General features: G+C 44.1%; 2 protein-coding genes across 7 annotated transcripts; both read left to right on the top strand.

Moving 5' to 3' along the window:
* The first annotated feature begins 23197 nt into the window (after window positions 1–23197).
* Window positions 23198–32505, top strand: LOC115648273 (glutathione-specific gamma-glutamylcyclotransferase 1-like). Its single transcript, XM_030555618.1, is given in 3 exon segments — window positions 23198–23218; window positions 31795–32254; window positions 32257–32505. Coding segments are annotated over 3 exon segments (534 nt in total). The 3' UTR covers window positions 32310–32505.
* Window positions 32506–488791: 456286 nt separating this feature from the next.
* Window positions 488792–1035120, top strand: TENM4 (teneurin transmembrane protein 4). Of its 6 annotated transcripts, none has more exons than XM_030558332.1 (31): window positions 488792–488870; window positions 559119–559407; window positions 570838–571107; window positions 769297–769549; window positions 777770–777868; window positions 779781–780016; window positions 811485–811655; window positions 817225–817442; window positions 818843–819053; window positions 840046–840147; window positions 846857–847051; window positions 854172–854372; window positions 882824–883009; window positions 889204–889230; window positions 895767–895913; window positions 910262–910478; window positions 937452–937571; window positions 946891–947152; window positions 951119–951386; window positions 954632–954775; window positions 956261–956510; window positions 959937–959957; window positions 970447–970679; window positions 978511–978665; window positions 988232–989109; window positions 1003121–1003293; window positions 1007630–1007865; window positions 1013199–1013495; window positions 1014990–1016604; window positions 1023174–1023316; window positions 1033691–1035120. In XM_030558332.1, the coding sequence occupies exons 2-31, from the start codon at window positions 559185–559187 to the stop codon at window positions 1034447–1034449; spliced, it is 8310 nt and encodes a 2769-aa protein (XP_030414192.1). In that variant the 5' UTR covers window positions 488792–488870; window positions 559119–559184; the 3' UTR covers window positions 1034450–1035120. The 6 variants fall into 6 exon arrangements, with proteins under 6 accessions (XP_030414192.1, XP_030414196.1, XP_030414188.1 ...); XM_030558336.1 differs by having other exon boundaries at window positions 488853–488882; window positions 817228–817442; XM_030558328.1 differs by having other exon boundaries at window positions 488853–488882.
* The last annotated feature ends 118313 nt before the right edge of the window (window positions 1035121–1153433 follow it).

Raw genomic sequence — 1153433 nt, 5'->3', positions numbered from 1 at the left:
CATTTACTTTGCAGTCTGTCTTTCTGTGCTTTCTTTTTTTAGTGTATCCCCCAGTAACACATTCCCAAGACCACAGCAGTTGTAATCATTTGAATCACCATTAATATTAAGGTTCAAAGTACAAACCAAGGGCTGCAAGCTCACTTCTTCTGTATGGTCTACCAGCATGTTTCCACTGGCTGCATAGTTTTTTTCCCCCAGTTCCCTGATGCTCAGCTATTAGTTAGAACCATTGTTGCCCATTGCCCTTTCCAGTGTAGACACCACTTGCTTTTCACTGCTGTGTGTAGCTACACATTCCCCTCACACTGCCAACTGTGGTGTGTTGTGTAGACACAGCCCAAGAGTGGTTAGCCAAGTATATCCACTATGGCAAAAAAAAAAAAAAAAGCCTATTAAACAATATAGTGAGAGTGTATGTGTACAAGAGGTAGGATGGGTTAGTGGTTAGGTTACTTGCTTAGGCTTTAAGAGACCCAAGTTCAATTCCCTAGTCTGTCCCAGACTACTTCTGTGACTTTGGGTAAGTCAGTAGGGACAGATTTTCAAAGGTGTGTGAGGATACAGAGACATGTCAAGAGGGATTTTTTTCAAAAGCATCTAAACAAGTTTAAAATCAATAGGAGTGAGGCAGCTAATCTGCTTACATGCTTTTTTAAATCCCAGAACACACCTATCTGTATCTTTAGGTACCTAAATGCCTTTTGAAAATCTCGCACTTAGCCTTTCTGTGCCACTGTTCCCCAGCTGTAAAATGGCCCTTAGCCTCTCTGTGACACCGTTCTCCAGCTGTAATATGGGGATAATTGTGCTGCCCTACCTCACAGGGGTGTGGTGGGGATAAGTACATTCAAGATTGTGAGGCCCTCAGACACTATGGCACAGGAGGCCATGTAAGTACCTAATACTGATGGATTGTATCTACCCTTTTCATAATTGCAAGAATAAATGTGTTGTTTTAAAAATATTTTGAGCTCCTTGGATGGAGTTTGCTAGAGATTATACATATTTATCACCCTGACTCCTGTATAGCTATAGGTGCCTCTGACCCTGTGTGGTCTAGGAAATGGTTCTGTTCTTTCAGCGGGGTGCAAGACTGCCTGAGCAATCACAATTGGAGGGAAAAGATGGCAGCTGTGGCTTATTAGGATGCTGCCTGATGGGCAGCACCCAGTGCTGGGGAATGGAGAACAAAGTTTAAAAGTGAGTTCCCTGTCGAAAGGAAAGGAGGCTGCTCAGTGGCTACTTCTCAGTTTGGATACCCTGGCTGGGGGAAGTTATTGACCGCTCTTGTCCTGGGGAGCACTATGCTGGTCTCCAGAGACTGGAAACATGGTATGGTCTGTTTTTATTTGTTTACTCTGACTGGATCTTTTGCCAAAGGAAGTTGCCCTGGTTTGGTTGGTGGATGCTTAAACTAGCAGAAGAAAACTGCCCTCTGGTGTGTTTTAGTTCTGTCCTGTGGCCAAATGAAGTCATCCCATGACTGTTTCATTTGTGCTTGGACTGAGATTAAATGGGAATGTAATACCAAGGGGGGTCATCTGGACTCATTGCAACTAGGAAAATACCATGCTATGGTTTTGGGTTTTTGTTTTGTTTTAATGTAGCCTTAGAATGCTTTGCCTAACAAGGTCTTTGCAAACAGTCTTTGTAAAATGGATTTAACAAGCTTGATAGAGGTCCCATCCCAATCAGCAGCTCCTTATGCAGGCCACTGGTCAGTGTGTAATGCCTCCCCAATCCAGTCCCTGACCAGGAGCTGAGAATCTGTAACAGCTCCTAGCTCTGAGAGGTAGCCCGCTAGTTTGATCTTTAGAGGTCTCTAGTGCAAGCTCTGCCCTGCACAGCTGCCAGTTACGTAGGCCACGTGCTCTCGTTCCGTGTTTTATTTACTATGCTGTCTCGCTTGTGACCCTGCTTCTTTCCAACCTCTGTTGCCACAAGCTTCCTCACAGGCTCTGGGGAAGTGCAAGGTACAGTTGTATTTCCAAAGTAATCCTGCCCAAATGCCCATGAAGCACTCATCTCTGGCTGTGATGTTAAAAGGAAGTTATTCCATCACAGACTTTTAGCTGTTACTTTTTATTAGCGAGTGACCCTTTTTTGTCCCAGTGCATAGTTCTGGGTTTTAAAACTTAGCTGAAGCAATATTTAAAAAGTCCTCATTTTGCTTTTTTTAATAACAACTAAAAGTTCAAAGTCAGCAGTGGGTGAGCGCTGTCTGAAAGCTGCAGCTGCCGCCGCAGACCTTAAGTTTCAGTTTTCACTGCCTTCAAGGCAGGACTGGAAATTAGCACTAACGTATATAAATGACTTTGTGATACAGGAAGATTATATACTTGCAGCCCTGGAGTGTATACTGTAGAGAACAATCCTGCACCAGCAAGGCGAGATGGTAGATAAATGAGCCAATAGGTGTCTCCCAGCTCAAGTTTCTATGACAGCTTTAAATCTATCTGTCTATATAGGCGTTTGTGATGTACCTATCACCTGCCCTGCAGGTGAATTCCATTAAATACAATTGATTTCCTGTACAAAAGAAACTCCATTCCTGCAAGAGACTAAATTTTTAGGCTCCAGTACATCACAAAAGGCAAAATTCTCCCTTGGGCAGATGGTCTGTGTACTGCTTAACTCTCACTTCAGGGTGAATTTCACCCAAAGAAACCCAAACTCTATATGTTAACCTGCTTTCCTAATGAAATAAGCCTCAGTGACTGTTTCCCAGGACATTTGTTGTTTTCTAGCTTCACTGCTAGGCAAGGGCTCTCTAAAAGTTCTTGTATCCTGGTCTGAAATTATCTAGCTTCAATTTCATCTGGATTTCTAGTGGAAGCAAGTTCTACAACCAAGGGCCGTCTGTTAAAAATGCTCTGTCCACAAAACAGACACAGGGGTCAGACACTCCGCTAGTGTAAATTAGCATGCCTACATTAAAGTTGATGGGCCCTTGTCAGTTCACACCAGCTGAGGAACTGGCTTGTGGTGACCAGAAGTCAGACAAAATGTTGCGGGCCAAATTCTGCACTGGGTGTCCACATCGGGTTTCAATGCCTTTGCCTGGGAGTCCCATCTCAGAATAAAACTTGGCTCTCTGTGTTTGTTGCTTGGACAGCCCCTAATTTTCTCAAAAAATGAAATTTGAGGTTGTTTTCTGAGAATTTGAAAGTCTGGACAAAAGCAAAATGACACCATTTCTGCCCAAATGGCTGGGGGGGGGTGGGAAGAGGAGGAAACACTTTCCACTTTGGACCCAACTAAGATTCTTCATACAAATGCACCAGGTAAAATGTGTTACGTCCACCAGTTATCCTACCATTTAAGAGCAGGTTAGACAAACCCCTGTCAAGGATGGTCTAGATAATACTTAGTCCTGCCACAGGTACAGGGGACTGGACTAGATAACCTCTCAAGGTCCCTTTCAGTCCTACGATAATATTAAAAATGTCTTTCCTTTCTGCAGGAAACAATGAAATAATTCAAAGTGAAACTGTAGGATGTTTTACTTTGCTCAAAATGAGCTTTGTTTCTTTTGTTTGCTCAAAAGAGGGTATTTTTTCTATACCCCCTAAATGCCTGTTCATATCATGGGAAACACTGTGGATTTGATCTTAACCATCCCTACAATGATTCCCAAGCTGTAAAAGGCACAACGGGTCTTTATCTACAAATTAGGGGCAGGGCTCAGTCCTGATCTGGAGCATGGGATGGGAAGTGTTCCCTTCTAGTGCTCTCAGCAGTGCTAACTGCTTGGAAAGCGCTGGGATAAAGGACAGTCATATGCTTGGCACTCCACCACATGGAGTCTATAGCTCGCAGGCATACTGGTGGGAGGGTGTACAAGGAACACCAGTTGAATCACAGTTCCCTATGAAGGACACTTTCCAAGTCAGAATTCCTCCAAGGGAATTCCTTCTGCATGTGCCATAGCCTCCTGATGTGCCATAGCTTAAAAGACACAATCTGGTCCTGTGTGACTGGAGTCTATATGTACAAAGAAAGATAATTTTTTTTAGTTAAGGAGCTAGACTGGCTCTGCTACAGACTTTTCTGTGTGACCGTAGGGCAAGTCACTTACTTTCTGGCTAAGGTTTTCAAAAATAGAAGCCTAAAATTTAACTTCTAAATCTATATTGATGCACCTAGGGTTGAATGGTTTGTTTGTTTGTTTGTTTGTTTGTTTGTTTGTTTGTTTGTTTGTTTGTTTGTTTGTTTGTTTGTTTCCTCACAAGTGCTGAGAACTCAACAGCTCCCATTAGCCTAATTTTCAAAAGTAACATGAAGGTTATTTGTTTAGATTATTAAATATGAATGTAGGAGTTTAACTTTAGCCTCCTCTTTTTGGAGCTCAGTTTCTTATTTTGGAAAATTGAAACAATAATTTTCCATGTCAGAAAGATATAGTGAGAATAAATTCATAATTGTTTGGGAAGTTCTGTTGCCAGAATAACAGAAGCATGTGAGCACCTAGGTACAGTAACTCCTCACTTAACATTGTAGTTATGTTCCTGAAAAATGCGACTTTAAGCGAAGTGATGTTAAGCAAATCCAATTTCCCCATAAGAATTGATATAAATAGGGGGGGTTAGGTTCCAGGGAAAATTTTTTTCCCCAGACAGTATATACACACAGTATAATTTTTAAACAGATAATTGAATACTGTACACAGCAATGACAATTGTGAAGCTTAGTTGAGGTGGTGAAGTCAGCGGGTGGAAGAAGGTGGGATATTTCCCAGGGAATGCCTTAGTGCTAAATGATGAACTAGCACTTGGCTGAGCACTCAAGGGTAACACATTGTTGTTAATGTAGCCTCACACTCTGCAAGGTAGCACAAATGGAGGGAGGGGAGACAGCATGGCTGACAGAAACAGAGACACACACCATGTGTGAGAGAGATGCACCTTGCCCCTTTAAGGAGGCTGAGCCCACTCTAAGTAATTGCCTTTTTAAGTAGATCAGCAAGTTGAGACCGCCCCTGCTGCCAACACACTCCTTCCGTCCTGAGCCCTGTCATGTGCGTATGTCCCCGTCCCCCACCCCGTGCTATAGAGATGGGGTAAGCTGGGGGCAGGAGTGGGGGGAGGGGGGCACAGAACAGGACTCTGTCCTTGGCTGCCCTCTCCCTCTACACTATAGCTGGGTGGTTAGTTTGGGGGTGTGTGTGAATATTTCATTCACTGAAGAATCCCTCAACTCTCTCCCTCTTCTCCATTGCATGAGCTACTTGTCTTCACTTGGCCCCTCAGGACTTATCTACAACCTGTCTATTATCTCTCATTCACTATTAAGATGTTGACACCTGCTTTTGATCAGCCAGTGACGCCAGCTTCTGTCACCCACTTGTTAAATTTACAAACAAATGCCTCTTTCATGCTGCCTCTCATGTATGCGAGGCTCTCACCATAAATATCAGCAAAGCTACCCCATTACCTCTTTCAAAACACTCCTTAAAACAAAAAAAAGGATTAAAAAAACCTGAAAGCATATCAATAAATCCAACAGTAATTTCATTTCGTGTCAACTCGAATGGATTTTTTTTCCAGATTTTTCTGTTTCGCTGCTGAACCAAAAAATTCATTCTTCATTTGGCTCTATTTGGCACTTTACATACTGGGCCTTGGTTAATTACTGCTGGGAAGCACAGTACTTGTAAGCAGAAGCTGTATGCTCCATAACCCAACTTGTGCTTATTACAATGCACTCGAAAGCCCTATTCTAAACTTTTGCAAGTGCATACATCTCTATCCTATGCAGCCTGAGGAATGCAGATTCTTCCATCCATTGGGGTCAAACGGCTCAAAGAATATAATTTATTTACTTTATGCATCACATTGGGTTCAGTTCAGGTGTTATTTATTTATGATCTAAAGGTGAAATCCCAGCCCATTTGATGTCTGTGGGAGCTTCACCACAGACGTCAATGAGGCTGGTTTTCACTCTCGATCCCTGAAAAGTCTGCGGTTCTGTTACTAGAGAAATCACTGCTCTGCATTCTATCACAATGGTCATGTTCTACTAGACATGGCTACCATAAGTTCTAACTTTACTGGACTGAACAGAGGATGTTCTTGGTGGAAGAACCTCCTCTCTGAATTAGCATTGTGGCAGGAGCTTAAAAGCTTCAGCTGCTACAGGGGTCTGTCACCATAACTCAGGGGAGCACTGCTTAAGTGAGGGCTTAATTTTAGCCCCATAGAACCACTCATATGCTTACAATTAAATTTCTGTGCTTAGCTGAATTTGGGCCCATGAGTCTGATCCTGTGGCACTGAAGTCAATGGGAGCTTTGCCATTGACTTAAATAGGTATAGGTTCAGGCCCTAAATGAGATGAAGATGCTCTTGTCCTCAGGGGAGTTGCTCTGCACCTTGACTAAACACAAGTTGTATCCTGGGATATTTAGAGCGTTCCCTCTTTGTAGGTATGTAGTTGTATTGGTATGAAGATTCATACACCAGTATAGTTTATTCCCATAAACTTTGGGAATAAAGCAGCATAATATTAGTATAACTGTGTCCTTGCTGGGTGCTGTTATGATATAACTATTTTTGGAGACAATTACAGTCCCTAACTGAAATAGTTACACACATTTTCTGTACCAGTATAGACTAGGATTTCTTAAATTTTGGGGCTCAGCTCAAGACCTTTCAGTCTGATTAACCAAACCAAAGTCTAACTCAAACAATTGATTAACTTTACAAATGAAACTGGGGCTTATTTGTTTCTTGTAACTTCGTAGGGGTTTAACTAATGTGAAGCTCCCCTGTGACAAGACAATGGGTTCTTGAATGAATTAAACACGCTTAGAAGATACTATTGGTACCAAACTGCCATGTGCTTCAGGAGGGATTTTAGGCCAAAGCGGTTATACTCCTTTGTGGGAACGGAATAACACCTGCTTTTCACATAGGAATAGAAAGGTGAATGTATATTTACAGTTTAAGGGCCAACATTCTTTTTTAGGTGGACTCTGGACATTCTCATTGAATGTGAATCCTGCATACATAGGTTAAGGCAGAATTTAGTCTAGAGTACTTGATTCACATTCCTTTCATTACTGAGTGAATAATCAACAGAGATGTTACACTTTTCTGCATTTTGGCACTTGTGAGTAGTAGAAATTTGAAATCTGAATTGACCTTGGTTCATTGGGTAGTAAAAGTTGCTTCCAGTCAAAGGAATAAGACACTCTTAATGTCTTCTATTTGATCATTGTACCCTATAGAAAATGATGCCCTGGTATGTAACAGTCATGTGCCACATCACAGTCACTGCAGAACAACTGAATTTAGGAAACTAAAAAGAAAACATAATGCAATGGGATTGTTCATGGTTACAGCCTCCAACTGTGCAGAGACTGATTTTGGAATTACTGATCATTTTGTGCCTGGCTGTTCCTTGCCCATGAGACGATTCTCAGTGGGGAACAGGACAGAATGAGCCCTTATCTTGTACTCTGTCTGTCAGGATGAGCGCACTTTGTGCTTCTATTCTGCAGGCTTTATCCGAAACCCTAGGGCATAACAGCATATTAGGTCTTGGGTCCTTATTGGAATTAGCCTCTCCAAAGGGGAGAAGGAAAAAAGTGAGGCCATGACCCAACTTTCATCACACAGACCAGCTCTAATGGCTGGATAGAGAAGACGGTAGAGATTGTTCACTCTTAAAGGGTCACACAATTTCCATGCTCTTCTTGCATGCACTGGAGCTCCAACAGACATTGTACCCAAAATAAGCCAGAGGCCTCCTGAATGGGGAATGCTGTACCTCCATGCCACCCAAACCGGAACTGTGGCTATGTAGGCAGCAGTCATGGCCACACAATTATTTACATGAGGACAAAGAAAACAGAGAATTACCATATTTGCAAATATAAAAAATATAGAGGGCAAAAAAAAATAGGAACAATGCAAATGAATTGAATTAAAAAATGAAGACATTAAATAGGGGTGGGCAGGTAAACAGCAAGTGCAGTTTAATGTAGTTTGCCCTTACTCCATGCCATGGACATTTCATGATATTGATGAGATCAAGGGAAAGATAAAGTTCTTGGTCAGGGAGGAGAAAACAAACTTGAAACTGAACTGTGATGAAATAGCATCTTCCATTTGACTGAAAGCCAGTTCATCCTTGAAAGCTAACCAGCGAGAGCCAGGTTCTGCAATCCTATCACGTGCTCATAGACTTTAAGGCCAGAAGGAACTATCAGGATAATTTAGTTTGACCTCCTGCACATTGCAAGCCACAGAACCTCACCCACCCACTCCTGTAATAGACGCCTAACCTTTGGCTGATTTACTGAAGTCCTCAAATCTTGATTTTAAGTCTTCAAGTTACAGAGAATCCACCATTTACTCTAGCAGTTCAAACCAGTAAGTGGCTTGTGCCCCTTCCTTCAAAGGAAGGTGAAAAAATCCCAGAGTCTTTTCTAATCTGAATTGGGGAGCTCCTTCCTGATCCCAGCTATGGTGATCAGTTAGATCATGAGCATGTGGGCAAAGCCCACCAGCCAAACACTGGGAAAGAATTCTCTATAGTAACTCAGACCCCTCCTGCTCTACTGTCCCATCTCCAGCCACTGGAGAGATTTGCTAATAGCAGTTGCAGATGGGCCATCTGCCATTGTAGGCAATCTCCTCATACCATACCATCCATAAACTTATCAAGCACTGTCTTAAAATAAGTTAGTTTTTTTGCCCTTCACTGTTCCCTCCAGAAGGCTGTTCTAGAACTTCAGTCCTTTGAGCAGTAGAAACCTTTTCTCCAATTTCAAGCCTAGACTTATTGATGGCCAGTTTATATACATTCTTGAGCTAACACTGGTCCTTAACTTAAATAATTCCTCTCCCTCCCTGGTGTTGCTCTCTGTCAATACATCAGAGAGAGAAATCGTATCTCCCCTGAGCCGTGTTTTGTTAGGCTAACCAAGCCAAACTCCTTAAGTCTCCATTCTTCTGCTTATCCTACTAGACCTTCTCAATTCCAGTTTGAATTGCCCTTTGTTAAACATGGGCGATCAGACTGGCAGACAGTATTCCAGATGAGGTCTCACAAGTGCCTTGTATAATAGAAATAACACTTTCCAGTCTCTCTACTGGAAGTACCTCACCTGATACATAGTAGGATCCCATTAGCCTTTTTCACAGTCGCATCAGGTTGGCAGCTGATAGTCATCCTCTGATCCACCAATACACCTAGGTCTTCCTCCTTCTCTGTTGCTTCCAAGTGACATGTTCCCAGTTTATAGTAACAATTCTTGTTGTTAGTTCTTTAGGTGCATGACTTTGCACTATAAATTTAATCGCATTTCTATTACTCCAGTTTTTGAAGTCATCCTTCTACTTCTGCAATCGCTTCTCATGCTGAGCATAATTAACTCATGCATAGTGAATGTGCAGACTACTCAAAACATGAATGAGTGGCATAATCTGACTCTGAGCTAATAAGAATTTTTCCATAGAAAGGTGACTCTGTGTCTTCAAGGCAATATGAACCTTGAGATAGAAGTCATTCTTTTTTTATTGTGTACTATCCTTAATATAACTTCCTGCTGATTAGAAATCTAGACTTAAAAAAAAGCTTTATTTATTCATTACAATACTTCTGCTCAATGCTGCCAAAAGGCAAAAGATGTAACTATGTATAAGGAATGGATGGAGAATAATATGGAAAATGTTATAATGCCATTGTATAAATGAATGGTACACTCGAACCTAGAGTATGGTCTCCCCATCTCAAAAAGCATGCTGCAGAATTAGAGGATCATAGATGAGCAATGAGAATGATCAGGGGCATGGAAAAACTCACGAAAGAAACTGGAAAAGAGTGGGATTTCTATACCTTAGCAAGAAGAATAAATGATAACAAGTGTATAAAATAATGAATGGCAGAGAAACTAGATCATCATTTTCTGTTCTTTGGGTCACAACATAAGAACAAGGAAATTTTCAATTAAACTGAAAGGTGGTGAATTCCAAATGGATAAAAAGATACTTTTTCAGTCAATGCATAATTAGACTGTGCATTCATAGGATGTCACTAAGGCTAAGAATTTTTAGGATTAACAAAGGAATAGGATATTTATATGAATAACAAGAATATCAGTTGCTATATCTAATGCAAACAAGGAATGGTGGAAAGGATTAAAAGCTCATGCTTCAGCTAATGGGGTGAGGAGCAAATAATCCGACATCTGTCTCCTGTGGTGGTCTTGCACATTCCTCTGAATCATTTTCTGCTGGCCACTGACCAAGAGGGAATACTAGGCAAGATGGACTGCAGGTCCAATCCAATATGGCAATTCTTATGTTTCTGCAATCCTCTGTGCCTATATGGAAGTTAGATAGTTCAGTGGGATTGTTCAGTAGACTTTTATCTCTGGAGATGTGGGTTGCAAAGCATGAGTCATATACAGAATTAATTAAAAAAAAAAACTACATATCCTTCCTGTGGGGAAATTCAGGCATTTTGGCATTTTGGTTTTCTCCCAGATGAGAATAAGTTTGATGGGAAAATGTTCTGTGGTTGATTTTTTTGTTTTGTTTTTTGACATTTTTGGTCAAAACATTTTGTTCTTGTTTGTTGAAAATCTGTTTTCGAAAGAATGTGGATGAAACTCCATTTTCCAATACAAAAATTTTAATTTAAAAAATTTGCACCATTCCTAATCCCAAATGAATTATTTTAATTTGGTGTCCTTCTCCCATCTGTTAGCAAACCATCATACAGTTTGGTTGAAGAGAGCCACTTGGATACCAAGTAGGAGTATTGCAAGCCTAAAGCGAAAGTCGATGAAATTTAGATGGGTTCACAAAACTAAAATGGAAAAGGCCTATTATGTGATCCAGTCCCTCTTCTTGACAGTACATTGCAGAATATTATGTGAACACTTGACTTCTCTCTCATGGGGGCAAAAACACTTCCTCTGCTAGTCACTTTCTTCCTACTGATTTATTCATGTATTTCTACAGACTTACATATGGTTTTCCAGCAGTAAAGCAAACCACGTATTTGAAGTGAACTCAAAAATTAGTTCAATGTCTTTGGTATGAATCATTTTTAATTCCATAAAAGCTAAAGTTCAATTTTATTTGTGGCTGTTTTTAATACACTCATGGGAGTAGAGTAAGTCAATGTACCAATCCATTGCTGAAAAAATGAATAAGAGAGATTTTTAAATGTGAAAATGGTCTTTGTGAGATGCATGCCCAATGGGAGCTTTAGAACTTAGAAACGGAGAGAAGTAGCTGAAGCTGTTTGAAGACAAGTTGTGAGAGAGAATCCTGAAAGAAAGAGGGGAGAAAATGGATTGTATAAAGTTAAATGCGAGGGCATGGGCAGCAATTTGAGCTGCTGTTCCATGTGAAATCTGTGGATAACTGTTATGTAGCTAATGACCTAATCAACAACCCTAAAGGAGGACTGCATAAGTGCTTGCATAAGATGAATACATTGAATATTTGGATATCGATAAATAAATGTAATTTAATCCCACTTAGCCTGAGAGGAGAGGTGACCCTTGACTTTATAATAAAATATTTCAGACTTCCATTAGGGCTGTCACTTACGGATAGGAATAAGTTGTGTATCATGATTCTATTACCGCATGGTTGCAACACTACCTGAGACCATTGAGTATGCATGTAGTCAGATGATGTGTTTTAAATGCAGAGTGGAACCCAAGAGCTGAACCCAGAGAACTAACACAAAATTAGAAATTCTGAACTAAACAGCTACTGATTTCTGTTTAATGGTCCAAACTGTAACCCCAGATTCAAACACCTCCAAATTTGGAGAGTTTTATCATAACTTCGGCATCACAGTTTAGACCCATATCAAAATTATATCATGTTCCAGTGAAATGTCATCTAGCAATTAGCTTTTGGTTTGGGTGGTTTTTTTTTTTTCCTTTTAACATACAATTCTCAATCAGGTTCACCAAGGCAAGAATCTCAAAGCATACAGGTCAGCTATTAGCTTTGTCTGTTTTCTCCTCAGAATGCCCAGATGAAATCTTCTTATGTTGTTGGAGAGCACAAGCTGGAGAAGTGTGTGTTCCTCTCTTTATTTTAATTGGGGAGTGTGTTCAGTTGTCCATACACCCTGACGTGTCTTTAATCCCGTCTTTTCATGTCCTACAGAGGAGTCTAGATCACTTCATAGTCATCTGAATTAGAAGCTGCTGAATAAATAGTAACAATCAGCATGGCAAATTGACCTTTGTCCATCTCCAGGATGAAATGATGAACCAAAAATGTGACACTGGTCTCCCTTTCATTCCCAGACAGATGGATAGGCTTGAAAGAAAGCAGTGAAATCCTTTTGGAGTACTCTGACTACAATGTTGTTGATAAACTCCCCTAGAAAGGGAACAATTTTGACTAAACACTTAGCTTCCACTTATTCTAGCTGACTTCTATTCTTATAGTGGGATTATAGAGAACCCAGTTCTCTCTGCTGACTCTTATCAGCAGTGATTGGCAATGGTCTGGCTTTCTCTTTCTGATGTTTATTTGATTATCACCAAATGGTCACCAAATCAATAAGAGCAGCAAAGAGTCCTGTGGCACCTTATAGACTAACAGACATATTGGAGCATAAGCTTTTGTGGATGAATACCCACTTCGTCGAATGCATGTATTGGGTCATCCTACTAGCCCTTCTCTGCACCTGTTCCAGTTTGAATTCATCTTTCTTAGACATTGGAAACCAGAATTGCACCCACTATCCGAAGTGGGTATTCACCCACGAAAGCTCATGCTCCAATACATCTGTTAGTCTACAAGGTGCCACAGGACTCTTGCGGCTTTTACAGATCCAGACTAACACGGCTATCCCTCTGATACTTGAAACCAATAAAAGGGGATGTCATTTTAGATTTAGTACTGGTAAGTCTGCAACTTTAACTTAAAGTATCTGAAGCCTGCATCCCAATCAAGGGGAAAAAATCTGTACGGAAGTGTTGCAGGCCAAACTGGATGAACAAGCATCTCAAACAAGTTATTAAGAAAAAACAGAAAGCTGACAGAGAATGGAAGATGGGAAGGATCAGCAGGGAAAATCACCTCTTGAAGGTGGGGAAGTGAGAACTGCCAAAAGCCAAGCAGAGTTGGACTCTGCAAAATAAATTAAAAGCACTAGTAATTTAAAAGTACTAGGCATATAAATAAAAAGAAAACTCTGAAAGAAGAAATGGGACCACTGAGGATGGGGTAGACATTAAAGATTATCTAGGCGTGGCCCAACACCAAAATGAATACTTTGCCTCAGTTTTTCATAAGGGTAATGAGGAGCTTTGGGGTAGTGGCAGGGTGGCTAAGGAAACTAGGATATGGAAGTAGAAATTACCAAACGCAAACAGCTTAATGGGACCAAATTGGAGGGCTGTATAATCTCCATCCAAGAATGTTAAAGGAACTGGCACATGAATTTGCAAGCTCAATAGAAATGAACCCATAAACTCAGGGGTTGTACCCTGTGATTAGGGAATTACTAATATAGCACTTATTTTTTAAGAGAGGAGAAAACAGTGATCCAGAAAACTACAAGCCTGTTAATTTGACCTCAGTTTTATGCAAGGTCTTGGAACAAATTTTGAAGAGAAAATAGTTAAGGTCATTGTGATAAACAGTCATTTGGATAAAATGCAACATAGTTTTATAAAAGGTAGATCATGCCAGACCAACCTGATCTTTCTTTTGAGAAAATAACCGGGTTGTTTGTTTGTTTGTTTTTTTTAGACAAAGGAAATGAAGTTGATCTAAGGTACCTGGATTTCAGTAAAGCATTTGATATAGTTCCACATGGGAAATTATTAGTTAAATTAGAGAAGATGAGGATTAATATGCCAGAGGATGTTGTGAAGGGTAAGACTATAACAGGGTGAAAAAAAACTAGATAAATTCACAGAGGATAGGTCTATCAGTGGCTATTAGCCAGGATAGGAAGGGATGGTGTCCCTAGCCTCTGTTTGCCAGAAGCTGGGAATAGGTGACAAAGGAGAGATCACATGATGATTACCTGTTCTGTTCATTCTCTCTGGGCACCTGGCATTGGCCACTGTTGGAAGACAAGATGCTGGGTTAGATGAACCTTTGGTCTGACCGAGTATGGCCATTCTTATGTTCTTAATTGAAAGGTAGATAAGGAACTGGTTAAAGGGCAGGCTACAACAGTTCCTACTGAGAGGTGAACTGTCAGACTGGAGGGAGATTACTAGTGGAGTGCCTCATCTGAAATACTGTGTGGAATTTTGGTTTCCAATGTCTAAGAGAGATGAATTCAAACTGGAACAGGTGCAGAGAAGAGCTAGTAGGATGACCCAAGGAATGGAAAACCTACCTTATGAGTGGAGACAGGAGGAGCTTTCCTAGTTTAGCCTAACCAAAAGAAGGCCAATGGTAGATATGATTGCCCTCTATAAATACATCAAAGAGATAAATACCAGGGAGAGAAAGGAGTTATTTAAGTTAAGCACCAATATTGACACAGGAACAAATGAATTTAAACTGGCTATTAACAACTTTAGGCTTGAAATTAGATGAAGGTTTCTATCAGAGGAGTGAAGTTCTGGAGCAGCTTTCCAAGTGGGGAGGGGAGGGGGAGATTCTACCTGGCTTCAAGACTGAGCTTGATAAGTTTATGGAGCGGATGGTATGATGAGACTGCCTACAATGGCGTGTGGCCCATCTGCAACTGCTAGTAGCAAAAATCCCTAATAGCCAAAGACAGGACACTAGACTGGGAGGGTTCTGAGTTGCTACAGAGAACTCTTTTCCAAGCATCTGGATAGTTGGTCTTGCAAGCATGATCAGGGTTTCACTGATGTCCATATCTGTGGTGTCAGGAAGGAATTTTTCCCCAGGTCAGATTGTCAGAGACCTTGCAGGGGGGAGGGAGGTTCCTTACTCTGCATTATGGGTCACAGGTAACTTGGTGTCTCAAACCAGAGTAAATGGTAGATTTTCTGTAACTTGAAGTCTTTAAATATGATTGAGGACTTCCATAACTCAGCCAGAGGTTATGGGTCTATTACGGGAGAGGGTGGATGAGGTTCTGTGGCCTGTGATGTGCTGGAGGTCAGATTAGAGTAGATAATCATGATGTCCCTTCTGGCTTTAAAGTCTATGAGAGACAGGATGGGTGAGGTAATCTCTTTTAGTGGACCTACTTCTGTGGTGAAAGAGAAGCTTCAAGAAGTTCTGTGTAGCTCAAAAACTTGTCTCTTTCACAAACAGATATTACCTCACTTTGACCCCTGTATCTCCTGTTCCTCAGTTTTGTAAGGTTGATATATTTTGTGCAAATTGTGCCTTGAAGTATCCTTTGAAAACTCATAATCTTCTGAATATTATCATCCTGTTGTCACAAGATGTCTCCATCACTGCCTCTCCAGTTCAGGTGGTTCCACAGTCATGAAGACACTCTAGGCTGTTTATTCTTCAGCAAGGTGTGTATTTATTTCCCTCTTATTTCGCAATAGCAGACAGAACAGGCTTATAGCAAGGACAGGATTCCCTGCAGCCCTCGCTCCCCAGCCTAGGCTCACCATCTGAGCTTCCTCCTGAACTATCTTTGCTTCCTGTTTCCTGTCCTTATATTCTCCCCCCAATTATCTTGTTAACCCAGTGATTGTCACCCAGGTGCTCACAAGCCCCCACTGAATGTGTGTAATTGCCCTCAGCTGGGCAGCCTTCTCCAGGCTGCAGCAATGTCAGTGATCAGGGTGTTACTGATAGCACCCCATCACGCTTGTTGAAATGTGTCACTTTGTATATTATTCATGGATGGCTGGGCATAGCATTCCTGTGTTCCACTGGAAGTAAATTTGCTTGCTGGTGGAGGGGCTGCTGTTCTTCAGCAAAGCAGGGGAGCTAATGGGACACAGAATTCCATCAGTTCAGATTGCACCCTGGGGAATGTCACTCTCACCCACCTTGTTTTTCTCATATCTCGGGACCAACACAACTACAACACTGCAAACAACAATATGGAAGAGGAGATCATTCTCTAAGAAGGTTGCATAGAAGTGCCTAGAATTTAATATTCTTTTATAAAAGCTCTATTGACATTATCCTTACTAAGTTCTCTAGGATTCTTCCATAGGGGAAAACCACAACTGCTGGACCATATCTTTTTCTGGTGTAAATTGATATCGCTCCTTTGGGGTCAATGGATTTGCACTACCACCCACCAGGAGAGAATGTGTTCCACAGACTCCTGCTCAGAGGGCAGTGAACATCCTAATAGTACTTCCCAGTCACTAATGGGCTCGGCTGGGTTTGAACCAACAAGAGCTATGTTGGTAATCCAATAACTATCATGCTGTGCCCTATTATCTCCCCAAACTTAGGATTTTCCAGCCAAATACTTTATCTTCAACGAGGTCAACAATACCATGGGAATTTCTGTCTTCTCTCCCTGCCAAAAATCAGGAAACACAGAGGCCGAAGACCACTAAATGTTTTTCAAAATGACTTACTGAATTTCTGGAACCTTAAAGGTTTGATTCCAATACAACTTTTGAAGAAAACATTAAGGCCATTTCTGTCCAGCTCTTCAGTGTACCTAAAACAGACCCAATCTTGTTAATCTTATATGGGTTTAGATGTAAAATTGTCTCTTAAAAAGAGTCCCCTCTGTGTGTAATATATCAGGAGGATATGTTTAAGGCAAACGGGAGGTCATGTCTTTAAGGGTATGAAAATCACTTGATGGAGAATAAGCATTCATATTTACTAAAAGAGGGAAGAGGAAAAACAAAGAAGCATCCTCTGCATGAAGTCATAAATATGTAAGGTGGTCACTGAGGAGTAAACATTAGGAATCTTGACATATATCTCGTATTTAATGGTAGATGGTTTTCTGGTCCATTACATGAGCTTTCCAGATAACTGTGGAAGATCAAGTCCCTCAATGTCTGTTCATTGGTGCTGTTAGTAAATGTGGCAAGAGAAATGAATTTCATTTATTTAGCTGAATATCATTATTAAGCAATCAGCTGCGTTGAGCTCAACTTCCTTGCTTTCATTAGGAGTGTTTCACGTCCAGATACAGATACACATCCAGACCATGAGACGGTCAAGTTCAGGATCCTGACACAAGGAAGAAAAGAGAGCAGCAGAATACGGACCCTGGACTTCAGAAAAGCAGACTTTGACTCCCTCAAGGAACTGATGGGCAGGATCCTCTGGGAGGCTAATATAAGGAGGAAAGGAGTCCAGGAGAGTGGGCTATATTTTAAAGAAGCCTTATTGAGGGTGCAGGAACAAACTGTCCCAATGTGCAGAAAGAATAGCAAATATGGCAGGCAACCAGCTTGGCTTAACAGAGAAATCTTTGGTGAGCTTAAACACACAAAGGAAGCTTACAAGAAGTAGAAACTTGGACAGATGACTAGGGAGGAGTATAAAAATATTACTCGAGCATGCAGGGGTGTAAGCAGGAAGGCGAAAGCACAACTGGAATTGCAGCTAGCAAGGGATGTGAAGGGTAACAAGAAGGGTTTCTTCAGGTATGTTTGCAACAAGAAGGTCAGGGAAAGTGTGGGCCCCTTACTGAATGGGGGAGACAGCCTAGTGATAGATGATGTGGAAAAAGCTGAAGTACTCAATGCTTTTTTTGCCTCTGCCTTCACAGACAAGGTCAGCTCCCAGACTTCTGCACTGGGCAGCACAGTACGGGGAGGAGGTGAGCAGCCCTTAGTGGGGATAGAACAGGTTAAGGACTATTTAGAAAAGCTGGTAATGCACGAGTCCATGGGGCCGGATCTAATGCATCTGAGGGTGCTGTGGGAGTTGGCTGATGTGATTGCAGAGCCATTGGCCATTATCTTTGAAAACATGGCAATCAGTGGAGGTCCTGGATGACTGGAAAAAAGCAAATATAGTGCCCATCTTTAAAAAAGGGAAGAAGGAGAATCTGGGGAACTACAGACTTACCTCAGTCCCTGGAAGAATCATGGAGCAGGTCCTCAAGGAATCCATTTTGGAGGAGAGGAAGGTGATCAGGGACAGTCAACATGGATTCACCAAGAGCAAGTCATGCCTGACCCACCTGACTGGCTCTGCGGATATCAGGAAAGCAGTGGATGTGATTATAACTCGACTTAAGCAACGCATTTCATATCATCTCCCACAGTATTCTTGCCAGCAAGTTAAAGTAGTATGGATTGGATGAATGGACTATAAGGGGGATAGAAAACTGGCTAGATCATCAGGCTCAACAGGTAGTGATCAACGGCTTGATGTCTAGCTGGCAGCTGGTATCAAGTGGAGTACCTGCGGGGTCAGTCCCGGGCTGGTTTTGTTCAACACTTCATTAATGATCTGGATGGTGGGATGGATTGCACCCTCAGCAAGTTCACGAATGACACTAACATGGGAGGAGAGGTAGATACACTGGAGGGCAGGGATAGAGTCGAGAGTGACCTGGCCAAAAGAAATCTGAGGTTCAACAAGGACAAGTGCAGAGTCCTTCACTTAGGACAGAAGAATCCCATGCACTGCTACAGGCTGGGGACCAACTGGCTAAACGGCAGTTCTGCAGAAAAGGACCTGGGGATTACAGTGGACAAGAAACTGGATAGGAGTCAACATTGTACCCTTCTTGCTAAAAGAAGGCTAATGGCATATTGGGCTGCATTAGTAGGAGCAGATTGAGGGAAGTGATTATAACCCTCTATTCAGCACTGTTTAGGATACATCTGGAGACTTATATTCAGTCAGGTCCCCCTCTGCCCCCGTTATAGAAAGGTTGTGGACAAATTTGAGAGAGTTCAGTGGAACACAACAAAAATTATTAGAGGGCTGGAGCACATGATTTATGAGTAGAGGCTTAGGGAACTGGGCTTATTTAATCTACAGAAGAGAAGAGTGAGGGGGGATTTGATAGCAGCCTTCAACTATTTGAATTGGGGTTCCAAAGAGGATGGAGCTAGGCTGTTCTCAGTGGTGGCAGATGACAGAACAAGAAGCAATAGTCTCAAGTTGCAGTGGGGGAGATCTAGGTTGGATATTAGGAAACACTATTTCACTAGGAGAGTGGTGAAGCACTGGATTGGGTTACCTAGGGAGGTAGTGGAATCTCCATCCTTAGAGGTTTTTAAGGCCCAGCTTGACAAAGCCCTGGCTGCCATGATTTAGTTGGAGTTGGTCCTGCTTTGAGCAGGGGCTTGGACTAGATGACCTCCTGAGATCTCTTCCAATCCTAAGCTTCTGTGATTCTATGATACTGTTAAGAATGCATTCTGACAAAGGTTGATGTCAGTGAAACACCACTATATATCCAGCACTAATAAATGTAGTCCATATTCAGACATCCCCTGCATCTATTCTGGGTGGATTTGAGGTAACTTATTACGTAACTGTAAACTCCTTACTAGTTACGTCTATCAATAATATGCCTTCTCTGCATTGGAAACTTTCTATCATTATTTACATCTTCACATGTTTAGTATTAGCATCATTATGAACACTTCCAGTTATCAGGGAGTTTATAAATAGTGGTGGGAGAACCTCAAAGTTTGGAGGCGAGGTTCACATTGGATGAACACCTTGACAGGTTGGGTGTCTTGTATCTAATCAGCAAAATGGGATTGGAAATCTCATTGTAACATGCTTTTTAATGCAGGTCTTCTGATGCTTCTCATTTCCAGTCTGGCTTGAAATAATGTTTGCCTAATAGTGGATTTTACATTATGTTTCACTTTGGAGGGAGAAGAGCTGCCCTTCAACAGAAGCCAAATGAGGAGACCTTGCTGATTCAACCTGGGTTCTTCTTGGGGTTTTGGGTAGTGCTGGTCAGGAATTGTTTGACAAAACAATATTTCATTGGAAAATATCTATTTGTTGAAACTGAAATTTTTCATCAGAACATACTAGTTTAGACCAAACTCTAACCAGGAATTTTTTTTCATGGTCTAGGATGGAATTTCTGGTCAAAATGTGAGCATAACAGACACCCCAGAGCAGCCTAGTGGTTGGGGCACTCATCTGGGATGTGGGAAACCCAAGTCTGCTATTCTCCCACATCTCAAATGAGTGCCATAACCCTCATGCTATTGATCAGACGAGACGACTTCTAGAGATGTATTATGACTGCATGGAATCATAGTCCTCCTTAAGAAGGAGGTCTTTATTAAATTAAAGAAAACCTCTTCAACAACAGACAGACAGTTTCCAGGCTTTGTTTCTTGTTTACCAGGGAATTGTGTGCCATACACAGACATCTCGTGGCTAAATAACTGCAAGTAAGCATTTTATGAGAGCGTAGCTCAGTCTTCATGGCCATTTATTCCTTGGCTGCTCCTGGGAGCTTATCCTCACAGCAGTGTTAAATCATGGTATAACCTGAGTGTTGCCCCTAACCTGACTCCTGTTCTCAAACACAGCTCTCTAGCTCATGTTAAATGGTGCTCTTTAACACTGAGCTAGCTCATCTGTCGGGGGCAGGGTTGACGTTTGAGTACTGCTGATGCTGATGTTAGTAATGCAGTGGGGACTCAGCTACTTAGTGCTGTTGATCCATCTTAGTCCCATAGCTAGGACATCAACACAGGGGGAGGGGCAGACTGACTGCAAGAGAAGAGGGGCAAATTTTCCAGCCTTCAGAAGCTCATGTTCTTAGTGAAACATACAGTCTCCTCCAGAAGCCTTTTTTGTTTACTTTTTATGAAATAAGATGTGATTGTTCAGTATAACAAATATTCAATCATTCAACAAATTCAAATTCAGAAACATAAAAGTATCGATCTTAACATGAAAGTGCAGTGTAACGTAAAGCCAATTCATGAAACTAGAGCTCAAGTCTTCTTGGATAATGACACCAGAATTTCTCCATAGAGATAGCCAGGTTCAGTTCTGAAGTCAAATCACTTTTATATAATGAGAAAATTAGGTTTCACTTTCTTTTATGGATCATGCTAATCCTCTGCTGTAATAATTATTTTCAAATAAGAAAAGAAATTCTCACAAGCTTCCATTGATGCTCCAAACAACAAGACCACTATAGGCATTTCAAAAATACATGGGAAAGCCTCCATTCATTCCTTGGCAGTACCTAGAACGTCTTCAAATTCTTTGCATTTCTCTTATCTATCAGTGGTTTAAATACAACCATTTCAGCTTTTATGATCTGAATATCTAAACCAAGCAAGTCAATCAAAGGTCACACTGATTCCAGTTTTAAGAAGTCTGGATTGCTGGTGGAATAAATTGCTGACAAGCTTTTATATAACTTGGAGTTCTCAGCAAATCTGCTTTGCAATTCACCACTGGTTTCATCAATCAATTCATGGTAAGTCTTGGACCACAGATGCTCACTTACACTTTGCAATCCTGGTAAGTGCTCAGTGACTATTGAATCTTGACATTTTGGGGGTAATACCTTGGCGCTTTTTGATGGCACATCTTAATGTTGATGCTTCATTGCGTGCATCTTTCAAAACAGGGTGCTTGGATGAAGCCTTTGCAAGAAAAAATCTTCAAACATCTTTCTTTGCTGAAGTTCTTCAGAGGCAGCAGTAATCAGTTCAACTCTTTTAGCAAGATGCATTAGTTCTGTTTGAAGGTAATTGTTCACAGGAGCAAAACCTTTCAAAGTCATTCTCATAACCTCAGCTAAGATGATTTTGGATGATCCTGTAACTTCCAACAACTCTTTCCTCAATTGATTGCCATATCCATTCACAGAGTTTGACAGAATACTCTGAATCTCTTCCAAATTGAGAATGATTACTCAGGTTTTCAGGTAACCAGTCCATCTTGTCACCTGCTGACTTTGCAGGTGCTGGCTTTTGTACAGCATGCTCACTTCATGTCTGCAAAAAAATTTGTATAGACTTACAATTTGAGAACATTACATTACAATCTGCTGCCACTGCTGAGTTCTTCTCACACACAAGTACCCACTAGATTTAACTGGTGATTCACATAGTGTGTGTGTGAGGCATTTGCTTGTTTAATTTCTGTTGTAAATGCATTTATACACCTTCTTTGCACCCTGACATAACTTTGGCAACATCGAAGCAAGAACATAAGGTATTCTGAAGGTCAAGACCCAGTTCGTGGAGGTCTTTCAAAATTTAAGTATCAGAGGGGTAGCTATGTTAGTCTGGATCTGTAAAAGCAGCAAAGAATCCTGTGGCACCTTATAGACTAACAGACGTTTTGGAGCATGAGCTTTCATGGGTGAATACCCTCTTTGTCAGATGCATGTAGTGGAAATTTCCAGGGCCAGGTATATATATGCAAGCAAGCTAGGGATAACAAGGTCTGTTCAATCAGGGAGGATGAGGCTCTCTTCTAGTAGTTGAGGTGTGAAAACCAAGGAAGGAGAAACTGGTTTTGTAGTTGGCAAGCCATTCACCGTCTTTGTTTAATCCTGAGCTGATGGTGTCAAATTTGCAGATGAACTGAAGCTCAACAGTTTCTCTTTGAAATCTGGTCCTGAAGTATTTTTGCTGCAGGATGGCCACCTTAAGATGTGCTATAGTGTGGCCAGGGAGGTTGAAGTGTTCTCCTACAGGTTTTTGTATATTGCCATTCCTAATATCTGATTTGTGTCCATTTATCCTTTTCTGTAGAGACTGTCCAGTTTGGCCGATGTACATAGCAGAGGGGCATTGCTGGCATATGGTGGCATATATTACGTTGGTGGACGTGCAGGTGAATGAACTGGTGATGGTGTGGCTGATCTGGTTAGGTCCTGTGATGGTGTCGCTAGTGTAGATATGTGGGCAGAGTTGGCATCGAGGTTTGTTGCATGGATTAGTTCCTGAGCTAGAGTTACTATGGTGTGGTATGCAGTTACTGGTGAGAATATGTTTCAGGTTGGCAGGTTGCTTGTGGGCGAGGACTGGCCTGCCACCCAAGGCCTGTGAAAGTGTGGGATCATTGTCCAGGATGGATTGTAGATCCCTGATGATGCATTGGAGGGGTTTTAGCTGGGGACTGTATGTGATGGCCAGTGGAGTCCTGTTGGTTTCTTTCTTGGGTTTGTCTTGCAGTAGGAGGCTCCTGGGTACACATCTGGCTCTGTTGATCTGTTTCCTTATTTCCTCGTGCAGGTATTGTAGTTTTGAGAATGCTTGGTGGAGATTTTGTAGGTGTTGGTCTCTGTCTGAGGGGTTAGAGCAGATGTGGTTGTACCTCAGTGCTTGGCTGTAGACAATGGATCGTGTGGTGTGCCCGGGATGGAAGCTGGAGGCATGAAGGTAAGCATAGTGGTCTGTAGGTTTTCGGTATAGGGTGGTGTTAATGTGACCATCACTTATTTGCACCGTGGTGTCTAGGAATTTCAAACTTTGTTGTGTAATATCTTCAGAAGTGAGGTCATTCAGTTGGGCTACACCACTAAGTCCCTCATTGGCTTTGCCATCAACAAAGTAGTGTAAAACAGTAGACAAACTTTGTACATTCATAGCATCCCTTGTCAAGTTTTTTTTTGCCTGAAATATGACATTACATCACCATTTTTCTGAGTATCTTCAATATCTTTCAAGCTCATCTTCATAATATCAATTTATTTATTCTGAATTTCAGCAGAAGTATACTTTGCATTTTTCAGAATGTCCTTGAATTTTGGATCTTGTTCTGCAGTAAACTTAAGTAAGTTGATGAAAATTCCTAATGGATTGTCCAGAGTGTGATCTATGTCCATGGAGATTATGATATCTTGATCTCTTCCTCTCAGAGTAAACTAGATAATTTTTGCCATGGTTTTTAAACAGTACCTTTTTCTTTCATTTGTGAGAGTGACACCAAAGCAGCAATTATGGCGCCTGAAAAATGAAGTTATGATAAAACATCATAATCAAATTCGTAATTCAGTAATGTTATTGAGCAAAGTAATAAAATTACAAATATTATTTCAGTTTTTTTCTACGCTGGATCTAACACATGACATTTTGGAGCTTTTTCTCACAAGGGATTCTTACAGGTGCTGAAGAGCCTGTTTTTAAAGGGTTTCTTTTTCTCTCTCTCTGTATTTTCTCTTGGCATGTTGACTTATAGTTATTCATGGTGGGGAAAATTCCTTCCTTTTTAGTTTTCCACAGCTACACTTTCTTTTCAGTTTCAAGTTCAGTGTTTTCCCCATTAATGTTAATGGTCTGCCATTGTCTTTTCCGGGTTGTACAGTGCTGAGTAACTGAAACTCGTCTCCTCTGGCTGGGGAAGTGGCCCCTCCCTGTGTGATTTTTCACCTCCCTGTAGTGAGGTGAAGTTGAATGTTGCAGCACAAATTATGAGCACAGTTTTATATACATAGATTCATAACCACGGTTTCTGTACACTTCCCATAATAGCCGTCGGGTTGAGAACATTACAAGCTTTCATAAGAGACCTTACTTGACATATATTTATACACAGTAATAGTGTACACAACCAGTTGATTCAATTGAATATTCTTTGGGATTCAGCCCCTGGGTCTCCCTTTAGGGTGTCTGGACCCTGATTGTCCCAGAAATTTAGAAAAAGCAAAATAAATTGCCCATAACTAATCTGTTCCTTGCTGCAGTCCAATCAGCCATTGCATTCAAGTAGACTAAGCAGTTTTCACATTTGATTAAACTTTTGGCTTGAGAGAGTACATTTTTCCAATTGCAGAATCCAGATTGGATAGAAACCATAGCAGCTCCCAATCTGCAGGGCGGCTTACAAAGTATATATCAAGGCTGAATCCCCATTCTGTCACTCCAAGTGCAGAAAGTAGGGGCCTGCACAGATTCTAAAAATTAGTACTTGCCACTCAAGACTTTCATTACACTCCCAAGGTTACAGCTTTTCTTTGATCTTGGTTTGGTAAATGCTGCCACCACCCAAATGCAAAAACAACAACAACACCTTTGAACACAGGAAGGAGCATTTGAAAATTCCTCCCTGTGGGGTACCCTCAAGCCCTACCCATCTCCCCCCCCCCCGGAAGAGCTGAGAAAGAAAACAAAGGATATTAGCTGTGGCTATCAACTAAACAAACAACACGCACACACCTCTTAGGACACCAAAAATCCAAACTTGTTAAAAAAGTTAAATTTTATTAAAAACAATAAGGAAAAAAATATATCTGGAACTTGAGCTTTTTGCTAGATCTTAAAAGAAACAATTACAAAAATTAAGCACCCAAAATAGCTTTTGGGGGGGGGGGTGTTTCAGCTTAAAGGTTACAAGCAAACAAAAGCATGACTAGAACTTGAATGCCCTTCTAGAACCCAGAAGCCTTAGATGGAATGACTAGGGGACTGTGACACTAATGCAGTGTCATGGGGAACTCCTCAACTGACCGACTGCTAACAGGGTTGTGAGTACCATTTCTGTTAAAGCTGATAAGGCCTTTTGTTTTCCTTGTCGGTTGTATGCACACCCTAGCAATGCTGCTTGGAATGTGATTCCTTCTGAGGACATGCTCAGTTGAGATGTAATATTGACTTGGTGTCCAACAGACTGTATTAAGAAGAACATGGAATGGATTTTATTAACACTATTGAGCTGCTTGTGAATGATTTTGTGACTCTACTTGCCTGTATATGTATGTGTATGTGTGTGTGTGCGTGTAATATATAAATTCTCTGGAAAATTTGTTTAGTGACATTTTTTTACTCCTTTAGAGTGCTTAAACAGCTACATCTCGCGACTTTCCAGGGTTTGTCTGGTGACTTCCTGCTATGTGAAGTTGGCAACACTGCTGCAGAGGCCCTCTGCAGATATTTTCTTACCAGGCTTACACAATTTTTATTATAACATCAACAAACATGCTTAGTTCAAAGACTGACATGAATACCCCCTTCTCTCCAGGCTACTGAATTGGGACTCCTACTCTGTGACCTTGGGACTACAAACGCTAACCTGAGGAAACTCCAACTAAAAAACTGGAACACACCCCATTTCTACAGAGGAGGCAAAAGAATTTCTGGTGGGGCAATGTCCCCTTATATCCTCCTCTCCCAGCTATGGGCTATCGCTCTGTGCTACTCAAGTGTTGTTCTGCATTATGACAGCCTTGCTCAAGTGAGAGTTAACTTGAACTAATAGTACAGTGAAGACCACTCCTGACTTTGACAGCAAAGAGGTAGTTATCCTGATGATGGGTGGGCAGTAGGTGTTTGTTCACTAGGAACTAGACAGAGGTCATCAACTCATCATCAAATGTCTCAGTGTGAGAGATATCATCAATCTGTGTGTAACAGTCACTGTAGAGGGTCTTTTGACAGCGGCTGATCTTACACCATGATTGTTGTAATGCCTAGAAACAATGGGTCTCTGCTGATGTAAAAAAGTGAAACTCCTTTGAACCCAAAGGGGCTACACCCATTTACACTAGCAGAAAATCTGACCACTTTGAGGAGTCAGTTAGGCCTGATTCTCCTGTCCCAGTATAACTCAGGAGTAATTTGAATAGATGAGACGAGAAGAAAATCAGGGCCAGATTTTCATCCTTGACTCTCATGCTACCTGCTTTTATTCTGACTCTGATGTGTTAGGATTGAATGTACCTCTTTTTCTTTTCCCCTTCTGTGTCTGATTTAATAACAAAATGGATAGAAGAAGTTAGGTGCGTAAGCAAGAAGGCACCGGAGAGCAATCTATATATATACACCTTGATTTGCCATGTAATTATTTCCACAGCCTTTCAGTTTCATTAGGGATTCTGGTGCGAGTCAGGATGTCACTTATTTTTATTTAAAGGTTACGGGAAGGAAAATGAGTACTGACGTCTTCTCCAAGCAGACCTGATTTATCAGCTATCTGCCGTAACTCCATCATTTTTCTCTTCTACACTAGCTTGACTTTCTATATATGAAAGGGATATTTTCAGCTTGTTATGGGACAATGGCCTCTCAGTTTGTATTGTTCAACTGTTGGGTTTTTATACTTTTTTTATTTTAACTGTAATTCTCTGATTAGCTGCCATGAGGATTTGTGACCAAGTAGTAGGTACTGAAGCTCTTCGTGGAAATGTTGACTTTCTCCAGCAGATACAGCTTGTTAACCCCATCCTAGCTATAAAGTAGCATGTTCCAGCAGGTAGCCTGCTGGTTTGGGAATCAGGACTCCTGGTTTCTTTTCTGGCTCTGCCACTGACCTACCTTAAGCAAGTCACATCCCAACTCTGTGCCCCAATTTCCCCGCCCACCCTTTGTCTTGTTTTTGTTTAGTCTGTCAGTTCTCTCAGGCAGGGACTTTCCTCAAACTATACATGTACAATACTTAATACAATGGGCCCCTGATCTTGGTTGAGGTCTCTAGGCAGCACCATAATACAAATAATAAGGTAGGTGTGAGTGGCTCTTAGCACAGGTAGAACTAGAATCTAGGGATGAAAGGCCCTGGAGGAAATTCCTAGGAATAGCACACCTCGGAGAAAACTTAAGCTAAGCTATATTTTGAATTGTTTCAACAGCCAATCTAAAAAACCACCCCAGGAAGAGGGGTGTGCTGTGTGGTCAGGATTTTGAGGACATCTGCAATAAATTATCTTGGGAAGAGACAAAGGAAAGTTGTGAGGGATAGAATGGGGACCACTCCAAACAATGGTGGCACACAGCTGGATGCACTTTTGATTCAGCAAACATTCATAGAGTTGCCTCGTATACTGGACTAACTCCAGGTAGGTCAAGTCCAGTTCCTAGTGGACCTAGTGATCACAAAACGACCACTGTAATTGGCACTTCGTTGGTAGTCTCAGGTGAAGACTATAGGAGGTAGGAGTTATCCTTCCCTCTGCTCCAGCACCTCAGGGTTGAGAAACAATCTTATGGCAGTGTCCATGCTGTGGATAGAGGACTTCAATCCAGGACCTTTCACAATCACTGAGAATTCACTACAAAAGAAATAATCTCCTATTTTCCTCCATATCAAGCTCCACAATTGTAATGGCTCTGATGCTTCTGCTATGGAAGACCATGACAAAACTCCCATTCACTTTTATAGGGTTGAGTCTTGCTCTCGCTAAAAGGAAGAAGCTGCTGCTAGGGTTTTCTCCCTGAAGGCACAATTTGCTTCTTTCCCTTGGTCTGAAATGCCTGGATTTCATTTGACCTTCAAGGCATACTGGAAATCCCCTCTTCTTTGCTGGGGTGCGGGGGGAAATGGGGGAAGTCTGTGATGTAGTATTTAGGGAAGGTGAGGTCGTTTTCCTTTTCTGGTTATTGCTGTAAATGGAAGGTTGCTGCTGATTTTGTCCTTGATGGGTTGTATCTTTACATACAGTAGAACCTCAGAGATATGAACTGACCACTCAACCACATGCCTTTGGAACTCGAAATACTCAGGCAACAGCAGAGACCACACACACACGCGCGCGCACACACACACAAAAAGCAAATACAGTATAGCTCCCATTCTTTAGGTGTTCCTATGTCTGAAGTTCTACTGTAACTATCAAGGATGCCTAGCACTTGAGGTCATAGCGTCTGTTTTACAAAAGTACCAACAGAGATTGAAAGCCTTTAGAGGTCAAGGGCAGTTGCTCTGTAGTGTGTGTGTGTGTGTGTGTGTGTGTAGCATGGTGTCGCTCTGATTCCCATTCAGGGCTTGTAGGTGCCACTCCAATACATTCAGTACTATATTTTCATGCATCTTCAGTTCCTGGTTCTGGCTGAGCCAAGAAAGGTGGAAGTAGTTTGGGAACAGAGCTATTTCTGGCTAAACTGAAAGTCAGGAGTGCTTCAAATCTTATAAAAGAACCTGATTTTTTTTTGATACATAACTCAGATTTGAAAATCCAAGTCAGTCTAAAGGCTCAGATAAATATTTCAGCTTTTTGATGCTTGCTTATCCAAATGCTTTGAAGTTTGTTGCCAAAATGCATGCACTTATGCAAGGTCTGTGAAGGACAAAAAGTAATGCATGCAACAGTAAACTATTTTGAATAGAGCCATTAGACCGACTAGAAAAGCGCAATCTAAAAAGACAGGCAACCCTCTAGCAACAGTGGAAACATTAACAGGAACACTTTATCCTAAATAAAAAACATTCAGGATGACATATCAAAGCACAATCGCCTCTAGTGTTCCATGCAATGTGTTACACGATTTTACAAGTCAGGTTAAAAACGAGTGGCATCTCACAATGTTCAGAGTGTGCGTGTGCTTAATTTTTAACCAAAAATTTTTTTTTCAAAATATATGAATCAGTCTTGTTAAATGCCTGGGTTTGTGGAAATTTGAAGGAAAACCGTTTAAATTAGATTCAGAAATATAGTATCTTCACTGCAATGGGAAAAAAAACCCTGCTGCATTAGAAGACATCGTTAGGAAAGCTAACCTGTTAACAGAAAAGTCACATACATCTGTGTCCTGCAATTTGCCTTCCGTGTACAAGGGAGAAGAGAGAAAAATCTTGCAGACACACTTGAATGCCTGTGTGAAGATATGCCGTGTGAAGATATGCCATGACTTAGTTCATTCTGCTATTCCACACCCCAGACAGGGGACTCCTTAGACTTTGTAGTTATTATTCTGAGTCCGGATGTTGAAGCTGTTTCACCTCATAACAAAGGTTGGGGATATTTAGATCTGGCATTTAAGTTTTAGTCCTACATATAGACCTTTTAGTTCCTAGTCTTACTAGGAAAATTTGGATCATGTCTGTTCAGATTTTAAACTACCCCCCTTTTCCCCCCTTCAAATGTGGAAGCATTCCAATCCTGGCTTTTGATTTAGGTTCTTTTTTCAGATTTCTGCTTCCTGTGACTAGTCTGCGAAAACCTTTAGCCTAATTGACCCCTGATGGCAATACCAATTACCTTAATGAATAGGTTAAATCTAATCTCTAGTATCCAGCTTTTCTTCATACTGCCCTATGGGCCCCATTCAGCAAGCGTGTGTCATTTGCCTATGGCTTACAATGCAGAGAAGGAAAATCCATCCCTTAGCTGGGAGTTGGCAAGCTATTTGGGAATTGGGACAATGAGGTGCTCAAATAGCATGGCAATGGGCATGTTGTAAGAAACCAATTAGAATAAAACTCTCTGAGCTCACTGCCTCCCATGCCCCACTGCTCCCAGTATTTTGCTCCCTCCTTTCTTCTGCTGCTGGGACTGGGCAATTCAAGGAACATGTGGCAGTCTTCAGGCTGCAGTAACTCCTATGCACTGTTCAGGCAAGAGGTGGAGGGTACATATTCCTATCTCCAACCATGGAACTAGGTCTGCCATTAGTGACAGTGTGCACTGTTGTTGTAGCCATATGAATCCCAGGATATTAGAAAGACGAGGTCAGTGAGGTAATACCTTTTGTAACCTTCTACTTTATCAGCGTAGCACTCTGTCCCCCTCTAGTGGTGGCCAAGGCTGTAGCAGGCTCATCATTCTGGAGCCACCACTAGAGGGGGACAGAGCATCACTTCAAACAAGCATTCAGGGAGTTACACTTTTATTGGACCAACTTCTGATGATGAGAGAGAGAGACGTTTTTGAGCTTACACAGTTCTTCTAAAGAAGAGCTCTGTGTGTCTTGAAAGCTTGTCTCTCTCACCACCAGAAGTTGGTCCAGTAACAGATATTACCTCACTCACCTTGTCTCTCCATTAGTGATGGTGCCATGCAGTCTCTTGAGGGTCAGGGCTGTTTATTTTGGCCATCTGCTTTCCCTAAGCATAATAGTGCTCATCACTAATTTGTGCCTGGAGGTAGAAAAAAATCTTAAACAGCTCTTAGGCTGAAGATTGTTCTATGGCCATTGAAAACAGATTGAAACTGGGATGTTCTTCAGCAAATAGATTGGGCTGTATCTGAGCAAGCGTCCTATGTCTTGTGAGATTACCAAGCTACATAACATGGCTAATTGTGCCAAGATTATTCTCTGGCTTTATCCTACTTCTACAGATACGTTATCTTTTTGTGGTGCATGTTTCTGATATCTTGTATCTCTGGTTGCACCCAATATATATTTTTACAGCCAATAATATACCTTTCACAATAAAAATCCAACTCACAAGAACAATTATGAGTAACTAGCAAACATTGGAGAATGATTTGTAAATTGTGATTAGCTACAATCAAAAAAGTTCCTTTCACAAAATTGCATTGTTATTCATGTCAGAGTATTTAAGGAGCTTTAAAATGTTGTTAAAGATCATAGAATATAAGGGTTGGAAGAGACCTCAGGAGGTCATCTCGTCCAACCCCCTGCTCAAAGCAGGACCAGTTCCCAACTAAATCATCCCAGGCAGAGCTTTGTCAAGCCTGATCTTAAAAACATCTAAGGAAGGAGAGTCCATGACCTCCCTAGGTAAGCCAGTCCAGTGCTTTGCCACCTTCCTACTGAAAGTTCTTTTTTCCTAATATCCAACCTAAATCTCCCCCACTGCAACTTGAGACCATTACTCCTTGTTCTGTCATTGGTACCACTGAGAACAGTCTATCTCCATCCTCTTTGGAACCCCCTTTCAGATAGTTGAAGGCTGCTATCAAACCCCCCCTCATTCTTCTCTTCTGTAGACTAAACAATCCCAGTTCCCTCAGCCTCTCCTCATAAATCATGTGCTCCAGCCCCCTAATCATTTTTGTTGCCCTCCACTGGACTCTTTCCAATTTTTCCACATCCTTCTTGTAGTGTGGGCCCAAAACTGGACACAGTACTCCAGATGAGGCCTCACCAATGTTGAATAGAAGGGAATGATCATGTCCCTCGATCTGCTGGCAATGCCTCTACTTATACAGCCCAAAATGCTGTTAGCCTCCTTGTCAACAAGGGCACACTGTTGACTCATATCCAGCTTCTCATCCACTGTAACCCCGAGGTCCTTTTCTGCAGAACTGCTGCCTAGCTATTTGGTCCCTAGTCTGTAGAAGGTGGGTTTCATCTGTGGCTACAGCCGCCGCTTCTGGCAGGGAGACACCTTCCACCGCAGCAACGAGAAGATGCCTGGCCGTGTGGTTACGCTCCAGGAGGATTATGATGCATGCACATGGGGTGTTGCCTATGAAGTTCATGGAGAGCAGATTGCTGCATCGCTCCAGTACTTGAACATGCAAGAAGCAGTCCTGGGGGGCTATGACACCAAACTAGTGAAGTTCCACCCCCAGGATAAAGAGGCTGATGAACCCATCCTGGCCCTAGTTTACATTGCTACACCCTAGAACCCTACCTACCTTGGCCCAGCATCTGAAGAGGACATTGCAGCTCAGATCATTGTCTCAAGTGGTCATTCTGGACACAACATAGAGTATCTGCTGCGACTGGCAGACTTCATGCGCTACTTTTGTCCCCAGGTGGAGGACGAACACTTGTTTTCCATTGAGGAGGCCCTTGCTCCATCCTGCCCTGTCTATGCCAGGCTGAGGAGCCTTTAGTGGAGGTGTGAATGAGACTCCTATCTCAGAGGGTTGAAAGGGGAGACGTCTTCATTTGAAAATATCAAAGACATGAGGGGGAAGGAAAGCAAGGAAAAAATACATTGGTCTGGGGGAGACATAAACATGACAGTGAGGAAGTAGTTAGGGGCGAGGAAACTGCTACAAGCATACTTGAGCTGCCACACTCACCACCTGTGGAAACCATGGTGGTCATTTCTGGTCTCCGAGCTGGATGTGAGGATCATGACTGATTGGTGAGTTTTCACTGTCAGGCTTGGTTCTGTGGCAGCCAAATGTGAACAGTATGATGTTCACTCCTCTTCTTTCAGAGAGAAAGAGGATACTGTCCTCTTCAGTGTACTTTTATTTTGGACACCAGTTGAGCTGGACTTGACTGCAGTGTTTCACAGTATAACGATCACTCTACCTCAGACTGGCAAAGCCACTTGTACAGTGGTGGGGACAAGAGCATGCCTGGTATCAAATGAGACCTCCTCTTTCTTCCCTCTCATCTCCAGTACAGTGACTGGACTTTAAAGTATAATGCTGGGGCTCCTGTGCAATATAAAATTAATTTGCCTCTATTGGTTCTTATGAGCTCTACCTCCTTATATATGTCTCAAAGGGACAGAACCAATGCACTTACTTTTGCAACTTGAAGATGTATTTACTGTAATGTGTAGTAATATATATTTCCTTAAGAGGGGGATTGTCTGTCTGCTGGTATAACAGCTCATGCCCTGTAGTGCAGGGTGTGGCACACAGGTGTGAGCCCCTTACCGGACCTTGAGTTTACACATGGAGAAAAAGCTGTCCTGACAGTGTTGAGTGGGGAGATGGAAGCTGATGAAGCTGTGAAGACTAAACTCATCAGCTTCACCCGGCAAGTTCCCTGCTGTTAAATAGTGTTTGTGACAGAGCTGCTGCTATTGCAAGGTAGGGTAGTAGAATCCTCCTCAACAGGCTCTGACAACATGGACTAGTCTAGTGCATGGGATTCTTCTGTCCTAAGTGCAGGACTCTGCACTTGTCCTTGTTAAACCTCATCCGATTTTCTTTTGGCCCACTCCTCTAATTTGTCTAGGTCCCTCTGTATCCTATCTCTACCCTCCAGCCTATCTACCACTCCTCCCAGTTTAGTGTCATCTGCAAACTTGCTGAGGGTGCAGTCCACGCCATCCTCCAGATCATTAATGAAGATATTGAACAAAACTGACCCTTGGGGCACTCGGCTTTATACCGGCTGCCAACTAGAGATGGAGCCGTTGATCACTACCCACTGAGCCCGATGATCTAGCCAGCTTTCTATCTACCTCATAGTCCATTCATCCAGCCCATACTTCTTTAACTTGTTGGCAAAAATACTGTGGGAGACGATATCAAAAGCTTTGCTAAAGTCAAGGAATAACACATTCACTGCTTTCCCCTCATCTACAGATCCAGTTATCTCCTCATAGAAGGCAATTAGGTTAGTCAGGCATGACTTGCCCTTGGTGAATCCATGCTGATTGTTCCTGATCCCTTTCCTCTCCTCTAAGTGCTTCAGAATTGATTCCTTGAGGACCTGCTCCATGATTTTTCCAGGGACTGAGGTGAGGCTGACTGGCCTGTAGTTCCCCGAATCCTCCTTCTTCCCTTTTTTAAAGATGGGCACTACATTAGCCTTTTTCCAAACATCTGGGACCTGCCCTGATTGCCATGAGTTTTCAGACATAATGACCAATGGCTTCGCCATCACATCCGCTGACTCCTTTCGCACGCTCGGATGCAGCGCATCCGGCCCCATGGACTTGTGCTTGGCCAGCTTTTCTAAATAGTTCTGAACCACTTCTTTCTCCACAGAGGGCTGGTCCCCTCCTTTCCATGCTGTGCTGCCCAGTGCAGTAGTCTGGGAGCTGACCTGGGGTCTAGCTAAATGTAACCAAAATTCACGTTTACATTTTACCTTTCATCACTTACATATTTGTTATGCTTTCTGCAGTTCACTTGGACAGTGAACCTAGACTTCTTGTTTCAAATCTGATATGCTTGGTGCCCAGTGGATTTGCGCTAAGGTTTTCCAGCACCGCTGCTGCTGTTTTCTAGTGTTTGTGGAGAGGAGGGGGCGGATGGAGGGACACTTCTGTTTTTGCAGGATTTCTTGTCTTTCTGAAGCTATTATTCAGTGTCCCTTTTAACTGTGCAGTTTTATGCTTTTTTTTTTAACTTTCTCAGTTCTGACTCCAGTGCAGTATAAAAATCAGAATCTCATTAATCATGCTGATTTGTGCCAATTATTTTCTGCAGTTATAAAGAGAGTAGAAAACAATAGCTGCTCAATTTTCCTTGTATATCCAATTTTTGGGTTTTCTTATGCCTTTAAAATATTTTAAATATGTAATTTTATACTAATATTGGAGTTGTGGCCCTTGTTCATAAATGCTGCATTGGGACATTATGAGTTGTGTTTTCTCTCTTTCTGTATAGGGCTCTTCTGGGTGACCGCATATGGAATCATTAGGAGTTAGTGGTCTGCAAATATTGAATGGAGAATGTACTCAGCAAACAACTGAACTGGTAAGCAGGTTGCTTTATTCTTTTTGTTTTTCGATTTTTAATCTTGATCTGTGTGAAGGGGTTTGCAGTCAGATTCTGGTCAATTAAATGTTTCTTAAAATCAAAGGCTATTCTGAATTTCTCGCATCCTCTGTTTGCCTGAAGAACTTTAATGTCAGCAAATTACATTTATTCCATCTCTTTAAAGATAATGTTTTCACTCTGCAAGTAAGCCATTTTATTTCACGGTGCATCATGGGGTTATATAGACAGTGTTTTATCTATAGTTAGTCACTTATTCAGAATCCATGGCATTGAGTTTCACATTATTTGTGCATAAGTAAGAAATCTTTGTTTTGTTTTGTGGAGTTTATCTTTTGCACTGAGTTTGTTGTAAGTATTATATTGGCTGTTAGTTGTTGATGCTAAGAAAGTTTCTAGGTCTATAAATGCCAATGCAGCTTTTATTTCTATCTGAGCAATGGTATTCAGAGATCTTCATGTATTTAAAGGGACACTGTCAAGAAGTATCGAAATCTAAAGGAACGGTTGGTTATAGGGTTACGGTCACTGGCTTACAATGTGTCCTTGAACAAGTCATGTTGCTTTTCTTCTTCAGTTTCTCCATCAGTGAAGTGAGGGGCAGGTTAGGGAAGGGAATTGTGTTTCTGCAAACTAATTCAACACATGTACAAACTGGGATCCTCCCCTTCCTTCACGTAACCAGAGAGCTCATCAGTCAGCTAATAAAAAGCTACTAAAAACTCATTAAATGTGCCAAGAAAGCACCTCTTCCAAGAAACCTACAGAAAGTGAAATAATTTGAAATGTAACAGTTCACTTGCTGAGTCACTGCCTAAGCTTGTGTCACCCTGCCATTCCTCTGCAATGCCCCCATTGTTTTGTGCACATGCTGTGTATAAAATCTAGATCACAAACTCCTCAAATCAGGGATTTTGCCTGTCTGACCCATGAGGCACAGAGCTGTGTATTGCAAATGAAAGGGGACTGTGATGGAGTGTCCATCCCACACAAGACCTGAGGGGGTTAAGGTGGCTAGGTAGGCCAATTAACTGCTCAGGCTGCACCAGGGAGCAGGGATTGATTAGAGATGTGACTCAGCTGGACAGGATCAGGAGTGGCCTGTATAAAGCCCAGAAGCTGAGAGCATCGAGGGGCTGCAGGGAAATAGTCTGCAGTCGCTCCCTGGGAGAAGGGAAGTGTGTGTCTGGTAAGCCCAGAGACCAGGGAGAGCCAGGAAGGTAGGAAAGGCTCAGTGGAGAAGCAGCAAGGCATAGGATAGTGCAGGCCTTGCCTGCCAGAGAAGCAGCTGTTCTGGAGCTGTGGTTTGGGTTAAACCTCATTGAAACTGGTGGGCATAATAGCCACCCTGGATTTGGGATAAATGTAAGAAGCAGCTAAGCTCCTTCATGGAACCAGAAGGGGGGAAGCAGCTTTCACTCAAAGCACAGGCACATGTGGGTGGAGATGTCTTGCTGGCTATTGTTTTGTATGTCTGTGCAAACGGACATAGAAAGGCAGAGAAGCCAAGAGAAAGAAGCACCAGATACAGGGTATGAAGCAAAAGACATTGCACTTCCCTGCTTTCCTGAGGGGCCTTGGGGCTGAGATCGAGGAGTTAGGTGCTTAAGAACCTAACCTAAGGTCACGACACTGCTGGCTAAAATATTCTTGCATACAACATTTTGATTCTTATAGAATTCTTTCAACTTCCAATCACAAAGATCACTCAGAAAGGCACCTCTGCAGATGAAAGTTTTCTTAAGCAAATGATGGAACTGTCAGATTTAATTATTATTATATTATGGTGTCTAGTGAGTAGGGCCCCCAGCTGAGATTACTGCCCCTTCTTGCTGTATGTATTCATAGTGATAGAGCCTGCCCAGGACAGCTTACAGCCTAAATAGACAAAGATAGAAGGTGGGAAGAAAAACAGCCATGGATGTGAAGTGACCTGCCCTAAGTGACACAGTGCTATCTCCAGCTCAGCCTACGACTTGCTAAAGTCTCCTGAGTCCCATGCCAGTGCTTGCCCTTTCAGTCATGGTTACAGTGAGGAGCAATCCAGCTTCCAGTTATTTGGATTCATTATCCCCTTCCCTACAGCAGAAAATAATGCTTGCCTACCTCACTAGTAGGGTATTTCTAATGATTAATATTTATGCTGTACTCTGCACATTTGAATTATTACTTATATAACAGCCCTTACTTGCACGACTAGTAAAACGTTGTCACACCTAGATTGATAATATATCGAAATTTTGAAACAAAACTTCTTGATAATGTCCCATTACCTCTGCTTTTCTGTGTAATCATTAGAAATGATCTTGGAATACTGTCCATACAGAATAGAATTGATAGTATTTACTAATGCAGTGGGACTGCTTTGTAATGCCATATGCAAGATGGGACTAAACATTTATAGTTTTGGTGTTTTGACTGATAACTGGAAATGTATGTTGGGGTGGTTGGTGGGGATGAGAATAAAAATGCAAACTTCCCTGCGCAAAACATTTTCTTAAGAGATACAAATTATTAGAGAGAGTGGAGTTAAAAGTACAGAGGGTCTCTGCAGAAGCCGTGGTGAGCTGCACCATATGGCCTTTCACGATTAAAACCATTGATCAAAGTACTTTGCACATTCCTGTTTTAATGCAGGTCAAACAATAATAAATGTTGGTCAAAGAAATTCAGACTGCATCTGGAGCATTTTAAATAAATAAGAGTTAAACACAAACTAGGGCAGAGGCTGAAGGCTCCTGCCAACTCTTGTTTGAGTACTACAAACTAGGTCCTATTTTGTAGAAGACCCCAGGTCAAAGGGAAAGTGATTAATCTTGATTTGCTGGAGAAAAAGACACAGTCCTCCGCCGCAAATGTTTAAAAATGCAGTTTTACTCCAGAAAAGATACATTTAATCATCATCCACTGTTTTTCTGAAATGGTTTTGTAGAACTGTGCTACCTGCTGATTAATGGTCTCCTTCAGTTGTTCAGAATCACCTGTGCAAATGCTGAGCTTGTACACCTGAATTGTTTGGAATTTTACTTTCCACAATTCCCTTGCATACAAGTGCATTTGGTTATATCAGGCTTAATAGTTCATGCTGACTTTGTCATTGTACATCCTTGAGATTGCTAACCAGTAGAGTGGTCTCCTCCTTCCCGTGGATTTACATTAAATGCCAGGTGATAAAGTGCTGTTTAGTTAGAGGGGGGATGGGGAGGAAGGAGGACTGTGTAGTGACAGCCACCAGTTAAAAGTGACAAGGAATGTGCCTGCTGAATCTTTCAGCATGACAGTGCGTCTGAATTGAGTAAGTGCCTGGCTTGAGGCAGATAAAGAGAGCAAGTGGTATTGCCACAAGATTCAGAACTGAGCAGTAACATGGATTTAGCCACTTTTTCAAGGGAATGTTTTCGAGGCTTCTGCCTCTACCGGTTTCACATTTAAAGAAATAAATCCCATCACATCAAAGAGCCTTAATGCAACAAGGAGAAAATTGAAATTTTGTCTATTTCAATCTAAAATCTGTGCAGCATGGCTAAATGTGTATTGGATTGCATTACACTTACAGAAATACTGTTCAGTCTGAAATTATGACTGAATGAATGGTCCATTGTCATCCTTTTCAAATATAAATGTGTATTCAGATCTACATTTTGGACCTTGTCACAGGATAATGGGACCTTGAAGGGGAGTAGGGCCTAGCCCCTGATCAGCTGAAGCTGTGAGTTCAAGGATCACATGACAGCTTGAAGATCACCTGGTCCTCATATTAGAGAAGCAAGTAGGTCAGTTGAGATGAAGAACCACAAGGAGTAGGAAGACTCCTTCAGGAGTCTACGGGCCAGGGAAAAGGATCCAATTTATGTGTGACTCTTAGGCAGAAGGCCTGCAGGGTGTAATCCTGTGAGTGCCAAGGCGAGCCTCTTTGCTCCTAGGTAGCTGGCCCGAGGAGTGTAATTCTGTAGGGTGTCAACTGGCTGCTGCAGAAGTCAAGGGAAAGGAAGTGTGATATATTGGACTGGCTCTGGAGAACTGAAACTGAAGCCCTGAAGAAAGTGGGGACTGGCATCTTGCTGCTGGAGAGTGTTCTTCAGTGCACAGCCTGGTGAGTTAGTCTACTGGCTTACGGACGCTAACATGAATTGCAAATGTCTATTTTTCAGATGCTAAAAGATTGTGTTACGCTAATCTGAGACAATCAATATCTGAATCAATAGCAACTGATTAATCCAAATGGTACTTTAAAAAAAATGTAGTATTGTGAACCTGTGGCATTAAATGAGGGACACTATTGCATTACCTAATAAACCCAATTTCATTTGATGCATTGTACCTGCAATGGCGCTTCAGAAATGTAAGGCTAAACCAAAGATCACGGGGCTGAAACCATGTGTTTTGCTGGCTTGCATATCCTATTAATCAAACAATAGGACACAAATTATTATGAATGGGATTGTTCTCTTTGTATCTCTTATTGCATCCAAGCTTGGTTGCAGAAGATATCTGTGCCACTTCACATGCATCTGTAAAAATTTCCATGAAAAAATGAGTATTGAAATTTAATGATATAATTCAATATCATCTATAGATATACAGGAATGGGAATGAAGTTGACACTGGTTCAGCCCCTTATCCAGTAAATGGGCATATCGCTCCTTTGTGCTCTAGCTCCCAACCCACATTCACTGTCAGCTCAAAGCCTTGTTCCTGGTCTTCCCATGGATGGATCCTTTAGGACCGTGATGTTCACAAAGCCCTGGATGAAGTACCGTATATATTCGATTATAAGCTGGATCGTTTATATGTCGACCTCCACAAGATGGATAAGTAAAAATGGAAAAAAAATTATGACCCATTCATAAGCCGACCCTATAATTCAGGGGTCGGCAAACTTTGGTTCCCAGGCCATCAGGATAAGCCACTGGCGGGCCGAGACGGTTTGTTTACCTCGAGCATCCGCAGGCACGGAAGTAAACCGAAGTAAACAAAGTGTCCCGGCGCGCCAGCTGCTTACCCTGATGGGCCAGGACAGTAACTGGTGGGGAGAAGCTGGGGGCAGGCCAGGGGAGGATGTCTCTGGCCTGGCCGGAGCTGGTCCAGCAGGCTGGGCGGTGTGGCCACAGTGTGCTCTGGTGGGCGGGGCCAGGTGGTGCAGCTGCAGCCTGCCAGCCCCAGAGCTGCAGCTGCTTCAGGGGCTGGGGGAGAGCAGTGTGGCCAGAAGTGGAGAGACTCTGGCCCCACCTTGTCCCTTCTGGCTCTGCTGGCTGTGCTGCCTCTCCTTGCTCCTCTGTTGGGGGGAGGGGCTGTGTCCTACCTCTCCCCTCTCTATAGCCATTCATAAGCTGACCCCCTTCTCTGGTGCTTCCTATTTTTCCTAAAAAAATTCGGCTTTTGAACGAGTATATACGGTATGTGAGAAGTGGAGATAATGTTCTTGGGCAAAGAGGTTCAGTTGTGGAACAAACTTCCAGAAGGGAATTGTATTTAAGTGTCCAGCCACTTTCAGTGTATGTTGCAAAAACTGCACCTTTGACCAAGCTTTCCCACTAGAACCAAAATCCAGCATGACCTCTTACAAGCAGATACTCTAACAAAGTGGGGAAGAAGAGCAGAAAATTTCATTCAGTCCACTAGACATAAATTATCTGGGAAATGTACATATCATTTAAATAGAGTGGTTCTGAAACAACCTGAAAGCAAAGAGTGTATGTGTGCTGAGGGTAGATAGGTGGGTTAGCAGTAGAGTGGCTTCATGGCTTATCACTTCAGAACTCTGAAGCTCTGAGCTTGGATCCTGAGTTAGTTTATAAATAAATATTGCTCCTCACTGGTCACTTGTTTCTCAATTTTAAAAGCCCCAAACTGCAAAATTCAGCAGCATTAGCAGTCTTTGTTTAATAGAGATCCATGATTCAAGCAGCTACAGGACTTAAAATTTACCAGGGATCATGAAGCAATCAATAATAGTTCAAAGTTTTATAGCACCTTTCATCCGAGGACCTTGCAGTGCTTTACAAACATTAATTAAGCCTCAAACCACCCAACACCCTCATAGAATAGAAAATTGCTACTTTTTCCCACATGGGGAAATTTGAGATGTATACAGGTTAAGTGACTTGTTGGCTGTCACATAACAAGTTTATGGTGGAGATGGCAATAAAACCCAAACCTCCTGACACCCAGGCCTATGAGCTAACCATTAGACAGTTGCCTTCCTCAATGTTAAACACAAGGTTTCTTTTCTCAGCTGTTCTGAAGCAAATAAGCATTTGATTGTAGAATTATAAAAAAGGACATTTTGATAGATCTTTATCCTTTCCAGGAGACACAAATGTATTTAAATATATTTTATTAGTTTAATCAATTCTCTTGGATCAAGTTAAGGCCTGCTTTCTGCTCTCTGGTGGGTGTACAGTTACTGTTGATTGCAGTGGGAGCTATGCATGGGTGTTACAGAATTTAGGTGCAGGCGTGATGAGTGTTTAGGGACTATTAATAAGAGCATTCAATTTTTGCACACCAGAAAGCCTCCGTTTGTACTAGAAAACACAAAGAATAACATTCATGGCATGCACACTAATGCAACTTCTCAATCTAGTTTAAGGCTGTTGTGGAGATACCATATTGGCAAATGATGGTTAGTTTCTATGCGTCACTGTTATGGGCCTGAATCAAAATGCCAAGGTGGAGCAACTTCAAGCTTTGGGAAAGTTTGGAACCACATCTGAACAGCTTGTCATTTGGTCCAAAGGGAGCTGAACCAAGTGACCTCAGAACTCTGAAGTTCAGAAAGGGTCTGATTCTACCCCATTGAAGTCCATGGCTCTTAGGCCGTTAATTATAATGGCCACAGGATTGGACTCCTTCAAACTTTGAGTGTTTAATCCTCCACTCTTCTTCAGAGCTGTTACACAGGCAGGTAACAGAAAAGAAGGGAGAGAGAATTCCACTGGTATCACATTTAAGAGTGGTCTGATTTGATGATTACTTACTCTATTTTTGCAGTTAAAGATCTTTTTGAAGAGAGAGGCTAATTCCAGTGACATATTTTGCCAGGGAAAAGAAGCTGGCTTGCCCCTCTTGTGGCATTGCCTGGGTGTGTAGAAGAGCCAAATTTCAAAGGGCCTTGGGTTTTTAATATTTCTAGAATTGGTGGTTATCATCTGGGAGGAGATAACTCACCACAGGCCTCACATGGAGAAAATAATCCTAGGCTAGGCAGCAGTTCTCCAGAAAAGGACCTAGCGATTACAGTGGATGAGAAGCTGGATATGAGTCAACAGTGTGCCCTTATTGACAAGAAGGCTAATGGCATTTTGGGCTGTATAAGTAGGGGCATTGCCAGCAGATCGAGAGACGTGATCATTCCCCTCTATTCGACATTGGTGAGGCCTCATCTGGAGTACTGTCCAGTTTTGGGCCCACACTACAAGAAGGATGTGGAAAAATTGGAAAGAGTCCAGTGGAGGGCAACAAAAATGATTAGGGGGCTGGAGCACATGATTTATGAGGAGAGGCTGAGGGAACTGGGATTGTTTAGTCTACAGAAGAGAAGAATGAGGGGGGATTTGATAGCTGCTTTCAACTACCTGAAAGGGGGTTCCAAAAAGGATGGATCTAGACTGTTCTCAGTGGTACCTGATGACAGAACAAGGAGTAATGGTCTCAAGTTGCAGTGGGGGAGGTTTAGGTTGGATATTAGGAAAAACTTTTTCACTCAGAGTGGTGAAACACTGGAATGGGTTACCTAGGGAGGTGGTGGAATCTCCTTCCTTAGAGGTTTTTAAGGTCAGGCTTGACAAAACCCTGTCTGGGACGATTTAGTTGGGAATTGGTCCTGCTTTGAGCAGGAGGTTGGACTAGATGACCTCCTGAGGTCCCTTCCAACCCTGATATTCTATGATACATAAGCTTACTTCATAAAATCTAGTAGGCTGAGGTGGAAGGTTAACCTATTGTTTAGAACAGGTATTTGGAAGCCAGAATTCAGTCTTTAGGGTCCTGTAAGTGACCCACAGCATGGCCTCAGACAAGTCACCATCTGTGCCTCGGTTTCTTCATCTGTAAAATGAGGATAATACAACATGCCTGTGAGTAGCTGTAAGGAAGGATTAAAACTAGTTTGCACAAGTGTAATCAGTACTAATTGGTGTGAATAGCTTGTAAACTATTAGTCCTCACTGTAACCCTGTGAAGTAGTTAAATTCAATTATACCCAGGTACCGCCCATTCTTCTCTAAGTCCAAACTGATCCAAACCAGCTGGTATGAAGTCTTGTTTTGTAGCCTGCTCACTCTGCCTCTGATGTGTCCACTCTGCAAAAGGAGAATGGTACTCTTTTACATCACCCATTCTGCACCTTCCAGCAACTTCCATATCTTCGATTTGTCACTGCACATCTCCTCGACAGGGTTGGTTCCCTGAAGAGGGAAGACTCCATTGTCCCCTACTCTGAACACTAAAGCTGGGTAAATACCTCCAAAACATTTCCTGCAAATACTGGCTTGAGGAAAGAGGATAGGAGGAATCAGATTTTTTTTTTGCTCATGCCAATTCTGTGTTTAACTTCCATGAATGCCCTAGTCACCGTGATTACTGGAAGGGATGTTTATGGAAATGATGGATTTAAAGCAAATATTGGAGAATATTTGTAGGAACTGAATTTTGAACCTAGAACACAAATATTTAGATAGGCAACCTGACTCTATGAATTAGAATCCTAGAATATCAGGGTTGGAAGGGACCTCAGGAGGTCATCCAATCATGGAATGACAATGATAGCATGTGGTCAATGTCCTGCCTAATTTTGATTTGACACACAGCTCTCATTTCAGACCCTGGCAATAATTTGATCACAAACAACTGAGACAGAGTTATTTGCCAAGCACTTTTGAGGAATAACTTTAAATAACAAATACAACTGAGATGATCATTGGCCTCTTTTTCTGTGGATGTATGGTCAGAAAGCAGCTTAATTGCTGAAATAAATTATTCACTATAAACAATTCACTTAGTTCTTCTGAATACAGAATTGGATTTTAAATTTTATATGGGCCCCTTGTTTTCCTGTGTCCTGGATGCCAAAAGGTGGCTCCAGTCTTTATAAATGGTTTTGCCTGATGATGTAGAAGGCCTACATTACAGCTGTCAATTATCAGAGTGCAGGGAAAAGGGGTTTATATATAACAGCTTGCTGAATAGCTCCTCCCACCTCATGATCCCTTAGTACAACGGTTTGCATTCTGGATGAGAGGACTGTGGCCGATCTCCTGACAGTCTCTCCCCACCTCGTGTGTTTCCTATTTTGCCCAGAAAGGGGCTTACCAAACTACTCTAGGAGCCCACTAGTGTGGAGTAATCTGAATTCATAAATCCAGGGAAATCTTCTTTAGGAGAAGTATTGCATGTGGGTTGTTTTGGGGGTACTGCTGTACCCACTCCAAATCAATCTTCCCCTTCCCTGTATATGCTTCCTCTATATTTCCGCTTGCAAATAAAGCATCCTTGATTATTGGTTCATCCATTACAAAGGTGTCAGAAGAGTGTAGGTACAAGGTATCAAGCTAGTCACAGGGAGAAATACCAGGTCATGATTAGTTGAAACCACATAGGGAGGTAAAGTAGGGTTGCTGACTACCTTGAACAGTTTTGTGGAGGCACAACCAGTGGTGAAAGCAGAGGGACGCAGGTGAGGGCTTCCTGTGGATAAGCTGCTCTTAGGGGTACGGTGACCCCAAAATCTCCTTACATAAATAAGAGCTGCCTAATTTACCATCTTTACATCATTCATTGTTTTCAATATCTCTATGTCCTCTCCTATTCATCTACTTTCCAAAGTTACGCAGGCCCAGTTGTTTTGGTGTCTCTTCCCATCTGATCTTTTTCATTGCTATTCTGTGAACCCCTTCTATTGGCGCTGCATTCTCATTGATACCAAAATTAAATGGAGTAGTCACCAGGTTAAAGTGTGCTGTACCATTCTACTATAATTTTGTTCAAAGACAGATTCTAAGCCGTGGATCTCTTTGTGAGCATGACATCAGAATTTAATGATGGCTAGGATACGGATGGAGTTTAAGGTGTCAAATTCTGATGATTTGGGACCTACCTGCTTGAGAGATGATTTCCCTACTTGTGAGATGCTGACACAACAGAGATAAGTGGAGGAACTCAAAATTGAGATTTAGGGCATGTCTACAGACAAAAGGTAGTCCGGAATCAAGTATACTGTGAATTTAAGCAGTTTAACTCTTCCTGATTAGTTTAATCCACTTTAGAAGTGGATTGATGGAAAGAAAGTCACACAGACACATCAACACAAATTAAAAACCAAGAGAGAAAACAAATCGATTATTTTTTCTCAGGGGTAACAACTACATACATTCTGGTAATGAGAGGTCTCTAAAGCAGAGAGATCTGCAACAGGATAATAAACTCTGCAAAGTATGACTGACATTTATCAAATTATCTTAATCATGCTTTTATTTCTGTTAAGAAAGCTTTACACATTCAGAACGTTTCAACTATACATTAATGCTCGGTGAGCTACTGCAGCATCAAAGGAATGTAGACACAGAGACACCGTGGTGGGCTTTAGTGGTCTACTAAGTTTAATCAACACCATCAAAAAAGGCTCGCTTTAGTGTCCTCTAATTTAAATTCCCAGACAAACCGCAAGTTAAAATGAAGATAAGGTTGAGCATCTATGGGTTAAAAAAACATCACATGGATGTTGTAATTATCCCCCTAACCAGTGTAACTAACCCTGAGAGTGTTGTAGTACGTCAGTCCCTAGAAGTTCTATATACTGCATGCTAGATGTAATACAAGTTTGGAGACAAATGTTCTAGGTGCTCTTAGGTTCTAGTCCTCAGTGGGTTCCCTATGACACTTGCACACTTCATGTAACAGAAGATTCCATTGCTAAGGTTGCTAGAAATACAAGGGACAGGCTCCCTAAGCAAAGCAAACCACTAGATCCCAAACCAATCTAGGAGTATCAAAGTAGCAGAGTTGTAATGTAAACCCAATTGTCTTTGTGCGCACAGTCTAGAGCATCATGGCTTTCTGCTGCAGCTACTAGTGGCTTTCTAACAGCAGCCTGGGATGTTTCCATCCAGCTCTCAGGACCTCCAGATTTATATCTCAGGCTGCCTATTATCCACCCTTCCCTCAACAGCCAGGTCCTAGGCTACAGCTGCTCCTGAGCACATGCAGCCTTTAGATCGGAGGTTCTCAAACTGGGGGTCGGGCCCCTCACGGGGTCGCAAGGTTACTACATGGAGGGTCGCAAGCTGTCAGCCTCCACCCCAAACCCTGCTTTGCCTCCAGCATTTATAACAGTGTTAAATATATAAAAATGATTTTTACTTTATAAGGGGGGTCGCACTCAGAGGCTTGCTATGTGAAAGGGGTCACCAGTAAAGTTTGAGAACCACGGCTCTTAATCCCTCCAGAGCCTGTCTCTCCCTCTCCCCTCCCTGACCTCAGCCTGGAGGAATTATGGAGCCCTCTAGTGGCTGGAAGTTGAACTCTGGGTTAACAGAACTCTTGTCAGCAGATTCATTACACAATTGTTATTAGCCCCTGAAATTCAGAGTTAAAGTTAAAATGAGAAGAAATCCAAATATACTCAGATATGGAAATGCACAGTAAAGGCACCCAAACAACTTTAATTCCACCCAGGAGTGAGGCCATGCAGTAATCACCCAATTATTATTAGCATATCAAAATTGTAGTCCCAGATTAGATTACATTGATTTTTAAAGATATTTTGCCCTCCTCATGGTTTAACTAGAGGACAGAGGTAAGGATGTTTGTGTATCCTTGACAGTGCAGAGCACCACCATCATCCCCAAATCCAACTTAGTTTGGCAGTGGGCATTATTACCATTATTATCTGTGGCCAAAGTCCTATTGACAACAAGAGGAGGTGGCAACCATTTTGAAAGGAAGGCAGTTCTCCACTGATTTCTCTTTAAATGAACATCATTTGTCAGTCTGTTCTGAAGGGTGTAGAATAATAGGGAAAAAAAGCCATTATTCCTAATACATTTTTTTTAAATGTAGCCACTGCACAAAAAAATGATTGTTTTAATGATACGAAGAGTTTGATTATAAAAATGGAATAATGATAGCTCTTCTTTAGGGATGACAGGAAAAAGTCTGACACAAGGTGCTAAATTTCTTAAGTCATTTTAAAATTATTTTTATCTCCTTTACTTGTAAATTTTCAGAAAATTCATTGTGTACTCAGAGAGTAAGCACAGTAATTTTGGGGAGATACACTGTTTTCTGTATACATAACAATGTGGTTAAATCAGCGGTAAGCGTAAAACTCAATTTAAATATATTTATGGAATTGTGACCAATTCTTCCAGCATAAGACTTCTCTAACAGCTGGCATTTATTATAAAAGATTTTGCAATTTTGGAAGAACAACTTCCTTAACATGCTCAGAAAGGCAGCAAAAAGTGAGTAACTGCTAACCTTTCAATGAAAAGGCTGGTCTTAATTTCTTCTAGGAAGAGCATGCATTTCCATTCTCACAAGGACTTTCCATTTCATGAAACAGTAACTGATTCCAGATTACCTTTTGTGTGTAGACAGGCCCTAAATCTCAAGTTTGAATTCCTTCACTTATCTCAGTTGTGACAGTGTCTCACAAGCAGGAAAATGATCTCTCAAGCAGGCAGGTCCCAAATCACCAGAATTTCACGCCTTAAACCCAGGGGCGGCTCCAGGCACCAGCACGCCAAGCACATGCTTGGGGCGGCAAGCCACGAGGGGCACTCTGCCGGTCGCCGCGAGGGCGGCAGGCAGGCTGCCTTCGGTGGCATGCCTGTGGAGGGTCCGCTGGTCCCGCGGCTTCGGCGGACTCCACCGAATCCGCGGGACCGGGGATCTCCTGCAGGCAAGCCGCCGAAGGCAGCCTGCCTGCCGTGCTTGGGGCGGCAAAATACCTAGAGCCGCCCCTGCTTAAACCACATCTATTACCCAGCCATCATCAGACTCTTCCATGGGTTGAGATGATTTTGTAGTCATAGGGAGCATATAAGAAAAAAAAAAAGCAGTGACTTTTGTGATGACAAAGTTTTATGATACATTATGAAACTTTCTACGGTAAACCATAGTACAAGATCAATACGCTGACAGATCACTACTCCTACTTCATGATGCCAGCACTGGCTCTAAAGGATATGCAGTTTGTGACAGTGATGACAATATCTTGGACAAACCTTATGGACTTAAGAGAAGCATTATTGAATTAAGTTCAATGCTTTTGTAGTCTGTAACATTAAAAATGCAGTTGTTTGTGTATTGTTGTGAGATTGTATGTAATTTTGGGATGCTCATGTAATTCCTTTGGTTATCCTTGGAGATGTTTGCATATACTAATCAAACTGAATTATCCAGGGACCAACAGACAAAGGTTTTCTGAAGAAATAGCCTGGTTCTAAACTGGCTCAGGACCTTTTTCCTGATCCAGCAAATGGACGGGGTCCACAGAGGCCCCTGATCCTTAAGGAAGGATTGGAGTGACTAGGCCTACTGAGATCCCATAAGACTATGTGCTTGTTTTGAGCTGAAGCTGTGATGAATTTGAAACCACAAGGAAACCTCTTCATTCAGGGTTTTGAAGAACTGCTCCTCCCAGAGCCCAAAGTAGTCTTGGGGTGATCTCTGGTAAGCTTATTAGCATGTGTGTCTTTTTTTTTATTGTTTTAGCATGTTTTCTCTGAAGTGTTTTTATCTTAAGAATAGCATAAGCTTGCATATGAAGAGCTATGTTGTACATTAAAACAGTGGACAATTTCTCTGTTATTAGGCTCTCTGAAGAGAAAGTAAGCAGGCCTGCTTGGGCAACATCTCTTGCTGACGTATCACAGTATAGTCAGGGACTGTGCAGCCTGGAAGTAACCCCATCAGAAGGGTGTGCAACACATGCCCCCACTCAAGAAAGATGACAGCCAGGTAGTGCCACAGCTTGCCAGGGCTAAGCCCCGGCACTTCTAGGCTTGGCAGTTCATAGCTCTGGGACTTCTGGGCTTGCTGTATCAGTTATGAATGTAAAGAAATTGCTTGAGCCCCGGCATCTCTTTCATTACTGCAGCCCCAGGAGCCTGGAGCTAGAGTCTGTGCCCTTGCTGGACCATAGAAGCAGAATACAGGTGCAGTTCCCCTGAACTGTGACAGTTCACTTTGGGTCACAATCTGATTTCCTTTCTAATGTTGCCTGGAACTTTACTTCACGAATAACCCCACAGAAAGCACTGATACCACTTTGGGAATGAAGAGCTACAAATTACAAGTAAGGGTGTCAGAATCTGTCCCTTCATCAGAGACTTCAGAAATGTTGAGAGTAGATGGCTTGTTCTTTCAAGTGGAGTCCTTGTATAGAAAGAGCATCTGGAAAGAGAGCAGAATCACATTGGTGTTCTATGATCTTATGTATTTCTGCTGAAGTTGCAGGCCTAATCTTAATGCTCATTAAGTCAATGGGAGTTCTGCCATCAACCTCAAGGCAGGCCCTGTATATTTACACCTGGAAATGAACATAAAATCCTCACTGATAAAGTTTGCAGATGACACAAAAACCGAAAGAGTGGCAAATAATGAAGAGGACAGAGCCATCTGGATCAATTAGTGAGATAGGCACAAGCAAACAATTTGCATTTTAACACGGTTAAATGTAAATATATATATCTAGGAACAAAGAATGTATCCATATTTACAGGATGGGGGACTCTGTCTTGAAGAGTAGTGAGTCTGAAAAAGAGATGGGGATCATGGAGGATAATCAGCTGAACATGAGCTCCCAATTTAATGCTATGGCCATAAGGGCTAATGCAATCCTGGGATGCATAAATGGAAAAATCTCGAGTTGAAGTAGAGAGGTTATTTTATTTTACATCTATTTTTGGCACGGGTGCAACTGCTGCTGGAATACTGAATCCACTTCTGGGATCCACAATTCAAGAAGGATGTTGATAAATTGGAGAGGATTCAGAGAAGAGCCAGGAGAATGATTTAAAGGATTAGAAAACTTGATATATAGTGAGAGACTCAAGGACATCAATCTATTTAGCTTTACAAAGAGAAGATTAAGGGGTAACATGATCACTGTCTGTAAGTGTCTATGTAGCCAACAGGTAGTTGATAATGGGCTCTTCAATCTAGCAGATGAAGGAATAACAAGATCTGAGGGCCAGAAGTTGAAGCTAGACAAATTCAGACTGGAAATAAGGTGAAAACTAACAATGAGGGTAATTAACCATTAAAACAGTGTTTAAATCTAGGGAGGGGTGGTTGTTGTTTTTTGTTTTTAAGATATGCTCTAGTTCAGAAGGAATAATTTTGGGGAAGTTCTCTGTCTTGTGGTACACAGGAGGTCACACTAGATGAACACAGTAATCCCTTCTGGCCTTGGAATCTATGAATCTTTAAATAAAATATATATAATGTGTGTGTGTGTGTATATATATATGTATATGTATGTGTATATATATATATGTATGTATATGTAATTCTTCTAAAGCAAGCAAAATTACCCGAGGGATTAAATTAACCCAGTGTTTGTACATCATTTTGAATGTGTACGGCACTGTATATGTGCTAAGTATTGTTACTACAACTAAAAATAATTGTTAGTACTCTTCATTTACAGATTGGGCTCACGTGGATATCACTCTGAGCTTAAATCAGGTGCCTGTGGAACATAGCTATACTTTCAGAGACAAAACACAGAATGGAGCTTAGAAACAGAAATGAGAGAACTGGATTATTTGGTCTGGGACGGTGTGGGTTCAATGTAACTTACGTCTGAAACATGGTGGGATGAAAAATCAAGGGAGTTGATGGAAAGAATAGGTTAGGTCATGGGAGAGAGAGTTGCACTATAATGTAAAGGAGACCACAGGTGTATTACAGAGTGAAGATGACTCCTTGCAGGGTGAAAATGATCATGGCATGAATTCAGCTTGGTTTCTTAAAGAATTGAATAACAGAGAATGCAACAGGCCCCCAAATCAGAATAAGATATGTCGTATGTTGAGAGATTGGATGTAAGATTGCATCTTTTCCTTACATGTCTGTGCAGAGCAGTAAAGAAGTAAATTATCTCTTACTTGACCCGTATGTGCTACCAACATGGCTGGTTTGAGCGAGATTGGGAGAGCAGGTTCTGCAAGATTACGACTATCTCCTGTGCAGGTTGATGGGAAGAATGGGTGGAGCCTGGATTCTGCCCACCCCAATGTACCAGCCAGTGTAACAGAACTGGGAAGAAAGAGGGGGAGCAATATGCTACTAGGGTGGGTCTGTGATCTCTTACCGGCATGCATTCATCTCTGTACTTCCCCTGGGACAAAGGAGGAACTTGGTTTGTTCCTGGGATGGCCACACAATCCCACTAATTGGGGCATCCTTTACTAAAGGGACATTTTAGTACCATCAATGACTACTTGTTGAAGTAGTTGGTTTTGGTCGCAATATGGAGGAGAAGGCGTTTGCTGTAAACATGTCGTTTATAATTTTCTTAGCAGCCACAGTGCATTTGAGCTGTACAAAGAATAAGGACCGAAGAGCTTAAATTTTGAATGGTTGAGATCTAGCAAACTACATTCTTGCGTAGAAATAACTAATGCTAGTAGAAAATGCTTGGAGTTCAGTCAATGGGGATTACTCCCATGTTTACGTGGTTTGTTGGATCACTGCCCCATCACAGGGAAATCCAAAAGTGGGGATAACTTGAGTGTTGATTGTTTTGTCAATTAACTTGCTTGTGGGCCTCATGGAAAGTGGGTTTGTGTCATAACTTTATTTGGCCTAATTGACACTTTTTGGCCTTAACAGTTAGACCAGCCTGCCTGATGCGCTCAAAGACCTTTTCCAGGTGTAGTAGGTGTTCGGGCCAGGAGTCTGAAAAAATGGCCACATCATCGAGGTAGGCAACTGCAAATTCTCCCAGTCCTGCTAGTAGACCATCTACCAGCCTCTGGAAGGTGGCAGGTGCATTTCGAAGGCCAAAAGGAAGGACATTGAATTCATACACTCCCGCATGGGTGACGAATGCTGACCTCTCCTTGGCAGGTTCATCTAGCGGTACTTGCCAGTACCCCTTGGTTAAATCTATTGTAGAGATGAACTGGGCACGTCCCAACTTCTCCAATAGCTCATCGGTGCGTGGCATTGGATAGTTGTCTGGACGAGTTACCGCATTTAGCTTACGGTAGTCCACGCAAAAGCGTATTTCCCCATCTGGTTTGGGTACCAGAACCACTGGAGATGCCCATGCACTGGTAGATGAGCGGATTATACCCATCTGTAGCATGTTCTGGATCTCCCGTTCTATAGCAGCTTGGGCATGAGGAGACACCCGGTAGGGTGGGGTTCTGATTGGGTGAGCATTACCTGTATCAATGGAGTGGTATGCCCTTTCAGTCCGTCCTGGGGTGGCTGAGAACAATGGGGTGAAGCTAGTGCACAGCTCCTTGATTTGTCGCCGCTGCAGACGTTCCAGGGTGGTTGAGAGGTTCACCTCTTCCACGCCACCGTCTTTTTTCCCGTCGTAGTAGACACCGTCAGGCCACTCAGCCTCATCTCCCTGGACTGTAAACTGACAAAACTGTAAGTCTCTGGAATAGAAAGGCTTGAGAGAATTAACATGGTACACTTTAGGCTTTAGTGAGGAATTGGGAAATGCTATGAGGTAGTTTACAGTTCCCAGGCGCTCTTGGACCGTGAATGGCCCTTTCCATGATGCTCCCATCTTATGGGCCTGTTGCGCCTTCAAGACCATAACCTGGTCTCCTACCTTGAAGGAACGTTCTCTGGCATGTCTGTCATACCAGGCCTTTTGCTCTTCTTGAGCATCCTTTAGGTTCTCTCTAGCAAGGGCTAAAGAGTGTTGGAGGGTGCTTTGTAGGTTGCTTACAAAGTCCAGAATGTTAGTTCCTGGAGAAGGCGTAAACCCCTCCCATTGCTGCTTCACCAACTGTAATGGTCCCTTAACCTCGTGACCATACACAAGTTCAAAAGGTGAAAACCCTAAACTGGGATGTGGTACAGCCCTGTAGGCAAACAGCAACTGCTGCAACACTAGGTCCCAATTATTGGAGAATTCGTTGATGAATTTTCGTATCATGGCCCCCAAAGTTTCATTGAACCTTTCCACCAGGCCATTGGTTTGATGGTGGTACGGGGTGGCAACCAAGTGATTCACCCCATGAGTTTCCCACAGTTTTTCCATGGTCCCTGCCAGGAAATTAGACCCTGAATCTGTAAGGATGTCGGAGGGCCAACCTACCCTGGCAAAGATGTCTGTTAGGGCCAGGCACACAGTGTTAGCCCTGGTGTTGCCTAGAGCTACTGCTTCCGGCCATCAGGTAGCAAAGTCCACTAAAGTCAGTACGTACTGCTTTCCTCTGGGTGTCTTTTTTGGGAAAGGACCCAGAATATCCACAGCTACTCGCTGAAATGGGACCTCAATTATGGGGAGTGGCTGGAGAGGGGCCTTGACCTGGTCTTGAGGCTTTCCCACTTTTTGGCATACCTCACAAGACCGGACATACTTGGCAACGTCCTTGCCCATCCCCTCCCAGTGGAAGGACTTCCCCAACCGGTCCTTGGTTCTGTTCACCCCAGCATGGCCACTGGGATGATCATGGGCTAAGCTTAAGAGCTTCCCCCGGTACTTAGTTGGAACCACCAACTGTTTTTGCGGCTGCCATTCTTCCCAGTGTCCACCAGAAAGAATTTCCTTGTATAAAAGTCCTTGGTCTATAACAAACCGGGATCGATTAGAAGAGCTGAGAGGCGGTGGGGTGCTCCGTGCCGCCGCCCAAGCTTTCTGAAGGCTGTCATCTGCTTCCTGCTCAGTCTGGAACTGTTCCCTTGAGGCTGGGGTCACTAGTTCTTCCTCAGACTGTGGACTTGGGCTTGGTCCCTCTGGAAGCGATGTAGGTGATGGGGTTGTTTCCGTTGCTGGTGAACCGCTCTCCGCTGGTGCACCTGAGGGTATTTCAGGCTCTGGCTGAGCCTTTTGGGTATGGCTGTCTGTTGTTTCTGCCAGTTCTGGCTCGCTGGCGCCCTCTGGCGTTGAGTTTGAAGATGGGGTTGCAATTGCTGGTGATGGTTGCTGTTCCAGTTCCGGGCCTGGGACTGGAGATGCTGTGGCTGTTTCAGTGGTAGGCATGGAATCCGGGTCCACTACCTCTGTCTGGGTCTCTGGTAACACAGACGGGGCCTCTGTGGACGGCTCAGGAACAGGAATAGGTCTGGAAGCTTGCCTGGTTTGGCTACGTGTAACCATTCCCACTCTCTTGGCCCGCCTCACCTGGTTGGCCAAGTCTTCCCCCAGTAGCATGGGGATAGGATAATTGTCATAGACTGCAAAAGTCCACATTCCTCACCAGCCTTTGTACTGGACAGGCAGTTGAGCTGTAGGCAAGTCTACAGCTTGTGACATGAAGGGGTAAATTGTAACTTTGGCCTTTGGGTTGATGAATTTGGGGTCAACGAAGGATTGGTGGATAGCTGACACTTGTGCCCCTGTGTCTCTCCACGCAGTAACCTTCTTTCCGCCCACTCTCAAATTTTCCCTTCGCTCCAAGGGTATTTGAGAGGCATCCGGGCCTGGGGATCTTTGGTGTGATGGTGGTGTAATGAATTGCACTTGCATGGTGTTCTTTGGACAGTTGGCCTTGATGTGTCCCAGTTCATTACACTTAAAGCATCTTCCATCTGATGGGTCACTGGGCCGAGGTGCGTTACTGGAGACTGGTGAGGTGGAAGAGTAGGGCATCTGTGGCTTTACTTGGGTTGTATGTGGGGTCTTTGGCTGTCCTCGGTTGTAGGGTTTATGGTCGGTGTGCCCCCTGGGGTATTCGTTCCCCTTGACAGTAGCTTTCTTGCTTTCTGTCACTTCCATCCATTTGGCTCCAATCTCCCCCGCCTCAGCGAGATCTTTGGGTTTTCCATCTTGTATGTACCGTGTGATGTCTTCAGGAACACCATCCAAGAACTGCTCCATTTGTATGAGGAGGTGCAGTTCTTCCAAGGTTTGAACGTTGTTTCCTGTTATCCAGGCCTCATAGTTTTTTGCAACGTAGTAGGCATGTTTGGGAAATGACACATCTGGTTTCCACTTTTGGGTTCTGAAGCGCCGACGGGCATGATCTGGGGTTATCCCCATTGTGTATCTGGCCTTGGTTTGAAAAAGTTTATAGTCATTAATTTGCTGCTTAGGCATTTCAGCTGCCACCTCTGCTAAAGGTCCTCTGAGCTGTGACCTGAATTCTACCATGTACTGGTCTTCGGGGATGCTGTACCCAAGACAGGCTCTTTCAAAATTTTCCAAGAAGGCCTCGGTGTCATCCCCTGCCTTGTAGGTGGGAAATTTCCTGTGCTGTGGAGCAATAATTGGCGCCGGGTTGTTAGGGTTGGCTGGCACATGCAGCCCAGCTTTTGCCAAGTCCAGTTCATGTTTTCTCTGTTTTTCCTTCTCTTCATTTTCTTTTTGTTGTTTTTCCATTTCTTTTTGTTGTTTTTCCATGTCTCGGCAGTGGGCCACCTCTTCTTCTTCTAGTTTTCTTTTGTGTGCTGCCTCTTTGGCTGCCTGTTCTCTTTGGTAGGCTGCCTCTCTGATCTGTTCTTCTCTTTCTTTCATCTCCATCTCTTTTTGTTTTATTTCCAGTTGTCGCCTGTGTTCAGCTTCTCTGACTTGTCCTTTGGCCTCAATTTTTGCCTTAGAAGTCATGGTTCCTGTTTTCTTGTGTTGGGGTGCCCTCCGGTGTTTCTCTTCTGAACTGCAGGCTCTGTTGCCTCCTGGAGTCTGCCTAGCAACAGAGCCTTTAGCTAATCTTCAATGTTAAGTAAACCTGAAAAACCACTTTATTTGCATGTATATAGTGCTGGTAATGACTCTCAATGGGAGTGCTATTGTGTGACAAAAGACTCTTAATAGCACCTTAATGGTTTCTTGCTTAAGATGCAAGCCACAAACTGCCAGAGAGAGCAGAAAAAAAAATTCTCTCTGGTTCCCTTTTAAAACCAAACTGTTTCTCTCTGCTAAAAAGCCCTTAGCAGAGAAAAGAAAAATATAATATTCCTACTGGCTTCTGGATTTTGTCTATCCCGTAACCGCTGCACACCATGTCATAACTTTAGTCCCAGATTTGGACCTTAGCGTCCAAAATATGGGGGTTAGCATGAAAACCTCCAAGCTTAGCTACCAGCTTGGACCTGGTACTTGCTGCCACCACCCAAAAAATTAGAGTGTTTTGGGGCACTCTGGTCCCCCTGAAAAACCTTCCCTGGGGACCCCAAGACCCAAATCCCTTGAGTCTCACAACAAAGGGAAATAATCCTTTTTCCCTTCCCCCCCTCCAGGTGCTCCTGGAGAGATACACAGACACAAGCTCTGTGAATCCAAACAGAGTGACTCCCCCTCTCCGTTTCCAGTCCTGGAAACAAAAGCACTTTCCTCTTCACCCAGAGGGAATGCAAAATCAGGCTAGCAAATCCAACACAGACAGATCTCCCCCTGATTTCTTCCTCCCACCAGTTCCCTGGTGAGTACAGACTCAATTTCCCTGAAGTAAAGAAAAACTCCAACAGGTCTTAAATAAAGCTTTATATAAAAAAGAAAGAAAAATACATACAAATGGTCTCTCTGTATTAAGGTGACAAAATACAGGGTCAATTGCTTAGAAGAAATATTGAATAAACAGCCTTATTCAAAAAGAATACAAATCAAAGCACTCCAGCACTTATATTCATGCAAATACCAAAGAAAAGAAACCATATAACTTACTATCTGATCTCTTTGTCCTTACACTTAGAAACAGAAGACTAGAAAGCAGAAACTACTTCTCCAAAGCTCAGAGAAAGCAGGCAGACAGACAAAAAATACCTCAGACACAAACTTCCCTCCACCCAGAGTTGAAAAAAATTCGGTTTCCTGATTGGTCCTCTGGTCAGGTGCTTCAGGTGAAAGAGACATTAACCCTTAGCTATCTGTTTATGACAGTTTGTGAAGCATTTTTTTAACGAAACAATACACAGAAGTTAATAGGTGAGTGTAAGAGCTCCATTGGCTAGGAACGATCCCTGATCAAATTTGATATAGTAGTACTGAAATCCCCTTGACAATAATTTTTAAAGGGCAGGCTTTTTAAAACTATGAAGAAAATGGTTAATGGCAGCCAGGAAGGGCAGAATAAAAACAAATAAAAACACGAAACCGGGCTGGAAGTGATTTAAGGAAATTGGGCCTGATTCTGATCTCATTTACCCCACTGGTGTTCAAATCAGGAGTCCTATTGTCTGCTGTTTGTAAAGCGGCATCACTACACTGAAATCAGGGGAGATCAGCCATTTTTTACCAGCGGAGAATTTGCTTCTGGGAATAACTCCCCTGAAGTCGGTGTTACATTGGTGAGAGATTGGAACATAAGAATGGCCATACTGGGTCAGACCAAAGGTCCATCCAGCCCAGTATCCTGTCTACTGACAATGACCAATGCCAGGTGCCCCAGAGGGAGTGAACCTAATAGATAATGATCAAGTGATCTCTCTCCTGCCATCCATCTCCACCCTCTGACAAAAAGATGGTTTGCCGTTTCTCCGAGGAAGAAAATAGAGACACGATACTCTGGCTGGCTAACTAGAAAAGAGCTTAGGTTTATAAGGGCTGAACAAGCTTGCTTTTAAAGAATTTGAAATCCTACCCAAATGCCATAAATATATTGGGATATAAACTACTTCAGCTAAGGTGCAAATTGGAAATAAAAAGGACAAGGCGATGATATGGGCCTAATTAAGAAGAGGATAGTGCAGTACTTTGAGAATAGGGTCAAATCATCTTGCAGTCTCTCGGGGAAAATTGTGCCTCTCTAACCTGTTAGAGTTCTTTGAGAAAGTTAATAATACAGTAGATAAAGGTGGCCCAGTGGACATAATTTACTTGGGTTTTTTAAATGCTTTTGATAGAGTCCCTCATAAAAGATTGTTAAGGAAAATAAATCTCCACAGGGTAAGGAGCAGACTCTTGCTGTGGATTTAAAAATTAAGCGAAATAAAGACTAGTGAATGACTTAGAGTGGAGAGAGACTAGTGCTGGGTCAGAGTAAAGGATCATAGCTATATTTATTGATGGTCAGAAGGATACAATGAACTGTGAATTGGCAATATTTGCAGATGGCACAGTCATCTTGATGCATAAAAACTGCAGAGGCTTATGAGATAATTCTGATAAATGTAAATGTATTTATCATTTATATTGTGGTAGCACCTACAGGCCTTAACCACAGTTACCCCATTGCGCTAGACACTGTACAATATACAGTAAATGGCAGTCCTATGCCAAAGGTTCTACAATCCAAAAGGGAATGGGCATCATAATGGCAGCTGAAACTCAGCTTGGTAGCCAACACAGTCTAAATTTCTCAGGGATGCTAGTGGGCTTTGAGCTTTTGGGGTCCTCTGAGGAAAAGATACACAGTGCTCCATTGCTTTGCACCTTGGGCAGTCACTTCCACTAATGCAAAGCGGGTTTCAAGTGCTGATTTATTCTGATTTCTCAGCATTTTACACCCATTTTGTATTGATGAAAATGTGCAAGGTACAGAGCAAAAATTACTGAACCATAAGCTTAATCAGCCAGCCCAGCAAAGTCATATTAAAAGTCATATTGAACAGATTGAAACCACAAGCAGAGAATATCATCACTGAAGAACAGGCTGGCTTTCGTGCTGGAAGAAGTACCACAGAACAGATTTTCAGCCTTCATGTTGTATGTGAGAAGTGCTTACAACACCAACAGGACATCTACCATGTCTTTGTTGACTTCAAGAAGGCGTTTGACAGAGTATGGCACAAAGCTCTCTGGGCAGCCATGAAGAAGTACAATGTTGGTCGTAAGCTTATTCTTACCATTAAACAACTGTATGCCAAGGCCAGCAGTGCAGTTCTCATCAATGGCACAATAGGAGAGTGGTTTTGCACCACTGTTGGTGCAAAAGAAGGCTGCCTTCTTTCGCCCACACTGTTCAATATCTACTTGGAGCACATAATGACTGTTGCCCTAGAAGATCACATATGCCCAGTCAACACTGAAGGGTGAACAATCTCAAATCTTCGTTTCGCTGATGACATTGACGGCCTGGCGGGCAGCAAAGATGAACTTGCCAACCTTGTGAAATGATTGGATGAAACCTCAGTAAAATACGGTATGGAAATCAATGCAGGGAAAACTAAGCTGATGACAAACAAACATGATGGGATCAGTGAAGCGGTTCAAGTATTTGGGGGCAATCATCACTGATGAAGGCTCAAAGGCAGAAATTCTGGCAGGAACTGCACAAACAACAGGAGCAGTGGCAAAGCTGAAGCCAATTTGAAGGAATAAGAACATCTCCCTGGAATCCAAACTGAAACTGCTGCATGCATTGGTCATCTCCATTTTTCTGTATGCGTGTGAGACATGGACCCTTACAGCGGAACTTGAATGGGAAATACAGGTAATTGAGATGAGATACTTCTGTAAAATCCTGGACATCTCCTACTTCAACCACCTCATTAATGAAGAGGTCTGAAACATCATCACCCAGTGTGATGGGTTATATGAAGACCTCCTGACAACCATGAAGAAGCGCACACTGAAGTGGTACGGCCATGTAACAAGATCATCTGGCCTATCCAAGATCATCTTCCAAGGGACAGTACAGGGGAAGAGAAGAAGAGGTAGACAGAAGAAATGGATTGACAACATAAAAGAGTGGACAGGAATGGACTTCTTGGAGACTGAAGCACTGATACACAATCATCAGGGTTGTAGACAACTGGTTGATTGCTCATCAGTGATGGTGCCCCAACGACCAGTGCAGTTATGGGAGTGATGATGATGATGACAAAGCAATGGAGAAGCAGATCCAGAGACTCAAGAGTTACCATGGATTGCTCAAAGATGTTGGCCCAGTGTGCTTCGGTGGTAGTTGAAAATGATTTTTCTGTGGTATAGGGACAAGTCCTGAGAATTACTGATCATCCTCAACTGTCTCTGTATCACAATGGGAGTTGAGAGTGTTCGACACCTATCAGATCTGGGCCTTGAGACTGTAAACTTTTGTTTGTTTTTCTTCTGCACCATGAATAGTTATAGGGTTCTATAAGTAAAAATATATATAGGAGCTGATCCAATGCCTTTTAAAATTGACAATGGAAGGCTTCTCATTGACTCTAATAGGAGCTGAATGAGGCCCATTATGCTAGAGAGAGAGAGAACATACCATGTGTTTGTGTGCTAGAAAGGTTTTATTAACATGAGTTTGGATTTGCCACATCATCCAAAGATTATGTATTATATTATTAATAATTACTTATATTACAGTTGCACCCCAAATGTGCTACATATGCTTAGGGTGATCATTCAAGCAAGTGCAACTGAAACTCTTATTTGGAGAACCCTATTTATGAAATTGTTAACAATAATGACTAGAGGAAGAAGGAAACTCAAAGATGTTTCCATTCAACAATCTTGCCATGATTATTTATCATCCAGGTAGAATTAAAAGGAAAACCCTGGGTCTCATCAGAGAGAGCTGTCAATTTAAGAAAAAAAAAAAAAAAGCCTGATTGGAGATAGTAGCTCTAGTTTAGAGGATGCACATTCATGCTATGGACAATGGCCACTGGGCAAGAAACAGGGCTGACAGCAGACTCAGAAGAAATGATACTCAACTATAATTTATGGGCTGTGGACTTGGGCTGACAAATATGTTGTCCATGAAATATGCTGTTAAATGCTCACATTCTTCAATCTAACTAGACTCAAACTGATGGAAAATTGCTGTCTGGGTCGCCAAGATAAATGGTACAGAAAAGTTTAACCTAAGATATCTAGGGAAATGGCAGGGCATAGAATTTGCTTTTTTAGATATTTTTATATATTTGCCATGTGTCTTAAGATTTAACAAATCGTATTGGATCAAGGACCAGGTACAATAAAATACTTGGAGGCTTTACAAATAGATCAGAAAAACATGCGATGAAGTAATAAGTGGTCTTTACTAGAGTGGGAAGGTGTTGCTAATAAAATTGACTTGTATATTGACATCTGCTGCCTCTGTCTCGTTTCACTTTTCACCCCTCATAGTCCTCATTCCTTCCCTGTTCTGCTTCCATAATTTGGGGCACTCTCTCACAAAGTTTTGAGCATTTTAGTGCTTCTGCAACAAAGCACTCAAGCACATGCTAAACTTTTAACTGTATGAGTTGTCTCATTGACTTATGCTGTAGTGCTTTGCTGGATCAAGACAAGGGTGCTGAGCAGCTTTGAAGATAGAGGCCATATTCCCTCTGATATTCTGCTTCATGCTCCTTGTTGCCCTAGCTACACAGCCTAACAATCATGCTTAAGCTCAGTTTGAACACATCTGTGGATGAACAGTAACATGGCTTATGGACCGGGCCAAATCATGTTAGAAGATCCACGTTCTAGCCCAGATCTCTCTCTGTGTGAGTACAGCTCCCAGCCAAGCTGTATTAGAACCAAATTCAGCTCCAGCTGAGTTGAAACCACCATGTTCCTGACTGACTGTTCATATGGATTGCAAGACTTGTGCTCCTCTATCCATGCCTCTCCTCTCTCTGCTCTCTTCTTCATGCTAAGGTTCATGGATCTGTTACAATGGGTACTTCAGCCCACTTACAGCTTGAGTTCAGAACCAGACGTATCAGTCACTGGCAGCAGGGGAATGCTTAAGATTTTTTCTGCTTCTGCAGGGGCTGGCTACTCAGTTACAACTCCCTGTTTCAGAGATTTTTCTGAAGGAAATCCAAAACTTTATTTCAAGTCTCTAACAATTTAGCTGAATGTGTCTGTCTAGTTCTCAGCTGTGTGCTGGCACTGCATTTGCCTTCTGGGGTGATTGTCCCATCAGCTACACTTCCCCTGGTGCACCTGCTGGCTTCAGAGAGGAAGCTAGGCCCAGAAAAAGCCCAAAGCAAAAGGAAAGGTCTGTACCTTCTGCTTTACCTTTTTATTGAGTGTCTCATCAGGGATCTCAGCCAGCAATGTGAGCAGAGCACAGAATGTATTCTACAGCCTAATGTAAACTCCGTAATTTAAGTAGCATCTTAAACAAGTGAAAAATAGTCTTGTATTTCTCCAAGAGGGATTGATTGTGTGCAGGGCCGTATTAACTCTCTTGGGGGCCTGGAACTATTAGATTTTGTGGGGCCCCTGTATACAAGACTTTTTCCTGTTTCAAAACAAAATTATCACAATTATGGCATCGAGGCTATTAACGTTTGCCTTTTCATTAACATAAATCTGTGCTGTGGTTACCTTTCAGTCTTAAAACATTTAGAATATAGTTAAGTTAATTCAAAATAGCCTACTTATCTTAGAACAGCTGTTATATTAGTTTCTTTCTGGGAGGTAGTTTAAGTGCAGGAGGGGGCTTCAGGCTGGGGCAGAATGTTGGGATGCAGGAGAGGGTGAGGGCTTATGTTCAGACCTGGGTCTGTGTTTGCAGCAGGCTAGCGTGTCTGGCTCAACAAGACAGGGTTCTGAAGTCCCAGGCTGGAAGGGAAAACAGACTCACAGGTAGTCTTAGCACATCAGGTGGCAGTCCCAAGGTGGTTTCTGTGAGCACACCTGTCACAGGTCTCATGCCAGAGAGTTTTCTCTAGTGGTACCCAAAGGGAAGTCCCCATCACATCTCACCTCCACATGCTCAGAAGGGTGAATATAAAGGGTGAAGCCACCCCATCCCTTCCTTCAGTTCCTTCTTGATGCCCATAATTGGAGGTCAGAGTGTTCTGTGATTCTTGTGAACAAACAGTTGCGACTTACCTGTATTGGCCTAGTGGTACTGTTTTCTGTTCATCCAGGAAGATTTTGGAGAGTGTTGGAGAAAGCTTCCTGATGCAAGTGCTGGAGGAACCAACAAGGAGCGGTGCTCCTCTTCACCTGCTTCTCACAAACAGGGAAGAATTGGTAGGGGAAGTAGAAGTGGGTGGCAACCCAGGCAGTAGAGGCCATGGTCAAGTTCAGGATCTTGACAAAAGGAAGAAGGGAGAGCAGCAGAATATGGAACCTGGACTTCAGGAAAGCAGACAACAGGCTGAAAATTTGACTCCCTTGGGGAACTGATAGGCAGGATCCCAAAGGAGGCTAATATGAGGGGGAAAGGAGTCCAGAGAGCTGGCTGTATTTTAAAGAAACCTTAATGAGGCAACAAATCACCCTAATGTGCAGAAAGAATAGCAAATATGGCAGATGACCAGCTTGGCTTAACAGAGAAATCTTCTGTGAGTTTAAACACAAAAAGGAAGCTTACAAGAAGTAGAAACTTGGACAGATGACTAGGGAGGAGTATAAAAATAGAATAAATTACTGAACCATAAACTTAATTAGCCAGATTGTCCTCACCTATCTGGGATAGGTGGGGACAGTGGATAGATGGGTATGCGATTGTGAAGGTAAGATAGACAGTAGTTATGAATTGGATGAGTGGAAATGGAAGCAGTGGAGTTACTGCATCCCTTGAAATTCATGTAGTAGAAATTCAGATAAAGAGGCAATTGCAACTGAAGTGTGGAATTAAGGTTTTGGCAGCAGCACAGCAAAGGCAAGCTTTGGCAATGTTTCAGGGATTGTGATACACAGAGAAACAAGTTCATTCACCTGCACATCCACCAATGTAATATACGCCATCATATGCCAGCAATGCCCCTCTGCTATGTACATCGGCCAAACTGGACAGTCTCTACGGAAAAGGATAAATGGACACAAATCAGACATTAGGAATGGCAATATACAAAAACCTGTAGGAGAGCACTTCAACCTCCCTGGCCACACTATAGCAGACCTTAAGGTGGCCATCCTGCAGCAAAAAAACTTCAGGACCAGACTTCAAAGAGAAACTGCTGAGCTTCAGTTCATCTGCAAATTTGACACCATCAGCTCAGGATTGAACAAAGACTGTGAATGGCTTGCCAACTACAGAACCAGTTTTTCCTCTCTTGGTTTTCACACCTCAACTGCTAGAACAGGGTCTCATCCTCCCTGATTGAACTGACCTCGTTATCTCTAGCTTGCTTGCTAGCATATATATACCCGCCCCTGGAAATTTCCTCTACATGCATCTGACGAAGTGGGTATTCACCCACGAAAGCTCATGCTCCAAAACGTCTGTTAGTCTATAAGGTGCCACAGGATTCTTTGCTGCTTTTAGAGAAACAAGAGGAGGAAATATGGTAGGGAAAATAGTAACCTCAGGGTCGAGAGCTATTCAGATTTCCAGCCTTGAGAGCAAAGCTAAGAATAACAGTTGCAGAGGTAGGGAGACTGGACAGGTATAACTCTCTACCCACACAGATGCCTTCAGTGGTACTAAGTTATGGTGTAGCCAGGAGCTGACAAAGCAGAGACAGTCAGATAAATGGGAGGTAGAGAGATGAGAGAGTGAATCAAGGAAGAAATAGAAATGGATGTCATCTGAGGAGAAGTGATGGCCAGAAGGCTAGAAGATACCCTTGTAAAATTTTCAGGATATATGATCAGGAGGCTTTTCAAAAGTTCACTCAGATACCAAACCTGGATCTTAGTATTTCACAGTTTTATGAAGGCTCGAATATAACAAAAGCCTCAAAATCATTATATGTAACCGTCAGCAGAATTTACAGCAGCACATATTTTACAGTCTATCAGAAAGATGACGTAGAGGCAAAGTTCTTTCTTAAAGTAACTCTACTGAAGTCCTTGGAGCTACAGGCGGGACAGAACTGGCCCTATGTGTCTAATGCAAGGCACTGCTACTTACAACAGAGCAGAACGATGATACTTAGCCCTTCCATGGGCTTTTCATCTTCAAAGCGCTTTATTGAAAGAAAATAATCCTAACAAAATCCCTGTCAGGGGGTTTGTCATGTTTGAAAAGATGGAGACTGAGGCAGAAGGTGACTGGGACTTGTCCAAGATCAGAGAAGGAATCTGTGTCTGAGCCAGGATTAGAACTCAGGAATTCCTGATGCCCTGCTCTCAGATCACCAGAACATGCCTTTCTTAAACATAATCCTCTGAAACGTGGTCTGAAAATCCTTATTGATAGTGGACTAGTTCTGTGTATCTCTGCAAAGAAGATGGGTTCCAGTCGACTTCTTGCCCCCCTGCATGAGGCCTAGTCATAATCAATATGAATTCCCAACTGTGGCTAACCTCACGTCTCTACCTCCTTTCTCTATACCGCCCTACCCACAGCAATAGCCTGAAGACCTGAACCAGCAGAGGAAGAGAGCCCATGCTGCCCCTTGTAATTTGCTATGTAGGGGATTGCTCTGGGCTATGCTTCCCTGCTCCTCTGAGGCACTGTGCACAATTCCTCTGGGAGCTGCCATCACACCATGTAATTCCATGCACACTTATTGTAGGGCTATGGCTTTAGAGCCTGTTAGACCCCCAAGTGGGGCCCCAGGGCCAGACAACGGGTGCTCCGGCCTCCATCCCCCAACGGATTTTTCCCCCAGCCCTCAGAACTGCCACTGGTCACGTAGCTGCTCAGAAAGCAGAACTTGCAACAGGAAAAGCAGCCTTGTGGTCGGCCAGCCTGGAGGGACAAAGTTCCCCTCGCGACGGTTGCTTCCTGGGTAGGGATGTTGAGGCCCGACTGCCTCCCTTGTATGGGCATTTGCCACTCGCGACCCCCCAATTGGCTTATCACAAACTGTGATGACAAATTCGCTATTTATTGCCGGTCCCCTCCCGGGGACGGGCGGAGAGACCCCGAATTCCTGTCGAAACCGTATCCAGGCCTGATCACCCTGAAGACTCTCTCGGCTCACGCGTTTCCTGAAGCCTAACCGCTTGCCGGCCGTAATGAAACTTTTGTGGTTTGTATGTGTAAGTATAATTAGCTGTTAAGTATTCTGTACTGGTAGATAAGAGGCAAAGACTGATTCCAGCCGCCCCAAGACTCCTGCTAGGGGAAACCCGTTGACCAGGAAATCTTGAAAGCAAGGGGGATCAGTTGAGCCTCACAATTTATTTAGGGAAATTAGTTGCTGCATTTATGATTACTAATAGCACCAATATCACTTCTACTAACCCCTGGAACGACCTAAATAACTATTGGGACTTGGAAAAATACCAGGGCCAGCTTTTATTTGTAATTGCAGTATTTGTATTATTTGCTTTGGTAGTGTATTGTAAGCCCCAGATGTAACTAATCGTGTTCTCCCCTATCCTTATCTGTGATTCATTTAATAAACCCTCATTCTCTTGAACACTAAGAGTGATTGCTTGCGTGCTCTCCGTCGCTACCCGTGGGCACTTGACACCCCCCCCCAGGGCATCCAGTGGTCGAACCTCCGCCCTACCCCAACGCTCATTACGCGGTAGATAACGGGCACCTGGTGGCCATATCGGTGGAGCAAGGGGCGAGAGTAATCTGTGATCAACAGAGCCAAGTTGTAGCCCAGTGTTTGTCTGGTCCTAATCACCAGTTTCAATTCAGGTCACACCCTGGCCCAGTCATTCATCTTGATTTTGCCTTCAAAAGCTTCTTCACCTCATCCCCACCCACATGGTGATGTCAGTGGAAAGTCTGAGTAGGCTGCCAAGCAGGATTTTCTGATCCTCCGAAGGCAAGGGGAGCATCCATATCTCTTTTTCTCTTGTTATGGTTTGCTGAACCTTATTTTCTTGCTGTTTAACAGGAATCATGTTCATAGCACCAGAGGATATTCGAAATAAATGTTTTTCGTGGTTATCAAGTGACTCTGCTTCACCTCATCACGTAATCACCCACAGGAGTCAATTATTGGCTTGTAAATTCCTCCACCATGAAAATTACCTCTTAAAAATAAGAGAAGCCCCACATGTAACTTCTTTTTTTAAAATGTTCCCTGGACCTGCGACAAGCTCCTTCATAGACTTTCTCTCACTTAGTTTTGCTGCTCTCTCTAGCTGGGGCCTTATCTTTGTCCCTTTGTCTTGTCCCCGTTGGTGGGAATGGCTAGATCTCTGGAGGTCTTGTCTCCTGAAGCAGCCTTTCTGTATTCCTGTGCCTCATATACTTGACATTTCACTTCAGATCCATTCTGAAAATGTAATTCCCCTCACACCCCTTAGGCCTCATTTTGGTGCTCTAATTATTATTTATGATTTAAGATGGTTTAAGGATGCAGTTGTATTATTTACCCTAACTGTGTAAGGTGCTTGAGGGAAATTCGGAAGAAAGAGCATCTGAAACAGATACGTGTGCTTTTAAGCACTTCTCTCAAATTCCGTGTGTGACATGGAAATGCGTATAAGTATGTAGTTCACCTCATTTTTCTTCTTCCAGGGTATGCCCACACCTTGAATATTGCGTGTCACATTGCCCCATATCAAAAAGAGATTATATTAGAAATAGAAAAGGTACAGAGAGAGGCAACAAAAATGATTAAGGGTTTGAAACAGCTTCCATATCAGGAGAGATTAAAAAGAGTGTGACTATTCAGCCTGGAAAATAGATGACTAAGGGGAAATATGATAAAGGTCTATAAAATCATGAATGGTGTAAAGAAAGTGAATAAGGAAGTGTTAGTTACCTCTTTGCATAACACAAGAACCAGGAGTCATCCCAATGAAATTAATAAGCAGCAGGTTTAAAACACGGAATGCATAGTCAGCCTGTGGAACTCATTTCCAGGGGATGTTGTGAAGGCCAAAACTATAACTGGATTCAAAAAGTATTAGAAGAGTTCATGGAGGATAGATTCATCAAGGAGTATTAACTGAGATGGTCAGGGATGCTACCCCAAGCTCTGGATGTCCCTAAGCAAGTCCCTAAGATGCTGGGACTGGACAACATGGAATGGATCACTTGATTCCCCTATTCATTCCCTCTGTGGCGTCTGGCATTGACCACTGTCAGAAGACAGGATACTGGCTAGATGGACCTTTGGTCTGACCGAGTAAGGCTGTTCTTATGTTCTTATGTTTAAGGCTAAGATTTTGTCAGTTATTTTTAGTAAAAGTCAGGGACATGTCACAGGCAGTAACCAAAAATTCATGGAAGCCAATGACCTGTCCCTGACTTTTACTAAAAATATCTATGACAAAATGGGAAGGGAGGAGGTATCAGCAACTTCCGCTGCTGGGGCTCCGGGGTCCCCCCTCACTCACTGTCTGCAACAGCTTGGAGCTATGGGGGAACCCCCTAGCTGCCTGCGGCAGCTCGGAGGTGGAGGGGAGCCCCCAGCCACCTGTGGCAGCTGAGAGCTGCTAGGCCCCTGCCAGCTGACACCTCCAGCTATGCTGTCCCGGGGCTGAAGTGGAAAATATCACAGAGGTCTCTGATAGTCACAGAATCCATAACCTCCATGACAAAATCTTAGCCTTACTTATGTTCCAATATCCTGGGAATCTGAAATAAAACAAGACGAGTGCTCTGAGCTCAGGACTGGAGGCCAAGAACCCCCACCCTCACATCAAGTTGTTGCCCTGGCTCCAGCACTGGTTAATCCTGCGGCACTGAGTCATTTAAACTCTCTGCCTCAGTTTCACCAGCTATCAAAAACTGATAATACTTCCCTCCCTCACAGGAACACTGTGGGTATTAATTAACTGGACTAGTAGCATTACCTGTTTGCTAAGGGGTGGGATTAGCAACAAAAACCATTCTAATAAAGTGAGATTTCTGCTAAAGGGAGCTACAGGGGGACCCATGATAACAGTATCAGTATTCCCAGCCCCAAGTGTTCCAAATTCATGAGTCCAACCCCCAAAATTATGAGACTGTCTTAAAAATCATGAGGTTTAAAAAAGTACCACATTTGTAAGGCTCTCAGAAAACTGTGGAGCATGATTTTGTTGTGGAAACTGCAACTTTCAGAACTCTCAACTTTTTACAGCTGCCGCAGACCTGAATGGTGTTGAACCCCATGCTCCAGGTCAATACCCCGCTCACTCGCAGGGTCGTAATGCCACTGAAATGTGACCTGGCCGCCCCTCAGTCATGACCCAGTGCGGACCGTGGCGGAGGTGGATGAAGAAGTGGATGGGCCCAGGGATGTGTGTGGGTTGGGTGCCAGGCTCCCATGGGGGCTTGCTCTACTTTCTGCAATATCTCCATACCACGCACTACCTGCACACAGTCCTGCTGGTGATGACCTCAAATATCTGCCAGGTGCAGTTCTGTCTCTACCAGGTGGTGCAGGCCCGACCTGCCAAGCAACAGCAGGTCCTGCACAACCTCAAGGACTTTAAGTTTCATGGCTACCCAACTACGCTGAGGATGGGCTGAGGGAGGCCCGGATGAATGGGGTCAGACACGCTGGGGCTTGTGTCTCCCACAGCATGGCTGGGACAGGAAAGCCACAGTGGTGCCAGCCCCCGAAAGGGCACCCAGGGGTCTCGAGCTGAAGCCAACTATTGGGTGCAGGGGCTCATGCTTACCTTAGTGTTTGGAGGAATGGGAGTGGGTATCCAGCCCCCACTGGAGGGTAAAGGACCCTGCTGTCAACTCGACAGCTAGTCAGTTACAAAACAAGAGTTTAGGGCCTGCATCTTCCATACCACTAGCCCTGTGGTGCCTCAACATCTCTGTCCTGAAGCTTCCTCCTACTGTGCATCCCCAACACACTTCTGCCTTGAGGGCATCACTCCACACAGTTGCACCTGCCTGTCCTGATGGAGGAAGGGGGCCAGGTTTTAATCTTTTTTTTTCTATTGTTTATGGTACTTGAACTGACTGTGACAAAACAACTTTAACAAATGGTGGACCCAACTTTTAAACCAAAAAAAAAATCATCACATTCTTACAGCCTTAAGGTTTTGTTTGCTTATTTGTAGCCTTTATAGTTTACATTTTCAAGCTCTTCTCTGCTACCTCAAGGTCTAGAAACTTTTTTTTTTAAATGAAAACTGAGATTCTTGCCTAATCACCTGACTCCAGGAGCTGGGGCTTTGAGAAAAAACATGAAATATGGTGTGACTCAAGATGTTAACACTGAATTGAAGCTCTTTAGACTTACGAGGGAGAATAGTATGTTAGTGTACCTAATGCAAAAATAGCAATGGGGAAGGATAAAGATTCCCCATTTGGGCTTAAAATAAAGCTTGGGTGACATTTTTAAAGGAACAGAATACCTGGAGTGAGCTATCCATTGGGAAACACTGGGGAACAGAACTTTTGCAGAGGAAGGAAATCAGAATAAACCTTCCCTTTAATAACTGGGAAAGGAAAAAACTTGGAATTCACAGTTAGTAGAGTGTGAGTGATGTTTACAAAACAGTGATTCTCTGTCTAAAGCCATAGAGCCAGAACTAAAGTCATAAAACTATAAGTCCTATTCTGCAAACAGGCTCTCTCTGGATAATATAGTCCAGTCAAATCTATGTCCATTTTAGATAGCCCATCATATCTATTATTATTCCATGGGTGAGAGAGAGACAGCGCAAGCTGTTTAAATTGTGACATTGGCTGAAGGGAAATACAAGGAGTGGGTGGCTGGAAATGTATCACTGAACACGTTAATGAGGCAGATATACTATCTCTTTATGCATATTATTTTGTTAATCTTGTGAGGTGACTCTCTGTAGAATGTCAGCACGTTGGAACAGGAGCACAGGAAGCAGAGACTTATTTTTAAGAATCCAATAGTCCTGGCAATGGTCTCCTCTTCCTTCCCACCCTGCTGTTGCTTATTGCAAATAATAATCCTCTTCACCTCCTCTCCTGCAAAACACAGCCAATGTGTTGCAGAAGAGAAGCAGAAAGACTTGCCAGACAATTTTTGTAGGTTTTTTTGTTGTTGTTGAAATGGTGAGCAGAATCTGATTCTGTTTTCCTAAAAGGTATCTGGAGTGACTGAGCCTTTACCACCATAAACATTAATTCTATTGCAAAATACCGACCATTTTGTTGTTATTCGCGGGCATAATGTTACTTTAGATTACTAGTGGGACCACATGATATGTACTGTTGCAATAACTATATATCATTTTCTAAATAAAGATTCTAATCCTAGAGCGAAGAGTAGCAGTTCCTTTATATTGGGGTGAATTTCAACAGAATAATATTCTATTCTTCCAAATACAGCAGCTTCTTATAAAGGAACCATGTCTCATGGAATTTGTTGGGCTCTAATACATGTGCCATCTTCACTAATTTTGAATAATTAAATCTTGTTTCCAATTTATTATGCTTGGTTTTACATTTGAAATCCAAATATTCAATATTTACTACTTAGTTATTAATGAAAATGTAATAATAATATTATGTAATAGTAATCCAGTCGTCATTGCAAACCTCATCTGTATTATGCCCAGGAAACATAATAAAGGGGTAATTTTTAATAAAAGGCCAAGATTTCCAACAGTGTCAAGTAATTTTTGGGTGCCTCCTGTTCTTGATACACAACTTCTTTAAAAGGGCCTGATTTTCAGAAAGCACTGAGCCCCCACCCTCTGAAAATCAAGCTGCATTAAGGTATCTCAAGTTGGGCAGCCCTATTCAATAGTCACTTTTGTAAATCTTGGCTATAGAATTTCTGCATAAAATTTGTGGATTTGGGGCAAACCTCCCTCCCCGCCCAAAATGATAAAATGTTATCTTAGGAATAAATCATTTAGGGCTGCTGGATGGTAACATGAGCTATATTTTATTGACAGTTGTGGAAAGATAATGTTATCTGCATCTAATGAAATATTGCATCAGTATTGTGCATGTTGCATACCCATGCAGTTTTACAGTAAAGGCTCTTTTCCAGTCATCTTTTGGGATCACACTTTATGCAAATCTTTGTTTCTGCTTCTGAAGTCATTGTCTATTATCACATGACCCTTGAAGGATCAAAAAATTTACTTTTTGGTAGAGGGAATGATAGTTCATTCATATTTTGATTGTTTTTCTCAGTCATAAGGAAAAACTGGTACTCAGCAGTGCTTTAAGTAAGTCTCTAACTTATAGATTCGCAAATAATTGTGTTTTTCCTCTATCATGATTTTCCTTGGATAAGTATATATTACGGCTGTCAAGCGATTAAAAAAATTAATCATGTTTAATTGCACTGTTAAACCAAAATAGAATACCATTTATTTTAAATAGTTTTGGATGTTTGCTACATTTTTAAATATATTAATTTCAGTTACAACACAGAATACAAAGTGTACAATGCTTGCTTTATATTTATTTTTGATTACAAATATTTATACTGTACAAAACAAAATTATTTTTCAATTCACCTCATACAAGTACTGTAGAGCAATCTCTATCATGAAAGTTGAACTTTGTGTTCCCTCTGTGTGCTGCCCCAGCTCTGCAGATAGCTGACAGAGCAGACCCAAAGAGAACCCCCAATGACCACAGGGTCTAGTAAGGTACGAAGGCACGTCGGCCAGGTTTATTGCTGTATTGAGCACAATAATAGTTCCCTGTAGATTTTTACTCTAGTTCAAGGAATACTACGAATATGTGCCCCCAGTCAATGGACTCAGCTCAGTCAGTGGCGGGACTTTCCACTGCCCCCTCGGCTGGACAAAGACACTGCCCCAGGGATGCATTCTTATACACAGGTACAAACAAGTTACACATCACTCCTGACATACGAGGTGCAACCCCTCCACGCAGCAAGGTACAACCCCTCTACGTAGTAAGGTGCCACCTCTCACCTTGTACATGTTAGTTCAAACAAAACAACTCTATCCATCATATTACCTTTTTGCCCCTGTCATTGGGATGGGTTAGTCTGTTCCTTGTTATCTGTGTGGAGTGTACAAGTATGCGAATGTTCTGATATCTGGTGTCCAGTACCTTTTAGCTATGTCTCTTTCTGCAGCATCAGCCCTTTCCTTGCCAGCTTGTGTGAGCAGGGCCTGCCTCTGGCTCACAGCTAAACTTTGCTTTATGTTAGCAAAGTCTTGACCATTACTTTAGTTTAGGCCTCAGGCCTCATACTAGGCCTCTGATACCAAGGTTTATATCTTAGGGCCTCCTCTTACTACATTCCCCCACTTTTTGTCTTTTTATGAGGAGGATGTTTACCCATCGTCCCGGAAAAGCATAATGTACGGACTAAACACTGTTATGTGGTTATCTTACTTTACCATCCATATACTCATGCCCCATCTGTCTTTTTAGTGTGCACATTCCTTCATACGACTGTTAGGCAGATTTTATTATCCAATTATTTTTTAGTCCCTTATGGTGGGCCTGGGAATGTTAAACCCGGGACCATGACTGAGGAATGTAATATTATGATTGAGCCTTAGAGGCACTCCCAAATAATTAATATATATGAATTATATGGACATGGCATATATATTTGTAGCGTGCATGGATAGTATGTATGTGTACGTATGACAACAACTTATATCCAAGCGTAACCATGTTTTTCCAGTCTGCTGGTGTACTCTGGCCCTTTTACTTTGGTGACACAGATAGAAACACGCTCTTATTAGGCAATTCCAATGACCACCTCTTTCATTGTTAGTAGTAGGCTGAGTGTTTTGAAATACTGGGATAGGGATTGTGACAGTATGTCCCACAGTGTATATGAGAAGTAAAACAGAAATTTGGAGTTGTGAAACTACCACTGAGTCCTTTATATATAAATATATTGTAATTAGTTACTACACAGTACTGTCCATTCATGTTATAGGTTACCCTTGCTGCTGGTTGTGACCCTTGGGTAAGCTTTACTGGGCAGGAAACAGAAGTGGGTAGCTTCTCTGTTCCATTGGTTGATGTACATTCAGTTGTTTTTTATGGATGCTGTCTTCCAGATAAATTGGATACTGTCCGTTCAGTAGGTTATCAAATATTGCTGTGTCCGGATTTAATATTGGTACCCAGACACTGAACAAGATTGTTTTAAATAACATGTGCCTCAGTTACAATGCAGTGTCACTGACCCAAATTATGACTGGTACTAAAAGGAAATTTGTTTACCCAATTTGTAGTTACTATGTAACTTAATTTCTTTACCAATTTGTTTTTCCTTGCCTTCATGGTGTTTGCTGCCATTCGTTTGTTGATTTTTACCTGTGTGTGGGTAAACAGTTTAGCAAGGTTATGCACATTGCACATGTTGTCACAGCAATAATGCAATACCGCAATAATACAGCAGTACAATGATAATACAGTAGTACAGCAATAATACAGTTGTTTTTACACAGTAACCAAGTTGAAATTAAATGACAGTTTTCCTGGTCCAGCTAGTGGTATTTAGCTGATTGTTAACTTAATTGTCCATATATGGTTGGTAGTGTTGTATTTGACCAGTCTCTTATTTATAAAGCACTTCATTTTTCTTTTCTTGATGCTTGGAGGTTTCTTCACTGTATACTGATATTATCTGGTGTCTTCAGGGTGTGATATTTTCTGGCATCTTTCATCTGTGGGATGCAACTTAAACAACTTTTGTTAGTTAACAGTAAAGTTTTTTTGTTTGTTGGTTGGTTTTCAGTAACCCAAACTTAATACACAGTTTTAACTTAGTTTGTTTACAATGTAATAAGAACGATGTAATAGGGACCAAGTCTTTTATAACACAACCTATACTTTTGCAATTGTTGCATAGACCTTCATTTTCATTCAGGGTGCATTACTAATATTTCATACTAAATGTAATGCTTAACAGCTAAAATAAATTCTCACAATCTTCCATGAGAAGGTGTATTGTTTTCCCTTGCTGAACACTTTGTTACAGCAAAAGAGTTAGTAACATAATTTTAACAAGCTTTTAGAGTTAATTTGCTTGTGATACCGATTTCACTTTTTGTTACCTGTTTAGAAGCACAAACCTTAACAATCTTTGCTTGCCATTAACATAACATAACAAAAGAAAAGCATATAAAAAGAAGCCAACTATAAAAATTAAACCAAAATAAATTTTAAATACAGATACATGCAAATACTTTGAGGGTATTTGAGGGTATACTTTCATGATACTTTGTTATGTTTGGGAGCCAAAGGTGGAAACCTGTTGAAAATGTGGAAACCTGTTGAAATTGTTTGGTTAGCTTTATGCATAAATTGTTATTTTAAAACATTTTGGTTATGACATTCTTATAACTATATTAAAAAGTACAAACAAGTTTATAAAAAGCCCAAACAAGAAATTGACATTTTGTTAATATTATTTTTACCTTAATGTTGAGGTTTCCCCTTACATTTTTTTTTGAATAACAAATTTAAAAAAAATATATAAAAAAACCCTGTGATTGATAAAAGAGAATTCTTTTTGTTTGCAATTGCATTATTTGTTGAGGCAGAAATACATGTACATATGTTTGTAACTGAAACCTTTTGAACTTTGCACAAAAAATTGGTGTTAATAATACTATGATTACACCCCAGCCATGATTTTAAAATAGTGTGGTACCACATTTATATATATATTTTTTAAAAGGGTATAAAATTGACTTGTGTTGCAACAAAATAAAAATAACTGAAAAAAATAGTCACATGACACACACAACATAGACACAAGACACACACGTGACATACAGGACAAACTTACAATTAAACAAATGGCACCAGAATTCTATTTGTAACTATACAAAATAACATAACCAAAAATAAAAAGTAAAAAGGAATAAACATTTGAATAAACAAATTATTACCTTATTTAAAACTTGTAGCATAAATTTGATAAAAAATATATTAATATTTGCCAAATGTATTGTATTCATTTGGTAACCAGGAATTTTGCATTACTTTATATTTAACATTATTTTAAAACTCTGCTACATGGAAATAAGAAAAGCTCATGTTTCAAGTATTAGTTAGTGGTTAAGATTAGAAGCAGAGAATGCATTTCTGTTGCTTGGCAACCATATATTCAAGAAAGTTAGGAATAATTCCAGCTGTTGCATTCCTGAAGGGTTAAAATAAGTAATTTACTGAATTTAAAGTTTTTACTTTGTTTTCTTTTTGTTTCTTGTTTTGTTCTGTTTTCAATTGCTTTATCTTTTGGAGGTTTCTATAAAAACTGTAACTTTTAACTTTTAAAACAAAGAGATAGCAGAAGTGAGGAGAGGTGGGGGAAAAGGGAGGGTGAAGAGCAACCTAGGAAGATAGCGAGACCTGAGCCAAGAGAGATTAACTCTATCAAGGTATTTGAAAGTACAGGCAGCAGCAGCAAGTTTAGCAAACTGAGAAAACATATAAAAGACAAATCTTAACCGATATGTAAAAATATTTGAGAAAGAAGGTTCTATTTTTAGATATGAGCACGGAGTGTGGTTCCGTGGGTTAAAGCAATTGGGAACCTGCACAGTTGGGAATTGCGCCCCTGGTTTTTATCCTGGCTCTGAGAGGAGAGTAGGGGTAGTTACTTGCTCTTGTAAAACCTGAATTTGTTCCCCCAGTGTCTGTTGCTTTTGTGTGCATGCCAAATGGATGGTGAGAGTGCCCTTTTTTGCCGCAGTTACCTGTTTTTGGGCAACTCCATGTGTTAATGCATCAATTGTAGGCGTTAACCCGCTTAATTTAAGTTTTTTACTTTGAAATTCTTTTTTACTCACTCCCATGCGATCGAATCGCAGCTCCTGTCTCCTAATGTGCTCTGTGAACTGTTTCATTTCTTCCTTCATTTGATTTACCAAGTCAATGAGAGTATTGTTTGCTACTCTTTCCTTCTGTGCACTTACTTGTCCTGTTCTGACAGGCATTAGTCTAGGTCACAGTTTAAGTTTAACTGGAACTTGGCTTTTATCATAAAATGATGTTGCAATGCAGTGGACCCTGTTTCATTTTTTAATTTTACTAGGGCCACCTTTTTCCACTTCTGTCCCCATTCTTCAGGCACAGCGTAGCTACCTGAAGCCTGCTGTTTACCACCAATATTTACAACAGGGGACGGCACATGTATTTTTTGTAGGTTCCTTACAGCTGTTTTCAGTGTTTTATTCTGTTCCTGTAGTGGTTGTCTCTGGGCTGCTCGCCACCCTGCAAGGGCGGTGGGAGCGTTCCAGGGCTGTGTAGCTTCTTTTGATTCTTTTAACTCTTTCTTTGTTACTGTTACTTGCCCTGCCAAATTTGTGGTGTGATGTTTCAACCATCTCACTGCTATAGACATTAGTTGCAGAATTCTTGCATTTTTACTTTTATTTTTTAGAGCCTTGGTTTCTGCCACCGCTCTACATATGCCAGTCCATGTTTCCCCATTCTTCAATTCATATGGACCCCCCTTACTGGCAATCCAGCAGGTCTATGAGTATCAAACTCCATGGGGATAAAAAGGGAGGGGATAAGGGGGTTCCCTAGCTCGACGTTTTCTGCCATGTTAGATTGCGATTCTTACAGCGAACAGCTTGCTTACTCACCGGATCAGTGGTCGGAGTCACCAGTGTTGTCAGATGCTACCGGTGTGGTGCTCTGCTCTGTTCAATGTTGATATCACTCGGCTGCGTGCGTGTGTTCCCTCTGTGTGCTGTCCCAGCTCTTTGAAGATAGCTGACATAGCAGACCCGAAGAGAACCCCAATGACCACAGAGTCTACTAAGGTACGAAGGCACGTCGGCCAGGTTTATTGCCGTATTGGGCACAATAATAGTTCCCTGTAGATTTTTACTCTAGTTCAGGGCATACTACGAATATGTGCCCCCGGTCAATGGACTCAGCTCAGTCAGTGGCAGGACTTTCCACTGCTCCTTCGGCTGGACAAAGACACCGCCCCAGGGATGCATTCTTATACACAAGTACAAACAAGTTACACATCACTCCTGACATATGAGGTGCAACCCCTCCATGCAGCAAGGTACAACCCCTCTACGTAGTAAGGTGCCGCCTCTCACCTTGTACATGTTGGTTCAAACAAAACAACTCTATCCATCATATTACCTTTTTTCCCCTGTCATTGGGATGGGTTGGTTTGTTCCTTGTTATCTGTGTGGAGTGTACAAGTATGCGAATGTTCTGATATCTGGTGTCCAGTACCTTTTAGCTATGTCTCTTTCTGCAGCATCAGCCCTTTCCTTGCCAGCTTGTGTGAGCAGGGCCTGCCTCTGGCTCACAGCTAAACTTTGCTTTATGTTAGCAAAGTCTTGACCATTACTTTAGTTTAGGCCTCAGGCCTCATACCAGCCTCTGATACCAAGGTTTATATCTCAGGGCCTCCTCTTACTACACATTCAAAAATAAAACAATGTAAAATTTTAGAGCCTACAAGTCCACTCAGTTCTACTTCTTGGTCAGCCAATCACTCAGACAAACAAAGTTGGTTACAATTTGCAAGAGATAATTCTGCCTGCTTCTTGTTTACAATGTCACCTGAAAGTGAGAACAGGCATTCACGTGGCACTGTTGTAGCTGGCATTGCAACATATTTATGTGCCAGATACGCTAAAAAGTCATATGTCCCTTCATGCTTGAACCGCCATTCCAGAGGACATGCATCCATGCTGATGATGGGTTCTGCTTAATAACGATCCAAAGCAGTGCAGACTGATGCATGTTTATTTTCATCATCTGAGTCCAATGCCACCAACAGAAGGTTCATTTTCTTTTTTGTTGGTTCGGGTTCTGTAGTTTCCGCATCAGAGTGTTGCTCTTTTATGACTTCTAAAAGCATGCTCTCGTGCCTCTCAGATTTTGGATGGCACTTCAGATTCTTAAACCTTGGGTCGAGTGCTGTAGCTATTTTTGAAATCTCATAAAATCTTCTTTGCGTTTTGTCAAATCTGCTGTGAAAGTGTTCTTAAAACGAATGTGCTGGGTCATCATCTGAGCCTGCTATAACATGAAATATATAGAGAATGTGGGTAAAACAGAGCAGGAAATATACAGTTCTCCCCCCAAGGAGTACAGTCACAAATTTAATTGATGCATTATTTGTTAAATGAGCATCATCAGTATAGAAGCATGTCCTCTGGAATGGTGCCTGAAGCATGGAAGGGGTGTACAAATGTTTAGCATATCTGGTGTGTAAACCTTGCATACCAGCTACAAAAGTGCCATGCGAACACCTGTTCTCACTTTCAGGTGACATTGTAATTAAGAAGCAGGCAGAAGTATCACCTGTAAATGTAAACACATTTGTTTTGTCTTAGTGACTGGCAGAATAAGATGTAGGACTGAGTGGACTTGTAGGCTCTAAAGTTTTACACTGTTTTATTTTTGAATGCAGTTATGTAACCAAAAAAAAAATCTGCATTTGTAAGTTACACTTTCATGGTAAAGAGAGTGCATTTCAGTACTTGTATGAGGTGAATTGAAAAATACTATTTCTTTTTACAGTGCATATATTTGTAATACAAAATAATAATATAAAGTGAGCACGTGCACTTTGTAGTCTGTGTTGCAATTGAAATCAATATTGAAAATGTAGAAAAACATCCAAAAATATTTAATACGTTTCAATTGGTATTCTGTTGTTATAAGTGTGATTAATCGCAATTAATTTCTGGAGTTAATCGCGTGAATTTACTATGATTAATTGACAGCCCTAGTATATATAATATAAATTCATTATCTGAGGAATAGGCTGTGATGGTTTTAATTCCTTAAGGACACATTATTTAAAGAAACTGTCTACAGCAGCTGGTGGGGGAGCCAAAGAAACTTTATAAAATATTCTTAGTACTTCATTGGTGCCCAAGTAGGCTCAGCGCTATGCAGGCACATAACAAAGCCCCAGCCACCTTACCTGAGGAGATTTGTAGGGCCAGGACTTTGGACAGTAGAGGATCTGCACAGACAGCCCCTTATGCCTACATGGAATCCTATTGACTTGAGTGGTTTGCCTGTGTAGATATTATTGCAGAAATGGGACCTACGATGTCAAGAAATAAGAATGGGTGATTAGGGTATAACATACGAGCACAGTTGTCCATAGATAAGGTTGCGTGTCTGTTGCGGAGGTCATGGTTTCCATGACTGTCCGTGACCTCCGTGACTTCTGCAGCAGCCATTGCTGGCTCAGGGGCTGCCCAAGCCCAGCAGCCCCTGGGCCAACAGCAGTGGTTTGGGTATGAAGGAGGGGGCTCAGGGCTAGGTGCCAGGGAGCGCTTACCTCAGGGTGGGGGGTTCCCTGGCTCCCACTGGCATAGATGGAGGAGGGACCAGGGGCTCAGCATGCTGCCCATGCCCACAGGCCTCGCCCCCACAGCTCCCATTGGCTGCAGTGCCCGGCCAATCGGAGCTGCACCTGCAGAGCCAGTGCTTGTAGCGGGAGCCCCCTTGGCTGGAGTTGTGGGGACACACGGAGCCCAGAAGGGAGCCTGTGATCCTCCCCAGTACCCCACCCAGCACCAGCAACGTGCCCTTGCCCCTCAGACCAGTGGGGGTCTAGGCTGCGTGCCGTGGTCCGGCCCCGACACCCTCTCAGAACCAGTGGGGGTCCAGGGCCACCCCCTCCCCAGCACTTGCAGCACCCCTGGACTGCCCCCCAGCACCCACGTTTCCTCCTCCCCAAGTTTTAGTTGGGGTATACAGTAAAAGTCATGGACAGGTTATGGGCTGTGAATTTTTGTTTACTGCCCGTAATCTGTCCATGACTAAAAATACCCATGACTAAAACGTATCCTTATCCATAGATGACTGTACCTTCTTAATATTACATAAATATACTTTATACTATAATTGTTACTTTTTCCAACTCCTCATTTATATCAATATATTATGCTTCTATAGCACATTTTTGCTGATGGGTTCAATGCTCCTTACAAACCTGAACTAATTAAGCTTCAAAACACCCATATCAAACAGGTTCTTATTATTAACGTCATTTTAGATGGGGAAACTCAGGTTCTAGGAGGTGAAGTTACTTGACCAAGGTCAAATAATGAGTTAGAGCTATAAGCCCTGCATCATCAAAGCACGTGCTTATATCCCATTGGTGGCAAGATACAAAACTTGTTGTAATCAAGAAGCAAAGTCCCCAGTGACTGGTGTGAGCCAGTGTTAAGCACGTGAAAGTGCTCTACTGAATGGAAATACATTTAAGTGTTTCTTTTAATTCTGTTTTGAACCTGTGCCATATTCAGGAATCAGTCCCCTACACCACCCACCAGACAATATCTCTTTCTTCTATACTAGCCCTCCATAGATCTTTCCGTATAGCAGGATCAAGATGAAATCATGCCATGCTTCAGTGCTGTTATTCTGCATAACCATATCAATAAAATAAACCCTGGCTGTGATAGAAATTCCGGTGGTGACTGACAAACAGAGCACATTAAAAAATTAGATCAAACGGCACTTCATCAAACATCGGGGGTTAGACTAGAGGAACCTTGCAGTCCCTACTAACCCTATAATTCTTTGATCAGCCTGCACCTCAAATGCTTCAGAAGATACGTAAATGGAAGACAAACTATAATCAGAGCCACTGAAAAATCACAAGTGCATGAAAGGGTTAGGTTGGTAATCTAGTCGTCATGCAGTGATTTTCTTACTTCTGCATTGCCTGTTATTAATTATAAATCTATCTAGTGTCATACTTGATAAAAACCAGAACTGAACTGATATTTTAAGAGGACAAGTCTCACTACACCTTGCAGTGAAAGAGCAGAGAACATAACTAGTCATGAGTGTTTCCAGGCTAGAGTGTATGCCTTTACTGAGCACCAGTGTTGTACCTTGAGAGGAAGGATGCCCATGTGTTTAACAGACACAAGTGAACCTAGGTTGAAATCATGGCTCTGCCACAGTTTTTCTGTGTTGTTTTTCTGGGGAGGGTTACCTCAGTGGTTTGACCATTGGCCTGCTAAACCCAGGGTTCTGAGTTAAATCCTTGAGGGGGCCATTTAGGGATTTGGGGATTTAGTTGGGGATTGGTCCTGCTTTGAGCTGGGGGTTGGATTAGATGACGACCTGAGGTCCCTTCCAACCCTGATATTCTATGATTCTATGAAGTCACTTAATCTCTCTGGGTGAACTCCTGGTCTCACTGAAGTCCTTGACAAAAGTCCCACTGAATTTGTTCTCTCTCACACACAAGACTTGACCATGGTTAGTCACATCGTTTAATGCTTTACTGGAACATGCTTAGATGCTATGGTGATGAGGTAGAATCATAGAATCGTATGACTGGAAGGGACCTTGAGAGGTCATCTGGTCCAGTCCCCTGCACTCATGGCAGGACTAAGTATTATCTAGACCATCGTTGACAGGTGCTTGTCTAACTTGATCTTAAAAATCTCCAATGAGGGAGATTCCACAACCTCCCTAAGCAATTTATTCCAGTGCTTGACCACCCGGTCAAGTTAAGAAGTTTTTCCTAATGACCAACCTAAACCAGCCCTGCAGCAATTTAAGCCCATTGCTTCTTGTCCTATCCTCAGAGAGTAAGGAGAATAATATTTCCTCTCTCCTTCTTGTAACAGCCTTTTATGTACTTGAAAACTGTTATCATGTCCCCTCTCAATCTTCTCTTCTCCAAACTAAACAGACCCTGTTTTTTTCAGTCTTCCCTCATAGGTCATGTTTTCTAGAGCTTTAATCATTTTTGTTGCTCTTCTCTGGACTTTCTCTAATTTGTCCACATCTTTCCTGAAATGTGGCATCAGGAACTGGACACAATTCTCCAGCTGAGGCCTAATCAGTGTGGAGTAGAGCAGAAGACTTACTTCTCGTGTCTTGCTAACAACCCTCCCAGAAAGATGTTTGCTTTTTTTGAAACAATATTACACTGTTGACTCATATTTAGCTTGTGATCCACTATGACCCCAAGATCCGTTTCCAGAGTCCTCCTTCCTATTTTGTATGTGTGCAACTGATCTTTTCTAAGTGGAGTACTTTGCATTTATCCTTATTGAATTTCATCCTATTTACTTCAGACCTTTTCTCCAGTTATCCAGATAATTTTGAATTTTAATCCTGTCCTCTCTATCATTTCATCATCACTTTCACCCAAGCTGCCTTCTACTTCAAATTCTTATGCAATCCCTCCCTGTTTCTCCAAATCAAATCTAAAACAGCCTCTCCCCTAGTAGCTTTCTCCACCTTTTCATGGGGGGAGGGAAAATTGTCTCCAATACATTCCATGAACTTGTTGGATAATTTGTACCCTGCTGTGTTATTTTCCCAGCAAATGTCTGTGTAGTTGAAGTCCCCCATCACCACCAAGTCCTGTACTTTGGATGATTTTGTTAGTTGTTTATAAAAAGCCACCTCCACCTCTTCTCCCTGGTTAGGTGGTCTATAGGCGACCTCTACCATGACATCACCCTTGTGGTTTTTTACCGCTTTTATCCTTACCCAGAGACTTTCAACAAGTCTGTCTCCTATTTCTATCTCAACCACAGTCCAAAGGTATACATTTTTTATATATAAGGCAACACCTCCTCCCTTTTTTGCCTTACCTGTCCTTCCTGAGCAAGCTGTACCTTTCTCTACCAATATTACATTAATGTATTATCCCACCAAGTCTCTGTGATGCCACCTATGTCATAGTTGTGTTTATTAACGAGCATTTCAAGTTCTTCCTACTTATTTCCCATACTTCTCACATTAGTATACAGACATCTAAGATACTGATTTGATTTCCCTCCTGTGTTCTCTCTTGTCTCTCCCTTATCCCTGCTGTAATAGCCCATGCTCCCCCCAGATTCCAATCCTTCTTCCAGGTCTCCATGTTTTTGATCTATCTTTGGGCTTTTGTTTCCTGCCCCCATATGACCCTATATACAATGGTGTTATGGTCACAGCCTAAAGAGAAAACATACAATATTCTTTTTGGAAGGTTGCAATGTACTATTACTTTATCTCTTAAAATTCAGAATCTTAATATGCAAGAACCAAAACATAGAGGTAAAGCAGCCTGCTCCACAAGGCAAAGAGACACAACTTGCCCTACCTTGCTCTCTGCTGGCTCTTTGAGACTGACTGACTGCTGACAGACCCTAATTGCAAGCTTCCCTACAGAGCCCCTTAGCTTGCAAGCAAGACCAGGAAGTCCCCTCAGAATTTAAAGTGACAGCCTACAGTCCCAACTCAGTTTTCAACCAAAACTAGAACTATGCAGCCAAGATGTCACACACAGTGTGTTGGTTCCCAATCTGAACCAACTAGCTAATATATCAATTTATTTTAAGAATAAACTGATTAGAAATCTGTGACATGGTCAGATAATATGGTCATGAGGCCACGTGAACACACAGATAGATTAACTCATCCAGAGTTCCACCACAGAAACTAGTGTTTTTTTACTCATGGGTGAATCTCCTATATATGGTATACAGCTCTTTAAAGTGCTTTAGGATTTCTGGAAGTGAAATTGCTATGAATCATCATTCTTATTATTCCTTATTAAAATTGTAATGTGCCTACATTCCAAGTCTGGAATAAGTGGAAACATTCACTCGTCCAGATTTGTGCAAGATCATTGGATAAATGGAGCGGATTCAGAGAAGAGTCACAAGAATTACTGAAGGATTAGAAAACCTGCCATATAGAGATTGAACTCAAGGAGCACAACATTATTTATCTTTAACAGAGAGAAAGCTAAGGGGTGACTTGATTACAGTCTATAAGTACCTGCATGGGGAACAAACATTTAATAATGGGCTCTTAGATCTAGCAGAGAAGGGTATTGTGACACTGCACTCCATATGATTTTATGAAAATATGCTAATGAATGTGAATATAATGTAGCTGGAATACGCTTCATGCAAAAGGTCTCTTGTAAGGTATCATTAAAAAGCTTATAATCTACTGACTGTGGTCATCCAATTTGTATAAATGTATCATTCTTGTATCTGAAACTAGAAATATGAAATATAACTCTGAGGGCCAATTGTAATTATGCAAAGTGTGGCCATTAATGATGGTTTGGAATCTTGATGGCTCCAATCAACTAGGAAGATTGGTTGTAAATGGCTCTGTTTACTTGCAAGACTTCCTGTAAGTCAGGCAGGGAAGAATGAAAGCTTGGGGTCTCTCAGGATATATGAGCATGTCACCTGGTATTGGAATCCATCTTAAACCTGGTGCTTTTCCATTTACAAGGAGGGGTGAGGACCCAGAAGACAAAAGATTCCTGCCTTTTGCCAAAGCTATATAAGGGGGTGGAACAGAAAGGATTGGGCCCAGACTAGGAAGGAGTCCAGTCTGTGAAAGGAGCTTATTGGAATATCTCTAAAGGTGATATTTACCTGTACACAGTTTAGTAATGTACTAGACTTAGACTTGTGTGTTTGTTTTATTTTTCTTAGTAACTTACTTTGTTCTTTCTGTTATTTCTTGGAACCACTAAAATTCTACTTTTTATACTTAATAAAATCACATTTGCTTATTAATTAACCCAGGGTAAGTAATTAACATCTGGGGGAGCAAACAGCTGTGCATATCTCTCTATCAGTGTTTTAGAGGGCGGACAATTTATGAGTTTACCCTATGTAAGCTTTATGCAGAGTAAAACAGATTCGTTTGGGGTTTGCATCCCATTGGGGTCTGGGGTGCTGGAGACAGGAGCACTTCTTAAGTTGTTTTCAGTTAAGTCTGCAGCTTTGGGGCATGTGATTCAGTCCTTGGGTCTGTGTTGGAGCAGACTGGCATGTCTGGCTTAACAAGGCAGGATTCTGGAGACCCAAACTGGCAGAGAAAACAGGCTCCGAGGTAGTCTCAGTACATCAGATGACAGCCCCAAGGAGGTTTCTGTGATCGAACCCGTCACAGGTCTGACACAATCCAGTAGCTGGAAGTTGAAGTTAGACAAATTCAGACTGAAAATAAGGTGTACATTTTTAACGGTGAGAGTAATTAACTGTTGGAACAATTGACCAAGGGTTATGGTGGATTCCTCTTTCCTGACAATTTTTAAATCAAGGTTGGATGTTTTTCTAAAAGATCTGCTATCGGAGTTATTTTGGGGAAGTTCTATGACCATGTTTTACAGGAGGTCACACTAGATGATCACAATGGTCCCATCTGACCTTGGAATTTATTAATTTCTTAGGGTTTTTTATTGGTGTCATTTCCACTGGCTTGTAGCTTGACAGTAGGGAAGAAGCAGCTACTTTGAAAAGGCAAATTAAATTAAACAAGTCCTTTTGTATTTTACATCCATCACCCCAGCATTGCTTGAGTGTCTTCAAATTCAGCAGACATCAGCTGCAGTAAATATCCTTTCAGGATGTGCACTGGGTTTCTATAGGTTCATGAAGAAAATGAGTCGAGCATATTCAAGGGGGACAGGAAATAGTGGCTCCAAGTAACTGGAAAGATTACTGCAGCAAGCGTACTGGTTATAGAATTCTACTAATTACATGTCTAATTACTGTCTGCAATAAAGTAATTTGTTTTATGGCTAACATTCAGGACAGGAAAATTTTGCTATATGCACTGTACTTCCTGAGCGCTCTGAGTGAACCTTATGTTAAAAAGAAGAAAGGAAATACCTTAAGAGCTCTATATAGATTACCCAGCATTAGTAAATTTGCATTGAAGGGGTTTATTGCCCTTGTCTTTGTTTTAGCAGGATAATCTAGGAAGGGCTTAAAGCCCTCACAGGTTGTTTTTTTGTGTGCTGTGATTGTCTTATTCTGTAGTTTTAAATACTTTTTTATTGACCGAGATGCATTGATTGGGTTTTGCTGATCTGCCGATATTATGAACAATATCCCTCAATTTCTGTATAATGCCATCACAATTTTGTGTGTGTGTGTGTGTGTGTGTGTGTGTGAGAGAGAGAGAGAGAGAGAGAGAGAGAGAGACGCCACTGAAATGACAGCTGCAGACTCATCCACACAAAACACCCCATCCTACGATGTCCTCCTGTTATTAACATCTCTGTGTGAAGAGTATGAGAGCATTGTTATCTTGTTTTATACTTAAACAACATGTTTCATTCCAGAATTTCATGGCACTTTACCCCCAGACATTAATTAAGCCCTACAACACCCAGGGAATATATGTAAGCATTGTCTTACCTATTGTAACATAAAGGATAAACAAAGGTTAAGGGACTTGCTCAGGATAACACAGTGAGTCGGTGGCAGAAGCTGGGACTAGAATATATGTATCTCCTGCCGTAGCCATGAACAGTATGGAATAAATTCTGTCCCCTTTTGAATTAGGGCAGGTACGTCTAAGACCCTTTATTTTCAGAGGTTGAAGTCAGTGGAGCTAGGTGGACAATGAAGTAGATGTAAAAATGACATACAAAGCATGCCGTCTTTTTGCAATGTTCTGTAATTGCGCATGATACAAGTTTACTTTAAAGCATGATTCAATACCCTTTAATGTCAAAGGTAGCCTTTTCATTAACTTCAGTGGGTGTGGGATCAGACCCTTGAATATCAAAAAAATCTGCAAGTAATGGCCACTTCACACATGAGTTTCCACAGCCTCAAACGTTCCCTCTCTTTGGAAGCCAGTTCTTGTATTCACTGCTGCTTTCAGTGTAGAACAGAAAAAATATGAATTCCTTTTGTTCTGAAGTTTTCTCCTTGAATCTCATAGGCTGTGCACACTGTTTGAAGGAAGGACAGCTGAAACCTCCTGAAAGAAACCAATCTACCTTGAATAAGCACAATCGGGGGTGCTGGAACAATTTTTATAGTGGGGGTGCTGAGAGCCATTGAACCTAACTGTAAACCGTGTATATGGTGGAAACCACATCAAGCCAGGGGATGCTACTGCACCCCCAACACCCCTCGTTCCTCCACCTACAAGTGCAATTCAAACTCATCAGGTCATCAGACTTTTTTTTGTCTATCTGATGAAGGAGAGAGCAGTTTTTGTTCATTTTCTCTAAGCAAATTTTCAGGAAATAGTCTTTGGTGCAGGTATCGAGAAAAACAATACTTTGTTTATACAGCACCTTTCATCTAGGAAATCATGTCCAAAATGTGACTTTTTCTATGGGCTTATCTTCACTAGCAAACTTAACAGCTGAGCAGGCTGATTGTGACTGACTGGAACAAGTTGTGTTCAGCATTGTCAGCTAGCCACTGGTGAGCCCTGATCTCTGTAAGGGTGACACAACACACAAAACTAGATGGCATGATGCCAAACATGGCTTGTCTTTGTCCCACTGGTCAATCAGCATCCTGCCAACCTGATGGTTAAAAATTGAGTATAAAGAAAAGTAAATTTCCTGATGAAGAGGAACGCATATTATCTCCCTAAAAATACAGTCTTACCAACTGTTTGAGAGTGAGTTGGGGGGAGGTGTAAAATTTGTGATCAGATTTTAATAGACTCAGATATGAATAGAAAAGAAGGATTCATGGCTATTTGTGCATGGCCAGAAAATGAACACTAGCAGAGTTTCTTCCAATCATAACTATTTGGACAGCAGCCTTACTCCAGAAGCTTCCTTTCCCTCTGGGTTAACCTGGACTTTCATCAGTGAATGAAGTACTGAATGGTTTTGTTCTTTTTATATGTAAATTTGTACTTGGAAAATCATTAGCTACTTTTAGTCTGTTTGGGTTTACATGGTCTGCTTGCCAAAAGTTATTTTTGCATACTAATTTGGCTTTTCTATGTCTACTGAAAAAATGATGCAAATATATCAACAGTCTGATAACTAGATGGGAGAATGCTGCTATGTCACAGAATTCACACGATGCAGTCTGAAATGGGGATTTCACTAACAGCTCTCTGATCTAATTACATCAGCATTAAAACACCTGGTTGTTTATATCTGGGCCTCACTTCAGGAAGACTCCTTAATGTCCATGTTGTCACCAGTCCCATTAAACTGGACTTCTTACTAAATATAGCCAACCCATACCTCAAAATGTGAAAATCCTGAGTACTGTCACTGGTAGAGATGGTTCTGGATCTAAATATACCTTCATAAACCCAACCCCTAAACACTGGAAAAGTTTGGGTCAACATTCAGACTTTGCAGCCAGCCTCTCTGTTTGTGCCAGCATAGGACAGACTGAAACTCCTTTAGTCCATCTGTAACATCTATGGAAAATCACTTCTTTTATCATTTATTTATCTGGAGATTTTCAAAAAGCACTTGAGGGATTTAGGGTCACAAGTTCCCATTAATTTTCAGTGGGATTTGAGGTCCTGAATTCTTTAGATGCCCTTGATGAAAATCTCCCTCTTAAATACTAACAGTATGTTTGGCATTGTACAATACACAAAACAAACCATCCTTGACCCAAAGCTCTAAGCAAGCACAGATACAGGAGAGTGTGACTAAGATATTTAATCATAATTACTGTTGATTTCTTTTTGTGTCACGGACATGAGCCTTTCTAAGCAATAGAGCAGACGGGTAGCAGGGCCAGTGCAAGGATATTTTGTGCCATAGGCGAAACCTCCACCTTGCGCCCCTCTCCCCTCCAAATAAATTACATACATTATACGTGTATACATTTAAATCAACCAGGGGCTCCCAGCTGCAGAGGTGGCTGGGAGCCCCCGGGGCTCACGGGCAAATTAAAGGACCTAGGACCGCGGCTGCCATGGAGCTCTGGGCCCTTTAAATCCCCATCGCAGCTCTAGCTGAGATTTAAAGGGCTCGGGGGCCGGGGCTGGGATTTAAAGGGCTCAGAGCTCCCTACCGCTGTGGGGAGCCCAGAGCTCTTTTAATCTCAGCTGCAGAAGCCGGTGCGGTCTGGCATGGCCTACTGGCTCTTGCCAGTATGCCATACCGGACCTTACCGCCTTACTTTCACCTCTGGTGGAGGCTGAACCGAAACCCTGCTGTCGTGCCCGTCACTGGGCTTGTGCCACGTGAGCACTAAGCAGAGCTCTGCCCAGTCGCTGGCACCCCCACCGGCAATGACAATAATTGCATGGAGTGGCTGCTGCACTGGGAGAGGGAGTCTGAGCAGCACGTGTCAGAGCGCCGCCAGCAGCCCAGCCCAAGAACGCTGTAAAAAAAAAAATTGGGGGCACCGCTTTTTGGTGCCCCCAAATCTTGGTGCCCTAGGCAACCGCCTAGTTTGCCTTCATGATAGCACTGGCCCTGACCGGTAGAGAAGGCAGGATTTACATAAATAGCAGCAACTAGGCCTTGTGAGAGAAATGGACAAACAGAATATTGGGGGGAAAGTTTGACCAGAGATGAGGTGTTGTATTGGATTTTTTATTTTGATTTGTTGCCTTTCTTTTGTTTTTAATCTCTAACTGTTGCTTACAATATTCTTGGGCAGAATATACATGAAACAGGATCTGTAGCAGAGCAAAATGTCCACAGTGCAACCTCAGACTGTGTGCAATTCTCCAAGTTTCATGTTTAATTAAAAACTGAAAATGTAGCTCAAGTTCATGAAAAAGTTCACTAAGGTTCACAAACCCTTTACATTTCATGGAAACATGGGCCAGTTTCGGAGCTAGCATCAAAATCCTGCTTCACTCACAGTTTTGCATGGGTTTGATACAAAGCCAGGTGAAATTCCGTGGTTTTGACAAGTTTTACTACGTTCCTTTTCAAAACTCAAAGCAGAACAGAGGGGAAGGGTGTGAACCCACATGGATCAAAACCAAAGAAAATGTTCACGCAAACCCTTGCAAAGTAAATATATAAATTTGACACAGTGTAAAAATAATGCCATAGATACTTTGAGATGAACCTCAGTAGAGTTCTTGCAACAAAACACTTAGATTCATCTGCCAGGGAAGTGGTGATGTTCATCACTGAAAAGATCAAGCTTCTCTACACTCCCATGCCAAAACCTTACCTTTATCATCTGTAAGATGAAAGCTAATTTCCTATCACCATAATATACTCATTTTGAGATCATATACTTATAGTCTGAGAAGCATAAATCTAGATACATTAAGCAAATCATTTAGTTTGTTTTAGCTCTGTTTTCAGTGTTTTAATCTTGTTTTAATTAAGATCACTCTTTTGTGGGTATCTTTGTACAGACTTCCCCAGAGAGAGAAGAACCTCATAACATCTAATGAAAGATGCTGAAAGATTAACTACTTCTGGAACCTGGGCCCCTCTCACAGATTAAGTCAAGGGAGATGGGCAAAAATGCTCTCTGCCAGTAAGTTGTGTTGCCACAAGGCTGCAACGATTGAAACCAGGGGGAGACACTGAAAGATAAAGTAGGAGACGAGGGATGGCAGAGGTATTGGTCACAAAGAGGAATTACTTAAAAAAAAAATGTAATTCTAAAATTTCAAAAGTGGCCTACATCTGAGATATTATGAGGACATGTGTAAGATTATCTGGGTTTAAACTTGTTTCCAGGACCCAAGAAACTGAGATTGTTTGTGCAAAATTAGAAAAAGGGAAGGTGTAACAATGTTTCCTCTGAAAATATTAGATATACGCTTTGGAAAAAATCTGTTGCCTCCTGACTTCATGTTCCAGATCTGAAGGGTAAAAACATTCACTCAAGTATAAAATATGGATTTTAGTCTTGGGCTACGTCTAACTATGGAGTCACTACCAAATCCTCCAGAATACTGTTTCTGCAAAATCAATCAAATATGCGCATACAGTTTCCACTGAAATCAATTTGAGTTGTGCACGAGTGTCTGAAGGTAGAATATGTTCCTGTAAAATTTCTCTTCACTGTATACACGTAGGTACTTTCCCAGAACAATAATTTTATTTATGTCTCTTGGATCCTAACATAGTCATATTTGATTCAATCTTTTTCCAGGATGCTGTTATATTGGAAACCTTTTCAGTAGCATCTGTGGGCTCAATAATATCTGCATCCTGTAAAGACCTTACCTTAAACTACAAGTGAAAATAATATATACTGTTGTCTTATATGAATATATTGCCTTTCATTCACAAGGTTCCAAAGGCACTTTTAAACTTAAACACATTCTACAAGAAGGATCACTTCATCCATCACTGAAACAGATTCTTCTGGGGTGGAATGCAGCAGCTTTTTAACAGCACACAGCAACGTTACAGACTAGTTTAGAGCAAGAAGTGAAGGAGAAGGAATCTAAGGAAGCAATTGGGGGGGAATAGCTCCGAGGTTTGAGCATTGGCCTGCTAAAACCAGTGTTCTGAGTTCAATCCTCAAGGGGGCCATTTGGGGCAAAAATCTGTCTGGGGATTAGTCCTGCTTTGAGCAGGGGATTGGGCTAGATGACCTCCTGAGGTTCCTTCCAACTCAGATATTCCATGATCCTATATTCAGAGGATACCAGTGCTTAACCCCCACAGAGAGAGCTCTGGAATTTTTAATTACCATAACTAATCAGAACTTTTGTTATAATTTTGCTCTGTAATACATCACTGTCCATGATATATAGCCCCAGAGCACCATGCTGGGACATTGGTTCAGGTCTGACTTTGAGGGAAGAATCCTGCTTGTTAAAGCAACATCATATTTGCAACATCTAAAGTGTTTACTTCTAAGTGTCCCCTATCACAGTACTGACTAATTCTGTCCCTTCTTAGCTGATGATTTATGATAGGGTCATAATTCAACATTATGGGTGCAGATACAGAAATAGAGGAACATAAAAATTGCCATATAGGGTGAGATTGTCAGTCAGATCATTAGTCTGCATATTCCAGGATCCCCTCTCTAACAATGGCCAGTTCCAGATGCTTCAGTCGCTAGTAATAGATGCAAAAATACAACACAAAAGCCAAAAAAATATGGAATAACCGGGCCATAGGGAAAATTTCTTCCTAACTCCCATCAGTTAGTGGTTGACTTATGCCCTACAGTACGTCGTTTAAATAATCATTGTAAATTCTCTCTTCTAATTTGAATTGCATTGTGCTCTTGGCCTCAGTGATACCTGGTGGCATTATGTTCCACTGTTCCACTGTACAGGCTAGCTATGTTGTACAAAACAAAAAAATCCTTTTACAGCTTTAAATTTTGCCTTTCAGTTGCATTGAGTATACCTTGTTCTTGAATTATGATATAAGGTGAATGAGCTCCTGATTTACCTTTTCAATACCATTTGTAATTTTTAAGTCCCGCTCTTACTTGTTTTCCCTCTAAACTAAAGATTCCCAATATGGATGAACACCATAATGAATGCACTGTAGGTAGTACATCTTATCAGTATCTGGGCTTATTCTCCTGCATTTTCATACAGGACCTCCAAATTTCTATGGCTAATAAGCATGTTCCCTAGCATTTTCTAATATTACTGGTGATTCTGGTGATATGTACATAATAGACTAATTTGTAGAAATGGTCACGTATTTTTTTTGCAGAAACATTTTTTTCTTTGAAAATGCTAGTTTATTGAAACGGAAACTTTTATTGGAAACAGTTTTGATAAAAATGCCTAGGGAGGCAGAGGGCAGGTGGGCAGAGGGGAGAGAGAGTCAACCACCCTAGAATGGATGATTGTCCAAATTGGGCAGAGTGTGGACTTCTGTGTATCCCACATCTCAGGAGAGAGTCCTAATTACTGGGCTATTTTTTGTTCTGGCGTAGTATGGTCTCTCTTGTTTGTGTTTTCTTTTTGTTTTTACAAAACAAATATTGAAAGGTCTCCATTTCATCTTGATGTAGGAGAGTCCTTGATAAAGCCTAAAACAGAACTTTGGCTGGTGTTTGGTTGAACGGCTGTGACTAAAAGTTCAAATGGAAATATGATTGGAAAAGTTTGACTGTACATTCAGTCATCAGTTATTGAAACCAGGTTTGCAGCACTGAGAGATGGAGTTAGTCTCACCCCACCTGTGGTGCGCTGGCAGGAAAGTGCATCTCTTCTATCCTAAAACTTCCAGTAATGGAATGCCTCCTCTGAATGGCCAGTTAAGGACAAACTTTCAAAGGTATGAAGCACACAGAATTATTTGGCTCTTACAGTGGATAAGAGTGGAAACTGGGGCATTAAATTGGGGTTGGAGGAGATTAATTGTGTAAATAGAATAAATGACAACTAAAGTGGGCGGGAAAAAGGGCCAAAATGATTGTCTACAAGAATTTAAAAGTGTAAACACTCAGGAGGGAGAGGAAGGATTTAGGGTCATCCATGGGGCTATAACAATAAGTAAAAGCTTAACAAAAGGAAAATAATAGTCTGAATCTATGGACACCCATGCTACAAGACAACTTCCTGAGGGATCTGTGGGAAGCCTAGTCATTTAAAATTGCACTGGACAATGGACTTGAGAATAATTTTTGTGTAAAGAAAGCACTTATGCACTTGCTTAAATGAGTAGTTCCATGGACTAGTCCACTTCAGCCAGCTATGTCTGCAGCCACCGTTCACTGCAATGAGACTAGCCACAGCTGCATATGTGTTCATGCTGGATCATGGTCTTCAGTCGATATGCCTTGGATCTTCCAGTCAGATAATTTTGACCTACCTGCCATAGTTATTTGTTAGTATTGCAGTAATGCCTAGAGGCACCAGCCCCATTAGGTTAGGTGTTGTACATTTGATGGCTGTCAGATTGCCCAGCACCCAGGATTGAACCAAGAGACCTCCAAAGCTAGACATATGAGTCTCTACTGCAGTGATTCTCAACCTATTGACCATTGACTATATATGCAGTTCCCTGTGTGTTATGTGGGCCGCATCCACACACTATATATACTAGCTGCATGGCCCTGAGGATGTCACATGGATGTCACATGGGCCACAACTGTGTGCTGATTGGGCCACAAGCAAGCTGCTGGAGAACCACCGCTCTGCAGCTTGAATTTAAGTGTTAGGTTCTGTAGTTGGAGGCGGTTCACACTCATATCCTCTATGGATTACACAGAGAGGGGATGCGTAACACACCCTCATTAAAGGAAACAGAGGGCCACTGCCCTCGTCTTTTCATGGAGAGGTGGTTTGCAAAGGCTGTATTCCCCAGCATATCAGGGTCCATTGGCCTTTGGCCACTCAGGCTGCACTTTGTCCATCCCTGTTCTAACCGATTTAGTTCAGCCATCGTAACCTGATGAAATTTGTGTTTCAGGCCCAGTGGAAAACTAAGCTCATTCAACCACCACATTTATCTTAGAAGTAAACTAACCATCCACCCTCTGTAAGAACTTGTGTGACAAAGAAGAAATAGTATCCATACCTGTAATATGTAGAAAATTCTCTATACTTCAGTCCTCTAGGCAGTAAATCAAACCCACAAGCCACTAGGAATCTGATGCATTTCCTAGCTCTGAAGCAGTAAGATAAGTTGAGGATTAATGCTTCCATATTATCCAAGGAGTGACTGCTTTCCTCGGACATTGCTGAAAAGGTTGCAAAAGTAGCAGGAAAACAGTAAGCTGCATTTCTCAATTTTGTTACATATAATCCTTCAAACATTCCTACTGGGACATTTTTCTCATCCACAACAAAAAAACTTCAAAAACAGACTCCAAAGAGAGACTGCTGAACTCAAATTAATATGCAACTGGGAATAGTTGGGTCATTACACTAATTGAATCAATTTTCCTATGTTAAGTTCTCCTCACACCTTCTATGAGTCATCTCAATTATCACTTCAAAATTTTTTTCTCTCCTGCTGATGATAGCTGATCTCAATTGATTAGACTCTGCCTGTTGGTATGCATACTTCCACCTTTTCATGTTCTCTGTATGTATAAATATCTCCTGTCTGTGTGTTCCATTCTATGCATCCGAAGAAGTGGGCTGTAGCTCATGAAAGCTCATGCTGAAATAAATTTGTTAGGGCTCGTCCAGACTAGGGGAGGAAAATCGATCTTAGATACGCAACTTCAGCTACGTGAATAACGTAGCTGAAGTCGAATATCTAAGATCGGATTACTCACCCATCCAGACGGTGCGGGATCGATGTCCGCGGCTCTCCGTGTCGATTCCGGAACTCCGTTGGGGTTGGAGTTCCGGAATCGATATAAGCGCGCTCGGGGTTCGATATATCGCGTCTAGATTAGACGCGATATATCGATCCCCGAGCAATCAATTTTAACCCGCCGATACGGCGGGGTAGTCTGGACGTGGGCTTAGTCTCTAAGGTGCCACAAGTACTCCTGTTCTTTCCACTGATTACTGTTCCCTCCCCAGATCACACATACCCCTAAAATGGGCTGATAAATGTTTTCAGAAATTAAAAAAAGAAAATAGATTTAGATCGCTGAAGCAATATTTATTCTGTTTAACCTGTAACCTTCCTCTGTTGGTTTCCTCCCCAGTCATATCTCTGCACTTTCTTATGTCTCAGCTTATGTCCTGCATAGTGTGGTTCTCAAGGTTTTAATTATAAGATTTTTTTTTTAACCTTAAAGTACATATTTTATTGGTCATAGAATCTGCCTGGAATTATAACAGTACAGAATTCAGTGTAACTGGCTTATATGCCTTCATCAGGGAAAGTTGTTCCAGAAGCTGCCTCCAGGTCCAGGGCTGCAACTTGCATTGCTGCAGTAAGTTAATGTTTCAATGATACTTCCTCCAACGATCATGCTTCAAGTGCTCATAGTTCCAAACGTAGCTGACAACAACATAAAGCACCTGATTATTTAGGGGTTTTATGTTCTGTAAAGTACTGAATACATTTATGGCAATGTGTATTTATTGTAAAACAGAGAGAAATAGTATTTATATATCTATATCTATATTGATATCAATATTGATATATAGATATGATTATAATCTACTCCACATGTCTCATAAACAGATAGTTAAGGGTTAATAGAACAGGAGTACTTCATGTCTCTTTTGACTGTAAAGGGTTAACAAGTTCAGTGAGCCTGGCTGTCACCTGACCAGAGGACCAGTCAGGGGACAGGATACTTTCAAATCATGAGGGAGGGAAGGTTTTGTGTGTGCTGTTAGTTTTTGGTTGTTGTTCACTCTGGGGGCTCAGAGGGACCAGATGTGCAACTAGGTTTCTCTCCAATCTCTCTGATACAGTCTCTTTTATGTCCAGAATAGTAAGTAGTGGGTAGATAAGGCGAGTTAGGCTTATGTTTGTTTTCTTTATTTGCAAATGTGTATTTGGCTGAAAGGATTTTAATTTGTACTTGTATACTTAGGCTGGGAGGATATTCCCAGTGTCTATAGCTGAAAGACATATTCCATCTTAAATTTACAAAGATAATTTTTACTGTTTTTTCTTTCTTTAATTAAAAGCTTTTCTTGTTTAAGAACCTGATTGTTTTTTTATTCTGGTGAGACCCCAGGGGACTGGGTCTGGATTAACCAGGGAATTGGTGGGGAGAAAGGAGGGAAGGGGGAGAGAACGGTTAATTTCTCTCTGTGTTAAGATTACTTTCTCTCTCAGGGAGAGTCTGGGATGGGGAGAGAGAAGGAGGGGGGAAGGTGAATTTTTCTCTCTGTTTTACGATTCAAGGAGTTTGAATCACAGTGATCTTCCAGGGTAACCCAGGGAGGGGAAGCCTGGGAGAGGCAATGGTGAGGGAAAGAGTTTACTTTCCTTGTGTTAAGATCCAGAGGGACTGGGTCTTGGGGGTCCCTGGGCAAGGTTTTGGGGGGACCAGAGTGTACCAGGCACTGGAATTCCTGGTTGGTGGCAGCACTACAGGTTCTAAGCTGGTAATTGAGCTTAGAGGAATTCATGCTGGTACCCCATCTTTTGGACGTTAAGGTTCAGAGTGGGGAATTATACCATGACAACATGTAACCATTTTGTGAAGCCAAACAACTCCATTTTGAGATTTTCTAAGAATTATGTTCCATTAATCCTTCTGAAAAAATCATACAGAATGTAATAGAGAATTATAACCTTTCTATAAAATATTAATCAGCCTTATAGAATTCAATTCTAAGGGATATAATTCTTTATTATATTCCTTGGTCTGATTTAAAATTTCCTATTAATTTCCACAAGTGTTTTTAGAGTAAGTTCTATGTACCCCTATCAAATGTTATGGGACTTTTTTTCATGAGGGAATGAACTCCATAGACAGCTGACTGTTTGTTGTGCAAATGTTCTTCTATTGAGCTGTTGCTCAGTAGGATACCACTTTCCAGATTCTATTTCTTTCTTTAATTTCACTATGTTCCCCAAACAGCCCCACATTAATAAGGTTCACCAAGCACTTTCCATTCCTCTCCTCTGTGCATGGCTGGTCACATCTGAAATTGCAACACTAGGGAGATACATTTCTCTTCCCTCACCCTACCCAGCAATATGGCAGAGAACAGTCAGATTAATGAATTCTTATTAACTCTCTCTTCATAACAGTTTTTGAAAGTTCTAGTACTGTACTGCAGCTGTTTTTGATTTCCACATATGGCTAGCTATAATTGGGCAAGTCTGAAAACCGGGGTTATATTATCTTTTGATAAACATTTGTAGATGATAACTTCTGAATGGGACATTGCAGATAGCAATAATTATACCCATTACCCTTTTGCAAAGACCACCTCCCCAAGTATAATAAAAGTGTACATTGCATGCTCCTAAATATTCAAGCCTCCTACACTTCTGGATTTTCTGATCACAAAAGCTGTAGGGTTAACCATTTTGGACTGCATTTGCTCTGTACTGGTTAGTCATTACTCCTCTCCAGCAAAGCACTACTTGAATCAACAGAAGTGGTTATCAAATAAACAGGCCATTTAGTACAAGGGGAGAGGGGAGAGACAGGGAGGAGAAAGGCTCAAAGAACAATCTAGCATAACAGATGGCTATTCCCTGGTTGAAACTGAAGATCTGTTGACACTCTACCTCTGAATTTAAACTAGACAATGCCTATAATTCAGTGAAGGTTTTAGCTGCCTCTGTAACTCTGAATCAAGTAGAGATTTGCTTTGAGTGCTTAGTAAATGAATGGTGCACCAATTGAATTAGGCTCCCTTAATGTTCATGCTGTATTTCTTATTTGTTTTCATGGTGATTTGTCATTTAGAAAGAGAGAAAGTTGGATATTGACAAATATAATCTTACTTTATATAGGGTCTTCTGCCCACAAAAAATGTGCATCTGTTCTGAAAAATGACTATATAAGTACCATTTTAGTGTTTCAGGGACATGCATATTAAATTAGCTTTGTGCTTGTCTCCATTAGAAAAGTTGAATTGGCTTAACTAAATCAATTGGAAATTGAGCTAGTTAAACCAGTTCTAACCCCTAATGTAGATGCACTTAAACCATCTTAACCCTTGCTTGAACTGGTTTGCCTTGAACTAAATAAAACTGATTAAAGGGGCTGCTAATCCAGTTCAAGTGCATCCAGTTCAACTAGATTGACTTTAAATTCATTTAGTTACACAATAAAAGAACAAAAAGAAAAAAAAAATGTGGATCTATGAAACACTGGCAAACCACCATTCTGTTCAGTCTGCTTGTATATTATATCCCTTCTTCCCACCATTTGCCTTGCTTGTTTAGATTGGGCCATCAATTGTATGCCCAGAAGGGAACATCAAATCATGTAGTCTGACCTCCTGCATAGAATCATGGAAATGCAGAGCTGGAAGGGACCTTGAGATAGGGTGACCAGACAACAAATGTGAAAAATCGGGACAGGAGGTGGGGGGTAATAGGAGCCTATATAAGAAAAAGACCCAAAAATCGGGACTGTCCCTATAAAATCAGAACATCTGGTCACCCTACTTGAGAAGTCATCAAGTTCAGCCCCCTGGGCTGAGGCAGGACCTAGTAAACTAGACGAGCCAGAGAATTTCAGCCAGTTACTCCTGTGTTGAGTCCATCGTATGCTCTTTAAGGCAGGGACCCATCTTTTACTCTGGACAATGCCTAGCTCAGAGCAGCCATGGTGCCTATAGGTGCTACTGCCCTACAAATAATTAATAGCAAAATAAACCAGTACAACTTTTTTAATGTAGACCAGACCTTGACCTACAAGTAAAAAGAAGTGTGTGTTGTCCAGCGGCCCACCCTATGAAGGGCAGCCAAAAGGCAAGATGGGTTATTTCTCTCTCTTACGACACCACCAGTAATGAAAATTGGGCTTCCCAGATTTTGCCACACATTGAACCATAATGGGCTTGCAGCAGAGGTATGTGACTGAGAGCATGATTTGAAAGCACTGAGGTTACACTTTTGTAGCTGAAAAGAGGTTTTGAGCAGCCAAGCTTTATTACAGGTGATACCCCAAAAAGGAAAGAACTATGAAGATCAAAAGATGTTAACTATTTTCCATGAAAACGAAGAAGACGAAGGGGCCAAAAAAACAATTTTACTAAAAAAAAAATCATACATTTCTGGGAAATATGAGGGGGGTAGAATTTGTCCTTCCTTTTAAAAAAAGAAAAAAATCTTTCACAGCAAATAATTTCCATTTTTCCCTAGTTCCCCCTTCCTCTTTTTTATTAAACACAGTTGTTAATTGTTTGAAAATACATTTTCATTTGAAAAAATCCACATACCACAGAAACTCCATTTGACAAGTTCTAAGGAAGAAACCCACAAGGCTCTCAGAGCCCAAGGTGAGTTTACAGGTCTGACAATCAGGGAAAAAAGCCTCCTTATATAGTAATTTGCTTAGTTTACATATTATTGATGATTATTATTGATCTTAGTGCACAGGCACCCCAGATATGGATCACTTCCAGTTGTGCTTGGCACTGAACAAACACAGTCAGAAGATGGTCCCTCCCGCAAAGAGCTTACAATCTATGCATAAGACCAGAGACTTCCTGTATGTCCATGAGACACAACAGACATGGGACCCCAGAGTGTCATTTCTCACAACAGAACTGCACTTTATACATAAAGCCTTGAGAAGAATGCTGCAGCTAGCCAGGAAGAGTCCATCCACCCGTTAAGATGATGGGCTACAATGACTCTTTCAGGAAAGCAGAATCGGGTGCGAGGCTGACTGATCATTGTTTTGTGTACACAGCTGCAAAGTGGGTGTAAAACACTGTCAAGGCAGACTCATTGCATTGACTCTCCCCTCCCTCCCCCCCCAGCAATGTCTAATTTTGTATTCAGCAAGAGATACTGGAAACTTCCCTCAGTAAAGCAACCAGCTTCAGTAACTACTGAGCACTAACAGCTGCCATGGCAATTTTTGGCTGGATTGGGTCCTTAAAGCACTGGCATGTTCTATAGAACTATAGTTCCCAGGGGATACATTTCTCAGGCACGTGAATATCTATCTCCCTGTTTATTCATGTCTGACTTTTGCAGGATCAACATGTTGGAATCTTTAGATATATCCCATCTTCTATCCTAAATTACAGGGAATCCTTATTTAGCAAGTTTAATATTTAATTAGGGGGAAATGCTTGCCTTACAAACGTTTCCCATTATTCAGCAACAATGGGCTTGTCAGAGGATCAAGGAGCACTACTCTGGGAAACAAAAGTTAACTGCACCTCTGCTTACCCTTCCCTCTGCACCAAAGTTCAGGGCAAGGGCTATAGATGTGGGTGTTGGCAAGGGAGAGAAGGGCTTTGAGAAGATAAGACCCCACACCTAGGAGCACAAAACTGAGTGGAAACTTACGCTAGGGAGCATTTCTGTTAAATTTCAGTTTACATTCACTTGATTTTCTCATTGGAAACATGGCCACTTAAGGGAAAGCCTTTGCTGACCGCAACTGCTTTCCCACCAAGTAATTTAGTATTAAAAAACATATTTTGAATATAGTCCGCATTTGATGGGGGAAAAAACAAAAATATTAAAGGGTCTAGATTCTGCAAATTCTTATTCATGCAAGCCATCCCACTGTCCTCTACACACTATGTGAATAAGGGTTTGCAAGACCAGACTTGATTCTAGCGGTAGCACAAAGCATTGTTGCTTAATGTACAAGTATAGGCATAGTATCAGTTTAAGATCTCAAAGCAAGGAAAATGCAACTTGAATGTATCACCTATATTTGCCTTTCAAATGTGCCAAGTGGTTTATCTGTACATTCAGCGGGAAGGGCAAGGAAATGATCTCTTCTAACTTGTGATTTTCAAATATTGCCACTTAAAATGTATTCAGGCGTCTTTTCAAATTCCAGGGAAGAATCCACCAGACATGGATAGAATGAATAAATCGCTACACTTTGGATTGCTTCGAGTTTTTCATGTCACAGCTGCTTCCAGTCCTCTGGTAGTGATTTCTAGATTGATTCAGAGAGGTCCATTTGTAATAAATTGTTTCATTCCTTATTCACTCCAGGGGGCCAGCTGCTACTGGTTTTCACAACACAAAGGGCACAACTGTGTATTTAGAATGTGATGGTGGCAGATGTGAGGTATCCAGGGGGTGGATGGGCGGGTTGGTTGGTTTAGTAGGGGAGGAGTTCCTTGAGATTTGCTGCCAATTTGAGTCTTTGCTTCTATTAAATCTATTTTTTCCTATATGTTCATCTTCTGAGTTTTGATTACGGAAGAGCCCCCCAACTGTATGGAGCAAACGGCTCTGAACTTTCTGCAAACTTGATCCAGTTATGGAGACCCTCTGAGTCTGCAGCATACTACGTCTGTGTTCCCCGCTGTCCTTTTAATTACTCTGCAGCTCAAAGCCTCTATTCCTCCATGACGGTAGTGGCAAGCTGTACAGGCAGCATGGAAGTGGGATTGAGAAGGGGTACTCTTAGAAATACTAACATAATAACATGGAATTTAGAGATGTGTCCAAGGCACAACATTTGGATCCAAGTTGCCCCAGTGTTCTTATGTGTTTGGATTTAGTGGAGGATGAAGGAGTTTGGCCCTGTAAGTTAACAGAATGACTCAGAAAAAGCTCAGCAAGGACTTTCCTTCAAATGTTAGTGTTTTTAATAAGAAAATCAAGTTAATGTAACTTGAAAGGGAACAGAGGAGCTCTATAATGGAAGGTTCCACCTAGTCCTGTGCTCAGTCTGATCTTCTCAAAGCCCTTCTCAGCTTCCATTTTTACAGCCCTTCCCCTGAATGTCAGTGCAGACAGAGGGATAAGCTGCGCTGAAATTAACTCTGGTTTCCCAAGGCTTTTTTTTTTTTTTTTTAAATCGAGATATACCTATCTCATAGAACTGGAAGGAACCTTGAAAGGTCATCGAGTCTAGCCCCCTGCCTTCAGTAGCAGGACCAAGTACCAATTTTGCACCAGATCCCTAAATGCCCCCTCAAGGATTGAGCTCACAATCCTGGGTTTAACAGGCCAATGCTCAAACCACTGAGCTATAGTGCCCCAAGACCTTCTGATAAACCCTCAGTGTAGCATTAGAGTAGGGTTCCAGATTTCCAAATTTGGGGATTGTTTAGATCCAGGGATTTGGTTGAGATGTCTTTGTGTAAATTAACAAAGTTAACAATGACCAGGGGCCGCTCCAGGCACCAGCGCAGCAAGCACACGCCTGTGGCAGCAATCCGCGAGAGGCAGCCTTTGGCAGCATGCCAGCAGGAGGTCCGCCGGTCCTGCAGCTTTGGCAGCAATTCAGCGTCGGGTACGCCGAAGGCGCGGGACCGTCAGATCACCCGCAGAAACGCCGCCAAATCCGCATGACCAGCGGACCACCTTCAGGCGTGCTTCCAAAGGCTGCCTAACTGCTGTGCTTGGGGCGGCAAAAAACATAGAGCCACCTCTGACAATGACCATCAGATCCCTGAAGTAGCAGAATGAAAACCTGAGGCCGCTTCAGCTGGCTCTCAGGATCAGGGAGAAGGTGGAAAAGCAGAAACCTGTTGTTCTCAAGTGGTGGCTGACTCTGCCTGAAGTCAATGAGGGGGAGACACATGAATAGCTGTGGTATTTCGTATAGCTTGTTACATACACACAGCTTCCTTTCCCAGCCCCTCCAGTGCCCTACAAGTAAAAACCCCAATTTTTAATTTATGAGCATTTGCAATATCACAGGGTGGATGTCATGCAGTCCTGTGCATTTCAGGGTGTGAAGAGGCCATTTCCAAAAGCAAAGTAAGCGTTAAAGTGTGGCCTTTGGAGCCACAGCTGAAGCAAAGAGATGCTGTGCTGGAGATCATGGGACTAGGGAGGGCAAGCATGGCTTCAGCAGCACTGAGGTTAGTCCTCTGAGCAGTGACGCAAACACCTTTTTTGGTGTGTCAGCACCTGTGCAGCAAGCGACCCTGGCTCCATGTATGCAGACATCACATCACGGTATCAGTGGGGATTGAAACTGAGACCTTCACCACCAAAGACACTAAGGTCAAGATTTCTACAGATATGTAGGCGTTGCTGCGCTCAGCATTGCAATGCCTAACTAAATTTAAGAGCCTAGATCTAATTTTCAAAAGGGATTTAGGCACATAGGAGCCTAAATCCCATTAGGTTTTGCAACACTGAGCACAGCAAAGCCTAAATACCAGTCTGCGGAATCTTGGACTCTCACATGGATCCTAGCCACCTTCGCAGATGCTGCAGGGGCCTGATCCTGCCACACAGTGTCTCCCACAAGGTGATTTTTAACTGGAGCAGAAACGAGACTGAGCCTTGCAGGGAGCCATCAGCAACTTTGCCAGAATCAGAGCCTGGATTCAGCCGTTGTCAACATCTTCATTAAACAGCTCTGTGGCCTACCTCGGTAAGGGAGCTATTAGATACAAAATCAGATGTATTTCAAAGCAGCAAATATATAAAAAAATTTCTAACCAAAATAAGACTTATTAAAAAAAACCCTTTGGTAAAGCTCTGAGCACGTAGTTGTACCTTGTGGTTCTGCCATATATTTAGCAATTTCTCTCTCCTACTAACCGAGGAACAAGCCTGTGCAAGTGTTGAGAGGAAAGAAGGATTTTCGTGTTCTTCATTACTCACTTGTAGCTTCCCCTCCTGTGAGTTATGACTCATTTTCTCACTCCTGGGACATCTCTCATATAAACCGATCATACAATAATTCACCAGAGGGGTGAAAAATTAACTTGTCTTCTTAATACAGAAGTTAGGAAAATAGGCTAATAATTCATTCACCTGGAAGAAACTGATATAATGGGGGCAGTCGGGTCACAGAATGGTGTGTAGCCCAAGCCAAAAAAATAAAAATAAAAAGTGCCTCACTAGACTAGGGAGTTGGAAATAGAAAGCCTGGCTTAACTTGATGGATTTGCATGCATTGCCTCAACACTTATTGTCTGTCTCTGGTTTTTCTGTCTTTTGTTTTAGAGTTTTTTGGGGTGGGGGAGTTGCTTTTGAACGGTGCTAGATTGACAACACTATAAAGGGAGTTCTCTTTCTATGCATAGAATGTGTATAACTTATTCGGCGGTATTGCAAAGTTCCCCACAAGAGGCACCATCTCTGCATTGGAGAGGGTCATTCTGTTTCCATCCTCTTTCCTTGGCCTTTCTGCTGGGACTGTCAAAAAGGGTGTGGTCTTCGCTACTAACATATCAGTATAACCACGTGACTCAGGAGTGTGGAAAATCCTTGGTATCCTAGAGGTGGAGTACATGCGCTGATAAGAGAAGCTCTCCTGTGGGAGTAAGTGCTCCTGTGTTGGAAGTGTAGACAAGCCTTTAGTACCACTCTCTTTGCAGTGTGGACATTTGCCTGCCAGGAGCTGCACTGATGTGACCAATTCATTTCATATCTGTCTCCAAAAAGTCATTGGAAGGTCATAAACAGAGAGGAAGAGACAGTCCCTGTGCAGAAGATCAAACATACAAACAATTCACAATTCAATTTATCATTCTGGGGCTTATCAAGTGGCTGTCAAGAAAACATAAGTGGTATAGATATATTTCTGAGGAGGAGCATAGCAGCTGTTTAAGAGTGCAAAGCAATACTGTACAGCAGTTTAGGACAGGAAATGAAGAAAAATATCATATCCAATTCAAACTGCAGGGAGAATTTAGGTCAGCAGAATATCATTACTCAAATTGGAATTTATCTAGGACACCAAGGCTAATAATGCTATTCTCGGGACAAGTGCTATGGAAACTTTAATGACCACCAGTCGTCATGACATTGCTTTTGCATCTGATCTGAAAGACTGAGCCACTTGTAACGCTTAAAGCCCCAATTTCAAGCTAGGCTGAACTGGCTGGTTCAGTTCTGTTTCTGAAAGGGGAGTGATAACTACTGAATCAGCAGTTCCAGTTTTCTGGGTGGGTTTTGCATAGCACCCCCTCCCTATCTCCAAATATTGTCAAGACCTGACCCTTCTTAGCTTGGGTTTTCTGACTGGACCACAGCCCCACTTGATATGACCTACATATTTTGCTTGTTCTTTAGCATTTAATTGCAAAAAGTAGAAATTAATTTTCTTTTGTGCTGAAAGAACGTGTTGGTTTCATTGTGAAGGAATGAGATTGCGTAAACATGCTATTGAAAGATATTTTCAGGTGTATGTAAGATCAAAGCTCTGATATATCTTGGTGCGGTAATTCATGTATCAATACTTAACAGCCAAAAAAAATCTCTTTTCTGTGTCTCCATTCGTGGCATTTTCATTATATTTAAAGCTGCATTTTTTGACATTTTTGTGCTATGTAGAGCTCTTTAATGCAGCACTTGCTGTTTTGAATTATGCCAATTTAAGTACAGAAATGTGCAGATTTAAAATAAAACAGGTTTTATTCAAGAGACAGGCAAACTTTAAGGTTTTCAGAGGCTGAGTTTGGATAAATCTTATCGAAACTCCATTGCTGTTGAAATTGGATAGGAGATCTTGCAAAAACAGACTTTCGCTTGCAACTGTTGATAGTGTCTGGTGTTCAGAATTCTTCACGAATGTTTTCCATGTACTAATTTGTTATGTCTATTTCCAATTCTCATTTAAAATCAATATAAATAAATGGGTCTAAGCTGCCAAGTTTGGATCTGGAGGTGGTTTGGATCCAGAATTTTGGCTCAGGCTGTTATTGACAGTATGTCTACATGGAGATGCAGGAGGTTAAGCTGAATTAATTGAAAGAGTGAACTTTGAAGCACATTAAACACCTATGTGGATGTTCAGTTGTTGTCAGTAACAGGGAACCGTCCTGGAATGATCAAGCAGACTTCACCTATTCTTAAGGATAAGTGTAAAGGTATTATCATATGCTTCTGTTTCCCATCAGGATTCCCACTTGTAATCTGAAACCAGTTGATGTTGCAAAATTCTACAGATCCAAAATCTGGATACAAACTACCTAAAGCTCTGGGAATTTTGGATAAGGGACTTTTGCCCTAGTCCATCTATATTAGTTGGTATCTGTATGACCAAGACTGCATGGTAAGAGATCAATAATACAGACTGTGTGACATTAACAATACTCAAATTGAACAGGAGTACTTGTGGCACCTTAGAGACTAAAAAATTTATTTGAGCATAAGCTTTCGTGGGCTACAGCCCACTTCATCGGATGCATGGAACATATAGTAAGAAGATATATATACATACAGAGAATATGAAAAGGTTTACACTAATTGAATCTATTTCCTCATGTTAAGTTCTCCTCACACCTTCTATGGGTCATCTCGATAATCACTTCAAAGGTTTTTTTTCTCCTGCTGATGATAGCTCATCTCAATTGATTGGACTCTTACAGTTGGTATGGCTACTTCCACCTTTTCATGTTCTCTGTATGTATAAATATCTTCTGTCTGTGTGTTCCACTCTATGCATCCGGAGAAGTGAGCTGTAGCCCACGAAAGCTTATGCTCAAATAAATTTGTTATTCTCTAAGGTGCCACAAGTACTCCTCTTCTTTTTGCGGATACAGACTAACATGGCTGCTACTCTGAAACCTGTCATTTAAGAATACTATTCTTCTTTACGTAAGTTGACTAATTCAGTGTATGAGGTCAGCAATTCTGCCATTTCCTGATGATTTTTAACAATTATCCTTACACTTTATCCACTTTGTAAATCATTTTCTTCCAAGAACGGAAATTAAGCAGTAATTAAAATTTCCGTTGCAGTTGTTTAGATGTTTGCTGGAGATTTTATTCCTACAAATGCACACAGCAATTGCTTAAAATCAGTTCCATTGCTTATTTCGTGTCTTGAGAAGTTTCACAGAAAACAAGGCATAAAATGCTAGGACAGGTCTTGTTCGTGTCAACGTCCATTTTAAGAATAACTTGATTTGCTATTTTAGCTTTCCTATTATGGACTAAGTGCCGCCCTTGGACGTATGTATGGCTCCCATTGATATCAATGAGAGCTGTATATGCATTCAAGGACAAAATTTACCCCTAAGCTTTTCCTCCTATCCCTCTTCCACAATCACCGAGTGTACTATTACAAAATCACTTCAATTACCATTTTGGCACAAACTTATTGTTAATTAGACAGATGCAAGAAATAACTCACTGAAGCAATTGTCAGTGTATAAAAATTGGAAATACCCTTAGCAGTCACACATCACGTCTGACCTCACAGTGCTTAACAAATAGTAGCATATTAATCCTCACAACACTCTTTTGAATTCATTTAGGTAGATGAATATTATTATCCCCATTTTATAGATATGATGACAGAGGCATCCACTGAAGACTGGCCCGTGGCTAGAGCCTCATAAGAAGTCTGAGAAATCTCCAAAATGGCAAAATATATATATTTACATTATCCACAACTTTTCCCTGATTGAATGAACCCCTCTGTCTCTTTTGCTCTCGCTCTGTTTTTACAGTTCTGTGCCTTTGTGCCCTGTTCTGACTTGGAGTCATTTACTTTCATAGACACTGCTTGCAATTAAGTACATAAGACCTGGCTGCTTTAACTGAGTTCAGTCCAATTTGTCACATCAGACTTTGAAAATTATATATAAGGAAAGATTTATATCCCTTTTCGATTCAGCTAAAGTTGACAGAGGAAAACTTTTGATCACTCAGCCATTAACCACATTTCAGAATGGTGCCAGGCTAATTGCTGTGGGTTTATTTTTATTTAACGCAATGGAACTAGTTAGTGTACAGTGTTGTTTAAGACAGTATGTTTTTGTGTTTCCGTAGAGTTTCTGAGCCCAATTCTGATCTCTCACACTGGTGTAAATCAGGAGTAACTATCTTGTCTTCAAGGATACATGCTGAGAATGTGTGAATCCCAAACAAGTTCATAGTTTAGGGAAACTCTCTGCCTTATTTGCTGATTATTTTCTGGTATTTGCTATACATGCTCAGAAACTGTCCCTAAATTGCTGATGACTGGATAGATGGCTTTATGGGGACTGGGTCAGCATTGATGCCCCCTGGTCTCTTAGAGGAATGCTGGCTTCTTTGGCCTAGCATTGCAGTAACTGCTGAATTGAACCAGCAGTGTTAAAGCTGAGTTATAGAAAAACTCATACAAAGGTAGGGTTGGGTTTCTACCTTTCATTCAGCCTTAAAATTAGAGCCGAGCCATGTGGGACTAGTGACCCCAAAGATTTATGTTGGGCTACAGAGCCTTTGCCTCTAAGTCACTCGTTCAAATCCATCCCTGATTAGTAGTGACTTCATGGTGTTGCCATCCAAAAGCTGTATATAGGGCAGTGTGAAACAAGCTGGTTTCATCCATGAAATTCCTAGTGGACAAGTGCCTGCAACATCAAAACCACCACCACCAAGGGCTCCCTGTTTTAGCTCTCTCAGCAGAGAGGCCAAGGATTGTATGAGCCTTGGAGACCGAACTGCTTCTCTGCTCGAGCTGGTCCCTGCAGGCTGAGCTTGAGACACAGTGGCAGGAGAACTTGAGGCTCCCTGATGTATCAGATAGACTTTGGGCTGGGGTTTCCAAAGGATTTGTAAAGAACAAATCATGTCAAACCAATCTGATAGCTTTCTTTGATAGGATAACGAGTCTTGTGGATAAGGGAGAAGCGGTGGATGTGGTATACCTAGACTTCAGTAAGGCATTTGATACGGTCTTGCATGATATTCTTATCAATAAATTAGGCAAATACAATTTAGATGGATAACCGTACTCAGAGAGTAGTTATTAATGGCTCCCAATCCTACTGGAAAGGTATAACGAGTGGGGTACCGCGGGGGTCTGTTTTTGGACCGGCTCTGTTCAATAACTTCGTCAATGACTTAGATATTGGCATAGAAAGTACGCTTATTAAGTTTGCAGATGATACCAAACCAGGAGAGATTGCAACTGCTTTGGAGGACAGGGTCATAATTTAAAATGATCTGGACAAATTGGAGAAATGGTCTGAGGTAAATAGGATGCAGTTTAATAACGACAAATACAAAGTGCTCCACTTAGGAAGGAACAATCAGTTTCACACATACAAAATGAGAAGAGACTGTCTAGGAAGGAGTACAGCAGAAAGGGATCTAGGGGTTATAGAGGACCACAAGCTAAATATGAGTCAACAGTGTGATGCTGTTGCAAAAAAAGCAAATGTGATTCTGGGATGCATTAACAGGTGTGTTGTGAGCAAGACAGGAGAAGTCATTCTTCCTCTCTACTCTGCGCTGGTTAGGTCTCAACTGGAGTACTGTGTCCAGTTCTGGGCACCGCATTTCAAGAAAGATGTGGAGAAATTGGAGAGGGTCCAGAGAAGAGCAACAAAATGATTAAAGGTCTTGAGAACATGACCTATGAAGGAAGGCTGAAAGAATTGGGTTTGTTTAGTTTGGAAAAGAGAAGACTGAGAGGGGACATGATAGCAGTCTTGAGGTATCTAAAAGGGTGTAATCAGGAGGAGGGAGAAAACTTGTTCACCTTAGCCTCTAATGATGAACAAGAAGCAATGGGCTTCAACTGCAGCAAGGGAGTTTTAGGTTGGACATTAGGAAAAACTTTCTAACTGTCAGAGTGGTTAAACATTAGAATAAACTGCCTAAGGAGGTTGTGGAATCTCCATCTCTGGAGATATTTCAGAGTAGGTTAGATAAATGTCTATCAGGGATGGTCTAGACAGTATTTGGTCCTGCCATGAGGGCAGGGGACTGGACTCAATGACCTCTCGAGGTCCCTTCCAGTCCTAGAATCTATGAATCTATGAAATAATGGAATTAAGCCCCCCACCCCCACTGAATTGCCTTTCAGTAATTCACTTGGGCTGTATAAAAATCCCTGTAGGCAGGACAGTAGCCTGGGACCTAGAAAGAACTGAAGGCAATTTTCTGTTCTGCTCCGGGACTTCCTGGGAGGCTTTGGGTAAATCACTTAGTCTCTCTTTTGCCTTAGTTCCCCATTGGTAAAATGGTGATAGGGCAGTGGTGTTATCTGTGAGGATAAACACACAACTAATGTGAGGGGCTCAGATTCAATGGCAGCCAGGTGAGTACTTAAGAAAGGACAGGTAATGTGGGAGCACCTTCCGCCTCCGATTCAATTCATATGCCAAACAGAAAAACAAATCAGCAGCTCAAATGAGAACTCAGTTTAAGATGTGGAGCTGCTGCTGCATCTGTAGACTGACCTACTATGCTGATAGTACGCAGTCCAGCAAAAGACATGCTGGTTTATTGGTAGCCTTCGTGCCACACTGTCCTTCAGTTGACATGGAAGGGCACTGATACAGGCTCCATGGACGTGAGATCTTTGGGATTCAGTCAGCTGCTGGTAGCCTCTATCTCTTCAGCTTGAGGAAATCATGTACAGGGAAGGGTGACTCTTGCTAATGAAGTTTCTATTTCTTCCCCCCCCCCCAAAAAAAAACGCAAGGCGTCAGAGAGAAGCTTCACAGGAATTTTAATTAGCCTCCCATTGGCATGAATATCATCTATAATATCACACACTGTTCAGAGACCACTGCAGGAGAATAAGCTAATGAAAGTGGCACAAAATGGATACCTTAACTCGGCATGCCCTACATTTTGTCAGGACTGTTCCATTAAGTAGGGCTCTTAGTTTCTGTTCACATGGGTTCTGTGCACGCACTTTCTTTAGTTTCAATTTTTGAGGGGCAGCTGTGCAAGAAGGACAACACCCGGCCTACTGTTTCAGGCTCAGACTTACGCTCTTTTCACATTAAAGGTTTCTTTACAACTATAAGGGCTATAAGTGTTTTTCAGTCAAAGCTTTGATTCTGAAGCACAACTGTGCATCAAATTCTTTGGGCACAAATCCATAGATTACACTTGGCCCTGTGTATACCGGTTAGAAGAAGTTAAGTTCCTAGTGTGAAACTATTGTACTGGAAATTGTAAAAGGAACAAAGTAGATTACAGTGCCTGAATCCACAAGCCAAAGGGATTGTTGACTTTTGGAGGTTGCCTTTCGAACCCAAGGAAGAATTGCAAAGTGCCCCCTAAGATCAGAACAAGTTTGAATTTTAATAAACCAAGCAAAAGTTTACAAGGCAAACGAGAAGTAAAACCAGAGCCTGGCTCCTGCCCAATCCAACACTCAGAACAAATAATTACAGATAAAATAAAAACACTCTGGTCTGGAAATTTCGTAAAAACAGCCTCTCGTTATTTCAACAAACATATCCCTGAATATTTTAGAATTCCCAGGATTCAGCCTGTATTTTCCTTTTTTTATTTGCATTCCTTTTCCCCCAGTTCAATCCCACTGCCGCATCCTTGATGATTTTCTCCATCCTGATTACCACACAGGCAGTCTACACTAGCATTGTTTTCCTTCAGTCTTCAGAGCAGGTCTAGATGATCCAGTGGCTAAACTGCTGATCTTGTCTCCATATCTCTCCCCACTGTTTTAACCACCAACAGAGCTACACCTATGAAGATAAGTGGGGAATTTGTAGGAAAATGCTGGTGTAGACAAGACATTCAGCATTGACCTATAAAGCTCTAAATGGGGTTGAGTACCTGATTACCTGCAACATCACTTCCCACTCCATGCTTCACTAGCACAGCTGAGCTCAGCTGAGGCATTTGAATTGGAGTAGCCTTGCTGTAAACAGGAGAGAGCTGCTGGTGGGACATGAGATGGACTCGATTTGTTAACTTTCCAGACCCTCTGCAAAGTGCATATTTTTCCTCTGCCTTTCTCCCCAGGAGGTATGGGGATTTGTATATGTATTGTATTTTATTTCCTGGTGGATATTTAGTTGTGTGATTAGGATGGGAGGAAAAGTCCTTTATATTATTCTTTTACATGTTCTTAATTTATGTAATGGGTATTCATAGCCAGATCCCTTTGCAAGCCCTGCTTGGTAGGGATAAAAAGTTGTCAGAAAAAGAAGGAAGGACAGGGAGAGCCAGCCATGATGTAAAAAAAGTGAGCTAATTCTTTACTGGAAGTTGAGGTTAGTATGTGTATGATAGGAAGATGGAGGCATTTGGCTAAGTACAAGGTACCCTAGAATATGGAATAATAGAATTAGACAGGGCTGAGTCCAGCCCCTTGTGCTGAGGCAGGACCAAGTAAACTTAGATCATCCCTGACAGGTGTTTGTCCAGACTGTTTTTAAAAACCTCCAGTGATGGAAATTCTACAACCTCCCTTGGAAGCCTGTTCCAGAATTTTAATACGCTTTATAAAGCTTTCTCACAATATCGTAAGTCTCCCTTGCTGCAGATTAAGCCCATTACTTCTGATCCTACCTTCAGTGAATACGGAGAATAATTGATCACTATCCCCTTTATAACAGCCATTAACATATTTGAAGACTTTTATCGTCCCCCTCCCCCTGCCCCCATCTTTTCTCAGGAAGAAACCTGCCCAGATTTTTTAACCTTTCCTCATAGGTCAGGTTTTCTAAACGTTTTAACATTTTTGTTGGTCTTTCTGAACTGTCTTCACTTTGTCCTCTTCTTTCCTAAAGCCCAAAATGAGACACGGTACTCCGGGGTCCTGGAACTATTTGTATAATAGGGCTGCTGACAGCCATTAAACCAAACTGTAAACCCTGTATATATATAACGGAAACCACTTCAAGCCAGTTCCAGAACTTATGCAGTACTCCAGCTGAGGCCTCACTAATGCTGAGCTGAGTGGGACTTGTATATGAGACTGCTGTTAATACACCCCAGAGTATTAATCTTTTTTACAGCTGCATCACATTGTTGACTTGTGTTCAATTTGTGATCCACTATAATCCCCAGATCCTATTTTACAGCTATGCATTTGATTTTTCCTTCCTAAGTGAAGTACTTTGCACTTGGCTTTATTGAATTTCATCTTGATGATTTCAGACCCATTCTCCAATTTCTCTAAATCTTCTTGAATTCTAATCTTGGCCTCCAAAGTACTTGCACCTCTCCCAGATTGGTGTCATCTACAAATTTTATATACATACTCTCTACTCCATTATCCAAGTAATTAATGAAAATATTGAAAAATAGTGGAAGTAGGACTGACCCTTGCAGGACCCCACTAGATATGCACCCAATTTCACAGCGAACCATTGATAACTACTTTTTGAGTATGGTCTTTCATCCACTTGTTCACCTACCTTACAGTAATTTCATAGACCACATTTCCCTAGTTTGCTTATGAGAATGTCATGTACGACTGTGTCAAAAGACATACTAAAATCAAGATATATTATGACTATTTCCTCCCACAATCTGCTAGGCCAGTAACCCTGTCATGGAAGGAAATTGGGTAGGTTTTGCATGATCTGTTCTTGACAAATACTTGTTGGCTATTCCTTATAAGCCCATTAACTTCTAAGTGCTTACAAACTGATTGCTTCATAATTTGTTCATAGTTTGTAATAGTATCTTTTCAGGTATTAAAGTTAACGCTTACTGGTCTATAATTCCCTGGCTCCTCTTTGTTCCCCCTCTTAAAGATAGGTACTATCTTTGCCATCCTCCAATCCTCTGGACTTCATCCGTCTTCCAAGAGTTCTTGAAGATAATTGCTAATGGTTCCCAGGTTGCTTCAGCTAGTTCTTTAAATACTCTAGGTCTTACCAACTTGAATACATCCAACTTATCTAAATATTCTTTAACCTATGTTTCCCTATTTTGGTTTGTGTTCCTTCCCCTTTGTTTTTAATATTAATTGTGTTGAGTATCTGGTCATCATTAACCATTTTAGTGATGACTCCAGCAAAACATGCATTACACACTTCAGCCTTCTTGATGTCACCAAGTATTAGCTCTTCTTCCCCACTAAGTAAAGGACCTACACTTTCCTTCATCTTTCTGTTGCTCCTAATGTATTTAAAGAACCTCATAGATTCATAGACTCTAGGACTGAAAGGGACCTCGGGAGGTCATTGAGTCCAGTCCCCTGCCCACATGGCAGGATCAAATACTGTCTAGACCATCCCTGATAGACATTTATCTAACCTACTCTTAAATATCTCCACATATGAAGATACCACAACCTCCCTAAGAAGTTTATTCCAGTGTTTAACCATCCTGAAAGTTAGGAAGTTTTTCCTAATGTCCAACCTAAACCTCCCTTGCTGCAGTTTAAGCCCATTGCTTCTTGTTCTATCCTTAGAGGCTAAGGTGAACAAGTTTTCTCCCTCCTCCTGATGACACCCTTTTAGATATCTCAAGACTGCTATCATGTCCCCTCTCAGTCTTCTCTTTTCCAAACTAAACAAACCCAATTCTTTCAGCCTTCCTTCATAGGTCATGTTCTCAAGACCTTTAATCATTCTTGTTGCTCTTCTCTGGACCCTCTCCAATTTCTCCACATCTTTCTTGAAATGCGGTGCCCAGAACTGGACACAATACTCCAGCTGAGACCTGACTAGCACAGAGCAGAGTGGAAGAATGACTTCTCATGTCGTGCTCACAACACACCTGTTAATGCACCCCAGAATCATGTTTGCTTTTTTTTGCAACAGCATCGCACTGTTGACTCATATTTAGCTTGTGGTCCTCTATAACCCCTAGATCCCTTTCTGCCGTACTCCTTCCTAGACAGTCTCCTTCTATTCTGTATGTGTGAAACTGATTGTTCCTTCCTAAGTGGAGCACTTAGCATTTGTCTTTGTTAAACTTCATCCTGTTTACCTCAGACCATTTCTCCAATTTGTCCAGATCATTTTGAATTATGACCCTATCCTCCAAAGCAGTTGCAATCCCTCCCAGTTTGGTATCATCTGCAAACTTAATACGCATACTTTCTATGCCAATATCTAATTCATTGATGAAGATATTGAACAAAGCCAGTCCCAAAACAGACCCCTGCGGAACCCCACTTATTATACCTTTCCAGCAGGATTGGGAACCATTAATAACTACTCTCTGAGTGTGGTTATCCAGCCAGTTATGCACCTACCTTATAGTAGCCCCATCTAAGTTATATTTGCCTAGTTTATCGATAACAATATCATGTGAGACCATATCAAATGCCTTACTAAAGTCTAGGTATACCACATCCACCGCTTCTCCCTTATCCACAAGACTCATTATCCTATCAAAGAAAGCTATCAGATTGGTTTGACATGATTTATTCTTTACAAATCCATTCTGGCTATTCCCTATCACTTTACCACCTTCCAAGTGTTTGCAGATGATTTCCTTAATTACCTGCTCCATTATCTTCACTGGAATGGAAGTTAAACTAACTGGTCTGTAGTTTCCTGGGTTGTTTTTATTTCACTTTTTGTAGATGGGCACTATGTTTGCCCTTTTCCAGTCTTCTGGAATCTCTCCCATCTCCCATGATTTTCCAAAGATAATAGCTAGAGGCTTAGATACCTCCTCTGTTAGCTCCTTGAGTATTCTAGGATGCATTTCATCAGGCCCTGGGGACATGCAGGCATCTAACTTTTCTAAGAGATTTTTAACTTGTTCTTTTTTTATTTTCTCTTCTAAACCTACCCCCTTCCCATTAGCATTCACTATGTTAGGCGTTCCTTCAGACTTCTCGGTGAAGACTGAAACAAAGAAGTCATTAAGCATCTCTGCCATTTCCAAGTTTCCTGTTACTGTTTCTCCCTCCTCACTGAGCAGTGGGCCTACCTTATCTTTGGTCTTCCTCTTGCTTCTAATATATTGATAAAAAGTCTTCTTGTTTCCCTTTATTCCCATAGCTAGTTTGAGCTCTTTTTGTGCCTTTGCCTTTCTAATCTTGCCCCTGCATTCCTGTGCTGTTTGCCTATATTCATCCTTTGTAATTTGTCCTAGTTTCCATTTTTATATGACTCTTTTTTATTTTTTAGATCATGCAAGAACTCATGGTTAAGCCAAGCTGGTCTTTTACCACATTTTCTTTCTTTCCTACCCATTGGAATAGCTTGCTTTTGGGCCCTTAATAGTGTCCCTTTGAAAAACTGCCAACTCTCCTCAGTTGTTTTTCCCCTCAGTCTTGATTCCCATGGGACCTTACCTATCAGCTCTCTGAGCTTACCAAAATGCGCCTTCCTGAAATCCATTGTCTCTATTTTGCTGTACTCCCTTCTACCCTTCCTTAGAATTGTGAACTCTATGATTTCATGATCACTTTCACCCAAGCTACCTTCCACTTTCAAATTCTCAATGAGTTCCTCCCTATTTGTTAAAATCAAATCTAGAACAACTTCCCCCTAGTAGCTTTTTCAACCTTCTGAAATAAAAAGTCTGCATTACAGTCCAAGAATTTATTGGATAGTTTGTGCCCCGCTGTATTATTTTCCCAACATATATCTGGATAGTTGAAGTCCCTCATCACCACCAGATATTGGGCTTTGGATGATTTTCTTAGCTGTTAAAAAAAGCCTCATCCACCTCTTCCACCTGGTTAAGTGGACTGTAGTAGACCCCTAACATGACATCACCCTTGTTTTTTACTCCTTTTAGCCTAACCCAGAGACTCTCAACGCTTCTGTCTCCTATGTACATCTCCACCTCAGTCCAAGTGTGTACATTTTTAATATACAAGGCAACACCTCCTCCCTTTTTCCCCTGTCTATCCTTCCTGAGCAAGCTGTACCCCTCCACACCAACATTCCAATCATGTGTATTATCCCACCAAGTTTCGGTGATGCCAACAATGTCATAGTTGTACTTATTTATTAGCACTTCCAGTTCTTCCTGCTTATTACCCATACTTCTCGCATTTGTATATAGGCATCTAAGATACTGACTTGATCTTGCCTCCCAGTTTTGCCCTGACCCTCCTTTCTCTCTGCAATTATAGCCCACGCTCCCTCCTATTTCCAACCCATCTCCCAGGACTCCATGTTCTCCACCTACCTGTGGGCTTTGCTCACCTGTCCCCATCAAACTAGTTTAAAGCCCTCTTCACTAGGTTAGCCAGTCTGTGTCTGAATAGGGTCTTTCCCCTCCTCGAAAGGTGAACGGCATCTCTGCCTAGCAGTCCTTCCTCTAATAGCATCCCATGGTTGAGGAAGCCAAAGCCCTCCTGGCGACACTATCTTCACAGCCAGGCATTCACCTCCATGGTGCACATTTCTCTGCCTGGGCCCCTACCATTAACAGTTCATACGTTGTTATAGTTCTTCTTTAATCTTTAAAAAAGAAATTTCAGTTCATTCTAGCCACTCTGCTGCCTATACTGGCTGCCTAAACAGCAATCAATGGATGTGATGACTTAATATTACCCATTTCTGAAAGTAGCTGCTAAAGAAGTGGAAACTTGTCTCCTTTCCAGAAATATTTGTTATGATTCTGTGACCATAGTGGTCACTGTAATTAAGGTAGCATGTTGTGGATGGACCATAGGGAATGAAGCCAGGCTTCACAGCACCATCCAGGATTCATAGATAGTGTGCAGTGAATGAGCAAGTGCCACTGTGAAGCCTGTGCTTCATCTAGGGCTCAGTCCTGCATCAGCTGAAGTCAGTGAGTGCATTCTTATTTACTATTGAGTGGAGGATCAGCCCCTCCTTACAGATCTTGTACAGTGAGAGTGAAAACTTCCTTCCTGCAGGCTTCATGCAGTGGGCTGGATAGGCTGTTATAGGGGTGTCATAGAGAACATAGAGGAACACATTTTCCATTGCCTTTTGCTAGTGAAAGACAACAAAACAACAGCCCTGGAGACTCAAGTCTGCTGTTTTTCCCAAGAAAAGGTAGAGTATGGGTGGTGGAAGTCCCAGATTACTGACATGGCTTCACTACTGTGACTAAATCCCTGATCTGGAGGGCCCACCTCAATGGGTGAGAGGGCAGTTCATTTTTCATAGCCCATGATCCCTTGACCTTTTTGCTATGAGCACCACTAAAATTACTAGTTAGTGCCAGCAGTGTTAATTTTTTTTCATATGGGCATTTGGAAATGAGCTACAAATGGTAAACTCATCTCATACTGGCTACTGAAAAGCCACTGTATGATAAAAGCTTTCGGTTATTGTCAACCTGACTCGAGTTTGGTCTGTTAATCTAGAGTTGAAAGTGTCTCTTGTCACTTAGGGCCCCCTCTCTGTCTGCTTTAGCATTTAAAAAAAGAAAAAGAAGTATTGTTAATGATAAATACCAGAGTGACACCTCTGCTACACTTCGTTCAGAGGGATTTTCCAGGGTGAAGGATCTGAATTGCAGCTCCTCAATATTGTTCGCAGTCAATGGCCAGTCAGGCATATAAAACAACTCTGGCTTTCATCCACATTCGGTGTCACTATTACTAATGCCTTCAACAGTTATGACATCCTCTGTAGTCCTTGACTACCAAGGGCAAGCCTGATAAAGTAGTACAGGGTATGGTAAGGAACCATATCTTAAGGTTTTCTGAAGTCCCATTCATTTGAAACACCACCATTTCTGTGGTGAGGTCAAAAGGAAACACTTGACTACTAAGCAGTGTCCTTGGGTCTCCTGTGTTTTGTGCTCAGAGTCCACCAGATTTATCTTAGCTATTTCTAAAACACCTATCACTGTGATATCTAATAGCAGACTAAGCCAGGTCAGGGCATAGCCAATATAAGATTATGATACTTCTCAATAGCGCAACAAATTGGACAGTTGAAACGATCAGTTCTAGCTCTCATCATCCAGGAGAGAGGTGTTACATTCAACGAAAAGACACATTTGCTTTTTTTCAGCTGTTCATTGTGTGGCAAGATGACTGTTATTTTATGAATCCCAAAAGCACTTGACTGAAGACATGATCTCTTGCCCCAAAGAGCTTACAGACTAAATTTTAGCCATTAATGGGTGAAGGTGATGAGCAGTATGAAGGGAATAAGTCTAGGAAGGTGAGGATTCAGTTATACAAGAGGTTCTCAAACTTTGGTCCATGGACCACCCGTGGTCCGTGAGCTCCATTCAGGTGGTTCGCGGATAGTTCCCTGTAAGGTGCGCACCTGAGCCACCACACATGAGAGCATGAAGGGCCACCCACCTAATGAGTGGAGCCTCACAGGTGGGGCTCCACTAATTAGGTGCCTGGATCCTGGAGAAGGAGCATCTATAAGGTGAGGTAGTGGCCTTGGGGGGAATAGGAGGTAGCTGGGAGGGGGCAGTGGGGTGAGAACAGGGGGTGGGGAGAAATTTGGGGCATGCAGGGCTGTGGTGGCCAGAGAAAGAGGAGACTTTCTCAGCTTGGGGGCTGCTGCAGTGGGGGAGGACCCCCCTCCTTCCGAGCCCCAGCTCAGGGGCTGCCATGATGGGGGAGAGAGGGCACATCCATTGCATTAGAAAGGTAAGATGATATTAAAATATGAGTTGTGTGCTTTTATCTGTAGAACAAAAAAACATATATTATTAAGGGTTTTTTTTTATATAGCCCTTTTGTCCAAAGGGCTTTACAATAGTTAGCTAATGGTACAAATAACATTTTGAAAAATCATTAAGTGGTCTGCCAAGATCCTCAGAAATGTTCAAGTGGTCTGGAAAAAAAAAGTTTGAGAACCACTAAGTTATATCATGACTACTCAGCCTGGGCACATTTTGATGGTTCTGTTAGTTACATACATATAAAAGGAAAATAAAGACATGAGAGTGGTCAGTACTGCCTTATTCTTCACAGACATGGCGGAAGAGACACTTCCAGGATGTTTTTAATGTTCAGTTGACAGTAACAGGAATATACAGGGCATTATCCAATGTGTGCCATTCCAGAGGTTCAATGTTACAGCCAAGCTGAAAATACAAGTATTCACCCATGCAGTGAATTCAAATATTAAGTTTTTCAAGAGCAGGAGCATCTGCAAACAGCCACATTTAGGTTTCAGCAGTTATTTTTTCTCATAGGCGGGGGATAGGTGGATGCACATGTTTGCTTCCCAAATTATTCATTCTTAGAGGAAGGGTATGGATAGTCTATGAGTATAATTTCAGTTGAGTAACTGGAGTGATGGATGCTATAAAGTACCTCCAAATGAATTAAACCTTTGAAAAAAAGAATAGAGACTTCATTAATTTCATAGATTTCTCCTGACATGTGACTATAGCAAAGGCAGTAGCATTGGTGAAAGCAAGAGGAGAAGATGTTACTGTGATACAGAGCTTCAGGATCATTGGCGGCGGGGGAGGGCACATTTCACAGAGCTTTTTGAAACAGAATTTGTCACTTTCATTCTTGTGATATAAAGATTGGAGCCCCATTTGTCTAGTTCTTGGGGTAATGACAGCAGTGACAAATAAACACGAGGAAGGGAAATGGAAGGTGAATGCAGGAAGACAAGAAAAAATGAAAGCTGGGGGAAGAGAAGAGAAGTACTATTTAAGGACTCTCATAGACATGCGGTGAAATCCTGGTCCCCCTGAAATCAATGGAAGCTTTGCCATTTACTTCAGTGGGGCCAGAATTTCACCAGTGGTCCCTATTGCAAAGAGCTGGAAATCTGAGGGCTAGATCACCAGTTTGGATGAGCTAATGAGGGAGATTGTGACTGCCTCCTGATCTCCCTGATGCTCTGGGGAGGGAGTAAATTGGGACAGGTCTATGCCTGATGCAGCCACACACTCCCCACTCCATAGTAGCTCTGCAGAGTCTGCTTCCCCTGCTTGCCACATGTTACACCAGTGAATAGGAGTCGAGGGGTGCCTTGTACCCATGCCATGATCTGGCCCTAGAAAGACAGGCAGAACTTTGCACAGAAAGTGGGAGGGAAAGGGATAACATCAAAATATATACAATTTTATGTAGATTTAATAATAAATCAGCTATAGCCAACTCGCTGTTTCCATTATGATGGATTCATTTAAACCTTATATTACGAGTACTTAAAACCTCACTGAAACTGATGAACATGAATGTACCCTTCATTTAGGAGCCAATTAAAGAGCCCTAGTTAAGCCAAGGCATGATGAAATCTGCCCAGAAATTAGCACCAGCATGGCTAGAAAACCACTGGGAATTGTTTGAGAAGGGACATGCATGAGCCAGAGAAAGAAACCAAGCACCATCCTAGAAGCCCACTGTGGACCTGGGAGAAGCCTAGAGAGAGCAGCTGGGTCTGGTGCTCACCAAAGAGGCTTGGGGCTGTATGCTAAGAAACTGCTCCTTTTGTTCTGGATTCCTCCTGTGCTTGGGGAAGCACAACTTAGGACATTCCTTGTAAATAAACAAAGTTGCATCAAAGAAAATACCAGACTCCATGTCCATTTTCACTGCCCACTGGAACATCTTTAGGGCCCTGAACTTCAACTAGCAGTTTGTGTCAAAAAGGGGTCACACTCTTAAGTGTAAAGTAAATTGTGTATTGTGATTTAATAAAGTACCAAATGAATGATATACAGGTCTTCTATTCCTCTAACTTTCAGGGAGCATGACAGTACCATATATTTCCTAATTTATTTGGCATGTTGGCTTCAGTCAATGCAAAGAAGTGATCAGGTGCCTTCAAACTCTTCTCTTCTCATAGTCATTTTCCTGGTCATCGCTAGTTTCCTCCCTCTCCTTCCTCCCTCTGTGTACTTGGTGTGATTTAAAGAGTACAATTCTGTTTCCTTGGCTCTGAGCTGTGGGGTTGCATTTTCCCAGCTGGAAGGTGCACAGTATGGGAGCGCACTCTGCTGATCTTTTCCTTTTGAATGGGTTTTGAAAGCTGAGTATGTGATATAACAGAGTTTTGCTTGAAGACCTTTTAAACACAGGCTTCCAACAAACTTTACATTTGGGTGGTTTGAAAACAAATACTGTTACCCAGGTGACATTATTCTAGAAAAATGTTGATTTAAGAAAAAAAAGTTAGTAATTATTTTTGTTTGCTTTCTCTCCTGTGGCTAATTCACCTAATTATGAGCTGGCTGTTTGCTTGGTTCAGGAAGTGAGACAGTGTGAGATTTTTCTCATGCACGAAGAGAAGAAAATGAATATACTTACAGTCTGATTTGCTCTTCACTCAGATTAAGGAAAACACGAGAGAGGATTATAGCCCCAGTCCTGCAGTTGGATCTGCATGGAGAGATCTCTGAAGGATCAGGATCAGAAAGACAGCCTCTACCTTCCAAATAATATATTTAGAGTGCACACTCTTCAGGGACCCTCTTTTTGTTCTGTGTTTTAAGTGACTAGCACAATAGGGTCCTGATCCGTGAGTAGGGTCCATTGGCACTACTGCACTACAAATAATAAATCAGGCTTGAATGTCTCCATGTGAGACAGAGCATGGTGATTCACTGAATAACATCCTGTATCGGAACATGAAGTGGCAGCTGTCTCTTTGGCAAGCGGGGAGATGCCTTTCCAGATAAAGCTAGACAGGAAATAGAATTATAATTACAGGTATCTTGTTTATGCTGTGTATGTCATAAGTGGAATTTGAGTTAAATATTGTGGGCTTTTCGTTGACCTTGGTATCAGTGTGAACCCGGACCTTGTCCTTGACGCTATGAGATTCACCCAAGGACAAATTCCACATGACGGAGGCACTGGCGGTTAGGAATACAATAGTGTTTCATAATTATTTGGCTTCATTTGAACCTAAAAACTCAAACCATAACTAACGAGTGCAAACCTATGTGAATGAAAACCCAAAGTAGGTTTGTCAAGACGCTGGTTCCTGGTGGACCCCTCTCATCAGGGGCTGACAGAAAGCTTAGTCTGTTTTCAAGTGGAGGATCGTGAAAGAAATCAGTAGTTACAGCCAACAGGGAGCTGGGAGGAGGGCAACAGTATGAGGGAAGAGGGTGTAGGACAGGGGCTCCCCTTGAGCACCCATCCCCCGTTCCCTCTGTCCTCCCTTGAAGCTCCTCTCATACCATGGGGACTTACAGGTTCCTCTCCAGCTTCAGTTTGTGTCAATCCTTCCACATCAGTATGAGCCATGCAAGTTCCTCCATCTCATTGAAACATGCCAAGGTGAAGGCGACTGTTATGGTATATACGTCACATTTTTAGTGTTTCATATATAGTTGATATCTATTAATTTGCCAGAAGCTGGGAATGGGTGACAGGGGATGGATCACTTAATAATTACCTGTTCTGTTCATTCCCTCTGAAGCACCTGGCATTGGCCACTGTTGGAAGACAGGATACTGGAGTAGATAGACCTTTGGTCTGACCCAGTATGGCCATTCTTATGGTCTTAGAATACCAATCTCAGGGCAGATTGTTAAGAAGAAGGGAACAAACCCCAAACTGAAACTGGAGAGGGACCTGTGAGTCCCCACTGTGTGACAGGGGTTTCAAGAGAGAACAGAGATAATGGGTGGATGGGTACTCAACTGGTGTTCAACCTGTTTCCCCAACCAAGTAACAATTGTAAACTCCTCAGGCACGATACAGCTTTAACATGGAGTCACAGACAGTCCCCTTGGGCATTCCAGTCTATCTTGCCACCCTGGCAGGCTTGACTCTGTGATAAATGGTCACTTTACACCAAAGATCACAAAATATTCAGGTTACTCCCAAACCCAAAGGACCTGTCACTTACCCTGAGTCAATTTGCACATCAGATTTCACACCAAAAAACAATACTTGTAGCCAACACTGTGGCTAGTGAATGTAAGTTCAAAAGATAATAGAAGCTTCTATAATAAGCAAACTTGTATGTCCTTGGGACTAACTCAAGCCAAGCAGCCTGGGAATCTCTTGTTTATGTTCACATAATCATAGAGGCATAGCACTGGAGGGGACTCAGTAGGTCACCTAGTCCAGTCTCCTGCACTCCAGACAGGACTAAGTAATAATTAGACTGTTCTTGATAGGTGTTTGTCCAACTTGCTCTTAAAACCTCTCATGATGGAAATTCCAAAACCTCGTAGGCCATTTGTTCCAGTGCTTAACTACCCTAACTGGAAGTTTTTCCTAATGTCCAATCTTAACTTCTCTTGCTGCAATTTAATCCTTTTGCGTCTTGTCCTGTCCTGAGAGGTTAACAAGAACAATTTTTCACACTCCTCCTTATAACAACCGTTTATGTACTTGAAAACTGTTGTCATGCCCAACCCATCAGTTTTCTGTTCTCCAGACTAAAGCAGCCCATTTTTTTCAATCTTTCCTCATAGGTCATGTTTTCTAGACCTTTAATCATTTTTGTTGCTCTTTTTCCTATTTGTCCACATATTTCCTGAAATGTGATGCCCGGGAATTTTGGCCCCTTCGAGTCCAAACACCATAAAAATACACATTTTTTTTCTGGTCAGGGATTTTTATTCCCAGCTCCCTGGAGTCCAAGATGATGGGATGAGTGTAATCTCCATGTAATCTCTTCATGGGTGGGTTGGGGGAATGTTCAACAAGGTCTTTGTTCCACAATGGCCCATTTGGATTCAGTAGTCCTTTCTGATGGGCAGGAGATAACACTTTCTGTGGGAACCCAGCATTTTGCATTAGGTGATTTTTTTTTTCCAGTTTGGTGATTAACAGGTTCAAAACAAACATTTTACAGTTATAGCACAAACACTGAAGTATTACCTTATAGCACACAGATATTATAAGTAGGATTAATACATAAAGCATCATACAAGTATTCCATAAAGTTTAATAACACTCTTATAACACTAATATCTGTTTTAACTATGCTAACTCACAGATAAGCCAGGCTGATTTCCAGCTATGGTATTGCTTAATGAGGCCCAGGGCCTTGGCAAATGCTGGCAACCGGTCTGCCAGTGTCTCAATTGTCTCTAGTGCCTGGAGGTGAGATCTGAACTTTTGATAATAGTGGACCATGATGTTAAGAAGGATCCTCAATGGCTGAAGAAAATATTGTTTCTAAGAGTCTAGGACTTCCACAGCTGAAAATCCCAGCTCCCAGTAGAGGACAAGGGGAGGTTCTTAGGAGAATGCATGAGTCAGGCTCACAGCTGGTAGGGAAGGAAGAGGGAACCATATCTTCTTGTCTCCAAGATGATGGTTGGGTAGTCTGAGCATCTAAATGTAGATATCTTGAAGATATCATTTAGATATGTGTATCCATCACATACAGCCTTAAGCATAGGCACTGACTCACGGAAAAAAATGTGTGGGTATTTAGCGCCCCCTAGCAGTCAGCTCCCCTCCCGCTGCACCTCCCATCTGCCGGTGGCCCTGCCAATCAACTCCTCTCCCTCCCTCCCAGCGCTTCCTGCCTGCTGTGATCAGCTGTTATACAGCATGCAAGAGGCTCTGAGCGAGAGGAGGAGGAACAGGGACAGGGCACATCGGGGGAAGGATGAAATGGGTGGGAAGACACAGGGTAGGGCAGAGCAGGGGCAGGAAGAGGCAGGGTGGGGTAGGGGCTTGGGGAAAGGGGTTGGATGGGGACAGTCTGGAGTGGAGCAGGGGGTTGAGTGCACATGTGACCTTAGGTATCAAGTAGCCATTAACTGGTTAAAAGGTACATTGAAACTACAATACCAAAGTAAACAATCGGAAGAGCCCTTAAGGCAGTTTGGTTGGGTCTGCCATTGTTTCACTAACACTGGTGAATGCCAGTGCCCTGTCTTTTTTTGGGCTCCTCTCATGACTACTGCTGGTGAAGGCGCTATTCAGACAACAGGAAACTTCCCTCTGAGACTAGTACCTGACCAACATTATACGACTTCACTTATAACTGATCCTTCTCAAGGTCTTTTAAATGTAAACAAGATGGATAAACATTTAATTTGACATTTATGACCTTTAAATATTCATAAGCTATTGAATACTAAGGAAACACCTACTGCAGTGTTCAAGCTTGAATAAACCCCTCAATATGTAACGTGTCTGTGAATTCCTTTCTGTGCTCTGTGGGGAGTATGGAGGTTCAAGTCTTGAGAATTACATTATTACTAAAATAACAAACTCCTTTAACTGAGTCCTTGGCGGACTAGGCAGCCTTACGAGTAGCGTGCCCAGTGCCACTTCCCAGTGGGAAGGTCTTTCAGTCCAGTCCCTGTTCTTACCAGAGAGGGAGTGAATTGGGTTTCAGGCTTATGTCTGCCCCATCCCCAACAGCGTGGGCAGTTTGTAGGAGAGGCTGGGCCCTCTCACTCCACCGGACTCCATCCCAGGCCCTATGAGGGTCAACAGTGTCTAGCACCCTAGCGTGCCCGCTGAGTGACCCTCAGTTTCTGCCATCAGCTTCTCTCCCCCAGCTCCAAGTCCAATATAAAGGGAAAAGATAATGAAGCTTTCAGCCCCAGCAGACACAGACACCGCTGAATTAATGTGCTTAGTGTGGCTGTGTGCACTCGACTTTATACAATCTGTTTCCAAATATCGGCTTCTGTAAAATTGGAATAATCCCGTAGTGTAGACATACCCCTCACTTCAGTCAGTCAATTATTATAGTGGCACTTATGGTCCCACTCCTGGCTCAATTGCACTAAGTGCTATAGAGACACAAAATACAAAAAAAAGTCTTTGCTGACTGGTAGTGGATTCCCCAAGCACTGGGGCATCTACAAGTTGCATAGAGGACCTGAGTCAAAGGAGAAATGTATGGAGCAACCCTAGGCCTTGACAATCCAACCCTGAGGTTGTTCTAATTTATGCTGGCAACTAAACCAATTCCTGGGCTGTAAAGGTAGCATAAATCCCGGTTTTCCTTTAACCCAGCCCCCACACAAGCAGTGCCAAATGCAGCTCAGAATCAGCCCAGGATTGGGGCCTATCTATTTAAAATAGCTGTCTGACTTTCATACATCACTTTGATAGCATTTCTGTACTGGCTTCTCTTGTTACATATCTGTCTTGTACTGCTCTCATGTTAGTTGTCCATTTAATAAAATGGTTCATCTTGTTCATAAAATCAATGTTTACAAGCCTAAGAGGTTTTTAACCAGAAAAACAAAAATAAACAGTAAATTGTTGGCTTTCTTGTGCCTTACATAATTGGAAACGTGAGAAGTAAGGTGAAATAAATGAAATTATCATTTTTTTTAGGTAGGAGAAAGGGTGGTCAACTGGTCAGGGTGCTAACTTGGAATCGTTTCTCTGCTCCGAAGAACAGCTTGAATCAGTACCAGCAAGTGTGAGATATAAGTTGAAAATTGCTAGCACACTGAAAATTAGCAAAAACCAAAATCATTTTACCTTTAGTGGCCACAATCAGAGTTCAGGATTCCATGTTTCTTCGATTTGGTGGGTGTTTGTAATCTTTGAAGCAGTGCAGGGAAACATTGCAAGAGAAGCATTATAGAATCCAATGAAGGAGGAATGGGTAGGCAACTATTTTGTTTTAACATGTAATTATATGTCATTTGTCAGTCTAAATATTCTTTTACTTCTTTGGGATCTTAGCATATTGTAGTTGTTTTGTCTTATTTAAAAAGCTTTTCCATTCACCTTTTAAATAAGCCAGAAAATGTTATGTCTGTTTCTCTTTTAAATGTATTTTTTTATGATGACTTGATTCCCAAGGTTTAAAACACCTCAAATTACAAATCATGTGCATGCTTCATAACACCCACGCCCACACACAGAGTATATCAGATGAAACTTCTGTAAAATAATCCTATAATTTTTCCTTGAGCAATGACAGATTTTTTTTTTAAAGCCTATTCCAGGGGGACATTTTGATAAGAGCTTTAAGTTGATTACTTTTTATATCCTGTGTGCTATTTGGCTGATAAGCTCCCAATCTCCATCACTTCACATTGTTTTTATCTTCTTGTGCTGAACCCATCTACTCAGTGTCATCTTTTCAGTTGTTGGTGTGAAGATGGCGATGGAAGTGAACAGAAAGAGGAGTGGCACAGCCCAGAGCCATGGTAGAGATTAAGGGTCAGCCTACCCAGACAAATAGCTATTCTACAGTGAGAAATTAAACGGATAATCTCTGGTTTGCTGTTCATCTTCCTTTAAACATGCAAGCTGGGACTGGGTCTCTGATCCAAATGTCGCAGCCAAAAACCTCTTGCTTCTTGTGGCTCGGATCTGTAAAATCTGAGGGTTTTCCTTCCTTTTAAACCTCTTTTGATCACTTGATGATTACCTGTTCTGTTCATTCCCTCTGGGGCATCTGCCACTGGCCACTGGCAGAAGACAGGATACTGAGCTACATGGTTCTTTGGTCTGACCTACTATGGGCGTCTTATGTTCTCATGTTTCTTACACTTCTTCTGAAAAGTTTACAGGGTAGAAGGAAGGTTTAGTTAAGGCACAGGATTGGGGATCAGGGCTCTATTTTTGAGCAATCTTGAGAAAGCTACTTAACCATTCCTTGCATCATTTTACTTATCAGCATAATGGTGGAGATGAATTAGCTAGTGTGTGTATGTGCACCAGTGTCCTCTACTGCAAGAAATCAGAACTGCTCAGTTTTGTACCGTAGGCTCTACACTATTTTTAGCTTTGGAGTTTGTCCTTCAGCTCAAATGGCTCTGCTCTTGGAGTAGGAGCATAGGAGTTCTGTCCCCCACTGAGGCCAAGTTCCCAGAGACCATAGTGTACACCACAGTGGTAAATGTAAAGTGTTCTATTTGGATAAAGATTTGTTACAATTCTTCAAAGTGACTATGCGACTTTAAGTCTTTAATGAGTTTAAAGGTTATTAAGATTTTTGGATGGAGGATGCTGTAGAAGCTTCTTAGTAGTAGTAGAATTTATTTTATTACTTCAGTCTAGTTTATGCTTTTTTCCTTTGTAATTAAAACAAGAAGCTGATACCTAGAGAGAAAATACAATATTTGGCCGATAAGGTTTTCCAGAACAGAACAGTAGTCTATCTGATCTGGTTTTCTGATTCTCTGGGCCAGTGTTAGGCTGCTTTAGTGGTCTGTCGTTCAGATGTGGACTATAAATCTCTATGAATTGTGAGTTCAGATCTCAGCACCATTGACTCAGCCTTTTGGCCATCTGAGAGCCTGTAATTTTCAGTGTGCTAAGGCCAATTTGGGCCAAGACCTGTCAGCACTACATGGTCATAAAAAAAAGGCAGATCCATATAAAGTGTAAATAAGGTTGGAGGAGGGCTGCCTCTCTCCAACACACACAAGATGGGCCAGCAGTTGGACAAAAGCTGAAGCCAATAGCTTTGAAAGTGGGGTCGGAGCAAGGAAAGACTCCTGTGATCTATGCCCATAAAGTGAAAGAGAGATGTAATGCCAGTACCTGATCTGGAGGATGGCGTGGACTGCACCCTCAGCAAGTTTTCAGATGACACTAAACTGGGAGGAGAGGTAGATATGCTGGAGGGTAGGGATAGGATACAGAGGGACCTAGACAAATTAGAGGATTGGGCCAAAAAATCTGATGAGGTTCAACAAGGACAAGTGCAGAGTCCTGCACTTAGGACGGAAGAATTCCATGCACTGTTACAGACTAGGGACCGAATGGCTAGGCAGCAGTTCTGCAGAAAAGGACAGAGGGGTTACAGTGGATGAGGGATAGCTCAGTGGTTTGAGCATTGGCCTGCTAAACCCAGGGTTGTGAATTCAGTTCTTAAGGGGGCCATTTAAGAAACTGAGGTAAAAATCTGTCTGGGGATTGGCCCTGCTTTGAGCAGGGGGGTGAGACTAGATGACCTCCTGAGGTCCCTTCCAGCCCTAATATTCTATGATTCTAAGATGGATATGAGTCAGCAGTGTGCCCTTGTTGCCAAGAAGGCTAATGGCATTTTGAACTGTATAAGTAGGGGCATTTCCAGCAGATCAAGGGAAGTGATCATTCACCTCTATTCAACATTGGTGAGGCCTCATCTCGAGTACTGTGTCCAGTTTTGGGCCCCACGCTACAAGAAGGATGTGGAAAAATTGAAAAGAGTCCAGCAGAGGGCAACAAAAATGATTAGGCGGCTGGAGCACATGACTTATGAGGAGAGGCTGAGGGAACTGGGATTGTTTAGTCTACAGAAGAGAAGAATGAGGGGGGATTTGATAGCTGCTTTCAACTACCTGAAAGGGGGCTCCAAAGAGGATGGATCTAGACTGTTCGTAGTGGTAGCAGATGACAGAACAAGGAATAATGGTCTCAAGTAGCAGTGGGAGAGGTTTAGGTTGGATATTAGGAAAAACTTTTTCACTAAGAGGGTGGTGAAGCACTGGAATGGGTTACCTAGGGAGGTGTTGGAATCTCCTTCCTTAGAGGTTTTTAAGGTCAGGCTTGACAAAGCCCTGTCTGGGATGATTTAGTTGGGGATTGGTCCTGCTTTGAGCAGGGGGTTGGACTAGATGACCTCTTGAGGTCCCTTCCAACCCTGATATTCTATGATTCAGAAAAACCTCTTCATCACCCCTTGCCAATTGTGTTTTGTGCTGAAGAAGGATTTGCTTCTGGATCCTGAGAATGGGGATCACCTCTAGATGTATGGAGAAACTGCCTCATCATGAGGACAGGAGATTTCCCCCTGCAGTGAAACACGAGTCAAACCCAAATCACATGACTCATAGTGCTTCACTTTAGCTATCTGCTGTGTCTTGTACTTTTTAAACAGCATAAATAATATGAAGGAACCACTTGGGCAGAGTGAGGTCCAAATAACCATTTTCCCTATTGATATACTACAGTGGGGACTGCGGGAAGCAGCGTGGGCCCAGGGATGTTTTGGCCATCACTTCCCACATCCCACATTGGCCTGGAACGGCAAACTGCAGCCAATGGGAGCTGCAATTGACTGAATCTACAGACACTGCAGGTAAACAAACCGGCCCGGCACATCAGCAGATTTCCCTGATGGTCCAGGTGCCAAAGGTTGCCAATCCCTGCGCTACACTATCTATGGTACATATATGGCCCCATTATCACACCGAGTTTATTCTCCACAACCCCCCTCTGTGAGCTGGGAGATTCATTCATCCTTATTTTACATATGGGTAACTGACAGATAGAGAATGTAAGTGATTTGCCCAAAGTCATACAGGAAGTCTGTGACAGAGCAAAGAATCTGTCCCCCAGATTCTAGGCTCGTGCCCTGACCAACGGCTCATCATTCCTCCAACCAGAACATGCCTCTCCCCTTAGTGATTTGTAGATCTGAGTGCTTATTCTACTAACAAAATAGAATGGTGATATTTTTGTTAATACACCATTTAACTAATTTGGGGACGATAATATAATTATCTGCAGTTTTTAATAACAATTTTCCTTTGACCACACACAATGGTCTAAATAAGGATTTATAAGCATGAGCTGTAGTTAGACCAGCAACCCATTACAAATATTGGGTTGGTTTCTCCTGATTTATAAAAAGACAGTGGATGTTCCTTTTTGTACCATAAATTAAGGCTCATTAATTGAGTATTAAAGGGGTGTAAAATGTATTTTGTTTATGCATTTCAATCCAGTGAAACCAAAGTCTAATTGAAGAGCAGATATAATAGGTTTTGCTGATACAAATGCAAAATATAGTGTCGTGGAAAATGACCACCACCGTGTTGAGTTGATCAGACAGCCTGAGGCTCCTTTATTGATTAATCAGAGAATACATGCATATGCACGGAGAGACGACAAGTCCCCTAGCAAGGGGTAAGTCGCTCTACCTTACAGCAGTGATACCTGTGCTTATATAGCCTAAAACCACAAATTATCATATGAGCTTACACATCTGTCATTACCTTATTTGGCTAATATATGACATCTTCTCAAAACAATTGCTATTAATTATTTTTATATATTGCAAAAAGAGCTAAAATTGCTAAGCTTGTCCTTTTCTACTTCCTCTTAGGAAGTTCTCGCAATTGCCAAGACCTTGACACTTCGGTTACCCTTTACTTGCGGTTGGGCAGCTGTTACTTACGCTTTATTTTGAGGAACTTGCATCCAAAAATACATATTGTTTGTTCTGTTAGCCAAGTGATTATGAGTTATATTTTATGCTTACATGAACTACTTAATAAACTATAATGATCTAACAGCTGTTAGTCTATTCTGGCAGTGATGGATTGGTTATTTTAAGGGATTTTATGTCAGTTTAACCCCTTATAGCAGCATTTTATTGTTTAGCAGCATTTGGTTCTTATTGTAGTGTTAGCGGCATTTAATAGTGTTATGATAGTGTATATTAAAATCAGAGAGTGAGCCTCAGGTGAGTTAGTAATGAATTATTTTCCTTACTTTTCTATATGTTAGTATGATTGAGGCCTATGGCCTTGATGTAATTATTAGCTTGATCAAGACCCGGCTTTTGGGCCTGGGGTTAGTTTTCTTTATCAATAGTCTTCTCCGAAGATGGTAAAAAGTCAGTAGTACTTTAGAACCACCAATGCACCTGGCAAATGTCAAAATGTCATATCTCATCAAAACATCATTTAGATGTTATGCTGTGTCCTTGTAGTTCACTGTAAAATGACAGAGGAGGGTGGAAAAAGTATGATCTAGTAGTTTGCGAGGGAGCCTGGGAGTTAGCATTCTCAGGTTCTGCTCCTGGCTATGCCCTTAATCTTATTGAGTGATTTGTGACCACCTCAGTAAACTTCTCCATCACACAGTTTTCCAGCTCTAAAATGTGAGGGATGTGTACAACCACAGCACACAACTATTGTGAAGACCGTGTTTGCTAAGTGCTTTGTTAAAGATGCATGAGAGTCAAATAAGCCTGGCAGAATGTTTTGTTTTGTTACAGTTTGCTTGGATATAAGAGAGAGAACAGGAGATGAAGAACAGAGGCGTTAAACATCCTGCTTGAGGGCTGCATCCAGTCTGCTTCATGTGTTTATGTGGCCCCTGTGGCATTTTCCGATTTGGCAGAATCTAAGCTGTTTTATTTTTAAAATATGTTGCCTAATTGTGAAGAAAAGCTTCCAAATGTAGCATGAGTGTAACTGCTGCAGTGTTGGGGGAAAGCCTGAAAGAATGCCTCTGGGATATGGGCATTCTCCTGCCCCATCCCATGCCTCATGAAATGGGGAGTGTTGACTCCAAAGGCCAATGACCCTCTTTTTCATGTGATCATTGACTATTTCTTTGCTGATCATTTTGTCAGATGAGATGAGCAACAGCGTGAAAGTACAAAGCCCACAGCAGGGAATTGGGAGGAGCTGGAGTGAAGGAAATGGAGAAGGGGGTGGAGGAAAGAAGGGAAAGAGAAGAGAAACAGAGAAAGGAGAACGAGAAAGGGAAAAAATAGATGGCTGTGAAGGTGAGAGTATTTTGTGATATTCTGCAACTTAACTAATAGTAACAGTTTAGATACTACACACAGCCCATGCTCCACCCTTCATCATCTCCCATTGACATTGGTAGGAGACTACCCCTCAATCCACAGTGTACTGAGTCCTAAATATATACCTCTGACCATTTTCATAATAATTCCCCTCTCTGTAAATCCATGGTGTTTCAAATGTATGAAATTCAGCCCGCTCCAAATACGAGTTTGGCATCCCTGATGAAGAATAATAAGTTCCAAGCACAGATTAAATTTACTCAACACCAGATGTGTTTTGATGTTTGAAGGATGGAGTCAAGCGTACATGATTAAAATAGTTTTTTAAATGTTGTGATGGTGGGGGGAATCTCCACTGTGAACATTTTGGAATGATGACACAGCCACCAACCCAGGTTTAGCTCAGAAGTATCCACACACCTTGGAAATGTGTTTGAATGTATTAACCTATTCCTTCTTTTTACAGAGCCTTGTTAATCTTTTCTTCATATTTACATATACAAGGAAAGGACAAAACCAAATCCATCATATTGGCTAGAATATGACATGTTTTATTATTGATTTTGTTAAAAACAAAACTTACTTTTTCCCCCTCAAGTGTTCCTAGTTTTCCCTGCTTCCTTCCTTTCTTCCTGTTCATAGATTCAAAGGCCAGCAGGGACCATTGTGATCATCTGGTCTGACCTCCTGCTTAGCACAGGCCATAGAATGTCTCCAAAATAATTCCAAGAGCAGATCTTCTAAAAAACCCACCCAATCTTGATTTGAAAATTCCAAGTGTTCGATAATCCTCCGCAACCCTTGGTAAATTGTTCCAGTGGTTAATTACTTTCACTGTTAAACATTTATGCCTTATTTCCAGTCTGAATTTGTTTAGCATCCCCTCCTTTGTTTGCTGCCTATGGATTCTGCACGGCAGCAAACACTTCATTAATGTCTGAAAGGGGGATATTCATGAGTTCCTGTGCAATCTGTTCAATTGTCTCCTGATCCACTGTTCCCTGGCCAAGATTACCTTCTTGGGGAGGGTTAGGGGAAGGGGTCGAAACATTGGCAGGAAAGTTAGCCCTAAAAGTGACACAGATATCGTCACTGACATTGGTGGGAGTGTAGTATGGTTCGGGTCTGACAGGGTTAATGGAGACTAACTGTGGTGGGGGATAGGAACGGGAAGTTGTACACGGGCAGGTGCAATGTGACCAGCAATTACAACAACACCAACAGCAGATGCATACAAAGGTAAATGTGCCAATGGCAAACAGAAGCCATACATACCAGGGGTGTGTTTGGGGTGACTGAAAACTTTTCGTGAATTGGCAGAGAATGTCACCTTTAACACAGAGGGTAGAAACCAGATGAACAGTTTGGAGGGCATTCAGAGCTTCCTGATAAACAGTTTCTAAATAGTGAATTTGAGTTTGTAAGTGTGAAATAGATTGTATGTCTGGTAGGAGAGAAGTTGTGCAGCGTGGTTGGCATAGGAATCAGCTCTGTTAATTTTATGACGACTGGGTCTCCGTCCCCTGTCTCCATGATGAGAGTTTTCACCCTGGCTGTTAAAGCTCCACTCAGATTATACAGAAGGTCCAGAACTCGAGGAGAGAATCTGGCCTTACATTGTTAATTAGCCCAGGATTAAAACATGTTGGCAGAGCTAGAACTCAGTGTTCAGTTTCCAGTGAGAGCTGGACCGACTCTAGGCACCAGCGCTCCAAGCACGTGCTTGGGGTGGCACTTTCCAAGGGGTGGCACTCCGGCTCCTTTTTTGCTTGGGGAGTTGGCCCTGAGTGGAGGTGAGCTGCAGCGGTGGGGGGCCACAGGAAGTAACCTGGGGGGGCAGAGGAACCGCTCCCCCCCAGCTCACCTCCGCCTCCTCCCCCAGTGCGCCACCGCTCCACTTCTCCCCCCTCCCTCCCAGACTTGCCTGGGAGGGAGGGGTAGGAGGAGAAATGTGGTGCGCTCAGGGGAGGAGGTGGGGCCAGGGATATGGGGAAGGGGTTGGAATGGGGCGGAGTTGGGGCAGGGCCGGGGGGGCAGGAAAATGTTTTTGCTTGAGACGGCAAAAAACTTGGAGCCGGCCCTGAATGAGAGGTTGTGGCAACTATGTTTGTTCTGAGCATATGGACGCAAGTGCTATGCATATTGGACCCTATGTTTTCAAAAGTGCCTAGTAATTTTGTGTGCCAACCCGAAACACTTTAAAGTAGTCCTGATTTTTCAGAGGATGGGTTGTGAAAATCTGTCCCTTTGATGATGGCTCAAGCTGCATTCCTGAAAACTGAGGTATCGAAAATCACTAGCCTGGTTTTGAAAATACAAGCCTAAAATAATATGGGATAATAGTTCTATATTATAAAACCAGTACCATACATGAAATTTCTCCTTTGAAAGAGATCTGAGGGGCACTGCAGACATTAATGGTGAGCTTGAGCCTTTTGGTACTCCTCAGATCATCATGGGATAGAATTAAATAAACTTTACCCGTTTGGAAGCACTGGAGTGCTGTGTTCACACAAACTTTGAAACACTTTGGGCCTGATTCTTCTCTCACGTGTAAATATGGAGTATCTCCACTAAAGTGAATAGAAATACACTGGAGTAAAGGTGACATAAGTTACTGGATAAGCAGACCTATACTGTTTTGCTCATAGTCTGCAACATCTGCTCTACTTTTCAACATACAGATGCTAAGTTATATAAATTTTAAACTGTCTTGTTTTCTAGATCGATAAAGCTGTTATCCCTAGTGTAAATACTTCATTGTGTGGTTTTAAAATTCATGTAATTTACTCAATAGATTGTGATAGCTCCTCATATTGTCATTGTAGTGTGTGTATATTAGAGTACATAGATACAGTACCGTAGTATGTGGGCTGAGACCTGATTTGACTTGCATGCCGTGCAGAGTTTTACGGGTATGTACAGTATGTCTCGTTGTAAAATGCTTATTATTTACTCCGGCACTCTTTTTCACAGTGTGAAATGTTTGACCCCTTTGGGTCTATCAAAGACCTTTCACGTGATATTTCAGAAGACATCGTATTCATCTTGGTGGCAAATCGCGAAAACTAGGTCCTGTACCAAGATTCTGTTATGTAGTCCAGTGGGTTTAGCATGGGCTGGGGAAACAAGAACTACTGGGCCATAATGCTGTCTGTGTCTGCATGAGGATTTATTTGCTGCTGTTTCCTAGTGGGGCCAAAAGCAGGAGCACTAGTGTAGAAAGGATGCCACATGGCTGCCATTGTTAAACACTGTTATGGACTAAGCCTCCTCACAGCAGTTTGCCTGACATGGTGGCCTCAGGAACTGCCTCTATAGCTATAGCAGCACTTTGGCTACCACCAATATAGTGATAGTGGCAAACTTTAGGAATGCTCCTTGGGGTAGCTAAGTCCTCGTTGTGGCCTAGAGGAAATTATTTAACCTCTCTGGAGGAAATGCTGGCCCTAGTGAAATCAGTAATAACTCTCCCATTGACTCCAGCAGGACCAGGATTTTACACTGTGTCTACTTTCCCATCTATCAATTGGTGGTGATATCAACACCAAGTCACAGAGCAATTGTAAGTATTAATTCATGTTTGTATAGTGCTCTGGAGATGCAATGGGCTGTCTAAGGGCCAAGTTGCAAAGTTGGGGCCTTAATCCATCTCCAAGCCTCAGGAAGGGCAGCCATTAACAGCCTTCTCTTGTCTGCAGACTCAGCACACTCCTCATCAGGTCACAAAGAGGATTTTAAAAGCACTTCCGTCCTGCCAAATGTATTCCCTTCTGGCAGCCCTTAATGAAAATCCCCCTGCCATCCCTGCTCCCCCACTCAATTTTTAATCTGTTTCATTTTTATATTGTGATGGTATGAGGAATGAGATTAAAGAAAAAATTACGTGGAAAAGTCCCATCATGTCAAAACCAGGCAAAAGTATGTTGTTATTAATAGTAAAACAACAAGAAATGTCCCCAGCTGAATTGCAACCTCGTATGTCAGGCTTCAGCATGAAGCAAACTTCTGAAGCCAGTTTCTTTTAAAATCCTAAAAAAAACCAAAAAAACAGCCACATGATGCAAATCTATGCTAAGCCCTTTAACTGGAGCAACACTAGTGGGAGCTGCTAGGTGTTTCCATGTCCTCTGGTGCCCGCATTTCTTTTGATGTAGAGTAGCATCTCGTAAGCTGCTCAGAGCCAGAGGGAATGGAAAGGGTATGACACAGTAATACTAAAAAGTGAGTCAAGCGCTGGGGAGAGTATAAATTTATTATAAAGCCCTGGAACGCTTAATAATTAATTTTCCAGCATGAAGCCTCTTTTTTCCTTATGGGAAGAACAAAAAAATGTTTTAGCAGCCCTTCCCCCCCGCTCTATCAGTTAGATAAAGCAGGAAGCAAATAGTTCGGTTTAACTCTTAGTGTTCCTGTCCGCATCCTATTATCTGGTGCGCTCTCTCTCTCTTTAAAAGCAGCAAAGAATCCTGTGGCACCTTATAGACTAACAGACGTTTTGGAGCATGAGCTTTCGTGGGTGAATACCCACTTCCTCAGATGCAGCGTCTGTTAGTCTATAAGGTGCCACAGGATTCTTTGCTGCTTTTACAGATCCAGACTAACACGGCTACCCTCTGATACTCTCTCTCTCTTTGTAATTATTTCAAACCCCTCACGTGCTGCCTGCTACCTTCTTGACCCCATGATGTGAGACCTATCCTCCTCCCAGCTTCTGGCTCTCCTCACTATATTCTAAGCAGGCTTTAATCATGGTGCCGACCACTGTTTTTTCCTTGGCTACTCTCATGGTAAAACTATGTTCAGCTGCATCCACTTGCAGCAGTGAATACATTTCATAGATCCATTGACTTGTAAGGCTAGAAGGGTCATTTAGTCTGACGTCCTGCATAACAAAGAGGATGGAATTTCGCCCACTAATACCCACATCATGCATTTCAGTGTGAAGAAAGCTGAACTGTCTAATTCTACCTTCTTATTTTGCGCATGGTCCTTTTAGTCTAGTTGAACTGTGTGGTGATTACATCTTGTGGTTCAGGTTCTTGTCATCCACAGCCAGTAATTCAGTGTAGTCATGGGGGTCTTGATCTACTGCCTCTTGAAGAAGTTTTTCCATTGACATCAGTGGGCTTTGGATCAGGCCCAGAATGATTTTCCCGAAGGGGAAAGAGTCCTAGAATTCTACCTGCCCATCAGGACGGGAGCATCTTTCTTGCACAGGAATTCATTCAACAAAGCAGGGAAACTTTCTCAAGATGTGAAATTTTAAAACTCCAGGACTGAAAGTGAGTCGAATGACTACCATACCCCTTCATAACATGCACTGTACAGGGTACAGCTTTTAGCGTGTATTCACCTCCCAGCCAGAAAATGGGGAAAAATGACTGATGGAGGAGGAAAGATTGCTAAAATTTAAAGCATGGGAGGCCTAAGTTAGGCATCTAAATCTATGTTTAGGCACAAAAATAAGTGGTAGATTTTCAAAGGTGCTGATCATATGTAGGTCCTCTTTGCAGTCTGTCTGAATGCTCAGCACTTTGGGAAATGAGAGCACTTAGTTTCATAACACCCCAATCCTGCAAGTCTGTGTTTGATTTTATGTGTGTGCTGTAGCTCCCTTGACTTAAAAAACATGAGGGTTTGGGTGGATAATCAGCTGAACATCAGCTCCCATTCTAATGCTGTGGCCAAAAGAGCTGATGTGATACCTGGATGTCTAAACAGGGAAATATCGAGTAGGAGTACGAGGTTATATTACCTCTGTATTTGGCACGGGTGTGACCACTGCTGAAACGCTGTGTCCAGTTCTGGGGTCCACAGTTCAAAAAGGATGTTGATAAATTGCAGAGGTTCAGAGATGAGCCACAGGTAGAGTGACCAGATGTCCCGATTTTATAGGGACAGTCCCAATTTTTGAGTATTTTGCTTATATAGTCTCCTATTACCCCCCACCCCCTGTCCCAATTTTTCGCATTTGCTGTCTGGTCATCCTAGCCACAGGAATGATTAAAGGATTGGAAAACATGTTTTATAGTGGTGGAGTCAAGGAGCTAAATCTAGTTAGCTTAACAAAAAGAAGGTTCTGAGGTGACTTGATCACAGTGTGTAAGTGCCTACATAGGGAAGAAAAATTTGACAATCGACTTTTCAATCTAGTAGATTTAGGTATTACAAGGTGTACCTTTCTGAAGCTACAAAAATGTGTACTGAAGTAAGGTGCAAATATTTAACAGTAAAGGTAATTAACAATCGAAACAATTTACCATGGGTTCTCATGGATTCTCCATCATTAACAATTTTTAAAACAAGATTGCATGTTTATTTTCCAAAATATATGCTCTAGTTTAAACTGGAATTAATTCAGGGAATTTTATGGCTTGTGTTATACAGGAAGTCAGTCAGCATTAGGGTGACTATACGTCTTGTTTTGGCTGGGACAGTCCTTTTTTGAAGCCCTGTCTCGGCTGTCCTGACTTTTTTTTTGCAAAAGTGAGCATTTGTCCCATTTGCTCTTGCCAACGTGATCAGTTGGTGAGCGGCTGTGGGTTCCCTGTTTTCCCTTTGGGAAATATGGTCACCCTAGTCAGAATAGATGAACACTGTGGGTCCCTTCTGGCTTTATAATCTGTAAAATGAGAATACTGACTTAGTTTTTACAGGATCAGGACCTAAATTTGAATTTAAGAGCCTAATTTAAGCACCAAATTTTGATAAAAATTTGGCCTAGTCTATGTAATCAGTTATTTTGTATCTGAGCAGGGTGTATTTCTTTAGATTGTGAACATTTTGAGTTAGGAATAATGGCCTTTTCACACTTGGGTTGTGATTGTCAATAAATAACAATAGGCAAGATTCTTATTAGAGAATGCACTGCAACAATAGCTGTTTTACCATAATTTACAAACAACTTGCAACTAAATAAATGAGGAATTACTTTGAGTTGTTTAGACACTTAAATGGCAATAACTTTCCATTCCAAAAATATCTCAAAATAATGGGGAAAATACAGAAGCAAGATTTAACCCTTTGGAAAATAGGGCAAGAAGGAAGGAACACCAGGGACAGTTGGAAAGCAGTGTCTTAATTAACGGAAGACTTGTTAGTTAGCACCTATAAGGCCTGGTCTACACTACGCGTTTATACCGAATTTAGCTGTGTTAAACCGAATTAACTCTGCACCCGTCCACACAACGAAGCCCTTTAATATAGATATCTGTATTCCTCCCTGACGAAGGGAGTAGCGCTCAAATTGCTATTGCCATTTCGAATTAGGGTTAGTGTGGCCACAATTCGATGGTATTGCCTCCGGGAGCTATCCCACAGTGCACCATTGTGACCGCTCTGGACAGCCATCTGAACTCGGATGCACTGACCAGGTAGACAGGAAAAGCCCCACGAACTTTTGAATTTCATTTCCTGTTTGCCTAGCATGGAGCGCTAATCAGCACGGGTGGCCATGCAGTCCCAAATCCAAAAAGAGCTCCAGCATGGACTGTATGAGAGATACTGGATCTGACTGCTGTATGGGGAGACAAATCTGTTCTATCAGAGCTCCATTCCAGAAGACGAAATGATAAAGCATTTGAAAAAACCTCCAGGCTATGATAGCCCGAGGCCACAGCAGGGACTCAACACAGTGCTGCGTGACAAGCGTAACGGAAAGCCAAAGAATCAAGTGGACGCTCATGGAGGGAGGGAGGGGGTACTGAGGACTCCAGCTATCCCATAGTTCTTGCAGTCTCCGAAAAGCATTTGAATTCTTGGCTGAGCTCCCAATGCCTGAAGGGTCAAAAACATTGTTGCCAGTGGTTCAGGATATATGTCATCAATTTACTCCCCTCCCCCACTCAAAAAAAAGGGAAAAAATCGTTTCTCACCTCTTTTCAATGTTACCATATGTCTACTAGATGCTTCTGGTAGACGGGGTGCTGCAGCGCTAAACAGCAACATCCCCTACCCTCCCCGGTGGCAGATGGTACAGTGCAATATGACTGATAGCCATCCTCATCATCATCCTGTGAGTGCTCCTGGCTGGCCTCGGTGAGGTTGCCCGGGGGCACCTGGGCAAAAATGGGAATCACTCCCGGTCATTCCTTTCTTTAAGCTTTGTCTCCTGGAGATTCAGTCCTGGCAGATGGTGCAATAGGGCTGGTAACCGTCGTCATCAAAGCAGCTGGAGGCTGAGCTCCTCTTCCCCCCCGCCACCTTGATGTCTAATGAAGATTCTGAACTATCATAGCAGTGGGAGGCTGTGCTCCTCTTCTCCTCTCCCCCCTCCCCCGCTTTAATGAGTAATGGAGATGTCCTGCCTGGAATATCATAGCAGCTGGAGGCTGCCTCCCCCTCATTTTATCTCACTAAAAAGTCAGTGTTTCTTATTCCTGCATTCTTTATTATTTCGTCACACAAATGGGGGGATAACTGCCACGGTAGCCCAGGAAGGGTGTGGGAGGAGGGAGCAACGGGTGGGGTTGTTGCAGCAGCAGCCCCTAGAATAGCATGTAGCTCATCATTTCTGCGGGATATCTGGGGCTCTAACCCGGAGCGGCTGTGCTCTCTGGTTCTCTAGTAGACTTGCCTCATATTCTAGGCAGGACTGACTCTATTTTTAGACAAAACATAAAGAAGGGAATGACCTGAGGAGTCATTCCCATTTTTGTCCATGCGCCCCAGGCCGACCTCAGTGTGGCCAGCCAGGACCACCCATGACAGCAGCAGATGGCACAATATGACTGGTAACTGTCATTGCCAATTTCCAAAGCAGCAGACAGTGCAATAGGGCTGGTAACTGTCTCTGCTACCTTGCAAAGGCAAATGAATGCTGCTGTGTAGCACTGCAGTACCGCGTCTGTCAGCAGCATCCAGTACACATATGGTGAAAAAAGGCTGAATGGACTCCATGGTTGCCATGCTATGGCATCTGCCAGGGCAATCGGGAAAAAGGGCACGAAATGATTGTCTGCCTTTGCTTTCACGGAGGAAGGATGAGTGACGACATTTACCCAGAATCACCTGTGATACTGTTTTTGCACCATCATGCATTGGGATCTCAACCCAGAATTCCAATGGGTGGGGGAGACTTTGGGAACTATGGAATAGCTATGGGATAGCTACCCACAGTGCAATGCTCCGGAAATCGACGCTAGCCTTGGTACATGGACGCACACCGCCAAATTAATGTGCTTAGTGTGGCCGCGTGCACTCGACTTTATACAATCTGTTTTTAAAAAACGGTTTCTGTAAAATCGGAATAATCCCGTAGTGTAGACATACCCTAAGTCAGTGCTTACCGCTTAGGGAAATAGAGGCTGGAAGCTTGGACTATGTTCTGTGCTATCATGATTTGTCTCTTATGGAGCTACAGGACAAAGGCCACTTCCTAAGAACTATTTGGGTGCCCCCTAGGTTTTCTCATACATAGTTTTCCAAGTAATATGTTGTGAGGGTAGCTTTAATAAATTAACAGAACTGTTGATGGTTAAAATAGAAGCACAGAAACTTAGCATTCTCTAGAGGAACTTTTCTTTGGAACTGAGTTTCTCTCAATTATATTTAAGCATTTTTATTATTTATTCGCATTACCATAGTGCCTAGAGATCCCCCTGTGTTAGGTGCTGTACAAGCATAGAGGATGGTTTCTGTTCTAAAAAGAGCTTTACAATCTGAATAGATAAGACAGACAATGTATTTTACCTTAAGGCCAGTCTATAGTAAAGACAATTTTCTTTCAATTAACAGTTAACACTGGGGTAGTTTAATCACTACATTAAGCGCTAGATCGTGAAACCAGAAGAGAAGAGAACCTAGTCATAGATAATTATATATTTATAGTGTTTACAATTACATATAATAATTGTGTGGCCAGTAATTATTTTTTTCTGAAAGCTGGTAATTCTGTCATAGTCGTTAAATTGGAGGGAATTCAGAGAATAAGAAATGATTGAGGCTGTAAAGATTGTCTTATGAGAGAATAATTGACAACTAAGTGTTTTATGTTAAAGTATTTTAAAGCACGCACGTGGATAACAAAATTGGTACCTTTGATTAAATAAATAAATTATTTGTTCAGCATTGAGAACATGGCCAGCTATGTACAAGGCATAAAAATAAAGACAATCTTTGCCCCCAGAGAGTTTACATTTTAAATGTATATTATTGCAACTAATGTTATAACTTGCACCTGGGTTCAATTAATTATTCAGATATGAGATAGAAGAGCAGGGAATTGTTACAAGCCAGAACCCGACTTGTGACAATACAATTCTTTTTATGGAAAGTAAACCCTTTGGAGGTTAGGGACTGTATTTATTATTGTGTCTTGCAGAGCTGAGTACACCTCAGAGCTGAACAAATCATACAACAGTAATGCTAAGTGTCCAAAACACACAGAAGGCGGTATACAGTGTAAAATCCAGAGAAAGGAGTATGTTGTTGTTGTTGTTGTTAAATCATAGTTGTTATAACCTTGTGTCTGTTAGGACCTTTTAGGTTTTTAATAATATGCAAGCTAAAGTGTTCGGTCTAGTCTGGGCCCTAGGGAGTAATTTCTCTAGACTACTATCTTCAGCTGAATGAATGTTTACCAGGAAATCAATAATTTGTGTCAAATTATTTTGAGACCTAATAAGAGAGAGAGAGAGAGAGAGAGAGCGCTGGCCAACATTCACAAGAGAGATTGCTAGTGAAGTGGAATGAGAAATGTAATGGAAAAAGAGAATGTTCTGTTCTGTTCAGGTTCTGATTCTGCCCTTATCACCGTCGTACCGCATTAAACAATGTGACTAACAGCTGTCCTGTATGGTCTGTTCTCTCTGTCAGTCTCTCTGCAGTGGAGTGGATTTTTTGGAAGGGTTTGGGGTTTTGCTTGTAATGTACGTGCTTCTCTGTGTTCGTGTCAGTGAAGGCAGGTCAAAGAAGTGTGGTTTGCACTTGAAGCAGAAGGTGGGGAGATTTGTGATGGTCCTTACTACCTGGAGGAGTTTGTTCTACAGTCTCCAATCAGCTCCTGAGAAAACTCTGTTGCCTGCAGTGATGGGGTGTCCACCCCCTACAGGGCTCAAAAGGGTTAAAGTGGCCAGATAGGCCTTTTAACGCTACAAGCTGCATCTGGAGAGAGAGCCAGGGAGCAGGGAATTGATTGAAAGCAGGTTCAGCTGTGCAGGAATCGGCAGGGCCTATAATTCCAGGAAGCTGGCAAAAGACAGGGGCTGCCAGTGGCACTGGAACATTTTGAATAGTAGGGGTGCTGAAAGCCACCCCCTTCACCCTTATCCATGCCACACACTCCCCAGTGCTGGGGCCGGGAACAGGGCTATATCTCTAAGACGGGGGGACCTGGACAGGGATAAGAAGGCCGAAGCTGGGGGCGGGCACAGGGCCGGTAACCAGGACCCTGGCCGTGGGGTTGGGAGACCTGGAAGCAGGACCAGCAGCCGGAACCCTGCATGTGGAGCCAGAAGAGAAACCCCAGGCGTAGGACCCTGCATGTGGGGCCAGGAGCGGAGCCTGCTTGTAGGGCCGTCAGATGGGATGCCACATGTGGGGCTGGGAGCGGAGTCCCATGTAAAACCTTGGGGTACTGCAGCACCCTCCACCCCCCTAGTTCCCGCACCTGTGGGGGTTGGTGCTGGGAAAGGGCAATCACTTCCTGGGAAGAGGGAGGAGGGTTTGGAGCTGGTACACAAGGAGAGAGCAGGGGAACCAGAGTGGTAGGAAGCAATCCAGGGAAGGAGCAGTGAGGGCTGGGAGAGGAAAGTCCAGAACTGCTGGATGTAGGGTCCCTAGACTGGATCCTGGAGTAGAGAGCGGGCTGGGATTCCCCTACTAGCCACCAAAGACGTAGCATAGACCAGTGGAGCAGTGAACGGGAAGACTGGGGTCACTCTGGGAGTGACGGAGAATTGAAGGACTATGAAAGGGGGAAACACTAAGTGACCTGGCCAGAGGGCTGAGTAATGAAGTGGACACTGCGGTTCCTGGGATGAGAGGAGCTGCAGACCTGAGAGAGAGATGGTGTGATGGTGTGCGAACACAAGGAGCGTTGAACTCAATCTCATGATTGTTTAAGCCAGTTTTATGATTTTTGGTGGGCCCTGGTTCATGATTTTTGAATGCTTGGGATTGGCCATGCTGTGGTTGTTAAGAGCGATAAAAGGGCATGTGACTAAGAATAATGGTATGAAATTAGTATATGGAAAATTCAGGCTGAATATCAGGTAAAGTTTCCTGAAGTGGAGATCTTAGGTCCCTGTTCCAGTGTTGCTAACTCTCACCATGTCAAGTTATGTGATTATGGCTCCTCCTGGAGCCCGTCTCTTCATAAGCTCAGAAACTCCAACCTAAGGTAATTTTGCAGCACTGCCCAGCAACTCTGATTGGCTGCCTTCTCCACTTCCCCGCCTCTTGGGGAAGAACAGCCAGTCAGAGCGGTGCCAGGAGTCAGCAGCGCTCTCCCCCTTTACTCACCTGTAGAACCAACAGAAGGGAGGGGATGGGAGGAATGGAGGGTCAGTAGCTGATACTCTTTTCACAGGAGTAGAGGAGGAAGCAGAAAAACTCCAGCAGCTCGGCATGGCTCTGCTCCCTCCTGTGAAAAATGGGTCTGCCCGTCATACCTCCTCTTGTCTAATTCTGCAACACCAGGCCTTGGAAGGAGGAGAAAGGAACCCCCACCAACTGCTTCCCCCAAGACTAGGAACGGAGGTCTCGAGTGCCTCTGAAGCTGCCCCCCAGGCTTTGAAGTGGGAGATGAAGAGCCTTTTACATCTGCAGGAGGAGCTGAGGTGGGGGTGGCAGGAAAGGGCCAGAGTTGATGTGGGACTTGGGATAAATGGAGGGCTAGGAACTCACAGTTAGTTGTGGGGATGAAGAAGGACTGAACTGAGGTAAGAATGGGGCGTATACGTACTTAATTGAGGTGTAGGTCGAGGGGAGTAAGGGGCACGGAATTATTTAGAATTGGAGTTTTGAGGTGTGGGGGAGAGCTGCCATATCAGACAGCATTTCATACAAACCTGGGTCATTTGATGTCTGCTGGATCTGCTATGAGAGTGCCTCAGCAGGGGGTGGGGAGGGGGAATTTGTGTGAACTAGTAACACAGGAATTGTCACATTCACTTGGGGATGGGCAGGAGTTTAAAAATCAAGATAGACCCCTCCCCTCCCCCCGCAACCCCACAATATAATCTTTTTATATAATTAAATCATGATTTGGGGGCCAATGTCATTATTTTTTCTGGGAGAGGTGACTCATGATTTTTGAACTTCGGGGGCTGGCAAAACAGCCATCTTCTAAAGACATAAGCGCATGCGCAATATCATGCAAAGTGAGTCGTTCCATGTATGTCGATGCCAATACTCTGTACATCAAGTTAGTGAAGCACCTGTGTACAGCTTAGCAGGAGCAAAACTGTCTTTGAAGGGAAGTGGTGAAAGCTCTTATCACACGGCTCATTTATCTTGCACTGGACAAAGCACTAGAAAATATATGGGAAGGAATGACCCTTCGTGACCTGGGCTTTAGACTAGGATATTTAACACTGTCGGTCTTTTCTCTCTCTCTGATTTCTATAATCTCTGCACCATCTCTGTCAATCTGCTAGGGATTCAGGTGAAGCATGCTGCAAGTAGCTTGAATAGGTCTTCTGCGTAGCCCCCACTTCAAAGGACAGGGGTTCTGGCATGGTGTTTTCAATGAGGGGACCTTGACCGTGCAATTTGTCTTCTCTTGCTTGGTCCCTAATTTGTTGACCTCCTAGGCTAACCTATTTTCTCAAGGGTTTGGTAGGGGTAAATGACTGGGAAAGAAGAGTCTTAGGGCCTAAGCCCTTCCTGTGAATTGCAGAGCATCTTCAAGAGCTTCAGTGAAAGCTGTGGGTTCTCAGCAGGTTTTTGGCACACCTCAACATTCGGCAGTTGTACTGGGCAAATTGTGGAGGGGAACTGTGGACTTGGATCCTGTTGTTCATTGTTTATATATTTTTAAGTGCACCTAGACTCATAGACACATTTAAAAATATATATATATATATATATATATATATATATATATATATATATATATATATATATATATATATATATATAGCCTTTGTTACCGAAAGAAAGGTAGAAGTAAAGTAGGTAATATGTGATGATATATAATTGGAATTACCTTTTAAGCACAATGGGATCTTTTAAATCTTCCTATTAGGAGCCAGTGGGTTTTTGCATAAGCATGATCTGTAGTTTAAGTGTTGTTTATTGAAACAAAAAATAAACTTAAATGAGCTTCACAATCTATGCACTGGACACATAGTTGTTAACACAACTGATAATACTCAATCATGTTTTAAATGAATTCATACTTGACTTATATTAACCATCTTATAAAGATCCCAGACAAATGCAAAAATTGAGTCTTTATAAGGACATTGTCAACATAATTAGGCCAAATATTTACCATACTATAGATCCCATTTTCCAGGTCCAACCTTTTGGACTTCCTAGCTTAGGTACCTACTTTTTTTTAACTGACCCTGGCATAAGAAAATTTAATCCAAAAAATTGGCTACCAGCTTCCTTTGGGTAACCTCTAAACCAAATGGTGCCCCTCTAATTTCCTTCCTCTTTAGCACCATTGCTAAAACCTTCTCTATGACATAATCTTCTCCCAGTCTGACTACTGTAACCTCTGCCTCTCTGAGTGCTCCACTCAAGTCTGTCCAACATGCTTCAGCTAAAATCATCTTCCTTGCTTGCCATTATGGTGTCCTTCCCTCTCACTCATGAATTTCTACACTGGCTTCCAGCCTCTTTGCATCAAATTCAAGTACTTTATTCTAACCTTCAGGGCTCTGCACAGCCCTCCCGCAGCCTGCATCTCATCTCTTGCCTCCTGTTACTTTGCAATGCGTTGGACCTAGATTCACTTGTGCTGTTCTTGTCTCGAGTAGCTCCATGCTAGGCAGCCTCAGTGTCTTTTCTTCAAATCCTTGCTGCTTGCTGCTTCTGGCAAGTGATCTCCCTCCCTCTTACCAGTCATCCTTCTGTCAATACTGCTGTCCTAATAATTTACTAAGTATAAAAGCCAAATCCTAAACACTAAAAGAAACTAAAATTGTGCACAATTAAAGCCAAACTCGTGACCTTTTCTTTTCCTCACTCTTGTCCCTCCCATCCCCTCTTCCATACATTTATTGCCCTTTTTGCTATTTTAACACTTCATCTCGTCTGCACACAGATCATTCAAGGGCTTTTATTCCCTCATGGAGATCCATTGCAGTCTGAGACTCTGTATGGGAGTGTGCGCAGGTGTCCACATGTGTGTCTGCTTGTAGCATAAGGACCTTAGGTTTCAGTCCTGCAACCTGCTCTGAGCGCTCCTGTGCAGCACCCCATCACCTTCACTGATGGCACAGGCAGGGATTAGCCTCCATGAAGCAATTTGCAGGATTGGGGCCTCAGCCTGTAAACTCTTTGAAGCAGGAACCTTTTGTTTTTAGAGGAGCAGGGGTGGGAGAGTTGAGCACCTCTCAATTGCCATGCACAACTGTGGTGCTGTAGAAATAAGAAATAATAATAATAGTAAGCACTTTGAATAGAAGAGGACACAAGTGCATTATGAATAAGAGCCAGTGAATATCCAGTTTGTTTGCTTTTTTGTTTAAACAGATAGACTGACAGAAAGCTGCATACCATGGTTTTGTTGAATTATTCCTGTTTAGCATGGGTTGGTTGCAAAACAACTCGGTCCCCGGTTGGGGAGTATAGGAGCTGAGACTTGCCAGATGGAACAGCTGTCAAGGTCAGACAGATTTTTGTGTGCACGTATGTGGCCAGAATAACCCTGATGGTGTCATTTTTGTTGAAACCGTTAAATTCTTTTGATATAGTCTATTGAAAATCTTGTAACTAAAAGAACCAAAATTTGTTCTATAAATACCAGCTTATTGGCATCTTTTAAACAAGTCATCATAGTTTATTTTCTGACAGTGAAAACCACATATAACATGGCAAATTATGTAAACTGGAATATCCATGTATGAGATTAAGAGAACAAGCTAATGGTGGAATTGTCAACAGAGCAGGCTAATAGAAAGGACCCCAATGTTCATTATTTACAATCCCATCAATCTCTGTCCACGGGCAATGACAGCTGTCCCAAGACAACAGCGAAAGCTACTCAGAAATGCTGAGATGTCAGCACTCTCTGAATGGCTAACCCACTCAGAGGACCTCTTCCTAATGACTTCTCTCTATCAGGACAATGCTTCCTTTATGTAACAGTGAAACTTCCCATTCGGATGTTCTGAGTCCTATTCCCTAGCCGAAGAGCAGTATGTAGATTTCAACTCAACTGTTAACCGCAATAACACAGTCTTGACATTAGTGTAAGTCCTCAAAGTTCTTTTGACATTGCAGTTTCCTTTCATGATTATCAATTATTGTAATACTTTAGATATTACTAAATGTGTATGTGTGTGCGCGTGTGGGTGTACACAACATTTACAAAGAGATATATTTTGTTATTAAAACAAATAAGTCGTTGGTATTTTTAAAAGGCAGAGGTAGAAAAACAGGACACTGATTACATTCAGAGACAACATTAAAAAAAAGTAAAACTCATTCAATTTGTATAATGAGCACAAAGCTATTGGATCATCATATTTTTGAAGTGCAGATGCAGGCAAAAGTTATGGAGATAAAGATTGCATAATCTTAATATCTGATACACAGTCCAGTTAAGGCTGACCTGGGATTCCCAGGCTGATATCTGTCCTCTGGAATGTCAACAGTCTGTTTTTTTTAAAGAATATGGCATTTTTAATGTGATGGTTTAGATATAGAACTAGAATTATTAAAAGGATTTGTGTTTCATTAAAGTTATCATAACTGATTCCATCTGAAGCCTGGTATAACAGCAATTATAGTCTCCATCCCCTTCTTTCATGGGCCATGGGAAGAACAGGATTGACTGCATTACCCTCAACATACATGTTTACTTGCAGTTCTCCATAAAGACAATGACTGTAATTAAATCTGATGCTTCAGGGCCTGAGCTGGCCCCCTGCAGAGGTCAGGAAGGAATTGTTTTCCCTGATACACAACTGCCCAGATGGATTCTGGGTTTTTTTAGCTTTCCTCTGAAGCGTCACATATTGGCCGGAGCTGAAGACAGGAGATGGGTTGAGTGGACCAGTTTTCTGAGGTGGTACAGAGAATCCTCTTAGATGCCTGGCTGATGGCCTGCTCTCATGCTCAAGATCCAACTCCTCACACGGTTTGGAGTTGAAAAGTAATTTTTCCCCAGTGACCAGAGCAGGGGCTGTTCCAGGCTAATGAGAACACCTGACTCCAATTAACCTGCTAAGAGTCAGGCGAGGCTGTTAAGCACCTGACTCTAATTAAGGGCCCTTTGATGCTATAAAAGGGCTCACTCCAGTCAGGCCAAAGGGAGCCAGAGGAGAGGAAGTGTGTGAGGAGTTGGGAGCAAGAGACACAAGAAGCTGAGAGTGAATAGGCATATTGCTGGAGGACTGAGAAGTACAAGCGTTATCAGACATCAGGACGACGGTCCGGTGGTGTGGACAAAGAAGGTGTTGGGAGGAGGAAGTAGCCGAGGGAGCTGTAGGTGTCATACACGTGTATCAAGAGGCACTCTAGGCAGCTGCAGTCTACAGGGCCCTGGGCTGGAACCTGGAGTGGAGGGCAGGCCCGGGTTCCCCCCAAACCTCCCAACTCCTGATCAAACACAGGAGGAATTGACCTGGACTGTGGCTTCTAACAGAGGGGAAGGTGTCTGGGCTGTTTCCTGACCCACCGGGTAAATTTGTGAGGTGAGCAAATCCGCCAGTAAGCGCAGGACCCACCAAGATAAAGGAGGAATTTTGCCACAGTATGTATTTAAAACATATTTCAAGACTGTGCCCCAGGCAGAGCAGCAAAAAGGTTTCTTCCAGACAGGAGATAAGATGTGTATCTCTGTCAGATGTAAATTAAGCATTGTAAGTCAATACAATGGGTACCTAATCTGCACATGGAACCAACAGGAGGATGTGAAACGAACAGGGAAGAGCACACTAGAGAACAAACAGGAGGGCATTTCAAAGGGTCACTGGACTATAACTAGGGGACAAGAAAGACATTTTGTCATGCATTCAAAGAGGGAACCCCTTTAAGGGCATGGAATGTTCATGAAAAATTGGATCCTGGTTTTGACTGAGAACCAGTGGTTCAGTCAAAGGCTGAGTCATTGGGAGAAAATCTCCTTTATTAAATATGAAAAATAACTATTGATAAGTGTAGACCTTGGATTTCATTGTTTGTTTGTTTTATATCCGTAACCATTTCAGTTTTCACTTATTATCCTTACTTCCTGTCTCTTAAAACTTGACCTTTGATGATAAGCTTATGACTGTTTTGCCAATCAGGCTGTTTGCACACTGTCTCTTTGGGGACAGCTTACTTGTTAATTTCCATGAGTTTCCAATGACAGGAGCTGGACACCACAAGGAACACTCAGAGGATTCAGGGGTTGCTGTGTGCCTATCACTAGAACGCACAGAGAGGCCAGGTCTGCGGAGACCCGGAAGTCAGTGCTTGTGTGGCCACAGGCTACTGCTTTCAGGGAGCAGAGCTACAGCAGGCACAGACAAGACTGTTACAGTCTAAGGGCAGGTGGTGGTGAAGTACCTCACAACCCTGGGTACCCTTAAGTAACATCACTCAAGGACTTGGCGTTTTGTTTTTTTTTCATCCTCTTCGGAATGGGGCATGATACACTCAGATGATCCTAGCAGGTGAATCTCCTTCCTTCCTAATCAGTGTCCTTCCTACAGCTAATCAATACTATTGTAGGAGCCTCAGGCATATGTGGCACCTCGGTCTCTCCTCTTCTCTGCCTGCTGCACATCACAGTTTAGTTTCCTGAGAACTGAAGTGCTTTGGACTAACTAGATCCATTGGGCTCAACATAGGGGTATCTGGGTGAAATTTATTGGCCTGTGACATACAGAGGCTCAAACTAGATGATTTAGTGGTGTCATCTGGCATGAAACTATGAATTGCAAACTACAAATATATATGTATTTATGAAGGAAACCCATATTATTAGTTCTGTATTTATATTAAAACTGGCCACTCTGTTTTATTCTAATTTTTATACCACACCAGTCATTATGGAATCTACAACTTTTAACAAAGCAAAACAATAAAACTCAAATTAAAAACTTTATTTGGATTTTATATAATGGGCATTCACCTATTTGCCTTTATCTGTCAAAAGGGCTCATACATGCATCTAGTCGCATAATAGACAACAACCACTCCCAGAGACTCAAACATAGATGTTTTCTGAAATATACTCAAAGCTACCAAATTTTATAGGGTTAGGCATCTGGGAGTTCTCCTCCGCCACATCAGAAAAGGCGGCCCACTTTGCTTAATGGTCAATAAATTTCACTTTCAGACAGTGGATGTATTTGTCCATTGTTATAAGGTCTTTATTATGAAAAAAAAAGTAAATTACAGAGTACAGACAAGTCTGCACACTTCCACTTTTTGACAAGAACCATTTCAGATGAGATAATTAGTCAAGAATGTTGATATTAATATATATTTCTCCATATATATGGATCTAGAGCTATCACTAGATCTGTGATTTAAAAACAAATTGTTGAACAGAGATCTAAAAAATTTGGTTGTGGGGACAAGACCAACTCTGATAATACCGAATGATCCATCCGAAAGATTCAGGTCCAGATGTAGTTTCAAAAGAGCTTTTCAGATATACCTAAATTCAGTGTTTCAGTGTCTCCACATCCTTGAGTAGCGCTGATGTATCTGTCTTTTTCCTAATTTTATCCCAGAGTCAACATTGAGAATGTGGTTTGACATGAACCTAGGAAAATGAGCTGTGGTTGGCCACTTTAGTTATTGTGTTAATTAAGATGTCTGTAAGCACCACTTAGCATCTAGTGTAGAAAAAGACAGTAGTGTTTAAAAATGTTAGCTTTCTATGGTTGACCAAGATATTAAATCCCATCTACACTAAATGGTATTTAAATTTTTTTTTATTCAACGTGTGTCACCTAACATTTTCTGAGCAAATCTCATTTTCCTATCCTACAGATAATCAGTCTGATTAAGTGTTTATCTACACTATGCTGTAGTGCAGGCTACAGGGGTGTGAATTGTACAGAGTGTACCAAAAAGTCTCACACTAATTCCTCCGTGTGGACATTGGTGGCGCAAATGAGATACCTTTTAGCTGGTGCTTGCAACATCCATGTGAAGGAGTTAGAGTGGGACTCTTTGGTGTGCTCTACGATTCACATCCCCATAGTGTGCAGCACTGCACAGTGCAGACATAGCAGCTGAGTCCCACAGAAAGGAAAGACTGTCATATTCAGAGATTATAAGGCCGTAAACAGCGGCAGCTCCAGGCACCAGCACTCCAAGCACGTGCCTGGGACGGCAAGCCGCGGGGGGCACCCTGCTGATCCCTGCGAAGGCGGCACTCAGGCAGCCTTTGGTGGCTTGCCTGCGGGAGGTCCGCCAGTCCCACGGATTTGGCAGCAATTCGACGGCAGGTACACCAAAGCCACAGGCCTGGCAGACCTCCCGCAGGCAAGCTGCTGAATCTGCGGGACCGGGGACCTCCCACAGGCACGCCGCTGAAGGCAGCCTGCCTGCCATGCTTGGGGCGGCAAAAAAGCTAGAGCTGCACCTGCCCATAAGGGCCCATTTTAATCATCTAGTCTGATCTCCTGCATAACGTGGGCTAAAGAAGCTCAACCAGTAATTTTCACCTCAAGCCTGTAACTTCTGTTTCACCCAGAGCATAATTTTTTTTAAAGATATCCAGTCTTGATTTAAAAACTTCCAGTGATGGAGAATCTACCACATCCCTTGGTAAAGTTGCTCCAATGGTTAACTACCCTCAGTGTTAAACATATGCATCTTATCTCTAGCCAGGATTTGTCTTGTTTCGCCTTCCAAACACTGAATCTTGTTATGCCTTTTTTCTGAGAGTAGACGACACTTTAATCTGACAGAAATCTTTTCTCCATGTAGGTACTTGTAGAGAGTGATCAAGTCACCTCTTAAACGTCTCTTGAAAAAATGAAATAGATTGACAGTTTGTAACCTCCTGCTATCAGGCATGTTTTTCAGACCTCAGATCATTCCTGTATTTTTCTGAACCCTTTCCAATTACTCAACAACCATTTTGATGTGTGGATGTTAGAACTGCACACAGTAATATCTCACTATATATCATATACAAAGGTAGTACCACCTCCTTACTCCTGCCTATACATCCAAGGATTGCCTTAGCCATCTTGGCTACAACATTGCATTGGGAGCTCATGGTCAGTTAGTTACCTGCCACAAACCCTAAGTCATTGTCAGTGTCATAATATTCCTGGACACTTATAAGTGTGGCCTACATTTTTTATATCTAGAAGTATGACCTTGCCTTTGGTGGTGTGAAAATGCTTGTACAAATGAGCCCACCTTATCAAAACAACAAGGAGTCTGGTAGCTCCTTAAAGACTAAGAGATTTATTTGGGCATAAGCTTTCGTGAGTAAAAAACCCACTTCTTCAGATGCAGGTTTTTTACCCACGGAAGCTTATGCCCAAATAAATCTTAGTCTTTAAGGTGCCACTGGACTCCTTGTTGTTTTTGTGGATACAGACTAACATAGCTACCCCATGATACTTGACACCTTATCAGGCGATCCAGGTTGATCTGTATAAAGAACCTATCCCCATCATTACTTACTACTCCACCAATTTTTTCATCTGCAAACTTGACCAGATCTGATTTTATATTTACTTCCAGATCATTGATAAAGATATTGAATAGGATCAGGAACAAATCCATGTAGAAACCCCCCCTAGAATCACCACCATTGGATAACTTGAAATTCAATGGAAGGTGACTTCTGTTTTGAGAAACCGTTTATGTTATTTTAACTGTGTTTAAAATCAGTGCCAAACTTCATTTCCTGTATTTCAAATCATGTAATCAGACTAATCAAAACCACGGCTTCTAGCTTTGATTGATAGTTCCTGATTATAGTTAATACGAATAGTTTCATATCATCCAGAGCCACAGCCAGTCTGCATGTTTCACGGCTGTGATGTCAGAAGAGTGACTGGACTGACCCTCTCACCCTCAGTTGAGTAAATAAAACAAAACACGAAGTTGTAGCTGCCGAAAGGTTTTAAACACATATGCCTCTGGCAATTTTCAAATTTTACTTTGGTTTTTTAGAAGCTTAAATGTGACCTATGGAAACTCCCTGTCAAGCTTATTTTAAAACATACTATTTTACTAGTTGGTTTTAAATTAAAAAAAATCAGCTAGAGTAGCTAGATTTTCCAAAGCATATTAAACTTTTTCAAATTAAGGCCACTTTAATTCTGAAAGAGGGTGTCTACACAGTGGTTTAATGCAATCTAACTAATCCACTTTATATTCACAGTGTTAGTCAATTTGGATTCATTTTCCAAAGTATCCCATATAGATTAGCTCAAATTTATAAAGTGATATTGTTAATGTGGATTTTACAATCTAAGGTCTCACCAAGGGACCTACCTTCCTCCCCTCCAACCCCAATTTTATTCTTTTCTCTTTGCTTGTTCAGCACACTTTAATTTGTTCTTTGTGATTCCTCTTCAATCCATTTCCTATGTTATTGGTGTTATGAGTGATTTCCCATTTCAGGTAGTATAAAGCTTGGCAGAGGCCATGTGTTCAGCACTTTCCTGCTCTGTAAGGTGATTGTCCACACTGGTGATTGAGACCAGTGGAATGTGTCAGGGCTTTTTTTTTTTTTAAATAAATCAGTGCATCTATTTTTGCTCAATTAGTGTTTTAAGGGTCCAGTCCCATTCCCCCACCCGACCCCTGCTCTCTCACAGATATAGTGGGACCTGACCACAGGTTTAGCTGTGGCACAATGGATGTTAATGCTGGGCCCCTGCTTAAAGGTTCTGCACTTCTCACGTAGCATGGAGCTGGGCTTCACGGGAACTCCCTGCACTCAGTTCAGCGCTGGCTGTTGAGAGAATGAGGATGGGACAAAGCAGAGAAGGCAAGTTGGAGGTATGGGGGAGTTTGAGTGTGTTGGACAACCAGACAGGGATTAGATTGGGCCAGGTGAAGGTCTGGGGTCAGGTTGGTGCATCCTTGACGTGAGTACATCAACCATTCTCTATAACATAGGATTGGAATGAAGTAGCCATGGGATCTACAGCGGTTCTGAGGATGCAGAACAGCTCTGCTCCCTGGAGGTGCAAGAGAAGATACTTCCCCATCTGGCTCCTGCAGTACTATCACATTACTCGGTCACTGAGCTGAGCTTAGGGTCTTGCTCCAGAAGGGACTGAATGGGCAGTTTTTAATATATTTGCATGGAGCAGAGAAGAGACTTGATTTGTTTCCCCAAAAGATATTAAATATGTCATTAAACAAGCCCACACCTTTCTGGTTTCCTTCCCTATTTGCATTTCTTTCCTTCTCTCTCTAACCCCCTTCTATCTATCTATCTATCTTTAACATGTAAAAAAAGCAGGAGTACTTGTGGCACTTAAAGACTAACAAATTTATTTGAGCATAAGCTTTTGTGGGCTACAGCCCACTTCATCGGATGCATGCAGTGGAAAATACAGTACATTGTTTCATGTTCTCTGTGTATATATATCTTCCTACTGTATTTTCCACTGCATACATCGGATGAAGTGGGCTGTAGCCCATGAAAGCTTATGCTCAAATAGATTTGTTAGTCTCTAAGGTGCCACAAGTACTCCTGTTCTTTTTGCGGATACAGATTAACATGGCTGCTACTCTGAAACCTGTCTTTAACATGTAACAATCTACTTGAATTCTTTGAAGGGGGTCAACAGTCCCGTGGACAATGAGGATCCAGTGGATATAGTGTACTTAGATTTTCAGAAAGCCTTTAACAAGGTCCCTCACCAAAAGCTCTTAAGCAACGTAAGCTGTCATGGGATAAAGGGGAAGGTCCTCTCATGGATTGGTAACTGGTTAAAAGATAGGAAGCAAAGGGTAGGAATCAATGGTCAGTTTTCAGAATGGAGAGAGGAAAATGGTGGTATCCCTCAGGGGTCTGTACTGGGACTAGTCCTATTCAACATATTCATAAATGATCTGTGAAAAGGGGTAAATGGTGAGGTGGCAAAATTTCCAGATGATACAAAACTACTGAAGATAGTTAAGTCCCGAGCAAACTGCAAAGAGCTACAGAAGGATCTCTCAGAACTGGGTGACTAGGCAATAAAATTTCAGATGAAATTCAGTGTTGCTAAATGCAAAGTAATGCACATTGGAAAACATAATCCCTACTATACATATATAATGATGGGGGCTAAATTAACTGTTACCACTCAAGATAGCGATGTTGGAGTCATTGTGGATGTGAAAACATCCACTCAATGTGCAGTGGCAGTCAAAAAAGCAAACAGAATGTTGTGAGTCATTAAGAAAGGGATTGATAAAAAGGCAGAAAATATCGTATTGCCGCTATATAAATCCATGGTACGCCCACATCTTGAATACTGTGTGCACATGTGTTCGCCCTATCTCAAAAAAAGATATATTGGAATTAGAAAAGGTTCACAAAAGGGCAACAGAAATGATTAGGGGTAGGGTAAAGCCTCCATATAAGGAGAGATTAATAAGATTGGGACTTTTTAGCTTGGAAAAGAGATGACTAAGGGAGGTATGATAGAGCTCTATAAAATCATGATGGGCGTGGAGAAAGTAAATAAGGAAGTGTTATTTACTCCTTCTTATAACACAAGAACTAGTGGTCACCAAATGAAATTAATAGGCAGGTTTAAAACAAACAAAATGAAAGTATTTCTTCACACAATGCACAGTCAACCTGTGGAACTCCTAGCCAGAAGATGTTGTGAAGGCCAAGACTATAACAGGGTTCAAAAAAGAACTAGATAAATTCATGGAGGATAGGTCTGCCAATGGCTATTAGCCAGGATGGGCAGGGATGGTGTCCCTAATCTCTGTTTGCCAGAAGCTGGGAATGGGTGACAGGGGATGGATCACTTTATGATTAACTGTTCTGTTCATTATCTCTGGCAGGACCACCCGGATGGGGGGGGCAAGTGGGGCAATTTGCCCCAGGCCCTGGGCCCTGCAGTGGTCCCCATGAGAGTTTTCGGCTGGTCTTTGGTGGCAAGTCCTTCAGTGCTGCTGAACACACCTGGATCGAGTGAAGGACCCGCTGTCGAAGACCTGGAGTGTCTTCTGCTCCGGGTCTTCGGTGGCAATTCAGCGGCAAGGGCTCCTTCCACTCCAGGTCTTCAGTGGCAATTTGGTGGCGGGAGCTCCTTCCACTCTGGGTCTTCGGTGGCAGTTCGGCAGCGGGTCCTTCACTCGCTCTGGGACCCACCACCAAAGTGCCCCGAAGACCTGGAGCAGAAGGACCCCCGCAGCCGAAGACCCCAGGCCCCCTGAATCCTCTGGGCAGCCCTGCTCTCTGGGGCACCTGGCACTAGCCACTTTCAGAAGACAGGATATTGGGCTATATGAACCTTTGGTCTGACCCAGTATGGCCGTTCTTATGTTCTTATATTCTAAATCATTAGCCAGCATCTTCGCAAAGAACAAAATGAAGGCCAAAAAGTAGGAAAGGGGGAACAGAAAGACCTCAGCAGTGTTGCCGGTTATTAAAGAATTCTTATACTCAGCCCTGAATTTCTGTGTCATTTGAAGGAGCTGCAGACTCAGAAGGAAACCTCAGACTTCTTGTTCATGGGCTACTAGGGAAAAGGCAGCTTCTCAAGGCCACAAGTGTCTTATCTCCTTCACCATGGTCACTTCTATGCACTCGGTATTTTTGAATTGTATAAATGGGGGGAATTCCTGCCAGGTGCAGAGCACCTTCAACATTCATTCACTTTGATGGAAGTTAAAGGCCCATAGTGCCTTGCATGACCTGGTTTGTTATCTAATCATTAAGCATATATGAATTGCACCCTTTATAGAGTTGTTTATTTTTCTTTCAGCACTCGTGTCCCCTCCCCCCCAAAAAGAGGAAAATTGGGATCATTAATCTCAATTAAGGGAAATATCAGACATTGATTTCCTTCCTGTGGCTCCTCATTATTCATACATACGTATTTTGGAGGGATATGCACAGTGGCATTGGAACAGTTTTTATAGTGGGGGTGCTGAAAGCCATTGAACAAAACTGTAAACTCTGTATATGGTGAAAACCACTTCAAGCTGGGGGTGCTGCTGCACCCCCAGAACCCCTAGTTCAGCACTCCCTGGGAGTGCATAAACAATCAGTAATGAGGCAGAGGATGAGATCCGGTATGATACTTTTTCACTGAGCAGGTCAAAAGTTCAAGTCCTATACATTGTTTTCCCCACAAATCTTTTTGTTGCTCATTGTTTTAGCAAACGCCAAATTCATCTTCCTACACTGAAAGCAGATTTTCCTATATTGTGCAATTAGCAACAGTCCTTCAACCCGATCCCCATGTGCGTGTGTATGCATGCCTCTTTACCTATTTATGGATTTTCTTGTTAATTAGTGGTTCCCCTTTTTTTTGCTGAATAGTGCACTGGCAGCTGTCCCTTTGAATAAAATATAGCTCCTTAGTTGCATGGTTTTGATGTGAAGCCAGATGAGATCATGCAGTTCAACTGTCAATATTTGCTCTGAGTTTTTGCTAGAGATGGACTTGACACACAGCATCTGAGTGTCAAAGACCTCCATGTTCAAGTGTGTTCACATCAGAGACTTTGATTTGGCCCATTGTAGAGGCTGCAATGTTTGAATCCAGATTTGCATTCCCATTTTGAGCTCCAAAAAGTTTCTGGGGATCTGCCAATCTCCCACTTTTAGGAAATGCAAATGTGTAAGATATGTGGTATTAGCCCCTCACAATATTTGCTGTAAGTGAGATTAGTTTAAAGATGTGCCATAGAATCATCCTAGAGCAGGGTTGTTCCATTCGGTGTATTCATGGTGATTTCTAAACCTTTTATAATTTTTGTTGCTGTCCTCTGGACTCTCTCCAGTTTATCCACATCTTTATTAAAGCGTGGCGCCCAGAACTGGACACAGTACTCCAGCTGAGGCCACACCAGTGCTGAGTAGAACATGATAATTAACTCAGGTGTCTGACATACAACGCTCCTTTAATACACTGTAACCGGGCGCAGACTCACCCGGTGGTGCCTCCTGCAAGTTGTCGCAGGGAATTAGCTCTTTTCCAGTCTCAGAGCACCCTCTGCAGGCCAGTGTCCTGCTGCCACTGGCCCCATGTCCCTCCCAGACACCGGTGCCCTTTTATCTGGGGTGCTGCCCCCAGAAATACTCTCACACTCTGCCTCTGGGTCTCTCCTCTCTGGGGTACCCCCAACCCTCTAATCCGCACCTTGCCTCAGTCTTGGCTACTGCCAGTCATCACCAAGCCCCCGCTCCCTGGGGCAGACTGCAGTGTAAAAAACATTCATCATAGGCAAGGGGGTTTGGACCTGCTGCCTTCCTCTTCCTCCCAGTAACTCTATGGGCCTTGGACCAGGCCCTGCAGCCTGGAGAGTTGCCAGCCTGGAGCTCCCCTGGCTCTCCCCAGCCCTTCTTCACTCCCAGCACCCTTTCTGCAGGCAGCCAGGCCCTGCTCTCTCCCAGCCTAGAGAGAGACTTCTCTTGGGCCTCTGGCTCACAGCCTTCTTATAAGGGCCAGCTGGCCCCTCATTAAGCCAGCCACAGCTGTGGCTGCTTTCCAATCAGCTCAGCCTTTCACCTGCCACAGCCCTCTCCCAAGGCTGTTTTAAGCCCTTCAGGGCAGGAGCAGGGTAACTACCCCTCTACATACACCTTGGGGGGAGGGATAGCTCAGTGGTTTGAGCATTCGCCTGTTAAACCCAGGGTTGTGAGTTGGCAGAGAACGGCATCCCCCTCACGTATCTGGCGGAGATGTGCGAGAGGGCCCGGACCTTCTACGCACACCTTTTCTCCCCGGAGCCAACTGATCCTGCAGCTCGCAGAGTGCTTTGGGACGGGCTCCCGACGCTCAGCGCAGGCGACCGGGACTGGCTAGAGCTGCCTCTCTCACTGGCCGAGTTCTCGGAAGCCCTCCGTCGCATGCCCACCAACAAGTCTCCGGGCATGGACGGGCTGACCGTGGAGTTTTACCGCGTGTTCTGGGACGTCCTCAGCCCGAACCTGGTCAGCGTCTGGGCCGAGTCCTTGCAGGGCGAGGTCCTCCCTCTCTCTTGTGCAGGCGAGCTGTGCTCGCCTTATTGCCGAAGAAAGGGGACCTCCGCGATTTATGGAATTGGCGTCCCGTCTCGCTCCTCAGCAGGGACTACAAAATCGTTGCCAAGGCCATCTCGCTGCGGCTGGGGGCCGTGCTGGAGGACGTAATCCACCCAGACCAGACCTACACTGTCCCGGGCCGTAGCATCTTTGATAACCTCTATCTGGTCTGGGATCTCTTGGAGCTTGAGTGCAGGGATGCTCTGTCGTTCACCCTCCTGTCCCTGGATCAGGAGAAGGCGTTTGACAGGGTGGACCACGGGTATCTCCTGGGCACTCTACGAGTGTTCGGCTTCGGACCCCTGTTTGTGGGTTTTCTCCAGGTGCTGTACGCTTCCGCAGAGTGTCCGGTCAGGCTCAACTGGAACCTGACCGAGCCGGTCAGCTTCGGGCGGGGAGTGCGGCAGGAGTACCCACTCTTGGGCTAGCTGTATGTGCTGGCAATCGAGCCCTTCCTCTGTCTCCTCCACAGGAGGTTGACGGGGTTGGTGCTTCGGGAGCCGGAGCTGCAGCTGGTCCTGTCGGCGTACGCCGACGATGTGCTCCTCGTGGTTCAGGACCCGGGCAACTTGGCGCAGGTGGAGGCCTTACCAGGCTGTGTACTCAGTGGCCTCCTCCGCCCGGGTCAACTGGGTCAAGAGCTCTGGCCTAGTGGTCGGGGACGGGTGGCAGGCGGGCTCCCTCCCCCCCACGCTTCAGGCCATCTGGTGGAGCACAGGTCCGCTGCTCTATCTCGGCGTTTACCTTTCCGCCACGCATCCGTCTCCGCCGGAGAACTGGCAAGGTTTGCAGGGCAGGGTGGCGGAGCGGCTCCGGAAGTGGACAGGACTCCTCCGGTGCCTTTCCCTTTGAGGGAGGGCACTGGTGCTCAATCAACTGGTCCTGTCCATGCTCTGGTACCGGCTCAGCACCCTGGTCCCGGCCCCAGGCTTCCTGGCCGACCTCCGGAAGGTGGTTCTGAAGTTCTTTTGGCCAGGACTGCACTGGGTCCCTGCAGGGGTACTCCACCTGCCCCTGAAGGAGGGAGGGCAGGGCCTGAAGTGCCTGCACACTCAGGTCCACATCTTCCACCTCCAGGCACTGCAGAGCCTTCTTTATGGTGCGGGTAGTCCAGTGTGGAGAGTCCTGGTGCACACCTTCCTACGCCGCTTCCGAGGGCTCCGATACGACCGGCAGCTCCTTTATCTCGATCCAAGGGGTCTTCCACAAGACCTCTCTGGGCTGCCAGTCTTCTACCAGGACCTCCTCCGGACCTGGAAGCTATTCTCTGCGACCAGGTCCGTGGCGGCCACTGAGGGGGCAGATCTCCTCGCGGAGCCTCTGCTACACAACCCCCAGCTCCGTGTGCAGGTGGCGGAGTTCCCCCCAGTGCACCAGAGGTTGGTCCTGGAGGAAGCTACCAGGGTCGGAGACCTCCTGGACCACGACCGGGGAGACTGACTGGATCCCCTGACGCTCACTCAACGCATGGGGCTCTCCAGACCTTGTACTCTCCGGCGCTTACTCCAGGAAGTGGAGGCCGCTTTGCCGCCCGCTGCTCGGGCCTACCTCGACCGGGTCCTGCGGGAGGGCACGCCCCACCCACCCCCCACCCCAAGCCCTCCGGACCTTTTCATCGGGCCTTGCCCCGTAGACCCAACCGGCCCCCCTTCCCCATCTCCGCAAGCCGGCTGCACGATCTGCAGCCGGTCCGTTTTCAAACCGCACCAAGGAAACAACTCCACATGCTCATGCTCCATACCCTCCACTTCCTCACCCTTGTGTCCCGCCCCTATACAAAGTGGCGGGATCTCCTCCCACCTCTGGAGGGTGAGCAGCCCCGGTGGGCCAGCCTATATTCTGCCCTGGTCCGGAGGCCTGCTGGGAATATCAGTTGGCGGCTCCTCCATGGCGCCGTGAGCACGGGCGTGTACTTGGTGCGGTTTACCCCTGTCCCAGACACCTGCCCCTCTGCGGCATGAGGGAGACCCTGGCGCACGTTTACTTAGAGTGCACCAGGTTGCAACCCCTATACCGGCTCCTCACCAATCTCCTGTTGCGTTTCTGACTGCACTTTTCCCCTCACCTCCTTCTCTACACACTCCCTGTCCGTGGCCCCACAACGTCGCGGGACCTCCTGGTCAACTTCCTCCTCGCCCTAGCTAAAATGGCTATCTACACGACCAGGGAGAGGAGGTTGGCTGATGGAGACTCCGGTGACTGTGGGGCTTGTTTCCGATCCATGGTCCATTCACATATCTGGGCGGAGTTCCTTTGGGCGGCGTCCACTGGCTCCCTTGACGCCTTTGAGGAGCAGTGGGCGCTGTCCGGGGTTCTCTGCTCGGTGTCCCCGTCAGGTTCCCTTCTTATGACCCTTTGACCAGACTCCTGTCCCTGTTCTTTTATTAGTTGTCCCCCGAAATCAGTGGTGTTCTAAGGTCGTGTGGGTTCTCCCCTTAGGCTGGGGGGGATCCTTTAGCAGTGGGCGGGCTTCCGCCCGCCCGCTTCCCAGAAACCCAATAGATACATACACCTTGGGGGGAGGGATAGCTCAGTGGTTTGAGCATTGTTCTGCCAAACCCAGGGTTGTGAGCTCAATCCTTGAGGGGGCCATTTAGGGATCTGGGACAAAAATCTGTCAGGGACAGTACTTGGTCCTGCTGTGAAGGCAGGTGACTGGACTTGATGACCTTTCAAGGTCCCATCCAGCTCTGTGAGATAGGTGTATCTCCATATACATACACCTTGGAATATTAGCTCTCCCCACCCCCACTACATCACATTGTGGACTCGTATTCAATTTATGATCCACTAAACCACCAAATCCTTTTCAGCAGGATTACCGCCTAACCAGTTATTCCCCATATCATGGATATTCAAATAAGTACTTAATAGATATTTTTTAAGGCCCAAAGGGATCACATTGTGATCACTAGTCTGATCTTCTACATAGCATAGCCCATAGAATTTCACCATGGGACTGGTTCTGGTTGAGTTAGAGCACATCTTGCAGAAAAATATTCTGTCTTTATTCAAAGACTCACAAGTGATAAACAAACTACCGCATCCCTAGATAAAGTGTTCCAGTGGTTAATTGCCTTTACTGTTTTTTTTGGTTTTGGTTTTGTTTTTTTAAAAGAACCTTATAGGTGGTCTGAATTTGTCTAGCTGCAACTCCCAGTCGTTAGGTCTTGTTACACCGTTGTCTGGTAGATTAATATCCAAAATCTTCCCCATATAGGCCCCTCTACTTGTGAAGAGGTACTCATGAGCAATCCATAGGCTTAAATGTGTTTATACAGAATGTTTGTGAAACAGTTTTAAAGGGAAAACAAATTGGATAAAACTTAATGGCAAACTGTTGATATATTTGTGGACAATTCACACCATCTTCTTTGCTCTCTTCCCCTCAGCCCCCCAAAAGAGGATCAAATGGTGATCAGCCCATATTTAATTTGGCTTTTCTGCTTTCCAGCTTTCAGCCTCCTGTTAAATAATTCCCTCCCCCCCCCCCGAGATGGAGTTTACATTGGATTATGATTTCCATGGTAAATCATGTTTTGTTATCGAATGAAAATGCAGAACAGAAGCAGAAATCAAATGATGTTTTTTGCTCACATAAACTAACAGCATCGACGAGGCAATACATTTCAATGAAACATAATTCATAAATACAGCCGGGGTCTGGTTTTCTGTCACTGGGGAGAGTAATTAAAATGGAGCTCTCATAGATATAAATTTGGAGTAGTCAAAAATTTCCTACTGTCACTGCATCTATCTTTTTGTTTTTATGGATGGTGCTAAAACAAAGGGGGCTTGTGTATTTAAACAAGTCTGCTTCTTGACTAAAGCATGCCACCCATGATAATAGTCTCCCTAACAAGCCCAAGTCACAGGAATATTACCATTTACCATGAAGTATATGACTGGGGCTATTTGTACCTATAGCTGCAGTAGTAAATGGTATGAACACATGCTTAACAGCAGATGTTTATAATTATCACTGGCCCCATATACATTGGCATCCTATTGGTTCAGGTAGGAGTCAATCTTGGTTCACCCCAAACTCAGTCCCTGATTCCTTTGCACAGACTGCTAAAGGGCATTTGATAGTTTGAAGAGCAACAAAAATGATCATGGTTCTGGGGGTCTGATCCAGCTTCAGGACTTCCGTTGGCTAGAAAGGGGAGTTGGATTGGGCTCTTATTTAGGAGGAAAGCTTTTTACAATCAAGATTTTGAAAAACCAGAGCAGAAACTTTGGCTCCGAAAAAAATGAGGAGTCCAGTGGCACCTTAAAGACTAACAGATTTATTTGGGCGTAAGCTTTCGTGGGTAAAAAACCCACTTTTTCAGATGCATGGAGTGAAAATTAAAGATACAGGCATAGATATAATGGCACATGAAGAGAAGAGAGTTACCTTACAAGTGTTAACAAGGCCAATTCAATCAGGGTGGATGTGGTCCACTCCCAATAATGGATGAGGAGGTGGCAATACCAAGAGAGGGAAAATTGCTTTTGTTGTGATCCAGCCACTCTCAGTCCCTATTCAAGCCCAAATTAATGGTGTTACATTTGCAAATGAAGTGCAGCTCTGCAGTTTCTCTTTGAAGTCTGTTCTTGAAATTTTTTCGTTGAAGGATGGCTACTTTTAAATCTGTTATTGAATGTCCAGGGTGATTGAAGTGTTGTCCTACTGGCTTTTGTTTGTTACCATTTCTGATGTCTGATTTGTGTCCATGTATCCTTTTACATAGAGACTGTCCAGTTTGGCCAATGTACATGTCAGAGGGGCATTGCTGGCACATGATGGCATATATCACATTGATAGATGTGCAGGTGAATGAGCCCCTGATTGTGTGGCTGATGTGGCTGGGTCCTCTGATGGTGTCGCTAGAGTAGATATGAGGACAAAGTAGCCAACGGGGTTTATTACAGGGATTGGTGCCTGGGTTAGTGTTTCTGTGGTGTGGTGTGTAGTTGCTGGTGAGTATTTGCTTCAGGTTGGTGACACTATATATATAAAATTACAGATACAGGCATATATATATATATGCCTGTATCTGTAATTTTCACTCTATGCATCTGAAGAAGTGTGTTTTTTACCCACGAAAGCTTATGCCCAAATAAATCTGTTAGTCTTTAAGGTGCCACCGGACTTGTCATTGTTTTTGTGGATACAGACTAACATGGCTACCCCTCTGATACTTGGGCTCCTAAGTCCATATTTAAGTTCTTAAATAAGTGGTCTGATTTTGAGAAATGCTAAGCACCAAACATCTGTCATTGTAAAATGGGACTTCAATATAGGTAAAGGTGGATTCCCTTCCCTGAAGAGTTTACAGTCTAAATAAGACAGGAACAGACAGGAGAAGACTAAAACACATGGAGGGGGTAAGTACAGGGATAAGAGAGAGGGCAATATGATTATGGGATTGCTTGGGAGGCTAGTGCATGTGTCTTGAAGGTGTCCCATTTCTCCACAATATCTTGGTGTTGTGATGCTGTCACGTGACCCCTGCTTTCTTCCCGTTTACCACCTTTCCCTAGACCATACACAGCAACATGCTGCAAACTCTATTTGAATGGGGAAAAGAATTTGGAATAAGGCTTTCAGGATTTGTGATGAACATTCTTAAAGGACAACATATTAAACCTTTGGATTATGAGCCTTTATTAACAGCTCACCTGTAAATCATGATGATTTTCTTTTGTATGGAATTCTGCTCACAGCTGGGCTGGCACCTCCTTCTGGTCACTCTGGGGATTAGCTCTCAAGGCCGATGCCCCCTTCCTCGGTTTGCACACTGCTGTTCTGACTCTCTCTCTCTCTTTCTGTCTTTCATCTGCATACCCTCTCTTGTGCAGGAAGTGCAGTGTCTTCTTCTTGATTTAGCTGTCTGGCTAGGTCACTCAGATGAGATACACTCATTCAAATTCCTTGTCGCTCTCACAGTGATTCGGGCAATCTTCCAATTCACTGCTCTGACAGTCTGTGTCATGCCTTCAGTGGCTAGTAGGGAAACCCAGGCCCATCCTCTACTCTGGATTCCAGTCGAGGGACCCTACACCCAGCAGTTCTGGGCGTTCCTTTCCCAGCCCTCACAGCTATTTTTCTGGTTCCCCCCTCTCTGGGTGTACCAGCTCCAAATCCTCCTCCCTGTTCCTAGGGCATGAGTGCCCTTTCCCAGCCACAGCCCTCATCTGTTGCCAAATTCATGGCTTTGTAGGTCCTGCCAGTTCCTGTACAGTTTAATCTGCTTTCAGTCAGCTCCCTGCTCCTTGGTTCATACTCCAAGCCTACCTGCCTGGCCATCTTAACACCCGCCACATCAGTCCTACATGGGGTGGACACTCCATCACAGATTCTTTTATAATATTTGCTCACTCTCACTATACATTTTATAAAAGTAGCTTATAACTGTGGCTAAAATTCTGCATTAAAGCAGTTAAACAGCCTCCTTATTAGCATTAGTGCTGTAGCCACAACACATTATATTTGGCCAATAAATTTATTTTTTTGTGTAATGAAATTGTCATCAAAGCGCAGTTAATCTGAACTGAATTAGATTATAATTGGAGCTCTTCTGCTTAAGGAATTAAAATTATTCTTCATTGTTGTAGACTGAGAATGCAACATTTGTTTATATATATTCTTCTAAGTGGCATCTGTGGCATTAGGGTGAGCTGATCAGCTTCATGTTTCTGAGCATCCTGCGGTGTCTTGTTACTATGTTTTGGAACATGGTGCTCAATAGTTCTGCTGATAATTCATCACATTTTCAGCTTTCATTAAGATGTGCAAATACTTGGGAAACAGTCTTGTACATGAGAGTACTCATTTTTTTCTGCATTGCTGGTCATGTGTGCTAGGGTGGGTGATCTCATCTTGGCCTCCTGGGATTGAGGGGAAAGCTTTGAAATCCTCTCTTGCAGTGTTGGAGGCTGAGAGGTAAACCAACAGCCCAGCACTCACCCAAAATCACCAGGCAAGAGGGAGAATCCTCTTTGGTTGCATCATTCAGGTAACTGAAATAACTCCCACAAGCCCTTATACATTCTGCGCATCCTCTCCACTGCGGTGTGAAGGACAAGGGGATGCACTCAGGAAATGATCCTCTGGTCTTTTCCCTCCCAGTGCCATCCTCTCATCTCCTGCATGCTTTTGTGCAAAGAGCTTATGCAGGTCCAGGCACTGCACAGGAAGTGCACCCCTATTACATATGTACCCCATGGGCTTACTGCTTTTGTGGTGACCTGCTGTGCGTGATCTTCTTGTATGACAGCATGAAGAAAGTATGGGGGGAGGGCAGTGCATGGGCAAGCTGGAGAGGGGTCATTGTCAAAGGATCCACTCCCTACACTGATCCTCCTGTCAGACTCACTTTGTTTGAGACAGGGAATCGGTGTGGGGCCCACGGGGGAGGCTACTTCAGCCATTTGGGTGAAGGCGCTTCTGTGATGTAACTCCTATGTGGAGGCAGTTATTTTCTCTGCATGCTTTAGCCCTTTGTGTTATCTGACGGCGTTTCAAGCACTATGTTGTGCAGAGCTAGTCTGAGCAGGGTCAGGAATACAGTACGTAGAACACTTGTGACTGCCGTGAGGCCTGTCTCCACTACTGCTCCCACCGTTGCTATCTCCGGTGCAGCAGACCTGGGGAATGCAATAGTGGGAAATGTGGGGCAAAAAGAGCCGATTGTTGAAGTCCCTGTCTACCCAGAGCATTTATACCATAGTCGTCATGATGGTATTTTGGCACATAGGGAACCCATGTTAGAACCCTGCACACACTATAACTGTGTGTAGACACTTGCACTGTTACTAACATAGCTCTGCTCCCAAGGTAGATGTAAGCCCCATATAGGAGTGAGGAGCCAAGAAGAAGATTCTTTTCTCCTCCATACTCTAAACCAAAACGTAAGTGCACAGCATGCTGTGTTAATGCTATTCCAATATCCATCAAATTAAAAAATGCCATGGAGAGAGAGAGAGTAGGGCAAATCCTCAGCTGGTTTATAATAGCATAGGGGTATTAAAACTGGAGGAACTACACCAATGTGCACCCATTAAAGACACAGACCACTATATCTTCTGTCCACATTTACTCTGATACTTCTGTGGCCTTATAATCCATGAGAATTTGCAGCGCAACAAGCCAATAAGGTGATTTCCCCTGAAGATGGTATACCAGGACAGGCCCAATCCTGCAGGAAGAGTTGAACACTCTTCATTCTTCTTGCCTTCAGAAGGAGCTGAGAGCATTTGGTGCCTCACAGGACCAGGCCCACTAGGAATTACCTAACCAGTTGAAATATATTACTTACAACGTAGGACCAGCTCCTATTTCTCTTCAGGTTCTTATCCAGCACTCATCATCATGGCATGTGGGCACCTTCTGGAAGAGCATTGAGCTGAGACTAACACTTGGCACATCTCTCTCTTCCTTTCCCCAGGGGTAAAACCCAGATGGGAACTTATTTTACCATGAAATATATGTAGTACATACAAAAAACTGTACTAAAAGAACGTTACTAAGGTTGCAAAGTCAAGCACTCAAAAGTTTGGAAATGCCAAAATTCAGCTTGCCCATGCAACCCTGGTGCCTATGCATTATGATACAGTCTTTAATCACTGATCACATACTATTTTTATTTCCACAGGACTCCTGGCTCATTCAGTGCACAGGATGGACCTGTATCCTTTAGGCAGCCTGTGCCATGCCCATTTAGTGCCTGGAAGATAAGGACCAAGACCTTGAATGTGACACAGTATTTTATCAGAAGCCAGTGTGGTGAGCAGAGGATAGTTGAACTGATGCTGAACACTTTCTGAGTGCCAGGCTCCGATGGGAGCTTTGCCATTGATTTGAATGGGTGCAGTATCAAGCCCTGAGTATTTTCAATTCCCACTGACATCCATGAGAACTGATCGTGCTCAGCATTTGTAGCAAGTGTCCAGCACTTCTCAGGATCTGGCCATAATGAGCCAGCCAGATAAAATTGTATGTCATTTTCTGGAAAATATTTTACAATATGATTAAGCACAGCTATTAAATTATTTTCTTCTAAAGAAAATAGTGCTCATTCAGGGGCAGGAGTGATTAATATACCAGGGTTTGTGGGTTTTTTAATAGCTCAGTCTATGGTGGAAAACACAAGGTGATGCGGGGGAGGAGGGGAAGAACCTACCAATATGAAGGCTCAATCCTTTTTGGACTGAAGCCAGTGGCAAATGTCCCATCGACTTCAGTAGGAGTAGGAGTGAGCCTTGAAAATATACTGCACAAATTCCTACCTACAACCTCACCATCTCCACAGGTTCCTGAGCTACCGTCTGCCCTGGACTGGAAAGCTCATGAAAATAAAATCCTTGCCTCCCACTCTCCACGGCTACCAGTTCTTCCCCATCTCTACCCCTTGCTATGGGACTGTGCTGTCCACAGCAGCAACTTCAGTGACTACAAAAATAGTTGCTTTGTATACAAAATATTTAACAAACTTTCTTTAAAACCTTTTGCAAAAACTCAGGCAAAAGCTAGAACAAGAGAGTCTCTAGCAAACCCCATGTGGCACGCTGTGCTAAAGAAAGTACGGGGGTAAGGAATAGGCAGAAATTGCACTAGATATCACATTGTTTCACACTGCTTGCAAGTCAACGTGGTCAACGTTTTGACTGTCCCTCTCTTCAGACCCAAATTTATCTTTGCCCAACTTTCTGCTCACCAAAAACACCGGGCCTCACATTGGAGAATTAGAAACTGCTACTGAAGGAAATTATTCCTGTGTTGTTTTCACTTCCTTCCTCCTCTGATTTTACAACCCCAATTTGTTCACATCACCTCCCTCAGATTTGGTTTGGACCTGGGAGGCAGTACTCTCTTTACGTTGTTCAGGGTAGGGAATCTCTCTCACCCACTGTGTGTTCATAAAGTGCCTAGCAAATTGGGGCCATGATCTCAGTTGGCAGCTCGAGGTGTAATATAAATCTATTTAAATACAGCCAAAGGCAAGGTCCTACAATGAGGAACAATGAATGCTAAAGGATGTGTGGGAATCAATTATTCTGAAAAGGGCCTAGGGGTCATGGAGAATGACATACTGAACAGGAGATCCCAGTGTCACTAAGAGGGCTCATGGGCTTAAATAAACAGAGAAATATTGAGTAGGAGGAAGAAGTTATTAACTCTTCATACAGTATTGGTGAGACCACTGCTGGAAAATTGTATTCCATTCTTGTGTCTCCCCTTTTGAAAGGTTGTGAAGTTGGAAAGTATTCAGGAAAGAGCTACAGGGATGATTCGAGGTCTGGAAAATCTGCCTTAAATGGAGAGAGAAAGAACCTCATTCAGTTAACTTATTGAGCAGATGGCTAAGAGGTGACTTTCTCTGTAAGAAGATTTCCAACAATGGAGGGCTCTTTAATCCAGTTGTAGAGATATAACAAGATCCAGGCTGGCTTTAGGCCGATTCCCCCGAATCCCTGTAATCGGGCCCCGCTCCTAAGAGGGCCCAGCGCCTTAGGCACCTTTTTCATTAAAAAAAAAAATTGACCTACCCGGAGGCAGTCCGGGTCTTCGGTGGCACTTCGGCAGCGGGTGGTCCTTCTCTCTCTCTGGGTCTTCGGTGGCAATTCAGCAGCAGGGGGTCCAGAGCAAGTGAAGGACCCCCTGCCACCGAAGTGCCACCAAAGATCTGGACCGCTGCCGGGTATTCAAATCGGGCTCTGCAGTTCCTAAAGCCAACCCCGACAAGATCCAGTGACAGAAAGCTGAATCTCGGGAGGGTCTGGAGATAAAGCAGAAATTTTAAGAGAGAGTGATGAACCCCTGAAACAATTTACCAAGGGTGTGGTAGATTCTCCATCCCTAAAGTCTCTAAATAAAGATCTGTCTTTCTAAAATATATGCCTTAGTTCAACCAGAAGTTATTGGGCGTGATACAGGAATTACCGGGTGTTATGCAGCAGGTCAGACTAGATGTTCATAAAGGTTCCTTCTGGTCTTAAAGTCTATTAACCTACGTAATAGCTTGATGCCATGTTACATTATGTTGCAGCATAACCACTTGCATACACTAAACATCTATTCCCAGTGTTGATGATGCTGACACACCTGAGTAAAGTGCTTTGACAGCTGGGTGAAAAGTTCTACATAAGAACTAAGGGTGGTTATTATTCTCATGTAATTAGGTAGGGAGATTTTCCCCCATTCTCCACTCCTAGCCTAAGCTTCAGTTACTGATCTTATTATTAACATGTGCTCCCCTAAAGAATTCTAGTTCAAAGACCAGCCCAGAGCCTGCCTCTCTTTGGCAACCCGTAGTACTCATGGAATTGCTTCAGTAGTAGGGCTGCTGTAATTCCCATGGACGGGACTATATATCCTTGGTGGAGTGAGTGAAGGCCCACAGTTCAGAGTATTGGAGTGAGTGGAGCACAGGGGGTGAGGAGCACACTTTAATTAACTCTTTTACTCTGTGCAGCTCAAGGAAAAAATAAATCACAGGAAGTTGTTCTAATTTGGTTAATGAGGATGAACCAGGAGGCTTCTGCAATAGTAAGACTTCTCCCTGCATATGGTGGCCTGCTGAAGAACCAATATCTGCAGCATACTTATGGTGCCCCGGTGATTATAGACAGATCCTAAATGACAATGGGAGACAGAGTAACACAGTGTTTGTTGGAATGTTCCAGTTCTCGGTGGCTGTTACTGAGCACATTGCTAAGCGCTAGAGCAGTCAGAGTCCCTTTGTCTGTCATAGGGTGGATTACACTTTGTTTTGCTAGGCATGTGCACCAGTCAGTCATCTCACCAGAGGTGTATGCAAGTCTGAGGAAACTATAGCCAGCCACAGAAAGAGAAGAGAGGTTTCAGGTGCTAGTAGACCTTAACATTCACTAGGGATTTTCTTAAAGGATAAATTTGAGGAAAATGGAACAAATATCTGCTGCCTGTGCTAACATAATGTTTTCAGAAATTATAGAAGTGGGTTTAGAAGCCACTTTATTCCAGTATTTAACAAATCCTGCATACTTACTCCGGCATTGCATGGTGCAGGTGGCATTTCTGTAGGAATAGCGATTATTTAGGGAGTACAAGCTAAAGTACCATAAATTGGGTTCATTGTAAAGTATAGACTGAATACTGGGAAAGGCTCCCTGATAACAAGATCAACTAAATCATGGTATAGTCTCCCAGAAAGTATAGTGGGAACTGCATTGCTTGTAACAGAGAAAGGAAGCTCTTGCAGTTAAGGTAATGGACTGGGGTCTAGAGTCCTGCATTCAATTCCTTTCTGCTGCAGACTTCCTATGGCATCTTGGGCAACTTATTTAAGCTGTCTATGCCTCATTTCCCTATCTGTAAAATGGGAATAACATTTCCTTTCTCCTACTCTGTGTCTAGTCTATAATAATAAATTATTATCACACCAGTAGAAAATATACTCTGGGAGATAGGCTTGCAGTGGCCAGGGGGATGGACTAGATAGTAAAAATAGCCCTTTAACATTTATCATCCATGGATCTCAAGGCACTATACAAAGGTGGTACGTATCATTATCTCCATTTTACAGGTGGGGAAACAAATGGCCTTGCCCAAGTCTACCTAATGACTCAGCAGCAGCTATGTGAATAGCATCCAGGATTCTCGATTCCTGGCCCTGTTGCTTGGACTACACTGCTTCTGAAAAAGGAGACCTGACCTAATTCCAGTGATAATGATAAACAGTCTCCTTTACAGTGGGCCTAAGCGAGCTGCATAAAATCAATGAATAAGCCTATTTTCCCTGATGCTCACCATTCCTGTGCAAGAATTGCTCTGTGCAGATATTTTTTTCTGAGCTTGATAAGTATTTTATTTACATAGAAACGTCTTGGCTAACGCCCACAGTAAACATGAGGTGGTAGTCAAAACGCTACCACATCTTTTATCAGAGGGAGTGGGCTGAGAAATTTCTGCTTCTGCTAGGAACAGACCTTATTTTATTGTCTTTGTCGTATACTCATCATTTGTATTTGGTGAGATGAATAATCCAGTTTGAGATGATGGTTACCATTAATTAAGGGTGCCCAAGTCCGAGGGCTTTGTATTTATTTTACTATGTATTTTAGTACATTTCATATATTTTAAAATTAAATTTACCTTTAAAAATGCTCATATCACAATTATTGCTAAGGAACGGTGTGTAGCCAGTAAATCCTGAGTCTGGGACAAAGCACAGCACAAGTTGTGTTGTGTGTTAGAGCTCTAACAAATAAATAGGAGTGTGGAAAGCAGCAGTGCTGTGACCTGGGGCTGCAGTGCCACTCAGGTTTGGCTCAGCCAGAAGTGGCTGGGTGGTGGCCTGTGTACGGGGAGACTTTGGCAAACCAGTAAATTGCCTGAAAACAGTATGACTTATTGTTAAAGACAGCCTAGTTAGCAAGCTGTTAAGAGCAAGTCTCAGCTTGACCAAGGCCCGAGGGGAGGGGGGTTTAGGATGTCACCGAAAGGGCAGCTTGACCCCACGTCCTTCCTATAAGAATTGTGCTGAAGTTACTGATACATGGGTTTTCAAAGAGTAGGATATGCCCCAGGAATGTCTATTGAGGTCTCAAGGCTGCAAGTTCGGAAAAACCCCACACTTGGTTAATCAATAATCTGACGGAACCTCTTGCTTGAAACTGCTTACTTAACAAGGTTTTTTTAAGGGACATGTCATTCTATTACTAATGTATAAATAAGGGGAAAAAGCTTGAGATAGGTGGGACTCGTTTGAGGGACTCTTCGGGACTGGCCTCTCCCTCTGGATGCATCGTGTGTTCCCCACCAGCAGACGGGCTGCCACTGTATCACTCGAAAACCACACTCAGCTTTCGTAATTATCAAGGGTTGGAGGTGTTTTACTAACTTGTTGCAGATGTGTGTAAGTGCTTGAGACTAGTAAAATTTAGCTTTAAGTGAAAGCACTCTTGTGTTGTCCTGTTTGTGCCAGCCATCTATCGGTCGGACGGCCGTGTTTCCCCTGATTTATTTCCTGACACCTCCTCGCACAGAGTAAAGTTACCAAGAGCTTTGGGTTGAAAGGCCCCTGGGTAACAGCCTGAATGGACCCCCCCCCCCCAGCTCTGTAACCTTTGGTGCTGTATGTCTATCACCAAGCAGTGCTATGGCAACAAGGCAGTCTAACAGAACTGTGGGCAAGGAGCCAAGAGTTCTAGTCCTGTTTCTGCCACCAGCTTGCTTTGAGACCTTAGTCCCAAAGGACTTGCATAAAGTTTCAAGTGACTTTATCTTTTGCGGGGCAGAGGGCTTCAGTTTGTGCATGTCTGACTTAAAATCCCTAGTATTTAAACAAAAAAGGTGAGTAATGATCCTTATCGTCATAGCTCCTCAAGCTGGGCACTCAGAAATTGAGGATCGTTAAGACTTTATCTCGGTGCCTCAGTTTCTCCGTGTTTAAAATGAGGAAAATCACACTATCCCCAGTTTTGTAGAATCCTGCGGCAGGAGGGGACTGGAGCCTACATTACAGTGCATTAGCTCTACCCCAGTAGTACTGCACAGGCAGCTTCGTATTACCAGTCTTCACGGTAGGGAGGGGGAGTTCAGTGTACTAGGAAGCACAGTGCAGGTGCATGGGCCAGTGGATGGTAATCACTGTTTTAAGCGATCTCCAAAGACTAATAGGAAATTTAAATTGAAACGTTTGAAAGCATAACCATTTCCTAAATTTGAGAACACCTGCAGGAGGAAGCAGGACTGCTTAGAAGGCTGCTGCCAAACTACCGCTTCATGATGTATGGAATGCACCAGAGAAGTGCTAAGTATTATTATCATTTATTATTACAGCTGCGCAATATCTCAGCCATTCTTTAGTTTACCAAGTCATCTTCTCTCCTCTCACTGCAGCTGTCACCAGGCTGCAGTTAATGTGCTGGGTGTTTGTTTTTTAGCAGTATAACACAAAGAAAAAACAATGGGAATCAATTATATTACATGTTACTGGCTGGGAAAGGGAGAATGTGCCAACAAACTGAAGTTCCTTAACATACAACCCAGTAAGATAATTGGTAAACAAAAGAGAACAAAAACCTATTCCAGAATAAAATAATGCAGGGTATATGTGGTAGGCAAGGGTTAAAAGTTGGTGTTCTAACGAGATATGGAAAAGATCCATACTAATGAGAAATGACCTTCATAACTCATTCCCAGATCCACTGAATTTCATTTGTGGAATTTATTTTTTCCTATCTCATACTGATCCATCTTGGTTATCACGGTTACAGAGTTATTAATACATCAGATAGTCTTGCTGCAATTTTTTTTAACTTCTTCAGAAAATTGCTTTCCTTACAAAAATCGGTGTTTAAAAATTGTCTCTATTTTTAATTTCCTAGTATTTTATTGCTATAATTATATCTTAATGCTGCTTTCCACCACTGCAGCACTTTGCTTGCTAGGATCTCAAAAGTGCCTTACAAGTTTGTGTACAGACTCACACCACCGCTGTGAAACTGAGAGGAGTGGTAATACTTAGCTCTTATAAAGTGCTTTTCATCCCATGGCTCTGAAAGCCCCTTTACAAAAGAGGCATCACTAGCCCAGGTTGGGAAACCAAGGCACAGAGAGAAGTGTCCTGCCCAACCTAGCTTAGTGAATTAGTGATAAAGATAACTGAAACCCAGATCTTCACTCCCAGTGCCCTGCGGTAGCCACCATACCAGTTAAGGTGAGGTACATCTCAATGTTTGGAGGTTTTATTCAGTTCAGGGTCCCTGAGGGCAATGTTTATGTAAAACACCCTGGATCTGAAAAACTGTGCAGGGAATCTTACTAGATTCCCACTGCATGCTGCTTTCAATTAAAAAACTCATATAATATGCAAACCATCTTTCTTCAGGAATTTTGGCAGTTCCCCTCCCACCCCTGGCTGGAATCCAGAAGAGCGGTGATGCACATAAGTGAAGAAAAAAAAGAAATAAAAATCCAAGAAAAGTTCATTTGATTTCATATAAAGAATTTGGTCAGTTCTCATCTGATCGCTTCCAATTTCCCCATCTTTCTCTATGGCAGGGGAAGAAGTATGGGTAGCTTCCACCCTGCACAGCAGGATGCCAGAATGAGCACAGAGCGCTCATGAGTGAGATATGAAGCAGGGGGCCATCTACTGTGCTGGCTCAGTGAATTATGATGACCCTAGCCTTCCGACCACATAGTACATGTGCAGGTGTCTGCAGCGTACACCAGCCAGGGGTGCACCCTGCTGCCTTTCAAGAGAGCCTTCCTGAGCCAGCCTGACCTGTGTCAGAATAGCAGAGCACTTCACAAACTGCATATGTGGCATCATTGGAATGTAGCCACTGCTGGTTCCCACTTCAGCCACAGCTCAAAGTGAACCTTTCTTCTGAACTTTAAGCTGAAGTTAACTTTCCCTCCCATTATGTATCTGTTTTTGCACCTCTCTTCGTTCCATGGTTTTGAGGCAGGGCTGTGAGAGGAAGGCTCAAAAGAATCTGTTCCCTATGCCATTTGCAATCCAGGTCTGACTGTGATCCACAACAGAACCATTCTCATGGAAATTTCCAGCCTCATTTTGCAGGCATGAGGCAACTAAGGTGTGATTCTGATCTCATTTGCACAAGAGTGCAAGTAGGCAGGAGTTACTCCCTAAAGGTATGTCTACACAGCCGACGTTAAAGTGCTGCCAACGTGGCTGCGTAGTTGTGGCTCCAGCTCTGGGAGAGAGCTCTCCCAGCTCTGTAATGAAACCACCTCCGCGAGGGGAGTAGCCCCCGGCACTGTAGCATTATCTACACTGCCACTTTGCACCACTGAAACTTGCATCACTTGCATCATTCTTCACACCCCTGAGTGAAGAAATTTTCAGCACTGTAAGTGGCAGTGTAGACAAGGCATAAGCTTCAATGGAGTTGCTCCTGGTTTAAGTTACTGTGAGAGAACTAGGCCCAGTGGTTTCAGTACTTGAGATAACATCTTTCATTTACAGTCCTCATCACTACTTTCTAGAAAGCTGCCCTTAGTATCAGGAATGGATGATCAACTTGTCCCTGGAAACTTTTGCACCTACATATATCCCATGTGTGTCCCTGGAAACTTTTGCCACCTACATATATCCCAGGTGTGTGAATCTGAGGTCCTATAAACATTATCAGGATTAGACTCTAACTTGACCACTCTTTGTTCAAACTCTTCTTTAATTCCTTCACTCATCTCTGTTCCCTCCTTTATGATTGCCATAAATCCTTGCTCTCCAAACTTCAGTATGCCTGAAAAGTAGCAGTTCGCGTCTCTTCACCTGTATCTAGGAACAGAGACCTATAGCTCACATCCTCTGACTGTAAACCCCCGGGGCAGGACCCTTCTCTTCCTATGTGCCTGTACAGTACCTGTCACACTGGAACCCTGCTCTAAGCTGGGGCTTCATGGCACTATTAGAATATAAATAATATCTTTAAGGCCTACATTTGCAACCCACTTGTGTCCACAGGATGCACCTCTTGTCACTGCCTGGAGCTTTTCAGGATAAGTGTCAGACATTCCTGCAGCTGCCCCAGGTTGTCAGCCTTCATGGCACACAGTAGGGATTTTGGCTGGTCTTTTTTTTTAATTTGGCTTTTTATTAATTTACTTAGGGCTTGGCTACACTTGCAGGTGTGCAGTGCTGGGAGTTACAGCTATCTTCGTACAGCTGTGTAGGGAAAGCACTGGAGTGTGGCCACACTGACAGCGACCAGCGCTGCAGTGTGGCCACATTTGCAGCATTTGCAGCGGTGTTGGGAGTGGTGCATTATGGGCAGCTATCCCACAGAGCACCTGGTCCCATTTTGGTGCTGTGAGTTGTGGGAAGGGGGCGGAGGGTGCGGGTCATTCTGCTTCCTGTCCCAATGCCCCGTGATGCATCGCTTCACATCCCAGCAATCCCTGTTTTTCCGTCCACGTTTGGTGCCATCTTGACTCTCTCAGCAGTTTCTGTGCAGCACGATTTCTATGGGAAATGGAGCCTGAACTGCTGAGGAGTATGCTGACGAGTCTCGCCAGCACATCACGTTTGGCAGTTGACCTGTTCCTTAAGATCCAAAGTGATGAGGAGTCCGACGATGATAGCGAGTCACCTGACGCGTACGACACGAAATTGCTTCTGGCATTCACGGAAATGCTCAGCACTGTGGAACGCTGCTTTTGGGCTCGGGAAACAAGCACTGAGTGATGGGATCACATCGTCATGGAAGTCTGGGATGACGAGCAGTGGCTGCAGAACTTTCGGATGAGAAAAGCCACTTTCATGGGACTGTGTGAGGAGCTCGCCCCCACCCTGCGGCGCAAGGACACGAGATTGAGAGCTGCCCTGCTGGTGGAGAAGCAGGTGGCTATTGCAGTCTGGAAGCTGGCAACTCCAGACAGCTACCAATCGGTCGGGAACCAGTTTGGAGTGGGGAAGTTGACCATTGGAATCGTTTTGATGCAAGTTTGCAGGGCCATTAATCGCATCCTGCTAAGAAGAATCGTGACTCTGGGGAAAGTGCAGAACATTGTGGATGGCTTTGCACAAATGGGTTCCCCTAACTGTGGAGGGGAACCCACCCCACCTAGCATCCGAGTTCGTTAATTGGAAGGGGTATTTCTCTATGGTTCTCCAGGCGCTTGTGGATCAACTTGGGCATTTCAATGACATTAACACAGGCTGGCCTGGAAAGGTGCATGATGCACGCATCTTTTGGAACAGTGGCCTATTCAGGAAGCTGCAGGCAGGGACTTTTTTCCCAGACCGGAAGATCACAGTAGGGGACGTTGAAATACCCGTTGTGATCCTTGGAGACCCCGCTTACCTGTTAATGCCTTGGCTCATGAAACCATATACAGGGAAGCTTGACAGGAGCAAGGACCGGTTCAACTACAGGCTGAGCCGGTGCCGAATGACTGTGAAGTGTGCTTTTGGCTGTTTAAAAGGGCGCTGGCAATCTCTGTATGGGAAGCTAGACTTGGGGGAAAGCAGCATCCCAGTGGTTATATCCACATGCTGTACCCTCCATAATATTTGTGAAGGGAAGGGTGAAAGATTCAGTCAGGCATGGACCTCTGAGGTTCAACGCCTGGAGGCTGAATTTGCACAGCCAGAGAGCAGGGCTACTAGAGAGGCCCAGCACAGGGCCTCAAGGATTAGGGATGCCTTGAGGGAGGTTTTGAGCCTGAAAACCAACAGTAATGTTTGGTGCCTTGCACGGGAGTGAAGTGCAGTGGTTACAATGTTAGTAGGAATCTGTTTTTCCTAAGCTGATTTGCAGTGCCTGTGTCTTTCCTGGGCTAAGGTATCTTTGACTTTCTGCAATAATAAAGACTGTTTTCAAAGCCAAGAATTCATAACTTTACTGACAGACACACAACATTTTGGGAACCTAAAAGGGCAGGGGGGTGGGGTGGGGAACTGTACAGTCACAGGTTTGAATATGTCCTGTCTGGAGTGCTGTGCAATGACTGCTGCACTTCTGCCTATACTGCATGGTGATGGGGGTTGAGTGCAGAGGGTAAGGGTCGTAGTTCTCAGGGCTGGTTGGTGAACGTACAGATGTTGGAGGCAGCTGGTAGTGGTAAGAACCTGGATGCTGGGGAAGGGGGTTTTGAGCTGACATTGAGGCACAAGGGAAAGAGCTTTGGGACGGGCGGGGCCGGCACGATAGTGCTCTGCCTGCATGGCTACAAGCACCTGGATAGAGTCCGCTTGGCGCGCCAGGATGCTTATCAGCTGCTTTGTGCTTTTCTTCCTGGCCGCTGCATTTCTCTGACGAATCCTGCTTTCCCTTTCCCTCCAGTCTTGCACTTTTTGATTCTCTCTGGCAGAGTGATCCATAACTGCTTGCTGCAGGTCGTCTTTGCTTTTTCACGGCTTCTTCTGGAGGTTTTGGAGTCTTTGAGCTGTTGATAACACGGGCAGCCAAGAACTCAAGGTTGCTTGTGGAAAGGCAAAAAAGGCAACACTTAACAGAGGCAGCATTGTTTACATCTGAGACAGTTATTCCCACACAGTGAAGGAGTTTACAGTCTTCACTTTAGCATAATTTTCCCATACCAAAGAGAGCGCACATAACCCACAGGAGCCCCAAAATGGTGAGTAAGGGGGACTGATTGCTTCAGGGCTGTAGTGGAGTTTCTAAACTCTGCCAACATTTCCACGGAAGTTGATCCTGGAAGATATCTCGCTGCTGTGGGTCACCTGGGAAGAGTGGGAGGGTCTTCTGCAGCAATGCAGATTCTGCCCTGGCCCCTATGCAGCTTGCCTGTGTGCAGCAATGGTCCCCCCACCCCTCGTGGCACAGAGGCACAGACGCTTTAGCCTGACTGGGACAAGGACCACAGTGGCTCTCCCTATAAACTTGCGCAAGCGCATTGCCCACGCTCTGGCTGAAACTTTTGAAGAGATTACCGAGGCTGATTACCGTAACGTGATAGACCACATCAATGGGCTATTCCACATTTAGGCATGCATGCATGCAGCCCTAACCCTCCCTCCACTCCCGAAACATTTCCATCCTGAAAATAAAAGCCGCTTACCGGGAACCTGCTCCTCTGCTTGTCCTTCACCAAGTACCGGCTGCTGTGACTGGCTACCTTCCTCCTGGATTGAGAAGAGCTCCTGGCTGCATGCCTCCTGGGACTCCGGGGTGTCTCCCCCCACCCCAGTACCCTCATTCTCGGTTTCCTCCTCCCCCCCGCTCTGCTTCTTCCTCCCCCCCAGCTCTGAAGTGTCCATCGTGGTCCTCGGATTGGCAGTGGGGTCACCCCGAAGTATCGCGTCCAACTCCTTGTTAAAACGGCAGGTCGTGGGGGCAGCGCCAGAGCGGCGGTTTCCCTCGCGGGCTTTGCAATAGACACTCCGCAGCTCCTTCACTTTAATCCTGCACTGCACCGCGTCCCGGTCATGTCCCCTTTCCAGCATGGCCCTTGATATCTACCCATAGGTATCGTAATTCCTATGGCTGGAGCACAGCTGGGACTGCACAGCTTCCTCCCCCCAAACACTGATGAGGTCCAGCAACTCGCCATTGCTTCATGCTGGGGCTCATTTGGCGCGTGGAGGCATGGTCACCTGGAAAGATTCACTGATTGCACTCCACACCTGGCTGAGCCAACAGGAAGGGGATTTTAAAAATTCCCGGGGCATTTAAAGGGTGGGTCACCTGAGGCCAGGGCAATAGAGTTCGAGCTGATGAGCAGAGTGGCTGAACAGGCATTCTGGGATACCTCCGAATACCTCTGGAGGCCAATAACAGCAGTTTTGGTGGCCACACTGGCGGAGCAGCGCTGCATCACCAGCGCTGCAGTCGTTATTCCCCAGGCAGAGGTGGAGTACATGCAGCACTGTCACTAGGGAGATACAGCACTGAATGTGCCTTGCAAGTGTGGACAGTGAGTAAGTTGCAGCGCTGTAAAGCCACCACCAGCGCTGCAATTCTCCAGTGTAGCCAAGCCCTTAGTAAAGTTCTATTTATGCTTTACAGATGCAGTATTGTGTGTCGGCACGATGGGTGCTTTAGAAATATCTAAACTGGATTAGATTTGATTGACAGACAGACATCTGGTTCAAAGTCAGTTATCCTGGTGAGATAAATCCTGTTTATTGTGGAGGGAAAGTACTTGCTCGTTAATTGAGAAAAGTAGTTAGGAGAAGGGAGATTATCACTTCTCATAAATGGCTTGAATCCTCAAGTGGCAAGATGGTCATCTGAAAATACATTTAAGTTTATTTTTAGTACCTTGTTACAGTGCTACAGTAATAAAATGCAAAGTACAGGAAGGCAGCAGTTTCAAATGGAGCTTTTAGAGAGAAGAGCTGAAGACTGCTCTTGCAATGTTTCCAAATTCTACCTGCCTGTCCAAACAATACTGGATTAATGTGGAAAACCAGCTTTTTGCTATGAAATATGACTGTTGTATCCAAAAAGCTTTTATCCTACACAAATGATTGTTTTAGTCAGCATGGTGAAAGGAGAGAGGCTTTGAAAGTTGATTACAAATCAATATGATTATTTACTTGTTTGTATTACGGTATCACCTAAAGACACCCATTGAGATCAGAACCACACTGTGGTAGGCAATGTACCTGCACTTAGTGAGAGACAGTGCTTGCCTCAAGGAGATTACAATCTGTATAGACATGACAGACAAACAGTGGGGGAAAGTAATTGCTGTGATCTCAGTTTTATAGGTGGGGAACTGACTTGGCCAAGGTCACCCAGGAAGTCTGCAGCAGAAATTGAACCTAGGGTTTCCTGGGTCCTAGATCTGTGCTTTAACCACAAGACCAGACCTTCTTCTCTGATTCATAGATGAAAAACAACAAGCTAGGACACAAAAGGGAAGGTGAAATAACGGAGTGTTTCAGGGATCACTTCTTTGGGGAAAACGCTGCTTCTCTTGTGCATTCTTGGTGGTGCCTACTGGTGGAATCTCTCAGGCAGCAGGTGGGAGAGCTACAGGAGGAGGTGGCTACGTTGAGGAGCATCCATATCCACGAGCAATTCCTGGACAGTGTCCATGTAGAGACAGCTGAGGTAGCTGTCCCAGTTCACAGGACTGCTGACACACCACTGGTGGAGGAGGAGATGGCTCAGGGTGGACACTGGCAGCTGGTTACTTCTGGCAGCAGGCAGTGCTCCACCACTGCTGCGAACCCTCCCGCCGTTGTAATAGGTAACCGTTATGCTCTTCTTGATACAGGAGAGAAGGAATCACCCCCTACAGTAAAGGAGGAGAAGCCTCGTACCCCTAAGGCTGGGAGGTCTGCTGCCACCACTGATAAGAAACATAGGGTAGTGGTGGTCGGAGACTCTTTGCTGAGGGGGACGGAGGCGCCCATCTGTCGCCCTGACATTTCATCTCGGGAGGTATGCTGTGCCGGGGGCCAGTATCCGAAATGTTACAGAGGCATTGTCAAGGATTATCCGGCCTTCTGACTACTACCCCATGCTACTCATCCATGTGCACACAAATGATACTGCGAGGTGTGACGCTGAGCGGATCAAGAGTGACTACAGGGCTCTGGGAGTACGGGTGAAGGAGTTTGGAGCGCAGGTGGTATTCTCTTCGATTCTTCCTGTCAAAGGGAGGGGCCCGGGCAGAGACAGATGCATCATGGAGGCGAATGCCTGGCTGCGAAGATGGTGTCACCAGGAGGGCTTTGGCTTCCTCAACCACAGGATGCTATTCGAGGAAGGACTGCTAGGCAGAGATGGCGTTCACCTTTTGAGGAGGGGAAAGACCCTATTTGCACATAGACTGGCTAACCTAGTGAGGAGGGCTTTAAACTAGGTTCGACGGGGACAGGTGAGCAAAACCCACAGGTAAGTGGGGAACATGAAGACCAGAGAGATGGGTCAGAAACAAGAGGGAGTATGGGCTATAATGGGAGAGAGAAAGGAGGGTGTGGGCAAAACTGGGAGGCAAGATCAAACCAGTATCTTAGATGCCTATATACAAATGTGAGAAGTATGGGTAATAAGCAGGAAGAACTGGAAGTACTAATAAATAAATACAACTATGACATTGCTGGCATCACTGAAACTTGGTGGGATAATACACATGATTGGAATGTTGGTGTGGATGGGTATAGTTTGCTCAGAAAGGATAGACAGGGGAAAAACGGAGGAGGTGTTGCCTTATATATTAAAAATGTACACACTTGGACTGAGGTGGAGATGGACATAGGAGATGGAAGTGTTGAAGGTCTCTGGGTTAGGATAAAAGGGGTAAAAAACAAGGATGATGTCATGCTAGGAATCTACTAAAGGCCACCTAACCAGGTGGATGAGGTGGATGAGGCTTTTTTTAAACAACTAACAAAATCATCCAAAGCCCAAGATTTGGTGGTGATGGGGACTTCAACTATCCAGATATATGTTGGGAAAATAACACCGCGGGGCACAGACTATCCAATAAGTTCCTGGACTGCATTGCAGACAACTTTTTATTTCAGAAGGTTGAAAAAGCTACTAGGGGGGAAGCTGTTCTAGACTTGATTTTAACAAATAGGGAGGAACTCGTTGAGAATTTGAAAACAGAAGGAAGCTTGGGTGAAAGTGATCATGAAATCATAGAGTTTGCAATTCTAAGGAAGGGTAGAAGGGAGTACAGCAAAATAGAGACAATGGATTTCAGGAAGGTGGATTTTGGTAAGCTCAGAGAGCTGTTAGGTAAGGTCACATGGGAATCAAGACTGAGGAGGGAAGAATGACTGAGGAGAGTTGGCAGTTTTTCAAAGGGACACTATTAAGGGCCCAAAAGCAAGCTATTCCAATGGGTAGGAAAGATAGAAAATGTGGCAAAAGACCAGCTTTGCTTAACCACGAGATCTTGCGTGAGCTACAAAATAAAAAGGAGTCATATAAAAAATGGAAACTAGGTCAGTTTACAAAGGATGAATATAGGCAAATAACACAGGAATGCAGGGGCAAGATTAGAAAGGCAAAGGCACAAAATGAGCTCAAACTAGCTATGGGAATAAAGGGAAACAAGAAGACTTTTTATCAATACATTAGAAGCAAGAGGAAGACCAAGGACAGAGTAGGCCCACTGCTCAGTGAGGAGGGAGAAATAGTAACAGGAAACTTGGAAATGGCAGAGATGCTTAATGACTTCTTTGTTTCGGTCTTCACTGAGAAGTCTAAAGGAATGTCTAACATAGTGAATGCTTACGGGAAGAGGGTAGGTTTAGAAGATAAAATAAAAAAAGAGCAAGTTAAAAATCACTTAGAAAAGTTAGATGCCTGCAAGTCACCAGGGCCTGATGAAATGCATCCTAGAATACTCAAGGAGTTAATAGAGGAGGTATCTGAGCCTCTAGCTATTATCTTTGGAAAGTCATGGGAGACGGGAGAGATTCCAGAAGACTGGAAAAGGGCAAATATAGTGCCCATCTATAAAAAGGGAAATAAAAACAACCCAGGAAACTACAGACCAGTTAGTTTAACTTCTGTGCCAGGGAAGATAATGGAGCAAGTAATTAAAGAAATCTTAAACACTTGGAAGGTGGTAAGGTGATAGGGAATAGCCAGCATGGATTTGTAAAGAACAAATCGTGTCAAACCAATCTGATAGCTTTCTTTGATAGGATAACAAGTCTTGTGGATAAGGGAGAAGCGGTGGATGTGGTATACCTAGACTTTAGTAAGGCATTTGATACGGTCTCGCATAATATCCTTATCAATAAACTAGGCAAATACAATTTAGATGGGGCTACTTTTAGATGGGTGCATAACTGGCTGGATAACCGTACTCAGAGAGTAGTTATTAATGGCTCCCAATCCTGCTGGAAAGGTATAACAAGTGGGGTTCTGCAGGGGTCTGTTTTGGGACTGGCTCTGTTCAATATCTTCATCAACGACTTAGATGTTGGCATAGAAAGTACGCTTATTAAGTTTGCAGATGATACCAAACTGGGAGGGATTGCAACTGCTTTGGAGGACAGAGTCAAAATTCAAAATGATCTGGACAAATTGGAGAAATGGTCTGAGGTAAACCGGATGAAGTTCAATAAAGACAAATGCAAAGTGCTCCACTTAGGAAGGAACAATCAGTTTCACACGTACAGAATGGGAAGAGACTGTCTAGGAAGGAGTATGGCAGAAAGAGATCTAGGGGTCATAGTGGACCACAAGCTAAATATGAGTCAACAGTGTGATACTGTTGCAAAAAAAGCAAACGTGATTCTGGGATGCATTAACAGGTGTTTTGTAAACAAGACACGAGAAGTCATTCTTCCGTTCTACTCTGCACTGGTTAGGCCTCAACTGGAGTATTGTGTCCAGTTCTGGGCACCGCATTTCAAGAAAGATGTGGAGAAATTGGAGAGGGTCCAGAGAAGAGCAACAAGAATGATTAAAGGTCTTGAGAACATGACCAATGAAGGAAGGCTGAAAGAATTGGGTTTATTTAGTTTGGAAAAGAGAAGACTGAGAGGGGACATGATAGCAGTTTTCAGGTATCTAAAAGGTTGTCATCAGGAGGAGGGAGAAAACTTGTTCACCTTAGCCTCTAATGATAGAGCAAGAAGCAATGGGCTTAAACTGCAGCAAGGGAGATTTAGGTTGGACATTAGGAAAAAGTTCCTAACTGTCAGGGTAGTTAAACACTGGAATAAATTGCCTAGGGAGGTTGTGGAATCTCCATCTCTGGAGATATTTAAGAGTAGGTTAGATAAATGTCTATAAGGGATGGTCTAGACAGTATTTAGTCCTGCCATGAGGGCAGGGGACTAGACTCGATGACCTCTCGATGTCCCTTCCAGTCCTAGAGTCTATGAGTCTATTCCTGTTGAAGTCAAAGGATATACAAATGCAGGATCAGACCCCTTGTTGCTTGGAGGAGTGTACAAAAGGCTATCTTTGCTATTGACATGATAATAGGGAATATTCAGCAACAACTCCATATGATTTAAATTTAATGAGGCTTGTGGGTATAGAAATGACTCATGCAGTGAAATGTAGCAAAGTGTAAGCTTTGTGATGTTAGAGACCAAACAATTGGTGGGGCAAATCATGAAAGCCTTACATGGTTTTTACTGAGCTCTATTCAGGCAAACTTCCAGTGACTTCAATGGGTGATTGCTTTTGTAAGAACAAAGTTAAAACTGAAGGAGATAACCCACAGATCTGTGCCAGTGAACCTCCCTTTACAAGGTGAGTAGAGGAGTTTGGGAATAAAACCAGATCAGAAGACAAATATATAATAGGAGACAGGATTTTATCCCAGTAAGTAATGGTAATGATAGCATTGTGAACATAGTATGCAACAGAGCTGGGGGGAAACAGAAGGGAGACAATTCAGCTTGTCAAGAAATGTAGTTATTTGCAGAGACAAGATGCACGTGCAATCGGAACAGGAGACGAGCAAAATATTTCCCTTATTGAATTCAATAGGAGTTTTGCCATTGATTCTCAATGGGCCCAGGATTCAAAACTGTTGAGTCTTATTCCCAGCTCTGTCACACTTTGTGTCCTTGGGATATTTTGAAATCCTTGGGTGAAGTGCACGTGCGTGTGAGACAGAGTTGTGGAGAAGGCATCGCTGAAAGGTTCTGAACTCCAGAGTAGCTGACACAGAGGGAGCTGCTTTGGCAAATCTAGTGCTTTAAGAAAGTCAGATGTGGCCAGGATTAGTGCAGAAGCAGCTGTTAACACCACAAGGAAAGAGGGAGAGAGAATAAATTTAAGTGACTGGCCTGTGATATGTTCTGATGATGGATCAGCAGTAGGATACAATACAGGCAGGAGGAGGAAAAGGGTTGCAAGATGGTGAAGAGAAATAGTCAAACTGAACTCAAGACAAATATTTTATCTGCAAATGGTATATGTTTAATCTCTCTGTATCCGTCTTCATCCATGGATTGCAATAGATTGGGCCTGATGTACCCAAGAAAAAGCTAACTGCTATGAGGACCAGGTCCTCAGCTGGGACTAAATGGGTGAAGTGACATTAAAATCACCGCAGTTGCACGCATTTACATCAGCTGAAGACTGGCCCATATAATTGTGCTACTAAATGTTTTTGGTTGAGTGAACCTGGATTTTTTGCATCAGAATCAATGGCAGTTCCTGGGAAACCTCCTCATTTGAAGCCAGTGAAAGGTTCATGTAACTACCCTGGAACCAACAGTTTCAGCAGCCTTAATGTCATGGCTTAAATCAGCAATTCTGGTGCAAGCCTTGAGTAGTCCAATTTTTCAGTTATTATCAGAACATCTGATTGCTATTTTGAATCGTTGGATTTGAGATAGTTTATAAAATCACACAGAAACATGAAACTCAATATCTTCTGGCACCCAAGATTTATTCCTGGAAACACTCATTAACCATTTAAACCTTGCAAAGCCATTATTGTAACATACATTAAACTTCATCTTCAGCCTGAGACAGATGCAGTAATATCTGCCATGTCCTTGGTACTGATGTGTAACAGAGTATTTTGAAACCATCTTGCAGAATAAATTTTAAAAGCACAATAGATGCTAGCAGGGCTGTCCCTTCCCATATGCAAAGTATGCAGCTGCGTAGGATACCAGGAAATTTGGGGTAGCAAATTTCCTGGTGCCTTGCGCAGCTGCGTACTGCTCCAGACCCTGCCCCGCCTCTTTCCCATGGCCCCCGCCCTTGCTCGGTCCCCGCCCCGCTCCCGTTCCACCCCTTCCCCAAAGCCTCCACCCCTGCCCCGCCTCTTCCCGCCCCTGCTCTGCTCAACCCTGCCTCCACTTTCCTGAGGACTAAAGCAGGGCTGGGCCTGCACTCACCAGCGGCAGGAAGTGCAGCATACCAGCCCCAGCTGCACTGCCGGTGAGTGCTGGGGGATGGTTACCCCATCCCCCAAGCCAGCCCCCCTGACGGAGGCCTGGGGCCCCAACCCAGCCCCATGCGGTGAGCTGCGTAGAGCCCCAGAATAGCTAGGGATGGCCCTGGATGCTAGCGTAGTTTTGAGGAGCGGTGCAAACATAGCTAGCCATGTGGTATAGAGTAACGCTACTGCTTTGACAAGGGACAATTTATTTTAGGCTGTCAGACATTGTGCGCTTTGCTGAGAATGTCACATAGTCAAGCAATGTTCAGGCTGCAAGAAGAGGTAATTGCCAACACCTCTGGAATGCTGGACCCCCTCTGCGTGCTGCCCAAAGGATCAGCACTGATATTGGCTTCAAACACATTAACCATTTGCAACAAAGGAGCTGAGAAGCAACCAGTCTGAAAGCAGATGGGCAAAAGAGAGAGACAATCCTTGAAAGTGGTGGAATAGGATGATTTAATTTTTTACATGCAAGTCATGGATAGTGTATGTTTTATTTCTGAGATCAGGATTGGGAGGTGTTTTTGTGTGTTTTTACTTAAACTTCTTATAATTCTTTTATTACAAGTGTTTATAGCGGGCTTATCACTGTGCTTTCTGAAATTCTTGGGCTGAAGCGCAGCTGGGACTGAATATCCCTGGGCTATTGGAAATTTGGGTTCTGGATCCAGCTTTCTGATCAAAGACTTGGGTTCAAACACCATCTGATCTTCAGAGAAGTCTGGATCTCAGCTACTTTCTTGGACTCATCTCTACTCTAAAACCTGCAGGCCAAGAATAAGGCTGATTGCTTTACACTGAAGTATGTCCCTGCGGAAATCAATATGAGAATGAGAGTAACACAGATGTGTTTCTCTTTCTGTCATGCCATCCTTGATGATGTGAGGGACTACTCCCCAAAAGATACTGTCCATACTCATTCCACCAATGACTGGAATTGCTACAGTGTGTAAAAGTTTTTCAGTGATATAGACCCACTCACTGCAACAGGAAGTGATCTTTGGCCAAGAAACATTTCAGTTATTGATTTTTTTTAATTTAAAAAAAAAACCTCTACAGCATACATGGACGGAAGGCTGTAGATACAAATCTATTTGCATTGTGAAACAACCCATGGAAAATTGTAGCCCTATAGATAGCTAAAACATGCTCGTTTCCTGGTCAACAAGGCTTCAGATCCATGATATTTTCATACAAAGAGGCCAAGTACTAGTAGCAAAGTGGAAGAGAAATGACAACTCCTTTGATTAAGAATGGGAAGAGGAATGGTTTCGTGTTGAAAGCTGGAGAGCAACAGTTAGAAGATTTTTGTTTCTCTGCTGCTGTGGGACATAGCCCTCCTTTGAAGGTCTGCGCAATCCCCAAGCCCTCTGGTGCAGTGGAAGTGAAGGGGGACTTCCACTCATCCTCTCTGGGAAGCTCCAGCCTTGGTCCCAAAACAGGAAGTTGTAGGGCCAAGTTTGTGTCCCATGTTTTCTGTGCTTCCTTTGTCCAAGGCCCTCTTCACACCAGGCTACATCTGGTTCCTCACCTCCCAAGCCCCTTCTGAGCCTTCTCCCTGGAATCCTTTCTAGGCTTTTTCCATCAGGGAGACTCATCACAGGTCTTGCCTCTCTCCCAGGAACTGGGCAAGCTTTAGACAGCTTCTCTTCCCAAGAGACCTTTCTGTTAGGCCTACAGTTCTTATGCACTGTGTGAACCACAACACCTAGGATGCCATTGATCTTGGAGAAAACCAGGTACAGGCACTTGTAGTCTACCTTTAAAGGGACAGCACACCCTGAGAGCGCTCTGCTCCCAGAAACCTGGCTGAGCCCAATTCTTGTAGTGCTAAGAGCAGGATGCATACATTTTCCATTCACCTCTGAAGCACAGACCCACTTAGAAAGCTGGCCTCTCATTTGGTGGCAAGATTCAACAGCGGCGCAAAGGAGAGAACTACCCTCTTATGTCTAGAAGGGGCTCCACATGAAACCAGGCTGAGTCACTTCTCTGGGGCAGTTCAGGGATGTTTGCACTGCCAGTATTTGTGCATCATTACTTCTGTGACCAGACGGTCTCCAGGGCTGTCAGTCTGGTATGTTTCATTACATTGATTCTCAAAATAAACAAGAAAAATGTATAAACCCACAACTGAAAAATAACGTAAGCAGCTAAGATGAAAAGTAAGGTACAGTAGGACATGGCTCGCTTGGGAATTTTTAGTGTTGTGTCAATATTGCTTAAATCTAAATCGCATTAAATTCCTGCTGCACAGATACATTCATTGCTTCTACAGTGTTTATGCTTTATTTGCTGTCAGTTTTCCCTTCCCCCTCCTTCTATAAAAGTGTTCCTTAGGTTCATGAGTCAGTGGAGTCATCAGAAGTCTCTAGATATGAATTTAAGCCAAACCCTAAGGGAGACGAGTGTGGCATTTGCACACCCTATTGACATTTAAAACAAAAGTCAAGCCCTGAAAACATCATGAAATTCTGGGTTAGATTCCCTTTTGGTGCCTGCATAAATTAGCAGTACTGTCATTCTTGTCATTTAATGCTACTCCTGTATCCATGTGGAAATTCATATGAACGGCACTGGCCCACCAATGTCACTTGCTGTCAGAGATGAGGAATAATTTCACATGGGCTGACGCTATGTAGTAGGAGCATCTTCAGGACTGAGCTTTAGGAGTGACTGTTGCAGATGACATTGCAGACTTTTAAAACAAAGGACAACAAACAATCTTGCCAATGTAAGTGTTTTATAGTGTAGGTGCCATTGGTTGGTTCATCTAACCTTTCCTGGTCACTTGTCAAAACTGATTCCAAAGCTCAAGAATCGGATCTATTATATACCTCATGTTAGACTTTGGGATCAATCCTGGACTTCAAGGGCAGCAGGGCAAGATCCTCAGTACAGGATGGATCCCCTAAACTTCCTTATGTTGAGTAGAACCTGACTTTGTGAGAAGCCCATTGAAATCGGTGCAGGTGGCTTGCACAGCACTATTCAGTGTCAGTATCAGAATCTGCTCCTATGTAAATAGCGATCAAAAAACCTGTTTGCGTTGACCTCTAGAGAGAGTGTGGAAACTGTTTACACATGGTTTACTTCAGGTTGACTGGAATGGGTACTGATATTAGTTTGGGGTTTTCTTTAATGTTGCAGGCTAGATAAGGACCTCAGGATTTTAAGGGAATGTTCTGTTTTGTTTTTTTAAAAATGGTTCTAAGACAGTTTGGCTCCATCTACGTTAGTTGGCCAACTCGCCCAGACAGCATTCTTCAGCCATAAATCTCACGGCAGTTTTGCAAAGCACCAGTCTCCCCGTTTTCCAGGTGAAGAAACTGTTGGCAGATCTACATTGGAAGCACTACAGTGGCCCAGCTGTGCCAATGCAGCTGCGCCACTGGGGTGTGTCTGGTGAAGACGCTCTATGCCAATGGGAGAGCACACTCCTGTTGGCATAATTACTCCACTTCCACGAGAGGTGAAAGCACATAGCACCAGTGTGGACAGCGCTTAGTCCGCAGAAACTTGCATCGCTTGGGGCATGTCTTTTTCACACCCATGAACGACGTAAGTTAGATCAACTTAAGTGGTAGTGTAGACCTGCCTGTGTCACAAAGAGGTTCAAGTGGCTTGACCACCAGCTTCTCAGTGGCAGAGCTATTAACAGGATGCAGGCCTCCAAACACTAGGCCTGGAGGGTTATCCACTGGACGGCAATACTCTGGCGCTGTTAGAAACTAGGTGATCTGAAACAGAGTTGAACAGAACTACCTGACTTGGCATGAGCCCCATTGTGGTTGGGTCCAAAGACGGAATATGACTTTGCACGCCTGGAGCAGAAGGTCAGAAAAGGCACCTTCTTAAAAGGTGACTGACATATGTTATATTCTTTCAATTCAATTCATTAACCTGTCCGAGGGTACGTCTTCACTACCGGTCGTATCGGTGGGTAGCAATCGATTTCTTGGGGATCGATATATCGTGTCTCATCTAGACGCGATATATTGATCCCCGAACGAGCACCTGTCGACTCCGGAACTCCACCAACGCGAATGGCCATAGCGGAGTCGACGGGGAGCTGCGGACGACAATCCTGCGGCGTGAGGACGGTAGGTAACTCGATCTAAGATACTTCGACTTCAGCTATGCTATTCACGTAGCTGAAGTTGCGTATCTTAGATAGATTTCCCCCCCTAGTGTAGACCAACCCTAAGTGAGGATACTAATAATTCCCACCTGATTCTGTCTCTGTATTGATTTCTTACAAACCATCACAAATGTGGTTACAGGACAGAGCACAAAGAAATACATCTGCAAGGGCCTGATCCTCAGAGGTGCTGCACTCTCAGGAATTGAGGGCACTCCGTGTCTTGCCAAATCAAGCCCAAGATTACAAGAGCTGTGAAAAAGCCTGTTTAGCTGGTAGAAATGTGCTGTGGTAACAGTATTGTACACTAATATATCTACTTCTCTGAGGTTATCAAAACACTTTGCAAAGCGGGAAAGAGGGGAAGAAGGGGTTATAATACTTATTCTCCTTTTACAGATGAGGGAAAAGGAGGCACAGGAGTTAAGTGACTTGGCCAAGGTCTTGCAGAGTCAGTTTGCTGTTCGCAGCTCTAGGCAATGCTGTGTCCCTGATCCTGGGGAGAGACAGGTCACACAGGTTACTGTAGAGCCCAGGCAGGATGTCTGCTGGGCCTTAATGGACATAAACAGAAATAGCACACGCTTGCTGCTAAGCTCGTGCCATATTATTTTGGGCTGTAATTCTATAAAGCATATCCAATTTTTTCAAATCAGCTTACAGAAGGAATAGCACCTCTGGAAACGAGATTAAGGTCACTGCTTCATCCCCAATCAACCTCAGTCTCCTTTATTCCTTGGAGGCATGAAGGACTCACGATAGTGCTGCCAAACCTGGCAGACCCCAGAAAGTTGCATGGTTGTTTCTCTCACTGTCTCTAGTGTCCCCTCCTAGGCAGGGCTGTCATTTCAGAAAAGTTCTTTTGGGGAAATGTTCTCTAAACATCCCCACTTCCATCTCCCTGCTGAGGCCGCCGCTGCTCATGGTGAGGCTAGGGGATGGGCCCCCTCTGAAGAGGATAGGGAGGTGGCAGGCCTATCCTATCCCAGGGAGTGGAGGGTGGTAGGCCAGTGTGTGTGGAGGGTGTCTGACCGATGGCTAGCCTGGGGCAGGGATCAGGGTTCAGCTCACTCTGTGCTCAGTGCAGGCTGCCACTGCTGCTTCCCATCCAGATGGTGGGGGTAAGAGGAACTGATAACATGGCAATTAGGAGCCCCAGCCTGGCCTGGGCTCCTTTCACCTACAGGGTATGTCTGCACAGCAGCTGGGAATGAACCTCCCAGCTCAGGTAGACTAGCTTGGCTCACACTAGTATGCTAAAAAAAACAGTGTGGATGTAGCGGCTTGGGCTAGACACCTGAGCATGGACTCAAGGGGGAGGGTGGGTCTGAAATTGAGTGGCTAGCTCAACCTGCTGACAGTGCCACACTGTGCACACTGCTAATTTTAGTGTGCTAGCTTGAGGCAAGCTAGCACAAGTCTGTCTACATGGGCCGGGAGGCACACTCCTAGCTTCAGTGTAGACGTGCCCACAGGCAACCCCTGCAGGCCCCAGGGAGACACCACAGTGACGGCTGGCAAGGAGCGATGCAAAGTCTTGGTGGAGGAGACCAAGGGCTGCGTGGACAACTGGTCCCCCACCCCATAACGTCCCTGGTCTCAGACCTCTGCTTATTGTAAACAATAAGGCGAGTTTCCCTAACACTGAAAACAAAGTGCTTTTCTTTGCATTCCCATCGGAAGGAAAATCAACATCCAATGTAGTTTGCCTTTGGATTTTACATACAGGTGCATGATCAGCGTGGTCCTGGTAAAGCAGGAGTGACAAACTCACTGGGACGCACAAAGGCAGCAGTTTTACAGGTCACATCTGCAGCATTACTGCCTGACGGCAGGGATGTGTAATCCTTATTGCCAGATAAATGAATTCAGTGGGAAATAATCAGGGGTTTCAGATGTATACCAAATGCCATTGCAAATAAAGCATCTGTCCTGTGGTCAGTTTGCTCTAAGTCCTCTGCTTGTTTTTCCTTGCTTGAACTTAAGGGAATTCTGGTTTTCAATCAGGCAGCAAGAGGAAAATCTGTTCTTTTCTGCTCCATCAGAGACCAGTGTACAAAGCTCTTTACAGCAAAAAGAGCACTGCCATTAGGAGCCATCATGGATTTTACACAATCCATGCTTACTTGGCAATTTTTCTATTACATTTCTCTATTTCTTCCATGCCGCTGACATACAAATTGTAATGGGCCAAATTCAGGCCCAGTGTAACACAACCGATTTCAGTAGGGTTATGCCAGGCTTGAATTTGGCCCATTATTGTCAAAAGATGACCCAGTGGGCCACACTTTTCTAAAGCATGGGCTTCTCTTTTGCTGATGCAATTTGTACCTATTGCTGAAATGCAAGTGCAAATCAGGTAGCTAAAAGTGGCAGTACCTGGATTTGCCAATGCAAGTAATTTTGCAGGTGCGAATTTAGTGAGTGCAAATTTTGCCGGCAGGAAGGAAGAAGAAATGTCAGAAAGAGGACAAGAAAATAGGTTAGATCTTTTTCTATTCCCTCCTTCACCCCTCCTTTTCATTATAACGCGTGTTTCACCAATGGTGGGTTTAAGATTAAAGCTTTCATGCTAAGGGTAGGCCAGGCCTTGTTCTGCAGTGATCTTTCTGGCTGGGTAAACGTGATATGGGAAACAACATGGAAATCTATTCTCTGGGCTACCATAGACATGTAGTAGAGACAACATAGTTCAGTCTTCAGCTGAGGATGGCACGAACAGTCATCCTGTTCAAAACCAGGTGGTTCTGGGGAACAAGGTGGCTATATAAGAACTGGGATTAGAACAATCTGTTTTTTGTCATCCAGTGACTAAAATCTTTGAAAACTCCACAGCTTTTCTCTTCTAGCTCTGCAGTGAACTAGAAAATTTGTCAGTGAACACTCTTCTGACTCCTGAGTATTTTTTATAAAGTCTAGTGTATTTGTGAGACAGCGGTATTAAGTGAGGGCCTGGGAGCCCTTCCTGCAGGAAAACTCATCAGAGATGGATTGTAACAGGGTTGCACTCACCTCTCATGAGCGCCCCCTGGCCGAGTGCATGTGCCTGCACTCACTCTCTCTGTGGTCTGTCTTGGGTGACTCATCCCTCTGGCCGAGTCATGCACAGTCTGTCTGTGTGAAAGAAAAGCAAAACCCTTTCCAGGGTACAAGTCCAACAGGGGTCTCTCTCAGTGCCCCCTGTAATGTCTCCCACAAGTTGTCCCTGCTCTGAGATAGAGCAATGCCCCAGGGCTCCCTCCCTGGTGACAAAGTCTTCGCTCATTAAGGGCCTTTCTGGCCACAACTCTCCAGCTGGGCCACTGCAGTTCATTTCCCCCCTCTGGGGGTGCCTGAATGTCCAGGCCACTTCCCCCAGTGGCTAATGGGGGTTGGGGTGGACTCAGGCCCACCCACTACTCCGTGTCCCAGCCCAGGGACTCTTGTAGATAACAGCCATCTGCTGTGTTCCTTTAACTACATCACACAGCTTCTCTAATTCCTTGGCCATTTCCCTGCACTGTCTTCACCCTTATCCTTATGGAGTCCCAGCAGTCAGCCCAGAGCATCATCCACTCTCCTCCAACTCTAGCAAGGAACTGCTCTCAGTCTGGCCCTCCAGGTCTTCTTATACTAGCCTGCTGGTCCCTGATTGGTTGCTTCCCACACAGCCATTCTAGGCAGCTTGGAGGACCTCTCAACTGCTATTTTCTGGGGCAGGGTGTGGCAGAGCTACAAGGTCTCCAGCAGGGGCCTCAGCAGGGGTGGCTCAAGGCACCAGCACAGCAAGCGCATGCCTAGGGTGGCAAGCCATGGGGGGGCGGCCTGCCAGTCGTTGTGAGGGTGGCCTGCAGGCAGATTTTGGCGGTGTGCCTGCAGGAGGTCTGCCTGTCCCATGGTTTGGCTGCAATTTTGAGGCAGGGACGCCGATGGCGTGGCACCAGCAGATCTCCCACAGGCATGCTACCAAATCCACGTGACCAGCGGACCTCCCACAGGTGTGCCACTGAAAGCCGCCTGACTGCCGTGCTTGGGGCGGCAAAATACATAGACCTGCCCCTGGGCCTTGGGGCCTAGTCCACCTCATCACACAGTTGAAGAAGAGGAAATTGTGAGGAGTCTTGGGGCAGGATTTGCTAGGGATCAGTGGGAGGCCTGGGTCAGTCACATGGAGGTGCTGTCTCCCTCTGCCAGCTCTGGGTTACCAGTGCTTCCCCACTTCCTGGCATCATAGGTCCAATGTAGCTGGACTGACTGGGCTTCTGGTGGCAGTCCATAGAACCTTTCTATATGTGGATATGAGTCACGGGAAAGCAGAACAGGCCCAGATTTCCTTCCTGAGCTCTGCAAGGTTGGTGGGTGGGTGGTGAGCATCTCCTCAGTACAACCACTCACTTCTCCCCTGGCCTGCCCCCTCTCTACTCTGCAGTCTCTGGAGCCTGCAGGGAATACTACCATGAAGGATGATGAGGTCCCTTTTCCTCAAAGGAGACAGAAAGCCTCATGTATGGAGATATACCTATCTCATGGAGCTGGAAGGGACCCTAAAAGCTCATCAAGTCCAGCCCCCTGCCTTCACTAACAGGACCAAGTACTGATATCTGCCCCAGATCCCTAAGTGGCCCTCTCAACGACTGAAATCACAACTCTGGGTTTAGTTGGCCAATGCTCAAACCACTGAGCTATCCGTCCCCCCTATGCAAAGGGTCCACCTTGGGCAGTGATCTTGTGCATCATTCGGCACTGAGTTTTTAAATATATTCATGACTAAGCAGCAACTCAGATTTCTTGTGGGGTGCTGCAACAGGATGGAGAGGAAGTATGGACCAGTGGTTAGGGGCTGTTGTGACTACAAATTTACCTGAATTGTGAGCTCAACTATGAAAAAGTATGTGAAAGTAAATAAACTGTCACAATAACCTATAAGTACAAATATTGATGGGAAAAGGTACGAGAGGCAGACAGAGAGATTAGATTACTTCAGATAAAAAGGCCACATTGATATAATTCAGGGACTATGTTGAGATCATGCTTAGAAAACAAGATGTGGAATCAGAAATTAATGAACCAAAACTGGTGTGTCAGATATTAGACCTAACTGGTGGACAAAATAATTAGAGCATGGCCTATTCCAGCTACCATTCCCTGGATGAGTCGTTAAAGAAAGGCATTGAGGGGCAAAAGTGAAAGTCCAGGTGGAGGCTACTGGAGAGAGCTTCACTATCATGGCTGCCACCCTCGCCACCTCCTGTGACCCCAGGACTTCAACCTAATTTTGAGATATCCTGACTAGACTGGACCAGTGAAAGGGATCCAGATGACATCACCACAGAGTCAAAAACCTGGGCTGAATTCCCAGCTCCGCCACCTTGGGCAAGTCTCTCTGTGCCTCAATTCCCCATCTATAAAATGGGAATAATAATAATCCTCCCAGGGGTGTTGTGAAGCTAAATACAACAAAAGATTGTGAGGTGCTCAGATGCTGTGGTAATAGAGTCCACATCAGTTCCTTAGATAGAAAATAATCAGTTTACATCTGGACTGTATCATTTTAGTATCTTTGGCTAGATGAGACAAATTAAATGAGGGATCAGGTGGAGAAAGAACGGCAGTGCCTCAAACCTTATGATAATCTAACTCTATATGTCAGTAATTCTATTGAATCACTGAATGATGGCTCTCTAATTCCACGTAGGATAATTGGTGGGGGAAGGAAAGAGTGCTTCAGAGCAGAGTCTTCTGCTCTCCGTTCCTTCCTTCTTTCCACCACTTAACCCATTGCCTTAGGCCTTGTCTCATCTTCCAAGCTATGGAGGGCTGAACCTGATCTGTTCACGATTGGTGGGTTTGTGAAAGACAAACCAAGATGCTGCAGAGAGTGTTAATGGTGATTTAACAAAGGACACGTCTGTGTCTGGATTGAGTTTATGGCACAGCATGGCATAGGGGGTACTTTGCTTCTGGAGCATGCACCCTTTGAGATGAGATGTAAAACTATGTTCATTAAAGATATCATTGCCCTTCTTGTAAATATTGCCAACCTGAGCCCTGGTGCTTCAATAAATTGGAACTTTTCCAGCCTAACTTCTCCATGCTATATCAGTTGGATACTGTATTCTTCCCCACTTTCCGCTGTATGTTATTTGCTTGTTCTTTCGGTGCACTATTAAACAGCTGCTGTGTTCTGCCCCTCTGGCCAGCTGCATTTCAGTGGGGAGGGGCCGATATTGGTATGTCTGATTTGTGGTTGAAGTTTTCTACATAAGTGCAAGATACTGTCATAACCCATGGCCATGTCACGGCCATGATTTTTGCTACATTGTACCGCATAGCTACTTGGGATTTCAGTCACAGCAGGGATAGAATCTCCTACCACTTGAACAAAAGGACAGCCTCCATTAACTAAAATAACGAGGGGTCTGCACTCACACACATTCAAACTTACAGATGTGCACCTCCCCAAAGACCTCCCTGTTATACGATGGTTGTCTTTCACACACACACCCTCCCTGCCAAAGCCAGTCAGTCTCTCTCTCGCATACATTTCTCTCTATCAGAAGATCTGTCTCTGTCCAACGTGTACCCACCCACCCAGAAGAAAAAAAGTGTGTCCATATCCTGTGTTCAGAGAATCCCCCGTTCATGTCAATGCTTTAACATTTTAAAGCGTATTTCACTTTCCCCTTAACTGCTGGCCCTCTGCCCACGGAAAGGCTGGAATTCCATTGGAGATTAACCTCTAGGGAAGATTATGTCCCTCTCTCATACTTCCTCAAGCTACCTTCCTACCTGTTTGCAAAACCACCAGATGACTATGTATCTCCCTCCCCCACCCTTACCCCTCACATCTGCCATCACAGGAAGGCAACTTTTTGCCTCAAGCTTCCAGTGTTTTGATTAATGGATTTTCGGATTTTCCACGTTGAGCTACAGTCTGTGGGTAACAAGAAGATCTTATTAAAATGAAATCAGGTAGCAAAAGGACTGTCAGATCAGTAAAACTAGAATCATATACAGTCCCTGTCCTTCTTTCCCAGCATTCCTTCTTGCCCTCTAAAAGAATGGAGAAAAAACAAAACAAGCAAACCAAAGATCAATACCAGCACTAGCAATGCAGAGTCTTTTATATATAGGAAATTAATCGTTACCACTAAAGACACAGTCTCTCTTTTAATGAACAGGCTGCTGCAATATCATTGCAACAACTAGCAACCCACATGTTCTATTACAACAGGTTGAGCCAATGTATGTTCCCCTGTGCCATAGTTAAAAAAAATAATAAATCAAATGCCTAAACCTGAGGCTCCTTCATTTCACATGCAGAGATCTACCTTAGCACAGGCTTTTTGCTTTAGCTTTCCTTGCAGAGGAGAGCTAGTGATGGCTTATTTACCTCCCTACCTGTCTTTGAACTATGTGGCTTTTATTTGAATAAATTAAATCAGCTGTTTCAAGTGATGCCTTTATCCTTGTGAGTCTGGATGTAATTCTCAAATTAATTTTTGCTTAAAACCCATATTTTAAGTTTTCAGCCAAATATCTACAGTCTGCAGGACGAATTTCTATTAAAGGACCTTGAAGAAAACAGAGCCTGTGGGTAAGCAGAAACATCATAGTGTCTGGATAGTGCTCCTATTTTGTAGCTTTTATAAGTTATCGGTAATAGAATGAGAAGAAAATGATAGGTTGCTTGAATAGAGAAATTTGGTTTGGTCTGTAAATATTGGGTCAGATCCTGCACTGTATTGGTGCAGCTCCATTGATATTAATTATGTTTATTTTTTTTGTCTCTCCTATGATGGCCTTAACATAGAAAATATTTATGTTGCTTTTCATAAACTTAAAGGGACAGATTCTGATTTCAGTGACACTGGCGTACGTTCCGGAGTGACTTTAGTGGAGCTATGCTGGATATACACCAGCACCACGGGTTTAAGAATTTGCCCTTCACACTTATTTCAAAAGAAATCTAGTAAGTGTCAGTCACAACTGGTTTGTTCAACAAACTACAGCAAAAACTAAAAATGTTTTTTGCACAAAAGTGGCTGAGTGCCTTCCAGGCAGGTGGTCAGCAGCAACAAAACTTCAGTCTTCAGCCAGTGTAAATTGGCCTACCTCTGTTGAGGTTGATGGTGCTATGCAAAATTTTATACCTGCTGAGAATTTGGCCCCTGGCATAGAAGTTACAGAGCAGATTTTTTTTATTGTATCCTTTTGGGAACAACACTGTCAGGAGATAAAAGAGAATGTTTTGCTTTTAAAAATTATGTGAAAAATCATTGCAGTTCCTAAGAATTTATCTGGGTTAATGTCTTTCTTTTCTTCTGTAAATTCTAGAAAACTTTAAAGAAGATCTCTGTACCAACCCTTTGGAACTTAACATGTTGTAAATGTGGCATACTTTTAGATCAAGCCTATGTGCTTCTATGTATCTTAGCTTTTTTCTGCACCACCCATTCCCATAGAATCCAAGCACATATTGTTTCAGAACCTTTGAACATTGAGAAATATAAGGAGTGCTGATTGTAAGAAACATGACCAGGGTCTAGGGTTGCCAGGTATCTGGTTTTCGACCGGAACGCCCAGTCATAAAGAGACCCTGGTGGCTCCAGTAAGCGATGCTGACTGGGCCATTAAAAGTCCGGTTGGCACAGGGCTGGCAGCCCACCTCATTTGCCACAGTTGTTATTTAATAATTGGCAGAAGTACTTACGTGTTTGAATCCCATCTGTGTGCTCAGCAGCGTTCAAGACACAGAAACAGACATGATCCCTGGCTGAGGAGCCATAAGGGCCCCATTCTGTAAATGCAGTGCAACATTTGCTATTGTCAGTAGCTAACTAGGTTCCTCATGGTGGCAAGTACTATGCTCCGTAGTGTTTGCAGAGCTGGGCCCAAAATTAAGATCCAAGTGCCTCTGTTATTCTGATGTAAATCTGAGATAACTGTTAAAGTCAAGGGACTTGCCCCAGATTTTTACCCATGTAAATGAGAACAGAATTTGGGCCTAAATAGGATGGATATTATTAATTATCATCATTTATTATTTATTTTATTAGTTATTATTATTTCTGTGTAAACAAAACAGCATAGACCATGACGAAACTGTCATTTATATCTCACTTTGTAATGCCTCAAATCCCATAATCTAATTGTTACACAGCCTTGCTCAGGAGAATGGCTCAAATATTAGCTTAAGGTTGTAATAACAATTAGCACTGCAGAAGCTTAAGCTATCTGGGTAAATCACAGGGTTTGCTTACCCAAAAGGGGCACCTTTTAATTTTATGTTGGAAAATTTTGAATTGTATTGATCTCCTCTACTGGAGATATATTTTGCATATTCATATATTGTGTGCTTTTATGCTTGATTTGTATTTTAAGATGTGGACAAGGATATGTTAAATATAACGCGAGTCCACTCTGCTCCAGAAAAATGATCATTGGGAATCAAGCATTTAGGGAGGTAGCAGGTAGTACCACATAAGACTGAGAAGTATTTGAGGAGCTGGACCTGGTGGACTGAGCATAAGGTTGAGCAAGGGACTAAGGATCTGAGTGTCCAATGCCTGCCAATTAATAGTTTACTCCTGTGCAAAGTGACCGTCAGATACTCCCATCATTGTAAGTGAATGGAGCATACTGATGTGGTACCATTTTACACGCATTTTGCACAGGTGTAAATTACTACACCAGGAGCGAGGCAACAGACAATCAGATACATGGTGTTCTAATCCTGACAGTGCCACAGATTTGCTGCGTGACCTTAGGAAAGTCATTTTGACTGAAATTTTCAAATGTAGCCACCCCGGTTAGGCACGTAGGACCTATTTCTCGTTTACACTAACACTGTCTTACACTGTAACGGGGCTTTAGAGTGCCCATAAGTATAATTTAAACCCACTTTAAGGCTCCTTTATGCTGCCAGGGTGAGGTAAAAAGTAAGTGAGACTCAGGCCTGTAAATTCATATTTTAGGCTCCCAGTTTTGAAGCTGTTGCTCATAATGGCTCTGTGCCTCAGTCTATGCAGCTGTAAAATGGGGATAACTGATACTTCTTTCCCTCATAGGGTGGTTAGCGAGATGAATTAAATAATGTTTGCACTGTGATCTGAAAATGTAAAATGGGTTATAACACCTAACTGTCTGGTAATGTGGGACTGATTCTGCTGCCCTTACTCACAATGCACAGCAGCTCACTCAGTGTGAGAAGAAAGGTGCTTCATTGTGCTCAGACACAACAGTGAGGAGATCAGCCTAAGCACCTGAACAGAATGGGACATGCGTGTGAGTGGCAGAGTTGGGCCCTGTATTAGTAGTAGTAATTTATAGGGCAGCGAGGGCCTTTTGGATCTGACACAATAGAATCAATTCTCTCTATATATACATATATTACAGAAGAGACCCTGATTCTGCAAATGATAGTGCTGGGACAGGCTTCTCTGCCCTCTTACAATTGCAGCATCAGGGCCTAACATGCAGCATGGGCCAGTTAGAGCTAGAGCCAAAAGGAAAAGAGACCAAACAGTATCAGCAATGGGTATGGACTTTTTGTGTTCTATAAAAGGCTCTTAAAAACCCGTCTAAATAGGACTAGTCCTAATATGAGAAGCCCCATGGACCTCAATGATACATCTACACTGCAAGTGAACGTGTGATTGTAGCATGGGTAAGTATATCTGTGCTAGCTTTAATCCAGCTAGCAAGGTTAGTGTGGCAGAACAGGCTAGCAGCCAGAGTATAAACCCACTTGGGCACCTGGGTATGTACTTTGGTTACTGGTCCATGGTACCATGACTACGCTACTATTCTTACCTGTGTGAGCTACATTAAAGCTTGCATGCATATGCCTACCCATGCTACAATTACACCTTCACTTACCCAGTAGGACTATTCACGTGATTGAGAGTCTGCAAGGTCAGCTGCTCATTTTGTTTGGCATCTTTCACACCAACCATTTTCTAAAAATCTGTCATTGATTTCAGTGTGGAGATTGGGCTACATAGTCTATTGCAGGATCAGGTCACTGAAATACAAGCATTTCTCCAGGTAGTTTTGCAATTACTCTGATTTCAGTGGGTGTGTAACCTTATAATAAGTAAGTAGCCAATGTCAGATAGTAAAGTCACATTTTAGTCTGCAATGAGAATTCACAGGTTGGCTGGTCCTTTAAAGAGAGTTGGGCTATGGCTAATAAACTGCCTCAGAGTTGATACTGTGAGGCCAGGGATCTGCTGATAGTTTGAGGATCACCTTTGTGCATAGGCCAGTGTGTTATTCCACTGGCTTACAGAGGATCTGGCTGATCTCATTTACACTGATTTGTATCAGGAGTAAAGTCAGTTGATGTGAGATCAGGCCCTATACATCACTAAAAAGAAAACTAACAAACCTCAGTCAACCTAAATTCCTGGTTTAATGGTTTGAAGAGCAATAGATGAAATAGTGAGTTTAAAATCCCATTTGATGTTCTGTTTACCTGTTCTCTTAATGCTTGTTTATGAATGTTGTCTGCAATGCTAGACTCAGCCTTAAAGGGAGAGAATAAAAGACTCCACAGTGTAATGTTGCTCATTGCATTTTGAAATAGATGGCATTGGTTGCATTATTATTTGGATTGGTAGGCTATATACAAACACCTATCCCATGCAATACATGCCTTTATAAAATAAGGAACACACCTTATATTATTCAGCACAGTACAAAAGATGCAGAGATGTTACATTCAGGATAACGTTCCCTCTATATTTCCCAGTAATCTGATGCTTCCTCAACATCCGGAGTACAGTAACCAGTGTTTTCTTCCTTCTCTTTAGATATCACCAATTGGCAATGTTGCTCTTGCAACGCAGAGGGTTCAGTCTTCCACCCCTATTGACATAAGTGTAGCCACTGACTTCTAAAGAGTACTCATGAATATAACAATTTGTATGATCAGATTCTTCTATTTCTGACTTTCAAGAGATTTCATGAAACTTACTTATGTGGGATAACATTCAAACTAACCTTATTTTACCTAAAAGTATATTAAGGTCCTTTCAAAACTCCACTGGGTTACAATTCTAGAGGAAGAATGTGTCTGCTCATGAAATCTCAGATATTAATGCACTTTAGATCTGATTGTGCAAATGCCTAGTTAGGTGACTAATTTCAATTAGATGTTCACATGTATATGGACAGATGTGAGTAAAGGTTGGCAGGATTGGACTCTGTTCTTTCTGTGATGATATCATAATGATAAAGGACCTTCTTCAATTTCAGGCAACCCTATTGACTTCCCTGTTGTCATGGTATTCTATCCCCAATCTGAACCTTAGAGTCCAAAAGTTGGGGTACTAGCATGAATTCCTCTAAGCTTAATTACCTGCTTAGATCTGATACGCTGCCACCAACCAGGAATTCCAGTGCCTGGTGCACTCTGGTCCCCCCCAAAACCTTCCCTGGGGACCCCAAGACCCAAATTCCTTGAGTCTTACAACAAAGGGGAATAAACCATTTCCTCTCCTTCTCCTTTCTTCCTCCCAGATCTTTCCCACCCTGGGTACACTAGGAGATCACCGTGATTCAAACTCCTTGAATCACAACACAGAGAAATCAGGTTTTTTCCCCCCCTTTCTCTCCCCCTCCCAAGCGTTCCCTCCCTGGGCTATCCTGGAGAGAGAGACAGATTCAAGCTTCGTGAATCTAAACAAAGGGATTCCCCCTTTCCCCCTCCCTTCTTTCTCCCTGTCTCTCACCACTTTCCCAGTAAGTACAGACTCAATTCCCTTGAGCCTCAACAAGGGGAAAAAATCAAACAGGTCTTAAAAAGCAAAACTTTTAATAAAAAGAAAGAAAAAAGTAAAAGTGGTCTCTGTAATTTAGATGGTAAAAGTTACAGGGTCTTTCAGCTTATAGACACTAGAGAGAAGCCTCTCCCCAGCAAAAATACACATTTGCAAATACAGAAAACAATCAAAAGACTGTAACCGCCTTTCCTACTTAATACTCACTATTCTGAATATATAAGAGATTGTAGCAGGGAGATTGGCAAGAAACCTGGTTGCACGTCTAGTCCCTTTCAGGACCCAGAGAGAACAAAGCAAAACCCAGAAAACACAAACAAAGGCTTCCCTCCACCAAGGTTTGAAAGTATCTTGTTTCCTGATTGGTCCTCTGGTCAGGTGTTTTTGGTTCCCTGTTTGTTAACCCTTTACAGGTAAAAGAGACATTAACCCTTAACTATCTGTTTATGACACCTGTTTGTTTCAAATTACAATGAGCAACCGTACACATTGGAAAATGTTATTCTTCCTCATTTAGACTGAGCTCACCAGCCCAGACAACGTGTATGCTGGTGTACAACTGGAATAAAACCACTGACTTTAGCAGACCTACTGCAGCATAACTGAGAGCTGAATTTAGTCTGTTATCTATACATTTCAGTGCATCATAAGTCAAGGAGGAGTATGTCTGCAAGCAGAGTTTTTAACTCCATAGGATGGTTTGAATTTCCTTCAGTACTGGTTTAAGGTTTATATACACAGGGATATGTATCTAATGTCCTTGAGTCTGTGTCAGGTCTTTTATAGCTATCTGTTTTAGGTTCTTATGGACCTTATTACTATAGCAGGCAGACCCCTCACAATCTTTTACACTAAGGAAGGACTACTATCCCTCTTGTACAGGTAGGGAAGTGAGGCACAGGGAGACTAAGTGGGTTGGCCAAGGTCACACAGGTAATTTGTGGCAGAGCTGAGAACAGAATCTGAATCTCCAGAGTCCTAGACTAGCACCCTAAAGACTGGACCATCCAGACTCGGACCAGTGTAGCTTAGGAGCAGAAGTTAGCCTGGTGTCTGTCTCCTGTGTAAAATGGAGATGATAATATCTACCTCAAATGGGGTTTTCCGCAGATACATTGGTTAATATTAATACTAAGTGCATTGGAAATGTCAAGCGTTATATAAATGCTACATTTTTATGGGTAGTAGTATTTATTAATGACACACGAGGTATATATTTCAGCTTATTCTTCCTTATCAGTATTGGATTTCTCAGGAAACTAAGATAATTTATCTGGAGAAAACACAGGAAACATACATCATAGAAATACAGAGCTGGAAGGGACCTGGAGAGGCCATCTAGTGCAGCCCCCTCGGCTGAAGCAGGACCAGTGCATATATTAGAACAGGGGTTCTCAACCTTTTTCTTTCTGAGCTCTACTCCCCCCCCCCCCCAACATGCTATAGAAACTCCACGACCCAGCTGTGCCACAACAACTGTTTTTCTGTATATAAAAGCCAGAGCAGGCGTTGGGGGTAACAAGCAGGGCAATTGCTTGGGGCCCTGTTCCACAGGGGGCATCGAGAAGCTAAGTTGCTCAGGCTTCGGCTTTAGCCCCAGGTGGTGGGGCTTCAGGCCCTGGGCTGCTGTCCTGCACAGCAGGGTTTTGGCTTTCTGCCCTGGGCCCTAGCAAATCTAACACCAGCCATGCTTCACGGACCCCCTGAAACCTGCTCGAGGCCCCCCAAGGGGGCCATGGACCCCTAGTTGAGAACCACTGTACTGTATTAAAAGATGCTATTTGATGGGAGGAATCAAGGCTCTGCCTATTACCTTCTCCCCGTGCAGGGTGGGGAGTAGCCACTCAGTGCCATGACTCTTCCTCCTTCCCCTGCAGGGACTGGTGATGTAGGTAGCCCTTGCAGCGGAAGTTCCTGATGCCCTTTACTCCCTTCAGTGGGCATTCAGCCAGGCTTAGGAACGAGCCCAGAGAGATTAGCAAGTGATGCAAGAAGAGTGTGTCAGTGTCAGTAATTGAATCCAGATCTTCTCAGGCCTATCTCAGTGCTTTAACCGCAAGCCCATCTTTCCTCTCTTCAGTCAGATAACAATGTGCTTGCTTTGTCACCTCAGAGGTCGTTAGTAAGTTCATGTTTGTTAAAGCACTGTGAGATGCTTGGCTGAAAGGTGTTTGTTATAGAAGTGCAAAGTATGATTCGTAATTTTCTCTCTCAGATGCTATCCTTTAAAGGAAGGAATGTCCCCAATTCAGATCCATTCTTCTGATAATACTGAGACTGTTCTGAGGAGAAATCGTTGTTTCCTTCCCATGGCATGTGAATTGAAGTAGTTTATACAATTTTAACTGAGCCAGATTCTGTTTTATGCAAGCATAATTCTGGAATAACTCATTTAAAATTAGCAGAGCTAGGCATCGTTATCTAAGAACTAGGTGATATTACACTAGTGTATAAGACGCCAGACTTTGTCCCAGTGAGCTAAAATCTCCTTTGCAATGAGGGCGTGCTCTAAATGGGAGGGGAAATTGGCCTTGCATTTTATTTGACTCCAAATATTGTCTATAGGCTACATATTCCATTATAATTTAACAGTGATACCAACTCTCATGGCTTTTCTAAATAGATTCTTATACTGCATCCATTAGCATGGTAGCCAAGCGCCTTTATTAAAAAGACTCTGTATCAAACTATCTTTATTCGTGATTCTGAGCCTGAAATCATTATTAAAAATAAAAACATGTTGATGATCTATTCCGTCCATTTTGTACAGTGAGGTGAGTAAAATCAATTGGATGTCATATATTGGTACAGTAAGAGTAATTATAGTTCGGGGACTGTTTCAATGTGCTTATGGCTAGTTACCCAGGGGAGATCCTCTAAATTAGATTTGTTCAAGGCTGTTCTGTCATATCCCATGGATTCTTTTAAAAAAAAAAAAGGTATTCTAAGTTTTCAAAGTGAAAAATACATAAGTAGAGAGGAGAAATTTGATCCTCTGGGCAATTTATACTCCTTTTGACATGATCCTCATCTCTCTTATGCAAATCTTTCTGCTCTTTGAGTAAGAAATGAGTAGGGTTTCTGGAGACAAAACACCCCTGGTTCCACGTAAATTAGAATCACTCTCTCATTTTAAGTTGGCCCCATATGGTCTGTGAAACATGTTTATACAATACCCAACCACTTTATTGGTAGAGTGAGCTCCTTTCATGCAAACTGCATTGCAAAATGCTTTCTGTAGTTTAAAACAATACATTTACAGAGTTAAATTATAAATAATTCAGAGGGAAAGAGAAAATAATAGGCCCAGGCGAGGGAGAATAGAGACCTATACACTTACAGGACCTGACATCTAATTGCCTATAAATAATTATCTTGTGCATATTACCAGTAAGAGTGCATGGTCCCTGACAGAATTATAGAACTGGGTATCAGCTGTAGGGCTCAGCTACTGTTTGTAAATGGTTTTAACCGTGCTCTTGATTTTACTGTGCTTACCGTATATAATTTTGTTTTATTGGCACTGTACTGTAAGCATATTCTGTGATACACGAATGAAAAGGTTTGCAAGCATGTGGGCCGAATTCTGTGACCCTTACCAAGGCAAAACTCCAGCTGACTTCGGTAGGAGCTTTGCCTAGGTAAGGATTAAGGGCCTGCTCCTATCTTCAGCTCCATCTCATGTGCATTGATTTCAGAGGCCATTGGATTTGGCTTTCTGGCATGACTGCAGAAATTGACGCTTTGTAATCCAGGAAAGAGAGGCATACGGCATGGTGTTGTAGCTGAAGCTGTTGTGACAGACCTGCTATTTTGGGGCCAAATGCTGATGTCCTTGGTTAGTCCTGTCTTCCCCATGTCTTGGATCCACTGGAGAACTGTGAATGTCAAGCCATGAGGGAAGTGCATCATTCCCCATCCTCTAGCATCTGGCAGGAAATCAGCTGATAAAATCCCAGAAATAACAACCCCTGCCCCCTTCCACTCAGTGGAACCCTCATCACAAAGCCATCAGTGGAGCAACACCTAGCAATTTGAGCAGAACTAGGGAGAGATGAGTTCAGCTAGGGAGAGATGCCAGGAGCCTTAGAATCAGGATGCAGGCACTAGAGCACAGAGCTGTTTGCTTCTTCACATAGCAGTGGGGAAATCCCACTTATCCTAATGGAAGGGTTTGAGGGAGCTCTCCCTATGATCCCCCTTTTGTGGGTTTTTGTTTAAAAACCCAATCTGGACAGGAGTCAAGAGTGCAGGATTTGGCCATAAAATATCACTGTGTTCTTCATCCTAATGTAACTGGTTCTATTTGTTGGGAGTCCTCCTTGCTGGAGGATTCTCTGCAGCGTGAGGTCTTCAAACCACAATTTGAGGACTTCAATAACTTAGACATAAGTTAGGGGTTTGTTATAGAAGTGGATGGGTGAGATTCTGTGGCCTGCATTGTGCAGGAGGTCAGACTACATGATTGTAATGGTCCCTTCTGACTTCAAAGGCTGTGAGTCAGACACTGACTGGGCTTTGAATCTTGATTACATCAGATCCAAAGACTTTGCTATCAGTTCAGGTCCTGATCTTCATTCACATAGATGGAGGGGGCTGCCCAGGCATGATGTGGGATTAGGATCTCCACCCTTCAAATACACATGCACATATTTAATGTTTTGCTGAGTGAATAGTCCCATAGGATCCTTGGAGCCTGATCCTATGTACCTTATTCATGTGGGTCACCCCATTAACTTTTAACAGGATGACTCACCCAAGTAGGAACTTCAGGATGAAACTTTTACTATCCAATCCTGCAAATCCTTATGTTGAATAGTCCAGTTGCCTTTAATTATTCACATAAGATTACTCTCATAAAACCAAGTGTTTGCAAAATCTGTTTAGTTAGGAACATTGTTTGCTCCTGTGGTGGAAAGGGAGAAGAATGGTGTATTTCTAAAGTTGGATTGCACAGATCGCACAAGCTTTAAGAACTGAAGGAGGGGACTGTATGAATAAAACAATTCAGAATATGAAGGATATAACTTCTTCTTTAAAAATATAAAGAAAAAATGGGGGCAATTTTAATATCAACAATGGGTATAGAATTTTTATGTTCTATAAAAGGTGAGGGTTTGGATAGTGTCTGTGTAGTGTTACTCTACCACTAATTTAAAATACATGCATTATGCCTTTTGATTACCCTCCTGCAAAATACATGCTTTAGCAATGGCTGTCAGCTGGTGTGGCACCTATTGGTAAGGGCATACTTAATCAGCTAAAGACACCTCTGCTGCTGAACTTCTCCAGCAAGACACCTTTGACCACAGCAGATGTTGCTATTTTTGCTTGATGAATGAGAACTTTATGATCTGTGTTTTCATTGTTTTCTGGGAGCAAATGTCAGCGTGGAAACACAACTTGACATCAGGACCATTAAGTAATAATCTGAACAGCAGCTCCAGGACTTGATCTCCTTGTCCTCTGGAGCAGAAGGTCTAATAGGCTAATGCATTAGTCTTTTTAATCACCTTCTTGTACCCCAGATGCAGCCTCTTTACAAATTCTGCAAAAAACTTGTTTCCATACCCTGCATCTTGCATAGAGCATTGCAGTGCTGCATGTTTACCACATTACAGAACATGTGCATGATATGACCGTCTGTGCTGGTGAACAGAGGCATTTTTAAATGAAGAGCCTCATAAAAACATTCTGGAAATCTGCATGCAGCACACTTCTTCAAACACAGTAATTTGTTCTGATTTGAAGCAGGGGATTTTCCTAAGCAAAGTAGATTTCCCATTAAATTTACTATTGTTCAATTTTCCAAAAGCATCATTGTCTAGTTCAGTTAACAAGGAAAGGCCAATCATGTAAAGAATGCTGATCTGTTAAATTTGAATTTATCAGCCAGAGTCTAAACACTAAATGCGCTATGGTGCACTCGGGTACACTAGTTTCTATTAATATATTTTTTAAATTTATTCAAAAATAAAATAGCTGCAGTAAACGTTTTGATGAAATGGAAGAACTTCAAAACTCTGGGAAAGTATTACAAACCAGTAAGAGCACTAAAAGAACAAGGAAAAGCAAAAGTTGTATGCAATTGCAGGTAGAGATGTTCCATTTCCTTTCTAAAATCAAATGCAAGCTACTCATGTGACTGATTTAGTATTGAACAAAAAGGGGGAAATTGCCTCTTGGCATTTAAATGGAAATGTTTCTTGTTCAGAAATTTTGGAAGCTTGCATACGGTACGATTTTTTGAAAGGTTTATACAATTACCATTGAATTTGGATGAGGCATATTCTGATAGATACGTACATTTTCCTATTAAAATTTACCCTTCTAAAGACCCAAATTACCTTTCCCTTACTCTGGGTTCCTGGTTTGCATGTATTCCAGAATCGATAACGTCAATGAAAATATAGTTCATTTTGAATACAGACAGTTTTAAAAAGCATTAATAACAGCAGCTCTTGTGCATAAAAGATCTTTGCTCCCTATAGCAGTGAGAGTCCTGCTGGTTTATGATGATACTGATTTGCGGTGTGTCCTTTTGCTTTGTTTTCTGGGTTTGGATTAACATACAGAACCGTTTTGCTCTTCCTGAAGACTGGAAATGTTAGGATGAGAACTGGATAGAAAGGAAAGCAGGATGCAGCAGTCTTGCCTCTACATAGTTTAAAGGTATCACGTGAAAAGCCAGTTTCAGTGTACACTGAATTGTTGCATTATGTATTGCAGTCTTAGTAATAGTCTTCGGTCAGTACAGTTTTAGGGCTTAATCCTGCAATCATTCTGCACGTGGGACTTCGATAGAATCTATCTGTTATTTTGCACCACATCTTTTATGCAAACAATATTGAGTACTCTAAATGAGTTCAGCATGATGTGAAGATACAGGAAGATGCAGTCCCTGCCCCGAGGATCTTCTATATAATATGGACACAGATGAAACATTTTAGACTTATGTAGCACAGTGCATGAGGCTTCCAGTCTGCGATGTTGCAGAAACCATTCACTGGTAATTTACTGAAAGGTTTTGAATTTTGAGGAGAGACTTGTCCTGGGAGAAGACAGTTGTTTCATGAATGAGAAAATGACAAGTCCAAGTGTAGGAGGCAACATAGAATGATGAAACTTTTGCAATTAAATTTCACAATTACATTTATATCCTCTTGTCGCATAGTAAACTATTATTAATATATATTAATTGTGTTAAAGTAGCATCTAGATACCCCAACCAAGATTGGAGCCCCATTGCATTGGATTCTAAATAGACAAAGGGTTGGGGGAAAGGAAGCAGTATTGTACCCACTTTACAAGCACTGATTCAAGGCTTAGAGCGATTATAAGTAAGGCCCTTCCAAGGCCATGAAAAACACCTCAAAGACTGTGAAATCTGGTCTTCCTCTGTGAAATCTGATCTCTTATGTGCTTTTACCCTATACTATGCAAATTTCATGGGGAGTCCAGCCTTTCTCAGATTGGGGGTCCTGACCTAAAAGGATGCAGCAATGCAGAAGTAAGCGTGGTAATACCATATTATGCCATCCTTACCTCTGTGCTGCTACAGGCAGAGGCTCTGCCTTCAGAGCTGGGAACCTGGCCAGCACCCGCCGCTCTCCAACTGCCCAGCTCTGAAGGCAGAGCCGCCACCAGCATCAGCACAGAGATAAGGGTACCAGTACTGCAACCTCTCCTCAATAACCTTGCGATCCCTCCTCCCCCCCCGCCAATTCTTTTTCAGGTCAAGATCTCTACAATTATAACACTGTGCAATTTCAGATTTAAATAGCTGAAATCATGACATTTATAATTTTTAAAATCCTATGATCATGACATTGACCAAAAATTTGGTAGAGCCCTAATTTTTTATTAGAACTATCCCAATCTCCTAGAACTGGAAGGGACCTTGAAAGGTCATTGAGTCCAGCCCCCTGCCTTCATTAGCAGGACCAAGTACTCATTTTTGCCCCAGATTCCTTAGTAGCCCCCTCAAGTATTGAGCTCACAACTATGGATTTAGCAGGTTAATGCTCAAACCACTAAGCTATCCCTCCCACCCCAAATAAGGGCTAGTCTGGGTTTTGAACCCAGGACCTTTCAAACCCAAACCAAGGATCATACCAACAAGCCAGCTAATTATAAGTAACTTTCCCAAGGTCACACAGGATGTCTGTGGCATGGCCGAAAATGAAACCCAGATCTGAGATCCCATCCAGTACCTTATTCACATAATGCTCCTTCCTCTCTTAATAGAATATTAAGTGGTAAAGTGTTCTCTTTGATTTTCTGTCGCTGATGTGAAGTTCTTTAAAAAAAATCCAGATTGAGGATGTTTTTAAAAAAATGCAACACCTGCTCGTGTTATTTTTTCTCATCCTTAAGAAATAATCTTTTTTGAGTTATGCAACCAAATGTTTGCAATCCACCCCTCCCCATCACATTTGTAAAAGAGAGAAAGCGCAATGTAATTATAGATGCCCGAATAAAAAAAAATTATCGCTTGACGGTGTTTCTATTTGTGATCTCTGAGCAAATAACACAAAAGGCGAGACATGAGACCAAGTAGCAGAAACTGGGAAGAAGGACTCATGGTGTTCGTTTGTTAATTACATTGCTGGACGCTGCAAGGAGACAACCCCCGAAATATTGCCAGGGAGGAATAAACCCCAAATCGGAGTGGAAACAGGGACGCTGTGGCGGTGCCACTCCGAGATGGCAATTGGAAGCATCACCTGAGCGGAGCCTGCCTCCCCCGCCTTTCTCGCCTGAGTGGTGCAGACCAGCTTTGAATGCATGTGTGCTTGTCATTCCCAGGCATTGTAGGATTGGTTCCTGCCTCCCATTCATGTAACCTGTGTGTGGCTCTCTTCCTCTGTGTGTGTGTGTGTGTGTAAGGGAGCGAGAGAGGCAGGGGGAGGGGGCGCTTTAAATAAAAGCCTTTGGATTGCAGCTGCTTATTTTGGGCAGTGCTCCCTACCAGGGGCACTCCTGCCTGGGCAGACGCTGGACCAGCCTGGGCGGCGGTGAGTGGTGGTGCGGAGCTGCCGGAGGATGAGCTCCGGTGCCTGTCTATAGTTGCCCCGTGTGGGATCGCGCGGAGGAGCCGTACCTAGAAGTGGCACCGCCGCCTGCAGAAATGGTAAGCTGGCGTGTTGCTGTGAAAAGTGCATGTGTCTCCCTTTTCCCTCCCCCCGCCCGCCACACACGTACTCGGGGTTTGGGGAACACCCAGAGCTCTCTGAATCTGTCGCGATCCCCCCCCCCCCCCGCCAAAGAAAACCCTTCTCGTGCAGCAAGACACTTTAAACACCCGCCTCTCCCCGCGGTCACTTTCCATGCATTGTGAAAAGAGCCCCTCCGGCTGGCTTCTCCCAGCCTGTGCATGGCTCGGTTTCTCTCTAGCCTTTCGCAGACACATCGAGCGGCTGCTCCAGCTCCCCGTTCCGCGTGCCCTGTTTGCAGCCCTAGTTCAGTCAGACAGAGCTCGTGGCTCAGCAGAGCCCAGCGTCGGAGGGAGATGCTGGGCTGGATCCCTGCTGTGTAGCCGGGACCCGGAGCCTGTAAGACTTAGCTTGGTTCTTGAGTGTGTTTGGGAGGGTTACCTCCTTCACTCCAACGCGTCTGGGTCGGGGAGGATGTCAGGTCCTCTCAGAAAGGCTGCCAGCGACTTGTCTAGGTTGCAAGATCTATTATTTATGTTGTTTGTTTATTTATTTAGTAATCAGTAATATCAGCAAAAAGAGGGTGCCATTATATATTGCCACAACCGCCCCCTTTTGTAACCCTCACACCCCTCTCCCCATCAGTGTGTGTGTGTGTGTTTACATTTGGATCTGTGTTAGAGTTGTGGTTGTGTTCCACATTTTCCAAAGGGTGGATTTCCCAGTGTTTGTTTTTTTTTAATCTGCCAGACTACAATTTGGGAGACAAATCCCTTTCTTGGCAATTTTATTTAAATCCCCACCCCCTTCTTCACTCTCATGCCCCTCCAACATCCCCACAAATAGCTTGGCATTTTTAAAGAGATTTGGAGTAGGAATCTGATTTTTTTTTTTTAAGATTTCTGTTTTAAATTCTAAACAACTTGGCTATCGAAAAAATGAAATGTGATTACATAACAGAACACACTGGTTCCTTAACCACATTTCTTAGTGCTATTTATGTATTTTGTTAAACATCTATTAATGGTATAAAATTGCTGCGATATTTAACTTTGAAAGTGGGAACTGTTAACATGTGCAGTGCTTCTAAAAGAAATGTCATAAAGGTTACATGCGAAACTATTTATTTACAGGATAATACTGGACCGTCTTGGGTTGAAAACCGTTAGGTGTCAATCACATAAGAAATGGTACATATTTTGAAAATAATTAAAAATATATATTTGTTTCTGGCTTTTCCAGTTTATTGGCTGGATTATGAGCACACTTTAAATTATTTTATTCATACGTTCAAAATAGATCTACCGAAATATTTGATGCCAAAACTTTCCAGTCTTTGGGTTGCAGACTCCTCAGCTCCTGTGCTTTCAGGAAAGTTTTATTCATTGTGGTTTAACACCTTCCTCACACCTGTCTCCCTGTCTTTCTCAAATGAGTTTTTAGCAGTCAGCCTTTAAAATATAGTTAAGGTTGTGACATAAAATGACAAAAGCGAAAGACAAGTTGAAGTTGGCTGTGTCCTTTACACACTTGTGCTGTGGTAGTGCAGCTCATCACATGTTATAGTGCTTTGAATCATGGGCTGAAGAAATTGTGGAGGACAAATTAACATGCTCCTGCTAACCCAAGTCTCATATTTTTCTGCGTATCTGGCCCCAATAAAATAGTTTGCTTTTGGAATAGCCCCTCCCCCCGGCATGGAAAGTGTTCCATTTCCAACATGTATACCATCTGTGCCTGCAGTACCCAGGATCTACCGTATACACCTGTAAAATACCAGTCACGTGTGTCAGCAGCACCCAGGCACCTTGTGCCCATGTTGGACCAAGGAACGAGAAGTTGAGGGCAGGATATGAGCCACAGTAAACACATATTCTTCTCTTTGGGTGGGAGTGGAGGGGAATTTGTGGGAGGATGGTTCTAAGTCAGTAGTTTGTATTGAATTTATTTCATTGGCCATTTCAGAGTCAGATGCCTCCCCCTTCGTGTCAGCCTGTAACACTTTATAGGCTCTGATGAAGAAACCAGAGTAGCATATATGTTTGTGTGTATGATAGAGGGGAAAAAATCCCTCTGACTCATACAGTTTTGTTTGTTCCCCACCCCCGAAAGCAAGGATTGAGAAGAGTGGGGCTGGGCTCACTATTGTGATGCTGCTTGTGATAAGGACTTCCTGGTGTTGGCTATTTTGTGTCAGTCGCAAGTCCCTCAGTTAGATTCTTCGATCTCAGCCTCTTATGTGCTGCTGGATAAATCCTCCTAGCTCAGGCTGTTCAGGGCCATTAGGATTTCCTGCTCCCATGATCCTTAACAATGTGATTGAGAAGCAAATGTATGTGCAAAGAAATGACTGGTGTTTGCTTCCAGCAGATTTGGGGTTTGAGTGGCTAGTGGAGAGGGCATGTGTGGAGGGGACATTTGCTGTAAGTGTTTTATCATTACCTATGTTTTTGCTCATCTCAGGGGTTGGGTCCACTGCTTTGCCGTGGATCTTCCTGGAAAAGAGGCAGGAGGTCTGTGTAGAGCTGAGGTAAGGGGTGTTTGCAAACAACCTGTTTCCTCTTTGCCCCTCAGCCTGATTCCCTCCAAAAGCCACTGCAATGGAGAGCTCCTACTACAGCACTAACATGTGCTCTGATCATGCAGGGGTTCCTGCTGAGATCTCTTTCTGTAGCTCACCCATACTTTCCGTATGTGTGTGTGCTGTTGCAATGAGATAATCTTATGGGGGGAGAGGGTGTTTCTCAGATACAGTTTTTGGAGGGCTAGCAGTGGGAGGGAAGAACTGTCTTTAATAATTCATGGCAGGAGAAAAGGGGGAAGTTGTCTTCATGGATTTCTTTTTAATTTAAAGGGGGCGAGAAGCTGAGAGAGGAGGAGAAATTATTTTTCACTAATTTTACAGGGTATAGCAGAAAGGAAGGCTACTGTGAAAAGAAAAGGGTGGATGAAAGGAAAATTGCTTGTCTGTTTTTGTTTTTGTTTTTGGAGGGTGTAGGGGAGAGTGGGAAGGGATGTGCCATTCTCTGACAATTTTACTAAGGTGATGGGAGAGGGCAAATGCCATCTCTCTTCTTGGTGGGTTGCAGGAGAAGGAAGCTTGGGAGAGACAAAGTTGCATTCTTTGTTTTCTGCAGTACCTCTAAATTATGGTAATTTACTAGAATAGTTAAAATGCAGTCACTTTTTATTTTTGTGTGCAGATAGCATGATGATAATTGAAATACTGATTCTCCTTGTGTTTAAGGGGTGTACTTGTGATGTGAGGTTCTTTCTTTTTTTTCTCCCTGGGGTGTGTTATAACTGAAATGTCATTTCTCTCCTTCTCCAGTGTATGCAGTGCTCCAATTAAAATAGTCTGCTCATATTTTTTTCAACCTGGCATTATACCATTTTTCTATCCAAGAAAACAAAACACTGACTGTGGTTCCACTTAAAAATAGCTGAGGTACTTAAACAAAACTATCCTCCTCCTTCCCAGGAAAGTCATTTCCAGTTTTGTTAGAATTTCTGCTTCAGTGGTTCATTTTCTGACAGAATCACATCCTTGCGAGGGAGCAGAACCCCACAATCTTATGTAACTTGATATTTCCAGATCAAAAGTTACAAATATTGCGGTAATAGAATGATGAGAGTGATTTGGCAAGATTAATGTTATGTGACATGAATGATTTCTTATTAGGATTTAAAATCAATGCTGTTTTTAACACTTACTGCAAAAATAATAGTTGAATAAACAACAAACCTGTTCCTTGTCTGTCTTTATTCTGACTACTTTGTCAGTTTATCTTTTGGGCCTGGATGCTTACACACAAATAGGGGTCTGTTTGAGTGTTTGTCTATGTGTTTTTAAATATATAATATATAAAACTGAAACAACAGAATTTGAAATTGCCTCTCCCTGGTTTGATTCAAAGAGATGAAACTCTGTAATTCAGTCAGTTAAGATTTAAAGACTGCTAGTTATCTGCTCTGTTACAAGTTCTATATGTCTAGCTTATTATAACTAAAAGCTAAAATATTCTATTTCTGCTTTGAACCGACAGATTGGCATTTCTGGGCGCTTTGACAGAATAACATGTGTCACTTGCCAGTGAATTGGGTATTCATGGATCCTTCTTGACCAATATATTTTCAGAGGAAAAGCTTCTAAAAATAGTTTTAAAAAAGATATTTCGACTTTGATATAGATTAAAAAAAAATCAGAGTGAAATTTTTTTCTTTACCTAATCTCCCTAGTTCAAAAGGAGTGGTGGTATTGGACACTGTTATGATGTAGTTCTGTACAAGCAAAAAAAGTTGGATCTGCATTTCTCTCTGCCATCCACTGTCACTATGCTGATAGTCAAATTATTTTCCTATAAATATTTTTCTTCTCCAGCTCTCTTGAATTGTTTCGAATAAAAAATTTTAAGCCAGCAGTATAGTTGAAATATGAATATTAGGGCAAGTTGCTTTGGCAGTACTGAGTGACAAATACTTCTTTCAGAAAGTTTACATTCCTTGAGAAGCTTGATCCTCATGCCCATAAAACCTTATGCCTAGCATGTAACCTTGCTGTGAATGAAGCTGCTTGTTCTGAAGGTGGATTCTTGCTTCGTCTCATACCATTAACTGAAAACTTTGGCAGAACTATTTTTTTATGATAAAATCATCTAAAAAAGAGTTCTGGTTATTGAAATGTTTGTTCCTGATGTGTGATTGCGGAGCTGAGTCGTAAGGTGGATGAATATATTGGCAATCAGCAGAAGGAAAAAAATGAATAAAGTTGACAGTTCAGATTTCTGATTCCAAGATAAGATTTGCTTTCTAGGTTTTGACACATCCTACTTTTAAATGAGATTAGAAAAAACAGCAGGAGAAGTTGCTGATGGCCTGTTTAGGTGGACAGGACTGCTGAGCCACAGTTACCAGTTCACATTTATCCATCTATTTAAATTGAGAGAATACAATTAGATTTCGTTATCACCTCAAGCTTTTGTACAGGGGTATTTTCTACAGTGTAGGAAAACTGTCATGGTTTAAGATTCTGCTTCGTTGCTACAATTAAGACTGGAGTATTGGCAGCATATGTACTGCTAGTACAGCAATATAAAACACGAACTTGGTGGCTGATTGACTGTCCATTGATTTTAGGGTTGGGTTTATTATTGAATACTACAATGTCTTTTTTTTTTTCCAGTGAGTCAATGCTAAACAAAACAATACATACAACTCGCTCTCTCAAAAAAAGCACAACTTGTGTTAAAAGGACATTATTGAACATGCAAAGACAAGCACTCACACAATGAGAAATGCCAGAATTAATGTTGCGTGTACACCCTTAATTTGGCTCCCTTGTGCATATGCGTTATGATAGTCTTTAATTACATAGTCACATATGTAACCTGGCTCTTCATCTGATCTGCCTCCCCTCCCGGTGCCATCATTCCCTACCACTGCCTCCTAGTCCCCTTGCTCAGCCAGTCCCAGTCTCCCTACCCCACCCAGCTCCGCATCTGATCCAAGTCTCGTGCTGTTTCCTTTCCCGTTCTTGCTCAGCCAGTCCTAGTTTCTGCTCTCTGGCACCCAGTCTCAGTTTCTCTCTTAACTCTCCCCAGCCTCAGCTCCCTGTCCCAATCTACTCCCCTTCCAGGTCTAGCTCTTCAACCCCCTGTTCCTGCATTTGACTCAGACAGCTTCCTCCAACAGAGGGGGGCATAGAGAGCACAGGCAAGAGGTCTCCCTGCACTCAGTTCCAGGACCTGGCACGAGCCTTGGCAGCCCAGAGCCACAACTGCAGGGACAATCATGCTCAGCTCTGTGCTGGAGCACACCCAACATGGAGGGGAGCTTTGAAGGTTTTAGCTGTTAAGCTCTATCTAAAGTCTCTAGTGAGCAATGTGTGAACTGTGATTTTTTTTCCCCCAAAGGCTTATAATGTAACCATATTTGTGTGGGTTTTTATGGGGATAGCAAAAAGCGTGCCCCTGACACAAAGGCCACTCCTATGGCAAATTTCAAGTTCCAACTCCAAAACTTCAGGTGCTAGAGCATTTCAAACAATGAGGCCACCAGAATATTTTAGCGTGGCCAACACAGTATAGTTTTTCCCCTAGCCTCCTTGTTGGAAACACCTGAACTGTTCTGATGGATGGTACAAACAAAAACAATTAGCCTCAGGCAGACACCCAGCATGGAAAGTTTCAGCCTGAACAGGTAGTTTGACCAAGTTATAAGCAACTGAAAATAGGGTTTTATAATGGGAAGTGTTGAGCAACCTTAATAGGCAACGTTACCAGGACCACCTATTAATAATATATATAAAATAAAATTTGATATTTTGTCATCTATCTATCGTGTGTGTGTGTGCGTATATATATATAGCGGGTAACAAAAACTCAAGCTTCCTGGTGAAGAAGGGAATACAATTAATGGGAATCAGACAAAGCTGCATCAAAGGGATCCAGCATTGCAGGATTTGTAGAATGGGATTAAAAGGAAAGAAATCCCAAGAGAAGCAGCATTGACAGAGCAATCACGCAAATTGCCAGGCCTCACACCTCTGTGTTCATATGCCTTCTGTCAGAAGAATCCTCATTCAGATGCCAGTGCCCTACTCTAACAATAACTTTGATGATTAGAAATCACAGACAAATGACAAAAATGTGTGCAAGTATATCATTAGTTTTTTTCTTTTAATCTTCAGCTTCCTGTTAAGGGTGGGTTACTAAATCTTGTGGTTGGGCTTGTAAATTCTCATGACAGTTTTGCAAGCCTGACTTAGATTAAGCCTGATTCTTATGTACATGGAAGTTCTCTTTGCATGGCTCTGGCGGTGTAAAGGTGCCTTAAAATGAGCCGCAGTTATGTTTACACTTACTTTAAGGCCCCTATATGCTGCCAGAGTGGCATAGTAGGACCTTAGGGTGACTTAGAAGCAAGGCCTCAGTGTCCTCTTTGTATCTTCCCACCCCATCCAAAAAGGTGGCTATCCTTGTGAAGTACTGAGGAAAACTTGCTAACATTTTCTTCTGTCTTATGCCATTCACGGTTGATGTCTTTTTGTCATTCCCATAATAGCCATCCATTGCTTCTCCTTAACTAGCCAGTCGGCTCACTGTGGATCACTCGTACTCAATAGGAGAATGGACTATCTTGACCGAGAGCTTGAACCTTGTGAGTAGAAGCTTGTGGAGAGGATTAGTTGGCGGGGCAATGAAAAAGCAGACTCAGTTAGGGTTTTATTCTTGCTTTTCTGCATGCTGTCTGAACAGAAACATTATCAACAAAGCAAAATTTGATGAAAGTGAAAAGAAAGTGCTCCCCTTCTCCCGCAGCCCGTGGTACAACTCAGCTTGTAACCACTGGATGAAGTGTTCTGCCATCTCAAAAGTTTTTTGTTTTTTTTCACCTTTCCTCTAATGAGTAGCTGGGTTTTTCCTTGGGCTTTTTGTTGCTATTGTTAAGAGTTTCCGGTATTCCCTCTGAGTGGTGCATTGTGGCTCCAGCCTTACCTCATTACTCGACCCTGAACACCTGTGTGAGACCTGAATGGGGAGATAAAGCAGGGGTCTCAAACACGTGGCCCGCAGGCTGCATTTGCTGCAGCCCACCAAGCTCCCCGCGGCCCCTCCCCCCCAGTTATTTCCTACGGCCGCCAAGCTACCCTCACCCACCAGCTGTTTGGCAGCGCTTAGCGCTTTCCAGGAGGGATGGGGGAAGAACAGGGAGCCGTGCACTCAGGGGAGGAGGCGGAGAAGAGGCGGGGAAGGGACAGAGATTTGGGGAAGGAGTTGGAATAGGGGGAGGGAGAGGCAGAGTTGGGGTGGGGACTTTGGGGAAGGGGTTGGAATGGGGGCGGGGAAGGGGTGGGAAGAGGCGGGGCCAGGGGCAGCAGGGGTGTTTGTCAGTGATGCGGCCCTTGGACCAACGTAGTAGCCCTCATGTGGCCATCGTGGTCGTTTTAGTTAGAGATCCCTGAGCTAAATCCAGTTCACCCCGTCACAATGACTATTTCCATCTCCATTTGCTATGATTCACTCCCTCTTGTCCCAGGATTTCTGTGTGCTGTTACAGCATTACTACTGTCAACTACCTCTTAAAGACGTTCAGATGGTGGGATTTTTCCAAGGCGTATGGTTCCTCCGCTGTGTATTGCATGCTGGGTACCAGAACAGGTGTGTGACGATCACAAACTGAAATACTGAGAGAATCTCTTCTCTAAAACCAGGGGTCACGTTTTAAACACACGTGGAAAATATGTGTAAACAGGTACAGAAAGGGAATTGCTAATGCATGGAACTGTGCCGAAACAACTGTTCCTTTGTAAACTCTGTTAATGTGATTCCACCATTCAAAGAATATTGTCATCAGTATTTATATGCTTAGAAAAACAAAGCTAAATATCATCTCTGGGTGACAAAGAAGAGGGAAGAGAGCCTTTGTATGAAGGCCTGGAAATGGGAATCGGGAGATCTGGCTTGTATCCACATCTCTGCAATACACTAGCTGCATGACCTTGGACAAGTCTCTTAGGCCTATGTCTCCAAAAAGGGCCCTGAATTTTGGAAACCTCTGTTTTTTACTGAAGTGTTTTACTGTGGGTGTTTGGCACCTGTAAAGCAATAGGTCCAATGCGTCTCATGCTGAGGACCCAAAATTACTGGCCACTTATGAAAAGCATTGGGACATAAAACCCTGGAATGCAGGAGGTTCAGCTGTAGATGGAGATTTGACTAAATTATTTAATGTAAAAGTGGTGCACATCTTTAAAAGCAGCTTACAGATTTGAGGTGCCCCCATTTTTGGGTCTACAAGTTGAGACACTCTATGTAGGTACCTAGCCTTGACAATTTTGGCTTGAAAATTTATAAGCAATGTGTTTTGACTGATTTTTAACATCCCCCCCACACCTTTTGAACATATCGACCCATTAAAATTAATTCTGCTAAACGTATTAATCTTGCTACTAGATTCAAGGTCAGCGGGGTTTGGAAGTTACTGATATTCTCCAAGATTTGTTTAGGATCTTATCCCCCAGTGAGTTCTGATCAGGCAGACGCTTGCCCTCACGTGGAACCGCAGTGCCCACATTGGAGCTGAATCTAGGGGGCAGGGGTCTGTCTCCATGGGGCTCGTTCATTGTAGGACAGGAGACTTAGTGGTTTACTGGTGGTGCTGGTGATAGTATCATTTGGGTGTGGAGAGAAGAAGAAGTGGCTCATCTAGGATTGGCCCCCATCTGCCTCTCTTCTCTAGTACATACCCCACATAAGCCTTTAAATGTCAGCTATTTGCACATGTCTGCACTAGAAGCTGCCGATCACAGGCTCCAGGGAATTGCGTTATTATGCACCTGCATCATTTGTTTTTGCATGATTTTATGTCTTCTGCATAATTAATGTTTTGTTGAAAAATTTTTGCTTTTTATGTCTTCTTCTGAGATAATCAGGCAGAAAGTGTCTAGCTGGAAGAAAGGAACAAAAAACAAATTAAGGGATATCAGAGGCTGACTTTGGGGGGAAAAGGGAGAAAGTAGCTTATCAACTTCTGTCAAGCTGGGATGCTAACTTCTATTGAGATTGCCTGGTTTTCCATTTCCCCCCAAGAACGTTGAGCTATAAAATAATGTAACATCTATGCTGTGCATGAAACAAAAAGGCCTGGATTAATTTTTTTTCCTGCATATTACTTACTTCCTCCCCCCAACTTCAGAAACGCATGCTGGGGATAAAAATGAATCTGCACCCTCTTCATTTAACTGATGCTCAGATTTGTTTCTCTGCCCCTCCCCTCTATGCAAACAAAAATACCTTGAGTAACCTTTGCAGAATTGGTACAGGTTACATGGTTGCTTACATCATATTCCTTGGAATATTTCACAAAGGCCCATCTTTCAGACTATATATGGGAGTGAACAGTGTGACACTGAGGATTTTTATTTATTTATTTATTTGTGGCGGGGGACAGGGGGGAGGCATGGGGCGTTGGTTGTAGTAATCCCATTACTCTGCAATGCAGATGGTGCAGCGGTTTGGTGTTAGGCACTTTGCCTAAATCAGGGCCAGATCAAAAGCCCATTTAATTCAAAGACTTCCATGGACTCTAATGGACTTTGAATCAGGCCCTTATCTTGTGAAAAGGAGCAGGGCTCTTTTCCTCAATTCAGCAACATCAAATCGTTAAGAAAATCTGAAGGCTGGTGTGGAAATAGATGGGATTGTGAATGCCTGATTAATGAGAGGTGCTAGAATGGACTAGTGGTAGAGTTAGGGTGACCAGATAGCAAGTGTGAAAAATCGGGATGTGGGTGGCGTGTAATAGGCGCCTACATAAGACAACACCACAAATATCAGGACTGTCCCTATAAAATTGGGATATCTAGTCACTCTAGGAAGCGTGGGGTTCTTACGTCTTCAAGTAAGCCAAAGTTCCTGTAATGAAAACATGTATAGCATGGTGTTTTGTAACTATTTTTATACCTACATCAGACTTGATGTTAGTGGCTTTGAATTATTTAACGTTTTTCTTCCTCAGCTGTCCTCTCTGGTGAGTTTCCACTGCAGGCGGCAGGAGTTTTTGTTGTGTAAGAAACAATGCAGTCAGACTGGTATTGTTTACAAGATTTTTTTTTGCTTTTGTTTTATTTCTTTAAAGCTATTTCATCTTTTTTGTTGCTGGTGAGGGGATTATGGCCCAAAGTATTAAATCACACTGACCGATGTCAGCTGCAAATGAAAAGTATGCCAGTTAAAGACACAAATGGGTATGTTCTGCTTAAACCACTGAACGTTCATGTCTGTCATAGGAGAAGCCAAGTATTTAGCATTCAGTCCATTCAAAAAACATTATTAGGTCCCAAAGGTAATTTAAAACCACATCTGTTAGAACCATATGTGGGGTAAGTACACTTCTTTTTTTTTTTTTTTTTTTAAGTTCCAAGGTATCCTCTTTACAGGGTTATCTTCACTGTGGGCCTCTTTTAAAGTTAAACTGACAGCCATGAAGTGCCTGGAACAAAATAACGAAATGAATTGAACTCTTATCTTTTCCCATTCGTAATTAATGTTATAGGCTTTTAATGGATATTTGGAGGTAGACATCCAGCTCTGACAGGGAGCCTTCTGTAAATCGGAATCATGCCTCGCGTCCTGTAGTCTATAACCTAGTATTTGTTTTTATTTCTGCTATATTGGAAATTTCACATTGTTCTTCTTGTCATTCTTTTGGTTTGTGTGAAATTTAAAATGGCTCTTTCAGCTGGTAAGAACTCCGTATTTTGACATCACATGGAATCACGGTTGGAGTATTCTGTGAAAGCTCTTATGCACAGCTCTTAAAACAAGCTGGGACATCTTTCTTTTAAAAGCACCCCATCATTATTACTTCACTAACATTAATGGCACAGTCTTGAGGGCCTTACTCAAGGCTCCATTGTGCTAATAGCACAAGGCCCATAGTCAAGGCCTAAGGGTCAAGAGTGTCTTCTGGAGCTCTGCATTTGCACTGGGGGAAAAATAGGTTGTGCCACTCCTTTATGGAATGCAAGATACTTTCCCCTGCTGCTTGGTGGGCCAGCTGTGCAAGCTGGTGTGCGAGGTGAGTGGAACTGTGTCTCCACATGTGATTACTGCCTTCTTTCTAGCAAATTGCTCCAAGGGGCAGTAACTTTCTAGTGACACCATGCTCACTGGAGCCCAAGAGCTGCAATTCTGGACCCATTATGCACCCTGCAGAAGGGAGAGAGAAGCTCCTTCTTTGCCCACATCTCCACCCTCTCCAACTGCACACCGATAGAAGGGGAGGCCACGGTTTTGTCTTTAGTTTCTGCTCAGTCCTTATTAAGTCGAATTCCCAAATTGTTGGCAAATGCTGACCTTGTCAGGGTGACTTCTGCACATCAGTTTTAGGGGAAGTTCTGCAATATATGGGCCTCATTCTCAAAAAATCCCCTCTTGGGCATTGATGTCAGTGGGAGTTGTGTTTGGGATATGACTGTCAAAATGCAGCATTGAACATTGGTGTTCTGGGTGGGAATCAACTGAATTCAACCTTTGTGCTTTGAAATTAATAGTATGACTGGTAGCTGATTAACTTGGCTAACACTTGAGCTAATCACAGTACCCTCACTGCATCACTAAAGTAACCACACTACCTTAGTTAAGGTACGCATGGTTAACTACCTTTTCCTGTGAACAGATCTGAATTGTGAACCCTTAGTCCTGGGTGGAGTCTTGTAGAAGTCTGGGAATCGCCTCCGACTAATGGAATGCCCCATAGACATGTGGAAATCTTATCTGCAGTTTTAGGCCTTTTACTATCACTCATATCTGTCTTCCATACCTACTTTATCTACATTGTTTTGAGGAGTATCTGAAAGCAAAATGATCTGAAGTAGATATAGGTGGAAGCAGGGGTGGCTTTAGACATTTCACCACCCCAAGCATGGCGTCATGTCGCGGGGCGTGCTCTGCTGGTCGCTGATCCCGCAGCTCCAGCGGACCTCCCGCAGGCGTGCCTGCGGAGGGTCCTCTGGTCCCGCAGCTTCGATGGAGCCGTGGGACCAGCAGAACCTCTGCAAGCAGGCTGCCGAAGGCAGCCTGCCTGCTGCCCTCCAGGCAACCGGCGGAGTGCCCCCCGCGGCATGCTGCCCCAAGCACGCACTTGGCATGCTGGGGCCTGGAGCTGCCTGTGTGTGGAAGAAGTTTCATTTGGGAAACCACCATCACAAGCTACTTTCCTTTTTCATTTGTACTGTACATTTTACCTCTCTCTCAAGCTCTAATATTTAGCAGTAACCTATAGCTTTCTTAACTAAACAAAATTTTGGTAGTGAGGGAATGGAGCACCTGGGAATCAGTGAGTGAAATACACATATGCAGTTATAAATAGAAGATCTCCTTCCATGGAACGTATTGAGTTATAATTGTAGCTCTAATTAAAGTTTGGTTGGTGAATATGTTGTGAGCTTGAAATATCTATCTTTGAGAAACATGTGTAAATCTCTGAAAATTAGCTTGATTTTTGTTATTTGAGTAGTTTGGTGTAACTGCCGTTGCGTATGCATTTTGAGTAGCAATATACTAACAATGGTTTTGCATGTCAATGGAGCAGCATTTTTTCAATCCATTTCTGGTTAAACAGTGTCCAAGTTTAATGTGAGTGCATTAATTTTTCTCAGTTTAAACAGAAACTTAATTAAATCCTGGGTGATGTTCCGAGTGTGATATTGGAATGGATTTATAAGGTTGATCGTTTCCAGACAAGGAGTAGAAAAGTACCTAAGATGGAGGAATCCTTTTGTTTGAATAGTATGTGTGGTCGGTGTTGGAGGGACGGGAGAAATCTTCAAGAGAAGCTGAACGCTTTTTGTGTTTTACTTTGTTCAAGAATACCGTTTAGAATGTAATTCTTAGAGTTCCGGCCTTGTGTGATCCTCTGACACATGATGGATGAATAAAATAATTGTTGATCATCTCATGAATCGCTGCCAGTAGCACTTACCAAATACAATTAACTCTCCAATTTTGAGTTTTTAAACATAAATTTCTCACCAGATATCATAGTCAGCCACTTTCCCATTCTAGTCAACTGGTAGTAGGAGGGGTATTTTGGGGTCCATTTTCTTCAGTCACTGAGTGGTGCATGTGGTATATGCATCCCCGTTTCTTGTAGCTCTGCTCACCTTTGAGGTTTTGCTGGAGTCTTTCTGGAACATCAGCAGATTCTTCACAAATGATGCACTGATTGTTAGATTTCAGAGCACGATGGAATTAGACTAGCTCCAGATAATTCTTGTCCCACAAAGTAACTTACCTGAAGGCTTCTGCAGCTGCAACAGTGAGTAAAGGACATTTAGTCTAGTTCATCTCCAATATCATTCTTATACCTCTGCAATTGAGTTCAGACTAATTTCTTAGAAGACTTCTAGAAAATTTGCTCTAAAGCAGATGAATCCCATATAGAGTTCTCATTGTTCTATTCATAATACATAGAGCAACATCTCTGACCCTAATCTGCTTTCGCATTGGTATAATCCCATTGAAAGTAAGAGCAGTATTTGGCTGTACATCTGTTTCCTATCATAAGCAAGAAGCTATCATTTTGATATGATGATACGGGCACCCTAACAGGGAGGGGCCCCCTCTAAACAAAGAAGACTGATGGATTGATACTGAAAAATATATCCTGATGAGCACAGATTCTGTCTTGTACATCCTAAACTGTAGGGATCCTATCAGTCTGGGCAGGATTCCACAGAGACACATAGTAAAACGCACTGTGCTCCCTATGTGGATATGAGTACATGCTCCATTAGCCTGCACTTCTTGTGCTAGACAGTTGGCGGGGGGTGGAAACCCCCAACCAGCACACAATCTCCCATTGAGGAATTTAACTGGCCTACTTTCTTAGCTCTCTTGAGTGTTATTGTGGAGAGATCTCTGCCCTTCTGCTTGTGTGTGAGGAACGGGCTCCCTACGTCCCTTTCCCCCTACTTCCTTATGTGCTAGCACTGTAGTTCTTGAACCACATATGCAGACCTGCTTCTGGCTGCTCTCTCTCAGCCCACCTCTAGTTTTAATTACACTAACAAGTCAATAGGGAGGCAGAATGACCTTAATTTGGACTAAAAGATTGGAAAGTCAGGATTTCTGTTTCCGGCTCTCAACTGGCCGTGTGATCTGTGGCAAGTCACTTCCTATGTCTCAATTTACTCCTTGGTACAGAGAATGTTAGAATTACTTTAAACAGCACAACTGCTGTTTTCCAAATCTTGTTGATATCCTGTCGTCTGTGTGTGTATCTTCGCCACCAGGTATTTATACCATTGCAATATCTGACTGCCACTCATTCTCAGATTAAATGTATTATAGAAATTCAGAACATCATTCTTTGTCTGAAATTATTGAAATAAGGAGTCATATTTGCATCTCTGATGATAAGTAAAAATCTAGTCACTTTGCCTTTAGGGGCATTTAATTTTATTATATTTCTACCTGTGATTGCATGGATCCCTTCCATGCTATTCTAGAAAAGGGTTCCAGGTCTGATTGTAAAATGTGAATTTCCTTTAAACACCAGCATGGAGTCATTTCTAAATTGTTCTTAGATTTAGTAAATTACAAACATATTGTTCTGCATTAGACAGAGTGTTACTTCCATTTTGGAAAGATTAGCTATGTAACTGTCATAGTGACCCTGAAGATCCTAGATTGTTAGTTCATATAATACACTGTGTTCAGGAGAGCTGTGTTCCCAAGTATGAATATTTTAGCAGCATTGTATGTCACTTTTAAAAATGAATTGAATTCTCTCTTTGATCTGCCAGAATAGTTGAATCTTGGACATTCCCACAGTTTATGCATTTGTATCCTTTCTTTGGACCAGGATTTTTCAGAGATTAATAGCGTGCATATGAATCCCTGCCCAGTATATTCTGGACAGGACATTTTTTATCTAGAGGTGATCCCTCCTCCCAGGAGGAAAGAGCAATGCAGGAATGGGTACAAAATCACCCTGGAGCTGAATATAGACCCTTTTCCTGCTTCTACCACCCCTTCCCACCTGACTACCATATGACCAGAAGTAATGGTTTGGAACACACCTCAGACACAGCAGAGACACTCAGCAACAGTAAGAGGAGTGGAGGGTATTTAACCATCACCATTCACCTGGCCATATTTTCTGTGTACCAGGGATACAGCCAGCCTTTACACTCAGCAGACCTCACTCAGATAACCTGCCCCCGGCTTCAACGGTAATTCCCTAGGACCTTCTGTACTAGAGCCTGGTGCCTGAGAAGCCTTCTCAGGGATCCTTTCATTCGCTAGAGACCTAATGGCTGAGAACGGCTGACTCCTTAGGATCTCAGCTCATGGATCAGAGCCCTTGTTCTGGAACCCCCACTATGGCCCTTAAATCAACAGACATTAAAATTGAGGGAGGTGCACAAGCAGCCAAACCAACATGGAGAACTCTGAGCCCAAAATGGGAACAGATTCATCCCCCAGGACATCCTTGGGTGGATCCTTATGCTCCAGAGCAGGTCATATCGCTCACATCCAGACTTTTGTATTTTCCTTTCTGAATCTGAGCCAGGACTGAGCTGGGAGAAATATGTCCAACATACTTGTGCCTCGTACCTCACCCAAAGGGGTGAAGAAAGAGCCCTATCCTTGTTGTCCTTATGAACCTTATATTCCTTGGACGAAGTGAGGTGGAAGGCCCACAGTAAGGCAAAAGCAGGAGGAGTCAAATTCACCCTTACAGGTAGAAGATCAGGTCTCTAGAACCTGAGTTACAAGATGAAAGGATCTCAAAATCGGCTGATAAAATTCCTTAATATTTTGAGTAGGGCTGCCGATTTAATTGCAGTTAACTCATGTGATTAACTGAAAAAAATTAATCATGATTAAAAAAATTAATCTCAATCACACTGTTAGACAATAGAATACCAATTGAAATTTATTAAATTTTTGGATTTTTTCTACATTTTCAAATATATCAATTCCCATTACAACACAGAATACAACATGTACAATATTCCCTTTATATTATTTTTATTACAAATATTTGCACTGTAAAAATGATAAAATAAATATTTTTCAATTCACCTCATACAAGTACTATAGTGTAATCTCTTTATCATGAGAGTGTAATTTACAGATGTAGTTTATTTTGTTACATAACTTCACTCAAAAACAAAACAATGTAAAACTTTAGAGCCTACAAGTCCACTCAGTCCTACTTCTTGTTTAGCCAGTCGCTAAGAGAAACAAGTTTATTTACATTTATGGGAGATAATCCCGCCCACAACTTAATTACAATGTCACCTGAAAGTGAGAGCAGGTGTTCTCATGGCACTGTTGTAGCTAACGTAGCAAGATAGAGGTGCTAAAGATTCATATGTCCCTTCATGTTTCGGCCATCATTCCAGACGACATGCTTCCATGATGATGACGCTCATTAAAAAAAAATGCGTTAATTAAATTTGTAACAGAACTCCTTGGGGGAGAATTGTATTTCTCCTGTTCTGTTTTACCTGCATTCTGCCATATATTTCACTTTATAGCAGTCTTGGATGATGACCCAGCACATGTTGTTCATTTTAAGAACACTTTCACTGCAAATTTGACAAAATGCAAAGATAATAATGTGAAATTTCTAAAGATAGCTACAGCACTCATCACAAGATTTAAGAATCTGAAGTGCCTTCCAAAATCTGAGAGGGACAAGGTGTGGAGCATGCTTTCAGAAGTCTTAAAAGAGCAACACTCTGATGAGGAAACTACAGAACCCAAACCACCAAAAAAGAAAATGAACCTTCTACTGGTCACATCTGACTCAGATGATGAAAATGAACATGTGTCGGTTTGCACTGCTTTGGATAGATATTGAGCAGAACCCGTCGTAAGTATGGATGCATGTCCTCTGGAATGGTGGTTGAAGGATCAAAGGACATATGAATCTTTAGTGCATCTGTCATGTAAATATCTTCTGACACCGGCTACAACAGTGCCATGCAAACACCTGTTCTCACTTTCAGGTGACATTGTAAACAAGAAGCAGGCAGCATTAGCTTCTGCAAATGTAAACAAAATTGTTTGTCTGAGCGATTGGCTGAACAAGAACTAGGGCTGATTGGACTTTTAGGTGCTCAAGTTTTACATTGTTTTGTTTTTGAATGCAGGGTTTTTTTTGTACATAATTCCACATTTGTAAGTTCAACTTTCATGATAAAGAGATTGCACTCCAGAACTTGTATTAGGTGAATTGAAAAATACTATTCCTTTTGTTTTTTACAGTGCAAATATTTGTATCAAAACTAAATAGAAAGTGAGCACTGTATACTTTGTATTCTGTGTTGTAATTGAAATCAGTATATTTGAAAATGTAGAAAACATCCAGAAATATTTAAATAAATGGTATTGTATTATTGTTTAACAGCACGATTAATCACAATTAATTTTTTTAATCGCTTTACAGCACTAATTTTGAGATCTTGCTCCGGAGGGTTATTGTGGGCTTAGGTCTCCCTTCTGATGAACCTCCCCAAAAGAAAAGAAGGAGAATAGGAACTCCTAAAAATATTTTCTGTGCAGGTCAAAATTAGACACCATGCATCCATCTCCTCACATGTACTGTACTGGGAGATCTTGTAAGGACTGAGACTGGGAAAAATCTGCATAGGCCAAGTCCTTAGGCAGACAAGTTCTGAAATTTTACAGAGTTCATCCAGGTAAAGCAGACTTCATGAGCCTATAGTACCGACTGAGGGGGGTTTCTTCACCACGGACACCACAGAGCTCACCAAGGACACCCTAGGAGAAATCTAGAAACAGCCTTTGCAGCCCTAAGGGCATCATCTCCCTTTTCCCCTTCCCTTGTCTTGTTAGGGTGATTGTCCCTGTCAGAATTCATCAATCTAAAAATCCTATAGGTTATGTTCATCTCTTCATGGGGGTTTTCTTGGAAGGGGTGTTTTCACTGGGTGCATCCCTAGGAATTCTAGCTAATAAATATTTACATATGAGGGAAAGTTCACGGTTCCTAGAAACCATACTAGTTAGGTTTTCTTCAGCAATTCAGATCAGTCTGTGTTCTTGATATCAATGTAGAGCAGGCAGCTGGGACTGTGGCCTTGGCTACACTGGCGCTTTACAGCGCTACAACTTTCTCGCTCAGGGGTGTGAAAAAAACACCCCCCCGAGCGCTGCAAGATACAGCGCTGTAAAGCGCCAGTGTAAACAGTGCTGCAGCGCTGGGAGCGCGGCTCCCATTGCTACAAGCTAATCCCCATGAGGAGGTGGAATACGTGCAGTACTGTGACCACACTCACCGCGGGAGCGCTTTGAAGTGTGAGTGTAGCCAAGCCCTGTATGATGTAGTTGTTTCTAATGTGTGGAATAAGCTGGATTCTTAGATTATGGGCAAACACCACATCAAATTATTGAAAAGAGGCATGGGGTCAAAATTGAAATAATGATAGTTACCTCTAACTTTCCCACATTGGCTTTGTATCTTGGTAACACGAATTAAAAACACTTTGACTAATAAGAAGACCGATAACTGGGTTGGATGATATCAGAACAATCCGTGCTTCCTTGGCATATATTCTTCACACCCCACTTAGTTTTGGAAAAAATGTGATGGGATCACTGATAACTACAAGGCATATTATTTTCCCCAGGTAAACAGTGACTCAAAGATGGGTGTAAAGACAGAGGTACTTCTGGATAATCATTCTGAAGAACTATTTAACGTATTTCAATTTTAACCCTCCCCCCCCAAAAAAAAACCCAGCACAGAATTTTATGATAATGAAAGTAAGTTCCAGAAGTTCTTGCAGTATCTAACATGCGCAACAACTTATGTTGACAGCATAATTGCTTTAGTAACCATACTGTAAGTAAGAAGAAAATTGGGAGGTTGAAGACATCTTTGTGAGAGGAGCAAGGGTATACTCGTTTTCAGTTTCCCTTGTCATATCTTTAGTCCTCTGCAGATGTCAATTGAATCCTAATAACCTCAGTGCATTAATTTGAAATGTATTTTCTTCTTTATAAAGGCTATAGGACGTAGTGGCATAAGTAGGTCAGAGTTAGATGTACTAATCCCCATACAAGGGGGGCACTTCTAAGGCAAGTGTTATTGCCTTAGATGGTTGTTTCCAGTGCAGTGTTTTAAATCTCGAACCCTTTTTTTTTAATTGCTGTGCACTGTCCCTTCTTAGATATCTATCTTTAACTTTTTCCAAGATTATGAGGGATCAGTTCTTGGCCCTGGGGCTATTTAACATTTTTTGTCAGTGACCTGCAAGGAAAATAAAATCATTATTGATAAAGTTTGCGGGTGAGATAAAGATTAGGGGAGTGGTAAATAGTGAAGAGGACAGGTCGCTGATACAGCAGTCTGGATCACTTGTTAAGCTGAACGCAAACAAACAAATAGTTTGTGTTTTTCAATACAGCCAAATGCCTGCTGTACTTACAGGGGAGTGGGGCTCTGTCCTGGAAAGCATTGGGGATTCATGATGTGGATAATAAGCTGAACATGGGCTCCTTGTGGCTAATGCAATCCATGGATGTGTAAATAGGAATACTGAGTAAGAACAAGGAGAGGCTATATCACCTCTGTATTTGGCACTAGTGTGACTACTATGGATAAGGCCCTGAGAAAACTGATTTCACAGACTGCACAGAAATTATGAAATTAACTCAACCCTGTGATTTCCTCCCCCCCCCCAAAGTGGGGAGGCAGAAGCGGGCATCTGCACAAGCCAACCTTGTGGTTGGTGTGGCTCACAGCAAGTGGCTGTGTGATGTCAAAGCAGCAATTCAGGGAGGATGCAATGGCTGGTGTTTTTATGCAAGGCACAATAGCCCAGCACCACTGCCACTTGGAACATGAGCAGCTGTGGCCTCAGCAGGGAGGTGGAAGTGGATTTTCATGCTTACAGGTCTTATCCAGCATGTGGCTTGTAGCACATGTTCCAAGTGACAGCAGCACTGCCTATGTTCTGTGCATGTTCTTTGACATTTGCTACTTTACCTGTGACACTACCATGAATTTTCTTTTTTTTAAAAAAAAAACAACAAAAAAAAATCCCCCCACGATTTTTTCAGGGCCCTAATTATGGAACACTGTGTCCAGTTCTAGTGTCCCCAATTCAAGAAGGATGTTGATAAATTGGAAAAGGTTCAGATAAGAGACATGAGAATGATTAAAGGGTTGGAAAACATGCTTTCTAATGATACACTCAAGGAGCTCAGTCTGTTTAGCTTAACAAAGAGAAGGTTAAGGGTGACTTGATCACAGTCTATAAGTACCTATGTGGGAAATGTAAACTTGATAAGAGAATGCTCTTCAATCTAGCATACAAAGGTATAACAAGATCCACTGGTTAGAAGTGGAGGCTAGACAAATTCAGATTAGAACTAAGGTGCAGTTTTTAACAGTGGAACTAATTAGCTATTGGGACAATTTATCAAGGATTATGGTGGATTCTCTTTTATTGGAGATTTTTGAACCATGATTGGATGTTTTTCTAAGAGAACAGCTCTAGTTCAAACAGGAATTAATTCAGGAAAGTCCTATGCCCTATGTTATACAGGAGATCAGATTAGATGATCATAATGGTCCCTTCTGGCTTTATAATCTTTGAATCTATGACTACATAATGTATGGGCTTTGCTGCTCAGAAGAATGCATGTTACTCCTTTATAACCTCTTGTGTGGTTAGCACTTAGGGTTTTTCCCCACCCTGTCAATATGATTCTGGATCAGTGATGAGTGATGTTTCAGAGCTTGGGTTTGATTTGCAAAACCATCCGGAAGATTGCATTCTTTTCAAGAGTAGATCTGAATTACCCACATCTCCTGTATCCGGGGGGTGGGGAAAAGGCTGAAAATGTCTTGTGTTGTCATTTACATCTGTGCAAACTGAATGTAAATCTCTTGTGATTTAATAACAACTTATACCCACTCTGCCTTCATTTTGCACAGGTGTGGATGGCAACACAGAGTAGGGCAACAGAATCAGTTCAGAAACTTCTGCCACTTCTGGCCGCAGATAGAATTTTAATGTGTAAATAGATGCAAAAAATGAAATTATTTCTGAACCTTGAAAAATGGTCAGTTTGGGTCTAAAAATGGGCAACATTTTATTAGGTTATTTTTGAAGGGGGGAGGGTTGTGGTTTTTATTTTATCGGTAATTGGTTTGTTTATCCCTAATCCAGACAAATCAAGGTAGTAACAGAGGTTGCTCATTATGGGCCCGTTTCTGTTCTCAAATGTGTGTCTGGGTCCCATGTTAATTTGCTGTCGTCTGGCCCAATGTGCAATGCTACCTTGACTATTTTAATACTGAGTTCTGCCTGGGTCCGAAACCTGAGTGGGCTGGTACTCTCATCTCTCTCTTTGCCAAGTAAAGAGAGAGAGTAGTCAGGAGAAAGGCTGTGTTCTTTCCTTTCCTTCCAATTCATTTTGTTGGAACAAAGACTGAGTAGCAGACTTCATGCCTCATGTAACTCAATTGTAACATCTCTGTAGCTCTTAGAACTTTTCTACAGTTGGAGTTGTTTCTGATGGTCTGTATGTGTAAACAAGTCCTTCGTGTTACTCTTGATAATGTCAATGGAGTTGAAACAAAGATCAGTCTGACTCAAGAGTCTTGTATCTCACATTGCCCATGAGTTGTGTGAGTCTGTCTTTGGAGCAACCTTGGAAAGAGGAAAACGTTTCTGATGATTGTGCTGTATTCAAATTCGATAAAGTCTGCAAAATTTCACGCACTGCTACATAACATGTGAAATAGAATTGAGTTGATATAGTAGAATTAATGATTGGGCATGATGACAATAGAGTGTCTAGGAGCTTTCTGTGTTACCCAGGAGTTCCTCAGGGGTGGAGTGGAAGTGTGGGCGTCATGGTATTGTCAACAGTAGACACAATGTGGACAAAAGAGGAATGGTTGAAGGTTTACTTATGAGTGTGAATGTAAGTTCTTTGAACACCTGTTTGGGCCCATGGCCTATCTACACACATATTTGCACAGGTTTAACAAGAGATGCAATTTTAAACCAGTTCAGTTAAATTGGTGTGCCCTTGTGTTTAAACTTGACTTATATTGATTTAGTTTGAACCCATAAACTACAGTGCAGGCTAAGGCCCAGTCTACACTAGGCAGTTAGGTGAGTATAACTGTCAGAGTTGAGCAGTGTTTTTACACTCCTTTGTACAATGGAGAATCAAGCTGTGTGTGTGTGTGTGTGTGTGTGTGTGTGTGTGTGTGTGTGTGTGTGTGTGTGTGTGTGTGTGTGTGTGTGTGTGTGTGGTTTAATGGTCTTATTCAGTGTATGACAAATGAGAGAACAGTATTTATCCCTGGTTCAACTGGATGACTGCAAGGGAATTGCCCATGTTTGAATTTGTCCCCCTGACTTTAATGCTTTAGGGTCAAACACAGGGAAGGACAGGCTTTTAATAGGCTGCAACACAAAGAACGAGGAGAAGAGAATTCAGCTTGGCTTTTATTTGTATCCCCATCTTAGTCCAACTCAGTCTTCCCAATTAGGATAGTGATTATCAAAGATTTGCCTTGTCCGAGGGTTAGAGACAGAAGAGCAGTGCCCCTGGATAGATGTGAACAACTTGGCTGCTTTTGGAACTGGAGAGGCAGAGGTGAAGTGGCTATTCAGTGCTATGGAACAACGGAACCACATTATTTCTCTTCAGGAAAACTTTCAGGCCTTGGGAGCCTTAGCGGATCTTTATTTCAAATAGTTACAGGCAATGGTGATTCATGAGTGCAAAGTTTATATGGGGTTTTGTTGTTGTTGTTTGTTCTCAAACTGTTTAGTTTGGCAAGCAGTAGTATTCATTGTAGGCCAAACCCCTGACAATCGAGTATTGAACCAATAATTGGCATTGTAAAATCCCTGCTCCTAGCACAAAAAGGTGGAAACGGGCAGCTTCTCACATCCCAGTCTAACCCACTTTGTTGATATCCACCAACTTTATGTACTTTGAACAAATTTTTTTGTTAATTTTTTTTCTTCTTTTTCTTCCTCTCTTAGATCACTCCCAAAACACTTAAGGAATTGAAAGGAAACTTTTCCCCCCTAGTTAATGAAGAGTAATACCTATGTTTTCTTCCTTTTCTAAGAGGTTTTATTACCAACTGTCACCCGAAATATCTAATGAGGTTATAATGCACAATTGTTTTAATGACTGAGGGCCATTAGCAATTTAAAAAGCGGATGACTCTTAATGAAACTGTGAAGTAATGATTGTTTGTCTTCTGTGCTACTCTTAACCAGCTTTGTCATTGGCTTTGGCTTTTTCCTCTTCCCCTTGTCTCAGGCCTCTCATCCCAAGGTAAAGGTTCCCATGCATAAAATAATGGTAAAGGCTTTTTATTACCCAACATATTCTACAGGGCTGAGCTAGTTATCCCATCTAGAGTCATAGAAGAGTAGGGTTGGAAGAGATCTCAGGAGCTCATCTAGTCCAATCCCCTGCTCAAAGCAGGACCAATTCCAACTAAATCATCTCAGCCAGGGCTTTGTCAAGCCAGGCCTTAAAAACCTATTTTATTTAATGTCTTATACATTTTAATCTTTTTTTAACCTATGGAATTATACTCAGTTGAGGTCTATGGGACTGTTAAATGGTGTAAGAGTGTGGAAAATCAGGCCCTATGTATCTGGGTACTTAATTTTGATGCATGCTAACATAGTGTGACTCTGTCCCCCTGTAATGGCTAAACTGTTTATGGCAGACCAAAAGTCTGTAACTGTCTCTGAGCTAATGGGCCTGATTCTTTTGTTCAAGATATATAGGCTCATGCTTCAGATCCACAGGACCCTTATTCAGTCCCCACAGATGATATGATGAGGCATTCATTACCTGTCTTGATGGAATTGCTTTGGGCTCTGTTAGCCTTCACTAGCTCTAGTCAGTCTTTGGGGGCAGTACTCAGTTTTTGCCAACCTCAAGAAATGAAAAATCATTAGTTTTACCTCAAAAAACCATGAGGTTGGCCCAAAATATCAGAAGATTTTTTTTTTAAAAAAGAAGAGTATATTGTGTTTCCTGGTCTGTCTCTTGATTTTTGAACTCTCCATCCCCAGGATGCGTGCGGGGGGTGTGTGTGTGTGAGAGAGAGAGAGAGATAGAGAGAGAGACCATTTGTGTTGCCAGTGTTCCCCAATGTACTGGGTAAGGTGATTTTTCGCCTGTGTTGTAGGAACTTGCACCCTAACGCCTGGCTGTTTTCTGCTCAGCAATTGGTGCTGTCCCACCCAGTTCAGCCCTCCTCAACCCCCCGCCCATCAGTTTACCCCCTCACCCCCCTCTTCCAGGCCTGGAAGACTGCAATCATAGACTAAGGTCAGAAGGGACCATTATGATCGTCTAGTCTGACCTCCTGCACAATGCAGGCCACAGAATCTCACCCACCCACTCCTGTATCAAGCCCCAAATCTATGTCTGAGCTATTGAAGTCCTCAGATCATGGTTTAAAGACTTCAAGGTGCAGAGAATCCTCCAGCAAGTGACCCGTGCCCCACGCTGCAGAGGAAGGTGAAAAAACTCCCAGGGCCTCTGCCAGTCTGCCCTGGAGGAAAATTCCTTCCCGACCCCAAATATGGCAATCCACTAAACCCTGAGCAAGTAGGCAGGACTCACCAGCCAGATACCCGGGAAAGAATTCTCTGTAGTAACTCATATCCCACCCCATCTAACATCCTGTCACAGGCCAGTGGGCATATTTACCACTAATAGTTAAAGATCAATTAATTGCCAAATTATATCCCATTATATCATCCCCTCCATAAACTTATCAGGTTTAGTCTTGAAGCCAGATATGTCTTTTCCCCCTATTGCTCCCCTTGGAAGGCTGTTGCAGAACTTCACCCCTCTAATGGTTAGAAACCTTCATCTAATTTCAAGTCTAAACTTCCTAGTGTCCAATTTATATCCATTTGTTCTTGTGTCCACGTTGGTACTGATCTTAAATAATTCCTCTCCCTCCCTGCTATTTATCCCTCTGATATTTTTATAGAGAGCAAACATATCTCCCCTCAGCCTTCTTATAGTTAGGCTAAACAAGCCACGCTCTTTGAGTCTCCTTTCATAAGAGAGGTTTTCCATTCCTCGGATCATCCTAGTAGCCCTTCTCTGAACCTGTTCCAGTTTGAATTCATCCTTCTTAAACATGGGAGACCAGAACTGCACACAGGATTCCAGATGAGGTCTCACCAGTGCCTTGTGTAATGATACTAACACCTCCTTATCTCTACTGGAAATACCTCTCCTGATGCATCCCAAAACTGCATTAGCTTTTTTCATGCCATATCACATTGGTGGCTCATAGTCATCCTGTGATCAACCAATACTCCGAGGTTCTTCTCCTCCTCTGTTACTTCCAACTGATGCATCCCCAGCTTATAACCAAAATTCTTGTTATTAATCCCTAAATGCATGTCCTTGCACTTTTCACTATTACATTTCATCCTATTACTGTTACTCCAGTTTACAAGGTCATCCAGATCTTCCTGTATGAAACCCTGGTCCTTCTCTGTATTGGCAATACCTCCCAGCTTTGTGCCATCCGCAAACTTTATTAGCACATTTCCACTTTTTGTGCCAAGGTCAGTAATAAAAAGATTGGTCCCAAAACCGATCCCTGAGGAGCTCCACTAGTAACCTCCCTCCAGCCTGACAGTTCACCTTTCAGTATGGCCCGTTGTAGTCTCCCGTTTAACCAGTTTCTTATCCGTCTTTCAATTTTCATATTGATCCCCATCATTTCCAATTTAGCTAATAATTCCCCATGTGGAACCGTATCAAATGCCTTACTGAAATCATGGTCAATTAGATCCACTGCGTTTCCTTTGTCTAAGAAATCTGTTACCTTCTCAAAGAAGGAGATCAGGTTGGTTTGGCACGATCTACCTTCTGTAAAACCAAGCAATGCGGTCCCCTTTCTACTTTCTCCTTTACAGGATGTGGGGAGCAGCTCCAGGGACTCTTTACTCTGCTCTGCCCCTTCCCAGGCTGGTTGCTTGGGGGGAGGGGAAGAGGGAGTGGAGGTGCCCCGAGCTGCTGGGATCTTTAGCTCTGTCCTCCCCTTTTGTGGAGGGGAGGAGGAGGAGGAGAGCTCTGCCTGCAGCAGGAGGCAGGCAAACAGAGCAGGCTGCCAGTCTGCCAGAAAATAATAAGGCTCAGACTTGCTAGAGGGCTGGAGCTTCTTGCATCATTGCGAGACTGGCTTCAGTCCCAACCAAAATCCCATCACCTGGAAAAAAAAATGTGCAAGAGCTGGCAACACTGATACTGAACTGTGCCAGGGTGACATCAGAGAAGAATTCTACCTCAGGTGGTGCCTCTGACTGGTGGGTGGTGGTGGAGATTGGCCTACCACCTGTTAGGGTGTTATATGCCTTAAGGGAGCACAGGGACTGCAATAACGAACAAGGTGGGGTGGGGTGGCTCCTTATGACGTCTACTTCCTGACCGCTTGTGAAGCACATGGGTGGTCACTGCAGCTCTGTACTTTCCTTTCTCCCTCGCAACCTGCCAAGCGTGGTCTGGCCACTAGAAGGGGACAGAGAGCACACTCTTAGCATGGTTTAAACATGCGTGTCTTGAAACTGAGCACCCAGTTATATAAGCCCTGGAGTTATCCTAGGGGGTGGGTTGGAGAGAGCTTTTAACTGGGATAGGTTAGAAGAAGAAGAAAGAAGAAGTGAGTCTGTGAGAGGAATGTGAATGAGGGACTGTTGACCACCTGGCATGTCAACGAGAGGCTGGGCACGTGTGTCCAAAAAGCCGCAAAGCAGCAATCATTACATCCGTGTACATTCTCTTACAAATCTCCAGTGCCTTCCATCTGGAAGGTGCTTTAGGCCTAGTTCAGCAAGTTGCTTAAGCACATGCTTACCCTGAACAAACTGAGAAATCCAAGGCCACGGCAACCCTAGAGAGCTTGAAGTGGTGTAGCTGCACCAGTGCTGTAAGTTCTCCAGTGTAGCAGCTCTGAGCCCACAGAAGAGAGCTCTCCTGTCGACTTAATCCACCCCCATCGAGCGGCAGTAGCTATGCTCCCACTGACATAGCATTGTCCACACTGGCACTTAGGTTGGTGTAACTCATGTCACTCAAGGGGTGGCTTATTCAAATGTTATACTGACATAAACGGTAGTGTAGAAATAGCCCTATTGACTTCAGCGGGTTTGGACGTCTATGACATAACCGTTTGCTGCAGGTGAGGTAGGAATGGGATGAATGCGTAGTTGGGGAGATCAGGATAGCACTGAGTGAGTCAGTTCTGCAGGGCGTTTGGGCTAATCAGGTGGAAGGCTTTCAAGCCGGGGCTGGATTCTCAGCTGATGTAAATCTGCGTCGCTCTATAGATTTCAAAGGAGCTATTCTGAGTTATGTCATCTGAGGATCTGGCCCAGGGATGGAAACATTGACCTAGACCTGAAAAGACGCTGTAGCAGAGACCTGTTCAGATTCTGGTAGTGTGACCCCAGTTGAGAAAGGCCCTAAAGAATGTGCTTAATTTCAAGCATGCAAATAATCCTATTTACTTCAATGGCACCACTCAAGTGCTGAGAGCTAAGTACCTGCTTTAGTACTGTGCCGAACTGAAGCCTTAGACAAGGTGATCTGAATTCTGCTCTGATGCCATTTTAATAATCAGAATAACTCCACTGCAGACAAAATGTTGCCCAATGTTTGTAGTGGCGTGAGAACAGAGTTTGGCCCAATACATATGGTACGGATAGATCACTTTACCCAGCTGCTGGAAACAACATGGAAGCAGAGGAGGGTCAAAATGGTTGGTATCCTCACTACAAGCCATTCCACATCGCCGTCCTGCAGGCAACAGTCATTGATCTGGCAGCTTGTGCATAAGTGTACATTTGTGTCCCATCAACAGTGGAAGGTCACTTTAATGTTTTCCCTGAAGAGCACCCTCTGAGCTGACACACAGAGATAAAGATACTGCTCATTACCACGATCGTGGTTTTTCAACCCAAATGAGTTGTCCGGGAGGGTGGGGTTGGATCAGACTTAGTACCAGGAGTGTAGTGCAGGCTATAAGCTGGCCCCCTTGGCTTGCTGCTCTTGCAAAGCAGCTCTCGTGTTCTCTCTCATTTCAGGTAAGAGTTGTAAATAATAATACAAAGAAATAAAAGTCTGATTATCTTACAAGACATTTTAAGTGCTGGATATCATCACTGCATTAAAACTTCAAACTGAATATCTAATTCCTTGGTTTTGAGGCATCCAGTGCTGGAAATGGATGGCTTGTTGGGAGGACTTGAGCGAGGAGGAATTTGTAAGTGGATTAAGGGTGTAACATACAAAGCAAGTAATTTTCAGGATGTCCCAAACTATGGTTTGTTTTTTTTGTTTTTTTGTTTTTTTTTTTAAATCAAGATTCCATGCTAGGGACTGAGACTCAGCTGGTGTACATCGGAACGGCTCCTTTGAAGCTGATGGAATTATGCATATTTGCACCAATTGTAGATCTGGCACTTGGTCTTCAAAGCACCCCTTGTGATTAGCCCAAACTACTTGAGCCATTGGCCTCCTTCCAAACTGTACTCTGGCCTCACCTGCATGCTTGGCAGCAAATGGTGACCTAATAGAATTCCAAACCCAGCGCCCCTCAGCAAAAGAAGAACCTCCAAAGAAGATGCTATGTTTTTTGGAAATGGAGTGGAAGTGCAGGGGAACAATAAGAGCGGTGCAACAGAAAAGGGTAGGGGTTGGGGCAGTACTCCAGGAAGGATGCATGTGAGAGACTTATGGCCAGAGGCGAAGAAGAGATATAGGAAATGGCTGAGATGAGAAGACTTAGTGGGGAAGGACTGGTGTTGCAAAGCATGCAGAGAGAGGAAGGAGAAAAGATTAGCTCCAGGAACTGGCAAGAGAAATATAAGTGCTCAGCATTCCACGATGGGACCATGAACACATATAAGAGAAGGGAATAGCCCCTTGGAAACCCAAGAGAATGACAGTAGTGAGTGGGAGCTAACGCTAGATAGAAGGGCAGCAGATTCTACCTGGCAAGGCTAAGTCAGCTAAAAGTTCCCATTCTTCACTGCATAAGCATTAGGACATGGCAGTGGTTTCTGGGCTGCTACTGAAAGCCTTATGTGGTGCCTAACATGACATGAGGACGGACAATTAAGGCCAAGTGACCGAACACTCAAAGTGCAATAATTGCATTGAAATAAGCTGCCCGGGGAATCCCATTGCCACTGTGGAATGGAATTCAGACACTTGGGAAAAAAACCCACAAAGAACTGTTAGATCCATAGATGTATGAGGCAGTGCTACTTAGGTGCATGATGATCTAGAAACTGTCCAGCAATCACTGAGACACAAGGCAGGCTCGGTGTTTCTTTTGTTTTTCTTGAACGAGGGGTGGCGGGGAGAGGGGAGGGTAACCAAGCTAGAGTATTCAGAGCTCTTCCTTCCTTAGCATGTTCCCTCAGCTGGTTTGGACAATCTTTCAGATGCTTTTGAATTCTTGAAACTTGGCAACTCCATTCTAATGGAGAATGGAGCAAGTTCTTGGGATAACTTGTGAAAACAGAAGGTCTTATACATTGTTTTCCCCCCACCGAGAAATTAAAGCTGAGATTTTTAAAGGGAATTGTGGGGTGTAACTGACATTGCTGCATTCAGGAGGTGACTGCAGAGTTTCGTTTTGGAAGGCGAGTCTCTGGAATGCGGGGAGCTGCAGGGTGCACTTGTATGTTAGATAAGTAGTGTTTAAATACATAATAATTTAAGTATTTAGCACCAGCTGTGCATGCATTAATGATATTAGGCCAGAAACTGGGCCTCCCAATCCCTTTGGCTGCTTTGAAATCTCTAGTGTTTTCTCTTGCTTCATTGACTGGAAAAGACTGTTTATTCCACTATACCTCATGCTACTTGAATCAAAGCAACTGAGACCCGTCTTAAAGGTTCATCATCATTTTTGTTGATCATGTCCGCACCTGCCCACAGTGCTGTCACAGAATGTACTGGGCTCATGTAAAATGCAGAATGGATAGGATGGAGGGTGGGCCTTCTGTAGTTTGTTCCAAAGTCCTCATCAGTTAATCTACTGGAGACCTTCTCAGCTCATTACATTCTGCTTTAAAGAGTTGTTGCCAATTTATTAAAAATGAAGGGAAAAAAATTTGTTTAGAGGCAATTAACCTTTACAGAAGCAGTGTAGTCTAATGGTTAGAGCACATGTGATTGATAGTCAGGTGTGTGGGTGCTTCTCCTTTGTCTGCCCTGGACTGGTGTATGATTTAATCCCAGGTCTTCAGTTTCATCTTCTGTAAAAAGCTTCTAACACCTGGCTCTTTCAAGTTAAATAAGTAGAAAGTATTATTTTTATCTCATTCTCTCTTTCCTTCCTCGTTGATCTTATCAAGGGAGATTTGAATTAGGATGGGTGAGTGGAAGGTAAATTCTGCTGCTATAAATTGGGAATACAGTGTATAAAATTGAGTGCAGTTATTTCAGATTAACAGCAGTGTCAGAGCAGCATTTAGCATAGCATCTTTTTTGCTTTGTGTGTCATCTTCTCTGTTGCTTTTTCCTCATTTACAGCAAAAATTTTAAAAAAGCCTCTGTGCATGCAAATAACAAACCGGAGGTATTTAATTTTCTGTTCTTCACATGCACAGTGGGTACAGATAGGGTTGTGCATGTACATTTTCTCATGGACACATGGGAAGGATTGTGTTTAATTCACACAAGGAAAAGCACTGAGAGAGAGGAAGGCCAAATAAAAGCATCTTCATGTTGGTTCTGTCGATGTAAGCTTGTGAATATCTTGGAGGAAAGATGCTTATCTGCAAGATAGGTCAGAGTATTTCTTAGCATGGAAAAAAGGTGACACCGAGTAAAACCATCTAATCCTTCGGTGATGTGTTGGTACATCTTATATTTTTCCTAGTTGGAGCAAATTTTTTTTTAATCCATCCTACAGAATAGCAGTCGAAAGGTGTTGTTTGGAGTTTTATAAAATTCTAATAGTAATGCCTCTCCACTGAATATAAAAAGACCAAGTTCAGCAAGTCTAAATAGGAGGGACAATACACTTTTTCAATGTGATTAGCGTCCTGCTGTTACTTACATGGGTCCATATTGCATGAATGGGCAAAGGTAGTCAACCTTGAAATCAGTATGCAAACTTAACCTTAATTAGAAGTTTCTAAAGTCCAGTTTACGACTCCAGACATTTTTTTTTCTGATTTTGAAAATTTAAACAAAGTCAGTGGGGAATACTACTAGTTATCATGTATTTGGATGCTTAGCGGTAGTATCCTATAAGAGCTATGTGATGTTGCAGCAGAAAACAAAAATGGGAACACAAAAGAAAAGATGGATTTATCAATTAGTTTATTCATTAACAGCTATAGTGTCTCACTTCTGTGGAACAAAGGAATTAGGATAATCCTTTTTGTGCATGTGGCCACAGAATGTTTGAAATCCCTGTTTTGTTCTTTATTAGCCCTTCTCATGGAATTCCCACGAGGAATAATGCTGAAATCCTAAAAGGTGGGGAAGAGAACTGAACAGAGAAGTGGCACTAGTGTAGTTGAAAAGAAAATATATCAGATGTTTATCCATTGTAAGGGATTTCACTGTGATTCTTGTATGTATATGTGTTTACCATAAATCCTATTGCTTTCATTTGGGGCTCACATTATGGTGCCAAAGGACTACTGTGCTTTATTTTAAATCCTTATATATTTTTATGGATATCACTATAGTTCTCCCTCTCTCTCTCACATGCCTACAAGGACCTTTCTCTCTGTCTCACAGAAAATCAGCAGGTACAGAATACTATTAACACATTCTCTGCTGCCTCTCTTTAAAAAGGGGAAAAAAAAAGTAACCCCTGACACCAAGACACAGCTCAAATCAAATCATATATTTTTGCGCTTATATTCATTTATATGTAAGTGTTCTGTCTAGTATCTTCTGATCTCTTATCTATATGAATAGGTGACACCAGCCTATAATACCTAGGAAACTTTAAAAACAATTTGTATGGTGGGGAAAAATAGTCCTGTGTTCTCTCAGTTCACTGGTATACCTTCCAGTCCATTTTTCTTCTGTGACTAATTAAATTAAAAAAAAAATCTATCCATTCAGTGGCCGGTGGTGGTTGTATAAGATTCTGTAGTTTTTAATGCTTTGTTTGTTTGTGTCACATGCACATGTGTCTTTGTGGAAAGTTACAATGGCCTATAACTGAGAAGGGACTGTTTAGTGATTTACATTGGAACCTCAGGGTCAGGTCCTTTGTGCCTCACTTAACCCATTTGTAAAATGGGGTTAATAATGCTTATCTTTAGGGTTGTCAACTTTCTAATTGCACAAAACTGAACACCCTTGCCCCGCCCCTGCCCCAAGGCCCTGCCCCCGCTCACTCCATCTCCCTTCCATTCATTGCTTGCTCTCTCCCACCTTCACTCACTTTCACCAGGGTGGGGCAGAGGGTTAAGGTGTGGGAGGGGGAGAGGGCTCTGTCTGGGGGTGAGGGCTCCCACGTCGGGCCAGAAATGAGGGGTTCAGGGTGTGGGAGGGGGCTCCAAGCTGTAGCTGAAGATGTAGTTGAAGATGCAGACTACTGTGGTTGTTTTGAGACTGATGAGTTATGTACTGTTGTAACAAGTGCTGTTTTTAAAAAGCTCTGTGTTTGCCATACATCTGCCCATGCTTAATGTAATGCCATTATAAAAGTTCCCAAGTATCTTTTATTTTTTTTTAAATAGTCACTGAAAACTTGGCTCTGGTATTTAATTTATTCCTAATCAAATGTACTTCAGGGAGAAGCTTGAGAGGGGACTGAAACATGATAGGAAAGGTGCCAATTTGATTATGGTGAGTAAGCTGCATGATGGTTTATGTGCATTTTTTGTATGTGATTCTTTCTGATCCCCTAGCCTTCCTTATCCCAGACTGGGTAGCTGGGTAAATTCCAGTTGTCCACTTCCGACTGTAGCGAGATTTTTCTTTCAGACTCTTCCAAAAGTTTGACCTCAGTTCTTTTCTGTCCTGCTGCAACTGTCTCCAGATTTAACAAAGGCCTAGATTTTTAGAATAGCTGGTGAGCAGTTGTGTACAGTCCTGCACACAGTTATAAAACCTGGGCCATGGAGCTTTCGGGTTTCCTTGCTGCAATTCAGATAGACCCTACATATCCCAGCATACAATGCTCCCTCTTCATGCATGAAGACAAGTTAAAGATGAAGGTGACTGTAAGGGCTGGTCCACACTAGGGAGGGGAAATCGATCTTAGATACGCAACTTCAGCTACATGAATAACGTAGCTGAAGTCGAATATCTAAGATCGGATTACTCACCTGTCCAGATGGCGCAGGATCGATGTTCGCGGCTCTCCGTGTCGATTTCGGAACTCCGTTGGGGTTGATGGAGTTCCGGAATCGATATAAGCGCGCTTGGGGATCGATATATCGCGTCTAGATTAGACGCGATATATCGATCCCTGAGCAATCGATTTTAACCCGCCGATACGGCGGGTAGTCTGGACGTGGCCTCAGATGGGTACTAATGTCTGTCAGCTCCATGGATCTGATCCTCATATTGAAGGGGAGGAACTGCTGTATCCTGCTCCATTTTATTTAAGTTAGGCGCTACCCTCATGCTTCTGGCAAATTGACAATGTGGCTTATCTTTGGGTGGATTTCGGTTGCCCCAGCATAACTAAAACACATAATTGGCTGTGGCAAAGAGCACACCTGGGCCAATCCTAACCAAAATGTTATGTCCTCCCTGTTTAAGCCCGTGTGTTCCCCCTTCCACTTGAAATCATATTGAAGTGTAGCTATTACTGGCAAAACTCAGTGTGTGGCTTGGCTCTCGCTGCTGCTGCAAATCTGCCACAGGTTTCTGTGAACATAACAGGACTAGTGGTACTGTAGAAAAGGCAGCAGATGTGTCCTCCAAATTCTACATGGTGCAGTGATCCTGAGGAGGAAAGACACTGTAAACATCTATACCCAGCTGTGGTGAACTCCACTGAAGCTCTCCCTTCCCAAATAGTAACACAACAACTACACTGCTAGCAGTGGGTGCTGCTGTCGCAGCTGCAGTCTCTGATCCTTCTGACTGGGGCAGAGTGGCATTAAAGAGCATTTGCTTTGGTTCTCATTGGCAGTAGTTCTCAGATTTGGATGGGGAGCATACCACTGAGATTGGTTGTTCCAGAACTCTGCCTCATCTTCTGACCTTGCCAGTTTTTCCTTTGTAGGATGCGTGCTGTGCACAAGTCTTTTGCAGGCAGTTATGCAGTGGGGGAAGACAGTCCAGCAGACCCGTCTGCATAAACATCGGGCAGCTGAACTTGTGGATGTTTACCCAGAGCAGCCAGTGGGGCTCCTGGAGCTTCATGCCCAGCAGTAAACACTCTTGCTAATTTATTCATTGCAGAAAATTGATGGGAAGTGAAAGATGGGCTGAGATAAAGCAGTCTGCACTGTGTGGTCTACATTATGGAGATGTGGGAACAAAGAGTGGGAAGTGTTGTCTTTTGCTCCTGATTGCGCATTTCAGCTGTAAAACAGAGTGAATAGTAGTGAAAGGCCTCACAAAACAGCCTTGTCACACAATTAAAACATGAGGCCTCTGCTTCTGCTCTTGAGCACTGGGACAGCAGCTCTGGAAGATTAGGCAGCCATGTGTGTACAAAAATCACTATTAAAAATCAGTGTGTTTTGTCAGCAGTTATTGCACAGTGGTATCTGCAACATATCATATTTCCTCCCTTTGTGCCAGAATCCGATGCTTTATACTGAGTGAGATCCTGGCCTCATTGGTAAATGGTAAAACTCTTCAATGGTAAAACTCTTCTTGATTTTAGTGGGGCCAGGATTTCACCCATTAAGAATCTCACTCCACAAGCAGCCCCACTGAAGTGAATGAGACTTCATGTGGAATAAAGTGCCAACATGGGTAAGGCGATCAGAACCTGCCCTAGATTTAAAATAGGCAACAGTTGTTGTCTATCTGCAGGCAAATGTTGACAGTTCAATGGCAACCACTCTAGCAATAGCAATGCGCTTTTAAGTGCTACATGAGGAGGAGGCTTTTGTCTTATGTCATATTAAATTGTAATTAACAGAATTTAATTTTAATTACAATTACAATTTAATATGCTTGCTCAGCTTGTGGCTTCTCTTGTTTCATATTTCTGTACAAGTGGCCTGTTAGCTATGATTACACAACATACCACTGATTACTATGCATCCTCTTGAATTTAAAAAGGCAAAAAAGTATTATGCAACATAAGGGTAATGCTGTGAAAATCAATCTGTACCAGAATGGATTGATTTAAATCAGCGTGATTTAAATCAGCGATTCAGATCATGATTTAAATGACCAAGTGAAAATCTTCAATTTAAATATTCAGTTTTAACCATCTGTTCCGTTTGTACTTCAGTCTAAAGAAAGGTGCATTCTTATTGGTAGATCTAACAATTAAAATGTGTTGCGTTATAACTAAACAGAGCCTTTACACTAAATTTGGTGCATCTTTTTGCTACCTAGGAGGGTACACTATAATTATATATATTTAAGCAATTATATAGCTTAATATTTTCAAATTCTAATTGTACATTTTAGTATGTTAGCAAATGGTGAATGACATATTGCTTACTTACTACATAATTAACTTTTTGCTCCTGGTTTGCATCAGGCTGTATTAGGATTGTAACTGGAATTTAAACAGACACAAAAAACAGCATATAAAATTTATTTTTATTAAACAAAACAACCTCAGATGTTTTGGTTACATCAAGGTCTCTCATAAAAACATGTTTCACATTTACAACTAAATACTTTGTTTAACAGAAACTGTATAAAGTGAAAGAAACTGGTTATTTCAGGTCAGCTTGAAAGTTTTTCAGATATACCTAAGTGAAAGTGACTGGAGTCTAAATTCCTACTTGTCTAAGTCTCCTGACAATAAGACTGTCTCCTAAGTTACTTAGGCTGACCTATTGTGTCATATTTATAAAGCTTGTTTTCAAAAGTTAGATGGTTTTCCCCCGGATTTATTCTTTGAGTTAAAGGCTGCTTTTCTATATAAAGTTTTTGATAGTGGCTCATGGGTTCAGCATTATTTTTATTTTTATTTAAATGTTTTAAGAGAATAAAGTTTAGGCCTTAACATATTTTTTATTAAATTCAGATTTAATTTGAACACGTTTACCTTTTAAAAGAAAAACTTATTATAATTTAAGTAACAAAATCAAAAATACGTTGTTGTTTTTTTTAAATCATTGATTTGTATCCACCCTTATCTATACCATATGCAACCTTTTCTAACCCCTGTATTGGCCTGTGATGATTTTTTGATGTGGGGAGAAGTGGATGGAGGAATGAGAAAGGGCTGTGGAGTGAATACTGAACATCTTGTTGCTGCTTGAGTGATCAAAGGTGGAGGGTGATGGTGGTGAAATGTAGGTATGAGATTGTTGGCTTTTCAGTTAATGATGATGTTATATTGAGTATTAAATCTGCCACCCATCCCATTTACAGCTTTCCTCCCCTTTGGTCTCCCTGCATCTCATGTCTCCTTTCATCACTCTATGGCTATGGCTACACTAGAGAGCTTACAGCAGCATAGCTGTACCAATGCAACACATCCTTTTGGGGCACTGCGTATGTTTGGAGATGCCTCCCACTTCCTGCTAAGCATCATCCTTCTGTGTTTTGTTTTTAAGGCTCCTTGAAAACTCACTTCTTTTCCACCGCCTTCCTAAATCAACCTTCATTGCTTAACCCAGAGGCAAGACTTCTGGGGCATTTAAACTCAAGCTGGGCCATTAGTTCTGTTGCTGAAAGGGAAAAGTGCATCCTATGAAGCCATCACCATTGCTTCCTCCAGAAACCACTCTCGCCCACTGTCGCTTCTTGGAATTTCCCCATTCAAATACTGACTCAGTCTTGTATTGTTTAGCTTGTGAGATAATGTAAAGTCTATGACTGTACACAGTTCAGGGATAGCTTCTGGTAGTAAATTGTGCCTATTCATAGGCGCTAACATACTGGATCAGACCAGTGGTCCATCTAGTTGATTAGTCTGCCTTTGACAGTGGCCATTACTAGCTGCATCAGTGGAAGGAACCCTACAGTAGGCAGTGATAGGATCACCGTCTTCCCATCTCCAGTAGTTCTAGGTTACTTGCTGGTAAGGTCTTGATCTCTCATGGCCAAGTGGAGAACACACGTTTGTTGAAGAAAACAAGAGGCTGTCCATATGAAAAGAGCTAGTCCCATTTTTCTACCAAGCAGAAGGTGCGGTGTTTATGGGTCTCTTGGGTCTCAACCTGACCTGGGGCTTTGAAGTCCTTTGATATCTCTTCCCCCCAAAGAACAGCAGAGGCATGCAGGAAAGTAATTAGGCCTAGCATGCTTTCATTATATTTTCCTTTTTTTAAAATTTTTCTGAACTTCAGGGGCTCTGGCATCCAGCGTAATAAAAACAGTATATTCTGAGATCTTATTTCAGAGCTTCCCACATGATACAGAGATGAGGAGATAGTCATATATGTAGTGGAGCAAGTCTCATTCATCTTTATACATTGCAAAATTAAATATATAATAATGCATTTGCTTAGTAAGTCTGGAAGATACTTGTGTTGTGCATATAAGCAGAGTGCATAATGATATGTATGTTCGGTTAAAGTGACTTGCACATACGGGTTTGGCTGGTAGAATCTTGTGCTCTGCGCGTTGTCTGGGCAGGGGAGAGAGCTGTGATTCTGCCCTGTCTTTCCAAGCGGTGCATTCAACCTTCAGAAGCAAAGTACAGCAAGTATCCAGTGAGAACTTCGTGTGCAGCAAGTTGGCAGATTCATTGTTAGTTATGGCTGAATTTTATTTTAATTTTTTTAAATGATCAACATGGTCTCTTATTGACTCCCCACAAGTGAGGTGAGATTGAAAACCCTTCCCACTGCTGTCTCCTGGCATTCCAGTAGATACTTTTACACTGGCTAGGGGTCAGCAACGTGTCCGTACACGGACAGAAGTGTATGTGGTAAAAATGTTCAGATCTGTGGTAATTTTTCAAGAACGGTTGAATGACATAACCCCCCAATGTCCGTCACTAAGTGCAGTAATTCTGTCAAGTGTCCGTCGCACAACATGGTGGTGCCAACCCCTGACACTGGTTCTTGCCTAGGCTGACAGGAATTCAGGGTGACTCCATTGTTATTATTTGTCTTCATCGAGTGGAGGATAGACTCTCGAGTTCTATTCTCATTCTTCCACTGTGACCCTGTGCAGCTTCGGCTTCCTCGCGTGTGAAATGGTGACAAGAGTGCTTGCCCAGCTATGCAAAGTCCTTTGAGATCTGCAAATAAAAACCAACAAAGTATTAAATAGTGGTTTGGTTTTTCTTACCTTAATTTGTTGAGAAGAGTGTGCCCTGGTTAGATAGGCAATACAGTTAAATGCATTTTGATCATGCCTGTTCTTTAAATGACTCCCAATCACTTGTAGTTAAAGCCTCTGCCATTTTGTTGCATCAGCTTAGCTGCCACCATTTTGGTTCACTGGAGCACTAATGTCAGGGGTGTGAAAGAGGACATTAAAGGAGAAGGTGGCCCAAGAAAACAAGGAGAGATTAAATGAGAGTTGAGCAGAAGTACCTGAATGTTTTTGTTTTCCTCCTCCTTCTCCATGATAGGACATTTGTTGAACTGCTGAAGCTGGCAGGGAGCAAGTTAAAAAGAATGCATCCCTTCTTCAGTATCCGTCCTCTTAGCATTCCACTTAAAGCTTGAGTGGCTGCTGTATTGAAGCACTCACCTCTGTACCTCTCCATTTCTTTGTACCCTATTTGTCAGTTGTCAGGGAAGGAGGAAAAAAAAAAGAATGAAAGGACTGAAAGCAAATGGTAATCTCGGTGAGATGAAGCTTTCCCTCCTGAACTTCTGAGAGCAGATATTATACATGCAGATTTCATTCTCCTCTTCACTTTGGAGTAACAACCTGCACACATCGAGATACATTCAGTTTCAGTGCCTATAAACCCTTCACTGAAGTTTTCAGCCTTTGCTAGCCTGCAGACTGTTTCTTGTCTTTGGCTCCCTTTGTTCTGATGCCTTTGGTTCTAGCAGCTGCACCTCCTGCCAACATGGTGGCATCTTGGTTTTCAAAAAAGATGCATGGTCCTACAGCATTTTATTTTGCCTTTTGGGAATTTGCTTGTTGTGCTGTTAAAAGAAGAGCAGGGAGGATGAGGGGGAGATGTGTGTGTTTTGTTTGTTTGTTTTGTTGGTTTGTTTTTAAAAAAAGCAAACCTGCCGAAGATGTGGGATGTGCATATGCTGGTAACTCAGGGATCCTCCTACCAAAGTTTGTTTTAAAAGCCTTGTAATGAACTTGGAGGCAATACATGCTTTGAGGCTTGACATGTTTGAGGTGAGGGGCCATGTGTCCCTTCCTTTCTTTCCAGGACTCCCCACACACATGCAGATGTCTCCCCGCTGCAGGAAGACAAGAGATGGCTGAATTTCCACTGTCTGAGCACTGCACTTGCCTTGTGCAGCTGCGTGTGGTAAGCTTTAGTTGCTTCACTCATATCCAGTTACAGAAAGTGACTCGATTATTGCTGCTGTTAATCCTGCTCAACAGAGGCTGGTAATTTGTGTAATCTAGAAATGCAGGACCCCTCCTCCAAAAAGACAGATAATAGCGGTCCAAATTATTGCCATTACCAGGCTTCAGGGAAGGATGTGAATTTTCATTGCCAGCAAACTGTGCACTTCGCTCTTGTTTTGTTTTTCTATCATCTCCCAAGCCTTTGGATCAAAAAGACTAGACAATAGCTTAGTTTTTTCCCCCCAGAATGTCTCAACAGGCTGTTGACACAAAGTAATAACGTGAGTGCATTGTTACTAAAAACCCCAATACACAAACCCAAAGAAAATGATGAACACGTAACTAATTACATCTCCTTTTGTTTGTTTGTTCCCCAATCTGTCATTGACCAAATGAAGGTAATTCCCATGTCGCGTCTCATCAATAAACAGATGACTTTTGGGGAGGGTGTGGCATGTACTATCTTAATCTCCAGCAGGGAGGAGAGAAGGTGTTGGAGGGTGCAGCTATCTCCTCTATAAGTTGAATACTTAGTCATGCCTCATGTGGGAAAAAATAGTCTAGCACCATACGGTGTAAATATCCTCCCTTTATCAGGCTCATGTTGGGATGCAGGTCCCGAGGCAGGGATGCTGTCTGCTGAAGGCCCCGACTATCTAATGACAGAGCTGTGGAAATATAGGGCCTGATTCTCCTCTTTGCATCGGTGGAGTTTCTTTGACTTTGGTTGAGCTACTCCGGATTTACACTCGTGTAACTGAGAGGAGAATGGGGTCCGTAATCTCTCACTAGATCATCTCCACAAGGCAGAAACTCAAATGACGTGTCTCAAATAGTAAAACTCAGCATATATAGAGGTACAGTGGGGTAGAGAATTATACGGTAATAAGCATAGTCTATATCTTTATCCCTGGTTTTCAGCTATTCAGTGTCTAATTCAATCTGTAAAATATGCAAAGAGCAACTTCTATCTGAGGCCAGTTTGGCTTAGTCAGAGTGCCTCTTGACTCCCCTGGTCGGTCCTCTTATTGCCCCAAAGCTCTTGGTTTGAGACTTGTCTGCGGTAATGTGTTTCCCCTATACATATGGGCCCCGGTCCAGCAGAGCATTTCAGCACATGTTTAACTGCACTTGAGTAGTCACACTGATGTTAATAGGATTATTCAGGTGCTTACATGCTGGATCCGGGACTTGGTAAATCCGGCCATCATATCAGGGGGAACTCTGTTAAAGCAGTCTTCAAAGAGTTGTGTGGGATTTTGTATAACTAATGTAGTGTGAGGATCTGAGAAATGAGAGGTTAGAGTCATCTCCACCATTTAGCAGACCTGCTGTGCCTCTTCTCACAGCGGTCTCCCCTTAATAGAGCTCCATTGACTTCAATGAAGTTAACTCTTGATTTACACCAGGTTGAATGAAAGCAGGATCAGTCTCATTGACTCTGGGCCCCATACATTTCCATAACCAAGTCTTGGACCAGGAACACATAGGTAGCAACCAGGAAATCAATGAGCAGTCTCCCAAAGGCTGAGTCAGCTGAGGAAGTAGGTTAATCTCATCCTAGCTGATAGTTGCACATGGCAGAGATAGTACTTGTTCTTTCATCCAAAGATAGCACAGCACTTTGCAAACATCACTCCAGGCTTAAAGCGTCTTTGTAACATTAGTATTATTTCCATTTGACAGATAGGTAAACTGAGGCATAAAATGAGTGATATTTTTTTCTGACAGTCAGGGCAGAGACAGGAAAAGAACCCAGGTGTTCTGCCTTGTAGTTCCTTGCTCTTACTACTAGGCTACATGTTGTTGTAGATAAACTAGTCTATATAAAATTAAAAGTCCTACAGTACTCTGCAGTTATGGTCCAAAATGCTACAGTAACTCTATTGTAGGGGTTGCTTGTTCAAAAAACTATCTACACCAACTCTAAATTTAAATATTCAAAACAAATCATAAGTTTCTTTCATATGGAAACAAAACTAATGATACAGTAAAAGACTACATTTCCATAACTTTGACTCTCATCTGCATGTTCAGTATTTGAAAGTCAATGGGAGCCGTGTAGCTAAGTGAAAATAGACAGCGTGCCTCCCCCTGGGCAGCCACAACACTATCCTGGAGCAGAGGAGTCACCTATGTGATTTGCATTTGATTTCCTCACTAACCAATAAGCAGCCTGAATCCAAACATAGGAGATGCATTAAAAAGAGCTGGATACTGTAACGATATAGAAACAAACAATATTCCCGACAAGTATGATGTGCACTATCCCACTGAAAACCACTGGCTCTGTAAGTTGGGAGGGAAAAGGATGGTCTTGTGGCTTAAACATATACCTGAGGGCTGAGATCGAGGTCTTATTGCTCACTCTGCCAATGAGTTCTTCTGGAACATTGGGCAAAGTTCTTAAAGGGACAATGTCAATGTAATTTATTTTAATTGACTCATTTAAAAAGTAAATCCATTTTCCGATGGCACACACTTTACATAGCATACTCTGATTCTTCAGTAGCTTTTGGAAAGCATTTGTAAAGGTTTCTCAGCTCCTTATGGTGGTTAGAAAGGTCTTTTCAGCAAGGGAGAAATAGCCTAAGGCCCTAATCCTGCAGCGAGATCAATGTGGAGTCCCGTTGCTATCCGGAGGGCTCCCTGTGGGTATGAGCTTTACTGCACAGGTCTTGTTGTTGGATTGGGGTCTAGCTGACTCTTCTGAGGAAAATAGCAAAATCACATATACCAAAAGATTTGTCAAATGCGTAAAAATATATTTTTCTGCTAACTTAAACCTCACTTGCAGTTGCCCCAATCCTGCCCTAAGATGTGCCCGGGTGTGGAGTTCCCCACATGTGAATCCTGCAGTGACGGGATTGAGGACATACCAGGTGCCACCTTTTTCAATGTGATAACAGTGGGCCAATTTTTTAATCTGTGAAATGCAAATGTTTATCTGCTTCACAAAGTGTTGAGTTGTGCTGCATTCATTTTTGTTTAAGTGCTTTGAGATCTCAGCAGCCATCCAAATACAAAGTCGTATCGTTATAATTTCATGTCCATGAGTTAGAAAACAATCCCTTCCTGTCTGCATCATTAAAGCTTTGAAATCGGATGCATTTACCTAAAAGACTGAATGATAATCCAAAATGTTCACTGTCAGGTCACCAGTTAGGAATTATTAGCAATGTGGATTGAGCCCAGTAAAGCTTTTTGTGGTGGTTTTTGTTTTTTTCCCCAAATGCTGCTGTTTAGGAAATTGAACCAATATAAACATATGGTATTAAGGGTCTATGTGATACACACCAAAACTAGGGAAATCCAGAATTAAGGCTGTAAATTTACACGGTGGCTTCATCTGTTACTCATTTTGTCAAGTCTAGTCATCTGAGTACTATAATACTGTGTATAGGACAAGGCCATCTTCGTAGACCCTCAAAACTCCCAACAGAGCTAAAAGAAAGTTGGGGAGGGGAACTTTACAGAATAAAACATACAGCTTCTAGTAGCTTGGACCATTACATAAGAATACACTGGTATGTATTTATTTTAAATAAAGGAGGCCAGCATAGTAGCCTAGATTTCCAACCTGGTATCTGTATTTCCTTGCTACTTTGAGCCCAAAGTATTATTATTTACTGTTTGTATTATCATAATGACTAGGAGGTCTAGCATCACTAAGTGGCTGGCCCCTTGAAGGGGAGCCTACCTGTGACAGGCTTCTTTAAGGAGAATGAACCCATCCTGGCCCACGTTTAAGTAATTAACTGCCTAGATGTCTGGTTGGTTGCTATTTGACTAACGAGGACGTGGACCTGAGAAATGGCTACCAGTGCTCATCTGAAGTGGGTACTCTTAGAGAGAGAAGGCTCCTAAGGAGAGGCACTTCCAAGGAGAGTGACTTAGGAAGGGAACTCAAGATAGTTGCAGAGGGACCAGACTGAGTAGCTGTGTACTGCTTGGGGAAGAGCTGCAGCCAGCAGGTAGGACCTGGCTCCAGGGAAGGAACGAAGGTTGAGAGCGCCTTCCGGGTAGAGGTCCTACACATGGGAATGATATACTCAGACAGAATCTGCCTTCCCTGCTGAGAAGCCTGGGTGAAGGTCCTTCTTGTGTTTGTGTTGCACTTTCCATTCATAAATCAGACCCTCAGAAGGGGACAATGTTGGATACCGAGAAGACTTGTTCACCTTATTGACGGCACAGTTGGAAACCATGACATACCTGCTGTGTCACACCTGGCCACAAGGGCAAGTGGGTGCGGGAACACACCTTTTACACGTAGTTCCTTGGTGCATTAGGGAGACAGAGCAAAAAGATGGCCCATGCTCCAAAGCATGTACCATCAAAGTCTAAAGGACTGTGATTGTTACTCCAGTATGCTACTCATGTATATTTGTGACTGATGAGAACTGTAGTTAATTCTTTCATATAGGATTTTCCCTGATGTGGAGGGCCTTCCACTGGAAGTCAGTGCCAGTCAGATCCCACACTGGGGCTGTAAGAGAGCTGCATTGGGGAAGAGGTGATCTGTGCATCTCCCTTCTAAGATGGAGGAGGAGTCTCCTTGCCAGTCCGACAGAGAATAGTGTTAATTGCTGCCAGGGGATCTGCTCCTATATTGATCCAGTGGCCTTCATAGCACGCATATGGGAGCTATAGTCTCTGTCAACCCACAGTCAGTCAGGAGTATTGTGTGTGGAGGTGCTGTCCTGCATCCTGATCCTGGAGTGGCGTGGTGGATTGCCTGGCCTCGGTGGAAAGGTCTGAGAGCCCTGGCTCTCTTGTATGCAGATCTCTTCATTGCTGGATATTGCCTCACTGTTCTTTTGTATGTTAGGAGTGAAATTTTGGTTTTTTTGCCTTGTGGCAATAAGGTCATTGTTAGGATCAGATCACTTTCCTTTTCAGTGCAAATCACTGTACCAGATAATGTGGTGGGAGGAAAGTGACAGATATGAGGGTAATTAGCGCTATATGTCTACCTCCTATGACTGTTACAAGTGGTGTTGGCACATTTCACCTTTCACTGAACCGGCAATGCAAAGGTGGGAAGAGGCAAATTGTGTAACCCACAGTATCTATTTTAAACTAACTTTATTGCTTAACAAAATAAAAATGTGAAGTTGAATTGAAACCTCAGACTTGAGAACAAAATAGTGATTTTTTGGAGAGCTACAGTAATGCCACAATAGCTCTGTCATCCTGCAGTCCTTATGTACATATGGCGTTCAATGAAAGGAAGGGACATTTGGTGCGTGGAAGAATTGCAAGGTTGGACCCAACGTTTGTCCAGCTGAGAGCCACATTTGTAATTTATCAGAAGCTCACGAATCACATGTGACTACTATGACATTACCCAGGTACAATCTGGACTACTGAACAGCTGTATCCCCTGAATTAACTAGCCTGGGGTGCCTTTTACACTGAGTTGCTGTCAAAATATCCACCCCTGGTCTGCTCAGTGCCTTCAGCATGCAAAGTCACTCCCTGCTGAATACATGAGCACTCTGACAGATCGCTCATGAATTACATACAGGGCAACACCTGCAAATTCCTAGTCTTAGCCTTGTCCCCCAGAAATGTGCATCTTGTACTGCTCAGTACCCCCCTGAGGGGGAGGGATAGCTCAGTGGTTTGAGCATTGGCCTGCTGAACCCAGAGTTGTGAGCTCAATCCTTGAGGGGGCCGTTTGGGGAACTGTGGTAAAAATCTGGGGCTTGGTCCTGCTTTGAGCAGGGGGTTGGACTAGATGACCTCCTGAGGTCCCTTCCAACCCTGATATTCTATGAATACAAGCTCATAGAAAGGAAAACAATAATGCACCAGCCTTGATATCCCAAATGGTGTTTCCCTCACACTTTAAGCCAAACACACTGGTTAAGATAAAACAATAAGATAAATGTAACAACTTTAGAAAGATAGATTGTAAGTGATTACAAGTGATGATACATAAGTCGGTTGGTTATTAAAAAACCTATTGGCTAACTTAACAAACTAATAGAATCCAAAGGGAAAGTTTTCCTCACCATATGCTGCAGTAAATTTCACAGGCTAGGTCCCCTTTGAGCCTGGGACCTCTCCTCCTTAATTCAGTGTCCATTAGGTATTCAATGAAGTCATGAGCAGAGAGGTGGGAGGAGAAAAAGTGAGTTGAAGGCCACTGTCTCTCATTCTTATACCCCTCTCCCTTCTTTGAGGATTACCCCCCAGCCAGGGATGCAGGTGACAAGCAGTCTTTTTTATGGACCTGAGGTTTGAACCATCCCTTTGATGAAATGGAAATATTTTGTTTACCTCTTCTCCCTGGATAGAAAATGGCTTCTTAAACAGCTGATAGCTCTTTAACACCTGGCTGGTGTGTCTATGTCTCTGAAAAACTCATTTTGTGTGTGTTACCCAGAATTACTACATGGTTCAGTGACATTCATGTAGTAGAATTTTATAATCTCACATGCAGTGTTGCTACACGTCTTTCAACAGGATAATGATATTCAGCAGATTATGGCTTTTTCAAATGATACCTCAGATGGTGTACTTTGTACAAAATTTATCATAGTCTTGTAAAAGTGGTTAACATAACAGTGTAAACTGTCACAACTACGCTACAGTGTAACACAGAGATGACACTTTCATATTTACTACAAAGGGACAACCTGTGGAGGAGACAGGTCCCAGCTATTAAAGTTCTGTATTAGAACAAGGTGTAAAAATGCATTCTGGGGCATTTAATTGAAGGCCTCCCCTGCATAGGAAAGACTAGATTGGACTGTAAGGCCCCAATTCACAAGAGCATGATACCTCATAATTAACTTTAAACATGTGCTTGAATCCCATAGAAGTACTTAAGGCCTTGATTAACACTAACTTTAAGTGCTATTTTTTTGAAATCAGTAGGACTACTCAAATGCAAAAATACCTCCCTGATTTGGGACCTAAGTGCTTTGCTGAATCTGAGCCTAAAATTCTAAGGTCAAGTTTGGCTATTGTTACTTAAATATTAAGTCTTTAAAAATATTTATTATCTGTCATATTTAAAGGAAAACATTTACTAAATGGACTAAATAAATATGAAATTTGTGGTAAATTGGTTCATGGATTTTTTTCCATGAATTGGTTCCTTCGTTCGCTCTTCAGTTTGTATCAGAATCGAGGCACACCTTAAAAAGTTCGTTGTAGGTTCACAACGGTATCAGAGCTCCCAAACATAGGCATTGTAATGATAATGACTCTTCTTTTTCTTGTATATATGTATAACACAAAGTGTTAGAAAACATAATTAACATTTGAATGTGGAAACCTTTCCATTCCATCTTTAATTCACTTAATGTATGGTGGTGATAGGGCTGATTTATTTAGATATTCAAGGAACAGAAAAGTCCTAACATATTCAGAATGCAGCATTCACCTGTAAATAAATGCCTTACGTGGGTCCATTAGTTTACAGCACATGAATGGAAGGGGACAGTATTCCACCAGATATTTTTCCCCACCCCAAGAAAGAGAGAAGCATTGATAAACCGTTCTTCCAGTTGCTTCAAGGACGCAGCCAATTAAATTATATATGTGCATGCTATAAACGGCTATTTCTTTGCCTCCTTTCTTTCCATTTTAAAAAAATGTAAGTGGTTATTAGTAATTCTAAAAAAAAATTCTAGTTGACTTGTCACTGTTTATGATCTTTAGTTATTTTTTGTTTCATTCAGCTTGGCCAATGAAAATCCATAAAAACATTTTCACTTCTGTTTATAGTCATTTTAAGTCTTCAGATTCTTAGTGCTGCAGAGTTTGGGACTATTTATTTAATAACAGTTTTGTTTTTTCCCAACAGTAACCTTTCTCTTGGTCTTAGATTTCATACCTTCTTTTTATGAAAAATAAATTTGGAGCCAGATTGGGTTCCAGTTTAGCAAAATACCTTAAGCACGTGCTTAAGAGCATTGTTGAATAGGGATGGACTTTACCTACATGCTCAAAATCGAACAATACATTAAGTGCTTTGCTGTATCAGGGACTTAGTATAATTAAAGGAACACTTTATTTATTTATACTGCAGTGGCTTCTAGATACCTCAGTCAGAATCAGTGTTCATTATACTGGCCACTAAAACACGCAGTAAGAGACAGTCCCTGCTGCTAGGGGCTTACAATCCAATATAACTTAAACTAGGATGTAGAAAAGAAACGACTATATAATAAAGATAACTTTATTATACAGATTTACTGTGTCACTGACTCCTCTCTGGTCTTATGCCTTTTCTCACACAGCAGACGATTGGAATGAAACTCTGTTATTTACAGACATTCTCCAATAGCAAATGTGTACATTAGGGGTCGGCAACCTTTCAGAAGTGGTGTGCCGAGTCTTCATTTATTCACTCTCATTTAAGGTTTCACGTGCCAGTAATACATTTTAACATGTTTAGAAGGTCTCTTTCTGGAAGTCTATAATATAACTAAACTTATTGTATGTAAAGTAAATAAGGTTTTAAAAATATTTAAGAAGCTTCATTTAAAATTAAATTAAAATGCAGAGCCCTCCCCTCCGGACTTGTGGCCAGGACCTGAGCAGTGTGATTGCCACTGAAAATCAGCTCGCATTCCGCCTTTGGCATGCGTGCCATAGGTTGCCTGCCTCTGGTGTACGTGATAGAGAAAGGATAATCGGGTAATGGGTCTATGCATAATCTTCAGAGGGGCTGGGGAAGAAAGGCAGAAAACTTCCTAGCTCCTCTGTGGTTGGGGGCTGGGGGAGGGAGAGGGAGCACCACTCAAAGTTAAAATTAAATTCATTTTTAATCTGTAAAGACATCCTGAACAGCATTGTAAAGTACAGACGAGAGCTACACTGGGCTCGTCTTCATAAAACTCCAGCATGAGTATAATTCCTTTGGAGGCATGGGAAACAAGGGAAAAGCCATTCAATAGCAGTGCCTGTAGTTTAAGGAGTTTTTTACAACCCTGGCTACTCTGACCTCTGCAGTTGTCTAGCTGTTACTCAGGATAGTACAGGTTTATTTTTTTCCTTTTGAACAGTTGTTCATGCAACATTCTCTCTTCCTTTATTCTGGAATTCCTTTATTCGTGTGCCCCACAGATGCCAAGGAGCTGTAAAAGAAAAAAAAAAGAACCTCACCAAAATTAGGGCTAGCCACTTTCTCAAGTATCTTGTGCATGCATGCTCGGATATATGCACAAACTCCTGCATGGGAGCGGAAGACTAAATGATTGTTGTTTATAATCGGTATTATGATGTTTCTGAGATGATTCAACCAAGATCAGGGCTGTATTGTATAGATACACATCAAAATACTGTCTCTTCCCCAAAGAGCTTATAGTTGAAGTCAGTCAAGATGAGTGGGAGAAGAAAGAAAGGCAGAGAGATCAGGTGACTGATCCAACATCACATAGCAGGTCAGTGGCAAAACCAGAATTAAAACTCAGGTCTCGGGTCCCAGTCCAGTGCCTTAGCTACTGGATTATACTCCCTCTTTGAGTGTGTCCAGACTACCCGCTGGATTGGTGGATAGTGATCGATCTATCGGGGATCGATATAGCGCGTCTCATCTAGATGCGATATATCGATCCCCCAACGCTCTCCCGTCGACTCCGGAACTCCACCAGGTTGAGAGGCGGAAGCAGAGTCGACGAGGGAGTCGCGGCAGTCGATCCCACACCATGAGGACGGTAGGTAAGTCGAAATAAGATACGTTAATTTCAGCTATGCTATTCTCGGAGCTGAAGTTGCGTATCTTACATTGACATCCCCCCACCCCCCTTAGTGTAGACCAGGCCTTTGTACTACAGGTACTATGGTACCACCGTGCAGGAGTGGCGGGAGTTCAGGTCATAGATTTCAAGGCCAGAAGAGACCACAGTGATCTTATCAGGCGACCTTTGTAGCACAGGCCAAAGAACTTCTCCAAAATAATTCCTAGAGCAGAGCTTTTAGAAAAGAATCCCCTATGACCCTTGGTAAATTGTTCCAATGGTTAATTACCTCTCTTGAAAGCAGTGTGGGATGGACCTGGCCCCTTACTGCTTCAAACCCTGTCCCTGGCCTAAATCCTCACCTGCCTTTCAAGATATTAGATTACAAGATCTTTGTAGCAGGGAAGTTGTTTTTTGGCTTGTACTGTGAAGTGCCTTGCATATTTTTGGGCACTGTGGCTGAAATTTTGAAAGATGCCTAAAGGCAGTTAGGCATTGTTTTTCAGTGAGATCCGGACACCTAAGTCCCTTAAATGCCATTGAAAAATCCCAGCTGGCCCAAAATAAAAAGTAATACCCCTGCCGAGCACTCTTAAGCTCTTTCTTAGCCTCTTGTAGTGAACAGAACAAAATGCCATGTACAGCAAGGCTCTTCTATGCCTGCAGAGATACACTAGAGTTATAAACCCAAAGGCCGGTGCCATCCCTACCTATTTAGCAGACTATGACCAATCTTTTGAAGCATGAGTGAGTAAAGTTAGGCGCCTGTATTCACATTGGGGCACCCAATTAGTCGCCTGTTTTCTCACAGCTCCCCTTAACTTGGATGACAACACAGAATATGGAATTTTTTTTTAAAGGAGAAAATGTAAAGCCTGGCTTGGTATTTGCATATCTTTACCCCTGAAAAGACAGGGCTGAATGTAAGTGAAGAACAGAAGTGAAGTGAACCCTCCTTTCTTTGGCATACCTGCATGTGTGCTCAAGATGGAAAATAGAGCTCCCATTTACATTACCCATTATTTTGTTCCTGAAGAAAAACAAAGGCATGAAAAGTAACCAAAACAAAAGAAGTAACGTGTTTCCCCTTTGCAATGTTCTCTAGAATGGTGTGACGCTGCTGTTTCCACCCCACTAACTTAGAGAGAGCTGTATAAACCCCAGGTGAGCTGCCTTGAAGAGAGAGTAGCATAAATCGAATTTTTTTTTTCTTGGAGCATATGTCCCACAGCAGTGGAGCAGTGCGTCAGTGCTCCATAAACACCTTGCTTTTGTCTTGCACTGCTACTACCTCGGGTTGCATCATACTCGTGACAGCAACATTCTGCCAGAGTTGTGCTGTTCGTGTCCAAGGGAAGACGTGAGCTTTAATCACACTTATCTGACAATAATTTGTTAACCGAAGAGAGACATCAGAAGAGAGGGAGACTAAACGAGGCTGCTTCTTCCGGAAGAAGGGAAATATCTCTTCTGCTAAGCAGAAGAGAAGTCGGGGGTTGGTGTGGTGGTTTTTTTTTTTTTTTCAACAAAAGCTTAAGTTTGTGACTCCGCTTGCTAATGCAATCTCTGTAATTAAAATTTCCATCAAGCTCATCGGCCCAAATATTTGCACATGCAAATTTGTTCAGCTGAGGCCCCTTGATCTGTCATATTCCTGCAAATCATGTTTTATGTTGGCTCACTCTTTGGGACAGATTGCCTACTTTTGGATTTGTTATTAAAAGATAATATTGACTTAGTTTCCTCTGCACTGAGCAACAGCAGCCTCATCTCCTCAGGGCTGGCTGGGGTATATTTTTTGTCGCAAGCTGTTTTGCGAGGAATTCTATCCTGCTGCTGTTAATGACAACAATAATTAATGACACTTTCCCAGAGCTGCAAAGTGTCATGCATCTCACAGCCCTGTCATGCCTGCCAGTGGCTCAGCCTGATCCTCAGTATTAAGCTGAACTCTGGGCCAGCAGCAGCCATTTGCCTCCTCCGCTTTCTTCTCCTAAGAGTCCCCGTGGAGCCAGCCTCTCTGCTGGACATCAGCACAAGGGACCCAATACTGGTCCCAGGATCCTTTGTCCCTAAATCCCCCAGTGAGCTGCACAGGCTCCCCCATCACACCTGTCCACTCTCTTTAGCCCCAACCTGCCAGCACCTACCTCCAGCAGTCCTAGGTGCTCTCATTCCTGCTGTATCCTCATCTGCCCCAGCACCTGCCCAAATCCGGTAGCCTTAGGTCCCACAGCCCCATCTGGCACCACACCCAGCACCCCAGGACCCTGTCTGCTTAGCATCTCCAGCTACCCTGTGCCCATTACTCATCCAGCTGTCACAATACCCCAAAGCACCCCACCTAGCTAGCCCCTCTGTTTGGTGGCCTCTCACCCTCACTGCAGATAGGGCTCTGGGTGGATGCTGGGGTTCCTGGAGTGCATCCTTTGGGCTGCTGGGTGGGAGGACAGTGGGGGGCTCTGGGTAGCTGCTTGCATCTAGGGAGCCAGTCTGCCTGTTTTCTGCTGATTTCAGTGCTCCTCGCCCTGCCTCCCTGCTGGCTGGTAGGCAGGAGAGACCAGCCTGTGGTGGGAAAGGAGGGGTGACTGCTGTGGTGTCTGTCTGTCTCACTGCAGGCAGGCTGCAGGAGAGGGAAGTTGGGGTGGGCATTTCCCTGCACACCCAAACAGGAAAACTGAGGCTAATTGACTTTCCAGGGGCAAGCCAGAGCTGGGAACAGAACCCAAGGTTCCTGATTCCCTGAGGCACAAGATCATCCTTCGCCTTGAGATTGACCAGGTAAATGAAAGAAGCAAATGGCCCATGGCCCTGAGTAAGGGCAGAGCCGCACTGCCCCCGGGGAGGCGCCAGCAGGGAAGTGTAATCCTTTCCCCAGCTCTGTACTGCACATGCATGCTGTGCCATCCCTTCAGAGGAGCCAGTTCCACTCCATCTACCCCCTTTCCCATCTTCCACCTTTCTGGGGTCCTAGCTCTCCCTTGCCTGCTACTGGAGCCTGCTGTCCGCCTCACAGGACGGAAACAGCTGGGGCAAGTGGCTTGGAGGAAATCTGCTAGGGTACCTGGCTATCATGGTGGAAAGAGATGGAAAGCAGAGAGCATGAGTGCCTCCTGATTGTGAAAGGGTTGGGTCTCTCTTAACAGGAGGGGTGGTGGAGAACTAATGTTACTACCAGGTGAAAGAGGGGGAGAGGCTAGGGTGAGCAGATGTCCCAGTTTTATAGGGACAGTCCTGATTTTGGGGGCGCTTTCTTATATAGGCTCCTATTACCCCACATCCTCTGTCCTGATTTTTTACACTTGTTGTCTGGTCACCCTAGGAGAGGCAAGGTTGTTGCATAAGGAATGGAGAGATTAACTCAGCTCTTGTCTCTTAATACAGAGCCGTAAAGTTGAGTACTAAAGGTTAAAGGCTAATGATTTTCTGCTCCATTTTAAGGGCACACTCATGTAGTCACATCAGCTATAGCAGATCCCCCTCCACTCCCGCCCCCCCAAATTTGCTCTGCAGAACATTGGAGAGGGGTACGGTGGTTAACCCCTTCCATTCTCAGAAAAGGGATGGTCAACTGTGTGCTAGCTAAACGGCCACCACGCACACACACACAACATACGTCCCAAAGGCAAAGGGAATTAACTTTGTGGCACAAACTGCCCACAAAACCAGAAATGCTGAAACTCCTTCCTTAATTGTCTGCAGTATCCTTTTGTGTCACTCTGTTGTGCGCAGCTATTGCACAGATGGCCTATGACATCCAGCACTGAGGTACCTTAGCCCCATGGTGTGAGTGCAGGATGGAAAAGCAGAGAGTTAGAGGAACTGTAACAAGGTAACTGGCCCATTAAACAAAACTGGGCCCAGCACTCCTGTTCTAGTCCAGGTGCTCCCTCGTTTGGTGTAATGAGGAGGGTAGGTCTGCCCCTGGTAGTTATAAGTAAGAGCCCAGAGCAGCAGTGTTTCAGACCCAGAGTTTAGAAAGGGAGGCAGGTCAGAGTCCTGAGAGTAAAGAGAGCTCGGAGGAAGATCAGAGTGGTGAGAGCTGCCTGGTTGAGCAGTAGAGCCACATCAGGCCATTGGACTCAGAAGACAGAAAGGCAGTTGGGGATCACATACAGACTTCCCCAAACCAGAGAGGGCTGAAGGCTGACAGCAGCTGGGGGAGATGCCTGCTGGCTCTCTGAGCTAGAGAGCTGAAGCTGGAGGGCCAGAGAGGGCTAGGCAAGGATGGCAGGGTGAACCTACTGATGGCTCTGAGTGAGAGCTGGAACTATTTTGGGGAAGGAAACAGTGGTAAAACAGCCCAGCTAGAGGAGCAGGGTTGTGGTGTAGTGAGAGACACCAGAGCCATACGTGAGCGCTGGGGCTTGGTAAGAAATGCTTGGGCCATACTTGGTAGTGAGACTTTCTAGTAATAACTCCACAGAAGGGATATTTATATACTCAGAAGACTGTACTGAGTTTATATGAGGAATCAAGAAGAAAACTGAGATGAGGGGTCACTTGCAGGGCTGCCCTGAGGCCACAGGGGACATTGTTACGATAATTTTGAAACCTCTTTTAAAAAATACAATCATTTCTTTCTTTGGTTAGCAGAGACTTTAGCCTATTAAAATGGAACTGGATTTTGATTATCTACTTAGAATCATAGAATATCAGGGTTGGAAGGGACCTCGAAGATCATCTCGTCCAACTCCCTGCTCAAAGCAGGACCAATCCCCAATTAAATCATCCCAGCCAGGGCTTTGTCAAGCCTGACTTTAAAAACTTCTACGGAAGGAGATTCCACCACCTCCCTAGATAACCCATTCCAGTGCTTCACCGCCTTCCTAGTGAAAAAGTTTTTCCTAATATCCAACCTAACCCCCCACTCCACTGCAACGTGAGACCATTACTCCTTGTTCTGTCATCTGGTACCACTGAGAACAGTCTTGGTCTATCCTCTTTGGAACCCCCTTTCAGGAAGTTGAAAGCAGCTATCAAATCCCCCCTCGATATATATATATATGTATATATCCTTTCATGCAGCTCAGACAGTGCAATTTAGCATAGTCAATTTCACTTTGCTTTGTAATTAATACCTAGTTAGTTTCAGAAATGGAATGAAATACTGCTCAGGTTGAGAGCAGTGGGGTTTTGCAGTTGAAAGGTAGCCCTGCGAGTCAGGAGGTCTTTCTCCTCTTCCAGGTTCTGCTACAGACTTGCTCTGTGACACTGAGCAAGTCACTTAGCATTGTTTGGAACAGCGTTCCCATCATTCAAATAAGTGATGTATAGTTAGCACCAGGGCCTGATCTGCTACCACCAAAATCAATAAGGAATCAACCATTGACTTCAAGGCATAAGTGCTGGAACTAGAGTGGCTTGAAGTGGTTTCCATCATATACAGGGTTTACAGTTTGGTTCAGTGGCTCCCAGCACCCCCACTATTCAAATTGTTCTAGCACCCTTGCTACAAGGAGATCGGGACTGGAATAAAGGAGTCTGAAGACAATTACACAACTTTTATCTGGAGGTTTCTCTCCCTTCCCAGCTAAAACAGACTTTCTGAAATTGCTTTGCCCTGAGAGATGGGGGCATGGAGGACATTAAACAAGACAGAACAGAGAGTCCCATAATAGCAATATAAACAATCAATTTTCTCTGCCTAAAAACTATCTACTCATATGTACACACTCACTGAGCCAATTCTTGCCCCTAGCTTTGCAGATTGCCTTGGTGATATATTTCTAGGTTTGTAGCAATGGCTCATGTTCTTCCTTTCTTCCCCTTTCCAGAACTGCAGTGGAAAACTGGGCCAGAGAAGAGGAGTCTGGCTTGCTTTGCTTCACTGAGTGCAGAAAATAAATAATTGTTATCTTCAGCATCCATTACTTATCCTTGCTGTGTGTTTTGAACCTACCTCCTCTGAAAGAAGAAGCTAATTTATAATTTTGTTGTATACTGAGAGTGTTTGTTCACATCCGTCTGTCGGCAAGTTTTATAAATCAGTTAGCCCCAGACAGACACACTGTGCAGCTTTCTGGGTTGCCAAAGATGTCACTTACTCATCAGCTAGAAAAAGCACAAGCCTTAACTGTCTGTCTTTTAATTTGGGTGCATGTGAAAAACAATTAAGTATAGTGTTTCTTGTACGTGTGTATCAACAGTGGTCTAGTTACCTGGCAACCTGTGGAAATCATGTTGGAGGGCCAAACGCCTGTATAAAATGGAATACCGTACATATTTCATACCAAGAGTTTTATGTGAAATTATGAGGGTACTAAAGGAGTGAGGGAGTCGGTTTATATTCAGGCCAGTGTAGTTGATCAGTTGCAGTAACTGAGTTATTCCGCCAGGAGCTGAATATAAGATTGGAAGCAGTAGAACTGGGGAAGTGGTGTATGAGGGCATGTCTACACTTATCAGGGATCAACGCTGCGGCGGTTGATGCACCGGCAATAGATTTAGCCGATCTAGTGAAGACCTGCTAAATTGACTATAGATCGCTCTCCTGTCTATTCCAGTACTCCACCGGAATGAGAAGCATAAGGTAAGTCGACGGGAGAGTGTCTCCTGTCGACCCAGTGCAATGTAGACACCGCAGTAAGTTGACCTAAGCTACGTCATAACGTAGTTGGAGTTGTGCAACTTAGGGTGACTTACTCCTATAGTGTAGACAAGGCCTGAGACTGGGAAAGTGGTATATGATATAGGGAGAGGCTTTGAAAGTCAGTGTGGAGATGAGAGGGGTTATTGAAAAATATCAAGATAGCGGGGAAAGTTTACAAGCACAATGCGTACGACAACTGCTCTTGTGTTTAGCGGGAAAACTGTTGCCAAATTTCTGTACTAACTTTACTAGTTTGCTTAGGGCATCATGGTAATATATTATTGTATTGTTACAGTCAAAGACATGGTCACCACCCTGAGCTCTCTGTTATGAACCAGGGGCTATAACAGTCCAGGTGGAGGCTCTGCCTCCATGCACTGATATGGAATAATTGAGTGTGTAAGTTAATGGTTTATGGATAAAGAATAAACGCAATCCACTCTATTTAGAGTCAGGGGACCGGGTGTCAGGGTTGCCTCACTCTGTCATAACTTTTCTCTGAGACCTTGGACTAGCCAGTTAACCTTTTTGCCTCAGTTTACACCCCTTCTCCAATGGGGAAAATATTGGCATGCCGATAACTTTTTCAGAGCATTTGAATATAGGTACAGTATGTGATTGGGAAGAGCAGCATAGAGAAAGTGAAGTGGGGTGAGTGATGAAGAGGAAGTGATAATGAAGGTGAGGTATGGAATGCACATGGAGGGAGTGAATTAAAATGTAGGTAGACTGGGAGGGGAACAGAGTAAGAAAAGGAGGGGGTGATAAGGGAAGAAGCTGGTCTCTCACAGGTTTTAAATTAGAGCTTGGGCAGCCATTTGTTCCACAGATGACTATATATATATCATGTTGTTATAATAATGAGATCAAACATTGGCAGGAAGTGGGTTGAGCCACAGGGGTATTTTTCAGGATTACTTTGACACCAGACAATGAACTTTGGGAATTCTAACATGTATAATGGAATTAAATAGATCCAGCAGTCCTTTCTAGGTACTTTCCTCACCAGTTCTTTAAACCTTAAATTTTAATGTCCTCACCTTTGTGATACTGTTTCATTTCCATAGACCAGTAAATGGGTTAATCTTTAATACCTTGCAGTAATAAAACACTTTTAATTAGCATCAGCTTGGAATGACAAGACTACAAGTAATTAAGTTACACTGGGATCTAGTTGGAATAAAATTGATACAAGGGGATAGCATAAACATAAATCAGCATTTAAATAAAGTGAGATCAGATTGCTGTAATTAAAAGGAAAATCCATTGGTATTAAGATGTAAAAACAACTGATGCAGATATAATAAATGCAGTAAGATAAACAGGCTAGAAGAATGCAAATCATCCCAAAAAAGGAAGGGGAAAAAACTCAGTTTGACTAGGGTTAAGAAAATACAATTACATAATGTGGGAATGAAGAAGTTAGCAGAATGAATATATGTTATGAGCGCCAGATTGGAATGCCATTAAGGTTAACCTGATGCATTACAAGTGAGTTCTAGTTATAAAAGTAATTACAAGAAACAGAATCTATTTAGAATCCACAAACAAATGAGAGAGAAGGATGAGTATAGAAAAAAGTAATTACCTCTTGGAAGTTATGAAAGGCACAGAAAGGTAGTAGGAAACTTCTAGCATGAGTTTAATTGGCTTATGGAAGGAGCAGCCCAGAATGCATCTATCAACACATACCGTTCTTTAGATTGCTTACTGTCACTGGACTTGGCACTTTTACATGATAAAAATGTAACTGGTTCATTAGCTTTTTGGATTAAAGGAACGATTGTATCTTCAAGTGTTTGTTACGGTAATTAAGGTGTAATAGTTTCAGTGCCCCATTTTTTTTACAAGGCAATAATCTCCTTTTGCAGAAGAACTACCGATACAATGAAGGGTTTGGAGGAATTGATGTAGGAGAGCAGATGAATAGAATTCTGAAAGAAGAGATTCAGAATTAGCTGTAACCTCTAGGGAATGAGTGAAGATGTCCTCTCAGTACACGTTGGTGGTCAAAATAGTTAGACTGTGTGAGGAAAGAAGAGAATACAACATAAAGTACTGCCATGCCATTTTATCCATTAGTGATAGGTCCTGTCTTTGAATGTGATATCATTTTGGTCACATCTGCTAAAACAGGATAAAAAAGTGAACAGGTGCAGAGATCACTAGAAATTCTTTGAGAAACAGGGTGGTGTGTGATGGAGGTTTTTTCTATGTGGAGAGGTTAAAAAGCCTAAGACTGTTTAATCTGGAAAGGAAAAGAGAATGCCAAGAAATAATTGTGAGGTTCCTCTGATGTTATCTGCACAAATTATCTGTTAGATCACTCCAATCCTCGACTCTGGGAGCCAGCCTTATCCTGCTACGCTGTGAGAACCCTCACTCCCAGGCTATTCACGCACAACCTCTGACACGTAAGCTGCTCCCAGCTATGTGAATGAGCACTTTTGGCCAGCCCCTGATTGAACTGTGCAACTGAATGGCACTAGCCTTTATCTCTGGTCTCAGACACCCCCCTGGGAACCTCCTTCTTACAGTGTCCAGTTATGGTGGAAACGTGTGTTCTGACAAGGCCTTAGTTTCATTCTGCTTCACATGGTGCTAGTCCCAGGGTTGTGAGCTCAGTCCTTGAGGGGGCCATTTAGGGATTAAAAATAACTGAGGTTTTAAAAAAAACTGTCTGAGAATTTGCCCTGTTTTAGGGGGGAGGGATAGCTCAGTGGTTTGAGCTTTGGCCTGCTAAACCCAGGGTTGTGAGTTCAGTCCTTGAGGGGACCACTTAGGGATCTGGGGCAAAAATCAGTACTTGGTCCTGCTAGTGAAGACAGGGGGTGGACTCAATGACCTTTTAAGGTCCCTTCCAGTTCTAGGAGATTGGTATATCTCTAATTATTATTATTTTTTTTTAGTAGGGAGACCAGGAATGTGGGATAATGATGCGTCAGTTGGGCATAAAGGAGTAGTTATGTTTTATGGACACTTATGACTAAAACTTGGATTATACAAAAGAGAGACTCTAAGGATATGTCTTCACTACTAGCCGGATCAGTGAGCAGCGATCGATCCAGCATGGATCGATTTATCGTGTCTAGTCTAGATGCGATAAATCGATCCCTGGGTGCTCTCCTGTCGATTCCTGTACTCCAGCTTGGCGAGAGGCAATATGTGACAACACAGGCTAATCTTCCTCTTGCTTTATATCAGCATAAATCAGACAGCAGCGCTGCTGAACACAGTGAAGTGACACCAAGGTAAATGAGAGCTGAAACAGGGTCTCAGAGTAAAATCTTGGCCCCGCTGAAGTCAGTGGGAGTTTTGGCATTGGCGTCAAACGGTCTGAGGTTTCACCCCGAGTCTTTAATCAGTGGAAATACCATTTGATTATGGAATAATAGGAGAGCAATTCTGTACTGCAGCTCAGAGCCTTCACTTAAATACATCAAAGATGCTCCTTCTGTGTTGATCATGTTCGTCAGCACAAGATAATTAGCTTTCCTAATGGCATTGCCATTTGCAAGGAAAAAGGTTAGGGATCAGACAGGAAAATTGACAATATAACGTTCTGACATAAATGAAACCGGCATTGTTGAGGCTGACTTGACCACACAGTCAGCTTCTCAAACTGAGTGAGTGCTTATAAGACAGTGTGGCTAATTAATATTGGAGGATCAAGTCTTAATTGCTCTCTGCAGATCACTGGATTTTTCTAGACATATTTGTGTGCCTGGAGGGAATGGAGCAGAAGAATAGTTTGAGGTGAGCCCTAGCTGTTTCTTTTTTAGAGGCCTCTGGCAACTTGTTGAGCCATCAGCTGGGAAACACCAAGCTGCAGACAAGACTGAATTATTCTTGCCTGGTTATGATGGTTGTGACTTGGCATTTGCATAGTCCCTTTCATCCATCTGGAACCCAAAGTGCTTTCCAGATTTTATTGACTGTGATTGTAAAATGTGCCTAGCTCTGCAGCAGTGCAGCTACCTTTGGGCTGAAACAGCATCACACAGCAAATTTGGGGAGGGTGTGAGAAATACTATTACCAATTGACAATACAGGGGATTTATAGTAAATCAAGGTGAAATTGGGCCAGGACAATAAAGTTAACATCCCCTGTCATATGCAGAAAGAGGAATAACGAACGATCTCCTTAGAATCTCTCTCTCTCTCTCTCTCTTTCATTTCAACTGTAGCTTGTTTCACAGTATGAAATCCTTTCTGTCACAGGCTCTTTAATGACAAGAGGGTACAACTTCAGTTCTGTATGTCATCTGAAAGGCGGTGCTGCCAGCAGCACAGTCTCTCCTTTCCCCTGCACCATGCTATCCATCCAAATCCTCGTGTAGTCTGACCACGCTTTTCTTAGGAGATATGTTATGAAATCACAGCTTGAAGTGATGTGGCTGCATAATGCATGGATGTGCCGTTCTCCGTGTTTCCAAGTGGGCGAAGGCAGATGAATGTGCTGTGCAAGGTTCCCCTTCCCTTCCCTTGCATAGGTGTGTCAGGCAATTCTTTAGTACAACATTGGTGTCTGCTTTGCAGTGCTCTTCTGTTTTTCCCTTTGCCTTTGGAGGTAGCAGCTTAAGTTATTGCTGTCAAGATGAAAGGATTCAAGATGAAGGAAGCAGAGGACAAATTTGATATCAGAAGGCATAAAATCCCTAAAAATCTGTAGCTTTCTTTCAAACGCAGCTTTTTTAATAGTATCAAATCCTCTTTGCCAAATGTCTTACGTTGCACGTTTTTTTTAAAAAGTATATTATGTGCCTACACTAAAAAAAAGCTACCTGCCAAAAATAAAAAATCAGTTACCTTGACAAAGTGTCAACAATCATAAAAGAACCTTTCATCCCCAACAACATGCTAAACAGGGAATGTCTGAATAAATAGCTAGATCCTGAAATATGCCCCATTGGTTAGCAAGACTCTGAGGGAACTAATGATTTCCAAAATCAAGGATCATTCCCCTTATGACATAAGATCTGTTAGTAATGCCTTGATCTATAGGTACAAGGAAGAAAGCAGTCTTGGTATTAACCAGGAGAATTGAAACCATCGGTCTAAACAAATACCTTGAATTACATCCAGAAATGAATGAGAAACCTGTGCAGTATGTGGAATGGGGTGTATCATGGCATTGTATAATCTAGTTTGGAGGTGACAAACGTATATATTCCTTTTGGATGCAGACCATATCACAGTCTGCTAGCCAAACAGATGGAGAAACTACCATTTTCTAGAACTGGAAGCTGCTGGGGACCATACAGGACTCCTGTATTGCACACTTTTGCCACAAAAGGTAGGCATATCTGTGTTGGATAAAACAATGCACGCACACACATCCTATGCACATAGGCTCATTTATCTCCCTTCCACTTCTGGTCACTTTCCTCGCTCCGCTGACATCGCCTTTCTTATTTTGAGTTGGGCTCCTTCAGCCAGCTAGATCTCACCTTAGTCCCAATCTCAGTCAGCCCCGAGGAAAGCCAAGTGACTGCATTCTCTGGATCAAATGAAATAGACAATACAGGAGCGTGAGTGCTGCTGTCACACTGATTGCATGCTGCCCAAGTCATCTCACTAGCTCCCCCAACAGCATTTCATAGACATTGAGAACAGGAAGGGTGACAGAATGGAACCCTGAGGAAAGAAACAAAGAGCCTTTCCATCACAACTCAGCCTGTCCCTGCTAGGCCACAGGCCTGTCCAAAATACCAAGATTATCAAAGGCATTTGATCGGTGTAAGGATCAGCGCGCATACCTGACAGCTGCTAGAAAAATGGGTCTCTCTCTTTAGGGTGGTGGTTATTGCTGGATTGATTGATTTAGTCTTCCAAAGAATCAGGAAAATATTTCGCACCTGCTTTCCTTCTGACGTAAGAAGAACAATAGAAGCCCCATCTTTTCCTAGTCACCTCTCAGCTCCCACCCTGGTATATACAGCATGTAGAGGAGTTTTGTTCCTGCCAGTGTTTCTTCCTCTTTTTAACAGGGGGGCAGCGTATGGGACTTCCAGCTTGCAATAAGCTTTGCAATTGCAGGGAAGCTGTCCAGCCTCATGGAGCAAGCTGCTCCCTGGGTTTCAGGACACCTGGTTTCTATCCCTGGCTCAGCCGCAGGGTGTCTTTGGGCAAGTCATTTCACTTCTGCATTTCTCAGTTCCCCCTTTGTAAAGTGGGGAGAAAGACACTAGCCTTCTTTGTTAAGCTCTTTGAGATCTGTGGTTGAAACGTGCTCTGTAAGAACTAGATTTAGTTTTATTATTATTATGCATATGAGGTTGTGTAGATCAAGAGGTAGCATAGTGTGCAAGAATCCTTAATTCCCACTGGCTACTAGTCCATGTTAAAGCTGTAAGCAGCTGTCCTCTACTGCATTTTGCCCAATGTAGGGGCAGTGCTCTGAGCCCTATCAAGTTATTGGGGGGAAAAAGGTTGGATTCCCCCGCTGTTGGTTGTGTTTTTCTTTTCTTTTTTTTTTTTCACAGTGATGACTGCAGATTATGGACGTGTCTATGACAGTGAGGTAGCCTGCTTTCTCCTGTCGGATGCCTTGTCCGGTGCATCAGTTTATGACCAGGGGTCAGTGTTTGTTCCTGGAACAGTATATAACTGATTTGTGTGGAGTCAGTGACTCACTGGAAAACAGCTGAGCAGGCATCAACAGCCTGCACTTAGTAAAATAGGTTCAGCGGCACTGCTGTACAAAGAGCACATGCAAGAGAGAATCAGTCCCTGTTGGGAAATCAAATTAAGGCTGCATTGAAATGTACAAGCTGCTCATTGAAACAAAGTCTAACTTGGGGGTGAGAGAAGTGTGTGTGTGTGTGTGTGTGTGTGTGTGTGTGTGTGTGTGTGTGTGTGTGTGTGTGTGTGTGTGTGTGTTGGGGGTGAGAGAAATGTGTGTGTGTGTGTGTGTGTGTGTGTGTGGAAGGGGCGAGGGGGGGTTGTGTGAGGAAGTGACATGTCAGCAAAGCCTTTTTAGTTAAACTACAAATGTCCTTTGCCAGCATAGCAAAATATAAAACCTGGCCTTGCTCTGCTCTTGTAAATCTCTGGAATACAGAGGCCATGACCGTGTAGGAAGCATTCTAGGAAGCAAGCTCAGAATGGAATCAATGTCTTTGTATGGACTTTTATGTCCTAGTATGAGGAATTGAAGTGTTATTTCTGTAGAATTCAGTCTCCTGGCTGCTTCTGAGTTATTTAAAAAACCAACAACAAAAAAGCCCCGAAGTCTCCCAGTCAGGTAGTGCTGGCTCTGCTCCTGACCCTTGGTTAGTAAATCTTTTCAGCCAGGCCTGCTGACTAGCTCTTGATTTCCTTTCTGCATCTGGTTGTTTGCGTGTTGATCCATGCCTTAGCATCGAAGGCAATCAAATGAAGAAAAATGAAAATGTGGCATGATGCCAGGTGGTTTTGCTGGTGTCTCACTGATTGTGAAGAATGATTGTGAATCTGGGCAAACAGACAGAAATGTATAACACCATGTCCTTGATGCAACCCTCACTCAGAGCCCTGGCCAGGACACTGTTGTGTGTCTTATCCTCCTGCACTCTTCTGAAAATGGTGAGGAGATGAGAGTTCCTCTGCACATTTCTTGCTGGGTATGAAATTGAGGTGCTGAAAGATCCTATGGCCCTTTTCACAAGAAGATCCTGTGATACTTGGCACAAGAGCCAGGATGTTAGCCCTAGTGTCCTGGCCAAATTCCATTTTGGATCACTGTTTTCAGACTGCATACGTTTCTCCTGCCATTTCAATTGGATTCATGTTTTCCTTTTGACTTTCTGACCTAATTTGTTGTGTAGTGTGTCTGTGCACTGTTAAGGAGTTGCTCTGTTTCATCAGATGCCTGCTTGTCAGTGGTGGATAAAGTCACATCTATGTATGAAGGTAGGTTTTGCATAGTCTTGGAAATGCCTTATAGAGAATCACCTGTAATTATGATTATTTGTTTGTATTACATAGGAGTAACATTTTCAATAGAGGCGAATTGACTTTCAGAAGTCACTTTGGAAAATGGGATTTAGGCTCTTCCCTCGCTTAGCTACTTATGAAAATAGTACCTGAGGGTATGGCTACACTTGAAACTTAAGTGCCAGTGTGGTCGCAGCGCCAGCGCTGGGAAAGAGCTCTCCCAGTGCTGCACGTACTCCACATCCTCTATGGGTGTAGCTTGCAGCGTTGGGAGTCGCACTCCCAGGGCTGGGGCACTGTTTACACTGGCGCTTTACAGCGCTGTATCTTGCAGCGCTCAGGGTTGTTGTTTTTTTCACATCCCTGAGCGAGAAAGTTGCAGCGCTGTAAAGTGCCAGTGTAGCCAAGGCCTGAGGTTACCAAGTTGGGGATCTCATTGTGCTAGACCATACACATACATGCAGAAACAATCCCTGCCCCAGCCAGACACACCTTCAGACTGTAAGCTAAGTTTACAGGTGATTTTTCAAATGGAACCTCAGAGTTACTAAGTATCCATTAAAGTGTCATGTTTACAGTGTCTCCTGCCTGAAGTTCTGCTTGATACTCTCAAAAGAGGGACAGTATTGTCCAGTGTTTGAGAAATCAGCTGGGAGCTGGGGCTGCTCTCTTCCTTGCTCTGACACAGATTCTTGCATGATTTTGGCCAGTAACTCAAGATTTCCTATCTGCAAAGTGGTGCTGATGATAATAGTTCCTTAGGTCATAGGGATATGATAGTCATGTTTGTAAAACACCTTTGAGGTCACTGGATGAAGGGAACAAAGTGTTTCCTGGGGACAGCCCTGTCCAGATCTTGTAATCCTTTGCATTTCACCATATCTCATGATTAAGGTTACTTTTTAGTCATGGGTATTTTTAGTAAAAGTCATGGACAGGTCATGGGCAGTAAACAAAAATTCACTGCCCGTTACCTGTCCATGACTTTTACTATATACCCTGAATAAAACGTGGAGGCGGGCACGACTCTGGGGGTGCCAAGGGTACTGGGGGGAGTGCGGCCCAAAGGGATGCCGTAGGTACTGGAGCAGGGGAGTGCAGCCCAAGGGGACGCTGTGGGTAGTGTGTGTGGGGGGGGGGAGTGCGGCCCAAAGGGACACTGTGGGTACTGGGGAGAGGAGTGGTGGGGCTGGGCAGGTTCCCTACCTGGCTCCTGGGAAGCGACGACCTCCATCTCCTAGCTCCGCATGCTGCCTCCACCCCAATCCCCAGTTCTGCAACTCCCGTTGGCTAGGAAGCACGGCCAATGGGAGCTGTGAGGGTGGTGTCTGTAGGCAGAGGCAGCACGTGGAGCTAGAAGCTGAGAGAGGGGAGTTCCTGTCGCCTTCTGGGGAGCCCTCCAAGCCCCGACACCCAAACTCCTGCTGCTGGAGGACTCCTGGATCAGCCACGTGGGCTGCTGCAGAAGTCACGGAGGTCATGGAGAGTCACAGAATCCATGACTTCTGTGACAAACATGGAGCCTTACTCACGATACTCCCACTTCTGGTACCAGCTGAAAACAGGAAGCGAGAGCCATAAATAAATGGCAACTGAACATTAAAAGACATCTCACTGTTTTGCAGATGACTAAAAATTTAATTTAATTTCAGGCAGTGATTCAGGGTAATTCTTGCCCAGACTCATGGTCAGACTGATTTATTCCTCCATCCTCACATGTGTACTTGAATCCGGTCCCACTTAAGTCAGTGACAGTTTCACGCCGTGTGGTCTTGTGGCTAAAGCAATGGATGGGGACTCAGGAAAGTGAGGTTCTATTCCCAGCTCTGTCACTGGTCTGCTGAGTGATCTTGGGCAAGTCATGTCCTCTTCCTGTGCCTCAGTTTCTCCATCTATAAAATGGGGATAATGATGCCTACCTCCTTTGTAAATGCTTTGAGATCTACTGATTAAAAAGACTTAATCCATACAGCCTAGCTCTTATAATTATATTTTAGCATTGATTTTCAGCGGGAGCAGGACAGGGCAGTGGATGAGTGTCTAGAGATCATTTGGTTCATTCCAAACATATGCAGCATTTTGCAGCTGCAAATACCACAGTAAAGTTCATTTTGTTTGAACTTTTTGGAACAAACCTTTTTGTTCTTTTTAATTTTTCTAAAAATAAATTAAATAAAAATAGAAGTCAGCCATAGCTGTGCTAGTAAGCTGAGGGTGGTGGGAAGGAAGCAACCCAGCAACACAAAATACAGCAGCTGCGACATAAGAAGTGTAGATGCCATAGAGAAGAAGGAGGAAGGAATGAGTGTATTTGTGCTGCTGTCAGAGGTATACCGTGGTATAGCATTATAGTGTGTAATTGTATTTTCATGCTGCCTAGGATGTCAAGTGCTTTGCAGAGACTTCTGAGTGTGTTTGCTTCACAGCCTTGATCGAGGCAGCAGTTGCTGTGTGCCATGACCAAAATCAAAGGTACAGGATTTTTTTTCCCCAGGAAATCTGGAGGGGTTTGGCGGGGAATAACACTAAGGTCGGGAGGGAGATAAAACCTTTGTTGCTTCTGCAGTGAATCTTCTCTTAGAGATTCGGGTTTATCCAGACGCTTCTGGGATTTAGATCATGCAGGTGACAGTGTTTTCTTTTGATTTTGCCATCAAAACATAACCCCCCCACACACACACCTATGGATGATCAATCTTTTTTAAAAATACAATGTAAAAGCTCCAACTTGGTTTCTAAGCCTAATGTCAGTTGTTGTCACAGCCTGTGTTTAGCATAACCCACCACCTGCCTGTCAACATTCAATAGTACTATTGGGTGCATTTACTGCTGATGAAAGATAGTGGATTCACAGCCCTTGAGACTGAAATCCTTTGTATGCAGTACATGGACATACAATGTAAACTCCCCCGTCTGACCCATCAGTGTACTTAAACCCTGACCTGAGGAGGGACCACCAGGGAAGAGGGATTAGGAGAGGAGAAGGGCTGGGACTAAAGAAGATCGAGTTCAGTGCCTGGCTATGCCATATAAGTCTATCAGTATCTACATCGGGAATAAATATTTGATAACTGCTCTTCAGCCTAGCAGAGAAAAGGTGTGTAACACCGGTTAGTGACTGGAAGTTGAAGCTACACCAAATAAAGCATATATTTTTAACCGTGCGAGTAATTAACCACTGAACCAACTTACCAAGGGTAGTGCTGGATTCTTCATCACTGACTATTTTAAAATCAAGCTTGGATGTCTGAAAGACCTGCTCTAGGGATTATTTTGGAGAAGTTCTATGGCCTGTGTTATACAGGAGGTCAGACACATCATAGTGACCCCTGCTGGCCTTGGAATCTGTGAAAAAGAGACTCCCTGTGAACACGGGTAAGTCATTTAATCTCTCTGTGCCTCAAGTCTCCCAACTACAATAATACTCCGCTTCCCCCCACCCTGTGTCTGGCTTGCCTGTTTAGACTGTGAGCTCTTTGGGGCAGGGGCAGTCTGTTACTGTGAAGCCCTGATCTGGGTTGAACGTCTGCTTGCTGCCTGCAAATCATAAAAATAGTCTGCTCCCAGCCACACCAGGTAATTTAAAAGTGAACATTTCTGCTCTGCATATCATGATGACATAGACTTAATCACTCTGCCTTGCTTTCCAGTTTATGCTCTTCCATCCTGATGGGTGGGAAGCACCATGATCTATATTCCGCCAACAGGTTTCAGAGTAGCAGCCGTGTAAGTCTGTATCTGCAAAAAGAACAGGAGTACTTGTGGCACCTTAGGCCTGGTCTACACTGGCGGGGGGGGGAATTGACCTAAGATACGCAACTTCAGCTACAAGAATAACATAGCTGAAGTTGACGTATCTTTGTTCGACATATCTCGCATCCTCACAGTGTGGGGTCGATTGCTGCAGCTCCCCCGTCGACTTTGCTTTCACCTCTCGCCGAGCTAGAGTTCAGCAGTTGACGGCAGAGCCATCGGGGATCAATTTATTGTGTCTACACTATACGTGATAAATCGATCCCCAATAGCTGAATCACTACCCGCCGATCCAGCGGGTGATGTAGATGTACCCTTAGAGACTAACAAATTTAGTTGAGCAAATAAATAAATAAAATTTGTTAGTTTCTGATGTGCCACAAGTGCTCCTGTTCTCATTCCACCAACAGTTGGTTTGGTACTTCTTTAGTGGTGGTTGCTATTACTGTGCCTAAGAGTTCCAGGATTTTCAGCCTGACCACAACCAGGCAAACTTTGAAGATCTCACAAGAATTCTTGTGGGATTACCAGTCTACTTTTATTTAGTAGTATTTTTATTTGTTGTATATATTGCTTTCTTGACGTGTGTGTGTGTGTGTGTGTGTGTGTGTGTGTGTGTGTGTGTGTGTGTGTGTGTGTGTGTGTGTGTCAGCGCACATAATAAATACACACAGCATCTATCCAAAGTCCTAAGTGGCTGGGCGCAATTTACAAAACTGGAATTAATCAGATCACAGACACACCCATTCTGTGTAATCACTTGAAATTACTGAGAGTTAAGGGTACTTAGCCTTTTCAAAACTGTGCCCATCCTGAGCCCATGAGTGGTATCAAGGACCATGTAACAACTTTAATTTGTCCTGTGTTATGTTGGAGATCAGCCTAGATGGTCTGGTGGTCCCTTCTGGTCTTAGAATCTATGAATTTATGCACCAGGCTAGTTCAGAAATATCCAACCCTGCTTCCCTCATTGTTCACACTGTTTTGTTTATTTTAAAATAATATTTTGAAGCTGATCCTTCCACACTAGGATCGAAAAGTGTTTAAGAACATTGAATTAATTAAGCTTCACAGCATTCTTGTGAGGTAGGGAAGTATTATTACTGCCATTTTAGAGGTTGGGAAACTGAGGCACGGAGCCATTCAAGCAGTTTGGTAGAGATCACATAGGAAGCTGGAGGTAGAGCTAGGAATAGAGCCTGGGACAGCCCTGTGCCTTAATCCAAAGACAGTCTTTCCTCTCCTTACAAGGCATAAGGCCCTGCTCCAGCAAAGCACATTTGTAAGTGCCTGAGTCATGATTTCAGTGAGACTACTCTCATGTTCAAAGTAGCACACATTTTTAAGTATTTTGCTGGATAAGGGCCTGACTGGAATAAAATGGCCCCCTTCCTCCTCCTCGACCCTTCACCCAAAACTCCAACTGAATCAAAATATTTACTGAGATTCAAACAAAAGTTGAGTTAACTTTGCCCTTTTTCCAGATTTTCTTTTTAAAGCTTCGCTCACATCTGAACTCCTGGGTTCCAGCGTGGGCTAGGAGCAGAAATGCTGACTAGGAGTCTCAATATGGAAAGCCCATGTTCCAAAGCACAGGTGTGGTGAGGAAAAAACCAAGCAAACCTAGGCTTGGATTCGCCAATCTGCTATGCATGTCTGAGTGGGGTGAAGTGGATGGGAAATAACCAGTAGAGAATTCTCAGTACATAGGCAAATTCTTTGCTGGCATTAATCAAACACAGCTGCCTCGTGCACCAGTTGCCCTCCCCACCCCTTAAAGTGCTAGGCATTGAGGGAGCAGGGAAGGGGCATGCTAGGGCACAGTTGCCCTATGCTGCTCCTCCACTGGCGTAATTTTGAGCAGCCCTTCAGCAGCATTAACTTGTGCCAGAACCAGGTGTCACAGGATTAGGGATTTGCAGTCATCAGACAGTGATCCTCCCACCTCGACTGCATGGGGTTTGGATACTGCGGCGAGCTGAGGCCGTCAATCCTGGCTGGAACAGAATGCATGTCCAGCACTGTGCAGGCTTGGGGCTTTCTAGGAATATATCTGCGCAGTCTGTTTTCACATGAACAGAGAGAGTGCTCAGTTCCACTAACTCTGAGGGACAAAATACCAGCCTGGTTGACTCAGTAAACCGAGCTAACAGGGGTCAAAACACCAAATTCAGTTTTCCAGTGATGGGGTTGTCTATATTGGAGTAAACAAATTCTCCATTGTGTGCAGCACAAACGGCCTTTTCTTCCCTAGCGAGCTGCAAGACCTCTTTGTTCCAACTATTTTTTTCCTCTATAGAACAAACATTTATTGTCAACAGTGCAAGAGAACCCGGCTTCCCTTATGTCTGAGTTCCCATGTGTCTCTCTTACACTATCCCAGGGCATTGATAATGTACAGGCTCTTGTTCCAGACCCTTATCTGGCTTTTATTTCATTAGTGCCCTTGGAGTCTACTCCTATTCAACAACTGACTAGTGTATCTCTGTGACCTTCTGCACCAGTAGCTCACTCCATCCTTTAAGCACCAAAATAGAGTTCCCTCCTTTCATCCGCTTGGCACGTGAAGCTCCAGACGTTGCTCCTAATTCCATGGCCGTGGAGTTTATACTGACACAGTGGCCTCAGCAGTGATATTATCAAGGCCGCTAGCCTGAGTAAGCTGTGTCAGTGTAGTCCTGTATTATGACACAGGCCCGTTACTTTGCACTACACCTTGCAGAAGGCAGCTTCCTTGTAGCTGAGTAATAACTCCAGTTGTTTGTTCTGGACTTGCCTGTGACATATAAAGGCAGTTATCGCCTTGTGGTACGTATGTTGAGCCAGCTCCTCCGCTGGCATAGAAGCCGTCAGTGGAGCTAGGCTGATTTATATCATCAGAGGAACTGGCCCAGTAATTTGATTGCACAGTGGCTAGCTGCAAACGTTATCATAGTAACGCTACAATTAGCGTTAGAGGATTTTAGCATTTGAAGTGGACTGTTGCAAGGCAACCGAACTATCATGGCCCAGGCCATGCATTTATCTAGGTTCATTCCAGGTGTGACTCCACTGAAAGCAGCGGAGTCCCACCGGATCTGAGTTTGGCCCATTGTGCTCATTGCTGCTGAGATGAAGGAAGACCATCTCTGTGAACTAACAGTTATAGGTAAATAAGGAAGCTGGTCTTATGGCTTAAGGCACTGACCTGAGACTAGTGGTTTGGGCTCAATTCCTGCTTCCTCCATGGGTTTCCTGTGTGACCTAGGATTTTCAAAAGTGACTAGGGATTTGGGGCACTCTTGAGTCCAGGGTACCCATCCTGAGATGCCTTAAAAGGGGTTGTTTTTCAGAAAGTGCTGAGCATCAACATTCTAAAAATTAAGATGTTAAGATGTCCCAAAAGAGCCAAAAATTGGGATCCCCCAGAGCCACTTTGAAAACACAAGCCTGGCTCTCTCTCTCTGCCTCTATTCCTCATGTGTAAAAAGTAGCTAATACTTCCTTTTCCCCGTCTTTGTCTGTCTTTATGGAGAGTGTAAGGCTTTTATTGTGTCTGTACAGCTCCTACTCCAATGGAGGTCACTATACGGAGCACAGCAAAGCATTTGTTGGATGATGTGAAGATGACTCTATTGTCATTCCAGATCACCGGAATGATCTGCAGTGAAAAACTCTTTCAGATCCCTTTCTCACCCCCAAGGACACAGGCCTTCATGTTATGCTGTGAATGGCTTTGGATAAATAAAGTCTGATCTGAAAAGCCATTTTGGCATTTGCTGTCTCCATATGTGGGTTGGAGCTGTGAATGGAGGTTTCTGTTTAAGCGAGTGGTACTCGCCATTTGATGATTAAGAGCTGGAGAGCTGTTTATCATCAAATGATGTTGTGGAGAGCTGCAAAATTATTGCAGGGCCATGTAACATTTCAATCCGCTATTCTCCTGTATTGATCAATGCCATGATGCAAAGATTACAGCTTGGTGTCAAGTTGTCACCTATGATTATTTTGTGTCTCCATGCCTCTCCATTTGGTACAATATCTCTCCTCTTTTCTCCTGGCTTCTGGGTGGGATAGGTCAGGGCCCTGGAGACTTTTTACTGTGCCGCCTGGCAGTTTATTCTTGTGGTCAGTATTCTTTTTGCTCTGCCTCAAGGCGCAAACCTTTTGTGGTCTTTGAAATATTTGCATTTAGTTCTAGAGCCAGTGGCTTTGTATCTCGAGGCAATTCAGAGGATCCTGACAAATGCCACAAAGCCTCTGGCTATTGAGGAAGTTAATTGGCTTTTATCAAGTAGTTTAAGGGCCAGTGTATGAAATGAATTGAAACTCCCATAATTTGGGGAATATCATCTGACTTGTAGGTAGCTCTTGAAAAACAAAGGGTCATATTCCCTGCTGCAGCCAGTTTCTGGCTCTAATCCAGGCACAGGTCAGAGCAGGCAAGGGAATATGTATCAGCTGGCAGTGATCCTCATAGGACTTCTGCCAACTGGGAATGGCCAGAGCATAACATTCTCCAGTAACTCCGCCTCCCAGCCCCTAACATGTCCCCTGAGATGGCATCTGGTAGGAAATGGGTGTAGGCACCAGCTCTACTGATTCTGTGCCTCCAGGGGACTCCCAGACTGGGTAATCTGCAGATAAGGTTTGTGGCCAACTCTGTTCCCTTTGTGCCACCTGAGCAGCACAAAGGGAGCAGAGTACACCAGAGAATCTGCCCCAAATACACCATGAAGGGGCAAAACTCAGTTGGCATTGTTCACATGATACCGACATGAAAACGATTTTGGTTTAATAGAAGGTAATTAACAGCAGGTATTCCCCAAAACATACCTGACAGTAGTGATATGCAGGCAAGTAAACATGAGCATTCATTTTGAGCATTAAGTTGTCAGACTTAAGTTGTCAGAAACACGGAAGGGGAGAAAATGAATTGCCAATGGTAAAGGACAATGGAAAGTAATTTGGAAAAGTTTCCAGAAATGGAGCTGTTGTAATCTTTCTTTAAGATCTTTTGGTTATATTTTAAACACAATGAAATCTTGCTCTAATGTTCAAACCTCCAAGAGGCAATCTCTTCTCTAATATGACCATTTTAAACCGTCCCCAAGGTTTCTGGTATGATTATCTTTGACCGTTAAAGATCAACGCTACGAGGTAGCTGATTTTTGCCAGTCCCCACGGGGGTTCCTTAAGACAAGTTTTACTGTCTATTGAATACGGCAGCAGTCCAGATGTTTTTGTCAGGCAAATGTTGCCTTGCTTACCACCAGGCAGCATATTTCTTGAGCTGCTATTTTGTGTGTACAAAGCAGCTGCAGCTGTGATTCAGAATGATTTTTCCCCATGTCATTTACATTTCCTATGCAATTCGTGTAACCCCAAATGGTTTAATATTTAAGAAGCACATCTCTTAAGCAGTGACATTTGTTTAAAAAAATACTGGAGGCTTGTTGCTGTAAACAATGGATGCACCATGTTTTTTTAACAATTTTTAAAGGAAACCATTTCTCATTGCACGGAGCTTTCAATCTCCTTCGTATAGACAATTGATTGAATTGGATCCAGGGTAGTCTTTCTGGAGCCAATTCAGCAGTGTCAAAACAAGAGGGAACAAGGACATGTGATGCATCTCTGTGAGCTGCTGGCTAAATCCTTCCAATTTCCTCATTTCAAGTGTTAATTTTTGACTTGGTGAATTAAATCACAGAAATAGCTTTCAAAGCCTCTAGGATATGTTCTCTGAGCACTATGAAAGACAGCCCTTTTAAATTTTATCATCAAAACTATGAGCTCTGAAAAGGTGGGAGTAGATTTGAAGAACAGATAACTTGGTGGACCCACGCAGTCTGCAAGACCTGCGATCTAGTCCGTAAGATCCTCCAAACAGTGGACCACGTTAATAGATGTTTTCAGAAATCCACATGATTCTGCAGTCTTCTTTAGTTTCACCTCTTGAGTGAAACAAACAGCAGTGTTTGAATATACCAATCTGCCACTCCATGATAACAAAATTAGTTACTTGGAGGATAAAGCTAAAGAGACTGAAAATACTAATTACAGGTGTAATGGTCAGGGCATTAATGAGATGACATATTTCTGGACACAGCAGGTTTTATTTCCATATTCAACAAACAAATTGATATGATACAGTTCTCAAATTCTTCAGCTTTATTTCTTTGGAAGCAACAGTGAGAAGAGTTGTTATTGAAGAGACTATAATGTTTTTTTCCCAGATGAATTATTTTGCTTTGGATTTTGATCACGTGCCCATGTATAATGGTCATTCCACCATTATTTGCAGAAAATACTTCCCAAACAACATGTGAGGACTGTCACTCATTTCAAAACTTTGTTGTATATATTCTTAGGTAAACCAAATAAATTCTGTTTTATATTAGAGTCAGCTCTCCATCTGGGTTTCTGGTCTTTGCCAAGATGTGTTTCAAGCAAGGTGAGTGCTTGATCTGAGATAAGTATTGCACCTATCTTCAAAGCTAAATATTTAGAGGCTGCTTCAGCCATATAAAAATCAAACCTTTGCTTGATGAGGAACCACACACTCTGGAGAGGGATACTAAAATCTTTATCAAACTGAGCTTTGCAGCCTTTAGATATTAACAAAATCTTGTTCACAGAGGCAAAACTGAAGGATTTACATTTTCTTGTTTATCTGGAAATTGGAGTTTTATCTCCTCAAAGAAAGAATTCAGAACTTTTATAAGAAGGAAGGAACTGCTGAATAAATCTGACAGAAAAGTGAGAGAGAGGCACACTAGCAAGACCATCAAAGGTAAGGTCGTTATTAAATCAGAACTGAAATGGTTCCTTATTAATTAGATTATCACTGAATCCAAAGATGTGCATATGACTAATAAAAAACTAAATTATTTAAATTTGTCATTTAACAATATTGCCATTTTAATTATATAACTGCATTGATTTAACACACACACAAAGTTTCCTTCAAGACTTTTGAGTTAAGTTTTTCTGTTCCTGAGTCCCCATTGCAATTAGTAAGTTCTATGTCCTTCATGGCAGCTTTGAACAGGAGTAGATAGCCATAAATTATCTAGTCTGATACCTACAAGTCAAGAGAGAAGACCATTTCATGCAGTGCAATACATGCACCATCTATCTGTAGGTCTAGAAGTTTTGTGATCCATTCAACAAAAAAAACTTCTTGAATCAAAACTTTCTGCCCCTTCAGAGAGACCCAAGAGTCATGTTCTGAGTTGACAAGGTAGAGATGATGGCATCTATCAGTATGGAACAGATACCAATTGAGGAAGTCCAAAAGTGATAATGGCCTTTCCAACGAGCAAGCCTGCAGGGCTTGACAGGTTTAGCAGTGAGTTCTTTAGATCTTTTCAGGAGCTTCTAGTGCCTCACATACTTCAAATATTCCTACACTCCACTAAACAGGGAACATTGCCCAATTCCTATTTTCAAACAGGGTATTACCATACTCTTGACCATTATCATTCATTAATCTAGATGATAAAACACTGGCAAAAGTTTTAGCAGACCAGCTATCTGTAGACCTGTGACTACTAATTTATGGCTGACCAATCTGGCTTTAGTCCAAAGTTGAAAGATCAATCATTATATTCAGTAAACGCTAAAAATCATTCATCGCACTAAGTGAAGTAGCCTACTATCATTAGATGCAGAGATGGTGGGTTCTTTGGGATAATCGTTTTCTAGCATTGGAGAAATTTAAAAATTTGGACATAATTGATTACCTCCATCAAACTCTTCTACAGTTCTCCATGTGCTTCCCTTTGATCAGGAACTGTTCAAAGACTTTCTCCTGAAGGAGTGGCACAAGGCAGATGTGGGTTTTGTCACCCCTTCCATTTGCTCATTGCTTGCAGTGCTGGAGACTCAGGGCATCATAATCCATGGCAAAGAACATACATTTGTTCTCTACGCATGTGACATCCTGCGTTCTATCAGAGAAGCATTTGTCTCCATCCAGTGCCGTAAAGTCTTAAAGTGCCGTAAGTCTCTGTCTGTGGTGGCCTTTTGGTTTCTGCTGCTGCTGTTTTGTCAGAGGCGATGTCATTAGGCATCAATAAAGAGACAGACTCTGTAATTGATTTTCCATGCTGATAGTCCCCGAAGTCTTAAAATAACTGGGGGTCCAAGTCTTGACTAATATAACTAAACTAATAATGGGAATACTTGTGGCACCTTAGAGACTAACAAATTTATTTCAGCATAAGCTTTCGTGGGCTACAGCTCACTTCTTCGGATACATAGACTGGAACACACAGACAGAAGATACTTATACATACAGAGAACATGAAAAGGTGGAAGTAGCCATACCAACTGGAAGAGGCCAATCAATTGAGATGAGCTATCATCAGCAGGAGAAAAAAAACCTTTGAAATGATTATCGAGATGACCCTTAGAAGGTGTGAGGAGAACTAATAGTACTAATTCTGCATCTCTTTTGTATACCAAACATAGCCTCTTTAAAAAATGAAACAACTTTCAATTGCCTGTGTTTGACCAAGTCTTCTAGGTAAAAATGGACCCCCTGCCCTAAGTGTTGCACTTCCTACGGTTCTCCAGTAGTTTGGTAGAAAAAAAGAACGTGCAGCTATTTAAAATGCCATGAAACTGAGTGTCAGCTGATTGAGCCTCCAAGGACACAAAGCCAAACGAGGATCCTTTATTGGGAGAGATCAGTACAGCTTCCCTTAAATGGCCAGGGTGTTTATTGGAGAGAAATGTTAATTGAAGCTTCTGGCAAGCAGCAAATTGCAGTCAAACCTAGCTCAAGAAACATGTCTAGAAACTGATGTCCCTTCAGCCATTGCCCAGTCTCTAACTTCCCCTTACTGAGAAGAGTCTTTGAGAAGGCAGTGGCAGGCCAGCTCTCAATTCCCAATAGCATTTGATATACTCAGATTCCTTGGACACCAATCAGCCATGCTTCAGTCCTAGTCATGACACTGAAATTACATTAGTCCCAACATGTTCTGGTTCCCTGAATATGATCTATTCTTCACATCCCAACGCTTACTGAAGGGGGCAGCATTGCTGTAGTGCTGCTTTGCACATCTCACAGGCTTTACTGATAACCGAAGAACTCTTCTTCATCTTGGACTCAGACTTGCTTTTCTGTTTGTTGTATTTTGTCGTGTTAAGAGTGACAGTCAAAGCTCAAAACCTTGGCTTGAGAACAGCCTCTAGTCTTTGGGATCTTTAATAAGAACTTTTGAGACCAGGTAATTTTGGCTGGAAATCAGAGCAAACTTCTTCCCTGCTACAGCAACACAAACTACCGTTTTATGAAATTGCCTGCATGCGATTCAAATCTCTCATTCTGATCACAGTTATGCAGCCCAATCATTGCTCAAAATCCAAAGGCTGAAAGCTTGTGTCAGCAAAGTTCAAACTGTAAATAAGCCTCAGATTTTGACAGTGAGGTCAGTTCACCATAGGGGCAGATCACCAAGGGATGTGGTTAAATTCTTTGTCTCTTGGAAATCTTAAATCAAATTTGGAAGTCTTTTTAAGTGACATGCCATAGTGAAACCAAAAGTTATTGGGCATGTGTCATAAACAGATAGCTAAGGGTTAATGTCACTTTCACCTGAAGCACCTGACCAGAGGACCAATCAGGAAACAGGATTTTTTTTTCAACTCTGGGTGGAGGGAAGTTTGTGTCTGAGTCTTTGTCTGTCTGCCTGCTTTTCTCTCAGCTGTGAGGAGTGATTTCTATTTCCTGCTCTCTAATCTTCTGTTTCCAAGTTGTGAGTACAGAGATCATGTATTTACATGTCTATAGTTGCTGGAGTGCTTTGAATGGTATTCTTTTTGAATAAGGCTGTTTATTCAATATTCTTTTAAGCAATTGACCCTGTATTTGTCACCTTAATACAGAGAGACCATTTGTATGTATTTTTCTTTCTTTTTATATAAAGCTTTCTTTTTGAGACCTGTTGGAGTTTTTCTTTTCTGGGAAACTTCAGGGAAATTGAGTCTGTACTCACCAGGGAATTGGTGGGAGGAAGAAGTCAGAGGCAGATCTGTGTGTGTTAGATTTACTAGTCTGATTTTGCATTCCCTCTGGGTGAAGATGAAAGTGCTTTTGTTTCCAGGATTGGAATTACAGAGGGTGGACTCCCTCTGTTTAGATTCACAGAGCTTGTGTCTGTGTATCTCTCCAGGAGCACCTGGAGGGGGGAAGGGAAAAGATTTATTTCCCTTTGTTGTGAGACTCAAGGGTTTGGGTCTTGGGGTCCCCAGGGAAGGGTTTCGGGGGGACCAGAGTGCCCCAAAACACTCTAATTTTTTGGGTGGTGGCAGCAAGTACCAGGTCCAAGCTGGTAACTAAGCTTGGAGGTTTTCATGCTAACACCCATATTTTGGACGCTAAGGTCCAAATCTGGGACTAGAGTTATGACAGCATGATGTAGGCTCATTGGTTTGTGGCCTTTATCAGCCATGATCTAATTGTCCCCGCTGGCTATAAAATCTATGCAGGTTTTCAACTGGTATGGTTCTGTTGATGCTAACAATTACTCTGGATTTACACCAGTGTAGCTTGGATCAGAATGATGTCCCATCATTGTGTGTGTGTCTGTCAGTCAGTACATTGCCCATGTATATTTAAATCACAGTTAGACTCTCAACTTGCACACAACTCGAAGTAATAAACCAGTGGGGTCTGATTGCTCAGTTATGGCATCTAATGGTCAATTTTTTGGCCTTGTTTGTGAAGCATTTGCCAAAACATGTTTCTCATTCTTGTAGGAATGTTGCATCACTTTGCAAACAATGAGTTGTAGCACATTCAAACATTTATCGTAAAAGGCCAGATCACAGGGGCGGATCTAGATATTTTGCCGCTCCAAGCACGGCAGGCAGGCTGCCTTTGGCAGTTTGCCTGTGCGAGGTCCCCGGTCCTGCAGATTCAGCAGCATGCCTGTGGGAGGTCCGCTGAAGCCGTGGGACCAGCGGATCCTCCGCAGGCATGCCGCCGAAGGCAACCTGCCTGCCGCCCTCGTGGCGACCAGCAGAGCGCCCCCCGTGGCTTGCCGCCCCAGGCACGTGCTTGGCTTGCTTGTGCCTGGAGCCGTCCCTGCCAGACCAGGGGCCTTTGTGCTATTTTGTGCTACCTCTCCCCTTGTAGGCATTTCCCAATGTGTGTCGGAAGTCCGCAGCAAGTGGAGACCTAGCTCCTGTGCCACCCCCTTGAAGACATCAGCATAGTGGCTGCTGGGGTGGAGAAGGACCAAAATGAATGCAGCTCTGCGTATCTCCAGCACGAACAGCTTCTTGGAAGCCAATACCAGCTATCTAACCCATCTGTCTTTCTTAAGCAGTTACAGGGCCCTTACCAGAGTATGTGAGTGCCTCACAACACCCCAGTGATATAGGGAAGTATGATTATCCCGTTTTTACAAATGAGGAGCTGCGGCACAGAGAGATTAAATATCTTGTCCCTGGTCACAGGCAATCTGTGATGCAGCAGGGATTTGAACTTGGGTTTCCTGAGTCCCAAGAATGGCACCATGATCAGTGGACCCCTTCCTCCCTTAGTTGTGATTAAATTGACAAGTCATGATTTATTAAGGACACCATTCCAGCCAAGGGGTTGTTGACTCTCCTGGGATATACCTAAAGGTTTGGGGGATGAAGTCAAGACTCGCCCAAATATTGTATTCAGTATGTTTCTGCCTTTTCTGTTTGTGGGTTGTTCACTGCCAGCCTTTTGATTTTTATCATTTTGTTTCTTATTCCTGATTGCTTGGTTAGGGCCTGTTTCTGATTTGGAGGGGTGTGGATGGCAGGTATCTTGCACAGCTGAAGGCAGTGGTCGTCTTGCCATTAATTGCAGTGAGAGCAGGACCTGACTCATAGACTCCTGGGTCAAGGGCCAGATACTTAGTTGGCATAGCTCCATCGATTTCAGTGGAAGTGTGCTGATATACACCTGCTGAAGATCTTGCCCAAACACTGACAATTAGAGCTTGGTTACACATCAGAGAAATGCAATGAAGTTTATAAGGGATTGACTTGGGGGTAACATCTGTATTTCTTCTAGCTCTGACTAATGCTTTTCCATGAAGGGGTGGGGAAAGTAAAAGTTAGACATCACCGTTCTCTAATAGGATGGTCTTTAACTTTATTCTCTCATCCTTTTCCGATAATCTGTTTCTCAAGCATTTGAGTCCATCACCTATCCTGACATTTCTTGTTTCATCCATAGAGGAAAATCTAAACATTTTTTGAATAATCTTGCAGCAGGCCCTCTTCCTTTCGAGTTACATGGGTAAAGCATTGTGACTGCAACCTGCTGTATAGTCTTCATATTCTGCAGGTGATTAAAGGGTGTTACTGTGAAGTGTGTACATTTCCTCTTTCTACCTATCACGATTTGTGAATTTATCACTATTACCCGAGACTAAGGAGAGTCATCAAAGACAAACAAATTACAAGTTGTTTTCAGCACTGGACAGATTTCAAGTTTCCTAGGGCTATCACTGTTTGTTTATTTCCCAGAAAGAATTAGGTAGTTAACTCCCCAGCATTTCTTGCTGGTCTTTTACATCAGCTTCTTTGATAAATCTTTGGGGACGTCACATAATCAAGCGTTGCCATAAAACCTTTATACAGATCTATAAACTAGATTACCTTGTGTGGGAAATCATTAAGCTGTTCTACTTGAAGTGGGCTGTTTATATTAAAATGAAAAGCAAGGGGCTGCACAGATGTGCAGGGGGTCAGGACAGGTTCTCCAGCAGCAGCTTTCACATTTAGCTCCCGGCTCAAGAGTTAAATCCATTCCTCGGTGCCATGAGACATCAAGTTCCCCGATCCCCCTGAGGTTCCAAGTTCCCCGATCCCCCTGTTTTCTTTACCTCTAGGTTCTCCACCGGGCTGCTACCATTAGTCCATGGCAATCACAGTCATTGCCAAATGATTTTAAAATGTTGCATCATTTGTTGGCAATCATTTTATTGTAGTATTTCCATGCTATCCTGCCCTGTGATAATCACGAGGGATATTCAGTAAATACACGTCATGCACTGTGTGTTAAAGTGGCTGCCATCTATGTGAACATCAGTTATGTGGAAAAGCCTGTGTGAACGTGGTCTTCAATGCAAATTTTGTATCAGCTGTGATGTGAGCAATTCCATCCCTCCCCCTCTTTTGGCGCAAGCAAGCAAAGAGCCGCCCATGGAGATGTCAGTCCAGCCTTGCATCACCACAATTCAGCATGTTGCTGAGTATTTCAGTAGGATCTGATTCACTACTTTTACTCCTGTTTACACCATTAATTCCAATGGAATGATATCACTCTATTGCTCTATGTTGGGGTTTTATACTGTCAGCCATCACTGTAGTATCTGGGTGCCTTCACATCAAATCAATAAAAATATCAAAGTCCCTACTGGTTTAAAACTGGCAAACCCCAACATCAAATAAATAAAATTAAAACTTGTGACACAAACAAATCAATCAACCAAAAAATCTCAAACAAACAGACCAGTACCCCAGGCAGACATTTTGCCTCCAAAAGGGTAAAGTGCCAGAGACTCCATGAAGTCCACTAAGGACTTTGCTATGGCTGTTGATTGGTGTGTGTGTGTGTATGAAGCTATTCAGATATCACAGTGATCGGCAGCACTGCAAAGACCCTCAGAAAGACAGAGTATTGCTGTGGTGAATCGAGCCATTAGTATTTATATTATTTGCAAATAATAATTTATTTTAAAATGTAGAGGGGAAAAGGAAGCAGAGAGGCTGTGACTTGCCCATAGTTACATGTTAGAATTCAGGAGAGTCTGCCTCCCAGTCTGGTACTCAGACCATTGGTATTTTATGTTCTTAATGGGTAATATTATATCAGCACAGCATAGCTTCCTTTTCGGTGGCGGATCTGCATAAAGATATTGGTTCGTACAAAATGAAACATTATATTGTTTATATAATAAAGTATTTCACAAGCATTGCATTTCAGTAAGCGCAGAGCTGGGCTGGAAATTTATATCAGCATGTGGCATAAAAAACTAGGATTGTACCGTCATGATGGCAAACAAGTGCCTCTTGAATTGTATTTCTGAGCAGATCGGTTGCTTATCTCACCCCAGTGTATGTTATAGTAAGGAACAAATATTTCTTAATCCAGTTGATTCTCCACCAATCCTCATGCGGAAAGCAGCATAACGAACAATCTTAAACTAAGTATTGACATTTAATACAGTATTTTCTTTAATAAGCAGAGAAGGTTTGCATTTTAAAATAAAAATGTCAGTTTCTTATTTCTTACTATTTTTATTTATTATGTTTGAAAAGGGAGCATAAAAAGTCAAGTGTCTCTCCCTTCCTTAATTCTCAGCCTCGTGTTGATATATTTGCATTTAAGCAGTCTTCTTTCTAGTTTCATGGATCCATGCTGCTTTTGCTGTCATGGGGAAAGAATAATCTGAATGCTCAGTTTATTTTTACTTTACTGTACTGTTATCCTGCATATCCTTAACTATCCCAAAATGATGGTGCTTTCACCACATCGCTTGATTTATAAAATCATTTCAAGAATTATTCTAATACTATGGAACTTTTTTAGCTTTACCATCTATTATGAAATAGATTGCATGGGTGATAACGTGTGTAGGGCCAAGTTTTGCTAACTATTGGCATTAGTTGGTGATAGCATTTAAATCCTTTTTTATTAGATTCTCACAAAACTGTTGTCTATTCTGTTCTTCTCAGGTTCTTATCCAGCCCTCATCAGTGTAGTATCTGATCATCTTCCAGTAGTGCATTAAGTGATGTGACTAGCATCTGTCAGAAGATTTTTTTGTTTTCCTTTTCTGTTCCTCTCCAGGGGTCAAGATATATTTTGAGGCAATTTTTAAATTTAAAATATATACCATGTGTTGTACATTTATATTAGCAAAGGCCAGGACAAAGAAGTGTATCTTTGTGGTGGGCCTTGGCTCCGGCCCCCTGTCACAGATGAGCTTCAGCACACCCCTCTGTTGCCCACGGTCCCGGTCCCAGACATATAGATGCAGCATCCTTTTTTACTCATAAGTCCTTGCCATTTTGTCTGTGCCTGGAAGAAATAAACAGAAAATGTCCCAGGCTTCATTCCCTCCAGCCTTCCAGCATTGTTGATATTCTCCTACACAATGATGGACCCCTGTTGTTTTGAATGATTGCTCTGATTTTGCTGAATGGTGGACAGGCAACAGGCAGGCTGATACTCCCCTTCCATCAAAGGGCTATGGTGGTTTTACATGCGGCTTGGGTTAGGATCTAGCCGCTGAGGTTGTAGTAAAATTTTCAACAGTGGCAGGATGAACCGGCTGCACAAATTTAAATAAAAAAAAATCTTTGCAATTTGTGCTAGCTTGCATTTGCTTTGCGATTGTTTGCCTACTCTTAAATCCAAACAGGGAAGACCTATTATTTGATCAGATCTGACTAAACAGAGATCTCGTTATAGCTGCTTTCAGCAGCACAGCCGCATTTTCAGATTTTCAGATGCGCAACAGCTCCTTGTTATTACGAAGGTGAGGAAAGGATGTTTGTTTGTTTGTTTGTTTGTTTGTTTGTTTCCTTAATGGCTGCTGAGGGAGAACATCCCATAGCTCTCTGCAAGATCAGTGGGAGTTCAGGGCACTTAACGGGGGCTCATTCATCCCCAAACTGAGTGCCTTAAACTCTCATCAGAATCCCCATCAGACACCCCGCCCTTGGTGGAAATGAGGTCACTGATGCTCAGCACCTCTCTCACAAACTCATAGGCTTTCAGGTCAGAAGGGACCATCGTGATCATCTAGTCCAGGGGTTCTCAAACTGGGGATTGGGACTCCTCAGGGGGTCGTGTGGTTATTACATGAGGGGTTGCACGCTTTCAGCCTCCACCACAAACCTCGCTTTGCCTTCAGCATTTATAATGGTGTTAAATATATAAAAAAGTATTTTTAATGTATAAGGTGGGGTTGCACTCAGAGGTTTGTTGTGTGAAAGGGATCACCAGTACAAAAGTTTGAGAGCCACTGGTTAGTCTGACCTCCTGCACATTGCAGGCCACAGAACCTCACCGACCCCCTCCTGTAAAAGACCCCTAACCTATGGCTGAGTTACTGAAGTTAAGACTTCAAGTTACAGAGAATTCACCAGTTACACTAATTTAAACCTGCAAGTTACCCATGCCCCATGCTGCAGAGGAAGGTGAAACTCCCCCAGGGTCTCATCCAATCTGACCTGGGGGAAAATTCCTTCCTGACCCCAAATACGTCGATCAATTAGACCTTGAGCATGTGGGCAATACCCATCAGACAGATACCTGGGAAAGAATTCTCTGTAGTAACTCAAAGCTCTTTCCATTTAGTGTCTCATCTCCAACAACTGGGGATTTTTGCATAATTGGGTCCAAAATGTACCTTGGTTTAGCACTTGTCTACACTTGAAAGTTAATTTGGATTAAGGTAGAGTGTGAATTTAAAGTGCAATAGCTGTTCCTGATTAACCTCATTGGTAGGGAAGCCTTTAGTGATCAACTATAAAACCGAAGAGCCAAAATCTCTTCCCTCCTCCTCTCCCCAATTTCTTTCCTCCTCTCTTTCCTCAATTCGTAATTCCCCTTTGCAAATAAAATCTGGATTTGGGGGATTAAAATCTCACTTGAATTCGGAAATCCATTTTAAGGTGTAACTCAATAAATCTAACAAGACAACATTTGGTCCATCTGATCTTTAATCTATGTAATAGGTGCAGGGAGTAGGTGGCTGGGATTTAGACTTCTCCTTATTTCCACAGAGGCCTTCTGGGTATTTTACAAAGCTGTGAAAGTTCACGTTCTAGGATAAGGTAAAATGTCTTTGAGGCATTGACTAGCACACATTTAATGAAGATAGAAAGCCAATCACTTAACATCAGATGAGGAACAGCAATTTCCTTCAGTCTGGCACTTTGTGTATTGAACAAAATTGCATGAGAGCTTTGAGCGCTAGGAGAGCTGTCAAGTGACCGTTTGTCTAGGGGCTGGAGCAGTCCCCTTGGAAACAGCTTAAACCTTTTAAATGAAAGCATTACAAAATGTACATCTGTGTGTAATATATTGCTGGTAGGCTCAACTGTCAAGGGCTAAGCTACAAAATGTTTAATTTTTTGTTCCTGATAGTAATTTTTATGCTTTCACACATGAACAGAATTCTCCATAGGACTACTAGATTACTCAAGAATCAAGCGTTGTACATAATGTTTGCCCTTAAAAACTTTTCAATTTGCTTAGCTAACTAAATAACACTTGCTTCAGTCTTTGCAGTATTCCCTAGGTGTGTCTCATATAAAGAACTCTGCAAATAGTGAAGTTAGATAGGGCAAAATCAGAGTATTTTAGGTCACCCACTGTTTACTGAGGAGAGACTTCCTGATTTTAAGGATCTGTTAATGGATTTCCCTGACGGACAATATACTGATTTGTGTCTGCCATTACCTATGTCTATGGACCAAATCCAGGGATCTTTCTTATAGTTATATGTGTTAGTAGATAATTAGGCCCTGATTTTCATAAGCGCTGAGCACCTCAACTCCAGTGGAAGCCACTGGGAGATGAAATGCAGATGCTCTGCACCTCTGAAAATGAGATGCTTAGTGTGCATGCTTTTGGTGCACTGAGAAATACATCCATGGCATATGAATGCAGACTCTGCTCAGATTTCTTACTGTCACAGTAGGGCTCCTTAATTTTACATGTTTTTTAATTTTTTAAAGCTTTTAAAACAGTATTTTTGTGAGAAGTTTATGCACCATATCCTTCCACTATGAAAATAGTTCCTAGAAAAAGGCCAGAGAAAACAGGAGGGAAAAGAATACAAGGATAGAAGGACCAAAATACTTTTCCCTACTATTTTGGCTGTGTTTATTCAGCCTCATTCTCCTCTCATGCCAGGGTGTATTGAGGGTAGCACTAGTAAAATCACTGAAGTGACACCACTGTAAAACAGCTGTAACTAAGAGGAGTGTTTGGACTGTTTTGGTTTTTTTGTTTTTTTGTAATCCTTTCTCTCCCCCTCTCTTGTTCCTTTCCCCCTCCTCCTGTTCCCTCAAAGCATGACTGCCTTTTCATACATTCTGTAATAGACATGTTCTTTAATGAAAGGAAATGCTGGACACTGAACAGTTCCCACTTCAGCTTTGATACCAGAAAGTGGATTTAAAGCAGTGGTCCCCAACCTTTATCATCTGGCGGACGCCAGACGAAGGACATTGGCGGCAGTCGAGCATCTGCCGAAATGCGGCGTTTCAGTGGTGATGCCTCTGGATGACGTTGCTTGTCGGTGGCAAGTGGCGTCATCCAAAAGCGTCGTTGCTGAAATGCTGCTGAATTTTGGCGGCATTTCAGCGGATGCTAGACCGCTGGCCAGGGTGCGGCGCCTGTGGGCACCGCATTGGGGACCCCTGATTTAAAGTGTCTGCCTGGGCCTCAAACTGCTGCTGATTGGCGGAGATGACTCATGCCTGCTGACGGTGGGGCGGGGCAGAGTGAGGGCAGTCGGCTTCAGCAGTGTTACTGAGCATGCTCAGTCCATATCAGTATGCTCAACAGAAGTCAAACAGCAAATCTGGGAGATCATGTGACCCCTCATGATCACTCCTCTCCCACACATCACCTATGTTGATTGGGCCGTGTGGCACTTTTAGAGGATGTCACTCCCCCCTCCTTCTTTAACCTTTCATTTTCCCCCTATATTTTAGCCCCATATCTTCACAGACTGACATATTTGCCTTTTCCTCCCTCTGCTGCTACCCCATCCCCCCCCCAAAAAATGGGCTTACGGATATTCTGGCTGTATGGAAGTGATAAGATCCTAGCTGTGATGGTGCACCATCAAAAAGACCCAGTTGGGCAAAGACATTGTGACTTTGTGCAATCAGTGACCCTGACAGAGACTAATTACCATAGCTGTATTCAGCCACTACCCAAAAGTCCCTGAGATATAAGTAGGTTTTCTACAGGGTTTTTTTCCTCCAGTTTTGGCCCACCAATAATAACTTTCATAGCACTGTCACAGGATGCCCCCTCAGCCACCCGGTGTGCCGTGCTGCCTGGCCTGTTTTGTCTCTTATTCACCATGTACACACAGTCTATTTCTTTCCCCCACCTATACCATTAATCTTTAGATTTGAAGCAAGCATTGCAGAATATAGCACAGGCACGTGTCAAGAAACAGCTTCCACCCAGCACGCTCTCTGAGCTCTATCCTTTACTTTCTGGTCCTGCCAATTATGTATCTTCCCCTTATTGAGCTATTTACCTCATTAGCCCAACTGTTGCCCACATGTATCAACAGTCCCCACCATAACAGGTTAATTGATTCCAATTAAGTCGGTAATCTTCTCAGTTACACCTTACATCAGTGACCTGGGTGCTACAGTGAGCACTTTCACAAGCACCTTTTCTCTGAAGATCTCAAAGCAGTAAACTAGCAATAATATATTTAGTAGAAATGGAGACAACCGCCATCCCTTTGAAGTACATAGGAATTGCCAGACTGTATTGACTTGAGATCCATCTAGTTCAGTATCCTGTTTTTGATAGTGGCCAGGGCCACATGTTGCAGAGGATGTTTTTTGAACCTCACTTTAGGTAGATATGGGGATAATCTGCCCCTGCGTAAATCTCATCCTGATCTCTAATAGTTAGAGATTGGCTCAGACCCTGAAGCACAAGGTTTAATAGCCCTTCTTATATTTTTTTAATACTTATAACAACTCTGGATATCCTGGATGTCTGTATAGGTGTCCAATCCTTTTTTAAATTGTGCAGTTTTTGACCCTAACATCTTCCTGTGGCAATGAATTCCCGGTCTAATGGACTGATGTATGAAAAGTATTTCCTTGGATCAGTTTTAATTTAATTGGTTGTCCCCTTGTCCTTGTAAATGTATATATGAGGAAATAGAGGCACAGAGAAGTTAATAGACTTGTCCAAGAACACGAAGTGAGTCAGTGGCATTGCTGGAAATAGGACCCAAGTGTAATAGGTTAGTCTGCCCCTTCAGGGACCATGGGGGCTGGAGCTAGCCAGAGCTCTTCAGTTCTCTGACCCAACTAGGAGGTGTCAGAGGATCCTTATGAATAGGGCCCTACCAAATTCACAGCCATACAAAATGCGTCATGGACTGTGAAATCTGCTTATAGTATACAGATTTCATGGGGGAGACCAGCATTTCTCAAAATTGGGGGTCCTGACACAAAAGAGAGTTGCAGGGGGGTTGCAAGGTTATTTTAGGAGTGGTCATGGTATTGCCACCCTTTTTTCTGTCTTCAGAGCTGGGCAGCTGGAGAACAGCAGATGTTAGCTGAGCATCCGGCTCTGAAGTCAGCACCCAGCCAGCAGCAGTGCAGAAGTAAGGGTGGCCAGGGCCAGCTTTAGGCCGAGTCAGCCGATTCCCAGGAATCGGGCCCCGCGCTGAGAGCCGGAGCCCCGGCCGGAGCGTGGCAAGCAGCCCTGCTCTCCCAGCTGGAGCTGCAGCTGGAGCGCGGCAAGCCACCCCGCAGCCCCGCTCTCCCGGCTGGAGCCACGGCCGGAGCGCGGCAAGCTGCCCCGCAGCCCCGCTCTCCCTGCTGGAGCTCCGGGCCCTTTAAATAGCCCCCATAGCCCTGGGATAGTGGGGGTCTCCGGGGGCTATTTAAAGGGCCGGGGCTCCAGCTGCCTCTGCCACCCTGTCCTTTAAATAGCCGCCGGAGCCCCGCCACCCCCATGTATTCTCCAGGGCTCTCGCTGCTATTTAAAAGGTCTGGGGTGGGGTAGAAGCAGGGGAGCCCTAGGCCCTTTAAATAACCCCCAGAGCCCTGGGATAACGGGAGGCTTGGGGGCTATTTAAAGGGCCGGGGCTCCAGCTGCCTCTGCTGCACCCCCTGCCCTGCCCCTAGCCAGCTCTGCCCCCAGCCAAGTTTGCACTCCGTGCCCACAGCCAGCCCCTGCCAACCCCCCTGCCCTGTCTCCAGCCACCCCCTGCCACACACCTCTGTGGCCCTACCCAAAGCCAGCCAGCCCCCCACACCCCTGCCCGCACCAGCCCTGCACACCCTGCCCACACCCAGCTCCAAACCCCCTGCCCTGTCCCCAGCCAACCCCGCTGCACTCCCCTGCCTGAAGCCAGCCGGTTCTGCACTCCTCTGTCTCCAGTCCTCTCAACCCCTGCTGCATCCCCCTGCGGCCCTGCCTGAAGCCAGCCCACCTCACATCCCCCTGTCTCCAGCCAGCCCTGCACCCCTTTCCCTGCCTGCAGCTAGACCCTACCTCGAGTCAGCCCCTGCCCTGCCTCCAATCTGCCCCATGTCCACTGCTGCCCTGCAGTTCCCAGGACAGTAACCCTGCACACCTGCTTCAATGAGGGGGGCAGGGAGCAGCTGGGACCACACATGTGCACACCTGCAGGGAGTGGCAGGGACCCACACATGTGAAATGGCAGTCATTAATAAGTAATCAACAGCATATATGATGCAATGTACATAATATATAATTGTATTATTTATATAGTTATGGAAAGTAAATAATACATGGAAGAAATGAAAGACTTTTTTTTACACCTTTTTTTTTTTTTTAGTCATTCCTTCCAGGGCCCCGCCGAAAATGTTCGAATTGGGCCCCACATTTCCTAAAGCCAGCCCTGAAGGTGGCAATACCATACCATGTCACCCTTACTTCTGCACTGCTGCTGATGGCAGCGGTTCTGCCTTCAGAGCTGGGATCCCGGCCAGCAGCCACTGCTCTCCAGCAGTCCAGCTCTGAAGGCAGTGCCGCTGCCAGCAGCGGGGCAGAAGTAAGGGTAGCAGTTCTGCAACACCCCCTGCAATAACCTTGTGACCTCTCCCCAACTCCTTTTTTGGTCATGACCCCTACAATTACACCACAATGAAATTTCAAATTTCAATAGCTGAAATAATGTAATTTACAATTTTAAAATTCCTATGACCATGAAATTGACCAAAATGGACCATGAATTTGGTAGGGCCCTATCTATAAAGGACTGGGAGAACTCACTTGAGAGCAGGAAGAGGGATTCCTTTAGCAGGGCCTGAAACAAGGGGATTGGAGGGAAGAAAGTGTCCTTTCAACGCTGAGAGAGGCTGCAGGGAAAAAATCTGGGATCTGTAGCCCAGGGTGGGCAGAGAAAGTACTTTTGTCTGGGAGGGGGAACAGAGGCAGTGGCTAGTGGCAGTGGCTAGTCAGGAAGAGGTGGGGCATCAGCCCCCTGTTATAACCACTAAGACACAATTCATCTCTTGATAAACACAGAATTTGCAGCAGTTAAAAGAATGGTAAGATTGTTTAAAAACATCCTAAAAAAATAATGCTCTAATGGACACAGTTGACTATTCTGTTTCTGTGACCCCAACCGTGTTGCTTTGCATGTTTGCTGACTCTGTATTCCTCCTGTCTCCCTTTCGCCAGGCAGACATTCTGTTGTTTTTCCAGAATCCTGGGGGGAAGCAGCATTGAAATGGGGTGAAAATGTAACGAGCCTTAATACAATAATTCAGAGAAGAACAGAGGAGCTTCTCTGCTCTTTTCTGCAAGTTTTCTTGATGATAGATGGGAATGCATTTGTTGTTTTGAAGAGATTATTCATGCCAGGGCAGAAACCCATTGGGATCAAAATAAATGTACAGTGGTAAAATAAACAAGCATAGGAGAAGTAATTATTTGAAACAAGCTGAGGAGAAACTAATGGTTATAAAATAATAGCAGGATAGGTGTCAGGAGTTAGAAATTGGCAAAGATACCAACCCGTTGTTTATAAGAGGACTACAACATAAGGCAGGATAGTGGAGCTGCCTTGAGATTGAGTGCAGGTATAGTATTATGAATAATTCAGCAGCATTCCCCCCCTTGGGAAGTGTTGTGGGCTGAATTCTCACTGAGGCCATGGCTACACTGGAGAGTTGCAGTGCTGGTGGTGGGTTTACAGCGCTGCAACTTAGTAACTGTCCACAGCTGCAAGGCACATCCAGCGCTGCAACTCCCTGGCTGCAGTGCTGGCTGTACACCTGGTCTGCTTGGGGCATAACGATTGCAGCGCTGGTGATGCAGCGCTGCTCGTCAAGTGTGGCCATCAAAAGCGCTGTAATTGGCCTCCAGGGTATTAGGAAGTATCCCAGAATGCCTGTTCACAACAAACCGGAAGAGTGGCTGAACTCCGGGCACCCCGGAGCTGCTTATCTAAAAAACAAACACAGCTCCTGTTTGCTCGAGCGAGCTAGCAGAGGCAGGCAGGGGAATTGCTTTGGAATGTTCACAGCTGTTTGCTTGAGGAGGGAAGCCACACGGCGGAGGGAGCGGAGGGAGTCCATGTTGAGCAGTTGCTTATGTGGTCTGAAGGCTATTTAGGAATGCATAATTTTGCATTTAGTGAATATGAGAGGGGTGGGGGAAGGGGTCGAAACTTTTAAAATGATTGAAGGTAGGTGCTGTGTATCTTCCAGTCCTTAGAACTTGCAAGGCAGGGAGCTGAGAACAGTGTCAACTCCAAAAATCCACTCTCTCTGTCTCCCCCACGCTCCTTGTCACACTCCACCCACCCCCCTCTTTTGAAAAGCACGTTGCAGCCACTTGAACGCTGGGATAGCTGCCCATAATGCACCACTCCCAACAGCGCTGCAAATGTGGCCACACTGCAGCGCTGGTAGCTGTCAGTGTGGCCACACTGCAGCACTTTCCCTACACAGCTGTACGAAGACAGCTGTAACTCCCAGCGCTGTACAGCTGCAAGTGTAGCCATATCCTGAGAGTTATTTAAGGCCAAGGGGAGATGTGCTGGAGTCTGGGTGGGAAGGGGCAGAATACTTTGTCCAGACCCACAAGGCTACACATTGTACTTACTCCAGCAGCCTTTGGTCTGCCTTTTCCTTTGTGCCTGCTGTAGCACCCTGGGCAGAGAGGGGTTCTGGCCAATGGATCCAAATAGTCATGGGTTTACAGCAGTGAATGGTCTCCCTGTGAGACATCCCCACGTGCTGCCCCACCCAGTGAACTGTCTTCACTGTGTTCAGGCCCACAGTGCTCTCAGGCTGAGTTGTCGCATTCAGGGCCGCCTTCTCTCACAGATGGGAAGGGCCACGGTTTCCCCCTGAGGCACGTTCGGGTGCAGTCCCAGTGGAGGCCTCTGACAAAATGGAGAAGCCATATGGCATGCATTGTGGTTGGTGAGGGGTGAAAGCCTTCAGAAATGGTGGATTGCTGCCATAAAGAGAGAATAGGCATTCCGTCCCACAGCTGTCCACCCTGAGGTTTAGGGGAGCTAGGGAAAGAGGTGTCAGTGAGGGGAACATTCACCCTTAGATTATAAGCTCCTTGGGACAGGCAGCCTTTGTTGTTTGTGTGTACTGCACAGCAGAGTGGGGCCTATTTTTTCTCTGGTTTTCCCAGAATCACTGAAAGGGGGTAACAGTGCAATGAGAATGGGTCCAGTAGTCTGGGGGCCCCTAGATGACACTGCACTGAAAAGAAGAAATCATAATAAATAATAACCTTTCCTTTCCATGCTTAAAAAAAGAAGTCAAAGGAAGTAGCAAGCAGGAGCCTCCATGTTATCGTATTACATTCAAACATATCGTTACGTCGTTAGAACTTTTGTTCACTTTGATTTTTCTAGTTTCCCCTTCCTTTTTTTTTTCTTTAGAACTTTTTATAGTTTAGTAATGAGTGAAGATAAGAACCCGGCTGATATCAGTCATACCTGTGAAAGAGAGGCAGTCGCAAAGAGAATAAAGTTACGAATGTAATCTAGTTCAGGTGGATGCCCAGTAAATGGTAAATGGTATCCTGTGTAATAATAGCTCTTACATAGTGCTTTTCATGAATACATATCAAAAGTGATTTACAAAGGAGCTCAGCATAATTATCCCCATTTTACAGATGGGGAAACTGTCATAAACAGATTGTTAAGGGTTAATGTCTCTTGTACCTGTAAAGGGTTACAAGCAGGGAACGGGACACCTGACCAGAAGACCAATCAGAAGACAAGATACTTTTAAATTTGGGTGGAGGGAAGCTTTTGTGTGTGTTCTTTGTCCGTTGTGTGTTCTTCTCTCGGAGGGTCTGAGAGAGACCAGACATTGCTACAGGCTCTCTAAGTTTCTTTTCTAATAGTAAGTAAAAACATGCAGTTTAGGTTTTTTGATTGTTTTACTCTATTTACAATTGTGGATCTGGCTGGTTAACTTTTATATGTGTAGTTGCTGGGAATATTTTGATTTGTATTGGTACTGGGGGGAAGTCTCTTTCTGGTGTCTGTAAGCTATAGGACCCTGTAATATTTACATCTTGAAGTTACAGAGATAATTCTTTACTTTTTTCCTTTCTTTTATTAAAAGATTTTTTTTTTTTAGAGAACCTGATTGATTTTTTTTCCCCTTGTTTCCCTTGTGTTATTCCAGGGGATTGGGATAACTCACCAGGACGGGTGTGGGGGAGATAGGACAGGGAGAGATAGAATCTCTCTTTGTTTTCCTTGAATCTGTTTGCCTCTTTGTGGAAGGGAAGGGAGATCTTCTCTTTATGGTGATTTAAGAGGTTGGATCAGTATCTCTCAGGATAGCCCAGGGAGGGGGGAAAGGTGGGGGAATGGTTTATTTCTCCTTGTTTTAAGAACCCAAGGGATCTGGGTTCTTGGGGTCCCCAGGGAAGGTTGGGGAGGTCAGAGTGCCCCAAAACACTATATTTTTGGGTGGTGGCAGTGCTATCAGATCTAAGCTGGTAATTAAGCTTAGGGGATTCAGGTGCTAGTATCTCATTTTCTGAACTCTAAGGTTCAGATCTGAGAAGGAATGCTATGACAGAAACTGAGGCACAGGGCAATGACTGTCACCCAGGAGGTCAGTGACCAAGTTGGGAACAGAACCCAGATCTCGGGAGACAGTTTAGTGCTCTGTCCACTGGCAAATGCTGCTTCTCACATGGGTACAAATTACTTCCACTGCTATTTAGGCTTGTGTTCTGCAGACTGAGGGTAATTAAGCCTTATTATAAAGATAAGTATTTTGTGGATCACAGAAGTTACTTGTACATTGTGTCATAGTGCGGGTGGTTTTTACAGTGTAGATATGACAAAGCCCTAAAGTAAAGAAGTTTGAGAGAGGGCAAAGGAAGGTTACACAAAGTAACATAGCGAGGTGGTTTATTTTCAGCAAGGTGACATAGGTCACTGCTAGAGATGATACAGATTATTAATTATTTGCACTGCAGTAGTGCTTAAATGCCCACACTAAAATTGAGAGGTCTGTTATGTTAGACGCTGTATGGATCACAGAGAGAAACCTCTGCTCCAAATAGCTCACAGTCTATGTAGATGGGAGAGAAAACAGAGAAGTGACTTGTCCAAGGACACAGAATAGGCCTGTTGTGGAGCTAGGAATGGAAACCAGGTCTCCTGACTCCCAGAGCAGTGCTTTATACACTAGACAGTGCTGCCTTGCAGATAGTAAAGTTGTATAAAAGGCCATCCAGTCCATCCTCCTGCCAGTGGTCTGTTCCCTGTTGCACAATTATTACTGTATCATCCAGTTTACTTCTGAAAGTCTTGCATGAGGTGGATTCCATCTCTTCCCTTGGGAAGCTATTTGCATCCTGTAAGACGTTACTGTCATGCAGTGCCGCCTGTGTTTTCTCTTTCTTAATTTCCTCCCATTACATCTTGTTCTCTATCCTTGAGCCACCCTAAATAATTCCTCCCTGAACCACTGTTCAATGATATAGTAAGACAGCAAAGCATGTCTTGACATCCTAGCCAGGATAGTAAATGTTTAATATAATGCAGACCATGCAGTGCGAAGTAAAATTAAATGAAAAGTCAAATAAAGGCTACTTAAATGTAATAAATACCAGTTATTTTTCAGCACCAAGCAATAGTCTGACTATTTGTTCCCTCTTATGTAGCAGTATTGGCAGCGTGCATCTCCGTGGTTTTCAAATGGCAATAGACACCCATTTGTAAGTCTGCTTCACCGTGCCAAGCTTTTTAAAATATAACTTACATTATTAGCTTTATTGGCTAGCCTCTCAATTGTTTTTCATTAATAGATGTGCAAGATGTCATTGTGCTGCTGGAGGTCCTCCCTTTCAGGTGGGATGTAAACTTGTGGTTCTGCTCACTTTTGGTTGTTCAAAACCTGGTGGTACTTTTTTTTTTTGACAAATAGGATTTTTAACTAGAAATGACTGAGCAGTTTTCGTAAACATTTTTCCTACAAAAATTGGCTTTTCAATTAAACAGAAAACATCATGAGAATTTCTGTCTGTCTGTTTTTGCCAAATGTTTTGGGTTTTTGTAAAATAACCAAAACATTTTCAGTTTTTTGGTTTGACAAGCACACAAAAAATTCGATGAATAATGTCAATGAAACTGAAAAACTAATTTTCATCAAAAATGTACTTAGAAAATAAAATATATATTTCAATTAGCTTTAAGTTTTAATATTTGTCTTGCTGATTTCAGGTAATTTAATTCTGGTTATTTAAATTCCCTTTGCAGTTTCAGATGAACATAGTATTCCTCACAATAGTTTGGGGTAGTAAGTATACTGCTAGCCAGATGCTGTCTGCCATCCAGAGGAAGTTGTGTTTCAGCAACCGGTGAATTGATCCCTATGTACACCTGGGGTTTTGTAATACAAGATGCTAAAGAAGTGCAAACCAGTACTCTATCCGTTCACTGATTAAAAGCAGTTAAATGAAGATGGGGAGGGCACAATATGAGTGAAAAGGATTATCAATGTTGTAGTATGATTATTATATTATACTGATATACTTTATTGTGGTAAAGAACCTCTTTCCATGTATGTGAGAAAACATGCTATTATTAAACAAATTAAGAACGTTATGGATGGCAAAATGTTGGCTTACAAATTTGTTTAGAAGAGGTTTTCTGGGTAGCCTGGTTTCCATTTGAAAATCCAAGATAAATAGTAGTTCGATTTTGTAACTATGAGAGAAAAATATTGTCCACAACTCAATTGCATGTCCAGCTGTCTAGCTAAAAGAGCCCAAGTACCTTAGTCTGTTTAATTATTCTAATTTTAAAAACATTGAAACATTGAAACAACCCTGCCTTCCATACTTAACTTAGTGCTCTAGCAATGAATGCTACAGGCTTCTCATCTCAGCAGTTTTAATCAAAGCACGTTTTTCCACAGGAAAATAGACCGTCCCATGTTTAACTCTGATTGTATTGGATGGTAAATCACATTTAGACTATAAGCTCTTTGGGACAGAGACTTTCTTTTACACAATGGGCCTGAGATTTCTAGATACTTCTGCAATATAAACAATAATAAGAAAAGTCCTGGCCCTGCCTCAGCCTTCCCTTGTGACATGGGTCAACTCACTTCACCTCTCTCTGCTTGCTGATTGTACAGTAGTTGACTACTTCTCAGGCTCAGTTCATTTACAATATTAATGGCAGAGGCAGGGCGCCACCGGGGTGAAAAGTATTACTATTATAATACTGTAATCATGTTATAGAGTTATAATACTAGTCTGTTAGAATGTTTATTTCTGCTGATTTTGGGCTTTGATCCAGCCAAACACAAAAGTTTGTGCTTAACTTTAAGCGTGCGAATAACCCCACTGATATAACCACACATTTGAAAGACTAATACACTTTCCTGGCTCAGGGCTATAAAGAGTAGAAATTTTGACATGCTAACAGAATATTTGGATTTCAGTTGCAATACTCACATGCTTCACTTTAAGTACATGTTTTACTATTTTGCTGGGTTGGAGCCAATGTGCAGCAGTTCTGTCTGTTCATTCTGTCAGCCAAGCCAGTGGAAGGAGTGAATTCCCACTTACAAGAATAAGCCTTATCAGATCTTCTCAACAAATTTACCAGTCTGTGCTCTGCCTTGCTGACACATATTTACATTACACCAAGCTCTCCATTTATTTTAATTGAAAGAAACCTGAGACAATAGAGAAAATGGAGGCTGATGTGACTCATAAAATATCTGGAGTGTGACTCTGCAGATGCCGTTAGCAGGGTCACTTCACCCAGTCTTCAGAGAGAGCTTCTTTTGCTCCAAAAGGAAGGCCGTTAAGACTACGAATCCAACAGGCTTAGAGTTTCCTGGCTACAAATACAACGGTCAGTAAAGATTTATATCACCATCTGTGGTTTTTGAATCTTGACTCTATTGTTCAGAGGCAACTACTTGCCTGGACTCCGTCCATAGAGGTGGTTGGGAATTTTCTGACAGAACAGATTGTCAGAAAATGCTGATTCATTTTGAATTGAAATGTTGACATGAAAGGATCAGTTTCCATGAAGTTATTTTACTTGAAAAAAATTGGGAAAAATAGTTTAGAAATTGTCAAAGTTTAGTTTTAACATTTTCTGAATGAAGAAAACTATTTTGGGGTCAAAATGACTTTTATGTTTAGAAATTTAAGCTAACTGTAGTAAAAAAAAAAAAATTAAAAGTCAATCGATACAAAACATTTTGATTGACCCTAACTCTATTTTTGTAGATTTTTGGTTTGTGAACATTTTTGAGATTTCAACTTTTTGTCCCAGTTTGGGATGAGAAAATTTTTGGATCTCTTGAAAATTTTTGTGGGATGGAAAAGTATTTCCCATCAAGCTTTACTTAATCAGTGAAAGAGGAAACTGGATCTTAAGATCTCTCCTCTCCTCTCTCCTCTTGCATGAGCTGAATTTAGCAATCCCTTCACTGGAGAGTGGCCTCCTGTATAAATTAGTTGATAGATTGCACTCCAGGTTATGGTGCTCCAGGAGGTCAACTTCAGTCAGCTCAATTCTTCTTTATTTATATCTTGTCAAGTCTTACAATTAGCTGATTTATTAGGCCCATCTGCATTCTTGACCCTTTGGATATAGACCTGTGCTAAACTGTCATTGAGGTGGGCTGGAAAGTAACAAGTCTCATGATTTCATCTCAAAAGGGGCTGAAAGACTGTAATTCCTAAAGGAAATGCTAATGGCTGGATGATTGATGTGTGAATTTCACTAAACCTAAGGCAAGTGCTATTTTTTTGCAATAGTAGTTACAGGAGTGGGTGTGTCCTGAGAAGGAGCGGCTCTAAGGTCTGGTCTACACTTGGGAGATGGGGAATCAATCTGAGTTATGCAACCTCAGCTACGTAATAATACACTGAAGTCGATGTACTTAGATCAACTTACCGTGGTGTCTTCACCATGGTGAGTCGACTGCTGCCGCTCCCCCGTCAACTGTGCCTGTGCCTCTTGCGGCAGTGGAGTACAGGAGTAGACGGGAGAGTGCTCGGGGATCGATTTATCTCATCTAGACTAGACGCGATAAATTGACCCCCGCTGGATCGGTTGCTGCCCGCTGACGGGTAGTGTAGATATACCCTATGAGTCCCTTGGCAATTAAATGCAAGAACTCTGTGAAAGTGCTGTTTCCAGTGGCCCAGGGGCATGATGACTCTCCCGCACCATACTGTGATGCTCATGTAAAGCAACAGAGCAAACAATGCCAGGATCAGGAAAACCTCTTATCCTTAAAACGAGGCCCTAGTCTGAAAAGAGACTGTGAAAAAGGTATTATGTTAATTTTGTCTCTGTTTTCTGGATCCAATGCTCTCAGTTGTTTCCTCAATGATTGTTATAGACCTAGCTGAGTCTCCCTGTGAACAAAAAACAACTAGGAGTCCTTGCGGCAACATAGGCCATGTCCAGACTACCCGCCGTATCGGCGGGTTAAAATCAATTGCTCGGGGATTGATATATCGCGTCTAATCTAGACGCGATATATCGATCCCCGAGCGCGCTTATATCGATTCCAGAACTCCATCAACCCCAACAGAGTTCCGGAATCGACACGGAGAGCCGCGAACATCGATCCCGTGCTGTCTGGACGGGTGAGTAATCCGATCTTAGATATTCGACTTCAGCTACGTTATTCACGTAGCTGAAGTTGCGTATCTAAGATCGATTTCCCCCCCCCTAGTCTGGACCAGCCCTTAGAGACTAACAAATTTATTTGGGCATAAGCTTTCTTGGCTATAACCACTTCATCACAGTCAGTGATAATGAGAGCTACTCTTTGGATTCCGCATGATTCTAAGCCAGCTGGGTCTGTAAAGCATCCCACTGTCACTAACTCGGCTTCTAAGTTATATTCTTGGGGGCCAGACTCCCTCTCTGGCAGCCTTCCTTGGGGTGTGGGACTCCACAGTCCCAATTGTCCTGGAGGCCCTAACACCAATACTCTCCTCTTCCAAACCTCCTCCCCGGCTTACAGACATGCCAACTCACACGAATTAATCGCGGGAGATGTGATTGCTAAGTAAAATTATTAAGCTTAATTCATGATCTTGCAATAGAGCTGATTAAAAAAAAAATATGCTGACGTTTGAGAGTTGTATCCCAAGATCATTAGTCAGGTTTAATAATCTTACTTGGAAATTGCTGTCAGCCCCAGGCTGCAGGGGCTCCCACTGAGAACCAGCCCTGGGGCTGACAGCGGAAGCTGTAGCTGCCCTGGGATGACAGTGGGAGCCCATCCTCGCGGGGTCCCCATGAAGACAGGCTCCCCACAATGCCAGCCCCAGGGTGGCCAAGCCTTCCTGCTGTCAGCCTCAGGGCAGCCAAGGCTCCCAGGTGTCAGACCTAGGCGGCCGGGGTTCCCTTGTCAGCCTAGGAAATGGGAGAGGGGACCCCACTGCAGCCTCCACAGGCCTGGGAGGAAGGTGAAGAACCCTAAGAGGGGCAGAGGTGAGGTTGGAAGGTCTGAACTATGGCCTGGGGGCTGAAGTGAGAAGGGTGGGGGCTGATGTGGTGGGAGTGCTGTATTGATGGTGGATTCTGAGCAGATGAGATACGTGCTGGCAGAGTGAACTGAGGGCATTGGGCACCAGTGGGGTAGGGGATCTGAACTTTTGGGGTGCTGATGATGGCGGCTGTAAGACTGAACTGAGGGGGAGCTGAATTGGGGGGGGTTAGGTGGAGACAGAACTGATGGGGGACAGGATTAATTGCTGGGCAGCAGATGGGCAGATATCAGGGTGAGAGCTCCTGCAGCAGGGGCCAAAATCACCTTATCTGATACATGTGGGAGAGTGGGGAACATGCACACACCCTGGGGGTGGACAGGAGTTCAAAAATCAAGAGAGTGACCTAAAAACACAGTATCATCTTTTTTTTTTTTTAAATCTCATGACTCTTGATTTCTGATCTTGAGAAGTTGGCAATACTGGATTTATGCATGCTCCCCCCAGAGTTCCACCTCTGGGGAGTCTCATGTTTATAGTTTAACCCTTTGGGGCCAGGTAAAGTAAGAAACTCAGGCTTTGCACAAAAGATTCTAAAACCATAGTAACTTTTGCTTTAAAAGTGTACAGGAGTTACCGATCTTTAGGCAAAACAACAAAAGCTGATTTCCTCTCTCCCCTGAGTATGCCCATCCGTTCTTGTGAGTCTATAGGTCTAGTCCATGTCAGCTGGATATGCCCCTCCAGCCTCTGACCCAGTGAGAAAGACATTCCTTCGTTGTCTAGTGATGTTTACCCCATGAGAAAGGTTTACCCTTTAAATGAGGTTTTTGTCCATTCTGTCAGTGAGTAATCGAGCATATTCAGAGCTCCAGTCAGGTGGTTCACGCCCCTCCTCCCCCAAGAGTTCAAACTGGGAAAGCCAGTTTTCTGTCAGCCTGGCTATTCCCTGTAGCAGAACCATTGTTAAGACAATCACCATGTGTGTTAGTCGCTTTAGGGAGGTCTTGGGCTTTATAAACTGCCTTAGTCCAGTGTTTTGCAAATGCGGCCATTGTGGCTGCATGTAGCAACCAGCAGATTTTTTTTTGTGGCCATGATAGCCTCCAGAGCATGGGCAGAGATGAGAGGATGGGGCAAAGCAGCAGGGAGCGGCACTCTGCACTGCGCAGCCTCCTTGGGGGTTCTGGGCAGCACCTCTAGATACGTGGAACTGGTGTGCATGGTGCCGGAGGTACCTGGGACTCTGCAGGCAGCCAGCGAGTTCCTGACCCACTTTCCGCAGGGCCCTAAGGCCTGGACTTTGTGACACTGGGGCTCGGGCTTTATATTTTAGGAAAAATTGTCAGATCAGCCACCAGCAAGACCTGTTGTGAGGCCACCAAAAAATTTGTTGTGAGAACCCTTGCCTTAGTCTGTCCTTGACATTTCTAGGTAGCTATAGACTACAAATATAAACCACAGCTTTCAAAATGGTGGTTACAAGGTCAAGTGAAGGTCATAATTTGATAGAGGTGTACGGACATACCAGTCAGTCACAGTGATTTCATTTTCTAACTGGCTGCAAATACAGTGTAGGCTGTGAGCATCAAGCTGGGTTCTTACGTTCTCATAGAGGTAATAGATATTTGGGATTGAAAGGTATCTCGATAGGTTGTCCAGTTCAGTCCACGCACTGAGGCAGGAGTAAGTATTATCTAGACCATACTTGACAGGTGTTTGGAGGTTTTTAAGAACAAGTTAGAGATTCCGCAACCTCCCTAGGTACTTTGTTCCAGTGCTTAAGTACCCTTACGATTAGGAAGTTTTTCCTAATGTCTAACCTGTCTTGTCCTGTCCTCAGTGGTGTGGGAGAGCAATTCAGCGCCCTCCTCTTTATAACAACCTGTTATGCACTTGAACACTGTTCATGTGTCCCTCCTCAGTCTTCTCTTTTCCAGACTAAACAACCCCCCCCCCCTTTTTTTTTTCAATCTTTCCTCTCAGGTCATGTTTTCTAGACTTTTACTCACTTTTGTTATTCTCCTCTGGACTTTTTCAAATTTGTCCACATCTTTCCTGAATTGTGGTGCCCAGAACTGGACACAGTACTTACGTTGAGGCCTTATCAGTGCTGAGAAGCATGGAAGAATTACTTACTTACAACATACCTCCTAATACATCTCAAATGATGTTTGCTATTTTTGCAACAGTATCACATATTGACCCATATTTAGTTTAAGATCCACTATAACCTGCAGATCCTTTTCTGCAGTACTTCTTCCTAGGAAGTCATTTCCCATTTTATATTTGTGCAATTGATTATTCCTTCCTCAGTGTAGTACTTTGCATTTGTCTTTCTTGAATTTCATCCTATTTCATTCAGACCGTTTCTCCAGTTTCTCATAATATTTTGAATACTAATCCTGCCTCCAAAGCACTTTCAATTCCCCCATCCCCTGCCCTTGGTATTGTCCATAAGCTTTATAAGTGCATTCTCTATGCCATTATACTGCTCATTTATGATGACATTGAACAGAGGCAGAACCAGGACACTCCCAGGTCCTGAGGGACCCCACTTGATATACCCTTCCAGCTCCATTGTGAACCATTGATAACTATTCTCTGAGTATGGTTTTCTAGCCAATTGTGCACCCACCTTATATTTGTTCATCTAGGCTATATTTCTCTAGTTTGTTTGAGATGGCCTCGTAGATTCAGAGACATGCGGGTCAGAATGGACCATCATGATCATCTAGTCTGATCTCCTCCTGCACATTGCAGGGCACAGAACCTCACCCACCCACTCCTGTAAGAGACCCCTAACCTCTGGCTGAGTTACTGTCATGTGAGACCGTATCAAAAGCTTTATTAAAGTTGAGATATATAACAGCTACTCTTCCCCTCCCCTCGCCTCCTCTAGGCTTGTTACTCTGTCAAAGAAGGATAGTAGGTTGGTTTGACATGATTTATTCGTGACAAATACTTGTTGACTGTTACTTACTTCTTCTAAGTCCTTACAAATTGATTGTTTATTTGCTCCATTATCTTTCTGGGTACCGAAGTTAAGCTGACAGGTCTGTAATTCCCTGAGTTATTCCTCTTTTTATAGGTAGGTACTATATTTGTCTTTTTCCAGGCATCTGGTGTCTCGCCCATCCTGCAGGAGTTCTCAAAGATAATGGCTCCGAGATCTCTTCATCCAGCGTCTTAAGTATTTCATCAGAACCTGTTGACTTGAAGACATCTAACATGACTTTCAAATTAAAAAAGAAAGAAGTCTAAAGGCAATATTATGCCCCCTGTACCTGTGCAACCCCATAGTCTTGAGAGTGTGTACTCAGTAATACATGTGCTAGCCCCAGCTCCATCAGTGGGTGTGCACAGGTGTAACTGATTCTGTTGAGGATGCATGAATAGGAATAGAATCCAGCTCACTCTCTTAGCTGCATTAGTTCTGCAGGGGTCACAAGAAAATCCATGTGTAAACATTGTTCCCGACGGTCCTAGAGGAAGCAGATCTGCTGAGTCAGGGAGCATTTTATATAGTCATTGTTGATATCAGAACCATACTTAAAATCCTAGAAATGTAGGGCTGGAAGGAACCTTGCGAGGTCACCCAGTAACCCTAGACCAGGTCATGAGGTTATTACATGAGGGGGTCGCGAGCTGTCAGTCTTTATCCCAAACCCGGCTTTGCCTCCAGCAGTTATAACGGTGTTAAACATAAAAAAGTGTTTTTAATTTATAAGGGGGGGGGTCACACTCAGAGGCTTGCTATATGGAAGGGGTCATCAGTACAAAAGTTTGAGAACCACTGCCCTATTCCATCCCTTGCAGGCATTTGTCTATCCTGTTCTTAAAATCCTCCAGTGAAGGGGATTCCACAACCTGCCTTAGAAGCCTATGTCAGCACTTGAACATCTACAAAATCAGGCTATGAGGTAGCAAGAAGTATGCAGCTTGTTTTGCAAACATCAACAACTGAAAGCAGTGGGCGTTACAGAGCTGCACAACAGATTACGTTTGATGTGCTCCTAACTGGGAGAGGAGGTGGGAAGGGAGTAATAGATAATAGAGAAGTCATCCTGAGAGCAAAGAGAAGTGTTTTAAAAATATATATTGTGACAGACCCAGACCAGTGGGGTACAAGAGTCTGGTAGAAGGCAAATGTACTGGTCACTGGATGAGTAGTTTTCTGTTCCCTGAGTGATCAGAGCAGGGGCTGCACTAGAGTAATCAGAAACCTGCTAGAACCAATTAAGGCAGGCAGGCTGATTAGAACACCTGCAACCAATCAAGGCAGGCTAATCAGGGCACCTGGGTTTAAAAAGGAGCTCAGTCCAGTCAGATGGTGGGGCCAGAAGAGAGGAAGTGTGTGTGAGGAGCTAGGAGCAAGAGGTGCAAGGAGCTGAGTGTGAGAGGGTGTGCTGCTGGAGGACTAAGGAGTACAAGTGTTATCAGACACCAGGAGGAAGGTCCTGTGGTGAGAATAAAGAAGGTGTTTGGAGGAGGCCTTGGGGAAGTAGCCCAGGGAGTTGTAGCTGTCATGCAGCTGTTACAGGAGGCACTATAGACAGCTGCAATCCACAGGGCCCTGGGCTGGAACCCGGAGTAGAGGGCGGGCCTGGGTTCCCCCCAAACCTCCCAACTCCTGATCAGACACAGGAGGAGTTGACCCAGACTGTGGCGAAGATCACTGAGGTGAGCAAATCTGCCAATAAGTGCAGGACCCACCAAGGTAGAGGAGGAACTTTGTCACAATATATATATTTCTACTGTATATCCGAGGGATTAGGAGCAACCATATCTCTGATCTTTATGGAAGGTTCCATGTTGTTAAACAAACAGTAAAACTGATAGTTATCTCTGTAACGAATCATAAAGAGACTTCTCTCAATGAAATAAACTTAATGTACAGTGTCATACGGTAGGCAAGTACCTGCGAATGTGGCAGGTTTAATAAGGGTTCAGAGACTGACATATTGGTTTGCAGCAGACTAGTTAGTTAATCTGAATTTCACCTTTAACCTCCTAAATAGGGGGTAGATTTATGAAGTTGAAAATTCCAGGAACTGCTGACTGTTGCAGTTACAATTGTGCTAATCTGCCTGACCTGCTCTTAATACTATAATTGTAACAGTAGGAGACTGTCGAATTAAAGAACTGTTACTCATTGTCTTTAGAATGGAAGGTGCACTTCTCTTTGTAAACTTGTTAAGGCAGTAAACGTGAGGGGTTGGATTTTTTTGTATCGCTGCCATTTTTCTCATTACTTCTATTCACTGGAGTCGTCTAGTTTTTCTGAATAGCTCTAAGTATTTACAATGCCAGCGAGATACAATTTGATAATGAAGAGCATGGTGGTGAAATACTTTGGATTAAGTTACAAAGAATTTAAAACAACAGTGGACATATGCCTCAAGCCATGAAATGGAGGAAAAAATAAATTCCTTGGCCCTGTTATTGAGGAGCTGGATACAAGATACAGTATTCATGGCGCAGTTTAGCTGCCTAGACAGCTGTTGAACGACAAACACAGTCAAAATGGGTTGTCAAGGACATTCCTACATTACATGCAGGAAAAACTTTATGATGTGTAAAGCAGAGAATGTAACCTAAAGGAGCCATTCTGGGTTTTCTTGTGAGCAATAGGAAGGAATTGAGAATGTGAAAGTAATAAGGAGGCTTCAAACTAGTGAGCAAAAACTATTTGAATTCCAAATGAATATGTTCATAAAATGCAACAGGACATGGTTATTGGATTTCAGGAAAGAAATTCTGTCAGAATTCAGAAACCTACTGACTATGGTGCAGTGAAAGGCAGTATTTAAAGTTCAAATTTCCTTGGATGCGAGCTTGTTATACAGACAGAACTCCAGCCAAGGGGCTGTAACCGAATGATTAAAAAGCAATGTATGCTATTGCAGGGAAGCATCCATTGTAGTGCTAAGGGTATCTGCTTTGGGCACAGCACCATTTAGTATTTTCATTTATGAGCTTAAAGAGCATGTTAATTACATTTGGCGATAATATTAAGAGCAAGATTCTGCCCTTGGCAAACTAAGGCTACTGGGTGGGGGGGATGCAGTTGAATCATCTAAATATTCTTTTCGTAGATGGTAGGGTGCACATAATGGGGTGATACCACTGCTCTGCCACCTTTTGAAAGGGTACAGCCTGCTTTGTATCCAGCGACTAATATGTGGGGAAGAGGGAGGTCCTTGGACTTGCCCCCTCCTCACCACCTTTGGAGCAGCTGGCACCTATTTGCTGATCCTGAGAACAAAGAGAAGGTGCTAGCCATGAGCTGGGACTACAGTCCTCACCGGGATTCAGGCTAGCCCCAACAGAAGATGCAAGGGGATTGAATTCCTTGTGCTATTTGCCACCCCCACCTGCAAAGGGGCCAGCCGACATCCGCCTCAAAATGAGAAGAGATGGCTAACCTCTAGGAAGGATATTAAAACAATACAAAGGGAATGGAAGATGTCAGAAGCGTGAGCTACAAATAACAAAAGATTTGACTGGGAAAAAATGCAGGCTAATGTATGTGGGCAGATGAGGGGGAGTATAATCTGAAATACAGATATTCAATGAGACAAAACTACCTGGAAAGCAGAAACATCAAGAGACATTGCAGGTTTCAGCGGACAGCAAACAATATATAAGACAAAAAGGGGCAATGTTATCTGGGGTGACATATGCAGAGGCATCATTTCTTTGTCCATAGGGAGATCTTATTTCTCTCTAGATGGCACTGATGAAATTGCACCTAGAATACTGTTGATACACGTTGACAAATTATTGAGAATTCTGAGAACAGCAGCAAAAATCATTAAGGAGCTAGAAGATTTGACTTGGAGGAAAAAGAAAATAGTGTGCTAGAAATGGAAGGGTGGAAAGGAAAGGCACTGTTTGTTATCCCAAGCTGACAAAGACAGGAGTGAAAGGATTGTGTTAAGCATAGGGAATTGGGCTGTACATCAAGAAATATTTGCCAATTGGTGAGACATTTTAGTTGGCCTTCCAAGAGAAGCAGTGGAAGCTGCTTGAGTTACTATTTCTCATCTGCAAATTTGTATTTGTTTGTTACAGATAACACTCGCCTACAACTGAAAGAGATTCAATGAATAAAAACTTCTTTGTCTTCAGTTTGTTCATTTAATGCATTTGACAGTACGTAGTGTCTAGTAGGTTTGCTGGCTTTTTGCTGTTTGGACTACCTGTCTTGTGGCCTAGCATGAAGTCGTACTATGCTGAGAGGAAACAAGCATGTGTAACCCATGCTTACTCATTCTGGCTCTCTGTCCCTGGAAAACATAGAGGTTTAAGAATTAGCTATTGGCTCTTCACTACCAGAGCGTAGTCTTTTTGGATATGGCTACGCTGCAAAGAAAAATGCATGGCGCTGATTCTCAGAGTCCAGGTCGATTGACTTGAGCTTGGGCTGTGGGGCTAAAAATAGTGATGTAGCTATTCCTGCTTGAGCTCTGAAAGCTAGGGAGGGGAGAGGGTCTTGCAGCCAAAGCCCCACAAATCTGAGTCAGTTGACTTGTGCCACATGTGTGTTTGTTTTTTTGCAATGTAGACATACCCTTAGGCAGCTGAGGCTCATGCTTTTAGATCCAGAGGTCCTGCGTTCACTACCCAAGTACTGCAAAAGGGTTTGTTTACAGCTTCCAGACGGGTGGAGTCCCCCTGTCCCCTCCGCAGAAAATACAACTGGTGACGTGTTGTAAGGATGAATTAGTTAATGTCTGTACAGTACTTTGGACATCTAAAGCCCTTACTTAACACATCACCAGCAACAGCAAAGTTGAAACTGAAGAGGCAGCAGTCAGGTGTGTGCACAGAAAGGAAAGTGCTTGTTTGGTGGCTGCGCTAAGCCACAAGATTTCTAGTAATCGACAGGGGAGCAGAGAGGCTGTTACATTTTTTAAGTGTGTGTGTGTGTCATATATATTTTCCATTCACAATATTTAAAGGACCTTTTGTCAGAGAATCTGTCTATTAAATGATTCTGTCAATTTAAATTTTCTGATTCACAGAGTCCCTTTTAACCCTGGACTGACTAGGGCAATTCCCGAGAGACTCTAGCTGCAGAACAATGTGCACTCACAAGGGGGTGTATTAATAGGTCTTTTCTAGCCCTAATTTCTATGATTCTGTAATGAGATTTATCCGCTGTTTTATGGTGGGGGGGGGGTCTCTTCACAGCTTGAGTAGATGGGCCAATAATGTGGGAATCTCATTTCCTCTGCTATTTTAGCTATGAAAAATTAATGACAATTAACTTAAACTCAGTTGACAGGAAATGGAACCTTAACGCTGCTAAAACCTTAAACTATGGAAGATGCAGTTGCTTTTTTTTATCTAGTAATCTGTTAATTTGCTTTAATATTTATGAGTAGTGATGACAATTTGTTTTTTTTTCCTTCTCTTCCCTCTTCCTGTTATTAACCTGATCCGTTTTTTTAAAAGAATAAATAACTCTTTTTCCCATTTCCAAAGCTTGACTTCAAAAGTTAAATTTGAAATAGTCACCACACAAACGTACACTCCAGTAAATTAAACAAACTGGGACACATTAGACTTTACATTAAGGCCCTTTAATACCTCTCTGCCAGTGTAAAGGAGCCTTCAAGTGGAATTGAATTACATCAGCGTACATCAGAATGGTTTTAGGTGATTTGTCCACATTACTGAGAAACCTTGAAGTTAAAAGGGTCTCTTGCGCCCGTTGTTTTAAATTTTGAATTAACCATAGTTTTGCTTATTCAGGTGAAGAAAGTGGGAATCTGAGATAGTTTGTGCACAATTAGTGAGCATTGACCACAGTTAATCTGGCTTGGATACGTTTAGTGGGCCCCTTTTCGTTAGTTACATGGGTCCGATACCATTGACTTTAGCGGCATTATACCAGAGAAACTAAGAACACAGTTTGTTTCAATAAATCTGAGCCTGATTCTCCACTGTCCTCCACCTTATGTGGTCATTTATACCAGGGCAAAACTAGTGTAAAACGTTGCCATTCTCTTCTGGTATAATTTTTACATTCTCTTTCCTTTCCCTGTCCATGGTATAAATGACTGCACAAGAAACAGTGCAACAAAGAATTAGACTCTCTAATGTATTCTCTTAGAAATCACTGTATTCCATAACATGGCTAATTTCTGTAGGATCTTTCTTCTGATGATCCCATATATTAAGTCACTTAGCATCATGATATTTCCACCTGTTTTACAGCTAAATAAAATAGTGCCTGGATATTGCCACCTAAATACAAAGGTGATGGGCTCTCTAGAAACAGTTTAGGCCCAGATCCTGCAAACACTTACACCTGTGCTTTAAGCATTTCAATACTCCCTCTGGAATCAGTAGGACTGCTGCAATTTAAGCATGTGCTCACAAGATCTGCATTTTAGGCTACATTCACTCCGCCCACCACTGGCGCAGCATGTAGTTAGGGTATGTATACCCTACAAACTGCAGTGAAAAGCAAGCTGCTGGAGTCTTTCTCCACTGCCTCTCATATGCCTCTTCCCTGCTTCCTGAGCCTTTCTCTGAGGTGAGAAAAGACTCCAGCATCGGGGAGGCAACGGGACACTATACTGCTAAAAATAGCAGTGTAGTCAGGGGGAAGCACTGCTTGAGCAAGTAGAGAGCTATGCATGGTACATACCCACAAGTTTAGGTGTGTCTTTACTCACCTAAGCAGTGCTATTTATACTCATGCTGGGGGGTGGGGGAGGGCATGCATTGTATGTGTTCTACATGCTACCATCAGGCGTGTGCAGTGTAGACATGCCAGGCGTAGAGAAGTTAAGTAACTTACCTGAAATCTCTGCATGAGACCTGGGACTGCAACCCAGGACTCCTGACTTCCAGTCCTCTGCTCGAGCCACTAGACCATGCATTTGCATTTTATATTTAGTACAGATTGCATTCTATGTATTTATTACAGTGTGTGTTCTCTTGTAATGTAAAGTCCACTATCCAAAATTTATTTTTACCTGTGACAAGTCGGGGCTAAATGTTAGATTTTAAATGCAGCTATTGTAACTGAACAACTGCCATGTGGCTCTGTCTTGTTTAAGACTTAAGGCAAGGTTGTGGTTTCTGTGGTGTTGTTGTTGTTTGTTGTTGTTGTTTTTGTGCTATATTAACCTTAAGGAGGTTTTGTTTTGCTGTTGGCCTGTTCCCTAGATGTCTGTTTTGAAGTAGGGGAGAGGAAGGGAAATCTGAAAAGGAAGCAATAATTCATAGGCAAAATGACAACTATAAAACTACAATGAAGTGCTGCAGTGTTAGAAAGATTTGCCCAGCAGACACAGTAGGAGCATTTTGTCCCTGGTAGACATCCACTGACTTCAGCAGAGCACTCCCAGGCATGATTTTGGCCCAGCATGCGTTGTTGACCTAACTCCAACGTACTATATCAGAGCAGTGGTCGGTTAAGCTTTAGTAAAGTTGACCCTAACCCTAACAATTAAGTGAATCAGGTCATACTAGTTTATTTATCGGGTGCTGGTGCTTTTAATATGCAGCCTGACCAATTTCATTGCTCATGGCAAGAGGCAGTGGTTTTCAGATATTAAACTTCCATGTGGGTTATTTGTTCCATGGGCCGATCTTTCAGTGCAACTTGAAGAAGGGGTGAAAATCATAGAGCTGAGAACAACAGTTGCTTATCAGAGACCCATGACCTTAAAAAAAAAAAAAAAAAAATCGTCAGTCCCTGTGAGGCCGTTCATTCTCAGGAAAGAAAGTACTTAAGAGCCTAATTCTTCCACAGTACCAAGTAACAACCTTTTAATAAGCATCATTAGGCCTTTAGATTGCAATAAGAAGCCATCCACCCTTTTATCCCATATTAGATTGCCCAAATTCTTCTCTGCCCTCTTTTCTGTGGTTAGATGAAAGCCCTGTGTATTCATATTGATCTTTAAAAGCACTTTCTCTCCCCTTGTACCAGTTCACTGAATCACTTCTAATTGCAGTTTATCTGATCTCTCTTACTTTGGCTCCAGCCCATTCGAGACTTTCAAAACTGTCGTTTCATGCAGGTCTTGGAACCAAATGATCATGTTTCTTACATCATTCCAGCAGATAATATTAGGATCTTTGTTTGGACAGAATTCAGAAAAAAAATAACATGCTATGCTTTCTCTCCCCCACGCACCTCTCTTCCATAAAGGTTATTTAGAGCTAGATGCAGCAGAATCCAGAATAACTTTTGTGTGTGTGTGTGTTTTTCCCCCCTCCTCCCCGTTTTAGTTGGTATTAGGTTTTCCAAACGTTAGACATTATGGAAGTGTAGCGATTTTGAAATATAAGTCTTGACGCAAGCTAAGCCCCTCAAGGCTGTTGAAATAAATGGTTCTCAGAGTTATTCTTTTTCACTGGGAAAGACAAAAGTTGCTCTTTGACAGGGTAATGCAATGGTATAGGCAACAAAGCTATCAGTCGTGGGGTTATCAAGTATGTGAATGTAAACGGGCCTTAGCTTCAGTGGCGCTGTATCCCTCTGGCGGTGTCTGTAGCTTTTCTTTCTGGTTTGCAGTTTGGGTTTGCACAGACTTACCAGCTTGAGAATCAGTGTCGCTATTTCAAGTCCTATTTTCCACACTTCCTTTTCCCTATACAGTCCAGCATGTAACACCTGCATTCTTGTTGGTTCTAAGAATAGGTGATGGGAGCCAGGCCCACTGGGCTAGGTACTTTAGAAACAGGCACTTCACGTTTGAGTGGCTTACTAATGAATTGAAGTGAGGAAGCATGCATGCGTGAACATGGGCTAAGCAGGTTTGATGCTAGGAACAGGCCTTATTGGGCAACCGCAGACCCTGAAAGCACTGTGTGAGCTGCAGAACAGAAAATCACGCAACACATTTGCTTTTCCTAAATGCTCTGAAACAACTAACTTTTCTTATGGGGGATTTATTACCAAAATTTGGACACGGTGGTTTCCCATCTAGTGAACATGCAGCTCTCCATGCAGCTTTTACTTTATAGTGACATTCTCAGCATCCTCCGTCCATTATTTTGTGTGTGTGTGTGTGTGTGTGTATGATAGAAACGTCATTTTTGACTGTTTCCTTCCTCCTTCCCACAAGATTTAATGTTTCATCATATACAGCTTAATCTTATGCAAGAATGTGAAATGGCACATGATTTTCAACCTGGAGAGATAATTGACCCCTCTGTGATTTCAACCAAATGGGATGAAGAATTTCTTTGTTTGGGGGGAGGGTGGTGTTGCGGGAGGGAAGAGGAACAAAATTTCTTTTTCGAGTGATTGCTCAGATCGATTCCAATTAGGTGTGTGCGTGCTGCCTACACAATTGTCGGAAAGTTTTTCCCCTAGCAGCACCCGTTGGGTCGGCAGTGGAGCCCCCTGGAGTGGCGCCTGCATAGCGCTCTATATATGACCCTGCCGACCCGGTGCCTCCTCAGTTCTTTCTTACTGCCAGTGACAGTCTTTGGAACTGTGACGTCTAGCTCAGCAAGCTCTCCGCGTTTCCCTAGCTCTATTTACTTAGTGTTTGTTTTCCATAATTAGTTTAGTTAGTTATTAATTAATATAGTGTTAATAGTTCACTGTCGGGAGTGGGGGTTTCCCCTTCAGCCCTGCTGTGCTCTCCCTGGGGACTCAGGGCCTGCCTAAGTCCCAGGGGTTCAAACTCTGCAAGTCCTGCAACAAGCCTATGCCAATGGGCGACCCCCATGAAGCTTGCTTGAAGTGTCTGGGGGAAACACATCAGGTGGATAAGTGCAGGATTTGCGAAGGGTTTCATCCGAGAACGAAGAAGGAGCAGGACTTTAGACGGACGCAGCTCCTCATGGAGGTGGGACTTAGACCGCAGCCATCATCAGCGTGGCAGAACCTGGCAGCGAGTGCATCGGTGCATAGTGCCCCGGCAGCTGCAGAGAAAGCACCGCAGAAGGACTCTGGATGAGATCTGTGACCCCCCTACTCTCCAGAGACTACTTGGTACCAGTCCCATTTCCCAGGTCAGAAGTGACATGGGAAACAAAGGAGGAGTGGTTCATCGACTTTGGGACCCAACCCCTCAGAACTGGCCAGTGGGTCCCAGGGAGGAACTTCAGAGCCAACACTGTTGACTTCAGGCCCGCAAGGGGAGGGGGCGTTGAGTCCAGTGCAGTTGGACTCAGCATGTCAGGTGGTGGAGGAGGTACAACTGCCTTCCACCCCAGACACATTTGAGGCTGCAAGAGACCTCATAGACATGACAGCACCCAGCTGTTTGCACCAAGCCCCCGATGCCACACTGTGCAGCACCGTCCCATGGAAAGCCTGCAATGCTCCTCCCCTCGATGCCGTCAGGGACAAGACACCGCTTAGAGTCCTAGCGCCACATGGAGTCTTCGCGCCAGTCACACTTGAGGCATGATTAGACTCACGGCATCAGTCACCCTTGCGGACCTGCTCCAGGTCCCGCCAGCACTCCCATTTGCAGCGTCAATCGCCATCTCGCAGCAGGTCCTGGCGCAGTCTGTCACGGCACCATTCCGGGTCATTGCACAGACCACGCTCGTGGTACCGCTCCAGGTTGTGATATCGTTCCAGGTCGCAGCACCGCTCTCCAGCCTCGTGGCACCACTCCCCGGCTCAGCAGCGCTCTGCGCTGCCTCGGCCCTTGCAGTCTAGGTCCACATCTTCAGGCTTAGAGAGGAGGTCTAAAGTCTCGGAGCGAGCCCGATGCAAGCCAGCATGGGGCATGGCACCATGGCCTGCACAGTGGCAGGGGCCAGCGCGGTGGCCATTTTGGACCCCTTGGGCGTACCACTTGCAGCCCTGCTCCGTGAATGAGCAGTGAATGAGGAGAGGCAGGGGCAGCAAGCCCCAGCGCCTAAGTCCAAGGACACCAAGTGCCTGGATTTATTTGGACACAAAGTATGCTCCAAAGGGGGCTTGCAACTCGGGACTGCCATCCAGGGCAATCCTGAGTAGATACAACTTCAACTTCTGGAACTGGATGCTGAAGTTTAAGGAATTCATACCAGCAGAATCCAAAGAGGAGTTTGGGGCTATTGTCGAGGAGGGCAAGGGAGTGGCACGGACCTCTTTTACAGGCCTAACGGGACACTGTGGACTCAGTGGCGCGCATCTTGTCCTCAGGAATTGCCATGAGGCGTAGCTCATGGTTGGAGGCCTCGAGGCTCCCGCCTGAGGTTCAGCAAACTATGCAGGACCTGCCTTACGACGAAGTGGGGCTGTTTGCTGAACAGACAGACTCCAGGCTGCATAGCCTGAAGGATTCCAGGGCTACAATGAAATCCTTGGGTATGCACACCCCGGCAACCCAAAGAGAACCCTTTGAGCCCCAATTGCAGGAATATCAGTCCTATCCTCCATGGTTGAGGCAGGATCCCTACAACACAGGGGCAGAAATGGCAGGAGCAAGCCCTCCTGTCCTCCGTTTGGGCAGGGCCAGGGCCTGACTAAACCGTCGTTGGCTCAAAGCTATCATTTTGAAGGTGCGCCCGAGGACGGAACACCTATCTCAGCACCGGATCCTTCCCCATGTTTTCTGAGTTGTCTATCCCTCTTCTACTGTGTTTGGTACCAAATAACATCGGACCGCTGGGCCCTTCACGTGGTAGAAGTAGGATATTCTCTCCAATTCTGCTCCTCCCCTCCCTCCTTCCCACCCCCCTTCCCCATCCCTTGTCAGGGACCCTTCTCATGAGCAACTCCTTATCCAGGAGGTGCAGTCACTTCTTGCCATAGGGACAGTAGAAGAGGTTCCTCAGGAGATAAGAGGAAAGGGATTCTACTCCCCCTGTTTCCTAATCCCCAAGGCAAAGGGGGGTCTCAGACCCATTCTAGATCTGCAAGGACTCAACGAATTCATGGTGAAGTTGAAGTTCCATATGGTCTCCCTGAGCATGATTATCCCTTCCCTGGATCTGGGAGACTGGTACGCCACCCTTGACATGAAAGACACATACTTTCACATAGCTATTCTCCCCGCGCATGGGTGATTTCTAAGGTTTGTGATCAGCCACAAACACTAGCTGTTCACGGTCCTCCCCTTTGGTCTGTGGACAGCTCCCCCAAGTTTTCATCAAGTGGATGTCAGTCGTAGCAGCCTTCTTTCACAAGAGACAGGTGCAAGTATATCCCTACTTCGATGACTGGCTGCTCAGGGGGCACACCAGGGAGCAGGTGGAATCTCAGGTCCAATTAGTCAGATCCACTTTCAAGAGACTGGGCCTCCTCCTCAACGTGAACAAGTCAACCTTGTCACCAAGCCAGAGAATAGAGTTCATTGCAGCAGTGCTGGACTTGGTGCAGGCAAGAGCGTTTCTGCCAGAGACACCATTCCAAGCCATGTCAAACATCTTTCACAGCCTCAGGTGATTCCTGACCACTACTGCAAGGGGTTGCCAACGTCTCCTTGGCCACATGGTAGCCTGCACTTATGTGGTCCGGCATGCCAGGCTGAGGCTCAGACCCCTGCAAGTGTGGCTTGAGTTGACCTATTGCACAGGATGCGACAACCTGGACTTAGTAGGGATGGTATTCAGAGCACATACTCGAGTCCCTCCAGTGGTGGCTCAACCCTCGGATGGTGTGCAAAGGAGTCCCCTTCAACAGTCCCCAGCCCTCTGTGTCCCTGGTAATGGACGCGTTGGCTCTGGGATGGGGCGCGCATTTGGGAGATCTGCAAACACAGGGCCTATGATCTCAGGATGAGCCCCCCTACATATCAACATCAAGGAGCTCAGGGCAGTATGTTTGGCGTGCCAAACTTTTGGACCTGGCTGCAAAGCCAGTGTGTGGCAGTGAGGAGGAAAAGCACAGCTTTGGCACTCTAACTTCTCAGTAAGGGGATGGTGCTGGGGTTTCTATAAGAGTGCTGTTTCCGGCTTGGTTGCTTCATCATTTGTGTTAGTAGTGGGTAAATGATACATTTAGAGAACCACTCCCCAGGCTTCTTGAAGGGAGAAGGTATTTTCTGTGTATTTTCTTTCTTCTAGTTTAAGTGAGAAGATAGAGGGCAAAAGAAGTCTGTGCACCTCGCTCACAATCTCTGGGAGGGTTTGGGTCCTCTTTCCCTAAGGATAGCTCCAGGGCCTGCTTCTGGCCACAGCTTCCCCAAAGAGCAGCTGCAAGATATTGACATGATTCTTGACAGACAGGAGTTCTGAATAGCAGCAGGGAAACTGACAGAAACATTATGAACTTCACTATGTACAAAAATATGAGCAGTAGCAGAGACCTCTGGGCTGGCTGGCTGTAGACTCTGGAAGAGGGCACAGCATCCGTGTATATTAGAAAAGTTACCTTTGCAAGCATAAGGGCTAGAAATATGTTTTTCCTACGATGGGAGACAAAAATTACGGGTAGGTGCATAGTACAAATTTTACAGCTCAGCTGTCATTTGCCAACCTTGTACACTACATCACCAATATAAGGTCACATAAAAGAAACTGCCCAGCAGATGGAATACTAGCTACGGACCCTGTGATCCTTCCTCACTGACGCCATTAAAATACTACATGCTAAAGCCCCAACAGGGTTTGGTGGGGGAGGTGCCCAGAATGAGAAGGGAATCACCAGCAGCATTATCCTCTCTAAATCTAAAACTTGGCTGGGAGAGATTTGTGCAGCTCCAGTCAGGCAATTAATAGCAGCCAAGTTCCTCAGTGAGTAGGGGGCTAGAAGTGGCAAGGCATGTGCCAATGCCCCCATAGTCTTGGAACAACTCCATGGTGAAAGGGTCCAAAGCCTAGCATAAACTGGAGGAGATGCACAGGAAAGTGCCTGGAGCAAACCTGAAATTTTAGAACTCGTGTTCCTTACAGGTTCCGAGCACAGAGGTTCCATGGCGTTTAACTATGAAGCTTCCAAGCCGTGAGATGGAGAGACTTGAGGTCTGGGTGGAGCAGGCGACTGAGGGCCTGAGTGATCAAGTCGGGGTGGAGTTGCAATGCAACTGGGGCGTCCACTGACAGCTCCAGGAGTGTGGCATACCAGTGTTGTTGAGGCCATGCCGAGGCCACCAGGATTACCTCTGCTCTGTCCCTGAGGACCTTGAGAAGGGAGTGAGTGGTGGTCTGCCAGTGTTCTGGTGCCTGTTGGGGGTTTGTTTTGGTTTGTTTCTTTGACTAACAGGTTTTAGGTGGGAAGGCTATGACTAATACAGAGGCAGCAGTGAAAGACACAATGAGGATGACTGGATGTGGAAGCTGGGGGATGTACATGGAGACGGTATCTGAAAAGAGTTTCGTCTGCATGAAGTGCCGCCTGATAGAGCTGATGGAAGAAAAGATCCGAGGAGTGGAGGTGCAGGTGGAAACTCTGGTTGAGTTTAGAAGGGGGTTCGAGCAGGTGATGGAGCAAAGACATGAGGAGGCTGAAGGGATAATCTCAGACTTGCAGATGGAAGCAGTACCAAAGAATTCTGAAGGGAGACTGCTGGGTGAGGAAAGTGGACAGTGGAAGCATGTTACTAAGAGAACCAGGCAGAGGAAAAGACTGACTAGTGAAGGAGAAATAGAGCTCAAGAACAGGTTTGCAGAGTTGGAAAATGAAGAAGGGGCACAACAGGTGGCCACTGAAGGTAAGAGGGTAAGGAAGAAGAGAAGAGCAGCTAGGCCTACAGGAAGAGGGGAAGAGTCAATGGAAACAACACCAAATATGAGCCCTAGGAGGATATGGGAAGGGTTACGGAGGATTGCAAGGGTGAATAGGAATTGAGAGGACTTGCAGCCAGTGGGAGCAGGGGATAGACCGGAGAATGACATTGTCACCAGGAAAAGGCAGGTCTACGTGATTGGGGACTCCTTACTGAGAAGAATAGACAGGCCTGTAACTAGAGCTGATCTGGAGAACAGAAGGGTGTGCTGTCTGCCAGGTGCTAAGATACGGGATGTGGACCTGAGGCTGAAAGAGAGCGGGAAAGAATCCGTTGATTGTCCTTCCCGTAGATTCTCGCTGGAATGTATCAAGGGAGACTATGCCAGGCTGGGGAAGACGCTTATGGAAATCGAGGCTTAGTTGATCTTCAGTGGGCTTTTGCCTGTTCCTAGAGAAGGGCAACAAAGGTGTAACAAGATTATAGTGATCAAGAGATGGCTCAGGCAGTGGTACTATAAGGAGGGCTTTGGGATGTATGGCCACTGGGAAGCATTCATGGACAGAGGACTCTCGGGATGGACTTCACCTGAATAGAGAGGGAAATACACTTCTACGATGGAGACTCGCCCAACTGATTAAGAGAGCTTTAAACTAGGAATTTGGGGGAGATGGTCGGGAGATGTCCAGGTAATCTCCACGCTGGAATTAAACACTGAGAGGGAAGAAAACAAAGTAAGAGAGGATACAGCCATGGGCAGAAGAATGGACATGAGGAGGAAGGGTTGTGTAGATACCAGTCTAATAGGTGATACTGGTGGTAGAATGTCTGTGCCTAACCGGATAAAGAATGTGAGTGAAGCCAAACAGCAAGAATTAAGATGTTTGTACACTAATGCTAGCAGCCTAGGTAACAAAATGGAGGAACTAGAGCTACTGGTGCAGGAAGTGAAACCGGCTATTATAAGGATAACAGAAACATGGTGGAATAGTAGTCATGACTGGAGTACAGGTATTGAAGGCTATGTGCTGTTTAGGAAAGACAGAAATAAAGGCAAAGGTGGTGGAGTAGCATTGTGTATCAATGATGAGGTAGACTGTAAAGAAATAAGAAGTGATGGAATGGATAAAATAGAGTCTGTCTGGGCAAAAATCACATTGGGGAAGAAAGCTACTAGAGCCTCCCCAGAGATAGTGCTTGGGGTGTGCTATAGACTGCCGGGATCTGATTTGGTTATGGATAGAGACCTCTTTAATATTTTTAATGAAGTAAACACTAATGGGAATTGTGTGATCATGGGAGACTTTAACTTCCCAGATATAGACTGGAGGACAAGTGCAAGTAATAATAATAGGGCTCAGATTTTTCTGGATGTGATAGCTGATGGATTTCTTCAACAAGTAGTTGAAGAACCAACAAGGGGGGATGCCATTTTAGATTTGGTTTTGGTGAGTAGTGAGGACCTCTTAGAAGAAATGGTTGTAGGGGACAACCTTGGTTCGAGTGATCATGAGCTAATTCAGTTCAAACTAGATGGAAGGATAAACAAAAATAGATCTGGGACTGGAGTTTTTTATTTCAAAAGGGCTAACTTTAAAGAATTAAGGAAATTAGTTAGGGAAGTGGATTGGACTGAAGAACTTGTGGATCTAAATGCAGAGGAGGCCTGGAATTACTTCAAGTCAATGTTGCAGGAACTATCAGAAGCCTGCATCCCAAGAAAGGGGGAAAAAAATCATAGGCAGGAGTTGTAGACCAAGCTGGATGAGCAAGCATCTCAGAGAAGTGATTAAGAAAAAGCAGAAAGCCTACAAGGTGTGGAAGATGGGTGGGATTAGCAAAGAAAGCTACCTTATTGAGGTCAGAACATGTAGGGCTGAAGTGAGAGAGGCTAAAAGCCGTGTAGAGTTGGATCTTGCAAAGGGAATTAAAACCAGTAGTAAAAGGTTGTACAGTCATATAAATAAGAAGAAAACAAAGAAAGAAGAAGTGGGACCACTAAACACTGGGGATGGAATGGAGGTTAAAGATTATCTAGGCATGGCCCAATATCTAAATAAATACTTTGCCTCGGTCTTTAATAAGGCTAACAAGGAGCTTAGGGATAATGGTAGGATGACAAATGGGAATAAGGATATGGAGGTAGATATTACCACATCCGAGGTAGAAGCCAAACTCGAACAGCTTAATGGGAGAAAATCGGAGGGCCCAGATGATCTTCATCCAAGAATATTTAAGAAACTGGCACATGAAATTGCAAGCCCATTAGCAAGAATTTTTAATGAATTGGTAAACTCAGGGATTGTACCGTACGACTGGAGAATTGCTAACATAGCTCCTATTTTTAAGAAAGGGGGGGAAAAAAGGTGATCCGAGAAACTATAGGCTGTTGATTTGACATCTGTAGTATGTAAGGTCTTGGAAAAAATTTTGAAGGAGAAAGTAGTTAAGGACATTGAGGTCAATGGTAATTGGGACAAAATACAACGTGGTTTCACAAAAGATAGATCGTGCCACACCAACCTGATCTCCTTCTTTGAGAAAGTCACAGATTTTTTAGACAAAGGAAATGCAGTGGATCTAATTTACCTCGATTTCAGTAAGGCATTTGACATGGACAATTATTAGTTAAATTGGAAAGGATGGGGATCAATATGAAAATTAAAAGGTGGATAAGGACCTGGTTAAAGGGGAGACTACAACAGGTCGTTCTGAAAGGTGAACTGTCAGGCTGGAAGGAGGTTACTAGTGGAGTTCCTCAGGGATCAGTTTTGGGACCAATCTTATTTAATCTTTTTATTACTGACCTTGGCACAAAAAGCAGGAATATGCTAATAAAGTTTGCGGATGACACAAAGCTGGGAGGTATTGCTAACACAGAGAAGGACCGGGATATCATACAGGAAGATCTGGATGACCTTGTAAACTAGAGTAGTAGTAATAGAATGAAATTTAATAGTGAAAAGTGCAAGGACATGCATTTAGGAATTAATAACAAGAATTTTAGTTATAAATTGGGGACGCATCAGTTGGAAGTAATGGAGGAGGAGAAGGATCTCGGAGTATTGGTCTATGAGCCGCCAATGTAATATGGCCGTTAAAATAGCTATTCTGGTTTTAGGATGCATCAAGCAAGATATTTCCAGCAAAGATAAGGAGGTGTTAGTACCGTTATATAAGGCACAGGTCAGACCTCATCTGGAATCCAGTGTGCAGTTCTGGTCTCCCACGTTTAAGAAGGATGAATTCAAACTGGAACAGGTTCAGAGACAGGCTACTAAGATGATCCGAGGAATGGAAAACCTGTCTTATGAAAGGAGACTCAAAGAGCTTGGCTTGTTTAGCCTAACCAAAAGAAGGTTGAGGGGGGATATGGTTGCTCTTTATAAATATATCAGAGGGATTAATATTAGGGAGGGAGATGAATTATTTAAGCTTAGTATCAATGTGGACACAAGAACAAATGGATATAAACTGGATACTAGGAAGTTTAGACTTGAAATTAGATGAAGGTTTCTAACCATTAGAGGAGTGAAGTTCTGGAACAGCCTTCCAAGGGGAGTAGTGGGGGCAAAAGACATATCTGGCTTCAAGACTAAGCTTGGTAAGTTTATGGAGGGAATGGTATGATGGGATAGTCTAATTTTGGCAATTAATTTGGCAATTGATCTTTGATTATCAGCAGGTAAGTATGCCCAGTGGTCTGTGATGGGATGTTAGATGGGGTGGGATCTGAGTTACTACAGAGAATTCTTTCCTGGGTGCTGGCCGGTGAGTCTTGCTGACATGCTCAGGGTTTTACTGATAGCCATATTTCGAGTTGGGAACGAATTTTCCTCCAGGGCAGATTGACAGAGGCCCTGGAGGTTTTTCGCCTTCCTCTGCAGTGTGGGTCATGGGTCACTTGCTGGAGGATTCTCTGCAGCTTGAGGTCTTCAAACCGCAATTTGGGGAATTCAGTTACTCAGACATAGGTTAGGGGTTTGTTATAGAAATGGATGGGTGAGATTCTGTGGCCTGCGTTGTGCAGGAGGTCAGACTAGATGATCATAATTGTCCCTTCTGACCTTAAAGTCTATGAGAAGAACCTTTTTCACCAGAGGGAATGGGGGAAAGACATACTACAGGCAGCCACTCCAGGGTAGCAGAAATGTCTGTGACCAAGCCCGGGCTGTGATTCTGGAAGGAGCAGAACATCGGGCACTTCCGGTTGCTGCGAGTGCCAAACAGGTCAACCTGGGGAAACACCCTTGGAAGATGGAGTGTAAGATATCTGGATTGCAGAACGATTTGCTGAGGTGGTCTGCCAGGTCGGTCTGAGAGATAGGATGCTTCCAGGTGAATGGAGTGGGCTATGCAGAACTCCCATACCTGGAGGGCTTCTCAACACAGTGGAGAAGAACAGGCTCCACTCTGCTCATTGATGTAAAACATGGTATATCTGCCATGGGAGGGGTAGCTCTGTGGTTTGAGCATTGGCCTGCTAAACCCAGGGTTGTGAGTTCAATCCTTGAGGGGGCCATTTAGGGAACTGGGGTAAAAATCTTTCTGGGGACTGGTCCTGCTTTGAGCAGGGGGTTAGACTAGAGGACTTTCTGAAGTCCTTTCCAACCCTGATCTTCTATGTCAGTGGTGTTGTCCCCAGAGTGTTGCTACTGGATTTTTGGAACCCACTGTCTTCATCTGTCAAAATTACTTTGGTTTCTCGATTTAGCTCTCTAGCTCTTAGGTGCCTAGTGAGTGTTTCAAGTCATGATTCTAACCAAATGGTGCTGAGCTTATTAGCAATACATTTCTGCTACTGTGCTGGCTGTTTCAGGCTTTCAAATCCCAGGCTTGTTTAGATGACAGTCCTAGGTTCAGTGGGGTTTTCTTTTAGCCACTCTTCCTTACGAAGCAGGAAGAAAGCGTGCTTGCCAATATGACATGGTGTGCCCAATAATCAGTCAGCTGTAAATTTACAAGCAAAATGCATCCTCTGGTGGGAAAATATTTTATAACATTTCTTTGAAAAAGTATTTCCCCACCCTCACAAAAAACTCAGCAGAGTGAGCTGCTTTCTTGCTGATATTAAAAAATCAGGGTGCTGGGAGTCATGTCATAATTTGGAGTGTCACTTTTTCCACTTAGAATGAAATCATGAGCCCAATGCATATATCATAAAGAACCCAACGCACGCAGTCCTTTCTTTCAGACCATGGGGAGCATTGGTTTCACTCAGCACAATGGACCTGCACTAATTCTCCTGTGTTTGGGCCTTCCGCATCCATGATATATTAGGAGCCGTGGTTGCAGAATATTCTCCTACAATAATTGTCATGGCATTTTTATAGTTGTCTGGATGAATGACGGCTAGAAAAACTCAATTGGAGGGAATGGCGTGTTTTCACTACTTGCAGTGCAAGGTAAATTCCACAGCAAACGTATTAGAAGTTTGCCTCTTTTTCCTATCCAGTGTAGAGCCATCAAATCCAGTCACTGCAGAGTGAGTTGGGCTCTGTTCCATGGGATGAGGGATATGGGTGAGGCACAGGGCCACTAATGTAATCTGGTTGATATAACACTTTGTGTTTATGTAAGTGCCTTTCAAAGTGTGATACGTGCATTCATTAACCTTTACAACACCCCTGTGATGTATTTCTCATTTTGTAGATAAGGTAACTTGAGTGCAGAGAGGCTTACGGATGTTGTTATTATTTATTTGTATTATTGTAGCACTTAGGAGCTCTGACCTTGTTGGTCTGGTTCTGTACAAACAGAACAAAAAGTCCCTGCCACGGAGCTTACAGTCTAAGGACAACGTGTGCAAAAGTGGACACCAGTATAATGTGATACCATTTTTCTGTGCCCGGTTAAAATCCTGATGCTCAGAAAATGAGAGCCCAGGTGTTTCCAACTGAGCCTGCAAAAACTGCAGCAATCAGCATCAGTGGTCAATCTTGAACATTTAAGTGTCTTGCCAGATAGAGTGAATAAGTGGCAGATCATGGAACGGAACCCAGGAGTCCTGATTGCAACCTCTTGCTCTGGTAGGCCACGCTCTGAAAGCTTTGCTGGGCTTAAACTTTTTCACTTCTCTGCTGTTGGTTCCCCGATGATACAGGCAGACTAAAAAATCTTTTTACCAAACTTGCCAACATGTAGACATCTTAATGAGTGAGGTGTCCATAAATAATTGAGCTTTCTCAGCTGAAGCAGGGTGACCCTTGGCCGTACTATCATTCATCTCACTCAGTAAAGGACGTTCTGGTGGTACATTCAGAATCAACAAGAGTTTTGTCAGGATGGCACTGATATTGTAGCTGATTAATGTGCCTGTTCCTACTAATGATAGATGGGGCTGTTGTCAGTTCATCTGGCACAGTGCCTGCAACATTACGTAATGGTCTGTGAATATACCCAAGGGTTTCAGTATCTAACATTTCAGCTATTATGGATCATCGTAATTCTTCGAGGAAGATGGATTTGATAAATATTTGCCAAAAGATGGTTTAGGTTAAAAAATAGCAAAGGTCAATTATGCAGTTGTGACTGGCTTAGTGATGAGCACCAGCCAATGGGAGCTGCGGAGCCGGCACTTGGGGTAGGGGCAGTGCGCAGAGCATCTCTGGACCCTGAGCCTAGGAGCTGGATATGCTGGCCACTTCCAGGAGTGGCATGGAGCCAGGGCAGGCAGGAAGCCTGTCCTAGCACCACTGTACCACTGACTGGGAGCCGCCTGAGGTAAGCGTTGCCTGGCCAGAGCCTGCACCCTGAGCCCTCTCCCACACGCCAACCCTCTGCCCCAGGTTGGAACCCCCTCCTGCACCCTAAACCCCTCATCGCCAGCCCCATCCCGGAGACTGTACCCCCAGCCAGCGCCCTCATTCCTCCTGCGTCCCAACCTCCTGCCCCAGTCTGGAGCCCTCAACCCCTCCTGCACTCATAACCTCTCATTTCTGGCCCTACCCCAGAGCCCACAACCCCAGCTGGAGCCCTCATCCCCTCCCGCACCCCAACTCCTTGTCTCAACCTGGTGAAAGTGAGTGACTGTGGGGGAGAGCAAGGGAAGGGGAATGGAGTGAGTGGGGGCGGGCCAGGGCAGGGCAGGGCCTTAGAGAAGGGATGGGGCAGGGGCGGAGCCTTGGGGCAGGAAGCGGAGTAATGGTCTTTGGTTTTGTGCGATTAGAAAGTTGGCAACCCTAGCTGGGTGCTCTGATGGGCAGACTGGAAGATGTTTGGTGATACCTTCATTTACATGATTTATAACCAAAAAATAAAGATTTTCAACAAATTAAGTATGAAAACATGGTAGAAGTGGGCTTTGAATAGTTTTAACTGTTAGTATCCTGGCCTTGAGAAGGCAGGCTATTGGAGAGGGAGTGGGCGGCATGCAGGGATAAGAGAGAGTTGATTGTGACTGGAGGGTGAGGCTGTGTGATTACTCCTGCACAGAATCCCTTCTGGCTGGTCCCTCTCCATTTGGGTGACAGCCACCTTTCTCTACATGAGATAATCCCTCTGCTGGGGAGGCAGTGGAGGCTATGGGTGGGCCTTTCTCGGTGGAAGAAGCAAATGAAATGAGCCAGGGGCTTGGGAATGGGAGGCAGAAAGGGAGAGCAGCATGTGAGATAAGGGAAGGAGAGGAAGACGAGAAGGAAAAAGAGGGTAGAGATGGGGAGCCTGGCATACTCAGCTGTTGTCGCTCGCGTCAGAATTCTGAGTACTGTACACTCGCCTATGGGCTCTGGGTCGAATTGTTAGCGGGTGTAAAATGATGCCACTGAAGTCAGTAGAGCCAGCAGATGTACACCAGCAATGGATCTGTCCCAGGGTTAATAAAACTACCACATTATCCTGTCAATTTTACAGAATTACCATCTGTCTCATTTTGTGGGGATTGGAGGTGGGATAGGTGGGAGAGATGATAATCATTTTGCTTATACAAGTTAAACTATCCAAAGGCCTGCAGCTGTCAGCTAGTGATCTTCCTGTGGCTTTCTAGTCTCAACCCTCCTAGGGTCTATTCAGAGCTGCTCTATTGTTCTGAGTCTTTTAAACACCTAAGCTAAAGACAGTGGTTTTTTAATATAGTATTGGCTCCTTTTCTTTGGATTTATATAGAAGAACGGTTGTAAATGGGCTAAGCTTGTTAGATTGTATAATTTTGAGTATATAGTATTGCCAACCCCAAACATTTAAAAATTGAGGCATGCCCAAAAAATTGGGCGTTGGGTACTGGCTTCAAATAATGAATTCATGGTTTGTTTTAATTTGCCTTCTAGTTGTTGGCTCCTTAGGACTCACATGTTCTAGGTTTCTTCTGCAACCACAAGGACTAGAAACTTATCTTTAATTTTTAATGAAACCTGAGAATCTTACCTTATTACCTGACTCCAGTAGCTGGGTCTTTACAGAAAACACCAGCAATTGGGTGACTCTTGATATCTTAAGACTTGTGGTCCAAGCCTTACAGTTTTACATTTTGAGCCATCCAGGTGGAAGTTATTAAGAACATAAGAACATGAGAGACCATACTGGGTCGGACCAAAGGTCTATCTAGCCCAATATCCTGTCTTCTGAAAGTGGCCAGTGCTAGGTTCCCCAGAGGGAATGAACTGAACCGGTAATTATCAAGCGATCCATCCCTTGTTGCCCATTCCAAGCTTCTGGCAAACAGAGGCTAGGGACACCATCCCTGCCCATCCTGGTTAATAGCTATTGATGGACCTGTCCTCCATGAATTTATCTAGTTCTTTTCTGAACCCTGTTATAGTCTTGGCCTTCACAACATCCTCTGGCAAGGAGTTCCACAAGTTGACTGTGTGTTATGTGAAGAAATACTTCCTTTTGTTTGTTTTAAACCTGCTGCCTGTTAATTTATTTTGGTGGCTCCTAGTTCTTGTGTTACGAGAAGGAGTAAATAGCAATCCCTTATTTACTTTCTCTATATCAGTCATGATTTTATAGACCTCTATCATATCCACCCTTAGTCGTCTCTTTTCCAAGCTGAAAAGTCCCAGTCTTAGTCATCTCTCCTCATACCCCTGATCATTTTTGTTGCCCTTTTCTGAACCTTTTCCAAGTCCAATATATCTGTTTTGAGATGCAGTATTCAAGATGACAGGTTTCAGAGTAGCAGTTGTGTTAGTCTCTATCAGCAAAAAGAACAGGCCATCTTGATTATCACTTCAAAAGTTTTTCTCCCCTGCTGACAATAGCTTCTCTTAATTAGCTTCTTACAGTTGGTATGGGTACTTACAGCTTTTCATGTTCTCTGTATGTATAAATATCTTCTTACTGTATGTTCCAGTCTATGCATCCGATGAAGTTGGGTGTAGCCCACGAAAGCTTATGCTCAAATACATTTATTAATCTCTAAGGTGCCACAAGTACTCTTGTTCTTAGTATTCAAGATGTGGGTATATAGCATGGATTTATATAGAGGCAATATAATGTTTTCTGTCTTATTATCTATCACTTTCTTAATGATTCCCAACATTCTGTTCGCTTTTTTGACTGCCGCTGCACATTCAGTGGATGTGTTCAGAGCACTATCCACAGTGACTCCAAAATTTCTTTCTTGAATGGTAACAGCTAATTTAGTCCCCATCATTTTATATGTATAGTTGAGATTGTTTTCCAATGTGCATTACTTTGCATTTATCAACACTGAATTTCATCTGCCATTTTGTTGCCCAGTCACCCAGTTTTGAGAGAGCTTTTTGTAGCTCTTCGCAATCTGCCTGGGACTTAATTAACTATCTTGAGTAGTTTTGTATCATCTGCAAATGTTGCCACCTCGCTGTTTACCCCTTTTTCCAGATGTTGAATAGGACTGGTCCCAATACAGACCCCAGGGGGACACCACTGTTTATTTCTCTCCATTCTGAAAACTAACCATTTATTTCTACCCTTTGTTTCCTACCTTTAAAGGACCTTCCCTCTTATCCCATGATTTCTTATTTTGCTTCAGAGCCTTTGGTGAGGGACCTTATCAAAGGCTTTCTGAAAATCTACTGGATCCCCCTTGTCCACATGCTTGTTGACCCCCTCAGAGAATTCTAGTAGATTGGTGAGGCATGATTTCCCTTTACAAAAACCATGTTGACTATTCCCCAACAAATTGTGTTCATCTATGTGCCTGACAATTTTGTTCTTTATGATAGTTTCAACCAGTTAGCCCGGTACTGAAGTCAGGTTTACCGGCCTGTAATTGCCAGGGTCTCCTCTGGAGCCCTTTTTAAAAATTGGCGTCACATTAGCTATCCTCCAGTCATTTGGTACAGAAGCCAGTCATTTGATAAGGGCCGGATCAGATGATAAACAGTCACATAAAAAAGAATCTGGCACATCAGAAAAGGGCAGACAAATAAACAAGGACAAATTTTTAAAGTGCTTGTACTCAAATGCTAGAAGTCTAAATAATAAGACGGGTGAACTAGAGTGCCTTGTGATAAAGGAGGATATTGGTATAATAGGCATCACAGAAACCTGGTGGACTGAGAGCAATCAATGGGACACAATCATTCCAGGGTACAGAATATATCAGAAGGACAGAACAGGTCGTGCAGGGGTAGGAGTGGCACTATATGTGAAAGAAAATGTAAATTCAAATGAAGTAAAAATCTTAAGTGAATCCACATGTTCCATAGAATCGCTATGGATAGAAATTTCATGCTCTAATAAAAATATAACATTAGGGATCTATTATCGACCACCTGACCAGGACAGTAATAGTGATGATGAAATGCTAAGGGAAATTAGAGGGGCTATCAAAATTAAGAACCCAATAATAGTGGGGGATTTCAATTATCCCCATATTGACTGGGAACATTTCACTTCAGGACGAAATGCAGAGATGAAATTTCTCGATACTTTAAATGACTGCTTTATGGAGCAGCTGGTATGGGAGCCCACAAGGGGAGAGGCAACTCTAGATTTAATCCTGAGTGGAGCTCAGGAGCTGGTCCAAGAGGTAACTATAGCAGGACTGCTTGGAAATAGTGACCATAATACAATAACATTGAACATCCCTGTGGGGGGAAGAACACCTCAACAGCCCAACACTGTGGCATTTAATTTCAAAAGGAGAAACTATACAAAAATGAGGGGGTTAGTTAAATAAAAGTTAAAAGGTACAGTGACTAAAGTGAAATCCCTGCAAGTTGCATGGGCCCTCTTTAAAGACACCATAATAGAGGCCCAACTTCAATGTATACCCCAAATTAAGAAACACAGTAAAAGAACTAAAAAAGCCACCGTGGCTTAACAACCATGTAAAAGAAGCAGTGAGAGATAAAAAGACTTCCTTTAAAAAGTGGAAGTCAAATCCTAGTGAGGCAAATAGAAAGGAGCACAAACTCTGCCAACTTAAGTGCAAGAGTGTAATAAGAAAAGTGAAAGAGGAGTTTGAAGAACGGCTAGCCAAAAATTTCAAAGATGATGATAACAAAATGTTTTTTAAGTACATCAGAAGCAGGAAGCCTGCTAAACAACCAGTGGGGCCCCTTGATGATCAAAATACAAAAGGAGTGCTTAAAGACAATAAAGACATTGCGGAGAAACTAAATGGATTCTTTGCTTCAATCTTCACGGCTGAGGATGTTAGGGAGATTCCCAAACCTGAACTGGCTTTTGTAGGTGACAAATCTGAGGAAGTGTCACAGATTGAAGTGTCACTAGAGAAGGTTTTGGAATTAATTGATAAACTCAACATTAACAAGTCACTGGGACCAGATGGCATTGACACAGGAGTTCTGAAAGAACTCAAATGTGAAGTTGCGGAACTATTAACTAAGGTTTGTCACCTGTCCTTTAAATCGGCTTCCGTACCCAATGATGGGAAGTTAGCTAATGTAAATAGCCAATATTTAAAAAGGGCTCTAGGGGTGATCCCGGCAATTACAGACCGGTAAGTCTAACATCGGTACCGGGCAAATTAGTCGAAACAATAGTTAAGAATAAAATTGTCAGACACACAGAAAAACATAAACTGTTGAGCAATAGTCAACATGGTTTCTGTAAAGGGAAATCGTGTCTTACTAATCTATTAGAGTTCTTTGAAGAGGTCAACAAACATGTGGACAAGGGGGATCCAGTGGACATAGTGTACTTAGATTTCCAGAAAGCCTTTGACAAGGTCCCTCACCAAAGGCTCTTATGTAAATTAAGCTCTCATGGGATAAAAGGGAAGGTCCTTTCATGAATTGAGAACTGGCTAAAAGACAGGGAACAGAGGGTAGGAATTATTGGTAAATTCTCAGAATGGAGAGGGGTAACTAGTGGTGTTCCCCAAGGGTCAGTCCTAGGACCAATCCTATTCAACTTATTCATAAATGATCTGGAGAAAGGGGTAAACCGTGAGGTGGCAAAGTTTGCAGATGATACTAAACTACTCAAGATAGTTAAGACCAGAGCAGATTGTGAAGAACTTCAAAATGATGTCACAGAACTAAGTGATTGGGCAACAAAATGGCAAATGAAATTTAATGTGGATAAATGTAAAGTGATGCACATTGGAAAAAATAACCCCAACTATACATACAATATGATGGGGGCTAATTTAGCTACAACGAGTCAGGAAAAAGATCTTGGCGTCATCGTGGATAGTTCTCTGAAGACGTCCATGCAGTGTGCAGAGGCGATCAAAAAAGCAAACAAGATGTTAGGAATCATTAAAAAGGGAATAGAGAATAAATCTGAGAATATATTATTGCCCTTATATAAATCCATGGTACGCCCGCATCTCGAATACTGTGTACAGGTGTCCTCACCTCTAAAAAGATATTCTAGCACTAGAAAAGGTTCAGAAAAGGGCAACTAAAATGATTAGGGGTTTGGAGAGGGTCTCATATGAGGAAAGATTAAAAAGGCTAGGCCTCTTCAGCTTGGAAAAGAGGAGACTAAGGGGAGATATGATAGCGGTATATAAAATCATGAGTGATGTAGAGAAAGTGGATAAGGAAAAGTTATTTACTTATTCCCATAATGCAAGAACTAGGGGTCACCAAATGAAATTAATATGTAGCAGGTTTAAAACAAATAAAAGGAAGTTCTTCTTCACACAGCGCACAGTCGTCTTGTGGAACTCCTTACCTGAGGAGGTTGTGAAGGCTGGGACTATAACAATGTTTAAAAGGGAACTGGATAAATTCATGGTGGCTAAGTCCATAAATGGCTATTAGCCAGGAAGGGTAAAGAATGGTGTCCCTAGCCTCTGTTCATCAGAGGATGGAGATGGATGGCAGGAGTGAGATCACTTGATCATTGCCTGTTAGGTTCACTCCCTCTGGGGCACCTGGCATTGGCCACTGTCGGTAGACAGATACTGGGCTAGATGGACCTTTGGTCTGACCCAGTATCGCTATTCTTATGTTCTTATGTAAGCTGATTTAAATGATAGTTTAGAGACGACAGTTGGTAGTCCTGCAATTTCACATTTGAGTTCCTTCAGCACTCTTGGGTGAATACCATCTAAGTGAATAAAGTGAATAAATTCTAAGACTTATTACTGTTTAGTTTATCAGTTTGTTCCAAAACCTCCTCTAATGACACCTCAGTCTGGAACAATTCCTCAGATTTGTCACCTAAAAAGAATGGCTCCAGTTTGAGAATCTCCCTCACATACTCAACTGTGAAGATCAATGCAAAGAATTAATTTAGTTTCTCTGTAATGGCCTTATCATCCTTGAGTGCTCCTTTAGCATCTTGATTGTCCAGTGGCACCACAGGTTGTTTAGGACGCTCCCTGCTTTTCATGTACTTTAAAAAAAAATTGCTATTACTTTTTGAGTCTTTGGCTAGCTGTTCTTCAGATTCTTTTTTGGCCTTCCTAATTATATTTTTACACTTCATTTGCCAGAGCTGAAGCTCCTTTCTATTTTCCTCACTAGGATTTAACTTCCACTTTTTAAAGGACGCCTTTTTGCCTCTCACTGCTTCTTTTACTTTGTTATTTAGCCACAGTGACTCTTTTGGTTCTCTTACTATGTTTTTTTAATTTGGGGTATACATTTAAGTTGAACCTCTATTATGGTGTCTTTAAGAAGTTTCCATGCAGCTTGCAGGGATTTTACTTTTAGTGTTGTATCTTTTAATTTCTGTTTCACTAACCTCCTCATTTTTGTGTAGTTTCCCTTTCTGAAATTAAATGCTACAGTGTTGGGCCTCTGTGGTGTTTTCCCTGCCACAGGGATGTTACATTTAATTATATTATGGTCCCTATTACCAAGCAGTCCAGCTATATTCACCTCTTGGACCTGATCCTGTGCTCCCCTTAGGACTAAATCAAGAATTGCCTTTTTGTAGATTTTTGTATTATGGTTAGAATATATGTGTTCACTGGTGAACAGATGACTCCTTATTAACATATACGTGTGGTATTCAAAGCAGTCTATTGGGTATAAACACATCTTCCATAACTCGATTAATATAAATGAAAGATGTGTCTGTATTCACTAGGCTGCTTTGAAAATCTCCATCTGTGTATTATTTCCATATATTTCCTTCCTTGTTTAACTTCTGTTATAAACAAAACAAGGCAGTTGCTGGGAGGGTAGGAAAGGGAGGTTTAGATGTATCAGGCTAGATCGGGGTGGCCAACCTGAGCCTGAGACGAAGCCAGAATTTACCAATGTACGTTGCCAAAGAGCCACAGTAATAAGTCAGCTGCTCCCCATCAGTTTCCACCCCGCTCCCAGCGCCTCCCACCCCTGGCAGCCCTGCCGATCAGTGCCTCCCTTTCTCTCTCCCCCACGTCCGGATCAGCTGCAGGAGGCTCAGGGGGAGGGAAGAGGAAGGAGCGAGGGCACAGCAAACTTAGGGAAGGCAGTGGGATGGGATGGAGTGGGGGCAGGGCCCGTGGCAGAGCCAGAGTTGAGCAGTGAGCAGCCCTCGGCACACTGGGAAGTTGGCGCCTGTAGCTCCAGCCCCGGAGTTGGTGCCTATACAAGGAGACACATATTAACTTCTGAAGAGCCGCATGTGGCTCTGGAGCCACTGGTTGGCCTCCCCTGGGCTAGCTCCTTAGCTGCTGAAATCAGCATTGTTCCATTTAAGTCACTGAAGCTACACTGATTTCTCCCAGCTGAGGACCTCACCCTTAAATTCTAATAGTAACCAGTTAAAAACTGGTTCTTTATATTTCAGTTGTCTCTTCCTGAAGAGATTATAGGTGATCAGCATTTACTGTTTTCTCTACTGGACTCCATTCGCGTCAGCTCTCACCAATCAAAACAGAGCCATTTTTAGAAGTGTTGTTACTTTAATTTTCATGCAAAATGAGGACATTGTTTTTCTGATTTGAAAAGGAGCATAGGCCCAGATCCTACAAACAGTTGTGCGTATGTCTAACTTTACACCTGCTAGTAATGCCATTACACAGGTCAGTAGTCCTATGGAACTGAGTGTTACTCACATCCATAAGTGTATATGGGGATGGGGCCATGGGCCAGACTTACCCCGGGTGTAAGTACATGAATACAATTGGCGTTACACCAGCATAAAACTCTAGGAACCCAGTGATTGAATCAGCCTGTTTTCAAACTGTGCCAATCCAGCCTTTATAGACTGTGGTGCTACATGAAATCCTAAAGCCTGTATTTCCCACATAACACATGAAACCTAATGAGAGAGGGAGAAAAATCAAACATTTCTATTATAAGATTTCTTTTTAAAGATGAAATGGAAGAGGAAATTGATGCTTATGAAAGTGTGGGAGTCGGAGGCAGGAATGTGCTGGCACCCTTTACATGGCTAGAGAGTCTTCCAGAATTCTGACTCACAACACTTGAATCCCTCTCTGCCGAGGATTGCCAGGCCAGCCGTACTGTGCCTTGATTTTTGTGGATGGTGAACTCAAACGAGGGTTGAGAACAGACTGCCAGACTCAGTTTCATGTGTGATTTAAACAGGATGTGAGCTCTACATACATTCTGTTGCTGAAAAATTAGGATCTAAAATTTGTGAAGACGTTAATTGTTCTTAAGGGTGTTCTGCCTACAACAAGGTAAGGACAAGTATAAAATCCTCAATCTATTACCAGCATGAAATGTATAGATTCATCATTTGCTGTGGTGTTATTCAAAGTACCTCTGCACCTAAGTGGTGATGATAAAATCAAGGTATACTTTGAATTCTTGTAAGATTATGAAGTATCATAATTTGTTTCCTAATTCCATCCTTTCTTCTGTTTGTAGAAATGAATAGCACAGGAAACCTTTATGAAGATATATAATTAATTGTTTCAGGAGTAAAAAGTATATTTTTTCAGTTTTGTTGGCAAGACGTGCAGCTAACTGATCTGCTTGACTGAAGAGGGAGAAAATTGCACACTGGGATATGTAGTTTTAATGGGCCACTCCTCCATGTTAATGTTAGAAATTCTGCAAAATCAGAGTATAAGCTTCACAAACAAATCTTAGTCTGCTTCCCATACTTATAAACAACCTATATCTATATCCCAGAAACCCTCACACCACAAATGCTCATACATGTACAATATGACCGCATTACAGGAGCTGATATTCTGTCTCATATGTGCTTTGTGCACTCAACTACATTGACAACTACACTGACAACTCCTCCCATTGACAATTTTTCACCTTTAACTCACCAAATAGAGATCAAAGACCTGTCCTTTTGCCCTGCACATTCACACCCTAATTAACACACAACACATAAAGTTATGTTTTTCCAGTTTATAATATTGAGGTAAAAAGGGAACTGTCCCAGGTTCTAGGTGCTCTTGACAGTTCTTTTAAAAACACACATCATAACAGAGACAAATAGTTCTTGCTATGTCTTTATAAACATAACTGCACCTTAAAGATTTTTATGATCTGGCAACATGGAATTTCTTTTTTTAGCCTTTGCTGTAGTTGCTGCCATAACTGCATGGTGCCAGGCACGTCTATTTTTATTTTGGGAATCCCTGGAGATATTTCACTAACGGGTTTACAGCAAAGTGGGTGTGGGCCTATCCAGTGTGTTAGAGGGGAAAATACTTTCAGGACCAGTGAAAACTGTTGTAAGGTAGTAGTGGAATGCCCTCATTTCCTGTCAGGAAAGAAATGGAATGCCTGTGGTGTGGACCTGCCAAATTATAAAATGGAGCAGTTAGCCAGCCTCTTAGACATTAAAATACACAATGGAGGTGGTTGATACCATGAGGCTTGCAGCACCCCTGTTTTTCAAAGCCTCTGCATCATAATTCATTTAGCAGCTCTTAAAATGTCTCATTTCTGGGAAGAATAAGCCCCCTTCAGTATCAATATCAACAATAAAAGAAGTAAAACTGGATTACCACAAAATGCAGTTTTCTCTGTTAAGAAATGTATCACGCTAATTCAGACTTTTTGACAGCTATGGAAGTAAGCCAAGGTCATATTAAAAATGGGCATTGTGCTGTAGTAGCCATTCGCTGCCAGATGTATTACACATATACCCTGCTGTATGCGTATATATTTATATGTACAGGTATGTATATAATAGGTAGGATTCGCAAGCAAAGGACAAGAGATGTCTCTGGAAAGTGCACAGACAAGGAGCTGGGTGCATGGGGGGCTAAAACACAGTGAAGTGCATTGTATAAGCAAAGCAAAGGGAAAGGCGTAAGCTAATCGAGTCTTTCAAGAAGATGGTCATAGATATTATATGGGTACCCACTAGGAAAGAGTGAAAGGGGGAATTCATTCTTTTTAGTTCTCAGTGATTACACTGTCAGCTAGCAAGAGTCTGTCCTTTTGAGAAATAAAGATACCTTGAGGAACTGATCAAAATATTGATCATATTGTGTTGGGTCTGCCCACACAATCCTAGTGGATCATGGGCAGAACCACACACTTCCTCCTTCTCAGCACTGAGTTTTGTATTTTCAGAGAAGAAAATAACCCTGTGGAAATGTAGGGAAGTTATAAATGGGTTGGTTCAGAAAGAGGCTGGCCAATTTTGAGCTCCAGCAGAAATGTTACCACATATGGATCTCATCTGAGGTGCTCAGATATTGTTGTGATGAGTGTGGAACAAACATCTAGATGGACCTCTGCATTGCAGAACCCAACTCTGGAATAATAGAAGGCATAACTGTCAATGATAACAAAATACTCCTGGCGGCATTCTGCACCAAAAAAATTTAAACTTTTATGCACAATATTTTAAAATTCTGCAAATTTTATTTGTCAAAATAACACTACATAATCACAGCAGTTTGAATGATTTTGGTAATTTATTTCAAAATACCTGTCAGCAAGTATGTCTGTAACAATACAGACACTAACAAAAATTCCCCCAGAAGCAGAGAGTTAAATAAACCCCTAGGACAACCCAGTTCCTGTTTCTCAGCCTCCTTCTTTCCCCCCAGAGCCCTGCTGGGGTGCCAGACACTCCCTCCCTCCCCCCCTTCCAGAGCCCAGGCATGACCATCCCCAGCTCAGACACTAACATCAGCTGCAGGGCCCCCACAGCCCAGACACTCTCACTCACTACCCCCCAGAACCCAGTCACTGACCCCTCCAGCCCAGATACTCGCAACCCCTGATGTTGGGTCCTGGGCTTGCATGGATTTTCCTGTGCACTGCTGCCTCCTTCCTTCGGGTTGTGCTGGGAAATACAGCTGCTAGGAAACCTCCGACTCCCTCCCCCTCTCCATGTCTTCTATTTGCGAGCTGGGCTCAGCCAGGTCCAACAATGCCTAGTGGCAGCCAACATCTCTGCAGCCCATTTCTGTGGGGAGGAAAGGGAAATTCTACATGCACAACATTAATTTCTGCAAAATTCTGCATTGCACAGTGGCGCAGAATTCCCCCAAGAGTAACAGAAATATCTTAATTATTGTTTTACAAATGGTATGTGCAAAGCACTTTGAAATCCTCAGATGAAAGATGCACTATAGTTGTAAAGTAGTATCTTGCATGTATCTAATGCCTTTAAATCTGAAGAATCCCAGGCAAGGTTGGAAGTTTGCGGGGATAGGGAAAATCCTCTTTATTTGTATATTGAGCAAATTCAAACTGGAAACATTGAGATTCCATAATAAACATACACAGGAAACCCCACACAATGCCACTGTAGAACAAACCTATTGTTTTGCTAGTACAGTGTTCTCAGAAATCTGGAGTGTGAAAGGTACTCTCTAACTCTCTAAAAGCAAATTCTATTCCAGTTACTACAAGTAACAAGTTGAACCATCAGTAATCAAGGTGGCTCACGTGTAATACTGGGCTCCACAAATCAGCAGGGCTCTGGACACCATCAGATTTCAGTTCAGGAGACTGAGCACATCTAGGTAGGAATATTGTCGAAGATTCTTACAAATGAGAAATGTGAGCTTTGTCCATAGGAAATATCTTAGCTTCCTCATTCTAGGTCAGTGGTTCTCAGCCTGTGGTTCACAGATGTCTAAGGGGTCTGCGAAAAGTTGTCCGTACCATAGAACAGTGGTTTTCGACCTGTGGATCCCTGGGAGTCCACAAACTATGACTAAGCTTTCTAAAGGGGTCCACGCCTCCATTTGAAATTTGTTACAGGTCCACGAACTAGAACTGTTCTAAGCAATTAGCAGATATGTACTGTCTCCCTGCAACTGTATGGCCGTTTCTGCTGCTTAATTAAGGGAGGTAGCATGGCCTAGAGGATGGAGCAGCCTACTGGCATTTAGGAGACTTGGGGTCTATTCCTGCTGATGGTTCACTGGGTGACCTTGAATAAATTCTTCCCTCTCTGTGCCTCATTTTCCCCATCTGTAAAATGGAGATACTGATACTGACCTCCTTTGTAATGTGCTTTGAGATAAAAAGTGCTTAAGAGAGAGATTATTATTTACTATTACTTTGTTATGTTGTTTCCAGAAAACTTGCTTGGTCTGAGGGTGTGTGAAACACGCAGGCCTTTGCCACCACTGCTATATAAATTGACTTCCACCACCCTGTCCATTGGCTGAAAATATTTAAGTGCAGTACCTGTTTCATTAGACATTTATCATTTCTATGGCACACAGTGGACATTGTTGAGTGATAGCTGCTCAGAAGAATTTGGGGAAGATGCGGAACTGGCAAATAAAACTGATGCAGTTTTTAAGTGTGGGAAAAGAAAAAAAACATATTTGTTGAGATGGACAGTAATTCTTTTCCTTGGATATAAACCTGTCAGAGCTGCTAAATTCCCCATACTGAGCTGCAGAGTTCTTCTGAAAAATGAAATATCTTTAGAAATATAATTGATTTGAAAGGGATCCATTGACATCAGATTGGGGACAGCTTCATGCTTCATCCCCCTGCCCTCAGCAAACTATTCACAACAATTTTGGGGTATACGTTCTATCATAATACTTATCAGTTATGTAGGGCTCATAGGTTGTCCAGCTTCAGTAGCCATTTTTTACTAGTGTCGTGTGGGTAGAAAGTGCTGCCAGTCAAATTCTTAGAAATAGAAAGAAGATGCAGAAGACAGAGAAAATGATGACTGAGTAGAGGAGGGAGAGGGGCAAAGAAGAGAGTGGGAGATGGACACTCAGCCATCCACAGACAGCCCTAGGGTAAAGGCCTCAGGCCTCCTTGTGGAAACAGCACAGCTGTCGTGTCTGCTGCTTACCTAACTTAATTTCAGAGGGGAACAGAAGTTCCCAGCCCTTTATCAACCCTGGAGGTGACATCAGGGATGGGCAGCCAAGTCTCTGCCACCCACACTGAAGCTGGAGCTAATCTCCTGAGGCTTTCTATTCTCTGTCATCTCCAGCTCTGTGGTCAGGAGTTACAGTTGCAGGCTCTGGAGTAGAGCCACTCCCCGTACAAAGACCCAGGCCTGGTACTGGGTTGGGATCTCATCAAATGCCTCTGGCCAGGAGGCCTTTCCACACTCATCTGCTAAGCAGACTCTTCCTCGTGCATTCCTCCTACCATATTTCACTCTGGGTTGGCTTGCCTTTTTTCAGCAGTAGTGACTGAAATGGCTCCAGCCACCTCTGAATATCCCAGCTACAGTACGCCTCCGTCTCTTGGCGCCTGAAAATTTAAGGGTCAGCTATCTCAGTGCTGTAGGCAGTGGCTTCTAGCTCACCAGTAGTGGCAACACCAAGAGCTTCATGGGACTAATTTGGCACCTCCTCCCAGCTTCTCATCTTAACTCTCTGTATCCTTCTTTCACTCCCACTTCCCTGTCCTGCCTTCAACAGGGATGAGGGAAACAGATGGTTCTAGCTTCCTCCCTGCTTCTCTATCAGGTAGGGAGCCAGGGTTTGACTCACTTGCCATGTAGTCCTTTAGGAGACAACTGTCTGAAGTTTGGTTGCAGAGCTCCTTAATGGTGGTTTATGGGTCCATGTTCCCTTTCCAGCCTTCACAGGTAGCTCTCCACCATGGATCTCAAACTCAAATCACCATGAGGGCCACATGAGGACTAGTACTTTGAACTGAGGGCCGCATCACTGAAACCTTTTCATATGGTGATACAAAAGTATAGTCAAAAATGAACAAAATGAAGAGTAATGTGGTATGCTATTAAGTCAATGTATTAACTTTTTAAAAACTGTAATGCAAAGAGGGGTTTTAATAAAATATAAACACCTGTAACTATTCCTTATGCGGTCAGTAACACTAACAGTCTATCAACATAGCTGTAATGGCAGGAACCTTTTTAAAGTTAACTATTCATACAAAATATGTTGCCACTTTTAACAAACATTCTTCCCAGCTACTCACAGCAAAGAATCCTACATGGTGATCTTCATACCTCAGACTGTTCGTCTAGTCCATGAGGCCCCTCCCCTGCCCCGCTTCTTCCTAACCCCTTCCCCAAATCCCTGCCTCAGCCTCGCCTCTTCTCCACCTCCTTCTCTGAGCATGCCGTGTCCCCACTCCTAAGTGCCACCAAACAGCTGTTTGGTGGCGGGAAGTGCTGGGAGGTAGGTGGAGGAGCAGGGACATGGCATGCTGGTGTGGGGGGAGGAGGAAGGGCTGGGAGTGCAGGGAGCTTGGTTGCCGGTGGAGTCGTTGCCTATGGCAGGCTGCAGGAAATAACTCCATGGCCGCATGCTGCCAGTGATCCACATGTTTGAGATCTCTGCTCTACACCATCCCCTGTTTCAGAAGTCCTGGGATCATGCTGTTCAAAGCAGAGGGTCTTCTAAATTCTCCACTCTCCTAACTTCAGTGAGATGCTAGAGGCTCTTGTGAGCCAGATGGGTGGAATGAGCCTATGCATAAAGAGGATTTCACCCCACAAAATCCTCCTCACATCTGGACCAGGGCAGTTTCTGGTGGCCACAGCAGCTCTGATTGTTTGTGATCCTGCTTAGATGGATTCTTTTTCACCCACCAAACCCTTGCTGGCTGCTCTGAATTCCATGGTTACCCAGAGTAGTTTGGGTATAAAATTGAGATAATAATTATTCTATAGGCTTGGTGTTCTGGGTGTTTGTATGAGGGATGTGTTTGAGCCACCATCTTTGCTGTGTCAGTGATGATTGAAATTTGGTGACGCCAGCTGCAAAGCCCTTATTTGAAGTCCCATGTCGTTAGAAATAATTAAGGAAGATCCATCTGTGAGAGCATCCGTTGCAGAACTTGCACAAAAGAGGGATGTGGCATCTGTTTCTTGATGGTTTTTCTCCTGCATAGCCTAGATAGTGAGATTCATATTGTATCAGCAGATAAAGCAATTATGTATTTTAAGATGAATTTCAAAATTAATACATTGGCCTTGTACAAACTCCTTTACTGCATACGTGTAATAAAAGGCAAGCAGAAGGCTCACGACTCCTTATCTTCCCATTGCAGATAGGGTCAGAGAAAGAGGCTGCCTGCCATGAAAAGATGAACTCTGCATTTCATTTGTGATCTACAGGACAGAAATGGTTACATTTCTTTGGATGGATTCTCTTTAGTGAAGATGACTTTATAAACTGAAATTTAATGAAATACCAGTGGCCTTTTCTTAAAATATGCAACAAAGAACTCTTGTTTGATAGAATTTGTCAATCAGTGCTGGGCTATTGTTCCTTTTTTACTTTTTTCTTTCCATTGGCATCTGACTGGGACGACACAAACAAGCCTGGTATTTTAACTATGGCATTGTGAAGTGGTTCTCCTTCAACATTTGAACTTCTCAGTTGGAAATTTGTTTTTGGCCGTGCCTATAATCATGAGCATTGTGAGGAGCAAAGGCGAGGAAAAGGGGCAAAAAGATGATTTCTTTGTTTTACCTGGATGCTTCCAGGAGCCTTTCTCATTTTAAAAAAACGTGCTTTTGAGATACACTGCTACCTCGATAGAATGCCACACAAATTTGGATATAACGCGTTAAAGCAGTGCTCCGGGGGGGGCAGGGCTGCGCACTCCGGTGGATCAAAGCAAGTTCAATATAACATGGTTTCACCTATAATGCAGTAAGGTGTTTTGGCTCCCAAGGACAGTGTTATATCGAGGTAGAGGTGTATATACAAGATTCTGCAAAATCCTAGAACCATTAAACCAGGGGTGGCTAACCTGTGGCTCCACATGTGGCTCTTCAGAAGTTATTATGCGGGTCTGGGGCTGGAACTACAGACGTCAACTTTCCAGTGTGCTGGGGGATGCTCACTGCTCAACCCCTGACTCTGCCACAGGCCTTGTCCCCACTCCACCCCCCTCCTGCCCCTGAGTCTGCTGTGCTCTCGCTCTCCCTCCCACCCTGAGCCTCCTGCATGCCGCAAAACAGCTGATTGTGAGGGAGAGGGAGGTGCTAATCTGCAGGGCTGCCGGTGGGTCGGAGGCAGGGTGGGGAGCTATTGGGGGGCTGCTGATGTATTACTGTGGCTCTTTGGCAATGTACAGTGATAAATTCTGGCTCCTTTTCAGGCTCAATTTGGCCACTCCTACATTAAACCATGCACATGCGCTAACAGACAGTACAATGAGCCCAGGTCTCTTCAGTGATCAGTCATTTAACCTCTCTGTACCTCGTGTTCTGCCTCTCTGTGACAGATTATAATAATATCCACCATTTTTCACTTTGTGGAAAGCTGTTATACAGATGCAGAATACGCTTATCAGTATTTCATTTCTTATTTAAAGGCTATAGCGTAGATATCTTAGGTCAACTTCACACCGACCTAGTCATTCATTTTCATGTTGATTGTATTCTGGAGCATAAAAGCAATACCATTTTATTTTAGTTGTGTAGGTGGTTCCCATAAACAGCAAAACTGTTTACTGTTTAGTCATCAGCTCTTTCTTATTCTACATCAGAGCCAACAAAACCCTACATCCTTCCTTACTTGCCTGGAGCTGGTGCCTAAACTCTGTGATATGCAATTTGAGCAGGAGCTCATAAAGGTTTTGTTAAAGTAAATCAAATAGTCTGAGGCAACAGTAGGTGAGAGTGTGAACATGTCCATCAGCAATCAACACAGTCCCAAAGGACCGCCAAATACTGCCTTTGGCATAATAATTTTTTACATGCCTGTGCTAGGGAACTTTTTATTATGGCATTTTTGTCAGTATTGTTGTGAGTTAGAAAGATTGGCATTATATTCACTCCTTACAGCCTGCTAGACTAATAAACTACATTTGTAACATAATAACATGCCTCTGAAAACATTTTTACCCCCACAAGATTGAACCTTGCACTGATATGAAACAGAAGTCTATCTCTGGGGTAGGGGTGATGTTCTGATATGTGCTGCAGTATCAGAATAAATGAGTTTACGTGGAATTTCATGAGGTTTTAGCTTCAAAATAGCAAGATTTCAGTGCAGAATCATAAATAGTCTCCAATCTGCGCGGACAGTTCAGGAAGCTCAGAGAAACCCCCGTGACAAACTTGGTATAAGTCAGACTAAAAACTTGAAACCTTGTGAGTTTAGCATGGATATGGGCTTTGGTGTGAACATTTGCACCTTTTGCCATGACACAGTTACTTAGATGTTGTCATTTTGCTTGCCAATAGGAGAGTGGGGGATGGAATTGAGGCAGTACACCAGAACTTTCTTGGGAGCCTTGCCAGTTTTTCTGTTGAGTTGAATATTTCTTTTAAATGAAACAATTTTAGCCCCTTATGGTTGAGAAGGAAACTTTCCAAATGTGACTCAGTGCAGTGCTGTCTGATTGAAGACTTGGCTGCATATCAGCGTTATACTGCTGAAGTTAGACCAGTATAGTTAAAATGGTACAACCCTTCCCTAATGTGGGTGTAGTTATGTTGAAGGGGAATAAGCTCTACCAGTGTAATAGCATGTACAGGTATAACTATTTGGGTAAAAGTCACTCTCACACCCCTAACTGACATAGTCGTTCTGGTACAAAAGCTGTATAGACTAGGTCTGAGTCTACGCATGACCTGAAATTATGGCTCAGTGTGGTGTGTCATAGCAAGAAGAGCGAACTTCATCATCTTAGTAGGAGTTTGTTCAGTTTGGCTTAATAACGCCAATTTACATGACAGTGTTAACTATGTTAGCGGAAACATTCCAGCTTCTCTGGGATTGTGGGTGGACATGTCGATTGTAGGCGGAGCTTAAGAACAGCACCGTCCCCTCTGGCTGCTTTCCAGCATGGTGAGAATGGGGCTCAGAAAGAGTAGCTATCAGAATACACTAGCTGTGGTGCATGGAAACCATCAGTAGCCATAGTACCAAAAAGATTTTTGTTTTTAAATACAAAACACCCCATAAGTATGTCTAAAGGACAATGTTGCCTTGGGATTTGATTGGTCATGAAAGCATCACAAATCTGAATTAGTACTTAATTTATCAAGCAGCGGCCTGGTATGGCATAACAGCAGGGCTATTGGGTTGTATGTTTTTATTTCATCAGGCTACATAAGTTAATACCACTGACAGGTGGGGGAGCAAAGTGATAAATACCAGAATTCCTATCTTTCCAGCACTGCCAGCCACATGAGAAATAGAGAAAACTGAGAAAACATGAGGGCAAGGGGGGGAATGGGAAGATAAAAACACAGAACTGGAGAAGAGGCAAAGGGCAGAGATCAGGAGAGAGAGCACAGAACAGAAGGATATTGGTGGTAAAAGTTGGGAAACTGAGTCACAAATCCACCCAAATTTAGGCTTACTCAGTTTTCACCTTTATACACTTTCAGGCAGAATTATTGTCACTTATAGTGACAAATAATAACAGACAACACAGAATTGGCACATGGGCCCAAGTTCTGACATTCTGGGCAGTAAGAAGTTTTTTCACCTTCCGTGATAGTTGTCATTTTCACTGATCCCTGGCTCTGGTCCTTCAGTACCATTCTCCTAATGACATCCCAACAAAGGTAAGAGGGGGAAAAGTCTGAACAGCCAGATGAGAGGGAGGGAAACAGAATGTGGAGGGAGAAAGGAGAGAAACAACAGGATGGAATGATGGCAGAAGGAGAACATGCAGAGGCTTCTAGTTACTGCAGTGATAATCTATATTAAACAAGCCTCAGACAATCTGATGGGTATGGGGAGGGGGAAGAAAGATGGTGGTTAACTTGCTCCTCACATGCTGCAGCCATTTTAAAATTCATCGATCCATAGATTCAAGCCAGAAGGCGGCATTAGATTATCTAATTTGACCTGCTGAATAGCATTGGCTGTAAAATTTCATTCAGTTGCTCCTGTATTGAGACCAGTAACTTATGTTATCAACCCTGTTTCTCACAGCAATTCACCAACCACCATTACTCTTAACTCCTACTCTTATTGGCCAGCATCATGCTGGCTATGCTGTCTACTGCACCTCCTTTAGGAACTTGCCTAACCAGTACAATAACAGAATTGGGTGTGACCAATGGGGAATTACTAATGTGGGGGAGGTAATTAAAATGTAATGGTCCATTTGTCAGGCCTCCCAGAAGCTCAGTTCCTGCATGAGGGCACAATTTCCGACTACCAATTTTCCCCTTCCTATTTTAGGTGTGTAATGACCACTGTTGAGATATGCAAGATGCCAGCATTAGCCCTGTGAGAGTATTAACAAGTCTTGGCCAGTGAGCAGAACCAAGCAGGCTGTTTACTTGGCCTCGTTATTAAGACCATGCCTTCATTTTGTGTTGACAAATCAATTAGCACACAGTTAAGCAGACAGGTTTTTAAAAATATACTCTCAGTCCTTGCTAAGTCTGGTCAATTACTCACCTATTCTTTCACTTCCTTTTTTTGCTTTTCCAAATCTTTTTCCTCTGCCCAAGTAATCTTTTCAGGAGAGAAAGAGAACAAGGATGGAAGTCTCTGAAGCGGGTGATCTTTAGAACTTTGCCAAACTGAAGTTTCACTTCTTAGGGATTCTTCAATTTCAGTTCACTTGGGGGTCAAATCCCTTGATTTGCATGGATTTTCAGGTTCAGCACAAGTGTCATCTGTTTTTACATTGAAACCATATGAGGCTGCATTTTTTGCATGACTTCAGTCCAAGGTGGGCTGCCCTGGAAAATCCTGAAACTTGAGGAAGTTTGAATCCGTGTCCAGTCTCAACTTCATAGATGGTTGATAGGATGAATTAAAAGTCTGGATCCAAACACCCATAAATTCTGGGAGAGTTCAGCTTTTGAACTTTATGGATTTGAGTCTATCCCTAATTTCAATGAAAAACCATATGTAGGATCAGGTTTACTTGAAAGTTTTAAGAAGCTTTCACTGAACACAATCTTATGGCAAGTCTGTAGAAATACCTGTAGAGTTTCATGGGGGTTTCTTGAGTTTTGTTACAAACCTTTTATTGTGAAATCTTATCTCCTAGAATTCTATACCTCTAAATTATCCTTGTTGGTCTACATGACATATCTCTGCAATGTCATTTTTCTCTTCCTATGTGTGACAAAACTGGCAACAAGAGATTTGCTGGGTGGATTGCAGCCACAGAGAATGGATTTAGCCTTAAAAATGCATAGTGGAATTAGACTCTCAACTCTGGGAAGAGTGCCAATCTTTAGTATTAATAATAATTCATTTGTTTTAAAATTCATTTATAATTGCATAAATGTTACTTTGTTCTTTATTAAAGTTAATTAACACTATTTAATTTATTTAATATAATACTGTAATGCTGCTGATTACAAAAAAAAACCAAATAAACAAGAGATGCATTGTAGAAATGGCAATAAGGGAAACATGGAAATAATGCAGATTTCCAAGGTTTTTACCACACTGAGGGCAGAAAGTAACTGTATGCTAAACCCTGCTACCCCTTCCCCACCTTCCCCCATTGGTAGTTACCATTTTAAATGGAGCAATCCATGAAAAAAAATTGCACACCACTCAGAATAGCTCACTGACTTTGCCCAGTACTTGCAGTCTAGGCTGCATCGTTCTATTGAAAGGGACCCTATTAAATTTAAAATATTTCTGCCTGAAACCTTTACCTTCTGTTATCACAAGTTAAATCTAGAGTTACTATCATGGAAAGATAGTTTTCTGTTTCTTGAATGTTTCTTGTATATTTTAACAGCACTGTGGTCCTGATCGCAGTCAGTTGGACTCTTACTATTTTCTGTAATGAGCTTTGGAACAGTTTGGTTCCCTGCCCCCCCCCCCCATGTAGTCACCTATTTAGTCAATCACCCATATGGAGAGTGTTAGGGGTGTGTGTTATGTGTATGCTATTTTAGGTATGAAGTATGTGGCATATAAAGTATGTGGGTGGAAGTGAGAACATTTTGAAATCTAAGGATTCTGTAAGGGCCTATTGGATGGCTAGGAGTCACACCTGAATGTTTGAATGTTAACAATGGGAGAAGGACCATTGGAGAAGGACATGTGGAGATTGGCCAGCTGGAGGTGATTTGGCCCAGGCTTGCTGAAGTTGCCAAAGAAGGTCTCTAGAGCAGTATTTCCCAAACTTGGGATGCTGCTTGTGTAGGGAAAGCCCCTGGCGGCCCAGGCTGGGTTGTTTACCTGCCACATCCGCAGGTCCAGCCGGTCGCGGCTCCCACTGGCTGCGGTTCACTGCTCCAGGCCAATGTGAGCTGCTAGAAGTGGTGGCAAGTACATCCCTCGGCCCGTGCTGGTCACTGCTTCCAGCAGCTCCCATTGACCTAGAGCAGCGAACCGCGGCCAGTGGGAGCTGCGATCGGCCGGATCTGTGGACGTGGCAGGTAAACAGCCCGGCCCGGCCCGGCTAGCCAGGGGCTTTCCCTACACAAGCGATGTCCCAAGTTTGGGAAACACTGCTCTAGAGACTGGTCCATCAGGAATCATAAATCCAGGCTGTCAAGCGAGTGGCAGTGAAGCCAGATTGGGGGAATATCAAACTCTGTGGTTTATGAAAAACAAAGCATGGACTAGGGGTATGAAATAAGACTTTCTGGGCCTTAAGAAGAACAGTGGGCACTGCCCAGTGATCAGTACTGCAGTTCATTCATCAGTTTTAATGTAAATAATAAAATGCAAGCTCATTAATTCAGCCTGGAGTGGAGTTGTGGTGAATGGGTATGTCTGCAGGAACCTTTGAAGAACACTTACCCTGCCTATCACCGGAGCTCTTTCTATAAGAGGTTTCTTGTAGTAGAGAACCAGGGTGCCCTTAAGTAAAATTTCCAAGTGAGAATCTTGGTGATGTCTCCAGGACTGGGTCCTAGAAACCCAGGGTCATGACATCCATGTTCCCCGAGTCTTACACGCAGGTCTGGTCACAGAAAAGAATTTTTAAAAAAGTACTGTACAGAGACAAATATTCATGTGTGAAACTATTTTAAACTTCTTAATTTATTAGATTTCAAGTTGACAGTGACCATTTAAAGTGTGTGTGTATAATTAAACAGCCTATGTTATTAATAGTCACAAACAGGTTAAAACTGGAACAGTGTTAGCATTCTCACTTAATAGTTTCATAAATTTTAAGGCCATAAAATTTCATCCAGTTACTCCTGTATTGAGCCCAATAACTTTTGGTTAACTTATTTCTTGTTTCTTATATGTAATTTGAATTTTTCTAGCTTTAACTTCCAGCCATTGGTTATTATGCCTTCTTCCACTAGGTTAAAGAGCCCTTTAGGATCCAGTATTTGCTCCCTGTAAAGCTGCTTTACACACCCAAGTCAAGTCACATCTTGATCTTCTTCTTGAATGTTGTTAGTTTGCGTTTTTGTATACTCTGTTATACTTTAATGTACAGTCTGGTTTTCACGTGCTAGTACAGCAATGTCCAGACTCTGGGGATGTGGGGCTTTTGTTTTTTTTTAATTTAAACTTCACAAAACCATTTCAGTCCCTCCTCATTCCTCTTTTTTTTTAATTAGTCTATATTCCAGTTAAAACTATGCCTTCAGCAAGACATGGCCACAAACAAAAGCCTGTAATTTTTCTCATTAGTTCCAATAGTTTGTTGATAACAAGCAGTCGTCAAGAAGTTCGAATTAACCGGGTTTACGTTCTTGCCAACTTTTTTTGTATTACTGTCTAGCTACTGATCCTGTATTAAAATAATTATTTGCTTGTATGTCAGTGCTAGAACTACAAGAGCCAGAATTTCATGTAGGTGCTTATTATATGTTACATGTTACAGATTTCTTTTCAGAGGTTTCAAAATCGCACCGTAAGGGTCTTATTTTTGAAGATACATTCTTAATAATGGTCCCTTGGTGAACTTAAGAAATGAGGGAGGAAAGCATAGCTTCAAAGTGTTGGAAAAATAAAATAAATTATCATATATACACAGTAAGCTGTTTTCACTTCCAGTAATAGTAATTCAGTAGTGAAATCTGGTATTTTCCTCACAACATGTTCAAAGACAGCTCCAAACATTTCTAATTTAAATCAGTATGTTTTAGAGATGTACCACAATGTGTCACCATATAAGAGCAACATGTCCATTGTTGAGCCATAATTCCAGATAAGCTATAACAATTGCATTGCATCTGATTCTTCTCTGTTACGCTGATGTGAATGATTATTTACACCAATGGAATTAAACAGGGTTACGTTAGTATGAATCAGAGGAGAAGCAGGACCAATGTGTTCTTCCAGGTTTAATGCATACGGTAGTTCTTTTATGATCCATGTGACCTGGAAACATAAGAAAAAGTAATAATATATTAAAATTTAATTAGTAAATAATACATTATTAATAACATAAATGGCATTAATAAGGACCTTCCAATACATCCCCTAACCCTCTCTGTGTGTGGCTCACATGGTCCCTGTGAATCATATGATAACCTTAATTATCAAAGACTTTTGACCACATCACTTGCATTCTGCAGACTAATCCCCTTCCTCTAGGGCTGAGTTTAATGTTGTCCTGATCCTTCAAAGACGTAAGCAGATGCTTAATTTTATGCACTGAGTCAATGGATCTATCACAGTGCATAAAGTTAAGAACCTGAGTGATTATTTGCAGAATTGGGGCCTAAAAGTGTAAGATTTGTATAGATAGAAAAAATATTTTACGTAGTCTATCTGGACATGTTTCAGAGTTTTAGTTTACTTTTCCCTCTCAGCCATGTGCAGCTGAATGTACAATATACATTTTCTGGACTTCCAAGTGAAGGAATACAAAAAATATTCCATTAGTAAAAAGTTGTAAATGTCCTTAAATACTTCTTTTTTTTCTTGCGTTCACTGTGAACTATATCTCATGCAGAGTAGATGATGAGGTGTTGTATAAAAGTCTCACTGTCACTTATTTGGGAAGATGCTTTTTGGCTGGTAAACCCTTTTGTGTTAGAGCCAATTTCCAGCCTTCTCCAGTAGCAACACCTGATCTTGTGCTTAGTTGTCCAATGACATGGACATATCTATAGGCTTTCTGATGCCCTGACGGGGAATAACAGCAGATTCTTTCCAGGTGCTTTATCGTGAAGTGATATTTACCTCTCCTACCTGTCTGCCTTCCCACCCCATCCCTCACAAGGAAGTTCAGTGGAGTGACTTTGACTTAAGGAGAGCAGAAACCTGCAAAGGATCTCTCAGGGGGTCACATGACAGAAGCAGGTATTGCATTGTACAGAGGGAGTGTGGCCCTCAGTGGCATTATCCTAGGAATTATCTCAGAGTGATTGACCTACAAATAATAATCAAGCCCTCAGGGTTATTCTAACAGTAATTATCTGCGACGTTTTCACTAGCTTTATCCTGTCATGTCAAAAGGCAAACAGGAGGACTGACATTAGTGCTTTATGGCAAATTATCCTTCAGTTGCAGTGACTTTAGAACCTCGGTGAATACAAATTGAGTCATCCTTCCCATACTGTTTTTTGGGGTTTTTTTAATAATCACACAATTAAAAATGCAAAATATAAATAATTTGGTTGGCAATGTTCTGCAGCATCCAGGTCTGCAAGGAAGTGCATGGTGGAATTCCCATTTGGGCAGTTTAGACCAGCTAGGCTTTCACTCTAGAGTTAACTCAAGTTATCTACCCTCGGGTTAACGTCTAGCTTGAGTGAGAACAGCTGTGCTGTGAAATAACACTGGAGCAGCACAGAGTGATTGTATTAGTAGCTGATGAGTTGTGTGTGCTCACTGAAGCTGTAGCCTGTATCCCTCCAAAGACAGACAGCTCAGGCGGAAAGCACTAGCAGAGTTGAGTCAGTGTTTCTTCTGTGTGGACAGAACAACACCAGGTTTATAACTCAAGTGAACTCTGCAGTGAAGACAAAGCCCCTGGTCTGAATGGAAGGAGCACTGTGGTATCTGCCTTTCATGCCTGTCTCTGAGACGGAATATATTATTTTACTATTAAATACTAGCAACTCTAAGAGCCTGTCAATATCTAGTTACATCTGATTTATAGCTATTGGGTCTGAAAACATATTAAAATGCTGGCTTTAAAGGGACATACCCACTTAAAATCATAGGTTGTAAACAAGTTTATTAACCTGGGTTACTCTCATAGCACCTGAGAACAAAGGAAAGGAAATCATTTAAAAAAAGCACTTTACTTGTCAGTAGGTATTGATGCTCATGGCTTGCTTTTTGCATGTGCCTCAGCTTGGATGTGAAAAATCAATCAAGCCAGTTTCCCTTTTGTTTATAATCATTTGACTCCTGAATTCTCCAGGCTGTGATGGTTGGGTTTCAGACACTGAAGGGAGAATGTTTGTTTAAGCACAGGTGTTTTCCATTGGAATTACTTTGATTTTGATTTGAGATTTTAGAAAAGCCTGTGTGTATTTTGTTTGTTTCTTTTAAACATACTTAAGTTTTACCCCAAAGTGAAGGAACAGGCTATTGGAAGGAATAGTCTGTGTTTAGTAAGCTCAAGTTTGCAGCTGGTTGAACTTTTCTTCTTAGACTAAAACTGTATTAAATTGTCAGTCAATTAGCACAGGAGACACATTAGCAAACACGGTGTGGTTGTTAGGACACTAGCTTGGGGCTTCGGAGGTGGGAGTTCAGGTTTTACTTTGCCAATTGCCTGCTCTGTGGTCTTGGGCAAGTCTCAGCCTCTCTGCGCCCTGGTATCTCCCCTGTACAATGGGAATAAAACACTGTCCTACCACACAGGGCTGGTGGTAGGAAAAATACATTAAAGATTCTGAGGTACAGATACTGTGGTAACAGGTTATATAAGTATCTTAGATGATTATAAAGTACAATACAAAGGTAAATTCACATGATAGCATTAGAGTTACATGAGTAAGGAAGTGATAAAGAGTCCTGTGGCACCTTATAGACTTACAGACGTATTGGAGCATGAGCTCACGCTCCAAAACGTCTGTTAGTCTATAAGGTGCCACAGGATTCTTTGTCGCTTTTACAGATCCAGACTAACACAGCTACCCCTCTGACACATGAGTAAGGAAGGTATTTGAATTTGTTTTTAAGGCCCCTGTTCAGCAAAGCACCTAAGTACATGCTTAATTTTAGGCATGTGCTTAAATCCATCCCTATGCAGCAGAGCACATGCTCAAGACGTATTGAGGTGTATTGGAATTTTGCTGGAAAACCTAACACAAGTGCAAAGAGAGAATGCAGACAAAGAGAAAAGAAAGCACAGAGTGATGCAGAGATCGAACGATGCAAGATTCAGATGTGAAGCAGATTTAGATATTGCCATTTATTTTAACACTGAGCTCCTTGGGCTGGGGACTGTATTTTAATGTGTGTGTGCAGGAAATGTCTAGTGCTTAATAATCGAAATAGGAGTGTTAAGAATAATCCCAACTGGGGCCTCAGGGTACTACCAGAATGTAAATAAATAAACCCACCTGATGCACATCATGGTCAGGGAGATGATGTCATCATTGTCTGATTGGACTGATCATTGACAGAACTTGTGAGTCAGCACTTATCATTATGATCTAAAATACTTTCCTTCTCATGGGGAAGGAAGGGGAGAATAGGTTAGTCCCCAGTTAACCTGACTATTTCCCTTAGTGTCAATATCTTCATTAGTAAGTGAAATCAATCCTAAGTATTCTGAGAAAGAGAAAAGTAAGCGAAAGGTTAAATTGTACAAAGCAAGACAAGAAAACTAAGAAAGAAAAGATGCAGTAGGTCCGAGGTTAAGGAAAAGTCCTTTTGTAAGCTTCACTGGTTGAAAAAAAAATGAATTTTTATTCTTTCCTGGCTATGTTATCAGACAAGGTTTATGGTAGTCTTCCAGAGGTAGGGGATCTATAGGTATTTAATGTCTTCATGAAGGCTAAAGATTCAGCTGTGCAGGGGTGGGGCAGAATTCAGAGTCTGGAGTAGGGATACCCCACCTGAATATCCCTGAGCCAGGGTCACTGTTGAATCAGAAATTCAGTTTGCGAAAATCTGTGCAAGCCAAGGCCATGTCTTCACTAAGCAACTGAGCTGCGTTTATCAACAGGTGTCAGAAATGGGTCTCTCAACAGTAACTACCTTTGACTTTGTTCAACATGGCCGACTTTCTCACGTGGGTAAGAGTAAACAGCTCTGATGTCCAGCATTACAGAGCACACCAGACCCCTCATTCTACCAGATGTCTGGTAGTCATATAAAGGGAATTAGACTCCACCACAGCAGAGACAGCCCTTTTCAACAGCCTGTAGAAGGGGAGATGATTTTGACAGTCATTGTCAAAACCCGCTCATTTGCCTAGTGTAGACAGGGATTAAGGTGTGTCTAGAATATGGGTGTAATGTCCATTCCTTCGTCACCATTTGCAGATCTGTTGCCTAGTGGACTGTGTTGTTCATCACAGTGCTGGGACTTTCCTGTATGTAGTCCCTTCCCCTCAAATTCACTCCATTATATCTGCCCCTCTTACCCTTGTCTCCCCTGCCCTGTCGGCGCTCTTCCCCTCCCTTTTCTCTCCACTTGGCTTCCCCCCTAACTGAAACCCACCCAAAAAATCAGTAAAACAAAACACAAAAATATCACACTAACACACTTTCTGCCATCTCTCTGCTTGTATGTGATGTCCCTTCTCCAACCTCTCTCTCGTCTATTGAGATTTCAAGCAGGAACTGTCTGCTCCTACCTGTACAGTGGCTTGCCCAGTGGGGCCCCACTCTTGGTTGGCCCTTAGGTGCTGCCATAATAAATGTGTTCAATAACGAGAATACTAAATAGCATACTCCAGTGGACAGGGTACTGGCCTGGGAGTCAGAAGACTTAGGAATTGCTGAGTGGATCAGACCCGAGGTCCGTTCGGTCCAGTGTCCTTTCTGACAGTGGCCAGGACCGGATGCTTCACTCAGATGAAAGTTTAAAAACCCCATAGTAGGCGGATATAGAATAATCTGCCCCCCCCCACACACAATAGGTTATCCTGATCTCGAATAGCTAGAAATTGGCTAGTATCTGAAGCACCCTCATTACCGTGGCCGGCTCCAGCTTTTTTGCTGCCCCAAGCAGTGAAGTGGGGGCGGGGGAAGAGGGGAAGGAGATAAAGTTGCAATCGACGGCACTTTGGCGGCAGCTCCACCATGCCACTTCATTCTTTGGCTGCAATTTGGCAGCAGGACCTTCTCTCTGAGGCACTGAGGGACCCACCGCCAAATTGCTGCCAAAGACCCAGACGTACCACCCCTTTCCACTGGCCGCCCCAAGCACCTGCTTCCTTACTCGTGCCTGGTGCTGTCTGGGTTTCTGCGATCTGTCTTTGGCCTGTGGCTTCCTCTTGTGTAAACACGCACTCTTAGGTTAGTGAGAGACATAATGGTGATCTGAAATCAGGTTTATTTAAAAAGCCTCGCTGAGGCCATTTCACCCGCTGCACGTCAATGATGATGATTCTTCACAACCAGAATAACGTTGTGACACAACCAGCCACGTGGCAGAACTGACCCAAAAGTAGTAAAACCACCAACCACCAAACCATTAAGTTAAAGGCCTTGCATTTAGTCTGCAAATAGATTTCAAAGTGGTGCTTGGAATGAATTGTAAATCCCTTCATGTACCTTATACCTACACTGCCAGGAGAGTGCTTAGAGGAGTGAGGGTGTTCGGTTGTTAAGATTCAGGACTGGAAGTCAGGTGAGATGGACCTCACCTGGCCCTGGTGATCTTGGGCAGTTCACTTTTCCTCACTGTGTTATTCCTCATCTGTAAAATGAGGATGACCGGGGCTTGAAAAACCCACTGACTTCCTCAGCCAGGAGCTTTGGCTGGCTACAGCCTGGGGAGCTACTAACTCCGCCTCCCTAATGGGGGTGAGGAAGGAAGCAGATAGCTCCAGGCCCTGCTAATTGTTTTTTAAGGCTGGAGGGGAGCAGAGTGTCTGGAGCTGCTACATTTTGCACAAGCCTCAGGGATGGGGTCTGGGCAGGGGAGCAGAGCAGCCATTGTGCTATCAGTGTTGTTCTTCACAGGCTAGGGAAGGTGCAGGAGCAAGTAAGGAGTAGAGCAGCCACTGAGGTGCTGCTCTTTTACAGGTAGGGAAGGAAGAGAGAGGAGCAGAGGGGATTCTGGTGGAAGTTAGGGGCCTTAGGTGCTTTTGAAAATCCCAGTAGGCACGTAAGTGCCTTTGAAAATCTGGCCCAAAGTGCCTCAGTGGAGGAGGAAAGTCTGGGCCTTCAGTGCCCCAGTGAGTGGTACAGCAACTCTGCAAAGAGGTAGCGTGCAGCATTCATGGGTTTATTGGCTGGGGGAAGCAACAGGTGACTGATCAGGGAACAGTGCTCATTCATATCCGGGGGGGGGGGGGTGCAGCATTCATTGATTTGGGGGCTACGGAACTGATTATTCTTTTGGGCAGAGCAGTCTGATGGCAGAATTGAGGTCCCCTTTTCCCCAGCTGGCGGTGGACAAGGAAGAGAGTGAGACATTTTCCTTCATCAGAAGCGGAATCTCAGCTGACCTGGCACCCGGGATTTCATCTGTGCTGAGCTTGGCCTTTTGCAAATAACTCCTGCAAAACACTGAGCACGTTGGATTGCAGGTGACTTCAGCGGAAGTACCAGGTGCTCAGCTGTGCTCTGGATCAGGCCCTGGTTGATGTAATCAAAGCAATGACCCCAGGCCCTGCTTCCAAAATAAGGCAAGGGGCGTGTACGTGTCTAAGCATTACAGCCATGCAACCACGTGATGTGATTATTGTAATGTGGGTAAGTCTCATGGCGCAATCCCACAGTGTACCTACATTAGGTGCTTTGACCTCTGATGCAGCAAATGCTTACTACTGGGTGTACGATGAGTAGTACCATTTATTTCAATAGCACTAAGAACATTAGTGTTTATTGAATTGGGCCGGAAGGTTGTACATTCTCTGGGGCCTTATTCTCCTGTCCCGTGCACCTTGTATAGTTGTTTATGCCTGTACAAAAGGAGTGTTAAAATGTGCCATGCTGGCTTGGTAGCATTTGACCCTTGTTTTTCATAGGTGCAAATGGCTGCAGATGGAGTGAAGAATCAGGCCCCATGTCTTTTTATTAACAAAGTGTCTAGCACACATTACCTCATAGCAAAACATGTAATATTTGTGGAGGTGTTTTAAAGATACCCTTGCTGGGGTTTCACTCTAGAACTCCTACCCATTTCTTAAATTTACACCTTGGCTACAAAACTATGTGTGAGTGACACTAGAAGCCCCTGAAAATAGGAGGCATTTAATGGAAATGGTAACTGAGTTGAATTCTGGTATGTTCAGGGTGCAGCCAGATAAACACTGAAATTCTGTGACTTTACATGGAAGTGCAGGTGGTTGTAGGGTGACCAGATGTCTTGATTTTATAGGGACAGTCCCGATTTTGGGGTCTTTTTCTTATATAGGCTCCTATCACCCCCACCCTCTGTCCTGATTTTTCACACTTGCTGTATGGTCACCCTAGGTAGTTGTGAGAAGTGAATTAGAACGAGAAGAGTGAAAAGCAGAGTTAACATCCTCGGCGTGTGCTACAAAGATACTGATATCCTTGTCACTTATTAAAGTTTTATTTTGTTCCCCCACGAACAAGGCAATTAATTATTTAGAATACCAATCAATCAGGGATTAGATGTACTAATCAAACACATTCCAACTGCTAAGTATTGCTCAGTTAAGACATTGATCATCTGTGGGATGCTCTGTAGACCGTTGAGATGAGTATTTTACAGACAGTGTGCTTTAAACCCCCCTGAGGTCAGATCCTTGACACCATCTGCTGGCCCTTGTAGATGGTTGAATGCCAGCCCGTCTGCCAGACTGTAATTATTTTCCATTCTGATGCCCTTTACGCAGTCATTAGGGGATCAAATTTCTGAGTGAGTCAGGAAAGTTCCTTGAACAGCAAGCAGCTAATGGGTTGAAAATGAGCCTCTTTTTGTTATGTTGATTATTTTTCTACTTGATGTTGTTCGAACCCCAGAATCAATTATTTAGGTCTGGCTTTAAGATCTGATCACTGGTAATGTCTCTCTTGGTTCTTTTTGGACAATCCGTACTTGGTGCTATGATGGATAAAGTTAAAGCATGAAATAACTGGAGACCTTCCCTGTTGGTTTTTAACTTTAAGGGGCACTATATTTATATTCCTTGCAGTTCTATACAGGTCCTTTCTGAGGAATAGTGAGAACAACTTAAGAATAGATGCCTGGTAAATAATTGAATAGGAAGGCACATTGTTTGCAGTCGCAATATGATTGCAGTTTTAGGCTACTGCAAAGCAAGTTGCTGTATGATTTCCCCCTATGTTGACCCCTGTGGTAATTGGAATTTCAATTATTCATTTTCAATTACAAGCTGGCATGATGATCACAAATGTAATTAAGTATTAAATTATATCTAATGATGGATGGATACTTTTTTTGGATCATTTCTTTATTTAATGCTATGCTTTTAGGGCAGAGCTTTTAAAATATTAAGAATTTGGTAACATGCAATTTATGTCCAGTAGCTGAGATCTCCTGTCATGGACACCACCCAAGAGCAGCCTAAGTTTTCATCTTTGGTGGTATTAATAAAAATGGTGCCAAACATGCATGTCAGATTCAGATACTTTCAAGTGTAAATAGCGTAGAGATTTATGGCCCAATCTTCGAGTAGCTTCACTGCCGTGGAAATTGGTGGGAGTTGAAGGCACTAGGGAACTTGCCATATCGGGCTCTCATTGACTACGTCAAATCTACCGTGCTCGCTACATTTGACTTTTTACTCTTTGCATTCTGTGAATCCTAGGCACCCCTCATCAGAGTGTCTAAGCACTGTTATAAGTAAATCTACTCCCTCTCAGCCCCTTTCCCCCAGTAATGAATATCTGAATAACCAAGCTTTGTGTCTAAGCAAGGTTTGGCTAGTTTGTTGAGCATGAGCGTGGGAGATGAGAATTCTTGTGTCTAATCCCAGCAGCCACTGATTCACTATAGGCAAATCATTACTGCGTCTCCGTGCCTCAGTTTCCCCACCAGCAACATGAGAATAATGAGCTTTACCAGCTTCACAGTGGTATGTGAGGATTAATTAGTCAGTGCCTATAAAACACTTTCAAGCTGATATTAATACATAAAGTCTCAAACCATCACTGTGAAGCAGGTTCTATTTTCCCTGTTCTGTACAATAGAGAACTGGAGCGCAGAGAAATGAAGTGACTTGCCTAAGGTCACACAGTCAGTCAGTGGCAAAGCTGGGAATAGAACCTGGATATTACACCTCTCAGGCAGGTCAATCCTTTCCCACTTTCCCTTAATTTCGTGTTTGTCTGATGGGAAAGAAGGGTTCGCTTTCCACTACTCTGTTAAATCAGGAGCTCCAGAATTTGGGGATGATTGTTTTATTATACAGGATTTTTATCCCCTGTGTTTTGATTCTCTTAGCAGCAAGCATTTTTTTCACATACACCAACCATTCCACAGCCCTGGTCTTTGATTTCTGCCTTCTCTTCTTTTTCTTTCATTCCCCTCTCTACCTGCATCTCCCCCCCCCACCTCATCCCCTGCTCCTCCCACTTTATCTCAGGATCTCTCCATGTTGCAGCTTGAGTTCCTCACCACTCTTGATGTTATCCCTTTGATATCTCTACCTCCTCCCTCCCCCAGTTGGTTTGTTTATTAATTGGCTCCTTTCCTGGACCTTGATTCCTCTCTTTCTTAAACCTGTTTCTCAGTGCCTGTTGCAGCAGTGGGGAATCATCCATCACTCTGATCGCACCTTTGCTCCTGCATGGCACTGCTTTTCACAGCATTGCCAGCAGCATGATGAAACTGATTAGAATTGTACAGTCCTAGTTTGTTTCGTGTTGCTGCCAGCACTTCCAGGAAATTGCTACTGTGCAGATTGCACGGATACAATCTCACCTTAGCTGATGTATGATTCTGCAGGATTTTTTTTCTCATTCAGGTGACTGGCAAAAACACAGGGTGAAAAGGGGATTCCCTTAATGCCCAGGCAGGGCCAGATTTAGGAAGTGTGGGCCCAATTTGAACAGTTTTGATGGGGCCCGAGCAAGGATGACTTTAAAAAAAAAACATGTAAAAAAACACGTGGGGCTTGTACTCACCGGGCGGTGTTCTGAGTCTTCGGTGCCACTTCGGTGGTGGGTCCTTCACTCACTCCGGGTGTTCAGCGGCACTGAAGGACCTGCCACTGAAGTGCCACAGAAGACCGGAGCGCCACTGGGTGAGTAAAAATTAAAAAGGTGCCTCTAGCCAGGGAAGGGATTCTCACTTGGTGCAGGGCCCTCTTAGGCGTGGGGCCCAATTCGGGGGAATTGGTGAAATAGGCCTAAAGCCGGCCCAGTGCCCAGGATCTTAAATAACCCTCTCCCCACCTCATCCCACTCTGGTGTGTGTCTCAGAGATGCAGCTTCTCCCCAGCCTGTTGCCCCAGGGACCTGTGCTTTTAGCTGTCGCACAGTTAAACCTCAGAAATCTTAGAGATAGGGTAACAAAAACAAGTGAGAGAAAGCTGGTCATACTCTGTCCTTGGTGTGAGGCTCAAACTTTTGTAGGATCTGCAGGTGGGCCTGAATTATTAACTAAATCTGATTGCTGGTTCTAAATGACCTGCAATCAGTTATAAAAAAATTTGGATGTCATTGCAGATAGCTCAGTGAAAACTTTTACCCAGAATTCAGTGGTGGCAATCAGAAAAACAGTCCAATTATTAGAATGTATAACTGACGGGGCTGGGGGGGAATAATACAGAAAATGTTTTAGTGTCCCTATAGAAATGATTGGTACTGCATTCAGGTCCTGCCTCAACAGACATGGCAGAAATAGAAGAGATCCAGAGAGAGATGATGGAAATGGCTGGACTTGAGGAAAAGAGATGAGCACTGTTTTGATTTAGAGAAAATTGAATAAGAAGGGAATTTGCTAGAGATGTACAAAATAATGAATGGTATAGAGAAGTTAAAGCTGGCTCTCCCTTGTAAATTTGCTCTTAACACAAAAACAAGAAGGTATTCAATGAAACTGAATGGGAACATATTTAAGACTGAGAAACTGACTAACTTTCTCACATAGTGTGTAATTTAACCCATGGAACTCATTGCCACAAGATATTGATCCATTACACAGTAGAATTAGAGCCCAGCTGTAGAGACTGTCTTTAGATCTGAATGTATCCCTGGTTTGGGATACAAAACAGGTTCAGGTCTTTTCATCCAGGTATTACTCTAGTCTCCTTCACCATGACATCTGAGCAGCTCACAAACATTAATGAAAATTCCTATGAGATAGCAGAATATTATTATCCCCATTTTACAGGTGAGGAGCGGAGACATAGAAGGTGAAATTCATCCCCGTGTAGTGGGATGGTACAAGACTTATGTACTACTTAAATGCTCAAAACAGAATTTAGGTGGGACTTGACTGATGCATATACTTTGTGCAGGCTTTTTCTCCAGGAGTGAATTTCACTCAGAGAGATTAGCCTGGAGTCTCCCAGGAAGCCTGTGGCAGAACTGTGTACTGAATACAGATTTAATGAATGTTATCTCAACACCTTAACTGTGAAGCTCCCCTCCCACGGTGTTCTCCTTTTGGAATAATGAGAAGTGAAAAGGCACAGTGGGTTGGAGAGAGCAAGAGTGTGTTGGTTTTAATGTAAGTGCAGTGCATTCATCCCTCTATCTGTCTGTTTTATGTGGTTGTGATCCCTGTAGCATCTGAGTGCCTCTGGAAATTCAGGCTGCATCTAGAAATTCGGCCTCTAATGTGAGTTTGTTTAACTTTTTTTACATAGTAAATATAGGGTAATAATCTGCTGTGAAATATGTTAATTACTCTCTTCCTGCCACGCTGTGTGTCTACAATTCCTGCTAGAAACAAGTGATGCTTGGTGCTTAGATGCTTGAGGTTCTTTGGAAGATCTCCAGCTTGGCCTTTGAGAAGTCTTTTTGAAGTTTGGCTGTGCCAAAACCAGGCCTTGGGTTTTGCCTTCTCAATATTTTGTGGTGTCCTATGGCACATTCAGTTATTTCCAGGGCTTTAAAGGGAATCTGTCATTGAATGTTGCCAATGAAATGTCTTTACAATATAACCTGGAAACTGTGCTCCTGACAACTCGGTGTTGTTAATAACATGCACTACAGGTAGGGCGTACCGGTGGTTCAGGAGTCAGTGTGCAGCATGGCAGTTCAGTCTGGTGCTTTGATGAGATTTATCTGCAAAACTGTACAGAATATAAAAGACTCTGCTGGTATGACACTGATTGCAGCTTGTTAAGGGGTTCCTGGAGTGCTTTGACTACCGTATATACTCTTTCATAAGCCGAATATTTTTGGTAAAAAGGTGATGCATCAAAGAGCGGGGGTCAGCTTATAAATGGGTCTACACCAAAATTTGATGATTTTAAACACTGTGGACTCTCATTGAATTGAATATCTAATGCATTGTTGTTCTGTTTACCTGGAGCGTCTGCAGGCATGGAGCCCCTCAGCTCCTTGTGGCCGTGGTTCTCCGTTCCCAGCCAATGGGAGCTGCGGGAAGTGGCGCCACTTCCCGCAGCTCCCATTGGCTGGGAATGGCAAACCGCAGCCACTGGGAGCTGAGGGGCTCCGTGCCTGTGAATGCTCTAGGTAAACAAAACATCCCAACCCGCCAGTGGCTTACCCTGACAGGCCAGGAGCCAAAATTTTCCAACCCCTGAAGTATAGGGTCGGCGTATGAAAGGGTCATACAGGTTTTGCTATTTTTACCTATCCATTTTGGGGGGTTGGCTTATAAACGAACGGGCTAATGAACAAGTATATATGGTATTTGAAAGCACACATTTTGTAGATTATAAGGCCATTGTGATCATCTTAATAACAACAGTATACTTAGTTCTTACATAGCACTTTAAATCTTTACAGTACTTAGCAAACTTTAACTAATTAGTTACAGCAGCTCCAGTGAGATTGGTAAGTATCATTATTATTGTGGTTGACCATTATACATACACACAGTATTGATGGAGCTCATCTTACAGATGCATAGACCTTAAGGCCAGAAAGGGACCTATATGATCGTGTAGTCTGACCTCTTGTATAATACAGGCTATAGATTTTCACCCAGTAATCCCTGCATTGAACCAGTATCTTGTGGTTCAGCTAGAACATCTCAGTTACTGTAGTGTAAATCCAGAGTAATTCCACTGCATTCAATGCATCTGAATCAGAATCTGCTCTGTATTCACTGCAGTGCTGTTGTTGGGTTATTTTTATTATTTGTATTGAGGTGGCACCAAGGGTCCCAGTCCCATTGTGTTAAATGCTGTACAAACATATGGCAAAAGGAAAATCCCCACCCCAAAGATTTTACCTGTCAACATCCTAGTGACTATACAAAACATGGCCACCTGTGACTGGCATTTGGATGGATAGCAGGGTGCCATTTCCAGCATGTTATTGGAAAGCTGACAATGAGTCTGATTGGATCATTTGTATGAACCTGGTAAACTTGCACCTTTCCTGTTGGTTACCTTTATATACTTCAGAATCTAAGATGTCATTTAAATAAAAAGCTCTAGCCTTTTTAATTACAAAGATAACATCCAAAATGTGAATTGGGTCTGTACTGTGACATAGGTCTCTGCCTGAGTCTGCAGACAGCCTAAAACAATAGCTCTGAATTATTTCTATTTCTTCTCAGTGGATGCTAATTCTGACATTCAATTTAGCTGAGATTTCCAAGAAGCTGAAGTGAGTAAGGTGCCCAACTCCCATAGACTTTGAATGGGAGTTGTGTACCTAGCACCCTTTGGACATCCCAGCCTTAAATGTCAGCATTCTTAACTATTTCACTGCTGGTCACAGCATACTAGAAAGAAGGAAGATCATGCTATGAAGATCTGTACAATCTTCTGCAAATAGCACCTTGAAATGCGTTGTATAATGTCACAAGATGCCTGAGACTGCTAGATGCTACCACAAAACAGTCCTGCGGGCAGTGTTGGATTCTGCGAGCAGAGCTTGGAAGAGCAACAACGCTATTCTGTCGACCCAGGGCTGAAAAGTTGTAGAGAAAGGAAATGTCCTTGAAATACATTGAGTTGTACAATTTAATTGGAGACATTCCAGAGAAGTGAAGAGCAATTTGGACACCCTTATCTGAAGGAATTTTATGCTAGACGGGAGCATTTTCATGCCTTGCATTAGATATGGTGTTTTTGAAAGTTTGCAGTGTGTGAAAATAAAGGCACAAGGGAGCAAACGAATAAACGAGTGGACGAGCTCTCCTTTATCGTCTTTTTTCTGAATGAATGCAACTACTGTACTTATATTCCAGCTGGGAAGCGAAATTAAATTGTTTCGGTACTTGATGGCCAACTGTTTTTAGAAAGCTATTAAGATGCACTGCTGTCTAGTAGCCGACAGGCTCCTTGACCCTCTTTAGCTGGCTCATCTCGTGGCCCCCCGCTTGCTTCATCCGTGTGCACAAGGCAGCACACCAGAGGTGACCATATTTAGCATTGTCTTCCACTAAGTGACTATTTAGTGAGCAGCTGAGAGGAAACATGTTAGGCCAATTCCTCCATTCTCTCCCTGCCTCCTCCTCCCCTCCCCCAGGAATATTTTGATGGTTGCCTTGTCTCTCAGGAGTGCAGTGGTATAAGATGAAGTCCTACACAAGCAAGATCGCCACTCTCTTGACATCCTCAAAGTGTGGGGAAAAAAGCAGTAGCTGCAGTTTTAACATAAAACCAGGTCAAACTTCCTGAGCCAGATTGACCCAAGGGTAAATTACGCCTCTCTGCACCTGCCGTTCCCACTGATTCACCCCAGCAGAGGGGTGGGAGTGTTGGAAGTGCTGCTCTTCTTCAGGGTAATCCCTCAGCAGGGAAGGGGAGCTTTATGCAATGGGTGTTCCCCCAAAAGAGCCCTGCTGGTGGAGGCTGCTGATTCAGATCATGCTGCCTTCTTGGCCATGTCCCCTTCCCAGCTAGTACCTATGGCTTTTTGCACCCTGCTAGATCTGGGCTGCTCTTGGGAGAAGGAGATTCTGTGGCCATTTTTGCACAGCTGCAACCTGCCCTGGATCTCTGGGTTGACCTTCCTGCACCGGGCTCTGTAGGAGGCAGACAGAGCACTTGGACAGACCCTAGCCCTCTGTGTTCTTGTCTGTAATTCAGGCATTTTTCCTAATAGGAATAAATTTTAACAGTGACAGACAGAGTTCACCATTATTTGTTGAACATATCACCCCCTTCCTTCACCATCATGTTATCAATCCTAATTGAGATATTGGTGATGTAGCACAGAAGTGCATTAGCGTCCAGGCTGTAGCACAAACCAACAGAAGCACCAAATTATAAGTACAGAAATGGAACCCTGAGAGTGCCACTGTGGGCTTCCATGCGCATCCCCTCAGCTACTCCAGATCAAACATACAAGTGAGACAAAAATGTCGGCACTAATAATTCCAACTGGGATCTAAAAATCAAGCTGCTTGCCCTGACCTCATCATCACATATAGAGGATCTGCAATGGAAACTTAATTTAAAATATTGTTGATGGTGCATGAGACATATAGTACCTGGATCATTCTTCTTAGCTGTATTGGCTTTGGAGTGCTGACAGCAGTCGAAATTTGTTTTTGCTACTGATGTTAGTGGATCAGGCACATAGGGCCAAATCCTGAGCGCCTTCCTCATTTCCTGCTTAGGGAAAATTTGCTATTGAAGTCAGTGCTTTTGCCTGAGGAAGGACTTCAGGTTGCGAGCTGAGGAGCAACTACGTTGAGTAAGAACATGCCATTTTTAGTTATTGTCAAAGAAGTCACAGCACTTCAGGCTGACATCACCTCCTCCTAGCTGCACTCAAATTTCAGAGAATGCTCTGAATCCATGTGAGCCGTTACAATCTACGTGCATTGTTCTGCAGAACTGTAAATGAGAAACAGATGTCATATCACTTTGAGGGGTCAGTAACTAAAGTTCTCAAGTGTACTGAAATACATTTGCTTGCTCGGCAGGCTGAAGTGTGGAAACATCTCAAAACATGAATGAATCCCTACACCAGTGCTACAATTGGCATGGCATTTCATTTAGTGTGCTGGACTAGAATAGGTTAAATGTAACGCATCAGGAATATTTTAGTGCACAGTCTTGTGATCCCCAGATGACTGATTGCTGAATCAGACTCAGGTTTTGTTGTCTTGAAGAGCCCAATACTTCCTGCCAGGGGTGGTTTCTTCTTGTTTCTTTATTTTTATCTTCAGTCAATGCCACTGAAAGGACATAAAGTTTCACCTTTAGGGGAATAGGGACAGATACCAGTCAGCTATTAAAAAGCATCCTTTCTGGAGGAGGAGGAGAAAAGAAAAGGCAAATGGCAACAAGTCCCTCTAGGCAAATTGCTGCTTAAATATTTTCAGGGGGCCAAGTTCAGACACTTGTGCTTGGAGCAAGCAGCCCTTTTCAAACTTCATTTTTTCAATGTAGTTGTTTGCACTGAATCCACACAACAGCCCAGATCTTGTGATCTCCTGAACGGCTGAATGAATGGCTTCTTCATCTGGCTCTGAACCCCGTGAACAGAATTTCTGAACCATTATTTGGAAAGAGCAAAGCTGCCCCTTAGCACAATGTCATCTAATGAACCAAAAGGAAAACGGGCTTCACTCTGGAGTGAGCCCATTGTTGTGGCATATTGGAATGCTGCAACATGTGCTTAAGATGCTCCTTTATTTTATTCTCCCACAGATTGTTCTTTTAAAGAAACTAACCTTAATTCAAATCTCTTTAAAAATTAGTCTCATGATTCAGGAAGAGGCTATAGAACTTGTTTGTCTATTGTGTTTGTATAAATTCTCTTATCTTGCCTAGTTAGTCATCCATGCAAATACATAGGCATTTCATATCATCCTCTGAGCCAGATCCTCAGTTTCAGTAGAGTTACACTGATTTACACCTGCTGAGAATCAGGCCCTTGGGCGTGGTAGCATATTACTAATATACCAACTTGTAGGAAATAAAACCATATAGATAATGATAGAGTTTTACTCCAAGTTAATATATATGTTGTATATTTTATTAGTGCTTCAGCTGTATTGATGCACAGCACAATCTCACCTTTTTTCCCCTCTTTTCTAAAAGGTAATAGGGATTCAATTTCACAGAGATAATAAAAACAAAATAGAGAAGAAAATGGTCCCCCCTATAATTTTATACAAATGCTGCTTTTAGAGTAGAAGTTTTTCTCTGAAAACCCACATCACCAGCTTGCACTGACATAAGTCAGTTATTGAAATGTTTTCTAAAGCTGTGTATAAAATAAAATAAATGCCAGCTTGTTGGAATAGTGTCTCCTCGTTGTGGCACATATGACAAAAATCTAACCATTTCCTTTTAATTAAACAGAAATAAATGGAAGTTTTGTAATATCCCAGTTCTGGACATCATTTCCTTTTGGCTCCAATGGGACTTCTGTGCAAGGAATGGCTGTATAAGTCAGGCTTTGAAATCTTTACTACTTGAATAGCTTTTCATCTTAAAAGCTCTTCAAATGTTTTGCAGGCTGTTGGCCCAATTTTGAAAATAGGCACTTTTAATCAGGTGCCCAAATCCTGCGTTTGGCTGCTCCAATGAACACTGACTCACTCCAGCAACTTTTCATTAATAATAAAATTTTCATCATCATATTGCACTTACCATACCTGGAGCACCTTTTATGTATGGATCTCAGAGCTTCTCAGAAATAAGGAAGTAGTATTAGCTCCAGCTTCAGAGAGGCGAGTCTGATTGCTATCCCCAAGAATTATTATTCCCTATTAGATAGGGAAAATTTGGCTACAGAAGTTTAAGTGAAGTGCCCAAAGTCACACACAGTTGTCATCTCCACGATAGAGAACATAATCTATGGATGAACTCCTGGTTCCACTGAAGCCAATGAGCGATTTGCCATTGATTTCAATTAAACTAGGATTTCACCCTAGGTCTTCAGACTCAGTCCTCTGCTCTAACCACTAGACCAGGGGTTCTCAATCTTTTTCTTTCTGAGGCCCCTCCAAATATGCTAAAAACTCCACAGCCCACCTCTGCCACAATAACTAGTTTTCTGCATATAAAAGCCAGGGCCGGTGTTAAGAGGTAGTAAGCAGGGCAGTTGCCCAGGACCCCACGCCACAAGGGGCCCAGTGAAGGTAAGTGGCTCAGGCTTCTGCGTCAGCCTCAGGTGGTAGACTCAGGGCCCCAGGCTTCAGCAGTGGGACTTTGGCTTTCTGCCCTGGGCCCCAGCAAGTCTAACACTGTTCCTGCTTGGTGGACTCCCTGAAACCTGCTTGTGGTCCCCCAGGGAGCTCCAGACCCCTGGTTGAGAACCTCTGCTCTAGACCATACTGGCTGCCATATTCGGGGCCTGATCCAAGATCCACTGGCACCAGAGTGATTGTTTGAGTTTCCCAGAAGGCACCATCCTCCTCCCTCCGCACACATCCCTCCTGTTTCATCAGTTCACTTCTTGAGATGATATTACTGGGAAGGCCTAGCTGCCTGTAAAGACCCAGCCTGTCTCTTTTTTGTTTTTTTTTAAAAAAAAAAGGTGATGGATGACAAGTCTGTTCCCAATCTCTCTGACCGCATTAAGTCCCCCCCTCCACTTTCTGCCTTTTTCCTACTTGTGCCAAGTCCTTGTGCCAGAATTCTTTCTCTTTTCCCTACTTTGAGACCCCTAGCAATTTGCTTAGGGCAACACTTCCTGCTTGTAGCTGGCACTAGTAGTGCAAATTTTCCTCAAAACAACTATTCCTGTGGTCTGAGCCAGGATTGAGGCAGGAAGTAACAGGAACTTCATGGGAAGAGTGGCTTCTTTCAACAGGAGTCCTGCCTAATGCTGTGGACTCAAAAGGCTTGGCTGATTGGGATAAGCTTCTGAATGTACTGGCTCTTAAACAACTCAACACTTAAGAGATTTGCCCACAAAGTGACCAGGATGGGGGAAGATGTTGTTTGTAGCTTGCTTTATTTTGCTCCTCACCTCACATTTATCCCAGTGAAGCTCTATTGACTTCAGTAGAGTCAATCTCCAACTTTATACTGGTATGAGAGGAAAAGCAGGCTGTTATTTGTAACAGTCCCATTAAGGATCCTCTGTTCTTTGGCTGTCAGTCCCAAGAGCAGAGAATCAAGGTCATCCTTGGGTTTATGTTTCTAACAGGAGTCCTTTTGCTGCACAGTGGAAGTCAGGAAGAAGGAACGCAGGAAGGGAGTATAGTCTAGTGTGTAGGTGTGACAGTTGACAGGGTACCCAGGACTGCCCCTAGCGAGAGGTAGCCTTGCCTTCAGTGACTGGAAGTTAGCTCCTTAACACCATTAGCCTGTTAGACACTCAAGCACTCTCCTCTGGGCTCTGCCGGCTCTGTCTTCACCTTGCAGGTTAACATTAGCACCCCTGAGTCCCTGAGTCCCTTTGAAGCATTCCCGTGTGATATCCAGCCCCTGACACTGGCAGCCCAGAGAAATCCCAGATCCTCTGCCCCCAAAGTTAAATGTACCCCAGTGTACCAGTTTCATCTTAAAGCACCACTCCTGTAATCCACACAGTGCTTGTAAGTACTTATACTGAAACAAAAGTAGCTTATTTAAGAATGAACAGAGATTCAACTGAAAACAAGAGAGAATGGTAGAGGGAAATGGTTTCAATACAAAACACAATGATAGAATGTGAAGTAGGGCCTACACTCATTAATAGTTACATTTCCTGTGTAATAAAGAAAGTAGATTCTCCCCTCTCCCCCGCAAAGTTCAGTCTGGTGCAGAGCTGGCTGGCTTCCCAAGAACGAGGATCCGAAGAAACTTCCATTAAAATACCCCATCTGCCCAAGATGTCTCCTCAATGAATGGATCCAGAGTGCCTCTCCCTGCTCTATATTATGCTGAAACAGTCTTTTGTCTTTATTCATAGACAGCGCTATCCCCTGTCTGGTGCAATGTTCCTTTTTTTAATTGTCAAGTGGTTTTGATGGTTTGCAGTTGTTTGTGATTGTTTTTCATTGATAGTCTTGGGATGGAGTAAGGCTAGACAATTGAGTCTTCCATTACATCACCAACTAACCGGGTAGAATGGGCCATCTCTGAGGAATATTATCCTCTGGTGACCAACTTTTACTTCAAGACCATAAAGAATACTTTCAGTATAGTTACATTATTCCTTAAATAGTACCTGTGTGTTTATCTCACAGTGACTGAGTCTTGATAAGTTACAAGCTTTCTGTAGATTCCAGACCTTATGGATAAATACTGTGTGAGACGTGTTTGGTGTAATGAGTTTGTCAGGCCTGAGATGAGAGTTGTTTGCAAAAAACCTTTTGCAGAGGCCTCTATCACACAGGGCACTTGCCTGGGATGTGGAGAATCTGGATTTGCTTCCTTGCTCTGCCATACGCTTCCTTTGCGACATTGGACAAGTCACTTTATCATTCAGTGCCTCAGTTTCCTATGTGCAGAATGGCCGTAATAACACTTTCCTACCTCACAGGGGTGGTGTTATATTATGAAGCATGCAGATAATATAATGGGGCCATACAAAAAGCTAAGATCAATAGAAACAAATCACAATTTCCTGACAATATTTCACTTTGATTTTTGTTTTTTGACCAGTAATTGAATCCAGTTTGGTTGAGCTTTTTCTCCCCTCCTGCATAGCAAAAAACAGCGAATCCTTGAAATAAGAACACCACCCTTTTTTTAAATGCCTCAATGAGAGGGACAATGGAAACAAATGCTAGATTTCTAGTCATTGGCTTTGTATTTCAGATTCCTCAAACCTTTTTTGAAAGCTTCTGTGCTGTGTCTTTCAGCAGATATTTCTGCTGCGCAGTTCTAAATAACTTTACAAGCTGTTTCTGCTTACACACACTCCGCTCTACCAAGCGAGCGGTAACATTGAAATCAAGAGCCAGGCTTCTCAACCTCAGAACAATGGGACTGCTACTTCTCTGCAGTACCACAATTTGACCTGGGAGTCCTCTGGAGCAGAGGCTACAAAAGATTAACATTTCAGTCTGCTTAGCCCACCAGTGTGCTCTTGCCTTATCTTATAAGCTCTGCCGGAGGAATGAATTACCCTAGTTCATTAAGACTGGTTTTGAACTGTGGTGAGAGGTCACCCCCATAAGTCACCTCCAGTCTATTTTGCAAAGAGTGGATATTGCAATAAAAGCCTGCTGGGAGGTTGAAGCTCAAGGATTTTGTTTTCTTTATTCTTCAAGGTGGGCAGAATAGAGGGTGGGGAAACCCTGATCAGGACATTTCCTAACACTGAATAGTAGACTATGGAAAATTCCTTTTTGTTCTTTTTTTAACCCATGAATGAGTGACCTCTTGATCTTCCTGACCCCTTTATTTTTGCCATGAAAGAAGTAAAACTAGCTGTGCCCATGCAAAATCTTCTTTCTTTTCAGTTTTCTCATGATTCAATTCCCCGCTGTGGTTTTTGTTGAAGTGCTCTGAATCTGCCTCTTGGAATTGGGCAGATGTTTGACTCTTTGAAGCAGCATTTTCTTTATCATTATTATTATTTAGCACTGGGGCTGCAATCAAGGGATGTTCATCCACATCAAGAATAGAAATGTAAAAGTGTTTGTATAGCACCATTCATGTCTAACCACCTAAAAGTGCTTTGCAAGGGGTACATTTGGATACAGTAATTAAGAATTTACATCAAAACATCGTCCGATGCACATAATGCTGCACATAATAAAACAAAGGCTGTATCAGTGTTGAGTAGATTATGGAAATGTGCTAATTACAGCTTTAAACCTCTCCATACATCACCAAGTCAAAATAAGGCAATTGAGGATGAGGCTGAAGGCAGATGGCGTATGGTGATCTGTTTTAGTGGCTTATTTAAAAGTGAGTGGAAACCAGGCACAGAGAGGAACACATGGAAATAAAGTTGAAGAAAATAGTTGTACTTTAAAGATTAAAGGTCAGATGCTCACCTGGTGTAAATTGTTCCATTCACTTCATGGGAGCTATTTACACCAGCTGAAGACCTGGTCTTTAAAGAAAGGAACAAAAACTTGGATGATGCTTAGTACATGTTCTGGAGCTATATGGCTGATATGAATGAGCCAAATCCTTACTCAGAATTTACACACACTGCTATTAGAATTATTTATACTGCAGTAGCGTCATTCAGGATCAAGGAAGCATTTAGATATGTGCCATGCAAATATTGAGAGGTTTGTTTTGGAGGAATAGACAGACTTCAGAATTTCACCATGTCAGTAATATAAGCACAAATGTAGTATAGTTTGTACGCACTGTTGTTTCCGCATGTTTTCAGTGACAGGGTTGACTGAGTGATCTACACTCCTGGTTTGAAATACTGTAGCTAGTTTCTCTCTAACCATATGTTCAAATCCCATCAAAGTTAAGATAGCATTTCCATATTTCTCAGATATGTAAACTGAGTCCCATATGGAATCTCCTGTGTACTCCACCCCAGATATGGGTGTATTTCAGTGGAGCTATATATAAACAGGAGTGGAGATAAGCCATTATGTTTGCTGTGTTGTTGTAGCCATGCTGGTCCCAGGATATCTGAGAGACAAGGTGGGTGAGGTAACATCTTGTATTGGCTACCCAGAGGTTGGTCCATTAAAAGATATTACCTCACCCACCTTGTCTCTCTAATAAGTTGTTACCTAATTTACTTTTTATTACATAAACACAAATGTATGCTAAATGAATTAGGAAGAAATAATATACAGCATATTGTATACATATATATGCACTGACGTATTAATCTTGCACTAAAGACCACCACCACCTTCAGTGCGAGACCGTCTGTTTTAATCAACCACTTGAAAATGCCTCCAAGGTTTCCAGCACAATTTTGTTCGACCTTTAGTTAAAAACCAATTTCCACCAAGTCACATTTTTTTTCTGATCCTTAAGGAAGGGTGCTTACAGCAGCTTTCATACAGTGTGTGTAGTCCAAATATTTTAAACAGGAGAAAGAGGTATATCTAATGTTTATATACTCTAGTCCCAGTCCTCCAATTACTTGGGCTTAACTTTACACATTGTGGGATCTTGCTGGAGAACAGAAGATCAACTCCTTCTCACCTTAGACATGCAAATATTGCCATTAAACCCAGTAAGACTATTGGTATGGGTGAGTGGAGCAGGATTTGCCCTGCAACCTTGCTCCTCTCTGTGCTTTTCAATAAGGATGCTCTCATTTTCCTTTCAGACTCTGATCTGGAGGGAGAGGGAGATGGTTAGAATGCACCAGCCTTTTCTGGCAGTGACTGCATTGAAGTAAATTATTGCCCTAACAGTGAATTATCATTTTTGTGAGATCTTAAAAACCAACAGCTGTGAAATTGACTTCTAACCAATTCTAATTGAGATGAGCCAAAACTTAAAATATCAGAAATAAAAATGTTGGATACCCATTCCTCCAGTTGATATATGATATATATGAACTTCTTGTGGCATTTACTGTATGTCTGTTTCTTTCAGATGCTATACACACACAACATGCATTTTGTTATGAGGTCTTGCTTCATACAGAATCCCAGGATTTATGCTGAGGTTTAGAAACCAATTGACCAACTTTGAAAGAAATAATGTCAACATGTCTTTTCCATCTCCCCTATACTTCTGTATGTTTATCAGTAACCTGGAAGAAAACATAAAACCGTCACCAGTAAAGTTTACCTATGACATCAAAATTGGGGAGTGGTAAATAATGAAGATGACAGGTTGCTGATTCAGAGCAATCGAGATCACTTGGTAAACTGTGCAAACAAACAAGATAGGTATTACTAGGTCTAAATGTAAATGTATACTGTTAGGAACAAGGAATGTAGGCCATATTTATTGGATGGGGGATTCTATCTCGGGAAGCAGTGACTCTGAAAAAGTTTTGGGGGTTGTGGTGAATAATCAGCTGATTATGAGCTCTCAATGTAGTGTTGTGGCCAAAAGAGTGAATTCCATCCTGGGATGCATAAACAGGGAAATCTTAAGAAGGAGTAGAGAGGTTATTTTACTTCTGCATTTGGCACTGGTGCTACTGCTGCTGGAATATGGTGTCCTGTTCTGATGCCCACAATTCAAGCAGGATGCTGGTAAATTGGAGAGGGTTGAGCGAAATGCCACGAGAATAATTAAAGGATTAGTAAACAGACTCAGAGAGCTCAATGTATTTAGCTTAATGAACAGAAGGTTAAGGGGTGATTACAGGCGATAAGTATCTATGTGAGAAACAAATATTTAATAATGGGCTCTCCCATCTAGCAGAGAAAGATAAAACATGATTCAGTGGCTGGACATTGAAGCCAGGCAAATTCAGACTGGGAATAGGTATAAATTTTTAACAGTGAGTATAATAACCATTGGAACAATTTACCAAGAGTTGTGGTGGATTCTCCATCACTGACAATTTTTAAATTAAGATCGGATTTTTCTTCTACAAGATCTGCTTTAGGAATTGTTTTGGGACAGCTCTATGACCTGTTATACAGGAGGTCAGACTAGATAATCAGTGGTCCCTTCTAGCTTTGGTATCGATGAATATGTTTATTTGGATTTGACATAAGCATAAAAAAGCAACCTCTCAAGCGGTAGGAACCTTTTCTATAAGATAAGATCAGCATCTTCTTCTGATCCCCAAATGGGAAAGTAACCAACCAGAAGCAAAATTAGTCCCTGCAAAATATCCCACCTCCAGTCCTGATCATACCCCTTCCTTCTGAACAGAATGTTTAATACTTGGGACTTGCAGATTTAGGACCCTGAAAATCTACAAATTTGGAATATATCAGACTCAGACAGCAAGTAAATTCTAAAGCCGAGGGCCCCTCACAGAGGGTCACCCTGCTGGCAGCTTTCACTAAATCCTGCAGCTTTGGGGAGAAACCAAGACCTTAAACACCACTAGAAAACCAACAGGCAACCAATGCAGATCATAGGGCATTAGAGTCACATGCTTCCAGAAGAATACCTTGCTGAATAAACGATTTTCCCCATTCTGAACCAGCTTTCATTTTTAGGTTATTTTAAGATCTAGCCTCTTATTGCCTCAAGTCTTTCCAGTCATACATTCTATCTCTGACAAAAAACCAGTACCACATTCTTCATAGGAACGTGTAGAACATCTACCAAGGACAGTTATGGAGTTACCTATACGTAGGTGAAGTTCTTTTCAACCTCGGGCAATTAGTGGCTGGCTTATGTTCAAGGTGTTTGAGAGCAAATATCTCATAAATATTTATTCTGGTTAACAATTCTCAATACAAATGTCTAATCCTCTTTTGAATCCTGCTAATCTTGTTACATTGTAAGTTTCTTTGGGGGGGGGGAGGGATAGGTACCACATCTTAGCATAGGTGCTAGAACAGGGATGCTGGGGTGCTCCTACACCCCCTGGCTTGAAGTAGTAATAACAACCCAAATACATGGTTTCTGCCTTCAGCATCCCCACTATGAAAACTGTTCCATCACAATTGCATCTTAGTACAGTGCCTTCCCCAATTTGGACCTTCGGGTGCTACCATATTATAAATATTAAATAGTGATTATAACTAAGTTTTTGGCCCCAATATATCTTGTGGCAATAAGTTCTTCTCGTTAATTATATGTGGTGTAATTTTTTAAAATGGATTTTATTATATTAGTTTTAAATTTGTTGTCTATGAAAATTAGGCTGGAAAGTCCTTGAGGAGGCTTTCCTTAAAAGTTTCGCTTTCCTTTTTTTTCTTTTTTGTTTTCTTTTTTTTTTTTTGAGAATACAAAAATACCTTTTATCATGGCATTTCAGCACTTCCACCAGAAATTGCAGAGAGATGGCTTTGGATTATGGAGTGGCGCATATGCTTATAAAATCTGCAGATGACACTAAACTGGGAGGGGTTGCAAGCACTTTGGAGGATTAGAATTAAAAATGACCTTGACAAATTGGATAAATGATCTGAAATCAACAAGAGTAAATTCAGTAAAGATCAGTGCAAAGTACTTCATTTAGGAAGCAAATAATCAAATGCATAGTACAAAATGGAGAGTAACTGGCTAGGTGGTAGTACTGTTGAAAAGGCTCTGAGTGTTTGAGTGGATCACAAATTGAGTATGAGTCAATGTGATGCAACTGTGAAAAGACTAATATCCTTCTGGGTGTATTAACAGGAGTGTTGTCTGTAAAACACGGGAGTTAAGTATCACTCTCCTCAGCACTGCTGAGGCCTCAAGTGGAGTACTGCATCCAAGTATAGGTGCTACATTGGAGGAAAGCTGTGGACAAACTGGAGAGAGTCGAGCGGAGAGCAACAAAAAAGGATAAAAAGCTTAGAAAACCTAACCTATGAGGAAAGGTTAAGAAATCTGCACATGTTTAGTCTTGAGAAAAGAAGACTAAGCGGAGGGGGGACCTGATAAGTCTTCACATCTGTTAAGGGCTGTTAGAAAGAGGATGGGATCAATTGTTCTCCAAATCCGCTGAAGGTAGGGCAAGAAGTAATTCGCTTAATCTGCAGCAAGGGAGATTTAGGTTAGATATTAAGAAAAAAACATTCTAACTGTAAGGGTAGTTAAGCTCTGGAATAGGCTACCAAGGGAGGTTGTGGAATCCCCATCATTGGAGGTTTTTAAGAAAAGGTTTGACAAGCACCTGTCAGGGTTGGTCTAGGCTTACTTGGTTCTGCCTCAGTGCAGGGGGCTGGACTTGATGACCTCTCAAGGTCCCCTCCAGCCCTACATTTCTATGACTCTATGCCTAGATTAAAGGGGTCAGGAAATAAACAAACTGAACTGAACTTTTGGGGAATGTTCCACAGACATGTCAGTTTTGGGATAGGTGTCAGGGTCTGTCCTTCTCTTATCTAAATCCATTGGCTCATCTTTGGGATTAAAGCAACCCCCACAGGGCATCCAGATAGCTGCAGCTACTATCTGTGAGACATTCTCTGTTTTGGTTTCATTACCAGGAGAATGAGTGGACTGTAATAGAACACAGATGGCAATTCACAAATTACTGGCAATGTATTAATCTGTGGGGGCTAATATCAGAACATAATTACTACAACTCTTTTCCTGGCTTAACTGAAAACTCTCTGTATAAAAGGCAATTAATGTTTTGGTAATCTAAAGAGACAAAATTGTGGAACCTCTTGGGGATAGTAGAGAGGTAGGTGTTGGATTTGACTGTCTTATGAAATGTGGAAAATTACCTCGATCTAGACTTTCACTCAAAGGGCCCATTTCTATATAGCATAAAGTTCTTGGGTTTTTTTCCTGTTTCCATTGAAGTCCTTGACAAAGTTCCCGTGCTCCTCAAGCCAATATAACTAGTTGCTTGAGGAAAGTTATGTGCAAATGTTAATCTTTACGAGATCAGGGCCTAAGTGGTAGTTTTATTTTAATTGATGATATTAGACTAAATTCTGCCCCTCTCAAATCCATGTAACATTGCTGATGCCGTTGCATGAATGTGTGAGCTGAATGTGCTCCAGAGGGCCAAATTCAACCCTGGTCTAAAATCATTGAAGGAGTGTATTGTTATTAAATATTTCAGTGTCTGGGAAGAAGTAAATCTCTTACATTACAACCCTCTGTGCAGTTAAGGAGGATAGAGGCTTGAGGAAGGAGAATATGGAGCTGGAACTGAGGTCCCTTAGTTGGGACTCTCCTTCCAAGTGATGTCATGGTATCCTCTCACATTGAGGGTGCCCCTCCTGGGGAGGGAATACCAGTTACTAGGAAGAGCCAGCTAATAGTGATGGGGGATTTGATTATTAGAAATTTAGATAGTTGGGTCTGTGATGACTGGGGGAACTGTATGGTAAATTGCCTGCCGGGTGCGAAGGTACTGGATCTCGCAAGACATCTAGACAGACGTATGTGCCGGGCGGGGAGGAGCTGATGGTTGTGGTACATGTAGCTACCAATTCTTGGGGTTTTGCCAAGACATAATATAGATAGATAGATAATTTATATTATTAGTATTTATGGTTGTATCTTTTTTAAAGTTATTTTTTTACTGAATTTTTTTATTTTTTTGGTTTTTGGTAGGGTTTTAGTTTTTATTTTTATTAATTTATATTTAAGGTTTAATTTAGAAAAAATGCCAAACTTTGTAAGAGCATTGAGACACCTAAGGGGTTAACTAACAAAGTGAAGATGGCCAGGAAACACTGGCTAATGACCAAGGCTAATTTGACACTTGCATACATTTTACATTTTTTTTAAAATAGAAGTTTTTATACATTTTGAGGGTTTTTTGTTATGTTGTAAACAGTTTATTATTATAAGTTCATGGAGGATAAATGGATGTTAGCCAAGGTGGCCAGGAATGCAAGCCTGAAGTTTTTACTACTAGAAGCTGGAACTGGATGATGGGATGAATCACTTGAAATTTTCCCATTCTGGTCATTCCTGCTGAATCATCTGGTACTGGCCATTGTCAGAGACAGGATACTGAGTGAGTGATCTGAGCTAGGATGGCAATTCTTATTTCTAAAAAACAAATTCTGTTGTGGACGGCAGTTTAGTCAAGTGATTGGAATTCTTGAGGAATTCTTGAGTTATTTCCTAGCTCCGTCACTGACTTGCTGGGCACCAACCTTTGTTTCTCAACCTATCAGTCTCATAAGATGGAGATAGTAAGACCTCCCTACCTCAGCAGGGGGGATGTTGTGAAGATTCTTTACTTAGTCTGGGGATTTCAAAAGAGTGAAAGGGATTTAGGAACTCAGATCCCATTGAAATGCAAGGAGAGTCGGGACTCTAACTCCCATATTGGTTTGTGTAGTCCCTTGGTTCGATGATGTCATTTTCATGCTCTCTCTTCTTGTGGGTTCTAGAATGACTCAGGGTATGTCTACATCTACAATTTTGCAGCGCTGGTTGTTACAGCTGTATTAGTACAGCTGTATAGGGCCAGCGCTGCAGACTGGCCACACTTACAGCAACCAGCGCTGCAAGTGGTGTTAGATGTGGCCACACTGCAGCGCGGTTGGGCGGCTTCAAGGGGGGTTCGGGGAACGCGAGAGCAAACCGTGGGGAAAGCAGGTCTCCTTCCCCGGGTTGCTCCAGTGTTCCCCGAACCCCCCTGCAAGCAGATCTCCTTCCCCGCGGTTTGCTCTCGCGTTCCCCGAACCCCCGTGCAAACAGGTCTCCTTCCCCGCGGTTTGCAGGGGGGTTCGGGGAACGCGAGAGCAAACCGTGGGGAAGGAGACCTGCTTGCACAGGGGTTCGGCGAACGCGAGAGCAAACCGCGGGGAAGGAGACCTGCTTGCATGGGGGTTCGGGGAACGCGAGAGCAAACCGCGGGGAAGGAGACCTGCTTACACGGGGGTTCGGGGAACGCGAGAGCAAACCGCGGGGAAGGAGATCTGCTTGCAGGGGGGTTCGGGGAACGCGAGAGCAAACCGCGGGGAAGGAGACCTGCTTGCACGGGGGTTCGGGGAACGCGAGAGCAAACCGCGGGGAAGGAGACCTGCTTCCCCGCGGTTTGCTCTCGCGTTCCCGAACCCCCCTGCAAACCGCGGGGAAGGAGACCTGCTTGATTACCAGAGAGGTATCCTCAGGTATGCTGGGATACCTGCTTATTCCACGGAGGTCAAGAAAAGCGCTGGTAAGTGTCTACACTTGATTACCAGCGCTGGATCACCAGCGCTGGATCCTCTACACCCGAGACAAAACGGGAGTACGGCCAGCGCTGCAAACAGGGAGTTGCAGCGCTGGTGATGCCCTGCAGATGTGTACACCTCCTAAGTTGCAGCACTGTAACCCCCTCACCAGCGCTGCAACTTTGTGATGTAGACAAGCCCTCAGTCTAAAGTGTGACACACATGCTTGTGAGCAGATCAGGCAAACAAAGTCATTATTGAGTATCTTGGCAGCTATACCGGGGGCATGATGCTTTTCCCTGAAGCTAACAGTCGATTATTTCTGTCCTCTTCAAAGGCTTGGCAAGCTCTGAGTGTTTTGTGAGTCATCATGCAGACCTATTTAACGCAGACTTCTCGAGATCATCTGGTTTTATTACACCGAAGTGTGTGCTGTTCTTGATGCTGTCCTTGTAGTGCTTTCTGGAGCGGCTTTGATTCCAACGTCCTCGTGTCAATTCTCCATAGAAAATCTTTCTGAGGAGTCAATGTTCAGGCATCGTAATGATGTGTCCAGCCCAGCATAGTTGGGTTTTTATCAGCATGGCCTCGATGCTTGTGGCACTTGACTTTTGGAGAACCTCAAGGTTGGTAATTTTGTCTTGCCAGCAGATCCCCGCAATGGCGTGCAGAGACCACATATGGAAGGCCTTTACCTGTTTGATATGCTATTTGTATCCCATATATGCCTTTGAAAATGCCAGACTTGGTGTTTATAAAGCACAACCGACATGTTGGGATCATCATGTGATTTCAGATGGCTGTTGTTGGTCCTGTTCGTTGTTGTTCTTACTGTCCCATATATATAATCTCTGGTTTTGAACCCTTGTAATTACTGATGAAAGGCCACTGGCCTTGAGATTTTACACAAGTAAAGAATTTCACTGAGCACAGTACTCGATAGCTAACAATATTAAAAGACAGCACATGCTTTTATGAAGGCAAAAAAAAAATTCCATTCATTTCCCTTTGCTATACTGTTTTAGTGTAGATCATGCTGTCAGTTATGGACATCACATCCTTTTACTTGAGTCTTTGTCTGATTCGAGGTGGGGAAAGATCAAAAGATAGGAGTGGGTTTGTTTGGTTGTTTGGTGGTAGTGTTTTGTTTCTTTGTTTTTAATGGATCTCTCTCTGGAAAAAACAGCACAGAAAATAGCCTTTGATATAGAAAAGGGGGCATTTAGTGTGAATTTTATTGATTGTTCTGGGTATTTGATGCAGATTTCTGAGAGGCACTTGTATTTCCATACTCTGCTCCTTTAATTTCATTGGGCTTGGTTACTGATTAATGTCTATCTATCTTATCTGTTTTAATGCATAACTTACATATGCATATAAAATAATAAGTGGGAAGAATTTCATCAACATATGATAAGTTGGAAGGTGAGCATGAAGGAGAAAAGGCTTCACAGGTGGATAGAGTATATAGAAGTGGGAAAATCATTTGGGTATTTCAATATAGAAAAATTACCTGTATTTTGATTGTAGTGCATCAGGCCAATAGATGTTGTTGAACTTACTTGTAGTATCATTCTTGGCATCTGCATACCACTATGAATGGTGAATTAGATATAAATATATTCTATTAATGTACTATGGCGCGCGCGCAAACACACACACCCCACCACGACCACCACCACCAACAACAATCGAGGGATTAGCATACCAGAGAAGACAAATGAACATCTCACCTACTTTCCTGTCTCTGATAGTGACCAAGCCTAAATGCTTCAGAGGAAAATATTGTGTGCATACTATGTACCATGGCGCAGAATTTCATCCTGACCACAATGACCTTATGATCCATGACCCTTATCTTTCGTAGAATTACTTGGTTTAGCTACAAGTGCTGTTCATAAATGTCTGCCCCTTTAATTTTTCAAGTCTAAGCTGCTTTCCACAATATCTCCCCTGGCATTTATTATTAAATGCAGAATAGAAGGTTTTACTCTACAAATAACTGCATTCCCAGTGGGTTTTATTTCCTGCCTATCTTCCTTTAGGGCTATGCACTTTTGCATGTTCTGCAATAACTACCATGGACAGCTGCTTGTTGTAGGTGCCAATATTTGAATGTTTTTTTTGAAGGGACAGTTTATCAATCCAGCCAGGGAGAATTGGGGGCTGCTAGGTTCTTCTCTCCCTAACTTATCTGAAAACTGCCCTTCCTTTCTTAACCCCTGCTCTCTCATCTTAACAAGCTGCAAAATTACCTCTTTTACTTTGTGCTCCAGTTTAGAACACCTGAGATGCAGCTGGCGGGGAAAGGTGTTTGAGTGGCAGGTTGGAGGTTGCCAGTAGGGCAGGAGGAGTAGCTGATCATGGCTTCCCAAGCACCCCAATATTGTTATTCTGCATGGCACTTTCCCTACAGCCCTGCCCAGTTTGTTGATTTCACTGGGTTCTTGGATGTGGGTTTTTTTTTGTTTTTTTTTTTTTTTGCTCTATGATTTTTAACATGATCACAATAACGGGGAAGGAAAGATTCTGCACCACACTTAACAGTTATGTCTTGCATAAGCTGTTTTCCTTGTCTGCTTTTATGCACCGCCAGCACCTTGCTGTCTATAGTTCCCGGAATCATAGCTATTTAGGACTGGAAGGGACCTCAATAGGTCATCTAGTCCAGTTCCCTCCGCTTAGACAGGACTAAGTGTTCTCTAGACCAGTGGTTCTCAACCTTTTTGAGCTCAGGACCCATTTGTAAATGTTTATGGCCTGCCGTAACACAGTAAATACTCTGGCGATGGAGGCCCTGGGGTGGTTCCTGTTGGATCCTGCACTCTGGGGGGGTAGGGGAGGTTGGTTTCTGCCCAGCACTCACCCCACAGAGGCGGCTCCTGCAGCTCAAGTGCTGTGGGGCGGGCTCTTCGCTCTGGGCTTCGCAACCTGTGCCCCAGAGTTTGAAAACCACCACCTCCTGCCAGGAGCTGGTGGATTGGAAGCTGGTGGGAACCGTCCGGCCCTCTCAGGCCCCTGGGTCTCTGTGCTGTGGGAGCCTGGGCACTGGTTGGCTGCCCAGCAGTCCTCCCTGCCCTGCTCCCCAAGGTGAACCATCTCTGCACAGCTGGGCGCTCCCCAGGCAGGGCTGGTGGCACAGCTCTGAGTTTGTGTCACTGACGTGCTCTTGCCTCTCCCCCGAAGGAGCCCAGCGCCATCTGGCAATGCCCCATGCCAGTGCCCCGGCTCCCACAGTATGGACAGCCAGGGGCCTCAGCGGGCTGAGCAGCTTTGCACCCTGGGCAGCTGCCTCACTCACCCTGCCGTGCATCATGATGGCAGCGGGACCAAACTCAAGTGGCATGGGGACCCCAGATACACTGTCAGGAGCAGGACGGCGAGCCCAGCCAACCCCAGGGAGAGGAGCTGCCACGCAACCTTTTCACACATTCTGGCAACCCAATTTTGAGTCGTGACCCGTGGTTGAGAAACCCTGATCTAGACCATCCTTGACAGGTGTTTGTCTAACTTCTTTTAACATGCATCTGTGCACTGCACCATTAGCCCTAGATTTGCACAGAGATACAATTAACCTCTTATTCATGATAGGATAAAGTTATTAAATACTTTTAAACCAGTGTGAAGTTGTTATACGTACAACTTGGATGACAGCAGCAATCGGTAATGTGCTAAAATGAGGGCCGCTAACACAGTTTGGTGTTGCCAAAGTTCTTATGTTTTGCATACCCAAACAATTGAATATGTACCGAAAAGTGATGATAATCCCACCGCATCTCTCTAAACATGGTGGATTATTTCCAGTAAAATGGTTATTAGCATTTTATTATTTATTTGGCATATGCAATCCGGTCAAGCCAAGCCACCGCGTTCTCATCAGTAATATTCAAAGCACGAAGACCTACATGTTTTCAACAATGTGTGTCATGGTTTGTGGACGCCACATCAACATCTCTCTCTAAAGCACCATTGAAATTCTGCAGCAGCACAAATTCCATGTCTGGTGTGAAACTGGTTGAGAAGTAAGATGGTGCCAGTGATATACTGGATATTACAAAAAGTATGTTGCAGTTTAGAGGGACAATGACCCACTCCCAGAACTACTTCTCCAGATGTAGTAACTGATAGCCTCCTTTGGACTACAGCACATTTTGGATAACTGTTGTGTGTGTGATGCTGCTATTCTCTTGAGGTGAAAATTGGCCTTTTACTTCCCTAGAGCCTTTGGAGTTTGCAGATCCTTGGCTTAACAATGGCATATTTTGTAGACTTATCTTGAGGCATAAATCTGTTGTATCACAGCATTGGGACACATAAGGTTACAGATTGGCTAAAAACATATGCATTGACAGGTGATCAATATAGCAAATCCAAGAACAGTAAAACCCTTCACAGGAGCCTCTCTTGACTCTAACCCCATCCCATTACAATACAACATGATGACATCACAATACATCATCTCGAGGCAACGACTTTGTGTCACCTGAAAACTATCATTAGGTTAGTTCAGTATCCCTATGAACTTGCTGCAGCACTTCTTGCTAGTGAAATGGGAATGATCCAGCAACATTAATGATTTTTGCCAGCCCTACCATGGCTATACTAGCTCAGGCGAACCTCTTGTGAATTAAGGATAACAGACTTAAGAAAATAATGTGAAAATTTTTGTTGACCCCCATGAGTCAATAGTGTAATGTTGCAAAAAAAGCGAACATCATTCTGGGATGTATTAGCAGGAATGTTGTAAGCAAGACATTAGAAGTAATTCTTCCACTCTGCTCTGATTAGGCCTCAAGTGGAGTATTGTGTTCAGTTCTGGGCACCACATTTCAGGAAAGATGTGGACAAATTGGAGAGAGTCCAGAGAAGAGCAAAAAAAATGATGAAAGATCTAGAAAACATGACCTTTGAGGGAAGATTGAAAAAACTGGGTTTGTTTAGTCTGGAAAAGAGAAGAGTGAGATGGGACATAACAGTTTTCAAGTACATAAAAGGTTGTTGGAACGAGGAGGGAGAAAAATTGTTCTTCTTAATCTCTGAGGATAGGACAAGAAGCAATGGGCTTAAATTGCAGCGAGGGAGGTTTAAGTTGGACAATAGGAAAAACTTCCAAACTGTCAGAGTGGTTAAGCATGGAATAAATTGCCTAGGGAGGTTGTAGAATCTCCATCATTGGAGATTTTTAGGAGCAGGTTGGACAAACACCTGTCAGGGATGATCTAGATAATGCTTAGTCCTGCCGTAAGTGTAGGGGACTGGACTCAATGAACTCTCAAGGTCCTTTCCAGTTCTATGATTCTAAGAAGTGAATGAAAGATGCTGCGGTGTGTCTATTCTCACTAATTTATGCCCTCACTGCCCTAAGAAAAAAATTGTTAGCTCATCTCATCTCCGTTTTGGGGAGTGTGTTTTATTTTGTTTTTATTTTTGTTTTAAATGTAAGATTTTAAACCCACTGAGAAGAAATAAACAGGACTGGTGCAAAAATGGGATGATGCATCCAAAGAAACACAAAACTTATTGTCATAATATCTATTGATTTTCGCCTAGCTGATCATGAAGGGGGCTGTAGGGAAAGTGTGAGATCAAGTTTGGGAAGCTGCTAGGAGATATGTATTTTAAATAGTAGTCTCATGGTAGGAAGAGATTTGAAGATCTCTTGTACTGTATATTGGGGTCTCTCCAAGCAGGCATGTATTTATGGGCATATTCCCTGCACTTCACTGTATGCTCCAGTAAACAATATGCAGTAGCAGGGTCATCAGTATATTTATCTTGTTCACTTTATAAAGCCAAGGAAATGCACATAATAAGAGCGAGGTGATGTGGATTGTCGTTGTGTCAGGTGCCATCAGGGTGTTGTGCAGTTTGCATCAGAATCTGGGTTATTTGTATGCACTACTTAATATGGTGGGGCCTGTTAGCACCAAATGAGCTCTCATTATCTCAAATGGATTCTTAGTCATCAAGAACCTTCCCCTTTTAAGGAACCATAACATATAGAAGTTAACCAAATGCTCACAGCTGATGCACTCTTGGCTGTGAATACTGGTGTATAAAGCTTTTAGCTGTAATCTGATTCGAGTCCGCTCTGAGCACTTACAGTGATGAAAAGTGACAGGGTTGAGTACTGTCACTGACCCAGATTCTGTTTTTGTTGGGTTTTTTTTTTTTGTTAAGTAAATGACACTGAATCATCCTAATTATTGATAACAACCTATAATTTTCAGACTCTTTACATCATTACCCAGGACATTTTCTCTGTGTCTTTACATGAAATATTGGTTAGCAAGGCTGTGCACCAGTGAGTCTGACTTGTATTTAGCAGCACTAGGAGTTATTAGGAGTGTGTGAAGCAGCTGAGATAAAATCACACTTGTTCCTCCACCGACCCCCTACAAAAGGAAACCTTTGCTCCAAACTTGAATTGAACTAGTATAGAAATTTTTTTTTTGTGCGTAAGATTGGAATAGTTCAGCTAACTTTAAAATACGTATATTGAAAATCTGGTCCACAATGTGGTCCTGTGAGAAGAAAATACTTTCTCTGCGTGTATCTCTCTCATTGACTTCATCTGGATGTTAATACTGAAAAACAGATCCTATGCCTTTTAGGCTCTTTCCTGCATTTGGGGACTGAGCACTGCTGAGCCATCCTAGAGGGAATACAGGATGATGCTGTGTGCCATGCAGGACAGTGCCTCCTGTGGTTCTGTGAGGGGGTTTGCAAACCCCACACTTGGGCCGTGTCTACACTAGCACTTACATTGGCAAAACTTTTGTTGCTCCTGGGTGTGAAAAAGTACCCCTCTGAGCAACGTAAGTTTTGCTGGTAGAAGAGTTCATGTGCTCAGCACTGTGTCGGCGGGAGGCGATCTCCCACTGACATAGCTAACACTGCTTGTTGAGCTGGTTTTATTGTGTCGACGGGATAGCTCGGCATAATGTAACCTCACGAGCGCTCTTACCATGGCACAGCTGTATTGGTACAAGTGTGCCGCTGTAAGCTTGTAAGTGTAGACATGGCTGAATGCTCAGGCAAGAGGAGGGCTGGAGCAGTACTGGGTCTGGAAGGCGCCACCCCTCAGGCACTGCCTACCATGCTCCGGGGCAGAAGACTAGCAGCTACAGGCAAGGTGGGGAAGAGAGTCTTTGTTTCTTGAAGAAGCACTATTCTGCAGGAAAAGAAGAGTCGACTGAGGGGACGTGGTTGTGAGCCTTCCCCTCTGTCCCCAGACATTCTTCAGGAGGGAGGGAGAGCCATGGACCAGGCTTGCAAGAGGACTGCAGGCATCAGCCCTACCCATGGTGGTTTTGAAGTAAAATCTACGTCAACTATGACCACGCACCAAGCTTATATGCAGGATGTGGCAGGAAGTTGCCCAGGGGAAGGTGAGCAAGGGGCTGTGTGACAGGTTGTTCTACTAACCAGTGGACGGCACTGTCTCCTGGCAGTTCTCAGGATTAGCTTGGCCAGGCTGACACCCCTTCCACCAGTTCCACCCTGTCAGTTTCTCCTCTGCGTGTCCTCTCTCATTCTCAGTAGTCAGAGCTGTCCCCTTCATGACTCAGCACTACGGCCAGGTCGCTTTTGTGGTTTCCCCTTCCGGGAGCAGGGTGGGGAAAGAGGGAAGAGTATCAAGGTTCCTGCTCTACAGCAGTCTCAGGTAGTCTTTCACTTCACTGCCTCAGGGTGCCACTCCTGCAGTGTCTGGCAGGAGAAACCGGGACCACCCCCTTCTGAGGGTTCTGGCTCAGGAACCCTCTACACAGGAGCCCAGGTCCATGCCCTGGACCTCTCTGCCTTTCCCTGAGCTGCTTCCATACCTTCCAGCCCTCTCCACTTCTCTGGGTTTGCCAGTTTCTTCACTTCTTCCTCCCAGGGAGCTACTTTAGTCAACTCATCTCTGCAGCCCTCCCCCAGAAGTGATGGCAGATTTTCCCAGCAGCCTCGTCTGCTGCCAAATTCACACCTTTTGTTGAAGCCCCACCTGTTCCTCACAGGTGAGCTTCCTAGTTCCCTGCCTCCAGCCTAAAGCTCCTCTGTTTGCAGCCTAATTAGCTGAGTGGACCCATCTGGACTAATTTCACTCCTGCAGGAGAGCACACAGCAAAGATGCCCGTCTAGCTGGAATCTCATCCAGAGGGTTGGGATGCCCTGAAATGATGGAAATACAAGAGTCAGAAGTCCAGACCACTAGGTCCACTGACCAAGCAAACCATCCTGCTGCAGGCTCCCTTGTGCGTAGGAGGGATGTGTCCATGTTGCCACCCATTAGGAGGGTGAAGGACGTCTTTCGTGCCATGGCCCCACCTCCTTCCCTCCCTCTTTGGAATGGCTAGTGTTCCAGAAGGTGCTAGCAGAGGAGACCCTGTATTCAGAACAACAGAGGACTTCATTTGTGGCTAGCAGTATCGGAGTGGGGAGTATAATGGTTCTACCTCAACCCGATACTGCAGCAAAGACAATCGCTGTGGTCTTCAGGAGCGTATGCTGTGGATCAGAGCAGAGTCTAAAGAGAGACAATGAAACTTTGTCAAATGTAACGTTATATTCTTTGGAAAAGTGGCATGCTTATCACAGAAAATCTTTGGAGTATTTCTGTTTTACTCATTTGGATGTCAAGGATGAATGAGTCCCAGCCATAGCTTGAACCAATTACCCACTGATCCAGAAGATAAAGTTGTGTAATCAGTAAACCATAATACACTTACCCTGTAAAATGGTTACACTTTAATCTTACACTGGGGCTATTTCTGGCGTAATCCCAACATGATGATAATTGTTATAAAAATGTGACCTTGATCCTAATATTAGACCTTTGCAAATAATCCAAGTTTTGTATTTTATTTTTTTTTAAATGGCTTTAGTTAGAATCTGTGGGCAAAAGTTTCCTTCCTGATCTGCACAGCACGCTCCTTATCTGTACAGCGAGAGTCTCAGATCACTATAGCACACTCTGCACTTATCCCCTCCTCACATGGCCATCAATGGAAAATCCACGTGTGGAGCAAGAACATTTGCAATAGAAATACACAGTGCAGATGAGAGGAGAATCTGAAGAGGAAGGATTTGAGTGCAAGCTTTGGTTATAATGAAAATATATTTGTATTAGATTATATTACATCAAAACTCTATATCCCTTATTACATCAAAACTCTCTATCCCTGTGCATTTAATTATTAGTGTGGCTCAACTGTAATACAGTCAAACCTCAAAAATACGAACACCAGAGTTACAGACTTGCCAGTCAACCAGATACCCTGTGGAACTGGAAGTCCTTAATCAGGCAGCAGCAAAAAAGGAAATACTGTACAGCCTTGGGGCTCAGGGCTTCAGCCACAGGGGGTTGGAGCTGCAGCTGCAGGGCATGGAGGGGGATCAGGGCTCCGAGCAGGGTGTGTGTCTCAGGGTTTCTGACCCTCGGGAGCACCAGGGCTTAGGGCTGTAGACGAGGGAGGAGTGCTGGGGCTCAGGACTTCAGTCCCATGGCTCTGTTCCTGGCTTCAACCCTGCAGCAGGGGGGAGGTGGGGGTACTGGGCTTGGGGCTTTAGCTGTGAGGGGAGAGCCCTGGTTGCCCCCTCTAAATCCAGGAGCAGAGCCATAGGAAACCTGAGCCCTGGCGCCCCCTACAAGGCTGAAACAGGGAGTAGAGCCAAAGCCCCAAGCCCCAGCATTCCCCCCCAGATATAAAGCACTGAGCCCCAGTGCTCCCATGGGGCAGAAGCCCAGAGCCCTGGCACCCCGAGGGTCAGATGCCCCGACTCCTCCCCTCCTGCAGCCCTGACCCATCCCTCACCCAGCAGCTGCAGCCCTGACCCCACCCTGCGGCTGAAGTCCATAACCTTCTCTTCAGAGCTGCGAAATATTTCAGTTATGGACAACCTCCATTCCCAAGATGTCCGTAACTCTGAGGTTCTACGGTACATATTTTGCATTGACAGCACCTTTTGAATAGTGTGAAAAAAAACGTACTTTGAATGTGGATAGGTAATATCCTGATTTTACTGGTGGAGAGACTGAGGAACAAAGTGAATTGCATAGTAAGTCAGTGGTAGAGATAACACAGCAGAGCTGGAAAAAGAAACACAACCTCTTGTCTCCCAATATAGGGAAAACCGTTTGAAATCATATACATCATCTATGGGCCAAAAGACAAAAGAAAATTTTACAACTCTGCACTGCACAGAGGAAATCTGTATTATCTCAGATACCACTGTGCAGTAACTGTTGGCGAAGGACAGACTGTGACAGTGGTGCATACTGCATCATGGCTATGTTAGGTTTCAGATTGTCTTCTTTTCTTTTAGAGACACTACCAAGAAGGGATGAAAAAGCTTCCTTTAACCCCTAAAGGCAGTACAGAATCTTTCAGTCTAGGTGACCAGATAGCAAGTATAAAAAATTGGGATGGGGGTGGGGGATAATAGGTGCCTATATAAGAAAAAGCCCCCAAAATCGTGACTGTCCCTATAAAATCAGTACACCTGGTCACCCTATTTCAGACTTACTTACTTACTTACTTACTTATTTATTTATTTATTTATTTATTTATTTCAACCTGTTTCGTTAAAAGAAAAAAGCCACAAAAACCTGAATTTCATTTTGGTTTATCCATAAGACCTTAAAGTAATTGATAGGAGATACAGAAATATTACCAACTGTGTAAGTAAGGCAGGGGAAAGAAAATATTTTTGTTTGTGTCTGCATTGGCTTTGGATCAAATATACTGGAGCATTATCCATTTCTCTGATTGCACATCACTGTTGAATGCTTCCAAGCACTGCAGGATTTCAGCATGTCTCTTAATTGCTTCCCTCTGTTGCATGCCATTGTCTAAAATTGTGACACCCACTGGTTGATTTAGGTCCGTGATCATTGGGAGAATGTGGGACTAAATTCCATTTCTCTGTAAATGAAAAGTAACTTCAGAGTGACTCGATTTCAGTGGAGTTTCTCAGATTTACACAATTATAACAGTTGGATTTGGTTCTTGGACACCAAACTGACCTCATCTCCAATGAGGTCATTTATTGGGGAGGTTAGAGGCAGTTTTTTGGTCTTTGTAGGATGCTCTCCATCCCCCAGTCAAGTCAGTGGGAGATGTTCTTGACTGCAGGTGGAGTTACATCAGGTCATATGTTCATATGCCCTGGCAATTTAAATGAGTTTGTTTTGGTGTTTTAGTTTGGTTTTTGCTTCTGGAGATGAGATAACCCCTGAGTAAATCTCGAACTTTGATTCTGATTCAACATGATATTAAAAGCAAATTGGAGCACACAAAGAAGTGTGCAGGATATCCTAGGTGAGTATAATATTCTGGGCCTTGTCAGTGGAATTATGGAATGTTTTGATGGAAAACTAAAATGGATGGCTTCTCACACTGCACTCTTCTCACAGACATTCACAATCTAGGACACCAACCAAAAGTTGATAGATCAGAATTAAGGCACCATGAAACAATGCACATGGGGGTGGGGGGCGATAGTAGCATGTGTGATGTGTGTGTTAGTCGTATCAGCAGTCTCTGCGGAAGTCATATGTGTTGAGGAGGGATTTCAGTGTTGCAAACTCATGAGGTATCACAAGTCTCAGGATATTTGGTGTTTCTCTTAAGGCCTCAGTTCCTCGAGAGCGACTGACAACTTTCAGTGGAAGCCAGGGGGCGGGGGGCAGGAGTTAGTTTCAGCCTTTCTGGTTGAGGAGAAAAGTTAGAAAATGTGTATGAAAACAGGACCCAAAATGTGTCATTTAAAAAAATAAATAAGCCAATATCATGATTTTAGGGGGAAGAGGGATATGATCCATAATGCTTGAATGCTGGAGGTTGGCAATGTTGACATGTGAAAGAGGAGACCGAAAGTGTTCGTTTTGTTATTCCTCAGTAACTGCAAACTCTGTTTGACCATTCCCATTAGAAATCCACATCCATGTGACTACAAGAAGAAAAGTGGCCTCCGCAGCTCCTCATCCTCCTCTCTTTCCACATCTCTGCTCGCAACTACCTCTAGTCCCGCTGCTTGGTTAAATAAGATTACACAGAATCCATAAGTAATTAGTGAAACACTGGCCTGGGATTCAGGGGACCTGGCTTCTAGTCTTGACTCTGTGGGTGGCTGACCTTGGGCAAGTCATTTTACTTCTCCATGCCTCAGTTTCCCCATATGTGAAATGATGATCCTAACCTCCTTTGTAAAGTGCTTTGACATCTGCTAATGAAAAGTGTTATATTGGTGAAGGTTCAACCTGATCTTTGTAAAGGGAAATCACGCCTAACTAATCTGTTATCATCCAAGTATTTTTAGTGGGACCAATGCTATTCAACATATTCATAAATGATCTGGAAGAAGGGGTGAACAGTGAGGTGGTAAAGATTGCAGATGATACAAAATTACTTAGTAGAGCCCAGAGCTGATTGCCAAGAGTTACAAAGGGATCTCACAAAACTGGATGACTGGGCAAGAAAAATGGCAGGTGAAATTCAGTGTTGATAAATGCAGAGTAATGCACATTGGAAAACATAATCCCAACTGTGCATCCAAAATGATGGGGTCTAAATTAGCTGTTGTCACTCAAAAAAGAGTTTTTGGAGAGTTCTCTGAAAAGATGTGCCCAATGTGCTGATGTAGTAGAAAAAGCTAAGAATGTTAGGAACCATTACAAAAATGATAGTAATAAAGAAAATACCCTAATGCCACTATATAAATCCATGGTACTCCCACACTTTGAGTAGTGCATGCAGTTCTAGTTGCCCTGTCTGTAAAAAGGTTTATTAGTATTGGCAAAAGTACAGAGAAGAACAACAAAAATGATTAGGGGTATGGAACAGCTTCTATATTAGGAGATTAAAAAGACTCATCATAGAAAAGAGACGACTAAGGAGAAATATGATAGAGCTCTATAAAATCAGGAACGGTGTGTAGAAAGTGAGTAAGGAAGTGTTATTTACTTCTTCACAAAACAAAAGAACCAGGGGTCCCCTAATGAAAATAATAGGCAGCGCGTTTAAAACGAACATAAGGAAATACTTTTTCACGCAGTGGGCAGTCAGCGGTTGGGACTAATTGCCAGGGAATGTTGTGAAGGGCAAAATTATAACTGCATTCAAAAAAGAACTAGATACGTTCATGGAGGATAGGTCCATCAATGGCTATTAGCCAAGATGGTCAGGAATGCAGCCCCATGCTCTGGGTGTCCCAAAGCTTCTGACTGCCAGACAGTGGACTGGATGACACAGGATGTTACTCAATAAATTGCCCTGGCACTGTTGGAAGACATGATACAGGTCGAGATGGACTATTGGTCTGACCCAGTAGGCCCATTCTTATGTTCTGATGTAAGAGAGAGGTTTTAATATTTATTTTAAAATCTGGTTTCCCAGATTTTCAATGAGAGCAGCACTGTTGTGGCAGAGAAGGGTGGGAAACCAGTTCCAATTGCACCACACAGTACCTTCTGAAGAACTTTGGCTAAGGAGGATACTAATTTGTGGAGAAGAAAGATAAGGGAGGCTGGGATCTCTTAAAATAAATAGAGCATTCAGAAAAATTAATTAACTGAGAGAGTAGGGAGTGAAGGGGAATATGGATGTCTGATCCTTCCTAATCTGCAGTGTAGGCTGAGAGATGTATGGCTGACTGAGAGGGAGGGAAGTAGATAAAAAGAAGAGAATAACTTAGGCTATGTCTACACTACCACACCTACACTACACAACTCCAGCTTTGTGAATAACGTAGCTGGAGTCAATGCACTTTAGGTCGAGTTATCGTAGGGTCTACATCGCAGGGGGTTGATGGGATAAAATCTCCCCTCAGTTTACCTTACTCTTCTCACCGGGGGTAGAGTACAGGGGTCGACTGGAGAGCGATCTGCAGTTGATTTGGCGGGTCTTTACTAGACCCGCTAAATTGAAAACCAGTGGATCGATCTCAGAATGTTGATCCCCTCTGTAATGTAGACCTGCCCTTAGTAAAATACCACTTTGAGGGTGATAATGCTGTAAAAATTGTATTCTGTGCTGATCATCTCAGAGGCCACAGTGTATATCAGCCCAGAATATGGATTTTGGGAACTACCCTTCATTTATGACCTAATTAATGCCCTGCAAGGGGAGAAGAGAGGGAAGCAGCCCTGCCTCTTCCCATCATTAGCGAAGTACATGCTGGGGTGACTGAACAGCAGCACAGTGAATATGCATGTCCAGAGGAGATCACTTCATCCACCATGGCACCTCTCTTTCAGCCACCAGATCACGATATATTCAATGTGTTAAACAAAAAACAAACCCCATTTGCAGAAGCCTTTTACTGCAGAGCAATCTCACCTGCAATCACTGCGGCACTAAAGTACTGCGTACTTCATGCTAGTGGGCTCTAACCACAGAGGACCAGTAAAAAAGCTCTTTCTGTCCGACATGAATTAGGACGCTCAGTTAAAAATTCATAGGAAGATTACATAAAACCATATGCTGCCTTTATTTTTCCCCTTTTGCATTAAAAATGTACAGCTGCTCTGCATTAGACATTCCATTAGCCTGTGAGTCTCACAATCTAGAGTTTATAGTTAACGACGGGGAGAAAAAAAAAAAGTAAAGTGTTTTAAGCACAATATTTGAGGCTTCCTTAAAAAGACAGTGTCATTTGGTGGATGGAGAATTTTACTGTGGATGGAGGAGGTCTGCTGATGAGAAGCTGTATGTATCAGAGGAGACCTGGGTTCGGCATTATCAGTTTGGCCTCTGTGCCCCCAAGCAGCAGCAGCAATAATGAAAATGATATAACCTGTCTCCTGTGGTCATTTGGGAAGAAAATAAAAAATCTATATTCCAAATGGACTCAGGAAATGTTTAGACTCCTCTAACAGCGTTAAGTTGCACACAGTTTTATGGCCAGTCCATTTCTTCTGCAGAGGACCCTTTAGTTGAGTTGGAACACTTGAAGAGTCCAGCTTTATTATTAGATAATTGACTGTGTTGGGCAGGTAATTGCCTTGGATTGAATATATGGGCACTTAATGTACTGACAAAGTGAATTATTTCACCATAATCTTGCTATACATGGTAATGAGAAGCCTTCCAAAGGGTCCTCTTGATGCTGGTGTGTCAATAAGTTGCTTAAAGAGTTCTAGACATACTCTCTGTTGCGTATAGGTGCTGTAGGCTATGATGATGTGGAAAATGAACCAAACACAGCTATGAGGTAAGCAGATGCAGTAGCAACGAAGTCAACTGAGATGAATCATTTTTTAACAAAGTTGAATTTGATTCTATATTTGTCCCCAAGGTAAAAGCAGATACTCAGGGACATAGTGTGTGACCACTTTCTAGTGGACCAACCAAGGGGATACAGGTCTTCTCACCATTCTCTGCAGTATATTCTCCATTTGTGCCAGGTGATACATAGAACAAGGAGTAGAGAATTCACCCCACTGATCAGAGATCCCAAGTGGCAAATGGGAAGGAGCAATTTGCCCATTATTTATTAAAAGGAAAAGGATGGTTTTGATTCAATGCTTGGTGTATTTGAAGATTTAAAAAATATCACATTAAGTACACAAACAAGACATTGCTCTAAATCCTCCTGTCTAGTCCATACGCAGGTTCTCAAGGTAGATATTCTGCTTTGTTATGGGTTCAGTGCCTGTAGGGGTAGTAGAGTAGCCTTGAATGAATCATCTGTGTAGACAGAGAGGAGAGTCTGCTGTTCAAAAATGCAGATGATGCATCCTGACAGATTGACTATAATTCTGTACAATCATGAGAGATGAGGAGAAAGAATAGAAATGTCCTTAAAGTCACATAAATAAAAGTTCAACATGAGACATCTCAGCATGTGTGGTGATAGTCACCATTGTTTGGCTATGTATTTAATTAACTGCTGTCTTCAGTACATTTCTAATCAAATGTAAATTGCTATCTAAAACAATGAAGCTGGAAGTACTAGGCAACAGGAACATAGGAGCATATTAAAATGTCTTATTTAAATTAGAGGCAGTATGGCCCCATTCCATTGTGTACAGGAGATACTCTCTTAGCTCTGTATGTCCTTGGCTCTGATACTTTCTTCTAGCTAATGATGATCTAAAGGTGTTTTTGATACATGATTTATTCACTAGAAAACACATTGCATTACACATCATGTGTTGGCCTAGTAAAATACAATACAATGTCAATGTTGTCCACGTGAGCTGTGTGATAAGCAGACCAGAGGAAAGAAATTCACAGCTAATCATGCAACTGCATCCTCACTTCACAGATCCTAAGGCCAGAGGGGCCCACTGTGATAATCTACTTTGACCTCGGACATAACACAGCTATCCTCTTTTGAAATATGTGGCACTTCTTGCACCAAATTGACATCTCTGCGCTGTGACCCAAATCCAACAAAAGACTTAAGCACATATGTAACTTTAAGCATGTCAGTATGCCAGTGACTTCAATGGCACTTCTCAAATGCTTAATGTTGTGCATGTATGTAAGTGCTTTCCTGAGCATGGTTTATATTTATATTTTAGTGGATGCATAGTAAAGCCTGCTATATATTGGCCACAGTTAAACAATGTTCTTGTAGCCTGCTGACAAAAAGTAAGATGTTAGCAAGTGTTTGGGCAAATATCATGTGGCAGCTTAAAACTGATTTTGGATGAAATTGACATTAATAAAACTGATTTTTAAAAAAGAAATTGGCAGCGCGGCTGATGTCTGTGTTGCAGCCTGGAACAAGTGTTATAGCCAAGCTGTAAGCCGTTGTTTCCTAGGGAGTACAGATGAAGTGCTGGAAATGCTTAAACGACAGAGACAAGCTGTAAGTAATGGCCTTATTGTATAGATTTTAAACAAGTGTCTTGAACGTCCTGTCTCAAGAATACATTTCATTGTGATTGTGGGTTGGTTTTATAGAGTACTCCCATTGATATCAGTAGGAGTGTTACAATTATGTTTATTCTAAGAACCTTGACAGTGGCTAAAGGAGATGTACCTGCTTACATCCGGTATGAACTTTGTACAGGATACAGATTTCACCATAGCCCTCTGCCTGTAGCTGCACTTTAGTAGGGAATTGGCCTGTGAGGATGATGCGGAGGGGAGGGGGGAAACAAACATTGGCACTGCCATCCTTCACCAGGGAAAGGCAGCTTTCAGCTCTGCTAAGGGTTTCATAGGAGCCCCTGCTAGCAGAACGTGTCTGGAGGAAATGCTGAATCACCACATACTCTGGGTACCTTGGCCTTGGTTTCTCTCCCACCAGCCTCCGCCATTCTGTCCAGCCCATATCTCCTCCTGGCAGAGTGGAGGTTGCCAGTAGAATGCACCACTGAACTGCTGCTCCAGGCAGACTTTTTAGGCTCTGGGCAGTAAATTTGGCATATTATTTCTGACAAGCTTAGAGATGCAAATTGCTAAGTGTTATAATGGGGACTGCCCTGAGGAAGACAGTAGCTTCATTCACTGAATGTTCACTGAATGGAGGTGCCAAAACGGACACAGCGTTTATAAAAACTCAACTGAAAATTCCTTCCTTAATAAATCTTACAGAAAAGCTAATGTTGTGCCAAAATTTAAAAAATGGTAAATGAGATTATACAAGTAATTATAGACCTGTCAGTCTGCCATTGATTCTGGGCAAAATAATGGAATGGCTGATATAGGATTTGATTAATCAAGAATTAAAGAAAGCTAATATAGTTAATGCTAGTCAACATGGGTTTATGGGAAATAGATCTTGTCAAAGTAACATAATATCTTTTACTGATAAGGCTGCAAGTTTGGTTGATAAAGTTATGAATGTTTATTTAATGTACTTAGACTTCTATAAGGCATTTGACTTGGTGCTACATGACATTTTGGTTATGAAACTAGTTCGATACAAAATCAGCACGGCAAACCTTAAGTGGATTAAAAACTGGCTAACTGATAGGTCTCAGAATGTCATGGTAAATGGAATCCTCACTTAGAAGGGTGTGTTTCCAATGCGGTCCTTTGGGGATTAGATCTTGGCCCTGTGATATTTGCTGTTTTCATCAATGACCTGGAAGAAAACAGAAATAATCACCAATAAAGTTTGCAGGTAACACAAAGATTGAGGAAGTGGTAAACAATGAAGAGGGCAGGTTGTTGATGCAGAATGATCTGGATATCTTGGTATGCAGGGCGCAAGCAAGCAATATGTGTTTAATACAGCCAAAAGTAAAGTCATGCATCTAGGAATAAAGTATGTAGGTCATACTCAGGGCTTCCAATTTTCAGTTTTAATTTATAAAACACCCTTGATGTGATGAATAAATAAAAATAAAATAATGAATTTGGTGTTATCCAGAAAAATACCATAAATGGTTACTTTTATCTAAGAGCTTGTCTACATGGAGCAGCAACGCTGACTATGACGGTATAATCTCTAAAGCATGCTAATGTGTTGACCATTAATTGGTCCTTGTGAACCCTGTTCGTGTGGCCTAAAGGTTCTCTAGTGTGCTTTAACATAGTGCTGTTTGAAACAGTATTATATCGAAGTGCACTAGGGAGTATTACGAAGGGATTGCTCATTATAGTATATACTATTTTAATGTGTATAATATATACATTACATTATTTATTCCAGTATATACAAAGAGCCTCAAACGCCTCGATTTTATGTCAGCTGTGTAAAATTAAAAAATTGCTAAAAATACCCCCCCAAATGAAATTAATAATCCCCAAAAACGCAGAAACCCCAGCCATACTTACAGGTTGGGAGGCTATCCTGGGAAGCAGTGACTCTGAAACAGAAACTCGGAAAAAGATTTGGGAGTCATGGTGGTTAATCAGCTGAATGTGAGCTCCCAGTGCAACATTGTGACCAAAATGGCTAATATAACCCTTGGTGTGTAAGTGAGAGTATTGACTGGGAGTAGGGAATTTATATAAACTTAGTATTTGGCACTGCTGTGACTGCTACTGGAATAATTTGTGCAGTTCTGATGTCCACAATTCGAGAATTGTTGATAAATTGCAGAAGATTTGGAAAAAAGCCACAAGAATGATTAAAAGATTGAAAAACATGCCTGATAGTGAGAGACTCAAGGAGCTCTGTACGTTTAGCTTAACAGAGATGATTAACGGGTGACTTGATCACAATCTGTAAGTATCTAGAAGGGGAATAGAAATTTGATAATAGAGGGTTCTTCATTCCAGCAGACAAGGTATAACAAGACCCAATGGCTGGAGGTTGAAGTTAGACACATTCAGACTAGAAATAAGGTGCAAATTGTAAAGTGAGGTTAATTAGCCATTGGAATATCTTATCTAGGTTGTGATGCATGCTCCATCACTGGAAATTTTAAAATCAAGATTGGATTTTTTTTCTAAAACACATGCTCTGGTTCAAACAGGAACTAATTCAGGGAAGTCCTATGGCCTGTGTTATATAGAAGTTCAGACTATATTATCATAATAATACTCCCTTCTGGCCATTTAATCTCTGAATTTCTGAATATCATAATTTCTGAATATCTGAATTTAGAGTCTTGCTTGTACTGCCACAGAGTTAATGTCAAAACTCTCTTTGACTTCACTGAGAGGAGGATCAGGCTCTCCTATCTACGTCACTACAGTCGCCTGTCTTTATGGTATCTGATCACACATATCACATCGCTGCCTCTTATTTAGCTACCTGTGATTTTACAAATCGTTACTGGAGTTCCCTCTCCAATACAAGGGAAGGTGGCTTGTTCAAGTGGATGGAGCCTGGAAATAGTGTCTTTGTCAGGAAGGTTGGGAGAGGTAAAGCATGTTGCAGAGATGGTGCTAGGCTGCAGATGTGAGCTGCTGCTTCCTGCTCTGGTGCAGGAATATTCCCTTTGACAGCTGGAGCTGGAGCTCCTGGCTAGTCTTTAGTTCGCTGCCTTGGATGCAAGGTTCCTCCCTACTTTATGGCCTTGTGGCATTCCATATGGAGTGAATTCCTGGTCCTCCAATATATGCTCTAGAGAAGCTAGAGAATAAGAAATACACGATCTGACCAGAATGCCCTATTACAGATCTCTGTCATCTGCATTTCCTCTCAGCTCTGTGTTGAAAGCATCACTCTGGAGAGTGGAAAGACCCTCGTTTTCCCAAAATGGTTTTGGCATCGAATTCATTAGTTAATTATGTATGTGTTTCAGCTGATTAGGGAAGGTGTGTTGGGGAAGATTGCTGCCTTTCCCATAACTCTAAAACCATACACGTTTCTGTGCTTTGCCAGAAGGGGTTGCAGCCCTGCCCATAGAGCAAAAAGGTCAGAAGACATTGAGGAGAGATCTTCAGAGCCTAAGGACATTGTTCATTCTTTAGAGTCCGTTCCCATGGAGTCAGATTGGATACCTTTCTAGAAAATCACCATCATTCATTTTGCATCCTGGTTGCATGGAAATCCCTTTGCTTCTCTAACTGGGAATCTGTGCACTCAGGGTGTGAATCCATGTTCGATAATAACATTTAGCACTTACTGTACGGAGTGTAGCACTTTCCATCTCCAAAGCACTTTGCAAGTGTTAATGAATTAATCCTCAGCTCATCACAGAGTGGCAAGTATTTTCAATATTATTTTCGTCACTTCACAAAAGCAGAGAGGTCATGGTTTGCAAGGCTGCAGCAGGAGTCAGTGTCAGAGCTAGGATTAAAATGCAGTAATTTCTTGCTTCCAGTCCTGCACTCAGCCCAATATGTCCCTTGGGAGACAGGCTTTTGAACAGGGGCGGCTCCAGGCACCAGCACGCCAAGTGTGTGTCTGGGGCGGCAAGCCACAGGGGGCGCTCTGCCAGTCGCTGCGAGGGCGGCAGGCAGGTTGCCTCTTCGGCGGCATGCCTGCGGAGGGTCCGCTGGTCCCGCGGCTTCTGCAGACCTCCTGCAGGCTGCCGCCGAATTCGCGGGACCAGGGACCTCCCGCAGGCAAGCCGCCAAAGGCAGCCTGCCTGCCGTGCTTGGGGCGGCAAAATACCTAGAGCCACTTTTGAAGAGAGAGTAAAGGAACTAAGTAGTCATTCCTCAGTTAAATGATGTAGAGGCAGGAAAGGGGAACACAATAAGTCTCTGCAAATATTAGAAAGGCTTCATCTGATGCCCACAGAAGTCAATGGAAGGACTCTCACTGACTTCCATAGGTGCTGAGAGGAGCATGATTTTTGTGCTCCTTACATCTGCTTCCTCTTTGGAGCTAATGATGTGCGTGTCTGACCACTTGAACCTCTGCTGAGACCACCAGTTCATTTCACATAGGGCACCAAACAGCTAGCAGCTAGTAATGGCTTTTTTGGTAAGCACTACCCTGACCTGGATTTGAACTGGTGACCTCTGTCTCCCATTCTGACCCCTAAGCCACCCAGAATCTCCATCCTGTGAGTACTCCAAGGAGCTGAAAGTGTGTGTTTTGTATATAATTATTTGAAGGGTAAATATACTGTAAGTGAGCACTGTATAACATCTTCTTGCTTGTGAATAGAGCAGTAAGTGTGTGACCTCAAAGTGAAAAGTTCTGCATTCCGTATGCCAATGTCTTGCGCTTACAAAGTTTAAAAAGGAACAGGATTTCAGTGCAATGGTAGGATTCCTGGGTGAGTTCTACAACTGGATTCTTCAGTCTTTGAATTCTAGCAGTCAGTCACCTTCAGCTCAGCTCAGCTTTTCTCGCATAATGCAGTGCTTCTTACTTTATTTTAATTTTTTTTGTCCGAGCCTTCTTGTAGTGCAGTGGCAGATGGGCTCCCTTCCTTGTGTCTCCTCCTGCTGCAGTCTGTCTGTCTTTCTTGGTGGGTGGGTGCTCTGTGATTTTGTGGTGTCACAGCACGTGTATTCTCATGGCTGAGCAGAGCAGCATGGGAACACCTAGCGTGGGTCCATGACATCCTTGCTTGAACTTGTACATATAAGCTACTTCCCTGGACATCAGTATTAAGGGCCTTATACAAAAGCCCACTGAAATCAATGGAAGGACTCCCAATGATTTGGGCTGGCACTATGAGACAGCTAACACATGAGCAGGGATAGAAAGAAGCAGTTTTCAAGCAGCCATCCATCTAAGCAATGACTGCTCTCCTTGGCTAGCATTTAAATCCAGATGCATTGCAGGGCATTACAGCCATAGTGAGTGACACATGGCTGCTGTCTATACTGTCACCCAGTGTTTTTCAGCTTGACCTATGGTGCCCTGCTGTATTACAGCATCAAAAGCAAAAGGCCGAATGACAGAATGAAGAACAACAATCACCCCAGACACAGACACAGCTCAACTGCCCTTAACTGGCTTACCAACGTGGTCAACTCTGTTTCCATACCACAGTTGGATAGTATCCTTTAGTAACTGATGCAGTATGGCCCATGTACCATGGTGCATCAGCGAACAATATGTAAGTGAAAATGAGGGGCTCCAGATGTTGAAATCTGGGTTTTATATGATCTAGAAACTGTTGTCATAAATAGCATTACTTCTGTTATTGTTGTTGTTTGTTAGTAAATCATTCTAATGTAATCACTATTTACCTGTCCTTTGTCCTTCCAGCAGTATCGCTATGTAGACATATATGTGCAGGGCCGGCTCCAGGCACCAGCCCAGCAAGCAGGTGCTTGGGGTGGCCAACGGTAAGGGGTGGCATATTGGGCTCTTCGGCGGCAATTCGGCGGTGGGTCCCTCACTCCCTCTCGGAGCAAAGGACCTGCCGCCGAATTGCCGCCAAAAACTGAAGCGGCGGCAGCAGTAAAGCTGATCGTGATTGCAGCTTTTTTTTCTTTTCTTTTCTTTTTTTTTTTTCCCCTGCTTGGGGTGGCAAAAATCCTGGAAGCCAGCCCTGTATATGTGCAGTTAGAATTAACACAAAACCACTTAAAATCTGAATGCCTAGTTTATTTCCAAATGGGAAAGTCAGCATCATTATCCTTGGTGGATTCAATTACCAAATCCTGCATAATCATGGCGCTTGCTTCCTGTCTGTTAATCATGTCTAGCTGTGCATATATTATGTGCAAATATAAGCAAAACAAGAGATGGAATTTCCATATGTGGCATGCCTGACATAAGTTCTTACAGGTTGAAATTTGACTTTCCTAATATGATATAGATTTTTATTGTTTATTTTTTTTTAATAAAAGGAAAACCTGTGGCAAAGAAAAGTGGGCAGGCATCTGTTTGCAGTTAATCCTTCAGCTTCATTTAGACCCCACAGGATCTGTGAATGTAAGTCATAACAGTAGAACAAAGTTTTTTAAACCCCAGCAATGGAAAAGCCTCTCAGAAAGAACAGCAATTATCATTAGTGGCCCCTCAAACGTGTTCTTGTTTTTTGTTTCGTTTGTAGGGAGAGAGCTCTATTAAAGTGATGTCAAATGTTCTTATTTAGTTATTTATTGTAGTGCTATTTGCAACTATAACCCTAAAATGGAGAAGAGTCAATAAAGGCTAAGTCTCCCATTTAAATGTAGACAGACACTGTCAAGAAATGGCCAAATAAATTTGTTAGCCTCTAAGGTGCCACATGGACTCCTAGCTGTTTTTACTGTGCAGAAAGAAACCATATTTCTGGTAGTTAGGGCCTGATCCAAGTCTGTTGGAAACAACAGGTGTCTTTCCATTGACTTCAGCTCATGTCTTTAAATGTTTTCCTTACCTGTGTTACTGCTCTAGATTATTACAAATAATGGCAATAATGCCTATTTCTGACCTAGTTTTTCATTAGTAGATTTCAAAGTGCTTCATAATGTTTATTATCATAACTCCCCTGTGAAGGAGAGAAGTACTACTATCCCCATGTTACTGATGGGAATTGAAGCATGGAGAGGCTAAGTGACTGGGCCAAGGTCACATGGGCAGTCTGGGTCAGACCAAAGGTCCAGGTAGCCCAGTACCCTGTCGTCCAACAGTGGCCAATGCCAGGTGCCACAGACAGAATGAACAGAACAGGTGATCATAAAGTGATCCATCCCCTGTCAGCCATTCCCAGCTTCTGGCAAACAGAGGCTTGGGACACCGCTCATCTTTGCTAATAGCCATCGATAGACATATCCTCCATGAATTTATCTAGTTCTTTTTTGAACCCTTTTATAGTCTTGGCCTTCACAACATTCACTGGCAGGGAGTTCCATAGGTTGACCGTGCATCATGTGAAAAAATGCTTCCTTTTGCTTGTTTAAACCTGCTGCCTATTAATTCCATTTCCTGGAATTTCCATTTCCAGTTCTTGTGTTGTGAGAAGGAATAAATAACACTTTCTTATTTACTTTCTCCACACGAGTCATGATTTTGTAGACTTCTTTCATATCCTGCCTTAGTTGTCTCTTTTCCAAGCTGAAAAGTCCCAGTCTTATTAATCTCTCCTCATACGGCAGCCGTTCCATACCACTAATCTTTTTTGTTTTCCTTTTCTGAACCTTTTCCAATTCCAATATATCTTTTTTCAGATGGGGCAACCACATCTGCATGCGGTATTCAAAATGTGGGTGTAGCATGGATTTATATAGAGTCGGAGTGCTTTTCTGGCTGCATTTGTTCCGGATGGAGAACACAGTTGTATGCAGATCTGCATGCAACGTTACCAGTTTTTGCTAAATGATTTTTCACACATATCAGAACTTCACAGTTGGATTGTAGCAAAATGTCACTATTTCCATCAATGAACATAGTCTTTGGAGAGGAAAAGAGTGGAAAAAAATAGAAGTAGCATTACAGTAACCCCTAAAGGCCCCAACAGACATTGGGTTCTCGTTGTGTCAGATCCTGTCCAGACACATACTAAGAGACAGTTTACAACTGAAACAGAGAAGACAAAGGGTAGCAGAAACAAGTATTGTCTCCATTTTATAGACGGGAGGAACTTAGACACAGAGAAATGAGAGCAAGATTTTAAAACATGGGTGACAAACATTAGGCCACTGAGCTCATATCTGATCACTATATAATTGACTCCCGTAGGAGCTCCTGGGTGCTCAGCCCCGTCAAAAATTAAGCCATAAGTAATCATCCCAAGGTCACACATGGAGTCTGTGGCAGAGGAGGGAATTAAACCGAGGTCTCTGGAGTCCCCAGCTACAGTCTTAACCATAACCCATCTAGTCTGGTTTTCACCAGGGCTGAAATTGAGTTTTGCATAAATTATCTCCCATGGAAGTGTTGCCATTTTCATAAACAAAGATGGACATTTTTTGCAGCAATAACAGCATTTCATGTCTTCCAACCCGAGCTAACCTTCTGGAAAAGAAGCAAAGATTTGAGTCTGAGCAACAACTTGTTCTGCTTTTGGTTAGTACGGTCTAGTGTTTGAAGCACTGTACTTAGATAGGAGTCATCAGGGCCCCTCGGTTCTCTGCCAAACTCTAATGCTGATTTGTGCATGGCTATAAGTCCCTTAAAATCTGTGCTGCGGAATGGATATAAAACCTACCCCCTGCGGGGTGATGTGAGACGTCCTTGATCAGGGCTGCCCAGAGGGGGGACAAGTGGGACAATTTTCCCCGGGCCCCATAGGGGCCCCCACAAGAATATAGTATTCTATAGTATTGCAACTTTTTTTTATAGAAGAGGCCCCCGAAATTGCTTTACCCCGGGTCCCCTCAATCCTCTGGGCAGACCTGTCCCTGATGAATGAATGCAGATTTGAGATCCTCTGATGAATAGTGCTGTAGAGAAATGTAATGTATGGTTACTATATAAACCAGCGAAACCGTGGCCTTTTGCCAAATGCCAGCTATCATTTCTTCTAAGAAATTCCTAGTCAGTCTTTGTCAAGGCTGAAGGTAGTCAGCCCTTCTTGGGAGTCTTTGTCCTAAGCCATCCCCTGCTTTGTCAGAGCTGAGTTGCTTTGTTGAGGAACAATTTTCATGCCCCAGGCCTCCCGCCACCTTGCAGTGGCAGCTGCTGCTCAAGAGCTTGACTCCTGCCTGGTTCCGTCTCTTTGTCATGACGAGTGAGCTGCTATATTAATATCAGTGACAAACAGATGTCAGTGCTGCAGCCTGAGACCCAAAAAGCCCTGGAGTTACTTTGTGGGACAGTCAACACTGCTGTCTTTTCTGTGGTGTCATCCTTTTTTTTTTTTTTTTTTTTTTTTTGTGGTCCCGCTGTCCTCTTCCTTCCCCTTCAGGGTCTCAGAGCTTCATGTGTCTATTGTGCTACCTATTCATCCAGCCGGATTCTGATCTCACACTAGTGTAATCCCAAGTGCACTTCTTTTTTACGGGGGTGTAAAAGAAGTCAGGATCAGCCTGTTATCTCTTCTCATGTTATCTGAGCCTGTTACACTCCATTGCCAGTAAACAAAAATATAGAAAGAGAGGAGGCATTGCGGTAATGCAGGTCACACAAGGTCTGTTGCTGGCAAGAATCCAGCTACTCGCTGAGCAGCAAACATTCGGACTTCAGTAAACCTGTGGATTTTAATTACCTTTGCATTTAGTACTTTATCCTGCATAACGCACTGATCAATGTGTGTTGCACCCTCTGCTGTGCTTTTATACACAGTGTATGTGAATCTGCTGCAGCCGGCAGCTGGAGGACTCATTCCTGTAGCGCAAGCTGGCCAGGCTAATACTTTCAGTTTTGGAGATTTTCGCCCTGTTCTATCCCTATTTGTGGTCAAGATGATGACAGTCACAGCTGTGCTGCTAGAATCAATGGAACATCTTTAATTGGGACTTTAGAGGAGAATCTTGCTTCTATGTATAACCTTTCATAAAGAAGGATCTCAATGGGTTACAAACAAAGAGCCTGATTCTGAGAAGTTAGGAGTATCTGCAATTTGCATGGTAATCGGCATTTGGGTGGATCTGGACTGAAGCTCCTGGGGGAAAAGATTTGTGTCCTAATCCTGCACTCGCTTCTGCCAGTTTTCCACCTGTGTGACTCCATAGGCTTCAGTGGATGTGGACTTAACTTCAGATTTATGTTGGTGTAAGAGGAGAATTAGGCCTCCCTGTCATGTAGAGTATTGATTCTTCAAACACTTCCTGCCTTGTATAGTGCTTGCTATTGTGAGTAGTTCCATTGTCTTCATGTTTTTGCAGGCCAGGGCCCTATATTTGTAAAGCATCGTGTGCATTTCCGGTGCTATTTAAATGATCATCCTTAGAAAACTGTGCATGGTACAGAGGAGTGACTCCATGCACTACTGAAATACATCTACTTTTGAGGACCGAAAAGCCGTTATGCCAATAGCGCACAGCGACACTCTCCTGCAGTTAAGGACAGAAAGTGAAGGCAAAGTACCATCTTCATCTGAAACTGCAGGGATCATTTTTAGGTATACGGAGTAAGAAGACCCAAAGTGGAATTTTAGCCATGACAGAGATCAACATTCTCTACTTACACAAGAAGCAAGACAGGATCATTAAGGACAGGGTTGTCTCTTTCATCACACACTTGCACAGGGAGCGAGGTGGCATCAGGACTACCCTTGTGGCCGCATGGGCTTCCACTAGTCCAACAGTTCGCAAACTGTGGGTCAGGGCCCCAAAGTGGGTCATGTCCCCATTTTACTGGGGTTGCCAGGGCTGGCTTAGACTTGCTGGGGCTTGGGGCCGAAGCCAAAGCCCGAGGGATTCAGCCCTGCGCAGCAGGGCTCAGTTTACAGGCCTCCTGGCTGGGGCTGAAGCCCTTAGGCTTCAGTTTTGCCCCCTTCCCCACCTGAGGTGATGGGACTTAGGCTTTGGCTTTGCCCCCCCACCCTGCCACCCAGGGTGGAGGGACTCAGGCGGGCTCAGGCTTCAGTCCCCCCTCCTGGGGTCGTGTAGTAATTTTCTTTGTCAGAAGGGGGTTGCAGTGCAATGAAGTTTGAGAACCCCTGCACTAGTTTAAGCATGATGGGGGAGCAGTTGGGGAGGGTAAGGTACCTGCAGATGGGCAGGGGAGTGGGCAGAGCCTTGTTGCTGACTTCCCCAAACTTGTGCATTAGCCAGCATGGAAGTGACATGATCTGTTAGTGATAAAAGTCAGAAGAATAATTCTTCCTGGAGCAAGGCGGTAACTAGGGAAGGAATGGGAGTTGTGACTTTCCTTCCCTGTTCCTAGCATGGTGAAACCACACTGGTACCTCTTACTTCTGGTGTTGGGCAAAGTCACAGTCTTGCTCTACATGATCACATGGGTCCAGGAGTAAATTGGGCTGTGGCCCCTTGGTCTCACTCCTGGATAACTTTTGGAGTGTTTTCTGTTTCCTTGCCATGATGAGAGAGCATGGAGTGAAAGTTCACTCTCTGTGCTTTTCTGGGACAGCAGGGCAAGGCCAGCGGCAGGCCCCAGCGCGCCAAACGTGTGCTTAGAGCGGCATGCCACGGGGGGCACTCTGCTGGTTGCCGGGAGGCGGAAGACAGCTCCGGTGGACCTCCTGCAGGCATGCCTGCGGAGGATCCGCTGGTCCCGTGGCTCTGGTGGAGCATCCACAGGCATGCCTGCCGGAGGTCCACCAGAGCTGCGGGACCAGCAGACCCTCTGCAGGGACGCCTGTGGGAGGTCCACCGGAGCCGCTGGACTGGTGAGCGGCAGAGCGCCGCCCGCGGCGTGCTGCCATGCTTGGGGCGGCAAAATGGCTAGAGCTGGCCCTGCCGCAGGGGACCCAGAAGGGGGCATGGTTTAGCTTTGCATTGTAATGTCTTTGGTTGGTATAAAATGATCAGAACGTTTCCCCTGTTTTTACTGCTCTCACAATTCTTCAGTGAAGCTTTTACATTCCCTTAACGTTAGTTTGCTCATGCAAAAAAGATTTCCTGTGCCTCATGCAAACTGTTTTGCCTTTCTGGGGTGCACCAGTTGAAGGCATTTCCAAAAGGCTCCTGTCTCCGTCTCTGAAAAGTGCCTCCCGATACATTTCCCTGATTAAGAAATTCAAGCCACCAAATTACAGTTTGCTCAGCTGGAGTTAGCTGTTTGGTTGGGATTAATAAACTGTGTTCCTTTTCCTCATACATCTTCCTGTTTAGCATAAAAGAAAACAAATTACTTTCGGGTTTTCCTGTTCATTTGTTCTTACACAAAGTGTATTCTGGGTACTCGTACAGTACATCTGACTCTTAGAAATAGAACACTGACAACATGACTAAGGCTTTCGGCCTGTCTCAGCCAGCCATCATCACTTAACAAGAGCTGAGCCTGGGCAGTGTGAAATATGCCTCGTTAAGCACTGAATTCTGAGTGAGACAGAAATAAATGACTGATCTGGCCATTTTGCCGCCCCAAGCATGGCAGCACACTCATGTTGGGATTTATTGGTAGATTTTTGGTTTTAAAAAAGAAAAGGGCGGGGGGCGCGGATTTAGTGCTTGGATTGATAGCCCTGGAAGCTGATAAACCTTTATGCACAGGACAGGTTCTATACAGGCTGTAACAGAGCAAATGTTCTCCCTGCAGCTCCTTCTGTGTGCCTTGTTCTTTCTGGGGGTGGGAATATTTCTGGGAGTTGGTAATTCAGGCTCCAGGGAGGGTGGCAAGTGTAATAGTAGTTCTAGTGCTGTAGATACACGTCCATCTGAAGTGGGGAGACCACCAACTTCTCAGGCCTCTGAACGGGCATCCAGTGGCAATGGCTTTTGGCCACTAATAACTTGGACTGGGGTTTTCAAAGGGACCTAAGGATGTTAGGAGCCCAAAACTCATTGACACTCGATATGATTTGGGTGCCTAACTCCCTTAGGCTCCTTTGACAATCCCAGCATCAGGTTGGATTTGAACCCATGAAAGATGCTGCGTTCTGTAATTGCTGAGCTACCCAGTCCCATTGACTGTGATGCCTTGAAGGGCCCTCCCACTTTGTTTCCTTAATGCCGGGTGGTGATTGTAGGTGTGCCCCTGAGCAGAAGAGTTTGACCACCCTAGAAAGCTTGGGAAGGCACTGAGCTTCAAAAATACAGTTTAGAGGCACAATTTCTAGCTGCTTTCCCCACTGATTTATACCGTCAGCAAATTACTAATCCCCTCTGCACTGGCACAGATACCCTAGCTAGTGAGCAGGAGGCATGGACCCAAAGCTTCTTCCATTCTCCACCTACCTGCTCTAGCAAGGGAGTCAGCAGGTGAGGAACCCTGGCTAATCCCCTCCAGATGTCTAAGTAGCTCATGTGTGGATGAAAAGGAGTTCTCTGGTACCTAGTCCAAGTCACAATCTTGGGGTTTTTTAAAATGATGACATGACAACTTGACAATAAAATCTCTTTTCTTTCTGATTTTGTCAGTAATTTATTTTAGATTTATTCCTGTGGCCAGCCTCAGGCACTGATCATTTGAGTACAGGTGACGTGTTTTTCAGTAGCATTGACACATTATATGTATTTTGCATTGGTCTGAAAGAGCCTAGTTACAATTAGATGTACAAATCAATTTTCATTGTAGTTCCCAGTTTTCTCCTGCTGAAAACTTTCTGAAAAACCCATCACGTGGGCTGAAATAGTTATGGAAGAGCAAGGAAAGGAATGAAGTGTTCCCACTGTCTAAATTATTTAGCTCTGCTTTGTTTAAACAAACTACCGGAATGTAGTTAAATGCTTGGCTCAGGTGGGGCTGCGGATGAAAACTGAGTACTGAGAACGCACAGTAGAAAGTTTAGGTAAATTGTAAGTAGAGGTGGACCTGAATGAAAATGCCATATCAAAATATCTCTGAACTTTGGAAGGAGTTCAGATTGGGATCCATAGTTTTCATAAGGGTCCCATCACTAGTTGCAAGATCCACACTTACAGTGAGATTCTTCCTTGTGCAAAGGGTCACTGGACCTCAGCAGAGGGGTGAATTTCATGCCGGTGAATGTGTCTTGGGATGTGCACAGCTTTCAAAACCAATTTAAGAGGCATCAGTTAGGGGAAAAGTTTGTCAGATGAATGATTTAAGAATGTGCCAATTAACAGTAGTGTTGGGAAGTATTTATTGCACTCTCTGAACCTGTGTCTGACAGATAGATGTACAAAAGAATGCCAGTATAGAGAAATCTCTGTGCCACATTATACGCTAACTAGAAGAAACGGGAAGGATCCCTGTTATTGAAAGTTAGAGGAGAGTTCCTAGACATCTCAATTTCCAATTCCCATTGTAAATTCCCGAGTTTAACCAGCTATTTTGGTGCATTCATATTCTTTACTGAACAGCCTTCCAGAGATGCCACATTTCATTCTTTTTGGCCTGACAATCACTTGTTTTATTGTGCCTTGTTTTTGAAGGTGGTGTTACATGGGTGTTTTCTCATATCAGCTGTGTTCAGGAATCTGTGTTGTACAAACCAAAGGATAATTTTCCCTTAAGAATTATACTGCTCTTTTGAAAGGCTATAATAATTCCTATTTCATCTGTCTGTAGCCTGTGGCATTCTAGGGGAAACAAAAAACAAATGGCTAGGTAAACTCTGATTTATAAGCAGTTTTGCTGACAGCGTGAGGTAGGAAGTTTCACGCCACAATCCGTATGCAGAGCTGGATGGCACAGCCCTATAAATGCAGTAGTGAATGTGCAGTAACTTTCTTTTTAAGAATATTTCAAAGTGGGTCAGAAATGAATAATATGAACTTTTCAAATAAATACCAGTATGGGCCCTAAACTTATCTGTTGTTTTTGATAAGTATGTGCACTTAAGCTTAGCGTTTAGTGTTCGAGATATTTCCTATAACAAGATTAAAGAAGTATAAGGGAATAGGGCAGATACCGAAGTAACCTTTTCTATTTATCTTAGGTCAACTTGGCATGGATTTAAGAATCACCGCTGCATATTGTTATTCCAGGGCAAAGATTAAGTTGTGTGGGTCAAACTAAGAATGCTTTAGAAGTTTGCATAAGTTTTTTTTTTTAAATGTGATTTTTGGATGCTTGAGTGTTTGGATGGCTAACATGAGAGATGTTTAAAAGGCCTGATTATCAGAGGGCGGCACTCAGCACTTTCTGAAAGTCAGGCCTCCTCTAAGAAGCCTCAAGTTTGGCATCCAAGGTCATTTGAAAATCTTGGCCTCTGGTAATATGTATATCACCATGTGTCCCTCTCCCTGTCAGCCTTGTCTTGCCTCTCATTGTTTTCTCCTTATTTAAACTGCTTTTTGAGGTAGGGACTGTCATTTATTTTATGTTTGTATAGCAGCTGGTAAACAGAGGAAGACACCATATACAGCACTCTTCTTAGTTTTGAATTGGCAGGGTGCACTGATTCCACTTGCAATGGAAAATGATGCAGTTGTGTTACCAGATTCACAAAGATAAATTGTCTGTATTTCATCAAAAGCAAATGCATAAAAGATCTCTATCTCTGAAACCCATTCCCCTCAATGGCGTTTTTGGCTCTGAAGTTATCAGCATAGCTGGAGCTGGCAGCACTTCCAGTTTAAGAGAAACATCCTTAAAAAGTTTAATGAGGCAATGGAAGAATTCACAATTTTCCCCCTTTCATTCTCAATCAGCTATACGTTTTGTCTCCTTTTTGGTTCTTGAAGTGCGCTGCTTCTCTCCAGCTTAGGCGCCAGCATTTGAGACTTCCCTGGAGCCAATAGCAGCTGCATGAATTGGCTGTTGTGTGGCAAACTGTAAATATCATAATTCTAGACATTGTCTTTGAGCAGATTCACAGTGTAAGGTGTGTGCTTCACCCTGGAATGTGGCATTGGTGGCTTATATATCTTGAGCTTGACAACTGGCCATGTGGCACTGGCAGCTGGGTGATATGAGGATGTTTGGGAAGCTGAGGTTGGCATGGGTATGGGGAGTTAACTAGGTGATGTGGAAGGGCATTGATAATCCTGTGAGTAATTCACAGCTGTTAGTTTAATACCTTCCAGATAAAGCCACATGGAGCGGCTACTCCAGTGTCCCAAACTGGGCAGGGCATTATTATCCAGTAAGAATGTTTGGTACATTGTGACGTGTGTAAGAAGATAACTTTCATCCTACATGATTCCATGCTGCTCTGCACTGAAATGCACTCAGGCACACAGGACATTGAACAGTTGAGCCACGGACGTGGCTTTTCCCTTCGGGAAGTATTCATGAGATCTTTGGGATCTCGGGCTCTTGAAGGGAGAGGGAAGTTGGCCAGGTCAGGGTTAAGTAAGGCAGTGTTGAACATAATGGCATCCCACATGTCACGTTCTCTCTCCTTTTCTTCTCTCCATACTTTGGCTCTACCTTAGAGATTGCAATCCTGATGAGCTAGATCAGTTGCTCTCAACCTTTCCAGACGACTGTGCCCCTTTCAAGAATCTGATTTGTCTTGCATAACCCAAGTTTCACCTCACTTAAAACCTACTTGCTTACAAAATCAGACATAAAAATACAAATGTCACAGTGCACTATTACTGAAAAAAGGCTGACTTTTTTCATTTTTACCGTATCATTATCAAATAAATTGATTGGAATATAAATATTGTACTTACATTTCAGTGTATAGTATAGAGCAGTATAAATCAGTCATTGTCTGTATAACACTTTAGTGTCTACTGGTTTCACTAGTGTTATTTATGTAACCTGTTGTAAAACTAGGCAAATATCTAGAGGATGAGTTGATGTACCCACTGGAAGACCTCTGCGTACCCCCAGGGGTACAAGTAGCCTGGTGGAGAACCACTGCGCTAGATCGTCATAGCCCTTGTTTGACCCCTGCTCAGAATGTGACCCTTGCCACGGGGGGGACAGCAAGTGCTGCTCACCCAATACTCCCTACTGCAAGTAAGCTGGCAGGGAGGGGCAAGGAGATGGGAAGCGCTGGTTCCATGCCCTGCCCCCACACTCGCTGACCACAGTAGGTAACCATCACACAGAAGGAGCAGTGGTGGCGAGTTATATGTGCCCATGGTGCCCGTGCTGCAGCAATATTCAGGGCCTGGGAGCCCAGCTCCACCAATGTCTGGGGCTGGATCTCTCCCCCGGCCCCATCTGCTGCCCCATGGGTCTCCCCTAGGCCTGCCTGCCGCCCCCGCATGCCTCCCTCGGAGCATCCCTGCCTGCGCCCTGCCGCTGTGCACTGCGATTCTTCGCCTGCTGCTGCTGGCTTCAAAAGGGAGTGGTGTCGGCAGCAGGCTGAGGAACCGCCGCCTGTGGAGGGAGGAGGCACACGTGATGGCAGCCCACCCCCGACACCCACCACAGGGGAGGCGAGGGAGCTTCCTGGACCTGAGGGGGGCCCTCGGAGCATATGCAGCAGTGACAGTGGTGCGGGGTGAGTGTGCTGTTGTGGAGGGGGAGAGGGGGACCCCCTCCCCCAGAGCTCGCTACTGCCAGCGGGGAGAGGGCGGGAGAGCCCTCCTTTCTGGTCCCAGCCTTGGGGCAGCCTGCCTGCATCCCAAATTCCTCATCCGCAGCCCCACACCAGAGCCCACACCCCCAGATAGAACCCTCACCCCCCCTACATTCCAACCCTCTGCCCTGGCCCTGAGCCCCCCTGCACCCTGAACCACTTATCCCTGGCTCCACCCTACAGCCCTCACAAGAACCCTCTGCCCCAGCCCTGAGCCCCCCTTGCACCCTGAACCCCTCATCCCTGGCTCCACCCCACAGCCCTCAACAAGAACCCTCTTCCCTACCATACCCCAAATCCCTCATCCTCAGCCCCACACCCCAACCCTCTGCCCTGCCCTGAGCCCCACCCAAACTGAGCCCCACTCCAAACCTCTCAGCCTCACCCCATAGATTTTGTTATGTGCACCAATATGGAGGTGATTTGTCACACATCCCCTCCATACTGGTGCACATAACAAGATTCTTTCTGCACATGAGTGGGAAAAATTAGAGGGAACACTGCCGTATACTGTGTGAGTGCCTGAGGGAAAAAACACGCAACTTCAGTTCGGTGGTCAGTTTGGGGTATGATCGTGTTTAGCACAATACTTGAATATTTTATACTCTTTAAAGTATATAATTGGTTGTATAAGGGTACAACAAAATGTAGTGTATTGAAGCAGGTGAGTGCGGCTTCTCACTTTCCACTTTTAATTGGCCCCTGTAATCTTGTGGTGCCAGCTCGCTGTAGCTTCCTTTTATCCCAGCAACAAATTCTTGATTCATAGGACCAACAGTAATAATAATCAACAATGGATAAACTCTTAATAAAGTTACCCAGAGAAAAGGAAGAAAAGGGTAATTCATCAAGTGATGGCCTGAATTTGACACCCAGTTTGCAAACTGAAGTTATACAAAAGAAAAAATATGGCAAATCTACAAGATAAGAAAAGGAGTTTTCAGCAGTCTTGGCTATCAAGATTTACATGGTTGGAGTACAATAGCGAATTCGACAGAACTTTTTGCTTGGTCTGCAAAAACTGTTCTGAAAAGCAGATCTTAATATTTTCTATGAAGGCCGAACTAATGTTTATTTCGTCTGGATTTCAAGAATGGAGACATGCATTGTGTGGTTTTACATCACACGAAAAATCCTCCTGTCACAAGGAAGCGTTAATGAAGTATGCTGCTCTGCAATCACAGGTAAATGTTTCTGCACTAATATTGGCCAGTTACAGAAAAGAATCGCAATCATCTAGGAATGCACTGCACAAAATTTTTGCCAGTGTTTATAGTACCTAGCTCAACAAGGAATAGCATTACATGGGCATAATGAGAGTGTTTAGATTTGATGCAACTCTTGTCACAGTACAGATTCAGAGGAGCTGAGACAGTGGCTTAGTTGCACAAAATACAAGTGACTATCACATGAGGTTATTAACGAAATAAGCAAAATGATGGCAATGATGGTGCTAAGACAAATTGTGCAAAAGATAAAGGCTTCTAAGTTTTACACCATTGTAATGGATGAGACTACTGATTTGTCAAAAAAAGAACAAGCAAGTTTTTCTTTAAGGTTCTTTTCTAGTGAAGACTGGGAGATTTATGAGGAATTTATTGGGTTTTACCAAAATGATGCAATGGATGCTGCTTCTCTTTTCAAAATTGTGGAAGATATGCTTCTCAGGTATGATTTGCCCTTTTCGGACTATGAGACCACGATGAACTGCCTGGATGTATTTAGTTACTCTTCAGATGAATTTGGCTCAAAACATATTCTCGAAGCAACGTCAATCTTTTTCAAAGTACTTTACACTGACAGTTCTGGTGAAATCCATGAGTTCTGTAGAAGAAGCTAATGCAAAAATTCAAAGCCCAAACGTATCATTGGCAAGCGTTATGAAGAAATTGGCTTGTTGCAGGAGGTATTGAGTGGGATGTGCACTGACTGATCATACAATCACTTCTGGGAAACAACAGTAGAGAAGGCAATAAATCTTTATTTAGATGATCCTGCACTCCTGAGAAAACACAAGCCACCAAGATGGCTCGACCATGAAAGCCTTCCTCACACTTTCAGTGACCCCAAAGAGTATTTTCATCAAATATATCTTGGGATCATTGATGCATGCAAAGTTGCCATTGAACAGAGGTTTTCAACAGAAAGCCATTGCAGTAAAATTGGAGAAGCAAATGATGCAGCAAATGGCTCAAAACAGGACATTGTCCCAATCAGTGAAGCTTTCCATGGTGACATTAACACGGAGAGGCTATCTCTTCTTTAGAAATATTGAATGATATTTGAAAATTGAGAAATTGCCAGCTTAATTTGGTGAGCGAAGTGAAGCATTTTCTGAAACAAAATAAAGGCTTGAGTGACATGTCAGAAGTTACAGTTCTCCTGAAATTATTCTACACAATTCCGACTACAACCTGCATCGCTGAGCGATCATTCAGTTGCCTGCGCAGACTGAAAAATTATTTGCAAATGATAATGGGCCAAGAATGTCTAAATTACTTGACATTTCTGCACATTCATAAAAACTCTACCTCTGAATTGGACATTGCAAGTTTCCTGGATAACTTCGTTTCAAGAACCCAACAATGATGAAAAGTGCTTGCTGCCACCTGAGGAACATTGCAAAAGAAGGGGCTACATTTTGTTTTAATTTTAGAAAGTATTTGCTTTTGAGGTTTATTGATCCAAGAGTGATTGGTTGTTTCCGTATTCAAAAGGTATTAATACATTTGATATTCTTAGTTAAATATTTTTTCCTATGATAGTGATATTGTGTAATATAGGGAAACTGTTAAATGCTTATTGTTTCTAGTCCATTTTTGCATTATTTTAAAAAATATATATTGACTTACAAGGCAGATGTGCAGGGAGGGCAGGAGGGGGATTTGGACCCATTCTGGGCACCACCAAAAATTATACAAACCTGCTGCCCCTGGGAAGGAGGCAGTAAGCTGTATGAAAAAGAGTTTCAGGAAATTGCTCACTCTCTAAGGCAAATGGGAACAGGAGAGGAGTTATAACTCCGAGTCACAATTCATTGTCTGGTCTACTCCTGGGGAGGCGCAGCTATTCACTTTTCTTTAATCAGGGCAGAGTGTACTGTTCTGGTCTGGTCCCAAGTAACTTTCCCTGTGTCTGGTCAAGTTCAACTGATTCAGAGAGCTAATGCAAACTCAGCTCCTTTGGTTAATAGCCCAGTTTAATTTTGTCCATCTAGGCTATACCCCTGGGCACATCATATCCATACAATTACTTCTCAGTGTCGCAGTGCTTCTCCAACATTTGCATCTCCCAGCCCATTGCCTCCTAGACTTTCACTCTCTGCTCCCCCCTTTGCACAAATGTCTTCTTTCTAGCTTGCTTGTCTTTATTTTCTGATGTAACATATCTTAGAAGTATTACTTCTCTGGTTAGGCAAGCATAAGAACTGGAGCAATATTTCACATTTTTTTTAATGTTGCAGCTTTTATCAAATCTTCAGAAAACTGGAGTGTGTCTTACCCTTTCTGTGTAGGCAGCTGTCTCTGACTTTTTGACATGACGTGTCTTTTACTGAAGATGATTAGTATTAAAATTAGAGCAGAGAGAGTGTGTGTGTGTGTGTGCGTGTGCGTGTCTGTCAAGATGGAGTGCAGTGCAGTATATGGGGAAAGGTTACACTCATTTGTATCTGTGTGTTGGCAAAAAATGGTCATTTGTGATCTAGGTCAGAGGTAATTAAACTATGGTCCATGAACACTTGTGCTCTGTGGGAGCTGGCCAGTAACCTGCTCTCTGTTCTCCTTATTTTCAGCTGCTAAGTAGCATTAAAAGACAGCTCATAATACATTAAGTATCACTCTTCCAAGAAAAGAATTGCTGGAGTTGGCACGGAATGAGTTGACCAGGGCCAATGTGATCGTTAATGAGAGAAGAGGTTATCAGGAGACGGTATCTCTATTAAGTTGTAGCCTGCTCTATGGAAAAGTTTGAGAACCCATGGTCTCTGTCAAATGAGTTTAGTGGTCAGTTCCTAGTAAACTAGAGTCTATATCACAAAAAAATACAAACGCACTGGACACATGCCTTTGCCATAGTCTCAGCAGAGAGGCCAAGAACTACTCTTCCCTTGGGTTTGAGCCAGTGCCCAGTGACATCAGTGTGAGCCTTTCCATTGACTTCAGCGGGCACTGAATTGGGCCCTTAGGACTTGATTTTGAAGCGTTCAGCATGGCGGATCCAGATTTTCAGAATAAATAGCTCAGCTCCCATTTAGATACTTAAAGCAGGGCAATATGGTCCATAATGCTCCATACTCAGCAACTCTTGCTGTGATGCTGACATCCCAGATTTTCCAAAGAGCTGAGCAGCCGGTGTGAACCCACAGTGAGCCTGTTTAGGGGCCAATTTGTGAGCTGTGCCTGTTTGAGAACCAGGCGCCAGTTGTGCATGCTGAGAACTTTTGAAAATTCAGGGCTGAGGGTAAAGTTTTCCTGAGGGGACTCAGGAACCTGGATCTCAAAGGGATACAGGTTCCTAAGTCATTGAGGCATTTTTGAAAATGTTACCTTTAGTCTCTCAAGGTTGGGATTGAAACTCGCCGGTGGAGCAGTCAGGGGAGACTTGCCCGGCCATTGCCTGTGCACTATAACAGTTCTGTAGATAAACAGAGGCCTTCCTTCCACAGGCCTTTCACAAGACTCTCCATTGATTTTTACACGGTAAGCTGCTTGGGGCTAAGGCTGTCAATCCCTATCAGTGTAGGCAACACTCAGCATAGTGGAGCCAAGCTGGGGCCTCTGTACCCTGCCACATCCTAAATGATAAATTATAAAATTTATATTAAAAAGGGCTGCGAGGGAGGGAGGGGGAATGGAGAGGAAAGTGGGGAGCAGATCTCTGCTAGTTATGAGAGATACGTTAATTTAATGTGGCAGTCAAGGAAGATCTGTGAGCCCTGATCATTTTTTTTTTAAATTAATGCCAGAGTATGTATGTATTTATTTTACATCAAGAGACTGAGGCATTGCCTTTCCCGAGGTCTGAACCATAACAAACCCTGACCTTAACTGACAAGATCTGCTCCTGATTTGATTGTATTGATGAATAAGACAACAGCAGGGTGTGGGTGTGTGAAGCCCCCCAAAGGAATATTGAGAAGACACACTAGTATAGAAACATAAGCTAAAACAGCTATTGACAAGCATGAAGTTCAGAAGCTGCAGTTTTGCCTGAAACCTGGCTTCCCCGCCCACCCCTTGGAAACCTCTTGTCAAGACAGATCATTACCAGATAAGAGGGGAGTAACAAGGTGCTATTTCCATGAAATTAATATACAGATAAAGGAAAGGATGGAAAACGGGACGGACCTGTTTTAGGAGTCTCAGTACTAATTGATCAAGAATTTCGATGATGGGGAGAAATTGGCTTTCATGTACGTTGCCCTTCTTTATAGGAGAGCTTGAGAATCACTCTTTGGGGTTTGCTGGGAATTCATCACTTATGGGAAAATCTGCAGGATTTAGTAGAAAATGATGTTTTCCATAGTTATTTTTTATAAACGCTCCTGTAGAATGTAATACAGAGATTTATATCCCTGATGTAGAATTTGCTAGGATGGTTCATAAATCCAGTAATGAGGATTTATTTATTTTACTGAAAAATATATAGGATTTTAGCATATTTTGTATAAACTTCTAATTAAATTTCTGTAGACTTTTTCAGTAAAGGAATGGTAGAATTTTAATCACAGCAAAGGCAATACTGTTTCCTGTTTTTTGGAATTCTCTATCAGATATCCTGTAAAGAGTTATGCGCCATACATAAGCCTCGTCTAGTGGTTAAAGCACAGAAAGGAGAGTCAGGTGATTTTAGTTCTGCTGATGAGGGTCCTTCCTTACTTGCTGCATGACCTTGAGACAAGTCACTTAACCTTTCTGTGCCTCAGTTTCCCCATATGTAAAATGGAGATAGTTACCACCACTTCAGAGGTGAGCTATGAACCTTACTGAATTACTTCTTGGATTGAAGGTGCATGAGCAACCCAAAATATTATCATTTAGCCAAACCCCTGCTTTACTTACTGTTAAAGCGAATTCCTGCAGGTATGGAAACTATTTCTACACTGTTTTGCATATTACAGTAGAATCTCACTAATTTTTTGCTCTAATGAGCAGGGGACCAATTCTGCAAGTTAGCAAATGATAAACCATGATGAAAAAAAATCAGTTCTACTGCACTGCAAGATATAATATTTGGATTTATTTTGGGAAGCATAGGTTAGTTGTAATTATTTATGTTAATACCACAGACTGTTTGTAAGTATGCTATGTTGCTTTTTTTTTTAGGAAGGCTGGATTGGCTTGTTGTTTAAAGGCAGATGAGTGAGAGCTGGCTGACCTGAGTTCTATTCCCGTCTTTACCACAGAGAGTGGCAAAACAGCATGTACACAGAATTCCCCTGTGACCTTGAAGAAAGTCACTTAATCATTGACCTCCTCAGTTTCTTCCTTTGTGCAATGAATGTAATAATATTTAACTATATCTTGACTTTAAAGGTTTGGAAAGCTCTTTGAGATCCCCTCATGGAAGGCACTGTAAAAGTACAAACACATAGCAATATCAGAGTCTGCACAGTAAAGTGGAGTGAGGCCACTGGGGCTCTGTGAATATTATTAGGTGTGTAGATTAGCAAATGAGAATTAGCTAAAGAACTTCATATGGGACCATCATTTACTATATATTTATGCAGCACCCAGCATAATGTGGAGCCAGATTTGGTTGTGGCATTAAGGCGTTACTGAAATAGACATGAAAATTAGCCCGTGACTTCCCACATATAATTGAACACAATGTTCTGACCTCTAAAACTTCAGATGCCAAATGGTCTCGTCAGCAAATATTTACATAAGAAGTGTCATAATAAAAAAAAAAAGAGTCTAACTAGGAGTGTTAATAAATTCAACATTTTCACCTGAATAGCATGAAAAATAACCTAATACAAAACTTCCATGTAGCTGATAAACTCATGTAATTTTTTTTTACCTCATCCTGCCATCCTGTGTTTTATCCACCTGTCACATCCTGTCTGACCCTTAGACTATAAAGTCTTTGCAGCAGGGAAGGTTTTCTTTCCTATTCATCTGTACAGTGCCTAGCACAATGTGGCCCTGATCCTTGATTGGGCTTCCTAGGTGCGATCATAATAGAAGATGTGACCGTAATTACAATATAATAATAGTTTATGTCTTTGATAGTACAATGATCTAGAAGTATGTGAATCAGTTTTAAAATCTCAGACTTCTGGATCATATTTGCTAGCAGGATCTGAGAGAAGTGAAAAGGTTAGACTTACTGCTCCAAAAAAGCTTATACTCATTTCCCACCAAGGAAGAAAAAGAAAAAAAAAAAGACAAAACGGGATATTTTGAAAGGCCTATGTGACGGTGCGCGGCCGGGGCTCGACCTTCCCTGGGAAGGAGGGGAGCCACATCGCCTCGCTATGTGTCGTCTGAGGGCCTCTGCCCTCGAGGTTAAGCGGTCAACAGTTCGGGCAGCTTGGACCCTGTAGACAGAACTGAACACGGGCACAGTCAAAAGGGGGCCCAGCCCTCGGTTCGGGCGGGGCACCAAACCCACAGATATAGTAGCTTAGACCCTTGTGACTTAGGGCCAAGCAGTTAGCAGTTCAGGCAGCTCGGGCCCTGTAGACAGGACCGAGCAGTGGCACAGTCAAGAGGGGCCCAGCCCTTGGTTCGGGCGGGCACGAAACCCACAGTTACAATAGCTCAGGCCCTTGTGGCTCAGGGCTGAGCAGTTATCAATGTAGGCAGACTAAATGGCCTCCCTAGGCCGGAGAGGGGGAGAGTCTGGCACCCGGGTACGGGTGGCAGGGGGAACGCAGGCCCGCCCACTCCACTGCGTTCCAGCCCGGGGCCCTAGCAGTGGCAACGATGCGCTGCAGTCAGTGGGGATCCTGGCCGAAACACACTGACATGGGTACCGGCATACTTGCAGTCTGACTGGGGTCAGCTGCCCCCAGGCTGCTTCCTATCTCCCCCTCGGGTCCTACCTGATCTGGGGTATCAGTCCCCGGGAAGCTTAGTAGCATGGGCTTCTCCCGGCCAGGGCTGGGCAGTAGATCCGGTAGTTCCTCTGGAAAGTCCGGCCAGGCCTGGTCTGGGGGTTCCTCGGGGTAGTAGCAGGGACGGGGCAGCTCCGGCAGCCCCTCGTCGTAGCGGGCGCGGGGCAGCTCCGGCAGCTCCTCAGCATAGCGGGGAAGTTTTGGCCAATCGGGACAACGGCCCTGGGCCTCCACAGCTTTCCCGTTAGGAGCACCCTCTAGCAGGTCCACTCCCGACAGTGGCAGGGCTTCAACTGAGGGCTGAGGGCCGGCTTTTATACTTCCGGGTCGCCTCCTGACCCTCTGAGGGGCGGGACTACTGCCTAGTGGCCCCGCCCCCTTTAGGTGTCTGACGGGGCTTGACCCTCCCTGGAGAGGAGAGGAGCCACACCGCTTCGCTACAGGCTATAACTCATAAACTACTTGACAGATTCTCTTGTGAATTCTCAGAAAAATTGTTTTGTACTCTGAGGAGAGATCTTACCATTTGTATAACAGAGAGACTTAATCTTTCACTTTAAGTGCAGATATCAGGGATGCCTTAGCTAAGAACCAGCTGTGGCGCCCTGGTGCCGCCTAGGTCGCCTAAATGGAAGCGCCGGCCCTGATGGGGTGGAAAATGTTCATTGATGGATTAAGCCCAGGGAGATATTCTCAATGCTTTATGCAGTTTAGTCATGTGACTCATCAAAACCAGTGTAAGATACATGGCTGAACATCCCTATGTAGCAGGTCTTTGAAAGTATACCTATGTCTTTGTGCTTTTGAGGTCAGGGTTTGAGTTAATGGGTGGGATTTAGGGCATATCTGTAACTGGTTTGGGGTTTCTGGAGGAGGAGTGTACATGCTATAAAACTGTTCACCAGCAACTTCCCACATCTGGGGTTATGGATACTCCGTAGTGGCCTCTCTGGAGTCCCAACAAACAGCAATTGCCAAAGTTTCATTCCAGTAAGGCTCTTGTGCATTTGATATTGATAAGGAGATTGCTGCAGGGCCTCATTATCTCCTGTCTTGATTACAGCAACTTCATCTCTAGTGTAGCCAACTCCCTCCCACCTTGCTCTCTCCAGCACACTCAAAAAACACGGTGCCTATCAGATAATGTCCAGGCAGAGGGCATGTGGGGATTGCTGGTATTTCAAAAAAACTGTTAAGCTGTGCAGAGAGGCAGCCTAGTTAAAGAGAATGCTTTCATCTTTACTCTGGTACCCACTCCAAGCCCTTCTCTCATATTGTTTGTTATTACGATCACTTGTTGCATATTGCTGGCTAGTGTCTTCCAGCAACTGGCACAAGACCCAGATCCTGATTATACATATGAAAGATTCATTGGTTTGCATGAGATCTTTAATGCCTAGGCACAGCACATAGGATTGTGAGGGCTGATATTCAGAGATGCCAAACACCCACAGGTCCGATTGGGATGCCGATTGTGCACCTCTGGAAATCATATTACTGGTTTCTAAGATCCCTGCATTGGGCGTCCTGAAATCCATCTCATAAACTGAGCTCCATGGTACTCAGTTCATCTATCTCAGAAGAATCCTGCCAGAATTTGGACTTGTGGTTCTCAGGACTCAGTGTGTTTCAAAACCTGAGCCTTAGACTTTATAAGTCGTTCCTTCCAGCCACGATAGCACATGGGCCTCAGCTTCAGTTATATGTGTTATCAGTCTCAAAAGCCAACAATTTTTCTTAATACAATTTCACCATAGACATTGTCCCTGAGACAATTGTGCCTTCATAGCCACACTTGCTGCAAACCTCTATTGATGGTTGCACCTTCATTCCCTATGTAGAGCTTTCATTGATCTTGATGGGAGTTGTGTGTGAGGTTGGAGTGCAGGATATGCAGGCGGCGAGATAAGAATGCTTTTGATAAGAGTTTGCACTTAAGATAAGAGTTCTGTAGTGCGATGGGAGAACTGCATTTTCACCTTAATTATCAGTCACCTTCCTCTGTGTTTCGGTGGAGGGTGCCCGGTTTAAAGAAAGAAAGAAAACAACAACAATCCAGGCACCAAGGAACTGCCTGGAATCCCATAGAAACTGCCATTGATAAAATCTTAAAAAATGCATCGTGCTGCTGCTGTGAATCTTAAACAAAGCACTGTGCATCCTGAGCAGCGCTCAGGATGGTGTGTTGAAAAACCCAATCATCAAGCCCAGTCGTCAGTGATAATCTGCAGCAAGACAATTCATTCCCAACAAAATAAGGAGAGTTTTTGGGAAAGGTTTTTTCTTTGAGAATGTGCCTTTAAAATGCAGTCCGGTCCTTTAGTTTGTACGACAGAAATGCCATGCTTTATAAAGGCAGAGATGATAACAATAGACTTATTAATACTAAAAACTTAGGTCTATAATTATAATAAAACTATTGAGTCTCATTTTTTTTACATAGATGGCACTATGCAAATAGGGAGGCATCTGCCTTGATAACTGCGGAGGCTATGAAAATCTTTATTTGAAGAATTTAAATCAGGTTTTCCTGCTGCATTCAGTACTGAAAGTTAGAAAAGGAGCTCTCTCCCCGCCCTAGCCCGTTCTTTCTGAACATAACAATGCATTTTAAACTGCTCTGAAATTGCAAAGCTATTTCACAGTTTCATAGAGAAGAAATGGCTTGAGGGAACCATTTGCCTTTTATGCCTGGAACATCAAAATAAAATACCAAATGGGAAAATGAATTCTGTTGTGCGAAGGGTGGGAGCGATGGAGAATGGATTTTTGTTCCAGAGAGTTTGTCGTCTGCGGAGTCAGAGCAGAGTTGCATGAAAGTGTAAAGTCATCCTCATTCGCGATACAGTGGTGCTGGCTATGAGTGGTGACAGGATGAGTAAACCTGCTTTAAAAGTGTGGGGAGGAGGGCGTTCACCCCTATTTCGTTAGAACCACATCCTGTAAGATGTTGATCACAGAAGGAGTGCAGGCAGTATGATCTAGTGGAGAGGGCAAATTCTAATGTAGATCTCACCTGAGTGATCAGGTCCCTTTTCCACAGCAGAGGCCATCCCTCTGTGAACCTTCATGCAACAAGCAGTAAATAACATGTGTGATCAGAAAGATCAGGAAGGACAAAGCACATGTGATACTTATAGACCTGGATTTGGCTCCGTTCTTTTTGGTACTTGCACCTTTCCAGCACTGCATATAGAGTAACATTCATACTTTCTTGCAGCAGCATTACTCTTGGTAAGCATCTCTGCAATATTTAATTAGCACTCCTCAAGCCCCTCTTCCTTGAAGAATATGCTGCTAATTAATCTCCCACAAGTAGTTGTCAGCTGGGACTGTTCTTGAAGGAGACAAAAAACGAACAAAAAAACCAAACCAAACCCCATCACCTCGGCAGATGCATGCTTCCCACCCTTCTTCCTTTGTTGGAGTCTGCCAATGGATTTGGTATTAGAAGAAGGAACTGAAGGGGGCCAAATTTTATCCTCACCCTATATGTACATCCAAACATTCAGATCTGCAAGAGGAAGCTCTCACAAACCCAACAGGCCTTATCTCTCTAGAGTTTCTGTAGCATAAGAGAAATGCATCCCCCAAGTGGGGATCTGCAGAAGCAATATTTCAGAGCAGTGGTTCTTCTTCGAGTGCTTGCTCATATCCATTCCAATTAGGTGTGTGCATCCCGTGTCGGAAGATTTTTACCCTAGCAACACTCGGTGGGTCGGCTGGGCGCCCCCTGGTGTGGCACCGCTATGGCACCGAATATATACCCCTGCCGACCCGTCCGCTCCTCAGTTCCTTCTTACCGCCCGTGTCGGTCATTGGAACAGTGGAGCGCGGCTTAGCTGATCTCAACCTCCCTAGCTTTTCACTCATTCTAATACTTATTGTGTATATAGTTTATTCTCTATAGTTCTAGTTACTAGATTTTCGAAAACATAGTTAGTGTATATAGTTCAGAGGGTCGGGGATTAGCCCTTTCCCTCACTTGGTGCCCAGGCCCATGCCTGGCTCACTGGGTTTCAAACCGTGCTCGGCCTGCCGCCGGCCGATGCCCACGGGAGACCCTCACGACTCCTGCCTCTTGCTTGGGGGAATCTCACTTTGCAGACAAGTGCCAGATCTGCAAATCGTTCAAGCCACGGACGAAAAAGGAGCGGGACTTTCGCCTTAAGCAGCTCCTAATGGAGACAGCCCTCACCCCTCCACCTTCGGCACCGGGTGCCGGACAGTCCACACCGGGGAGAAGTGCCTCATCAGCACCGGAGAGCGCCAGCACCACGAAAACATCTCGGCACCAGCCGTCACCGGCCCAGAAACCAGCCTGGCATCGCTCCCTCTCCCCGCGTGCCAAAAAGCTAAAAGCTCAAAGCTCCTGCGGCCCCACTATCTTCACCGCAGTCTGAGCAGCAATCTAAGTTGAGCCACCCGGCACCAGTAACTGCCGCGGCACCGACAATCTCCGCACCATTGATTCCGGCTGTGCAAGCGCCGTCGAGTCCGGTGCATGACAGCTCCACAGCACATGCCTCAGTAGAGCTTATCGTTCCCACTACGCCAGAGACATTTGCTATGGCGAGGGAACTGATTGCGTTAACGGAGCCCACCCTGCCTCAACCCCTGGCACCGCCGGTGCGGGTTATTCAATCAACAGGCAAGCCTGCCATGGTAAGACCACCTTCCATCGGCACCACAGGCAGACAGCACTCAAGATCGAGGTCCCGCCAATGTTCTCAATCTTGTCACCGCTCCAGATCCAGGCGCCGCTCGCAGTCCCGGTACTGATCTCCTCCTCGGTACTGGTCGTACTCGCAGCACCACTCAAGATCCCGCTCACCGGACCGATACTCCAGGCACTGGTCCAGCTCCCTGCACCATTCGCACCGCAGCCGCTCTCATCATAGGGCGTCAAGATCCTGGTCGACCTCCCGGCACCGTGCCGGTCGCAGGTCCCGATCACACTCTCGGTACCGGTATGGATCCCGGTGCCGCTCTCCGGTGCAGCACGAAATACGGTACCCTAGAGACAGGGCTCATCCTCAAATGGTCTCCGCCCCGCCATGGCCATCGCAGCACGCATCTGAGTCATTGCACGCTGATAGTGCTGCCTATGCCGATTCAGAGACACTCAGCCGTGTTCTCCATGAGGCTAAAGGTCCAGACCAAGGTCCTCATCAGTGGTCCTTTTGGACGCTTTGAGCATATCACCAGGCCCAAGGCGAACCCATGGTACCATCAAGTTCTGCCCCATCAGAACATCACGCACCGGAGGCCACTGTTAGCCGCCCCCCTCCAGCGGGTACAGATCAATCTCCTCAGGCACCGGACCCTCAGGTCCTCCTGGACCCTGACATACCTCCTGACCAAGAGTCCCTACAGGAACCACTCGTACCGGGTCTGTCGTCCTCCTCTTCACCCGACGAGGCAGTGGCCAGTACATCCTCATCGGGCCCACCCCCTATCGACCTCCGAGCTCACCAGGACCTTCTGAGGCGAGTTGCCTTAAATATCAATCTCCAGGTGGAGGAGGTCCCGGAGGTTGAAGACCCGGTAATAGACATACTGTCAGCGGATGCCCCAACCCGTGTAGCCTTGCCTTTTATCCGCTCCATCCAAGCCAAAGCGGACACAATCTGGCAATCTCCGGCATCTATCCCTCCTACGGCCAGAAGGGTGGAAAGAAAGTACATGGTACCCTCCAAAGGGTACGAATACCTATATACCCACCCTCCTCCTTGCTCCCTGGTGGTTCAATCCGTCAATGAGCAAGAGCGCCATGGCCAGCAAGCCCCTGCCCCAAAATCGAGGGAGGTTAGACAGATGGACCTGTTGGGACGTAAAGTGTACTCTGCAGGGGGCCTCCAACTTAGGGTGGCGAACCAACAGGCCCTGCTCAGTAGATATAATTATAACACCTGGCAGTCGGTGGGTAAGTTCACTGAACTGGTCCCACAAGACTCCCGCCAGGAATTCCAAGCCCTTCTGGAGGAAGGAAAGAAAGTGGCACGGACTTCTCTGCAGGCCTCTCTCGACGCTGCCGATTCGGCGGCCAGAACCATGGCCTCGGGAATCACGATGAGGAGGTTCTCGAGGCTGCAAGTGTCAGGTCTACCTCCTGAACTGCAACACACCATCCAGGACCTGCTGTTTGAAGGCCAGGGCCTTTTCTCCCAGAAAACGGACCCTAGGCTACAGAATCTTAAGGAAAATCGGGTGATCATGCATTCCCTTGGGATGCACACCCCTCATAAACCCAACAAAGGTCTTTCCATAGCCAGCCTCAGTGCCCTTACCCCCCGCCCAGACCGCAACAAAACTTTGGCAGAAGGCGCGGTCGTGGGAACTGCAGACGGCAGTCTGGATCCCAAGGCGGCCACAATACCGGTCCCGCCAAACCAGCACCTGGCCCGAAAGCGAACTTTTGAAGGTGCGCCCGAGAGTAGAGCACCAGTCCTTCCCCAGGATCCCCTTCAGTTTTCCAACCGCCTTTCCTCCTCCCTCCCTGCGTGGTCCCAATTAACCTCAGATCGTTGGGTCCTACGCACGGTGGAATTTGGATACCACCTCCAATTTGTTTCGCCCCCTCCCTTTCAGCCCCCCTCCCCGTCCCTCTTCAGGGACCCCTCTCACGAGCAATTCCTCTGGCAAGAGGTTCGTATGCTCTTCTCGATCGAAGCTATAGAGGAGGTATGGGAGGAGTTAAGGGGTAGGGGATTTTACTCCCGATATTTCCTAATCCCCAAAGCAAAAGGAGGTCTTCTACTCATCCTGGACCTGCGAGGACTCAACATGTTTTTAAAGAAGTTGAAGTTCCGCCTGGTATCCCTGGGGGCCATTATCCCATCCTTAGATCCCGGAGATTTGTACGCTACTCTCGACATGAAGGACGCATATTTCCACATTGCTATTTATCCCCCGCACAGATGGTATCTATGGTTTATGGTGCACCACCAACATTTTCAATTTGCAGTCCTTCCATTTGGCCTCTCTGTGGCCCCTTGCGTCTTTACAAAGTGCATGGCGGTAGTGGCCGCCTTCCTCCGTCGTCGGCGAATACATGTTTTTCCTTACCTAGACAACTGGCTTATTCGAGGGACCTCCGAGGCCCAGGTCACCAGGCACGTAGCCATCATCACGGACCTATTCAAGAGACTGGGCTGATGATCAATCTAGAGAAGTCTACTCTAGTGCCCACTCTAAGAATAGAATTCATTGGGGCCATTCTAGACTCCAAACTCGCAAAAGCCTGCCTGCCACTGCCCCGGTTTCAGGCACTAGTTTCAGTTATAAAAAAGCCTCCAAACCTTTCCAACAACCTCAGTTTGCACCTGTCTGCCTCCTCGGTCACATGGCCGCATGTACTTTTGTAACCAAGCATGCCAAACTACGCATGCGTCCCCTTCAAACCTGGCTCACCTCAGTGTATCGTCCAGGCAGAGATACCATAGACATGGTGGTCACCATTCCTCAGAGCATCTTAGACTCCCTCAACTCGTGGCTAACACCCTCCCTGGTTTGTGCAGGACTGCCATTCCATCGGAGGCAGCCCTCAGTGTGCCTAACGATGGACACGTCGTCTCTTGGGTGGGGGGCTCATCTAGACCATCGTCGCACACAAGGCCTCTGGTCATCTCGAGCTAGCTTTGCACATAAACGTCCGGGAGCTGAGAGCAGTCCGCCTGGCGTGCCAGACGTTCCTACAACATCTGCAAGGTCGTTGTGTTTCAGCGCTTACCGACAACACAACGGCCAGGCACTACAAATACAAGCATGGAGGGACTCGATTCTCCCCCCCTTTTATCAGGAGGCGATCCAATTGTGGGAATTTTGCATAGCCCACTCGATAGACCTTGTAGCATCGTTCCTCCTCCCGGGGTTCCGGAACACTCTGGCAGACCATGTCAGCAGATCTTTTCGGTCTCACGAGTGGTTGCTTCGCCTGGACATTCTACATTCCATCTTCCAGAAGTGGGGCTTTCCCCACGTAGAGATCTTCGCTTCCCGCGACAAAAGGAAGTGCCAGAAGTTCTGCTCCTTCCAAGGTCTCGCCCCGGGCTCGATATCGGACGCCTTCCTATCTCATGGAAGAACCAGCTGCTGTACGCCTTTCCACCCTTCCCACTGGTGCACAGGGTTCTCTTAAAGCTCCGCAGGGACAGGGCTCGCCTGATCCTGATCGACCCTGCGTGGCCCCGACAACACTGGTACACCACGTTGCTGGACCACTCGATAGCCAACCCGATCCCTCTGCCCCCTCATCAGGATCCTATAATGCAGGACCACGGCAGGCTTCACCACCCAGACCTGCAATCCCTCCATCTCACAGCGTGGCTCCTGCATGGTTAACCCAGTTGGAGTTACGTTGCTCTGCCCCAGTGCAGGAAGTACTCCTGGGTAGCAGAAAACCTTCCACCCGGTCTACATACTTGGCCAAGTGGAAGCGATTTTCTTGCTGGTGTCAAACACTGAATGTAACACCCACAGAGGTTCCCATTCCCACTATATTGGACTACCTCTGGTGTCTTAAACAGCAAGGCCTCGCTATCTCATCATTGTGAGTGCACTTGGCAGCTATTTCTACTTTCCAACCAGAAGAAGGTACTCATTCCATCTTCTCCCACCCTATGGTCTCGAGGTTCCTCAAAGGTTTGGAGCGTCTATACCCCCTAGTACGATGCCCCGCCCCTTCCTGGGACCTCAACTTAGTCCTGACGAGACTTACGACTCCTCCATTCGAGCCATTGGCGACCTGCTCGCTCCTATATTTGTCATGGAAAACAGCCTTCCTTGTGGCCATCACATCAGCTAGGAGAGTCTCTGAGTTTCGGGTTCTGATGGTGGACCCACCTTACACGGTGTTTCACAAAGACAAGGTGCAGTTACGTCCACATCCGGCGTTCTTCCCTAAAGTAGTCTCGGCCTTCCATCTCAACCAGGACATATTCCTCCCGGTCTTCTTTCCCAAACCGCATACATCTCATAGAGAGCAGCAGCTGCATTCCCTTGACGTCCGTAGGGCGCTCACCTTCTACATTGACCGAACGAGACCCTTCCGCAAAACGCCCCAACTTTTTGTGGCAGTGGCAGATCGGATGAAAGGCCTACCCGTCTCTTCTCAGAGAATTTCGTCATGGGTAACGGCGTGCATCCGTACTTGCTATGATCTAGCTTATGTCTCTCCAGGTCATATTACCACTCATTCTACCAGAGCTCAGGTCCTGTCGGCCGCCTTCCTAGCTCGAGTACCTATCCAGGAGATATGTCGAGCAGCTACATGGTCTTCAGTACACACCTTCGCTTCTCATTATGACCTGGTGCAACAATCCAGAGAGGACACAGCCTTCGGCTCAGCGGTTCTACATTCTGCAGTATCTCACTCCGAGCCCACTGCCTAGGTAAGGCTTGGGATTCACCTAATTGGAATGGATATGAGCAAGCACTCGAAGAAGAAAAGACGGTTACTCACCTTTGTAACTGTTGTTCTTTGAGATGTGTTGCTCATATCCATTCCAAAAGCTGCCCTCCTTCCCCACTGTCGGAGTAGCCAGCAAGAAGGAACTGAGGAGCGGACGAGTCGGCAGGGGTATATATTCGGCGCCATAGTGGCGCCACGCCAGGGGGAGCCCAGCCGACCCACCGAGTGTTGCTAGGGTAAAAATCTTCCGACGGACGTGCACGCGGCACGCACACACCTAATTGGAATAGATATGAGCAACACATCTCAAAGAACAACAGTTACAAAGGTGAGTAACCGTCTTTTCTCAATCTTTCTCCATCCCTGGAGGCCTCCATACCGCTCTCCTTCCATCTTGACTGGATATGCCTCCGGTTTAGCAATATTCATATATTAATAGATTCATAATATGGAAAAAGTAGGTCACTGTGACCCCATGACATCCTTTCATAACCCCCAGATTTAGCTGCTGTTTCAGGCTTTCCGCATATTCAAGCAGGTGCCACTGCATTTATTTATACTAGGTCTACATTTTTAAAGTTATTTCTGCAACCATAAGGACTAGATAAGTACGCACGCGCGCGCACACACACACACGTATGTATGTTTAAATTAAAGGGTAAGACAGGGAGGGAAATGGAGGGTATTAATGTCTTCCTTGGGAGAGTCATAACTCTGTAGTCAAGAAATCTGTGTTTAATAAAATGGGTCACTAGGAAGGTGAAGCTTTTTTTCACTATGCAGTTGAGAGTGTCATCTCAACCTTCTCCTCATGGTTTTACTTGCCTCTGTTCAGAGCACAGGATATGATTGTCTTTGAAAGCACCAGAAAGTACTTTGTCCCAGAATAATATAATACAGCAGTTTTAGTTGCCTTAAACAAATCAGGCTTTCCATAGCAAGTAGACTGCAGAAGTTAAAAGACATGGAAATATATAAGATGTTAAATGTTTAAAGGAACATTCAACATAATATAAGAATGACCATAATGGGTCAGACCAATAGTCCCAGTAGACCAGGATCCTGTCTTCTGACAGCAGGCAATGCCAGATGCTTCAAAGGGAATGAACAGACCAGGGCAATCATCAAGTGATCCGTGTCGTCCAGTCCCAGCTTCTGGCATTCAGAAGCACAGGGACACCCAGAGCATGGGATTGCATCCACGACCATCTGGCTAATAGGTCCACCAATGGCTATCCTCCATGAACTTATCTAATTCTCTTTTGAATCCAGTTATAGTTTTGGCCTTCACAACATCCCCTGACAACAAGTTCCACAGGTTAATTGTGCATTGTGTGAAAAATTGCTTCCATGTTTGTTTTAAACCTGCTGACTATTAATTTAATTGGGTAACTCCTGGTTCTTGTGTTATGTGAAGGGGTAAATAACACTTTCTTATTCGTTTTCTCCAGACCATTCATGATTTTATAGACCTCTGTCATATCCCCCCTTTGTCTCTCTTCATAGCCGAATAGTCCCAGTCTTTTTAATCTCTCCCCATATGGAAGCTGTTCCATACCCTTAATAATTTTTGTTGCCCTTCTTTGTACCTTTTCTATTTTAAAATATCTTTTTTTCAGATGGGGCACCCAGAACTGCATGCAGTATTCCAGGTGTAGGCATACCTTGGATTTATATAGTGATTTTATATTTTATGTCTTATTATCTATCTCTTTCCTAATGGTTCCTAACATTCCGTTAGCTTTTTTGTCTGCCACTGTAACTTGAACAGAAGTTTTCAGAGAACTATCCACAATGACTCCAAGATCTGTTTCTGGAATGGTAACAGCTAATTTAGACCCCATCATTTTGTATGTATAGTTCAGACTGTGTTTTCCAATCCTGTCTAGAGATGTGGGAAGGTAATCCGTTATCATCAATGAATACAATCTTACTTACAAAAAATAAAAATAATTTAGAAAAAAAATATCGAGGTTTTTACCATGGTTTTTACCATGGAGTAGTGTATGCAGGTGTGCGCAGGTAAAAACCTTGGAATATCTCAATATTTTTTATTTTGGTTCTCTGTCTTGAAACACATGTAGTCAGACTCTGGTTGAAATTTTGTGAAATTTCTAGGAAAAAACAAAAAAGAATTGTTTTATGAAACATTTTTTTAGCTGTTTTTCAACTAGCTCTAAGTCTCATAATGGAGTGTCTGTCTCTTGGCTTCTGGGGAGGAAGTTCCTTCTTGACACCAGGACCCAGTTTGTAAAAGGAAATCTTCTTTTGACTTTGCCCATTGGGCAGAGGAGGGATGAAACTCCTAAAACATAAGTTGTTGTGGCAGAGATGTTACTACTGTAAGGGGCAAGCTTTGGAGGAGGGGTCTTCCAGCCGGAACGCTCAGGGGCATGGATAGGGGAATGGAACAGAGTGTTCTAAAGCAGGTAGTGACCAAAAACAAACAATGTGCTCTAACGTGGGCAGGCTAGTAGTATCTGGTGTAAGGCTTCTGAAAAATGGAATTGCCTGGGTGCACTTTGTGACAATCCCTGTTCCAGATAAACAGTACTTATGTACATTTCGTAAATAGAAAAGTTACACTAGAAAATACATCGTGACTCCATGCCACAGTATTCTCAATTGATGGGAGAACGACTGGCTGAAAAGTCTCAAAATCTGTTGCCCATTAGCAAAGGGGATCGATACCGATTTTGCATTCAAACTGATGATGTCCTTTTTAGTTTGAGGTCATAAATTGAAGCAAATCCTGTCACAAGCATTTAGAGGCAGATCATGATACCTGTACTCTGGGTTAATAGCCCCGTGCTCTATGAATAGCCCAAAACAACTTTGTTGGGACCATGTGTGGAGGAAGATGCTTTTTATTTAACATTTGTGTGGGTATCAGAAAAATGTTTATAATACATATTAAGTCTCCCTGACTTAAAAATCTTTGTTGACTTAGAGTTAAGGTTGGTCAAATGCATATCTAATTAATGTGATCAGTAAAGATGGAAGAAAACCCCTATTAAAGGCTACATTAACTGCTCACATGTCATAACATTCACATTTACAGACTCTTCAACTTTGCAACTAATTTCCTTTTACTACACCCACATCCAATTCCTCTAAGTCATACTTAAAAGCACAACCTTAATTATGACCAAAGGAGATGAAGATATTTTGCAGACAGACATATTTCATGAAGTACAGCATGTGTTACTGCGAATTAAAAAATCCAAGATTCTAGTCTGGGCATTTCATTGTAAATTTCCAGATGCATAAGTGACTGAAGACACTTGTCATGTCCATCAGCTTTCTTTGGCTAAACTCAATTCAGTTATGGAAAATTACTGCAATAACTTTACAGCTTTAGTATTTTGAGCTCCTCAACATAGCCTGTGTCTGAGATTGTAAAGATGAGTTACTGGATGAAATTTGATGGTTGTATAACATTTATGTTTAAAGTTAGAGAAAACCAAAGAAGCAAGAGGAAAAATAGGTCTAGATTTCCAAGAGGGAGCATATTAAAATATTTTCTGTATAAGGTTCATTAGTCTGTTTGTGAAGCACATTGAAGATGTGAGAGAGCCATCTTCTGGAGAGGAGAGGCAGTGTAGTTCAGTAGTTAGAGCACTGGACTTTGGGCTCAGAAGACCTGGAATCTGTTCCAAGCTCTGCCACTGTTGAGTAGGGTGGCCAACTTTCTAATGTCTGAAAATCCAACCCCCTCTTCCTCCCAAGGCCCATTGCTCTTCTCCACCTCTTCCCTCCAAGGCCCCACCCCTGCATCATCTCCCCCCGCCCCCAGACTCACCCATGCTCCGCCTCTTTCCCCCAGGTCCCAAATCCACCTTTTCCCTTGAGATTCTATCTCCCTCTCCCCCCATTGCTTGTTGCTCTCCCACCTCAACTACAGCGTGAGCAGCCCCAAGGGACTTGCAAACCCCAGCTCCAGCAACCCGCCTGGGAGTGCAAGTCAGAAGAGGGCTGTGGGCTGTGGCTGCGCTGGCAAACTAGGACATGGTCTCTTCCATGACAGCCTCTCTCTGCACTGCCTATCCAGCAGCCCCCTTCCCTGCCTGCTCAAGCCCTCCCCGCCTGGGAGCTGCCTAAGAGCATGGCTGGGGGAAGTGCTGGCTGGCAGGGCAGCTTGCATTCCTTCTCTCCCCGGGAACGTTCCATGCCCGCTGGGAACCCTTTCTCCCACTCTCCATGGGCTCCTGCACTCTGTTCTCAGCAACAGCCCTGCAAACTGTGCTCCGCAAAGGTGCCGCCCACAGCTTGAGCTGGTGCATGTGTGCTGCCGCAGATGCAGCCGCTTCAAGGCCAAGTGACAGGCTTCCACTTCCTGCCCCCTACCCCTGCCTGCAGTAACTGGACTTGTAGTGTCCGGTGAATACATCTGACTGGACACTGCCAGGTTCTCTTTTTGACCCAACTTTCGGTTCAAAAACCGGATACCTGGCAACCCTGCTGTTGAACTGAATGTCCAGGGGCAAATCTCTTTGTGTCTGCCCCCTCCACTTTGTCTTGTCTGTCTAGATTGTAAACTCTTCAGGGCAGAGACTGTATCTTACGAAGCATTTGCAAAGTGCCCAGCGTAGTGAGGCGCTAACCCCACTTGAGGCCTCTGGGTGTCAACTGTAATATAAATTAATGACAATCGATAAAAAAGTGTTTGTTTTCCTGACACTGACAGACGGAATTTGGTCGACAGTTTTATCTTTTCTGCTGTTTCAAAACAAGATAGTGGCTGCTATTTCCATCATATAGGGAGCTCAGTTCTCTCTTATCCATCTCACTGGGCCCAGCACACAGTTCTGGCGGGGCCCACTGGGCAAGTTGAAAGTGTTTCGAACGATCAGTACATAACAAGAAGGTCAATTATCAGCAAAACAGATCGCAGCGTTACCTTGCAGGCCATAGAATTACAGCTTGCCACTTGCCTTCTGCAGGTCACCTTTTACAGTGTTGCAAACCCACATTAAAATGCTTTGTGACTAATGACAGAGCAGGTTTTAGTGTCTTTTTTATCACTCTGCAATGAGGGAAGGTCTCTTCTTTAATATTGCAGAAGAAATTTTACAATTGAGAGCTGGCTGGCTGGGATTTCTACTGCTAAAAAAGAAAAAAAACACGTGGTTTATGTTTTTACATAATTCATCTCCCTAGTTTTGTATTATTCATGTATGTGAAGAAGTCTATTTTTATTTGATTTTTTATTTTAGCTTTTGGTTCATTTCCTGCTCATGCAAACCCTTGCAATGTACATTTTGTAACGCATCGTTTAAGGAATCAGAGGAACGTATGATGCATTTTAAGAAGTAGGTCAATGATGCGGCTTTTTAGAATGTGTGTTAAATAAATAAAAAATCATACACTTGCGATAAAGGAACACATCAAGGAGATAAATCCTGTAGGACTTTTCCCTGCTCATGCAAAAATCTCCCCTCAAATAAAATGACTTGTATCGTGATGGCTTGACACTGTCCAGTGCAAAACTTGCATTCTTTTTTAAAAGGTTAGGGCAGTTTCTGAGCTGGTGTGAATTGGTGAAGCTCCATTGGCTTCATACACTTCATAATACAGTTTTATTGACTCGGTGAGCTCTATAAGTTTCCTCCAGCTGAGAATCTTCCCCTCTGACTTTATGCACAAGCCGGAACAAGAGATGGTGCATAAGCTGTACCCCCTGTGAATAGCCCAGTAGTCATCATGATTCCCAGAGTCCTCAGAGTCACAGGGCTGGTCTGTACTGTACAGTTAGGTTGACCTAGCTACATCACTTGACTTTGGGGTGTTGAAAATTTACTCCCCTTAGAAATAAGCTGACCTAAGCCTTGGTGTACACACCACTAGGTCACCAGAAGAATTCTTCTGTCAACCTAACTGCTGCCTCTCGAGGAGGTGGAGTTACTATAGTGACGGAAGAATTTACTGTAGGGAGTGCCTACACTGCAGTGCTACTGCGGAGTTGCTGTAGCATTTTTGGTGTAGACATACCCATCGTTCCTCCCATCTGATTTGGAAGGGCAGGAAGGACGAATATTTTACTGCCAGCCTAAAGGAGCAAATTAAAACACCCCCTGTGCCAGCTCACCTGCACTGCCCAGCAAATGTTGAGGCGGTAGCGGGGTCAAGTCGAGGGTCTGTGCATCCCCTTCCCCTCCCATGAGCTCCAGGAAGGCAGTAAACAGGCATGTAGCCTCACCTACTCCTGCACTGTCCAAGCTTCGAGTAGCATATGCAGGGGAGTAAAGAGTTCCCTAGTGCCTTTATTGCTGTGCACATGTTGTCCAAGTAAGACTCTGGCCATAGTACTAATGCACCGTCAACCTGTGGAATTCATTGCCAGGGGATGTCGTAAAGGCCAAAACTATCACAGGGTTCCAAAACGGCCTAGATAAGTTCCTGGAGGGTAGGGCCATCAATGGCTATTAGCCAGGATGGTCAGGGATGCAACACCAAGCTCTGAATGTCCCTAAACTTCTGACTGCCAGAAGCTGGTAGGGACGACAGGGGATGGATCACTCGATGATTGCTTGTTCTGCTCATTCTCTCTGAAGCACCTGGTATTGGTCACTGTTGGAAGACAGGATACTCAGCTAGATGGACCATTGGTCTGACCCAGTATGGTCATTCTTATGTTCTTATAGTACGTTCTTAGGTTCTAACAGAGCATTCTGAGGGATATCATCAAGATTATAGTGAGACTTGATTAGGAGCATTATTATCAGGACCATTCCAATAATAGGGTCTTTGTTTTGTATATGCAACTATACCTAGAGCAGATATCTGCTCCACGGACGCAGTTGTATTGTTTACCATCTTTGCGGATCGGATGCAGCTCCCAGTTTTTGTATCCATGCAGGGCTCTAATAGTAAGATAGGTGCTAGTGCAGGTGCGGATACAGATAAAAGGTGGAGTGCAGATCGCCGATTGGATACAAGTTAATGATCGCAGATGTGGATCCAAATTTTTGTATCTGCGCAGGGCTGCAACTGTATCCCCTCCCCCCAAAAAAAAGGTTACTAATTTTTCACATTTGCTATCTGGTGACCTTAGACTTGATCAAATAATCAGTGTTTGGTTCTTTTGCTTTATTTTTTAAACAAAAGCTGTGGTTCTCATGTAATCCCAGGCCTCCAGCATCTGGGATGCTAAGAAAAACACCAAATATTTCAAGAATTGGCAATACTGTGTAGTTAAGAAAAATTCCTTGCCTTGGTTATTAACAACACTGGGTAGATTTTTTTAAACATGTACTGTTTGTTTGCTCTTTGCATTTCACTCCCCTTGGACAATGAAACAAATTATGTTGGTTTTACTTTCTATGACTAGTCAGTTTCACTTCCTGCTTCTCATCTGCTGCTGGGATGTTTTAATTTGAAAGAAGAAAAATGTTTAAAAACCCTGACTATGTTTCTGGTCATGTTGTGTTTCTCACACATGCCCCAAAAAGTTTTATTTGTTATAGAATTCTTCACTTACGTTACTGTATAGTGTTGCTGTGTGCTTGTACGCAGTTGCCGTGTTTCACCCCAAAGGTGCATTGTAGCTGTGGATGTAGTGTTTCTTGTGTGCAATTTCTGTGCCCGTTTAAATCTGTAAAGTTCTTCAGGATACTCTGAAATGAAAGGTACTATAAAAATATAAGCTGCTATTAGCATGAATCCTAACGCTGTTTGCCAGTGTCCTTGTAGTAACTGAGAGATATGTGTTCTATTTGGATTTAAACCTGTGAGTTTCATAGATTCAAGTAGTGGAATTAGAATGATTTCCTCATCTCTAAATCTCTGAAGTGCAATTATTGTTTTATATCATTTGGAGACGATGGAAAATATTCCGGCATAATGCCAATCAATTTCATAGTATTGCATTTAGAGCTTTGTCTTAATTCAAATCACTGTTGGCAATCGGTTATTTGGGAAGCACTTTCTGGACTAGCTTGCATGTGGAATTAAATATTAAAATCTTATCAATGGATAAAGTCACGAAGAAAGTGTAACCACAGTAGAATTGAATGCATACCTTTCCTTGCCTGCAACCTCTGCTGTATTTATTTATCTGACTTTTCTTTAATGGTTGGCTTTTGGGTCCCTAGTGAAAGTGATTACTGTAAATACCATGCCCTATATGCGCTTTATAGTGCAATCTTTGGGATCCCTACCCTGTTGTTTAGAGTTGCTGACACACTTCAAGAGTTGTCACTCTCCACCCCACTGGTGGCTGAACTTTGTTGGTGGGAGAAGAGCTCCCTACATATCCCTCGATGCAGTACTGTTTGATTCTGTTAGCTAATTGTTTTAAAGTGCTTTGAGCTCCTCAGATGAAAGGTGCTCACAAAGCTTGAAGTGTGTAAAAAAAAAAAAAGTGTCATCATCATCCTCAATTAAAGGCATCACAGATACAAAATGGGCTGTTAAAGGGTGAAATCACAGTGAAAGAGTTGTTTTTTCATTAATGCCGTTACCTCGATTAACCATTGAGTTTGTATAAATAATAGCGTGCAGGGGACCTAGTGGATATATGCTGACCAGTAGAAGGTGAGTTGCTGTCTTTTAGAGCAGAGGTGGCCAACCTGAGCCTGAGAAGGAGCCAGAATTTATCAATGTACTTTGCCAGAGAGCCACAGTAATACATCAGCAGCCTCCCATCTGCTCCCTCCTCCCCGCTCTCAGCGCCTCCCGCCCACCTGCAGCCCCACTGATTAGCGCTCCCCCTCTCTCCCCGCACCTCCCAATCAGCTGTTTTGTGGCATGCAGGAGGCTCTGGGGAGGAGGGGGAGGAGCGAGAGCATGGCAGGCTCAGGGGAGGGGGCGGGAAGGGCTGGAGTTGGGGCAGGGCCTGTGGCAGAGCCAGGGGTTGAGCTGTGAGACCCCCCCCCCCCGGCACACTGGAAAGTTGGCACCTGTAGCTCCAGCCCCGGAGTCAGTGCCTATACAAGGAGCTGCATATTAACGTCTGAAGAGCCACATGTGACTTCGGAGCCACAGACTGGCCACCCCTGTTTTAGAGCTAGGTGAAGCATTCACATCAAGCTCTGAACCCAGCTGAATGAACCACGCCTGGGTGATTCAGAATATCTTATGACCTGAATGGCGAGGCTTTTTGCACATCAAGTGGATTAGAAACCCTGCTGGAATGTTCTCCCACAGCCAATGGGCCATCTGCTCTCTTTCCCCATCAAACCTATTACCAACATGACAAAAGCCTTCCTGCTTACAACTGATGTCTTCTGGGAAGTCTTCCTTCCCGATTATCTCAGCCTCATGGGCCTGATGGCTACCTCCCTGGACCTTTCAGGAAGGCACATGGCTGCTTTCCGATCCTTCTTAGAGTGGCACCAGGTAAGTCACTCACTCATCAGTCCCAAGGGAAGCAGTGGTGGATTGAACCCGGACTTCCCTCTCAGCAGGTCAGCAGGAAAAATAAATATTCTATCTCCCACTGTGGCAGGTATGGAGAGAACATGGGGAAGACAGAAAGCAGAGACAAAAGATACTGTCAGGGCCGGCTCCAGGTTTTTTGCCGCCCCAAGCAAAAAAAAAAAAAAAAATGCTGGACGCTGGTGCCTAGAGCCCGGCCCTGGATACTGTATTTTCACCTCCTTCTGTGCAGGCAGATGAGATTGTTGTCAGTTAGTCCTGAGGAAAGATGATCTAGATCAGGTTTTGGCAGGGCCGGTGCTTCCATTTAGGAGACCTAGGTGGTCACCTAGGGCGCCAGGATTTGGGAGGGCGGCAATTCAGAAGCGGGGGGTCCTTCTGCCCTCCGGGTCTTCGGCGGCAATTCTGTGGTGGGTCCTTCACTCACTCTGGAACCCACCGCTGAAGTGCCCTGAAGACCGGGAGCGCAGAATGACCCGCCCCCCGCCGCCGAATTGCCGCTGACTGGGAGCGCGGAAGGACCCCCGCCTAGGGCGCCAAAACCCCTGCTCTGCTCCTGGGTTTTAGCTGATTCCTTGGTTCGTCTCCTGTCTGCTTTCTGAAGGTACCATTCCCATATCTGTAGCAGCGCACTTGTCTCTCCAGGTGCCACATCATCTATTCTGTTGCACTGGCTGAGTTCACTATTAAAGGAAAATGATGTAGAACATGGCTACAGTATAGCCCACCATGGTAACACATTGAAGGGTTACAACCACTTGTTGGATAATAGCCATCATCCTCTCTGTGTCATATCTACAAGATAAATGAAGAAAGCCTAGTGTTATTGTTTTGCTGCCTTTTCCCTGGGCAGACATTAGTCTTTACTGTCCACAGAAAACCAATCAGTCAGTTTACTCACACACACACACACACACACACACACACACACACACACACACACACACACACACACACACACACACACACACACACACACACACGGAATGTTTCAAATGTATTGAGATTTGTGCTATGAAATGGCAAAGGTGTGAAATGACTTGCAATCATTTAAGCACTTAATTAACTCCTTGGCTGCTTTTAAGTGGGTCAGCTAACATTGCCAGTGAGGATTCTGATGCTGAGTGAGGTTGGTGCTGTCACCCTACACATGCCCACAAGCTGTTGGAAACCAGAAGAACATTACTTAAAAAACCCAAATAAAATAAACTGATGGAAATTGTTGGCTCTCAGTGGAGGCAGATGCTGGTGGGGCTTTTCCGGAAATCAAGTATGTTTTCCTTGGGGGAATCTGACCCTGATTTCATAATCTGCTTGGAGCAAATAACATGGATGTGTTGGAAAAGAGAATGACTCAGGCCCATAGTCGAAAAGGGCATGAAATCGGCTGGGTTCTTGTAATTCCCATGGAGTGAAAAATCAGCAGGTTCAAAGCTGGAAGTGAGACTGCAACCATTCAAGAGACATTTAAAGCCAGGTTTAGATTTTAGTTACTCTCATGTAAATCTGAAGTAACCCCATGGACTTTGTTGGAGTTACTCTGGATTTATACAATTAGAATAGAGATCAGAATCTGTCTCCTAAGTCTGCAGCATGATGGTGCACAAAATGCGAGTGTCTGATCAGCTAAAATAAAATCATGGTATTAAAATATAAATCGGTATCTGTTGATGTGAACATGCTGTTTACTATGCCTCTCAAAATGTTTTAGCAAGGGAACATGTGATCCATTTTTATATAAATTATGTGGTGTCCATCAGAAGAAGAGGCAGTAAAGAGCTTTTTACCTTTTGAATGGCAAGTAGAATGATAGAGATCAGTTGACATTCCTTGAAGAAACAAAAGGACCATAACTCAAATTAAAAGAGGAGAGCAAATTAATAAATCAGCTATTTATTAATAATAAGACTTAGCACTTTCATAGCTCTTTTAATCTACAAAGGACTTTCAAACTATAGCCAGCTAATTCTGTCCACCTTGAGAGGCAAGTATGTAAGTAGTATCCCCTTTTTATAGAGAGGAAACTGAGACAGAGATGTTAGGTGACTTGCCTTAGGCCACAGAAGTAGGCATCAGAGTCAGTGTCAGAGCCAGGATTAAAATTTAGGAGTCTCTGTCTCGGGTATTCTGCTCAGATCACCAGAGAAAACATCCCCCATTTTATATTTACAATGAGTTGTTCTTATTGTGATTTCTGTGAGCTAGATTTTTTTTTCTTAAATGACCTGATTTTATCGTTACTTAACATGAAAGGACAAGCACAGCAGCACATCTTTGCCATATGCATGCAGAGTCATAGAGGAGCACTGCAAATGTGGGACAGCTGTGCCTGCAACCCTGTCCCATCCATGATGCCTCATGCCAGAATGCACTCAGATATCTCTTGTTTGCAAATCCTGTGCAGGGCATCTATAGCATCACTGACCACATGACAAGAGAAAAGGAAAATCAATACAAAGAAGTCCAAAGTGATCATATGTATTATGCATGCTGTTTTTGGAAACTTTAGTGTATTGTAAAGAGTCAGAGGCTGTTGCTTGGTTAACTCCTGGAAGAAATTATTTTTATCTACATGATGCCTGTTTGCAGAAATGTGTACATCTTGCATCTTTACTTTCTTATCTATAGCTTCTTCCTTTTAATTTCCCTCCTTATCTCCCTTCACTAGATGATTTGATTCCTGGGGAAGGCTTTCATGATCAGAATTCCTTCTTTGTTGGAAGTGTTCAGATGGCCCTTTAGGCTGCTCTAACTTGCACTAGGGGGTCTAGCCTGGAAAACACCACCCAAGATCAGGGGAGCAAAGAGGATGCTTTCACTCCCTCTGTGTGGTGTGCTTCTCAGTGACTGACAAGAATCGGGGCCCAGCTCTTCTATAGTGGGAAAGTTAGATCTTCTCTCCTTACTACTTCATGGAGCCTCTTAGGTCTGCGCAAATGAGGATTCTGCCATTTAATCATAAAAGATTAGGGTTGGAAGGGACCTCAGAAGGTCATCTAGTCCAAACCTCTGCTCAAAGCAGGACCAATCCCTAGACAGATTTTTACCCCAGTTCCCTAAATGGCCCCCTCAAGGATCAAACTCACAATCCTGGGTTTAGCAGGTCAATGTTCAAACCACTGAGCCATAATAGAGAGACACAAAGTGGGTCAGGCAATGTCTTTTATTGGGCCAGCTTCTATTGGTGAAGGAGGCCAGCGTTTGAGCTTACACAGACTTGTCTTCAGGTCTTTTAATTTGTCATAGCAGGTTCCATAGAGGAAGCATGTTCTGTTCTGTAATGTGGTATTCTACATTTTGTTCCTCCTTCACACACACAGTCCCTCCCACTCCTTCTCCTTGTAGGTGGAAATGCAGAGTCTTCTCCACTCATTGAAATGGAGAAGATTTCCTCCCCACCCTGCCCCACAGTGCACCTGCCTCAGTCGGAGACCCAGTGCAGGCGTAGGGGCCTGGAACTAGCCCAATCTCTTCCTTGCTACCTTTCCAGCATCCCGCTGGAGAGAGAGCAGAAGGGCTGACTGCTATTGTGAGCAGTGCAAAGCGAGCATGCTTCATGCACCCACTTCCGCCCCTCTCTGGTCACAGTATTGCCCTAGGGAGAAATCCTGTCTTATTGAAGTAAAGGGTAGTTTTAACCACTGACCTCAATGAGGCCAGGATTTCACCCCAGATATAAACTTGATTTCCAGTAGGCTCCAGAACCAGACTTCAATCAGGGTGAGTCATTTTTTTTTCCTGATAGACATGTGAGTGAGGATTCATTTCTTCATTGTCATTAATCACCATGATAAAGGGCAGGGGTGGATGTGTGGGGCTGTGCCTGCACTGATAATAGTTTTACAAGGCTGACTTAAACCCTGTTTAACTAAAGTTTAGTTAGCATCTGTTGGGCATTTCAAAGCTGGCTGGCTGGCAACCCATTGACGTGAAGGCTCCTGGACATCTGAGAGCTTTGATAAGCAAAGTATCCTGTACTGCTCTCCTGAGTCTCTGGGGGAATACTGAAATGTGGATTGTTTAAGGTATGCCTCCCCTACCCCTGTTTAACAGGATGGAAGTTTCTGCTGGGTAGGGATCTGGACTTCTATTTCACTAGATAAGAAGGAACATGGTTTTCATGTGACCTATTTAAGCCACAATGCACCGGTGTTTTGCTATTGGACATGACTTTGTAGGTAGTAGGGATATTTTTCCCCTGTTGCTAACTAGGCCTGTTTCTCAGTTGCTTGTGGTTAATTATGGGTCTCATTTGCTTTCCGGTGTGTCTTATCCTATTTTGTTATTAGATCCAGAGAGGAAATGCGATTGAGGAAACTAAGCACATGACCAAGGAGCAAAGGATTTACTCCCCCTACCCCCTAGGGAAGCTTGAATTACTAGCTATAGCATTTGCAAGGCTGACAGAGAGATGGAAAAGTTAACAAAGAGACTGTCAAATGCAGGTTGCAGGGAAAGACGATCTGGGTAATTTCTGTTGTCTGCCCAAGCTATTACGCTGTACAAAATTTGAGTCTTGTTATTTTTGTTACTAATTATTTGCATTGTGATAACACCCATGGGACTAGCTGAGATTGTGGCCCTGTTGTGGGTGCTATACAAACACAGAGGCCTGTTCTACACCTGCAAGTTTTACTGGTATAACTGTGTCAGTTAAGGGTGTGACTTTTTACTGTTATAGGTATACCCGTACAAGTCTAGTGTGAACCGTTATACCGGAATAGCTGATTCCTCTTCCCATACAAGTATAAGTGCTTTTCTACTAATACAACTGTGTCCACACTAGGGGGCGAGGGGGTAGATTGTACCACTTTAACTATAACTCTGTAGTTAAAGCGGTGGAAATTTTATGTGTAGATAAACCCATAGTCAGAGACTGTCCCTGCCCCACAGTTTACAAGCTACACACATAAGACAGCATCACATGTCATGTGAGTGGCGGTGGCAGGAATAGAACACTGGTCTGCTGGGCCCCAGTAAAGGCCATAGAACCTTTTTGGAGAGGTGGCATTTTATTTGAAAGGCAGTGAGATACACTGGGCCTAATTCTGATTTCCATCAATGTAAACTGGGAGGGAACTCCCACACAGTCAATGCAAAACTGCTGTAAGAGAGATCTGAATCACAGCGTTCCTCCCGATTTAAACTGATGTGAGATCAGAAGTAGGCCCAGTGTCTGTTCTGCAACCCCCCAAAGCATGTTTAGCCTGAGCCACTGCAAAGCATCTAAGCTTTAGGTATGTCTACACCGCAATAAAACACCCACAGCTGGCCAGTGTCAGAGGATTCAGACGCAAGGGGCCCAGGCTATGGGGTTATAACATTGCCGTGGGGTCCTCATGGGGTCCCAGAGCACGGGCTCCAGCCCAACCCAGAATGTCTACACTGCAGTTTTATAGCTCCACAGCCCAAGCCCTGAAAGTCCGAGTTAGCTGACATGGGGAAGGCACGAGTGTTTTATTACACTGTAAACATACCCTCAGGGATCTAGTCCACATAGAATAAATAAAATGAAAATAAGAGATATCTTAATTATTGTTAGTGTTTGAATTAGTCTCTGTCATGTTCTGGCCACAGGCAGAAGGACTCCAGACATAGGCAGGAAGTGGCTATGAAAGCTTTGTGATAAGAGATGGGACCATCTGGCTAACCCCTACCATGGGTGGATGAATTCCTTATCTTGGTGCCTGGATTCTTAATTTGAAACTCAGGTTACAAAGTGATGCATGAGTCCCTGTTAATGTTAATCATTTTTAAATGTTTTAGTTGAAGGCAGGATTTGTGAAAGTGCATGGCTGGCAGCCCTGGACACTGATGTCCTCAACTTTTCCACATACTGGATACTGTACAGCATGGGGACTGCAACAAAAGCTTGATCTTCGTGCCTCAATCTTGATTTGTTAGAGACAGAGGTAATTCAGCTTCCATGGTCCATTTAGTCCCTAATAATGTTTATAGCACTTTTCATCCGTAAATCTCAAAGTACTTTAAAAAGGAGGTCAATTATCACGATCTCCATTTTACAGATGAACAAACTGAGACACAGAGAGGTGAAAATACTTGCCCTGGGTCATCCAGCAACCCAGCAGCAGAACTGAGAATGGTGCCCACGCCTTCTGAGTCCCAGTCCAGGGCTCTATCCACTAGGCCCCACTGCCTCCCTCCTTTCTTCTATACTGAATCTGTCAACAAAGCTGACAGTTTACAATGTCAGGGCAGAGTGGATTGATTAAAATTACCAACTTTAATTACAATTTAAATAAGCAAGCAGGAAACCTTGATTCAAATCACTGGTTTTAATCATGTTTTGCATTTGTATTTTATAGTTATTTTCCTAAAGAAAAGTTGATTCTCATTGCTTGGTAGCCATTTAAAATATGTTGATTTGCAAATAAATATAGCCTTCGGACTAAATTTAGTGCTTTATTTTTTTAATAACTAGAAAGATAGTATAATATCTATTATACATTTATTTAAGCAATTATATAGCTTAATTTACATTTATTTGGATTCTTAGTTCGTCCATTTTTGATTATGTTAGAAAATGGTGAATGATGCATTTATTTACCAAGATGATTCAATTTTATTTGTGACTTGTGTCAAGCTCTGTTTGAATTTCCATACAAATAAAAATGCCTCAAACCAGCATTTAAAAAAATGAAATAAAACTATTTTAAAGGTGATGGATACATTTTTTCTTATCAAAACATGTTTTGTATTTAAAACTAAATGATTTATTAAACGAAGGAAATGCTATCTTTAATTTGTGAATTGAGCTGAGTATTGCCGTTCACCATGTGCTTCAAGATTTTAGAAGTAAGAGAAATTTGTTCTCTCAAAACTAGTTTTTATTCATAGATTGGAAGAAGAAAACAAGATTTTCTGCTTTTCCAACTCCCAATTGATTTCTTAAGTTTGAATGAACTAGTCATTAAACAAACTAGTTGAATAAATTGAAATGAAGAAAATATTCTATTTATATATGCTACTGCTGTCAAAAGCTGGTTTAGCACTTCAGCATGCCCTGGGTTCATGTGCTTAACCAGTCACTTCTACCAGTTCAGTGATCTGACTTTTTTTAATAAGGACATCAAATATGTACTGTGTAATATTTTTGTATTTAATTTAAATAAACAGATGATAATAAGTTTAGACCTTAATTTAACGTATTAATTTTAAATTTAATTTTAAATAGGTTTATTTTTTAAAATAACAATATCTGAGTTAAATTATAAAAATCATGTTTTGTTTTATTCTTTTATAAAAATCATTGATTTTTATCCAACCCTGTGCGATGGTGTCTACTGAATGTGGTCATCTGCCTAGGAGGACTGGCTTGAGACCACTATTCACTTTATATTAGACTGCTCTGTTATGACTTGAGAACGTATGGGCTTGGTGCAGGAGTTGCTAGATGAAGTTCTGTGGCCTGTGCTGTGCAGATGTCAGACTACATGATCATAATCTGTCCTCAAAATCTGACAGTCTGCATATCTACAAGAACCACTGCTGGAAACATTGTAGGAGTAGATTTTTCAGTTTCAGTAGACACTCATTAGTAGCAACATAACGGTGTCCTTTTGCTGTGTTGCTCCTAAGTGGCTGTTGCTGTTATGGGGAGTTGTGACAATTTACTCCCCCAGAATTGATAGAGGAAAAAGAAGTGGGAGGCAACCTGGGCAGCAAAGTGACCATGAGAGGTCGAGTTCAGGATCGTGACAAAAGGAAGAAAAGAGAGCAGCAGAATACAGACCCTGGACTTCAGAAAAGCAGACTTTGACTCCCTCAGGGAACCGATGGGCAGAAACTCCTGGGAGGCTAATATGAGGGGGAAAGGAGTCCAGGAGATCTGGCTGTATTTTAAAGAAGCCTTATTGAGGGTGCAGGAACAAACCATACCGATGTGCAGAAAGAATAGCAAATATGGCAGACGACCAGCTTGGCTTAACAGTGAAATCTTTGGTGAGCTTAAACACAAAAAGGAAGCTTACAAGAAGTGGAAACTTGGACAGGTGACTAGGGAGGAGTATAAAAATGTTGCTTGAGCATGCAGGGTGTAATCAGGAAGACCAATGCATAATTGGAGTTGCAACTAGCAAAGGATGTGAAAGATAACAAGAAGGGATTCTACAGATATGTTAGCAACAAGAAGAAAGTCAGGGAAAGTATGGAACTCTTATTGAATGGGAGAGGCAACCTAGTGACAGATGATGTGGAAAAAGTTGAAGTACTCAAGGCTTTTTTTGCCTCGGTCTTCACAAACAAAGTCAGCTCTCACACTGCTGCACTGGGCACCACAGTATGGGGAGGAGGTGAGCAGCCCTCAGTGGTGATTGGTGATTGGAAAAGGGCAAATATAGTGCCCATCTTTAAAAAAGGGAAGAAGGAGAACCCGGGGAACTACAGACCGGTCAGCCTCACCTCAGACCCTGGAAAAATCATGGAGCAGGTCTTCAAAGAATCCATTTTGAAGCACTTGGAGGAGAGGAAGGTGATCAGGAACAATCAGTATGGATTCACTAAGGGCAAGTCATGCCTGACCACCCTGATTGCCTTCTGTGATGAAATAACTGGCTCTGTGGATATGAGGAAAGTGGTGGACGTGATATATCTTGCCTTTTGCAAAGCTTTTGATAAGGTCTCCCACAGTATTCTTGTCAGCAAGTAAAAAAAAAGTATGGATTGGATGAATGGACCTATAAGGTGGATAGAAAGCTGGCTAGATCATCGCATTCAGTGGGTAGTGATCAACGGCTCGATGTCTAGTTGGCAGCCGGTATCAAGCGGAGTGCCCCAGGGGTCGGTCCTGGGACCAGTCTTGTGCAACATCTTTAATAATGATCTGGATGATGGGATGTATTGCACCCTCAGCAAGTTTGTGAATGACACTAAGCTGGGGGGAGAGGTAGATATCCTGGAGGGTAGGTATAGGGTCCAGAGTGACCTATACAAATTGGTGGATTGGGCCAAAAGAAATCTGATGAGGTTCAACAAGGACAAGTGCATTTATGATGGAAGAATCCCATGCAGTGCTACAAACTGGGGACCAACTGGCTAAGCAGCAGTTCTGCAGAAAGAGATCTGAGGATTACAGTGGACGAGAAGCAGGATATGAGTCAACGGTCTGCCCTTGTTGTCAGGAAGCTTAATGGCATATTGGGCTTCATTAGTAGGAGCGTTGCCAGCAGATCGAGGGAAGTGATTATTCCCCTCTATTCAGCACTGTTGAGTCCACATCTGGAGGATTGTGCCCAGTTCTGGATGTGGATAAATTGGATAGAGTCCAGTGGAGGGCAAGAAAATGATTAGGAGGCTGGTGCACATGACTTATGAGGAGAGGCTGAGGGAACTGGGCTTACTTAGTCTGCAGGAGACAAGAGTGAGGGGGGATTTGATATCAGCCTTCAACTACCTGAAGGGGGGTTCCAAAGAGGATGGATCTAGGCTGTTCTCAGTGGTGCCAGATGACAGGACAAGGAGCAGTGGTCTCAAGTTGCAGTGGGGGAGGTCTAGGTTGGATATTAGGAAAAACTTTTTCACTAGGAGGGTGGTGAAGCACTGGAATGGGTTAGCTAGGGAGGTGGTGGAATCTCCATCCTTAGAGGTTTTTAAGGTCAGGCTTGACAAAGCCTTGGCTGGGATGATTCAGTTGGTGTTGGTCCTACTTTGAGCAGGAGGTTGGACTAAATGACCTCCCACTTCCAACCCTGATGTTCTATGGTTCACCGTAGGGAGTATTCCCAGGGGAAATGTTGCTCGTACGCGTCAATTGCTCTTACAAGGTGTTGCTGTAAACAAGCATTTACTGTATTTTATGGCATACTGAACATGGCACATGTTTTCCATTGAGCTGGATGTATTGAAGGTCTTTTAATGCTGTCAATTTTTTGTTACAGATTACGTTAGTTTATTCTAGACTGTATGTTGACTGCCCATTGCTGTGTTCAATATAGGGAGTAGGAAGTGTTTATTCATCTCCGAACAGAATTCCACCCCAGCATGAGTCTCTTAAGTGTCTGCAGGTCAGCACCACGTTTGTTACTCACATGCAAAGTTTTGATGGTAGGATTTCCTGACAACAGAAATGTTGTGGCTCTCTGAAGGAAAGAAAAAAAATGCTGCAGACAAATTGTTCCCCTTATTGTTAATGGGGTAATAGGAAATGTTTGACTTTAGGAAGTGTTCAAACTTGCTTATTCCCCTACAGAACTCCCTGTGTTTGAAATCTTCTGAAGAACGTAGAATCATAGAAATATTGGTCTGGAAAAGATCTCCAGAAGTCATCTAGTCCAGACTCTTGCGCTGAGGCAGGACCAAGTAAACCTAGATCATCGCTGATGGTGTTTGTCCAACCTGTTCTTAAAAACCTCCAATGATGGGGATTCCACAACATCCCATGGAAACCTATTTTAGAGCTTAACTATCCTTAAAGTTAGAAAGTTTTTCCTAACAACTAATATAAATCTCTCTCGTTGCAAATTAAGCCCATTATGTCTTGTCCTAAATTTAACTAATCCTTGTCATCTTTATAACAGCTCTTAACATAATTGCAGATTGTTATGAGGTTCCCCCCTCAGTCTTCTTTCCTCAGAATTAAACTTGCCCATTATTTTTAATCTTTCCTTATGGGTCTTTTTGTTGCTCTTTTCAGGACTGTCTCCAATTTTGTCTCTCCTAAAGTGCAGTTTGTACAAAGGGCTGTCGAGGTGATGTTCTTGATATAAAAAGTGATTGTTGTGTCCTCCTTTTCCCCAGCGATTCTGTTATTAATTGGATATGGGACCTGATTTTCCTGTCACATTGGTGTAGATCAGTAGTAAATGCATTGATGTAACTGGTGGTAAATTGACAGGAGAGCAGAATCTGGTCCCTGGCATCTCATGGGGTAGATTGCTACTTAGAAAAGACATATACTGATTTTAAACTAATTTGGGGGCCATACAGTTTCCTAAATAGAATTTCTGGCAGCTTGGAGTCTTAGTACATCACAAATACACTCTACAAGCAGGAAGGAGATGGCTATTCATTCTAAAGTCTGAGATGCCCCAGGCTAGCTGCTGATATCCATTAGAAATACTCTAGGGCTGGTTATAGAGAACATTGTACTGCTGATTTTGTCAAAGAATGTTGGTACTAAATAGCTAGGGCCAGATTCTGTTCTCTTCTACATTGGTGTAAATCAAGAGTAATTAAATTATTCCAGATTACAAGAGTGACTGCCAGGAAATCCTGTCTCTGTGAAGACAAGGTGAGTGAGGTGGTATCTTTTACTGCACCAATGTCTGTTGGTGAGAGAGACAAGCCTTCGAGTTTACACAGAGCTCTTCTTCAGCTCTCATATCCTGGGGAAAACACAGCATACAAGATACAGCTGATACAGGAGGCTTGATATAAGCCTGGCTCACCACTGGTTTTATGCTGATGTAATCCCTTGACTTTGGTGCTGCATTCAGCCCATGGAGTGTGCAAACCATAGGTTACAGAGCAAAGAAATACAGTTATTACTATACTGCTGATTTCAGTGTGACCTCAGTGAAAAAGGGTGGCAGTATTTTGCCCTAAAACAGATTATTTCTAACCAGCCATATACTTGCTTGCTGGCACTATTCAGATCCTTACTTGTGGAAATTAGTAGCATTTATGCAGCAGCATCAAGTCATTACAAACCACTGTGAGAAAAAACAGCCTAGTACTTCCCAGGTTAAGGTTAATCCGAGAGATAAAAGGTACACTTAAAAAGAGCATTTTGATAGAGGATTTAAAAACAGAAACTTCCTTATATGACCCTCTAACTATTTAAGCCACTCTTCCACTCCCCACCTCCAAGCCTGTTCCTGGACTCAGGAATGCCACTACTGGTAATGTTGTTAGAAAACATTCCTGTCTGGAAATGATCTCTTCTTAATACACAGATTATTCTGTATGGTTTTGTGTGTCATAGGTGGGGAGAGAGAGAGCATAATGGATGACTGACCACAGGTGGCAATTCCTGTTAGTGCATTAGGATAAATGTGAGCACTCTACTGCATCGTGTATCCTAAGCAAACCAAACGGGTGCTGTCCCATCGGTGATGCATTTTTATGGTCCAACTTGCAGCATGTACTGGTGCGTTCCATTTTATCCTCCACCCCTTTTTTTTGCAGTGTACACAAGACATTTATAGATTATTTCCTTCTGCTCTAAGTTACTCTAGTATAAACTTAGAATAACTCCACTGACATCCACGAAATCATGCCAGGATGAAGTCAGTGTAAATGAGATCAGAATCAGGTCCGTTGAATTTGGTGATATTAGGCTTGTGAATCCACTAATTCAGGATCGTTTAGAGTTGCAGATTAATTTGGGTATCAGTTCTAAATGTCATATTTGTCCAAATGGTACTGACTCTGTTTCCATCAATTATAGTGTCTTGTTTATAGGAGGTTAAAATGAACCCATTTATGAAGATTAAGAAAATGTAATGTCAAATCTTTTTTCCTACTCAAGCCACTGTGCTCCTGTCTTGGTGCCAACCTAAAATTTTGTGCTTTTTCACTCCATGTAGCAATCGCTTTTTTGGATAAACGTGTTTCATTTTTCAGTTCCTCAAGTTAGCGGTCCTAATAGCTGTGGGTTAAGTTACCTGTTGACTGATTTATGCAGTTTGTGTGGATCCTTAGGAAATGGAACAGACCATATTCTATCCATGTGTGTAATAAAATTGATCAATCTGTGATGGAAACAGTCCTCGACTAGATTTTGACTAAGGCCTTGGCTACACTGGAGAGTTGCAGCGCTGGTGGTGGCTTTACAGCGCTGCAGCTTACTCACCGTCCACACTTGCAAGGCACATACAGCGCTGTATCTCCCTGGCTACAGCGCTGGTTGTACTCCACCTCTGCCTGGGGAATAACGACTGCAGCGCTGGTGGTGCAGCGCTGCTCCGCCAGTGTGGCCACCAAAAGCGCTGTTATTGGCCTCCAGAGGTATTTGGAGGTATCCCAGAATGCCTGTTCAGCCACTCTGCTCATCAGTTCAAACTCTACTGCCCTGACCTCAGATGACCCGCCCTTTAAATCCCCTTCCTGTTTGCTCAGCCAGGTGTGGAGTGCAATCAGTGAATCTTTCCAGGTGACCATGCCTCCATGCGCCAAACGAGCCCCAGCATGGAGCAATGGCAGTTACTGGACCTCATCAGTGTTTGCAGGGAGGAAGCTGCGCTCCAGCCCTAGGAATTACGATACCTATGGGCAGATATCAAGGGCCGTGCTGGAAAAGGGCCATGACCGGGAGGCGGTGCAGTGCAGGGTTAAAGTGAAGGAGCTGTGGAGTGCCTACTGCAAAGCCCGCGAGGGAAACTGCCGCTCCGGTGCTGCCCCCACGACCTGCCGTGTTTACAAAGAGCTGGACGCGATACTTGGGGGTGACCCCACCTCCAATCCGAGGACCACGATGAACACTTCAGAGCGGGGGGGGAGGGGGAGGGCAGGGGAGGAGGAAACCAAGAGTGAGGGTGCTGGGGTGGGGGGAGACACCCCAGAGTCCCAGGAGGCATGCAGCCAGGAGCTCTTCTCAAGTCAAGAGGAAGGCAGTCAGTCGCAGCAGCCGGTACTTGGTGAAGGACAAGCAGAGGAGCGGGTTCCCGGTAAGCGGCTTTTATTTTCAGGGTGGAAATGTTTCAGGAGAGGAGGGAGGGTTAGGGCTGCATGCATGCACGCCTAGATGTGGAATAGCCCGTTGATGTGGTCTATCATGTCACGGTAATCGGCCTCGGTAATCTCTTCAAAAGGTTTCAGCCAGAGCGTGGGCAATGCGCTTGCGCATGTTTATAGGGAGAGCTACTGTGGTCCTTGTCCCAGTCAGGCTAACGCGTCCGCGCCTCTGTGCCGTGAGGGGTGGGGGGACCATTGCTGCACACAGGCAAGCTGCATAGGGGCCAGGGTGGAATCCGCATTGCTGTAGAAGACCTTCCCGCTCTTCCCAGGTGACCTGCAGCAGTGAGATATCTTCCAGGATCAGCTCCTGTGGAAAATGTTGGTAGAATTTAGAAACCCCAGTACAGCCCTGAAGGAATCAGTCCCCCTTACTCATCATTTCGGGGCTCCTGTGGGTTATGTGCGCCCTCTTTGGTATGGGAAAATTATGCTAAAGTGAAGACAGTAAACTCCTTCACTGTGTGGGAATAACTGTCTGAGATATAAACAATGCTGTCTCTGTTAAGTGTTGCCTTTTTTGCCTTTCCACAAGCAACCTTGAGTTCTCGGCTGCCCGTGTTAACAACAGCTCAAAGACTCCAAAACCTCCGGAAGAAGCCACGAAAAAGCAAAGACGACCTGCTGCAAGCAGTTATGGATCACTCTGCCAGAGAGAATCAAAAAGTGCAGGACTGGAGGGAAAGGGACAGCAGGATCCACCAGAGAAATGCAGCGGCCAGGAAGAAAAGCAGAAAGCAGCTGATAAGCATCCTGGCGCGCCAAGCGGACTCTATCCAGGCGCTTGTAGCCATGCAGGCAGAGCACTACTGCGCCGAGCCCCCCTGTCCCAAAGCTCTTTCCCTTGTGCCTCAATGTCAGCTCAAAACCCCCTTCCCCAGCATCCAGGTTCTTACCACCACCAGCTGCCTCCAACATCTGTACGTTCACCAACCAGCCCTGAGAACTACGACCCTTACCCTCTGCACTCAAGCCCCATCACCATGCAGTACAGGCATCCTGAAGTGCAGCAGTCATTGCACAGCACTCCAGACAGGACATATTCAAACCTGTGACTGTACAGTTCCCCACCACACCTCCCCTGCCCTTTTAGGTTCCCAAAATGTTGTGTGTCTGTCAGTAAAGTTATTTTCTTTTCAATAAATGAATTCTTGGCTTTGAAAACAGTCTTTATTATTGCAGAAAGTCAAAGATACCTTAGCCCAGGAAAGACACAGGCACTGCAAATCAGCTTAAGAAAAACAGATTCCTACTAACATTGTAACCACTGCACTTCACTCCCGTGCAAGGCACCAAACATTACTGTTGGTTTTCAGCCTCAGATTCCTCCCTCAAGGCATCCCTAATCCTTGAGGCCCTGTGCTGGGCCTCTCTAGTAGCCCTGCTCTCTGGCTGTGCAAATTCAGCCTCCAGGCGTTGAACCTCAGAGGTCCATGCCTGACTGAATGTTTCACCCTTCCCTTCACAAATATTATGGAGGGTACAGCACGCGGATATAACCGCAGGGATGCTACTTTCCCCCAAGTCTAGCTTCCCATATAGAGACTGCCAGCGGCCTTTTAAACGGCCAAAAGCACACTCCACAGTCAGGGCCGGCTCTAGCCATTTCGCCACCCCAAGCACGGCGGCACGCCGCAGGGGGCGCTCTGCAGCTCGCTGGTCCCGCGGCTCCACAGTCATTCAGCACTGGCTCAGCCTGTATGTGAACCGGTCCTTGCTCCTGTCAAGCTTCCCTGTATACGGTTTCATGAGCCAAGGCATTAACGAGTAAGCAGAGTCTCCAAGGATCACAATGGGCATTTCAACGTCCCCTACTGTGATCTTCCGGTCTGGGAAAAAAGTCCTTGCCTGCAGCTTCCTGAACAGGCCAGTGTTCCGAAAGATGCATGCATCGTGCACCTTTCCAGGCCAGCCTGTGTTAATGTCAATGAAACACCCATGGTGATCCACAAGCGCCTGGAGAACCATAGAGAAATACCCCTTCCGACTAACGTACTCGGATGCTAGGTGAGGTGGTGCCAGAATAGGAATATGCGTCCCATCTATCACCCCTTTACAGTTAGGGAAACCCATTTGTGCAAAGCCATCCACAATGTCCTGCAAGTTCCCCAGAGTCACGGTTCTTCTTAGCAGGATGCAATTAATGGCCCTGCAAACTTGCATCAAAACGATTCCAATGGACGACTTTCCCACTCCAAACTGGTTCCCGACCGATCGGTAGCTGTCTGGAGTTGCCAGCTTCCAGATTGCAATAGCCACTTGCTTCTCCACGAGCACGGCAGTTCTCAATCTCGTGTCCTTACGCCGCATGATGGGGGCGAGCTCCTCACACAGTCCCATGAAAGTGGCTTTTCTCATCCGAAAGTTCTGCAGCCACTGCTCGTCATCCCAGATTTCCATGATGATGTGATCCCACCACTCAGTGCTTGTTTCCTGAGCCGAAAAGCGGCGTTTCATGGTGCTGAGTATTTCCATGAAAGCCACAAGCAATTTCACGTACTACGCGTCAGGCAACTCGCTATCATCGTCGGACTCCTCATCATTTTGGATCTTAAGGAATAGCTCAACTGCCAAACGTGATGTGCTGGCGAGACTCGTCAGCATACTCCTCAGCAGTTCGGGCTCCATTTCCCACAGAAATCGCGCTGCACAGAAACTGTTGAGAGAGTAAAGATGGTGCCAAACGTGGACGGAAAAACAGGGATTGCTGGGATGTGAAGCGATGCATCACGGGGCATTGGGACAGGAAGCAGAATGACCCGCACCCTCCGCCCCCTTCCCACAACCCACGGCACCAAAATGGGACGAGGTGCTCTGTGGGATAGCTGCCCATAATGCACCACTCCCAACACCGCTGCAAATGCTGCAAATGTTGGTGGCCACACTGCAGTGCTGGTAGCTGTCAGTGTGGCCACACTCCAGCGCTTTCCCTACACAGCTGTACGAAGATAGCTGTAACTCCCAGCGCTGCACACCTGCAAGTGTAGCCAAGCCCTTAGTAACCTTCAATGATTCCAAAAGTGCTGTGATGAGCTGTTGTGTCAATATCATGCCTTGGAATCAAATGCATATTAAAAATAGTTCCTAATTATGCTGTTTACATTGCCTTTGTGGCTGTAAGCTACTATAGCCTTTAGGGGTAATCATCAAGCTAAAAGAAAACTCCCTCACTGCTGTATATCATCTGCATTTCTGTGAAGGGACGAAGTCTCTAGTTTTGACAGCATCAAACCTTTAGTTTCAAAGTAGCATTCAGACTTTGGCAGAAATTAGCAAACAAGGTAATTGGGCCTGATTGTGTTTCTCCTACTGGTTGTAGCACTGGTGTAACTCCATTAATTTCGGTGTACTTAGTCCTGATTTACACCAGCGTAAATGAGATCAGAATTAGGTCAAAAGATTCCGCTGTTAGAATTTTGCTGATCATTTCTCTGATGAGCTGAAACACAATCCAAATCATTCCAGAACTGTATCAAAGTTTCAGTGCCTCACAGCTGGTTTTGGATAGTGAAGTCAGAAGCTTTGACTAAATTGAAGTAAGATGCTGTTGTATTTACACAGGGCCACATCTAAACATCCACGCTCATCTGGAATAGCCCCAACAAATAGTCTTATAGAGAGAAACGGGACTACTTACGGAGCTATGTACTAGCCAGTATGAACAAGGGTGACAGAATCTGACCCGTACCTGTAGTCAGCTGCCTAATGGGAGTCACATCTGAACTGGACATTCCCTTGCTGTAGTTTGTGTGTGTCACTACTTTCGTAACCTTAGTCAGTCATTCATAGCATGTTGATCATAAGGTAGTTTGAAAAACAAGTTTTCCCTTGTGTCTGTGCACTCACTGGGCTGGGAAAGATTACAAAGAAAATGGGAAAGTACATGACGGAGATTGAAGATTCTGCATTACTGTAAATAAGAATGAGTGCCCTTTGTGCTTCTAATCTGCTGTTTGAAGTACCATTACGTAAGCCCAGCATTTATTTATTGGAGAGGATGTGAAAAGCCATTTCAAGTAAAGATGATGCCTCTGCAATATTAAAAACACAAAAGTTTTAGGTCAGTGCTGAGATGGTGGATGAGAAGGAGTTGCACCCAATGAAAGCTTGTTCAGCTGGTAGGATTTCAATTCCTTCTGCTGAGATAAAGAAGATCAAAGAGTTTAAACACGTTGATCCACTACTAAGGGAAATTTTAGTGCTAGCAAGACAGAGAAGCTGCACATTGCTGGCATGTCTAAACTCACAGCAGGGAGCTAATTGGTCCTTTGGATGGATTGGCTATGCAAAAACAGGTCTGAAGCAGGAGTGCTGCTTCCATGCGCACAGTGATGGGGATCTGTGCACAACCAGAGAAATGCAGATCTTCAGTATTCAGGATTATCAGGAGGGAAAGAACAGTTAGGAGAGGAGAGTAGTGTGGTGCAGGTGATGAGGGGGACAATCTCTACTTGTATTCAATTTGTATTGCACGGAAAAAGATCCTATCAATTTACTCAAGATTAGAGCATTAGCTTTGAGCTCTTCTTGAGACACATTAAATAATGAAATGAGGGAAAATAGCTCAAAGTCAAACCATGATGTTGTTTGCACAGCATATTGTCCGCTGATAGAATGGAGAGGGGGGCTATGTTAACCAGAGAATTCCTACTTTTTAATTAAAATTGAAATGTTATTTCTCTATACATTATTAATGCTTTTTTATTGGGGAAAAAGTCGTGAGGCTTGTTATGCTGTTTAAAAAAATCTAATGTAATATTCCTATTAAAACGATAGCTCTAGCAGAGAGAGGATACTGGTGTAAAGGCAGTCTGTCTATTTAGAGTCTTATATGATCTCATCACCAGAGTATCAGAGTACCTCACAAGAATTAACAAACTGATCCATCCAACAGCGCTGTGAGGCAGTGTGATTACCCCATTTTACAGGTGTGAAACTGAGGCAGAGACGGATTCAGTGACGTCTCCAAAATCACAGAAGAAATCTGTGGCAGAGCTCAGAATTGAACTAAGTCCTAGCCCAGTTGGACTTAACAATAAGACCATTCTTCTTCATGAGGAAGCTAAGGGTGCTGAAGAAAATGTGCTGATGGCTATTTTGTACGTTTGGGCTGTGAATTTTGAGCAACGCTTGGAGTCTTTTATACAATGCATGCTAATATAAGCATGAAAAGCTAATGCAGTAATTCCATTGACTGAGAGTCTGGCCCAGAGTGTCCTACATGTTAAAGAAAACCCCTGTGCTTAGACAATATGGCATCTTAGGATACACCCAGGAAGAGGAGACTGTGACCCAGTCACCTCACTAACTCCAGGTGACAAGGAGAGATGTCTTGCATTCTCCCCTCTTGATAAAGGTTACAGCTGCCAATGGCACAATCATTACAATACATGCTTCCATAAAATCTGCCATATTAACGCTGACTGTTGGGCCCTCATATTTGGTAGCTAGCATGTGTGTCACTCTTTTCTTTGTCCCAAATGATCTTAACAGAATAACAAACCTTTCCAGCTTTCCATGTAGCTAATATTTGAAATCTGTTTGCCAGAAGCTGGGAATGGGTGACGGGGATGGATCACTTGATGATTACCTGTTCTGTTCATTCCCTCTGGGGCACCTGGCATTGGCAGGAAGACAGGATACTGGGCTAGCTGGACCTTTTGTCTGACCCTATATGGCCGTTCTTATCTTGTGCACAAGCAGTATTTGAAGAAATTAGGTAGTAATTAATCTAAATTAATGATGATTGTCTCTCATTGTTAAGATTAGATAGGCTATGAAAAGGCTTGAGTAACTCTTAAATGGGGCCATTGTAAGATCATAGGTAACTCAACCTATCATCCCGTTCCTTTGCAACTATTTTGCACACAACAACTTTATTGGTTGTGTTAACTCAGTGGTATGAGGGAGACTGGACACACATGTCCACAGTTCTCATTGGTAGATTAAATGGCCCAGCTGTCACTTCTGTTTAGAGATTCTGTGGCTGCATAGTAGCTTGGGCATCAGTGGTTAGGCATCATGTCCACACAAAGCTGCTGTCTTAGTTACTTTATTCACTGAAGTACAGTTGGAGGAACTGAGGAAGGAGCAACCCTTAAAGCATAGAGACATTGTGATTCAGGAACTGGGTTCTCCCCACGCTCTCCCTTCACATAGCACTGATCTCAGCCTTCGAAACCAATAAGTCAATTGCACATTAAGAGCCAGAGTCACCCCGTACATTTTGGCTGTGTTGCACCACTCTGACAGTGCAGAGCAGCTGCAAACCCAGCTTACCTGGTTAGCGTGCTCTGCCTACTTTGTACTACTTTGGTGTACCAGTGAATTTACCCTTATCAGTTAATTTTTTTAAAAGATGATTTAAGGTTGATTCTACATAGAGAATCATTAGACATATCACTTGATAGCATTTTCCATTACAGAAGAGATGTGGACAAATTGGAGAGAGTCCAGTGGAGGGCAACGAAAATGATTAGGGGGCTGAGGCACATGACTTACGAGGACAGGCTGAGGGAACTGGGGTTATTTAGTCTGCAGAAGAGAAGAGTGAGGGGGGATTTGATAGCAGCCTTCAACTACCTGAAGGGGGGTTCCAAAGAGGATGGAGCTTCACTGGTCTCAGTGATGGCAGATGACAGAACAAGAAGCAATGGTCTCAAGTTGCAGTGTGGGAGGTCTAGGCTGGATATTAGGAAATGCTATTTCACTAGGAGGGTGGTGAAGCACTGGAATGGCTTACTTAGGGAGGTGGTGGAATGTCAATCCTTAGAGGTATTTAAAGCCCAGTTTGACAAAGCTCTGGCTGGGATGATTTAGTTGGTGTTGGTCCTGCTTTGAGCAGGGGATTGGACTAGATGACCTGAGATCGCTTCCAACCCTAAGATTCTGTGATTCTTTTGTGTTTACTGGTCAGTGTTCACATGTGAAATTTTTAATATTAAAAAAACCTAAAGAAATTCCCAGACCAAAGGGAAAAAAAACAACAACCTAGTAAGGAGAATAAGGTTGAGAGTATGTACCATTAATTTATTGATTAAAAATTGTACAGACAACTTGTAATTATTGCAAAAACAAACATTTTAAACTCAGGAAATTCAGAGCTAAAGTGGCACTTAAAAAAAACCCAATCAAACATAGTAAAGTTAGAAATTTACACTTGAGGCACCCAAACAACGTTAATCCTGTCCTGTAGTGATGTCATGAGGGGAAAAATATGAAAAAAAATCTAATGAATCTTTAAAAATCATTTTGATCTAATCTGGAGTCACAAACACGAAAATATCTGAACCCTAATCATATACTTACCATATTGCATCAGTACAGGGCAGGTCTTTACACTGACATTTTAATATTTATTTTAAGTATAATCTTATTTTAAGTATAATCTGAACTTCATGGGTTTAAAATGCTTGGTTCAGTAATAATTACAACATCCTTGTACTGTTTTTTCCCCTTAAATTACTGACGTGCACTCAATCTTTCCTCCAGCTTAATTATATAACAGAAGCTATCACGTGTTCAGGGTGGTGACTGAAACTGAAGAACATGTGATAAGGACAGCACCCACGCTGCTGACTTTGATTTGTCTTTACAAGCCATCCCCACTTCTGCAGCATCTTGTCAGAGCCTGGTTGTGGGTCACCAGACCTAGTAGTCAGAGCAAGAGTCCAGAGTCATGTGCATGGGTGGTGGGTATCGCGGGCCAGAGGAGGCTAAGCCTTCCCAAACAGCCAAGTGTGGCCCCGCCTATTCTCTGCCCCCAGACCACCTCCTGCCTCCCTCTCATCCCCTGTGGCCCCAGCCCAGGCTGCCCCTCTTCCCTGAAGTGGGCAGGGGCTGGAGTTGGGGCTTGGGCTGGCTGGCTGTGGTCTGGAGTGGCTGGGGCCAATGGTCGGGGGTGCTCAGGCCACTCAGCACTCTGGGGCTGCCTGGGGCTCTGGAGCTGCCTGGGGCTCGGGCTGAGGTGGTCTGGGGCAGCCCAAGGGTGGGGCAGGCCAGCCGGAGTGGGGCCTCCCCGAATGGCAGTTCACACACCACATGTGGTCATGAGACAGGAGTCAAGGGTTGGCTAGACCAGGATACCAGAAGGTCAGAGAGAGAAGATAAACTGGGGTAACCATGAGTCAGATGCTAGGAGTCACGCTCGTCAGGATGCCAGGAACTCAAGCCACAGGAGCAGGGGGGAGCCCAGTCATTCAGGTAGCTTCCTGTCATGTTGCTGGCTTAAGTAGGGACAGCAGGTCAATCAGCCGCCCGGGGACTCTGTCGATTGGACTCAGCAGTTGAGCTTCACACTGGTACTGGGCTTTATGGGTCCCAGGTAAGCAATTATCAACAGGCTACCAGTTGGAGGGCTGGCGTGTGGCCACTCCCATGAACCCTGCAGACCCATCCTCAAGACCTGTGTGTCACGACACATCTGTTGAATGCACCCACTCCAGTATCTCCAACATGTATTCAAGCCGATAAACTTAATTGTGACAGAAGAGAAATAAAAATGTGCGTGGTTGATCTATAATTCTGAACAGTTTATTCCATACATTGGGACATGAAACACAGTGATTAGAAGAGGTAGGTTGGAGTCAAGAAGCCTAGCATGAAATCCTGACCCCAATGAAGCAAATGGCAAAATTCCCATTGACTTCACTGGGGTGAGGATTTCAATCCTAGGCTCTATTCCTGACTCTGCCACTCACTTGCTGTCCTCCTGTAAGCTCCTCTGTGTTTCGGTTTCCCTAACTGCAAAAAACAGGGGATGGCGATTACCCTTCTTTAGAAAGCATTTTTAAGACCTTTGAATAAAATATCAGCATTGGATAAATGCAAATTATTATTACTACTTCCGTTTAATGCCCTTAGCTAAAGAAAACGCCTTTAGCTAAAGAAAACTTATGCTTTATTGTTGGGGGAGCGTATGTAAAAGACCTGAAACATTACAGAAAAAAAATCAAAATAACAATTATAACATCTGTTCCACAGAAGAGTGCATGTTCCTTCCATATCATGGAGAATTTCTAGGCACCGCAGCGAGTTAGATTTTCTTAACAAGATATTTTTGGTGTAAAGTATTAATGAAAAGAAAATATTTTTCAGTTAGGAGATGAACCTTGTAGTAAAGTGTTCCCCCCACCCCCCGCACGCAAAGCAATAGCTGGTTATTGATCCAGGAGCCAAAAAGAGAGATATTTTTTTCAAAATAGGCCAGGAAAATATTTATTTTGGAGATACCCACTGCAGAAAAGACATATTTGAATGCTTGAACTTGGTGATATGGATTGTGAGAGCTTCAAAGCAAATTTTGCAGTAAGCCCTAAAGAAAGGTTTTATGTGCACCACAAAGCAGGCTTTCTAAACTGCTTAGCAAGCCTTGAGCAGATGGGTATGTTAAATTTAAAGTATGCAAGAATATGACCAACTACAATTAAAGGGAGAAACCATTGAAAAGGATACATTTTGGGTTGAATCACTTCGGGAACCTGATTTCAAGATCTAGACTCAGGGAGCAGCATTCATCCAGCCATAGCAACTCCATTGATTTGATTGCAGTTGTGCAGGGCAGCCCTAGAAAAGCACGGCGTCATGCCGCAGGGGGTGCTCTGCTGCTCGCCGGTCCCGCAGCTCTGGTGGACCTCCCGCAGGCGTGCCTGCTGAGGGTCCGCTGGTCCCACGGCTTCAGTGGAGCCGCGGGACCAGCGTGGGACCAGCGGACCCTCCGCAGGCATGCCGCCGAAGGTACCCTGCCTACTGCCCTCCCAGCGACCGGCAGAGCGCCCCATGCAGCATGCCGCCCCAAGCACACGCTTGGCGTGCTGGGGCCTGGAGCTGCCCCTGCACTTGTGCCCACTTAGGCCAGTGACAACCTAGTGTAGTCTCTCTCAGTTTAATTGGCAGGGGCTGGTCATGCTATAGAAGGTACATTCTGAATTCTGAGTTCAGAGACAAGCTTTCTCGTGTCTCTGAATAGCACCACTTACTAGCCAGTCCTGAATGGTGTCATTAATGGAGCACTGCTTAGCCTGAGGATAGTCATGGTGACAGTAGGAACCTAGCTAGCAGGAGAAAGTGTGACTATGTTTTAGAATATAGGGCCTGAATGAGGCCCCTTTGTACTACTCTGGCTGTATATGCAAATATAACTTAGCCTACCAAAGTGGTGTCAAGGGGACCGTATGTAAATGAGAATTATGTATAAATATGGATCTTTGCATACAAGCTTTTTGCGTAATGTATCCATTTGTCTTGCAGTTATTTGTGATGTGTGGGGAGGCTGATGTGTACATGTCCCTTAGAACTCATGGGGCAGAAGGGGAACAATGCTCTGAAGGACATCAAACTGTGATGCCATAACCACTAGCAGAAGCATGTTACACAGCTGGTGCCTTCGGGGGGGCAGGGGATGGTCAGCAGAATTCTCTGCATCCAGTTTCCAGAAGTTCAGTTTTTCATATGATGTTATTGTGTGGTGAGAAAAATGATTTAATTCTTAATGAGTATATTCATGTAAGCAGGTGTCTTTCCCAGCCTGCTCTACAAACACACTGTTTAAAGTCCAAACTCAACTCCTACCCCTTTCAAGTGATAAAAACAAACAGCCAAAAAATACAACTATGATAAGATACCGTAAAGAAAAGTTCTCCAGGGTTGTCTGCTTCTAGGGTTCCTCCCTCAGAACTGCTCAGCTCACAGACTAGATCCCCTCTCTCTTTCATGAACCATTCTGTTCTCCCTTCTGTCCAGCTGTGATACGGAGCCCTCAGATGGAGGAGCAAGTCCACAGAGCCCCACCCTGCACAACCTTTCCCAGCGTAATCAGCATCTATCAGTGGGGTTTTTCAGGCAATCCCTGTCAGCCTGTTACAGCTGGGTTGCAAAAGACCTCCTGGTAGTTATCAAAGCACTCTCCTATCCTCTCTAGCTATTTCAAGAAGCACTGATTGTGTGGATCATGATGGTGATGATGATGATGATGATGATAATACGTTTGTTTTGCTGATGGCAAAGTGACTGTCAGTTTGTGGCAGAAAAAGGCTAGGGCTAAAGCCAGTAAGTATTTCTCTATAGTGTGTTGGATGAATTTAAAAGGCAGAATGTGCATAGCTGAAGTGGACTGTGACAGTGAACAGAATCCATTCATTGCAATATGCTGACTTAAGGAAAGAGGTTCTTTGACTTTACTGTACCTTGAGAGAATCTCCTCAGCTCTAATTTGCTCCTACTTGGAGCATAGCTGTGATCTCTGAATTTATCGGCCATGTCTTGCCCTTCTTCCACAGGGGAAGAATATAATGAGTGTTTTTACTGGGAGAAGCCCTAAATCTAGGAAATGCTTTGCAGCCTGGGCCTGTACATGTTGTCACTACTCCTTGCAGTGCTCAGTATAGCAATCACATTACACAGCTAATCTGTGGAAATTTGTAGGGGGGTGATCACCAGTTCCAGCCCTGAAGGGCTTAAAACTGCTCTTGGCAAATGCTAGAGTAGGGGAAACCTGGGCTGATTGGGGAAGTAGCGACAGCTGGGACCATGCCCTAATCAGGCCTCAACTGGCCCTATATAAGAGGCTGAGAGCCAGGCACTTGGCAGTCTTTCTTTAGCTGTAGAGGGAATTAAGTCTGGCTGTAGGGAGTGAGAGACAGGGCACCTAAGTGGAGCAGGGCTGTGGAAAGGTAGAGGAGCTTGGGAGCTCTAGCCTGGAAAGCCCCAGGCTGTGTCCTAGCAGAAGACCAAGGGGTACTGGGGGTTGCAGAGGGCACCCTAGGGGTAGGCCAAGGCAGCAGGTCCAAACCCAACCTTGCTGGTTATGAGTAGGCTGATACAGAAGTCTGCCCCAGGGTGTGGAGGCTAGACAATGACTGGCAGTAGCCTTATACTGAGGCAAGGTGGGGATAGTGGGTGGGGGTTCCCTGGGGAGGGGAGACCCTGAGAGTGAGGGATTATTGCATGCGAGTAGTACCCAAGACAATTGGGTACTGGGTCTGGGAGGGACATGGGGGACCAAGCAGCAGCAGGATACTGGCCTGTAGAGGGTGCATCAAGGCTGGCAGAGATAATTCCTGGAAGAAACCAGCAGGAGGCACTGCAGGGGTGAGCCCACACACTTACAGCACAGAAATAACCTGAAACAGGGGTAGGCAACCTCTGGCATGTGTGCTGAATGTGGCACCCAAGCTGATTTTCAGTGGCATTCACTGTTCTGGAGGGCTCTGCATTTTAATATAATTTTAAATGAAGTTTCTTAAACATGTTTAAAAACCTTATTTATTTTACATACAACAATAGTTTAAGTATACATTATAGACTTTAGAAAGACCTTCTAAAACATTAAATGTATTACTGGCTTGTGAAAACTTAAATTAGAGTGAATAAATGAAGACATGGCACAGCACTTCTGAAAGGTTGCCAACCCCTGACCTAAAATAACAGCAATTATTCATTATTATAAAAAAATAATTCAGCTATGTGAACAAGCCCCCCAGTTCATCAGTCCATATCTATCCAGCAAAGCACTTTAAATACATAGTTAATTTAAGGCATGTGGTTTTGTGTCATTGACTTCAATAGGACTTTAGCACATGCTTTAAGGTAAGGAGGGGGCCTAATGATTTTGCTGGGATGGAGTGGAGTTAAGCATGTGCTGAAATGCTTTGCTGAACAGCATGAACTTTAGTGATGGCTCAACAGGCCTAAGGACTGAGCCCGAAATATTCATACTTGAGGGCCTAAAGTTTGTTTCCTAAATCCATATTTAGGCCCTGTGTAGAAGTGGCCTGATTTTCAAATGTGCTGAGAACCAGCAGCTGTCACAGAAGTCAGCAAGATCAGTTGCCAGCTCTGCAGTTCTGAAAATCAGACCACTTCTACTTTAAGTGCCTACGCCTGAAACATTTGTCCTGAAATCCTCCTCTTATGCACAAGATGGGTGTGGTCTGGTGAGCACTAGGAGTGTAGCCCCCTATCTCCACTGTGTCTCAACTTTTGCTTATGGTGAGGAGACCTCTTGTAGACATGTGAAAATGGATCCATCTCCGAATCCTTGGCCTCCGTAGCTGCTGAGGAGTGCTAATTCCTGCCAATTGTGGTGGTTTTTGTGAAGTGGACATCTTTCCATTAGGAACTAGACCAGGGGTGGACAAACTATGGTCCGTGGGCTGGATCCAGCCCATCTGGGCTTTGGATCTGGCCTGCAGGATTGCCAGCCCTGTTGTGCTGTGGGCCCCGTGCCATTCTCGGAAGTGGCCGGCACCACATCCCTGGGGAGGGGGTGGGGGGCAGAGGGCTCCATGCGCTGCCCTTGTCTGTAGGTACCTCCCCCCGTAGCTCCCAATGGCCATGAACGGGGAGCCTGCCCTGGCCCCGGTACATGCCACTGCCTCCCCGGAGCCACTTCACGTAAGCGGTGCTGGGCTGCAGCTTGCACCCCAACCCCCTGCATTGAGCCCCCCTCGTGCAATCCTCATTGCACCCCTGCCCTGAACCCCCCTTGCACCCTGCACTCCCTCCTGCACCCCAAACCCTGCATTGAGCCCCCTCTTGCTCTCCTCCTTGCACCCCTGCCCTGAGCCCCTGCTTGCACCCCACACTCCCTCCTGCACCCCAACCCCCTGCCCCAGCCTTACATTCATGGCCCTGCATGCAGTTTCCCCACCTAGATGTGGCCCTGGGCCAAAAAGCTTGCCCACCCTGAACTAGACATTCCTGTTAACTTCGGGCATCCAACTGGATGATACCCACTTTGTGTTGATGGAAACATGGAAGTCTAGCAGTGACTTGCTCTGTACTATCTAGCCTCCCTCAGTCACAGCTTGAATAGATGGTGCTTTTGAAAATATTTCGTTAAACCCAGTCTGGATTAAAGAGCAGAGCTGGCAAGGAATTATCCTCCCTTTGGTGTGATCCCTGACGCAGGACACACTGTTTTCAAAACACTGATAATGAAACCATTTATATTTTTGGATGCTCTGCAGGGTACAATGCAGTAAGTAAAAAAAAATCATGGCATAATACATCTGTTACAAATGACAGCCAATGTGCCAAATGTCAAGGTTGCTTGTTTTGATTAATCAATGACAATTACCAGCCTTGGTAAGAATATTTGTGAAACAAATGGTAATGATTTGAGAAATGCTGACTGATTTTTAGTCATTTCACACAACCTGTCCAGGACTGGGACTTGGGCACGGGTCATGCCTAGTGGTTGGAGCAAGAGTCTGTTGACAGAGCTAAGAGTCAGAACCAGGTTACCTGGAGTGAGGCAAGGCTAGGGCCAAGCAGGAGCTATCGCAGCCACAGGCAAATGCTTAGAGAAGCCACCAGCTGTTACTGAGCTTAAGAGATGGTCTCTGCTGATTCTTCCCACCAGTCAGGCAGCCTACTGCAGGCCAGATGTGCTCTTTATGTTGCCCAGAGACTGACTCTGCTGCAGGCCCTGGTTCCTGGCACAACCACAGGGCTGCCCAGAGGATTCAGGGGACGTGGGGCAAAGCAGGGGAGCTGCAGCGCTCGTACTCACCTGGCGGTGGTCTGGATCTTATACTCACCTGGCGAAGACCCAGAGCGACCGAAAGACCCCCCGCTGCCAAAGACCTGGACCACTCCGGGGCCTGGGGCAAATTGCCCCGCTTGTCCCCCCCACCCCGGGCGGCCCTGCGTAACCAGTGCATATGTGCAATGGATTAGATGTTCTGAAGTTGTGGACCAGTAAGGACCATTTAAGGCTAGCTCTATCTTGCTCAGTAAGGTACTACTCAGTGTGTGTATGTGTAAAGGTGATAGGATGTGTCCCTTTAGTGAAGAAATATTAAATCAAGTTTCCCCCTATTTTTAAAATTCCAATTAATTTGGTACGCCTGATAAATTGGAAATACATGTGTTTGAAGTCCCATGGCAACAGAACAGCTACAGCATGTAGCACTCCATAGTGAGAGGTTCACTCTGCAAACATCCCTTTCCTATATGTTTCACTTGTGACCTGATGGAAACCATCTCTGTGATGAGATGACCCACTGAGGCATAAAGATGTTAAGTGACGTGCCCAGAGTCACAGAGAAAGTCTGTGGCAGAGCATTGCATTGAAACCAGATTGCCTGAGTCCCAGTCCACTTCCTTAACCACAGGCCATTCTTCCTGCTCTACAATCGGACATAACTGGGTACCTGTTGCAAAATAAGTCTTCACTGCAGGATCACTCTATTAAATTCATCCATCCTTGTAAAAGCTTTCTTCACTGCATAGAATGTGTTAATCAGGTTCAAAGTATTACCGTCTCGTCAACAGCCACTAGTTAGAAAGCCTCATGAAAATGAGGTAGAAATTCATAGGGGAACAACTTCAAAAGTCATGCAAAATTAGTTTTCGATAAGGTTTTGGGGAGCTTATCGTATGCTGTATAATTTATGACAACTTGAATCTCGCTGTTTCTGTAATTAATATTGCTGGATGCTGCCTATTCAGAGGGATGTTAATCATAATAATGCAAATGGAAGTATTATTGCAGCTATGCATCAGCCTTCATGTTTCAAATTGAGCCAAAGGTTCAATATTCAACAGCCTTGTCTATGGAGCATTCACATTGTATGGGTAGATGAATGTGCACCAAAGGTAAAATAACTGAATTAATATGAGGCAGAAGAATGTGTCTGGCTCATAGCTTTCCATTTTCCCATTTTGCTGTAAGGTCCTGATTGTTCAGGCTTTTTAAACCCCAAATAAATTATTGCAATACGTTTGCTAATTATGTTATACCGAAGTTCTATGCAGTATTAAATTGCAGCAGTGATGGATTTAGATGAAGTTTCTTATGCTTATTTTTAGTGATTCAAAGAGAGTTCAGCTCTAGCTAGGCCTCATTTGCAAGTCTAGAGGAAAAAGACATGCATAATCATTTCCCCATTTGGGTGGTGATATTGTTCGTAAACGTGGTGTCCTATATGTCTTTCAGTGCTTAGTGTGTTATTGAAGAGGGCAGAAGCTAGTACAATTCAGATTAATTGTGGTGTGTGTTTAAAAAAAAAATCATTTGTGAAATTGGGTTCTGCAAACACCCTCTAATAGTATTCAGGAACTGCTCTTTTTAATTCTCTCCATGCTCTGTTTTTCTCTCTCTTAACCCATGATTTCTTTTTCTGTCATAGTTGATGCTGCTTAATGGCTGGTTCTTTTTTTGGCTTGCATGGTTTGTTTTTTTCCCTGCTGGTTCTTATTAAGCTGCATGTGATCTTAGAGTTTCTAAGAATATTTCAGAGCTGATTAAGAAGCTTCAGTTAACATTTCTGCAAGAAAACAACCCAAACATGAAAAGATTGCTCTAGAAATTTTAATCCTCAGCCCTTTGCCGATTACCTGAAAGGACCTTTTTCTGTAGTCATTGTTAGTGGCCACACTCACTCCATGATTTCTAGGGTTATCCTTGTCATGGTATCATTCCCCACTCTGAACCTTAGCATCCAAAAGATGGGGTACCAGCATGAATTCCTCTAAGATCAATTACCAGCTTAGGACCTGTAGTGCTGCCACCAACCAGGAATTCCAGTGCCTGGTACACTCTGGTCCCCCCAAAACCTTGCCTGGAGACCCCCAAGACCCAGTCCCTCTGGATCTTAACACAAGGAAAGTAAACCCTTTCCCTCACCGTTGCCTCTTCCAGACTTTCCCTCCCTGGGTTACCCTGGAAGATCACTGTGATTCAAACTCCTTGAATCTTAAAACAGAGAGGAAAATGCACCTTCCCTCCTCCTCCTCTCTCCCCCTCCCAGACTCTCCCTGAGAGAGAAAGTAATCCTAACACAGAGAGAAATTAACCTTTCTCTCCCTCTTCCCTCCTTTCTCCCCACCAATTCCCTGGTGGATCCAGACCCAGTCCCCTCGGGTCTCACCAGAATAAAAAAAAAAATCAGGTTCTTAAACAAGAAAAGCTTTTAATTAAAGCAGGAAAAAACAGTAAAAATTATCTTTGTAAATTTAAGATGGAATAGGTACAGGGTCTTTCAGCTATAGACACTGGGAATACCCTCCCAGCCTCAGTATGCAAGTATAAATTAAAATCCTTTCAACAAAATACAAATTTGAACTCCTTCCAGCCAAATACACATTTGCAAATAAAGAAAGCAAACATAAGCCTAACTCGCCTTATCACCTAGTACTTACTATTTTGAATCTATAAGAACCTGTATCGGAGAGATTGGAGAGAAACCTGGTTGCACGTCTGGTCACTCTCAGAACTCAGAGTGAACAACAACCAAAAACTAACAGCACACACAAAAACTTCCCTCCCTCAAGATTTGAAAGTATCCTGTCCCCTGACTGGTCCTCTGGTCAGGTGAAAGCCAGGCTTACTGATCTTGTTAACCCTTTACAGGCAAAAGACATGAAGTACTTCTGTTCTATTAACTCTTAACTATCCGTTTATGACAATCCTGCATATGGACAGAATGATCCATACCTTTAGGGGGGCTCAAATACTTCTTCTCTCATAGTATCAGCACAACATGGTGCTGTCACCATGGACAGGGAGTGTTCCTGATTGGTGTAAGTGTGGACTTTTACACACTGCTGGCTGATGGAGAGGAATAGCATGGCCCAGTGGTTAGAACACTATCTTAGGACTTACAAGACCCAGGTTCAAGTCTATGTGCTGCCACAAATATCCTGGGCAAGTATGATGGGCAAGTTCCTCAAGGCTAGATTCATGAAAGCATTTAAGCACCACTTACACTCTCCATAGGACCCCTCACTTGCTGCATGCATCTACATCCCCATAGGTGCCCACTCCCCTGGGATTTGGGAGACCTGAATCCCCACTGTGCCTGATTTGGCAACCCAGCTCTCCCAAGTGAGTGCTGAGACCAGAGTCAATCTTTCCCTTTTTCTCTCTGCAGCCCAGTGAATATTTAATTTATACAGAGTAGAACAGCTCCAACAGGAGAGGCTGTGAGAGGCCCACTCCAGAATAGCCAATAGCCCTGAGGTTACAGCACACTCCTATAAAGTGGGAGTCCTGGGTTCAAATCTCAGCTCCAAATCAGGCAGAGTGAGAATTTAAAAATGGGTCTCCTGCCTCCTAGCCGAGCGCCCTGACCACTGAGCTATTTGCTATCCTAGGTTGGGAGATGGTGCTCTGGTTTTCCAGAGGAAGGGCTGACCAGGCATAGGTGCCTAAATCCAGGAGAGGGCTCATGACTGGGAATTGCAAGCAGAGATAGGTTCCTCCCTAGTCCATATCAATGGGAGTTAGGACCCAGTCTCCAAATCCTGCCTCTTTCCTCAGCATTTCCTACTGACTAGCTTAGGCTTGGTGGCTTCTGAGAATCCTCTCTTAGATACAAAACTCTCTCCATACAATGCACAATGTGAAATGTTAGCCATTATCTTCCTCACCACCATCACCTTCCTCATTTTCACCAGTGGCCGTCATTCTGGCCCCTCCCGAGGGCTACATCTCTCTCTCCTCTGCCCACAGGATGAGATGCCACTTTTTTAATGTTACACTGATGTTACCAATGTCTAATGCTTATTCAGCAGCGGTTTCTCGCCTCTTCCTTATTTGTATTTCCTCCCCTTACCAGTTTTGAGGTGTCCTCTGACCAGTTAGACCAAAACCTTCCAGAAGCTGATGTGTGTTTGTTTCTGTGGTTGGCTGATGTCATTATGGATAAAATTCCCACCTACACTCTACTTCCAGTTCCCCAAAACTTAGGGGTTACCTAAATTTATCTAGGCCAAAGAGGCCTAGGAAACCTGATGAAGCCAGTGTCTTACAGGATGCAGGTCTGTAGGTTCCTTGCATTACTGTTAAAAAAGCAAAATATAATACAAAGCAGTGAATATAATAGAGGTAAGCTGGCCCACCAGGCTACAAGCACCTCACTTCCACATTTGTACAATGGGGATAATAACATTTTCTTTCCACAGATGGGTATTGTGAGGATCACACATTAAAAATATAGAGACTTTCAGATGTTGTGGTGATGGATGTCATATAAATACATTAGATACTCTGCTCCTGACAAAGGAGAGAGCTCAGTTTGATCACAGATCCTTTTATCAAGATTGCTCAGTGGGGCATTCCTGTGGCTAATGGCCTCTTCTTTTGTTTTGGCTCGTTCCGAAATGAGCACCAAAGATAGAGGAGGTCTCAAGATTAATTCAGATTGCCTTAGATAGCCACCCTGCAATGATGTTGATTAAAAACCGTCTGAAGGGACGCAAGCAAAGGATAATAATACGTTAAAATGTATCGGATTGTAGGAGAAGTAATGCTAAATGCACCCAACCAACAAAAGGCAGGGATAGACTGGGAAGGAGAGATGTCGAAAGAAGTCAGCATACGTAAACTGGAGGAGAGTGCAGGAGGGAGTAGGGGAGCCATTCCGGTGTGTCCTCTGCACCTTTGACAGTCAGAGTGCCATGGGCATTAAGTTTGAAATAAGTTTGCAGTGTTGGTTTGGTGCACCCTGTTACCAGCGAAGAGAGCTCCAGGTGAGACAAAATTTACAAAGATGAAATGAGTGTAACCAGTAAGGAGGGAATGGAATTACTTAGTGGGTAAATAGGGATCTATCTCAGTGAATGGAATTGGATTAAAAAGGTTTGAATAGGCTGACTATAAGGAAAAAAAAATCTTACAACTATTAACTTCTGAAATTGTCTTCTGTGGGAAGGAATGGTTACCACATTGCTTAAGACAGAGACTGGAGCCAACACTTGGTACTTTACGGAACTGTCCTCCATTGGCCATGGACTGGATGGTTTAACTGGTCTTTTCCATCTTTAATGTGTGTGATCCTTTCAGAAAAGGTCTGCTCTTAACCCTTGGTTTCCCACGTAACATATTAACTGCCGGGGACTTTATGTTGTGTACATGACAAACACATGCAATCTAGTGTAATCCCAGCAGGAACATTCATACCAAGCAGTTGTGTTAGCAAAGGAGACTGTTGTTATATGACTCAGTTGGCTCATAAGTAGCTATTTCTAATTCTTGGTTTGTATAAGATTAATATTTTTTTAAATGACCAATTTCTTTTTCTGTGTACATCTTTCAACAGGTAGACTGAGCTTAGCACATGTCCAGGTTAAAATTGCATTCTTCAAAGAGTATTTGATGGATTATTCCTAGATACTTCAAAAAGGTAATTTAAAAAGTGAGTGTTAATTCCTTTATTTCGGGGAAGGGGGGTTATTAAAGTGTGTTACTGTTTAAAATGAAATAATGCTATTTAACTGTAATATTTCTCATTTTCTGGTCATAGGGTTTACAAATGCCTCTGATCAGAAAAGGGGGAAACATGAGCAGTTTTGCTACTTTCTCTTGGGTCAGTCTATAAACTGATGAAAGAGGAACAATTTTTTGTAAGGTTTGTAGTGAATGGGACAAATCCAGAAGCCTTTCTTCCGTGTCAGTCCTTACTCAGGCAAAAATGTCACTGACTTGAATGGAATTTTGGCTGAGTAAACAGGAAGTCAAAATTAAGTGAAGTCTTTAGAGTTGGGCCCAATCCTGTTTCTAAACTCTCTCAAGTCCTCCATATCTCCTGATGTTCAGCATCTCGCAGGAAATGCTCAGTAAGTTGCAGGATTGGGCCGTTGGGTCGTCTTGTTCCTCCTCGTGCTCTGTCAGTGTGCTTCCAACTGTGCAAATGCCAGGCTGTACAAATGGAGTAGTTGGCTCTCCATGCCTCTGCAATCCTTGGACACTATGGGAAAAATCCTGGCCCACTGAAGGAGAGAAAATTCCATGGGACCAGGCACGTACGCTCCCTCTCTCCCCATTATTTACGGTTTGGAAAACACTTGAATTGGGATGGGGGCCCTATCGTGCTCGGCGCTGTACACAAGCATAATGCAAAGACAGTCCTTAACCCAAATACCGTAAAAGGTAAATAATCATGAAAGGCCTCTCCCCTAAGACTGACAGCAAAGGTGCTAGTTCTGGTCATGGTGTATGACAATTCCAGTCAGAATTGTGCTGAAGGCACCCACCCATTTAACCAACAATGGTAACAACCTGAGAGTACTGCTGGCCTCACCTAGATAAGACCCCATAACCAAGAGCTGTAAGGCTCTGTAGCACGTTAATGCCTTGTACCATCCAGGCCCCTAGACAGCTATTAAAGTCAGATTGGTCAGTGCTACCTAGATATAAGTGGATGAGATGGCCACACTAGAGTGTTTCATATCTCGTTTCTTTGGAAACCACACACTCAGCAATAGTAGTTTGTTTGACCTTCACAGTGTACCAGACAATACTGAGGGGGAGGAGCTCTGAAGTACTTAACATACTTTTTGTGAGTCCATCTGCTGAGAGAAGGATCCTTTGAGAAGAAGGATGGTCTTAGAGTTGAGACCCTAACGTGGGACTCAGGAGAGCTGGGTTCAGTTCTCAACCCTGTTACAAAGTTCTTACCTGGGCACCCAGTCTGTGCTTCAAGTGGGGATCATAATACTTCCTTTCACTGTTTCTCAGTTTTGTCTATTTAGATGGTAAGACCTTTGCAGCAGGGAATGTCTTTCGCTATGTATATGTGCAACATCTAACACAACAGGATTCTGATCTTGGTTAAGGCCTCTAGGTGCTTCTATAATACAAATGATAGATAAACAGTCACCTAAACCTGCTAAGTCTCTGTTGGACCGATAAATGAGAAGACCAAAATACCTATAAATAAAATACAAGTATGGGGTGTGGGTGGTGGTTGCAAAACTTGTCATGCAGAATACAAAGTGACTTTCAAATGAAACTAATGCAGAGTTACATTGACTTACAAGATATAATGGAAATGATGATTAAAACACTGGTGTTCACTCACCTGCGCAGTACAGCTATTGAATATAAATAACAGGCGGCTGTCTCACAGAACTGATCACTTACGCTGGCAGATTATGGCCAGGATTGTTCATTATTCATTCTTTGAGGAGGCACCACTTTCTGGTATAAGGAATCCATTTGTTTCCCTCTGTAATAACACTGATCACAACAAATTAATTCGGCACTCAGAGGCTGTCTCATATATATATTCATGTGTCTACCCCATTGAAATTAATTATAAAACATGATGGTTCATATTACTGGGAAGCCCATTGGCTAGGAAGAGTTGAATCCAGGTATCTCCTGCCTCCTAGAAGTGCAGTTAGGTTTCAGAAAGCCAATGTCCCTGAAGGATCTAAATGGAGAGGTAGCAAATTATCAGAAAAACAAGGAGTTTTATTTTCTATCCATGATGCATAAAATGGAACAGCCTAACCAGGCAGCAGACTATAGCAGACTGAAAGGGTGAGGGGGAGTCTCTAAAAACCATGCAAGCTTTAAGTTAACATTTCCTAAGTTCTTTTGGGCAGGTAACATTACATAAACTGTGTTTGCAAGATCTGTGTAAATTCAGGGCACTTCCACAGAGAGTACTGGTGACAAATTCTTATCTTTGATTATAATCTGAATGTTCCAAGCAGAACAGAAAGGGATGGTAGCCACCTACTATATCTAACCACATATTTTATTTACTGACCCCATTAATGCTGGTAGCCAATTGATTAGTAAAACTTTGGTTAATAACCAAGCTGTGCCCTACACTTTGCATGTGCTGTGGTTAGTGATAAAACAGCTGCTGTCTTCACTGAAAGCAGGATTGGATCCTTCACATTGTGCTGTTGCCCTCTATAAAGGGGCTCACTCATGGCAGGAGCAACTCTTTGTGCCCAGGTGAGGTGTAGCAACTGTCTGCCCCTGTGGTGGCCCTGCCAATGTTGCTCCATTGCTACAGTGGTCTCTCTTCCAGCAGCTTGGCCCTTGGGCCAGGTCACACTTTGCTACCTGGAAGAGGTGGGCTAGAGAGTCCAACCCAGCTATAGTCCAGTGGTCTTATGGCAGGTCATCTGTCTGTCTCTGGGCTCTATGGTCCTTACACCTGTAACTTTAGCGTCATTGGTGGCCAAGGTGGAGTCTGCTCTGCAGGCAGCTCTGGCCAAGAGAAGGCGTGAGCAGGAACACAGCAGGGAAAGTCCCTTCCGCCCCAGGGGCACCTGTTTCAAACCTGCCAGTGTGAACATGCACATGGTGTGTGCGCACACACACAGAAGAGTACAATGAAACAACAAGGGGAAATATGGGGGGAGTGGTAAAACAGGGTTGCATTCAACACACGGCCCCACAGGCCCAGTGGTACCACAGTCTGGAGCAATGACTTCAGGAGTCCTGGGCAGAATTCCAATCCAGGGATGAGTCTTGGTGCCAGTAAACTTTCCCCACAAATCCCTCCAGTGCCCTCTTCTGCCACTTTCTGCAAAGCCACACAGAGTGAAAACCTCCCCACTTAGCTAGCTACAACCTCTCCCCTTATTCCCATTGCAAAGTCACAAGACCCAGTAATCACAGCTCTGGGCAGCAGTGATACTGGGTCCAGCTCCAGTCCGTTCTTCTTGGGAGATTCCTCCCTGGCACAGTGCTCTTCCTGGCTCCTGTCCTGTCCCCGATCTACTGCTCCATTCTTCCTGCTTCAGGCAGGTTCTTGGCTGCTTTACTCTGTGAGGGCCTGCGGGCTGCAGCCCGTCTGTCTGAACTAGACACACACCCTTTTGCTCTCCCCTCTCTCTCTGCTCCCCGCCCCCCCGCCACAGTACTTCCTTCTGGAACAATCAGCATTCCCCCCTCAACCCGCCAGGAAAAAGATTTAAAGGGTCATGCTCTCCGAACCCCAAGGGGGTTACACATCCCTTCCCTCAGGGGTTCTTCCCCCACCACCACCTTCCTTGGTGGCTGATATGGGCCCACTCCCTACTCTGGGTTCCAGCCCAGGGACCCTATTGCTGGCAGCTAAGGTCTGCTCCCTCAGATGCTCCCTCTACTCTTAACTTCTTAATTTTATGTTAACTCACCTGCTCCTACCCTGCTGGGCCACCTGACCAGTTAAGCCTGGCTCTCTCTCCAGGTATAGCCACACATTAATTGGCCTCGCAGTGTTCACGTTAACTCCTTGAGGGCCCATGTGGGGTACACATCCCATCACACCCTGTAGCACACACTGATGAGTAGCAGGCAGAGTCTGAACAGTGATCTCCTGGGGGGCTGGCTGGCTCCCTGAAGTCTCCCACAAGGGAAACTGAGGACATCTCCCCACATTATCTCCTGCTGGGGAGTGGAGACAACTGCCTCTCCAGTTCTTCTGAATGGGGAGACTTGCTGCCTGGCCCTCTGCGTGCATCTTCCCAATATCACCATCTCAAGAGGATGCCCCTCTCAACACCACCCAAAGGCAAGAGGTGCTGGCGAGTCCACTTTGCTAGCCAGCAAAGAGTTGGTGGGAGGAAATCTTGGTGGGTCCTTATAGTGGTCAAGACTATAGCACATAAAAACATGTAAGGATAGTGTGACAAAGTCAGTCCTGACAGAGATGTGTGGTGGAGGGCAAATATATCAACCCTAGAATGGTGAAGGCCTTATTCCCTGTGAGCTGTATGAGAGTTGCCTCATGTTAACTAGAGATGCCTGCGGCCAGTTAAAAGCTGCCTGTGACCTTTAAAAACCCCTTTTCTGATGAGACAGAGGAGGAGAAAGATGAGATACAAGCAGCAGCAGCAAGGAAAGGCTTCCCCTGGTGGAAGACTGAGCCCCCTCCCTATACAGAAAGAAACTAAGTTAACGGCTGCTTGGCAAAGGACTAGCAACTAGGATTGAGTGTAGTAGAGTATCACCCCAGGGAGGAGCAGGGAAGAAGTATTTCTGTTTGCATTGTGAGTTTGGGGCTGGTTTGTTTTGCTTAAGAGAACTTCTTGAGCCTACCCTGAGGCCCACCATGTAAATAAGGAAAAATAAAACCGGAGTGAAAAACCCTCTGGAGTCAGACTGATTTACTCCAGGCCCTCACTGCCCAAGGGAGAAATGCTGAGCCCAGCGAGGCGAAGGAGGTACCCAGCCGTGACAGTAAAACGAATAGAAGTTTACTACAGTTGTCCCTGGAGACAAAAGGAAAATGTCTTTAGGTAAATAGGGTTCCTTCTGTTGTAGGGTGATCAGATGTGCCATTTTTAAAGGGACAGTCTCGTTTTTTGAGGACTTTTTCTTATATAGGCATCTATTACCCCTCCCACCCCATCCCATTTTTTCACAATTGCTATCCGGTCACCCTATTCCATTGTGCATTTTGGCCAAAATGTTCGCACTTGGATGTCGAAGGTTAAGGAACTAAATGGAAGTAGCCTGCTTTTTCGAGGTGCTCCTATGGATGTCAGCGGAAGTTGTGGTACACCTCTGAAAATCAGGCCACTTTTATTAAGGTTCCAAAATATGGATTTAGCTGCTTAAAGTTAGGCACATATGTTTGAAAGTATTGGGCATTGCTATGAGCCTTTCCACCACATATCGTGCCACAATCTTTGGGATGGATTTCCTTCTGGAGTAATATTTACTGTCATTGGAAGCAGCCAGTATTATTCTGTTTTATAGCTACCTGTTTTAAGAGAATTTTGCTCTCATCTCATGGCAACTAGATTTATTTGGTTTCGTGGTACTTGTGTTAGATTAAGTAAATTCTTTAAGCTACATTCGCCTTTGTCTGGCTAAAAAAAAATTAGAAACTGCTACTGGCTGGCTAGGAATGTTTTACACCTTATCACTTTTGTTCTCCAGCTTTCTCACACAGACCCACCCCACGCGGTTCCCACCTTTGTTTGTCTCATCCACTTGTCATTGTCTTTTACATTGTAAGCATTTTGGGATAAGATATATTTGTACTGCACTAGCACGTTCAGGTCCTGTTCTCTTTCCGCCCATTGCAGCAATATAAACAATAATAGAAAACTGTGTCTCTTCTCAAGCACTTGTCTTGATCCAACATTTAAAGATATATTGATTTTAAATGTTCTATTTATTATAATCAGTAGTCAGCCAGTGTTAGTTAAACATTAATTAATAGCAGCAGAATGTCCTGTGTCACCTTATAGACTAACAGATGTATTGAAGTATGAGCTGTCATGGGTGAATACCCACTTCGTCGGGTGCTGACAAAGTGAGTATTCACCCATGAAAGCTCATGCTCCAACTACATCTGTTAGTCTAAGTGCCACAAGACACTCTGCTGCTTTTACAGATCCATACTAACACGGCTACCCCTCCGATACTTGACATTAATTAATAGTGCTTCTTTCTGTGAGGCTCTTGGCCGTCATTTCTCCACAATAATTTCTGCTGTTTGTCTCAAGATAGTTAGAGAAGACTGAAATAAGCTTGTCTCCTTGACTACTAAAGTCTTTTTTTTTCCTGCTGTCAAGTAGATCAGTCTCCATATTCCTTTCCATCCTCTTAGAAGAAATTGACAAAATGATCGGAATGATGTAACTGTTCATTTGATAAAACAGTATAAAAACCAGACAGAAGAAAGGAGAGAGAAAAATCCATTTGTACGTTGTCGGTCAATCACTTCCTTGCTGTTCAGGTTTCTAAGTGAATTTCAGTGCTATCTCATGGACACATCAGATTTTGTTTTTCTTTTACCACTTTGTGGCAAGCCTCTTTTAGTATAAGTTGTCATCTCTCCTATTATGACAAGGAAAGGATGTGATTCCACACCCTACAATAACTGACATGACAGTGAGGCTGGGGCAAAGATCCAGTGGTTATACTGTTTGGGAAAAAAAGAGAACGTTATCTTAGAGTGTAGGTAATAGACTGGCTGCATTAAACTGCATATGTTACTCCATGTTAATGCACTGGAAATATCCAAGTGGAACCTTCACTTCAGAGTAACATTTACTTTGCCTCCTGTTAGGCTTAATAATACACTGCAGTTCCATATCAGTTTCCCTCTGAGGATCTTGGAGTGTTTGGTGAACATTAATGAGTTAAGCCTCACAAATACTTTGGTGAAATAGGGAAACGTTACCATCCCAATTTCACAAATGGCGATACTGCGGCACAGGTGCCCAAAGTCACACGTGAGGCCTGTAACAGATCTGATACTAGAACTCCATTTTCTGTACTCCCATCCTTTGCTTTAGCCAAAAAAATCTTTCCTGGTGGGCTGTACTTTTAAGAGACCTGATAGTGGCCCACACTAGAAAGTGAAGCTGGTGGATCCAGTGCATTGCAGTGATGGCTAGTGGTCACCAGATACCACGTTGGTGAGCACCCTGTAAATAGATAGAGAGACAGCTGTTGTACCCCTTCCCCATTCCCTTTCTTGCTCTCATATTCAGAACTGTGTAGCTGCTTTCCACAGGATACCCATGTGTAATTCCTGTTAGCACTGTAGCATGCTCATAGGGCAGAGTCAAGTCTGAACTCCATTATAAGGCAGCCAAAGATAATGTTTGTTTATGTTTCCAGATGTGGACTGAGAACCGGTAGTTCTTTCTCGCTCTCTACCTCTGATTGAGTAATACAGCCCTTGGTGCCTTGTGCCACTCCCAAAGGGTCTCTGCAAGCCCTGGCTTGTAATAGGCAGTGTTTGGTGTGGATCGCTGACTTCATTATGGTCTCAGTGGGGAGCTATGTGTATGCATCCAGGAAAAGATTTGGATCCCTTTTACTTTTGCCTGTCTGTGTCAAGGCAAACGCATCCTGGTCATGATGGAGCATTTCAAAGGCTCTGTCTGTCACAGGCTAGACTTGATTTAATTTAGTGCTGTAATTAGATGTTGACTAATGGGGTGTGTGTGTGGGGGGGGAATTCTTTGGGGCAGGTGGGCATCAGTGACCAATGAGAGCCTGAAATGTTTCAGTATAAAGGAGATTGAGCTTCTTGATTTTATATTAAGGATAGTTTTTTATATGCATGTGACCCTGTTCTAGACAAGACTGCTGGGGACGTGGACTTTCTGTGTGTTTAAGGAGCATGTCTTAACTCAATATCATTTGGTAAAATACCGTAGTTGGAAATGCAAGGCAATTTCGGGGCAATAGTAGAGGTGTTCATCTTAAATGCAGAGGATTAATATTCAAACTTAATGAGGATAAGAGTAGGATCTGTTGCTAGCTGGTTTTAGATGGGCCTTCTTGGGAACAGTCTAACAAACACTTAAGCACGTGTTGAAATTTAAGCACATGAGTACTTCTGCTGATTTCATTGGGATTACTCACATGCTTAGAGTTTAGGCTGTGGTTTCATTAATCCTATGCTTATCTTACCGACCAATATTGTCCATTGTTTCCTTATACTCCCGCATCTCTTTGTCTGTATCCATCTGTTGCATCTTGTCCTGCACTTACACTGTGACCTTTCTGAGTCAGGGACTGTCTGTTCTGTGTTTGCACAGTGCCCAGCATGATAGGGTCATGGTCCATGAATGAGACTCCTAGGTAGTATGACAATACACATAAAAAATCAACTGATGATTTAAAAAAAAAAAGCTTTTGCTAGGCTGGAACCAGTCTGCTAACCGTAAATCAGCTAAGGTCAATTGCACATTGAGGTCGATGGAGCCACTCACCTGCTTAAATTCTTTGCTGGGTTGGGGCCTAGAGGGATGTTATATTTAAGGATAACAGACATAGTGAGAATTTCACTTGCGCCAGTATAAATGGAGAATAACACCACTGAGTGCAGTGGAGTTACCTTGTTTTAAAACTGGTCAATAAAAATCATGACTAGTGTGGAGAAAGTAAATAAGGAAATGTTCTTTACTCCTTCTCATAACACAGGAACTAGGAGTCACCAAATGAAATTAACAGGCAGCAGGTTTAAAACAAACAAAAGGAAGTATTTCTTCACACAACGCACAGTCAACCTGTGGAATTCTTGGCCAGAGAATGTGGTGAAGGCCAAGACTATAACAGGATTCAAAAAAGAACTAGATAAGTTCATGGAGGATAGGTCCATCAATGGCTATTAGCCAGGATGGGCAGGGATGGTGTCCCTAGCCTCTGTTTGCTAGAAGCTGGAAATGGGCAACAGGGGGTGGATCACTTGATGATTACCTGTTCTCTTCACTCCTTCTGGGGCACCTAGCATTGGCCACTGCTGGACGACAGGATATGGGGCTAGATGAACCTTTGGTCTGACCCAGTATGGCCATTCTTATGTTCTTATGGGCAGCTGTGGGAGCTGCGGACCTCCACCTGACCTGGTCAGGAATCCTGGGGGTGGGGACACAGGCAGGGGGCTGGTCTTGGGGGGGCCCCCCATCCAGCTGAGGCTTCTGGCTTGGCGGGGGCAGGGCCTCAGGGAAAAGAGGAGGGGTAGGGTTGAGGCTACTTTGGGGCCAGGGGTCCGTGGCCCCTACTTTTGGGAAGGCTCCACCACCCATGGTGTCAGAGAAGAACCATTGTTTTAATATTTTTGTCCAACTGGGAGCAGATTCAGCTACAGAAAGAACCATGCTGAACTCAAATTTAACCCAAACTTAAATAAATAAATAAAAAGTTGGATGGGTTTTAAAGAAATTAATAATAATCTCACATCTCAGCACTTCTTAGTTCCAGACAGCCAAGGAATATGAGGAGCCCAGCTAGAAGCAGGGTATGCCAATCATCACTGTGAGATCAGCCCCATTCCACACATTCTCAAGGTTTGAAGTACTGATCTGAACTGAAGTGAAGTTTGCCCACTGACCATAAAGCAATCCTCACACTGAAGCCCAAGCCCCACCACCCAGGGCGGTGGGGCTCAGGTTTTGCCATCCCCCCAGAGTGGCGGGGCTTGGGTGGTCTCAGGCTTCAGTCCTCCCTCTCCGGGTCATTCAGTATTTTTTGTTGTTAGAAGAAGGCAGGGTGCAAAGAAGTTTGAGAACCCCTGAGTTAGAACAATTCGTTTTCCAGAAGAATCGCTAGCAATGTACTGAGTGAGTGTGAGAGTGAGGACTACAGTTGCCAATGGCAGAACTCAAATTCTTTTGGAGTAAGTCTAGAGTTTTACATCTTCATTTTCAGTTGTCCACCAGTGCAAGGTGAAAATGCAAAAAGCACCACATTCTCATCGCACCAGTGAAAGGTAAAGCTAGACTTTTAGGAGATTTTTCTACTTGCTAGAAAGTTGTGTTTTTCTTTCAGTCTCACTGAGGATAGTAGAATGCTGGCAGTCTTGTAAGTAGCTTTATACTGAGGGGTGATAAATTCTTCTGATTGCCACAGCTACTTAGTACATAAGGTTCATATTGAGCACAGATTATGCACAGGCCCATGTATGGGTAATGCAGAGTTGCAGTAGCCCAAGAGGAGTTCCAGGTGGGGCTTCGCCTCACTGGGTTTCTGGGTGTACAGGCTTGCTCTTAGAGTATAGGTACAGCAGTTATACTTAGGATGAGGCTACAATGAGGGGAGGGACTCTTTGGATCTTCCCTTACATCCCAGGCCATGGGGTTAGTCAGAGACTGTCCACAGACATTTGAAAATAAAGTATCAAGACTTATTTTGCCTTTTTTTCTTTTAATGACTTGACATTTTCTAATGTCAAAAGCATATAGCAACTAAAGCAAAGCCTCAACAAATACCCATTCCCTATGCTTGACTTTAACATTTCATAGAGTGTATGGCCAGAGAGGACCGTTAGATCCTCCAGTCTGACCTTCTGTTTGTTGACTTCACTGTATATGCCGAAGACTGTGTTCCCGTGGGTTTCAGCATTGCAACGAGGAATGGGAAATCAGCTCATTTTCTCCAGTTACTTGGCAAGCGGCTCTTGTAATTGTAACCTGTTGGCAAACGCTATAACTGTATACAGATGAAATTGTGTGTTTTCACATTTAAATAATTTCCATATTCCTCCCTGTTTGAACCTCCTTGATTAACCAGTTTTCTGGTGTCATCACATTTAACCTAGAGTTGGGAACGCCCAGCATCTGGGAATAAACCAGTTGGTGGGGGTGGGGGTGTTTTCCCCTTTGACAATTATCCTGCTTATTCCCCTCATCACACAGGGGCTTTTATTGTTCCAGCAGCCGCCAGCATCTGTGATGGATTCCAGCTGGCAACTGTAGAGATGAGTCTCTTGTGCCTCTCATTCAGTGTGACCCACTGTTGTGCTGTGGCATAAGCAGAGATTAAATGTGCAACATTATCATTGTTCAGCCCCAACAGCAACTTTCTTCAGTTATAGTAGCCAGCCTCGCAGGAGTGGGAGGGGGGACAAAATGGAATCCACATCAAGGATGTGGAAGAGTTAAGAGCATCTTAGAACTCATCCACTGGCTGTTATGCATCTTGATTTAGAAAGTAAATGAATTAATAAGGCCCATACAATGAGTGTATAATTACATATATTAAGAATTTTAACATTCAGAACTGCTGTTCAGGCTACAGATGTGCACCTTCAATTTTCCATGGAGATGGAATTTATAAGGAGACTATTCTGCAGTCTGGCTGGATGTGCTGGGTTTTCCTTCACTAAACTACAGCTCAGTTATGCCCATAAGGATGACGCAATGGAATATCCCAAGAACAGAGGAGAGGTTTGTTTTCTCACCCATTTTTTCAATGCCTGCGATTGCCTCCTGGGAGAAGACAATAAAGGATTTAGGATTTAGATATTGCTTTGTGATTACTGGACTCCTTGAAATAAGCTTCATAAGTGCTTCCTGCCACATGCACAGTCTTGGGGGCTGCTGGTGAGCAATTATAAGTGGTAGAGCAAATGTTTGCTAACTTTGGGCTATCTCCCTACCATCTGATGTGGAAGGTATGTAGATCTCTCTTTGAAGTCTGTATTAGATCTCTGTGTGCATAACTGGAGACAGTCTGTAAGACACACAGTGAAGTTCTCTCTTTAAAAAAAAACAAACAACTCAGCTAAATATTGTGACCTCTGACCTAATTGGAACTATCCTTGGGTGTAGAAGGTCCACATTGACTTAGCCATAATGGGGAGCCAGGGCTTGGTGGTCAAGTACTAGCCCAGCAGAAACATGCCAGGACAGTGTGGTGGTTGAGAAAGGGAGGAGATACTCAGGACTGGCGCTAGGGGGTTTGAGCGCCCTAGGCGACGGCAATTTCGCTGCCCCGCGTGCTGGTCCCGCGGCTCCACTGGAGCTGCCGCAGTGGTGCCTGCGGGAGGGTCTGGTGCTCGTGGCTCGGTGGAGCTTCCACAGTCGTGCCTGCGGGAGGTCCACTGGAGCTGCGGAAGCAGCCGACCATCCACAGGCACCATTGCGGCAGGTCCACCGGAGCCACCTGCCGCCCTCTCCGGCAAAACGGCGCCCACCATTTATTCTGGCGCCCTAGGCGATTGCCTAGGCTGCCTAAATGTTAGCACCAGCCCTGGAGGTACTAGAAATAGCTGAGAAACAGGAGCTGTGAGAGCTACTCTGAGATACAGTCACATAAAAGAGCTAGAGTTAGGGGGAGTCTAGTGGTTGTCAGGCACTTATGATTTTTGTGATAGATTCTGGTAAGAAGATGGGAGTTTTAAGATCCTGCTCTCTCTGTGACTATGGGTCATATCCTGAAGCCCTTAGCTAGCTCTCAGGTCTTACTGCAACAAAACTCCCTACGTGGTAGAGTAGAAAACAGATTTGTGACCCTCCGAGTTCTGGTTGGGTTCCTAATTCCCCATGGCTCCGGGGGAGGAGGGAGGTGTGTGTAATCTACCCAAGCCTATTTGCTGGTATAGCTAGATTCCTGACCTAGTGCAACTCTGGTGTGAGAGCCAGCAGATTTGGGGAGAAGCTGAGCAAAGGTCCCATCCACTTGCATGGGCAGGGGACAGCTAGCCTAATGGCAGCTACTTGCAAGAGTCTGGCAATGCAGGCAGTTTTTCATTTACTTTCCTGGGTCTCTTTATCCCTCTTTACTACCCTATCACAGGCACTTAGCAGGACTCACAACTGCGCCCTAAATGGTGTCATTGGGAATCTTCCCTGAGAAAGGACAGTTCAAAGATTTGGGCCATGTTTAGACACCTTTAACATTCAGGCTGATTTTCAGAAGTGCCAAACACCCACAAATCCCAGTTCTATTAATGGCAGCTGCGGCTGCTCCACCCCTTTGAAAATCAGGACATGCAGATTTCACTGCCAAAACATGGATTTAAGAGGCAAACTCTGAGCACCAGGTCTTCAACATCTTGGCCTGGAGCCTTAGGAAGTTTTCATGCCCTGTCACTGTAACATCTAGGCACCGTGGGAATCTTAGGAGAATTGTCTCATCTGAGCTGCGGTTTCCTGAGGTAGACTGAACTTTTCTGGTTACAGACACGTCTGTCTTTTTCCATCTTCATCCCTGCCTGCCTCAGGTCCTCCCATTATTTTCCTCAGCCTCCCTCCCAGTTACTCCCTAGAAAGAGGAGACATATTTGGAGTGTCCTCTGAAGAGCCAGGTCACACATTTAAAAAACAATCTACTTTAGCTCACCAAAGGCTGGGCCACTTGTGTTGCCTTCATTTTCTTTATGTGCTTTACACGAATGTTCATAAGAAAAGATAGCGGGGCCTTCTAGACTAATAACACTTCTCCTTTCTGTGCCTTTCTGTCAGACAAGGCTACCAACAGCAAAAGGGAGATAATTGCGCTCTGCTTGTTCAAGGGGGGGGGGGGCAGGGGAGAGAGCCTGCCTTTTAGTCCCATGGCCTTCCAGATAAGTTTCCAGCATAATGCCAATATAAGAGAAATAAGACCTATGCAAAGCAGATTGACTGCTGCTAACCAGGAATCACTCTTTTGTCACTAAAACAATGGGGGCCTTCAGTTGAGGGTGCCTTTTGCTGCAGCTGCCTCCCTCGTTCTCTGTCGGCATTTGCATAGGATTGCCGCTGAATGGAGATGTAAAGATGAAGCAGAAGACTTCCACATGTGTGCACTCACTGCAGAGCAGAAAAGAGAACCAAATTAACTTCTCTCATTCCCCCTGGGTTTCTTCTCTCTATTTATTTTATTTTATTTTAAAGGGATCAAGGGTGTGTGTGTGTGTGTGTGTGTGTGTGTTTGTTTGTTTGTTTATTCTTTGCAATTTTTTTCTCCTTGTTTGTAGGTTTTGAGGGTAATTATTCACTGGGACTTTTTCAGCTGTCACATATTAACAAAAGGTAATCCAGCCTCTCGCCTCTCCCCCAGCACCTCCTTTCTCCAACAAATGTGGCCTTTGTTGTAGGGAGGTCATCACACAAGGAGCCCTCTTCAATCCCCTGAGATACAAACCCTGCTCTGTTTGGAATCAAGGCTACCGTGAGCAAATCTGGCAGTTGGCTGCTCCACCCTGTGAAACATTTCCAATGGAAATGCCAGCTTGACAAATTAGGCTCAAATCGATAATCCAAATATTTTCTTTTCTTGAGATGGGATTCCTAGACTTACTACATTCCTAGACTGGTTATCAATGTATATACTATAGATATGCTGGCATGAATCAATCTCCATCTAACAGGTGGTCTTTTGCCACTGACTTGGGTTCACGGCACAGATTGATTGATTTGGTGTGAACCTTGCAATGTATTCCAAGTCAGATATTCTTTCTCTTCATGGCCTGTGGCTTGGTGCTGTTGAAAGAGACACACAGTGGAAATGGTAGTATTCAGCCCCAACATTTTACAGACTGAAATGTACTGATCAGTTTAAAAGGAGTGCAACCCCTTCTCCACCCTCATGTAAACATTTGCTTAATGAGTCTTGCCCTGAATCCTAGATTTGTCAGTGGGAGCTGTAGTGGAGACTCCTTGATAAGAAAAAACTCTTTAGTAATTATACTTACTCATTCACATCCCTATGGTCAAGGCTGTGTCAGCATTTCACTGATAAACTCTGGTTTTGAATTAAACATGTGGTGTGGGAACCAGTGTTGTCATATCTGGCTATGGTCAGATGCAATTTTGAAGTTACATAGGTGTAGAAAGAGGAAAGATTTTTGAGGCAGTTTTGTACGGTATGGAAACTGGTTGAAGAAAATAGCCCTCTGAAACTTTGGTTGAAAACTCGAACTAAATTTTTGTAGAAATGGGGAAATGTTTGGTTAGCTTCCCCTCCCCCTGCTTCTTTGCTTCTAGGGACCAGAAGCAGAAGTACCACAGTGTTTCCTTATAGGTATTTCAGGTCAGTACAGTAAAAGCTGTGTTATCCAGTGTGTTGGGGAATAGGGGATGCCAGGAAGTCAAAAATTCCAGTTAACTAAGAGGGAAGGAATTTGGTGCGGGAGGGGGATCAGGACTGGGGTTTGGGATGCGGGAGGGGTTGCAGGGCGCAGGCTCTGGGAGGGAGCTTGGTTGTGGGAGGGGGCTCAGGGCAGGGGGTTGGGATGTGGGAGGGGATGCGGGGTGCCGGATCCGGGGAACGCTCACCTCAGGCAGCTCCCTGCAAGCACAGATGTGTCCCTGCTCTCCGCTGCCTCTGTCTACAGGCGCTGCCCCTGCAGCTCCCATTGGCTGTGGTTCCCGGCCAATGGGAACTGCGGAGCCAGGGCTTGAAGCAGGATGTGGGCAGTGCACAGACTCGCCTAGCTGAGCCTCTGCCTAGGAGCAGCAGGGACATGTCGCCACTCACGGGGAGCCGCCTGATGTGAGTGCCACCCGGATCCAGCACCCCAAAACCCTTCCCACACCCCAACCCTATGCCCTGAGCCACCTCCTGCACCCAAACACCCTCCCAGAACCCGTGTCCTGCACTCCCTCCTACACTCCAAACCCCTCATGGCCATTCCTCCGTCTAGGAGCAGCAGAGACATGTTTCTCCTTCCAGGGAGCCTGCCGGCCTCGCGCCAATCGGACTAGAAACCAGACTTTCAATGAAGATCAGAAATGCCAGTGTATAGAGCTTTCTGATTGGTAAAGTGCTGGGTAACTCAGCTTTGACTGTATAACTATTTAGTATTTTTATTACAGTAGCACCAGTTTAGATAAGGGCCCTATTATGCTCGGTGTTGTACATGCACATTGTGAAAGACACTCCCTGTCCCACAGAGTTTATAGACTAAATGGACAAGCCATACAGAGAATGGGAAAAATTATCTCTAATTTAGAGATGGGGAAAATAGGCACAAAGAGATTAAGGCCTAGATCCTCAACAGAGTAATAGGAGAGAGGTGCCTAAATGCCTTTGAGGTTCTTGGCCAAAGTGATTTGTCCACTGTCTCACAGGGATGGCAAAGCCAGGAATTAAATTCAGATCTCACAAGCCCCCTGTCTGATGCCTTAGGTGCAAGACCAACCTTGCTCTCAGCTGATTGAAGTCTGATCAGACTCAATACCATAACTATACGACAAGGACTTGTTCCCTTGGCATTTTCAAATTAGTTTTTCCAGATTGGACAAGGTTTGGATGTGCTTCCAGACTTTGGGGCGCTTGTCTGAACTGAGAACCTTGGCATCTTTTGAGGTTAACTCCATCACCATTTTTTTGTTGTTTTGGGCTAAAATTGGCTTTGTAGAGCATTTACTTTAGAAACCAAAAATATCCATCCAGATCTGTATTCTTTCATCAGACCCCAGGTGCTATACAGATTGGATGTGTATGTGGTCATATGTATCTGTCCACACATCACTACATCCAGCACTGAAAATATAACCACACCTGGGGTGGAATACGGAGTATTATTACTTTGGCCACCCACACTAAATGAAGAATAACATATCTAGTTGAAAGTTTAGATAGGGCAGAATGTACATGAATCTAATGAACTGCGTTATAAGTAAGCCCAGGGGTTAGCCTAGCATACTTATTCTTGTTAAATGTTCCCTGAGAATTTAATAACCACATGGTCAAGACCTGAGTTTTATGACTCATTCAAAATGCCTTCTGGCTTCACCATCCCCTTAAATTCATCCAAACCTTTCATTGCTGACAACTTTTAAAATCAATACTGGATGGTTTTCTAGAAGATACGCTGTAGGAATTATTCTGGGGGAAGTTCTCTGGCCCGTGTTATGTAGGAGGTCAGAGTAGATGATCACAGTTGTCCCTTCGGGCCTTGGAATCTATGAATGTATGAAATTCCTTCCTAGTCCACAAACAAATGGAAGTGTCTCAGGCTCATTGATATTTTCTGCATCACATTCCTTTCTTAGCATCCTAATCCAGATGTTTACTGCCTGTTGCCTTTAATAGTTCTGCCTAAGTTCCCTATGGTGTTACGTTGGTATGTCTCGGAATCCCAAAGCATGTTAACATAATGAATGAATTGATCTTAACAGTATCCTTGAAAGGATGGAAAGCAGAATTAGGCCCACTTTACAGAGAGGGAAACAGAGAGAAAGAAATTTGGCTCGTTTTCAGTTTGAGTGCCTAGAGCTAGGCAACAACATCGCTATTGAGAAGTCTGTGATAGTGTAACACATTGGTCAGTGTATGTTACATGTGCCCAACACGCAGAGATTGTGAGTCTGTTACCGCCCCTCTGCAGAGCTGGCTCTTTACCTGAAGCTGTCGAGACACAAATTCTCTCAGCTCCGCAGGTCCCTTGTTCAATCCCCTACAGAGTTTAGGGGATTGAACAATACAGATTGAAAATTGTGCCATGAGTAAATAAATGAGTAAGTAGCAGAGTAAGGCCTAGCGCTCAAGAGCGCCTGGCTCCTACCCCTCTCCATTGAGATTGCCGATCAGGCAATCTCAGCCCCCACAGTTCTAACAGAAATTAACAGAGGCTGTGGGAGTACAACAGTTCTCAGGTCCCTTTCAGGTGCTGCTTGGTGCTGAAGCTGAATGTGTCAGTCTGCAGGCTTGTATGCTGTGATGTTGTAGCTGTGTCAATCCTAGGATATTAGAGAGACCAGGTGTGTGAGGTTGTATCCTTTATTGGATCAATTTCTCTTGGTGAGAGAGACAAGGTTTTTGAGCTGTGTGGCTTGAAAGCTGGTGTCTCTCACCAACAGAAGTTGGTCCAATAAAAGATAGTACCTCACCCACCTTGTGTCTCTAATTTTGCAGGCTTATCAGTCGTCTGTGGTGCAAACAAATGAGTTTGGAAGGGAAATTGCAGCCAGCGGAAGCACTCTCTTACAGACAGTCAACAAAGTTTGTGCAAGTTGTTTTGCTGATGCCGAGAACAAATGGCTATTTAGGACTTAGACTGGAAAATCAAAAAACACACACACCCTCATCCCCAATAAGTGACTCATTATTAGAGGTTCTGGAACCTGAGGGGCAGGATCTTATTCCATTTCCTTTATCAGCAACATAGATATGTGGGCCCAAGCTCTGCTCATTGGAGTCATCCATCAGGATTACTTTCCACCTCTCTCTTGCTGCTCATAAAAGCTGGATTTGTAGTTTCATTAAAAATAAAACAAAATCTCTGTTCCAGTTGCCCTGCTAAGGTGCTGAATTCAGTCTGAAGACCCTGCCTATTATTAAGAGGCAACACAGAGCAGCCTCCATAGTGACTCACAATAATAATAATAAGGGAATAACTCTAGCTATGATAGGACTGGGTTTGCAACTCATAGCACCGGCATTTGTTATACCATGCATGTGCCTTACCCCACTGTTCGTCACTGAAGACTCGGTTCTCAGCACCTCTGTAGCACCAGAGATTAGCAACTCTGCTGCACATTAGCAGGTGAGAAGCTTTATCGTCTACTGGCATTAAAACTGAATATTTGAAAAATGATTGTTTTTTTCTTAAACTAGATTCTTCCCACTTGTCAGCAATTACCTGTGTGTGAGAGAGAGAGAGAGAGGGAGGATGGGGGGTCTGTCTCCACTCTCGCATATGAGGTCATACTCTTTCCTAGGGCAGCTGTCACTGTCAGGAAGAACAGACCAAGAAGTAAGGCATATGCACCCTCGGGACCATGATGCTCATTACCCTAACATGACAACACTCCCCCAGTAATGTGTTGCATGCTGTGTGTATAGCATGTTCTCTCATCCTATGATTTGTCAGCATTTTACTAATTAGCAGCACGAGGAAGATAAATACAACTCCACCCATTTTATAGATGGCTAACATGAGGCATGAAGAAGTTAAGTGACTTGCCCAAGGTTACAAAATAATGTAGTGCCATTTGTTAAGAATGTAACCCTAGAATTCGATTTCCAGTCCACAGTACTAACCATACTCTTACACTATACAACAGGTACATAGAATAGCATAGCTAGTGCCTCAGGAATGTAACCCTCTGATTAATGTGATGGAAAATCGTTTAAAATTAACGTGGAAGTTTCTTAATGAGTGTTGCATGCTGACTGATTCAAAAGCTATATGTAAACTGTGGATAACACGGGCATTAATCATAGCAAGTTACACAATTTAAGGGCATTAGAAAGATAAAGGCCCCCTCCCCCAAACACTGAAGTGATAGTCATCACTGAGATAACATTCTTAAAGAGAACCATATTGATACATACTGAAAGATATGCAGTAGTTCAAACCCCGGGAGAACTTTGCCAGCCCTTCTTGGAAGATAATTCAAATGACACTAAACAAAAGAGAGAAAAAACCAGACCCATCTGCAAACTTGGGGTGTGATCCTAACCTCGGATGCTCCCAGGAAACTCAGTGGGAAATCAAACCTGGGTTTTTAGACACTGGAAGCTGTGTGCATGTCCCAAGGTAAAGTGTGGTTGGGATACATGGGATTTTTGAATATATTGCAGAGTTTCAGTTTTATCGCCTTAATCAAATAGTGCCTGATGTTTCAAGATTTTGAGCAACTCTTGAGAATTTGTTGAGTGCTCTCAAGTCTCATCAAAGTCATTGGGAGCTAAAGGAATTCAGCAGATCCCAGGAGGGGCTCAGTATTTTACACCATTGAGCTCATATATCTGTTGTTTGATTTAAGGTTCATTAGTATCATTGTATCAGATTCATAGGCTCCCCATGTCACATTTTCTTGAGTTACATATCTTCTAAATAAATAATTAAGTCAAATGAAATTCGGGAGCTAGGTTTACAGCTTTGTTCTGCTTTGCCATGCAGGAGACACAGGGATGAGTTACGATCCTGCTCCTTCCTCAGTGGCCTGATGCTGTAAATTTCTACCCTGTCTCACCTATTTAAGTCATTGGGTGTTGAGAGCATTCAGTGTTTTGCATTATCAGGCTCCATAAGAGCAAGGACTCGGAATTTAGTGGAGGCAGCATGCTCATCCCTTGGTGATCAATAGTTGCCACTTATCCACCACGTCTTCCTCCAAGTTTTCACAGAGCTTTACAGAGAAACTCTTTTAAACCACACGTCAACTTTGTTTCACAGATAGAGAACTAAGTGGTTTGCCTAAAATAGTCCATTGAGTCAGTGGGGAGGGATAGCTCAGTGGTTTGAGCATTGGCCTACTAAACCCAGGCTTGTGAATTTAATGCTTGAGGGGGCCACTTAGGGATCTGGGGCAAAAATCAATACTTGGTCCTGCTAGTGAAGGCAGGGGGGTGGACTCAATGACCTTTCGAGGTCCTTTTCACTTCTAGGAGATAGGTATATTTCCAGTTATTACATTTAGTGACACACCTGGAAATAGAACCACGAAATTCTAACTTCTAGTAACTAGATCCCATCCCTTTCTGATGACCATCTTACTGCAGCCAGTCCAGGGAAAGAATGAACAGACTCAGATGTTCAAACCTGTATGCAAGCACATTTGTACTAGCCTGATTTGTGCACTATCTTGGTCCTAGTATGCATTTCCAAGGTGGAATTTGTATGCAGAAACAAGGCTGCTTATTGCACATGTAGAGAAAGGACAGTTGCAGAAGTGAGTTTGAAAATCTGGACTGTATTATCCCATCTGGTATTGTCTAATACACGACATTAAATTTAAGTTTTCACTTTGTTAAAAATGATTATATACAAAGAAGAGTTTGGGTAAAATCTCTTTAAAATGCATGCACTGAGAAAACCCTATTGGCACTTAAACAGATAAGACCATTTTTACTGGCATATATTTTGCTTGGCGCTAGTTCAGCCTGTACTAATAGCTTAATAATTTTGGCAGCCACATCAGTGAAAAATGTTACTGAACCAGACCCAATTATGTGTACAAAATGTAAACAGTTGTTGTCTCATGGGAATAGCTACTGTATAGCCAGGCTGTAAATTGTTATGGTAGAGTGCTCCAGATTTGTTTGTGACAAATGATCATGTGATGAGGTTGTTTCTGGGCATTGCTGCTGATGTGATGGCGTTGTCAATGGAGTGTGATACCACCATGCTTTTTGTTAGAGCTCTTAGGCCAGCTTTACAAAGTGTGGCAGCTCTGACCTAAGCTTGCGTGGGTTTTCTGCATTTGGTAGAAAACGCCACCACTTCTCTCTAGACCCAAGTCATATGAACCTGATTCCAGAGCAGTATATCTCCTTTTCCTCATTAGCCACAAATAGAAAGGTTGCTTGGACTATTTCTTAACCTGAAAAAATGATATGGAACTGGCTGTACTTGCAATTTTGCAGCAAAGCTTTTAAAGCACAACAAAGCCTTTTCTTGCCTTCATTATGTTGACCATTTTGCAAATCTCATGTGTGATCTTTTGTATATGATGCCGGGGCACCCATTCAGCCTCCCTAACTGAAAGCAGGTCTGAAATTGGTTAAAAAGCCTTCGGAAGAAGCTTGAGCTAAGCCGGGTCTGCAATTAAGGGACTTCAGTGGTGAAAAGGGGGAGGGGAAAAGCATTGGAAACTGGTGGAACACAAAGATTTGGAGTTTTCTTTCAGTGCTTCTCAGAGCTCTGAAATGAGAAGACCCAGCCAGCCAGCACCTGGTAATACCATTGAGTATGCCTTCCTGCAGTTTAAATTAGAGTAACACTGAAACACAGCAGGCTCCTGCTAAAAGGGGGTTGGGAGGGGAAGGGGAGAGTCTTTTTAAAAAGCCTTTTCTGATGCATTCAGGTAGAAGAGTGTAAAGTAAATAATGAAGTCTGAAGCCGAAGGGCAGCACACAAGAGCATGACTTTGCATTCCATTCAAGTCTGCTGCCAAGTCGCTGAAGGAGAGCTTAGAAAATGAACTGTTAAGCGAGGCACAGCTCTGTGCTCTAGCTGAGCTTGCAATGCAAACCAGAGTTCCTTGGGGAAAACGAGTGAGAGTGCAAGCCACTTGGAACCTAGGCCACTACTAATCATTGTCCTTATCAGACTTTTCCAGGGAGCCAGTAAACATGCATACTTCAGGAAATGGCACGTTATATAAATGTGGGTGACTAAAAGCATTGCATGGAAAAGGCAGCAGACTATTATTTATCATCGCAGTTGCAGAGGTACCATTCCCTTGTTGTGCTAGACTGGGTGCAGGGAGGGTGCTTCACCAAACCAGTGTGAAGCTTCGTATGAGGTAAGCCTGATTTTTAAACCATATTGTTTTGTTTTATTCCTACTGCCACCTAGTTTCCCTGTGAAAAGGTCATCTGCTCGAAGCTCACTTCACCCCCTAGCTCAGCAGAGCACACTGCAATGTCAGTTTTCCCAGGCTTCCCCCAATGTGGATGGGATGAAGGGGTATTTTATTTGTGGTAGATTGGGAGATGTGTACTGGATATTGAATGTTTGTCTCTGCTTAATGATAAAGATGGTAAGGCACGTTGAAGTCACGATAAAATGAAGAATTAAAATAGACATTGAGATATGGAATCTGGCTACTTTTCTATGCCACATGTTCAATATTTTTGATCAAAAATGGGGAGAGAAAAATAATCAAAAGCTGTAGATTTCTGAGTCGTGGATTTACATGTGATTCTAGCTCTTAGAGTATTTCCACTGTGGCATATTAAACCCAGGATGATCATAGTAGGATCAGATTAGTGGGGGGGGACACTGAAACAGAAATCAATGGTCCAGAAGAAGTAATTTTTTCTGTGTGCAGTTGAACTTGGTAACAGATCTGCCTCCCCTTCAATGAAGTACTGTACCCCAGCTTCCAATAGTCCCTGCCCAAATGACTGCCCCTGAATCAGACTAATAAAACAAACCCAATTTAAAAAGCAATATAAACTATGTAACCTTAAACTGGTCTTTATTTTTGGTCATGTCCTCCTGTTTCCTAGCATCGAGGATGGGACATTTATTTAGCTGAAGCACTGAAGATGCAGAAAATATAAATGAGTAGGTCAGAATTCCTAATTCTGCTTCCTTCAGCTCACCAGCTTGGAACTGATGGGATCTGATTAGCCATCTTCAGTGCTCAGCCAGAGCTTGGAACCAGGGAGGGACAGGGAAATGGAGCAGTTAGTGAAGCTAGACTACAGCTTTTATGAGCCTTCATCCAAAGACTGCACAGTATTGCCTTGACTATTGCAGGGACGATATGCAGATTTGGCATTCAAGACGGGAATTTGGGGAGTGGGCTGAGCAGGATCTCAACAGGATTTTAGATGAGCCAAGAGAGTCCGTTGCCTCTTGTGGTGTGACCAGAACTGAAATTTACATCTTGGTGGTTTATTTATGATATTTTATATTTTTAAAGAGGAGGAATTTCTTCAGGTTACATAGTGACTTCTGGGATAGCCCTAGGGCCGGCGCTTCCATTAGGCGACCCTAGGCGGTCGCCTAGGGCACCAGGATTCAGGGGGCGGCATTTTGTGCGCTCCCATTGGGTGCGTGGGAGCTTCTGGTTCCGCTTCCGTTGCACCACTGAAGACGGACCCTCCGCCGACGTGCACTGCGGAAAACAGTGGCAGGCAATTGAGCAGCTCAATGACTGCCACTGTTGCCTGCGGCATTTCGGCGGAGGGTCCTCCTTTGGCGGCGCGACAGGAGTGGAACGGGAAGCTCCCGCGCACCCCGTGGGGAGTGCACAAAATGCCGCCCCCCAAATTCTACTTAGGGCGCCAGAAAGCCTGGCACCACTCCTGGATAGCCCCTTTGTCATTGTCAGTTTTCAGCACAGGTCTGGAAAGATGGTCAGTGCTTTAATTGCAGCTGCAGAGGTGCAAAATCATATGATTTCAGTTTGCTTGTCATTGAAAATTGCTGGAAAATTACACAAGAGGACAGAGAATTCAAGAATGCATGTAGAGAGAATTCTTACTGACTTCAGTGGGAATTGCATCTGCTACACCTGTGCCAAATTAGGGGGTAGGGCATTGTGAGAGGGGTGGGACTCTACTATAGGGCATGTCAGTTGCCACTTTGGTTGTCAGATATTTTTAGATTTTATTTGGATAACTATCAGAATTTTCAAAAGCTTGAGTAAACCAGATTTTGTCAGGCCTGTGTCTGTCTCCCCTACCCTATCCCATTGCTTTGTAGGAGTTGGTTTCACACAAATAGTGTCTGATTAAAAAAAAAACCCAAATTGAATTACTTCTCATCGGTAGAACAATTGGTCCACTTCCTGATCGGATTTAGTCTCCTTATCTTCACCTTCAAAGCTCTGCCAAGCTAAGTCCCTGCAGGCTTCTCTGTCCTTCAAATTCCTCCTTAAAACCCACTCCCTCTGCTTTGCCTCCCCTGCTGTCTGATGCTATTTGCTCCAGTTGCCTAACTGAAATTGTCTGTACTGAGTTTGTCAAAATGTAAAGCATACCTTCCAGGGGTCAGGGACCTTTTCTTTATCTGTCCATAAAAAGTGAAATGAGGGTAGTATGTAATAGATGAAAGCAAACAAACAAAAAGCAAGAAAATTCTAGGTATTTTTAAATTGGAAGATTTGCCCTATCATATTGTACATTCCAGGTAGCCCCCCATCTTGGAGCTTAAGTCTCAAGAGAGCCCACCTTAACTGATCACTCTCGTTAGACTGTGTATGGCAACACCCGTTTTTTCATGTTCTCTGTGTAAATATATGTCTTCCTACTGTATTTTCCACTACATGCATCCGATAAAGTGGGTTTTAACCCATGAAAACTTACGCTCAAATAAATTTGTTAGTCTCTAAGGTGCCACAAGCACTTCACATAAATTAGAGTTACCAATATATTTAAATTAGATGCATACCATTGAGTTTGTCTTCCATTTTTTGAAGTGCCAGGTTCTACTCACTGGGTTGTACTGGTTCGTTATCTTAGTATTAAAAAAAAAAAGAATGCAGGTGTGGGTGAAATGGTCTAGTAGATTATGCAGAGTGTTGGCGGTCAGGAGGAAGCGAGTTCTGTCACTGACTCCCTGTGTGACCTAGGATAAGTCACCTACTTTCTCTGCACCCCTCTTTCCCCATTTGTGACACTGGGATAATGACACAGAGTCTGTATCCAACCTTCCTGGTTAGGATTAAAAATGCTATGTAAAAGAATATTTTTAGACCTAATCCTGACACCTTCCCTCAGTTTTTGTCCATTTACTCAAGCAAACTCCCAATGACTTTAGTAGAGGTCTGAGTGGAAACTGAGGGATCTGGCCTTGGGATCTGGCCCCGTATTTTGATGATTATTGCTGATTATTAGAAAACAATATCCTAGTTTCATCAAATCCACATCCCCCTTAGCTGACAAGTTGTACTGCTGCCCCAGATCTCTCTTGCTGTGGTAAATTCTAACATTTATAACCAGCTGGATGAGCCTATTCAATGAGAGGCTGTAACGAGCTCTCACAGGAATTCACTGAGGCAGGAGAAGAGACTAATTTCTCCACACTGAGGTGATAACACTGAGTAAATGCCATTAGGTTGGCCACATCCTGTTGTAAATAACATAACACCCAGCTTAAGGATTTATATGTAGTCAAAGGGAATCACGACCCTAGAGCCCTATCCTGCCCCACTGGTATTCAGTGAGAGTTTTGTTATTGTCTTCATTGAGAGCCCACCTGGAGCCACAATAACTAGTATACTGTATTTATTATGGCGCTTTTAATTTCAAGGGACACCCAAGTATGAGATACAGAAACCACATCACTGCTGAAATGCAACTCCCCAAAAATAGTTGCTGTTCAGGGCACATGGGACCATAATTTGTAAGTCCACAGTTGAAACAACCACAGTCAGTAAGCTGCATGCAACTGAGCTCATTCACCTCAGAAGGGTGAAGGACAATTTAAAAGTCAACATTTGCCACTTGTGCTGTAGGACGAGAGACCCCATTATCCCTCTTACCTGAGCACATTGTGCCCTCATATCCTTTTTTTGTTTTTAGGCCAGATTTCCCATTGGAGCCAGTGGAAAGTTCTGCTTAGAAATAAATAGCACAATTATTATCATTGTTTGTATTTCAGTAGTGCCTACGGGCCCTGTCATGCTGTAAAAACCCAGAATAAGATGACAGTCCCAGTTCTGAAGAACCTACCAACTATATAGAGAAGGGATGGGACGGGGAAGAGAAGCACAGAGAAATGCCTGAGATCATACACAACATGAGTGGCACTGTCAGGAACAGAACTCAGGTCTTTTAAGATGTGGCTCCGCTGCAGCTGGGTAGCTCACACTAGCGAGGCTCCAGCTGGCACACTAAAAATAGCTGTGTGGTGCTTGCTGCTCCATCAGAGACTCTGGCTAGTCACCTGAATTCAAGCCTACAGGATCAGGTGAGCTGGACCTCGGATGGCTATCCTGCTGGAGCCACAGTGTCCATGCTGCTTTTTTTTTTTTTAGTGTGCTGTCTCAAGGCCAGCTAGTGCAAGTCTGTCTGGCGGAACTGGGAGGCTCGCGCTTAGCTGCAGTGTAGACATACCCATTGATCCAAGTTCAATCCCTATCCACCATACTGCACTGCCTCTCTGTATGCCCTGTTGTATTGATTGGTAAATGATGACCTTCATAATGGTGATCACTGTCTGCTGTCTTAACTTTTCTACCCATCCCATTCTGCATTTTCTAAAGAGTAAGACAATACAGCATGGAGTTTCATCTCTAGTGTTTTGAACAATTACAGTTTTCCTCCAAGCTATATAAGTTGCATGCATTTAATATTTAGTTATCTCTAGTCTGTTTACTCTAATTTTCATTTGTGCAATACATCTAGTAACAGAGGTAGAGTGGATTTCTTTTCTATTTTTGTTTCATATTAAAGCCTTGAGGGAAGCCCACTGTTTTGGATCACTCTCTGCTGTGATGTAAGCCAGTGTTTGAGTTCTGCTCCAGTGGAATGTCTGAGACTTATATACATGAATGATGTCGGTTATTTCCTCTTTTCCTGGCTGCTCTATTTATAGTTAACATTGTTTGTAGCTCCCATGCAGTCATGTGAGAGTGTGTAAAAAAGAAACAATCACAACTCTTCATTTGTCTTATCCAACCACGTTTGGTTTTTAGTTTTCTTCAGTGCTACCTAGCCAGGATCATTGTTTCTTTTTGTAGGTAGGAGTGTATGGCTTTATTCTCCTCTAAGGCTATGGGGATCCCCCTTTTTTGCTGCCTTACATGTGATATTGTCATTTACACCAGTGCAAAATGCTGCCAAATCAGAACAACAGCATTTCACACCCACAGGTGTGCATACCCTTTGATTTTCCAAACTCAGTCAGGATCCTTTGGGGCTGATGATGAGTTCACTTACATCAGTTTTAAACTAGGGTAGCTCTGCTGACTTTATTTGTGCCATTGAGATATGGGAATAAGCCCTCCTTTATATAGAGAGGAGTCTAAGCCACAAAGTTAGAGTTTATAGTTAAATTCTCAGGATATTCTGGGGCTTTGATTTGGTTTGCTGTAGAAGGAAGTCACAAAGCTCAGGTTTGGATCAGAATTCAGAGCCAGGGTTTTGTTGTACCTTAGCACAGGGCCAATATACAGAGGCTGGTTAGCACAAAGCAGCTGCAGCCTGCCCTCCACTGGAGTATAATAGAGGGCCAGTGCTTTCTGAAAAAGTGTGCATCCCTGGCTGATTCAGTGCATCACCTCAGCAGTGTCTGATGGCAGGGCTTTTCCTTATCACCCACATTAAAACTGTCTTTCATTGGCAGAAAGTAGGAGTAGGGTAGGGAACTAGCTCCAATTAATCTGGCCCTCTATCCAGCAAATCTTCCCCTTTTACGGATATTTCTAAGATTCAAGAGTGTTACAAATGCTTGCATTGTCAATATGTAGGAAATTAAAAAGCCGGGCTGGGCTATGCCATATTGGGTTATTGAATGAGTTACATCATATAGACTTTCGGAAAGAGGGATGTGAAATGACAAAGCAAACAAAATGAGCAGCATTCTCTTGTCAATGTAAGCACTGTCTGTCCTTAACAAATGCTGAAAAGGACGTGGTTAGGCATATCCACACATGGCTTTGCTCCAGGATGGGAACAATGGAAACAGACATTGGATATAAATCCAGATGGTTCTTGCATGGCTACATTGTCATGATCCAAGAAAATACGGCAAGCAGAGCTCTGATTAGCGCTTGGCAAATCTCCAAAGATTCTGGGATCAAAGTCAGATAAACTGAACAATGGCGTTGGTCACCCCGGAGGGTTCAGTTTGCAGTGGTTGTCACAAATCGAGCAAGGCTCTAAGTGAGCCTGGCGGCCCTGTGTGAATCTGAGAGTGTACAGTTCTGTGCCTACCCGAAGGCAGACTTTTCTGAGCACACCTGAGGCTTGTGTGTGAATTTTTGTATCAAAATCATGTGAGATTGGTAGATTCCACTGAGTTTTGCTTTGAGATTCTGGGTTTCCTTGATCTCAGTGCTCAAATCAAATTCTGCAACTGGGCAAGGTGGCAACCCATGTGGATCAGAAGAGAAGAAAGCCACCTAGTCTCTCACAGCTTTGATTTATATTGAGCCAGTTGTCAAGAGTACCACTGGCGTTCCTGCTTTTCAGAAGAGGCTTGGCAGCAGCAACTATCAGGAGTTGAATTTATTTTTTTTTTTAAAGACAAAGGACCAATAAATGGCTTATTGAGGCCATGAACCTCCTGAGCACCTTCCATTCTAGAATCTCAATGTGCTAGCCAAAATGTAGGTTTCTTTATTCAGTGCCTGAATGTGGACTTGGTTTTCAAAACTGAAAATGTTGGCTGAATTTAGTGTTTCTGAAACTTTAGAAAGTTAATCCCCTACTCCTTTAGGAAAATAAAGCCAATCACACTGCTGTCTCAGGTGTGCTGTGTGTCGTTTAAGACCCTATCAAAGACCAGGATGTGGGTGGTCATGACTAGTGGTCGGAACCATGGCAGTCCGGTCTAGTGGACAGAGTAGGAGTCAGCGACCAGAAACAGAGCCATGAGTCAGAGCCCAGAATCAGGAGTTAGAAATCGAGCAGGGCAGGAGCAAGGCTGGCAAAGGAGCAATCACAGCTGTGGGAATAAGTGAGGAGCAGCTAGCGACCACCTTCTTCCGCTTGATGGTAAAGTCTCACCAGCTGAGTCGGTACCACCTGCTACATCCATCATACGTTAATGCCATTACGCTTTCTTACCCTGCTCTATATCCTTAAACAAACATACTAGAGCTTTTTTCCTGTGCTGATACTCCTCTTAAACCTCTCATAGTACAGTCTGTCACCCTGAAGCATCTAAATTCTTCCTGAAGAGCCTGGCTTTCCTGGGAACATTGGCTGGCCAATCAGGTGATTCTGCCGCAGCCCAGCTGGGCTCTTTTACCAGCCTGTAGACTGAGCCAGCTAGCCCCAACCTCCACTGATGGAACTCAGACCCATAGTTCCTGATATCCCCATCTTAATTTGTAATTCCTCCCCTTCTAGGGTACACCTCACACTTTGGGAAATGCTGGCCTACTTCACTTTCACTTCTATGAGGTGGCTGAGTAATATTATCCCCATTGTCCAGATAGGCAAATAACAGGCACAGGGAGCAGGTCCGGGGTTTCAGGAAGCATCTATAGAGCCTACGTGCGATTTATGTCGAACTGAGTTGACACTAAACTGTCTTTTTAAATAAAACCCCAAAGAAAGGGACTGAAATTCTGGTGCTCTTGGGAGAGATTTTCAAGACACTGGCTGATAGTTGGCCTACAGACTCAGACATGAAGCCAAATCTCCTGACTCCCACCCCTCTATTTTACGATGATGGCAAATGCTGACCAGAAAATAATGGCTCATTAGAAAACAGAAAATGAGCGTTTCATAGCCGTGAGGTGTGGTGGCTCCTGCAGCAGTTGTACCACGTGCAGACGACCTCTAGAATTTGTCTTGCAATCCTGTTGCATCGTAAGAGTAAAATAAACTGCTGTTTTTTGCCATCACTGAGAGAATGGGGCATCATTTTCCCTCCCTTTCTCTTCTTGGCAAAATAAATTGAAAAGAAAAAGTAGGAGGAAAAAGAAAATGTAGGGAGGGATGGGCACTGGGAACAGCTACGCTGTGTAGTTTTATAAAGTAGTTCTCTTCTCAGATTGTAACTGCTGCGGCATGAGTGTACTCAACCCGGTTCTCCTGGAGTTTCAGTTAATATGAGTTTAAACGCACTTTCACGGATATAAAAAAATTGGAAGCAAGTCTAAGATAACCGTGTGGGCTGTTTGTACTTTTACATGCTTCCACTTAAAAAAACGGAACACACGCATGACAAAGTGTCAGATTCTATTTTCAGTTATACCAGTGGCGTAAATCCAGAGTGACTTCTGAAGATAACCAGATTATGCCGGAATTTACAACCGTGCAAATGAGCAGAATTAGATCCAACATGTCTACTCTTCTAATTTATATTGTTTTGAATATTTTCAACATACTGTTTGATTAGGTTTGAAAATTGCACTAAAATGCAGCTCAGTAACTATCTGAAGCAGAGATTAGAACCGTGCTAATACCAAATAAAGAGCTTGTTTTCCTGGTCGTCATTTATCAATGGAATTGCATTAAAATAAAACTTGGGAATCAGGCCCTTTGGTGTTACACTGACATCTAACTATATTCGTAAGTGGAGAATAGCTACTTCTCTAACCCACCCATTCCTCTCTGCATTTAAAAATCTTCCCTGCAGTGTTCAGTAGTAATTGCTGCTGCTATTAGTTCTCTGAGTAGTTTTGTTGACGTGTGGTAATATTTTGTTAATGTTTTGGAGAAGGCCCACAGAGTTGGAGATTATTATATCGCATTTCATAAGAGTCAACGAACATGCTTGCTTATCTTTCATTTACTTCCCATTAGTTGAACAAATTACCACTCTGTGCAATTGGATAAACTGCTGTGGATTCCACCATCAAGACAAAAATAAATGAGGGTGGATTTGTGAAATAGTCGAGGAATGTGTCCGGACGCTTAGTTGGTGATTTATTTTTTGCAGTGGTGTTTTTTTAAATGCTATTTCTATTAAACTTCCACTCTAAAAGTGAAAGCCACAGATGGTAAAGCTACATGATGGAAAAATATGAAGGCATGTGTATGTATATCCTGGAGTCACATTGAGTCTTATTCTCCACTGCCTTGCATCTTCTGTGATCATTTACACCTGTGCAAAGTGAATGTAAAACTCTACCAAAACAATGTGGTAGCTCTGTACCACCACTTTACACATACATGGTCAGGATGATTGTTATTAGTGCTGCAGTAGCACCTCGCATCCCCAGTCATGAGCCACGACCCAACTAGGTACTGTACATACTCAGAAAAAAAAAAAAAAAGACAGTCCTTGCCCCAACAGCTTCCAAATCTAAGGCCAAGTCTACACTACAAATGTATATCTACTCAAGTTATATTGGCATGCTGAAGTTAGCATATCACATCTGTGCGTGCATACTTGGCTTCTTCTGTCAGTGGTGCGTGCACTCGATGCCGAGTGCCATCCACCGTGGGTACATACCCCAATGTGCAATTCGCCACCATCCAGCGCACTGTCTTTTGGGAAGTTTGGGCAATGCATGATGGGGCTGAAATGAGTGACGCAGAGGTGACTAGGAGCATTGGGTCAACTTCCCAGTTTGCAACTGTCTCCATCCCATAATGTTATATGTATCCCATAATTTTTGTCTTTTTTTTTCAAAATCCCACAAATCTGCATGGCCAGCCTCGCTGTCCACCATCTCTGATAAAAGCATGGAGCCTGCACATTTCTGTGCTTTTGTCTTGAGCAGTTCAACACAGGGCTTATGATCTTGCAGTTTTTGCAGAGCCACAAGAAGAACCGAATGAGTGGGGAATGGTTCAATTGCTGTGGGACATAGTAAGAATCAATTCAAGGTTGTTGGTGGCTTTCACAAAGCAGCTGCAGATGATGAAGCACCACTTCTGGGACTGAGAAAGAAGCACTGACTAGTGGGATTGCATCATAATGCAAGTTTGGGATGACAAGCAGTGGCTAGAGAACTTTTGGGTGATGATTGCATTGTGGAAACTTGGAATGCCTGATTGCTACCAATCAGTCAAGAATCAATTTGGAATTGGGAAATCCACTGCAGGGGCCATTGTGATGCAAGTGTGCCGGGCCATTAATCATCTCCTGCTATGCAGGACTGTGACTCTTGGCATAGTGGATGGATTTGTAGCAACAGAGTTTTCAGACTATGGTAGTGCAGTAGATGGCACACACATCCCTATTTTGGTTCCAGATTATCTTGCCACTGAGTACATCAACAGAAAGGGCTCCTTTTCTATATCAAGCACTGGTGGATCTCCATGAACACTTCACTGACATCAATGTTGGCTGGTCAGGAAAGGGGCATGACTCTGATAATTTGAGATAGACCTATCTCATAGAACTAGAAGAGACCCTGAAAGGTCATTGAGCCCAGCCCTGGCCTTTACTAGCAGGACCAAGTACTGATTTTGCCCCAGATCCCTAAGTGGCCCCCTCAAGGATTGAACTCACAACCCTGGGTTTAGCAAGCCAATGCTCAATACTCAAACCATTGAGCTATCCCTCCCCATCATCTTTCACATTGGATGGTTCAGAAAGCTACAAGCAGGGATTTTCTTACCTGAATGGTAAATTACCATTGGGAATGTTGAAATGCCCTGGTGACCTAACCTACCTCTTCCTCCTCTGTCTCATGAAGTCATACACTGAGGACTTCAACAACAAGGAATGAATCAGCTACTGGATCAGCCGGTGAAGAATGCCAGTTGAATGTGCTTTTGGTCATTTGAAGGGACAGTGGCATTGCTTACTCAAAAGACTGGACCTCAATGAGAAAAATATCCCAATGGTTATAGCTGCCCGCTGTGTCCTGCATTATATCTGTGAAGCAAAGGGGGGAAAGTTTCCACCAGGGTGGAGACCTGTTGAATTTAAACAGCTAGATACAAGAGCTATTAGAAGAGCTCAGCACCTAGGTATACAGCTCAAGGAGGTTCTGAAAAACCATTTTAAGAGTGAGTCAGAGTAGTGCATGGTGTTGTAGTATGGTCTACCTGGCCTTGCTCTGTTGTGGCCTGGTGGGGATCTTGTGATGGTTGCTGTACATGTAGGATTATAAGATTGTCAGTGCACCTGTTAATTTTGTTTGTGAATGGTCCTATGAATTGTGTTGCATTGTGCGGTAACAAGTGATTGGTCGCTTTCAGAACTGCTACGCACTCAGCAGCACATGTTGTTGTGAACTAACAAAGATTGTGTTCCAAATAAAAGAGCTGTATTCTGTAACAGAAGCAGTGCCCTCTCCCCCCACCCAAAGAAAAAAAACCTGTGCAATTTTACAACAAATGCATAAAAAAACACATTCAAACTTAGTATATTAAGAGACCAGGACTTATGAAGGGGAAAGAACATTGATGGCCATTTCACCTACAGATACACCAACCATGGCTTTCACAGGTCTGATTGTTGGCCTCTCTGGGTTTCTGGTTTGCCTGCCGCAGCTCCTTGGCTTTCACACAGCAATGCTGCTGCTCCCTGTCATATTGCTTCTCCTGCATCCCCTGAGCAATCTGCTTCTAGGTGTCCACAGCTGGTTTGAAGCTGGGCCTGCACAGCCTCTTCTCCCCACAGGCCCAGGAGAGCCAATTCCTCCTGTCTCCTCCAGGCAGGCGTGCAGCTGGAGTGTGTAGCTGGCATGCTCAGCTGGGCAGTTGCACTCAACAATGGAGAGCTGCTAGGGGTGCTCACCACGCTGCGCAATCAGAAAAAAAGATGTAAAAAATTGACAGGGCTTTAAAGGGAAGAGGATGCTTCCACTCTCCCTGACCCCTGGGCAGTGACACAATGGTCACCAGAGCAGTCAGTGTGGGGCATTGTGGGACAGCTGCTGGAGGACAGTTAGGGTTGACATAAGTAACTCTGTCTCTGTACTTGCACTGCTTTGACCTAAGTACATCAACTGCGGCTCTACCCCGCTTGAGGAAGCGGTGTTACTATGTCTGTGTAATGGGGGGGCTTACATTGCTGGGAGACAAATGTAAGTGTAGACACATGCACAATTACGTCAATGTCAGCTGCCTTGCATAGACCTAGCTTAGTAGTGTAGACCAAGGCCTAAGCTATAAATGACCACAGAGGGTGTCAGGCACTGAAGAGTCATGTTTCTTATCTTGCTTTTGTCCTGTGCTGAAAGTAAGGTAGTTGTTTGATTACCTCTCAGCAGTGGCAAAGGGGCTCAGCCCTCTTGTTACCTCTGCTGCCATGGACACACTCATTCATTCTCCTCTTATCTTGCTGACAACTCCTTCACTGTCCCCTGTGTGGTCTGAGGAGTTTCAAACACATAATGAAAACAATCTGAGCATCAAGCACCCTTGAATGAGGTCCATCTACTTTTCCTTTCGTTCGCTTTTACCATCTGACAAGGATTCTCCCTTGTATCATTCTTTTCTTCAGGTGCTCTCCATAGAGTATTAGTGTTAAGTTCGAGTGGCTTCCTTAATTCCTCCCACAATGTATAAAAATCTCATCCTGTGATTGGATTGTGTTCACACAAGTGGGTTTTGTTGGTGCAAAATGGATCCACTATTACATTAAGGACTTAGTTGTAACTTGACATCTCTCTCTGCCGTGGCCAGCTCACACGGAGAACAAGAGCTCAGTAGGTGCCTTGAGATCTGCAGCTGAAAATTGCTATATAAGAGTTAGGTGGTATTATTATTATTAGTTTATTTTTTTATTATTGCTACCATTTAAGGGATTACTTCTTCAGCTCAAGTGGTAAGTGGTTGTTGTACAACTACATAATCTACTTGAAAATGTGATTCTGTATTCTCCTGCAAGATATGCAGTGTGTAATATTAGTGATTTGAAAAAGTAGTTAATCATAAATTAAATAGATATCATTTATTAACAATCAGCTGCTTAATTGCAGCCAGTTCTACCTGGCATACGCAGTGAAACTGACCTTCCTTACTGCCCCACGTGATGTGATGCTGAAAACACCTGAGCCCCATCTACACCATCACTTATACCACTATTTTTATTGTACGTGCAGCCTTGGGTTACACAGAGATACAGTAGTGCACATACAGGGTAGGTAATAGACAAGAGAAGCTTTTATTTGCTTGAAAGTATCAATACCTCATTGGTGTAGCACTAATATATTGTATAGTTATCTGGGTGACTTAAATTTGGAATAGTTTCATGACTGGGAACAGATTGTGTCATATAGGTAGCGTACTTAATCTGGGAAGCTAGAGAAAGATTGACTGCACAGGGCACTGGGTTAGAGGAAAGCCGCCTCTTGTTCTTCTGACGAGATAAGGAGCAAATGTACAGTTGTGTCATGTTCTGCTCTCTTTTGCATTGGAAATTGAGTTACTGTAGATTTGCACCTATTTTAAAGAGAGCAGAATTTGGCCCATAATAATTAATGTGGGACACAGTGAATCTTTATAGTCTTTTCTCTGGAAAACCTGAACTAACTTCAAAGAGGGTATTTTAATTAACTGTTGTACTTGTTGCTGGAGGAGGGTGTAACATGAAAAGGGGATTAAACATCCTGCTGTGTTCTTGCCAAAACTTCAGGCACAAGCATACTGCGGAGTGGATAATGTCTGCATCAGCATTTACAAATGTAAAACTTCATTGTCTCCACTAGTGCCTTGTAATGCAACTCCAAATTAGAAGCGTCTCTGTCCTAGTGCCTTTGCTGTGCCTTGACTTACCAGTGGTTAGTTAATTCGTGTCTTTATGACCATACATCTTCATAGCCATCAGGAATATTTGCTTCCTCCTTGTGGTGCTGCACAGGTGACATGAAGCTGGCCAGTTCCAGATTCGTGGTGAAGATGCTTCACAAAAGCAAGAGCATGACCAAGGAACATTTTAATGTGTGGAGAAGCTAGGTAATGGGTCGGATTCTCCACTGCCTTGTTCCTTGCGTGGTCATTTACACTTATAGAACATGTGTCTAACACTCAGTAAGAGCTTCCCTCCTGGGGCCACTCTGTTCCTGGCCAGATCTTTAGCTAGATTAGAGTACCCTAAACCTGGAGGCCATTCGGACAGTTGGAGATTAGCAGTGCTTAGGGACCTGTGGCCACACTGCCTATATCGGCAACTGGATGTTGGAGGGGTTATAGCCTTCAAGGCAGTTCTCTATCCCCTGAGTTTTTCCCTAAACCAGGGGTCTCAAAGTCCTGGCCCACATGCCATCTGCGGCAAGCGGACATGCTACTGGCAATTTTTGCTGCAGGCGCCGCCCCCCTGCAGCTCCCATTGGCTGGGGGAGAGGGACAGAGTTATCACCAGTTGCCAGGCAAAGTCAGCCACGGAGGCAGCATCATAAGTTGCCAGACAGAGTCAGCCCTGGACACAGCATCACTTTTTTCCACAATGAATATACAAGTCAAAATACCGAACACAACTATCTGATGCACACCTTGCTGCAATTCTGAAGGTTTCAACTGCACAGTCACCAAGTCCAAACATCAACAAACCTACAGAACTGAAGCATTGCCAGATGTCTGGCAAACACTAAAAACTCTCTGGCAGGTGAATAATTGTATAAAGTTGTATGACAGTTTTATTATTTCGAAGAAATTTGAAATAAAAAATACAATATAAACATTTTCTTTTCTGAACACCATCTTCAGTGATATTATTGGCCTGCTGGGAGGATTTGACGACTGGCTCTGGCCCTAAGGTAAATTGAGTTTGAGACCCTTGCCCTAAACACATGTGATCCTTGAAGGACTGGGTGGGGAAAGGGTCAAAACTGAAGTCCAAGGGCTTCAGCCCCAGCCAGAGGGCCGGTAACCTGATTCCCACCGCTCAGGGCTGAATCTCTTGGGCTTTGGCTTGGGCCCTGAGCCCCAGCAAATCTAAGCCAGCCCTGGCAACCCCACTTAGGCGTCCCAACCCACAGTGTGAGAACCGCTGATGTAGCAATAAGACTTCAAGAAGTGATGATGCTCCCTGACCAGGAGTTGAATGGGTGAGCACACACAGCCTTCCCCCCGAATAGAAGCATATCAGGCAGTAACATCACCTCCATGCTCGGCCATGTCGTGTTGGTTAATTGTATTATTGTCATGGAGAGTTTGGTCTGGTTACTGTATAAGTATCTCACTGAGATTAGGTTCTCATGCAAAATATACCTGTATTTAAACTAGTCCAGCAGGAAGTTCCCATTGATTTCCTGCATCTCCTTTTTCAGTGTTCTCCATCTCAGTAGGATTGTTCTGTATGCCCAGAATATTGTGCAAGGGAACGGCAATTTTGTTGTTATAGACTAGACTAATAGGTCAGAAGGGACCAATCTGATCATCTAGTCTGACCTCCTGCACAAGGCAGGCCACAGAACCCCACCCATCCAATTTTATAACAACCCCTATCCCAGGATCGAGTTATTGAAATCTTCAAAACTGGTTTGAAGACCTCAAGCTGCAGAGAAACCACCAGCAAGCGACCCGTGCCCCACGCTGCAGGGGAAGGCGAAAAACCTCCAGGGCCCCTGCCAATCCGCCCTGGAGGAAAATTCCTTCCCGACCCCAAATATGGCGATCAGCTAAACCCTGAGCATGTGGGCAAGACTCACCAGCCAGCGCCCAAGAAGGAATTCTCTGCAGTAACTCAGTTCCCATGTCATCCAACATCTCCCCGCAGATCATTGAGCAGACCTAACTGGTGGTAATCCAAGATCAATTGCCCAAATTAACAATCCTATCATAACATCCCCTCCATATACTTATCAAGCTTTGTCTTAAAGCCAGGAAAGTCTTTTGCCCCGACTACTTCCCTCGGAAGGCTGTTCCAGAATTTCACTCCCCTAATGGTTAGAAACCTTCGTCTAATTTCAAGTCTAAACTTCCTAATGTCCAGTTTATACCCATTCGTCCTCGTGCCTACATTAGTACTAAACGTAAATAATTCCTCTCCCTCCCTAACGTTAACCCCCCTGATATATTTATATATAGCAAGCATATCCCCCCGCAGCCTTCTTTTGGCCAGGCTAAACAAGCCAAGCTCTTTAAGTCTCCCTTCATAAGGCAGTTTTTCCATTCCTCGGATCATCCTTGTAGCCCGTCTCTGAACCTGTTCCAGTTTGAATTCATCCTTCTTGTATATGGGACACCAGAACTGCACACAGTATTCCAGATGGGGTCTCACCAACGCCTTGTATAACGGTACTAACACCTCCTTATCCTTGCAGGAAATACCCCGCCTGATGCATCCCAAAATCGCATTCGCTTTTTTAACAGCCGTATCACATTGGCGACTCATAGTCATCCTGCTATCAACCAGCACCCCAAGGTCCTTCTCCTCCTCCGTCGCTTCCAACTGATGCGCCCCCAACGTATATCCAAAATTCTTATTATTAGTTCCTAAATGCATAACTTTGCACTTTTCACTATTGTATTTCATCCTGTTCCTATTACTCCAGTTAACAAGGTGGTTCAGATCTTCCTGAATAGTATCCCTGTCCTTCTCCGTGTTAGCAATACCCCCCAGCTTCGTGTCATCCGCAAACTTTATTAGCACATTCCCGCTCTTTGTGCCAAGGTCAGTAATAAAAAGGTTAAATAAGATCGGTCCCAAAACCGATCCTTGAGGGACTCCACTAGTGACCTCCTTCCAGCCTGACAATTCACCTTTCAATACGACCCTCTGGAGTCTCCCCTTTAACCAGTTCCTTATCCAACTAACAACTTTCGTATTCATTCCCATCTTTTGCAATTTGACTAACAGTTCCCTGTGCGGAACCGTGTCGAACGCCTTACTGAAATCTAGGTAAATTATATCTACCGCATTTCCTTTATCTAAGTAATCCGTCACCTTCTCAAAGAAGGAGATCAGATTGGTTTGGCACGATCTACCTTTAGTAAATCCGTGTTGCAATTCGTCCCAATTACCATTGACCTCTATGTCCTTGACTACTTTCTCCCTTAAAATTTTTTCCAAGACCTTGCATACTACAGACGTCAAGCTAACAGGCCTATAATTACCCGGATCACTTTTATTCCCTTTCTTAAAAATAGGAACTACATTAGCAATCCTCCAATCATACGGCACAACCCCCGAGTTTACCGACTGCTTAAAAATTTTCGCTAACGGGCTCGCAATTTCACGCGCCAGTTCCTTTAATATCCTCGGATGGAGATTGTCCGGGCCCTCCGACTTCGTCCCATCGAGCTGTTCAAGTACGGCCTCTACCTCAGTTGCGGTAATATCCACTTCCATATCCACATTCCCGTTTATCATCCCTCCATCATCCCAAGGTTCACTAGTCTTATTAAAAACTGAAGCAAAGTACTTGTTTAGATGTTGGGCCATGCCTAGGTTATCCTTGATCTCCATTCCATCCTCAGTGTATAGCGGCCCCACTTCTTCTTTCTTTGTTTTCTTCTTATTTATTGATGTTACATTATTGACAATAACACCGACTAAGAAAAACTCACTGTGATAGCATACATGGAAACAATAATAGTTATTATTATATAATCTTATCTCTCAGCAATGTTCTTTTGTAAAAAATAAATCTATAGGCCAAATTTTGTTCTCGGTTATTTATCCATTTAAATCCATTTAAAAGCGATTCACCTGCAGCTGATGCCTCAGAGCCCCTAACACCTCATGAGAAGCCCAGGCAGGGACCTATTCCCGAGCAATCTGGGCACAGACCCTCCGTCCCCACCCTCCCCCAACTGTAACTGATTGCAGCCCAGATTTGTTTTATTCATACAGCATGGAGACATCCATAAAACCAGACTCTCTCATTAAACAGCTATTACAATTGTCCAATTAGCTTGCACTATTAAACAAAACCCGGCTGTTCCCTGTTTCGGCTGTTTGACACCCATTTGGAGGGCTGGGGTCACAGATTGCTGGCAGATTTGAAGGTTCAGAGGTAGGCCCTGAGTCTCCTCTTTCTCTTTGTGAATTCAAGGCCCCATAAAGGGGCGAGTCTTGGAGAGGAGGTAGACTGAGAAGGGAGGAAGTGATGCCAAGAGAAGGAGGTGGAGGAGCTTGGTGGTGATGGGGTGGGGAAAATGGGAGGCATAAGGACTTCCTTCCCAGGAAGGAAAACTGTCCTACAAGTTGCCCTGGTAGCGGAGGTGTGATCTCACTGACTGGCTACAAGTAAGCGAGTTTATGCAAATATATGCAAACATAATGCACATTGATCTCAGACTTTTTGATGACCTGGCGTCCCCAGGGCTGAATAGCGAGTTCATTATTAACCTTATTTTCAGAAGCTGTCCCTGGTATTTGTGTTGTGTCCTGTTCTCTGTATGAGCTCAATCCTATATCATCAGGGAGTTGGGGGGAGGTTGACATTATCTTCTACAGGAGCAAGAACATATCCAATGTGAAAATTGCCCTTCGTTTTTCACATTGGAGAGATGAAATGTGTGTGTGTCGTTTGCAGACTGAACTGTACATAAATCACTGAGAAACTAAAAAATCAAAACAAATTTAAAAAAGCCTCACAGTCCAGCGGTTAAAGTGAGGAAAATTATTTTTAAAAGTCAAACTTAAAAGGAGCATTGCAGAGTCTCCATTGAATCATCTACCATCCTACTCACTGAATTCCTCTGCTTATTTGAATCCGCTTAACTATGGGGAGTGGAGGGGGTGGAGTCAAATCTTGTGCCAAGAGGAGAGAGAGGGGGATTTTAGCAGTTGGGTCAATAAGCATGACAAGAAAATGTGTTTCTTGACCGAAAACCCCCCATACAAAAAGGGAGGGTTTGGGTTTTTTAATCTGTTCAAATGTAAGCTTTGGTTTTCTTTCATTAAACAAGCACAGAACTCTTTCCATACTGTACTGTTCTCTGATAGGAAGGCATAAATTATCCAGAAGTCTCTCTGAAATGGAAAGTTGATTATTCACCTAGATGAAATATGAGTGGCAATACCAAGCAGAAAGGCCTGGGAGTCCCCAACTTTGCTTAGACTAGCTGTGGGACTGGGGGGAAGTCACTGAATGTTTCTGTTACTTGGTCCCTCATCGTCAAAACACTTCTGTTCTCCCACCCTTTGTCTGGTTTGTCTATTTAGATTGTCAGTTCTTTGGGGCAGAGAATCTCTTCACTCTGTACACTGCCTTGCGCTATGGGGTCCCATAGGGATTGGTTTGGCCCTAAATTATTTAACATCTTTATCAATGACCTGGAAGAAAACGTAAAACTATCACTGATAAAAGTTTGCAGAGGACACAAAAAATGGGGAAGTGGAAAATAATGAAGAGGACAGGTCACTGATGCAGCAAAATCTAGATCGTTTGGTAAACTGGGCTCAAGCAAGCAATAAGCCTTTTAATATAGTTAAATGTAAATGTGTATATCTGGAAGCAAAGACTGTGGGCCAAACGTACAGAATGAGGGACTCTATCCCGAGAAGCAGAAACGCTGAAGAAGATTTGTGGGTTGTGGTAGATAATCAACTGAACACGAGCTCCCAGTGTGATGCTGTGGCTAATGAGCTAATGTGATCCTGGGATGCATAAACAGTGGAATCTTGAGTAGGAGCAGAGAGGTTATTTTACCTCTGCGTTTGACACTGGTGTGACCGCTGCTGGAATACAGTGTCCAATTCTAGTACCCACAAATCAAGAAGGATGTTGATAAATTGGAGAGAGTTCAGAGAAGAGCCACATGAATGATAAAGGACTGAAAAATAGGCCTTATAACGACAGACTCAAGGAGCTCAATCTATTTAGCTTCACAAAGGGAAGACTAACGGGTTACTTAAAGACAGTCTGTAAGTATCTACGTGGGAAACAAATATTTAGTAATGGCCTGTTTAATCTAGCAGAGGAAGATATAACATAATCCAATGGTTGGAAGTTGAAGATAGACAAATACAAACTGGCAATAAGGTCTACATTTTTAACAGTGAAAGTACTTAACCACTGAACAGTTGACCAAAGGTTGTGGTGGAGTCTGCCTCAGTGATAATTTTAAAATAAAGATTGGGTGTTTATCCAAAAGATCTGCTCTAGGAGTTATTTTGGGGAAGTTCTCTGGCCTGTGCGATACGGGAGGTCAGACTAGATGATCACAATGGTCCCTTCTGGCCTTAGAATCTGTGACTGAGACTCTAACCTCAAGGAGGTCTCTAGAGGCCGATGCTATGTTACTAATTGGACGGCAGTCTTGTCAAGTGGTTAGCACAAGACTGGAGTTTGAAAGACCTGAGTTCAACTCTCAGCTCATGGCATTGTTTATAGTTTTTGTTTACATTGTGGTGGTGCCCAAAGATCTCTATGCAATCTTTAAAAAATAGGAAACATGGACTTAACCAGCTGTTATTTATTGGGATGGTTAAGTGGAAGTTTTACACAGAAAACGTACAGAGGATTGTTTGTCCTGAGCACAGAACATGGTGCCAAGAATACATCTATATAACTGACTACTCTATGGCCAAGACAAGTCATTTACCCTCTCTATCTTCTCCAGTTTTCTCATCTGTAAAATTGTGATTACTCTTTAGTGCCAACTGCATGCTTGGTGCTCTATAGACACATGGGAAGTCATGGGCACAGCCCTCACAGGGAACCTTTCTCCCAAGGGTGTTATGAGTATTATTTAATCTATGTCCTCCACTTTGAAGTTAAATGTGAAAGATGACTGTCATTATTGCTGTTGGGCTATCAAGCCCTGATCCAGCAAGTCGTCTCCTTGGAGTTCCCATAGAAAAATTCTCAAAGAATCTAGATCTGACTGTTTACTCTTTCTCCAATTGCTGGACTCCACTTTGTCCAGATTTCATCCACTAGAGCAGAGGTAGGCAACCTATGGCATGTGTGCCGAAGGCGGCACATGAGCTAATTTTCTGTGGCACTCACACTGCCTGGGTCCTGGCCACCAGTCCGGGGGGCTCTGCATTTTAATTTCATTTTAAATGAAGCTTCTTAAACATTTTAAAAACCTTATTTACTTTACATACAACAATAGTTTAGTTATATATTATAGACTTATAGAAAGAGACCTTCTAAAACCGTTAAAATGTGTTACCGGCATGTGAAACCTTAAATTAGAGTGAATAAATGAAGACTTGGCACAGCACTTCTGAAAGGTTGCTGATCCCTGCACTAAAGAAATATCTGAATAATTGTGACCTCAATGAGAGTTTTGCTGGGGAGAGAGCTCCCAGGATCAAGCCCCCAAGTACTCAGAACAATCTGGCCCGTGCATTTCTCTCCTCAGACTCTGTGCCAGCTTGAGTGAGTTGCAAGTTTTTGTTTTCACTGAGAGGTTTTTCACACTGATGTCTTGCCAGTGCTGGCAACAAGTTAAAAGGCAGGAATGAGCATGGCAGTGCTTAATTCCCCTGACTCCTGCAGAACTCAACATCTTCCTTGGCTTGTGAATCTGGACCTCAAAATCAATTGCTCATTTTTTGCTGTACCAACGGTCTTGGGCTCCAAACCAAGAAACTTCTTGATTTGCAAAGGCACACATTTGAAAGGAAAGCGCTAGAGAGAGGGAGAGAAAGAAGACATCTGTTCTAGTGTGTAATGAAATCCTAATGCTGGGCAAACATATGAGAGATCAGGAGATGCTTTTAAAATATTAACAAAATTGCAAAACAATCCCCATGGGAACTTTGGGAATATTTGATTTGATGACACTGAGATTCCAATTTGTTCTTCCCCAAGAACCAGGAGAGATGGCGTGCAAGTCAACTAGTCCCTCAGAATGGCTTCTTTCTTAAATACTCCGTAGTTATGACTCACAGCATTTACTCTGATTTGGAGGGCTTGGTGTATTAGCCTGAAATTGGCGATTAGAGCTGGAATAGAAATCTGGTCATATTTTCCTCTGCCTACTGCACAGTTAATCCCTGAGCAGTGTGCCCTAAACTGTGGCAACTCCATGCCCAGAAGCCTACTGAAAAATCAGTTCCAGCTAATTTATTATTTTTACTCCTTTTAATGAAGATTTTAATGCTGAGAGCCATGCTGACCAGCCTTAAAAATTAATGGCAAGGGGGGGAAAGCTATCCTTAGAAAATTCCTTGGGAATACCTCTCATGCTGACTTACCATTGTAGTCACCGGTGATCCACTGGTATAGATTCCACTTCTTCTAAAAAGATATGATCTGTTTGTTCCATTGTAATTGTGATGCCCATAAGTAGTGATAGAGCAGCGGTAGCATGGATGAAACTAGTACAATGCCCAAGATTTTCTCTCATCACCATATTGATAGGATAGGTCAGTGAAAAAATCCTCTAGCACTGCTAGGATGCAGCCTGTTTACACAGCTGCTTCTGGATCCACACAGTGTTAGCCTTGCCTCTGTTTTTCATTGAAACCTGACTTCTTACATCACAGATGTACTAGCATCACTTTTTCACCATCAAACAGAATAGAAGATGACAGTCCAAATTCAGCTCTGATATAAGCATGTACATCTCTGTTAAATTGGGTGGAGTTACCATAGGTCTGAAATTGGCCTTGTGTCGTGTTGAGATCACAGATTCCATGATTAAAAATAAATCACTTCTTTGAAGTTACAGGAGCAGCAGAAATCATCTGGTAAATGGCCATCATTTCCCTTCTCAGGCCAGTTGCACACCTTTGTAACTCCTTGATTTCCCTGGAGCTGCTCCTGAGTTGCACCAGAGTGAGACCAGAATCAGGTCCAATGGATTCCAATTTTTTACCTAAAGTGTAACTTAAAAGATAAAGCAAATCCATCTTGCTAAAAAGCTTAAATACATTTCTTCCCAAGATGACAAATTATTAAGCGCCTGTCTTAATCCTTAACATAGATTCAACCTGGATTTACATAAAACTGCTGGTGCAAAGTCCACCTGCAGGAAGATGCAAATGGTAGAAAATATTCACAAGCCCCATTCCAGCGTGACGGTGCCAGCACAGGCCCAAAAAGCTGGGGGTCACTGGCTAGGTAAGGGGTGCAGCTAGGACAATGTGCTAATTTAGCACTTTGGAGCTCCTCTGGCGGAGCCTGTGGCAGAGTGCTACCATACCTCTTCTCTCTCCCAGCATATCACTGTAGCCAGCTGCTGTGAAGGAAATGCCTATAAGAGAGTCTTCGATCAGAGATTTCTGTTAAGTGGGAAACTACAAATTGTGATGGAGGGGAGGAAATTGCCAGCACCAGAAAAGAGAGGGTAAAGGGAAATCTTATTCACATGTGTTACCTCCTACCCAGGCATTGTTTAGCATCTGTGCATCCACTTGGACTGAGGCCAATGAATCAAACAAAATTCTCCTTGTAATTAGATGCTTAATGAAAAACAAACAGAGGTCTCGTGGCCCAGCTTTGGAGAGGATTGTTTCTTAAATAGTTGCCCCTCGGGGGCATGTGAAAGCTGAAGTTGGGCAGCATGGATGAACTGAAGTTGGACAGGCATGAGTCACAGAGAAAAAGCAGGTACGCTGTATGAATTTTGCTGTTCTCTCCAGCCTGTACCAACAGCAGTCATAGGGGCCTCTATTAAGCCTGCTCAGGGTAGGTCTATGCTGGCGGGGTGTGCGGGGTACAGACACTGCAGGCACTGCTAGCATGTGTATAAATAGCAGTGTAAATGGAATGGCACAGCTTACGCAAGCAGAATAGAGCAGAGTGCCCTGCACACCTGAATCCTCAGGTTTATACCTTACGTGGTTCTCTCCACAACCAAGGAGTGCCTCCCAAGTCTGCTATTTTTAGTCCTGCCGCCGGAGCTTTTCTCCACCGCCATGCAAGGCTCTAGCAGTGGGGAAAGGCTCAGCTGACAACATAGGTGCTGATCCTGCAAACATGCACTGATGTGTAACTGCACGCTTGAGTTGTCCCAGCAGAGCCCAGAGGGCTACTCACAAGCAGAACATGAGTCTTTACAGGAATGTTAGGGCTGTAGCTGAAATCTTTTCTTATGGTCAATGTGCCCGTAATCATGCCGCTTCACACTCTGACCTTCTCAGCTCTCACCATATTTCCGTGCCAGTGCTTGGGTGGGCCACTGATGAGAGGGAAGCAAGGATATATTGGAGGAGAGGAAGTGCAGTCAATGGAAGTAAGCATCTGGATCCAGGAATTTGGAAGCACAGAGTGGCCAGAGAGCTGATGAAAGGAAGGATGAGCCAATGGTCAGGCACCAACTTTGGACTGAGGAAATATTTTAGGTTCAATTTCCTGCTCTGCCACAGACTCCCTGTGTGACAATGGGCACATCACTTAAGATAAAACTTTCAAAAGCTCCTTAAGTCGTGTTTCCAGAAGCCAGTCTTGCTCTTAGGCCTAAATCCCATTGGCTTTCAATGAAACTTTTCTTCTAAGTGCCTATGTCACTTTTAGAAATGGGACTTAGACTCCTAAGTCACTTCGGTGCTTTTGTACGTTTTACCCTCAATCTCTGTGTGCCTCAGTTCCCTGTTTATAAAACAAGGATAACAGCACTTCCATACTTCACGGGGATGGTATGAAGACAAATACGTTAATGACTGTGAGGTGCTCAGATACTATGATGATGAGTGCCATGCAAATAGATAGTTGATGGCGAAGCAAAGTGGAAATGAGTGGTCTTTACATGATATGGGGAGTAAAATAAATGGATTTGACAGATAAAGGATTATAACAATTAGAAATAGAAAAGATCTCTTAGAGCATCAAATTCATCCCCCACACCAGGGCCTGATCTATTGACTTACCTACCATGCTTTTTAAAAGGTCACCCATCGCCATGATATCTGAGCACTTTGATATTGTCCCTGATTCAGTACTCCTGGGAGAATTCTGTGCCACTGCACCTGCACAGAACTTATGTACCCTGCAGTTTTCTTTGCTTCCCCGCAGAAAAAATGACTTTCTGACAGGGAAGCAAAGGGAAGTCACAAGACCGGTCATGTGACCCTCCCTAGCAGAATGTTTCAGGTGCTCAGGGGAGCCAGCAGAGAGTTAAATCAGTGTGTGGCAGAAGGTGGGGCTGGGGAATACCTGGCTGGTGGCTTCTACCCTGTGCTGGACTCAGCTGCTGGTCCCGGATGGGTTGGGGAAGACGAGATTTCCTCTTCCCCTGCACAGCATCTGAGACCGGGCCAGACCCATCTCTAGCTTTCTCCCCCAGCTTCTGGAAGCTCTGCAAACTTCCCCGCCCTCCATCCCGCTTCCTGCACCCATCGCCCCTCAGCTTCAGGGGGAGGGATCCCTGTACAGAGAGCTGCTCCCCCATGCATCCAGATGCCATCACACTCAGACCTGCCCACCGAGCCAAGCCTCCCACACTCGGAACCCCCCACCCTGCAATGAGTCCCACTCCCCCTGCACCATCCTGATGGGCCACCCACACCCAGATCCCCACCCCACTGAGCCCCAACCAGCTGCACCTGGATCCCCACCCCACTGAGCCCCACTCCGCCAGCATCTGGACCCCCACTGAGGTCCCCATACCCAGACCCCCACACCAAGCTCTGTCCCCCCCACACCAAGACTCCACCCTGCTGAGCCCCAACCACCTTCACCTGGACTCCCCTGCAGAGTCCCATTACCATTGCATCCAGAACTCCGCAATAAGCCCCTCTGCATCCAGATCCCCCCAGCACTGGATCCCCTACTGAGCCCCCCACATCCAGATTGCCCCACACAGAACCCTCTCAATCCATGCCTGGGTCCCCCCACACTAAACCTCTCCACACTTGGATCCTGCCTTGCTGAGCCTGCCTGCCCACATCTGGTGCACCTGGCACAGAGGGGCAGGGCCCTGGGGGTTGTTTCTGGGGCAGGCCCGGTCCTTGCACTATGTCAAGGTTGGGTGCAGCCTCAACACTGAGTCCATGGGAGGATTTCCCACCTCTGTGCAGCCAGTGGCCTGCGCTCTCCAGTGCCATGCTGGAGCTTCCACATTTATTTGACAAATAAAGTTTGCAGAATTTTAAAATATTGTGCACAGAATTTTTATTATGTTGGTGCAGAATTTTTAATATTTTGGTGCAGAATGCCCTCAGGAGTATGGAGGTGATATTCAAACACCCTTCAGTTTGTTTCACAGTACAGCATTCTCATTGCATATGACAATGGGACGGTAAAGGCAATGAGCCAGCTCCTGTGTGAATGGTAAAACCAAAGAATGTTCTGCATCCTGTATGTATCCCTTACGTAGCAAGGCGGGTTTTAAATCAATCCCATGTACTTTTTTGTGGGGTGAGTTTGTGTGGTGCGTTTGCTAGGGGCGGCTCTCGGGATTTTGCCGCCCCAAGCACGGCAGGCAGGCTGCCTTCGGCAGCTTGCCTGCAAAGGGTCCTCTGGTCCCACTGCGGGAGATCCGAAGCCACGGGACCAGCAGACCCTCCGCAAGCAGGCCGCCGAAGGCAGCCTGCCTGCCGCCCTCTCGGCGACCGGCAGAGCGCCCCCCATAGCTTACCACCCCAACCACGCTCTTGGCATGCTGTGGCCTGGAGCCACCCTTGGCGTTTGCTATCACATGTTTCTAAGGAAACAGCAGCACTCTGTGTCTGTGTGTGTGTTTGCGAACATGCACTTCAAGACACCTACAGAGAAGTTTACGTAGTCAGCACCAGAGGGGCTGAAATAATTTAGGCCATCTTGGGGATTCAGTAATTGACATTGTCCAAGTGAGCATGGTGAGCTACAAAGCGGTTTGTTTGTTTTCCTCGCCTTGAGCAGCCAGCATCTTTTAGGTGTTGGGTGAATTCTTTGCCTCTAGCCTGCTCAGCATACCTTTAGTGTCAGGGTTTTCTTCTAAATTTCTATTATTGCTGCTGTTTTGTTTTGCGAGGCATTTGTTTACATTAGTCTTCTCAGTTCATTTTTCTCGGGACCCACTTACTTGTCTGCATTAGCTCCTGGAGGAGTTATGGGTTAACTGCTCTGTTTAGAGCAACTGGCAGGTGCTGGTGTTGCTCTAGTTAAATGAAAATATAAAGATCTGTCTTCCTACCCAAGAAATGAGATCACATTTTGGGGAACAGGCCTAAGAGTTTGGGGACAATCTATTATAAAGCTAACAATTCAACACACTATTGACTGTATTTACTGACAGCTTGCATGCTTGACTTCCTAGGACCCCAGTATGATAAAATCATGGAGCGAGACTTTCAGAAGTGAGTTAGCGTTATTGGATGCCCAACTTGTGACAACTCAAAAGGGCCTAATTTTCAGAAAGTGCTGAGCGTCTACCTTCTAAAAATCAGGCCCCTTTAAGGTGTTTCTGTTTAAAACCTCAAAAATCAAGGCACTCAAACTCTTGTCTTTATTTGTTATCCACTTTTGGTTGCTGGTCTATGGAATGGCATAGTTCATACTATATTGTTAACTCTGGATGTAAAGGAATTTGAGTTTTAAAATAATTTGTAGGAGATTAATCTTATAAGACCCACTCCAGTCCCAGGTAAGGTCTGGGGAAAGACTTCCATGGATTTCAGTGGGTTTTGGATCTGGGCCATAGTGCACATAAAGTATTACAATGGGAATACACACTGTATTTACTGCCGTATTTACATTTGGAACTCTCATTACCACTAACTGGGACATTATACATCTAAATTCAAAGTTCATCAGCGGACATATACAAAAGTAAAAGTTTATTTTGTAGAATATCTTATATAGGGACTATGTCCCCAAATGATTTGCTGACTAAATAAATAAAAGAGGAAGACAGTGGGCAGCATAGAGAAGTTTAATTTCTCCTACATAATATACAAATAATTCCTATTGAAGTAGTAAATAAATAAATGAGCTGATTGCTTGACTGATTACTTTGTTTTAGAATAAATGACTGAAAACAGTGGTGTAAAGACATTGCAAAGTGAATAAATGAAAGCATTAACCAATAATTCCAATTATAGAAGAAAGAGAGAAATTAGAGTTGTAATTAAGGAAGAAAAGATGTGTTTTGAAAGATGAAAATGAGGTGCAGACATTGCAGCAAGGCTGTTCCTAGAAGCAAGAGCTGCAGAGAAAGTTCTCCTGTTGACAGACCTTAATATCAAACCTTTAAAGCTGCAAAATACAGTATCTTCTGATCCTGGATTGATAGGAGCTAGAGATGGAAAACACCTGTTGGAATATTGAGTAGAGGCAGCATAGTATAATGACTAAACTGCTGGCTGGGTACCAGGAATCCCTGAATTTTGAATCCTGGCTCTGTCAGTGACATGTTGTGTGGCAAGTCACTAGAGATAACATTTTCAAACCTGGGTGCATGAAATTTAGGCAGCTACATCCATTCTTAGGCACCTAAATAACAAACTTTGGCCTGACAGCAGAAGTTGGTTGAATAAAAGATTACCTCATCCGCCTTTTCTGTCTAATATCCTGGGACCAACACAGCTACAACAACACTACAAACAAACCATGGCCTAATTTTCAGGGTACTGTGTTGCTGCATTTTCTAATAGGACCAACTGGGCCAGTTTTTATTTAAATGCCTAAATGCAGAATTGGATGCTTTGTTTCAGGAACCCATGTTTGAAAATGTTGGGCTCTGTCACAAGTTGACTGGCCCTTTTAAGAAGGAGGGCACCTATGATTTATCAGCTACGTCTTAATTGGGTTTTAATTGGCACTTGGGCCATATAAACCAGAGAGCCTGACAACTGAGTGGGCCAGTCAGGAGACTGTAGATGAGATTCAGAGCTCAGGAGGAGATCTCCAGAAGGCTGTCTACAGGCCCTCTCTAGAAAGAGGGAGGCATTATCAGGAAGCCACGACAGGGCTAGCCTGCATACCTTCCTGAGCCTGAAAGCCATGCCCACGGAAGGCTAGAGAGGGTTGAAGACTGAGATATGTTTGTGTGCTTTCTGAGCTGGAGAGCTGAAGTAGGAGGGCCAGACGGTTGAAGGGTAAGGTGTGCTGAGAGACGCCAGAGCAAAGCCTGAGCATGGTGAGATATGCTGGAGCTGTACCGGAGGACCTGAGCATGGCAAGAGATGCTGCAAGGGATGAGGTGATGGACTGCAGGGACTTGAAGACTGAGAGTACCATTTGGACTACGCTAGGGAATTATGGATTAAGGTTGTGGGGCTTATTTTAATCTATTAACCTCACAAGGGCTTAATAGATACTTGGAAAGCCTTTGCGGACTATTTCTAGGCACCATTGGAAGCAGGGCCGCAGGTACCAGCTCAGCAAGCAGGTGCTTGGGGCGGCCAAGGGGAAGGGGCAGCAAGTCGAGCTCTTCGGCGGCAGGTCCCTGGATCCCTCTCGGAGGGAAGGACCTGCTGCTGAAGAAGAAAGCAGCACGGTGGAGCTGCCGGCGATCTTGATCACGGCTTTTTTTTTTTTTTCCTGCTTGGGGTGGCAAAAACCCTGGAGTCAGCCCTGACTAGAAGGTGCCCGAGGCAGGGGCTTCCTTATAATACACAGTCTCTATTTGATCTTTCCCATTTGGACCAGAAGAAGAAGGCTTGCTTACTTTAGAGGGTTAATGGCCAGCTAACTAAATACGTTTGTGCACAGCTTAGAAAATACAAAATGCTAAATGTGTGCTGTAACTAGCTTGTATCCTTCCAAGGTAAAATTATTCCCTACAATACATTTTCTACTGCCTTACCCAGTTCTTCTCTATGTGGGTTTGCCTTGGTAGATAAGGAATGGTGTTCAGATATTTATTGCACAGTGCACTTCATTTTAGGTACTACTTGTATGTCCAGGGCCTATGGCTGGAGCCTAAAGATTGTTGAAACTGATCTGCATCTCATGATCTTGCATCTTTCCTGAAACTAGGTGATGTCACCTGATAAGCATCTTGTTAGACCCTCAGTCAAAGTCTTAAGCAATCTCACAGAACAGTATGGGTCTTATAGATTATGACTAATGTACTTTCATGGGATCTTTAAAAATATTAAGCCCCATACTATCACTGTGAAGTAGGTAAGAATGATTAGTCCTGTTTTACATATGGAGGAAAAAGGAAGTTAAATGCCTTGTCCAGAATTGTACAATAAATTAGTGATACTACCAAAAAATAGAACCAACCAATCCTGTTTCCCAGTTTCTTGCTCTTAAGCACTATACATAATTCCCTAGCCACCTAAGGCATATGGGTTGTAATCAAGATGTTTTACTCGATACTTAAATCCACTGTTGTCTTAACTTAAATCCACTGCCTTTCAGACTTGTGCAAGGTCAGGAATGTACACAATACCATGCAGAGATAGTGGAGTCAGGACAGCTATCTTGACTTAGCTCTCCTCTCCTTTTCTATCCATGGTAGAGAGAGAAATTCATGGTTTATCTTTCTAATCCTACAACTGAAGCTAGAATATTTCATGATTTAAAGGTATCCACTGAACAACTACATTCTTGTTCAAGTGCTGTCTCCTGTGTGTATTCTCATGGGTGGGTACTCATGCACGCCATGGGCCAGAGTCCGGAAATTCTACCATGCAGTGCCATTGGCCTGCATGTGCGCAGTAGATCTCATGCTCCCAACCAAAGACATAAGAAGCAGTGCAGGCCGGTGCCTCTCCAGTTCTTTCTAATCACCATGTGGCCTGAGATGGAGTCCTGTCTTCTCAGAGTTATCCAACTTTTTTGATAGAACTTATAAATAGATCCGTAAATAGTTTTTGTGCTACTTAACCTATTAGTATAGTTAGTTAGCATAGTTTGTTTTCCCCGGTTGGGGACTCCCTTTTCATCGTCTGGGATATGCCCAGAGTCCCAGAGTTCAAGAACTGGATCTCTTGCCCTCACTCCTTCTCTGTCAGTGACAGTCACGAGCGCTGACTCTACTGCATGAGTTGTGTGTCTCTGAAAAGTGCCGTATTAGTTGCTCATTTCCACCAAAAATTCACAAAGCTCATGAGTTTTGCCTAAGGAAACACCTTATTGGAGAAGGCTATAAGGCCCATCTCTGATCTGAGCTGGTAATATCCCTAGTACATTGGCCCTAAAAAATGAGCAGAGCCCTTCCAAGCACATGCTTGGGAGCAGAGTCTGCAGTACCTACGCCTGAGGACTCTTCCTTCAGGGCTTCCCATGAGCTTAGACTGCACTTTCCTGGGTGAAACTAATAGATTCCCATTGCAGTCTGTTCACAAGAGATGCAGTCCTTCCCTGAGCCTGTCAGGTAAGCCTTCGTGCTCAGACCATAAAGGACCGGCATCGCTGAAAACCCCCAGACTGGAGGTGAAGTGGGCAGGAAGAAAGATCTATTGGTGACTCTGTTACACTGGTCTACAATTTTTGAGAAGTCGTCTGCTTCAGAGATAAAATGTGCTATTTATTATGTATTTTCATGTGCTGAATTCAAATATGACAATTAAAACAACTGATTGGCTACTGTTTCTAAGATATTTAAGTTTTTACATTTTATGTCTATGTATAGTGTAATAGCAGCAAAGAATCCTGTGGCACCTTAGAGACTAACAGATGTTTTGGAGCATGAACTTTCGTGGGTGAATACACACTTCGTCAGATGCATGTCACAATATGTATATTGTGTAGATAGTAGAGTTTTAATCATAAATTGTAAACCTAGGTCTTTTCATGTGTTTATGGTTGCTTTACATGTTGATATTTCACCTGTCCTGTTTATGTAACACTTTAAAAATCAGCAAAAGGGTTATATAAATAAATTTTATTATGAAACAAAAGGAAAAAAACTATTATGTACATAATTTAGTCCTATTCTGTGTCTACTCAGCGTTTCTTGGCTTGTCTCTTGTATTCATTAAATGGAGCATCTCTTGTCACTGTCCAGCAATAGTCTGCAAGCATTGATGGGCTCCATTTGCCCTGATAGCCTGCCAGGAGATTCCACTGCTGTAGTCTGGAGCCCAACAGCTCTGCCTTACGCTTGGGTAGTTCCAAAATCCTGACAAGGTCATTCAGTTCACCTTGTGTTAGGAGGTGTGGTTCAGAGGAGGAGGATGGGAGAAAATGTGGATCCTGTGACATTGATGGTTCAGGACCAGAAGTTTCATCCTCTTCCTCTTCCTCATCTGACTCTAGTGAGAATGATTCTGGTGCATCAGGAACCGGCAGTCCTTCTCTGTGGGGTACTAGGCGTATAGCTGATGGAATGTTTGGATAATGCACAGTCCACTTTTTCTTCTTTGACACACCTTTCCCAACTGGAGGCACCATGCAGAAGTAACAATTGCTGGGATGATCTGTTGACTCTCTCCAAATCATTGGCACTGCAAAAGGCATAGATTTCCTTTTCCTCTTCAACCACTGGCGAAGATTTGTTGCACAAGTGTTGCAGCATATGTATGGGGCCCACCTCTTGTCCTGATCTCCAATTTTGCAGGCAAAAGAAAAGTGATAGGCTTTCTTAACCATAGTGGTTAGACTGCACTTTTGTGATGCAAAAGTCACTTCACCTCAAACATAATCTGCACTGTTGACACAAGTACGAGGCATCTCTGCTCACTTTGGCTAAACAGAAATGTGTCCCTTTGCAAAATCAAACTGACAAATAAGAGAGCAGACACTGTATGATTTCTAGAGCTGATATAGGGCAATTTGTTCAGCAGAGTGATGTAAGCTTCGTTATGATTGCATCATCCATGACTTCTAGGAATAACATGATGCAATTCATATCATGTATGATGCAATACCAGCTTCAGATTGCATCATTCATTGTTTTGCCTCAAAAGCAAGTACTGTCCAAACCCAGTCATAGATTTATTCATAGATCCAGTCAAAGATGTATTTTAGTCATTTCTGGTTTAAATTGAGATCCCTTCCCTTTATAACTCACTTATCCTCTGCCATTCCCAAGTCAAGGGTCGTATATACTGACCCAATAGCATATCTTGAAAACTAGAGCCAATCAACAATTTTAAGCATCATTTTCGTTCTCAGTGACCCAGAATTAGTAAAGTTGGACTACATTTATTTCAGAAGCATTTTGGCTCTAGAGCAGTGTTACCCTTTTAGTTAGTGTAAATTAATGTAATTGTGTGTTGCTTTATATTCTGTTTGCATCTTTTGCTGACCAAGAACTAGTTTAGTTACTTTGTAATCTTTGGTCAAATTAGTCATTAAGAAGCTAACTGGAAAAAAAAATGTTTTTACCCACTATTCCTTACCCCACCTCCAATCTTTTTTTCGTCTTCCTCCAGCAATTTCTCTTTTTCAGTATTCCTCCAGACTAATGTTTTTTCTGACACTAAATGCTGGAAGCAGGATTGCTGTTTTTGATAATGCAGCTGTCCCTGAGCAGACCAATACAAGGTTTGGGACCAGTTTTTCTCCCCTAGATATATGGCGCCAAGACTTTCTTGTTAATTATAGGTGTGTTAATAAATCTTTCCTTTTTGCCATGGAAGGAAATATTGTCTAGTGGCTAGATCAGGGATCTGTAGACCAAGACTCCATAATAATGCTTTCCTATCTTCATTAGTGTCAAGGAGTCAGTGCACTCCAACAGATAGGCCACTGGGTTGTGAATATGGCACCTTTGTTATTGTCCCAGCTTTGCTGTTGAATTACTGTGTGATCTTGTTCAAGTCACTTCACTGGTGTGTGCCTCAATTTCCCCATGTGTGAAGTGGAGATAAGGCACATCCACCTTTCTAAAAGTGCACTGGGCTCTGTGGATGGAAAGGTGCAATGGTACAATTGCTGACAATTATCAGTGGTGCGTGTGAACTATACCTTGCACACAACTAACGAAGGAGTAATTGCCCGAATTTACAGCATAACCAGCGTAACACCTGGCTAATATGTCAAGTGGATCAGACAAAGTAAACTTGAGTTTGAAGTACGTATGGGTTGGATGAGCGGAGGAGGATTTCCAGAATGAATTTTGCAGGGACAGGTTCCACGTACCGGGGGTGCTTGTGGCGAGTGTGGTTTGATGATGTGGCTGACAGGACAGAATACTGTACAGCAGTGGTCCCCAACCTTTTTGTGGCCAGTAACACATTCATGTTTTCAGAAGAGTGTGGCAGGCACCAACAATTTTTCAAGGCTTATTTTGTATTTGTACATTAAAGAATACAAAACCCTTCATATTTAATATTATATAGTATATGAATATATAAGATAAAAAGAGTAATTTTACATGTAAAAGGTATTAATTAAATTATTCGGCAATTACTCTTTTACCTTATCACTTGCTCTTTTATATCTACCTGTAAGAAAAATTAAGGAGTTTTTAAAAAATAAATATCATAAACAGTTTTCATCTTACTTATTTTAAAAAAGTAAGACATTGTTGAACTGCTAGTCCAAATATATTTATTATTCTTACTTTAACATAGAATGAAGCCTGCAGCCCCAGAGTTCTCTATCTCCAGCAGGCACGGGGCCACGGTTTCTCTCCGGCTTAAGCCACAGCCCTGCACCTGCCAGAGACAGAGAACACTGGCACCTGCAGCCCATAGCCTGAAGCCCTGGAGTTCTCTGTCCCTGGCAGGCATGGAGCTGTGGCTTCTCTCCGTCTTAAGCCGCGGCCCTGCGGCTGCCAGGGACAGAGAACACCGGCGCCCACAGCCTGCAGTCCTGGAGTTCTCCGTCCCCGGCAGGCATGGGGCCGTGGCTTCTCTCCAGCTTAAGCTGCGGCCCTGTGCCTGCCAGGGACCGAGAATACTGGCACCTGCAGCCTGCAGCCCCGGAGAAGCCGGAGAGAAGCCGTCGCCCCGCACCTGCCAGGGACAGAGAACACCGGCGCCCAGAGCCTGCGGGCCCCGAAGTTCTCTGTCCTCGGCAGGCATGGGGCCACAGCTTCTCTCCCCTTCTGGGCACTAGGCGGGTGCACATAAATGCACCGGTGGGTGCCATGGCGCCCGCGGGCACTGCGTTGGGGACCCCTGCTGTACAGCATGCTTCTCAAGGCTGTAAAGCATGGAGGGAGATTGCTGGCCAATGACTCCTGTGTTTTGTGTTTCCTGTTCATTGTGATGGGACTTCATGGTGCTTTGCTCTATGAAAAAATAATAACTATTATAATTAATGTGTTTATGAAGTCTTTTGAGATCCTCGAATGAAAGGCACTGTGTGCAGCAGCCTTTCAAAGCTTTCAGGGAAATTAACCAGCTAGGCACAAAATCTACTTTCCAACCCTTTACCATGATGGTAATTGGAAGGGGAAAAAAGAACTAGTGATATTTTGCTATCCCTTTGTCAAGCAGGAGGGTAGAATTTTGCAAGGCTGACATAAGTGCAAAGAATTATGTTTTCGAATGAGACACAGTATCACTCTCCACCAGTTTGTTAGATCCTCTCTAATTGCATTTTCCAGTCCTGCAGGAATGGTAAATATGTTTGAGCATGTCAGAACTGTACTCTGCTGAGTTGCTCTGCAGAGATTTCAACACCATGCTGCGGCCCAGCCATCAGATAGTATTGGTAAATCCACCTGCCAGAAGTTGATACATGTAGAATAATATTTGATTAGAAGGAAATTTGGATGGAGAACCAGTCCTGTAAAAAGGATTCCATCTGCTTAAATTCCTTCATTGGAGGTGATGGCTTCCAAATTGGAATAACAAGAAGAGTCTCTTTTCTTTTAAGGATTATTCTCTTTCTATTTAACTATTTTTATCTCTGCATTTTCCCCCCGTAGCCATTTTACCTAAGGAAAATATACTGCCTGCTGCATAAGCTTGAACTGTAATTGAAAGTTAAGCTTTGGACACAGTAGGAGTTGTGCTGATTAATCAGTCCCTAGCATCTTTCAGTGCTTTCTGATTATCACAGAGAGAAGTCCTAAAATAAGTCCATAGAAAATCAGAAATCAATTCATGGGCCTTTGCAGTCTTTTTACAGATAATTCATATTTTAATAAACTCGGTTTGAAGTTTGACTCTTTGGGGGATTTTTATCAGGAGTTAAAAAATGGGCTTATTTCTTGCGCAACTGAAGAAAGCTGGGGGGCAGATTATCCATCCAACAACTTCAGGATCAGCTATATGAGCTTGGCCACTTTTGACACGATAGTAGGCAAATTAGGGAAATTTGGTCTAAATGAAATTACTATGAGATGGGTGCACAACTGGTTGAAAGACTGTACTCAAAGAGTAGCTATCAGTGGTTCGCTGACAAACTGGGAGGGCATATCTAGTGGGGTCCCCTGGGGGTAGGTCTGGTATACTGTTAAATATTTTCATTAATGACTTGGATAATGGAGTGCAGAGTATGCTGATAATATTTGAAGATGACATGAAGCTGGGAGGAGTGACAAGCAACAAAAATAATAAAAGGTTTAGAAAACCTGACCTGTGATGACAGGTTAAAAAAAGCATGCTTCGTCTTGAGAAAAGAAAACTGAAGGGGGACTCGATAACCGTCTTCAAATATGTGAAGGGCTGGTATAAAGAGGATGGTGATCAATCGTTTTCCATGTCCACTGAAGGTAGAATAAGAAATAATGGGCTTAATCTGCAGCTGGGGAAATTTAGGTCAGCTGTTAGGAAAATCTTTTAACTGTAAGGATAGCTAAGTATTGGAATAGGCTTCCAAGGAAAGTTATGGAATCCCCATCCTTGAAGTTTTTTAAAAACATTGCCTGTTAAGGATGGTCTAGGTATACTTCCTTCTGCCTCAGTGAAGGGGTATGGACTAGATGATCTGTTGAAGTTCCCATCTAGCCCTACATTTCTATGATTTAGAAAGGAAAGGATGTTTTTGTGACTATTGCACCAAATTGGCCCTCTGGAGGTAGGGATTCAGTTCCTGGACTCTGCTACCAACTGCCCTGTGTCGTTGGGCAAGTCGCTTAATCTCCCTGTGCCACAATTCCACATCTGTAAAATGTGGGTGACAATGCATTCTTTCTCCTTCTCAGCCTGTCTTGTCTATTCAAGTCTCTGCTCCATATGAGGCAGCTGGGATGTCAGAGACCAGATTCAAGTATTTCATATGAGGCAGATAGCAAATTTAACTTGAGTCTCGCATAGCACTAACCAGCTGGCCAGTCTGGGACTGGTTTCTTTCCTGTATATTTTAGCAAAAAAATTCAAACCTCAAAATTTTTCACCAAATGGAATTAATCTTTTCCGGCCACCCTAGTGGGCCGTAGGCCCTAATCCGATGCCCGGTGATGCCTTACAAGGAAAATAAATAAATAAAAAGCACATGTAAGTAGTTTGAATGCCTTCAGAGCAATTCTCTGCCACAGCCCCTGCCCGGGTGGTGGTGGTGGTGGTGGTGGTGGTTTCTGTTAAGACCTTTGATATATCCAGAAGAAACTGAGATGCATTTTGTCCTCCCAATTAGGTATGTAAAGTAGCACCACAGACTTAACTTACAATAAAGAACAAGGGGCCTACTGATCTCTCTTTATGCAGGCAGGGCCGGCGCTTCCATTTAGGCAACCTAGGCGGTCCCTTACAGCACCAGGATTTGGGGGGGGGGGGCGGCAATTCGGGGGCGAGGGGTCCTTCGGCGCTCTGGGTCTTTGGCGGCAATTCTGCGGCGGGTCCTTCACTCGCTCCGGGACCCGCCGCCAAAGTGCCCCGAAGACTGGGAGTGTGGAAGGACCTTCGCCTAGGGCACCAAAAACCCTGGCGTTGCTCCTGTATACAGGCTAAACTCCTCTTCATTTGTCTAGGATTGGGTAGCATTTCATAGATTTATCATAGCTTTCAAGGCCAGCAGGGAGCATTGTGATCATCTAGTCTGACCTTCTGCATAACACATGCTGTAGAACTTCCCCAAAATAATTCCTAGAGCAGATCTGTTAGAAGAACATCCAGTTTGAAATACTGAATTTACGTACAACCAGTCAAATGGCTGGATATAATCAACAGCCGTGACTGAAATGCCGAAGGGAGGACATGCCGTATGGCTCAGGAGCGCCTGCAACAACAGGCCATTCTCTTCAGAGATCTTAATATCATAAACACAGAGACAGGTCTTGTCCGTTATCTGTGGACATGAAAGACCTCTTGGCACTTTTTGTAAGAGCAGGGCTTTGTGCCTGTGCTAACGTCCAAATTTACTCATTCCATCTTTGCTGTGACCGCTGATTTCAGCTCTGCCATCTTAAAGTTCCCTTGCATATCAGTAATATTGCATGCGTTTGTTTGAAATGGACTTTGTGATCTTTCAGGATGAGAGATACTTTTATGCATGTCCACCTATCTTACAGTCTTCTATTGTCCGATCACCTCTATAGAAAATAGTAATGATAGTAGAGACTGCTGCTTGAAAAGCAAGGAAGAAAAAACTGATGAGTACCACCATTTTCAAGTGTACACATGTGGCTCTATCTAGTGATGTATCTTTTATCTGCTATATTAAGAGTCACACAAGGTTCACCTTAGATTTGAATTAGAGTTCAGTCATCAGAACACATCTGCTGTGTTCTGTAGCCTTGCATACTGTCTGTTACAGCTATCCCCCTATTCCATTTTGTTTCTTACTGCTGTCCCCATACTCCATTTTGTTTTTGTTCTCCTCCTGTGGCCGCCCTTCCCTGGCTGTTAAGTTGTTTACCAGGGCCACTGCCCTTCTCAAAGGGAGGGCCCCTTAAGTTGTTTAACAAGAGCCATTGCCCTTCTCAAAGGGATGGCCACTTGTGCTGCGTGCTAAATGGGACCACTGCCCTGTTCAAAGGGTTAGTCCTGTTATCACCTCATTGAACCTGGGCTCGGTGTAGGGCAGGCAATGTCCAGAGCTGCAAGACCTATTGTGTTTTTAAGATCTTGGGCATGAGTCATAGGCCTCATGTGCTTTTGAGTCACCTATTGCACAGGACTCTGCCCAGACATGTTTCTGTGCTCACCTGCAGTTTTTCCCTGTGCCTCCTCCCCTATGACAGAGGGAGCCTATCAGGATTACTGGCGGGAAACTGCCTGAGTTTGCCTTTAAAAACAGACATTTTTGAAACAAACATCAGAAAGGTTCCTGCATTGCTGCCTGGTCTGATCAGCCAGGGGTTTTGGGGGGTCCTTTCTCCGCTCTTGTTTTATTTTTGAGCATTCCCCCGGTTTTTTAATGCCCCCCCCCCACGAAGAACAAATTGCTACCTGAGAGATCTCCTGATTATTGAGACTGTACCAAGCCCTCCTTGCTTTTTCTGATGTTGCTGCTGCTTCTGCCTTTGCTGCTGCCTTGGGGACTGGTAAGAATCCCTCTGTGAATCTTTCCCTACTTTTATTTTATTATTTTAGCTGCTGGCTCTGTTTCCCCAGCACACAGACTCAAGCTAAACCTTGGTCTGTGTCTTAAAACCTCTCTTAAACTCCGCAGCGCTTTGCCGCTAAAAATAAGTTTGTGCCACTGCTAAGCTCTGCTCCTGTATGCTTTGCCTCGGGGCTCCCTGCTTTCAGCTGTATCCCTTGGCTTCAGCCACCATCCCTTGGCTTCCTGGGGAGCTGTATCCTGGGCACATACCACTCTGCCCTCTGTGACTTCCCCATAGCATAAGGTGCACCATAGGTTTTGTTTTTTTAGTTTAATAAGTCATAGTTTGTTAAGATTGTAGAGCTTGTAAGTTTCAACTGCCTTATTATAGTTTACTGTTTTGTTGCTCCGTATAGTTGCTTGTTATAGTTTTGCTTAGAATTGTGATATTTGTTGTTTTGCCTAGTCGTTGGTTAAGATAAGGTTTTTGCTGCTTAAATTCGTCTTCCCGCTGTCCCGATCTCTCCCTGAACTTTCCCGTGTCTGTTTTTCCCCCGCTCCAATCTCCCCCTCTGTGTGCTCCTCCGTGTCTCCCTGTTATAACCCTTTGTTGCTTCTCCCCCCGCGTCTGCATCACCCTTTGAACTTCCCAACTCCTTGCTGCTCCCCCCCGCGTCTGCATCACCCTCCGAACTTCCCAAACCCCTTGCTGCTTCTCCCCTCCCCCGCATCTGCATCACGCTCCGAACTTCCCAAACCCCTTGCTGCTTCCCCCGTGAAACTTCCCAAACCCTTTGCTGCTTTTTTTCCTTTGTTTTTGGTGTCCGCTTGTTGCTTAAACCTATCTCTAGCCCTTCTTTGCACTTCTCCGCTGCCCCTCCCCTACCGAAGATCACCATCACGCTGCTCCATTGTCCTTACCCTGCAGGGCTTCAAAGTCTCACTGCTTCCAGCCGCACTCTGCTCTCATCAGTTCCACTAATCATTCACTCCCCTCCCCCCTCCTGTTCCTTGACCCAGCCTTTAGGTACACTCTTGCAGATTATCTGCTATCCTAGCCTCACAAATTAACTCATTAATTTTCTTTTATACTGGTACATTGCATAATTTCACTTATCACTCATATTGTATTATTGCACTGTGATTCACATTTTACTTGTAATTATAACACCCCATTGGTTGCTTCCACTTTTCTGATATATTTTGTATTTGCATTGATACCATTGTGTTACATTGTGTATAAGGCCACTAATCACTTAATACATTGTATCTAAGATTGTTGACCATTTTATATAGAAGCGACCATTTTATTTTGCATTTCTTTTTGATACGCTTATTGACTGTACTGTATCCCATTGTGCTGAACCCCACTTACTGTACCCCACTGTTAGAACTCCCTACATTTTTCAATAAGAACCCCCCCCCATCATTGTCTATTGTAAACACCCTATACACCCCATCCCATTGTATTTCATTGTTAAATTCCCACCCCTTCCTTTTCCCTTTAATAAAGAAATTAATTGGCACCCCACCTGTGTGGTAATTGCTCCCCAAGATCCCATATGCCTGCAGGCAGGGACACATACAACCAGTAGTTGAACTGCTCATGAGGTGACCCCTTCTAATTCAAAGAGAGGTAACCTCTAGTAGCATGTAAAATTCAGTTTCTGAATAGCTTTTCTTTTCTTTTTTGCACTTGCCTCTGCCAGTAATGAATAAGAGTTTATGCCTGTATTGTCCTTCACTTCTGCAGCTGGATGACAAGAGACTTCCCAGCTGACTTCCCCATTCACCAGGATTTTGAGTATTCTGGATTGGAGTGTGTCTCTGTCTCTTGAAATTTTTACTACACCTATACCCCATTATAACGCCACCCGATATAACACGAATTTGGATATAATGCTGTAAAGCAGCGCTCTGGGGGGGCGGGGCTGTGTGCTCCAGCGGATCAAATCAAGTTTGATATAATGCGGTTTCGCCTATAACATGGTAAGATTTTTTGGCTCCCGAGGACAGCATTATGTCGAGGTAGATGTGTATCTGCAACAGAGAGTCCTGTGGCACTTTATAGACTAACAGATGTATTGGAGCATGAGCTTGCGTGGGTGGCTTTTTACAGATCCAGACTAAGACAGCTACCCCTCTGATGCTCTCTGCAGTCATCTCTGAGACTAGTATGCTGTTCATTCAGTGAACACCAAGGGAAGGGTAACTGGGGTGGGGGATGCATTTTATGAGGAATACTGTAAGTGCCACATCTGAAATATGCTGTTTTCATCAGCCCAAGAGATGCATTTCTAAACCTGAACCATGGTCACTACACACTGGTGTGATGTGACACTGTACTGTCAAGCTGATCCAGTCAATGTTTATTAATTAGAGCACTTACAGTATATCTAGTAACTTGAGTTTCTGAATAACCCACTTTTAAAGACCGATTCTGAGGTGGATGTAGTTCACTGCTGTCTCATAAAAGCCTAGTTACATAAAGAATTGTGTGAGACTGCCTCGGCTGAGTGACTCAATAGTATTTAGATATTAAGGTGAAAGAGTCTCCAGAAGTGCTAGCTTCTTTGGGAAATCTCTGAGTTTAACAAACAGTGTAGGGTTCCAAGTAATGCAACATTAAAATGCTTATGCTAGTAAAAAACACTTTAAAACCTTTCTTATTTGTGAATCTATAAATCTTCCAGCAGTGTAGGCTGAGGGCTGCACACCATGGGAGACTGAAGGAGACCTATGGGATTCCCAAACCAGATAATACTGGAGTAATTGCATTTTAGTCTCCTGCACACCACTTTTCCACCATACTTTAAACTTTATCTATTGTTTTAGGCTTCTCTGGATTTCAAGTTCATTGCACTTTTAGATTTATGTTTAAGAAGACCAGAAACGGTGTCAGCTGAGTCAGAAATGGCTAGTTATCTGGCCAAGTCTATTACCAGTGAAGGAGTGGCTTTAATTGTCTCAACTTTTGGTTTGAAACCTGTAACTTCCTTAGAGCAACAGATTCAGCTCCCAGTAGCATTAACTTCTCTTTTGATACAGATACATGCAGTGTTTAATTGGAGCTGCAGTGACCAGAGTGCTGGCTCAGCTCTTGTTGCCCAGCACTGTGTCACAGAGGGTTAATCCTGCAGCCCTTATTCACATGAGTGGCCTCGAATGGATTCTGAGTGAGTAAGGTGCTATAGGATGAAGCTGTTGCTTTCTATATAAGCTGTATCCCAGACTGCCATGCAGAGTTACATTACGCTCAGAGTAGGAGTTTCTGTTAATTGTCATGGAAGAAGGGAGAAGAGAGATGACAGGAACAGAACCACAAGGTCATAGAGCAAGGCAGGCTCTTCCAGAATGCGCTGAGCTGCAGACAGAAGTCTCTTGTGCCCAAAGGGGAGTGTGTGTGGACGGATAGAAGAGAAGCCAGTGCTAGTTGCACTGCAAGAATCGGGGAGAAAGAGAGAGACACCATGTTGGTCCTGCTGGCACTTAGCAAGTCTGTGAAGGCTTGTAAAGGCATGAAGAACAATTTTGACCTGGATACTGAAATGAAGTAGCGGGAGAGTATGTAGCTGATGTGATTGTTGTTCTTTACATTCTGTATGTGCTGGGGAGCTAGGGCCTGGGGAAGCCTGCCTGGAGACAGTGTGAGGTGAAGATGGCATTGATGAAGACTTCCACAGAGGCAAAGTAAGATGCACAGAGTGACAGATAAAAAGTAATAATGTAGCAGAGAAATGCCAAGGGCCAAATTCCCTTCTGGCATTACTGAAGACAGTGTAGCTATATCAGCTGGGAATTTTGGCCCTAAATAGAAAAATGAAATAATAGTAATTGCACATCCAAAGAGATGTGCTGGAAATTCACCTAGGTCATATGATACAAAAGTCCCTCCTTAAAAAAAAAAATAGAACCCAGTTGTGATTTTTTTGGGGGGTGGGGGCGAGAGGGGACTTTGTATTTGAAAGTATCAGCTTACAAAAGCAAAGGGGGGGGAGAGAGTGTGAGCTGAGGAAAGTTAAATCTATAAAGGTGGCCCAAATGCACTGGGAATCCAAGCACTGTGTTACTGAGGAATTCATGTGTGAAGTTTGCAAATTTATGGGGTTATTTTGACATACTGTATGAGGAACTTAATTTTTTCAGCACTTTTCTGTTAGAAAAAGCATATAAAACTCATCTGATGGGAATTCACTCCATTTCCTGGTGATTTTTTTTTCCTGTTTCCTATTACATGGTTAGTGATGGTAATTACAGACCCCGTTTGTACCTTGTGGATTTTGCCTATGCTGAAGAGCTTTCTTGGCATGTGCAAGTCTCCTTTTAGAAGGTTTTTAAATAACTGGCCCTCGGTAGGCATTGTTGCAGCACTCTTGATTAGACAGAAGGAGCCTCCCCTCTCATCCTGTTTTTGTACAATATAATAACTGCTTTTCTCACACATTTGTCCCCACAAGGGACCCATAAACCATGATTTAGATGTTCATTGTAATATCTCCCAGTAGCACTGCTATAGTGAAGGGGCCTTTTTTTAAGGTATTTTAATAAGTCATAACAAACTTACTCTGTTCTAGGACTTGCGGGCCAAGTGCTTACCCTCTGAGCCATATAAAGAAAAGAAGTAAATAAAATAATAGTCAAAACAAAGAGTAACTATTTTTAAGCAAAAAGAGTGTTTTGTTTTTAAATAGGAAAACAATGAAATACAATTTTCCTATAACAGAAGAAATGAGCAACAGTGAAGTCTCTGTTAAGTCATCTGCCCCATCCCCTGATCAATGGAGGTTTTTTCTTACAGTGTAACCTTCATTGCATTTGTCTGGTGCAGTTTGAAATGACTCAAATGATAGGGGAGTTCACCAGTTCCTTAGCAGAGCTATTCCACACATTTAGGAAATTCTTCTTGATAATCAGCCTAAATCAGTGGTCTCCAACGTGGTGCCCGTGGGCGCCATGGTGCCCGCCGGGGCATTTATGTGCGCCTGCTTAGTGCCCGGCAGGAGAGAGAAGCCACGGCCCCGTTCCTGCCAGGGACAGAGAACTCCAGGGTTGCAGGCTGTGGGCGCCAGTGTTCTCGGTCCCTGGCAGGCACGGGATGGCAACTTCTCTCCAGCTTCTCCGGAGCTGCAGGCGCCAGTGTTTTCTGTCCCCGGCAGGTGCGAGGCTGCAACTTCAACTAGAGAGAAACCGCGGCCCCGGGCCTGCTGGCGACAGAGAACTCCGGGACTGCAGGCTTCATTCTATGTTAAAGTAAGAATAATAAATATATTTGGACCAGTAGTTCAACAATGTTTTACTTTTTTAAAATAAATAAGATGAAAACTGTTTGATATTTAGTTTGTAAAAACTCCTTAATTTTTCTTACAGGTAGATTAAAAAAGAGTAAGTTCACATGGTAAGGTGAAAGAGTAGTTACCAGATAATTTAATTATACCTTTTACATGTAAAATTACTCTTTTCATCTTATGGATTCATATATTATGTAATATTAAATATGATGTTTTTGTATTCTTTAATGTACAAATACAAAATAAGCCTTGAAAAATTGTTGGTGCCCACCACACTGTCCTGAGAACTTGAATGTGCTGCTGGCCACAAAAAGGTTGAGGACCACTGGCCTAAATGTTCCTTAGTCGTGTAATGTAACCCCCCCTTAGTACAGCTACAGTGTAGCATCTTACTCTTAGACAATTCCTCTTCCTCATTGGTCTTTACACCTCTCAGGCCTTGATTCAGCAAAGTACTGACGCACATGCTTAATTTTAAGCAGGTGAGTAATCCCATCCTTGTTGAGCAAAGCACTTAACTACATGCATAAGTTAAGTCAGTGAGTTCAATAACATTTAAACACATGCTTAAAGTTATGCTTGTGCTTAAGGGCTTTGCTGAATAAGGGCCTCATGAGAATAACCCTACTAGGTCAGACCCGTGGTCCATCTAGCCCAGTATTCTGTCTTCCAACACTGACCAATGCCAAGTGCCCCAGAGGGAATGAGGTTATCATCAAGTGATCCATCCCTGTCACCCATTCCTAACTTCTGGCAAACAGAAGCTAGGGCCACCATCCCTCCCCATCCTGGTTAATATCCTGGTTACCTATCCACCATGAGTTTATCTAGTTCTTTTTTGAACCCTGTTATAGTCTTGGCCTTCACAACATCCTCTGGCAAGGAGTTCCACAAGTTGACTGTGTTGTGTGAAAAAATACTTCCTTTGTTTGTTTTAAAGCTGCTACCTATTAATTTCATTTGGTGATCCCTAGTTCTTGTGTTATGAGGAGGAGTAAATAATACTTCCTTATTTACTTTCTCCACACCGGTTATGATTTTATAGAGCTCTGTTATATCCTCCTCTCAGTCATCTCTTTTTTTAAGCCTCAGGTATTTGATGACCCATATATAAGAAGGATAAATTATGTGATGGAAACAAAGTATTCCTTTTATATGCTGTGTATTCTACATGCTTTACACACAAATATAGATGAAATCTTGGCTCCTCTGAAGTCAGTGGGTATTTTGCCATTGATTTCATTGGGTCCAGGATTTCACCCATGGAGTCGGTGGGCCTGACACCATTTTTGGAGTAAATCAGGATTAGTGCCAATGTGGAAAGGGAAGTAGCTCTATTTAAGTCAAATATGTTATACTAGTTTACAAGAGATCAGAATTGGGCCCAGAGTTCCTCCCACTACCAACAATATGATAGATTCTAGCATCTAAATGACAGGAAAACCCAAAATGTGGTTTCAACAGCGCCATAGTGGCAGACCCACAGATGGATCCTCCCATTTCCTCCCTGGTTCTAGATGCACCTTTTCACTGCCAGTCACTGGCCTGCTTCATCCAGTTGCCTCTCTCTGGTTCTGGCTCCATTCTACTGGACCGCTGATGTTGAACGTGAGCTAACAGTAAAATGCCATCTTTGAACCACCATATTGTGCCTTGGTATTGTACGTTATCAGAACGTGTATAGGATGCAATACAGGAGCACAGATGTTAGAGCTATAAATTATGTACAGTTCCCTGTGAGTACAAGGCATAGAGCAGATATTAAACTTATAGTACATACAGTCTTGGCCAAGAGGATGTAGTTGTGTTGCAGTGATTAGACACAACTGGCTGAAATAAACGTGGTGTGTCAGGCTTTAAATTTATTTTTATGGATTTTGTTGTTAACTGTAGTGTTCGGAGTTTAAATAGTTGTCATCTGCCCCTAGCCAAACTTTCCCTTAGTGCTAGTGCTGAAGGTTTTCCGTTAGTGCCAATCCTTTGATTTTTGATTGACTTTTGCCCCTTCTAAATAATAATTTGAATATTTCCATCCACTCTTTTAATCTTGCAATAAATACCAAACTGAGTGAAAGCCACAGTATGTTTTGATTTAAGAGGTAAGTGTTCACTGCAGGGGCGGGCAAACTTTTCGGCCCGAGGGATGCATCGGGTTTCGTAAATTGTATGGAGGGCAGGTTAGGGGAGAGGGTCGTGGCCTGGCCCCCACCTCTTATCTGCACCCCCCCCGGGACTTCTGCCCCATCCAACCCCCTATTCCTTGACGGCCCCGCTGTGAGCCCGCCCCATCCACGCACCCCCCGTTCCCTGTCCCCTGACTGCCCCTGGACTCCCACTGCCCCATCCAACCCCTCCTCTCATTCCTGACAGCCCCCATCCCAGGACCCCTGCCCCATCCAACCACCCCTTCTCCCTGTCCTGTGACTGCCTCCGGAACCCCTGCCCCTGACTGCTCCCTCATCCATCCCCTCTCTCCTTCCTGACAGCCCCCCCAAGACCCCTGCTGCCATTCAACCCCCTGTCTCCTCTGACTGCCCCACCCCCTATCCATATGCCTGCCCCCGACCACCAGCTCAAACTCCCCGCCCTCTATCTAACCCCCCCGATGCCCCTTACCCCGCAGCCTGGAGCACCAGTGGCTGGCGGCGCTAGCACTGGGCCACTCTGCCGCTGCCACCACACAGCACAGAGACCAGGTCAGGCCGGGCTCTGCAGCTGCGCTGCCCCAGAAACTCACAGCCCCACCAGCCCAGAGCATTACGTCCATGGCAGAGCAAGCAAGCTGAGGCTGCGGGGGAGGGGAGACAGCGGGGGAGGGGCTGGGGGCTAGCCTCCTGGGCCAGGAGCTTGGGGGCCAGGCAGGACGGTCCTGCGAGCCGTAGTTTGCCCACCTCTGGTTTACTATTACACTCAATATGGCAAGCCTTGGAAATGAGAGATATTTATTTGTCTTTCCTTTACTCTCAAAAAATAGAGGGAAATGAGTGGTCATTATTAACTACTATTAGCCTGTTATACCGAGGTTCATCTTGAATTCCTATTGTCTATAGTGTGAGTTGTGATGCTCAGCTCCAGAGTACATCAGGCCATAATTGCGTAAGCCTGTCTTCAATATTTGGTTTCTTTTGAGCACAATAAACCAGTCTGGAAACATAGAGACATATTTTACTGCTATTGCAACAATATGCATTGATTTTTTTTTCCTGTAAATAACATTGCAGGTAATTTTATTGCAGGGAAAAGCTGATTTACTTCAATAATTAAGTATTTTGACAAAATATTTTTCGTGTTTATTTCTCATAACAGTTTGTCCTGTGTCTTGTGTGTGTGCGTGTGTGTGTGCCCCCTTGTGCTTGTGCATATATATTCTATCTGGCATAATGATAGGAACAAAATCCACACTTATGTAGCTATGAAGCGGTGGTCCCATCTCCTATTTGCAACTTCTCAACTTCACTTGGTACCGTAACAACATTTCAAATAAGGAAGGAAGTGAAGAGGAGCATCTGCCTCCGCAGACATCTTTGTCTTGGCTCCTTTTAAAACTCACTCTTCATTCTTCCACTCCGCAGCACTCGAGTGGCTTGATTTCTTGCTCTTAGTCTCTCTAACCTAAAATATTCCATAAAAACTCTCTTAAAATATAGACTCATATTTTCAAATGTAACTCAAATGTAATATGGGTGCCTCCATTTTTTCAGGTGTCCCAAACTAGCCGGGGGAGTAATGATTACTTTAAAAGGGAACCATCATGAGGATGTTCAGAAGTAAAGTTTCAGTTTGCAGGGCAGATCTGTTATTTACGATGAGGTCAGGATTTATAGAACAGGACTAGGGGGAGGACTATTATCTAGATGCCAACAAAATATACATTTTCATTTTTATTTATGTATTAGTAAGCTGAGAGCTGGTGACATGTGCCAAACTGATAGCCTGGACTCTTATCTAGAATGTCCACAGAGCAGGTACATCAGGACGCTTCTGCTAGCAGGGCAGTGTGCCGGTAGGCATGGTTTGGGACACAGATAATTTATACTTTCCTTTTATCGGTAGTTATTATAAATTGGTTCCCGGTAGTCTATTAGATACTCTTTCTTTTGCATATTGTAAGACTGAATAAAAAGCTTAAACTATAAAACCCAACCCTCTGCTGTCTAATGGGATGAACTCAAGTCTCTTCTCTTTTATACTCTCTTTCAGATTGTTCTAATCTGATCACCACACAAATACTGTTATTTTAATGTTGAAGACTCAGACAAAAGTGCCATGGATGTGAAAGAGAGAAAACCATACCGATCTCTGACCAGGCGCCGTGACACCGAGCGACGCTACACTAGCTCCTCGGCAGAGAGCGAAGACAGCAAAATACCCCAAAAGTCCTACAGCTCCAGCGAGACGCTGAAGGCTTACGATCAAGACTCCAGGCTGACCTACAGCAATCGGGTCAAAGACATGGTGCACCAGGAGGCTGATGAATTCTGCCGAACGGGTAAGTACACTTCATAAGGTGCTGCTGTAAGAAGTGTGTTAATCAATTCTATGCTGAGGTCCAGAGGTAGAAGAGGGAATAACTCAAAGCTATAAAGAGTTCTGAGGTGCTCACAGAGGAATGTCTTTAAGACACGCACAGAGCAATGATAGAAAACACTAGGGGAAGATCAACATGGCTTTGTTGGAAGGAAAGCCTGTGGCATGCATAGGTAATGACATCCCTGAACCGTGTGGTGGCAGTGACTGAACCTGGGACCTCTTGAGCATGAGATCTATTTCCTGAACTGAAAGACCAAGTTCAGTAGCATGGAAGCAGTAGCATAAACATCTTTACATACCCTAGCCATTAGAGGGAGACAAAGAGCCATACTGAGTGAGCATGGGTTGCACATAGATACTACGCAGTCAGCACTGAGCCCAGACAGTCTTAGGTTGGAAGAAATAGGGTTTCCTGTCAATCCAGGAAAGTGTGAATTGGGCAGTTAAAGTGAAATGGAACATGCAGTAGTGCAAATGATGAACAGAAAGATTGACAAAGGCTACTATATACCCCTGACTAAGACTGGGGGTGGGGTGGCAGATTGGGAGGGCTGCCTGGAAGATGCTGTGGGTGCTGAGGAGGTGGGTGCTATGGGTGCTGGGGAGGGCATCACATGTTCAGGGGTGGAGGGAGTGCAGGTACTGCAGCAGGGGCTGGGGCAGGCTCCCTACCCGGCTCCTGGGAAGCGGGGACCCCAGCTCCTAGCTCCACATGCTGCCTCCACTCTGCCCCAAGCCCCAGTTCTGCAGCTCCCATTGGCTGGGAACCGCGACCAATGGGTGCTGTGGGAGTGATGCCTGTGGGCAAAGGCAGCACATGGAGTGGGAGCTGTGGGAGGTAAGTTCCTGTCTCCCTTCTTGAGACTCCCCGCTCCCCAGATAAGCACCGCCCCACACCCCAACCGCCCGCCCTGAGCGCCTGCACACCTGAACTCCTGCTACTGTGGGGTGCAGGGGCCCGAGACTTCCGCAGCAGTGTCTGGTATGCCTGGCCCAGGGGTGGCCAAGCTGCTCAGGCGGCTCCCAGCCCAGGTGCACCAGCTGTTGCAGAAGTCATGGAGGTCATGGAAAGTCATGGAATCTGTGACTTCTGTGACCTCCGTGACAAACATGGAGCCCTACTTATAGGGCCAGATTCTCAAAGGTGGATGCACACGACTGCACACATCTAATTTGTGTGTGAAACTATCACAAGATTGCATGCAAATCTGATATTTTGTGCATGTGCCCATAGACATGCTCTTTGTTCTTTAGAAATTGCAAGTATGATTAACTAACTTAATCATACTTAGCAATTATATAATGTCCTCCAACCTAGGCTCTCAAAACACTTCTGTCTCTAACTACCTATGAAGTTACAAGCAAAAGAAAGACCTGTTAGGTTATCAGACCTGTTCTATAGGTAGATATAGCTACACTGAGTCAAAATGATGATAAATGACCTGCATAAGGTTACAGAGGCAGGAACAGCTCCCAGGAGTTCAGACTCCTCATTGCGTTCTCTAACCATTAGAACACACTGCACCTACAGATTTTGTCATTCTTCTTCAAGTGCTTGTTCATGTTGATTCCATCTTAGGTGTGCGTGCACCGTGGGCACCATAGCTGGAGATTTTTCCCTCAGTGGTATCCATCGGGCTGGGTCTAGCGCCCTTTGGTGCTGCACACTTACACACTGGTATAAGGGATCCTGCCGACTCTGCACCCACCCAGTTCCTTCTTACAGCCTGTGATGGTTGCTGGAGCAACAACTCTTGCTTCGGCAAGGCGTTTTTCAGTGGTTTCTTCTCTGTATCCCAGTTTATTAGTCTTAGTTTAACTGTAATGTAAATATTGTAAATAATACTAGTATAGATAGTTAAAACCCCTCCTTTATCACTGAGGGGCACCCTTTGCCAGCCATGCCCCCCCCTCCACCTTCCCCTCAGCCCCTGGGCTTCAAACCTTGTGCCTCCTGTGGCACTGCAGTTGTCTGAAGTGTCTGGGAGCTCTGTCAGCTTTGTCAGGACTTTAAGCCTCATACAAACAAAGACAGAGAGGCTAGACTGAGGGTTATCCTAATGGAAGATGCTCTTAAGCCAGATTCAAAGCCACGCCACTCAGATTTGGCACCGAGCACTTTGACCTCAGTGCAAAGCACTTTTCCGACACCTCGCGTCTCCCAGCATCTTTCTCCATCTCTGGTACCAAGAAGAAACATAAAAAGAGGGCGCTTACTGATGCTGAAGAAAGGCAAACAAGGGGAAAACAGTAGAGTGCAACCCGTGTCGGCCCATTCCTCCACCCCCAGTCCCAGGTGGCACCATCAACTTCACCCAGAATGTTGAATCCTGTGCAGGACCCCCAGCTGATGCCAGAAAGTCATTGTGGCGCCAGTGAAATCATGATGCCTTCAACCCTGGAAGCCTTTGCAGTGGCCAGGGACTACTTATTGCTCCCAATACCGCCAACTCCGATGGGACAACTGTCGGCTTCAATGAGCGCGAGCAGGAGAGAGCATGACGCTCCGAGTTCCTTCCCCGCAAGGGGACATTCAATACCTTCCAGGGGTAAGCCGCCCTGTTTTCTTCTATGAGATTGTCCCCAGTCCAGCAGCACTCACTGGATAATAATCAGCAGAAGTGAGGGGTACCGCTCCCCTCTGGTCACCTCAGGAGGATTCTTCATCTGAGTCCAAGGTGGAGCCTTACACCCATCCAAAGAAGCACAACTGGTACCCATCTTACATGCCACTGAACCCTGGTACGGGTCACCCCAACAGTACCTGGTGGACACTGACCTATGCAATGCCCATTCTGGAACCCATTCTCCCGGTACTGGGCTCATCTTCTCATTGGTCATACTTGATTGCTTCTGAGAGGAGGGTCCCTGCACTGCTGTGCTCGGCACTGGACTCTTGACTCTGATACCGAACCTGGTACCAATACACAGGATGTGGACCCCATAGAGGTAGTTGAGGCTGAAGAAAAGGAAGAAGCCCCTTTTCTCCAGTAGAGGCCTCTTCCTCTCCTGTCCTCCATCGTCCTCTCCCTGGATCCAGGGGATTGGTACACTGCCCTCTACTTGAAGGACGCTTACTTTCACATTTCTATCTTGCTTGGCCACAAAAGATTCCTCAGGTTCATAGTAAACCAGACTCATTACCAATTCACCATTCTCCCTTTAGGCCTGTCTGCAGCCCGCAGATTTTTACGAAATGCATGGGGAGTGCTAGCTACCTTTATCAGAAGGCAAGGCGTTCAAATCTACCCATACCTCAACAACTGGCTGATCAAGAGTCGCTCAGAGGCCTAAGCAAAGAACAGCATCAGGTCCAAGCCACCTTCCAAGCCCTGAGCCTGTTATAAACGAACAAAAGTCAACTCTCATTCACTACAGAGAATAGAGTTTTTCGGGGCAGTGCTCGACTTGACCCAAGTCAGAGTCTTCCTTCCAGAGCCTTGATTCCAGACAATATCGGACCTGATATGCAAGGTCATGGCCCACCCAATCACAACAGCCCAGGTTTGCCTCAAGTTCTTGGGACACATGGCTGCGTGCACTTACATAGTCCGACATGCAAGGCTGCACTTTTGCAGATGTGATTAGCTTCAGTGTACTCACCGAAAAGGCATCACTTGGACTCAGTACTTGCTGTTCTAGCCCCAATCCTTGCCTCCCTTGATTGGTGGAAAGACCCCTAGTTGGCAGTGGCGGAAGTTCCCTTTGTCAACCCTGAGCAGTCAGTGTCCCTAGTGTTGGATGCTTCACACCTGGGTTGGGGAGTCCACCTTGATTGTCTTGGAACACAGGGCCTATGGTCCCAGGAAGAGCTCTCCTTGCATATAAACGTCAAGGAGCTCAGAGTGATCCACTTAGCTTGCCAAGTGTTTCTTCCCCTGTTCACAGGCAAGGTAGTGCAAGTACTGACGTACAACACGGCAGCCTTGTTCTACATCAACAAGCAGGGAGGAGTGTGCTCCTCTGCCATCTGTCTAGAGGACTTCTGTCTAGAGGACTTCTGCATGAAGCACTACATCCCCCTTGAGGCTTCTCATCTTCTGGGAGCCCAGAACACCCTGACAGATCACCTCAGCAGATCTTTCTTCTCTCAGCATGAGTGCTCTTTTCGCCCAGAGGTCACCAAGTTCATCTTCTGAAGGTGGGGCTCTCCCCAGATAGACCTATTTGCGACCAAGCAGAATAGAAAATGCCATCATTTTTGCTCACTGCTTGGGCACAAGCTGGGCTCCCTTTCAGATGTCATCCTGCTTCCATGAACAGTACTCCTGTTCCATGCATTACCTCCAGTTCCTCTGGTACACAAGTTCCTTTTAAAAATCAAATGGGACAAAGCAAGAGTTATTCTTATAGCCCTGGCGTGGCCATATCAACACTGGTTCATCATGCTGCTAGATTTATCAGTAACACCCTCACTACCGCTCCTACACTACCTGGACCTGATCTTGCAAGATCATGGCCATTTACTCCACCCAAATCTCAGCTCCCTTCACCTGGATGTTATATGGCTGAACCCAGAGGAGGAAGCCTGTTTAGAGCAAGTTCAACAGGTCTTGCTGAGTAGATAGAAGCCATCCACTAGGGCTGTCTGCCTCACCAAGTGGGAGCTTTCTCAATATGGTCATCCCAACAAGGCCTTTCTCTGACTTGATCTTCCCTTCAGTTTATTTTAGACTGCTTATGCCCCGTAAAACAACAAGGTCTGCCCCTCACATCTATCAAGGTGCATCTAGCAACAATTTCGGCCTTCCACACACCATGAGATGACAATCCACTTGAAGGGGTTAGAGAGACTTTACCCTTGGGTTCGTGAATCGATTCCCCTGTGGAGTTTGAACTTAGTCCTATCAAAATTCAGAGGTTCTCCCTTTGAGCCACTGGCATTGTGTCGTCTTTTTCTCCTGCAAGGTTGCGTTCTTTGATAGCGATTACCTCAACCAGAAAGGTCCCTGAAATCAGGGCACTTGCGTTAGAACCATTGTACACGGTGTTCTTCAAGGACAAGATTAAACTGTGCCCCCCCTCTGCCCTTCCTGTCAAAGGTGGTCTTGTGCTTCCCTGGCAACCAAGCCACTTTCCTGCCAGTCTTTTTCACGAAGGCACACCAGAGTTCAGAAGAATGACAACTTCACTCATCGACTGTTAGGCATGCCCTCACCTTCTACATTGAAGGAACTAAACTGTTTTGTGGATCCATATAACTTTGTGGCAGTAGCAGAGAGGATGAAAGGCCTACTGGATAGCCTTCTGTATTCATTCATGCTACAAGCAGGCGAATGTTCCACCACCTGCCATCTTGACCACTCATTCCACAAGAGCTCAAGCCTCTTCGGCATAATTTCTGGCCCAGCTCCTCAGTGCATATCTTCTCATCCTACTACGCCATTACCCAGCAGAGTCGAGATGACACCAGGTTCAGGCGAGCAGTGTTGCAGTACTCATGTCCGTGAATTGAGTCTACCTCCTTGGGTAGTGCTTGTGAATCACCTAGTGTGGAATAGACATGACGAAGCCGTCGAAGAAGAAAAACAGTTACTGACCTTCCGTAACTGTTGTTCTTCGAGATGTGCTGTTCTTGTCTATGCCACGTTAGGTGTGTATGTGCTGTGTGCCACATTGCTGGAGATCTTCCCCTCAATGGTATTCATCGGGCTGACTCTAGCGCCCTCTGGTGCCATGCGCTTATGTGCTGGAATAAGGGGCACTGCCAGCCCTGCACACTCTGTTCCTTCTTGTAGGCTAACTCTGATAGAGGGGTTGGAGAGTGGCTTGTGGAATGGACATATCAAAGAATAATAGTTACAGAAAGTCAGTAACCATTTTTTTTAAATAATTTTCTTTCTTTTCCTCTGTGCTTGAATTTTCCTATCTCCTTAGCTCTGTGATTGGCCTACCTAATTATAAAAATTAGCCCATAGATTTTTATGGCCAGATATTCAGTTGGTTAAATCAGTTTAACTCTATTGACTTTGGTGAGGCTTCACTGATTTACACTAGCTGAAGACCTGACTCTATTAGCTTGTGACATTTTTGCTTGATACAAATACGGCAAAGTGAATTTTTTCTAGAGCTGGATGAGGAGGCAGAGAGGAGGGAAACATTTCAAATCGACCAAATAAGTTGAATAAATAAACAAGTCAGCATTTGAATGGTTTTACCCAGAATGAGTGTGCCGAAAGCACAAGTCAGCATAGCAAAAAATAGACCAGACCTGAATAAAATAGTTTTAGATATTTATTATCTTCCTTTTATTGACTTGAGTTCTCCCAGCTTAAAAGGCTACACTGAGCATAGAATATGAAAATCGATGTGTCTCATGCTGTTTGTTGCAAATAAATTTGATTTTCAGTTAATTGTAGCAGTCTTTTTTCATAATTTATGAGTTGCTGTTGCTGGAGAGCATCAATCAATCATTGATGCGTTTGAGGTTGTTGAGTGTAGATTGTTACAGGAGGGAGGGGGACTTGTGATCATTGATCGGTGGACTAAAATCTGCAATGTGGGGGCAAAAACAAAAGGCTCAGCTGACTGGTGAACAGTAGAGTGTAGGCCTAATCCTTACTGGGGGGTCTGGACCACGGGCAGAACTGGTGGGGTGGAGAGGGGAGATGCAGTTATATCTGTTTTATCAGTCAATTCAAGTTCACTTGCTGCTGAGGCTGTGGAACAGGAGTACATGTTCTCTGGTATGATAGCACAGCAGTGGTATCTGGATTAATTGATCACAGGCTTGCTCTGTGCTCTCTGAGCTGGCTCCCAAGGTTTGCTGGAGCATATGAGCCACGAGTATCCCTGCCTGTCAACTCTGTCAGAAAGCTTAATCTATTTTAGTTAATTACGTAGGTGTGAAGTTCACAAATAGTTTATGTACTCTGAGCATTCCAGACCAGAGTGCCTCAACCAGCTGAACCACAGTTATTTTCTTCTCACACTGAAAAGTTTTTTCTCTGCTTTTATTTGGAGCTGGTGTCAAGTTTGTTGATCTATCACTCTATCTCCTCCTTTGCACCCTCCTCCCTTCCCTCTTTCCACTGGGAGCTCCATAGTTAACTGAATTAAGCAGATGTTTCCCTATTAGGAGAAAAAACAAAATGCCAGCTGCCTGTGGTTAGTGGATCATTCACTGTACAGAAGTTATTGCAGGAGATAGTACCTGCTGGAAGAAGTCTTTTGCTGGGTCAGCTAAGCGATAACCCACAAAACCCAGAGTACAGCTTAGAACAGCGCTGTTAGTTGTGTTGGCCAGTTTTGTATAGCATCAACAGATGGAAACTTAAGGGAAATCACAAGCTTTGACATGGCTTTAGTGTAGGGATGGGAGCAAAACTCAGCCCTGGATCCAAAGTCAAGGTCCAGAGTGGAACTTGGTATCTCTAATGAGCAGAACCAAATGCAGCTGAACATGTTTCACAGTCCAGCCCGAGACACAGCTGTCTCTAGGTTAATTTGTTCAAATTCAAATCATTGTAGAAAGCAGTAGGAGCTGAGAACTCCCATCTGAACAGGGATCTGCATCCTGAGTTTAGATATGGGGTTTCAGACCCTTTTGATAATAAAAAATGAGACAGGCTTTTCTGCCCCAATAAATTTTGGTGGCTGTAATAATTAGAAATATCTTAGATTTATTACGGAACTTCTGATCGTGCTTTTCTAGTTTAATGTACAAACTGTGTCCAGTGAGAGTTTGAAGTCATCAGGTACGTTATGCTGCAAAAAACCCAAACAAACCTGGCAAGGAGTCACAAAGCCTGGGTCAACTGACTTGGGCTTGGGAGACTTGCACTACAGAGCTAAAAAGAGCAGTGTAGATGTTTCCATTTGGGGTCTGAAACCTGGTTAAGGGAGAGTGTCTCAAAACCTGGGCTTCAGCCTGAGCGGAGATGTCTACGCTATTTTTAGCTCTGTAGCATGAGCCCCCACGAGCCCAAGTCAATCTGGGCCGTGAGACTCACCGCTGCAGGGTTGTTGGGGCTCTTTTTTTTTTTTTTGCAGTGTAGACATTGTGATGCTGGCAGATCAGGTGCCAGCTCATCCCAGAGCCACAGGCCAATTCTCCTCTGTTTTAGTATAGATCAAAGTGATTGTCAAACCTGTGCGAGTGTATTTGGTATTTAAGCTTCATGAAAGCTAGTGGGAAGTTACTTGGATTGTTTTCAATTGTCTGTATCCTGTTATAATGTAGGAAACGTTTACATTGTGTGTACCCCTGTAACTGAATAACCCATCCAACAAGAAAGAAACCTGGTTGAGTGCAAATGAAGAATTTTGACAGAAAAGTGCTAATTTCAAAGCAAGGGATCATTGTGTGTGATGATCAGAGGTCACTAAAATGCATTCCTCACTCCTTCATCAAAGGAAAAGACCACGTGGGTAGTGACACTGTGAGCTTGTTTTCTCAGATAAGTGTACCAGAAGCAAAGCAGTGATCCCCAGAGACAATCTGGATACCCTGAAAAGATGTTTTGGGAAACTGGCTGTTTATTATATCGCTGCCACCATCTGGAATTACAAATAATGACTCACCTGTGCATGTTTTTTACCTGCTTTAACCTCTCAATGACTCACATTCTTTTTTCATAGCTAATAAATCTTTAGTTAGTGTATTATAGGATTGGTTGACAGTTTTGTCTTTGGTGTAAGATACAGAGTACTGTTGATCTGGAGTAAGTGGCTGGTGTCTTGGTACTGGTGTTGTGATTTTTTATTTGTGACCATTATTACAGCATTCAGTTTGTCTGATGGCAAGATAGGCTGGAGTGTCTAAGGGGACTTTATGTGACTCCATGGTAAAACTGATATAATGATCCAAGAGTTCACATCGGTCACCGGCTTGGTGAAATCTAATTATAGAACACATCGCAAGCATGGGGTATTCGCCCGGTTTTCTGACAGTCTGCCATGACTTAGACGCTCTCAGTTGTGAGCCGCTCCAGAGAGCATGACATGTGTCCCAAGAGTTCGGCTAAGCAGAGAGATCAGGATTGGCCTCTACAAGAATCGCTTTGCCTACAACTGAAATTTAGCTGTCTCTAAGGTGAAACATGGTAGCTGTTTAACAGTGCATAGCAACAGAATGTTGAGAACTGCCATATCCAAGTGAAAGTACAAGGGAGATTAGTTAGGAAGAATATAATTACCGAAAGTTGGAGTTTGGCCAAGACACCAGGTCTAATGCCCCCTATTGGTCCAAAACATTCCTTGAATCCATCAGATTGTGACATACTGTAGAGCTAAGGCAGGGGTGCATTATGTCAGGTAAATGCACAGTGCAGATAAAGCCATTCACAGAATTCGAAAGTCTTTTAAAGTATTTGAATGCTGAAAAAAGAGAATGTAAATTAATAAAAAAATATGGATTAGAATGGAGCCAGTAATTGCTCCACTAATTGCTCTCTCCAGTTTTTCAGCATAAGTTTCTGAACAGAGCGCTAATAACTGAATCCCCATTCACACTGCCTGGGACTGATTATGAAGCTCTGCAGGTAACTAGACATGAACTCAGGAGTCATTTTCAGGTTATATTTTTAGCCAGCAAAACAATTGCATCTATTTGCAGCCCAATAACTTCTGCTGTCATTATGTCAGAGTGAATAAGCTAAGCTGGGCTGAGAATGGCTAGCATTTGGAGCTGAGACCTCCGAAGGAAACCTAGGTCCCACAAGATGTGGCTTCAGTGATTCAAGAGGTGGCACACTCACCTCTGAATCAGTGCTCCAGGACTATTTGATAGTGCTGGATATCAGTGGATATGGAAAATAAAATCCTAACCATTGCTAGTCAGTAAACGTCCCATGTTACTTCCCCCAAGAGCAGGTGTGTTCTGGTCAAAATCTGTTTGGAGTGATTATATTCTGTCTTAACCGCCCCTGTTTCTCCTCTTTACTTTTAAATTGGATAAGTTTGGTCAAGGCACTATTGTCTATTACTTAAAGAAGGGGACAAAGAGGCAGGAATTTTATCACTATGTTGCCTTGGGAAAGTCATCTAACCTGTCTGCTGTTATCCATATTCTTAAAATGGGATAATAATACTCAGTTACCTCTCAATGGATTAACTTAACTGATATTTGTAAAGTACATTGTAAGGCACTGTATAAATGCTGGGTAGGATTTTTGTGTAGTTCTGCTGTGTGTTGCTAAGCAACTGCTGCTGTTTGTGTTTAGTTAGTTCGCTCATTTGCTGGTTCGCTCACTGAGGATGAGGTTTCCTGGTGCATGAGGATGTGAACTCTACTTATTTAGACCTTTGCAATACTTTGCACTACTGCGGTGAACATTGTTCCCATTTTGCAGATGGGAAAACCAAGGCACAGAGAGGTTAAGTAACTTGTCTGATGTCACATTGGAAGGCTGGAATACAGCCAGGAAGCAAACCACATCTTCCAATTCCCATGCCTGTGCTTTAACCACCAGACCATTAACATTATCCAGCTCTTCCTGGGGAAAGGTGGACTAGTTGCCATTTATTTTTAAAAGTAAATGACAAAGCCAGCTATTTATGAGGGTGTTAGTAAAGATTCCAAGAAACTAAAGAGGAAACAAATCTGTTACAAGAAATGCCAGAACAATGATAGTCCTCACAAGAAAGAATATGAAAAGTAGCTGATGTGTTTGTTATCATAAGTATTCATAGTAAATTACAGATGAGATGGTTGAGACATGTTTTGTTCACTGGGACTGAAAATTCACTGTTCATTTTATCACGGTGTACAGAGTCATATGTTAGGGCTAATAATAGGTGTCTCATCACTTGTTGAGTGACACTACTCATAGTTAATAGCTTCATAGTATTTTACATTCTCCTAGTACTGTTCAAACACCGCACTGAATCCTCACAATATCTGAAGCGGGAGACAAGGCATATGATCACCATTCTTCAAATGGTAAATCTGGTGCAGAAGAGTTAAGGCCCCCATTTTCAAAAGTGGCCACTTTAGGTGCTTCAGTTGCTGGCTGGCTGACTTGAGACACCTAGGGCTTGGTTTTCAATGGGAGTTGCAGGTGCTCACCAACTCTGACAATCAAAACTTAAGAGCCTCAGCTCAGACATCCAACATTAGAAGCAAGTTTTGAACATTGGGGCCTAAGTTGCTTGCCAAAGGCCATGCAGCAAGTCATTAGAACTCAGGAGTTGCTGTCTCCTGCTCTTGTGCTGAGAGCACTTGTCTATAGAATCATAGTAAAGTAGGGCTGGAAGGGACCTCAGTAGCTCATCTAGTCTAAACCCCTGCTCTGAAGCAGGACTAAGTATTATCTAGACAATCCCTGACGGGTTTGTCTAACCTGTCCTTACGAACCTATACCACCTGCTTATCCACTAATCATTCATATGCTGGACAGAGGAATTATTCCAGTATGATTAAAAACCACAATTCCATGTTCTCTCCTAGGAGCCAACTTCTCTTTGCGAGAGCTGGGCCTTGACGACGCCATGCCCACACACGGGACTTTATACAGGACTGATATAGGGCTGCCTCACTGTGGCTACTCCATCAGCACTGGCTCAGATGCTGACACCGAGGCAGATGCCGTCATGTCGCCGGAGCACCCGGTGAGGCTCTGGGGACGCAACACTAAGTCAGGCCGCAGCTCCTGTCTCTCGAGCCGAGCCAACTCCAACCTCACGCTCACCGATACGGAACACGAAAACACTGAAACTGGTAAGTGACAACTCCAGATAGGCCTTCACAAATGCCTCTCTTCATAGTCCAATTTTAATCTGCCTTGATATTTTATCTGACTAGGAGAAGGGAGGAAAATGCTCTTAATCATCCCAGGGTGTGGCCTTTTGCACTGCCATGCAAAATATTAATTAATGAACTGCTAGAAAGGCTCCTACTTATTCATTACAAACTGGAGATCAGTAAGTGGCCATGTAATACCCCATCTGCTCTTCATAGGAGCATTTCAAACAAAAAGCACTGAAATCTCCCCTCCTTCCATGCTCATCTCTTGTGCATATTTTTGGGCCGATAGTTTTCCTCCCTTCCTGTCTGGTTCCTTGACAATAGTTGCGTGGTTTATGTAAATAGGCTGGCTGCTCTCTGATGGAAGCGACTGTGACATATTTTTAGAGACCTTTTCTTTGTGGGAACTCAAAGCTGAAGGTCATGATTTTTTTTATTTTTGTAGCCTTCTCTCCTCAGCTGCAGAGACTCCTGCGGGCTTGGCTGGTACAGGAGCTTTTTGGTCAGCAATTCTGCGAGTCCATGTGGGAAGGAGAGAGAATTTTTATACAATTGTGGTTTGACCCTAGTGTTTACACAGCCCTGTGCCTTTACACCTTTAATTTAATTGCTGCGTCTTAATATAGCTGCTGTCTGCTAGCCCCTCTGGAGCTTGGGCTCAGGCAATGAAGGCTGACATGAAGTGACTGCATTGTTTGTTCTTTTTATGCTTCTTGATATGAGTATTCTAGTGACAAATTATGATGATTTTTACTTGGGAAGCCACGACAGGGTAAGGTGTATGCCACCCACATGATTTTCTGTTTAATTCCAACAAAATTACAGCTGAGGCCTATTAAGGTTTTGTTAAGTGATAATGTTATATGTTAGACAGGCTCAAACATAACAACCCTCTGTTAATGGGATTTAGGAATGGTTTGATATGTTTTTTCATTATCTTTACAGTACTTTTTTACTCCTTAAGAGCTGCATCCTCAGCAGGGTCACACCCATTTTGGCAGGCGAGCAAATGGAGTCGCAAAATCAGCAGTTTTAGTTCCAGCTTTGGGCTACGTTGTCTAGTGTTTTGCTAAGTGACCTGTGGAACTGTTGGGTGACTTATAGGATCTTGACTTTGGACACCCTGTTAGGTCTTTATTAATAAACAAAACCAAAACCTTACGTCTCTTTTCCATTCTCTTGTAGTCCGATCCTTATCGCATCCCTTTCCATGGTATCTGAGCAGTTGTGATCCTGTCCTTCAGCTTTCTCTTTTACTCATGCCCGCTAAGAAAAGCAAACCACAGAGGTTTAGGCTTTTTCACAGAAAGAGGGGAGGAACTACAGTAGTCTCCTAGAGTGTTTTTCAGCAAAACATCTTTAAAAAATGGATCCAGGCTTCTATAATGTGGTCTCATTTGATGTGCAAATGCAACTTTGCACATCAAAATCACTTGCATGTGAAATTGTTACACGTTAGCACTGGTGCCCGAAATTGATAGGATATACAGTCACATATGTCTAATACATATCTACCAGATCACTCTCATTACCATGCTGTCTGCAGGCCTAAAATGAACACAACTGAGTTATGTGCATGTACATTCTGTCGCTTGTTTGTTCAAATAAAAGTTTGTAACATTTTCACAAGCAAATGACTTGCATCTCTGACGCTACAGTTGCAGAGATGGAAGCCTGCTTGAGGCCACTTTAAAAGTTTGGTCTAGAAAATTTGAAGGTTGTTGGTTTTTCTTCTTTGGCAATTGGGCTTCTATATCCTAAACTATCAAGCAGGCTATTTTGAGAAACCCTAGATTTATGGGAGAAATGTTTCAGAGGACATGAGATGTGTACAGCAACATAATGCAATGACTCAGTCTACAGGATACCTTTGTTAGTCAATATTAATTGTTGACAGTATTGATAAAAGCTACAGCCTTTAGCTGAACTCAATATGGAGCTTTATGAAGCTGCCATGAATAGCAGGTTTTATGGGGTTCATTAAAACCAGTTTTTCCATTGCAGGTTAATGTCAGCAATTTTTATGTTCATTAATTATCCAAAATAAATAAGCAATATTGACATCTAATGTCTGTAAATCCCAAGCCTTCTGGGCAGGTTTATAGTTAGGCCATAATTGTGTTTTTTGCAAAATGAAATATTTGGTTCTTCACATTCAGAAGCAGGTTTGCACAAGTGCCAATGGCCTTGGGGAGAAGGCTTACTTTGGTTAGTAACTACCATCAGAATCCATCCTCTTGGCCTGGGGAAGACAGCTCCAACGGTGTTGGTTATATGACATGTATAATAGTCCACATACACACAACCACGCACGCAGGCAGCAGGCATGGAAGACCATGAGATGCTGTGACTCAGCTGGTCCCAGTCTTTTCAGGCAGGCGAGTGCATTTGCTAGATTAAGTGCTTATCTTCGCTGTAGAGGTAACTCAACTGTTATAACTTGACTCTTGCCTCGAACTTGAGACCCATCCACACACAAAACCCTTGGCTCAAGTGGTTCTTTTAACTCAGATTGGCTGGCCCGCCAGGGGTATAAGCTATCGCTTGAATTAGAGCCACTTGCTAATTGCTAACACGATCGGTTTGTGCTGTTAACCCAGTCATCAGTGCAGCTCCAGTGTTATTTCATAGTGTGGCTGCTCTCACTGGATTAACTAGAGTGTAAAGAACCTAAGTTAACTCTGCTGTGAAGACCTAGCCTAAGGCTTTCCAAGACAGTAACTTCCTTATCCCTGTCTCCTACAGTATCTCCCTAACTTAGTGATGTACCAGCCTCTCCACTGCTATCTGCCTAAGTTCCATAGGATGTCCTATAACTCTGTTGGTCTGAATCCAGGAGTTTGTCATCCTGTCAAAGACTAGGGTTTTGAGCAGTTTGAGCTGTCCTGCAGGTTAGAACACTCACAATGGATGTGTGGGCAGTGTTGGTGTACCACGGGTGACCTCAGAGGATCGATCTTGAGTTCATCATTCAGGTCAGTACGAGAGCGGTGGTAGAGTCTGTGACCCTGATCCAATAAAGCCCTAATACAATTCATTGTTAATGTTAAACATGTCACTAGTCCCAATCCTGGATCAGGGCATGTGAGATGAAGGGACATTATTTTGCTGGGTTGCAATGGAAAAAGCTTGAAGTATCTGTATGGATTCCCTTCCCACTAGGTGGAAACTACTTCTTACTGTTTTCTGAGCAGGATTACACTACAACTGGCTGATAACATGTAAAAAGAGGTCTGTGTGAAAGAGGAGTTCCATCCTATTTTAAAAGCAACAGACATTTTTTTCAGCTTCTGACTGTTGCAAAGCAGTCCAGGTAAGTATGGTTTGTTTTGTTTTTTACTATTAGGATTTCATTTTGGCTCTGTGTTATTCTGTAGCAAGGTACACACGTGGTTAAACAGGAGAGGGAGAGAGAGAGGGGAGAGCTCTTCTTCATTAGCAATACTAGTCAGCAGTGATTAATGTCATACATGTGCAGAGTGGAGCTGATGTCTCTCTCTGTGATCATTTCCTGTGGGGAACAGTGTGGGCGCAGCATCAGGAGGCCAGAAGGAGCTCAGAGACAGAATGAGTAACATCAAATGACTCAGAATGGTTCAACATCGCCAGATACTGTACAGAACCAACTGCTCAATTATGATATATTCTACAAAGGAATTATTATGTACTGGGGAAGAGGTACAGTGTAAATCTTGTCCGTCTGACTTGGAGATGGGCATAAATAAAAATCTTAGATTCAGTCACTCTTGAACTTGAGAGGATTCCAGATCCATAATTTGTGTCCTGGATCCCTGGCTATCTAATTGTGCTTTGTTGCAGGTGGCACTTGAAAAATTGAGAAACCCATGCATGAAACCAGTGTCATTTTTTTTTTCCTCTTTAAAAAACTGCATGTGAATTTTTTGTTCACCAAAGGGGCCAGAATAACACCACTGGAGCTCAAAGTCCTAAATGTAACCATTGAATGGATACAGTATGATCAGTGTAGTGCAGCATTCCTCTTACACCACCCCTTTAAAGTACCAGTTCGTTCAGGAAGCTTAGTTGAATCTCAACATCCATTTAGCTTTTGGCTCCACTAGTGAAATTGCTGATTAGTGCCAAATGTGGTGATGGTGGCTACAGTGATATGGACAGTTCTTCTTCAAGTGATTGCTCATATCCATTCCAGGTAGGTGTACGCGGCGTGCGTCCACATCTGCCGGAAACTTTTTTACCCTAGCAACTCCAGTGGGCCGGCAGGTCGCCCCCTAGAGTGGCGCCACTATGGCACTTGATATATACCCCTGCCAGCCCACCCGCTCCTCAGTTCCTTCTTACTGCCATGTCGGTTGCTGGAACTGTGGAGTGCGGCTTGCTGACCTCCACGTCCCTAGCTCTCCTGATCGTCGTTTAACTTGTAGATAGTTCTTAGTTAAGTGTTGTTAATAGTTAATAGTTAAGTGTAGATAGTCCGGCGGGTGGGCCGTTGCCCTCCCCGGCACCCGGCCGGGCCCATGCCTGGCTCGCCGGGTTTCAAGCAGTGCTCGGCGTGCAAGAAGCCGATGCCCAAGAGCGATCCCCACGACGCGTGCCTCAAATGCCTAGGGGAATCGCATATTAGCGACAAGTGCCGCATTTGCAAGGCCTTTAAGCCTCGCACTAAAAAGGAGAGAGACCAAAGACTCCGCGCTCTCCTGATGGAAGCGGCTCTGTCTCCGGCACCGGCGGTGCAGTCGGCCGGCTCTACACCGGCACCGGACCGCGCCGGCACTGGCAAGACTCCTCGGCACCGACCATCTCTGGCACCGGGAGCAGATCTACGTCCCTCGGCGTCTGCGACACCATCAAGGCAGGCCCAAGGGGACCGCCCGGCTCCTGCCTTAGCCGCGGCACCGCCTGCAGGACCGCTGTCGACTCCGGGCCCGGAAGGCCCGTCGAGTCCAGCCCCACCTAGCTCCCCCATGAGATCGGTGGTTGAGCTCAGGGTCCCATCGACGCCGGAAACTTTCGCTTCGGCTCGGGACTTAATCGCGCTGACGGAGCCAGCTCAGCCTCAGCCGGCACCCCTGGGATGCTTAACTTCCAGGGGCAAGCCGATGCTCCGAGCGCCGTCTCCCGAGTCCCGGCACCGATCACCCCAGAGACGTGAACGCTCTCGCTCGGTGCGCCGCTCGGAGTCCCGGCACCGGTCGCCCAGACAGTACCGGTCGTACTCGCGGCACCGATCACCATCCGCACGGTCCCGGTTGGGCTCATCTCACCACTGGCACCGAGATTCCAGGAGCCGATCGCCTCGGCGTTCGGCTCCACGGTCGACCTCCCGGCACCAAACCGGTGGCAGGTCCCGAACCCGGTCGACCTCCTGGCACCGCGCTGGTGGTAGGTCCCGGTCTCCGCTGCCGTCCCGGCACCGTACTCTACGAAGATCACGGTCCCGCTCCTGGCACCGACATCGCTTCCGATCCCGGTCGGGCTCGAGGCACAGAGCATCACGCCGTTCTCGGTCCCGATCCCGGTACCGAGGTCAGTCACGGCACCGAGCCTCGGCACCGAGGGGAACGTCAGTCACGGCGCATAGAGCTGTATACTATCCAAGCTCAGCTCCTCCCTGGCCTTCTAGGGAGCCGTCAGTCTCGTCCCACGCGGATAGTGCCTATGCCCTGGCACAGGGCAGACACGAGGCCCTGTTCCAAGATCCATCACAAGAACGGGGGCCTCCACAGTGGGGGTTCTGGACCCCATGGGCATACTCCCAGACCCAAGGTCCGCAACAGGTTACCCCCCGCCCTGTAGCGGAGCGCAGACCTCCGGAGGCGACAGTGTCTCGACCTCCTCCCTCCCCGGAAACAGAGGGGACTCACCGGGACCCAGAGCTCCCTCTGGAAGTAGAGGAGCAGCCCCTCACAGATCCCCCCGTGGACGCTTTGGTGCCGGGGGTGTCCTCGTCCTCGTCTCCGGATGAGGCAGTGGCGGGTACCTCGTCCTCCAGTCCCCCTCCACTGGATTTGAGGGCGCACCAAGACCTCCTCCGCCGAGTGGCACAGAACCTAAACTTACAGGCGGAGGAGGTGTTGGAAGTTGAGGACCCGGTGGTGAGCATCCTTTCAGCAGATGCACCCACCAGAGTGGCCCTACCTTTCATTAAAACCATCCAGACTAATGCCACTAACATCTGGCAGTCACCGGCCTCCATCCCTCCGACCGCTCGAGGGGTGGAGCGTAAGTACATGGCCCCCTCTAAGGGATACGAATACTTGTACGTTCACCCGACCCCCTGCTCGTTGGTGGTCCAGTCAGTGAACGATAGGGAGCGCCACGGGCCAGAGGCCCCAGCGCCCAAGTCAAAGGAGGCGAGGCGGATGGACCTCCTGGGCAGAAAAGTCTATTCAGCTGGGGCGCTGCAGCTCCGGGTATCCAACCAGCAGGCCCTCCTCAGCCGATACTCCTTCAATACCTGGGTAGCGGCTGAGAAGTTTACGGAGCTCTTGCCCCAGGAGGCACGCCAGGAATTTTCCACCATCCTGGTCGAGGGCAAGAAAGTAGCTAGAGCATCGCTACAGGCCTCCCTTGATGCTGCCAACTCGGCTGCTCGGACCCTAGCTTCGGGGCTCACGATGCGCCGGATCTCTTGGCTGCAGGTCTCTGGCCTTCCGTCGGAGCTCCAGCACACGATCCAGAACCTCCCCTTCGAAGGCCAGGGGCTGTTCTCAGATAAAACAGACCCTAGACTCAAAAATCTGAAGGATAATAGAGTCATCATAAGGTCGCTGGGCATGCATACGCCGGCGACGCAACGCAGGCCATTCAGGCAGCAAAATCAGCAGCAGCAACGGCGGCCATATCCTCCGTTCCGCCTGCGACAGGACCCTTCGAGGCGCCGTGGCAGGAACAACCTCCGCAGACAGTCTGGTGGACAAACGGGGCAGAACCAAGGCTCCACCAAGGCCCCTCCAGGGCCTAAGCCTTCATTTTGAAGGTGCGCCCGAGGGCGCAGTACCAGTTTCCCCTCCGGATCCCTCCCCGCAGTTTTCCAACCGCCTTTCCTTTTTCCTCCCGGCGTGGACCTGTATAACGTCGGACCGTTGGGTCTTGCGTACGGTGCAGGCCGGTTATCGCCTGCAGCTTTCTTCGCCCCCTCCCTCCCATCCACCATCCCCGTCCCTCTTCAGGGACCCCTCTCACGAGCAATTCCTCCGTCAGGAAGTGCACGCGCTCCTTGCCAAGGGAGCCATAGAGGCGGTGCCAGACAACGAGAAGGGCAAGGGGTTTTATTCCCGCTACTTCTTCTTCGAGTGATTGCTCATATCCATTCCAGTTAGGTGTACGCGCCGCGCGTGCACATTCGTCGGAAAACTTTTACCCTAGCAACTCAGTGGGCCGGCAGGTCGCCCCCTAGAGTGGCGCCATCATGGCGGTTGATATATACCCCTGCCGGCCCACCCGCTCCTCAGTTCCTTCTTACCGCCCGTGTCGGTCGTTGGAACAGTGGAGTGCGGCTTAGCTGACCTCCACTTCCCTAGCTACTCGTAGTTCTCGTATATAGTTATGCAGTTATAATCCTTTTATATATATATTTGTATACTTATACGTTTTTTCCTTGCTAACATAGTTAGTTTAGTAATTGTTAGCGGGGTTCAGGAAGTAGCCCCTTCCATGAACCTGGTGCCGGAGCCCATGCACGGCTCACCGGGTTTAAAATGGGCTCGGCCTGCCAGAAGCCGATGCCGAAGGGATATCCACACGGCTCCTGTGTGAAGTGCCTCAGGGAATCACGCTTGACAGCTAAGTGCCCCATTTGCAAGGCTTTTAAGCCGAGAACAAAAAGGAGCGGGACTTTCACTTACCCCTCCACCTTGGGCGCCGAGCGATGATCAAGCGGCTGGTAGAAGTGCCTCCTCGGCACCGGACCTCGCCGGTACTGCCACGGCCTTTCGGCACCAGCCGTCGCCGGCACCAAAGTCGACTCGGCACCGCTCCCTTCCTCCGAGGTCGAGAAAGCCTACGATTCCTGCTGGTGCCTGACGGCTCCCTGGCACCCGCCGTGGTTGAGCCCCCTGCTTCTGCTGCTTCCGTGCCACCTGCATCGCAGCCAGAGAGATCGTCTAAGTCAGATCGCCCGGCACCGGCACCCGCAGAGGCACCGACGACATCGGTACCGTCGATTCCAGTCCCCCAGGGCCATTGAATCCGGTGCCTGACAGCTCCCCGGCACGCGCCGTGGTAGAGCTTACTGCTCCTGCTGCTTCCGTGCCAACTGCACCACAGCCAGAGAGCTCGTCTAAGTCGGATCGCCCGGCACCGACACTTACTGAGGCACCGACGACGTCGGCACCGTCGATCCCGGTCCCACAAGGGCCGTAGAATCCGGTGCCTGTCGGCTCCCCGGCACGCGCTGTGGTTGAGCTACTGCTCCTGCTGCTTCCGTGCCAGCGGCACCGCAGCCAGAGAGCTCGTCTAAGTCGCATCGCTCGGCATCGACACCTGCTGCGGCACCGACGACGTCGGCACCGTCGATCCCGGTCCCACAAGGGCCGTAGAATCCGGTGCCTGACGGCTCCCCGGCACACGCCGTGGTTGAGCTACTGCTCCTGCTGCTTCCGTGCCAACGGCACCGCAGCCAGAGGGCTCGTCTAGTCGGATCGCCCGGCACCGACACCTGCTGCGGCACCGACGACATCGGCACCGTCGATCCCGGTCCCACGAGGGCCGTAGAATCCGGTGCCTGACGGCTCCCCAGCACGCGCCGTGGTTGAGCTACTGCTCCTGCTGCTTCCGTGCCAACAGCACCGCAGCCAGAGAACTCGTCTAAGTCGGATCGCCCGGCACTGACACCTGCTGCGGCACCGATGACGTCGACACCGTCGATCCCGGTCCCACAAGGGCCGTAGAATCCGGTGCCGGACGGCTCCCCGGCACGCGCCGTGGTTGAGCTACTGCTCCTGCTGCTTCCGTGCCAACGGCACCGCAGCCAGAGGGCTCGTCTAGTCGGATCGCCCGGCACCGACACCTGCTGCGGCACCGACAACGTCGGCACCGTCGATCCCGGTCCCACGAGGGCCGTAGAATCCGGTGCCGGACGGCTCCCCGGCACGCGCCGTGGTTGAGCTACTGCTCCTGCTGCTTCCGTGCCAACGGCACCGCAGCCAGAGGGCTCGTCTAGTCGGATCGCCCGGCACCGACACCTCGGAGGCACCGACAACGTCGGCACCGTAGATTCCAGCCCCACAAGGGCCGTCAAATCCGGTGCCTGACGGCTCCCCGGCACGCGCCGTGGTTGAGCTTATTGCTCCTGCTGCTTCAGTGCCGACGGCACCGTAGCCAGACAGCTCATCTAACTCGGATCGCCCGGCACCGACACCTACCGAAGCTCTGATGACCTCGGTACCGTCGATCCCGGTCCCACGAGGGCCGTCGAATCCGGTGCCTGACAGCTCCCCAGTATGCACTGTGGTTGAGCCTGCTGTTCCCTCCACGCCGGAGACATTACCAGCGGCGAGGGATCTCATTGCTATGACAGAGTCGATGCTGCCTGACCCCGGCACCGCCGGTGTGGGTAATACAGTCTCTTCATGTGACCGTCCTCTGTCAGCACAGCAGAGTGGCACCGTTCATGATCACGGTCCCGCAGACACTCCAGGTCCTGTCGGCACGTCTGACACCACTTACAGTCCCGGTGCTGTTTTTCCTCATCGGTACTGGTCGCACTCGCTGCACCGGTCGGTATCCCGTTCGCCGAGCTGCTATCGGCGCCGTTCCGACTCCCGGCACCGCGACAGGTACCTTGACTCCTGTAGCCTCTCCCCGAGCCTCGAGATCTCGGTCGACCTCCCGGCACCGTTCTGGTTGCGGGTCTGGATCTCGTTCCAGGTACCGGTGCGCCTCCCGATGCCGGTCCCCGGTGCCGAGTTGGGCAAGGTCCGATAGAGTCAGAGACTCTGCCTGTGCCGCCTTTTAGTACCTCCATGGTCATCCGGACACGCATCCGTGTCATCTCACATGCGCAGATCTTATGCTCAGGACCACGATTCTGATATGATGGCCAGCGGGCGCCAGCCCCAAAACCGAAGGAGGCTTGGCGAATGAACCTGCTTGGCCGCCAGGTGTACTCTGCAGAGGCCCTGCAGCTCTGGGTAGCAAAGCAACAAGCCTTGCTTAGCTGCGATAATTGTAGCACCTGGGTGAAGGTAGTTTAGTTTATGGAGTTTTCCCTCAAAACTCCCGCCAAGAGTTCGCTGCCGTCTTGGAGGACGGGGGGGAAAAAGGTACCCAGAGCGTCCCTCCAGGCCTCGTTGGATGCAGCAGACTCTGCAGCCAGGACTCTGGCCTTTGGTGTCGCCATGAGGTGAATCTCATGGCTTCAGGTTTCAAACCTCCGGCCAGAGCTGCAGTATGCCATTCAGGATTTACCCTTTGTTGGTACAGGCCTCTTCGCGGCAAGGACAGCCCCAGGCTGCGAAGCCTGATGGGTAATAGGGTCCTAATGCGCTCTCTCAGCATGCATATGCTAGCGACCAAGCGCAGGCCTTTCTGTCCCCAGCCGCCATACTCTATGCCTAGCCAGAGACGGGTCTTTGGCAAACGGCGAGGCCAAGGTGGTCGCAGACGAACGTCAGGACCCCTAAAGAGCCAAGGTCAAGGTCCCTCGCAATTACCACTGGGACCAAAGACGAACCTTCCAAGGTGCGCCTGAGGGCGGTGTACCAGTCACAGCCCGGGATCCCAATCCCGCTTTCTCCTGGCGTGGCCCCAGTTAATTTCAGGTCGCTGGGTCCTGCGCACGGTGGAGCATAAGTACCCCCTCTAATTTGTTCCACGGTATCCCTGGGAACCATTATTCCATCCTTGCCTCCTGGGGGCTACTACGCCGCCCTGGATATGAAGGACGCGTACTTTCGCAACGCCATCTTCCCTCCGCACAGGAGATATCTCCGCTTTCTAGCCAACTGTCAGTACTTCTGGTTTACGGCCATAGTCGCCGCCTACCTTCGCTGATGGCGGATATGCGTTTTTCCGTATCTGGATGATTCGCTTATCCGAGGAGACTCTGAGACACAAACCACTCAGCGCGTGGGCATCGTCACGGTCTTATTCACAGGTCAAGGCCTGATGATTACTATAGAGCAATCCACTCTGGTTCCCACGCAGAGGTTGGACTTCCTTGGGGCTATCCTAGTCTCGTACCTAGCCGGAGCCTGCTTATCACAACTGCGGTTTTAGGCGATGGCAACAATCATCTGAGCTCTACAGGCTTTCCCAACGACCTCGGCTCGTACTTGTCTCAGTCTCCTGAGTCCATGGTTGCCCGCAAGTTTGTAACCAAACACGCCAAGCTCCGCCTCCGTCCTCTCCAAGTCCGGCTCACCTCGGCGTACCACCCGGACAGGGAGCCTATGGTCATGGTAGTCACCTCTCAGCTTAAGGCCTTTGGTCTTCTCGGGGGCTGGCATTCCACATCAATGCCCCAAAAATGAGAGTAGTCCACCTGGGTGTGCCAGGGGTTCCAGCGGCAGCTGCGAGGCCGTTGTATCTCGGTGTTTACAGCCAACACAACGGCCATGTGCTTCATGAATATCCAGGGAGGGACATGGTCCCCCCCCCCTTTTTGTCAGGAGGCCATCCATTTCCGGGTCTTTTGCATGGCCCACTCAATGGAGCTGGTGACGTCCTTTCTCCCAGGCGTTCGGAACGTCGTGGCGCTTTGACTCAGCAGGTCTTTCCTGTCTTACGACTGATCACTCTGCTTTCCAGAAGTGGAGATGTTTCCTCACATAGACCTGTTCGCTCACCGCGAGAGCAAAAAATGCCAGATGTTCTGCTCCTTCCAAGGTCTCTCCTCGGGATCGATCTTGGACGCATTCCTGGTGCCAGGGAAAGGCCAACTTCGTTATGCCTTCCCACTGTTCCCACTGGTTCATAAGGTCCTGCTCAAACTCCGCAAGGGCAGAGCGCGCATCTTCATGATCACTCCAGAGTGGTCCAGGCAGCACTGATATACCACGTTGCTCGGCCTGTCAATAACAGACCCAGTTACCCTGCCACCCCATCCAGACCTCATCTCTCAGGGCAGCGACAGGCTTCGTCACTCGGACCTGCAGCCTCTTCGCCTCACGGTGTGGCTGCTGCGTAACTGAGCCGGGGTGACAGGAAGCCTTCCACCTGGTCAACGTACCGGGCCAGGTGGAAGCGTTCTTCTACAGCTGCAATAAGCTCGATCTTGCTCCTGCTGAGGTCTCGATCCCCTCTATTTGGCCTGCCTCTGCCCTTCAGCGGCAGGACCTGGCGGTATCATCGCTGAGGATACACTCAGCAGCCATCTCTACCTTCAGCCAGGCTAAGGTGGACGTTCCGTGTTCTCACACTCTATGGGTTCAAGGTCCCTCAAGGGCTTGGAGCGCTTGCACCCTCGGGTGCGCTGCCCAGCCCCGACCTGGGACCTCAACCTAGTTTTAACCAGACTTATGTCTCCCCCAGTCGAGCCGTCCACGACTGGCCCTCTGCTATACTTGTCTTGGACGACATCTTTCCTCGTAGCTGTTACATCGGTCAGACGGGTCTCCAAGCTCAGAGCTCTTACGGTGGTTCCGCCGTACACTAGGTTTCACAGAGGCAAGGTGCAGTTATGACCGCACCCGGCTTTCCTCCCTAAGGTGGTTTCGGCCTTTCATGTTACCCACAGCTCAACGCAATGGGCACAACCATTGCACTCCTTGAACATCTGTGGAGTGCTCGCATTTATATTGCGCTGACAGAACCATTTCGTAAGGTGGCCCAGCTCTGTCACGGTAGCGGGCCAAAGGGAGGGCTTGCTTGTTTTTTCCTCTTAGAGGATTTCATCTTGGGTGATGGCGTACATCTGCACTTATTATGATTTGGCTCATATTTCCCCAAGCCACATCATCGTACACTCTACCAGGGCTCAGGCTTCATCTGCCACCTTGCTGGCTCGTGTTCCTACCCACGAGCTCTGTCGCGCAGCTCCATTGGTCCTCGGTCCATACCTTTGCTTCGCAGTATGCCCTGGTTCGACAGTCAAGAGAGGCTGTAGCCTCTGGCTCGGCAGTTTTCATTCTGCCACATTTCACTCCGACCCCACCGCCTATGTAAGGCTTGGGATTCACCTAACTGGAATGGATATGAGCAATCACTCGAAGAAGAAAAGACGGTTACTCACCTTTGTAACTGTTGTTCTTCGAGATGTGTTGCTCATATCCATTCCACACCCGCCCTCCTTCCCCACTGTCGGAGTAGCCGGCAAGAAGGAACTGAGGAGCGGGTGGGCCGGCAGGGGTATATATCAACCGCCATGATGGCGCCACTCTAGGGGGCGACCTGCTGGCCCACTGAGTTGCTAGGGTAAAAGTTTTCCGACGAATGTGCACGCGCGGCGCGTACACCTAACTGGAATGGATATGAGCAACACATCTCGAAGAACAACAGTTACAAAGGTGAGTAACCGTCTTTTTCTAATCCCCAAATCCAAGGGCGGCCTCAGGCCCATCCTCGACCTGCGGGAACTCAACAAGTATATCGTGAAGTTGAAGTTCCGCATGGTATCCCTTGGAACCATTATCCCATCTCTGGATCCCGGAGATTGGTATGCTGCCCTCGATATGCAGGACACCTACTTTCACATCTCTATTGCCCCCCAACACAGGCATTTCCTCCGCTTTGTAGCCGACCGCCGACATTTCCAATTTGCGGTACTTCCGTTTGGCCTCTCCACGGCCCCAAGAGTATTTACAAAATGCATGGCAGTCGTTGTCGCACACCTTCGACGTTGCCGCATTCACGTCTTCCCCTACTTGGACGACTGGCTGATCTGAGGCACGTCGGACTTGCAGGTCCGCGACCATGTAGACAGGATCAGCACCCTCTTTGCGGCCTTGGGCCTTGTAATCAACATGGACAAGTCTACTCTACTCCCCACGCAGCGGATAGAGTTTATCGGGGCCGTTCTAGACTCTGCCCTAGCCAGGGCCTTGTTGCCCCTGCCCAGGTTCCAGTCGTTGTCGGGCATCATTCTATGGTTGCGAGCGGCCCCGCTGACCTCAATACGGACATGTCTGGCCCTCCTAGGCCACATGGCAGCCTGCACGTTTGTAACGGCACATGCCCGACTCCGCATGAGGCCTCTTCAATCCTGGCTCCTTGCACAGTATCGGCCGGCCAGACAGTCGTTGGACACAGTCGTCACCGTCCCTCAGAGGGTACTAGACTCTCTTCGCTGGTGGCTGGACCAATCCGTCGTCTGTGCGGGGCTCCCGTTCCATCCGCCCCAACCTTCGGCATCCCTGACCTCGGACGCCTCCGATCTGGGCTGGGGGGCTCACTGCGGCACCCAGAGAACTCAGGGCTTATGGACTCCAGAGGAGATCAACCTCCACATCAATGTGCGAGAGCTGAGAGCGGTCCGCCTTGCTTGTCAAGCATTCGTCCACCTCCTTTAAGGTCGTTGTGTCGCGGTGTTCACCGACAACACGACGACTATGTTTTACATCAACAAGCAGGGCGGCACCAGGTCCTCTCCCCTCTGTCTCGAGGCAATACGTCTCTGGGAGTTTTGCATAGCCCATTCTATTCACCTTTCCGCCTCCTATCTCCCGGGAGCACGGAACACCCTAGCGGATCGGCTGAGCAGATCCTTCCGTTCACACGAGTGGTCCCTCTGTCCGGACGTCGCCCTCTCACTCTTCCGGAGGTGGGGTCGTCCCCGGATGGACCTCTTCGCGTCCAGGGTGAACAGGAAGTGTCGAACATTCTGCTCCTTCCAGGGTCGGGAGCCGGGGTCTCTAGCGGATGCATTCCTGATCCCATGGACAGCCCACCTGTGTTATGCTTTACCGCCCATTCCGCTGATTCACAGAGTTCTCATCAAGGTCCGCAGGGACAGAGCCCGGGTGATTCTCATAGCTCCAGCATGGGCCAGGCAGCACTGGTACCCCATGCTGCTGGACCTCTTGGTGACCAACCCAGTTACCCTGCCCCTGCATCGGGACCTGATCACTCAGGACCACGGCAGGCTCTGTCACCCAGACCTTCAGTCTCTGCACCTTACAGCATGGCTCCTGCGTGGTTGACAGACGCCGAGTTGCGATGTTCCACCCCGGTTCGCGAGGTTCTCTTGGGCAGCAGAAAGCCTTCCACCAGAGCGACTTACACAGCTAAGTGGAAGCGTTTCTGCTGCTGGTGTTCAGAGAAAGCTTTTCGCCCTATGGAGACTTCCGTCACCACTCTCTTGGACTATATCTGGTCCCTTAAGGCCCAGGGTCTGGCATTGTCATCCCTCCGAGTCCACCTAGCCGCCATCTCCGCGTTTCATCCCGGAGTAGACGGATGTTCCGTCTTCTCTCACCCTATGGTGGCGAGATTCCTGAAGGGGCTGGAGCGGCTTTATCCGCAAATTCGCCCTCCGGCCCCTTCATGGGACCTCAACCTGGTCCTAACTCGACTCATGGGTCCTCCATTCGAGCCATTAGCTTCCTGCTCCCTGCTCTACCTCTCGTGGAAGACCGCCTTCCTGGTGGCCATTACCTCAGCTAGACGAGTGTCAGAGCTGAGGGCCCTCACGGTGGACCCACCGTATACCGTCTTCCACAGAGACAAGGTACAGCTGAGGCCTCACCCTGCCTTTCTTCCCAAGGTGGTCTCAGCTTTCCATGTCAACCAAGAGATTTTCCTCCCAGTCTTCTTCCCCAAGCCCCATTCGTCCCGCAGGGAGCAGCAGCTACATTCGCTGGATGTCCGACGGGCTCTAGCATTTTATGTGGATAGAACCAAACCCTTCCGCAAGTCCCCTCAGTTATTTGTGGCAGTTGCGGACTGGTCAAGGAGCTACCGATTTCCTCCCAGAGGTTATCTTCATGGGTTACGTCCTGTATCAGGACCTGCTACGACCTGGCCCAAGTTCCGACGGGCCGTGTGACTGCTCACTCCACCAGAGCGCAGGCATCATCGCTGGCTTTCCTCGTCCGCGTGCCAATACAAGAGATTTGTAGGGCGGCGACCTGGTCATCGATCCATACATTCGCTTCCCATTACGCCCTGGTACAGCAGTCCAGAGATGATGCGGCCTTTGGCTCTGCAGTACTCCAGGCCGTGACCTCTCACTCCAAACCCACCGCCTAGGTAAGGCTTGGGAATCACCTACCTGGAATGGATATGAGCAATCACTCGAAGAAGAAAAGACGGTTACTCACCTTTGTAACTGTTGTTCTTCGAGATGTGTTGCTCATGTCCATTCCACACCCGCCCTCCTTCCCCACTGTCGGAGTAGCCGGCAAGAAGGAACTGAGGAGCGGGCGGGCCGGCATGGGTATATATCAAGTGCCATAGTGGCGCCACTCTAGGGGGCGACCTGCCAGCCCACTGGAGTTGCTAGGGTAAAAAAGTTTCCGGCAGACATGCACGCGCGGCGCGTACACCTACCTGGAATGGATATGAGCAACACATCTCGAAGAACAACAGTTACAAAGGTGAGTAACCGTCTTTTACTCTTTGGTGACAAGATTAAGAACACTGATTCATTCCACGGAGACATTCCAACACCTTTTAGATAGAAATCAATTTTCTTTCAGTCATTGCTGGGTTGCATTTAAATGAACTTTGTGAAGCTCTCATGAAGATTGGCCACGCAAGGAGCAATTCTGCTCTCCTAGCCTTACTAGGATGATGGTGGAAAAAATGAATGATATTTTGCTTTCCCATCAAAACAGATGGCTCATTCTGCTTGGTTAAGTGTGCTACACAACCTTATTCACCACCACCAGGTTTCCTGTATATGTTTCTGTTCCTTTATGAGATCAGAAAGTTGTCATGATGATCAAACCACATGCATCAAAATCTCATCTGCTTTTTGCAAACGTTTTCTCTTTAGAAACATTTCTCATTACAACAGCTAAGACAACCTATGTGAAATTGTGCTTATTTTCATGGGTTTTTCTCATTCCTTGCAGTGGTCTGTTATCCATCCATCTGATGTAGTCCATAAATACCAGCAGTGGCTATATCCTTGATCCACACCTTCTAAATCATTCTGAATCTCTGAGAGGGAATAATTTTTTTTTCAGATTTCCTTGATTCCCAAATCATGCTGATTCAGTTCACTGGCCCAAAATACAATACAATACATTAGTATAATTAGCAGCACCAGAATTACTGTGTAATCTTAGCATTACAAATTATTCCTTAATACCCTTGTTGATTATCAGTAGTGACTTTTCTTTTTATTACCAAGTTTTGCTGACTAATTTCCTTTTAGGCTTCATACACTCTGTTGTTAATATATTACTCAGATTGCAGCAACATCTTTTTTCAGAATTAAATAATGCATTCTAAAGTACTTTCAGTAAATGAGTGCATGCCTCAGATATGTTTACTCTCATTTTCAAATGGCGTACGCAAAAATGTGATACTCAGAGTAGGAAGATTTCAAAAAGATGTAAAAAAAAAATTTCTTTAAAACAAAAATACCCTATGGTTTCTCATACTTTCCCTATACTTTCTGAGTAGATAGAGACAAGAGTAAATCAGAATTATGTAGGCAAGATTAGAGGCTTGCTGGCTGTCATTCATCCCTTGGTTCACCTAGCAATGGCATTATATTAACAAGATATCTCAGCTTGAAATTAAAACTGGCCAAAAGCCAGATGCAAGATAAATTGCATAGGATAGCAGGGAACGCAGGAGAATTGGAAAAACAAATGGCCTGATCCAGGACTCATTGCTATCACTGGGAGTCACTGACTTCAGTGAGATTTGGACCAAGTACAAAGGATCCTTCTCCTACATCCTCTGATACTAGTCCAGACAATTAAGATTTCAAGAGCAGTAAGCAATTCTAATAGTCTGTTGGGACTACCTAGATATTGCCGTCTATAATACCCCCTTTGTGGATGAAGCTGTTCTCAATCATGGAAGCCCAGATGATGACCATGAATAGGGGAGATACTTCCATTCTCTTAATCCTCTAGGCTGCTGATACTCTCATGAAGTGCACTCTGTCTTGAAGGAGACTTTAACTACATAAACCTCCCAAATGCCATCTTCTCTACTGGAAAATGGTTCCTTTAAAGGCCATTACGCCCTCTCTGTTATTTTTGATCCAACTTTGTAGTTGCTGAAGTCATGTAGGGTAAATCCCTCATACGCCCTTTGTGTCGCTCTTGTGTTTTGTTTTTTTTCCTTCCCCTTTCTCAGTATTAGGGTCGAGGCACAAGATCGGAGGAGAGTAGATACCTCTTGAAAGATGGAAATGTGTGAAATTGTCTTAGTCTAATGATATGGAATAGTCTTTAACACAGCTTTATCTTGGTAGGATACTAAATTGGTTGGATCAGAGACAACAGAGCTATAACTAGACCTGGTTGGGAATTTTGTGGCAAAATTTTTCATTCAGTTGTTGAAACTGAATCTTTTTGCAGGAAAAGATTGGCTTGATAAATTTCTCAACTAAAAAAAACCCGAAAAAGGTTTTGAAAAAGGATTTCAGCATTTTCAAAAGAAATGTTCTGTTTGTGAAACAATTTTTCATTTTGAAATTTAAGCAAATTATTTTTAAAATGGTCACAATTCAGACAAAAACATTTTGAAATTACCTAAATGAAACATTTTGATTGACCTAAGCTGCTTTGTTTTCAGAAATTTGCTTCATGAAAATTTTCGTTATTTAATGCAATAATAGGATTTTCATGTTTTTGTCCCAGATCCAGAATGAGAATTTTTTTTTTGAAATCTGAAAAATGTTCATGGGACAGGAAAATCATTTCCTACTTAACTATTATCTCTCTTTACGTTCAACCAAAAAGCTGTCCACTAAGTAGAAAAAGCCTTTAAAATCAGGAAACATTTGGATTGCGTGCTCGCGCTCTCTCTCTCTCCATTGCTGAATTAAGGACTAGGAGGCGAAAGCCTATTGAGGTAAATTTCATTGGGCTTTAAATCATATCCTACATTCAGATCAGAAGAAGTCAGAGAGTCTTGCAATTGCTTCTTGGCTCTCTGAGCTAAGAGGTGAAAACATTATCTAAAAGTTGTATCAGATCAACTAGTCTCCAGAAAAAAAACAACTCTGAATGTGTCCCAATGGGAAAATTGTCCCACACTAACCTGTATATTGCTTATTGCTTCATTCTCTGCCTTTAAGGAACTAAGCCAGCCTGGCATAAGGATAAGCTGCATGACAGAGGTTGGTTTGTTGGTTTCATATGATTTATTACTATTATTATTACTCTGAAACCAATTTAAAAAAAAACAACCTTCCAAACTGAGTAATAGATCATAGATGCTGACATAGGAGGACTTGTAGAAACCGAATATAAAATAATATATTTATATTAAATTATATTTATGAATATTGCTGGTAACTTGCCAACTATTCTATACGTAAATATGAGTGTGCTGAGTGTTGATACCATTTCCCTGTACCTTAAATAACTTTCTTGATTCCAATGCACTTGAGGGAATACAGGGAGGTACTGATACAGATATGCTGAGGAATATTTTAATGTCTTGCTGACATGTCTGACCTCTGACAGGGAAGAACCTGTCATTGTGAAAGGGTAGATCAGGGCCCATATCCATTGCCAACTGATCCCTCCACTAGAGACTGAAGTCTTCTGTTTATCCAAAATGCAAGCAGAAAATCATAGACTTCCCCACTCTGTCCTCACGTCAAGCCTCAAACCAGGGCTGAAGGATCACATCTAGTCATAAGATAGCAGCTTAGTCTGCATGGCCCATTCATGGGCCTGGCACTTCTATTAGGATGCCATTCTTGGTGTATTGTTGTTGTTTATGTTGCAGTAATGGCAACAATGTGCTAGTGGCTATGCAAACATAGGAAGGTGCAGCTTCTGCCGTGAGAGTTTGTGATCTAAAAACCCATCACATATGCTGTTCATTAGCTGTTAGATCAGTGGTCCCCAACCTTTTCGTCTGGCGGGCGCCAGATGAAGGACCACTGCGGCAGTGGAGCACCCACTGAAATGCCGCCAAAATTCAGAGGCGACGCCTCTCGATGACATCGCTTGTTGGCGACAAGCATCATCATCGAGAGGCGTCCCCACCAAAATGCCACTGAAATTCGGTGGCATTTCAGCAGGTGCTCTCCCGGGTGCCAGGACGTGGGCACATTAAGATGCCCCTGCTGGCGCCATGGCGCCCACGGGCACCGCGTTGGGGACCACTGTATTAGATCATAATGACACTGACTCCAATCCATAGTGCTGGTCAAAAACACAAGACTAGTAATACTGTGACATTTTCGGTGTTTGCTGTAGTCATATAGACATTGGCCATAATTTATAAAGCAATGCTTGGTCACTGGTAACATGGACTAGTTTTGAAAGGGTCTGTTACCAGTCCCCTCTATTAAAAAAGTCATCTAGTCCTCCCAGTAGAGTTTCTAAAAACAGCTTCAGATGTGTCGGGAATCAAGGCCTACAGCAGAGCCAATCTCTGGACAACCTAACAAGCACAGCTGGCCTGTAGTAGGCTGCCTAATTGTCTACACCACCTGATTGGCTGGAAGCATCAATGGATCTGTTCTTAAGCCCAGCAGTAGCAGCAGTTCAGTGGCTGTTCCAAGCATTTGCCCATGGCTGAGAGAGCTCCTCCTTTGCCTCGCTCCAGATAACTCAGTTCTGACTCTCACCTCCAATTCCTGACCTCTGACTGTTGGCTCTCATACCTGGCCTCTGACTCCGGTTCTGATGATGGGCACTGATTCCTGGCTGTGGAGGCGTACTGTAACCACTAGGCATGACCACCCATATCTTGGTCACTAACAGAATGTGGCTCGGGCAACATATATCTGTTTATCGTTAGCACTGAGTAAGAAGACAAGTGTAGACATTAGATGTTGTTTATGTGACTGGAAGGAAGGATAGTTTTGTGGTTAAGGCACTGGACTGGGACTCGGGAGATTGGGGTTTAGTTGCTGGTTCTGCTACACATGTCCTGTGTGAGCTTGGCCAACTCACTTACGCCTGGATGCACAAAAGAAGTTAGATGCCTAAGTCTCTGTCTCAGCACCAGTGCGATGCCCAAAACTCCTGCTCCACCCTGTAGGTGCCTGAACTCATTGCCTACATTTTTGCAATAAAAGTTCCCTCGGCACCTATGTTTCTCCACTGAACTTGCACATCGTTGCCTCCCTCAAGGTGTCTGGGCGCCTGTCTCCCACCTGAGCCCCAGAGCGATTCACAAACCAGGAAAGAGAGGCCACCTCAGGAATGTGCAGGACCCGACTGCACATCTACTGGATTGGGCCCTTGAGGTGAGGTCATACAAAACAGCTGGAGGGGAGGAGGAGGAAAACAACCTCCCTCACAACTTTTAGCCGAGTGATTAGGGTACTCACCTGGGATGTGAGCAGCTTGCTTTGATCTAAGTATGTCCCTCCTCTCTGCTGAGAGTCCTGTTGCCCCTGGGGTTCCAGTTCCCCACTCCCCACCAGGAGCATGGCAGTCGATTGGACTCTAGGCTTGGATCTCCCCGCCAGAGGCAAGAAGCCCTGGGGACAGAGGGTGAGAAGCCCCAGGCATAGCTGGGCTCCCGGTAGTGAGCTGCGCAGAGCGGAGGGCCTTGGTTCTCAGCCCCACACGCTGCCCCTCTTCAGTCAGTGGAAGTGCTCCTGGTGAAATTGTGCACTTCCCACAGAAAGATGTAGTGTGGCTATCAGCCTGCGGTGACTGTGAGTCGGCCAAACATAGGTCAACTTAAGATTGTAGTATAGATGTGACCCGAGTCTCTCTTGTTGAAGATGTTACACTGTGGATAAATAACCAGAGTCATTGGACTGGGGGGGACAGTATCCTGCATCTCCCCCGTCCTGGGTAAGTGCTCCAATCACTAGGCTATAGAGTCATTCTTATTCTGGGTCTTGCTGTCTCTCTAGCCTAGAACCTTCCAGGGTCTATATATACAAATCTGTACTGTAGGTAGGGTGAAGGCTTTTACACCAGGAACTTTAACCCAGGTTTCACGCTGTCTTGGGTGGAAACTCACATTTCTGTCTCCAGGCCAGGGATTTTCCAGGCTGCACAGTTCCCTGCCTACTCTGTGCTTGTCGAGGTATGAACCCACACTCTGAACCTTAGCGTCCAAAAGATGGGGTACCTGCATGAACCCCCTCAAGCTTAATTACTAGCTTAGAAATGGTAGAGCTGCCACCACCCAAAAATATAGTGTTTTGGGGCACTTTCTGGCCCGCAAACCCTTCCCTGGGGACCCCAAGACCCAAAGCCCCTTGGGTCTCAAAACAAAGGGAAATAAACCATTCCCCTCTTCTCTTCCTCCCAGATCCTCCCTTCTCTGGGTTACACTAGGAGATCGCTGTGATTCAACTCCTTGAATCTTAAAACAGAGAGGAAATCCACCTTCCCCCCCTTCTTCACTCCCCCTCCCAGACTCTCCCTGAGAGAGAGAGACAGTGATACTAACACAGAGAGAAATCAGGTTTTTCCTCCCCCTGCTTCTCCCCGTTCTCCCACCAATTCCCTGGTGAGTGCAGACTCCCTCCCCTTGGGTCTCACACAAGAATGAAAAAACAATCAGGTTCTTAAAAAGGGAAACTTTTAATAAAAGAAAGAAAAAAGTAAAAATTGTCTCTGTAAAATCAAGATGGAAAATGTTACAGGGTCTTTCACTTATAGACACTAGAGAGAATCCTCCCCCCAGCACAAATACAAGTTACAGCAAACAGAGATACAATCATTCCAGCAAAAATACACATTTGCAAATAAAGAAAACAAACAAAAAGACTAAACCACCTTTCTAACTGGTACTTACTAAAATGAACAGAAAAGGCTGTTTCAGAAACTTGGAGATATCTGCTTACAAGTCTGGTCCCTCTCGGAACCCAGAGAGAACAGAGCAAAACCCAAAAAACACAAACAAAGGCTTCCCTCCACCGAGATTTGAAAGTATCTTGTCTCCTGATTGGTCCTCTTGTCAGGTGTTCCAGGTTCACTGTTTGTTAACCCTTTACAGGTAAAAGAGACATTAACCCTTAACTATCTGTTTATGACAGTGCTATTCCCAGCAAGGGTGCCTAAACAAGCAGTGTGTGTTTTGCTTTCTCTTCAAAGGCTATAAACAGTATAATTTTCAGCAGTTAGAAGTTATCACACAGCTCTTTGTAAGCAAGCACATTTATTCTTAAGTTGAAAGCATTGCAATGAATGTTAAACAATTATATAAGAACCTAATAAGTTTACCAGAGATCATCCCCCTCTTCAACAGTTAACAAGGGCTTTGGCAGGAGTCAGTCCTTCAAACACCACAAAGCAGTTTTTGTGTTACAAGTTTATAACAGCCTTAGCTCAGAGCTCGCACACCCATGAATCAGTTAGTTTTTCCTTTTATACCGCTTGGACCTTTGATTGTGAGACTCCGGGAACAGGTGATCAGCTGACAATGGTCCTTTCCTTGTGGCTTAGCTTTTTACATCACCGGAGATGGAGAATTTGCATTCCCCTCCCTCCTTGAGAGGTTATAAATAATCCCAGCCCACAATAACACACAAACTATTCATTTAATACAATAGACCCCAATGCTACTTAGACTTAATTCAATAAGGTCTCCCCAGAATATGGCAGGAAATTGCCCTGTCACAGTCTCTATGCTGATGACTCAGAGATCTGCTTCTGTCATCCACACCTGTCCATTTCTGTTCAAACTAAAATCTCGGCCTCTCTGAATCTCTCTGTGGCTGTCTAGCTGTCAGCTCAAGCGCAGCTTGGCTAAAACAGAGTTCCTAATCGTCCTCCCTGTCAAGGACTCCCCACTCCCTCATTTCTCGATTACTGTAGACAACACCACCTCCCAGCCAGACACTTGCTCCCATCAACCAGGCATCAGCTTTGACTCGGATCTCTCTCTGCGTCCTCACATCCGGGCTTTGTGTAACTGTTGCCAATTCTTATTCTTTCTTATTCATCCTCACAGCTCAGACTCTTGTCCAAGCTCTCCTCATTCTGCGGCTTGATTACTGCAACATCCTTCTTTCTGGCCTTGACAAAGCGGTCTGGCCCTTCTTATGTCCATTCACAATGCTGCTGCATGGATTATTCTCCAAGCCCGTCACTGTGGCCATGTACCCCTCACTATGAATCCCTCCACTGGCTTTGCATCAAGCCACTCATATTCACTTTTAGTGCCCTTCACAATCAGTGCACCCTACCTGTCATATCTCATTTGCTGCTGAATTGTTGGTGCTCACATCGATTAGCCCATGGTGCCAGCCTCCTCTGCCCGTTTGTTAAGTTTTCAAACAGGGATCTTCATGCTTTATCCCTTGCTACCCAACACAGCTGGGAGGTGCTCCTCATGAATATCTGCAGCACTAGCTCATAATCCACCTTTACATCCCTCCTCTTAAACTCTCCTTTGCCGTGATGAGTACAAAAGAACTTAACGATGGTTAGGCAGCTAAATATGCAGATACCACTGACCTATCATGCTAACCAATATTGTCTCATTGTTTCCATGTACCCCTCACCTGTCTCTTTCCATTTGTTGTCTCTTGTCTTTATAGTTAGAATGAAAGTCTCCTGGAGCAAGAGTCACCTTTGTGTTCTGTGTTTGTACAGCACCTAGCACAATGGGGGTCCCTTTTCTTGACTAGAGCGCCTAGGCACTTTGATACTACAAATAAATAATAACGGCTCATAAAAGCACTTTGAGATCATCTGGGATGAAAGCTGTTATATAAACATAAGCCATTAGTATTATTAATGTTTGAGAAAGCAAAGTGTTTTTTTCTGTGGTTGGTTCTAATCCATCTAGCCACTTAATAAGCTAAATTCCCAATAGGAGAGATGACAGATAGAATGCAGCATATGTTCAGATAGTTCTACAGGATCTGTGGACTCCCTTAAGGATGAGATGTTCTTATTTCTCACATGGTTGGTTTGATCCTATGCCAAGAGAACTACTGTGTAATGGGTAGAAGAACTATTTCCATAGATATATGTAGGAGGGAATTGGTATTGTTACTAAACAAACCTTTTAAGACACCTTAAAGTGGGGACTTGATTGTTAGAGCAGTGATTCTGGCTCTGAATTTAACACCAGCTCTAAACATCTTCACCCCGTTTATTGAAATCTAAGGTTAGCATTCTGGATGCTGGCCAAGGTATGACTGCTCCTGAATGAGCGCGCTTGGTGAAGGAGAGTTAGCAGGGAGCATCCCCAGTGGTACTGCTTGTTCTCCATGAGCCTTTGTAAACAAAACATCTAAGCAGGCTGGGGCTGGGGGTAGGAGGGAGTCAACAGTGCCAGAACCAGCATAGAACTGTTAGGTTTTTGAGACAGATGGGATGTCCTGGTGCACCTGCATGCTCGCCTCCACTCTGTGTTGTGCCTTATAGGCACAATCTAGCTCCAAATGATGCTCCCCTTGACACAGCAAACACACAGGACAATTTGGAGGTGTGCTCTGATGGAGCATGTTTTTATTGCTGTGGAAAATGTCTGTTGTGTGACTTTGAAAGCTTCATCCAGTTTCCTTACACAGTTTACAGTTATTAACCCTCATTGCATGGTCAAAATCCCTTTTGAAAAAAACCATCAGCCCCATTTCCTACTTCCCTGCTCCACCTGTCTTCGATCCCAAGGAACCACTCAGGTGGCAAACCGTCCTTTTCCTTTATTCCTATCGGTGTCTCTGGTCAAGTTCCACCCACGTTCTTATTTTCTTTACTGTGCTATAGTCAGCAAACAGATTTGTTTCTCTAGATAGAGAACAAAAGCATCTGCAAGCCAACTCATTTCCTTTCCAGAGTTCTTGGAGGGCAGCGCTGGGGCAGAGTGGGAAAGAAAACTCTTGTCAAGTGTTGGAGGGATAAAGAGAACTCTTTTTCCTTCTCTTATTATTATTGGGAAGGTTCTCTTAGCCTCCCTACCTCCTTAGGGACTAGTAACATATTGAAAAGATCTTTCATGCAGACAGAGAACAAACACACTGAAGAGCTGCATCAGAAAGGAAAAAAATACTTACCAGTAATGTTGTTTGTCACAATCTCTCTGACTTTCCCCATCCTCCAAAGGAAGTTCTCTGTCACATAAAACCAAATCTTAATGCTCCTTATTCTGGCAGACTTCTGTAGAAATAAAACTATTTTCCCATGCTTATTCTCTCCCCCACCCCTTCCTTACATCTCCTTGTCAATTGCTGGAAATGGGCCATTTTGATTACCACTACAAACAGTTCTTTTTCTCTCCTGCTGACAACAGCTCACCTTAACTGATCACCCTCCTTATAGTGTGTATGGTAACACCCACTGTTTCATGTTCTCTGTGTGTATATATATATATATATATATATATATGTCTTCCTACTGTATTTTCCACTACATGCATTCGTTGAAGTGGGGCTGTAGCCCACGAAAGCTTATGCTCAAATAAATTTGCTAGTCTCTAAGGTGCCACAAGTACTCCTGGTCTTTTTGTGGATACAGACTAACATGGCTGCTACTCTGAATTCTGTAGAGCAGATTCACTGAGGGCTATCTTGAATGGTGGAAGTTTTACCTCTATATGGCGTGAATGACCATATAGGCTAGCTCCATTTGGTTCCTTCAGGTAGGGACTGATCAGAAAGATCACGCTCCTCAAACACTAGGTCCCTTCCACTCAACAAATTGGCACAAGCAGTTGCCTTGTCTTGTCTGATGACTGAACAGAATCATCTCAGTTGGGGCCACATGTGAGAGGAAGAGTCAGGCTCATAATGGTAGAGTGAATTCACTTTTCATCTTACCAAGGTAGGAAAACTGACTTGCATGATGTGATGTGTGGCTGTCTGGATCAAGATTTTGATCCCGTCTGCTGTAATACAAGGATTGTCTCTGTCCAGACTTGTTGTTCCCTTCAATGCTATGTAGTTTGCATTGTACCACTGCCACTTCCTGCCCAAGAGATGATACATTCAGTCCTTAGTGGCAACGCGAAGCCTGGTCACCTCTAGGCTTCGCAGCTCATAGCCCCAGCATTTCTCGGCTTGCTGCATCAGTTATGAATGTAAAAAAAATTACTTAGGCCCCAGTACCTAATGGATTGAGCCCCAGCACCTTTTTCATTACAACTTAAGCAGTGGATACATTTCAGTAGCTCTTGAGATCCTGGGAGATGAATGGCCTTGACGCCTTAATGGTGCTTTTCTGTCTCTAATATCAGTGATGACTACGCCTGACACAGTTCATGAGAGACAGGTATGTGCAAATCAGCTGAGCATGCGTGTGAACGAACAGCTACACACACAAATGGCCATTTGTGCATGCAACTCTCCCTGTTTGCAGTTGCAGTCATGGTAATTATGCTTATTGAATTTTGAAAATTGTGCCTATCAATGGCTTGCCCAAAGTCACACATTCAATGAGGGGCAAAACCTGGGACTAGAGACATTTCAGGAGATCTGACATCCAGTCCCCTACTCTATCCACAGGCTTTGAGATGCTGAGTGAGGTTCTCCCCGGGTGTGTATTGGCATAGCTCCATTTACTTCAACTGTTGGACGATTGGAACTGCACCGATTTATGCTAGCTGAGCATCTGGCCCTCGAAATTCACATAAATGAGAGAGGCATTTTTCTGGAGGGTGTTAAATCTGATTTATTAAAGTCCGTGAAAAGGTACCTGTATAGCAATTGCCTTTTTCTGCGTTACAGAAAGAAATTGCACTCTAAGGTAACTCTGTTATTAAAAAATAAAGCTAGCACTACTGGTGCTTGAGGCACAAGGCAAAACAACAGTCTCATACAAGATATACACTTGGTAAAATACTTCACCTAATGTCTCATGAAACGATGATTGAAATGTCAGGGTCAGTTGGGTTTAAGATGCTGAAAGACCTTGTCAACGTGGTAGGAACAAAATGCAGGTTTTAGGGAGAAATTCGCAGAATAAATCAACTAGTTGATTTAAAAAGAAATTCTCTAGCCAATTCTGGAGCTCCATACTCTGGAGGATCATAGTTCAGTTTTCAGTGTCCCATTGTTTGGATTATGTAGTAAATATCGGAGTGCAGGAACTGAAGAGAAGGGGATGGAATATAATCGAGAAATCCAAAGCAGGAAACTATCTTTAAAAAAGTGTCTCCCATTCATAAAAGAGAGACAATATTTGTGATGATATGCACATAGATATATGTTTCCTTTAGAGATGGTGGGTAGTTCATTAGCCTCTAAAAATGACACCCACCTAATCATATCTTTTATTTAAAAAATAAAATAACACCTTACACCTGTTAACCTGTAGCTCACTCTTCAGTGAAGAGAGACTCCGAGGGTATGTCTGCACTGCAACTAGACAACTGCAGCTGGCCCACGCTAGCCACCTTGGGCTCGTGGGGCTTGGGCTGCAGGGCTGTTTCATGGGTGAATACCCACTTTGTCAGATGTACCCACAAAAGCTCATGCTCCAATACGTTTGTTAGTCTATAAGGTGCCACAGAATTCTTTGCTGCTTTTACAGAGTTTGTAAATTGTACATTGTTATAGTATAATTCCTAAATCTGGACCTTAGCGTCCAAAATATGGGAACTAGCATGAATTCCCCTAGCTTAATTACCAGCTTAGATCTGATAGGCTGCCACTGGTCAGGATTCTGAGTACCTGATAAACTCTGGTCTCCCCAAACCTTCCCTGGGGACCCCAAGACCCAAATTCCTTGAGTCTCACAACAAAGGGAAATAAACCATTCCCTCCCCCCTCTTTACCTCATCCCAGATCTTTTCCGCCCTGGGTACACTAGGAGATCACCGTGATTCAATTCCTTGAATTACCACACACAGAGAGGAATGATACCTTCCCCCAGAGGCAATTCAGATTTAAGCTCCGTGAATCTAAAACAAAGGGATTCCACCCTTCCCCCCCACCCTTCTCCTTCCCTGTTAAGTACAGACTCAATTCCCTTGAGCCTCAACAAGGGGAAAAAATCAGGCAGGTCTTAAAAGCAAAACTTTTAATAAAAGAAAGAAAAAATAAAAGGTCTATCTCTGCAATTTAGATGGTAAAAAGTTACAGGGGTTTTCAGCTTATAGACAATAGAAAGAAAGCTTTCTCCAGCAGAAATACAATTTAAAGTACTTTCACCCAAATACACATTAAAACTCTACTAGTCAGATACACAGTTGTAAATACAGAAAAACAATTAAAAAGACTAAACTGTCTTTCTACTTTTGTACTTACAAAATTGGAACAGAAGATTAGAGAGCCTGTAGGTATGTGTGGCCACTCTTAGAGCCTAGAGAGAACAAAGCAAAACTCAAAAACTACAAACAAAGGCTTCCCTCCACCAGGATTTGAAAGAATCTTGTCTCCTGATTGGTCCTCTGGTCAGGTGTTGCAGATCACTGTTGGTTAACCCTTTACAGGTGAAAGAGACATTAACCCTTAGCTATCTGTTTATGACATACATAGATTCCCCAAACTGTCACATTGGTACAAAGGCTATGTGTGAACCAGGCCTGGATTAAGTAGTAGTGATTGAGGTACAGGGTGTCCCTGGGGACTGATGACCTGCTAGGAGGAGTTGATGAAGATGCAGTGGAGGGCCATTAAAGTCAGCTAGCCATTGGTTCCAGTAATACCCTGCCCCTAGATCATTATTGCTAATATAGACGGAAAATGAAAATATAATATGTTTATGGATTTTTTCTGGGTGATAGTTTGTTGTACATATTTCAATATGTAATAAACAGTGACCTGTACCTCTTTATGAGCAGATAGATTCATAAAATATGTCATCTGAGATGGCTTTGAAAGGTGTTTCAGTACTAAGCTCTCCATTTGTTTTGATATAACAGAGGCCCATACTTTATAGAGCACATAGGATAAAAGGCAGTGTAGAATTGTAATACAGTATTATTACTACATCAAATCTGGATCTCCCTTTTCTTATGGATGAGCAATCAAATAGAAACTGGTAAGGGTCTCAGCCTTTGAAGGAAAAGTAGAATTCTTTTTGGATAGCGTTAGCACAATAGTAATACAAGGCAATATTTGTACTGGCACCTCTGAAATTTAACAGCAGTCATCATAACTTTTAAAAAGATCAATCGCATTATCTTTCATTGCACAGCAAACATCAATATCACAGAACGTTAGGACAGGAAGCGATGTAGAATATACTGTACCCAAATAAATCTGCAGGGGGAAATATTGGTAGGCAGAAGTGTACAAAGCAGCGTCTTGGTGAATTTCTGGGTGTTCTGTAAAACAGTGACAGTGATGTACCAAGCAGCAGCTTGAGTGGAATCTTAAACAGAAGAAGTATGTAGGTGAGATGCTCTTGTGAAGAAGCATTCAGAAACTACATGCCACAGATGAACTGCCATCAGGCTACCATGATGCCTTTTCACATTAGAATATCAGGGTTGGAAGAAACCCCAGGAGGGCATCTAGTCCAACCCACTGCTCGAAGTAGGACCAATCTCTAGACAGATTTTTGCCCCACATCCCTAAGTAGCCCCCTCAAGGACTGAACTCATGACCCTGGGCTGAGCAGGCCAAGGCTCAAACCACTGAGCTATCTCTCCCTCTTGGAACACTGCACTCTGAAAAGAGAGTTTGACAATATGCATGCAGCAACTTCAGCTGGAAGAGTTTGCAAAATGTCTTTGTGGAGTATATTTGTTTACGTATAGGGAAAAAAAAATGTAAGAAACCTGCCTTGGCCACTAAAGCTAGCTTAGGGAGCAGGGGAAAGTAGAAACGAATCAAAGTGACTGCCCCAAGGCTCATAGAGGTTTAGCTCAAAGAATGGAAGAGACTGAAACCTAATTTTTAAAATATATTTCTGTACAGTTATTTTCTTAGTGTGCAAAAAGAACAGCAGCCTATTGATTAGCTTTACGTTGCACTGGGCTGATTTCCTGAACAAGCTCAATATCAATAACTCAAAATCTGGGAATAACCCAGTGAACATGAAGTGTGGTTGACCTTAACAATAACCTTTACACTATGTCTGTGGTAAAAGGGAAGAGCAAGCATCGAAGATGATAATGAAGGTACTTGTTTTAGTGCATATTAATATGCACAGCCATTAAACACTCTTCCTGCTAAATTTTCATTTCACGAGCAAATTAGATGAGACTTAAAAGAGCATGAGGTGAAATACTGATTTCTAGATCCGTTTCTGATGCCTGAATGTCCTTTATTGTGACCAAAAGATGTCAACATTAAAGGAAATAAAGAACACTGTGTTGCAGACTTGAATTCTTTTATGGCCTCTGCCACTGACTTGCTGTGTAACTTTGGGAAAGTCACTTCACCTCTCTGTCCCTCTGTTTTCCCTATGGGAATATTGACGTGTGGCCTTCCTTTATAATGTGCTTTGAGATCTATCTAGGTTGCTCACTGCTGAGGTGGTGGTTTTTATTATTATTTTTTATTATACAATCTTTACATTATTAAAAGATTACAGCAGAAGCTGCTCTCCTGCTTCCGTGATAGTCCTGCTGTGATGGAATTAGCACACCTCTATATTTGGCACTGATGGAACTGCTGCTGGAATCCTGTGTCCACCTCTGGTGCTCACAGTTCAAGAAGGATGTTGATAAAATGGAAAAGGTTCAGAGAAGAGTCATGAGAATAATTAAAGGGTTGGAAAATATAGACTCTAGGAGCTCAATATATTTAGTTTAACAGTGAGACGATTAAGGGGTGACTTGATTACAGTCTATAAGTACCCACATGGGGAACCGATATTTAATAACTGGCTCCTCGGTGTAGCAGAGAAAGGTATAACATGATCCAATGGCTGGAAGTTGAAGATAGACCGAACCAGACTGGGAATAAGGTGTATATTTTTGATGATATTAATCACTGGAACAATTTAACAAGGATCGTGGTGGATTTTCTATCAGTGGCAATTTTAAAATCAAGATTGGAAGTTGTTTTTTTTTTTAGATCTGCTCTAGCAACTTTTTGGGGAAAGTTCTCTGGCCTGTGTTACACAGGCGGTCAGACTAGATGATCACAATGGTCCCTACTAGTCAAAGAATCTAAGATTCTGAGTGCACTGATGGAGATGGATTCTATATAAATTATCATTTATAATTTGTATAGCATTGGATGTACGCTAGCTGCTGTGGGTGAGATTTTCAAACATGCATAATGGGTTTAGGAGGACAAGTCTCATTGAGAATCAAAGGGATAGGTGCTTTTGAAAATCCCACCCATTATATTTACAAAGCTAGGCTCAGACTATGACAGACCCAAATGTGGGTGCAGAGGATGGAGAGAGCATCCAAGACACCTGTTCTCGTTTGCGCACCCTCCACAAACTCCTGTCAAAATCACAATCCTTGTTCCCAGGCAACATGGGAACAGCTCCCTCTCTACACCCACACATTCCCCAAACAGTGGGAGTGGGAAGGGTGAAAGTTAAAATTGAAAACTTACTGGTATGGGGCTGGCTCCACCCCCCCATCCCCTAGAAGGGGCAAGGCCTTGGGCAAAAGGGGCAGAGCAGGGGGTCAGTGTCCCCCAGCCAGCCCTTCCAGGCTACCTGGCCGGTGTCACCCGAGGATCCAGTGGCGATTTAAAGGGCCTGGGGCTCTGGCCGCCGCTACCGCAGCAGCAGCTGGAGCCCTGGGTCCTTTTAAATCGCTGGCCCCAGGGCAGCTGCTCCTTTTGCCCCCCCACCCCGGTGGAAGGCAGTAGGGGCCAGTACTGGCAGCCACTTTTTACTGATACACCGTACCGGCCCGTACCACCTTATGTTCACCCCTGGGGAGGAGGCAGGGGCATGGGCTCTCACCCTTCCCCATGGTCCTGCACAGTGAACACCATGAAGGGGTGACATGGCAGGAGCACATCCTCCTGTGCCTTCCCAGTGTGACCTTGCCCACAGAGCAGACTCATGCCCCGAGGACACATTCGAGGTCACTGTGTATAGAAACAGGTGCTGGCGAGCAGATGGATGTGGGTGCCACTTCCACAGCTATACGCACAGGTACAAATGCAGTGTAAGACACTGGAGAGGTCAAGGCCAGACAAGACTCAAACTAAAAATGTGAAAAGGGAAACAAATGATTAACAATGAGAACAGAGGGCTAATCTAAATCTCTGACCTCTTCACTCAGTACAGTGTTCCATTCCGGTTTGTTGGTCTTATCATAACCCTAGTCCCAGATTTGGACCTTAGCGTCCAAAATATGGGGTTTAGCATGAAAAACCTCCAAGCTTAGTTACCAGCTTGGACCTGGTAAAGCTGCCACCACCCAAAAAATTAGAGTGTTTTGGGGCACTCTGGTCCCCCCAAACCTTCCCTGTGGACCCCAAGACCCAACTCCCTTGAGTCTCACAACAAAGGGAAATAAACCTTTTCCCTTCCCCCCTCCAGGTGTGCCTGGAGAGAGACACAGAAGCAAGCTCCGTGAATCTAAACAGAGGGACTCCACCCTCCCCGTTCCCAGTCCTGGAGAACAAAATTACCAAGAGCTAATCTCTCTTCCCCCCTCACCCAGAGGGAATGCAAAGTCAGGCTAGTAAATCTAACACACACAGATTTCCCCCGACTTCTTCCTCCCACCAATTCCCTGGTGAGTATAGACTCAATTCCCTGGAGTTCCCCACTAAAGAAAAACTCCAACAGGTCTTAAAAAGAAAGCTTTATATAGAAAAAAAAGAAAAGTACATAAAAATGATCTCTCTGTATTCATACAGGATCATTTGCTTAAAAGAAATATGAATAAACAGCCTTATTCAAAAAGAATACAATTCAAAGCACTCCAGCACCTATAGACATGTAAATACAAAAAGAAAAACAATGGAAACCTTACTGTCTTACTATTGTACTCACAACTTGGAAACAGAAGATTAGAAAGCAGGAAACAGAAATCACTCCTCATAGTCGAGAGAGCATAGAGGCAGAAGACCCCAGAACAAAGGACTCACACACAAACTTCCCTCCACCCAGAGTTGAAAAAATCCTGTTTCCTGATTGGTCCTCTGGTCAGGTGCTTCAGGTTACTTTTTTTTCAGGTGAAAGAGACATTAACCCTTAGCTATCTGTTTATGACAGGTCTAAGGCAGGAATTTTAACAAGACCTCCATTGCAGGGCTTCCTTGCACAGTTTTGGTCATTGTCCAAACACGGTCTCAGCCGATCAGAAGGACGTATGCTGATGGCAGGGAGTCATAAAGCAGTTGAACTCTGACAAACCCCAGCTATCACGGAAGATTCACACCTTCCTCTCCCAGTGGGCTTTGTCCAGGGGGCAGGACTTGATGGCAAGAAACCCCTCCCTCATATTCCTCTTGCACGCACACCCAAACACACAACCTCCTTCCAGCTCACTCTTCTGTTAAGCCCCTGTTCTGCAGTCTAGCTTTATGACGTTACTCTGCAGGCCAAGGCAAAACCCATCATTTTTGTTTCCCTGGCGTCATAGATCTGCACAGCGCTACACGCTAGTGAAGCTGTGTCAGAAAGTTTTCCTGTCCCAAATGGCACCAGTTGTTATAATACAATACAGATCCAGTGTATGAAGAACGCATCAAAGTAAAGCTGTTGTTTGAAGTTTTCCAGGTAGGAGGGCAAAGGGGGGGAGGGATTAGTTTGTAGGCTGTTCAGGTATGAAGAGAGAAAGGCATACAACACAGTAAGAAAGCAGGGGTGGCTGACCCCAAGTTCATCTTTAAAGTATTTGTATATGTGTTTATAGATTTATTATAAAATATTTATTGATTATGGTAGCATCTTGAGGCATCCCAACCAAGATCGAGGGCCCCATTGTGCTAGGCACTGTACATACGCATGGTGAAAGATAATCCCTGCTCCAAAGAATTTACATATAAAGAGATAATAAGTACAAAGGAAGGATTCTCCCCATTTTACAGATTGGGAACTGAGGCTCAGAGACTGTAAGACCCATAGAGAGATCTAGGTGCTTAGCACCTCTGAAAATCAGGGGAATTATGTCTGAAGTTAGGCACTAAAAAATGGAAGGACCCAAAATCAGTTTCTGTTGTCGAAAACATTAGTGATACGTCTTCTGACTCCAAGACCCATGCTCCATCCACGTGAGTGTATTTGTTCCCATGTAGCATTGGTTACTTCTCATAACCATGTAGTATTCACTCCAGTACTTAAAGCGAGTTAAGGATTTCCATGCAGGCGTAGCAGTCTGCCCATGCACTATGCAATGCAGGCTCAAGGTCTAAACGTGGACCTCTATTTTCATTTCTAATAAGGCTTTCATCCAGACCATCATTGTTTCATGTACTTCTTGTACTACTTCATCTGTTTGCTTTCAACACTGATGCCTGTTGCTTATTAGTCTAATCTATTTTCTTTAGTAGCAGAGACTTACTATTTATGCCTAACATTTGCCCTCAAAACTTTTTGACACTGGGTAGGGGATCAAAACAATTTAAAACATAATATTCTGCTATATGATGATAATTCTCCCTCGTCAGTGAACATTAGGAAATGGCATTATTGTAAAGACCCAATTACCTTTTTTATGAGCACTGTATATTTGGAAAGTAATAAAACAGAGTTATAAAACCTAGATGATTAAGAATCTCAGAGATGCTCTGCATTTAAAGAGGGGAGAATATTCTTTTAATTGTATCTGAGCTCAGACCAACCAATGATTCGTTACGTTCAAAGCAATAACATTACCTGAGAGGCAATAAAAGGAAGCACAGGAAAGTTATATGACGAATGATTCCCAGCAGACACCAGGTACAAGAAGGGAGAGTGGTTAATGGTAAGAGTAGCAGCCTAGGAGTCAGGACACCTGGAGTCTCTTCCCAGATTTGCAGCAAAAGTGCTATATGGTCTTGGGCAAATAGCTTCAACTTTTCTATAGCTCACTTTACTCATTGTTAAATTGGGTCTAAATACCTAGTACAGGGGTGTTTTGAAGCTTAATTCGTTAACGTTTGCAAAGTCCTTTGAAAGGTTCGGATGAAGGAAGTTAGCTAAGTGTAAAGTATAACAGTTGAAAGCATGGAGGGCAAACACACAGTTTTTTGTTGAAAGAAGAAAACTGAAAAAAGGGACATGTGACGATAGACTGGGAAACATTCTTGTGACTTTATAATAAGGGATTGATCAGCTTTGTTTAACAGGGCAGGTATGACAGGTCTTCAGATAGATTTTGTCTTGGAGCAGTTAGTCAGACATTTGACTTTGAGCCTCATTGTACCGCCAGTGCCTTCAGCGATGGTGGGATCAGATTCTGTATGTCCTGTAGTGATGATTGTACAGTGTTTAGCACAACCCTAATCTGAATATCCGTAGCAGCCTTGTACTGCAGTCCTTCCTTAGCAACCACCAGAAATGTAAAACTTTTTCTTGCAGAGACAATTTACCGAAGTACAGGCACAGCTGGGGAGCAGAGGGTGAAAAGGAGGGGAGGGGGATGTGAAAGTTACTCAGTTTGAACAGACTTGCAAAGACACCTGAAACCTTTGCATCTCACACTTGGAAGCCCCTACATGCACAAATTTAGGCACCATTATTTTCAATTGTGATTGCAGCAGATAGAGCCTAGAGCATTCCACCTGGTGGAAGACCCGAGGCCTGAACCAGAGGCTGTGAACCAAAGTCCGGCCATGAATTAAAGCAAATGCCTATAAGTAAGGCTAATATTTTGTCACGGTTATTTTTAGTAAAAGTCATGGACAGGTCACAGGCAATAAACAAAAATTCATTAACCATACAAGCCGCGGTGCAGGGGCGCACGACCCCAGCTGCAGCCCTGGGTGCACGGCCTGGCTCCAGCCCCAGCCGCTGCCACAGCTCCAGCCCCAGCTGCTGAAGTCGAAGAAGTCACGGAGGTCCAGTAAAGTTACGGAATCCATGACTGCCGTGACCTCTGTAACTAAATCATGACCTTACCTCTAAGTTCAGTGTCCAGTACATGAGCTTGGCACAGGTACTGCAAGCATTGCTAAAATACACTGAATATGGAAACACGTTCCAGCAGGCTAGCATAAGTAGAACCCAACTTACCACAAGATAATATGGTTTAATGGAAGTGATGAGTAGTGATGTTTGGCTGCAACATCAGGAGAAAGATACAAGCTGGGGATGGTAACAAACATATCGTGAAACTTGTAGGATAATACATAAGTTGTTTATCCCAGATTGTTTGTCTTGGTCTATAAATGGGGTACCTGGCCTTAGCCTTTGTCCAGCATAGGGGGCAGCCTATGGGGCAGCTGCTGACTGAGCTGAGTCCTTGTCACAGGCACTCGTGTGTTCATGTCCCTGGGACATTGATCCAGAGAGCTAGTAGTGTGTTTTGAGGGCACTAAACTTGGGCGAGTGCCTTCACCGCTGCGGTCTTTCTGGGTAGTATCATCGAGGCTTGCTGAGCCAGCTACCTGCGCAGAGCTGGGACGGCACACGGAGAGAGAGAACACCCGCATGTCATGCTGACAGCAATGAGTGCCCAATGTGATTTAAACTGACCCCCTGGCAACTATTTTCAATAGGCTGGTGTCTTTTCAACAGAGTCACCTGTACAGTTTGATGGCACAGTTCAAAATGAAGAGCCTCCCACATCATTCCACAGTGTTGCCCTTGAGTTCGCTTGACGCCTTACACCCAAGTGAGCGGGTCCAAAGCCAGTGTGTAGAACTGCAGATACAGTCTGGTTATGGGAAAGTTCTCTTCTCATCCCCAAATGATGAGGGATGTAGCCTCTCTGGATCCATCCAAATCTTGAGTAGTAATATTCCTTGAGTGTTTCAAAGGGGAAATGCCAAGAGAAATTCAGATCTGAATGACAGAATCTGAGAGTTTATTACACTGAAATTGCCCACGTAGATTTTCAAGGGGATAGTGTCAGGTAGGGTAGGCACAAAATTTGATCTTAAATTAAAAAACATATATGCATCTTCCTCCTGCCTTGTGCATCCAATAGTTAAAATAAGCATTAGAGATCTTTCTGCAGGACCCCAAAAAAACAAAGCAATGTTTAGGCTCTCACTTCTTCGAAGCACTATTCATAGAACTATGCTGCCATCACTGGTGATGTCAGAGCATCAGAAAAGAACTCAAAATAAAGAAGTGTTAATTGAATGATCTGTATCTGCTGGATCTGGAAGTTGAGAAATGGAGGGAACAGATCAAAGAACAGCCAAAGGGCTGAGTCTCTATCCTCTATTTTAGGCTCTCAAGTTTAGGGTCTTACAGTTTTGGCCACCTAAGAAGCCTGATTTCCCTGCACAAGCAGGAAGAAAATAGACTTCTCACTGCCCTATTTTTGCACAGAGATCCCTTTTACATGTTCAGTGTTTCTGGATCTGTGAGTTACAATATGTCTGACCCTTAGCTTTGCTCGTCTATACAATGGGTGCTTCATTGTCCCCGTCAAGTCAAGCTGCTTCAGCAGAGAAGCACCCTGCTTTTCTCATCTGTGTTAGTCCAAGACCTGGAAAGAAACTCTTTTAGACTCTTAGGAGCTGGTTTCCCTCATTTCCTCAGTCTTAGCCAGGGTTTGGTCAGACATCAGGTGTCTTACATATTACTCTGCTGCCTAAGTTGTTTCACAGAATTGGATCTTCCTTAGGACATGGACAGCACTCACAGCTTCAAATGGGCCATCATCCCAACTAAGTGCCTTGGGGACACGTGTTGTCCAGTAAACCAGTTAAATCACTTCCACCATCGCAGGCAAAAGCCCCCAAAACTCTAACGTTGTGTGCGTGTTTGGTTTTCTGGACACACGGTTTCATACATTCACAGCTGTCAGACCTTACTCATGCTACAGAGTGAAGACACCAGCTCTCTTCTTTAACTGGTGTGATGTTGCAGTAGCTCACTCTAGAATGTCTGTCTAGCTCCCTCCAGGATTACCTTGCAACATGTATTGATCAGATTTGGCATAAGGGGGTCATCATGTTCTTCTGAGACTGCTGCTTGTACCATGGTGCAGAGTTCTAAGGTTCCAGGCTACTGCTGTGTCATTCCAAATTGTCTGGGGCAGGTCCCTTTTAACAGCATCCCTTTTCAAGGCTAAGCTACTAACTTAGTTCCCAGTTGAAGGAAGTACTTAAGCTACTGACTTCCATAGGATTTAAGCAAGCGCTTAAAGTTAAGCATGTGCTTAAAGGCTTTCCTGAATCAGGCCCATGGAATCCTATCCTGTGAAGAATGTAGGGCCTCCATCTCCCACCAAAGCCGGTGAGAGTTGAGGCCACTCAACCCCTTCCAGGATTGAGGCCTTCCAAGGGTGTGGAATTTAGTGTTTTCTGTTTCCAAGCATTCGTGCCCCATGAGTTTCAGTTTGAGTTTAGGATTTGATTAAAGCCAAAACCTCAAAGACACACTCCACTGGAAGCACCACATCTTGTTCAGTTGCATTTTGAAATGAGAGATCAGCCTAAATTTGAACCTATGTGAGCACAGTGGTTCCCATTCGATCATCATTGTTTGTGCTCCATTGACTGTAGGGGAGACCAGGGGAAAGGAGGCAAGGAAAAATCAAGAGAAAATCAGCTGAAAAAGCATTGTGAAAAAAACAAATATAGAGATGATGTGATCAAAGAAACAGAGTGGGAGAGAGAAAATAATGTAGGGCTTGATCCTGTGCTCATTGAAGTAAAATGGCAAGTCAGCGGTGCAGGATCAGGTCTTTAATAAGCATATGTGCACAGGGTTAATATTGTATCTAAAGCAGCTACTTACGCCAGTCTAGCTTTCTGATGACTGTTCTATCCCTAGCAACTAGCAGAGGCTAGAAAAAACACATAGCATCTGATTCTCCCTTGCTTTGCACCTTGGTACTACTGGGAGAATTCTCCACCAAAAAATTAAAAATTCTGCACACGATATTTTAAAATACTGCAAAACACTACATATTTTATTTGTCAAAATGACACAATATCATCATGGCAGTTTCAATTATTTTGGTAATTTATTTCAAAATACCTGTCAGCAACTATGTCTGTATGAAAACAGACAACAGAAAAGGTTCAAGAAGTGTTTTTTTGACAAATTGATTCCTTACTAGGCATATTAATACAGAACTCTGAGTAATAATTCATTTGAACTACAGTACAGAAATATATTTTCCTACCCTGCAGAAGCAGTGCCAAGGTTTGGGGGAGTCAGGGGTAATGGAGGAGCTGAGGAAGAAGTAAATAATTGCTTAGAAGGAGGCTGGGTATGAACTTGGAAGAGAGAAGTATGGAAGGTTGTGGGTTTTTTTTGTGTTTTGTTTTGTTTTTTTGGCTGGGTGGGGGGCAGGAAGTGTTAGGGAGCCTTCCCCATGCAGACCCTGGCTGACCCCTAGTCTCTCTCATTCAGTCAGGCACATCTGTCCTTGGCCCCATGTGTCCCTGCACCTCCTCCCCTTTGACCCCACATGTCCCTGAACTCCATCTCCCATTCAGCTCCCATCCCAGTCTGTCCCCCCACTAGCCCATCTGAACCCCAGTCTGTGACACCCAGCAGCCCGATATGCCCCACACTGTCCATCCCCCCCCCATATCCCATGCCTCCTCCCCTGGCCCCACAGGCAAAGCACTGTGAGGAATGTAGCTTCTTCTCTTCTCTATCCACAGCTGCAGCAGCTCCCGTCTGGGAGCAGCAGCTCTTTGTTCTGGTGCCACAGCATCCCTGGTGGGTGAAAGGTGTAACCGGAGCACTTATTTGCAGCAGAAGAATGTATTTTCTGCTGAGAAAAAAAAAATTCTGCATGGCACATGAATTCTGCAGTGCCAGGAGAGCAGAATTCCCCCAGGAGTACCCTTGGGTAGCCAGTTATACTAGTGTGAAGTGAATACAAAGTGGGCATCAAAAGGTACTAGTCTGATAAAGCAGCATTTTAATGCTACTTGCACTCACTTTGCGTTAATGTAAATAACTGCACAAGGTCTAAGGCAATAGAGAATCAAGCCCCTCTCTCTCTCTCTCTGTAATTGAATCCCTGGAAAGTCCATGTGCTATTCCAATTCATATCAGCTGAGAGTCTGGCCCGTGGGTTTAAATTACAGAGGAAAAAAGTATTCATGAACTGAGACTTGTTTTGTAGATCTACAAAAAAAAAATTGTTTGGCAGGTTTGCACAACCTCAAAATCCATGAGGTTCAAGCTCTAGATGAAACCAGATGAAACCACCAAACTTTGACTGCTTTGCACTGAAAGCCACAGATACTGTGAGAACAGAGTTATTCCAGATTCAGTCCAGGTTCTCAAATGTCAGTGAAATCTTTGGCAGTCATGGGCTGAGTCTGGGGTATGTAACTAAATTTTCTCCAAACTCTGTTAGTAATCCACATTATTTACATTGTTTCGGTGAGGTTTCCTAGAAACAGCAATAAGTTTTAAAAACTTCAGAGCCAAAGCACTGGAGCCTATGCTTGTTCTGCAGGGAGCCCCTATCCTTTCAGTTAGTTGCAGAGAGTATCTGCAACCTTAGAAATCATTCAGTTTGTTTTGATTAAGTTGATAGAGAATCTGTACACTTATTATTTCCACGGTCTGTGATCTACAGCTGCTGGCACCCTTCTAAATCTGAGCTTTCTAATCGGATCTCTCTGCTGGAAAAATACTGGAGCATTAGCACTGTTGCTTTCATCCTGTGTTACTAGGTAAAGTAAGGGTGGCTCCATGAAATATTTTAATGTGTCTGTGTAGATGGGATATAATCCTTGCAGAATGTCTGACTCTGAAGTTATATGACCCCATTGCAACTGTACATTGGTACATTGTTTCCTGGTTAATTTCCCACTGAAAGGTCAACTGCATATGTATTATACTTCACTTCCCATTCTAATCTATAACATAGCGGTGTTGTGTGCTATTAAACAGAGGCTGTTTTCCACTCCTAAAGTGTTGGTGGACAGTGAAGTGTTCCCTGTGTGTTCCTGATCTGTCTCACCAGAGTGTTGTGAAGTATTAGATAGAGTCTGAAAAGTACTGTTATATCCAAGGCCCTATAGCATATCTCTCAGCCAGCCAAGACCCAAAAGTGGGATGGAGTGTGAGATAAGGACTGAAAATGTGGGGCCCAAAAAATTTGTCATGAAGGAAAATTATAATGCTGTGGGAGTCATTCCTATAGTGTAAACAGCTTTCTGTAACCTCACAATTTCTGCATTTCTGTATGGATTTCAAGAATAAAATAGAAGTTAAATCTAGTATGTGGGACACAGGAGAGCTATGCCCTTGAGAAGTACCAAATCTTTATTATTATGAGTGGGACTGTGGTTTTATATACACTAGCTTTATCCTTCTAGTCCTTCACTAAATGAGAATATTTCCAACATACCAGAAGTTCTTCCTGGGTCATTTAGTGTTATCTGGCCTCCTAATTTTTAATTTTCTCACTTATTTTGTTCAAAATGTCCATTATCTCATCACCAACAGAGTATGTTGAGGGTTGTTGGGAGCAAATTCTATGAAGTTGCGTAACATCAGAAGCTTTGAAAACAAAATGAGAGCTATTATGAAGGGTGGTGGGGAGCAAATGCTGACCCAGAATTATTTGTACTGTTATTCTGGCAATTCACATGTACTCGGGTACTGTACTCGAAATTCCCTGGATTTACATAAAACTATATGCAATATGACAGCAGTAAGAAATGCTGCTGTACAAGAATGCAGTCTGTTTGTGCATGTCTTTCATTATTAGGGGAAGTGATTTCTCTGTATCGTTGAAGGGATTTTGTTTTCACAGAATCATAGGACTCAAAGGGACCTCAAGAGGTCATCTAGTTCAGTCCCCTGCACTCAAGGCAGGACTAAGTATTATCTAGACCAGTACTTCTCAAAGTGGTGGTCCGCAGCAAGTTTCTTCATAGTATGGCACCGGTCCCTGGTACATTGGAAAAAAAAAATTGCCGGTCCCCCACATCAGATGGTCTAGATCAGTGCTTCTCAAGCTATCCCTGACAGGTGTTTGTCTAACCTCCTCTTAAAAATTTCCAATGATAGAGATTCCACAATCTCCCTAGGCAGGGTGACAAATGACAAAGTTGATTTCATCTAAATGCATATTGAAAATTCGTCTTATTGGCTATGCAAGCTGGTAAGTTTGCTAAGCTTTTGTTCAGCCTTGCCTGGGGGAAGCTTTCTCCCAGCTTTTTGTTTGTTTGTTTGTTTTATTATGAAGCTTTACATAAAATTGTTTTCAAGTCTTGGTGCTCTTTTCTAGAGGTGAACTGAGGAGGTAGTGTTCATATCTTAATCTAGGCTAGATTTATAGTAAGGAGACTGGTTAGAAGCTGAATCAGGGCTAGGTGTTGGGTTTGGTTCAGATTTGATGGCCCCAGAGTCTTACAAGTGGTTCTCACAAGATTATTGCCTTCTGTTCAAGGGTCATTGAGTTTAAGGCCAGAAGGAACCACCAGATCACCTAGTCTGACCTCCTGTATATCACAGGCCACCAATCCCACCCAGCACCCACATACTAAACTGAACAACTGAAGAGATCTCAGCCACCTCTGAACCAGAACTGGGAAATGTGCCCTTTCCAATTCTGGATCTGACTCAGACCCAAAACTATAAAGTTGGTTTCAAATCTGAAGATTCATCTCCCAAAATAGAAAGTGATTTTGGCCCATCTCTAGTACTCAGATTCCACATCCTAAAGTAAATCCAATCTTGCCATTCATGAGATTTGGAAATTTTAAAATTCTGACCCAGTGCTAATTTCTGTTCACCTCTTGTTTTCTACCAAGACTTTTTCCCGCCCCTTAGTGTTTCCTGGTTTAGACCCTGAGCTCCTCATCCAGGAACCTGCCTTGTGATGCTATCACATATTAGTTCCCACTCTGCCTGGATCAGGAGGGAACTTTATTTACTTGTTAAAACTTGGGACTGGGAGTCAAGAGTTCAGGGGTCTTTTCCTCACTTTGTCACTAGTTTGCAGTGTGACCGTGGCAAAGCACGTGGCCCCTCTGTGTCTTGGTTTTACTGTCTGTAACATGGGGACAAAAAGACTGATCTAATTGTCTCACAGGGTTGTTAGGAGATTTAATTCATGAGCTTTTGTAAAGTTCTCTGGAAGATGCAAAGGAGGGACTGCTGCATGCAGTCACAGAGCCTGCCTGCATTCTCGCTTTGGCTATCTCTATTGCTTACTTAAAAAAAACAACACAGAGCAAGACCAGAATGCAATCCTGAGAAGAGAAAATAAACTGCTTTTCCCTGTCACCACACAGGGTGACAGGTGAGGCAGACAGTGAATGATGGGTGGGCAAGTCAGGTCACCTCTTCAGCAAAACGTGACAAAGTGATTGTGGGGGATGACAGAGTAACTGAACATGCACTTTGTCATTTCATCTGCCGCTGACAATGAAACCCAAGGCACCAGAATTAATAGCAATTACCACGTCTTAGAAGCAAACTCCTTGCTGAACCTGCACTTTGCTTTCCCATTTCTCCTTCTGAGAGTTCGTTTAAATGTCTGTGAGGCAATCAGCATTTCTCCTCAGTCGCAAAGCGAGGAGATTGGGTTCAAATTTCAGTAGTCACTCTTCTCCTTTCAAAGCTTGTTGTTGGTTTTCATCTTCCCCTGGCTGTTTTTGTTTCCCCACAAACCAATAGTTTGAGCTTTATGTTGATGCCATCCTGTAAGTGGGAGGAAGAGAGACTGTGACTTGAACCAAAGAACCTCGCTAACTGTAGCCCATCAGTCCATAGCCTGGTCACTTTGGCGTATCACAAACAGAAGAGTAGAAGGGATCATTACCTGAAACTGCAGTCGTGTGCCGGTCTGAGTCACACCAGCTTCATTTCCCCTGGCAATATTCTAAAGCCATTAAGGTAATTTGGGCTCTGTCCAGCCATCAGTTAGCACTGGGAGAATGCTGATTGCTGTCGACTGACGCATTACTATAAGGTAAAAAAGCATTACAAGAATCAATGCATTTCAACTAGATTTTTTTTTAAAACTAGAAACAAGGCTCTGATATGTGGCAAATAGAATCCTTTGCGCTAATCCATTTCTGCATGTGCAGTGCTCAGAATGGCATTGTGGACCTTTCATTGTCTTCTATATGTTGCTTTACTGTTGCTTTCTGCCTTCTTGTATGGATCCATAACGGTCCCTGCTGGACGCTAAAATCTATGAATCTGTGCCCCCTCTTCTTCCCAGAGTTTTCCTGAACGAGAGTTTCTAGTATGAATAAGGGGGAATTGAGCGTAGTAAAAATGCCTCAATTAGAGTAAATAAGCAGATGTTTGGAAAACAGATGCGGGCCTGCACTCCATGTAGCTATTTATGGTTGTAGTCTGTTCTGATGGTCCAGGCATTTCTATAATATTAGTCAGGACATGACTGTACCTGGAGCTGTATAGATGCACAAGGTGTCAGAATGCAAGGAAACTGCACTCTCTCTTACCTGGCTGCCTGGGACTCGCCATAACACGGTGCTCAAGGGAAGTGCAAATGCCATCTCTTGCCTCTCCAAATTAGGCAGGAAGTGGGCATGGGCATAATATGGAGGTGGTACAGGGGGGTATTGTCCCCCCAAACTGCAAACCTCAGGCAGGCATGGAATTTGCCTTCCCCCCACATGCAGCCTCGTTGACCTGACTGGAGCTGGCCCCCCTCCCCAAATACAGAAATCAAACTGTGCTTATGGAAGTGGGGTAGAGAATCATGGGTGCTGCATGCCCTTCAAAGGCAATGGAGCAGTTGTGTTCCCCTTCCTCTTATCAAAACCCTGGAAAGATGCCTCCCAGCGCTCCCACTGTGCTGCAGTACCATCTCCAGTATGGGGCTCTTCCTTAAAGGCACAGAGGAGCAGACCATAGTCTGATTCAGGAGTTAAATAAATGGATCCCAGCATGCCCACATAAAAGAGTGGGAGGGATGAAGGGAACACATAAAGAGGAGGTTTTAGCTTGTAATTGCAGGGCTTATCCGTTCTTTACTGCTTGTACAGCACCTGGTACATCGTGGCTGCCATCAGAAACAAATAATAGTTTACAGACACATGAAATTGCTTTTTTGATAGAATTACAGCATTAGTAGGTGGGAAAGAGGAGCAATAGGTGCTCAAAACTTTGTAGGGTCAGTTCCTTGGGACCCAATCCTTCTCCCTTGGTTGTTTGTCAAAACACCCATTGAGGTCACTGGGAGCAGCTTCAGGATTTTAGACTCTCATCTATTCAGAGAAATGATTATTAGGTCCCAATTTTCAAACTTTAGTGACTTAGGTTGGGCACCCAGAACCTTATTTAGGTTTCTAAAATATTGCTGATTCAGGTGCCTTCATACAGATTTTGGTCTGAGTTGCAACACCAAAGTTTGAAACGGGGGGCATTCTTTGTATAGACCACTTAACCCTCTGTGCAGATCCATGTGCATTTACAGCTCTCGATACATAGTGATAGAGACCGTTGGACCATGGCAGTGCAGCATCTCTCCTGAGTCCTCTTTCTCGTACTCCAGTTTCAATGACGACCCATGCACAACTCTACTTCCCTGTTCCAGCGGAAGAGGGTTCCTAAGTAATCTACCAGTTTCTAAGGTCCAAGCCCTGCCCCCATCATTGAAAAGCAATCCTGGATTGCTTACTTTGGTTCCAGTTAACACGTTTTTTGGGGGGGAAATGAGTTAATGCAAACAGAAAGTAACACAGATTGCCTGTCATTTTATTTAGGCTCATTGTGTTTTGGTTGTCCTGATGCGGAAACAGAACAGAAATCTTCAAACTTCTGCTCCATTAGAGGAAAGAAAAGGCAAAGCACTTTTTTTCCCCATTTTTTTTTTTTTTTTAAAACAAGCATCAACTAGTTTGTGGTTGTTAATTAAGAAATGATCCCAGAGAAAGCTGCTGCCGCCACTCTAATAAATCATTCATTAACAGTCCATTTCAGTGGGATTGTTGTTTCCAAATACTGTATTCAGCTGTTTAAGAAGCCTTTAATATATCTGAGGAGAAAAGCAGTTAAGAATCCAGTCATTACCTGGTGTTTAATGAGCCAGGGCTTTAGGAGCTACAAACAATATTTGTGGTGTTTGTTTCTGCCAATGTGGATTGTTTTAAGGGTGTAAGTGTGCACAATACTGTAGTGATGGGTGCTATCTAAGAATTTAGATGGATATGCAGGCACATAGAATTATAGGACTGGACTGAGGTACCTTGAGAAGTCATCTAGTCCAGTCCTTGGCACTTATGCCAGGACTAAGTATTGTCTAGACCATCCCCAGACCAGCTTTTAAAAAATCTCCAAAGATAGAGATTCCACAACCTTCCTAGGCAATTTATTCCAAAGCTTAACCACCCTGAAAGGTAGGAAGTTTTTTCTAACGTTCAGCCTAAACTACAGTTGCTGCAATTTAAGCCCATTGCTTGTCCTATCCTCTGAAGTTAAGGAGAACAATTTTTCTCCCTCCTTCTTGTAACAACCTTTTATGTACTTGAAAACTGGTATCATGTCCCCTCTCAATCTTCCCTTCTCCAGACTAAAACAAGAACAATTTTTTCAATCTTCCCTGATAGGTCATGTTATCTAGACCTTTCATCATTTTTGTTGCACTTCGCTGGACTTTCTCCAATTTGTCCACATCTTTCTTGTAACGTGGCGCCCAGAACTGGACACAATACTCCAGTTGAAGCCTAATCAGCACAGAGTAGAGCAGAAGAATTACTTCTTGTGTCTTGCTTACAACACTCTTGCTAATACTTCCCAGAATGATGTTTGCTTTTTTGGCAACAGTGTTACGCTGTTCACTTATATTTATCTTGTGATCCACTATGACCCCCAGATCCCTTCCCACAGTACTCCTTCCTAGGCAGTCATATCCCATTTTATATGTGTGCAGCTGATTGTTCTTTCCTAAGTGGAATACTTTGCATTTGCTTATCATGAATGCATGCATATAGATCTCTATAGAGATATAACATACTGAGTTTGAAATATTGCTTGCATGAGGAACGATACTATTAGTTAGGGTGAAAAGTACCTCTGATGTCACTTCTGCAAAGCAACAATTCTTGCAGTGTAAAGGAATCTAACAGTTGTGTACCGTTGATTGCATTAGTAAATTAAACTGCAACATCCTTAATTAACTTTCTATTTAGTAGATTTTTTTAAAAGGGCAACATGCTAAATCTCTCTTGCTTTTTGTCACTCACTTTTTATTCTTTCCTTTCAGAAGTTATGGGCTTGATGCAGAAAATCCAAGGTTCTTTTGGCCTGTATTATCTTGTTCAGACTAGATGATCAGAGTGGTCTCTTCTGGCCTTAAAAATCTGTGGATCTGCTATCGATCATGATATGTCTTTCTCCAGCATTATCTTTTGTTGTCTGTTTGCAAGTGAATTATAATCCCAGTTCCAAACACCGATGCATTTGTGGAGCATTTCAAATCCAAATCTACATTTTGTAAATGGCACCCACTTTTATAATGGGCTGAACCATGGATATGATGCATCCATCTCTGAAAATATGGGGTATGTGAAATGTATAAGAATTTTGTGTGTTATAATCATGATGAGGAGCATATTAGAAGCACCAAAGATCTATAGCTAAATAGTCCACTTCTAGTCTTAAAATAATCCGTACATTAATAGTTGTGAGTCCCCAAAATGTGCTAGGCACTTGACAATCAAATAAAAGACACGTTCCTTGCAGGAGCGGTGCCAGGGTTTTTGACGCCCTACGCAGGGGTCCTTCCGCGCTCCCGGTTGTTGGTGGCAATTCTGCGGTGGGGGGAGGTGTCCTTCTGCGCTCCCGGTCTTCGGGGCACTTCGGCGGCGGGTCCCGGAGCGAGTGAAGGACCCGCTGCAGAATTGCCGACGACGACCCAGAGCGCGAAAGGACCCCCCGCTGCCGAATTGCCGCCAAGGGCGGCAAAATGCCCCCCTCCCAAATCCTGGTGCCCTAGTAGACCACCTAGGTCGCCTAAATGGAAGCGCCGGCCCTGGTTCCTTGCCTGTTACTATAGTAACACCTATAAGCCTTGATCAGGTATCAGGACCCTACTCTTCCAGGCATTACATATGCAATCTTAAAAAGACAAACAATGCCCCAGAGAGTTCATGATCTAGCTAGAAAAATCTAAGCTCCAAAGAGTTTAGAATTTAAAAGTAATACAAGATCTAACAGTGAGATCAACATCAGTTCAGGAACGTGCTTAATCACAAGCACAACTTTTAAACATGAAAGCAATCTTATCCCTGTTCATCAAACCACTTAACCATGGGCCTAAATCCACTGACTTCAGTGGGATGTTCCCTGTGGAAAGTTAAGCACGTGCTTAAGTGATTTGCCAGACTTGGTCTAAAGTGCTCAAGCCCAGATTTTTAAAGGTATGTGGACATTGCTCGGCTCAGCATTGCAACACCTACCTGACTTAGAAGGCTGTTGCATTTTCAGAAGTGTCTTAAAGACTTGAGAGCCTAAGTGCCATTGGGACGTAGGCTTCTAAATCAGTTAGGTGTTGCAATGCTGACATGAGCAAAGCCTAAATTCTGTACCTTTAAAAATCTGGGCCTTGAAGTCTAAATCTGCTGATACTTTAGAGGTTCCTGAGCTTCTGAATTTGATCTACCCCTTCTACCAAGGCAAAGGAGCCCCCTTAAGAAATGTTGGGGACTCCAGTCCAAAGAGTATTCCTGGAAGTGGGGCAGGAAAGAGGGTTATGTGGATAAAGCACTGCATTCTGACACAGGAGACCGGGAGTCTGTTCCTGGCTCTGCCTCTGACTTCGTGTTTGTCCTTGCTTAAGTCACTTAACCTGCCTGTGACTCGGTTTACCTTATCTATGAAATTGGGGTACATTACTGACCTAATTCACAGGCGTGTTGCGAGGATAAATCCCTTAATGTTTATGAGATGATCAGATATTATGAGGATGAGCCCACCTTCTGTACAGAACTGAAGCTTTCCAGGCTCTCCTATGACTTACCTGACACTCAGTCTGTTTAGACATTTTGCATGTGTGTCCATGCTATGTTTTAAAACCTGCAGCAGTGAATCTCACAGCCTGGGTCTGCAGACTCTGGCTCCGAGACTTGCCGTCAAGGGTTTGAAAACATTATCTCATTCATAGTGGCTTTCTCCACGTCTATGTTTATCAGTCAGTTTTCCAGTGCACTACCCATTTCTTGAAAGAATGCAGTTGGAATTTGCCCTCCTTTGTCTTGTACGTGATTCAACAGCTCATCTCACCTAATGCATCTTTATTCCAAGAGACCAGAGTTCTTGGGCTGTATTCTGGGATTACTAAATAAAACATGTGTGTCTTTGCAGAACCTTTTACAGTCTCTTCTAGCCTTATGAAACACACACACCAGCACTCCCTATTATTAGCACCAATGTTACTATCATCTGAAACATTCCTGTCTGTGTTTACAATAATGGCTATCATGGCATTCTCTAATCTCCTTCACCCCTTACTGCTGATGCTGCCTTTCTTTTGATTAGTGCAGGTAATAATATGCCTTCTTTTCCTTTTAAATCCTGGACTGCACCATGATGTTTTCTTAATTCTTAAGTAGTTTGCCTCTCAAGAGACTTAAAAGCATAACACTGTTAAAGAGAGGATCAAAGTATTATCCCAGCATCCTGGTTGGGGTAGCCATTTCAAACCACTTGAAAACAGCGAGAATATGCTGTCTGTGATCTGATCTTACCTACTTTGGGGTCTTTTCTTTTACACATATAATCTTTTAATATTATTAGCCATTCACTTATGTCTTTTTTATTAAACTACTAATTCTATATTTGTTTTTATTGTGTATTTTAATTGATGCCAAAGTTAGGCATTCATGGACAACAAGGATTTAGGGCAAGATGGACCCTGTCCAGCTGATGATAAAAAAAAGCTTACAAAACTTAGAAGAATTAAGTCACTCTTTAAATACATTTTTATTACTTCTTTCAAGGGCAAAATGTTGGTGCCATTTGGACATCAGTGGGAGTTTAGTCATTGGCTTTAGTGGCATTTGTAGACCGATAGTTATCCTATGAAATGTGTACATTTTTAAGATGCAAATCTGATATCTCTTCTTAATACAGAGCAGCTTTCACACTTTGATATCTGCAACTAACTTCATTACCTGAGAAGAATAAACTTATTTTCCACACAGAAGTACAGGTCTGTCGCATCTTATGCACATTTAACATGCGCGATTTCAGCTTCATGCAGTCGGCACCACCAACAAAAAACAAAAAAAAGAGAAAAATAACAATTTTAATACTGTACCTGTAGTGCGGGCAATTCCACCCGCCATTATTTTGATTATATGCGGTTTTCTATTTACACGCTAACTGTAGAATGGAACCCCCGCGTAAGATGAAACAGACCTGTAATATATTTCACTTGCTAAACTAGAATCCCCAGACCAGAACTTCAAGACTGAGTTAAAGTTGAGAATATATTGCCCTTAATAAAAAATTCTCATGGTAACAGAATAAAGCAACACTCCCGACTAAATACTTGAAATCAGGAAATTTACAACAAAGGTTCCAACACTACTTCAAGTCTGTCCTGGTATCCTCACTTACCCTTCAGTTATAGGCAAGAGACTTTCTCTGAGTATAGTCCTATCTGAATTTCCAATACTGGTCACTGATCCCACCATTTGCATATTGGACAGTGAACCACCAACTGCTGTTTACTTAGTCATATAACTCAAAAATACGCTATTAGAATTGCTTGCCTCTAAATTCTATTCTGGCCTCTGATAAATTGTGAAGAATTTCAGGCTAAGAAGATGCTTTGCATATTATAGGATTTTAAATGGAAGTTTTATATGAAGGTGCCAATTAGCTTGATATGGAAACTGTCTTTTAGCCTTGACAGTGGAAACAGTACAGTGGCTCCTTAAAATAGCAATGTGGTATCCTATCTGGAAAGCACCAGTCTGCAGGAGTGACTAGCTCTCAATACCTGCCTACCAACCAGGAGTGCATTCAAACTCACAGTTTAGAGGTGAAAGTTTCTGTATTACATGACTAATCCTGTCTGGTCCCTGGGACCTGTTGTGTATGACAGTGTCCACTTCAATTGGAAATAAAGGAGTTTTGGACAATCTGCTTTTATAAAAGTTTGGAAAGGGGGTGAGGGGGAAGAGAAGGAACCCAACAAATAATTTAACAGAGAACTGGAGAAAGAGGCCTATGCCAGATCTTCAGATGATCTGTTTAACTCTATTAATGTCAATGAAATGGTACCAATTTTGCGAGCTGAGAATCTGACCCTCAAACATATCAGATCAATTGGTCGTTCTAATCAGAAAGCCTGCCCTACTGTTTCTCAGGCAGAGCAAGGTGAGACTTAGTCGTCCATTTTTCCATCCTATAGGACAGGTCTGACACTTTGGGGGCTGAAGCAGACCTTCGCTCTCAGAAAAGACAAACTGCTGTCTCGTTTCTCGGAAGGAAACTTCATGAAGCATTATGAAAATATAAGTAAAAACTGTGTCCATAAGCCCAACACCACGATAAAATACACATCTCAGCCTTCACCGTACAGTCCAACTGCCATCTTGCACACTGCTTTCCTTGCATGACCAGATAACATCTTGTGGAGATGGAACACAATGTTGGGAAAGAAGTGGATCAGAGCCATAGAACAGTAGTGGGCATTGCTGGCTTTACTTTGTCTATTGTTTAGATGAGAGGTAGCTTAGAAGCTTGTAATTACTGAATTAGATAGGAAAGGAATTTTGCCATCCACAGATTGAAAGTGCTTGTGGGAAGCTTTCTTTTTCTTCCTCGCTTGTTAAAAAGGCCATAATCAGTATTGCCCAAGCGTTCAAAGATCTGAACTCCACTCCCAAAAATCATGAGTGGCTTAAAAATGATGAATTTAAAAACAAACAGGGGGTCTTTTTTATTTACCTTTTGGTTTTTGAGCCTTTAAAGTTGTGTTTCCCAGCTATTCTCCACAACCATGAGGTCTTGAAACATTATTGAGTGACAGAAAGCAATGGGGTTTTAAAAAAATAACTAAACACCACAAGACTTGCAATAAAATTGTGACAGTTAGCCACCCCGCATCATCTGATGGATATTAAGTAAGAAGTAAGAAGCTGGGAAAGTCTCTGCCTGTTATGGTGCCCTAGATTTTGAAAATTGAAAGAATCTTTCACAAATTTAATTTTCTTTTCCCCATTGTGGGTCTGATTGTAAATGGGGTCTATTGATTTACACCAGTTGAGGATCTGGTCCAGTAATGGAAATTATAGGTGCATAGCAGCTGTCAGGATCAGGCCAGCGAGGGGCAGGGTGACCAGATGTCCCAATTTTATAGGGACAGTCCCCATTTTGGGGTCTTTCTTATATAGGCTCCTATTACCCCCCACCTCCTGTCCCGATTTTTCACATTTGCTGTCTGGTCACCCTAGCGAGGGATATGTCTGTATGGCAGTCTGAGATGTGATTGCAGCCCAGGTAGACATGCCTGCGCTAGCAGTACCCACACAAGCATAGCGAAAAATAGCCGTGTAGAGGCGGCAGTAAGGGCTTCAACATGGGCTGTACAGGCATACAGGGGACCTTAGTAGTACATACTCACATGAACTAGCACATAGTTAGAGTCTGAGCTGCCATTTCTACACTGCTGTTTTCAGCTGCACTAGCTTGGGTATGTCTAGCATTGGTATATTTATCCATGCTGCAGTCTCACCGGGAGCTGCAGGGGCCGTGCCTGCAGACAGGCAACATAAACAAAATGTCTCGCGGCCCGTCAGCGGATTACCCTGTTGGGCTGCGTGCCGCAGGTTGCTGACCCCTGCCCTAGCACAGAGTCGTTGTGTTTGAGTCTCTAAAACTGCGCGGGAATTTTTAATGTTTTAAAAAAAATCCCCAAACTGTTTACATTCAAATTAAAAAATTCTTGAAAACATTTTTATTCCTATTAAGTTTGAAGCTAATATATTTGACCACGTTCCTTCATTATTCCTTTACTTACTTGACAGTGTTCCTTTTTTATGAAAAGTTAAGTCAAAAAGCACGTTATTTTCTTTGGTCTGTGACAGTTTGCAGGGCCGGTGCAAGGATATTTTGCGCCCTAGGTGAAAATTCCATCTTGCGCCCCCCCCCCCAAATGCCAGCTCAGAGGGGCTGGGCTCAGAGCTGGGGGTCAGGGCTGTTGGGGGGATGGGGTCGAGGTGGTTTCCAGCTCAGAGGGACTGGGCTCGGAGCTAGGGGTAAGGGCTGTGGGGGGATAAGGTCGAGGGGGTTTCCAGCTCAGAAGGACTAGGCTCGGAGCTGGGGGTCAGGGCTGTGGGGGGATAAGGTCGAGGGGGTTTCCAGCTCAGAAGGACTAGGCTCAGAGCTGGGGGTCAGGGCTGTGGGGGGGATGGGGTTAGGGGGGTTCCTGGGGGCACTGGGGCAGCTCAGCTCTGCAGGCTGCTGTTCTCTCCAGCTGTCCAGGCACAAGGGGAGCAGGAGCAGGAACCAGCTAAGGACCAACGAGGCAGGAGCACAGGCACCTGAGGCTGACCCATGGGGAGGCACTTGCTTACCTTGCCCAATGCATGAGCGCTAGGGTCCTCTTTCTTCCTCCACTCCACCAGACCACTGCTGAGGCTCTTTTCTTCTCCGTGCCCCTCGCTGGGGCTGACGTGGAGGCTGAGCCAGAGGGCAGCCATGGCTTTCCTCCAGAAGCGAAGCCCTGGTGTTGCGCCCCTGTCGCAGGGCCCCTGCCACGTGCCCTAAGCAGAGCTGCGCAGCTCTGCCCAGCCGCCGGCGCCCCCGCCAGGCAACGAGAAAAATTGCAGAGGCTGGAGCCCCTGCCCTGGGAGGGAGAGGGATTCTGAGCCTCTGCCTGCAGCCCAGGGATTCCCCTGGGTCAGCGCAGCCACCGTCAGCTCAAACCTCTGGGCTGCCGTGGCAGCGCACTGACCCCAGGGGCACCCTGGGCTGCCGGGCTGCTGCAGCGGCTCCCTGACCCCGGGGGCGCCCTGGGCTACCGGGCTGCCAGCGGCTCCCTGACCCCGGGGGTGCCCTGGGCTGCCGGGCTGCCAGCGGCTTTCTGACCCGGGGGGAGCCCTGGGCTGCCGCGGCTGTGTCCTGACCCCGGGGTTGCTCTGGGCTGTTGGGCTGCCGCGCGGCAGCGCGCTGATCCCGGGGGCGCCCTGGGCTGCCGGGCTGCCGCGGCTGTGTCCTGACCCGGGGGGCGCCCTGGGCTGCCGGGCTGCCGCGGTGGCTCCCTGAAGGGGGGCGCCCTGGGCTGCCGGGCTGCAGCGGCTGCACGCTGACCCCGGGGGCGCCCTGGGCTGCCCGCTGCAGGCAGCTGCTGCCGTGGGCAGCTCAGACTGCCTCTCCAGCAGCAGCGGCTGCAACCATTTAAAATTTTTTTTGAGGGTGCCGCTTTTTGGTGCCCTCAAATCTTGGCGCCCTAGGCAACCGCCTAGTTCGCCTAAATGGTTGCACCGGCCCTGACAGTTTGTGTTAACAATTTCAGTAAATGGAGGTAACCAATACCTTAGAGGGATCATTGTTTCCTGCAGAGAATGCATCCAGACTGTTGAAATGCCAATCCAGACTTCCATGCTTTTCTCTTTCTCCTCACTGGTGATTTATATTTGGTTCTGACTTATTGTGGATTTTGCAAAAGTGACTGTTTAGAAAACTAAATTACAAGCATAAGTACTAGATTGTTTGGTAAACTCTGAGCTTTATCACAGCAGCCGCAGAGACCGCTGTTTGTCATTTAATACGTGGCTACTCTAAAACCAGCAAGAGATAGAGGTGTGCAGTGCAACTGCATTTGCTGATTTGTAGGGTCATATACGGAGTGTATTTATTTATTTAGCTTGGGAAAGACCATCGTTTGTTTCTACGGGAATGTCTACACAGCAATAAAAAACGCCGTGGCTCCAAGACCCTGACCCCTCTTGCCAGGTTTCAGAGCCTGGGCTCCAGCCCAAGCCCAAATGTCTACACTGTTATTTTTTAGCCCTGAAGGTTGAGCCCCATGAGCCCATGTCAATTGACCAGGGCTCTGAGACTTGCTGCCATAGGTTTTTTATCACGGTGTAGACGTACCCATAGTGTTTAAATCTAATGTATCGGAGATACTTCCATTTGATTTCTGCTCTGTAATTTAACACGCTGGCTAAACACAAGCATTTGACAGCAATGAGCTGTGCATTAAGCCGGTATATAACTCTGCTCCTCTCTCCTCCTCTTCTCCCACGCTCCCCTCCACCACACCCCTCAAAAAAACCTCACTACGACTGACAGGCTTGGGATCTCATGCTGATTTTGTCATTTAACTTGCAGCAGGATAATCAGAACGTCCTAGGAGGATTTTCACTTTACTAGAGGGCGGATGGAGAGCCTTCAAGGCACTCCAACTGCAGTTGCATAAGGTATATCATTAGGGATGCTCTCCCCTGTCTGTTTTCTTGCTAACGTGGTGCTCAGTGATTGGTAATTGACCATGGGATATTTGGTGGTACCAATTCTGCCATCACCTGTAAAATCATATTGGATAGACTCGTTCCTTATGTGTGCCTTGTATTTCTAGGTGAGGTGAAGCTGATTAATGTTGTTGAGACCTCAAAATACTGTTTAAATAGATTTGAAGGTTTTGTGTGGGATTTTTTTTTTGTTTGCTTTGGTTGGTTGGGTTTTACTTTAACATCTTTGGGTCGTTGGGAATTAATTAAAAAAGTAGGAGGCCAGATCAGCTGTTTTAAACCCTTGATGTCCTCATCAGTAGAGCTACACCAGTTTATACCAGCTGAGAGTCTGTCCAAGTGGATTAAAAAAACCCTGCAAATTCCAAAAAGGGCTGTTGTCTTCATTAACATTCTCCTTGTCCTGTTTTCTCCTTTACTTGTCGTATGGGAAATTTTTATGATTTTATGTTCCATCTTTTAGAGAAATGAAACATTGAAACATCTTTTAGAATGTAATTCTCATGTGAGGTGCTGGATTTGACAGCCCTGGGGGCTGAACTGCTTTGTGTTCAAAAACTAGGTACTGAATAGGTAGGGCCCATATAAACTTCCCTTAATTCTCCACCATTTTGTCTCCGAACTCATCACAGCAGGAAATACTTCTAGAGAAAGAAGTTCAGTCTCCATTCCCAAGCAGTTCTAGCCTCTCTACTATCTAAGATAATTCTATGGCCCTTTCACTGTTGTACGTGGGGAACCTCACAATTTTTTAATGCATTTTTTTTCACAACTCCCCTGTGAGGTAGGGCAGTGCTACTGTGACCATTTCACTTATGAGGAATTAAGGCACAGAGAGGCTAAGCTATTTATCCAAGATGACACAGGGGAGTCTCTGACAGAGCAAGAAATTGAACCCAACGCTCTTAGGTCCCACGAACGCAACCTAACCACTTGGACCATCCTTATTCTCTGCTACAACTGCTGGTTTTGGTGGTAGTTTCTGTGATATGGACGCCTGTGCACTAGGACCTGGGTCGAGACCATCAACCCTTATCACCGAAGTTCTGATGATGGTACCCTCAGAATGCTGCCAGGGACATAGTGTGTCTTAGTGGCTGGAGCACTAGGCTGGTGCTCAGGTTTCTATTTCCAGCTTTATCAGGGGCTTCTGGGTGGCAGTGGGCCAAGTCAGTTCCCCTCTCTATCTCAGTTTCGAAATCAGTAAAATAGGGCTCATGATCCTGACCTCCTTGGTAAAGCACTTTGAGATCTACTGATGAAAAGTGCTGTACAGGAACTAGGTGGTATTCTTATTACCAGTCGGAGGCCCAATCATCAGGCCCCAATTCAGAAAAGCATCCCTGATCAGGACAGCACTTAAGCATGTGATTAAGTTCCATTGAGCATGAGCATGTTTGTTTGTTGCTGTCCTAAAGTGGGGCCTTAAATACTTAAAGTGGGGGGAGGCTGTTCTTGCGATTACAGCACTGGACTAGGACTCAGTCCTGAGTTTGATACTCCGCTCTGTCTTAGACATCCTCTGTGACTTTGGTCCTAGCCTAGGTAGCACCAACCTATTCAAGTAACCGCCAAGTAACTTACCCTTCAGTTATAGGCAAGAGACTTTCTTAGGGTCTAGTCCCATCTAGTCCTATCTGAGTCACTGCAATAAAAGACCCACGGCTGGCTCGGGTCAGCTGACTCAGGCTCGCAGAGCTCGGGCTACATTGCTAAAAATTGCAGTGTGGCTGCTAGAGCTTAGGCTGGAGCCTGGGCTGTGAAACCCAGCAAGTGGGGTGGGTCTCAGGGCCCAAGCTTGCATGTCTGCACTGTAATTTTTAGCCTGCTTCCTGAGCCCTGCAAGCCCAAGTCAGCTGACCTAGGCTCTGAGATACCATACCCTGTTTTTTTTACCGCAGTGTACACATACCCACAGGATCAGTTCCACAAACTACAGAAGTCAATGGAAAACTTCCATAGACTTCTGTGGGCTTTGGTTTCATATCATGAATTTCTAAGAATGACTAGGGAGGAGTATAAAAATATTGCTCGAGCATGCAGGGGTGTAATCAGGAAGGCCAAAGCACAATAGGAGTTGCAGCTAGCAAGGGATGTGAAGGGTAACAAGAAGGGTTTCTACAGGTATGTTAGCAACAAGATGAACCTCAGGGAAAGTGTGGGACACTTACTGAATGGGGGAGGGAACCTAGTGACAGATGATGTGGAAAAAGCTGAAGTACTCAATGCTTTTTTTGTCTTGGTCTTCACAGACAAGATCAGCTCCCAGACTTCTGCCCTGGACAGCACAGTATGGGGAGGAGGTGAGCAGCCCTCAGTGGTGAAAGAACAGGTTAAGGACTGTTAAGAAAAGCTGGACATGCACAAGTCCATGGGGCCGGATCTAATGCATCTGAGGGTGCAGAGGGAGTTGGCTGATGTGATTGCAGAGCTATTGGCCATTATTTGTGAAAACTCGTGGTGATCGGGGGAGGTCCCGAACAATTGGAAAAAGGCAAATAGGCAAAAGGGAAGAAGGAGAATCTGGGGAACTACAGGCTGGTCAGCCTCACCTCAGTCCCTGGAAAAATCATGGAGCAGGTCCTCAAGGAATTGGAGGAGAGGAAGGTGATCAGGAACAGTCAACATGGATTCACCAAGGGCAAGTCATGCCTGACCAATCTGATTGCCTTCTATGATGAGATAACTGGCTCAGTAGATATGGGGAAAGCAGTGGACATGATGTGTCTTGACTTTAGCAAAGCTTTTGATACAGTCTCCCACAGTATTCTTGCCAGCAAGTTAAAAAGTATGGATTGGATGAATGGATTATAAGGTGGATAGAAAACTGGCTAGATCATCGGGCACAACAGGTAGTGATCAATGGCTCAATGTCTAGTTGGTAGTTGGTATCAAGTGAAGTGCCCCGGGGATCGGTCCTGGGGCTGGTTTTGTTCAGCATCTTCATTAATGATCTGGATGATGGGATGGATTACACCCTCACCAAGTTCGCGGATGATATTAAGTTTGGGGCAGAGGTAGATATGCTGGAGGGCAGAGATAGGGTCCAGAGTGAACTAGACAGATTGGAAGATTGAGCCAAAAGAAATCTGATGAGGTTCAACAAGGACAAGTGCCAACGCTATTGCACTGAGGACGAAATAATCCCATGCACTGCTATGGACTGGGGACTGCCTGGTTAAGTGGCAGTTCTGCAGAAAAGGACCTCGGGATTTCAGTGGACAAGAAGCTGGATATGAGTCAACAATGTTCACTTGTTGCCAAGAAGGCTAACGGCATATTGGGCTGCATTAGTAGGAACGTTGCCAGCAAATTGAGGGAAGTGATTATTCCCCTCTGTTTGGCTCTGGGAGGCCACATCTGGAGTATTGCGTCCAGTTTTGCCCCCTCACCCACTACAGAAAGGATGTGGACAAATTGGAGAGAGTCCAGTGGAGGCCAACGAAAATTATTAGGGGGATGGAGCACATGACTTACAAGGAGAGGCTGAGGGAACTGGGCTTATTTAGTCTGCAGAAGAGAAGAGTGAGGGGTGATTTGATAGCAGCCTTCAACTACCAGAAGGAGTTCCGAAGAGGATGGAGCTAGGCTGTTCTCAGTGGTGGCAGATGACAGAACAGGAAGCAATGGTCTCAAGTTGCAGTAGGGGAGGTCTAGGTTGGCTATTAGGAAAAAATTTCACTAGGAGGGTGGTGAAAAACTGGAATGGGTTACATAGGGAGGTGACAGAATCTCCATCCTAAGAGGTTTTTAAAGCCTGGGTTGACAAAGCCCTGGCTGGGATGATTTAGTTGAGGTTGGTCCTGCTTTGAACAGGGTATTGGACTAGATGATCTTCTAAGGTCTCTTCTAACCCTAATCTTCTATGATTCTATGATAAGTGCCTCAGCTCCTTACCTGTAAAATGGAGAATATAATACATCCCTGTATGAAGGGGGCATTGTGAAGATGAAGGGTTTGATTCTGCTCCATTGAGGTCATTGGATGGAACATCAAGTCCCAGTTCATTAATGTTTGCGGGTTACAATGGAGGATATACAAATACCATGACAGATGGGATGAATACAATTTCTTATATGAGTGGTCTCTTGACTTCAGTGTGTCTGCTCACGTGAATTACTTTACTCACATGCCATAGGGATTGATGATCAAACCACTGAGCTGGATGCAAACTAGAAATCTTTAAAGATAAATCTGTATCTAATTCTCAGCCCACTGAGCTATCTTCGCCCCAAGCTTGTGGCTAATTTAATCCACTTGATGAGGTTTCTGTCCAAACCTATTTAACATTTTACGCCAGATACTCCATCCACATCTGTTTACATAATAGTGTTTTTAGTAAGGGAAGCCTGAGACTGAGCAAGTTTAGCAGCTCTCTTATTTAGTGTCATTTGTTACTTTGTGTTGGACTTTATTCGCCCACATGCATCTCTATTTATGTTACTTTAGTACTCACATCGCAAAAGCAATGCCTTCCAACAGTTGAGTCTTCCTTTGTGCATTATCGTAAACTGCTTGCTTCCGAGTGACTCTTTCAGCTCCCTACAGAGGCAGATGAAAATTAGTTCCTAAGCAACAAACACTAATTTTAAAAAGAAATTGCTTGTAAATTCCAATAGATGAGTGGAGATACTGATTGCATTTTTGTGGTAGATAAACTCAGCATTTGTCTACAGCTCCTGGTAGGTATCAAATATATTGTGCTTATAAAATGGTGTGGGCTCTAGGTGCATGTTTGTTGAACGTATGGCAGTATATAAAATGTAATGTTGTTGTTAAGTGTGTGCCAGTAATGGATTAAATCTTAAATCTGAGAATTAGATTTCCCTATAAATCTTGGCACAGCCATCATAAGACTTCTGGAAGCCATGTTTTAGACTAATCACAGCATTTTAGGATTCTGGCTTTTGATTGTCAGGAGACGTGGGTAGAATACTCTGGAAACTGTGGCTCCTTGAAGACAAACTTTGGGAAGAAATCTGCATTATATGAGATGTTTGGAAATGAGCATGTATTCCAAATATTCATCTAAAATAAATATTCTGCCTATTGTAGGCTGAAGCCCTGGTTTACCCACAGTATAAAATACAGGAGTTAGAGATGCATTCATAGAATCATAGAATATCAGGGTTGGAAGGGACCTCAGGAGGTCATCTAGCCCAACTCGCTGCTCAGAGCAGGACCAGTCCCCAGACAGATTTTTACTCCAGTTCCCTAAATGGCCCCCAAAAGGACTGAACTCACAATCCTGGATTTAGTAGGCCAATGTTCAAACCAGTGAGATATCCCTCCCTCCTCTTAACAGTAAACATGAATGGGGCAGCCTGAGGATTTAATGTGAGGTTGGGAGCTGAGAGAACTGGCTTCTATTCCAGTCTTTTCCACTGATTCACTGGGTCACCTTCGATAAGTCTCTTTGACTCAGATTTTTAAGTGTCTGCTAGTTGTGGTTCCCACAGCAACTCCATTTAGAGTCAACAGGGAGGTGCAGGTTCTCAGCTACTTTGAAAATCCAGGTGTAAGTTGGGCACTCAAGTGGTAGGCCACTTGCTAAAGTTTGATATTTAACCTGTCCGTGGCTCAGTTCCCTCACCTGTAAAAAAGGGGGAAAATAATGCTTATCTTCCTCTTTCCTCCCCTTAATTAATCGTATTTATAATTTACTGCCAGCCTCACCCACTATGCACAGTGCAAACATAAAGGGAGAAACCATGCCTGTCCTAGCAGACCTTTTAAAAAAAACAAAACAAAAAAAGACAGATGAACGGACAAAGAGAATGGTGATATACCCCTCCACCCACCCACCCACCCACACACACACACACACACACACACACACACACACACACACACACACACACACACACAAAACAGAGGGGAAATTGACTGAATAGGGAATTGGTGAAACTGATTATACATACAGTGCAAGATTGGTGGGCCAACTTCTGTTGGTGAAAGAGACAAGCTTTCAGGCTCACACAGAACAACAAGTATATATACAGTGCTGGCAAGTAGGATTGATGGGAAAACAAATTCTGTGACAAAATTCAAGGTTTTGATCTGTGCTGGAACAAAAGCAAGGCCTTTCAAAATGTATCGTGGCAAAAATACAAGACAGATATACGTGCACCCCAAAATAGTCACCTGGATGTGGGGGATTCTGGCTCTGCCTCTTTCTCTCTCCCATCTCTCTCTGGCCTAATGAATATTTAATTATTCATGCAAAGCAGAACAGCTCTCAACAGGAGAGAGGCAGAGACCCATTCCAGAATAGCCAATGGCCCAGTTTTCCTCTAATCTCCTTCAGTGCTAGCCATTTTAAATCTTGATTGTAACAAGGATAAGTTAACAAAATATTCAGACAGAAGTGTGATTTTTTTTTTCCATTGACTGTGTCCCTTTAATTCTGCCTCGGTGGCTGATATGCTGCAGCAAGTAACTTGTCCAATCCCAGCAAGTAACTTTTAGCGGAGCAGCGCAGCTGGGTTCTCCCAAGATTTCGTGGTGTGGTGAGAGTAAGCAAACAGATGCTCTCAGGGTGGACTGCGAAAGTGGAGCAAGATTGATATATGAGGAGGCTCTGAGTGAAAGCAATGCGCTGGATTAAGATGTAGAAAATGAAGCCATGCTGAGGCTGCCCACCTCTGATGTAAGACCTGATCCCGTTGAACTGATGTAAGTGAAGATTCTTCAGTTATTCCAGGGAGGGTCTGATCAAGTCGACGGGATCAACTTTGCAAAGGAGGCCAAGGATGAAATCCTGGCTCCACTAACGTCAATGGGAGGTTTGTCATTGACTTTAATGGGAGCAGAATTTAACCCTGGATTTCTAAGTGTACCGAGCACAAAACTGAGGCTCATTTGTCTAAAGTGCTTGACAACCAGGCACTCCCATTGTGACACTTACGTCTAGATTTATCTTCCAGAAATGTGGTTACTTCCTTGGGTGCCTAACTGGGAGCTGAGCTCTTCTGAATATTCTGGCCTTAGAGAGAGTGTTTGCACAATCTGACCTGCCTACTCAAAATCAGTTTTCAAATGCCATTTTTAATAACTTTTTAAAAAATAAACATCTTCAGACAAAGCAGCTGATGGCAAACAGATGTTATATGGCTTATTAGCATTTAGCTCTCCTAGGTACTCAAACAGAGATGGATCTAGACAGATCAAAACCTCCCCAATATTTGTTTTAATGGATGGGCTTTCTTGAATTTGTTCACCCACTCAGAGGAAAATGTTAAGAAGGGAAAATGATTAATGAAGGCAATTGAATACCGAACATGTATGTAATCTAAGCCAAATCATTAGATGTTTATATGAAAAAATAATAGTGTCTACAGCTAAGCAAACCAGGATACTGTTTGCAATGGCTAGAAATCCTCATGCATACACAGGCCTGGAGTATTGCTACTGCCATGTGCAGTCCAGGTTAGATCAATAGGACTGCAAACAGTGTCAAACATGGTGGCAAACAGTAAATCTACTCTCAAGTGTTTGTAGGATTAATCCCAAAGATAGTCAGCAGATGGGAAGAAATTCACTTTTACTCCCTGACACAAATTTGTAGTTTTGCATGATTCATTTTATAAGGGTGTTTTATGCGTTTCACCTGGGATTGGCCATTGTCGGATCAGAGGCGGCTCTAGGCACCAGCGCAGGAAGCACATATCTGGGGTGGCAAGCCACGGGGGGTCGCCTGTCGGTCGCTGTGAGGACGGCAGGCAAGGTGCATTCAGCGGCGCACCTGCGGGAGGTCCGCCAGTCCCGCGGTTTCGGTAGCAATTCGTCGGCGGGGATGCTGAAGGCGCGGCACCGGTGGACTTCCTGCGGGCATGCCACGGAATCTGTGTGACCAGTGGACCACCCGCAGGCATGCCATCGAAAGCCACCTGACTGCTGTGCTTGGGGTGGCAAAAACCATAGAGCCGCTCCTGGTCAGATATATGATACCATACGAAATGGACCACTGGTCTGCGCTGATGCAGTAATTCCTTTGTCCTTATGGTCTAAAGCAGTGGTTCCCAAACTTGGCTCCCGTCTTGTTCAGGGTAAGCCCTGGCAGGCCACAAGACACTTTGTTTACCTGAAGCGTATGGCCTCTCGCAGCTCCCAGTGGCCGTGGTTCGCCATTCGCGGCCAATGGGAGCTGTGGGAAACGGAGCAGGTCGGGCCACTGCTCCCAGCAGCTCGGGCCACTGCTCCCAGCAGCTCCCATTGGCTGGGAATGGTGAACCACGGCCACTGGGAGCTGCGAACAGCCATAGCTGCGGAAGCTCCAGGTAAACAAAACATCTTGTGGCCCACCCTAAACAAGCTGTGAACCAAGTTTGGGAACCCCTGGTCTAAGGAATACATCCTCAGCTGGATGTGCTTTATTCTAACTGCTCCCATTAACTCTGATGGGAGTTATAGCTGCAAGTTCAGTGTCTCCCTACTAAAAAGAGCCAAATCCAAAAGATGTGCTGAACATCCCCACCTAGCACTAAGTTCCACTTAAGTCTGCAACCCTCTTTTGTAGCCTTTCTGCTAAAATTACTATGTTCCACTCCCTTTTGCAAGTTATAAAACCTCTTTCCCTTTGAAGGAGGCAGCATACCCTTTGGATTGGAAAATGCACAGAGGCCGTAACCAGGACAGGGACATGACATCTGACCACTGTAGTATTCACTCTCTTGTGAGGACAAAACTGGGTTTTCCTAAACGTGATGCCCAGGTGGGGTGGAAACTGCCTGCTTGTACCTAGTTCCCAATTTTTTAGTAATGAACTGGGTGCACTGTCAGTATTCCAGGTATAAGGAACTCTCAGTACAACTACTTCAAAGTCACACTTGTGTTAGCGCCTCCATACAGTGCAATGTATTAGTAGTCCTTGGTTGTTAGCATTGCTGATTTATCTGGTTACTGTTGTAGTATTCTCCAAAAGTAAACCAACCACGCTATTCTCATCCCATATAGTCTGTCTTAAAGTGCAATTGTGGTTTAAAAAAAAAAAAGTACAACTAGCACCACTTTTTTCAAGAGGAGATCTCCCCTCAATTCATATCTGCTAATTTTACTGTCCAAACCAAGCTTTTATTCCTATTAGCTGGTTTGGCTCTGCAGTGCTATGTAAGAGGCTAGCTGGATTCTATTCTACCTGTTGCATCATCAGCACAATTATCTGATATATTTGAATGCAGAACCTATGCTGGAAATGAAGAAAGAACACAGCTGGATTTTCAGATCTAGCCTGAGTTTCCAGGACTGGCTCTAGGGCTGAACAGGGGGCAAGGGAAGATGGAGAATCTTTTGATTGTAAACTTAGCAAATCAGATGTGAAGTCATTGAGAGCGTGGGCCTAATTCACTTTTGCATTATTCCATTTTTATAGTGGAGTGACATCATAAATTTGAATGGAATTATTATTAGTCCAGTATTGAAACTGGAGTCCCACAGTGGTGAATCAGACCCAACAAATCCTGAACCCCACAATGCTGTTTCACAGGTACTTATCTGTCTCTAACCATCTTTGACTGTGTGTGTTAGCTCACAAGGGACACTTTGACACAAGGGACACTAATTTTAAATGAGAGGAACTCCTTCCCACCAAGGTAGCACCAGCTCTGATTTACCCACAGTAAAATCTCTCTTCTTTAGTCCTAATTTTTAAAGGATAAACATTCACATGAGCGTGAATGGTCATTATTTCCATATCTTGTATAGCACCAATCAGTTTGTAATTTCTACACAAACAATAAATAAAATCTGTTACTCCCCTTATGGAAAAATATAGAATTGGATTAAAAATGACAACCTTTCTATAGGTTTTGTATAAGATTGGCTAGAACTTAGAGTGAGAAAAGAATATCCTTCTGTGTTAAATTCTGTGATTGTTTAGCGTTATTTCTGTAGCACCCTGCTGATTTCATTCCTGTTAACTTAATTCAGGTTTTTCCATAAGGGTTGTAACTCTGTGAATATGGGGTGGAAGGAGGGGGGTGGGGAAGAGGCAAAATATCTCAAACATTCCCCTGTTTTTTCTGCTTTAAAAAAATAAGTATAGGTGCCCAGGAAAACATGGCTGTCAACCCCCAAGCGTCAATGACTGTTCTGTGTGTTAATCTTTCCATTTCCTGCAATTTCCAGTTCCAGGGTCAGCAGTTTAAAAAAAATCCTTAACTACTGTAAAATCATCTGTCATTTGACTTTCTCCCCCCAGTCTCTTCAAGAGTGTCTGCAATGAATTACCTCTCTGTCTGAAATGAATTACCATTTCATCCCACACAAACACACCACCATTAGCTGCCCCAAGCACGGTCTGGAACTATATTGCTCTTGTATGTTAAACAACAGACGAGCAATGGTGAGATGAAATTGATAATGTGAAACATTAGAATGCTTCAGTAAATCAGTTTCTCTTATGGCATGGACTTTACATGTAGCTTTCTTTAAAAAAAAGAAAAAGATCATTAAGTTTCTTTCTGTCTGTCTACAATTCTGCTGTCAGTTACATGGGTACAATCCCAACTGGCCTCAGTGTAGAAGGCACACAAGACATTGACCAAATACTTTGGGGATGTAGAACCTTTCATTACAACAGTCTTGGCTCAAATCCAGCCTAGCCTAGTGATGACTACATGGCCTTATAATCTGCCTGTTAACCTGTGTGAAACAAGTGTCAGGGCCCCAGATTCATCTTTATTTGTCCGGTGTTATCATCACAAAAAAACGCCACTGCTGAGTACTGATTGGGCAGAAGTAGCTAGCCACTATGTTGCTATTAGAGATGGTCCCTCTAGAATAGCATTGAAGCGTATTAGTGGAGCCGTATAGGAAGTTGACTGTGCTGTGCCTGAGTTGTGGGTGAATAGAGGACTTCAGTTTCTTTGTTAGCCAGTCCCCGTACCCAAATACTAAAACTTTGTCCACTTGAGAAAGTGGACTTGCACTTAAATCATTTTTCAAACCAATTTAGCTGAACAAGTTCAATTGTCCATGTAGACATCATTATTGTGGTTTAAAGTGGCTTACTGCAGGTTACCTTAAGTCAATTAGGTTTAACTAAACCAAAATAAGCTTCTCTTATATCAAAATAAGAGTATCTATACAGGGGTTTTCACTGGTTAACTATGTTGATTTAAAAGTTGTTTCATGTTGTATTGAGGCAGCTTTAACAAGCCCTAAAAGCATTCATATAGTGGTTTGCAGTTCACACTTGTTTAACGAGACCATTTAAAAACCACATTTTTCATGTAGACAAGACTTAAATTCCCTGTATACGTGTCTGAATGGAAATGGTTCAGCATAGATATTTGTGAGCCACCAAGGCATGCATGCAGTGATGCCTTACCACTCCTTCCTGCTGAAATGGCTGTCACTCCATTCTCCTGTTCAGGAGCTGCTTCTCTTTAGGAGTGTGTGAGGGGTTTGTTTGATAAGCTCCTGTGCTGGAATATAGTGTAAATATAAATGATCACTCCTGGAGCTGTTGTCTGAGGAACATAAATCATGTCTATAAGAGATGAAGGCTAAACCGTGCATGTGTTATTTCTGCTCAGATGTCACCCAAGAAATGCATAGAAATGAAAAGGGAATACATTACAGCTATTGAAAGCAAGGCTGCGGCCATAAGGGTAGATTGGTTTCATCATTTTTTAGTGTACAGGCCTTGTCAGTCAGCGGCCAAAAACAATAATTATGCCTTAAGAATGAAAGCCAGGAGCAGGCAGTCATTGGTGCTGCGGTTGTGTGGGGCTATCATAGTAAGTATCTTCACTAGGTTATTTGTAAGCTGGAAGGAAAGCCCTCTATACGGCTCTGGCTGAACCCTCTCTTTATAACTGAGCTTTAGATTTCATCAGTGATTTATCAGTGGTAAATCAAGTGTCTCCAGAAGAGTTCCGTTAAACCACTGAGTATTAGAAATTCCGTTGTATCAGTCAACAAGAAACAGAGTCTCTGTCCATAGAGTGGTGAATTACTTGGCAAAAGCTTAGTTGCTTAGGGTGATTGCCATTCTTTTCAGACGGAACATGAGCAATGATATTATCAGGCTCCCGTTTACATACCTCCTAGAATGCTTACCACATTATGCCTGGTGATCACGCCGTCACCACTTCAAAGCTCCACGTGTCCAGGTTTTTCCTATTATTGACTATTTAAAGGAGAACAGTGTGTTGGTCTACTGGACTGGGCCTCTGGATTCTAGAGACCTGGGTTCTTGTCCTAGCTCTGCTGTGGGCCTGTTGACTGACCTTGAGCAAGTCACTTCACCCCCTTGGGCCTATAGTTTCCCTATCTTCAAAACACTACTCTGATACTGCTCTGCTTTGTAAACAAACTTTTAGATCTGCTGGTGAAAAGCACTCTGTAATGTCAAGTTGTTCTTCACAACACTCTTCTGTTGAACTAGCTGTCCCATAGGACTTTTCTGGAAAAGCATATAAGAAATGTACAAATAAATCTGCAGTTAACTATTCCTGTTCCTTTTGTCACACTGCTGTAATGATCTAGGTATAATAGTACTAACTAATCTCAGGCCCGGTCTACACTGGATGGGGTGGGGGGATTGATCTAAGTTATGCAACTTCAGCTACATGAATAACATAGCTGAAGTCAGCGTTCTTAGATCTACTTACCGTGGTGTCTTCACTGCAGTAAGTTGATGGCTGGTGCTCTCCCGTCGACTCCACCTGCGCCTCTCGCCCTGGTGGAGTACTGGAGTCGACGGGAGAGCGCTCAGTGGTCGATTTATCGCTTCTAGATTAGATGCGATAAATCGACCCCCGCTGGATCAATCACTGCCCGTCGATCCAGCAGGTAATGTAGACAAGCCCTCACACTAAATAGCTGCTCAGTCCCCAAGAGACCAGTCATAAACCAATTTCTTTGGCTGAACTTTATGCCTACCTAGTCTCCCACCAAAACGGTTATCCCCTGCCTTTACCCAGTTTTGTGTAGCTGGCATATTTAGGCATGCCCTAGAATACTTAATTTCATCAGGCACGACTCTTAAGAATTCTCTCCCTAGCCCTCCAGACCCCATCCAACCCCTGAATGTTGTGACAATCTGCCACAGATGCGCACTACACTGGATCATTAGGGTTTTGAAGGTGTTTACGTAATCATAAATACGTTCGTCCCCAAGGGAAAGCATTTTTCATTCCCAATAACTTTAGAGACATGGATTCCTGAACTTTAAAAAGGCTGCTCTTCCCTATCCCCAAAATGCAAGGAGAGGGGGTTAATGAGGTCTTAAGTTCCTGTAGAAGGAGCAAAAAAAAAAAGGACAACTTATGTGTATAGGCTCGGAAGCGTCTTTCAAGCTTAGCAAGTCACTTTCACATTGAAGTAAATTTCTGTATTTCTTTTGATGGGAGTTCTGTGGATATTAAGTTCTGGGCATCTTTAATATTCACATTGAGTGTACAGCAAGGCAATGTTACTTTCCAGTTACTCCCCTAATGACAGTGTCTGCTGAATCATCCAGTGTTTCTGTCTTAATCAATATAATTCATTACTGAAGCTCATTTTTCCACGAACAGTATTCTACATACAGTATTGTGGGGAGGTATTTTTGTGAAATTAAAAAAACACAACATATTGATTTCTCCAAAGCTGTAATGGGTTTGCTGTCCAGCACATAACACGGTAGCTCTGCTGCATTCTTAACTGTAGGGGCCTCGCAGTCACAGAGAGGGAAATGCCCGTTTAATTTTATATTATTTTGGGGGCACAGGGGTTGTGGCACAAATATCTTTTTTAAAAATACTTTTAAAATGACAAATGTTGTAATTGCTGGGGGTTTTGGTTCCTTTTTTTTTTTAATTGCTTCTAGAGGTTCTCATGAAAAGTGCCGGATTGACAGCCCTGAAAACTGAAGTTCTCTGCTTATCCTCAGATCAGATAGACCATTGAGCAGTGAGCTTGTAAACTCCCCACCCTGCTGCATCAAAATGGCTCAACCCTGACATGGAAGGTAACACTGCTAGTTGTAGTTCAATCTCCATGACCAGTCTCCAATCTTTCGTTTCTTTGCCAACATGCTACCAGCTAATGTTAATTGTGGCATTGGTTTCTGTGTGGCATGCAGCTAGTTGATTTCTGGGAGACCACCAGTCTCATTTCACATAAGTGCCAGATTGCTGAGCTAACCAGCCCACTTTTGATCATTGCTAACCTGTGTTGGATTTAAAATGGTGAAAGGATCCCCTGAGCCAAGCAGTTCGTCTGTGAGTTCTGTAAGTACTTGAGATTGAGCTGTTTACAAAAATGTGCAATATTTAAAGTCAGCTACTGTAGCAGAGGTCTGGAGGGTAGCACGTGTTATGGTGGGATCCTGTGAATGATGGACCTGTGAGCCTTCAATGCCACATGGTTATTGGTCAAAGAAGTAATTAAAGAGAAAGTTGAAACATGTAATTAGAAAAATTGTGATTCCTCAATCTACTACAATTCTTTGAAAATGTGAACAAAATAATGGATACTAGAGAGGCAGTGGATATTATTTATCCGGGCTTTTTGAAAGATGAGAGGCTATCAAGGAAGCGAAAAACATGTGGTCAGTGAGGCAAAGTACTGTGGTGGATCAGAAGCAGCAAAGAAACAGAAAACGCAGATTAGGAATAAATGCTTAATTCTCACCACAGCAAAAAGTTAGGAGGAGGTGCCACTGGTGGTGTTTAATATATTCTTTAATTACTCCAAAAGGGGTGAATGGAAAGATGGCAACATTAGCAGATAACACAAAGATATCGAGATAGTCAAGACTAGAGAAAAGCGTGAGGAATTCCAAAGTGACGTAACAAAGCCAGGTGAATGGGAGGTGAACTTTAGTTTTGACAAATGCATGACAGTGCACTTCAGAAGGAGTTACCCATACACATAGCTGGATTCTAAATTAACTGCCACCACTCAGAAGAATGACCTTAGGCATCACTGTGGACAGCTCGCTGCATAACAGCAGTCAGAACAGTAAAGGCTGTATAAAGACAGGGATTAAAAAATAATACTGCAAGAGTCCTAATGTCATTCTATTAAGTGACGGTAGGCCTTCATTTGGAATACTGCGTGTGGTTCTGTTCCACTGAAAGTCTGGCTGTCATCTTTCACATGAACACATTGTGCCTTCTCTGTAGGAGATCCCAGAATTGTCTTCTAAAAACAAAATAAACAGTGAATACCTGGACCAAAATTCACTAAGTGAGATTAATTCAGTAAAACACTGACCACCTTCCCCATTAATCTTGGGCTACATCGTCAGCTGGTGTGAATCGGCCTATTGAAGTCAATCTCCACCAACTGCAGATCTGACCCCAAGTGCTTTCTTTCATTTCATTTCATTGGCTATCTTTTTTTAAGCTGGTATTGATTCTTTCCCTCTTAGAAGAAGCATGGCTCTGTCACTTCTGAGTTTCCTTCTTGCAGTGCTGGGTGATGACTGTCTGTAATGTGAATGGAGTGTGAGAGGAAATGCTTATTAATATCCATTTTATTTCCTTCTCATAGAGACACTTGTTTGAGAGAACGATTTCCTAACTTAGCCAAAAGAAGCTGCAGGCCTGTGCTTTTCAGTTTGGTCTTTGCTTGGTTTTCAGGAATAATTAAAGTTGAGTGTTGTACTCACAGCCCATCAGCACAATAAGATCAGCATAGTAGAGACAAACATATTGATCAAACAGTTCAGCAAGAAAATTGTATGGAGATGGTGTACCCTGGCTGTAGTTAAAGCAGCAATGGCTACTGTCTGTTTGAGAAACTTCCACCGCCTACAGGCTTCTTTCTTCTGTGAGATAGGTCAAGGATCAACAAATGTATTAGGTTCCTTTTTAAAGTGTTTTTCAAGCTTGGGAGACAGACCAGACTAGTCCAAAGAGGGCAGAGAATAGGAGCAGTTGGGTAAGTGGAAGCTGTATGGCTTTTTGTGCCCCTGCTGTTGCAACCAAAGCAGAGTAAAGTTGCTTGTATATCATCACCTTATCTTTGTGTCCCTAATGCAGGCAGCTATGAGAGATGCTCATATGTAGTGGTTCATACAGCTGTCTACTGGCCCAAGCTTCTGATGTCTGTTCCGATGCTATTTGGCTTAGCCTGCAGAGCACTGGCAGTCTGGCATGACAGAACTAGTGGGGGATACCCCACTCTGAGGACCACCTAACTGAGTACTTCGTGGGGAATTGGAGAAAGAGCCACCTGGGCAGTAAAACACGGAAGGAAAGAAGGGAGGGAGGAATTAGACTAAGAAATATTAAATGAGCGGAGACAGAAGAGGACAGTATGTTGGCTGCATACTGGGTTCCAGACTCCAGTGGTACCCTTACCATGCAGAGTGTAAAATGATTTGGGATCCCTCAGAATGGAAGGCTCTGCAGAAATGTAGTGGTAGTGAAGGCTAATTCGCACCTCTGAGTCACTGACTTGAGTAGTCACTGTGGGTATGGATTGCCTTTAGGCTCCAGTCCATACATGCTCACACTTACACACATAACCTTGCACACATAACTAGGGTTACCAGAGAGCCACTGTGAAAAAATGGGACAGGGGATGGGGGTAATAGTCGCCTTTATAAGAAAAAGTTCCAAAAAACAGGACTGTCCCTTTAAAAATAGGACATCTAGTCACCCTACACATAACTGTCTTTGTAGGACCTGAGTCTGGTCTCATGCACCCCTGTCTCAGTCGTATAACTGCACTGACAGCTGGAGTCACTCCTGATTTATATTGGGGTGAATGAGCCTTTGGATTTTTGAATTTTTATATTAAAAATATAAGGAGCCCATTTGAAACATTATGTTTTAGACTCAAATTTGACAGCAATTCCTGTGTTTTAAATATCTAAGGAGAGATTTAACCCTAACAATCCATTGCTTGTGGCATTTCCTTTTTTAAAAAAGTGCTGGCTGTTATCTGCATAAGATCTTGCAAAAACAAACTGATACGTTGCCCTCCCATTGCTGGTTCCTTAGCAGCAGCTGACCAGACACCACAGATTGCCAGTGCTGTACTGATATCATTGGTGTAACAGAGATATTTAGGCAGAATAAGACATAATGGAAGCTTAAGATCTTGTTAATCAATGATAACAAAAGAACCATGTTAATTTTAGCTCCATTAGCAGCACAAGGAAATAATCCGTCACTTTCTCTTGACTAGAAGGCTATATGGGGGAGGTCATATAAAACATAGACATGAGTGGTGATGACTCAGCCTTCTTTATGCGTCATCAGGTTTTATAGACTCTAAATAAGAGATTGGTTGGTACTGGTGTTTAATTTGGAGAATTTATCCTTGCCAAATCCCCTTTTGAGAAAGGGTTGTATTATTATGACCTTTTTACTGATGGAGTATCTGATGGGGACACAGAGAGTTTTGACTTGTCCAAGCTCACACAGGAAGTCTTTGGCGGAGCCTAGACTCTGGTGTCATAGTAATAATTAATAGCCCAGATCTTCTGGATCTCACGCCTGTGTCTTAACCGTAAGGTCATCCTTCTTCTTTTGAGCTGTATCCATTCTATTCGACTTTGGTTTCTCTCCCCTGAATGAGGTATAATGCAGAATTTTATTTTTGTGACCTAAAAACTTTCCAGAAATACAGAGCTGCTGAGTGATGTTAATACAAGTCTGATATTTAATAAATTTGTTCTGTTGTAATTGAGAACACAGCCACTCTAAAGGATAAATTCAAATGTTTAATCCCATGTAACCTTTTAAAGGCTATCACAAGATGGTATATATGAGATATGCCACCTTGGTCCACTTGATTTGCAAATCTATGACCATTCCCTATCCCAATAAAGATAAAACCCTGTGGGTTTTATTTTGTGCTCTGTTGCGCTGATGTAAGCCTGGTTTATCCTACCATAATTGAGAGCAGAATTTGTTCCTGTGCATTCATTTTACCCAGAAAGGTTGATATTCCTTTGATGTAACAGGTACTCAAAGATAGATCCATAGCTGGAAATGAAGGGCCTGATCAAGTCTGCAGTTGAAAAAATTGGGACTCGGTGCAGGTATCAGGGTCTGTCCATTAGGGTCTGATTGCAGGATTGGACCTTAATGTGTAAGGGAAGCAAGGGAAAAAAAATAAACAAAAGAGTGTATTTGGCTTCTCTTACAAGATACAGTCTCTTAAGTAACAACATTCAGCAATCCTGAAATTGAGTGAGGGCCCAAATTATTGGCTCTTGAGTAAGAGGAGAAATCAGTGGTAATGGGCTACAAAGCTTTTCCTCTCTGGGTGGCCCTTGGTCCAGTTCCAGCCCAGGTCAAAAGCTATCAAGACTTACCTACCAGCTGACAGCTGTTCGTTGGATTTCTGTATGTTATTGGTTGGTGGTTTTGGTCCAGACACCATTACAATATGCGCCGTTGGTGGCATTCTCCACAAAAGGACAGAGATCGAGCAGATCTGGAGGCTGAACTCTACAAGTAGTTCTTCCATGTCAGGAATAAGGTGAATTAGTGGGGCATTGTGAGGGGAGCCTGCCCTGCCCGTGTGTGTGCTGTCCCTGGGCTGTAGCTAAACAGAGCTTCAATCTCCCAGGCTGGAAGCCTGGCACGTTTCATCTGGGATTTTCTGCACTCAGTATCCCCCACTGGCACCCTCCTCTTGTCCTCTCTGTTTTGTTTTAGTTGACCACTGTACCTTTGAGACCTCTTCCCCCTCAACCCACACAGGAATCAATTAGTTTCCTCTTGTGGGACCTTTTAAGGGGCCTCACCTCTTCCTACTGAGGTCAAATATGCTGATACTGAATTCACTTTTTTATTGGAGTGGAGGATCTACATTAAATGCTGCTCTCAGTCCTTAGTTACAAAATAGGGGCTAGATTGCAAACCTCTCAGGCAAACTGATGAGTAGTTCCTCAGGCAGTTCCTCCATTGTGCACCAGGTCAAGTAAGGGGCTCCATAGCCAGCCCTCTGTGATAACCCATATGTTAGCGTCTAGCAAAAATCAAATGCAAGAATCTTAGGGGCCCGTCCTTTTAGGTGCAGAGTGCCCACAGAAGTCAGCATCTCTCAGGAGTCGCTCAGTGCCTGTCATGATCAGTGAGCTTTTTGTGAGACAGGCACCTTTAGTACTTTCTCCTGGGATTATTAAATAGAAATCTCTAATCCAGAAAACATTTCCAATATTAAATTTAATTCAACGGCTCGATGTCAGCCAAGATAAATAGGGTATGGAAGGAGAGAAAGAAACTCTGGAAACAGCATGTGCGTACTGAACACACATCTGTTACTCAAGCCATGTCTGTCACTGAAAAAGACATCATCCAGCAAACCCGCTCAACCAAATCTCGTCTCAACTGATCACGGAGAGCAGCTCTTTGGGTGGCGTGGCTCTTGCTTGTGCTGTATAACATCGAGAGCCTGTTTTCACTTCCCCCTGAAGTCAGTGGATGGTTTCCTTGTTGCCTTCGGTGAGAGTTAGAGCAGGCCCCGAGTGCCTCCTTGTTTTATGCAAAGGAAAAACAACCTATCACATTTATTTCTTCACTTTTTATTTTTAAAGGTTTGTGTCAATTTTCAACCAACGTGAATGGTTACATGCCCCAGACCATGTTTTTCGTTTGTAATTAGCATAGACAACATGCTGTGGAAGTTTCGAAACTATGCTAATGTGAAAATTGATTTCTTGTGTGCAAGTTGGAGCACAAATATCTTGTATTTATTTCTTTTCATTTTCTTTTTGCAACTAGTTGGGATTAAAATAAAAAATACTTAGGAAGTAAATATTTTCAGAAGACTTCTCCATGCATCTTTACTTAAAGAAACCTTAGCTAACTGCATTTTCAGACTGGCTTCTTGTGACTTTCATTATCTTAAAAATATCTTATGCTGTGCTATAAATAACCAGCTGAAAGGAAAGTGATGCTTCACACAGAGGAGGAAAAAAAGCAGCCGTGGTTGTCCTTAATCATGTTCAAACACAAACATCAAGAATGAATGGGGGTCCCTCCATGCATTTTCAGGCTGAGCAGAATGGAATAAATCCATGGGGATTTAGATTTGAGGTCATGGTGTCAACGTGCATTATTGTGGGGTCTGAAAGATGCTCTGAGGTATTTGTAAATAACCAAATGAAACAACTCCCTTCAGTATGGCAGTCTATCCCCTGCTAGTACAGTTTCTTGAGGGGGAGGGAGTCTGGGGACCTGGGTTCCCTTTCCAGCTATGCTACAGAATCCCTTTGCGACCGTAGGCAATTAACTTGAAACTTGATCTCCCAATGAGTCGGGTCTGTAAATCAGCATGTAGTCATATGTACCTACTCTGGACATGCCGTCACTGCAAATGTGCATGCAGATTTTGTATCCGAATACATGATGACCAGTTTTTGAGTCCAGTTGGCCATTTGCCAGGAGCAGCCAGTTAAGAGCCGCAGAGAGGGCATTCCTGGGTGGGGCAAGTGTACAGTCATAGCTCTGTCCTCTTCATTCTAGGAAGACTACGACAGAGGGACTGCTGGGTATAACTTCTGTATTGTCATCACAAGGGACCTACTCCCTGTGGTGCCTCCCTCGCCTCTGGAGATGTTATGCGTAACACCTCCAGGCATGGAGGCTCAGGCAAAACATCTCACTCAGTCTCCTAAGAATTATAACTGAGTTTGTACATCTTTAAAAAGCATAAGAAATCCTTTGTTGTTTTGCTGTAATAATCATGCAGAGCATGCGTGTGGCATTAGCCTCTTTTGCTACTGTGCCAACAACATAGTTGTAGCAGAGAATATCTACACAGATATTGTACAAGCTACCATGTAAGATTTATTGCTAAATCTCACTGAAACTTTTTTTCCTGTTGAGTTTGAAACCAGATGCTAAGACGATTTTTCTGCAAACTTAATCAGGTCTTTGCATGGGTCTTGTGAAACACACAACTGATACTGTCTCATCACTACATGATGTAGCACACATGTTCATTTTTATCAGTTTGTCATTCTACAAGTAGATCACTTAATTCTGATGACGTTAAAATGAATTTTGCTTTCTTTCAAACATGCAACAGTTACCAGCTGATTAAGGAAAACGTTACCAAAGACCATTTAAATTGATTTTAATGCATGTGTGTTCTGTATTGGTTTAGTTTGAGGACACTTTTAAACAAATAGCATTGTCATTGTGAACCTTAATTAATAATAGAATAATAGATAAATGGATTAAAAAGTTCAGTATGGCTTTGAGAACAACTGCTAGTGGCATAAAAATTAGGTGCTTGGTATTAGTAATGCTAATAAATGGCAAAAGGAAAGCACTTGGGAAGAATGATGATGTGGCAGCTGAAAGGTCAATGAGGACAATTTTCTCTCCTTTGCCCAAATGTATGTTGAAAATCAAGGTGTTTCTGTGCTTTAGGTGGTTCTCTACAAAAGATATGGGTTGTGTTGATCCTAAAGGGTAAAAATGGCAGCTCCACTGCGCCCCACCTGAAAGCCTGCATATTTAATAGGCAATTCATGAAAAATTCAACAAGCACATTGGACGTGTTCTAGGAGTGAGGCTACACGAAGACCAGCACGTACATCTGCAGAAGCAAGCTTTAGGCAGAAATGGAAAAATATTAGTGATGGGAGAACTTCTTCTTAAAGGGCCTGGAGGTCTGCATCAGTTTGGACAACATCAAAACTTTATCAAAGTTTTTAGTCTGTCTTTGCAAAACAGGTCTGGAAATCCCGGGATGTCAGGCTCCCTAGTGAGTCTTCTGCCACTTGGTCAATTTCATCCAGGACCAGCAATGATTGCAGACTCATGGGGCTAGATTCTGATTTCAGTTGTACTGATGCAAGTCTACAGTAACTCCACTGAGTTGAACTCTGGATTTACAGGGATGCGAATGAACTCATTGGTGTTACTGAAAATGAACTGCTGGTCCGTTGACTCAAGCCAACTCTTGTTTTAATTGGCCTTGATACCATATGAGATATAAATACCTACCCTATGTATGGGACTCTTCTGTAGCAGTGTCTCCTTGGAGTTAGGGTAAGTTCTTAGAAATGGTTTAAAGCTTGCATTATGTTAAACAAAAGCACTTTAAAAAGCTGAGAACTTGAGAACAGAGATTTTATGCAGATACTTCTATTCTTCCACTTGAGCTTTGTCTGTAATGCAGATGGCCTTCAAAATGATGTGAACTTCACTAAAAATCAGTTTTAGTCCTTGTTAGAAAATAGTCTTTGTCACGTAAAACCCCTTTGATATACATTTCAGTAACATTATATTAGATTCTTTCTTTTCCAGAGATGGACTGAATTTTGTTTCACTTCTGGAGGGGATTTAAGTTCCCTCAGGTCAGGGGTCAAGGTTATGAAAAGTCAGCATTGTACTTACCCCTTCAGCTAAATTATTAATAGTCTGATTAGCAATCTGTCTGAGGTAGAAATGTTCAGGCACAAAATAGTGTAATTACAGTATGGTGTGTTGCATCCTGGAAATCTCATCACTTGTGTAATTTAATGCTGGAGAGAACAAAGCACTTGAGAATACATTACAGGGTACAATCACAGTGACTCTGAGGTTGGGAAGGGATGTGCATCCTGACCTAATATGTCTTTTTCACCTCTATTATCAGTGACTTTTAGCAACATCATCTCTCATGTGTCAGATAAGTTTCTAATTAGTGGCTCTCCCAAATCTTCCTCCCTCTAAAAGGAGCCCCCTCAAAAGATGAGTCAAGCTGGTTTAGAGGTTAACCTGCCATCCTTTCTGTCTTGTACTGTGAGGAGAAAAGTATAGAATACCTGTGCTGGAGGATTTGCCAGACAAATTACTCTGTTCAGGAAACAACCCACTTTTATGTTAGATTAGCAAGAGGAAACTGGATGCTTAGTGCTGCCTTAATGACCCCTTGGCCCCTTAGTCTCAGAAGACTTGAAGAATGTGGTAATGGAATTGTGTAATGTTTTTCTCCTTTTATTTTATTTCTTTTGCTTTTCAGAATACAACTAGCACCCATTTAGGCTGGTTTTACATTCATTGTATTCATGCGCCTATCTTGCTTCTTCATTTTCTAGTGGGTTGAACTGATGTTAATCAAGAAGACTCCAGCTTGCCTTCTTCCTTGCTGTCTATAAAATTTTACATAAAGTAATAGAGTTGGAAGATAGGTTGTGGCCCAGCATGCAGAGATTGGGGTCTCGTCAAAAGAAAGAAAAGCCGAGAGAAACTTTGATCAGAACTCAGTCTCCTGAATCAAAATGACAGCTGGCATCACTGGATTTCAGAAAGGCAATAAAAAGCTGTGGGCCCTATTGGGAATAAATTGCTTGCTTCTCTTCATGCATAGCGATGTCTATTGTGATGTCTATTGTAATCTCTCTCTAACTGTGTAACTTACTTGCCATGAAATTCTATACAAGAGAGCATGGGGGTAGGCATTGTTCTCATGTCGTTTAAGACACATGCTCTCCTAGAAAGTAGTGTAAATCAACATGCATAATCGTCATGTACCAAGTCCACAAGTGCCACTCATGGCCACAAGCTGAGCTGTATCAGAAGTTGAACTTTGCATGTTCCATTTTATTTCTGGAGCGATTTCCTCTTCTCGGAAGATACCACCTTTAGGGCTTACTCCTGCCCCACTATGAAGTCAACAAAACCTTTTTGCCCACCTTTTAATTGGTGACAGGACCTGGACCCTTCATTCATAATGCAATATAATGTAGGCTTAATTGATTTGTCACTTACTGTGCTGCTTGGATAGAATCACCTGCGTTGTATGCACCTGCTTTAATGAATGTAGAATGACAAAGTTAGCGTTTCTTTCATGGAACTTGTGGTGTAGAGTACAATCAATTAGCACTGTGATCACCTCAGTTTAGTTAGTACATGTTCCCCCCAAAACCCTTTACAAAAGAATAAGGACCTATATCTATATGCACACTTAAGGGATTAGAGTCCTCTTACTGGAATTGAGAGAATCAGAGTGCCTGATCCAAAACACCACCATCACCACCCCCATAAACTTGGAAAAAAGTGCTGGTTCCAACTTCAATCCCAATTTGAACTTTGCAGTTTGGGCCTTCTCCTATAATGGACTGAACAAGCTCTCACAAGGTTCATATTAAATTCTGCATCTGTGTTCAAAAGTTTGGGTCCAATCTGAAAATGGACTGAACAAAGCAGTGGAAAAAAATATCATAGCTGATCTAATAGGTCTTTTCCATTACTGCTATCTCTGGTTCTCTGAACCCGCAACTAAGCATTCATGTAAACAGGGGAGTTTCAGAGGGAGTTCTGTTGGAGGAGCAGGTTTTTCTAGTTTGTGGATTGTATTGTGTAGAGTGTGTGTGTGTGTGTGTGTGTGTGTGTGTGTGTGTGTGTGTGTGTGTGTGTGTGTAGACTGCTAGAGGCAGTGTGCTGGGAGAGCAGGGGAGCCCTGATTAGGGGTCCTATAAAAGTAGCCAGCCAGTCAGGCAGCTGCAGCGGCACAGCCAGCCAGCAAACAGAGCTGTAAACAGGGGAATTTCAGAGGGAGTTCTGTTGGAGGAGCAGGTTTTTGTAGTTTGTGGATTGTATTGTGTAGTGTGTGTGTGTGGTGTAGGCTGCTAGGGGCAGTGTGCTGGGAGAGCAGCAGAGCCCTGATTGGGGGCGGGGCTTACCTGATTAGGGGTCCTATAAAAGTAGCCAGCCAGTCAGGCAGCTGCAGCGGCACAGCAGCCAGCAAACAGAGCAGTTTCAGAGGGAGTTTACAGGGGAAGGTTGCGGGGGAGACTAAGACAGAGGAACTGACAGGCTAGGTAAGGGATTAGGTGGTGGTCTGGTGCCTGCTGGGGGGTTGTGTTGTGTTGTGTTCCTTGGACTACCAGATTGTAGGTGGGAAGGCTATGACTGATACAGAGATAGCAGAGAAAGACACAGTGAGGATGACTGGATGTGGAAGCTGCAGCATGTACATGATCCTGGAGGGGGTTCCTGAAAAGAGTTTTGTCTGCATGAAGTGCCGCCTGATAGAGCTGGTGGAAGAAAAGATCCGAGGACTGGAGATGCAGGTGGAAACTCTGGTTGAGTTTAGAAGGGGGTTTGAGCAGATGATGGAGCACAGACATGAGGGGGCTGAAGGGATAAGCTCAGACGTGCAGATGGAAGCAGGACCAAAGAATTCAGAGGAGAGACTGCTGGGTGAGGAAAGTGGACGGTGGAAGCATGTAACTAAGAGAACCAGGCAGAGGAGAAGACGGGCCAGTGCAGGAGAAATAGAACTCAGGAACAGGTTTGCAGAGCTGGAAAATGAAGAAGGGGCACAGCAGGTGGTCGCTGAAGGAGAGAGGGCAAGGAAAAAGAGAAGAGTTGATAGTCCTACAAGAGGAGGGGAGGAGTCAATGGAGGCAACACCAAATATAAGCCCCAGAAGGATTGCAAGGGTGAATAGGAATCGAGAGGACTTGCAGCCAGTGGGCGCAGGAGATAGACCGGAGAATCACACTGTTACCAGGAAAAGGCAGGTCTACGTGATTGTAGACTCCTTACTGAGAAGAATAGACAGGCCTGTAACTAGAGCTGATTGGGAGAACAGAAGGGTGTGCTGTCTGCCGGGTGCTAAGATAGAGGATGTGGACCTGAGGCTGAAAAGGATCCTAGCGGGAGCGGGAAAGAATCCGTTGATTGTCCTTCATGTGGGAACGAATGATACGGCTAGATACTTTCTGGAATGTATCAAGGGAGACTATGCCAGACTGGGGAAGACGCTTAAGGAAATCGAGGCTCAGGTGATCTTCAGTGGGATTCTGCCTGTTCCTAGAGAAGGGCAACAAAGGTGTAACAAGATTATGGCGATCAACAGATGGCTCAAGCAGTGGTGCTATAAGGAGGGCTTTGGGATGTACAGCCATTGGGAAGCATTTACGGACAGAAGACTGTTCTCTCGGAATGGACTTCACCTGAGCAAGGAGGGAAATAGACTTCTAGGATGGAGGCTCGCCCAACTGATTAAGAGAGCTTTAAACTAGGAATTTGGGGGAGATGGTTGGGAGATGTCCAGATCTCCACGCCGGAATTTAACCTTGAGAGGGAAGTAAACAAAGTAAGAGGGGATACAGTTGTGGACAGAAGAATTGGCATAAGGAGGAAGGGTAGTGTAGATAGCAGACTAACAGGTGATGCTGGTGGTAGAATGTCTATGCCTAACAGGGTAAAAATGTCAGTGAAGCCAAACGGCAAAAATTAAGATGTCTGTACACTAATGCGAGGAGCCTAGGGAACAAAATGGAGGAACTGGAGCTACTGGTGCAGGAAGGGAAACCGGATATTATAGGGATAACAGAAACATGGTGGAATAGTAGTCATGACTGGAGTACAGATATTGAAGGCTATGTGCTGTTTAGGAAAGAGAGAAATAAAGTCAAAGGTGGTGGAGTAGCATTGTACATCAATGAGGAAGTTAACTGTAAAGAAATAAGAAGTGATGGAATGGACAAGACAGAGTCTGTCTGGGCAAAAATCACACTGGGAAAGAAAGCTACTAGAGCCTCCCCTGAGATAGTGCTTGGGGTGTGCTTCAGACCACCGGGATCTGATTTGGATATGGATAGAGACCTCTTTAATGTTTTTAATGAAGTAAATACTAATGGGAAATGTGTGATCATGGGAGACTTTAACTTCCCAGATATAGACTGGAGGACAAGTGCTAGCAAGAATAATAGGGCTCAGATTTTTCTGGATGTGATAGCAGATGGATTTCTTCACCAAGTAGTTGAAGAACCAACAAGAGGGGATGCCATTTTAGATTTGGTTTTGGTGAATAGTGAGGACCTCATAGAAGAAATGGTTGTAGGGGACAACCTTGGTTCGAGTGATCATGAGCTAATTCAGTTCAAACTAGATGGAAGGATAAACAAAAATAGATCTGGGACTAGGGTTTTTGACTTCTCAAGGGCTAACTTTAAAGAATTAAGGAAATTAGTTAGGAAAGTGGGTTGGACTGAAGAACTTGTGGATCTAAATGCAGAGGAGGCCCGGAATTACTTTAAGTCACAGCTGCAGAAATTATCAGAAACCTGCATCTCAAGAAAGGGGAAAAAAACCATAGGCAGGAGTTGTAGACCGAGCTGGATGAGCAAGCATCTCAGAGAGGTGATTAAGAAAAAGCAGAAAGCTTACAAGGAGTGGAAGAAGGGTGGGATTAGCAAGGAAAGCTACCTTAGTGAGGGATAAAGTGAGAAAGGCGAAAAGCCAAGTAGAGTTGAACCTTGCAAAGGGAATTAAAACCAATAGTAAAAGGTTCTATAGCCATATAAATAAGAAGAAAACAAAGAAAGAAGAAGTGGGACCGCTAAACACTGAGGATGGAAAGGAGGTTAAGGATAACCTAGGCATGTCCCAACATCTAAATAAGTACTTTGCCTCAGTCTTTAATAAGGCTAATCAGCAGCTTAGGGATAATGGAAGGATGACAAACGGGAATGAGGATATGGAGGTGGATATTACCGCATCTGAGGTAGAAGCCAAACTTGAACAGCTTAATGGGAGAAAATCGGAGGGCCCAGACAATCTTCATCCAAGAATATTAAAGGAACTGGCGGATGAAATTGCAAGCCCATTAGCAAGAATTTTTAATGAATCAGTAAACTCAGGGGTTGTACCGTACGATTGGAGAATTGCTACCATAGTTCCTGTCTTTAAGAAAGGGAAAAAAAGTGATCCGAGTAACTATAGGCCTGTTAGTTTGACATATGTAGTATGTAAGGTCTTGGAAAAAAATTTGAAGGAGAAAGTAGTTAAGGACATTGAGGTCAATGGTAATTGGGACAACATACATGGTTTTACTAAAGGTAGATCATGCCAAACTAACCTGATCTCCTTCTTTGAGAAGGTGACAGATTATTTAGACAAAGGAAATGCAGTAGATCTAATTTACCTCGATTTCAGTAAGATATTTGACACGGCTCCACATGGGGAATTATTAGTTAAATTGGAAAAGATGGGGATCAATATGAAAATCGAAAGGTGGATAAGGAACTGGTTAAAGTGGAGACTACAACGGGTCGTACTGAAGGGTGAACTGTCAGGCTGGAAGGAGGTTACTAGTGGAGTTCCTCAAGGATCGTTTTTGGGACCAATCTTATTTAACCTTTTTATTACTGACCTTTGCACAAAAAGCGGGAATGTGCTAATAAAGTCTGTGGATGACACAAAGCTGACACAGAGAAGGACCGGGATATCATACAGGAAGATCTGGATGACCTTGTAAACTGGAGTAATAGTAATAGGATGAAATTTAATAGTGAAAAGTGCAAGGTCATGCACAAAGGGATTAATAATAAGAATTTTAGATATACGTTGGGGACACCTCAGTTGGAAGCAACAGAGGAGGAGAAGGACCTTGTAGTATTGGTTGATCAGAGGATGACTATGAGCCGCCAATGTGATATGAGCGTTAAAAAAGCTAATGCGGTTTTAGGATGCATCAGGCGAGGTATGTCCAGCAAAAATAAGGAGGTATTAGTACCGTTATATAAGGCACTGGTGAGACCTCACCTGGAATACTGTGTGCAGTTCTGGTCTCCCATGTTTAAGAAGGATAAATTCAAACTGGAACAGGTTCAGAGACGGGCTACTAGGATGATCCGAGGAATGGAAAACCTGTCATATGAAAGGGGACTCAAAGAGCTTGGCTTGTTTAGTCTAGCCAAAAGAAGGCTGGGGGGGGATATGCTTGCTCTTTATAAATATATCAGAGGGATTAATATTAGGGAGGGAGAGGAATTATTTAAGCTTTGTACCAATGTCGACACAAGAACAAATGGGTATAAACTGGACACTAGGAAGTTTAGACTTGAAATTAGACGAAAATTTCTAACCATTGGAGGAGTGAAGTTCTGGAACAGCCTTCCAAGGGGAGTAGTGGGGGCAAAAGACATATCTGGCTTTAAGACTAAGCTTGATAAGTTTATGGAAGGGATGGTATGATGGGATAGCTTAATTTTGGCAATTGATCTTTGATTATCAGCAGATAAGTATGCCCAGTGGTCAGGATGGGATGTTGGATGGGATGGGATCTGAGTTACTGCAGAGAATTCTTTCCTGAGTGCTGGCTGGTGAGTCTTGCCCACATGCTCAGGGTTTAGCTGATCGCCATATTTGGGGTCAGGATGGAATTTTCCTCCAGGGCAGATTGGCAGAAGCCCTGGAGGTTTTTCGCCTTCCCCTGCAGCATGGGGCATGGGTCACTTGCTAGTGGATTCTGTTCAGCTTGAGGTCTTCAAACCACAATTTGAAGACTTCAGTAACTTGGACTTAGGTTAGGGGTTTGTTGTAGAAGTGGATGGGTAGGGTTCTGTGGCCTGCTTTGTGCAGGAGGTCAGACTAGATGATCTCATTGGTCCCTTCTGACCCTAAAGTCTATGAGTCTATGTTTGAGCCCTTCAGTCAGTAGCTGTTTTGTAGCTTCCACCCTTAGCACCGTTCTTCCATGCTCTAAGGATCTACAACTTTGTCGAAGTCACTGATCTTAAACCACTCTTTTGGTATAAGACTTGGCTTGAGCTGGAGTTCACGTATCTCCCCACTATGTCAGTAGGGTGTTTTTTCTGACAGATGATTTCTAACCATTTTTTTCCAGCTGACCCTTGAACTTCTGTAGGTCAGCACTGCGCATCCCAATAAGTTTGGCTGAAGGTTAAACCATTAGTTTCTATGACATAACCAAAATGCAAAAACCTGCATTTTTCTGGAGTAAGTTGGGAGCTAGACTTTTTCTGTCTAATGTTTAGAGTTTTAACCTAATGTTTATAAATCTTATCGATCTATTGATCTATCTTTGAGCTTTTGCTTGTTTGTTTTTTGTTTCCTCCTTGATGCCAAAAAATTCTGCTAGAGAAAACTTAAAAGAGATCATTTGTCTTTGCAAAAGTGTGAGGCTACCTGCTGAGAAGCCTTCCTGTGGGATAGCCCTATGTGGTAGACTTCTGTGCTGAAAATTCTATCTTGCCATTTCCCAGGCTTTCTCTGAGGAAATTGTTATGAATGAAAACTCAGCAAACCAAGAAACCACCCAGGAAAATTTTCTAGAAGACACTGTCCCACAGACTCCATACTTCCAAGGACTCCAGTGCAAACAGTTAAATTTTGAGGACTTTTTGTGCACCATTATTACAGATGCTGAATACAAACTAATATTAATTCAACCAGACCTGTTTAAACATTCTGCTTTAAGCATTCATCTGGAAGGTGCACCAGTTTTAAGCTTGATAATAGTACATCTCATCATCTGTTGAGTGAATTAATACAGGGTTTTATTCTCCAAGGCACCTTTTAGGGGTCCTTCCACATAACATCTGAGATCATCCCATGGAAATAAAATCTGGATATGAATATTCTTGAATAACAATATCTTTTCATTTGTTTATTGTGAGTGTAGTGCTGTTGGAAGGTGCTGCATTGATTGTCCTGGAACCTGGTGTTTATTCACAGAATGGGTACACACATGGGTGGAGCTTCCTCACACCACTCTGCCAGTGTGCCTCTACCTTGCAAGAGGGTAGTTACCACATCCATCTAATTACTGATATATTAAAAAGACATGATTCGTGCCCCTACAGAGCTTACAGTCTATTTAATCCTTGTTTTGTCTGTTGCTATGGACAACAGTCTCTGTGGTACTAGATTGCGCATCTGAATGCATTTCATATAGGCCATTGAACTCCTATTAGAAAGTAGTAATTTCTGTCAAGTATCAGAGGGGTAGCTGTGTTAGTCTGGATCTGTAAAAAGCGACAAAGAATCCTATGGCACCTTATAGACTAACAGACATATTGGAGCATAAGCTTTTGTGGGTGAATACCCACTTCTGGTTATTGCAGTTATTACTGATGGGTGCTGACTTTCAACTAGCAACTCAGAAATGAAATTCTCACTATCTTATTACCAGTCCACTGAGTTCTTCCATCATCTTACTTGTACAAAACCTCATGTTAAAATTCAGGCCTCCGGAAGAGTCTTGGGTATTTGTGTATCTTGCATTGAATATCTATGCGAACAACATGTTCTTCCAGAAGGATTAACTGCAATCTTATTTTGATAAATGGGCCAGAGTAGGGTGACAGCATGTGTTTTCTAGAAGCGAAGTGAGGTGCCATTACCTTGAACACCACTGAAATAAAAAGAGAGAGAGACACTAGTAATTCTCTTGGATTAATTTCTAAGATCAACATAGATAAGGAACTCTCTTAGACATGGCTTAAAATTACATATAATGAGCGTGGGGAGGAAGAGATGGTTATATCTCAAAGAGAAGTTACCATGATTCTTTTTGATAGGCTCCCAATTTTTCAGATGAGGAAAAGAAATATTGCAAAAGAGAGTGTTCCTTATTTTACCTTCTCAGCTAAATTAGGTGGGTTTATATTCTCTAGCCTGCTAAGATTGGCTGCCAGCAGTGTCAGCTGAAGAAGATCAAAGACATCTCAAACCACATGAATGATTTAACCTAAAATCACCCACCTTTCATGTATCAATTTGAATCTCTGCAAAACCAGGTTAACTAGTTACCATCCTGCAACCACCATGCATTTTGGTACTATTCAGCATGGCCACACAAGACATTGCTACATAAGGAGAAGCCCTAAATTCAAACACAAGGTGGTTACAGATCAGGGCTGAGAGGCAGTGGTAGAAATAGGTGAGAAAGTCTGTACAAAGACTTGCTGTGCTGTGCCTGTTTCTATCAATTGCTTTAGTTGCTGATTTTTATGAGCACTAGAATTCACTTACAAAAATAAAACAAAAAACAGGGCCACATTTCACAGGCATCTTATGTTTCCCAAAGATGTTTCCTACAGGGTGTTGGATTCATTTTCTATGAGATAAAGAGAGGGCAGGCTATCATGAAACTACTGGTAAGAAGGCTCTGTCCTTAAGGTGCAGATTCTGAATGTCATTTTGACAGTGTGTATGTCCATACAACAAATGCATCTGTTTAAACATCCTAAGAGGGGAGGAGAGGAGATATTTGATTTTGATCAAGGATTGAAGAAACACCGTATCTACAGAGGGACAGGCATCTTCCTCTCTCTTCATCAGGAAGCTTTTCAAGAAGGAAATGTACAGCAAACAGTTTATCTGAGAGATGGCCTGGCTTTGGAGAGGTCACGAGTTTCCCGTTACTGGCTACGTCAGTTTTTTTTTCTTCCTGCAATTTGGTAGAAAGTGGTGGCATTTATTAGACTTACTCATGTACCTCTCAGACTATATACTGAAACACTGTATTTCCCAGACTCATGATGATTCTGACGGTAAGATTAAGACAAAAGCTTACTTGTTTATAGAACACTAGTTAATTTCTTCTTCCTCTTTTAATTAAACTGCTTCTTTGGAAAGGTCACTCAAGACCATAGTAAAAGAGAATTAATTGCTAAGAGCACATAGGTGATAAATTACCCTCTAGATATTTAGGCTATCTAGGGTGCACTGAGGAAGAACCATCTTCCCTGGAGAACAATGTGGGTGACTGTCTTGGAGTTGAGTATGGGCATGAGCGATCTCCATTGGAGAATGACGTGGATTTTAATATACTATTCTGGAGATAGGAAAGGGAAATAATAATAATAATAATCATATATAAAAACCTCTCTCATCCAGAGAACTCAAAGGACCAGATCTTGTCACCCTTATTTATGTTGCTTAATATTGTATTTCTGAGGGCATTCTGCACCCCAAAACAAAATAAAAAATTCTGTGCACCGTATTTTAAAATTATTCAAGTTTAATTTGTGAATAAATTAAATGCAGAGGCTCCAGCAAGGCAGTGGGGAGCATAGGTCACTGGCTGCACGAAGGTGGGAGATGACCCTGCAGCCTCCCCACTTCCTACCCTGGGGACACGGACTCCATGGTGAGTTTGTACCTGACCCTGACACAGCACAAGGCTTGGGCCTGCCCCATGCCCTGCCCCTCTGCACTCGGTGTGAGGCGGGCGATATCCAAGTGTGGAGGAGCTCAGTGTGGGGGGATCCAGGTGTGGAGTGAGAGGATTCTGTATGTGACAATCTGGGTGCAGGCAGCTCAGTGGGGGGTCTAGGTGTGGGGGATCTGGATGCACAGAGGCTCGTTGGGGGGCAGGGGTTCCAGGTGCAGGGGACTCTGCAGGGGCTTTCAGGTGTGTCATAACCTATTCCCAGATTTGGATCTTAGTGTCCAAAATATGGGGGTTAGCATGAAAACCTCCAAGCTTAGTTACCAGCTTGGACCTGGTAAAGCTGCCACCACCCAAAAAATTAGAGTGTTTTGGGGCACTCTGGTCCCCCCAACAACCTTCCCTGGGGACCCCAAGACCCAAATTCTTTGAGTCTTATAACAAAGGGGAATAAACCATTTCCCCCCCCTTCTCCCTTCCAGGTGTTCCCTTCCTAGGTTCCTGGAGAGATACACAGAAGCAAGCTCCGTGAATCTAAACAGAGGGACTCCACCCTCCCCGTTCCCAGTCCTGGAAAATAGAATTACCGAGAGCTAATCTCTTTTCCCCCCCTCACCCAGAGGGAATGCAAAGTCAGGCTAGTAAATTTAACACACCCAGATTTTCCCCTGACTTCTTCCTCCCACCAATTCCCTGGTGAGCACAGACTCAATTCCCTGGAGTCCCCACTAAAGAAAAACTCCAACAGGTCTTAAAAAGAAAGAGAAAGTACATAAAAATGGTCTCTCTGTATTAAGGTGACAAATACAGGGTCAATTGCTTAAAAGAAATATGAATAAACAGCCTTATTCAAAAAGAATACAATTTAAAACATTTCAGCAACTACACCATGTAAATACAAAAGAAAAAAAACAATAACCTCTATTGTTTTATGATCTCTGTACTCACAACTTGGAAACAGAAGATTAGAAAGCAGGAAACAGAAATCCTCTTATAGCCGAGAGAGAGACAGGCAGAAGACAAAGAACTCCGACACAAACTTCCCTCCACCCAGATTTGAAAGTCTGTTTTTTTGATTGGTCCTCTGGTCAGGTGTTTTAGGTTACTTCTTTCCAGGTGTAAGAGACATTAACCCTTAGTTATCTGTTTATGACAAGGTGAAAGTGAGGGGTCTGTGTGGGGGGACTCAGCAGGGTGGTCTGAGTACTGAGGGAGTGAGACTTGGCAGGGTGGGAGTCTGGGTGCAGCTAATAAGGGGTTAGTGGCATGGGGGTCTGGATGTGGGGACTCAGAGTTGTATGGGGGGTTGCACTCGTCAGGGTTGGGGTTTGAGTGCAGAGAGCTTAATGAGGTGGTCTGGGTGCAGGGGTGGGGGTCCAGAGGCAGGGGGTCTGGGTGCAGGGCACTCCAGATGCAGGGGTTGAGGTTCAGTGGCATGAGGTTCAGTTATGGAGGGCGAGGGGGGTTCTGGGTGTACAGGGTGAGGCTTGGTGGGGGTGTCTGGGTATGGGAAACCCAGATGCATGGGGGTTGGGCAGATGGGGAAGCAACTCCCCGTACAGTGACCCTTCCCCCTGCAGCTGAGGAGTGATGGGGGAAGCAAGCAAGGGAGGATGCTGAGCTTCCTGCAGCGTGTGAAGGTTTCAGGGGTGGGTCTGACACAGCCCCAGCCCTGCAGTGATTTACCTCTCCGCCGTCTGTGCCAGGTGCCTGAAACGATGGACCTGCGCAGCTAGGGAGTGGTCTGTGACTGCTCTTGCAGCTTCCCTTTGCTGCGCAGTGGAGCGGAATTCCCCCAGGAGTAAGATTTTCAAAGTTTCAAAGTTGTACAACCATACCTCTGCCCTCCTGAGTGCACTGTGAGTCTGAGGTGTAATATGAGTTCATCTGTGTGCCCTGTCTAAATATGAGGCATCTGCATTCCGACCCTTTTTCCAAAAGATAGTCAGTGGCAACACCTTTGTTGTTGCTGCAGCAAAGAATCCTGTGGCACCTTATAGACTAGCAGACGTTTCGGAGCATGAGCTTTCGTGGGTGAATACCCACTTTGTCAGATGCGTGTAGTGGAAATTTCCAGGGGCAGGTATATATATGCAGGCAAGCTAGAGATAATGAGGTTAGTTCAATCAGGGAGGATGAGGCCCTGTTCTAGCAGTTGAGGTGTGAAAACCAAGGGAGGAGAAACTGGTTTTGTAGTTGGCAAGCCATTCACAGTCTTTGTTTAATCCTGAGCTGATGGTATTAAATTTGCAGATGAACTGAAGCTCAGCAGTTTCTCTTTGAAGTCTGGTCCTGAAGTTATTTTGCTGCAGGATGGCCACCTTAAGGTCTGCTATAGTGTGGCCAGGGAGGTTGAAGTGTTCTCCTAGAGGTTTTTGTATATTGCCATTCCTAATATCTGATATTTGTTGTTGCTGTGATTGGGTGTTTCACATGTAGCAACTCTATTCTAGGCTTTCCCAATAGATTTTACCTGATAGCTATTACATTATGTAATGCTTTTTTTATTCCACACTGTGTACTTTTTCCATCTCGTGTCTTTTCAGAAAGCTGCTGTTTTTTTAATCACCCGCACCAGATAGTCTTTTTTCTCAAAGGTCAGTCATCAATGTGCACATTCCTCTTGGTTATCCATAGTTGGCTCTGCTTGATTTCTTGACAAGTTCAGGTCCCAGGATGGTCTTGCAGGATCACTGTTGCACCATTGCTGCCTTTAGCGGAAGGACAGTTGCACAAAAGGTGGTTGAGAGGGTTCAGGAGAGACTTGTATTTAAAAATAAATATATAAAGAGGCAGACAGGAAATGCCTGGCTATTAGATACCTAACTCAGACATTATTCAGTGTGTTGTCTGCTTTAATGCTTTCCATGCAAGTTCATTTGGGGAGCAGATATACAATTCTGCTTGATTTTACAAGACACATAATTAGCATCTCCAGGCTTATAAATAGGATTTTAAAGCATAGCACGTAAGCCTCTATTCTTGGTGTTCAATTCACTCTGTTTCTATTCCATTTTGAGGAAATACTGGTCTATTAAACCAGGCCTTAAAATCATATACATCTATGGATAGCAGATTCTTATTAAAACCATGGCTTGGGGTAGATTAATTTCTCTGGGTATTTCTTTTCCGTTGTGTTGCCTTTCTACTCTTTTTTTCTAATAACTCATTATTGCCAATGCTGCTTTTCTGGATTCTCTTTCAAGTTCTGCAAATGACTCACTTCATGGCCTTGGTCAGGTCAGTTTACTTTACTGAACCTAAGTTTCCGCATCTGTGAAATATATTTTCCTTTGTAAAGCACTTTGAGGTGATTGGATGGAATGTGCTATGTAAATACTATGTATGACTCCACCAGCAAAGTTGCCTTGAGTTGATTCCAGTGCCATTTAATGCACTCGTCAGCAGGTGACACAGAAGACTTATTATTGCTCATAGCATGTTCTAAATAACATTTACAGTTGTTAGATGACGGTTTGCAACAAATCTCATGCTTCGGGGCATAAGCTGATCACCTGCCAGGGATCAGGAGGGAACTCATTCCTGCATGTACAGCAACACACAGTTGGCTATATGGATAATTTTTCTATAGATCTTGGTATTGGCCTCTGTCAGAGAGAGCCTGTTGGATTTAATGGACCAGTGAGATTGGAAAAAATCTTATGATTCTAACAGTACTGCGCTAAAAGATTATATAGTTCCAGTTCCACCGGGGAGGGGTCTTGAAGTAATTTTTCCAATCCAGTTTTCCCATTTCATATATCGTTTGACAGATACATTGATCTATCTCCTGGGTGGCTTCACAGCACTGGAGCGGCAGCAGCAAGGACAGACAGTAGAATCCACTGTAATAGCCTTCTCCCCCCTCTTCTTCAGTTGGTGTTTGCACACAGCTTAGGCAGGACTGAATTATTGTGACCTTACAAAAGAAGCAAGCAATAACTCTGGTGCTTGCTGGCTGCAAGCCATGCAGGACTGAATTCATTTTGAATACACCTCCTTCCTGAAGAGTTGTGGAAATTAATCGCTTCCAGTTTTTCAAATTTAGGGAAAAATCCATAGTCACCTCAGCTTTAGGCCTTAGTATTATTGGATGATCAAAAACAATTACCGCTGAAATAAAACGTTCCCCCCCCCCCTTCTGTGACAAGCAATGAGAGAAGTTGCTGAAACCTTCGCTGGGGCTGAGTGAGGAGCTGCAATAACTGGGCCTACAAATTTACTCATATGTTCTGTAGCGGGGTGGTTCCCCACTCCTGCCCGGAAGGGCTTAAAGAAGCCCCGGCAGAGGGCTGTGGCAGGGGAAAGGCTGGGCTGATTGGAAAGCAGCCACTGGCTGTGGCTGGCTTAATGAGGGCTCAGCTGGCCCTTATAAAAAGGCTGTGAGCCAGAGGCCCAGGAGGAGTCTCTCTCTGTCTTCAGAGAGAGAGGGGCCGGGCTGCTGTGAAGCTCAGGGTGCCTAGAGTGAGGCAGGGCTGGGGAGCTCCAGGCTGGCAACTCCCCAGGCTGCAGGGCCTTGTTCAAGGCTCCATAGAGGCACTGGGTTGCAGAGAGAGGCAGCAGATCCAGACCCAACCTTGCCTATGATGAGTGGCTAACACTGCAGTCTGCCCCAGGGCACATAGTAGCCTACGACTGAGGTGAGGTAGGGCTGGAGGGTTGGGGGTTCCCCTGGGTGGGGAGACCCTGAGACTGCAGGGATATTGCCAGGGGGCAGCACCCCAAGCACAAGGGGCACTGGGTCCTGGGTGGGACACAGGGGCCAGCAGCAGTGGGATACCAGCCTGCAGAGGGCGCTCCAGAGGCTGGAAGAGCTAATTCCCAAGATGACCAGCAGGAGGCACTGCAGGGGTGAGTCAGCACCATTACACATTCCATCTAAATTAACACAATAGGGGTCAGCCATGGACAGATTGCTACACTTTTACCGAGTTAGGTGAGCTGGTTAGTTGTAGCAGGCAAAAGCTGTTTTTCCCCCCGATGAATTCACTGAACATACACATACTTCACTGAATAAACGGGCAGGCAAATCATTTACAGATACTTCTACTTCGTATCCAACTTCCGTGGTCACTTGAATCATCCTTGCTTCCTTAGCGCTTTTCCTACATCTAGCTGCCACTTTTCTTCTCTATCCAGAGCACTCCTGCAACTCTCACCTCTCTTGTTCTTTCCCTCTTTTCCCTGCTTTCTAGAAAGATGTGCTCTCCACTTCTCTTACAGCTCTGAGCTGCTGTTTTCCCCACCTTGTCCATGACTCTTCCACAGCTTCCACTCCCACACCACTCTTCCTTCTCTGAGCTGTTGCTTTGACACCCTGATCAAACTAATTGAATGGCTCTCGCCTCCAGGACTGTTATATGGTCCTGTGGCTGACTTTGGTGATACAGGTGCATGAAGGTTGCAAAGCAAATATGTACGTAGTCTATAGATCTATCTATAAGGATATATTGAGAGACTTTTTGTGTTTCTTTTTATGCTTTATTAAGACTGTGCTACAGTTATTTATTTTTAAAATCGTAGGGCTTGGCTTTATTCTGTTTGTTTTTCATATCAAATATATCAGGCCCTTCCTTTTTGTTGCCGGAGATTGTTGCTCCCCACCGGTAAGCAATAACGATGAGAAATCTGTTTGTGACTGTCTTGCCCCCTAGTGCCTAGAGGCTGGAAAGAGGATATAAGTGCTACAAATACAGTGGAGATGCTTCTTTAGTTGAAATAGTAGAATTATTGCTTTTGGATTCCAGGGCCTCCACTCCAGTTAATTCCCGGCAGTGAGGGACTGCTCTAACAGAACCAGGGAGTGGCTTATAGCAGTATTTCTCGATCTTTTTGATATCAGGGACCAGCTTGCTGCCTTCCTAAACTGTGGCAGGGAGATCTTAGGGACTGGTGCCGGTCTACAGACCAGTGTTGAGAAACACTGGTTCAGGGCAAGGGTTCTCAACCTTTTTCTCTCTGAGGCACCCCGCAACATACTATAAACACTCCAGGACTCAACAGGGGGCCTCAGGGCTCTTGGCTTCAGCCACTGGATGTGTGTGGGGGCCTTTGGGGCTTTAGACCTACAGGGCTCCAGACTTCATCTGCAGGGGCGGGGGGACTCAGGGCTCCGGACTTCAGCCACGGGGTGGGGGAGGGGGGCTGGGGCTTCAGCTGAGGGGGTGGGGGAGGGCTCAGGGCTTCAGCCTAATGGGAGCTCTGTGGCTCAGGGCTTGAGCCCCGCAGCTCTGCTCCCAGTTTCAGCCCCATCAGGGCTAGGGGCCCTATCCTTCAACCGTGGGAATCCATGGCCCCCTGAAACCAGCTTGTGGCCTCCCAGGGGGCCATGGTTGAGAACTGCTAGTTTAGGGGGTTCATGATAAAATCATAAATGAATAACAAAAAGGAAGAGTTGTGCCTTTTGTACATTTAGCCTTGAGGCTGCCTGACAGGTACAGCACACGGTTATTCTGCAAACAGCCACTTTGTCCAACCAGAATTGCCTTCAAAATATACTTGAATTAGTGATGCAGTTGGGAATCTTCAGAATCAAGACAGCTTGCCAGTAGTGCCTTAACTTCCTTTGTGAGACATGGTGGGTGAGATCTTTTATTGGACCAGCTTCTGTTGGTGAAAGCTTTTGAGCTTACCCAGAGCACTTTGTCAGGTCTGGGAAAGGTATTCAGAGAAGTCCTCACTGTTTTATTGAGTCTGGGATGCAGCAGTGATGGACTTTCTGCTGCTCTTATTGTCTTGCTGGTTGCTTATTGTCTGTCCCTGTTTTCTCTATGAGTGTGCCACGTTTTTTTCTGTGCGCCCAAAGGACTTGGGGTGGGGTGGCAGATGGAAATACCAATACTGGCCACTTCCTCCATCCCCTTTGTGTTCCCAGCTGCTTTTATTCTTGTTAAGATATGTGTGGAAGCAAAACACAAGATTTATAAAGATTTATTGTAACATTTTCAAACATAGGCACTTATCTGTTGGCACCTCAATCCATTTTGACTTCATTGGGAGCTGCAGGTTCTCAGCACCTCTAAAATCAGGCCACTTGTTCAGGGATGAAATCCTGGCCCTGGTAAAGTCAATAGTAAAACTCCCAATGACTTTACCGGGGTCAGGATTTCAGCCTAGGAGCCTCAACAAAGACTTACGTGTCTCTCTTTAAGCATACAGTTTTGCAGACTGAGGCATGGCGTTTTACTGCATCAGTGTAGTTTACATTTATTTTACTGTCCCTTGGTGTCCTTAACATGTGTTGTGTGGAACTAATTTAACCATGTGTAAAAATGTAGAGGAGATATGGTCGGACAGGGCTTATGACTTCAAAACATGCTTCTCTTGTTCATTTTAGTTAGTCTTTCATATCTCTTAGTCTAATGACAGCATATGCAGTACAAACAGATCAGAGGCAACTCAGAGATTAAATATCTTAGATACAATAGCTAAGTAAATCACTAAATAAGGGTAAAGCTAGATATCCTAATAAAAGAAATCCTACTTATTTTCAGTTCTCTAGCTGATACCCTGCAGGTACTGTGTTTATTTAATATTTCTCAAGTAGATTTTTTTTAGCAGTTCTCTGCAATCAGCCTGCATATTTTGTCTAGATGACTGAATTAAGTGCTTCAGAAAGGCTTGGTAAATGCATTTTGCCAGCATTTCTATAATAGTTTGGTAAATGGATATCTTAGAGGTCCCAGGAGGTGCGAATCATGTACTTTGTATTTCCCAAATGCGAAGGTCATTTCACAAAAGGGGACATTAGACAGGACGTTGCAGAAAGAGCACAGAGGACACCACATAGCTTTCATGGATTAGCTCTGCATTTTTCTGTATGTAGGACAGGAAAGGGCTGCAGTAAAACCTCTCTGAGTTTAATATGCACAAGCTTGTGTCTACGTCAGTTTCTGGGGAGAGTTATAACATAGCGTGACACTCTGGGGTTCAGCCCAGACTAGTGCACGGTTTTGTCACCACTTGCCCTGACACTAGCAGCCAGCACACCGGTCACACTCAGGCTTCTGCCACCCAGTTACTTTTTGCAGAACAACCCCAACATCCTCCTGGTTCTAAATTTCCCCCAAATCGCCTGCCAATGTGACAGTCTGCTGGGATTCCCATAATTGTGAGTTACTGTGCTGCTCCTCTGAGCTCAGCAAGTGAGAGTTTTGCTACTCCCAAGCTGTGTGAACACACCAGCGTGTCTGCCTTGCTGGCAAACTCTTCAGGACACTGCCAGGCCAAACCTTGCCTTGCAGGTAACAAACAATGAATCCTGGCTCCTGAGTTCCCGTGAGACGTCTCTCTGCAGCGTCCAGCCCTCTCCTGAAATATGCACAGAAGTTATTATGGTTGTTGCTTCTTTAGAAAGACAATGTACTGCAGCTCATTAATTTAACTGGGGTTTGACAGTCACTCTTATTTCAATCACAGCAATGAATTGGTTTTTAGTAAAAGTAAAAGCAGTTTATTTAACCAAAGGATGTGGGATTAAAGGATGTTACGTATAGGGAATAAAGAAAGAAGATGGAAATTAGAGATCGAAAGGCCTCCTAAATTACCTATCCATTCACCAGCCAGTGCAAGAGTGTTCAGTACAGGATATATGATGACCACTATTGACAGTGGGAGATTATTAAACTGTGGATCTGTCAAGTGAAGTTGTAGCAGCCTCATTGATGGGGATATTTAAAATTAGACTTGGTAAAGCAATGGACTATATACCGTAGGGAACAATTGTGCACTAGCCTGCAAAGATGGACAAGATGATGTAAGAGGTCTTTTCCATCTCCAATGTATCTTGATTCTGCATTCGGGAGAACCAGAGGGCATTTGATAAAATTAAAAGAAATTAATTTTAAAAAGGAGAAAAGGATAAATGAATGCAACATGTAAATAGGTTGTGGAACTACCTGCTACAGGATATTATTGAAGCAAATAGCTTAGTGAGATTCAGAAAAGGCTGAGTCATGAATAAGAATAGAAATCACACCTGCAGTTACACAAGCTAGGAAAAAATCATAATGGCTATCAATCATCTTGCTTCATTGTGTAAACTGATTACGAAGTGGTGTTAAAAAGAAATTTTCCCCTATAGTACTGTATAATTAAGTGTTTTATGAGAGGATTATGTATCCACAATTGGCCATCAATGGAGAAAGAAGGATGGCAGACTACGTGGGCCATTGGTCTGTTCTGGTCTGGCAATTCTTACAGTATGTTTGTGTGTGTGCGCGTTAGTGTAATATTCTGACTATTCCTAAGAAAGGAAAGGGCAGCCTTGCTTTGTATAATAGCTGGGAAGAGGTCAGGTTTTTCAGTGAGTAGCGGATTTGACCAATAGTCTGATAAGGATGTAGATTAACATCTTATTTGGTAAAAGTTGTTTAAAGTCAGAGATTAAAGCGTTCACTACATTGCTTTAATGCTTTAACTACAAAGCCTTAGTTAAAGGACATCATCATAGTCTGTCAAATTGTGTGAAATAGCGGTATCGCATTTTGCCAGTCAGTGTGTTTTCCTACAACAGCCAGTTAAGTGATGTCCAGTCATTTTTGGGAAAATTTTTTTTCCTTTCTGCCATGGTTGTAAATCCCTCCTTAATAGCTTGGGAATATTTTCCTGTATTGATTTCATCCATGTTTTTGTGGTTGGTTGGTTGCTAGTTGTTCTAGGTTTGGAATGAAACTATAAAATTGAAACAGAGATTTTATCTTTAGTCTAAAAACAGCTTCTCCTGGCAAACTGTCTTTTTATTCCAGTACCTATTTGGTAACACTGTCATCAGCACCACTCTGGGAATCTTTTCCAGCAGAGAAGCACCATTCACATAACCCGTGACTATCATTTTTTCTCTTGATTTTTTTTACTAACACAAAGATACGTTTTTAAAGATGACCGGTTTAGAGCAAGAGTCTGATGATGAGTGGTGTCTCTGCTCTGCAGCGTTGGATGAGTACCACAACTGTGAGCTGCAGCTAGGACTTTATTCCGACCCCAAACTGTATGAATAGTTCTGCCTCCAATGATGCAGGTAGACTTCAGACATCTAGCTCTCTTTAGCACATTGTGAACAACTCTCCTTCAAAATAGCTACGATTTCTCAAGCACAAGGGGCTGACCCTCTGTTCTTTGTTAGTAGCACCTGGAGGCCCTAACTGAGATCACTGTGCAAACACATAGTAAGAGACACATAGTAAGTCCCTGCCCCAAAGATCCTACAGTGTATATAAACAAATGAGACACAGGGCAGTAGGGGAAACAGAGACATGAAGTGTCTTTCCCAAGGTCACACAGCAGGTCAGTGGCATATCTAGGAATAGAACCCACAACTCTTAAGTCCCATGCTCTGTATGCTGGTGAAATAGTATATGGGCTGCTAGCCTATAGAAAGAAGAGGCTTGGGAAAAGAAAGCTTTCCCCTTTCTCAGATAATTCAAGATCTAACCCAAACAAAGGGAGCCTGCAGAAGGAGAGTTTCTGAGAGGCAGGTGCTTTGATCCTGCTCTTCTGAACTAAAGAAGGAGAATTACCTAATTATGAACTTGATGACTCCTAAGAAATTTAGGAGAGCATGTTTTTCCATAAAGCAAATTGAAACTGTACTGGAAAAAGGAGATTAATACTGGATATTCTACTAGTTACTCATGTCAAGGACATGAGCCAGGATATACAGGATGGTAAACTCACAAGGAAATGACTTCAATCAAATTCTAAGAAGCAATGATGCTTCCTTTTCTAGTTGGTAATAGGAGACATCATTGGATCTGATCAAGAATGTCGTGATAAGTACAAAAGGCTTAACAAATAAGCTCAGAAACTTTGTGTAGTACCAAAATGTAAAGCCAAGATTGTAACTTTACCCAAAATAGCCTCTTTGTTAAAGGGCCCATTCATTCCACCTGAAGATGATTTCATCCCCAACAAGCTTGCTGATAGATGGGTAGGATTTTCTTCACATTCTAACTATCCTATCAACTCTGTGGCTCTCCAGACATCAGCAGCCTCTACTCATTTTGCATGGACTGTACTTATTTTAGACAGATTCACTTCCTTCCAGAAAGAAGAATATAAGCTCATTGCTTCAAAGTATCTCCTGGGCTGCTGACTTCATATCTGATTGATCTGTGGACTCTCTCTATTTAGCTTCTAGTCCCATGGTATTTGATGTGGTTGATACCACACTTCTGGCTAAAGGCTAGGAAGGCAAATGTTAAGACCACACACCTGATGGAATCCATTAAGTATTTTGGAGGAAAGTGTTTGGAGAACCACTGACAAAAGGAAGGGGTGGAAGCATTTCCATGGGATTGTCTACCATCAGTCATTCTCTAGACACTTATATCCTATCTACGTTCATCCTTCCCCCAGAAGAGTGCTCTGTCCCCCTAACAGAGAGAAGGGAATACACGTCTCTTTCTCTTTTGGCAACATGATCTGGCCTCAAACATGTTTTCCAGACTTGGTTTAAACACAGTAAAGCCTCATCCACATTGGCCGAGGTTCAGTTGGAAAGTTCAAAAAAGGTAGCAAGCCCTTTGATGAACCTGGGCTGAGCTTTAGGCTTGGACCTTGTATCTAGTAAGTTTCACTTTCTGGTGCACACATGCTAATGCAATGGAGTTGTGGTTTGGTTTACAGCATTCCACTGGTACTTCACTGGCATGGTTGTTTAAAAAAAAAAAATCTGCATAAACCAGCCTTGCAAATTTTCTGTGGAAATTGACCAGACCAGCCACAAAAGATGTTTTCTATGACCCGATGTCATAGAAAACAGACTGATGATCTTATATGCACCTGTCAAAAACAAACAAAACTTTGCCCCACACAAGCAAATGGCTAAAGTTTTGCAAGGCTGCTGTAAACCTTTCTATTAGTGTTAGGCTTAGTGAAAACAATTTCTACAAAGTCTAACCTTTGGTTCTAAATTATGGGAAAACATACTTTTAAGCAGATTTGTATGTAATCATTTGCAGAGAACCTCAGACTTTATATTGGGTGTTTTTGATCAGATACAGCATTAGTGTCATATTGAGACAGGCCATTTCATGGGCAGCTCATCATCCTTCCTCCTGATTACATTATACTTTTACAAGTTGGTTTTGAGTAAAGCTGAGCGAGCCTTTGTAATGCTGATCCCCATAATTAGGCTTGTGCTTCCCATAAAACTTTAGCAAATGTAGATGATTTGCATAAATATTCCTGAAGCAATAGCATGAATAGGCTAGAGTGGCTTGGATTGTTTATACTGACCCTCTTTATGGGAAGGTTATTTTATACAAGCGTTTTCTTGTGTAGCTGGAAATTGGATGACCTGCTTGCATTTTGTTGCAACTGCCCAATTTCAGTCACTGGGCTTGTTTTTTTTAAAGTTTCAGGGCTTACTTGCAACAGTTTCTGCTGTTGTGTGCACAAATGACTCAGCTGTATAGTCAGCTCATGTAATGGCCTGTGTAATTTTCTGAAAATCTAGCCCATTGTTTCTAGGTTGGCAGAATCCTGAGAGGGTTCAGACTGTAGTCACACATTTCAGTGAACCCTCATCCATACACAGGGCTAAAATATCTCCTAAGCACAGCGTGCATCATGAGCATTGCTGCGCCACCACAGAGCATCTCAGGCCACAGGAAAAACAGAGTTTTAGGGAGCAGCAATGCCCTCCCTGCTCCCCTCCGCTCCATCCTGGTTCAAGCAATAGTAATTTTCTGCTGTCTTGTTTTACTGCACTGGCTTAGCTGGGCTGTGGGTGGAGACTTTCTCTGTTCCTTGCCCCTCCCCACCTCCACCCCACTCTGGCAGGGAGTAAGCGGGCATGCAATGTTACCCCAGCAGGCCCCAGCTCAAGTTCCAAGTAGCCTGCACAAGAGCGGCACAGGGGAGTCCTATTTCCCCTTATGCTCGTGCATGGGCATGCTACCTGTGTCAAAATCTACACAAGTATATACCTCAGCAGCAGAGTGCAGATAGCATCTTGTCAGGGTGCCAGCCCAGAAGAGCCTACTCCCCGGCAGCCCATCTCTGGAGTATGGGTGACAGAAAATAGGCATGAGGGCATAGGTGTGCAGCCAGCTGTCCTTTTATTCCTTCCCACATCCCAGTGCTGAATTCCCCATAGCCACACAATGCTCTCATGTCTGGTTGTTGTGCGAACTCCTCTGTACGTGCACTGTTGTGGTTTCCATCATGATGAACGTCTGCCCGAAAGAACCTGCATGATACACGTTGGGTTCAGCAAACTTGGACAGGGTTGTTCTCAAATTCCTGCCCATCCCTCGGCTATTTCATCCATGGGAAGGACTTTTTTCATAATTAATATAGCGCCCTGGCAAACTATGGCATAAAACACATCATAGCAGTTCATAGCAGAGAGAAAAATGTGCTTCAGGGCCGCACAATCCTATGCAAAACACCCGCCGTGCTGGTGATATCGGTAACATATGGTCCCCTAACTCTATGGAAGTTCAAGTGAGATTCAGTATTTCACCCTAACCTTTTATTTGCCCTTTTTCTAATACTCCAGACCTCTCTGCAGTGCCCACCATTATTTTTCATTTTCAAGGCACATCTATTTAAATCTTTATTTTGGTGACATAGTAACTGCCCAAACTTTCCTTGTTCAGATGATCTTTATTTGCCCCTTTTATTCTTCCTCTTTATTCTGCAGCTGTAAATCAACACACAAAATTATTAAAATAAAAAAAACCAAATCTCAGGTGAAACTTCAGGAAATAGAATGATTAAGAATAGTTTTTGAAAGCTACTTTTAAAAATCAATTCTAAGTGCAAGATATATATTTCCTGTTGAACTAGCGCTGTTGTGACCACCTATTGTTAAAGAACAGCAATAAATTTCAATAACAACTTCTTATTCATATGATTCACTGACATATTTTACCAGACAGCTAATCCGACTTGCCTTTTTTTCCAGAGGTGTTTTATGCTGTCCATATGAAAGGCATGATATGCTGCCCATAGGAAAGGTGTGACTGCTGAGAGTCCTCAGGAGAATTCTTTCTTTCTCTCCCTACCTGCCTTTCTGAGGAAGCCAGACTTGTGTAAGCTAAAAAAGAAGCATTTTTCCATGTGATAATCAGGGGGCTGTTTCAAATATGTTCCCCTCACCTTGAAAATCAAAATGCCAGATGGGCATAGATATTCTCCCACTCCCCTCCTCAAGGCAGCAGGGGTTCCAATGCTCTGAAAGGCAACTGGAGGAAATTACTGTATTTCATATTCTACAGAGAAAGCAAGTTAACACTGTTAAGGAGGCAGGGCAGAGCCCATCTTGCATTCTTCTACATGTCAGCAACCCATTTCAAATGCAGCTGTTGGAATGCCCTGATGCCAGCTCTCCTGATTCCTGTGTGAGACAGCTCATCCTAGCCTAGGGTATGGTAAGGATCTCACCCTTACTACGTTCCTTCATGCTGATCAGTATTAGGCCTGGTCTACACTACGTGTTTAAACTGAATTGAGCAGCATTAAACCGATTTAACCCTGCACCCATCCACACAACGAGGCCCTTTATATCGATATAAAGGGCTATTTAAACTGATTTCTGTACTCCTCCCCGATGAGAGGAGTAGCGCTAAAATCGGTATTGCCATGTCGGATTAGGGTTAGTGTGGCCACAAATCGACCGTATTGGCCTCTGGGAGCTATCCCACAGTACACCATTGTGACCGCTCTGGAAAGCAATCTGAACTCGGATGCACTGGCCAGGTAGACAGGAAAAGTCCCGTGAACTTTTGAATTTCATTTCCTTTTTGCCCAGCGTGGAGCTCTGATCAGCACGGGTGGCGATGCAGTTCCAAATCCAAAAAGAGCTCCAGCATGGACGAAATGACAAAGCATTTGAAAAAATCTCCAGGCTATGATAGAAAGAGACCACAGCACAGTGCTGTGTGACAAGCGTAACGGAAAGCCAAAGAATCAAATGGACGCTCATGGAGGGAGGGAGGGGGTACTTGAGGACTCCAGCTATCCCGCAGTCTCCGAAAAGTATTTGCATTCTTGGCTGAGCTCCCAGTGCCTGAAGGGTCAAAAACATTTTCCTGGGTGTTTCAGGGTATATGTCGTCAATTTACACCCTTCCCCCCCTCCCTGGAAAGAAAAGGGAAAAAAAAAAGTTTCTCGCCTTTTTTCAATGTCACCCTATGTCTACTGCATACTGCTGGTAGACGGGGTGCTGCAGCACTGAACACCGGCATCCCCTTCCTGGTGGCAGACGGTACAATATGACTGCTATCCATCGTCATCATCAGCCCGTGAGTGCTCCTGGCTAGCCTCGGTGAGGTCGGCCGGGAGCGCCTGGGTAAAAATGGGAATGACTCCTGGTCATTCCCAGCAGATGGTACAGAGCGGCTGGTAACCGTCTTCATCATAGCAACTGCAGGCTGAGCTCCATCAGCACCCCCCTTTCATGTCTAAAGAAAAGATTCTGTACTATCATAGCAGCGGGAGGCTGGGCTCTTCTCCCACTCCACCCTTTAATGTCCTGCCTGGACTATCATAGCAGCTGAAGGCTGCCTCCCCCTCATTTTATCTCACTAAAAAGTCAGTGTTTCTTATACCTGCATTCTTTATTACTTCATCATACAAATGAGGAGACACTGCCACGGTAGCCCAGGAGGGTTGGGGGAAGAGGGAAGCAACGGGTGGGATTGTTGCAGGGGCACCCCCTAGAATGGCATGCAGCTCATCATTTCTGCGGGATCTCTGGGGCTCTGACACGGAGCGACTGTGCTCTCTGGTTCTCTAGTACACTTGTCCCATATTCTAGGCAGGACTGACTCTCTCTACGTTTAGACAAAACATAAAGAAGGGAATGACCTGGGGAGTCATTCCCATTTTTGTCCATGCGCCCCCGGCCGACCTCAGCGAGGCCAGCCAGGAGCACCCATGACAGCAGCAGACAGTACAGAACCACTGATAACCGTCATCTCATCGCCAATTTACAATGGCATGGCAGACGGTGCAATAGGGATGGTAACCGTTTCTGCTACCTTGCAAAGGCAAATGAATGCTGCTGTGTAGCACTGCAGTACCACGTCTGTCAGCAGCATCCAGTACACATACGGTGACAGTGACAAAAGGCAAAATGGGCTCCACGGTTGCCATGCTATGGCATCTGTCAGGGCAATCCAGGGAAAAGGGGCGCAAAATGATTGTCTGCCGTTGCTTTCACGGAGGAAGGATTGAGTGACAACATTTACCCAGAATCACCCGCGACACTGTTTTTGCATTAGGATCTCAACCCAGAATTCCAATGGGCGGGGGAGACTGCGGAAACTATGGGATAGTTACGGGATAGCTAACCACAGTGCAACGCTCCGGAAATTGACGCTAGCCTCGGTACATGGACGCACACTGCCAAATTAATGTGCTTAGTGTGGCTGTGTGCACTTGACTTTATACAATCTGTTTTACAAAACCGGTTTATGTAAAATCGGAATAATCCCATAATGTAGACATACCCTTTATCAATTAGGAATGGTGAGGGGAAATTGACTCTTCTTGGGGGCAGGGGTGAGGAGAAGCAGATATAGGAACAAACATATTTCCATTGTATAAGCAGGTCATGGATTTCTCCAGCTCAAGACTAGATACATTTTTAATATAGATCAGTATGATTTAATTTGGATGTCAATAAGGATCGCTCAAAGCCACTTTGCAAGGAGGAAAAAAGTGCATATATTTAGATTCTCTTTTTGTTTGACAGGGTAATAAACTCATCCAGCAGGTGCAGATTATGGAGTACACATTTTGTATCATTTATCCAACCATGTTTTGAATCAAGAATGGCTACCAGCATTATTTTTCAAAGACAAGGCTTGTGCTGTATTATAATTTGATTATAATGGTGCTTGCCATTGCCAGTATAATTAAGGATCCCTCGTATAGCTATTATAAACTTCATTTTTAGGACTATGTAATAAACCAAGCATTTTAACTGACATGAGGTAATCCACAAATCCTAATTTGTTTAAAGAGGACTATGCTCTTGGAATTATTTTGAGGGAAGTTCTGTGTCCTATGTTATTCAGGAGGACAGACTGGATGATCACAATAGTCTCTTCCGGCCTTGGAATCTATGAATCTATGATTACAAGGTCATAGATTCAAGGTACCTTTTATTTTGCACCTGCAGCATCCACATGGGGGAGTTACAGAATAGCATGCTGATGTGAGTGCCAATTCACACCCCTACAGTATGAACTGCAGGGCCATGTAAACATTAAGACTATAGACGTGTAGATGTTCACTCCATAGAGAAGAGACCATACTTTTTTCTGCTTTCTGATTACATATTTTTGTATTTGTATTTGTATTTTTGCTAATTAAAACAATATTTTTTTTAAGATGAGAAATGGTCAGGCTTTGAGGCCCTAATGAGATTGACCAAATGTTTAGAACAGAACTAATAGCAGTTTTGTGTTCTGTTTCTGTCACTGACTCACTGCGTGACTTTGTGCAAGGGACGTAAGCATGCTAGGACTCAGTTTCCTTATCTATAAAGAGGGACAGTAACGCCTCCGAACCTCACAGGAGTATCACTGGGCAGAAATCAGTGTTTGTAAAGCAACGTGAGATCTTCAGCTGAAAGATGCTATAGAAGGGACAATAGACATATAAAAATCTGATGTTACTTAATATCTTTATAGCAGGCAATACCCTTTTGCGTATTTTGACCAACATTAAACCTGATTGAAACAGGTGCCTTACAGTATTTGCAGCATGGAAAGTCATTGTTGGGCAGCACTTACTTTCCTAACGATTTCTGGAGAACTTTTGATTTTTGGGGATATGCCATAATACATAATATGAGGTATTTTATTCACATAAATTTGAAGCCATATACAGATAATGTAGGTTACCTGATGTAGGAGAGGGTACCCAGAGTCTCTAGTGTCCTAATGGGGGTTAGTTTGTAAATTTAATAATAAGGATGCTATGTTTCAGGTTGTTGCTAGATGTGTCTGTTTTATTAGATCAGTAGGATGACCAGACGTCTCGATTTTATCAGGACTGTCCCGATATTTACTTACTTGTCCCGCGTCCTGACTGCTGTTTGGTTGGGATGTGAATTGTCCTGATACTTTGCCCTCCGGCGCACAGGCGGAGGGGGCTTGTGCCCCCCCCGCCCCAACTCTGCCCTGGTCCTGCCCCGACTCTGCCCCCTCCCTCCCATTGGATCCCTCCCCAAATCCCCGCCCTGGACCTGCCTCTTCCCCAAGCACGCCACATTCTTTCTGCTCACCTCTCCCTCCCAGGCTTGCACTAATCAGCTATATGGCAGCACAAGTGCTGGAGGGTGGGGGAGAAGGAGAACACGGCAGCCTGCTCCGGGGAGGTGGAGGCAGAGTGAAGAGGAGCTGGTGCGGGAGGAGAGGAGAGCCATGGAGCTACTGGTGAGTGCTCAGCCCCCACCAATTTTTCCTATGCTCTGTTGGCGCTTGGTTTTTTTGTCCCCCCCTCCACCACTGGCTCTTGGGTTTTTTTGCTCCGCCGGCAAACACCACCACCACCCTCACCCCCCACGTCCCTATATTTCACGCCTCTCATCTGGTCACCCTATTAGATCAATGAGTTTTAATGTCCTCGTTACTTCCTGTACTTGTCAGAATGCTTTGCTGAGGATATGTCTATACTTGGAGCTAGAGGTGTAACTCCCAGTTCAAGGAGATATCTCCACACCAACTCTGATCAAGCGAGTGTGCTAGAAATAGCAGCATGGCACCGCAGCGGGAGGGGCTAGCCACCTTGAATACATACCTTCCGTCTTAGACAGGAACTGTTCACAGCACACTAGCTCAATCAGGAGGTATGTCTCCTGAACCTGGAAATAACACTTGATGTGGGAATACCCCAAGTTACTCACTTCCTGACAAACGCTCTGAGGCTGAGGTGCCGTCCCTGCATGCCTCCTTGAGGCATGGCATTGCACTACAGCACTCTGACCCAGAGAGAGTAACATATCATTCAGACAGATCTATTCAAATTATATTATTCTGCCTCTAATCCAAAGAGCATAATTTGACTATTCAATACAAGAGGATATATGGGATTGTTATAAATTGATGCAAGGGGCCCATAGTTGGAATATGGTTTTATTTTTCTGTTAGTTTCCAAATCGCAAGAATGTGCATAATGAATGGTTATCTAGTCCTTCTGTTTTATCATTTTTTGAGGGAGAAATAGCATATGTTGCAGACAGACTTGCCTGCATGCTCAGGTTCCATAGCAACCCAGTGTTGCTGTGGATTCGTTTTGTACCAATCAATTAGAAATTTTGCTCTGGCTGCCAGAATGAAAGCACATAGGCCAAATCCTGCTCGCTTTACTCAGTCACGTAATCCCACTGGCTTTAATGGGATTATTTGGGTGAGAAAGTGGGCAGGATTTACCCTTATATCTTGGATTTCCTTCTTGCTTTATTTTTGTTAGATTATTTATTTATTTGTATTACTGATCAAATTTTAGTTTTTGGCTTTTTATCCATCCATGAAAATGTAGATAATTCTCCTTGATGAGGCTATCAAGTATGTTTGACTTCTATACATAACAATTGTTGATATGTATAATATGAAGTGGTTATATGCCCTCTATAACAATCATGCAGCTATGCGTGTAAATGACTGGTACACATTGTCATCCTGTATCTTGTAGAATCCTCTGTTGCATCCATATTCATAAGATGGGGTTTTCCAGGACACAGCAATATGTGCCAGTAACCTGCAAATTGCTGAATGATTTCAGTCGAACCGTTCATATCAAAGGTCTGATCATGTACTGCTTAAGGCATGTATAACTCCCATTGAAGTCTGTGGAAAGTTTAGTGTGAAAGCTGTAAGGGGGCAGATGATTAAAATCAGTGTTGTCAATGGGGGGTTCCCCACGTTTTTCATTTCACTAACCAATCTTTCAGTATCGGAGAAAATAAAATCTAATGAACTGCAGTATATGTATTGTGTGTGCATCTGTATAGTATAATGTTGTGTGTGTGTGTGTATATATATAACATAAACCATCTGACATAAACTGACAAAAATGTTGACAGTTTGAATTTAGGACTTCTTTTCAGATCATTATGCCTACTGGCCAGTCTTATTGGGCTCTAAATATAATGTATGATGATTTGTTCAACGTGTGCTGCCTGACCTAGACACAGTGAGGAGAGTGAGGCATATTAGTGTTACCTGGGTCAGACCAGAGAATCATTATACTCTCAAATGAACTCAAACCGAAAAAGAACACTTTCACAAAAGGATCACTCCTTATCTGACTTCTCAATCCTCGTCCTCAAAGGAAACCTGCACAGCACTTTTAAAAGATGAGTTTGGGAGCTTAGATTCATAACTTTGCTATTCACTAAAAATCATGGATTTATGGCTTATGACAACAATCTGTAACCCACTAACCCCCCTTTTTGGTCCTGCAGGGGTCTTAACAGGCCACTTCATATTGAAAAGTCCTTTAGAATATGTTAACTACAGTACAAAAGCTGGTCTCTTTCACCAACAGAAGTTGGTCCAATAAAAGATATTACATCACCCACCTTGTCTCTCTAATATTCTGGTACCAATACAGCTACAGCAACACTGCAAACATTATGTTTAATCAAGTAAAGCTTTTTAAAAACATTTTTTTAGAAAGTTTGACAGAGGTTTCCATGCTGATTTTTCAGCACTGAGTAATTTTCATGATGATTTTTCAGTATTTGGAAAATGTGACAGATTTATCATTATTACTTTCATATGAATGTTTCAATGAAAAAATTCAGTGTTAAATGCATTGTCCTGTATTTTAACTTATTATATGTTTGTGTTTATATTCCCTCTGTTTTTAGTGATGTACTGCACATATTCAGAGATCAGGCTTGAATAAATATAACAGCCTTTCTTTTAGGCACTTGTGATTTTTTATTTGATAGTTTTGTTTGAAAATCTGCTTGAAATACTTTTGCTGTCATTAAGTATTAAAATCCAGATCCTGCAAACTCTTTGCAGTGTGTTTGCAGAATTGGGGCCTAAATACTCACTTCGGGCCCAATCTAACTTCTTTTGAGGTCTATAGGAGCTTTTCCTGAGTCAGCAGTGGCCTGATATAAATACTACTTATAATACTGCCTCTCTCTTGAGTTCATGAAATTATACTCTCTGGATTTACTTGTAGTCTAGCCTGTTGCTAGTCAATTTCATTGGTGTACTGACATGCACTAGCACATCACTGCAGCGTTTGAGTCTGTCCTGTCCCCCTTTACTCATGTGAGTAAGGGCACTTTGGGGTTATAAACAGTACAGAGGAATGATTACATCCAAATCAAGAACTGTTCTGAATAATTGTTAAGAAATCACAAAAGCATATCTAGTGATAAATTTAGTAAAACTTAAAAAAAGGCTAAATTTGGTGCTTAAATTTGTTGATAGTGTGCATTTCATTAGACACACGTACATTAGATTGGAAATTACAGGATTTATAAGAAGCACACTGTACAACATATTAATATTTAAGTGTATGTATATATAGAGAGAGATGCATATGCACTGTGTAAATTCACACACCATGCATATTTACACAGATATGTTAATAAATATGTGCAGTATGTCCTGTTTTTGAAAGTCCCCCCCCCACCCCACTGTGCATGTTTTCTGTTGATTTTCCTTGTGTGCCTTAAATTTTTATTTTTCTGTCTGTGTTTGTGTTTGTGGTTCACAGGTCCTCCTTTGCATTGTTCATCTGCTTCATCAACCCCTATTGAGCAGTCCCCTTCCCCTCCCCCTCCCCCTGCGGCCAATGAGAGCCAGAGAAGGTTGCTAGGCAATGGTGTGGCCCAGCCAACCCAGGACTCTGACTCTGAGGAAGAGTTTGTCCCTAATTCATTCTTAGTTAAAAGTGGCTCTGGAAACCTCTGTGTACCTGCCAATGGTGAGTTATTCTCTCTACCTACTTTACTGCTTGCTTGTTGTACAAGTTGTGTGTGGGCCTGTCGGATGCAGGTTTGGTTTGCCTCCTGGACTTTGAATAATAATTTACCATGTGTTTGACTTTCTGCTTCAGTTTTGCAGCCACTTTATGTGTATTGTTTTAAACTCCTTGTCTTTCCTGCGGAATTGTGTCCCACTGAAGGAAGCATTGCTGTGCTGGTTAGAACAAATCACCTACCTTGAAGACAGCACCTGAGCCCAGCTCTGAAATGCTGATTGTGGCTGAGGCAGCCCTGCTGAAATGTTACCCAACTTCACACGTTAGTGTTTTCGCTGCGGGACAGCATGTCAGGCAATCTGTACAACTTTCTGTGTACGTTCAGTGCATGGATGTCAGGAACGTTTCCTTTCAGATGACCAGTTCAGAGATCAGATAGTATTCAGGCTTTATGAAATGTTTACTTTGATTGAATTGTAAACAGATGAGGGGACTGTGTCCTGAAGAACTTCAAGTTTATGAGAAACTTTTCACTGGGTCTGCTTTTATGGTTTCGCTGGGCCTTCTACTCTCAGATTGGTACAGATGTGAGACAATCTCAGTGGCTGCATTATGAGAGTACAGATGTAAAAACTAACTTCTGAAGCCTCAGCCTGCATGTTTTAACCCAAATATGAGTTGTGACAAGTGACATGAGCACGTTACTGTCACACGCACAGGCCAGAAATAGGTTATGGATCCAAATTTCTACAAGTAGCCTGGATAAATATCCTAAGGGCAACATACAAAAGCAGCAACAGGACCCTATCCCACTAGGTACTGAATCTTCATCCTTTTAGTGGGATCCCTTCCCTGGGTGGCTCCGAATGAGATAAGTAAAGGAATGCAAAGGAAATAAAATGATTTGCTTTACAACTTCGCATCCTAAAGACAATGACTTGTAAAAAGGGAAACAAAGCTCATTGATAAAGCAATGTTAAATTCATCAAGGACAGTGCAACCTGATGTAGTGCAGATACCAGCTGTGAAACAACAATGGCAAGTCAGCCCACTGCTATCCAGCCAGAGTGATAATTGCAGGAAGGTCTGATTTATGGAGGTGAAGCCATTCACAGACATCTACCAAAAAAAAAAAAAAAAAAGTGAAAGAGGTTTACAGCATCTGGTAACAACTTAGCCCCATTTCAGTTGAGCTTTAAAGGAGGATTCCTAGTACGGTGTTATTTCAAAGGAAAGGGATAAGTTTGACATTGAATTAATTCCTCCCCTTCTCAGCTTCCTCTTTCTTCTCTTTCTTGCATTTGCTATGGTAAAAACTAACTTTCCTTCAGGGCTTTTCAGTGGAGAAGGTTATCTTCCGTGAATTGTCATCATAAGGAGAACAGGGGGGAAATACAGTGTTGCATTCATTCAGGAAACTGCTTAAAATTCATATCCTCCTACCTCCCTTCAGTCACTATAGTCAAGTTTGCAGTGGTGTGGATGACCCTTTAGTGTTCACAGTAACACAGTGATTGTTGGTTGGAGACAAAAGCTGCCCAAACTAACATCCTCAGTAATTCTTATATTCTGTCTCTTTGTCCATCTATCTGTCTCGACACCCTCTCCAGGTAGAGAGAGAGAGAGATTAAACCCCTTAATCTCTTCTTTTCCTAATTAACTGAACAACAGAAAAAGCATTGTTCAGAGTCTGCAGTGAGTTGATGACATTATTGTATTATTGATGTGCTGGTGAGTTAGTGAGACTTTAGGCTCTTCAGCTGTCTGCTTATTTATACTCCTCCTCTCCTTGCATCAGTTTGTCGAGGCTTTACATTCCCCAGGGCCTTCTTTGTGTGTAAAATTCTGCAGGTTGGTAATAAATATGTCCCATACAGAGACAGTATGTCTGGGGTCTCATTTGCGTGCTGACTCGAGTTGTTCAGTAATGAGAGGTGCAGGTAAATACAGCACATTTGTGACCTGCTAAGATGTCACCGTCACTCTGCTATCAGCAAAAAACAAAGGTGACCTTTGAAAGCCTCATTGACTTATTATGCATCCTATCAACCCATAATCTGGGAGTTCACCTGAATGAGAAGCACAGACCATACAAGTCCATCATGTCTAAAATGCTAAGGCTCTTCTGACCTCTCTTAATGGATTTAATTGCCTTGCTTCCTTAAAGTTCTGTTTCTATGAGGCTTAGTCAGCGTAGACTTTAAATGACAAAGGCAGCTCTTTATGTCCCCTAAATAGGGAAAATTAGTAAAAGCTTATTTTGGTTAGGACTAAGTTTAATACAGTTAGAGCACTCATTCTCTGTGTATAGTGGCTGTCTCAACAGGGCTGCCTGGGAATGCCTGCTTAAGGATTTGTGTTGCACTTTTTAATTGATCCCTGCTAGGTTTTCTTTCCACAGCTGTGTAAACTCAGCTTTAGAGGAGTCCATCCAAAGTAAGTAACACCCATGGAGCTGCTGTTCCAAATCCCCATGTAAATTGCAAATATAATGCACATGGAACAAAAGATATTTTTGAAGATACATTAGACTATTCTTTTTCTGAGTTCTGCTCCATCGAAAAAGGTTCTGATGTAGTAGTATTTTTGGGAAAATGTTCAACTAAAATTTCAAATGTTCAACTAAAAATATTGAAGAACTAAAGTAGTAGGTAAAGACCCACAGATTTTCTTTCTTCAACGTTTTATTTTTGTGGTCCATATATTGGAAACCCATCTTCTCTATTTAAAATCAAAGTGTAACCTCATATCTCTGTTGTTAATAAACATTTTAATAACAGAAGGAATTTTCAGAATCAAAATCACTTTTCTTCTTATTCATGTGAACTCCCAGATTTCTATGATCTTTTGAGCCATATTTTCCAAAGTGACTGGTGATTTTAGGTGCCTCAGTTTTTGGGTGCCCAACTTTAGAGATCATAAAAGGTCCTGATTTTTGGATAGTGTTGGGTGGTCAGCACTTCCTGAAAATCAGGCCCCTTTAAGGTATCTCAAATACTTTTATGACAATCTAAGAAAAATCAACTACACCGACATGCTGCCTAACAAGCAAAGAGGAACATTATGAGGTAATACCATAGTCAGAAATTTGTCTATCTGTGGTACTTTTATGGCCCCCATAACTATAGTATTTGAAGCCCTTGTAATGTTTAATCTGTTTATCTTCACAGCACCACTGTGAGGTGGGGAAATGCTGTTATCCCCACTTTACAGATAATGGGGAACAGAGAGGTACAAAGAAACTAAGGCCCAGATTTTAGGGTTTTCTGTGCTCATCATTGCAACACCTAACTGGTTTAGGATTCTCGATCTCATGAGATTTAGGCTCCTAAATCAGTTAGGCATTATATTGCTAAGTGCAGTAATGTCTAAATAGCTTTAAAAATCTGGATCTAAGTGACTTGCCCAAGGTTACACAGGAAGTTTTTTGCAGAGCAGGGAATTAAAGCTGAGTGTTCCAACTCCCTAACCACTGGACATCTTTAGATATCTTTAGGTTTTTTTGTTTTTATGATGTATATAAAGCCGCATAGGCAGGTAGGAAGGACAAATGAGGATACAAGAGAAAAACATCTGCATAACCTGCCACATCTGTTCAGGAACTAAGATGGAGGCCCACATTTTTTAAAGTCACCTCTGATTTGAGCCTCTCACTGTCTGGGTGCTAAGCTTTAGAGATTATGGAACAGAACATGTACTATTCCAGTGGAAGTCAGTGAGAACAGAAGGGGCCTAAAGATGGTTATCCAGTATTAGGCCCCGATCCTGAAAGGTACTCCACATGGGTCTGTGTGCCTGTAGAGAGCCCCCGTGAAGTCACTGGGCTCGAAGTCCATTTGTTGGAATATTTTACAGGATCAGGGCCTTAGAGGCTACTTTTGAAAATTTGGACCCAAATGTCTTTTTGAATACTTCCTGACTGTTTGCAATGCTGCTTGTCCTTGCTGCCCACTCCTTTGCACCAGTCTTGTTTCATTTGCTCTCAGTGAGGACATTACTTCATGAATAGCGACATCACACCGTTTGCCTATGTCACCCAAGGTGAATGTAAAAGAGTCATAGAAAAGTCCTACAGAAGCTAAGGGTAGGATTCACTCTGGCACAATGTTGTTATACCTTTAGTGCCAACACTGCATGCAGTGCTGTGCAAGGCATAGACAACACAGTCCCTCCCTCAGCAAGATTTTGCAGTCATTGAAGTCAATGAGACTGTTCACAGCATAATGTTAAGTACATAATGTTAAGTCTTTTAGGGTCAGAGACTGAGGGACTGGGGCAGCTCCAGCTGAAATCAGTGGGACTCTTTCCATTGACTTCAGTGGAATCTGGATCAGGCCCTACAAGCCTCCTCTCCTTCAAATCAATGGCAGAAATGTGTTTTTCTCTTTAGACAATTACAAGAAAACCGATGCTCTTCCCCTCACCAGTTGTCTCAGTTCCTGTAGGTCCCTCAGTTGTATTTAAGATTAATTTGCTCCCCCTTTCTGATTCTTCTGTCTGAGCTAGGTGCTTGGTCACTTCACAGCAATAACACTTTCCTACAGCCTACTCTTTGGTCACTTTGAACTGTGGGAATAGAGACCAGAGTGGCTTCACATGTTGCCACATGGCTTTGTTTTCCCATTCCTCCGAGCCACTTGCCTTTTCTGGGCCTAAGTGCAGTGTGAAGAATTCACTCAGCTTAACCCTTCGGGTTCCTCTACACTGACAGAGTTACCACGCAGCTCATGGAGCGCTGAAGGGAAACCGCTGTTGTGTGTTCACACTGTCAGTTGCCTGCGCAATAGCGTGTTCACACTTGCAGGAGTATTCTGAGTGGTGCACTTTGGGCAGCTATCCCCCAGAGCAGCTCTTTCTCTTCTGCCGTTAAGAGTTGTGGGAAGTTGGAGGAGAGTGCAGGGCATCCTGGTTCCTGTTCCAATGCCCTGTGATGCATTGCTTCACATCCCAGAAATCCCTGCCCTTCCACCCGCATTTGGCACCATCTTTCAAATGCTTGTGTACTGTGCACTCTGCCTCTTTAGTCTGCAGGAATGGATCCCGCACTGGGTCAACCAGTGTGCTGCTCACTCTCACTAACATGCCACAAGTGGCAGTGGAGTTATTCCTTAAACTACAAAGGCAAGAGGAGTTCAAAATTGATCTCGCCACTCTCAGTAGCTACAACACGAGATTGCTTGTGGCAATCATAGAGGTGCTGACCACAGTGGAACGCCGCTTTTGGGCTTGGAAAGCAAAGATTGAGTGCTGGAGTCACATTGTCATGCATGTCCGGTATGATGAGTAGTGGCTCCAGAACTTTCACATGAGGAAAGCCACATTCATGGGACTGTGTGATGAGCTCGCCCCAGCCCTGCGGCACTAGGACATGAGAATGAGAGCTGCCCTGTTGTTGGAGAAGTGTGTGGCGATTCCACTATGGAAGCTGACTACTCCAGTCTGCTACCGATTGGTTGCTAACCAGTTCGGAGTTGCAAAGTTGACTGCTGGACGCATGTTGATGGAAGTGTGCAGGGCCATTAATCATATCCTGAGCCAAAAGACTCTGGGCAATGTGTGTGACATTGTGGATGGCTTTGCACAAATGGGCTTCCCTAACTGTGGAGGGGCGATAGCTGGCATGCATATTCCAATTCTGGCACCAGACCACCTAGCCACCAAGTACATTAATTGGAAGGGCTATTTCTCTGTGGTTCTCCAGATGCTTGTGGATCACTGTGGGCGTTTCACAGACATTCATAGATTCTAGGACTGGAAGGGACCTTGAGAGGTCATCGAGTCCAGTCCCCTGCCCTCATGGCAAGACATTAACGAAGGCTGGTCCTGAAAGGTGCATGATGCACTCATCTTTTGGGAACACTGGCCTGTTCAAGAAGCTGCAAGCAGGAACTTTCTTCCCAGACCAGAAGATCTAGCAATTTGATGTAGCAATTTGCATTCTGGTGCGCCACATTCTCCTTTCGGTCCCTCTTCTCACTGTCTCGCTACTCCTTCAATTCTTGGTTTTCAGCTGTGCAATGCATCATGACATCACGCAGAAAGTCACCCTGTTCTGCCATTCAGAGTAGACATGGTGGTACGCGCATCATATAGACACAAGCCTGCTTTCTGCAACCCTCCTGCCTCCAACAACTCACTCCAGCGATTCCCAAAATCAGAGCCACTTACCAGGGGCTTCCTCTCCTGTTTGTGCTTTGCCAAGCTCTGACAGCTGTGACTGGCTAGCCTCCTGCGCGGTAGAGAAGAGCTCTTGGCTACATGCATCTCTGGCCTCTGAGTCATCCTCTGCCAGTGCTTTCCCCCACCCATCCTCATCCAAGATTTCCTCCTCCTGGCTCAGTCCACTCTCAACTGGCACGTGAGCCACCGAAGTATCCACAGTGGCCTTCGCAATGGAAGTGGAGTTGCCACCGAGTATCATGTCCAGCTCTTCGTAGAACTGGCAGCTTGTGGGTGCAACACCGGAGCAGTGGTTTGCCTCTTGCACCTTGTGGTAGGCGTTCCAGAGCTCCTTCACTTTGACCCTGCATTGCAGTGTGTCCCGGTTATGGTCCCTTTTCTGTCATGCATCATTAAATCTGTCTGTAGGTATCATAATTTCTACAGCTGGAGCGCAGCTGGGACTGGACAGCCTGCTCACCCCAAATGCTGATGAGGTCCAGCAGCTGGGGATTGCCTGCTGCGTGAAGCAGGCAGGGCCACCTGGAAAGATGTGCTGAAACCACTACACGCATCACTGAAAAAACAGGAAGGGGACTTTGAAAATTCCAAAGGAATTTGAAGGGTGGGGCTCATGGTTGGTCACCTGAGGGCAGGGCAGTAGAGTTCAGACCGATAACCAGAGAGGTGAGAACAGGCATTGTGGGACACCTCCTGGAGGCCAATCACAGCTCTGTAATCGATCAGGGTGTCTACACGGGCACTGTAGCGCTGTAAGCCTGGCCCAGAAAGGTGTAAGCCTCTCGTCAGGGTGGTTTTTTTACAGCTCTGCAACTGCACAGTTTCTGCGCACTAAATGGCTTGGCAGTGTGTACACCTCAGGAGTTACACCGCTCAAAGCTGCTTTACTGCACAGAAACTTGACAGTGTAGACAAGAACTTGTTTCCATCTCTAATTTACCTCCCCAGTCCCTCTTTCCTGTTCCCTCAAACATATAGCCTTAGCCCCTGCTACAGCCAGCCAGCCACCCAAGTCCCTCACACATGTAAGCTGAAGGAGTAATTCGTTTCAATCTCACTCATGGCTTCTCAGATCCTCTGCTGGTGCAAAGTGATGTAGCTTTATTGAAGTCAGTGAAGCCAATTTATGCCAGCTGAGAAACTCTTCCTGAGGATCATATTAGTTAAAGACAGAAAAGTCTTTTGTTATCATTATTATATTATTTATTTATTTTTCTTTTAGCACCCAAGATGTGTAGGGCACTTTCCAAACAGAAATACGGCAGATTCTCTGCTCCAAGGAGATCACCGCTTCAGATGCATCTGTGATTATTATCATTTTTCATTATATGTTTAGATTCATCAGTGTGTTTGGTGCTGTGCTAATGACAAATATACAGATGGTCCTTGCCCCACAGTACTGATCCAAAGCCCACTGAAGACAACTGAAAGACTCCTATTGATTTCAGTCTGTTTTGAATCAGGCCTTGCGTCTCTGAATTTGCAGATAGAGACGTGTGCTTAAATTTAAGCATGTTCCATTGAAGTCAAACACCCATCTTTTTAATCATGTGCTTAAGTGTTCACAGAATCATGGTTTAAAAGCTAGTCACAAAGAAAACAACATTCAGTGCGGAACCCAAAATAAAGGAATAATTAAAGGATGTAAAAAATAATTGTACTTTGCGAGACTCTCAGAAGTAGTGAATGTTGAGGGATTTGCATGAGAATGAGAGAACTTTTGAAGACTTGGATAATGTAAATAGTAATTTATATTTTGAAATCTAATTATTAATAATAAATCCATATTATATTAAATCTTCTTTCATATAAAAACTAGATTTCCCCTCCCAAAAAAGACCTACAAATATAGAGTCCATTGTCTGTCCTCAAAGCGAGTGCACAGGCACTATATCCTGATATTCCAGTGTTTTCCACTGCATTACATATATTCAGAATAAAATGGATGCTTTATAGCAGCTTACATCAAAGGATCTCAGCGCCCTTTAGAAATGTATATTTAAATTAGTCTCCCAGCATCCCTGTGAAGTAGACATGATTCGTGATCTTGTAAGATGGGGTAGTGAGGAACAGGAAGCCAGCACTTTTTAAAGCATCATGAAGAGAGCTGGTAAAAAAAAAACAAAAAAAACCCAAAACCTGCACAAATGTTTGAATAATTTTTTTACAGTTTTAATTTTTATTTGTTGTGAAAAATGTTTTCTATCTTTTTTTTAATTTATCATTTTCCATTTTTGAAATAAGAAATATATTTTAATTATTATTTTTGGTCAGCTTAGTCACATGATAGGTTTTGTTTCCAGACATTTTATTTAAAAAATTAAATGCAATTGTTTTTGTAAATTTCAATAAATATTTTAAATAAAATAGATTAAAACATTAGTAACATTTTTCAAAATATTTTTGTCACAAAAAGTTGACGTAGAAAAAGAGTGGTTTTGCCCTACCTCATTCAAAATATTTTGTCTAACTATAGTCACTAATTTTGAGCACTTCAGCTGTTGGCTATCTAACCCGGGGCACTTGGGGCTTGATTACTAGTGTTACTGAACATCTCCATTGCTCAGTTACTTCACTGAAGGCACCCCAGATTGGTAGACACATCTGAAAATGTTCGGCCTAAGTGATCTGCTAAAAGTTGCACAGTAAATAAGTTTCAGAGAAGCAAAGCCTCTTGATTCCCACTCATTTGTCTTTACCATGAGACCCTTCTTCCTTCAATCAAGAGAAGGGCTGTAAACTGCCAGGAATGGGGAGGATCAGATCATGAGTTCATTCCTTCTCCAATGCCCCCCTACCAAAGGTGGAGAGGGGGCTAGAGCCTGTCCTGTTGAGTTTTTCCTCCCATTCCACGCCTGCTACCGATGGAGAATGATTCGGACAAGGCTAGCTTGTGAGCTGCAGAGCTTTTCTAGGACATGAAGCCCTAAGTGGCCGCTTGCCTTGCTTTTGCTTAAGGTTGTCCTGTGTGTTAAGTTTGTATAATGAGATGACTTGTTTAAAACTGGCAGTTGTTTGGCTTATGAGCCAAAAATAAGAGGCAACACACTCAAGTTATATGCTCTAGGGCCTGACCCAAATCTCACTTAAGTCAGTGATTGACTTCATGAGGCTTTGGATCAGGCCCCTGTTGTAGCGAGGGTGAAATCCTGACCTCACTGAAGTCAGCGTGTCGTCAACAAGAGGAGAGTTTGGTCCGAAGTGAACAATCTGAATGCTGAATGAAAGGAAGGTTGTTTTCCTGCTGATACTAAACATCACTAATAGAATAAGAACAAAGTTATGACTGTCACATTCAATGTAGGGGAGCAGTAAAATGAGATCTATCCAAACTAGTAAAGAAACACACTGAAACAGTTAAAGCAGATTTGTAGCACTGTAGCTGTGATAAAACCATATCTCTGTGTAAGTAAATTTACAGAGGAGTGGGGTGGTTGTTTGTGTTTTGTTTTTTTTTTTTAACACAAACCAGATTGAAATGAGTCCCACTCAGAGGAAACACAACTGGAACAAATTTTATGCATTCAGATTTGTTAAATTGAATTGGCAGCAGAAATATTCCTAGTAATCTGAGCGTTACAGCAGCAGTGGTATAGTTAAAGTTATGTCAGCCTTTTCATTAAAAATCTCTGCTTTCACAGGTTTATATCTTCAGTAAAAATTCATTGTGGGCTGAAACTTGACAAGCTGTGTAGGGTCTCATCTCAGAAGAAAAAAATATTTTTACAAAACTGAAAAAAAAAACCCAACCCTATTTGATGGCTTAAAATATCAGAGCACAAAGAAAAATTGCAGTATTTTGGCTTTGATGTTTGTCTATATTCAAAAACTGCTTCATTTATTTGAACGTGTAACAATTAAATGCTCAATAAAATCTCACTCCAAAGACGGAATTAATCCCTGCGGTATTAAAGAAAATGAAATATTAATGTATTGCCCATTTGTTATTTAGTCACCACAGGATCACCAGTGTTTTGACCTACATCAGGTCATGCTCATTGCTGGGAGACTCCTGACTAACACGAAACACGGCTCAAAGTAGAATAGATCTCATTGGAAGTCCTTCTCTGACCAGCTGCAGAAGGGCAAGAAAGAGGAGTTGGTGAAAAGCACTGGGGGTCACAAGTCATCTGAGATCCATCTCTGGCTGTGCCACAAGACTTTCTGTGTGACCTCGGGCAAGTCACTTCCCTTAAACACTCTGTACCTCAGTTTCTTCATCTGTACAATGAGAACATGGCAAGTCAGTTGCAGGACTGGAAACATAATCCATGGGCTTGATTCTCTTCTCACACTCCTTTTACAGCAGTATAACTCCGTTAACAATATTGAAGCTCCCTCTGGTATACATCAGTCAGAATGAGAGGAGAATCAGACTCCATGTCTCTTTACTCCCAGTCACAGCCCTTAAGAGTCTAGTTATTGTTTTTGTAAATATTTCGAGATTCTTGGGGGAAGACATCTATACAAGTACCAAATATTACTGTTTTATTTAACATGTCTAAGCCTAAACCTGAATGGGTTAAGGGTCTCCTGGGAGGTGCTGTGTGTTCTCAACTCCCATTGGCTTGTGTGTCCTCTGCAGCTGGCAGAGTCATCATAAAGCTCTTTTAGACCTTCAAATAAAAGCCACTATAGAATCGCAAAGTATTATAAAATACTGTGAGGAGTGTGGTGACTCTACACTCACAGCTACATCATGTTTTTATAGTGAAATTGATCTCCGGTAGGGAAGGAATTCAAAGTTTTTGATACATTCCTCCATTAGTTGTTTTCAAGGCATAAGCCTCCATTTTAAAATGACTCTGAGGCCTTTAAACTTTATTTATAAACTGAAATTTGCTAGCTGTTGTAGGACACTGATTGATTTGTAAGAGAGAGGAAGCCAGGAATAGCTTTCCTGGCAAACTACCTGTTCCGTAGAACTAAACATCCAATAACTTCCCAGCCTCAGGGGATGTATCTTCTTTTCCTTTCTATTATTTTCTGTGGTTTGCGCTATCATTTGCCATATGTATTATGACACACTATTAATCTCAACCCGCAGCTTGAAGACCCTCATGTGGCTGTCTCCAGTTAAGAAATCCCCAAATAAAACAGGGATATCTTTACATTTCAAGGATGAAACTTCACAGGGGGGTTTGTGGAGGAGAGAAGGGGAAGACGGAAAGTTAACCCATTTGAAACTTTTTTTTTTAAAATGGCTCCTATGGTGCAGAGTGTTTGGAGGATCATTTTCAAAACACTGACATGAGCACAGTGATACTCCTAGGTGTACCCATGGGAACCACATTGTATCTCTTAAAGTTACTTACTATGTGTGCCTGGGTGCAAGGACTGTGGTAGTTTTTGTCAAGAGACAAGGCAATAGTCACCCATGTATATGACAGCAGGACCAAGTTCATAGTCCCTATGCATGGCACAGAAGATACCTTTAATCTAGGAAGGAGTTATACGATAGATTGTCACAGTTCCTCAATAGTCACTTGGGTTAAGCCTTTGAGGACTGCAAGCCTAACTATACATGCCTCATGTAAGCAAACATTTGTTTTACAGTTTGTAAAATGTTTGAAAGGTTAGCAGGGTTTTTGTTTATTGGTTTTTAATTCCCATCATCTGTAATTACACCGAAGACCCTAAATGCCTCTGAATGAGTTGGTATTGTCTCTTTGACTGGTATGCCCACATGTTGAATACTGCGTACAGATGTGGTCTCCTCATCTCAAAAAAGATATACTAGCATTAGAGGAAGTTCAGAAAAGGGCAACTAAAATGATTAGGGATTTGGAACGGGTCTCATATGAGGAGAGATTAAAGAGGCTAGGACTTTTCAGCTTGGAAAAGAGGAGACTAAGGGAGAATATGATAGAGGTATATAAAATTATGAGTGGCGTGGAGAAAGTGAATAAGGAAAAGTTATATACTTGTTCCCATAATATAAGAAGTAGGGGCCACCACATGAAATTAATGGGCAGCAGGTTTAAAACAATGAACAGCAATCTAGAGAGCAGGACGGTTTTCGAAGAAGTTACGGCATGATAGACCGCATCTTCACTCTAAACCAACTACTAGAGTGTTCAAGGGAATACACGTTCCCTTTGTGCATTGCCTTCATGGACTATGAGAAGGCGTTTGATAGCGTGGAGATTAACTCTGTTCTTGAAGCTCTTCCAGAACAGGGTCTCAGCGCAAAATATATCACATTATTAAAAAAAACGAACTCTGTCTGCAGCACGGATATATCGCTGTTCGATACTCCCCATCGAGAAAGGTGTGAAACAAGGAGATACAGTTTCACCAGAATTATTTACAGCCTGTCCGAAATTGGTCTTTCGACAAGCAGACCTGAAAGGCAGGATTAATATCCACGGCGAGTGGCTAAACCATCTCAGGTTCGCAGATGATATAGTCTTCATAGCCGAAAATACAGTCCAGCTTGAGAGAATGCTTAAAGAACTGAACGCAAAAAGTAGTCAAGTCGGATTAAAAATGAACCAGTCGAAAACGAAATATGAGATCAGATGTTCTGCCAAGAACCCAGATAACTCTTGGAGGAGAGCAGGTCCAAGAGATTGACAAATAAGTTTATTTGGGCCAGGAGGTGGACATGCACCACGATCAGAAAGGCAAACTGTCACACAGAAAAAAAGCTGGACGGTGTGCATTGAACGACATCAGGGACATCCTCCAAGGAAAGATCAGCAAAACAACTCGTATGAATCTTTTTAACTCGACCGTGTTTCCAGCAATGCTATATGACAGCGAAACATAGTCGCTGACAAAGACTGAAGAACATCAACTGTCTGTCACACAGAAGGCAATAGAACAAACATTTTTGGGCATTTCGCTCCGCGATCACATCCCCAATGAAATAATTAGGCCGCAGACTGGAATGCAAGATGTTATTGAAAGCAGGCTCAGCAAAATGCGGTGGGCGGGACATGTGGCCCAACTCAGTGACAAAAGATGGACTGCAGCTATATCTGAGTGGTATCCTCGAGAACTGAAATGGCCATGCGGTCGGCCTCCAAAGAGGTGGGATAATTTCCTAACAAGGAGATATGGACAAGCATGGCAAAGGATGGCCGGAGCGAGAGAAAATTGGAAGTCGTGTTGTGATCAGCTCAGTCTTAACTAGGGGCTTGTCTACATCACAAAGTTGCAGCGCTGGTGAGGGGGTTACAGCGCTGCAACTTAGGAGGTGTACACATCTGCAGGGCATCGCCAGCGCTGCAACTCCCTGTTTGCAGCGCTGGCCGTACTCCCGTTTTGTCTCGGGTGTAGAGGATCCAGCGCTGGTGATCCAGCGCTGGTGATCAAGTGTAGACACTTACCAGTGCTCTTCTTGACCTCCGTGGAAAAAGCAGGTATCCCAGCATACCTGAGGAAGCCTCTTTGGTAATCAAGCAGGTCTCCTTCCCCGCGGTTTGCTGCGGTGTTCTCCGAATCCCCCCCCCAAGCGGGTCTCCTTCCCCGCGGTTTGCAGGGGGGTTCGGGGAACGCAAGAGCAAACCGCGGGGAAGCAGGTCTCCTTCCCCGGTTTGCTCTCGCGTTCCCCGAACCCCCGTGCAAGCAGATCTCCTTCCCCGGTTTGCTCTCGCGTTCCCCGAACCCCCGTGCAAGCAGGTCTCCTTCCCCGGTTTGCTCTCGCGTTCCCCAAATCCCCGTGCAAGCAGGTCTCCTTCCCCGGTTTGCTCTCGCATTCCCCGAACCCCCCTGCAAACCGCGGGGAAGGAGACCTGCTTGCTCGGGGGTTCGGGGAACGCGAGAGCAAACCGGGGAAGGAGACCTGCTTCCCCGCGGTTTGCTCTCGCGTTCCCCGAACCTCCGTGCAAGCAGGTCTCCTTCCCCGGTTTGCTCTCGCGTTCCCCGAACCCCCGAGCAAGCAGGTTTCCTTCCCCGCGGTTTGCAGGGGGGTTCGGGGAACGCGAGAGCAAACCGCGGGGAAGGAGACCTGCTTGCTCGGGGGTTCGGGGAACGCGAGAGCAAACCGCGGGGAAGCAGGTCTCCTTCCCCGGTTTGCTCTCGCGTTCCCCGAACGCCCCTTGAAGCCGCCCAACAGCGCTGCAGTGTGGCCACATCTAACACCACTTGCAGCGCTGGTTGCTGTAAGTGTGGCCACTTTGCAGCGTTGGCCCTATACAGCTGTACTAATACAGCTGTAACAACCAGCGCTGCAAAATTGTATATGTAGACATACCCTAACAAAGGACCAACAGTCTATGCAGGTTTAAAACAAATAAAAGGAAGTTCTTCACGCAGCGCACAGTCAACCTGTGGAACCCCTTACCTGAGAAGGTTGTGAAGGCTAGGACTATAACAGGGTATAAAAGAGAACTAGATAACTTCATGGAGGTTAAGTCCATTAATGGCTATTAGCCAGGATGGGTAAGGAATGGTGTCCCTAGCCTCTTATTTGTCAGAGGGTGGAAGATGGATGGCAGGAGAGAGATCACTTGGTCATTAACTGTTAGCTTCACTCCCTCTGGAGCAACTGGCATTGGCCACTGTCGGTAGGCAGAACACTGGGCTGGGTGGACCTTTGGTCTGACCCAGTATGGCTGTTGTTATGTTTTTATGTTCTTATGATTGGCATTGATTTAAAATCCACAAAATATTGTAATGGTTAAAGCATGGGAATATGAATCAGGAGACACAGGGGCTATTCCCAGTTTACTTTGTGACCTGAGGCAAGTCCCCTAACTGCTTTTTGACTGGGTTGCCCATCTGTAAAGTGAGACTAACAGGTAACCATTGTTGCAAAGTTAGCCATCTTTGCTCTCTTTGGATGAAAACACATTGTTATTATGCATGCACTGTACTCTGATGGAGGCGTGCCCAAGGTGTAGCTCATGGATTCTTGCTAACGATTTTAAAAATGCATTCATGTTTAAAATAGGGGTGGCCCTCAGTCCCTGACATTGTTGAGGTAGCCCTTAGTGTCACAAAATTTGGGCATCCCTGTTCTAATATCACCATTAGGTCCTTTGTGGTGATTCGTGGGGGATATTTTCTCTTCTGCCTCTTTTATAATGAAACTTACTAAAAAGCAGAGAACTGTAACACAAAAGAACCAATCTAAATCATAAGGCTGATGTAACTGATGTAAGCCAGGCATTTAATACATTGGTATGTTTTGTAAACAAGAATGCAAAGTACTGTAAGCTCTGATGGGTTTATACAACAATTAACTGATAAGCAACATTGAAACCAAGAGACTCCATCTTACTTTAAGCATTTAATCTTGATTCTGCTGCATTTCCTCACACTGAGCAGTGGTTCTCAACCAGGGGTATGTGTGCCCCTGGGGATACACAGAGGTGGATAAGGAACTGATTAAAGGGGAGACTACAATGGGTCGTACTGAAAGGTGAACTGTCAGGCTGGAAGGAGGTTACTGGTGGAGTTCTTCAAGGATCAGTTTTGGGACCAGTCTTATTTAATCTTTTTATTACTGACCTTGGCACAAAAAGCAGGACTGTGCTAATAAAGTTTGTGGATGACACAAAACTGGGAGGTATTGCTAACACAGAGAAGGACTGGGATATCATACAGGAAGATCTGGATGACCTTGTAAACTGGAGTAATAGTAATAGGATGAAATTTAATAGTGAAAAATGCAAGGACATGCATTTAGGGATTAATAACAAGAACTTTAGTTATAAATTGGGGAGGCATCAGTTGGAAGTAACAAAGGAGGAGAAGGACCTCGGAGTATTGGTTGATCTATGAGCCGCCAATGTGATATGGCCGTTAAAAAAGCTAATGCAGTTTTAGGATGCATCAGGCAAGGTATTTCCAGCAAAGATAAGGAGGTGTTAGTACCGTTACATAAGGCACTGATGAGACTTCATTTGGAATACTGTGTGCCGTTCTGGTCTCTCATGTTTAAGAAGGATGAATTCAAACTGGAACAGGTATAGAGAAGGGTTACTAGGATGATCCAAGGAATGGAAAACCTGTCTTATGAAAGGAGACTCAAAGAGCTTGGCTTGTTTAGCCTAACTAAAAGAAGGTTGAGAGGGGATATGATTGCTCTTTATAAATATATCAGAGGGATAAATATCAGGGAGGAAGAGGAATTATTTAAGCTTAGTACCAATGTGGACACAAGAACAAATGGATATAAACTGGACACTAGGAATTTAGACTTGGCTAGAACCCTTTGTTTAATTTCATTAGAGGAGTGAAGTTCTGGAACAGCCTTCCAAGGGGAGCAGTGGCGGGAAAAGACATATCTGGCTTCAAGACTAAACTTGATAAGTTTATGGAGGGGATGGTATGATGGGATAGCCTAATTTTGCAAATTGATCTTTGATTATCAGCAGGTAAATATTCCCAGTGGTCTGTGATGGGGTGTTAGATGGGGTGGGATCTGAGTTACTATAGAGAATTCTTTCCTGGATGCTGGCTGGTGAGTCTTGCCGACATGCTCAGGGTTTAACTGATCGCCATATTTGGGGTCGGGAAAGAATTTTCCTCCAGGGCAGATTGACAGAGGCCTTGGAGGTTTTTCGCCTTCCTCTGCAGCATGGGGCACGGGTCACTTGCTGGAGGATTCTCTGCAGCTTGAGCTCTTCAAACCACAATTTGAGGACTTCAGTAACTCAAACATAGGTTAGGGGTTTGTTACAGGAGTGGATGGGTGAGATTCTATGGCTTGCGTTGTGCAGGAGGTCAGACTAGATGATCATAATGGTCCCTTCTGACCTTAAAGTCTATGAGTCTTCCAGGGAGTACATCAACTCATCTAGATATTTGTCTGTTTATACAACAGGCAACATAAAAGCACTAGTGAAGTTAGTACAAACTAAAATTTCATACAGATTTGTTTATACTGCTCTATATACTTTATCAGTGGTTCTCAAACTGTGGGTGAGTTTATTTTAATGGAGTTGCTGGGTCCAGTGTTAGACTCGCTGGGGCCCAGGGCAGAAAGTCAAAGCCTGAGCCCCTTGCGTGGGGCTGAAGCCAAAGCCTGAGATTTTAAGTGAGGTGAAACAAATCAGATTCCTGAGAGGACTACAGTAGTCTGGAAAGGTTGAGAACGATTCACGTTGTGTGTTGCTCAGTCAATAGTATTTCTACTGATAAGGTACTACTCAGTGTAAGAAAGTGGAGCTGGGACTTGGTGACTGCTTCATATAGTTCCTAGTCTGTAGCCCCTCAGGAGAGTGGCAGTGCCTAGAAATTAAACTGGAGACCCTATGAGATGTGGCAAGGGTATAGGGGATAGGCTCATTAAGTAGACGAAACACTGTGATACTTGTGTCACCCTGTTCACTTATCCACCCTTATGCAATCTAGCTGGATTGCCGACTGCAGACAGCTAGCACTTGTTTACCCGGGAATATCCTGTTCTTTCTGGGTTTGTTCTGAGCTTTGTTTTGTCATTCCAGCATCCCACAGACCTGGGATCTATTCCTGTCTCAGCCCTATTCCTCATTCAGCTGTGAGCAAATCACTTAACTTCTCATCACTTCAGTTTCCCCATCTTTAAAATGGATGTACTGTAATAACTTACCTCGCAGGAAATGTGAGATTTATTATATTAGTGTTGTAAAGCATCGTGGAATTATCAGATGACGGGTGCTATATATAATCCTGTGTCTCTTATATGCATGTTACTTGTTATTGTCAGTGTGTGTTTTGCTGGTATTAGACTCTGTATCATTATATGTATTATTACAATCATTCAGCCATGGCAGCCCAGGACTTGGACTTTAGCTCCTCCCACACAAGTGGAGAATTGAGTTTTGTGACTTGGTTCAAAAAGATAAGGTGGCAACACATGCCTCATTAGCATGACAGCTATGATGGTGGAAAGGAGAGCTAATAAATAAAGTACTCCAAGACCTTGGAGTGCTTCATAGGTAAAGCTAACAACTACAAAATCAGTGATTTTGATACATTAGGTGGTAATGAAAGAAGCACAGCACAGAAGCGGTGTGATCAGATGATTTAGTTATAGCTGCAAATCTGGTTGAGGTGTTGTGGCAATGTAGCGAGGCGGTGTGGCTCCCCTCCTCCCCAGGGAGGGTCGAGCCCCGTCAGAGACTAAAGGGGGCGGGGCCACTGAGCGGAAGTCCCGCCCCTCAGAGGGTCAGGAGGCGTCCCGGAAGTATAAAAGCAGGCCCTCAGCCCTCAGTTAGAGCCCTGCCGCCGTCGGGTGCGGACCTGCTAGAGAGTGCTCCTGACTGGGAAGCTGCGGAGGCCCAGGGCCATTGCCCTGACTGGCCAGAACTTCCCCGCTACGCCGAGGAGCTGCTGGAGCTGCCCTGCGCCCGCTACGCCGAGGAGCTGCTGGAGCTGCCCCGCGCCCGCTACGACAAGGAGCTGCCGGAGCTGCCCCGCGCCCGCTACAACGAGGGGCTGCCGGAGCTGCCCCGTCCCTGCTACTATCCCAAGGAACCCCCGGACCAGGCCTGGCCGGACTTTCCTGAGGTACTACCGGATCTACTGCCCAGCCCTGGCCGGGAGGAGCCCATGCTACTAGGGACTGATGGCCCCAATCAGGTAGGACCAGAGGGGGAGATAGGAAGTAGCCCAGGGGCAGCTGACCCCAGTCAGACTGCAAGTATGCCGGAACCCATGTCAGTGTGTTTCGGCCAGGATCCCCACTGACTGCAGCGCATCGTTGCCACTGTTAGGGCCCCGGGCTGGAACGCAGTGCAGTGGGCGGGCCTGCGTTCCCCCTGCCACCCGTACCCGGGTGCCAGACTCTCCCCCTCTCCGGCCTAGGGAGGCCATTTAGTCTGCCTACATTGATAACTGCTCAGCCCTGAGCCACAAGGGCCTGAGCTATTGTAACTGTGGGTTTGGTGCCCGCCCGAACCAAGGGCTGGGCCCCCTTTGACTGTGCCACTGCTCGGTCCTGCCTACAGGGCCCAAGCCGCCTGAACTGTTGACTGCTCAACCCCGAGGGCAGAGGCCCTCAGACAACATGTAGTGAGGCGGTGTGGCTCCCCTCCTCCCCAGGGAGGGTCGAGCCCCGGCCGCACTCTGTCGCAGGCAGCATGAGGGAACACAGAGCATTGTATAAGAAATTCAGCATTAACCCTCTTGCATTAATCGATGCCTACGTGAGGGTTGTGGCACTGATGTGGGTTATGGAATTGCTTATCTTGGCAAATCTAGATCATCTTATTTTCAAGTGCAGCGTTAAAGCTGACTCTTGGAACTTAATTCTTCCCTTAGCACCAAAGCATTACCAGGGAGTCTCTTGTCACCCTACCAATTCAAGATTGCTTCTCACATAATAGATTTTGCAAGAGTTTTGTGAAGTCTAGTTTTAAACAATAGGACTTCTACCACTTCCCTTGAGAGCCTGTGCCACAACCTAATATAGCTCAGATGTTTTCCATGATAGTTGATCTGATTTTTAAAGACTTGTCTATTTACTCCTACTTGTAGCACCCAAGCTATTTCCCACCCTCAAGTTTGAAGGATGCAAATTCTCGTATGAAATTACCAAGCCCTCACTCCACAGGGTAGTTGCTTATCCAAATTATACATATTTGCTTCATTTGTTCTTTCCTCATAACGTACTGCTTGATCATTTTTATTGCTCTTTGAATTACATTTTGTTTTTCTACGCATTTCTACTATTGCAGATCAGTGTGGGACGACACTATTCCATATGTGGTGTCAATACTTAGAGAAAGAAGGATCAAAAAGGATGAAGGGTCAGGGTCAACATGGAATTCCATTGTTTTGTTCATTTGATATCATTTTTTTTTTAAGAAAAATGATTAGGATCAATACAAAGAGGTAGCAAATAAGAGAAGACATTAGAGTCAGCATACTGTATACTAAATTAGAGGCATCCTTGCAGTATTGCCTTGTCATGCTTCCGCTGCATAAATGAAACTTGAAACAAGTGGTGGGCTCAAAGACTAATCACTTCCAGCCAACATTTGCTCAAGGTACCAGACCACCCATTCTTCTGTCACATGAGTGAGGTCAAAATATCAGCAGTTCTTGGCATTTATGTAGTTCTTTACAAAGTTGGGTAAGATCTGTTGTATCACTAACAGATCTCTCCAGAAACTTGTTCCATGTAGCTGCTTTTTAATAATAGTAATATTTCTGTTGCTCCTTTCCTTCTAGGATCGCAAAGTAATTAGCAAACATTGATTACACCTCTTGACACCTCTGTGAATCAGATCAATATTATCCCCATTTTACAAAGGGGGAAACCAAGGCACAGAACATCTAGGTGACTAGGCCTTAGGTCACACAGGCATTCTGTGACAGAATCAAGGATAAAGTTTATCTGCCCAGAAGACCATTCCCCTTGTTTCCAACCACTAGACCATTCCCTCTCCCAGAACAGTCAGAGACATATAGATGGTGCTTCAATCAAACTGATTTAAATATAAACAAAGAAGGGTCACAGTACATTTGATGTTATCAGCCCAGATCATGCTTTTAACTGACCATTTCCTCAGTCTGATTCCACCAGTTGAAAATGGCTGAACGGAGAACAGGGGTTTCTTTCAGAGCTAAAGTCAGTTGCGTGAATTATCTCTAATAACAATGAGGAGTCCCAATGAGGAGTTTATTTCTGATAGATCGGGGAACCAAAAGAAAAAGAAAGGGTCCTTAAAGATTGGCATAAGTGACTTGCATGTCAGAAAGATAATCCCTGAACACACCTGTGGAGCAGAAACACAACACACGGATTAGTGAGGTACTTAATCTGTCATTATGGCATTCCCTCACTGAACTGCTCAAGTGGGTTCTGCTCTCCCAGCTCAAGTTCCACTTCCACATTATCAATGTCCACATGAGTTCCAATGGATTTTGATACTGAACAATGCATGTTTGTTCGTTCATTTTGTCTATGATTTCTAGGGTGGAATTTTAATGGAGCGAAAAATGAGGGGAGGAAAGGAAAGAGAAGAAAATAACCTGAACACTGAAACTCAATGCTTAATACAATTTCCCAAGGTTTACATTCACATCTGCTACTCTTTTCAGAAGAAACTCAACCCCCACGTTTATAAAGTGGAATTCTACCTCTGGTATTGTTCTGCCAGAGAGTAGAGCCTAGAGGGTGTCTTACTGTTCATTCCTGGGGTTTTAATCTATCTATCTAGCAGCCACACTTATTGAACCACAGGTTGTCTTATGTTGTGAGATTTTCTGTGCTTTGCAGCCTGAACCTTGTTCAAGTCTAAATCCTTATGCTGGCCAACTGCACATCTACAGAGCTGTGAGTTTTTTAATTTCAGGAAAATGCCTCTCCACTGAAAATGTTCCCAGTAAAAGGCAGGAAATAAGAGAAAAGGAAGATGAGCATCTGTGATTTCTGCTTTCACCGTTGTCCATTTGCAGAAAATAGCCCACAATTGTGGAATGCAGCTTTTTGCAGAAGCTAAGCTTCTGGCCAATAAACCTCTTTCTCCACAGAAATAAAAAAGGAGGGAAGAAGGGTTATGATAGTAGGAGAGATCTAAGAACATAGAAACATGTTTTGTTTCAAATACATTTGAGTTTCAAATTGACCTGGTGCACTTCCTGTGGCATTAAAGTGCCATAAATTGAAAAGGCAAGTTGGAAACAGCCTGGACGAAGCTGCAGTTACTGCCAAAGTGGTTTATTCATCTTTCTGGATGAAATCCAAAGGAGTTGACCGCCCTGTGTGCTGGAACCCATGCCAGCCAGCCAAAGAATAACATTGCTTTGACTAGGAAGGCAACTGTTTGTTTGTTCTTCCCGCCAGAGGGAAAAAAAGATGGCTGTTAATACTGGTGATGATGGAAGAGGGTAAGAACTGAAGGTAAGAGAATAAAATTGTTCAGGGAGGAGAGTAAAGGTTAGAGGTAAATTCCCCCCCTTCGTTACACTTCTCCAATGCCCTTTGTCTTCAATGGGATTGTATGCAAGAGGAAACCCTGTCCTTAATAGTTAAATGCACGCTTTCCTTTCCTGCAAATATGGCGGTCCCCCCACCTTCCCCACAGCAGGTTAAAAAAGGAGCAATTGCTATTATCATGATTTCTGCACAGGACCAAGCTCGATGGGGGTGCTAGGATGTCACCATGGCAATCGCATTCAAGGGAACGTTATTCGTTTTGTGCAGATCTACAGACTCCAGTGTCTCATGGAAAAAATAATAAGGGAATCCTTTCTTGAGTACAAAAGCAATTGGACACCTAAGATTTAGGGCCTGATCCCATTGAATTCTGTGGGAGTTCTGGGTGCAGAAGGAATGCAGGATCAGGCAATTTGCAAACTGTTGCTGGACTGTTTGATGTCTGGGCTGGCTTTCCTTCTAATGCTTTTGTGGTATGTTAGATTGCGAGTTTGGGAAGAATGATTTCTCTTAACCTCTTCTTTCTCTCTCTCTCATTCTGCAGCCTGTAACATCCCAATATGTTATAGCAGGTGTTCATTGTGGCCCTATGTCTAGATTGGGCTCTGGTGTAAATTCGTGCCTGATGTCACCTTTTCACACGTGTCATTTGATCTGCTATGTTTTGTTATTTGTTCTGAAAGCTTTAATACCATTTGAATCCTAATAGGTGCCTGTGTGCAGGCGGGAGGGGCTAGAATAGAGCCAGCTGTGTTGTTTCAGGGGCTGCCTATATATGAAAGGTTTAAGTCCTTTAAGTTGCACTAATAGCACAGAGGGATCTTAGTTGGACCGAAGATCTGGCTCTAGTTACTAGCTATCTATCCATTTATTCTGCATTGATCCTCATGGCATGTCCTCCTTGTCCTTTTATTGGTTGCAGTACCCTGTAGCTGACTAGGTGGTTTTTTCACCATGTTATTTGTTTCTGATCAGCTGTAATTATACTGAATAACCCTGATGAAAGATGCTACTAGTGATACTTATTAATAGCAATTTCTTGTCTATACATCCAGCTCATGATATTTGCAGGGCCACCCAGAGGGGGGGAGCAAGTGGGGCAATTTGCCCCGGGCCCCGCAGTGGCCCCCACGAGAGTTTTTCGAGGTCCCTGGAGCAGGGTCCTTCACTCGCTCCGAGGGCCCCGGAAAACTCTCTCAGGGCCCCAGAGCTTCTTCTGCTCCTGGTCTTCAGCAGCAATTCAGTGGCGGGGGGTCCTTCCGCCCCAAGACCTGCCGCCAAAGTGCTGGGTCTTTGGTGGCAATTTGGCGGTGGGGGCCCCCGCCACCAAAGACCCCAGGCTCCCTGAATCCTTTGGGCGGCCCTGGATATTTGGCATTTTTCTTAAAGCCCCAGCTGTTGGAGTCATGATTATATGAGAATTTTTGACTCTTATTTAAAAAAGAAAGAAAATTTCTACTCTTTGTGACTATGGAGAAAAGCTTGAAAACAGAACTCAGGTGTTCCCTAAAGATTCAAAATGCAGAAGGCAAATCAAAAGAACCCCAAGTATATTACTTTTTTAAAAACTTGTGATTCTTAAGTCAATCTCCTGATTTTGGGGGTGTCTCTTGTTTCTGAACATTTCAGGTGGGCAACGCTGAATTATTTGTGAATGAGGGGCCTTTTAATTATTGTTCACGTTTGTACACCTCTGTGGGCATAGCAAGCATTGTTTATTATTCCCATTACTTTCACGAGGCCACAGAGGATGCTGCACTTCCAGACAGTGCGTTTGCCCCTATGGAGGCATTGGGAGAGTTAGGGAGCAAGGAGCAGGAAGAGGCTAACCCATGCAGGACCGGCTCCAGGCACCAGACGAGAAAGCATGTGCCTGGGGCGGCACATTGTAAGGGGCGGCATTCCGGCTAATCTTAGGACAGCACATTCCGGCCGCCCTGACGTGGTTTTTTGTTGCTTTGGCAGCCCGGTCTGCAGCTCTGGAGCCATCGGCCGGCTTCCCGCACTCTGCCAGTCCCAGCCCAGCTGGGGCACGGACCCCAGTCCGGGGGGCAGGAGCTTGCTAACTGTGCCACTGGGCTCTCCGGGATGCGCCACTCCCCACTGCCTGCGCCAGCCTTCGCATGCCGAGCCTCCTTTAAAGGAGCGGGTGAGCCAGGCTCCTGCAGCCCTCGGGGGCTCTGCCTGCCTGGCCGAGAGAAGCACCTCAAGGCCAGAGGGGGGAGCCCCTCTTGCCCGGCTGTGAGCAGGCTGCAGCGCCGCCCTTCGCCCCCCTGCAAGCTCCTTGACCGCCCTCCACGCACCCTCCACGCGCTCCCTTTTTCCCCCTTCGGTAGTCTGGCAGGCAATAGGAGGGGTTTGTTTGTTTGTTTGTTTTTTCTTTGGCAGTCCGGCCACCCTTTTTTTTTGTTTGGAGTGGCAAAAAAGCTAGACCCATGATCTCTTTCCCGCCCCTTGATTGTCCAGGAGGATCCTCCTGTTGCCCACTCCCATTTCAGGGCTGTCATCCAGATGCAGTCTCTCCCAGCTGTGAATCAGCCAGTTGTTTAGAGGTGGAGTTGTTTAATGGCCATACAGTATACCTCCCCTTTCCCCTGGGAGAGGTGAATTCACCCTATGCAAGGCCCTTGGGCCACGTTGTGCCCCATTAAGAATTAAATGGTGTATAGTTTCTCTGCACTGTAGTGAACTCCATCCAATATAGGGAGAGCCTTGCAGTTATGGAGTATAGCTGGACTCCACTCCACATAAATGGCAGGACCAGGATTTGACCTTCTGTATTTGCACAAAGTACAGCTTGATCATAGCCACCTGTCAAAGAAAGAGATCTCACCTCAAGCCAGATGTGTGCTGCTTTGGATTTGCTGTGTTGGGCATTTAGAGGGGAAATGGAATGACAGGCTAGCATTAGCATTGCTAATATCTTGAACAAATGTTTTTTTTTCTGATTAATTAAAATAAATTGGCATAACAAGAAACACAGTGTGCGTTCTTAAAAGTGCAAAGTTGTTTTCTAATGCAGCTTCCCATTCGAGCAAGTCCCTTAATTATCTCTGTTTGTGCTCTAAAGCAAATTTGTTTTTTCATAGAAATCAGCGTTGCCTAATTCCCATTGCTGCTTAAAAATCAGCAGCGCATAGGAGGAATTGTTGTTAATTATGGAGTCTGCTGCCTCCTATGCACACATATTGCATCTCTCAGTATCCCCTTTGAATGACCATAGGCATGTTAACATCCAGGGAAGAACACTTATGTTGGTATACAGTGCCAACTTCTCGGGTTTCATTATTTTATTATTTAAACGTAGCCAACTTTGGAGGTTCGCTCCGTGGCAAGCACACTGAGAAATGTCCAGCAATGGTAGCAGAAGAGTCCCCTATTTCCCCCGCATAAAGATAATGAAAATACACAACAAAATTGCCAGCCATAAAATAGATCCATCATTGACAGTGAATTAGAAAAGGAGTTTTGGTGGCAACTGTTCGTCTCACAAGATGACGATGTAAGCACCAAAAGAGTACAGTTACTGTGTGTCATGCTGCAGCATCATGGATGGCTAAACAGTCAAGTTCTCGAGTGACAGTCCATGCCACAAATGGTGTATGAGTAAGGCACAGAGCCAGAGGATGAAGCTGGTGCACTACTGGTGCTTTCCTCTTCCCTCTCTTCACTTTCTTCTCTCTCCACCACCTCTCTTCAGTGTCTTTGATTTCCTGGAGAAGCGCAGCCCTCCAGTGTGGTTGCCTGTTGCTAGCTGCATCTTCCCAGCTCGTGGTCTCGATGCTGAAAGTTTTCAAGTTCCTGTTGTAAACATCCTTGAACCTGAGCCTAGGTCAACCCAGTGGCCTTGGAGCATTAGCAAGTTCTCCATACAGGAGATTATTTGGAATGCGTCCATCATCCACCCAGTTCTGATAACCAAGCCCATGAAAATTTCTGTGTTTGAGAGTAGTGAATAGACTTGGCAGTTTTGCTTCCTCAAGCACTTGGGTGTCAGGAACATTGGTTTCTTGCTTGATATTGAGAATATGGTGAAGACTGCAGAGGTGGAAGGTATCTTGCCTTCTCTCATGCCTGCTGTAGGTGATCTAGGACTCTCAAAATTCATGCCTGGTAAACCTGTATCATGGTGATCAGTGTTAGTTTCCTATTATCCCACATGTACTTGGTCAGTTGGCTGAATGTGATAGCTGCCTTTCCTATCTGAGAATTAAGGTTGTCATTTAAATGAGATAAGTTATCCTATACAGTTGATCCTAGAGAACAGAGCTCGTGCACAACTTCTAGCACGGTGTTAGCTAATGAAACTTCTGGTCCAATCAACATACTTTGTGTGAACATATTATTATAAACATAGTTATTGGCAGTTTCCTTAGCACAAGAGAATAAGACATTAATAGGAATGTATAATTCATATCATTACTGGATTTAGATCTTAATGAATATTGACACATTAATTGCTAGCTGCTTTTTAAATTGTAGCACGTTCACCAAGTTGCATGCTACATTCCCACATACTAAGCAAGTGCTAGTTATGTGATTTCACAGTTTCACCAATTGTCTGAGCAAGCTAATCCCCATGCTACCTTCTGTTGGGATGCCCTCATATTCTTAAGCTAAGTAGTGTTGGGTTGGGCCAATATTTTGATGGGAAACGTTCAGATAATACTTATATTGTGGCTTGAATTGCTGCAGTTAGGTTAGCTGGGGACACCCTTCACTATGAGCCTTCACTGAATCAGTGCCCCAGCAGTGTCAGGTGTTCTCTTTGGAAGGATGAGACATAAAACTGAAATCAGGACCACTTAAGCACCCACAGCTGGCCCATGTCAGCTTGACTTGGGCTTGTGGAGCTTGGACTGTGAGACTGTCAAAGTTCAGTGCAGACGTTTGGTCTCAGGCTGGAGCTTATGCTCTGGGACCCTGCCCCCTTGTGGGGACCCATAGCTTGAGCCCAAACATCTATGCCACAGTTTTACAGCCATGCACGCCAAGCTCCGTGAACCTCAGTCAGCTGATCTGGGCCAGCCTTAGATGTTTGCTGGGTAGACATGCCCTTAAACTTCTTATGTCACTTTTTTAGTAGCTGAGGCAATGGCTCTCGTGTACTGGTTATATTCTGATTTGAGTAATTCCATCCTACCTCCCTAAATCTTTCTCGGAGTTGGTTGTGGCATTATTTATTTTTCAATTTCTGTCCTCAACTGTTTTTCAGTAGTTCTGTGCAGTCTTAAACAGCTGTTATGTTTCACTGCAGAGGTGGTTGCATGTCAGTGGTAGGTGAACTGATCCCTGGGTATCTCTTTCTTCATAGTGGTGTTTTGAGGCACAGTTAGTTAATGTAATAAAGCAATTTTAGATCCTCAGTGCCACCAAAATGCAAAGTATTTTTATTAACAATCTAAAAGCATCTGACTGTTGGGCTCCCCTTACTCCTTTCTAGACAGCCTCAATGAGCCTACTCACTTATCCCATGGGCTGCTTTAACCTCTTTTAACCTTGCAAATTTTCACTGGAGGTTAGTGCTGGGCTTTTTGCTGAGAGAGCAAAGCCCATGATCTAAAAGTTTCAGTTGTACAAAGTAAAATCTTTCTCATGCTCATGATTATGCATCCCAGCTGTCCCTGTTTTGCAAAATCATTGATTTGATTTTTTTCAAAATGTTCATTTTTTGTATTTTTTTTCTACCCTCACACACTGGAAATTCTTTTCGTATCATTCAGCTGAGCTTTTACTTCCAGTAATGTAAAATAAAACAAAGCCCTGTATAGTTGACGCTTTGTTCTCATTTTTTTGACAAGTGACAAAAAGAGAGATCAGATCAGTAATTCAGCCTGCAGTGGGTCGTATGGAGCATGAGTTAGTGAATCTCATATTCTCCGTAGTAGGCAACCACTTCTGTTTGTGATGTCTGTGTAGGAAATGTGCTTCCATGTGCAACACCCCAAACATTCCCTCTTACAACTAAAGAGGGAACTATAAAGAGACCAATGTTGTGTGGAAAACAGCCCTGCGATTTAGCTTTAAATTCTTATTATGTGAAAATGTTTGATTCATTTTTAGCCATGCAGCTCAGGAGCCTTTATGAATTTATTGTAGGGAAATGGAAAGGTCTAGGTAGCACAGTTGCCTTTACAGTCAGTAGGACACATGACTATATCCAAGGGCAGCTTTTAATCACACAGGGTTTGATCCTGCTTTCCATCAAAGGTAAAACTTATGGTTGTCTTCAACCAGGAACCCTAGTCATGGACCAGGATCCCAGTGTGCTAGGAGCTGTACAAACACAGAACAAAAAGACAGTCCCTACCTCCAAAGAGCTTAAAATTTAAGTGTGAAACAGGAGACAACAGATGGATGCAGAGTGACTGATGGAGAAAACAAGGAAACACAATACTGGTGATAAGCATTAGTCACAGCACACCAGACCTCCTCCAGTAAGTCATATGGCCTGTACCAGAGTGCCAATGCAGGGTACAGTATATTTCAAGTTCTTTGTCCAGCTCCATTTTACAGGACTTAAGAGAGACATTCCATTGTTTCTCTGAGAAGACTTTCACAGCAGGAAGCCTTCTGTTGACATTCTGCCTTCAGCTGAAGTTCTGCCTCCCAAACATATTTGAACTGTGTGTGCGCACACGTGTGCACATACGTGTGTGTATAATAACAAAACATCTAATCTGCATCAGCAATCTCTTATTTGCATTGAGATGACATTCTTTCTTCTTCATTTTGAAATGCTCTGCCTTCTGCCTCTGGGCTGCTTGCATAACTACATGAGCAAACACTGTCGCTCTCCTGGATTTCATTCAGTGACCCTGCTCAAGTGGAGTCAGCCTTAGCTGCTGCATGGAAAGCACGAACAGTTTTTCAGCAATCATTCCTCCCTCTCCTGTATTCTCTTCCCTTTCTGTCTCTCTTTAACCAGGAACCTTCTATACCAAAATGGAGCTAACGGAAAGTTTTATGGCTTGGTGTGAGAGCAGGAGCTTCCAGTGCACAGCCAAGGCTTGCTTTACCTGGCATGCTCTGTCATGATGTGCTTGTTTAAGGAGTCCCAGGGCATCCTAGAAAAGGTTGGGCTTCACTTTTTTGTTTCCAGCAAACCTCGTGCTGTAATTTCAGACTGCAGCTTATCCCAGGGGACCATTTGTTGACCTACAAATTTGCTGCTGTAGGCCACATGCTTTGGTGTCAGATAACCCGGAAAAAGACCCAGGGGCCCACCCTGCCTTGGCCTGGCAGCTTTTCTAAAGAGAGAATTGATGAGATACATTTATTTTTTAACCCTTTCTTTCACTCACTTCTCTCCGAACTGTTCTGTGGCAGTAAATCTGCTCTGTAGCTGAAACAGTAGACTGTGCCTGCTGATATGTAAATGGCTGTTGGGGAGCTGAAACGTTGCGCTTGAAAAGTCACTGCTAGTGCTTTGAACTTTATTCCACATTTATTCTCTGAGCAAACCTTAATATTCAGACGAAAATCCTGGTATCTCCTGCTGTGTACAGTCGCCTGAAATTAATTATGCACTGGGGGCTCTAATTAATAGCGTTAAGGGCATTCGACCTGGAAAAGAGCTGAAATGTCTTAAGAACACAGTGAGCCAAATCCCAGGAATGTACTCACAAGCCAGCATGCCATGGCTCTCACAGTGGGGTACACCACCAGTGCAAGGGAAATGCTGTGATTACGGTCCCCTTCTTGGGGCTGGCTCAGTGCACAAGAAGGTACATTTTAAGGCTTCTTTAGCAGCAACCATATTGATCACTGTTATTGGTTTCACTTCCTGTGATTTCACTGTATTTCAACAGAAACATGCCCTTGTGGTCATGGTCAGATGTCATCAGGCATATCTGGTAGCGCAGTGTTGTGCATCGTGGCAGGATGCTTTCTGGATATGTGAAGACTTGTGGCTCTTTAAACTCAGGATTTTCCTCTGTAGCTGGGATGTTCTTCTACCTACTGTTAGCTGCAAATTCAACCAGGACAATCATGGTACAGCACACTATAATCTCAGTTATTACTAGCAGAATTGATTAACCAGTACCTATCCATAGGCTTACACAGGGCCTCATCTTGCAAAATGCTAAGTACCTTGTGTGAATTGTTAGTGCCCTTGATTCTCAGGGCTTGTCTACATCACAAAGTTGCAGCGCTGGGGAGGGGGTTACAGCGCTGCAACTTAGGAGGTGTACACATCTGCAGGGCATCACCAGCGCTGCAACTCCCTGTTTGCAGCGCTGGCCATACTCCCGTTTTGTCTCGGGTGTAGAGGATCCAGCGCTGGTGATCCAGCGCTGGTAATCAAGTGTAGACACTTACCAGCGCTTTTCTTGACCTCCGTGGAATAAGCAGGTATCCCAGCATACCTGAGGAAGCCTCTGGTAATCAAGCTGGTCTCCTTCCCCAGTTTGCTGTCGCGTTCCCCGAACCCCCGAGCAAGCAGGTCTCCTTCCCTGCGGTTTGCAGGGTGGTTCGGGGAACGCGAGAGCAAACCGCGGCGAAGCTGGTCTCCTTCCCCGCGGTTTGCTCTCGCGTTCCCCGAACCCCGAGCAAGCAGGTCTCCTTCCCTGCGGTTTGCTGGGTGGTTCGGGGAACGCGAGAGCAAACCGCGGCGAAGCTGGTCTCCTTCCCCGGTTTGCTCTCGCGTTCCCCGAACCCGGAGCAAGCAGGTCTCTTTCCCTGCGGTTTGCAGGGTGGTTCGGGGAACGCGAGAGCAAACCGCGGCAAAGCTGGTCTCCTTCCCTGGTTTGCTCTCGCGTTCCCCGAACAAGCAGGTCTCCTTCCCTGCGGTTTGCAGAGTGGTTCGGGGAACGCGAGAGCAAACCGCGGCGAAGCTGGTCTCCTTCCCCGGTTTGCTCTCGCGTTCCCCGAACCCCCCTTGAAGCCGCCCAACAGCGCTGCAGTATGGCCACATCTAACACCACTTGCAGCGCTGGTTGCTGTAAGTGTGGCCACTCTGCAGCGCTGGCCCTATACAGCTGTACTAATACAGTTGTAACAACCAGCGCTGCAAAATTTTAGATGTAGACATACCCTCATTGTCTTTAAACGGGAGTAGAGGCTACTCGAGAAGCACAAAATTCCGGATTTTAAAAGGTATTTAGGTGACTAGATGCAGATAGGCACCTAGTGGGATTGTCAAAAGTGCCCAAGCAGGTTAGGCATCTAACTATCATAATTGTCAATAAGATTTAGGCTCTTAAGTGCCTATGTTGCTTTTGAAAATGGGTTTTAGGCTCGTAAGTTAGTGAGGCATTGCAACGCTGAGCAGAATCACACAGGCATACTTTTAAAAATCAGGGCCCAAGTGCCAAGTCGCTTTTGACAATGGGACTTAGAAGTCCAAATCACTCAGGTAAAATTTTCAAAAGCAACTAAGGCACCCATCTGCAGCTTTAGGCACCTAAATACCTTTGTCAGCCTGGTCCTAAACCTCTTGCAGGATCAGGCCCTGGTGAGGCTAATATGTTACCACTGTGGTAATAGTTAACTTCACCACACTGACTGTCCTCATACACAAAATGCAGGTTTTCAACTGCTACTTGAAAACAGATATAGTTTAGTGCAGTTAAAAGGAGTGATGAAACACTTCCCTAAAAGTGCACCTCGTGTTCTGTGTTATGGCCACAGAAGAGTTGTGTAATGTAGAGTGAGCAGTTTGAGGTAGTTCCAAAACACTGACCTTACCCTACGGAGAGAGAAGGTTCACACACAGGAGAGGATTGCTCACAGCCATCACAATGATTAAATGAAATTTAAAATTACATTAGATGTTTGCTTAAGGAACAACAGATGAGCAGGCCCTGTGGATTCTTAAATCCTCATTGCAACGTTGTAAAATGAAACCATGACCGTATGTTATCCTTCCACTGGCTTGTATGAAACCGAGGCAGAAAGAGGGAACCTTTTAATGATGCCTTCCTTGTTCTTAAGTGTGTGTATGTGTGTCTTTTTAAAATGCATGTTTTAAACCATACCACCATCTGAAAGTTCCTTTCCTTCTACACCATTGTCTTCACTTAAGAAGTCTGAAGCATTTCTGATGTTTGTGTAAATTAGATTTTAAAAGTATTGTTTTCTCTCCTCAGAGATTTTACAAGAATATCACTGAGTAGTTTCATGTTAATATGATGAGGGCTTACATTAATCCACAATAGCTAGAGAATTTGCAAATAAATTTAAAACAAACAGAACCTTGGTTGGGTCTTGCTGAAATACTTTACGCTGATGTGCTGAGCAAATGCTCCTTCCTTTTGTACTTTGAACGAATATCACTGTTGACATAGCTCATGTTGTAAAATATAAATTAGGACTCTAAAGGGTTTAAGTACAAGTTTTCAGTTCCCCCCAACGAGTGCAGTTTAGTCTTTCCCATCCAAGAAGCTAATTTTAATTAGACTTGGAATGGCGCTTTCTCAGTTAAATAGAGTCCTGTGGAGAGCTTTTGTTTTCACTCGGTTGTGACTAAAAATGGCACATTTTGCTTTAAAGTGATGTATAGCCAGACACCATTTTCTGGGTTGTGAACTTTTGACACCGATGAGAATAATTTCTTCCAAACAAAAATCTATTGCATTCAAATTCTTTGCATGACTGTATTCATGCAAATGTTCCTTATAGTCCAACATGAAGTAGTGTATTATAAACCATTATAACAGTCATCCTTTTCTCTGCAATTCAAATCATTAGCATAGGTCCAACAGCACAGAGGACCAATTTCCATAATAAAGGAAATCTTCTCCCATTTAATCACTTACCACCAAATGAACCATTTAATGCCACATTCAGACCTATTGTTTGAGGATTTCCCAAGGCTCCCCTTGATCCACTTACACTCCCTTATCTGCCTTTTGTCTCTCCTTAACCTGCTTTCTGTTTGAAGGGGGGAAAAATCAAATCAATTGCAAGAGGCATGCAGCCGTTTAATTAAACTTTTTCCCCCACAAAAGTTGCTTCAGATTTCTTTGGGCTTCTCCTTAGCAGTGTCTAATCACTATAATTTAACAGATTCTGTAATTACCTGCCTCACACGGGTATAGCTTGATTGCTGTTTCTTTGTTCCAGCCATTTCAACTTCAAGTGACAGCTGAATTTACTCTAGATGAATGGCTTGTGCAGTGAGAGCAGTACAGGGTGGTCTAGATTTATATGCAGCCTTTAAGGCTTCCAAAACAAGAGCAAAACATAGTTCTAAGTTCACAGAGAAGTGGATGCGCGAGAATTCTTTATTTATATCCTGAGAACCAGATTCTGTAACTCTAACTTTTAAGTAGTGCTTATGTGTTGGCTCCCTTTGAACTCGCTGTAATACTATTCAGTGTAAAGCTTGTAAAATCTGGCCCTGGGCCAGTGTATTCCAGTGTATATGGTAAAGGAGTGGCAGCAAATGCTAGGAAATTCAAAATTTGAGCAGAAACTGTCCTCAGCTCACCCCTTTCTGTGCCCATATAGCACAGCTCGTGTTCAGTGGTCCATGCCTGCCACCAGCATATTTACATGGAACTCTCCACTGATTTCAGTGGGAATTTCCCTGCCTGGATCAATAGTACCATATGGCCCATTAACTGGAGCTGGGTGCACAGAAGACTTGCAGGATCCTGTTTAGAGAGAAGTTTCTTTCTATAATCTCTGAATAAACAGGACATACTTTTTATGACATACAAGAGAGAGGAGACCTATGTTTTCTGGTGTATATTCTTTACTCGGAAAACAGCAATGGTATGGCAAAGAAGCATAGGTGTTAGAAAAGATCAGAAAGATAATTTAGTCCATCCTGCTCTTGAAAATTGTTTCCTATAATCTGTTTTTAAATACTTTATATATCTCTTCTTTTTAATGTCTAAAGTAACAAGGTTTCCTGTAAATGCACTATGGATGTAGTTAATGTTAAAAATAAATATTCTGAGGATCTGGAAACACTACATTTTGCACTTATAATATATACAATAATTATTGAAACAGTGTGCTCACTATGATTGCCTCATTTCATAAATATCCCAGGGGGAGAACAGTCGTACAGTATAATCTTACTAATCCAATATACGTCAGTACAATGCAAACAATAAATACAGAGCGCTCAGACTAAGAAATTGCAGGCAACTGTATTAAGCAATCACAATTTCAGTTCATTATCCACTGCAAAGCTTTTTAAGATAGAGATGCTATTTTCTTAACCTCAAACAATGTGTCACATCTTTGTAATAATAATAATATTTTAGCACTTGCACAGCTTTATGCCTCTTCAAAACACTTTACAAATAACATCTCACTAATTCTAAAACCCCAAAGATGTAGTTAAGTAGTAATTATGATCCCTGTTGTACAAAAGGGAAGATGGACCCATAGAGGTCAACCTTTAGGACTGGATTTTAGACAAAAGAGGAGCTAATTCCCCTGGTTAGCACCTTTGAATTTGTTTTTATCCTGCTCTCCTAAGAAAAACCAGCTAGACCCAGGTTTCCTGCTTCGACTGAGATACAGTTTCTGGCCGAACGCTTCTCTTTGTCTTGTCTTTATCAAATACTAGATTCAGACAAATAAAATATAGGGACAGGGGTAATAGGTGTAGGATGTCTGGTGAACTTTAACCCTTCTCTCCCTGCAGACAGAATTCCAAATCATACATGCAGAAGATTTTGTTATACTTGGAGCTCTCTGTAAGTGAAACAGTCTTTCTTACAATTCACACATGTATCTCTGGAACATTGACTGGAGTGAGAAAACAGTAAACAGCTATAAAAGTTACTTCCCACATGTTTTTTTGCTGTTCCTAGGAATCCTTTTGATGAAAATGCTTGTTGGAATAGTGCTATAGCTTAACCTAGTGAAAAGATGCGTGCATTTAGGCCCAAGTTTCTTGAAACCTCTGTGGGAGCTCTTGAGTGCTCAGCACTTTTGAAAATCAGACAAGTGCCTAAATATCAAGGCTAAATTTAAGATTCCAATTATGAGCTAAATTCCAGTTATCAGCTAAAGTTTCCCTTTATTTTCTTCAGATATACTGAATAAGTAATGAGAGTCAGAGGATGGAAATGACATTTAAGTTGAAGAAATTAACCCTACATGATTTAAAGGTTCCTGCACTATTATAATTGTTTCATCTTTCCATGTTGGGCCTGTGCCCAAATTGGATCTTGGCTTTCACCCATTGTAGATTGACAGCTCATGTGTCAAAATAGATTTTGTACTGTAGCATAGATTCCCATTTTTAGCGGTGATCAACATATGTAGCTCCCATTGACATCAATGGGTGTTGCAAGTGTGTTCTGTATGAGAGGCTTCGTTCATTGCATGGCAAAGACTCTGAGAGGAGCAAAACTGGGTTGGTTATACCTCGGTTTATGACCTTGCACCACTGAACTCTTACTCTGTTTCTGTAATAAAATATAACAGAATTCAGGGCAGGTATTGCAAAGAGAAGGTTATTGTGCCAGTCTTGCTGCTTGCAGCACTACTGTGAGAAGCAATAGGAGCATTTCTAATATGGAAAATGCAAACCAAGAATGATGGATTGACATTCTGGTTTGATAGTGTCTTACACCCACTTTGCACTTGTATGAATCATTACACAAGGTGCAGGGCACAGACAAATCAGGCCTCTTGGCTCCATCCACCTTTACATCAACACCCTGGTGGCCGACAAGGACTAACAATCACAGAGGTATTATCACTGAGCTACAAAGCTGGCTACTTGTAACAGGTTAAAATACAGTAGAATTATAGGGCTACTAAATACCAAGGCCAGAAGTGGTTGTAACAGGGATAGGTAATAGGAGAAGAGAACTCTGTTTCTGTCATATTTAGGAGGGATATTGCGTATCCCAGTTGTTGATTTCTCTTATCAGCTGTTAAAGTAAAGTAATGCTTCATGTCATCCCCATCTTGCATTGTGATGATATTATTGCTGGTCACTGCAGTGCCTACACAACACTGTGTAGATGACACTTGCTTTTTATTAAATAGAATGAGAGTCACACAGAACGTGGGATGATGCAATTAAAACCCAACTCATTGCTCAAATCTGCTACATGTCAATCCAAGAGTAACCACTCACATGTGACTCCACAACAAATTCCACTTAAAAAAATATGCACAGATATAGCCAACAGAAACTAAGGCCAAAATCTGCTCTGTCGTGCCAGATAAAATCCAGCCTATGTCAGAGGAGTTACGCCAGTTACAATGGAGTAACTGAGATCAGGATTCAGAGTAGCAGCCGTGTTAGTCTGTATCTGCAAAAAGAATAGGAGTACTCGTGGCACCTTAGAGACCAACAAATTTATTTCAGCATAAGCTTTCATGGGCTACAGCTCACTTATTCGGACGCATAGAATGGAACATACAGAAAATATTTATACATACAGAGAACATGTAAAATACTTATACATACAGAGAAGTAGCCATGCCAACTGTAAGAGGCCAATCAATTGAGATCAGCTATCATCAGCAAAAGAAAAAAAAAACCTTTGAAGTGATAATCGAGATGACCCATAGAAGGTGTGAGAACTTAACATTAGGAAATAGATTCAATTAGTGTAATGACCCAACTATTCCCAGTCTCTGTTTAAACCCAAGTTAATTGTATCTAATTGGCATATTAATTTGAGTTCAGCAGTCTCTCTTTGGAATCTGTTTTTGAAGTCTTTTTGTTGTAAAATTGCCACCTTCAAGTCTGTCACTGAGTGGTTAGAGAGGTTGAAGGGTTCTCCCACTGGTTTTTTAATGTTATGATTCCTGATGTCAGATTTGTGTCCATTTATTCTTTTGCGTAGAGACTGCCCGGTTTGGCCAGTGTACATGGCAGAGGGGCATTGCTGGCACATGACGGCATATATCACGTTGGTAGATGTGCAGGTGATCAAGCCCCTGATGGCGTGGCTGATGTGGTTAGGTCGTATGATGGTATCACTTGAATAGATATGTGGACAGAGTTGGCATCGGGCTTTGTTGCAAGGATAGGTTTCTGGGTTAGTGTTTATGTTATATGGTGTGCGGTTGCTGGTGAGTATTTGCTTCAGGTCAGGAGGCTGTCTGTAAGCGAGGACTGGCCTGCGTCTCCCAAGATCTGTGAGAGTGAGGGATCATCTTTCAGGATAGGTTGTAGATCTTTGATGTTGTGCTGGAGAGGTTTGTTAGTTGGGGGCTGAAGGTGACGGCTAGTGGCGTTCTGTTATTTTCTTTGTTGGGCCTGTCCTGTAGTAGGTGGCTTCTGGGTACTCTTCTGGCTCTGTCAATCTGTTTTTTCACTTCAGCAGGTGGGTATTGTAGTTTTAAGAATGCTTGATAAAGATCTTGTAGGTGTTTATCTCTGTCTGAGGGATTGGAGCAAATGCGGTTGTATCGTAGAGCTTGGCTGTAGACAACGGATCATGTGGTGTGTCCTGGATGGAAGCTGGAGGCATGCAGGTAAGTATAGCGGTCAGCGGGTTTCCGGGATAGGGTGGTGTTTATGTGACCATCGCTTATTAGCACAGTAGTGTTTAGGAGATGGACCGCTTGTGTGGATTGGTCTAAGCTGAGGTCAGATCAGAATATAGCCCTAAGAAATTCTGCAGTTTAAAGAACAAAAATAGGCCAAATTCAGCCAAAGGCAGACTACAGTAAGGGGACACAATTCCTTTGAAAGGTCTGGACTCGAATCAAATAACAAAATGGAAGTACTTGGTATAAATAACACTCATTTTTCCATACCTTCTGAGCCTAATTCTCTGTTGCTTTTAACCTTATCTCGTCATTTACACCTCTGTAAAGTGAGTTGAAAATGCTGCACCCATTTTTTCACTGATTATACAGCTGTGTAAATGATTGCACAAAGCATTGAAGAATCAGGCCTTCTGAAAGCTCATCTGGTGCAAGTTACAGTACTGTCCTATTCCACTTACAGCCATTTCTAACCAATTTACACCTGCTGTTTACCACCCCTAATGTCACAGCTAAGTGTGGCCCAATACAGATAATTTCCAGGCTATTAACATATAGCAAAATACGTGACACTTGAGCAGTGTTAAATGAGTGATATCTCCTGATTACATTATGGTAGCCAGTGCTGCAGTTCCTTTCAGTAATCTATGTTAATTAATTATCAATAAGTTTTACGGGTTTGAATTTAATCAATAATTAGAGAGACCTCAGATAACTCATCTTGACTGAGTGTATCAAGCAATGCTTAGCGCATAACAGAAAGGCCTACATTACAAATATCTGTGGAACCATACTTTGCAACCTGAGCACAGCTGTTCTTGGTATTGCCTTGTTTTATATTGGGTCATGTCATACCCTTTTTTACCTAAGTTGTTTGCAGTTTCGTTTCTATTATTTTTTCTTTTCCAACTTATAGAAATATTTTGGTATTTCCTGTTTTTTCAGTACATTTTATAAATTTCTAACTGTGTGATCCAACATCTGTTGTTTGTCCTTTCACATTTTGTTAACTCTCACATCCGTTTGTTGTTGTGAAGTGTACATTCAAAAATACTTATCAGCTCTTAGGAACTACAGTATTACAAAGCTTATAAGTGAGTACTTTTCCTCTTCTTAACATTACTATAAAGCATTATGGGATTCTTGCTCACAAACATGCCACAAGGCCTCAGGAGAGCCTGGTTAACAACCAACAGATATACCTGACAGCTATTCAAAGTGTAAATGTCAATTATGCACAACTTCCCACGCATGGTAAGTTTCACTGTCTAAATATATTTTGTGACATTTTCTCTTGTGTGGTGGAATTTAATGGCACACAATACTGGTGCAATATAGCTGAGAAATAAGACAATCACATATAGAAATAGCATTGTTACTATGTTTTGTCTTTGCCTGGGCCTTTGTTATATTAACAATAATAATAATAATATTAACCACTGATGAGCCCAATACAATAAGGCAATATTGAAATCAGCCTTTGCTACGCATTGTTAATATTTACTGTTTGGATTTCCATCTGGCATGATCAATTGAAGTTTATTCCCTGCAGTTTTGGATCATGGCCAGAGTGAGTTCCATCTGAGGCTCTCAAAGCAATCTACAAAAAATATCTACCTATTTACAGCTGAATGAACTGGGTAGAGAGAAGCTGAGTGACTTCCCCAGGATCAATACGGCAAGTCAGTACAGAGTGACTCAAGATTCCTGTTCCAAGTACTTTCCTGCTTTCCTCCCCTAGAAGGCAAATTGTTCCTCTTTCAAAAATGAGACTCTAGTGTCACTAATTTCAGAGTCAAAGGCTGCCAGTGGTTACATGTGCACAGTTCCCATTGGCTTCAGTGAGAGCTTTTTAGTGCAGGTGACCAAAGGCAACATTTAGCGTTTACAGTCTACATTACTCTGACCTATGCATCACCTTTTTCTGTTTGTTTCTTACAGCAGCTTCATCCTACCTAGTCATCTTAATACCCAGATAACTCCTCTTGGTCTGTCCAAAATGATACTTCTAATGCTGTCATTTAAAAATGCCACTGCTATATTCTTCACCACTTACCACACCTTGAAATCGCTCTGTTGGCTTCTGTCATAAACAGATAAGTAAGAGTTAATAGAGCAAAAGTGCTTCATATCTGTTTTGCCTGGAAAGTGTTAACAAGAATAGTGAGCCTGGCTGTCACCTGACCAGAGGACCAATCAGAGGACAGGATATTTTCAGATCTTGAGGGAGGGAAGTTTTTGTGTGTGCTGTTAGTTTTTGGTGGTTGTTCACTCTGGGGGCTCAGAGGGACCAGACGTGCAACCAGGTTTCTCTCCAGTCTCTCCGATACAGGCTCTTATCAGTTCAGAATAGTGAGTACTACGTAGATAAGGCGAGTTAGGCTTATGTTTGTTTTCTTTATTTGCAAATGTGTATTTGGCTGGAAGGAGTTCAAATGTGTATTTGGCTGGAAGGATATTAATTTGTACTTGTATACTTAGGCTGGGAGGATATTCCCAGTGTCTATAGCTGAAAGATCCTATAACATATTCCACCTTAAATTTACAAAGATAATTTTTACTGTTTTTCCCTCTTTAATTAAAAGTTTTTCTTGTTTAAGAACCTGATTGTTTTTTTATTTTGGTGAGACCCCAGGGGACTGGGTCTGGATTCACCGGGGAATTGGAGGGGAGAAAGGAGGGAAGGGGGAGAGAGAGGTTAATTTTCTCTCTGTGTTAGGATTACTTTCTGTCTCAGGGAGAGTCTGGGAGGGGGAGAGAGAAGGAGGGGGGAAGGTGAATTTTCCTCTCTGTTTTAAGATTCAAGGAGTTTGAATCACAGTGATCTTCCAGGGTAACCCAGGGAGGGGAAGCCTGAGAGAGGCAACGGTGAGGGAAAGGGTTTACTTTCCTTGTGTTAAGATCCAGAGGATCTGGTCTTGGGGTCCCTGGGCAAGATTTTGGGGGGACCAGAGTGTACCAGGCACTGGAATTCCTGGTTGGTAGCAGCGCTACAAGTACTAAGCTGGTAATTGAGCTTAGAGGAATTCATGCTGGTACCCCATCTTTTGGACGCTAAGGTTCAGAGTGTGGAATTATACCATGACAGCTTCCCACTGTCTTAGGTTATGGTATTAAGTTCAAATGTATTGTTTTCACTTTCCAGGCCCTACACCAGGCAGGGGTGGCTCCAAGCACCAGCACGCCAAGCGTGTGCCTGGGGCGGCAAGCCATTGGGGGGCTCTCTGCCGGTCACTGCGAGGGCAGCAGGCAGGTTGCCTTCAGCGGCATGCCTGCGGAGGGTCCGCTGGTCCTGCGGCTTTGGGGGACCTCCCGCAGGCTGCCACCGAATCCGTGGGACTGGGGATCTCCCGCAGGCAAGCCGCCAAAGGCAGCCTGCTTGCCGTGCTTGGGGCAGCAAAATACCTAGAGCATCCCCTGACACCAGGGGTCGGCAACCTTACAGAAGTGGTGTGCCGAGTCTTCATTTATTCACTCCTAATTTAAGGTTTCGCGAGCCAGTAATACATTTTAACATTTTTAGAAGGTCTCTTTCTATAAGTCTATATTATATAACTAAACTATTCTTGTATGTTAAGTAAACAAGATTTTCAAAATGTTTAAGAAGCTTCATTTAAAATTAAATTAAAATGCTGATCTTACACCGCCGGCCTGCTCAGCTCGCTGCCAGCCTGGGGTTCTGTTCACCTAGGCCTGCAGCGGGCTGAGTGGGGTCTGCAGCGGGCTGAGTGTGTTGGGCAGGGTCAGGGCAGAGGGCTGGGGAGTAGGGGGGTGCAGGGCAGAAGGCTGAGTGTTTGGGGGTTCAAGGGTCAGGGCAGACAGTGGGGGCTGTGGGGGTGCAGGGCAGAAGGCTGGGTGGGGGGGTGTAGGGCAGAAGGCTGGGTGTGTGTTGGGGTTCCGGGGTCAGGGCAGAGGGCTGGGGGTGTGTGGGGGAAGTGGGGGGTGCGGGGCCGAAAGCTGGGGGTGTGTGTGGAGAGTTTGGTAGTCAGGGCAGAGGACTGGGATGCTCGGCTCATGGAGGTGCTGCCAGCCCCCTGCCCTGAGCGGCTCATGGCAGGGGGCTGGAAGGGATACGCCCTGTCCCTACCTCTTCTCTACCTCCTCTATGGAGCAGTGAGCACACTACCACTCTTCCCCCTCCCCCCCACAAGGGCCATCAGCTGATTGGTGCAGGGAAGGAGAGGAGGAGGGGCAGGAAAACAGCACGCTGGAGGAAGAAGTGAGGGAGGAGGAAGCTTGGCTGCTGCAGGACCAAGCTTCTACCTCCTGCCCCCTCAGGGGAGAGCGGTGGGCAGGGGGGGCTGAGTGGGGCTGGGGGCTGGGACTGCGGCAGGCAGCAGCTTGCCACTCAAAATCGGCTGGCGTGCCGTAGGATGCCGACCCGTGCCCTACACTATTCTAACCCAGAGAGCTGCTCAGGCCCTTGTCCCTTGCCTTATTCTTTTGGCCTCTTTCCACTCTGCTTGTGATGCCAGTCACGATGCCCCGGTCTTTTCCTCCCACTCCTGTCTGTGCCTACTTTCAAGCTGCCCCCGTGGGTGAAATACCCACCCAGTACTTGTTTGCCAAGCTACCTCCTTTGAATCCTTCCTAAACACTCACGTCTACCATCTTGCTTACTGGCAGCAGGTTAAGCCACCCACAGTAAGTCAATACATTTATAAATACAAAAATTAAATAGTCTCCTTACCTTAAGCTTTGTGCATGCCAGGGCTTAGGGATTATGTGGTGGTGTTAATGTCACTCTGGTTGTCGTCCTCACAACTTTCTCTGAGTAACCCTCACTTGTGCCATGTATAAAATTAGTCTGTAAACTCCTATGGGGGCTGAAACCTGATTATCCTCTGACTTACATCAGTGAAAAATCTGGAGTAACCCTATTTCAGTCAAACAGGTTTAGACTGTGTGAGAGGAGAACCAGGGCCATTGTCTATAAAATGCTTTCCTACTTTTGTGTGCTGTAAACATAAATAATATACAGATACATTTAATACAAGCATAATTACAGGTTCTTTAATTAAATTGTTGTTTGGAGGAGGGACTCTTAACCTTCCCAAAATCTTACAGATGGAGATGGTGGGGGGAATTCAGAAATTGGGGAAAAGATCTAAACTTAAAATAATGCAACCATTCAAAAGAAAACAAGCATTCTACTTATGTGTTGATTTGTTTATTGCTTAATTATGATTTACTGTTCCTAATTATAAAAGAGCCTTGTTAAACCAGTGCAGACTATTGTTACTTATTATTAGTATTTATTACAGTATTGCTGAGCTTTGGCAATACACTTGGCAGCCAGGCCTTGGGGAAATCCGGCTGGCAAATCTTCAGTCCTCCATGGGCTTGGCGAAAGTGGAGCTCAGCAAGGAATCCTGCACAAACCCAGGGGACAGAGAAGCCCTTCAGGGATCCAAGAATTTTTGTTCAACTGAGGAGCTGTGCTGTATACATTATGCATTTAGGTGGGAGGTATAGCTCAGTGGTTTGAGCATTGAGCTGTTAAACCCAGGGTTGTGAGTTCAGTTCTTGAGAGGACCATTTAAGGAATTGGGGTAAAAATTCTGCTCCTGCTTTGAGCAGGGGTTGGACTAGATGACCTTCTGAGGTCCCTTCCAACCCTAATCTTCTATGATTCATTTAAGAGAGACTGAAAAAGCAGAGCCCGCTGCTACCTGAACAAACACAGAATGTCTGTCTGTCCTATTTGTGCTTATATGGCCCCCATCATGTAGTATCTCATCACCTCACAATTTTGAATGTATTTATCCTCATGAATACCCCTATGAGGTAGGGAAATACTAGCAGTAAAAGTATTAACAACACAGAGTTGAGCAGTTCTGATTCTCTCCAACATAGAACAACTATATGCAAATACACTACGGGACAGATTCTGTTCTGAATTACAGCGTGTCTGCTGAAGTCATTGGAGTTACTTCAGACCGACACAATCTGTCAGAATCTGACTCTACTGTAGAGTTCATTACACTACTGATTTTTCTGATAGTGCAAATGGATAATAATTGTGCTATAGTTACTGTAAAATATGGTACAGTATGTGAAGTAGCTCCACAGTGAAAATTATTGCCGTAACATAGAATTAGTTTATGTATTGACACTGAATAATAGAAAGATGTTAAAACAAAATTCAAACTCGACAGGACTGGATACATTTAATGTCTATGAAAAATACCTTGCAGTGGCACTTGTCAAATTCCTTCTCAGCTGCTCTTTCCCCAGTGTGCAAATGGCACTAATTGTTGTAAAGAGCCCTGTTGCTCAAGAGTCTACCTTTTAAAATGTCTTTTAGTGGATACTAAAAATAATTGTCACTGTCATTGGAAACTTGGAGTGTTAGATCAGAAATTGCTTAAAACATTTAGAGCCAGTTGAAAGATACTTTTCTAATCACTGGGCATGGCTACACTTGCGAGTTAGAGCGCATTAAAGCAGCGCCGTGCGCTCTAACTCATGATGTGTCCACAGGCATTCTGCACCAGCTCAGCCTGTTGTTGAACTGCTCCTTGCTGCTGTCAAGGTTCCCTGTATACGGTTTCATGAGCCACAGCATTAAAGGGTAAGCAAGGTCTCCAAGGATCACAGTGGGCATTTCGACTTCCCCTATGGTGATCTTCTTGTCTGGGAAAAAGTCCCGGCTTGCAGCTTCCTGAACAGGCTAGTGTTCTGAAAGATGTATGTGTCATGCACCTTTCCAGGCCAGCCTGCGTTAATGTCAATGAAATGCCTGTGGTGATCCACAAGCGCCTGGAGAACCGTAGAGAGATACCCCTTCCGATTAATGTACTCAGAGACTAGGTGAGCTGGTGCCAGAATTGGAATATGCATCCAATCTATCGCCCCTCCGCAGTTAGGGAAACCCATTTGTGCAAAGCCAGCCATGATGTCATGCACGTTACCCAGAGTCATGGTTCTTCTGAGCAGGATATGATTAATGGCCCTGCAAAATTGCATCAACACAATTCCAACGGTCAACTTTCTCACTCCAAACTGGTTAGCAACTGATCAGTAGCTCTCTGGAGTTGCCAGCTTCCAGATTCCAATAGTCACCACTTCTCCATCATCAGAGCAGCTTTCAATCTCATGTCCTTGCACCGCAGGATGGGGGCGAGCTTCTCACACAGTCCCATGAATGTGGCTTTTCTCATCCAAAAGTTCTGCAGTCACTGCTTGTCATCCCAGACTTGCAGGACGATGTGATCCCACCACTCAGTGCTTGTTTCCTGAGCCCAAAAGCGTCTTTCCACAGTGGTAAGCATGTCCATGAATGCCAAAAGCAATCTCATATCGTATGTGTTACTCGAGTCCATATCACCGTCGGAGTCCTCACTGTCAGTTTGGATCTTAAGGAGCAACTCAGCTGCCAAACATGATGTGCTGGTGAGACTTGTCAGCATATTCCTCAGCAGTTTGGGCTTCATTCCCGCAGACTGAAAGGTAAGACAGAGCGCACAGTACAAAAAACGTTGAAAGATGGTGCCAAATGTGGACGAAAGTATGGGGATTGCTGGGATGCAAACCAATGCATCACTGGGCATTGGGACAGGACCCAGAATGCCCCGCATCCCCCACCCCTACCCACAAGCCACAATGGGAATAGGTACTCTGTGGGATAGCTGCCCATAATGCACCACACTCGATGCTACTGTAAATGCCGCAAATGTGGCCACGCCAGTGAGCTTGCAGCTGTCAGTGTGGACAGAGGTCAGCGCTTTCCCTACTGTGCTCTACAAAGGCTGGCTTAACTCAAGGTGCTCTACGTTTGCAAGTGTAGCCATGCCCACTGAAAACACTGGTATATGAGACAGTCCATCTTTATTGAAGCTTTTTATGAAAGTCAAATACCGTGTCTTAATTTAAAGGGGATATCTAGATAATAGGCTAAATTTTGCTCTCACTTGCTCCAGAGCAAACCTGGAGTTTCCCCCACAGAGGTCAGACCAATAGTCCTAGTACTGAGCTGAGTCCACCCTCTGTCCTGGGCGCAGCCCAAATGGATGTGAGCAAAGAGAGAGAGGGCAGGAAGGGTATGTCATGATGAAGCATCTATGTATTCTGTCTATCTTTGGCATTTTTAATAGAATTATTTACTAAATTCCAATCAGTTACACCTAGAGTTAGTAGGTTGTATTGCCATTAACTTGATCACATACATTTTTACTGGTGCTCATGGATGTCCCATATTAATTCTCACATTCCAGGCTGAATTAGCAGGGTTGGCAGTAGGACTTGTGAACTGAGCACGTTTGATGTGGGAATCAGTGAGAGAATAATAAACATGAGGCATCCCCCACCCCTCTCCTAAACATGCACACAGTATTGCCAATATTATAGAATAGCTTTTCAGAGCAGAACAACTCTTTAAGAGTAATGTCTTTAGAAGGCAAATATGTGGACATTTCCTGTCCCCAAAGGCACAAGTCCAGTGCACCCAGGGGTGTGGGCACCGTGTACGAAAGCTTGGCAAAGCAAGCATTTTGTTCACTATCTACAGTTTTCCCCAAGACTAAATACATTGATTTTTGAGGCTGGTGACCAACAACACAACCCACTTTTGCTTGATGATATAAAGTTATGACAGATCTAAGCACCCATTTTGTAGAAACTCTTGCATGTCCTTAGAGTGGAGTCTTTGCTGAAAGAATGGTAATTACGTTTGTCACCCTGTCATTAGACCACAGAGTTGAAAAGCATAATAGAGTAACTGGCTAATGTTAATATAGCACTGACTCATCCTTCCTCCCAAAGGTCACCACCATTAAAATCTAGAGCATGAGTTTTACTTATGTCACTAAGATGATGCAAATGAAGAAATAAGTTAGAGAGGAAGATGTTTCAAGTGCTTGTAATTCCCCAAGCTTTTTAAAGGGGCTGATTTCATAGTGCTGAGCAAGGACAGTTTATAGCTATAATGATATTTCTGTATGGTGTCAATCAAAGAAGTGCTGGGACTGACTCATGTTTTGTTCTTTATCAGTAAAATTGTATTAACTGTTTGTTGTTATAACAACTTCCATATTTTACTTCAGAGAGACTTCAAACCCTTAGCCCCACAGTTAGTCTGACTGACTTTATTGTGTGCACAAGGACTACTTGTGAGCATGGCTTTGCTGGGTTAGGCTTTTATTTTGGCAGTGACATTAGCTACCCGTCAACCTGAGGCTAATGCGTAAACCTTACTAATTGTATATAAAATTCTGCACACTTGGGTTCTCTTGTATTTCAGTATCTTGGTTTAGGTGTACATTCCCTCTTGTGCCATGTACTTTTTATATCCGATCTCAGTTGCTCGTCATGTCATCTGTGTCCCATGAATTAATCAACTATAGGGCATTTTACGTCTAGCCCCACACTTGTGAAATGCCCTCTCATATTGCCTTTCATTACCTCTAATTCTCTTAGCACATCTGAGGTCAGATGAAAAAGGCCTGATGCTTAGCTGGTGTCGATCAACATAGCTTTCCGTTGATTTCAGTGTTTCTACCCTCACAGTTTTTTTATTTCTCATGCCATTTTTGATTCCACATGTGTTTGTGCTATAATTTATTAGCAGTACATATAAAGGATGTTTTATGAATCAGTCAATAATAATAATAGCACTTACATAGCAGTTAACAAATGTTAAAACATCAGTAATCACATAATTGAGGTAAGTGTATAATGCAACAGTGTATTCTAAGAACAGCACCAGTATAATCAGGAATGGGGTCTGGTGGGATTGACACATGATGAAAGATTAAAAGAGCAAATTTTTGTGGGTTTTTGTTAAGAGGTGACAAAGGTGGGGATACATAACAGCCTGCAAGTGTTTAAGGATACAAACATGAAGGAGGGAATGATGTGGGAATGGCCAGAGCGTGGAAAAGGGAGGTGGGACTTCTGCTAATAGGATGAAATTAAGAAAAGGAGAATCTAGTCTAATTATCAGGAAATTCTTCTTTGCAGCAAGACCCACTGGGCTAAAGCACAACCCAAAGGAAGTGATGTTATGAAAATTAGGAAGGATAAAAAGCCAGAAACATCCTGTAGGGGGGCAACCCTCCATTGGCAGAGAGATGGGCTGGATGCCAGGATTGTGCCAAAGGGAATTTTGCCATTGACTTTCCTGGGAGCAGGATTGGGCCTGATGTGGTATCCCAACAAATGCTCTTTGATAGCACACTGATTAAAAGTCTAGGTTTGGAGAGAAATGCAAATGAAAGGAAGGGAAATGGCTGATCTGTTAAGTATCAGAGGGGTAGCCGTGTTAGTCTGGATCTGTAAAAGCAGCAAAGAGTCCTTTGTCACCTTATAGACTAACAGACGTTTTGGAGCATGAGCTTTCGTGGGTGAATGCATCTGACGAAGTGGGTATCGAAAGCTCATGCTCCAAAACGTCTGTTAGTCTATAAGGTGACACAGGACTCTTTGCTGCTTTGGCTGATCTGTTGTAGCCCTGTAACAAGTTATTTGGCTTGATGCAGGAACCTCTGGATGAAATGTTGTGGCCTGTGTTGCGTGGGTGGTCCCAGTGGGTGAGTCTCATGGCCCCTTCTGGCCTTAAAGTCTTGTGTATCCATGATAGGGAGAGGGGGGAGGAGGAGGATGTGTACATAAGAATATAATATTATGAGATTAATTTAGCTAGATTCTGATCTCACTAACACCTTTGGCTTCAGTGGGATGAGATCAGAATCCGATCCACAGCTGGTCCACTGAACCTTGTCTGTCTGAAAGAGATGTAGCTGGTGTTTCCTATGTTATGTTTTATATTATGTTGCTGTGGAATTTTTGCTAAATCGTATATTCCCACCTGACATTTATTCAACATGTTTTGGAAGGACTACAGTTAAAGTGGGGAGGGGGCAGAGAGGGAGAGAGGAGCTCTTTGTAATGTCATGTTTGATGTCTTCCTTTCAAGGGTGACTCCTAACCTACATCAGATGGCAGTTTTATTCTAATTTAAAGCGTTAGATTCAGGGGAGGACAAGGTAATCCATCCTCAGGAAAAAAAATCAATGCAAGTACGTGTAATTAGCAGCACTCTCCTCTAGTAAGTCAATGGTGTAGAGAGAACCTAAAAACCACGGCAGACTACATTTGTTCTTCCTAATGTATTGTGACTACCTCACCGCTTTTATAATGAAGTTGTTTAGCTCTCCTCTAGGAATTATATGTCATTTGTCTGGTTAAAAATATTGACAGGTTCTAATGTGCCAGGGATATTTTTAGCTATCAAGAAAGACCCAAACATGCAGGCTCGTGGACAGCAGGAGTTTTAATTTTCTTTTGTTGGGAACCAAAATAAGCCTCTGGTGAAAAGCTTACTATGTATTTTAATTCACCAAGTTTATTGCATGTATGTAAAGGTGTAAATCCTCAGGGACATTCTATCCAAATCTGAACTTATTTAAAATCCCCAAGATGCCAAATATGAAGATCTGTGTTATATATGTTGTCAAATGGTCCTTTGCAGTCTTCCTAAATTGCCAAGAGAGTTTTCTTTTCTTGACAAATCTGGCAACATAAATTAGAAGCAGCCGTAGAAGCCAGAGGATGAAAATATGACTCCTGCATTTGATTAAGTTTCCCCAGCAGCTGTGTTATTTGTTTCATAAACTTGCACTAGCTTGATTTGATTTTTTAACATAAATGGAAATCTGAAATTGAAAGGAATAGAGTTTTTTAAATATTTGTCCATATATATTACACTCTTGGTGCACATGCACCCCATGCGCTCAAGAGTAGACTTCTCTGGCCAACAGTGCATTTTGGTATCAAGAAGATCCCCCAAGTATCCTCATGCTCCCCTGCCAAGAGCATAAAAGACAGCATGGGCCCAAGCACTGTTCACTCAGTCCCTTCCAGCCACACATGGCTGCGAAATGGAATTCCACAGTATCTGTCTCAACAGTTTTACAGAGACTTCTGTGGCTAGTTGTACTTATTAAAGTCAGCCTACAATTCTTCTGAACTATGTCCACACTACAGCCTATGTCAGCATAATTTACGTTGCTCAGGGGTGTGAAAAAACCAGCCTCCTAAGTAACATAAGCTATATCTACATAAGTGCTCCTGTGCTTCTCCCGCCGACGTAGCTTCTGCCACTCATAGAGATGGCTTTATTATGCTGACCGGAGAGCTCTCTCCTGTTGGCCTAGAGCCTCTTCACCAGACACGCTGCAGTGGCATAGCTGTATCGGTGCTGCTGCAGCGCTGTACATATAGAAATGACCTTACTTAGGATAGTTTGCCTGTGAGGAAGTTTTGGGTAGTTTATGTACCTTATTATAGTTTCATTTTTATATCTTGTTGGGAACGTCTTCCTAGTACTGGATCTTACAGATGTCTTATAAATCTCTGGGCTATGGGTGCCAACTTTTTAATCATACAAAACTGAACATCCGAGCCCTGCCCCTTCCCCAAGGCCCCCCGCCTCCCATTCACTACATTCCCCTGCCCTCGGTGGCTTCCTGTCCCCCATCCTCACTCACTTTCACTGAACTGGGGCAGGGGGTTGGGGTGCAGGGGGGGGGCTCTAACTGGGGGTGGGGACTCCAGGGTGGGGCCAGGAATTAGGGCTTCAAGATGTGGGAGGGGGCTCCAGGCAGGGGCATGGAGTTGGGGTGCGGGAGGGGTGAGGGCTCCAACTGGGAGTGCGAGCTCTGGGAAGGGGCTGGGGATGCGGGACTTGGGGTGCAGGAGGGTGCTCTGGGCTGGGATGGAGGGGGATTAGGGCTGAGGCAGGAGGTTGGGGTGCAGGGGATGTAAGGGCTCCAGCTTGGGGTATGGGCTCTGGGGTAGGGCTAGGAATGAGAGATTTGGGGTGAAGGAGGGGGCTGGGTTGAGGGGGCTCAAGGCTGGGGCAGGCGGTTGAGTTGACAGACCACAAGTGCTTTCTATAGAGTACCTGGACTGGAGCCCAGAGAAGAGGGAGGATCTGACTTTCCCTACCGGCCACCAAGGAAGGTGGCGTGAAACCCTTGATAAAAGGAATAAAGACGACGGAAGCCCTGAGACGAGAGGTGTAATGATCACTGGACCCAGCGTCGAAGCTGGAGACCTGATGTAAAGGATGTTGCCCTATTGTTTGCATCAATTTCTATTACCCTGGAAGGGGTGGGACTAAACATGACCAAGCTTGAGGATTGAGTCATGAAAGGAGGCAGACCACTGCAGGGCTGGGGCTTCTGTTGGCAGCGGCTGATAGTTGAGGAGAGCTTATTATTCCACGAGGGGGCGTGCCAGTGGTGAGTCAACTCTCCTACACAGCATCAGTAACTCTAGCCTCTAAAAAGGCAGATAACTGGTACCAGGTATCATCCACCAGGGCGGAGTATTTATACCCTCACCCAGTACTTGCCTCGCTAGAAGTTCCTGGACTGCATTGCAGACAACTTTTTATCTCAGAAAGTTGAAAAAGCTACAAGGGGGGAAGCTGTTCTAGACTTAATTTTAACAAATAGGGAGGAACTCGCTGAGAATATGAAAGTAGAAGGAAGCTTGGGTGAAAGTGATCATGAAATCATAGAGTTTGCAATTCTAAGGAAGGGTAGAAGGGAGTGCAGCAAAATAGAGACAATAGATTTCAGGAAGGTGGATTTTGGTAAGCTCAGAGAGCTAATAGGTAAGGTTCCATGGGAATCAAGACTGAGGAGGGAAAAACAACTGAGGAGAGTTGGCAGTTTTTCAAAGGGACACTATTAAGGGCCCAAAAGCAAACTATTCCGATGGTTAGGAAAGATAGAAAATGTGGCAAAAGACCACCTTGGCTTAACCACGAGATCTTGCGTGACCTACAAAATAAAAAGGCATCACATAAAAAATGGAAACTAGGTCAGATTACAAAGGATGAATATAGGCAAATAACACAGGAATGCAGAGGCAAGATTAGAAAGGCAAAGGCACAAAATGAGCTCAAACTAGCTATGGGAATAAAGGGAAACAAGAAGACTTTTTATCAATATATTAGAAGCAAGGGGAAGACCAAGGACAGGGTAGGCCCACTGCTCAGTGAGGAGGGGGAAACAGTAACGGGAGACTTGGAAATGGCAGAGATGCTTAATGACTTCTTTGTTTCGGTCTTCACTGAGAAGTCTGAAGGAATGTCCAATGACTTACGGGAAGGAATGTGAATGCTTACGGGAAGAGGGTAGGTTTAGAAGATAAAATAAAAAAAGAGCAAGTAAAAAATCACTTAGAAAAGTTAGATGCCTGCAAGTCACCAGGGCCTGATGAAACGTATCCTAGAATACTCAAGGAGTTAATAGAGGAGGTATCTGAGCCTCTAGCTATTATCTTTGGGAAATCATGGGAGACGGGGGAGATTCCAGAAGACTGGAAAAGGGCAAATATAGTGCCCACCTATAAAAAGGGAAATAAAAACAACCCAGGAAACTACAGACCAGTTAGTTTAACTTCTGTGCCAGGGAAGATAATGGAGCAGGTAATCAAAGAAATCATCTGCAAACACTTGGAAGGTGGTAAGGTGATAGGGAATAGCCAGCATGGATTTGTAAAGAACAAATCGTGTCAAACTAATCTGATAGAGTTCTTTGATAGGATAACGAGCCTTGTGGATAAGGGAGAAGCGGTGGATGTGATATACCTAGACTTTAGTAAGGCATTTGATACGGTCTCGCATGATATTCTTATAGATAAACTAGGAAAGTACAATTTAGATGGGGCTACTATAAGGTGGGTGCATAACTGGCTGGATAACCGTACTCAGAGAGTAGTTATTAATGGCTCCCAATCCTGCTGGAAAGGTATAACAAGTGGGGTTCCCCAGGGGTCTGTTTTGGGACCGGTTCTGTTCAATATCTTCATCAACGATTTAGATGTTGGCATACAAAGTACGCTTATTAAGTTGGCGGATGATATCAAACTGGGAGGGATTGCAACTGCTTTGGAGGACAGGGTCAAAATTCAAAATGATCTGAACAAATTGGAGAAATGGTCTTAGGTAAACAGGATGAAGTTCAATAAAGATAAATGCAAAGTGCTCCACTTAGGAAAGAACAATCAGTGTCACACATACAGAATGGGAAGAGACTGTCTAGGAAGGAGTATGGCAGAAAGAGATCTAGGCTTCATAGTGGACCACAAGCTTAATATGAGTCAACAGTGTGATACTGTTGCAAAAAAAGCAAACGTGATTCTGGGATGCATTAACAGGTGTGTTGTAAACAAGACACGAGAAGTCATTCTTCCGCTTTACTCTGCGCTGGTTAGGCCTCAACTGGAGTATTGTGTCCAGTTCTGGGCACCGCATTTCAAGAAAGATGTGGAGAAATTGGAGAGGGTCCAGAGAAGAGCAACAAGAATGATTAAAGGTCTTGAGAACATGACCTATGAAGGAAGGCTGAGGGAATTGGGTTTGTTTAGTTTGGAAAAGAGAAGACTGAGAGGGGACATGATAGTGGTTTTCAGGTATCTAAAAGGGTGTCATCAGGAGGAGAGAGAAAACTTGTTCACCTTAGCCTCCAATGATAGAACAAGAAGCAATGGGCTTAAACTGCAGCAAGGGAGATTTAGGTTGGACATTAGGAAAAAGTTCCTAACTGTCAGGGTAGTTAAACACTGGAATAGATTGCCTAGGGAAGTTGTGGAATCTCCACCTCTGGAGATATTTAAGAGTAGGTTAGATAAATGTCTATTAGGGATGGTCTAGACAGTATTTGGTCCTGCCATGAGGGCAGGGGACTGGACTCGATGACCTCTCGAGGTCCCTTCCAGTCCTAGAGTCTATGAGTCTATAAGTTCTGGTGGCTAATGAAAGTAGCAGATGATAGCCAGACATGATGCCCACAGATAAAGAACCTAAGCAATTCAGTTTATTTGAGCTTAGAATTATTTGTCTGACACCCTGCAATTCTGAATTGCAAATGATCAGGTGTTGGTGGCACGCTGTGAGTTTTTAAAGCACCCATAAAGTCTCATACTTCATTGACAAACTTGCACAGGAAAAAAGAGGAATTTTTAAGGGACTTTTATTAGCCAGAATGTCCCTCCTGGCAGCTCTGGATGGCTCTGATACTGCCTCTTGATCCATGGCAACATCCATCATTATGAAGAGGGAGAGAATCCTGGCTCCAAAGTTCTGGCGTCCCAGGGGAGGTGCAGTCGACTGTGGAAGATCTTCCCTTTGAGGCACTGGATTTGTTTATCTCAAAAACCACCAAGGCTCTTCATTCACTGAAGGACTCATGGGAGACACTTTGTTCCTTTGACATTCATACACTGGCTCCTAAAAGAGAAAACCACAATCTTATTGTAGGCAAAGACTGTCACCGGGTACCTTTTACCACCAAAGAACCTTGGCGCCTCCAAGACAGAGGCAGTGTTTTTCAAAAGGAAACCTTCAGCAATCCCCTGCAGTTGGGGATTGGTCCTGCTTTGAGCAGGGGGTTGGACTAGATGACCACCTGAGATCCCTTCCAACCCTGATATTCTGTGATTCTATCATCTGCTATGCCTTCATTCCAGGCTCTGGTTCCATCAAAACTGTCATTTTGATGGATTGCTTTGGAGTTACTCCGTAATCAGGCTACTGGATTTCTACTGTTCCGTCCCATCATTTGGGAATCACTTTACTTTTTTCCAAGTTTCAAGGAACCAAATAACATCAGACTACTGGGTTCTATAGAGAATCTCAGAGATTCTCTGCTGTTCCGTACTATGCTCATCCTTGTCAATCCCTTTTCATGGACCCCACTCATAAGAGACTGATATGTCTGGAGATGGAGTCACTTATGTCTCTTAAAGCAACGGAAGAGATTCCTTTATCGTGTGTGTGTGTGTGCGTGTTTCTAATTACTTCCTAGTACTGAAGAAAAAGGAAAGATGGAGCCCAATTCTGGACTTGAGAATGGCTTAATGCCTTCACCCATCGCTTCAGATTAAGAATGGTAATCTTAGCCTTCATAATTTCATCACTAGATTCACAATACTGGCATACAGCGCTCAACCTGCAAGATGTCAGCTTCCACATTTTACAGCCAGCACACAGATAAAAGATTTCAGGTAAGACAGAACCGCTATCAATAGAGGATCTTGCCATTTGTTATCACTACAACCCCAATGATGATTGTAATTTTTAGATGTTGCCCATAATAATAGTTTAATCATAATCTAGATGACTGGTTCATCCATGAAAAACCACCACAAGTGGGAGTTTCATCACCAGATTCTCCAACTTTTTCTTATTTTTGGCTCAAAAGCTCAGCAGTGGAAATCCCCGTTGACACCTATACAGAGGATAGAATTCATAGGGTCAATGTTAAATTCCACAACAGCCAGATCTTATCTGCTCCAAGACAGATTTGAAGCCATTTTATCATCAATCTACTTTAAAAAGTCTTCATACAACTGTCAGGACTTATCTAAGTCTGCTCGAGCTTATGGCCTGCTATATGTCTGTCACACTGCATGCAATACCACACCTAAGCGGCATGCAGGACTGGTTAAAGTCAGTGTACATGCCAAACAAGTACCACAAGGATATGCCTCTGCTAGTCTCTCATAACATTCTTGCACCATTACATTGGTAGAGTACTTGTTTCTCTACCCCTCTCAACTAAGAATGTAGTGATGGATGTGTCTCCTCTGTAATAGGGAGCGTATCTGGTCCATCATCAGGCACAAGGTCTCCAGATCCACAGGAAGACTTGATTACATGTAACTGTATTACAGCTCAGAGCTGTTCAACAACCTTCTGCAGCATTCCTACCAACGATCCAAGGACTGGCAATTCAAGCTATGACAACACAGCAGCCATGTTTTATACAAAGAGGCAGGGAGGAGCCCAGCCATCTCCTTTATGTCAGGAAGCAGTTCAACTATGGAACTGATGTATTCAGCACCAAATATGTCTCATATTAATGCATCTCCAGATGTGCAGAAAGCTTTAGGAGATCGACTGAGCAAACATTTTGTCAGACCATGAGTGATCTGTAATCCATTGCATTTTGCAGGAATGAGGACATCAAACAATAGTAGACTTGATTGCAACAGACCAAAACCAAGAAATGTCTCAGTTTCTGCTTCAGGAGAAGTCTCTGACCAGGATCTCTGGTGGACGCATTCCTCATTCATTGATCCCCACTGGTGATATATGCCTATCCTCCAACCTCTGTATTCCAAATATATTCTGAAAGATCTGACAAGATGCTGCCACTGTCATCACGTTTGTTACCATCTGCTGAGGTAGTTCTGGGACCCAGAATGTATGTTCTTATTCATCCACCAAAATTCTTACCTCTTCTACCAGACTTAATTTCAAGAGAAATGGGACTTCTTTCATCTGAATCCTGCCTCCCTCTGTCTCAAGCTTGGCTACGGTCTGGGCATCAGACATAGCGAAATCATGTTCCTCAGATTTGTAGAACATTTTGATCCACAGCAGAAAAGATTCCACCAGGCTAACTTACACTGCAAAGTAGAAAGTTTGAGAATTTAATGTGAACAACCTCAGTTATAGCCTGTTGCCTTGCAGTTCCCTACTGTCTTGGGAAGAGGTCTCTTGAAAGAGCTTAGGACTGTCTGTTAGCTCTGTTAGAGTGCACCTGGTAGCCATTTCTGCATATCCTTTCCCCCTCTTTTGAAAGCTGCACAGGTTTTTTTCTTGCTCCACTATAATTAAATATCTTAAAGGCTTATACATGTGTTTTCACCAGGGAATCTCCTCCTCGCTGAGTCCTTAATGTGGTCCTGGCAGGCTTTATGCCCACCCTACCCCATGAGAACCCCTAACCACCTGCATGCTGTTGCATTAACTGTGAAAACATCTTTTTTAGTGGCAAACACATCAGCCGAAAGGTCAGGGAAATGCAAACTCTCATAGCTGCCCTCCCTCTGCAAAATTTCATGAGAATAAAGATATCATTCAGATCTTCATATGAATTGCTTCCTAAGGTAATGACATTTTTCCATTTGAACCAAATGATTCCTTTATGAGGTTTTTTTTCCTGTAAACCACACACTAAGCAGGGAGAAGCTAGTCGACATAATTTAGATGTTTCCAGGGCGTTATACTTTTATTTGCAAAGGACCAAAGCTTTAAGAGTTTCACAAAGACTATTTATAGCTAGTACCCTACCAAATTCACAGTCCATTTTGGTCAATTTCACGGTCATGGGATTATAAAAATTATAAATTTCGTTTCAGCTATTTAAATCTGAAATTTCACGGTGTTGTAATTGTGGAGGTCCCGACCCAAAAAGGAGTTGTAGGGTGGTCAAAGGTTATTGTAGGAGTGGTTGCTGTATTGCTACCCTTACTTCTGCACTGCTGTTGGTGGCGGCAGTGCCTTCGGAACTGGGCAGGTGAAGAGCGGTGGCTGCTGGCTGGGAGCTCGGGTCTGGAGACAGAGCTGCTGCCAGCAGCAGCGCAGAAGTAAGGAGGGCATGGTGTGGTATTGCCACCCTTCCTTCTGCACTGATGCCTGCAGAGCTGGGCCCTCAGTCAGCAGCTGCCACTCTCCGGCCTCCCAGCTCTGAAGGCAGCAGCGCAGAAGTAACCGTGGCATGGCATGGTATTTCCACCCTTACTTCTGCGCTACTGCTGGCAGGGTGCTGCCTTCGGAGCTGGGCACCCGGCCACCAGCTGCCACTCTTCGGCCATCCAGCTCTGAAGGCAGTGCAGAAGGGTAGCAATACTGCGACTCCCCTAAAATAACTATGAGACCCCCCTGCAACTCCCTTTTGAGTCAGGACCCCCAATTTGAGAAATGCTGGTCTTCTCCATGAAATCGGTATGCTATAGGGAGAAAGCACAAAAAAAACCAACAGATTTATAGTATTTGCTGACAGAATGAAAAGTCCAGCAACATTGACCTGAGATTATCCAAATGGGTTCCAGGTATCGTAGGGTTTGTTATGACTTTGCTAGTTTAGAGACTCCAGCTCAGATTAGGATTCACTCCACTAGGACCCAAACAGCTTCTTTGGGCAGAGTGGGAGTGCAATCTTTGTTTAACCACCTCCTTACATTAGGTTACTGCTTGTGAATCACCAAATGACATATGAATAAGCATTTGAGGAAGAAAGAAGAAAAAAGAAGAAATACTTCCCCTACAGTAACTGGAGTTCTTTGAGGTATGTTCTCCATATATATGTATTTCACAACCCACCCTCCTTCTCTGCAACTCTGGAGTTCTATAATACCAGGTTCTTCTTCGAGTGATTGCTCACATCCATTCCAGTTAGGTGTGCGCGCCGTGCGTGCACGTTCGTCGGAAACTTTTTTACCCTAGCAACTCCAGTGGGCCGGCAGGTCGCCCCCTGGAGTGGCGCCGCCATGGCGCCCAATATATATCCCTGCCAGCCTGCCCGCTCCTCAGTTCCTTCTTACCGCCGTGTCGGTCGTTGGAACTGTGGAGCGCGGCATAGCTGTCCTCCACGTCCCTAGCTCTCCTAGTTATCTATCGTTTATCTATCGTTCATCTCTAGTCCATTATAGTTGTTAATTAGTTGGTTAAGTAGATAGTTAAGTTAAATAGTTGTTAAGTAGTTCTTCGCCGGGGGCTTAGCCCTTCCCGGCACCCAGCGCCAGGCTCATGCCTGTTTCGCCGGGCTTCAAACAGTGTGCGGCCTGCAAGAAGCCCATGCCTACCAGCGATCCCCACGAAGCGTGCCTGAAGTGCCTCGGGGAATCGCACAGATCCGACAAGTGCCGCATCTGTAAGGCTTTTAAGCCAAGGACAAAGAAGGAGAGGGATCAAAGGCTCCGGACTCTCCTCATGGAGGCGGCACTTGACCCGACGGCTTCGCAGGCCGTAATCTCGGCGCCGGCACCAGATCGCACCGGCACAGAGAAGACTCCCCGGCACCGACCCTCTCCGGCACCGGAGTCAGAACCAAGGCCGTCGAAGTCCAATACTCCGGCCAGGCAGACCCGGCTAGAGCGCCCGGCCTCGACATCGGCCGCGGCGCCGCCGGCACCGTCGACTCCGGGCCCGGCGGGTCCGTCGAGTCCGGTACCGCCGAGCTCCCCCATGAGATCTGGGGTTGAGATAATGGTCCCATCCACACCGGAGACCTTCGCCTCGGCTCGGGACCTCATAGCCCTGACTGAGCCCACTCGGCTGCCACCCCCGGTACCTCCGGTGTGGGTTGTGTCCAGAGGCAAGCCCATGATGTCGGCACCGCCCAGAAACTCTCGTTCACGATCCAGGTCCCGACGTCTTGGGCGCTCCAGGTCCCGCCGCCGCTCGCAGTCCCGGCACCGCTCCCCTCAGCGGTACCGGTCGCACTCGCGGCACCGGTCGACATCGAGACGATCGCGGTCAGGTTCCAGTCGCAGAGACCGGCACCGCGATTCCAGGAGCAGGTCCCGACGCTACTCGCCGCACCGGTCGACCTCCCGGCACAGAGCTGGTGGCAGGTCCCGGTCTCGGTCGACCTCCCGGCACCGAGCTGGTGGTAGGTCCCGGTCGACCTCCCGGCACCGAGCCGGTGGCAGGTCCCGGCACCGAAGCGGCGCCCGGTACCGATCAGGATCCCGGCACCGTGACAGAACCCGGTCCCGATCCCGATCCCGGCACCGATATGACTCCCGGCACCGGTCCCCGGCACCGAGACGATCCTCCGTGCCGACCCGCGCAGACCCTTACCATCCAGGTTCGGCCCCACCATGGCCCTCTAGACAGCCGTCCGTATCCTCCCAAACGGACAGCGGGTATGCGCTGGGCACCGACCGGCAGGCGGCGCTGTTCGGTGATCCGCCGCTGCAGGACCAAGGCCCACAACAGTGGGGATTCTGGACACCCTGGGCATACCATCAGGCCCAGGGCCCCCAGCAGCTCCCTGCTAGGCCGGCGACTGCGGAGCGTAGGGCTCCTGAAGCCTCGTTGTCTCGCCCCCCTCCCTCCCCGGAAGGGGAGGAAGGGTCCAAGCAGCAAGACTCCGCTGTGGCTCCTGAGACAGAGGCGAGGGCTGAGGAAGACCCTCAGTTAGACACTCTCGTGCCTGGGGTCTCCTCATCCTCCTCCCCGGATGAGGCGGTGGCGGGTACCTCCTCCAACAGTCCCCCCCCGCTGGATCTCAGGGCGCACCAAGACCTCCTCAGGCGATTGGCTCAAAATCTGAGTCTGCAGGCAGAGGAGGTCTCGGAGATAGAGGATCCAATTGTAACCATCCTCTCTTCTGATGCTCCCACCAGGGTCGCCCTGCCCTTCATACGGACCATCCAGGCCAACGCCAACACCATCTGGCAGTCTCCGGCCTCCATCCCTCCGACAGCGAAAGGCGTCGAGAGGAAGTACATGGCCCCTTCTAAGGGATACGAATATCTCCATGTACACCCGACTCCGGGTTCACTGATGGTGCAATCAGTGAACGATAGGGAGCGTCACGGCCAGGAGGCTCCAGCCCCCAAATCCAGAGAAGCCAGGCGGATGGACCTCCTTGGCCGTAAGGTGTATTCGGCTGGGGCGCTGCAGCTCAGGGTCTCCAACCAGCAAGCCCTGCTGAGCAGATACGCCTTTAATTCCTGGGTGGCAGTGGACAAATTTAAGGAGCTGCTGCCACAAGATGCTCGCCAAGAGTTTGCGGCCATCTTAGACGAAGGCAAGAAGGTCGCACGCACGTCCTTGCAAGCCTCCTTGGACGCTGCGGACTCGGCTGCCCGTACCCTCGCGTCAGGAGTTACGATGCGTCGCATCTCCTGGCTGCAGGTTTCCGGCCTTCCGCCGGAGCTCCAGCATACTATACAGGACCTTCCTTTCGAAGGCCAGGGCTTGTTCTCTGACAAGACAGACCCCAGACTCAAGAGTCTGAAAGACAACCGGGTCATTATGCGGTCCCTCGGGATGCACACCCCCGTGACGCAGCGTAGACCCTTCAGGTCGCAGCAACAACAGCAGCGCAGGCCGTTTTCCCAGTTCCGCCAACGGCAGGACCTTAACAGGCGCCGCGGCAGGAACGGAAGGCGCAGGCATTCGGGGAACCAAGGGGGGCAGAACCAAGGCTCCTCTAAACCCCCGCCTGGTCCTAAGCCTTCATTTTGAAGGTGCGCCCGAGGGCGCAGTAACAGTTTCCCCTATGGATCCTTCCCCCCCGTTTTCCAACCGCCTTTCGTTTTTCCTCCCGGCGTGGTCCCAAATAACATTGGACCGCTGGGTCTTAAGCACGGTGCAGACGGGATACCGCCTGCAGTTTGTTTCATTTCCTCCTTCCCGCCCTCCTTCCTCGTCCCTCTTCAGGGACCCCTCTCACGAGCAATTCCTTCTTCAGGAGGTGCAGACGCTCCTCAGCAAAGGAGCTATAGAGGCGGTTCCGGAAAGCGAGAAAGGCAAGGGGTTTTATTCCCGCTACTTTCTGATCCCCAAGGCCAAGGGGGGCCTCAGGCCTATCCTCGACCTGCGAGAGCTCAACAAATACCTGGTGAAGTTGAAGTTCCGCATGGTATCCCTGGGGACCATTATTCCATCCCTGGATCCGGGAGACTGGTACGCCGCCCTCGACATGCAGGACGCGTATTTCCACATTGCCATTTGGCCGCGCCACAGACGCTTCCTCCGCTTCGTGGTGGGGGCTCTTCATTATCAATTTGCAGTCCTCCCATTTGGCTTGTCCACGGCCCCGAGGGTGTTTACAAAATGCATGGCAGTTGTCGTGGCGCATCTTCGACGCAACCGTGTCCACGTGTTCCCTTATCTGGATGATTGGTTGATTCGGGGCACGTCGGAACAACAAGTCAACAGCCATGTCCGCGTGATCACCGGCATGTTTGCAAGTCTGGGCCTCTTGATAAACACAGACAAGTCCATCCTGAGGCCCACTCAGAAGGTGGAATTTATCGGGGCCGTCCTGGATGCCACTGTGGGCAGGGCCTTGCTGCCTCTGCAACGGTTCCAGACCATGGCGGCGATCGTTCAGCGTTTGCGGTCAGCCCCATTGACGTCAGTGAGGACATGTCTAACCCTGTTAGGCCACATGGCGGCTTGCACCTTTGTGACCGATTACGCTCGGCTCCGCATGAGGCCTCTCCAGCTGTGGCTTATCAGTCATTACAGGCCGGCAAGGCAACCGTTAGACATGTTAGTCACAATCCCCCAGAAGATCTTAGATTCTCTCGGCTGGTGGCTAGACCAGTCCGTATTATGTGCGGGTCTTCCCTTCCACCCCTCTCAGCCCTCGGTATCCCTGACGACGGATGCCTCAGATCTAGGCTGGGGGGCCCACCTAGGGATCCTGCGGACACAGGGCCTGTGGTCTCAGGAGGAGGTGGGGCTACACATCAACATGCGGGAGTTGAGAGCGGTCCGCCTTGCTTGTCAAGCGTTCTGTCATCAGCTTCAGGGTCGTTGTGTCGCCGTGTTCACGGACAACACGACGACCATGTACTATATCAACAAGCAGGGCGGCACCAGGTCCTCCTCCCTGTGCCACGAGGCGATACGACTCTGGGACTTTTGCGTAGCCCACTCCATTCACCTCAGGGCTTCTTTCCTCCCTGGAGTACGGAACACGCTGGCGGATCGATTGAGCAGATCCTTCCTGTCACACGAGTGGTCCCTTCACCCGGACGTCGCTCTCTCCATTTTCCGGAGGTGGGGTTATCCCCGGGTGGACCTCTTCGCGTCCAAGGGGAACAGGAAGTGCCAAGCGTTCTGCTCCTTTCAGGGCAGGGAGCCGGGGTCGATAGCGGATGCCTTCCTCATCCAGTGGTTGACCCACCTGTACTGTGCGTTTCCCCCGTTCCCTCTGGTCCACAAGGTCCTCCTGAAGGTGCGCAGGGACAGGGCTCTCGTGATCATGGTGGCCCCGGCATGGCCCAGGCAGCACTGGTACACCATGCTGCTGGACTTGGCCGTAGCCGACCCAGTTCCCCTGCCCCTTCATCCGGACCTGATTACCCAGGACCACGGGACCCTCTGTCACCCAGACCTGCAGTCGCTGCACCTGGCGGCGTGGCTCCTGCGTGGCTGACTGGTTCCGAGCTGCGCTGCTCCACGCCTGTGAGGGAGGTGCTCTTGAGCAGCAGGAAACCGTCCACAAGAGCCACATATTCAGCGAAATGGAAACGCTTCTCCTGTTGGTGCGTAGAGAGAAATCTCCGCCCTATGGAAGTTTCGGTGACCGAAATCTTAGACTATGTTTGGTCCCTCAAAGGGCAAGGTCTGGCCTTATCGTCATTGCGAGTCCACCTAGCAGCTATCTCCACCTTTCACCCGGGTGCGGACGGTCGCTCCGTTTTTTCTCATCCGACGGTGTCGAGATTCCTTAAAGGGCTGGAACGTTTATTCCCTAACGTCCGTCCCCCTGCTCCGACCTGGGATCTTAACCTGGTGTTGTCCCGGTTCATGGGGCCCCCCTTTGAGCCGTTAGCTACTTGCTCCCTGCTCTACCTCTCTTGGAAGACTGCCTTTCTAGTAGCTATCACCTCAGCTAGACGGGTGTCGGAACTCCGAGCTCTTGTGGTAGACCCCCCATATACGGTCTTCCACAAAGACAAGGTGCAGCTGAGACCACACCCTGCATTTCTGCCCAAGGTGGTCTCAGCCTTCCACGTCAACCAAGAGATTTTCCTCCCGGATTTTTTCCCAAAACCTCACTCCTCAGGCAGGGAGCAGCAGCTCCACTCGCTGGATGTCCGTAGGGCTCTCGCGTTCTACACAGAGAGGACCAAACCCTTCCGAAAATTCCCCCAGCTTTTCGTGGCGGTAGCGGACCGTATGAAAGGGCTTCCTATCTCCTCCCAGAGGGTATCCTCTTGGGTCACATCCTGTATCAGGACCTGTTATGACTTGGCCCATGTCCCTACGGGCCGCGTGACTGCGCATTCTACCAGGGCGCAGGCGTCGTCGCTGGCTTTCCTCGCCCGTGTGCCCATCCAGGAAATCTGTCGGGCAGCGACCTGGTCATCGGTCCACACCTTTGCTTCCCACTACGCCCTGGTCCAGCAGTCAAGGGAGGATGCGGCCTTCGGAACTGCAGTGCTCCGTGCCGCAACTTCTCACTCCGACCCCACCGCCTAGGTATGGCTTGGGAGTCACCTAACTGGAATGGATGTGAGCAATCACTCGAAGAAGAAAAGACGGTTACTCACCTTTGTAACTGTTGTTCTTTGAGATGTGTTGCTCACATCCATTCCACACCCGCCCTCCTTCCCCACTGTCGGAGTAGCCGGCAAGAAGGAACTGAGGAGCGGGCGGGCCGGCAGGGATATATATTGGGCGCCATGGCAGCGCCACTCCAGGGGGCGACCTGCCGGCCCACTGGAGTTGCTAGGGTAAAAAAGTTTCCGACGAACGTGCACGCGCGGCGCGCACACCTAACTGGAATGGATGTGAGCAACACATCTCGAAGAACAACAGTTACAAAGGTGAGTAACCGTCTTATTCTGCGGTGATGAAGGAACTGAGTAGCAGTTTGACTCAAACCACTGTTTGTGCCAGGGATTGGCAACCTTTGGCACACAGCTTGTCTGGCAGGCTGGGCCGGTTTGTTTACCTGCCATGTCTGCAGTTTCAGCCAATTGTGGCTCGCACTGGCTGTGGTTCGCCGTCACAGGCCAAGGGGGGCTGCGGGAAGCGACGCGGGGCAAGAGTTGTGCTGGCTGCCGCTTCCTTCAGCCCCCATTGGCCTGGAGTGGCGAACTGCGGTCAGTGTGAGCTGCAATTGGCTGAACCTGCGGACACGGCAGGTAAACAAATCGGCCTGGCCTGCCAGGGTGCTTACCTTGGCGGGCCGCATGCCAAAGGTTGTCGATCCCTGCTTTATGCCGTTGGTATAGGAGCATGAGATTATTCAGGGTGCATGCGTGCCCCAGCAAACACTGCTAGCCAGAAGTTTCCAATTTCAAATGCATGCACCACAAAAGTGGAATATACATGGACAAGACATCTTGAAGATCTCCAGTGACTGTAAGGTAAGTCTTTTTTTTTTTTAATAGCCATGGAGAATAATTTGACTTTTTCTTTAAAAGTGGATAGGAGAGTATTGCAAAATGCAAAGTAATACTTGAGTTGTTGAAATTTGATTCGGGATTGTTGTGAAATAGCAAAAAGCAGGCCTTACGGACCATATTCTCAACTCAGTGACACCAATGTGCTTCTGAGTCGATAGAGTTACTCTAGATTCACAATAGTATCACCGAGATCAGAATATGGCCCAAGATATTTGGTAAAAACAGTCCTGTTCTACAGGATATTACTAAGTTTAACCCTTTAAATGTCAGTGCTCATTTACAAAGAAGTTCTTTTTCCACTCATGTTCCAGTAGAGAACATTAGGGAAGTCAACCAAGACCACAGGTCGTAACCTCTGCTCTAGTATAAAAGAAAAACCATGTGCGCTCCAATATCATAAAGTGGCTAGAAGCTTGTTTTATTAGTCAAATAGCAGCAGCTGGAACCTGCTGAGCATTCCTCAATTGGAACCAAAGCCGTGTGATCTTCTAATTTTATTTAATTGTCAGCTTTTATTTTAGTCTAGTCAATATAATCATGTAATCTTGATGGTTTGATGAATGGAAGTGAAATGCAGAGAGATTCTCACACTTAAGTCCCTGATCCAGCAAAGCACTTAAGCACAAGTTTAACTTCAAGCATATGAATAGTTCCATTGACTTCAATTAGTTAAAGTCAAGCATACGCTGATTTGCTGGCTTTGGCTTTATCACTTGTTGTGGATTACTGTTCTTACCATAGGAAGGCTGATAACAAACAGGTATATACCCAAATACCTAGGATTGGTCTGCAGACATGCATTCCAGAAGCCCATGTTCGTTAAGTCCCTGCATTCAAATGTGTTTTGTTAATTCAGAGTGCATTATTCTAATGTATAATTTGAGTGCAGGTTCCCTCATCATTTCATTACCTTTAATTATAATCACAATCATCTTAACGTGACACAGTCCTGTTATCTGATACTTGTAACTAATTAATGGTTGTAAAGTACTTTGAGAGTCTAGGGTGAAAGTTGCTATAAAATAGCAAAGTATTCTTTGTCTCTGCTGAAAGGCCAGGATCTCTCTAGAAATCTGACATAATGTTTTTAAAAAATTGCCTCACAAATAGGTGAAATGTAACGTAACTCCTCAGGTAGGCACTTAGTCCAATCTTGGACAATAGTTTTTGGAATTTGTGAAGTCAGGCCAACTGCCACTCCAGAAGATAACTGGATTGGTGGGGCGGGGGTGTGTGTGTGTGTCTGTGGATTTATCTAAAGGACCAGTCAGCTGGTGGCCCATGAGCTACCTGAAAAGGGGTGCAGGACTGTGTGCCCCACTTTTCAAAAGAGAGTAGATAGGGTAAGGAGAAAAGTTCAGTATAGATTCCAGTTCCTTCTTCCGGTACTCAGAAATGGAAATGGGCTTCCATTGGGTGGAGGGCAGGGGATAGACCCCAAACCTGGCAGATGGGATACAGATTGGAGAAGAGCCAGAATAAATTTTAACTATATCAGAGAAAAGGCTGAATAGTGGGACCCCAATGTCCCTAGGATAATGGAAGTGTAGATCTGGAAGAGACCTAGACTAGAGGGTTAAATCCAGCCCCCTGTGCCGAGGCAGGACCAAGTAAACTTAGGCCATCACTGACAGGTGTTTGTCCAATCTGTTCTTAAAATCCAGCAATGATGTGGATTCCACAATCTCATTTGGAAGTCTATTCAAGAACTTAACTACCCTTATAGTTAGAAAGTTTTCCCCCAATATCTAACCTAAACCTCCCTTGCTGCTGATTAAGCCCATTATTTCTAGTTCTATCTTCAGTGGAGATAGAGAACAATTGATCCCCATCCACTTTATAGCAGCCCTTATCGTATCTGAAGACTGTTATGAGCCCCTCCCTCAGTCTTCTTTTCTCAAGACTAAACATACCCAGTTTTTTTTAACATTTTCCTTATAGGGCAGGTTTTCTAATCTTATCTTGTTTGTTGTTCTCCTCTGTACTCTCTCCAGTTTGTCCACATCTTTCCTGAAATGTGGTTCCCAGAACTGGACACAATACTCCAACTGAGGCCTCACCAGTGCAAGTAGAGCGGGACAGTTACCTCCCATGTCTTATACATAACACCCTCGTAATATATCCCAGAATGATATTAGCCTTTTTCACAACTGCATCACATTGTTGACTCATTTTCAATTTGTTATTCACTAGAAGCCCCCGATCCTTTTCAGCAGTACTACCATTTAGCCAGTTATTCCCCATTTTGCAATTTTGCATTTGATTTTTCCTTCCTAAGTGAAGTACTTTGCACTTGTCTTTATTGAATTTCATCTTGTTGATTTCAGACCAATTCTTTAATTTGTCAAGGTTGTTTGGAATTCTAATCCTGTCCTGCAAAGTGCTTGCAACCCCTCACAGCTTAGGGTCATCTATGTATTTTATAAGCATACTTTCCACTCCATTGTCCAAGTCAATTAATGAAAATACTGACTAGTACTGGACTCAGGACTGACCCTTGTGGAACCCCACTAGATACATCCCCCCCAGTTTGACAGCAGACCACTGATAACTGCTCTTTCAGTACAGTCTTTGAACCAGTTGTACCACCCACCTTATAGTAATTTCATCTAGCCCATATTTCCCTAGTTTACTTATGAGCATGTCATATGGGACTGTGTCAAAAGCTTCACTAAAATCAAGATATATTATGTCTGCTGCTTCCCACATATTCACTAGGCCAATAAACCCATCAAAGAAAGACATTAGGTTGGTTTGGCATGATTTGTTCTTGACAAATCCATGCTGATTATTCCTTATAACCCTACTATCCTCTAGGTGCTTATAAATTAATTATTAAATCATGTGCTCCAGTATTTTTCAAGGTATTGAAGATAGGCTGACTAGTCAATAATATCCTGGATCCTCTTTGTTCTCTTTTTTTAAAGAGAGGGACTATGTTTTCCCTCTCCAGTCTTCTAGGACATCACCCATCTTCCATGAGTTATTGAAGATCATTGGTAACGGTTCCAAAATTGCTTCAGCTAGTTCCTAAGTACCTGAAGAACTTCTAATTTACCTAAATATTCTTTAACCTGCTCTTTCCCTATTTTGGCTTGTGTTCCTTCCCCTTGTTGTTAATATTAATTATGTTAAGTATCGGATCACCATTAACCTTTTTTAGGAAAGATTGAAGCAAAACAATGATTAAATACCACAGCCTTCTTGATGTAATCAGTTATTTCCTCTCCTTCTCTGGTGAATAGAGGACCTACACTCTCCTTTGTCTTTCTCTTGCTTCTAATGTATTTAAAATAGGCTGTCGATTAATCTCAGCTATCTTACCTGATTAACTCAAAAAATTAATCATGATTAATCACAGTTTTAATCGCACTGTTAAACAATAGAATACCAATTGTAATTTATTAAATATTTTTAATGTTTTTATATATTTTCAAATATATTGATTTCAGTTACAACATAGAATACAAAGTGTATACTGCTCACTTTATATTATTTTTATTACAAATATTTGTACTGTAAACATGATAAAATAAATAGTATTTTTTGGTTCATCTCATACAAGTACTGTAGTGCAATTTCCTTATGAAAATGCAACTTGCACATGTAGACTTTTTTTTGTTACATAACTGTACTCAAAAACAAAACAATGCAAAACTTTAGAGCCTACATGTCCACTCGATCCTACTTCTCATTCAGCTAATTGCTAAGACAAATAAGTTTGTTTACCATTATGGGAGATAATGCTGCCGCCTTCTTATTTACAGTGTCACCAGAAAGTGAAAACAGACATTTGCATGGGACTTTTGTGCCTGGCATTGCAAGATATTTACATGCAGATATGCTAAATATTTGTACGCCGCTTCATGCTTCTGCCACCGTTCCAGAGGACATGCTTCCATGTTGATGACGCTTGTAAAAAAAAAAAAAAGCAGCATTAATTTGTGGCTGAACTTCTTGGGGGAGAATTGTATGTCTCCTGTTCTGTTTTACCAGCATTCTGCCGTATATTTCATGTTATAGCAGTCGCCGATGATGACTCAGCACGTGTTCATTTTAAGAACACTTTTGCTGCAGATTTGACAACGCTAAGAAGGTACTAATGTGAGATTTCTAAAGATGGCTACAGCGCTCGACCCAAGATTTAAGAATCTGAAGTGCTTTCCAAAATCTGAGAGGGATGAGGTATGGAGCATGCTTTCAGAAGTCTTAAAAGAGCAACACTCCAATTCTGAAACAACAGAACCTGAACCACCAAAAAAGAAAATCAACCTTCTGTTGATGTCATCTGACTCAGATGATGAAAATGAACATGCTTCAGTCCACACTGCTTTGGATTGTTATTGAGCAGAACCTGTCATCAGCATGGACAGATGTCCTCTGGAATGGTGGATGAAGCATGAAGGGACATACAAATGTTTACACATCTGGCATGTAAATATCTTGTGGCGCTGGCTGCAGCAATGCCATATGAATGCCTGTTCTCACTTTCAGGTGACATTGTGAACAGGAAGTGGGCAGCATTATCTCCTGCAACAAACTTATTTGTCTGAGCGATTGGCTGAACAAGAAATAGGACTGAGTGGACTTGTGGGCTCTAAAGTTTTACATTGTTTTATTTTTGAATGCAGTTATTTTTTGTACATAATTCTGCATTTGTAAGTTCGACTTTCATAATAAAGAGATTGCACTACAGTACTTGTATTAGCTGAATTGAAAAATACTATTTCTTTTGTTTATCACAGTGTAAATATTTGTAATAAAAATAAATATAAAGTGAGCACTGTACACTTTGTATTCTGTGTTGTAATTGAAATCGATATATTTGAAAAAGTAGAAAACATCAAAAATATTTAATTAAATGGTATTCTATTATTTTTAACCACATGATTAACCATGATTAATTTTTTAATTGCACAATTAATTGCTATTAATTTTTTAATTGCTTGACAGCCCTAATTTTAAAAACCTCTTCTTATTGCCTTTTATATCTCATGCTAGGTGTAACTCATTTTGTGACAGACTTTCTGATCGTCATATCAATGGCCCTTCCATCCCAGCCAGCCCTTCTCTGGCTCACATTTTCTTTTCTTTTCTTTTCTCTGGTTAGGTGGAACCTTTGTGTTTTTTCAATTTGATGCTCTTGTCTGACTGCTGCTGACCTGCCTCACACATCACATCCATAAACCCAAACCATTTGCTTTACTGTAATACGGAATCAAATACTGACTATTCTCAATGCCTCCACAGTTTCTAAAACGATCATTAAGAACCATATTCTGCTCCCACTCTGTGTGCATAACTACCACTGATGTCAGGCAGGTTGCACTGCAGATCAAGGTCAGAATCGATAGAGGAGTTCTGCTACAGCTCACGGGCAGTATATTGCCCTAAGAGTTTCTATGCAATGTTTTCCAAGAAGTTATATAGATAGGACATAGGTTGATTGATTAATAAACTTATACACAGATCCATCCCCACATTGTCTTTATCACTGAAATTAAAGGAAAGGGGAAGGCTGGGGAGGTAATCATGTAATATGTATTAAAAGTAAACCAAAGTTACAGCTACTTGTTATTAAAATCCCCCGGTACTTTTTACAAAAGAGGAGGGGTGAGATTCTGACCTCACTGAAGTCCGTGGGGGTTTTGTTATTGCCTTCAATGGAGCCAAAATTTCACCCCAGATGTTAGGCCCAATTCAACAGCTGTCACCTTCTACTACAGAGGTGACTGAATTTCAGTGATGGGTTAAGTGATTCCTTTCTAAGGTTTTGTATATCACTTTGGTAAATGTATAAAGTGCTTTAGGATCATTTGGGATAAAAGTAAGTAATTTGGTTTCTACAGTAATATTTCTATATATGCCATGAAATTCAACTTCTATACATAAAAGATTACAGTCATGATTAATTTAAATTACTTTATTCAATTATTGTACCTCCGCTTTCTAAATGAATGTTCAGAAAAATTCCCCTACAACAGACTGAATTGCATGTATTACATTAGGTTTAAAAAAACCCTCCAGTCAGTTTATTCATCCTACTGCTAAATTTATAGGCTGGGTTTCTTAGGGGCCTATTCCACATTGTGTTTCAGTCATTTTAAAGAAAAAAGAAAGAAACCTGCGCATGCACTTCTTGAGTTACGGATGATAAAATATATCTTTAGTATCGTCTTTGTAATTAAACCAAATTGTTGTCACTTTCTCGGAGTGGTGCCTTTTGGTGCTTGTGGCAAATAGTAAAGTAATTTAATAAGATTATTCTTAAAAAAGGGAGGCGCTATTTTAATGGGGTTTAGTATTGAACTTGATTTATATTGTTAAAGGAAGTTAGAGGAGGTTTCAATTTTATAGCACATGCTTCTGATATGAAAGTAAATTGCTTTGCACAACAAATAACTACCAGTGCTGGGAACTGAGGTTTCATGTTGAGTTAAAATGCATAAGGAGGTCACAGAATTCAATGTCCCCTTTTCTCAATGGGTAATTTTTTAGGTTATAATCCTGCAAATACTTGCATATGGTTTTACCATTATGCATCTACTTAGTCCCATTGAAATTACTCACGCACATAATATTAAGTATGTATGTGTGTCTTTGCAAGATCAGGGCCTCAATTTGTAAACTTCAAAATCAACATTTTGCTTTACAAAATTCTTAGAAAACTATTAACCCATTTTCACATTTAAGAAAGCTCCTAAATTATATTGGCAAATGTCAAGAGCTTTTACACAAAGTAACAATGTGAACCGGAGAAAGTTAATCTTTCAGGGCAATCCGTCTGACCCTTTTAGCCGCATGTTTCATACCAAAGTGTAATAAGAGAGTGTCGCAAAGTATATGACTATATTCAACCATCTAAACACTTTGCTCCAGGAGCCTGCATGGGCACTGTTAAAATACAGGACTTGAAATTCTCATGGTGAGATTTTCAGACTTGCAGATGGCAGCGAGGTGCCCAGCTCCCATTGACTTTCACTGGGAGTTAGCATCTCACTGCCATGTGTGCCTCTGAAAATCTCCCCCTCGGTACGTTCAGAGCCACCATTGATCCAGTGACAGTTCTGCATCTGATAGTTTGTAGTATCATACCCATTACATGGCTTTCAGAGCATCAACTTCAGAAATTTAGATTATATCTAAATTTACTCTGACAAACAGAAGAAGTTTGTGGACAAATTTATTTTTTCCTCTTTTTTCCCCAGTTTACTTTGTTAACTTGACAACACATTTTGTAAAGCCAGTTTCATTTTCCTTCAGTGTCTTCTGAAGACCCTGATAAACGTCAACAAAAGAGTTGAAAAATTCTTGTTTTATTTTAAAGGCACATTTAAAATATTGTCAGGACAGTCTGTAGCAGGTACTCTGTCAAAAATTAGATTTGTTTTTAAATCAGCCAGTTCCCCAAAATGTAAGTTCCCTTCAGCATGATGTCACTACATAGAGTTTGCAAAGGATTAAGGAAATGAAAGTTAGGAAAGATTGAGAAATATTAACTATTACACAGTTCATTAGTCAATACAGATTTTAAAAAACATTTCATGTACATATTTATGTCTGTCTGTAATAAGATAGCTAGATATGCAAGCAGTAGTCAGAAGGAAAAGAGTAAAGCCTTTAGCCATCAGAGCATGTGTGTAAATATCTTTATGATCCAATAACACAGCTAAGCGAGTGTGTGTGTGTGTGTATTCTAGTTTATTGATGTATATTCATGATATGCCAGAAATTATCACGTTATATTACAAGAAGTGGAAACAAACGCAAGAACACGATGGAAGAGAATAAATATCATGAATATTTTATATCCTGGGTGGAAGGATTGCAGTTAGTTGACACTCAGATGTTGTGTTAATGGGGACCATATAAATAGACAGACAGACCAAATAAACTATGTTGATCTTCCGTCATGGCTTTCTTTTCTGCAAAGCGCAATATTACTCTGGGGTATCTTGGCAGATTCATAGTTTTGATTTTCTTTTAGTGGCTTCTTCAAGTTTTAATAAAAATATAAAAGTTTTTATGTCTGTTTCAGAATTATTTGAAGCACAGCCTTCTGTCATTCACGGTTCTGAGAATGTCAGCTAGAACCTAAAGGGAAAGGTCACAGATCCCAGTGCTCACAAATCAGATTCAGGTGTCAAAGGGAATAAGGTTTTCCACCTGTGCAGAGAAATTTTACACGTAACTGCACCTGTGGTTTTCTGCAAAGGAAATCAGTCAGGCTTTTGTGTACTCAGAGGATGGGGTGGTGGATCTAGGTATTAATCACTGGGACAGACTTCACATCAGAGCCGCAGCTGTCAGACAGAATTGCCACTACTTTATGTCAGCTTTTGCAGATATTTATCAAAAATGGCGTTGTTTAAACTTTTATGGGCAGCAAAATAAAAGAGAGAGGTAAAGAGGAGGTGACAATGAAACGCAGAGGAAAACTGATGAGCTGGAAAGCCAAATGGGCCAAATTCTGTCCTGAGCTGTGGGCCTGTGACTCCACTTAGCTTGGGTGGGAATCAAGCGTGTGCAGAATTTGGCGCTGAGTTCTGAGAGATTCCCTGGTTGCCAGCAAGGACTTTAAATAGTTTATTTATCTTGCTGCCAATGTGATATTTTCCCCATTCTTTCTCAAGAGTAAATAATTGAAAGAGTTAGTGCTCATCGGTATTGTGCTGCCGCACATCATGTCACATTCTATAAGCACTTCCTGGTGAAATATGGAATTGTGTATTTCCAGAGACTGCTTCATTCACAAGCCCAGGATACAGACAAATGAAAAGTGTGGGGTGGAATCCTGCTCTCAGATGTGTGTGCTGTGACTCACTGGCTTCATTGAACTCTGTGCACCTCGGAGGGTGAAATTCAGCCCCCCCATTCCACATGTATTAATTAAATAATGAACACAATAGTTTCCTTAAATATTTCTGGAGAATGTAAATCCTTCATCCTAAGTAGCTGAGTGTAGACATTCAGCTGGCACACATTGGTATAGCTCTCTTGACTTCAATTGAGCTGTTGCCCAAATGTTATCAGCTGAGAATCTCTCCCTGGATCTTTTTGTTTTATATAATGAATTGATCTTTGTACTGCTGTGGAAGTTATACAATGCTGGGGATGGATTTACCAAGAACAGATCATTTCAAACCAACCTAATAGCTTTCTTTGACAGAGTAGCAAGCCTTCTGGTTATGGAGGAAGTGGTAGATGTGTTATATCTTGACTTCAGTAAGACTTCTGATACAGTCTTATATGACCTCATGAACAAACAAGGGTAACAAGAAAACATTCTACAAATACATTTACATCTCTAGCAAGTTTAATCTTATTTTGTGCCTTGGGCTTTCTAATTCTGTCCCTCCATACTTGTGTTATTTGTTTATAATCCTCTGTTTATATTATTTTGACTTAGTTTCCACTTTTTATACGACTGTTTTTTGAGTTTCAGATCATTGAAGATCTCCTGGTTAAGTCAGGGTGGTCTCTTGTCAAACTTTCTATCTTTCCTACACAGTGGGATAGTTTGCTCTTGTACCCTTAATAACGTCTCTTTGAAAAACTGCCAACTCTCTTGAAGTGTCTTTCCCCTTACCCTTGCTTCCCATGGAATCTTATCTACCAAATCCCTGAGTTTGCTAAAGTCATATGAACATAAGAATGGCCGTACTGGATCAGACCAAAGGTCCATCTAGCCCAGTATCCTGTCTACCAACAGTGGCCAATGCCAGGTGCCCTAGAGGGAGTGAACTCAACAGGCAATGATCAAGTGATCTCTCTCCTGCCATCCATCTCCACCCTCTAACAGACAGAGGCTAGTGACGCCCTTCCTGACCCATCCTGGTTAATATCCATTAACGGACTTAACCTCCATGAATTTATCCAGTTCTCTTTTAAACGCTGTTATAGTCCTAGCCTTCACAACCTCCTCAGGCAAGGAGTTCCAAAAGTTCACTGTGCGCTGTATGAAGAACTTCCTTTTATTTGTTTTAAAGCTGCTGCCCATTAATTTCATTTGGTGACCCCTAGTTCTTATATTATGGGAACAAGTAAATAACTTTTCCTTATTTACTTTCTCTACATCACTTATGATTTTATATCCCTCTAGCATATCCCCCCTTAGTTTCCTCTTTTCCAAGCTGAAAAGTCCTAGCCTCTTTACTCTCTCCTCATATGGGACCTGTTCCAAATCCCTCATCATTTTAGTTGCCCTTCTCTGAACTTTTTCTAATGCCGGATGAGGAGACCACACCTGTATGCAGTATTCAAGATGTGGGCGTACCATGGATTTATATATGGGCAAGAAGATACTCTCCATCTTATTTTCTATCCCCTTTTTAATGATCCCTAACATCCTGTTTGCTTTTTTGACTCCCTCTGCACACTGCATGGACGTCTATAGAGAACTATCCATGATGATGCCAAGAACTTTTTCCTGATTCATTGTAGCTAAATTAGCCCCCATCATATTGTACGTATAGTTGGGGTTATTTCTTCCAATGTGCATTACTTTAAATTTATCCACTTTAAATTTCATTTGCCATTTTGTTGCCCAATCACTTAGTTTTGTGAGATCTTTTTGAGTTCTTCACAGTCTGCTTTGGTCTTAAGAAGCCTGCCTTCTTGAACTCCATTATCTTTACTGGGCTGTTTTCTCTCCTACCATTCCTTGGAATCATGAACTCTACCATTTCATGATCACTTTCACCCAAGCTGCCTTCCACTTGCAAATTCTCAACTAGTTCATCCCTATTTGTCAACATCAAATCTAGAACAGTCTCTCCCCTAGTAGTTTTCTCCACTTTCTGAAATAAAAAATTGTCTCCATCCAACGCATTCCAAGAAATTCAACCCTTAATTTTCTATTTTTTAGTAACTAATTTTAGTAACTAAGTTGTTACTTTTATTGAACCAACTTCTCTTGGTGGAAGGCACAAGTTTTCGAATTACACAGGTCTGGGGAAAGAAATCGGAGTGTTGGAGTTAAATACAAGTTGGGACAGATAATTAAGAATAAGGAGTAACACATTTTGTAGGAGGTCACTTGAGACAGAGTGGGCAACAAGGATTAGACTGTTATGCATAAACTTCCCGCAGCTCCCATTGTCGGAGAATGGCGAACTGTGGACTCTGGGAGCTGCAGGCGGCCGTGCCTATGGACGGTCAAAGTAAACAATCTGTCTCTTGGCCCACCAGCGGATTACCTTAACAGGCTGCGTGTGGCGCGTGGGCTGCAGGTTGCCCACCACTGATCTAGAGAATTTAGATAATACTTTCCTGCCTTGAGTGCAGGGGTCCCTTCTAGTTCTACATTTCTAGAATTCTATTATTACAGTCTGTAAATACCTACATGGAAAAAATATTTAATAATGTGCTCTTCTGTCTGGCAAATAAAAATATAACACTATCTAGGGACGAAAAGTTGAAACTAAGCAAATTCAGACTGGAAATAAGTTGTAATTTTTTTAACAGAGTAATTAATCATTGGTGCAGTTTACAAAAGGTCATGGTGGATTCTCTATCACTGACAATTTTTAAATCCAGATTGCATGTTTTCCAAAAGACTTGCTCTAGGAGTTATTTTGGAAAAGTTCTATGACCTGTGCTGTACAGAACGTTTGACTAGATGATCAAAATGGTCCCTTCTGTCCTTAGAATGTGTGGAATAATAATAAATAAGCCTCTGCCTTTTTTTTAAATAGCCTCCATCGCAATTTTGTTAACTTGCGTGATGAGCATGACTAGCTTGCAATCTGAATATCTTTGGCTTCAGATAGCAAAAAGTCTTTAAGGACACAATTTGTACAGTATGTGATGTAATCAGACACACTTACTCATGGGGAAAAAAATAATCCAAACTCCCCATGAATATGTTGAGAGCAGAAGCCTGACAGCACCACATTGAAAAAAATATTGATTGAAACCCAAAAAGTCAATATTTTTCTTTGCAAAAGGCACTTTGCCACATAAGAGAACAGACTGTAACGTACACATTTGAGTAGAGAAATACATAGGGAAGATAGTTGGACTGAACTTGTCAATGTGCAGAAACTGTTTTCTGTAGGCGCAAAAACGGCAGATTGTTCCTCACTGGAGCTCACTAAAAACTACAGCTCGTTTTAAATGTGAGCGTAGAACACCAACATGGGCCTGTTTCCAGTGTCACTAACGTGTGTAAATCACAATGATGTCCATTGAAGCCAATGAAATTACACCTATTTAGATTAGAACTAGCATGGGAGCATTTCAGTATGAGGCTCTCTTAGTTCATAAAGCCCTGAGTTTGTTGTACCAGAGACTAGACTTGTCAGTCAATGACATTATAGTGGTTCATTTTGTTTCTCTGTTTTAGTCCTGTTGTCCACTTGTATGTTTTTTAATCCATCCTCTCTTATTTGCTAGTGGTTGCCACCCGAGCCTTCTGTCTGCAAGAAGAGAAAGTGGGAAACAATAATGATTTTGTGAATGGCATGCTGCTGGAGAACAGGTTTAGCCTTCAGTAGTCAGAAAGTTTGTTCCATCTTTTGTCTGCTGATTCTGGTATATGTAGTTTTGCCAACAGTGTCCAAATTGACTGTAACTGCTGGTTAGCAGCATTCACGGGGACACTTGTAGGTAGTTTCATGCTGAAAATTTACAGTATTTGTTACATTTTAACAACTTTTCTGGCATTTGGTCTTCCAAGCAACAGTTGTTTGAAGATCCCATGGCACAAACTTGGTCTCCAAGTTGCCTGTTTAGATGAACATATGCACTGTACAAATCTAGTTCACCTTTCATTATTTTATGTATTTGTTTCTTATTTTTGTAATGTATCATGAAATGCTTGATTTGCACCAGCTTTCAGATGCTTGGGGGTTTGGGGAAGGACAATTGGTCATTTTATAAAAGGCTACGTTTTATAATATTAGTGGGTACAGGAAGTTAATTTATAAAAGTTTATCCTACACAAAATGCCAGTGTGGTTTGTTGCTTGTGTAAGCCCATGGTAAAACATGGTGAGTGAGACACAGGACTGAAAAGTGTTGTTGGTAAAGATTCTGATCTGAAGCCCGTTGAAGTTAAACTGAGGCACACTCCTAGAACTGGTAATATCTCTAGAAACAGAATGAACTTCTTAAGGGTGCACATTTGAAAATGTAGAGGATTTAACTACATATTCAGAGCAGTAGGTCTCCTCTAGTGACCACACTTGATGTGATGCTAGCTACTTACCGTTTCATTACTTCATTTGTAAAACAAGAAAGTTGCTAACATTAAGGTATACTCCCTTTGTTGATCCATTACTTAATAGAGGCTTAAGTCAGTTCATCTGATTTCATCTCTGAAATTTCAGAAGGGTGTTACTTTGTAGACTAGCATTGTGACAGCTAATAGCTCAAATGTTGTTAACACAAAATATGCATTTTATTACATCGTATAAAAAAACCTCTTGATTGGGGGAAAGTGCGTGCTTTTAGGTAACGTTTGGTGTATCTGGTTTTTAATGGGAGGTTTAGGCCCAAATCCTGAAAGGAAATAAATGGACGTAATAAGCTTACATACTTGAGACTCTGGGTCTTAGTCTCTCAAAACTTTAGGGGACACTAAAGTTATATCACTGATTTGCAGTTCTCAAGTAACAGTGAGGGAACCACAGAAGAACAACATTCATCACTGGCTAAATCTTACCCTTTGAGCCACACCTGAGTGCCAGGTTCTTTGTAGCTATCTAATCTATCTTTTTGTATGGTGCCCATCATCAGAGTAGCCGAGTGCCTCATTTGAGCAAAGATTGCTATAGGTCAAACTTCATTGCACCACGACCCTCTTCTGACAACAAAAATTACTTCATGACCCCCAGAAGGAGGGACCGAAGCCTGAGCTTACCCAATTCCTGCTGCCCCAGATGAGAGGGCGCAAAGCCCGAGCCTTACTGCTCTGGGCAGGGGTGTCAAAGCTGGAGCTCAAGGGTTTCAGCCCTAGGCAGGGGGCCTGCAACCTGAGCTCCGCTGCCAAGGCTGAAGCCCTTAGGCTTTGGCTTCGGCTTTGGGTAGTGGCACTTGGGCTTCAGCCCCGGGCCCCAGCAAGTCTAACCAAGCTCTGGTGACCCCATGCAAAGGGAGTCCCGACCCACAGTTTGAGAAGCGCTGCTATAGGTGGTTTCTCGGGGGGGAAGGAATCCTCCTCTGCCAGACGATAGAGTGGTAGTGGCGTAACAACTTGGTCACTATACTAGTCCTGAGGCAAACTTGCCCTGGGTCCCGTATCTGGTGTGGCACTCATGTGTGCAGCCCTCCCCTCATGCATTTCAAATGTCACACATTAAGTTGGGCTTTGGGCAAGCAAGAGGGTTGGGCTGCAGTTCATCTGGCTGCCCCCAGGTGCTGATATGACACCTACTGAGTAGGCTGCCTCTTTGCCTCCCCCTCTGGTTCCAATCCACTCCCATTTTCTGGCTCTCAGGCTCCAAGAGCAGCCTGAGTCTTAGGCAAGCAGGTTAAATTTCACTTTTGCAGCCGCAGCTTCTGTGCTGCTGTGTGAGAGGGAAAGTGCATCTAACCAGCACCACCCCCCATGGCAAAAGCGTTACAATTATTATTTTATGATTATTTATATTACAATAATGCCTAGGGGTTCCCATTAGGGATCAGGCCCCCGACGCGAGGCATTGCACACACATGTAATTAAATAAGTTGGTTCCTGCCTCAAAGAGCTCCCATCTTACCACATAGTGAAAGCCACCAGGGGGCTGCAGCAAATGAACAGAAGGGCAAGGGCCTGCTAACTGTGCAGTGGATGGAGGGGAAGAGCCGGGATTGGGGGTTGGTTGGGCAGAGCCTGCAATGCGAGAGAGGGACAAGAGAGGTGGAGTGTGAAGTGGACAGAGTCAATGACTGAGGCCTTGGCTACACCGGCACTTTACAGCGCTGCAACTTTCGCGCTCAGGGGCGTGAAAAACACCCCCTTGAGCGCTGCAAGATACAGTGCTGTAAAGCTTCAATGTAATCAGTGCCGCACTCCCAGCGCTGCAAGCTACACCCGTAGAGGATGTGGTTTACGTGCACCGCTGGGAGATAGTGGAGGAGAGAGGAGAAAGGGCAAAGGAGTTTGTTTTCAGGCTTTTCTGTGCAACCATGAGGGTAGAAACTTAATTAAAAAAAAAAAGAAAGCTGAGATTTTCATCTGGTCGCCTGACTCCTGGAGCTGGGACTGTAAGAAAAACACCAAATATAAGAATCATGAAACCATGAGAGTTGGCAATACTGAAATGTATCTGTATAAAGTTCTAAGTCATACAATTGCTTTCCTTCCCCTCTCACAATACATTTGATAGCACAGAAAAGTTTCATTTTTGCTTCCTTGATTGGAAAGTTTCATTGGGGGCAGCCAGTGTCTCAGCTGGGACATATTACATACAGAGCAGCAGGGCACAAACCAAAAAAGGTCCTGCTTCTTGTTAGCAGAACAGTGATTCTACAAAGCCCAACAAATACAGATCCCTATAACATTCTGAAATGTACAGTACAGTTAATTTTTTTTGTTTCCCTTTGTGATTGGAGGATTTCTCTGTGTATCAATATAGTCATCAGTGTGTCTCCAAATGTTTAATTGGAGGTGTGGGACACCCTCATTGTTCCCTCATCTCTATACCCCTGACCTCCCTCCTAGATGTGTTGGTTCTGCAGGACAAACAGGAGAAAAATGGTGAAAAAATTTTTGTCTCAAGTTTTTTAACACAATCACAAAGCCAGTCTAAGGTGTCAGAAGATGCCATTTTAATATTGTCTCTTTTCAGAGTAGAACTGTATTATAAAATAAGGATTTATTTTTTCTAATACAAAAGGGACTTAGAGTTTCAAATCTACTATTCAGATTCTCCCGTGTTAGCTCCTCCTTGGGTTTTTTTATGGTACATATTTATTGGATCTCTCTTGTACAGAGTTCTAGCAAGTCTCTCTAAATTGTCTCACTCTACAAGCTCCATTAACTGAGTTATCTCTCCACTCTGTTTTATCCGTGGTTATCAAGCCAGTGATAGTCAATGACATTTTAATATTAAAAAAAAATCTACAACAGCAACTTGATTTCTATTGGCATTTTTAGCAGTCAGGTTTCTAATGTTTTATTACAATTAAATACCATCATATTTCATGTATTACACACTTTAGAGATCCATTAGTGAAAATGAGGCTCACTGGGGACTTCATTAAGTCCCCAGCAGCTTAGATCTCCACACTTCCAGCCTGTCTTGTAGGAGTACTGAACTTTGTCATTCTGACTGGCACCCTACATCTGTATGTATGACAAGCATGTATGGTGAAACTATTGACAGATCTTTCTTGCCATCCCTTTAAGGCAGAAGCATTCCCAGGGCCTGCATTGCTGGAAGTTTGAGGCATTGTTGGAAAGTTTGGAGGTTTATTTTAAGAATGATTTGTTTTATTCCCTGGTGCCATGTCTGCTTTGTCTGGAAAATCTGGTCCCTGTGAATGGCACAAGTATGATTTTTCATCAGCAGACTGACTTCACATAAAGAGCAGGATTGTCCCTTCTGCTGTTGAAAGCCACAAAATGGGATACTGTTTACTTGGAATCTTCAAAGCTTCACTGAAGTTGTCTCACTGGTGGGCTCAGTATTGGCCACCTTACACCTGCACGGGAAGGGTGCCCTAGAGCTGTCCATGCAAAGGCTGTGAACCCCTGATATCCAGGGGCAGCACTTGGAACAGCTTCGCCTGTACCTGACTCTCTAGGGAGTAGGATCTGCAAAACAGTTAATACAGGCTTAAGCCTGTCTTAATAAGTGTGCATGTAAATAGGATCCCAAATATTATATACACATACATATACACGATATATGAGAACCATTGCACCCAGGACTAAAGTCCTACTGCCAAGGGCATGAAAGATGACAGCTGTTTAAAACACAGGTAATATTACACAAGAGTTTGGGCAGGAAGTGAAGAACAACATGTTCATTTGAAAGGACAGTGGCAATTTTAGGGTCTGTCTACACTAGAAATGCTACAGCAGCACAACTGCAGCACTTACTACAGTGATGAACAGGGTTCTTCTGTAACTGTAGTAAATCAAACTCTCTGAGAGATGGTAGCTGGATTGATGGAAGAATTCTTCTGCTGACCTAGCAGTGTCTACACAGGGGCTTAAATCAGCTTAATTACATCACCCAGGGTCATGTAGTTAAGCCAACCTAACTTTGTAGCGTAGACCAGCCCTAGTTCCTTACATGGGAATTTGGTCAGGACTTTGCTACCCTAGCAAATGCATGGGATCTTTAATGACGACAGGTGGTCAGAACCTTGATTTTGTGTCTCATCCAAAAGTCTTGCTCACCTGTGGTGATTTTCATTACCACGATTTCACAGCCTACTTTTTCTACAGATATCTTTTGTGTTAATGTCTCCAACCTGAGAAGAAAAAAAAAAAAGGATTGTAAGGCAAGAGAAATAGGCTGTAATCATAGTCAAGGTATATCAAGTTCAGTAATGCTCAGACATGACAATAAGTGCTCAAAATTTGTATATGAATAAAATTAAGACTTTTCTGGGGGGAAAAGGTACCTGACTGTCAGAAAAAGGAATGTAAGCTATAAAATCCTGTGAAAAATCACACAGACAAGAGTTAGACAAATGTGCTGTCTTTACTTAGCAAAGAAATCACATAGGGTATGCAAAAACAGAGCAAAAATGACACATTTTTACTTGGTTCAAAGGCATTATCCATAATAGCATCTGTGATGTGTCTGCAATAAAAGGGTGTAAATTGGAATTTACATAGCAGCTTTTTAGAAATAGGCTCTGACTCAGAGTCTTAAATTAATGTCTCCAATAGAAAGAGTCAGCCAATACTAGAGAAATGTTACAAAAGACACATTGTGCATACTGGGATTCACCTATTTGCCCTCCTCTGCCTCCTGTACCTTTCCATAAATGTCAGCCATCATTTGTAATGAAAACTGGAATAACTGGATTTGAAATCCCTTGGTACGTTGACCTTTGTTTGGAAAGTTCTTCTGAAAGGTGCTAGACTGAGAGCCCTAGAAATAGAAGTCCTCTATTTATGTTTCTCTCCCTTAGGCTGGAACTAATGGGCTGTTCCTTGTCACTTTCTATTCTTAAGTAGATGGATTCTTCTGCAGGTTGGAATTTTGGCTCCTAAGACTGCATCTGTTGGCGTGCACCTTGCCTACATTCCTGTCTTCCTTCTACGTCTCAGTAAATGGGACGTGTTCTGCTGCTGTAGAAAAAAAGGTGGCTGCGTCTTCCCAAGAGGAAGGAGAGAGAAAAATTTCTAGGCTATGTCACTGGGTTGTCTAAATCAGAGATGCAGTTTTTCTGGTGCCCTTTACTGCTAACCTCATTCCGAGCCTTGTAAATAAGTGGGATTCCTCAAGATCCACCAGGCTCACGGCTGGATGGTCTGATGGTCCAGTCTGCATGGTACTACAGGACTGGAATCAGACCTGGTTTGCATCTGTTCTTCTTCAGTCCCTCCTTATTATATACCTGGATGGCAAACAAGCCAGGACCATGGACCTTCCCTTTCCTAGAAAAAATCTGCATGATGCGGAGAGCCATCTGAGACAACCAGGCCCTGGCTGAAGATCTAGCTGTGGAGTTACCAGTTTTGGGTGAGTTTAAGGATGTCAGATTCCCTTACACTCAATGAAACTCCCCTAGACCTATTTATCCTCACTCTATTCATGTGTAAGAAACACAGGTTGGCTTAATTTTTACACACTGAGGATCTGGAAGAAAGTATAAGTTAAAATAGGGGCAACTACTTTAACTTACACAGGTAAGTCAGAAGCAAGAGTATGTTAGGCCAGCTTAAACTCCTTGACAGATTGGTAGATTTGTTTGTAATTAGTGGTAAGAATTGACCAAGGAGGATTTACAGAGTATCACTGACAAGGTAGACCGGGAAAGCTGAAAATTTGGAGTGAAGATCAGAACAGAAAAGACAGAAATTATGCCAATTGGAAGACGAGAAGGAGATAAAGATCAAACTCAAAGGCAAAGAACTAGAAGAAGTGGAAAAATGTGTGTGCCTTGAAGGACCTAGTATCAAAAAATGGGAATTGTGAAGATGGCATAAAAAGAAGAATTGGACTAGCTGCTCCTGCATTCAAAAAACTCTGCAAAAGCTGGAATAATAAAGACATTTCAATGAAAATAAAAAGCATATATATGAGTAAGGCTCTGCTTAATTTGCAATATTGCGTAAATTGTGGAACCCACAATATTAGGCTTTTAATTAGCTTACTTTGCACAGTCCACAATTTTGCATACATTCTGAGGTTTGCAACAGACTTTTTCCCCCCATTAGTACAGTAGAACCTCATTTATCTCAGCTGACAATGGCAGGCTCAGGCTGTCAGCCCTGGGGCAGCGGGGTGCCTGATGTCAGCTCGCAGGTGAGCTCCAGCTGTCAGACCTGCGGGTGGCCAGGGTTCCGGCTCTCAGCCCCATGGGCAGCGGAGGCTCTGGCTCTCAGCCCTGTGGGCAGCTGGGGCTCCAGCTCTCTTCCCCGGGCATTAATGATTGTAACATAGTTGCAGCAAAATGGCTGGTTATTAAAAAAATTAGCGGTCATAACATAATACATGAGTGTTTATATTGTTCTAGTAAATTTTTCTTGAACAAATACATCATCTCTGGCTTTTCCAAATTACATAATTAATAAAGATCCATTATTACTTTTCTGTGATTTTCCATGTCTTATCTGCAACTCAGCCGAAATCATTTGTCAGTCATCCCCTGATTCAACGGGGGCCTTGTATTTGAGACAGTTGTGTCAATACTGCTTCACGGGTTGGAATGCTAGAATATGAGGGAAATCAACGAATGAAAGATTTTGATTGCAGACATGAACTGGACTTGGGGAATAATGAAAGTTTCAAGACTGCAAAAAATAAAAAATGAAGAGATGAGAAAATGGTGTGGTCAAGAATTAAAGCTGTTAGAGAATATTCAAGAAAGATAACTGATGGTTTTGACAGATGTCAAGAATAGATTCCCAAAGGATACCGTATATGGCGATATACACCTAAGTGCAAGGACATAGAAATGGAGGAGAACAAGGATGCATTAGGTAGATACGGTGAAGAATGACATAGAACAAAAGAGTTTAAATATGAATGGAGCAGTGAGGCTTGTTCAAGTTAGAAAGTGGTAGAAAGACTTAATTTGGCCCCATCATTAGCCTGGTGTATGGGAATCAAGGAAGAAGAAGCAGTGATAAGGGATTCTGAATTAGTCATGCATTCCACCTAGCTGAACTCCTAAACCAGCAAACAGATTGGCTCAGCTACAGGGCTCTCCCTTTCAGAGAGTGATATAACTCAATGAGATTTCTTCATCACCTTTGGAGACCTCACTCATCACCTTTGAATGTAATCTTCTGAATCTAAAGGAATCTAAATAAGTTTAAGGGGGTCGACTCAGAGAGACTGAAACAACATTCATTGCTTCTGACCTAAAGTCAAGGTTCTCATCCAGGTTTCAGAGGTGCTCCTCAGAAAGAACATTTTTCCATGGAAGAGACTTAGGCCAGCTGTCACCTCTGGCAGAAGCCGCTACTTTCTAATCACAGGTCTTGGTGCTTTTTGTAGCATACCATGGAGTTCTCTCACTCCCTCTCTAGGAACGCTTCATTCCTTTGTTAGTCTTGCCAAATCTAGTGACAATAAAGGACTCTGAATCGAACACAGGACTCATTCACAATTTTGTATCAATATACTTAGGAGCCCTCTTCAGCACCAAGTTAATGAAGTCCTTCCATCAGAGGAGCATATCTCTAAAACAGGACACCTGGCAAATAAAATTTGGTTATCTCACCAATCTACAGTGCAAGAAGGTCTACATCTCCCGGATTATCAGATTCTCATGAATGTCACTAGTCCTTTGAGTCCATTGCCACTCCAGACAAATTATGCTGGCCTTACTATTCCACAGAACCCAAAGATTGGTGACCTTGGTGCAAAATTTATCTGATGTGGAGAGTTTGATATCTCTGTGTTTATCAGTGTTGCTCTTAATTAGTCCCCAGTTTATGGCAATTGCACTGGAAGCCAGTGAGAAAGGCTGGGTTACATCCTTTATCTCCCAGTCAACTGAAGACATGGTTCAGAACAGACTTCAGAATGTTTTCAATGGCTTTGAGCAGAGCCTTTTTAGCGTCCAACGACCAGGTAGTCAATTGCCTCCAAATGGAAAATGCAGCTTTTGTAGGTAGGGAGATATCCAGAGCTAGGGAGGTGTCCACAACTGGAATCTTGCACAAGTTGCTGAGAAGTTGTTTTGTTGGGCAGAGCTGCACCTGCAGGCTAGTCATGCATTCCACCTAGCTGGACTTCTAAACCAGCAGACAGATTGGCTCAGCTACAGGGCTCTCCCTTTCAGAGAGTGATATAACTCAATGAGATTTCTTCATTTTGATCTGTTCATTCCCTCTTAAGCACCTGGCATTGGCCACTGCCAGAAGACAGGGTGCTGGGCTAGACGAATCATTGGTCTGACCCAGTATGGCTGTTCTTACTTTAAACACAGAACACAAAAAAAAGGTTCCTGTTATAAAGAACCTAATGTCTGTTACTAAGCGTGGGTTCTCCTCTTCATTGCCCTGCCATGGGCTTCAGTGACAACCTAGAAGTACCATGCCCAGATTTCCATGGCTCTTTAGTCTTTGACCTCTCTATAGAGATCATGAATTAATGGCATTTTTTATATTTTTGCATGCTGTGGACAGCAGGCTAGCAGGATCTGAGCTAAGATGAACATATCATTTCTCATAGGCCACCGTACAGCTATGATATATTGATGACTTGTTAATCTGTTGAAACCAGTACATAGAGGTTAAGCATTCTGTATCTCGTTAACAAGTACCCTGAGCTATCCATCTCCCACAGGATCCATTAGCAGTTTTTACTTTTTTCTTAATTTCCCAGGAAAGATGGGCAAAATAAATTATCCACCAGTTACTTTATACCCAAAATCCTTATCTGTTCCAATCTTTCTTCATGTGTTTGTTCTTTTCTCAAGCATTTGCTCTCACTCCCCTCCTTCCCTAATCCCAGCCTCATCTAATTTTGTTCACTAGCACATGACAGTCTCTGGAATTTTATACAAAGTAGCCTTAACACTGCCCCAGTTCCACACTTCTTTCCTTTCCTCATCCTAACTATTTCTTACCTAGGCTGGTTATATTTTGCATGGTCTATCATAAATCAGCATCACTACAAAGATGGCAATTACACCTGCAGTTATGGATTAGAAATAATTTAATGATAGGAACAGACCTCTTGCAGTGTTCTAAGCCTTTATAACATTCTTGTATGTTCTGCTGTTCACTTTATATAAGTATTGTATGTTTCATTAAAACTTGTAGAACATGACTATGTTTGTCTTTTGAGTTTGATTTCGTGTCTGTGGTCTTTTATGGTATGTTTACAGTGGAATAAAAGACCCACGGCATGACTGTGGCTGGCCTGGGTCAGCTAACTTGGGCTCACCGAGCTCAGGCTGCGGGACTGAAAATTGCTGTTAGATGTTCAGGCTTGGCAGAAGCCCAAGCTCTGAGATGCTGTGGCCGAGGGGAGGAGGTAGAGCTTGGGCTCCAGCTGAGGTCAGACATCTACACAGACATCCCCACCGCCAAGGCCCCGTGAGCCTGAGTCAGCTGACCCAGGCCAGCCACAGGTGTTTAATTGCTGGGTAGATATACCCATAGTTTTCATACTTCTTTGAACTGCTTGTGCGAAATGAACGTTGGCTGGAGTCCTGAACTTTACAAATACTTACTTATGTTTTAGATCATCCTCCGGGTCTTCAGAACCATTCAAGACTTCGAACTCCTCCACCTCCACTACCACATGCTCACACGCCAAATCAGCATCATGCAGCCTCCATCAACTCCCTAAACAGAGGGAACTTCACACCACGTAGCAACCCCAGCCCTGCTCCTACTGACCACTCTCTTTCTGGAGAGCACCCTGCCAGCACCCAAGAGCCAACCCATGCTCAGGACAACTGGTTACTCAACAGTAACATCCCACTGGAGACTAGGTAGGTTTTTTTTAGTTGATTACAGTATTCTATATTCAGTTTAGTGTATGCCATAGAAAAATAGTAGAGAGACCAGGTGGGTGAGGTAATATCTTTTATTGGACCAACTTCTGTTGGTGACAGAGACAAACTTTCATGCTTACACAGAACTCTTCTTCATGTCTGTGTAAGTGCAAAAGCTTGTGTGTCTCACCAACAGAAGTAGGTCGAATAAAAGAGATTACTTCACCCAGTTTGTGTCTCTAATATCGTGGGACCAACATGGCTACAACAACACAGTATACGTGGAAAAATATGTCTGTTTAGTGAGCGGTTCAGCTTGTGAACTGTTGCTTAATTTATGCATTCCAAGCTGTATATGTTATTTCTCGTGTCTTTTATTTGGACTAAGAGAACAGGAAATTGCTCTGCTTCCATCGACTGAAAATACCATTATTATTAACAATCGCTTATAATTTTTTCCCCCATTTAAAATTAAAACCACAATCATAGATTTAAAATGTTTTTTCTTAATGTATTTTCTTCCTATGTGGTGGGATAAATCAATACCCTATTTATGAAACTGAACTCAGTCAATATATTGAAAAGAGTTAGCCTTCTAGCTGTGCCTTATCCAGCAGATATAATAGTAATATGTAATACACGAAAAGTTGATCTAGTTAGACCTAATGGGAAAGGGGGGAATATATTGCTGCATTTTACTATCCTACGGTATTGCTTCAAGAAGTGTGGAACACTGAATAGTGGCACATGAGTCAATTAATATTGCTTCCAGTAGCTTCTCATATTCTTTTCCACATGTCTCCTACCTTTCTGGTCCTTGATAATTGTATGTCTCGGTATTGTCCTAATTTATCCTGAGAAACTTGCTCTGTTTAAAATGTGTTTTCCTCATAACATTGACTAAGATTTCAGCAAATCTATCAAAGGTCCGAGAATGAAACCACCCAGTTTCGTGGAAGTGACGGTGGGTGGTCTTATTTGGATTTACATGTAGACAGTATTAAAGTTTCATATTTATGAAGAAGTAAACTTTCTGTAAATTAGAAATGGTATGTAGATCTGTGTGGTACCTGGTAACAGATGTGCTCCTAACTTGTCCTAACACAGTACACACACAGTATGGATAATGTGTAAAATTACCCACTGTTTGCTTGAAGAACCAACAAACATAAACTTTTATGAATTCAGTTTAAGAACAGAGTAACAAGAAGGCTAAAATGAGGGTCAGATCTATCTCTAATGCATATAGAGATTTACCATTGGACCTCACGTAGTCTTAAGTTGATCCATACCCTTTGACTCTCTGGGATTTTGCTGACATTCTGGATATGACTGAATTAATAATAGTATCCCCTGATGGTTGTGCATGCTCCCTGCCGTTTTCCCCTGCAGGATATGCTACATACCCTTAACTACTTGGCTAATGAAAAGGATGCTCCCTGGCATTATTTAATGCTAGCCTGATTGGCCCTTCCTCTCACCCGCTCTTGATATTTTGCTGCTGCAGTTCTGGATAAGGCTGCCAACTCTCTTTTCCCTTTCCCACTGCTTGTGTTCTGGTGAAGAAAAAGTGAAAACACACACACTGGTCACACTCAATCTCTCTCGCAGAGACACACCCGCATACAGTGAATCCTGAATATGTGCACGCTCTCACACTGAGGGTTCGTCTAGACAGTGAGGTAGTGTGTGGCAAGCTGGAGTATAAATCCACAGCGTGCTAGCCTGCTGCGCACTAATTGGTTGTGTGGGCCCTGATACCACACAATGAAAGTTCCATAGTGTGCTTTGATCGACTTCCGTTTCAAAGCAGAGTAGATCAAAGTGCCGTAGGGAACTTTTACTGTGCAGTAGCCGGGTCCACTTGGCCATTTACTGTGCTGAGTTTACACCTATCGCTGCACACTATCTCACCATGTAGACATGCCCTAACACACACTGGCTATTACAAACAAACATGCACACAATTTTTCCAGTTCACTAATTCTCTGCCTTCCCCACCAAATCTATTGGCTTCTAAGATGGGGCTCATTATAGTTCCTCAGCCCCACTTCCTCACACCTGGGCCTCCTCGGCAGTTTAGACTCAAGACTTCCCCTGATGGCAGATGCCTCTACTCCTGTTAAGCCTGCAGAATTGCCTCCTCATTCTCCAGAGATCACGCTCTACCATTCTCTTTGCCCAAGGAGAGAGCCACTGAAGCCCCACTTCGGTCTCAACCTTTATATCTGTTTTTCCCCCTCCCTCGGGCATATAAATTCACTTAACTGCTTCAGTTGGGATGAACAACCCATCAGAATAGATTCCAGACAGAAAATAACATTTATTAGGTCCCAAAGCCAAGCTAAGGGCCAAATTTGTCAGTCCATTGTATGAACTCTCACTGAGATCAATGGGAGCGCTGTGCATCCACTCTAGGGCAGAATCTGCTCGGTTGAGTCACCAAAGCTGCACTGCTGAGAACATTGTTTTTAAAGCAGGTGTATGCTTTGATCTATCTTGGTAAGAGCCATGTTTGCAGGCACCTCTGAACCTCCAAATTATGTCCCAATTCAACATTTTTATGGCATTTCAGGGTAATTGATTTCTAAGGGACAAATTGATTAAGACCCAACTAAGAAGCTGGCCCCAAAAGATTAGGACAGAATTACATGTTCGTACTATAAATGTGACTTGGCCACAGTTGCAGTAATTTTATTAGGGTACAAACTCTGGTGCATATATACTCAGGCAGTGAACTTTACCACTTGTTTTTCTATTAAGGAAATGTATGTCATAGCTTATTCTAGGCCCAATTCTGCAATCCTTCTATGAGTAGTCCATTTGATTTCAGTGAGGTTACTCCAGGATCAGGCCCTTAGCTATCAGGGCTATGTAGGGGGCCTAACCTATTTTTAAATATGCTCCTTCCATACTGTCTCGGGATTTGAGTACATAATATATAATAAACCAGGGGTAGGCAACCTATGGCACGCGTGCCGAAGGCGGCACGTGAGCTGATTTTCAGTGGCACTCACACTGCCCGGGTCCTGGCCACCAGTCTGGGGGGCTCTGAATTTTAATTTAATTTTAAATGAAGCTTCTTAAACATTTTAAAAACCTTATTTAAAACCTTATTTACTTTACATACAACAATAGTTTAGTTATATATTATAGATTTATAGAAAGAGACCTTCTAAAAATGTTAAAATGTTACTGGCACGTGAAACCTTAAATTAGGTTGAATAAATGAAGACTCGATGCACCACGTGTGAAAGGTTGCCAACCCCTGTAATAAACAGTATGAAAATAGTTAATATCAACTAAGGCCATAATTCATAGAACAAACTGAGCCAAAAATGACAGCTACATTGAATGGTAGTCAGGTCTAGCAGACTGTACTCATTTTAAAAAAAGATAAAAGTGGGGAAAATACCTTTCAGTTGATTCACCGCAGTCAAATTATGCACATTGTTAGCCTATGTAACCATGTTGTTACAATGGTTTTACTCTTTCCCTTCCCTCTTGCTATTTGTTACACTTCCTTGTTGCATCTTGTATTAATTTAGATTGTAAGGCCTTTGGGGGAGAGATCTTGTCTTTTGTGGACTTACAGTGCCTAGCACAATGGGGTCACCAAATCTACTTGGGGTCAGAGGGTACCTGCTGCCATACCCAAAATAAATAATAACCTGGCTTTGTGGGATCAGTGGTGTAACCTCAGAGATAAAGGCCCTCCTCTGAAAACATCACGCTTCTAAATGTCCAAATCCATGGACCATGAGAGAGAGCGAGCGAGCCTCAGAAATCTTAACAATTACAGTGATGGATGGAGAGAAAGAGAGGTGGTCTGTCAGGTATCTAGAACCAAGACTATACCCCCTGTTAAACTGAAAACTCTGACACATCCTTAATTATAGCATCACTACTGCTCCACCATAATAGGTCTGGTGAATGTCTCTCCAAACCTGAAGCAGCATGTTTTATTTGCATATTACTTCACTGTCATAGACATATCGGGGAATTCATATTATTGCTCTTAACCAGACTAGTCATCTAGAATTTACCCACAAGAAGAAGTCTTTGTATGTAGTTAAGGCTTTCACGTGCTTCACAAACTGCTGTCATTGTTACTTGATCCTGGATGTCATCACACTATACATTGACATTGTATAGAAAACAGATTATTTGGTGTGCAGTTATGTAGCTTCCGATACGTCAGCTGGAAGAGCATTATATTGCCTTTATGTCTGGTTATGACCAGTGTCACCTGAGAGTTTTCCAAATAAAGAACATGTAAAAGATTCTGTGCTGACTAGTAATTCAGTTGGACAGCATCAAGACACTATTGTTCCCCCACTAAACAAACTATTTGGATAATAAGATATGTTGTAGAGATACTGGCAACATAATAAAGAGAGACTGCACTGCATGGAGGATTAGTAACCTGTGGCTCATCTCCATGTGGCTCAGCTCTGACATCCACAGATCTTCGCTTTACTTCTGAGAGAGTTCTGAGAGACCAGACACCGTTGTTCAGGTTTGTCCTTCAGACTTGAAAGCAGAATTCTTCCTGCTATGTACAGTAACTGTGTAGATTCTTCCCACTGCGAGATTCTAGCTACTTAGGGGTAAAAAAGATCAGCAACTAGTGGAATAATAAATAAGTAAACCACAAAAAGTTCAACCGCAAGAAGTTCAAGTTCAGATAAATTAATCCAAGAATTAAGGCCTTTGTACAGAAATATGGTATTGTGATAATCTCATGTCAAAACTGGAACTGTATTTCTGTTGAATATCCATTTTTGTAATTCCGCATTCGCCAGCACAGAGAGAAAACATAAAGAGAAAGCTATATCTTTTAAACAGAGACCAGCGCAAGCTAGAAAATGTGTATACAACACTGGACTGCAAACCTCTCCCACCCCAAATTTGAAGGTGTCTGGTTTTGATTTTTAATAACATTGAGACTATTAGTAGAATTCAGATCTGGGTTCAGCTTTTGAATGACCTTATCTAGGGATGTTCAGAGTGGAGGGTTGGGAGGGGACAGGTTGAGTTTAATGCAAAAGTTAACATAAATGCAAGTATAGGTGCTTAAATCTTACAAATACTATGTCCATGAGAATTTCATATGTTGCTGGAAGAGGAGCCCCTCCTCACACCTCCTCCTTCCCTCTTTTTCTTCATTTCTTTTTCCTCACTCCTCTCTCCTTTTCCTCTACTTCTCTTTTCTCCACTTCTCCTTCCTTTGCTGCTTTAAAAGCAATTTATTGTATAAAAACATCTTTGCTCAGCAGTGAGATCTTTACAGGTGAGTAATTTCTGCCCATGATTTCTCTGCTCTTTATTCCTCCCTTTTTTCTCTGACCTCTCCTTTCTGTTCTGGAAAATGTGACCTTGCAGTGAGCAAATAAATGCCAACTGAGATGGCCATTTGTTTGGCACTGCTGTAGCTTCAGGACAATAGTAGTCCCAGAGAATTTCAGGCTGTAAGCACCAAGGACCAGGTTATACCTCCTTGACTCATGTTGAGTCAGGATTTTACTCCAGAATGAGCAAATCTACCCAGAGTAAACCCCTACGCAGATTAAGTAAGGGGCTAGAATCTGGCCCACAGTAAATGAAGAGTGCAGTTGTATAATAATGGCCAATGTAGCTCAGTGTGTGGCTGCTCTGTTCCTGATATGCATCCGAAGCTCACATAACCCATATTCTCTCCCATTTCATTGTCAATTCACAACTGAAATACATGGAATCACATTTACACAAATTTTATCTATTCATGAACCTTTACTGATTACTTCATTGTTAGATGCCTTGCCTTTTATCCATTAAAGGCTCTGTGTGCGAGTGTGTAGCTCAGGGATAGGCAATCTATGGCATGGCACGCAGGCTGATTTTCAGTGGCACTCACACTGCCCGGGTCCTGGCCACCGGTCCGGGGGGCTCTGCATTTAATTTAATTTTAAATGAAGCTTCTGAAACATTTTAAAAACCTTATTTACTTTACATACAACAGTTGTTTAGTTCTATATTAGAGACTTCTAGAAAAAGCCCTTCTAAAACCATTAATATGTATTACTGGCATGCAAAACTTTAAATTAGAGTGAATAAATGAAGACTCGACACACCACTTCTGAAAGGTTGCCAAGGAAGCCAAGGTGTAACTTCTTTATTACATTGAATGAAACATTCAACTTTTCCTGCATTCTTGGGGAACGAGTGGAAGCAGTAAATACTTTAAGATGGGTTGATATTTCCAGTGCTATGTCTCAGCTCAAGCATGTTGAAAGCTATGAATATGAATCACATTTCTGTCACTGGGATCAACTGCAGATCTGTGCTGTCACTGCAGCCCATAGCCACCAAAGGCAGGGGCTTGAACTAAACAAGTACTGGCATTAGCGAGAAGGAGAGATGAAAACTAAGGTTAAGGACACTTCATAGAGGGAGGTTTGCATAATGCAGCAGTACTGAAGTTTCCCTTGGTATAGCCTGCTACCTGAATACATCTTTTGTGACAGAGTTCACCACATGCCTCTCATATCCTGTAAGCCCTTAATCCTGCATAAGTGATAAAGTGTCACTGTGCTGATGTGTTTCTCTTCTTTAGTCTTGGCTTGGGAATTTACTGACGTTTCAAGATGCAGACTCAGATTTACTTTTGATGTTTGAAAATAGAGAATGGCAAAATCAGGGATGGATTTGATTTTGCAAAAGATAAGGATGTTCTTGTGGCACAGGGCTGCAGGCCAGGAGGTCTCTGACCGACTGTAGAACCTTGGGCACATTCCCCTGTCTGTGCCTCACTTTCTGTAAACTGAGACTTCAGTCTTTTTGTAAAGAGCTTTGAGATCCTTGATGGTGCTACAGAAGTTCCAAATGTAATTATAAAACATTTAAAGTTGAGTGGTTGGCTTGGGTCACTCTCAATCCCTCCAACCAAAAGTATCAAGGAGTTTAGGATATATGACTCTGGATTTGGTTGATCTCCATATATGTACAAACAAAACTGGGAAGGGGCAAGACTTTTTTCAAAACCCAAACCAGGTTATTTCAGACTGAGGTGCCATTTATTTAAGCTATCCACCACCAGCAATCCATTATGAGAATTACAGATAACTTAGTCCAGTTTTTGCCGCTCAGTAATTGAGAGAATGTTTATTTAAAATATGCATGTGGAGCAAAACCCAGATATCTCAACTTCTATATATCAGACTAACATTGCCTCACTAAAATAAGTAAGAAGATTAGAATAAATCAGTTGTTAATTACCCAATTCAAAGTGCAAAGTAAGGATTTAAACAAAACAGAGAATTCATCTGGTTAAGTGCTTGGCTGGAGATATGTAATGACTAAGGATTTCCAGAGATTTCCCTGACAGTCTCTGCTTCAGCCCCTTGGGCTGTAGGACTCTGGAGCTGGTAGCCAGTGGGGCCCTGGCAGGGTTCCAGAGACAGGTGACAGAGTCCTGTGGGAGCCCTTCTCAGGGTTCCAGCGACGGGCGACACCCTCTCATGGGGGAGGGGAATGCCTCGGGTGAGCGGCTGGGGGTGTCCCATTTTCTTTTTGGGAAATATGGTCACCCAGCAGTTCCAAACCACCACTGGCGGAGGGGCAACCCCTCAGTTCTCAGCCACCCCGGTGATGAGGGAAACCATGGAACTGCAGCAGCAAAAGTCACAGATAGGTCACGGCTTCCATGTATTTTTGTTTATTGCCCATGACCTGTCCATGACTTTCACTAAAAATAACCATGACAAAATCTTAACCTTAGTGATCATACAAGATGGAACCATGGTATTGATGGTATTTGGGTAGTGCATTCAGTCTTTGCACAGAAACTGACACTGATGCACACTCATTATTGGAGTACAGCTTTGCTAAATTAAGATTTAGTCTTTTAATTCCAGCAGATCAGAACGTTTCATACATATTTTTCTGCACTGTCAGCAAAATAATAAAGAATGTACATAGACATAAAACCCTTGACTTTATATATATGCACACAGGGATGTGTATGCGTTCATATATGTGTGTATAAGCAATACTTAGAAGTGAACATTCTTAAATGCTGTATATGTATATGTATATGTGTTCTATCTTATACATATAAATATATGGTCCATCATTCTAATTCCATGCACAACTGCACTATAACCATTGTGGTTTATACGATCACACTTCATAGATGCATGACTCACTGGCTTCATTCATGTTTCCATATGTATGTAGAAACATAGCAAAGCAGACATTCCTAGAGACATTGCAGGACAACCTCATTGAGATGGACATTCTCACCTCCTCCCGACATGATGGTGCTTACAATGATGGGTATGTGACACTTATGTGGTCTTTCTGTTTACTGTACAGCCATTATGATCTTTGCATGAAAGCATTTGTCACTTCAATGATGTTTTAAGGGCAATGCCATTTTTTTACCTCTTCTAAGATGGCTTTAAAAAATGAGATTCCTGAGCTTGGAGCACAGTATTCTGTACATATTAATAGGACCCTCATTAATATGCTGATGATCCATAGCATCTCATTGGCTTTCTTTGCTATTTTGAAAATCATTTCACTAATAAGATGTATCTGTAGCAATTTACAGTCCTTTTTGAACTAATGTTACTTGCATTTCAGTGAAAACTTTAAACTATTATGAGGCTGGCTGAACAGTACTGCAAATGTTAAACTGATATTTTCCAGGTTCATTGCCTTACAAAGGTACAGAAGTATCTTTTTGACACTGATAGCAGCGATGATAGGGCATTTCTTTAAACCCAGGCCTTTGGTGTTGATTTAACATCCCATTTTGATGATAACCATCACTTTTTAAATTTAACTTTTGATTATATACTTTTTAAGTTATAAACTGCTTCTAAGAAGATTACACATTGCACCGAACCTGTATGACATGCTGTGTGTTAGTGGTTTCCTAATTAAATAATCATCATCAGCTGCAATACTGCTTGTTATATTTGTACACTGCAGATGCCTCTTCAATGAGGACCAAATAAATCTGTAGCTAAATAAAGCAAAGAAATGAATTAATAGTGGAGACGCTGCTGCTGAATTAAAGTTTTAACATAGATGAATAGTGGAAATAATGAGTTATGTTCTAGCAACCGTTATTTTGTACAGTTAATTAACGGGTTTGCCAGAAGTAGTATAAACATTGTTCTGAAAGAAAATCCACACCCCTTTATACTACACAAATTGTTCCATGACTTTTCTTCGCAGCAATGTTTCTGCATGTGAGAGTTCGTCCCTATTATTACGTGTGTCTTTGAGATGGAAACCTCGGGCCACATGCTCGACTCGCATAAACCAACATAACACTGATTTATCACTGCTCAGGATCTAGCTCATAAAATCATGACTAAAAATACTAGGTGCATTGGGCCTGATTCTGATCCCACAGTGGTGGAATTACTCCTGATTTATCCTGGTCTAGAGATAGGAGAATCAGGCCTACCACCCAAGCTACCACTGTTTCTCCTTCCTGTCCCTTCACTCCTGAAGAAAATCCAGGAATAGAGGGATTCCGGTGCCTTAAAGGTCTCAAGAGCTTTTCCTGAAAATTGGAATTTTCATTTACAGTTTGACCCAACTCCCATAGAAGTCAATGGGATTCTTTCCTCTGACTTTAGTGAGACATGCTCAGTGTCCTTACATTACTGTCTCCCATAAAACAACTAGGCTAAAATATGGCTGCCGTCAAAATTATTGGGATGGAAAACTGGGAACATTCTGGCAATTTTGGCACCGTGAAAGGACTCCCTTGTCCCCATCTCCACACAGCAAAAAACAAACAAACAAACAAAGCTCCCTTGCAGCAATCAGTATGTTTGGATAAATTTTCATGCTCTCCCCCACCTCCAACTTGCTCCCATTAAAATTCAGTTGAAAGTTTCACTGGGAGCAGGATCAGGCCCTCAGTCCTGCTTGAGTGAACTGATCTGTCCTAGCTATGCTTGGGATCTCTCATTTCACTGTAATGTGAGCTTTCCTGTGGAGACATCTCTTTCTGTCGAAGTGTTCTCTGCAGTATTGTTGGCGCTGTGACTTTTTTCCTTTACTCTGTGTGACTTGTCTTCTGTTCATGGCATCCATGTATTTACAAAACATTGTGTGAAGCTGCTTTCTTCACTCCGGAAACAGCCCCACCGTCCTTAAGCTTTGAATTCTGCCTCTGCTTTTATTTTCGTGAAGAGTCACCTACTCTTTGTCTTTCTTCCCTCAGGCACTTCCTGTTTAAACCCGGAGGCAGCTCTCCCCTCTTTTGTACAACGTCGCCGGGATATCCCCTGACGTCCAGCACTGTGTACTCTCCTCCCCCAAGACCCCTTCCCAGAAGTACCTTCTCTAGGCCTGCCTTTAATCTGAAGAAACCCTATAAGTACTGTAACTGGAAATGTGCTGCTTTGAGTGCCATTATCATCTCAGTCACGCTAGTGATCCTGCTTGCTTATTTTATCGGTAAGCATATTCCACTTTTCAGCCTTTTTATCCTCTACCCTCAGCACCAGTGCTGCTAACATTTGGGAACTGCAAGACCAAGTTGGTTACACCCATAGTAACTAACAAGTAAGGCCTCTTGGGGCTTGTCTAGATGGAGAGTTAGTGTGTGGCAAGCTGAGATGTAAATCTACAACACCCTAGTCTGCTGTGCGCTAACTTGCTGCATGGACTATGCAACTGCGCACTAAAAGTTCTCTAGTGTGCTTTGACGAATTCCAGTCTCAAATAGCAGCAAGTCAGTGTGCACTAGGGCACTTTTAATGTGCAGTTGCTGGGTCCACGTGGATCATTAGTGCGCAGCAGGCTGGTGCACTGTGGATTTACCCACCAGCTTGCTGTGCACTAACTCTTTGACAAGCCCTGAAACCCATGTAAGCCCATTGACTTTGGTGGGTGTTGCAATGTGGGGCTCATTTCATTAAATAGTACCATCAAGGTTTAATAGAACCTGTTCCTTATGCATTATGTAAAGAGTTTGAATTGTTCCTTTTCTGCTCAAGAAAGTGTTGGAATCAGCTAGAATGAGACAATCCCTCCTACAGTAAAGCATAGTAACAAGACTGGGATCCTGACTGTGCTCCCATCAAAGTCAGTGGGAGCCGAGTCAGACTCCAAATCCTGAAATGTTGGCTCTGTTCTTACTCCGGGAAAATCTCCACTTGTCTCGGAGCTAAATGTTGCTTGTCTTACACAAGTAATTTTATTGAAATTAATGGAACTAATTGCATGAATGAGGAGAACAGTCTGGGAGTTTTAGTAGGCTGAGGAAGTAGTTCAGGACTTTCGCCCAATATTTTGAGGGTTAGTGGAATAAATTAACTTTGAAATACAGAAGATCTGGAAAATTTGTTGTCCTGTTGCAGCTGTGCAATGACATTTTTGTTTGAGTTTTGTCTGCAATTGGTTTCCTGGATTTTTAAGGTTTCCAGTGCTTATTGCAAGGAGCAACTGAACTATTAAGGTGAGAATAGTATTCCTCAACTTCTAAGGTCTAGATATTACCTTTCATTTCTCTTCCTCCTTTACTGATAAACCTGGTATTAGTATATATAGGTTCTCTGATAGATTCCTCTTTTAAAATGGCAATGATACAAACTGTTGTGTAGCCACAGGTGAAAGAGCCTGTTCTGTGTGGCACAAACAAGCTGTTGTCTTTGATTTCACTGTAACTTCCTGTAGGCTAAAGATCTGTAAAATATTGCGATTAGAACTAGCAAATCTTTACGTGGATTGAAAGATTTTTCGCTTTCATTTCATATGTGTATAATTATTACTACAGTTACCACCACTGATCAGTTTCACCGTGTTCCCTTTATGTGTGCTGCTTTACTGACTGAATCTTTTCCACTACTGACTCGTATTATACTTCGGTCACTTTTGTGCTTGCTATAATAGAAGCAGAAATGATTAATTAACCAGCATTAAATCAGTAACTGTTTGATGGAATGTAAAGTCAGTTTTCATCATTTGCTACTTATGTTTGAGCCTGTCTGTCTCAGTTATCTAGCATTCTCCTTATGCACTGAACAGGGTTCCATTGGACATTATCTCTCTGTGTCAGAGTATCTCTTCATAGCTCACTTAAAACTTTGGTGTCCATTAATTATGACTGTGGATGTATATACACTTTGCTGTGTTACAGACAGGTCTGGAAGGCTGACTTGCCCCTTAATGGTCTCCTGTTCGGAAACCTTTTCCAGCAGTTTTGATTTAGTTCATAGTTAATATGGTTAGAAAATTATGTCCATGGGTTATGCTTAGGTCCTTTTTTTCCCATTGGATGACTCTTGTGGCATCTGCCAAGCACTGTGTGTGGCTGGCAAGGTGCCAGGAATGCTGATCAGGTTGAACTGTTGTAATTATGGGTCATTATTGCTAATTTCTAAAGGAACTATCAATTATTAAAAATAAAATTCATCGGTTCAGTACAGCATAAACATATTTAACAAAGAGTATCACTGCCAGGCCCAATGATTTAATCAGCAGGCAAAAAAGCAGTTATTTAATTAGATTTTGATGAAAAATTGTGTTTAATTTCAAGTATAATCAATTATTAATTACTGTAATGAGAGACTCTGACTGGGTTTACTAATTAACTCATTTAAAAATTATGAATAACCTTTTCGTTTGTAATTATTTTTAACATCCTGTCAAGTTGCAGATAAGAATTGTATCACCTGCCCCCCAAAAATTTACTTTGATCAACTTCTGACAAGATGGATTGTATCCTGATCAAAATTATGACATTTTTAATAACAATGCATATTTTTTTTATTTTCTGGTCTGTTTACAAAATAAGTGCTTATTTATTATTACATCATTGATGTTTATGTACTTCGGTATTTGTTTGTCAGAGTATTCAGATGTCCTTACTCATGTTGAGTAGTATCTTACTCCTATTGATTTCCCTGAGACTGTTTGAATTGTTAAGGTATTGTTGAACATGAGTAAGAATGGCAAAATATAGCCCTTATTATGTCTAGTGAATGTTGATAACTTGGCCAGTTGCCACTGGCTCTTGCTAGTTAAATTATTATGGAAATTCTCTTTTATGACCATTGGCCCAATCCCAAAGAAGTTGAAGTCAATGGAAAAACTCCTATTAAAGTGAGTAAGCTTCGGTTCAGGGCCCTTGGCAGTGATTTGGAGTTTAATTCTCTTCCATCCACCTAGCAGTTGATACTAATGCTCCAGTCCACCGGGGAAGGTAGTGCACCAGAATGCCTCCGTTCAAATTAAAACAAAAACAAAAAAACTACCTCAAGCAGAGTTTTCTTAACCTAAAATGAGCCAGAGACTTCATTAAAGATATTTTCATGAACTCCACCAGGGACACTTCACTATTGCCAATACGTTTTATGTGAAGGGGGCTCAGATACAATGGTGATGTGCAGCAATACAAAACAGACACACAGACAGATATTAGAGAGACCAGGTGGCTGTGATAATATCTTTAATTGGGCCACCTTTTGTTGGTGAAAGAGACAAGCTTCCAGGCTTACACAGAGCTCTTGCTTAGGTCTGGGATGGATGGACGGATATATCGATCAGCATGAAAACAAAGAGCCATTTGGACCTTTTTGAAAGGTGTATTTCCATTTTACCAAGGAGTTTATGCTCTTTAATAGTCTTTGGCTTATTTATCTTGCTGTTCTTTCATTTGAAAGATCTGGGAGTGGGAGGCAATTGGGAAAGAAGCAAGAGTCCATCTAAACTTAATGACCCGCAGCATGTGTAAACATTGTGATGTAGCTGAAGCTTTTGCAGGATTGAATCACTGGTCTTGAGAGATAATGGCAAACAAAATAGAAAAAAGCCTATTAAGCATCAGAGGCTATTTTTCATTGGAATTAACCAGCTTTAAATTCACTTTCTACTATCTTTTCAAATATTCATAGAGACTACACTAAGTCAATTGCAACAATGCACACCAATAGCAATGCACTGCGTGCACTGACAGCTAATGCAAAGGAAGAGCCTTATATCCAGATCCCGAAGACTTTTCACAGGCTGATCTTGTAAGCGGCACATGCCAAAGAGAAACTGTATTAGGTCAAGGCTGCAACATAAAAACTGCAAGGGCAGTGAAATCAGAGCTACTGAATGAAAGACTTCTTTAGGCAGCCTGTAACTAATCTGCAAATTTGATGTTCCTGGAGGTTATGGAAACCCATGTTGTGGCTGTAATTTTAACAGAAATTGTTCATTTGGGGACTGTTTGTACTATTTTCAATTATACAAGGTACGGCAGTAACAAGGATGAACAAATCCTGTGCTCCAGAGTATTAAACTGTGTAGCTGGTGGCGGGGGGTGTCAGGAAGGAATTTTTTTCTCCCATGTACAAAAAAGCACAAGTGGCCAAACTCCACATCCTGCCTCTTTTTCTTCAGGCGTGGAAGGCTTTGCTTGCACTGGAACAAGCCTGGTTCTACTGTGCAGTAACTGAATAGAATTTGGGGATCCCGCATGCCCCTGCCTGTTGGGGGTGCAGGCTCCAGGGTGGGGCCAGAAATGAGAGGTTCAGGGTGTGGAATGGCATTTCGGGCTGAGGCAGGGGGTTGGGGTGTGGGAGGGGCTGAAGGATCCATTTGGGGATGCAGGCTCTGGGGTGGGGCTGGGGATGAGGGCGTTGGGGTTGGAGGAAGGGGCTCCAGGCTGGGGCTGAGGGGTTCCCGGCCAATGGGTGCTACGGAGCCGTCGCTCGAGGTGGGGGCAGTGCATGGAGACCTCTTGGCCACCCCTACACCTAGGAGCCGGGCGTGCCGTCTGCTTCTGGGAGCTGCGCGGAGTCAGGGCAGGTAGAGAGCCTGCCTTAGCCCTGCTGCGCTGCACCATCCCACCCACCGGACTTTTAGCCCCCGGGAGATTGAGGCCAATTCTGATAGACCCCCGGCCAATCCGGGAGGGTTGGCAACTCTAATATGTGGTAGGAACAAGGTCTGGTAGGACAGCTCTGTGGAGAAGCTCTGCTATCACTCCACATCTTGGGAGGAAGAATTCTGTCCCCATAGAGATCATAGGTATTAGAAATGGAAAAGTCTTGTTAGATTATCCAGCTCTTTTATGGCCACCAGCTGCTTGGCTAAATACTAGGGACAGTATTGGCTTCTAAGTGAATTAGGGATGAAGAGTAGTTGCTTTCATCTGAAACAGAAGAAGTATCTTCCTGATCCAGTTACCAGGCCAGATGGATGTATAATTTGATGTAGTAAAGCACTTGCTATTTTCCTGCATTTTAAGCATGTGCTGCGGTTGCATTTCACAAACAGCAAAAGAGATGTACATTTGATTCAAATTAAAGATAGTGATGGAAAATGTAATACAGAGCCAGAACAGCCACTCATTTGATTGGAGTCAGATCTCGCTCTGCTATTTCAGCTCTCCATTTATTTAAACTCGTTACAGCCACTGTTTCACTTAGAGCTGCCTTGCTCATGACCGGCAAAAGGCTTCAACAGTGAAACAGTTCCAGCACTGTGATGTGTTTATAAAGCAGCTTTCTTTTTGTTGTTTAAAGATTGTCCCAAAAGCTAATTTGAGCTCAGTTTATCCTTGACCCTTTGATGCTGTATACTAACCCTAGTTCAGTTTAGCTTTCCGAAGTTTGTAGCTATCCTAGCTATGCATTTCTGATACAGCAATTACCGTGGTGTCTGGGCACCACCTGAGATCAATAGAAAAGCCGCTAACGCTTCATTCTTCAGCTTGTGCTGTATTTATTTAGCCTGCGTTTATACTGAGATATTAAGGCTTTCTTTCACTCACCCTAAAATGTAGCCCAATATTTTGCCCTACCGATAAATTTCCTTAATTTTCTTTTTTTCACTTTTCTTTTCTGATCCAGGATTAAGGGTTTTGTTTCTCTTCTCCATTTAATTTACAGGGCCTTCCGTTCCTTATTTCCATCTAATCTCAGCTAAGAAAGACACAAACAACACACCAAAGGATCCTTTCTGGCAAAGCCTTTCTACATTGTGATCTGTTTTTGAGAGCAGGGGACTTGGCATCACAATTCAATTAACATTTGTGTCCTGCAATTATTTCATGGTTAGTGTGAGATTTAATTAATGACTGTGTGCAAAACACTGAGACCCAGTGGTGAAAGGTGCAGTAAAATAGCAAGTAGTATTATTCTTCATCCACAACTGTTGTTGTGATATAACACCTATATTTAAGCAACAAAGAGTCCTGTGGCACCTTATAGACTAACAGACGTATTGGAGCATGAGCTTTCGTGGGTGAATACCCACTTCATCGAATGCATGTAGTGGAAATTTCCAGGGGCAGGTATATATACTTGACACTTATATTTAGACCTAGATTAGATTTGTATTGGTAAATTACAGTAAGTGTTGACTTTACTGTAAACACACACATTGAAAAAATATTAGAAATCTACAGATAAATCAAGTGAGAAAAATGCTGCTTGAAAACTACTTAGAGTCAGAATCCAATTATTTAAACTTTGGAATTAGGCTTGTTATAAATGGATTAGCAAATGAATAGTAAAAACAGATGTGATTTAAGGATACTTACTGTGTGTATTTTGACATGTGGTGATGATGATTTTGTTTTAACGGTTTAGAAAGCTTTAACTTTTGAATCTCAGCGTCTACTGTCATTAAATAGTTGTCGGGCTCTTCTCCCGCCCCTCCCCTCAATTTCCTGCAAATGTGAACATTTAAATAGTTAAGCATTTTTAACCATTATTTTTAACATCCGTAGTTTTGCATGACTGTGTGAAATTTTAAATCAAATGCTTATAAATACACAACAATATTATCTGTTGAAGCTATAAAAAACACTGAATTCTTCCAAGCCTACTTATAGTGCCTAAAGAGCACAAGCAGGTTGGGCCCCATTGTGCGCAGCGTTGTACAGACATATAATAAATGACAGTCACTGCAGCAAAGAGCTTACAGGCTAAATGAAATGTGTTCCTGTCCGTCTTTCCAGTTTTTCATACAAGTTCCCATCACCATAGCATCTGAGCACCTCCCAAAGACAAACTACAATTGATATTTTTTAAAGTATTCTAATTCATAACCTCCTGTATTATCTTCAGATAATTCTTCTCTGACATATACCGTTATTAAACAGGACCAACTTCATTTACATTAAAACTGGTGCAACTGAGATTGAAATCAGTCCAGAGTATTCTAACCATGTTGTCTGGTCCCATTAAAATCAATGGCAAAGTCCCCATAGATTGCAGCAGGATCTGGATTGGGCCCTAGGAAAGTTTACAAACAAAAACTGTTGTGATTCTAGAAAGTGGTCCAACTGAAAGCATAATACATCAACTGGATACTGACCCTTCAGTCTGGTGTTAAGTGATCTTGGTGATAATCTCACCCCTGAGCCCCACATTTTGCCCATGTGAATTACCTCTGGGAACCGGAGGCACGAAAAAAACGGTAACTAAATGGAAAGATGCTATCAAAATGGAGCTATCGACTGACCCTTGAAAAATACTTGATCGAGACATTTCAGAGGAACTCCTTACGTTTCTTTGTCCTACAGTAAGGATGGTGGGGAAACTTGGAGCCCTTTCTTCCTGTGGGCCACCCTCCTTCATACTCTGCTCTAATTAAGGAGCAATGCTTAGGGCAGTTGCTGTGTCTAATAAGGACAAGATACATGTTGAGTAGCACTGAGCAAGAGCAAGCTGCCTGCAAGGATCTGGCAATGGAAGTTTCCACTGGGCAGTTCTAGGGTGAATCACTTTAATGTGTAAGTCACTTTACCAACTTCCCCCTAAAGTTATATAAAATACATAAGGCTCTGTAATGAGAGCAGTACATCCCTAGCTCAGAGAGAGCAGAGGCGGCTGCACTTTAGGACTGTACCTGTAAGCAAGGCAGCAATCATTAGGGAGAAGAAACAAGTGAAGGACAAAAATTTGTCAGGGCAAGTCATTGTCAGTCCTTCCCGTCACGCTTTTTCTTCCTCTGCTGCTGCTTTAATCACATTGTGAAATAATTATAATTGAAATTTTTTCTTGCTTTCCACATCCAGAAAGAGTCTTTCTTGTTATAAGACAGTGAGCATCTCTTTTTTGGCTTAGCATTTTGTCTTTGGACTGCAGCCACAGTTAGCTTTATAGTGCAAGAAATAGGAAGCTGAGATATTTTAATGGCAGCTTTAAAATAAAAGTGTTAGAGATACAAGATCTGACTTTGAGCTGGATTCGTTCATTCAGATGGTTGTTGGAGAGCTAACTGTAGTCACACTGGTATAGATGGTTCTCTTTATTTCAGCCCTAACCAATATCTGTAATCTGACATTAACAGTGTTGGGTCAAGGAACTATATGGTTGTATGTAAACTGTTGAATGAAAAAAAATCTCTTTGTCAGAAAATATGGCTTAAAAACAAATATAAATTATCTTCTGTTTTAGCAGCAGCTCAAAACAACAAATATAGAAATCTTTTAAAATTAATCTAACAATGAAGTGTTGTCCAAGAAGCCAAATGGTTCCAAGTATAAAACCTAAAAAGTACTTTGAACTTTCATAATTATAATGCATGCTCATTTTATAGCTCAGATTCCAGAGTTTTACAAGGATAAAACCTTGGCTTTTTCCATGTTCATGAAAGCCACATACGTTCCCAGCTGGGTTTTGCAAAATCATTGCACTGGAAACTGACAGTGCTCATGTAGTCACATTTTTGTGGGGCTCTTCATGCAAGCTTATTGAACTGCTTACCAGATGCTAAAAAACAATACATTTTATAAAACAAATGATGAAAATGGAAGTGTAATATGCAAGGGCAGCAAGTTCTGAAACCAGGGCATTGAATTCCTACTTGCAGAAACAGTCAACAGCCCTTCAGAAGTACACTGGGAAGAATGCTGATTAAGCACATCTCATTGAGCCTGATCCAGTGCTTACTGAAATCAGTGGAAAGACTCCCTTCTTCTTCAATGGATCCATCTACAATGGGCTTTTCACAGAATTTAAGGCCACAGAGACCATTACATAAACTATTCTGATTTCCTGTATATAACAGACCATAGAATTTCACCCAGTTACCCCTATATTGAGTCCAATAAGTTGTGCTTGACTAAAGCATATCTCCCAGGAAGACATCCAGCCTTGATTTAAAGACGTCAAGAGATGGAGAATCCATCACTTCCCGGTAGGTTGGTCCAGTGGTTAATCACCCTCACCGTTAAAAATGTATGCTGAATTTCTAATTTAAATTTGTCTGGCTTTAGCTTCCAGCCATTGGTTCTTGGTATGCCTTTCTCAGCTAGATTAAAGAGCTCTTCAGCACCCAGTGTTTTCTCCTCACGAAGGTATGTATATGCTGTAAACGAGTCACCACCAAATATATTTGATCCTGCTGATTTAAAAAGATCTGTTCCCAGTAGAACTTGTGTAACATCCTCTTTAGTTATTAATAGACTGAAAAGTACTTTGTCATCCTCATGTGATATGAGTGCATCATCCTGCTTGTTTTCAAATACAGAATAGAAATATTTATGGAATACTTCTGCCTTTTCTAAATAATTATTAACAATTTTACCTTCTCCATCTAATAGTGAGTCTATTCTATTACTGGTATTTCTTTTGTTCCTAGTATACTTAAAAAGCTCCTTACTGTCCTTAGCCCAGCTAGCCATGGATTTTTCCTCTACTCTCTTTAGCTTCCCTTATCAATTTTCTGCTTTCCATAACTTCTGATTTATGTTGATTGGTAACTATTCCCCTTTTTTTCCAATTTTTATTATTTCTAATTTCTGATAAATCTATGTATTTATTATATTACCCTCATCAACACAGTATCTGTAAAAGTCCTACTTAGCAATTTTGTCATATCATGACAGACCTTAAAGCTATTGCTTCCACGCTTTCGAAGAAGCGTCTATATTTCTGGCCAAATTCAGACCCCATAAAAGTGGTTGCAACAACATGGATTTGCAGCTACTTACATCAGGTCTGAATCTGGCCCATGATCTGTGACTTATTTTAAAAAGTGCATAGACTCATAGACTCTAGGACTGGAAGGGACCTCGAGAGGTCATCGAGTCCAGTCCCCTGCCATCGTGGCAGGACCAAATACTGTCTAGACCATCCCTGATAGACATTTATCTAACCTACTCTTAAATATCTCCAGCGATGGAGATTCCACAACTTCCCTAGGCAACCTATTCCAGTGTTTAACTACCCTGACAGTTAGGAACTTTTTCCTAATGTCCAATCTAAATCTCCCTTGCTGCAGTTTAAGTCCATTGCTTCTTGTTCTACCATTGGAGGCTAAGGTGAACAAGTTTTCTCCCTCCTCCTGATGACACCCTTTTAGATACCTGAAAACTGCTATCAGGTCCCCTCTCAGTCTTCTCTTTTCCAAACTAAACAAACCCAATTCCTTCAGCCTTCCTTCATAGGTCATGTTCTCAAGACCTTTAATCATTCTTGTTGCTCTTCTCTGGACCCTCTCCAATTTCTCCACATCGTTCTTGAAATGCGGTGCCCAGAACTGGACACAATACTCCAGTTGAGGCCTAACCAGCGCAGAGTAAAGCGGAAGAATGACTTCTCGTGTCTTGTTTACAACACACCTGTTAATGCATCCCAGAATCATGTTTGCTTTTTTTGCAACAGTATCACACTGTTGACTCATATTAAGCTTGTGGTCCACTATGACCCCTAGATCTCTTTCTGCCATACTCCTTCCTAGACATTCTCTTCCCATTCTGTATAGGTGAAACTGATTGTTCCTTCCTAGGTGGAGCACTTTGCATTTATCTTTATTGAACTTCATCCTGTTTACCTCAGACCATTTCTCCAATTTGTCCAGATCATTTTGAATTTTGACCCTGTCCTCCAAAGCAGTTGCAATCCCTCCCAGTTTGGTATCGTCCGCAAACTTAATAAGCGTACTTTCTATGCCAACATCTAAATCGTTGATGAAGATATTGAACAGAACCGGTCCCAAAACAGACCCCTGCGGAACCCCACTTGTTATACCTTTCCAGCAGGATTGGGAGCCATTAACAACTACTCTCTGAGTACGGTTATCCAGCCAGTTATGCACCCACCTTATTGTAGCCCCATCTAAATTGTACTTTCCTAGCTTATCTATAAGAATATCATGCGAAACTGTATCAAATGCCTTACTAAAGTCTAGGTATATCACATCCACCGCTTCTCCCTTATCCACCAGGCTCGTTATCCTATCAAAGAACGCTATCAGATTAGTTTGACACGATTTATTCTTTACAAATCCATGCTGGCTATTCCCTATCACCTTACCACCTTCCAAGTGTTTGCAGATGATTTCTTTGATTACCTGCTCCATTATCTTCCCTGGCACAGAAGTTAAACTAACTGGTCTGTAGTTTCCTGGGTTGTTTTTATTTCCCTTTTTATAGATGGGCACTATATTTGCCCCCTTCCAGTCTTCTGGAATCTCCCCCGTCTCCCATGATTTCCCAAAGATAATAGCTAGAGGCTCAGATACCTCTTCTATTAACTCCTTGAGTATTCTAGGATGCATTTCATCAGGCCCTGGTGACTTGCAGGCATCTAACTTTTCTAAGTGATTTTTTACTTGCTCTTTCCTTATTTTCTCTTCTAAACCTACCCTCTTCCCGTAAGGATTCACTATACTAGACATTCCTTCAGACTTCTCAGTGAAGACCGAAACAAAGAAGTCATTAAGCATCTCTGCCATTTCCAAGTCTCCCGTTACTGTTACCCCCTCCTCATTGAGCAGTGGGCCTACCCTGTCCTTGGTCTTCCTCTTGCTTCTAATGTATTGATAAAAAGTCTTCTTGTTTCCCTTTATTCCCATAGCTAGTTTGAGTTCATTTTGTGCCTTTGCTTTTCTAATCTTGCCTCTGCATTCCTGTGTTATTTGCCTATATTCATCCTTCGTGATCTGACCTAGTTTCCATTTTTTATATGACGCCTTTTTATTTTGTAGGTCACGCAAGATCTCAAGGGTAAGCCAAGGTGGTCTTTTGCCACATTTTCTATCTTTCCTAACCATCGGAATAACTTGCTTTTGGGCCCTTAATAGCGTCCCTTTGAAAAACTGCCAACTTTCCTCAGTTGTTTTTCCCCTAGTTGATTGCAGATGCTAGGAGGAGGCAGTTGATTGCAGATGCTAGGAGGAGGCAGTTCAGAGTGATATTTTTGACCAGTCTTCTAAAAACAAATGTAAGAAGGCCAGCTTATGGGAGCCAGATTAACGCAACAGCTAAACCACTGTAAGCTATCTGTACCATATTATTACTGCCACTCATTTTTCAGGACCTGCTCAGAATTCAGATGATACAGTTAAAAAACAATGGACCTTTGTGTCATCATTTATACCTGAGCAAAGTGAATGCAAAATACTGCCAACAGCGTAAATGCAAGGATGATTTTCATTTCATAGCATTTTAAACTCACTCCATGCACTTAACTCCGGAGCAGTCGATCCAGCAGGGGTTGATTTATCACGTCTCGTGAAGACGCGTTAAATCAACTGCTGAGCGCTCTCCGAGCGAGAGGCACAGGCGGAGTCAATGGGGGAGCCTCAGCAGTAAAGACACCACAGTAAGTAAATCTAAGTACGTCAACTTCAGCTATGTTATTCACATAGCTGAAGTTGTGCAAATTAGATTGACCCCCACTCCACCCCCAGTGTAAACCAGGCCTAAATGACTAGTCAAGGTGCAAGGCAGTGGAGAATCAGATCCTATGTCTGCAGACAGCCTGAGCATTTTGAAGTGGAGTAAGGTTTAGTTAGCCCAGAACATGTAGTGGAGAATGGCAAAAGGTTTTTTCCATGCTTAGCCTCTGTAGCTTTTTATTATTATGACACATGACATCAATATGAGGCTCTCATCACACTTGAGAGTGAAAAACAATGCATAGTGCAGTTTTCACCAGTATAACCGAGAACACAGTTTGTCCCAATATCAGCAATAGCTAGAGCCTTGTGAAATGACTTGTTTTTGCTTAATGAGTATGTGTGTGTGCAAGCAATTATTTTTGTGAATGCAATGGGCCCTTGCTAATTCTTAGCTATAAAAGAGAGGCTCATTGCTAATGATCAAATTAGAAAATATATACATACATAACATGAGGATGTGAAAATGCCGTCCCTCCCTCCACCCCTTACCCCTGTTATACAGGCAGTAAAAAATTCCGTGCACAGACATAGTAGAGATGATGGTTTCTGTTTAGAAATAGCTCAAAACTGTCAAGTCTCTGGCTAATCAAGAGCCATAAAGATCCCAATGAGCTTGGTGTTTGCACGGTGACATTGTGAAACTCAGCCAGAGGTTATTTCTGTACTTCAGGAGCGGGTGGGTGAGGTCCTGTGGCCTGCACTGTGCAGGCCTGTCATAAACAGATAGCTAAGGGTTAATGTCTCTTTCACCTAAAAAGAAGTAATCTGAACCACCTGACCAAAGAACCAATCAGGAAACAGGATTTTTTTCAACTCTGGGTGGAGGGAATTGTGTGTCTAAGTTCTTTGTCTTCTGCCTGTATGCTCTCTCCGATAAGAAGTTTTTCTGTTTCCTGCTTTCTAATCTTCTGTTTCCCAGTTGTGAGTACCAAAAATCAGATAGGAATTTATATGTTCTTTTGTATTTACATGTCTATAGTTGCTGAAGTGCTTTAAATTGTATTCTTTTTAAATAAGGCTGTTTATTCAATATTCTTTTAAGCAATTGACCCTATATTTGTCACCTTAATACAGAGAGACCATTTTTACGTATTTTTCTTTCTTTTTATATAAAGCTTTCTTTTTAAGACCTGTTGAAGTTTTTCTTTACTGGGGAACTCCAGGGAATTGGGTCTGCAGCTCACCGGGGAATTGGTGGGAGGAAGAAATCAGGGGGAGGTCTGTGTGTGTTAGATTTACTAGCCTGATTTTGCATTCCCTCTGGGTAAAGAGGAAAGTGCTTTTGTTTCCAGGACTGAAATTACAGAGGGTGGACTCCCTCTGCTTAGATTCACGGAGGTTGCTTCGGTGTATCTCTCCAGGAGCACCTGGAGGGGGGAAGGGAAAAGATTTATTTCCCTTTTTTGTGAGACTCAAGGGTTTGGGTCTTGGGGTCCCCAGGGAAGGGTTTCGGAGGGACCAGAGTGCCCCAAAACACTCTAATTTTTTGGGTGGTGGCAGCAGTACCAGGTCCAAGCTGGTAACTAAGCTTGGAGGTTTTCATGCTAACCCCCATATTTTGGACGCTAAGGTCCAAATCTGGGACTAGGTTATGACAAGGCCATCATACTAGATGATCATGATGGTCCTTTTAGGCCTTAAAAGTTATGAAACCACATGTCAGTGTCACAACATGAAAATCAGCCCCTTTCATGCTTAATCCACCCTTGGGTTTAGGATTGTTTAATAAAAGAGGTTACCTGAATGTAATTTCCTCCTCTTGCATTAAAAGAAAGGAAATGGACTCTCAGATTTGGTCAGTAACATTTAAGTGTAGTGAGTTTTTATAGTTGTACTACCTCCCCCCGCCCCTGAAAAATGCACACTTGACACTATGAGTGCTGGCGCAGCCTTTATGACAGTGACACAGACATGCCGGCAGACTCTTCATTTCACAGCTCAGACTGACCTTTGCACATGAACGCTGAAGAGGAATCAGTTTTACAGGTCTTAATATCTCCTGAAAGGAGTTCTCTTCAGGTCTGTGTTTTTATTTCATACTGATTACTGGGGAATAACGTGATTCAGTTACAGTTAAGAAGAGAGAGAAAGAAACATTTCCCATAATGGATTTTCTTTCACTGTTTTTAAACATGATACGTTGGTGCGGGGGTAACTGGTCATAATAATAGACTCAGATAAGGATGTCAGTAACACTAAAAAATACTCCTGAATTAGAGTTCAGTGATTCTTCCTCCCCCTACCCTCCGGCCGCCTTCATTTTCTACTATAAATAACAAAATATCTTCAAAACCTTATATGCAGGGTTTGGTATAAATTTCTATTGGGCTTTGTGATGGGGGGAGGGATAGCTCAGTGGTTTGAGCATTGGCCTGCTAAACGCAGGGTTGTGAGTTCAATCCTTGAGGGGGCTATTTAGGGATTTGGGGTTGGTCCTGCTTTGAGCAGAGGGTCGGATTAGATGATCTCTTGAGGTCCCTTCCAACCCTAATATTCTATGGGTAGTGTGGTGCCTAGAGGTCAGCCCACCCCAGCAAGTGGCATGGCCCTTTAGAATTTTGGAAGGCCTGATGTATATACCAGGACCTAGAAGATATTGGTAGAGAGAGGAAACAATCCCCCAAATAAGTGGTTTTGAGGAGGAGATCCCATCACTGGTCTTTACATGTGTGATACCATTAGCCTTGCAGAGGGGACAGGGCAATGCTCTCATCTCACCCAACCAACTGAGATGAGCTTTAAAGAACCAGCATATATGCTACCTCCTCCTTGGTAGCAGGAGAAGACAGCCTACTGAAATGAGCACTAATTACAGGAAAAGAGCCACCTAAAAGAGAAGCAGGCTGAGGCTCTACAGCTGGTAAAATTACAGCCTACCTCCAAGGAGGAGAGGTGGGGACTCCTGGCCTAGGAATAGAGGTCTGAGTTACCAGCTCCATGAGGAGGGCTGTGTTTCGTGCCTTAAGGAGAGACAAAGTGAAAGTTTGAAGTAGGAGGAGAATAGGGGATTCCTGTTCTGAGAGTGATCATTTGAACCATAACCCCAGCTCCACGAAGAGAGTAGGGGTGACATTCTATGTAACTGACCAGAACTAATGTATTGACCCAGAGTGGGGTGACCTGCAGTAACTAACAAAGCATGTTAAACTTTATTGAAAAACTTATGTAGTAAGGCATGAGGCAACGTAAGGATGGCAGAATCATACCCTGAATGATTAAGGAGCAGAATTGATTTATTTTGGGAACGGCCCATGATCTTCAAGTTAAAAATTAACAGCCCATCTCCCAATTACCTGCCTTTCTGACATACCTCTTTGCGTGACTTTGTCGTGCCCTGTACTGAAGCCCATCCACATTGCGATCAGAAGCATGCTAACTACAACCCAATTTAAAGAGACGGTGGGAGCAGTGCATGGAAACCTGTTTCAAACATGGTAGTACATAATACAGCTGGAGTATGGTGCATTGTCCACCTCATTCAGTTGTAGCATGGCTGGTTTCACTATCTAATGAAAAGGGATGCTTTATTTTTATCTTTTTAAAGAGTGCCAGGAGAAATAATGCCCTTGCCCATACTAATGTTATTTCTCAAAAAATTCCCACTATTGCTTACATTGGTTCTTCCACAAGGTGGAGCAGAACCATTGTTAGCAAAGGTGGGAAATATTAGAGAAATACACCTAACATGGTAGTGTAGGAAAGACTTTATGTGGCTCCTGACATTTTACTGCCAAGTAAAACACCTAAGCAGTGTTAGATTACCAGCGGTAAAAAATTGAATTGGCACCTTATTTATCTAGTGTTCATTCCACTGCTAACACTCAGGGAGCTGAACCAGTATTAGTAACCACAGGACATTTTGGGGAAATGAGGCTAGTGTGGAAAAGGCCGGCATGGACCGCATCCCAGGACAACCCCATTGTAACTGGTTCCTCTGACAGTTATTTTGTGGAGTAGATGGGACCAAAAGGATAGCCCAAATGGCCTCAAACACAGTTATCTAAGTATGGATAGTCTTTCACCTGTGTGAAACACAGCCATTCTGATTTGCTACCATTTTACACCCACCCATCACAGGTGTAGATGATGACATCAAGTTCATGGCAGTGGAGAATCAGGTCTATAACGGTATGTTTACACTATACCTGGGAGTGAGGCTCTAAGCCTGGGTAGACGGGCGCACAGTAGCTTGGCTGTGGCTAGCGTGTTAAAAATAGCAGTGCGGACAGGGCAGTTCAGGCAGCAACTAAAGGCTCTCAAGCTTGCCCAACCCCCTGTAGCTGAGCGCAGGTGGCTAGCCCCCGTCTCCACCAGAGCTGCAATGTCCACAGTGCTGTTTTTACTATGCTCGGTTGGCTTGAACTAGCATAAATCTTTCTGCTTAGGCTGTGAGGCTCACTTCCAGCTGCAATGTAGACATACCTTAGATGTCCATAAGTCACACCTGCTTGTAAGCGGTACAGGTAGCAATGAGCCTTTTGCCATCTCTCTGAAAATTGGCCCAAATTTGGCAAAATAATAAGCCTCTGAAAAATCTCTGGTCACACGTGTTCAGTAGAGACTTTTCGAGTCTGGTAGCTAAAATCTTGGAAGATTCCACCTGCACTGACCATGCTCCATCCCCTCACAATGCCTGATGCTAATCAGACTGGACTGTTGCCACAAAGCGACTAAACGTGCTCCATTTATGACTGGACTGCACATGTGGCATCTCCACAGAGTGCCTGAGTATGCTCCAATTTGGAGATGCAGGGGCTGAGCAGGCTTTCCTTACAATTGCTCCTCCGATCAGGATTCTTGTGGGAAAAATAATATGTGATCATGTCATTAAAGACAGTTATCATGATGCATATGCACAAGGGCGCCATATTAAAGTTTCACAGGCAACCTTAATTCTGACATTTTCTACCTTTTACATTCATGACTTTGCATACTTTGCATTCTCTTAACATTGTTTTGGGGATCTAATTAACTAAAAAGGTGGCTGTAGGCCTCTTTATAGAATGCTGTGGGATGCATTTGACCGGTTTTTGCCGTTTTCTGTCCGCTGGATTAATTCTGAGGCTGGAATTAACAGATTGGCAGGTGTGTTACATTTTGTTATTGAGAAAGCTTTTAGCACTGATCTGTACCATTCACTGAAGATTTATAGCTTCCTTGAGTCCTGTGCTGGATTTTGCCCAGGGTCTCTAGGGAGGTGGGGAAATTCCAGTGTCATTAATTGTGCTGTGTCATCCATTTAATCAGCTTTCCCAGGTAGTACATTAATATCCATTTGCCAGGCTTTTGCACAGAGAAAGTGGGTTTTTTTGCCCAAATTAACTTTCACCATTAATAGCTTGGTTTTTTCAAGTTTGTTTGGAGAGAGATAAGAAAGTAAAATAAAGTGCACCTTCATCTCCTAAGTTTCCTTAAAACAATGAAGTGACCCCTTAAAACATCTGCATAATGAAACTTTCACTTCCATGTGCTTAATGATAAGGCCAGAGGTAGGTGGGGAAGTGGGATACCTGGAGGAAACACAGGGAGGAGGGTGCAAAAGGGAAGGCCTCCTTATTCCTACTGAGAAAGTAGGGCAATCAGCTAGTTATATTAGGTGCCTGTACATGTACGCAAGAAGCCTGGGAAACAAGCAGGGAGAACTGGAAGTCCTGGCACAGTCAAGGAACTGCGATGTGATTGGAATAACAGAGACTTGGTGGGGTAACTCACATAACTGGAGCACTTTCATGGATGGGTATAAACCATTCAGGAAGGACAGGCAGGGGAGAAACGGTGGAGGAGGTGCACTATATATAAGAGAGCAGTGTGATTGCTCAAGCTCCAGTATGAAACTGGAGTAAAGCCCGTTGAGAGTCTTTGGGTTAACCTTAGAGGCGAGAGCAAAAAGGGTGATGTCATGGTGGGAGTCTGCTATAGACCACGAGACCAGGAGGATGAGGTAGTTGAGGCTTTCTTCGGATAACTAACAAACATTTTCAGATCACAGGCTCTGGTTCTCATGGGGGACTTCAATCACTCTGACATCTCCTGGGAGAGCAATACAGCAATGCACAGACAATCCAGGAAGTTTCTGGAGAATCTTGGGGCCAACTTCCTGGTGCAAGTGGTGGAGGAACCAAACAGGGGCCGTGCTCCTCTGGATCTGCAGCCCAAAAACTGGGAAGGATTGGTAGGGGGAGTAGAAGTGGGTGGCAACCTGGGTAGCAGTGACCATGAAATGGTCGAGTTCAGGATCCTGACAAAAGGAAGAAATTAGAGCAGCAGAATACAGACCCTGGACTTCAGAAAAGTAGGCTTTTACTCCCTCAGGGAACTGATGAGCAGGATCCCCTTTGAGGCTAATATGAGGGGGAAAGAAGTCCAGGAGATCTGGCTGTATTTTAAAGAACCCTTATTGAGGGTGCAGGAACAAACCATCCCAATCTGCAGAAAGAATAGCAAATATGGCAGGTGACCAGCTTGGCTTAACAGAGAAATCTTCAGTGAGCTTAAACACAAAAAGGAAGCTTACAAGAAGTAGAAACTTGGACAGATAACTAGGGAGGAGTATAAAAATATTGCTCGAGCATGCAGGGGTGTAAGCAGAAAGACCAAAGTATGGTTGGAGTTGCAGCTATCGGTATGTGAAGGGTAACAAGGGTTTCTACAAGTATGTTAGCAACAAGAAGGTGATCAGGGAAAGAGTGGCACCCTTACTGAAATGGGGGAGGCAACCTAGTGACAGATGATATGGAAAAAGCTGAAATACTCAATGCTTTTTTTTGCCCTGGTCTTCACAGACAAGATCAGCTCCCAGACTGCTGCACTGGGTAGCACAGTATGGGGAGGAGGTGAGCAGCTCTCAGTGGTGGAAGAACAGGTTAAGGACTATTTAGAAAAGCTGGACATGCACAAGTCCATGGGGCCGGATCTAATGCAACTGAGGGTGCAGGACTTGGAGAAGAGGAAGGTGATCAGGAACAGTCAACGTGGATTCAACAAGGGAAGTCATGCCTGACCAACCTGATTGCTTTCTATGATGTGGATATGGGGAAAGCAGTGGACTTGATGTATCTTGACTTTAGCAAAGCTTTTGATACAGTCTCCCACAGAATTGTTGCCAGCAAGTTAAAAAAGTATGGATTGGATGAATGGACTATAAGGTGGATAGAAAGCTGGCTAGATCATTGGGCTCAATGGGTAGTGATCAACGGCTTGATATCTAGTTGGCAGCCAGTATAAAGCCTCAAGGGATCGGTCCTGGGGCCGGTTTTGTTCAGCATCTTCATTAATGATCTGGATGATGGGATGGATTGCACCATCAGCAAGTTTGCAGCTGACACTAAGCTGGAGAAGTCTAGGCTGGATATTAGGAAAAACTTTTTCACTACGAGGGTGGTGAAGCACTGGAATGGGTTACCTAGAGAGGTGGCAGAATCTCCATCCTTAGAGGTTTTTAAGGACTGGCTTGACAAAGTCTTTACTGGGTTGCGGTTGTTCCTGCTTTGAGCAGTGGATTGGACTAGATGACCTTGTGAGATCTATTCCAACCCTGATATTCTATGATTCTGTGGCAGAAAGTACTGGGTTTTAAGGCTCAGTATGTGAGTTACTGAGCATGTCATCCTGATTCAGTTAAGCACAAGAGTAGTTCTGTTGGAAGTCAGTGGAACTACTGATGTTATTAAAATTAAACATGTGCTTAAAGTCCTTTGCTGGATCAGAGGGACCTGCTTTTTGTTCTGTGATTGTACCACATCTATCACAACCGTGACTGGGGCTCATAGATGCTACCACAATACAAATAATAAATAACTGCTGAACTGTAGCTGATTTAACTTGGTGAATTACATTCCTTCAATTAGGGTTCAGCAATTATAAGTGCCTAATGAAATGGTATATGTGAAATTATATCATGTGTAACAGGCTGACCCAGAATTTTAGTAGTTGCAAAGCAGGGTTGGAAGCCCCCTGTCTGTGCTCATTTCGCTAATTGAAGTGAATACTCCAATGGGAAATTTCTATTGCTTATATTCTATACGCAAATTAAAACACTATTTAGAGGTACGGTGGGACCATATTATAATTGACTTTGATTGTGAAGAAATCTCAGTAATATATATATATATTAATATGGCCTCTGTCATAAAGGGAATCTGGAAGGAAAAATATTATTTTACTGAGGAAAGCCTGAGCATGTATAACACCAAATTTACTAGCATCTGTGGGACTGGAATAAGCTGCACAAGTGCAGTAAGCTGCCTAACAGCAGCAAAATGTTGCTGAGGTTCATCTTTCGACTTCCTCTTCTGCTTTCTCATTGGCGCAAGTGTGGGGAGAAGATTATAGATTATACATAAGCAGGCAGTTTCTTTGATAAGCCAGGACGCCTTTATATATAAATTGTTCATTTTTTTTCCATAGATTGACACTTGAAAAGAGCCTCCTAAGGAAATGAAAGGATTTAAAATGTATCTTGCCCCTCTGTGCAGGAAATGACAAGCCCATGAGTGTGCCACACTAAAGCTGGTGGGGGCAGTGATCATCTATTAGCACTTTGAATGAACAGCCAATCACTTAAAATTCTTTGATCCCCAGGGTAATTAGGGAGACCTTGAATAGGAAGTGCTGACTCTGCGTTGAACAAACATTGAGTTTAACCACTTCATTTCATAGTATTTCTTTCTCGTCACTTCCTTGAAGCTTTCAAAGGGTGCTTCATCTGAAAGCTCTGTTGTAGCTTTTAAGAGCAATTGACAACTAATTGAAAATATAAAATATTCTGCTAAGAAGGAACTGTTACTATTTGCAGGCCATTTACTTGCACCTTGGAAGTCTCTACTGTAGCTTCAACACACAGGAAAGACACATCTTGTTTAGATAAAAAATTAAGTCAGAAGTCATCAAAGTATGATGAGTGTGGCAGATACTTTCCTTGAGCACAATCAGTGCAAGTGACCTCTTGGGGAGATAGGTTGTGTTTTGTGGAAACAACATCTGGAGATGTTTCCAGAGAAGATCCAAAAATTCTGCTCAGATTTCTTGTTGAAATGGTAGCTTGGAGCCCCAACTCTTGCTTCTGGTCCTGCATAAGTTAAGGTTATCCCTGCCCAATAGCTGCTCACATCTTTAATTTGGCTGAATGGTTCATACAAAGAACAAGTTTCAACAGACAGTGCTCTGTCATGATAGAAATGCAGGGCAGCTTCAACTAAGGTGAAGCCTCGTACCTCAGGTCCTATCCCTTCTCTCATTAATATAGAGATGTAGCCCTATGTGGTGACAGGTACTTGTTGCATAGGCGCCGTCTTTATGAGTTGGCTCCCAATCCACCCCATTTCCTGCCCCCACTCCTCCCCTTCCCCCAAGTCCCACCGCACCTCTTCCTGCCCCTGTTCTTCCCCTGTCCCATTCCACTCCCTCCTCTGAGTGTGCCCTGCCCTCACTCCTCCCCTCCTCCCCCCCAGTGACTCCTGCATACCGCAGGACAACTGATCAGGATGAGCAGGAGGTGCTGGGAGGAAGATGGAGGAGCTGATCATCAGAGCTGCCAGTGGATGCTGAGCACCCACTATTTTTTTCCGTGAGTGCTTCATCCCCGAAGCACCAATGGAGTCAACACCTGTGCTGTGTTGTATTATATTCAGTACAGGATAGAACAAAACATGGAGGCATCATATCCTGGGAATTGACCTCACCATGCGTTTATATAAACAATGTGAGGAGCCATGATGTGCTGCATTTTATATGGGGCCTAGTCTTGCAGTTGCCACCCTTACTCCCTATTGACACAGGCAGTGCCACGAGAGTCACTTGGCTCTTGAACTTCTGGCATGTTGCTAGCACACCCCTCCGGGCAAAGTAACATTTCCCTTGAGTAAAGTGTCAACAAGCACTCAGGAGAGATGTTTGTTTGTTTGCTTGCTTCCTTTAATGTCTGTTTTGCTGCTTTTATTCCCCTTAATCTTATAGGCCTTTTCCATGATTTATTGAAAGATTGTCAAACTGAGTGATTATTTCACTCTGAAAGACTCCTTTTCATAACAACATTGAATGTCAGAAAAGTATGATTAATTCTGCAGCAGTCAATTCTTCCGCTTCTTCAAAAATCATATAATTTCAGTGTAGAGGGAGACCGTTATTCAGATAATTACAGTCAAGTTTATCTCAGAGATAGGAGCGAAAGCAATAGATTTACTTGAGTCAAAATTAGCCCCGAGTTATTTCCTGGTGTAATCCAAAGTATTTTAACTTTTTAAAAAAATACCAGTTCTCACTTGAAAGGTGTAGTTACTACAAAGGGCCAGCATGATGTTTTGGCCCAAAGGCCAGAGAGTCTGAGGAGTACATTAGAAGAGGCTACATCCAGTTCACTTCCGTAGAAAAGGAGAGAGAGAAATGGGAGACAGGAGAAGAAAGAAGGATGGATACAGGGCTTGTTCTAAAAGCCTTCCCATTCCAGGTTTGAGCCCCACATTTTTTCCTATTGCCCGTCACTTCTCTTGCTATTCCTTCCCTTACTCTTTTCTAACATGTTCTGTCCCTTAATGGTCTCATCCTCTCTCTCTCTCTCTCTCTCTCTCTCTCTCTCTCTCTCTCTCTCTTTATTCATTCTGTTTCCTCTATACTCACTATTTTTATCCCGACCCCCTGTTTCTTTTCTTCCTGTTCTTCTCTACTGCCTCTCCATGGGCTGCTCCTAGGGGAAGAGAGTCCTAGCTTTCGAAAAGTGCTCCTTTCTCATGTGCTTTGGCTGAGCTGTTGTTAAGCCCAAGAAGTACTCCATAGAAGCCGAGGGAATTGGTGTGCTGAGTGGGCCCTGAGGAGGCGCTTCCAAAGCCTTTGCTGTTAGTTTTCCAATGCAGAAGAAAAAGGAGACATTGTGATGGAAAGCTTGGCTTTACCAAAGCTTGCATGTGCGCTCTCTCTATTTCCCTGTTTAACATAAGAACATAAGAGCAGCCATACTGAACCAGACCAAAGGTCCATCTAGCCCAGTATCCTGTCTTTTGACAATGGCCAGTGCCAGACGCTTCAGAGGAAATGAACAGAACAGGGCAATTATCAGGTGATTCATCCCCTGTCATCCACTCCTAGCAGTCAGAGGTTTCAGAACACCCAGAGTGTGGGGTTGCATCCCTGACCATCTTGGCTAATAGCCACTGATCGACCTGTCCTCCATGATCTTATCTAATTTAGAACTCTTCATTTTGTATGCATAGTTGAGATTGTTTTCCAATGTGCATTGCTTTGCATTTATTAACATTGAATTTCATCAGCCATTTTTGGGGCCCAGTCACCTAGTTTTGTGAAATCCCTTTGTAACTTTTCGTGGTCAACTTTGGACTTAACTGTCTTGAGTAATTTAGTATCATCTGAAAAGTTTGCCACTTCACTTGTTACCCCACTTCCCCAAGCATTTACGAATATGTTGAACAGCACTGGTCTCAGTACAGATCCCTGGGGGATCCCACTACTTGTATCTCTCCAGTGTGAAAACTGATCATTTATTCCTACCCTTTGTTTCCTCTCTTTTAAACAGTTATTCCTCCTTGAAAGGACCTTCCCTCTTATTCTCTGACTGCCTACTTTGCTCAAAGAGACAAGGTGGGTGAAGTAATATCTTTTATTCGATCTACTTCTGTTTGTGAGAGAGAGAAGCTTTTGAGCTACACAGAGCTCTTCCTCAGTTCAGATATTACCTCACTCACCCTGAGGACTGACATGACTACAACACTGCATATTTTGCTTGAGAGCCTTTTTCAAAGACTTTCTGAAAGTCCAAATACACTATAACCACTGAATCATCCTTGTCCACCTGTTTGTTGACTCCTTCAAAAAATTCTAATAGTTTGGTGTGGCATGATTTTTCTTTACAGAAGCCATGTTGACTTTTCCCAAACTAAATATGTTCATCTATGTATCTGATCATTCTTTTCTTCTTTAAATGCTACTGTGGTCGGTTTCTTTGGTATTTCCCCACCTACATGGATGTTAAATTTAATTATATTATGGTTGCTATTACGAAGCAGTTCAGCTATATTCTACTCTTCGACCAGATCCCATGCTCCACTTAGGATTAAACCAAGAATTGGCTCTCCTCTTGTGGGTTCCACAGCTAGCTGTTCCAAGAAGCAGTCATTTGTGGTGTCCAGAAATTTTATCTCTGCATCCAGTCCTGAGGTGACGTACCCATTTAATATGGGGATAGTTGAAATCTCCATTATTATTAGGTTTTCTGTTTTAACAGCCTCTCTAATCTCTCTGAGCATTTCACATTGTCACCATCCTGATCAGGTGGTCGGTAGCATATTCCTGCTGCTTTACTCTATTATTTAAGATGGAATTTCTATCCATGGAGATTCGATGGTACAGTTGGATTCATTTAAGATTCTGAATCTGTGCTTTCTTTCACATATAGTGCCACTCCTCCACCAGCCTAACCTACTCCATCATTCCTATGTGTTTGGCTCAGGTAAAGTGTATTTACCTCTTGAGATGTAAGGCAGAATACAAATGCAGAGCATTTGACTGGAGTTTTCAAGGGTGCTATGGGAACTAGGCATCCAGATCCCATTGGATTTCAGTGGGAATTGGGTGCCTAACACTCTTACCCTCCTTTGAAAATCCAGGGCATTGTTTCTCCTGCTGTTATTGTTAGTGTTTATTCATTGTTCCCATTAATCCTTTGTATATTCTGAGAAATGCTTTTTTAATCCTTCAGGGCCAAATCGTGAAATAGTTGTAATTTTTTATGCATTCATTGGCTTCGGTGAGAGTTTTCTCTGAGTAAGGAAACAGGGAGGCATGGCCTGAGTCTGACCTTCAGAGAACAGTACAGGAAGTAGCGCGAGATTGTGAGCCTACAGTGTAAATGCACTTTGCAAGTCCCCGTTTAAACGCAATGGAAAGCAACTGGTGTCTTCAGCCATAGCCTTTCAATTGGGCCTTAATTTCAAACATCGTAATTGATTGGTTTGGTTATTTATTACACTTACCTTGCCAGTTTGGGCAAGTCAACAATCTAATAAAGGGCAGCAGTGTGTTTTTCATGACTTCGGTGGTTTCTGGGATCTCTTACGCTTCACTAAACATGTCTTGTCTTTTCTTCTCCCTGTAATCTATCACAATCATCTGCCTCTTTCTGCTAACTCGCTCACTCCATCAACCTGTCCCAAGAGATGTCCATTTTGTTGACCATGTGAATTACTATCCTTCTTTGTCTTTTTTTATCTTAAATGTTATTCCAGGTTCTCTTTTCTCTACTCTGCTGAGCATGATATTTTGACTGCTTTGTTTTGCTGTGTCATAGGATAATGGCTGTAATGGAAACATATCCATAAGACCGTGCCTTTTAAAAGCAAACTTTGAACCCCTTTACCACATTTACAACAACAGACAATGAAACTCACAGCCATAGAGAAAAGCAATGTAATAGGAATAATGCCATGCAGAAAAGGGATGCTGTTGATTAACATAAAAATTATGAGCCGGCATCTTCAGTTCCACCAACATTGTGCTTCTTTTTAAAGGTAGCATTTTTCAACTATGAGAAATTAAAGGACACCACCTGAAGAGTCGTGCTACTGACCTCTCTTGAATGAATGTGACGTTAGTGCCTATGAGCCCACAGACACATCACCGCTGTATTTTGGCATTAATTGGCACTCTTCCTGGCATAGTCAGCCGAGTAGTGAAGGCTTGAAAGGGCCTTGGAGACTGAACTCCTTGACACCTAGAAGCACCCCTTCAGAACATAAAATAGAATCATAAAATATCAGGGTTGGAAGGGACCTCGGAGGTCATCTAGTTCAACCCCCTGCTCAAAGCAGGACCAATCCCCAACTAAATCATAGGATTGAGCAGGGTTGAGGCTTGTTGTGGATGCGGTGATAAAGAAGCTTGCCCTGCCACTGTCTGTGTGCTGTTATCAATGGATTTTGGTATTGATCCAGGCAACTTTCACCAGTACTTATTTCATTTAAAAGTAGAGGATTTGATTTTAAAACTCAAGCATAGAGGGTCATCTGCCTCGCTGGTGTGTCTTGATCTATGGCATTGGGGTTGATTTGGTCCAATGAGCACATACACTGTATTCCCCCTCCCCACTAGTATTTCAATTCCAAGAAAAAACAGAAGAGTTTTTTAAGCTATGCAAAATGTAACCAAGGCTTCCCAAAAGCACATGCCACATGGCTTGGCTTCCTGGGTGGTGGAAGCTACATGCTAGTGCACTGAATGGTACATTTTAATGACTGTTAATTGCACTGTGCTCTTTTAATACCCAGGAGCCTTCGGTATTAAAGCATCTATTGAACATCCCATTTGGGGGGAGAGGGAAATTGTCAAGATGGAACGTTCACTGTGAGAGCCACATCTCGCATCTTGCTGAGCAGAAAAAGCCAGAGAAAATGTCAACCATGGGTTCAGATTGACCTGGAGACTAAGAACATCAGGAGTCTCAGCATCTTTTATGGCTTCACTTTGCTTTTAGGAACCATTAACATTTCAAAGCGTATGATTGTGTCTGTTGTCCATGGTTCCAAGACCCCATTCTTTACCCTTTTTTTACTCAGAAGGCCTTTGCATCAATTTAGTGAATGACAAGATTGAATTTCCTTTCTTTGTGCTGCTCTCAAAACATTTAAACAACAGTGTGCATCAACAGTTATAAATATCCCACTGAGATTTACAGACCTAAAACATCCATTGCTGTTATTACCTGACATTTCAGCAAGAAGGTGGCCTTTATGGAAGAGCAAATGAGAGGCGGAATCTTCTTCATCATAAAGTTTTGGTATTTGTAAAATAGTAATAATAATCACATAATCACATGGTGAGATATTATGGTTTTATGAGAAAGGACTGGAATCAGAGTCAGTTTCCAAAGCAAACACAGATTTTCTGTTTTGGTTTCAAGTAGAGTCTTATGGTTGGTGCCTGTTTTATGCAGAAATTGCGTTATATCTACCCATCTCATTGGATTTGTATATCTGTCCTGTCCAGGTATTTATACTGCGCTCAACTGTATTGTATTAGAAAGCCCCAGGACAAGCTGAATGGCCCAGTGCCAATCTGTTGTGCTTACTCAGGCACTCTTACTCCACCCAAGTACTCAAAAGGCTATTATAATAATAATTACTTATTAACACTTTTTAATTTCATTAGCACTTAAAACACCTCTATATAATCCTCACATGTCATCTGTGAGGTGCAGGGATCGGCATGAGCCAACAGCTGCCACAGATATTTCCTATTTTATTTGATGGGAAATCTTTGTTAAGTAATGGCAAAAGCTGACTTTTTAATGAAAGCCTCTATAACAACTCTTCATTTCTAACAGACTTTACAGCCAAGGACCTACTTTACGAACATGCATGAACTAAGCTTCGTAACATCTGTATGAGGAAAATAAACGTTAATAGCCCCCTTTCATAGACGAGGAAACCTGAGAATTCTTTCCCAGGTGTCAGACTCGTGGGTCTTGCCCACTTGCTCAGGGTCTAATGGATCACAGTATTTTGGGTTGGGAAGGAATCTTCTCCCTGATCAGATTGGCAGAGACATAAGAAATAAGAACAGCCATACTGGATCAGACCAAAGGTCCATCTAGCCCAGTATCCTGTCTTCCAACAGCAGCCAATACCAGGTGCCCCAGAGGGAATGAACAGAACAGGTATTCATCAAGGGATCCATTCCCTGGGGGGTTTTCATCTTCCTCTGTAGCATGGGGCATGGGTCACTTGCAAGTTTAAACTAGTGTAAATTGTGAATTCTTCTTTGAGTGAGGCTCCCTATTGTATTCCCGCGGAGGGTTATGCACATGGCTCTCTGTAACTTGAAGTCTTTAAACCATGATTTGAGGACCTCAGTAACTCAGCCAGAGGTTAGCAGGTCTGTTACAGGAGTGAGTGGGTAAAGTTCTGTGGCCTTGTCATAAACGGTTAGTTAAGAGTTAATGGAACAGAAGTACTTCATATCTCTTTTGCCTGTAAAGGGTTAACAAGATCAGTGAGCCAAGCTGTCACCTGACCAGAGGACCAATCAGGAGACAGGATACTTTCAAATCTTGAGGGAGGGAAGTTTGTGTGTGTGCTGTTAGTTTTTGGTTGTTGTTAACTCTGGGGGCTCAGAGGGACCAGACGTGCAACCAGGTTTCTGTCCAGTCTCTCCGATACAGGCTCTTATCAGTTCAGAATAGTGAATACTAGGTAGATAAGGCGAGTTAGGATTATGTTTGTTTTCTTTATTTGCAAATAATGTGTATTTGGCTGGAAGGAGTTCAAATGTGTATTTGGCTGGAAGGAGTTCAAATTTGTATTTTGCTGAAAGGATTCTAATTTGTACTTGTATACTTAGGCTGGGATGGTATTCCCAGTGTCTATAGCTGAAAGACTCTGTAACATATTCCATTTTAAATTTACAAAGATAATTTTTACTGTTTTTTCTTTCTTTAATTAAAAGCTTTTCTTGTTTAAGAACCTGATTGTTTTTTTATTCTGGTGAGACCCCAGGGGACTGGGTCTGGATTCACCAGGGAATTGGTGGGGAGAAAGGAGGGAAGGGGGGGGGGAGAGAGGTTAATTTTCTCTCTGTGTCAGGATTACTTTCTCTCTCAGGGAGAGTCTGGGAGAGGAAGAGAGAAGGAGGGGGGAAGGTGTATTTTCCTCTCTGTTTTAAGATTCAAGGAGTTTGAATCACAGTGATCTTCCAGGATAACCCAGGGAGGGGAAGCCTGAGAGAGGCAACGGTGAGGGAAAGGGTTTTCTTTCCTTGTGTTAAGATCCAGAGGGACTGGGTCTTGGGGGTCCCCGGGCAAGATTTTGGGGGGACCAGAGTGTACCAGGCACTGGAATTCCTGGTTGGTAGCAGCACTACAAGTACTAAGCTGGTAATTGAGCTTAGAGGAATTCATGCTGGTACCCCACCTTTTGGACGCTAAGGATCAGAGTGGGGAATTATACCATGACAGACCTGCAATGTGCAGGAGGTCAGACTAAATGATCATGATGGTCCCTTCTCTCCTTAAAGTTTGTGCGTCTATAAGGCATTAAATAAGCTGCTGGCTTGCCCAGGGACACACAAAAAATCAGTGTGCAAGGAAGCCTCAGCAGTTCCTGGCTTCCAATCAGTCGCTCATGTTTGTAGAACAAAGTATTCTGCTTCCACAATCTTTTCAATGTACCCAAAACAATGCTCGCTTCTTCATTTTAGCTTTCTCACAATTATTATCCACAATAAATAAATTCCTACTGGGGGACAGCAAGAGAGAAGGAAATAATGACCCTTACGTGTATCTTAACTAGTAAGCATTCAAATACTGTAGCAATATGCATGGTATAAGGCAGGAAGGATGGTCTACTAGATCGAGCACTACACTTGTACTTAGATCTGTGTTCAGTTCCCTACTCAGCTGCAGATGACCTGTGTGAACTTGGGCAGATCACTTCATCTACATTGTGCCTCAATTCCTCATCTATGAAATGAGGATAATACTTTCCTACCTCATGCAATGTTGTGAGGATAAAATCCACTAATGATTGTGAGTTGCTCAGATGCTATGATATGAGGGCCATGGAAGTACATAAATACATAATGGATAAGAAGATTGATATCTAAAGCTCTCTGAAAGTTCTTGTCGTCCATACTTGAGCTGCTTGATTTTTTTTATCGTACCCTCATGTAGCATTTCTGCAGAAACCCAGGTGCCCCCTTCAGATCAAAACCACATGCCAGTCTGTGCTAAGTTCCCTGTTTGAATCGAGAGCTATATCTGCAGCTTTCCTGTTGTTAGTAAAGCTGCATGTGTGCCTGCATAAAAATGTTCTGGTTTTGAACATATCCCTGAGAGTCTCTCCTATCTGATAGGGAGTTTATGTGAGTTTTTCTTTCTTAATAGATTAATTAGGGTTTTGATAACAAATCCAGTCCCTGTTTACATGGTAAAGTGGGAATCGTAGTTTCAATCAGCTTAGTTATCTTCCATTACCTGTTACTGTACGACACTCCTGTTCATGCTAGTAGATGTCCTAACTGATTATGAAATAGAAGCAAGTGTTAATTTTGCTATGTATGTCCAAACTACTTATTTTAAAAGAACTATTCAGATACCTTTTCAAGCCACTTGAAATGGATCCTTTCTGATGTAAAGACTTTACTAAACCCAGCACTCATCATTGGGATGTTTGACAAACTTGGACATATTTTTATAAATAAAATGACATGTGTAGGCCGTGAAAATGTGCTGTTCTCATCCTCTTTGTTTATGTTAAATAGCTCTGATGTTAATATCAATGTACAGTTTCTTGGAGAAACTATTTTGTGAAATAGGAGTCCCTCCCTTAATAGAAAAATGTCATTACAAGTGCATTGAATATCAGATCATTTTGCCATTGAGTGCCTGAAGGTAAGCTGGATGGTGATTAAATATGAAATGTTTATGTTGAGGAGGAAAGGAATGATACAGGAAGCCACATTGTTTTCCTTCATGTTTTCAGGGGGCATGTCTTAATTGCATAAGCATGCTTCTCTCCATACCCGTGTTTGCTTTTTAAGTGTTCTGTCATATCCCTTAACTTTACTCGCCTTTCTGTAATTTCATGGAACAGATTCGTACACTGGATAGCCTTGTGCAGTCCCAGAAACCTACAACAAGCTGTGTCCTGGACTCATGCAAATCCAATTGGTGTTACTCACTTTTAAACCCCCAGGACGATTAGCAGAAAGCTGGAATTGTACCAGCAAGAGCTCAGTCACATTAATTTGCACTCAATCCACATACAGCTAATACCATAACAATAACAGAATGAATTATATGTGGCAGACCTCTAAGCCACTTACTCAGTCCTTACTCAGGCAAAATTCCCACTGTCTCTCCCTGTATAAGGACTGGATAAAAAAATGATTAAGGGCCTGGACAATAGCTTGTGAATACAACAATGCACAGCAAAGGCTCAGTTTCTCTGGATTTATTGGTGCATATAACATTGACTTCTTCTTAAGTATTATCCCTAAAACTGCTCACTGAATTTTCCTCCCAACTTCAGGTGTATTCTGGGACCTAGGGTCCAATTCTCTTGACATAAATCAGGAGCAATTCCACTGAAGTAAACAGTGCTAGACTAGTGTAAAACTAGTGTGAGAGGGGAACCAGGCCAAAGAAATGGTCGTGTTCTTGATGGTATTGCAGAACCAGTGTGGGCTGTCAAATAACATAGTATAAAGCAGTAGGGTGATAGCCTCCAAAGTGCCCCCTGCAGTTATGAAGCTCTTCCCAGCAGAAAAAGATGACTTTTCTCATTGCTCACTACAGCCATGCACCTGTTTGGCCTAAACTGGCACCTGCAGCCGATGGAAGGGCAGATGTATGAGATCACGGAAGACACAGCCAGCAGTTGGCCAGTGCCAACGGACATCTCCTTATATCCCTCGGGGGGCACAGGGTTAGAGTTACCTGACAGGAAAGGCAAAGGATCCAGTGAAGGTATGGTTGGTGTGTTTCCATGTTGTGAGTCCTCTGTGTCTGCCTCTAAACTCCAACCATCCAGTCTCATACTCCATCACCCCCATACCACCTTTCCTGCAGCACCATAGTCTGGTGCTTTTCCAGTCTTTCGTGTCTAGAGCTGGTCATCAGTCATGTTTCCAAATGTCACATCCTTTTAATGTCCATTAACATGGTGATAAGATGTATGTCCTCACCAAACCTAAGAGGCCATTCAAAGGGAGGGGTTATTGGCACCACATCTCGTATGGGTACAGTATTCCGCCACAAAAGCCCTGCATCATGTCATCTATGGGCTGTATTCCTGAGAAACCATGCTCATGTCTTAAGAACTAAAGGGATGCCTTGAGGATTGTCACTGTGTTTTCTCTACAGCAACACAACAGTGCTTATCCTAGTATTTCTTTTGGTTACTAGATGGCATTGTTGTGAGAACCAAAATATTTGTTAAAAGTTGTTGGCATTGCAAGCTTTGGCATTGTGAAGATGGCCATGTACCCTCGAGGACAGCCAGATGAAGGGCCTAATCCTGCAAAGTCTGCATGGTGCTGACCGCCTTCAATTCCCACCAAAGTTAGAGGCACTGAGCCTCCTCAGAACCATGCAAAATCAGGGTCTAATTTCAAAAACAATACACTATTCCACAAGCAAGCAAAGGTTTTGCAACTTTAATTGTGTTTTCAGTGGAGAACATCAGTGCCAGAAATACCTACGGTGCTGCAAAGCACAGGGCTGTCATCACTCTAAGATTCACATAGGGGAGATGAAGAAATGAGGAATTCAGCTTTCAGTTTAATAAAACTCTTTATGCTTCACCATCTTTTCTTTGTATTTAAGTGACCGTGAGATCAAAAATCTCTCATTCCAGTAGAATTATAGTTATTGGCTAGTTTTAGTGAAGTTCTAGTTGGGGGGAGAACGAGATTATCTGTCTTTATTATGCAAAGGAAGGCCATTGTTACATATTCCTTAAAAGCAACATAGTTACTAATGACTGGTCAGTGTCAAATGAAATTATTACAGTGTAAATCAATTAAGCCAGAACTGTAGGACCCTGGACAAAGCTTGCTAAACGATGTAGTAAACTACAGAATGTTTCTGCATTCAAAAAGGCCTCACGATAAAGCTTATTTTTCTTTCGTCTTCTGTTTAAATTGCTATGTTTAAATCCCTGTATATTGCATTTGATCTCTGCCATCCCTATTCAAAGATCAAAATGAAAATAAAAATGATATATCTAATAATCAAGGAGCCAAATCAAAGGTCTTTCCTCAATTTTCTCTCAGTCCTTCTCAGGCAAACCCCCTCTGAAATCAAAAGGAGTTTTGTCTGAATAGGAGTGTGGATCTCTCTTTCTCTCTCTGTCTGTATATACATACATGCATATGTATACGCTCACACAGTCTGTCAGCTTTTCTGATAAGCCCTCTTTGCACTGGGGAGCTTTACTTAGAGTGGGGTCTCTGAGGGCTACTTTAGATAGAGAACTGTGCAGAGCCTCAGCATGATCTTCTTGCATGTCTTGGGCAGGGGCGGCTCCAGGCACCAGCACACCAAGCGCATGCCTGGGGCGGCAAGCCACTGGGGGCGCTCTGCCAGTCACTGCGATGGTGGCAGGCAGGCTACCTTCAGCGGCTTGCCTGCGGAGGGGCCGCTGGTCCCGCGGCTTCGGTGGACCTCCCACAGGCATGCCTGCGTAGGGTCCGCCAAAGCCGTGGGACCAGCGGACCCTCCTCAGGTAAGCTGCCGAAGGCAGCCTGCCTGCTGTGCTTGGGGCGGCAAAATGCCGAGAGCCGCCCCTGGTCTTGGGGAGCCTGTGGCCATGTGGGCGTGATCTGCTCCTGATTAAAAATGAAATAAAGATCTTGGTATGTGTCTCTGGAGAGGTGACTGTGTCCACCACTGAAATGCAACTACCTCTGCAGGGTGGTAACATGGTAGCCAGTCTGTGCTTACACAACAGCTTTTCTAAGTAAGAATGTATATCATTGGAAATATGAAAATTGACTTAAAAGTATCCTCAAAGAGACCACCTTTCCTATGGTGGAATTGGCCGGTTGGGGCTCACATTTCCTTAGTGCTGAAATGATTTTGGTATTGCTAGCTGTAGGCAGTTACCAGCTCTAGTCTGCATCCAGTCCAGCAAAGCACTTTAGCATGTGCTTAAGTGCATCCCTATTCAGCAAATTTAAGCTTCTGCTTAAGTGCCATTGAAGTCAGTGCCGTATAAGCATGTACAAAAGGCTTTGATGGATCAGGGTGTTTTATTGAATCAAAAGCCTATATCAGCACTAAAATTAAACTCAGTTGGGCCCCAAAATGAAACAGTTCATTTTGATAACCGAATTAATTAGGAATAGTTGCTAAGGAAACTAAAGTGTTGCATGTGCAAGGTAATGTGCTGAAAGAGCAAAGTAATTGGCAGCACAATTAGGAATTCAGATCTGAAATTAATTTTGCTTCAAGTTAGTTAGACAAAGTTTCTGATTAGAAATTGTACTGAAATTATATTCTTATTTGAATTTCTTTCTGGATATCCAGTTCTCAGGGCCTGATCCTTTTCTGTTTGGAGTCATTCAGGGCCGGCTCCAGATAAAGCCGCGATCGGCGGCACTTAGGCTCTGAGCTCTACCGCACCACTTCATTCTTGGGCGCAATTCGGCGATGGGTCCTTTGCTCTGAGAGGGACTGAGGAGCCCCCTGCTGAATTGCTGTCAAAGACCTGGATGTGCCACCCCTTTCCATTGGCCACCCCAGGCTCTTGCTTTCTTAGTTGGTGCCTGGAACCGGCCCTGGAGCCATTGACTACTCCTGTTGATGTCAATGGGTGACATTTACTCCTGTGCAGAAAACCTTGCTCTGAACTTTTGCACTGGGGTAAATCTCACCCAATGGAGACATGAAGCAGCTGCTTTGACGAGCTTCAGAAAAAAAGTACCTTTTCATGTATATGTGTATATATAACTGACAGTCAAGAAAAGACATGTACCTTAAATCTTCACAATTATTTCTGTGGAATGGCCATTTTTGCCTCAAACACAGAACCTTTTTTTTCATTTGAGCAAGCACCGCTCACTGTACTACAAGGAATCCATCTTCATTAATGACCAGTCAGAAAGCACACCATGCGCTTTTACTTTCCATTTTAATTTCCATGTGTGTATCAAACACATCAGTAATAATCCCAGAAATGTATCTTTGATGTGCACCAGAACAAATGAAGTCTTTGCATCTTTTTATAGCTTCTCACAGCTCTCTTTGCATCCCATGGTGATAGAACAGGAAGTTTTGAAAGAGAGCCTTGCACACACACACTGTCTGTCTTAAGACTGACATTATCCTGAAAAATGACTTTTAGGATTCACGCAAATTCTAATAATCCAATTTACAAAATAAAACTCATGGAATTAAACTAATTTGATCTCAGTTATATTATTCTATGATATTGGCAGTGTTACAAATGGTTTAAATATAATTTCCTATTCCCCCAAGATGCCTCTGTTTATTTTTGTTAATATTAATCTTGATTTTTAAACGTGGATAAATAAGGAGTCTAGACTTTTCCTCATTCCTTCGAATGCAAAGGACAAGACTAAATTAGGCTTAGATGATAATAGCAGATCCATGTTTCTGTGAATGTGGTTTTATTCCTTTGTTGGTGTTTTTCAGAATCAGACTTTTATTAATGAACTTTATGTAACACAATGTTTCTGAAAAAAATGATAATGAGGCATATGTGTTCCATAAGATTCCAATCCAGTAAAGCCTTAAGTGCATGCTTAACTTTAAGCAAGAGTAGTTTCATTGAGCCGAAAGTTAAGCATGTGCATAATAGCTTTCCTGGATCAAAAAACTTAAATGCAGACTCGTCTCCATAATAAAGATAGAAACAGCATTGGGTATTTTTTAATGTTAACATGAATTTTAACTGTTTTATCTATTTTTAATTAAGATGACATTTTAACAGTTTGAACCTGATGTTTCTGCTGCGGAGTTTACATTAGGATGTAACATTTAAATAGATTTTTATTATTTAAAACAGCAAAATATTTTATTTAATGACTGCAGAATTTCCCTATCAACTACCAGTTCGCATTAAATGTGCATTGTGAGGGTATTTGAGTTGAATTCGTAATGGGTAGGAGGACATTGTAGTGTCTTATTCTCCAAATGCAGAGTATATTAAAAAAAAAAAAAAGTTCCCACAAACGTGATTTTGTTACAAATGACTTTATATTCCTGAAAGATTCTTTCTCATTTTGTTAGAATTATTTGATCTGTGAAACACATAGTTCTGGGTTTTAACGGCAAAGAGATGAAATAGTAGGTTGATTTGAATATCGAAAGGTAATAAAGACAGCCTATGATGGTCCACATGGTATTCTCCTGGCCCCTCATTGTTCCTATAAAAGCTGAAATCTGGGAGGTGATGCTAACAAATACTTTTCAAATACAAGTGTGTTTAATTATAAAATAAAGGCAGCCTCCTAAGCGATGACATTTTTCATCTTCATCTCTTTTCCTGTTTTGCTATAATTTCAGGCGAGGCAACATGAGCCAGGGATTAAAGCAAAGGCCTGAGAGTCAGCAGTCCTGGGGTTTTATTTCCTCTCTGACCCTAACTAACTGTGCTTCTCTTGGGTCCCCATTTTCCAAAGTGCCTATAATTCTGAGAGCTTAAGTGTGTGGCTGCCCAACTTGAGATGCCTAGGGCCTGATATCCAGAGGTGCTGAGCCCCTTGTTGACTTCATTTGGAAGTGTAGGTGCTTGGCACCTCTAGCTATCAGCCCAGAGTGTTTCAAGGTGAGCACCCAAACTCAGTAGACTCTTTCAGAAACTGATGCCTTAATCTTTGTGTCTCAGTTTTTCCCACCTGTAAAACAGAGATAATAATCAGAACCCACTCCACAGAGTTGTTTTGAAATCTAAGAAAAACACCTTTGAGTTCTTAAATGGGAGACACTATAGAAGTTCAGCATATTATGTCCCCTATCTTTGCTGTGTCCCCCTCCTTCATTTAGGCATTTTGTAATGGGGATGCCATCCCAAGTGTTTTCACAATTGCCAACTGTTAATTTAGCAGTGAATTTTACCTGTAGTTTCCCCCTGTATGCTTCACCATCACTTAAACAGTTGTTCTTGACATACTCATCCAACTCCATGGTGCATGGGAAACTCACAATCACTACATTTTTTGATAATATAATAATTACTTTCTCTATAAATAACATAAATTAATGATGTGATGTGGTGTAAGATGATTTATTTTTAACATTAAAATGTAATTTAACAATCTCTGTTGTTATGATTTAAGCAGAGGGCCATTTGGGAATCCATATTGCTCTTCCAAGATATATGTTTTCAATAGAAAGCTGAAGCGTAGCCAGGAGTAATCCTATCTATTTTTCTTTCATAGTCGTAATTGATGCATAATGTATTCTGAAGAAGTCACCACATTGATAGATCAATGTCAGAGATACCAGTTTGATCAGATTACTTACAGGATGCTAGGCTAATCCAAGGGGTTTTTTTGTTTCTATGTCTCAGCAGGAAAGCCCAGTAGTTTCTTTCCAGAGGACACTTTTATAGACTCTGGAGAAATTGATGTTGGACGACGAGCCACTCAGAAGATTCCTCCTGGTATCTTTTGGAGATCTCAGGTGTTCATTGACCATCCAGTGCATCTGAAATTCAATGTGTCTTTAGGAAAGGCTGCTCTGGTTGGGATTTATGGCAGGAAAGGCCTTCCTCCTTCACATACCCAGGTAACAGGAGCACATTTCAACGAACCAACACTTACCTTAGAATTGATGTGCTTGTAGCTTGTACCTTGAAAAGGTAGATGGCCCCACTTTTTATTTCAGATACCTATCTCAAAAATTCTCTGGATTCATGGAAGATATTGAGGTTCAAATATTCAAAAATAGGTGCCAACATGACAGCTGCAAAATATGCATTCACCAACGTGAAGCAGCAGTTCAGATCCTGAATAAGGATGATTTCCTAGGTTGGAGCCGTAGACAGATAATGTTATACACCAAATATACAATTTTATTTGCACAAGTGCTGATTGCATGTGTCCCAGAGTACTTGTATACACCCAAATCAGGCATGGTGTGTGTTTATAGGCATGAAGCCCACTTTCATTATTAGCGCCTATTATCAGGTGCTTCTGATTTGCCCATGAAACTTACTTTTTATGCTGAAATTTCCTATCCTAAAAGTGATTTTGGGAGGTATAGTTTGAAGATTATTTTCTGTGAGTCGTAAAAAAATGGTGAGTCTTTTTATTTTAATTGTTAATACAAGTTATAGATAACCTACATTGTTTGGATTTGACAAACTTGGAAAAGTTGTTTTGCAAAGAACATGGCTAAGAAATAAGGAGTGAAATCTTGGCCCGACTGAAGTCAATGGAAAATCTTCCATTGACTTCAGTAGGACCAGGATTTTACCCAACATCTATATAAAGAATGAAGGAAAGGAAAAAGTGCAAAAAACTAACTTTATGGTTAAAGTTCTATAATCACAAAAAATCAGGCGATTAAAAATTATTGTTACTGTATTAGATGCATATAGACTTCATTGCCAGTATATGTTAAGAAATTAAAACTAATATCATATAAAGTATTTTTTTTTAAATTGTATTTATACAGTATGGGCCAAGTTGAAAACAATGGCTGATTCAACATCATCAGAATTTAGCTTTACATGTGCAAGAGATGGTCTTGTAATTGAGGTGGGAATCTCAATTTTTTTCTTTTACTTTTTTTATTGGTATTAAGGTTTTATGAATTAAAAAACGTGTCTGTAGTGTGTTGGAAGCATTAAAAGAGCTCCCACAGGTATGTGAGGAGCTGTGAGAGAAACAAGAGGAGAGGAATGAGTGGAGAGAGGAGACCGAAGAGAAGCAGATCAACGGATAGATAAGGAGATCTTGCAAACTACTGGGAACAGACACAATTCCAGTCATCTCCTTGTAGGTTGAATCAGAACATGTCATGACTTACCAGAGGAAATATCATGTATGATGTTCCATTACTGTGGGTGTCTTATGTTTAATGCAAAACTCTTCTGCCCATCCTGAGATAGATCTGGACCAGGAAGCGTGATCATTTTCTGGAATCCTGAAGTATACAATGAACATCTTTTCTTTGTGTTTCAGTTTGACTTTGTTGAGCTCCTTGATGGGAGACGGCTACTTTCCCAGGAGGTGAGGAGTCTGGAAGGACCTCAGCGGCAACCTAGAGGCTTTGTGCCTATGTCCAGCCACGAGACAGGGTTTATCCAGTATTTGGATACAGGAATATGGCATCTGGCCTTCTACAATGATGGGAAAGAGTCCGAGGTGGTTTCTTTTCTTACTACTACCATAGGTAAGGATTTACCGTATTGTTTTACCTGATCTATGTACCTTAGGGCTAGTTTCTCATGCCCTTACTCACACTGAAAGCAGATCTACACTACAGCCGGGATCAATGCTCTGAGATCGATCCACCTGCTGTCAATTTAGCGGGTCTAGTAAAGACCCAGCAAATCAACAGCAGATCACTCTCCAGTCGACCCCTGTTCTCTAACTCCAATGAGAAGCTAATGTGTAGACCCTGCAGTAACTCGACCTAAGGCACATCAACCCCAGCTATGTTGTTCAGGTAGCTGGAGTTGCGTAGCGTAGGATGACTTACCGTGGTAGTGTAGACATAGCCTCAGTAGCATCTTAGTCCTGGCCCATCTCATTGATTTTAATGAGACTACTCACAGACTAAAGGACTATTCAGCATAAGTGAGGATATTTGGGCAATAAGTGTTCCCTTGGGACCAAAACTGCACACAACATTGATGGTAAATACTGTAAAGATTAACATATCTATGATGGCATGGACGGGGCATAACTGTATTAAATCCCTATTTAAAAATTATGTTCTAGACAAGCTGCCTGCTGCTGCAGATGAGACCAGAGTTATTGATTACAGAGGTGGCCCCTCCTCCCTGATCCTTCTATTTGGAAATTTGGTTTCTGTTTGTGTTGGACCTATATTTTTTTTCTGGAGTGGAATTGGGTAGCTGTTCAACAACATATAGCAGCATCAAGCAGCAGTTTGGGACAGGAAGTGAGGAATACCGTATCTGATTGAAACTGCTGGCGTCACATAATTACTCAAATTGGAGTTGGGGTAGGACACCAAAATTAATACCCCAGCTCTTGCAAAAAAGCACTGTAGGAGGGAAAGTCCATTGTATGAACCTGTTTTATGTCTCATCTAAAAGATAGGCTGACATTTTCAAATGGATGGGAATTGGGTATCCAAATCTCACCCAGGCTTTCCATCAGTAAAGCAATCAGTTAGCACCAGGCACTGAGTAACGACTGCTGCTTCTCACAGTACCCTGGGATTCTTCTTCCAGCATATGAATATCACACTGTATGACCTGTCCCAGGTCTATATCCCTCTGTTTACAATCAATCCTTTACCAGAACCTATTTCTGACTCCGTCATGTTTAATTTTATATTTGACCGACCTACTGAGCAGGTTTATATCCCCATATCCATTTTGTTGTAATTCAAAGACTCCTCCATAAAACCAGCACTTAGCTTTCTTCTACCCACAATGATTGTTTAATGGACCTTTTTTGTTTCCTGCATAAAGCAGGCTCATTCCAGTGTTGCCATTAATTCCTCTCCCCAAAGAGGCATTGGCATTGAGTCTCAGCTGTCTGCAGTAGCTCCCTGAGAGCTGTGGGTTGCAGTTTGTCTTGGCAGGTTAATTAAAAGTTTAGGTCTTATTAAAGCAAAATCATTAAGGCTCCAATATATAGTTTTACTTCTCAAGTTTATTTAGTACATCGCTACTGTAATATTTTGTTGCAATGAAAACTTAGAACATGAACAGGCCTTCAGTGTCAGAATTCAGTGTATTCAAGGCTGTTCACAATTAAGCAACACCAGAAATAATTGCTCTTTAACTTATTAAATGGAAGGCTTACTCTGCAATGTGGTTTTATTAGTTTGCTTAGTTTTCCTTGCAAATTATTGTAATTGAAACAAATTTTACCTTTATCTTACACCTCTCATCCAAAAGGATCCCCAAGTGCTTTTCATATAGTGGGTTCCATTTAAAAAACGTTCTTCTGTTCTGAAAGATTCTACCAGTTTGAGAGAGATTCCCCTGCAGATGCCATATGCCACTCAGCCAGTAATAGTTCTCACAATGGAAGAGAATTCTAAAGCATAATCACTGTACTTTTCAAACTGATTGCAAAGTATGAGCTGGATTCAGGCTCTTGTCCCTGGATCAATACACTCACGCAGTAGAAGGGCAAGATACTGTGCTAATACACCTGTCAACACTGGGCTTAAGGACTGGATAAGGCTCCTTTAAGTGCTCTGCAGCTTCAGGGTGGCCTGGTCCTCTGTGGTTAAGCTCACCCGAGCGTGCACTGTGGTTAGCCACATAACATGTGGCGCAGGCAGGACCGACTCTAGCTTTTCTGCAGCCCCAAGCAGCAGCCCAAAAATAAAAAAAAGCAGATCGTTGGCACTTCGGCAGCAGCTCGATTGCGCCGCTTTGTTCTTCCGCGACAGTTCGGCAGCAGCTCAAAGAGGAAGAGATGGACTGAGGGATCTGCCGCCAAAGACCCGGATGTGCCGCCCCAATAGCGGACGGAGTGCCGTCCCCTTGTATTGCCGCCCCAAGCGGCACAGGCACAGGCTGTAATCTTGTTTTAGACCACCTGTAAGGCTCAAGGCTTTGCACTTCCAGCTCTGCCCTGTTTCCCCCATCCATCATGACTAGCTTATCTATGTGGGTGCACTAGTCTGCACCAGAGGGGTGTAAATTCTAGGGTGCACTAGTGCGTTCTGCACTAACCGACCTGTGTGGATCCTGCTGGCGTGCACTAAAAGCTCCTTAATGCAGGTTACATAGTATTGTTTGAAATGGGACTAAATTAATGCACACTTTCAGTATGCGCCAGTAGGGTCCATATGGGCCAGTTAGTGTGTGACACACTCGTGCACACTAGAATTTACACCCCCTGGTACAGACCAATGCAACATGTAGACCAGCCCTAATAAGATGGTGCAGGCAGGATTTTGCGCTGTCTGAGGAATCATTTCACCCACCAGTTGCCATATAATAGTGCAAAGCCACAGTACATAGAAAGGACACAAATGACCTGCTTTGACACAGGATGTGAAAACTACTGTGTCAAATGGGTTTAGAGTCTGAATTTTAGATAAGCACGATGTGACTGCCTGACAGGAATTTGACCAGGGTACCACAGCTAAGCTAACACCTTACAAAAAGAGAACTTTAATGGCCAGAAGCGGTCAGCGCCTTGCTTATATGGTCGTTTTCAACAGCAGCCTTTTAAAATATCTGCTGGAGGTTTCCTGTGAAATCATTAAATAGGATACTATGTATAGGAGAATCTCAGACCCTTTTCAGTGTGTTCATCAGCTCTGACAAGACACGGTTGCTACCCTTTAAGTCCATAAATACTGTAGCATCTTGTGTTGCAATTTCTGTTGATACGATAGTAAAGAGGATGCAGCAACCTGACAGTCCAGGTTTATGAACCTGGGTGTAAAAGTCCAGTGCCATATAAATATATCAAGTCCTATGTGATGAGCAGGTTACATTTATGTGCAGGGAGAGAAGGTTTGTGTTTGGGTGGTGTTGAACTCTGATGGCTGTCATTTGATTTTATTTTTGTGGGAGTGGCACGTGGAAAAATCTCTGTTTGCTTATTGCAGAAATCTGAAGAAATAATAAATACAGGGAAAAAGCATTTCAAATTTATAAGCATTATCAAGGAAGAGGCAGGATCTAGCAGTCTGAGCACAGGCCTGGGAGCCATGACTCTATTTTAATCCAAGTGCTGACACTGACTCCCTTCAGGCTTGTGTATATTGTTTAATCTTTCTCTGCTTCAGTTTCCTGCTCTGTAAAGTGGAGACAATACTATCTATCTGGCCCATGGAGGTGCTGTGAGAATGAATTGATTGAAGATGAAAAGTGCTATACACCTACTAATTCACAATAATGGATAACAGTTAATAATAACCGCAGAAGGCCAAATCCTGCAGCCTTTTCTTGGAAAAAAAAGTCCCCTAATGTCAGCGGGAGTCCTGTCTGAGTGTGTTACGTGTTCCAGAAACAAACATTTTGGACAGATTCCACTAAGTTTACCTTCTGCTTTCTTACTGACCAAACCTTCAGTAAAATCAGTCAGCATAGGTCAGTTTCTCTATATTGCAACACTGACTGTAATTATTGTACACTACCTGTCTGGACTGATCATACTCTCCATTGTTCATGTGAAAACAGGAGCAAAATGCAAGCAATCTGCATTCCCAGCTCGATGGCACATTTAATTTAGTAAAGCACAAGGCTGTGCCTAGTTAGAGTTTTGGAATCCTGCAAAGCTAGAAGGAAATCCACTCACTCAGTAGTATTGTCATTTGCTTTGATAGCACTTTCATCTTAGCCCGTTTCCTATAAGGAGGTAGATTTGCCTACCATAGAAACATCATAGCCAAAAGGATTGGACTTTGTCAACATCTTTTCCTGTATATGCACCTGGCATCACATGTAAACTGTGAGAGAATGCGGCATTATAATTCCAATCAAAACTCATGCTGATGCTAAATAATGGTAATTCAGAGGAAGGGGGGAAAAAGATTATTGTGGCATAGTTTTCAGTTTTTAATAACCTTTTTTCATTTCGTTCCCCTAAATTACAGCACAAAACATCATAAAGGAATGGAGAATCAGTGTCTCTCAATAATGAATTAACCTTCTTGTAAATGACATTGGCAGCACGTTCTGAAATTTTTAATAGAAACACTTCTCTGAAAAGCGCCTTGTGGATTCACCTCTGCCTGACAGCAGTGATTTAGTCAGAGCAATCTGCTATAAGTGGAATAAAATAGGAGGCTAAGGGAGAACTGGAGTCAGCACATCTGAGACAGAGATGTTGGCCAAAAATCTGTTCAGTGGAGGCAAGAAACATCTGAGAGCCTGAAAGCAGCATCTATGAAGTCAGAGAGGGAGCCTGTCAGCAGCTGTTCCTGCTGAGCTGTAGCAGGCTGGGCTATGTAGGGCCATGGAAAAATCAAAAGGAAGAAAGCATTCAGCTCTGCGCTAGAGAGGGGGAGGGAGCGAAAGCATGTGGGAGGAAAGGTTGTCTGTTTACTGGTGCAGCTTCATACCCCAGCAAGCAAGAAGAAGGGCATGTAGAACTCCCATTATGGGATGCGAGCTTTTAGCTAGCTTTTAGCTTCGGCAAGAAGCATGATTTAAGATTAAGAAAAGTACTGTCATTCCTCCTGCCCCTCTGCTGCCCATAAAGAAAACTGCCAGTGAGTGCTTTTCTCCATCAAAGTACAAAGAGACCTAGAGGTTGTATTTATAGAGCCCAGTAAGTGTGCACAGCACTTTACAGTACATATCAAAAGACAGGCTCCTTCCTGCAGGAGCCTAAAATATAACCAAGCCCAGTACATTCCCTGGGACAAGAGTTCAAATGCAAGAAGCTGTAGAGACATTGTGAGCCAGGAGATTGACATAGGAATACTTCACAATAGTAGAGTGTAGACTAGAAGAGAGAGAGGGTGCATGATTTCTCCTGGGTGCAAGAGGTGGCGCAAGAAATTATATGAAGTGTTCTGACTTAACCCTATCTGAAAATTTCTCTGCACAGATTTCAGTATTTAGGTTGCTCCCAGGAAAGTCTAGTGGGAGTTTCTGTAACTCACACTTGCTTTCAGTACAGTCAGTGCCTATGTTCCACCGACTTAGCCACTTTCAAAAACTCGGAATCCGTTAGAGGTTCTCTAACCCTCTCTGTTGGTGTCTGAGAGTCTAAATGTACATGCTGAGGAGCCCAAAGGAGGTACAAGCTAAAATAGGATGGCATCTGCTTTAACTCACCCCTTCTTCCCATTCCTCAAATTCTGAGTTACACTGACTTAGACTTCGTTACACATCGAGAGAGTTGGTGTAAGTAGGTCTAAGGAAGCCTCGGTAGATGAGGATCTAGCTTACACCATCTGATCCATTCTTTCTGAGTTTGGCCCCAAGGCTCTTCTCCAGCAAAGCACTTCAGTGCATGCTTAAAGTTAAGAGCCCTTAAGTCTAAGGACATTGCTGGCTGGGCCCAGCTATTCAGAAAAGCTATTTCCCTTTTGTTTGCATGGTCAAAACTAAGGGTCACTTTTCCTGAGTCACAGCAAGACTTCTGAGCATTTCTACCTCATGGGGCCATTCTCTGGGCATGTCGCTAAGAATCCTTCACTTCCTAAGCTCAGAGACATTTCCGTCTGCTCAACTTGTACTGAAAAAAATTTGATATTAAAGAAAAATGACAGGTGAGGAAAGTCACAACTTTACTTCTGCTAAACTATTAGTGGTACTTCGCGTGGTCTGCAAACAGGTTTTGCCTTGAGCTCTGTGATTCCCCTTGCATGCCCTGGCTGACAGCTACTCCATTGGATGGCCATTTTTGATTAGCCTCAAGTCTTCAGTGCCTTCTTCCTGGTACTTCGGATTCTTCCTGTTTGGTTCAGATACCTCCCACACGAGTTCCTCAAAGTTGTAAAGCCCTGTCAGATTATAGTTAGGAGTTCTGTTCAGTTAAAAGACCCCAAAAAACCCTCTTTTTGTTCTCTTGCTGCCCTGTGATCAATCCCCTTCTGTGAAATCACAGAATCTGCATCCTGGGTTACCCCTCAACACCTTTGTTATTTCCACCCACATGGCATCCTGTTAACTCTTTGCACAAACCCAGAGTCATCCATTTGTTTAGAATCTTTTCATGTGAATTCAGTGCTAATGAAAGATTGACAGCCGTGCACACTGAAATCTTACATTTATCCTGTTACTAACAGATTCAGAATAGGCAGCAGTATTGCAAGTGTCTCTGCTACTCCACCACTATGTTTTAAACTAAAACAATTACCAGAAACATTTTCAGAAGTATCTTAAGTCCCATTTTTAAAAGTGACTTAGGCACTTAAGCCTAAATCTAATTGAAAGTCAGTGGCTCTTAGGCTTCTAGGTGCCTACGTCTCTTTTGAAAATAGGGTTTAGGGCATGTCCTCACTAGAAACGTATGTCAGCCTACGTTAGGTCGACTTACTTACTGCAGTGGTACCTGTCCACACTACCCTTCTTCTGTCGGTGGTGTGCTTCTTCACCAAGAGCACTTCCACCAACCAAAGAGGGGCATTGTGTGGGCTGACCCTGAGCTGTCAGCTCCATATACAGCTCCCTGCCTGGAGCCTGGCTGCCCCCCAGGCTCTCAGCTCCTCACCGCCGGGAGCCCAGCTGCCCCCTGGGCTCCCAGCTCCCTGATGCAGCTAGGCTCCTGGCAGTGAGCCCCGTACCCAGAGTCTGAGCAGCTCTCAGGAGCCTTGGTGCAGAGCAGAGAGCCCCCGGGAAGTACCAGGGTTCATGGAGAGCCACCATGCTGTACCCGGGGTTCCCCAGGGGGAGCCGGGAGCCTCCAAGCAGCAGCCTGGCTGGAAGTAGGGAGTCCAGGGGCAGCCAGGCTCTAGCTGGAGCCCTCCACCTGCCCCGGTGACAGCCCAGCTTTCTTGCCAATTTAGTCATCAGTGCTGGAGCTGTGAAATGGAGGAAAGAATGACATGTAAGTAACACAGTTCTACACAGACACTGCGTCGCCCTAACTACACCAACATAAGCTACACGCCTCTCATGGAGGTGGATTTATGTCGGCATAGTAGGGCACTTACATCGGCGGGAACAAGGCTGTAGTGTGTACACTGACATAAATAGGTTGACATAAGCTGCCGTATGTTGACCTTACTGTGTAGTATAGACCAATCCTTAGTTTCATGAGTTACTTAGGACTCTGAAATTGCAGCCTAGGCTGGAGCTCAGGCTCTAAAGCCCAAGGATGGGGAGTCAGCTTCAGAACTCAAGCTCCTTCCCAGACTTGCAACTTCAAAGCACTGCCTACAGAGCTATTTTTAGAGTGCTAGCATGAGCCTTGCTAACCCGTGTCTGTCAGCCTGACCTGGGGGGCTTATTGTCACCAGCTGTGTAAATGTACCCTGAGGCACTTTTGAAATTTACTCCATGGCTAGAGCTGAGAAGGCAACTTGCTCTTGGCACCTATTCAGTCCTTGCCATCTTTGAAACATCACAACTGGTGCCAACTACAGTGGTGGTTTCTGTGAGGTAAATAACCGTTTGTGAAGAATTGGACTGACAGCCATTGTTTACACAGGCCACTGAGTAGCCCCTGATGGTACCCACTTTTCGTCATTTCTAAACCAGGTTGAGTAAAAGCTCTGGAACTAGAAGTTTTCTGTCCCATCATCAACCCTCCTAACCTGTTAGCCCCTCAAGAAGCTTGTTTCTTTGTGAATATTGTTATCCATCTAGGTATTATTACTGTGTTTTAAACTGTAATGGATTAATTTCAAAAGGTTCACAATTCAGGTCTCAGAGCAGCTATTTATCCAAGAATTTCCCAGATCTCTTGTCTCTGCAAAATTCAGCTTGAAGCCTTGCAAGAAAAGACTTTCCCACATCATTATAGCACTTCCAGTTACCCCTGATGGGTCAAAAGCAGCTGGGGGGAGGGATGGAATTAAAATGTAGATCCTTTAAAAAAAAACCTTTGGTTTGGGTCTAGAAATGGAGTTTTTTGTTGGGGAGGGAAATGTGGTGAGAGGCTTGTATTTTTCACACTGGCTAGTGTTTCCTTAGTTGAAATCCACAGTGAGGTTCTTGAATCTTACCCTCAGTAAATAAGTGACTATGTGTCTATCCAGGTAATTATATGGCCTTCCTCTCTGTAGCATCTGAGTATCTCCTGTGACTGCACCAAAGCCACCATTACTCCCTAAATCCCCTCACTTGTGCCCCAGTCCTGCAGGTCTTTCAAAAACTTCCTACCTGTCAGGGTGGTTAAGAACTGGAATAAATTGCCCTGGGAGGTAGTGGAATCTCCATCATTGGGAATTTTTAAGAGCAAGTTGGACAAACATCTTTCAGGGATAGTCTAGATAATACCTAGTTCTGCCTTGAGTGCAGGGGACTGGACTAAATAGCCTCTCAAGGTTCCTTCCAGTTCTATGATTGCTGAGCATTCTGATTTCCCACTGAAGTGAGCTGGGATGCTCAGCATCTCCGAATATCAAAGCCCATCTCTCTAATTGCCCCAGTGTTGCCTGTGATTTCCTGCAGACTTAATACTTCTCCAGGTTTTTAAGTCCTTTTCAGTTTCAGTCAGTGGCCAATTCCCATCCTGCCATTTGGCTAGTGTCACTGCCAGACGAACAACGGGGAAAGCAAATCCCACACTGTTTCATTGTTATTTCTGCCAGAGTTGTCACAGGACATGTGCTGCATTGTAGCTGTACTGTGTAAAGTGAAGTAGGCTGGCTGCGCTCTTGTCTAACACCTGTTCTGACAGTGCACCATTCTGTCTGCTAAATGGGGCTTTCTTATACAGCTGGGGCCCAAGGTGCTTCCAAAACCCTGAAATCAGACCAGTCAGTCCAAATCTAGGTCTTACATAGGATGACCTTTTTTTCTTGTTTGCAAGTGTCCAAAAGAATTCTTGCATAACAACCCTCCTTCCCAACTCTGATGGTGTGCATAATGGTTATTTGCAGGACTTTTGAGTCAGAAACTTACGACACCTCCAATAAAGGGGAAATCTGTGACACATCTCAAAGATAATTAAGTAAGAAACTGTAAAGGTCAGACACGTGGCAGTAACAATTTTCACAGCCTCTGTTTCTGCATACAGTGTCTCTCTTCCTTGATTCTCTGAATGGAAAGGCTATGTTTCAAAGTAACTTTTGGGATTGTCCCACTCCATGTAAAGCTAGATTAGCAGTAAACTACAGATGGAATAATTAATTCAGCATCCGCTCTCAGGGCAATTTTTCTGGCATGAATTCCACTTCAGAATAGTCCTTGTAATTTCAGAAGACACTGCAGGATTGAAAAATAAATGTTGGTTAATGCACAAGGAATGTTCTCTCTATTTTTGATTAGTAGTTTGCAAGAGGGGAAAAAAAAGAGGGTTTTTTTTTAACGAGCTCTGCTGACATCTGTACTGACATGGGCTGGTATCCTTGAACTCCCTCAGTCACCCACTGCTTGTCAATGTGCTGTTTGCAGCAGACGAGTTCTCTTGATCTTATAAAGTTTGTACTAAAGATTTATTGATTTGGGGTAATTACCTCGGCTTTAGGGTCAAGAAAAGGTTTATTTAATTCTAAAGTTACTTTTTTTATTTTATGTTTCTTAGAACAGTGGAATTCTGCTTTAATGACAAGGCTTCTAGTGTTATCTGAAGCATTCTGGAGAAATTTGCAAATCAAGGAAACTCCAGGACATATGGTTTTAGTTTTTGCACTTTTGTGTATAGCTCTGTCTCTATGTCCCAGGCTGCAGGCTAATGTAAGCACAGCTTGTTTTATTCCTGTGTCATATTACAGTGCTGCTTGACTTTTAATTCCATTTATGCTCTAGCAGTAAAGAGCAAAAATACAAGTTCTGAGAGTTGCTTGTATATTTTGGCAAACAGAAGGAAAGCTCTTTTTGTGTTGGAACATCGGGCTTCTTATTGCTTAATTTTCAAATATCTGTGCTTAAAGGGTACCCATAAAATATGTGCTTGGATGCCCGAGCCGGTAATTGAGCACATCCGTCGGGTAGAAGCCAACAGAGGGTCAACTTCTCTCAACAGTGGCCAGAGATTTCTCTTGCTCTTTGTAGAAGGGGAAATGGTCACCACCCTGCTCCCTGCCCCTCTCTTTCCCCTCACTGTGTGGTAACCATTGGCCCATGGTGATGTTTTAACAGTGGCCGCTTTTCTGCATGCACAAATGCATACGTAGTGAACTCGTGACTCCTTTCTTTAATCCTTAGAGCACTCTCTGCAAGGTAGATACAGTAAGTGGTGCTGAACCCATTTTATAGATGGGTAAACTGAGGCATGAGGTTAAGTGATTTGCCCCAGTTAACACAGCAAGCCACCTGGAGAGCCAGAAACAGAACTAGGAATTCAGACCCTCACCCTTTGTCATCCCACTCTAAAAATGTAACCCATTAAATGTTTGCCATTCTGGGTACTGCATCCATAATTTATTAGCCCAAGTCTGTGTAAAGTGAAAATAAATTTATTTTAATGTACCTAAAATGATAACGCTGCTTTATTTAATGTCATTTATTTAACTGAATCAATCCACAGTTGAGGGCATGGGGGGGGCGGTGGGTGTTTTCCCTAGAATATGTACACACATTCACAGTATCATTTCAAATGAGACTCAAAGCCAGCTTTAGCCTTGCCCCAGGCTACAAGCACAGAATATGTAACATACTAGACTTCCCATTTGCTAGCTTAAACCTTAAGGCTGGATAATTGTTGTTTCCTATATTAGTTTGCAACAATTTATATGAGTGACAAGGGACAAAAAAATTTCAGTAGATTTATGCTTGCAATCCCTTAGGCAAATCAGGGATATGAGAATGTCATTTATTGGATCATAATTCAGATTCTGAAATATGCCATTTACAAAAAGAAAGTAAGGAAAAGGAACATTCCCGAGGTATGGTCTAGAGCAGCGTTTCTCAAACTTTAGCAACCCGAGGACCCCCATTTTGATTTAAAATTTTTCGCAGACCTCCAAACCCCTTGCTCAGCCCCAGGCCCTGCCCCTGCTCCACCCCTTCCCCCAAGGCCTCACTCACACCCCACATCTTCTCGCCCCTGCTCCACCCCTGCCCCTCTTCTTCCCCTCCTCTTTCTGCTCCCTCCCTCAAGCATGCCCTATCCCCGCTCCACCCCTCCCTTCCAGAGCCTCCTGCATGCCACTGAACAGCTGTTCCCCAGCATGCAGGAGGCACTGGGAGAGAGGGGGAAGAGTTGATCAACAGGGCTGACGGCTCCAGACATGATTCTGCCCCATCCCCTGGGTGCACCTGTCCCCACTCTCCCCCTCCCTCCCAATGCCTCCTGCATGCTGGGGATCAGTTGATCATCAGGACCCGCAGATCCTCTGGAGTGTCTATGGGCTCCAGTTTGATCTAGAGCACCATTTTTTTGCATGCTAGTTGCAGAGGTGAATGTGATATCCTCATTATACATAGGAACTGCACTTTAAAGATTCCCTCTCACCTAAGTAATGTGGGAACTGTATTCAAGTAAGTAGGCTTTATTATACCCCAGGAACTCCATTTGCTGAAAGTTCCTCCCAGCTAGCTTATGACATGTGTGATAAATGAGTAGGTAAGAGCATCTGAGATAGATCAGAGATTTTGAAATGGTCCCATGCAATTCCTTAAGAACTGTAATTTGCTGTCCCTTCTGTGTCTTTCTTCAGTGTTCATGTGTCTCTTAAGGTATCAGAGTAGAAATTGTGTGTGTTGTACATCACTAAACAGCAGAGGCACATAGGGAGAGATTTTCCAAAGGCCTGCAATGCTGCTCTAACTCCGGTCCAGGTCAAGTCGATGGGAGTTTGACCATTGACTTCAATTAGAGCAGAATTACCAGTGACTTCCATGGGAGCAGAGTTAGGCCAATGCTCAGTGCTTTTGAAATCCCACCCATTGTGCTTCCAAGCAAACAGTGGCCTTCATCTATCAAGCATTCCTCACTGGCAGCATTTCTCTTAAAAAGAAGAGTAAGAGGTGAGGGATGAACAAGAGAGAGAAGCATTCTCCCAAACCAAACTTTCCCCTCTTTCCAAAACCAGACTCAGATCAAACCTTCTTTAAGCTTCTGTAATGATTAGTCTTCCCCCATCCCACTTCCAGATTCCAGCTGAGAATAGAACCAGAAGTTCTAAAAATATGTCACGAAAGGCTGTTTGTGCAGCTTTTCCAGCTTGGTTTGGAAATAGATGTGCAGAAATACTATGAAGAAGGTTGCTCTTGCACTAAGCTGGTGTGCTGATGAGGGCTCTATAAGTAGCTAGAAAGTATTTAAAGCCAGGACTAGAAGCAGAAGTGCTGAAATCTCACATAATGTGCTGGGGCTTTCGGTGGACTCAGAGGGTCCAGGTAGTTTGGATAAGCAGTCCAAGCTTTTGGACGTTTATCCAAACTGATTTCAGAATCCAAACTTTATGTACTTCACCATTCTGAGTTTGAAACAATCCAGACAGCAGAGTCACTGCTGCATTGAGCAGGAATGTGCTGTCAATAGGGTGATGGAAGTATGGGGTACCTGCCATTAAAAATTTGTTTCATTGGTTCCAGCAGAGGAGGAGTGCGGGGAAATCAAAATGAAATTGGATGGTGTGATTATGGTACTTCACACTGACTTTCTGGGGAAGCTATTTAAAGGAATATCTTCCCAATGCCCTTTTCCTAATGTGGCTTCCTGATACCTGCATATGGAGGTTAGACCTCCAGTGGGATTTTAGAGTAAAAAGGGGGCTACATACATGGATCTTTAATTAAATCAGACCTCCCAACCTTCAGAAAAAAATCAAAATCTGGCAAACCGTCAAATGGCATGAGCAGTATCAGCATCAGACTCGGCGTCCTGCAGAAGAGGAAACTGAGAATGATCACTCAGAAATAATGACTGGGTTTCCATGATGCTGTCAAGACATTCACATTCCCAGCTGCCAGGTGTGGATGATTTGAACTAGAAAAGTAAAAGATTCTAAAATACAGCTGAAGCAGAAGATTTGAAATTTCTGCAGGTGCAGAGAGGAAGGAACCAATCCTTTCAGACTTCAAATTGGGAAGGAAAAGGAGGAGCAAGAGAATATTGAGTCCAGCATGTCTGCATTTGCTTTAGTTGTGGGGTCTTTTATTTACCCACAGTATCAAGTTTGAAATTTCCAGGTGTCTGAAACCTGTTTTATCTCCTCGCTCCTCCATGATCCTGTATTGGTGTCATTATCAGAATTACTGTAGCAGCTGACTGTCCTTTTGATTTATAATTCCACCAGAATGAATTTCATTGAATAGCACTGTTTCCTTAGAAAGCAAATGAACCCTCAAGAGCTCCCGATGTGCTGGACAGATGAAATTATGGGTTGTGTTCACTGAGGCTCAGAATCTTCAGCTTTAACTGTCTTTTACTTCCCAAGGGCTGTTATAGTACTTGTTAAACAGGGGAAGCAGTGATGAGGCTTACTGTGGCAGAGAGCAATTATTGCAGTGAGAATATTGGTGTGAATATTCCCCTGGGCCAGAGCAAGGACAGAGAGAGAGTGGCTTGCTGGGCCTGGCTGGGACCCAGGCAGCAACAAAGGGTTGCTGAAACATTAAAATGACCACACAAACACACTGAGCACAGCGCTGTGCCAGGGCCTCTGGTGGGAGAGGAGGGCTGCGGAGACCCTCTATGTCAGTGTTACTCCACTGGAGAGAGTTGTGTGTGGGGGGGGGTCTTACGCCTTGACATCATTGGCATAAAAGGGCAATGATGAACTGAGCCCATGGATCTGACTCCCTTCTGCAGTCATTCACACTGGTGCAAAGTAGGGGTAAGACGCAACCAGAGCAGAATTGGACATGTTTGCTGCTCCCTTTACTCAGGTTTAAATGACTAGAGAGGGGGCAGGGCTTGTGGAGAGTCAGTCGTGATGGCTTCCTGTCTGGGGATAACTGAGTTTATTTACTTAACTTGGAAAAATCCATCTGCGGTAACCCTTGGGATCACGTACAGCTGACTGGTTGGTTGGTTTGTTTAATGAAAGCATTCATGTTTGTAGCAAGATTGTTCAGCAGGAGTACGATAGAAAGGCCAAGCTTAACATGGGAAAGGGGATTTAAAACATGAGCCGAGATGGGTTTTCCTGCAAGTTCCGTGCTGTGGTTTGGTTTTCTGGAAATGCTCTCTCCGCCCCCGGTTGGTTGGTTTTTGTTTGGCAGTCGTCTTAAGCCTCCAGGGCCACTGCTTCAGGGGTCAGCCAGCACAAGCAAGGGTGAAGTGAACACCTTTTCCTTTGATGGTGAGCAGGTTGACATGGTAATTCTCTCAGCCTGCTGGAAACCTTAGAGGCAAGCACAAGTCTTTGAGCCACTTCTTTTGGAGAGGCAGTGTGGACAACTAATTAGAGCATCGGACATGGAATCAGGATTCCTAGTCTTGTACTGGCTTGCTGTGTGTCCATAGACTAGTCATTTAACCTCCCTGGACACGTCTACACTGCAGCTGGGAGTGAGCCGCTCGACGCAGCTAGACACATTCAAGCTTTCCGGGCTCAAGCTAGCACACTAAAAATAGCGGTACGGGCGTTACGGCACTGGCAGGGGGTTGGCCTAGACACCCAAGCTCAGACCCATCCTGGACTCTTCAGTCTAGCAGAGAAAGGTATAAGACAATCCAGTGGCTGGAAGTTGAGCTAAGGTAAGTTCAGAATGGCAAGAAGTTGTACATTTTTAACAGTGCGGGTGATCGACCATTGGGACATTTTACCTAGTGTTGTGGTAGATTCTCCATCGCCAATAGCCTGGGTTCAAGCTTAGGTGGCCAGCGCAAGTCCCTGCAGGTACCCCAGTGTCACACTGCTGTATTCACTGTGCTAGTTTGAACCCCGCTAGCGCAAGTCTGTCTACTGCACTCGGGCACCTGCTTCTAATTTTCCTCCAGGGTGCTGAACCCCCGCTCAGCTGCAGGCCCTGCCCCCACTCTACCCCCACTCTACCCTTTCCCCCAAGCACCCACCCTTGTCCCACTTCTTCCTGCCCCCACTCTACCCCTTCCCCCAAGCCCCAGCCCCACTTCTTCCTGCCCCAGTCCCGCCTCTTCCTGCCCTGTTCTGCCCCCTCCCCGAGCATGCCCCGTCCCTACTCCTCCCCCTCCCTCCCAGCACCTCCTACACAGCGCAGTAGGTGGGAGGCACTGGGAGGGAGGAGGAGCAATTGATCGACAGGGCAGCCGGCAGGTGGGAGGTGCTGGGGAGGGGGAAGTGAGGGGAGGTTTTATGCTGGTGGGAGCTAAGCACCACTAATTTTTTTCTGTGGGTTCTCCCAGGATGGAGTACCCATGAAGTCGGCACCTATGCTACCACGGCTGGGCGCTTTCCACGTAGGTATACCCGCTGTGCCTTAATTTACCCAGCTGTACAAAAGTTTGATATTATTCACTGTATCTACTTCACAGGAGTTGGCATCAGGATTGATTCATTAAATCATATTTTTTGTGGATAAGCTTAAAGGTACTAACAGTGCAAAATATTATTACTAGATATAGCAAATGCCGGACAGCCCCAGATCAAAAGCACAGTCGAGGGATGTTACCAAAAGAAATTGCTGGAGTATCTGCATTGAGTGGAATTTAATCAGTAGTTAGAAAACAGCCTTGATACGTATTAACTTCTAGGAAAGCTACTACTTTCCATTGCCTGCTGGATAACTAGTTTTTCTTTGCCAGTAGATAATTCCCTCTAACTGCCTAGGGAGTGATGATTCTTGGTGACTATCTTAGCTATAAAATATTTAACTTTAATGTATAATTGTGTTACTGCAGCCTCTAATACGATTTGGTGTCAGCTAGATGTCTGCCTTAGCCTCTGGCCCAAAGATATAGACCCGAGTTATTAAGCTGAATAAATAAATAAGAAAGATATACAATTACAGTAGCAATACTGCTGACCAATGAGCACGGTAATTATCTGAAAGAAAAATCTATCCAGAGTCTAGCAATTTGTCCATCTCTTTAATATATTTATTGTATTTCATCTGAATAAAGGTAATTCATACAGGTAATTGTAGGCCGGAGTGATAGATGTTTATAGAGCTCACCACAATACATCTGACCTTTGCACATCTCTTTGTCAGAAGCAAAGTGATCCACTGAACAGACCACCAGCCTGGGAGCTAGCAAACATCAACTCAGTTCCTGCCTCTGTCACTCTTTTTTAATGTTGGTATAATTAGTATAACAGGCCTGTGCCTCAGTTTTCCCATCTGGAAAATGGAAATAGTAAGAGACTGACCTTCACTAAAGCCCTTTGAGGTCCTTTGATGAAAGACATATAGAACAAAGTCTTATTATTGGTATGGACAGCAAAATGGCATCTAGATTCTCCTGTTTAATAAAAAGAGGTGCACTGGAAAGACAAGTAATAGGCTGAAGTCATACAATGAAAAATTTAGTCTGAATTTCCAGTAACTTCCTAACTGTGAGCTCGCTCGGACTGACAGTCTCATATGAGACCTGATCAAAAAACCTGGGCCAGATCCGCAGCTGATATAAATCAGTGTTGCAAATGGAGTTATGCCGATGTACCCCAGATGAGGATCTGGCCTCTTATCAATTGAAACAATTAACACTATACTATAGAAGATGCTGAAAGTGTGCAGTAGCGGGGCAGTTTAGCTCTGGAATGGGTGTGTTCTTATCTAATAAATATTTTCCACCTCTTGCTTTTATAGATCTGAGACACTTTTGCAAATCCTTCCCTTCTCCCTGGGCGAGGTGGGTTTGACTAGTGTGAATTGTGGGGTGAGGGTAATACCTAGAGATATGTGTATAGTTATGACAAAGCTGAAAAATAAGGGTTAGGATGGATACTGGAACTCAAACATACCCTAGCTAATATTATGGTATATGAGCATACTTAAGGGAGAAGAGTGCTTTTAAACACTTGCCCAGTTCAATTGGCTTTGATGCTTTATGGAATTTACTAATTTAATTGATCATAGCAACCATTGAAGTTTTAGCCAAGTCCTCTCTTCTGCCACATGTGTGCAAACTTAGCTGTTTTATTTTTCATATTTCCATGTTTTCCCCATATTTTCTTAAAACACTCTCACTTCACCTCATTTTTATTTTCCAGTCAATGGATAGAACAATGAGTATGTGCAAGCTGTAAGATTGTCACACGAACAGGATTCCAGCTGGTGCAGTAACACTACTTATGTTTCATGCTGCCGGCAGGCTGGCTTTAGGCAGGAGCATTAGGTGCTCTGTGATCTTGTTCTGACTTGGCAACTCACATGGTCAGCCAATTTCCTCTGGCATTGGAATCAGAAAGAGATGCAGAGGGTGGCCGACATGCCCAGTTCAGTCCTTCAGGAGCTATGACTCCTGCAAACATTAAGACAATCCCTGACTGACTGACTGAACTTAGTAAAACTTTACTTTAGTCTACTAGATTTTTCATGTAGACGTCTAACCCCTGAAACCAGATCCAGCCTTGTGATGCAACTGCAGGATTTTCTTAGGAGCTTTAGGTAGATGTGGTTTTGTTGCTGCCTCCAAATTAAAAAGAGCACCCAGGTTAGGAGAGTTCTGGAGAACCGGAGTAGGGTCACATTCTGGAATGCATAGAAATGAAATGAATGAAGAATATCCCACTGCCAGTCAGCTCTTAGACTTCTGCTCCTCAGCCCCCCAGTCACAGTGCTTGTTTGGTCTCAGTGGCTACCAGAGAGAGTGAAGGAACAGCATGTCCGTTTAGCACCCACTGTTTGAAAATATTTTTTGAGCTATGTGGAAGCAGCTTCCTTTCCTACCCTGACTTTGGAAAACAGGGTGATCATGTAACATGGATCTTTCTTGTTGCCGAAAAGTTGGTCTCAATTGTCAGAGAGCTTTTGGAAGAATGTAGGGACCTTTAATTGCTCTGTGTTACACCAGCCAGGCTTTTATATTCTTTGCTGTCACGCAGACGTTACATGGCACCAGCCATGTACAATATTTTAGTCTTCTCCAGTCCTTTCTGTCTCCCTGGAAGGGGTTACTTCAGGACAATCATGCAGAAAAGCAAATGTCCATAAAATGACGGCATTATAGTAAGTGTCACTCTCAGACTCATTAGAAAAATGTAACACCTCAGATAGCATTTAACTGTGACAAAGTGATTTAAGGACCTAGCTTCTTATTAGTGGAATGGGGTAGTCAACACGTAATTAAAAACTGAGGAGGTACTCTACAGCATATTTGCTATTGTGAATTTTCTCCTAAGTGTTGAATTATTGTCTGGCTTTGATTGCAATTATAAGGTCCATGTTCTTTCCCTCTGAAAACTGGCGTAGAATTTCAGTAAATGTGGTCAGTGACAAAGTCAAGATGTCATCTGTGGTGAGGCCACACTTGCAGAATACTATTCTGGGAAATCAGAAAGTGGGCAATAATTTTACGACTTTGAGTGTACATGGGAGGGAAAGGTTGTATCTAATACATGGGTCATTATGTATGTGTTACCCTGCCCTATACTGCGTGGGAATGCCAGGTCTGTACAATTGTACGTGAATACTACATACTGCCTATTAGGGTCAGTCACAGAGAGAACAGAAACTCTAAATACTACTGTAACTAATGGAGACTGATCTTTAATTAATGGGTAAAGTGGTAGATGCCTGTGGTTTTGGAGCAAAGGTCACGGGTTCTAAGCCTAATGGTGCATTGTGCTTTAGATGCTGACTGTGCTCTTCATTGTTTGTGTTAATTGTTTTCTTACATGCAAAAGACTCCATGCCCCCTCACAGTTGTAAGGACCCGCCGCCGCCTCCTCTGCAGCTTCTCTGTTCAGTCACCAAAAATCATAACTTGAAAAGAATGGGAAATTTCTGTATTCCATGGGCGTTTTATTAACATTGAGACTCGTATCATGCTGAGTAGTACTTAGAGTATCCCTGTTTCTTATTACCTTGAAGGGAAATGCATGTGTAAATACTGCTCAGAGTGAATGAGGCTTACAGAATTGGGCCCATAATGGTAAGCTAAGACCTCTCTATGGGACCCTTATATGTATATTAAATATGTACAAATCATTCAACCTCTGTTCTGAGAAAATTTTACTGAAAACAAAAATTCCTGACAAGGATCTTTTGCTGTGGCAATGGAATCACACCTATATGAACAAGCATCATAAAGTTATGAAAAGCAACTATTCATAGGCTAAGTTGAAATTTTACTTGGGGTCAGGCTAGACATATAAATCCATCTGCTAATAGGTGAAGGCTGCTGCAGTGTTAAAACTGATAAAGGTCCAGAGTCCCTGCAGTACTCCTGCATTAACAGCGTGGTGAATCAGACCCAGTGTTAACTAGAAACTGTGGCGTTATTTCCATACATCATAAAGAGGATGTCTGCTTAGCATGAGAACTTCAGTGTCAGAGAAGTGATAAGTCTTTCTTTACCTGCACAATAAAGCCCAGGACTTATTGGAACTATGTGTGGGGTCCTAAAACACACATGCCTGAAACTCAGTTTTTATTATTTAAAACTGCCGTTGCACTCTGTGGATGATTAAATTACACCTTGTCCATTACTGTGGCCTTCAGGATCCCCTATCAATCAGGGCAGAGCCAATCAGAAACAGGCTTCCTTTCTGTCAAGTTCAGAAACTAATACCACTTTTGGCTCCAGATGTTTCAGCCCATTAGACGAACAGCAGGTTTACAAATAGGTTTGCTACCACAAGGCCCTATGAATTAAGGACCTGAGAGTGCAGAGTTATTGTCCAGTGCTCTACCATTCCCAACCTGTATAAGTGAATCCACTTTTAATGTAACATGCATTTCACTTTGAGGAAATCTGAACTAATAGCCTGGGATGAACTATAATGTGTTATCATCTTTCCAAGCTACAAAAAACTACCCTACCTTTACTCAACCTTCACTTAAGAAAAGAGTGGTTTTCATTCCCTTTGTCATTGATAAATAAGGTTTAATAAGTCATGTGCTTCTTTTTATTAAAGACAAACTGTAAACACTATGCTCTGAGCTGGCATTGGAATAAAACAGAGAGCACTAGACATAATTTTCCTCACCTATTAACTGTTCTTGGAAGATGATTATCTAATGTTTTGTCACAGTCAGGTAATTGGTGGAGTTAACTTGAAACCATATCAGGCATGGAATTGTCTCCCAAGGGAAACAGTCACATTGTGTGGGACTTTAAATAACACCTTACACAACACACTAGAAAATGTACTATGGGAAGCAAGGAGATTGGCAAGATGATTCTGTAGGTTTTACCATCTCCAACTTCCAAATTTGCATCTGTAGTGCACTTAGTCTAGGGGAAATTCCAGTTTCAGATGAACTCTGTTCTTTTCAGATAAATATGTCCAAATTCAAAGGTTCTTGATTCTGCAAAATTGGTCTGGAGATCTTGCAAGAGTACAAGTTCTGACAGGAGGTTTCTGGTATTTCTTGTCTCCAGTCAAATCATAAATAGGAAGTGTATGGAAAAATAATAGAGGAGACCTGTTACCAGGAATTGTTCAGACTCTGGGTGAAGTTTTGACTTGGTTTGATGGGTTTGCCGGTCCATATTTTTTATAGTATCTGTGCTATTGTGTACACACTTTAAGTTATCAGACTGCTGATGGGCTCTGTCGAAGAAAGAGGATTTCTCTTGCCTAAAGAAAGTATCTCAATTCTCTTTTCATCTTCTAGAATCAGTGGATAATTGTCCCAGTAACTGCTATGGGAATGGAGACTGTGTTTCTGGAACCTGCCATTGCTTCCTCGGCTTTCTAGGTCCTGACTGCGGCAGAGGTAGGCTTTTGTATCTGTTTCAGTAACATCTATACACGTTGTTTCCTCCAGTTACAATTCTCAGAGCGTGTTGGAAGTGTATGCTCATGGTTCTGTTCTTCATAAGTAAACCTGCTGCAGATTGTGATGGTGCAGCCGAGTGGAAACTGATTGGCTTTGTGGGTTTGTTTGCTTATTACTTGCTATGCTTGCGGTAACCTTAGTGACACAAACCTCTAAGCCCCCCACCTCACCCCCTAGCTGCACGTGAGCAAACAATGAGGATAATGACTCACCAGGAGCTCTCTCTTTGGGAATGTGTTGAGAAAAGGTGGCTTAGAAAGGCTGTGCTATTGTTTCTCCAACAGACCACTTTATCTGTGGATTAGCAGGACTTTATAATGATCCTTTGTCTTCAGCCATCAAGAAGGTTTTCCTTAAGCACCCTCGTCCCTGCCTTAGGCCTCAGAGGTCTCCCTGCCTTACCATAGATGACCTGCAGCAACCAAAGTGAGGGGGAAGATAGACAATGGTAAATTAAGGCAACCCCTGGCACTAGGAACATGTGGCCCCACCCCTGTTTTAGGAGGTTGACCCAGGCATTGCTCGCACAAGGAACCCACCTCTGCCCCTAGGCCAGTGCTCCCTGTCTTAAGGCTGGTTAGAGTCATTCCCAAAGGAGGGTGAGCAAACCCCACCCAACAGAGCACAGGGCTCTGTGTGAGACTCCTGTTCACACCACCTCCACACAGCCCAGAGGAAGGGATGACAACACAGGCCCCTTCCCTTCTGTGCACACACAGAATTGTCTGCTCAGCTGGTTGTCCGAAGTGTGCCCCAGTGGGTTTCAGAGCTCACAATCCAGTAAAATGAATGGGACAATTCACACCTCTTAGAACTCTTGTTTCAGGCTGCCTGCAGACTCAGATGTCAATGTATAAGTTACACTCAGTTCACATTAGCTTCTTAACCACAAGGGCTAGAAACATCACTGGAGTTTCTATACCTCCACCATGGCAACTGAAAAGTCTCCATCAGCAGATGTGCTTAGAGAGGTGGACATCTTGATTAATCTGGTTGTTTTGAGTCTTTCTTTTTGTCAAAAAATTGTGTGGCTAAACCCCGTAGATCCAGATCACACCGTCTGACTCCACATGGAAAGAAATATCTGGGGGGATTGATGCTATTTGTGCGTATGTGTGATGGGGCGCCTGCCCCACACTGGGCTCTAGGGTTAATAGAGCCCTTAGGAGGCTGTGCAGGAAGTGGCCAATCAGAGAGGGGCTGCAAGGAACAGCCAATCAGGGCTGGGCTGGCCCATATAAGAAGGGTTGCAGAGCAGAGCAGCTTCAGTCACTCCCTGGAGCTTAAGGAGGGAGATGGACTGGCTGCCTTTCAGGCTGAAGGCAGCAAGCACCCTGGACAGAGCAGGCAGAGACCCAGGGGGCTTAAGGCAGCTCCTGGCGGGCTGCAGGGATTTGCAGGCTGAGGCCCTGAGGCAAGGGCAAAGAGGGTGCTGGGGTCAATGGGAAGTGGCCCAGGGAGATCTACTGAGGAGCTGTAGGGGACACAGCAAGTGGCTGCCATATACAAGGTCCCAGAGTAGTGGGCGGGCCCAGGTTCACCCCCATCGTCACTGAGGAAGTGACCAGACATTAGATCACATTTGAGGGAAGTGGCTGGACAGCTGATTGCAAGTCCTCCAGAATAGGGGAGCACAGAATGCAGTGCAGCTGGAGAGCTGGGAGTGACCAGGGTCCCTGGAGCAGAAGTAAGGGTGGCAAGACGCCACCAGAAGAGGGCGCACTCGCTAGCAGAGCTGATCCCCAGGACAGCCAGCAGAGGGTGCCATAGTGGAGTGAGTTGCACTACATTACAATGTGTTTTCTGTTGGGTTTTCAGCCAGTGGTGCTCCCTGCGGTACTTGTTAAGTGGAAGCATCTTGCCGTGAATCATGATACCAGTGCTCCGGGATCTGGCTGGCTGCCTGTTGGTTTCCAGTTGGAGTTTAAGGTGTTGGTTTTGGCCTGCAAATCACTCAATGGCTTGGGGACCTGCCTACCTGAGAGACCACCTCTCTCTGTATGCCATACTGCTGCTATGGAGATCAGTAAAGATGCCCAGGCTGTAGTTCCATGAATTTAATTCAGCTTTGGCATTTGCTTTTCAGCTTGGCGTAAAATTGTGGAATCTGTTATTGCATGCTGTGAGGCTCATCTTTTGTGGGGAGAAGCATGATGAGGCCTCACAGGAGCTGGAAATGGGGATCAGGGGCTGAACCAAGGGTCATTATTAATTTTTTCCTGGCTGATTAGTTTTAGCTGCATGAGGGAGACAAGGCTGCTAGACGATCGAAATACAAAAGGAGTGCTTAAAGGTGATAAAGTCATTGCGGAGAAACTAAATGGATTCTTTGCTTCAGTCTTCATGGCTGAAGATGTTAGGGAGATTCCCAAACCTGAGTCAGCTTTTGTAGGTGACAAATCTGAGGAACTGTCACAGACTGAAGTGTCACTAGAGGAGGTTTTGGAATTAATTGATAAACTCAACATTAACAAGTCACCGGGACCAGATGGCATTCACCCAAGAGTTCTGAAAGAACTCAAATATGAAGTTGCGGAACTGTTAACTAAGGTTTGTAATCTGTCCTTTAAATCGGCTTCGGTACCCAATGACTGGAAGTTAGCTAATGTAACGCCAGTATTTAAAAAGGGCCCTAGGGGTGATCACAATTACAGACCGGTAAGTCTAACATCGGTACCGGGCAAATTAGTCGAAACAATAGTTAAGAATAAAATTGTCAGACACATAGAAAAACATAAACTGTTGAGCAATAGTCAACATGGTTTCTGTAAAGGGAAATCGTGTCTTACTAATCTATCAGAGTTCTTTGAAGGAGTCAACAAACATGTGGACAAGGGGGATCCAGTGGACATAGTGTACTTAGATTTCCAGAAAGCCTTTGACAAGGTCCCTCACCAAAGGCTCTTACGTAAATTAAGCTGTCATGGGATAAAAGGGAAGATTCTTTCAGAAACTGAGAACTGGTTAAAAGACAGGGAACAAAGGGCAGGAAATAATGGTAAATTCTCAGAATGGAGAGGGGTAACTAGTGGTGTTCCTCAAGGGTCAGTCCTAGGACCAATCCTATTCAATTTATTCATAAATGATCTGGAGAAAGGGGTAAACAGTGAGGTGGCAAAGTTTGCAGATGATACTAAGCTACTCAAGATAGTTAAGACCAAAGCAGATTGTGAAGAACTTCAAAAAGATCTCACAAAACTAAGTGATTGGGCAACAAAATGGCAAATGAAATGTAATGTGGATAAATGTAAAGTAATGCACATTGGAAAAAATAACCTCAGCTATACATACAATATGATGGGGGCTAATTTAGCTACAACGAGTCAGGAAAAAGATCTTGGCATCATCTTGGATAGTTCTCTGAAGATGTCCACGCAGCGTGCAGAGGCAGTTAAAAAAGCAAACAGGATGTTAGGAATCATTAAAAAGGGGATAGAGAATAAGACTGAGAATATATTATTGCCCTTATATAAATCCATGGTACGCCCACATCTCGAATACTGTGTACACATGTGGTCTCCTCACCTCAAAAAAGATATTCTAGCACTAGAAAAGGTTCAGAAAACGGCAACTAAAATGATTAGGGGTTTGGAAAGGGTCCTGTACGAGGAAAGACTAAAGAGGCTAGGCCTCTTCAGCTTGGAAAAGAGGAGACTAAGGAGGGATATGATAGAGGTATATAAAATCATGAGTGATGTAGAGAAAGTGGATAAGGAAAAGTTATTTACTTATTCCCACAATACAAGAACTAGGGGTCACCAAATGAAATTAATAGGTAGCAGGTTTAAAACAAATAAAAGGAAATTCTTCTTCACGCAGCGCACAGTCAACTTGTGGAACTCCTTACCTGAGGAGGTTATGAAGACTGGGACTATAACAATGTTTAAAAGGGAACTGGATAAATTCATGATGGCTAAGTTCATAAATGGCTATTAACCAGGAAGGATAAAGAATGGTGTCCCTAGCCTCTGTTCATCAGAGGATGGAGATGGATGGCAGGAGAGAGATCACTTGATCATTGCCTGTTAGCTTCACTCCCTCTGGGGCACCTGGCATTGGCCACTGTCGGTAGACAGATACTGGGCTAGATGGACCTTTGGTCTGACCTGGTATGGCATTCTTATGTTCTTATGTACATTTATATTGCTGAGCTAGAATGTTGGATCGATCCCAGGGTCACCTAGAGCAAGGGAGAAAGGGCTCTTTTATTTTGTAAAGATCCAAGCAAACGAATGAAGTATTTTGCAGTGATATTCTTTAATGTTGCGCTTTATAATAAATGGTGAGTGTTTGGGTCATTGCAATCGTATTTGTTCAAGGATATTACCATAATTTAAACAAGAGCGCACACAACCATTCTTACCACTGTTTGGTTAGAATCTGAATTATAAAGATTCCACTTCTATAATGGTCCAGCTAAAAGACATGGTTTTTAAAATGAGGTACGAAGGGAAGGAATTAAAGAATTCCATAAATCCCTGCTTTCCCTATAATTGTGGGATGCAACAAAGGAGACATTGCAATCAGTCTTGCCTTGTCATTCTCAGCAGCTGTTTAGAGACAGTCATGGATGTGTTCTCACACAGGCCTCTTTAGCACTCTAGCCTTCTCACATGTGGCCTGCAATTTATCTGATCTTGTACTGAGTGATCAACTGTCTTGTCAGAACACATGTAAATCCTTCTTAGCACCTGTGTAGTCTCACTGGTTAAAGGGGATTATTCTTTGTCCTCGTTCAGGAAAACTCTGGCTCTATCTTCTCCTTGTCCCTTAAAATAGGCTCCATTATTCAGTGTTTTAAATTTTAGACAGGTGAATGGAAACCTTCAGTCAGGTCAGCTAAAAAGTTAAATTACAGAGCTTCTTTTGTTCTGGGCAGTGTATAGCACCTAATACATCTTACCCAATTTATGCCTTGTGCTGTGCACATAGATTTCACCTTGCAAATGTTGCACTTGGCACACATACTCTCAATGTACCTTATTTCAGGCAAATAAAGCACTGTTTTGTAACATGCAAGCATTTCCAAGGTCCTCTCCCCTGTACATATCTTGTATTTTAATCAGGAAAATATGTTCCATTGTAGATCAAGCAGGTTTAATACAATGTCAGTGGTGGTAACTTATTATATTGGGCCACTGCTGTCATGGTGCTTTCACACACTCAGACTGGCTTGCCTGTAATGAGAGGCATGAAAGCAACACTGGAGAAGCATTGAGATGCTATCCTGAGAGGATAGTAACAGACAGAGAGATGATTTCTTTAGCTACAATGAATATCTCTTCCTGTGTGCACTGAAATGCAGGAATAATGTAAAACGGGGCATTGTATCCAGCCCAAGTCTAGCGCAGGTGGGTTACAATACAGACTGCAGTATTGTATACAGTTTCTCTATAGTGTTCTTCACTAAAATGTTCAGAAAATGTTTTAGTGAGTGACAGACATGTAAGCTAATGAATATCCAGCTGTGCTCTCATCTAGGATGATGTGGGCAAAAGAAAACAGGGATACACATGTGTCCTTGCAGCTGAATTTCAGTGAAGAGAAAATGGAATGATGCAGTAATGTGACAAAGGGAGCCTGGCTAAAGTGAATAGGTTTTGAGATGTGCAGTGGTATGCTAAACTATCTGTGCAATCTAATACAGTATTTCACTGTGTGACACTCTTAGTACCTTTCCCAGACCTGAAGATTTCCATGTAGCTCGAAAGCTGGTCTCTCTCACCAACAGAAGTTGGTCAAATAAAAGATATTACCTCACCTGCCTTATCTCTCTAGGTTTTGAGATGGTATTTGAAGAGAGGAAGCATCTCATTTCCAATAGACATGGCAGTAAAGGAGAGTCATGTTGAGGAGCATAGGGGAGTCCGTGATTGGAGCTGTGAAGTAGCAGGACACATATTCAGAGAGAATCGTGAGCAGTGAAGTAGCAGGACACATATTCAGAGAGAATCATTTTGAAAAACAAGAGGATAGTTTTGTATTTGGAGATAAAGAGCTAGTGAAGCTGATGGCCATAAAGAGTGGCTGAAGATCTGGCAAGGTGCTATCATGAACTGAAATGTGAGAATAATCGGCTGCAGAATTCCGGTTGCATCTCAGCAAAAAACTTGAAGGCCATAAAACCAGGAATTATAAAGCACAAATGGGGGAGCGCTTAATAAATAGCTAAGGTTTGCAGCAGAGGCAGGGTCAAGGAAGTGATGAAGTATTCAGATGATCTAGAAACAGTGCAAAGCAGATCTAAACACAGTGAAGATATGGAAGGGGGAAAAAGATTAAAGGTCCTGGAGGACTCCAATACTTCTGATCTTGAGATTGAATGAAAGGTCTGAGTCCAGATTGCTGTAAAACACATCAGGGACCCAGAATAAAGAGGCATTTTCACCCAGAAGCATGATTTCATGTTTTAAGCATTCACTTGTAGAAAGGTCTGAGGTAACCAAGAGCAAAGACATTCCAGGCAGACAGACAGATGGGAAATGTAGAGCTGAGTGTGATCCATATAAAAGTGTTGCCCTTGGTGTTAAAGGCAGAGTTGAGATGCCCCAGTGGAAGAGTATATATGAAGAAGAGAATAGGTTCTTTCCTCACCCACATATAACATAGGTATGTTTTAATGCTGTTTCTTTTCCATTTCCCTCAGCATCTTGTCCGGTACTGTGCAGTGGAAATGGTCAGTACATGAAAGGGCGATGTCTGTGCCACAGTGGCTGGAAAGGGGCAGAATGTGATGTTCCAACAAACCAGTGTATTGACGTATCCTGCAATAACCATGGCACGTGCATCGTGGGGACCTGTATCTGCAATCCAGGGTACAAGGGGGAGAGCTGCGAAGAAGGTATTTGCAAATTACATTCAGTTAGCCTTTTTTGCTTTGATTGCTGATCTATAATTACATATGGAGAAATGGTACTGAATAGTTCTGGCACTTAGACACCACAGTAATAGGCACTTTAGAAATACAACAGATGGATGGAACATGAAAATGATATGTTGTAATAGCTTGTGGTTATCTGTCATATTTGTGCAGTAACTGGGTGAAAAGCCATCAAACGTTTCAGATAGATGGATCAGGTTGAGTGGCCAGAACATCTGATCACATGTTCAAATGTTCTTATTAAAGCATCATTTCCATTTACACATCTAAAGGTATAATTACTTTAAGAGGGTATTTTTCCAGCATGCTATGCCAAGTGGTTGCTTACGTATATAAAACAGTGGAGTATGTGAGAGGCCCTGCTTCCTTTCAAGTTTAAAAGCATAGATGTGTTCAGGACATGAATTTAAGCTTAACTTCAGAACCGGATATCATTTCAGTGGATCTGCCATGCATTTCTTTCACTTTCCATTAGCTCTGAAAAAATTTTTCATTTACAGTTATTTTTGTGTCTCCCAAGTATGGTGCCAATTATTTAATTACTTTGTGCAGGTAATCATCCTGTCTGCATCATGGAATACAAACAAGATAAATGTTCATCTTCCCGTATTCGGAACCACCTTTTAATGCAACAGTTCTTTACAAACACAAACAAACAAAACAAAAAATGGACAATTGTTTCCATATTTACACATTATCCCTCAATCAGCCAGTTAGAGAGAGATCTCCAGAAGGGCCTGATTTTCAGAGCTGGCATAGTTCCCACTGTGACTTCATTTGAAGTTGTAAGTGTGCAGCACTTCTGAAAATATAATGCAGAGAACCCCAAAGACAGTTCATTTTGGGTTTAATTCATCTCTCCACAAATGCCAATCCAACCCCTTATATGGTGCATAGGCTTCAGACATGATCTTTGAACAAGAGTGAATGTCACTCCATAATTTACCTGCAATTGCTACAGTGAGTATGAGATAAAGAATCCCCTCAGCTGGTTACTTTTTTATACAATGACAATGAGAATAACCTGATTTGGATTCTGGTACCCAAATGGCACTTCTTAGAAGCATAAAATGAATTCTGGGTTGAGCTCTGGCATTAGATGGCTTGTGTCTCAGTAACTGTTAGTTGGATAGAGTGATGGTGTAAATTCCATGCTACTATGCCACCTCTTGAGAAAATTTACCTTGGCTAAAAAAATGCTAACAGTGTCATAGATCTGGGAAGCAGAGAAAACTCAAGTTATTATTACTGAAAAGATTCACTAAGCGGGTCACTGTAGCTCTTCATTATTAAATCGTCACTAGTATCTAAACAAAAGTGGCAAAATGGAAACTATTTAAGAGTCAGAGTCAGATTCTGCCCTCAGTTAGATGCATGAGTAACCCAATTGGTGTCAGCGAGGTTTAATGTATGGAACACAGAGCAAGATCTGTTTTTTTCCTAATATGAGCCTCCTTTCCCCAGCCGCATTTGAAGCAGTAGAATAAACCCAGTTCAGTTGTTTTATATTATCACTGTGGCAGGGGACCGTATCACAGTCCCATTAGGTGGAAACATGAAAAAGAATGAGGAACAAGGAGAACACAGTTTTTCTTATGAGGTTTTAGTATCTTTCTATTATACATTTGTTTTTCATATGCAAAATATAATTTGTATTATGCCACAAAGGGGCATGGAGGAGAATCGACCTAGCAAAATGTCATGTAGGAAATCTGCAGGATACTTTTTAAAATCTAATGATGTACATTTTTTAAATTGCGTTTACTTTTTGATTTCTCTTTCATTAAGGGACTTCTGGTATTGATTCCGTCTATTATTTCTCAGTTTCTTTGGTGTCCTTGTTTATAATGGGTTTTCTTACTAGTGTTCTTCTTCCTATTTCCCCACCTGTAGAAGTTCGGCAATGTGCATAAAACATCAGTTAACAGTCTTACATAGGTTGTTCTTTTCACTCTTCTAAAGTTTTATTGCCCCATATTTTATAAGGCATAGGTCAAGCCAAGAGGACTTAAAGCAGGGGGCGAACAAATTTAAGCAATGAAAAATGAGAAGTTACTTTTTGGGAACTAAATAAGTCTAATAACTTGTCTGACCAAGGAAGCATATCGGGGAAAGTGTAGTTTCTGCAATAGCATTGCTTGCTGCTTGATTTATCTCCCTGGCAAAGGTTATGCAAAAGGTTTAAGCTAGAAATGGGACACTTTCTCAACAGGAATTAGACCATTCTGACTGTTTTTTCCAACCTGTAAAACAAATATATATGCAAAACTCAACCATTTCTGGAGTTTGTTATGTTTTCTATATTAGACTTTGTACCCTCCTTCCCCACCCGCCCTCTCTTCCTGAGCCAAGTGGCTACGTTTATCAGGCAAAGCTCCCTGGGAAAAAAAAAGTCCCATTATCCTCAAAAACCACCAAAGCAATAGAAGAAGAGAGCACAAGTCCCTAATCCTGTACCAGGGTCCTTGCTACAGTGGAGAATGCTTAAAAGAGAGATGGCTACTACGGGCAAGATTACAGTTTCCATTGTTTGTGACATCCTTTGAAAGGGCTCATTTCAACATGAAAAATGGCCTTGGGAGCTTCTGGCACACACACATTCCCCCTCTATAATCTTCCGTGTTAGAGCTGAGGAAGCAGAGTGCTGGCCTTCGGTGATGGAGCCCCATTTAAAACTTACCTTTTTTTCCCAATCGACCTTCACAGGGAATGATTAATTGCTTGGAGGTAGCCTCTTGTCAGTTAGCCTGTGATCTTTGTTCTCTGTGTTCAAACCATCTGCTGAGAACCTAGGATTCGGTTAGACTGTTTCATAGTCTCTTTTGTACTTATTACAGCTGAGCAAGAACAGGGCCAGGGCTCCAAGGATCTCAGGCTAAAATTGGAACCCGAGCTCTCTGCTCACTAATAGTGGAAGAGATTTATAGGCTCATCCTTTCCAGCATCTTGTGATTCTCGAAGGTCGTTCCAGCTATAAGCAGAGGGCCAGGAACCTATGAAACAGAAAATACCCTCGCATGCCTCAGTATAGTAATTGCTGAGCCATTGCTTGTCAGAGCCAGAAGGCTTTGTGAATCTAGGGAATTATCAGAGTAGCTTAATGGGCTGGTGTGTTTCCTTTCAAGGTGTCTGGAACTTAAGCAGGTCATTGGAATTCTCATTAACCCTAAAGGAAAAACACAACCTCAAACCTGTCAGTATATGCTGTGACCGCATTGTGTTCTGCTGTATTAGAGCCAGCAGTTGAGCAAATCTGCCCTCGCAACTTAGCCTGACACTTGTCATTGATCCGCAGAGCACTGCTACTGGCAGTTTCAAGAGATGGGAATAGTTTGATGGGACTTTTCTTCCTCTCACGTGCCCTATGTGCTTTTATATAAACAGATGATCAGTTCCTCCATTCCTTGTGGTTTTGTATGTTTCAGCTGGTGGATGAAATTCACCTAGGGGCAATCAGTCAGTGGAAGGCCTCTTTGCACCACTTACATTAAGAGGCACTTTAGTGGCATAGAATTCTTGTGCAATAGGATCTTCTTAAGTAGGACACCCAAATGGATTGTCTGTCAACTCTATTAAGAGATTGACCTTATTAAAACTTAACATTCAAAAAGACTAAAAATTAAATATTTGATTAAATAAAAGTACAGAAGTAAAAGGAATTCAATAACATTTCATCTCTCTTTCTTCTTTTATAACCTGAGTCAGCAAAATAAGCAAGCATGTGGCTTAACTTGAAGCCTGATCTCAAATCCCACTAAAGTTCACAGGTCTTAAGCACAGGCTTCAAGTTAAGCTCATGTTTATGTGTTTTACTGAATCAGGGTCTTATCTCTATTTGGAAATTTCTCTTAGGGTATGTCTACACTACGGGTTTATTCTGATTTTACATAAACTGGTTTTGTAAAACGGATGTATAAAGTCGAGTGCACGCGGCCACACTAAACACATTAATTCGGCGGTGTGCGTCCATGTACCAAGGCTAGTGTCGATTTCTGGAGCATTGCACTGTGGGTAGCTATCCCGTAGCTATCTCATAGTTCCCATAGTCTCCCCCGCCTATTGGAATTCTGGGTTGAGATCCCAGTGCAAAAACAGTGATTCTGGGTAAATGTCATCACTCAATCCTTCCTCCATGAAAGCAACGGCAGACAATCATTTCACGCCCTTTTTCCCTGGATTGCCCTGGCAGACGCCATAGCATGGCAACCATGGAGCCCGTTTTGCCTTTTGTCACTGTCACCGTATGTGTACTGGATGCTGCTGACAGACGCGGTACTGCAGTGCTAACAGCAGCATTCATTTGCCTTTGCAAGGTAGCAGAGACGGTTAACATCCCTATTGCACCGTCTGCCATGCCATTGTAAATTGACGATGAGATGACGGTTATCAGTTGTTCTGTACCATCTGCTGCTGTCATGGGTGCTCCTGGCTGGCCTCGCTGAGGTCGGCCGGGGGCGCATGGACAAAAATGGGAATGACTCCCTGGGTCATTCCCTTCTTTATGTTTTGTCTAAAAGTAGAGTCAGTCCTGCCTAGAATATGGGGCAAGTGTACTAGAGAACCAGAGAGCACAGTCGCTCTGTGTCAGAGCCCCAGAGATCCCGCAGAAATGATGAGCTGCATGCCATTCTAGGGGGTGCCCCTGCAACAACCCCACCCGTTGCTTCCCTCCTCCTCCAACCCTCCTGGGCTACCATGGCAGTGTCCCCCCATTTGTGTTATGAAGTAATAAAGAATGCAGGTATAAGAAACAATGACTTTTTAGTGAGATAAAATGAGGGGGAGGAAGCCTCCAGCTGCTATAATAGTCCAGCCAGTACAGAATTTTTCTTTAGACATGAAAGGGGGTGGGGCTGATAGAGCTCAGCCTGCAGTTGCTATGATGAAGACGGTTACCAGCCGTTCTGTACCATCTGCCGGGAATGACTGGGAGTCATTCCCATTTTTACCCATGCGCCCCCAGCCGACCTCACCGAGGCCAGCCAGGAGCACTCACGGGCTGATGATGATGGATAGCAGTCATATTGTACCGTGTGCCACCGGAAAGGGGATGCTGGTGTTCAGCACTGCAGCACCCCATCTATCAGCAGCATGCAGTAGACATAGGGTGACATTGAAAAAAGGCGAGAAACATTTTTTTCCCTTTTCTTTTTTTTGGGGGGAAGGGTGTAAATTGATGACATATACCCTGAAACACCCGGGAAAATGTTTTTGACCCTTCAGGCATTGGGAGCTCAGCCAAGAATGCCAATGCTTTTCAGAGACTGCTGGGACTGTGGGATAGCTGGAGTGCTCAGTACCCCCTCCCTCCCTCCAGGAGCGTCCATTTGATTCTTTGGCTTTCCGTTATATTTGTCATACAGCACTGTGCTGTGGCCTCTGTCTATCATAGCCTGGAGATCTTTTCAAATGCTTTGTCATTTCATCTTCTGTAACTGAGCTCTGATAGAACAGATTTGTCTCCCCATACAGTGATCAGATCCAGTATCTCCCGTACGGTCCATGCTGGAGCTCTTTTTGGATTTGGGACTGCATTGCCACCGTGCTGATCAGAGCTCCATGCTGGGCAAACAGGAAGTGAAATTCAAAAGTTTGCGGGGCTTTTTCTGTCTACCTGGCCAGTGCATCCGAGTTCAGATCGCTTTCCAGAGTGGTCACAATGGTGCACTGTGGGATACCGTCCGGAGGCCAATACCATCGATTTGCGGCCACACTAACCCTAATCCGACGTGGCACTACCGATTTCAGCGCTACTCCTCTCGTCAGGGAGGAGTACAGAAATCGGTTTAAAGAGCCCTTTATATTGATATAAAGGGCCTCGTTATGTGGATGGGTGCAGGGTTAAATCGGTTTAACGCTGCTGAATTCGGTTTAAACGCATAGTGTAGACCAGACCTTAGAAGCCCAAAGCTCACAACAATGTAATATCTGATTGAGTATCATCAACTTAATGACACCATTCAAATGCATTCCCATTAAACAGAAATGATGTGAATAATGTCTCAGCTAAAATGCTGTTCATGCCCTTCACTGTCACTGAAACTGGGCTACTCTGATATCTTGAGAGAAATAGTTAAACTGGAAATCCCTTTCAGTGGAATGGGTTTTAATATAGTTTTTGAACATTACCCTATACCAGAAAACAACATTTATAAAGTCCTTTTAGTGTTAACATGGCATCGTACTGTTCTGGTAGCATCAGTATAAATGTTCTATCCCAAATGTGGCTCCCAAACACAAAGATTAAGCTTTCTGTCTACCAGCTCATGCTGATCACTGCAGCTTCTGAGCATCTCGCCATTCATGACTTGCATTAGAAATGGTGGGGGAGGAGCATTGTCCGTTTTATAGAAATAGATAAATGTTTGGAATAAAGATTGTAACCACTGTGTCAGACAGGTGTGTTGTGACCATGTATTATAATACATAAGTGAAACAGAAATGATTTCCATCTTGGGGTTAAGCTGATAGTCCACTTAATCTCACCTTTCATGGAGGTGAGTGGAGAGAGTGTTTTGTAGACAGGGAGGCTGGATGAGCGGGTTCATATTCCCAGCTCTTTAATGGTCTGAGCAAGTTGCTTATTCTCAGTCTCCCTATTATAAAATGGGGTTAGTGCCTAGGGTGTTGTAAGGCTTAATTCATGTCCATACAGTGCTTTGAGATCCTTGAATGCATTAATAATATTTATTATTATTCATATGATTATAATACAGTAATGTAAGATGCTATATAGTTCCAAAGTATTTATTATTATTTTATAATTATAAATGTAATTGATTGCCTCCAGTTGATACTAGACATACAGTTTATTAGTATGAGCATAAGAATGGATTTCACCATGTAACATTCCTTTGTTTTCATTTTACTTTTGTTCTTTCCAGAATCCGATCTATTTCTCGTGCAGAAATTTCTGAAGTGCAAAGCAGTTGTTGAGAGCTTCCTAGGGTGGGAGCTGTTTTTGTCTCATTTGACTGCATAGCCACAAGATGCTACAGTATTGTAAACTATAAATATCAAAATGGGTCATTCCGGAACTTTCTATCTCTTCCCTCTCCCTTCCCCCCCCCCCCAAATGTAGTGGACTGCATGGATCCCACCTGTTCTGGAAGAGGAGTGTGCGTACGGGGAGAATGTCATTGTTCTGTTGGCTGGGGAGGAACGAATTGCGAAACACCAAGAGCTACCTGTATGGACCAGTGCTCCGGACATGGGACCTTTCTGCCTGATACTGCACTCTGCAGCTGTGATCCCAACTGGACCGGACACGATTGCTCAATCGGTAACTGTAACAGTGACTTTTTTAAAAAAAATTATAAAATATTAGCAGTTGGGTCTGCAAACATGCACTGCAAACTGGGCATGACTAGAAGCATAACTGCTATCACTCAGCCACATAAATAATTCTGCTTCTATTGGTGAATGTATAGTAATAGCCCCATTAAAGCTACCTACGCCGGCTATTGTTCATTATATTGCTATGAATTTAATTTACAGGTTGCATATCGCTGACTGTTGTGTTGCTAATTCTTGATGAAACTTTGTAGCCTCCAAACTTTGTAGCTTTCGGTGTTTGACTAAAGAATACTTAGTAATCTCACAATCATATAACAGTGAAAAGAGAACGGAAGCCTTAGAGATGGCAGTTCTACCTTGGGTCTGTTCTCCCTCTAGTGTTTGAATGAAGGCCATATCTACACTATGGGGTAAGTCTACTTACACTACAGCTGGAGTCGATGTACCTTAGGTCGAGTTACCACGGGATCTACACTGCGGGGGCTCAACCGGAGAAACTCTTCCGTCGACTTACCTTACTTTTCTCATCAGGGGTAGAGTACAGGGGTCGACTGGAGAGCAATCTGCAGTTGATTTGGTGGGTCTTCACTAGACCCACTAAATCGACCACCACTGGCTCGATCTCAGAGGGTCAATCCTGGCTGTAATATAGATGTAGCCGAAGTATCTTGTAGGCCAGGGGTGGCCAACTTGAGCCTGAGAAGGAGCCAGAATTTATCAATGTACATTGCCAAAGAGCCACAGTAATACGTCAGCAGTCCCCCCGTCAGCTCCCCCCGCCTCCGCTTCCAGTGCCACCCGCCCACCGGCAGCCCCACCAATTAGTGCCTCCCCCTCCCTCCCCGTACCTCCTGATCACTTGTTTCGTGGTGTGCGGGAGGTTCTGGGGGGCTGGGGAGAGGAGCAAGGACACTGCAGGCTCTGCAGGGGAGGGGCACTGCAGGGGAGGGGGCAGAAGGTGTAGAGTGGGGGCAGGACCTGTGGCACAGCCAGGGGTTGAGCAGTGAGCAGTCCCTGTCACATTGGAAAGTTGGCGCCTGTAGTTCCAGCCCGGAGTTGGTGCCTATACAAGGAGCTGCATATTAACTTCTGAAGAGCCGCATGTGACTTTGAAGCCACAGGTTGGCCGCCCCTGTTGTAGGCTGTGAACTAGAGAATAAACCTTAATATGAAGAACTGTAGGCACTTGTAAAAGATCATGCAAGAAGGGACATAAATACCTGCAAGTATTTGAAAGGTGCAAACACCTACCACAGAAAGTATTTTTACGTGACGTCTCCAGGTTGTTAACATATTGGAGCTTAGACTTCTCATTCCCCAGCTAAACAGGAAGCTTCTTGGAAACCAGCAGTAGGTATCTGAAATAGAGACTCAAGAAAAATGATACACAAGCTTTTTCTCGCTTTTTTGTAAGAATAACCCAGTTTTTAAATGGCATCCTGGAAATACCATATGCACGTTAGTTTGGTAACTCTGGAGCAATAGTCTGCTTGGCCTTTGTTCTGTATTCTCTCAACTAGAAGTATAAAGAAGACAGCTGCTGACCACATCTGTAGTGGTTTCTTTACCCTATACAGCTATTGAGGAACTAAGCCACAAAAACAGAGTATAGTTCTGGGCACTGCGGTACAGACACTCTCTGATTTATGCAAGCATTCCATTCCAGAACGCTTTGCTAACTCAAGTTTTGCATAAGTCGGAAACATATACCTGACCATTACACACACAGAAAAATAAACCAAACTATTTCTAGCTTACGGAACCTTTTCTGTAAGTGCAGATTTGCATAAATTGGGTTTGCGTAACCCGGGGGGCATTTGTATTGTCAAGCAACTTAAATGAATTTGTAGAAGAGCAAAAAAAAAAACCAAAATAAACTCTTAAGAGAACTGGAAGGATTGATGTGGGAGTAAATATGACAAGTTGAATAAATAAGAATAGTTTAGCTAAGGCTGGCCTTACCATGAGGCGAACTGAGGTGGCTGCCTCTGGTGCCAGACTGTTGGTGGGGGTGGGGGGGCACCACTAGGACCCAGAGTGTAGAAAATTGTGTCTGCTGCTGATGCATATGTATTTTCTCTGCTCTAGATGCACAGAGATGGTGGAGTGCTGTGCTGGAGGAAGGAGGGCAGGCAGGAGAAAAGGGGAGAGGGAATAACAGAAAGCAGCAGGAGATGCCGGGAGAGAGGGGAGAAGGAGTCTCTTATGCACCTCTCTAGCACCCCCAGGAACCTGGACTGATCAGCACAAGCTTCTCAGGGAGCTCTTGTTTCTTGCTACTTCCTTGAACCCACTTGAGGAGAACAGGCAGTCTGTTGAAGTAATAGGAGCCAGTTAGGCCCTTCAGATGCTGTCGTCTTCCCTCACTCAGGCTCTGCTACCAGCCTGCTTATTTGTCCCCTTCAGTTGTGTTGAGAGCCACTCTAGCTGGCACAGAACAGCAGTCATGAGTGAAAGAAGAAAACGCCCCTCTGGGGCAGCATTCAGAAAAAGAAAGAAAGCAAAGGAAGCTTTTCTGTCTAAGCAGGAAGGAGCTCTGCTGAGATACATAGACACAAATGTTCATGGTGAGCCTTCCAACCCCAGTGAGGATGTGAGTGGTAGGAGATGCCTGATCTTCCCATTAGTCAGAGTGCAGGTGACCTGGCAGCTACTGCAGCATCCATATCTCCATCTCAAATGGATGTAGCCACGCACATTCCTGAAGGAAAGTGTAGCTCAGAGAAGAGTGTGGTGGAGGTGCAAGAAACAGGTGCTGCTGAGTTTAATTCTTTAAGTCTAGATGATCCAGGACTGTGGACCCACTTGAGCAGTAGCCTGAGGGACTTCCTTGTACTGCATGGGCCACAGCAAGTGAAAAACTTCATGTTCCTCAAAGACAATGAAAACAGAAGTTTCCATCCAACACATTACTGGTGTGAAATCCCTAATGGTGACAAAGTGGAGAGGCCATGGCTTATGTACTCAGAAACGCAGAATACTGCATACTGGTTTGGTTGGAAGCTCTTCCCAGTCTAATTTTCCAACCACATTGGGCTCTACAGAAACAAAGGCCTGGAAAAATCTGGCGAAAAATCTGGCATGCCATGAAAAGGCAGCCAATCACCAGAGAGCATTCCATAGATGGAAAGAGCTTGAGATGAGACTAAGGTTAAAGGCCACCATAGATGATCAGCATCAAGAGAAGATTGCATCAGAGTCTCTTTACTGGCAGAATTTTCTAAAAAGGCTCATGGCCATTGTGAGAATGCTTACTACCCAAAACCTAGCACTGCGTGGCACTTCAGATCAGCTGTATGTGCCGAACAATGGAAACTTCCTTAAAATTGTGGAGCTAATGGCTGAGTTTGATGCTGTACTCCAAGAGCATCTGAGAAGAGTCACCACCCAAGAAATATACCACACCACTACCTTGGAAAACAGTTCAAAATGAGATCATACAGTTCCTGGCAACACAAGTCAAACAGAAGATTGTGGCAGATCTGAAGTCAACAAGATATTACTCTGTTATTCTGGACTGCATACCTGACATCAGCCATATGGAACAAATGACTTTAATGGTGCGTTTTGTAACAACAACAGAACCTAGTGAAAATGTCCCTGCAATGGTGATTGTCAGAGAGCATTGTCTAGAATGTATTGACAATGATACTACAGGAGCTGGTATGACAAATGTGCTTCTTACAAAGCTGGAAGATATGGGAATTGCGATAGCTGACATGTGAGGTCAGGGCTACAATAATGGTGCCAACATGAGAGGAAGGAACAGAGGTGTGCAAACACAGATCTGACAGTTAAACCCTTGAGCTTTTTTTGTCCCATGCAGTTCTCATTCATTGAACTTGGTGGTCAGTGATGCAGCATCAACTTCTAGTGAGGCTGCTGAATTTTTTACTGTAATTCAAAGCATCTCTGTATTTTTCTCTGCATCAACTCATCGATGGCAAATTTTTAAGCAACATCTGGCAACATCCTCTCTGACACTGAAACCACTGAGTGCCACATGGTGGGAAAGTCGAGTAGAGGCGATAAAGCCTATCAAACACTGAATTGGGAAGATAGATGATGCCATAGTTGCCATTATAGAGGATAATGCTATGACAGGAACTGTTTGTGGGAGAACAGTGGCAGAGGGAAATGGAATCACCAGAAACATACATAACTTCACATTTCTTTGTGATTTACTGTTGTGGCATGACATACAGTTTGAAATAAATGTTGTAAGTAAGAGACTCCAAGGTATTGACCTTGGTATATCTGGAGCAATGGAACAACTGGACAAAGCAAAGTCATACCTACAGTCTTACTGATCAAATGAGGGATTTCAAAACGTTCAGAAGAGTGCACAGAAGTTGGCAGAGGAACTTCACACTGAAGCTATTTTCCCACCCATTCAGGAATACAAGAGTCACCAAAGAAGACGACATTTTTATTACAAGGCGTAGGATAATCCCATAAGAGACCCCAAATAACAGTTCAAAGTTGAATTCTTTAAGCAGGTGCTAGATTGTGCAATACAGTCAGTTGAAGAACATTTCATGCAGCTCAAGGAACACTGCAGTATATTTGGGATGTTGTATGATATTCCAAAATTCCTCACTATACCTGAAGAAGACCTAAACCAGCAATGCAGGGCACTAGAGGCAGAGTTGAGACATAATGACATGCGTGAGGAGGAGGAGCCTCTTATGTACCTTCCTAGCACCCCCGGTGTGATATTGATGCGAGTGATTTAGGTGATGAACTTGCAAGATGCATTTCAGCAGGATCATCTCTAAAGACTGTTCTGGAATATCTGTGTACAAATAAGATGACCACCCTCTTTCCAAATACTTTTGTAGCTCTGCGCATACTTTTAACAGTTCCTGTAACAGTTGCCAGTGGAAAACGCAGCTTCTCCAAGCTGAAGTTAACAAAAACACATCTACACTCCACAATGACACAGGAGAGGATGGTCGGCCTTTCATCCATCTCAATAGAGCATGAGCTGGCCCAGACTGTGGACCTTCAGGAAGCAGTTCAAATCTTTGCAACCAAAAAGGCACAGAAGCACCACTTCAATTATTCAAACAGATAAAAATGCCAGTGCTTACTATGTAGACAAGAAAAGTTACATTTGCTGTTCAGACATTTGAAAGTTAAGTGCTACTTACAATTTTTGAAGAAGGCATTTTTAAGTTGTTAGTTCTTCTTTATTGGGGTAGGTAGGAGAGCATTACCATGAGAGGAGTAGAACAGTTAGAAGGCAGAATTGAGACCTTTCAAAGTTTTGGCCCAAGCGAGGGGGTTTTGGCTGTGTCATTTGAGCTTCCTGCTTCAGGTGCCAAAATATTGTGGGCCGGCCCTGAGTTTAGTTAAGGGATTACTGAAGTGTGTGGAGAGTAGGACCATGTTAACTATCTACAAGTATTTGAAGAGTGTAAACTCCAAGGTTGGGGAGAAACTATTTAAGGTGGTTCATGGGGTTATAACCAGGAGTGATGGGCAGGACCGGCGCTAGGGTTTTGAGGGCCCAAGGCGGACAGCAATTTCGCCGCCCCGTGCGCTGGTCCCGCGGCTCTGGTGGAGCTGCCGCAGTCGTGTCTGCGGGAAGTCCACTGGAGCCGCGCGAGCAGCCGACCGTCCACAGGCACGACTGCGGCAGCTGCACAGGAGCTGCCTGCCGCCCCCTCCGGACACCCTGGACTGCTGGCTGCCGCAGCGGTGCCTTGACCCAGGGTCAGTGCGCCTCCACGGCAGCCGGCAGCCCAGGGTTTCCCTGGGCCAGGGGATCCCCGCCCCTGGGCTGCCGGCTGCCAGGGCAGTGCCCTGACCCAGGGGACACCCTGGGCTGCTGGCTGCCGCGGAGGCGCCCTGACCCAGGGGACACCCTGGGCTGCTGGCTGCCGCGGAGGCGCCCTGACCCAGGGGAGACCCTGGGCTGCCGGCTGCCGCGGAGGCACCCTGACCCGGGGGACAGTCTGGGCTGCCGGCTGCCGCGGTGGCGCACTGACCCAGGGGACACCCTGGACTGCCGGCTGCCGCGGCGGCGCCCTGACCCGGGGGACACCCTGGACTGCGGGCTGCCGCGGCAGCGCCCTGACCCAGGGGACACCCTGGCCTGCCGGCTGCCGCGGCAGCGCCCTGACCCGGGGGACACCCTGGACTGCGGGCTGCCGCGGCAGCGCCCTGACCCGGGGGACACCGTGGACTGCGGGCTGCCGCGGCGGCGCCCTGACCCGGGGGACACCCTGGGCTGCCGGCTACCGCTGGCAGCTCAGACTCCCTCTCTGTCCCAGCAGCAGCGGCTGCTCAACCATTTAAAAAAAAATTGGGGGCGCTTATTGGCGCCCTGAAATCTCGGCGCCCTAGGCAAACGCCTAGTCCGCCTAAATGGTTGCACCGGCCCTGGTGATGGAACATAATTTAAAAAATTGACATTTAAACTGAATAGGAAGAAAATCCTCTTACAAGTGAAATCGAGTTAGTTGAAGAGTATTCTTCCAAAGAAAGATGTGAAAGTCCATTCATCTGTGACATTTAACACTAGATTAGCCAAAGGTCTTGCATATGTTGTATAGGGAACAGTCTTGCGCTGGCAAGAGGACAGACTGGGTGATTTACTCTGGTTTTTTTCCCCAAGCATTGACATCTTTGATTCCTTATACTGCAACATGTGTAAGTGGGAGAGGAAATGAGAGCTTTCAGCAGTTTTGCAGCATGATTGACAACTGAATTCTGAATTCTTCCTCTGAGATTACATAGTGGTTTTAAGATTGTGAGGATGAATTTGGAAAATTTTTGCTTGTGCATTCGAACACGCACACATCCCAACTTTGGTTACATATGACCACCTGTAAGATCATGTGTAAACACACAACCTTTGCTTCTACCACATTCATAAATCCTTGTAGTGTAAATTTTCTCTGGCAGAGGTTATACAGGAGAAACTTCCGCAACATCACTTCAAGGCTTCATTCTTCATAGAACCACATGTAACATTAAGGGTATTGTGCTTTGCCTCACAGCTACAATTGCAGCTAAGGTCATTTATAAAGACCCATTTATAACCTGGACACCTCTAGTGGATTGATGCCTGGATTCTGACGAACAGATTTACTCACCGAATGAGTGTGAGAGTAAAATGTAGTGTGAAAGAGTATCAGTATATGTAATAGCACATGGTCACAACCAAGAAGATATGTCAAATTCTTTTTTTGTTTGTTTAAATATTGTTTATAGTTCCATAAAATAGAAACAAAGGTAACAGAAAAAATATACAAACCAGGGGCTGTATTCTGTGGTCAGTCACACTGGTATAAAATCCTAATGCAGCAAAACACTGAAACGTGTTAAATCAAATCCCTATTCAGCAAGGCAGTTAAGCATGTGGTTAGAATCCAATGCGATCCAAAGGACTTTGACTGCAGAGACTGCTAATTCCTAAGGATAGCTTTTTTTCTGAGACACCATGGTGAGGAACATGGGGTGAAAACAGAGAGGATGATTAACCAGTGGAACAAACTACCAAAGGAAATGGTGGATTGTCCGTCTCTTGAAGTCTTCAGATTAAGACCAGATTTCTTTCTGGAAGAGATGCTTTAGTCAAACACGGGTTATTGCACTCAACACAGGAGTAACTGGATGCAATTCTATGGCCTGTATTATGCGGAAGGTCAGACTAGATGATTTATTGGTCCATTCTGGCCTTAAAATCTATGAATCTCTATGATAAATAGGTAGACTTAATCTGACTTCTGTGGGACTCTTGGGCCACAAGGAAAGCATGATGAGATGCTTAGTTCTACATGAGTCAGCAATATTGTTAGAATGATTTGTGTTGCTCTGTTGTATATTTATTTATTTAATGATAGTTTGGAGTTTGGTTTTGCTGCCGTATAAAAAGAGCGCAGTACAGTTTGCAAATTCTGCCCTATTCTACATCTTATGGAAAGAATGAGGACCTTAATGGCTTGTTCAGTGCTATATCTTTTGAAGTCTGTGCCAGTTGCAAGAGCAGTCTTTGGAAGGGCAGCAGCCACACTCATTCGGGCCATTAACCTTTTAGAGGGGGAAAAATGCAAAATGCATCTTAAACCAGCCTTTTTCTCTTTTTGTTCTGGGGACAGTCATTCTGGGATCTCTTTCTTCCCAGGCAAGCTGGCAGTTTATTTCCCTCCGCAGGAGGATCCCAAATCAATATTTCTATTTCTCCTGGGAAGGGAGGTAAACACAGGGGTTGTCTTTTGATAGGGCCAAAAGGAGAAGGAAAACAAACCCAGACAACCTCTTCCTTCTCAGCAGGATAGCATAAACAAACATAAAAGAGTCCCTTTGCAGCAGGGTTCAGCTAAACAGCTCACTGCAGAATGGAAAATTTAGACACCACGTATCAGGGCCTCATCAACTCTCTGCACTTCTTAACGAGCCCCAGCCAAGGGCTCTTCCCTCCAAGCACGGCAGATAATGCAGCTTCCAAAGAGTAAGGTCTCTTAACCTGTTTGTTGCCTAGCCAGGGGAAGGGAGAGAGGAGGATGCACCTATAAGCTAATGTTCTATCACAAAACTGAATTTGACACCCAGTTTTCTAAGCTACTTAACACATCATCAGATATGTCTGAATAATCAGGATTCAGCAGAACAGGGAAACATGGTGGCAGTTGCTTGAAAGTCAGATCCAAGTTATGGAGGGTCTACGTAATGTGGCTTCCACTCTTCTTGTAATCCTTTTGATATCTATTCAGATCCAGTTTTCCCTGAGAAATCTGTTCTGCCTCTTGATGGAATTTATTACACGTTATAAAATGAATCCAGTGAGAGATACTGTACTGTCATATGTATCATGTATTTTCCAGGTAGCACCTTCCCAGAGTCTTAGTGTTTAGACTTCCAACATTTATATACAAGTACTTATAAAATCTGTCCATATTTAGCTGCGTTCATGCAATGTAGTTGAATGGGACTCTTTTTTATTTGTTTCTCTTGGTTCCTACCTGTGTTTTATCAACTTCTGTCGTCTTCTCTTTCCTGGCATATAGAGTTTTTCCTTTAATAAATCCTTCCATAAGGGAGGTCTCTGTCTGAACCGTGTGCTCCTCCGCACCCACTGGCTTTTCTCCAGCCCTGACTTTAAAAACTCCTCTATGACCTTTTTAATTTTACATGCCAGCAATCTGGTTCCATTTTGGTTCAGTTGAAGCCCATTCTTTCTGTACAGGATCTTCCTCCCCCAAAGGTTCCTCAGTTCATTATAGATCTGAATCCTGCTGCTGAACATCATCACCTCATCCATGCATTAAGCCCCTGTAGTTCTGCCTCTCTAAGTGGCCCTGTGCAAGGAGCTTGGAAGCATTTCGAAAATGTTAACAAGAAGCTCCTGGACTTTAATCTCTTACCTAGCACCCTAAATTTGGCCTCCAGAACCTCACCTACCTTTCCCTATGTCGTTGGTACCTACATGTACCATGATCACAGTCTCCTCCCCAGCACTGCACATAAGTCTATCTAGATGTCCTGAGAAATCACCCAGCAGGCAATTCCCCAGGAGGTTCTCCAGGTTATCACAAACCCAACTATCTATATTTCTAATAATTGAATTCCCCGTTACTTTTACCTGTCTTTTCTTAATAATAGGGGTCCCCTCTTCTGGAGGGGTAACCGCAGTGTGAAAGGATACCATAACATCATCTGGAAGGAGGATCACAACAATGGGATCATTTCTCTCTGCTCCAGCTTGATATTCTCCTTCCTTGAGACTTTCATCCTCCTCAGCGGCACAAAGGCTGTCAGACTGCCTGTGCTGTGTCCCTGAAAGTCTCATCTGTGTACCTCTCTGTCTTTCTTAGCTCCACCAGTTCTTTCACTCTTTCTTTGTAAAATGTGTAACGCAGTGATTTCCACATTGTTTCCTCTTCTCTAGCTGTCATCTGTGGGCTTTACTTGAGACATCTAAAACTAGACTGTAAAAAGCACCAATAAAAATGATGCTCTCTAGTCCATTTACTCATCTACAGAGTTGACATAGTTGACAATGACTGCTACACATCGACTCTCATACAGTCAATGGACTCAGTTTCAGTAACTAGTATATAATTGACCCAGTAACTTGTATATGGAGTTGGCATCTGTCACATTTACTTGAAAGTGTTGCATCTGGACTGGGCAAAGCAGTAAGAGAAATTATGCTGTGTCTATGGCGAACCGGAATTGGTAGATGGAACATAAAATCAATGACCATGAAGTTGTGTGGTCAGAGCAAGGAACTGGAGTCAGGGCTCTTCCATTCCATTCCTGCCGCTGGCTGACAATATTATTTGGGAGATACAACTTAACCTCACTGTACTTCAGTTTCATCTTCTGAAAAATTGAGGTAAAAATGTTGCGAGGCTTAGTTACTAAAAGTTTGTAACAGGTGGCAGAGCTTTTTACTGACCCAGCCTATTAGAAACCTGCAGTCCTGGGACATAAGGGAAGTGTGGGGAGGGGAGCCAGTGGAGGGAGACAGACAGACACAACCGACCTGAGGAGTTAGGTCATAAGACGTTCCGGAGGGAAGCAATAGAGACAGACAGGTGCAGGAGATAAAGCGGCAAGTTCAAATGCTAATTTGGAACCTGTATTCTCTGTTGAAGAAGAGATGGCTTGGTAGCATAAAAGAGTGGACAGGAATGTACTTCGTGGAGACTCAAGCACTGACACACAATCGTCAGGGGTGGAGACAATTGGTTGATTGCTTATCAGTGATGGTGCCCCAAGGACCAATGCAGTTATGGGAGTGATGGTAATGATGATTCTCTGCTGAGGGCAGGTTAGGGACTTAAAAGCTGATGCAAAGCTGATTGAAGGCAATGGAAAGACACCCATTGATTTCCGTGTTCTTTCTTTGCCATTTTACAAGCTCCCTGAGATTACTGGATTTAAGAGTCTATGTCAGGTGAAGGTATTATTAAAATATTGATTGGTTTCACTTATTATAGTTGAATCATACAAGTTAGCAATTCAACGACCTTTTGGGCAGTGGGCTAATTGTTTTTCCTCCACCTCTGACTTGTTGGGTTCATTGAAATGTGTGTATTTTATTTAGTCCAATTAGGAGAACTGGAGAACAGGAAAGATTAAGTTTAAAAGAAGAAAAGCAAATAAAATGTCTTTTCATTTTCCCTAATGGCTTTTTCCATCAGAGACTGCGGGGGATTGTTACAGACAGATATTTTATGTACACACACACACACACACACATGCATGCGCTTCTTCGAATATCAGCAACTCTAATATATTTTATCAGACAGTGTCATATCTCATTGGTCAAACAGCACCAGGATTAACACAACGTGTGTGATTAAAAATTGATTCCCCCAGGCTCAGTGGTGTTAACCTTACAAAACAAAACCTCATGTTAAATTCACATTACCTCCAAGGCCACCAAAATAAAAATCCGTCTCTGCAAATGCTTTCGTAATTCCACCTTTAAACCATCATTCCCTTCATTAAGGAGCGAGAATGTGTCTGTATGAGACAGATGTTACGTCAGCTGTTGTAAAAAATAGGCCTACACATCATTGTGATGCAGAGCTGTTAGTGCTGTGCCCAGGAGGGCACTGGTTTGCCATTTCCCTCTCTCCTTGGCTCCAAGATACATTGGATAAAGCAAAAGAAGAAAATCCTGAGTTATAGCCCCTGAAATTGGTAAACTTCCATTCGTTTCAGATCTGAATGACTTAAAAAGAAGATTTGAGACACTGCTGCATTTTCAGAAACGGCTTTAAATGATCCCCCATCAACTTGTAACTTGTTCATCTCACTGCTCTTGCAGCCCTCCTGCCTGTAAAACTTTCATCAAAGGCAATAGGACTTTGCTTGGCAGAAGGGCTCCAGAGATGGGCCCTGAAAGATATCATCAGAGTCTGCTCTGATGCAGAACCAGTACTACAAGCCTACCCTGAGGACCTTACTCCCATTGCTCTAAGTGGGTGTTTTGCAGCAGTCAGGATTTCAGAATTAGGCCCTACGTAATCAAGACATGCTGATTCGTGTAGCTCTGAACCTCCCTGTTTAACTAAACGCAAAATCTCCATCTTAGGGAACAAAGCAGGTTCAGCTCAGCCAAGTTATATTTGGCTCCGATTGGCACTACCTCCCCAAGCTGAGGCTAACTTAAGCCACTGCTGAGGCAGAGCTGCTCTGGGGAAAGGTGAATATTGTGCATCACAGGGACCAGCGGGCCCGGCTATAACTATGAAAAGGTCAGCCAGCACAGTCAACCAAATTGGGGTCATGCCCTTTGTGAGTGCTCTTCAGAGGAGAAGAAACATAGGGCTTCCTGCACCCTCTGTCCCCAGTATTGCATGGTCATAATTGGCCCTTACCCTGCAGCCTGAGAGGTTCTCAAAAAGGCAGGAGATTTTCCTGCCTTTTAAAACTCAAATAGGTCACTTGCTTACAACTGAAAGCCCACTCTGAGCAGTGTGAGCAGCAAACCTGTCTGCACCCACCAGTGACCTTGTGTCAGAAGTCAGATTTGACCTCTATTGCTCGATGCTCTCTCTTATTTAGGGCGCTGCTGAAATGCCTGGCAAACTGAGTATGTGTATGCAGCTAGCACTATCTCTGCAATCTATCCTGTTCTCAGATCCAATTGGGATGGGTCCAAGAGCAGTTTGAGACAGTTCTTCTCCAGTTGGGGTGATCAGATAGCAAGTGTGACAGAACCAGGACTGGGAGAGGGGGAATTGTTGCCTGTATAAGACAAAGCCCCAAATATCAGGACGGTCCCAATAATATCAGGATGGCTGGTCACCCTGCCTCCAGCACCTCACTCACTTTATTCAGCAAAGAGAAATTAGACATTAAGTGGTAGATTGTCTAGATCAATGGTTCTCAAACTTTTTTTTTGCACAGCTCACTTGAAAATTGCTGAGGGTCTTCATGGATCACTTAATGATCTTTCCAAATGTTGTTTGTACCATTAGCTAACTATTGTAAAGCGCTTTGGATAAAAGAACTATATAAAAAAAACCTTAATAATAATTAACATTTTTTGTTCTACAAATGAAAGCACACAACTCATATTTTAATATCAGCAGTCTTACCTTTCTAATGCAATGGATTTGCCCTCTCTCCCCTGCTGCGGCTTCCCCTCATACCTCTTGACAAGCTGTGGAGGAGCTGAGAGCCACAGCTCCCAGGGCTTCCAGGCTTCTGGCTCTCCTTCAGACTGCCTGGCAGGCTGAAGATGAGCCAGGGACCTGGAAGCACTGGGACCTTGTTCTGCTCTGCTGCCAGGCAAGCTGTAGAGGAGCCTGGTAGCTTGAGAGCCAGGGCTCCCAGGGCTTCTAGGCTCTCTCGGCTTCCCATCAGTCTGGTTTCCCACCAGCTTACCCTCCTGGCTCCTTGGCAGCCTACCCTGCATACCACTGTAACTTCATCAAAATCAGACTGTCTCATCAAAACGTTTTAAGTTCCCTGAATGACACTTTGTGACAGGCAAACCTTCCATTGGAGAATTTCCAACCAGTCCTGCTGTTGAGATGTCAGGCACCCGTGGGGGTGGAGCTGGGTTGCAAATTGCTGGCCTTAATGCATGAATCACTAGGCGGGATTCTCTAGGTCTGTGTTATTCAGGAGGTCAGACTAGATGACCAGAATAGTCCCTTCTGGCCTTCAAAATCTCTGGATAAAATTCTTTGGTTAAAACTCCATGTAGGTTAATACTGTATAGATACACTATTATTTCATGTTGTGCGTGCACTTAGAGCTTGTTGAATAATCACATTTTTATTAACCAGAAAACGAATGACTGTATGAAAATATACTTTAAATCTGATTAGTTTTTCAGCAGGGAGAATACTTTTCTTCCTGTACTGGGGGAACTCCCATGGATGCCTGTGGACATGGCATAGAAGTTTGGTGCCTGATCCTTCGTCACTGATGAGAGGGAACCTTATTGTTAACATCAGGCACAGATGCAGGATCAGATAGTCAACGAGGAGAATACACTACACTGCCGGTAAAGCCGGGGAAGCAAGCGTTCTGCTTAAGAGACAATATGTTACTATGGAGATTACAGTAGGGCTTGATAAGAGGTCATACAGCTTTAAAGGAAGCAAAAAGGAAGAACTGGAAGATTTAGATTTGATAATGGGGTATGGTACACTGGACACCAGGGTATCAGTGACTGAATATCATTACTATCTAACTACTGTTTCGTGATCTGTTTGAAGCAATTATAGTGTGCACTGACCGGTTAGCAGTAGATTGATGTCCACGCTGTAAAAACCACCATCAAAGTTGACACTAATTGGTATCCTTTTAGCAGCTTTAGCAGAGAGGTCAACATTTGAACGGGTCTTGGAGAATGTAATACTCCCTTTTCCCATAAAGGTGATTTTTCTAGGTCAGAGTTGAGGATTATTAGCAGCATGGGGGAAGGGGGAGGGGAAGCTTTCAGTAGTGCTGTTGGTGTATACCAGCTGTGTGGGTAAATTAAGGACTCAAGGATCTAATCCAGGGGTAGGCAACCTATTGCACATGTGCCGAAGGCGGCACACAAGCTGATTTTCAGTGGCACTCACACTGCCTGGGTCCTGGCCACTGGTCCTGGGGGCTCTGCATTTTAATTTAATTTTAAATGAAGCTTCTTAAACATTTTAAAAACCTTATTTACTTTACATACAACAATAGTTTAGTTATATATTATAGACTTATAGAAACAGACCTTCTAAAAACGTTAAAATGTATTACTGGCACTAAACCTTAATTTAGAGTGAATAAATGAAGACTCGGCACACCACTTCTGAAAGGGTGCCATCCTCTGATCTAGTCTATAGGTGTATCAATCTGGTACCTTTCACCAAAGCTAAATTTGCAGTATGTATTTATTTAACAAAGCAAAAAGAATGATAATAACAATACTAGTAAAAGTTCCAAATTGCAGAGAAGAAGCTTACCTGCAAAAAATATGCTCACTAACTAAATTGTGCCTGATCACACGACAATACTGAAATCTGAGCAATGAAATTACAGTGGATTCTAGCTATTGCATCCGAGCACAGTTTGTTCAATTTTATTTTTGAAACAAAACTGAATTGCATTGAAATTTGGAAGGGAGCAAAATGTAATTCTTATTAATGACAGAAAGAGTGAGCAAAATGCTTTACTGCTATCAAAGTTGTCTTATGCTTGTGGACAGGGAGAGGAAATTAAATTTAGCCCATTGTTCCTGCTCTGGGAAGCTTTAACTCACATCCCAAAAAAGGCTAAGATCCAATTAAACATCAAAGGCTCAAATATAATCCTGCAGGTTGGGATATTTATTTTTATTTAACGCATGTTAACCCCAGGAATAAAATCCTCAGAGACGTGGCATTTCATGCCCTGCTATCCGACAGTAAGTGACCGTTTAAAATAATGTTCAGAATAATACATTTAGAAAAGATTGACAATGGGGCAGAAGTAAATCACAGCCATACGGGAGAATCTTTAGAAAGTGTGGTGGTCAGCCCCTCAGGATGAAGTTAGTCTATAGAGAAGCTTATAAATTGTTGCAGAAGTTAGAGGTTGATAAACTAAAGCCCAGCACATTTTGACTTGCTGTTTAAAGGAATGTCATCTGACATGGCTATAGCTTTTCAGACAGGAGTTGGGAGCATATATACAGCATGTTGAAATTGCTCTTGGAAATATGATTTGTTTTTATGACCACCCTAATGTCTCAGTTGGTAGTACTGCATGTTATATAGTTGCATAGAATTCACTAGACTGGCTTACAGCATTCATTCATTAAGTCTACTATCTTTTCTCATCCTGAGGAGTGATGATCATTGTTTGTATCACTGTAGTACCTAGAGGCCCAAGCAGGGTTCCATCATGCTACGTGCTGCCTGTCCACTCAGTAAGAGACCATCCCTCCCTGTACCAAAGAGTTTCTAATCCCAGTAAGCAGTTGAAGGAATTACTATCCTCACCTCACCCCCAACCCATTGGGCAGATGGATAAATGAGGCACAGAGAGATGAAGTGACTTGTCCAAAGTCACATAGAAAGTCTATGGAAGAACCTAGAGTTGAACGCAGATCTCCTGAGTCACACTGCAGCACCTTAATCACAAGGTCAGCCTTCCTTCTGTGAAGGACAGTAAGATGGTCTTGGGGTTAAAGTCAGGAGTGGGAGCCAGGAGCTGTGGGTCCTACGACTGGCTCTACCATAGTTTTCTTGTGTGAACCTGAGCAAGTCACTTAACCTTAATGTGCCTCAGTTTCCCCATCTGTAAAATGGACAGAAATAAGCCTGTGTGGCCTCAGGTATGCTGTTAGGTTTAGTTTATTGAAATGCAAAAAGTGCTCAGAGATCCTCTGATGGGAAGTGTTACAGAAGTGCAAGCAGTGTGTTAGTATGTTGTTTGTAAGAGACAATGCTTCAGATGACCTGCAAGAGTGCAGATTGTGCTTGCCAATGGTCCTTGCTTTTCGTATCACATTGCACATTCTCTCCTGTCAGTTCAAGCTGAGTGCAGGCTGATTAAGACTAATGCTGTGGTAAGCAAGGGAATGCAGCGAGTGAGGGAGTCTCTTTTAGGACCACAGCCAGGAACGCTGAATGTATTGTAATACATCAGCGCTAATCAAAGAGCCATGTGACCTTCAATTAATGATATTAACATAAATCACGTAACCGTTACCCAGCAATTAGTGGGGTGGAGTGCTTTTTCAAGGCATTACATTACAAATTTGATAATTCAACGGCAAGGAAAGGGCTTCTAAAGTTCTTCTACTGGATTCTGCTTCGCAAAACGGTTCGAAAGGTTTTTGAATTCCGTTTTGAATTAGTTAAAAGGTAGCACCATTCAAAAGGCTAATTAGCTCCATGCCTTCCAAAATCCTGCTTTCACTATAGGTCACAATCAAATCATGGGAGTTTCTTGACACAAAGGAACACCTTGGATAGTGCATTGATTTCCAGATAATGTTAATTATGAAGCCTGATTCCCTCTGTTTCCCCACCCACACCCTGTTACATCCCACTCCTACTTTATTCCATTCCTGGCTCTGTAAAATGAACACAGGCTGTTTATACAACGCTGCTCCCTTCACTAAGCGTAGCTTTTAGTACCATGCACTGTCTCCCCTCCATGCTTCATTTCTGGAAAAATCTATACAGCGCTGGAAATTGCCTGAGATGAGCCAACTTGAAACCAAAAAATCCTAGTTAAGACAGGTTTTAATTATTATATTTTCTATTAATATGTTGAAGGTCAGTGGAACTGCCCCAGTTTTCAAGAAGCTCTGGGCAATTTCACCTGATCTTATATTTTAGCACTAAATCCATACTTATTAAAGGATTTAGCAGGTAGGTCAGAAGTGGCTAAATCTCTGATTCTGCTTCACATGAATACTAAACATTTTTTTCTTCATCTGTACTGTTCCTCACTATGCTGGAAATGTTTAAAATTCTGCCATGTCCATATTAGGCACTTATTTTTTTTAAACATATAGAAACCGATTTGTGACAAATTAAGCAAAAATTGTCGTCATGATTCCTTGCCCCCCCCACGTGATTCTGTAATGTATTGAAACACAGGATTATACCATATGCTGCGGTGGAGGCTATTGTGTAAGAAGCATTCCGCATGTAGCTAGGTGCATGATGGGGTTTTCTTTCTTCTGGCGCACCATAGGCAGGGAACCAAGCTATTTACTTTCTAAGGGAAACTTTATGATCAGCTTCTATGAGGATGTGCATAAATGGAGGTGGATACAAGAATTGTGCACTCTCGTCCTGGCACCCTGCACAAGAAATAGCCAGAATCCCATTGGAATGAGGTGAGGACAGGGTCAAAGCTCCCTCCCCCCCCCACCTCAGTGAAAATCAGAGAGAGGTTGGATCCTGCTCCAGGGCAGTGTAGCTGACACACTTGTGCAGTGCCTGGGAGCCCCCAGAAGTAATCGTGGCTGAACCACAGGACTGCATGACCCCTTCTCATACCCCATTAATGCACTTGACAGCTCCTTGGATACAGTCTACCCTAAAACCCATTTAAATGGTTCTGAGTGGTCGCAGAAATCACCAAATGCCCTCACAATGTAAAATTAATAAACTCAGTCCCCTAAAGTTGCATGACCATCTCATAGATTAGGGAAATGCAACCTAGATGGAAGCATTATGAAGTGGGCGTGTAAACGATTGGAAAACTGTTCCCAGAGAGTAGTTATCAGTGGTTCACTGTCAAGCCTGGAAGGGCATGTCGAGTGGGGTCCCGCGGGGATCAGTTCTGGGATCTGGTTCTGTTCAATATCTTCATCAATGATTTAGATAATGGCATAACAGAATACACTTATAAAGTTTGCGGACAATACCAAGCTGGGAGGGGTTGCAAGTGCTTTGAAGGATAGGATTAAAATTCAAAATGATTTGGACAAACTGGAGAAATGGTCTGAAGAAAACAGGATAAAATTCAGTAAGGACAAATGCAAAGTATTCCACGTAGAAAAGAACAATCAGTTGCACACATACAAAATCGGAAATGATTACCTAGGAAGGAGTACTATGGAAAGGGATCTGGGGGTCATAGTGGATCACAAGTTAAATATGAGTCAGCAGTGTAACCGTGTAGCAAATAAAGCAAACGTCATTCTGAGATGTGCAGGAGTGTTGTAAGCAAGACAGGAGAAGTAAAACTTCCTCCTTACTTCTTGCTGATTAGGCATCAGTTGGAGAATTGTGTCCAGTTTTGGGCACCACATTTCAAGAAAGATGTAGACAAATTGGAACAAGTCCAGAGAAGAGCAACAAAATGATTAAAGGTCTAGAAAACATAAGCTCTGAGGGAAGACTGAAAAAATTGGTTATGTTTAATCTGGAGAAGACAAGGTTGAGAGTGGACATAACAGTTTTCAAGTACATAAAAGGTTGTTACAAGGAGGAGGGAGAAAGTGTTTTCTTTAACCTCTGAGGTTAGGACAAGAAGCAACGGGCTTAAATTACAAAAAGGGCAGTTTAGGTTGGATATTAGGAAAAACTTCCTAATTGTCAGAGTGCTTAAGCACTGGAATAAATTGCCTAGGGGGGTTGTGGAATCTCCGTCATTGGAGATTTTAAAGAGCAGGTTGGACAAACACCTGTCAGGGATGGTCTAGATCAGTGGTTCTTAACCTGGAGTGCACACACCCCCTGGGGGTGCAAGATGACCTTTCTGGGGGTGCGAGACATGCCAGATTTTTTTGAAGGTAAATCATCGAGAACAGAAATTAAGCATAGGCACGTAAGTACAACTACTTTGTTTCCTCAAACCTATGTATTTATTAACATTATGCATTTTTTACCTATTACTGTAATATACAAACAAAAAATATATCTAGGTTTAAGAGATGAGAGAACACATTTTGATTGTTGATAAGGGGTGTGAGAACATGTTTTGAGAGGCAAAGAGGTGCAGATAATACTTGGTCTAGATAATACTTAGTCCTGCTGTGAGTGCAGGGAACTGGACTAGATGGACCCTTCCAGTCCTAGGATTCTAGGGTTCTGTGATTCCATGAAATACACTTGACTTCTGCTCATCAGCCGGTTCATGCTAATTAGTGTAGCTTGTGCAGTAGTGAGGGTGGGGAGCTAGACGTAGTGTTAGTGACCTACGTGCCCCACGCTGGTCAGTTGGAGAACTGGCTGAAGCTCTAGGTTTTCCATTTCTCGATCCCCTCTGCTGCTGGAGAGGTTTGGAAGGTATTTCACAGTTCTTTGGACAGCACCTTTGCTTTCTACCTAGCACTGAGCCAGCCGCCACCTTGTTTCTGTTCTGTTATTCTGTACCAGAGGGAAGGAACATAAGGACATTCCTGGGGTACAGGTGGAGATGGGTCAGATTTTTCTCTCCAACATGTATGGACTATTTGCTCCTGTTGGAGCCCCATTCAAGCTCAGAATTTGGCCTGCAGTTTGTGAAACCCCAATATAGACCACAAGCTTGTTTAAATTCCTGCAAGGGGCTGCGGGCATCCGTGACAGCAAAGAAAGGAAAACAGTATGGCAAGGATGTGGGAATATACAATGCACCTAGAAATAGGCTACGGAATAGCTAAGCAATTTGTACAAACAGTAAAAGAGATTAAAGATGAAAGGAAATATTTAGCCACCTTTTGGGGACAGCTAGTGTGAAAATATTTAACAGACAGGGCTTTTATATCCAAGCAGAGTGTTCTAGCTAAGCTTAAATAGGCAGGAGCTGCATAATGCAGCTGGCCAGAGCCTGTGGATACAGTAACAGGAGAATTAAAAGCTTTCCTTCTACTGATTCACTCACACAGCTCACATGTTCGCTAATCACACTCTAATTTTAACAACAGATTTGAAACTTTAAAAAAAAATGTGGCTCCAATTAAAAATGGAGCTGGCAAATTCTATCACTTGGTCCAAATGATAAGGTAACAATTCACCTGCCCTCTTCAGTAAATCAACCTTACCTGATCCAAGTTGCCTGCAAAGACCTATATTTAAAAGAAAACTTAATCTCAAATCCCCTTTGATCATGTCTCTGAGTCCCACCATAAAAATAAAAGCTACTCTGGCTATTTAATCATCCATTAGACACCTGTGAGCACAAGAAGACCAGGTTATAAAGGGCTAGTTGATGTGCGTTGCAAGCTGTGTGCTGTAGGGCTATTTAAATTATACAGTTCACAGCTATTTTTAAACTGGCTGTTAAATGGAAGATTTAGATTGGCAAATGCCTGGCTCTCCTTGTCAAGAATCGTTAAATTACGTGTTAATGAGACTGTCTGAAGTATCTTTTTTTCCCACAGGTATTGATATAGCTTGTCGGCTGAGATTCTTTATTTAAGGCTCTTTGGGACTAGAATCCTAGATATCTAGGGCCAAATTCTCACCTAGAAAAATCCCATTGCCATCAATACCTTTTGAGGATTTGACTTTTTTACACTAGAGATGGAGAATGTCTGTTAGATCATGAGTTCTCCATGTGATGATCACAGCCACCCTGTCCTTGCCATATCACTAAAAGGGAGGAAGCTCTGATTAGATCCCAGCTAGACTGGAGGGAGTCTGATGTGGAGAAGGAGGTTCAAGTGTAGAAAAGGTTCAGAACCACTGTTTCAGATCACCTAGTGCATGCCCCTGCTACTGCAGAGTTGTTCTCTATAGTGCTAGTGGGGTGTTCCAGTTGACATTTAAATGTCCCAAGCAGTGGGGCTTCCTCCCCTTTTCATAGAAGACTTAGTCCACAGAGATTCACCTTTGGGAGCTTTCTCCTAACACTTACCTGAATTCACCCTTTTTGTATTGTCACGCCTTTACCCTAGTTTCACACCTTTAAATAACTCTTATCAGTTTCTCAAAATGGGTTCATAATAGCCTCCTTTTGTCCCCACTTTCATTTCTTCTCAGCCCTTCAGTAGAATATGACCTGCTAATGGTTCCTTTCTCCCAGTCTTGTGGATAGAGTACAGGATAGAGTCAGGCGATCCGGGGGTCTCTTTCCGTCTCTGCTACCGATTTCTTGTATGTCCATGATCAAGTCATTTAGCCCCCTTTGTCTCATTTTCCTTGTCTGTGAAAATGAAGATGATGCCTGCTCACCCCACACAGGAATGTCATCAGAATGTAAAGTATCAGAGGGGTATCCGTGTTAGTCTGGATCTGTAAAAGCAGCAAAGAGTCCTGTGGCACCTTATAGACCAGCAGACATATTAGAGCATGAGCTTTTGTGGGTGAATACCCACTTCGTCAGAATGTAGCCCACTGACATTTGTTAGTGTTTTGAGATGCTTGGATAGTAGGCTCAATATATGGGCTAAGTATCATTGTTGTGCGGATGTTTATATACTCATTGCAGTAACAAAAGACTGAGTCCTATAAGATGCTGATTCTCTCTCTCTCTGGGTACTTAACTGGCATTCTATCACCATAGCATTTGAGCACTTCACCTTCCTCTGCAGCGTGCGGCATGAGTCCCTTGCTGGTTTGAAGTAGAGTAAAGGTGGATTCTCTGTAACTTGAAGTCTTTAGATCGAGGTTTGAGGGCTTTGGTAACTCATCCAGAGGTTATGGGCCTGTAACTGGAGTGGGTGGGGGAGGTTCTATCGGTGCAATGTGAAGAAGGAGGCTAGACTAGAGGATCAGGGTGGTCCCTTCTGGCCTTAAAATCTATGAGTCTCTGAACCTGTTAACGGATTTTATCCTCACAACATCCCTATGAGCTAGGGAGATGTTGTCCCCCTTTTACAGGTCAGGAACCTAGGTACAGGTAGGGTTGCCAACTTTCTAATTGCACAATGCCAAATACCCTAGTCCCACTCTTCCCCGAGGCCACGCCTCTGCTCACTACATTATCCCTCCCTCAGTGGCTTACTCTCCTCCAGCCTCACTCATTTTCACTGGGCTGGGGCAGCAGGTTGGGGTGTGGGAGGGGGTGAGGGCTCTAACTGGGATTGTGTGCTCCAAGGTGGGGCCGGAAATGAGGGGTTCAGGGTGTGGGAAGGGGCTCCAGGCTGGGACAGGGAGTTGTGGTGAGGGCTCTGTGGTGGGGTTTGGGATGAGGGTTTGGGGTGCAGGAGGAGGCTCCAGGCTAGAGGGTGGGGCCAAGGGATTTGGAATGTGGGGGGGGCTGCAAGTTGAGGCAGGGGGTTGGGGCGTGGGAGGGTATGGACTCTGGAATGGGGATGCAGGCTCTGGGGTAAGGCCAGGGATGAAGGGTGTGGGGTGCAGGAGGGTGCTTCAAGCTGGGGGGTGGGGCTGCGGGTTGGGGGGTGGGGCTCCAAGCTGGGGGGAGGGTAAGAGGGGGCTGCGGGTTGAGGCGGGGGTTGGGGTACAGGAGACAGTACGGGTTCTAGGTTGGGGGTGCAGGCTTTGGGGTGTGGCTGAGGATGAGGGGTTCAGGGTATGAGAGGGGGCTCCAGGTTTGGGGCAGGGGACTCAGGGCTGGGGCTCGGGGTTACCTCAGGCAGCTCCCAGTCAGCAGCACGGCTGGGCTAAGACACGCTTCCTGCCTGTGCTGGCTTCAAGCTGCGCCCCTGAAGCGTTGAGCAGATCTGGCTCCTAGTTAGGGGGACCTGATGGCTCCGCACACTGCTCTTACCCACAGGCACTGCCCCCCTCCAAGCTTACATTGGCCGTGGTTCCCAGCCAATAGAAGTGTGGAGCCAGTGCTCGGGGGGAGGGGGGGCAGTGCATAGAGCCCCGTGCCGCCCCCCCCTCCAACCACCACCACCACCTAGGAGCCGGACCTGCTGGCCACTTCCCAGGTGCAGCACAGTGCCAGGAGAGGTAGGGACTAGTCTGCCTTAGCCCTGCAGCAGCTCCAGCCAGACTTTTAACAGCTCGGTCAGCAGTGCTTATTGGAGCTGCCAGGGTGCCTTTTCAACCAGGTGTTCTGGTAGAAAACCAGGCACCTGGCAACCCTAGGTACAGAGGGAGAAAGCAGCATGCCCATCATCTGTTGCCAAGCCAGGAATTGAACCTCCTGAGGCCTTATCCCAGACCCTATCCACTAGGCCATCCATCCCTAGGACATCAGCGGCAGTAAAGAGTGCTCAGCCCCTTGTAGGATGGAGCCCAGGGGAATTTTAATAATCAGATGAGTCATTTCAACCCAGGAATGGAGCAACCCTTTCGCTAAGCCATGGGGAAAAGCAGCAGAGGCTCATGTGACATCGCCTTCTTATCCTGGACTTAAATGAAAAAAATCTTGAACTTCTTCAGTCTCAAGGCATTTCTCCTCCTCTGGTTGAGGGCTCTTTGCCATAAATTGCTTCGTTTTTCCTCTATTTTCTCCCAGACTTTATTGTCTCACAGGTCAGCCAAGGAGAGCCAACTTTTTCCAGTGCAGGTGCTCAGCTGGACTCCGACGTTCGTTCATTTGAACATCTAGTGCAATCACATGATACCCCAATAGGCCTAGTTCCATTGCTGTGTTGTCTGCTGATGAGAGCAGGGGGCAGGAAATAAGGATTGCTGGGTTCTGTTCCCAGCTATCCTGCTTCTCTGAGGTGCGCCACTTTACTGTCTGTGCCTCATTTTCCCAGTGTGCACAGTGGTGTGACATTACTCACAATCCCACATGGAAGTTGAGAGAATCAATTTGTTAATTCGAGACGCAAAGGGTAAAACTTTCAAAAACACATAAGTGACTCAGGAACCTACAAACCTTTAAAAATCTGGGCCTTTGGCACTTTGGAGCCTGTGTTCCACTGGCTCCTGAGGTCCAGATCTTAAAGGTATTTATGCACCTAAAGATACAGATAGGCTCCTGGTGTGGTTTTCAAAGGCACCTAAGCACCACTGGCCACCTATCTGCATCATTAGGCTCCTAAATACTTTTGAAAATCTGGCACTAAGTCACTTTTGAAAATGACACTTAAGGTCATGAGCCACTTCGGTGCTTCTGAAAATTGTAGCCAAAGTACATTATTAGAAATTGAAGTCTGCATGATTCAGCAGAAAGAGTTCAACGAGCTGTGAGTGACTGAAATGAAGGGAATTGGCTGGAGGAGAAGGGGTGGATCTAGGGTTTCCAACTCTCCAGGATTGACCTGGAGTCTCCAGGAATTAAAGCTTAATATTTAATTTAAAATTAGGTCATGCTACAAACTTCCAGAAATACATCCAGCCAAAACTGGCAACCCTAGGTGGATCACTCGATAAATTGCTGTGCTCTTTTCATTCCCTCTGAAGTATCTGGCACTGGCCACTGTCAGAAGACAGGATAGTGGCCTCGATGAACCATTGGTCTGACCTAGTATGGCCGTTCTTGTATACTTATGTTCTTATGAAATGATTACAAACACATAAACTGTAGTGTGTGGCAAGCAGCTGGAAAGTTTATAAGGCATTTTGAGAATGAGGTGTGTTCTACAAGGGCTAAGTATTGTTATTTCTTACAGTAATTACTCTCTGTAAAGAGCTTTGAGTGCCTTGAAGGAAAGAGTCCGTTTAATTGTAAGGTCGTAAAACCCCTGCTGACTGGCTTTATGAACACGCCAAATCTCCCTCTCCAAATCAAAATGAATACAGCGGCCCCACCAAGCATAGCAGAAGCACCTCAAAGTCTCTGTAAGTCTGAAGATCCCTGTCATTGGCAGTATTAATTTGAAAAAGACTAAGGCAAGCTTGTATAAGGCTGAATTTCAGTCAGGCGTGATGTTAATGCAGGCTGAGTAGGCCTGAATTTTTTATGTGCAGTCAGTGACCTGAAGCAAATGGCTCATATAATACCAACCCCTTCCTCGCCCACAAACTTCTAGGGCTAGATCCTGCCCCTAACACTGCTCTACAGCCAAAATGCTTCTGAAATAAATGTAGTCCAACTTTACTAATTCTGGGTCACTGAGAACGAAAATGATGCTTAAAATTGTTGATTGGCTCTAGTTTTCAAGATATGCTATTGGGTCAGTATATACGACCCTTGACTTGGGAATGGCGGAGGATAAGTGAGTTATAAAGGGAAGGGATCTCAGTTTAAACCAGAAATGACTAAAATACATCTTTGACTGGATCTATGAATAAATCTATGACTGGGTTTGGACAGTACTTGCTTTTTCGGCAAAACAATGAATGATGCGATCTGAAGCTGGTATTGCATCATACATGATATGAATTGCATCATGTTATTCCTAGAAGTCATGGATGATGCAATCATAACAAAGCTTACATCACTCTGCTGAACAAATTGCCCTATATCAGCTCTAGAAATCATACAGTGTCTGCTCTCTTATTTGTCAGTGTTTGATTTTGCAAAGGGACGCATTTCTGTTTAGCCAAAGTGAGCGGAGATGCCTTGTACTTGTGTCAACAGTGCAGATAACTTCTGCTATGTTTGTGGTGAAGTCATTTTTGCATCACAAAAGCACAGTATAACCACTATGGTTAAGAAAGCCTATCACCTTTCTTTTGGCTGCAAAATTGGAGATCAGGACAAGAGGTGGGCCCCACACATATGCTGCAACACTTGTGCAACAAATCTTCGCCGGTGGTTGAACAGGAAAAGGAAATCTATGCCTTTTGCAGTGCCAATGATTTGGAGAGAGCCAACAGATCATCCCAGCAATTGTTACTTCTGCATGGTGCCTCCAGTTGGGAAAGGTGTGTCAAAGAAGAAAAAGTGGACTGTGCATTATCCAAACATTCCATCAGCTATATACCCAGTACCCCACGGAGAAGGACTGCCGGTTCCTGATGCACCAGAATCATTCTCACTTCAGTCAGATGAGGAAGAGGATGAAACTTCTGGTCCTGAACCATCAATGTCACAGGACCCACATTTTCTCCCATCCTCCTCCTCTGAACCACACCTCCTAACACAAGGTGAACTGAATGACCTTGTCAGGGATTTGGAACTACCCAAGAGTAAGGCAGAGCTGTTGGGCTCCAGACTACAGCAGTGGAATCTCCTGGCAGGCTATCAGGGCAAATGGAGCCCATCAATGCTTGCAGACTACTGCTGGACAGTGACAAGAGATGCTTCATTTAATGAATACAAGAGACAAGCCAAGAAGCGCCGAATAGACACTGAATAGGACTAAACTATATACATAAGAGTTTTTTGCTTTTTGTTTCATAATCAATTTTATTTATATAACCCTTTTGCTGATTTTTAAAGTGTTACATAAACAGGACAGGTGAAATATTATCATGTAAAGCAACCATAAACACATGAAAAGACCTAGGTTTACAATTTATGATTAAAACTCTACTATCTACACAATATACATCGACATAAAATGTAAAAACTTAAATATCTTAGAAACAGTAGCCAATCAGTTGTTTTAATTGTCATATTTGAATTCAGCACATCAAAATACATAATAAATAGCACATTTTATCTCTGAAGCAGACGACTTCTCAAAAATTGTAGACCAGTGTAATATACGGAGGCACACAGAAGGGGAGAGATTGAAGCCATCCTGGTGGGAAGTAACAGGATGGTATGGACAGTGGGAGGGAAATGTGCTCTGCAGAGCACCTTACCGCACCATAACATGAGAGTGTCATGCACAGTTCCTAGTGCCTGCTAGCAGCATACATTCCTAGGGCTGCGGGGGCCTCATAGCACCCCGAGCAAGCTGACCCTTCTGTGCTCAGCTGTGGCATGCTAACTGGTGCGTTAGTCACTGCCCTGCCTGTCAAGTACTTGGTTAGAATTCTGCCCAGCTCTGCAAGGGCGCGCTGAAAGGAAAAATATTCCTGTCCCCTCTCCCTATGCCCTCCTTCCTCTCCACCCCGCGAGGGTTATAGCAGAGAGAGTCGTGTCTCTAGAAACGGATGGCAGCTAAGGGGGGGAGGAGGCGTTAAATACTGAACCTCTAGGCAGATTCCGCCCCATTCATATGTACTGTACAGAACTGCCAGGGAATAGAGGGAGTTGTTAGCCTGAGAAGAAGTCGAGGGATTTGAACTCACGTGTGTCTTGAAAGGGGGAGAGTGTCATTAGGTTTGTGTTACACAGATCGAAGGTAAGAAGTCAGTTGACCAGTCCAGAATCTGGTGAAGCAGCAATGGATGCATTTCATTTCATCTGCCGTGTAATGCCACTTTGGGGTTTGTTTGATTGTTTTCCTGTAATATGGTAATAGCAGAAATAGGTGCTTACCGTCTGTGTCATGGGTGTCTGGCCTTCTACAGCCCTTTTCCCCCAGACCAATAATAAAATAAGATGTAGGTGAAAGGGGCAGGTTTTGGGATTTTAGGGCCAGATTTTCAGAGATACCAAGCACCCCACAGTCTCGCCAGAGTCAGTGAGAGCTGTGGGCACCTAATACATCTACAGATAAGGCCTGCAGGGGCTGATCCTACCAGGAGTGCCAAGGCATTGAGCATCCTCAGCTTCCAGTGACATCAGGGAGAGTTGAGGACTCATAGCAGCCCCACAAGCAGGAGACCATAAATCTCATCAGATAAGAGTATAGGCCCCTCAGTGCCTGGAAGTGGATTTTTAATGAAGGAGTGGTAAAACCGAGTCCTGGCTTCCCCCACAGAGAAAACCTACATAAAAATGCTCTTTATTAATGTTAACCAAAAATAAAAGAGGTGATTTAATGAATCACAGCCCCAGAATCATGGAATAACAAACTGCAAATAGACTTTGCCTACGCTTAACTGTATCATAGTGATTTATCGGTGCATTGTTTTCACACTTAACCAGTTTTTAATTAAATTTGACTTTTGTTCCGTTTTTTGGAAGAGCCTTCACCTTTGGATGTGGTCAGCACAAAAGCTTGAGTAATGTGATAGAATTCGAAAGCAAAGAGGAGGATCAATCGCAGCAGACCTCTGCAATCCATGTCTGTCTCTTTTTTCTAATCTACTTATTAGATTCTTATTGTCAGAAAGGATTAGTGTTATGAGCGGCAGGAATTCCTTTCATTCCCCATAAGGCGAGGTAGTGAAGTGTGGCTGCTTTGTTAACAATAACATTCTGGATTTCTCCCCCTGCCCCCTCTCTTCTCCTCTCCCACAGAGATTTGTGCAGCGGATTGCGGAGGACATGGCATCTGTGTCGGAGGCACCTGCCGCTGTGAGGAGGGATGGATGGGCGCAGCCTGTGATCAGCGAGCGTGTCACCCACGCTGCAATGAGCACGGGACATGTCGGGATGGCAAATGTGAATGCAGCCCGGGCTGGAACGGAGAGCACTGCACTATTGGTAGGGGGAAAATACTTTTAAAAGAATAATTGAGGAGGACGGGGGAGAAAAGAAGCATGCTGAATTGAATCTATGTGACTTAGTGTAGCATGAGCACCTTTGTTCTTGGATTTCAAGTTCTGACATCATACATTTTCATGTGGGAACAAGACAAAATGTCCTTTCATTTGGTGATGACCTGGTTAAATGTATATATTTTCACTATCAGAGGAGAAATATACATATAGAGTGTTTGATCTCTCAGGCACTAGCTTTCAAACTTTGCTTAGAGGCTTCGGAAAATGCCCCACTTCTGACTCTTGTAAAAGGTCTTTTCGTTGGCCTCCAAGACTCCTCTGTACTGTGATATCAGCTTATTCAGAAACATGCAGCCGGTTTTAAGTTTCTGTTACCCTGGCTCACTCCATTATTTGCACAATATATCAGTGACACAGAGAATTATATTCAGAAAATGTATCGCTGATTTTCAAAGCTATCTTGCTAATTCTCTCTCTGCCTCACTGTCTCTCTAGTCATCTCACTTTTCTTTCTCACCATCTTCGTACATCTAATGCATCTGGCATTACCTTAAGCTCTGAACTTGTGGCGCACAGATCGTTATTATTTATAAGGTGCCATCGATGTGCTTAACATTATAGAAAGTGGCACTGTCCCTGCCTTAAGACATCTGTGTGCTCATTAATAATGTGGTTCAGATTTACGCTGCCTCTTCATCTGAGTTAAGTTTACTCCCTTCTGCACCTTGTCTTTTCTTCTCACTGGGTATCACAACATTGCCCATTTGATCCCAGTTCAGTGGCATTGCCTACACAACCTGTCTACGTCACACGATCACTAACATTAGTAGTATCCAGCCTACACTTAGAATTCACTAATGGGTCTCAGTGATACCAGCGTGGATCTGGCGTAGCTCAGCTGACACCCAAGAAGTCACTGTAGATTTACACTAGTGTCACTAAGTGCAGAATTTGGCCCTCTGTTTTTTATCAGTTATTCTTAAATTCATTTGTCAACATAGCTAAGCATTCAAGTTATGAGCCTGGGCACCATTCACACGTGCAAAGATAGTCAGTAACTAAAGCATAATCACAAATACTTTAATTCCAGCAATAGGATAATGCAACAAACCATGTTTGTGGATCAGTTCTGGCTAATGTCCCTCTACCACATTATAGTCTTCACAAACATCCCTAATGAAAAATGTCTGGCACTCAAATACTCCCCTCCACTCATTAGAAATTACATTCTGTTTTCTCTTCCGTGTATCTAACAGCTTCAGCTGTTCCCATTACCAATGGGTGAAAATCCCTCTCACAAATGACTTTAAACTGATAGGAAAGCAATCGTGTTAATTGGGACACCACAGTTGTGTAATATTGTTTCATAGTTCTATTTGCGGCACTCTGTTCACCAGACTGTAGACTTTGAGGTGATGGATAGCAACAAAAATTCATCATTATCCTTGGGGAAAATACTAACATTTAGGGAACTGTCCTAAATCCAGAGGAGAATTTGATTTGGGCTATATTCATACACAAGAGTATCCAGTTCATACAGTGGATCTCATTCTATTAATGCTGATGTAAAAACAAAATACAGATTTCTTCGTAGTAATACAAAGAATATGTGTGATATTTCATTCTGCAGCTGACATCCCAAGATTGCTTTCAAACGGGTTTTACCTTTCACACTCATTAAAGTGACCATATTTTTTGCAGCACTCCTCATTCTTAGAATAGGGAGTCTACATTATCATGGCAAAGGCAAACACCGCAATGCAGCAAGCATCGAGATTTTAATGGCACCCTCTGTACTTTCATACAGTACTACATTCCCATTGCAGTGCTGTCTGGGCTTTAGGAACCATCCCTTATTTTGAGTGCAGAAGTAATTCAGTTTCCTGCCGCCGCCCACCCTCCAGACACTGTGGTTTAACAACAAATTTGTACATACTCTCATGCCTCTGAGGCTCTAAACCATATTTCCTACAGAATATTCATTGGTAATTGTATAGAATATAAAGGAGATTTGACAAAGTCATAAATATCCAAGGAAGCTGAATGGCGTGTGAAGGAGTAATAAGCTAGTAATATTGGCACAGATGAAAGGACATTGACTTGGAATTACATTAAGTGTGTGGTAAGCATTCCCCTTGTCCTTGTGTAATTTCCCTGCATGGCAACTTGTTCTGTTGACAGTAATCCCGTATATGTCTGTGTTGTTGCCCAGCCTGCATTAGCGATGAGAAGCATAAAACCCCATTGCTGAAGTAATTCTTTAATGGTATCGCCATGTGTGCGGGTAACAGTGGTAGAAATGGATGATACAAGGAAAGGAAGTTTCTCCTTCCATTTCCTGTTGTGCACGTATGAGAGTAAGAACTCCTTTTATTTCCTCGTTCACTGGGAAGGAAGGAATAGGAAGTACTTTCTCATGCTACCAGGGAATTGTGATCCCAGTGGATTAATTTTGTTTGCTCATACAAAGAGTTACGTTACCAAGTATAGTAGCTTGATTGCTCACGTTCTGAGATTTCATTAGCGTAACCTCAGTTAATTCCCAACCAGGAAATTGATGCAGAAGCTTGTGTTCATCATCCTAATTCAGCAACCTTCCTTCATTCAGGCAAGAGGGTGGAACGTAAAGTTGGTTATATAACTGCAGGGATCTTTAAATCCTGCAGAATTGCTTAATTTATTTACTCTGAATTCTTAAAACAGAAACTAAGGAACATAGACAATGCAACCCTCACTTGGTGGAGTCTTCACCACATTAGAACATTTCCTTTGGCCCAAGTAGCAACAATTAAATTTTGTTTTCTTAGGCTCCACCACTCATCTGCCAGCCTCAGAGACCACTGGGCTTTCTAGCAGAACCTGAGTTTAAAGGTGAAATCCCTCTCCCTGCCTCCAAAGGGCCAAATTGTAGCTTGGCTCTGCATTGGGCCACTCCATAGGTTGATTAGGGGTGATCCATGAGTGGACTACATGGTGTGACCAGGTTGTTGCTGGTGAGTCCAGAAATTGCATGGATCCATGGGAACCTAGCCACAAACTTTGCATAAGAGGTATAATGAACCACACCTATTGGCTATAGTACTTGAGTGTTATGATTGCTCTGCATCCTGCCTCTGTGATGAAAGGGAAAGGTTCTAGGGAAAGGCAACTGGGACTTAGGGTGGCCAGACAGCAGATGTGAAAAATTGGGACAGAGGGTGTGGGGTAATAGGAGCCTATATAAGAAAAAGACCGAAAAATCGGGACTGTCCCTATAAAATCGGGACATCTGGTCACCCTACTTGGACTTTACACAGGGGACTCAAATTTCATCCTCTGTGTGAATTCCTCTGTGAAGCTGTTTACAAGTACATGATACTGGAGGCTTTGGTGCAGATTGTGTATTACCCTTCCTAGGTGCACATGTGGAGGTAGGGTGACCAGATGTCCTGCTTTTTGGGTCTTTTTCTTATATAGGCTCCTATTACATCACCACCACTTCGTGTCCCGATTTTTCACACTTACTGTCTGGTCACCCTATGTGGAGGAGCAGGCACGAGGAGTCTTCCACTCAGTTGCCACTCCTATACTGGAGTTAGGTATAGACACAGTCCCTGTGGGCTCTGAACACAAGACTGTAGTGCCACAGTCAACTCTAGATTCTCCATAGCTGATGGGGAGATGGTCCCTTCTCAGTACCAGCCAGCAGAGATAAGCAGTGTGGGAAGGAAAAGGAGCACATGCTACCCTCCATAATTTTGGCCGAGACCACCTGAATGCTGCATGGTCCCTCCATAGCAGTGAGATTTTATGGTGATGGGTGCCACAATGCATATCTAGACAGACAAACATGTTATCCTTCCCAACATGGGCTGTTGCTAATGACACAATCAGGCCTTGTTTTGTCTGTCCTAGAGAAACTCGCAATTTTTAGAAATCTATCCTTTGGGTTAGGCTTTCATCAATGCTGTTGCATAAATAATCACACACACTCTGAATAGCCTGGGCTGTAATCAGTGCCTTTCAGTTTCTACTTGAGTAGCTGGACTCCAAACAAGACACATTAAGCCAGGGTTCTGTTCTCTATGGGGTAAAAGTTCTAGGCTACTGTCAGACCAGAACTATAGGTGTTCAGATGTCTGAGCATGGTAGAGTGTTTGGCCCTATCTGCAGTAGAAACTGAGCTGTGTTTGACAACCAGTCTCATGACTGAACACAGTGTGATGTTTTCCATAGAGAGGATCAAGCCCTGGTCAGCACCCACTGCACAAGTGTGTTTGATTCCTCGTTCCAGCATGCTTTCTGCATCAGCTTTAAACACAGGTTGGCCATGGATAATGTGGGGAATTGTAATTGGCATTGGATTCCAAAAATGGGTCAGCTTCAAGGGCTGACACGGCCTTTGTCAGTATTACTATGGCATAAACTCATGTTATCGCTACTTGCTAAGCACATAAGGGCTGCATTCTGCCCTCTCACTTACATTTATGTTAGACCACTTTAACTCCAGTGACTTCGTTGACGCTGTACCTGATTTTCTCGGGTGAAAGGCAGAACAGGAGCAGGCCAAAACCCTTTCCTAAGCTCATTCTGCATGTCCGTTGTACAGAGTCCCTTTGCACCTTTCCAGAGGAGTGCCCACAGGTGAGCCAATGACACGTGCAGGGGAAAGATATGAGTTCAGGGGAAAATATTTATGTCTGAATCTATTAGTGTGGCATAAGTTTGAGGCCACATACGGGATATTTTCATATGAGGCTGCATTGTTCTTCAAACCATCTAAGTTGAAAGGTAACATTTGCAAATAATTGGTACAGCAGGCCTGGCAACTCCCTCAATTTTTTCCCCCTGTAAACATTTTCACATCGGAAAATTTCAGCTGTGAGGCAAAACTTTGGCCAAGGTTTTGTATGTTGGGCCGCTCTGAATTTTTAAACCAGAATCGCCTATTCCTGGACGTCTTCAGCTATCTTTGCTTGTAAGCAAAGCTGTGCTGCATGTATTCAATCCTTCTATGTCGAAATGATTTGTGAACCTCAGTCCATTGGTGTCTAACTCTGAGAATTAAGGCCCTCTTAGCTCACTTACAAAAGTGGGCTTGTGCTTCCACTAACTCACTACACTCACAGGATTCTAGATTCAAAGTGTGTGTGTGGGGGGGAAATCCTGCTAAAGGTTTGTGACCCTCTACTTGGGTGGTCTCCATGAACTGATCTGAAATGAGAAACTCCCCCTTAGGGTGCAAGGACTCCTCTGAGAGCAAGATCACAGGGAGCTTAGAAATAGTGCTGGAACTGGAGAAATAACATTTAACAGCGCTTACTTAACAACAGTGTGGGAGCAAAGTATTGGAGGGAGCAAAAGAGAGAAAAGCAGAAAATTCCCCCAAGCATCTTTTTTAAACAGAGGTCAGCTGATGTTAAGAGGAATGTGGTCTGCTGGCTAGAGCAGAGAGCTGCAAGTCATGATTTCTGTCTTCTGTTTTTGCCTCTGCCACTGACTTCTTGTGTGACCTTGGGCAGACCGATTAGGTAGCAGTTTTCAAAGGCACTCGACTCCTGTTGACTTGCAATGAGAATTGGGCACATGACTGCCCTGTATGCCTCCACAACCTCTCTGTACTTCACTTTATCTCTCCTTACATTCGGTGTATTAATACTTGACTTCCTTGCAGAGCTGTGGTGAAGTTAGTTTAATTTTCGAAAGCAAATGAAAATCTTGGGCTGTATAAATGCAATATGTTATCGTGAAGGAGATCCAAAAGTAAAAAACTTTCCAGTTCCAATAGGGCCACAGGGGAACAAGGCATTTTTGTTAAGAAAATGTGATACTGTTAGGCAAAGTAGAAGAATTTTAGAAAGACTCTGTTTTTCCTATCGCAGAGGTGGGTTGTTGCAAGCGATCAGAGTCTTACAATATTCTGCCATTTATTTTTACCTGCCTGTTTCTCTTGCTGAGCTTATTGAATCCCTGCAACCAGATGAAATGGATGACTGAACACAGCCTTCCTCAGTTCTTTGATTGAGAATAGTTTTGTTCCACCCTTTCCTTCTTTCTCCTTTCCCCACAATAAAAGTTTTTTCTTTTACTACCATAGCAAACTTTCCTGTGCCTTTGTTTGCACCTGCACAATCTCATAGTAAGCTGTACTGCACTTATTCAATCCTACCTTAAATGTCCTGTCTTTTATCTCCCAAGCTCACTATCTGGATAAGGTAGTGAAAGGTATGGTCTTCCTTCCTCTTTTTTCCTGTTGTCTTTGTGTTTTTTTTAAAAATATGCACCGTGAACATGCTGTCTTGAGGTTGCATCTTTTACTCATTGTCACAAATCTTTCATTAATACTTGGAAGGGTGAATGTTCCGGTCATTTCGGTAGGAAATGTGTTTGGAGCGTCATCCTTTGTAGATGCTGTGATCTCGTGTTAACATTATATCAGTGTTCCCTTCCTCTCTCCCTCCCCTCCACAACATCTCTCATCCCCACCCCACCCAGCCAGGTAATCAAAGTCAGGAGGAAAAAAAACATGTCTGCAATACGGCAGGTGCGCTACGCAGCGTTTGTTTTATTAAATGTATATGATCCATATGGTAACAAGCAGGTGAGTGTGTTTTCTGTATGAAGTCTCTAGGTTTTGATCTTTAGGTGAGAAATCTTCCCGGAGGTGCTTAAGGGGAGATATTTTTCTTTATATGAAAATGCTATGGTCTTTGGGCCAGATCCTCCAGTTGTGTAAATTAGTAAAATTCCATTAAAGTTAATGGAGTTGTATTGATTTACGCCAGCTGAGTATCTGGCCCTACATGTCTGTTTCTATTGGTAAAACAAGTCTGTGGCCTGATTCTGATCTTATCTTGGTGTCAATCAGAAGAAAACAGAGTGATACTGTTAGGAAACCAGTGCAATTGTTTTTCACACCAAATTTCCATATTCAAAACACTCAGTTGTTCCTATCTCAGAGCTGCAATTCATTATCTGATTTAATTTATGAAATTGTAGCGGTAGCAGCCAAATTGACTTTTAATTAGAAATATTGACTGCGGTCCCAAAATGTGCAATAACTATATAAGATGCCGAGACAATGAACATTTCCCAGATAAGTATAACAAACGGACAATAAATGTGATTGAATTGGACGCAAATGTCCTTCTAGGTGGCTACTAATACCACACAGAATAGTCAGTTTGCCATTTAAAACAACAAAACAAAAACAAAAAAACAACTCAAGGGAAGCTCTTTCTACCACTAAATTTAGACTTCAAGACCCTTTGTGATTTTAAGCAATCAGAAATGGTAACCAACCATTAGAGGTTCATGGAGGAGAACCTGCCAAAATTTTGGTCCTGTGAATGGTTAAAATGAAGGCTCTGTCTGTAGGCTTTTAAGTGTGTGACAAAAAACATGGTGGTCCTGACAGCTGCACTTCTCCAGATAAATTTATGACCTGGCATCTGTTCCTGCTTCATTTGATATTAAAGTGCATGTTCAAGTAGAACCACAAATAGGGAAAGTCTCTGAGTGGCCAGCCACATATTAATGATAAGGAAATGTCAGTAGTTTCAACAACTGTTTAGTCCTTTCGTGAGAGAGCAGCACCCATGTGCAGTGTCTGTTCCTGAATCTATGGCTTTAGATTGACTATCGACAGTTCATTTCTCTAATTGCAAGGGTCAACGAAACACTCTTCATTTGCTTTCAACTAAAAGAAATATAAGGGGCCTTTGTTAGATTAAGGAACGGGACTCCTTGTCTTTCTTTATGGAGTAGCAGTGGTGGCATTCTTAAAAGAATATATAGGTCAGCACTAGGTGTGATCAGAACCTCTTGCTAATGTTGTACGTGTCAGTGCTTTGCATTTCAAAAACTCTCGAGGTCTCTTCCTTTCATCTCCATTTGCACTGGAGAAGACTGGATCAAAGGGTAGCAGATAAGCACCAAGGGGTAACAGAAGATGAAAAATCATCTTGCAGAGCCTCTCTCCTTGAGATTCAGGGACCTGAGGTAATGAGTAGCCCCCTGCACTGTCCCATTTTTTAAAATATCTTCTTCAAATATACCCTCTTGCTCTGTACAGCCTTTTAACTGATTCTGATTGCTAGGAATAAAGGCACATTGTACTTACTGATTTTTGCAGTGAGTAACGGGTTAAGCAACATATTATGAATAAACCATTCACTTGCCATTTACATCGCATTCCTTCCTTTGGAAGGATTAGCAATAGCTGAATCTTTCAACATATGTTATTTTTACTTGGCTAAATGCACCGTGTGCAATTTTCAGAATTACGTTTCTCATGCCATTTTGGCTTTCTTAATTATTATGTTCTTAGTTGAAATCCCTCCCCAGCAGTCCTGGCTTACTGAGGTCAAGTAGGATTGACTGCTGGCTTTCCTACTGTTTTGATGTAAACCAGTGGGTCAGTCAAGGCTCTAGACTAGGCCTCCTCTTGTTTCAAAGCGGGAGAGCAAATTTCAGGAGCAAATTTCAGCATGGTTAAAACCAAGAAGCTCTTCACTAACAAATGGCTGTACTGAAATCAGTTCATCTTATTACTGGCATTGGGCCCTTCGGACTAAAATTGTGTTTTCAAAATCAATAGTGGTCTCCCTAAAAGTTCATTCTGTTTGGAAATTTCTCCTTGTTTGAGAGAGTTTCCCTATATCCTAAATGACACTGGAAGAGATAATATTACTCAGGATAATTCATACCTGGTTACTGGTGAATAACTCTAATCTGAAAAGTTAATCACCTAAATCCATAGTAAGGCCCCTAAATAAATGGTCTGATATTCAAAGGTGCGGCACATCCACATCTCCCTTTGAAGTCAGTGAATTTTGTTGAGAATTCAGGTCTTCTGAAAATCAGTTCACTTATTTTGGTACATAACTCTATGCACCCAAGTTGAGAAATGCTGAATTCACAGCTCCCTGGGCAGTCGCTTGCTGAATCCTACTTGCCTTAGTTGCCCAGTTAGTATGGGTGAGTGAGTGAGATTAGTATGAGTGAGACAAGTAAGATTAAGCCTTAATGTACTAGGAACCATCTGATTTTGGGCTCCTTCATCCCTCTCTTAGTAGGATCACTCTGCTGGCCCATTGGTTAAGTGGTTTTCAAAACATTTTACTATATTCTCATTGTATGGAAAGATCTGTTAATAATTTGCTTTCCCTTGGAGCACAGAGAACTTTTCTAGATAACTTTAAAGTTATTATTCTTGTTTGCAACTACTGGTTGCATTCCTCGGAGTTTCGTCCAGCTGTGGCCACCTGGATTCAGAACTCCACCAGGTCTGGTGAGACACATCAGGAGGTGCATCAGTGCCTTTTTTACAGCCTGATAGAGGAAAGACAAAGAAAAGAATAAATTAATTCTCCTGGCACTATTTGAAGATCAAACCTGAGTAAGTCTTATCCCTTAAGCCCAATTTTGTAGGCCAATGAGGCTTTACTTCAAGGAAGTCCCAACAACACTTAGTTTATAATTAAGACTAATTAGGGACCTTAATTTTTCAGATCATTAACAGGATGTTATTCTGGCTACCAATCTTCAAATGGCAGGGTAATCTCTTGCTAGTTCTGGTGAACATCCCTGTGATAGTATGACATTCATTTTTGTCTAGTTGAAACAAGTCTCTTTTTTTCTAGGGTACTCCTGGTCTAGGCTGCTTTTTGCATGGTATGCTTGAAGTCCCCATGGATGGGCAAAGCTGCCTCTCCTTTTCTCTTAAGACCAGTTTTTATAGCAACATCTGCAAGTGGTTTCATTTAGAAACCCACATAGGACCCAGTCTTGCGCTACGTACTCAGATAAAGCTCCCATTGTCTCAGTGAGATCTCCACAGATTTAGGAACAGCAGAAATAGGTACTTAAAGGTTTTTTTTTCCTAAAGCCCCATTCAGTTTTTAAATTCCCTCTCCCGCCCAAATTTCAATTAATAAAAACTAGCAGGCAAAAGCACCAGCCATCAGAGATCACAGAGCTTGCAAAACACGGTGGCCTGGATCTGAGGGGAGTATACAGCGTATGTATATTCCAGCACTGTTGATAGTCGGAAGTGCTTCTCAAACACCGGATTATCTTGTGGCTTTAGTACATAGGTTTTATGGAAAGGTTCACTTGTGTTGTCATTTCGTAGCGTTCTTTACCATGCAGAACTATTGTGGAATGCATAATACTGTGGGTATTCATATCCATGGCGTGGTGACCATAGCCACATCATACCCTGCAGAGATACATAATAAGTAGGATTTCTCTCCTCTGGGTGCTAGTCCAACATTCCAGATTTCTGAGTCCCGGGAAGCCGCCCCAGCTGGGTCTTTTTTAAGCCAAACTGAGAGACAAATGTTTCTTCCTTCACCCCTAAATTTCCCCTCCTGACCTGTGTCCCAGGATGGAGAGGATTCACTCTTCCACTCTCATTTCAGTATGTTAAAACATCACAACCTTAGTGTCTGAAATGTTACAGTTTGGCAGGGCTAGGAAGAGGAGATTTATCCCACTGGGAAAGGGAGATTCCCAGCTTCCCAATGGAACATATAGCACTTGCTCCTGGCCCTGGAATGGCCCAAGATACTATACCTTAGAGTACTGACATTGTGTATATCACACACATACACACACTTTACTGGGGTGAATTTTTCTATCTATCTTCTTTCCAAGCCACTTGTCATGGTTTCCTTGGATTCAACTGAACAAGGTTCAGTGGGAGCCATGAAAATCCATTCAAGTTAATGTAAAATAGGTTTTATATATATATAAACATGTAGGAAATTACATCCAAAAGATGGTTAAAAGAATGTTAAGGTTGCAAAGTCAAGCTCTCAGAAGTAAAGAAATGACAGAATTAAGGTTTAATTACATGATCACATGTTTTTTCTTCAGGACCCCTGCCTCGTTCAGTGCACAGGATAGACTGTGTTCACGGAATGAGCAGTTATTCACTATTTCTTTTTATCCTCATCATTCAGTATGTGGGCCCATTTGTTGTTTACTGTGCAGGATCCAAGCCCTGCACTGAATACAGAATTATTAATTTCCCCATAGCGTTTCCTATGACACTTTTCTTTCTCTCTGTCTCTCTCTCACACACACACAAACACACTCTCTCACACACACACTCACTCATTCACTCACTGTCTCTCTCCCCTCCTCCCCCGGCATTGGTCCCTCCCCTTCTGCAGGGAAATTCTTGTTCTGCCTCTCCATTCTTAGGATGGAGCACGTGCAGTTGCTGTGGGTGGATGCAGCATATGGAGTCCGGTTGATACATAGCAGCTGTAAGGGGGATGGAGCATGCTTAATGAGGCAGAATCTCTGGAAAATTTAGCTGCTGGACTTAACTGAGCATGTGCAGAATGTGGTTTTTTTTTTCTTAGAGCCTTATAACTTGGACAAATTTGAGCAGATTTTCATGGTGACGGCAAAATCCACAGCTCTGACACCAGGATGACCCCCTGCCAAATTCCAAGTCAGTGCTCCAAAGCATGGGGACACTAGAGTTTGTCAATGAGACTATAGTAAGATTTTTTTTTTATGTGGGCAAACAACATATTTTGTTGCTAATCTTGTTCTTGGAAATTGCTGAACCTTTTTAGCTGAAACTTAAAAAGAAAGTCAGTCTGAGACACATTGGGCATGGAAAATTTCAGCTCAAATGTCTAAAGTTTGGCAAAGTTACAAGCTGCTGAAGACAAGGCTATATAATGGGACATGTCAAGCAGTCTTGACTATAGACAGAGCTGCCAGTTCTGCCTGTAATAACATACACACACACACTTTAAAGAAGTGACATACTACATGTGTGTGTGTAAATATAAAAAGGTCATTTTAAAGAGTTTTCCTGGCCTCCTCTGTTGCTTGTTCAATTGGACCCAGGCAAAGTAAGGCAGCTGCCTTTGAAAGCAGATGGACAGAAAAAATGGTTTCAATAAAAGTGTTTAAGTCTCTATAAAACAGATCTTACAAACTGAAATGGCGCTTCTGGAACCTGTGCAGAGTACATGAGAGTGTGGTGTGCTAGGAATGCTCTACCAGCACTTGTATGGGATGACTTATATAACTCACTCATGGCCCTGTCTCTTGGGAACAATGCAATCATCCCAAAGTCATGTCGATAAACTCTGCACAGTACATCTCACCATCGTGTAGTCTCTCTTCACAGACAGATCTGTACATATATATATGCATACATATGTAGAGGCAGTGTGGCCCATTGGAGAGGACACTAAAGGGGGGCTCAGGAGGCCTAGGTTTATTCCTGGCTCTGCTACTGGCATGTGTGTTCTTGACCAAGTCACTGTGCCAGCTTGCCAGACTGAGGTTCGTGGCTGTACCTTCCAGAGCCCACTGCCTCCCAGGCGGTGCTGAGAACTCTAACCCGCCATGGAGTTTGGGTTACTGCAAGCCCTGCTCTTGCAAGGCAACCCAAAACGTAGGGTGGATTGCTGCATGCGCTGCTAGAGAATCAGGAAAGTAGACTGTATCCCCACCCCAGAAATCCAGCATTGCGGTAGAAGTGGGGAGCCGTGATTTGTAGTCACCAAAGCTTGAATGGAATCCCTTCTCTTATTCTACTGTCCCCATTGATCCCAGATGGCAAAAGAAGCGGGAAACCTTTTAAATGGGAGAGGAGAGATAAGTAGAAGCAAAGAAAAAAGCTGTTTTAAGAGGTTCCCCAGCTACATTTCCAGGTTGTCTTTCTATGTCCCTAGTCCTCCGAACACTTTCCAGTGCATTAGAATGTGTGATTGTTTGCTTTGCAGAGGGTTGCCCTGGACTGTGTAATGGCAATGGCAGATGTACTCTGGACATGAATGGCTGGCACTGTGTCTGCCAGCTGGGCTGGAGAGGAGCGGGCTGTGATACATCCATGGAGACAGCATGCGGCGATGGAAAAGACAACGATGGAGGTAGGACGAAAGTGTATGTGATTTATCAGGCTTCACAGAGCCTTACACTGTTTCTCTTAGCAAAGCCCAGAGCCAGCTGGGAGGACTCTAGGGTGCAGAAGATCCTTGTTCTCGACAGCTGATGGAGAATGGATAGTGAACTTTGCCAGACTAATTTTGCCATATTTTATATGAATTTAAATTGAATTAATTGGGTGCAGGGGTCTGAGGTTTGTGTATCCTCAGAATAGGCGCAGCACAGTCAGTGGCAGTGCAGGCTTCCCTCCACCCCACTCCACCTTTGTGCCGAGCCATGACACAGAGGGGTGAGTTTCCCTGTCTGTTTGAAACCTGGCCTCTCTCCTGAGACTGCCACCAAGGGTCCTTACTCACCTGGAATGGATGTGAAGCCGCAACCTAGAGGCTTAACTAGCTGATCCCCAAACCACCCAGTCCCTCTCACTCCACGTTTTATTGATTCCAGTTCTATACATAATGAGTCAGGCATGAGAATAATAGCTCAGCGTAATGCAGAGTTAATGTTCAGAGTTATCTCATTACAAAGGAAACCTTGGAACAGTGTGAAGGTTTGAATTAGAGGGCTGGAGATGAGATATTAAATTTGAGGCATAAGGGAGACTGCATAATTTGTTTTGTTGTCACTAAGCAAAAAGCTCTGTTAACCACAGTCTGGGCCAGGACCCAGACTGTGAAATGCAGACTGCGTTTTGCACGTGTCTTGTTTTATCGTATTAACAAGAACCGTACGGTTTTTTTTTCAAAAGGCCAACCTTGTGATTATTGACTTCACAGGGACCGGGCTTCTGATTGCATATTTAAAATGCCTTTGTACATCTGGCAGGGCAAGTGGACCAAATTGTCCCCTTAGAAAGATGTTGGGGGAGGGGACAACCCAGAGCCCCATACAAAGAGTACAAGCTGTAGAACAAAGGCCGCTTATTCCCGCTGGTGAAACCAAATACCACTGTATTAGTTCTTTCTATTTACAGCTGACACAAGGCACCAATAAAGTTCGCCACACCACATGTGTAAAAATATGGTAAATATATCCAAGCATAATCCTAGCTTCTGTGAAAAAAACCTGTCATTTCTTGGAGAGAGGGCAAAAAAAATCTGAGGTAATCCAGCCCAGAGCAAATGGAGCCCATAAACATAACATCAAAAAGACTGTGATCAGACTCTGGCTCTGTGGGGATATAGTCAGAGATTCCATGGTCTGAGGTGTTCACTTCTTATGTGGTGACTCATTAGGTTATCCATTTCAAAGGAACTGTTGATTACCTTGTCAGCGAACAAGGCAACAGATGTAGACTGGAGAAGCAAAAGGTGAGTGCTGTGTTTATCCTGTGATAAGTGCCGTCCCTCATCCTGTGGACAGCTGGAGATCACTAGCTTGAAGACACCCCCTGCATCAAGAGTCAGGAGAGAGGGTGGCGTAGACACTATGACAGTGGCCCCATGCAGGGAGATCCTCGGTGCTAGATCTGCCAGCTTTCCTGCTACATTGCTGGGATGGTGCAAAGCAGCTGGAGTGATAGATCTGACCCATGGTCTTTAAACTTGTTACTTGAAAAATCAGCTTCTGCTCTGTACAGCAAGATAACTGGGAAAAGGTGTTCAGTCGCTCACGCTAAAGGCTTGGTGCTCTGCAGTTCCGATCAGCAGCAGTGAGACCTGCACCACCCCTGTGGGATCTACCAGGGGTATATTGTGCGTTAGGCAATCAGATTGGCCCCCAAAAGCACTGCAGGAGCGTGGGCCAGAGTGGCCCCTGCTTCACCCTTTCAGGGAGCACAATGCGCTGGCACCCAGAGTGTAGGGGTGCCAGAGCCCTGTCTCCTACAGGAAAGATAGCATTAATGCTCATAAATGATCCGGGAAAAGGGGTAAAACATGAGACAGCAAAATTTACAGACTGTAAAAAACTACTTGAGATTGTTAAATCCAAAGCGGACTGCGAAGAGTTACAAAGGGACCTCACAAAACTGGGCAACAAAATGGCAGATGAAATTCAGTGTTGATAAATGCAAAGTAATGTACATTGGAAAACATAATCCCAACTATACATATAAAAGGATGGAGTCTAAGTTAGCTGTTACCTCTCAAGACAGAGATCTTGGAGTCACTGGTGGATAGTTCTCTGACAACATCCACTCAATGTGAAGCAGCAGTCAAGCAAACAGAATGTTAGGAACCATTAGGACAGGGATAGATAAGACAAAAATATCATAATGCCACTATACGAATCCATGGTACACTCACACCCTGAATACTGCGTGCAGATCTGGTTGCCCCATCTCAAAAAAGATATACACTGCTACCTCGATATAACGCCACCCAATATAACACAAATTTGGATATAACGCGGTAAAGCAGCACTCCGGGGGGCGGGGCGGGGCTGCACACTCCAGTGGATCAAAGCAAGTTCAATATAACATGGTTTCACCTATAACGCGGTAAGATTTTTTGGCTCCCAAGGACAGTGTTATATCGAGGTAGAGGTGTATTAGAATTGGAAAGGGTAAAAGAAGGACAAAAATGATTAGGAGTATGGAACAACTTCCGTATGATGCGAGATTAAAAAGACTGGGACTTTTCAGCTTGGAAAAGAGTTGACGAAGGCGGGATATGATAGAGGTCTATATTATCATGAATGATGTGGAGAAAGTGAATAAAGAAGTATTATTTACCCCTTCACATAACACAAAAACCAGAGGTCACCCAATTAAATTAATAGGCAGCAGGTTTAAAACGAACAACATGAAGTAATACTTCACACTACACACAGTCAACCTGTGGAACTCATTGCCAGGGGATGTTGTGAAGGCCAAAACTATAACTGGGTTAAAAAAAGAATTAGATAAGTTCCTGGAGGATAGGTCCATCTACAGCTATTAACCAAGCTGGTCAGGGATGTGTCCCTAGCCTCTAATTGCCAGAAATTGGGAGTGGATGACAGGGGAAGGATCACTCAATAATTGCCTGTTTATTCCCTCTGAAGCACCTGGCATTGGCCACTGTCAGAAGTCAGGATACTGGGCTAGATGGACCATTGGTCTGACCCAGTATGGCTTATGTTCTCTTGGGGTGCAAGGACTAGAATGGTTTATTTCCACCTTTCCTCACATGCCAGTAGAGGGCTAATTTCAGTCTAGCCTTTAAATATTCATCTGTGCATGTGTTTAAACCAAGAGTCAGTTTGGATCATATTTTTGAAGATATTTTGTGCCTAACTCCCATTGAAATCAATGGGAATTAGGCATCTAAATGGTTTTTTTTTTTAATTTCACCCTTTTGTTCCCAGAAGAGCTTCTGTATATGCAGAAGTTTCTCTCATGAGAATTGTGACTCCTGTTCACAGTAAGTGGTGTTTCACTCTGCCTGAGTTCACCATTCAGCTCATTCTAATGCAGTGGTACCATGCAGAACACTGCCACTGGAAATTCCTTACTGTAATGAGAGCTGGAGTGAAAAAAATGTCTTCAGGTCCTGGGGAAGTCCAACTCCCTGGGAGACAGGTAACAGAAACTCTTCAGTAAAGGGGAAGGCTGTTCGGCACCAGAGAAGCAGTGACAAGCGATGGCAGGAGTAAGAGATGCTCCCAGTGAAAGAGAATCTTTGTCCCGTTTAGGAAAAAGACCAGGAGCACTTGTGGCACCTTAGAGACTAACAAATTTATTTGAGCATAAGCGTTCGTGGGCTACAGCCCCATTTCATCGGATGCATAGAATGGAACATACAGCAAGAAGATATTTATACATACAGAGAACGTGCGGTACAGACTAACACAGCTACTGCTCTGAAACCTGTCCCATTTAGAACAATGATATTGCCAGGAAAAATCCCAAGAAAAATGTGTCATTGGGCTGGCCTGGCAGTACTGTTTTAACACAGTGGGTCTAATCCTGCTTTCAGTTACATTTCAGTGGCATTGCATCAGGTTTTACACCAGAGTCGGCATTTATTCCAGGGTCATTACAGGGAAAACAGCAGAAAATGATTCACCTTTAACAATCCAGAGCAGTTCAGGTTACAAGTTTTGCAGGCTGCACCAAAGGAGTCACAAAATTTCTTACAGCAAACTGCAGAAGTTTTCTAAAAATGTGCACAGAGAGGAAGATCCTAGAATGACTCTCTTGCCATTGTTCTGTGTTACACAACCTCTCTGTATCAGGAGTGCAGACATTGGCCGCTCTGCTGCAACCCACGTGCTTATAACAGTGCAGACCTGGAAGCCTTATGTAGCCAAGGAAACTAATTGCCCCATGATAGGACCTAGAAGTTGATTTAAAGGCCCTCGTAAAACCTTGAGCCTTAAGGGAGAATATAGGTGCCATTACCTTCCTGGAAAATAGATTTCCTACCAGCAGTCACCTCTGTCAGGGATTGAATCTGGGGGAATATCCTACCCAACTCGCAGACATGCTGCATGTTAGGAAAACTGCATCAGCAATCTATTTTGGGGAAGCTTTCCCCCTGCACGAATCACTCTGTATTAACAGCTGGAGCTTTAGAAATGTTTGACTAGTTGAGCAATTTTATTGTCTAAGCATCTTCCAGTGCCCTGAGTTCTTAGGAGAACTATCAATATTAAGCTGGAAATCTTCTTTTTGCCAAAATTTCTGTCCAATTCATGTGTTAACTTTGCGTTGAGGGCTTCATCACTGGTCCTGAATTTATCTGAGGAAGCTAGGTCAGTACCTGGGAAAGGAGGATTCTAGGGTCTGCAAGTAGAGGTGCCGGTTATCACAGAATCATAGAATATCAGGGTTGGAAGGGACCTCAGGAGATCATCTAGTCCAACCCCCTGCTCAACGCAGGACAAATCCCCAGACAGTTTTTTTTTTAACCCCCGTTCCCTGAATGGCCCCCTCAAGGATTATCTGGAAAGTGGTTGTCTTTTGAGTCAATATTTAACCAGTTTCCCAGTAAGGGACAAATAGATGCAGTTAAGAAAGAGGTAAAATCAAGGTCCTGACCATTTATGGTATTTTAAGGATCCCATAATATTTTTGGTAAGGAGCTGTTATTCCCCATTCTCCTTTCCTAATTTCTACTTTGATGATTATATCTTCCTACATACAGAATTTTTCTTTGTTTTAAAGTATTATGCAGCCTGGCTGTGGGGTGTTAAATAGCTATTGTGTTCTCATCCAGAGAATGGTGGACAAAATGATTTCAGTGTAGCACACTTAAAATGTAGAAAGGAGATGAAGAACGTTCTGTAAATATAACATTTTATTTATAATATTATGTCTCAAACTTCATATGAATGAGAGATAAATGTGTCAGAGTCTCCTGCATAAGTTCCAAGCACATTAGTGTGGGATCTCGGTTTAAACAGATCTGAAAGGCACTCCGTAGTGATTATGGAATCTGCAGGACATTTTAAAAGTATCCTCCTCCAACTAAAGTAACCCAGGCCCATCCCAAGGTTTAGCACACAGAAGCAGCCTGCTGACCTTCTTTTCTGAAATGCCTTCTCCGTATCAGTGGGGCTGCCATATCAGCGTGGTGTTTTTCTCAGGAGACGTGAAAAAAGCAACATATGATTCTCTCTCTTCTGCAACAATTCCTCTTTCCTCAGTTTGTCTTATTCATGAGACCCTAGCGCAGTGCAGCCAAGTAAGAATGCAGAGTTCCAAAGTATGCAGGACCACCTCTTTGTTTTTCCAAGTGCAATTCCATACTCAACTAGTTCTTACCCAAGAGCTCGCAACCTGAAAACACAATCCTGCCTCCCTTTTCTCCAACCCCCATCCAGCAGAACAAGATTTTCTCCTTTTTTAAACTGCAGTGCACCAAACAATTGAGCTATTGCATTTTGCATTTTTGCCTTTCTCTGAGGCATCTGGAATGAGCCATTGCTGACACAAGATACCAGAGTTGATGCTCCAACACTCTGCCCCCCTTAGATGTAAATTCTAGAACCAGGGTCTCAGCAATATACATTGTTGTATTGACTTCACCACGGTCCACTAACTTCAGAGCTAGGCAAGCTTCCTCCATTGATCACTCTGTTTGCCCCCTTCAGAGGGTGTGGAAGCCCTTTGGCAGGCTGAAGAATATGTAATGATCAGAAGAAGGGAACTCAAGTGCTTTATGCTCTTCTACCAGGAGGAATCTGGCACCTTTTTTTACCATCCTCCCTGCTTTACTTTGAGGATGAAAGTGTTCTCTTTGGAGAGCTAGTATGAGAACTAAATGTATTGTTGCAGTATGTAAGGCCAGAAGGGAAAATAATGGCAGGATTTTAAAGGAAGGGGGTAAAGAAACTGACAGAATCCCAAAACAAATATGTTGGAGGTGGACAAAGTGATGGATGCTTTGCAGTGCTTAGTGATTTCAGATTTTTTTGTTTCCTGCATGCTGTTTAGAACATTTACTTAATAAATGCAAGGCTTTTATAGCACAAGAATATTGTCTCCTGGACATGGTAGGGGAACTTTCCAATTCCCTGATCCCATAAAAATGATACAGTAATGTGTTAGTTAAATTTACAAAGGCTAAGGGAAGTATTAAAATCTGAACACACCTGGGAAAACAGCCATCATAAATTAACATTTATCATCACAAACACGTCCAATCAGACAACAGGGTCATCTTGGAAGAATCACAGACTGCTAAAGAGAGGAGGAAACGGCAAGCTTTCCCTGAAAAGATCTAACAGCTGTTACATTGTGATTTGTTATAAATTATTGACTTTTCTTTCTTTGTCTTTGAGGAGGGCTGTTAGTCACCCTTCCTTCCAGTAAGAGAGCATAATCACTAGTTCATATTTTCAGGGGGTTCATTTCTCCTGTGACACTCTGGTGGGTGGGACAGCAGCCGTTGTGCAGCATTTGCAGTAGGCAGTCATCTTGGGGAATGTGTGAGTGTGATGTGGAGCCATACATCAGGAGACTCAGAAATGGATGTCACTGAGCCATCTCCATAGCCGCTGTCTTGAAGCCAGGGAATTGGTGATCTTGGAGTGACCTTGATTGTCTCACTTCACATCTGATGGCAGGGCCTTACCAAAATGCCTCTTGCTGGCAGATTCATAGAACAGCACTTGTCTCTACCTCAGAAAGAAGGCATAATGACACTGTAGCGAGGCAGAACAAGGCAAAGGAAGGGGTGCATCTTCTCTAGACAAACCTCAGTTGAAGAAATGAAGAGATCTCATGTTCATATGACCTCACCACCACCACTTCCATTGCAAAGAGGAAATTGGAGGATAAGGATAGCTAGACAGGGTGACCCTCATTATCATCTTTATATTATAGGCAGTTAAAGCAACCCTGGCAACAAATATTTATGGTTAACCCTCCTCCCCCTTCCATCCCACTTCACTGTCTCATTCATGTGCTGTGATAAGCAAGAGTGTGAGCTCTCTGGAGTAGGGGTTGTCTTTTTTTATAACCTGCCTGTACAGCACGTACCACAATGAGGCTCTGATCCTCTGAAAGACGTACATCTGGAGGGAGTTAACACAGCTTATTATTCTTGCTGTTTCATAGATTCTAGATGCTGATGGTGTTCCTGGCCTCTGTTTTTCAGAAGCTAGAAATGGGCGATAGGGCCTGGATCACTTGATGCTTACCTGTTCTGTTCATTCCCTCTGGGGCACCTGGCATTGGCCACTGTCAGAAGACAGGGTACTGGGCTAGATGGACATTTGGTCTGACCCAGTATGGCTGTTCTTATGCTATAATACAAATAATGATTGATTATTCTTTTGAGCCCATACATGTGTACTGGGCATTTCAAAGAAGGAAGTAAAGACTTAGTACTGTTCTCAAAGAGTTTGGAATCTAACTTAGGACATAAACAGACAAAATAAAAATAGGGCAGGTGGGGAGGGAGGGGAAGAATAAAGGTTACAATAATAAGATGAAGTGGTTGCTCAGGAAGGAATGGCCCCCCGTCCATCTTTCTATTACATTTGTGTTGAGTTTTCTTTGACTCCTCACCATTTTTGCAAGATCATTCTAGTATAGGGCAAGATACAGCAACGTGTACACTGACTAGTGCTTGTAGGTGAAATTCGACTCAGCACAGAGCTCCAGCTCAAAACCTATTGGCTGCTTAAGTCCCAGAGGTGTAAGCTTTGTGCTGGCCCTCTACACAGGCATGAATTTCTTTGGCCTGTGCTGTGCAGAAGGTCAGACTACATGATCATAATTGTTCCTTCTGGTCATAAAATGTATGAAGCTGCGAAGCAGCAAGAATAATCAGCTGTGTTTACTCTGGCCGCAGATGTGCATCTGTTAAAATCTCCATCTCTTTGTTGTCCAAGTAATAAATCTGAAAACATTACAGGGCAAATAATTATCATTGCAACAGATAATGTCATGCTGTCATTCTATGGAGTGACGGACAGACTGGAGTGCCTCTTACTCTTGTACAGGCAAAGGGAATGCTTCTTACTGCATTAGAAAGGCTAACAGATTTTGGTTGCTTAGTATGTTACAAAAGGTTTTTCTTAGGCACTGCTCCCATTGAAGGTCTGCGGTAAAATTTCCATTGTCTTCAGTGGGAGCAGGATGGGGCCTTGGATGTATCGTGTATTCTTCCAATATCAGGGTTCATCAGGAACTTGTACCCTCTTTCAGCATGAAAGACTCTGTTTTCTTGGTTGCTGGCTAGTATTAGAGGAGTCATGCTCCAAAATAGTCAGTCTGTGTAAATACTGTTCTCTCCTCTCCCATGGCCTGTGTGTTCCATTACAGTATTCCACATGCAGCACTCATCATAGTTTGCTTAAACACATCATAACACCTCTAGCTGAAGGTTATTTGCATTCTGCTTGTTGATGTTAGCATGACGGATTTTTGTTGCAGCATCCATAGCGCTGTAGAAATGCTCCATTATTCAATCCTGGCGAGCTAAGATGCTGCCCATTAAATCACCCAACACAATTCTGGGGCCATGAAAAGTCACAACTAATTTGAAATTTTATTAGCTCCTAGCTGATCTTGTTTACTGCAGAAGCAGTCTCTCAAACTAGCCCTTTACCTCTGTATAAAACTCTGATCCTGGCATTGAATGCTGAAGCGCAGAGTCTTAGAAATGAATCACTAGGCTGCATGAGGCTTGAAAGGGGAAGCAGAGTCCTGCTGCTCCTGCAAGCACTTTACAGCCAGCAAATACTGAGGTGACCAAAAGAATTCAAGAGAAGGCCCACTTGCTTGCAATGAATTCCCCTGCGATGCACTTGTGGATGTGAATGTGACACGTAGTTTTAGTACTGGGGAGAAAATACTTCACACTTATTTAGCAAAGTTGAGAAATAAATTGAAAAGTTTGCCTCTCCCTTTAAGCAATAATGTCCAACAGGCAGCTCATTTCCTAGAAGTTAATGACTAGCTTTGCGCCTGTGGCTCTTAATCCCATCTCAGCAAAGAGGGCTTTGAGAGAAATCAGAGTCCCGATAGGGAAGCTCATAGGCGATGTTGTATAGCCACAAAGCATCTCTGTTTGCTCAACAGCCTAACCCTTCCAGAATGCTTAGGAGGGAGGGGCAGGGCATCAAAATCCAGGATTCTCCCGTCATGCGTATGCACATGCTCCATCCAGCTAGCCACCAAGGAGGTCGGTATCCAGACTGGGAATTCCATGTTGTTGTTATAAACCACCCAAAACATTTTTAAAAGGAAATTACTTGTGGCTTTGAATCTGTAAGTCTTTGCATGGTGAGCAGTAGGGAAAGCAAGGTGGCTGTGCTCCAGATAACCTGGAAGCTATCCCAGGGATGCAAATAAGGAACAGGGTTAGCATAGTCATCCGCATTGAACATGGTGACCTACATTTTCAAAAGTGACTAATGGTTTTGGGCACCTCGATTTATGGGTGCCCAGTTTGTAACACTTACAGGGGCCTCATTTTAAGAAAGTGCTGAGCCACCAATGCCTGAAAATCTAACCTGTTTCAGGTGTCTTGAGTTTGGCATCCCATCACTGAGGCACCCAGAATCACTTGTCATTTTGAGACATCTTGCTCTGCAGAGTCCATGCCCCTTTTTGTGCATGCTCCCTCACTCTCACCCAGAGTAAAGACTCAGTGGGGTGAGATGGAGTAAGGGGGGTATGCAGACACATGGGTTTAAGTGTCACCCCAGCATGCTGGTGTGGTACTGAGGGGAGCACTCCCTTCTTTGTCACCTGTCTCGTTTCTAGACAGTAATAGCTTGGTGGCCTAACTAATGCAGGGTTATGTGTATCTTTATTTGTAAGTCCCGATTCTCCCTTTGATGAAAATTTCCACTGAATAGCTAAAACCAGCATGGCTGGAAGTTGAAGCTAGACAGACTCAAACTGGAAATAAGGCACACGTGTTTAACAGTGAAGTTGATTGTTCTGATTATTATTATTGTTTGTATTGAGCCCCCAGTCATTGTGCTAGGCTCTGCATAAAGACAATAAAAAGATAGTCCCTGGCCCCCAAAGAGTGTGCGGTCCAAGTAACCGTTCGGAACAGCTTCCCAACAAGGTAGATCCTCCATCAACTGAAGTCTTTAAATCAATCCTAGATGGCTTTCTAAAAGATGTATTGTAGCTCAACTGCAAATTAACTGGGCTTAATGCAGGAATCACTGGGTAAAATTGTCTGGCCTGTGTTATTCAGAACATCGGGCTAGATGATTGTCATGGTCTCTTCTGGCCTTAAAGTTTCAGAATAACGCCAGCTGGATGCTTTGGAGCGGCTTCTTTCTCAGTACCAGGAAAGCAGAAGTCATGCTGCTGAGCAGATTGTCCCTCTGGCAATATAGCTCCTCTTTCATGTCTGCCCCTAGTTGAAGGGATTAATTGAAGATGGAGAGTCAGGTGAAGAATCTTGTGGTTACTTTTGAAGCTGTTCCCCCAAGGGATGCACCATGTAGTGGATGTGGTAGAAAAATGTTGGTGTCACAATCTCCACAGGCTACAACTTTAATTACCTGATGGTAACCTTTCAACAACAGCACATGCCTTGTGGTTTGATTACTGTAATTCCCTGCATGTGGTTCAGGATCCAGCAACAAATTCACTTAGTGATCTGTGCAACCCGGGGCATATTATGGCCACTGTGTATCCTGCCCCCTACATCAGTGGACTGATTTTAAATTGGGATCCTTGGTTTTTAAAGCCCATGGATCATATTTGAGACCTCTTCCTTGAGTCTCTCCCTGACGGATACTTATGCTCTTACATCATCCACCTGTCAGGAATTCTGTCATGCCTCTCAGGTCAGCGTGCCTTTGCTGCAATAGACTGTAGGGTGCAGTACTCATTTCTGTCTCAGTACATCATCCCACCTTTAAAAAAACACTTCCAGCGGTTGTATGTGTCAAAGGTGTTTTGGAGTAGGACCCATCTGGCCTTGTCAATACCTTCTTCCCCGATTCTCTTTACCTCTCTTGTCATACTGCACCCCTTCACTTGTTTTCATCTCTTTTGGATTATTGTAGCGTGGCTTTTATTGCATTTTAATTTGTTTTTATTCATCTGTTTAGCTCCCTGAGCAACTTGCTTTGTGGGGAGGGCTTTTTGTAAATGTCACTTTATCCTTATGACTTTGACAGGGAAAGTAAGAGCTCACAGGATGTGAGAAGACACAGCTGTATGCAATATCATTTATTTCTTCTTACTGATCACTGAAAGACACCACATTGATAACTGATGGGCTTCTTTACAGTAAAAAACAAAAGCAGAAGATACTTGGATGGGTGGCTGAACATCGTTATTTATTATCTGGTTTGTAGTTTAACTCTTGCAGGTCTTTGGGACGTCTCAGACACAAGCAGTCCTACATTTTCCAAGCTGAAAAAAGTTTAGCACTATAGCTTCCATTAAAGCCAATGAGAATTGAGTAGCTAAATCTGCATTCAACTCACAGAGAACTTAAGGGGCTATAAGATGTCAGTGACAAGATCCTTTGGTGTAGTTATACTCAACTTAGAAAACACAGGACTGAAAAGTATTAGGCTAATCTGTAGCCTGGGTTCCCAGCATTCCTGCGTCTGTGAGATATTCTCCTGTATATCTGCTCCTGAAACACGCACCTGCAGCTTTCTGTGAAGACAGAAATTCCTTGCCATCTTACAATTTCAAATCCCAAACTGCAGCTCTCATGTCTGAAATAAAGACAGAGTAATGAAAAGGTATGGTACAGCAGGTTTGCCAGCCTCTCACTACAGTGTCTGCAGCCTTAGAAAACATTATTAATGTGTGGGAGTAAATGACAAGGTGTCATCTCACTTGAAGCAGTAATCTCTACAGTAATGGGGTGGGTTTTTGTTTTTTTTTTTAAAAGCTAGATATAGATAGGCATATTAGAGCTACACAGTTCTTTATTTTTTAAACTGTGTCTCAGATTCCAACTGAGATTCAACCTTGCAAAATCCTACTAGCCCAATCATCTGCTTCTTTTGATGGGCAGCTAAAATATAATTAGTACTTTTGTCATTATCATCAGTCATCATGAGACAAGGCAGATGGGCAGATTTTGTGTGTGCCTGGTGCATTGTCATGACAATTTGGAAGGAGTTAGAGAGAGAGAGATAAGTACCGACAGGAAGAGAGGTAATAGATTGGCTTTTCAGAAGCACTCAGTGGTGGCCTAAATGTGCTCCCATTAATATCAATGGCAACTAGCCAATGCTGACCACTTTTTAAAATCTCTCTGTCACACACACACGCACGCACACACAATCGGCCAGATTCTGTTCCTAGTTACCCTGGTGTGAATTCGGAATAATTGTTTTAAGTCGGGAATGTCTCCTGATTTATGTCTGTGCATCTGGGCTCAGACCGTGACACAAGGTGTGTAGTAAAGGCAAGCTGATTTGGTTTATTTTGCAATAATTTCTTAGAAATTGAAAATATTCTGTCCTGCCACCTGAGGGACAATTTTACTGTCCATGCACATTCAGTTTTTGCCTCTGTGCTGAGACTGCCTATAGGACAATAGCTATTGAGGGTGGTTTGGCTGATACTGATCGCTTCTAGGGATTGGTCTGACAGCACTGTACATTTCACATAAGCCTCTGAGCAGCCATCACATGGTAACAGTTTTCATTCCCTATCAAACTACCTTATTTGAACTGATGACTTAGAAGCGAAGAGCTCCATATCCCATTAACCAAGCCCCAAATGTCTAGTCCCTTAATCTGATTTAAGAGTCCATCTCAAGTGCATGCTAACTACTTTTATTTCTGAACGTAATGCTTCACCAAACCCCCACAGAGCTATCGTGCTTTTTCTTTGCATTTCCTTCCCTGTCATTGTTTATTACCAAGATGTTTGTGATGAACTGTGGCATCACAGAACGTATTGAGGAAGAGTCCTGTGGAAAATAGATGCTTCTGTTTACACATATGGTTACTTGGCAAACAACAATACTTAATTCTAGTAAAATATGCTTAGTAGACTTTCCTCGTGCATGTGACAGCTAGTGCTATTTTTATCGTAAATTGCGTGCTGGTGAAAGGTACAGGATTGACAGCCGGGGAGCGTGAAGCCCTCTATTGATTCAGAGAATAGGTACAGCACAAGCAGACGCTGAGCACACTTCTCCTTGCAGGCCCGCTTTATCCCTTTCCTCACCACTGAATCTTACAGGGACCACTCCTTTAAGTTCAGCTTTCCAGCATGGACCTTTAGCAGATGGCTCCACTGACTTCAATGGCGCTATGGTGATTTGCACCAGTTAAGGATCTGGGCCTCAGTGCCTGCTTAGCCTGAGTGTGTCTGCTGAGAATGGAACTGATGGCACGAGGGATGGGGGTCAAGTTTACAGTTTAGATTCCTGTCGCTAGGGAACAGGCCTGAGGCACCAAACTCATTTCACATAAGCCAAGAACAGCCATCAGATGGTAACAACCTTCACTCACTACCAGCCTGCCTGAATTTGACAGGGTGACCAGGAGAGACATGAAAAAATCTGTATCCTATTATCAATCCCCTGAGATTTTCAGTTCTCCTTTAAAAAAAAAATCTGCTATCTTGAGCTTCATCTTTTCAATTCAAATAGCTTTTAAAACAACAAGCCATACCCTGAGCTGGTGTAAATCTGTGTCACTCCATTGAAATCAGCAGAGCTTCATAAAAGTCCACAAGCAGGGGCTCTGGCCACTTGGCTGTGTCTCACAGTGGGGAGGGATAGCTCAGTGGGGTGCGTTGGCCTCCTAAATCCAGGGTTGTGAGTTCAATTCTTGAGGGGGACCTGGGGCAAAATCAGTACTTGGTCCTGCTAGTGAAGGCAGGGGGCTGGACTCAATGACCTTTCAGGGTCCCTTCCAGTTCTACAAGCTAGGTATGTCTCCATATATTCTATTTTATTTACCTTGTCACTGCTGCTCTCATATCTCCCTTTCCTTTCTGCAGATGGCTTGGTGGACTGTATGGACCCAGATTGCTGCTTACAGCCTTTGTGCCATGTTAACCCACTGTGCCTGGGCTCCCCTGACCCACTGGATATCATACAGGAGACTCAAATCCCCACTTCCCAACAGAACTTGCACTCTTTCTATGATCGAATCAAGTTCCTGATTGGCAAGGACAGCACACACGTCATCCCGGGAGAGAATCCATTCGATGGAGGGTAAGTGTTTGGGGGGATTTTAAACAAGAATTAAAGCTCAGGTCCTATGTTCCCACTCAGAGGTGGAATGGGGAATTGTGTGCAATGAAATACTAGTAAAGAACAGCAGAAGGATGCAGGAGACAAACACTGTGTCATTACTACCATCCCAAATGTCTGCCTATGGGAAATAGATATCTGAAGAATTTCATAACTAATATAAAGCTGCTGACGGTCCTCCCAGGGGTAAGGCACACACAGAGAGAGAAACTAAAGGGACAAAGCCATTTTTCTGTACTGTCAAATCCATACCCTCTCTGTTCAGCTTTCCTCTAATGGTAAGACTTGGTTTCTCCGCTAATCTTTATAGAATAGTGGAATTAATTGACCTGGTTCGTTCTATGTCCATCTGTTTCCTTTATTAGTCAGCCCTTCTTGGGAAACCTTTTTATCTCCCATCTTACATTTATCCCAGGGTGTATCCCATGGGTCAGAATCCACCTGTGGGATTCTGAGACAGCGCACAGTTGCCCTCAGAATTAATCAGAAGTGCGTTCCATTTAGACTACATGCCTATGCCCCACCTTGGGTGCAAGTGGTTTTCCCACTTGGAATGTGCTCTCTAGCACCAAGGTTCCTTTGCAGTCACTTACTTAAGCTTCTGCTTGCTCTGCCACAGCAGTGCACTGGCCGGAAGCAGGAGAATAAGACACTTCCTTCCTGTGCAAATGGCCCACGTTGCTTTTTTCACAAAGCAGCCAGTGAGTGAGTGCCACTAATGTAGCTTGGTCTGTGGTTTGGCTTCCCTTGTTCAAATGAATGTAGTTTTCCAAGAATGCTCTGCAGCAGTGCCCTGAAAACAGCAGTCCCAAGTTGACAAACCTTGCATCTCCTCCCATCTCAGTTACCGAGAGGAGGAGTTGTAACTAGAGTTACAGCCTCATGTTACATATGACTATTAAAGGCCTTCAAAGAGCTTGAAAAGGTCCTGTGGCATAGAGAAGGCCTGATATTTCTTATGTAAAAAGTAAGGCAGAAAGTAGGTTGAAGTTTTTTAATGCTGAGACTTTCATAATCATCATCATCATCAGAAGTAGGGAGCAGCACGAATCACGTCTGCAGTTCACGCCCCAAATCAGCAAAGTGCATGCCTAACTTTAAGCACATGAATAGTTCTGCTGAAGTCATGGGGCGACTTGTGCTTACATTACAGTAAAGCACATGCTTAAGTGCCTTGCTGAATTCTTGATAATTCAGTGATCATTCACTATGTTCTCAATTTTGTCTTTCGGAAACTATCATGGAAAGGGTCCTGGACATCTCTGATCAAACTTGGCAGTGTCAGAGTTTAGATTCAATCTAAGTAATTATCCCTTATGTTCAGCTTTCCCAGAGAAAGTAGCTGTGCCATGGAAATGCATTGGAATTGTAAACACCTAATTTGGCATGCTCATCGGGCCAATTCAATACTTGTAATTCCACAGCCACTCCAGGCCCTGGTGAAGCTGATCCAAGGTTATTGCCCTTGGTATCCCATGCACACCACCGTCTGTGACTCACCATCTAGAATGGTCCTGGAAGCTGACCTCAGACCTGAGCCTCTTAGAAGTACATCAGTGTCAGTGAGTCTGCTTGATATGCCTTTGTCCATGATTTGCCTCTTTGCCAAGCCCAAGAAGGCTAACTACAGGCCTTTGGATTAAAGCCAAGCAATCATTATGTAACAAACAAATGTTATCTTTATCAGTCTTCACAAGACTGTACATTTTATTATTGGATACTAAACAGTGCAGACTCTTGCCTGAGTGTTAGTTTAGCAGATTCTCAGCTGTCAGATACCAGGATTCTTAGTTATTGCAGTAAAAAGTATGTACCAGAACATGGAATAAATTGTACTAGAAATTTCATTTTCAAGATATTTTGGGGGTAGCATTTCTCAAGGCTGAGCTGTCAATCACGGGCCTTATTATAGGGGAATCTGCCATCAGATCATATATAACAACATTTTTTAAGGACAGGAAGATTTGTTATATGTAGATCCAACGTTATGTCCATGTTTAATGAGCTTTCTCACTGACAACTGAAGAACTGTCGGATTCTGCTGTCCATATATTACGGTGCAGTTTGTTTGTGCTCTTTAAGAGCCTACTCTGCTTTCAGTAACAAGCAGATATTCTAGGAATTACTCAAGTCACCCATTCATATAGTGGGTGAAGCTGCCTAATAATGTACTGATATGACGATAGTGAAATTCATTCCTGTGCCCCAGTACAAGATCTGTGTTACAGCTTAAGTGCCACTTAAGTCCTTAAAAATAGGGCTTAAATGGTTCATAGGCTCTGGGCTGCCTCTCTTCTCTGCTCAGGAGTGGATTTCATCTCCAAGTATGTAAATACCTGCTGTTGAAAGATGTGAGCTCAAAAGAGACATCTGCCACCCAAAAGGCTGAGGTTTCATATATCCCTGGCGCGTAAAGCGCTTCCTTTGCTAGAACAGGGAATGCAAAGATTAAAATTAATGGGACAGGTTTCAGAACTGATTATTTTTCATTTATAACATTGGAACTAGTAAATTGGCCTTCCTGTTTAATCTACTTTCATCATGGAGAGCTCTGCAATTACATCAGTTATTTATGACATTTCGCTATTCTTTAAATATCAACACTGGGTGATTTTCAATAAATATGGCCTGCAGACATGCCACCTCCAGCTGCCATATCACATTGCACAAGTTAAACAGCCTTGATCTTAGCATAGAAGCTCTCCAGGGAAAACCCATGTGCTTCAGAAAGTGGTGTTAGTGGCTCAGTAGATCGGTACTACTTCTTCTGAGCAGGTGCTTGGCCAGTGCCCCAGCACAATATCAGGGACGCTTGTGACACTGAGCTGCTGGAGGTGCTGTTATTCTGACGAGATGTAAAACTTGGGTCCTGAGCCCTTGCAGTCATTTACGATCCCATGACACTTTTCACAGGAGGGGAGGATGTTCTGAGCTAACAGGATACTCGCTATCCTGACGTTTTGGGGGCTGTTGCTGTGTGCCGTTTAAAGCTATCACTTGACACCCCAGAGGTGGCAGCTGTTGAGCACTGCACTATCAGTAATTCCTACCCAGAGAAATGGTCATGGTCAGTAAAGTGCTCTGGGATCCACTCCACAGGGCTAATCGGGGGACACACACATGCACACCATTTATCATTAACATTCAGAAAATGGAACACAGATTCTTGTTGTTGAATCTTCCCCACTGCTTGTGTGGAGTGTGTGATAGGCAGATAATCTCGCTGCTCTCGGTGAGACTGCTTGCAAAGGAAAGTAATGCTTGGCATGAGTCAGGGGGGTAGCATTTTTTCCTAAGTGATGATATATGTAGCCATTTCCTTTTTTCCCTTCCAGGTCCATCCCCTGGCCTGTCTTACCTGCCTGCACAACGGGGGTGGGTGGGGAGAGGGTGCAGCGAGTCTGTCTACTGCACTGTAAGTGATCAGAATTCTGGCCCCTGTTTTACTTTCGGCACTATCCAGGTAACTCCCATTTCGGAGTAGGAGTTACTTGGCTCCTGCATGGGGAAGATTAGCACCCCTGGAGTGCAGAGCAGGGGAAATCGAACAGAGTGGGGAGTGGGTCAGAGCAGGGATGAGGGTCCACTCAGCAGCCTTTAAACGTGTGCTGCAGTTGCTGTTTCTGTGTGCAGTCCATGCCTTCAGCGCCCAGGAGAAGACATTCTGCCTGCCTGCTTTTCTCCTCTGTAGGGAGAATGCTTCCAGCCACTGTGGCTGGTGTGATGCCCCTCTGGGCCCTGCCACTAATGCAACAGCAGCTTCTAAAGCCACAATCTAGCCCTCACTGTCTATTTATTGCTTGAGTTTGTATGTAATGCCGTTGTTGGAAGAGAGGTGTTTATCATCCCTGGTGGAACCATATCAACACAGTACGTTTGCATTTCCTACATGGCCTGTATAGAAGTGGCAACAGAATGAAATATATGACAGAATACCTATACGATACATCCCCTGGGCTTTAGAGATGTGGCTTCGCTACCCTTTAGAAAGAACAGCAGTGCAGATCATCTAATGGAGTACAAATAAACAAATATGTCATGACAGCTAGCCTTTGAGTGAATTTATTATTGAATTACACTGTAGCTTTTTAAGAACAAGCTGAGCTGACAAGCCACCTCATCACCACAAAAGGGGGAGAAAAAAAGACAGTTATAAATAACCCTGTGGATAAGAGTAAAGACCGTGTCTTCTCCAAAATACCAGCAATTATATAGTATTCATATCAGGGTTAAAAAAAAAAACCTGCCCATATTGAAATGATTGTTTATGATGATAAAGCAAATAGCTAAATTAAATTCTGAATGCACAGAATGTCTTTTTGCATCATTTTGATGAGCAGATAACAAGTACTCTTCTGCCACTTGATCATTCTTGTATTGATTTCAAAACCACTTACTTTTGCTGTTTGCTTTGTATCTTTAAGCCGTTCTTAGTTGTCCGTCACCGTAAGGAGTAGCACTGATGCACTGATGTCAAGTTGTTGACTTTCAAGTGGGACACCTGAGATCCTTGTTCTCTCTTGAGGGACAGTGTCAGACAGTAGTCTAAATTCATGGCCCATGGAGTCTCCTACGTCAAGTGTCAGCATAGGACTAAGCTACCTCTGGAAGTCAGGCATAGAACAGACTTTTTTCTGTAATGTGTTTTAAAAGAGCTCAGAGTGTTTTGAAAGAGTATCTGCTTTTGACCCCCTGATGGATTATGACACAACTATCATGTAAAGCCATGATACTGTGCTGTCAGTATAATTAACTTTCTATGCATCCAGCATAATTATATGGGCAACTGGAAACAAGGAAAAGACCTATGGAATAGAACTCAGGGTTGTGTATGAGTGCCCTCATGAAGACTGGCCTCTGGTACTAGCTACAGAGAGACCTCTTCCCTCTCCCCCTAGAGCCAATACACAGGGAAGGAAGAAGGTCCAATGGTTTAAAATTCTGACTGGAAATCAGATTTCTTGGGTTCTCTTTCCAGCTCTGCTACTGATTCCTGATATAACCTGAGTCTAATCACGTCACCGCTCTATGCCTCAGTTTCCCCATCTATTGAATAAGGATAACAACATGTACCTTCCCTAGAGGAGTGTTTGAGGCCAAGTTAGTAAATGGTTATAAAAGCGTGTTGAGTTCTTGAGATGGAAGGTACTGTATGAATGGAACAGTTTGGTGTTTTATAATATATAGTGTGTATGTTTTTTTTATTATTATTGTTTTTACTTTGCACAGTCAGACCCTACCTCATCCATTATCAAGAGCTAAAGCCAATCAGCTGATCCTAACCAGAGAGCAAAAGAATGTGGAAGGGTTGGGGAGATAATACTGTCCAAGTCTCCTGGTTTAACCCTTTCAGCTCAGTTCTTGGGGATTTAAAATGTATATCTGCCTGGTGCTTTCATAGTACCCTTGGAAGGGAGCTTTTGTTTGCTTTCTCCATGTCTCCCTATGTCGGGTGATAGTCAGCTGCCCAGACAAACATATAGGCCTTGTCTTCACTGTTAAAAAATGTGTATTTGGGGGGAAGGAGTGTGACTAACACAGGGGAGCTATCTTGAGATAAAAGCACAGCGAAGACAAGGCGCTTTAGTTTTACTGTGAGGTAACCAGGCAAAGTTAGCCTGAGGAGGGGATTTACTTTACCTGGTGGTAAAACTAACATGCCTTGCCTTCACTGTGTTTTCACTATGGAATAGCTCCCAGGGGTTTGTTATCCTGCGGTAGAATATGCATCTTTTATAGCACTCAGGATAAAGCCTGATACAGGAGCCTGAAACTGAAGTGATTAATGCAGTCCCCAAGTTCACAATCTTGTGTTGTAATAGCATCTCCATACAGCCTTTTCTTGTTCTGGCTTTAATCTGAAATATTGTAGTTAAGCCTCTTTGCCTCTGGAAGAGCTTGATGTGGACACAAAACAAAGTGATGATGCAGCAATGCATCCACTAGTTGGCTTCTGCCTGAGGTCAATGTTACCATCTGCAGGAGACGGATGAAACAGAGAGGATTGTGAGGTTCTGCTGATAATTTCCCTGATGTCAGCTGATCCAGCATGTGGCTTTGGATTGGCTCCAGGAAGCCCATGACTTGTCAGAACTGGGTATGTTGGTCTGTAGTAGAATAGCACCCATGTGATAGAACTAATGAAATACAACCACCTCTTGGGTGAAACACAGAAGCTGTTAACAGAGCACAGCAACTCTTTATAGACTAGGGATCGGCAACCTTTGGCATACAGCCTGTCAGGAAAATCCGCTGGTGGGCCGGGACGGTTTATTTACCTGCAGCATCCGCAGTTTCGGATGATCACAGCTCCAGCTGACCGCGGTTTGCTGTTCCAGGCCAATGGGGGCTGCAGGAAGCAGCGGCCAGCACATCCCTTGGCCCATGCCGCTTCCTGAAGCCTCCATTGGCCTGGAATGGCTGCCGCGGCCAGTGGGAACTGCGATTGGCTGAATCTACGGACGCTGCAGGTAAACAAACCATCCATTGAATTAGTTACATTGAAATTTAAAAATCACAATGGCATGAAATGTCACCATATTTCCCTGATGGGCCGCGTGCCAAAGGTTGCTGATCCCTGGTATAGACTGTTTAGGACAGGGTTTGAAGAATACCTTATCTACTTTAACTGCATCATTATCATTAATAGGTTTGAATAAACCTTGATATAGATCTAATCAGTGTACTTAGTGGAGGGTCATGATGTATCTAATATGTTACATATTATTATTATTATTTTATTAATGATGATAATATTTTCCCATCCATAACCTTGAGATTAAGGAGACATTTTTATGTTTTCAGAAAATACAAGAGGTTTTTCCACCATCTCCTTGACACCTTCTTTTATTGCTTTCTGCTTAAGTGGCCTCTTTAATAACTAAGATCATGTTTTCTGAAACTGAAAAGAGCAAAAAAGAGGTCAGAAGAACCAAAATAGCTTCCTTTACTTTGGTAATATTCCTCTTAAGCAAAGATAGTGTGTACTTTAAAAAAATCCTCTCTCCTCTCCAGAGGACAATAAATGTGTGTGCCTTTGACTTCAGCCTTCCTTTTGACTTAAAAATGTAGAGTATGGTGACATTTCATGCCATTGTGATTTTTAAATTTCAGTATAACTAATTCTATGCCATAAGCTTCTGCAAATACACAGATTGTAGAAGGATTCATGTACATGAAAACAGGGATGAAGTTCCAATCCTTTTGTAAGTTTCTTTCCACAACCTTGATAAAACGATCCATACCATGATCTTTGCCTATTTGCAGATTTTTTAATTGAATGGAATGTTCATGGAGTCATCAAAAACAAATCTTGTGATATGGCGGACATATCCAGTCAGTAGAGAGTATTGGGATACAATTTGTAACCAAAGATTACAAAGTATTGGATACTTATTACCAATGATCCTTTGGTTATTCTCCAGGGGCTTCCTAATGGAAATGGTTATATTCAAAGATATGAAGAATTAAGATCTCATCTGCTAGTAGCTGGTAAACTACTGATAGCCTTTCAACAGGGAAAGAAAACTAGTTCAAACCTAGAGGAATAGTTCAAAGAAAATATGGGAGCTTCAATTACATACCCAGCAAAATAAATGTAGGAGAAATAAATATCGGATTACCATTTATTCAATACTCGGAAGTGTTTTTGCCTGCAAAAATCTCCACACATCTATCCAATTTTTTAATATTAGTGCTTAATAGGCGTGCCTGGTTTGATAAATATGAGTAGAGTCATTAGTTCCATTCAATTTAATAAAATGGCCAGAAACATCATCTGGATAGTTTAAAGAGGCTCCCTCTGTTTTATGGTAATACCCTGCTAAATAAGAAGATTTGATTATTCACTGGCTCCATAATGTTTCTTTGAACAAAAAGAAACCATGCTAACTGTTCTAATGATTGTCATTTTGTTTATGACATTTACATGGCAATGATTTTTAAACCTGCTCAAACTTCTGTAATAAATAAGTAGCTTTAGTACAACCCCCTCCCATGAAAATCTATGTACTTCCTTGATCTACTTTCTTCATAAGTCCCACAATTCAAAATTGTATCATTACAATGCTAGCAAACATGCCTATAGATCATTTAATAATCTTTTTTCTGCAATGTCCACAAGAAGTGAGCTAATTACATCATTAATGTTTAAACAATGTGTTCATCCTTCTGTGTGTCCCATTTAGTCCTCCTATCACTGGGTCTGTCTTGTGCAGACTGTGAGCAGGAACTGCCTTTAGTTTGTGTCTTGTACAGTATTGAGCACCTTGCCAGAGCTTTCTAAGAGCTTACTAATAACTGTCAGTAATACTAATTATAATATCTGTGAGATCAGGTAAGCAAATTCTTCCACAATTGGATTTCACAAGCCTCATGAAATCTGGCATAAGAATAACCATAGAATTCATTTCTTAGATTTACTGCACTATAAAGTTGTTGTTTCTCATAGAAATAATGTCTTGTAGAATCACATTTGTTAGGGTATGAAACAGAGTTGGCCTTACCATGAGGCAAACTGAGGCAGCCACCTCAGGTGCCAGACTGTGTGGGGCGCCACTAGGACCCAGAGTGTAGAAATTTGTGTCTGCTGCTGGTGCTGTATTCTCTCTGCTCTAGATGCACAGAGATGGTGGAGTGCTGTGCTGGAGGAAGGAGGGCAGGCAGGAGAAAAGGTGAGAGGGAATAACAGAAAGCAGCAGGAGCTTCCGGGAGAGAGAGAGAGGAGGACCCTCTTATGTACCTCTCTAGCACCCCCAGGAGCCTGGACTGATTAACACCAGCTTCCCAGGGAGTTTCCTGTTTCCTGGTGCTTCCCTGACCCCCCTTGAGGAGAATGAGCAGTCAACTGAAGTAGTAGGAGCCAGTTAGACCCTTAAGATGCTATCTTCCCTCACTCAGGCCCTGTTACCAGCCTGCTTATTTGTCACAGTCAACTGACTGTTGAGAGCCACTACAGCGGACACAGAACAGCAGTCATGAGTGAAAGAAGAAAATGCCCCTCTGGGGCAGCATTCAGAAAAAGAAAGAAAGCAAAGGAAGCTTTTCTATCTAAGCAGGAAGGATCTCTGTTGAGATACATAGACACAAATGTTCACGGTGAGCCTTCTGGCCCCAGTGAGGATGTGAGTGGTGAGGAGATGCCTGATCTTCCCGTCAGTCAGAGTGCAAGTAACCTAGTAGCTACTGCAGCATCCATATCTCCATCTCAAATGGATGTAATCATGCACATTCCTGAAGAAAAGTGTAGATCAGAGAAGAGTGTGGTGGAGGCACAAGAAACAGCTGCTGCTGAGTTTAGTTCCTTAAGTGTAGATGATCCAGGACTGTGGACCCACTTGTGCAGTAGCCTGAGGGATTTCATTGTACTGCCTGGGCCACAGCAAGTGAAAAACTTCATATTCTCCAAAGACAATGAAAATAGAAAGTTTCCATCTAATACATTACTGGCATGAAATCCCTAATGGTGACAAAGTGGAGAGCCCATGGCTTATGTACTCAAAACCCCAGAATGCTGCATACTGTTTTGGTTGCAAACTCTTCCAGTCTAATGTTCCAGCCACATTGCGTTCTGCAGGAACAAAGACCTGGAAAAATCTGGCTAGAAATCTGGCATGCCATGAGGAGACAGCAAATCATCAGAGATCATTCCATAGGTGGAAAGAGCTTGAGATGAGACTAAGGTTAAAGGCCACCATAGATGATCAGCATCTAGAGAACATTGCATCAGAGACTCTTTACTGGCAAAATGTTCTGAAAAGGCTCATGGCCATTGTGAGAATGCTTGCTACCCAAAATCTAGCACTGCGTGGCACTTCAGATCAGCTGTGTATGCCAAACCGTGGAAACTTCCTTAAAATTGTGGAGCTGATGGCGGAGTTTGATGCTGTACTCCAGGAGCATCTAAGAAGAGTCACTGCCCAATAAATGTACACACACCACTACCTTGGAAAGTAATTCAAAATGAGATCATACAGTTCCTGGCAACAAAAGTCAAACAGAAGATTGTGACAGATCTGAAGTCAGCAAGATATTACTCTGTTATTCTGGACTGCACACCTGACATCAGCCATACGGAACAAATGACTTTAATGGTGTCTTTTGTAACAATAGAACCTAGTGAAAATGTCCCTGCAATGGTGACTGCCAGAGAGCATTGTCTAGAATTTATTGACATTGATGATACTACAGGAGCTGGTATGACAAATGTGCTTCTTAAAAAGCTGGAAGATACGGAAATTGCGATAGCTGACATGAGAGGTCAAGGCTACAATAATGGTGCCGACATGAGAGGAAAGAACAGAGGAGTGCAGACAGGGATCCAAGAGTTAAACCCCTGAGCTTTTTTTGTCCCATGCAGTTCTCATTCACTGAACTTGGTGGTCAGTGATGCAGCGTCAACTTCTACTGAGGCTGCTGAATTCTTTAATATAATCCAAAGCGTCTCTGTATTTTTCTCTGCATCAGCTCATCAGTGACAAATTTTGAAGCAACATCTGGGAACATCCTCTCTTACACTGGAACCACTGAGTGCCACATGATGGGAAAGTCGAGTGGAAGCGAAAAAGCCTATCAAACACTGAATTGGGAAGATAGATGATGCCATAGTTACCATTATGGAGGATAATACTATGTCAGGAACTGTTTGTGGGAGAACAGTGGCAGAGGGAAATGGAATCACCGGAACAGGAGCTTCGCCAGCTCTTTTTTCTCCATAGACAGCGGAAGGTCCCGCCCCTGAAATGGCGCCCCCGTCAGAGGCTGTGGAAGATCCAGCCACCGCGGTTGCTGCCCCCCAAATGTTAGCACTTTACGCTAATGGGTTGCACTGGCCCTGCAACAGAAACATACATAACTTCACATTTCTGTGTGGCTTAGTGTTGTGGCATGACATATTGTTTGAATAAAAGTTGTAAGCAAGAGACTCCAATGTGTTGACCTTGATATATCTAGAGCAATGGAACAACTGGACAAACTCAAGTCATACCTACAGTCTTACCAGTCAGATGAGGGATTTCAAAACGTTCTGAAGAGTGCACAGAAATTGGCAGAGGAACTTCATACTGAAGCTATTTTCCCACCGATTCAAGAGTACAAGAGTCACTGAAGAAGACATTTTGATTACAAGGCACGGGATAATCCTATAAGAGACTCCAAACAACAGTTCGAAGTTGAATTCTTTAATGAGCAAAGCAATTCTTTAATTGTGCAATACAGTTTCATGCAGCTCGAGGAACACAGCAGTATATTTGGGATGTTGTGTGATATTCCAAAATTGCTCACTATACCTGAAGAAGACCTACACCAGCAATGCAGATCTCTAGAGACAATATTGAGACATGATGACATGCGTGATATTGATGTGAGCAATTTAGGGGATGAATTTTCAAGATACATTTCAGCAGGATCAACTCCAAAGACTGTTATTGAATATATGTGCACAAATAAGATGACCACCCTCTTTCCAAATGCTTTTGTTGCTCTGCGCATACTTCTAACACTTCCTGTAACAGTTGCCAGTGGAGAACGCAGCTTCTCCAAGCTGAAATTAATAAAAACACATCTACGCTCCACAATGACTCAGGAGAGGCTGCTTGGCCTTGCAGCCATCTCAGTAGAACATGAGCTGGTCCAGACTGTGGACCTTCAGGAAGCAGTTCAAATATTTGCAACCAAGAAGGCATGGAAAGCACCACTTTGATTATTCGAACAGATAAAAATGCCAGTGTTTACTATGCAGACAAAAAAAGTTACATTTCCTGTTCGGACATTTGAAAGTTAAGTGTTACTTAACATTTTTGAACAAAACATTCTAAATTGTTAGTTCTCCTTTATTGGGATAGGTAGCAGAGCAGTATGATGAGAGGGGCAGAACAGTTAGAAGGCAGAATTGAGACCTTTCAAAGTTTTGGCCCAAGTGAGGGAGTTTTGGCGGTGTACCAATGTAGACACAAGAACAAATGGATATAAACTGGACACTAGGAAGTTTAGACTTGAAATTAGACGAAGGTTTCTAACCATTAGAGAAGTGAAGTTCTGGAACAGCCTTCCAAGGGGAGTAGTGGGGGCAAAAGACACATCTGGCTTTAAGACTAAGCTTGATAAGTTTATGGAAGGAATGGTATGATGGGATAGCTTAATTTTGGCAATTGATCTTTGATTATCAGCAGATAAGTATGCCCAGTAGTCTGTGATGGGATGTTGGATGGGATGGGATCTGAGTTACTGCAGAGAATTCTTTCCTGAGTGCTGGCTGGTGAGTCTTGCCCACATGCTCAGGGTTTAGCTGATCGCCATATTTGGGGTCGGGAAGGAATTTTCCTCCAGGGCAGATTGGCAGAGGCCCTGGAGGTTTTTCGCCTTCCTCTGCAGCGTGGGGCATGGGTCACTTGCTGGTGGATTCTCTGCAGCTTGAGGTCTTCAAACCACAATTTGAAGACTTCAATAACTCGGACATAAGTTAGGGGTTTGTTATAAAAGTGGATGGGTAGGGTTCTGTGGCCTCCTTTGTGCAGGAGGTCGGACTAGATGATCATGTTGGTCCCTTCTGACCCTAAAGTCTATGAGTCATTTGAGCTCCCTGCTTCAGGTGCCAAAATGTTGTGGGCCGGCCCTGGTATGAAATTACCCTAACTCATGATTATATGCAAAAATAACTTGCACCGTAAGAGCTACTGAAACCCTCTGAAGGGCTAAGAAACTAAAGCCCTGATTATCTTTTCATCTACACAAGTGTAAATCAGGAGCAACGCCTCATAGAGGTACACTGGTGTAAATGAGAGGAAAATCAGCTTTTAAATCTTTTTTGATCTAGGGCATTATGGGAAGCAATGAATTCCACATAGACCTTACATCATTGCATAACATAACTTTATTTTGTATAGCACTTTCTATGCAAACTGTGTCAGAAAGTACTTTTTCAGGGTTCAGGAGTGTAGTAGGAGTTAAATATTATATAATTACTCAAGTCACTGCTAGGGCAACAGTCTTCTCTTAATTTCCTGTTTTGTGGAATACCTTTCTTGTATCTTGCTGCCTCATCGTCTCTTCTTCTCATTACAAATCTCATCTGAATAGTCATTTTTCCCTGGAAATGGTGATTTGATAAGGCAGAGCAATCCAAGATATTGCAGATGGCAGGAGGAGCAGCCAAAGCGTCTCCTTCCAACAGTGGCCAAATTGTTTGGCAGATCAGAAAGGAGGATGTGCTTCCAGAAGGAGGAGAGAGAGCCTGGGTTTGTGAAATAGGACCAAGTCTAATAAGGGTTCTATAACCAATAAGGCAGTTTAGAACTAAATCCTGATATCAAAGTGGAGTTGTTCTGTGGAGATAGTTATGTGATCATGGGGTTTTTATAATTTGGAAGTGTTTCCTCACATAATGTTATTTTGTTACTAAACTGGTATGCACCAAAGGTGCCTTTTTAATTTTGGAGAACTACAGATATGAATAGCTTACTGGAAATATTGCCAGCAGAATGGTGGCCAGTGGTGTTGGAGAATATCATTGTCTACTGAGAATGACTAATAACTACTCCTATAAAATCTACGGTGCAAGTCTGCATTGAGCAGAATGATGGCAGAAATACATAATGCGGGGCTTGAAAAACTGGACACTTGCTAGCCAGGGAACTAAACCTACACAACAGAGGTAAATACAACAGGATTTCAGGAGAGCTGACATCTTCTCAAAGAGACAATATTAAAGTGCAACAGCAAACAATCCAATGCAAAGGAAAGAAGAGAAGACTAAAATAACAGGCCAATGTGGCTACCCTAGGAGCTCTTTCATGACCTAAAAATTAAAAAGGAATCATACAAAAACGGGAAACATGGATAAATTACTAAGGATGCGTATAAAATAGCACAATCGTGTAAGGACAAACACAGAAAAGCAAAACACAAAATGCATTACGCCTAGCAAGGGACATAAAAGGCAGTAAGATGAATTGTAACTAGAACTTAACACAATTAATATTAGCAGTGGGAAGGAACACAATCCAAAATAGGGAAAGGCCAAGCTAAAGAATACTTAGTTAAGTTAGATGTATTCAAGTTGGCAGGGACTGATGACATTCATCCTAGAGTACTTCAGGAACTAGCTGAAGCAATCTCAGAACTGTTTGCAATTATCTGTGAGAACTCTTGGAGGATGGGTGAGGTCCCAGAGGACTAAAGAATGGCAGACATGTTCTATCTTTAAAAGAGGGAAGCAAAGAGGACCTGGAAAATTGTAAACCAGTCAGCCTAGCTTTTATACCTGAAAGGATACTGGAACAAATTATTAAACAATCAACTTATAAGCACCTGGAGGATAATAGGGTATCAAGTAATAGCTATCATGGATTTGTCAAGAACAAATGGCGCCAAACCAAACTAATTCCCTTCTTTGACAGGGTTACTGGCCTAGTGCATGCAGGGAAGCTGTATATGTGATATATCTTGATTTTAGCAAGGCTTTTGACACATACTCCCACATGACATGTTCATAAGCAAACTAGGGAAATGTGGTCTAGATTAAATTATTATAAAGTGGGTGCAAAACTAGTTGAAAGTCTGTACTCCAAGAGTTGTTATCAATATTTTGTGGTCAAAGAGAGGATGTATTTAGTGGAGTCCTGCAGGGGTCTGGCTTGAGACCAATAGTATTCAATATAATGATTCATGACTTGGATAATGAAATGGAGAGTATGCTCATAACATTTGCGGACAACAACCAGCTGCGTGAAGGACAGAATTAGAATTCAAAATGACCTTGATAAATTGGAGAATTGGTCTGAAATCACCAAGATGAAATTGAGTAAAAGTAAATGCAAAGTACTTCACTTCGGAAGGAAAAATCTAATGCATAACTACAAAATGGGGAATAACTGGTTAAGTGGTAGTACTGCTGTACAGAATCTAGTGGATCACAAATTGAATATGAGTCCACAAAGTGATGCAGTTGCAGAAAAAGCTATCATCACTCTGGGGTATATTAACAAGAGTGTCATATGTAAGGCAAGAAAGGTAATTGGCCAACTCTACTTGTCACTGGTGATGCCTCAGCAGGAGTCGTCCTCTGATGGTAGGACAAGAAGTAATTGGCCTGACCTGCAGGTAGGACAAGAAGGTAGGACTGAAGTAACTGGGCTAATCTTCAGCAAGGAAGATTAGGTTAGATATTAGGAAAATTGTTCCAACTATAAGAGTAGTTAACCTCTGGAATAGACTTCCAAGGGAGGTTGTGGAATCCCCATCACTGGAGGTTTCTAAGAGCAGGTTAGACAGATACCTGTGAGGAGTGGTCTAAGTTTATTTGGTCCTGCCTCAGCACAGGGGCCTGATTATATGACCTCTCACTGTCCCTTCCAGCCCTACATTTCTGATTCTATAAAAAACAAGGTAGAGAGATGCTCAGATACCATGGTGATGGGCTTGATGTAAAAACCCAAATAGAGTACACTGTGAATCTAGAGCTGTTATTGTACATCTTGGTGAATAATATCTTTATGGAGATGCCTCAGATACCAGCTTCATTATCTGTATTCCTAAAAGTATGCCAGCATTATACTGTTGTTTTTTCTTCAGTTTTCCTTAACCAGTTTAAGTAATGGGCTTTGAATATGACATTTTGATTAATTGCCTGCATTATTTCAGACTGTATATTTTTTGTAAAATGAGTGACAAAATGTAGAGCATTTCTGCAAAATATTAACAATTAAAAAACCAAACCACTAAAAGAAAACGCTTTCCTGATGCTCAAGTGCTGGGACATGTGTAGCTAACTTAGAGGCATAGGTTAAAAAAAGAGAAATGATCGAGTTTAGTTCCTGCAGACAGCCTGGATTTGGCTTCCCTATGCTGTGCTGGGTCGTTTTTGTTTTTTGCCTGGCACTTCTTTTCGCCTGTGTCTCCCACTCCATCAGCTCCTCAGGAAGTGGAGCTGTGGAAGCTGTCGCAGATTCTGTCTGTCAGTGCCACTTCAGCAAATCCCTGAGTGCACAGTTGGTCGGATGTCAACATGTTTAGGTCCTCCTCAGCCTGACACTGGCATTCTGGTACTCCATTTATTGGCAAGGTTCTCTGCCTAGCCTAATTAATTTGTTTTGAATCACAGCTACCTGACATATGCCAAACTCTTCCAGGAACTCACTTGTGTCATACATAGCTGTGTGGGAGCCTTTCTGGATGGCTACTTTTTAATTTTAATTTTCCTTAGTTTTTTTTAATCTTTCTTGTTTAACGTCTCAAGAACGCTTCGTTTCCATTTTCTTACCAAACTTCATGTTCACTTCTGGGCACCTCGGTACCAAAAATATGTCAAACGAAGTTGGAAGTAACTTATAGAAAAGTAACAACAACGGATATAGGGATGTGGGGCATTCTGAATGGAGATTAAAAATATTTAATGCAAATAACATGGCCAAAACATGGCTGAGAAGGTGGGGAGGTCATGTTAATCATCCAAATGTATTTGAAACCTTTCAACTTCCAGGAAAAAAGGAGCTAGGGTTGTGATACAATGGATTGTGACTAGGAGTAATGGGTTAACACTGAAAAGGAAAAATTAGCATGAACACCAGAAAATAATTCCTAATGGTGAAATCTGTGAGCCACATCCAATGCCTGTTTGAAGTCAATGAGAGTGTTTCCATCAGTTTCAACAGGCACCAGATTAGACCATGTTAGACCATGGTAAAATTTCCTGAGGGAAGTCCTTCAGGAAAAGAAAAGTCTTTATTTTGTCTACTGTACAATGCCAAGCATATTCCCAGCACTAAACAAATAATTATTAATAATAACGCTTTGGAAATCCCACTGCCTGAGATGTTTAACGTTAAACCAGACAAAGAGCTGGGAAACATACTGTAGGGAGCAATCTTTCCTGCCATGAAGATGGATTAAATGACCTCGTTGGGATTTTTCCTTTGATTTCTAGTATTTTATAACTGTTGGCATACTTGGATTTCTACACCCTCCCCCATCCCCACCCCCGCATGAAATACAGGTCATACTAAAGAAAACAGGATGTGGAAGGGGAGAGTGAATGTGTCTCTACTTTTGATGGCACTGGGCCCTAGATCATACCCCGGGGGACAGGTGGACATTAACTTAATCTTCTAGTGATTACAAATTACTTCACAAAGCAATGGTCTAAAATTACTGTGTCTCAGACTTGCCATCTAGCAAGCCACATGGTAGCAATTCGGCAATGATTTAGTGTTCTCTAATTATAGGGGAACCTCTATAGAAAAATAAAAGACCAGAGGGGTTGGGAAAGGCTAATTAAAAAAACAGGCTGGAGAACTGGTTATTGTAAAACAAGGGATCTGCACAGCCACATGTAAATGCAGTCTGAAAAAAAACCAGTTCAACCAGTAGATGAAATATGTTGTTAATTCATTGGAAAGACAAGTCTACAGCAAAGAGACATTCAGTTTTGCTCAACTGCAGAAAACATCTTCAGAGCTGGCCAAACTAGACTGATGGAATAAATCTTCCCTATTAACGTGAGAGATAATTTTATGTAAATATATTGTGAGACCTTCCGAGCAGGGCTGAGAGTTTTTGCAGTACCACTTAATGTGTTTGCAGTGTAATTGCATTTAGACCAAGGTCTTCTGAAGGAAATGGCTGACTAAATTAGCATTAACCAGGTTCCGGGGGGGCTGAGTGCATTGTGGGTAGTCGATTTTGCCGCCAGAAAGGACACGATGACACTGGAGAAGCCAGCTGCTTACAAAGCACAGCGTTAATTGTTTTTCCCAAATGGGCCAAATTTTATTAACTGGGGAAGTAGAAAATTTGAGGATATGATCCGGCAAAGTCTGGGATTCAGTATCTTTTTCATCTCCATCCCACTTTAATTAAGTTCAGATATTTGTACACACATTGCCCCAGCTTCTTTTTATGACTATGATTTGTAAAGGACTACCCTCTGGAAGTAAAGGAGTTGTTATAGTCCTCACGGGGATTCCTGGGGGCCAGGTGGGCTTTCCTGAGTTACTTGTCTCTGAAGATGGGCTGACTTAGTCCAAATCGGGAAGCAAAGAAATATGGAACAAAGAAGTTGAGCATGACAACTTGAAGAGTTATTGGGAAAGGAAGGGGGGGGTCACTCGATGGAAGCTAGAAGTGCAGATGTGTTTTTTAGAGTTTCCCTTTTAGAGTGAGTTCTTTTGCATGTTTTTATTGTGCCTGTAACTGTGTGGCTGTTCTTTATCCCTGCAGACCTGAGTGCCCATGAACTCATGAAAGCTATGGGCCAGATCCTCAGCTGGTGCAAAGCAGCAAAGCTCTGTTTACACCAGCTGAGGATCTAGTCTAGTGTGTTGGCTACAACTTTACTCACAGGCTTTCATCTGCTTAGACTCTGGGAGAATTACCATCATAATTGTTAGTTATCTTTTGCCTAGGGTACCAGTTAAGGCATCTACAACATTTAGTCTCTTTTTTTTCTCTTTGCTTGTAGTTTGTGGGAAGGCAGTGGGAGAAGGTAGCAACCCTTCTCCATTATCTCATGAAAATGTGCTCTATTTGTATTTCAGCTCAACCACTTTAAAATGAGCAAGCAGCCGTCAGTAATGCTTTTAGTGTTGGTTTGGACAGGTAATGGTAATTCATCCTGCTGAGTCTATTGTTCCCAATAGCAAGAATTTCTTGGGCTTCAGAAAAGGAATCCACAGTGATGCTTATCCTTCCACAAAATGCAGGGATGATCAGAATGCTCAAGGACTTGGTAACCATTCCAGGCTCTCCTTCAGCTCTCACTGAATAATATGAGAAGAATGGTTTTGTGGGTAATGTTGAGGCCTCAGAATGGAAGTTATGGATACTGCCCTGGCTGTCCACAAACTTTACTACTGTGAGCCAAATACTTCCCTGGTGGTGTTCTGTCAACTTCAGTGGGGTTACAATAGGGTGAATTTGGTCCTCTGTGTCTTCATTTCCCCATCTGTCGAATAGGGATGATCATTTGCCCAGCGTCCTTGAGTGTCACAGAGCTGAATTGTTAATACAGTGCTTTTTGATCCTTGGATGGAAGGTGCAATGGAATACAGAAATTATTATTATTTTACTAATGGGGTTGCTTCTCCTTCCACATCTGTGTGAATTGGGAGTAATTCTGTTGAAGTCATTGGAGATACACCAGAGTAAAACTAATATAAGTGAAATAAAAAACCAGGTGCATTATATCTTGTTTTCTCTGGGACTGACCAAGGGGAACATAAGAATCAAGTGAGTGGATACTAGAGTTGAACTTTGAGCTTTTGTTTCCGTTTACCTAAATGCCAAGTTTTGAGCCATACTCTGCCATCAACATATGCACGAAAATCCCTACTTAAATCAGTGGAGAGTTCTGCTATAACTGGATGGCACGACAACTAAAAAGTCTATCTTCTGAGTCATGGAATAAATATCCAGTAAAAGCCTTACTTGATACAAATATTGGTTCTTCTTCGAGTGATTGCTCACATCCATTCCAGGTAGGTGTGCGCGCCGCGCGTGCACGTTCGTCGGAAACTTTTTTACCCTAGCAACTCCAGTGGGCCGGCAGGTCGCCCCCTAGAGTGGCGCTGCCATGGCGCTCTATATATACCCCTGCCGGCCCGCCCGCTCCTCAGTTCCTTCTTACCGCCGTGTCGGTCGTTGGAACTGTGGAGCGCGGCTTAGCTGTCCTCCACGTCCCTAGCTCTCCTAGTTCTCTATCGCTTGTCTATCGTTTATCTCTAGTTCCATATAGTTGTTAATTAGTTTGTTAAGTAGATAGTTTAGTTAAATAGTTGTTAAGTAGTTCTTTGCCGGGGGCTTAGCCCTTCCCGGCACCCGGCGCCAGGCTCATGCCTGTTTCGCCGGGCTTCAAGCAGTGTGCGGCCTGCAAGAAGCCCATGCCTACCAGCGATCCCCACGAAGCGTGCCTGAAGTGCCTCGGGGAATCGCACAGATCTGACAAGTGCCGCATCTGTAAGGCTTTTAAGCCGAGGACAAAAAAGGAGAGGGATCAGAGGCTCCGAACTCTCCTAATGGAGGCGGCACTTGACCCGTCGGCTGCGCAGGCCGTGGTATCGGCACCGGCACCGGATCGCTCCGGCACCGAGAAGACTCCCCGGCACCGACCTTCTCCGGCACCGGAATCAGAGCCAAGGCCGTCGAAGTCTGATACTCCGGCCAGGCAGACCCGGCTTGAGCGCCCGGCCTCGACATCGGCCGCGGCACCGCCGGCACCGTCAGCACCGTTGACTCCGGGCCCGGCGGGTCCGTTGAGTCCGGTGCCGCCGAGCTCCCCCATGAGATCTGGGGTTGAGATAGTGGTCCCATCCACACCGGAGACCTTCGCCTCGGCTCGGGACCTTATTGCCCTGACTGAGCCCACTCGGCTGCCACCCCCGGTACCTCCGGTGCGGGTTGTGTCCAGAGGCAAGCCCATGCTGTCGGCGCCGCCCAGAGACAGTCGTTCGCCATCCAGGTCCCGACGTCTTGGGCGCTCCAGATCCCGACGCCGCTCGCAGTCCCGGCATCGCTCCCCTCAGCGGTACCGGTCGCACTCGCGGCAACGGTTGGCATCGAGACGGTCGCGGTCAGGCTCCAGTCGGCGACACCGGCACCGCGACTCCAGGAGCAGGTCCCGACGCTACTCGCCGCACCGGTCGACCTCCCGGCACCGAGCTGGTGGCAGGTCCCGGTCTCGGTCGACCTCCCGGCGCCGAGCTGGTGGTAGGTCCCGGTCGACCTCCCGGCACCGAGCTGGTGGCAGGTCCCGGTCGACCTCCCGGCACCGAGCTGGTGGCAGGTCCCGGTACCGAAGCGGCACCCGGTACCGATCAGGATCCCGGCACCGTGATAGATCCCGGTTCCGATCCCGGTCCCGGCACCGATATGACTCCCGGCACCGGTCCCCGGCACCGAGACGATCCTCCGTGCCGGCCCGCGCAGACCCTTACCATCCGGGGTCGGCCCCGCCGTGGCCCTCGAGACAGCCGTCCGTATCTTCCCAGACGGACAGTGGGTATGCGCTGGGCACCGACCGGCAGGCGGCGCTGTTCGGGGATCCGCCGCTGCAAGACCAAGGCCCACAACAGTGGGGATTCTGGACACCCTGGGCATACCATCAGGCCCAGGGCCCCCAGCAGCTCCCTGCTAGACCGGCGACTGCGGAGCGTAGGGCCCCTGAAGCCTCCTTGTCTCGCCCCCCTCCCTCCCCGGAAGGGGAGGAAGGGTCCAAACAGCAGGACTCCGCTGTGGCTCCGGAGGCAGAGGCGAGGGCTGAGGAAGACCCTCAGTTGGACACTATCGTGCCTGGGGTCTCATCATCCTCCTCCCCGGATGAGGCGGTGGCGGGTACCTCCTCCAACAGTCCCCCCCCGCTGGATCTCAGGGCGCACCAGGACCTCCTCAGGCGATTGGCTCAAAACCTGAGTCTGCAGGCAGAGGAGGTCTCGGAGATAGAGGACCCAATTGTCACCATCCTCTCTTCTGATGCTCCCACCAGGGTCGCCCTGCCCTTCATACGGACCATCCAGGCCAACGCCAATACTATCTGGCAGTCCCCGGCCTCCATCCCTCCGACAGCGAAAGGAGTCGAGAGAAAGTGCATGGCCCCTTCTAGGGGCTATGAATATCTACATGTTCACCCGACTCCCGGTTCACTGGTAGTGCAATCGGTGAACGATAGGGAGCGTCACGGCCAGGAGGCTCCGGCCCCCAAGTCCAGAGAGGCCAGGCGGATGGACCTCCTTGGCCGTAAGGTGTATTCGGCTGGGGCGCTGCAGCTCAGGGTCTCTAACCAGCAGGCCCTGCTGAGCAGATACGCCTTTAACTCCTGGGTGGCAGTGGACAAATTTAAGGAGCTGCTGCCACAGGATGCTCGCCAAGAGTTTACGGCCATCTTGGACGAAGGCAAGAAGGTCGCACGCACGGCCTTACAAGCCTCCTTGGACGCTGCGGACTCGGCTGCCCGCACCCTCGCGTCAGGAGTTACGATGCGTCGCATCTCCTGGCTGCAGGTTTCCGGCCTTCCGCCGGAGCTCCAGCACACTATACAGGACCTTCCTTTCGAAGGCCAGGGCCTGTTTTCCGATAAGACAGACCCCAGACTCAAGAGTCTAAAAGACAACAGGGTCATCATGCGGTCCCTCGGGATGCACACCCCCGTGACGCAGCGTAGACCCTTTAGGTCGCAACAACAGCAACAACGTAGGCCGTTTTCCCAGTTCCACCAGCGGCAGGACCTTTACAGGCGCCGCGGCAGGAACGGCAGGCGCAGGCAGTCTGGGAACCAAGGGGGGCAGAACCAAGGCTCCTCAAAACCCCCGCCTGGTCCTAAGCCTTCATTTTGAAGGTGCGCCCGAGGGCGCGGTAACAGTTTCCCCTATGGATCCTTTCCCCCCGTTTTCAAACCGCCTTTCGTTTTTCCTCCCGGCGTGGTCCCAAATAACATCGGACCGCTGGGTCTTAAGCATGGTGCAGACGGGATACCGCCTGCAGTTTGTTTCGTTTCCTCCTTCCCGCCCTCCTTCCTCGTCCCTCTTCAGGGACCCCTCTCACGAGCAATTCCTTCGGCAGGAGGTGCAGACGCTCCTCAGCAAAGGAGCTATAGAGGCGGTTCCGGAAAACGAGAAAGGCAAAGGGTTTTATTCCCGCTACTTTCTGATCCCCAAGGCCAAGGGGGGCCTCAGGCCTATCCTCGACCTGCGAGAACTCAACAAATACCTCGTGAAGTTGAAGTTCCGCATGGTATCCCTGGGGACCATTATTCCATCCCTGGATCCGGGAGACTGGTACGCCGCCCTCGACATGCAGGACGCGTATTTCCACATTGCCATTTGGCCGCGCCACAGACGCTTTCTCCGCTTCGTTGTGGGGGCTCTTCATTATCAGTTTGCAGTCCTCCCATTCAGCCTGTCCACGGCCCCGAGGGTGTTTACAAAATGCATGGCAGTTGTCGTGGCGCATCTTCGGCGCAACCGTGTCCACGTGTTCCCTTATCTGGACGACTGGTTGATTCGGGGCACGTCGGAACAGCAGGTCAACAGCCATGTCCGCATGATCACCGCCATATTTGCAAGTCTGGGCCTCTTGATAAACACAGACAAGTCCACTCTGAGGCCCACGCAGAGGGTGGAATTTATCGGGGCCGTCTTGGATGCCACTGTGGGCAGGGCCTCGCTGCCTCTGCAACGGTTCCAGACCATGGCGGCGATCGTTCAACGTTTGCGGTCAGCCCCATTGACGTCAGTGAGGACATGTCTAACCCTGTTAGGCCACATGGCGGCGTGCACTTTTGTGACCGGCTACGCTCGGCTCCACATGAGGCCTCTCCAGCTGTGGCTTATCAGTCATTACAGGCCGGCAAGGCAACCTTTAGACATGTTAGTCACAATCCCCCAGAAGGTCTTAGATTCTCTCGGCTGGTGGTTAGACCAGTCCGTATTATGTGCGGGTCTTCCCTTTCACCCCTCTCAGCCATCGGTATCCCTGACAACGGATGCCTCAGATCTAGGCTGGGGGGCCCACCTAGGGACCCTGCGGACACAGGGCCTGTGATCCCAGGAGGAGGTGGGGCTCCACATCAACATACGGGAGTTGAGAGCGGTCCGCCTTGCTTGTCAAGCGTTTTGTCATCAGCTTCAGGGTCGTTGTGTCGCCGTGTTCACGGACAACACGACGACCATGTACTATATCAACAAGCAGGGCGGCACCAGGTCCTCCTCCCTGTGCCACGAGGCGATACGTCTCTGGGACTTTTGCGTAGCCCACTCCATTCACCTCAGGGCTTCCTTCCTCCCTGGAGTACGGAACACTCTGGCAGATCGATTGAGCAGATCCTTCCTGTCACACGAGTGGTCCCTTCGCCCGGACGTCGCTCTCTCCATTTTCCGGAGGTGGGGTTATCCCCGGGTGGACCTCTTCGCGTCCAAGGGGAACAGGAAGTGCCAAGCGTTCTGCTCCTTTCAGGGCAGGGAGCCGGGGTCGATAGCGGATGCCTTCCTCATCCAGTGGTCGACCCACCTGTACTATGCATTTCCCCCGTTCCCTCTGGTCCACAAGGTCCTCCTGAAGGTGCGCAGGGACAGGGCTCTCGTGATCATGGTGGCCCCGGCGTGGCCCAGGCAGCACTGGTACACCATGCTGCTGGACTTGGCCATAGCTGACCCAGTTCCCCTGCCCCTTCATCCGGACCTGATTACCCAGGACCACGGGACCCTCTGTCACCCAGACCTGCCGTCGCTGCACCTAGCGGCGTGGCTCCTGCGTGGCTGACTGGTTCAGAGCTGCGCTGCTCTACGCCTGTGAGAGAGGTGCTCTTGAGCAGCAGGAAACCGTCCACAAGAGCCACATATTCAGCGAAATGGAAGCGCTTCTCCTGTTGGTGCGTAGAGAGAAATCTCCGCCCTATGGAAGTTTCGGTTTCCGAAATCTTAGACTACGTTTTGTCCCTCAAAGGGCAAGGTCTGGCCTTATCGTCGTTGCGAGTCCACCTAGCAGCTATCTCCACCTTTCACCCGGGTGCGGACGGTCGCTCCGTTTTTTCTCACCCGACGGTGTCGAGATTCCTTAAAGGGCTGGAACGTTTATTCCCTAACGTCCGTCCCCCTGCTCCAACCTGGGATCTTAACCTGGTGTTGTCCCGGCTCATGGGACCCCCCTTTGAGCCGTTAGCTACTTGCTCCCTGCTCTACCTCTCTTGGAAAACGGCCTTTCTAGTGGCTATCACCTCAGCTCGACGGGTGTCGGAGCTCCGAGCTCTTGTGGTTGACCCCCCATATACGGTCTTCCACAAGGACAAGGTGCAGCTGAGGCCACACCCTGCTTTTCTGCCCAAGGTGGTCTCAGCCTTTCATGTCAACCAAGAGATTTTCCTTCCGGTTTTTTTCCCAAAACCTCACTCCTCAGGCAGGGAGCAGCAGCTCCACTCGCTGGATGTCCGTAGGGCTCTCGCGTTCTACATAGAGAGGACTAAGCCCTTCCGGAAATCCCCCCAACTTTTCGTGGCGGTAGCAGATCGTATGAAAGGTCTTCCTATCTCCTCCCAGAGGGTATCCTCTTGGGTTACGTCCTGTATCAGGACTTGTTATGACTTGGCCCATGTCCCTACGGGCCGTGTGACTGCGCATTCTACCAGGGCGCAGGCGTCGTCGCTGGCTTTCCTCGCCCGTGTGCCCATCCAGGAAATCTGTCGGGCAGCGACCTGGTCATCGGTCCACACCTTTGCTTCCCACTACGCCCTGGTCCAGCAGTCGAGGGAGGATGCGGCCTTCGGAACTGCAGTGCTCCGTGCCGCGACTTCTCACTCCGACCCCACCGCCTAGGTATGGCTTGGGAGTCACCTACCTGGAATGGATGTGAGCAATCACTCGAAGAAGAAAAGACGGTTACTCACCTTTGTAACTGTTGTTCTTCGAGATGTGTTGCTCACATCCATTCCACACCCGCCCTCCTTCCCCACTGTCGGAGTAGCCGGCAAGAAGGAACTGAGGAGCGGGCGGGCCGGCAGGGGTATATATAGAGCGCCATGGCGGCGCCACTCTAGGGGGCGACCTGCCGGCCCACTGGAGTTGCTAGGGTAAAAAAGTTTCCGACGAACGTGCACGCGCGGCGCGCACACCTACCTGGAATGGATGTGAGCAACACATCTCGAAGAACAACAGTTACAAAGGTGAGTAACCGTCTTTTCTCGCTGTGCCATACAATCTTTGCTGTGTTGATGTACCCCTTAGGCAATAACTTGTGGACTCTGTGGTGTTCCATGATAATAAGAGCTCACGTAAGTGCTTTCCTATGCATTGAGGGCCAGATCTTCAACAGCTGTAAATCTGTGTGGCTCTACTGAATTATCTTACTTCAAATAGATGGATTATAAATTGAGCTCTTGTGATTTACACTAGCAGGGGATCTGGTCCTAAAGCAGTAGGAACATTGGCTTCCAGTCTCTGCTGGCTAGCATGACATTGCCAGCAAAAATCACATATCATAATTTGCCAGCCCAAAGATACCACAATTTGTTATCACTCAGAAAAATAAGTACCTTGAGATAGACACTGAGATCACACACTATCAGATACACAAGATTTTTTTTGTCTTTTTTGGAATCTTCTTGCATAGCCGTATGGTAAACTGTACAATCTAGGGCTTTGAACAGAGACTTTGGAATAGAAACCTGTGTGTTCTATATTTGGCCCTGCCACAAATTTGCTGAGTGACCCTGAGTAATTGAAAACCTCAACATACTTATTGTAAAATACAAACCTCACAGAATTAATCGGGATTGTAAAGGACTTAGAGCAACTTGGGGGAAAGATGTCATAAAAGGGCAGAGTTGTATGGAGTAGGTGTAATCTACAAACAACTGGTGGTTCTGTTGTTTGCTTGCTCTATTGCTGTAACCTCCTATAAGGAACTTATCTGATTCTGGCAAATTTGTCATCATATTTTATCCAAAGCAATAACACTTCCTTATGGAATATGGAAGACCTGACTCATCAAGGCCAACACATCTCTTTGATCATCAGAGCACTTAATTGCCATAAACCTGCCTATGCAGTATTTGGTACATTTCCATCCTCCTCTGTTCTAAAACATGTTTTGTCCTTAATCAGACCAGTACTGTCAAGGCATTGTGAAGCTGAGTGAGCTATAGCCATGTCAGTATATCGTGTGCCCTACAGGAGAAGATACCAGAGAACAATATATTTGCCAGTGGTTAAATATGACAAGAAATATGACAAGAGTAGAAAAAAGGTGAAGCCAAATTCTGCTTTCAGATGTGTGTGCACAACACCCAAGTCAGCAAGAGCTGTGTACCTCCATCTGGGGGCATGATTTGGCGTATTGAATTTTATTGCATATAGTATTAGGTATCCCGGTGTGCAGGCATTTACAGCAGGGTAAGTCAGGGATCAGTCCCCCACCTTTGACATGATTCACCATTTCCTATCATTTATTTCCTTCATGCAGCCATGCGTGTGTGATCCGAGGTCAGGTGATAACATCTGATGGAACCCCTCTAGTTGGAGTGAACATCAGCTTTGTCAACAATCCTCTTTTTGGCTACACAATCAGCAGGCAAGATGGCAGGTATGGTTTCTGCTATACGTTTTACAGTATGTAAGTACCCAGAGCTGCAAATAGTGGAGCCACCACTGGAGAGAGACTATCGTGGCAAAGACACAGTCACGTCTGATGCAACCTGAAGGCACTAGTGTTATTGTTAATATTGATACTGATATTATTAGAGAAGTGCATAGAAGCCCTGAAGCACCGTTCTGCTAGGTGTTGCCCATGCATATAAAGAAATGATGGTTCCTGCCCCAAACTGCATATTCTTCATTGCTTTATATAGACATTATCGGGCAAAAATAATTAAACCTGTAAGATACGGTGTTGTTAAAGGCAAGTGGTTAAAATTTGAACAGTTCCATTGAACCATAACAAAATCACTGTGAATTGGGCAATCTTTTGTCTTTCAGTACTAATTGGCTCTCTTTTAAGGACAAAAGCTAAATATAAGGAGTAAGATTCTGACTGATGGAGCTGCACATACTCTAGCTAATGGTGATTAACACTAGCACTTTGGAGAGGATGACCCAGCTTTGCTGATTTTAACAGCTCTCCAGTCTGACACTTGCATTAAGGATTTGGACTGACCTGGCTAGAATAGCCAATGGGGTGATAATGAAGGAAATGAACACTTTCTAGAGATGTGTGCTTTACGTAGTCTTGGCATGTTCCCATGGGACTTGATGCCTACTGAACCACTGAAACTTTTTAAGATATGTTCTCATTAATGTTTCATCTACTGGAAAATACAACGGTAGAATTTGAGTAATAGGTACATTTCCATGGAAAATGGATTATCTCGATTAAATGAACATACCTTAGAAGCTGGTGCTTTCGCAAGTCTTATGGTTTAGAGACTATTGAGAAGGATACAGAATCTCTCACATTTACACTGTGGTGTAACTCCATTAATCTCAGGCTTGGTCTACACCTAAAATTTAGGTCAACCTAGCTACATCGCTCAGGACTGTGAAAAATATCACACCCTGTGCAACTTAGTTATGTCAACCTAACCCGCACATAGATATTGGTAGGTTGAGGGAAGAATTCCATTGACCAAGCTACCACCTGTCGGATAGGTGGAAAAACCACTTCCGTCGATGTCGGAAGCATCTGCACAACAGCGTGACAGCAGCACACAGCTGTAGCTGCATAGCTGTGGCACTATAGCCATTGTGGTGAAGCCATACCCTCAGTGGAGCAATTCCTCATTTGCACTGGTGCAAGGGAGATCAGAATCAGACCCTAGAGGTCAAATTCACTGCAGCGTAAAGGGCTGGCACAAAACCTACACAAGGAAAAATAATAATGCCTACAAAAAACCAGACCATAGGTAGGCAGCTGATATGGCAGAACTCCCTGTTTTTCATGCTGACCAGCATCATCTCATTGTTTCCTTGTGCTCTGTCTGTTGGTCTCCACCTATTGTTAGGGCTCGGATCCACGATGGGGGCTTATAAGCAAATAATGAGGCTAGCATTGCACAGCGCTTGTACAGGCCCTCTGGACAGGCATCACTTTTACCCCCTACAGAACAGGTACAGTACAGGCAGCACAGCAGAGCAATTTTCTTCCATACTACCCCAGGCTGTGCTTCACTAATTTTCTACAGGGGCTACCTCTAGAAAGAATAGGTGAAACGGCTCTTCAGTCCTGTGCTCGCTCACAGCCACACTCTCTGCCACCGTCTGGACCCTTTGCACCACTCAGGCATCTTAACTCACCAGCAGACAATGTCCCTGGTGGAAGGGAGTTCTCAGCTCGTGTAAAGCTAGACTTAGTGGCTCTTACACCACCGCCTGCCCACGCTCAGTGTAGTGGGGCAGAGAGAGGTGTGGCCAATGCGCCAGCGTGGTCCACCAATTCCCAGTTAGCTAATGGTCCCTAGGGAAACATTGCCAGCTGGCATCGGATAGAGCCGTTCCCAGGAGCTCACTGCCAGGGGCTGTAAGTCCAGCAGTGATCACAAGTACTATATTCAGTTAAAGTAATAAAAAGGTGGTGATCAACAGTGCCTGAACATAGAGTATTTAATCAAAATAAGTCCCAGCACCAGGCTAGCTATACTATCAGTAACTGCTGGAGCCCCGTAGTCCCAGAACGGGAGGAGTTAGATGGTTCTTGCACTCATGCATAATTCCTTATGATTTTCCCTCATTATGTTCTGCTTATGTGGTGCTGTCGTTCAAGTCTAGTGCTTTGTGCTAACAACATTTCAGAACATGATATTCAACAAATAGTCTGATTATATTACTGAGTATCTTGAAAAATGAGAATGAGACTATAATTGGCCCCAAAATATTGTCTTTGACATTCACTCATCTATTTTCTTGCATGAGCAGACACAACACTACATCCGCGTGCACCGGCGGGAGGTAGTGTATGACTAGATGAAAGCATTCTGCCTTTAAAGAACAAAAAATTAGTAATTATTCACTGATATGATATGAGGGCTATTTATAAAATCACGTGAAATATTGAAGGTACCATAGTCTAAAGGTGGGAGCGGGAGTGGGAGTCAAGAAGTCCTGAGCTTTAGTCACAGCTCTGCTGCTGATCTAGTGTGTAACTTTTAGATACATCCCTTAATCTCCGTACGCCCTAGTTAACCTGCCTGTCAAATGAAGGTAACACTTCCTGCCTGCCTCGCTGGGGCATTTGTGGATTAAATACTACATGTGATGTGCTTTCAGAATGGAAAGCATTATTGCTATTACAATTGCTGTTCTATACTTCAATATGTTACAACAGCGGGAGCCTCTTCTAATAATCTTTTCAACAGAACAATTTTAGCCTGAGACATTGTCTACACAAGCAATTTGCGCCAATTTGACTGAATCAGTTTAGAATCCAATTTCGTTAAATCAGTGCAACCCCCTTGTGGTCTCAGAATAAGAAGGTTCACACAAGGGAATCATGCCTATTTAACTAAATTGGTTTCTAAACTGATCTAATTAAATCATTGCAACTTTTTTGTATAGACAAGGCCTAAAATGAATTTCATTATAACTGGAATTCCAATTTTCAAATTGCAATGAACTGTAACAAATTAGGGCTTGAATTCTACTTCTCTGTAAATAGTTTCACTATATTCTGGTTTACTAAAAGTGGATTTCACCCTGTTGTCACAGCAGTCAACTGTAAACTCCAGGGATGAAATCCTGGCCCGATTGAAGTCAGTGGCAAAGCTCCCATTGTTTTCAATGGATCCAGGATTTCATCCAAGTTTAGGCTGCATTAAATAGCCCCAGAAAATTAGAATAAATTAAAGACCCATATGTGTTCTCATACTATTTATCATGATACATGTATCTTTCAGATCCCGAGACATAAGGATAAACCAACAGTTTTCAGAATGTACTATTGTATATCTGACTCTTCTTTGACCCCAAGATAATAGAACAGGGTGGACAAACTACGGCCCGTGGGCCAGAGCCAACCCGCAAGCTGTTTTAAGCTGGCCCACGAGCCGCACCACGCGATTTGGTCCTGCTCCGACTGGGGCGCTGGGTCGAGGGCCGCACTACACGGCTCCTGGAAGCCGCAGCATGGCCCCGCTCTGGCTCCTACGTGTTCCAATGGGAGCTGCAGGGGCGGTGCCTGTGGACAGGGCAGAGTGGCAGAGCTGCCTGACCACGCCTCCACGTAGGAACTGGAGAAGGGACATGCCACTGCTTCTGGGAGCCGCTTGAGGTAAGCACCTCTTGGAGCCTGCACCCCCTGAGCCTCTCCCTATGCCCCAACCCCCTGCCCCAGATCTGATCCCCTTCCCGCACTCCAAACCACTTGATCCCAACCCGGAGCATCCTCCTACACCCCAAACCTCTGATCCCCCACCCCAGAGCCCACACTCCCTCCCGCACCCCAACTCCAATTATGGGAGCATTCCTGGCCCGCCATACAATTTCTATTCCCTGATATGGCCCTCGGACCAAAAAGTTTGCCCACCCCTGTAATAGAAGGACCGGAGGGCTCAGGGGCCTGGTAATGGATTATAAAATATGTTTTAAAATAAATCTTTTCACCACTAGATTGCTGGATCACACTGGTATTGGGTCGTGACCAGCAATTGTTACCATCTTATAGATGTTTGTGAAAGGTGTTGGATGAGCTCAGTGTACTGTTGCTATCTCTGCTGAGCCTGTTCTGGGAAGCAACAGAGGACGTCAGTCTTCTGGACTTTCCATTGGGTATCTTTCTAAGATAACCAAAACAATAAGTCCATACAGTTATATGACTTTTTGCAAACAGAAGAAAGCCCATTGTGACAATTCTCAAGGCACCCAGGACTGTGAGTTACTTTGTTACCCTCTGCCTCTAGCAAGAAATAGCCTTGCCCATGGTGGCTGGGTGCCAGCTCTCTAACACCATCAGCCTTTCAGCCATTCCACTATCCTCCTCTGGGTTGTGCCAGCCCTGTCTTTGCCTTGCAGGTTAACAAGAGGTGCATCCAGTCCCCAAATCCTTTGAATAATTCCTCTGTGGTATCCAGACCCTGACACTGGCTACTCACAGAAATCCCAGATCCTCTGTGCCAAAGGAGCCGGGTACCCACTTTACCGATTTAACCTTAAACCACCACTCCTGTAAAATCACACAGCAGTTGTGAGCACTGAATAAAACAAAAATAGGTTTGGTTAAGAAAGAGAGTAAACAAGAAACAAGAGAGACTGGTGGAAACAAGTGGTTACAATACAAAACAAAATCATACAATACGAAGTTGAGTCTACCCTTGTCCATAGGTACGTTTCCTAGCTAATTAAGTAGGTTCCCTGCCCCCTTCCCCCAAGTTCAGTCTGTTGCAGAGCTGGCTGGCTTCATAGGAACCAGGATCCAGTTTTTCATGGGAACGTTGCTGCTCCCCAAGGTGAAAGGACACAGGCCAGGTCCACACTACAGCGTTAAATAGATTTAAACAGCGTTAAATCGATTTAACACTGTAACCGTCCACACTACAAGGCACTTAAAATCGATTTTAAGGGGTCTTAAAATCGATTTCTGTACTCCAGCTAAACGAAAGGAGTAACCCTAAAATCGATATTACTAAATCGATTTAGGGTTAGTGTGGACGGATATCGAAGTTATTGGTCCTATTCTTTTACTGAGCTACCCAGAGTGCACCGCTCCGGAAATCGATGGAACCCTGGGACCATGGATGCACACCACCGAAGTAATGTGCCCTAGTGTGGACGCGTAAAATCGATTTTATAAAACCTGTTTTATAAAATCGATTTTACTAATATCGATTTAAAGCTGTAGTGTGGACGTAGGCACAGAGTGCCTTTCCCCACTCTGTGCTATACTGAAACAGTCTTTTGTCTTATTCCTGGGCTGGGTGATTCTCTGGCTGCTGTAATGTTTCTTTTTTATTTGCAAGCGGTTTTGATTGTTTGCAGTTTTCTCTGGTGGTTTTCCATTGAAAGGCTTGGGATGGGGCAAGGCTAGACAATTGAGGCTTCCATTACATCACTGGCTAGCCAAGGTGGGGTAACAACTCCCTCCTGTTAGGATGGGCCATCGCTGAGATATTTTATCCCCCGGTGACTAACTTCTACTCCCAGTCCATAATGTATACTTTCAGCGTAATTACATTATGCTATAAATATTACCTGCCCATACATCTCGCAATGATTATGAATCTTGACCAGTTACAAGTGTTCTGTAGATACCTTACGGGCTACTCTTTATGGAGAAGTGTCCCACAAAATGTGTTTGCTGTAGTGAGTTTGTCGAGTCCAAGGTGAGAGTTGTTTGCAAAGAACAGGGGACACTTTGCCGGGGACCCTCTGTGTCACAGCCACCCACCCCTGAGATCAGCAGCCCACCTGGAAGCGTTATTTAGGGCTTTCATCCTGAAGAGAATTTTGCTGATACTAACTTTTATTTCACTGCTGTGGGTTTTTTTTTTTCCATCTAGGCAACTTGGGGTATGTCTACACAGCATTTTGGAGCCTGCGGGAGCAAGCCTTCCAGCCTGGCCCCCCTCCCAAGAATCAGAGCCTGTGCTGCAACTTAAAAGCACTGTCTACACAGCCAGGGCCAGCGTTAGGCCGATACGCCAAATATCCTGGAATCGGGCCCCGCACCAGGGCCCCACACCTTAGGCGCCTTTTGAACTTTCTTTTTTATTTTTTTTTACTCACTCGGCAGCGGTCCGCTCCGGGGTCTTTGGTGGCATTTCAGCGGTGTGGGGTCTGCTCCGGGGATTTTCGGTGCCGCAGAAGACCCGGAGCGGACCCCCCACTGCCGAAGTGCCGCCAAAGCCCTGGACCACCACCAGGTATTCGAATCGGTCCCCACAGTTAATAAAGCCAGCCCTGTACACAGCTATTTTTAGAGTACTAGCACGAGCCCCGCTACCCAACTCTATCATCCCAGGCTGAGAGGTTTGCTGCAACAGGCTCCAAAATGCTCTGTATTCATACCCTTCAAGGCTAAGCCATGTAATTCGAGAAACAGTAGCTGATGAGTGGCGGTGTCTCTTGCCATGCAATGCAAGCCTCTGTGTTTTCACAGCTGCTTGAATCTGACATTAGACTGATGCCTTCGCTTCTGGCTTGGGTTTCACATCCACAGGAGAAGCAAGCTTTTTTTCCCTGTAGGCTAACATGCCTGACCAAAACTCATTAGAGCCCAGGGCTCCTAGCAGCTCCGCTCACCAATGACAGAAGCAGAGACGTTTCTATAAATAAACCATTCCTAGTTTTCCAGCAGTTGTTGAACATAATTTTTTTTGCATTTATCCCTTCCTTCTTTTGCCCTCTTTAGTGCTCAGCCTTGTGCGAAGTGAGCTTTTCCCTTCTAGTAGCAGGGCTTGCCAAATGCTAATTGACTGTTAAAAATGTCCTCATCAAAGCACAAATGCTGTTCAGCTAGCTGGCAAGCCAGGGCGTGAGTTGCCCATTAGGCTTTTAAAAGCCAAGTTACATAAGTCTGGGAAGTTGATGCCCCACTTGAGTTGCAGAATAAACACCTTATGCGTCTGGAGCTTTTAAAATGCTCTCCCCATGCCCTGTGGACTTGAAATTTTTTTTTTCATAACTACATTCACTAAGCAGAGTCTAAGATACAGCCAAATGATGATCATAGATGAAAAAACAAGTCTTTACGGTGACCTGCTAAGGGGTTTTTTTAAATGTGGCTGAGCTCTTTTTTGCTTCTCTGTGACCTATGAAGAAGGTCAGAAAGTTTTTTGATTAATTAATTAAAAAAAAAAGATTTTTTCTGTCTTTTTTTTTTTCCTCTTTAGAAATATCACCTGCACCAAATCTGGACTTTCTTGGTTTTGCTTGAGGATTTATTCGGGCATCTCAGGGTGCTTTAGGATTTGTCTTCACTGCCCCGCTACATCGGCACAGTTGCACTGATGCATCTGCACCGATGTATCACATCTGGTGAAGACGCGCTATGTCTCCCATCCATGTAGTTACTGCAGTTCAGTGAGAGGCAGAAGCAGTGTCAGTGGGAGAGTGTCTTCTGCCACCATAGCACAATGTAGACACCACTTTAAGTCAATATAACTTATGTCGCTTGGTGGGGACGGGTTCACACTGCTGAGCGACATAAGTTACATCGATTTAAGCTATAGTGTAGAAAAGCCCTTAAGGTATTCAGGATGGTACTTAACCACATGCTTATCTCAAAGCATGTGAGTAGGACTACTGAAGTCAGTGGGTTTATTCACATGCTAAACGCTATGAACATGGTCATAGGCACCAACTTTCCCTCTTTCCCATGGGTGCTGACCCCCCTCTGCCCCTGGCCCTGCCCCAACTCCACCCCTTCCATGAGGCCCCACCGCTGCCCCGCCCTCATTCCAACCCCTTCCCCAAAGTCCCTGTCCCAACTCCACCCCCTCCCTGCCCCTTTTCCCTCCTTCCCCAAATCCCCACCCTGGCCCTGCCTCCTCCCGGAACATGCCACATTCCAGCTCCTCCCCCTCCCTCCCAGAGCATGCTAACGCTGCCAAACAGCTGTTTGGCGGTGGCTGGGCAGGAAGCACTGGGAGGTAGGCGGAGGAGTGGGGACGTGGCGTGCTTTGGGGGAGAAGGAGGTGGGGCGGGTGGAGGAGGGGAGCTTGGCTGCCGGTGGGTGCAGAGCACCCACTAATTTTTCCTTGTGAGTGCTCCAGCGCTGGAGAACCCATGTAGTCGGCGCCTATGAACATGTTTAAATATCTTAAATCAGAGCCTAACACCTTCATTGAAGATGCAGGGGTGTTGTCAAAGACTGCCTTTATCCAAAATGTTGTTTAGGCATTGAAGTTAAATAGATGTTAAAACAAGTCAACCCAACCCCAATGGCTTTAAAATCTGACTAAAATCCCTTTCCCTTTCAATTACTCTACTTTCACTTTCTTAGCTCTTGTGATTTCATCATGTCATTAGTTCTGCAGCATTTCCTAAATCTTCCAGATGTGAAGGTCTAATGTGAAAAGCAAGCAAGGGGAAAAAATCAAACCGAAACACTTCCATGCCTTTGCTATAAATTATAAAGAAGCAAAGCAAGGGCAGTTGGATTCTGAGCTCTTTGAAGCAAGGACCATCTTTATTTTTCTGTGTTTGTAAAGCGCAGGGTCCATATTTAGGGATAAAACTTCCAAATCCGTGCATGGTCTGATTTTCAGAGGTGCTGGGCTCCCCTTTGTGGGAGCTGTGGGCATCCAGCTCCTCTGAAAATCAGACCATTACATTTTAAACCATGTTACTGTAAAATCAGCTCCTTCTCCTTCCACTCACCTGTCCCAAAATGATTTCTTTCTTGATCCGTGTTCTCCCTGCCCTAGTGGGTGACACTGTTGCTAACATATGAAACAGTCTGTTAGCAAAGTCAACAATGGCTGCAGGGAAAACATAACCCAGAACTGAAGTCTGGGCAGGTAAGTGAAGGAGAATCCGCTTTTCAGATAGTTTGTTTAAATGTGTAAGTCCATACGATCTGTGACTGATATTGGATCCTAAACACATTTTTAAAAACAGTAAATAAAACCTTTGAGGTCCAATAACTCAGGAGAGCAATCACAAACGTAAACTTTGTCTTTTAAAAAGAAGATAGTGTGATTTAATAACTATCTCTCTTAACTGAATGTCAAGACCCAGGGGTTCTATTCCTGGCTTTGCCACTTATTTACAGTATGGCCTTGTCCAAATCATTTAACCTTGTTGTGGCTCAGTTTTTCCATCTGTAAAATAGGAGTGATAATGCTTCTCTAGCTCACAGGGGTTTTGTGAGGGTTAATCCTTTAATATTTTCACAGTGAGGTTCCTGTTCGGAAGGCTCTAGACATACCAAGTATCATTTGTTTTAGTTTTATTTTTACTTTGTCTCTTAAAAACAGCTTTGATCTCGTCACTAATGGTGGGATTTCCATTATCTTACACTTCGAACGGGCTCCCTTCATCACTCAGGAACACACGCTTTGGCTACCCTGGGATCGCTTTTTTGTAATGGAAACCATAGTCATGAGGCATGAAGAGAATGAGATTCCAAGCTGTGATCTCAGCAACTTTGCCCGTCCCAACCCTGTGGTCTCCCCGTCCCCCCTGACAGCATTTGCAAGTTCCTGTTCCGAGAAAGGTCCCATTGTTCCAGAAATTCAGGTATGAATCTTCTTTCTAAAGTGAAACACTTGCTCCAGGTAGTCAAGAGGAGCAGTGCATATGGAGCTATGCGCATCCTGGAGTGTTCATCCTATTCTGTTTCTGTACTTGTTAAAACATTTTGTGCTTAATTTACACTATACATTTACTTACTTTTATAAATCAAAAATCGATGTTTGGCCATAATGCTTGGTTTTGTTCATCTGTAACAGATAGATAATGACGTACTTATTCACCAACAGCAAAAACTGCACTAGCTCTGCTTTGTCCTCACCTCCCGTCTACAGGAAAAGGGTAGCTGTGGGACACATTTTAAGATGTAACAGACCTTTGGGGTACATTTCAGCACCCACTGCTAAAATGCCTAATGCTGCTCTTCTGCTTTGGGGCAGAATTTTGGAATTGAACTTTCCCAAAGTTTGGGAAAAGAACTTTCAACCTTCAAGCCTGAAGAGAATATTGTTGGGATGAAATCCTGCCCCCACTGAAGTCAATACGAAATTTACCTTCGTCTGCATAATTCCCAAATTGTGTAACATATATTATAAAAACACCCTAATGGAAAAGTGCTTGAAATTCTACCATTGCATTCTATTAGACACACTTCTCAATAGAGAAATGTTAGATCAATGGACATAATCACATTTATTCCTTGAGGGGTATAGGAATGCTTATTATATTACAAAGCAGAGTCGTAATACATTTACAAAGGATTCCAAAGTACTCCACAGTCTGAAATGCAAATGCTCGTTCAAAGAAATGCAGCAATCTCTGGAGTACAGTGTTGCGGCTATTTAACTGTACACAACAGAATAACAGAGTCCTGCAACTGAAAGGGGAATTTAGGTAATCAGATTGGTAATTTCTTAAATTAAATTTCTGCTGGGACATCAGGGCTAATTCTCAAGCACTCAGGACCTCAGTTTAATCCGTCATCCAAAAGGCAAAATGACAGTATTCAAATGTCTTTGTTTCTCATCAGTTTTCGGGTACTATGTGTGTCATGTTGAAGAAATTGGAGAGAGTAATAGTTTCCTTGCTCAGTGGAGTACACTGTGTGGTATGGCAGAGGAAGGAGTAGCTGAAATAGAAACGTTTAACTCAGTTAACATTTAATTGAGCATCAAGATTTTTCAACTTGTCGCATGCATAACTGGCAGGCTTTGCTACAGGCAGGAGATCAAGACTGCGGCTATCATCAAGGGGTTAAAAGAAAGAAGCAGAGAGAATTCCTCATATGTGTAAAGTGGGGTTCTTATTTCTAATCAGTCTAGTAGTGGGTTGGCCACTTTTGTAGAGTACTGAATGTATTATTTATATTGCACTAGCATGTAGGAACCCTGTCACAGACCAGGACCCCATTGTGCTAGGTGCTGCACAAATGCATGCCTCTCTGGATCTAGCGACAGTACTAATTAACAGATAGACAGAAATACGGGGACAGTTTCTGCCTCTACTTTTGTAAGTTCCAGGCAGTTTGTGGCCCATCCTTTTCCCAATACCATTTTTCTGTGGGTGTGCATCACCGGGACAGTATTGCTCATGAAATGCAACAAAGCACAATATGCAACCATTTTGGAAGGTCTTGTGAGCCTCATGATTTGAACCACCTCTTGAGGCAAGATCCTTTTAAATCCATTCTTGGCATTTGTTTGATAGGTATTTACTACTCAGTTGACCCTTCTTCTGAAATGGTAGTTAATAGGGACAGAGAGAAGTCAGTTGTGGCAGAGAGAAGTAAACATTTCATACACCGAATTGAACCAGACATTGCAAAGCAATACCTCAGTGGCAATTATTTCTGGCTGGTGTTTTCCTATAGGAGTTGTATGTGAAGACTGAGTAGATGAAAGGGACTGCCTTCTTTGCATCGCTGCTCAGCTGGTCTCTGACTGAGCCTGCTGCCAGCATAGCTTGTTGCTGAGCTTGTAAAATCTATTTTTAAATTCCTGGGTTTTCCCAGATCTGTCATTTTTCACCCCCATAAGTGCATAGGTATGTAAATTGAAAAGGCTGCATTAGATAAAGTAAATATTTATGGACGTGGTGCAATGGTACTTTAACTTCCATGATGCATCAGTTTGTCAAGTGCTGCTGTGCTCAGAGTTTGTGAGTTATCACTTGAAAAAGTATTAGCTCTTTGATAATAGCCCAGAACAGCCACTCTTAGGAGCTTCATTTCCCAGATGGGTGGTTATTTATAGCTAAAGCCCATATGAGAGGAGCGTTCCAGCACAAGTGAGGCTGTGTAAAGCTCCAACAAACAGGGGTCAAGTCTAGTGGTTAGAGCAATGCACTAAAAAGAATTTCAGACTCCTGTGGTTTATTCTTGGCTCTGCCATTGACTGTGTACCTTTAGCAAATCCTTTTAACGCCTCTGTCTTTCACTTTCCCCATCCATAAAATGGGTAGGGCTGTTGTGAAGCCTGTTTTTTATTTATAAAGCATTTTTTCAGATCCTTCAGTATCCAAGGTGCTGTGCAAGTGCTAGAATTATTGTTATAGGCAAGCAATGCCTATAGTTCAGATTGCCCAATGCTTTCCATGACAGGACTCTGTTTTCAGTTGCTGATACATTGTCTGTGCTGGCTATTATTATTATTAAATGAAGATATACCTATCTGATAGAACTGGAAGGGTCCTTGAAAAGTCATTGAGTCTAGTCCCCTGCCTTCACAGCAGGACCAAGTACCATCCCTGACAAAGTTTTGCCCCAGATCTCTAAATGGCCCTCTCAAGGACTGAACTCACAACCCTGGGTTTAGCAGGCCAATGCTCAAACCACTGAGCTAGCCCTCCCCCCTATCAGTCTAATGTTGGTTTTTTAGAGGGAAGTTCCAGCTAAAATGGTTCGGCCTTTTACAAGAACAAGGTTGGGGGAAAATACACTGTTGTGCTCATGTTAGAAAAAAAAATCATACAGCCATTTCACTGAGAAGCTCTTGCACCTCTGTGTTTTGGAGCAGGGACTGGACATTTGGCAGGGTGACCCCACCCTAGTTTCGAGGATGCACCTTTCACCATCCCCAGAAAATTTGCCCTAAACTAACCAAGTTATAACCCTCCCAAAAATCTCAGTTCATATATGCTCAGTAGAGACTCGTGAGAGTTTAGCTGCCAAATTCTCTGAAGATTCCATTGATACTGAGCATGCTCAATCCCCATGGCAGCTAGGGCTGAGCAAGACTTTGTCTGCAGTTTCTTGTCCCATTTGGCCAGGACTGCAGTAGTACTGGACACTGGGACTGAAAGGAGGAAAACTTTCTCTCCTGGGCTCTCAGTGCTCCCCCTGCTGGTGCCCAGGCAGCATGGAGGAGGAAGCAGGATGCCTGGAATGCAGAGGGAGAAGGAATAAGGTGAGAGGAGAGCTCAAGGGAGCGGGGCTAGAGGCAGGAGCAGGGGTTGAGGAAGCATAGAAGTAAAAGGAAGGTGAAGGCAGGAGGGGAAGAAAGAAGCAGAAATGGTGGGTCATTGGCAAGAGGTGGGGCTGGAGCTGGGGGGAGAGGGGACAGGAGCAGGGTGGGAGAGGATGGGTAGGAGGCAGGTGAGATAGCAGCAGGAGGAAGGATAGAGGGACAAATAGGGCTCACTGTCTCACAAAGAGTCCAGGAGATGAAGATTGTCACCAAAGGAACACAGTAAGATAGAGGGCAAAGCGGAGAAAAGGGAGCATTGGCTGGGGGCATCTTGGTTACAGATGGCTGGAGCCTTTTTCTGCTTGGATCCCATTGTAAGCATTTTTAACCCACCCTTTCCGTCCCACCCCACCCAGAGAAACATTCCTTGGCCTCCACGAATAACCCTGTACATTGTGAATATTTTATAACTGATGCCTCGTAAGCGGGCTGGTTTAGAAACTTCTCAGAGAGCTTTCCTGAAGATGTAAGTGTCTGATTAATTGCAACTTGGCTGCCTTTTGGTGTCTGCTCAGTGGTGATTTAACACCTCCTGGCTGTTTTTCCTCAGGCCCTGCAAGAGGAGATTAACATTGCTGGCAGCAAAATAAAGCTGAGCTACCTGAGCAGCCGCACGGCTGGCTATAAGTCAGTCTTGAGGATCAGCATGACCCATCCCACCATCCCCTTCAACCTCATGAAAGTCCACCTTATGGTGGCCGTAGAAGGACGCCTCTTTAGAAAATGGTTTGCAGCTGCCCCGGACCTCTCCTATTATTTCATCTGGGATAAGACGGATGTCTACAGCCAGAAAGTGTACGGACTGTCGGAAGCCTTTGGTAAGCTGACCTCAGGACACATTCCTCTCCTTCCATCTTGCATGTAAGAAGTTAAGTGGTCGCATGCAACCTTATCCTAGATTATCCAGCTCTTACGTTTTCTTCCTTTCACTGCCCTTTCCAGAACGTCATCACAGCGTAACCACTGTGGGCCTGCTTCTCCACTGCCCTGTACGTTGTGTGATCCTCTACGTCTTTAGAACAATTACCCAAGGTGCGAAGCAGTGGAAAATTGGGCTCTGTGTGTTCTTTGCACCATCTCTTGAACACAGCACCATCCATGGTTTGTAGCCAGCGGGATCTGCAGCTAAAGAAGTTATATTCCTACAGGAGGAGGAAGCTGCCTCTGTGCTGCCCATGTAACACTTGTACCGCTACAGCTCCTTCCGCTTTTCACAGACATCACAGAGCCCACCCAGCCCAAATGTCATATCTGTCAATCAGTTGCTGTGGAAAGGACATGGGAGCGGGAGGGGCACTGAGCATGCATAGTGACTGCTCGGTGCCGCCGCTGGTTGCTCCCTGTCTGACTGACAGTCAGCCAGAGGAATCTTTAAAGGAGCCATGGTCCTTAGCTCACAGCTCTGCAATAGAGTTTAACCAGGCGGAGTAGATCAGGCCTTGGCAATGGCAACAGCATGATGAGAGGCCCCCCGCCCCAGGTGTCTCCACTACTATTTTAAAACAACAGACATCCACCCCTGATCCTGATCCTCCTTGTTGCCCCTGGAGCAATTCAGGGATAACTGCAGTCCTGCAACTAGACTCCTCTTTGCTCCCCTGTAGCCGAATGGAGATATGCCTCTCAGGAGGAGAGCCGGGGCTCTTTATCTCAGTCTGCAGAGAGAGAGAGTGAGTCTCTTATACATGGGGCTGAGATTCCTTGGGAGAGGCTGGTTGACATGACCTGCTGAGGCTTATGAGACCCTATAACACCACATAAGTAAGGCTCTGGACGGAGCAACGTGTACAGATAACACATAGTTAGGTTCCTACCAAATTCACGGTCCATTTTGGTCAATTTCACCATCATAGGATTTTAAAAATCATAAATCTCATGATTTCAGCTATTTAAATCTGAAATTTCACAGTGTTGTAATTGTAGAGGTTTTGACCCAAAAAGCGCTGCCTTTAGAGCTGGGCAGCTGGAGAGCAGTGACTGCTGGCTGGGAGCCCAGCTCTGAAGTCAGAGCCGCTGCCACAGCAGCAATGCAGCAGTAAGGATGGCCTGGCATGGTATTGTCATCCTTATTTCTGCATTGCTGCCTGCAGAGCTGGGCCCTCGGCCAACAGCTGCCGCTCTCCAGCCACCCAGTTCTGTAGGCAGCACAGAAGAAATGTGGCAATACCGTGACTCCCCTAAATAACTTTGTGATCCCCCCTGCAACTCCCTTTTGGGTCAGGACCCCCAATTTGCGAAACACTGGTCTCCCGGGGGGAGACCAGATTTCACAATCTGTGACACGTTTTTCATGGCTGTGAATTTAGTAGGGCCCTATTCATAGAGAGAGAATTACGTACCTAGTGTGACTTTGGGGGGCAGATTTTTATGAAGGCCTCAGCCTATCCCCCATGTCACACTCACAGTTAGTTGCAGCTAGAATTTAGCTTCCTCCCTACTTGATTAGTGGGGGTGAAATTAGAGGCAGGGTCTCAAAAGGAGGTCCTAAAAGGTTTATGCTCTGATATAGTAAAATTATTTCTGGCAGATACCTACAAGATGCCCTTCACTTTGTACCTGTGTCTAGGATTTTTTTGTATTACTCAGGAAACCTCCAAAGGTGCCCAGAGATTTAAAATACCACATTACTAGCCAAGAACACATATAGACAAATAAATATATTTTTTCATCAAAAGAGCTGAAAACAGAACCGTAGCAGAAAAGGCGGGAAAGGCCTTTTGATTGTTCAATCCAACTCATCTCCCTGCCAATGCAAGACTTCCCTGTACTGCATATTTCTCCTGTCCAGTCTGATCTTGCAGGGTTCCTAATGTCAGTGCTCAGCACTTCTCAGGAGACACTGGGCCCCTTACAAGAGTTGTTCCAAATCCTGCTTTTCCCTTGTCTCCTAAGCAATGTAAAACTGAAGATCCCTGCTCTGCTTCAGATACTCGTGGTGAACTGGGTTTTGGGTCTTACTGCTTTTGAGGAAAGCCAGAAGCCTTCTTGTAGGCATAGGCGCCGACTCCGTGGGTGCTCTGGGGCTGAAGAACCCACAGGGAAAAATTAGTGGGTGCTCTGCACCCACCAGCAGCCAAGCTCTCTGCGCCACCCCCCCCCCCGCCCTCCCCACCTCCTCCCCTGAGCACGCTATCTCCCCACTCCTCCACCTACCTCTCAGCGCTTGCCATCGCCAAACAGCTGTACATGCTCTGGGAGGGATGGATGGGGGAGGAGCGGGAACGTGGCATGCTCAAGGGAGGAGGTGGGGGAAAGGCAGGGCTGGGGTGGGGATATGGGGAAGAGGTTGGAATGGGGGCAGGAGGGAGCTAGGCCGGGGTTGAGTCGGGGCCAGAGCAGGGTCAAGCCCCCACGGGCGCCAGAAGAAGTTGGTGCCTATGCTTGTAGGTGTTCAGAACAATAATGGGCCTGGTTCTCCTCTCACTGAAACTGATTTTACAGTAGTGTAACTACATTACCTTTAATGAAGTTATTCCTGATTTACACCAGTGAAAGGGGGGTAAATCAGGCCTAAAGACTCTCTGAACATTATGAAAACCAATTCACATTCAACCATTTTGTCTGTATTAGTGATACCGGCTCAAATTAGTCTCTGGCCTGTCTGCCAACTTTAGTGGAGTTCACTGATTTAGACCCGCTTGGATTGTTTTGTTTTCTAAACTGGGCCATGTTTTTCTGCCTCCGCCCACTGCATCACTGCCAGGCAACTTTAGCACATGAGGTGATGAATAGAAGCAAAATACTACCATTTTGGAATTCTAGGACCATTTTTGCTAAACCCTTGGGTCACCCTTTACTTTGAATTGTGTCTGTGAGTCGGCGCCTTTTGAATATTTAGCACATTTGTCCAATATCTACTGCTGTGTTGACCTTTTTTATGCAGAGTGGCCTTTAAAGAGGAGAATATTAAGACTGCATTAATGTGATGGTATTTTAAATAGAATTGGCACTTGTCTGTAGAAATGGCATTTTCCTCAACTAATTAAAGCTCTCAGCTGTGTGCTGAATGTGCATTTCTGAGGTTATTAACCTATGGGCTTCTTTTTTTCCCCTTTGCTCCCAGTTTCCGTGGGCTATGAATATGAATCATGTCCTGATCTGATCCTGTGGGAGAAGAGGACGGCAGTCCTTCAGGGTTATGAAATTGATGCTTCCAAACTCGGAGGATGGTCCCTGGACCAACACCATGCTCTCAACATACAGAGCGGTAGGTTGGCTTTAACAAATGACGTGAGCGGGGTGATGCTGCGGTACAATGCATTGTTGCTTTCCGCCATTAATAATTCAACCAAAGGGAAAATACACACATGCACACGCTACTAACGAATTATTCATCGTAACCTACATTTAGCGGCAGCTTTGTGTGGGCAAATCTGAAAGGAATCAGCTGCTGTAAATCTGTAGCATATTTTTATGAAGTGTGCAGCCCCAGCTTTGTACTACCTATAAGGAAAGGGATTGAATTGTTTGACATCCATCAAAAAAAGTCCCAAGGCTGAGCCCTTCATAAGCACATGCAGTGTATGCATACGGTCAGATAGGGTCCATCCTTTGTCGACCCCATTGAAAGCAAACCCACCCAATACAATCACACACAGCAAAGCATGGCATAATAATCACCCTTGCTACCAGCGGTGAGAACGCAGTTTGGATTGTGGACCTGAGGAGAACCTGTCCAATATGACTTCTATCCTGCTCAAGGAAACCTAGTTACTCGGCTTCAGAAGGCTTCCCACCCCTAAGTTCCCCATCCCTCAACTTCTGTGGCCAGCTGCTGTGCTAGAGCTCAGCTCTCTTTAAAACTGTAAAGCCTACATTCCTTAGTGCATGATGAGTGTTTAGAGACAGGGCATTTAGCTGGACAGAATTACTAGAACATGGCCGAAGGATGGAAAGTTTGCACTACCCTGTGTGATTGTACTGAGTATGGAGAGAGTAGCCCCAGTTCAGACGGCACCACTAATGAAAACTTTCCTGGTCTTCTCACAAACAGCATGTAAGTTCCCCTGGGCCCTGCTGATGAAACCTACCCCAGTTAATACTCCACCCAGATTTTCCTAAGTGAACTACTACCACCCAGCATGTCCCTTGCCAGCAGACAACCCCAGTGGATACCCTCTCTCACTAGTGACAATTATCTTGACCTTCCAGTCTCCACAAGTGACATCACAGTGTTTCTCAACCCGTGGTCGCAGCCCCCAGTAGGGCCCCGAATAGCAATCAGAGGATTGTGAGGCATTGGACATTTTATTACACTGTAAAGCAAAGAAAAGCTTGGTCTCCAGTCTAGCCACTCACCCTTACCCTTCAAGGTCAAGTCATCTCTGCCAACCCCTTGAAACACCCACACAAATAAATTACAGAGGCTGACCATTGTTAGCATCGATATATCTTTATAGTAAATGGGGAAGGAGGGGCGGCAACCTGAAAAGGCTGAGAAACACTGTGCTCTAGGAGTTACAGCAGCCTGCCGTGGGCCCTGGACATCTCATTTTTCACATGATACCTAGAGACAATCCTAGAGAGAGCTCTTTGTGGTGTGGTGCAACATGAGTCTGGAAGCTGGAACGCCAGGGTTCTGTTTCCTGTGCCGCCATTGATTCATTCTGTGACCTGGAGCAAGTCGCTTGCCCTCCGTGTGCTTCAGTTTCACCATCTGTTTAAGTCCCTTTCTGTTCTTATCGTTTAATAGGCATCTTGCATAAAGGAAATGGGGAAAACCAGTTTGTCTCTCAGCAGCCGCCTGTCATAGGCAGCATTATGGGCAATGGACGCAGGCGTAGCATTTCCTGTCCAAGCTGTAATGGCCTTGCAGATGGGAACAAGCTCCTGGCTCCTGTTGCCCTAACATGCGGATCTGATGGAAGCCTTTATGTTGGAGACTTCAACTACATCCGAAGGATCTTTCCCTCTGGCAATGTCACCAACATACTGGAGCTCAGGTACACCAGGCAGCTTCCAGCCTGTGATAATTGTTCACCTTTGATTCTGCAGAAATATTATGTACTCAGAGGGAAAATGAAACCAAAACTCTTGTTTTTTTAAAACTAACAGAATGGGCCAAATTCACCTCTGGTGCAAATCCACTGACATTGACTTACACCAGAAAGGCGTGCGACCTGGTGAATTCATCCAGAATGGAGTCACAGGCCCAAAATAATCTATCGCATTTCTTACCCGCTAACTCAGACTGAGTTAATGTGTCCTCCTCAGTCTGGTGAGTGACTAGTGGGAATTCTAAAAATTAACAGTCAGCCTCCGGGATAACAACTGGAAGGACACACATCACTAATGATGATATGTAGAGGGTACTCAGGACAGAGGATCATTCATACCTAGCACAGTGAGCTCACCAAGGAACTCCCAGTCTGTGACTTCTGGGTTGGTTTTTTGGGACCAACATACAAACACCCCCAGTGAATTCTCCTATGAAAAATAGGGGCTGGGTGAAGAAATTCTCTCTCTCCCCTGCAGGGAGATGAAGTGCTGCCACTTGCCCCGGCAGAAAAGTGAAGAGAAAACTTCCAGTAGGAAGAGCAAGGTTTGCAAAGCAGCATGCACAAAAGTGGGGTGGGAAGAAAATCGGGGCATGGGGAAAGGGGAAATACAGATGAGTCATAAATTTTGATGAAATAAAATATTTTGTGATCGAGTCAAAATTCGTGTTGCCTCATCTGTGATATTTTTCCCTCCCAGACATTTCATGACAAACACACTGCCCTGTTGAAGGCAGTGGATCTGATTCTGATCTCATGCTGCGGCTACATAGGATTAATTCCATGGAGGTCAATAGAGTTAAACTGGTGTAAGTGACATCTGAATCAGGCTCAATGGCTCTGCCTTAAGAGCCTGATCTGAAACCCAGTGAAGTCAATGGGAACCTAACAAATGACTTCAGTGGGCTTTGGGTCAGGCCCTAATACAACATGTTTGTAACAGGACTAGAGATTAAACTGACCATTGGTGAATAATTCTGTACTGGGAGTTTTACATGGCTGTGTATGTCAAGATGTCTAGTCAGTGATATGCTTTGGTCCAAGCATTCATTAACCAGTACATTGCACACATGAGGATAAAGACAGGTTGTTGAATTTTTTTACACTGACTAACCTATTGACAGAAATCCATGCAGTTTTTCTTTGTTTTAAATGGCATTTCATTATCTGGCAAATCCCAGTCACAGACTTTATTTTTAATGCTCTAAAACAGCACTCCACAGCTCTAGTGCCTACGTGCCCAGTGCTTCCCTTTGGTGTGTAGTTCCAAAATGCTTGTTGTTGTTTCTGGTTGTTTGCTTTTTTTCTGGTGAAAGTATTTACTGCATTTTTTAAACCCAAACATACCAAGCCCCTCCTGCCAACACACACAAACAGCTACCAAGAACTCATCCATAATGTACAGCATCCCAATGGGATGTAAGGGAAATGGGCATAGATGAATCCTTTCGGTATTAACAGGATACTTGTAAGAGCGAGTTTCTGAGAAGCTCTGAGCACCCACAGAAGATGCATGTGCCTGCTATGACTCAAGATTTGGCCTAGAAGTGTGATACTTCTCACTCCCGAGAGACGTGACTGTAAAAATGGTCCCTACTTACTCAGCAGATTTGTATTTAGAGTCATGTCTGCTGACAAAAATACAGCCCCTGTCCTACAATGAGGACCTTCATTGACTTAACTGCAGCTCATTGCAGGATCAGTGCCCGAGGTTGCATTGCATTATACTCCTTTTCACTCTGAGGAATCAATGCCGCTAAAAGAGAGTGAGCTAGATTCTGTTTTTCCTTGCACATCAACATCAGAATTGTTTACTAGTAGGTACACCTGTGCAAACCCACAGAAGTTCATTGCGTGCCCCTTAGGGCCCAATTTGGCCTGCAGGACTTTTATTATGGGTGCTGATATACAAGAAGAAGAGAATCCAGGCTGAGATCCCAGAGCTGGCACTTAGTAGACGTGATGTTTTCTATGTAACCTGAGCTCATTCAATATGGAAATTATGGAGAGTCAACAAACAAGGAACTCCATGATAACGTATTTGGTTTGAGCATTGGCCTGCTAAACCAGGGTTTTGAGTTTAATCCTTGAGGGGGTCATTTAGGGAACTGGGGTAAAAATCTGTCTGGGGATTGGTCCTGCTCTGAGCAGAGGGTTTGATATTCTATATTTACAGTCACTTCTCTGAGCGAGTCACAGCTTGAGTAAAATACCAGGAGTGGGACTCCAAATATTGAGGAATGATTCCATGGTGGCCTTCATTAAGGTGCATAGCATCCTTCCAGTGCTGAAAGGTTATTTTAATGATGGAGGCCATGATTTCCAAAGGCGCCTAAGGCAGATAGATGCCCAAACCCCACAGTAATGGCATGGGAATTGGGTGCCTCACTTCCTTAGGGATTTTTGGAAATCTCACCCTGAGTTCTTTTTGTATTTCAGCATTATTAGAAAGACCCTCTGTGTATAGGTTTGGTGGAACAGTCCCTGATTGCAGAAGAGCAAATTGGAAACCTTGAAAAAGTGACCTTGTTGGATTCTTCAAAGACCCACAAAGTTTAATTTAATCCCATGTTAATCCTGCTGGAGCCATTACTGCTTTATCTGTGCAAACACTTAGGTTATAGGGGCCAAAAAGCACTTCCTAACTCACCTGTGCTATAAATTAAATGGGTACAGATGGAGGTTGACTAAAAGCTATGGGGGAAAGCCATTTTTTGGCTTAAATGGATTGTATCTGTGCCTCCTCATGCAGCATTTCCTTTGAGATTCACACCCCCACTGTTTGGTACGGTCTCTTATTAGAGTGCAGTGCTGTTTCCTGCAGCTGCAATGTGGCTTCCAGCTAATTACAATGGGGTATGTCAGTTGACCCATGGAAAAAAAAATCCCACTTGAATTCTCTGCCATGGTGTCTCTGAGATTCAGGCAGTGAACATAAAAGAAGCTGACCAGAACAATTCTGCTGATATATTGCCTTGTAAAATAGAAAGAACCACAATCAGCGACAGTGAAAAAGCTGTAAAGCTTACTAAAGAAACAGGCTTCTATCCTGACATTACGTTCCATGACAGATAATTAAATGTAGTGAGTGTCTGTGTGTGAAGTTTGCCTGGCCCCATCTCCTGCATAAATGAGTACCTCTGAGCTGGTGAGATCATACTTCCTTTGTGATATGCAGCAGTACATAAGTGAACTCACTGACAAGTAATATCCAGTATAAAGTATATCATTGTCATGTCTGCTATGTCTTTATTTATTATTGCTTTGTATGGTACAGTTACTGTCAAGTTTTCAATTTGCTAATAATGCTTCTAACTCAGCCACTAACACCTTCTGCTTTCTTCTATTCCCTGCTTTCCTGCCGTCTGTCAGAAATAAAGATTTCAGACATAGGTAAGCCAACCAGTGGAGAATTTTATGCCTCTGCCTGTCTTGTTGCATGTTGTTATATGGAGAGCCACAAGTGCCATTTCCAGATAATTCAATAGCAAATGAAGCCAGTGTGATTAAAGCTGATGCAGGCGATCAGACATCCAAACTGGAAGCCATTAATCATGCGTCAGGGTCATAATGCAATTCTGCTTGGTCTATAAATAGTCATAGTCAGTTAAAATAGAATATAAAGGAAGGAGGAAGGGGGCGCTTTGTCAAACAATTGAGTGAATGGCAAGACTAAGACAATTATCCATGTAATTTAAAAGGAGCTCTGGGTAACCCACTGGTTAGTGTGTGTTACGTGTCCTGACCCACAGAGAACCACAGCTCCCAGCTAAAACTCTAGAGGCTCATACTTTTAGCCTGGTTTGATCCCCAGTTATGGTTGTTATAAAAATTGAGACTTGCCCCGATTAGGATGGCTGTGAGCCTGGGGCACTAAGTGTGAACTTCCATTATCATGGGGAGTATTTAACCCTTAGTGTCCGTTCTGCAGCCCTCTTTGTGTCTGATCCACAGTGGGTAGGAGAGCACTTTGGAGAAGGCCCTCAAGTTTTCAGTTTATGCTGCATTCCAAACGCATGGCATTGTTGTGAGGTTTTATTTTCTGTTTAGCACAACCTGAAAACTCGGGCATCACAGGCCAAATAAAAGAGCTACAGGGCCAAGTGTAAATTCTGTTTCCTGCAGCAGATAGTTTCCTTCACCTAATCACACATCAAGGATCACCCAGTACAAATGGCATAGACCTCACACAAGCGGCAGTAGAAGTCATCCCACTGGGATCTGCAAAGGTGCTCAGTGCTATTGAAACCAGCAACACTGAACTCCTCCTCCATGGGGGCTCAGCACTTTAAAGTTGACAGCAAATGTCTGCGATCAGCAATGGCCAGTGCCACAGTAGGAAGACCTGGGAAAGAGCAGGAAGGAGAGCAATCATGCAGGCACAGGAGAAAGGGTGAGTCAAGAACTGGCACAGGGCGAGTGCTGTGGAGATTGTTTCAAATGTTAAAGGAGAGAGATGAAATATGAGAGACATAGAAGAAAGTATAGTCCTTGTGCCCAGAGCCCTCACCTGATCTGCTTGGGAACACCTCTGCCTGTTCCTCCTAGGAACACAGACATTTCCAGACTGAATCAGAACCATGGTCCATCTAATCCAGTATCCTATCACTGACAATGGACAGCACTGAATGTTTCAAGGGAAGGTGTAAGAAACCCCACAGTAGGTAGTTAAGGAATAACCTGTCCCCCAGAGAAGGTTTCCTTCCTGACCCCAATAGTTAGAAGTTGGCTTATATTCTGAAGCAGGAGGGGTTTTCCTAAAGGTCCTCCTTAAACACATCTCTTCTCACAAGCCCTAGTCCTTGCACAGGGAAGTGTTCACAATATAAATGTCCATAATATCATGGAAGCAATAAGTCTGAGTGCCACACTGCTCTACACATTCACCCTGCTTTTTCTTGCCTGTCTCCCCCCTTGCATTTGTATGTGGTCTGTCTAGAGCACAAGCTCTTTGGGGACAAAGGCCATGTCTTTTCAGCTATCTGTAAAATGCCTGATATATTGTTGGCACTATCCTGTCCAAATTATAAGAAAAGCTAAAGAACCAAAGGAAAGGGAGGATGTATCATGAGGGAACGTTTAGGACGAGATAAACCAAAGCAATTGGGGTATTCAGTGAAGTCAGAGAGGAGGCCTGGTGGTTCATAACCACCAGAGGCAAGAGGTTACTGTGAAATTCTACATGGCTAGAGACAGATGAGAATGAGCGGACTGTGGCCACCAGAGAGAAGAGTAACGTGAGGAATTCCACACAGCTAGAAGTTTCAAATCAATATCAGGTCCTCAACATGAAAACTTTCCAAGATACCTCTCAAGATCCAGCAGATGCAAGGGAATGGCTAGGTGTACAGGACATATGTGGCAGTTTGGCCCTACCACTAAGAAAATCAAGCTTGCCAGCAAAGAGTCTTCCAACCATTCTAGGAAGAAATATGATGCTTGTTGGGTATTCAATACTCAGAAGAACCAAAAGAACATTCTACAAAGGACAGACAGGCAACAGAACAATGTGCTGCCTTCCCAGAGCCAATACACTAGACATCACTCTAAGATTGGATAGCCTTCTAAAGTAGACAGACAAGGACTAATGGCACTGTGTCATGGGATATCACGCAGATAGTAGATTACTTCAGGGGACTCAAGAAGAAGAGTATCCAAGCAATCTCCTCTAAGATTTTTCCTGTCCCATGAGAGAAAAAGGATAGATGATTCTGGTTGTGAACCGCTGGCAAAGTAAGTGCTGTAGGGTGTAGGATTTTGTGAAACATTGGTCCACCTTCTGTGGGTAGAGAGAGCTGTATGTTTTAGATGGCCTCCACCGCAGGGGAAAGGGGACCAGTCTCCTTGAGGACAGGCTGGCTAGAGTAGTCTGGATGGGATTAAACTAAAAACAAAAGGGGAGGCACAAAGGTGGGAGATATGAGCAATCAGTTAGCACAAAATAGAGATGCTGAAAACAAAATTAGTCTAACCAAATGACATAAAGAGAAGAAATTCTTGAATTGTCTATACATCAGTGTTAGGATTCTAGGTAATAAACAAGATTGATTGGAATTGTTCATTTTTTAGCATAAATTCAGTCTAGTTGGTTAAAACCTGGTTTGATGGTAAACATGATTGGAATGTTAAAATCAATGGTTATAACTTATTTAGGAAGGATCAGGTGGGCAAAAAAGGAGGTGGAGTGGCACTCTGTGTCAAAAATGGCATTACCTGTTTGTGTCACTGATAACTCAGAAGAAAAAGATCTTGAATGCTTATGGATCAGTATGCTAACAGATAAAGCACAAGATGGAGTATTAGTTGGTATCTGCTACAGGCCACCAAATTATGCTATGAAACAGGATGACCACCTCCTTACACACTTCTCAATAATGTGTAGGGAAAAAACATGGTGATAGTGGGAGAACATACAATATCAGGGTTGGAAGGGACCTCAGGAGGTTATCCAATCCAATCCCCAGACAGATTTTTACCCCAGTTCCCTAAATGGCCCCCTCAAGGATTGAACTCACAACCCTGGGTTTAGCAGACCAATGCTTAAACCACTGAGCTATCCCTCCCCTGTTACAGCAATGTGAGTGACATATACTGGAGGTCTCAGGCTGCTAATACTAATACTAAAACATCCTTGGAATTTCTAAACATTATAGATGACAATTTGCTAACTCAAAAAGTAATGCAGCCAGCATAGTGGGAATTTTTATTAGACCTCGTCTTAACAGATAAAGAAGAACTGATTACAGAACTAAAAACAAATTGTAGCTTAGTTACAAGTGATCATGACTTGTTCACATTTATAACATGCAAGCAGAATAATGTTCAGTAATATATATACTTAATAGCGCCAATTTCACAAGACTGAAAACAATTATGAGCCAAATGAGCTGGTAGGAAGAACTTAATCAGAAAAATTTCAGTGATAACTGGGAATCATTTAAGAACACCTTACTAGAGGTCCTGCAAGAGACAATCCCACAATTGAGAAAAAAGGCAGTGCTGGTTAAAATACAACCAACTGGTTTAGAGGTAAAGTGAAGGCAGCTATAAAAAATATTTTTTTATAACAAATGGAAGAAAAGGACGTTGATGGTAATGAATATAAATAATAAATTAGGGACTGTAGAAAATTGATTATAGAAGCAAAGGAACACAAGAAGAAAGGTATGATCAGAAGACTTAAAGACAATAAGGAGTATTTTTAAATATATTAGGGACAAAAAGAATCCTTTTAGTGGTATTGGTCCATTAGTGGGTGGAAATGTTAGAATTATCAATAATAATGCAGAAAAGGCAGCGGTATTCAATAAATATTTCTGTTCTGTATTTGGGGAAAAACAAATGATGCAGTCTCGTCCTACGGTGATAACACTCTTTCCGTTCAACTAGTCTCTCTGGAGGATGTTAAACAGAAGGTACTGATCTTAGACATATTTAAATCAGCAGGTCCACATAATTTACATCCAAGAGTTTTAAAAGATCTGGTCATGGAGCTCTCTGGACCATTAATGTTGATTTTCAAGAAGTCTTGGAGCACTGGGGAAGTTCCAGAAAAGTGGAAGAAAGATGATAATGTGCCAGTGTTTTAAAAGGATTAATGGGATGACCCAGGTAATTATAGGCCTGTCAGCCTAACTTCAATCCTGGACAAGAAAATGGAAAGGCTCATATGGGACTCAGTTAATAAAGAATTAAAGGAGAGTAATGTCCTTATTGCAAATCAACAAGAGTTATGGAAAATTGTTCCTGTCAAACTAATTTATCTTTATTTTATTAGATTATAAGTTTAATAGATAAAGTCAATAGTGCTGACTTAATATACTTGGACATCTGTAAGGCATTTGAGTTGGTCCCACACAACATTTTGATTAAAAAACTAGAATGACATAAAATTAAAATGGCACATATTAATTTGATTAAAAACTGGCTAACAGATGGGTCTCAAAATGTGATTGTAAATGGGGAATCATCATCTAAGTGAGTGGGTTTCCAGTTAGGTCCCACAGGGATTGGTTCCTGGCCCTATGCTATTTAAAAATGTTATCAGTGCACTGAAAGAAAATATAAAATCATCACTGATAAAATTTGCAAATAGTAAAAATTGGGGGAGTGGTAAATAATTATGAGGATAGGTCACTGATTCAGAGTGATATGGATTGAGGTTGCAGGAACAAACCATCATGATGTATAAAAAGAACAGTAAATAGGCAGGCGACCAGCTTGGCTTAACAGTGAAATCCTTGCTGATCTTAAACACAAAAAAGAAGCTTACAAGAAGTGGAAGATTGGACAAAGGACCAGGGAAGAGTATAAAAATATTGCTCAGGCATGCAGGAGTGAAATCAGGAAGGCCAAATCACACTTGGAGTTGCTGCTAGCAAGAGATGTTAAGAGTAACAAGAAGGGTTTCTTCAGGTATGTTAGCAGCAAAAAGAAAGTCAAGGAAAGTGTGGGACCCTTACTGAATGAGGGAGGCAACCTAGTGACAGAGGATGTGGAAAAAGCTAATGTACTCAATGCTTCTTTTGCCTCTGTCTTCATGAACAAGGTCAGCTCCCAGACTGCTGCACTGGGCAGCACAGTATGGGGAGGAGGTGACCAGCCCTGTATGGAGAAAGAAGTGGTTCAGGACTATTTAGAAAAGCTGGACAAGCACAAGTCCATGGGGCCAGATGTGCTGCATTTGAGGGTGTTAAAAGAGTTGGCAGATGTGATTCCAGAGCCATTATCTTTGAAAACTCATGGCCATCGGGGGAGGTCCCGGATGACTGGAAAAAGGCTACTGTAGTGCGCATCTTTCAAAAAGGGAAGAAGGAGGATCCAAGGAACAACAGGCCAGTCAGCCTCACCTCAGTCCCTGGAAAAATCATGGAGCAGATGAGCTTCAGTTCATCTGCAAATTTGACACCATCAGCTCAGGATTAAACAAAGACTGTGAATGGCTTGCCAATTACAAAACCAGTTTCTCCTCCCTTGGTTTTCACACCTCGACTGCTAGAACAGGGCCTCATCCTCCCTGATTGAACTACCTCATTATCTCTAGCTTGCCTGCATATATATACCTGCCCCTGGAAATTTCCACCACATGCATCTGACGAAGTGGGTATTCACCCACGAAAGTTCATGCTCCAAAATGTCTGTTAGTCTATAAGGTGCCACAGGATACTTGGTTTTATTTTGCCTCTGTATTTGGCACTGGTGTTACTGCTTCTCTAATACTGCCTAGTTGTGTTGCCCACAATTCAGGAAGGATGTTGATAAATTGGAGAGGGTTCAGAGAGGAGCCACCAGAATGATTAAAGGATTGGAAAATATTCCCTATAGTGAGAGGCTCAAAGAGCTCGATCTATTTAGTGTAACAAAGAGAAGGTTAAAGGGTAACTTGATTGCAGCCTATAAGTATCCACATAGGGAACTAATATTTAATAACAGGCCTTTTAATTTAGCAGAGAAAGGTATAAAAAAATCCAGTGGCTGGAAGTTGAAGCTAGACAAATTCAGACTGGAAATAAGGCATACATTTTTAAAGGTGAGAGTAATTAACCATTGGAACAATTAACCAAGGGTCATGGTGGATTCCCTGTCACTGACAATTTTTAAATCAAGATTGGCTGTTTTTTCTAAAGGATCTGCTCTAGGAATTATTTTGCAGAAGTTCTATGGCCTGTTATACAAAATGTCAGACTGGATGGTCATGATGGTCCTGTCTGGTCTTGGAATCTACGAATCTAGGGATCCATGTTTTCCTAACCCATCACTTTAACATATGCTGAATAAGGAAACCAGACCTCCCTGGTTGTGTTTTGGGACCGAGGTCGTCAGCTGGTTTAAACTGACACAGCTCCAGTGACTTTAGTTCAGGATCTGACCCTCAGTGTCCACATGACATACTGAGATGGCATCATAGTGCTGTGCCATAAAGTTTGCCAGATTGAATCTCTCAAAGCTTGGCTACAATTCTGTACGCTCGATTGTGGCTCCTGCAGATTATAGCCCCAGAGGAGTAAACTGCCAAAGCAGGCTCCCGTGGTTCCTCCTGAAAATAAGATGTGCAGGAAGATATCTGAAAGGAAAATCAACTCATGCTCCTTGCTGTCAGCCCATCTCCAGTGGCGGCAGCATCAGTGTGGTGGATAAATATCAGGAGGCTACAATTGATTTAGGCTTCAGATGATTACAGAACCCGTTGTCTGTTTTGCTACATTCTATAACTCAGAGATGAGAGAGGATGGAAAGAGCGAAAGAACTGATGTGTGTTGCCCCATTCAGACTTATTTCAGTTGTTGTTCAGTTCAGTCCAGTTTGCTGCTTGGGTTTGCCTATTGATTGGGACATTAAATAAATAGAAAAGACCAGTAACTGGAATTTCACGGTCTCATTGCTCTCATCTTCTCACTGATGGAGGGAAATAGTTTTGAACTTTCATAGTAATAATGTGGTTTATTCAGCACCTTTCTTCCTGAAGGATCTCAGAGTGCTTTCACAGCTGAATACATCCACAACCACACTGGAAAATGATGCACAGCTGCTTCTGGAGTAGAATGATGCATCTAAGTAGGTCGCAGCACAACAGTAGAGGTGGGAAATTTGGGCCGAAGCCATTGGGGAAAAATCCTACTTAACATTGGTACATTATCTCCTGGAGGCGCATGTCACTTTACATAAGGAATAAAGATGTGATTCCTGCCCTAAGAAGCTTGCAACTTCAAAGTCCCATCAAAGTCAACGAGAGCCTTTCCAATAACATCACTCGCCTTTGGATCAGCACCTGGGAGTTCAGTCATGCATGACGGGCCCACAGATACTACACTGTAGTGTAATTTACATGGGGAGCATTGTCCAGGATAGTGGAGTTATCCTCTGCTTTTGTGAAACATGCCATAGGATCTTTAACTTCCACCTGGACAGCTACCAAAGGTGTGCTGCTCTCTGCAACATCTCATCCACTGAATGACACCTGTAATGATACCTCCTTTACTACCATATGTCTGTGCCAGCATTGACTGCAGCCCCTTGTCCAGGTCGGTCAAACTCACCTCTCTGCAGGTATCGACCACAAAGCCTATTCACTCTAAATACCACCTGATCCCGTTTCTAAGGGCATACTGAAGTGGAGCTTAGGCCCTGTGCTGGCCCTTTGCAAAAGGGTGACCATTACCTGGTGTGAATGTAACCATAATCATGTGACCTACCTCTGCTAACAGAGACCTGCTTGCCACAGGCGATTTCCCTCCCAAGTGTAATCAGATCAAAGGATAGGCATAGCTTCTGATTTTGTCTAGCAGCATAGCTTACTCCATCTGTTATTGTTGCTCTGCCGGCTGTTTTCTGTTGTTTTGAGAGTGCAAATGGGGTCAGGACATAAGACTGAGAGATGGACTAAAACTTGAACCAATGAGAATTAACTAGATGCTTTTTGATCCCTATTGTTGGTCCAGTGCAGTGCAACTGAAATGACAGCATTTGGTATAAAGTAATTTGCAATAGTAACAACAACGCTGGCTTTAGAAGGGTGATTAGTTGACTGAGGAGCCTTTCACTGCTGGATCACTGGTTGAAATCCAGACCAGGCTGCAAGTGACTCAAAGCGATTACCATCTGATGAGTGATTTATTTAAAATAAATCTTTACATCCTACCTTTCTGAGATTCACTTAATTAATAATTATAACCGTGCTACTGTGATAACGCATTTACAGCAGCAGCCAGTCTGATTTGTCCTCAGAATCTGTGAATTAACACTCACTCATTCACTCACTCCCTCACTCCAGAATCTAAAACGAGAACCTAGATTAGTAACACTAACCTTGGGTTACCAGTAGCTTTTACCAATATTACATAGAAGGGACAGCTGTTAAGGTGATTGATGAAATTTGAGCAAGAGGTGGCATTTTGATTTTTTTTCTGCTAATTGGAGCTGTTCTACTTGGTTGTTTGATCAGTGGTTAAAATGGACTGGCATTGACTTTGGTGTCGATTTTGCTTTCGTTCTGTTTAGGGGTTAAGATTAGGGACTATTTGGGGCTCTCTTTTTGTGAGATAGGTACCGCTAAGACAAACCAGCGTACAAACCACCAGAGCAAGGCTATGAAGTCCAGTAATAAATGACAATAGTAGTATTTTGCAGGGACTGAGAGTCAGGACTCCTGGTTCCCAGGCAAATGACACTGCAAAATGGCAATGTATTCTTATTAATGTCCTCCTCTGTCCACCTTTTTTCACATAGTAGAGATTATGAACAGCTCAAAGGCTGACTGACATTCAGCTGAGCTTTGTAAAGACAGTTAGTTGAAAACACAAGGGCCTGATCAAAATGGATGGTGGATTCCCATGGGGCACCTTTTTCCACCAGGGTGGAAGCCACTTGCTTAATGTGAGTGACATGTAGGTAAATGAAATAATACCCTACGAGCCTGCTGTCATTGGAAAGGAGTACAGATAGAGACTGAAATGCCAGGTGGAGCTGTCTTGAAGGTCAGAGCATTTTATTTAGCACGAATCAGTGTCATTTGTGGAGATGAAATCTGTTCAGACTTTAATAGGATAAATCACAAGGGATCTTCCAGGATAAATCCAAAAGGCTTTTTTCCAAAGCAGTGAGTAATTTGAATGAAGAACCAATTCATGACTTTTAAAATTGAGACTCAAGCAGTATTTTGAAAAGAAAGGGAGAGAGCAATGCCTGATAAAGGGGCGGGGAATCTGCACTGCCACGCAGACATCCCCAACTGGCTGCTCATAGAATAACTGATCACTAGGATGGTTTAATGCTCATTGAGTGCAAAATCCACCTCCTGTAAATTTGCCACTGAATTTAATGGGGATCCGAAGAATTTAGAGGAAGTGGAGTATGTAGGAGGAGAAATTTTCAAACACGTCCTGACAGTTACCTTGCAACTCCGAGTGGGAAGTAGAGCTGGGTTCATGCCATAGGTATGATTAGTTTAACATTGTTGATTCCTGGGCTTAGAAGAGAGTGTAAATCAATACCTAGCGATGGCAAACACTTAAGCTGAACAATAGAGAGATATTATACTGTATATAGTTTCCTCCAAAGACCTTGGCTTAAATAAATGTGTAAATTCAAGTCTACTGCTGTTTCCATCTAATTCTATTATACAGTCTCTATTTAGACTCTTGTTTGATCCATTTCTGACTTTGGTCTCAGTAGCATTTATAAAAACAGTATATCATTTTTCAGTCTGCTCACGGTGTTTTCCCAACCTGCTTTCTAGTGTTTCTGGAGGCAGTGATGTCTAGTGGTTAGAATAGACTGGAATCCAGATTCCAGGGCTGTATTCTCTTCTCTGCTGCTGGCCTGCAGTGTTACTTTGGGCAAATCATTCAGCCTCTTTGAGAGTCATTTTAAGAGTCTGATCGATGCTCCCATTGAATTCAATGGCAAAACTCCCATTTACTTCCACAGACGTAGAATAGGACCCTCAGGACTCTGTTAAGTAAATGAGAATTTTGCCATTGAATTCAATGACAGCAGAATCAAATACTATATGAATAATAATACTTAGCTTTTAGATAATGCCTTTTACCCCTAGATCTCAAAGCACTTTACAAAAGAAGGGTTTTTTTTTCATTACGACCATTCAATAGACGGAGAAGCTGAGTCATAGAGAGGCAAAGTGACTTACCCAAGATCAAACTGCAATGACTCCCACTCCAGTTCCCTATGTATAGGACCACATTGCTTCTCTTTAATTGGCTTGTGATGTACCCAGCATTAGTCCTGTTGGAGTGTATGCCGTAATGAGCTAAATCCACTGGATGTAGAGCTGCAGCACTTCTGCTTCAACGTATTATTTGTGCTTAGGGAAACAAATACTGAAATCTACCAATGAAGATAACACTCCTCTATATTTGTTTTTCAGCCACAGCCCAGCTCACAAGTATTACCTGACATCGGACCCAATCACTGGCTCCATCTACCTCTCTGACACTAACAGCCGACGCATCTATAAGATCAAGTCGACCTCCGTTGTGAAGGATGTTGTCAAGAATTCAGAGGTGGTGGCAGGGACTGGGGATCAGTGCCTTCCCTTTGATGAAACCCGCTGCGGAGATGGGGGCAAAGGCACCGAAGCAACACTCACTAACCCCAGGGGTAAGACGCAGTCTCTTCTTACAAGCATTTTAAAGTGGGCTTTGAGAAAGGTGCCAAACCAACAGTTCTGGAATACCACAGAACAGGTATACAAGCTTCCCCAGGGCAACCCGCTAATGTGCCTCAGGGTACGTCTACACTACCCGCCGGACTGGCGGGTAGTGCTCGATCTATCGAGGATCAATTTATCGCGTCTAATATATATGCTCTAAATGGATCCCTGATTCCTCTGCTGTTGACTCCTCTAATCCACCGTGGTGAGAGGCGGAAGCGGAGTCGATGGGGGAGCAGCGGCAGTTGACCCTGCGCTGTGAGGATGCGAGGTAAATCAACCTAAGATACGTCAACTTCAGCTACGCTATTCTCGTAGCTGAAGTTGCGTATCTTAGGTCGATCCTCTCCCTCCACCAGTGTAGACCAGGCCTTAGTCCTGAACTGGAGGCATCACCACTAGGGATGAGTGAATCGTTCAACCCCAGGCCCTTCCAGTCCTTAGCCTTGTATTGAGACTGCTAAGAATGGTGCCAGTTTGGAGGGGGGTGATTTTATGGACATGTGTCCAGTGGGAACTGTACTGAGAGGACCAATCCATTTCATATACCACTTAGCCCCCCAAAGCACCATGAGAGAATTACAACTTTTGGTCACTACCCATCTGGACTACATTCAATTCCGTTCAGTTCATTGAGATTTTATTGGCATAAAAGGCTCTGCAAGTGTTGCTGTATATAAAATAGAGACAAACCCCTCAGGTATCTCTCAGAGGTAAGCTGAAGGTAGGGTTACACACTGCAGTTTGATCCCTTGTGATCCAGGGCTTGTCTACATGAGAAAGTTACACTGATTTAACTACAAATACGATTTTAACCAGTATAGTTAAACCCATGCAAAAGACGAGATGGACACTAATTTTGATACAAAAGTGTCTTATTTCAGTGTAGTTTAAACCTGTTCTGGTCAATTTAACCTAAACTGAAATAAGCCTACTTAAACCAAAATAAGAGAGTTTACATGGACTTTTACACTGGTTGAACCAATTTGGTTTAAAATCGCACATTTAGTCAAACCAGTGCAACTCTTTATGTAGCCAGGTCCTCAGACTGGCAATCTAAAATTGATGAGCTCTGCATGCAATTACCAACCTCCTGAGCCAGCCACTGTTTCTCGATAAATCCAATCTTAAGACCAGATTGCAGTGAGGCTGTGATATATGTAGGAGAGAGGGTACTGTTGGCTTTCCCATCTTTATTCAAATGTTTCAACCAAAAGGCCCAGATACCTTTCCAAGTAGGACATATGCTTCCCATGCATGTGTTATCTCACTGGGATGGTGGTCTTTACACTCATTTGGTTTTGCTCCGCGTTGACAGGCTTGTGTTGCAAAGACGTGTTCTCACTTTAACTATGGATTGTATTCAAATGCAGCGGCTGGGTTGCGACCAAAGGGAAGTCAGCCCCACAGCTTTATCTTCTTAAGAGGAAATACCTTCATTCTTACTATATGATGAACAGCTTTATGTCTAAAAGTGAGGGAAGATCCTGTGCAGAGACTGACTGATGCTGCTGTTATAGATTAGTTATATGCACAATGAGCCCTTTCTGCCGCTCTTGTTGCAGGTCTTGTTGCCTGTTGGCTAGGAACCCAGGGAACTATTTATGAGGTGTTGGCTTTAAAAACAAAAAAGTCACACTTGGGCCGCTACATCTGCACATTTAGTGTCAGTGTGTGTCAGGTTTCTCTCTCAGTCACAGGGAGAGGTTATAGGACCCCGTTTTCCATCAGCACTCCCATCTCTAAGCCTGTGCACCCGGCTGGAATCTCTGGAGTGGCGGAACCTCCTGACAAATACATGGAGCCTTTCATGTGTTGCTTTCACAGTGGAGGTGGAGGCAGCCAGGCTGTGTCTCTTCTGGCTAGACGGGTTGAGAAATACTTTTTCTGACATACAGATGACATTATTGTTATGGCATCCGAGAAACAAGAATTAATTTAGCGACTTTTTGTGTCGGCTCCCGTTGTGAATCTTTGTTATGCGTGGTCTAGTTATGTTTCCTCCATTTCCCCTTCTGGAAGGTGGGAGAAATCATACTTCCCTTCCTCCTGGGGGTGTTGTGAAGCTTACCTAAATAATATTTGTAGTATGTTGTTGTGAAATTGTGCCAAGTATTACGGGGGCCACTGTGGGGAGCAGAACTCAAGAGTTCTGGTCTACCAGCTTCATGATCCCTCCTCTTAGTGATTTGAACTCTTCGGAGGCTGCTCCTCCACCTCAAAAGTGAAATCGTTGTGAATTTATCCATGAATTTGTAGTCACCTGAGTAAATAGCTCTGACTAATGTGACTTGTTCCCCATTCATCTCAATAAATTAACACTGAAAAGTAATGTTGACAAAATAGTGTCAACGTCATTTACTGGCTCACTACCAATCATTCTAGCGTACCAGTGAACTCTCTTTCATTTTGAACTATTATGAAATACAACGAGAGCAAACAAATGACTTCTTAGACCTGTAACCAGCAGTCCTCAGACTTGCCCCTACCTTCTGTATTTCTCTGGAGAGCAGAGTGCCAATGCGTGTAAATGGGCAGAGGGGAGTATAAAACTCTTCTGTGTGCCAAGCTGGCTGAACGTATCCAGGACTTCGGGCAGCCACTGGCCAGGGAAGCTTTTGGAAGATTCATTCTGCAGCTAGCTTTGCCAGGCTCTACTCTTTCTAAGTCTGAAGCCACTTCATGACCCAAATATTAATCTAGGCATGGGAGCAGGAACTTTGGTTTGCAGCAGAGAAGCAAGGTCCCCTTTCCAGCATGTATGCAGCTACCAGGGAAGCAGAGGTCTTTGCTTGCATGGACAGCTTCAGCAAGGGGATCTCTCCCACTTGCCAGAAAATACTCAAGAAGATGAATGTGAGAGTCTTGCAGAGCTAGCTGTAGCCAATGGAGAATCAGGCCCAAGGTATCAAAACCCTCACCTGGACTCTCCATGGCCCATTCCCTCCTTGGCTCCTCTGCTGAAACAAGGAATATTAGAAATACAGCAGATCAATATATAAAACACGTGGCAGTTGCAGATTTGTTGATCACTGGTCTGGCCCTTCCAATTCATTTGACACACAGTGTGGCAGAGCTTTCAGATGCTAATGAATTTCAGTATACTCTGTACATTTAAGTATTATCACTTTCTAATTATCATCTGCTAATACTGATCTTATTCTACAAGCAAGCTTTAAAAAAATACTAGAACTCCAGCTTGTCAGAGTGTTTTTTTCCATCTAAGCATTCGCCAGTGGGTCTTGTCACGAAAATGTTGTGGCAGTGAAATTGCCAAGAAACCTGCAATTAACAGAGATCCAAGTGACAAGACTGACACAATATGAAGATTGTTTCAGAAGGGGGGGAAAAAAGTCCATACATTAGCACCACAAAAGAGATGCAAAAAGAAGTAATTAATTTGAGGACAGATCGTTTCTGTCGGTGTGTAGTACTGAATGCATGAGCAAAACCTCAATTGTTCACTAAGTGCTCATCAGTTCTAGCAGAATAAAAAAATAACAGGAAAGACAAGCACTTATCCAGCCAGACAAGGAAGTTCCATGTATGGGTTTTTTCCTGAACCTAACTAACTTGTATTCAGGATGCGAGGATTAGAGGAGATCCCATTCCTTTACATCATCTCTGCCATGGGACGAGGATCTCCATTCAGCATCATATGTATTGGGCTGTGCACCATGAGCTGCCACATTCATTTCATATTATCTTTTTGGGATTTTTTGTTAGTAGGTTCCCAGGTGTAGGGTAACTACTTTTAGCTGTTCCTACTCTCTGGTGTCAGTTTGCCCTGCAACTTTGTGCTGTCCTGTCACCAGGCCACAAGGCCCTGACGTTACAAAATAAATGCCCTCATGACACAGCATTCCACCAGCATAACTCATTATCATGACACTTCAGTAGTACCACAAGCCCTGCTTGCGAAAGGATGTTGGACCACCCCAGAGGAGTTGAGGCGATTTCACATTTGGCAGCCCAGATCTTAAAATTCTGAGGCGCCGTACTGCAGTCCTTACTCAGGTAACATCAGTGGGAATCTCATCTGATTAAGGTAGCTGCACAGCTGGGCTTTTGATTTGCAGGCCAACCATCTTTAACTCTAATTATGTTGCTGTAGGTAACCAAGAGAAGGCTTGTACCAATGCAACGTACACTTCAGAGGCCTTCAGTTCAACATGTGAACTAGTGAACTTCAGTTCAGACAGTGAACTAGCCTCAGCTGTAAGTAGCCTGCCCAAAAGATGGAACTTCCTGTAATTAACTCCCCAAAAGGGTCCCTTTCCAGAGAGGAAAAATGAAAATTCCATTAAGAGTTGAAGTGGTAAATTAAGCCCAAGAATAGCCCTGACCACTATAATCTGCTACACAGTAATCATGAGCTACTTCTCTCCCTCCAAACTGAAAATTACCCATTTCAAAGGCATCTGTCTAAAGGAGGGTGGAGCTCCTCATTGTGAGAAGATCCAAAAGTTTAATTCCAAGAAGAGCAAGTAAAGTGATCTGGTATGAAATATACACCATACAAAGAGAGGCTGATGGCACATATTTAGTGCCTGTATCCTATCTTCTGGGTTTGATCTATGGTGAGTTCATGGGGCAATGAGGAGAAGTTGAGAGGGCTCTAAACAACCTTCCTTTCTCCCCTGCCAGCCTCCAGTCTAAAGAGCAGCCCCAGCTGGACAATCCACTAGGGACCATTCTGTTGGCCCACGATAAACAGAGGCACTGCACTGCCCTCATCACAGCCTGCATGGAGAGCAGCATTAGGATTTCCCTACATCAGGAATCCCCATCTACTCCTTTAGGGCAGCTTTAAGCCAGCAGGGAAAGGGGGACTCAGGCTGAACCAAGGATCAGGCCCTTTTCTTCCTTTGTCTATACCACTGAATTCTCTTTCTCTGTTACTATTTAACTAGACAACTCACTCAAGCATTTGGGATTACAATTTTTAGGAAAGATACTATGCAAAATAAAGTTGTATTGTGCTGGTGGTTATAACTGAGCCCTATACACATATCCTGATTTTGCTGTAGCTGTCTAATCAGCCCAGACTGCATTGCCCAGACATCAGACCCAAGTGTCGACCGCTGTGAAGAGCTGTCAGAATACTTTGCTGATACGCTCAACCGAAAGCATATGGAACTAACTAGGAAAGAAAATTCCAGCCCTGACCAAATTGTATGATCCATCCCCAACCTCTGATTGAGCTTGGCCCTATCATATATGCTGAAGCTCAAGAAGCTCTGAAAAATATTAAAGCCCCAAGCTTTGAAATGGGTCCCAGCCCTTGGCTGATTAAAAAAACCAGTGAAGAACTAAGCCCACTACTAATGGAAATAGTTGATGCCCTTCTTCAGAGATGCACACCTACTCAACCCTTTGAAAAGTGCAGTACCATCCCAAGTCCAACTACCCATTCCTGGGCAATATAACTGAGAAAATAGTGATCGCCAAGCACTAATGGCATGTGACCTCCTGGTTGGCTCACAATCAGGGTTTAGACCATGGCACAGCACAGAAACTGTTCTAGTGGCATTAAAAGACAACCTCCTTAAGTCCATGGGAAAGGCAAGATCTCTATGCTCATATTACTTGACCTCTCTGCAGCCTTTGACACAATGAGACACAGGCTACTGACAGCCTATCTACATGACATAGCAAGAGTAGATGGCCCAGCACTACAATGGTTTCAATCATTCTTCTGCCACAGAACTCAGAGGGTAGTGTTAGGTATCTACTCTTCCTCTCCAAATGTCCTCACATGCAGATTCCCACAAGTATCCATAATGTACATGTCCCAAACTGGTGGGTGAGCTAGTGAGATGCCAAGGACTTAGCTGCCAATAGTATGCCAGTATTATTCCGCTAGATGTCTCATTCTAAACCAATGCAACCACTGCCACTGCTAAAATATCAGAATGCAGCCAAGAAATCCAACTCCCGGATAAAGAATGGCTGGTTCAAGCTGAACCAAAGCAAGACTAAAGTGATGCTAGTCGGAAAGGGGACACACGTCATAGAACTGGCCAAGATGTTGTCTCCACCTTTCATTAAAGGTGTACACCCCCTTCATCAAAGTATTGCGAAGCCTCAGCGTCCTGTTTTACTCCTTGCTAAGTTTGTATGATCAGGAAGCATCACTATCTAAAAATGCCCTTTTTCACCTCCAGCTCTCTATGAATCTTTGTCCCGTATGCACAGATGAGCACCTGGACGCAGTGATCCATGCATTCATGTCCTCCAGATTGGATTACTGTAATTTACTGTATCTGAAGTTGAATGTGAAGATGATGCCCAGACTTCAGCTGGTACAGAATGCAGCTGAACACCTTCTCCGTGGTTTAGGTCACCATGAGCTTATCAGGCCCATGCACAAATGTCAGGCCCAGTCAGTTTCTGATGTCAGTTTAAGACTTTGGTCCTAATCTTCAAAGCAATTAATGGCTCAAACCGCAGCTACATCAAAGACTGAATTTCAACGTATAATTGCACTCCTTTGGGGCAGTGCACATCACAAAGCCTGGGACAAAGCATTCTCAGCCAGGGGATCTGGTTATGAACCATACTCCCAGAGATCAGGGGAGCCGAGAGTCTTTAGGAAATGCTGCAAAACCTTCGTCTTCAAAAAAGGCCTTTTGAGCAGTAGAATGACATTCCCATTATTGTTACCCTCTCCTAGCCAAAGAAATCTGAACCCAAAATATGAAATTATTAGAATCTAAAAGATGGAAAAACCCTTCCCTAAGCAGAGTTTTAACCTGAAAAGGGAGACCTGCCAGAGACTCCATGAAGTCCACCATGGACATTCAGTATTGCCATCATTTTATATTGAAGGGGCTCAGGTATTACAGTGTTGGGCAGCTGTATAAAACACTAAGATTGAGAATTCCATTAACTTCTACTCTTGATTTACACCAATATGAAAGAGAGGTGAATGTGATCCTTGATTTCTGTTCCGGGCTTTGCCAGTGACTCACGGTGCGACCTTGTGAGAGTCACTTGATCTCTCATTTTTTTCCATCTGCACAATGAAGATGATCGTGCCTAGTTCATAAGGGTACTGTGAGGTCTAATTTGTAAGTATAAAGCCCTATGAGAGCCTCTTATGACAGAGACTTTAGAAATGCAGAGTAGAGAGCGCCTGGGAAAAAGAGAATTAAGGGGGGTTATGTAAACAGGGCAAGTGCTTGAGAAGTGATGCTAGCAAGGACCTGAGGGTAGTGAAACGTGGAGCCAGTGGTCTGAAGCTAAAGATGGAAAAGTTCAAATTGGACATTTAGAATGTGTCTTGTGTGAAAGGAGAATGAGACAATGAAATAAGTGGTCTGCATGTGTTCACAAACAGGTTAGTTAAAATGCTGTGGGATTAATATATGGAAACGCTCTCTTTTTCTTTCAGCAATTTATTGAAAATCCCATACTACGTTCAAAGAGTGGACAGTGATTCCTAAACAAAATTGTAGGGCCTAGTTCTCTGCAGCAGTTAGTTGCTACTGACTTCAGTGGAGTAGTGCCAAGTTTCATTGGCCCACTGGTTGGCCAAATCAAGTAGAATTAACTTTTATTCCATTAAATAAATTTCTCCCAACGTCCTCATTCACTTAGGCTCTGAACTCCTTTCACTCCAGTGGGAGTTGGCACAAGCCCTTAGACATCCTCATTTATAAAGAGGCATATGTCGATTGTCGAGCAATGCTAAAAAACAGTTGTTGCTTCAGCAAGGTATTTTTTTATCCTCTGGTGACCTTTTGTTTGTGATTTCCCTGCTCTTCTCCTTCCTAGGCATCACTGTGGACAAGTTTGGGTTGATTTACTTTGTAGATGGCACCATGATCAGACGTATTGACCAGAATGGGATCATCTCAACCATGCTGGGCTCCAATGATTTGACATCTGCCAGGCCTCTCAGCTGTGACTCTGCCATGGACATTTCTCAGGTACCAAAACTTGTATCAAATCAAAAGACCAAGCCAGTTTTACTCTTGCTCTCCTGTAATGACTAGGTGCAGGCTTGCTTTTTTGTCACTAGATAATTTGGCACAGCACAGTTTAAGGACTGAATCAAATTAACATCTGGGAAATAGTGATAGGATGCTGTAGTGCCAAAATTAACATCAGCTGGAAAATCAAGTATCTTGAATTGCATCAAATTGCAAGTTGGTTGCAGCTACCGTCATCCTGGGCTTTTAAATTCTGCTGGTTAAGGCAAAAAAACCCAAAAGTTCTGTGTTTGATTATTTCTTTATTTGTGGCTGGGACAGTAGGCAAACCTGTTATTGGCCAGGACTCAATTTTCTGGGGTGATGCCCATCCCATCAAATAATGCCAGTTTGGAGGTACAGTCATTTAAAACCTTTTTTGCCATTTATTATTGGATGGCCAGAGGAATGTCACCGCGTTCTGCAAAAATATAAATCCTAGCTGGTGGGCTAAGTACTGTTATTCAGCCACAATGGATATCAATGGGGTTTCCCTTTTGTAACTACCTACATAATTTTCATGCTCCCGTATGGAATCTATTCTTCATGTTTTCCCCCCTAATTTGAAAAGATTACTCTTGCTTCTTTGTAGCAGGTTCCCACTGGCCGCAATTCATGAAAAGGCTAAAATTACACGTTTAAAAGCTCTCATGCCTCATATAGAGGTAAATTTTGATGGTTAAAGGCCATCTTGCAGCATAATGGCCCCCATCTCACAAGCATATTCCTTTCTTTAACAGGATCTTAGTGCCAGCCAGAGGAAGTTTATTGTGGGCAAGGCTTTTTTAAAAATATATTTTCAGCTCGCTTATAGCTTTTATATAATAATGTCCTCTTTGAACAGTTCTGAGATGGGTTCAAAATATGCCATCTGCATCCCTTGTCTCCCCGTTCTTTAAAGTGAAAGGAGCTGTTCTCGGATAGTCCTGAGACAGACAGACACAACAGAAAAGTTTTTAAAAAACTCAGCTTGGGGAACTATCTTTTCATCATTTATAGTGACTAGAAAAGTCACAGCAGTCAGGCCCCTGAGGCACTGCGAGACCAGAGGGCATGAAATATTTAGCTGCCAACATTGACAAGAAATGGGTTTTAAGGAACTGAAAATTCCCTTGTCAGTTCAGAGTAAACTCTGCTCTTGATGCTAACTCAGGGCTGCAGTGGAGCAATGCTCTAAAGACTATGGGAATGTTTGGAGACATGCATTATTGAAGGGAAAACCATGGGCTATAATGTTGTACCACAGGAAGGGTTAAGGTAGGCCAGGAGCCAAGAAAAGATGGAGATTTTTGAGAATGGCACAGAGGGAAACTAGACAGCGCTCAGCTCACTGTTTGTAGCACTGAGACTCATGCCTCACAAACTAAGATGTTAGAAGTCACAAGATCAACCTGTGTTGCAACTGGCACCCTTTAATAAATAAGTGTAGGAAGAGTTTGAACATGATTGAACGATCAAAACCAGACCATATGTTCGATGCTCTCTAACAGTGACACTCAGCCAGTGGCTTGAGAGCCATGTGGGGCACTTGGGGTGTCTGTGGATCTGAGAGGAGCCTCTCTAACTCTACTTGGTCTCATACAAAGGCAGCAGTGAGAGTGAGTTCTCTGGGCCTCAGGTTACTGGGGACCCCTTCATATCCTTCCAAAGAGCTAAAGAAGGTGGGGACAAGGAGAAACAGCAGCTAGGGATAAGGTGGTAGAAAGAGGAGATGTATCAGAGAGGCAGAGTGGCACCCTAACATTGCACTGCAATGTCTATGTCGTAATATGTGTCTTTGTAAAGTCACAAAAGCGCAACATTACCCCAGTGTATAGGGGAAGGAAATGGCATAACAGGAGCAGGGAGGGGATGAGCATCCCTGCTCTGCAAATTCTAAATTGGCATATTGTCCCTTAGGGACTACAATCAGCTGTCATATGTTGTAGCAACCTAATGGGTTACTCAGACTTACACCAGGGCCAGGGCTGGTGCTGCTGCAGCTTGAGGAATCAGGGAACTGGACTCTAGAAACTTTCGCTATGATTAGGAATATAACGATAAGAGATCTTTTGAGAACGGTTTGCCAAAAAACTGTTCCGTGCCTGGCCTGGAGAGATTCTACCAATGTGATATATGCCATCATGTGTCAGCAATGCCCTTCTGCCATGTACATTGGCCAAACTGGACAGTCTCTATGCAGAAGAATAAATGGACACAAATCAGACATCATAACATTCAAAAGCCAGCTGGAGAACACTTCAGTCTCCCTGGACACTCAATTACAGACCTAAAAGTGGCAATACTACACCAAAAAAACTTCAAAAACAGACTCCAACGAGAAACTGCAGATCTGGAATTAATTTAGAAACTAGACACCATTAAATTAGGCTTGAATAAAGACTAGGAGTGGATGGGTCATTACACAAAGTAGAACTATTCCCCCTACCGTTACTCACACCTTCTTGTCAATTGTTGGAAATGGGCCATCCTGATTATCACTACAAAAGTTGTTTTTTCTCCTGCTGACAATAAGCCACCTTAACTGATTACACTCATTATAGTGGGTATGGCAACACCCATTTTTTCATGTTCGCTCTGTGTGTGTGTGTGTGTGTGTGTGTGTGTGTGTGTGTGTGTGTGTGTGTGTGTGTCCCTACTGTATTTTCCACTGCATGCATCTGAGGAAGTAGGTTTTAGCTCACGAAAGCTTATGCTTAAATAAATTTGTTAGTCTCTAAGGTACCACAAGTACTCCTTGTTCTTTTTAAGGTGACCAAAATATCCTCCAGACAGACCTGCTCTCCATCCCTCCCACTGCAAAATCACATGTGCTGTGTGAGACCCTCTTAAAATTATTTGGCTCCCTTCAGCTCAATGTCAAACCACTTCTTTGCATGTGAAACAAAATAAAATTATCTCAAAGTATTTCTATGGCTCTTATTAACACTGAAATGTCTTGGAATAGAAAAGGATGCCAAATTATATTGAAATTTTCATGTTAGAGCTACGTTACCCACGTAGAGGTAAAATTCTCTTAGGTTTGGCATTATACTTAGCAAATCAAACAGTGTCCTCAATTGAGAGGCAATATGTTCCATGGTTAGAGCAGGAAATTGGGATCCCAGACTCTCACCTCTACTCCTGACTCCCTGTGGCTTTAACCCTTCTCTGCCGCAGTTTACCCATACACAAAATGAGTTATAAGAATATTTCTTTTTACAGGGTTGTAGTGTTTAGTAAATTACTTTGGAACAAAGGTGGGGCATACAAGGGTAAAGCATTATTATTACTTAAACTTGGTCTTCCATAATGCTTAACACCATGAAAAAACACTGTGAAGCAAGCATTTGATTTCATGCAGTGAAGTAAACTGAATTGATTAAGAATTCATATTTCTTCTTTGAGTGCTTGCTCATATCCGTTCCAGTTAGTCCTATCCATTCCAGTTAGGTGTGTGCACGCCACATGCACATTTGTCGGAAGATTTTTACCCTAGCAACACTCGTTGGGTCGGCTGGGCGCCGCCTGGAGTGGCGCCGCTATGGCGCCAGATATATACCCCTGCCAACCCAACCACCCTTCAGTTCCTTGTTACCGCCCGTGTCGGTCATTGGAACAGTGGAGCGCGGCTTAGCTGACCTCCACTTCCCTAGCTACTCGTAGTTCTCATTTTTTATCGTGTATATAGTTATAACCCTTTTATATATATAGTTATACGTTTGTTTGTTTTTTTCTTTACTAGCATAGTTAGTTTAGTAATAGTTAGCGGGGTTCGGGGAGTAGCCCCTTCCCCGCACCTGGTGCCGGAGCTCATGCCCAGCTCACCGGGTTTCAAACCGGGCTCGGCCTGACACAAGCCGATGATGACAGGAGATCCGCACGACTCCTGTTTGAAGTGCCTCGGGGAATCGCACTTGACAGCTAAGTGCACCATTTGCAAGGCTTGTAAGCCGAGAACAAAAAGGAGCGGGACTTTCACTTACCCCTCTGCCTTCAGCACTGAGCGCTGGTCACTTAGCGGGCAGAAGCGCCTCCTCGGCACTGGACTGCGCCAGTACTGCCAAGGCCTCTCGGCACCAGCCATCGCTGGCACCGACGTCAACTCGGCACCACTCCCTCTCTCCGAGGTTGAGAAAGTCTAAGACTCCTCCTGCTTCCGTGCCAACTGCAGCGCAGCCAGAGAGCTCATCTAAGTCGGATCGCCCAGCACCGACACCTGCCGAGGCACCGATGATGTCGGCACCGTTGATCCCGGTCCCACGAGGGCCACTGAATCCAGTGCCCGACAGCTCCCCGGTGCACGTCGTGGTTGAGCTCCCTGCTCCTGCTGCTTCCGTGCCAACTGTACCGCAGCCTGAGAGCTCGTCTAAGTCTGATCACCCAGCACCAACACCTGCCAAGGCACCGACGACGTCGGCACCATCGATCCCAGTCCCATGAGGGCCGTCGAATCCGGTGCCTGACAGCTCCCCGGTACGCGCTGTGGCTGAGCTTACTGTTCTCTCCACGCCGGAGATATTCCCAGCGGCGAGGGATCTCAGTGCCAAGCGGCACAGTTCATGATCACGGTCCCACAGACGCTTCAGGTGTTGTCGGCACTCTCGCTCCCGACGCCACTTGCAGTCCCAGTGCTGTTCTCCTCCTCGGTACCGGTCACACTCGCCACATCTGTCGGTATCCCGTTTGCCGACCCACTACTCTTGGCACCGTTCCAGCTCCCGGCACCACTGCAGGCACTGTGACTCCCGTAGCCACTCCCAACCTCGAGCCTTGAGATCTCGGTCGGCCTCCTGGCATTGCTCTGGCTGCAGGTCCGGATCTCGTTCCAGGTACCAGTACGCCTCCCAGTGCCGAGTTGGGCAAGGTCCGATAGAAACAGAGACTCTGTCCATGGTGTTTCAGCACCTCCATGGCCATCCAGACACGCATCAGTGTCATCCCACGTGGACAGCTCTTATGCTCAGGACCACGATTCTGATGTGCCTACCACTATTCTGAGAGCCCATCAGGACCTCCTAAGGAGGTTAGCACTCAATATGGACCTCCAGGTGGAGGAGGTCCCGGAGGTAGAGGACCTGGTAGTGGACATTCTATTGCCGGATGCCCCGCTAGAGCGGCCCTACCCGTTTATTTGGACCATCCAGGCGAATGCCAGTACTATATGGCAGTCCCCAGCCTCTATCCCTCCTGTGGCCAGGGGATTCGAGCGTAAATATATGGTGCCCTCTAAAGGGTACAACTACTTGTATCTCCGTCCTGCTCCCTGCTCACTAGTCATTCAGTCTGTTAAGGAGAGGGAATGGCAAGGCCAGCAGGCGCCAGCCCTGAAATCGAAGGAGACTAGGCAAATGAACCTACTCAGCCGCAAGGTGTACTCTGCAGGGGCCTTACAGCTCTGCATGGCAAATCAACAAGCCTTGCTTAGCTGCTATAATTATAACACCTGGGTGGCGGTGGGTAAGTTTATGGAGCTTCTCCCTCAAGACTCCCGCCAAGAGTTCACTGCCCTCTTGGAGGAAGGGAAAAAGGTGGCCAGAACTTCCCTCCAGGCCTTGTTGGATGCAGCACACTGAGCAGCCAGGACTCTGGCCTTGGGTGTTGCCATGAGGCGCATCTTATGACTTCAAGTTTCAAGCCTCCCGCCGGAGCTGCAGTATATCATTCAGGACTTACCATTTGATGGTAAAGACCTCTTCGCGGCAAAGACTGCCCCAGGCTGCAAAGCCTGAAGGACAACAGGGTCCCAATGCACTCACTCAGCGTGCATACGCCAGTGACCAAACGCAGGCCTTTCCGTCTCCAGCCACACTGCCGTACTCCGTGCCTAGCCAGAGACAGGACTTTGGCAGGCGGCATGGCCGAGGTGGTCGCAGACGACCGTCAGGACCCCAAGAGGGCCAAGATCAAGGTCCCTCGCAACCACCACCGGGACCAAAGACGAACTTCCGAAGATGCGCCAGAGGGCGGCATACCAGTTACAGGCCAGGATCCCACTCCTACTTCCTCCTGGCGGGATCCCAGTTAACTTCAGATCGCTGGGTCCTACGCACACTGGACTATGGGTACCACCTCCAGTTTGTTCCAACCCTGTCCCTTTTCAGGGACCCCTCTCACGAGCAATTCCTCTTACAAGAGGTGTAGATGCCGATGGACGAAAGGGGCAAGGGGTTTTACTCCCGTTATTCCCTAATCCCCAAGTCGAACGGAGGTCTCAGACCTATCCTAGACCTGCGAGGACCCAACCAGTTTATGATAAGGTTGAAGTTCCGCATGGTATCCCTAGGAACCATTATCCCGTCCTTGGATCCTGGAGACTGGTATGCCGCCCTCAATCTGAAGGACGCATACTTTCACATCGCCATCTTCCCTCCGCACAGGAGATACTTCCACTTTCTAGCCAACCGTCAGTACTTCCAGTTTACGGTCCTGCTGTTTCGCCTTTCTACAGCCCCACTGGTATTGACCAAGTGTATGGCCATAGTCGCCGCCTACCTCCGCCGATGTCGGATATGTGTTTTTCCGTATCTGGACAATTGGCTTATCCGAGAAGACCCCAAGACACAAATCACTCCGCATGTGGGCATCGTCAAGGACCTATTCACACGTTTGGGCCTGATGATCACTATAGAAAAATCCACTCTGGTTCCCACGCAGAGGTTAGACTTCATAGGAGCTATCCTGGACTCCGATCTAGCCGGAGCCTGCTTACCACGACCGTGGTTTCAGGCAATGGCAACATTTGTCTGAGGTCTGCAGACTTTCCCAACGACCTCGGCTCGCACTTGTCTCGGTCTCCTGGGTCCCATGGCTGCCTGCAAGTTTGTAACCAAACATGCTAGGCTCCGCCTCCGTCCTCTCCAAGTTTGGCTCAACTCGGTGTACCGCCCAGACAGGGACCCAATGGTCACAATAGTCACCATTCCCTCGAGCACCCTAGGCTCCCTAGAATGGTGGTTAACTCCCTCCCTGGTTTGAGCCACCATCCGCCCCAGCCCTCAATGTCCCTGACGACGGACGCGTCATCTCTCGGCTGGGGTGCTCACATCGGTCACCTTCGAGCTTAAGGCCTTTGGTCTTCTCAGGAGCTGGCATTCCACATAAAAGTCCAAAAATGAGACCAGTCCGCCTGGCGTGCCAGGGGTTCCAGCAGCAGCTGCGAGGCCATGGTGTCTCAGTGATTACAGCCAACACAACAGCCATGTGCTACATTAACAACCAGGGAGGGACATGGTCCTCCACCTTTTGTCAGGAGGCCATCCATCTCTGGGACTTTTGCATAGCCCACTCGATAAATCTGGTAGCGTCCTTTCTCCCACGCATTCGGAAAACCTTGGCGCATTGACTCAGCAGGTCTTTCCTGTCTCACGAGTGGTCAATCTGCCTCGATGTAATGCATTCTGTTTTCCAGAAGTGGGGATTTTTTTCCCATATAGACCTGTTTGCTTACAGCGAGAACAGGATATGCCAGATGTTCTGCTCCTTTCAAGGTCTCTCCCCGGGATCGATCTCGGATGCTTTCCTGATGCCGTGGAAGGGCCAACTCCTTTATGCCTTCCCACCGTTCCTGCTGATTCATAGGATCCTGCAGAAACTCATCATTATGATCATCCAGGCAGCACTGATACACTACATTGCTCGACCTGTCGATAGCCAACCCAATTACCCTGCCACTCCACCCAGACCTCATAACTCAGGACCACGGCAGGCTTCGCCACCCGGACCTGCAGTCTCTTCACCTCACAGTGTGGCTGCTGCGTGGCTAAACTAGGGTAGCAGGAAGCCTTCCACCTGGTCAACGTACCTGGCCGAGTGGAAGCATTTTTCCTACAGGTGCGAAACGCTTGATCTTACTCCTACTGAGGTCGCCATCCCTCTATTTTGGACTGTCCTCTGGCCTACAACAGCAGGGCCTAGCGGTATCATCGCTGAGGGTACACTTGGCGGCCATCTCTACCTTCCACCCAGGCTAAGGTGGACGTTCCATGTTCTGACACTCTATGGTTTCAAGGTTCCTCAAGGGCTTGGAGTGCTTATACCCTCAAGTACGCCGCCCAGCCCCAACCTGGGACCTCAACCTGGTTTTAACCAGACTTATGCCCCCCCGGTTCGAGCTGTTAGCGACCTGCTCGCTGCTATACCTGTCTTGGAAGACAGCTTTCCTCGTAGCCATTACATCGGCCAGACGAGTCTCCAAGCTCAGGGCTCTTACAGTGGTTCCGCCGTACACTATATTCCACAAAGACAAGGTGCACTTACGACCACACCCAGCTTTCCTCCCCAAGGTGGTTTCAGCCTTTCATGTTAACCACACTCAACGCAATGGGGTCAACAGTTGCACTCCCTGGATGTCCGTAGAGCGCTCGCATTTTATATTGAGCAGACAAAACCATTTCGTAAAACCCCCCAACTCTCTGTTGCGGTAGCAGACCGAAGAATAGGCCTACCCGTTTCCTCTGAGGATCTCATCTTGGGTGATGGCGTGCCGCTGCACTTGTTATGATTTGGCTCATATTTCCCCAAGCCACATCACCGTGCCTTCTACCAGGGCTCAGGCTTCATCTGCCACCTTTCTGGCTCGTGTACCTACCCATGAGATTTGTTGCGCAGCTCCATGGTCCTCGGTCCATACCTTTGCTTCGCATTATGCTCTGGTTCAACAGTCAAGAGATGCTGCGGCCTCTGGATCAGCAGTTTTTACATTCTGCCACATTTCACTCCGACCCCACCACCTATGTAAGGCTTGGGAATCACCTAACTGGAATGGATATGAGCAAGCACTCGAAGAAGAAAAGACGGTTACTCACCTTTGTAACTGTTGTTCTTCGAGATGTGTTGCTCATATCCATTCCAAACCCACCCTCCTTCCTCACTGTCGGAGTAGCCGGCAAGAAGGAACTGAAGGGTGGCTGGGTCGGCAGGGGTATATATCCGGCGCCATAGCGGCGCCACTCCAGGGGGCACCCAGCCGACCCACCGAGTGTTGCTAGGGTAAAAATCTCCCGACAAACGTGCACGCGGCGCGCACACACCTAGCTGGAATGGATATGAGCAACACATCTCGAAGAATAACAGTTACAAAGGTGAGTAACTGTCTTTTATCCATGGCTGCAGGACCAATGCCTGGATCCCAAGGCTTGTACTAAGTTTTCAAAAAGATGTTCATAGCTTGCATGCACAAAATATGCGGTTACAACACAGCACATTTAGTAGCACAAACAGCTACCTATGTTGTCTACAAGCCTGTGTAGCTTGTGCGTGCAATTTAGGCACCTCTTTTGGAACACTTAGATTGTAATCTGTTTAGAGCAGGGGCCATCTCGAACAATGGGGTTGGGGACCTTGATGTACTCCCACAGTACAAATAAATATTTATTTAGTCCTTTCTCTTATTTCTCTTTTTAATCACATGCCAAACACACTATGCCCCTAGATATTGGATGGATGAGTGGAACTTTTAGAGATTTGATTGATAAGGCTGATTTTGGGAAGCAAATAGAAAAAATAGACATTGTAACAGTTTCTTTGTGTTGTTCCATTGTTAGGTTCGTCTAGAGTGGCCCACAGATCTGGCAGTCAGCCCGATGGATAATTCCCTATATGTCCTCGACAATAATGTTGTGTTGCAGATCTCTGAAAATCACCAAGTGCGCATTGTGGCGGGGAGGCCTATGCACTGTCAGGTCCCAGGCATTGATCACTTCCTCCTCAGCAAAGTGGCAATACATGCGACTTTGGAATCTGCCACAGCTTTGGCCGTCTCTCATAACGGGGTCCTGTATATTGCTGAGACCGATGAGAAGAAGATCAACCGCATCAGGCAGGTCACCACCAATGGGGAAATCTCACTTGTTGCTGGTGCACCAAGCAGCTGTGACTGCAAAAATGATGCCAACTGTGACTGCTTCTCTGGGGATGATGGCTATGCAAAGGATGCCAGGCTAAATGCCCCTTCCTCCCTAGCAGTGTGCGCAGATGGGGAGTTGTATGTTGCTGACCTTGGCAACATCCGAATCCGCTTTATTCGGAAAAACAAGCCATATCTCAACACACAGAACTTATATGAGTTGTCCTCTCCTATAGACCAAGAACTCTATTTGTTTGACACCAGCGGTAAACACCTTTATACCCAGAGCCTACCCACTGGAGATTACCTTTACAATTTTACCTACACTGGAGATGGAGACATAACCTTGATCACTGATAACAATGGTAACTTAGTCAATGTCCGGAGAGATTCCACTGGGATGCCACTCTGGCTGGTGGTGCCAGATGGCCAGGTCTACTGGGTGACAATTGGCACCAACAGCGCTCTCAAGAGCGTGACAGCACAAGGGCATGAAGTGGGTATGATGACGTACCATGGCAATTCTGGTCTTCTTGCCACCAAGACCAATGAAAACGGTTGGACAACATTTTATGAGTAAGTACTGCTAGGATAATATGCCATTGGCACCATTTTGTATTCCATGTAATGTTAATGGACTAAAATTCACTGGATGAAATTCACCCTAGTGTAGAATGGCCGAAGTGCAAAGTATCAGGTCCCATGTAAGCCCTTAGTATAGGATTTAAGTGGTATATAGTGTGGATTGAATTCTCTGCACTGAGTGAATTTTACCTATAGTTTTAGGCTGAGATAGTCAAAGCCACTTAAGGGTTTTGGATGCCCAAATCTCATTAATTTTAGTTGGAACTGGAAAGCCAAGCTGGATGTCGTAAAATCTTACTGAGCTTTGAAAATCTCAGTCTGGGGTTTGGAAAAGATCCAAAGGAGTTTCCAGGCTCACAGATGACCAGGATCAGCTGACCCCACCAAGTACAAGGGAAAACACGCACAGCCCAGCGGGACTGAAACTGATGCCCTCCATAGCCCAGAAGAGGAGCACTATAGTCACTCAGCCTGAGCTGTCTCTGTACAACATTCTGTCTAACCAAAGGGGGCACAGATGCAGTAACACACCAGCTTCCACTAGGGCTCCTGGGTGTGATATTGGATGATTATGATGATAATAGGAGTTCTTAAGTCTCTATTGAGGGGTCTGTAGGGAATCACGGCCCACCCACTCCACTGGGTTCCAGCTCAGGGTCCTTAAGCCGGACAGGCAGAATCAATCCTCAGCAACTGCTCCTGTTGTGTCCTGAGCTCCTTCCTACCCCCCTGGGCTCTATAGGCTTCTCCAGCCTGTAGATCTCATCCTCCCTTCTCTGTGGGGTTGTCTCTGGGCATCTTCTCACCAGCTTGCTGGCAGGACTTTACATCTGCAGCCTGCTTGCTTCTCTGCAAGGCCCCACTCCCCTCTGTTTCTCAGCTCTTTTTTTTCTCCTAGCAGCTGTGAGGCTGCCAGTCAGTGCTGGCTGGTGCTTGTTGCATTAACTGCTTGGTTGTCAGGCCAAAATGGGTCTGTAACACCCAGTGATACCTAGTCTTGGACCAGGACCCCATGTGCTAGGTGCTGTACAAACACAGAACAAAAAGAAACTCCATGTCCCAAATTGCTGACAATCTAAGTATAAGACAAGAGACAACAGATGGGACCAGACAGAAAGGGAGCACAGTGAGACAATATTGGTCAGGATGATAGGTGGTGTCTCAGCTCACCAGCAGTCTTGACTGTTGTTAAGTTATTTGTAGGCTTCATGGCAAAGGAGAGTTTTAAGGAGGGATCTGAAGGGCGATAATGAGTTACTTTGTGGATGGGTACGGTAGCTTCTCTCTAGGTGTTGAGTGGCAGCATGGGAGAAAGCCTTAATATGCTTATTTGAATATTTTCCAAGTGGGCAAAGGAATCTGACAGTCACTTGTTAACTCCCCTGACAGAGCTCCTACAATATGTGCTCCAGTGTTTTGTTCAATCAAGTTTTAAATGGCTCAGGGTGTAGGACTGACACCACTCCCCTAGGAAGACAGTTCCACAGTCATTAGATTATAATGTCGCTGTTATTGTTATCGGTGTGCTTTGTTACGTGCCAGCCATGTGCTCAGTGTCTGTGGGACTGAGAAACACAGAGAACTCAGGGTGCGCTGGGAAGCCTGAGGCAGGGATGATTTGGGGCGAGTGTTTGGTTTAGTTTACATAGTGCATCTCTAGCAGGTAACGGGAGAAAGGTTGGTGACTTGGCAAAGACTGTCCCATACATTCACCTTGCACTTGGGAATTTTTTCTGCTCTGCAGTCTGCATTTTCCTCTGTTTTTTCCTACCCCTTTGTGATCACTCTTAGTATTCCAGCACCATGTAAGCAGTATCCCCATAGAGAAAGAACAGTGTTCCCTCTGGTGCGCCTGATTATTATTCCATTTCCCCACATTTTTAAATGGTCACATGAAGGTGCTCAGGTACCATAATAATGGGCGCAGTATAGAAACCTGAATAGAATTGAATGTATATGCTGGATAAGGCTGAAACAGAGATTTAGAGAGAGAAGGAACGAAGAATAAACATGGCCAGATCGGCATGTGCTTCACTGTTGCTTTTACATTTGATTGCCCCTAATTTACCGTGGTTGTATCTCTATTGTCCCTAGTTGAGTTAGACCCAGGATCATTTTGGCCCTTTTCATATTAACATGCTCCACACTCAGGTTACAGGGGTGGTTTTTTTGTTTGTTTTTTGCTTAATATTTAGTAATAATACCATGGTCATATATAGCACTTTTCATCCTTCTCAAAGTATCACTATCTCCCTTTTAAAGATGGGGAAACTGAGGCACAGAGAGGCAGTGACTTGCCAAGCTTACCCAGCAGGCCGGTCAGAAATAGAACCCAGGTCTCCTGCATTCTAAGTGACACAGCCTTCTGTATCACTTGTCCTGCCTTGAAAGGGGCTGGTGTAAAGCCTCTGCTAAATCAGCTGATGGGTAAAAGGTTAGTTAGGTTCTGTATCCTACATAGCAATATCCCTCAGTGAATCACAGTTCCTGTCTCTCCACCTCTTATACCAGTGTTGCTCTCTGGGGAGCGGGTTAGCGTAACTAGTTCTCCTTTTTCTCTAGGAGTGGAAACCCACGACCGCGTCGTAATGTTGTGCTAAATCAAGCTATTTCCTCTCTCCACAGACACCAACACTTATGTCTAGCCTAGGGGGTCAGGTGTGTTGGAGAGTCCAAGCGCCAGCCTGAGCTGCAGCATCCATACTGCTATTTGTAGTGTGCTTGCTCAACCCCTCTAGCACTAGTCTATCTCCAGCGGCAATGGAGACAAACCCTAAGAGGCCTTGCACTTGACAACAGAGCTAAACATGGAAAATGAAGCAAATGAAACATTAGGATCATTAACGATCACATTTATCTCCATGTCCTCTATAGTTTTGGTCATAGACATAAATACAAGAGCAAATTTTTAAGTAAGAGGAAAAAAAAAAGACAAGCTGCTGTGTGGGTATATTCATGACAGTCCTCAGTTATTTCTTGCTATACAACTCAATGGGGAATTTGTGAAACTTATTCCGGGCCAGATGCGTAACTCTGGTCATTTCAGGGGAGTCACATGATAGTTTTTAACCTTTTGTAGCTATATGAAAATCAGGTTTGGCTAGAGGTTGGCACAGAGGAGTGGGAATCAGGATTGATCTGTGTTCCTGACTCAGCTACTGATTTGCCAGACTAAGACGCACCAGAGTCTATATCAGCGGTAAGCAACCTATGGCACAGGTACCGAAGGCGGCACGCGAGCTGATTTTCAGTGGCACTCACACTGCCCAGGCCTGGCCACCAGTCCAGAGGGCTCTGCATTTTCATTTAATTTTAAATGAAGCTTCCTAAACATTTTAAAAAACCTTGTTTACTTTACATACAACAATATTTTAGTTATATATTATAGACTTATAGAAAGAGACCTTCTAAAAACATTAAAATGTATTACTGGAACGCGAAACCTTAAATCAGCGTGAATAAATGAAGACTCAGCACACCACTTCTGAAAGGTTGCCGACCCCTGGTCTATATACATCACTGTGCTTATATCAGGGTATATTTCTCTAGTTTAGACAAATCCCATGTTCATTCATGAGTGGAAAGTGCTTTGAGATCCAGGGCTTTGGAGCTGTGCTCCGGCTCCGCTCCAGCTCCAGGCAAAAACCTGCAGCTCTACTGCTCTGGAGCTGCTTCGTGCTCCAGCTCCAAGCTCCACTTCAAAGCCCTGTTGAGATCCTCAGATGTAAAACACCCTAGAAGATGAAAGTACTTTAACTGCAAGTTACATAACACTCCAGGAGCCCCAGTGAACATTTCCACTTTCTAGGCTTTACCTTTACTCCCAGCAACAAGAATGATCACGCTATAAGAACAGAGAAGAGGTGCAGTGCTGAGAAGCAGGTGCATACTTGAGTGAAGGTGGAAAGGAACAGCTGGTAAGTGCCAGTGTGAACATGCTGGGTACATGGTGCTGCTTCAAGAGGAAGTTTGAATGTGTCAGAACCTCGGGACAGCCACTAATGTCACATCTTACCTTTGACTCAGGTGCAAAGATCAATGGTGAGATAGAGTATGGCTGTATTCGACAGTTTCAGCCACTCACCATGCATTTGTTTGCAAGTAGTTTTCTCCTTGTACCTGTTGCTAATATTGGGGCAAATCATGGTTCTTATGCCACAACGTGCCCAAGACACAGCTGAGACGTTGCAGCACTAGTGTGTAGAGCTGGAGGCAGGATGTGCAGAACTAGCATTGGAGGTGGGTCTGGAGCACGCCATGGAATCCAGCTCTCCAGGGACTTCTAGCAGATCCCAACTCAGATTGGGGAGGGGGAGGTCTGCTGCAGCACCTAACGACTGGCTGTTCCTCCCCACGCAGTCAGGGGAGAGGAGCTTTACGGACTACTGTACTCAGGGACTGCAGAGCCGCTCCATAACCCTTGTAAGTAAGCTAGTCCTTTCCCCCAGCCTGCCCAGAAGCCCCCATGCGGCAAGCCTGTTGCTGCGTTTAGTGTTGGGATGGGACTTAGCAGGAGGTTAGTCTGTTTTTTCACCCTTCTCTTCTTTGAGAGAGAAGCTCACTTTGGTGCAGCAAAAAATTCTATGCCCCTTTGAAGTTTATTGTGGCTCTGATTGCCAAGCAACTGCATTAAATGCTTACCTTCACGCTGAACCTTCGTCAGTAATAATCGATGGGAAAGGAAGCGAGTCCGGGGAACTGCATCAGGCTAAAAATCTCTTGCCGTCCATCTCCTCAAGCCAGAGAGAAAGGATGCTATATAGTTTATTCGGTTTTCTTTAGCTTGACCTGAAAGAATTGCTACCAGTCTGGACATAGCTTATTAGTCGTTTTTTTCCAGAAACCAGAGCCTTGTTAATTTTTTTTTTATAAAGTCAGGACTGTAGTAATTATCTTGATTAGCTCATTGTGATGGTATCACTGTATGCTAAATAATTTAATTTCCCCCAGAGCCTAAGTCAATCCTTTCATGCATAATTTAGCCAATATAAGGCTTTTTAGTTCAAGTCTTTTGTCTGCTCAATTAGTCCTCAAGGTCATGTCCTCAGATGCAAATATAGGTGCTTACACATCACTGCGATTAATGCTTAGGATTGAATTGCCCAGAAACCCCAAACCCATTTGTGCTGCTCACCTACAAGAGGTGACTCACAGACAGGGGGGAAAGTGTTCTTGAACCAGATCTTCAGATTGAAGTTAATGGAAATATGCTCATTTACATCAGCTGAGTTTTTGGTCTTTACATTGTAGGGGGATGATGTCTCATAAAGGACTAAAAGTTGCCAAGTCTCACACATGCTCTGAAGAGCAGCTTACAAAAACATGTTGGATGAAATGCACAAAAGGCTGTGTGCTGGCCCTCTGCTCAGGAGTGAACTCCACCCTCTGTGAATTAGCAAAGGCCACAACTCCATAACAACAACAGTAACTTTGTAGTTGTAGGTAGGTTTCCATTCACAGGGGCAGAGTTAAGGTTGTTTGCATGTTGGAAAGTGGAAACGCTTCCATATGTTAATGTGAGTGAGTTTGGAGCCAAGGTTGGAGTGATAATAGTTTTCTGTTAACCACCACTTGTGATTTCTTTGTTTAATGTTTGTTTTTATGACGTGCATAATTGTGTGTCTAGTTTTGAATTCCAGGTGGCACCATTAATGATAAACTAACTAGGTCGTTTTGTGGAGGATGACAACAATATGCATTTCCCTGAAATCTTTCATTATGGTCACTGTGGAAATTCAAACAGTGGTATTCTGCTCCACGTTTGACCACAGTTCCTGGATAGTCTGATGTTCTTACAGTATTCAGCAGTGAAATAGTTAATAATGTTTAAGTTTAAATCAACATTATTAAGCTTCAGAGTTAAAATCTCTTTGTGCTGTGTAGGGAAGGCCACACTTCTTAAAATAGTGCTCTTGTTTGTGTGTGTCTTGGTCAGATATTGCTGGTGCAGGTCACATGGAGAACACTAGCTAAACACTAGAGATCTTTTTCGAATTCTGATGTTTGGGGCCCTCCAGAGAGGAAATAGAGTGTACCGCTCTGAGTACTGGCTCAATCTATCCCTTGCCTTTGATCCCCAGGTACCATACAAACATTACCAAGTTATTGTGTCTTTTTATATCTATATAAATGCCAAGCATATTCTTTTCTGTGTGTACAGCTGGAGATAAATGTTTTCACCAGCCACGCACATGCAGCCACCTCTTGAGTGGAAAGCATTAACTGTAATCTGTTTAGCATATAACTATAAGCATTGGGCAAGAGAGAATATGCCCACCCATATCACTGAGTATTACAGGGATTCTGGGGAGCCCTAAATTAGAGCTTCCCCATCCAGGGGCTATTGCTGCTGCAGCAACCTAGAGTATGGAGGATTCAAGCCACCTTTGTCCCTTCTCCCCCTGCAATGTCCCTTCTGTGCTCTGCCTCTTGGCAGTCATTTCTACATTAATTATAATATACTTAATTAGACTCTCACCCTTGTTCCTTTAAAGAAGTTATAGTAAAATGCTGGTGATTGTAGAGATACATAACACTTCTCCTGTGTGCCAGAATAAGTTCTGTGGACATATTCTGTGCCACAGGGACAGCAGTTCTGGGTACCTAATTCCTGGGGAATTCTGCGCCACTCTGCACATGCAGAATTCATGTCCCCCACAGATTTATTTGCTTTCCCGAAAAAAATGATTTTCTGATGGGGAAGCAAAGGGAAGTCGCAAAAGCAGCCACTTGATTCTCCGCAACAGTGTGAGCATGTCATTTCAGGCACCCAGAGCAGCCAGCGGAGAGGTAAATCACTGCAGGGGGCAGGGCTGGGGACTCCCCGGCCAGTGGCTCCTACCCTGTACTGGCTCAGCTGTTAGTCTCAGCTGGGCTGGTGGTGGAGAGGACAGGACTTCCTTTTCCCCTGCAAGGAGCAGCTGAGGCCAGCACTGGGTCAGACCCACCCTCAGAAACTTACTCCAGTTGCAGGAAGCTCCGCACTCCCCTCCCACCCACTTCCTGCTCCCATCACTCCTCAACTGTGGAGGGAGGGATCACTGTACAGGAAATCTCTCCCCCATCCACCCAACCCCTGTGCATCCAGACACCCCCCCACCAAGCCCCATCTCCCCACCCCCAGAATCCCCACACCATGCTGAGCTTCACCCATCCATCCAGACATACACACACCTGCCAAGATTTATCCCCCTGCATCTGGACCCTCACCCCTGCACCTGGACCACCCCAATGAGCCCCCCTGCACCCAGACCATCACCCCACTGAACCCCACTGCTCTAGCACCTGGACCCCTCCACTGAGTCCCTCAAACAGATACTCCCACCTGAGCCCTATTCCTCTACATCCAGATCCCCACTCCCTGCTGACCTCTAACCACCTTCATCTGGTCCCCCCTGCAGAGTCTCAGTGCCCCTGCACCTGGAACCTCCCATCAAGCCCCTGTGCATTCATATGTCCCCTGCACCCACACCCCCCACTGAGCCACCTGCACTCATATTGCCCCATACCTGGATCCCCCCCATGCTAAACCCCTTCACACTTGGAATCGTGCCAGACTGAGCTGCCTCCCCACACTTGGTGTGCCTGGCATAGAGTTGCCTGGTGTCCAGTTTTTGACCGGAACACCCAAAAAGGGACTCTGGTAGCTCCGGTCAGGCCTTTACAAGTCTGGTGTAAGATAGGCTCCCCACCTAGCTCCATGAGGCTCCCCGGAAGCAGCAACAACATGTCCCTCAGCTCCTAGGCAGAGGTGCGGCCATGGGGGCTGCCTCCGCCCTGAGTGCTGGCTCCACAGCTCCCATTGGCCGGGAACCGCAGCCAATGGGAGCTGCGGGGGCAGCACTTGGCAGCATGCAGAGCTGCCTGGCTGCCCCTGCACCTCAGAGCTAGGGAGCTGCCCAAGATAAGCACTACCTCGAGCCTGCACCTCTCATCTCCTTCTGTTCCCCAACCCCCTGCCCCAGCTCAGAACCCTCTCCCACACCTCGAACCCCTCAGCCCCAGCCCAGGGCCCCCTTCTGCACCCCCAACTCCTCATCCCAGACCCCACCTCAGAACCCGCACCTCCAGCTGAAGCCCTCAATCCCCTGCACCTCAACCCTCTGCCTCACCCCGTACCTCGTCACTTCCTCACTCGCCTCCTCCCGTACCCCGAACCATTCATTTTTGGCCCCACGCCCAGCCCAGAGCCAGTATCCTCTCCCACACCCCAGCCACCTGTCCCAGCCTGGAGCCCCCTCCCATACTCTGAACCCCTCATTTTTGGCCCCAGCCCAGAGTCCGCACCCTCAGCCAAAGCCCTCACACCCTCCCACATACCAACCCCCTGCCCCAACCAGGTGAAAATGAGCAAGTGAGGGTGGAGGAGAGTGAGTGACAGAGGAAGGGGAGCTGGAATGAGTGGGAGGTGGGGCCTCAGAGAAGGGGCGGGATGGGCAAAGCCTCATGGAAGGGGCGGGGCGGGGGGCGGGGCAAGCATATTCAGTTTTGTGCAATTAGAAAGTTGGCAACCTTAGCCTTTCATGAAGGGACAGGGCCCTGGGGACCCCTGCGCTATCTCAGGGTCAGGTGCAGTCTCACTGCCGAGTCCCTATCCCAGGGCATGGGCTACAGGGTGATCGCCCATCTCTGTGCAGGTAGTGGCCTGTGCTCCCCACTGCCATGTTGGAGCCTCCACATTTACTTATTGACAAATAAAATTTACAGAATTTTAAAATATTTTGCTCAGATTTTTTTTTGTGCAGAATCTCCTCAGGATTAAATACAGGGAGTTATTAATGTTGTAAGAATAGTCAGAGACCACAGCTCAAACATCCAAAGGTGGTAATTGTTTGAAGCCTGCATGATTTTAATATTCAGTGAGTAGTAGATATATTTTGGCTCCTCTTTTCTGTTGGCCATTTGGGGAGCTGGCATGTAATAATAATAGTAGGGTGGGATATATTGATTTTGTTTTCAGGCTGTTTTTAAGGAGCAGGTTAGCTTTTGTATATGTAGAATATATGGGTAGTTCAGTAGGGTTTTTATATATTTAAAACTTTGCTAAATATTGTTTGGAAAGTTGTGAAGAGGCTAGACTTTGTGGAATGTATAAAGACACACAAAATATAGTTTGTGAGGTGCATTCAGAGTCTTTGGCACTAAATGTAACATTAGTATGGTGTATTTTTCTAGCCTATTTGACAGCTAGTTGCAAAAAGCTGATGAAATGTGAAAAATCTAAGATGAGGAAGCCTCAGGAATCCTGGAACAAGTTGACTTTCTGAATAGACAGTACTTGTGACCCTGCTTTGATTCCAAGGGATCCAGCATCTGTACAGCAGTAATGTGATAAATGAAAGCTCTGAATGTTTAGCAGCTAACAATTAGGCCTCGTAAGCACCAAATACCATTTTAATTCTGTGCATTGAACCTTAGCTAAATACATTTCCAGTTGGGGATGGATGGCAACAGCTTCCTTTGCCGGCCTAATAATTGTCACTGTAATTGTAAAAACGGAGTCTTTGCAGTTGGTTTGAATAGGAGGCAGCAGCTGCATTCTCAGGTGATGAATTCATTGTTCTGAGTGCTGCTGTGCTCGTTCCTGTGTTTCAGAATTTCCTTAATGCTGGTGCTTTTGTAGCACACAAAAAGTCTTAGGTTGTAATGAAAACTGAGCCACCTCTAAATCCTTAGATTGTGGAAACAGGTCTATGCAGCTTAGCTTTGAAATGAATTGACTAGAGGAGATTTATCTTACTACAAATAACAGGACACACCTGCAGCTACATGAGAGCCTGTCACCTGGCCTTCCTCTCGGAGTTGGGAATGTGTCATATAAATGACTTTGTGGAGGTGGAGGTGAAAAGAGATGAAACATCCATGTCATTCACTTTGACTTGTTAAAACTTATCTATTCAGAAACACAGAGATCTTAAAGTCAGGGGGACCCATGGGGTTGGGGTTTATAATAAACAGCATCCTGTATGTACCATACACGCTAATCCAAGACAAAAGGGCAAAGTGCTCCAGTCATAAGCAAAATATATAATGAGAAAGGAGGAAAAGAAATGTGCTGTGAGAAAAATACTTTGTGTCCAAATGGGAGTGTCAGTCATAACTCATATTTATATTGAGCCTTCTCTTGTGTTGCCATCCGAGTGCTAAAAGGCTTTTGTTTGGACATGAATTTTTTACACTTCATCTGCCACTAATTAAAAATAATAATAAAAATGTTAATAGTGCAGTTGCGCTACCTTCTCACATTCCCCTCCTTTGGATGTGACCTTTTACCAGCTGCGAATAGGTGAGATATCACCCCTAGAGTAAACTAGTACCATACCCACATCGGTTCCTAATGCAGATGGGATGGAGGTGGAATAGTCATTTAGAATACTTAAAATGCAGATGTTTCACGTTATCTCTAATTCTCAACTCCAAATTCCTCTCCTGGCTCTTGGGTGACATTCACCACCATAGCTATGGTGTTTTATTAAGCTGCATGTGTGACATTTTATTTAAATTATGTTTAGTTTTTTTATTCTGATGTAAATCTAATAAGCCTGTATAAAGCTCTAGGTGCCCTGACATCTAAGATTTGCATATATGCAAATTAGCTCATACACACCCCCTCATACTTGTATTTCTATATGTATGAGCTACTTTGTGTTCTTGTAAATTATTTGAAGACTTCCAAATCCTGCTGCCCCAAGCAGAGGCAGGGCCAGGATGTGTAGCTGCATAGAACTTGGCCTCTGTCATTGAGCTAGATGAGATGAGAGGGAGTCTGGTGGCCTGCTAATGTACATGAACGGGTGAGTGCTAGCAGGTGCCTGAGATGTGCAGATGGGTGAGAACTGGATGGTGCTTGTGACTGGTGGTTGACTGAGTGCTGAAAAATGTCGAAGGATGCTTGATAGATGGTGGAGTCGAGGGAGTCTGGAATTGCTGATGGGCATCTGAGGGGCTGGAAGGAGCTCAGTGTAAAGCTGGTGACTTAGGGTAGGTCTACACTTATAGTGGCGTGTACAGTACAGACACTGCGTGCCCAGCTAGCACAGGTATAGATAGCAGTGTGTACAGCAAGGCACATGTCTGATGCCTAGGACATATACACTACATGGCTCTCTTCGTGCCCATGCAGGGCCTCCTATATATTGTTGAGCTTCTGGGAGGTCTTCGTGCCTTGAACATTGTTGATAAGAACGCTGAGGCTTGGCTTGACCGGTTTGAATAGGGCCTCCTCTTCTGTTACACTGCTGTTTTTAGCAGTGTAGTGCTGGAGCCTTTCCTCTCTGCAGTGAAAGACTCCAGAAGTGGAGAAAGGCTCCGGCAGGGGAGAAGCAGTGAGTAAAGGCCTTCCACTGAGGTGGGTAGCTCCACACCACAGTGCGTGTGGACGTAGCCTGCTTTTCACTGTGGCATGTGTTACACACCGCTACCTGTGTAGCCAAGAGTAGGCAAGGTCTTAGTGAGGGTGCTGGTAGGAAGGCTGTTGTCTGGAGGGCTGTTTGTGGGGAGCTGGAAAGTAAACTGGGGCTGAACGGCTTTGTGAGGTTTATTTTGAATGTGTAAGTGGGACTTGTGGTATATGGAACTTTTGCTGGCTCTCTGCATGGGACTGAATGTCATTCATAGAATCATAGAATCTCAGGGTTGGAAGGGACCTCAGGAGGTCAACTAGTCCAACCCCCTGCTCAGAGCAGGACCAGTCCCCAACTAAATTATCCCAGCCAGGGCTTTGTCAGGCCTGACCTTAAAAACCTCTAAGGAAGGAGATTCTACCACCTCCCTAGGTAACCCATCCCAGTGCTTCACCACCCTCCTAGTGAAAAAGATTTTCCTAATATCCAATATAAACCTCCCCCACTGCAACTTGAGACCATTACTCGTTCACTTAGGATCAATCATAGTGCTGTTAGGACTTGGGTGAAATAGCAGCCAGTAACAACCCCTTAGACTTCAGTGAGGTTACTCCTGACTAGCCCCATAGTAAGAGGAGAACAGGGATGTATCAGACCAACATCTCACATTTTTATATGTGACTTAACTCTTTAGCACCATCCTTGCCCTGAGGTTGTTAATGCTCCAGGTCTGAACTGTCGGTTCAGGGACAGAAGTTCCCAGAAGTTTGGGTGGCAGAGCAGCAGGAGTGGATCTGAGCTCATCGCTATTCTTAGGGTGGCACTCTGTGTAAATACTGGTGTCAATATAAAAAGCGCTTGTGCTGTTCTGTAACACACCATTGGGGACAGTGATCTGTGATGTGCTTCCTCCATGGGACAAAGACACTAAATAATGTCCCTTGTTCACTGCCGCTGCAGGTAGCGTAAGGATATCTGCTGGGACTCAGCTGATGTATGAAGTTACATAATATTTTCAAGTAGGAGATGCGCAAATGTCCTTACAGGAGGTGCAGTGACACTTAGCAACCAAAATGCTTGAGTTCCCGTCGCAGCGCAGACTAACCAACAACTAATGAGGAAAGAAAGTTATCTGTATTCAGAACACTTTGTTTGACTTCCAGCTTTAAAAAAAAAAAAGCAATGCAGACCAAATCCTGTGCTCCTAAAATATCAGAGGGGTAGCCGTGTTAGTCTGAATCTGTAAAAGCAGCAAAGAATCCTGTGGCACCTTATAAACTAACAGACGTGTTGGAGCATGAGCTTTTGTGGGTATGCATCCGACGAAGTGGGTATTCACCCACAAAAGCTCATGCTCCAAAACATCTGTTAGTCTATAACGTGCCACAGGATTCTTTGCTGCTTTGTGCTCCTAAAGTCGCTTGGGAAAGGCTTAACTGATCTATGCCAAACTTACAAAAACTGTCCTGAATTTATTCTCTTTTCCCCTCTCTTTTCACAACAAGCTAACTAATTACCAGCGCATTGTGCCCAGCTCTCCAAGTGTGAATAATTCCATGACTGAGAGTGTGACATGACTGTGGGCCAGACTTTCCTTCTCACCCAGGGGATGGGAAGACCATAACGTACTTAGACCTTGGCTCCAGAGACTCCGACTGAGGCCCAGAATGTAGAGAAGATGGCCAGTTACCATTTTTACTCACTTTCATTTATTCTAAATATTTAAGTTGGTTAAAAATAATCACATCCTTAAAGATGAGGGGCCAACTCCATCCCTTAGGTGTAAGCAGACACCATCCCACTGACTTCAGTGAAGTGGCAGCCACTTGCCCTGGGGTCGAATTTGGCCCATTCGTGTTTGGTGTCCCATGGAACATAAGTGAATTTGGGCCTGCCGGTGTGAAATAGTGGGGGAAGCCACATTTGGGAGTCATTGTTCTGTCATTGTTAGGGGCTCAGATAGCATAGTGATGGGCATGGCCTTAGCAACAACTCCATGGCCTCTCTCAGGCTTCTGCTCTGGTGGATAGTGCTGCTGGAACACTTTTCCCTGTTCTTGGATCTTTGAAGGTGGGGGACATTCTGTCATTATATTCTCTAGTTGCTGTCATGCTTTAGTGGGTGAGAGTGGGATGGCTTAAGCCCCATTTATCATTGGTTATTTTTGGTGTGGGGGAGGGCAGGATTCTTACTACTTCTTCTCCTGGTCTGCTTCCATGACCCCATCACTGTAGTATCTCCTCAGTGGGCCCAAGGGCTCTAGGGAATTGTGCCACTTTGGTTTCCCATTGCTCTCCACTTCCAGCTTACACTTGGGAAAATCCTGCTTTAGGAAGCTCTTCTCCTCAGGGTATAGTCCCCTTGCTACCTCCCTGCTTTTAGCTCATTCTCTGGCAGAGGGAACTGCTTGGGCAATATCATGATGGAAGGGGCTGATGGTGTGTGGTCCTACTAGTTATTGATCCAAACCTGCACCGTTTAACGCAAGCAGAACTCCCAGTGGAGCCGGTGGGGATCCTGGGAGCCAGGTAAATCAGCAGGAACTTTGCCGCAGTAGAATCTGTGTAAGAGTTTCAGGGTCTGGCCTGTTCTTCATAGGGCAGCACGTTGATCCCCCTCCTCTGTTCATGGTACTGATCACACTCCATCCTCCTTTTCAGGTACGACAGCTTTGGCCGCCTGACCAACGTCACCTTCCCCACAGGCCAAGTCAGCAGTTTCCGCAGCGATACCGACAGGTCAGTGCACGTCCAGGTAGAAACCTCCAGCAAGGACGACGTTACCATAACAACCAATCTGTCTGCATCAGGTGCCTTCTACACCCTCCTGCAAGGTGAGCTCGGCGACTGCTCCTACCCCACATTCAGCTGCACGCCAAGGATTACACAGCAGAAAGCAGACATCTTAATTATCCCAGCACCAGAAAAACCTTCCACCCAGCACCCTGCAACATGCTGGTGCACACCCACTCGCACGCACTTAACAAAGCAATAGGAAATATTACCAGGCTCGCTGTCAATTCTGCAGCTGTTTTCCACTTGGTTCTCGGTTGCCTAGCTGGGCAATGCTATACTCCCTCGTCATTAGCATTATTATTCAAACCAAGGAGCTAGCTAAACCTGACTGCTCCTCTGGCAGACCCTGTTACTTCACTATTTTAATGGCTTCCCACTTAAAGAGTCACTGTATCCCCTGCCAGAGTAGGTTTCAATTAAGGAAGCTGCATATTGCGGATTGTCATTCTTTGTGCAGTTTGCACTGAGCACCCTCCAGGGAAATGATCAGTACATGGTCCCTGCCCCCAAGAGTCTGTGTAAGAAGTGGAGGGGGGCAACAGGAAGGAGGAGTGAGTCATGAGGGGATGTGTGCAAGGTGATAAGTTAGCACAGTCCTTGTTGCATGTGCTGGGCCAGCTGGTGTAAATCGGCACAGCTCTGCTGACTTTGCTCAGAGGGACAGGAGGGAGGCGTAAGGTTAGGAAAGTAGGAGGCGGAAGAAAGAGGTGGAAAGGCAAGGGAATAGAGAGCGGAGGAAGGATGAGGTGGGGCACTGTGGTGGGAGCAGAAGTTACACTCCTGAAGCTTAGCCCTGCTCCCTGGGGGTCAGGGCCATGCTCAGTCTTGGTCCCTGGGGGCTAGCAAGCCCTCTGCATTCCCCACTCCCCGCTGAAGGGCCAGCAGGCTCTGTCTCTACTCCGTGAACTTCTGCTCTGTGCCCAGTGAAGATACTTGTGGTCAAATACAAGTTTTCATCTTTGTATGGAAAGAAATGTCTCCATCAGACCCAGTCAGCCCAGGAGTCATGTGTATGCTGGTTCCTTAAAAACCAGATCTCCGGGTGGTTAATTTCCTCTTTTTTCTATAAAGGTAAACTCCTGTATAGGTAACAGCTTCCTGTGCCTGTGAACACCTTCCCTGGCCACTGAGAAAGCAGTCTGGGGCTCAGGCCTCATCAGGCTGTACCTTACGTTGCCCTAGGGCATAGCTGGTGTGCAACGACTTTTCCTTGTGTACTACAGAGCACAAACCAACTGAAACCCTGACTAGCCCGGCCAAAAATCCATGCATTAAGATGCTTGGCAAATACTCAGATGTGAGGTTGGCTTCACCTCAGGAACCTAATTAAGCAACAGAACCCGCTGTTGGGTGCTCTTTAGTGAGATAATTGACTGCGATGTGATTTATGCCTCCCAAGCCAAAGGCCAATAAACTGCCCAATAAATCTCACTGTGGCATCCCCCAGCAACACGGGACAAGCAGGACAAAAGGCCATTTTTATTAGTTTGAAATGACAGACGGTGTTTTTAGTTCACAGAACGGATTGAGCGGGGAAATGAGCTTTTCCCAAATGAAGTGAACTTTCTGGTACGTTGGCTTTCTTGCAGAGTCTGAAGGGTGTGTGCAGTCCCATCAGGAACAAATCCCGGTTAGTCGTGTTTGCAAGGACCACCTACAGAGCAATTCTAGGCCAGGACACAGTTGGGCAGCCTACTTTAAAAGATACAACAATACTTTTCCCTGGCTCAGCAAGAACTGGCTTTCTGCCAGGGGACAGAAAAGAGGCTTCAGGAAGAAATTATTAGAGAGAACTAGCCTGCACGTTGGCCCATAAACCAAGCGCGTTAGCCTGTCAGATGCCTACACACTCAGCTAACTCACAGCGTGGAGTGAGATTATACAGTAGAGGTGGTGTTATGCCTTCGGCCCAGGTGTCTCCCAGCTAGAGAGCACAGAAAATTCCAAAACAGCTAGCGCTCAGAGGGGAACCACACGTTCCAAGGCAGCGGGACAGTGATAGAGAGAGCAGCACAGGGACTGCCAAACAGAGTTTCTGGAGTATGGTGTGTGCAGATCAATCAGCGCTTGGCTGAGGAGCAGCAGCAATGTACTGTTTGCCACTGCACAATCGTGGCTCTGAGGGTTTTAAGACTTCTCTCCTTCTCCGTAGTTGTTCAGGAGAGAACATATGATACTGACAGAACTCTTAGCATGAGCCCTGGTGCAGCTTCACGATAGCCCCAAACTCCTCAAGAAACCCAGACTGAGCTCTGAGCAGACTCAGGCTGAACCAAACGCAAAACTGGGCTGATATATGGTTTGATGCAGGACTCAGTGTGACACTGAGCAGAACCAAAACTCACACTGAGGCTGGCCTAAAACCCTACTCACAAAGACAGCTGGATTTCACAAAGCTCCAGGGAAAAGCCCTCTTGCCAGCTCTAGGGGAGTCTCCATCAGGGTAAATTGTGGAGGTAGAAGTCCAGAGTTTTATTCCCCAGGCTGTGTGCCACTGATGACCATGCTCTTGGGATTGGATGCACCAGTGGATGCTGCTAATGTGGTGCAGGGCAAACATACAGTGTCCTGAGATTCCCATGGACGGCGTCCCCATCTGTGCAGCATAAAGCTGCCTGAGGCAGCTCTATCACTTCCTGCACCAGAACCCCCCATCCTGGTGAGGAGGAGAGGGGATGTTGGATGTGAGGAGGGCAGAGGAGCAGAGTGAGTCTCCGCTATGCCTGATTCTCCACTGGCATAAGTTAAATTTGCTATGTTGCAGCTCTTATGAGAATCAGGGAGCCCTGGCCAATCCCCTGACAGGCCTACCTCTCCAGTGCCCTTGGGGTCTCAAGGTGTCGGTGTCTACGGGCTGGATCCAGAGCCTGTTGAAGGTCAATGGCTTTAACTGTGCCATTTGGATATTCAAAGGGCTTTGGATCTGCAGTCCTGGATCACTGCAGTTTTGGATACGCACTGGTAAATTCCAGTGTCACTGCAGTAATCGTGTCAGTCTGTCGCTTAATTATCTGCATGCATTTGGCGTATCTGGTTCAGCTGAGATCATTGGAAACCTCCATCTGGCTACAGAGGGCACTGGATCAGGCCCATAATGAAAGAGACCAGCCAGCTTTAGGATTCCTCTCCTAACTGTATCCAGTTGTGCCATTTGCCGATATATCCTAGCCTGAGGAGAGATGATAATTTTGCTCTGACCTGATTTCCCCTCGAGTTGCAGGAGAGCAGCTAGTGAACAAATGTAACTTGCTTCAAAATGGAAAAACAGTTTTCATGAATTTTTTAAGGGATTTTTGTATTCACAATTAGGTATTTACAGCAGCCAGGGAGACAGAGATGGTAGCATTCCCCAGCCTTCAAAGGAGCTGCAGAGCTGGCGTGCGCTGCATAATGGGTTTTAAACAATGCTTTCCCACTGAGCCCACATCCTCCAAAGGCTTCTCTGCTAGGTGCTTGGAAACTCCAAATTTTGACTGATGGTGGTTCTGCTTGGTTTTCTCCTGGCGGAGCCTGGGGAGGGAAGGCAGGAATATTGCCCTTCCCCTTCACTTCTGAACTGATGGGGTTTGAGTCATGAAATCTGTAGATCTCCTAAGATCCCTTTCAGGATCCACTGGAGGCCATATGGAAGCCCTGTGCCTGTGCACTCGCCTGACCCACAGTTCCCACAGCAACTGTTTGTCCCTCAGAATCCTCTTTCAGGGTAGCTAGGAACATGTCATTGGGAAAGCAGTTAGCACTGAGTTACAGTGAGAATTCCCACCACTTGAGGTGGAGGAACAAGGCTGAAGAGAGCAGCTGGCTCCACTTGCAGAACCTGGTCTCCACCAAAGCGGGTTATAAGACTTAATATAAACAGACATATTTTCAATAATGACATATCTATGTACAGATAAATAGAGACAGATGTTTCAGGATTTTTTTAGGATGTAAAGTTTTGAACAGTGGACACGCATGAGCTTCAGAAGGGATAGAATTCAGGACCTTCAGCAGCAAAATCTCTCCCGCCCTCTATGTGAGCTAAAGGAGTAACTCTGTTAGCTGAGAGAGTAGCAGGCTTTTATCCTTGCTGCGGCCAGCCCCTACAGAGAGACCTAAACACACATATTATGCCAGAGTATTACACATTATTCCTCTGTAGTCTTGTTTAACCCACATAACAGTTTTTGTGCAAGTGTGTGCAGTCCACAAAGTGAAACTTTCTCTAGACTTGAAAGAGAAATGGACAATTCCCAAACAGACGTTAATAGTGAACAGTGAAGGTGAATGTTAAAAGTCATCAAAAACTTGGCAATAACTCAGGTAAGGAAAATAATTAAGTATGGGTTTCTGTCATCTATCACTGACTTGAGCCCATCTCTTATCTTTCTCCAGACCAAGTCCGAAACAGCTACTACATTGGTGCCGATGGCTCTCTCAGGCTGATGCTTGCTAATGGCATGGAGGTAGCACTGCAGACCGAGCCCCACCTGCTGGCTGGCACTGTGAACCCGACGGTGGGAAAGAGGAACGTGACCCTGCCCATCGACAATGGCCTCAATCTGGTTGAGTGGAGGCAGCGGAAGGAGCAAGCTAGAGGGCAGGTTACCGTCTTTGGACGCAGGCTGAGGGTGAGCAACAGGCAGTGTGGACGACACTTGATGTTATCTTTCAGGCATACTCAATCTCATGGTAGAGAGGAGCAGGGCCCAGTTGCAATGAATATAATGGGGATTTTTTCTTGAGCCTGGAAGATGGACAGACCCTGTAGTTCTATCTGAATCCCGAGCTGAGACAGCCTATATTGCATCTCCCTGTGTCCTGGCTGAGCTGTCATGGATGGCACTGCAAGTTCCCCTGCAGGTCCTGTGTATTATAGGAAATGCCACACATCCAAACCATACATAATGGGCACGTTAAGTTTACAGATGAGAACGCAGGTGCACGACGCTGCACGTCTTTCCTGTTGCACTAGTCACTTGGATTGAACATAAGTCTGAGGAAGGGCAGTTTGTAAACCTCATTGTTCATTCAATGTGCTATCTCTGAAAATCTTCCTATTTCCTTAAATTTGCCACTCTGCTGACTGCATTGAGGAGCTAAGTCTGTGGGATGCTAGGAACATGCATTTGCGCGCCTATGGAGAATGCCATGCACACCAAAAGCCCATCTTCTAACTCTTGTTCTCCCTTTCCGGGGGGGCGCAGAATTTCTGTGCTTGTGAATGACACAGCTTTGCACAGAACAGTGTGTTTTATGTGCTAGTTAGAGCCTCTTAGAGATCTACCCCAATAAGCCTGTAATTCCATTGCTGATTGCTGATGAAGCTGTAATAATAATATTGACTGCCCAGCCGTATGAGCTGCCGCTCCTGGAGTCGAGGGCTCTGAGGAGCTCGGGGGGGGTGCTCAGCACTTGGCAGGATCAGACCTTCTGAGAGTGATGCTCAGTGTTGGTTAGTGTCACTTGAGAGCTGGGATTCGAGCAGTTATTTCTGCACACTTAGGCTAGACAGTAAATAATAACGCCCAGAGTCTCAGAATATAAATGTTCTGCTCCTTGCTTCTCTTCCTCCCCTCTTTCCTGCTCTGTGCCCCTTGCCACTCCTGGGTCATTTCTACTCTTCACTCAAATGAACACACACTTGTTGTACACTCTACCTGTATAACCACAGCCACTCCTGACCTCGTTCTCCAACATGAACATTACCACAGACCGTTCACTTTCCTTCATTACCAAGAGAGAAAATTTTTGCAAGCAGAAGTCACTGGGAGCTGGGCATGTGCATCTGAACCCCCCTCATCAGAAGCTGCTTTTGCGCATGTGGATCAGTTGGCCCAAATTTTCTTTTTCCATATAATACAGAATGAAATTACCAAACAAGCTGTATTCTAAAGGATAGACAGGCTTGCTAAACCTGCAGCTGTGTAAAAGCCTTTTAGGGTTCAAAGCAGCTTTCACTGATTACTTCCCCATCCTGGCTAATATCCATTGATGGACCTATCCTCCATGAACTTATCTTTTTGTTATGCTCTCTCCTTTTGGCATAGAGCATCTTCACCAGACGTGCTGCAACGGTGCTGCTGCATCGGTACAGCTGGGCTGCTGCAGCACTGTGTACGTAGACACCCCCTAAATCTCTGCTTCCCTCCTTCTGTTTTCTTCCTTTGTTCATGAAAGGCCAACAAGTAAGAGAGGAAAGTGTGTGGCTGGTGGATCTGTTGGAGGGGTAGGGGGCGGGAAATGTGACACCAACGTGTTTGCTGCCATCACCTTGATTGCCCTGCTTTGTACATTCCATCCCTGTCATCTACCTGTTGTCTGTCTGATCTACTTAGATGGAAGCGCTTGGGGGTAGGGATTGTCTATTACTCTGTAAAGTGTCCAGCTCAACAGAGCCCCCTTCTTAGTTGGTCCCTTGGTGCTACCATAATAAACATAATTAATAAATAATATGTTGATCCACGAGCCATAACAGACAGCATATTGAGGGTGCAGGCTGCATAGTGCAACAGTAGGCACAGACTAGTTGATCTACCTCTTTGTAAGCCTGTGGAAGGAAGTGCTAAGGAATCTATCCACTGGGGATCCTATATATTCTGGCTTTGCGCAGAGGAGAGGATTTGGCCCTTAACACGTGCTAATTTTCAGCTTCACTGATCCACTGCGTGTAACAGTGTTTGTCAGCCTTCTTCGTAGTTCCAGCTTTGCTGACCTGACTGTTTGCTGCATCAGTCTGCAGCCCTTGCAGCACACTTTTATCTCTACATGTCCTGCACGGACTTGATGAAAGCTTCCATGCTCTAATTGGCCCTATCAGCGCAACAGATTGATGGCCTTGCTGGTTGGCTAGCTGCAAATTCCACTCCGCCAATAACAAACGGCAGTGCGCAGGCTCTGTCCCAAATTGAAGTGTTAGCCAGAACACTGCTCCTGATAATGTAGCTCTTTTTTTTTTTTCTTTTTACGAGCATGAACTTTTTAATAAGGATGTAAAATAATCTCTGGCGGTGGAGCACGTGGGATGGCTGACAATTACAGAGCTGTCTGCTTAATCAGTTTTATTTATTTAACCAGGGAAGCACCCATTGAGAATCGTCTCTATTCACCAGGATGCTGGCTGCAAGATAGCAGCCACGGAAACATTAGTTGTCACAACACTACCTCCCATCACAGCCTGCGTTACTGCAGAGATCTCGGAGATGATGTTGCTAACCGTTACCGAGCAATTAAAGCATTCTAGCCTCATCCCCAGAATATCCATAAAGAGAGCAAGCCCAGACTCGGGCACACTGATAACCTCAGCGTATTTGCCATGGGAATTCCATGCAAGCAATATTTTTTCTCTGTGCAGTTGTGTTCAGTCAACCTCTGGGGATGGATCTCTGATCACAGACATGCCATTTGCACTCTTATAGTTAAGGTTGCCTCTGCGTTTTCATTATGAATCCTCATTTTCAGGTCTTTATAACTGACATGTAAAGGCCAGCTCCATAGGATATTGATGCGCATTATTTTGACAATATTTTTAGCTACGGGAGCCCAAAAAGAAGGATAGAAGTAAATGCTGGTAATGAGTGATACTGCGATTCCAAAGCAGGCTCACCTGTTTTATCGATCTATTCTGGGCTGCAAGCCTGGGGTTTATGTTAGTGTCCCTCACATTAATTGGAAGATATTTAATTATGTATAAAGGTGGGAAGAGTATATTTTGGATTTAAATTTAAGGTCTTCCCACCTAGATCTCAGTCCTGAAGACTCTAGTTAAGTACATGGGACCAGATTTTAAAGGTAGTTGTGTGACGAACTCCCATTGATTTAAGTAAGAGTTAGTTGCCTTAATACCTTTAAAAATCTGTCCCACAGTCAAGTGCTGTGATGGGCCACAGCATTCAGTATCGTTCAGGGTCAAGCTCACAGGACAGAGAGTTGGCACAAGATTTAGATTTATAAATCTAAGGAAATAACATGTTGTTACTGCGCCAGATCTAGAGGTCTTTATTTGGTCCTTACTTGGCAAACTTCCATTGAAGCTAATGGGATGTTGCCTGTGTAAAGACTGACAGCACTGGTGGACCACGAGACAGTGTTTACATTGACCATCTGCAGGCACAACTGCCTGCAGCTCCCAGTGACCGCAGTTCACCGGTCCTGGCCAATGGGAGCTGCGGGAAGCGGAGGCTGGGCTTCTGGCTGATTTTCCATTTCTCCCATTACCCATTTACAGTCTAGTTTGAACACCGCTGCACATTTAATTGTAGCATTATCTACCTTGGCTCCTCATTAGCCCTGTCTTTTCCTCAAGTCAGACACTCCATTACCTTTGTTATCCATCACCTTGGTGTCATCATCAACACTGCCCTCTCTTCCTCTTCCTCCTATGTCTTCTTTATCTGTAGATCTTCATCTTCCGCCTGCACATGCACACCCCTGCTTCAGCTCCACCTTTGCCCATCAAGGCCTTTTACTTTCTCTCACTTCAGCTAGTGAGAATCTCTCCTTTGGCCTCCCTGAGTCCCAGTTCTCCACACTCCATCATGTGCAGAACACCCTCCACCTTCTCACACAAAAGCACCCTCACATCATTTCTTTCTTCAGTCAACTCTTCTCTACCCTGTGCATTTCACGATCCACTTCAAAACTGCCCTTTTGCTTCTAAGAGCCATACATAGACTATCTTGAGCCTGCTTCATAGTTCTGGTCTCTTTCTCCTTTGTCCTCTCTAGCACTGGCCTTCTCTGCTTAATGCCATGAAGTATTGTCCCTGCTAGTGCACTTTCTCACTGTTTGGAACAGCCTTCCTGTAGTTCTCACTCCTGCATTTCAAATTTCGATTGACACACTATATCTTGTCTCCTTTTGCCTAGACAAAATAATTTCTCTTCTCTCTACTGTTAGCTATTTAACTCTGTATTCCCTCCCAAAAACCACAGGGAATTCAGAAGTGTATTGAAAAGTAACAGTCCAAGATCAAACCTAGGTCAGGGCTGAGAACTACATCTCATTCAATTTTGGAGTCCTGATTTTATCCAGAGTAGGATGGAATAACTGTCCCTACCAGCCAGCTCTCAATGTGTGTATTTTTTGTTTTTGCACAATGCTTAGATACAACAGTAATGTGGCTTTATGAATTCGTAGACACACATAGCTGAAAAGTAGTGTGTTATCCTTTATTATCTGTAGTTCTTTGGGATACAGTCTCAGAACAAAAATACATTTCTCCTTTTACTTTTGAAATATATATGATCTGGCCTTCAACTGAAAGTGCAAAGGGGATTGAGGCCATAGGAATGTAATTACCCATGGTGAGATTGGCCAGGACATTGGGGTTAACAATCCCCACTCTTGTTGGCAATAGGGTCATGAGGTCTTTAATGACTGTAGATGGTCAGGGCCTCCATATTACATTTCATAGGAAGCTTGTACCACCAGTTGATTCAGGACTGACTCCAGGGACGAGTTGTACCTGATGAATTGTCCACACTGTTCCTTGCAGCATTTGCAACCACAATGTCTCAATACCAATTCCTTTTTTAAATGTGTGAACTGTGACATCCGTGAAATCAAGGGACTTGGATGACCCCAGCACAGTTCAGGCAAGCACCTTGCAAGCTTCCCCGGCACAGTTTTATCAGCATAGCTTCATGCAGACTTATGCCATCTGTGCTGCGGTAGTTCTAGGCCCCTTGTGAGCAGAGGATGTGTGATGGTTTTGGAGTACAACCAACACTGTCCTAACTGTGCCCCCACTGAAGTCACTGGTTACAACTCCAGTTGACTTGAGTGGAAGCAGAGTGAGGCCAACAGTGAATATTTTTGAAAATCTCGCCCTAAGACAATTAATATATAGGTACTGTGTAGTACTGGGACTGATCCAAAGGAGTGTTTGGTGGGGGAGGGGCTATAATTTGCCACATACAACCATTTGTGCCTTTCTAATTCTCTTTCTTCCTCTGCCCTCTAGGTTCACAACAGAAACCTGCTGTCCCTCGACTTTGATCGTGTGACAAGAACAGAAAAAATCTACGATGATCATCGCAAGTTCACTCTACGGATCCTGTATGACCAAGCAGGCAGACCTAGCCTCTGGTCTCCTAGCAGTAGGTTGAATGGAGTTAATGTGACTTATTCCCCAGGGGGACACATTGCAGGGATCCAGAGGGGAACTATGTCAGAAAGGATGGAATACGACCAGGCTGGCAGAATTATATCCAGGATCTTTGCTGATGGAAAATCATGGAGCTACACTTACTTAGAGAAGGTATGTGTCCTCTTGTCGCTTACGGACGGCTACTCACTGTGTTTGCTAACTTAGGGCTAGAGTCTCAGCTGGCGTAAATTGACTTCACTCTTTTGACTTCAGTGGTGTGACACTGATTTACACCAATGGAAGATCTGACCCTTAGAGTCTAATACACAGACATCTATGTAATCTGCCTATTTTAAGGTGCATACAACTGTAGAAACTAAGCCCAGACGACAGCTAAAGTTAGCACCAAGTATCCCCAAAGGGCAATATTCTCTGCCCAACCCCAACACCCTCTGCATGTGTTTTGACCCTGCAAAGCTTTGATTATTTAGATACAATAGTCCTTTGCTGAGCTGGATGTAATAAAGTGCTTCCAGTAAAGACAAATTATACTCTAGTCAAGTTACAGATACCACAAGTGCTAATAAAGATAAGAGTACAGTAGGGACTTATTTTGGATGTTTCACACAATGTAGACCCAACAGTCCGTAAAGTCTAGCATTGTGCCTTCTGCAAAGATCCCACAGGAAGTAAGTGTGGCAGGGGCAGGTGGGGAAGGAGAGAGACCAATCCTCCCAGCCGGTTATGTAATGCTCTTTGGTGGTGGGAAATGCCTTCCTCTTTGCTGAAGGGATCAGTAGGAGATTTAACCATAATTTCATCCATCCTCCTTTTAATCAGCCTGTGAGCTCTTTGGGGCAGGAAATATGTCTGCCTATGTGTTTGTACAGCCCCTAGGACAGTGAGGTCCTGCATTTGGGCTCTACAGTGATATAAATAATAAATGAGGATAAAGCATCAAACTGTTTTCCGGTATGTGCATTACGTGCAAGTGAGTTAGGGAACTGGGTTAAGAAATTTGTGATAAGTGGCTAGCAGCAGATGAGTTTCTTTTGCCGGCAGACAGACAGGGTTTCCTGTTGGTTTTGTCAAACGGTTTGCCCCATGGTGGCAAATGGGGAAGTGAACTTGGGAGAGTTGGCTGGGGGTATTTTTGAATCAATCCTAACAAGGGGTCCCTGGTTCTGTGCCTTTAGTCCAAACCTTGCACCAGTATCTGTTACCCTTCCTCATTCTCTTCTGACCACATCTGCTCACACTGAAGTGAGTCTCTCGCTTTGTGTGTACCTCTTGCTACTTAAGGTTATTGTTATAATTATTATTTCTCCTTGGGCCCACCCCCAGTTTCTTAAGTGCTGGGTATTGTACAGACACCAAATAAGGTAGAAATCCCATCATGAAGAGCTAACGCTGAACAGTATAAAACAGGGACTGATGGGAGGGGAAAGGAGAAGATCAACCAAGCAAAGTGGCCAGATGGCGATTGGTCACATATTAATTCCTCTGTGAAGTCTACAGGTCACTTAAATTTTGCTGGCCACATATGCACTGTGGTGTGGAGGCTAGACAACCCATGTCCTGAAATATTTTCCTCTCTGAAAAATGTAGAATGATCATGCCTTAAAACTAAGAAAATAATTAATTCATTTTCCCCTCCAATTCTAGTCCATGGTGCTGCTCCTCCACAGCCAGAGACAGTACATCTTTGAGTTTGATAAGAATGATCGATTGTCATCCGTCACCATGCCTAATGTCGCCCGGCAGACCTTAGAAACCATCCGGTCCATCGGCTACTACAGGAACATCTACCGGCCTCCAGAGGGCAACGCCTCCGTCATTCAGGATTTCACTGAGGAAGGGCAGCTCCTTCACACCTTCTACTTGGGGACAGGGAGGCGTGTCATCTACAAGTATGGCAAGCTGTCCAAGCTAGCCGAAATGCTCTATGACACCACTAAGATTGGCTTCACCTACGATGAAACTGCTGGCATGTTGAAGACAATAAACCTGCAGAATGAAGGGTTCACCTGTACTATCAGATACAGGCAAATAGGCCCACTCATTGACCGCCAGATTTTCCGCTTCACCGAGGAAGGCATGGTGAATGCACGCTTCGACTACAATTATGATAACAGCTTCAGAGTGACCAGCATGCAAGCAGTGATCAACGAGACACCGTTACCCATCGATCTCTACAGGTACGATGATGTGTCAGGCAAAACGGAGCAGTTTGGTAAATTCGGGGTCATCTACTATGACATCAATCAGATTATCACCACTGCCGTGATGACTCACACCAAGCACTTTGATGCCTATGGCAGGATGAAGGAGGTCCAGTATGAAATATTCAGGTCACTCATGTACTGGATGACTGTGCAGTATGACAACATGGGGAGAGTGGTGAAGAAGGAACTGAAGGTCGGACCGTATGCAAACACAACAAGGTACTCTTATGAGTACGATGCTGATGGCCAACTGCAGACAGTGTCTATCAATGACAAACCACTCTGGCGTTACAGTTATGACCTCAATGGAAACCTCCATTTATTGAGTCCTGGGAACAGTGCCCGTCTCACCCCACTAAGGTATGACCTCAGGGACAGGATTACGAGATTGGGGGATGTGCAGTACAAAATGGATGAAGATGGCTTCCTGAGACAAAGGGGGAATGACATTTTTGAGTACAACTCAGCAGGCCTGCTCATCAAAGCATACAATAAAGTGAGCGGCTGGAGTGTGAAATATCGCTATGATGGCCTCGGAAGAAGAGTTTCTAGCAAAACTGCCCATAGCCACCATTTACAGTTCTTCTATGCAGACCTGACCAACCCCACTAAGGTCACCCATTTGTACAACCATTCCAGTTCCGAGATCACCTCCCTCTACTATGATCTCCAAGGCCACCTCTTTGCAATGGAGCTTAGCAGTGGAGATGAGTTCTACATAGCCTGTGATAACATTGGGACCCCTCTGGCAGTTTTCAGCGGGACGGGCTTAATGATCAAGCAGATACTGTACACAGCATACGGGGAGATCTACATGGACACCAATCCCAATTTCCAGGTCATCATCGGATACCATGGAGGTCTATATGACCCCCTCACTAAGCTTATCCACATGGGGCGGCGAGACTATGATGTGTTAGCTGGGCGGTGGACAAGCCCAGACCACGATATGTGGAAACATCTGAGCAGCAACAACATAATGCCTTTCAACCTTTATATGTTCAAAAACAACAACCCTATTAGCAACGCTCAGGATATCAAATGTTACATGACAGGTAAGACTTCTCTTGGTTTGTTTTTAATTAGTGTATACACAAGCTGGTTTTTGCTCAGGTACTGGATAGGTTTCTTCTCCTTCAACAATCCAGACATTGTAGGGTCTTCCAGCCTAGACAGGGACTGAATTTCTCTTTAGAAAGGAAAAGAAAGCACAATAGAGTCTTCCAGACTAGAAACCAGCCTGAATTTCTAATGTAAAACAACAAACAGAATTTTAAAAACCAGAAACACACACCAAACTTTTCAGTTCTTCTTTGCACATAAATAATCAAAAGCGGGCACAAGCCCAATGTACTTTTCCTTTGAAGGTCACCTTTAACCCTTCCACAGCTGGATCACTGGCCGCATATACAGTATTCATGAAAAATTTAAGCCAAGAACTACTCACCTACCCAACAAGTTTTCTTTTTTTCTTCCTTCCTGCTCTTTTTATTTTTCGCTTCATTTTGTTTCCGATTGTTCATTTCCTCAAACAACGCTACCTTAGTTTCTGATCAGCGTCTCGATAACCCCTCTCATTTGTATATGGGTAACTTTTGTTTACACAGTTTTGCGATAGAGACTTGCTTGCATTTATAAGCTGCCTATAGGCTTGTTTCAACAAAATGGCAACAGCAACCTAAACCTTTTATCATAGCAAGGCATTATAGAGCCCCTTAAAATAGCAATACAGGTAATCCACCCGACAGGGTGAACAATTGCCTGTTAAAAGCCAGCAAAAACAAATACTGTGTGTCTTAAATGTAATACCTAAATATGGAAAGATTAGGGACTTTCTTGATGTCAATAAGCAGAACAGATCCACTAAGCAGGTGTTTAAAAGTGGAAGAATGGCTCCCCAAAGTTAATTTATTTCAGCAGAAAAGATTCTTAGAGACCTGAGTCACTCAGAGCTAATGATCATATGATTTCATCAGGTGGAATTTATGAGCTTACTTCTCTAATATATATTCTGTGTGTGTGTGTTTGTGTAGGCCTTTCCAGATGAGCACAGACAAAACCTTTTTAACAACCACACTGTTGTGTATTCTGCATGTGCCACATATTTGACAGGAAAGCTGTTTGAGATGGTTTTAAAATATTGTATCAGGACTCTTTTCTGTATCCTCTTGTCTATTAAAAAAAAAAAGATGACTCCGTTACCATGAGTCAACCGTATGAAACTCACAGGGACAGGCAAATTATAATTAATTAAAAAAACCTCTAAAAAGACCTAAATCTGCTTTTCCATATACTGTAACAGTATTGGCTACCCCAGCATTCAAAAATCAGGAGTCCAACCTTCAAAATCATCAGTTAATTTAAAATTGTGAGATTTTAAAAATAGAAAATTCTGGATTCTTTTTAGAGCCTTTGGGATACATATCTTCAAGCTTTTCCCCACAGCCATGAGGGCTAGAAGCTTATGGCTGTTGTTTTTAAATGAAAGCTGAGCTTTTCAAGCAATCACCTGACTGCAGGAGTTGGGGCTCTAAGAACACCACCACATATTCCAAGACTCATGAAAAATCATGAGAGTTGGCATTAATGTTAATGCCAAGATTTTAAGCTCTCATATTTCAGAACCTTTTAGAACAGCAAAGGTGTGTCCATGGCATGAAGCTTTCAGTTTTCATCCACATGAAACCTTAAACCTGTCACTGGTGCATAGGTGACCATTGCTAGTTCTGGGCATAAGCCCAGTGTCAGTTTGCTGCAGTGAAGATGATTAGTTAAAGTTTTTGTACAAGTGATCTACACACATTTTTATACCAGCATAACTATGTTGGTTATGGGTATGATTTCTTACTGTTGCCGTTATACCAATACAAGGCCTAGTGTGGACACAATTATACTGGTATAAAGGTCCCTGCAGCCCCTAGATGCATAGGCAACCAGGGAGGCTCCACTCTCTGTCCCTTCTCCCCGCCCAGGAACTACGACCAATGGGAGCTGCTGGGCCGGCGCCTGCGGGCACAGGCAGCGCACAGAATCTCCCTGGCTGCCCATATGTCTAGGGGCTGCAGGGACCTGGTGGCTGCTTCATGGGAGCTGTGGGAAGTACCGCCAAGACCCAGCACTTCGAACCTCTTCCGACACCCCAGCTGCCCCAGCCCACACCCAAACTCCCTCCCGGAGCTGGCCCATACCACCAACCACCTACCCTAGCCTACTCCTGCACCCCAAACTCCTCATTCTCAGCCTCACCCCAGAGCTCACACACCCACCCCCCTGCACCCCAACTCCCTGCCCCAACCTGGAGCCCCCTCCTTTACCCCAAACCCCTCATCCTCATCTCCATCCAAGAATCCACATCCTCAGCAGGAGTCTGTACCCCCACATACATTCCAACCTCCTGCCTCAACCTGGAACCCCCACCTGAACCCCAAACCTTTCATCCCTGACCCCACCCCAGAGCCTGCACCCCCAGCCAGAGTCCTCACCCCCCACATCCCCTAACTCCATGCCCCAGTCTGGAGCCCCCTCCCACACCCTGAACCGTTCATTTTGGGCTCCACCTGGAGCCCACACCCCCTGCCCTCACCTGGTGAAAGTGAGTGAGGGGGAAGACAGCGCCAGAGGGAGGGAGAATGGAGCGAGATGGGGCAGGGCTTCGGGGAAGGAGTGGGACAGGGGCAGGGCCTTGGGGAAGAGGCAGGCAGGGCGGGTGCAAGGATTTTTCAAGCCCTAGGCGAAACTTCCACCTTGCGCCCCCTCCAGCCCTGTGGCAACTCTCCACCCCCTCCCCGCCCTAACGCGCCCCCTCGTGGCAACTCCCCCCCCACCCTGAGGTGCGCCCCCCCGAGGCAGCTCCCCCCATCCACCCTGAGGTGCCTCCCCGTGGCAGCTCCCCCTAGCCCGGGGAGCCATGTGGCAGCTCCGCGCACCAGCTCACCTCTGCTCCGCCTCCTTCCCCAGCACGCCGTCGCCGCTCCACTTCTCCTGCCTTCCAGGCTTGTGGCGCCAATCAGCTGTTTGGCGTCACAAGCCTGGGAGGGAGAGAAGCAGAGCGGGGCAGCGTCCTCAGGGGAGGAGGCGGAGCAAGGGTGAGCTGGGGCAGGTAGCGATTCCCCTACATGCCGCCCCCTCATTACTTGCTGCAGGAGGCCCTTCCTGTGCCCCCCTGCCCCAAGTCCCTCCACCTAAATGCCGCCAACGACCGGGGCGGCCGAAGATCGAGCTTCTTCGGTCGCCGCCGAAGGACCTGAAATGCCACCCCTCCAAATGCTAGTGCCCTAGGCAACCGCTTAGGTCGTCTAATGGGTTGCACCAGCCCTGGAGGCAGGGCAGGGGGCACGGCAGGGGTGTTTGGTTTTGTGCTATTAGAAAATTGGCAACCTTAGGTAGGGAACTGACCAAAAAAAAAAAAGCAGCCTCCTGGTCCTCCATAGTGGCGAGGGCTGAACAATAGTCCAACAACCTATCCTCATAAAAAAGTTGTCATGAAACACAATCAGGGAGCCACTCCGCAAACAGCATAGTGGACAGGGATATCAGAGCCTTGTTCGTGTCCTCAGCAATGTCTGACAGCACCGAAAGGATTCTGACTATTAGTGGATCCAACCCTGCACATCCGTCCGTGTACAGAGCTCTCATTGACGTTCCCAGGTTTCTACGCTGCACATCGCATATGATGGGGATTCCTTGGCCATTGCGTTCACACCTGCCAATACACTGCTGGGGGGGAGGGGCAGCATCCTTCCTCACCCCTTGGCATGCTCAGGCTCACTTGGGTCATGCAGGTGCACGCACACAGACCAATGATACAGGCCTCAGACTGTGTCTACACTTAAAATGCTACAGCTGCACCACTGTAGTACTTCAGTGTAGACTCTCACAACAGTGATGGAAGGGGTTCCCCCTGTCACCGTAGTTAATTCATCTCCGTGGAAGGCAGTAGCTAGCTATAGTGCTATCTATAGCGCGGGTTTGAGCAGCATAGCTGCATTTCTCAGGGTTATGGATTTCTCACATCCCAGAGAGACGTAGCTATGCTATTTTCAGAGTAGATCAGCCTCAGTCTCCCAGTAAACGATTTCCAAGCTCGTGTGTAGGAATTGGGAGCGTACAGCAGGGAGAGTGGGCAGAGCAGATATTTACATTCTGAGAGGCCCATTGTTCAACGTGAATATTTTAGCAATCGTACACTTTGTGATGCAGAGCTTTGCTGCCAACATGGAGAAGCCTGATGGATTGAACTGACATTTTCATTACACATGTCTGCATTAAGCAGTCTCTCTCAGTGCCCTCAAATGAATGTGCTGTGAAATGTGTTGGCAGGGCTACTGTAGCTGAAAAAAACTGTTATGCGGAATGCACTTTTCTTTCAAAAAGAAAAAAAGGTGTCATTGCCATTGGCAAATTAATATTTCCCCCCATTCTGTTAACCTCTCCTTCCTCCTACTTATTTTTTCCTGTTCCTTCCAACTAACCCTCTCTGTCCGTCCCCCAAAAAAAGATCAAATCCTGTTTACAGATGTTTTCAAAGTCAGATTTGTGAGAAGCAACCAACAAAGACTGGATCGAATCTTTTCAGACGTTACATATTTTCCTGCTGTTCAGCAGCCCCCTCTGTGCCCCTTTTGACAGTGTTTTGAACACGTTTGGTGAATAACTTCTGCCCTATATAGATTTACTTTGTTCTCCTGGCCACCTGGTCCAGAATATGCATATCAAAGCTGTTATTTTCACACTAGGAGGATTTGGAAACAGGGACACCTCATCACCAAACAACAAAATAATTAAAGCTTTATTCACCCCCCCGCTCGCGCCAAGCACTCACCTCCCCTTCCTTCCAAAGACACTTCTAAAACAGTCTGTGTGGTGAGAGAACAAAAGTGTTTTTATTACAGAAATCCCTCTTTCCACACGGATCGATGCAAGGGCTTTCTGGACCCATGCCCAAACTCAAAATTTTGGATTGCAAGAAAACAAGCGATAGTGTGTTTGTTTGGCTTTGATTCTCCAATCATCTGGAAGCACATTATTTGTCATTTCCATTCCTAATGCATTTCCAACGGTCTCTTCAAAAACACGCATTTAAACTCATGCGGGGGAAAAAGCCATGTTTTTTGAACAGATCCCCTCATCCAGAATGTCCCACTAGTGTCAACTCAATTTGATGAAATGAAAAGCAAACCTCTTGTTTATACACTGGAGCTTGAAATGAATGAATCACCAACATGATGCTAATTACAATATAGAAGTCCTAGACCCCTTGGGAGCTGATAGTTAATTAAACTTTGACCCTCATCCCCTCATCTTTTCCCAGCAAAGGATGCTATTCAGAAGAGGCTGGATAAATGATGGTTAGGTTATTGGTGATTATAGTAGTGTCCATTTTTCCTTCCTTCCTTCTGGAGTCAACAGAGATAAGCGAGATTAGAATCATCATATGCTCTGAAGTAGATAAATAGGGGAGTCTTTTATATGCTGCTGCCAGGCAGATCCAGGAGCTAGCCAAGTGAGTTATTATTTTCTCCAGCTAGCTACTCACTCGGCTCTCTTTCCTGTTAGCCTTGGAATCGAAGATGTTAGAGCCTGAAAAGACTTACCAGGGTATTGAGTCCCTCTTCCTGCCCAAGTAGGAATGTTCCTTGTGGTTCATCTAGCAGCATGTTCTCCGGTATAATGTTCAGCTTCCCAAGCAATGGGCTTGCTATCCCTTCCCTTCCAGTTCCAACACTCCCCCTCTATCATAGTACAGAATAAAAGAGCTTCCTGAATGGTGCCCCACTGAGTTTGACCATCATATACATGGTGCTGCTCACGATGTAAGGGCAGGTCAGTTTGACTGTGGCAGACCCAATGTTTGTAAATGGGATAATCACGTGGAGGCTGTTTTTAAACAATACCGAAAAAGAAAAGGTAACTATAGGAACCTACCTATGCTGAATTAAAAGTGTGCCTTTTACCTACACAAGCAATGGATACATCTTTAAGAGGTCTATCTTGAACTCCCTCTCAGCTCCTGACCCAAGTGCCCAGTACGTCTGCCCTGCTACTCCCTACCTGTATGTCCTGGCTCATGAGCACCTCAATTTATCCCATAGCCTATAAACCACTTGGGATGCTTCCGAGTGACCAACATTAAAGCTGAGATTTTTCAAAGCCACCTAGAGAATCTGAATCCTTAGGCAGGTTTGAACAGCTTGACCGTTGTTGTTATATTTTTGTTCCTGTGCTTTTTGCTCTACGTAGCGCCATTCTTGTGCGTGATGCCTTGCAAAGTCAGAACTTCTGGAGCCAGAACGATTGCTTTGGCCTATGACATTTTTAACAAAATGTATATTTCAGCTATGTGGAAAAGTGGAGGACTTGGCCTGGATACTGTTTGGTTTTCTGGTAATTTCTTTCATCCTCTATAGTTTTGAAATGTGATACTTTAAATAATCATTTCTGATGGTGTTACTCAGATGCATGAAATGAGTAAGCTCTTTGGGGTCAAGGCTGACCAGTATACTTGTCCTAGGTTTGTACGTGCCTCGCACAATGGGGTCCTGGTCAGTGACTGGGACTTTTAAGCTCTACTGCAGTACAAATAACAATAAAAGGTAATCCTGCTTATGCTTCTCTCACATCCCAGATGTCAACAGCTGGCTGCTAACCTTTGGTTTCCAACTACACAATGTTATCCCTGGATATCCCAAGCCAGATACGGATGCAATGGAGCCATCATATGAGCTTATCCACACGCAGATGAAAACCCAAGAGTGGGATAATAGCAAGGTGAGCAATGTGACTACGTAGTCTGTCTATTTTAGGCACCGGCGTGGCACTTGTCACCATGGGATCCAGCTGCAGTATGCGCTGTAGAATTTAAAATCAATCTGCTATTGCAGATGCTCAAGGGACCTGAGTGAAAGTCAGCCTGCGAGTGGCTGCTGTCCCTCCCCACTTCAGTAATGAAATGTGACTAAATAATCCCATCTGAAGGTCTTTATCAGCCGTGGGTCCTTTCTGCAATACTTGCTGGTGATTGCTGAACAAAACTAATCTGTACTGTTTTTCTTTCTTAAAAAATGTGATTTTACCACAGATCACATGCTAGCTCCCTAAACCAAGGAATCAGAGCTAATAGAAAACACCTGTTGGATCATCCATCCATGCCCCAAGACAGAATTGTTTTCTACAATATATTTTCTAGTGTTTTGTCGAGTTTGGTTTTAAAAGCAAAAGAACTTCCATTACTTCCCTTAGGAGACTACTCCACATTGTAAAAGGTCTCTCCATAAGAAAGCTATTCATGACAGCTTAAATTTTACTTGATTTGATTTTGTCCCAAATCACCATACACTAATTCAGGCCTAAATCAGGATGCTTGTAGTTCATTTTTGGTGGCCGATATTGCATGCACAAAAAGGGATTAGCACCTTGAAAACAAAAGTCACTTAAAACCCAAGCATCTTGCCTACTGCTCTCTTCCCATTAGGAATAGCCTAGCACAAACTCAGATACTGTACTCTCCAGTGGATAGGACAAACTTCCTGCAAGTTAAACTAGTTAAACTGTGCAATGGCCTTCCAAGGTGTGTGATGGACATCCCATCACTAGGCTCATTTAAAACTAGTCTGGGCAAGGCACGGTAAAATATACTCTTGCAGACAACGCTGCATTAGCTTCAATGGTATCAACTAGATTGTGTAACAGATCTTCCCCTTCTCTGACTCCTTGGATCCCAGATCTCAATGGGCTAAATCCTTCCCTGAGTTACATCAATGTTAATTCTGAGTTACTCCACGCCGCCAGTGGAGTGACTTCTGATTCACATCATGTAATGGCCTAACAGGTCAGAATCAGTTCCCTTCTCTGAGAAGAGTGAATAACAGGAGAAGAACCAGGCACGTAACCCTTCACAGACACTGCATTTTATCTTCGGAGTACATAACAGGATCCCAGAATCTCCTTCCATAATGTTGGGCTTTACTTGCCTTGCAGGGATGGGAGGTTGGAGACCTAATGCTGAGTTTGAGCATCACTCAGCTTGGAAATATCCAGCATGCCATAAACCTTGCAATAGGTTCAGCGTAGCTTAGTTATTCCCCTGCAGCTCCAGAGTGACATTTTAAATCCAATACTCTCTTGTGCTGCACTTTTTGACTGTGACTGTGAAGCTGTCACTAAATTGTTTGTTGAACAAGTTCAATGTTATTGGCCGGCAGGGGATGCTTCGTGACCTCTGGCATATTGCAGAGCTGCAGCACCTGAATCCAATTTTGCTGCTTTTTCCCTTTTGTCTTGTTGAATTACCAAGTAATTGTGGGCGCTTGTACAGCTCTGTCTGTGGGGGGCAGGGGCTGGAATCAGTCATCATTTCATTAACTATACTGCTCTCAGTCTCATGAGCACTGAGGCTCTGATACCTGGGACTGCTTGTCTGCAGCGCTGGCTGCAGGTGAAGGGTGGCCCAGCTCAGCTGTTGCTCCTCAGCACACTGTAGGAGGCAGAGGCTGATCTGTATTGTTTTGGCCTTGGAATGAAGTAGGCTGTTGTGTATTTTAAAGTAACTTCCCCAGGGGAGGATCCTCCACGCACACACAAGACTTGACTCTTCCTGTCTGCCAAATCTGATCGATCAGGAGTGCATTCTGCCCATCCTGTCAGTTTTAAAATGGGGCCAACCCTTTTTCTCCCCAACAAGAACCACCTTATTTTTCTCTGTTGGGGGTTAAAAATGGAAATGGCCTTGGAGTTCATGCACAGGACTGGGATTTAAGAGCTCTGGGTTCTGTGCAGTACCATGTGGGGGGAAATCCTCTCCCCAGTGACCAGGCTGGACGCTGGGAATCTCTGTAGGGTAGAGCTGCAGTGCTCTCAGATCCCCCAGAGCCTACTGCAGCCCCTGTGGCCCTAACACTTCTGCCTTGAGGAGATGGGGGAGGCCGAGGGGATTGACATAGTGACAGATCTCTGGACCTGGCCTGCCATTGCTCCATCCTCCTCCATGTGGAAAATGGAGCTGGGCTTTGCAGTGCAGCTGCACAGTCCCTGTCCAAACTCACTGCATCCTGTCCCTGCCCCTCCTCCGCACTGAAGCCACACCAGTTCCACCCCAAGTGAGCTCTCTGTGCCTACCACGAAGGGATAGAAGTTGACCTTTCGTGCAACAGTTTCTTCCACGCACTCAGTCTGCTTTAATTGGATTGGATGACTTAAACTTAAAGGCCACAAACTTAATGCCTAAAGCTCGGCAACTAAATCATAGACCTGGTCAAGAATTTTCCTTGGAAAATGCCAGTGTGTCAAAACCAGACCTGTTCATGGGAAAGGGTCAAGTGTGACAACTCTCCCAATTCTGAAAAAAAAACACCCTGAAAAATAAAAGTTTTGAAACTCTTCTAGGTAATTTATTTCATTACTTATTTTTTCTTGGTTATTTTAATTAATTTATGCTAAAAAAAACAGGTTAAAAAAATGAAAGGTCAAAGTTGTAATGAAACATTATGAAATTATCAAAACAAACACCTTCAAAAATCAGATCAGTAGATTTTTAAGATAAGAAAGAACCATAGCTCTGCTCTCTGCCATCTTCAACTCAGATGATAATTTTCTGTTTCTCTTCCTTGCTAGGTCCTTGAAATGGGTTGTAAGCTGAAACACAAATGATAGATCATCTCCTCTGACCTCTTGTGTAGTGTAGACCAACCAATTACTCTCAAGAGTCCCTGCATTGGGCCCATAACTTTTGTTTAAGAGCAAGTAAAAAATCACTTACAAAAGTTAGATGCCTGCAAGTCACCAGGGCCTGATGAAATGCATCCTAGAACACTCAAGGAGTTAATAGAAGAGGTATCTGAGCCTCTAGCTATTATCTTTGGGAAATCATGGGAGACGGGGGAGATTCCAGAAGACTGGAAGGGGGCAAATATAGTGCCCATCTATAAAATGGGAAATAAAAACAACCCAGGAAACTACAGACCAGTTAGTTTAACTTCTGTGCCAGGGAAGATAATGGAGCAGGTAATTAAAGAAATCATCTGCAAACACTTGGAAGGTGGTAAGGTGATAGGGAATAGCCAGCATGGATTTGTAAAGAACAAATCGTGTCAAACTAATCTGATAGCGTTCTTTGATAGGATAACGAGCCTTGTGGATAAGGGAGAAGCGGTGGATGTGATATACCTAGACTTTAGTAAGGCATTTGATACGGTCTCGCATGATATTCTTATAGATAAACTAGGAAAGTACAATTTAGATGGGGCTACTATAAGGTGGGTGCATAACTGGCTGGATAATCGTATTCAGAGAGTAGTTATTAATGGCTCCTAATCCTGCTGGAAAGGTATAACAAGTGGGGTTCCCCAGGGGTCTGTTTTGGGACCGGTTCTGTTCAATATCTTCATCAACGATTTAGATGTTGGCATACAAAGTACGCTTATTAAGTTGGCGGATGATACCAAACTGGGAGGGATTGCAACTGCTTTGGAGGACAGGGTCAAAATTCAAAATGATCTGGACAAATTGGAGAAATGGTCTGAGGTAAACAGGATGAAGTTCAATAAAGATAAATGCAAAGTGCTCCACTTAGGAAGGAACAATCAGTTTCACACATACAGAATGGGAAGAGACTGTCTAGGAAGGAGTATGGCAGAAAGAGATCTAGGGGTCATAGTAGACCACAAGCTTAATATGAGTCAACAGTGTGATACTGTTGCAAAAAAAGCAAACATGATTCTGGGATGCATTAACAGGTGTATTGTAAACAAGACACGAGAAGTCATTCTTCCGCTTTACTCTGCACTGGTCAGGCCTCAGCTGGAGTATTGTGTCCAGTTCTGGGCACCGCATTTCAAGAACGATGTGGAAAAATTGGAGAGGGTCCAGAGAAGAGCAACAAGAATGATTAAAGGTCTTGAGAACATGACCTATGAAGGAAGGCTGAAGGAATTGGGTTTGTTTAGTTTGGAAAAGAGAAGACTGAGAGGGCACATGATAGCAGTTTTCAGGTATCTAAAAGGGTGTCATCAGGAGGAGGGAAAAAACTTGTTCACCTTAGCCTCCAATGATAGAACAAGAAGCAATGGGCTTAAACTGCAGCAAGGGAGATTTAGGTTGGATATTAGGAAAAAGTTCCTAACTGTCAGGGTAGTTAAACACTGGAATAGATTGCCTAGGGAAGTTGTGGAATCTCCATCTCTGGAGATATTTAAGAGTAGGTTAGATAAATGGCTATTAGGGATGGTCTAGACAATATTTGGTCCTGCCATGAGAGCAGGGGACTGGACTCGATGACCTCTCGAGGTCCCTTCCAGTCCTGGAGTCTATGAGTCTGTGAGTCTATATCTTTCAGAAAGACATGCAGTCCTTAAAGATTGCCAGTGATGGAGAATCCAACAGGTCCCTGGATAAGTTGTTCCAATGGTTAAGTACCCTCATTGGTAAAATTTGTGCCTTCTTTCTAATCTGAATTTTTCAACCATTGGATCTCATTATTCCTTTCTCTGGTAGATGAACAAATTATCTACTATTAGAAATCTCTACCCCATGTAGGTACTTGGAGACCATGATAGAGTCACCTTTAGATCTTCTCTTAGATAAACTAAACAGATTAAGCCTCTTTATTGTATAGCTGTTTTATTGACACTCCTCTCTTTCTGTGGATCACTACAGTTGCAGTCATAGCACAAAGCAGACTCAGTTGCTACCCTGTGTCTGGATCATTTTGCGTAAGAAAGTCAAGCTAAGCTCCTTTACTTACCCAGTGGCCACTTTCACCCCTCTCCAGTGTTGTCAGGGGGCACAGAGGAGGCAAGACTCTGGTGTAGCTAATGCAAAGATGTTTTACTTGAGGTACTGTGTTATACCAATATAATAAAAACCAGCAGGATCTTATTAAGAGGGGTAAGGCAAAGATTCCACATCTATTGTAAACATAAAGCAAAAGATAAAATAAACAACGTTGTTTAACTACTTATTCCTATCACTACTTATTCCTTATACACACACATATATATATAATATATTCATTCACACATTCATTCAGGTTCTGTATAGGTGTTATAGTTACCAGCCTAGAAGTTGCTCATGCCAAGTTACTGGCCAAGTATCTTTGTCATGAAGATGGAGCCAAGTCTGTGTCAGATGCACCTGATGCTCCTGGAGGTTGGCAGCAGAACCAGAAACTCAAAGTTCTTAGTCTTTCGAGTCCATTTTTATAGGAATTAATTCCTATGTTAGTCTAAGGGAGCTGTCACATTCCTGGTGGCTCCACGCTGTCTGAAGTGGCACATTCCTTCCAGGTGTTTGGGGTGGATCCCAGTTTACCCTCCGGGGATCGTCTGGTGGTCCACTGGACACATTCTTTGGCCAATGGATCCTTTCTAGGCTGGCACCTCCCTAACCATTCACGTACATTAAGCACTCATTAACATACATTCCATACTTTAGGCAGAGTCAATTACTGGCTTAAGGCTCACAGCAGGGGTCGTAACATAGTGTCCACTTCAAGAACAAAGTCAATTAATTGTATCTGTCCTGTGAAGAATACTCTATTACAATGTAAAACTTACAAACAAGTTAATGTTTTCTGCAGACCGGGGCTTACAAATTTTAACAGAACTAAAAGATTTTTGTACTTGGTGAAACTGCGGGGTGGGGGGGTGTCACTGTCATTTGGAGGAATCACTGTTAGTACCTTCTTTAATATCCCTACAACTGGACAGAAACTGAGGTCTCAGTGCCTCTCCCCAGTTCTTGAGCTCCCACACTATACTTGCCTGAGTCTACAATGCTACTGTCACTCTATAAAGTTACCTTAGTCATAGCCTAGACTCAGCAAGACAACAAGAAGCCCATATTTTAGTACGGGAAATATACACCCATGGTATATTGGTACAAGGAGAAACAGGGAAACAAGTTCAAATTTCTTTCACATCTTGGCTATTTATGATGGGAAATGGAAGCTTGAACTGCAGGCAAAATACAAGCGGCCATTCCAAGTGCGCTTTAATGTACTATTCTCTTGAGCTCTGTACAGCAGCAAACAAATAATGAAGATCAGTCTCCAATGGGTCATTACTAGATAAAATTAAATGTCACCTCAGGGCATCTGATTAAAAAAAATTAGAAGGAAAAACAAACCCAGAATAGAGATGTCAGTTGTGGATAGTGACAAATATTAAAATAAAATAACCAATAAATCCCCCCACAACTCCCTTTTGCTTTAATGCTGTTTTTATATTGTACCTCTGGGTTCCAGTTGCCAAAAGCTCCAGCATTTTTAGAGAACTCCACTCCATGCCATCAGATGGTAATTTTATGTTTCTCTTCCTTGCTAGTTCATTAAAATGGGTTGTCAGATGAAACAGAAATGATTGAGCATTTCAAAGGCAGGGGTACGCTGTCCATTTGAACTCTGCATAATCTGTTTGCATTCGCCCCTTTTCACAGTGTAGCATACAGGCTGGGGTTGTGATATTTATATATATGAAGATGATTTTTCTCAAATACACTCTGTCATTAAAGGGATACACTCAAGGTCATCAGATCTTAAAATTAAGCAGTTTTCAAAGTCCTCCCATATTATAGGACTCACTTTCAAGATAACCGAGACGTTTTTAATTATTATGAGTGATAATGCATTGCGCTGCCATGGAGGAGACCTTAGTTTGCAAACTTGTGTCCCTGGATAGTGAAAGTTGGGAATGGTAGAGCAGCACCACAGCTAAGCCTCTCTGGGAGCCAGCACAAGTGCCTTGTGTTGCTCAGAGGCAACCCCTCAGTTTACTCCTTGGCTAGAATGATTATAGCGCTAAGCAGTGTCCAGTGGTAGGGCACAGGGTAGGGAGTCAGGAGACCTGGTTTGTATTCCTGGCTCTGCCACCAATTCACTGTGGGACCTTGGGGAAGCCCCTTCATTTCTCTGCACCTCCTTATTGTTGATTGAAATTACTCCTGCAGGGAGGTGTTTTCTAATGCTAAAGGAGGAGATGGTCCTTGCTAGACGTAGACAAGACAGACAAAACAAGCAAGATGTTTGAGGTCCTGTGGTTCATTTGGATCTTTAGGTGAAAGGTGCTAAGTGCTATTACTGTTATGTCATGGGCACTCCCACTAAACCCCAGTCTAGATATTATGTCCAGATGTATTTGAGGTTTTGTTTTTTATTTCTGAATGAGGATGATCATATGAGTCGGTGAAACACTGTATCACGTCATGAACCTCACAAAGGCTGTGTGTTGCGATGTCAAGCAAAAGTCGTGTGTTTTAAAAACACAAAGGAGGCTGAACATGTTTTAAATCTAGTATTTAATGGCCATGATAAAAAACAAGGCTATGTATTCTGTCTGTACCTTAACTTAGCCGTCTGCCTGCATATTCCCCGATTCAGAGAATACCTGCCCTGCTCTGTTGTGGCAGGATGGGGCAAAGCTACATTTCAGCTGTGTCTTGCAGTGTCAGCAGAGCCTCGGAGTTGATTAATAAGGGGCCCAGCATTACGCCAGCTGGTAATCAGAACAGCTGAGAAATGGAGAAGGGAAAAAATGCAGCTATGCAAATTCTCCAGGGCATCCTGATTCTGAAGGGCACGAGCACTTTGTCAATATGGATCCCAGAATTGTTTGCCCGGAATTAAATGGCGAGGCCAGTGAAGGGAAATCTCATGTGGGGCTGCATCTATAAAGGTCATGGTTTGGCTGGACATCCAGAACACCAGCACCCTTCCTCTCTGTGAAATGAAGAAAGCTACTCAATAGTCTCATGAGAGAGGACCGACACTTGGCTGTTTAGAAATAGACCAGATGTACATATAAATGGAAGGGACCAGTTCTGCGTGGGGAAGGCTGGTCTAGCAAGCCCTTCATCATCTTGAGTTCTGGGATACACATTTAAGAACAGGCAAACCAGGTCCCACCCTATAAGAATGTCCAGGCAGTTTTGCCCAGAATTCAATGGGAGTCTAAGCTTTTGCTCTGAGTCCCAAAACAGATTTAACAACAGTTGGTTTTATGATTCTTGCCCCTCTTCCCTCCCTAATCACGACAGGGATGGCAGCTGAAATAGCTCAGGACACAGGCATAGCTAGTATTGTTCCGTGACAAGCCTGAGAAAAGGAGGGCAGGCTAGAACCTCCCCAGAGAACCTGTTCCTCCAGACCAAAGCAATAGGACAAGCTTATCCAGCCAAATTTTTCATGGCCCATTCAAGCCGTGTAGGATTTGCTCATTACTGGACCTGCTCATGTCGCAGTTGATGTCAATGGCAAAATCTCCTTTGACTTAATGGGAGCAGGCTCAGCATGTGACTCTAGTCGGTCCTCCTGAGTAGCATCCAGAGACTGAGGTTTTGTTGTTTTCCACAATACTCAGGATCAGGCCTTCTGGGAGTTTATAGCATTCACATCTGTAGAGTCGTATATTGTGTCATGTTGGAGAAAGGGATGGTTTCGTGCCTCTATCACTGGTCCCATTGTGTCTTAATGGCGTTCGCCTACAACCCCGCTGCTTTCAGGTGTCTCGTACAGAGCATAGGTCAGTGCAGAATTTAGCCTCGTAGGGCCTCCCACAAACTTCTAGTGACACATTTAGCAAGTCACTTAATCGTCTGTGCCTCACTTTCTTTGTGGCTAAAATGGGGCTGGTAATATACTCTCTTGGTCAACCTCATTCATTGTTGTAAAAAGCTTTGAGATCCTTCACTAGACAGTCCTGTAGCCGTTCAGCCTCTTATTGCGAGACTATTATAAATCAAATATGTAACAGCAAAATAGAGCATCTGCTTGATTGCATTCCTCAGTGACAGGTGCTCATAACAGCCCCATGTAAATTAGCATTGACTCAGCCAAGACTCCAAAGTTAGACTAATCATGGAGTCTGAATTGTCCTCTGTCACCCCTAGAAAAGGGTCTCTCCAGGAAAGGGCTAAGGCATATTGAGGGAAACCGGAGTGTTTAGCTTCCAGGGCTGTTAAGCCAGCACCTTTCGCAGCTATTAAATTCACTTTAAAAAAAAAAAGTGAGGGTGGCCCCCTTTCCTCTATAACCAATTTTTAATGCTGGCTGTCGTTACCTTATTGAATGAAGCCCTTGGCAGGGACAGGAGACTTTTGTTACAGCATCGTCTCGCTTTTGTGAAATTTGAGCAGGTAATTGTTCCTGGACAGGAGTAGGAAAGAAGACAGCCCTCCCGTCAATGGATGAGTGTGTTTCTGCAGACGTTTTGCAGTAATGATAAGCCGCTGAATCACTCAGGGCATTTGCTCTCTTATATGCGAACACTTTGCATTAAAACTGTCTGCAGGTGATCTAAGGCTGTGGTCTCTGTTCAGTTCTTACTCAGGCAGAGCTCCCAGTGATGTCAATGGGAGTTTTGCCTCTGTAAAAATTGAGCTTCAAGATTGGGTCCTAATAGCCAAGGACCTGATCCCACAGGAAGACTGGGAGCACTGTACCAGTGAGGGGAGGGGAGCGTTAGCTCCTCACTTGACTATCGAATGATCCACTTTGGCCAATGCTTCAGGTGGCATTGAGGGGCTCTGGAAAAGTGTGTTTTGGCCAGAGTGAGGATCACACTGTGATGCGCAGCCTTGGAGGATAGTGCAGGGTGGAATCAAAAACAGGGTTAAAACAGAAGGAAACTGCTCTATTTAAATACTTTGAGCTTATTGAGCACCTTTCCTCAAAGCATGTTACAAATATTAATCACTAGAAGATTCCCAGTAATCAGCTATGAATCATTTCCGATTTACAGATGAGGAAAACGGAAGCATGAGCAATTAATTTACCCAAGGTCACAGAAGGAGTGGGGTAGAATGCAACTGTCTCTTACTGTCACCACTAAACCCTAATCTCCCCTCCATGCTGGGGTCTCTCTCCACCCCAGCATTCCACTCTGTCAAAGGGATGATGTTACATTCAGTTCAGTGTCTTGGCATGATGGCAGTAGGGAGAATAGCCTGCAAGCACAGGAATCTCAATCAGTTGTTTCATTAAAAAGACTTTATTTCCCAGACCAAAGCTAAGAAGTAGCTAGAGGAAGCAGAACCCTTTGGCTCTTGGATCACACCATGTTATTTCTCTGTTCTCCAATGTGCTAGCGATACCTTTCAGTCCCATGGTGTCTCTTTCTAATCTGTGTCTCTCTCTCTCTTTCTCTCCCTTCCCAGTCGATCTTGGGAGTGCAGTGTGAAGTGCAGAAACAGCTGAAAACCTTCGTCACCCTAGAGCGCTTTGAACAGATCTACAGTTCCAGCATCGCCGGGTGCCGGACGGTCAAGGAGAACAAGAACTTTGCCTCGGGAGGATCTGTCTTTGGCAAAGGGGTCAAGTTTGCCATGAAGGATGGGCGTGTGGCCACCGACATCATCAGTCTGGCCAATGAGGATGGGCGCCGGATTGCAGCCATACTGAACAACGCCCACTACCTGGAGAACTTGCACTTCACCATAGAGGGAGTGGACACACATTATTTCGTTAAGCAAGGGCCGTCAGAAAGCGACTTGTCCATACTGGGCCTCAGTGGCGGGCGGAGAACCCTGGAGAACGGTGTGAACGTTACAGTGTCCCAGATCAACACAGTGCTCAGTGGAAGGACTAGACGTTACACAGACATCCAGCTCCAGTATGGCGCACTGTGTCTAAACACCCGTTATGGGACCACCTTGGACGAGGAGAAAGCCCGCGTGCTGGAGCTAGCCAGGCAGCGCGCCATAGCCCAGGCCTGGGCCAGGGAGCAGCAGAGACTGCGGGATGGGGAGGAGGGCATTCGCTCGTGGACTGAAGGGGAGAAGCAGCAAGTGCTAAACACGGGCCGGGTGCAGGGCTATGATGGCTACTTTGTGATCTCAGTGGAGCAATACCCAGAACTCTCAGACAGCGCCAACAACATCCATTTTATGAGACAGAGTGAAATGGGCAGAAGGTGACAGAGAGGGTCAGAGCGGTGACTTCTTGCCAAAGACAGCTACTCTTTTGTGGCCACTTACCTGACTGTGTTGTACTCAATCCTTTTTCTAAACTGAACCTGGCGGGGGGAGGAAAATAAGGAGAGAAAGAATATGGTTGCACTGTAACTCATGCAACATACTTTTTTTTAATTTTAAATTTGGCCTTCATATGTTTTTTGCAATGAACAGAAGGTATATTTTGCGTAGTGTGATCACAGTGAAATTTACTCTCTTTTGTCCTTTTTTCCCTTTTGTGAGGAATTTAAAGTGGAGAATTGTCAATGTACATCCATGGGTTACTCAGTGTGAAGTGAGAAATGGGTGTCTGTGCTAACTTGTTTCATCCTAATCCTTTTTTATTTGGGACAGGAGCAGATAGCCTTCCACTCGAAGAACAGCTCAGAAACGCTGGGCACACTGGAAACGGAAGATGACGATGATTCCGAATCTCTCAAAGTGACTGTCTGAATTGTGTGCCTCAAAAGAGAACTTACAAGGAGTTTTCACCTTTCACTTGGGACAGAAAGTGTTTCTTGGGCTCCTGGTGCACAGAGGTAGATTATAGTGGCAAAAGGAGCTGAATATATTAACTTGCAAGATGATTCTCTTCCTTCCTGAACTGGAATTAAAAAAAAACCCAGTCTTTTTCATTATGATAGTAGATTTTTTATTCTCTTTCTTTTTTTGGTCCATGCACAAATCCTGTTTTTAGTTTAAAAAGCCAGTAAAGGCCAAGAAAGATGCTCTCGCTCTATTGGAAAACATCCTCTCTCGTGCTAGAGCTGTTCTCTAGGTACATTGAATGCACCGAAGTTGTAGACATAACCCCATTAAATGCATAATATTTCAGTACACAGGTTGTGTGCTCAGCAGTCCGCTGGGCTGTGTACAATAAAGCAATTTCATTTTTAGGAAGCTAATCTGAGTCTGAAAGTAGGATAGTCTCCCACGTACCATTGAAGAGTGCAGCAAATCCATACTCCATCATTCTTGCTTTTCGGGGCTGTATTTAGTAGCCTGGAAACTGGTTTTCAATGCCAGGTTGGTAAATCATTTATGGTTGTGGCAAACATGCCTTTCTGGGACTCTGTCAGCAGGGAATTTAAAAGGTTTAATCAGCAGCAGCAGCAGGGGAAATATTGGAACCAACTCTCTAACTGTTCCTTTCCCCTTTCGCTCCACTGGGATATGAAGGAGCTCAAATTTTGTGAGTAGCCCAGTGAGGGTTAGCAGCAAACAAGGAGGTGTTTGAATAGAAATACCCACTAGAGAAGAGCCCAAATAGTTTACAAGAAGCTGTTGCCAAAGGTGCTTGACATGCTAACACAATTTGTACTCACATAAGCCCCGTGCTGTGGTATGTGCAAGAGTCCTTGTGAACTCAAGTGAACAAGGAGACTGAGCTGAGCTTCTTCCTGAGAAAATTTTCTGCTGATATGGGGCACTGCTGCAGTCAGAGAAACACAGGTGTGAATGCCACCCAGACCTCGGGATGACCTGGCTCTGAAAGACTGAGCATTCCTATCTTATAGAACTGGAAGAGACCCTGAAAGATCATCAGGTCCAGCCCCCTGCCTTCACTAGCAGGACCAAGTACAGATTTTGCCCCAGATCCCTAAGTGGCCCCCTCAAGGACTGAGGTCACAACCCTGGTTTAGCAGGCCAATGTTCAAACCACTGAGCTATCCCTCACCCCCACACACCCCTGAACTTTCACGGGCTTTCAGAGAGCAGCTCAGAACCTCTTACGTGTTCTGAAATGTTTAACTTCTTTCATCTTCAGTTTTTGCTTTCAGATTCTAATCAGAGACAGACTGAGCCATGCCAAAACATCACAACAAGAGAGGTTTCAGAGCCAGCCCTTGGAGCACAGTATTCTATAGTCCCCTAAAATCATGCCCTCTTCCGCTGCATCCACCAAGCTCAGCAAACCCCACCACCAGCATCACTGCCTTCTGCCAAGATGGTATCCTCGGGTCTGCTCAGTTACAGGATAGCAACAAAGGTGGAAAGGACTCGGTGGGCACAAACTCCATGGCTAGGGAAAATTATGGTGGCCCCAGTTCTATCACGGTTTCCCTGTGGATGCAGAACTTGTCTGACTCTGTCCTTAAGGCCCCCTCCAGGCTGTTCTCATGCTTTTACCAGATGGAAGTGAAGGAAATCCCCCAAGAAAGCCTGTTTGCCATAAAATTTTTAACCTAATGTTACAGACCCAGTGAGAGACGCATCCAGAGTTTTAGAATCTGAACTTAATTGTACCCAAATATTGACCCATGTGAGGTTCACCATCTCTGATGCTTACCTACCATCCTGCTGTTTTAATAATTCCTCCTGGCTTGCAGGAAAGGGAGTGTTTTTAATACAGTAACTCAGTGTTATTCTAGAACTTCACCTTGCAGAGCAGGACGAGCGTTGGCCAGGACTGAACTGGCAAGCATCCTTTCTGGAGAAATACACTGGCAGGAGTACATAGCAAGTAGTGGTAAGTCTTGAAAATCAGCACCAGTTCTGTCGGAGTGGTTTCGCTCACTGGGAGGAGGAGGTTCTGAAACAGAGCTGAGCAAATGCTGGCTGACAATGAATGAGCTGCCCATCTTCAAGCCTAGTGGCTTATAAAACAGCTAGACGCTCTGTTTCGTACACCACCTCTCCCTTTTAATGCTGCTCTGTCAAAGTGAAGCAGGGAAGACAGGGAAGTCTCTTGTATCCATTCACATATGTTTGTTAAAAATGTAATGGGGATTTTATGATAGTAAATCTGCTACATTTACATGGAGTAGAGGAAAGGAAAGTCAAGTATCAAACTCTCTCAATGGAAACCTTGCTGGACTGAGATGCTACCTTTATAGCCTTACCCAGAGTCTTCAGGTTATTATACAACTAATGAATCCAAGTAGGTCTCCCATTTTTCATAAGTCTCGCAAATCTGCCTATAGCCAAGAGAAATCCAAATCCATATCGTGGTAAAAATCAGTGCAAGTTAGATTTAACTCTTCATTCACAAGCAGTGTGCTGGGTCTAAAACTGCCTGACTTCCCATTAAAGTCCATTAGCGTCCTAGAGTTGGAGTCTGTGCACAGCCCAGGAAATGGAGGAGTTGTTATTTTCAATCTCTTCTCTCCTGACTATTAAAAAGCTCATTCAGCGGAAGGATGTTTCTCTAGCACTAAGACAAACCTAAACAATCGATCAAGGAGACTGTTGACTACTTGTGCCTACAGCACTATTCATAGCAGAGCAATAGTATCGAGAGAGGTTTGGGATGTCTCCCACTCATCTTACTTGGAGGGGGGGTGAAAACTGGAAAGGCGAGTTACTATCCTGGCACTGTAAGATTCCCCTTGTCCTGCCATAAGGGTCTTGTCTACAAGAGTCCAGTGTTGTTCTGTGGAGTTCACCTTCTGGGGTGAGGGGAATGTTAAAAAATCCAGGGCTGCTTGACCACTTGTTAACTGTTGCCCTGCTGAACAACATACTCATGCAGCTTGCCCATAACTGGTTACAGTGTGTAAGTATCTACATAGAGAACAAATATTTAATAACGGGTTCTTTAATCTAGCAGAGAAGGGTCTCACATGGTTGAATGGCTGGAAGTTGAAGGTAGACAAATTCAGACTGGAAATAATGGGTCCATTTCGAACAGTGAGAGTACCTAACCATTGGAACAATTAACCAAGTGTCGTGGTGGATCATTTTAAAATTAAGATTGGCTGTTTTTATAAAAGATCTGTTCCAGGAATTGTTTTGGGGAAGTTCTCCGGCCTGTGTTATACAGGAGGTCAGACTAGATGATCACAATGGTCCCTTAATCTGTGAATAAATCTTTCCTGTATGGCACCTGTAGCCTGACATTCCATTTCTATCCCACACCTACAGTGGGTGGCTCTGTCCCCCTCTTGACGCTGAACCACACAGAGGCTTATGGGTCTGCTACCGACTTTTTGCTAAAAGAGTTTGATCTCAGGCAGTCGAGGTTCGTGTTTGTCAGATGCAGAAGTCCTAAGCTCTACCCTGAGGCATTACCCTAAATATTCATTTTAATGATAATTGTGTAGGAACCACTGCCAGGACCAAGCTAGCCTGGAACAGCTGGGTTTAGTTTCTGACTAACAAGCACACATCCTGCCCCAAAAGAACTCCAACACCCCCCGCCCCTTGCATATTTCCCTCAACATGGAACTAGTGCGAATCAGCAGGTTCAAGTAACAGTGAACTGTGTTTAGAGTGACACTGCTGATCTCTAAATCTCGGTTTTTGGGTGCGTGCTATACTCATCCATGCACAGCCTAGGCCAGCAGTATCAAGGACAAGCGCCCACCAGTCTTGGTCTGCATTCAGACAAAACTCCCACTGGATTAGTGGACATTTTTGCCCGCATGTCGACTTGAGAATCAAGCCACATGTACTGAAATGTGATTATTTTGAAGTAAACTTAGACCTGGCACCTGTATCATCTGGACCAGACTCATAGCACGTCGCTCTCTGCAGCAGACAATTCTACTGCACTCTTCAACCTTGTTTTAAATGAGCCAACAATGGAGCTTCTAGCTATGCCCATAGGAAGTTCATGTTGTGGGATGGATAGCTGCAGCTTTTTCACTTTTCCATCCACTGCAGAGAAGAATCGGTGCAGATTTTTGTCCCCTGCAGGTTTGGCTCACTCCTACCTTTGACTTTATTATTCAGACGGCATCGCATTTGTGTAGCAATTTCAGCCCCCACTAGACTCATTTAGCACTGTGAGATGTACTGCAATGTTTGTTTCCTCCAAGCTTTTTTGGACAGAAATTGTTTATCCAGAGCTTGGAAAAAATCATTAAGCACCAGTGACCGGAGGGACTCATACAGCGCATCGTATCTTTGTCATTACTGCTATTGATCAGAGCCGTGGCAAAAATGGGCCAACCAATCTAAAAAAATACCAGGCAAGAACAAAATAGATGGAGGCCGTTAAGCGACCTCATGCTTGATTTGGGTTTAAAAGACAGATGACTGGGAGCTGTCCTCAAGACATCATTTGGCTGTAGGTTAGGAACAGTGAGGGAATTCTGTACTGTATCTGTGGTCGCTCGCTTTACTGAGCTGAGGGAACGGTAAGATTCGGCTCAGGTTGCTAAACGGACACTGTAACAAGAATAAATCAAAATTGGTTAAAAAAAAATCTAATAAAGCACCTTTTCAGCTATGACATGTAAGTGTCACCGTGATAAATGACAGTGCACTCCATTATGCAAAGACAAGACTCTTAACAGGAAATTTTAGAATTTGATTTTGTGATTTACAGCGGGGGGGCCTGTCATATTTATAGCATGGCCGTCTGTTTTGATTCAGTCGCAGCGTAAATGAAACCAGGACCACAGATCTCAGCAATGTGGCTGCTCTTTAAACACCAAGGGGGCATAAACACACAATGTTAATAACGGAGCTAAAGATGGCTTGGCTTGTTAACTGGTATTTGGTTTATCTTCAGCAGTGAAAGGCTGTATCTTAGCACTGTTGAGCCTGGGTAAGACACGTACAAATTATGTTCATAATGGTGCACAGTGTAACAGGCCCTTTGGTGAAATAAACTTTGGACCTTGTTATCTTGAAACACACAATCCACCGTAGCATAGAAAGCCTCACAGGAACCCATTGTGTTAACCACTGGCCTGTTTGGTTTTGTTAGTGTTAATACTGTCCTTATTCGGATTGAATGATTTTCACCATTTCTTAGTAAATATTTAACTATATTATTTTCCCAAGTTACAACAAAGATTTTACTGATTTTAAACAAAATAAAGCCAATGGACTTTTAACGGTAGGGTATGTTTAACTAAAATCCTCCAGGATTGGAGAGTGATTTTTTAAAAGACACACTGTTTGCATTGTACAAAATGATCAGTTTTAAAATGCCCCTCCCACTAAATGTACCTTGGTTAAGGAAGGCTATATCATGTCCTGATGGCTGTGATCTTATTTCCTATAGTGATATATCAAGCTGTGTTATTTGAACTGAAAACAGTCTGAAACGTTTTAAAAAAAAAAAAAAGATGGGGTAAACAGCAAAATTATTGTCTCTCTCATGTTTATAGCAATTTTAAAAAGTTGTGCTTATGACAAAATATTACATGGCTTAAGTGTTAACCCCCATCCCAGAGGGGAATGGTATTTGAGCAGAGGAGCCCTGAAAACTCCAAGTGAACACAAACCAAAACTGTTCTGGCAAGAAAAGGTCAAACTGCAGGACAGTTGCAGTGATGTGACTGAAGTAACAAATCAAAGCATCACACTTTTCTATTAAAACAAATAAATCGGCTTATTTTGCATGAGGCCTTCTGAATGCAGCTACAGTCGAGAAGGAGGACTTTATATCAGAGCTGCAGCTGTAATACCAACACTGGAGCCTCTTGTCATTACCATGTGTAATAATTTTCCTGAAGTCTGGAACTAATTTTTGAGAATTTTTTTTCTCAACACTTTGTGTTTCTAACACTGTATTCTTGACTGTGTAAATACTACAAGGCTGTACATAAGTGCAAATGTAGATACCTTCTAGAAAAACAAACAGAAGTGACCGTGTGTAGCCTTCGGTGACAAATAAAAGAATATTTTGTGTTTAAAGGATTTTTTTTTTTGCCGTTGTGTATAGGTTAACTCTAGATGTCATACCCCAGAGTCACTTGGCTAATGAGCAGGGTAATTCAGAAGAATGGAGTAAGATGAGCTCAGTTCTAAAACTCTCTCCTCAAAGACACTGTTCTTTGTCTAAATGGACTTTTAGTGTCTAGTTTGTGAAGCAAAGAGGAATATATTCTCACTCTCTAACAGTGAATTCATAAACATCCGTCTACATGGAAGCTTATACCACACACAAACAAGACTGGGGCCTGGGAATCATAGTGCATTCAGGCCTGGCGTGTAAGAGACAGTTGAGTAAGTTTACTTAAAATAATTTTTGTATTCTACTTGGTTCAGTATAAAAGTGGAATATTTCAATTTTAAATCAAATAGGCGGGAGTTTTATGCTAGATGACCTGAAATAAGCCTGATTTAAACAGAAATAGAAGCATCCACACAGACTTTTGCAATGTTTGAACTAAATCAGTCTAAGTCAAACCCCTGCAGCTTTCTTGTGTAGATAAGGGCTCAGTTCCATTCCTGCCTCTGCCACCAAGGCACTTAACGTGTCTCTGCCTTCGTGTGTGGAAAGGGTGTAATAATCCCTACCTCCTGAGGGCCATGGGGAAGGGAGTGCGGGTATCTGGGCTGGGGGGGCCCACAGCTGGGCTTGCGGGGGGGAGGGGGAGTATGGGTATCGGGGGGGGCCCTGCAGCTGGGCTCGGGGGGAGGAGTGTGAGTATTTGGACTAAGGGGGCCTGCGGTGGCTAGGCTGGGGGAGAGGGAGTGTGGGTATCTGGGCTGGGGCGGAGGGCAGCTGGGCTCAGGGGCGAGGGAGTGTGAGTATCTGGACTGGAGGTCCCCGCAGCTGGGCTCAGGGGGGAAGGGGCGAAGGAGTGAGGATATCTGGGCTGGGGGGGCCCGCAGCTGGGCTCAGGGGGGGAGTGTGGGTATCTGAGTTGGGGGGGGGCCCTGCAGCTGGGCTCGGGGGAAGGAGTGTGAGTATCTGGACTAAGGGGGCCTGCGGTGGCTAGGCTGGGGGAGAGGGAGTGTGAGTATCTGGGCTGGGGCAGGGGGCAGCTGGGCTCGGGGGCGAGGGAATGTGAGTATCTGGACTGGAGGTCACCGCAGCTGGGCTCAGGGGGGAAGGGGCGAAGGAATGTGGGTATCTGGGTAAGGCGGCCGCTGGTGACTGGTCTCGGGGCGAAGGGAGTGTGGGTGGCTGGTCTCGGGGGGGAGGGAGGGAGAGTATCTGGGTACGGTGGCCCCTGTGCCTGGGCGCTGGGTGGAAGGGAGAGTGTGTATTGGCTGGAGGGGGCCCCACGGCTGGGCTCGGGCGGTGTGGAAAGCGGGCAGAGAAACAGAGCCTGGGTTGTCATAGGGATTTCTTTCATTCTCTACTCCTGGGGGAATTTTTGTGTGTGTCTGTATTCTTACAGACATACTTGCTGACAGGTATTTTGAAATAAATTACCAAAATAATTGAGACTAGCGGGATTACGTAGTGTTATTTTGATAAACAAAATTTGCAGATTTTTAAAATATTGTGTGCAGAATTTTTAATGTTTTGGCGCAGAATGCCCCCAGGAGTATAACATGCAGGCTGTAGGACTAGCCAACATTAGCACTAGAGCGCTGGGTCAGCACTGAAAAACAGCATAAACCACTAGCATGTCGCCTACATGAGGATACATGTCAGTCTGGGCTAAAAGGCCTGCTCGTTGCCAAAGTAGGGTAAGCGAGTGGTTTTCAAAGGGGGGTAAGCAAGCTCTCGTCAGGGCGTGCGGGAGAAAAAGTCCTGTCATGGTGGACAACGCCTTTTATTTAGTAAGACTTACACCAGTGGGGCTGCAGTTTAATGGGAAGGAGCTTGGCAATTAAATGTTGATTCGATTGCCAAGTGCCTTCCCATTAGAACTGCAGTCCCACTGGGGTACGTATTCTGTCGGCTGTGCCACTCAGCATCAGAGGTTTTCAAACTGCAAGAGGTGCACCCCCACGCCGGACCATTGGGGGGGAAGCGGTGATTCCAGGTGGCTCAGGCCAGCCCTGCACGGTGAGGGCTCAGAAAGGATACACCACGTCCTCCCTACCAACCCTCGCCCTGCAAACTCACCTCAGCAGGCCACCCAGTTTGAAAAACTCCTAAAAGCTGTTGCTAAATGAAAGGCAGAAATCTGGGTGGGAAGGAGTGCTGCACTCCTAGTTCCTGCACCTATGCTGATTTGTCCCACCTGCCCCCGGGACGGCACTGCTCTTGGTTATTAGGATATGAGTCCAGCCAGAGATTAGGATATGAGTCCAGCCAGAGTCCCCCCTGCCAGCCAATTAAATTGTGCACAGTTAGAACAGTGGACATCACAACTTGGAGTCAGCATCTTTCCGCTGAGAATATTAACGCACCAGCAGTAAAGTTGGGGAGGAGCATTGTTGCCATTGTCCAACTTGCAGATACAGACACACAGCGAATTTGAGACTTGCCTGGGTTTCTTAGGCAGACTGTGGCAAAGCTAGGAATAGCCTTTGGCTTTAACGTCTAAACACAGGTTCAATGGGCTAAATTGCCGGAAGCACTCAGCTCCGTTTAGGTAGAAAAACAATTGGCCCAGAAGAGGGACACTTTGACAGGGGCAGTGATGCAAACAGGAAAGTGAGCGACTTTGAAGAATTAGTCAGCAGTGGCCCTTTGATGCACCTGGGCTTAGCCACACACAAGGACTAGCCAGGCCCACTGGTTTGTTTTAGATTTGTCACTCTTATGTGCTAGTCATTTGTATAAATAACATTACAAGGTTAGCACCCGTCTACAAATCCAGCGTATTGCTTAAATGGTGAGCAACTGCGAGAACAGGTCCATGGAGCAGTCATTATATTAGCGTGCATTTTAGCTGTTGCGTGAGCACCATTTGTAATGAGGTAGCTGCCAAGTGGCTCATTCACATGCGTGTTCAAGCTGTTTTATTGCTGAAGGATTTTTTTTCAAAGGACATCTGCAACCTGATTTGGCCCCCTGATGTTGGCTGCTCTGAGATGTGGCGCTTTACACATGAATTTCAGCCTTGTTTTCGCTCAGAGACACCAGGTCAGGCCTAGCCATTTCCCACATAGCACGGGGATGGGATTTGTTTAGGGTTGTAAAATCAGTCAGCCTTGCAGTCACTGCCTGGAATCTGACAGTGAAGCCAAGAGCCAAGATGGCTCCAGTGGCTAGGGTGCCAACCTGGGGCATAGCAAACTGGTCTGCTATGTGTGACCTTGGGTAAGTCACGGTGGCCCAGCGCCTCAAAGGTATTAAGGCACCTGGAGCTAGCACCACCTTAGACTTAGCATTATAATGCCTAACACTGAGGTACCCTGCTGCCTAGTGGAATCAGGGCCGTCCTTAGGCATAGGCAGAATAGGCAGCGGCGTAGGGCCTCACTCTGCCTGGGGGCACCACTTTGCAGGCAGCCCAGACAGTGTAGAAGCAGGGCTGCTGGGTCCTAGAGAGAGCCGAATGCAGCACAGTCTGAGGAATGGGATTGGCTGCTGGGGTCTCTGCAGGGCCGTCCTTAGGCATAGGCAACATAGGCAGCTGCGTAGGGCACCTGAAAATTTGGGGCACCACTGGGTCTTAGTGTCCAGCCTCTTGTTTTCCTATCCCTGTTCTGACCCTTCCTGCAGGCTCCCACAGATGGCTGCTCTAGCCTGGTGAGTCTTCCTTGGGAGGGAATCTAGTAGTTAAAAGTGAAAAAACCTCCAGCCTGCCAGACCTATTAGCACAACATTGAAACTGTTAAAGAGACATTCAAGGGGTAATAAAGCCATTTAACAGGCATTTGCCAACCCCAAGGTATATACTGACAGGTTTCAGAGTGGTAGTCCTGTTAGTCTGTATCAGCAAAAACAAGGACGAGTCCTTGTGTCACCTCAAAGACTAACAAATTATTTGGGCATAAGCTTTTGTGGACTGGAACCCATTTCATCAGATGTCCACGAAAGCTTATGCCCAAATAAATTTTTATACTGTCAGTTTCTGACTTTACTGACAAAAACAGTTGTGCATTAATGTAATATTTACCCAGAACATGTCAGTCTACAGGACCTTAGTTTAAAATTTGCTTTAAAAATATTTCATTAGTGAGCTGGTGAAGATTATAAAATCACATTTCTAAAAAATGCTTGCATAGAGTTTTAGATGCACAATCATCTTTAGCCTTAAATGTGTGGATCTTCACACATAGTTTTTTAAATAAATCCTTCAAAAAAACCTCCCTTATCTAAAATACACATTTTAATTACTATAGTTAAAAAAAAGTGCTTCCAAGTCTTCCTGTCCTTTCTGTCCATCCCTTCACCACCTCTCCCCCCACTCCCCACTGAAGAGAGCCCTTAAAGGGACAACAGTCCTTCCCTTCCAGATAGCTGGACAAAGAGTTCCCTTTCTTTACTTCTGACTATCCGACAAACTAGTTTTAAAAGAACCCTCCAGCAAAATCAGTACCTTAGTAAGACAAAATCCTTGTTATACCTAAAATCTTTGGAAACATATTTTTTTAAAGTTGGTGAAATTTCATAACCATGTCTCTTGTTATGGAGATCACACAAAGTAAATTACTGTTTCCTTTTTCTAAAAGCAATGAACATTGTTATGAACACACTAAACCTCTCTGATTTGTTTCAGTGAGTTAAATATGTAGTAATCTGGAATGCTGGCTTAAGATTTGAGTAAATTTAAAATATAAATTCAACTTAGAAATACTGATGAAGAAAATGTAAAACAGAGAAGAGCTGCATCATGTATTCCATTATATGTAATGTTGTATTCAGCAGGACAGCTGACTCACCCTTACTATGAAGTTTTTGCAAATAAATCTCTGACAAACTTCAGGGCATATCAAAAAACCTGTGACTGACATTTTTTATTCCCAAATTTTAGTGCTTTTAATTCGGTACTTTCTTCATGTCCATTCTGCATGAGGAAGAGTGCATGGAAGTCTCTGCGGGGAACTGTGACTCTCCGCCACCATGAGGCAGGCTGGGCATCTCATTATCCTTTGCTGTCAAGTCCCTCCTCCCCCTCCCCCACCAGGCTGTGAGCTTGGGCTGCCATCCGGTATAGGGGCACCAGTTTAATAATACTGCGTAGGGCCCCATAAATCCTAAGGACGGCCCTGAGTGGAATCCACAGTCCCGAGTTAGGCCTGGTTTCCACGACACAGTTAGGTTGACGCAAGGCAGTTTATGTTGCCCCTGCTGTGGATATGGCTACACTTAAACATCTCTCCCACCACGTAACTGCCCTGCGACTTAATAACACCAGTCACCCGAGCAGCATAGCGTCATGGTCAATGCAGTGTCAGTGTAGACACTGCATTACTGGCCTCCAGGAGCTGTCCCACAATGCCCCATCCTGACCGCTCTGCTCACCAGTGTGAACGCTGCTGCCCAAGGGTGAGACAGATAGGAAGCTGCCCATCCCCCTTTAAAGCCCCAGGAATTTTTGAAATTCCTTTTCTTGATTTCTTGGCTTGGTGAGCCGCGCTCTGTTGTATGCCACTGCCCAGCTGACCATGGCTGCTGCACACTGCAGCCACACTGCTGCTTGGAGTACGAGTGTGGTATTGAATCTCCTGGGCCAGTGGGAGAAGAGGCTGTGCAGGCCCAGCTACAGACCTGCTGTAGAAACATCGACATCTCTGTGCAGATTGCTCAGGCTGCAGGAGAAGGGGTATGACAGGCACCAGCAGCAGTGCCACATGCAAGCCAAGGGGCTGCAGCAGGCGTACCAGAAGGCGAGGGAGGCCATCAACAGAGCTGGGGCAGAGCCACGGATCTGCCGCTTTTACAAAGACCTGTAAGCCATCCTCGCTGGAAACCTCCCCACCCCAAGAGCCTGTGGGATACTTCCAAGGAGCCTGAGTCACAGGCCCCTGCCCTGAACAGCGAGGAGGCGGAGGTAGACAAGGAAAAAGAGGAGTCAGGCGACTGGGGGATCTAGCTGTCCAGCAAGCCAGGACCTGCTTTTGGCTCCAGCGCAGTTCAGCCCATCCCAACAGTCAAGCACAGGCGAACCTGATGCAGGGGAAGGAACCTCCGGTAAGGATGCAGTTTGCTTTGACATTACAGGGCTTGCACCCCCAAAGTAGCAGGAGACATCTGTTGATTTACTTATTTGTACTTGTGTGGGAAGAGGCAGTGGCACAACCAAGAGAGGCAGAGTTATCTGCTTTTCATTCCTCTCTAGAGTTAGGCAGTGGTGGGGGCTACGCTGAGCAGTTTGTTTATGTGCATGGGATGTCCCATGAATCCTCTACAGATGTACTCTGCAATCCTCTGCTGAAGGTTTCTGGGGAGGGCCATGGTAGGACACTTCCCCACGCCGCTCAGCAGTAACTTCAGCAGACACCATTGCAGTACACAGGCTGGTAGCATACGGGCTTGGGCCCTCTCTGCCTCTGTTACCCTCAGGAGTGAGAGCTCAGCTAACATCACCACCGCCTATGGAAAACGGTGTCAGTATTCAGTCCCATTGCCCTCTGTGCATATACTCATGCTTGTGAGCTATCCCCTCCTCACCACCACCACCCACCGTGTCCCCAAGGGCCGTAGTCACCATGGCTGGTGCTGTGACATGCCATATCAATCCCAAGGAGAAGTGAGACCATGGTGCTCGCAACTTTCTAGGATGAAGGGGAGTGAGTTCAGTAGCTGCTGTTTCAATATCTGTCGTGCCTACACCGACAATGGTACCTCTGGGTGTTGTATGCACAACTGCTGCTATTAAGGCCTTGAGGGTCTCCCCCTTCCCACCTGCCGAATGCCTGAGCCAGATATGGAGGAGAACGAAGATGACGCGGGGTGACCTGTTACAGGAGATGCTGCCAGCTAGTGCTGCATCAGGGAACAAGCCTAGGGCCCAGATGATGTCCCTTGCAGACAGCCTGGAGAAGAAAAAAGTGCAGATGAGAAAGGTCCGAGAGTTCCAGCAGGAAGCAAGCCAATGCACCAGGACATAACAGGGCTTCGGAGGCAGCAGAGATGTTGCAGACTCAGCTAGCTCTGCAGGTCCAAGAAGCCTGTGCTTGCCTCTCTCTACAGCCCTGTCATAACCTATTCCCAGATTTGGACCTTAGCGTCCAAAATATGGGGGTTAGCATGAAAACCTCCAAGCTTAGTTACCAGCTTGGACCTAGTAAAGCTGCCACCACCCAAAAAATTAGAGTGTTTTGGGGCACTCTGGTCCCCCCAACAACCTTCCCTGGGGACCCCAAGACCCAAATTCCTTGAGTCTTATAACAAAGGGGAATAAACCATTTCCCCCCGCTTCTCCCTTCCAGGTGTTCCCTCCCTGGGTTCCTGGAGAGATACACAGAAGCAAGCTCCGTGAATCTAAACAGAGGGACGCCACCCTCCCTATTTCCAGTCCTGGAAACACAAGTACTTCCCTCTTCACCCAGAGGGTATGCAAAGTCAGGCTAGTAAATCTAACACACAGAGATTTTCCCCCCTGACTCGTTCCTCCCACCAATTCCCTGGTGAGCTACAGACTCAATTCCCTGGAGTTCCCCACTAAAGAAAAACTCCAACAGGTCTTAAAAAGAAAGCTTTATGTAAAAAGAAAGAAAAATACATAAAAATGGTCTCTCTGTATTAAGGTGATAAATACAGGGTCAATTGCGTAAAAGAAATGTTGAATAAACAGCTTGATTCAAAAAGAATACAATTCAAAGCACTCCAGCAACTACACACATGTAAATACAAAAAAACAAACCTATCTTTGTACTTACAACTTGGAAACAGAAGATTAGAAAAGCAGGAGACAGAAATCTTCTCATAGCCGAGAGAGAGTACAGGCAGAACACTAGAACAAAGAACTCAGACACAAACTTTCCTCCACCCAGATTTGAAAAAGTCTTGTTTCCTGATTGGTCCTCTGGTCAGGTGTTTCAGGTTACTCCTTTCCAGGTAAAAGAACATTAACCCTTAGCTATCTGTTTATGACAAGCCCAATGTCGGGACATCCCTACATTCCCCCCTGCCCCCAACATTCCCTGTGGCATCGGAGGTCACGGTACTGCCCCTACCACTCCGCCCCAGAAGACACTAAAGACAATCCCAGCTGCACATCTGTGAAAGACACGGTTGGTGTATGTGAGCTTGGAATGGAAATGACCGTTCTTTCCCCGTCATAACTTTTGTTCTCGTAATTTATGAAAGTTTTAAAAAGTTTCTAAATGTTTTTTTTTATTTTCCTGATTCATGTTACAGAATAAAATTCTCTTTTTTGGAATGCATGCTGGCTGGTGCTGATCCCCACCAATTTCTTGTTACTTCATTATATCACAGAATCTATAGCATCATTCTCAGACAATACTAATAGGTGCATTGGCAATGTAATATTCCTACACACATAGCACTCACTGCAAGATTCATACCAGGTTGCAAAAGAGCAGGACCAGGAAGCAGACACATGACCCCAGCATAGTATTAACATAGGTTTTCAAAGCCTCCTTGAACCATATAGTTCTGTGCTGAGCTCTTATGTTTGGCTGTTCAAATTCAGCAGACAGCCGCACCACTTCCACCCACCACCCCAGTGGAAAATTTCCCCCCTTTGTCTCACAGCTATTATACAGGACACAGAGGCAGCTATAACCATCGTCTGTGTCAAGGGTTTTCAAACTCTGAGTCTCAGTGCTGCAGTGTTAGCCGCTGGTGGCCTGGAGACGCAGGAGACGCAGGTATGGCCAATCGCAGCTCTGAGTGTCCGCGGTTCAACATTCCCGGCCAATGGGAGCTGTGAGAAGTGGCAGCCCAGCCCACACTGCTTCCCACAGCTCCCATGGGCCAGGAGCAGCGAACTGTGGCCACTGAGAGCTGCAATCGGCCTTACCTGCGGACGCCACAGGTAAACAAAGTGTTTCCGGTCCGCCAGTGGCTAACCCTGCGGAGCCACGACCCAAAATTTGAAAACCCCTGTTCTATGTCCTGCACATTGCCCAGAATCACAATATGACATTCCCCCGGTGTATCTGGACCGGTGATCTGCTAGGTCACTCCAATCCTTCACTCTGGGAGCCAGCCTTACCCTGCTCTGCTGTTAGAACCCCCATTCCTGGGCTGTTCACGCATGTAAGCTACTTAGATTGTGCAACCGAATGACACTAGCCAATATCTCCAGGCCCAGACACAACCCTTTCCCTTAGGGGTCCCAGCATAAAACTCCCTCCTGCTACAGGCAAATACTTAAACCTGAGCCACATGGAAAAACTCACTACCAAGGAGCAGGTCGAATAGGAGGTGTTCAATTATCTCCACAGGCAAAACACTTTCCAAACCTTCCAATACCACATGGATTTCAGCTAGTGGTATGAGGCGTCCGCTTTTGCCCACCTCCACAATCTCTGCCATTTGGCCAGACAACATACTGGCCCTTAGGACCACACTCTGCTTAACCAGAGAGATTTGGGCCCCTGTATCCTTCTGCCCCAAGTACTCCCTGCCATTAATTTGGACAACTTTAACATGCGTCATGTCTGGCTCTGCAGAGGCTAATCTCACAAAACCAATAAGAGAGGTTTCAATTGCCTGGGGGGTTTCTGTGTTGGGGACAGCAGAACTAATATGAGCTATTGACTGGCTGCTTCCTCCTAGGGCAGGGCATTTGTTCCTCAGTTGGTCAGTGGAATTACACTGATAGCACCTTTCTGGCTCTTCTGATTTTACAGGAGATTTGGGATAAGGGTTAGAAGTAGAGGGCTGTTTTGGGGTAAGAGAATGTTTAGGCTCCCAACTCCCTTCTCTCTTCCCCAGGCAAAATGGGCTCTTCCCTTTCCACCAGTTTTGAACCCCTCTTTCTCTGGCCTGTTCAAAGCAGGACTGGCTCCAGACACCAGCTCAGCAAGCAGGTGCTTGGGGTGGCGAACGGAAGGGGGCGGCACATACGGTTCTTCAGCGGTGGGTTCATCAGTCCCTCTCGGCGGGAAGAACCTGCTGCCAATTTGCTGCCGAAGAATGAAGCGGCAGCGGTAGAGGTGCCACCAATCGTGGCATTCTTTTTTTTTTTTGGGCCGCTTGGGGCGGCAAAAACTCTGGAGCCGGCCCTGGTTCAAGAGCAACAGCTAAAAAAGCCATCTCATCCACAGACTTTACGTCTTTATCCCTTAGACACTGCTTTACTTTGGCCTTACATATGTTTAGGAAATGCTCTTGAGCAACAAGATCAAGCAGTCCTTCAAAACTTGCCACCGCTTTACCCCTCACCCATTTTCCCAAGAAATCTTTCATTTTAACACATTCCACATTACTCATACCAATATCCCTCTTGAAATTCCTTAACTTAACACTATATGTTTCAGGGGTAATCTGAAGATTTCGCAAAACAATATCTTTAAATTTACAATAGTCTAAAGCATCTTCAATAGGCATTCTATTGAATGCATTTCGAGCTTTACCAGTTAATTTTGCAATCAGGGTAGGAACTCTTTTAATCATCAGGGATTTCATGGATTACACACAGCCTTTCAAAAGTAGTCAGATATTCAGCAATATCATCCTCCTCACTGTATGCAGGACATGAGTGTTCCCATTTGTGGATCTTTGGCGTGAAGGGAGTCATTGGGGTTGGGGGCCTCTGGTTCTGTTTCTCTAGCAGGTCCAGCTGGTGCCTTCTCTCTCTTTTTCTTTTATCTCCAGTTCTTTCAGTTGCAATACTCTCTGGTGCTCCCTCTGCTTTTCTGCAACCTGCAGCCTAAAAAGCTCCAACTTTGCAACCGTGTCACTGCTTTCACTCATTTTCCTGCTTTCTTGTGTTTATTTCCATCACTCAAAATAAACAGAAAGAGGTCACAGTTTTATTATTTTCTAACTGTTCTTAGCCCCTGCACTTAAGACTTACTTAAAATCACAAATATCAGTGCTTAAAGTGTGAACGCCACTAGCAATAACCAGCTGCACATACACCCTGCTTGCTGTGCCACTGTGACGTTCCCCTCTGGTGTTATCTGGACCGGTGAACTGCTAGGTCACGCCAATCCTTGACTCTGGGAGCCAGCCTTACCCTGCTCTGCTGTAAGAACCCCCCACTCCTGGGCTGTTCACGCACAGCCTCTGGCATGTAAACTGCTTGGACAGTGCACCTGACTGACGCTAGCCAATATCTCCAGTCCCAGACTCAACCTTAAGAACCTTCGTCTTGCAGTGTCCAGTTATGCCCACTGGACGCTGCAAGCTTATAAGAGTTCATCAATTTAACAAATTTGATCAATGCTTTGATCAATGCTTCAGTCATTTGGTGGTGGTGTCTGTAGATGGAGGTGAAAGAGAGAGGAAGAGCATGGCAAACGTCTCTCCCTTTTATCATGTTCTTTCCTCCCTCTTGGCTTTGTCCCCCACTTCAGAGTCAGGTGAGCATTACCGCATCGCAGGCCCAAACTGACCAAGGGAATGGGGGGTGACTCACTCCAGAGTCCAACAGATCTTTTGTTGTTGCCTAGGCCAGTGTCCTTTGTTCCTGTGAGGCTGGGCTGGGTTTGTCCCATACATGCCCTGATGAGGGCTGAACGTGCCTGTCATGGTATAATTCCCCACTCTGAACCTTAGCGTCCAAAAGATCTGGTACCAGCATGAATTCCTCTAAGCTCAATTACCAGCTTAGGACCTGTAGTGCTGCCACCAACCAGGAATTCCAGTGCCTGGTACACTCTGGTCCCCCCAAAACCTTGCCCAGGGACCCCCAAGGTGTCATAAACAGATAGCTAAGGGTTAATGTCTCTTTCACCTGAAGCACCTGACCAGAGGACCAATCAGGAAACAGGATTTTTTCAACTCTGGTTGGAGGGCTTTTTGTGTGTGAGTCTTTTGTTCTGGGTCTTCTGCCTAAATCTCTCTCAGCTATGAGAAGGATTTTTCTATTTCCTGCTTTCTAATCTTCTGTTTCCAAGTTGTAAGTACAAAGTTGGTTTTTTGTTTTGTATTTACATGTCTATAGTTGCTGGAGTGCTTTAAATTGTATTCTTTTTGAATAAGGCTGTTTATTCAATATTCTTTCAAGCAATTGACCCTGTATTTGTCACCTTGATACAGAGAGACCAGTTTTATGTATTTTTCTTTCTTTTTTATATAAAGCTTTCTTTTAAGACCTGTTGGAGTTTTTCTTTAGTGAGGAACTTCAGGGAAATTGAGTCTGTACTCACCAGGGAATTGGTGGGAGGAAAAAGTCAGAGGGAAATCTGTGTGTGTTAGATTTACTAGCCTGACTTTGCATTCCCTCTGGGTGAAGAGGGAAGGGCTTTTGTTTCGAGGACTGGAATTAGAGAGGGTGGACTCCCTCTGCTTAGATTCACGGAGGTTGCTTCTGTGTATCTCTCCAGGAGCACCTGGAGGGGGGAAGGGAAAAGATTTATTTCCCTTTGTTGTGAGACTCAAGGGATTTGGGTCTTGGGGTCCCCAGGGAAGGTTTGTGGGGGGACCAGAGTGCCCCAAAACACTCTAATTTTTTGGGTGGTGGCAGCAGTACCAAGTCCAAGCTGGTAACTAAGCTTGGAGGTTTTCATGCTAACCCCCATATTTTGGACGCTAAGGTCCAAATCTGGGACTAGGTTATTGACATAAACAGATAGCTAAGGGTTAATGTCTCTTTCACCTGAAGCACCTGACCAGAGGACCAGTCAGGAAACAGGTTTTTTTCAACTCTGGTTGGAGGGTTTTTTGTGTGTGAGTCTTTTGTTCTGGGTCTTCTGCCTAAATCTCTCTCAGCTATGAGAAGGATTTTTCTATTTCCTGCTTTCTAATCTTCTGTTTCCAAGTTGTAAGTACAAAGTTGGTTTTTTGTTTTGTATTTACATGTCTATAGTTGCTGGAGTGCTTTAAATTGTATTCTTTTTAAATAAGGCTGTTTATTCAATATTCTTTTAAGCAAATGGTCTCTCTGTATTAAGGTGACAAATACAGGGTCAATTGCTTAAAAGAATATTGAATAAACAGCCTTATTTAAAAAGAATACAATTTAAAGCACTTCAGCAACTATAGACATGTAAATACAAAACAAAAAACCAACTTTGTACTTACAGCATGGAAACAGAAGATTAGAAAGCAGGAAATAGAAAAATCCTTCTCATAGCTGAGAGAGATTTAGGCAGAAGACCCAGAACAAAAGACTCACACACAAAAAACCCTCCAACCAGAGTTGAAAAAAACCTGTTTCCTGACTGGTCCTCTGGTCAGGTGCTTCAGGTGAAAGAGACATTAACCCTTAGCTATCTGTTTATGACACAAGACCCAGACCCTCTGGATCTTAACACAAGGAAAGTAAACCCTTTCCCCTACCGTTGCCTCTCCCAGACTTCCCCTCTCTGGGTTACCCTGGAAGATCACTGTGATTCAAACTCCTTGAATCTCAAAACAGAGAGGAAAATTCACCTTCCCCCCTCCTTCTCTCTCCCCCTCCCAGACTCTCCCTGAGAGAGAAAGTAATCCTAACACAGAGAGAAATTAACCTTTCTCTCCCCCTTCCCTCCTTTCTCCCCACCAATTCCCTGGTTAATCCAGACCCAGTCCCCTGGGGTCTCACCAGAATAAAAAAACAATCAGGTTCTTAAAGAAGAAAAGCTTTTAATTAAAGAAAGAAAAAACAGTAAAAATTATCTTTGTAAATTTAAGATGGAATATGTTGCACGGTCTTTCAGCTATAGACACTGGGAATACCTTCCCAGCCTAAGTATACAAGTACAAATTAAAATCCTTTTAGCAAAATACAAATTTGAACTCCTTCCAGCCAAATACACATTTGCAAATAAAGAAAACAAACATAAGCCTAACTTGCCTTATCTACCTAGTACTCACTATTCTGGACATATAAGAGACTGTATCAAAGAGATTGGAGAGAAACCTGGTTGCACATCTGGTCCATCTGAGTGAACAACCACCAAACACTAACAGCACACACACAAACTTCTCTCCCTCAAGATTTGAAAATATCCTGTCCCCTGATTGGTCCTCTGGTCAGGTGACAGCCAGGCTCACAGATCTTGTTAATCCTTTACAGGCAAAAGAGATATGAAGTACTTCTGTTCTATTAACTCTTACTTATCTGTTTATGACAGGGCCTTCCTGGAGAGTTTTGCCTGGGCTTCTTTTAAGTCATGAGGACACATTTTCAGCCTCAGAACTATGTACATGAAATTACAATCTGTACCATTACTATAAGAACTATGCTCAATGCCTCATGAGCCTTCCAACATGACAAACTTTGCATTGGATACCATACAATCATTTTATGATGAACATGGGAGAGTAGGGGATTCCCCCAAGATACAGAACGTCACACACAGTCCTGTATAGCAGGAGTCAATTCATGGCTCTGCATATGTGCATGACAGTGGCTCGTGTGGTGGTATTCCCAACTGATCAGTAGCAATTGGGCATTGCAGGTATCCACAATGTAATCACCACTCACTTCTCAACTGTCAGTGGTGCCCCTGTGCTGGGACAAGTTTGGCACACAGACTCAGGAATGTGGCCTTGCGCATCCAAAATTTCTGCAGCCACTGCTCGTCATCCCAAACCTTCATTGCAATGTGATCCCACCAGTCAGTGCTCATTTCTCAAGCGCAGAACCACTGCGCCGTCTCTAGCTGCTCCATGCACACTATCCACAACCTTGAATTGTATCTTTCCATGGAATTGTCAGTTCCCCCTTGGCTCCTCTTGCAGCTCTGCAGTTACTGAAGGCTGACACGCTCTATGCTGTCAATGGCCATGACAGTAGTGCAGAGCTGTGCAGGATCCGTGCTTCTGTCAGAGATGGTGAAGAGTAAAGAGTAAAGAGGTAGGTTTGCAGGGATTTTTCAAAAGAGACAGGGAGTATTATGGGCTGCAGATGAAATTATGAGATAGAGAACACTGCATTATTGGACGTCGAACCCAAACACGCCTGCATGACTCGTTTTGACTCCATCAGGCATTGTAAAAGCTTCCCAAAACACCTGTGCTGGATGGTGGCGAGTTGCACAGTGGGATCGCTATCACAGTGCACCACGCTCCACATTGATACAAGTGCCTCGGGTGAGGATGCACATGGCCAGCACAAGGAGAATGGTGTGCACACACACAAGCAAAGTAATAACTGCAGCCGCTGTATGCCAAAATAACGTAGGTAGACAGAATTTTGTAATGTAAACATGGCTTTAGGCACCCAGGCTACCTGCACCATGCATGGAGCAAGATAAGCGCCTAAGAATGGGCCTCACAAAACCCAGCATGCTAAGCAGGAAGCCGCTTACATTAAGCAGGAAGCCATGGATTTGCCGATGAGAGGGGCAGGCTCCTCCCGCCACAGCGGTGAACCTCTCCTGGCCTAGGCCTGACATGGCATAGGCATCTTTCTCTACTCCTTGCTCTACATAAGCCAGAGGAGGACTTTGATCGCATGTCTCCCACATCCTGGATGAGTGTTCCAACTCCAGGGTACAATAGGGACGCCACCCCCTTTTCTGTGTTGGGCCCACTCCAGCAACCATGCACTGAGCAGGCCTACTGGATCAGGCTCCTCAGACAAGCGAATGCCTAGGCTGAGCATCCCCCACTGCCCCGGGTTTAGGCATGAGTTAGGTGCCAGGCATAAGCACTAAGGTGGCTTGGTGCCTTGACCACCAGCAGAAACCTGGGCATTTTGACGCTTACAGCATTTTTACGGCACCTAAGCAAACTAAGCTGAATTTTGGACTTAGGTGCCTAAACTGGCAGTTGGGCATCTAAATTCCTTTAGGGGAGCTGGTCCCTCCCTTCCACTGATTGCAGGTATCTAAATACCTTTGAAACGCTAGGCCTTAGTCTCACTGCCCCCAGTTCTCCAACAGGGATAATAACCCAGGGGAAAACTTACCTCCCTCACAAGGTGCAATGAGGGTTAATGCAGTAACATTGGTGAGGTGCTTGGTGGGGGTTGTATTGTGATAGTACCTAAGCGCTCTGATCATGGACCACAACATCATTGTGCTCGGCGCTGTACAAACACAAAACAAATAGATGGTTCCCTGCCCCAAAATACTAGGGCTTTGGGAGCCTGTGCAGTAACTAAGATAGGAGTGTTCTGTCCCATGCATCATTACCAACCATAAAGCTTCTGCAACTGGATCCTGTTTACTAGGTGTCTGGCTGATAGGCAAACCAAATTAGAATACAGCTCACTTTCCCGAAGTGTGTAAGATCACTTGGGGGGGAGGGTCAGATTTATACAGCCCTTGACTTAGTCACTGGCCTGAGCAGCTGTGCCTCTGAATTTGCACAGGGCAAACATCTGTGTAAAGTCAGTTTTACAGAGTCATTTTTTTCAGTACAGAGCAGCACTTTCAGTGACCTTCCGCAGCACGTGCAAATTCAGAGGCATAGATGCCGACGTCAGTGACTGAATCAATGTTTGGAAAGCGCTGACACCCGGCAGCCTTACACAGCTTTGCTAACCTACTCCAGTGCCATTACATTGGAGTAGTTAGCAGTATTGGTTTATTTATTTATAGTATAAAGTTGGGCAGAAGGGACTGTTATAATCATCTAGTCTGAGCTCTGGCATAGTGTATGCCAGAGAACTTCAGCTGGTCATTCCTGCATCGAGCCCAGTAATTCATGGTTGCAGTAGAGAGCTGGCAGCATTTTCAAGCATGCCTAAGTGACTGAGGAGCCAATGAGACTTAGGTGCCTAACTGACTTTTGAAACTGGGACTCGGGCACTTTTGAAAATGTTACTCCATCTTTTCGGAAGAGAGCCAATCTAAATTTACAAACCAAGCTGTAGAGAATGCACCACATTCCTTGGTGATTTGCACCAATGATAAATTACCCTCCCCATTACAAATATGTATGAGGATCTGGTCAGTTGGTTCAGCCCATTATTAAAAAAACCAAAAAAAAAAAACCATCCAAAAACTAAGAATGGTTATTTGCAAAATATGGGTCTGAGTTTGGATGCTTGAACATACCACAAAATTCAGCAGGTTTGGTTTGGGCCTATGTCTCAAATCATAACTTTGAGTTTTTAACCTTGTGTTCAGAAAATGTTTTGTTACCTAAAGGGTTTTCTTGATACAAAACAATTCTATGATCAGCTCATTAGAGCCAACTTCCTTAGCGAAATGTTGTAAACGAGAGGGACTGCACAGCCCCTTTGAGTTGTGCCTCTAACTGTATGGCATGAAAGGGATCACACAGTGCTAAGTTGCTATCTTCTAACCAGGAGATGCTCATATCCTCCAAGATTTTTACATAACCATGTCTCATCAGCCCCAATCAGTTTGAGCTTGGAAACCCTCCAGGCCTGAAATGAAAGCTGGAGTGTGACAAGTCTGACAGAAAAGGCTCCTTAACGAGCAATTCCATTCCTCAGCCATATGCAAACAGTCTAGGGCCAAGTTAACATCCCTTGAAGGGTCATGGCTAAGCAAAGGATTATGGGAGTTTTGCAACTGCTGTGATTAAGTTGCTCATAGTATTTGTTTTACAAATCTACCCCTATTACAGATAGCGCCAGGTACAGACTGAAAGGAGCTTATTTTTACCATTAAAGGGAATTAATACAAAGTAAACTTACAGTTGACAAACTCATAGAAGCAAGGGGGGATACAAGCACTTATACTTTGCCACTATACTGCATCTTCCACCCAAGGATCTCCAAGTATTTTATAAATATTAATTGCCTGGGAGCTACAGAGAGTGCCACCCCCATTTTATAGTTAAGGTAACTGAGGCACCTAGAGGTGAAGTGACTTTCTTAAGATCACAGAGCTAGTTAGTGGCAGAGATGAATAAAGCACCCAGATGTCTTGAATTCCAGCTCTAATCACAAGACAGTATTTCCTCTTCAGGCTGAGTGGGAAACTTGTTTTCAGTGTAACCCAGGATGTGCAGTAAAGCCAAAGACTGTCCAAAATGTAGTCAATCTAATCTATAATATAAGCTGCAATTACTAGGAAGACAGTTTTAGAGAAGTGAAGGCCTCATTTCAGATCATGTATAAGTGGACACCACTCTCATTAACTTCAGCAGCTCCAGTAAGTGTGTACCTGTTCACACCAGGAGTGAATTTGATCTGGAGTTTCAGCTGGATTTCAAACTTTCCCCTTGGCTTTGTGAAGGAAAATGAGCAGTTTCACTTTCCTTTTAGTATATTTACAGAAGGAAGAAAGTCTGAGAAATGGGAGGAAAAACTTCCTCTAAAGTAATGAGAAGATCCTGGTTTTCAAGTGACTTCTTAATAGGATGTCCAAATCCAGCATTTGGATGCTCATACAACCATCTAGCCGAGACAGATCATTATTGGGGCACTCCCTTGACTTAAACCGAAGTACACCAGGTAAGAATTTGACTTGAAATTCCCACTAAATTCACCTGTGTTGATTTGAACATCCTAATGTGGCATTTGGATTTGCTATTAAAGCACCCTGCCTTTGAAAACTAGGAACTGAAGCCCATCAAGCCAAGAGAGATTTTGTCTCAAATCTTCAGCCTTTCCTCTTGAGGAGCATATCATCATCCCTGGGTGCATTAGCTTTAGCATTGCATCACTTGAATGGGAGGACAGATTAAAGGAAGGAGGATCACTGGCAGAATGCACCTCTGTATTCACACGCTACACACTGTTGCAATAATCTTTCTACAAGGTATGCCTTGTGAGGTATCATTTGAAAATTCCTTATTTGCTGTTCAGTAATATCATGGTAAAATGTGTGTAGCAGCATGTGTAAAGTTATATATTCCCCCCTGCATGATGTTAAAAATACATGTGCAGACTCATGAAGCACCAAACTGGTCAAACAGACCTGTTGTCAACAAAGAAGTGTATGTTTGTCTTAATATGCATTTAAGCAGTAAACCATCATTAAGCAGATCATCCCACCCCAGTCATTCCTCAAAAGAGATTGATATCAAAGTGATCAGTCCTTAAGATACAGCAGTTCAGACTGTTGGAGAGACAACACAGGCCCTTCTAGAGGCCATTACACTATGTACAAACTAGGTAAATAATGGGAGAATAAAATTAGTATTAAAGCAGGATATGTTGCATCCCTGCTGATCCTGTATTAATGTAGCATATGGACTGATTGCTCAAATCACACATGGTGTTTGCTCAAAAATGGCTTTTGTGAGCTATTAACACTTCATTAATACCTAATGAAAGGCAAATTTAGAGAGTTCCCCAAAGTGGCTTTGAGCTCGTGGAACCTATAAATGAAATGATAATGCAGTCCAAATAAGGCTGCATCACACAAAAGTTGCAAATTAGCCCATCATCTAATAAAAGCAGCTTAGTCTTCCAAGAAATGAAATCCCCTGTCCCAACCTTACATGATTTCTGTGAAGGAATGATTGCAGGAATCTAAGTAACAGCTACTTGCCCTGACTCCTCTTCCTAAAGCACTAGGCTGGAGCAGACATGATACACAGTGTACGCAGAGCTTAACAAATGCTTCTTCTACTTATGACTTTAGAGTCTAAGTGTTCTGCATCCCTTCTATGGGAAATCCCATGGAAGGGATGTCAGTGTCGCATCCTGTCAACCCATTCAATTAAAACTAGGCCAGACCATGTCCTCTGGTTTTAGCCAGTACCACAAAGAAAAATGAGGGTGGACGTTCATTATGATCCGGCCCTCTTCTCCACCTCAGACAGCATCCTGCCTGGTGAGTTTCTATATTGTAATTTCTTTTTGTATGTAAAAATGGGGGAAAGAACATCCCTCATCCCCCCAAAAATCAATTCTCCTCCTTTGAATCAGCGTCTCTAGCACATAACTGAGAAAACAGAGATGTCTTGCCCCATGCTTTAAAGATTAACAGCATCAGGCTCTGCTACACCAGTGTACAAGTTGAGAACCCTCCCTTGAGTCACCAGCCCCAGGACATTTGGAGTCCTTCTGTGGCATTACCATCTTACCCAGCTGGGGGCCACAAGCGAGTTAACATAACCTCCTACGCAATGGAATCAAGAGTTTCTGCTGATCCTTTAAAGATGTATCAGACACCCATGGCCCTTGACCATGTCCAGTAGAAGCCCTCAACCAACAGGACTAGCACCACCAGCCAAAGACACCAACTATCTTAGGAAATACGTCAACTCCCTGAAGATGGCTGATGGAAAGAAAGAAACTGCACAGCACCATGTGAAGAATGCAGGAAAAGGAGAAGCTCCTGAATGGAATGAAACAGTTCTGGCCACATGGTAAAGTTGTGTGTGACAATGAGCCTGCTGAGGGGGCAGGGATTGGCAGGTCTGGGGAAAGGGAGAGGGGAATACAGTAGAAGAAGACCTGGGAATGTTACCTGGGGTTTTCAGAATTCAAAGCAGTGGTAATGTAACCAATTCTCTCCAGGCGATGTCAGGAATAAATCAGTGGAAACACAGCAATTCTGTCTGATAAATGATTGACAAAAGAAAACGTGCTCTTATCTAAAACTACTACTTATTAGATATTAAGCACACACACTCACATACACAATAGGTGTAAGACATCCCAGATATAGTTACTCACAGTCTGAGATGGTTTTGAGTGATCACCAGCCAGGTTTCCGAGGTCCCTCTTTCCATCCACGTGAAGAGGAATATAAATGTCAGCTCCTTTCCTGAAGAAAAGCTCCCTCAGACTATTCCGAGGTATTTACTTTTACCTAATCTCTTATAGCTAACGCTAACAAAACACCTAATCTGTAGTGACTCCAAGTAGGTCAGCATAATAATCTCTACTGGGTCATTAATTCTCCTAATTTCAACAAACTATTCATTATCACAAAGCATTTCTAGTATTCCTAGCCATAACAACAATATAACAGGAGCACCTAAAACCAAGGTCAATATTCACTCACTCTCTTCCATAACTTTCTGACCCAGCCTCCCATTCTGATTAACAGACTGCAAGTATGCACCTGTCTGGCCTTGTCTCACAAAAATGCCTAAGATTATTCCTAGCTTTGTGGTGTTCAGTTTTCAGCTGGCAGTGGCTGAACATACAGAATGGCTGACTGCAGTACTGTCAAGTTCTGGGGTACATGCAGGAATGTCAAATTCCGGGATAACGGGAGGGGGCTGGGAAAAACAGAATAACATCTAAGTATGACATAAACCTGATGAGCCCAGATCAGGAGATCATCTGAATCAGAGCACTATGCTATTGGCCCATCCCTACTGACTAAGTGGCCATCCCTCCCTCTGATCTATCCAAGGGGCGAGGTGGTATATCCTTTCCCCCATTCCCTTTCTGAGGGCAATTGGCTGGCTGGCATCCACTTAGGTCTTTAGGAGTCTAATGGATAGGCCCAGCTCCCCCATTTCCATTTTCTGTGGGCAATCCTTTCACAACCAGAAATTCAGTGAGAATTTTTTGCCATATTTGATGCTTCCCATTCAAGTTGTACAGGGAGATTTTGGCAGACCAGCAAAATGCCTGGACCACTACCAATAATTGGAAAATTGATTATCATGCTCATGGCCATAAGCAGCTAAATCAGTAGGTCTTAGCAGCCCTCTGCAACAGCCTTAGCATATCTAAGCAAGAAGCCAGGTGTGGGAGGGGGGAGGGTAGTCAAGGGGGGAGCCGACCCTTTGTCCATCATGATAAGATCTCTATTGAAATAGCTTAGATATGTGTTTTGGGAAAATGGGAAACATCTATATCTGTCCTTTGGGATGTGTTGGTCGGGGTCCTCAAATCATGCGGGCTATGCACAAACACCTCTGTCTAATTCATGGTTTGCGGAAACTTCTTGCTTAAGCTTTGAAATTGTTTGCTTATTTTTTTATTGGCATGTTATGTTATACTAACCCAGTAAATAAGGAGAGAAAGTATGGGGTAGGTGGGCTCTTCAGTGGCACTTCATGGACACAGTTTAGGGCCCACAATGGCAGCTGAAAGATGGGCCAATCGGACAGTTGTTGTTCTACCACTCGAAAACTGCTCCAGGCTTTGGTAATGATTGATTTTTGGGTGTTTAACTAATCTGTTGCGGACTTGTGTAAGTGCCTGAGACTAGAATAAAGTGCAGCTTTAAGTGAATGCATGCTTGTATTGTCCTGTTTGTGCCACACATCTATCGGTTGAATGGCCCTGTCTCTGTTGATTTATTTCCTGCCACCACCTCACCAAGCTACCAAGCGCTTTGGCTTTTTAGAACCATGGTAACAAGGTCACAGGGCATAAAAGGCTCTTATTGGTACAAGAACCTCTGAAAGGGTTCTGTTTTAAGAATGGGTGATAGTTCAGGGGTAGGTACCTGGGAATTGCTTATATTATCTGAACCAGTTTGTTTAGCCATCATCATCATTGTCATTTGCATACCTATAGCTATCAGCACCCCAGCATAATACATTTACTTAGAGCGAGCATTAATGTCACCTACTGGCATCTGGCCCTAGCAGTGACAGTCTGCAACTTACTGCTAGCTGATGGCATTCAGCTTTAACTCAAGGTCTGTATTGTTGCTGTGAAGGTCCCTGGTTCTATTCCTACTGCAGGACTGTAATGATGGGGTGTACAAGGCCATGGTTTATTAGTCTAGTATCTTGTTACCATTACAAAATGCAGAAGTACATTAGTTTCCTGAAGAAGAACAAACAAGACTCCTTTTCCTGCTCTTCAGATGCTTACTTATGATGAATCAAATCTACAATAGGTGGCTGTCTTCAGGGCCAAGAGAGAGGGGTGCTGCATCATGTGCATAAATTGGAAAGACTGAATTTCTTCTTCGAGTGATTGCTCATGTGTATTCCACAATAGATGTGCATGCTCGCCACATGCACCGGTGCTGGAGGTTTTTCCCCTAGCAGTACCCATGGAGGGAGGGCCCCGCGACCGCTGGAGTGGCGCCTGCCTGGAGTGGTATTAGGGGAGCTGTGCGCTCACCCAGACCTCAGTTCCTTCTTGCCTCCAGTGAAGGTGCACTGGAATTGCTCTGCTCCAGCTTTACTGTAGCTCGTCCACAGAACTGTTAATTTGTTCAGCGTTAGTACCGGTAGTTAGTTAGCTGTTTAGATAGCCAGTGAATCTGGGCCGGGGCATGCCCTGCGCGCCGCTGTTTAAGTCATTTGGCTCTTGTAGGCATTCTGTGCCAAGAAGTGACCCACACGCAGACTGTTTGTGCCGCTTAGGAGAAACTGATATCAGCAAAAGGTGCAGGATTTGCAAGTCGTTTAAGCCTTGGACCAAAGAAGAAAGGAACATTAGGCTCTGGGCCATCCTGTGGAGTTGGTACTGACCCCGACCCTGGCACACCGCTCCAAACCGGTACCCGGCACCACAGCGTCAGTACATGGTGACCCTCCGGTGCCATCGACCAGCTGGCACTGCTCCCTGTCAATGGGGCACGCCAAGAGGGCCAGGAAGACTCCCTCTTCAGAGCGGCACTGAGGGAAGTCTGGGACAGAGGCTAGGCCCATGTCGGCAGTCCTCAGTCCCCACCGGGCCCTAGGCCTCTGACTTAAGATGAGCGGAGTAGACTGGCCCCTTCGGGACAGTCCTCTCCGGATGTCCGGATGACGTCCATGCCTGAAGTCCTACAGGCGGCCCAGGATGTCATGTCCATGCCAGTGCCCAGAGCTCCACTGATGACAGTCCCGTGCTCCAGAGGCAAGCTGCCAGTGGGATCTCCACAGTCGCCTCCGCCCTGGTACCAGTCTCATTGAAGGGAACTTTCCTGATGCCGATAACCACCCAGCAACCGCTCGGGGCAGAGTCCAGGTGGATTGCCCTCGATACTGACCAAACTGTCTGTCTGGGTCCCATCCAGCTGGGACTCGCAGCACTGCTCGTCCTCAAGGATTGAATATTGATGGGACTGCGTTGCCATTGGTCCTCATCTCAGAGAGGGTACTGCAGTCGATCACGGCATGGTCGTCGACGCCATTCCCGCTCGGACACCCGCTCCAAGTATCTGCCAAGACATCGCAGCCCCGGGTGTCGATCACTGGCATCTCGCTGTCACAGGTCCACCCGTTGAGGCCATTCATGGAGCAGCTATTACCGTCAGTACCGGTCCTCCATGTCAAGATCGCAGTCCCGTGGCCATGGTAGATACCGGCACTGCCGGTCCTCCCGGTCCAGAGACAGCAGCAGATCTTATGCCAGCCTGGTCTCCATCTGTAGCAGTCCTTCAATGGGACAGGCCAGCCACTCGGACAGCTGGCCCCACTGGTGCCACAGCAGGTGCACTGGCACCCAGCGTCATGGCCAGCCCAATGGCACCAGTCGGCACCGTGGCCTCTGGCGCAGCCCTTGGTGGGAGCTCGCTCGGTGGCCTGAATTTCGGAAGCACCTTCGGCCTCCCTCTCCAGACCCCTGATAAAGGAGATGGCGGGACGTACATCCTCGCCACCATGCCCAGAGTCCGACCAGGTGGTGGTCTCTCCGGTGCCAGCCGACACCCCAGAGCACTGCACAGGCCTCTTTGCCCTGCCCAAAGGAGGTGATTGTGGCCCTGCCCCCACCTCCATCCTGCAGGAGGTCTTCAGTGCCTACCAAGAACTCTTAAAAAGGGTGGCAGCAAGCCTACACCTCCAGGTAGAGGAAATGGAAGAGCCCTCAGACTCCCTGTTTTACATATTGTCCTCATTGGCACCAGGTAGGGTGGCCTTGCCTCTCCATGAAGGAGTGGCTAAGATTTCAAAAGCCCTCTGGCAAACATCAGCCTCATTGGTCCCCATCTCTAAAAAGGCAGAACGCAAGTACTTTGAACCCACTAAGGGGCATGAGTACTTGTATACCCAGCCGGTGCCCAACTCCCTGGTGGTCGTTGGTCAACCACAGGGAACTGTAGGATCAGCCAGCCCTGACTCCAAAGAACAAAGACACTCAGAGACTGGACTCTTTTGGAAGGAAAATGTATTCATTTTCGAGCTTCCAGTTACGAATGGCGAACCATCAGGCTCTCCTGGGCCGGTACGAATTCCATCTGTGGGGCTCACTGCCTATGTTTGAGGACTCCCTCCAGCAGCATGATAGGAAGGAGTTCAAGGCTAGTGGAGGAAGGGGAAGGGCCACTAGAGCAACCCTGCAGGCAGCCTCAGATGCTGCGGATATGGCCGCACGATCAATGGCCTCCGCAGTGTCCATGAGACAGGCCTCATGGCTCCTGCTCTCTGGGCTGTCAAGTGAGGCGCAGTCTTCCATGAAGGATCTCCCGTTTGATAGGAAAGCTCTGTTTGCGAAGGAAACAGATACAAGGCTGCATGGCATGAAAGATGCCCGCACAACCCTCCAGACCCTGAGCCTCTATGTCCCAGCTCTGGCAAAACCTAAGTTCAAGCCGCAGCAGACTCCCGCCCAGGCTGCTCTCCCGAAGTATGAGGCCATCCATAAGAAGCAGCAGGACTATAAGAGATGCCCTCAGAGGCAGCCTCGGCCTACCCCGCAGCCTGGGCCCTGCAAGGGCAAGCAGGCTGGGAAAAGGCATTTTTGAGGGGACGCTCCGGGGCCAGTCTTCATCGGGGATCCATCCCAATAAAGTTTCCCTTCTCCAATCTGTTGTGTGCTTTCCTCTCGGACCGATGGGTCCTCAACACCATCTCCTGGGGCTACACTCTCCAGTTTACTTCCTCCCCACCCAACCACCCCCCCTCCTAACCCCATTCCTCTTGGAGGATCCCTCACAAGAGGCTCTGCTCGAGCAGGAGGTGGGGCGGTTCCTAGGACTAGGAGCCATAGAGGCAGTGCCTGAGGAATTCATGGGAAAAGGGTATTACTCCCGTTATTTCCTTATCCCAAAGGCCAAAAGGGGGCTCAGGCCCATCCTGGACCTCCGAGGTCTGAACCAGTACATGGTGAAACTCAAGCTCCACATGGTCAACCTGGCCTCCATCATCCCCTCCCTGGATCCCAGGGACTGGTATGCTGCCCTCGATCTGCAGGACGTGTACTTCCATTTGAGGGGCACAGGCACTTCCTCTGTTTCGTGGTGAGACAGAATCATTACCAATTCACGGTCTTCCTGTTTTGTCTATCCATGGCCCCCAGGGAGTTTACAAACTGCATGTAGGTGATAGCGGCCTACCTCAGGCGGCGGAGGGTACAGATATTTCCCTATCTGGATGATTGGCTTGTAAAGGGCACCTCCCGGTCACAGGTGAGGGATCACATGGCACTCCTCCTGTCCACAAGCACCACATTGGGCCTGTTGGTAAACAACACCAAGTCCATGTTAGATCCAGTCCAAGGTGCTCTTGGATGCAGTGTTGGCCAGGGCCTCTCTCCCTCCAGGCAGCTTCGAGACCCTGAAAAGGCTCATCGACTCGGTCACAAGATTCTTGGTGACAACTGCCAGGGTTTGCCTGCAACTCTTGGGTCACATGTCGGCGTGCACCTATGTGGTCCATCATGCCAGACTCAGGATGAGGCCCCTCCAGCTCTGGTTGGTCTCAAAGTTCTCTCAGGCCATGGACAGGATGGAAAAGGTCCTCACTATGCCGGACTCTGTGATTACCTCCCTACGATGATGGTCCAAACAACATGCTCCAAGGGGTCCCATTCAGAGCCCCATCATTGGAGCTGGAGTCCGATGCGTTGGACCTGGATTGGGGGGCCCATGTGGGGAACTTTCAAGGCCTGTGGTCGGCTCAAGACCTGACCCTACATATAAACGTCAAGAAGCTCAGGGTGATACAGCTGGTGTGCATGGCCTTCCACTTGCACCTGGAGGGCAAGAAAGTCAGGGTCCTCACAGACAACACGGCCTAGATGTTTTATATCAACAGGCGGGAGGGGGGAGGCAATCCTCAGCTCTCTGCCGTGAAGCCCTCAGGATGTGGGACTTTTGTATAGCCCAAGACTGGCACCTGAAGGCCTTCCACTTACCAGGCACTATCTCCAATGCCTTTCTCCTATCCTGGTCAGGTTGGCTTCTCTATGCCTTTCCCTTGTTCCCCCTAATCCTGGAGAAGATAAAGTTGGACAAGGCCCACGTCCTCCTGATTGCCCCAGTGTGGCCCAGGCAGCATTGATATGGGACCCTCACGGACCTGGCGGTAGCTCCAGTGTGGCCGTTGCCACTCCTCCTGGACCTGCTCTCTCAGGACCAGGGCTGCTTCCTTCATCCCAACTTAGTGGCTCTTCACCTCACGGCATGGCTGCTCAGTGGAGAGGAAAGGACGTGCTCAGAGCAGGTTCAGCGCGTCCTCCTTGAAAGTAGATGGTCCAGTGAGGAGTGCCATCTCTACACGCTCGATGTGAGGCGGGATCTGGCTTTCTACCTCAAGTGAACCAAGCCATTCAGAAAGTCTTCACAGCTGTTTGTCGCCTCAGCTGAGCGTGCTAGAGGCCAGCCGATTTCCACTCAGCGGCTTTCCAATTGGATTACTTAATGCATCCGTTCCTGTTATGAGCTGGCGGGTGTCCCCCTGCCACCCATTGTGAGGGCACCCTCAATTCGGGTGCAGGCCTCGGCGGCTGCCTTTGTGACCCACATCCCCATCCAGGACATTTGTAGGGCAGCCATGTGGTCTTCGGTCCACCCATTCACCTTGCACTTTGCGATCGTCCCCCAGACCAGGGATGACGCCGAGTTCGGCAAGGCAGTATTCCATCCTGGGAACTTGTGAACTCCTACCCACCTCCAATAGATATAGCTTGGAATCACCTATTTTGGAGTACACATGAACAATCCCTTGAAGAAGAAACGACAGTTACCTTTTCCGTAATTGGTGTTCTTCGAGATATGTTGCTCATGTCTATCACGCACACCTATTGTGGAATAGACATGAGCAACACATCTTGAAGAACACCAGTTACGGAAAAGGTAACTGTCTTTTGCTGCCCACCCGAGTCTCTGCTGCCCCCACTGGGATCTGACAATATAAACGTAGGTCTTCAAGATTTTCTGAAGACCCAGGCAGTTGCACCAGTTGACCCCAGGGTTGAATCCAGCCCATTACATACACTTGGTTCTGATACATAATGATAGTGGAATTCCATTACAATTTATTAGAAGCTAACAGCTCATGTATTCATCTTTTTTCTGTGAATACACTGCAAGGTTGTTAGATCTACTTTTTACACCCAGAATATTCCAGGAAAACAGATTGCATCTGACAAAGGTTTTTTCTTTTATTTTTGAAATATAGAGTTGTAGGGGTTTTTAAAGAGCAGGTGGTTCCATTGTATTATATAGTGCATATGTCAAGCTTTCCAGCTGTAAATTTTCAATCATTTTTGTAACACAGTGTATAGAAAGTCCATATTTTTATATCATACAATATAAAATTGAAATATGCTGGAAAGTATAAAATGATATATGGGCAACTAATAAGTACATCTCTGTAGACACACACACACACACACACGCACGCACGCACGCACGCACGCACACATGCACAGAACTTTCTGCCACCATAAACCAGACTTTTTTTGGCATATTATGTCTTTTATCTATGCTCCATGTATCACCTTTCCGAGTCTCTTGCTGGGAGCTTGCTGCTGGGTAGCTGGCAAAAATGCATGATCTGTTTGGAACAGCTTCCACTAGGTTACAAAGGCTATTGCTGTCTTAAACTTGGCAAACCTCAGGCTCTCATAAAGCAATCTCTAGTGTCATAAAAGGCTCTGCTCTTCAGTTGACATTGTAAAGGTAAGACTAGAGCCCAGCACGTGTACGTGTGTGTGTGTGTGTGTGTGTGTGTGTGTGTGTGTGTGTAAGAACCAAAGCAAAAAGCAGAATTTAGCCCCTATATTTGCTATGATGATTTATTCTTCCTCGAGCTTTCAAATGAGGATGGCAAACCACCTTGCCCTGCTGGCAGATATGACTTTAATTTGTGGGGCTCAATACCAAAGTTTGCGGACTCCCTCCAGGAGCGTGATAGAAAGGAGTATAAGGCCCTGGTAGAGGAGGGCACAGCTGCTGCCAGAGCAGCCCTTCAGGCAGCCTTGGATGCCTCAGATACGGCTGCAAGAACTATGGCCTCTGCTAGATCGATCGCTCCGGAGGTAAGTGTAGACATGGCCTGAGAGACACAAGGAGGCATTTATTTGTTTTTCTCTTTAAACAAAAAGGCTTTTTCTTAACTCTAACCGAGGGAGAGAGGCAGCTCCGCACAGTACATGAGATCCTATTAAATGCACTTGCTAGAAATGTTCTGACTTTGTACCTGACAGTTCTACTTTGTATATTGATAGCCCAGCACAGAGTCCAACTTACGTAACAGCCCTCTCCTCACTTGATCTCCATCTTCATAGTAACTAAGCTCCATTTGTGTTTGTTACTTTCCATGCCTCTCAGGGGTGGGGAAGAGTTAATATTCCTATTTTAGGGTTGGGGAACCAAAGTGTGGAAAGATTAACTGATTTGCCATTAAATGTAGGGCTGGAAGGGGCCTCAGGAGATCATCAAGTCCAGCCCCCTTCATTGAAGCGGGACCAGTAAAACTACACCACCCTGACAGGTGTTTGTCCAACCCATTCTGAAAAATCTCCAATGACAGGAATTCTACAACCTCCTTTGGAAGCTTAGAGCATAAGTACCTTTATAGTTTGAATTTTTTTCCTAATATCTAACCTGCAGATTAAGCCCATTACTTCTTGTCCTACCTTCAATGGACAAGGAGAATGATTTTTCACAGTTCTCTTTATAACAGCCCTTAACATATTTGTTATCAGGTCCCCCTAATGTTACACTAGTCTACAATTTTTGAGAAGTCGTCTGCTTCAGAGATAAAATGTGCTATTTATTATGTATTTTGATGTGCTGAATTCAAATATGACAATTAAAATAACTGATTGGCTACTGTTTCTAAGATATTTAAGTTTTTACATTTTATGTCGATGTATATTGTGTAGATAGTAGAGTTTTAATCATAAATTGTAAACCTAGGTCTTTTAATGTGTTTATGGTTGCTTTACATGATAATATTTCACCTGTCCTGTTTATGTAACACTTTAAAAATCAGCAAAAGGGTTATATAAATAAAACTGATTATGAAACAAAAGGCAAAAAACTATTATGTACATAGTTTAGTCCTATTCAGTGTCTACTCAGCGCTTCTTGGCTTGTCTCTTGTATTCATTAAATGGAGCATCTCTTGTCACTGTCCAGCAATAGTCTGCAAGCATTGATGGGCTCCATTTGCCCTGATAGCCTGCCAGGAGATTCCACTGCTGTAGTCTGGAGCCCAACAGCTCTGCCTTACTCTTGGGTAGTTCCAAATCCCTGACAAGGTCATTCAGTTCACCTTGTGTTAGGAGGTGTGGTTCAGAGGAGGAGGATGGGAGAAAATGTGGGTCCCGTGACATTGATGGTTCAGGACCAGAAGTTTCATCCTCTTCCTCTTCCTCGTCTGACTCAAGTGAGAATGATTCTGGTGCATCAGGAACCGGCAGTCCTTCTCCGTGGGGTACTGGGCGTATAGCTGATGGAATGTTTGGATAATGCACAGTCCACTTTTTCTTCTTTGACACACCTTTCCCAACTGGAAGCACCATGCAGAAGTAACAATTGCTGGTATGATCTGTTGGCTCTCTCCAAATCATTGGCACTGCAAAAGGCATAGATTTCCTTTTCCTGTTCAACCACCGGCAAAGATTTGTTGCACAAGTGTTGCAGCATATGTGTGGGGCCCACCTCTTGTCCTGATCTCCAATTTTGCAGCCAAAAGAAAGATGATAGGCTTTCTTAACTATAGTGGTTATACTGCTCTTTTGTGATGCAAAAGTCACTTCACCACAAACATAGCAGAAGTTATCTGCACTGTTGACACAAGTACGAGGCATCTCTGCTCACATTGACTAAACAGAAATGTGTCCCTTTGCAAAATCAAACACTGACAAATAAGAGAGCACGACACTGTATGATTTCTAGAGCTGATATAGGGCAATTTGTTCAGCAGAGTGATGTAAGCTTCGTTATGATTGCATCATCCATGACTTCTAGGAATAACATGATGCAGTTCATATCATGTATGATGCAATACCAGCTTCAGATCGCATCATTCATTGTTTTGCCTCAAAAGCAAGTACTGTCCAAACCCAGTCATAGATTTATTCATAGATCCAGTCAAAGATGTATTTTAGTCATTTTTGGTTTAAATTAAGATCCTTCCCTTTATAACTCACTTATCCTCCGCCATTCCCAAGTCAAGGGTCGTATATACTGACCCAATAGCATATCTTGAAAACTAGAGCCAATCAACAATTTTAAGCATCATTTTCGTTCTCAGTGACCCAGAATTAGTAAAGTTGGACTACATTTATTTCAGAAGCATTTTGGCTGTAGAGCAGTGTTATCAAGACTAAACACGTCCAGTTTTTTACATCTTTCCTCACAGGTCTTTTTTTTTTTTTTTTTTAATTTCCTCTGGGCTCTCTCCAGTTTGCCCTTCCTAGAGTATAGTGCCTAGAACTGGACACAGTAGCCAGCTGAGTCTGACCAGTGCTGAGCAGAGTGAGGCACTTTTGCTCAAACTGCAAATGGGTGCCAATTGTGCCAATTGTGAACCTGACAGTTAAGGCCCGGCATGAGGAGTAGAATTTTGGAAATCTGCAGTTTATTCACAGCTCTACCACAAGCTTTCAGTTTATCCTGCTAAATGTCCAATCCTTTTTGTGAGCAAAATTTAAATACAATTGGTGAACTCCTCCTGGTAAATTACCAGCTTCCCCATAATTGAAGATGGGTTCTCTACATTCTTTTTTCAAAAAAACATTTATTTTGAAGTGATCCTTGCATTTTCAGCTGTCAAAAAAATAAAAAATAGAAATAAATATCCTTCCCAGGGCCATTTGAGATAAACTATGGTTCCCTATCTCTTTTCAATGAAAACACCAACACAGCCCTTTCCCCCATCCTCCTTTGGTCTCTTCCTACTAGCCTTATCATTTTTAGAGCCTCCTTTGATATATAATCCCTTTATGTTGTGCAATGATAAATCAAAATAAAGTGCACCACTGAGTGATTTTATTGTTATTAAAAGGTCAGCTGTAAGAGGGTTGCATCCAGTCGCATTTCACAAAGAATTCATGGGCGGTGGATAAAAAAGGAGATAGCGTGGTTTTTGAATACATTTAAATGCTATGAAATTCTTACAGCAGAGATCCCAGCTCACTTCCTGCCTAGCCGCAATCAGTTCTAAGTACCACCAAAGCCCTTCATTGCGATGTTTCAGAATAGCAGCCGTGTTAGTCTGTATCCGCAAAAAGAACAGGAGTACTTGTCTCTAAGGTGCCACAAGTATCCTGTTCTTTTTAATTGGGATGAATCTCCTTCTCTTCTCTCATTCCTTTCTCCCCCATTGCCACCCAGCTTTCCTGTTTTATTTTAAATGAAAAAAATTTCTCTTGGCTCAGGGGACGTTGTGAAAATCTTTTGAATATTTGAAATTTTTCAAATTTTTTCAAAAAGTTTTCAATAACATTTTCCAAAATTGTTCTGTTGTTTTTGACCTGCTCCAGACATGATACTCAGTGTTATAGTAGTTGTTCTGTTTCCCAAAACCCACATGAGTAGTGGGTCACAGAAATCCCACAGCGGTGTGAAGTGGCCCATTAACATCTCCTCAGTCATAAGGAGGAAATGAAGGGGGAGGGGAAGTAGCTGGGCGGCATTGGTAGTGTGTTATATATTGATGTAATAAGCCATCAATCCAGTGTCTCTATTCAGTCCATGATTTTTAGTGTCTAGCAAAGCTATGAATTTAAGCTCCCAGGCTCGTCTTTTGAAAGTGTTGTGCAGGTTTCCTTTGAGGATGAGGACTGATAGGTCAGACACAGAGCAATGGCTTTGTCAAAAGTGTTCATCCACAGGTGATGTGTTTTAGTCTTTTAACATTTTCCTGCACGAGTTCCCTTGAGAGTGTAGTGATTGTCTCGTTTCATCCACTTAGTTGCTATTGGGGCACTGGATGGAGTAGTACATCACATGTGTAGGACCCAGGGATCTCAAAAGGTGTGTTGTGGTGGAGGGTGTTGATCATTGTAGGAGGGGAGCTACGGCTGCAAGTTTTGCATCTGTTTTTTCTAGGAGCGCTGGCGCTGCTTTGAGTTGGCAGGGTAAGGGAGCAACAACAATAACAAAAGAGTATGTTTGCACAGACAAGCGGTATGCGCGATTCTCAGCCAGCAGTAGTGGTGACCATTGCTCACAAAGGGGATTGGACATTTAGCTGGATAGCAAGCCTATCCAGAGTTAGACTGGCAAATCTCACACACACACACACACACACACACACACACACACACACACACACACACACACACACACACAGAGTGAGTGAGTGAGTGAGTGAGTGAGTTCCGGAAAGGTCACAAATCCTCATGCTTTGCGGCTTCAGGCACACCTACATTTGGAAAGGTTTGCTGGGCTAGCTACGCTGATGTATTATATTGGCAAAGAGCTCCGAGTGTGGAAGCAGCAGTAAGCAGTAGCCACAGCGGTGTAACTGAGAGCAGGAGGGATAATTTTTACCTCTGCCACAAACTTCTTGTGAGACCTTGGGCAAGTCACTTAAATTCTCTGCCTCAGCTCCGCATCTGTAACATGGGGATAATAATACTGCCATTTTCTTATCTGTCTATATAGATTATAAGCCTTTTAGTGCAGGGACTGACTCTTACTATAGAATCATCATAATGTCAGGCTGCAAGGGACCTCAACAGGTCATCTATTCCATCTCCCTGCGCCGAGTAGGGTGACCCGATCACAACACTAAAATATCGGGACACATTGGGGTGCCATCAGCCCCACCCGCAGTCCACCCCAACTCCTCCAAGGCTCCGCCTCCACTCTGCCTCAGGTCCCGCCCCCTCCCCACTTGGCCTCCTCCCCACTGCACCCTTCCTCATACCCCTAGACCCCTGCTGGCTTGCTGCGTCCCTCCTCAGTCCCCCACCCACCGCTTGCCTCCTCACCCCACCTGCCCGTCCGCCGCTCGCTTGTTCACGTCTTCACCCCCCAACCAGCCATTCACCCCTTTTGTGCTGACTTCCCCTGCGCTGGTGGGTGCTTGCCTGCTCCCCGCCTCTTCCCTCCCAATCACCTGCCCTCCCTCAGCCTGCCTTCCCCCAAGTCCCCGCCCCTGCCCTGCCTCTTCTCTTCCTCCTCCCTTGAGCACACTGTGCCCTTGCTCCTCCCACCTCTCTCCTGGAAAGTGCTAAGCACTGCCAAACAGCTATTAGGTGGCAGTGTGCCGGGGGGGGGGGAGAAGGAGGTGAGGACGGAGGAGCTTGACTGCAATTTTTCCCAGTGGATGCTCCAACCCTGGAGTACCCACAGAGTTGGCGCCTCCCTCCCACTCGCCTCCTTACCTGATTACTGGGACAAATGGCATCCCGATCGTACGTTGATCGGGCCATGGGACAAAGGGTTAAATATTGGGACAGTCCCGATTTTATTGGGACATCTGGTCACCCTAGTGCCAAAGCAGGGTGATGCGCAGGTATAGTGTATGGCACAATGGCACCCTGATCTCAGCTGTGACCTCTATAATTTGTATTACAGTAACATCTAATTTACTTCAATGGAAGTTGGGGTACGCAAAGGTATGACAGCTCCTAATTCAACACAGGTAAACTCTGGCTTTTTTTTTCTTTTGGGTAAGTGGGAAGAGCAGCCAGCTACATTGGGTAATTGGGGTTGGTGCAATTTCTGCTGTCATAAGCATCAGAAATTGCCAAAAATTAACATTTCAGCAGTTAAGGGATTTGGGAAGCAGCTTACACGGTAACTGTCTAACAGCAACATTAACTGCATTTGAAATCACATCTTTTCCAGAGGCGTTTTGAATCTGCCTCCTAGGTTATATCTGAGAACTGTTTAATTCAGTCTGTTTTACCTTGTCATTATTGTGATTATTTTAAACGATGGGGTCCCCAAGTACCTGTGCAGTGTTTGTGTGTGGCGGATACGGGGCAGGGCATTGGCTAGCATTAAAAGGGTTATTAATACAATTCTTTTAAAATCTTACATTTGAGCTGGTGCTAGAATTGAGCCTGACACTGAGCAAACACACTAGACAAAAATCCTGATCACATATTCGTGTAAATCCAGAGTATCTCACCTGAGGCTACTGGAGATACTCTGGATTTGCACCAATATAACAGAGGTTATGCTACAGTCCCTGCCTTGAGCGTCTTACAATCTATAGTGAGATAAGTCATACTGGGACCCTGGGTGATTACGAACACTAGAGCAAGAGAGAAGGGAGGCTGAGAGGAGAAGCACCACAGTCCTGTGACTCTAGTTGTACATTGTGGAGGTTCAGAGAATTTATTAGTGCATCTGCGATCCTGTTGATAGCACCAGCACAGCAAAGCACTTCAGCACATGTGTGACACTTCCCGGGATACCCAGGGTTGCGAGGTGTCTTGCTACCATCTGCCCTTAGCGTGAGGAAGCCTTGTTTGTGCCTGCTGTGCATCAGTTCCACACAACCACCACCACCCATGCACTGCCCTCTAGGGCTACACGGGCACCACTCTCTTCGTACAGGTTCACAATAGGCACACTCCAACCCCCGAGTCCTCTGAGCGTCCCTTTGTGTGCTCAGCCCCTGTTCCACTGGACCCCCCTGGATTTCCCAGATCCTCTGCTCCCAAAGGAACCATAAACCACAGTTTACTGCTGACACATTAGATCACAGATCCACTCAGCACTTAGATACATTTACAGTAAAAAAAAAAGACATTTATTTAACAAAAAACAAACCATACAAAAAACGGAAATGCCAGAAGAAGCAAGTAAATGTATTGGAAATAAATGGCTAAAAACGTAACATGCTTTCTAGAGCCTAAATGTAACTAACAAGACAGTGTCGTGTCATACAGAGCAAAAGCTCACCCCAAATCCTTCCAGTGTATGACAGCCAGTCATGACTGTGATAGTCCATTCATAAGACAAGTCACACTATCCTTGTGCCTCTTCAGTGGAAAGATCACCACATGGCTCTGTCCCTACAGTTACAGTCCAAAAATCCATTGTCTTCTCTTGCAAACAGGATAATCCCTGCTGCCTGTGTTTTCCTGGCTGGAGTCTCCCCTGGAGACTTTGCAAGCACTTGATTACACAGAAAGTCTCTGGTGTAGCCCAAATCTCGTGAGTCCTATACCAGTGCCCTGATCACAGGATCATTCTGCCTCTGAAACTGAGCAGGGGTGAGGACTTTGTAGGAGTGTCAGGTGGGAGCACTATCCTCTTCTGGACCTTTCTGAACATGCACGACAGTTGGTGCAATGTGGTCCTTTCCTTTGCTCTTCAGAACCCTAGGAATTAGTGTTCTGTGGCAGAGATGATTTAGCTACAGCAAGGGCGGGGGAGAGGCAATTCCATCAGAAGCAAGAAAACCATTCTTACCTACATTTCAATATGGTACTTTCAGATTTTTAAAGAGGGGCTCACCCGAGCCTAGATTGCTCCCTCCAGCATATGAGTGTCTTCACCATGATGCCATAGCAAATATTATCAGATTATGGGTAAAAAAAAGTTGCCTTTTCTGTACTGCAAGCCCTGCAAACTCTGCCTGTGCTTTGCGAGTCAAGATGGGCTCTTTCCTTGTTGAGAATCATAATCAGTAGCAGTAAGAAGTTCTGCAAACCACATTAAGCCCTTTGTCACCCCTGTGCAGCCCCATTGGCCTCTCATAATGCCTCAGTCACATGCATGCACCGCAGAGCTGTTAGTGGGTGCAGGCAGATGGTCTGGTTGAGAAGGGCAGTGCCGGTTTTACAAAGCCACTTTTCACAGAAGAACCACATGTTTAACAGATCTCTGCCTATAAGGTGCCATCCCACTGTTAGAGTGTAACCATGCAGTCATGGCTTGTGCAACTGCTGCCAATGCAATCATGCAAGAGTTGGCACCTCTATACTAGCGGATGCACATACCGGATACTTTTGTGATATGGCCAGATGCTCTTGGGAGCTTGCTTTATTTATAACATGCTCCACTGTTACAGTTAAACGGGGAGCGTGGTAACGCGTCTCCCTTTCTGTGGAGTTTGGGCAAGATGGAAAAAGTGACAGCTCTTCAATTACAGAGCGCAACTCTACCTTGGCTTTGTAGATTCTAGCCCTGCCAGCTGGTAGAATTCCTTCAGCACCAGGGCCCCTGCTGGCTAGAAATCAGCAAAGGAGAAAAACAATGACACTCAAGTCTACAGTCCCAAAGAGGGCATGCGGGTTGCTTGGACTTCAGCACAGCAGCTGTTCAGTCAGCACTGAAAGGCCCAAAACAGGAGAAAAAAAAGGTTATAGCCAAGCATATTTGCTGAGTAACTCCATTTACACAGAGAGAAGAGAGGGAATGTGATTTTCCAGAGTAGCTGATGATTTTGAGTGTCTCAATTTTAACCAACTCAAAACACATCAGAAGAGCCTGATTTTTGGAGGGTGGGTCCTCAGCACTCTCTGAAACTCTGGCCCCTTCAAGAAGGCTCAAGCCAGGCATCCCAAAGGAAGCATCCAAAGCCACTTGTCTCTTCGGAAATACTTGGCCCTAGTTACTCAAGGTGCTTTATTATTGGAACTTGATTTGAAAGGCTCCTTCAAACCACCATTTCCCATCCAAGGGAAAAAATCTTAGTGGAGCATGAGGCAAACCATCTTGGGAGGCTTGGCTGGGCTGGCAAGATCTTGCTTCCATTCTAGAGGGTTGGAACAACCTCTGAAGCCAAAAAAGGCCAAGCTCAATTCTGGTTTCAACCTTACTGTCACTTTAGTTAGCAGGCCAAATCCTTCTGGCCTTTACAAAGCTAGTATCACTTGTTCACATACAAAACATCAAAACACTCTGGGAGTTATGCATGTAAGTAGTTAGGAATCTAGGAGTTTAACTCCCATTGAAATCAGTCTGTTTCTTATTCTGTGTTTATATGCTACCTAGACTAAGGGTCCCTGATCCAATGAGGGCTTGTGATGCAAAACAGAATAGCAGCAATGCTTCTGGACTGTCAGAAGTAACACACATCTGCTCAGTCAGTGATGGTGAAAAACACCAGGAGTAGCAAACAAGTGCCAGACAGTGGAACCACCTCAGCTGTTGAACAGACCACGGCAGCATGAGCTGTTCAAGAATATATAGTAGCCATGTGATCAGAAAATCATTGCAGTTCACAGTAGCAGCGGTGTTGCCAATGCTCATGATTTTTTTATTGCAAGTTTTGCATTATTTGAATTTTTCTTAAAGCCCCAGCTCCTGGAGTCATGTGATTAGGTGAGAATTTCAACTTTTGTGTAAAAAAAAAAAGGATGTTTCTAGTCCTCCTGGTTGCAGAGAAAAGCTTAAAATCTTGATCCAAGTCATCCTAAAGGCTCCGGCAACTTCAGATCAATGAATGAGTCCCAACATCATTTATTTTTTAAGCCTCATGATTTTTTAATGCTTGGAGTTGGCAGTGCTGTAGTAGTTGCAATAGAAGCAGAACAACCTTTAGGAGACCAGAAGGACTGTAACTGGGCCTGGTCTCTGCATAGGAGTATGAGCTCCTTGCACCCTCCCCACTTTATGCACCCACCCAAGGACCAACCACAGTCTGATCCTGGATAGAATTTTCAAAAAGCACCTAAAGCAAGCCATGCGAATACATACCCAGAGTCCCAGGCAGGCTTGTACAGACCATGCTGCCGCTGCTTCTCTGCTATGTTTATCCATGTTCGTGTGATTAAAGCTGCAGTCTCTCCTCTGACTGCAGTGTAGACATACGGCAAATGACTTATAAACCTACATTCCATTGACTTTCGATGAGAATTAGGCTCCTAAGTCATTTAGGCACTTTTGAAAATGGGACCCCCTCTAAATTTTGTAGTCTTCATGCTAAAACATTTTCCCTGTACCATACGTTAATCCAAGAAAGTTAGTTTTCGTGAGAGCTTATTGTTTGTAAGGCATCCAGCCACTGAGATTTTGAAGGATTTTTAAATAAATTCATTGTTGTGCGATTTTTGTACAAAGAGTAAAGTTGGTGCTAACGAGGACACGGGTGATCTTAATAATGTCTAAATGGCCACAGCCATTGGGCCAGATGCCAAGCTCAGTTTCATTAGTCTAAAAGTCAAGGTAACTTAACTTAGTAGAGTTACTCTATGTAACAGAGACAAAAATTGACCTATAGAATCTTTTTGCGCCTGTGCCTTTTAGGCACTTTGATAAATCCACAGCTTTCTGGAGCCAATTTTACACTGCATGTAACCGACATACTGGAGTCATTACTTTTTGGGCAGCCAGGATAATCCTTCCTACCCATAAATCATCACAGTGTAGTAAGGGGAAGGCTGCAGCCTGGTATTTTCTGATGTCTGTCACCAGCAAGCACATGGCCACATTAAAGGACATTTTAAAAAGAAAAGTGAAAATAGAAAATAAAGAGAGCAAAAAACACAGGGTTTCATTTGGGGCTGAGAAAATAAGGAACTGAATAAGAATATTACCAGTTGTGATTCATTTGATGCAATACACATGGCTTTAAAAATGGCTTACGCTGCAGAGGGGTCAAAATTGTCCCTGGGATTTAGGATTATGTTATCTTCTGTTCTGCAACATGACAAAAGTGTCATGGATGTGCTGATAGCAGGAATTGGAGACTGAGGATTAAGCAACAGCACAGATAGCGAACTGCTTTCTTCTGTTGCCTTCCAGAGGTTATAAAAAGGTGCTGGGCCTATCTGAAGCAGGAATTAGCCCTGTGTCCTGTGTCTGAGCCACTGAGTAGTTACATAGTCCCCTACCAGTAAGGTTGGGTTGTTTTATTATTTAAACCAGGAGCTGAGGGAAAGCTGACATCTACTGAGGAGCACTTGGGTCAGACAATGACGGCCATGAAGATTCGGACAACGTGGATCTTAGAGCGTAAATGGGAATAGAGTGAAAACTGGGTGTACATTAGCAGCTGTATATGTTCCCTCCACGCTGGGGGAGAGTCCTGAACAATAAGTGTTCCTTAATGCAGCTTAACAAGCTACCACAGGTATCTACACCATCTCCAAAATTACAAACCATTTGGATGTGGTGGCAGCCAGGGGAGGCTCCTGGGCTCTGCTATAGGACAGTACAGTGGAACAGAGACAGAAGTGTGGCTTGAGTAAGGACAGCCAGTATGGATGAAGACAATCGGGAATGAGGCTGGGTACTTGAGTGATATTGCTTGTCTTGTGGAAGCGGCTGGAGGCCTCGGCCAAGGATCAGTCAGTCCCCTGTTATGCTAGGCATTGTACACACAAAAGAACAATGGTCCCCTCCTGCTCAAAGTTTTATACTCCAAGAGCTAGGCCATGACAAGGCCCATGTAGCAGCCCAAACAAGCTACCTCCCAGTCTCCCCACTGAAGGAGTAATCCGCACCAGGTCTATATGCAGCATAGCATGCCTCTGCCAATACACCAGCACAGCTATGCTAACCACTGCCCAGGGGTTGGATCAATGCTCCTTCTGTTCCCCATCCCTTCCATTTCAGGGAGAGGGATAGCTCAGTGGTTTGAGCATTGGCCTGCTAAACCCAGGCTTGTGAGCTCAATCCTTGAGGGGGGCCATTTAGGGATCTGGGGCAAAAAATCTATCTGGGGATTGGTCCTGCTTTGAGCAGGGGGGGTTGGACTAGATGCCCTCCTGAGGTTCCTTCCAACCCTAATATTCTATGATTTAGCTGCTTTGCAGATATGACTTCCCCTCCCATGCAGTGAATGGTGGCATGGGTAGCCAGTACAAGGTTGTAAGGGGACACTGTCTGTAGCTGGGAAAGCTGGGCCCCAGGCAGTCCCTAAGCCTAAGAGATGACTGGTGGTTACACCAGACAGGAAGAGTGCAGGGTAACTGTGAGACAGTTATGATTAGCATAACAAACAGAGGTCACAATACACCAGCTGCCTAACAGTTCACATTGGCCTCCATCCTGCAAAGGTACACAGCTGCCAAGTAGGCAGAGCTTGCTGCTGATCTGCTCCCAGACAAACAAGCTGGAGCAGAACTAGTGCAGCTTGCTGAGCAAGAGCAGAGACCTCCTGTTTATAGCAGTGTTGCACATGTGCTAATACAGACTAGCCTGGCGTCTGTTCTATTGGAAATGCTGGTTTTCCTGCATTCCCTTTGCCAGGGAAGATTTGCCTCTTGCAGAAGTCACACGCCTACTCTGAGTACTATAAGGGACTTCTAAAGGCCTGTTCCTTAATAGATGGAAATCAGCAAGTGTAACACCTAGCTCTTGTATAGCACTCTGTATCTGTAGATCTCCAAGCACTTCACAAAGAAGTTAGCTGTCCCCATGCCACAGACAAGGAAACAGAAGCACAGAGACATAAAGTGAGTTATTTAAGATCATACACACTACTATAAAGCTCAGGTCTCCTGACTCCCAGCCCAGTGCCCTATCCTTCAGACCATGCTGGCTCCCAGGCAGCTCACTTTTCAGCTTGTATTTGACCAAGCCTCAATATTTTTTACTTGCTAATGGCAGGCACAGTTTTGCACCTGTGAGTATTCACGATCACCATTTGTGGGCACAAAACCGGAGACTAGACTGTCAAAATCCTGCCCTCCAAGTACTGAACCCACAGTGGGCATACTTTACCATCCTTCCAGTTTTAGGGGTATTACTGTCTCCAGCAATGTTAATTTGCCCCCCCCCTCCACACGCATATAGAATATGAGGGTTGGAAGAGACCTCAGGAGGTCATCTAGTCCAACCCCCCTACTCAAAGCAGGACCAATCCCCCGACAGATTTTCTGCCCCAGATTCCTAAATGGCCCCCTCTGGGATTGAACTCACAACCCTGGGTTTAACAGGCCAAGGCTCAAACCACCGAGTTATCCCCCCAAGAATATTTCTGTTCCTCTAGCAAGTCACTTTGCTCACTTAGGACTGGAGCGCTTTAGCTTCTCTGTGCTGGGTTTTAGGCTGCTCTTTTCAAGGTGCTTGGGTCTTGCAATTGAACTTGCTTCTGTGAGGGTTACTGTATGATAGGGCTTGTATTAGCTTTACAGCAATATAGCTCGTGGCAGAATTGGAGCAAGCACGTGTAACCCACAGCCAGTCAGCGTGGCGTCTCTCCCATGGCGTGTGGTAGCTGGGACACATCAGAGGTTGAACAGCTGCTACAGCCATAGCTAACAGAGCTAGATCCTTTAGCGTAAGTAGTAGAGGCTCACACTTTTATGAGTCAGAGATCACAATTCAGTTGCTGCAGCCGATAACCCTCCGAAGGGTGTGACCTTATGCATGGGGTCCCATTAAGAAGCCTCCTACTATCTTCTTACCTGTTTCAATAGCCTCATCTCAGAATGGAGGTAACCTGGCTGACTACAGTGTGTGGCAACTTCAAACATCTCCCGATGCTGCTTAGAGCCACACAGCGTCAAATGCATAACATGCTGGCTTTGCGCCCCTGAGCAGCTGTGATCTTCATATCTCCTCTGCATCCTAAACCAAACACGTTTGGAAGTCACACTGCTTGGACTCTAGAAAACATTGGTCCATGGCAAAAAAAAAAAAAAGCTCCACCCTACAGTTTGGCATAATTCAATGTAATTTGCAAGCCTAGAGTTCAGGAGAAATCCAAGAATGGAATAACAAAGCATTTTTGCTGGCAACCAGGAAGGTGGGGTTATAATAATGTTTTGACTTTTCTGGAGCACCTGTCGTCAGACAATCTCATGGCACTTTACACACACTGAGCGATAGCACACTCCTGTGGCACAGGTCAGGATCATTATCTGCATTTTACAGAGGGTGAAAGAGAGAGGAAGGGTGTGTCTGCACCTCAGGGTTAGCCCAGGTTGTTACTCAGGTTTTAGTACAAATCCCCTCACTGGCTGCACAAGCAAAAGTCTTTTACTTGGGTTTGGCGGTCCTTTAAGCCTAGGCTAGCTCAGCCTGATGGGAGAGAACCTGGGCTCAGTTTTCAGTGCAGTTGGAATCTGCCCACTCTGCAGTTAGGCTGTGTCATTCATGTGCTGATAGTCCTCCAACACCCTCTCACAATTCCCCTTCAAGGACAGACAAGTTCTCTCCCAGTTGACTGGCAACAGTACAATGAATCACAGGCTATGCCCACAGACACACACGGGTGAGTACAGCACCAGTCAGGACACAGTTACACAGGTGGGAGGTGTGACTGCTCACTCCGGAGCTAACTCTGCAGTGAAGACATACCCAAAGAGATTAGAGTGATTTGCCCAGGTCACACCGCATGTTAATGGCAGACAGGGCCGGCTCTACAGTTTTCGCCGCCCCAAGCAGCGCCCTTAGGGCGGCAGGTGCGTTTCCGTGGTGGTGGCAATTCGGCGGCAGCTTCTATGTTTAGCTGAAGCCGCCGCAGACAGCTAAACGCGCCTGCCGTCCTAAGGGCACATGGACTGCCCCCGCCATCCGCAGCGGCAATTCGGCGAGCTGCTTGGGGGCAAAACAACAGGGACTGCTGCCCCTTGCAGATTGCCGCCCCAAGCACCTGCTTGGCATGCTGGTGCCTGGAGCCGGCCCTGACGGCACAGCCCAGAATAACACGCCCACTCGTCTGACACCCATCCAGTGCTCTAATCACTAGACATGGCTCCCTCCCTGGTTAGCACCAGAAAGGCAAGGGTGGAATAAAGATATTTTGTAACTGCACTTAGCTCCTTGCTCTTTGCTTTCCAAATCACATCTGCTTACCATCCTTTCAAACAATCACATTCAGGCTTCTGGGACCACTGGTGATACAAGACAGATGTGCAGCCACTCATGATGTTCTATTCTGGCTCATGCACGGCCTACCAAATTACCAGCTCAATTGATTCCAGGCTGGTCCTTGTTGATGATAAGGTGGAACGCAGGGAGAACACAGCTTGAGCCTCTGATGCCAGGCGGACTAGCAGGGCCGGCAGCTGGAAGCGTCAGGCTTCGATTTATAAAAATGTGCTCATTCCAGACAGACACTGTTGGTGGAGAATAAATCACCCCGGTGCCTTTTATGGAATCTCTTTCTCCCTTTGACACCCTGGAGTTGGGTGACCAACTGGTGAAGGTGTGTTACAAGTCCCACTCTGTGCTGATCCACAGAGAGTGTGAGTGGTTACAACCCCCGGTTACGCAAGCCTGATTCTTTAGCTCCAGCTGTAGTAGCTCACGCTTTTAGCTCTGAAAATCCCTGGTTCAGTCCCCAGTATGTCAGCCAAGAGGGCAGCTGCCACTTACGCATTGATGGCACACAATGCATGGGCTGGATACTGGAGGTTATTGGTAAGTGTTTATCCTTAATTGTTTACTTTAAAGAGGTGAGTAGGAAACACTGGGTTACATAAGGCACTACCAGAACTGAGGCCAGTGAACAAGCATAGCTCTGTAGGGAAGCTGCATACTATGGGGTAAAGTCAACTACTGTGTGGGCCAGGTAGTCTGCAGATTTCCCTATACAAGTGCTCCTCTCCCTTTATAACCCTGCACAGAGCCTGACCAATTATAGTCCTTGTGCTCCTGAATTGCAAGGGCTGCCTGAAGGTAGCTCCAGCGGCTGCATTAGCAGGCGATGGGGTGAGGAGGAGCCAGGGACCCACCAGCCGTAGTCAGGGCCGAGACGGCGCGGTATGGGTGGAATGCACACTGCACCCTTCCGACAATGTTCTACTGTTAGCTGCTCAGGGGAAAGTCTATCTCCAGTGCCAGGTGTAGCTTAAAGCCAGCACCTGGCCCTACACCATTTCTTCAATGTCTCATCTTCATGGATACTAGTAAATGCTACCTAGAAGAATTACATTCTGCCTGGCTTATGTCAATGCAGAACAACTTAAATACATGCACTTGTTGGTTTATCACTGTCAAGGAATCTTTCCCCAAATCTGAACCTTAGAGTCCAAAAATATGGGGTACCAGCATGAATTTCTCTAAGCTTAATTACCAGCTTAGATCTGTTAAGCTGCCACCACCCAAAAATATATAGTGTTTTGGGGCACTCTGGTCCCTCCAAAAACCTTCCCTGGGGACCCCCAAGACCCAAATTCCTTGAGTCTCACAACAAAGGGGAATAAACCATTTCCCTTCCCCCTCCTCCCCTCCAGGTGTTCCCTCCCTGGGCTCCTGGAGAGATATACAGATTCAAGCTCCGTGAATCTAAACAAAGGGATTCCCCCTTCTCCTTTCTTCCTCCCTTCTCCTTCCCTGGTAAGTACAGACTCAATTCCCTTGAGCCTCAACATAGGGAAAAATCAGACAGGTCTTAAAAGCAAAACTTTTAATAAAAGAAAAAAGAATTAAGAAAATCACTATAAATTCAAGATGGAATATTACAGGGTCTGTCAGCTTATAGACACTAGAAAGAAGCCTCCCCCCAGCAAAATACAATTTAAAATACTTCCAGCAAACTACACATTTGCAAATACAGAAACAATCAAAAGACTATAACTGCCTTTCTTACTAAATTACTCACTATAAAAGACTGTAGCAGGGAGATTGGCAAGAAAACTGGTTACCCGTCTAGTCCCTTCCAGGACCCAGAGAGAATAAAGCCAAACCCAAAAACACAAACAAAGGCTTCCCTCCACCGAGATTTGAAAGTATCTTGTCTCCTGATGGGTCCCCTGGTCATGTGTTTGTTTCTCTGTTTGTTAACCCTTTACAGGTAAAAGAGACATTAACCCTTAACTATCTGTTTATGACAATCACACTGTGTCTGACTTTCTAAATGCACACACCACAACCAATAGATTTATAATCAAACAATGGCTCTATAATACATCGACAACCAATTGTTCTTAAAAGTATCAGCAAACCAGAATGATACACATCTTCCACTGGATGCATAAACACATGTTTATGAGCCTATTGGCAGCAAGGAGAGCCAGGTAAGGTTTGTGAATGATGCAGGCTCTCAAGTGAGACATCAGCGTTATCTCATCAGTCCTCTGACTGAATTGCTGAGGAACAGGACATTTTTCCTGTAAATTAATTGACGCTGTAATTTGTGAATTAAGCAAAAATGTTACAATTGAGAGCAAAAATGTCCAGGTCCTGTCTCCTACCCATGGTTGGCCAGGTATCAGACCGCAGAGGTAGCCACGCAGCTTCTAAGCAACAGACGGGCTCCCAGACAGCCTGTGATATAACTAAATGGGTAAGTGTGTCTTAGGTGAAATATGGGCTTAGGAACAGTTTCTGGGTCTACAGTAGATTTCTTCCAGTTGGTTCTTTCAGCTAGTTCATTCATTGACTTAGACTGGATAATCAATGGGTGTGGTTTCAGATTTCCATTGTGGAGATAAACATGCCCCAAAGTCATGTCTTCATGGATGTCCAGTTTACTGTGTAAATCACACACATTTGGGAAAGTGGGACCAAACCCTAGCTTCCAGTTCAGAGGCCACTAGTGCTGAAGGGGAGATTCTTTACCTCATAGTAGTAGAAGTCTCATTCTATGTTGGGGCTAGCCATTCGATGGCACCTACACCAATTCGCTCATAGCTGGTGTGTTACAAGCAAACATCCTAATAGTCAGATGTGGATTCTATTTCTATTTGGACATCCTTGTTACACCACTTGCCAGGTTTTCCCCCCATTACACAAACAACAACCCTATTCTTGAAGTCAGAATGGACTGTAGTGAGAGAGCAACAAAACACGGGTCTGCATGAGAGCACACAGTGTGTGTCCTTTGTAGCCAGGTTGCATGTGAACACAAAATGGCTGCTTTCTCTGCAGCAGGGAATGGGGCTTTTCTCCCTGGGTAGGTGCAGGAGACAGCAAGCAGAGTCATAACACGTATATGCCACTACACGCTATGGCCCACATCCTCAAAAGGTATTTAGGCACCTACGTCCCATTGAAATCAATGGGAGGCGTTAGACCCCAAATACCTTTGAGGCTCAGGGACCATGTCTTCAAGAGATGGAGTAGCTGGGCATTTGTCTGGTCCATGCCTTCCCTTTCCCACAAGTGTAAGGTGCCCTCTCCGCTCCATGTTAAGGGCTTCAGTCTGCCTCTGCCCTTAACCCAGCTACCAAATTCTTCAGCAGCAAAGCAGGAAAAGCCCTGTACCCACTGCATCTGGACCTGGAACTTGGCACACCCCAGCTGGAGCTCTGCACAGGAACCAGAAAACCCTGCTCAGAAGTGCAGGCACGCTTCACAGGCACAGAAAGGTGTACAGCACACCAAAGGGAGTGCTAAATGCAGTTTTGTATTGAACCATATCCAAGTATAGACACTCTCTGGCAGTGTAAGCCTGACAATTGGGCAGGGATTGCGAAGGCCATTCCAGAGTTTTGGAGACACAGGATCTTTTCAGTTTCATAGGAAGTCAGGCTTTGCTCTCACCCCACATCCTGCAAACTTCAGAGACATCTGTTTGTGCAATTGGAGAGACGAGCCAACTCTTCAGGGAAATCCTACTTAATAAATGGGTAATCCTGGGAGTTGTAGTTATGTTGGTGATTTTTGCTTCGGCTTCACGATGAGAGTGTGAGAGTGTGAGATGCATCTTCCAGACGCCTTTGCTAGTTGACTTGTGGTGTAATTGCAATTTAAGAACCTACTTTTGCTCAAACTGGCACATATTTCTGATCAGCAGGGTCTTTCTTAATACACAGTGGGAACAAGCCAGATCCTGGAATCTCTACTCACGTGAGTCATACCTGTTGCCCGAGTGGTCAATGGGACTACTCGTGTGAGTAATGGTTTCAGGATCAGACTCAAATATGAAGACTTGGTCTTTCTAGGGATCTCCTTCAAGTGAAATGAGTCCCAGTTTTTGATGGGTCAGACAAAATGTTCAAAAACAAAGTAATTCATCTACAGGGGTGGAGTCAGTGAGTTCATCATTACACGTTCATCATTACACGTATTTACCATCACACATGCTCTCTGTGTCTGAGTCCTGGGTGGTTAGCTGGTTAATACTTTAAGAAAGAAATTGAAAAGGAGACTGGAAAGAGAGACAACTCTGCCTTAATCCTGGTTTCTAACGGAAATGGTGCAGATATGATACCATTGGACAGTACAGATCCAACAGGCGATTTAAGGTAATATGGATCAAATCCATATTTTTTCAGAAATGCTAATAAATATGATCAGTCAATCTTACTGAATGTAATTTTTTCTGTCTAGTGCTAGACCAATCATTGGGATGCACGTCACCTGTAACCAGAACAAAAGATGGGAAATCTCTCTTGTATTGCTGGTCATGAATCTCCCCGTCCTGAACTATTTGATTTTCATGCACAAGGGAAAGCCTTAGATCCTGAAGTAGCCTTGATCTCTGGAATCCTGCATTTAATAAGAAACTAGGCCAAGACACTGCATATGTATTATCTAGCAACAAAGAATTTTGGGCTGGAACCCATCACAGTGGTATCCAAGTGCCTTCCAGAATGGCATCGGAAGGGCCCTAGTGGAACTGATTGAGTCTCCAACTCTGCTTCTCTCTTCCAGGTCATAGGACACCCTGCTTGGAAGAGGTTCTTTTGCAGGAAAAAGGAGAAGATGCAGCTTTCTTACTTTTCTAAGGGCATGGCTACATTGCAATTGGGATGTGGATTGCAGTGGGTGTAGACAGACCTGTGCTAGCTTTAGCGAGTTTGGGTACAGATAGTAGTGAAGCTGTGGCAGCTTGTACAAGCCCACCCAGGACCCTGGGTAATGGTGTGAGTAGTGAGCCTGCACTGAAGTCTGTGCTGCCATGGCTTCACTGATATTGCTACACAAGCTAGTAAGAAGCTAGCTCAAATATATCCACACGTGCTGCAAGTACACCCCCAGTAGCAATGTAGACATACCTGCATCATAATGCTATATCTACATTGGCACATGTACCCACATATCAGATCATGTTCATGCTTGCAAGTTGTCACGGAGTGTGGGGGAGTCCAGCCCTGCACCCCTCTTCCTGGGATCCACAGTGACTCTCGGCCAGCCAGTAAAACAGAAGGTTTATTGGACAACAGGAACACAAGTTACAGCAGAGCTTGCAGGCACAGTCAGGACCCCTCCACCGAGTCCTTCTGGGCTTTCAGGATGCTTGGATCCTAGCTAGGATACCCTGAATTCCGCCCATCCAGCCCCAAGCCCAAACTCAAACTGCTTCCCTCCTGCCACTCCCTTCCTTTATCCCCTTCCCGGGTAAAGGTGTTGACTTTTCCCCTCCCTTACCTAGCTCAGGTTACAGGCTCTGGCATCGTCCATCCCCTAAAGTCCTCCCCTGCTCTCCCACTCCCCACACAGACAGTACCTACTGCATCACATCTCTCCCCCCTTCGAGACTGAACTGAGCGGGGTCACTCTGCCCAGTGACCTGGGGAAGTTCAGAGTCCCCTCTCCGGGACAACGCATCCGCTGTCAGGTTGGCACTTCCCTTCACATGGACCACGTCCATGTCATAGTCCTGCAGGAGCAGGCTCCACCTCAGGAGCTTGGCGTTGGCTCCTTTCATCTGGTGCAGCCAGGTCAGGGGAGAGTGGTCGGTGTACACGGTGAAGTGTCGCCCAAAGAGATATGGCTCTAGCTTCTTAAGGGCCCACACCATGGCCAGGCATTCCTTCTCGATGGCCGCGTAGCTTTGTTCCCGGGGTAGCAGCTTCTTACTCAGGTACACGATGGGGTGTCTCTCCTCTTTTTCATCCTCCTGCATTAACACCGCCCCCAGTCCCATGTCTGAGGCATCGGTGAACACCATAAAGGGTTTGTCAAAATCTGGGTTTGCCAGAACTGGGCCACTAACTAGAGCCTCCTTCAGCACCCGGAAAGCCTCCTGGCACTGCTCAGTCCAGATCACCTTGTCTGGCTTCCCCTTTTTGCACAGTTCAGTGATGGGGCCGGCTATGGCACTAAAGTGGGGCACGAACCTTCGATAGTACCCCGCCATCCCAATAAAGGCCTGGACCTGCTTTTTGGTTTGGGGGGCAGGCCAGTATCTGATTACCTCCACCTTGGCTGGTTCCGGCTTCAGGCAGCCGCTCCCCACCCGATGGCCCAGGTAAGATACTTCAGCCATCCCCACCTTGCACTTCTCAGCCTTTACTGTTAACCCAGCCTTTCGGAGTCGGTCCAGGACTTGTTTAACCTGGGACATGTGGTCCTCCCAGGTCTGGCTGAAGACGCAGATGTCGTCAATATACGCCACGGCAAAACTCTCCATCCCCCTCAGTAGCTGATCCACCAGGCGCTGGAAGGTGGCTGGTGCTCCCTTGAAGTCGAAGGGCAGGGTCAGAAACTCATAGAGCCCCAGAGGGGTGATAAAGGCCGATTTCAGCCTGGCATCTGCGTCCAGCAGCACTTGCCAGTAGCCTTTGGTAAGATCCATAGTGGTGAGGTACCGAGCACCTCTTAGCTTGTCAGGCCTGGGCATGGGGTAGGCATCAGATACGGTAATGGCATTGAGCTTTCGATAGTCCACACAGAACCGGATTGACCCATCCTTCTTGGGAACCAGCACCACTGGCGAGGCCCCAGGGCTGGAAGACGGCTGGATCACCCCCAAAGCCAGCATGTCCCTGACCTCTCTTTCAAGATCCTGGACAGTTTTACCAGTGACCCGAAAAGGGGAGCATCTTATAGGGGAATGTGACCCGGTCTCCACCCGGTGGACAGTCAAATTAGTGCATCCAGGCTGGTTGGAAAACAGCTGTCGGTATAGATGCAGCACCCACCTGATCTCAGCGTGCTGGCCCGGGGTCAGCTGATCAGAGAGGGGAATCGCCTCCAGGGGGGAACCCGCTTTGGTCCCAGGGAATAGATCTACTAAGGGGTCATCTCCCTGCCCCTCCCAATGTCCACACACGGCCAACACCACATTCCCCCTGTCATAGTATGGTTTCATCATGTTCACATGGTACACCCGACGGTGATGTGCCCGGTTTGACAGCTCCACCACATAGTTTACCTCATTCAGTTGTTTGATAACCTTGAAGGGCCCTTCCCAGGCGGCCTGGAGTTTGTTTCTCCTCACGGGGATGAGAACCATCATCTGATCTCCGGTGGCGAAGGCACGGGCCCGTGCCGTGTGGTCATACCAGACCTTCTGCCTCCTCTGGGCTCAGGCCAGATTCTCTCTGGCCAGGCCCATGAGCTCGGCCAGTCTTTCCCGGAAGGTCAGGACATACTCCACCACTGACTCTCCCTCGGGAGAGGCCTTCCCCTCCCATTCGTCCCTCATCAGGTCTAGGGGCCCCCTTACCCGCCTTCCATACAACAGTTCGAAAGGTGAAAACCCGGTAGATACCTGGGGCACCTCCCTGTATGCGAACAGCAGGTGAGGTAAGTACTTGTCCCAATCCTGCGGGTGCTGGTTCATAAATGTTTTTAGCATCATCTTCAGCGTCCCGTTGAACCTTTCTACCAGCCTGTTGGACTGGGGGTGATACGCTGAGGCTCAGTTGTGCTGGACCCCACATTTCTGCCATAAGGACTGGAGCAGGGCCGACATGAAGTTGGACCCCTGGTCCGTTAAGACCTCCTTGGGGAATCCCACCTGGCTGAAAATTGTCAGCAGCGCATCTGCCACTGTGTCGGCTTCGATAGAGGACAAGGCCACCGCCTCGGGGTAGCGAGTGGCAAAATCCACCACCACCAGGATGTATTTCTTCCTTGACCGGGTCATCTTGCTGAGGGGTCCCACTATGTCCATGGCCACCTTCTGGAAAGGTTCTTCTATGATGGGTAAAGGCCTCAAAGCCACTTTCCCCTTGTCCCGGGCCTTCCCCACCCTCTGGCAGGGGTCACAGGATTGGCAGTACTGTCGGACATGGGTAAAGACCCCAGGCCAGTAAAAGTTCTGTAGCAGCCTCTGCCTGGTGCGTCGGATTCCCTGGTGCCCTGCGAGAGGGATGTCATGGGCCAGGTACAGCAGCTTGTGACGAAACTTCTGGGGAACCACCAGCTGCCTCCTGATCCCCCATGACTCTACTTCCCCTGGGGGAGCCCATTCTCGGTACAGGAACCCTTTCTCTCACAGGAACCTCTCCTTGCAACCTCTCCTCATGGTCTGTACCGCACTAAGGTCAGCCCGGTCCCGGTGCTTCCGCAAGGAGGGATCTTTCTGCAACTCGGCCTGGAACTCAGCAGCTGGGACAGGGATGGGGACCGGCTCTCTCTTGCTGGCTGGGTCTGAGGCCGCAGCCTCTCTGCACCGTGCCCCTGGGCGTTCCCCGCTCCCTGGGTTAGGGTCCTGCACCTCGGGTCGAGTACCTTCCCAGTTGTCGGGGTGCAGTGCCCTTTGCCGACTCTGACTACAAGTCACGACCAGGGCACTCTGGGTGTTACTAGGCCAGTCCTCGAGGTCCCCTCCCATTAACACATCAGTGGGAAAATATCGGTGTACCCCCACATCCTTGGGGCCCTCCTTGGCCCCCCATTTCAGGCGTACCCTTGCCACAGGCACCTTGAATGGGGTCCCGCCCACGCCCATCAGGGTCAGATAGGTGTCAGGCACCATCCGATCTGAGACCACTACCTCGGGTCGGGCCAGGGTCACTTCTGCGCCCGTGTCCCAGTACCCAGTGACCTTCCTCCCATCTACCTCCAGGGAAACAATGCACTCCTTCCGGAGGGGCAGCCCCGCACCCACCCGGTAAACCAAAAACCCGGAGCCTGGAGCATCCACAGGTGGTACGTTGCCAGCCCCCCTTTCCTGGGAATGTAGCCCCTCCTCCGATTGGGTTTTTACCCAGTCCACCCTCTGCGGGTTGGGTCTGCTTGTCTGTCCCTGAGCTTGGGGCACTGGGCCCGTATGTGACCTCGTTGGCCACAGCGATAGCAGCCCATGTCTCGTGGGTCCCCTTGAGTGGGTCGGAGGGACCTGCCGCTGGATGTTCCCCTTTTGGGGGGGTTCTCCATAGGACCCCGCTGGGAGGTCCCATGATGACTCTCTCTCTGCGTTGAGGCAGGCTTGCTCCTTCGAGACTCCTCCCTGCCATCCCCTGCCCGACTGTACACAAATTGGTCGGCCAGCTGGCCTGCGTGCTGTGGGTTCTCCGGCTTCTGGTCCATCAACCACAGCCTCAAGTCGGACGGGCACTGCTCGTACAGGTGCTCCAGTATGAATAGGTCAAGCAGGTCCTCTTTAGTTTGGGCCCCAGCTGTCCACTTGCGGGCATACCCCTGCGCCCGGTTGACCAGTTGTAGGTATGTGACCTCACGGGTTTTACGCTGGTTCCGGAACTTTTTCCGGTACATCTCAGGAGTCAGCCCAAACTCGCGGAGCAGGGCCTGTTTGAACAGTTCGTAGTCCCCTGCCTCCGCCCCTTTCAGTCGGCTGTACACCTCCACGGCTGTGGAGTCCAGTAAGGGGGTGAGAACTGCAATACTGTCTGCAGGGTCAACCCGGTGCAGCTCACAGGCATTCTCAAAGGCCGTCAGGAAGGTATCTATGTCCTCCCCCTCCTTACACCGGGGCAGCAAGTGCTTATCAAAGCTCTTTGTAGGCTTGGGCCCCCCCTCACTCATCGCAGCCAGGGCCCCACTGCTCGCCAGCCGGGCCAGCTCCAGCTCATGTTTACACTGGTTCTCCTTCTCCTCCCACTCACGCTGGTGCTGGTTCTACTCATGTTTACGCTGGTTCTCCTCATGTTTACGCTGTTTCTCCTTCTCCTCCAGCTCTTACCTCTTTAACTTGAGCTCCTCCCGTTTCAGCTCCCTTTCATATTCCAGCCGCGTCCGCTCCACGGATGCCGAGCGTCGCCGGGAGGATCCCCTGCTGGGGGGTGAGTTTCGCTGGGCAGATCCCCTGCTGGCCGGGGGTGTCACGGTGCCCTCGGTATACACTGGGCTCCTCCCCGCCCTTCCCCTAGGCCTAGGAAGGGGGGGTCTCGGGAAGCCCTCGTCCGCCGGCTGACCACTCCCAGCGGGGACAGACACTGGTGCCTGCGCTGCATCTGCCCGGCTGCTTCCCTCAGAGACAAGGCTCCGTTCATTCATGCGGTCTCCCTGCTCTGGCATCGTCCATCCCCTAAAGTCCTCCCCTGCTCTCCCACTCCCCACACAGACAGTACCTACTGCATCACACAAGTACTTCACATACTTGCCCCGGAGAGTCCACATAAGCTGTACTGGGACCAAGTATAATGCTGTGTACATGCATACACACACATCCACACTACTCATCTAGGTACAGAAGGTTAGCGCTATCATTTCAGGGGTGATATCCCAGGGCTCTTTTCATCACAGGGAGACTCTCTAGGACCTGCTTTGTTATGCATTGTGTACTACTGCGTGCTTTGACTCATGTGGCAATGGCACTTCCAGATGACATAGCCCTACATGTCTTTCCCTCAAAAATTTGGTTGAAGTTATGGACCCACTAGACAATGAAGAGTTCCTGCTCCTCATTGCAGGAGGGAGGTTTCTACAGTGGAGGAGAGACTCTAGGAGACACTGGATGATATTTTGGCAGCAATTTCAGACATATCAAAGATGGCAGGCCACGAGGAACAATAAACATAAATTCATAACACAGTTGAGAGAGATGCTGATTGCTACTATTGCTGTGATTTCCCTTTTGGTTCACTATTTCTGGTGCAGAAGAACAAGCATAGAGTGATGGAATCACATTGTCCTAGAAACATGGACGACCAGCAGTGGCTGCAGAACTTTCAGATGAGGAATCAGATCTTTATGGAGCTATGGGAGGAGCTTGCACCAACTCCCCAGGGCCAGAACCATTGATTCAAGGAAGCCATACGTGTTAAAGCAGGTTGCTATTGCCCTGTGAAAGCTGCCTACCCCTGGCAGCTACTAGTCCATTGCAAAGCACTCTGGGGTTGGCAAGTCAACTCTTGGGATTGAAGTTGTGGCAGTTTGTGAGGCAGTTAATGCCATGGCTAACCCATTGGTGGTTGCCACAAAAATATTTCCAGAAATAGCTGGTTTTCAGAGGCTGGGTTTTCCCAACTGTGCAGGGGCCATTGATAGCACTCAGAGGTCCCAGCACTTTGCCCACCACAAGGGACGAGTGAGTATGTAAACTGAAAAGGTTACTCTTTGATCATTCTGCATGACTTGGTGGACCACATAGGCAGATTGATTAATCACAGCATGGGGAGCACAGGAAAGGATCATGACAGCGGAGTAGAGAAGGGGGAAGTAGGGACTTTATTCCCCAGAAACTCAGTTGTTGTGTATGGTGTATCTGTGTCAATGGTTATTTTGTGACCCTGCCTACCTGCTCCTTCCTTGGCTCATGAAGCCATATCCCAGCAATGATTGCCCTGGAAAAAGGAATTTAATTGCAAGCTAAGTAGTTGCAGACTGGGCATGGAATGTGCTTTTGGTAGGCTGAAGGCTCATTGGCAATGCTTGCACACCCATCTGGATGCCAGAGGCAAACACTGTTCCTGGGATCGTGATCTGCTGTGCACTGCACAACATTTGAGAGAGTCAAGCAGAATATTTTCATCTGCTTTACAAAGTCTAGGCAGGCAACTGGAGCCCACACCTATGTTATATACAGGTCCCAGGTCCTAGCCTGCAAGGGAAATTAGGGACACCATATGTGCCACATACTGGCACAAAAACGAGGCATGGGCTGACTTGTCCTTGTGCCAAGGGACACCTTCACATCCTTTCTGCGAAGCTGCTTTAACTTCACCTGAGGGAAATACTCCATCATACTTACCTGGCTATATAAATTTTCAAGTGTTTTATTCTCATCTGATTGGCTGTTCCTGAAGATCATTATCCATTCCTGTGTGTTACACTGCAAAAATTTACAAAGTCAATTATTAGCAAACACCTGTGTTAACAGCTTTGGGGCTAGCTCTCTGCTATGGAGGGTGGCAGCTGTGTGATGCGCTCATTGTGAAATGTTTTTGTCCATTTCATAATTAAACCTGAACATAAACCAATTAATCATTTGTGATTCATTTTCAAAAAGGAATGGGGATTACTGATGATGGTTTCTGGCTCTTTTACATGTGACTTGTAAAATAAACACTAAATCTTTAACTTCATTTACAACAGTATGGGCTGGCCCACTTCTGACATGGCTTATGGTTTTGCATTAGATGGGTTGAAGGACTCATTTGTACTTCTTTTGCAAAATACTGGGTTTCTAAGTATTGTGCCTGTTAACACAATTCCCAGCTGGATCGAACCTCTCCTTTAAACCTTTCCAAAGCTGTTTACAGTTTGCGTCTCCCCCCACTCCCCCTCCCCCTGCATCCCAGTGATGTTGACAAATGCTGTCATTGGGTGTCTGCCAAATGTTTTGGTGCCTTAAGTGCATGACACAATTCATACCTTTTTTGAAACCTCTGTTACTGTGAGTTCTTAACGTTATCAGAGTGTTCTTGATAGATGGCCATGGGGGGATAGAGGCTGAGAAGTGTTAATTTATTCACTAAGAATTGTCACCGGTGCCAAGTGAATTCACAAGTGTTAGAGACTCCTAATCCAAGGTCTGCTTGAAGTGCTTAAGTCTTCAGGAGTTGGAGGTTTGCAGGAGAAGAGGGGCGTTTTGGTATAGGGCGCTGACAGATGCTGTGTATGATTACCAGTATGTTACCTTCTTTTTTTCAGTTTTTGAATTGCAACATGTTCCATAAAAATATTAAGGTAGAAAAATCAACCTACCCTATGTGTAAGATATCTGCAACTGAGAATGGGTAGAGGTTTTTACTGGGCAGAAACTACACTGCACTTTCCCCCATCCCTCCTCTGTGTCGCTGTGGCTTCAGAGATTTGTGAAGCTTGGGCAGAGAGACTAAAAAAACAAAAGTATTTCAATTGTAATGGTTCCAAAGTTGTAAATATAAAAAAAGCTTACTAAAAAAGCTTAAGGCCCATTTCCAAACTAAAACACCTCGCCAGCATTCACCAGAACCAGGAAATGTACTAAAACTCTGATGTTGAAGGTTTACTTTGTAGAAAAAGTTTAAAAAAACAATGAAAGCAACAATTAAACTGTTACACAATTGCATCCCCGCTCCTCCACCTACCTCCCAGCACTTCCTGCCTGGCCACCGCCAAACAGCTGTTTGGTGGCACTTTGGACTTTCCGGGAGGAGTGGGAGGAGCGGGTACGCGGCGTGTTCAGGGGAGGAGATGGAGAAGAGGCAGGGCAGGTGCCGGGACTTGGGGGAAGGGGATGGAATGCAGGGCCGGCTCCAGGCACCAGCTAAAGAAGCAGGTGCTTGGGGCAGCCAATACCAAGGGGCAGCATTCCAGCAGCTATCGGGGTGGCACGTCTGGGTCTGCAACAGTAATTCAGTGGCGGGTCCCTCAGTCCCTCTCGGAGCGAAGGACCTGCCGCTGAATTGCCACCGAAGAGTGGAGCAGCAAGATCGTGCTGCTGTGGCTTTTTTTTGTGCCACTTGGGGCAGCAGAAAACCTGGAGCCGGCCCTGGTGGAATGAGTCAGGGACTTTTGGGGAAGCAGTGGAATGGGGAAATGGTGAGGGCAGTGCAGGGGCGGAAATAGGCAGGGAAGGGGAAGGGCCAGGGGTGTGGGGGGTCGAGCACCCACTGGGCAAAGGGGAAGTCAGAGCCCATGCAAGCAATAATGACAGGCTGTGCTAAAGTTGGGGGAGGGGGTATGTCTTAGCTTGTTCCTGAGGACCAAAGTATAATGCTCTCTTTCTCTCCCTTTGCACTGGTAAAGAGAGGAGTGAGAACAGTCTGCTCCCAGGCGTGAGAACGTTCTGTACAGAGGGCAGGAAATGAATGCTCGAGAGGACAGGGAGAAGGGCCAGGGAGACTTGCTCACAGGGATGGAGAGGAGAATGGAGGAGCAATATGAGTTCCTCAGGGAAAGGAAGCAGCAGGCTCTGTCAGCCCCCAGCCATATATGTGAATGCTCCCGTTCCTTCCTTCTAATATTGGTTCAGAATCCTCTCCTGCTCAGAGTGAAGCATCTGACTGCTGTCTAGCCCATAGGACCAGCTCATCAGTCACTTCCTCTTGCTGCCAGCTAGAGTGCTTGTCAGCCTGGAGACCTCTGCCAAATACCACTCCTAACTGGACAGGAGGACAATGGTAGGACTGCAGGAGACCTGGCACAGCAGCTTGTACCAGCCCCTGAACTTCCTGGCAGGAGATGTCCCTACCGCCTCCCCCAACTTTAGCACAATTTTGTAGGCCATTTTGATACTTTTCAGCAATGCAATTTGTCTTAACAAACTTTGTTCTCGTAGGCCATTTGCAGCCCATGAGCAGCAAGCAGAGGCACATAAAGCTGAGAAAATTTTATGAGTGGTTTTAAAAATGTTAACTGTTTACGCTGTCTTAGGGGTGTGGCGGGGGAGGCATAGAAGTACTTCCAGGGGCTATGTTACCAGTTTACAAGTTCTTCTTTTATAAGAACATCAGAACGGCCATACTGGGTCAGACCAAAGGTCCATCTAGCCCAGTATACTGTCTACCAACAGTGGCCAACGCCAGGTGCCCCACAGGGAGTAAACCTAACAGGTAATGATCAAGTGATCTCTCTCCTGCCATCCAGCTCCACCTTCTGACAAACAGAGGCTAGGAACACCATTCCTTGCCCATCTTGGCTAATACCATTTATGGACTTAACCACCATGAATTTATCCAGTTCTCTTTTAAACTCTCTTATAGTCCCAGCCTTCACAACCTCCACAGGCAAGGAGTTCCACAAGTTGACTTTGCGCTGCATGAAGAAGAACTTCCTTTTATTTGTTTTTACTTGTTATGGCTGACCAACATTTGGAGAACGTAGCAGTATTCAAAGTACTGCACTGGAAACGAGAAGTGGCTTTCCGGTCCTGTGTGGGGTGGGGATCCAGCACTGTATGCTAGGGAAATATTTCTGCTAATGATCACCCCTCCACATATAGCTGAATGGAGGAGTTTGGTCAGCTACGAAGGTGGTCTGAGTACATTCGCACTGCCAGTAAACCTTAAGAACCAGCTGGAATTCCTGTTGCATGAGAAATTTGATGACATGTGCTTACAGGATTGGGTGGGTATTAGAATGGAAGTCGACTACATTCTGAGCTAGCATGTGGAGATTTCCTGTCCCTGGAGAGCTGAACAATGAATGCCCCCTCCCCTCAGCAGTGCCAGGGAATTCTGCCCCTGTGCCTGCACCATACTGGTGACATGGACAGGAAAATAAAGAAGTGATGTTTCTGTCCTAAGTGTTTTGAAAATCCAGCTCAGCACCACAAGCCTGAACCTCACACAACAGGAAAGGGACACAATACTGATTTGTCTATGGCTGCCAGAAGAACACCTCCTTCTCCTCCACCACTCGGTCTGGCTTGTCGTCTGGATTTCTGTGAGGAGATGGCAGAGACAGCTACTTTAACTTTCCAAAGATTCCAGCGGTGTAAGTTGCCTGGACATGTGTTCACCCCTTCCCCAGCCAGGACATCCTTTCTCACACACACACGCACCCCTGTGCTGTGCAGCCCCAGGACCCCTGCTGCCTGGCAGAGGACAGAGGAATGGACAGACATAGGGGCAGATTGATTTTTACTTTGCTGTTTCAGAAATCTGCTTTAGAAGCCCAGGCACAGACCCTTTCAGTGTGGTTCCTCGGATGTCAATAAAAACATTAAGTTGTAACTCTGGCCACTCTGGGGTGCAGCAGAGGAGGCTGAACACATGGGAGGAACGTTGGAAGGGTTCGGTATGAGCACAGGAACCACAGTGGTGTGGCTTCAGCAATGCGCGCCACACAAGCAGACAGAGAGCAATAGATGGCACATTCTCCATCAGTGAAAAATAAGTGCACATTACTGCAATCCTCTTGATCTTAACACTGGGAATTTAGCCACACAAAGAGAGGAGGATATTGGTGGGGAGGCTGGGCACCATTGTAACTTACCAGCCAGAGGTTATGGTTCCTGCAAAGGCATCAGTCTCTCCAGAGGATATTCATCCACAACCTGGACCTCTGGGTAAACGTGCAGAACAACCTCCTCTTTGTCTGCCTGAGCTCCTCTGTGGTCCCTCCTGCCTCACTGGGCTGTTGGACAATAAGGCTGGCTGGGTTTAGCTCAAGCCATCCCAGACCAACTTCCTTGGCCTTCCTGTACAGGAGCCTCAAGTACTTCATTGGCTCCCTGCACCACCACCCTGCAGTCTGGTGAATGGCCAGCTCCTCCAGCCTCCAGGAAATTTGCCAGTATAGATGAATGTTCCCACTGTTCCAGTCAAAGTGGTGGAGGGTGCTGTACTACATACTCTGCCCAGACATTGACCAGCTTCCTGCTATGCTCGGTGGCCCCAGTGGCTGCTCTCAGGGCTGGATCCATCGTTGAGCTGTAACTAGTGCAGCTGGAAGCTGTTCTGATTTGGTCAGTGCAGCATGTTACTACCCATGCATATAGGGGGATAGGCACCTAGAGACTGGGCCAGTAAGGGCCAGTAAGAAAGGGGCTCAGTGCATTGTGGGAATAAGTGTGGAGGACTATTGATACTTGAGACTCGGTACCTGCCCTTGCCCTTGTCCACACTGCAAACTGGCCCGGGAGTGGGGCCATGCTACTACCCACGCTCCTCAGAAATGCTAGGATGTTTGTCCTCTACTCCCCTGGAGACAAATGCTTCGGGGGTTAGGCACAAAGCCGCACACGGACAGTCACTAGGGCAGATATAGCGTTTGAGTAAAGTAATCATGGCAGTTTTCTCATCCTAGTCAAGATGTCTGATGCAAAAGCTCTTAGAAAAATCACAGCATCAGTGAAGTCATTTCCAGTAGCAAGAAGAGATTTGAGTTTTAACTGCTTTAAAAGCTGGACAAGGATGTTGTTCGGTCCAGGTGTTTACCATGAATTTTATACTCTATCCTATGTTAATTGGCCACCCAGCTGATGGAACAGATCTGGGGAAAGTGAGTAACTATCTAAGTTGGTGAAGCTTTTGTTGAATTCTCTTTGGTCAAAGTTATTAGCATCAGCACACAGCAATTCATAGGGCTGTCTGGATTAATTGATATCTTTGCTTTCAGTTGAAATTGGCTTTTTTTTTTTTTTGGTACTACAGAAAAAACAATTCTTGATCCTTTCTGCTTTGAAACTTCTGGCTACAAGTTTTTCTGCCATGTCCTCTGGTATTTCCTTTCTATTAAGCCTATGATCCACTTGTTCCAAAGTGTTACCGCACAGTCCATGCTTAGTGTTTATGAGAGATATTGATAGACCTGTGAAGCTGAAGGATCTTGGATCTTCTGCTTGCTTTACTTAACTGCTTAGTTCCTCTGTTCTTTGTCCCTCCTGGGAGGTGAGCTTCATGCATTCTTCTCTAACCGAGGTTTTCAAAGCTTCAAAGGAAGTGCTATCTGTCTTGAGTGAAGTTAGAACTATTCTTTTTAATCACGCCGATGAATGGTTCATCATTTAACACTGAGGAGAGCAGCTCGCCCCTAGCCAAAACAGTATTATTTGTATTATGATCGCACCTAGGAACTCCAGTCATGGCCCAGGAGCCCATTGTGCTAGAGCTGTACAAACACAGGACAAATAGACAATCCCTTACAATCTAAGGATGGGTTAATGTATCCTTTGGGCCCAATTCTAAGTACTCCTATAAGGGAGTGGAGAATAAGGCCTCAGTGCAATATGGCATCAACAAGAAAGAAATCAATCCTTGACTATAATAAATGTTGAGCAGAAAAAAAGTTAATAGCTGCTTTCAGAAATGCTTCAATACTGATTTAATTGCTGAGTCAGTTACTTTGGTTGGCTTATTGATCATTGGTCACTAGAACCTGTGGCTCCAATTCAAGAAAGCACTTAAGCATGTGCTTGACTTTAAGCATGGACTTAAATCCCATTAAAGTCAACGGAACTTAAACCCATGCTTACGTGCAGCAGGCTTTCCTGAATGGGTGACTCTCTGGCTTGTCCAAAGGCCTAACCATGACGGAATGTGAAATCCATTTCAATCTGCCCAGTGCATCTTCTTTGTTGGATGTTTCACTGTATGTGATCACACTTTTGTTTGACTGGTGTAGAGAAGGCAAAACTGTGTTCAGCACCCCAGAGCTGGAGCACCCCCTTTAAAATGAGGGAACAAGCCCTCTTTCTTTGCCAGGAGCTGAACCACAGTCAAATCACAGGGAAGGGGGTGGGGGGAAATGGGGGCAGGGGAGTCATATTTGACATTAGGTGTCAAATGAAGCTCCTTTTCTAGTGCAGGAAACCGTTTCCCTCTATAATGTACTAAAGAAAGAAACCAGGCTGCTGAGTTGCACTGCAAAAGGAATAGCCCATAAATCAGGGTGAACAGGATTTTTTACTATGTAAGGGAACAGTTAAGTCTCAACTAGAGAACTGTATATGTGATTACTGACCTTGTCTCAGAAACTCTATAATCACCCTGGAGGGATAAAGCCATGGAGAACGATATCACGTTTTCAAACATTCCAGGCTATTAGCATTAGACAAAGTCAAGAAAATTGGAGTTTATTTTCCCTGCAAGAGGCGGTCTAGGGGCAGTGATCTAATTGCTGCTTTTAGAAATTATAAAAAAGGACTGAAATTGCTCCTAACGAACCCCTGCATGCTGGGAAAATATGAGTGTGTAATGTGAACTTTGGTGTTACTTTTATGTGAAGGGTAATAAACATGTGGACCACATTACCATGTACCATAAAAAAGCATGAATAGGATCAAGCAGGGGGAACAGGTGAGAAAACCCAACAGCTAAAGTATATTGGGACTCCAGCAGCCTTTCCTTACTCCAGGGATTGGCTGCATGGTCTTATGTCAATGTTTTGCTCAGCTCGCTGTAGCGTTTCAAACCAGTTTCAGAGTTTTCCTGCCAGATTGAATTTTAAGCATGATTTGCAACAGTGTTTCCCACATGTGCATGCACTGAAGCGAAATTCCTGCCCATGGTCTCCTCCGAGTGCGCGGGAGAGAGCGGCTCTTTACAGAAGACTGGAGCAATTGGTTTAGGACAAAATCCAAGGACCAGGTTAGACTCTGCTGAACCCCAACCTGACGTTGGGAGCGTGGCTGGGAAAGCTGTCACTTTTTAAGGATGTGTGCATGGGTGATGCAAACCTGCTGTGTGAGGAGGAGAGGGCCAGGCAATTTCCGCTAGCTGGCCTTAGAAGAGCTGTATGCCCCAAGGGCCTGAGTCAGGAACCCAGGGAGGACAGCAGCTGAGCCTTAGCAAGGCAGGGGGAATGCTGGGCTCCCGGAGCCCAGCCACATAGTACTGGGTGGAGAGCATCAAGCAGAAACCTTTCTCTGAAGGAGCCCAGGCCAACAGGAAAGGAACAGATTGCATCCAGCCTCCTGGAGAAGAAGGCAGCCAAGAAGAACTCTCTGCTCTAGGAGCTATATGGGGAGCATGGAGAGTAGAGAGTCAGTCTTAGGGAAGAAAATCTATCAGGGAAATCACCCACTCCAGACACCCAGTCCTGGAACTCTGGCTGGTGGAGGAGACTGGGTTAAAGGCCACAAAACTCTGTGGGGCTGCGAACCCAAACTACTCTGGGTTCTCATGCCTTGATTGGAAGATACCCCTCTACTGGGTACCTAACCCTGTTCCTTGGATGTCAACAGAAGCTTCCCGTCTGATGTCCGTGGGCAGAGCATCTATCCCCAAATGGTCAATATTCATTGCCTCATGTGACATTACCACATGGATTGTACTTTACAGTGGGGTGATTTTCCAAACAGCAGTTTGGCTCATTTGCAGCCCTATTGCTACTTCCGTCCCAGGTGGCTCTTCCTCATAGAATCTGGAGCTCAAAATGCACTATTAGATCATCTAGCCTATTCCCCAGCCAGTGCAGTTCCCTGTTGCACCGTTACTAATGCATTTTCCAGGCTGTTCCACAGCCTAATAGCAGTCACCACATGGATATTTTTCCCTAATGTTCAACCAGAGCTTTCCCTTTTCTTCAGTTCATCCCACTGCTTCTCGTCAATATCCTCCTGCAGCACCTTACATAGTTTCTCTCCCTGTTTACTGCAGTCACTGCCTCAGATGTCCACTAGAGACGGACAAAGAGTGTCACTTTGCCAGAATGAGTTACACCTTCCCCTGGATCGTGAAGCTCATCCTAGCATCAGAGATCCGCAGCAATTCAAATCCCATGTGGGCCACCAATTGCAAAGGCATCTCTGGCTGAGTTATATGTGGGAACTGAGAACCTCTGGATTGAAAAGCAAGAAGCTCTATCATTTCAGCTAAAGGCCCAGATCTGTGCTTTGAAGGCAATAGCAAACTTAAGCCTCTTTATGGCATCCCCATGAGAAGGAGACAAAGACCCACATTCAGCCAGCATGGGTTACTGCATTAACACTCCTCAAATACTCTTAGGCATAACTTGATTTTTACCTGTTTGCATTACTGTGTCGCCACCACGTGCTCCATGAGAGGAAAGCTGTCAGATAATTTGTCATGGCTAGCCTAGAATTCTTAGTTCCCTGGGAACCTCTCAGTCAGTGGCAGAGCTGTGTAATGCACGTGAGGGTTTGTTATGGGATCAGCCAGGCAGATGGTCATTTAAGGGGACATTTCCTCTACACTGGAAGTGAAAAAGTGCTAAGACTTACATTTAAAATTCTCCTTTCATGCAGGAGGATCCAAGGTGCTTTACAGAGGCAGACATATAGGGATTAACCATCCACTGCTGAAATTCAGCCACTTCTGGGGAAGGACCATGATACCTGTTCTATGTACAAGTGCTGTGGGGTTTCCTCATCCTCATCCAGACTGAAGTTGTACAAACTAAATTAGAGCCAACCTGAATCTGACTTACAGGAAGGCTGCTTTGGCAGTGGGAAGAGGTCTTTGTGTGTTAATGAGATGTGAGCTTAGCAATGATGTTATATTTGGCACAGCGGTCACACCAAGTATGCTCAGCAATTGTAATACTGCAGTGATGAATATTTGTAGGTTTATTGAGCAACGAATCTGCTACGAATGTCAGATCTCTGGCTGAGAAATATTTGCACCACATGGGATAAATCACAGACAATGAAGGAGATCTGCTCATGTGCTTGTTCACATGGAGTTAGGACGTAAATCTATTCCTTTCCTTCACTGGAGGAAATGTATTTGTGAACAGTGTGTGTACAAGCCTTTGGAGGGAAGTGAAGAAATGTTCAGACTAAATTCTTTGAGGAAGGGGCCATCTCTGTGCATTTGTACTACACCTAGCTCAATGCAGCCTTGATTGGGCCCTCTGGATACTGCCATAACAAATATTAGATGAGAGGAATAACTTTTCCAGTGGAAACTATAAGGGGAGTTTAGGCAGGCACAATAGACTAATAACTGGCCCTAAACTCCACAACAGTGCAAAATCAGCCTGAGCATGCAGCCAGGCCATAGATGCAGCTCCTTCTCACCCCTTTTCTATGAGACCTTCCTACATCCCCCAGGTATCATAACCCCAGTATCCTTGTGAGCTCTCCATGGTGGTCATAACAGACCAGGAGTTGTGTTTCTCTGTATATGTGGGAAGGAGCAGGACCAGGCCTGTGTAGGGTGTCTGGGGTTAGGGAACTCACTGACATGAAACCCCATTCCTCGAATGACTCCACATCCTGCTATTGTGGGTTGTGCCTACAGCCCCTATATGCCACTCCAACCCTTGACTGGGCTGTCTCCAGGAATCAGTTGGCCCATTCAGAGCCTGCGTGCTTGGGAAGCCCTAAATCCCATATAACCAGGGGCCATGATTTGGCTCAGTGCAATTGCCCAGAATGGAATACAGCCAGGATATCAGGAAAGACACCCCAGCTTTGAGGAGAAGTGACATAGGATGTTCAGTGACCATAGTAGGGCAAGATGGAACTCAATTTAACACCTCATATGAGAGGTGGCACCGTCAATGGCACAAAGTCCTCAACACTGTGGGCCACTGACATCTCCTTCAGCACCTGGGTTTTAACTGGAGATCTCTCTCTCATTCAGACGCTACAAGGTCATACACCCAAACTGAAAACCCATCATTCCCCACCTCCCACACCCTTTAGGAAAGGACTTCACCGGTTAGTTTTTCCTAACAATGAATCCATCAGGTTCATTTTCACAGAAGCAGGTGAAAAGCAGTCATTAGGGACAGATCACTCTTCTCTGCTATTAGAGAAAAAAAGTCCAAATTTTGCACCTAAAGCAAAAGAATACAACCTATAGCTTGCTAGTGAAATGCTGCCATGATAGTCACGTTAAGTGCACTGGAAGCTGGTGTGGTGTGACTGTAATCTGCCGTATCTTTACTACTAATCACACTTTAATGAGAGTAAATTGAATTTCCAGGCACACATTAATAATGGATGCATGAATTAACTCTTAGGAACCATCTCATGATGGCTTTGCTGTGCTGTAATGATTGTAGACTCTTCACCCACATTAAGTGGTCTTTTCTAAGTATGTACAGGAGAGACTTGAAGCTAGAATTTGGGCTCTAGGAGACTCAGAGGCTTCTGCAGAACATGTTAGTGTGACAACTCCAGGGCTTCTTGTGAAAGCCAACATTGCCCTGGCATTATGAACCATGATAGTCACCTTCTATTCAGAGTACACATCAGGGTCTTGCTTTCAGTATATAAAATCTGAAATATTAAAGACCCAGTCTACAGCACTTCCTGTTATTGTAACCCCATTGGTCAGTCGGTGTTAGAGTCTGGCTCTTATTTCAAGCTATAGAGACTCGTGCTTTTAATTCTCATCCTGGAGGTCCCTGGTTCTGTTCCATATGTATCAGCCATGATTGTGACTGTTATAGCAACTGAGGTCAGCGTCATTGAACCTGTTCATCTTGTGATACCACCTTTTTCACTAAGGATCTTGGGTCTGGAACTCGTTTTGGCCTGAACATACCAGTGGCACCTTTCTTTGTAAGGCTCAGGATTTTTGTTTCCTATTTAGTTTTGTGGTTGGCATTTTCATGGCTTGTTCTGCTTAGACTGGCCTACCAAGTATCAAAAGCAAGACTACTTGGAGCCTAATCCAGAGTCCATTGAGGGGTCCTATATAAGGAGCCAGGCGCTCAGGCAGCGGCACAGGAGCCAGCGAACAGAGCTGCTAACAGGGGACTTTCAGTGGGAGTGCTGTTGGAGGAGCAGGTTTTTGTGGTTTGTGGTTCGTGGATTGTATTGTGGAGTTTGTGTGTGAGTGAGTGTGTGTGCAGGCTGCTAGAGGCTGTGTGCTGGGAGCGAGGCTGAGCCCAGAGTTGGGGGCGGGGCTTACCTGATTAGGGGTCCTATATAAGGAGCCAGGCACTCAGGCAGCGGCACAGGAGCCAGCAAACAGAGCTGCTAACAGGGGAGTTTCAATGGGAGTTTCCAGGGGGAGGTTACAGGGGAGACTAAGGCAGAGAAACCAGGAAGCCAGAAAAGGGAAGAGGCAGGGGTTTGCCAGCAGCCCAGCGCTTGCTGGTGGCCTGCGGCGCGGTGTGAGGTGTGGATTGCCAGGCACGGAGTTGGAAGGGTATGATGGAGGCAGGGGCAGCAGGTACAGACACACTGAGGATGACCGGATGCGGTAGCTGTGGCATGTACATGGTCCTGGAAGGGGCACCTGAAAGGAGTTTCGTCTGCATGAAGTGCCGCTTGGTAGAGCTGCTGGAGGAAAAGGTAAGGGGACTGGAGATGCAGGTGGAAACTCTGGCTGAGTTTAGAAGGGGGTTCGAGCAGATGATGGAACACAGACATGATGAGGCACAGGGGACAAGCTCAGACGAGCGGACAGAAGCAGGACCAAAGGACTCTGAGGAGGGGCTGCTGGGTGAGGAAAGTGGACGGTGGAAGCATGTGACTAGGAGAACCAGGCAGAGAAAAAGATGGGCCAGCGATGGAGAAATAGAACTCAGGAACAGGTTTGCTGAGTTGGTAAATGAAGATGGAGCACAGCAGGCTGCTGAAGGAGAGAGGGCAAGGAAAAAGAGACGAGCAGCTAGTCCTGCAGAAGGAGGGGAGGAGTCGATGGAGGCGGCACCAAGTATGAGCCCTAGGAGGATTGTAAGGGCGAATACAAATCGAGAGGAATTGCGGCCAGCTGGTGTGGGGGATAGACTGGAGAATCACACTGTCGCCAGGAAAAGGCAAGTCTACGTGATTGGAGACTCTTTACTGAGAAGAATAGACAGGCCTGTAACTAGACCTGATCGGGAGAACAGAAGGGTGTGCTGTCTGCCAGGGGCTAAGATACAGGATGTGGACCAGAGGCTAAATAGGATCCTAGCGGGAGCGGGAAAGAATCCGTTGATTGTCCTTCATGTGGGAACGAACGATACGGCTAGTTATTCGCTGGACTGTATCAAGGAGGACTATGCCAGACTGGGGAAGACGCTCAAAGAAATCGAGGCTCAGGTGATCTTCAGTGGGATTCTGCCGGTTCCTAGAGCAGGGCGACGAAGGAGTGACAAGATTATGGCGATCAACAGATGGCTCAGGCATTGGTGTTATAAGGAGGGCTTTGGGATGTACGGTCATTGGGAAGTGTTTACGGATAGATGACTGTTCGCTCAGGATGGACTTCATCTAAGTAAGGAGGGAAATAGAATTCTAGGATGGAGGCTCGCTGACCTCATCAAGAGAGCTTTAAACTAGGAAGTTGGGGGAGATGGTTGGAAGATGTTCAGGAGATCTCCACGCCAGAATATAACCAGGAGAGGGAAGTACACAAAGTGAGAGGGGATACCCTTGCGGACCAAAGGATTGTTCCAAGGAGGAATAGTGGAGTAGAAACCAGAGTAACGGGTGATGCCGGTGGTAGAAGGTCTGTGCACGACGGGGGAAAGAATGTCACTGACGCCAAACGCCAAAAATTAAAATGTCTGTACACTAATGCGAGGAGCCTAGGTAACAAGATGGAGGAACTGGAGCTACTGGTGCAGGAAATGAAACCAGATATTATAGGGATAACCAAAACCTGGTGGAATAGTACTCATGACTGGAGTACAGGAATTGAAGGCTATGTGCTGTTTAGAAAAGACAGGAAGAAAGGCAAAGGTGGTGGATTAGCCTTGTACATCAATGATGAGATTAACTGTAATGAATTAAGAAGCGATGGAATGGATAAGACAGAGTCTGTCTGGGCAAAAATCACACTGGGTAAAAAGGCAACTAGAGCTTCCCCTGAGATAGTGCTTGGGGTGTGCTATAGACCGCCGGGATCTGATTGGGATATGGATAGAGACCTCTTTAATGTCTTTAATGTGGTAAACACGAAGGGGAAATGTGTGATTATGGGAGACTTCAACTTCCCAGATATAGCCTGTAGGACAAGTGCTTGCAAGAATAATAGGGGTCAGATTTTTCTGGATGTGATAGCGGATGGATTTCTTCATCAAGTAGTTGAAGTACCTACGAGAAGGGATGCCATTTTAGATTTGGTTTTGGTGAGCAGTGAGGACCTCATAGAAGAAATGGTGGTAGGGGATAAGCTTGGTTTGAGTGATCATGAGCTGATTCAGTTCAAACTAGATGTAAGGATAAACAAATGTAGATCTGGGATTAGGGTTTTCGACTTCTCGAGGGCTAATTTTAAAGAGTTAAGGAAATTAGTTAGAGAAGTGGATTGGACGGAGGAACTAGTAGGTTTAAATGCGGAGGAGGCCTGGAATTACTTTAAGTTGCAGCTGCGGAAATTGTCGGAAGCCTGCATCCCAAGGAAGGGGAAAAAAAACATGGGCAGGACTTGCAGGCCAAGCTGGATGAGCAAGCAACTCAGAGAGGGGATTAGAAAAAAGCAGAAAGCTTACAGGGAGTGGAAGAAAGGCAGGATTAGCAAGGGAAGCTACCTTGGAGAGGTCAGAACATGTAGGGATAAAGTGAGGAAGGCTAAAAGCCGCATTGAACTGGACCTTGCAAAGGGAATCAAAACCAATAGTAAAAGGTTCTACAGCCACATAAATAAGAAGAAAACAAAGAAAGAAGAAGTGGGGCCGCTATACACTGAGGATGGAATGGAGATTAAGGATAACCTAGGCATGGCCCAATATCTAAATAAGTACTTTGCCTCAGTTTTTAATAAGACTAGTGAGGAGTTTAGCGATGATGGAGGGATGATAGGCGGGAATGTGGATATGGAGGTGGATATTACCGTGACTGAGGTAGAGGCCAACTTGAACAGCTTCATGGGACAAAATCGGAGGGCCCGGACAATCTCCATCCGAGGATATTAAAGGAACTGGCACGTGAAATTGCGAGCCCGTTAGCGAGAATTTTTAAGCAATCGATAAACTCGGGGGTTGTGCCGTACGACTGGAGGATTGCTAACGTAGTTCCTATTTTTAAGAAAGGGAATAAAAGTGATCCGGGTAATTATAGGCCCGTTAGCTTGACGTCTGTAGTATGTAAGGTCTTGGAAAAAATTTTAAGGGAGAAAGTAGTTAAGGACATAGAGGTCAATGGTAATTGGGACGAATCGCAACATGGATTTACTAAGGGTAGATCGTGCCAAACCAATCTGATCTCCTTCTTTGAGAAGGTGACGGATTACTTAGATAAAGGAAATGCGGTAGATATAATTTACCTAGATTTTAGTAAGGTGTTTGACACGGTTCTGCATGGGGAACTGTTAATTAAATTGGAAAAGATGGGGATGAATATGAAAGTTGCAAGGTGGATAAGGAACTGGTTAAAGGGGAGACTCCAGAGGGTCGTATTGAAGGGTGAACTGTCAGGCTGGAAGGAGGTCACTAGTGGAGTCCCTCAAGGATCGGTTTTGGGACCGATCTTATTTAACCTTTTTATTACTGACCTTGGCACAAAGAGCGGAAATGTGCTAATAAAGTTTGCGGATGACACAAAGCTGGGGGGTATTGCTAACACGGAGAAGGACAGGGATACTATTCAGGAAGATCTGGACCACCTTGTAAACTGGAGTAATAGTAATAGGATGAAATACAATAGTGAAAAGTGCAAGGTCATGCACTTAGGGATTAATAATAAGAATTTTAGATATACGTTGGGGGCGCATCAGTTGGAAGTGACAGAGGAGGAGAAGGACCTTGGGGTATTGGTTGATAACAGGATGACTATGAGCCGCCAATGTGATATGGCTGTTAAAAAAGCAAATGCGATTTTAGGATGCATCAGGCGAGGTATTTCCAGCAAGGATAAGGAGGTGTTAGTACCGTTATATAAGGCGCTGGTGAGACCCCATCTGAATATTGTGTGCAGTTCTGGTGTCCCATGTTCAAGAAGGATGAATTCAAACTGGAACAGGTCCAGAGACGGGCTACAAGGATGATCCGAGGAATGGAAAACCTGCCTTATGAAAGGAGACTCAAAGAGCTTGGCTTGTTTAGCCTGGCCAAAAGAAGGCTGCGGGGGGATATGCTTGCTCTATATAAATATATCAGAGGGGTTAACGTTAGGGAGGAGGAGGAATTATTTAAGTTTAGTACTAATGTAGGCACGAGGACGAATGGGTACAAACTGGATATAAGGAAGTTCAGACTTGAATTAGACGAAGGTTTCTAACCATTAGGGGAGTGAAGTTCTGGAACAGCCTTCCGAGAGAAGTAGTGGGGGCAAAACACTTTTCTGGCTTTAAGACTAAGCTTGATAAGTATATGGAGGGGATGTTATGATAGGATAGTTTAATTTGGACAATTGATCTTGGATTATCACCAGATGGAGCTGCTCAGTGGTCTGCGGCGAGATGTTGGATGGGATGGGAGCTGAGTTACTGCAGAGAATTCCTTCTTGGGTGCTGGCTGGTGAGCCTTGCCCACATGCTCAGGGTTTTGCTGATCGCCACATTTGGGGTCGGGAAGGAATTTTCCTCCAGGGCGAATTGGAGGGGCCCCGGAGGTTGTTCGCCTTCCCCTGCAGCGTGGGGCATGGGTCGCTTGCTGGTGGATTCTCTGCAGCTTGAGGTCTTCAAACCAATTTTGAGGATTTCAATAACTCAGTCCTGGGTTAGGGGTTGTTATGAAAGTGGATGGGTAGGGTTCTGTGGCCTGCCTTGTGCAGGAGGTCAGACTAGATGATCATATTGGTCCCTTCTGACCTATGAGTCTATGAGTCTATGAGATCACTGGGAACCTTTCCACTGACTTCAGTGGGCTTTGGGTCAAACCTTAGGTCAGTGTTTCCCAAACTTGGGGTGCCACTTGTTTAGAGAAAGCCCCTGGCGGGCCAGGCCGGTTTGTTTACATGCCGCGTCCTCATGTCCAACCGATCACAGCTCCCACTGGCCGCAGTTCGTGGCTCCAGGCCAATGGGAGCTGCTGGAAGCGGTGGCCAGTACGTCCCTCAGCCTGCATCACTTCCAGCAGCTCCCTTTGGCCTGGAGCCGCGAATCGCAGCCTGTGGGAGCCGCGATCAGCCGGACCTGCAGATGCGGCAGGTGAACAAACTGGCCCGGCCTGCCAGTGGCTTTCCCTATACAAGTGGGGTCCCAAATTTGGGAAACACTGCCTTTGGTCATTAGGATGTGGTTTGTTAATCCATCAGAATGGCCTTCTGCTGCACATGGACAGCTTACCTCTCTTCAGTGCTCATCCTCCTCCTATACTTGCTGAATTTGTATCTTTGAGAACAGCAACTGAGAAGTATTGTTTCTGGGTCTGTTGACTCAGAGCTCAATTCTAGTCTGACTTACTCCAGTTTCACACTAGAGTGGCTCCCTCGACCTCACTGGAATTACTCTAGATTTACATTGGGTGACCCAGAGCAGAATCAGGCTTTTAGCACAGGGTGGAAGAATGTATTTTGCTCAATTTTTAAACAAATCCTCGCATCCACACCCCCTTTAACTGATGAGACAAATTAGATATAAAGCATCCCTTCTCATTAAACCATACGGGCCTACTTCCTCTCCTACGTGGCCCACTTTCATTTCTCAAAGACATTTTACCCATAGGCTGTGAATCGGATTTAGTAGCCCCACTAGAATATAAAGCATGTTTGGAACAGGAAGAGGACATATGGCTCCTACGTGCCTGACCCTACTCTTGCTTTATCTTAAGCTCACTTCTTGGGTTTTTCTCCCTGCCCCCACACATCCCCAGTCAGCCTCACCTCAGTCCCTGGAAAAATCAAGGAGCAGGTCCTCAAGGAATCAATTCTGATGCACTTAGAGGAGAGGAAAGTGATCAGGAACAGTCAGCACGGATTCACCAAGGGCAAGTCATGCCTGACTAACCAAATTGCCTTCTATGATGAGATAACTGGCTCTGTGGATGAGGGGAAAGTCGTGGATATGTTATTTCTTGACTTTAGCAAAGCTTTTGATACGGTCTCCCACAGTATTCTTGCCGGCAAGTTAAAGATGTATGGGCTGGATGAATGGACTATAAGGTGGTGTGACAGGGTCAGGCCAGATGGATACACGAGAATGTTAGAAGACAGATATATTAATCCCAGATTAAGTAGATCCCTTTTCCCTGAGTAAGGTAACAGGGGCAGTTCCAGAACAAGCAGGAACTTGCTGGAACCAATTAAGGCAGGCAGGCTTATTAGGACACCTGAATCCAATTGAGAAAAACTGCTAGAATCAATTAGGACAGGCTGCTAATCAGGGCACCTGAGTTTAAAAAGGACCTCACTTCAGTATGTAGCGTACATGTGAGGAGCTGGGAGCAAGAAGCACTAGGAGCTGAGAATGCTGGAGTGTTGAAGAATACAAGCATTATCAGACACCAGGAGAAAGGTCCGGTGGTGAGAATAAAGAAAGTGTTGGGAGGAGGCCATGAGGAAGTAGCCCAGGGAGTTGTAGCTGTCATGCAGCTGTTCCAGGAGGCACTATAGACAATTGCAATGCACAGGGCCCTGGGCTGGAACCCGGAGTAGAGGGAGGGCCCGAGTTCCCCCTAAACCCTCCAACTCCCGATCAGACACAGGAGGAATTGACCTGGACTGTGGATTCTACCAGAGGGGAAGTTCTCTGGCCTGTTCCCTGACTCACATGGTGAATCTGTGAGGTGAACAAATTCACCAACAAGCACAGGACCCACCAAGATAGAGGAGGATCTTTGTCATAGTGGATAGAAAGCTGGCTAGATTGTCAGGCTCAACGGGTAGTGATCAATGGCTCCACGTCTAGTTGGCAGCCAGTATCAAGTGGAGTGCCCCAAGGGTTGGTCCTGGGGCCGGTTTTGTTCAATATCTTCATTAATGATCTGGAGGATGGTGTGGATTGCACCCTCAGGAAGTTTGCAGATGACACTAAACTGAGAGGAGTGGTAGATACGCTGGAGAGTAGGGATAGGATGCAGAGAGACCTAGACAAATTAGAGGATTGGGCCAAAAGAAACCCGATGGGGTCCAACAAAGACAAGTGCAGAGTCCTGCACTTAGAACAGAAGAATCCCATGCACTGCTACAGACTAAGGACTGAATGGCTAGGCAGCAGTTCTGCAGAAAAGGACATAGGGGTTACAGTGGACGAGAAGCTGGATATGAGTCAACAGTGTGCCTTTGTTGACAAGGAGGCTAACGGCATTTTGGGCTGTATAAGTTGGGGCATTGCCAGCAGATAGAGGGACGTGATCATTCCCCTCTATTCGACATTGGTGTGTCCTCATCTGGAGTACTGTGTCCAGTTTTGGGCCCCACACTACAAGAAGGATGTGGAAAAATTGGAAAGAGTCCAGCGGAGGGCAACAAAAATGATTAGGGGGCTGGAGCACATGACTTCTGAGGAGAGGCTGAGGGAACTGGGATTGTTTAGTCTGCAGAAGAGGGGGGATTTGATAGCTGCTTTCAACTACCTGAAAGAGGGTTCCAAAGAGGATGGATCTAGACTGTTATCAGTGGTACCAGACGACAGAACAAGGAGTAATAGTCTCAAGTTGCAGTGGGGGAGGTTTAGGTTGGATATTAGGAAAAACTTTTTCACTCAGAGAGTGGTGAAGCACTGGAATGAGTTACCTAGGGAGGTGGTGGAATCTCCTTCCTTAGAGGTTTTTAAGACCCGGCTTGACAAAGCCCTGGCTGGGATGATTTAGTTGGGGATTAGTCCTGCTTAGAGCAGGGGGTTGGACTAGTTGACCTCCTAAGGTCCCTTTCGACCCTAAGATTCTATGATTCTATGATATCCCTCAATCTACCCCTTTCTCCCAGAAACCAGGCTACATGCCTCTTTAATTTATTTATAGCCTTGGCTGCAGTCACCTTACTTGCTAACCTGTTCCATATGTTTATTACCCTTTGTGTGAAACAGTTTTGTGTGTGTTCTCCCTTATTCTTCATTCTCATAGAGTGGACTTTGGATTTTTCCAGCACTCTCACTTGAGATTCTGCATTTCACTAGGGTGAACAAAAAGATGGATCAAGGATACTGTAGGAGGATCATAAAGGTGAACAGCTACACATGTAGGGCTGAGAATATGGCTACTGTATTGCAAGCCACAAGCATTCAGAAAAATCAGGAGTCAGCCTGCCCCTGTTATATATAAGATGGATTTTTTTTTAAACCATGAGATTTTAGACAGAATAAATTCTGGGTTTACTTATTTATATTTCGTTTGCTTTCTGAGTCTTAAGGGTTCACGTCTGCAAGTTTTTCTCAACTGTGAGGGCTTGAAACAACTATTCTAAATGAAATTAAGCCTAACCTGAAGCAGTTAACCAAAACACCCAGCATCATGAGAACTGGCCATGCTGTGGCCATCAAAGCAGAGAGGATTTATTGTTGCTGTCTTGGGGCATTAGGACAAAGGAGGCAATGGATGGATTTGGCAGATGATGCTTTACTCCTCAGGTACAAGAGCATGGAACTTTGGTGAGAACAAAGGAACCTGTTTTCCTGTAAAGCAAGTAGTGCCACGCCGGTGGACAGCCCTTGACAGACATGTGACAGGTCCAAAATACCAGGCCTTAAGCTTTTACTAGGTCGGAGTTTGCATCACAAAACACCAGCCTGGCACTAACAAGAGACTCTATCATCTTCCCTGCAGTTCTATGGAAACATGGTAATGAAAACAGTGTCTGATTCTGTTGTAGGCCTCAGTCCCTTCTTTGCTATTTGGCCCCTAACAGGACTTGGAGATCCTGTGTGGGCTGCTGTCTTGTCTGTTACCCTCTTTATTCTTTTCAAAGTAGTCCCACCTCTTGCCTGCTATAAGGGGCACTGCAGCACCCTGCCAGCAGTAAAGCACAAATTCACAGAAAGTTTGAATCTAATCAAGTAGGACTAATCAAAACCAGTATTAATAGCAGATGGGAAAAGTGAGAAGGAAGCTTGTTGGGGGTAGAGTGACCAGATGTCCCAATGTTTATAGGGATAGTCCCAGATTTTTGGGTCTTTTTCTTATATAGGCTCCTATTATTTCCCCCCACACACACACACATTCTGTCCCGATTTTTCACCCTAGTTGGGGGTAAGGCTAGTCCCAGGTATTTTGCTGCTCTAAGCGACTCTCAGCATGGGCACTTCCCAGCCAACAATCCTCTCCCACCCCTTGGTTTACTTTATCATCCATTTAGTTGACAACTGTAACATTACACTTGCTCCAAAGTGATAATGTTTCATAACTTACCGAGTCTTCTTTGCATCCCTTCCTCCACTTCTGTCTATTCCTCTTCTCATTGGGAAGGTTCCGTTCTTTCCAGCCCACCCAGACAGGGATGACATTGAGCTGTTCCCAGGCTTAGTGCATCAATCAGGACCTAATTAATCTGCCTAATGAGCCAGCAATGGGACTCTGCTGGAGCTGAGTGGATGGAGTGGAAGGAACTACAGCTGGGAACTGATGGGATAGTGGTATTGAGAAATGGCTACCCAGGAGGCAGCAAGGAAGAGGGAGAAATAATTTGGCCCTTAGGTCCTGGGGGAGGCACAGGGAGGAACTATGGTAGGAAGATGGGTTTGTGTGTGATTTGGCCTTGCTTATTTTCCAGTCTCCCCAGCGCAGAGCTTTAGTGTTTTAGCCAAGATGTAAAACTTAGTCCCAACCATTTAGCAAATGTCATGGCACAGAATTCCTGCCTCGGTTGGTGTAAGGTCTGCCTTTGGGCATCCACCAGTGTTTAAATGCATTTTAATTTTGCTGAAGATGAATTTATACCTCCAGGAACAGAGAATGTAGGCCATACTTACAGGATGGGGAACTATGTTGGGAAGCAGTGACTCTGAAGGAGATTTGGAGGTTGTGGTGGATAATCAGCTAAGTGTGACACTGTAGCTAACAGGGCGTATGCAATCCTTGGATGTATAAAGAAAGGGACTCAAGTAGGAGTAGAGAGATTATTTCACTTCTATATTTGGTACTGGTGCAAATGCTGTTGGAATATTGTGTCCAGTTCTGGTGCCCCCCATTCAAGAAGGATGTTGATAAATTGCAGAGGTTCAGGGAAGAGTCATGAGACTGATTAAAGGATTAGAAAATAAACCTTATAGTGATAGATTGAGCTCCTTGAGTCTATTTAGCTTAACAAAGAGAATGTTAAGGGGTGACTTGATCACAGTTGAAGTACCTGTAGTGGGAACAAATACTTGATAATGGGCTGTTCAGTCTAGGGCTACGTCTACACTACAGCATAAAACCGAAATTACTAAAACCGGTTTTATAAAACCGATATTATAAAATCGATTTTATGCGCCCATACTAGGGCACATTAATTCGGTGGTCTGCGTCCATGGTCCTAGGCTACCATCGATTTCCAGAGCGGTGCACTCTGGGTAGCTACAGTAAAAGAATGAGACCAATAACTTCAATTTCTGTCCACACTAACCGTAAATCGATACAGTAATATTGATTTTAGGGTTACTCCTCTCGTTGGGGAGGAGTACAGAAATCGATTTTAAGAGCCCTTAAAATCGATTTAAAGTGCCTTGTAGTGTGGACGGGTACAGCGTTAAATCGATTTAATGCTGTTTAAATTGATTTAACTGTGTAGTGTGGACCAGGCCTAGCAGACAAAGATATAACATGATCCAAGGCTGGAAGTTGAAATTAGTTAAATAAGGTGTAAAATTTTAACAGTGAGGGTAATTAAATATTGGAACAATTTACCAAGGATCATGATGGAAACTCCATCACTGGCAATTTTTTTAAATCAAGAGGGGATATTTTTCTAATGCTCTAGGAATTATTTTGGGGGAATTCTCTGGCCTGAGCTATACACAGGCTTAGCAGAATTTAATTTATAATTCTGATGAATAATACTGATGTTTATTTTTAAACCTTTATTTTTATCAATGTAAGTTTCCACAGTTGTGGGAAATTCGGGGGTCAGGCAATTATTTAATGACAATAGATGTTGATATTTAAAAAATAAAGTTTTATAACCATTAAAACACCAATTGTCAATATCACATGCAAAAATATACAAAGTAAATCGAACTCTAGGTTCTCAAGCAGCATTTTTCTTATTTTACCTTTGTGTAAATTTTGATTATCGATGGAAATATTTATCAGTTTGTGCATACAATGAAATCACCATTTACCAATAAAAATCTAATCCTTCCAAGCCTATCTATGAGCAATCTGAGCTAAAGATGAAAATGTTCACATAAAAGCAACCTAGTTTGGGCTAACAGCAGGATTTGCACCTAGGACTTCCAGCACTGGACACATGAGCCATTACTGCTTGAACTAAAGGAGTGACTTATGCAGTATCTGTAGAAACCTTTTAGTCTCGTATACGGACCAACCACTAAAGGCAGACCTCCACATTTACCTAGTGTGGGTTGTGTTTTGGTATCATACTCACTACTTCACCAACACCTTGGGGGACAATGGGGAGCTCCAATATGACAGACTCTTCAGTTACCAGAAATGTCTGTTAAAGAGAAAAGCAGAACCAGCAGTGGGTATGTACCTCTTGAAATACCAAACAAATTGTTGAAGGACAAGAATATCACTCCACTACCAGCTAAAGATTTCAGCCAACCAATGTGAGGGCCCCGTTGAGCTAAGCACAGTACATAGGCTCTACCCTGAGCTCCTTATAGTCGAAACAAATAAGACAAATGGGGAAAGCAGTGAAGCATTACCCCCAGTTTGCAAATGGGGAATTTAAGCGCAGAGATTAAGTGATTTGCCAAGGTCGGATGGGGAGCCTCTTGCAGAAGTAGGAGTTGAATGCAGATCTAAACCCCAGTCCAGAAGACCATCCAGCCTCCCCCTGGCTATCAAGATAAGCTGTTCCATCATGCACATCACCTAGGCAAGTCCAAGCGCCTGTAGCTTTGAGACTCCTTGAATGCATGCAATGAGTTTTCAAGCTTTAGAGAGAATATGTATAACCACCCCCATTTTAAAGGCTCCAGACAAGAACTTTTCCATTTCATTTAAGCACTGAAATGTAGTTGGTGTCTAACAGAACACAGCTACGTTGAACAAAATGGATTAGAACAGGAGATGAACATTTCAAGAGATTGAGTTCACTAGAACTACTGTTCGACCTCCTTTATCTAAGAGCTCAAGTATCAGAGGGTAGCTGTGTTAGTCTGGATCTGTAAAAGCAGCAAAGAATCCTGTGGCACCTTATAGACTAACAGACGTTTTGGAGCATGAGCTTTCGTGGGCGAATACCCACTTCCTCAGATGCATGTAATGGAAATATCCAGGGGCAGGTATAGATATGTGTGCTAGCAAGCAAGCTAGAGATAACGAGGTCAGTTCAATCAGGGAGGATGAGGCCCTGTTCTAGCAGTTGAGGTGTGAAAACCAAGAGAGGAGAAACTAAGAGCTGAATCTCAAAGAGCTTTACAGAAGAAGTCGGCAGCATGATGTCAATTTTACGGAAGGGGAAAAGGAGGCACTGCTGCACTGGGGAATACAAGACGGCAGAACAAGCAGTATTTGCCTACGCTGGATTTGAGCCAAGAGACCAGGGTTTACACTCGTTGTGCAAAAGGGCCATGAAATCTAGTGACCTCAAGTGTTTAGGACCTTGGTTTTCCAAATCAAGGAGAATACAGCACCTCCAACTTTAGTGCTAAGCTAGGGCTTTGGGTCCCACTTCAGCCAGGTTCTTTAGCACACATCCATTTTAAACGCCTGACTAATCTTTGGAGCCAGTGGAATTATTCAGGTGACTATGTACCTTTCTGAGTCAGAGCCTCAGCTCAGGGCCCATCTACACTTGCAGTGCTGCACCACGGCAGCTGCACCACTATCGTGCTTACTGAAGGTGCTGCTGATGCCAACAAGAGAGCTGCTCTCATGGACGTAGGTACTCCACCTCCCCAAGAGGCAGTAACTATGTCTTGGGGAGATTCCTACCCGCTGACATAGCACATGGGCCACACTCAGAGTTCTGTCAGTATAACTCCGTTGCTATGGGGCGTGGTTTTCCCAAAGTGATGTAATTATACTGACATAAGTTTGTACTTTAAACCAGGGCTCAGTAATGATTTTTAAAGGCACTTAGGTGCCTAAAAGTACAGACAATGATTTTCAAAAGCCCATTCACAACTTCATGCACCGAAGTGCCTTTGAAAATCTGGCCCCATAAATATGGATCAACAGTAATGAGTGTTACCAACTGAATGACCAATACTACTTCATGCAGCAATTAGGTTATTTCTTTGGAGGGGTCTTACGCAAGTACTGACCATGCCCAACCCTGCTTTGGTTGAAATATGTAACTTGCAGACTGTTACAGTGCCAGGGCATCTTTAGAGACAGACAAGTTAACATGGTATTTTCTACATCTTTACATCTGTCCTGTGTGCTTATCCTCTGCTCTCCAGCATCTGTAGTATACCCTGTCTGGCTTTTCAGGAAAGCCTGAAGGAGGTAGGTGCCCAGCTCCTAGGAGATCAGGAGTAATGAGATAGGTCAGTAGTTCTCAAACTTTTGTACTGGTGACCCCTTTCACATAGCAAGCCTCTGAGTGAGACCCCCTTATAAATTAAAAACACTTTAAAATATATTTAACACCATTATAAATGCTGGAGGCAAAGCGGGGTTTGGGGTGGAGGCTGACAGCTTGTGACTCCCCATGTAGAAACCTCACAACTCCCTGAGGGGTCCCGACCCCCAGTTTGAGAACCCCTGAGATAGGTGCTTTTAAGACTCCAGTCATTGGCTTCTTGGCCTCCACTTTTCTAATCAGTCCCGCTAGCCGCTTCCCACATTTGTTACCCAGCTAACTTCTTAGCAGCTTTTTCTTCCCTCTCTGCCATGAGGCTTCAGTTTCCCTCATCATTATTAGCAAGATATATGACACTGGCACTTTTCCGAGCAACTCCTTAATATTTTCATTCCTCATAGCTCATGCTCATCTCTTTAATCCCATCATAAAAGTCATAGAAACTAGAAACAGACTTCACCTCCTCTAGCTGTTGCAGCAGCTGTTGGTTCTTTTATCTGTCTAAGCAATCACTATCCGCACTAACAGACCTTTAACAAATACCTAGTGCTTTTCCAAGCAAGCCGTTAGCATCCCTTTTTCAGTTGTCTAGCCTTCCCAGGAGAGGGGTCCTCCAATGATAGCCAGCAATACCAAAAGAAGAATATCAGGAATATTAAGTTTTAAGGTTGAATGTGCAGAAATAAGGCCTTTTAGCTCTTCTTTACACACTGTAAAGCAGCAAAATAACATTTTCCCCACCCCCTTTCAGGTCACCTTTTAAGAAAGGGAGAAGGTTAGGTGAAAAGTGGTTTTGCCATCCAAGGGAAGTAGTAGAAGCTCCATTGCTTTAGACGTTTAAGACTACCTTGGACAAAACACTAGATCAAAACAGACTCGGTGATCAATCCTGTGCAGGCCTTGCACTTGGGAGGAATTGTCTTTAAATAGCTCTTCTCTCTAGCCCTTGATTGTATGATTAGCTAGGTCTATTCTTTAAGCGATCCCAACCCTGTAGTGCTTTTTATTCCAAGGGGAAGGGTTTTCCAGTTCCACCTCACTGTCCAAAGAGCTCCTTCCAACTTTATGAGCAAGACAAATCTGGTTTGTTGAATTGTACAGATTCTTTTCTTGAGATTCATTCTACCCTTTTTCTTATTCCGAAGCTGCGTATACTGTACTGGATTTTGATCATTTCTACTTCTCAGGGATTCTATCACAACTAACAAAGTTAGCAGGGATTCCATTGCTCCCCTACTCTCAACAAGTGTGAAAAATACAAGGCTTTAAGGATCTTTATTCTGGAACAATGCCATTGAGAATAGACTGGAAAAAGACTTTTAAAAAAAGATCCAAAAAGCAGATCTGTAAACTCTTGTCTATAGATAAAAATATTTCACAGGCCAACATTTATGTGCTTAAAAAATTGTGCTGTACTGCCACCTTCTGGAGAGAGCTGCTATCTGCATCCTGCACTAAGGTGCAAGAATCTGTATGGCAGATGAGCAAGGAGGATGTATATTATATTTTTAAATACAGAAATAGTTACCTTTCTGGGAAAGAGAACTAATGCCGTAATCTCAGAGACAGCAGGGAGGTTTTATAGGAAGGAAGCTCAAAGTTTAAACTCACGGGTGGAATGTGAAATAGGAAACAGGTGTTGTGTCTTTAGCAAGAGGTGGCAATACAGCCATACGACATGTTTTCCCATTTATTGCAGCTGCTCTTGGAGTAGCAGTTTCCTCTGTTACAGTTCCATCACAAATTTGTCAGAGATACCTGCTTTCCACCTTTTCAGCTAAGCATCTCAAACTGCTTAGCGAAAGGGAGTATTGAGGAAACAGAGGCACGGAGTGACTCATCCAATCCTGCAATCCTTCAAACTTCTGAACCTACGACTTAAAAGAGGGTTTCTTCAGGCACAGATGATCAATTAGCAGGATGCAGGCCTTACAAGGCTATCTAGTCAAAATGTGGGTTGACCCTTTTTCTTCTTTATAATTTATAAAGTTTTTACTACTTTAAGCTTTGGCAGTGGCAGGACTATTAACTCATCTTCCCTTCGGAGGGGCAGGTTGTGGGGAAGCACTGGAGGTAGGGTGACCAGACAGCAAATGTGAAAAATCAGGACAGTGGGTGGGGGCTAATAGGAGCCTATATAAGAAAAAGACCCCAAAATTGGGACTGTCCCTATAAAATTGGGACATCTGCTCACCCTAACTGGAGGCAATGGTGTTGGAACAATTTTTATAGTGAGGGTGCTGAAAACCATTCTGTAAACTCTGTATATGATGGAAACCATTTCAAGCCGAGGGGTGCTGCTGCACCTCTGCACCTCTCGTTCCAGCTCTGAGTGGAGCTCTCCTTAGAGACCAGAGAATGAGAGTACTGTAGTAATTCTCAACACTTAAGTTTGCTCTTAAATAGTTGGGAGCAAAATTCTTGTTTAAAGAGGCATTTGAGTTGAGTCTCACAAGAAAGAGTCCCTTTGGATGGGTTCAGTTTCACTTCCTTGTACTTGTGAAGTCAATCCTACTAGTTCTCCAGCTGTCCATGGAATCTTCCAGGGAAGAAGAGTAGACCAGGCCTAAACGTAGCTTTGAAAAAGGCAAAGCCTTTTAAAAGTCTTCACATCTTTGTATATTGTAAGAAAACAAGAACAAGGGCAAATCCATTTGTTTGCCAGTTACCTTTAAGAGACAAACTTTCAAGGTAGAGTAGCTATGCTTTCCAGGGATCCTCCACCCACACACACTGAACCAGATTTTCTTCTCTAATATTTCTTGCTGTGCAACTCGGAGACTCCAATTCTCATGACTTCACTGCAATTTTACTCAAGAAACCCAATCACCTTCTAGCTCACAAGACTCATGAACCTGCAGAGGCTCCTACAGAGGAGTTCCTGCCAGGAGTATAGCAAAATAAACCGAACACAGACACTGGCTCACATATGGTCTAGCCAAGTGTAACCATGTGGTCTCAAACAAGGTGTTACAGAAAGGCCTGATCCAAAGGCCATTGAAGTCAGACTTTCCACTGACATTGATGAGTTTTGGATCAGGCTCTTTTCTACATCAATTACTCTAGGTATCTGGAGTGTTTGCAAGAGATCTACAGTATTGCCAGCCTCAAGAGATCAAAAATAATGAGTCAGACCCTGAAAAATCATGAAATCGGCTCCAAATGTCATAAGATATAAAAAGCAAAACAAACAAAAATTTAATTGTTTTTTTTTTTAACGTGTCTTTTGACTTTTTAACTCCCCTCTACTCTTCTAGCAAGGTTAAAAAGTCAATCTTTCATACGCACAAAAATGCACGCAGCTCCCCAGCTGCTCAGGCAGACACTCCACTTATCTTCTCCTCATCCTTAAGATAGTAATAAGAACTGGATTGCAGTCACCGTGAGAGCTTGTCTACACTTATAGTGCTGCAGCTGCACTGGTGCAGCTGCGCCACCATAATGATTAGTGAAGACGCTGCCTACGCTGAGGGGAAGAGTTTCTCCTTCCAGCGGATGTGCTCCTTGAGAGACAGTAGCTATGTCAACGGGAGAAACCCTCTTTTCGACATAGTGCTGTCTACACCAGGGGTTAGGTTGGTATTACAGACATACGTTTGTAGCGTAGACCAGAGCTCACTGACTCTCTGCCCTCCTAGGTTGTTTCCTTTGATAAAAGAAGGTCTGGATGGCAGAAGTTCAAGAATCACTGACCTAATAAATGCATCATGATTCACAGGTTGAACTTCTATTACTTTTTAGGGCTGATGAGTTACAAATACGCATAAAGAGCTTTAAACTTATCTCAATCATCCATGTAAGTAATAATGTCAGAGTACACACAGTATGGGACTTCCCATCCCCTCCCCGGCACTTCACTGCAGGAGACTGGGCAGCTCTCCTCCCCTGCCCAACACTGCTTCCGGACCCTACCCCTTACCCTCCCACCCGTCCTCTCCCGCCCCCTCAAACCTCCCTGCAACCTTTAAATCTGCCTCCTGATCCCCCTCATTCTTCCCTCCCTCCTTTCACAGCATCACTGCTGACTACGTGTCCTGTCCAGCCCCCTGAACCATTGAGTATCAGCCATTTTGCCTGTGGGCCTAGCTCCAATCTCAACCAAAATTGTGGGAGGTGGCAGCCAATTTTATTAAGGGCTGCCTCACATGCTGCTAGGCTATAGGGAAATGACAGCCATCTTGCTAACTTCAGCCCCCTTGATAGCAATGGGAGGATAGTGGCCACTTTGAATAAAGGACAATTCATGAGTTATCAGCCTCTTATCGCGTTTTCATGAGACAGAATTTTTTTTTTTTTGTTAAGTCACTGGCATTGTATAAAAATCGTGAGAATTGGCAATTTCAGGCCTAGTAAAAAGCACCAGCATACAGAAGCCTGGGCTGCCCTACAGCAACCAGGGACTTAGCCAGGCCAGCATCAGGTCCTGATGCTGCCTTAGTCAGACATAAACATACCTACAGCTGAAGGGTTTCCTGTAACTCGCCCCCTCTGAGGTCTGGCTTTTTAATGGTTTTTTAATGAGCAGTTAAAGCCACATTTCCAGTCTCTTCCTCAGGCTCAGCAGTTCTCTCCAGCCCCTTCCCCTGACTCAATGGTCTCTCAGTTCTGTATCAGGACACACCATCCATACAGCCCACCCCACAGGAATTCATGGTCCTTTATGTCAACCCTTACCAGCTGAGGCATCTTCTCTAAGCTCCTGCTTCCTTGCAAGTCAATCAGTTCCCCTCTCCATAGGCTCTCTACATGGAAGTACCAACTAACCCTGTTCCCCATTTCTCTGAAATCGCCATTGACTGTCCTCAGGCAGCCCTTATACTCCCCACCTCAGCCAGCCTGGTTCCTAATCTTATTGCATGCTCCCTTACGGGAGCCTTGGACTAAAAGGGAAACTAGTCAGAGGTGAGGCTGGAGCTAGGACTCCCTTAAATGGCCAGCCCATCCTGTGACATCATCATTATAACTTCATGGGGGGCATATGTGGCCCTTCCATAGTATCTTCTCTCCTAGGGCTCAAAGCACTTTACAAACCTTAGAGTGACATTCGCCCCTGTGCACAGACTGCCCAAGCACTTAAATGGTCAAGAAAATGATGCATAGATCTTGGGTGAACTTCACCTCCAAGCAGAAAGACTTCACAGGGGTGGTTTTCACCCATTGATGAAGTAAGCCTCCTAACACAAGGTAGGTAAGGATATGTTCAGGTTATTGCTTTTATTAGCACAGACAAGACAAAGTACAGACAGTCCTTCCCTTGCAGATTTTACAGTCTAGAGGAGACAGGACAAGCTGGGAAGCCCAGAGATGGGAAAGATAGGGATTTTAATTATTTTTCATGGCTAAAATTGGCTTCTTTCTTGCAGGCATCACTGAAGAAGAGAGTCTTTAGGGAGCGTTTGAATGAAGACTAAGTAGTGGCTTGACAAACCTGAATAGAGGGGGAAACTGAGGCACTGAGTGGTTATGCCCCGATTCTTAAGCATGGTAAGTCTCATTTAAGCCAGTGACACTTAAGTGCATGTGCTTTAAGTTACACATAGGCTTACGTGTTCTGCTGAATTGAGGCCTAGGTGATTTGCTCACAGTTAAGCAGGAAGGCTCAAAGGATTTAGGCACTTAACTCCCACTGAAATCAATGGTAGGTGCAAGGCACCTAAATACCTTTGAGGAACTGGACCAAAGCCCATGACTGACACCAGTCATCACCCATAGTTATTATAGGAAACAAACACCTGAACAGGGACTGTAGGGACTTGATACAGTCATAAAGGCATCAGCTGCCTCCCATCCCTCCAGGTGTGCTTCTGCCTGGCTCCAAGAAGTTTTACTTACTAGGAACAGACCACGATGCATCCTCCTAATGTAAGAGGCTCTCTGGTTTTCAGAGGGAAGAATTAAAAACAAATTAGAGGTAATGAGCTCTAAAATTGATTCTAAATCCAATCTGGGCCTCAGAGTTTTGGCAAGTTTGGATATAGAAATGAAGTCTTAAAGGAAAAATCCTTGTGCTGGAGGAAGCCACACTGGTGGTTCAAAAGATAAGTCATCCCCATTCCCTTTGAGTTAAAGGGAACTCTACCCCTGATGGCAGAGGGCAAGTGCTTAAAATAGAGACCTCCAAGAAAAGCACAGGATGCTGCGCAAAGTGGGCCTTTCAATCTGAATTGAATAATGGCTTTAGCATTTGTGTTAGGGGTGCTGTGACGTTGGAGGTGGTGCGGTTTTATTTTTTTGGTGGGGGTGAGTTATAAAGTGAAACCCTGAAAGCTCGTAGCTATTGAAGATCCAATGTCTATGCTCACAAAAGTTGGTGTCCTGGCCAACATCCACTCTTGACAATGACATTATGCTTAAATGCCCAACTATCACTTCAAGGCAAACACACCGTATTCATGGTCACTTCCTGTCCTAAACTGTTGTAGAATTCAATTTTTATTTTTTAAATTTTGATGGATAATATTGATGTTTTTTCTTCAAACATTTTTTTCTATTTTTATTGATTTTAAATTTTCACAGTTCTGGAAAATTGGGGGGTGTGTCAAACAATGGTGGGTTTTGGGGGAGGATATGTCAATAATTATTTAATGAGAGTAGATCTTGACATTTTAAACATTAAATTTTTATAATCATTTGAACACAAATTGTCAACATCATGGTCAAAATATACAAAGTAAAGAGCCTTAAATCAAACTCTAATAAGTTTACAAGCAGCATTTTTTCTTACTTTGCCTATCAGTATATTTTGATAATCACTGGAAACATTTTTTGTCAGTTTGTGTGTGGATGGTGAAATTGATGTTTACTGACATTTACCAATAAAAATCTAATCCTCCAAAGCCTATGTATGTGCTGCTATTCCTTTTTAACAACAATGCAATAGCAATAATGTCGCTAGATAGCAGATCCTGGAACGCAAAACTTGTCTGCGCCCCCTAAACCCAGAAGCTGGAACCCTGCACAAATATGCCATGTAATTGCTGCAGAGTCCTGCTGCCTCGTGGATTGTGTTTGTTACAACCAGGCTTTTAAAAAAGTGTTCCAACTTTTCTCTGAGTTAGAGGGAACTATGGGCTGCAAGGAGGGGAGGAGGCCTGCAAGGAAAACAGGATGTGACAAATTTGGAGGTGACTGACGTAGGGGGGAAGCTTTGGCTTTTATTTTGGTTTTATTTCAATTACCTGTAAAACCAAACACTAGGAAGAGTATAAATTTGGACCATATATAGTGAGCTCCATTCTCCCCCACACTTACACCAGTTTTAAACTGGTGTAAAATGAGAGACTCGAGCCCTGTGTGTGTTCAGAGAAGGGTAGGAGCCTCCTCATACTTAATAAATAAATAAATAATAATAAACAAGGCAGCTGTCACATTCCACCCCAATGATGGGTGAAATGACTCATGTCTACTTCTGAAAGTGCTTTGAGATCCATTGTGATGAAAGATTCTATATAAATGCCTGGTATTAATGGTAGTGCCTGGGGATTCACTGTGTCAGGCGTGTGCATCTTGAATTTACCAGAGGAGAAAGAAGGTGTTTCTGGGGAATTGGATCTCCAAGATTTGCTAGTGGAGGAAGGAAAAATATCTCAGCAGTAGCACAGGAATGGGGGGGGGGGTTGTGCTACAGACATCCTTGACCTGACCCTGGGTGACAGCATGGTAGCTCCACCGGTTGCTCCTATATAGTTGCTGCAGTCCCAAACGGTAAATAATTGAAGCCAGATAGTGATACAGCATGATAGAGTTCACATTGTGGCCATATTAAGGGAACATATAAGAAATGAGATAAAGAACCAGAGTGGTAAATGAACTCATATCTCCTCCTCTACATTATGGTGAGGAATTTTCTGGTTGATATTAAGAGTGCAGAGTTGCTGTAACTGGCAGTGCTCACCTCCTGCAAGAGCCTCCCAGACCAGGAGGTTTTCAAGGGCTGCTTTAGGAATGAGATGTGCCTAAACTAGCTAGACTGGCCTGTGCCTCTTGTACACGGTACGTTGCTAGGGTGACCAGACATCCTGATAAAATCAGGACTGTCCTGATTTTTAGGTGTTTGTCCCGCATCCCGATCGATGTTTGGTCGGGATGCAATTTGTCCCGATATTTCGCACTCCTGTATTTTTTTGTTTGTTTTGTTTTGTTCTGCCGGGGGGACCCCACTTTTTTTTTCTCCTCTCCCCTCTGCCGGCGGGACTCCAGGACTCTGCGCTTTTTTTTTTGCTGTCCTGGCGGGACTCCACTTTCCACCACCACCCTGCCAGCGGGACTCCATTTTTTAGTTTCTTCCCTCCCGCCGCCGGCAGGACTCCTAGCAAGTCAGGTTTCTGGATCAGATATATACTGACCACAGAGCTTACGTCTCAAAAAGACACACACTAGATGTGTTCACTCTAAGATCCTTTAATGATTTGCTAGGTATGGCTGAGGTTAGCTTAAATAAGGTGTTTTACACGCTGCGCCACCTAGTGGCTCAACAGCACAGTACAGTTTAGCATTCATTTATAAAGACATCACTGTAGCAGAGGCATAAAACAGAATAGTCTTCAGAGCCATTTTAACCTACCCTGGGGCCTGAGCCAAACTCAGGCAGCTCCAAGACAGGCAAGGTGCATTGCTTCTCCTCTCAGCCCTTGTGCTGGGCTCTGCATTGGTGCAGCAGTTAATGTGGGCTTTTATGTCTGCTGGGGTGACTATGTCCCAAAGTTAGGCTCTAAGGCCCAGATCACTGCTGGTATTTAGGCACCTATCGTCCACTGATTTCAAGGGAAGTTAGGAGCCTAAACACTGCGAGACTCTGGGCCCCAACAGCCCAATCCTGCAAATGGTAACTTGTGGGAGTAGTGCCATTGACTTTAATATTCAAACCCAGAATTAAGTCTTGACTTCAGTGAGACTCTGAGCATGAGTAAGGCTTTGCAGTCTTGGGCTCTAGGACTTTAGGCTGCGATTTCAGATGGACTCCGAAGGGATGTAACTTTCACTGGGAGTTGGTAGCCTGTGGGAATGGGGCACCTCATGCCTTTTGAAACCCCACGCCTTAAAGAATCCAGCAGTTGAGTCTATTGCCCCTGCACAAGCACTCTCAAATCCTATTCACCTCCGTTTCCCAGTGCTTAGGGTGACCAGACAGCAAGTGTGAAAAATCGGGACGGGAGTGGGGGGATAATAGTCACCTATATAAGAAAAAGCCCCAAATATCGGGACTGTCCCTATAAAATCGTGACATCTGGTCACCTTACCAGTGCTAACCCACTCGGAAGCACTCCTCTAACCATAAGATGACTCACTCTGAACTATGAGCCCAACCTAATTGATATGTTCACATCCAACATATTTCCAGCACAAGCATATAAAAAAGGTACATCTGCACTCCACCTGCAATCTGCTCCTTCAATTTCTGACTCAAAACCCTTCGGGGCATTTCTTCCCCTGGCCCCCACAAAACAGGTTATTGGAACTACATTAATTCTTAGACCATATTCATTAGGTGACATTAGAAGCATGCACACATTCCAGAGGTATATAAATCTGGGCCCAAAACAGGTTGGCACATTCATGTACACTGTGTCTTGGTTAGGCCAACAGGAACATGATTGTGTGTAAGTCATAAGCCAAAACCACTGAGATGTAGATACAGATTAGATATACACACACAGAGATGCTTTGCCATCCCACCCCCATATGCTGCACCAACCCACACAGGCAGAAAAGTTCTGTTTTGAATGTCAAAGGACAGGTCTGATGTGCACGTCTCACTGTAAGCAGATGGTTAAAGCTTATCTCTAGGAATTCATTTACTCATCAAAATCTGCAGTTTGTGTGTTTTGGAAGGGGACGGTAGCAGAAATTTGTATTTAAAAGCTGAACAGGATGGAGCCTAAGCCACTTAGCACAAACTTGTTTGCAATGCACTATTAATCCCCTCCTATCCTGTCTTCATTAACCTTCTGTGCACTGCACCTGGGCAACAGATAATACTGCTTTGTTTGGATAGAGGATTTCCTCCCTGCCAAAGATGGAGAATATCCAATAATGTTTTGAAAGCAGGTTTTGTATCTTGTTGGAAGTTTCTCCCCCTAAAGTTCCATGTAACTAGAATGGCCTAATTTCCAGAGGCAATGGGTCATTTCCCCAGTAGTCCCAGCATTCATTTCCTATGGAGAAGGACATTTTCAGTTCTCTACCTGATATTTGGCACTCACCTAGGGCTCTTTGTCCACACAGCTCAACGCACTTTGCAACAGATGATCAGTGTCATTAGCGGTCATTTTACAGATGGGGAAACTGAGGCACAGAGAGCTGGCTGCCAGAGTGTGTCCAGCAGAGCACCCAGTCTGATCTCCACAAAGTGTGCACACATTGTATTATTGTCCAAGACTCACCCACCTTTGTATCATGGTAAACAAAAAAGAAACAAACCTTACACTGAGCATCAATGTCCAGAGACTTATTCTTCCCAAGTGCTCTTTTCACATAGAGATGCTCCACTTTTAATCATCCTGAGTGGGACATAGAGATGCTCCACTTTTAAACATCCTGAGTGGGAGGTGACAACCCCCACCTGCTGTGACTACCAGAATGACTCAACAGGACAGCCCTGTGTCTCTGGGCAGGGCTCTACAACCAGACACCCTGTCCCACAAAGCTGTTCAATGAGGCAGGCACTGGAAATAGTATCAGGTCTCCTAATTCCTGGAATCATGGTCTCTTTACTGGAGCACACTGCCTCCGCTAATCCACTTAGATTCTCATACCCCGATTGCCCCGTTGTGCTTTTCTTTTTCCTTGGCAGGGTTAGTACTGATTCCTGGAACTGAAATCAATGAAACAGAGCCTAGAATGTGTTTTTTATAACATTCCAATAGCACCTAGAGGCCCCATTCTACTCGGCGCTGTACAAATACATAGTAAGAGACACCCCCTACCCCAAGGAGTTTACAGTCTAAATAGAAACAGATGAAAGGCGCAAAGGGGTGAAGTGACTTGCTCAAGGTCACACAGCAGGTCAGTGGCAGAGCCAGGAACAGACCCAAGGTCTCTTGACTCCCAGTCCTGTACCCCATCCACTATAATATGGTAATAGCAATTCACATCTTTAGAGACCTTTCCATCTGAGGTCTAAGTCATGGTTCCCAACCCAGTTACCATTGTGGGCCACATATGCTGCTCTCTGTGTTACGTGGGCTGCATCCACACAATATACATACTACCTGTATGGCCCCGAGGATGTCACATGGGCCGCAGCTGTGTGCTGATTGGGCCGCAGTTGAGAATCTAGGTCCATATGCTCACAAACATTAATTAAAGATGACTTGCAAAGAATATAAATTGAGTTTTTGTGCTTCTTTAGGGTGTATATAACGATGGCCTTGAAGGTTTTGATTGCGGGTTGTTTTATTTGGGGGGCAGGGGTTTCAACATTATAAATTCAGCTCTTGCTACCCCCTTCAGTCGAGGGCTGCAAAAGATCTCGGTTCACATCCTTGAGTCATCCAAAAAAAATCCTGCAGCCAAAACAAAAAGACAAGACAATTCCTTTAATTAATTAATGAAAATGCCAAAACCTTTCAGGGCTGCTTTATACACAGTAATGAAGCAACAAAGGGCACAAATTCATTCCCTGCCCCACCCTGCCAGGTCACAGTGCATCTGCAGGTAGATACAGCAAATCTTGTGCAAGAGGCTGGCCTTGGCCAAAGAGGGGAACACATAACTAAATGCATGTTTCCTTAGACAAGTCCACACCAGGGCCGCCCGAGGGGGGAAGAAGGTGGGGCAATTTGCCCTAGGCCCCCACAAGAGTTTTTCAGGGCCCCTGGAGCGGGGTCCTTCACTCGCTCCGGGGGCCCTGGAAAACTCTCATGGGGCCCGGGCCCCTGGAGCTTTTTCCGTTCTGAGTCTTAAGTGGTGGGGGATCCTTCCGCTCTGGGGTGGAAGGACCCCCCGCAGCCGAATTACCACAGAAGCGGGACCCGCCACCAAAGTGCTGGGTCTTCTATGGTAATTCAGTGGCGAGGGGCCCCCGGCGTGGGTCTTTGGGCACTTCAGCAGTGGGTCCCGGAGCGAAAGGACCCCCGCCGCCAAATTACCTCCGAAGTGGGGGCCCCCCACCACTGAAGACCCCAGGCCCCCTGAATCCTCTGGGTGGCCCTGGTTCATACCCTGCCAAATTCTTGTAGCCCTGCACTCACATGCCTTTAATGAAGCCAACTAAAAGCAAAGTTACAATAAACAAAGGCAATAGGTTCTCATTATTAATTTACAGTAGCATCTCAGAAGCCCTGTTGTGCTAGGCACTTCACAAACAGAGTCCCTGTTCCACACAGCTTACAGTTTAAACTGGGGTCTGATCCAAGTCCTACTGACTTCAATAGGAGTCTACTGCAGTCAAGGGAAAGCAGTTGGATCAGCCCCTAAAGGTGTGGTTTCACAGAGGGCTTGAGATATCTTAGTCCTTCAGCAGGAGCACTACACCTGATACCTAACCTCCTTGCACACTGGAGCTAGAGCAGAGGATCCTGGGCTCCCCGTTGTGCTCTGGCCAAGGACTCCACCCACCCACGCACCCAACAGCCCAGCTGCATATGCATTGCTCAGAACGTTCACACACCAAGAAGTTCTGCACAGCCAAAGGAATCTCAGCCCAAGACCCACACCCTAACTGGTTTGTGAAGGGGAGCCATGAACTGGTGCCACTCCTGATCAAAACAGCCAATGCCTCATTCAGAGAAAGAAACTTCCCTTCTTTCTTCAAACACACAATACTCCGCTGAACGCAGGAGAAACGCACCCCTGCTGCATCAGTTCTAGCCAACTACTGCCCAGCATCAAACCTCTCATTCCTGAGCAAGCTCATAGAGAAGCTAACCCATGGCCAGCTACAAGCTCATCTAATTAAAGCAAACATTCTAGACTAGCACCATCTTGATTCAGGCCAAGACACGGAGCTGAAACCATTTTAGTGGCACTGAATTATGGTCTATCAGTAGATAGAGGACAGACATCAGTTCTCATCCTCCTAGATCTCCCTGCAGCATCTGATGCTGTTGACCATGAGATTCTGCTCTCTTGTCTGAGAGAGATGGCAGGGATCCAGGATAATGAGCTAAATGGTTTGAGTCCTTCCTGGAGGGACACAACCAATGAGTAATGATGGGAAACTTCACCTTCATCACTGACCCCTCACCTGTAGAGTCCCACAAGGATCAATTCTTTCTCTGGTCCTTTTCAAATGTCTACATGCAACAACTAAGTGAACTGGTCAGATGACCTGGACTCAAGTGCCAGCAATATGCAGACCACATATAGCTCCACCTATCCTTCCCCACATATGACCACACTGCTACTACCAAGAAGGCCCAGTGCTCAGATAAGATCATGTCTTGAATGAAAAATACTTGGCCGAAGCTGAGCACAGCAGAGGTGATGCTAGTGGGCAGAAGAAAGTATTCTGAGGAATTTGCAGCTATGGTGCAGTTTCTGGTGGTTTATACACACCCACAATTGACCAATTCAGGCCACAGTCTTGGAGTACTCTTGGATTCCTTGCTAAAGCTGAGGTCTCACAAAGAAGCATCTGTGAGCCATGCTTTCTACCATCTCTGCTTGGCTAGGAAATTCAGTCCCATCTTGAATGATGTTAAAACATGGCCTCAGTTATTCATGCCTTTGGCACCCCTCAGCTGGATTACAGCAAGGCAAAGCCCTCAGCATTTAGGGAACTCTGACTAGTACAGAATACCACAGTGCACCCCCTCAGCAACACAGACTACTTTGAGCACATCATACTTGTTCTCTCTCTCTACACTGGCTTCCCATAGACTGCCAAATCAAGTGCAAGGTCTCAACTCTTATCCTTAAAGTGCTCCATGGCCCAGGTCCAGGTTAGCTAAAATATCATCCAAAACTCTGGGGTGGAGTGTGGTCAACAACTACCCTCATCTGGAACAGTAGAAATCTCTGCAATAAGAGTAAAGTTTATCTGCGCAGGAGACAACTTTCTTGGGGGCCAGTCCAAGCCTGTGGAGTGAATTCCCCCAGGAACTAAGGACCATCATAAACCTCACCACTTTCCATTCCAAGATGTCTATGAAAAGGTATTGATTTGCTGGTTATGATTATGCTATCTAAATGTATGTATCATTTTGTATTTAAAGTTATAAGTAAGTATTAGCTGTGTACTGTCTGTATTTCAAACTTGTGCTATCCTTCTGAGTGACACCCCAGACAATGTGGCATCAGCACTACCTAGCCTGCTTGATGGCCCATAAAGGGCCATCAGCTATACAATTAACCCATTGAGAGAAGGCAGATATATCTCGTGACTCAGCAAGGTGTGCAGGGACATGCGAATGGACAGGACTCTAAGGTTTTTCCATGCCATGTGCTGGGTAGCTTGTGGTGGCAAGAAAGCACAAGTCACATGACAAAAGGACTATAAAAGGCATCATCATCTCCATTTTGTCTTCAATCCTGTTTCAGACCTCTGGAGGAACTTTACTACAAACTGAAGCTCTGAACAAAGGACTGAATGGCTCATCCAAGCTGTGGATGTACTCCAGAGACTTGATTTGAACCTGTAGTTTATTCCATCACTGCTACAAGCCTGAACCAAGAACTTTGTCATTACTATACGTAATTGATTCTTTTTAACCAATTTTAGCTCTCATCTCTATTTCTTTCTTTTTATGAATAAACCTTTAGATTTTAAGATTCTAAAGGATTGGCAACAGTGTGATTTGTGGGTAAGATCTGACTTACATATTGACTGGGTGTGGGGCTTGGTCCTTTGGGATCAGGAGAACCTTTTTTCTTTTACTGGGGTGTTGGTTTTCATAACCATTCATCCCCATAGCAAGTGGCACTGTTGGTGATACTGGGAAACTGGAGTGTGTAAGGGAATTGCTTGTATGACTTATGGTTAGTCAGCGGGGTGAGACCAAAGTCCTCTCTGTTTGGCTGGTTTGGTTTGCCTTAATAATAAAGGAAACCCAGCCTTGGGCTGTAACTGCCCTGCTCTAAGCAATTTGTCCTGAATTGATACTCTCAGTTGTGTCCCGCCAGAGGCAGCATCGTTACAACAGGTGACAGATGTTTAGTCATGTGGCTAAACATGCTACTGGCAGGCACTCAGGTATTATGGTAATGAGTGTGAAATAAAAACCTATATTTTTTCTAGGTCTGTAGAATAGACTTGCGGGATCCAGGCCTTTATAGACATTCTGCTACTTTCCTGGTGTGAGCAAGAATTAATATAATAAGAGTAACTTCACTAGCAATGTACGTCACTAGCTTTTCCCCAGTGTCACATAATCTCTGTTATCCGCTGATCATGCGAGTACGCTATCATCATTGCTGAGTAATTATGTGATTATTCCAGCCCTTTAAATTACAGCTGTCGCCTACACCCTTACAAGTGCAGGTGACATGGCCAGGATGTGTTCCTCCACTGTTTGTTAATTATAATTATAAAAACTCAAACACTCTGCCAGAAAAATGGAGCCACTCGCTAGTACTTTTGCCTTAATATTTTATTGTCAAATTAAATTAGAACGACAACCATTAATAAAACAATTCTTGTTACTACATCGGTGTCCAATCCCAAAGGCCTCAGGATGCCTTAATAAAAGTGTCTAAAAGCAAAATTGCAATGAACAAAGGCTATATGTTGTTAGTGCCATTATGACAGTAGCACATAGATGCTCCCTGGTGCTTGGTACTATACAAACACACAGTGAGAAAGTCCCAGCATTGAAGAGCTACTGATCTAAATAAAGAAAAATGGTGGGAAGGGAGACAGGGGCACAGAAAGATGAAATAAAAAAAATAATTACATAACAGGTCAGGGTGGAATCAGGAATGGAATGCAGATGCCCTGTTCACAGGACCATGCTGTCTCCCATGTGACTCCTAAAACTCCAATGACCAACAAGTTGAGGGGCAAATGAACCGCTCCTCACAAAAGCAGAGTCATCAGGTTTTGTGAGGGACAGAGGATGGAGCCTACTCCTCAGTTTACAGGCAGGCTGTGGGGCTGCAAGACTTCTCACCTGTTTCTTCCCAGCTTTCCGCTGGAGATGGGCAAGCACAGATATCCTGGCCCTAACACGCCAACCTGTTGAGCCAAAATGGAGAGCCCTCCAGGGTATGTAGGGTTAAAACTGGAGGGGAAGTCCATGAATCATAGAATCATAGACTTTAAGGTCAGAAGGGACCATTATGATCATCTAGTCTGACCTCCTGCACAACGCAGGCTACAGAACCTCACTCACACACTCTTGTATCAAACCTGTGTTTGAGCCACTGAAGTCCTCAAATCATGGTTTAAAGACTTCAAGATGGAGAGAATCTTCCAGCAAGTGACTTGTGCCTCACGGTGCAGAGAAAGGCAAAAAACCCGCAGGGCCTCTGCCCATCTGCCCTGGAGGAAAATTCCTTCCTGACCCCAAATCAGCTAAACCCGGAGCATGTGGGAAAGACTCACTAGCCAGACATCCAGGAAAGAATTCTCCATAGCAACTCAGATCCTACCCCTTCTAACATCCCACCACAAGCCATTGGGCATATTTACCACTAATAGTCAAAGACCAATTAATTGCCAAAATTAGGCTATCCCATTATACCATCCCCTCCATAAACTTATCAAGCTTAGTCTTAAAGCCAGATATGTCTTTTACCCCCACTGCTCCCCTTGGAAGGCTGTTCCAGAACTTCACTCCTCTGATGGTTAGAAACCTTCATCTAATTTCAAGTCTAAACTTCCTGATGGCCAGTTTATATCCATTTGTTCTTGTGTCCACGTTGGTACTGAGCTTAAATAATTCCTCTCCCTCATTGGTATTTATTCCGCTGATATATTGTGGAGAGCAATCACATCTCCCCTCAGCCTTCTTTTGGTTAGGCTAAACAAGCCAAGCTCCTTGAGTCACCTTTCATAAGACAGGTATTCAATTCCTTGGATCATCCTAGTAGCCCTTCTCTGAACCTGTTCCAGTTTGAATTCATCCTTCTTAAACATGAGAGACCAGAACTGCACACAATATTCCAGATGAGACCTCACCAGTGCCTTGTATAACGGTGCTAACACCTCCTTATCTCTACTGGAAATACCTCGCCTGATGCATCCCAAGACCGCATTAGCTTATTTCATGGCCATATCACATTGGCGGCTCAAAGTCATCCTGTGATCAACCAATACTCTGAGGTCCTTCTCCTCCTCCGTTACTTCCAACTGATGCGTCCCCAGTTAATAACAATAATTCTTGTTATTAATCCCTAAATGCATGACCTTGCACTTTTCACTATTAAATTTCATCCTATTACTGTTACTCCAGTTTACAAGGTCATCCAGATCTTGATATGATATCCTGGTCCTTCTCTGTATTGGCAATACCTCCCAACTTTGTGTCATTTGCAAACTTCATTAGCACATTCCCACTTTTTGTGGGAAGGTCAGTAATAAAAAGATTAAATAAGATTGGTCCCAAAACCGATTCCTGAGGAACTCTACTAGTAACCTCCCTCCAGCCTGACAGTTCACCTTTCAGTACGACTCATAGTCTTCCCTTTAACCAGTTCCTTATGCACCTTTCAATTTTCACATTGATCCCCATCTTTTCCAATTTAGCTAATAATTCCCCATGTGGAACCATATCAAATGCCATACTGAAATCAAGGTAAATTAGATCCTCTGCGTTTCCTTTGTGTAAAAAATCTCAAAGAAGGAGATCAGGTTGGTTTGGCACAACCTACCTTTTATAAAACCATGTTGTAATTTGTCCCAATTACCATTGACCTCAATGTCCTTAACTACTTTTTCTTTCAAAAGTTTTCCAAGACATTGCATACTATAGATGTCAAACTAATAGGCCTGTAGTTGCCCGGGTCACCTTTTTCCCCTTTCTTAAAAACAGGAACTCTGTTAGCAATTCTCCAGTCATATGGTACAACCCCTGATTTTACAGATTCATTAAAAATTGTTGCTAATGGGCTTGCAATTTCATGTGTCAGTTCCTTTAATGTTCTTGAACGAAGGTTATCTGCGCCCCCCGATTTAGTCCCATTAAGCTGTTCGAGTTTGGCTTCTACCTCAGATGTGGTAATATCTACCTCCATATCCTCATTCCCATTTGTCATCCTACCATTATCCCTAAGCTCCTCATTAGCCTCATTAAAAACTGAGGCAAAGTATTTGTTTAGATATTGGGTCATGCCTAGATTATCCTTAACCTCCACTCCATCCTCAGTGTTTAGCGGTCCCACTCCTTTCTTTGTTTTCTTCTTATTTATATGGCTGTATAACTTTTTACTATTGGTTTTAATTCCCTTTGCAAGGTGCAACTCTACATGGCTTTTGGCCTTTCTCACTTTATCCCTACATGTTTTGACCTCAATAAGGTAGCTTTCCTTGCTAATCCCTCCCATCTTCCACTCCTTGTAGGCTTTCTGCTTTTTCTTAATCACCTCTCTGAGATGTCTGCTCATCCAGCTTGGTCTACAATTCCTGCCTATTAATTTTTTCCCTTTTCTTGGGATGCAGGCTTTCTGCAACTTTGACGTGAAGTAATTCCAGGCCTCCTTCACCTTTAGCCCAAGTTCTTCAGTCCAATCTACTTCCCTAACTAATTTCCTTAATTTTTTAGCCCTTTTGAAATTGAAAACTCTAGTCACAGATCTATTTTTGTTTATCCTTCCATTTAGTTTAAACTGAATTAGCTCATGATCACTCGAACCAAGGTTGTCCCCTACAACCATTCCTTCTATGAGGTCCTCACTACTCACTAAAACCAAATCTAAAATGGCATCCCCTCTTGTTGGTTCAGCAACTACTTAGTGAAGGAATCCATCAGCTATCACATCTAGGAAAATCTGAGCCCTATTATTATTACTAGCACTTGTCCTCCAGTCTATATCTGAGAAGTTAAAGTCTCCCATGATCACACAATTCCTATTAGTATTTACTTCAATAAAAACATTTAAAAGGTCTCTATCCATATCCAAATCAGATCCCAGTGGTCTGTAGCACACCCCAATCACTACCTGAGGGGAAGCTCTAGTAGCTTTCTTCCCCAATGTGATTTTTGCCCAGACAGACTTTGTCTTATCCATTTCATCCCTTCTTACTTCTTTACAGTCTTCCTCATCAGTGATATACAATGCTACTCCACCACCTTTGCCTTTATTTCTGTCTTTCCTAAACAGCACATACCCTTCAATACCTGTACTCCAGTCATGACTACTATTCCACCATGTTTCTGTTATCCTTATAATATCCGGTTTCACTTCCTGCACCAGTAACTCTAGTTCCTCCGTTTTGTTACCTAAGCTCCTCGCTTTGGTGTACAAACATCTTAATTCTTGCTGTTTGGCTTCACTCACATTCTTTACCCGATTAGGCCCAGACATTCTACCACCAGTATCACCTATTAGAATTGTATCTACAGTACCCTTCCCCGTATGTCCATTCTCCTACCCATGACAGTATCCTTTCTTACTTCATTTTCTTCCCTCTCAATGTTAAAATCCGGCATGGAGATTACCTGGAAACAGGGCCGGCTTTAGGCGGATTCAACCGATTCCCAGGAACTGGTCCCCGCGCCTAACAGGGCCCCGCTCTGAGAGCCGGAGCCCCGGCCAGAGCGCAGCAAGCAGCCCTGCTCTCCCGGCCGGAGCGTGGCAAGCTGCCCTGCAGCCCTACTCTCCCAGCCGGAGCCGCGGCTGGAGAGCGGCAAGCTGCCCCACAGCCCCGCTCTCCCTGCTGGAGCTCTGGGCCCTTTAAATAGCTCCCATAGCCCTGGGATAGCGGGGGGCTCCGGGGGCTATTTAAAGGGCCGGGGCTCCAGCTGCCTCTGCCACCCTGTCCTTTAAATAGCCGCTGGAGCCCCACCACCCCCATGTATTCTCCAGGGCTCTCGCCGCTATTTAAAAGGTCCGGGGCAGGGTAAAAGCAGGGGAGCCCTGGGCCCTTTAAATAACCCCCAGAGCCCTGGGATAGCGGGAGGCTTGGGGGCCATTTAAAGGGCTGGGGCTCCAGCTGCCTCTGCTGCACCCCCTGCCCTGCCCCCAGCCAAGTCTGCACTCCATGCCCACAGCCAGCCTCTGCCAAACCCCCTGCCCTGTCTTCAGCCACCCCCTGCCACACACCCCTGTGGCCCTGCCCAAAGCCAGCCAGCTCCCACACAACCCTGCCCGCACCAGCCCTGCACACCCTGCCCACACCCAGCCCCAAACCCCCTGCCCTATCTCCAGCCAACCCCGCTGCACTCCCTTACCTGAAGCCAGCCAATTCTGCACTCCTCTGTCTCCAGCCCTCTCAATCCCTGCTGCATCCCCCTGTGGCCCTGCCTGAAGCCAGCCCACCCCACACCTCCATCTCCAGCCAGCCCTGCACCCCTTGCCCTGCCTGCAGCTAGACCCTACCTCCAGTCAGCCCCTGCTCTGCCTCCAGCCAGCCCCATGTCCACTGCTGCCCTGCAGTTCCCAGGACAGTAACCTGCACACCTGTTTCAATGAGGGGGGCAGGGAGCAGCTGGGACCCACACATGTGCACACCTGCAGGGAGTGGCGTGGACCCACACATGTGAAACGGCAGTCATTAATAAGCAATCAACAGCATATATGATGCAATGCACATAATATATAATTTTATTATTTATATAGTTATGGAAAGTAAATAATACATGGAAGAAATGAAAGGCTTTTTTTTACATTTTTTTTTTTAAGTCATCCCTGCCAGGGCCCCGCCGAAAATGTTCGAACTGGGCCCGGCACTTCCTAAAGCTGGCCCTGCCTGGACATCTCCCACCATTTCCCCCCAATTCCTAGTTTAAAGCTCTCTTAATCAGTTGTGCCAGCCTCTATCCTAGAAGTCTATTTCCCTCCCTCCCTCCCTACTCAGGTGAAGTCCATCCCGAGAGAACAGTCCTCTGTCCATGAATGCCTCCCAGTGGCCATACGTCCCTAAGCCCTCCTTAAAGCACCACTGCCTGAGCCATCTGTTGATCGTCATAATCTTGTCACACCTTTGTTGCCCTTCTCTAGGAACAGGCAGAATCCCACTGAAGATCACCTGAGCCTCGATTTCCTTAAGTGTCTTCCCCAGCCTGGCACAGTCTCCCTTGATACATTCCAGCAAGAATCTAGCTGCATCATTTGTTCCCACACGAAGGACAATCAGCGGATTCTTTCCCGCTCCCATTAGGATCCTCTTCAGCCTCAGGTCCACATCCTGTATCTTAGCACCCGGCAGACAGCACACCCTTCTGTTCTCTGGATCAGCTCTGGTTACAGGCCTGTCTATTCTTCTCAGTAAGGAGTCCCCAGTCATGTAGATCTGCCTTTTCCTGGTGCCAGTGTGATTCTCCGGTCTATCCCCTCTTCCCTCTGGCTGCAAGTCCTCTCGATTCCTATTCACTCTTGCAATCCTCTGCAACCCATCCCATATCCTCCTGGGGCTCATGTTTGGTGTCATCTCCATTGACTCTTTCCCTCTTCTTATAGGTGTCATAACCTTAAGTCCCAGATTTGGACCTTAGCGTCCAAAATATGGGGGTTAGCATGAAAACCTCCAAGCTTAGCTACCAGCTTGGACCTGGTACTTGCTGCCACCACCCAAAAAATTAGAGTGTTTTGGGGCCCTCTGGTCCCCCTGGAAAAACCTTCCCTGGGGACCCCAAGACCCAAATCCCTTGAGTCTCACAACAAAGGGAAATAATCCTTTTTCCCTTCCCCCCCCCTCCAGGTGCTCCTGGAGATATACACAGACACAAGCTCTGTGAAACTACACAGAGTGACTCCCCCTCTCTGTTCCCAATCCTGGAAACAAAAAGAACTTTCCTATTCCCCTAGAGGGAATGCAAAATCAGGCTAGCAAATCCAACACACACACAGATCTCCCCGATCTCTTACTCCCACCAATTCCCTGGTGAGTACAGACTTAATTTCCCTGAAGTAAAGAAAAACTCCAACAGGTCTTAAAAGAAAGCTTTATAAAAAAAAAGAAAGAAAAATACATACAAATGTTCTCTCTGTATTAAGGTGACACAACACAGGGTCGATTGCTTAAAAGAATATTGAATAAACAGCCTTATTCAAAAAGAATACAAATCAAAGCACTCCAGCACTTATATTCATGCAAATACCAAAGAAAAGAAACCATAGAACTTACTATCTGATCTCTTTGTCCTTACACTTAGAAACAGAAGATTAGAAAACAGAACTACTTCTCCAAAGCTCAGAGAAAGCAGGCAGACAGAAAAAGACCCCAGACACAAAATTCCCCCCACCCAAAGTTGAAAAAATCCGGTTTCCTGATTGGTCCTCTGGTCAGGTGCTTCAGGTGAAAGAGACATTAACCCTTAGCTATCTGTTTATGACAATAGGCCTAGCTCCTCTTCTCTTCTTCCCTGCCCTCTCACCTTCAGTGACCATCTGCTGTGCCCCTTCTTCATTTTCCAACTCAGCAAACCTGTTCCTGAGTTCTATTTCTCCTTCACTAGCCCATCTTTTCCTCTGCCTGGTTCTCTTAGTCACATGCTTCTACCATCCACTTTCCTCACCCAGCAGTTTCCCCTCAGAGTTCTTTGTTCCTGCTTCCATATGCAAATCTAAACTTTTCCATTCAGACTCCTCATGTCTTTGCTCCATCATCCGCTAAAACCCCCTTTTACACTCAACCAGGGTTTCCACCCACATCTCCAGTTTTAGATCTTTTCTTCCATCAGCTCTATCAGGCAGCACTTCATGCAGACAAAACTCTTTCCGGGTGCCCCCTCCAGGATCATGTACATGCCGCAGCTTCCACATCCAGTCATCTTCATTGTGTCTTCCACTGCTTGGGTCACTACAACTGCTGCCTCTGTATCCGTCATAGGCTTCCCACCTAAATCCTGTAAGCCTGGGAAACACAAACCAAACCAAACCACCACGACCCCCAGCACAACAAACCACCAGCAAGCACCAAAACACTGCTAGAACACTGCACACTCTCTTCAGTAACCTGTCTGTTCCTCTGCCTGCCTCTTAGTGTTCCCCCAAACTCCCCCTGCAAACTCCCCTGTTTACAGCTCCGTTTGCTGGCTCCTGTGCCGCTGCAGCTGTCTATGCCACTGCCTGACTGGCTGGCTACCTTTATAGGACCGCCAGTCAGAGAAGCGCCACCTCCTACTCAGGGCTCAGCTTCTCTCCCAGCACACTGCCCCTACCAGCCTCTACACATATAACTACAAATACAAATAGCTACAAACACCTTCTCCTCTAACAGAAGTCCCACTCAAACTTCTCTGTTCACAGCTCTGTTTGCTGGCGCCTGTGCCGCTGCAGCTGTCTATATTGAGTCGAAAAGGTTGTGTCATTTTAAATTGTGTTTACAGTGTCAAACATTTTCAATGACACTTTGAACAATGGCGAGCAGCTCCGTAGCTGGGCAAAAATCCCTAAACATTTCATGAAATTTTACTTGTTTGCCAATTTTTGTCCAAGTTTGAATTTGATGACAAATTTTTGTTGACATTTCAAAATCCAAACAGTTTCAACCAGCTCTGGTGTCGGGGAGGCTGAAACTGCCTGCACGGCCTCTCTGCCAGTGACTCCCGCACCTGCATACAGCTCCCGGAGGGAAGTGGCACTGAGGGGCTTGTGCAGGGTACATTTAATCCATTGTAACAACCAGAAAGGGAAATCAAATGTCGAGCCTCGCTCTGAAGGATCGTTCTCAGATGCCAGAGGTGAACTTTGGCCTGGGGGTGGGGAGGGGAGAACATTTCAGTGTCATGGTGATCCAAAGTCCACTGAATTCAGTGAAAAGACTCCATTTGACTTCAGTGGTCTTTGGATTAGACCCCAGATAATTTTAAATGGAGATGGACAACCTACATTGTCTTGACAGGGACACAGAACACGATCCCTCCGGTAGTGCAGCAGTTACACCTCCTTAAACCAAGGAGGAGTTTGGAACACAATGGGTCAGATCCTCAGCCGGTGTAAGTCAGCATCACTGCAAGGATCTGGCTCGGTGTTTTAGTCTGGTCCCTGCTTTATGCATTCCCATTCATGCTTTCTCCTCTCTGTTGCAGCATTGGTAAATCCAAGTCAGAGGATGGTCCTCCACCGCACTTATGTAATTGGTTCAGGTACCAGACGAATCAAGTTGTCCAGTCACTTCTGGGTACTTTAGAGGCTCCTGAAAGAGCAACCTATTGGAGTGTGGCCCAGTCTAGAATTGCGTAATTGACGGGATCGGCAAATACGGAGTCACATTACATAAGAACAGCCGTATCGTGTCAGACCAAAGGTCCATCTAGCCCAGTATCTGTCTGCCGACAGTGGCCAATGCCAGGTGCCTCAGAGGGAGTGAACCTAACAGGCAATGATCAAGTGATCTCTCTCCTGCCATCCATCTCCATCCTCTGACAAACAGAGGCTAGGGACACCATTCCTTATCCAATCAGGAATGGATTACTGTGAAAGGCTATTTGAAGAAGCAAATGGTTTTGACTCAAATGCTTTCTGCAGTATAGAGCAGAGCCCTGCAAAATATCAAATGTGTTTAAAGGTACAAATGCCCCATGGGTGATTTAGATTTTCCCAAAAGTGACTGGAAGATGCAATGTTATTGTTCTGCAACACGACATCGTGCGGCGATTAAAAAAAACAAAAGGAGAAAAAAAAATCTGGTGATGAACTGCAAAATAAACTGGCCTTCCAGCAACCCAATAAAGGGAGAAGAATATCGTCCATTTACAGAGAGGAAGATGGAAAGTGACAGGGCTACGCTTTACAGTCCATTCCACTGATGGCGGCTGGAGCTTTAGCTGAAGTTAATTTCTCAGGGCCCCCGAAATGAAAATAGAGCAAACCACTATGATTTAAGAAGTGATAGCCAGACAATTTTTCACTACAGGAAACAGCCATTAAACATTAGCCTCTTTGCTGAGGCACATGGCATCCAGTCCTTAATCTAGTTTAGACCGTTCCTATTTTATCCTTTACCATTTAAGATGAGAATATTTCATACATTTTCACAAAGACTTAGGGCCTGATCCTCCGTCCAAGTGGAAACAGTAGTTTCCACTACTAAACATATTTAGGAACATGCCACTAAAGCTCTGCAGGACTTTGCATGCTGCATCATGTTTGGTTTTAGTTGACTGCAGTTCAAAGGAGCATGAGCAGAAAAGCTTTAACTGTTGCTTTTTCTACTCTTGTTTGGTTTACATCAAATGCACTCATTTTATTTTAGCTATTTGGCAAGTTGCTTTGTTTTGAATTAATATTAATGAAAATAAGCAACATTGATCATTTTCATGCATATAGGGCATGTCATCTGTAGATTTCAAAGCACATTATCGTCCTGTTTTACTGGGAAACTGAGGCACAGAACAGTGACACAGCCTGACCAGATAAGATGAGTCAGAGATCGAGCTAGGAATGGAACCAGGTGTTCTGGTTCCCAGAGCTCTATAGGTACTTCCTGAGGGCCATTGTCCATGCTTAGGGCCCTACCAAATTGACGGCCTTGAAAAACATGTAATGGACTAGGAAATCTGGTCTCCCCCATGAAATTTGTACTTTTGTCCTTTACTCAGACTGGAGGTCAAGACACAAAAGGGCTTTGCAAGGCTATTCCAGGGGGGCTGTGGTATTACCACCCTTACTTCTGCACTTCCTTCAGAGCTGGGTGGCTGGAGAGTGGCAGCTGCTGGCCAGGAGCCCAGCTCTGAAGGCAGAGCCCCTGCCAACAGCAGCACAGATTTAAGGATAGTATGGTATGATTTTGCCACCCTTACTTCCGTGCTGCTGCTGCTGCCGCCAGCATTGCCTTTAGAGTTGTGCATCTGGCCAGCAGCTGCTGCTCTCCAGCTGCCCAGCTCTGAAAGCAGCACAGAAGTAAGTGTGGCAATGCCACCAACAAGGCCCCCAGTCTGAGAAATGCTGACTTAAGGGCTTTATATATGTTTAGGTTTTTAAATACATAGTCATGTTTTGTTACAACATCATGAAAATTTAAGATTTATATATCTGAAACCATGAAATTCAATATTTAAAAAATACTATGACCATGGAATTTATCAAAATGGACCAGGAATTGGATAGGGCCTTATCCATGCTGGACCAGTTCTCTTGATGACTGGTCAGTCTGGCTCCTTTCACCAGGTCTGAGTTCAGATAAAAATTAAGACATGCTTAACAATGGAAAATGCTTTGAAAGGGTTCCTAGCGCTGGTGAAAGCATGAAAAGCAGAATGTCTTGTCATTGTGTCTCACTATACCCCACTCACTGTTGTGTGAAGTATGGGACACTTGCACCTGAACAGCCCTCCTGCAAATGGCTCCAAGTTCAGCTTTCCTAGAGAAGACACTGTGTGCTCTTGGTCTGTGTGCTGGATCTTTGCAATGAAGGGCCTACCATGCCCCTGTCCCTCTACTGTCAGACAGCTATGGCTACAAAACATGGGCGTGTGGGAGGTCTGCATACTTCATGCCCCGCAGTGCTGGGCTATCTCACTTTCCTGCCCCTTTGCTTTGTTCCTCTTCTTCCCCAGTGGCTCAGCTCCCTTCCTGGAGCTGGGTGAGGTAGTGAGTGGGGGCAGCTGGGAGTATGTCTCCCAACCCCTCTCCAGAGATGGAGGCTGGGCCAAGAGAGAGTTTCTTTGTCAGGAGGAGGGAGGGGGACGACCTGCAGCCAGCTGCAGCTGCGGGAGTGGGATGGCTGGGTGCTTAGGGTGACCAAATGTCCTGATTTTATAGGGACAGTCCCAATTTTGGGGGCTTTTTCTTATATAGGCATCTATTAGCCCCCACTCCCACCTCCTGTCCAGATTTTTCACATTTGCTATCTGGTCAGCCTATGGGTGCTCCAGGAATCCACCTGGCCCTTATAGGAAGGAAAGGGGAGTGAGAAAAAAGAGAGAGGTGAGCTCTGCTGTTCCATGGGCTCAGGGGATAGAAGTCCCTCAGCACATCAAGTGGTTACCCTCCTCCAAGAGGGGGGGAAATGAGCAACGCAGGCAGGCAGAAGAGATTTCTCCCTTCCCAGGTGCGTTTTCCCTGATCCTGTGGCATTGGCCAGCTGGGGGAGGGGTATCCTCCCCCATTCACAGAATGGGAATGAAGGCACTGGGTCAATTAAAACCTGCCCACAGTCACACAGGAGCTTATAGCAGAGCTGAGAATTGAACACAAATTTCTGCAAGTCCCACACCCATGCCCTTTCCATTAGATCAACGCTCCCACCCTGGGAGTAGGGCTGGAGCATTAGAGCCACTGTTTTTATTCAAGGCACCGAACTTGTAAGTCACAAGATTTGTGGCAGAGCTAGGAACTGAACCCAGCCATCCTGTATGACCGTGGGCCATTCACTCTAGGGACAGATTTAAAGGTACCTGGGTACTTAATGCCCATTGCTTTCAGGGAGAGTTAAGCACCTAAGTACCTTTTAAAAGCCAGCCTGTAGTCTCTCTGCATCTGTAAAATAGGGATAACATTATCTCTGCCTTGTCTGTACAGATTGTAGCTCCTTGACACAGGGACTGTCAACTACTATATACAATGCCTGCAGCTGCAGCCTCCAGGTGCTACTGTAACGCAAATAATCATTTCCCCTGCGAGTGGGGAGGAGAGGGGCCTCCTCAGAGTCACATTACTGCACCCTGAGGCTGCATTAGCAGCGGGGATTCCTTCCCCCACCCCATGTGAAAATCCTGTGTCCATAGCCCTGTTTCTTTCGGGCAGAACTTGGGCCCTCAGTTTAGCAAAGCTCTTAAGCCAGGAGTTCTCAAACTTTTTTTTGTTGGGACTCCCTATGAAAATAGTTCAGGCCGTGACAACCCTTCACCCTGAAAAAATGATGACCCCACCCCACCATACCACACTTACCTCTGCGCTGCTGCTGCTGCTGGCAGCAGCGCTGTCTTCAGAGCTGGGCTTCCCGGCCAGCAGCCACTCCTTTCATGACCCCCGTACACTAGTCTTGTGACCCTGTTTTGGGTCAGGACTGTCAGTTTGAGAAATGCTGACTTAAACAGATGAGTCATCCCATCTCTATTCAGCAAAGCACTTAAGCAAGAGCATGTGGAAAGCCAACCCCATACATAAGTGCCCTGCTCTGTCAGAGCCTTAGCCCTACATGCCCTCCTCCAACATGGCATGCAGCCACATAGGTCACTTCTTTTCTATTCAGCTCATGCTATGTTTAAAAGATTAATGAGACATAGCTTCTTGATTTAGAATATATTTCAGACATTCTTACTTCAGATCATTGGCCCTTCTTTTGGTGGGTTGTGTTAGCAGAATGATTTATGGATATTTCCCAAAGTAGTGTCTGAACATTGATGGAGTGAGTGTTGATGCTGTTAAAGCCAGATAATCAATGCACATTTAACAGCGCACAGGGTGTGCTAAACTGTCTGACAGTAGTTTGGGGCAGGGAGGTGGACAGCCAAGGATACTTTTGCTGGTTTCTTGAACACTGCATACACTTTGGCATTCACAAAGATCCTGATTGCTGCAGACGCATCAGTAAATGAACAACTTAAAGCTTCATTCCATATGTGGTATCTGATTTGCCAAGATCTACAAACAATGTGTACAGAATAGCAAGCCTGTAAAGCACTCCTGGAGAGGTCTTCTCCAATTTATTGGAGAATTCCCTCAATGAGGGCTATATTATGATTGGCTCTTGTACAGGGACATGAGTGGTCACACACAAAAATCCTTCCTATGCATTGTAAGGGTCAATCCAAAATAGTAACCCACAACGTGAACAGACCCTTCTTCCACCAGCAAACAAATCATCCAAAAGAAGAGTGGGGAAAAAACAGGGGCATGGGCCCTGTTCTATTTCCAGACTGGTGGAGCAGGAATGGAGCGCCATGAGGAACAAATAGTCTAAACACAATAAATCAGTCCCTGAGCGCTCTCCCATCAACTCCTGTACTCCAGCTCAGCGAGAGGCACAGGCAGAGTCAACGGGGGAATGGCAGCAGTCAACTCACTGTAGTGAAGACACCGTGGTAAGTAGATCTAAGTATGTCAACTTCAGCTATGTTATTGATGTAGTTGAAGTTGCGTAACTTAGATTGATTTCCCCTCCCCGCCCCCAGTGTAGACTAGGCCTAGTGGAGTTCTTCAAGGATCAGTCTTGATCTTATTTAATAATTTCATTAATGATATTGGCACAAGTAGGTGTGCGCTAATGAAATTTGCTGATGACAAAGTTGTAATACAGAGGGAAATCCAAATATTATACAGAAAAAATTGGATGACCTTACAGACTGAAATAATGGAAATGGGATGAAATTTAATAGTACAAAATGAAGGTCATTGATTTAGGGAACAATAAAAGTTTCTGCTATAAACTAGGCATCGGGATCCCAACAAGGGCATTCAGGAGCAAGGCTCATAGTAGGGTCAAACCTGAGGATGAGAGTAGCAGGAGTTCATAGTCATGTTCCAGAGTGGGGCTAATACCAAGGATCAGAGTTCAAGTCAGCTTTTGGGGTCCAGATCAAGACGTAAGGTCCAAATCAAGCTGCGTTCAAAGCCAGGAGTTCAAGAACAGTCATGGCAGATACAGGAACACTATAGTTGCCTGGACTCTTCCTGGAATGCCCTAGCCCTTGGGTTTATATAAGGCAGGGAGCCAATCAGGAGCCCTGATGATGCTGCCTCTCAAATCCCTTAAGGTGGGACTTCCCATGGTCTGTGTCCACAGCAAGTTGTGGAGTGCAAGCTAGTTACAGTTGCCACTGGGTGGCAGCTTGGAGGTGTTTGCTGCTGGGTAGCTCTTCTGGCCTGGGTTTGAGACCCATTGAGCCTTACAGAGGGGGCCTTATGAATTGGAAGTGACAGAGGAGGAGAATGACCAATACACTCAGGTCTGTCACATGATGACTATGAGCCACCAATGTGATGTGTTTGTGAAAGAGGCAAGTGCCATCCTAGAATGTATCAAGTGAGGTGTATTTCCAGTGGAGATAGGGAAGTATTAATGTCACTGTCCAAGGTGCCAATAAAACCTCATCTGGAATGTTGTGTCTAACTCTAGTCACCTATGTTCAAGAAAGATGAATTTATACTAGGATGGTCCAGGGACTATCTTCTGAGAAGAGAATAAAAGAACTTGGCTTGTTTAGACTACTAACAAAGGCTGAAAGGGGATCTGATTGCTCTCTGTAAATACATCAGGGAGGGAGAAGAGTGATTAAAAGGAAAGCGTTCAGACTAGAACAAATGGGGATAAACCGGCCAAGATAGGCCGGAAATTAGACGATGGCTTCTAACCGTCAGAGGAATGAGGTTCTCAAACAGCCTCCCACCAACAACTTAACTAGAGTTAAGATGGAATCTGATAAATTTATGAAAAGGGTCACAGGATGGGATTGCTTACGATAGCAGGGGGCTGGATTTGATGACCCAGAAGGTCCCTTCCAGTCCTATGTCTATATGACATATGCAAATTGTCCCATTGACTACAATAGAAGCCACTCTAAAAATCTATAGAATCAAACAGAGAACAATGTCATTTTTACAGCATTTTTGATCCACATAGAGTTCTACAGCAGAAATATAGTTTTCTATTAATTTTTGCACTATGGTTCCAAAATCCTATCAAAAAGTTATAATTTTCCTCTTGAATTGTACAGGGCTTTCCCATGAGGGGTATATCATATGGTCATTTATTGTTCTTGTGTTTTACACAATGGAGTGGATACCAAGGACTCTGTCGGTTTCTAAAACTGCTTTAGAAGAGTCCAGAAGATACAAAAGTAATGAAGATATTCAGCACACAAGTGTAATGTTTTCAGCACGAGTGTAAAGTATCTCCCATAAGTGAAAATCCAATCTTCACCAAGAGATGCAAGAGTCCCGCTACATATACCAGCAAGAAAATTACAGATCAAGCAAGCTGCAGATGACAGAACAGCTCTCTCATGCAGATAGATGTGCAGAATCTACAGGAACACAGCTGTAAAATTGGTAGCATGAATAAATTTCCACATAATGCAAAAACCCTCTGAATTCCAAAAAGCTTAGCAGTGCCTAACAACTGGACAACCCTTTTTCCTGATCGCTTTTGATAGGTCCTAATTAAAGCCTCTCTGGCAACTTTCTGTGAAATCAAAAGAACTAAAGAGAGTCATCTCTCACATTTTCAGGCTTCTGAGCCCTTCCCTCCTCCCCATGTACCTCCACGAACACAGGAGATTAAATATAACAGTCCAGACAAGATGAAATGCAATGCTCCTGCAGTTTTATTTGAGTTATTAAAAGGAGAGAAGTAACCAAGGGAGAGTAATATAGGCCAATGTTCTAGTTCGTTACAAAAAGCTAAAGGCATTGCTCTTGCTTTTTAACACGCCGCTCATTGTAATGAGGAAAGTGAGATTTTAAGGGGCAATAAGTAGCAAACTGAAGGGATGAGGTGAATGGAGGGGACCACAGAAGGATGGCTCCTCATTGGCAAACAGAGTAGACAATAGCTCAGGGGCGGCCAACCTAAGCCTGAGAAGGAGCCAGAATGTACCAATGTACATTGCCAAAGAGCCACGGTAATATGTCAGCTGCTCCCCATCAGCTTCCCCACTGCTCCCAGCACCACCCACCCATCAGCAGCCCCGCCAATCATCACCTCCCCTTCCCTCCCCATCAGCTGTTTTGTGGCATGCAGGAGGCTCTGGGGGCAAGAGGGGAGGAGAGAGGGCATGGCAGGCTCTGCAGGGGGGGGCAGGAAGGGGTGGAGTGGGGGCAGGGCCTGTGGCACAGCCAGGGGTTGAGCAGTGAGCATCCTCCAGCATATTGAAAAGTTGGTGCCTGTAGTTCCAGATCTGGAGTCGGT

Source organism: Gopherus evgoodei, chromosome 1 (assembly GCF_007399415.2).
Source record: "Gopherus evgoodei ecotype Sinaloan lineage chromosome 1, rGopEvg1_v1.p, whole genome shotgun sequence".
NCBI classification, from domain to species: Eukaryota; Metazoa; Chordata; order Testudines; family Testudinidae; genus Gopherus; species Gopherus evgoodei.
This window is presented reverse-complemented; position numbering and strand designations above follow the sequence as displayed.

Excerpts from the sequence above, each read along its gene's own strand:
- TENM4 (XM_030558332.1), top strand. The coding sequence starts at position 559,185 with ATGGATGTGAAAGAGAGAAAACCATACCGATCTCTGACCAGGCGCCGT. Across the intron at positions 811,656-817,224 it reads AGGCAAAGGATCCAGTGAAG|CAGGAAAGCCCAGTAGTTTC; the intron begins GTATGGTTGGTG and ends TCTATGTCTCAG. Across the intron at positions 959,958-970,446 it reads AATAAAGATTTCAGACATAG|CCACAGCCCAGCTCACAAGT; the intron begins GTAAGCCAACCA and ends TTTGTTTTTCAG.